The 1,054,889-nt window shown below is 41.6% G+C and overlaps 6 protein-coding genes across 7 annotated transcripts; 3 read left to right on the plus strand and 3 right to left on the minus strand.

The window, feature by feature from the left end:
• Positions 1–54,617: 54,617 nt before the first annotated feature.
• GDF6 (growth differentiation factor 6) lies at positions 54,618–69,365 on the minus strand. The gene is made up of 2 exons (XM_040972722.1): positions 68,963–69,365; positions 54,618–55,597 (listed from the first exon to the last, which is right to left on the minus strand). The coding sequence occupies exons 1-2, from the start codon at positions 69,363–69,365 to the stop codon at positions 54,618–54,620; spliced, it is 1,383 nt and encodes a 460-aa protein (XP_040828656.1).
• Positions 69,366–126,824: 57,459 nt separating this feature from the next.
• Positions 126,825–131,058, minus strand: LOC121151377 (cytochrome b-c1 complex subunit 7). The gene is made up of 4 exons (XM_040972723.1): positions 130,994–131,058; positions 129,257–129,328; positions 127,566–127,732; positions 126,825–127,013 (listed from the first exon to the last, which is right to left on the minus strand). The coding sequence occupies exons 1-4, from the start codon at positions 131,010–131,012 to the stop codon at positions 126,936–126,938; spliced, it is 336 nt and encodes a 111-aa protein (XP_040828657.1). The 5' UTR covers positions 131,013–131,058; the 3' UTR covers positions 126,825–126,935.
• Positions 131,059–135,196: 4,138 nt separating this feature from the next.
• On the minus strand, positions 135,197–157,604 carry MTERF3 (mitochondrial transcription termination factor 3). The gene is made up of 8 exons (XM_040972615.1): positions 157,513–157,604; positions 154,418–154,760; positions 153,249–153,401; positions 143,711–143,900; positions 140,589–140,736; positions 140,159–140,230; positions 138,460–138,621; positions 135,197–135,465 (listed from the first exon to the last, which is right to left on the minus strand). Exons 2-8 carry the CDS (start codon positions 154,755–154,757, stop codon positions 135,271–135,273), a joined length of 1,260 nt encoding a protein of 419 aa, XP_040828549.1. The 5' UTR covers positions 154,758–154,760; positions 157,513–157,604; the 3' UTR covers positions 135,197–135,270.
• Positions 157,605–157,845: 241 nt separating this feature from the next.
• Positions 157,846–232,520, plus strand: PTDSS1 (phosphatidylserine synthase 1). The gene is made up of 13 exons (XM_040972617.1): positions 157,846–158,222; positions 173,205–173,296; positions 186,181–186,225; positions 189,670–189,794; positions 197,689–197,847; positions 203,106–203,257; positions 205,261–205,402; positions 207,901–208,013; positions 210,705–210,770; positions 219,777–219,876; positions 227,916–227,984; positions 229,943–230,012; positions 231,417–232,520. Exons 1-13 carry the CDS (start codon positions 158,044–158,046, stop codon positions 231,524–231,526), a joined length of 1,422 nt encoding a protein of 473 aa, XP_040828551.1. The 5' UTR covers positions 157,846–158,043; the 3' UTR covers positions 231,527–232,520.
• Positions 232,521–380,653: 148,133 nt separating this feature from the next.
• Positions 380,654–493,389, plus strand: SDC2 (syndecan 2). The gene is made up of 5 exons (XM_040972618.1): positions 380,654–381,013; positions 474,878–474,989; positions 483,912–484,045; positions 490,135–490,270; positions 491,006–493,389. Exons 1-5 carry the CDS (start codon positions 380,954–380,956, stop codon positions 491,167–491,169), a joined length of 606 nt encoding a protein of 201 aa, XP_040828552.1. The 5' UTR covers positions 380,654–380,953; the 3' UTR covers positions 491,170–493,389.
• Positions 493,390–520,991: 27,602 nt separating this feature from the next.
• On the plus strand, positions 520,992–974,898 carry CPQ (carboxypeptidase Q). 2 transcript variants are annotated; one of them, XM_040972619.1, is made up of 8 exons: positions 520,992–521,061; positions 614,966–615,431; positions 652,314–652,521; positions 715,423–715,630; positions 796,954–797,065; positions 850,532–850,623; positions 885,912–886,113; positions 974,425–974,898. In XM_040972619.1, exons 2-8 carry the CDS (start codon positions 614,999–615,001, stop codon positions 974,586–974,588), a joined length of 1,419 nt encoding a protein of 472 aa, XP_040828553.1. In that variant the 5' UTR covers positions 520,992–521,061; positions 614,966–614,998; the 3' UTR covers positions 974,589–974,898. The 2 variants fall into 2 exon arrangements, with proteins under 2 accessions (XP_040828553.1, XP_040828554.1); XM_040972620.1 differs by lacking the exon at positions 974,425–974,898 and adding an exon at positions 957,038–958,012.
• The last annotated feature ends 79,991 nt before the right edge of the window (positions 974,899–1,054,889 follow it).

A 1,054,889-nucleotide genomic window follows, 5' to 3' on the forward strand; every position in this document is an offset into this window, starting at 1 on the left:
GCTTGCAAAATTCTTGCTCAGGCTGAGATGGGGAGTTCAAAATGAAAGGAAAGTGCGTAGACAAGAGCATTACTTCATAACCCATTTAAGAGGAGAGCGCTCGAGAGAGAGGCGGTCATGTGTAGAACCCCGCACGTTATCATCCTGCTATTTTAAAACACTCCTGTTTATAGTAGCCCTGGTGGGTGAGAATTCATTGCAAACCAGGTGGCCACCTTCTGCTCAGTCCCCTCCTTCAAACCCGTTTCAAAACCCAGTCTGACTGCTGCTTGGCAGATCCAGAACCCTCATACTCAGGGAGACCTTATGATTCATTCTGCTAGTTCAGTGTCCTCTACCTCATGTTCAGTGGGAAAATAGATATAGACCTCTACTCAAGGCACCAGACTTAACTTTTTAAAACACTTTTATGACACGGTTTAATAAGAATTGGGGTTTGCTTTTCCCCTCCCACCCGCCCCCCATTGTTCTCTCCTCCAGTCTTTCACTAGGTGTCTTCCAAGTACCCTTAGAAGTGCATCATACTGCCATTGAGGTGTCTCCCAACCATGTAGCTTTTTTTTTTTTTTGAAAGACAAAAAGACAGAAAACCCCCTTCCACTGTATCACTCTCCAAATGCGCAAAATGGCCAGAGCCCAACCAAAGCGGAGACCAGGATCTGGGAATTCAGTCCAGCTCTCTCATATACATGGCAACAGTCTATTTACCTGGGCTATCGCCACTGTATCCCTGGTTTGCATTAACAGGGTGATGGAGTCAAAAACCAGAAATAGGGCTCAAGCTAGGCATCCTGTGGGCAGCCTACGGGCACTTTAACAGCGACGCCAGAAGGTTTCCTATCAAAGGTGGCTCTTTTTCTATTTTTTCAGATTACAGTATCTGCTCTTAATTTAGCTATTTGTTCATGTAACAAAAGTCTGGCGGTCTACCATGTACAAATGTAGTCCTAATTTGCAAGGGAGAGGGCAAAAAGAACCTGTGGGGTTTGCCTTCCATGAACCCAGGCTTTTCACTTGTCTATGCAGGATAAGGTGTCAATGACTTCACTTAGTGGTTCAGATAGCTCTGAGTTTTCACTGATGTGGAAAATCAGATTTCCTCCACTGATTTTGAAATTCGACCTCTCCAGTAGTTTCTTCCTGAGCAAAGGCTTAAGGTTTCCGGTGTAGCTGAACTCACTCCCCTCTCTTCTTCTAGCAGAGGTATGGTGCCAATGTGGATGCCCAGAGGTTCCTTCGCATGTCATCTCAGAATTTCACACAAAAGTCACACAGGACTTACTACCATGTGCTGGGTGGAATTCTACTCAACTATGAACTAAGTCAATGAGAAAAATGTATAAACACCTTGGCCACCTGAACAAAACTTACACAAAAAGAGCACTATTACATTCGGGCTGAAGAAGATGCCCTTCCTAAAATCTGGTTCACTGAAAGGTTTTTTTTAAAAAAAAAAAACACAGGACTAATAATTTACTTTGATTCCCATATGTAACTTTCAAAACCACCTGGATCTGATATGAAGAAAGAATGAGGTGGGATTCAGTCACAGGAACACGCTGCAAGACATCTACTGAGCAGCTCCAAGTGCTGACTCATCATATGAAACAACATTGACTTTCATGTGAGCTATTCCTGCTGTCATGACTTCTATAAACCCATACGACATTACTGGATCTCTAACCCACTATTTCAGCAGAAACACTACAGTAGGTGGTCACAGTTGGCTAATGGATAGTGGGCAGTTCGTGGCTACTTTTCTGTATCCACCCTTCCTTTTGATCTTCCCAATATATTTTATTTCATAGCTGGCTTGTCTCATATAAAAGCTGACTTATTTTTAGGCATTCCTTCAAAAGGGGAAAATACTTGTTTTGTTTGTCAGAAAACTGCCTTGCTAAATTCACGCGTTGTTCCTAGTATAAATAATAAATTGGCATGACCCTGTTTCAAAGCATCATAGGGTTATGTAAACCTGACCTGTGGTACCCAAGCATGCTTGCTCTCCACCTGTGCCCTGCTGCCAAAATGCACGTGTCCATGAGTCCGACCATGACATCTCCAGCTGAGTCACAGGAGCAAGGGAAAGCAGGATCCCCTCCTCCCACACCAAAATCTCAGAATCTTATCTCCTTTTGAAGGTGAAATTCTTGCACCAAAAATAGATCTTTTTATTTACTACTCTTGTAAAAAGTCTGTTCCCTGAAATTAGCTGCTGAAAGCAAGCAGCCATCAGTAGAAGCAAACCCTCCCAGTGTCCTTGCAGGTGAATGTTAACAATAAGTCAAAATCTCCAAGAATTCTAGTCAGATGAGAATTTATGCATAAGCATGATCCAGGGAGACTCAAGCATATTGCAAGACATAGAATGGAAAATTATACATCCCCTTAGCTTACATTAATTTTCAAAAATATTAATAGTTGAAAGGCAAAGCGAATCCTCATACACTCTTTCTCTCCCCAAGCTCCCTCCAACAATCCCCAGTTGAAATCAAAGCAGAACACCTGAAACTCAGTCTAGATCTCCCATGTGAATGGCAAAAACCCAATTATTTGAGCCATTACTTGGTGCCTCCCAGGGTCCACATTAACAGGAAGCTGAAACCAGAGCTGGGAATCAAATCCAAGCAATTCAGTGTGGAACAGGGCATCCTAACTGGCCTCTTAACTAGTAGACCAAATACCCAGTCCTAATAAAGGCTTTGAGTGGCAAGTGGAAGTCATAACTACGCAGCAAATTAAAAATCAGTATATAAAAATCACACATAGCAGAGGCCACTCTGTAATAAGAGCAGAGTAAGCAAACTACCAGAAAGTTAAATGGTTCATATTTGGTGTAGGATGGAAGTAGAGGCAGAGATTGGAGTCTAGAATTATTATACTGTTTGCTATCCTCATTATATTTCCTAGACTTCCCAGTGTTGGGATGCATTATCTCCATATTCTGTTATTGCTGACATTGTTGTTTAGTGGATATTAAGGTAATGAGAAAAATAGAATTTCACATCCTGGAACTCAGCTGGTTATCAGACAGCCCAATTTCTAGTTTATTCTAGGATGATTTTGAGATCCTGAAATTTTGTAGCAATGTATGCAGCTAGAAGTTTAGGGAAAATTTGGAGACACAAAATATCATAACTTCTTTTTGGAAATATAGAGAAAGAGCAGATATTTTTTACGTTTAAAAAAAATGAAGGTGAGGAGAGAAAGATATAAATAAGAAGCATCTCAGAGAAAAAAGAATCATGAAAGTTTGAGAACACCAAAGCGAATCTCATGTAAAGACAGGACAAAAGTGGTAGATTTCAAATTCACAACCCTTGTATGTCTAAGAAACAGACAAACACACCCCCAGAAATGTCACTCCTAGTCACTCAGTTTCAAAGACTTCTCTTTTTCCTTTTTGAAGGTACCTGATTACAAGAGTTCCAAAATTGGTTCCCTTAATTCATGATCCAAACAATCAAATAGAGCTCAATAAAGTCTCAATAACTCTTCTTGACTCCCCCTGTCAAGGTAGACCAATAGACAGACATCAAATAACAGAAAATGTGAGCTCTGCCAGGTCTCCTTAGAGCTACAAGGAAGCCAAGTGATAGAGCTGAACAATTGATACCCAGGTCTTTTAAAAAATTCTCTAGGATACCTGAGAGTCTCCTAAGAGCAAACTAAGTGAGACAAACTAAGTAGATAATGACTTAAAGAGAAATCCTCCATTGTTTAAGTTGGTGCACCCATAGGTGGTTAGGTTATTTTAAAAAAAAAATACAGAAAAGAGTCCCTTGTGGTTACAAAAATCACATTGCTGTGTTATGAGGACCAATAAAACTATTAGCTATTGGCCCAAAGCCAAGAATCCATTAATGACAGACTGGTATCTCTCCAGGAATGTAAAATGTTTTACTAAATAAACACGAGAGCAGGAAACATTCAACTTCTGTCATTATGTAAAACTCAAGTCTGATTCTATCCTGAACAGCAAACAGGCCAGTTCAAAAAGAAGGGAAGAAGAGGCAGCAGCAGCTCTCTGGTACCAGGAGGAACCAACAAAACTTCAACTACTCTGCAGTGTAACTTACCAAGCCTGGCACATAAGTGCAAGGCCAGTGTTGAAGAAGGCCAGTAGTGGCCCTGAAAAAAGCAGAATGAAAGAAAATTGTTTAGAAGGAAGTGGAGTTAGCCACCTGGGAAAATGGTTAGTAATTAAACTATAATGAGTGACTTTCACAGCTTTTCAAGGCTATACCAACAAAAGATTAAGGTTAATTGAAATATGAGATTAAAATAACGATCACTATTTGTTACTTGAGGCTAAGTATAGCTTTGTCACACATGTGTACATATTTCTTCAGTATAATAAAATTTTGTGGAAAACTTAGCCATAAATATACAACAAGTTCCCTAAAGCATAAAGTATTTAGTGAGAAAAATGAGGTAGGATTATTCCTTTCTACTCCCAAAACACTTAGTACGTGTTTTATAAATGTTTAGGAATTTTCATGCCAACTTCATCTGTGTTTGTGGAGACTGTAGACTACAGGAAAGTTTTCAATTTGCGTTTAAACCAGCATTAGCTTTTGCCAGTTTCAATCCCTTTATCTCACTGGGGAAGTGAGATCAGGGAGATCTTTAGGAGTTCCACCAAGTTGTAACTCATCAAGGATAGTCCCCAAACAAGTCATTTTGACCAAACCACGTGAAACTAAGGAATCCACAGCATGATTTCCCCACCCACCCACACACCCAATAATCCTTGCCCTTTTTCTGACATGAATCTGTTGGGCAACTTTTATGACCCTCTGGATATCTTTCCTTCTTGCAGAGGCAGGATAACTTCAAAAACAAAAAAAAACCTAAGTGGATATCCTAAAAAGCTACTCTGACTGAAAGTCTAGTGACGAACGAGCTCAGAATTGCCTATGTGTAAGGCCAGACAATTGTGTAAGGCCAGACAATTTCCAGGACGTGGTTGTTCAGCTCCCTCCCTTCCTGTCCTCCCTTTCAGATGAAAGCTCAGTCCTACACCACCAGTTGGCTCAGGAAGCTAAACTTCTGCCTTCAAACTTGAAGATTACAAAAAGAATCAGAAAACAATCAGGACAGCAGCTGCTGCTACATCCCAACGGCCAAGCGTGGCCCATTAGGGAGCTAGGAATTTAAGGGTTAAGTCTTCAGACAGCCAGGTCAAGTTAGTAAAGTAAGACCCTTGATCTTACAAATATTGTTACCACCTGCAGATAACACAGCCACAACACAATCTCTGCAGGATGACACCAACAGAGGTCACCGTAGTAACTGCACTGCACAAACTGTATTTCAGTTAGAAAGCCCAATTGTCTTAACTCCTTTTTCTATATCTCAAAGAAGTGTGGCAGGCAAAGCTGATTTTCAAAATCTATTTTCTAGTCCGGTAATGATTTGGGCAACACTTCCATCAGTAAGAAGAGTGAAATCCAGGGCCCAGCACAGTGGTGCAGTGGTTAAGGTCCTCGCCTTGCACGCCTGGGATCCCATATGGGTGCCGGTTCTAATCCTGGCAGCCCCGCTTCCCTTCCAGCTCCCTGCAGGTGGCCCGGACGGCCTAAAGCTTTGGGACCCTGCACCCGCGTGGGAGACCTGGAAGAGGCTCCTGGCTTCGGATCGGCATAGCATTGGCCGTTGCGCTCACTTCATTACTTCAGTTTCTGTTGATTTTTTTCCCCCCACAATCTACTTTGGAAGAATGACTTGATTCACAAGATTGCAAATCTGTATCAGCAATTTCCTTTAGGGATGGGAATGTATGCAAATGCTTAAGTCGCTGTTTGGAATACTCCCCTACCCATATCAGAGGACCTGGGTTTGAGTACCAGCTCTGCTTCCGATCCAGCTTCCTGCTGATGTGCACCCTTGGAAGCATCAGATAATGTCTCAAGCAGTGATGCCCCTGTCACACTCATTGGAGACTCTACAGGCTTTGGTCTGGTCCAACCACAACTATTGTGGACATTTGGGGAATGAACCAGTAAATGCAAGATCTCTCTCTCTCTCCAATAAATAAATATTTTTAGAGAGAAAAATAATATCTTTCAAACTTCCATAGACTCAAAATTCTGATTATTGACATCTACTGATCTAGACAAAGACATCATTATTATCCAGCATGGCAGCCCCAAGGGAATTAAAACAGTCGTAGACTGAATGAAATCACCACATAAACTGAAACAGAAAGCGGGGAAATATTTCATTGTCTTTCAAAAAACTGCATGGTGCAACAAAGAAATTTTAGGGACTCGATCAAGTTTTCACTGTATCATATTCATGTTCTCAGAAAGTTTGTCCTCCGTAGCCTGACACACACTATTATTTGCTTAGCAAACCCTTCATTCTACAACAAGGGCATATTTAAGCCCTGTTCAGGGTGAACTATCACAAAGCTTCATCTAGGAAACCCTTAATTGATGGGTTTTTACTATATTTGTAAAACTCTACCCACAATCTGCTTTATCAAAAACTCTCCTGCCTACTGCTGGTAACAATTAGATTTGACTCCAAGGCTGAAAAAAGGGCATCTTTGCAAAATCCTGTAACATCAGCATGACAATAACTAGAGGAAAGATATTTCCATATCTACAATAAAGTTTTTTTTAAAAAACCCAGAAAGGGAAGACATAATTCTGACTTGTAATAACAGTCAGAAATGACAGTAATCAGTAGAAGAGGAAAAATTAGGCTCAATCTGGAAAACCTCAGGACAAAAGTATTTGAGATTAGGAGTTGAAGCTGCTTTGTTATTTGAAATGACATAGTGAGTTGTTGCATATTATAGATAGGGCTTGGTAACCTAAACCCACAGAATTTTTTACATTCTCAGAGTCCTGAGATCGAATTATTGAACAAAATGCAAAATGTAAACTAATTGAGTAACTGTAATATATACCAAGAGTCCCCTAAATAGCACATTTGAATGGTTTGTAACATAGAGGTTTGGTTTTTAATGATGTAAATTAATTGTACGTGGGAAACATAAAATAGGGTCACATCACGGCAATGTCTTTCCTAGGTTTGCTGTTGGAATCGATATGGGGAAAGGAGCACACACTACACACACCAACAGTTGGCAACAGCATTCTGCAAATGGATAAATGCTAAAAGTAGGAAATGTGCAAGAGAAAAAGTGATAAAGTTCTCATGGTTCTCTTAAAGGGAATTAAGACCTATTAGGTCAAACCCTGCTGGGTAAATAAACTGCTCCCTGGTGTAAATTAGAAACTTTTGGAGGTGCATTAACTTTCTCAGGCCCCTAAGGTACTCTTTCTTAAATTACTACTCCAGTGAACTAAACGGTACCCTAGGGGCTGAAAGAGTTAATACACTTTCAAAACAGCAGTTTCTTCTCACCAGTAGGGTATCACACACCTGCACACTCTTGCCTTCCTGGCTTAATATTTCTGATAACACCCATTCATTCCTTCACTCATTCATTCACTCAAGAGCTGTTCCGTGGGATCCAGCACAGGCTAGGTCATGAGGGAAGACAACAAAGAGACAGTCGAGAGAGGGACAAGAGAAAGATTATTCACTAACGGAGCTTTCTGGGTGGGGAAGACAAATGCTACCCCAAAAAATGGAAACTAATACATCATGGTGATACCTACAATAAAGAAGAGAACAGGATGTGCTCACTTGAGTTACCTGCAATGGCTGTCAGAAAGACCCCCAGATGCAGGACAAAACCTGAATGCAGAGTAGGGAAAAGTCTGCAACATTTTGGAGGGATATTGTCAGAAGCAGCACAGGCCTCAGATGCCCCCAGCAAGGGAGACTCAGAGGCCCTGAGGGGTCAATGGCAGGAGAAATGGGAGGCTTTGTGTACTCCAAGGATTGCAAACTGATCCTGGCATGTTCACTCCTAGAAAAGCAGTCTGATATGAAAAAGGGAAGAGAGGGGAAAGTCATAATTTTTTTTAACAATAGGAGAGAGGAAAAAAAAAAAAAGGCTTTCCAGATGCAGCGTGAAACTTGAATAGAGCATTTCATGAGAAACAAAGTGAGCTGCAAGGGATTTTAGAGCGAGAGTTAGACAACCATCAAGACATTTACAGATTTCATCCCAAATTAGACAGGATGAGGGTTGTCCAGAGGCACAGAAGCAATAAGATGTAGAGGAAGTGGGGCAGAGAGTAAGAGGATTGTCTTGGACCTCACTTTGGGATGGGGTAAGCAGCTGGACTCCCTGAGAAGAGCACAGTCCAAAACAAAGGGCCAGGACAGAGCCACCTAGCTCAAGTTTGGTCAGTTTGTTATCTTGTGGCCCTCAAGGACCTGGATGAACACACTCCTTTCCCCCACCCCATATACACATACTTTCAAGAGGACAATGAACTTAACTCCAAGTCCACCAATTTAAATAATAATCTGAGGCACAAGTCCCCTCACGGAAAGACCCTGCAGAACATTTGACACAATAGTTCTAAGCTGGGAGCTTCAGCCCAGACAAATAGACACATTCAATTCACCACAACAAGTGCACAGTAGCACATGGAATAAATGATCTTCATCAGGGGTCTAAGCCCACCCTGGCACTTCACAGCCACTAGCACACCCACTTCTAATCCTCACAGAACCCATGCCAGGCTGGACATTGGGGGTCACAAGGCATTTCCAAACCCTTCTGGTTGCATCTCTAGAAAGCCTATAGCCTCTGCTTCAATTCTGGAAAGTACATGAAGAAAATGAAAGTAGAAGACTGTTTAAAAGTTATAGTAAAAAATTTGATTTTCTATGCTGATTTTCACAAAGGTCTCAGAAAAAAATTTTTTTTTAGATTCTTTGGGAGGTAAATAACATTTTCTAAATTTTTCTAAGTAATTTTCAAAAGTAGCTGTGACATAATAACTCAGTCTTGCTGTTAAAAATCTATGCAAACCAAACGTATTTCAAGTAGCTAATAATAAAAACTGATAATACCATACTTATAAAATCAATATCATGCTGCTAACATACCATCAGTACATCGGAGGGGTTAGACTAGTACTGTCACCTGAGATGTATCTGAATAAGGCCAAGGTCCTGGCCCCTCCCCTCGGACCACCCTCTTACCTATCAGTAACCAATGCCTTAAAAGAGAATTTCTTTGAATGAAGAAAGGAAGTGCACCTTGCAAGTAGTGTCAAGTCAGATCAGACAGCACATTTTCCCCAGCTAAAGTATCCACCTCGCAAGACAAATCCTGGCCAAGTTTCACCATAATAGCTTTGCTGAATGTAAGGCGCCTATTTGAAAGTCATTTCACTGAATGGGATGTTTTTTTAAAAAAAAACAGGCCACCCCCCATATAAAAGTGAGAGGAAGAGACAATTACCCCCAAAGAACTAAGAATTTAGCAATTGCCTGCAGGTATTGGTCAATTGGAGAAAGTCAATAGCTCATCACTAAGCAAAGATAACCTGATAAGATGGGGAGGAAGTGTTCCCCTGCAGCTCTTTAAAGATAAGATAAATAAAGATCAGTATCTAGGACCACCCTACGCCAGTGGTCCTGCAATTCAGAGGTTGTACTTTTATTAAAATTTCTAGATACAGAGGCAGATCCTGGGATACTGACCCAGAAAAGACATTTCGGGTTCCAAGCATAGTGGATGCATAGGTCAAAAAAATGTCAAACTTAAAGCAGCTTCGCATGTTTCCTACCCACACTCACAGCAAACTCCTAAAGTACAAATAGGCTAAAGATGGTGGTGAGCGCTTTGTCCTGAGCCTCAGGCCTGCAAAATATCTGAATCAAACTCAAACTTCTTATTTTTTCAACTTCAAAGTCAGTGCTCTTTCCCCTAAATTGTACTGCAAGTAACTATGCTTTCTGAGGGCAAGAATTGTGTTCCCATTGATGTATAACCAAGAGAAAACAGATATAACCATTGACCTCAGACACAAGGAGTGTCCATACTTGTACTTGATCTGAATTTTGAGCACAGATACCTTGTTTCCCTGTCACTTGGGAAATACATTTCCCTTAATTGGCTTGGTCTCTATTCGTACCCCTGCCCATTGCCACCATAATTCTTCTGGGCCACCTACTTGGTTGCATAATAACACACAAAAATAATTTTTATAACAGAACAAAATAAGCCACAACAAAATTGGCTGCTTAATTCAGGCAATTGAAATCTGTACGTGAGACAAATGATGATAAAAGAGAAACAAAGTAATTTGCCCAAACTCAGCATCCAGATACATTCTATGGAATCTAAATGGTCTCACTGTCTGCAATAGCAAGAATTTGTACTATTCCTTGCCAATCACCAAGCTAAGCAGTATTTTAAACTTTTTATTTGTCTGAGAGAGACAAGAAAAATCAAAGGGACAGATCTCTCATCTGCTGTTTCACTCCCCAAATGTCTGCAATGACAGGCCCTAGGCTAGGCCACAGCTAGGAGCAGAGAACTTAGTCTGGAATTCCCACATGGGTGGTAGGGACTCAATAATCCCAGCCATCACCTCTGGGTAAACATTAGCAGAAAGCTGCAATTGGGAACACAACTATTCAAATTCAAACCCAGTCTCTTCGATACAGGAAGCTATCTTCCCAGATAAAAATCTCAATTGTTAGGCTAAATGCCCACTGCCCAAAAACAGTCTTTTGAAATACTTTTATTATCAATCTTTCTTTTTTTAAAAAAAATCATTTGTTTTTATCGGAAAGGCGGATTTCCAGAGAAGGAGATATAAAAAGGAAGATCTCCATCCACTGGTTCACTTCCCAAGTGGCCACATGCAATGACCTGAGCTAAGACAATCAAACCAGGAACTTCCTCATGGTCTCCCACGAGTACAGGGGCCTAAGGCTTTGGCCTATCCTCTACTGCTTTGCCAGGCCACAAGCAGGAAGCTGGGTGGAAAGTGGAGTAGCGGGCCATAATCCAGGGACCATATGGGATCCCAGGCATGCTAAGAGAGGATTTAGACACGAGGCTATTGCATCAGGCCCTACCAATGTATTGTTTCAAATCATTAATTTGACACTATAACTGGTTCCAAGGTAACCCTAATGTAAAATGGACATTATGTTGTAGGTGTTAAGTCATGGCTTGGGACATCCACATTCCTTGTCAGAATGCCAGGGATCTAATTCTGCTTTTGCCTCTATTTCATCTTTCTGCTATTATGTACCCTGGTAAACAGAAGTCAAGAAGTTGTATGCTTAGTGCCAGCACTATGGTATAGCAAGTTAAGCCATCACCTATACTGCCAGCATCCCATGTGGATGCAGTTCCAGTCCCTGTTGCTCCACTTCAATCCAAACCCCTCTGAGGCACTAGGGAAAGCACTGGAGGATGGACCACTTCCCTAGGCTCCTGCACCACATGGGAGACTCAGAAGAAGCTCCTGGTTTCTGGATTTGAGCGGTTCAGCCCCAGCTATTGTGGCCAACTGAGGAGTCAAACAGTGAATGAAAGGCCTCTATGTATCTTGCTCTTTATATAACTTTGGCTTTGAAATAAGTAAAATAAATAAATAGAGAGAGTTGTGTCCCTGTCACTTTTGTTGGTAACCAAGACAGAGATTAAGGCTTCTGGATTTGGCCGAGACTAGGAATGGATCAGTGCCTAGGAGCTATCTCTCTCCCTCCCATCCTCACTCACCTTGCCTAAAGAAACTAAAATAAGCTAAATAAAAAAAAAAAAAAAAAAAAAAGATGCAAAATTCCAAGCAAGTGCAAGCAAAAGATCAAGACATTTCAGTAAGCATCTAGCATCATTATTTTAAATATGCAAATGTATATGCAGAATTTTACTAAGCTTTTTGAAACACTAAAAGTTGAAGAATGGAATAGACTGCACCTTTAGAAAAAGAGATTTAAAATAATGCTTATACAAGGTCATACATAATAATTGGCATATGTGCAAAACGGGTCAATATCACTACTAACCATAATGTTTGAAACTATAGATAGTGCCTTTTTCTGATGAAATAACAGAGACTCTTGAATATTTTAATGTCCAAAGCCTGCCTAAGTGACAGGAAATGGATATGTTATTGCATCCGCTACTAAGAAAAGTTGAAAATTGTACCAACTTCCTAGAGGACAATTTGTTGTTAACATCTTTTTTTAAAAAAGATTTATTTATTTATATTAGAAAGTCAGATATACAGAGAGGAGAGATATAGAGAAAGATCTTCCGTCCAATGATTCACTCCTCAAGTAGCTGCAATGGCTGGCACTGAGCCAATCAAAAACTAGGAGCCAGGAGCTTCATTTGCATCTCCCACATGCGTGCAGGGTCCCAAGGCTTTGGGCTGGCGTCTGCTGCTTTCCCAGGCCACAAGCAGGGAGCTGGGTGGAAAGCGGGACCATTGGAATACAAACCGGAATCCATATGACATCCTTGCACGTGCATGGTGGGGACTTTAACAACTAGGCCTCCTCGCTGGACTCCTGTTATCCTTTTTTTAAAGCCTTACTATATGCGTTATTATTGATTCAGCATTTTGGCATTTAACTGTCCATCTGAAAAAAATGACTGAAGATGAACATGTACTCAAAGATATTTATAGACATGGTCCTCATAGGATTGTTACAATACTAAAAGAAAAATAATCAGGCCCCAAAGCCATGGGGTAGTAAGTTAAACCTCTGCCTGAGGTACTGGCAGCCCATGTGGGTGCCAGTTCATGTCCCAGTTGCTCCACTTCCAATCCAGTTTAGTACTAATGTGTGTGGGAAAGCAATGAAAGATGGCCCAAGTCTTTAGGCCCCTGCACTTACATGAGAAACCAGGAAGAAGATTCAGGCTTCTGGCTTTGGACTAGACCAAGTCTGGCTGTTGCAGCCATTTGGGGAATGAATAACTAGACGGAAGATCTCTCTCTCTCTCTCTCTCTCTCTCCTTGCAAATCTGCCTTTCAAATAAAAATATGCTTTAAAAATTGTTGAAGACAACCTAAATCTCCAGTAACTAAGGAGTTTTTAGAAAAACCAAAAAACCTAAGGATACCACACATCATTATGATTAATTACAGACAGACCATTCAAGTCATGGCTGACTGTCTTAGCCCATCCTCCCTGCCCTTCAGGTAGCCATCCAATCATGTCAGCAGCAAGCATTATTTTGTGTTCTCTTAGAGCTTATTACAATTAATAATTGTATGAGTTACTGTTGTAGAAGAACATTTTAAGAAATCAGAATGTTCCTGCTGTTGTGTGAGAAACAATCTCACTCATCCACTCAAAAGATGGACTCCGACTCACAAGTATAGCCAAAGAGAGACTTCACTTACCATCTTACATGACGGGGTATTTAGTGGACCAGCACAGCCAGGGTAGTTTGCACACAGGCCCCTCCCCCAGTTCCTTATTGGCCAAGTAATTATAAGGTTACAATCTTTCCAGTATTTGTTTCAGCTGTTTTGACCACTGACATCCTGTTTGCCTACAAACTTTCAGGTGCATGTAACATAACTGGTTAGCTACTTGTTGCCGGTACTATGCTAGCTAGTTGTCTACTCACAGCTAATCCATAAATCAAATATTTAGGTCTTACACATTGTTAAACCAAAATTTACATAGTGATATTTATACAATAAGATTCAAATTTTGTAAGAAGTAAAATACAGGTGCATGTAACTTTATGCAAATAAACACGCATACAGAAAAACTAGAGAAATTATGACAGCAAGTGAACAAAAATTATCTCTGGTGATGGAACTATAAATGATTTTTAGTTCTTTGTATTTTCTGTATGTTTCAAATCTCTAAAGTGAGTGGATCTTGCATTTTTGTCAGAGAAGAGTATAAAATATTTATGAAATATTTATAAAATACAAAAATATGTTACATGTAAGCCAATGAAATCTCTTCAATTGTAAAATGGTAGCGCCTGATATGCTTTAATTCTAACAATGAATTCCTTTTTAGTATAAAGAGAACAGAGCTCAAGTATTTCATGGCACAGTTCTAAGAAGATAATATTTCCCTTCTCCTTCCCTTAACCCCTATTGTCCTCCCTTCTTTGCTTTTCATTAGTTTTTGCATACATAATTTTATTAATTTGCTTATGTTTATTGCAAAAATAGATCATACTTACACAGAGAAGGAGAGAACAAGAGAAATAACTTCTATCTGTTGCTTTACTCCCCAAGGTGGCCGCAATGGCCAGAGCTAAGTCCTTCTGTAGTCAGGAGCCAGGAGCTTCTTCTGGATCCTCCCATGCAGGTGCAGGGTGCTAAAGCTTTGGACCATTCTCTACTGTTTTCCCAGGCCACAAGCAGGGAGCTGGGAGGGAAATGTAGCTGTCAGGACACAAATCAGTGACCATATGGGATTCCAGTGATGGCAAGGCAAGGATTTAGCCACTGAGCCATCACACTGGATCTTGCAAAGACGTGATTTTAACTCACTCTATAATCACAGCCTTAATTCACTACTAGCCATAATATTCAACAAGTATAAAGTTGGAAGACCATATTTCACGGGAGTATGAACAGAAGCTCAAAATGGCCATCTTCGCAAAATGTACATACCATTCATATACAATTTTTGTATTCTATATTAACAGAAAACATAAGTTTGTCTATTTGAGACTGGCTTATTTCAGCAAGTGTAATGTTTTGTAGTTGCAAACATTTTGTTTCAAGGAACAGAATTCTATTCTATTCTGTAACTGAGTAGTATTCCACAGAGTATATATACCACATCTTCTTTGCTAAGTCAGTCAGCAGTTGGTGGAATCTGTTGATTGCATATCGTAGTTACAGTGAATAGAGATACAATTAAGATGGGAAAGCTGATACCTCTTTTATATGTTGATTTCATTTTCTTTGGGTAAATTCCCAAGAATAAAATGGCTGGGTAAATGGTAGATCTGTTCTCATATTTCTGAGTAATCTTCACACTGTCTTTTATAATGGTTACACTTCCACCAACAGTGTATGGAGGTATCTTTTTCCCCACATTTCACCAGTGTTTATTACCTTTTTTATTATTGGATGATAGCAATTCCAAATGGGCTGAGGTGAAACCTCATTGTGGTTTTTTTCTTTCATTTCCCTGGTGACCAGTAATCCTGATTGTGCCATTAGCCATTTGAATTTCATCCTTGGAGAATGTTTGCCGATCATCTTTGCCTATTTCTTTTTCTTAAATTTTTTTTTGTTTTTATCTTTATGGGAAAAGGCAGATCAGATTTACAAAGAGAAGGAGAGTCAGAAAAATGTCTGCCATCTAATGGTTCACACCCCAGATGGCCATAATGGCCAGAGCTGAGCCAATCAAAAGCCAGGAGCTTCTTCCAGGTCTCCCACATGGTACAGGGTGCTAAGGCTTTGTCTGTCCTTAGCTGCTTCCCCAGTCCATAAGCAGGGTGCTGGATGTGAGCTGGGAGCAGCTAGGACACAAATCAATGCCCTTGTGGGATTCCAATGCTTGTAAGGTAAGGATTTATCAACGGAGCCATTGCACTGGGCCCATCTTTGTCTGGTTCTTTACTGAATTGTTTGTCTTGGTGTTACTGAGTTTCTTGAGGTCTTTGTAAATGCTGGATAGTAATCCTTAATCAGTTAAATAGTCTGCAAGTGTTGTCTTTCATCTTTCAATTGCTTCTTCACTTTGTTGGTTCTTTCGCAGTACTCAAGCATCTTAGCTTAACGTATTCCCATTTACCTGTTTCTACTCTTACTGTCTGTGCTTCTGGGATCTTTCCCAAGAAGTCTTTGCCTATGCCAATGTCTTGCATTGATTCCCCCATGTTTTCCCCAAGTATTTGATTGTATCAGGTCATAGATTTAGATTTTTGATCTATTTTTAGTTGTTTTTAAAATAGTCATTTCTCAATTCTGCATGCATAAATCCAAATTTCCCAACTGTTGCTGAAGATGCTGTCCTTTCTCTAAGGACTGGTTTTAGCTCATTTGTCAAAGATTAGTTGGTTGTAGGGGCATAAATTAATTCCTGGAGTTCCTGTTTTATTCTGTTTGTCTACATGTCTTTTTTGTGTCAGTCCCAGGATGCTTTGATCATTACTGCCATTAGTGTATCTTGAAATCTGGTATTCCGATATCCCTGGCTTTGTTTTTCCAGTTTAAGATTGCTTTAAGGGACAGCACGGTAGCTCAGTAGCATAATCCTCCTCCTGTAGTGTTGGCATCCCATATGGGTGCCAGGTTATATACCAGCTGTCCCACCTTCAATTCAATTCCCTGCTTATGAAGGATAGTCCAAAACCTTGGGCTCCTGCATCCATTCTGGGAAGCCCAGAAGAAGCTTCAGCATACAAAGTGTTTCCTTCCTCCCAGTATTACGAAGGCACTTGGGTTTCTATGAGAAAGTTCATCCCTCAACCGGTTGATGAAAAGATCATCCTGCTGCCAAATCACAGTGCAGTGCAAGCCACTCTGTGAGTCTGCACACGTAAGCAGTCATTCAGTTCTTCTCTGGTCTTACCACTTTCCTAGATGAAGGCTATGAGCGCCTCTCTTAAAACCAACAAGATGTCTTGAATTGTTGCTTTATTTCTTGAATTGTTGTTAATTTCTTGGTAATTAATCTAGACACTAGAACCAAAGATTCTCTCTCTCTCTCTCTCTCTCTGGAATCCTTTGTGCTTTGCTTGGGTTTACTTTGAAGTCTCCTTAGCCCAGGGACTCCTCATGCATCCAATTGCATGCATGTGTTTGCATGTGTATATGGGAGAGGTGTAAGAGGAAGGCCCTACACTCTTTGAATCTGTTCTCAAAACTCTGGTCTAACTCTTTGCACGCTGAAATGCATGAGCGTTCCAGACCCCAAGGCTGGGGAACAAGTCTCAAAACCTCTTCTCTCTACTCCATGGCATATTTCTTCTCAAGCAAGAAATCCAGAGCAGCCTAGCCACTTAGAAATAACCTAAAGTATTAGGCTTATAAGTTATTAATAAATGAAAAGAAATTGAATATGGGGAAAATGCATTAGAAAGAAACACAAGATGTTAACTGTGGCTTTTAGAGGAAAATGATCTTACGGAGATTTTGTGTTTTTTGTTTCTCCCTTTTTGCAAGTTTTTCTAAGAAGTGAGATACAGAGACATTTGGGGTGGGGGGAGGATGAGGCCCCCAACAAAGGAACATGCTAACTGGGAAAAACATATAATTAGTAAGTTACTAAGCACATTCAAAATGTAAATTTTTAAAAAGACTTATTTATTTTTATTTGGAAGACAATTTTACAGAGAGAAGAGAGACTAAGAGAAACAGAAAAAAATGAAGAGAAAGAAAGAAATCTTTCATCAGGCTATTTCACTCCCTAAATGGCGAGAGCTGGGCTACACCAAAGCCCAGGAGCCTGAAGCTTATTCCTCGTCTCCCAAATGGATACAGGGGCCCAAGGACTTAAGCCACCTTCCTGCTTTCCCAAGCACATTAGCAAGGAGGTAGATTGGAATTAAAGAAGCCAGAGTTCAAATCGATGCCCATATGGGATGCCAGAACTACAGGTGGAAGCTTAGCTTACTGTGCCATGGTGATGGTTCCCAGAATGTCAATTTTTAAAATGTTTTCAAGGAGAATGTGTTGAGACAACCACCTGTGACACCTGCATCCCATATGGGTACCAGTTTGAGTTCTCTGCTCCACCTTCCATCCAGCTCCCTGCATGAGAGTCCTGGATGAAGTTCTGGGCTTTTATCTTAAACTTGATCCAGCCCCAAAAGTTGCCACCATTCAGCATGTGAATCATTATCAAATAGAAGATCGCTCTCTGTAATTCTTCCAAATAAATAAAAACTTCTTTAAAAAAGACATTTATTTTTTGGAAAGTCAGATTTACAGAAAGAAGATGAGACAAAGAGAAATATCTTCTGTCCCCTTTTCACTCCCCAAGTGACCGCAACAACTGAAACTGGGCTGATCCAAAGCTAGTAGCCAGGAGCTTCCTCCAGGTCTCCCATGCAGACGTAGTGTCCCAAAGCTTTGAAACGTCTTCCACTGTTTTTGCAGGACACAGCACAGAGCTAGATAGAAAGTGGAGCAGCTGGGACACAAATTGGTGCCCACATGGGATCCCATCACTTGAAGGGGGAGAATTAGTTGAACCAACGTACTGTGCCCAAAAGAAATAAAATCTTTTAAATAAGTAAAGAAGTAAAATGTTTTTGAGGTACAATGCAGTGCATTAAAAATGCCATGAAAACAATAATATTTTAGAAGAAAAAACTTGATAAACATTGGTGTCCCATCTCTTAGGGCTTTGTTTTACAGAAAACACCTACTTTCAGAACATTTATCCTACCTATAAGGTTTGAAGGATTTCTTCAGCATGAATATTCAAGTCCCTTCTAGTAGTCTGATGGCCCTGGTCATTAAAAAATAAAACAGAGGTCTGATAAAATGAGAAGCCTTTTGCAGGAATGAACACAGGTTGCCTCCGAAGAGGCAGATCTCAAAGTTCAGTTGACAACTATGCTAGTGTATTCACTGCTCAGCCCTCATGAATTCACCAGGATCCACAGTTAGTGTTCCTCTCCTTTGACTTTGCTTGCTGTATTGTCAGTTTTACAGCATTTTGTAAGGCAGTGTGTAATTGTGTGCTGGGTCTAGAGGAACCTCAAAGGACAAACTCGTCTACTTGACTGAAGGTCCTGTCCTCACTTCCATCAAAAGGAATTGAGTTAGTAATGACATAGGGGAACTCAGTGACGGGGGAAGGATCTGGGGAAGGGATGAAGGAAATCCCAGGGCCTATGAAACTATATCATAAAATGATAATAATAAAAAGTAAAATTTAAAAAGGGGGGTATACGACCAAGGGCCCGACGTGATAGCCTAGTGTGCCTTGCATGTGCTGGGATCCCATGTGGGTACCGGTTCTAGTCCTGAAGGCGCTGTTTCCCATCCAGCTCCCTGCTTGTGGCCTGGGAAAGCAGCAGACGCCAGCCCAAAGCCTTGGGACTCTGCATCCATGTGGGAGACCTGGAGGAGGCTCCTGGTTGCTGGCTTCAGATTGGCTCAGTTCCAGCCATTATGGCCACTTGTGGAGTGAATTGGCGGATGCAGGATTTTTTCTCTCTGTCTCTCCTCCTCTCTGTATGTCTGACTTTCCAATAAAAATAAATGAATCTTTTAAAAAAGGAATTGAGTTCTGAGCCTTGAATCAGCGGAGTACTTCCTTCCGGTTGCTCCATCTCAGAGCTTCTCTACTGCAGCCTGGATGGAGGCTCCTCATCCTGCTCCTCCTTTGCTCTGTACCTTAAACATAACATCATCCTCAGTGCATGTTAAGGCCTGTGAAGGTGACCAGAACCCTGGCTTCTAATTCATGTTACTCATCTACTGATGCCTTCTCAGTTGACTTTTCCGTTGAGATCCCTCCACTGAATTCTAAATCCATAAATCCACCAAGGTCCCTGTTGAATACGGGATTATCATCATTGACCTTGATACATCTAAATCAAACACATGCTCTTCTGCTAAAAACCTGCTCCACCTCCTGCTCTGTCCATTTTAGCTAACAACTTTATTCTTCCCATTGGAAAAAAAAAATTCTTGGTGTCACCCTTGAGTCATTGTTTTTCAATTGCCTATTCAGAGTTGCATCTACAACATGCTGAGTTCTCAGCATTCTACTGTTCCAAGCCACTATAATGCTTTTCTCTGGATGGATGTTGATCTCCCTCTCCCTTTTTTGCCTTTTCTTTCTCAGCACAGCAGATGAAGTCCTATTAAATCATCAGTCAATTAAAACACTGCTCTTCTGCAGTCCTCCAGTGGCTTGACCCTTGTTCAGGATAAAAGCCAGATCCCTACAATGTTTTCCAAGGCTGAATAGAATCTGCTACTTCACTGCCCCTGTCCAACCTGGCTCCATCCTTCCTGGCCTGCTGACCATGAAGTAGACCAAATTACTTCAGGGTCTTTGTTCCAGCTGTGCACTCTGTGCTCTTCCCCCACACCTGTGGGGCTCACTCACCCAGCATGTTACAGTTTTGGTTCACTCCCTTAATACATATTACCTTAAAGACTTCCTCTTAAGTTGTAGCAAGTTCATCCTGCATCACAGTGTCCATCATTTAGCTTCATTTTGTCACTAGGGCATGTATTAACTTTTAACAAAACATTGCCCCATTCATCTACTTTCTTTATATTTGTCGTTGGTATAATTATACTTCACAAAATAGTTTATCATCTTAACTATTTTTTTAATTTTGTTTTAGAGGCAGAGAGAGGGGAGTGAGAAGGAGATCGAGATCTCATATGTGACCCAACTTCCAAATGCCAGTAGCTGGCCTCAGGACAGAGCTAGGAGCCAAGAACACAACCCAGACCTGTGATGTAGGTGGCAAGACTCCAACCATTCCAGCCACTACCTCTGCCTCTAAGGTCTATATCAGCAGGAAATTGGAGTCACTCAAGAGCCAAAACCAGGAACCAAATCCAGGCATGCAAACACGGGACAAAGGCAATCCCAGCTGTTAGGACCATCTCTCCATCTGAAGCAATTCAAATGTGCAGTTCATTAGTGCTAAACGCATTAACATTGTTGTACAGCCAATATCCAGAACTCTCCATTTTGCAAACCTCAAACTCAGTACACCTTAAACATTACCATTCCCTCTCCCCTCGGGTGTGGGCAGCCAGCATTCTACCTTCACAAATTTGATTACTCGGCATACTTCTTTGTAAGTATAAATGTCTTTTCTTGACTAACTTATTCTCAACACAAAGTCCTCAAGACTCTGTAGCATGTGTTAGCATTCCTTTGCTTTTTAAGGCTGAATAATATTCCATCTTATCTGTGTATACCGGTCGATTATCCCAAAAAGTTTGGGAGCAGGTGTGTCTGAGAGTTTATATTTTTTCTTAACTTGGGGATATTTATATAATGAGATTTCCTGAAACTGTCACCCAAGACTAAATCTGAGATTCACTTATATTTTAGATACACCTTATACACATACCCTGAAAAAATTTTATATAATATTTTAAATAATTTTATGAATCAAAGTTTCATTGAGTTGTCAACTGATCGCATGTCAGCACTCCAAAAGTTTTTGAGTTTGGACCATTTTGCATTCGGAACTTTCAGTCCGTATGTTTAGCCACTCATCCATCAGGAGCCACAAGTTGGCTTCTGCCTTTTAACTCTTTAAGACCCTTCTTCTTGTGATTCTTTTGGGTGAACTTACTGGTCTTCTGGCCAGGAATGATGGCATTTTCTCTAGTGATTACACCATTTTACATTCTTACCAACACTGCTTGGAGTGTTCCAATTTCTCTACATCCTCAACATTTGCCACCTTCTGAATTTTTTATGTAACAGTAGGTATCTAACAACTATGAGCTGGAATCACATTGTGCTCTTCATTTGCATTTCTCTAATGATTAAGGTTACTGAGCATACTTTCATGTGGAATCTCTGTCGCTTTTGCCCATCTCTGTCACTCTACCTTTCAAATACATAAATAAATGTTTTTGTTTGTTTATTGTTTTTATTTTTTATTATTTTTTATTTTAGATGATGGTTACATAGTTGATCAGTGTTGGAAGGATCTAGGGTTATGGAGAAGTGGGTGTGATCTCTGTTGGTGTTTTTGGCACAGGTTGACTTTGTTCACCTCTTGTCCTGGCAGGAACGGTATCTTTGCCCAATTGGCCCAATGTCCTTTCAGGTTCTTACTGTTGGGTGTTGCAGCCCAACCACACTTGGTCCGTACCCAGACACAATTCTCACATGGATTAGAGGGGGCTAAGACTTAACCCAACCTGTTCTACACCCACCCTGACTTTCATGAGTACCAGTGGGTAGAGTCTAGTCCAGTCTGGCACTCCCCAGGCCCAGTACACACCCATGCCAAGCAAGATTGCAGCCATATCTAGCCCAGCACAATGCCCCAGTTCTGGCTCTTGTGCTCACCAGTAGGAATTCCAGTCCAGCAAGGGCATTCCTGTAGCTCCCCAACCGAGCCTATTCCCAGCCACAAAGATTGCTGTTCCACAGATTCTATCCCTAGAACTGATTCTCTTGTGTATTTGTCAGCTTCATGGTCCAGCCTTACAGTATCTGTTCCCTTTTCTGAAACTCACTCATGGGTTCTCCGTTCTAGCCTTTCATGCAGAGTGGCCTTGTCCATGGAAGTCCCAGAGAAGTCATTCCTACCAGGACATGAACCCTCAGGTCCCTGCTGGTCCTCACCTGTGCCATTCCCCAGACTCCATGTAACCCCATACTCCCAAGTCCACAGAGTGCACTGCCACCTGGCCCAAGTTCCGCCAGCTGCAGCCTTGCAACTAGGAGAGTAAGCACCCACACCTCCAGCCCAGACTTACTTGGGATCCACCCACAGCATAGTGGCTATGGACAGAGCTAGGATCGAAGCTTCAAGCCTGACATGCAGCTGGGATAGTAAGCACCCCATAACCAAATGTTAACTGAACAAATTTCTGAAGTATAATAAATACTTACTAAAAAGCTTATTAAAAGTGATCTGAAAAATAACCTGGAAACAAACTGCCCACATGGATGTAACAGTTTTGGGGTTTTTTTGTTTTTTGTTTTTTCCCTTTTACATTCTCTCACATGAGAAATGGTTCCCCAAGCTAGAAGGAAGATTTCTTTGAGATCTCTTAAGGTGAAGAGTCTGGCTGTGTGTGAGTCCAAGCTCAGCCCCTCCCTCCACGGGTTATTGGCTCTCATCACCCTCACCGCGCCCCCATGCCTGGCATCTCTCCCCATCCTGTCCTCTTCCCTTTCCTGAGCTTCCCCTCTGGCCCGTCTCACACTGCCCTCATATCTGCTTTATGTCGAAGGTCCCAGCCTGCTCTGTCAGGGATCACTTTGCTTCCATTGTTCCGCCAGGACCACACACCAGGGGCCGGCTCAGGTACCCTTCACTCTAAGGAGGCCTGTGGGAATGTGGGAGAGAGGAATGAAAAGGGACCGTGATTGAACTGTACTTAGGACGGGGCAGTTAAATGTCAACCCCGATTAATGATAATGGTAATTTAGAATCTGCTTATGGTTCCCATTGCTAGGCTTTGCCAAGAAGTTTCCAATGTGATATTTCAAAGAGTTCCGGAGCTGACTGAGGCTGCAACTTCCTTTCCACCACCCAGAGAGCAGCAAGCAGGGTGCATGCGGTTTCTGAGGTGGTGACTCAAGTGCCCTGTCATTAGCATGCTCCCCGTTCAGGTGTGCCTCTTCACTCCTGTTCATCAGGATCCACCCCTTGCATTCCAAGAGACCAGAAACTGAGTGTTCTCAATACAAAGACAAATTGTTGTAATTGCTCCTTCTTTACTCCTTTACCTTGGTTTCTATGTTCACCCAAGCAAAAAAAAAAAAAAGTACCTACATTTCCCAATTGAAGACAAAGGATTTGATGCATGCCTTATTGTCCAAAGGCAGACTATAAAGGTTAAGTGTATGCTGTTTAGGTTAAAATCCTAACTCAGCTGCTTTCTAGTCTGGGGGTGTGAGGACCAAGTGCTAATGTTTCTAAGAACTCATTCTCTCAATTTGAAGAATAAGACAGGTTGTTGGACCTGCTGTGTAGTCTATGATGAGAAATAAGTGCAATGATATGTATGCAAAACCCACGGAACAGTGTGTGACACACAGTCAGTGTCTGGCAGTGTTCATTATTATTATCCTACAACTAAGGAAGAGTGAGGGGTCTCTGGGATCATAATATTGCATCTTCAGCACTGTTGACGTTTTAGGTTTTATCTACATGTATTTTTTTATGTAGGAGACTATGCATTGAAGACTATATTTTTCTGATTTTTCTTTTAAATGTATTTGAGATGTAGAGAGAAAGAGAGAGCGACCTTGCATTCTCGTTTCTCCCCCAAGGCTCACAACCAAAGTCAGGAGCTGGGAATACAACTCGCCTCTGACGTGGGAGGCAGGAACCCACCTCCTTGAGCCATCATTTCTACCTCCCCTTGCAATGGCAAGTGTAACTAGGGAACCCAGAACTCCCGTGTGAGACATGGGCTTCCTAACTCGTACCTTCACTACAAGGCTACTAAAAGGATATTCAGAAGCATCCCTGCCACCTACCTGATAGATACCAGGGAAATCACTCTATCTTCACCCCCTGTTCCTGAGAATCAAAAACGCCTCCTGTCAAGTGTACCACTCGAAAAGGGAGGAGGAGGAGCTAGAGCTCTACTTCTTCCCCCCTTGGAAACTACAGCTTTAGAATAAGTGTGTGTGTCTGTGTGTGTCCCTAGCACAGTGCTTGCAGCAAACTAGGTGTTTAATGAAAATATTATACCACTAGAGCAAAAAATTAAATCTGAATGTTTCAGCTCAGTTTCTTTTCTTTTTCCATTTTATTCTTGTCTGGATTTTAATAATAGCAAATCCCACCCAAAATAGAATTTGGGGAGGCAGAACAAGCAAATAAAAGGCAAGAAAAAAGGTCTCAGGGTATTAAAAAGAAAAAGAACAAAAGAAATTCACCAGTGGGTACTGGTGCAGGATCTTCTGTTCCCTCCACCAACTCTGGGGAGAAGTTATATTCTTTCTTTCTGGATGAGAAGATGTTTCTGTCCAGGTTTCAGGGGTGGAATGAACAGAAGAAGAAAAAGAAGGAGATCTTAGAGCCCAAGACAATTCTCTCCTGTCCTCAGAAGCCCAAAGACAAAAAGTTAAATATAAAGTCTATCTGGGCCTGGCGCTGTGGTCTAGCGGTTATGTGCTTGCCTTGAATGTGCCAGGATCCCGTATGGGCGCCGGTTCTATTCCCGGCAGCTCCACTTCCATCCAACTCCCTACTTCAGGCCTGGAAAAGTAGTGGAGGACCGCCCAAAGCCTTGGGACCCTGTACCCACATGGGAGACCTGGAAGAATTCCTGGCTGCTGGCTTTGGATCAGCTCAGCACCAGCCTTTGCAGTTACTTGGGGAGTGAATCATTGGACGGAAGATCTTCCTCTCTGTCTCTCCTCCTCTCTGTATATCTAACTTTGCAATAAAAATTTAAATATATATAAAGCCTACCCTAGCCAGACAAGACAGTCCCCATCAAGGGAAAATTAAAACTCAGCACAGGACTTAGAGAAGAATTGAACAAAGCTGTGGAGTATCTCAATTTGAAGCTGAGGAGTGAGAAAGGAGAGGGGCATGGAGACCCTGAGAGGCGGTGGTAAAGGAAGAAGAAAGCAGGGTTGACCAGGGCCTTTTGCTCACTTTAATTCACTCATCCTGGTCCTCCTCTTCTCTTGACCATCATTTGGGCCCAGGACAGTGGCCACCAGAAGTACAGTCATTGGCCAAAGATTCCTAGGCAGGAAAATAATACCAGAAATCCAGATTCCTGACAGCATAAACAGGTCTTCCTCTTAATTCCCCAGAAAAACAAAGATAGAAACTTTAAAAAAAAAAAAAAGTAATTTTAGTGGGGGTGGCATGAGGAGCTATAGGAAGCTGAAAATTGAAAGCTGAGTTGAATAATCTAAAGACCAGGACATGTGCATATTGAGCTTGAGAGTTCCTGCAAGTTCCTCCTAAATCTCTTGATTAAAATTCCTCCTTTATTTTGTAGCATCCTGAACTACTGATTTTCTCAGAAAAGATGTTTTTATGGCTCTCATTCTCTACTAATTGTATTGCATTTATTTTCCCCTGCGTTCTAGTGAAAGATGTTTTCAGATGTGCCGCCCCTCCGAACTGGAATGATTAGATTTCCTTGAGATGTATTTGGGGACTGGTGTAGCACAATGAGTTAAGCCATCACCTGCAATGCCAACATCTCATTTGGGCACAGGTTAGTATTCTAGCTGTTCCACGTATGGTCCAGTTCCTTAATGCACTTGGGAGCACAACAAAAGACAACCCAATACTTGGGTTCCTGACACCCATGTGGCAGACCCAGATGGAGTTTCCCACTATTGCAGTCACTGGGGAGTGAACAAGCAGATGGACGATCTCTATCCCTTCTTCTTCTCTCTTTTTCTTTAAACAAGTAGATAAATATCTGGTTTTTTTTAAAGGAGGCAAGTGCTTGGATTTTGCGAATAGCCAACTTGAGCCCTGAGTCAGAATGTTAAAAACAGTCTTGATATTGCTCTTCATTCACTCTCTGTAGTAATTACGGCTCCTGTTCTCCAGTTGAGCACCTGCTATTCCACCTCCTTCCTGAATTTCTGTTTTCAGAAAATAACAGGGATGGAGATAGCAGCAAGTCATGAGTTATACATACACTGCCATCTTGACTCAGTATTGATGCTTTTCTGGATGAGCTTTGGTGCAGTTAGAGCTCAATACCACCAGTTTCCTGGGCTGGTAAGTGAGACAAAATCTGAAATAACAAAGTGAGATAAGGCATGGAAACCAGGCAGTCCACCAACATATTGAAGCTGGAGAAATAGAAACAGGCATATTGAGATGAGCTGGTTAAGTCACTATTAGAGTGGTTAGCTTAAAGTATCAGAAACAAATAAGAGCACCTCACTATTGAGGATCTGCACCAATCAACTGGTGGGTAGGGAAGGTGGCCAAGCTGTCTAAGCTTTCTTTTTTTTTTTTTTAATTTTTATTTTATGACACAGTTTAATAGGCATTGTGGTTTTCCCCTCTCTCCCCACCCCCATCGTTCTCCTCTCCAGTCCTTCAATAGGTGTCTTTCAAGTACCCTCAGAAGTTCATCAAACTGCCATTGAGGTGTCTCCCAACAATGCAGGGCTTTATCTGTTGTTTCACTGTGAGTCCATCCTTGTATTGCAAGTACAGGGATACATTTCTCTCTGTTTCTGCCTATGAACATGTTTATTCCTGCTGCACTTCCATTATACCTCCCCTTAGGTGCAGTCCCTCTCAGTTTGAGAGAGGAAAAAAGAGGAAAAAAAGTTAAGTGAAACGAAATAGTGAGCATTCATCTCCATGGTGTTGTCGATCTCATAGCAAGGGTATCCATGTGACAGTAAGGTACTATCTAAGATTTCAGGTAAAGGCACTCAGCTAAAGGTTGGCATGAGGTCGTCAGAGCCCTGGTCCTAAATCTTGCAAAGTACAGCAATGTCTATGTGAGAGTCAGTATCTCTAACCAGCCACTGTGCTGGTACAAAAGCGTGAAGCCTATTTCAGATCCCTTGGAGATCAAAACAATTTTAGATACTCTATCACCATGATATCTCCCAACTCTGCTTCCTCTCTTCTGTGGTCCAGGCTCATCCTAGACAGACTCCAGACCAAGCTGTCTGGCTTGAAGATCTGGCCAAAAAGACTTGCAGAAGCACATCTCATAGTGCTTGGTTTATAATCACTTTAGACAGTAAGGTACAGTTGAGCTACTTGTAGCTTTAGTACAACACTTGGACATCTGGGTTGCCTGCAGAGTCCCAATCCCATGCAAGTACTGATGGACTCAACACTGTGCCCATCACTGACCACCAACCAGACCTTGGTACCCAAATGACAGCCATACTGGACCACTGGAAATACACAAGACATCCCTTGGGGTAGAATCTATGTTTATTTTCTATTCACCTTGAAGTCCATAGAGAAAAAGAGAATGCAACCTTATTCTGCTTGCCAAAACCTGCAAGAATGGCACAGGACCCAGGAAGCCGCAGCCACTGGGCCCAGAGAATCTGGCACTGCCAGAGCTTTGGTTCTTCATTTGTTTTTCTAAGCAACAATGTTTGTCCACTTCAGAAGCTTTTTGGGAATCAAAGAAAATGTCTTCTTTCTTCTAGTAAATGTTACTGTACACAGAAGAGGAGAACAGGCTAATGACTCAATAATCATTAACTGTTTTTAAAAAGAAACTTAAGCTGACTGCTCACAGACATTGTCATGCCCTTCATTTCTCAAACATGATGTATGGACGGATTTGGCTTGAAAGAAGGAGAAAATTCAGTAAGCTCAGAATAGCAATTTTTCAAGACTCCATTATTTTGTGTTGCTCACTTTTCTTGTTGTCAGAACTGAAGAAGCACCAGTTACACATATATCAAGATAAGAGCTGTGCTTCCATTAATGAAAAGGGGAGGGCTTGCTGTGAATCAAAGAATTTTTTACATTGTAAATGGTAAAAGGGAATTTATTTCAGGGTCTTATCTGGCTTTTGATCATCTGGACAGGCTTACAGAAGGAGAAAAGTTGATGTTTACTTTAAAGGCAAAAACTGCTTTTTCATTGCATCAAATAGGGGCTACAACCATTTTCACACACTGCTCTGGGGGACTGATGAAGTGTGCCTGTTCCTCTCGGGTGTACAAGACAGTCTTAGTTGCAAAGAAAACTTTATTTCATGAAACCTGCTTGTAAAGGGCGAGAGAGCTTTCCAAATACATGTCTGACTGCCTCAGTTAACAGCATCCTACAATAACCAGAGGGTAACACAGTTAATAAGCACATGTCCATTCACATTAAGAGAAATAGAACAGGAAAACCGAGAGAAACACACTCATCTGTTGCTCTTTTCCAACACAGGACCAAGACTTCAAGAGGGAACAATGCTCAACTAGACTGCCATTGCCAAAGCCAGCAGTCATTGTAGCATTTCTCGCAGTTTCTGCTTATGTAGCCCCCTCTCTGTGGCTCCTTCTGAGCCCAAACTCCCACATTTCCTCTGGTCTGCAGACCACCCAACACTATAATCACAGCTGATTGCCGCCCTGTCTCAGTGAATCACTTCTAGGGAACTTAAACATGTTGTTTGGTAAATGCTAAGTGAGCAAGTGAATGAAACAATGCTGACTAAATAAGTGAATGAATGGGTCTCTATCAGTATTCAAGAATGTGATTTTCATCACTGCCAGTTGTTCTTTGTGTATACATGGAGGGGAAAAGTGGAATTCTCAGGGTGGTTTTAATTCCTAGGCTGGTGTCCTTCGATGAAATACATCACAGTATAAGGAGACCCCTTCACAAACAAAAAGGGCCTGACTCTCTCTGGCCAGTTAATCCTTTATTTTCAGTTCTCACAGACTTTATCTTTATGGAATCCAACAATCTCTTAACTTTTTTTCTCTGATCTGCTCCTACATGCTCAATCTTCTTGTGCTCCTATCATATTTCCCCTATAGCCTTTTATTAACTGTGACTAACTACTTTTGTAGCAACTACCAACACTCAAACCAAGTGACAGGGGTCGGGCATTTGGTGCAAAAGTTAAGATGCCCCTGGGAACTCCCACATCCCATGTTGTGAGGCCTGGGTTTGAGTCTTGGCCTTCTTGCTTTTGATTCCAGATCTCTGGTGATATGTACCCTGCAAGGCAGCAGGTGACAGCTCAAGTGCTTGAATCTCTGCTCTCATGTGGGAGACCCAGACTGAGTTCCAGGCTCCTGGTTTGGGCACTATAGAGGGTGAACCAACAGATGAAAGATCAACATCCTCTCTTTTCTCACCCTCTCACATCCTGCCTTTCAGTTAACTCTTTGGTTCACGAAAAGGTAGAATTAAGATAAGTTTACAAGTTACTTCACCAAAAGAATCAGTCTAATGCTCATGCACTGACAGTCTTAGGGCTATAAAGGTGTCATCATTAGGCTGAGAAGATTCATCAAGATGCAGTTTCTCTTTGTTCTATTAAATCTGTATTCTACTATGTTGTTTACAGCTTAGAGTTGTGTCTGATAGACTTTCACCTTTACCTTTTACAATATCTGTAGCAGTTCCAGTTAATATCTTTCTAGGTTTCAAGTTTGGCATGAAAAATTAGTCCTCTCCATCAATAGCTTGATTTTAAAATATCTTGAATCGAGTCCCTACCCTGTGCACCTCCCCACTTCCCCAAACCCGTGTTATGAGTTGAGCTGCAGGCACAGGAAAACACCAAGCATTATTCCCAGGAGGTAAAATATAATATATTCCTTTTTTTAAGATTTATTTATTTATTGGAAAGTCAGATATACAGATATACAGAAAGGAGGAGAGACAGAGAGGAAGATCTTCCATCCGATGATTCACTCCCCAAGTAAGCGCAATGGCCGATGCTGTGCCGATCCGAAGCCAGGATCCAGGAACTTCTTCCAGGTCTCCCACACGGGTGCAGGGTCCCAAGGCTTTGGGCCATCCTCGACTGCTTTCCCAGGCCACAAGCATGAAGCTGGATGGGAAGTGGAGCTGCCAGGATTAGAACCGGCGCCCATATGGGATCCTGGGGCGTTCAAGGCGAGGACTTCAGCCTCTAGGCCATGACGCCGGGCCCAAAATACAATATATTCTTAAGATTGATCCAAATTACCTATGCCAGTGATGTGGTTCAGCATAACCAGATAAACTCTAAGGTCTTGGATTAAGCATTAGAAAAGCATGGTTTCCCCAAAACAAAACTGAAGCATCACAAAGTATTATGAACATGGTAACAACAACAGCTGATACTTACTACAATTCCAAACTTGCTTTCTGCCTTTCTAAATTGTCTTATATCATCCATATGATTTTCTTTCTCCCCTTCCATGCTCCTCTTGCATCTCTATTGCTATCTTGACTCTTACTTCAAGCACATAGTAGTCCCATTTTCAGTCTTGGCTGCTTTCTGCCTTCTCGGCAAATTCTCTTTCCCTGCATTGCCCAATTTTCAACTGGATTTTGACTCCTTACCATCATCTTCAAGCTCTAGAGTACCTGCTGGCCACGAGCCTACCCCCAGAACTATAACATCTGCTGGGACTGTTTGCTTTCTCTAGTGACCACAGAATCTCCCTCATTTTTCATCAGCTTTTCCCTTCTGTTTCTATAACCCCATCAAAACCAAATATACCCAGGCTTCCCCATCTATCTTAGGAAGCAAGACACAACCACTTTCTCTTAGCCTTGGCAACATGCCCACCTCTGCCTTTCTCCTTCCTGTTCCCTGTACCCTCCCCACCATCAACCTATCACTCCATCTCAGCCCTCCCCTCCAGGCTTACGCCTGCTGAACTTGTCTCTGCTTTCTTTCACCAAACTCATTTCTTACATCCCTGCGTTTCTGCTTCTGGGTTGTCTCCTTTCACCGCCCGCCCAAAGCTTCCCTCATTGTCAAAATATCTGAATCCTCTATCTCTCTCACCTGCCACATTCAAATGAGCCTCAGGACATTTCAAAAATGACTTTGCAAGTGTTCTGAACTCTATCCCCTGCTCACCATTCTTTTGCTTCTACCGTAGTTCCCACATCTCCTTAGCTCCATTCCGTCTCGAACCTTCAATGTCCTTCCACTCACTGCTCAGAGCCAGATTGGGAAACACTGTCCTTCCTGAGCCACTGTCCATGGTAAGTCACAGAATGACATTCCTATGCTCCAGCAGTTCCTGCAAGGTTGTCCTTGGTATGCTCCCATTCACAATCGCAAAGCTACAGACGCTCTGCCCTCCCGCTGCCTCTGCTTGAGTGGACTCACACAGAGAATTCCACATGAAATAATGTCCTCGCCTCCCTTCCCCTCTTGTGCCTCTGCAAAGTTCTATGCTCCATTCAAGGGCTCCATCAGCCATCTTCAACTCTGTATTAGCTTTAAACCATAAGCTATCTTGAAGCAAAATTAGTGTCTTTCAGACAGTACCTTCTTTAACCTCTATCATTCTGATTTACAATGGTTTATTTGTGACTCTCTTGAAACACCAGACCGTGAGTTCTGTGAGAGCTGTCTCCATGTATGACAGGTTCAACAATGAGATCTCCATCAACCTGCTTGGCATCTGTAGGAATCGCCACCAACCTTCCTAGTTCAAGGTCACTTGTCTCCTAATAATTAAAACTCATCTTGACTTTCACCTCCCCCAAACATCCTACCAGGATTGTGGAGAGCATATTCCTATCCAGAGTGTATTCCTATCCTATTAACTTCCTCCATGTATTTGCATTCAATGTTATTTGCTAGAAATAGAGAGAACAAGGTGAAAGGAAAAATTACCATGTGTACCCATGTGATCTCTTCCACATTATAACCTGCAATTGCCATGTGGATGGAATGCATGCCTTCTGCATGTTCCAACCCCTACCACCGGGATTAGCAGGTGTGCATGTTGACGATTCGGTATCTAGGATGCTGAGGGTTTTCAAGTAACTAATGCTCATTTGGGGACAATTTCTGCATGTTTCAAAATCATGTTACAATAAGACCCAGGGGCACAGAGCTGCCCCACAAAACAGATGTTTCTTGTCCCCTCAGTGGCATGTTTAAATTTCACAAATGTTGATAGTCCTGGAAGTTCCAGCTGTTTGGGCCCCAGGTGCCCATTGTCACCTATGCCTGTCCACTTTCACCTTGCAGTCCAAGCTGCTCCCTCTTGTGGCCGAGCTGAGAGGGCGTTCAATGGAAGCAAGGGCACCCCTTCCTTCCCAGCTCGAGGTGTGGAATGTCAGAAAGCCTTGGTCTTAACTCTAAGAGATAAAGATGCTAGACTCGGGGCGTGAGTCTTCAACTTCAGGATCACATTTGGGCTCATCGGCTTTGAGAGTTTCTCATTCTAATCAGGGAAACAGAAACCGCCCCATCCCACTCCACTCCGCCCCAACCGTGGGTTCCCAGCCTGCAGTTCTGCCAGCGGCCAAGAATCAACCAGCTTTTCCCACCGCCCTGCTCCACGCTGGGGAGTGTGGCCAAACTGAAAAGGAAGGAGACGGCAGGCAGTGGGGGTCACTTGAAAGAAGCTGCCAAAAAGCCGCTCTGAAAAACGAACAATTAATTTCGGCTGTCAAAACAGATTCTGGAAGAACCCAGTTAGATTTCAAGCTTTTAATTTTTTTTTTTTCTTCACCAGCGAACCCAAGGGCTTTTGTCGGCGATAAGAGACGGAGCAGATTCTAAGGATGTTTAAGAGGCGCTGTTGCATCGTGATCACGAGCTCTGGGATCAAATTGCCTGCTCTGGGTCACAGCTGCGCCTTTGGCTGGCTGTAGCCCGGTGTATTCTATTACCCCCTCTCTGAGCCTCGATTTTCTAGTCTGCAAATTGGACCTTGCTCCAGGAGAGAGGAGGAAGAGGTGGGCTGCATGAGCCACGGTATTTTAGGGAGTGAACAGGTCGATGGTGGCTGCTTATTTATGATGTCGTCCTCGGTGGCGCTGTTCTACACAAAGCTTTCTGCTTCTCTTAGAAGCCAAAGATGTGTTTGTTCCCTCTTCCCAGATGGCGTGTGCCTTGCCCAGATTTCCCAAACCTTTCTAAAGATCGGTTCCTTGGGGCAACACTCACTCACTGGTAAGTAGCAGTCTGTGGACTCAGGACAAGAATTCCACGTGAAAGTAAAAGCTGGAAGCGAAAGGAAAGAGTTGGTGTTGTTGTTCTCCCCACATGAGGCTGTACTGCAGATGACACATACATAAGTAAAATGGAATTTGTAGAGCAAGAAGCAGAGTATTTTGAAAAATTAGAAGTTCCTTATAAATCTTTAAGAAAATGCATCTGTGTCAACACAATAAAAAATAACATCACAGTCTACTGGTTTTCATCTTCTAGCCTCAGGGTAAGCACTCTCGTTAACCCTCCCTCACTGGTGAGAAAGCCAGCGGCCACTGCTCAGTAGGGACCTGTGAGAACTCTGTTCCTTCGTCTGGCGTGACATGAGTTTCCTCATTTTATGGGGACACAGTTTTCTAGAAAATCTAGGAAAGCTATATTTATATATAGAGAGAGGGACGAGAAAGAGAAAGAACAAATAAAGAAATCCGTCATTCATTGGTTCAAGCCCAAAATGCCTGCAGCACCCGGGGCTGAGCCAGGCAGTGCCAGGAGATTGAAACTCAATCTAATATCCTGTGGAGATAGCAGGGATCCAAGCCTTTGAGCCATCACTGTTACCTCCTAGGATTCACGTCCCAAAAAGCTAGAGCCAGGACTAACTAAAGCAGGGCCAGGACTCAACCCCAGACATTGAGATATGGGATTCTGGCATCCTAAGCCACATCTTAACAACACTGCACCAAGCACCTGTCCCCACAATATCTCAGGAGTCCTCTGTTCGCGCCCGTGTTGTGGCATAGTGAATAAAGCTGCCAACTGTGATGCTGACATATCATATAGGTTCTGGTTTAGATTTGGGTCCCAGATGCCCCATTTCTAATTCAGTTCCCTGCTAAGGCCCTAGGAAAAGCAAAAGAAGATAGTCCAGGGCCCCTGCCAATCACATGAGAGACTCAAATGAAGCTCTTTCCTTGTGACTTTGGCTTGGTCCAATACAGGCCATCTGGGGAGTAGAACAGCAGATAAAAGCTCTCTCTCTCTCTCTCCCATATCTCTGTAATTCTTTCAAATAAATAAATAAATCTTCTTTAAAAAGAGCCCACTGTTCTTAGTGTTAACAACAAATATAAAACATAAAACAAAGGTAAAATCATAATTGAGCAAAGTAAGTTACTTCTCAGGTTCATTGGGGTTGGAGGGAAATTCTTTCTACATGTCTAGCTTCTTTTGCTCTCTCTATTCCCACTGACATGCCCTCTCTGCTAGGAAGAATTTATCAACACTCTTCTTAAAGTCCTGGAGCCTGGTCATCTATTCTGATGCTTATTGCCTTATAAACCACCAACATCTTCCAAATATCCGTTTTTCTCTCTCTTTCATGGATACAGGATCTTGGTTATATTTTCAGCAATGATGTAGCCACACAAAAGACAACATTTTCTGTACTCCATTGGAAACCAGTGTGGCCCTGTGACTGAATTCTAGCCAATGAGATATAAATGAAAGTGCTGGTGATATTTTTAGAATCTCCTTAAAGGCAGCTGAATCTGGCAGAGGCAGTAATGGACCCCATACCTTGCCCTCTGCCACAGCCAGCATGGCATGGACAGGGTCTTGAAGGGCACAGTGCTTTGTGAAAAGAAAACACAGAGAGAAAAAGTTATTTGAAAACAGGGCAGCATGGTGTATTCAGTCCTGTGATCCACAAGAGGCTTATGTTCATTTGTGGAACCATACTTGACATTGATCTGATTCACTGTGGGTCTTCTGTCAACTGATGAATCACCACCTCAGCCAGGAGGTTCTCAGATGGGTCATCCAATACCCAAAATGGCCAATTATCTCAGGAATGTGTGCTGCCAAGACTCTGGCCTTGCCAACCAGGGACCTTGGCATGCAGTGTCATCTGTACAGCTTTTTACTCTGACACTTGGCGCTAGTTTGCCAATATCCTTCTTGGGCTTGCCGTTGTCTCCCCTTACTGACCACCAATATCTGAACCTACTATCTTAAGAACAACACCTGCTTCTGAGGGCTTCAGCTTCTGGCACATTGTTGTCTGGCATGCAGAACACCCTCACAGACTTGGTTATATCTGCCTGAGGCACTCTCTTTATCTTGCTCTCTGGAATGTAGATGTGATGATCGGAGCCCCAACAGCTATGTTGGACTACATGTCAAACTTGAGGATGAAAATTACGAATTTAAATGTTGAGAAGAAATGACCCGATGACTAAGTTACCGTAGCAACACTGAAATACCAGACTCCAGGGTTTCTTTCATTTGAGGCAGAGACACACAGAGAGAAAGAGACAATAAGAGAGGTATGATCTGCTGATTAGTTCTTCAGATGCTCCAAGAGCCAGAGCATTGGCCAGGCAAGAGACAGAAATCAAACACTCACCAGGTTTCGCATGTGTGTGACAGGAACCCAGCCACTTGAACCATCACCACTATCTCCCAAGTTGTGCGCAAGTTGGAGTCAGGAACTGGGGCTAGGCATCAAACCGGACACTCTGATGTGGCAAGAGGCCACCTTAACTGCCAGGAGAACTGCCGCTCCCACATGTGGAATTCTTTTTTAAAGGTGTTTACATAGTTGCTCGGGGTGAAAAGGACCAAGGGTCAGGGGAAAGTGGGTGAAACCACTGTTTTCCAAATTTCTTTTTCTTCCTCCCGTATCTGAGGGAAGGAGGAGACAAATGGAGAAGCTACCCCCAGCCTCTCAACCGCCCCACTACCCAAAGATGGGGAACGGTCACCCCATGTCAACCCAGGGTCCCAGTGTGGAGCATACTCCAAGGGATCTGCTTAAGTTGTTTCGACAGTTCTGAAATGCTGTCGATCTCACCAATCAAATGAAGGAAATCCTTCCAAGGACTACTAGCTGACATAGTCCACTTTAGAGTCTCCATCCACCCAGATATTTGCTGTCATCACTTGGCTGGTATGGTTGTCCAATTTGTTCTGCCCTCCTTCCTCTGCTATGACACAAGACGTCCTCTGCAGATCCCAGTGGGCTGCCATCTCCTCCATGTGCATATGAACCTGCCATCCCCTGCTCCATCTTAGCCTCAGAGGAGGCCCATTTCTGACACATGCACTCTACAGTCAGCCCACCGAGCCTGCAGTTCTCCTCATGGTTGGAGTTCTGAGTCCAGCAGTGCAGTTGGAATGCCCACCTCACCTGAGGTGATCCCACATCTGACTCTTGTGTGTACTTGCCAGTACGGAGTCTGGCACAGTCTGTCACCCACATGGAATTTTTATTTCTTTTTTTAAAAGGACCAAATTACCACCCATTCATATTAACCCTGAATGTAAATGGCTTAAACTCATTAACTAGTAGATTAGTAGATTGGGTTAAAAAAACAAAACCCATCAATTTGTTGCCTATAGGAGACACATTTCACCAACAAAGATCAGCGAAAACTATATCTCATGGATTTTGATTTTTTTTGTTAGTTTCATCTCCTCAAAACATTTTTTTCTGATTAACCTCTTCAATGACTCATAACTCATACAGAAGCATCATTTTTTTCAAAAAGTTTCTTGATTTTCTTTCTCATTTCTTCAGCGACACATTAGTCATTCAGTAGCATATTATGTAACTCCATGGTGTTGTTAATTTCTCTTTTTTCTTCCTGTTGTCAATTTTGTTTTGTGGATTTTCATTTAAGGGGATTTATAGCAACTGTGTAATGGAGGCTATCATATCCAGATGTGAGGATACCATGCAGGATACATCTCTACTTCCAAAGATGGGCTCCCAATGAAACTGTTTACTATATCTTGACAATAGGATGCTATTATCCATGCTATTGTCCATTGTCCATGCCTGCAATGATGGACTTATGACTGTCTATGAAGAACTATACTGTAGTAATGAAATAAAGGAACTCACTGAAGGGGGAGGAAATTGGGGAGGGGATAAGGAAAATCCCAGGGCCTATAGAACTGTATCATAAAATGAAAATAATAAACAGAAATGTAATTTGTAAAAGATTTATTTTAATTGGAAAGGCAAATATATGGAAAGAAGAGAGACAGAAAGATCTTCCATTCACTGATTCATTCCCCAAGTGGTTGCAATGGCTGGAGCTGAGCTGATCTGAAGCCAGGAGCCGGGAGCTTCTTTCGGATCTCCCATGCAGGTGTAGGGTCCCAGACTTTGAGCCATTCTCTACTGCTTTCCCAGGCCACGAGTAAGGAGCTGGATGGGAATTAAAGCAGCCAGGACACAAACCAATGCCCACACTGGCTCCCAGATACATGCAAAGCAAGGGCTTTTAATCACTAGGCTATCGTGACAGGTCCTATTTTGTTTTATTTTAAGGCAGATGTAAACTCTGCAATGTAAGGCTCTGTAGCTCGGGGACTTCCCATCTTCCTACCAAGCAGATGAGTCTGATGCTGGCTGATATTCATCCACTTCTTCTTCTTCTTTTTTCTTTTCTTTTCACTGCACCACTTCCTCACTCCCAGGATGAACTCTCTTCATTGGTCCATCTGAATATCTGTTCCCAGAGTTGATTCTGTCCAGGAATTCATAGCAAAGATGATCACAATGCACCCTCACCCACCTTTTTTTAAAGATGTTATATATTCTTACTGGAGAGCCAGATATACAGAGAGGAGGAGCGACAGAGAGAGGAAGATCTCCCGTCCGATGATTCACTCCCCAAGCAGCCAACGAGAGGATTTTAGCCACTAGGCTACCACACCAGATCCCCTCCCCAACCTTTAAGATACCGTACTATATTTTAGTGAGTTTATCTGGGTGAGTTTGTTCATCAGGCTTAAAAAGATACATGTGAAAATTGCATGTTTAGTAAATAAAAATATAATTTTGTGTTCTCAAGCCGCACAGTAAGCTTGGCACCGCATCCCACCAAAGAGATTGGGAATGAACAGGTAGCTACAAACACAGGGAAAGATTGCTTTTGTGCGAAGGTCTGCTTCCTCCTATACAGGATGTTATTCTAATGTCTAATATGGCTGATGACATCGTATAATGATTTTTAAAAGTCTACAGTTTTACAGAGACCTTCTGACTGCAGTCTCTATTCCTAGTACTAATTGATAATTAGTATACAATTGTATATGTGCAAAGAATCACAGCTACTTAATAAGTGATTCACATACCATTTGAATAAACATTTCTATTTCTAAGGAAAATTAATGTAGTTTCGAAACTCTATCCAAAAATGATATCATAATAGAAATAATCACAAAGGACTTTGATACAGGAGGGTACTTGTTAAGCTGGAAAATCTCTATGCAAGAAGAGTATGAGTGAGTGTTTCAGTGTATCTCTACCTGTGTTCCATGCTTCAGGACTCACAAACTCTAAAAGCAGCCGTTTGGTTTGGTGCCATGGCTACTTGAAACCCCTCCTCTCTTTTCTACCTGCTGCTGCCCATGTACACAGAGCCTGTTATAGTTTCTGAATGCCTTATTGCGCATACTTAGAATAAATACTTTGATCTTCTAATTCTGCAGAGCAAAATAACGTATATGGTGTTCAACCACACAAACCTTGGTCCACCAAAGGAACTCAACTGCTAACATTCTTAAAGTTTATCACTTCTCCATCAACAGAATAAAGATAAAAACATTACATAGTGAAAAATGTGGAATATTTTAGGTGTAGGACCAAGAAGTATAGAAGCTTGATTTGTCTATAGCTGTACATCACACTGATAACACAGCAAACTCAAAGAATTTGGATACTCTGGAGAAATTCTAAGATATAGGAGCTGTTCAAAGTATGCCGCAGGGGCCCAGCACAATAACCTAGTGCACCAGGATGGTAACCTTGCATGCCCCAGGATCTCACTAGCCTCCAGCTCATTATCCTGGCTCCTCCACTTCCCGTCCAGCTCCCTGCTTGTGGTGTGGAGAGGCAGTCGAGGACGGCCCAAAGCCTTGGGACCCTGCACCCATGGGAGACCCAGAAGAGGCTCCTGGCTTCAGATCAGCCCAGCTCCAGCCATTGAAGCCACTTGGGGAGTAAATCAGCAGATGGAAGATCTTTCTCTTTCTCTCTGTACATCTGATTTTCCAATAGAATAAATGAATAAAAGATTTTAAAATAAAAGTATGCTTCAGAGGAGTCTTGAGCCATTACATGAGCCCTCTTTTTCATTCAAGGAATTTTCAGTGCCAGCAAGAAGCCACAGCTAGCAATGTACAAGCTAACAGGCCCCTTTTCAATTACTATAAGTAAGCTTTTAGAAAACAGAAAATCGCTTTTTAATGCAATTATTATTTATTTGGAAAAATCACTTGTCCTCTGCAATGGCATGGGTTCCTTGTCACTGGCAACTCATTCCTAGCAAGCTTCAGTAGTTAAGTTTTAATAAAAGATAAGACTTAGAGCAAGCACACACAATTATATTTGAGCTTAAACTAAACATTCTTGTAAGAATAATGTTATTCATTTGCGTTGGACAGCAATTGCAAAGTCAACACAATTAAAAGTTCCTTCTGAAGTAAAGAAAACATGAACAAAGCCATGTAACCAAGGGTCGTGCGTAATTCTGCATCTTCTCCCAAGGTTTAAATGCTGGTAGAAGTGTACAAGAAACACTAACTACCACTAAGAGCAAAAATAAGAGTGCAACTCAACACAAGAATCTTTAAATTTATTTATTTATTTATCTGAAAGGAGGAGTTATAGAGAGGGAGAGACAGAGAGAGAGAGAGAGACGAATGGACACAGATCTTCTTCTGCTGATTCACTTCCCACTGACCACAAGATCAGGCGCTGGCTCAGGGCTAAGCCAAACTCTGAGTCTCCCGCTTGGGTGCAGGGGCCCAAGTGCTTAGGCCATCTACTGCTTAACAGGAAGCTGGGTGGGAAATGGTGCAGGCAGAACTCCAACGAGCACTCATGCTGGCATGGTAGCCTCTTGTTCAAAAATTTGCGAAAAGGAAGGTGAGTGCAGGGCTCAGAGAAGAGCCAGCATGACAAAGGACAGAGATTGACTGAAGGAAAGCTTCAGTGAGGAAGTGATGGAAACTCCAGACAGCACAGAGACTGGGGAAGGAAGGCAGCCAGGAATGAAAAATGAAGCACGCTGTACCTCCCACCCTGTCTCCCTAGCCAAGGACTCCATCTTAGTGGGAAAAAGGGGGGAATTAGAAAACACTGTGACCCCACATACACACATCACTGCCTCAAGCCTGCCAGCATCACTGCAAGAGATTTTAAGTCCTCATCGGCATTAATCCCCCGTCATGTGTTTGTAGCAAAATGGATGGAATTGAAGGACATCATGCAAACTGAAATAAATCAGACACAGAAAGACAAATACTTCACTTTCTTCCTCATATATGAAAGCTCTAAAAAACTTCAATCTGAATAATAAAAACAAATAAAAAATACGAAAAATCTTAGTTAAAAAACTTCAATCTGAATATAGAATGCAATTGCTAGACACAGAGAGGAACTGTAGAATTTAGATAAAAGATACAAAATCAGAGTTAGCGCAAAGAAATAAAATCCGAGTGTTATATATAGCACAGTAGCAAAAGACTATAGTTCAGAATAACCTAGTACATGTTATATAAACAAATAGATGAACGGAGCTCCAATCATACAATAATATCAAACAAGGGGAAATGTTTATTACCCATAAACATTGTATACAAGTATTGAAATGTCATAATGCAGCCTGTAAAAATGTACAATCACTGTTTGTTTTTAATTTTTTAAAGAATTTTTTTAAATTGACAATGCAGTGTGGTGGTGTAATCACTTGACAGACTCAAAAATATCATCCTATCTTTTGGCTGGAAACACATGAGATTCACTCTGCTTCAAAGAACGGGAAACAGACATGGAGCTGCAGAAGACTGAGAGTCTTCACCAGAGGCGCATCCCCCATTTGGTCACTGCTGTAGGTTAACAGTAAATAAACCTGTTAGTGGGTTTGTTTTCACATTTCCTGGGCACATGCTGTTGGATTCTTAGCTGTTTGGGAGTGGGTGGGGATGTATAAGAAGAATTAGTTTCAAATTTTTGTGAGGGAATAATCACAACAAAGGAAAATTAATAATCACTTCGAAATATGTTATTTTTTACAAAAGGTTTAGGAGCCAGTATTATGGCACAGTGAGTAAAGCCACTTTCTGCAATGCTTAGCACACCATATGGGCACTGGCTCATGTCCTGACTATCCTAGTTCCTATCCAGCTCACTGCTCATCTCTGGAAAATGCGAAGAAGTATGACCCAATCTGCCACCCATGTGAGATACCTGGATGAAGTTGCTGATACCTGTCTCCCCAACTATTGCAGGCATTTGTGGAGTGAATCAACAAATGAATTCTCTCTCTCTCTCTCTCTCTCTCTCTCTCTTTCTCTCTCTCTCTCCTCTCTCCCCCAACCCTTGCAAATGATTAAGTCTCTACAGCAAAGCTAAATCACCTGAAGTCATCACATTACTGCAGGAAAACATCAGGGAAACACGGCAAGACACTGGCCTATGCAAATCTTCTTGAAAAGACCCCAGAGGAACAGCAATTAGAAACAAAAATTAGGGACCAGAACAATGGCTTCATTGGCTAATCCTCCACCTCCAAATGCCAGCATCCCATATGGGTGCCAGTTCATGTCCAGGCTGCTCTACTTTCAATCCAGCTCCCTGCCTGTAGCCTAGGAAAGCAGCAGAGGATATCGCAAAGCTTTGGGACCCTGCACCCACCTGGGAGACCTATAAGAAGCTCTTGGCTCCTGGTTTCAGATCAGCTTAGCTCCAACCATTGCAACCACTTGAGGAGTGAAGCAATGGATGGAAGATCTATCTGTCTCTCCTTCTCTCTGTAAATCTGGACTTCCAATAAAAATGACTAAACTTTAAAAAAAATAAGTAAGCAAAAGTTAGACAAATAGGATGATCTCAAGCTAAGAAACTTCTACACAGCAAAGGAACATTGTATAATGTGAAGAGCACTACAACTAATACGTCTGATAAAGGATCAATATCCAGAAAATGTAAGAATCTCAAGAAACTCAATAACAATAAAACAAAAAAATCCAGTTAAGAAGCTGACAAAAGGAAGCTGCCATGATAGCCAAGCAGCTAAAGTCCTCTTCTTGCACTCACTGGGATCCCATATGGATACCAGTTCATATCCCTGCTGTTCCACTTCCCATCCAGCTCCCTGTTTGTGGCCTGGGAAAACAGTAAATGATGGACCAAAGCCTTGGAACCCTGCATCTGCAAGGGAGACCTGAAAGAAGCTCCCGGCTCCTGGCTTCAGATCAGCTCAGCTCCAGCCATTGCAACCATTTGAGGAGTGTGCCAGTGGATGGAAGATCTTTCTCTCTGTCTCTCCTCTGTAAATCTGATTTTCCAATAAAAGCAAATAACTGTTTTTTTTTTAAAGGAAAGAAATTGACAAAGGACCTAAACAGGCAATTTTCAAAGAATGAAGTAATTAACCAGGGACCAACATGGTGGCTCTGCAGGTTAATCCTCTGCTTGCTAGTTCCAGCATTCCATATAGACTGTTTCATGTCCAAGTTGCTCCACTTTAAACCATACTCCATGTTTACTGTCTGGGAAAGAAACAGATGATAGCTCAAGGCCTTGGGCACCCACATGAGAGACTCCAGGAATCTCCTAGCTCATGACTTCCAATTAGCTCAGCTCCATCCATTGCACTGATTTGAGGAGTAAATGAGCAGATGAAAGATCCTCTCTCTGTCTCTCCTTCCCTCTGTATATTTGCATTTCCATTTTAAAAAGAAATCTTTTTTAAAAATACCAAAATAGTGCCCAACATGGTGGCTTAGTGGCTAAGTTCTTGCATTGCACACCTGTTGATCCCATATGGACATTGGTTTGTATACTGGCTGCTCCACTTCCCTTCCAGCTTCCTGCTTGCGCTCTGGGAATACAGAAGAGGGTGGCCCAAAGCCTTGGGACCAGGCACCTGCATGGGAGATCCAGAGCAAACTGTTGGCTCCTGACTTCGGACTGACTCAGCCCCAGCCATTGCGGCCACTTTCTCTCTGTCTCTCCTTCTCTCTGTAAATCTGTCTTTCCAATAAAAAATAAATAAATAAATTTGTTTAAAAGACATACAAATAAATAAATCTTTTTTTAAGTTGAATATTCATACATGTTAACTGACTTGTTGGGATTTGATTATTGTTTACAGATTTTGCCTGTGTTGCAGTGGAACAGTGGCCTCTCTTGCTGCTTGTTGAATTCTTTATTTAGTGGAGAGTTAAACCTGTGAGTATAAATTAGATATACTTAAAACATTAAAAGAAGAAAATAAAGAAAAGGAAGGGGGAACAGAGGAAAATAATATGCTCTTAGAATTTTGTGTCTATTTTTCCAGTATGATGGCTCCATTAGCTTAATCCTCTGCCTCCAAGTGCCAGGATCCCATATCGGCACCAGTTCATGTCTTGGGTGCTCCATTTCCCTTTCAGCTCTCTGCTGTGCCCTGGTAAAGCAGCCAAGGTTGGCCCAAAACATTGGCAACCCTGCACTCACATGGGAGAACTGGAAGAAGCCCCTGGCTTTGGATCAGCTCAGCTCCAGCCATTGCATTTGAGAAGTGAACCAGCAAATGGAAGATCTTTCTCTTTGTCTGCCTTTCCATAAATCTTATCTACATTTCCAATAAAAATAAATATAAAAAAAGAATTGTATCTATGAACTACATGAAATCTGTTCTGTTAATATTCACTTAAAAAAATTTAAAAGATTAGTAGTTGGCAGAAAAGATATACTCAATGAAGTTAGTTTAATTGAAAATAAAGCACAACAATAAATCAATGAAGTTAAATTAAGAGATCCTAATTCGTATTCTGGAGCGGTTTCATCATGCTTGGAGTGGCAAGATTGGCAGTAATTCAGAACTGTTGAACTATCAAAACCTTTTCAGTAGGATCCTCAGAGCATGCCCCACATCAGGGATCCTAGGGTGGCAACAGGTGGCTGTTCTTCATCCTGAGGTGCAGAGGTGTTTGGGAAGCTGGATGTGGCTTCTCTCCTTATCTCCCTCCCTACCTCCATTTCCCCTAGATACAGGAAGGAAAAAAAAGAGAATATGGAAATAATGATCTCACCCACGTTCCTGTAGTCCCTGACTCTTATCACCCCAATCAACTATGTAAAAATCATCAAAATAAAAAAATTATAAAAGAAAAAAGAGAGAGCATGGTGGCACAGTGAGTTAAAATGCTATCTATACATAGATTCACTTATACCTCACTAGGTGGGACACAAAGATTAGTTACGCCTCACTGGGGTATTGGGGATTTCTCTGCACACCCCTCCAAAAAGAAAAAATTATGTACCTAAACTGATGACACATGTCTTGCTAGAGTTATAAGCCAGTTCAGACCATCCGAAAAACAATGAAGTTCAGCAAAATTCTAAAATAAAAATAGACGAGACAGCTGAATAGTAAACTATAGCCATTTTTAGGTGTATGGCATCCAGTTGAATATAAACCAAAAATTGAAATCTCTATGAAGTAGTCACAGGATGTAGTTAAAAACCCACACTTTCCTATTAACATATTGTTAACCAATACCATGTCAATTAATGCCATAAGGTTGTAAATGGCTGTTGATGTTATGTCAGGGCTTTTAATTGATTGGGATAATGCTTTGCCGGCTTTACCTTCAGACCAGAGATGGTCTCCCCATGAAATCGTTGAACCCACTAGGATAATAAGATGCTGGACTTCATGCTTGGTAAATACTTCAAATGACAGAACCTCAACTGAATTTGAACTGTGGTAATGCAATAAGGTGGAGAAATCCACCATGGGGAGAGGGTTCGGGAAGGGGTGGGGGGAATCCCAGTGCCCATAACACTGTGTCACATAATGCAATGCAATTAATAAGAAAAAAATGCTATCTATAATGCCAGCATTCCACAGGGCTCTGAGTGGTGTCCTAGCTGCTAATATACCTGGGAAAGAATTAGAAGATGGGCCAAGAACTTGCACTCCCACAAGGGAGACTCAAATGCAGTTCCTAGCTCCTAGCTTCAGCCTGACCCAGCCACTCATAGCAACCTTTTGGGCACTAAACCAGCAGATGTCAGATTCTCTCTCTCTCTCTCTGTCTCTAGTTAACTTTGCCTTTCAAACAAATAAATTTATATATTTAAAAGAGAGAGAGATTCTAATTCCCATTTATGTGATCCATTCCCAGAAATACCTAGTGAATTCTGTGGTTATTCCTAGTTGACACCAATATATGGTCAGTATTACTGTCATTTCTCTTACTTGCATCAAATGTATTACATTCCTAGTATAAATGACAACTTTTTAGGAGGGTTAGAACTACGCCTGGTTTGAACGTCTGCATGTTCCAAGAACTCATGACTATAAATCTTACCCTTTTCTCCACCTGTCAATCCCTGTCCTATACTCCCTGCTTTGTCAACTGTTATAAAGGACAGGGGGTGGATTTAACCTTGAATTTGTGAATTCACAAGGAAAGGGATGCACCCTAAGAAAGCAAAACTTAGGTAGATGGTGTAAGTTGCTTTCAGGAACCTGAAAAATCATAGAAATTTGGCTTCACTTTCAAACCTCCTTCATCTCCAGCTCTGCTGGTAAAGTTTCCCAGAAACTCAGACAGTACCTGCAGCCATTGACAACTCATTGAGCTGTAGGACAGAGAATGAGCTCCGGGTTCTTGCAGCTCCCCTCAGACTAGCTACTGAAGCTCTCCCAATCTCAATTTTCTGATCTGCAAAACAGGGCAGGACAATTAGAGCAGTTCTAAATATTCCCTAATGAAATCATAGAGTAACAATTTTCCTGATAACTCTTCAAACATAGCAACCCTGCTTTTGTTAACACAACTTTTAGTACTATGATCATAGAACTAGATAAGATACAAAGGATGTATCCATCCTTTCCATTAAATGTTATTTTATTTTAGAGTTACTACACTTTAGACAGAAAAAAATATAGAAAAAAGATGCAGAATTCTGATTACAATATTCTGATAACTGAAAAGTGTTAAAGAGGAATTATCTGAGAGAACAATGACTCAAAAAGTAGCTTAAAGTAATACTAAAAGGTCAATACCAAAGTTAAAGTAAGTGGCAAAAAACAAAGTCATGTCCTCAGAGTTAATGTGAAAATGTGACATTCATTTAACCAGTGAGATTTGGCTACAAAACCTGAATGGATGGTGCAGAGCTCAGTTTGTCTAAAGAAAAAGTTAGCTAAATGGCCCTCTTGACCCCAGGAGAGGACAACCCGTGAAAGTTACAAGATTAGGAGTTCCTTTTGCTACAATGACTCCTTAAAAGGGACTTGATATGTTGGTCATAGTACCAAGGAAAACTCTTCCCCTTTCTTGTTTACATTTTTAAAAATTTGTTTCTACTGTACTAGCAAGGCTGGTCCATGCCAAAGTTGCCTAGGAGCCCAAAACTCAATCCAGGGACCCACGTTCTTGAATCATCCCCTGCTGCTTCCCGGGTTGCATAGTAACAGAACACTGGGTAAGTGGAGCAGCTAAGACTTGATCCAGGACTTCTAATATGGGATGAGAGCATCCCAAATAACATCCTTACTACAAAGCCAAATGGTCATCCTTCTCCTCCTTTCTTAAACAGACTTACTGTGGATTTACAGTTAAGCCTACTGACATGCCACACTTTCTCACCTATGGGTTAATATTCTTAACCCACCCACGTGAATTTTAGAACAGAGTACAGACATTAAATAAATTCAAATTGTTAACACACACACTCTCTCTCTCTTTTAAGATTTATTTTATCTTCTTGAGTTACAGGGAGACAAATAGAGATCTTCTATCTGTTGGTCTCTTCCTCAAATGGCTGTGGTAACTGGGGTTGGGCCAAGCTGAAGCCAAGAACCCACAATTCCATCTGAGTCTCCCACATGGGTGGCAGGGGCCAAGCACTTGGGCCATCTTCCACTATAGTTACAGGTGTGTGAGTGGGAGCTGGATGTGGAGTAGCCAGGACACACACAAGGGGCTGCTGACATCGCAGGCAATGGTTTAACCCACTGTACCACAATGCCCAACCTCAACATTTTTCATGTAAGTTCAAAACTGGTTGAAATTGTTGTAACAATCTTTAGAACTTAAGTTTTAAGAAAAAATGTTCCTATGAAGGTAACAAAAAAAAAGTTTCATGTGAGTTTAAATGAGTAACTCACGTGAGTTTAAATGGGGCTCCTGATATTTAGTCAAAAGGTAAAGGGGCAGAGATTTGATACAATGTTTATGATGCCTACCACCCATATCAGAGCACCTGGTTTGTCACGCAGTTCTGCTGCTCTGGCTTCCTGATAAATGCACACCCTGGATGGCAGCACAAGATGGTACAAGTATGTAGGTCTCTGCTCCCCAAGGGGGAGAGTCACATGGCATTTCAGGCTCCTGACTTTGGCAAGACCCAGCTCTGGGTTGCAGACATTTGAGGAGTGACCCAGTAAAGAAGATATCTCTCTCTCTCTCTCTCTCTCTCTCTCTCTCTCTCTCCTTCTCTCTCTGCCTTTTTACTTTGAAACTACAAACAGTATTATAAGGCTTGAAAGAACTTAAGAATCACTGTCTTTAGAAATTGATTCACTTTTCTGAGAGAAGCTTAAGAATATGGGAAGAATTTTTCTGTCAGGGAAAACTGAAGGATTTTAACAATAGTGTGTTAAGGGGCCTTGGTGCAGTAGCCTAGTGGCTAAATCTTTGCCTTGAACACACTAGGACCCCATATAGGTGCTGGTTCTAATCCCTGTGGCCCTGTTTCACACCCAGCTCCCTGCTTGTGGCTTAGGAAAGCAGTCGAGGAAGGCCCAAAGCCTTGGGACCCTGCACCCACATGGGAGACCTGGAAGAAGCTTTGGCTCCTGGTTTCAGATTGGCTCAACTCCAACCATTGCAGCCGCTTGGGGAGTGAATCAATGGACGGAAGGTCTTCCTCTCTGTCTTTCCTCCTCTCTGTATGCCTGATTTTTCAATAAAAATAAATAAATTTTAAAAAATAGAATGGTGTGTTAACACTGGCACAACTTAGAGCCAGGAATGGGTGCAATCCAGGCCAGATTGGGCTGTCATACCCATCAGTTCACATGAAGATTGGGGCTGGGAATGTGCCAGGCTGGGCTAGGCTGCTGCCTTCACTAGTAAGAGCTTGACTTGGGGCAGGCTAGGCTGAGCCAGGCTGCTGCACCTGCTGTGGAACAAACACCAAAACTGGAGATGGGCCATCTATCTCTGGGCCACAGCACCGACTGACAAACACAACACCCAGGGCTTGTTACAAGTCTAGTAGGGTAACCTCCAGGACTCTTCTGCTAGGCCATGGCTTCCACGGGTGGCCATGAAAGCTGGCCCTTGGGGTGGGCCAGGCAGGGCAAGGCTATAGCACTTGTCAGTATATGCAGAGGCCAGGACTGGGGAAAGGTGGGGCTGAGCTAAGCCACAGAACCCATAGGTGTGCACAAGAGCTGGATGGAATACAGGCTGGGCCAGGCTAAGCCAAACCCTGCCACAACCAAAAATAGGCTAGGTGTGGGTCTAGAGGAGTTTATTAGTGGTCACTCCAACTAGGTCACAGCACTTGCTGGTATGTATGAAAACCAGGTGTGTGGTGAACTATCTGGGCTGGACCACAACACCCCATCAGTTCACATGAGATATAGGACTGGGGCGAGACTGACCAGCCAGTTTGTATCCATCTGTATATGTGCTGGCTGGTGCAGGTGACAGACTGCCCCTGACCCTGCACTGACTGGTGCACAAAACAGTTGCCCCAGGCAAGATTTTTGGGGGTACTCAAACTCCTGCCACAGGGAAAAACGGAGTGTGTGATCCGACCTTGGAGTACATATATAACGAATGGGTCTCCTCAGTTGCTGATGCCTTTGCACTGGACAGCATGCCCAGATGCACACAGGAGACACGATGGCCAGCTCATCTAGGCCAGCAGGGGACATCAACTGCACCGTTAGAGGGTGGAAAGCAGGACAAGTGGGACAATTCTGGCCAAGCTTTGCAGCATGTTCCTGGGCCTGCGGATGCATTGAGGTGGACTTTGTCAATCAAAAGACCTTGGAAAGACTTTCTCAACTTTATCAATCGAGGAGCAACGAAACCAACCATATCAAAGCACTCAAGTAACGCTCTCCCTCACACTGGGGTCCCTAGGGTGACCTCAAATAACCATCCCCATCCCTGAATGCTTTTCAAGTTTGACAACAAGTAGCAGCCCCCTCCACCTCCTTCTACAGTATTTTAAAAATCCTGTAAAATGTAAAACATTTAAAGGAAGTTTGTTAAGCTGGATTTATAACTTGGTTACTTGATGAAGGGACATTGGCCTATTAAAGTTGTGATGAAGAGATGCTAATCAAAGGCTCCTTGGAAAATGGCTGTCACAAGTACTAGATACACAACTAGAATAGGATTTCCAAAGTGTACTGCTTTTTAAATTTAGTCTCTTCTGGGTTAGGCATTATTCTGGAATAGTGCTAGGATACAGTCAGGAGCAGAACAAGGGCAAAACCTGAGCTGTCTGGTACACACACGCATGAAACCTAAGAGCCTCGGGGGGAAATTGAGTTATTAAATATTTGGCTTGACTACAGTGGATATTATTGCAAACACAAATTAGTCTTAAACAGTTTCTTCATTAGACAAAATTTCCCCAAAGGACACCCAAAAAACCACATGAATTAGTTTCTCTCTGTTCATGATTGCTTACTTCGCACACAACGGCACTTTAAAATGTTTGTGCGTGTATGTGCTGAAAATTAATTAAAAGATAATGTGGATCTTCCATGAACTTGTGAGGCCCCTTCATACAACTCACAGAGTTATGCAAGCTCAAGTGTTGAATTTATTCATCTATCTCTGGATTTTTTTTATATGACACCTTAAAAAAGTTTTCAAAGATTTTCTTCTCTTTTGTAAGATGTATGTGTTTACTTGAAAGTCAGAGTTAAAAGAAGAAAGGGAAGGAAAGAGATCTTCCATCTGCTGGATCACTCCTCAGACAACCAGGAGAAAGCCAGGAACTTTCTCCAGGTCTCCCATGGAGACAGGGAGACTCTCCATGGATGGCAGGGACCCAAACATTTAGGCCATCCTCTGCTGCTTTTTTCAGGACATTAGCAAGCAGCTGGATTGGAAGTGGAGCAAAAAGCAAAAACCAGTATCTGTATCAGATGGCAGCATCACAGGCAGCAGCTGTACCAGCTATGCCATAGGGCCTGGCCCCAAAGATATTTATCTTAAATACAATGGCTCCAAAGCGAAGGATTAAATAAATAAGACACTATTAAAAAAAAAAACTTTGTGAAAACAGGATTGAAAGATAAGCTTATTGCAGTGCAAAAATTTAGAAATCCACGTCTAGTTTTTTCATAATACACATTTTCCATGAAATTTTAAAGTCCCTAATATTTATCTCTTTATGTAACTAAATCAGATTATGTTTCTCCTAATGACTGAGTTAAGGAATAAATCTGATGGAGAAAATAAAGAAAAACCATTTTGGACATGGAAATATTGTTGCAGAAGAGAGAAATCTCTGGGTTGGGAGCATGTGAAGCTGTGGAGGTACATGTGCTCAGTAAGGACACATGAACTCTGATGGAATTAGCTGCAGGATATGGCAAGAGTAGGGGAAATGCAAAGAATTCATGCTGAAAACAGCTTTCATGCAGCACGGAAGAAAGAGTCTTGCTTTCCTGAATCATCATCTGTTTCTAAAACTCAAAAGTCAAATCTGCTTGGGAAGGGGGCATTTGACCAAGAGGTTAAGATAACGATGGCGTCTTTCAGACTGACTGGAATCATTGCCTATCAGTGTATAGCTCGTGACTACAGCCTGCTACCAAAGCTGACCCTGGCCGGCAGCAGTGACGGTCCCAGGCACCGGGTCCCTGCCATCTATGTGGGAGATGTTGGCCGAGTTCCTGCTTCTCAGCCTCAGCCAAGCCTTGGCCATCGTAGGAACCAGTCAATGGAAGTTCCTTCTCTTTGAGTCTGTCTCTCTCGTTTGCTTTCCCTCAAATTCAAAAACTTTTGAAAAACAAATTGTGATTTGAAGGTACTTTGTTACAATGTTCCATTTTAACAAATAAAGTAAATAAAGCTATTTGTAAAATTATTTGGAAACTCAAATGAATGTAATTTCCATGGGAAACAGAGTCTTGATCTCCAACAGTCCACTAATCCAGTCTCTGGAAATTTAACCCATTTGTAAAAGAATTCAAGAATCACACTCAAGCCACCCCCAGCCAAGTGTAATGAGCCTGCCAAAAACCAACAATGACCTTTACTTCCCCTAGGGCCAGCTGGTAACAGAGCTCACTGAATTTTGCAACCCATGTTCATGTATTAGTCACCCTTCAGCCTAGTGGTCACAATTCCCAGATTCCACAACTACAAAGCCAGGCTGGTGGCCTCAGTGGCAGTTGCACTGTAGATCCCCACCTGACATTTAGGGAATCAGCAGAGCTCAGGTAGCTGATCTAGTTACCTCCTCTGGGTCCAGGTGTAAAAGAACTTACTTCTCTTCCATCCTGCAACTGCCTGGCTAGATGCCCACCGGCAGCTTCTCCAAGTCTGCATCTCTGTTTCTTTTTCTATGAAATGGGAATTGTAATACTGTCTCTGTCTTGGCATTTCTGACACGTTTACATGAGATCACCCATGTACAACATCATCCCTGACATGAGGGGGGCACTCAGCCCCACACTTAAAAAAGACATGAAGTGAACAAACAGAAAAACACTTTGCATCCTCAGATCCCAGGGCACCAGAAAGGTCAACAGAAGTTACAGAAAGTAAGAAATAACCCAATTCCTATGTGAATTCCTGAGATGCTGGGACGAGATACAGGCTCAGAAACACTGTTCTAGCCACCAAAAATGACGTGCCTTTAATCTGATAAAGGAAAATGTCATGGCAAAAGAAGTTACTGCAGAGTTCTAGAGAAGCCCAACACTCTCCAGGATGAATTTTTAAAGCACTCTGTGCCCATCCCAACACTTAGTTCCATTTCGGAAACAAAATGCAACTGACAAGAATTCCTAGAGAAAATGATTTTGCTAAAGAGATCCATATAGGGCCCGACAGCGTGGCCTAATGGCTGTAGTCCTCGCCTTGAACGCCCGGGATCCCATATGGGTGCTGGTTCTAATCCCGGAAGCTCCACTTCCCATCCAGCTCCCTGCTTGTGGCCTGGGAAAGCAGTCGAGGATGGCCCAGAGCTTTGGGACCCTGCACCTGCGTGGGAGACCTGGAAGAAGTTCCTAGATCCTGGCTCCAGATCGGCACAGCACCAGCCATTGCAGCTGCTTGAATCATTGGACAGAAGATCTTCCTCTCTGTCTCTCCTCTTCTCTGTACATCTGGCTTTGTGATAAAAATAAATAAATCTTAAAAAAAAAAAAGAGAGAGAGAGAGATCCATATAAACCAGGCTGTTATTGAGGGAAAAAATCAGTTTAATAATATAGTATTAGGTTGAGTACCATCCACGAAGGGTGTACGGTAAAAAAAAAAAATGCCTTGAATATTCATTGACCTCTGGTAACTTAGTGTTGTAAATACTTGTATTATACTGAGGTAGACAGTTTAAAAAAACTCTCCATTCGACAGGCTTAAAATTTTTCAATAATATTTAAGAAAATGATAACATTATGCAAGAATGAAATATCCGATTAATGCTCGACTTTGTACAACTCGAATATAAACTTTAAAAATATTAGAAATTATAACATTTGAGTGCATATAATGTTTTGTACATTAAGATGAATTGCATGCCATCCACTTCCTCTTTGCGCTTTCATTACCTTAAATAAACAAATATATACAGCCTTAACAGAACAACAGTGCATCCAAAGCAAATGTGCATTTTAAATTATTTCTCCTGGACAAGTCTTTTTTTTTTAACTCAGCATTTTATATTAGCATTTATTCTCATTCCCACCATTTCTTCATAGTTCTCTGAACCAAAAAAGTATCGGGTTTAGATTGGGAGAGAGCAAAAGCACTTAGGAGCAAACAGAACTTTTTTTTTTCCTAATGGTTATTACAAGTTCCCTTGTTGAAACCATTTACCATTTCATGGTCAAAGATGAGGAGGAAACGCGCACTTGGAAGGGCCTACTTTTGGTCCACGTTGGCAAAGTATTTACTGGAGCCAGTTGGGGAAGCCCAGGGACTCCACCACCTGAGAATGGATGCTTCTGCCCAGCCTTCTGCCTCCTGAAACCCACCCTGGTCTCCTTCCCCATCTCCCACCCCAAGTAACACTTGGCTCTTTTCACAGTTTCTCATTACTAAGTTTTAAAAACATTGCCTAACTGGTAATTACAAACTGAAACAATTCTTTTGGGGGAGCCCTGGGCTATTGCTGGCTGGTAATCTTTCAGGAATGTCAGAGAGAGGGGAGGGAACACAGATTTTAAAGAAACTTCAGAGACCTGGGCCTCGTGTCCCCTTTCATGCTTCCCCTCCCCTCGTCCTGCCCTGTCCCTGCACTCCCACCCTCCCGTGAGGCCCACTCTCTGCCCTGCTCTGTGGCCCATCTGCTTCTGGGGTCTTAGTCCCTCCACCTACCTCCTTTCTTCTTACTTTAATTATACAGTTCTTTATTCCTACTTAAAAAAAAAAATGGGGTGTGGGGGAAGGAGGGAATCATCTTCCGCTCAGAAAGGGATGTCTGGGTTTGGGTAAATTCTACTTAAGGAAACCAATTGGAAACAGGCATCACAAAGGGCTCTGGGGTGGCACGCTGCTGGCCGGGGCTGCCGCACCCCAGTGTCAGCCCTCTGTCAGATGCAGCGCTGGTGGTATCTCATTATCCTTCAGGGGGCTCCCTATGGACTAATTCTTGTCATTCCAGCCATACCAGATCCTTTTCTCCCTCCAGAGAATGCCCCGGTAAAGGGGCTGGGAGTGTCCGCGGTACTGGAGAAGCTGCGGGCCACACCTGGTCAACCCGTGGACACAATGCAGGAAGGGTAATCTCCCATTCCAACTCCCCTTTCTTTCTAACACTCGCTCCCTTGGAGGTCACCAAGCACAGGCTGTGACTGGGCCAGAAAGACATTCAGTCTCCTGACATAACTAGAAAGCCACGCTGGTCCAAGATGATTCCTCTTCCCGCGTGGCTTCCCTTTCAAAGCCCATCATTTCTCAATCCGTGGAGAAGCTGAGAAACAGGTACGCGTCTCCTCTCCCCCAACAAAACCTGCAGGACACACCAAGTTATCCAAAACCACAGTAACAACAACAATAACAATAAAATCCTCTTCGACTTGTTTTTCCAGGGTGACCAGGCAAGGTGTGAACATCCGCCTCGCTCTGGGGGGCTGGCAGGTGGAAGGTTTGGGCCCACCGGGCTGCCACCTCTCCCACCTCCTACCCCCGCTCTCCCTGTCCAAGCTGTCCCACCCCACCCCACCCCTACTTTCAGGCCCCTGCAAGGCCAGCTTCCTCTTCCGCCTCTCTGCTGTCACTCGTGCTCTGCGTCCAGGACTAGGCGGCGTGAAAGGCACCGCCGCTACCTGCAGCCGCACGACTCCACCACCATGTCCTCGTACTGCTTGTAAACTACGTTGTTGCCCGCGTCAATGTACAGGATGCTAATGGGAGTCAATTTGGTGGGCACGCAGCAGCTAGGTGGGGTGGAGCCGGGGTCCATGGAGTTCATCAGCGTCTGGATGATGGCGTGGTTGGTGGGCTCCAGGTGCGAGCGCAGCGGGAAGTCGCACACGCCCTCGCAGTGATAGGCTTCGTACTCCAAGGGCGCGATAATCCAGTCGTCCCAGCCCAGCTCCTTGAAGTTCACGTGCAAAGGCTTCTTGCTGCAGCGCAGCCTCGACTTCTTACCGTGCCGCTTGCCGTGGCGGCTGGCGAAGGCCGTGCGCCGCCGCCGCCGGCCGGGCGAGGGCAGCCAAGGTCCGGCGTCCGGGGCGCCCGGCGTCGGCGTCCTGGAGCCCTCCTCTGCGCCGGCGCCGGGTCCCGCGGCCTCCGCGGAGCCCAGCTGCTCGCGCATCTCGGCGAACAGGTTCTTGCGCTGCGATCTGGTGAATACCACAAGCAGGGCGCGCTCCTGGGGGGACCGCGCCCTTCGGCCGAAGCCCAGACTCCGCAGGTCCGGGGGCGGCGGCGGTGGCTGATGCAGCTGCTGGGACTCCGGCTCGCGCGCCTCGACCTCCGAGGCTTCTGCCTCGCCCCACGCGACCCGCAGCTCCAAGCACAACTGCTTCCAGGGCCGGTGGCGCAGACCCTGCCACACGTCGAAGACTTCCCAGCCAGCCGGGGGCGCCCCCTGCGGGTCCAGGGTCCTCGCGTCCAGCAGCAGGGGCGAAAGGCAGGGGAAGAGCTGCACTTGGAGGGGCCCGGACGGAGGCCCCCAGGGCGCTGCAGGCGCCTGGCGAAAGAGCCGCAGCTCCGCGCCCACCAGCTCCTCTTTGTCTGAGAGCGTGGACACATCAAACAAATACTTCTGTCTCCGGAGGGGAGTGTGCGAGAGATCGTCTGCGAGATAAAAAATAATTACAGTCAGTTTCACTTAAGGGGGAGATCAGCCCGGTGCTTTGTGGCCACCCCCAGGAGGAAAAGGGCTGGGAGGGAGTGGCGGGGCGGGGGAGGGGTGGAAGGGACAGAGTGAAGCTGGCCGACCCGGGGAGTCCGGCTAAGGTGGCCTGGGGCCTGACCACCCTCTCAGCTCCTTGCCGGGCCAGTGCAGGGCACGGGGAGGAGGCGCACCAGGTTAGCTGTAGACTCCTAGAGCAGAAATTGGTGGCTGCAGGTGGGGCAGCGGTGGGGGGCGTTCTCCTGGGGCTCACCCAAGGGACAAGGAACCACTAACATGCCCCTTTGTGGTCGTGAGCCTGGGCTGAGATTCCCGCCCCCCGCCCGCCCCCAGACCTCCCGTCGACTAACTCCTTCTTCGTTCCCATCTCAAATGTCACCTCCTCCGAGAGGCCATTCCTGACCACCCTGATATAAAGTAACCTTCCTCTGTCACTATCGCGGGATCCTGGTTTATTATCTTCCCGACACTTGGTATTATCTACAATTGACTCGTTTGTCTCCCTAGTGGCCTGTCTTGGCCAGCAACACTCTATCCCCACCCCCTCCACCAGCCCAGGAACGCTGGGAGGAGGTCATATCCATCTGACTTGCCTTGGCGCCTAAAGCCAGACCAGATCTAGTCCAGTACAAGTGGGTCAGCAAACGAGAACTTATGCAGTAGCCGCTCTCTGGCTACCCATTGGATCCATCTGGAGAACTTAAAAACTACCCGTGTTTTTCTGCCAATTGCATCAACATCGAAGGGCAGGACCTGGGCCGGCGGTTTTTGTTTGTTGGTGGTGGTTGTTGGTTTGCTAAGCCCCAAGATGATTTCAAGGTGCAGTCCTGCTGAAAACTGACTCGATGGATAAACACCCGCTGTCCATCGGGCAGTTCTGCTGAGACTTCCAGGCTCAAAACAAAGCAGATGGAAGGGAAAATTCCTGTACAACTCCTTTCCTGCAATTTAGTAACTATTTAACAACAAACAACAGTGAATGAAGCTTTCCAAAACAAGGGGTTGAGGGAGCAAATGAACCAGACATCTCTCCACTGAGAAGAGCCTGCAGTCAGTAAGAACTGGATGTACCCAGCAAGGGAAGAGTGCAAGCCCGGACTCATGGACACACACATACACACTCAATCCATCACTGCCACCACCTTCCTCCAACCCTGGATCAGGAATTCTCTTACTTGTCAACTAATCCTAAAGGTAATTTCTTTTTATTGCAAGTGAGGGGGGAAAAATGAAATTGGAAATACATGGGAGGTAGCGGTTTTTTGATTTTTTTAATTCAAGGCCAATTGTTCAGGATCAAGATAAAGCTGGATTTTTTTTTTTTGACACATTTGTACATGAATCCAACCCCACTTCGGTGTGCAAGGCACAAAGCTCACCAGATTTTTTTTTTTTCTGGGCTGCCTTCCCATAAAATATTTACAACCCAGCAAATACAAAAATCCCCACAGCCCCCCAGCTTTCCCCCAGAAGCTAGTAAAGCTGAGGTCGATTTCAATAGTAAAAGTGTCACTGGAGTGCCGAGCGACCCTCGCTGGCTATCCAGATGTAGCCCGGGGGCACGGGCTCTGGAGCCCCAGCCACACCCGGGCGGCTCTCCTGGCTGACAGCAGAGCCGGCTGCCTGCCTCTGACACACATGCCCCGACCTGAGATGGAGCCATGGGAAGGGTTAGAGAGGTGAAAAGGGAAAAGCTGCTGGAGGCAGTTGATTTATGGAAGGCAAGGCCTTCGAAACGACCAGGGTCACGTTAACAATCAGGGGAGGGGGCAGAGCAAGAAGAGAGAGAGGAGGTGGCGGGATTCAGGACACTTTCCTTCTTGACAGGAACCTGTGAGTGACAATGATCAGCCAACGCCCAGATCTCCCGGACCTGTCACCTTGGGCTCCACCACTTTGTACCTCTCCCCAAACCGGAGATGTGCCGCATCTACTGAATGGTGTGACAGCTGATGTGTTTCTAAGTCCACACTCATAGAACAGTTTCATAAAGTAGGTACTGTTTTGCAAGGATTGTTGCTAACTTTACAGATGGGAAAGGAAAATCGCCATGAAGTCATTTGTCCAAGTTAGGCAGCTAGTAAGTACCAAGGCTGAGATCTACACTTGAAGCTGTTGAATTCCACGGTTGAGGCAAGTAGACCCTGAGCTCCATTGCTTCCCCCACCTTGGTCCAGGTACTGGGGCTTAAAATAACTGAGAGTGCCCAGAGCAAGGGCTTTAATCCAAACAGTATTTGCAGGGATTATTAGAAATAGTAGCCAGGCATCCTTAGGAAATCATTTCTGCCCCTGCTAACACAGCTCTGGAGACTCTGTCAGGGGCTGGAGGACACCAGGCAATAATGTTTGAAGCATTTGTCTCTAGAGCAATGTAAAGAGATCGGCCTGCATTTGTTTTCATTATTTATGATCATTATGGTTGCGTGTGGGTTCGTAACTGCTTGGTCTGCACAGTGCTGAAGACAGCACTGAAGCCTGCCTCTGCAGAGAGAGCAGCCTTGGGGTTTCTGAGGATCTAACAGCTTTGCCTCACTCTGATCCTTTCCAGGGCTCTGGGCACGAGTGTGCATGGAACTTTGGCTTCCACCATGCACCCTTCTAACCCTGCACAGGCTCCACCCCACTCTTCCCAGGGGCCTTGCCGGCATGCATTTGGACACCAACTTACAGACCCAAACTCCCCAGGCCTACAGGTGCATATGTTAGAAGTGCAGTCCTCTATGGGGAAGACAGACCCAAGAGAAATGGTCCAGAGCCTGGAAGTTAATTCAGAATAATGAAAGCAAGAAATGATGTGGCCCAGGTACCGAGCTTTGCTTAGTAGGTTGAGTTCTCAAAGCCTCTCAACTTGTAAATGGTCCCTCAGTCTGCAGCATCAGCAGGGGAAAGGACTTAATAAAGACGTGCATCCTCTTGGGCCTCCCCACAGGTATGGGCACACCCCAAAATTTGCCTTACTCATAAGAATCCAAGTAAGGCTGAGTCTGCCAATACAAGGTACACATTTTTAGAATCTCTCATTTAGGTAGGCATGGCCCTTGGGCTTTTTGGATGCCCCAGAATGTGGGGCAGGTCTCTACTGAAGGAGTCAAAGCAAGACCTTCCAGAGCTCCTGACCCAGAGTAGGATCTAATACAGTAACCAGCAGACTAAGTCACCAGCCTCCTTAGCTCCACCCCGGCCCCAGAGCCACTTCTAGGTTTTTCTTTCCATCCCACTACATGTTTTCTCTCTCAGCATCCTGGAGTCCCTATCCCCTAAACAGACGGCTGAAGAAGGTGACCACTTTGTGCAACTCCACCTACAGAGCACATTCCCCACCAGTCTGGACCTGTTCTGGAGCCAGGCATCACAGACACAGCCCAGAGGGAGGCCTTGACCTGAGAGCTACACAGGGCACCACGTACTGTGACCCTACAGGTATTTCAAATGCTGACTTGGCTTCCTGAAGCCTGGCCTAACTGCCATGGTCCACCACTTGCGGGGCGGAAGCAGCTCTTCACTCTGCCTCCCAACTTCAGTCCTGTGTTGGTGAGAATTGAAGTCCTACAGTGGCCCTCCCTCCCGTGACTAGAAACACACATTTTTCATTTCAAATTCTGTGGTGCTTTCTTATACCCTAGAAATGAATCCTGTGCTTTGGATACAGGATTTAATTGAAATTGGAAGTGATCAGTGCTACATGAGGGAGCTGTTCATTTTGTTTTCACTTTACATCAGCCTGGCTTGTTACAGCTCACACCCCAGTTCATTTGGTGTTTGCAGAGTGTTAGCAGTATAAATCTTTCAAGTTGCATATGCTGGATTTGCTTAACCTCGTTGCCTGGGAGGAGGGCAGAGATAGGAGGAAAGAAAGAGGATAAAGAAGCTACAAATCACTGACTTGGAAAAGCAAACCCATTTTGGAAAAGTAAACCCTGGCTGTTGGGAGCTAGTAATGCAACCATCAGAATGGAAAGGAAAAGATGTCCTTGACTACTTCCCTAGAACATAAGAAGACTGCCACAAGGGAACTGCACACACTGCAGGATTCTCCTCTCCAGGGCTGACCCAGATGCCTCCTACTGGAGGCTGCTCCTGTGGGCCAGCCAGGAGGTGGTTTCCAAAAAACCTAGAGCTTCTTATGATTGGAAGGGAAAAAAGCCCAGCACCTCATTTGTCCCAAGTTATCCCTGGGACAGGTTTGCACAGTTCAAGGTTCCTCTTGAGGGTGCTAGTTAGATTTTCTATCCTTTAGCACAGGCGGCTCCAGCAATCCCAACCTGCAAGACCGTTCACATTCCAAGCTCCCAGATGTTTCACTCCTCCCTGTTCCTAATGTTTGTATCCTCTGAGTTCCCAGTGATCCTGGGTGACTTACAGGACAGGCATCTAGCAGTGCCAGGCATCTTCCTTCAGCTGCCTAGCCTCACTTTCCACTCACTTCCTTGGAAGGCACAGACAGACTCTCACTAGGCAACCCTACTGTAGGCAACCACTCAAAAAGCCTAAAGAGGCATTGTGCTTTCAGATCCTCATCCCATCCTCATGGCTACGGATAACTACCTGTTTTTACAAAGCAAACTTCAAATGTCTTTATAGCTGAGCCTCCTTGAGTTGTAGATAACAGCAGCACTGAGCATTTAAGGTCATGGGATGCATGATAGCCTCTTTCACTGAATTCTCAGGGCAAGTATCTGAGGTTGGCACTAACTTGCCTGTTGTCTTACAACTAGGAAGGGACAAAGCTGTTGAAAGTCCCAACTTCTAGGGTTCTTTGAGCAAAATCGTGATTAGGCAGTGGTGCAAGAGGGGACCTGTGGTTTCAGAACAGTGCAACACTAAGTGAAATGGATTCCCTGTTTGCTAGAAGAAAGCCTTCCAAGCTTGGAAGTCTCAGCTGGATCTCTCGGCTTCAATATTCAGGTGGGAAATAGAGCCAGGTGTACTTGATGAGTACAAATGAACCACCACCCACTCCACTCTGGATAATCTGTACTTTCACTATTTACTGCTCCCCCTCAAACACAGTGATCTGGGCATCCTGTCAAGGATGCACTCCCTACAAGTCAGACCCCAGTCTTTCGAATCCAATTGCATTCGAATTCAATCACATTTCATCTGAGTGTGCATTTAGGAGCAAGACACACAGTTCACACTTTTCAGGGTGCTACTCCTTGCACCCAAGAGCTCTTGCCTGACCACCCAACACAATCATTGTAATAGCAAATACCGGTGTGGGAGTTACTATGTGCTGCACAGAGTCACTTTAACTGCAATGACATACATAAGCATCCCAAGCCACACCCAAGAAGGGCATCACTGGGAAGGAAAACACAGAGCTTCAGAGTAACTTACCCAAGACGGCAAGTGCTGCAGCTGGCAGCTCCCAGCCCAGGCCCAGACTTCTGTGCCTGGTAGAAACCCTCAGAAGTTCTTTCCTTCTTTATCAGTCTCCAATCTCCAAGAGTGCTTACTTCCACATCAGTAGAACTGAAGGAATGCCAACAACTGGACTTTGGAAAGGGATAAGCTGCAAAACTTTCTCACCTGCTGCAAAATGCATAGACCTCTGCCAGGAGACAGGAGTGCAGGAAAACTGCTGGATGTAAATGCTAGTCACTGTCCCCCACATGGATTGAACAGAGGTGCTTAGCGTCTTAGAGGCATACATATGAATTTTGCTCTGTGACTTAGTGGCTAAGTGACCTGGGGAGGCAGCCTCCTGTGCCCAATTGTCAAATGAGAGCACTGGCTTTATCTGCTGTGAAAATCAGAGCCAGCACTCAGAGTAGTCCCTGAAGCCAGTATTATTGTAACTACCTCCATCCCAAGGTAAGGACACACTTGAGCACCTGCTCCTTTGAGGATACAGGGCCCAGTTTTCCCAAGATGTTCAGAAGTGAGTCAGGGGACATCGTTGGGCAGTGCAGGTCAAGAAAAAAGTAGGCACACGGAGTTCCTGCTCATCCAGGTCCTTAGGGGTTGCAATCACACACCTAAATCAGGGGCACTTCTCAGTCCCGGAATGCTATGTCAGCTACCACTGTACCTCCTGCACTGCCACTGTGACCTCCACTTCAAGAAGGTTCCCTCTGCTACAGAGATTCCAAGCCAGTGCTTGTAGATGTGCTGGCAGGTGCAGCCCGCAGACACCTGAACACAGCCCTGCTTGATGATGCCCTTTTGTGAGGGCACCATCCACACACAGATCTAGTCCCAAGTGTGAGATAAGAGACCAGTGTTGCCGATCTTCACCTTCCAATAGGCCATGTGTGGCTGCAGCACCTGTCAGTGCAGAAGGTGCAGGGGTGGACCTTCCTGCCACACATTCACTGATCCTGCTTCTCTCTTTCTCTGTGCTTTTCCTGTGGCTTGCCCTGCATTTCTCTGCCTCTCTTTCTCTGTTCTCTCTATCCTCTCTCTCTCTCTGTTTCCCAAAAGCCAAAGGAACCTTGTAGTCCCCCGAGCACATCTAGCACTCTTCCTGAATCTTGCCGAAAAATCCGTGTCAGCGCTTAACTTAGCACTCAATGGAAAGCAAACGATTAAGACTGGAAAACCTTGAAATCTCTCCCCATTCTCCCCCAGCCAGGACAACACTGAAGTGCATGGGCCGGAGCCTCCCCTCCACACAGTTGTCAGGAGCAGTCAAGCCAGCGCCCCCCGCCCCCCAATTGAGTACAGCCAGTAGGCTTCACCTTTTGTCTCAACAGAATGAAACAGATTCTTTGGCAAATTGGTTGCCACAGATCTAAATGGGAAACTTTCCTAGCTGCCTCTTGAGCGACAGGAAAGCCAGAGAAAAAACATCGAGTCTGGGGGCAGCTCACGGGCAACACCTCAGTCCCACCCTGGACTCTTGGGCCACAGCAATGTAAATCTTAATCTGACATCACAGCAAGCTCGGGGTGAGGAGCCTCCCTCTTAGTTTTTGCACCGAGCTCGTGCAGCCCGCCCCTGGGTATCCTCCGCTTACTGCGGTCCCTGCCCTGGAGCGAGCCTTGCTAGGCCAGGACCCGACACGGTCCCGCAGGCGACCTTTCTTGCACGGTTAACTTGTAGCATCACCCAAGACCCTCTTGGGAGGGTGTGAAGTGGTGGAAGCCACACCATCCTTGTCGGGGCTGAAACGTGACCCAGCCGCGGGTTTAGAGAACTTGGAAGTGGAGAAAAGATGCAGGCTTAGGAGGGTTCCCTTCTACAACCAGGGATGGGCGTTTTAGGCAGGAACCCGGGAAGGTTTGGGAGACCAGGAGTCAAGCGCGGGAGACACCGCAGCGATGTGTCCCTTCAAAGCGCGGGGTTGGGGAGGGTGGTCTATCTGGGAAGAACCGCTCACCATTAGCGGCTGGCTCCGCGGCGTGCACCCCGGTCTGTCTTGGGAAAAAAAAGTAACCAAGAGAGATTTGTGGGTGTTCACCTAGAGCCACCCTCCGGTATCTCTTCCAGTTTTCCTCCGCCCGGAGAGTCGAAGCCGCGGTCTGCAAGCAAGCTGGGGAGGCGCTGTTCCAACTAGCCCGGATTCGGAGTTTCAGAGTTGGGGCACCGATTTCCGCGTTATTTCAGCATGATCCCCGACCTCCCACTAAAGTCAACCTGCCCCGCGGCCCCTGTTGCTGCCTTTGGCCCAAGCTTGACTTAGGCCAGGGCCCGCCCTTCCCTCTCTAGCACGCCCACTGTCGGGCTCCCTAGCTTTGCCACGCCCCTAGGTGCGCGCCTTGCTGGGAACTGCGTCCTCGCGCCTCCCAACTCAGGTTCAGGGCAGGTTTTCACACCTCCGCTCCCCCAAACAAACCCAACCTTAGGATTCCCAGCAGTGCTTGCCGGTCCTGGAAGACCGAGAGCCGCAACCTCAGAAGCGTTTAGGCCTACCAGGGTTGTTTAGCTCCTGTAAACAGGAGCCACCGTTGAACCGGTATTAAACTTAAAAAAATAAACAGCCAGGGCTTACTTGGTGGTGGCTGGGTGGGTTATACCTAGCAATGGTTAGGCGCCACGCATCCACCTTCAACTTTCCTTACTCCCCTTTCCCTCCCCTCCGGGTTATTCAGTACCCCAGGGGTTATAAAATGAATAAAGCATTTATTGTTACTTAAAAACCCTCAAGGTTTTGTTCAGTGACTCTATTGGGTCCCTCCTTCCAGGCACACAGCAGGTAGGGTGGGAACACGGAGTTCTCTTTGCTCTACATTTCTCTCCGACCCTCTTCCCTATTCCCTGCTCCGCAGGCTCAACACTTGGAGGAGATGCGTGGGAACCCTGGGGCACCCGTGGAAGAGCGCAGGTGGCGCTAGGGCTTCCCTCCCGCCACGCAGCGACCACGAGCCCGGCTGGGTTCCCGATGCTTCTCCTCGTCTGATCCGAAGGGGGAACTAGATTCAGTTTGAAAGCTGGGGAGGGATTCCTAAGGCCTGTCGCAGTTTGCGACTTCGATAAATCTCCCTGCCTACCCCCTCCCCCGCCCCTTTATGATGGAAACCTCCAGGAGGTTTGGGCACGTTTTTTCCGATCCCTTTCCGCTGCACCCAGCAACGGCAAGGTGCAACTCCTGAGACCCTCTGGTGCGGAAGAAGGCGCTCAGCTTCCTCCTCCGGTGAGTCGGTTTGGCCAAGGAAACTATTTTGCCACTCTCGTTGCAGAAAACGTGTGTGTGTGTGTGTGTGTGTGTGTGTGTGTGTGTGTGTGTGTGTGTGTTACTTTTCTCTGTATGGCGTCCCCTAACACCGTAGCGATGGGGATGGCACCACCCGGTATTTAAGAAACCAATGGGAAAGGGGTTGGTTTGTGCCCTTGAAGATGTCTTCTACGTCCCAACTAGAAAAGCAGAGCAAATTTCCAATCAGGACCTTCGCGGGGATCCTCCTCCGCTCGCCGCGGCTGGCGGAGTCTCGAGAACCTGGAGTGCGGTGCAAATCCCGCGCCGGCGGGCACGCCTACGCGCCTCGCAGACGCACACTCGACGGCTGAAGCAGCCTTTTTCCAAAACTGTCCCCCTCTTTCCGGGGAAATAAAGCCTAGATTGGAACCTTCTGCCGGGCTTCCTCACTTGGCCGTCTGGTCTGAATTAGTGTTTTTATAAGGGACTCAAACAAATCGAATACAAGGTCACCAAATAATTAACAGTTGTGAATTCCCTCCGTCCCCATTAAAATACTTCCTTGCTTATATTTCATTTTCCGTTTGCCAACGACAACAGGAGCCGGGCAAGAGCGTTGCTGCGTTTATTACCCCACTCTGCGCCCAGGTCCACCGAGAAACCTGCTGCCTTGCATAAACGCGACGTTCCAGATTTCAACCGCAAGGGAACTCTGCGGCTATTCCAGCGCGCTCCCCTCCGCGGGCTGCCTCCCGCAAGGTCCCTGCCCTACCCCACAGCAATGGCCAGTCTAAGGTAATCAGAGAAGCCAACAAACAAGTAGGGCAAGCTACCCCCAGAGTCGTTTCTAGGGCGCCCGGTCTCTGAAGGACGCTCCCATCTCGTTTTGGTTTTTATCTGCTCCTTACTGCCTCCTTTCCTAGAGCACTATTGAAAAAATAACAAAAGAGGGAGAGAGAACTCAGAGAGAGAACTCAGAATTCAGAGACGTTCTATCTCCCTTTCCTGGATCTCCAGGCTGGGGGTGCAGGGCCCCAGTTCTAGTGCCCTTCTAAACAGAATTTTTTGAGCTAAATCTAATTTCACTATATGCAGCCTGGACCACTCTGGCCCAATGACGGCGACAATACACACCTGCACACACTTCCTCTGATGGATCTAGCACCATCTTAAAATGGCATAGGGGAGGCATCTGCAAGGATGGGAGATAAAATGGTTTGTGCTCCAGTGAAATGAGTCGAGCAGGAAGCAAGCCATAGTACACATGCAGACTCTGAACTGCAGCCTTGCACTTGAACTGTTCACTGCGTCTTGAGAGACTAAGGAAGATATCAGACCTTGTTCTTTGTTCTGACTTTGTTTCTTGCTACCATCCTTTAGAAACGGCCTCGCCCCTTACCTCACCCATCCAATGCCCTAGAGAAGCACGTGGGACCTGGAGTGATGTGTCATCTCTCCCTCATAGCTGTGTGACCTTGTGAGAATTTGCTTAACCTATTTTCTTTAGAAGCAGGTGACTACAGCACTCTTGAGCAACTCTTGCGAGAATGAAGTTAATCGGGTAGCCGACTGCAGCACAGACTGTAGTTTGGGCCTCCTAGGTGCCCACAGAGCAAAGTGAATGAAAAGAGGCACAAAGAAATGCAAGCGTTCTCCTCCAGGACGGCGTGCGGAAGCGTCAAGGAGTGGGGTAGGGCAGAGCTGCGCAGCTTTCCATTCATTTGGAGTGTCCTCACTCTCAGCCCTGGACTTCAGAGCAATCTTTGGAAAGGAAGGCAAAGCGGCTTAGGAACCCTAGACGTCAATCACTTGCTACTGGAGAATCTTTCTTTGCTCCTCCCTCTGAGGGACCCCTTCCCTCCCTCTCCCTACCCCGCCCAGCAACTCAGAGCCAAGCCTGCACTCTCCTGGGCGATTTGAACATCTCCAAAGCAGGACGCCAAGTTAGCCAAATGGGGCCAGCCTAGGCTGTCGGTTCCTTCTCTTTCCTCTTAGCCTCAGCTACAAGGGATTGGAGGGGTGGGGGAAGGGTTACTGAAGGGGGGGCGCTTGGCGCTGCTAACGGCCCCCACGTGAGAGGGGCGGAAATTCTCATCAGGAGCTGGGGATGCGCGGCTAGCGGGTCCCTTCCATCACGGGAGACTAGACACCGTTTGATGTGTTATGACATGAGCCTTCAATTAGATCGCTGAGTTGAAACACTCCAATGAGGGGCCCGATGCTAAGCAAGCCCCGGAAGGTCCAGCCCGAGGTCACCGCCGGTGACACATCAAATCAAAATCAGTGAGAGGGAAAGTGAGGCTTTCCCTTTATCAAGCTGGGGCTGCAGCCAGCAAAGTAACCTCCCTGCACCCCCCTCCGCCCAGGCCGCTCTGCGCGCCCCTCCCGCCCGCCGCCCCGCACTGCTTTGCCCCCTCGGCGGCGTCGTGCCCCGAGCCGCAGCGCCTTCGCAAAGCACAAGTAGCTTTTCTTCAAGACCTCTGGGAATCCGGGCACGGGGGTAGGGGAGAGGGGTGGAGGAGACCTGGCCTTGGAGACCTTGGTGCAGGTGGTGGTAGCACCGCATCTCCTCGGCTGTGACTTGCTAGCAATCCCAGCCCTGGACCGCATTCTGGGGCTGAAGCCGGATCTCGGTCCTCCTGGCCTGGAGATCTTGGCCCGCGAACAGAGATGCCCACAACCACCATCACCTGCAGCAACAGCAGCAAATGGGGCTCACTGCCAATCCCTGCTCTACCTCACGCGCTCCGAGTCTCGACTCGCAGAGTGGTGCGGGGGTAGGGGGTAGGGAGGAGGGGTGGTAGGGCCAGCGAGGTGAGCAGTTTTACGCCAGATCCCCAAAGTTCCCTTGGCCCTGTACCAAAGTCGCAGGGCACCAAGAACCAGTATGGGGGTGCCTGCTGGGCGCTGAGGGCGGGAGGGGTGGAGGAAGTTAGAAAGTCCTACCACTTTCCTCCGGGGCAAGGAAAATGAACGCCCCACTACCAGCCTGCCTAAACCGCTGTTTTTTTTTTTTTTTTTTTTTTTTTCTCTTGGGAAGGAGTCTCTAACCGTTTTCTAGGAGATTTTAGGAGCCTCTGCTCCCGTGAGGGTAGTAAAGGAGGCAGACGATTAACAGAAGGCTTAGAGAGCGCGACCTTAGCCCCGCAGGGGCCGGGGTAAGGAGTTGGCGAGCTGCGCGGCGGGCACGGACACGGACAGGGGTGGGGGTGGACCTAGAAACCACATTTCTTGGCCAAGGTGATTTCGGTGGTCCTAAAATCATCAAGGAATGCTCGGCATGGATTTTGCTTCCCGCCCCTCTCCCCGCATTCAGCAGCTCCCCACCTCGTTCACCTCGGGCGGCGGCGGCAACCGGCGCAACCTGGACGCCAACCTCGCGTTCCAGGAAGGCCACTGGAAAAGTAGAGGCCAGGACCTGGGAGAGCCCATGGCTACTGGGCAGATCGTTAGCCTGCCAACACGGTCAGCAAAGGTGGTAGGTGGGGCAGCTCGTAGACTCCCGGCTGACTCCGCTCCTACCGGCCTAGAAGAGGGAGGCTGCAAACCCGCCAAGGTCGCGCGCGCGCGAGCCGAGCCTAAGAGGATAGAGAGCAAGTAGCTGCCTAAATCTCCAGCTTCGTCGCCGCTCCTCTCCTCCTCCTAACTCCCTTTCCTTTTCTTTCCTGAGGCCTTCCTATTACTGACCCTCTTCTGGAGGAACTGAGTTTCTACCGCCTGCCATACCCTCTCCAGCTTCTGAGATCCGGGAGAGCGAGGTTTCCTGGAGGGCTAAGACCACGCCATGCACCCACGCTCGCGGCGAGAAGGAAGGGGCCAGGGGCCTCCGCAAATACGTCCCACCCAGGCACCGGCTCCCGGACCAGGGGTGAAGCAGGAGCAGATGGTAGAAGCAAACAGAGAAGCGCTGCCTGTTTAAGAAGGTGCATGGGCATATATCCACGCACCTTTGAGACTGAAGCACGCACAAAACCCAGCAGTCCCTTTCTCCGGCCCGTCCCGACACTTGCTACGGCTGCCTCTGCCCAAATGACTCGGGCTGTGGCCTCGGAGCCGCAGGGAGCGCAACACTGGGGGGTGTGGGTGGAGAGAGGGCAGGGGGAACAACAACAACAACAATAATAATAAGTAAATAAAAAGGCCTGAGGGTGCTTAGCTGTGGCCAGGCTGAGGATCCCACACTGGGCTCCCGAGCCAGGCACTGCCGGACGCTGCCGGCGGAGTCGCTCCTCGGAGGCGGGACTCGAGGGGCCGGCTGGAGTTACCAGCTTTCCCAAGGCCCACCCCTGGGCCCGCCCTGTTGGCCCGTGCAGCTCCAACCTTGCACCCGGCATCCTCGCAGAACCCCGGACCCCGAAATGCGGATTCCCGCAATCCCCGCCCCGACCCCACTCCTGTCCAGGTCATCTACCAGCCGCCCCAAGTGCTCTCCTCTGATTGCCGGCGGAGCGGCCACCCCGCAGCCCTCTGCGTAAGACAAGAGCGAGATGGAAAGGAGAGGGGACAGACCGGAGCGAGGAAGAGAGGGTTGCAGGCTGGAATAAAAATCTGCATCTACACTGGAAAATTTAATCCGGGTTTTAGTAAAACAATTTTGAAAGCGAGCAAAGGGGAGGTAGGTGTGCCGGGCGGAAAGGCGACTGACACCCCGCAGCCTCCTCCAGCCGGAGCAGCGCGCGGCCGCCGAGCTGCAGCGGGAGGGGGCCTGCGCCTACTTCACCACTTACCGTGTCCCCTGTCTACAAAGCTGGTGATGGTGTTGGCCGACTTGGAAGACTGGAAAAAGCTAGCGTTGATGCCCAGCTTCTCGGCGATGGAGTAAGTCCTGTAGATTGACAGCATGTACTCGTGGGGCACCACGCGCGGACCCCTGCCGGACGGCTCTTGCTCTCGCCGCCGCTGGGGCTCGTCTTCGGGCCGCGGCTCCTCGCGCTCCGGGCGCGTCCGGGCCGTGGAATTCTCTCGCGGCGCCCGAGGCATCTTCCCTTCCTTGCGGCCCCGGACGCCCTTGGTGGAGCCGAGCTCGGCGGACGACGACGTGGAGGCGATAGAAGCCTGCTGGAAACCCGGCAAATCCCAGAGGAAAGTGATGAGGAAGACGGCCGAGAGCAGGACCCTGGGGGTATCCATGGCGAGCCTGCGGCTGCGTCTCCCCCGCCCCCGACAGAGGCGACGGCGACGGCGGCAGCACCGGGCGCTAAGGACTCGGAGCGGCTGGACAGCGGCCGGGGCCCGGCTCCTCGGGCGGACTCCGAGTGCGAGGAGCCGGGTCCCAGCCACACAAACCCCGGGCCCGCCACGCCCCCTCCCGCCCCTCGCCGGGAGGGGAGGGGAAGGGGAAGGAGGGCAGAGGAGAAGAGGGAGGGCGGGAGGGGAGGCCGGGCGGTGCTGGCCCGAGGTGTGGGGAGAGGGGGGCAGCGCCGAGCCGGTGTCGGCGGGGAGGGCGCAGCGCCCCTTGGGGACGCGCGCGGGGTTGCGGGCGCCGAGAGCCGCGCCGGCCCTGGAGGAGGCGAGTGCGGCCGTCCCGCGCGGGCCGCCGAGTCCGGACCGGCCCCGCAGCGCGCCGGGGTGCCCTAGCCTAACAGCCCCGGGGAGTCCCGGGCTCTCTCTCGGGGACCCCCGCCGCGGGGCTCTCCGCTCTCGCCCTGCAGAGGAAGCCCGCGGCGGTCTCCCCTCCCCACGTCCCCGTCACCGAGAGCCGGCCTGCAGCAGCAGCAGCAGGCGCCGGCTCCCGGGCCCGTGCTGGTACCTCGTCTCGGTGCTCGCCAGCGCCAGGGCCGGCCGTTCGCTCCCTCTCGAGGGCCAGCCCGGAGCCTGGGAAGCGTCAGCCGGGAGGAGCTCCGGAGCGCAAGGGCCCGGCGCGGAACGGCCCCCTGGCGCTCGGTTAGGGGCACCGCTCTCCACAAAGACGGGCGTCTACACCCGATCCTCGAGGTCAGGCAGAGGCCACGAGTTGGGAAGGAGGCTGAGAGCCGCCGCACTCGCCTGCAGGCCCCGGCTGGCTCTCCGGGAGGCCGGCTGCGGCCGCCGCCTGCTCGGCGGGGTCTGCTCGCGGGAGCCTTCTCCCTCCCGCGGCCTGTCCCCAGCCCGCTCCCCCGATCGCTCCATCGCCCCCTCTCTCCACCCGCTGCCGCCTCCCCCAAGTTCGCTCTGCGGTCCGACCGCGGCCGCCCCCACTCCCCCCGCCCCGTTTCTCGTCCTTCGCCGTCTCCCCACCCCTCTGCGCCCGGCCTCCCCTCCCCTTCTCTATCTGTTTCTTCTCAGGCGGGCCTCACCCCGTCGCCAGCCTCCCGGATCTTAGCCCTGGACCCCGCGGGCCTGTGTTCATTGCCCACTGTCCCGCTCAGTCCCGGGGGGCCCGGGCGCAGGGAGACCACCGCCGGCCAGGGGGGCTTCCACACTGCTGGGGGTGGGACGTGTTGCTTGGGCGCGGGCTCCCCTGCGCACCCTCCTCGGGAAATGCCTCTACTCTGTGAGGTTGGCACGTGCCTCTTGTCACCGATAAAGACACAAAGGGGAGAAGTGCCTTTCCCAAGGCCACTCACCGCGAGGACTGGCAGACAGGGATGGCTGAGACCTCTATCCCAGACAGGGAAAACGCTCCCCAACACACACACACACACACACACACACACACACACCACTACCACCACCACCGAGGACCTGGGTGTGGGCCAGTGTGACACATTTTCATTTTATCTTCATGACAAACCTGAGACAAGTGCTGAGTGATCCAGCTGCACCGGGGGCCATCGGAGGTCCAAGGTCGCACTGCTGCAGCCTGGCCTGCTCACCCCTTCACCGCTGGGCTACTGAGCCTGGCTACGCTCTCCATGCCCCGTGGATTCACTCATCTGGCCCATTTCTCAACCCTGCTGACACACCCTGGTTTTGGTTTCAGGGTTGTTCCGGGTTCTGCATCCTCAGACTGGAAGGTTTTTATTATAACTCTTCCTTCCTTTCTTTCTCTGTGCTCCACTGCGTGAAGGGAAATGGAACAGAAAGAAAGACTGTCTGCCCGCAGTGTAGCCTCTACAGGAAATCACGATGCCTGCCCAAGGGGACTCCCTGACATTCCTCCTTTAGGATTTATGCATATGTCCCGTTCAGAGTGTGGCAACCCAGGGGGATACAGGCTACCTTGCCTGCTTGTCACTTTCACGTTTTTACTGCCAACTTTGCTGTCTGTCCTCCGTCTCCTACTGCCCCTTGTCTATTGGCCTTCCCCACTCCTCTGAGAAGCCACACACCCCCAACGCCGCATTTTCTTCCTGGCCAGCGTCTGCCTCTCTGTGCACCTGCCAGCCACGGGACACACACAGTCTGAGCTGACCTGCGGTGCACCTGACTGCGCACGTCCACAGGTCCAGAATCAGTCCTGGGAGGCCTGTCCCACTCCCGGGAGTTCTGTGCCCGTCCCTTCCCTCGGGGGAAATGAGCACTTGTGGCTGGTGTTATCAGTATTTTAATTTTATCAGCGTGGTGTCTGGTTAGTGATGATTCATAGTTTCGGATCCTCTGTCCATCCAGGACGCCCGTTTCCCGCTCTCCCCCCCAGCAGCCCTGCTTGTTTGCCTTCCATCACAGCACTGTCATCTACTGCAGGTAAACAGGAAGCAGCCTTGCTCTGGCTGGGGATGACCTGCAGTGGCCTGCGTCGGGGGACCCAGGGACAGAGACTACCAAGAAGGGGTCGGCTGTCCTTCAGGGCCATCCTGTGTAGACACCACCCTCCCTCCTGGCTGCCAGCCCCAGGTCCTCCTGAGGAAAGTTCTGGATGCTCTTGTCATGAAATTGCATTGGAGGAAATAGAGGTATAAACCCAGTGGAAGGGAGCCCCCGAACCTTCTCAGGCTTGTTAAAAACGCAGCCAGGACTAAGGACCAGGACTTACTTGCGCTCCTAAGCCAATACATTCCCTATATGAGAAAAATAAATAAATAAATAGCCCAATGATGCGTAGGAGGGTATAAAGTGTGTGCTTTAAATTAGACCCCATCTCAATATTAAGAATCCCAAACTAAGACCTTTGCGGTGTGTGTGTTTGGTAAAGCCACAAAGAATAAACAAGTTGAAATCTGCTTTTAGAACACACAAGATCATAAGTCTTTGAAACATTGCTTCAGATTTTAGGTTTTCAGTCTAGTATTAACTTCTTTAGTATCTTTTACTTAGAAGAACGTTTAAGAAGAGTAAAACTTCCTGGAGGGAAGTTGAGAATGACTGGACTGTAGAATGGACTAAGAATTCTTTTCCTGGAGAGAGTTTTCAACCACCCAAGTAGGTGTAACTTCAGACACCAGTGCAGTGTGGTATCTCCTGCCCCCCTGTGGATACATCGTGAATTACATGTAGAGAACCAAAACACTGGAAATGGATTTCAAAATTGAGCAAGACATCACTGTATTTGCATAAATTTAGTAAACTGGTGTATGTAGCATTTGACAACAAAAACCTCAAATGAGGAGTCTTTCTGTCGGGAAATATAAAATTAAAAGCAAATAGAATGCCCTGTGACTTTTTAATATAAATTTTGATTTTTTTTTAAGATTTGTTTATTTTTATTGGAAAGAGAGATATGCAGAGAGGAAGATCTTCCGTCACATGGTTCACTCCCTAAGCAGCCACAACGGCTGGAGCTGAGCCAATCCGAAGCCAGCAGCCAGGAAATTCCTCTGGGTCTCCTAAGCAGGTGCAGGGTCCCAACGCTTCGGGCCGTCCTCCACTGCTTTCCAGGCCACAAGCAGGGAGCTGGAGGGGAAGCGGGCTGCCGGGATTAGTACCTATATGGGATCCGAGCATGTTCAAGGGGAGAACTTTAACCACGCTATTGCGCTGGGCCTGCCCTGTGACGATCTTAAATCACCACTTTTAACTTAAAGTTCCTTTGAAATAATGTACGTTATTGGCTTAGAGTTTTGATCAGTGTCCTTCAAAGAGTGGTCAAGATTGAAAACGTATGACATCAAGCACCAGGAGAAAATGGGAGGGATCTGTTTGTTTCAGGGGAATGGAGGAAGAGGACAGAAAGAAAGAAAAAGCCACGCTGGGGCCGGCACTGTGAGGTAACAGGTGAAACGCCATTAGCATCCCATAGGGGTAGCTGGTTTGAGTCCCAGCATCCCACTTAGATCCAACTCCCTGTTGATGCACCTGGGAAAGCAGTGGAGGAGGGTCCAAGTTCTTGGGCTTCCGTCCCCTTGTGTGAAACCCGAAAGAATCTCCGGGCTTCAGAACCGTCAGTCCAGCAGAATGAGATCCCAACTTCAGAGTGTTCCCACCACTGCCACCAGCATGACAGCTTCGAGATGGCCACAGAACTAGAGATCTATTTCCAGATACTGAAAGCAGCACAGAACATTCCTTGGGAGGATGGAATTCCACGGCAGGGCCTAGAGATGCCCAGCCAGGCTATGGTTTGCTAACACCAGGCCTTCTCAAAGTGTGACCCCAGATCAGCAGCACGCACGCACATCACTGAAAACACGTCTTAAGCCTTTCTCCAAATCTGCGGAGTCACACCGCCTGGGGCTGGGATTCAGCAATCCCTGAGCTAACGAGCACCTGGGGACGCTGTTGTGGAGCCCTGGTTGATACCATGAGCAGGGAGCAACTTACCTGCCAAGAACTAGCAGAAATACTTTGATTTTTAAAAGAAGGCTGTAAAGGCAGTGCACAGTATGCAATTTTGTTCTCAAATTATTGATTCTCCTTCCTAATGAGCAAACAATTTTCATTCTCCAAGAGAACCAGGTGCATTTAATTGCCTACAGACTTTATTAAGCCAGATATGGCTTATTTGGCCTGTTCTCTAAAACAGGTTAGGGATGGAGGCTGCTTCAAACCAGAAAGGGAGACACAAAGTGCACGGGAATAAAGTGGAATATAGGTGTGCTCGATGCTCAAACACACAGAGGACTAACTTGGGGCCCAGAGTACCCGCGCTGGCACTTTCAGGCTAACTACACTCAAAACCTCCTACTTGGAGTGTATCTCGCCGCAGATGGAGATGAATCTGTGTCCTCCCAGCTTTTCTGTGACTCTAGACAGCAATGTGTTAATTCTTTATCACAGATATAGATAAGTGTTGTGGCCATTAATTAATCCATTATTCAGACTTTTTAGATAGCATTTTCTGTTCATCCTAATGGTTTCATCTTCTGGACTTCGTTTTTAAAATTTGACCTTAGCTTTTATAGTCTCTTCATAGTTCTTTTTCCTTTTAAAACAACTTCTTTAAAAAGGCAGTTTGGAGCACACAGCAGACGTTTACTGTATTTCACTGTGAATTTGTGGCAACACTTCTGTAATGATTTGACGTGGTTTTCTTCTGTAATGATTCTGTGTTTTATGTTTGTCCAAATATTCTAGATTGAAAACACATTGCGGTTTTTGCTGATAGGTGTTGGGGTACTTGAACGAGGAAGAGCATCTCGGAGGAGCACACAGGATGCTTGAGAGCAAAGATGACTACATCCTAGGAATGACTTATCCTCACCAAATCTTGCATAGAAAATTACCATCATAAAGGAAATTGTCTTTCCTGTTTAGCATCAGGTTTGGTTTGAAAAATTACTACTAGCTTTGTAAACATTAAAATAGAAGCAATAAAGAGGTGAATTTCACACAGGGGATCTACAGTGTTTGGATAATTATAAGCACATGGCTACTTTGCATGAGTTCGCAGTTAAAGGGGTATTTACTGGGGCTCTGGGAAAATAGGGGGCCTCAAATTTGGGGCTTATTTACATGCACGGAGAAGGTCACATGTACTGTTGAATTATCAATCCAGTTTTGCCTCAAAACTCTAAATAGAACTAGCTACATAAATCTCTGGTCTGTTTGTCAAGACACCAGGTAGTTCGTCTGCACACTGCAATGCCTACTCAACTGACCAAAGTTGTCAAATGCCTTCTCAGCCATTTTAATAGTAGCTTCATGTATTTTGTGTTACTCTTTGGGCACACATAAGCTTTGCCTAGTTTCAGTATAATTCAGATCAAATAGAAATGATCAATGCGACCATTTAACCTCATGAACTTGGAAAAAAAAATACTACTTCAATGTGTTTGTTCCTAGGAATCCCCGAAAGTAAACTCAAATTTCTTGCCTACACACTTAGAATTAATTAAGTGAACATTTTCTGGGCGATGGTTGAAATTTCACTGGAAAATGAAATAAACATGGGATTTAAGAATTTGAAAAAAAAATCTGTGTTAAAAAGCTTTGGTTTCTGGAGTGGTAAGACGATGGAACACCACAGTTACAAGCTATAACACATTGGTCTCAAAAACAGGGACAGAAAACAGAAAGCGAAACAGGCTTCCCAGGACCAGGGCGAGAGTCGGGGGCATCTGCAGAATCTGCCTTGAATTGGTACAAGCTTTCAATCTGGGGGAATGAAGATGTTCTGGAGATGGCTGGAGATAGCCACAGTTGCGCAAGAACAAAGTACTTAATAACACTGAACTGCACACTTTTTGCATTGCTAAAAGTCTCAATTTTAAACAAAAGATTTATTTATTTTAGTGGTCAATTTTAATTTATTTAAATGACCAATTTTTAAAATATTTATTTATTTATAACTGAGCCCATCCTAAGCCAGAAGCCAGGAACCTCTTCCAGGTCTCCCACGCAGATGCAGAGTCCCAAGGCATTGGGCCATCCTCCACTGCTTTCCTAGGCCACAAGCAGGGAGCTGGACGGGAAGCGGGCTACTGGAATACGAATCAGTGCCCAGATGGAATCCTGGCATGTGCAAGGCAAGAACTTTAGCCACTAGGATACCACACCAGGTAAAATGGTCAAATTTTTAAAAAGATTTATTTATTTTTATCAGAAAGTGAGATACACAGAGAGGAGGAGAGAAAGAGAGGAATGATCTTCCATCGCTGATTCATTCACCAAGTGGCAGTAATGGCCGGAACTGAGCTGATCCAAAGCCAGGAGCCCAGAGCCTCTTCCAGGTCTCCCAAACAGGTGCAAGGTCCCAAGACTTTGTCCTCGACTGCTTTCCCAGGCCACAGGCAGGGAGCTGGATGGGAAGCAGGGCTGCTGGAGTTACAACTGGCACCTCTTTGAGATCCTGGCAGGTGCAAGGCAAGGACTTAGCCACTAGGCTACCATGCTGGGCCCAAAATGGCCAATTTTTAAACAACAGATTTAATTTTACTTTTTGAAAGGCAGATTTACAAAGAGAAGGAGAGACTGAAAGATCTTGCATCTACAAGTTCACTCCCCAAATGGCCACAACAGCTAGAATTGAGCTCATGTAAAGCTAGAAGCCAAGAACTTCTTCCCAGTCCTCCACATTAGTGCAGGCTCCCAAGGACTTGGGCCGTCCTCTGCTGCTTTCCCGGGTCATTAGCAGGGAGTTGGATCAGAAATGGAGCAGCCGTGACACAAACTGTTGCCCAGATGGGATACTGGCACCGTAGTTTAAGGATTAGCTTATTTATACCACCTTCCCAGCCCCTAAAATGGTCAGTTCCATGCATTTTATAATAAAAGTACAAAGATCTAGTAAAACAATTTAACAAATGTTCATTTACAAAATAATACAAAACAATAATAGAAAAACATTTCTAGTTAGCTGAACTGACAATTTGGATCTTTTGGCTTCACTGCTAATTAGTCCAACTGAGCACTGTTTTATAGCTTCACAATGTCAAGCAGAGAATCTTATTAGTTCTTCTGGAGATAACACCCACACTTTACTTTGCCAACTATGCCCCGTAGACTCCTTCCAGCTCATCATCTGATTTTTGTTCCTCCTATAAAGCCACTTTAATAAAGATTAGAATGGCTACATCAATTTCATTTATTATGATTCTTTTCCATGATTCAGTTTTTTAGGTAGAGGAGTTTTCCCTCACCACCTTCTCTTTCTTCCTTCCCTTTCTGCCCCCCAACTATTTTCCCCCCACTTTGTTACAATAGTAGAGTTCTTCAGCAACAGTCACAAATCCATCATTCTGCTATTAAAGTGTATCATGGCATTGTAGGAATAGGCAAGGACAGAAAATACAGTATCAGTGTCTAATAGCTTCATCGGGAGTCCTACAGGAATTGAGATGCATAGAGCAATGAATGTGCACTTCCTCGGATACTAGTCATTACACAGTTCATCTATGAGAATATATGTGTATTGCTTCCCAGGCTTTTGGCTAAGATCAAGTGTGAGAATACATGTATTTGCATGTTCATCTATGTCTTGTGTTTTGCATGAATGTTGCCTGACATCAAAGAGGACATGTAAAATTTGCCCTTTGGGGATTTGCTTGTTTCATTGAGCAAAATGATCTCCAGTTGGGACCATTTTGTTGCAAATGGTATAATTTCATTCTTTTTATTGGCTAAGTAATATTCCACGGAGTTGGTATACCACAGTTTCTTTATCCACTCCTCTTTCAATGGGCATTTGAGTTGTTTCCATGTCTTCACTATGTGGATTGTGCTGCTATAAACAGAGTTGCAGGTCACTGTCTCACGTGCAAATTTCACTTCCTTCGGATATATTTGCAGAAGTGGGATGATGAGTCATGATCAAATCTCAGTGGTCTGAGCACTCTCCATCGTGAGTTCCATAGTTGCTGCACTAGCCTACACTCCCAACAACAGTGAGGTTTTCGTTTTTTGTTTTTAGTCTTTTCCTTTTAAGATTTTATTTTTTTTTTAAATTGGAAAGTCAGCTATACAGAGAGGAGGAGAGACAAAGATGAAGAGGTTCCATTCACTGATTCACTCCCCAAGTAGCCGCAACAGCTAGAGCTGAGCCGATCCTAAGCTACGAGCCCTGAGCCTTTTCCGGGTCTCCCACGTGGTTGCAGGGTCCCAAGGCTTTGCGCAATCTTCGACTGTTCTCCCAGGCTGCAAGCAGAGACCTGGATAGGGAGTAGGCCCACTGGAACACGAATCGTCACCCCTATGTGATCCCAGCACATTCAAGGAAAGGACTTTATCCTCTAAGCTACAGCACCTGCACAGCAAACAGTGAGGTTTTTAAAACTGCATGAAATGTTCTTGGCATGGCCATTTCCAAATGTTTGTTATTTAAGAACTATTTATTTCAAAAGCCATGTGACAGAGAGTGGGGAAACAAGCGAAAGAGATCTTCTGGCTATTGCTTCACTCTCCAGGTGGCCACAGTAGAGGAACATGGGCCAGGCCAAAGACCCGAACCTGTAACTCCATCTATGTCTCCCACATGGGAGGCAGGGACCCAAGTACTTGGGTCGTACTTCACTGCTTTTCCAGAGGCACTTAACAGAGAGTTACAGCAGCCAGGACTCAAACAGAGATCAGAAATGATGGAATGCTACTACTGCAGACAGGGGCTCAACCTTCAGTGCCACCAAGCCAGTGCCAGCAAACAGGCATCAACAGAATGGAGAATTCTGAAATACTGAAAATTTCTGGTTTGTCCTGTTTGTCTTCTCTTCTTACGGTCAGTTAATGCATGATAATGTCAATGAATGCCTCTTAGGATCAAGTTGTTTCATTTTGGGTTTCTTAGTTTTTTTTGAAGATTTATTTATTTTTCTTGGAAAGATTCACAAAGAGAAGGAGAGACAGAGAGAAAGATCTTCCATCTACTGGTTCACTCCTCAAGTGGCCATGATAGCCGGAGCTGGACCAATCTGAAGCCTGGAGCCAGTAGTTTCTTCCAGGTCACCCAGGTGAGTGCAGGGATCAAGGTTTTGGGCCATCCTCGACTGCTTTCCCAGGCCACAAGCAGGGAGCTGGATGGGAAGTGGAGCAGCTGGGACACAAACTGGTGCCTATATTCAATTCCAGTAGCACAGGCAGAGGATTAGCTTACTAACACCAGCCCCTGTGTTGGTACGTTTTTATGATTGGTTGGAGCTAATCCTACGATGTCCTCTTGCATTGAGAAGGTTGCTGGCTTCTTTTTGAGCCTCTCCTAGAAGTGACTTGCGTTATGCTTCTATTTGGCATTACTCAACCTGTCAAGAATATCACACGAGGAGTATCACACAGCAGCACCTGCACTTGTCATTATAATGCCAGAAGTTTCTTCAGTAGATATTATGATTCTCCTGGCCCTCAAAGCCTGCTGCAGTCTAGCCCCAACTTTCGCCTCCTGTTAACTGGCAATCGAGTCATATAGTGCTGTGGATCCTTCTACATCTGCAGGTGTTTTCTCACCTCCTACGGGCACGTGTGCTCACCTGCAAGGCTGGACTGTCCACCTGCTTCCTCTGTACCACATGCTTTTAACTGAGACACTTGTGATGCCCTCAGCCTTACTAGGGTTCCTGATGTGTCCTGCAGTGGCAATACTTGTGATTAGAAGAGGCAAGGATGATTTTAACCAGTTTTCCTTGTTTGCATGGCCTTTGATCACACACACACACACACACACACACACACACACACACACACACACACTTCTTCCTAGAGTGAGAAACACTGATTGGAGTTTGTCCTAGAGATGAAATATAAGGGTACTTCCAAAAGCTTGTGAAAAAAAATTAAAGAATAAGTCTACTTTGAAGCAAAAGGATATTGAAGTTTATGCTTAACTTTACCTAAAAGGGGTTTTCCAGGAACTTTTTGAAAACGCTAACATTTCTCTAGGGCCATGCATCACAGCATTCTCCCAGAAGGACCACCAGGTTGGAAAACTAAGTGATGCATAGTGTTACAAAACTACCAAGCAGCAAGGCGCGGAGCAGCCACAGGAATCCAGTTCTGAGAAAGACCTCGGGACCAACCACCTAGCTTAGCTTGCCATGTAAGGCAATGGTACATGCTGCCAGGCACTAAGCCTGGTACTTCCATTGAAGCTCGACAGCCTTGGCATGTTCTAGAACCTGTCCTGGCCTTGGCCTCTTCTACTGAAGCACAAGGGTCAGTACCTACTTACCTACAGGCTTGCAGTGAGGAGTAAATGAACCAGGGCCTATAAAGCACTCAGAGAAACATCTGCCACCTGGAGACAAGGTCATGTTCACAGAATGATGGATATCAATGAAGGGCATGCTGCTCAGAGGCGGGCTGGGTACAATCTTACAGTTGGCAGCAGAGCTGACACAAGAGACCCTGCCTCCTGACTGCCACTGCACCGGAACTAGGGAGGGCCGGTGCCCTGCCAGAAGCTCATGGGGGTGGGGGCTGTTTCCATGACTACCATACACATTGCCAAAGGGGCTGATCAGGAAGCAAAGTTCACAACTGATGCTCTCTTCCAATCATGGTCCAGGCATACAGCAGGTCAATCAAACAGATGACTCGGTGTTCTGACCCAGTACCTAGATGTTGCCCACTACAGGGTCCTATGTGCTGCGAGATTACTGAAGGACAGGAGGATAAACTATCTTCCGAGAGAACAAGCAATGATGAGCAATTTTTCAAATGCAAGAATAAAAAGGAAAAGGAGGAAGAGGAGAGGGTGGAGAGGGGAACAGATGGAAGTGAAAGAAAGACAAGGAAAGAGAGGGCTGTGCATAAAGCAAAGCTTTTCCTAGGAAACTTTTGAAGTGTGTGCGTGTGTGTGTGTGTGTGTGTGTGTGTGTATGTACATGTGTGTGTATGTGCGCGCGTGTGTACGTGTGTACGTGTTGCCCTGTAATATTCTTATTAAGGGATACGGCCAAAGTTTATTAAAAACCCACTCTTTTAGACTAATTCTCAAATGCATGTTAGCTTAGCCTAAATAGCTAGAGAATCAGTACAATGATCTCCCTGACTCCTTTGGGGCAAATGATTCCACGAGCAAAGACTTTTTCTAGTTCTTCCTCTCACCTGCTACAACCACATCCATCATTCCCAGAAACAGAATCCAGAGAAAGGAGGAGTAAGTGACCCATGGAGCAGCCGGAAGTAGCTGCTCGTTGCTGGAATGTTCTGGAAAACCACCCTGCCAGGCCCACACCCTCACCACAGCCTTCTCATGTCCATCAAGACAGGTTGCATTGGCCATGTGATTGATGGTTTAAAAAATTTGAACAACATCAGCTTAAATGAAAGAGGGATTAAAAGCCAGAAAGGACAGCGCTCACCCTAGGAAGCCCGTTAAACAAGCTGCTGTTTCCCTAAAAGTTGTCTGCAAAATGTGCAAACTGACAAAATGTTTACAGAATCGCGAGGACTCTGCCAGCTCGGTTTACCTTTAGCAAATCACTTGGATGAGTCTGTAATTACTACAGTCCTGTGGTTATCTGTCTTCCATGGCTGGAGATGAAAGAAAACCAATAACTGCAGCCAATTAATTCAAGCTGCCCTTCTCCCCCACAAAGAACTGGAAGGGATCTTCATGGCAACTGTTCAACGTGATGTTTTTCATTCAAGATTCTCTTCTACAGAACTCAAATACCTAGACAGCAAAATGAACCGGCTTGTTCCTTGCTCTCTCCTCACCATTCCCCATCAAGTCACGGGCTTTGAAACATGCTGGTTTAGAAACACCCAAAGCACATCATTTAGTCTTAGGTATACCAGCATGCTGTAGAAGGAAGTTTGACATCTACTGGAAAAGTCATGAGCAAACCTTTGGGGAAATCCTAGGAGAGAGGGGGTGGGGAGTAACACGGCAGCCATCTGAATGCTGACAGATTCTGTCACCTTCATCTTCAATATTTGATTTTAAAATATTGGGAGCGTCCATCCTACCTAAGTGGGAAACCAGCATTTTCCTGCTTCCAGTTTTTCTGGGGAATTCTCAAGAGCCCCCTGTCCCCCAGTCCCCACTTGTTCTAACCTCGTGCTCTGGCTGACCAGGCACCCTGTGCTGGCTCTATGAATGTTTTCCCCTTTCAATCCTGCCTTGAATGCAGTCATTATTCTGCCTCAGTCCACCCTGCATTGCTATAACGAGGTGCCCAAGACTGGGTACTGTAGAATAAAAACAGCTTCCTGGAGCCCAACGTGTTGGCAGCTGAAAGCCCAGGGTCAGGTGGGCTCATCAGCTGAGGCTCTGGTGGAGACGTCGGGCGACCTCGCAAAGGCAGCAGTGCCTGTGAGAGCGGCTGGAGACTCAAGGCCCAGGCTTGCTCTTTTTGTAAGAACCTGCTCTCACCAGGAGCTAACAAGGTCCCCACAGGAACCACATCAGTTCCTCCTAAGGGTAGCATTCTCAGAGATGTCCCAGTATCCCCACACTAGAGACCAGGCTTCCAGCACATAAACTTTTGGGGGACACAGAGTTTATCCAAACTAGAGCATCATCCTTTCCAGCTCCCCACAGCACAAAAGGGTGCTCCCTACAGGTGTGGCAGAGGTAGGGAAGTGAGATGACTGCAGCTTTGCCCTTAAACGTTTCCTATGAAGAGCCCCCAGTGTGGCACTGTCACTCCACTCCCCAAGCCCTTGGTCTTTCTCCCTCTGCTTCTATGAGGCTACCCAATAATGCACAGAATCCTGCCCCTTCATTGTAGAAGCCACGTTGGCTCTTTATTTCCAGTGCTGTTGGTACCTAACAACTATAAATTCTATGATGCTACCATGCAGGAGGACACCCTCCCCCAGGATGACCAACTGCCATTCATTCTACAAGTTTGTGGCTATGCTGAAATTTGAAGTCCCACCTTCCCTTAAAAAAAAAAAAAGAGAGAGAGAGAGAGAGATTTCTTATTTTTTTTAATTGGAATGACTGATTCACTTTCATCTTCTGGTGCGTCCTTCCCAAACGGCTGCAGCAGCCAGAGCTAGACCCGTCCAAAGTCAGCAGCTTCTGGCAGGGCTCCTACAAGGGTGCAGAGACCTGAGGACACGAACCATTCTTCGCCGCATTCCCAGGCCTTTACTGGGGAGCTGGACTAGAAGTGGAGCAGCCGAAACATGAGCCAGTGCCTATTGGGATGCTAGTGCCACAGGTGGAGGATTGGTTTGCTACGCCATGGTGCCATTTGCTACCCCCTCACACACACTTTTATAAAAGACTTATTTACTATTTTTATTGAAAGGCAGATTCACAAAAAGAGAGAGGAAATGTGAAGCTTTGAATCAAGTTTAATTCTTAGGGGAAGGCATCCTGACCATGGTCTAAAATATATTGTCCAATCTTTTTTTTTTTAAGACTTATTTATTTTTATTGGAAAGTCAGATTTACAGAGCAAAGGAGAGACAGAGAAAGATCTTCCATCCACTGGCTGATTCCCCAAGTACCCACAATGAGCTGACTCAATGCCAGCAGCCAGGAGCTTCCTCCAGGTCTCCCATGAGGGTACAGGGTCCCAAGGCTTTGGGTTGTCCTCTACTGCCTTCCCAGGCCACAAGCAAGAAGCTGGGAAGGGAAGTTGAGCAGCCAGAATATGAGCTGGCACCCATATGGAATCCCAGGCATGCAAGGCGAGGACCTTATCCACTAGACTACTGCGCCGGGCCCCTGCTCTCCAATCTTTGAAAGCAAAACCAGACACAGCCAGGTATCTAAAGGGTTGTTTCTGGTGGTATGGTTGTTTTTCTTACTGCAATGGATATGTCACAAAATTGCTTAACTCAGAAAGTGATCTTTTAAATATGTGACATTTAGAGTTTGTACCAACTGAGCATGTTGAAAGAATTTCCTAAGCAAGGAAATATGCGCTCGGCCCTTCAGGACCCTGTGGTATGGCCTTCGTTGCGCTGTCATTTATGCTGTCCCAGCCAGGGCTGTGCCTGCCTACTCAGACTTCCAACATGGAATTGAATCCAAAGCCCCCAGGCAACTCGGTGGTGGCTGGAGGAAAGCCCCTTGGACCAGCAGTGCAGGTGGAGTCTGTTAGCCTGCAGCTAGATTCCTCGGGGATGCTTGGTAACATCTGGCTAGCCCGATGCCTTCAGGGTACCAAAATGAGAACCAGACAGGACCACAGACTCCAGCGTGCCTGCAGCCGTGGCCTGAGCAGAGTGCCAGCATGGGCGCTTTCTTTTCCTGGTCTCTGCTCTTAGTTCCCCACTAGATGTTGTAGAGCAAGTATGGAAAGAATCGGCTCGAAGCTCCTTCTCGATTTCAGGACCTGCATCCCTCAAGGACAGAATCCAATAAGCAGCAGCCACTTTTTCAACGTGTTCGTGATAGCCTAACCCATTACCAAAAAAGGCCTCAGAGGCAGTAACACAGATTCCATGTTGGAGACTTTATTCCTAAGAAATCATCGGTTTCGGAGCCCAGATTGTCTCTCCCTCTTTTTCAATTCTGGGTTTTTGTTTTTTTTCACTTCATTATCAGTTGCTAAGAATAAATTATCTCACCAAACCGATATGCCAAGAAGGCCTTGATTCTTTTCATTCGAGTAATCCTTTGCGCGCCCACTGGCCCTGTTAACCTAACACCCTCTTTCCTCTTCCTGGCATGCCACGTCTAACCGAATGGTTCAAGAAGCTCAGCGCCTGGCTGAATCCAAGGAAGCACGCTTTCCCCCTCCTCCGTATTTCGCTCTCCACCAAGGAGGTTTCGCCTTTGGTGCCCTCTGGTGTAAAGTTTTCATTTGTGTTCACGCGCTGTCCCCTGCTCTGTACTTTCCCACACGCCCCCAGGGTCAAGGACAACAGCCAGACTCAGCTGCGTGCTGGATCATGGTAAACCATCCCTCCACTCATTCCTTCATGTGGGTTCTCGTCAAGGGCCTTCAGGGGTCCCGTCCGCCACTGGCCTTCAGTGCGGACCAAGTCCGGATTTTGGAAAAGTGTCAGTAAGGCAGGCTCTGAGACTCGGTTTCCTTTCCTCCACGAACACTTCCCCATCCCTGAAAGAATTCCCTCCCTTCCTCCCAGACAGCCATATCTGAAAGACATTAGGAAAAGCAACTGTCTGGACACCAAAAGTTCTGTTTTACATACCCTGCAGGTCCAGGGGTTCCTACTTGCAGTGACACGTCTGAGAATCCAAGCGGCTCTTCCCAACAACAGAAGATGTGTACTGTGTGGCAACCTCAGGAAGCCATCAGTGATACTTCTACAAAATAAGACAGTAACTCAGCGTCCAGCGGAACCCCCTCTCACCGTGCTACAGTTGAAACCAAACTGCACTTAACCTACTTGTCCCAGGGAGGTCTTACTTGTTCTTCTCTTTCTTCCCGTGAGACCATCAAAGCCTGCTAGAACCTCGGAGGAGAAATTCCTAGTGAAATAAATATTGGGTTTCAATACAAATATTAGCAAGGGTGAGAGAGCAAAACCTGCATGGGCCTTGTGAGGCAGCAGGTGCTGGGATACCCACACCCTTTATATGAGCGTAGATTGCAGTCCTGGCTCTGACACTGCCGCTTCAATTCCTGCTAACGCTCCCGAGAAGCCCAGATGTTGACCCAAGTGCTTGGGCCAGGCCACTCACATGGGAGACCCGGATGGAGTTCCTGGTTCTGACACCTGCCTGGCCAGGTCTGGCTATTGTGAACACTTAGGGAGTGACCCAGTAGATAGGAGACCTCTCTCTCTCCCTTTCAAATAAATACATAAGCAATTTTTAAAAAATGCATGTCTAACACTTAAAGGTTTGGAAAATTAGCCATTTTTCCCCCAGATCTATTCCTCCAGTCATGGCCTCTTTGTTGTCTTGGCCCAGCGAGCTTTTTCCCTTCTAGCAATAACAGATCCAGTCTTTCAAGAAATTCATCGAGCCTCATTCCCACACCTCCTGATTCTAGAGCAGCAATGAGCCAGGACCTGAGCTGGCCCCGCTGTGGCGCTCCACACGCCTGCTGGCCTCTGGGACTGGCCTGGAGCTGAACAAAGAGGAGCCAAGCATATCTACAATCTTTATTAAGATTATTCTTCAAGGACACTTTTCTCTCTATTGGTTTAACTGACAAATGATAGCCAAGAGCTACAGAGCCCCTGACAAAGCCAGGGTGGGACCGATGGAGTCCACCTCCAGGAGGCGCTAAGGAGGCGACAGGAAGTGCAGATGGCATGAGATCCCAGCTCCATTCCCCTGGGACTCATCCCTCCCCTTTACAGCCTGAGCCACTTTGAGCTGGGTCTCCATTGTTGGTGACTGCAAGAGTCTCAGAAGATACTCCCAGGCTCTGAGGTCCACAGACATCCTCCTGAAGCCAAAAGTTCCTTTTTCCTTTTTAATCCCCCAAGCCACACTGTAATTTTGCTAAATCCCCATTCTTCATAGACCCATCAAGCTACATATCTAAAGTATGCTCCTTAGACTTTTCCTTGGAAGGGAGGGAGGGAGGAAGTAAAGAAGGGAGGGAGGGAGGAAAGAAAGAGAGAGAGAGAAGGGGCGGGAGGGAGAGAGGGAGAGAGGGAGAGAAAGAAGGGAGGGAGAGAGAGAGAGAGAGAGAAAGGGAGGGGGAGGGAGGGATGGAGAGGGAAGGATGGAGGGAGGGAGGGAGAAAGGAAGAAAGGAAGGAAAGGAAAGAAAAGAAAGGAAAGGAAAGAAGGTTAATTTCATGCCACACTGTCAGGTGCCCTCTTTAACCAGAGAAGCTTCCAGCCCAGAAGCCAGGGCAACGGCTCCCTCTGGCGTTCAGACGTCGCCATGACCCGCAGTGTGTAGACCGAGCCGCGCTGGGAGAGCCGCCTAAGGGACACCCTGCCCGACAAGTCGGGATGTGAACTGCAAATTCGGCTTGGTACTGCGGCCTTCGGTGGGAATGAGCGGGCGGTGGAGAAGGACCGCTCATGTGTGAATGCAGGGAACTGGGGCCGCACACAGAGCCCCTCACATCCCTGCTGACCCGAGGTCACAGGGACTGTGCGCAGTGCGGCCACCCAGGGCCTCCATGCACCTGCACCCACACGGCCCGCAGCAGGGCGGGACCTCCGCACCTACACACACAGCAGGGCGGGACCTCCGCTTGCTTGGAAGTGGCTCAGGATTGGGGGAGGACCCCTCCCGACTGCAGGAACTGGGGTCTCCAGGCCGCGCTGGCTGCTGGCCTCTGACCTGGAGGGCCCATGCCAGGCAGCCGTCGGGACACTCACTGAGCACGGGAGCCCCCAGACCCCACTGGTTGCAGAATGTCTGACTCCAGGCCCTGAGAGACTGCGCAGTGAACCCGGAAATGAAAGGTAAAAAAGTGAACCTGCTTTCTCCCCAGGGCTTGGAGCAATGCCTGTGTGTTCATTGGCTTGTAAGAGTTGAATTTTAAAAGGAATTTCACAGACAGGGTTCCTCATAGTGGCTCCCGAGATTGCAGTATACCATTACCGTAACCTCTTCAAACAGCAAATCCTTTCTGTTTTTGAAAACTTGTATGCATCTGTTTAAACTTTTTTTTTTTTAAGATTAATGTATATTTGAAAGGCAGAGAAAAGGAGAGACAAAGAGAAAGATTTTCCACTCATTGATTATCTCCCCAAGTGGCCGCAACGGCTGGAGAGAGAGAAAGCAGGGAGCATGGAGCTTCCCCTAGGCCTAAGGGTGCAGGAGCCCAAGGAGTTGGCCGGGATCCAGTAGGGAGCTGGATCAGAAGTAGAGCAGCTGGGAAATGAACAGGTGCCCTATGGTATGCCTGAGCAGAAGTTTACCCTAACATGCCACAGTGTGCTGGCCTCAGTTGTGCGTGAATATATATATGATTTTTTAAAAGATTTATTTTTATTGGAAAGGCAGATATACAGAGAGTAGAGACAAAAAGATATTCTCTTTGCTGGTTCACTCCCCAAGTGGTCCTTTAGGGTTCAGGGTCCCATGGTTTTGGACCATCCTCGACTGCTTACCCAGGTCACAAGCAGGGAGCTGGAAAGGAAATGGAGCAGCCAGGATTAGAACCAGCGACTGTATGGGATCCTGGCACATGCAAAGTGAGGACTTCAGCCATTAGACTACTGCGCCAAGCCCATCAACTGAAGGTAAGAATTGTACATATTCATAGGTTAACAGAGTGATAGTTCAATGCATGTATACAAAGTATAATGAGCGAATCAGCCTGATCAGCGTTTCTCTTTCCCTGAACATTCGTTGTGTCTTTGTACTGGGAGGCTTCAGGCGCTGTTTTGTGATTCTTTATCTAAGAATACAGCAAAGTGTTGTGATGATTGCGGCTACTTTGGTCACACCCTTACGATGTGTTAGAAACCATGTTAGGAGCTTTACATATAATATACAAGGCCCGTGAAGTAGGCATTAGTCCAAAGAGAAGAAACCAAGGCTCAGAATGCTGATCAATTGATCAAGACCCCAAAGTAGGCAGTAGGACCAAGACCCGAACTCAAGCTGTCAGACCCAAAAGCCCATCTCCTTGCATTTTTTTAAAAGGATTTATTATTTTTTTAAACAGAGTTCCAAAGAGAGGTCAGAGGATAGAGAGAGTGAAAAATTTTCCATTCCCTGGCTCACTCACCCAAGTGGCTGCAACAGCTAGGGCTGTGCGAGGAAGAAGCCAGGGCTCTGGAACCCCATCAGGGTCCCCCATGTGGGTGGCAGGAACCCAAACACATGACCAGATGCGTTAGCCAGAAGCTGGATGTGAAGTGAGACAGCTGGGACTCGTATGTACATTCAAGTGGGAAGCTGGCATTGCAAACAGTGGCTTCACCTGCTGTACCACAACACACGGACCATATCTATGTGCTTAAACACTCTTCCGTGTAAGCTCCCTCGATGACTTGTCCCAAATTACCCAACTAGCAGAGAATATGAGATTTCCATCTGCCTTCAAAGCTCACGTTTTTTCTTTTTGAGCCTTTTTTAAAATTTATTTTTATTGATTACATTGCATTATGTGACACAGTTTTATAGGCACTGGGATTCTCCCCTCCCCTGCCCACCCCCGCCCCACCCCCATGGTGGATTCTTCCACCTTGTTGCGTTACCACAGTTCAAATTCAGTTGAGATTCTTTCATTGCAAGCATCTACCAAGCATGAAGTCCAGTATCTTATTGTCTAGATAAGTTCAACGGTTTCTTGGGAAAGCTCACGCTTTAATCAATGTTCCTACGCCAGGAACTCCAAAGTATGTCAGGTTCACATTAGTCCTTTGGATCTACTCAATTTTCCCAAGAAAATGTGAATGACAGAGAAAGAAAAAAAAAAAAACATAACTAAAAGGCTTGAAGCAGTCCGATCCAGTGGAAAGGGCGCATCTGTGCTCAACTACCACCCAGTAACAAGCATGCCCTCTGAGATAGTCATGTGTCAATGAAAAAAATGTTTAAATTGTGTTCCCCACTAAAATGTTCATGGGATTGTCATGTACAAGAAGAAAAAAGTTCCATTTCATAGCTAAGATTTAAGGCCTGAAAGTGTAGGCTCATGGACTGGTAAATTTTCCTCACACTGTATTCCATATGGCAATAGCAAACAGAGCCTCTGATTTCTTTCATTTCTTTAGAGACCATAAAGAAGGATACATTTGCAAAAATCAGTATATATTTCCTTTCCTGCCATTTCACATGATAGATAAACACAGCCTTTTGCCCTACAACAGAAATTACATTGGACTTTCAGATCTCACCAGAAATATGCACATAGCAATGTCAAACCTCATCAAGCCGTTTAATTTCAAAGTGGTCTGGTGTCCCAGGCCAGAATTTCATGGGAATGCATATTCAGATGGTTCCTGGAAAACTGTGAGGCCATCTAAAGTAAAGTCTGCAATAGATCAGATCAAGATAGCCACAGGAAAAGCATTTTGTGTGACCTTCACTGTCATTGCACTTGGACGAGACTCCCCAGCTCACGGGAACTCACACCTGACAACAGCCCCAGGTAGGTAGGCTGGGGGAGAGCTCGGCAGGCATCCTGGTAGAATGTGGTCACAGGATGGTGCCTCTGCTGGTGCAAAGGAGGAAAACCTGTACACACGGGGACGTTCCCCTGGAACCTCATTCTCAGCAGGTCAGATGGAGAGGATGAGTCTTAGGAGAAGTTCCTCTGAGCTTCACGCCTTCGGTGTCATCCAGTTATAAGGTAAAATAGACAGACAGGGAGGGGAAGAAAGAAGAGAAAGGAGAGGGAGGGGGGAGAGAGAAAGAACCAGGGTGAGAGATGCTTGCCTCACTCCCACCATCAGCTGAAGAAGGAATAGAAGGAGAACATTGAGACTGAGCTCGTTAAAGCCAAGAGTCAAACCTGGGCTCCATCATGTATCCACGATTCATCGACACACTCAACAAACTCTGAGTCCCTGATTTGGAAGTACAAGATGTACATAGACAAAAGGCCAATGAAATGTACAGTTAGGAGAGAGAAAAGAAGCCAAAGGAACAAAAAGATGTATAATACAATATCAATAATGGTAGGTATTATACATTAAAACAGACAGACAACCTAGTAACGGGCCGAGGGCTTTGAAAGCAAATGAGGTGTGCACCCGAGGACGTGAACTTTGGCCAGAGACAGGAACCAAATGACCGAATGAAGTATGTGCTCTAGCTGCTACACCAGAGTAGAACACTCATGAGGTGGCAATGCGCCGGGCTCCAAGAGGACCAACCAGAAATAAAATATAAATCACACCAGGACCAGCTCCAGGACTGCACCAACCACACCCTACTCACCATAAAGTTGTGTTTTCCACAGTTTCTGCAATGATGACCCATTGCCATCAAAACATGGATGTGCACAGCCAGAATCAGGTATTTTAACACTGTAACTATACTGTTCATCTAATCACATTTCATTTATACATGTGCTATGAACTAATATACATGAGGTTTGTGTGTACATTTGAAAAGGATAAGTTTGGGCTGGCAGTCAGCCTGGCAGTTAAGATTCCTATCAGAGAGTGCCTGAATTTGATAGCCAGTTCTGCTGTTAACTCCATCTTCCTGCCAATGCAGACCCTCTCAGGGAGGCAGAAGTTATGGCTCAGGTACTTGGCTTCCTGCACCCATGTGGGATTCCGGAATTGAGTTCCCAGCTTCTGTCTTCAGTCCACCAAGCACTGCAGACATTTAAGGAGTCAACCAGTGGTTACAAGTTCTCTGCCATCTATCTGTCTGTCTGTCTGCTTCACTGTGTGCTTAAAAGAAAGAAAGTACAAGGCTGCCTTTTTATTCAGTGGAATACTGAGGTGGCCAGGAAAGGTCTGATCACTGTTAATTAGGTATTACTGTTTGCTTCTCAAGGACAAAACTCAGTAAAAATAAAACAAAAAAACATCGACAGGGCATCCGTGGTACAGGCCACTTCTCACAGCTAGAATGCAAGATCATACAGTCCCTGGAGAGACAGACTCTAGTCACAGCTGTGTTTCCAGCACAGTTGGGTAGCACTGATGCACACAGCATCGTCCTTTGTGTATTGGGTGGATCTTCCACAGGCTTCCATGCTGCTGTGGTCAAACCCAAGACAACCCACTGGGGAAAATTACGTACTAAAGACCGAGTGTTTGAGCTTTAGACCAACACAAGGCATTGCACTAAGGTTCTCTGGCCTCTTGCTAAGGGTGTGTGTCCCAAGATGGGAGCTCCTCCCATTGAGATCTGCAGCCTTTTCAGCATTGTTTTCCATTCTGAGCGCAGTGCACTGCACATGCATGATGCGTTTCACACGTGTGATGATTGTGAGCATGGAAAAAGGGAGATAAGGAGTAAAGGAATGGAACAACGACCTTTAACCTGAGAGGCAAGTGAAAGAATTATGCAGGAAGGGAAGGTGAGGTCCAGGGCTTTCTAAGCCTGGGCTTAGAAGGGGATTGGGGCATGGAGGGAGATTCACGTACAGTGAGAACGGTGTCCTGGCCTTGGACAATAACGTCTGTGTTGCAAAGGCAGCTTGGCAGAGAGGAGTAAAGGAAGGTGTTTGTTTTGTCATTCCCAGCTCTACTACTGACTGGTGCATGAATTTTGGCTTTTCACAGAATCTCTCCCAGTTTTCTCACCTGGAAAACAGGAATGGTGCCAGTTTCCTACAGATATTATCAGAAATAATCTACACGCAATAGGGGCAAGTGATGTTGCCACCTCTGATGCTGGCATCCCATAAGGACACTGGTTTATATTCTAATTGTTCCACTTTCAATCCAGCTCCCTGCTAATACACCTGGAAAAGGCGACAGAGGCTGGACCCAGTCCTTGGGACTCTGCTTTCACGTAGGAGATCTGGTTGAAGCTCCTGGCTTTGGCCTGGCACAGCCCTGGGTTTTGTGGCTGTTTGGGGAGTTAATCAGTGGTGGAATTTCTCTCTATGTGTCATTTCCTCTCTAGAATACTGACTTTCAAATAAATGGGTAAATCTTTAAACAGTTAAAGATGTCAACAAGCTCTTTAAAGTGTGCTTGGTATCAGCGTGATTAATGGACCTTTGATGTGGATTTTGAAAAGCCTTAAATGCTATGTGGAGGTATGGGGTGGATGTCAAGAGAGCAGGACTGTCAGGAACTACTGGAAAGCAATGAGAATGACGTTTATGAAGTCACCATTATGTTCTCAGCAGAGGTCTCTCACATCTGCCTGATTTACAAACACCTCACAGCAGTTCTACACAGTTAATTTTATAACTCATTGGGCCCAGTGCAATAGCCTAGTGGCTAAAGTCTTCACTTTGCACATGCCGAGATCCCATATGGGCGCCGCTTCTAATCCTGGCAGCACTGCTTTCTATCCAGCTCCCTGCTTGTGGCCTGGGAAAGCAATCAAGGATACCCCAAAGCCTTGGGACTCTGCAACTACTCGGGAGACCCAAAAGAAACTCCTTGGCTCCTGGCTCCTGGTTTTGGATCTGCTCAGCTCTGGCCATTGCAGCCACTTGGGGAGTGAATCAGTGGACAGAAGATCTTCCTCTCTGTCCTCCTCTCCATATATCTGACTTTACAATAAAAATAAATAAATCTTTACAAGTTTTTTTTTTACTCTTGAACATCCCTAATCACAAAAATCAGAAGTCAGAAATGTTTCAGCCTGTGAAATATTTTGAGCACAAACATGACCTCACAAATGGAAAATTCCACACCTGACTGCATGTGTGAGGCTGTGATCGAAACAGAGGTACACTAAAAAGTTTATATGGAATTACCAACTGTGTGTATAAGATGCATAGGAAACAAATGAATTTAATGTCTACACGTGGGTTCTACCTTAAGGTATCTCATTATGTGTATGCAAATAGTGCAATATCTGGGGAAAAAATTCCCAGTGAATTCTTATCCCAAGCATTTCAGTTAAGAGATTGTCAATCTGCATTCTCAGTTTGACTTAAGAACTTTTAAACACAAGAGGGTTAGTGCTGATAGAATTTGCTGATGGATTGGATAAAGGTTGCCAGGAAAGGAAGGAATTAAGGACAATTCCTTGGATTTGGCTTAATCAGCAGGTGATTCATGGTGCTGCTTACTGCAATCAGGAACATTTGGCAGGAAACAAGAGTGGTAGGAATCAAACATTTTGAAGTGAACACGTTAGAATACACATGGCTTGAAGACTATCAAGCAGAAAAGCAGAGTAAGGAGTTGAAACTTTTAAAGTGGGCCTCAAAAAATTAGGGTTGGAGCTATAATTTGGAAACCACCCATGTAAGTATGGATTGAAGCGGGAAAGCAGGAAAAAAAAAAAAAACCCACCACCATTAGAGAATGGGAAGGTTAAAGCAAGTGAAAGGAGAAATATGCTTATAGCCAGCCAACGCATCAGGTATTCTAAGAAGGGAAGGTTTCCTAACTGGAGCAGTGCCGCTGAGAGAGAGGAGGTAGCGTGGTCCACTGGGCAGATGGGTGTTAAAATCACCAGGTGGTGCAGAGCTCTCACTTGAGATTTCTGTTCATAGTGCTGAAGGAGGAAACATCAGTATGGCTACATGTTTACCTCAGTGGCAATAGCGGACACAAAGCAATTAGAGTACTGGGTTCCAGGTGAGTGTGGGGGAAGAAAAAAAAAAATGGAGCAAGTTGTTGAGGGTGCATGTAAGACAGAGACTCTGCCACAAGGGACTGCAGGACCCACACTGGGTCTACAGTGCAATGATGATGCTTGGGACAGAAGAGGCACAGGCAAAATATTACCATAAAAAGTGGTGAGGGGCTCATGGGAATAAGGAATTGCAGGGGCAGGAGTGCCAAAGGATTGGGAGATACAGGAAATCAAGATGGAGGAGGTGGTACAGTTACCGGTAATGGCAAGATTTGGGGTAGGACCAGGGAGTTGGTGTCCAGTAGGGGCTACAGGAAAAGGTGGTTGGAAAAGCTGGATCAAAGGACCGATGCCAGGGTGTTGAGTGGGTCATCTGTGCAGATGCTAAAACCATCAAATATGAGGACAGGAGGGAAGACCCCAAGACCCCAGCTTCACAGATGTTCCTGGAGCCTCAGGCTCCCCAAGAACACATATGCCAGAGTATTTTGTGATTCCTGCAATGTTCAGTCTTCTGTACCACAGAATCCCTATTTCCGGAGGTACCTTAAAGAGAATTACCATTCCTTGTTTTTTCTTTTATTTTTGATAATCTTTACATAATTGATTAGGGCACAAAGGGTCAAGGGCTACAGGAAAGTGGGTAAGACCATTGTTTCCACATTTGTGTGTGTGTGTGTGTGTGTGTGTGTGTGTGTGTGTATCTGGGGTAAGGAGGGAGATAAGGGGAGAAGCCACACTTGACCTCCCACCCGACATGGGGCATGCTCCAAGGGCACCGCTCACGTGGTTTCAATAATTCAACAGTTCTGAATTGCTGCCAACCTCACCAGTTCAAGCATGATGAAATCTCTCCAGAATCCATTGGTTGACATAGTCCACCTTAGGATCTCCGTTGGGCCAGATCTTCACTGCCAACACGTGGCTGGGGCAGATGATCCATTTGTTCTGCCCTCCGTCCTCTGTTGTGGTACCAGGTGTCCTCTGCTCCAATGGACCACCATTTCCTCCATGTGCACTTGGATATACTGTCTACTATTCCATCTGAGCCTCTGAGGAGGCTCAGCTTTGATACATGCACTCCATAGTCAGACCATGGAAACTACAAGAGAATTTCCATTCCTTGTAACTAGTAATCTATGGTCAGAATTTATCAGGAGTTCTTCACTTTGCTATTCACAAATCCAATCTCTATTTATTTGCACTGACATAGGCCAATGGGAGGTGGCAGCTAGCATGAGAGATGTAATTATGATGGGCTGTAGGGCTGGACCGAGAAAGAAGTGACTATATGCATTCCCCTTGGCTTATTTTTGACAGCAAACTGGACAGGGAGTGCTCAAATAGCCCTGAAAAAATTTTTGCTCTGGAAAGACCCATGAAATCACTGTATAGTCTACCTATGGTGGGCACAGATCATGGTCTACACATACAAGGTTGGTCACATTGTATTTTGCAAAATCTGCTTTCAAAATTGGGTATGTTCTAGAATCCTAAGCTACGTCTTTTTTTGCAGAGAAAACTCCAGTCAGATTATGCATTTAACAGGACTCGACTATGGGATAAAATTTATGATGAGTTAATACTCAACTGAATCACCCAGAAAGATTCAGTTTCAATTAAAAGGAAGAGGAGAAGGAGGAGGAAGAAAGACAGAAAGGAAGGTATAAATGAAAAAAATATGCACAAGTATATCATTTCATGGATTCTGCTTCATTAAAATTCATTGTCACATCATTGAAAGTGATTTGAAAATTTCCACAGCTCCTAAGTTCTCCTATGTTGGAGCTGCATTCAATGGAATAAGACCTGCATGGAGGTGCAGCTGTCCTTCCAAAATGAAAAGAAATAATTTTCAGAAATGAGCCCCTGACTGGTTATTTAATCTGGGGCAGATGTGCCCCATGGGCTAGAATATGGCTGGAATGCTGGCCATTTCCCTGTTTCCCTGCAGGAAAACAACGTGGCAGAAAGGGATTTATCAGGTGCATTATCACGAATGTTCTCTGGATGCTTGAGTGTCCCTGTGGATCGGCCCAGATCACTTACAAACAGCTGCTGGCTAACAGTTGGGAAACATGGAACAGATGAGCAAGTGTAACACATCCCAAGGAAGAAACAGAATCCTAAAGGCAGGAGACACCCCCACCCCACCAAGGTCTTCAAAGGGCATTTGACCTGCGGAGGTCTTGCTTCCCTGCCCAGTGATAGTTCCAGCTTGGAAGCAGTAGCAGAAGCTGAGTCTCCTGCTGGTCTGCCTTTCCTTCCCTAAAGAAGCCATTGGGATTCTGTGCATGAGCCAGAAAATTCGCCATTAGCCTCCCCGAGTCCTCGGAGTAACCAGACTGTCCCCGTCAGCTCTGTGAAACAAGGCTGCACCAGCCTAGCCCTGTGGAAAGTGACAAGAGGAGGTTTTGTTTGTGAGTTGTCTCAGAATACGTGTTTAGTGTCACATTATATATAAATAGATATTGCTTCATATCCAAGGTTTTTATTCTTCTCATTTTTAAGATTCATTTTGGTTTGTTTGAAGGTCACAGCTACAGAGAGAAGAGACATGCAGACTTTCCATCTGCTGGCTCAGTCCCCAAATGTTTGCAGGAGCTGGAACTGAGCCAATCAAAAGCTAGGAACCAGGAACCTCCTCTGAGTCTCCTACATGGGTGCAAGGTCCCAAGGACCTGGGCCATCCTCCACTGTATTTCCAGGCCATAAGCAGGGATCTGGATTGGAAGTGGAGCAGCTAGGACACAAATTAGTGTCATATGGAATTTCTGTGCCACAGACAGAGGCCCTCCTGCCATACCATGTGCCAACAACCCGCCCCCCCCCCATTTTTATACTTCTGGGACTTGGTAAGCATTTCATTTATTAAGTGCTGAGATTTTCCATGGAGGGTGGGAAAGAGGCAGAAAAACCAGTCTTACTTCATGGATAAAAAAAAATCCCTGAAATCTGCAAATGAAATTTCTAGTTGCAATTATTAGGAAATAGCTAATGCTTAGTGCTGAGTTTCCTGAGAAGTTCATGTCTTATTCTTTAAGGAATCCTTAGTGCTTTGATGGTTAAGAAGTAGCTCATGGATTGAACAGCAATGACATGGGAGAGGAATGCTTGTTGAATGAAATGTGGTTTGCCTATGATGGTCCAGGCACAGGTGTAATCCTCAAAACAACTCCCTCAGTACATATCATCACCCTCGTTTCACAGACGGAAAGACAAACTCCAAGAGGGACAGCCACCTTTTCAAGGTCACGCGGAGCAGGCAGTCATCAAAGAACAGAATGTGGAAGCAGGTATTGATTCCCCGTCCATGATCTTTCAGTGATGTCACACTATCTGCTTCTCTATGACACAACAGCAGTTTCACCAGTCTCTGCCCAAAGCAAGCCTCCAATCAGGGCTTTTGGCCGGTGTTTGCCTGGCTGTCTTTGCAACCAAACATGAATTTCTTGAGCCTGGAGGTTCCTCTGTTATCTTCTTTGTTTTTATATCCTGTGTGTCTAGGAAAGGCTTGGTACATTGTATACTTGATGTAAGTGATTTTAAAACTGAATATATCATTGAACAACTTGGTTGTGAGTCTAAAGTAGTAAACACAGATTCAAAGTCTCTCAAGGAACCGTGTTCAAGAATCCCATGTGTACCAAATAATGCCTTTGTGAGCCTCACCATAAACATTATTTCTCAATTATTTATTCTCCCACTCCTCCAAGATGATGTTGTCAATCACCCCAGACTGCAAAGTTGGCTGGTTCTTCTCGAGGGCTAGAACTCCCCAAAGTTTTATAGAGAAAGACTCTGGAAGCAGCATCTCTAAGCAAGATCTGTCAGATGATGTGGACCTGTCTAACCCTTCAGCCCCATGTTCCAAATCCCTGCATCCCACTTTGCCGTTCCTGATTTCCCGAAGGATCTGTAGTGCCCCACCTCTGGCCTCCTGTCACCATCTTCCTTCTCCCACCTCTCTACCTTTGCTTGCTCTGCATTTCTTCCTCCTGCTTGACCCTCTGCCCCCTCCAGTTCCTAGTTATAGTTTCTGACTCTCCTTAGATGTCACCTCTCTGGGACCTTCTTAATGTTCCTCCCTGGCTGGTACATATACCTCTATTTGGTGCTTCCAGATTTTTCCTAAGCATCATACTTGTACCTTCTACCAGGCTGTGAATTTCCAGAGGGCAAAACATTGTGATCTATTCATATTTACATCATGCTATCCTTGAAAGGGAGAAGGCAGTTTTTCATGAATGGTAAATTTAGGATATTGAAGCCTAAGGAAGGGATAGGAACACCCCCGAAGTGAGGAACAGCTTGGGGAAATACTAAGCTGACTGTGACATTTCCACATATCACAGAAAAGGATGTAATTACAATAAAGACAAGAGAGCAACAAAGCAGGAAGGAGCAGAATGAACTTCCTTGCTATTTGCTGCCCATAGCAAGAGGATAGGCAATGGAAGAGGCAATCGGATTCTTCAGATATGTAGACATAGCTAGGGTTTTATCCTTATTACTTAAATAATTCTTTGCAACATGTGTTTATAAGCTTACCTGATTGAGCCAACTTTGCATAATCCACATAGTCCATAGAAATGAATATGTATGCTGAGATGGCTGGACAAATACACAACTCACTGGAGGTGTCTCTCAAAAGCCATCCAACTGAAAGACAAGTCGAATTCATGAATAATGGGATTTTCTGAATGTTTGTGCCTACCTGGCCCGGGACTATGCCAACATGGAACAAGAAGAATGATAATTCTATGTTAATTAGGTGGCTAAAAAGCAGTTGCATAAAATCACCAAGTATCATTTTCATAGGGCCCCAATTCACTCTCACTGAGTAATTCTAGAGTTAGGAACTTTTCCAAAGAATTCCTGCAGTGCTGTACCAGGATAAAATCTGGCCCTTTGTGAATATAAAATAGCAATTTTATTTAAACAGTTGTAACTCCTTGGGTCTCTCCTGGCTGACTCTAGTATAGCACCTTGTCTGTATATTTTGGACACATTTTCACCTCCCTCAAAAGAGAGTTTTTCCACTTACTCATCTTCTTCTCGCCACCTCCTGATTCTCCTGAGTCCCATGTTGGGACAATGGGATGACTTTTGCTTAGTGATGTGTTGATGAATTTTGCAGGAGAATTATCGCTAATACTATCCAACACATGTTCCTATCTTTGGCGTTTGGACTGATTCACTTAATCTTCTTACACCGTCATTTTTCCAGCTGTAAAAGTCAGTGGATAAGCCTCCGGGCCTCAAGTGCTGCAACTACAGAAGGCTCTGCTGCCTGGTGCTTCTTTTCCCAGAAAATGAATGACAACTTTCTAAAGCCAAGTTTTTAAAAGACTGACTTCAGTTTTTTTGTCCCACCTGTGTCACTTCTCCAGCAAATACAAGCCAATGAAAGTGTACATGACTTGAAAAATATCTAGCATTATTTTGCCAAGATTTTTTAGTTTATGCCTCTGAGTTTTGAATCAGCAATGCGCTGGAAAAATAATCTTATGACCTTCAGGATGAGTTTGCACTTTTTCTAATAACAGATGATAATTTAATTGTTTAGTGGGGGAAAATTGGTAGATTTGTGCAGCCAAGAAATGCTTACTGGATATGTGTCATGTCCTGGACATGGCAAAATATGATAAGGGAGTACTGATTTTTTCCTTAATGGTGGGAATCAACTAACCGTGGGACATAGCTTTGGGGCTATAGGTACAGTACTTTACAGACAACAGGTATTGACAAAGAAGCTTCTAGATAGAGTCCAAGTAAGGGATTTCTGAAACCAGCTCAAGAAAGCCATAACTTCATCATTCTCCTTTAACAACTCCTTGGCCAGTGTAAAAAAAAAAAAAAAAAAGTCAACCTCTCCTTATTGGGAGTGAATGGATCCAGGACAGGGCATATCATATCAACTATACCAGCCTAAATGCACCATGCTCTCAAAATTGTTCTCTTAAAATCTCTTCTCAAGGAAATATCTGCTTTTCCCTCCATTCCTCTAGCCCCAACTATCTTGCAATCTGTGATTGCCACTCATATAAATATATTTTAAAGGCAGATGTACAGAGAACAGGAGAGACAAACAAGAAAAACTTCCATCCAATGATTTACTCCCCAAGTGGCTGAATTGGCCGGTGCTGCGCCAATCCAAAGCCAGGAGCCAGAACTTCTTTCCAGATTTCCCACATGGGTGCAGGGTCCCAAGGTTTGGGCCCATCCTCGACTGCTTTCCCAGGCCACAAGCATGGAGCTGGATGGGAAGTGGAGCTGCCGGGATTAGAACCAGCGCCCATATGGGATCCTGGCGCATTCAAGGTGAGGACCTTAACCACTGCGCTATTGCGCTGGGCCGTGCCGCTTGTATTTTTGCCTCTCTTTCACCACCTCTCCAGTTCATCTTCAACACCAGTCACTGTTGGAAGCAGACACATTACTCAACTGTTCAAAGTGCTTTCCTGTCTCCCATCGGTCCACTATTATCAAGTTCAAATACTCAGGCTGTTCAGGTTGAACTGAGAGCATTCTAGTTTTTAAGGAGATACATTATAGTGAGGGAAATAGCTATCCTGTCCCAGAAGCCCAATACTGAGCCAGGAATTGTGCTAATACCTTCTACACATGAACTCATTTTGTCCTCAAAACAACACTGTGAACTTGATACCAAAAAAATCCCAGTTTATAGATGGGGAATATAAAGCCCAAAGCAGTTTAGTAGTTGACTCAAAGTTAGCTGTCTGGGTAGAACTGGCAACGTGGCCAAAGTCTGCCTAATTCAGTAAAATCTCCACGTGGGCTGCCCCTCAAGACCTCCTTGTTGCTTCCTTCTCTCCTTTTGTCCCTCCCTCTCTTTCTTTTTAAAAGACATTTATCTATTTGAAAGGCAGAGTTATACAGAGAGAAAGGGACACACACATACAAATATACACACACTCAGAGAGAGATAAGGTGATGTGGGGGGAGAGAATGTCTTCTATCCACTGGTTCACATCCCAAGTGGCCACAATATCCAGAGTTGATCCAGGCTGAAGCCAGGAGCCGAGAGCTCCATCTAATTCTCCCAAATGGGTGCAGGGGTACAATTCTTTTAGGCTATCTTTGGTTACTTTTCCAGGCACATCAGCATAGTGCTAAATCAAAGTAAAGCAACCAGGCCTTGAACTGGCACCCAGATGACATGCCAGTGCTGCAATCAGCAGCTTAGCCCACTATGGGACAACACCAGCACCATCTCTTGATTTCTTGCCAAGCCCATCTCACCCTGGCCCTCTGTTGCTTCCCACCTCAGGAGAATGGTCCAGTGCTAGAGGACACAAGCCATGCCCTTAAACTGTCCCTTTACATTTGCTCCTGGTCGTCTGTGTGCACATGGACCTCTAGAGCAAATGGAGGCCATGGTCATGAAGGGACACAACTATTGTGCAGAAGAGCAAGGCCCAGGCGGCAAAAGACAACAGCAGCGGTGTTGGGCCATACCCTTGGCATGAGCAGCTGTGGCAACAATCTCCTGCAGAGGTTAGAGGGAGCATGTGTTCAAACGAACACCAACAAATGCCAAACACCCAGTAGGTGGCCCCACACCCTGCACACAGCACACAGCCCTGGCCCTGTCCTCCGCGGGGCTCTGCTGCCTCATCCCCTTGCCCACTTTTGGAGGGCAAGTGTTTTGTCCGCTGGTTACAAGCACCATATCTTCCTGTCTCACCTGAGTGTTTAGCAGTGCCTGAGCATCCGGGGAATGGCATAGGTCCCTTGTCTCCTCTTGAGAAACCCTCCTGGGCACCAACCTCCTTGTTGTTGCTCTCTTTCAAGCATAATCAACAGAGCACCACGTTTCTGTCAATGCAGGTGCTAGAGAGTTTCCTGCAGCTCTATCTCCTGCTTATTTTCTCCAAATTCATCTCCCTCATGCCACCCCCTCACACTTTGCTTCTATGTTGGCTGCTTGACCTTCTTATTTCTCTACTATGTTCTCATCTCAGAGCTGTGTGCTTTCTGGAACTCTCTTCCCTCCAAGCCACAAGGCTCTTTCTACCTCCTTTTTCCCCCCTGAGAGTTGAACATTTTAAACATTGTTTTCAATCCATGATGGGTAGAATCTGAGGATGTGACTTGGGGAGCCTGTTGCAGTATGTTCTCTTGGGACATGATAAGCTCTTCATGATCACCCGTTGAAGGGATGAGTGAATGGATTCCATAGGGGCCTGTTTCTGCCTCCGTGGACATGAGTCTGTCTTGCTTCAGTCTCCAGCATCTGGTATAGTGAACTCAGAACAGAAGCAGAGTTTGCCGCATGACCGATGCTGCAAATTAGGGGAGTGTGAAGAAAACCCACTAATCGCTGCTGTCTCCTGGGAAAGGTTCTCTGCCATGCGTCTCAGGAATGAAGCTTGCTGTCACCATCAGCACTTGAGAAGTATTTGCTATTGCCTCATCCAAGAAAGGAGGAGATGCAGTGTTAGTGAGGCGATGCAGTTTGCCCAAGAGCACACTGCTACGAAAAGGCAAACTGAAATTTGAACCCGGTTCTGATATCACTGGCCATGCTTTCCCTTCCACCTATTGCCTCTCTCAAGAGCCCAGCTACACTTAAACAAGAGGTGCCTGGCCTGAAAACAGTCCTGCCATTAATTAAATAAATCAAAGTAGAAACTATTTTTCTGCTTGAGTTGGTTTTCTTTCCCTGCTTTTTAAAATTTCTTTTTCCTGGGCCTGGTGCAGTAGCCTAGCAGCTAAAGTCCCCTCCTTGCACATGCTAGGATCCCATATGGGTGCCTGTTCTAATCTTGGCAGCCCCACTTCCCATCCAGCTCTCTCTCTCTGCTTGTGGCCTGGGAAAGCAGTCGAAGGACAGCCCAAAGCCTTGGGACCCTGCACCCATGTGGGAGACCTGGAAGAAGCTCCTGGCTCCTGGCTTTGGATTGGTTCAGCTCAAGCCTTTGAAGCCACTTGGGGAGTGAATCGTTGGATGGAAGATCTTCCTCTCTGTCTCTCTTGTTCTCTGTATATCTGCCTTTAAAATAATAAATAAATAAATATTTTACAAATTTATTTTTTTCCCTTGTTTCATGACATTTTCAACTTCCCTTTCAAGGGGAAATGAGAATAGAAGTGATTTTGATAACAAACATGACAGTCATGAAAACCAATGTTGAATAAGAAATGCTCTACAAAGCACAGCTTTCCAATCAGTCCCATCTTTCCTCTCTTCTTTAATTGTTCATAAATTTATCTGGTCTCTTTCCCAGGTCTCAGTAAAAAGCGCTTTTTCTCAGAGGTGTGCTGCTGGAATACGCCCTGCTTGGGGACGGTACCAGACAGCACTCTTGTTCAAACTGTGTTCATGAAAGGCTGTCTTGGGGCCGGGAGGAATGTTGTAACAGGAGTGAAGTTTGGGCTGATTTTGCAAAATCAGGGGTTTGTTTGAATCTTTCGCATATTTGCAGGTCTGCAGTCAGCACTGTTGCCAGATGACACCATCATCTTGGTGGTTGTGGTCCACGAGCTTGGAGTCTATTAAGGATATTCCAGAAGACGCTGGTTACATGCGTGGACATCTCAAGACAGATGTTTGTGTTACTTTGATTTGATAATCAGGGCCATCATGCTCATTTACATTTTTTCAGCAGGATAGTTCTGCCAATGAAAACAAAATAATGTACAACAAAAATGTGCCACCACTTGTCTAGAAGTTAACTTGCCTCGGCCTTCTCTATGACCTGTGTGCTGTTGGCTCTTCAAGGTATGTGGGGAGCTTGAGGGCTATGTCCTTGTCAGCTGCTACTTGGTATCCCCACAAAGTTTGTCTAGTATCAGTCTCTAACAGGCCTGGACTGGAGCATTTAGCTGGCTCTACCCCACGTCCCACCCCATCAGTTCTTCCTGCCATCCACCCTCTCTCAGCAATGGATGCTCTACTTCTTTCATGGCTCTGGACAATAATCTTGGGGTCATCCATGATCCCCTCCGCTTCTGTCAAATCATACACCAGGTCCCGCAGAAAGTCTCTTGGCCTTACATTCCAAATGCACCCACACCCAGTCCTTTCTCACTAGCTGCACCCCTTCCAACTTTGTCCCAACCACCTTTATTGTTTGCAGAATTTTTGAAATTATCTGCTAACCAGTTGCCTGTTTCTAGTCCCCGACATAGTCCTTAAAGGATTTTTCTAAAATGAGCTCACATTGTTCCTCTGCTCAAAGCCTTCCTCTGCTTTCTGACGCTCCTTAGAAGGAACAGCTAGTCCCTTGCTGTACCTCTAGGGCTTGTACTGCTTACCTGGGCCTTCTGCAAAAAAGGATCACAGCGTTGGTGGTTTAATAATCAGAAACGCATTTGTTCCCAGAATCCTGCACTCCTTTCTCAGATCTCTACAGGCTACTGCTGGCAATCCTTGACCTCATCTCTCTGCTCCCCCTTTCGTTGGCTTCTCTGACTTCTGAGGAAATATGTGACTGCACATAGGGCCTGCCTGGTTAAACTAGTGCTTCATCTCAAGATCTTAACTAAGCCCCATGTTTACCATATAAGGCATGCATACACAAGTAAATAAATACCAGTTCCACAGATTCGGATATAGACACAAACACGTTGGGACCAGCATCATTCCACCCACTCTAGGGGTCTATGTAATCTGTGCATGTCACCTCTACAGCCTGCACTCGTGTCCTTTAACCCTGTTCTCACCCTTCCCCGTGCTGGCCTCCCTGCTGTGTGTGATGCAGATCTGGCTCATCCAGGCTTCACACTTTTTGCATCCTCTCCTACTGTGCTGGCTCCTTCACTCTTCCTGGTCTGCACTCCAAGGTTACCCTCTCCATGAGGTTGCCCCTGGTCACCCCCCATGAAATTTACCTCCAAGCATTGATTCTAACTTACTTCCTGCTTGCTTTTTCTCCTTAATAGTCAGATGTCACTATGTTGTCTAGCTCATTACAGATTTTACCTAATTGTTTATTGTCTGTCTTCCCTGGTACTCCCTGTCCTTCTGGCTCACCAGCACGTAGGATAATACCAGGCACAGGTTTCCTCACTAAATATTCATTGTAAGAATGAGGGTGTTGGACCTTCCATGGTAGCCTAGTGACTAAAGTCCTCTCCTAGCACGGGCCAAGATCCATAGATGCCAGTTTGTGTCCTGGTGGCCCCACTTCCCATCCAGCCCCCTGCTTGTGGCCTGGGAAAGCAGTCAAGGATGGGCCAAAGCCTTGGGACCCTGCACCCACGTGGGAGACCTGGAAGAAGCTCCTGGCTCCTGGCTTCAGATTGACTCAGCTTCAGCCATTGTGCCCACTTGGTGAGTGAATCAGCAGATGGAAGATCTTCTCTGTGTCTCCTCCTCTCTGTAAATCTGACTTTCCAATAAAAATAAATTAAAAAAATTTTTTAAAAAAGAATGAAGGTATTAAGCACTAATAACTTGCTAGTGATCGTGCTGAGGATCTCATATATATTATTTCATTTTCATTTGTCAACAAAACAAACTGGGGAAAATCCATTTCAGAGAGGAGAAACTGTGACGTCTGGGCTTAGTCACCCGAGGTCACATAGCCAGGAAGAAGCCCAGTCAGGATCCCAACCCACCCTATCTGACCCCAAAGCCTGAGATGAATCATGCATGAAGGATTCAAAAGAAGGGGGATCCTTCATGTCTTCCATCAGCTGCTGATGGAGATGTGCGTGGGGCAGAGAGTACATGTCTTCCAAAGTCCTGTGCATGATTCATCTCCCTTGCTCTCTCAAATATTCCTATCTTGATTGACACCTGCTCTTCAGTGCACAAATAAATTGATCCAATTACAAAAAACCCTTCAGTGTCCTTCACTCCAGGTTTGTACCTTGTCTCCTTTGCTTCACTTCTGACCATCAGTAGAATCTCCCAGGTCCTCATCTCAACATCTGGAAAGTTCCTTCTCCTCCCAAACTTGCTGCCCTTCCTTTTTGCAAAAATTACCAAGTCCAAGCTTGTGGCTTCATTGCAATGTCATTTCTCACCAGAATCTACCCTTTGCCATACCTTCTCAGTCTGTAGCATGTGCTTAGCTCCAATGACTCTAACCGCTCTTCAGTTGGAAAAGTGGGGAAAGGAGGTCAGGGGTGGGGTAATTCTTGGTTGTTGGGGTATTACAGAGATCTCTCCTTAGGGCTAGCATTCAGCACTGTTAGGTACAATGTAGGATGCTGTGCAGTATTTTGGACATGTCTGTGCTAGAAACTATTCATTGCCTGCACGGTATTCAAATGTGCTGATCCCATCTGAAGCCAGGAGCCAAGAACCAGGAATTTCTTCCAGGTTTCCCACACGGGTGCAGGGTCCCAAGGCTTTGGGCTGACCTTGACTGCTTTCTCAGGCCACAAGCAGGGAGCTGGATGGGAAATGGAGCAGCCTAGGCATGAATTGGCACCCATATGGGGATCTTGGGCATGCAAGGTGAGGATTTAGCCACCAGGCTACCACACCAGGTCTGTAATTGAGAATCTTACATTTTAACTTGCTTAACCTGGCAATTCTACTGCTATTTAATATTGACAAAAACAGTGTACCTGCAATAAAGTCTATGTTTCATAGTCGGTTGTCATTTGAGTAACAAAAGACCAAGCTAGTGTCTTTCTTTTTTTTTTTTTTTTAAGATTTACTATTCTATTTTTTATTGGAAAGTCAGATCCACAGAGAGAAAGATCCTGCATCCAGTGCGTCACTCTGCCAAGTGGCCACAATGGCTGGAGCTGAGCCAATCTGAAGCCAGGAGCTAGGAGCTTCCTTCAGGCCTCCCATGAGGGTGCAGGGTCCCAAAGCTGATCAGTCCCTTGGGCTGATCAGACTACCTTCCCAGGCCACAGGCAGGGAGCTGGATGAGAAGAGGAGCAGCCTGGACATGAACTAGTGCCCACTTGGGATCCTGGTACATGCAAGGCGAGAACTTTATCCACTAGTCTATTGCGCCGGGTCTCAAGATAGTGTCTTGAAGAGGCCAGGGTCTGAAAGCAGAACAATCCAGGAGAGACTACAGATTCAGAGAAAGCAATTGCTTTGGGAGAGGTGATCCCACACACATACTCTGAGAGATCTACACTCCGTTGGGGGATAGCTAAGAATCGATCTCATGGGGATAGAGCGTAGATGTGGTTACCAGAGGGTTACTTTCAGGGGGTTTCACCAGAGTTAGTTAGAAGAGACGCTGACGCCATCTTAGAATATTGTTGGAGCTGCCCAAGATAACATTTCATCCAAGTGCTGTGGGAGAGGGAGAGGTGGAGCTTCAGCAATCACAAGAAAACATGAAAGGAGGCCTTCTGTGGCACTGCCAATACATGTTTGGCATTATTTCCTGGAAAGCTGTGGGATTTTTTCCATTCAAAGATATGAAAATACTTTAAAAAGCACATGCTTGATGATCAGAAAGCAACAGTATGATCCACGTGCAAAACTCAGTATGTGACTGTATCAAGGATATCTTTTCAAAAAATATTTATTTATTTATTTTTATTGGAAAGGCAGATCAGATTTACAGAGAGAAGGGGAGACAAAGAGAAGGACCTTCTAATGCTGGTTCACTCCCCAAATGACCGCAATGGCCAGAGCTGAGCCAACCAGGATCCTGGTGCTTCTTCCAGGTCTCCCACGTAGCTACAGAGTCCCAAGGCTTTGGGCCAGTCCATAAGCTGCTTTTCCAGACCATAAGCAGGGAGCTGGATGGGAAGTAGAGCAGCCAGGACACAAATCGGTGCCCAAATGGGATCCCAGCACTTGCACAGTGAGGTTTTAGCCTTTGAGTCATCATGCCAGACCCTCAAGAATGTTCTAAAGCACACAATCCTGTGACGGGGGCATGCTGCCCACCTGCAGACCCTCACCCAGTGGCACAGACCTTGCTCTCAGACTTTTTCCCACTTGCAGATCATTGCCTTCACAATTTGCCCTTGGTCTCCAGCAGCAACAGTTTGTGAACTCAATATTCCAGGTATGGGGCCTGGCACAGTAGCCTAGTGGCTAAATCCTCACCTTGCAGGCATCCCATATGGGCACTGGTTTGTATCCCGGTGGCTCCACTTCCCATCCAGCTCCCTACTTGTGGCCTGGGAAAGCAGAAGAAGAAGGCTTGAAGCCTTGGGATCCTGAAACCTCATTGGAGACCCAGAAGAAAGCTCCTGGCTCCAGGCTTCAGATGGGCTCAGCTCCAGCCATGGGCAGTAAATCGGCAGACAGAAGATCTTTCCTTTGTTTCTTCTTCTCTCTGTCAATGTGACTTTCCAATAAAAATAAATCTTTAAAAAAAAAAAGGATCCCAGGTATGGTCTGTCCTGCTCTTTATAAAGTCACACTTTCATTTCTTACCCACTCCCTGTAGCACCTGGCAACAGCGAAGTGAGCCGTCTGCAAGCCTGCCTTCCATACCACCTCTTCCCATTCAACGCTCACACTCAATCTGTCCCAGTGATTTTGATGATCGTTTCTGCATGGATTTCTCCAATTCAGTCATGCAGTCTCCTCCCGCGAGCCAGAACCGTTCCTTTCATCCCACCCTAGCTGCATCATACGTCTCCCACACAGCTATCCTCTCCCAAGTCTCCATTTATCAGACACCATTGCGTATAAATTGCCGTGAATAGGAAAATACAGCTTTTTGAGGTTCTAATGAAGGTTATGAAGTTGGGTTGCGGATGTCACGCCGTGATGTCCAATACAAAATCATGTTCCTTTTTTTTTTTTTTCCAGATAAACACATCACCATCTCACCAGACTTATAATTCCAAGGTTGTGTCTATTACTTCTTTCTCCCTTCATCCTCCCCAGTTCATTTTTACCCTCTTATCCTTGACCTGGTTCAGTTACCAATTGCCAGGCAAGAGCATAGCAATATAATTGCAGGAAAATTTTGCTGGATTGGATTGAATTTGGTTACAATCCCTAAGTCTCCACTTTTTAGCACCATGGCATTTTAGTAAGCAATCTTTTATAAAATGATCTTTAACATAAATTATTGTACTCAAAGAACTGTATTTTGTGTTTTTTGACATTGTCATTTGTCTTATGTCTTTAAAACATTACTCTTAACCAATGCCCTCATTTTGGGGATAAAGTTTCTACGACTTCCAAAAGCCTGAAGACCTCACCGTCGGGGAGACCCACACAAGCCGATGGACGTGGTCTGGATTTTGAAGGCCAGATCTGAGGTAGGCAAAGAAATATCTTTGCTGCTTAGAAAGATGCTGATGGTGCTATTCAGGAGACTCTAAGGATTCCAGTTTTAAACAAACTCTAATAACAAAACACTCCCAGCCAAAGGAGAAAGCTGATCTCCTGACATAAATGGTGCCAGCAATACCACCTTCCTGCCTTCAGCTGCACTGCTGACGTTCAATGACGCATCTTCCACCCCACTTGCGAGAGAGCCAATCAGTTCGCTTTGAATGAAATCTTTATTCAGATGTTTCGACACCCCAGGGGAGGGGAGGGAGAGGACAGGAAGGTATTTCAGAAACAAACGAGGACCCACAGGCCAAGTTTCTGCTCTTGTTACTGCTCAGGTTTTGGCTCAGGGAAGATGGTCTCAATTCCATGTTTTTCGTTCAACTGGTTTGTTTGGCAAACGTGTACGATAAATACAACACTCTGAGGTCAGTCTCACCTTACTCAGAAAGCTACAGCTGGGGAGCTCAGCTTACTGTGCCTGGGAAACTCTGGAAGGCACTGATCTTCCATTGACAACAGGAGGCGAAGATATGGGCCAGATAGCTTTTGTATTACACACGTACAAATCTAGGACTTGCCCCCTGAAAAAATCCAGTGTACAAGCTAAGCTTTGCGGACCCTTCAGTGTCAGTGTGAGGCAGAGAAGGCAGAGTGGCTGTTAGGATGGAGTGACTGCGTGCTGTCACCAGGCACAGCCAGGGTCTGCCCTTCTGTAACACACATTTGTCCCACTTGCCCTAACCCGAGACTCACAGGCAGCCACCCGCCTCAAAGGACAAAACACTGAGAGGCAATGGGAGGCAGGGCTGCACTGTTCCTCAGTCCAGCTGCCATTGGCTTCCAGGGATGCATATCTGCTTTCCCAGCATTGCTCTGTCAGTCACATTTCCCTACACCTGCTTGCCTCCAAGTGGGTAAAATTAGTCCTTTTTCCCTTTCTCCCATTATTATTTCCCCCAAGGCAGAAATGAATGAATGTGAATGTAAAAGAAAATCTGCTAGGCCCCGCGCAGGAGCCTAGTGGGTAAAGTCCTCATCTTGCATGCTCTGGGATCATATATGGATGCTGGTTCTAATCCCAACGGCCCCGTTTCCCATCCAGCTCCCTGCTTCCAGCTCTTCTGGGTCTCCCATGCGGGTGCAGGGTCCCAAGGCTTAGGGCTGTCCTCGACTGCTTTCCCAGGCCACAAGCAGGGAGTTGGATGGGAAGTGGAACTGCTGGGATTAGAACCGGTACCCATATGGGATCCCAGCGCATCCCAAGCGAGGACTTTAATCACTACGCTATCGCGCCGGGCCCACCCTCCCTGAACTTTTAAAGGTATTTTTGTATTCCCAGTGTTCCATTGCTCTGAGGTACTCAGAGTTATGGAATTAAATTACTCAGACGATCTCATTCTTTCATGCAATCACGGGGGTCCATCTTCTCCCTGAAATATTCAGTGCATCCAATGCAGCCTTGGAGTCTGGCTGCACTAAACTACCTGTATCAACTCACAGCAGAAATGAGTATAATTTGTGGTTACTGCCAGTATTTTCATAGTTAAAGAAAATACATTTCTGGGTTAAGATTAACTTAACTATTTTCCAAGCTATCAGAGAGAAACCTAAAAATACAATAATTCAATTTTTGTTTAACTTGGGTATAATACCTCAATTTAAAAACAAAACTGGCAAATAAAAAAATGTGGATAACTACCTTTAATAACTCCTCTACTCTCGAACCCTTATCTTAGATTTCTGAATAAAATTCCATAAACATTCCTCCCAGAATAAAGCAAGTTACAGATTCAAGGATATAAACTCAATCAAGCCTCAGGGCCAAGTTACAAGTTCAACTGTCAAGGTATAAAATGTTGATACTTTGTTTTTTAAATCTACCAAGTCATAATTAGAAACAGTTGTTCTTCAGCAAATCAATTTTCTTTTTCCTGATCTTCAGATAATTGTCCCGCTAATTAAAGAATTAAAATGTGGGTCCATCATCAGGTAAGTGCTGTATTTAGGAATCAATATGCAAGATAGCTGGCAAAAGCATAACTCCATTTCAGTGTGGATTACTAAGAAAAGCAATCTGGAAAGGAAAAAAGAAGAAGAAGAAGAAGAAGAAATATTGCCCCAAATTACTGTTTTCTCTCTACTGTTTTCTCATTGCCATTTAATGTTGATCCAGTGGGTAAGAGAAGGCTTAAGGCCCTGCACAACTCCAGAGGTTAGCAAATTACCCAGCTATCTTTACTTTCTTGATCAATTTTCAGGAGAAAGCACTCCCCATTCTGGTAAAAAGTATCTGATATGTCTGCCCTTATTCCAGTTTTAATTACCAAGTTAAGTAATTCATTTTATAATTTTTCAACTAAAGGCATTAAGACTCGACCCTTGCTCTGAAGGGCAATACTAGCACATACTGGTTATGTTGTCAACAAACTGCTCCCAGATCTCCCAAGGGAGCCAGTGTCTGATAACTGGGTCCTTCATGTCACATTTAAATGCTGGCAGAATAGCAATGAGTCTGTAGTTGACAAACTTTTTTGAGAGTCCAAAATGTCTTATTGATGATGACAATTACACCATGCATGGTAAAGGGTGAACGGTGTCCATGATAAAGGGAGATGGACATTGGGTGCAGTGGCTACGATCCCAGTTTGGATGCTCGCTTCCCATATCAGAGTGCTTGGGTTTGAGTCTTAGCCCCACTAGCAACTCCAACTTCCAGCTAATCCCACCCTGGGAGGCTCAAGCACAGGATTCCTGATACCCAAATGGGATGCCCAGATTTAGTTATGGGCTCTTGCCTGCAGCCTAGCCCAACCCTGGTTGTTGCGGAGGCTGATTACAGCAGGTGGGCAGCCTTGAGCCCATCACAAGCCAGGAAGCAGGAGATGTCGTCAGATTCGAACTTCCAAAACTCAAAGGTCTCCCAAGAACTCCCCAAGCATAGTTTGAATTTTCAAAAAGTTTATGCAAAATGTGTACTGTGAAAACACTACATATAAATTTCATAAAAACTTGCACCAAAATTAACTTTGATTTTAATTCCGTTTCCACAAAATTTTGAAGTTTTGGTTGAATGACCCAATAGTAATTTGTTTGTTTACAGATGTGCAAAAACATAAAGAAAATTTAAGGAAATCACTTGTGAAATGATAGAAAACCATTCTTCCCCAGCTGTTGGCAGCTGCCCAGGTTGCCTTGTACCTAGGCAAATGTTCCACTGTTGGAAGAAAAGCAGCGAATAGCTGGCAGGCCCGTGTAAGCTCTAAAGTGTGCCAGCATAGTTGTCAGTTCCACTCCTTTTTTCTTGGATAGGAGGGGGAATTCTGAGTGCCACTGTGCAGTGTAGCACTGCAGAAGACGGGGTACACCAGGCTGGGACATGCCACCCTGGCCCCGAGGCATACCACTCAGCGTAGCACAGTGGGGAGGCTGCCGATCGTTGGGGAAAGGGGTTTGAGGATGTGCTGGAGTGGGGGCAACTAAGGGCATGTTTGATAGGTGAGGAGTGATGTCTGGGCCACTGTACTCAGAGGCAGGTGAGGGAGCTAACAGGATGGTTTAAAGGGAAGAAACCAGAGGGAGTGTCTGGGTTGGGGGCATGCCTGCTGGACTAGGCCTCAATACCCACTCCTGAGTGTAGGGGGAAAGATGGGCCATATAAGGCTGGGCTGTAGCACCCACTAGAGCACCAGAGAACTGCACCTGGGCGTATTCTATAGGGAACTTGTGGACTTGCCTCTATGGGACTGCAGCACCTGCTGATTTGCACAAGTGCTAGAGATGGTGATAGGGCCAAGCCGGGCTGGATGACAGACTTCTCATGAACACTCAATGGGAACCAGAGCTGGGAGGAGACTGCACTAGCTGAGGCCTGGACTAAGGGCAGACTATGCCGGGTCATGGTACCCAAGGGCAGGAATGAGATCCAGAACTGGGAGTATGTCTGGTAAGGAAACTTAGGGAATTCCTCTGTTAGACTGCAGTTCCTGCTGGGGAGCACGAGAGCCAGGGCTTGGGATGGACCAGTGTGGGCAAGGTTGCAGCATTTGTCAGCATGTGTGTGGGCTGGGTCTAGGGTCAGGCTGTACTGGGCCAGGCCATTGCACCTGTTGGTATGTGTGACAGCCAGGATGGGGTGTGGACTGTGCCAGGATGGGTAAGGCTGCAACATCTGCTGGTGATAGTTGAGACGCTATTGGCCACACCGGGCTGGATTAAAGCACCTGCCAGCACATGCTAGATCTGAGTCAGGAATGGACCTGGAAGGGGAACTTTGGGAACTCCCTTGCTGGACTCCTGCTCCTATTGTTGAGTGCAAGAGCCAGGGCTAGGAACAGAGAAGTACCTATAAGCATGTGTGTGGGCTGGGTCTGGGGGCAGATTGGGCTGAGCTAGGCTGCAGCATATAACAGTGTACATGAGAGCCAGAAGGGATGCAGGTCAGGCTGCCTAGGCCAGTATGTACAAAAATCAGGATTGGGGGCTGGCCTGGTGGGGGTTATTGGAGATCACCCCAACTAGGCTGCAGCACCAGCCAGTGTGCTTGAGCACTAGGCCTCTGATGGCCAGGTCTGGGCCATAGCTCCATTGGTTCAAATGAAAGGTGGGGATGGGGATGGAACTGACTTGGCAGGTGCATCCACCAATGTGCATTTGGCTGGTACAGGTGAAAGACATTAGCTGGTGTACCCAAGAGTCAAATCTGAGGTCACAGCAAATGAGGTTTCTTGAGCAAGTCCTCAACCAGATCACTTAACTCAAACTCCCACCACAGGGAAAATCACAATATATGTATGGGCTTCCTCAGTTGATGATGCCTATGTAGTGGACTGTATGCCCAGATGCATATGGGGGACATGACAACCAACTCGTGTAGGCCATCAGATGATATAGACTGCCTTGTTAGAGGATGGAAAGCAGAACAGGTTGAACAGTTCTCTTGGCCAAGCTTTGCAACAAATGTCTGGCTCTGTGGATACACTAAGGTAATAGACTTTGAAAACATTTCTCAATCCTAGTGCAATGAAGCTTACTATGTGTCAGAACTATTGAAACCATTCAAGTAACACCACTGAAACATTTCTCTATACATAGGGTCTTTAAGGCATCATCAAATGACCATCTCCCACCTCCGGGTACTGATGGAATCATACAGTAAGGCATCAAACCCTGCCCTTCCCCACCCAGTGCGATGGAGAAAAAAAAAGAACAGAACTGAAACAGTTGCCCCATCCACCTTCCTCCATACCTTGACACTCTCCAACCTAATCAGGGTCCCACATGGTTATGCATCCCTTTTAAATATATAAACAATATTAAAAATTAAAATTAAAAAAATTTTTAGGAGGCTCTTTGTTTTCAGATAATGAATTTTATTTTTAAATATGGTAGACTGGCACCATAGCCTAGTGGCTAAAGTCCTTGCCTTGCACGTGCCAGAATCCTCTTTGGATGCGGATTCTAATCCTGGCAGCCTCGCTTCCTATCCAGCTCCCTGCTTGTGGCCTGGGAAAGCAGCAGAAGTCGGGCCAAAGCCTCAGGACTTTGCACCCATGTGGGAGACCCAGAAGAAGCTCCTGATTTCTGGCTTCAGGTCTGCTTAGCTCCAGCCATTGCTGCCACTTGGGGAGTAAATCATCGGGTGAAAGATCTCCCTCTCTGTCTCCTTCTCTCTGTATAGTGATTTTCCAATAAAAATAAATAAGTCTTCAAAAAAAAAAGAAGGTAAATCTTATGATGGGATTTCTAAAAGTTGACTGAACTAAACATAAAATATGTTGGCGAAATCATTTGGATAAAATGGGAAGCAGAGTTAATGTAATCAGTTTAGGACGCTATGAGAAATTAAAGGGAAATGAAATGTGTGTTTCAGAAAGTGGGTATGCCGGGGTCTCTCACAGTTCAGTGTTAGTGTAGGACCCTCCAGTGACTGGTTGCAACTTCTTGATGCTCCACTAATCCTGTCTTCATCCTGCTAATGTACAGCACACATTTGAGACACTTGAGCTTAAGAGCTCTCTTCTCTCTCTCTTGCTTTAATGGGAGACATTACAGGGGGACTTTAAAAATATTTTTTCTGCCATACCAGCATTACACCCTGTCTACATTTTTTAAGGTCTTGGACTCTGTCCTCAAAAAAAAAAAAAAAAAGCCACAAGTGCAAGCGCATGAGGATACTCATATGCTCATAACAGCTCTTTTTGTAATAGCATTTGAATGGAAGTCACCCAAATGCCAATTAACAGGAGAGTGGTTGAATAAATTCCGGAATCTCCATAATCTACAGGGTTAAGCATTCCTTAAAAAGAACGAAGCAGTTTTGCACATGCAACGTGCTTTATCAATATCCCCACTGGCTCAGGACTCTCCAAGACTGCCTGCTCGGTCGCTTTCAGGTTCCTTTGCCTCATCTCAGTGACCCTCAGGGGGTAGCCGTTCCTACCTTTCTGGTCCCAGGGCGTCTGCAGTCTCCCTTCCTCCACTTGGATTCCACACACAGCAACTTTCTGTCAGCCCTCTGTGGCCACCTCAGCTCCTGGCTGTTCCAGGTCCTTTGTACTTGCTGTTCTCTTAGCTACAAATGTTCTTTCCTCAGCATTTCTCCACCTTAATTGTACATTAAAGACATGTGCATGCAGAACCAACTCAGAATTTCACAGGCAGCCAGTGATTTGGGGTTTGGTGATTCTCTACGCAGCATGCTTTAAGAACCGGGGTGGCTCCACATGGTGGCTTCTCTCCAACATGCAATGCAGAGTTCAGATGTCATCTCCCTCGAGAAAGTACTGCTGTAAAGACTGAAGATCTTATTTAATGGCTAGCATCTGAAAGAAAACTGTGAGCAAAAGATGAATGTAAAATGAAATGAATTTGCAAATGTAAATGTAATTGGCATGGGCCAGCCAACTGAAAAGACAATATTAAATAAATAATCTATTGAAAAGACAATATTAAAATAACCCCCAAATAATGCAACTAAGGGAGGGGGCGCTAAGGGTCTGAGTAAATTCTGAAGACATGCAAGTGGCCTGCAGGTAGAGGCTGAACATTCCTAAGCTGAAATCTGAAATGCTCCCAAACCTGAATCTTGTTAAATGTCACATGACACCATTCATGGAAAATTCCACTCTGAAGCTTGGTTCCAAGCACAGAATCATTTAAAAATTATATAAATCAGGGCTGGTGCTGTGGTGCATCAGGTTAAGGCATGTAGTGCTGCCGTCCTATATGGGTACCTGATCAAGTCTCAGCTACTCCACTTCCGATCCAGCTCTCTGCTGATGCACCTGGGAAAGCTGTGAGCTAGTCCAAGTTCTTGGGTATCTGTATCCATGTGGGATACCAGGAGAGAAGCTCCTGGCTCCTGGCTTCAGGTCAGCCCAGCCCAGGAGAAGCGGTCATCTTAGGGAATGAACTAGCAGATGGAAGATCTCTCTGTGTCTCTCCTTATCTTTCTGCAATTCTACCTTTCAGACAATAACCTTTAAAGGTTTATATGAAAAAAAAATATTTTAAAAACATATCAATTGCCTTCAGGTTATGTGCATGAGGGATATATAGGACATGACTGAGTTCTGTACTTGGGCTTGGGCCCCAAACTCAAGAGATCTCATGAATATAGATTTTGATTTTCCAAATCCCAAAACATTTCTGGTCCTAAGCATTTTTTTAAATCATGGGTAATCAATCCATTTATAAGAAGCTACTCATCACTAATGATCATGAGAATGTATATCAAAAATTACTATGTGGATGTCACTCTTTTATTTCTAAAGATTTATTTTTATTGGAAAATCAGATATACAGAGAAGATGTGAGGCAGAGAGGAAGATCCTTTGTCCCTTGATTCACTCCCCAAGCAGCTGCAATGACAGGAGCTGCACCGATTTGAAGCCAGGAGCCTGGAGCCTTTTTTGGGTCTCCCACAGAGGTGCAGGGTCCCAAGGCTTTGGGACCACCAGCAGGGAGCTGGATGAGAAGGATCCACCAGGATTAGAACTGGTGCTCATATGGGATTCCAGTGCATGCAAGGCAAGGACCTTAGCCACTAGGCTAAGGTCCGGGCCCTGGATGTCACTCTTAGGAAACCTTTGCGGAAGAGGCAAGAGAAGGCAACAGTGATGAGGGAGTAGAGAAAAGGGAGCCTAATACACTGCTGGTGGGAACATGAGTTGGTAAAGTCATTACAAAAAATGATATGGAAGTTGCCTCCAAAAGTAGAATTATCATGTGATCCTGTCTACGGCCATACCACTCTGAATGTGCCCAATCTCGTCTGATCTTGGAAGCTAACTAAGCAGGGTCGGACCTGGTTAGTACTTGGATGGGAGACCATGCAATCCAGCAATCTCATTTCTGGTCTTAAGCCAAAAGAAATTAAACTACCACCCCGTAAAGATACACTGTGGCACTGTTCATGACAGCCAGGATACGGAAACAACCAGAGCTCCTTCAAGTGATGAACAGATAAGGAACTGCAGTGTAAAGATGCGATGGCAGCCTTAAAAAGGATTGAGATAGTTCCATTTGTGAGAAAATGGATACATTCAGTAGACATTGTGTGGAATGAGATAAGCCAGTCATAGAAGGAAAAATGCCTTATGATCTCACTTAAGTGAGTTCTAAGCAAACTTTGACATATAGGAACTGAGAGTAGAAAGGTGGTGACCAAACAAGGGGAAGGAAAAGAAAGGAGAAGCAGACCAAAGGAATAAAGTGATAAATACGTATGATGAATACGTGTAGAAGTTTGCTGTACACATGAGGATTATTACACACTGGCAATTTATTAAGTGAGTAGATCTTCAGTGTTCGTACACCTATAAAAAGAAAGTGTGGTGAAACATCTTTTAATTTGCTTGATTACAGTAATCATTTCACAACACCTATGTGTATTAAAACATATTACACAGCTTAAATTACACAAAGGAAACACCAATTTCAAGAGATGGAATTTAAACTTTAATTTGCTCACTTGCTAACTATGACCTGAGGCCAGTGACCTGATAGCTCTGAGTTCACCTTAGAGAATTTTTAAAAAGAAATATATGAAACCGCAAATGACACACAGTGAATATTTGGTCTATTATATTCATGAGTGCTAAGTAACACATGATGGATTGAAGCAGTGTTTCAGAAATTCCAAGAAAATGATAGAAATATCAGCTACTAGGGGGCCAGAAAGAGTTTCGCCAGGAGAATAGCATTACATTTTCATCTTAAAGTAAAGCTAGAACTCGGACAAGCAGGGACAGTGGCGAGGGCTGCAGGCGGCATGGCAGGTGATGGGAACAGACGTCAGAAGAACTTGGCTGAGCGTTTGGGGAAGAGGGAGTTAAACAAGAGGGACACTGTCCAGGAAGACCGTGCCGCCATGTCAACATGGATGAGACTTCTGTTTTCCATCACATGGCATCTTTTTAGCACTGCTATTTACCAGCACAAGTCATGCATTAGGGCAAATCTCCGATTGGAAGCAGATCTGTGGTGGGCAGAGGCAGAGAGGTGGGGGTTGGTAAGAAGCAGGCTCTGGAAAAGCTGTTCTCTTCCACAGTCTATCCTAGAGATGGACTCAGGGCCAGAAGTGAGCTTACAGGGTTTTCTAGGGACAGATGACAAACCAGTGCCAAGAAGTAGTTCTTTGTGGTCCCCCGAAAGATGACAACCACTCCTGGCAGGAGCCCAGATCTGTTAGTGTGAGTCAAGATCCTGGCAGGAGATGGAAGCACACCCATTCAGGCCACCGAGGAATGCCCAATAAAGGGCCTGTTAATAGGGCCAGGTAGGGTCAAGGGGAGCGAGCCAGGAAGCGGGCAGCAAACTAGGGCCAGGTAGGGTCAAGGGGAGCGAGCCAGGAAGCGGGCAGCAAATGGCCGCAGGGGACACGAAGAGGGGCTGTCTGATGGAAGCCATGGCTTTCAGTAGAAATGAAAGCAGTGATAAGCCATGACCAAGCAGGCAGGAATCTGGGGAATAAATACCCCTGGCTTTCTCTTGTCTGTCTGCTCCTGCTGGTGAACTGCCTGTTTTGCCAAGCCGAAGCAAGGTTGTTCACTGATGCAGTCCACATTGGCCAGCCTCCCAGGAGTGCCAGAGTGGGTGGGAAGGGCAGACAGTGGGTCTGAATTACCCAGCACATACAATCTGATGTAATGACCAGGCACTGAAGGGGCCGGCCACCAGCCCGCTCCCCGCTTAGCAATTCCCCTCTTAGTGTACCGCTCCTCACTTCCTTTTTCCCTAGCCCCACCTTCTGCAGCTCTAATGGGTCATCTAGCTTGGCAGCTGGACCTCCTTGTATCTCTCCAACACTACACCCTGATGACACCCTACACCTTAATGATTTATTTTTATTGTTCACAGTTACAAGCACTGGATGAAAACTTCACTGGGTATTTGTGCAACCTTGGAGTGAATGGAAAAATTCTCAAAGACAGATCTGGACAGAAAAAACACACAGCATAAGGCTGTCAATTTGTAGACAACATAAAAATGGGAGACTTCCATTTGACAAAACCCGACTATGAACAAAAAGGAAATGGAATAAAAATAACAGAAATAGTACTCAAGCAGCAAATAAGAAAAATAACATTTTAGAAAATTTAGGTAAAAGAGATACTGTTAAAACATACAAAGGTCTCACACAAAGTGATAAGAACTGGCCCAAATTTGAAGGTGAAGGAGCTAAAAGGAAAACAAAAAGTAGTGGAAATAAAAATAGACACCTAGGCAAAGGACGTAAGATTGATGAAAAAGGCAAAATCACTTGATAAAGGCATATGAAAAATGTCCTGGCTACTCATTCCAAGAAATGCAGTTTTAAAGAACAAACTCTTTTCCAAATTCCCAAGGATAGTTTGTAACAAGAGCACTCTGAACGGATTGCTTAGAAGGGTAGGCAGGCCACGGTGGCCTAGCAGCTAAAGTCCCTGCCTTGTATGTGCAGGGACCCCATACGGGCACCGGTTTGTGTCCCAGCCTCTCTGCTTCCCACCTAGCTCCCTGCCTGTGGCCTGGGAAAGCAAAGACTGCCCAAAGCCTTGGGACCCTGCACCCGCACGTTGGAGACCCGAAGAAGCTCCTGGCTCCGGACAGGATCAGCTCCGGCCATTGCAGCCACTTGGGGCATGCACCAGTTGATGGGAGATCTTTTTCTCTGTATCTCCTCCTCTCTGTATATCTGCCTTTCCAATAAAAACAAACAAATCTTAAAAAAAAGGTGGGGGGGGGCTGTAAGTCATAATGTTGAGAAAGGTGAACAGGCACAGCTAAGCATTGGAAAACCTTCAGTATCCATCACCTCCCCAGACCCAACACTCTCACTTCCCAGGATCTACCCACAGGCTCTGCTGCTCACAGATGAAACACAAACATCCCAACACAGCACAGACCTCTTCCACATTGTCTCGCCAGGGGAGGGTTCCCACTTTTGTAACTAGCAGCATTTGATGCTCGTTTCCTTCACCTGAAACACCCATAGCACCTAGGCTTGGCTGAATTCGCTCTTTTTTTCTGGAATCAGCTATATTGTCAGGTTTTCCTTGGTCAGTGTCCCTTCTCCAAGTGTCCGCAGTGCTCATACATTTTATTACAATATACTCATTTATTTGTGGTCATTTACATAGTCATGCAGCTAACTACATGTCTGTCTCCACCATCTTGGTTTCTGTTTATCACCTACATTGTTGGTGTTCAACTAGGGCCAATTTGGCTTCCCCAGAAAACACTGGACAAGGTCTAGAAATTTTGGGTAGACACAGCTGGGGATAAAGGGTGCTACTGGTACAGTCCCCACACAATGAGTTGTGTAGCCCCAAATGGCAACAGTGCTGAAGTTGGGAAACTAACGTACTGACTAATCTACTGACTAATCTGACTTCTATTTGGCCTACGGAACAAGGGTAAAGTGATTTTTCAAAAAAGACGGATTTGAAAGGCAGAGTTACAGAAAAGGGTGGGGGCGGGGGAGACTGAGGAGAGGGGTCTTCCATCCTCTAGTTCATGCCTCAAAGGGCCACAGTAGCCAGAACTGAACAGTCAGAAGTCACAAGTTAGTTCTTTCAGGTCTCCCACATGGGTCCAAGCACTTGCACCATCTTCTGTTGCTTTCCCAGGCACATTAGCAGAGACCTGGATTGGAAGCGGTACAGCTAGGACTTGAACTCATGGCCATATAGAATGCTGGTGCTGCAGGCTTTATCCACTATGTCATAGAGCTGGCAGCGGTAAACTGCATTTTTACAGCCCAGCTCCTTTCTGTAAACAATGAGCATAATGAAACTGACATCAGTTTACAGGGAACATTCAGAGAGACAACATATGAACAGTATCTGATACTATGTGTATCCCAGTTACACAAGGGACTTTAAAAGTATGTCAAAAAACTGATCTAAAACTTTATTTTGGTGTGAAAACATTTTGAAGCTCATGTACTTTTTCTAATGCAGATTTCCAGTCATGTAAAAATTTTAAAAAGCTTTTGTTCTTCATTTTTTGTTCAAGAGACAGAGAGGGAGGAGGAGGAGAGACAGAAAGAGATCTTCCATCTCCTTACTCACTTCCCCAAAGCCCATAACAGCCAGGGCTGGGCCAGGCGCAAGCAGGAACCTGCAACAGTGTAGAGCTCCCGTGTGGGAGACCAGGAAGTCACATCCTTGAACCATCACCACACACCTCTCCAGGGTGTGTGTGAGAGAGAGCTGGTTAGGAAGTGGCGATCAGCCAGGACTCAAAGACGCATTCAGTTGTGGGCTACGGGCGCTCAGAGAGCAGCTAAGCTACCATGCCAAACTCCTGCCCTTCCATGAATTTTCTGAGGTGACCTTGGACTAGTACATCCCTGCAATAAAACACATGAATTAAACCATGAGCTTGACTCTTTTGAGTGCTGAAATGAGTTGTAAAGGCTTTGTGGTCAAATCCGATCATTTTTTAAAAAAAAGATTTATTTATTTTATTGGAAAGTCAGACATATCTCAAGGAGAGACAGAAAGGAAGGTCCTTTGATTCACTCCTCAAGTGGTTGCAATGGCCAGCACTGAGCTGATCTGAAGCCGGGAACCTAGAGCCTCCCCCTGGTCTCCCACACGGGTGCAGGGTCCCAAGGCTTTGGGCCGTCCTCAACTGCTTTTCCAGGCCACAAACAGGGAGCTGGATGGGAAGCGGGGCTGCCAAGATTAGAACCAGCACCCATACGGGATCTTGGCCTGTACAAGGTGAGGACTTTAGCTTCCAGGCTACCAGGCCAGGCCCAAATCTCTTAATTTTTCAAAAGAGTTACTTTGTTGGAAATGCAGAGAAAAGCAGAGAGACCGATGGGCTGATCTTCTACCTGCTGAATCACTCAAACGTTTGCAACAGCTGGAACTGGGCACCTGGGCTTTCCCAAGGTATATTAGATCAGAAGTGGAGCAGCCAGGACTTGAACCGGCAATCAGGAAAAACTGGCATTGGAGGCAGTGGTTTAACACACTGTCCCCCAAATCCTTCATATGACAACTGAGGAACCCCAATGTACAGAGGTTAATGACTCACCAAACCCTTGACTTTAGACTGAGCATCCAGCTTAGTGGCAAACCACACTTCAAATGCATGCATTGGAATGAAAGGGCAAGTGCTTTTATTAAACATACCATTATCTCTTTTGGTTTGCTTTATAAATACAATTTTCATAGATATGTTCAAAAGTTTTCTTAAAAATACATAGAATACAAACAGAACACTGATCTAATTCAATAATGTCATCAAAAGTTTCACAAGGGTTTATTTTAAAATGACATTTTTGGCATATATGCAAAAATCAGCAAATATATTAAAATACAAAGTTAAACAAGTAATGCACTCTTCCTACGGTAGGAGTCACAGCTGGAATTCAGAATGACAATTTAAATTGTGTGTCACAAGCCTCTAATATTAACGGGCTTTCTGGCACCTATGCTGAAGACTAACTACCCTGTAGGATTCAATTCTTCCTTGCTTAACTGTTAATACATACAATAAAATTTCTCAGCAAAACATAACTTAGGGGAACTACCCGATCTTAGATCTCAGATTCTAAATGTTACAGCTTTAATACGAACACTCATATAAGTAGAATTTAAACAAATTATGGCAAATAAATGAAAGCATTTGGATTTTAACATCTATGGACTTTATTAGGTGTTCCTTATATAGTCATCTGGTCTGCTTAAAAATTGAGCAATCAAATAAAAGGAAATATGGTCATAACTGATTGAAGTAATAAAATCCTGAAACTAAATAACATCTCATAACTCATTGCACAGCCTATATTAGATTTCATTACATCAGTATATAGCTTAGTAGTAAATTCTCCTGATGGCCATAAACCTCTAAGGTGTTGTCATCCTAAAAAATGAAGGGGAGGCAGTTGGGGCTGGTACAGAATGGAAAAAACTTCCACCGCGTGCGCTGCCATAGGGTGGTAATGTTGTGGTGCGGTGCCATCTAGTGGCAGAATTTTGGGCCTTGTTCTAGTTCTTGTAGCTCAAGTATTTCCTCCATCTTCTCACTGCCCTGCAGCTGCAGCTTTTCTAAAACAGGTACTGCCCATGCAGCGCACACACATCTGCTCTCCATCTACCGCGATGCTGAAGACCTGATCATGACAGTTCTTATGTTTCCCTAACTTCTCAAAATTCCAAGTACTTCGGCTACTTTCAAAGCCACACACAGGATGTCTGTATCTTAAAAAAAAAAATGCCATTCTGATTGTGAATTTGGAAGGATTATCACAGGTACAGGGCCGTTAAGCTCTGGTCTTGTTTTTATTCTTATTATTGTAGGTCTTGACAAATCAACATTAGTATGGAATTAATGCTTTAAAAGGGTGTCCTTAAGTGATATGAAGTCCTATAACTGTAAGAAGTAATTTCTAAAACCTACATTTGGAGTTTATTGAAATTCTGGACTTTAAAACAGGTAAATGATTGACTAACATTTCAGTACCACTGACTGAGCATAATAGGTGGGAGGACTCAAAAGTTTCATGGGAAATAGAACTGAAAGTTTATTTTGGTGGAAAACATTTGAAATTAATACATACAAGGCATCTTTAAAAATTCATGAAACTGCATATTATGAAAACACTGCATATACAATTTAAAATTTATTTACACCAAAATAAACATATTTATTCCTATTTTTCCATGAATCTCTTGAAGTATACATAAGTCTTCAGGCCACGGGAGCTCACCTGCTGAATCACTCAGGTATTTCAGCTCTTACTTGCCTCCCACACGGCGACGCCATGAAGGCTGAGTGACACTGTGTAGTGCGCTCCAACCACGAACATAAGCCAGTGTTCCTTCTTCCGGGTGGAATTGAAAAATACAGAAAACAGACAAACAGGGACATGGACCGATTCAGAGTCAATAAATCTGCTTTGTTTTGAGATCTAGGGAGGCCATACATTCCAAACCCAGACCAGTCTCAAACCCCAGATGAGAAAAATAGCTATCAGATATGCCAAGCAGTACAAAGAAAATGGGCAGAATTCACAATGTTTAAAACATGACTCATTTTAAAAGGCAGAAGGGGGCCTGGCAGCGTGGCCTAGTGGCTAAAGTCCTCACCTTGAACACCCCGGGATCCCATATGGGTGCCGGTTCTAATCCCGGCAGCTCCACTTCCCATCCAGTTCCCTGCTTGTGGCCTGGGAAAGCAGTCAAGGACGGCTCAAAGCTTTGGGATCCTGCACCTGTGTGGGATACCCGGAAGAAGTTCCTGGCTCTTGGCTTCAGATTGGCATAGCATTGGCCAGTGCGCTCACCTGGGGAGTGAATCATCGGATAGAAGATCTTCCTCTCTGTCTCTCCTCCTCTCTGTATATCTGACTTTCCAATAGATAAATAAATCTTAAAAAAAAAAAAAAAAGGCAGAAGGAGGAGACGGCAAAATCTTAGTTTGGCTCTACCCTAACCCAAGCTGTCGTAGAGCCAGTTCCTCAACTTGTGTTGGGTCATGGGCAGTTCGCTCAAGGTCAGACATCCAAAGCTAGGAGGTAGGCCAGGTGAGAGAAGGGATTCAACCTTAGCTACCTGTCACCCATGCACAAAAGCAGCTCACTGTCGTTCTGCCATATCTCCTGCTGAACTCACTTCTTTCAAACGGCTCAGTAAATGTCGTAACAGCCTATCTTTGACATTCAACTAAAAAGAGAAACTACCCTGAAATCATGCAGTTTCTTTCATCCCAGACAGCTAAACCCTCATTTGATATGGCTTTATACATGATAAACACATTTTTCTTTAACAGTCTAACCTTTCAATAGTATTACAAATCAAAAAACAGATATAAAGTGTTGATAGATATTAGTATTAAGAAATATTTAGGAGCCTGACACAGTAGCCTGGTGACTAAAGTCCCTGCCTTTCATGCGTTTGGATCCCATATGGGTGCCTGTTTGTATTCTAGCTGCTCCACTTCCAATCCAGCTCCTGCTTGAGGCCTGGGAAAGCAGTAGAGGATGGCCCAAAAGCCTTGGGACTCTGCACCCGTGTGGGAGACCTGGAAGAAGCTCCTGGCTTTAGATCGCTCCGCTCTGGCCATTGTGGCCACTTGTGGCGTGAACTAGTGGACAGAAGATCTTTCTGTCTCTCCTTCCCTCTGTAAACCTGCCTTTCCAATAAAATAAAAAAAATTTTTTGATATTTACTAAAGGTCACTTAGTACTATATTTCTATCAAGCCTAGTTCTTTATAATCAAAGTAGAAAATTTTCAATCAAGAGCCACCCAGAAATTCAGTGCTCTAATTACCTTCCCCTCAAAACCTTTTCAAATCAATCTGAATCCCACACAATGCTAATGGTTGTTGTATTCATGCAGTAGTTGGAAAATATTTTGGCAAAACGGTGAAACTTCAAAAATTCATGGCTAACTAGAATTAAGTTATTCCAGTGTAAAAAGCAATCTTGAGGGCCCGGCGGTGTGGCCTAGTGGCTAAAGTCCTCACCTTGAACACCCCGGGATCCCATATGGGTGCCAGTTCTAATCCCGGCAGCTCCACTTTCCATCCAGTTCCCTGCTTGTGGCCTGGGAAAGCAGTCGAGGACGGCCCAAAGCTTTGGGATCCTGCACCCGTGTGGGATACCCGGAAGAAGTTCCTGGCTCTTGGCTTCAGATTGGCATAGCATTGGCCGTTGCACTCACTTGGGGAGTGAATCATCGGATAGAAGATCTTCCTCTCTGTCTCTCCTCCTCTCTGTATATCTGACTTTCCAATAAATAAATAAGTCTTTAAAAAAAAAAAGCAATTTTGAAAGGTTCCTGGCTCTTGGCTTAGCCCTGACTCAGTACTTCACGGCTGTAGCCATCTGGGAGTGAACCAGCAGATGGACGACCTCTATCTCTCCCTCCCCATAACTCTGCCTTTCAAACACACAAACCTCTTTAAAACGTTGAAATCCAGTTTTTCCCAGTATGCATTTTCAGTGAACTTCCTGAAGACCCCTGTTCTAATGCTCACACAGCAGTGCTCAGGCTACTTCCTTTTAAACAGGATGCAAAGTCAAATCTACCTGGAGAGCAGTGGTGAACAGGCTGCTTCCTGATCCGAGCAGATTACAGGGTGAATTGCCTTTATTCAATAAAACACTAAAAATATCTAAGAAGTTTAGAAAGAATTCAGGTAACTGAATTCAGCAGCTACTCAGAATAAAGTCTAGAATTCAAAACCTTCAGCAATGATTATAGTAGACATTTATTTAAAGTAACACGTCCTTCTTGTGTTTCACATTTAACCAACATGGTAAAAATACTTCAGGACAGCTGTACCTACAGATGTCAACTACACGATTATTTCTTTCCCCATTCTTCTCTCTCTTTTCTTTCCCGAATAACCTCTTTCAGATATGGTTCAAGGTAGAATTTATCCTAAGGAAGAAATAAAAAGAAAAGTATTATATCCTACCATCACATAGTAATATTTTTCAAACAATTAATATGTCTCAAAGAAGCTCATCAAAATGTGCTGCTTTTTATTTATAACTTTAGAATATATATTCCAAACCCAACTAAGAACTGTCTACTTCTTAAAATATAAAACTATACAACAAAAATAAATTTAAAATACAGAGAGAAAGAGAAAAACTATACAAAGATATTATAGTCAGTTGCCTTGAAAAGTACTGGGAGAGAAGTTTCTTGGGACAGAAAAGAACATGAGTGTCACAGGCCTTTAAGTAGTTTCAACACAAGTTCACTGTTTGCTTCACAAACATTTTCCTTTCTGAGGGGGCGGGCATACAGCAGGCTGAGCATATAAACACCAAAATCTTTTCATCTCAGCAGCAAAGCGGAGGATGGCCTTGGCTGGCAGGATACTTATTTGACACTACTTAGAGAAAGCACCACACACGTAAATATAATTCTCTTGTTTCTAATACTCACTGGCTGACACTGTCAGATACATAAGAGCTACTTTACCTCTTCATATTTTGTCCACTGCTCCTTGGGCAAGATCTGTTGCCTCATGGTCAGGTCCAGTGCCCTCTTGATGCGAAACATCCTGTCATTATAAAGGTTCTCAGGGAGCCTCCTGATGGCTTCTTTCACATCTTCGTCCTCGTATATTGTATCATCTCGCATTAACCCTAAGGCAGAAAACAAGAGTTAGACCAAATGTGCACTTCCAAAACCTGGGATGTCGTGCCACAGTGGGTGACGCTGCTACCCCTGACACCAGCAATCCCATAAGGGTGCTGGTTTGTGTTCCAGCTGCTTCACTTCCGATCTAGTTTCCTGCTAATGGCCTAGAAAAATCAGCAGAGGCTGGCCCAAGTGTTTGGGGCCCTACCACCCACATGGAAGGCCTGGACGGCTCCTGGCTTAGGTGTGCCTCAGCACTGGCCATTTTGGCCATCTGGCAAGTCAACTAGTGGATTAAAGGTATCTCTTTACTCTGTCTCTCCTTCTCTGTGACTTTCAAAAACTCCACAAAAACCAAGGATTTTAAAGCATGAGCAAAATACCTTGATTACCTAACTTACAATGTGGGTAAAACATCAGGAGCACAAATCAACAGAAAAGAGGAAAACCCAATATGTTTCACAAATACAACAGATTATGTATTTTCAAATTATTATTCTAATTAATTTGAAAGGCATATAGAACCAAGACTTCTTTTACTTACTAGTTGATTTCCCAAATGCCTGCAACAGTGAGGACTTTGTCAGGTTAAAGCTGGAGCTGGGAACTCAATTCAGGACTCACCTGGGGGTAGGGTCCCACCCATGTGAGCCATAACCTGCTGCTCTGCAGACTACACAGCAGCAGGAAGCTGGGATGGAGGGTGGAACTACCCAGGCACTTCAATAAGACATGCAAGTATCCTGAGAGGCAACTTACAATGTGCCCAATGCCTACCCTGGGTTATTTCTTGAAACAATGTGAGTCTCCTAAAAACTACAAGAAAAATTCACATTTGTTCTAACTTAATGTTTACCTAGTTCTACACACTCACCAATAAACCACTCCTCTACTTTCTTATATTTCAAATCTGAGATCAAAGTAGGAAAGAATCTCAAAATGATACTAAGGAACCGGTAGCATCTGGTATTTCCACCAAGCAAAAGGTGAAGTTCAGCTGGAGGAAAACTGAAACACTTATCTCACCCACCTTCCCCTCTTTGCCCTAACTGGACGCCCACATGGACCTGTAACTCCCTTACCTTTGTGATCAACATCAATAACAAACAAAACAAACCAAACAAACAAAGGTCCATGGCAAATTATAAAGTTCTTAAAGAGCCCAGGAATTATGTAATTGTAAAGCTATGTAGGAATTTTCATATTTGAAAAATCTCTATGTAGTCTGTGTTAAAATAACTTAAATTTTAGAATTTTAAGTGGAAGACTTGGGAGTAAGTATAACAAAGAAAATGTCCTGGCACCATAAACCATTCCCACCCATTTTGAAGATTTCATCCCTCTCTTCTCAAAATAAATTTTTTATAAAACTGAAGTGTATTTAACATGACAATAAGATGCAGTCTGGATTCTAAAATTTTCTGACATAACTGGAACAACTACTGTTCAGAATCCATAAAATCCTTACAGAAGCACTATTCTCAGAAAAAGCAAGAAAAGAGAAAGTGAAAAAAACCCGGAGAGCTCACCCAATTTGTTGAATCCTGCAGCGTTGTAATACCACTTCCGAATGCCCTCCAGCCACCGGCCTGAAGCTGCAACTAAGAATTGTCACCTGTTAGCTTCTGTAAGTCACCTGTTTGAATATAGAGCTAGCAAGTAAGGGACGTTTTTTATTTGCTACCCTGTTGGAAGGTAACACAAGCATAAAACAAAATTTCATTTTAAAATGTTTATATAGTTGATAAAAATTGCTTACTTATCTATACACAAAAGTATATGTAGGTAAAAAAAAAAATAGGTAGCAAACCTAATGAGAGAGAAAGAGAAGTCAAGCACCTAAGGGTAGTGTCCACAGGTACAGTCCTGGTCACTCCGCCTCTCGCGGTCAGTCCCCCATGCCCTCTGCCCCGGCATCATCAGAACTGAAGGGTGGAGAATGGGAAAGGGATCTGGCAACATCTCTAGCACACAGAGCTTCAGAAACAGATTCTAGGAAATAACTTGCACATATTCCCCCCCGCAGGAGCTGGCATTGTGTGAAAAGAGGGTAACAATTCAGGACAGGCTGGCAGGTTGAAAAGTGCCTCATTCCTAAAATGGTTATTCTTCACGGTCATTACTGCACTTGGCCATCCTCCTTAAAAAACAGATCTGGCAGTCCTGAAATCATGAGTTAATCAGTTAAACATTCATAAGGTAATGGAAAGCAAGTTTATCTTCCTCTTCCCCCCAGGCAAGGGAAGAGACAGATGCTCAAAAGTGAATGAGTAAAAACAGGTCATGAAAAACTCTGGGAACTAGGCTGGGCCTGACAGGTAATTCAGCAAGGGCTAAGGAGAGGGCGGTAGTTCTTGGGAGATGGGGTGCTACAGAAGAGAAGGCTACAGCAAGCTCTACTGTTCTTTAAAACTTCGTGTGGGACTAGCCCCTCAAGGACAAAAAGCAAACTACGTTCACTCCAACCCTTCCCGACCCCCATTCCACAGTACGCTATGGCTTACAAGGCTCGGGAAATTAAGAGCGCTGTATAAAATCGCTTCTGGAAAAAAACCCAAAACCCGAGTTTCCAAGAACGATCTAAACACCCTGTAGAACACGGCTTGTGGACACACTCGCGAGAGGTCACGGCCAGGTTCAGCTTGGTGTATTTACAACGCTCCTGCCCTGCACGAAGAAGAAGCAGGATCCCACCCCAGCGTGAGAGCTAGCTAGTGGGATCAGGTGTGCGTGAGGCCGAGTAAAACACACGGCAGCGGGAAGTCTGCAACGCAGTCTGCTTCCTTCGCCACCTGTCAGATTAGCAAGAAATTCTCAAACAGCTTCGCCAAACCCGCAAAGCTCATGTCACACCGGGGAAGACATCTCCTGGGCACCTGTCTCCTACCGGGCTCACGGTGGGATGAGAAGGAAATGCAGCGGGCTAGGAAGGTGACCGGGACAGGCTGGCCTTCGTCCTTCAACACGGCTAAGGCCGCCCGGGGCAGGGCTGCCGAGTGCCGCAGCTGGAATGAGAGCCCCCCGGGCTCCTAACCCCGCAGCCCACCCACGTCCCAAGCCTCCAGGTAAATCCTGTCAGGGGACAGCCATGGGGGCGCTCAGAGCAGAAGCACGCCCTTCAGGCTGGACCGGAGCTGCCACCTCCCCTCACGCCGCACACGCCTGCCATTTAGAGAGAGCAAAGCAAGAGGAGCAAGCTATTTCGAGAACAAAAGGTTGAGCGCAGCGACACTCACCAAGTAAGACCCCCCTTGTCAGTCACTTACCAGCAGGTCGCCCCGCCATGTTGACCCGAGGACAGAGGACGCGCGAGGGGCCCAGTGCGCAGGCGCGTTACGTCACAGCGCGCGGTGCGGGGGACTTGGCGCAGGCGCAGTTGTGGCGCGCCTGTCGCAGGCTCTTCCCACCCGGTGAGGCGGGTGCGGCTTTCCCTGTGGCTTCATGGCCAGGAATGAGGAGCCAGGGGTCTGAGTCCACGTCCTGATATTGCCAGGTGTGAGTCCTTGGGAAGTATTCGTGAGTCCATGGGAGCCAGGCAGCGCGCTGCTTTTTTGTTTTAAAGGGAATTTTTCCCCCCTTTTTCTTTCTTTCGTTTTAATTTCAAAGTCAGATACAGAGGAGAGACACAGAGGAAGATCTGCCTGATGAATCACTCCCCAAGTGATTGCAACGGCTGGTGCTGCACCAATCCGGAGCCAGGATCCAGGAACCTCCTCCAGGTCTCCCACGCGGGTGCAGGGTCCCAAAGTATTGGGCCGTCCTCAACTGCTTTCCCCAGGCCACAGGCAGGGAGCTGGATGGGAAGTGGGGCCACCCGGATTAGAACTGGCGCCCATATGGGATCACGGTGCATTCAAGGCGAGGACTTTAGCCGTTAGGCTACAGCACCGGGCCTGCAATGGTTTCTTTACAGAGTTTTACATAAAATCTGTTAAGAAAATAAATCTAGAGTCATAGACTACAGTGGTAATCCAGAAAAACGAACCAGTAAACCTCTCTGGCCCTCAGTGTCTCTAACCGAAGATCCATCTTGCTATTTTAGTGCAAGAAAGACATTTAAGACATGAAGGTGAGGGCATTTGGCATAGGCATTGGGAACCCTCACACCGCGTCCCTGTGCCTGGGTTGGTTGCAGCTCCAGTTCTGAGCTCCATTTGCAATTCCACCTTCCTCCTAATGCCCACCCCCGTCCCTGCCATCCATATAGGCGACTCTTGTCTGCTGCAGGCTTTTGGAGAGTAAACCAAGAGACTGAAGATTTGTCTGTGTTCCCCTGCCTCTCAGACATTTTTAAAAGGAAGTAGAGCTTTAAAAGACATGAGTTTAAAAAATTATATTAAAGATGTACACGTTTTTTTAAAAGATTTATTTATGTATTGGAAAGGTGGATTATACAGAGACTACGAGAGACAGAGAGGAAGATCTTCCGTCCGATGATTCACTCCCCAAGTGAGCACAACGGCCGGTGCTGTGCCGATCCGAAGCCAGGAGCCAGGAACTTCTGGGTCTCCCACATGGGTACAGGGTCTCAAAGCTTAGGGCCATCCTCGACTGCTTTCCCAGGCCACAAGCAGGGAGCTGGATAGGAAGCGGGGCTGCCAGGATTAGAACTGGTGCCCATATGGGATCCCGGGGTGTTCAAGGCGAGGACTTTAGCTGCTAGGCCACGCTGTCGGGCCCAGGGTGTACATGTTTTAAAGAATTCGCATACAATTTTAAAAGAAGCACATGAGTTTACTGAATTTCAATGTCTCAGCCCCAACGTGTGAAATTCGGGGTGTTAGAATGTAGGGGTAATTGGGAAAGTTAGTATGACAATGAGCTCCCAGCATCCTCCAGCAGTCTCCTCATTCTGAAGCAGAGACCTGATAGTAAACAACACTCGCTGAAATTAGAAATGTTAGATTTCATGGTGTTAGTCAGGTAGCAGTTCTAGAACGTCTGCCTTTTCCCCATTCCCTCCTGTGTGTGCTGCTACAATTCCTTCACGGCACGGCTCTGCAGGCAGGTTCTCCCATTCCCAAAGGGAAGTCTGAAGCCGCGAGGAAAAGCGGTACATTTATACAAAGGACAGGGACTCCATACATCCTGCTCTCCTTACCCTTGCAACAGTCAGCAAGAGAAAGACTGCACTGTCCAGGAATGCTACTGAGGTTTGTCACACAATCCACTTGCAACTAGTGTTTAGCCTGTAGAGCCTGGATGTTTTCTGGAAATCCTCAATGCAGACTCTATAAAGTTATTTTTGGTTTAGTTCCCTCCTGGCACAGGCTAGAATTGGCACTTTTGCCCCTTTAAAATTAAGCATGACTGTGCCAGCACAATGGCCCCAGTAACTAAATCCTCTCCTTGCAAGTTCCAAGGTCCCATATGGGTGCCGGTTTGTGTCTAGGCTGTTCCACTTCCCATCCAGCACCCTGCTTGTGGCCTGGGAGAGCAGTAGAGGATGGTCCAAAACCTTGGGACCCCACACCCGCATGGGAGACCTTGAGGAAGCTCCTGGCTCCTGGTTTCAAACTGGCTCAGTTTCGGCTGTTACGGCCGCTTGACAAGTGAACCCTTGGATAGAGGATCTTCCTACCTCTCCTTTCTGTAAACCTGCCTTTCCAAATAAATAAACAAACAAATAAATAAATCTTTTAATTTTATTTTTGATGATGTTTACATAGCTGAAGAGGTGGGAAAGGATCGAGGATTAGGGAAAAATGGATGTGATCATTGTTACCAAATTTTCTTTCTTCCTGTTTCTGAAGGAAGAGGGGAGGATAAGGGGAGAGGCATACCCAGCCTCGCAACTGTCCCAGTACCTGGAGATGGGAAATGGCTAATGGACATCAACCCAGAGTCCCGGTGTGGTGCATACTCCGAGGGTTCTGCCCAAGTGGTTTCAATAGTCCTGAAATACTGTCGATCTCGCTGATCCAAGTTTGAAAAAAAAATTAAGCATGGCTATGTCAAAAATGTTTTGAAGAACAGTTTCCCATATTCGTTTCTCTTTGGTGACTGGCACATTGCAGTTGGGGTGGAGACCTACTACAGAATGCAGCCACCTGTACCTCTAAAGGTGGCGTGGAACAGACCCCGTTGGGGACATGTAGGAGATAAGCTTTGGAGGCCTTACAACATTGGAGGGCTTAGGAGTGTTAGCAGTACCTGGCCTCCTCTGTCATGAGTGGGTGTTACAAAGGGCAAGCGGAGCTCCAGCACCTTGGGAGGATCAGGCCGGGTGCCTCTAGGCCTCAGCTGCCAGCTGCACCTCTCTCCTTGTTCTCTGTGAAAGCATGTATGTATGCCATACTCACAGTGTTCTAGAACTCAAATGCCAAATGAATAAAATCTCTCACAGGAAGGTGACTGGCCCCCACCGTGACCAATTGCAAAGTTAATTCCTATAAAATGTCTTATAGAAAACCAGTAACCTGTGTGGCACAAGCTACTCTTGATTTTAATGGTTTAAGGCACTTTATTTCTCCCGATTTTGAGTCTGCTGGGTCATTCTTTCCATGTATGTGTTGAATGTTCAGAATCACTCTTTTGCCTCCATGGGTGTTCAGTTAGCCTGGCTGAATAGCTGGAGTTTGGGCAGCCATCTCTTTTGCCACCGCGTGTCTCCAGTAGGGTCACCAGACTTCTTTATGGAGTGGCTTGATGCCAAGAGGACAAGCCCTGAGTGCAAGCGCTTTTAAAGCTCCTGCTTGACAGTGCTCCATGCTCCAAGGGCCGATTCACACTGGCCGAGGGTGTGTGTGTGTGTGTGTGTGTGTGTGTGTGTGTGTGTGTGTGTTGGGGTACTTCTCAAGAGTGCAGGTGGGGCTTTGATGGGAGACATCCATGTTAACAGTCTATCCAATCTGGGGATTGCAAGGACAGGTAACTGAGGTCATGATGTGCCATTTTAAATTCAGAGACTGAATTATTTACCAAGATAGTATATGATCAGGAAAAAGTCATCAATTTCCATTGGGAGCAATGAAGCAATTCTTGGCTGTAAGTCAAAAGGTTACATACTTTTAGTCTAACTTCTACTTATCCTCAAGCTACTTTTCTTGCTTCATTCCTGACCCTTAGCAGCTCACTGTGGACAATTCTGAATACCTGAGCCTCAAGTAAACCAGCTCTTGTTTCCTGAGCTTACTAAATTTCTAGCTCTCTCCTTAACGGTTCAGACAAGAATCAAGTTACTAGGAATTTGTATAGGAAATCCACCAGTGTGCATATTCAAGTATCAAGAAATTGATTTCCAGGGCTGATCTTGTGGCTCAGAAAGTGAAGCCCCACCGCTTGAGAGGCTAGCATTCCATGCTGCAATGCTATCATAATCATTCATGGAGTGAACCAGCAGATGGAAGGGCTCTTTCCTCTGTCTCCCTCCTTCTCTGTTTTGCTTTTTTGAATGAATGAATGAATGAATGAATGAGTATATAACTCTTCAGAACATTTCAAATATCAACTGAAACATCAAACATTTGTTTAAAAACACATTAATTTATTCATATGTATATTTGCTGATGCTACAAAATTTCATTTTAACATTCACCAAAAGCTAAAGGGTTTTTAAGAACTTGTTGAAGTCCTGTATTGAGGCTCTGGCAAGCTCTTTACAAAATATTTCATCAGGAATAGATACTAATTTGTCCAAAGAGATATAGTTAGGTTTTGCTGGATCATACTGTGCTCTTCCTAAATAGGCAAGAAACAAATGTCTTTCTTTGACTTTAAAGAACTTTGTATTAAATACCTAGAAAAGAAAAAAAAAAGTTATTTAAAAATTATTGCACACTGAATGATAAAAAACTAAAACAGTTACCTACCTAAATATTTTAGTAGCTAAACAGAAACAAAGTATTGATTACATGCTCAGTAAACATGATAAATGTCCCAGGGTTTGAAGTCAAGAGCCTAAGAAATTCATGATGAAAAGGGGATTTAAAACAGGGTAGAATGTGTAAAAAAGCAAATCCTCAGGTCTTTTCCCAAAACTAGACCATCAGAAATTGTAAAAGTAGGACCCTAAAGTGATTTTTTTTTAAAAGATTTATTTTTATTATTTTTTCATTGGAAAGGCAGATATACAGAGAGGAGAGAGAGAGGAAGATCTTCCGTCTGATGATTCACTCCGCAAGTGAGCGCAACGGCCGATACTATGCCGATCTGAAGCCAGGAGCCTCTTCCGGGTCTCCCATGCGGGTGCAGGTTCCCAAAGCTTTGGGCCGTCCTCGACTGCTTTCCCAGGCCACAGGCAGGGAGCTGGAAGGGAAGCGGGGCTGCCGGGATTAGAACCGGTGCCCATATGGGATCCCGGGGCGTGCAAGGCGAGGACCTTTAACCACTTGCGCCACCGCGCCGGGCCCCCTAAAGTGATTTTTTAAAAACAAGGTCTCCAGATGATTCTAATGGCTTTTACGTTAGAGAAACAATGTTCTAGATCAAGATCTATGACACTGAAAAAACTGGCTGTAAGATTTCATTCTAGAGTACTCGCTTTGTTGTTAACAGCCTGCTGCTCCCCAAAGAGAATAAAAAATGAAATAAATCTTACCTGTTTTGTCAGCAATTAGAGGAAAGTATGTTTTATTTGTGTGGATTAAAATGCCTAAGGATATTATGACCTCAAAAACAAAAAAACAAACAAACAAACAAAAAACTCCTAAGGAGTCTAGTGACTGGCACCAACTTGAAAAAAGAACTGGTAATAGGCAATGTCCTTATAACCTGCCCCAGGAAAGAAGGGAGACCTGGGAAACGTCACTGCACCCGCCCAAGGGTCCTGAAACAAGAGAGATCTGGCAGACCACTCCCATTCTTCCTTTGGCTATGTGTATTAGACACACTGGAAAATCTGGTCTCAGAGCACAAAATCTTACATGTCTTCTCCTACTTTTACATGTAAAGCAAATAATAGGTGGCTTGGAAAGGACACCGTGAGAAAAAAGTACTTTGAAATAGTGACCCCCCAAAAGTGGGGGGTGCTGAGTCAAAATGCTACTAGTGGGCCCCTGACATGGTAGCCTAATAGCTAAAGTCCTTGCCTTGCTTGTACCGGAATCCATTATGGGCACCAGTTTGGATTCCAGCTGCTCCACTTCCCTTCCAGCTCCCTGCTTGTGGCCTGAGAAAGCAGTAGAGGATGGCTCAAAGCCTTGGGACCCTGCACCCACATGGGAGACCAGGAAGAGACTCCTGGCTTTGGACGGGCTCAGCTCCAGCTGTTGTGGCCACATGGGGAGTGAACCAATAGATTGAAGATCTTTCTTTCTCTTTCCTTCTCTCTGTAAATCTGCCTTTCAATAAAAATAAATAAATCTAAAGAACAAAAAAAAAAAAAAAAGATGTGGCTGGTTTGTCTTTGGACAAACTACCTCTGGATAAAACATTTTTCTGTCTCTGTCAAAGCAAATTAAATACTATTCTATCTCTTTGGTAACTCCCATGACCATGTTACCACTGCCAGTGAAGCTTTTAGGTGTTTTTCTTGAAGTATGATTCCTATGCAGTGACTCTTGGCTTAAAAAAAAAAATACCAAATAACATATAGACAAAATCACAAATGAATCCAAAGCTCCCAAACTTCTTCAATTCCTAAATATTATATTTTGAAACATTTCTATAGCTCTAAGCAGACATTTTTCAGTAGTGTGTTTCTTTATTATAAGCTATATGCTTTTTCAAGTCCAAATATTACAGCTTACAGTTTACAGATTAGTTTTTCCTTTTTTAAGGAGGAAAGGGGCTTGTGGACCCTCAGGAGCCACTCTGCCATCGTCACCAAAATTTCATCCTGTGAACACTCCTTTAAATTCTTAAGGATTAAAAATAAACAGACCTCCATGTCAGTCTCTAGCCTGAGCAAGTAAGATCTTTTAGTCTACAGAAGTAAACTAAATAAAAAATTTTAAAGAGAGAAAAGAACCATTAGACCAAATGCCTGCCCCTAAACTTATCTTTTAATTCCATTTCGCACAAATTTCTGAAGAACACTGAACCTACTCACCGAAGTTATGAGAGGCAAATGAGCATCACTGTATGTGAAGGAACACGAACAAATGCAATGTAGATCTGAGTCGTATTAAGGTTATATAAATATATATATATTTGTTCATGTTAAAATGAAAATATCAGCAGAGTACTTCAGTACTTCAGTGAAACTCTACCTGCCATTCATCCAGTAGTACTTACTTAGTACTTATTCACATGGCAAGCTGGAATGAATGATAATTTTGTGGAATCTGATCATTCAAGTTGTTCAACAAATACTTAAGTGCCAGGGATAGTTGTAAGCACTGCAGATTTGGCAGTGTTCAAAGAGTTAGCATTCTTGTGAACAGCAGGTAATATAATTCAAATAAGGTAAAGACCACCAAGGTGATTAGTTCAGCAAATACATAGCTTTGGGGTAATGTCAAACTGGAACCGTTCTATGCTTTAACAGGCAATCATTACTCTGCTTGTGAATCCATGGATTTAGACAGGCTGTGAATAAAATGTATGGGAACAGTGAAAGAACCTTCATGGGAAGTGAGATATTTTAAATTAAAAAAAGAGAGGCTATGTTAGACCTGGGCTGCTTGACCCTAACAAGCCAGACAAGGAGGGGGTAAGAACCACAGGGTCACTGATTCATCACGTTTTTTTTCATCAGAAGTGGTAGACGTGCGTCCTGGAAGTGCTCTGTCCTGGAGGGCATTTGCAGGTGGGGGATGGGGCTCTCCCAGACAGCTGTGGCCTGAATTACCTGTGGGAACTTGACAATGAGGTGGTGAGGAATGCGCATCACATTGTGCACATAATCGAAAGTCTCGGTAAGTTTCCTCTTATTGGCAGTTAACATCTTTGGGATTCTGGTGATCATATGTTGAATTTCGTTATGTTTAAAACCAAATTCAAGACGATAAACCTAAAAGAAAGGAAATTTCCTAAGTCATGAACACACTTACTTTGGTTTTACGCCAGAGGGTATATTGATCATTTCAAAATTTAAAATAATGACATTTAAGAATCTGGAGACAGCCACCTCAATGCCCCAGCTTCCTGTTTCTGGGGTGAGTTCCAAACCCCTCTGCTGGGAATGAGCTCCCTACAGCAAGAGGATCATGGTGCTGACCATTTGAACACTAGTGGACAAGGGAGGGCGAGTTGCTTAATCGTTTTCAAATGTCTTTTGAGAATCTGTTCCCGAGTACACTCACAACCACATTCCCTGGAAAACTGCATGTCAGATCCCACGTGGAGATGACATAACCAAAAACCCAAGCACGAATGAGGCCCTTTATGCACTTTCCTTGTTGGCTATGCTCCCTAACTAAGCTGCTGATCTGACCACTGGTGAATTTTAACTTTAACCGCCACAGGACTCTAGGTTCCATGAGGGCACGCACGGGCTGTTTCAACAGAGTGCTTGGGTAGTTGCTCAGTAAGGATCCTTGCATGACCCTAATCTACTTCAGCACCTCAGATAATGAGCCTTGCACAATTATTTCCAAGACTCAGGTGCATTTAACAACATGCAGTCAGTGACAGATGGTATATATATATTGATGGCTAAACTATATAGTCCACATGTGTGGTAGGCTATAACCACTTGGCCTGTGATGTTCATGTAACAATCCAAGGACTGATTCATGACTCCACTTCTTTTTTTTTTTTTTTAAGATTTATTTATTTTTATTGGAAAGTCAGATATACAGAGAGGAAGATCCTCCATCCGATGATTCACTCCCCAAGTGACCACAATGGCCAGAGCTGTGCCAACCCAAAGCCAGGAGCCAGGAACTTCCTCAGGGTCTCCCACGCAGGTGCAAGATCCCAAGGCTTTGGGCCTGTCCTCGACTGCTTTCCCAGACCACAAGCAGGGAGCTGGATGGGAAGAGGGGCTGATGGGTTTAGAACCGGCATCCTTACAGGATCCCAGCACAGGCAAGATGAGGACTTCAGTCGCTAGGCCACCACGCTAGGCCCATGACTCTACTTCTATATTATATACTAACCAGTTAGCTGTTCTCAGCTTTATACTAACAAGGAAGGACAATGAAGTGTTGGATGTACTGGGAGTTGGCATCAGTGTTAAGGAGAGCTATCTGCTGGCGGCCACTCCCCACTCCAAAGTCATCTGGAATCCACCATCCTCTAATTGATAAGATATAAATCCTTACGCTGGCAAGAAAGCCGCTGCCACAAGCCACTCATGCCCATATGTAATAAGGCCAGGGTTATGATTAGCAGCATCAACGAGGTAGTTTGCTCACATTACACCACTTTGTCAACACGGGCGAGGCTTCTTAACTAAAACACACTACTTGTTAATGTTTGCTATATCATTTCAATTTCTCTATTTTTTTGAAATAATTTCTTTTAAAATCTAGTTTTCTTTAAGATGATGGTGTCTGCAGAAGAAAGAAAGAAGTTGATCTGGTAAAATGTCAAAATTCCCCTACCTTCATATTTTCTTTCACAGGCTCCAGACTCCCTGTGAGTAGCCTTGGGAGACGAACTACCAGCTCTCTTGTCTGTTGCATAAACAAAACAAATTATTATTACTATATGTGCATACTTAACTACTTTAGAAAATTAAGATAGAGAACGCAGTTAAAATCTGAAAATATGAGAAATGATACTAATCCCAGATATACAGAAATTTAGTGCACACACTGTTTGAGGAAGAAAGATATTGAAAATGAAATCCAAGGAACCAGTTTGCTGGAATGTTATAAGATGAACCCTTTATGTTTAACCCAACAAGGTAACTCATTTATGTATGGAAAATGCCTTAACTTTATTGGGGTTATATAGGCTGGCATCTGATAACAACAAGATAGATCACAGTTACTAATGGAACATACATGAAAATGTTTTTCCACTCTTTACCTTCTTGACACTCAGTTCAAGTTCTTTCTGAAAAAATCCCAATCTGTTATCCAGTCGTTCCACTGAAAAATTCAGTAAAAATGGTGCATTTCTGACCATTTGTGCAATATCTGCCTTAGTGAAATTTTTTGACTGAAGATAGGCCACCCTAGAGAAATAGACACATAAATGATGAACATCTACTACCATCGTGTTACACTTGAAAATGAAAACTGTTTTTAAACAGACCACATGCCAAAAAAGGGGTGTTAATACAAATATACTGTAATAATGGCCTACATATGATTAAAACAAACATTTACTCAACTGTAAGATGGTGTCCATTTATGCCTGAAAACAGAACACAATTCTAAAACATAATAATAGATATATTCCTTACTAGATAATTTTAATTTATTATCTGGTAGGAAAAAAATGAAATTGCTTCTGTTTAAATTTTTAATTTGTTCGCTTAGGTTAACAATGGCCAAAACACAAACTGGGAAAATAAAGGATTCAGAACTGTTTTTATAAGGAAAGAACCTAAACCATGATTCTAGGAAGATTTATTTATATCAGTACATTTGTTAGCGATTTCTCTAAGTAATTTTTAAAATAGATTTGTTTATTGATTTTTTTTATTGGAAAGTTAGATTTACAGAGAAGGAGAGGCAGAGAGAAAGATCTTCCATCCACTGGCTCACTCCCCAAATGGCTGTAACGGCTCAGCAATAGCTGAGTTGATCCGAAGCCAGGAACCAGGAGCTTCTTCTGGGTCTCCCATATGGGTGCAGGGTCCCAAGGCTTTGGGCCACCCTCCGCTGCTTTCCCAGGCCACAAGCAGGGAGCTAAAAGTGAAGTGGAGTAGTCAGGATCTCAGCTTGCTCTCATATGGGATGCCCGAGCATGAAGGGTAAGGATCTTAGTCATCAGGCTACTGTGTCAGGCCTAGCAATTTATTTTTAAGATTTTTATTTTATTTTTATTGGAAAGGCAGACATACAGAGAGGAGGAGAGACAGAGAGGAAGATCCTCCATCTGATGGTTCACACCCCAAGCGGATGCAACAGCTGGAGCTGAGCCTAAACGAATCCAGGAGCCCAGAGCCTCCTCCAGGTCTCCCAAGTGGGTGCAGGTCCCAAGGCTTTGGGCCATTCTCTGCTGCTTTCACGTGCCACAAGCAGGGAGCTGGATGGGAAGTGGGACTGGTGGGATTAGAACCGGTGTCTATATGGGATCTTGGTGCGTTCAAGACAAGGACCTCAGTTGCAAGGCTATCATGCTGGGCCCAGGCCCAGTTAATTTTTATAACAGTCTTTTAAACTGCATTTTATTAACAACTGAGAAATTTTCCTAAGTTTCAGGCAACCAAAATAGGGCAGTAAAACACAAGTTAATAACTTATGTTAGATCACAACCTAATTATCACCTGAGTAATTAATGATAAAACAGATTTGCACCCAAGCATGCCTGCAACTAAAGTTTATGATATGTCTACTTTGCTCCAAAGTTTGCATTACTCCTTTCAAGAAGTTTATTAAGGTCAGAAGAAAACTTACCTATGTAAAAATATGAGAAAAAAGTACTCTGAACAAAGTCAAAGACTAGTGACCATCTGCAAAGTCTGTGTGTAACATGTCTCAGAGGAAGAACTAACAGCATCTTCCAAAAGAATGCTCTTAAAAAAGTGTGCAATTAAAAAGACAGCCAAAAGTACAAGATTTTCAAAAATAAAGATGAAAATGGAAATCTAACATAAAAACTTGTTCTAAATAGCATTTAATATTCATGTCTATATATAATGCCATGTTGTATCAATATTTGTTTTTCTTTTTAAAATTTATTTATTTGAAAGGCAGAGAGAGAGAACAGAGACAGAGGTATTTTTCGTCCACTACTTCACTCTGCAAATGCCCACAATAGTCAGCTACGAGGTGAACCATTAACGCTTTCTCCCAGGCCTGCGTTAGCAGGAAGCTGGCGTCAGGAGCTGCAGCAGAGAGCCAGCTTAGGCACTGTCGCTCGGCAATGTGAGTGTCCCAACAGTGTCAAATGCAAAATCTCATGTCATGAACACCAATTTTTATTAGTTTTCTGCTATTTCAAATGAAAGGTATTTTATTATGACGGTTCAAGAAATTGCAAAGCTCTGTGAACTAACAAGGCTCTGCATCTGTGTCAAGAACAGCTTGAGCATGGTTAGGCATTGGGTGTTGACATTAGGGGCCGGCTAAGTAGGAGACTACTAGAGTAACTTGTTATAAAAGATGGGAACCTAAGGCAGAAAGTTCACAGTGAAGGTCCAAAAAGTGCGCTGACTGATTTGAGAGAGATGTGCGGGTGGTGGTGGTTCAGAATGCTAGGACGGAGACTTGATCTGCTCTTCTCCAGGTCAAAGAGCACTCAGACCCCACAGATCAGCATCATCTCACTGTCCTCAGACTCAGTTATCTCTGACTATTGGAAGAAGGAGTAAGATGTTTGTGAATGTGCTTTTTTTTTTTCTAAGATTTATTTATTTATTATTGCAAAGTCAGATATACAGAGAGGAGGAGAGACAGGAAGATTCTCCGTCCAATGATTCATTCCCCAAGTGACTGCAATGGCCAATGCTGCGCCGATCAAAAGCCAGGAGCCAGGAACCTCCTTCAGGTCTCCCACATGGGGCAGGGTCCCAAGGTTTTGGGCTGTCCTATACTGCTTTCCCAAGCCTCAAGCAGGGAGCTGGATGGGAAGCAGAGCTGCTGGGATTAGAACTGGTGCCCATATGGGATCCTGGCATGTTCAAGGTGAGGACTTCAGCTGCTAGGCCACTGCATCGGGACCGATATGCTTTTTAAAGAAGGAAAAAGTTCCAAAGATCAGGCTTTTCCTAACTTTAAGTCCTCTCCTAGATAATCTATGTTAATGAATTTTTTTTCTTTCAAAAGAAAAAAACTTGCTCAGGTTTGTACTGCAGAGAAACATTTAAATACTGACTGGGCAGTCAGCTGAAACATGAATGAAAGAAGAAAGGCATTAACAAGCTCAGACCACATTCTTGCTCACTATCTCAGGAGGTTCAGGTCAAGACAACTAACGCGTGTGTTTCCCCTGCCACCACTTGGCAGACTATGTGTGACCCTCCCCAAAGCCCTGCATACCTGGTCTTCAGATTTTCAAGGTCTTCAGAGAAAATCGCAGAGTTTTTCGTGATGAATCCTCCCAGCTGGTTGTCTTCTACACCCACATCCTTCAGAAACAGCAGTATTGGTGTAATGTCTTTCTCAAAATCCAGTCTCAGAAGGAGGTTGGCTACATCTGGATGTTTCTCTATTTTGGACAGATCCACTCCTACAACGAATGATAAACGATGTTGGAAGATAATGTCTTAACTCAGCCGTTAAAGTTCTCACACATAAACATAAGAAATTACCGGAGATGAATGACCTATCCAAAGGAGAGCAAAACAACCAACAGGTATTTTTTAGCGTTTTGAAATGGGTTGCAGAAAGAAAAACAAAACGAAATTGCTGTATTTGTTTCAAAGCTAAGTGTAGAAGGAAACAGAGCACTTGGTGCTAAATTTCTCCTCAAAGATGAATGAACACAGGACAGCAGCTCTGTCTGTGCTTTCGGGGATACTGCTAGCAGGTGCTGTGAGGCCCGGAAGACCACTCAGTAAACGTCAAGCAGGCCATGCTACAGGGTAACAAATCTTATGAAAAAAAAATCAAGACGTTCTTTGATATTTCAGTCAAATATGAGCCTGATCCTCTTTTTGGAGGGGATAAAAACGTTCCTGTGCTGCTTTCATCATGGTGATCTCTCCGTTTTTCACAATGACATGAGTTCCTCAAAGGCTGGTGAGAAATGTCTGAGTGGTATGAAGAATGAAGCCCTCATTTACACAGTATGGCAAGTCGCACACTACATCACCCCTCTTGAGGAGAAGGACATTCAGAATCTTCGCTATTGTGGGAGACATGACAGCTGAGTCTCCTCTGAAGGAGCCAGGAGCCACTGTCGAAGAGATGACTGAGCAGGATATATCCTGGTTCACAGGTTTAGATAAAGAACCTGCTAAGGGAATTAGCTGTGTTTTGGGGAATTGTACCTTGCTGTTGAGATGTAAATGGCTCAAGCCCATCCTTCCTAGATGCATACATGACAATCTTTCCTTATTTTTTTTTTAAGATTTATTTATTTTTATTGGAAAGTCAGATATATAGAGAGGAGGAGAGACAGAGGAAGATTTTGCATCCAATGATTCACTCCCCAAGTGACCGCAACGTCTGGAGCTGCACTGATCCGAAGCCAGGAGCCAGGAACTTCCTCCAGGTCTCCCGTGTGGATGCAGGGTCCTAAGGCTTTAGGCCATCCTGAACGGCTTTCCCAGGCCACAAGCAGGGAGCTGGATGGGAAGCAGGAGCTGCTGGGATTAGAATCAGCACCCATATGGGATCCTGGCATGTTCAAGGTGAGGATTTTAGCTGCTAGGCCACCACACTGGGCCTGACAACCTTCCTTTAAAAGTCTGGTGCTGTCAATAAACTTGTGGCTATTGGCCACCAGTCAGTAGTCCATGCGTGTTATTACCGGCTCCATTCACCAAGCTGTTTGCTGCAGGACAGCGACATTCTTGTGTTCCATAATCCTGGTAACCTCAGTGAGACAGCAGAACTGAGAAAATAAAAAGGGGGAGAAGGTTTGGCTAAAGTCCTCACCTTGCATGAGCCGGGATCCCACATGGGTGCTGGTTCATATCCCGGTCTCCAAGTGGTAGACCCAGGAGAAGCTCCTGGCTCCAGGCTTCAGATAGGTTCAGCTCTGGCTGTTGCAGCTACTTGGGGAGTGAACCAGCACATGGAAGATGTTTCTCTCTATCTCTCCTTCTCTCTGTATATCTGACTTTCCAACCTAGTGGCTAAATACTCACCTTGCATGCACCAGGATCACTTATGGGCACTGGTTCATGTCCCAGCTGCTCTACTTCCCATCCAGCTCCCTGCTTGTGGCCTGGGAAAGCAGCAGAGGATGGCCCAAAGCTTTGGGACCCTGGATGAGTGTGGGAGACCTGGAAGAGGCTCCTGGCTTCTGATTGGCTCAACTCTGGCCTTTGATGCCACTTGGGGAGTGAACCAGCAGATCCAAGACCTTTCTCTGTCTCTCCTTCACTCTGTAGATGTGACGTTCCAATAAAAATGAAAGTATATCTTTGAAAAAAAAAAGGGAAAGAAACAGCTATTTCAAACTTTTTTTTTTTTGGTTACAGATAATTAGATTTCAGCATTAATTAGGCAGAAATCAAACTAACCTCTAATTGAAAATTTTCGTTAAAATTAGGGATTTTCTTTAGATTTGTTTTTATTTTTCAACATGAAAAGGTTTATTCCTAATCTCAAGAATAAACATTTGAAAATAATGTCATATGCTCTTTAGATTCAAATTTTATGTTCTTTTTCCCGCACCTATCATTCCTAAATTTCATATTAAAAAAGAAATCCTCAGATTAAAAATGGATTTCAAATTAGGTTCTACAGGTAGCATTGTAGTGTAGTCTCCAATATAAAAAAATACATATTTAAGATTTATTTATTTCAGAATAGAGAGGGAGAGAAGGAAACAGAATTACCTTGCACCTGGGAATTTACTCCCCAGATGGCCACAACAGCCATGCTAGACTGAAACCAGAAACCATGAGCTTCATCCAGGTCTTCCATCTGGATTCTGGGGCACAAGCACTTGAGTCAGCTTGGCTGTTATCCCTAATTCATTAGCTTTAATTAAAAAAAAAACCTGACTTTTAATTAAAAAAAAGATTTTTCCCTAAGTCATTAGCAGGGAGCTAGATCAAAAGTTGAGAAGTCAGGACATGAACTGGTGCACATATGGAATGCCAATGATTTTTTTTTTTTTGAAAGATTTATTCACTTTTATTTGATAGGCAGATTTACACAGAGAAGGAGAGACAGAAAGAGAAATATCTTTCATTCACTGGTTTATTCCCCAAATGGCTGCAACAGCCAGAGCTGATCTGTTCTGAAACCAGGAGTCAGGACCTTCCTCCTGGTCTCCCACACGGGTGCAGGGTCACAAGGACTTGGACCATCCTCTGCTGCTTTCTAAGGCCACAAGCAGGAAGCTGGATGGGAAGCGGAACAGCTGGGACCTGAACCGATGCCCATATGGGATGCTGGTACTTGAAGATGAAGGATTAGCCTGTTGAGTCACTGTGCCAGTCTCTGGATACTACTGTCATAAGCAGAGGCTTTACCCAAAATAATGACCCCAATATCTTTTTTTTTTAACATTTATTTATTTTTATTTGATAGATATACAAAGAGAAAGATCCATCTGCTGGTCCAAGTGGCCACAATGGCCAAAGCTGAGCTGAACCAAAGCCAGGTCTCTGCACAGGTGCAGGGTCCAAGGCCTTGAGCCCTCCTCCACTGCTTTCACAGGCAACAAGCAGGGAGCTGGACAGGAAGTGAAACAGCCGGGATCCAAAACTGTGCCCATATGGGATCCCAGTGCATGCAAGGTGAGGATTTAGCTACTAGGCTATCATGCCAGGCCCCAAAATATTCTTTCTTGAATGGCATCGACAACCAGAAAAATAACCTATCATATTCATTAAAATTAAAATATTACATTGTAACGTTTCTATATCTAAATTTCCTGACATTAAACAGGTGTTGAAGAGTGGGTACTGCAGTACAGTAATTTAAATTGCTACTTGGGATGCCTGCACCCCATACAGAGGTGTCAGTTGACGCCTGGCCACTCCCACGGGAGACGCGGACTGTGTTTCCTGCTCCTGACACCATCCTGGCTCAGCCCTGGCTGCTGCCAGCATTTGGGGAGTAAATGATTAGACGGACAATCTCTCTGCTGCTCTTTCAGATAAATATATTTTAAATCAACTATACAATAATAATAACTTTTCAAGTAAATGGAGAAAGAATTTACATTAGTATAACATGGGTAGTCACTGCCAGTAAAGGCCAGAATTCCAATCTATATCAATCTGAGTGCTGAAATTCCGCTTCTGATCTAACTCCTTGCAAATGTGCCTGTGAAAGCAGCAGAGTAAGTGCTTGGGGCCCCAAAGCCCCATGGGAAACTCAGAAGCAGCTCCTGGTTCCAAATCAGCAGCTCTGTTCAGGCCCTTACAGTCATCTGGGGAGTGTACCAGTGGAAGATCTGTCTGTATCTCCCTGTAACTTTGCCTTCCAAATAAATAAGTAAAGTTTTAAAAAAATATACTGGGATACTTTTGAACCAAACTACAATTTCTCAATGTTATGTAAAAGTTAATTCCAAATAGACTAAGATTTTAAATGTATATTCACTAGGCTAGAAAAAAAAGCCAGAATTTTAAAAATAGTATAGGTTCAGCTCTGGAAAAACATAAAACCAATGTATGGTTTTCCATATAACATAAATATACACAAGTGTTTATGTTCCTGGAAAAAGAGAATTAAAAGATGATGTGAAACTTCTAGAAAACCTTTGAAACTCCCTCCTATCTTGGAGAGAAAGCTTGGAAAACTCTCAACAAACTGGTACCAGTGGCTACCTTTGGGATGTGAAACGGGACCGGAGAGAGGAAAATGGACCTTTCTCTTCAAACAGCTGTACTAACTACATATGGTCCTCTTGCAATTTCAAAATTACACAGATATAACCAACTATTAAATGGATAAATAATTAAGATGGAAACGAGTTCCAAAAAAATCTGAGTGCATGGGAGAGCATGTACTTTGAAAGCACATACAGGGCCCAGACTCCCCGTTAACTACATATGACAGCTCATGAGCAGAAGTGCCTTACTCGGTAGGAGTGCTCACACCCTGCCAGTGCGGCAAAGGAAAGGCCTGAGGAGCTAGTTTTCCCCAGAAATGGGAGGGCAAAATCTCATCAAGAGAGCTCACTGCTCCAAGTACAAAGCACTGGGACTTGCTCACCATTTCATTAACTTGAACAGTCACTGAATGCCTGCTGTGGGCCCAGCACTTCTGCTAGGAAGCAGTGATGTAAAAATGAATAACGCATGGTCTAACCTCTCTGTGACTGGTAGTTGGGCTTTATCTCATCAGTTTAATAACTACAAAGATCACCATTGTCTTTCATTATGGCTATACAGAGTTGATCAAGCGAGATCTGGGCGGCAACCGAACCTGCCCTAGAAAAGTTCAGAATGAGAAGAACTTTATTGAAGGGACTCGATATGGTGGCATGAGCAGAATGATAGAACAAGGGCTCTCCAAGCACTAGGAGACCACAGAGGGTAAGTGCTACCATGACCAGACAGGACCAGAGGGAGCTGGAAGCTATTAAGGCTGACTAGGAAGAGCCGTTGTCATGGAGCGAGCATTTACAGGGCTCAAACATGGCAGGGAACAGGAAAAATACCCCTACCTGGCACCTCTGTCCTCTGTGTTACTGGAGCCTCCCACTGGCTGAAGCTGCTCAGAAGTCAGCTGTTGGGGGAGCTCTAGCGCATAGAGGACTGGTCTCCAGAACACAGAGCAGAGACAGAAAACCAACCTGCACAGCAAACTGAGAAGAAAAGGACCAGGGTACTCAAAAACAGGGACTCTCAAAACAGGCATGCTTTCTCTAAGGTACTGCCTAAAAAATAATGTAAAATGTATTTGAGGGGCAGAGAGACAGAGCTCTTGCATCCACTCCTTTACTCCCCAGACGGGGTAATCTGAAGCCAAGAGCTGGGAACTCAAGCCAGGTCTCTCCCGTGGATTGTTGAGCAGAGGCAGGGCTTGAACCCAGACACTGTGATTGCAGATGCACATGTCTCAAGAGGTGTCCTAACCACTGCTGTGCTAACCCGCCCCAATATTTAAGTTACTCCTAAAACATCTGCTGAAGTATCAGCACGTTGAAGAAGGAAGGGCTGAACATAGGCCACAGCTGTAAGTGCACTGTGAATGGGAACTATGTGTTAGGGTTACCTTGTCTCACCCGCAGTGCCTGCCAGCCTAGGAAAGCTGTTCTTTAAGGAGGACTGGCTCACCTTCTTAAAGCAGACACGTTGAACTCACTGAACATGTTTTTAAAATGCCATGTGTTTATGGGTTATAGCTGATGTTTTGATACATGAGTAGCTATACACATACACAAACTAAATCAAGTTAATTAACACCTCTATCATTTCACATGATCACCAGAGAGCTGACTTTACAAATATTTATCATTTGCCTTTGGCAAATTTTTAAGATTTATCTGTTTTTATTAGAAAGACAGATGTACAGAGAAGAGGAGAGATGGAGATTAAGATTTTCTGACTGACGATTCATTCCCCAAGTGGCCACAATGGCCGGAGTTAAGCTGATCTGAAGCTAGGAGCCAGGAGCTTTTTTCCGGGTCTCCCAAGTGGGTTCAGGGTTTCAAGGCTTTGGGCCATCCTCGACTGCTTCTCCAGGCCACAAGCAAGGAGTTGGATTGGGAGTGGGGCTACTGGAATTAGAACTGACACCCAAATGTGACCCTGGCACAATCAAGGTGAGGACCTTAGCCACTAGGGTACCACACCAGGCCCACTCTTGGCAATTTTCAAGCATATGGTCCATTAAGATGGTCCACCAAGATGCACAGTAATATACAGAATTTGCTCTTTCTGTCTAATCTTCCCCTTCTCCTCAACCCCAGGTGACCACCATTCTACTCTGCTTTTATGTGTTTTTTACTATCATTAGTGCTACCATGAAGAGAGCAGGGAATGAAGTGAGGGCCCAGAATTGGAAGACCACCAAACTGCGAGGCTCCAGCAATCCATGCAAATACAAAGCAGGATTCAAAGGCAGTGACTGTAGAGAAGCAGATGGATTCCAGAGACACAGGAAAGGCCAAATCTACAGGACAAGGTGGAAATTAGATGGAAGGAGTGAGAGAAAGAGCATGAATTGAGACTAACCCTTAATGATTTCCAACAGAACTAAAGTTTTCCTCTAAAAAACAAAAACAAAACCAAATCCATCCTCACCTCTAAATCTGTAGAATTAAAAACAAACTCCTTCAATTAAATAAGATTTATCTATATCCTTAAAATACAACAAATGGAAGAGTGCTAACAAACTAATCAAAGAGGAGCTTTGAAGATAACAAATGAAGATTCTGACAGCAGCATGCTGATGGGGACAGGATCAGCATTCCTCATCTGAAAACCCGAGATCTGAACTTTCAAGTCCTGAACTTCTGAAGCATCAAATCAATGCTCAAAAAGTTCTGAATTTCAGGGGTCTGGCATGATGGTCCAGTGCTAAATCCTCGCCTTGTACATCCAGGAACCCATACGGGCACTGGTTCATGTTCTGGTTGTTCTACTTCCCACCCAGCTTGTGTCCTAGGAAAGCAGTGGGCAGTCCAAAGCTTTGGGACCCTGCATCTGCACGGAAGACCCAGAGGAGGAGCTCCTGGCTCCTGGCTCCTGGCTCCTGGCTTTGGATCAGTTCAACCCCAGATGTTGTAAACACATGAGGAGGACAGCAGACAGAAGATCTTTCTCTCAGTCTCTCTTTCTCTTTGTAAATCTGCCTTTCCAATAAAAATAAATAAATCTTAAAAAAAAGTTTTGAATTTCAGGGAATTTTAATTTCAGACTTTTACATTATAATAGCCAGCTGGTAAAACTGATGTAAATACATTCCAAAGTCCCCCAAACTCTCTAATCCAAAACATTTTTGTTCCTCCTCATTTCATAGGCAGGAAAATCAACTTATGCCCCTCAAAACTCAAACCTGGAGTCTTAGGAATCTGAGAGATTGGAGGTGAGGCACATGATGAATACAGGAAGACTGGATGATAAGACTCTGATCCCTCACATATCCTCCTCCTCTCACAGGGTGTGGAAATCAAGGCAGACAAGTACCAAACCCAAATGTAATGGGAAAGAAAAAGGTTGCAAGAAGGTAGTTGAGTGAAAGCAGGAAGACTAAACGCAAGTTTAGAGTGAGATCCTGGCTGCCTCTGTCAGCATCCAAGCTCAGCATCCTGGCCCACTGCTAAGACAGTTACAAAGCAGTTCCACAGGAAACAATCCAAACCGGAACAGTGTGCTCCAGGAGCAAGGTCAGGCCGGAGGACACAAGAAGTAGCAGTGCACCATGGAAAACTGAAGAGTACCTCAGCTGATGGAGCGCCTGAGAAAAAAATCATCCTGAGAGACTACTGGAAACTGTGGGAAAATTTAATCCCAGAAACAAAGAAACTGCATCAAATGAAAAACATGGCATTTGTGAACGCCAAGAAAATGAAATTGTACAGGAAGGGAAAACAATAGCATACTCTGTATTGAGTAAGCAGCAGCAATACGGGCCCAGCTAAAGTCCTTGCCTTGAATGTGCCAGGATCCCAGGAGTGCCTGTTCTAATCCTGGCAGCCCCATTTTCCAGCCAGCTCCCTGCTTATGGCTTGGGAAAGCAGTTGAGGAAGGCCCAAAGCCTTGGGACCCTGCACCCTTGTGGGAGACCCCAAAGCTCCAAAGCTCCAGGTTCCTGGCTTTGGATCGGTTCAACTGCAGCCATTGTAGTCACTTGGGAAGTGAATCATCAGACAGAAGATCTTCCTCCCTGTTTCTCCTCCTATCTGTATATCTGACTTTGCAATAAAAATAAATAAATCTAAAAAAAAAAAAAAAAAAAGACTGCAATATAACTGGGCCAGTGCGATGGCTTAGTCGCTAAAATGCTCAACTTTTGTGAGCTGGGAACCCATATGAGTGTTGGTTTGTGTCCCTGATGTTCCACTTCCAATCCAGCTCTCTGCTTGTGGCCTGGAAAAGCAGTTGAGCATGGCCCAAAGCCTTGGACCCTGCACCTGCACGTTGGAGACCCAGAAGTTCCTGGCTCCTGGTTTTGGATCAGTTCAGCTCTGGCTATTGCACCCATCTGGGGGAGTGAACCAGGAGATGGAGGATATTTCTGTCTCTCCTTCTCTCTGTGAAATCTGCCTTTCCAATGAATATAAAATAAACCTTAAAAAAGAAAAAAAAAGGTTTTGTGGAGGATTGCAAAAATAAAAAACCCCAACCTAATGAACTACGGTAAGAAAGCCAAACATTGCATGTTCTCTCTCACATGTGGAAAAAAAAAGGTGCTGGTATGGATGTAAAACAGTGATTACTGGATGCTGATGGGGAGACAGGCACAAAACAGAGAGCTAGTGCTCCACAGCACAGCGGGTGACACAGGTTCACAATGTCCTATTATAGGTTTTATAAAGAACTGGAAAAGGAGTTCAAAGCTCCAAACACATGGAAGTGCTATGCAGAGTATTTGATCTGTATATAAGTGTCTTGAAATATTATACTGTATCCCATGAAAACCTATAAATAATTATTGCCTGCTAGCCAAAACAAGTATAAAAACTTTCACAGAATGTAACAAAAAAGTTAAAATTTGAAACTAAACTGATGAAATAAGCAATAGCACTGTAAACAACTGCTTGAAAATGTGGAGTTGAACTCAAATATAGAGTGACAAAAGTAAATATCTATGGGGACTGGGATGGAGCTCAGGAAGCATAAAGGCAGGACACTGCAGTCTTTCACTCGAAGTCTGCATAATATTGGATTTTTGCACATGTGCATGTACTACTTTGACAAAAATTGAAAACTTAAGAAAGATGAAAATTCAAATGAAGAGTACACTTAAGAAATATCTGCCAATTGATCAGACTTACCCAGAAGCACTAACTTCTGCAGGGTCTCGGAATGGTCCACATAGTCTCTAAGCGTGAATGAAGCTGGGGGCAGTGCCGGGTCTGCAACAATCTGAATGGCCTCCTCTTCAGAGATGGGCTGCAGTGGGGACCATGGGGGCATGTCATCCAGTACTTTCACATCCACCATGAGGAAGGAAAGAAGCAAGTTAGTGTTTGAGTACCCACACTTAACATTGTTTCTGCAAAAAAGCACTTCATCTCATTTGTTTCACTTGCTGCATCCTGGGATCCTTTTAGAATTAAATGTTTCAGGAATCCAAACATATTTTAAGAAGTAAAGTTAACAATAGCTTAAAAATCAATCAGTGCTCTTCAAAGACATGAAATTTTTTGGTTATGTGTCAAGGTACACATATTTTTTTCCTCTGCCTGTACAATTATTAGGTAAAATGATGAAGATCAACTTACGCGTAAGAATGGGATTGAGTCTACACACAGCTTATTAAGTTGGCCAAAAAAAACAAGGCATATTCCAGTAGCCTTTATTCCATGAATCAAACTCATCACTTCCACAAAAGTCTCTGTTCTGATCTCAAAGGACTTTTATTTCTCCCACCTGTTGCCCTTTGCTTAACAGCATGACCCTGGCACAGCCTTGACTTTGAGGTTTGGTTTTGTTCTTTAAACTCAAACGTGTATGAAAGATACTTGGAGTGTAGTAACATACCATAAGCTAAGGGATTGGACCCTTGATCTCTTATTATTTTTCTTTTTTCACTCCTACCACTCACTACCTTTTCTCATTTTTTAGGGTCAGCATCTCTTCCCAGCCTCACAGTCTACTTAGCTGTCAGCTCATTTGTGAAACACTCTATTCCTATGACAGGAAGCACAGAAAGCATGGGGGAACTTAATGGAGTGATACAATGGTTCCGTTCATACCCCAGATGAATTTTATGTGACATAAACCATACCCTAATATAACCAATTAATAAAATCTTATACAAATTAACCTTCAATCTTTATCTCTTAGTAAAATAATATGCAGTACAAGCAAATGAAGATAGTTTCTTGCCTGGTACAAGACAGGACCTGCACCAGGCCAGCAGAGAGTAATAAGTGGCTAACCCAAATGAAGGAAGTGAGGCTAGGGCGGAGGGGATGCTGTTCCTAAAGCTCAGAATTACCTTCGGGAGACAGCTCAGAACCAAAGTCTGGTAGCTTTTGTGTCTCCTGGGATGGCTGATTCTCGGCAGGAAGCAGAGCATGGTGGGCAGGATGATTCTCTCGCCCATTCGAGTTGCTAGTCCAGGAGCTAGTCCACAAGGAGAAAGTCCTGTGAGTCTTAAGTCCCGGGTAGAGACAGTCAGGGGACATCAGAGGCCGACAAGAAAAGCCGTGCAGCAACCTTTCTCCTGGTCTGGGGAAACGTTCTGTGATTTGAGCAGCAGCAACGAAACTACTCAGTTTAATCGAATTGAACCATCTGTGTAGCTGATGGGCTAAGAGGGCCATTTTCCTTCCCATGGTCTGCAAAGAAACAACATAACAGTCAAAAGAAATTTACTTAGTAGTCTCAGTGACAAGCCATAGGAAAGAAACTTCTGAACTGGAAAAAATAAAGATATGCCTTACAATAAAAATAAAAAGCAAAATTACTGATGTAAGACAAACATTTAAAGCAACAAAAATTGCAAATATTCAAATTACAGTGGAACTCCATTTGAATTTAAGCATTTGTAGAAAATATGGTGATGCAAAATGAACGTTCTTGAAAATTGGTTTGAAGGACATTTTAGAAGCAGACTGCAGCTCAAAATAACACTGAATTATTCATATTCATCTTATGGATATAAATTAGTCAAAAATAAAAAATGAAACTCATTCTTAAATGAATCATCAAAATGTAATCTCTGCTCATGGAAGATGGAACTTCTTGCTTTATCCCCAGAGCTGAACACAATTATCTCATAAGTAAAGCTGTTCTTCAAAAGGGAATTGAACAAAATCAGCTTTGTCAATTATGGCTCACTGTAGGAAACAGGGAAAAGAAAAGCCTTCAAAAGGAAAAGGTCAAAAGTAACAGCAAAATGAAGAGACAAAATAAAGCGAAAGAAATAAACAGAAACCAGCAATGGATACATGTATATCTTGACTTAAAGGGCAATTGCTTTCCATATTTTTTTATCAGCAAAGGTTGCCATTAAAGTCCAGTAATGAATTTTATAGTTAGCCAGATCACCGTATTAGCATTATTACTGTTATTGAACACACAGCTCAAAATGAGTGAATTCTGTAGAATCCACTGTTCAGTACAACTTTCGGCTTTGCTTTCTACATGGTGAAATTCAGTCTTGTCTTGAGACCTGAATTAAGCCAAATGCTTGCGCTCTAATCTCTGAGTTTTAGGACATTTGCTCCAAGGGACTGACCCAAGTGAAAGCATGACTTTCATTCTGATAATTGTAGAGGCAGTACTTAGGATCACTGGGTGGGGTGGCCGGCTTTTGTTAGACCTCAGTGGGACCATGACCCCAAGGCTGTACATTTCCCCTCAGCAGCCACAGGGTACCATCTGGAAGTCAAGGCTGTCAGCCTTCACACCTGGCCACGCCTGTGGAAACCAGCAAGGGCTCAGTCAGGGTTCTGCGGAGGATGTAGTTCCAGTGGAATTGCAGAGCACAGCTCTTCTACCAGAGGATGCCTACATGGTTTCAGGGGCTAGGACTGCACGAAGGGGAAGCCAGGAACCTGGAACTCCATTCTGGTCTTCCACACAGAGGCCCAGCACTTGGGTCCTCCTGAGTTGCCTTCTGAAAGGAACGTTAGCAAGGGAGCTGGGTCAGGAGTGGAGCATCAATGGGTGCTCACTTGGGATGGCAGTGGTTGCAGGCAGGGGCTTAAATCAAAGCTATTGCCCCCATAACAGCTTTTTTTTTTTCTTTTTTGGTGAAAGTTGGATATACAGAGGAAGATCTTCTGTCCGACAATTCACTCCCCAAGTGGTTGCAATGGCCACAGCTGAGCTGATCTGAAGCCAGGAGCCAGGAGCCTCCCCTGGGTCTCCCACGTGGGTGCAGGGTTCCAAGGCTTTGGGTCATCCTTGACTGCTTTTCCAGGTCACAAGCAGGGAGCTAGGTGGGAAGTAGGGCAGCCTAGATTAGAATTGGTGCTCATATGGGATGCCAGAGTGTGCAAGGTGAGGAGATTAGCCACTAGGCTACCACGTCAGGTCCCCCATACCTATTTTTTAAGAGTCATGGAGGACACTGAAATCACTCTTAAGGTTCCTGCCAGTTCTAGCCTTTTACACTGCTAAGCTTATCTAAGCACATCCCATTCTAAAGCAGATCGCCCCATCCCAAACTGAGTGTGGAGTCTTTGCAGACTCAGTGGCTTCCACACTAGGCAGCGACACTTGCAATGTTCCAGTCACAAGAGGACCCTTGTGCCTACAGCTAACACGCACCCTTCCACTGTTATCTACAATATCCCTTCACCACTTGAGGGCTGTGTTACCGCTTCAATCAGCCTCAACTGTGCCTTCGCCACAGAGAGGGCTGGGTCTCACTTCCGGACCCACGCCCCCAGCCGCCCCTACCAGCCCACAGCGGTGCACCCCTCCCCTGCTAGCTGCAGAGAAACGCATCCATGCCAAGTGCAGGGTTTTAACATGGGTGGCACACTGGCATACGCAGATAAAAGTCCTGCTACACGTTAGCAGGGGGCTCATCTCTCAGGATTCTTTCATCTGGAAGGCTGGGGGTGGGGTGGGGGTGGAGCTCTCCAGGTACACTGACAATTGATCCCAATATCACACGGTATTTCCCAACCACGAGCTTGGTCATCGGCTAGGAATGGAACAGGCATGGCAAGCAACTGGCTCCAGGATTTCTACCTCACAAACCAAATCAGGAAACGAAAGGGGGGGTTAAGGTGTGGCTTCGTGATAAAGAGCCTTTCCAACAATGGTGCCGCCCTCCCTGGGCCTTTTTTTTTGGGGGGGGGGGCTAGTTTTAGTTCCCCAAACTCAACTTCCTGTCGGCACGTGGGACCCACTTCTGGTTCCTTCGTAGAGCACGCTCATCCAGCCTGTGTTTTCTTTGCACGAACGAGGGAAAACAAAACAAAACAAAAACACATAACAGACCCACACACCAGCAACCAAGGGGCCTCTACGCCCCGCAATGAGGCCTGGCCTTTACGGTGGTGGGGGGCGTGGACGTGGGGACCCAAAGCCCACCGGGCGCACCCCTCGCGCTCTCGCAGACTCCTGCTTTACCTGTGGCGCGGGGCGTGTGCGTCGGCGTGCAGTCCTGCCGAGGCTGCCGCGTTTCGGCCCGGCCGAGAACGCACTCCGCTCCCGGGCCCCGCACGCCGCTCGTCCGCCGCCCAGGCCCGGCCCACGTGAGCTGCGGCAGGAGTGGGCGACACCATCTGCCCGCCGGCGCGGAGGGGGAGACGGCAGGCTGCGAACCAGGGGGAGCCGGCCGCCAGGGGCCTCAGCCGCCCCGCTCGCGCAGCCTCTTCCCTCGCGGCTCCGTGCCTTGGAGGTCCGCACGGCCCTCCGGGGTTCCAGAGATGCCTAGCCAGAGGGCCAGCGACGCGCCTGCCCTCGGCGTCCCCCCACCTCTCCGCGGCCGCGTCGCCGGCGCCGCGACCCCGCCCTCCCGCGTCTGTCCTTCCCTGCGCTCCCAGCCTGTGCTGGGCGCCAGACGCGGCCCCGCCGTCCGGCTGCTGGCCCGTGTTCCCGGCGGTCCCAGCCTCCGCGGGCCGGGACCGCGGCCCCCGCGGCAGGACGGGGAGGCGGGCCATGGCGTCCTGCGTGGGGAGCCGGACCCTGAGCAAGGATGATGTGAACTACAAGATGCATTTCCGGATGATCAACGAGCAGCAAGTGGAAGACATCACCATCGACTTCTTCTACCGGCCGCACACCATCACCCTGCTCAGCTTCACCATCGTCAGCCTCATGTACTTCGCCTTCACCAGGTGAGACGCGCGGAGCCTCGCGGGGCGCCGCGCCCGAGGACGAGGGGAAGAGGCCGGGGTGGAGGAGGGGTGGGGGACGGGCGGGCGGTGGCGGGGAAGGGGCCCCTCCGGCACGGCTCTGGGGACAGGCAGCGGGCTGGCTGTGCGGCGCACACCCTCGCGGACTCGCCGCCCACGCGGCTCGTCCACTGCTCGCCCAGCCCACCCTCTCAGCCCGTCATTACCACCTTGCCCATGCTGCAGTGCCCCTGGCCGCGCGAGGAACACGCGGGTCACCCAGCGCCGTAGCCTCCGCACCCCACCCCACCCTACCCCATGAGGCGCTCTGTATTGCTCCGCACTCATCACCACCTAGGCCCCTCTCCTTGGCGCCGCCTCCTAGCCCAGGTCCCTACCTAGCACACCGCATGCATCATCCGGTATGCACCACTTTGAGCACACACCACTCCACATGTAAAACACCCCAGTCCACAGCGCCCTCAGGCACTACCCACAGACCCAGGACACAACCTGCCATGCTCAGAGGGTGCACCCCCATGGGCTTTTCTGTGTGGCGAGACCGCATGCCTTGCAGGCAAGCTGTCCCACACTACCTTGCCCCTAGCCTCAAGCAATACCAGCTATACCCCAACACAGACTGTCCCTCTAGACACCCGTCACAGAAGAAGAGCTTTCTCTTCCTACCCAACCCAGTTCCCATCCCCTGCTGGACACCCTGCTGCATAGCCACCAGCCCACCACGCATCACACAGTGTGATGTCACACACCCTGGCCGCTCATCACCTCACATACATGGGGAGAAGAGATTTTGTCACAAGTGACCACGTTTCCCTGGGGCGTGGTAAATTCATATAGCATGGCACAACTCTCTTAGCCTGAAAGCACACACAGGGGCTCAAAGCAATTTGTAATCCAACTCCTGACAGCCACATGGTACTCTTTGGCAGCCCAAGGGGTCGCCTTGGGTATAACCCAGGGAACCTCTTTAGAGAAAAGGAAGTCGTGCTCACCCCATCATCATGGCTTAAGAGATTAACCTAGTACAAGAAGTACAATTGTTGACATTTGCTTCTCTCCCTGTAGTTTTTCCTATCATTAGTTTTTCAATCAGGGCCTTATTTGGTGGTCACAAGGACTTAGGAAACATCTAGAAGGTCATGGGAAAAGAAATACTGGATGTATCATGACCAATCGGATAGAATTGTGTGTCCATGTGCAGGCAAACACAGGTGCACACACATGAGTGCCCGTGCAGCCATGTAGTTTTCACAGGAGACTTGCTCCTTGTCTCCATAATCCGCTTGACTCTTGGTTCTTCTTATGCAAGTGTTCCTGTTTGCCTGAGTCTGCCTAAAGGCATGAGGCAGAGGTAACCATTGCTTCCTCTTTGAGGAATATTGTAACTAAGAGGTAAGGCTGATAATGTAATGCCCTTCTATAGTATCTAACCAGATTATAGAAACACGGAATTATAAGAGAAGTTTATTTTGGTGCAAAAAATGTTCAAAATAATAGTGTAGATTATTTTCATCATAACATTTTTTTCTTGGACTTTTTGAAGACACCCCTGCATTCCTTACACTGGAAAGAATTCAGTGTCGTCCCTGATTATGACTATATTATCCTTAATTCATAATGTCATTTGATTCTACTACTTGGTAGCTTTGTGGCCATTCCATTTTGTCAAGCCTCAGTTTTTGTATTTGTAGGAAAGATGATAATGCCAGCACTAATACCTCATAGGGTTGTCTGTCATGAGAACAAAGCTTTTAAAATAAGGCATGTTCAACTCAGTGCATGGCAAATGTTAATTGCTTAATAGTTATTGGTTGTTGTTCTGTGGTTTCATTGTATGCCAGTGCTTTCTCAGTTGCATTTGTTATTAAATGATAATGTAGTGTGCTCTGTCATTGAGAAAAGTGATGAAAGCACAAGAAAAATACGCATTGGATTACATACCTGCCTGTTAGCCATTCACTTCAGTTTAACTTCATCATATACTTGGATTTTTACAATGATGTAAAATGAGGGAGTTTTCTTCAGAAATTAGAAAACTAATTTTTTTTTAAATAGAGAAGCGAAAGTGAACAATTTGTTTCAGGTTTATTCTATTCCTTTTCAAAATACATCTTCTCTTCTAACACAAAAAGTCATTTTCAATTGGAATTTCCCTTTTATATCATATTGTGCCAAGGCAGATGTAGAGTTAAAGGATAAGAAATGAATATGGGGCCCGGTGTGGTGGCGCAGTGGTTAAGGTCCTCACCTTGCATACCCGGGATCCCATATGGGCGCCAGTTCTATCCCGGCAGCCCCACTTCCCTTCCAGCTCCCTGCCTGTGGCCTGGGAAAGCAGTCGAGGACGGCCCAAGGCTTTGGGACCCTGCACCCGCGTGGGAGACCCGGAAGAGGCTCCTGGCTTCGGACTGGCATAGTGCTGGCCGTTGTGTTCACGTGGGGAGTGAATCATCGGACGGAAGATCTTCCTCTCTGTCTCTCCTCTCTGTATATCCGCCTTTCCAATAAAAAAATAATAAAAATAAATCTTTTAAAAAAAAAGAAATGAATATGAATTTTAATGACTTGTCAAGAATCATAGAACCACCATTATCTGAGCCTCAGACTGGCCTTTTCCAAAAAGATTGCAATTTTATTTCTTCAGCTAATTTTCTGAAGAGACAGAAATTGCATTATCAAGAACCAGAGAAGAACAAGTTTCACCTTACATAAAATTCTAAGCACCCTTGATGGAATTAGTACTTACTGGATCTTGCTCCTTGTTTTATAATGATCTGTGACCCTTTTAAGTTGGACATCATAATGATAGCTCTATCTCCTGACATAAAAGGCAAAAGTAATGACTTCTTAAATGAAAATTTTTCGTTTTGTGCGCCTTCATAATGATTATCTCTAGGACCATACACTTATTCTATAATTATTTTAGTTGGGTAATTGTTCAGTGCAAATCTTTCAGTAAAACTTTAAAAGTACTTGTTTGGCTTCAGTTTTGTTTAGCAAGGAAGCAGTTGTCTAACGGGATGAGTATTTTTTGGGTGTCATATTAGCAGCAAGTAAGAAGCAGGACTTGGGCTAATGTCGCATGCTTCAGAGTCAGCAAGGATTTCCAACTGTGAGAGTTAGACACCTTGTGCTGAAGTCCGAGACAAGTTTGGATTTATCAAGTAGTTCTTTTGTTGGCAAGTAGGCCAACTCAATGTTAAACTATACTTACTAAACTTTCTTTCCCTATCACTGTTGTTAAAGCCAGATACTACCCAATTGTTTCCCAAGATTTGAGGAAGCTCATTTTGCCACATTTTTAGAAATATTTTTCTAATGGAGATGCTTAGGTCTGTGTCTTGTAATTTGGAACAGGAAAGTGGGACAAGGAAAAACCTTTGTCTCCAGTTCAGAGTCATCGTTACTGCAGTCCCCACATCTTTACTCTGCTGTCAGAGGATGTCAAACATGGGAATATTGGATGGGCTTGATTTCAAATGCTTGAGCTTTAGGTGTAAAATTTATTAAATTACACTTATGGAGGCCCACCTGTCCTGAAGAAACACCTGCATCAAATCCTGGTTTCTGTTTCAACTTTTGCCCAGCATAAAACAAAAACAAAATTAGAGAAGAATGCTTTCCTGCAGATATTGTAGCTATGTGATTACCAGTTTATGTCTACTAGCTTTTTTCTTGATACAGGACAGAGAAGTGAGCCAAGTTTTGACTGAGTGATTTTTACTTAATAAGAATAGTTTTTTTTTTTTTAAAGATTTATTTTTATTATTTTTTTATTGGAAAGGCGGATATACAGAGAGGAGAGACAGAGAGGAAGATCTTCCGTCCGATGATTCACTCCCCAAGTGAGTGCAACGGGCCGATACTATGCCAATCCGAAGCCAGGAGCCTCTTCCGGGTCTCCCACGCGGGTGCAGGTTCCCAAAGCTTTGGGCCGTCCTCAACTGCTTTCCCAGGCCACAGGCAGGGAGCTGGAAGGGAAGTGGGGCTGCCGGGATTAGAACCGGCGCCCATATGGGATCCCGGGCGTGCAAGGTGAGGACCTTTAACCACTTGCGCCACCGCGCTGGGCCCAAGAATAGTTTTTACTTGATTTCTCTGTTGGGTTTGTAACGTCAATTCATATCACTGGTCTTTTGTACGGCTTGGCTCTTGGCTACTTGCCAGCTTTCCGTGTCCTTTTTCTTCTGACCACTTTCCCCATTAGGGAACGTCTCCTGATGGCTGCTGACTCGGTTGCCTTGGTCCTGCTTCCTTCTGTGCATCATGCTCCTGCTCTCCCAATAACAGAAGCCCTGGATATCCTGGTGGCCGGACATCAACAATATCAAGCATCTATAGAGACTATGTGTTGAGATTAAATCAACATTAATCCATACCATTTCTCTTCCCCAATTACTGTTTGAATTTTTATTGGATTCAAATAGGCAATAGGCATCTTTGATCTCTCTCTCTCTTTTTTTGATGATCTTTGTATAGTTGATTAGTGATCAAAGGGTCAAGGCTACAAGAAAGTGGATAAGACCATTGTTTCCGCATTCTCTTTTTTCCTTCCTGTATCTTGAGGAAGTGGAGAGACAAAGGGAGAAGCCATGCCCAGTCTCCCAACCGTCCCAGGGGCCCCTCTGTGGGGCAAGCTCTGAGGGTCCTGCTCAAGTGATTTTGATAGTTCAACGGTTCTGAATTGCTGCCGATCTCTACACTCCAACAACGATGAAATCCCTCCAGGATCCACTAGCTGGCATAGTCTATCTTAGAGTCTTCGTTTGCCTAGATTTTCACTGCCAATGCTTGACTGGAGTAGTTGATCAATTTGTTCTGTCCTCCATTCATTGTTATGGTACCAGGTGTCCTCTGCAGGTTCTGGTGTACTGTCGTATCCTTCATGTGCACCTGGCTATGCTTTCCACTGTTGTGTCTAAGCCACTGAGGAGGCCTAGTTCTGACACAAGCACTTCATGATTCGACATGGACCCTGCAATTCTCTCCATGGTTGGAGTTCTGAGTCCAGCGGTCCAGTTGGGGAATCCCAAAGAAACCTCATCTAAGATGAACCCAGACCTGATTCTTGTGTGTGCTTGCCAATATAGGAACTCTCTTCTTATGCTGACTTCTGGTATTTTGTGTCCCTAATAAGATTTTAAACCTGTTAAAGCCCCTTTATTTCTTTGGGATCCTCTATAGTGAATAGGATTTTGGATGATTCACATGTCTATTTGGGTGCAATGGTGCCTTACAGTCTCAAAGAAATTATATACCTAGAAATGGCCACCTCTCATATGCCTCTGGAGTTTCTAAGTTGCTCTGTTGTAAATAATCTTTTGCATGTAGAGGTAGAATTTTGTCACTACATGTTAAGATCATTTGTCTTGAGATAGAATGATCTGCCTCTGGTTTCTGTAAGGAAATTAGCAGTTTTTCCCGGCCTCAGCTAATTCAGAAGGCAGGAGTAGCCCAGGGAGCTGTAACTTTTTCTTTGTTCCAGCACCTCATTTCTCGTTCAGTTCTACATTGCTCAGGTCTCTGCCATCCCCAGGGTTCACCATCTGGTTTCTCTTCAATAGGTCTCCATGATTGCTTTCAGAGCTGTTCTCCTTTTTCCTTTTGCAAACATCAGCCCAGCCCCTTGGGAGCATAGCATGCTCCCCCAGTCCCTGCAGCCACCCCCTCCCGATTGCTGCTCTCAGGATCCTGTCTCTTTCTTGCTTCCAGACTCTCTCTGGATGCCTGTTAGCTGGAGGAAGGGGCTCAGTGGACCCTAAGGACTTTGGCCATAGAGTAGAACTTCTCCAGCTTTTCTCCTCTCCGATCTGTCCACAGCTCACCTAAGCAGGCCCAGCTTGCTCCTGGCCCACACCCAGAGCTGCTGTCTCTATGACAGGAGACTACCCTATGCCCCACCCAGTGCCTCTTGTGCACCCACAAGATCATGGAGTCCTTCACAGTGCACTTGGCTAGGGCCTCTCCAACACCTTTTTGTTTCTATACTTACAAATACCTTTCACTATCATTTCTCCATTCCTTGTGGCCAAATATCTTAACCATGCCAGGATAGGTACCCACTAAATGCTGAATGAATGAAATACTGAAATCATTTATTCTGTAAGAACTTTTAAAACTATCAATTCTCTACTCTTTTTGTTGATAAATAGCTTGTAGTTCCTAATGAGCATTATACCTTACATTAACATGGAGTTCATATGATATTCAAGATAATCCTGATACCAGTTAACATCTGTCTACTGGCATCCCAGGATTGAGTTTCCATTGGGAGAGAGGATCCTTAACGGTGACCTGTCTTCTAAGTTCCCCAGCTATTTGTCTCTATTTCAAAGACCCCTATTAAAATTAATGAGGAAGATGGAAGGGGGAGGGACATTTAATCCCGTGGCTGAGGTGTGATGAAGGCTAGACATTCCTGTCTGCCTAGCCTCACAGAGAAGGCTTTAGCCAAAGACAGTACAGGTGAATGGCGCCTGCCTTGGCTTCTTTAAGTTCCCATACCTGCAGTGTGTCAGTAAACCAACATGCGATTGCTATGCAGCTTTGTAAAAAATTATTATTTTTTTGTGGATTTATTTATTTTTATTTGAAAGGCAGAGTTATAGAGAGAAGGAGAGATAAGAAAGATCTTCCATGCATTGGTTTATTCCCCAAATGGCTGCAATGGCTGGGGCTGGACTGTTCTGAAGCTGGCATCCTGGAACTTCTCTGGGTCTCCCATGTGGGCACAGGGGCCCAAGCACTTGGGATTCTTCCACTGTTTTCCCAGGTACATTAGCAGTGATCTGGATTGGAAGTGGAGCAGCTAGGACTTGAACCAACACCCATATGTGATGCAAGTACTACAGGCGGTGGCTTAACTTGCTACACCCTGGTACCAGCACCCCATTTTGTTTTAAATTTTTTTTAAACTTGGAATTTTTTGTGTACTTTTGCTGTTTGTAGGACATGCTTCCCTTAAGTGCTTTCCTATGCTTCCTGAAACAATGTTCCATAGAAGGAATTAAGAGTTTGAAACTTGATTTGGCTTATTGGTATCATAGTGTTAGAAGGTCTCCTAGGCTAACTTTGCAGGGGCAGAGGGAGACAGGAACGTTGCTGTGAGTAGACCCTCTGGCTTCTTATCCCTGTAACTTAGCGGCCTGACCACTACGCCGTTTATCTCACTCGTTCTTGTCATCCACCGTGCTGAGGATACTTAGAGTATGTTGAGCATGGTGTTGGGCACCAGAGTTGTCTTAGGGTACCAAGGGTGGGATGTTTGTCCTGGAGAAGCTGCAGCCACAATCTTAATTTAAGCTGTACAATGGGTATTTTTGACCCTGTGTGATCAGAGCTGCTCTGGCACAGGTGTACCTCCTGGGGTTAGCAGTAAGGAAAGTAGACTCTGTCTACTTCTGCCTGTGTGTTTTTGTGTGGTAACCTTGATTCAAACCAGTGTTCAGAGATGCTGGCACCTGCTTCATTCTGTCCATCTGTGTGTAGCTGTAAACTTTATTTGCATCCTCCAGGCATGGGTAATGCTCCCCCCTGTCTGTCCCACAGACCACTAGAACAGTCCACAGACCAGCTGTGGAAGTTCTTTGGCTCATTCAGAGCACTAGGGATGTGGATATCTTTTTGTTAATAGCTGCTATAGGCACAGGAAAGAGAGCCACAGACTGGCACACCATCACAATCAAAAGCCCAAATCTTTTTTTTTTTTAAAGATTTATTTATTTTAATTGCAAAGTCAGATATACAGAGAGGAGGAGAGACAAAGAGGAAGATCTTCTCTCCGCTGATTCACTTCCCAAGTGAGCAGAACGGCCGGTGCTGCGCCGATCCGAAGCTGGGAACCAGGAACCTCTTCTGGGTCTCCCACACGGGTGCAGGTCCCAAAGCATTGGGAAAAGCCCAAATCTTTTCTTGTTATAAACTCAAGTCTTAGTTGAGCAAAAATCCTGAGGTCAGAAAAAGTCCAGGTAAGGACCAGGTAGCCCTGGCCACAGGTGATGATCTTCCTGGGGAAGTGAGATCCACATTGCCTCCTGGTGGAGCCAAAGATCTCCAACCCAGGCAAGGCACCAGTCACTTGCTGCCACCCTCAGTAGAAAGGTGATTTGTTTGTTTGTTTTTTGGCTTGTCAGGTTAATGAGAAACAATTCTTATAAGGTGAAAAATATCTTTTGCGGCAGGTATTTGGCACAGCTGGTAGAATTATGCTTGGGAAGGCCACATCCATTAGTGCCTGGGCGTGGCGCTCTGCTTTTGTTTCCAGCTTCTTTGCTATGCACATTGTGCAGGCAGTGGTCATAACTCCAATATGTGGGTCCAAACCAATGGAGAGCAGCTCTCTCTCTCTCTGTCTGACTCTGTCTCTCTGTCTCTCTCAAATATGCATATACTTACGGGTCATTTAGAATTTGGACAGGGTGAGCTCACTCACAGCAAGCGTTATGAGGACTCACTAGACTTGGTATATGCTCAGAGGATTCTGAGTGCACATTCTGTTCTTTTGTAGCTTTACTACTAGACAGGTGGTTGATCTGTGTGCCAAAGCCACACCCTCTCTGCAAAGAGCCCATCTAGAATGTGAGGCAGAGGCCTAGAGAGTCTGACTGACTCACATTTTTTGATACTCACCCACCCCTCAATCTTTGACTGCTTAGGGTTAACCTTTTTCTGCTGTGTATTATCAGTTTATCCAAAGACCTCATTGTCCATCTGGAATCCATTTTGTTTCCTAATTAAGCATATGCAAAACTGCCAGTGTTTTGGATTCACAGTTACTATTTTTTTATCTTTTCCAACTGATCTTTTTTCTTCTGATAGTATACCATCCATTTGAGCCCCTCCTTCTAATACAATTGCTCAAAATTTTTAAAATTGAAATTTCTTTGGTTTTGCATCCCTATTTATTTATTTCTTTAATTTTTAAAGACTGATTTATTTTTATTGGAATGACAGATTTATAGAGAGAAGGAGAGACAGAAAAACCTTCCATCCACTGGTTCACTTCCCAAGTGGCCACAACAGGTACAGCTGAGCTGATCCGAAGCCAAGAGCCCTTTTCCAGGTCTCCCACTTGGGTGCAGGGTCCAAAGGCTTTGGGGCCATCCTCCACTGTTTTCTCAGACCACAAGCAGGGAGCTGCATGGGAGGTGGAGCAGCCAAGAGATGAACTGGCACCCATATGGGATCTTGGTGGATGTAAGTGAGGATTTTAGACACTAGGCTATCATGCCAGGCCCGTCCTTGTTTACTTTTAAAAAGAGTTTAGTTTTTGTATGAAGGACAGAGAGAGAAAGGAGAAAGTGACTAATCTTCCATATGCTGGTTCACTCCGCAAATATTCTCAGTGACTGGAGCCAAGGCCATCAGTAGCAAGGAGCTTCTTCCTAATCTTCTGTGAGGGTGCAGGGACCCACACCTGGATCATCTTCAGATGCTTTCCCATGTACATTAGCAGGGAGCTGGATTGGAAGTGGAATAGCCAGAACTCGATCCAACACCCATATGGAAGGCTGGCTTTTGCAAGTATCGGCTTTACTTGCTAAACTACAATGCCAGCCCACATATCCTTATTTATTACTGATTTCAAGTTCTTAGAAATTTACTGTTTGGGGGCCTGGTGGCGTGGGCTGGCGGCTAGGGTCCTTGCCTTGGGCGTGCCGAGATCCCATATGGGCCCCAGTTCTAGTCCCGGCAGCTCCACTTCCCATCCAGCTCCCTGCTTGTGGCCTGGGAAAGCAGTTGAGGATGGCCCAAAGCTTTGGGACCCTGCACCCACGTGGGAGACCCGGAAGAGGTTCCTGGTTCCCAGCTTTGGATCGGCGCAGTGCTGGGGAGTGAATCATTGGACGGAAGATCTTCCTCTCTGTCTTTTCTCCTGTCTGTATATCTGACTTTGCAATGAAAATAAATAAATCTTAAAAAAAAAAAAAGAAATTGACTGTTTGGATGGGTATTGTGATGCAGCTGGTTAAACCACAGCTTGGGTCTCCCACCTCCCAAATTGGAGTGGTAATTCAAACCCTGACTATTCCACTTCTAATTCAGCCTCCTGCTCGTGTATCTTAGGAGGCAGCACATGGATGGCTCAAGTGCTTGGGCACCTGTCACTCACTTAGGAGACCCAGATGGAGTTCTGGGCCTCTGGTGTTATGCTGGCTCAGCTTTGGATGTTATGGCCATTTGGGGAATAAGCCAGTAGGTAGAGGTATCTCTATTCTTGCTGTCGCCCTCACTCTGCCTTTCAAATGGATAAAAATAAATTCAGTGTTGTATATTTTCAAGTGTTTTGACTAGCATGTGATTTTAAAAATACTGATTTGCTGATTTACCGTTAGCCATTCATTAAATAACCACAGTGATTAATTACAAAAAAGAACATCATATTTACATTACTTGAAATCCAAGACATAACAAAAAAGTGTGTGATAAAAAAGCTCCTTCTCATATTATCACCAGTCCTTTATTTCTTTGTTTTGATGAAAACCACTGTCATGGTGCAAATTATCACCTACAGGAGGATACTTTCAAAAGCGTGGGGTTGATGCGGTGGCTTAACAAGCTAATTCTACACTTTGCAGTGCTGGTGTCAGTTCTAGTTCTGGCTGCTCTACTTCTCATCCCGCTCCCTGCTAATGCTCCTGAGAAAGCGATGGAGAATGGCTCAAGTCCCTGGACCCCTGCCCCCACGTGGGAGACCTGGAGGAAGCTCCTGGCTTTGGATCAGCTTAGTTCCCGCTATTACAGTTATTTAGGGAGTGAACCAGTGGAGGTTCATGCTCTCTGTAAATCTGCTTGTCAAAGAAATTAAATGAAATAAATCTTTTTTTTTAAAGCTTATTGAAAATTAAATATAAGTTTCTTTGGGAGACCTAACCTACTGCCCCTGTAGCAAAAATTTTTAAATCCATGCACATAAAGAGGTCTTCAGTTCTATATTTCATAAACTTTTGATGTGCCTTCATGTGTCCATACATATCTTCCCCTGTATGTAAAGTAGTTGCTAATTGTACCACTGTTGTACAATGTCTTATTTTTTGATATGTCTTAAGTTTTTCTGAATCAGTTAATTCATAAAAAGTTTCTTTCGTACTTTTTGTGGCTGCCTTATTTTCCCTTGTAAGGTTGGACTATAATTGAGTGTAAAAATGTTTTTAATGTTTATTTACTCATTTTTATCCATTTGAAAGAGCAACAGAAATAGGGACCTACTATCTGTTGGTCTACTCTTTAGATGTGGGACTGGTCCTGGTTGTAGCCAGGAGCCAAGGATTCCATCTGGATGTCCCACATTGGTACAGGGGTCTAAGCACTGGTTCTGTCATCTGCCTTCCCAGGTGCATAAGCAGGAAGTTGGATCGGCAATGGAAGCGGCAGGTTCAGAGCAGCACTCTGATAAGGAATGCAGAAGTTTCTAGAGGCAGCTTAACCGACTGCACCACAGCACTTGCCCCTGGATCCAAAATGTATTTTATCAGTCTCTTTGGTGAACATTTGGCTTGTTTCCAATCTTCTACAAACACGTTATGCTGCACTCAGCAACCTGGCCCACGTGTCATTTTCACGTAAATGAAAGTGGATCTGAAAGACATTCCCAGAAGTGAAAGTGCTGAGTCACAGGACATGATCATCTGTGCATTTAGACTTGCCAAGCTGCCCTTCATAAAGGTGGTTCCAGTGTATGCTACACCAGCCATGTAGTGCATCCTTCCGAAGGAGACTGTTGTGTAATGAATAAACCCAACAGTGTCAAACAGAGTAGTATCATCCATAGCAGCTCAGCCATTACATTTCACCTTTGTCAATAAGTTAGATTTAAACAGTAGTCTCATCCTGGTTGTTTCAGTTTATCTCTGGCCAGGAATGAGGGTGAGCATTGTTTTTTGTTTGTTTGTTTTTACAAGTCTGAGAACTGTTGGATTTTCTGACCTTCACACAGTCTGTTTATTTCCTTTGCCTGCATTTTTGTCTATATTTTCTAACCCAGCCTGTGGTTCTCCTGTTAACTGATGTTGGAGAAGCGCCTTGTGTGTCAGAATTGATAACACAGTGAACACTTTTTTCAAGCTTATCACTTTTCCTCGGTTTCCTTACTGGCTTACCAGGCAGATTTATTCAATTTCTCCCTTGTGACTTTTAGACTCTATATAGCAACTTGAGAAGGTTCCCCCCTACAGCCTCCCACCCCACACCAACATTGAAATCAATAGCTTCTTTTGTTGTTGTTCGCTTTTTAATTCTTCTACCAATTGTAGTAATTTTCCTTCTTTCTTTCTTTTTTAACCTTTAATGCTTTGAGTCATCCAGAATGTATTGTGGCATAAAGTATGGGTTCCTGAACCACCCTTTCTGTTTCCTCACAATAGTTATTAATTCTAGCCTTGCTTTTAATTTGTCACTCCCATTTGGTGTACCTTATTGCAGTCTCCTGTACCCATGCTTTGCCTCTACCGTGAGTCAGACTGCCTGCCTGAGACTGCTGGAGTGGCGTCATCTTCTCATGAGGTAGCTTGGCACAGGGGAGAACTCTCGTCTTCGGGGTCTAGCTGACCTGGCTTTGAGTGCCACTCTTGCAGCCTCTTGAACCTGCAGCTGCTTCACCCACGCAGCCTTTTGACAAATACCTAATCTTCATGGATCTTTGCAACCCAGTGTGATGGAAAATGTCCCTTTGGGTAAATTGGTTGTGACAATCAGAGTTAATGTTAACTGCCTGCTGGATGCCTGGCACATAGTGAATACTTGATAAGCAGGAGCTATTATTATTATTATCCCCTCCATGACCAGCATCAGCAGGGTGTTGTTGGGCTCTCTGAGGACATTGTGTTCCTCTACAGGAAGCCATTATTTCTGGTGGTCCTCAAAACTGAGTGTGGCACTTTCTTGCCTGACCCAGTGCAATTGAAGGTGTCCTCGGTCAGGATCAAGCTGACAGTGTAAAGGGGCATGTTCAGAGCTTCTGGGCAGATATTCATTTGTTAGGTATCCATTGGCATGACATTACCCTTGGTTGGAAGTCTACTTGATTCTGAAGAGTGTTTTTGTTTTGTTTTGTTGTTGTTAAAGACTTATTTACTTGAAAGGCAGAATTACAGAGAAAGGAAAAGAGCAGGAGAGAGACCTTCTGTGTGATGTGTTTGGGGTGGCTACAATGGCAAGCCGTGGGTCAGGGCAAATGCCAAATCCTGGAAGTCCATCCCAGTCTCCCACATGAATGGCAAAGGACAATGTACTTGTGCTGTCTTCCACTGCTTTTCCAGATGCATCAGCAGGGAGCTGGGTCAGAAGGGAGCTGCCAGGACTTGAACCTGTGTGTTCCTATGGGGTGCCAGCATCCCATGCTGCACCTTAACCCACTGTGCCACAGCGGGGGCCCCTTGTATGTTGTTTGGTTTGTTAATCTGGTCTATGAAGTTAACAGCATTAATTTGTTAGTGCCGTTTGACCATTGACTAATGCAAAGAACATTGCAAGATCTCTTTTTTCCAGAGCTTATGTTAAACTGTTACAGTCTGGAAATTGCTTAATTGAGTGCAGCAACTTAGCTGCCTAAGGGGTTTTTAGAACAACACTGTAGGACTTCATTTTTGCCTAGGTATGACTCACTGTTGTCTCCTTTCACATCTTTGTATATGGCTTAACGCTCTAGATTTCTTTTTTCTACATAAGCTTGGTTTGTTACTGAGATTTTAAGAAATCTCTTTTTCCTCAGTAAAACTTAATATTTGTGTTTTAGGGGTCCAGTGTTGTGATGTATCAACTTAAACTGCCATCTGTAATGCCAATATTCCATATGGCCACTGGTTCAGATATTGGCAATATCCAGTCCAGTTCCCTGCTACTCTGCCTGGTAAAGCATCAGAGGAAGGAAGCTTAAGTGTCTGGACCTCTGCACCCATGTGTGAGACCCAGACAGAGTTCTGGGCTCCCTGCTTCAGCCTGACGCAGCTCTGGCTGTCACAACCATGTGAAGAGTAAACCAGCAAATGAAAAGACCTCTGTTTTTCCTTCTCTCTTTGAAACTCTGCTTTTCAAATAATAAAATAAAATAAATCTTTTAAAAAATGTGTGTTTTAGAAGCTCTTTTGCTGCAGTCTTTCCGAGAAAAACAGCCTGTTCTATTAATTTTAAATCTATCACTAAATTATTTGTACCTAAATTATTCATTTCCATAATGTTTTTCTGCCTGAACTTCCATCTCTTAGGCTTCTCAATAATTATCAATAATTCAAAAAGTCCTCCCTGTCTTATATTTGTTTTGCTTTCTTTTGTTTCTGTAGAGTTCCAGTTGTGTTGCTACACTCTTCTGCTTTTTTTTTTTAACATTTATTTATTTTTATTGCAAAGTCAGATATATAGAGAGGAGGAGAAACAGAGAAAAAGATTTTCTGTCCGCTGATTCACTCCCCAAGTGACCTCAACAGCCAGAGCTGAGCCATTCCAAAGCCAGGAGCCAGGAGTCTTCTCTGGGTCTCCCTCGTGGGTGCAGGGTCCCAAGGCTTTGGACCGTCCTCAACTGCTTTCCCAGGCCACAAGCAGGGGGCCGGATGGGAAGTGAGGCCGCCAGGATTAAAACCAGCGCCTATATGGGATCCTGGCACGTTCAAGGCAAGGACTTTAGCTGCTAGGCTATTGCTCCAGGCACTACATTCTTAGTTATTTTCAAAACCAAACATCGCTCTAAAGTAATCCTAAACTTTGGATTATTTAAAGAACAGCAGTTCCGAAGTTCCTGTCAGAAGAGAAGAATACATGTTTGTGTGCAAGGTTTGCAACTGTGATTCCTCCTAAGCACAGGACTTTCTTGGGAGACTTTAGGAAATGTTGGTATGTAGAAAGGCATGAATATAATGACTTTATTCTGCAAAATTAATGTTCCAGTCTCGGTGTGGCTCCTCTGCTCCTTGGGGTTTACTATGTGTATCTAAAAGCAAAAACTCAGTGTTGTTTCTCTTTTCCTCTTTTCAGGGATGATTCTGTTCCAGAGGACAACATCTGGAGGGGCATCCTCTCTGTTGTTTTCTTCTTTCTTATCATCAGCGTGTTAGCTTTCCCCAATGGTAAGTGATGTGATGACGTGTTCTCGGATTTTTTCCAGTACATTGTGCCCTTTCTTGGTTTTGAGATACAAATCATCTGGAAGAACATTCTGGAAGGCAGAATAACCAGGGGGGCAGGTGTTTAGCCTAGCGATTAAAATTGTCAAATCCAGGGCCAGTATTGTGGAGCAAAGGGTTAGGCCTTGGGATGCCTACTTCCCATGCTTCCCATGTTGGAGTGCTAGTTAGAGTGTCAACTCCTCTACTTCCTCTCTGATTTCCTGGCAATATACCTGAAAACAACAGAGGATACTTGTTGTTGCTCAGGTACTTGAGTCCCAACACCCGTATGTGAAATCCAGATATAATATTGGACTTCCTGACTTTGGCCTGGTTCAACCTTGGCTGCTTTGGCATTTGGGAAGTGAACCAGCAGATAAGAGATCTTTCTTCACTGTTTCTCCCTTCCTCTCTATCAGTCTTTCAAATAAAAAAATCTTAAGAAACAAAAAAAGAGGTCTAATTTTTACAGTAGAATACCTAGGTTTGAGTCTCTCGACATGTGAACACTGAGAAGGTAGTGGAAATGGCCCCTGCCACCCACATGGGAAAGCTGGCTGAAGTTCCTGGCTCCTAGTTTTGTTATATCCAAGCACGAACTATTGCAGCCTTTTGGGGAACAAATCCTGGATGGGAATATTTGCTCTCTCCCCGCCCACCTCTCTCTGTCTCTGTCTCTCTGTCATCTTCTCCCTCTTTCTCTTTCTACCTCTCAAACAAATGCATAATTTTTTTTTAAGTGTTGAATGTTGTTCAGTGGTCAATGACACAAAGATGGCCTGCCCATTCTGTTACTTTCTAGCTCTGTGGACCTGGGGAAGCACCTCCCTTGTCGTGCCCCATTCCCCGCACCAGCTCCCTAAGAGCACTTCCCTTCTATCTTGTGGAGAGAGCAGACAGGTTCTGTTGTAAGGGTTAATGACATTGTTCCGTATTAAATGCTGTGTATTAGTCTGTTTCCAGGGCTATAAGGGGATGTCCAAGGGTAAGTACTTTTTTAGAAAACAGTTCTATGCCACTCATCGTTTGGGAGGCTAAATGTCCAAGCACTGTGATGCTGGCTCTCCTAGGTCCCTCTGGGCTACACCCAGTCAGGGCATATGGCACTGTGGCAGGAGACGTGTCAGAGAGAAAGAGAGAGTGAGTGAGTGAACACACCGTCCCATTGAGACATAGGAAGGTGGAGAGACTAAGGAGTGGCTGGTCTTTTACTTTACATTACTTCCTTCTGTGAGAGGGGCAGCAGGCCCTCCTGGGACCTTCCTCTAGGTCCCACTTCTTAAATGTTCTGTCATCACACCATCACCATTCCGGGGGCCATACTAGCAGCACAAGGAAACCATTTCACTCATGAACAGTGACTGATGAAGTGGGAGCTCTCAGCCAGCGTCAGCCATTGTCCTTCCTGTGGCTGTTATCGTTACATCAGCTGAATCACAAAATACCCAATTATTTCTGAGTTACTACTCCCTTTGGCTAAGGGCATAGTTGATGCTATAATGAGTATTACTTAAATTATTTGTCTTCCCCTGTGGCCTTTTAGTATGGCTAACTTTGCTGATGATGCATTGGGGAATATTTTTACCATTAGGGAAAAAAAATCAGCAGTTATTACTGTGAATTGACACCTCCCCCACCTGTGGTGATTGTCCAGGGAGTGAGGCAAAGGTTTAATTTACAAATTTGAAATTCTGCCATGCTCAGGATTCCTTCTTCTCCTTTGGATTATCCCTTATCTAAGGTGCTTTTTTTTTTTTTTTTTCTTTTTTTCAGTTCTTTTTCCCAAGAATATATTCTTTCTTCTCCATGAATAACTATGGCTTACTTTTTTTTTTTTAATTTATTTTTAATGGAAAGGGTGATTTACAGAGAGAAGGAGAGAAAAAGAGAAAGAGCTTTCATTTGTGGATTCACTCCCCCAAATGGCCATAACAGCCAGAGCTGAGCCAGTCTGAACACTGGTCTCCCATGCAGGTGCAGGGTCCCAACCCAGATCACAAATAGGGAGCTGGATTGGAAGTGAAGCATTTGGGACATGAACCATCACTCATATGGGATCCCTACCCATGCAATGCAAGGATTTAGCCACTGGGCTATCACACTTAAAGACTTTCTCTTGTATTCATTTGTCACAAATACTATTTTGAAAAGGTTCAGTCTTTTCTTACAGGTTATGCCCCATGGACCCCACTCAGAAACATCACAAGATGTGTGCCTTCTGTGTTCTCCCTTGCTGTAGTAGAGTCAGATATGTTATGTGGGAAGCTCAGTGTGGATGCCATTGGTTGCTACCCAGACACATTGCGTGGGAAACCCTCCAGTCTTTCCAAGCTGGTGGCAGTGGAATTTCATTTTTTTTATGTCTGTGTGTGATTCTCTTTTTTGTTGTATTCTTTGTTGTTATTTTCCATGAAACAGTTTGGTAGATATAACGATTTCGCAGTTCAGGATTCTCCCCGTATTGTTACAAAAGTAGAGTCCTTCAGCAATTGTCACAGATCCACTATTCTGCTATTTAAGTGTATCATGGCATTGTAGGTATAGGCAATGATAGAAAATCTAGTATCATATTGTCAAGATATATTTAATAGTTTCGTTGGGTGGGAGTCCTACTTTTATTTAGGAGTGGAGATGTGTACTGCAATATATCTTCACTTCCTGGTATGCTAGTCTCCATTATACACTTCATCTATGTGAATATATGTGTATACAAGTTTACTGTTTATTTGTTTTATATTTTGCATGTGTGAATGGAATGTTGCCTTACATCAGAGAACGTATGATTTTGTCCTTTTGGAATTGGCTTATTTCAGTGAGGATAATGATTCCTTTGGGACCATTTTGCTGCAAATAGTAGAATTTCGTGCTTTTTAATGGTGGAGTGGTATTCCATGGAGTACATGCACCATGGTTTCTTTATCCGTTCTTCTTTGGACGGGCATCTGAGTTGTTTCCATGTCTTCAATACTGTAGATTGTGCTGCTGTAAATAGGGTTGCAGGTCACTTTCTCATATGCAGACTTCATTCCCTTTGGCTATATTCCCAGTGGGATAGCTGGGTCATATGGTAGATCAATTTTTGTTTGTTTTAGTGTTCTCCATACTGACTTCCATAGTGGCTGTACTAGCTACACTCCCACCAACATTGGGGTAGGGTAACTTTACCCCCACATTCATGCCAGTAGGTATTGTTAATAGAGTTCTGAATATAAGTCAGTCTCACTGGAGTTAGTTGGAATCTCAATGTGGTTTTCATTTTTATTTCCCTAATAGCTAGGAAGCCTGTGTATTTTTTCTGACGTCCAGTAACCATTTGAATTTGTTCTTTTGTAAAATACTTGCTTATTTCCTTTGCCCATTTCTTAGCAGGTGTATTTGTTTTGCTGCTGTTGAGTTTCTGAAGCTCTTTGTAAATCCTGGATTAGTCCCCTATCTGTAGGGTTGTGAGTGAAGATTTTCTCCCATTCTCATAGTTGCCTCTTCACTTAATTAATTGCCATGCTTCTAAGAACATAATGGTTTGTGCTGATAGCGTACAAAGCCAAGTGAAACCATGTCCTTCTGAATGTCTTACAGAATGGATTATTTTGGAGAGTTACATTACTTTGGAGATGAGTTTGACTCCCTCACCACTCAAGATTTTAAATTAAGCACTGACAGCTTTTCAACATATGCAAACCTTTCAATCTTAGGAAGATATGACGGTTGTTTTTTTTCCGTGAGAACTGATGGTTCTGATAGTGCTCAGTGATTGAGGTGTTCAGACAAGAAGAACCATAGGTATAAAGCCATGGCATGAATGGGCATTAACCCTGTTACATAAGTCCCCAATATCAGGCAGCTTTTTGGGGAGTTGATATTTGGGCTGGCAGCTTGAACCTCTTGGTTAGGACACTGTTCTATATTGAAGTATCTGCATTTGATGCCTAGCTCTAGCTTTTTCATTTTTAGAAAGATTTACTTATTTTATGAAAGACAGAGAGAAATATCTTGCATTGATCACTCCCCGCATGGTCACACTAGTCACAGCCGGACTAGTTTTATACCAGGAGCTGGGAACTTCTTCCAGGTCTCCCACGTGAATACAGAGGCTCAAGGACTTGGACCATCCTCTGATGCTTTCCCAGGTGCAAAAGTAAGGAGCTAGATCTGAAGTAGTACAGGAAAAATTTGAACCTGTGCCTATTTTGGAGATCAGCACCACAGGTTTAATGTACTGCAGCACAGCACCGGCCCCTGGCTCTGGCTCTCGAGTCTAGCTTCCTACTAACATACACCCTGGCAGAGGCAGTGGTAATGACTCAAGTACTTGAATTTCTGTCACCCACTTGGGAAATCTAGGTTAAGTTCCAGCCTTTAGCTTTAGCCAACTGGCTAGTGGGACATTTTGGGAGTGAATCAGCAAATGGAATACGCACACAGTCTTTCTCTCATTCAGATAAATTAAACAAAATTTTTTTTTTTTTTAAAAAAGATTTATTTTTATTATTTTTTCATTGGAAAGGCGGATATACAGAGAGGAGAGACAGAGAGGAAGATCTTCCGTCCGATGATTCACTCCCCAAGTGAGCGCAACGGGCCGATACTATGCCGATCCGAAGCCAGGAGCCTCTTCTGGGTCTCCCATGTGGGTGCAGGGTCCCAAAGCTTTGGGCCGTCCTCGACTGCTTTCCCAGGCCACAGGCAGGGAGCTGGAAGGGAAGCGGGGCTGCCAGGATTAGAACCGGCGCCCATATGGGATCCCGGGCGTGCAAGGTGAGGACCTTTAACCACTTGCGCCACCGCGCCGGGCCCAACAAAAATTTTTAACAGATTTTTTTGGGGGGGATGCTATTTTCCAGCTTTCGTTTCCTTCCCATCACATAGAATCTTAGGATTTTAGGTTTAAAGGGAACTTGAAAATTATGTAGCATACCTTCTCCAAGGATGCCATGTTATCTACCATACGGGCCAAACTTGAATCACCTGCACATTCCCCAAACCTTTCCACACTAAGGGACTCTAAGGATGCAACTCCGAGTAAAGTAGACTGCATTGCTTAATAGGCATCAACACACAGCTAAATGGCACCTGAGCCCAGGGAGAGTCTGCAGCTTGGAAAGTGAGTTGGGACCATGCAGGTGGCAGTTCCTGTTTGCCATCCCTGCCCTCAGCCATCCTCCCCTCTGAGGACCCTTTACTCCTGTGTCATTGCTAGATACCACGACCATCACTGGTCTGTGCCCTCTATTCCTATTTTTCTTTTCTAGTTTCCTCTGACCCTTGTTCTATGTCTCCCTTCCTCTCCCTATTAGACAAGCAGAGGGTGATACTCATATATGTCGTCAGGATAAAGCTCGACCTGAAGACACCCAGTCTAATGAAGGCTTCATTTTCCTTGACTTTGGCACCAATTGATTAATTCCCAGGGTTACTTTTGTGTGGCTTTAAAGATTTTTTTTTTTTAGCTTGATGTTCTAAATCCAGAGCTATTTGGGAAAGAGGATAGGGATTCTCAGATGTCTGAGTAGCCATAGTTTTACAGCTGGCTCATCAGTGAAGCATTAGCAGTGGCTGAGGAGTGGAGCTCCCTCACCTGATGCTGTTCTTAAAATGCCAAAGGCACTATCTGTTCTGTGTGATTCTGGCTGGTTTTCCCTGTATTCCCTAATGAAGTCCACTAATCTTCAAACTTTCCTTACCTTGATTGGGTTTTTGATTTGATCTTGGGAAGACAAAAGGGAAGCTTGGCTTGTACTTGTCTTTTCCTGGTCCTGTGATCCTGGGCATTTCCCTCCCCAGGGTGGGGAGGGCCCACAGAGCTCTTGTGGCTCCCCCTGCTCAGAATATGGGCGAGAAAGCTGAAACCCATATGCCTTGGTTGTCCCTTGAGGTCACACAGCTACTTTGGTCAGCCTCCTGTGAAGATCCCAGCCCCCTGTGGTTTCCTCCCTGGGTGGTGTTCTGATCCTGTCTCGTATTGGGTTCCTCATCCCTTGCCTCAGCCCTATCTTCCTGTGTAAGAAATTTCTGTCTCTTCCTATTTCCCTTCCTTTCTGCCAGCTTCCAGCTTTTTCCCCACTCCCTTGGAGTGGGGTTTCATTGGCTTGCGCCCAGTGAGCTCTGGATCCTGGATCCTGGTGGATGGGAGTCGAATCATCATTCTTTTGTTGTTGGAAAATGATTGGTACCTTCCTATTCTCTGCTTTTCTTCCTCTATTCTTGCCTTATCGAAACTTCCCTTCCGTCTACTCATTCAGGAGTCAGAATATGTCAAAACTGAAATTCCAGATAGCAACAGAAGAGGACCCTGGAAGGTTAGCATGCTAGTGGTAGGAATTTGGACAGCAATTAGCTATGTTGGTTCATTTTCTGTTGCTATAAGAGAAATCCTGAAACTGGATCATTTCTAAAGAGAGGTGAGACTATGAAGTCCAAGGCAGTGCCGTGACTCCAGCATGTGGACCTCATGCTGTCTCACAATGTGGCCAAAGTCTGAAGGGCACATTGTGTATGAGAAGAGACATGGCACAGAAGCTGCCTGGCTTCATCACTAACGATGAAGTTCAGGCCCAGGAGAGCCAGAAGTCTTTGTTTTCCTGGAAAATTAACCCAGTCACTGGGGAAGACATTCACAGCCTCTAGTATTGGGGCAGGAAGGTTCGGAGCAAGTCTTCAGAAGCCCTGTGGCCATGGCAAACACATTATGTTAACCTGGTATTCTCCGTATGAAAGAATGTTTTGGAACATTTCACAGTTAGCACAGGTTTCAGGAAGTGCCGGTTGGAGGTGATGGGAGTCTGACTGCACCGTAGCATGGCAGCGCACAGGCCTGGGTGGGCCTCCTGAGTCACACGGCAGCTTCTCAGACTAGTAGATACAGGCCTCTTGCTCCAATCTTGTGGCCGTTTTTTTTTTTTCCCACATTAATTGTTGTTTTATAGATTACAATGCATTATCTTATTGCATTGGATACAGGCTGTCAGAGATTGCAATAATATTACAATATACAGATTAACAACTTTTCATCTCAAATTAAGGCAAACATGTGTGGCCATGTTTTCAACTCATCTATACCTGACCTAGTAAAGGCCTCCCTGCCAGCTTGCATTAATGTACAAGATTGATCTGTGTTCCGTGTCAGGTGTCTCTGCTCACATGTGTAGGAAGGCCCCTAGGGTTCTTTCTGCAGAATCTAAATAACGAAACAGGCTTTGACTTTGTCCATAGGGTTTTATAACAGTAAGCAAGCTTGAGGCCACAAGCAAACGGATCCCCAAACGATTTAGCAATAAGGCACTTGTATCCTTCCTTATACAACAAGAAGTTCTTGAAGATGGTGGGTGGCTCCCAAGCTGGCTGGTAATAGCAGCCCAGTGACCTGTGCAGGCCAGGTCTCCCTGTTTTGTCCTCTGCCACGCCCAGCGTGGTGAGCTTCACTGGAGCCTCTCTGTGCTACTGACCTTGAGGCAGCACCACCACCACGACACAGGGAGTGGTGACCTGTATGCAGCAGGCAGAGTAGCCATTTCTTGCAGTGTATCTGCTGTCCAGAGTGGAAGAAACCTTAGTTACAAGTCCCCAGTGTTCCTTTCTGCATGTCTTGGGCTAGAACGGGGCCTTGCATCTCTTTTGCAGCCTGTCCCTAGGACCAGAACTCACAATGCCTGGAGGAATACATGTCTAGTACAGATGACTTATTGTCCGGAAGGCTAACAGGGCACTAGGATTACTTCACATGCTCCAAAAATCACATGGAAAGGGAGCTGAGCCTCAGAATCCTGTCTGACGTGTGCAGGGTACGTGGCAGGATTAGGATCCCAGGTCCCTTCCTCCCATCCTGGAAACATTGAGGAGTTGCACAGAGGGCTGAGCAGGGTAAGGTGAGGACCGAGAGGCCTACAGCAGCTTCCTCTCCATGCCATTGGCCTGTCTTCCTTCTCCTTTTCCATTCTTTTCTGGATCTCTTAGTTTGTATTTTCCCTGTCCTGTTACAGCAACTGATCCTCAAATGTGAGTGTAATTTTAACTACCTCCTCCACATCCCTGCAGTAAAATTTAGAAACCTGTTTGAGCCTCCAGCTGGCTGTGAGATTTCTTTCAACAGGCAGCCCTTCTGGCGTACTCTCTAGGGGCTTCCTGGCACCATGCCTGCCCAGCCCAGCTTTATCTGTCCCTCTAGTGCTTGGCCCACGGCAGCCTCTCAGGGAATATGTCATTACCACATTAGTCTTCTTTATGTCATTGTCTGCATGAGAAAACCTGTTCAATAGTTTAAAAAAAATTTTTTTTTTCTGTGCATTTGCTTGAAAGATGGAGTCTGACATAAAGAGAGAAGGGAATGGAGGGAGGGAGAGAGATAGAGAGAAAGAAAATATTCCATGCATTTTTTCCCTCCTGCAAATGTCTGCAACAGCCAGGGCTGGACCACATGAAGCCAGGAGCCAGGATCTCCATGGTGATAGGGACGAAAGTACTTGGGCCATCACCCACTGTCTGCCAGGAGCATTAGCAGGAGCTTGTTTTGGAAGCAAAGGCAGGACCTGATCCTAGGCGCTCTCATGCAGGCTGTGTGAATCCCAGGTGGCAGCATGATCTGCTGCAGCACTGCACCCCATCCTCAGCAGTTCTTTAAGGTTTCAGGAGAAGAGAAATACCAGCCCACTTTTCCTGAACTTTCCTTGATGAACTTCTGTCTCCTGTTGCCTTCTCTGGGCCCAAGTAATGCTCCTCATGTGTCCTTGATTTTAAAACCATTTCCAAACGAAACCATTTACAAATAAAAAAAAAATTGTCTCCTATTTTCTAGCCCTTACTTCATTTCTACCTCCTGTTTCCTTCCTTCCTTCCTTCCTTCCTTCCTTCCTTCCTTCCTTCCTTCCTTCCTTCTTTCTTCTCTATCTCTCTTTTAAAATTTTGTACTTATTTGAAAGGCACAGTTACAGAGAGAGAATCTTCCATCTGTTGATTCACTTCCCAGATGTTCACAATGGCTAGTGCTGGGCAGGACCAAAGCCCAGAGCCAGGAAGCTTTTCCAGGTTTCTCATGTGAGTAACGGACCCAAGCAATCGGGCCATGTTAGCTGCTTTTCCCAGGCCATTCACACGGAGCTAGATCCCAAGTGGAGTAGTTGATACATGAACCAGGGCTCATATGGAGTGCTGGAACCATAGGTGTTGGCTTTACCAGCTATGCCACAATACCAGGGCCCCCATTTCTTTTTTGAGGGGACTTATTTGGAGATCATTTTTTTTCATCGTTCCAAGATGTTCCTATAAGAATTTAAACTTCCGTATTCATCAAGAGATGAAGAAGCTTGACAAAGAAACTTGCCTGGGACCTCCTGCCTGTAAATATGAGTGGGTTGGACCTGTTGCACGCAGTCCCCGTGTTTTTTCTAAGTTCAGCCTCTTAAACAATAATTCACAGAAATGACTGCCATGCGAGCCTGGCAGTGATCTTCTTTTCTAATAGCCGAAGTTGTTGTGTGAATGCTAGCTCTTCTGATGACACAGGTGTTGCTTGTGAAGTCAAGCTTGCTCCTGGTATCTGATTGAAAATCTTGTATTCTAGATGTAGGGACTGATAAAGGAAGTGAAAGACATAATTTTTAAATTTGCCCTACAAGGAAGCAACAATTCAGAAGAAATCAGCGTTTTGTTTCTGACACTTGCCCTGTTTCTCCTGCCTCATCAAGAACAAAAACACCAGGAATCTAATGGTGGTTCCATCATGTTTGATGCAGCTCTAAATGAATAAACAAAAGCAGCTATTTTAATTTTTTTTTAATTTGAGAGGCAGAGAGAAACAAACAGAACAAAAACCTCCCAATCATTGGTTCATTCCCCACATGCCCAGGAGTTGGAAACCCGATGCAGGTCTCCTCAATGCAGAGACCCAGATACCTGCATCGCACCTGTTACCTCCAGGGTGCGCATGCTTTTACAGAAAGCAGGAAGCAGGAACAAGCCCAAGCATGCCGACATGGGAGGTGTGCCTCAGACACTGTCTTAGCCATTGCTCCAGAAGCCTATCCCCCCCACCCCCCGTGCAGCTTTTATCATCTCAGAAACAAAGCGGAAATCTTTGTGGGAAGTCCATCCTAGAAAGAATCTTCCCGAGGATCCTGAGGCCCTAGCCATCTTCAGAGGGATCAAAGGAGACCTAGTGTTCTAACACCAATGGGGCGAATCTGCTGGGAAGCAGCATGGGGCGTGAGAAAGGAAGTAAGAACAGGGAATGTCCACAGGAAAACGTATGGATGGCTCATGTGTCAAGCAGGTGGATGCTGTGGGACATGGAACTGCCCCATGACACTTCCTCATGCATTTTTAGCACCCTCACATATGATACCAAGACTGGTGTCACTGTGTGTGGGTGACCTAGGGGACCTAGGTGTCAAGGCTCACAGTATAGGAGAAAAAAAAAAAGCAGTCGATCTCATCCCAGACTTAAAAAATATTTGCTTTTTTTTTTTTTTAAAGATTTATTTATTTTTATTGGAAAGTCAGAAATACAGAGAGGAGGAGAAACAGAGGAAGATCTTTCATCCAATTGTTCACTCCCCAAGCGGCCACAATGGCTGGAGCTTAGCCAATCCAAAGCTAGGAGCCAGGAGTTTCTTCTGGGTCTCTTATGTGGATGCAGGGTCCCAAGGCTTTGGGCTGTCCTCGACTACTTTCCCAGGCCACAGGCACGGAGCTGGATGGGAAGCGGGACTGCCAGAATTAGAACCAGCGCCCATATGGGATCCCAGCACCCTCAAGGTGATGAGTTTAACCGCTATGCTAAAACCCTAAAAAATATTTTCTTACCAATATTACTGTCTTTGGTAAAGATGGCCCTCTGAGTGAATAACACTCCTTCTTTAAGGTATCATGCTTCTAGAATATACTTCTTAAATATGACATTAAAAAGTCCAGGGCTGTTGAGAAGGCAGTGTAGGTAGGTACTTATGATGCCTCAACCCTTCGAGAAAGGCAGATTTGATGAGTAAAGCAAAGCCTGCATTGGCTTCTTTTCTTTGGAGACGGAGAGGCAGAGAATGGGAGACAAAAGGAGAGATTTGTCATCCACTGATTCACTTCCCAAATAACTGCAACAGCCAGGGCTGGGCCAGGCAGGAGCCAGGAGTGTAGAACTCACGCCGGGTCTCCTACATGGGTGGCAGGGGCCCAGGTACTTGATTCATCACTTGCTACCTCCCTAGGTGCCCATCAGGAGGAAGTCAAAATTGGAAGCAGAACTAGGACTCAAACCCACACTCTGGATATGGGATTACCCGCTGTATTAACCACTGTGCTCACTGCCTGGAGTGGGTTTTGACTAGGGCTCTCTACTCCAGGGCCTCAGCTCATCTGTGGCCAAAACTCACCAACAATCCCCTCCTGTCTGGCTTCCTCTAGGTTTCCCACGGGTGTAGGGGCCCACTCCACTGCTTTCTCAGTCCATAAACAGGTTGCTGGGTCAGAAGTGGAGCAGCTGGTACAGGAACGAGATGCTGGTGCTGCTGGAGGATTAACTTGCTGTGCCGCTGCACCAGCTGCTCCACTTCTCATCCAACTCCTGGGAGAACAGTGGGAGACCAGCGTGAAGCTTCTGGCTTTGGCTTGACCAGCCCTAGCTGTGGTAACTATTTGGGGAGTGAACCAGTGGATGGATGCTATCTCTCTTTTTCTCTTTTTCCAACCCTTCCAACCCCAACTCTGCTTTCAGTTAAATAAATCTGAAAAGCAGATAGATGATTTTAAAATGATTTTCAGAGTAAAATTTACAATGTAATGTTTGCATTAGACCAGATTCAAGGTTATAGGCCGCAGAAGCCAACTGCTCATTAAAGTACTTCTTAAAGTTTGTGGGTGTGGCTCCCAGCCTCTGACCAGGGTTGGGACACCAGGCCTCAGGCTGTGGCTCTGGGGATAAATGTCAGTTCAGAACTAGTCTAACAAGAAACTCCAGCCAGCACTGCTTGTACTCTGCTTAGCTGTCACTTCTGCCAGAACTCTAATGGGACTGCGCTGCCACCATGCCCAGTGCCACCCTAGTTTAAGGATCTCCACCACTGGGCCCTGCTGTTGTCCCTGCTGGTCAGGAAAGAGAGGCAGAGGAGGGAGACAGATGAAGAGAGCAGGGGCAGGGAGATGTAAAGAGGAGTATTGCAGACCTGTGTGTACTGCCCTCCATTCCAGGGGTCAAGTGTGGCACAGGTGCAACTGAAAACCTTGCCCTACCTGTAGAGAAGAGTGGGAAACAGGATATGGCATCTCTCTTAGGAATATGAGACTCCTAATGCTAGAACTTCCCCAAGTGCACAGGAATTGCAGTTCAAAAGGTACAGACAGCCCAAACAGGATATCCTCCAGCTGGGCATTCCATATTTGCATCTGGAACTTCAGTGACTAGTAAACCAGCTTAGTGTATCAAGGCCCAGCTTACTTTCTTCTTCTTTTAAACGGAAGATAAAATGTTGGTATATTCATTGCACTTAGGGTTAAGTTTGGTCTCAGGCTCACTAGCTCCCTGAGCTGTCCATCGCCGCTGGGGCTCTGGTCCCACTGGGAGCTTTTGCTTGTGCAACTACCATCTGTGTTACCTACAGCAGGCTGATGGCTTCACTCACTGTTACCACATTGTTCTCCCTGACAAATTGTGTTCTGAGTTGTAAAGAAAACGCTTGGGGATGGGAGGAGGAAGTATTGTGCAGCGTGGATAACAGTGTGAGTCCAACATTTTGACCTAGACTTTGGCATCCAGTGTTTATTTGGCCGAAATAGTGCCAGCTTCTTCTTGTTACCTCTTGACTTGTATGTAGTCTGCTCTGTCTGCAGCCAGCTCATTCTAACGATGTTATGTTTTCTGCCTGCAGGTCCATTTACTCGGCCCCATCCAGCCTTGTGGCGAATGGTTTTTGGTGAGTTTCCGATAGATGTAAAAGTGTCGTCAGCTTCTTAACATTTCTGTGTATCATTGTTGCAGTTTTGCTGTTGTACGGCTGAAGCTTGACAGCTTTTTTCCTAGTGGTTTCATAATATAAGTTTATTCACATGTTTAGACTGAAAATGGGGTACCAACAGTGACATACATTCTCATACCTGGGAACTGTTTCTGCTCCACCTGCTGCCTTTCAACACTGTTGATCTTCACGTGCTGAGGATCATTGCTCATTTCCATTTGTGCCCCTACATGGTTCTGTTCCAGTGCAAGCTTGTGTGTGTGTCCTCTGAGCATGTTGTCTGGTCTGCATCCAGAAGGGAACGGAAACTCAGCGTGCCATTTTGCCAATGATGTGAATAGGAAAGAAAGTGGAAAAGAGAAGCCTTCTGGGACTGACGCTATAGCCTAGTTGCCAAAGTCCTCACCTTGTATGTGTTAGGATCCCAAATGGGTGCCGGTTTATATCACTGACCTGCAGCGACACTACCAACAAGGTACACTCTTGAGGGTCAGGAACTGCGACTCCTATAGCCCACAGAGGCTCCTTTTATACCCCTCTCTCCGCTGCCTTTCTCCCTGTAGGTCTTAGCTTTTCTCCCCTTTCTTCTCCTTAGCTTTACTCCCCATTCTCCCTGTAGGTCTTACTGCTTTTGTACCCCTCTCTGCCACTTTTCTAGCCCTCTCTCCGCTGCTTTTCTCCTCGTTAGGCCTTAGCTTTTCTCCTCGTAGGCCTTAGCTTTTCTCCTTGTAGGTCTTACTGCTTTTGTACCTATCCCTCTCTGCTTCCCTGTTCTTCTCCCAGTCGCTCTTATTGCTTTTAGTGGCTGCTTTTATACCGCTCTCCACCAATCTCTTTCCCTCCCGTGGGTCCACTTGGCGCTACCTCATAGGCCAGTAGCAATGACATAATCGCAGCGAGGGCATCAGCCTTTCCCTGTGGCTTCCTGTTTACCTGCTGGCGAGACCAATCCCGCCTCCTGGCTCTGGGCCAGCTGCCCTCCTGCAATGGCCTTTCATATTCATGGGGGCCGCTCCGGCACCTGCTCCTCACAGGTTTGAATCCTGGCAGCCCAACTTCCCATCCAGTTCCCTGCTTATAGCCTGGGAAATCAGTCAAGGATGGCCCAAAGCCTTGGCACCCTGCACCCACGTCAGCGACAGGAAAGAAGTCCTGGCTCCTGGCTTTGGATTTTCTCAGCTCCAGCCACTGCAGCCTCTTGGGGAGTGAATTATCGGGCAATTTTTCTTTCAGCCTTCGGAGACCACAGGTAGCTGTTCACCCCTTTGAATTTGTTGGTGAACTTTTTGCTCAGTGGTCATGGAACAGTGACAGTGGCTGCTCTGGACCCTGAGGCCGTGGGTTGAGGCCTGGGTGGGAGAACAAGTATACAGACAAAGAGCCCACTCTGTGGACCCACCCTTCCATCGGGGGAGGCCGATAATGTAGAAAATAAACAAATCACGCATCAGAACACACCAGCTATCACATGATGTTGGCAGTGAGTTAGAATCAGGTGAGGTCCCTGGCCAGGTGTCCGGGTGACTGGGTGACTTGGAGTGGTCAGGAGAGGCCTGAGGGTAAGATGCTGACTGGAAACTCACAGGCAAGGAGAGTTCCGAGCCTGTAGCACCTGAGCTGGGGGCAGTAAGGTCAGGGGGAGCCCTGCTCTTTCTTGATAAGGCCCCATAGCTCTAAAGAGCTCGGACTCCCACAGCAGTGCTGCCCAAGCAAGCACAGTGGGCCCCGGAAGAAGGGAGAAGACAGGTCTAGGGTGAGGCCCACAGAGAGTCACACGAGACTGTGGACAGGGTCAGGAGCTTGAGCTGAGGGGCAGCAGGGAGTCACAGGAGTGACATGATCACTCCTGTGATTAATAAGCAACTCTGCTGTGTTAGACTGGGTCACTATATTCCATGACCTTGACATTACCGACTAATATTGCTAGTTACTTTCGCCTAGTTGGCCCCATCCCAGTTTTTTTTTTTTTTTCAAGATTTTGTTTGTTGATTTGCAAGACAGAGTTACAAAGAGTGAGAGACAGATAGATCTTCCATCTGTGTGTGTTTGTTCCTCGATTGAGCTGAAACCAAGAGTTTCTTCTGGGTCTCCCACATGGGTGCAGCAGTGCGAGCACTTGGGCCATTCCTCATTGCCTTCACAGGCACATTAGCAGGGAGCTGGATCAGAAGTGAAGCATTGGGACTGGAATTGGTGCCTATGTGGGTTCCTGGCAATGCAAACCGGGTCTTCACCCCATGGCCCCATAGTTTGGCTTCTTACCTGAGGATCTTTTGATACGCCTTCCCAGTACACACAGGTGTCCTCTCATACACATGGGCTCTGCAGAGCTTCACAGAGCATAAAGCTTCATTTAAGGACCCGTGTGCCAGAGACACTTGCTCTCGATCTTAAAGTTGTCAGATGACTAAAAATATAAAGGTGAAAATTTCCTTAATGCAAGCCTAAAGCACATTATATACCATCGTGCCTAAAACTGTGTTCTTTGGACCCTCTTAGGCAGTTTGGGCACAGTTTTGGTCAGGCGTTATTCTGCTAGGCATTCACCCAGCTCCCCTGGCACTGAGCGAGGTCCAGCTGAAAGTGTGGTACTACTATGGTGCTCACAGTGGACCTGTTCCAAGGCTGGACACTCCTCTGGAGCGATTCATGGCAGTGAGTGCTGACCTGAGTTTGGATGGGGTGCCATAGTCCAAGGTCCTTTGCCTTCCAGTGTCTGGATGTCTTTGGGAAACATTCTAATTCTAAGAGGTTCAACATCAAGAGATGACAAAGCCCCTGCTTGTTGGGGCTTCACATCTCTCTGTGATGTCACACACAAGCTTTTTACCTCATGGAGTACCTTACTGTCTTTTTTACATGATGTGGGGCTATTAGGATAGCGATTAAAGTAATGCTGTGAAGGCTACCTTGCAGTCTGACTCCTCAAGGCACACTCACACTTTTCACCGGAAGTAAAAAAGTGGCCTCTAGACTGAGTGGTCCAAAGCCGAACTTTACTTTAATTGGCTTCACAAAATATTACCTAGTTGATCTTATTTCCTGGTTTAACTTAAGATAGTGTTGGAAGTCTCTGCTGTGGCCTGCAAGACCAACCTGTCATTTCAGCGCCACCGGCTCTGTCCCTCCTTGCCAGCCCTGCAGGCACATGTCAAGTGCTAGAGGTGTTTTCCCTACCTGCCTGTTTCATGCTCCCCCAGGTATCATACTGATTGCCCCCTCCCTCCCCCATCTGAATTAGGATTGTAATTCAGGCTACATGGTCAGATGCAACAGAGGTCTCAATAGGCTGTATGACCCTAGTTGGTCTGATGTTCACAAAAAGCTATTTGAGTCTGTAGGAGGATGGGTGTCTGACAGTTGGGTCTGTCTCCACCTTGAACCAGTGCTTGTCTCCCTCAGGGCTCAGCGTACTCTACTTCCTGTTCCTGGTGTTCCTCCTCTTCCTGAATTTCGAGCAGGTGAAGTCCCTCATGTACTGGCTGGACCCGAACCTTCGCTACGCCACCAGGGAAGCCGATATCATGGTAGGTACTCTGTGGGAGAGTGGTGGGTGTCAAGTGTGAAGTGTTCTTTCCCCACTTTTGCTGTTGGAGATACCTAAGCACCAGGTCTCCAGGCTAAGGCCCAGGCTGAGCCCTTCTCCATGCCTCGCACGCTCAGGATCCCCCAGGCTGGCAGCTGCTCCCACTCCGTCAGCATCCTTCTCAAACACCTCAGCCCTGATTCTGTGATCTGCATCCCTATTGGCCATGAGGAGGCCAACCCTTAAGATTTAGGCTGTTTTGCTTGCTACTTTTACTAAGCCTCCTGAACCTGATTTATTCTTGGTTAAAACTGCTGTGGTTTAAGTGTTTCCTGATGAGACTATGCACATGGAGAAAGCCAGCCAGCTGTTTGCCCCACACTCTTGGAAGTGACCAGGTGCATAGGATTTCCCTGGCCCAACTGTTGTCCAGCTCTCCTGACAGCAACTGGGGGCCTGGCAGGGCTTTCTGTACTGACATTCACTCCTTGCAGGTATGACTGAATCCCAGAAGCACTCACCTTTCAGATCGTAGTCCCAAGTCCAGGTTATCATCTGTACTTCCTGCCCACGAGCTACGAACAGGCTCCCCACATCATTTTCCTTGGCCTCAGTTATGTGAAATTGCTCATAGAATCCAAGGACATGCTCACTCTTGTCGGTGTATGAGAAGAGATGTGACCAAGGGCACAGGTGAACAGCAGGTGAACAGCTACACAAGATGCACAAGGGGCCTTGTTGCAGGAACTTCTGTCCTTGAGTAGTTGGGACACACATTTCTCCCTGCAGGTAGATATGTTTGCCAACCAAAAGCACTCCAGACTCTGTAGTTTTGGGTTTGTTTTTTTGGCTCATTTGTTAAGATTCATTTATTTATTTGAAAGGTAGAATGACAGAGCGGGAGGAGAGAAAGAAGAGAGAAATAGATTCCATCTGCTAGTTAACTCTCCAAATGACTTCAAAGGCCAGGGCCAATCCAGGCCAAAGCCAGGAGCCAGGAACTCTGTTCATGTCTCCCAGATGGGTGGCAGTGATCCCGATACCTGGGCCATTGTCCCCTTCTTTCCCAGGCACATCAGCAAGGAGCTGGATGGGAAGTAAAGAGTGTTCTGATACAGGATGCTGACATTGCAAGTAGTAGATTGCCAGTGGCACCCCAAGACTGGGCCTTGTAGTGTAGGGGTTTTCATGGAGGCTTTCATCACATAAGCATGATCTGTTATTAAATCATTTCTAGTCTCTCCCCCTTTCCCAGAAGTAAGAGGTGTGGTATTGAAAGCTCAGAGTCTCTAATTGTGGCTTGGTCATTGGGTTATCAGCCCCTAATCTAGGAGCCCATCAAGAGTTGCCTTGTGAAAGCAAAAGACACCCTCTTCCCTGCTCCCCCCACCCCCGAATTCCAAGGGATTTAGAGCTTTGTGTCAGGAGCTGGAGTCAAAGGTGAGATACTGGAACAAAAGAAGCACCTAGTATCCCCTCCCTATATCAGGAAATCACAGGGCTTCTGGTACTGCGGGCCAGGAGCTGGGATGAGGACTCAACTCTGTCTCTTCTGTAGATCACAGTATCATAGGATTTTGCTGTGAAGTTGGTTTTTTTTCCAGTTTATTTTTATGCCGAGCATTTGATCCAGGTGGAAGCACCCAGTGGTGCTGAGGGAGAGCAAGCATGGAAGCTGTGGACAGATCAGCTCGGGGCATCAAGATTAACTATGGATGTTTGTCAGTCCCTTCTTGGAATTGTGTTCTTATTTATCTTTAGCTTTTTAGAGACACACTTAAAGCAGCAGGAGAATGCTGAGAATGAGACATGTCAGGGGGCAAATCTGCCTTGGGATCTCTCACTAAGAGGAAGAGAAGGTAGAGGTGATTCCCTCTTGTGAGCGTGAAGAACGCCTACTGTGGTGAGGGCTGTCTCAGGGACTGACTGTGTCAGGTGCCATGGGGCCCTCCGTGTCTATTCCACATCAGCCTCGCACATGCATGCCAGGTGTCCATGTCTTATGGAGAAGTGGGGCTCAGCACCCTGCTTCCAAGTATGAGCCAGTAGGTCTCTTCTGGTTTCCAAACTTGTTTCTCATGTGGATGGTAATGTGTGTGTTGATGCTCCCAGGAGCCTTCTGCAGTACAAGTCTGGGGAACAATATCCCAGAACCCACACTTTCTGAGACAGCCATCTTGGGCCGTTGAGCAGGAGTAGCTGTGTTCTCAGGCCAAGTGACAGGTCCATGTGCTGTGTCTCTGCAGAGCCACTTCTCACAGCCAGAGGGGGGCAGTTCCATTGAGCAGTCACACTCACCATCTGGCTTTCCTTAGGACATTAGAGGGACATTCAGATATCAAAACTGGGGCCCCAGAATAGCTGAAACAGGCCCTTTACAGTCTAGCCCTAAACTAGGGGCCAATTGTTTCTGACTAAGCTGAGCACACAGCCTGAGGCAGTTCTGCCATCTCTGTCCCTAATCACTTTTTATTTCCTTAAAATAATCTTTCGCAATCTGGAGGAGACTCCAGAGGAACGCCTTTGGTGTCCCTGGGTGTGCTTTCTGCAGTGTGGTGATTCCCAGGGTTGCCTTCCCTCCCTGCTCTCCCCCTTTCTGTCACCACTGACACCCCTTCCTAGACAAATTGACTCATAGACTAGTCTGTGCCTGGCAGCTTATACTGCAGCTTGCACTCCCCTTAAATTTAATATTACAGGTTGGAATGGGTATGGCAGGGGGTGGGTGCTGAAATATTATTAGAGGCAGGTTTTTATATAATTGTCTGGGAAGTTTTAAAATATTTATTCAATTCAAAAATAGGTGCTCCCAGCCCTAGACAGACTGTGCACACACTTCCTTTATAAGTGGGTTGTTTGAAACAGCTGCCATCTCCTCCCTCCCCATTCCCCCTTCTACTTCTACCTCTGCTCCTCTTCTTCTTGCTTTTCCTTCTCTTGCTTCTCCTTCTTCCTCTCCTCTTCCTCTTCTTCAGTGGGTTATGACCTGACTGTCCCTGTGTGACAGCATGCTGGTGACAAGTGGGCTCAGGTGGAAACACCCCATCCTCTTGAAGCCTAGAGGCTATGAAAGGGCAAACTTAAGTGTTTCCCTGTGCACTTTTAAATCCAAAGATCACTCCCCCAATTTTTTTCATTGTTATGGAAAATTTCAGACATACACAGAATAGAGAGAATCTGTAACTCCCATGTACCCAATATCAATAATTACCAACACCTGCTCCATTTATAATTAATCCTCCTCTCCCCTTCCCCATAACTGGGGTTATTTTTGAAGTGGATTTTAAGACTTAAAATTTATGAAGTTCTTTATTATTATTATTTTTTAACAATAACCAGTTTATAATCGGCGGCTTACAGCCAAAATTCATGTTGCCTTAGTTGCTTGATGATAGATAGGATCTAGGCAAGGCACACACCTTGCATTTGATGCCTCTCCTGAATCTCTTTTGATGGTTATCATTCCCTTCCCCACCCCCTTTGTCCTTAATCTGTTGAATGAATTATTTATATTTTTTTTTCTATAGTGTTCTCACATTTGGATTTTGTAGCTCGCATTTGCAGGTGCTAATGAAAGTATCTCTCTTCCGTCTGCATTTCTTATAAAGTGAAAATTGGTGTAGAGCTGGATAGGATTCCAGATCCCAATTCAGTCTTTGTTGAGGAATTGCTTCTCAGGTGGCTCCTGATAGCCCACAGAGCAGCTGCCCTTCTCTCTGTCTTCTTAAAAAGCTTATTTACCTTCCTTTAGAAGAAAGAGAGGACTTGCATTTGCTCTTTCACTCTCTAAGTGGCTAAAAGCCTTCTGAGCTGGGCCAGGCTGAATGCAGGGCTTAGGAACTCCATTGAGATGTTCCTATGTATTTGAGCTATCATCCGCTGCTTCCCAGGCACTCCGGTGGGGGTTGCAGACATCCCAACACATGTCTTTTCTTTTAAGATTTATTTACTTGTTTGAAACATAGAGCTGCCCAGTATTCCTCAGCGCCAGCCCCACAAGGGGCGTCTGAATGAGCTACCCACAGCGTTCACTCCTGGTCTCAGTCTTATAACCTTAAGATTACTTGTGGGAGTGGGTATTTAGCCTCACAGTGGGTATTTCGCCCACATCCCATATTAGCATGTGTGAGTTTGAGACCTGGTTGCCTTCCTGCAGAAGCAGAGCCTGGGAGTTTATGGTAATAATACAGGTGATGAGGCTCCTACCGCAATGTGAGAGAATTAGATTGAGTTCTCAGGTCCCTGGCCCTGGCTCCAGTTCAGCCCTGGCTGTTGTGGGCATTTGAGGGATGAAAAAGAGGGTAAAAGTTCCTTCCTTCCCCTCTGTGCCTGTCAACAGAATTAAAAAAAAAAAGATAGTTCCTTAGTACAAATTATTGTACTGTTTGATGTACTATCAATTATTAGCTGTAGACATATCGTTGGGGAAGGAATAGAAAAAGAAAATCTTTAAAGTGCCAAGCATTACAGTATATTGAAATATTCATCCCAGTTCTCAAAATAATGCAGTGAGAACAACGCATGTTATAGAATCCAGAAAGTGTGATCATTTCATTTGGATGCAGCGCTGTAGCGGAAAGAAGTGGGTGACATTAGAAATTCTCAAAGGAAGCCGCCACCCAGAACTGATGGTTAATTTAACAACTGAGAAATGAGGGGGAGTAAGCCAGGCCAGGTGGAGGTGGTCGGGGGAGCTGCTGTCAGTCATGAGCCAGAGATATGCTGGAAGCTGGGTCATCCCAGAGGCTGGAGGTCCAAGCCAAGTGGCATGACATCTGAAGTTATTCTAAGTGTGATAGGGGGTCATGGTGGTGTAGAATAAGCAGTGGAATCACATCTGTGTTGACGTTTAAGGGATGAGTCAGTAATACCCCATCCTCTAGTCCTACTTCATAGTAGCAGCTGATTTCTTCCCGTCAAAGTTCAGTGGAGCAGGTGGCTTTAGCAAACCAGGTTGGCAAGCTTGTCTTCCCTTGCCCTCCAAATAACCACATGCTTCTTTCACAAGATAGGGCCTAACCCACAAGTATTTTTATAGGGTTGAGGGGGCAGATGGAACCTGGTGCTGTCTGCAGGCAAATCATTTCCAAAGAGGATTCAAGAGAGACTGAACCTCTTCCCTTGCAAAGAGAAGACAGAGCAGTGCCAGAAGCTTGGGCTGTGTGACCATGGAGATGGACCCCCTTTCCCAGCATACACAGGCACATGTATACCTGCAGATGCTATACAGGCACCATGCATGCGCACATGTGTGCATATATACCCTGTGCACATAATGATCTGATATTTGATCACTGAAATCCTTTTATTTGCAGAGAATAGATTCCAGGAAGCAAAAGTGGATAAGATCTTTTTAGTCTTAAATAGGTAGTACCAGTAACCTAGGTATGTTTCAGAGGCTACCGGAGGGTGTGTGTAGATTCTGTACCATTTTATATAAGGGCTGGAGCACCTAGGAGTTTTGGTTTCCATGGAGGTCCTGGAACCAATTTCCAATGGTTATTTCCAGGTCGGTGCCTCTCTGGATTTTGGCCTGCAACCTTAGGGTCTTTCACAGGTGATACTTGGCAGATCTGCTCATTAATGATTATAATGCTGGTGTATACCTTCAGTTCTTTGTGACTTTTAAATCACAAGGGGGCTTCAAAATAATTCGTGGGAAAATAGAATTAAAAGATAAGGTGAATTTTCCATGAACTCTGTAAGTTCATCCCCTTTCCCCATGTGTCAAAACCTAGAAATAATTTCACAGAGTTCAGAGGCCTCCGAATCCCCCACAGCCTTGGTGACATCAAGAACAGCTGTTTGGAAACAGGTCTTGCCCTGAGCAGAGTAAGGGGGCAGGCTGCGTGAGGAATTCAGGGCTGATGGGGGGGCCCATGCTGCCACGGGGACTCTAACAGACAACCTGCCCGGTCTCAGGGCTGCCCCCTGCCACCAGCCTGGGCTTCTGTGCAGCAAGGAGCACAGATTGCATAGTCGAGGGGGAGGATCTTCATCTCATTGTGGGGCAGCTAGCCCTATTGAATATTATCCCCCATTATCCAGATCTCTGACTTCCTTGTCATATCGCATCGCACCAGATGTCCTTCCATCTTGGCAAGTTAAAGTGCATCTGTATCTGAGAGAGCAATCTGTTGTGTTGGGTTTTTGGAGAGGAAACCTGGAGTTGCTCTTTTGCTCTCAGCATCATTTCCAGAATTTGAAGCGATTATAGTTGATGCAGTATTTCCAGTCGGTTGATGACAGAGGGTTATTTCCTAAGAAAGGATATGAAGTGTAGAGGTTCCTGAGCAATGTTACATAGTCAGAGCCGTGATAGCTGTTCTCATAGTACTTAAATAAAAGATTTAGAAATTTCTGTATATCCTATTTTAAAAGACTAGAAATGGAACCATGCTTCTTAAAAACCTTTATTAGATATTAACAATTAAATTATGTAATATCCATAAAATATGTAGGCCTATACATTACTTTAAGAAGTTTGTGGAGGGTACTGGCATCATGGCTCAACTGGCTAATCCTCAGCCTATTGGGATCCTGTATCGGTGTCTGTTTGTGTCCCAACTGTTCCACTTCCCACTCATGTTCCTGATAATGGCCTGGGAAAACAGTAGAGGATGGCCCAAAGCCTTGGGACCCTGAACCTGCATGAGAAACCTGGAAGAAGCTCCTGGCTCCTGGCTTTGGATCAGCTCAGCTCTGGCCATTGCGACCATTTGAGGTGCATACCAATAGACAGAATATCTTTCTCTCTCTTTTTCCTTCTCTGTGTATCTGCCTTTCCAATTAAAAAAAAAATCATTTTTTTAAAGATTTATTTATTGTTATTGGAAAGGCAGATACACAGAGAGGAGGAGAGAGGAAAATCCTCCATCTGCTGATTCACTCTCCAAGTGGCCACAACAGCTGGAGCTGAGCCAATCAGGAGCCAGGAGCCAGGTGCATCTTGCATGTCTCCCACATGGGTGCAGGATCCTAAGGCTTTGGCCTGTCCTTGACTGCTTTCCCAGTCCACAAGCAGGGAGTTGGACAAAAATCGGGTCCGCTGGGATTGGAATGAGCACCCATATGGGATCCTGGCACATTCAAAGCAAACAGTTTAGCCACTATGCTATTGCGCCAGGCCCAATAAATCTTTTTAAAAGGTTTGTGGAAAACAGGGTTAAAAGATAGCTTGGTTTAATGCAAAAATTTTAAAATATGCATTCAAGGAGAGAAGTCTTCAGTAGTGATTAATAAAAGCATACAATGAAAAAATTACACGTGGATTTAAAATTTTTTTTTGCATCAAAATTAATTTTTAATTCAAAAATTTCCACTAAAACTTTTTTGGAATACTGTTGTATTTTTGGAGAGGGAGTTACTCTGCTTTTTTTTTTCCCCGATTTGTGAACTTGTTTTCTTGTGTGGGCTGTGCAATTTTCTCTAAGTTCTGCCTACTTCTGTATGTTTTATATATATTGTACATTCATTGTCATCACTCAGTTCTTCAAACATTTTTCTATTATGACTTCTTTAACCTTTTAACCTGTATGATGGAATTGTGTTTTAGTACCTTTTTTTTTTTTTCCCCATCCCTGGCTTTTACTCACTCTGTGACCAGAGGATATGGGCTCATGTGAGGCCACTTCACAACGTGTGTTGTGCCTTTGTGAAATTGTTTCTCATCTTAACACAGCATTTGCAATTCACAGCAAGGCAGTTCTGATGCATGAACTCTAATACCTGTTCTTTTACTTCAAGAACCTTAAGTTGTTGCAACTTTCTTGTTTTGTTTTGTTTGTTTTTAATCAAGCAAGACGTATAGCAGTTGTCAGGGTCCAACGCTACTTTGCATTCACAGTCAGAGACCTTCACGGATGGCGTCACTGATTTCCCTTTCTGTGAAATAGGAGTACGCCGTGAACTGCCATGTCATCACCTGGGAACGCATCATCAGCCACTTCGACATCTTTGCGTTCGGGCACTTCTGGGGCTGGGCCATGAAGGCCCTGTTGATCCGCAGTTACGGCCTGTGCTGGACAATCAGCATCACCTGGGAGCTGACTGAGGTATGCAGCGCGGTGAGAGGGGCTACCTGGACGATGCATGGCTCACATGCAGCCACAGGGTGGGCTGGCTGGAAGCAGTTCATCCATTCTGCAGCATGGAGACACAAGGAGACACAAAATGTATTTCCCATCTTGTGAGAATATTGTGTACCCTTGTTAAGAAAACAGAAGCACACCCTCTGGGTTAACTTCATAAAATGTGCTTCTTCGCCCCAAGTCTTGATGAGAAACAAATGAAACCAAACTGAAGCATAAAGTCCCAAGGGATACAGAAGATGGTAGAGGGGAAACTCACTCTGAAGGTGATAAGCCAATTTCCTCCCCAGCTTCCAATCTGAGAAAAATAGAATTGGTGGAGGCATCCCAACTGCCAAGGGGACCACGGGGAACTGGAATGCCTTTGGAGGCCAAGAACTCTGAGGTCATCCACCCCCGTTTGGATCTACCACATGGATGGAAGAGGCCCAAACCCTTCCTTGCAGGATCCAAGGTCATTGGAACAATAGCCAGGAGCCCGGAGTGGTCTGCAGAATAAGAAGAACAGTAAACTTCCTTTGGGACTAGGGAGAGGAGCTTTCTCTGGTCCTCACTTAGTTCTAACTTTGGATCCCCACCCTCTCTTGCAGTGACCATCAGGGTCGCTCTGGAGCCCCCCACCCCAAAACACACACACACACACACAAATTGGAATAGATAGACAAAACAACAAGGAAAGCTTGAAACCAGACAGGAAACGGTCAGCGTGGATTCACACATGCCTTACTAGGTAGGACACAAAGATTAGTTACTCCTCACTAAGGTATTAAAGATTTCTCTTCACACCCCTCCTAAAACTGTTCTGCACTTCAACTGTTGACATATGCCTTGTTAGAGTTATAAGCCAGTTTAGACTATCCCAAAATCTGCCAAGTTCAGCAAGATTAAGCTTCAACACTATAAACTGCTGAATGCTAAAATGAAAACAGACACGAGACAGCTGAATAATTCCCTATAGCCATTTTAAGGTGTATAGCAACCGGTTCTGTGTATAAAATGAAATTGAAATGTCAATGAAGTAATCACAGGATGTGGTTAAGAACTTGTATTTTTTAACATATCTGTTACTCAATACCGTGTCAATTAATTCCAAAATGTTGTAAATTGATGTTGATGTTATATTGTGGCTTTTAATTGATCAGGATGATATTCTGCCAACTCTGCTTTCAGACCAGATATGGTCTCCCCCCAAAACTGTTGAATTTATATGGAAAATAAGATGCTGGGCTCTATGCCTGAAATGAAAGAAACAAGATTGAATTTGAGCTGTGATACTGCAGCAAGGTGGAGGAATTCACCATGGGGAGAGGGTACGGGGAAGGGTTGGGGGAATCCCAGAGCCTATGAGACAGTGCCACATGATGCAATGTAATCAATTAAAAAAAAAAAAAAAGAATTGGAGGAATTTCAAGGGCACACAAGTTATTTTGTTCTGAGAACTAATATGGCCCCTCAAGCTCAGAGATCCAAAGTGGAAAGTGTGTAATGAATGTGCTCTTGAAAAATACCAGCAAGATGAACTGCAGAGAACTAATGCATTATTTTTCAATCATCTTATTATTATTGAAAAATTTATGTATTTGCTTGAAAGACAGAGTTCCAGAGAGAGAGAGAGAGAGGTCTTCTATCCCCTAACTCACTCTCGGCTGCAATGGCTCGAGCTGCGCCAGTCTGAAGCCAGGAGCCAGGAGCTTCTTCCAAGTCTCCCACGTGGCTTAGGGACTGAAGAACTTAGGCTATTTTCCACTGCTTTCCCAGACGCAATAGCAAAGAGCAGGATTGGAACAGGAGCCACCAGGACTCGAACAGTTGCCCACACGGGATGCTGGTGCTGTAAGCAGTGGCTTTATCTGATACGCCACAGTGCCAGCCTTTAATTGTGTTATTTGTGGTACTTGGGTCAGCAGTGTGATGTGGGATGTAGGTGTTTCCAGTACTGTGTAACCCAGTGTACACAAACATCTGCCCCAGCAATCTGTTCCTTGATGCCAGTCATCGTCCTGACCATACCCTGGGGTGGTATGCCAGTTGGGAAAAGCGTCTATTGAAGCACCCCTGAAGCCCAGGTGTCAGCAGCTTTGGTGTCTTCTAGGGACTGTTTTGCAGACTGCCCCAGACCTCTGAGCTCTGATCTCCTGGTCTACCAGCAGCCTTTCGTTTTACCTAAGCTCCCTCTTCACTTGGCCCTCCTGGTGTGGGTGTCTGAGTCTTCACAGTATGCTTTTTAGTAGGCCTCCAGTCAGATTGGGTCAGGAGCTTGTTCCACTCTGACATGATCTTAACTAATGACCTCTGCAATGATTCTGTTTCTGAATCAATCCACACTCCGAGGTTCTGGAGGCTAGGACTTCCATGTGTGAATGTTGAAGGTGCTCAGCTTTCATCCATCCACATCTGTGTCATCTCCATCCTCCCCATAAATCAGGAATGGGCATGTAGCACATTCCCATAGTGCTGCTGAGGGAGTCAGAGCTTAGAGCCTTGCTTCCTTGAATGAGCTGGCACAAGGTTCCTGATGTGCAGCCCATCCTGCTTTCATTTCCCTGACCCATCTGCCACCTGACCCTGTGCAAGGTACCTGGCCTTTTTCTTCCTCTCTCTCCCTGCAGGCAGGGCTTTTTGCTGTTGTGCCTTCTCTCCAGCCCCTGGTGTCCTATACTCCCCAGGTGCTGTAGACTTTCCTGTGAGGGTGTACATGCAGTGGTCCATCGCAATGGTTTCATACCTCTGTTCCCATTGTGTCTCTCCCACTGGCACCTCACACCTAAAGCATTGGGTTCTTCCCCTCACACTATCCTTTGCCAGAGACTTCTCATACCTCCCCCAGGTCAAGTCCTTTTCCTACTGAAACCTCTTCAGTACTTGTTGTTTACTCTTCAAACAGAAGCCAGACTTCTGAGCCAGCCATAAGTGGACTGGCCCCACCACTGCAGTCTCTCTCCATGTTGACCCTATCTGCCCTAGCCATCTTCACTTTTTACAGACTTCATGTTCTTCCCACCAGGAGCATTCCACCTAACTCTCTTGTCTTCTCCTGGGCTCGGCCCGTTAAAGCCTGCCCCAACCGTCCTCTGGGATGTTGCATGTTCAGGTGCCTGGAAATGGAGCCCCTGTCTGCTCTCTGCTTTGAGATGTGCATTGCATTAAAGATACTTGATAAATAGCTATTTTCTGTTATGTGCCATCCTTCCAGGAGGCAGGGCCATGTCTTCATTGTCTCTAACCCGTGTATTCTACCTTCCACATGACAGAGGCCCCATAGATCCCTAGAGAACGGAGACTCAGGAGATGGCCCCCTGGTGCACAGTTTGGCTTCTGCAGATATCCTTGCCTCAGGCTGGTGAGATTGTCTTCCTGTTCAAGGGCAAGAGCAGAGTCTGCCTCGCAGCCTTGAGTCCGAGGATGTGGGTGTACTCCAGGGCAGTGCCACACCTGCCTTGGGGGAGAGTGACCAGGAGCCAGCCACCGTAACAGCTGACCTGTGGCTTCTCCACAGCACAGCCCTTCGCACAAATGCCTCATGTTTGTGTATGAGTCTGTAGCTGAGCATTGTAGCTTGGCAGTGTTTGTCAGATTGTCAGGGGTTTGTCACTGCCAGACTCTGTTTCCAGAGGACTCCTTGGCGTTGCCTTTATGTTTTCACTTTCTCAAAATGGCCTTCACACGTCAGGACATGATGCTCTGGACGAACATGGTGGTGCACCCTTTGTTTAAGTAGAATGTTCTCCAAGGGAGACTTTGCTTCCAACCTATGCCTCATTATTTCCCCTTTCCTCATCTGTGTCAGCCTCTTATTCCCACTCAGATGTGTTGTCCTTCCAGAAGCTTTCACCAGTTGTTCTCAGGAAAAACAAAAACAAACAAACAAACAAATAACCCACTTTGTCCCTGCCATACTCCACTTAGGTCATCTCGGAATGTTCCCATCCAGCCTACTCTGTGGCTCTGAGAATCCAGGTATAGATCTGACTCCTTGGGCTTGAAGCCATAACCTAGTGACTAAATCCTTACTTTGCATGCCCTGGGATCCCATGTGGACACCAGTTTGTGTCCTGGCTGCTTCACTTCTGAATCAGTTCCCTGCTTGTGGTCTAGGAAAGTAGTCAGAGATGGCCTGAAACCTGGGGATCCTGTATCTGTGTGGGAAACAGAAAGAGGCTCCTGGCTTAGGATAGGCTCAGCTCTGGCCATTGCGACCACTTCGGAAAGTGAACCAGCAGAGGGAAGACCTTTCTTGTCTTTTTCCTGCTTTCTGTATATCTGCCTTTCTGATAAAAATAAGGAAATCTTAGAAACACAGACATAGACACACACACACACACTGATCTGACTCCTCCCCTTGAAATCAGCACCCTTCATTTCCATGCCCATCAGCAGCCCTGTTGTCTTTACTGTGAGTCAGCTAGTCTGAGAGTTCTGCAGCTATTGGTAGCCTGCATCCTGTCATCCTGAGCTGCCTTTTCAGCAGTTACGACTTCATTATTTGATCAAGATATCTCTGAAACACTTCCCAAATGCACAACTTGAACCCTCAGACAGTTTGTTTTCAGAATTTGGCCAGTGCTTTGTCATCAGTTATGTAAACTTTCCTTAGGTCCCCCTGCCTACATTCTTGTCTTAGAGCCAAGGCAACTCATGGCTGTTTTCTAAAGAAGGACCATCTTTTCTTTAAAGCTGCATGTCAACAGAAGAGGAGCTATTTGGATGAGTGTTGTTTGCCAAGCATCTTAGGACATTAAGGAAAAATAAGAACAAGGGTGGGTGTTTAGCCCAGTGGTTAAGGTTGCTTAGAGGTTTCCTGTCCCACATCAGAGCTCCTGGTTTCAGGAGCTTTGCTCCAGGTCCTAATTCCAGCTTCCTGCTCAAGCAGATCTGTTGAGGCACCACTGGTAGCTCAGGCCACTGCATTTCTGCTACCCAGGTAGGAGACCTCAATTGCCTTCCGGCTCCCAACTTCAGCCCGACTCCATTGTGGCCATTTGGGGAGTAGGTGGTAGCTCTGTATGTCTTTCTGCCTCAAAAATTTTTTTAAAAATTTTACATAGAACCAGATAATCACCCCCATTACTGTTTTTTAAAAGTTTATTTATTTTATTTTACTGCATTTGACAGGGGGGAGGGAAGGCGGGGACTAGCGTCGGTTCTAAATCGGTGTACATGTGCTATGAATGGAAGTGCCTTTCCCCGCGTGGCACCCAGCTTTGGTCTCTTGTATTCCTTAGCTTTTCTTCATGCATCTCCTGCCCAACTTCGCGGAGTGCTGGTGGGATCAGGTCATCCTGGACATCCTGCTGTGTAACGGCGGCGGCATCTGGCTGGGCATGGTGGTCTGCCGGTTCCTGGAGATGCGCACATACCACTGGGCAAGCTTCAAGTGAGTTGTCTTCCTTGTGGACCTTGCCACAGCACGGGGAAGTATACATCTGTGTGCTCTGGGAAGGGTCTACCTCAATCTGCTGATGAGGCACAAATTCTATGTTAGCTATTGGAAGAAACAACTGGTTATCAGCGTAATTTCAAACATTCCTCCAAAAAATACTAAATCTGCTACAGTTTTCTCTTTTTCATTTCCTATATTCAGAGGGCCTCCTACCCTCTTGATCAAAAGTCATGTCTTAGGGCCAGTGGTGTGGCATAGCAAGTTGAGTCCGTATCTGCAGTGCCAGCTTTCCATATGTTTACTGGTTCGAGTCCTGTCTACTCCACTTTCGATCTAGCTCCCTCCAGTGTGCCTGGGAAAGCAGTAAGGATGGCCCAGTTGCTTGGGCCCCTGCACCCAATAGGAGACCAGGAAGAAGAGCTTGGCTCCTGGCTTAGGCTTAGCACAGCCCCAGCTGCCGCAACAACTTGGAAAATAAAATAAAATAGCAGGTGGAAAATTTCTCTCTTTCAGGAACTGAAACAGCAGATGAAAGATCTGTGTATGTGTGTATATGTGTATATGTGTAACTTAAGAGATTTATTTATTTTTGTTGGAAAGGCAAATTTACAAAGAGAAGGGGGAGAGAGAGATCTTCCATCCCCTGGTTTACTGCCCAAATGGCTATAATGGCCAGAGCTGAAGCAATTCAAAACCAGGAACCAGGAGCTTCTTGTGGGTCTCCCATGTGGGTGCAGGGGTTCCAAGATTTTGTGCCATCCTCCACTGATTTCCGAGGCCCCAAGCAGGGAGCTGGGTTGGAAGTAGAGTAGCCAGGACAAGAAACCAGTGCCCATGTGGGATCCTGGTGATTGTGGATGGGGAATATATACAGTCCGTGTGTGTATATATATATATATATTTTTTTAAATAATTTTTAAAATAAAATATGTATTTTATTTAAATATATTTTAATGTTTTTTAAATTTTAAAAAATTATGTATTTTCTAAAGAAAGTATTTCTCAGTCCTTCCCCTGTTTACCTCAGCTGCTTCAGCCTGCATTTAGATTTCCATCACTGGGTTAGTTAATTTGTCTGCTGTCCCCAGTCACGTATATTCCAACCTTTGTCCCACCACTGCTTGAGTGTTCTGTTCACGAGCGTCAGTTCATTCTGTCATGCCACTGTGGTGCTTCTCCTGGTCTTCAGGATCAGTGTCCTCTGTGGTAGGTCCCCCTCCAGCCTCACGCAGGTCCCTGATGCTCACGTCCGTGCACACGTTCCTGTTTCTGTTGATCTGTGCTTGGACTCCTATTCCGTCACCTGGCTGGTCATCCGTTTCTTGCTGACTCAGCTCATCTGTTCACCTCTCCCATCTCCAGCCCACTGGTGTCATTGGCACTCCCTTCCCTTCTTCCTGTTTCCCTAGGGGACCACTCATATTGCCATCACTGCGTCACTGCCTAGTTGAGGCTGTTTCCCCATTTGCAGTCAGAAGCATGCCTTTTATGGGAGCAAATGAACATTGGTAGAAATAGTGAAAACAGCAAATGTTTTCATAACAAAATTTGAGCATTTTCCTACATCATTAGGTATTAGCATTTTTAAAGGGCATTTTTTTTTTAAGATTTTTAAAATTTATTTGAAAAGCAGAGTTGTAGAAACAGAATGAGGCTAGCAGAGGGGTAGGTGGGGATGGCGGTCACATTCTGCTGGGCTGATTTCAAGCTGCAGCCAAAGACATCTCTGAGCTTCCGTCACCAGATCACAGGCTGAGAGCTCTCCCAGCCCTGCAGTGGGACAACGCCGCACCTGTTCAGAAGCCCTGTTAAGTCTGTGTCTCCACACCCTCACCTGTGTGAACAGAGGCACCTCGGCTTGAGATGATTCCAATACAAAGCAATACTCCTGTTCCGAACATTTCATTACACAGACAGCAATGCCCCCGTTTTCCCCTGGTCTTACAGCCCCCTTCTCATCTCTTTGGAATTTTCATGGAGCCATTCTCTCCTTCCAGGGACATTCACACCACCACTGGCAAGATCAAACGAGCCGTGCTCCAGTTCACGCCTGCCAGCTGGACCTACGTGAGATGGTTTGACCCCAAGTCTTCCTTCCAGAGAGTGGCCGGAATCTACCTGTTCATGATCATCTGGCAGGTATTCTTTTCAGAGGCCCAGAGCTGGAGTGAGAAATAAACAAAGCTAAAAAATAAGAGCCTTCCAGGGATTTAGAATTAGTGTTAGTTCCTATTGCTTACCAACTAGACACTTGGCTGGATATGATCTTAAGCCATGGGTCCATGAAACTGTTCAGGCAAGTGATGCTATTTTGCCTAAGGTCTTGCTCTATCAATGAAGACATGTTCAGTTATGGATTTTGGCATTACAAATTAGAAACAGCTTCAATTCCCTGAAAACCGTCATAGTTAGCATCCCCCATGGTGTGATTAAAGCTTTCCATTGCTCTTTAGGGCAACAGTACCTAAGTGTGTGTTGGTGACAGGTGTGCCTCAGATGTTGCCACTCTGGGCAGTTCCTCAAGCAATGAGCCAGCTTTCTGCTGCCGCTGGAACTGGAGCTGTTTTGAGCTGTGTGTCTCAGCAGGCATTGTCCTCACTGGACAGTGGTCACAGTTCACTGGTACATCAGCCCATGGTGGATGTAATGGAGACAGCTAAAGGACTGTCCCCTCACGCCACTCCATCTTCTCGACCCAGCCTTTCTTTTGTTCTCCTGTTCCCTGCTGGTTTCCCAATTCTGGCAGTCTTGCCAAGGAAATCAGTTTTGGTTTCAAGGGCCTTTCAGAATCATCAAAAGTTATATTCTAGACACACGGGGTGTCAAAATACTCCCAACATAAGGAAAAGATCAGCAGATGTTGCCTTGATGACAAGCAGTCTTCCCTGACAGTACATGGAGAGTAATAATACCCACTTTAATTCAGAAGTATAGGTAAATTGTTTCCTAACCCCTATGGTCTGCAGAAGTCACCACAATCAGCCCTCTGTATCTGCTAATTCCACCCCATGGATTGAGCCAACAACATATTGAAAGTATCAATAAATAAATAAGTAAATAAATATTTTAAGATTTATTTTTTATTGGAAATTCAGATTTATAGAGAGAAGAGACAAAGAGAAAGCTCTTCATCAGCTGGTTCATTCCCCAAGTAGCTGCAATGACCAGAATGAGCCAATCCCAAGGCAAGAGCCAGGAGCTTCTGGGTCTTCCAAGTGAATGCAGGGTCCCAAGGCTTTGGGCCATCCTCTACTGTTTTTGCAGGCCACAAGCAGGGAACTGGAAGGGAAGTGGAGCAGCCAGGGTTAGAACTGACACCCATATGGGATCCTGGTGCATGTAAGGAGAGAACTTTAGCCTCTAGGCTATCATGCCGGGCCCAAATATATATTTTTAAAGTTGCACCTATACATGAAATCTATGGGAGTTTTTGCTAGTCAGTGTTCCCTAAACACTACACATTTGTATTCAGTACAATAAATAATGCAGACATGATTTGTAATATATAGCAAGGAAGACACAGGTTGTGTGCAAATACTGCACCATTTTACAGGAGGGACCTAAGCATTTGTGACTTTTGATATTTGTGTGGTACCCTGGAACCAGTTCCCCATATATAGCAAAGGACAATGTGTTTATAAGAATGAGGCTGTAAACGGATTGGGATTAAGCTTTGCTTTATCAGGGCAAATGTCAAGGAAGGTTTAAGCGTTCTTTTATTAGGTGGGTGGATGATTGACTTTATCAGGGAGAGACGTCATTGTGTTTCTATAAAGGAACCTGTTGGCCTTGCGTGGAGCACGCCTTTCCTGTGGCTCTGAGCCCTGGACCAAGATCAGCTATTCCTGTCTGGTGTTAGTACATGGACTGGTCAGTTTTTTTTAAATCCCTGAGGCCAACACTGTGCTTAAATGATATACATTTTGCATCATTGAAGCGGACCTATCAGTGCATTCGATGTGTTTTCAAGCCTCAAGCACAGTGAGTGTTTCATGGTCTGTATCCCTTGTTTGAGACCCGAAGCCGGGCCCTGGGCAGAGGGCAGCCAGAATCTCTTGTGGTTGCCAAGGACTCTGTGACACGCCAGCCTCAGAGAGCACTGCCATCGCCCCTAGGTGAAGTGTGGGCCAAGCCTTCACCCTCACTTTTTGAGCTGCCTTTGTTTGAGCGTCTGCCCTCTCCCGGGTATGTGCTACAAGCATGCACAGCCATTTCCCTGAGATGTATCCTCAGCTTCGTTGAGGGTAGTTGAGTTTCCATGATCCACAGTTAGATTTCTTTAGACCTGGCCTTGTTTTTCTAGGGTTGTGAGGGTGTTCTATGATTTTTGGCTCCTCTAGCTGTCCCACCGATCCCACACAAGTCAAATTAATGTCATGTAGACCAGTCAACATGACAAGAATTGGTACATAGAGTCCTCAGCGACCCCTCTTGTCACCCCCTGTACCACCTATTAATTCATGCTCATGTTGCACTAGCTGTTACTCATTAGATTAGCAAGTTTTGGAGAACACCATATATTTTCTAACGATGTTTGGCACATACCAATTACATTTAGTTGTGGAATGTCTATTTAAGGAGTATGATTATGGCTTAGCATGAGGTCCTAGGTTGACTCATTTCTCCTTGTTTTCCAGCTGACCGAGCTGAATACCTTCTTCCTGAAACACATCTTTGTGTTCCAAGCCAGCCATCCATTAAGCTGGTGTAGGATTCTCTTTATTGGCTGCATCACAGCTCCCACAGTGAGGTAAGTAGACACGCTTGACTGTCATCTGAGCACATTAACCGGCTAGACAGAAGGGAGACCACACTCACTGGCAGATTGTCCATGAAAACACCATCCTAAAGAATTGTGCGTCCTGAACATCTCCAATATGAAGGTGTCTTACTGTCAGACCTCAGTGATGTTATTGGGGCTTTAAGAGAGAAAACGAGTAACCCACACCACAGTAAATGTGCTGTTTTTCCTGACCCCCTTATTAGTTTTTCACCCCTGATCATTTCTCTCACTACTCACATCCTGTTAAAAACAAGTAGCCAAACACTCCGAGGGTTGTTTTGTGTGTGTGTGTGTGAGATCATTGGAACGTATAAAAACTTATGGTAGAGTTCAATTCATAATAATATTATTTTTGTAAGTGGCATTGTAGTATTTTTCCAGACCCAGACAGGCTGATTTCCTCTTGAAAGTGTCCTTCCTGTGGTGTGGTCCTGCAGGGGAACTGAGATGGGCCTGGGAGTTCAGGCCCTGTCTCTCCTGGGATCCTGTGAAGTGTTGTTTATAGAGACAACCCCTCAGGGAGACTGAGCCGACAAAGTTCAAGGCAAACTCTTCTCATTTATTTCATTCTCCTCATTTAGTGATGGCACTTGGGTTTCTCCACGAATGCAGAGTGGCAGCATTGATCAGAGCTGCCAAAGATACACCACGTGTCAACAGAACAGTTAAGAGAGTCAGGTTTACCAAAACTGCAGGAACACTCGGGTCACCACTTGCCATGTGCTCACGAAGCAGACAAGCAGAGGACTTCTGTGGCCAAGGAGGGTAGATCCGCACCGTGGTGAGACAGGCCCAGCCAGCTCCTTCTGTTGTACACATTCAGTGTCACACACATTAAAGTTATACATACATGCATGTACATGTTTTCCTAGACCCTGAGTTGAACAAATCAAGCATGACACCTGTGAATCCCATGGAATTAAAAATTGTATCTTCTTTTTTTTTTTTTTCTAGGAACCCAATAGGTAAGGTGCAGCTGGGGAGGCAGCAACCCTTTGAAACTGCAAAGGCCACTGGCTTGTTAAAACCATTCTCTCCTAAATGCCATTGTTTCCCTTGATGGTTTTGTGGGCCCCACCCTCATTTAAGGGGTACCTTAATTTGAACCTTCACGGTTCTGTTCAAGAAAGATTAACAGCAGCTCTTTTGTAAAACTAGAAATGAACAGCAAAATAAGAGGGGAAAGAAATGTGTTTGTATAAAACTAGCAAATCAGGTGGGAATATCTTGAAATTTTCATTTATTTTGTTCAACAAAAGCTAGAGACCAAAGAAATCCAACATTGTGAAACTTTTGAGGGTGGCTTGGAGTTTTTGCCAGACCCTGCAAATTTCTGCACACCTGGTCTCCCTTTGGAAATGAGCCATCCGTGGGGATCCTGCACCACTTGACATAATCTCTTGTGAGAAGCTGTGCTGGCAGGTTCTGTTGCAAGGTGGACCTGGTCCTGTGGATTTGACGCAGCCAACCCTGTGAGTGAAGACCAGCCCCTCATGAGAAGAGCTTATGGGCTTAGAGAGTGCCTTACGTGCGCCCTGTCTCCATTTGTTTGTTTGTTTGTTTCCTTTTTTTTTTATGAGACTTTCTTCTGAACTTGCTGCTTTCAAAAGATTGTTGGGTAAACATCTCTTACTTCTGATAATTGTAAAGTGTAGGGAAAAGGCGTGGATGTGAAGTAACCATGTGTTGTTTTGAGCTAGAGTTCTTGCCTGGGGTCCTGGGGTGAGGAGGTGCTGGTCATTGAGGAGCCTTAGCACAGCATCATTCATGTGTGTGTGTGTCTGCACCTTCACCGTAGCTTTATCAAGTCCTCTGAGGAGTCTGGGACTCAAGAGCTGGATGGAGCTTTGGGGGTGCTCACGAGGCTCTAAACCACACTGTCCTCACCACATGTGACTGTGGAGCACTGCAGATGTGGCCTCTTCACAGCGACATGTGCTCAATGTGGAAACCACACACGCCCCAGAGAGTCAGTCCAGATTCCACACACCATGCCTCATGACGGTATCTTCCTGCACTGATCTGGATCTTGGTTCGAGTAATTAAGGCATCATTAAAAAGAATTTCATAAACATTCTCTGTACTTTTTGCTGTGACTACTGGAAAGATGGAAGTGGTATCTGTGGCTCAAGTTTGATTGCATGCAACAGTCCTGCCCTCTGTCTGCATTCCATGCCATCGCCTCCCTATTTCCAACTTTGTTGTATCCAAAGTCATTGGCCGTCAGTGACCCTGAGGTGCAGCTGAGATCCCATTCCAGCTTCTGAAAGTCAAAAACAAACAACAACCTCTCTGTCATGGGAGTGCCAGGGCGGACCATTCATGAGCCACCTCTGCCATCCTCTCCTTGGAACCTGCGCCTGGGCTGTCCTGGCTTGGGGTGGGGGCTGCGGGAGTCTGTGGTTCAATCAGGAAGGCCCGTGCCGACTGTCTGGTGCACTGCCCTCCCTCCAACTTAAAGCCTGTGCTGAATCTCTTCCTGGAATGCTTCTACAGGTGCTGTCTTGGAATTCCCTTGAATATGACTGGCCCAGGTAGCTCGTGTCTAGGGACCAAGAGAGTACATTTTTTCTGCTTATTCTGTCAAAGTGATTCAATTCTGCCTTGCCTTGCGGGCCTAGCAGAATCTCTCAGTGAGCTCCCGCTTTGTTCTTTCAGGCAGTACTACGCTTACCTCACGGACACGCAGTGCAAACGTGTGGGAACACAGTGCTGGGTGTTTGGGTGAGTATCTGTTACTGGGGAAAGTTCAGAGCCGATTACACCTCTGAATTTCTTTGAGTATTTCTTGGCTATGTGTTAAGGACCTTTCAATGTAATTCTATAAAGGTAAGTGGATAAATTTACTGTTTATATTTTTAGCCTTTTACTGTTACTATTTTTAAATTATGGGTTTGAAATGCAGAGAGAGAGGGAGAGATCTGCCATCTATCTGCTGATGCACTTTCCAGATGCTCCCCCCAGCAGCTAGGGCAGGGCCAGGCTGATCCCAAGAACCTGGAAGTCATTCCAGGTCTCTCCTGTAGGTGGAGAGAACCAAGGACTTGAGCTGTCGTCTGCCACCTTCCAGTGGGCACATTAGCAGGAGGCTGGAGGGGAAGCCAAGTTGGAACTCAAAGCCATGCCCTTCAACATGAGATGCAGGCATTCCAAGTCGCATAGTAACCATCCTGCCAGATAATGAACCCAACATGTTTTCAACATTCCTTTTTCTAAGAGTCGTTATTTAACAAGTGATCAAAAGAAGGCGTAGAAACTATTTAACAAGAAAAGTTTTGGGATGTCATAGGAAGAGGCACTGTCGAGGCACTGTCGCATAGGTTAGGCCTCCATCTGCAGTTGCAGCACCCGAAATGAGCACTGGTTTGAGTCCTGCATCCTCCACTTCTGATCTAGCTCCCTGCTAATGGCCTAGGAAAGCAGAAGAAGATGGTCCGGGTTCTTGGGCCCCTGCATCCTCATGGATGATCCAATGGAAACTCCAGACTCCTGGCTTTGGACCAGCCCAGCTTCGGCCATTGTTTCTATTTGAGGAGTGAACCAGTGGATTGAAAATCTCTATAATTTTGTCTTTCAATAAGAATAAACAGATCTTAAAAAGGAATAGGAAATCAGAAGCCATTTCCCACATAGAACTCAGAGACCTTTTTGTGTAAAATAAATTAGGCAGAAAATGGATAGACCATATTTCCTGTGTACTTCCCCTTGAGTTTAAGATGAGAGCCTCTTGCACGATTGCCCAGAATTCTTGCTACTTTTATACCAAAATGACCTTTGAAATAACGTCTTGCTCTGTACTGGCTTGATTTTATAATTTCTAAGAAAAGTAACACATGGTCATATAGTCACAGCTTACTGTCTTGTTCCAGATCTAAATGCTCCATCTTCATTTACTATTGTGTAACTTTGATTTGAAAGGGACCATAGATGTTCTAGTTTAAGGCTCCCTCCCCTTAAATGTGAAATGTGAGACCCTCTTCAGTTTCTCAGGTGAGTGGCTTTTCTGCGGAAACATTGATCTGTAGTTTATCATTAAGAAGCTGAAGTCCTAGGCATGCCACCATATATGTACAAGTTCAGTTATGAGACTTGATCCAAATTCTGAATTGATTTTGCCTGTACAAAGAAAATGCACGGAAAAGGCACAGTAGAAAAGAAATAATTACTTTCAGTTTTTAAAAGAGAATAACTTTCTCCATTAAAAAGTACTACACGCCCATGGATTAAAAATTCACCAAAGAATTTCATTGAGATAGGTCCTCCAAAAAAGTCAGCCATTCAGGGAACTTGTTTTTTTTTTTTTTTTCCCACTGATCTTTACGGAAATTGGTTTTATTTGTAGAGTAGTTTTTTTTTAAAGATATATTTATTCTTGTTGGAAAGTCAGATTTACAGAGAGAATGGGAGACATAAAGAAAGATCTTCCATCCACTGGTTCACTCACCAAGTGGCTGCAACAGCCAGAGATGAGCCAATCTGAAGCCAGGAGTCAGGAGCTGCCCCCGGTTCTCCCACGCAGGTGCAGGATCCCAGGGCACTGGGCCGTCCTCGACCACTCCACCAGGCCACAAGCAGGGAGCCGGATGGGAAGCGGAGGAGCCGGGACACAAACCGGTGTTCATATGGGATTCCAGTGCTTGCAAGGCGAGGACTTTAGCTACTAGGTCACAGCCCCAAGACTGAGTGCCTTGCTTTTCAAGACCTGTCATAAGGGAATCTGTGATGATATGAAGCCTTTTTAAAATCTGGGAACTTGTTCTGACGTCATCCCTTCCCAGTGTTTCCTGCGTGTGGGAGTTGAATGCACATGTCCATGTGTTTCAGCTCCCGTTCCAGACTCCAGCAGGTTGCTGATAGTTTCAGAGGATTTAAGTGCAGACCCTCAGATGTGATTTAGCAGGTGTCTTGGCATCCCAGAAGACAAGGACCACTGTCCTTTGTTCCCCCTCAATTCAGAAGCATAAACTGATCTCCCTCCCCATGGGGACTGCAGCCAAAGGGACGATGGGGCAGCTTAGGTTTCGTATGTTCATTGATGCCCAGGAGGGGCAAGTCACACATCCACCAGGTTTTGGATGGGCTCAGCCAGGAAGCCATGCCACCTCTTGTACTGGCTGACCTTCCTCTGCCAGGAAGGAAGTAGCATGTCCTGTCTTTGGATTCTCCTTTCTCTCTTATATCACCCCCTTCCTCATGCAGCTTTTTCATCATTGGTCAAAGGCTACCCACCCCACCCCCCTCCCCCCACCCCACCCCCCTCCCCCCACCCTCCACCAAGTTTCTATGCCCCTGGAGTAGCTCTCACCCATGGCCTAAGGGGGTTAGGAAAGAAGGTGCTGTTGACCTGAGTGAAGAGGCAGCCACAAAGTGGCAGAAATCTCCTTGCCTCAAAATCCTGCTTTGTGGGCAGGGATGGAAAGTGGAAATGGGAAGACAAGGTGACTTCAGTTCCTTAGTGTGCTCTGTTGATAACTGGAAACTCCCAAAACAGCCTCGCTGAGATGAATGACTCATGTGAACCAGCCGGCTGCGCTGCAAAAACAAAAAAGTACTAACTAATCCCTGTTGGTCAGTCACACTGGTGTGCCCAGCCCCAATGTGAGTGAGTGAAAGCCTGTGCCCCCTGCGTAGCGCATGTGTCTATACTGCCTGTCTACACTCTGCTTTTCTCTGAGTGCTTTCTGCCTCCCACCACTCCTGCACCACCCCCAGCCAGGTCAGTTCTCATTCCCCCTCCCCACCCAGTTGCCCTGTGACCCTGGTTGCCTATGTCCTTTGATAACTAGCAGATATTGCCCAGCTGTCTAGCACTGATAGCTCAGCAGCCACTGCGCAGCTTGCATCCCACTTGATCAAGAGTAAGCCCAGCATGGTGTGGATATAGGAGAGGGAACAGAAGTACCTGCTGTGTAGCCAAGGTGGGCTCTTGGGTGGGCTCTCCCAAGGTGGGAGAGGACAAAGCAAAGGTCACACTCGATTTCCCTTGCACCTTTTCTCATCTTTCTGTCCTGGGGAGGGGGTCAGGCATGCACTTTGCTCCTCAGGGTTTGTATGAAGTGCTTACTGATGTAGTTCAATACTGCCTTACTTTCCTGTCTCCTGCCCTTGAACCGCAGAGCTGGGCTGTTAGTTGTTTCATATCCCCAGCCGTATTGCACACAGCAGAGCCCCTTCCCCCTGCCTCGTTTGTGTCCATCTGTCCGTCCTCACTAGCACCTCTACCAGCATCACAAACACCCTGGTAGTACCTCCACAACCTTCATTGTGAGCCGTTTCCCCAGATGACCCTGACAGGCAGAATGAGAGTCCCTTACCTTGGATCCACAAGAGTTTCTGAAGAGGATATGATGTAGCATTTTTTAAAAAAGATTTATTATTTCTATTGGAAAGTCAGATTTGTAGAGAGAAGGAAAGATAGAAAGAAAGATCTTCCATCTGCTGATTCACTCCCCAAGTGGCCGCAATGCTGGAGCTGAGCTGATCCGAAACCAGGATCGAGGAGCTTCTTCTGGGTCTCCCATGCAGGTGCAGGGTCCTAAGGCTTTGGGTTGTCCTTGACTGCTTTTTCATGCCACAAGCAGAAAGCTGGAAAGGAAGTAGAACAGCCAGGAAATGAACCAGCACCCATGTGGGATGCCTGGCGCTTGCAAGGTGAGGACTTTAGCCACCATTGAGCCACTGCGCTGAGCCCATGATATGGGATTTTTTAAGTGGGTGTTGGGATATTTGCCTATAGGTAATGAGTATGGGACCCAAGTCTTAAATATCTATCTATCTATCTATCTATCTAAAGATTTATTTAGTTTTATTGCAAAGTCAGATATACAGAGAAGAGGAGAGACAGAGAGGAAGATCTTCTGTCCAGTGATTTACTCCCCAAGCAACCACAATGGCCGGTGCTGCGCCTATCCAAAGCCAGGAGCCAGGATCTTCTTCCAGGTCTCCCATGTGGGTACAGGGTCCCGTCCTCGACTACTTTCCCAGGCCACAAGCAGGGAGCTGGACGGGAAGTGGAGCTTCTGGGATTAGAACTGGCATCCATATGGGATCCTGGCATGTTCAAGGCTAGGACTTTAGCCGCTAGGCCACCGTGCTGGGTCCTTAAACATCTATATTTTGTCCGCACCTGATATAAACAGTGGATGTTATATACACTATTTACTAAATTTGTACATAGAAGAAGCTTTCATGATATGTAATTTATTGCCTGTGGCGTCACAGGAGAATGTTTCCACTGGAGGCACTGTGGAATTATCAGTGCCCCTCATGCCCATTTCCACTTTCCCAGCCCTTCCTCGGTCTCTCTGATAGGCAGGGAACATCCTGGGGCTTGGTATTGGTTTGTCAAGACCCAATCAGCCTCTCTACTGCTAACAAGGTCCCTTTACTCCCCATAGCTGGAAAGAGAGCCTCACTCTAACTTGGGGAACATCCTGGCCTCCCAGGTGACTGAGTAATTGTTGCAGTTGATGGATCCATGTCTCCTTCCCACTTGAGGAGCCAGCTCTGAGCTGGTGGGAGAATGGCCCCCCTGGCTCCGGGCCACCCTGGGAATGAGTTCTCAGGCCTCCCACCCTGCACCCCCGGTACAGTTGTTAGCACTCAAGAGCAAGGCTCTGTCTCTGCTTCTCAAGCTTGGCTCATGCACCCCGCTTGCACACGCGGACCTGGAGTCCTTGTGTGCTCCACGCACTTTCTGTAAGTGACCTGCTTATAGTCTTGTTCATTCACCGAGGAACCCCGCAGCCCTGGCTGTGCAGGGTATCATACTTTTTTCCTATCCTGTGGAGTTGGCCCCAGAGAGAGGAGAAGCCAAGCCTGTGTGAGTGAGCGGATCTGGAGCTTCCAGTGCCGACGCCAGCACCTCGCCAGCCCCAGTGTGTGTATGCCCCTTAACCTGCAACGTTGAAACAAGGATGGCTGCAGACCTCACAGGGAGTCTTGGTGCTGGCTGAATTCCAGCAAAGAACAGTTTGGGTACCTCACCAGCCTGGGAAAGGTCAGACAGATTTGAACTTGAACTGAATAAAGGGAATGAGGAAGTAGAAGGAGGTTGGTGAGGTGGAGCCTAAACAGGCACAGTTTAATCTCTAAAAAAGTCAGGCCAGCCTTCTAAATGGTGCTGCTTGTTAGTTAGGGTCCCCCTGGGGTGGGCCAGGATAAGAGTGGAAGCAGTGGCCAGAGGCTAAAGGAGTCCATGTGATGGCGGGCTTCTTGCCTCCACTTCCCACTGCTTCTTGTCATCCCCACAGCCGCTCTGCAGGAGGGTGGACACCCAGATTACAGCAGTAGCCGGCAGGCTTCCCTCTGCTCTTGCTGTCTCCCAACAGTGGTGGCAGTGCTGGAAAGATGGACATCAGAATATAAACCCAATTGTGTCCAACACCCTGCTCCAAACTCTGTAAGATTCCCTCAGACTAAAAGCCAAGTTCTAGAGTGGTCCTCAAATTACTCTGTGTTGCTCTGACTTCATCTCATCTCATTCCTTTACTCCCAGCCCTTTCAGAGCCTTCCCAATACCCAGACTTCAGCCTGGGACCCTCTTTGCCAATAATCTCACAGCGGCCCTCTCCTCCCTTCTTTATTTTTTTTTTTTTTGTAAAAATGTACTATATATTTTATTTATTTGAGATCTAGACAAGTAGTGAGGACTCCCATTCAATGGGTTCATTTCCCCAAATGTCTGCAGTGCCTGGGGCTGGGCCAAGCCACAGCCAGGAGAACTCACTTCAGGTCTCATGCAGGCAGCAGAGACCAAAGGATTTGAGCCATCATTTGCTGCCACTTAGGGTCATGTGAGTAGGAAGCTGGAATCAAGAATGGAGCCAGCCCTCACGACCCCTGGCACTCTGCTATGGAATGTGGACATGTCAACTAGCTTCTTAAGCACTGGGCTAAACGGCCATCTTATCCTGTTCCTCTTCTTGCTTGGCTATCACCTTCCCAGGAAGAAATGTCCTTACATGGGAGTCAACTCTGTCCTGAAGTTTCTGAATCAAAAACATTGGTCCTTAGAATAAACCTCAGCGTGCTGTGAGGTCAGTAGAGTGGACCCTGACCAGCACTTGGTGAAAATAAGAGAGAGCAGAAACAGCAGAGTAAGGGTCAAAGGACAGAATTACAATTTAAAGTTTATCAGCTTCAGTTTTGTTTGTTTATTCAAGATTTAATTTATTTGAAAGGCAGAATTAGGGAGCAGGAGAGAGAGAGAACTTCTGTCTACTGATTCATTCCCCAAATGACCACAATGGCCAGAGTTGAGCAAGGCCAAACACAGGATCCAGAAGTTTCTGCCAGGTTTCCCAAATGAATGCAGGAGCCCAGGCACTTGGGGCATCCCCTGCTGTCTTTCCAGACCATCACCAGGGAGCTGGATTAGAAGTGAAATAGCCAGACACAAGATAATACCTATATGAATGCCAGCCCCCATAGACATCACTTTTAACCACAGATCCCAGCAACACTTCATTCCACAAAGTAAGCGTTTCAGTGAGTTGAGCAGAGTAGGTTTTCCAGATACGGAAGGGCTGATGGATGCAGGAACAGACAAAAGGCGGATTGTAAAGTAATGGGGGATGGAGCAGTGGAGGTGTCACTGGCTGGTTGAACACCAGGTTACTTCAGGTTATCTTTTTGAGGGTAAGGATTAAGGAGAGGGAACTTGGTGATCATGCCAATTGAAACTGGCCTGCTTGTATTGCAAACAGGCTGTTAACTCTCTAATCATGATTTTTTTTTTTTTATGTCAAAGAAATGACCTAGTTTCTGATTGGTGATGTTGAATGTTGGCATGAGTGATTCCATTGCTTTTCAGCCCAGGCCCCTTGGGGACATAGTACAGGAGCTTTTGTCCCAGGATGTGACCTCCTGTGATGTTTATTTAACAAACGCTACGCATGCTTCAGGGACATTTGCTTCTCTCTCTCTCTCTCTCTCTTTCTCTTTCTCTTTTTCTCTCTCTCTCTCGTACACATGCTTCTGGGACACTTGCTTCTCTCTCTCTCTCTTATACACATGCTTCTGGGACACTTCCTTCTTTCTCTCTCTCTCTCTCTCTCTCTCTCTCTCTCTCTCTCTTTCTGTGTACTGAGTTGTAATAGAACACGTGACCAGCCCAGCTCTAGTCTGTTGATCACAATGCTTTTCAAAGGGGGCTCAGATCCACTTGAATATCCAGAGTTTTTTCCTAACAAATTCAGGAGGTCTGTGTGGTCTTGGGGTCAGTGGTCACCCCTCTGTCCCGGCCCCAGCACTCCCTGGCAGTATTTCCTTGGCAAATCCCAGCCACAGGTGAAGTCACACTTTGTAGGTGCAAGTGGAACGCAGTGAGAGTTCACCTGCCACCTCATGCTGGGCTGCAGGCCTGACCTCCAGATTAGAGTGCAGAAAGCCTCAAGCCTTGGGGCTCCTCGTCTACCAGAACACTTTTTCTCCCACGTTCCGTGCTTGGTCAGGGGGCAGGGGCAGTGGTCTGTGAAGAGTCTAGCCAAGCCCACCGGGACCTGATTTAGCAGGTGCTTCGAGGGGAGACGGTCCCAAACCCTGTGTAGAGGCCTGCAGGAGGCTATTGATTTTCACGCTCGGCAGAGGTAAATCTAACTGCAGGTATTCGGTTTTTCAGAGGCCTCCCCACGCCCTTAGATGCTGGTGATAACCTTGTGTTTGAGTGGGGGTGTTTGGGGGGCCTGCAGCTTTGGCCAGGAATGCCTGTGAGAATCTGCCATTCCTGGTGTGTTCAGATCCCGCAGCAAGGCCCCTGAGGGCGGCGCTGTCTGAAGTTTGTATTTCCACCGCATCTTTGGGACCTCACAGCCGTTATCTGTCCATGTCTGCCTTCCAGAGCTGAACCTGAATGGAGGCCTCATCTTTTGTAATCATTAGTGAAGCCATGGGACTGAAGAGTAGATGTTTCTTTTAAAGTTTTAATTGAAGGGGCAAAAACAAGAAAAAGAGTGAGTGCTTGAATTTTAATGTTTTGTTATGTGTTTAGCAAAAAGTGCTTGCAGATCAAGAAAGAATAAAGGATTTATGTTGTCAGCAAAAATGGAATATTTAATCTAGAAATTTTTGCAAGACTGAGAGGAAATGTAATTACTACCTTTGAGTATTTTTTTTTTAGAAGCTTTGTTTATTTATGAAAGGCAGTGACAGCAGAAAGGGGAGGGAGAAACAGAGGGATCCATCTTCCACTTACTAGTTCATTTCTTCGATGGCTTCAACAGCAGGGGCAGGGGCCAGGCTCAGGCCAGGAGACTGGAACTCCATCAGGGTGTCTAATGTGGGTGTCAGGGTTCCAGGTACCTGGACTAAGCGTGGTCTGCTACTTACCCAGGTACATTACCAGGGAACAGCCAGGACTTGAACATGCACTCGCATGTCCCAAGCATCAACTGAACCCACTGTGCTGCCATGCCAGCCCAGGATAGCCAGGGTTTGCCCAGGGGAGGAAGCTGCCCTGCCAAGTTGTCTGTGCTGGTGTGCGCAACGCAGGTGGAAGTGAGGGCTCCGTGTTAGGTGAGCTCTGCTCCCACTGGCTGTTGACATTGTCAGTGGAGATCAGCCCTGAGAGGAAGTCAGACGTGAAAACTGTCCTGTTGTTTCAGAAGAAACTCCAGCGAGTTAGGACAGTGCCATGCTGGTGGATACCTCCCACTGGGGTTAGGGACAGAAATCCTGGGACAAGATGCTCAGGTAAGATGAGTATGTGACCTGTTGCTCTTGGTCTAACAGGGTCATTGGTTTCCTGGAAGCCATCGTTTGCATAAAATTTGGACAAGATCTCTTCTCGAAGACCCAAATACTCTACGTTGTACTTTGGCTTCTTTGTGTGGTAAGTGTTTCTTTCCTTCCTTTCTTTTTTTTTTAACCCAGAGATGCTGACCAAATTCCCATAGTGTCTGTTTAAAACACACACACACACGTGCGCTCTGTACACCAAAGTTACTTAGAAATCCACAGAGATGATCTAATTGTAAAAACCTGAGACTGGCTCTCAGGCTCAGGCTCAAGAACAAAGCACAGAGGACCACATGGCATCTGACTTGGGTCATCTTGGCAGGTTCCTGGCAGACGCCTTCAGCAGGTGCACCACATGTCGCTGATGTCACTTATGTGACTTTGTCTACGTGTGCTGAGCATTCAAGGACTGCCATGGGGGGAGGGGCAAGGACAGTTACAGAGCCAACCCCTATATTTCATTATTCTGCTTTATGCATTTACATACACACACACAGCGCTGTGTGTGGGCTTATGCACAAAAGGATAGATTGTGACTTATCGGCAATAGAGGATGTTTTAGAAGAGAATTCTGCCGCAGAGGCCAACTTGCCAGCCCCCACCTGGCTGGGATGTGCTTTCCTCTGCAGGAAGGTAAGAAGAGGGGAAATTGTCCGGGGCCTCCCTCTAAGATATCTCAGGACTTCTCCCTCAGTTGTTAATGAAGTCACATCTGACACAGCTTAAACACCCTGGCTGTCCTTCTTAGCTTAATCATTTGAAGCTGTTGCCTTGGGAAAAAAAAGTCCCAGTTTTACATTTATGTTTAAGATTCTTCATTTGGTCCAGAAAATTAATTTGGGCCTTTTAAAAATTTCTTTGTGTGTGTGTGTGTTTGTGTGCGAGTGTTTTAAGATTTAGTTGCTTATTTGAAAGAAACAGTTACAGGGTGGGGAACCAGGAGTGAGAGAAAAAGAGAGAGGGAGAGAGAGAGAAAGAGAGATCTTAGATTCACTCCCCGGATGGCCACAATAGCTTTAGCTGGACTAATCTGAAGCCTAAAGCCAGTTGCTTCTTCTGGGTCTCCCACATAGCGCAGGGGCCCAAGTACCTGGGTGAACTTCTGCTTTCTCAGGTGCGTCAGCAAGGAGCCGGATCAGAAGTAGAGCAGCTGGAACTGGAGCTCACTACCCAGGGCCTATCTGCAGCACAGGCAGTGGCTTTACTCACTATGCTGCAGCCACAGAAAATGTCCAGCATATGTGCTGCTAGAATAGAAGACCCCTCAAGTGCCCCTCATCCAGTCGTAGCATTGCAGACTCAGGCAGTCTTGTTTGTTTTTGTGCCCCAGCTGCTGCCTCATTCTGCATTATTTCAGGAAGTATTTCTTAAGATAAGAATGTGGGTTTTTTTGGTTGAATGCAATTACTGCATCTGAAAAAAAAGATTCAACAATAATTCCTCAATATTATCTAAATTATCTAATGACTTTTTTCCCCTTAGATTTCATATTTTTTAGCAATGTAGTCAGCATCCACTCCTTGTGGTTGGTTGGTTGGCTTGCCTTTGAGTCCCCAGAGTTTCCTGCTGTCCAGCTCCAGGTCCATCTTTGTGATGTGTTTGTTAAAGCAGTTCATTCTTCTGTCCTGTGCACTCTCCCGCAGTGTAGATTCCCCCATGTCCTTCCTGTCCTGTACTTCAGCATACTTCCTTGTCTTTGACTATTTTCTGTAAATCAGTAGTTAGATCTAGAGGCTTAATCGGATTCCTGTCTTTTGCTTTTTTCTGGCAAGATCAAATTTGATGGCTTCCAAGTCTTGATTGCATTCCCCAGTATATCATGTTTAGGGTGACTTATCAGAAATCCTCGCAGTGCCCCAGGATGCCTTGAGCCTGTTCTGTCCTGTCTCATCTTGAACAACGAGAGGGAAGAGCCATCTCCCTTGTCTGCTAATGCAGAACCAATGCAGCAGGGCATGTACGAGTCTGCCACCGACAGTGCACGTCTGGCATCAGCCAGGGGAGGGCGTCCACTCTCAGGGGAAGTTTGCCTCAGCTCTTCTTGAATTTCCCCTGGCACATGCACCTCAGGTTGGGTTATAGTCTGGCCTGGCTACCTGGGGCACAGGTGGGTGCTGGCTTTCCCTGGCACCAGGAAGCCACATGTTACTAAGAGGGTCAGGTGACCCGAGCACCGTGAATGTGGCAGGTGGCCCTTCTTCCCACCCCATAAGCCTACTGCTACCCCTGTGGCATCAGTGGCCAGAAAGGTGTTCTCAGACTGTAGATCCTCGATGCCCTCTTTGGTGAGCCAGCTTGGGGGCCCCTGCAGTGTCCCTCCCTCTAAGGGTTAGAAACTTTTCTGTTTTCTGATGCCAACTCTTACACAGGTGCCTCTGTGTGTGGCTGAGTTGGGCTTTGCCTTAGTTTCTGGATGATGAACTTGCTGAGGTCATGAACCATCCCCTGGACTGCCCCTGCTGCCTCATGCATTCTGCCATTCATCTGTTCACAAAACACCTGCCCAGCACACCTCACGGCTGCACCTGCTTAATGCAATGACACAGACAAATGACGGAGAGGACTAGATGGATTAGGGCTCACTACATCCCCAACCCTGAGCGAGGTCGTTTCACAAGTTGTGGTTTAGGTCTTCAAGCTCTTGGGGCAGGAATTTTCTTATCCCATGTTTATAGAGAAGGAAAGGAAGGTACAGAGAGGCTGCTTGTCCAACAACATGGAGGTCGATGGACCACAGGCCTCAGCCCAGGCTCATCCAGCTGGAGAGCTCTCCCCTCTTCATTACTATCCTGATGAGGTGGGAAGGAGACTCGGGACAGCACCAGACCTGTGAGCATCAGGCTCAGGGCACTAGAGGAAGCGGCAGGCAAGCCGGGAAGCTGGGATAGGGCCTGTGTGAGCAGGTCGTGGAAGCCACTAAATACAAGGTCCGTCACTCCCTGTCCCCCACCACTCTGGAGGGTCTGCTCACTGCAAGGTGAGCTGGATCTGTCCCTGCCTCTCCATCCCTGCTGCCCAGAGCCTGGCCCAGTCCCAGGGCCTCCTTTGTTTACTGTTGGGGCTCTCTAAATTTGTTTGGTACCCTGCTGCTGAAGTAACCTCCAAAATCCATACCCGAGGCACTTTCCCCCCACTTAGAGTCACCCCCTGTGGTTGGGGGCTTGGGCAAGCAAATAATAAACCTTTCCTCCCCTCCCCTCCCTTACCCCCATCTAATTATAAGAAATAAATAGGGTGGAAGAAGGGTATGGCAATCAGAGTAGCAACTGGATGCCAGAGGATGCACATTGGTTTTTTCAGTATGTGCTGTAAGTGCAGGCAAGGGGCTTCCTGCCAGTGAACTCCAGACTTGAGCCATCCTCCGGCCCCAGGAAAAAGGCCTTCTTAATGTGTGTGTGTGTGTGTGTCTGTGAGCTAACATGCATGTGCACATGTGTGCTGCTCCTGCACAGACAGCTTGGAAGAACACAAGCTTCCTTATCTGTACGTCAACTGCCCAGGGAGGAGGGGACAAGTGGTAGGACCCCCTCCACCCGCAGGGGAAACGTCAAGAAGGAAGGTTCGGTCCCGACCATAAAACCAGCCAGCTGAAATGGGAAGTCTTGCTTAGGTGTTTAGGGCCTTGATCTCCTGGGACACTCAAGACTCTACTCTTAGACCAAGCCACTGACTTATCTAAACAAGTCATCCCTCCAGACATCGCTTGCATATGCCCATGGTGTGTCCTTTGCCCATGGTGTGTCCTTTGCTCATGGTGTGTCCTTTGCCCATGGTATGTCCTTTGCTTGATCCAAAACTGCTTCCCAGAGACATTTACAGCCCAACACCAAACGTACACTCCCGTGCTTCACAAAAGCTCACCTGGCCTCCAAGGCAGGCGGGTAACTCCTTCCTCTTGTCTGCGTGACTCTGTTGTGACTCCAGGGGATCGAGTTGGTTGCTGTGTGTCTCCCCAGCACGGCACTTCTTGCTCACCCTCAGTGGGTTGAAGTCATCCTTTTGCTTCCCACTGTCTTAAGTATAGTGTCTGGTGATGAGGAAACACTTTGCCAACAAACAGAATAAAGGATTGCATTTAGGAGACAACCAGTGTGTACAGATATGAAGCCTTGAGGAGTGCAGCCTTTGGGGGCAGGTAGGAGGGTCGAGAGTGAAGAGAGCTTGGAACAGGAGCAGGGGCAGGGGGTGGGATAGTGGGATAGGGTCCCCAGCCCAGGAAGGGCTTTATGGGTGTATTTGCAGCCCCTTTGTCTCCTCCGGAGGCATCTGGCATGTAGGTAGCGGGAGGGGTGCAGTAGGGGATTTGCAGATTGTGGATCCCCAGTAATGGGGGCTCAGCTGGGACACCAACATGGAGGATGCGGAGAAAGGGCTGGACCTGAGCACTGGCCAGCTCAGCAGGACACCACCACCTGGTGACTCCACGGTCCCCAGTAGCTGAGTGTTTGGGGCATGCAGGGAAGGCTCTGAAGGAAGGGACTTTGGGCTGGTTTCTGGGTGAATGCAGCTTGCTCCATCGGGCGCTCCAGGCCATCTTGCTGCTCGGTAGAGATCTGAGACAACAGCTGCGAGTCCACGTGTGGGCGCGGTGCAACCTGCAGATCAGGTTCCCAGGACGAGGCCAGGCATGCCTCAGGCAGGGTTCCACGGAGCTAGTCATGTTGGGCTGGGCGGTGGGGCCAAGGACAGCACCATTGGGTGGACACAAAGAATCCTCGTGATTCGCAGCAGGGATCATGGAGGTGGAGGGGGGCTGTCCGGAAGAAAGGCCACTGGCTGGGCAGGATTAGGTGCAAACAGGTCCTGGCATCTCCTCCTCTTCCTGTCACACTCAGAAATGAGGTGAGCATTGTTTCAGGGCATGCGTCCCACACACAGAGGAACACAGGCCCCCAAGGGTCCCCCTTGCCAAGTGAGAGATCAGCACAGAACTTGAGATTAACATGGGAGCCAAGAGTCCTGAGTAACACAGCCACGCATGCTCCTCACCATAAGGTGGAAGCCAAGCCAGGTCTCTGCCCTCCTCGCCACCACCCCCATGGTGGCCGTGGACCACCTGGCTCTTGTCCCATATCCATTCTTCTCTATGATTTGTACTATTTCTGTTTTCCATCAGGGCCTTGGCATTAGAAGTGTGCAGGCCCCCGCCCCCCGCGGGTGTGATGGTGAACCTGTAAATGATCAGCTTTTGTCTCCCACTGAATGAGCGTGAAATGGGCTTCCATGCTCAGGTGGAGTGGGACGTTTGGCAGCCACAGCAGGTGCTTTGTGTGAGGATGGTGATGATAAGCCACCTGCCAGCATCTGCCTAGCCCTGCAAAGCCTGCTCCGCCTGCTGTTGTGAGCTGCAGGAAGGAGCTCCCAGTGCTCCACCACCGTCCTCCCAGGCTGAAGCTGGGCATGATAGAGCCCTGTGCCTGCCCTCTGGTGGTCAGAATTCACAATGACAGTCTAGTGGCAGTGACCAGCCTCCCCTGGCCCATCCCGCCCCACAGCCACAGGTTTGGGACATAGACCCTCACCTTCCCAAGCCTGCAGTGTGAAATTCAGGGATGCCTCTTTTCCTCTTTGTAAGGAACCCAGTACAAGTGTCAGGCTCACACACTGCAGATCCCTTCTGCTGTTTCGCACTTTCCATGTCATGAAAGTGGCACTTTTTATGTAAGAAAATCTGCAAATATAAAGAATATGTTAAAGGTCAAAAGCCATTTCCATTTTATAACTTTGTTCTTCACTATCAACAGATCTGGTGGGGAATCTGTGCTTTGCGGAATCCTTGTCTGTGGATGATATCTTTATTTGAAAGCAGGATGGGGGAGGGTGGGAAGAGAGAGAGAGGGAGAGAGAATCTTGCACCTGAAGTTTCACTCCCCAAATGACCACAACAGCCAAGCCTGGAACTCCATCTGAGTCTCGCGTGTGAGTGACCCCTGAGTGGGTGTCCTGGTGTGAAGGAGCTGGGCTGAGCCACAGCAGGCTGACGTGATGAGATTTCACAGCCCTCTTTTCTGTCTTTGCTCCACCTGCAGGGTGGTGGGCTGCGCAGAGCAGGTGCAGCTCATATTGCCTTTTCCCATCATGCCTTTCTCCGACCATGGAGACCTGAGGGGTAGAGACAGATGCAGGGGTATCAGGCAGTTCTGGCAGCTGTCACTAGGCGTCCTGAGGCTGGCATCCAGGCTCCAGCTCGCCACACGCTGGCCAGCTGTGTGACCAGGAGACAGCTGTTTGCCTCAGTCCTCCTCTGTCCAACAAGACAGGTCGCGATGAACCATTTCTGAAGTGACTCTTCTGGGTCTGAAGTTCCGGTTCTTGGAAAGAACTAAAATGATTAGGTCCCACTGTGATTTGGGCTGAGGTGACAGACAATGACAGATGGCCACAGGAAAGAGAGGGACAGCCAGGACAGGGCGGCCTGGTGGAGATGACCCGTGAGCAGGTGGCTTTGGTCACTGCTGCACACGTGGTCTGCATTGTTGCTGCATCATGTCTGGCATTGCCCTGCTTTCTCACGCCCCTTCCCTCGCCTCAGGGTTCTTAGGCTAAGCAGCTCAAGACTTTTTTTTCCCAAGATTTATTTTGCTCCAACCAGCAGAGCCAGTGACATGGACAGGGAGAGTTCTGGGGATGAAACACTGACAGGAGACCAGTGATGGTAGAAGTCTCTCACAAGTCTCTCTTTGATACTGTTTTTATACTCTCCCCCCAGGTCCTTAGACCAAACAGTAGGATGCTGCTAAGTCCGATTAGTCCAGTTTAGCTGCAAACCCATTTCCTGTTACTGCTCAGCTTAACAAGCGCTGATGAACTCCTTAGCCCACATTATTTATTTATTTATTTTATTGGAAAGGCAAATTTACAGGGAGAAGGATATACAGAAACATCTTCCATCTGCTGGTCCAATCCCCAAGTAGCTGCAGCGACTGGAGCTGAGCTAATCTGAAGCCAGGAGCCAGGAGCCTCCTCCAGGTCTCCCACATGGGTGCAGGGTCCCAAGGCTTTGGGCCATCCTCGACTAGTTTACCAGACCACAAGCAGGGAGCTGGACGGGAAGTGGAGTGTGTACGAGCTGGTGCCCATATGGGATCCCAGAGCATGCAAGGTGGGGATTTAACCATTGAGCCATGATTCTGGGCCCAGTCTTTTTTTTTTTTTTACATGTTTTGAAACTTCATATTCTTATGCAGATGGCTCTCAACATAGTAGAGATCCAAACCCTGCTTTTGCCACTTAGCCATAACTGTCTGAAAGGACCGGAGCTTGAATTTAAATCCTTTCCCAGGTCAGTGCTGTGCCAGTGTTGTTCTGTCGCCCCTGCTGGGGAGCAGCCGCCAGCACAGGCCACCAGGGGAGCCTCCCAGCACACTACTGTGCTCGGTAAGCTGGGAGGTTGAGTGAGTGAGGGGTAAAAAGCGCATTACTGATGGGGAGGTAACCCCTTCCTGAGGGTGGTGTTGTCTGGGCATACTGGTAGTGCAGGTCGGCAGTGCAAGCTAGAGGTCAGGGGTGCCCAGAGTACTCATCCACCATGCCTTCCCATTCCCCCAGGAGTGTTTTCTCCTCCTATTTACTTGAACCAGAAGAACAGAGCAGTAAGAACTGGCATCAGGACGGGTCCCCCAGCACACTGGTAGTATCGTCCCGCTGAGCTGTGGCAGGCCACAGCAGCAGGCACACCCCAACCCCAGGGCTCAGACTGAAGCAGCCTGGTTTTCATTTGGAAATGCTGTTGGCAGACCTGGGTCCCAACACAGCGCTCTGCAGGACTGTGGGCAGGGCACGAGGATGAGCCGTTATCACCACAGGAACCACACGGTCGTTATGATAGGGCGGCTTGCCGTGAGCCCCCACCCCAGCGCGATCTGTGTTCTGATGACGGAGACTCAGGCAGGGGCCCTCGGTCCTGCGGCCTGGCCACCCTTCTTGTCTGAAGCTCTGAGCTCCTGCCCCCATTCCGGCTCCATTCATCCCTGGAGGACCCATCTCCTCCACACCCAGCCCTCTTGTCCCCGGCTGGAGCACCATGTGGAGCTGGCTCAGATGCCTCCCCCCCACCCCTCCCTCCAGAATGCCGACGCTGCAGAAGACGGCTTTTCTGGACGTAGTGACCTTGAGCTTGGTTCTTCCTTGCAGGCCTTCACCACCTTCCTGTGTCTTTACGGCATGGTCTGGTATGCAGAGCACTACGGCCACCGGGAGAAGGTAGGCAAGCCGGAAGCAGGCAGAGGGTCTCAGAGGGTCGGCCCGATGCGTGCCCACATGGGAGTGGGCACCGGCCATCCCACAGGGCCCCTCCACTCATGCCAGGGTTCCTGCTCCATCTGCTGTTGGCCCTGCTCATGCCCACTCGCGGCGGCCTATCAGTGTCCGCTTTGTAATTATGGTCATTCATTCCAGCAGCAGAACCAAGTCTCCTGCCGACTGGCTTCCTAAAGGCTGCACCAGCTGGGGCTGGGCCAGGCCCCGACATGCTCTCCCTCGTGGGTAGAAGGGACTGGAGCGCTCGCGTCGCGGGCTGCCGTCTCCCAGGGTGCACCTCGCCAGGGAGCAGACCCAGGCACTCCACCAGGGGCGGCAGGGGTCCCTGCCGACTCTCAGCCACTGCACCAGACGCCTGACACCTTTTATAAGGAATTTTTGTTTAAATGTGAAAGGCCAAAGGGAGGAACAGACAATATAGTTTTACCCTCCTTTTCTATTTTTTTTTTTTTTTGTTAGAAGATGATATTTCTTTCCTTCAGAGTAAGTTACAGAGAGATCTTGCATCTGCTGGCTCACTCCCCATAATGGCAGTATAGCCAAGGCTAGGGCAGGCTGCAGCCAGGGGCCAGGGCCAGACACCGCGTCGTCTCCTGCTTTTCCCAGGACATAAGCAGGGAGCAGGATGGGAAGTGGCGCAGCTAGGACGTGAGCTGGCATATGGGATGCCAGTATTACGCTGGCTTTACCCACTGTGTTATAATGTCAGCTCTTTTTCTTTGTGTCTTTTTTTAAATTTATTTTTGTTAGAAAGGCAGATTTATAGAAAGAAGGATATACAGAGGGAAAGATTTTCTTTCTGTTGGTTCACTCCCCAAGCAGCTACAGTGGCCAGAGCTGAGCTGATCTGAAGCCAGGAGCCAGGAGTGTCTTTTAGGTCTCCCACATGGGTGCAGGGTCCCAAGGCTTTGGGCCATCCTCCACTACTTTCCCTGACCACAAACAGGGAGCTGGATGGAAGTGGAGCAGCTGGGACACGAACCGATGTCCATATGGGATCCTGGCCTTTGCAAGGACTTTAGCCACTGGGCCATCGTGGGCCCGCCTTTGTTTTGTTTTTTTGAGATTTATTTACTTGAAAGAGTTACTGAGACAAAGAAAGAGGTGTTCCATCTCTGACCTCGGGCCACGGTGGGCCAGGCCAAAGCTGCGAGCCTAGAACCTTCTCCCTGTCTCCTGTTAGGATGCAGGCGCCCAGTGGCTTGACCCATCTCGTGCTGCTTTCTCGAGCACATTAGCAAGGAGCTGGATCAGGAGGGCAGCAGCAGGGACATGAACTGGCATGCATGCGGCATGTTGGTGTTGAAGGCATTGGTTTTCCTTGGTGCACCACAGGGCCAGCCCCTGCCCCCTCCCTTGGTCAGGGGTTTTACACTCCATCACGTGCGGTGGATTTTGGTTCGTTAAGTCGGAAGCACGCTCCAGGCTATTTTTCAGAAGGCCCCAGTCTGGTCACTTGGTACTTGGTAGATCCCTCTGCACAGGTGCCAGCCCAGTGTGCCCACCTCTGGACCACCCGAGCTACCCCAGTAGCTCTGCCGAAGAGGAGTCAAAGCAGAGAGCACCTGCCACGGTCGTCTTCCCAAGCCGTATTTTATTGAAGTCAAAATGACACGCGGTGTCCTTTCTTGGTGAGGAACTCAAAGGTTTCTGGAAGTCTGATTCCACCTCACCTGGCGGGAGAGCTTGGAGTTGCTGGCTGAAAAATACAAACTTGAGATTTTGTCTCCTGTTGGTGCTGATCACAGCCCGAACATGGCAGGGCAGCTCCTCCACACCACCCCGCCAGCTGGCCCTGCTTCCGGGCTGTCCCCAGAGCGACATGTTAACCTCTCTCTCTCTCTCTCTCTCTCTCTCTCTCTCCCCCTCCCTCTTTCCCCTCCTCCCTCCCCCAATACCAGACCTATTCAGAGTGTGAGGACAGCACTTACAGCCCTGACATCTCCTGGCATCACGGAAAAGGCGCAAAAGGTATCTGTTGCTTGCTCAGTTTTTGTTTTAGTGCCACTGCCTCCCCCACCTGCCGCCGCCCACTGCTGAGGCCGGAACTGAGTGTTTATCCTCTAGAGCGTGCATTGTGTAGGCCTCGCAGGATCCCCGAGCCCCTTGCCACCTGTCTGCTGCCGCTCCAGAGTGGGGCCCTGACTTGGGCCCCGTGGAGGGACCGCTCTTCCCCTGGGATCTGCATCACCAGCGAAGAGCATTCCGTTGGAGGGAATCGCGCACCTGGTCGAAGCCCGTTGCAAGAGACAAATTGGTTTGATGGCGTCTGTTCGAGAGGCGTCGCAGGGAGTGTGTTGGAAAGCTTGGGGAGTCACGTGTTTTTATTTTAAGGAGTTCAGCCTGCGTGTTGGTGACATCGAGGCGGGCCCTTTGGCCAGTGGCTGCTGGTTGGTTCTTAGGAGCCGAGTGGGAAGCGTGGCCCTTGGCAGGGATGAGTCAGCCTGGAGGCCGAGGAGGGACAGAGGTGCCACCGGCACAGTTGCCTGCTGGGTTCTTTTGGGGTGAAGCTGACTGGACTTCCCCACCAGGGGACACACCAGCCCACAGTCTGCTGAGGGGCCAGCCACTCTATGAGGCTGGCTTCTCGCCGTGCGAGGAGAGGGATGGGTGTCTTGCCATGGACTGCTGATGGAGGGTGAGGCACAAGGTTTTCACCTTAGATAAAATCACCCAGTCCGTGGCTCCTGCATGTGCTCTATGGAAAAGAGTGAAGCAGCTGGGGTTTTAGACTGATTCACTGCAACAGTCAAAAGAGGAAGGTAATGGGGAAAGGAAGGGAAAAAAGCCAAAGAATCTCCTGGATGAAGGAGCAACTCTCAGATGAAGATGGCTCATGGTAGCACCTTGGGGCAGATTGCCCATTGGCTTAGCTGCTAGGCCAGGGCTTGTCTCCAATATGAGGACCAAGCCAGCCCCGTGGTGCCACTGTAGTGTGGCCCCAGGGCTGGCTCTCAGGGCTAGCCAGAGCCTGATTGGTCAAGATGGCTTAGACCAAAAGATAGGAGCCCATGCACCCCCATTAACTGTCCAAAGCTTAGGGCTTAGGAACCCTGGTGTGTCACAGGTTGAGATAAAAAGTCCAGGCAGTGAATGCACACTTTGCAGATAGGAAGGAACCGCTCCACTCCGACAACCCTACACCATCAGCTTAAGTTGTCCCTCATTTGTGCCTTGCTTTCATTTGCTCTCCCACCTCTGGTCCTGATCACCGTCGTTGCTCACAGGCCACATGCTTTGTGGGGCTTCTGCCACTAGAGGGCGTGCGTGTATCAGGGAAGAGTTGGCTGTGGGCTGGCAGGCCTAGGGCAGCTGGAAGGAGAGCCCACACCTGCCCAGCCCCAGGTGACCCTGTACTCTGATTTCCCTGTTCAGGTTCTGAAGACAGCCCACCCAAGCATTCGGGCAACAACGAAAGCCATTCTTCCAGAAGACGGAATCGACATTCCAAGTCCAAAGTCACCAATGGAGTGGGAAAGAAATGAAAGACCCTCCCCCTCTGCCCCCTGGCCAATCAAAGATGTCCCAGAGAGTGCCTCGACCCACGAAGAAAGGGAAGCCGAAAGTCGCTTAGACCTCCCCGTGAGGAGGTCAGAACCCGCAGAGCCCAGGGGAGCGGCAACTTTGGGGGGAGGGGTGGGGTTACTGTGTGAAAGGTGTAAGTCTTGTTGCCCATAGACCTGGCCGCAAGCAGGGGAATCTCGGCCAGTCTGGGGTCTGTCCTAACCTGAGCACTTGGCACACAATCGCTCGTGGCAGTGCAGTGTGCGGGATGGACCAGGGAGCTCTCTGATGGCGGAGTTGCCTGGCGCTCGCCTGTGTTGTAGATGCGGTGGCGTCAACCGCCTTCAGACAAGGCATTCGCCCGGTCGCTGCGCGGGTCCCAGGCGTGATTCTTATGGACCTGTCTTTCCAGCTGATGGGTGTGTTTGTTAAGTTCAGGCCACCTTTGCATCTTTTGTTGTTTTTGTTTAAGTTTAGGATGCATACATGCCTTCAGAAGGCACTGTTGAAATTAAGGGAGGGCTGCTTTTCCTGGAATCTGGAGAGGAAAACGGGCAGCACTGTGTGTTTCTGTATAGCATCCTCAGCCCCCCCAAGACTTTGAAGACTTCCCACCGCGTGGCAGGTGCACTGCCGTCTGAGGAAGGGTCGGCCTCCTGCGTTGGAACCTGGGGCTCCACGTCTGAACCTGTTTTTGTCCCGTTGCAAATGTCACTTGTCCAAACCATCCAGCCACACTCCCAAAGCGAGCCCGTGACGGGGCGGTGGACACTGTGGCTGCTGCGCCCCTCCCCCAGGTGCCTTTGACATTCGCTTTGTTTTACCCGCCCTGGTGTGTTAGAGCTGACACTGTTGTCTTTAGTCCCATGTGAGGTGCTGGTGAGTGTTACCTTCCGTGTGTGCCATGCTGTAAAACACCCTCCCCGGTAGTTCACCGCGATGGGTCTGTTTTCAATAAAACCCGCGTGAAAGCCCATCAGAGGCGATCTCCACCGAATACTCGTTTCTTTTGCGGCTTCTGGGTGCCTTCTGTTGCTCGTGAGCGATTCCTGCCTGCCGCAGGTGAGCTTTAGAGTGGCGTGGATGTGTGGTTGTTTTGTGTAGTGAGGAGAACGAGGGAACAAACAGGTGTTTTCAAGGTTTTTCAGCTGTAAGTGCCCTACTTCCTAACCTGCCCGAATAGTTTGAGAATAGCATGCTCATTGTTTTTTACTCTGATAATGGTTGCCAAGTGGGATTTTTTTTTCCCCCTCCAGTTGATTAGCTTGCAGATACAAACCCATTGAAAGCAATCCTTTTGTTCCCTGTTTCACAGAGCACAAAGGTGTCAATGTCTTCCCTCCCTTTAAGGAAATCTTTAACCCTAGAGGGGGCCTGTGTTTTTATTTTTATTTATTTATTCGACTGCTGAAGGAGTCTAAGGTGAAGAGACCTTTCAACAAATTGTGCTCCTGTGCTCTGGGCCACCACTGGGTGCTCAGTGGTCTTGCACTAAGACTTGCCCCCACGGGTGGTCACATGGTGGCAGAAATGCCACACAGTGACTGTGCCAGAGTAACCTGACAAAGGGAATGGGCTGGGTTGGGCCACGGTTCTGAGCCTTGCTATGTGACCCAGAGCCACACACACACACACACACACACACACACACGCACCTGTGTGGATGGGGAAGGGAGGCAGAGGTTCGTGATGCAGAAGCCTGCCTGCACTTCTTCAGCCAGTCCCAGAGCCCTTTCTGAGACAGGGACATTGTTCGTAACCATTCCCTTGCTTGGCAGCTGGGTATGTTCCATTTCCCTCTGTGTCCTGCTTTTCTAAGCATGCCTGCTCAGGTGCATGGGACGTGGCATCTCCTTCCTCTCCCTGCCTCTGGCACACCATTGTTGCCAAGTTGTTTTCCAGGAGAGCTGGGCCTGGTGCTCTGACAGGTCCTTCCTCCCAGTCCAGCATCGAGAAGGCACCTGTCGGGCATGTCAGGTGACTGCACATATGTGATGGGCACAGTGTGAGGGCTACTGTTTTCCTTCCCAGCTTTGTAGGAAACAGCCAGGAACATCCTCAGATTGCTGTCCGCTCTCTTTCTTGGAGGTCAACGTTTCTTTTCCTTTTTGAGCAAAAGCTCTTGACTGCGATGACTATAAAACCAACCCCCCTTTAAAATTGCACCTCCAGACTTGCTCTGCTTTGCCCGCCTGTGTCCTATGGTTATTTGGGGATGGTCCTCACTGATGGATACAGAACCTATGTTTCCAAGTGCTCATCCAGTAGCTGAATTATTAGATTATAAATTACCCATTTGCAAGCCTCTTGTCTTAACAGACATCATTGTTTTGGGAATGGGACAGGAGGACTGTTCTGTGTGTCTTTCTCAAGAAGCTGAGTCGAATATTAGATGCTTGTCCTGTTCTGTCACTCTGGGCTTGCCAGGCCTGCTTATGCTCTCCTTGTGTCCATATCATTTGTAGAACTCTTGGCCAAACCACTCACATGGTGGCGCTGAGACATTCCTTTGACCACTTCCCAACATCTTGCTGCTCCCAGGTGGCCTACCAATGTCAGTCTTATTTTCACTAGATCGGGGGCTTCCGTAAGAAGCCCATGAATAAAGTGCTCACCCAGGAGAAAGGACACAGTGCCAAACATCTGAGGTTTAGCCCCAAGCATCTTAACTCCAGAGGCACTGGCTGACAGCATCCCCAGGGGCTATGGCTTTTTGTCAGGGTGTGGCCTTTCCTGGGGCTCTGGGCAGGAGAGTGCACTCTGTTCCCATTGAACTCACTGGAGGGACCCACAGGAGCCAGGCAGGCGGGAGCCCCATCAACACAGGGCACGTGGCTTCCACACCCTGGCTCACTGCAGTCCTTACCAGGTATGCTTTCTGTTGTTTTTATGACAACTATGCATCTCATAGGTCAGCTAAGCCAGCTATCACTGTGCTGGATGTAGTTCCTGTTTACATGACCAAAGTCAAGACGTAAGGAGGACCAAGCCCTCTGTTTATCAGCACTCCCTTGCATCATGGGACTTCTGCCTTACGTGTGTTGCACATCTCAAAGATCGTGTTTGAGATTGGTTCTTTTCAAGAGCCAGTACTGGTCATGCTGACACCAACTGCTCTTGTTGCAAACTGCAAAGAGGTTTTAAAGACATTTTCCCTTACCACATCTGGACCTGATGGTGGGACTATCACAGATAAACAGTGTGATACATGTATATATTTTTTAAAGAATTATTTATTGGAAATGCAGAGTTATACAGAGGGAAGGAGAGAGAGAAAGAAAATCTTTTATCCACCGTTTCATTCCCCAAATGGCCATAATGGCAAGAGCTGGACCTGTACAAGCCAGGAGCCAGAAAGCTTTGTGCAGGTGTTGCAACTCCGAAGGAGTTGGGCCCACTACACCTGCTTCCTGAAAGTGGAGCCTTTGCAACTCGAACCTGATGAGTTGCTGACACCAAAGGCAGAGGTTCGCCTCACTCCGTGGTGCCAGCCCCCAAGTTGTGATTTTTGTAAAGTTGACCTCTGGTGTTTGACACAATAAACATGGCTTTTTAATTTTGTTGTCTTTGAATTTGAAGGAATTGTTGGGCAGCTGTTTGGCCTAATTGTTGAGATACTGGTTAAGACCCCCCCCCCCATCCCATACAAGAGGGTCTGGGTTTGAAATTTGCCTCAAGCTCCTGATTCCAGCTTCCTGCTCATGCAGACCCTGGGGGGCGCACAGGTGGTGGCCTAAGTAGGTGGTTTCCTGGATTCCTGCTCCCAGATATTTGGGGAGTTGAAGCAGAGGTTGGGAACACACACTTTCTGTTTCTCTCATTAATTAGGGGATCTTTATAAATTCCTTATAAAACGGAGAAAGGAATTGTTCATTGACGTCTACTGGAGAAAGGGAAAAGCGGTGAAAATTTTTTAGCTTTTGAGAATACCAGATCATAAAACTCGTCATCTCTGCTATTTGTGCATCCGTTTCAGAGGTTTCCTCCATGACTGCCTTACTCTTCCCTTGTGATTGGGTGCAATTGTGAAGCTGCCTGACCTGAGAGAAGACTCCTCATTGTCACGGTCTACACTGTTCTGTACGCCACTGGATCTGGTACCTCCAAGAACTCACTTGACTAAGCTTAGGTTCTACTCGTGCAGACCTGTCCCTGTAGACAGCACTCCTGGCTGGTCAGAAGAAGGTGGCAGGCCAGCTTCCTGCAAGCGGGACACCTAGGCGCCTGGCAGCACTCTCTTAGCTCTCAGAGATAGTTGATGGATCCATCCTGCTCTCAACCCCAAGAGTACAGGAATTTTAAAAAAACTTTGAATTGAAAGACTTTAAGCCTGGCACAATGGCTCAGTGGCTAAATCTTCACCTTGCATCTACCAGGATCCCATATAACCACCACTTTCTGTCCTGGCTGCCCTACTTCCCATCCAGCTCCCTGCTTGTGTCCTGGGAAAAGCAGTAGAGGATGGCTCAAAACGTTGGTACCCTGCACCATGGAAGAGGCTCTTGGCTACAGATCAGCTCAGCTTTAGCTGTTGCATCCACTTGGGGAATGAACCAATGGACAGAAAATCTATCTCTTCCCTCTGTAAATCTGTCTTTCCAATGAAAAAGAGGGGGCTGGGGAGAGAGAAAACAGACTTTGCCCAAGCGTGTTGCTTTTGCAGCCAGTACTGCCTACCACCCACCCCCTTGAACTAAGCCCCCTGCCTGGACATTGGGTCTGTTATGGTTTCGTTCTTTGTGACTGGGGTGCCAGGTGCCAGGCCCTGAAGCTGCCCTGTGGTTGCTGGAGGGTTTGCTAAGTGTGGCCTGACCTGTGTGCGAGGGTGGGGCTGGTCTCCTTTCCCGATGCTGAGTGAAGGGGACTGAGTGTTGCTTTACAAACAGGAAATGAGATTTGTGTGACGTTCAAATAATTCTTACATCTGAGACGAAAGAACCAAAGTATTGCATCCTCACATCTGATGTTTTCACACAATAGGCCTAATTACAAAGGGAAATTTCAGGCAGGGTTTGCGAAACACACTGGACTGGAAATCCAGCTGCCAAGCAACCTAACTGCCTGGGTCCTGCCCTGCCAGGGGCTGCTGAGTGATCCGGCCCATCAGTCCCACTGTGTGCATCAGGCTGACCCTTCTGCAGGACACCCCGCAAAGGATGAAGGAGATCTGCTTCTAGAATGTTGTGGATCCTCCACCTTCTGTGAGGATGGAGTCTCAACTAGGAGTGGAAGATGAGGGTCACTGTGGCCATGGCCCACAGGTCTCCCAGACTTAGGCTTTGGGGGCAGGACGGGGGGTGCCTGGCACCTCTGCAGCTTGCCCCTGAGTCTTCTTAAGTATCTGCAGTAGCATAAGGCTTCTGCTCCTGGGCTGGACACTGGCCAATGCAGAGTGGAGCTGGGTTTCTAGTTCCAGAGGGAGTGAGCCTTCCCATGGACAGTCCCTCACAGATGTGAGCATGGGTCCTGTGAGTCGGTAGTGTCTCCACCTGTTGCGAACAGGAAGCTGAGGAGAGACTGAGGGTTCAAGCTCAGAGCACACAGACCAAGGCTGTGGGCTGATCAACTGAGATCCCAAGCTTTCTCTAAGCCAGGCGCCTTGGCCTTGATTCTTGCACACAGCCAGACCGCAGCCTCCACAAACCTCCCTCTGGACAGCCCCTGCAGCGGACCAGTGGGTGGGTGAGCTAGATCCTGCAGAATGTCACACACTTTTGTCGCCCCACCCCACCGGAGGGAGCCCCTGATCTCAGGTGCTGGTGCTGTTTGAAGTGGCCAAGGTCCAAGCCCCATGCAAATGTTGGCTCTGGGCATCCATGCATGCAGGCGAGCTGGGGGCAAGCAGTGACCTCTGCCAGCCTTGAGCATGTCTCCTGCTTGCGTGTGGGTAGACCCTAGCATCCACAGTTTTGCTTGCTGGTGGCCTCAGAGGAGTTGAGGTGCAGTCCCCTGAAGGGGTGCCCATCCCCGTGTGGGTCCTTGTCCTAACGTTTGGAGGCGTTCTGCAAGCTGTCCAGAAGCAATGCCTCCGCCCCCAGGAATGTGATTTACAATCTGGCAAGGCCATAAACCTTGGCTCCTCACATCTGAAACACAGCGGAGTATGGGAAAGAATGTAAATTATAAATACCGAATTCCTCCGGTCAGCATTAGCGAGTGGCCTGTGCGGGCTATTTATTTATTTATTTATTTAAAACACAGGATGCATATGGCTTTAATTTCTAAGGGGCTCGGGTTCTCCCCACCCCGCATGCCACTACTGTATTTGTAAGGAGAATAGATAACAAAATGCCCTGGTGAGAGACTGTTTTTCCAACACAAAAAAATAGCGTTTGCTCTGATGACTCATTGTCCCAGAGGCTGATGGGACACTAGATGACCGTGAGATTCGTACACGCAACCAGCCCAGACCCATTCCCAGTGTTCTTTCCTAGCGGGAACCCCAACCTGAACATTCCAGGAGGAAACTCCCTGAGACGAAATTGGAAATCCTCTTCCAGCTGCTCCTTATCAGCGGAGGTTTTGCTCACTTGCTAGGAACAGAGCTGCCGTTGCTGGCTGACAAGGGGTTATTCTGAAGACCCAGGACAGCTCGGGCTCCAGGGGGCGGTCAGCTTCTGGCTTATCCTGTACGGCAGTAGCAGCAGCCCCTTGCTGCATCGAGGTAGGAAGGACCTGTGGTCGCTCTATGAATTCCACCCACTGCAACCCTCTGGCCACAGAAGCCGATGGCTGGTATTGCGGTGCTGGGGTTCAGCATTTTTCCTCTTAAGCCCAGCCCCTTCCCAGCTCAAAATGATGGGTGCAAGCTGAAAAAACAGCCAGGGCTCAGAGTTCCCAGGCTACTGTTCAAACAGCCTGAATCTGCCAGCACATCTATTAAAGTCACCAGAGTGGTGTTTTTCTTGGTGTGGTCGGGCAAGTCCGCTGATGGAGGAGCTGTGTGCTTCGTGTGTGTGAGAACAGGATGCTTGAAATCAGAAACCTACCCACGCAGAGGCACGGCCTCTCTCATTCACCTACTCACTCACACACACTGCCCTCTCCAGCTCTTCCCGTCATTTTCTTTGGACCACATGTAATTTACAAAATGCCAGGCTCAGCTGGAGCATGGATTAGCTCGGACCCTCTTGAGCCTTGAAAAGTAAGGCCATTGTGGAAACATCTGGCTGCGTGTGCATATTTTGGTCACTCAGATAACCATATCTTCAGGTCAGTGGGTCAGTATTGGCCCTCAGCACCAAGCTTCCTCTGGTGAATCTCTTAGGAACTTGAACAGAGGAGGGAAGACCAACAGCTACAGTAGCTGAAGACACCTGTATGCATCAGTCTCGTGGTTGCACTAAGGCTTGCAAGTGGAACATAAAGGGTCATGACAGAGTTGGCGCCCTGGGATGGTGGATGCTCCAAAGGTGCTTATGGGCATGGGAATTGAATTGACACTGGTTTTTCAGACAACGTGAACAGCAGACTTGTCTTATGAACTTAGTACAATGATATAGGTATAGCTTCAGAGCCTGTTGGCATTTCATGAACTCACCCCAAATGAGTGACGCAGTCGGCCCCCTATACCAAATATGAGACGCACCTACATCAGCGTTCCCCACTTCCTTTTTGTGCCAGCCCTTGATTTTAAAACATCATTGCAAACTATTCAGTGGATCTTCTTTAGGAAAATGCTTTACTGTCCAGCAAGCTCCGTTTGGGAGAGAGAAAAATTATATTATAAATTTATAACTACTTTTCTTTAATACATTGATGTCCTCCAGTCTTTGAGCGGCTAATGTGGCTGGCCACTGAGGTTTTCTGCTGTACTTAACAAAATACTATGAAAAAGCTGACACTGTGGCAGAGAAGGGCAAACTTGCCACCTCCGATGCTGGCATCCCTCATGGGCACCAGTTTTGTGTCCTAGCTGCTCCACATCTGAGCTGGCTCCATGCTCATGGCCTGGGAAAAGCAGGGGAAGGTAAACTGAGTGCTTGGGTCCCTACTGCCCATGTGGGAGACCTAACGAAAGCTCCTGGCTCCTGTCTCCTGGCCCCTGGCTTTGGCCTCACCCAGCCTCAGCTGTTGGAGTCATCTGGGGAGTGAAGCAGCAGATGGACGATCTCTCTCTTTGTAACTATGACTTTCAAACAAAATGCTACATAAACCATTTTCTTTAAAAAAAAAAAAAGCACAGCTAGCACTTGCTTCCTTTATCTGTGTGTCAAGCACCGTGCTTACTGCTTTCCACAGATTACCTGATTTACTCCTGACAAGATCCACATTACTGTTGTCTCATTTTATAGATGGAATCATAAGAGGTTTGAGGAAGATAAGTGACTCTGGCAGCCTAAATCCAGCATGTGCATCTTGATTCCTCTACCTGAGAGGCAAGAGTGGAACTTATCTAGACTCGTGCACCAGACTTTTCTCCCGGTTCAAATCCTGCTGCTGTCATTTACAAGCTGCTTGCTACTTCATCTCAGTGCCTTGGTTTCCTAAAGCCCTCCCCATGGAGTTGTTAAGAAGACTGAATCAACACATTCCTTGAAATGTACATAGGATGATCTCCACCCTAACTCCAGCACTCATCAAGCCTACACGGCTGTCTGACTGAGCTGACTGCCTCACTTGAGGTAGGGAACCATTTAGGAAGTGATGCTGATGACGGAGACTTTTGTCATCTCTGAAGCCTACGGGCTTGCTGCTGCCCTTAAACACTTTTGTTCACCTTTTTAACATGGCTATGTCATAGATCTCCTTGGCTAGGCAGCAGGGTCCTTAACCAGTCATCTCTTGTACCCAGCCCACCTGAGGCACTCAGCACATGGTCCTGGGTAGGACGCTGCGGAGTGGGGTTGGCTCTGGTTGCCGGGCAGGGCCCTTGGGAGTGGACCTGCGGTTGGGTTCTGCTGCCTCCTCTTCCTCAGTTGGCACGCTTAACTGTGTCGTGGGCCCACACTGGCACTCAGAGAGTGGTTTTGCTTCAGCTTTCCCTGCTTGACCCCTACCGACTGTAGAAATTAACAGCCCTTCTTTTGGAGTGTTATCAGGAAATACCACACTTCCAAGTTTCCTAGAACATTTGTTCTCTGAAGGTGATCACTGGAGACACTTTTTGATCATCCACACTTGGGCTGGGCAGATGCCAAAGCAGCCAGTCCCCTCACCACCCCCCCCACCCCCAGTGCCTGTTTGGCCAGATCCAAAGAAGGCAGTGATTTTGTTCCCTGGGTGCCATTTTACAGGTATAACCCAAAGCTTCAGATTTTGTGTCCTCTCTGGGAAAACATACAGAAATGTCTTACTTCTAAACTTTCACAAAAGTAAATGCCAAGTGATCCCATGACTAGCTTATCTCCCCCAGTCTTGGAAATGGTCCATGCAAGAGAAGGGGACACAACAGCGTGAGCTTCAACTTTGTGGAAAATCCATCTCTGACAGAGCCAGCAGAATGTGGTTCATTTGCTTGGAGTTCAAGAAAGGCATGTCTTTTCTTCAGTAAGTTGCTCAAAACCTAGGACCAGCACTGTGGCATAGTGGGTCAAGCTGTTACCTGTGATCCCATATGGGCACCAGCTCCTTCACTTCCACTCAGCTCCCTGCTAATGTGCCTGGGAAAGTTGCAGAAGACAGTCTAAGTGCATGGACCTGCACCCACATGGAGATCCAGTTGAAGCTTTTGGCTTCTGGGTTCAGCCTGGCCCAGCCCAGTCCTTGCAGCCTTGCAACAATCTAGGGAATGAACTAACAAATCGAATATTCTTCCATTCAAGTACTAACCAGGCCTGATCCTACTTAGCTTCCAAGATCAGATGATCTTGTGTTCAAGGTGGTATGGCTGTAGACAAATGGAAGATTCTCTCTCTGTAACTCTGATTTTGAAATAAACAAGCATTTAATAAAATCACTTCCACCCAGAAGGCTTTCCCCACCCCTCCCCCCGGTGCTTCCCAAATTCTCTTAAGAATTTTCTGGATTTGTTGCACCCATGGGGGTCAGCTTATTTGGGCAGTTCCACTAACCCAAAGTACTATGATTCTGGCTGTCTAGCCCAAAGGCTCAGTGCAGGGTAGTGGTCAGTGGCCTATGCCCTGACACTTGCTGTCAGCCCCATGTCCAGCTTGGATGAGGAGATGGCTTGGGGAGTTTAGGGACAGCCTGCTCCAGACGCAACCTTGAGCCAGCTGGCCAGCGGGGCACCTCCATCCCTCTGGCTGAGCACATCTTCCTTTGAGACCTTGGTATTCATCCTTACTAGGACCACCATAGCAATCCGTGCAGGAAAGTCCTACAATGGTGGCTTCAGAAGAAAAGAGAGATGGTATCTTCAGTTCCCAGCCTCTGCTGTGGCCTCTGTGTATTTATCCTTCCCTCCCCAGAGCCACTTGCTAAGGGTGTAAGGTAAGGGAGTCCCAGAGGCAACACAGCAGGCTCCCTGGCTCTCTGTTTCATGGGTCTTTCCTGTTAGACACAGGCTGGCTCTGCTCTCTGGGCCTTGGCAACTCGCAGAGCCGCTGAAAGCTGCTGCCTTCCTGATGGACCCAAAGTCCCTATGGCTTTCAGATGGGGACAACAGCGTTTGTGCGGCTTTCCTGAGGCCTTGCCCCAGCCCCAAGCTCTGGGGGCCATGCGGGGAGGCATCTGCTCTGTGTCTGGTGAGGCCTGGATACTGCTTTAATGAGAAAAGAGCCCCTAAAGAAAAGGCACTTCCACTGATGGCTCTCCCCAAACTGAACTAATTATCTTTCATCCCTGCTAACTCTCTCCTGCTGTGAGCGGTTTAAGTTGGGGGAACTATTTTCTGCTTTTGAACACAAATGTTCTTGCTCTTGCATCCGCTCCCTGCAAGCTCTTCAGAAAGGCGATGACGATGGACTGTTGAACAAAATGTTTCATCCCTGAATAAAGGCACTTGTGGGTTTCTGGGCTTTCTTTTCTTAACGATGCGCTTGTTTGCGAAAGCCACCCCATGGGCAATATCCTTCTTTCTGAGCAAATGTCTGTCTTCATCTGATTTCTGTCTGGGGACAACTGAGGCAAACATGAATCACTCACTCAGCCCTCCGTTCTGCTAGATGACAATCTCATCACCCGCCTACCAAACCACCAAGGACCGGGCAGTAGAGATGACCGAGGAAATGACACAGGATAGCATGCTTTCACCCCCTTTCTCATTCAGTGTCGCTCCCAGAGGCAGAATCTGCAGTCCAGCTTTTGACTTGCACATGGTTCCAGAGGGAGGTTATGGGCCACATGGCCAAAGTCTGGTGTGAGTAGCTGTCACATAACAGATGCACATGCTGGCAGAAGAGACAGAGGCCAGAAACCAGGGAATCTGGTGGGGGCAGGCAACGTGAATGGGAGTCAGCCTATAATTGTACCCCTGCATTTCACAGATGAAATCCTGAGGCCAGGGTAGGGAAATGACTCAGTCGTGCTGCACCCCTGCCTATACCAGAGACAAAGATGAAGTCATCTCCAGTCTCCTAACCCTTGTTGGATTCCGGCCCTGGACAATATCCACCATGGAAGAAGTATTCTTCCCATTGATTTCCTTTTCCCTACTCTAACAGTGTGCAGTTCTCATCTTCAGACTCCAACCTCATCCTCTAAAGACTTCCATCACTAAAAAATTTCCAAATTTTTTATGGGACATGTGAAAGTCACGGAAAATGTTTATTGTGAAAGAAAAACAAAAAACTCCAAGGATTTCAAAAAGTTTGACAACAAAAACAAATTCATCTTTTAGTTCCATTTTCTAGGAACTTTCCAAAGTGCCCTCATACAAAAATAGTGTACACAGCCAAAGATGCTTCTATGGGAAAGTAGCAGAAACTCAGAAAAGTAGGATACAGGAGTGCCCAAACCTGGAGGTTTCGAAATATTTCCAAAGTGCCAGGGACTTTTTATGTACATATGAAGATAAGTATGTATGTATTTGAAAGTCAGAAGGAGACAGAGAAAGCTGCTGTCCGCTGATTCCCACCATACCCAGGGCTGGACCCAGACTGGAGCCAGGATCAGGGAACTCAAAACCGTCTCCCACAGGACTAACAAGAACTCAGTCTCTTGAGCCGTTACTGCTGCCCCCAGGGTTTGCATAGGAGGAAACTAGAGTTAACTCTTAAGAGTGGAGTTCCAGGCACTGCTATGTGGGACATGGGTGTCCTAACTGGCATTTTAACTTCTAAATTAAGTGCCTGCCCAATGACAAATGTTTAAACAAACAAACAAAAAAAAAGAGTTGGGGGATGGGGAAAGGAGAGTTTGAAAGCACATGTAGGACAAGAAGGAAAACCCTAAGAATGGGAGCCTGTTGCCTAGAGAGAGAGTTCATTTTGGTGATGCACATGGCCCAGTCAAGTCCTTCTGTGCTTCTTTCTGGCTCTTTGTCAAGTCCTGCCCTCTTTCATTGATTTTGTCCCCTCACCTTTGCCTTCCAGCCATGCTGGCCTGCTTTTGTGCCTTCAATATTTATCAAGTTCTTTCTCAACACAGCCTATCCAGTCTCCGCTTGACCCCATGTAATCTTGTCATCATCCCTCATTCTCCATTGGAACAGCAATTCTACAGGAGATCTTCAGCTACACTCACTCAAGTTAGTGGGCCACACGCAAAGCATCTATGTCTTTTTGTGAGCAGCAAAAAGACTAAGGTAGGGTGTGTTAGGAAGCAGCTTTGACCGTGAGCCTGAGTGCTTTAGGTTTTAATCTCCATATTCTCCAAACAGAAAAATCTATTCAACTTTAAGGAGGCAGAACACATATAGGAAGAAGAGATCTGAAGCCCAAGAAACTCAGTCACTGTGCTTAGAATACTAAGCCTCTGCCTGCTGCTTGTACAGTAAATCTCATGGTCCTGAATTCCAGAGTCATTGTGAATTAAGCCCTGAGAACCAGGGAAATATCCCATCATGGGCAAGGAGGGAAGAGATAGATTTTGGAAACTACTTATCAACAAACTTAATATTAATCCATAGAAGATTCTACATTGGATTCTGGAAGAGTGGTCTGTGTTCTTACAGAAGAAAGGATCAACCGCAGTCCATTAGCCGGGTCACTAAGAGAAAACCATGCTAACTTAATGTATCATTTTCACCCCCCTTGAAGGCCCTCAAATTGAGAAATCAAAGAAATACCATAAGCAGGCAATTCTCAGAGCAGAAACTCCATTTAAACTAAAAACCAAAAGCACCTACCTCAACTTTGAGAAACCCAGAATGCAATGATAACTCTTCTTGGAGCATCACAGGACACACTGAAGCATTGAAGGGCTCTGAAAAGCCCTACCCCAAAGAAACCTGTCTACCATTATCCCACAGAACACATTTGTTGAAAGGATGTTTTAGACAAATTTCAACAAGGAGTTTTTGCAAAACTTGTTTTTGTATAAACTGTGAAGGAGGCAGAAAAACATGGGATTAAAAATAGCTCATTAGAAACACACGCAGGTAGGCAACTGTACCTTGGAATGTATGAATTAATTAATAGGCAGTGTATACATTGTTGCTATTGGAGGGCCTAAAAGATTTTGCCCTTAGTTGTAGAAAATTCTTATCAGTGACATATATCATAACATTGAAAACCTACTTTTAAAATTTCCTGGTAACCTGAAGTCAGAAAGGCAGCTAATAGACCAAATAACAAATTGAAATCCTCTGTTTTGGATATATTCCCAGGAGTGGGATTGCTACATCATATGGTAGATGATTTTTCAGTTATCTGAGCTCTCTCCATACTGACTGTTATAGTGCCACACAAGTCTTCAATTCCCCCAGCAGAGGAGTACGGTACCTTCCCCACTACATCCTCACCAGCAGGTGCTATTTCTGTATGTAGGCGAGGTAATCTGGCTGTGTCAGATAGAGTATTCTGTTTGGAGACATGAGCAAATTGGAGTATTTTCAGAGAAAGAGTAACATCAGAAGAGCTCTGGAGAACATGTTCATTGAGGAGGAAAGTCCGAAGAATCAATTGTATTTAGATGGTCTGTTAAGGTAGATGGTGTGTTGGTGGTTTGGAAGGTAGTAGGGTACAAGTATAGCAGAAAATAGGTGAGTTCGTACTTAGATCTTTGCTCCAGGGGTCTAAGCTGTGTGACCTTGGACAAGGTTTTCTCCCTTATTTCTTTTCTTTTTTCTCTTCTCTCCTCTTTTCTCCTCTTCTCTCCTTTCCTATTCTCTCTTCTGTCTTCTTATTTTTCCTCTCTCCTTTTATCTTGTTCTCTCACTTTCTTCCTCTTTCCTTCTTTATTTCTTTTAAAAAGAATTTATTTGTACAAAGTCAGTTACAGAAAAGGAAGGAGAGCCAGAGAAAAAGAAATATTTTACCACTGCATCACTTCCAATGTCCCCAGTGGCCCAGGGCTGGGTCGGGCCAAAGTCACATGCTGGGAACCAGAAACTTTATTCACATCTCCTGCATGGGCAGCAGGGGCCCATACACTTAAGGCTATCTTCTGCTGCTTTTCCAGCCACATTACCTTGGAGCTACACCAAAAGTGGAGCACCTAAGACCTGATATGATGTTCATTTGGGATACAAGTATTTCAGGCAGTGGCTTAATCTGCAGTGCCACGGCACTGACCCCTTGGACAACTTTCTTATTGTCTTGAAGTCTGATGCTTCAGACCCTTAAGATAAGAAATCCTACCCCTACTTGGCAGGGTTGTTAGGATCAGCCTAGAGCAGAGCTGATGTTCAGTACATACTTCCGTTTCTCCTCATGGATAAGGGCAACCATGCAGGTGAGGAAGGCAATCTCTTTGGGGTAGATCCAGAGAGGACTGGGAGCAATGGAAGAATTCCCTTAAGACCAATCAGTTTGGCTGATGAAAACTAGAAGCTTCATTACAATCAAAAGTTGAAAAGCAAAGGATCTGGCTCAGCTCCCAAATTCAGTCTTGGGTTAATGATGTTGGAAGGGTGGACACCTAATCCAATTGCGGTGTTGAAGAAATGGCCTGCTGGGAGGGCCTTAGATCACACAGGTCAGCTTAAATATATTTATGCAAGTAGTAAGGGAGAAGGAAACAGAGATGCTTTTAAAATTTTTCATTGTGGTAAAACAGAAACATACAGCATAAAATTTCCCATGATAACCAGCGTAAGTACACAGTTCAGTGGGGCTAAGTATATTCATATTGTGGTGCAGTATGAACTTCCAGAATTCCTTCCATCTTGCAAAAACTAAAACTCTGTAACCACTAAACAGAAGCTTCCTCTTTCCCCCCACTTCCTAACCCTTGGCAACCTCTGCTCTGTGTTTCTAAGGATTTTGACCATTTAGATACTCATAGAATTACATTCATACAGTGCCTGCCTTCCTACAAATGACTGATCTCACCCAGTATGGTGTCTTCATGGTGCATTATAATGAAGTTCAAGCAACATTATTCAGAATAGCCAAAAGGTGCCCACTGATAGATGAATAGGCCGACAAATTGTGGGACACCCCTACAATGGAATATTATATCCAGCCTTAGAAAGGAATGAAATGCTGATACACATTACAACATGAATAGACCTTTCAAACACTGTGTGAACATGTGAAAGAAGTCAGTATTAAGTAAAAGCAGTCGGTCACAAAAGGCCATATGTTATGATTTCATTCATATAAAATGTTCACAATGGGAAAAATCTGGACACACAGAAGTCAGACAAGTGTTACCTAGGACTAGAGGGAGGAGTACTTGACAGTGGCATGATAGCTAAAAAGTACTGGGATTTATTTTGTAAAATGATATTTATTAATTTTAATTGGAAAGCAGATTTATAGGGAGAAGGGAAGTCAGGAAGAAAGAGCTTCTGTCTGCTGGTTCACTCACCAAATGGCTGCAATGGTTGGAGCAGAGCCAATCCGAAGCCAGGAACCAGGAGCTTCTTTAGGGTTTTCCATGTGGGTGCAGGGCCCAAAGCTTTGGGCTCTGCTGCACTGCTTTCCAAGGTCACAAACAGGAAGCTGGATGGGAAGTAGAGCAGCTGGGACATGAATTTACACCCATATGGGATGCTGGTGCTTGGAGGTGGAGGATTAGCCAGTTGAGCCAATGCGTAGGTCTCCTAGGATTTCTTTTTAGGGTGATGGAAATATTCTAAAAGTGGCTGTGGCATGGCTGTACGCATCTATGAATACACTAAAACCCACAGAATTGTACACTTTATTTTTTTAACCGTTTGGTTGGGGTATGACTGACACAACTAAAGTGTACAAATATACATGTGTAACTCGATGAGACTGTAAGTACCCCTGCGAGATCACCACTAAAAGTGAAGCCATAAACAAACTTGGGCCTGTCACCTCCGGAGGCATCCCTTTGCCACTCCCATACATGAATGTACGTATTTTTATTAAGCATTTTTTCTTTTGTAGTGAGACCACTTGCACGCTGTTCTATTTGCAAATTTTGAAGTGTGCGATACAGTTTTATTAACGATGGGCATATGTTGTATGGTGGATCTATAGGCCTTTCTCACCTTGTGGCTCTACCTTCCCAACACGAATGTTGCTGTAAAGGACAGAATTTACTTCCCTGTTAAGATTCAGAAACATTCTAGTGTATGTATATCCTATCATTTCTTTACCCATTCATCTGTACCTGAACATCTGGAGTGTTTCAAGATCCCAGCTGTGGTAAATGATGCTGCAATGAACACACCTCTGAGATTTGGACTTGAACTCCCTCCGTGTGTGTCCAGCAATGCATGTTTGTACTGGGTCAGGTGGTAGTTCCATTCTTAGCTTTTTAAAAATTCACCACATGAATTCCAGAGTAGCCATACTGATTTACCAATGTATATTCCTAGCAAGTATTAGCATTTGCCTTTTCTCCACATCCCCTTTTTAAAAAAAAGTAATTAAAAAAAAAAACACCTAACTCTAACAGGCATGGGGCTATACCTCGCTATGGTTTTAATGTTTATTTCCCTAATGTTTGGTGATACTGAAGAACTTTTCGTGTATGTATTGACCATGTGTCTCATTTTTACATTGGGTGACTTGGTTGTCTGATGCTTAGCTATAAAAAGCTCACAGTATATTTCCAAGAGTAATCTCTTCAGTTATAATACATACATATGTAGGTTGCAAATATTCTCCCCCTTTCCTTAGGTTGCTTTTTAATCTTGCTTATTATTTCCTCTGATGGGTGGGTAGAAGTTTTTGAGTTCCACAGCATCCCACTTGTCTAGGTTTGCTTTTGTTCCCTGTGATTCGGTGTCTCATGCAAGAAATCATTGCCAAGTTCTTTGGGTAGAAGCTTTTCTCCTATTCTAAGAGTTACATTGTTTCAGATTTTACATGTAAGTCTTTAATCCTTTGTAAGTTGACATTTGTGTATGATGTTGACTTGTGGTGCTCTTCAGATGGCTGAATTGTATGGTAAATGAATCATATCTCAACAAAAGGCTGGTCCTTGGGAGGGGAACTGGCAGCCCTCCTGCTGGCTTGGAGGAGGATACACACCCTCATCTCCGTTTTCTGTGCTGCTCCTGGGAACCAGGCTCTCTCTCCTGGCTGTTTCCAGACCTGAGGAGAGAGAAGCAGCTCTTCTGTTTTCTGGCTTACGTGCATCTCACCCAGCTCTCATGCCTGTGCAACAGGAATCTCAGTAACCCAGTTTCACATTCCCAGGGCAGTAATGTGTCTGCCCGGTACGGGGAGAGCCAGGAAGCGGGGCTGCACTTTCCCATAGCCAGCAAGGTGAAGGGAGGGCAATTTCATGTTCAGAAGAATTGGGAGTCTATTTTCAGATATTTTAGACAGAACCAACATATCATGAACATCTTTCCTGTGCCATGTACTGTGTTGACTCCTTTTGCATCCCTAATCTGGTTTAAGCTCCCAGTTATACTGTGTGAAAGCATGTGCTGACTCAAAGAAAACATTCTCAATTGGGATGAGCTTGTGGTGTATGCATAATGTCACATCAAGGGCACAAGTGGTAAAACCATCTACCCGAGGCTAGGAAGGGCCTCCTACAATGGGATTACCAGCCGCAGGATCTGGTAAGCAGACACTAGTGTTTGTAGTTCACCAAACCCCAGGGCTCAGAGTCACTCAGGGTTAGTGAGCTCTGTCAGCCAACAGCCATGTTTCCAAAACAGCTTTGAAACTAGTCTGCACAGCAAGCAGTCAGCTAGGAAGCCTACTTGCCTCTTCAGTGTTCATGACCTGCGTGTTCTCTGTTTAAAAACTCTCTCCGCTCCTGAATTATCTGACATTCCTGTTTAGAATGAGTGACTGCTAGGTCCTGAGGCTTAAGGTAGAGAAGGAACATACAAGGAAGATCCATACTCTAACTTAGTGTTTGTGGAGTGGGAAGAGTCCAGACATAAACCACATTTTCCAAAAAAGAATTTTCCTCTTTATTCTTAAATCCGTGAGTATTACATGGGAAAACTAATCTGGATATTTCCTGCTCATTTACACTTAAATCATCAGAGGATTTCCTTGGAAGGACTATTTGACGGCCAAAGAGACTTTAGAGCCATTTTTTTTCCTTTGCTTTTTAACAAGCCTTTGTTCTCAGAAATAAAGAAGCTGCCACGGTTGTATAAGCAAAGAATAAACGCACTTGAACCCCAACAAGGTTAAACTTTGTTTCAAGTAGGTTCTGTACTTGGAAGAAACAACTTTGGGAATGAGCTCTTACTCTTCTGATGTTTTTTAGGGAGGAGCTTCCAAGCAGGTACTTGGACTTCTACATCAAAATACTATCCTCTTCAGCTGATGCTAGGCACCATTACGTGGCTTAGTCCATCTCTTTAAGATGCTCTGAGGTGGTCTTCAAGGCTTAGGTGGCAGAAACCACAGTTGACTGTGATTTTTATTAGATGATTTGTGGCAAAATCTGCCCTGTGAAGTCCCTACCTGTGTTTTGGGAAGATCAGAGCTCCCTGATAATAGAAGTGCCATGGAACCCTGGGACTGTCCCTTCACCTACCCCTCCATGTAGGGCCATATTTAAGATGGCTGGGAGAAAGTTACTTTGTAACTTCTCTTACTACCAGCAAGTGTCTCCCTTGTGGCTCTGGCATTTGTCCTTATCCCTCCAGTTGAGCTGCTAGCATAGCAGTGTTCTGAGGCTGCCAAGGGAGGAAAGATGTATAAGCTGATGTTTTTGTCTCTGAGAGGCTCGTGGATTCACTGGGAGACATGACCTGTCAAATCAGGATTTTGTTACATGTGCTCTTGGTGAATGCTCTGGATTTCTGAGAAGAGAAGGGTGGGCAAGGTCTTTCGGCACACAAACTTCTTCCCAGAGCAGGTAGGCCACGGGACATGGGAACCACAGCCTGACCACTGACGTGGTCTTGCCCAAAGGTTGGCATCAGATGGACATTTGGTCAGATTGGGGAATTGGGAATTGTCCTGATGTTTGCCTGCAGCAGAGGCTGAGGGCTGAGTGGGGAGAGCGTGCAGGATTCACAGTCTCCATTGCCTTTGCAATTCTGCTCTGCCCTAGTACTGCCACGCCACCCAGCAAAGCACAGGCTGTGTAGTCGGTCCCCAGCCGATGCCCTTGCCATCCTTCACATTGTCTCTTACTTCATCCACTTCTGTTTCTGACAACATCATAGTTCCCCTTACAGCTTGCTCTGGGATTACTGCTTGTCTGAGATGCCATGAAATACATGTAACTATGTGGTTCAATGCACAGCGGGAAGAAAAAGGCTGCAGAAGAGAAACGTGGCCTTGGAAGCCAGTATTTGCTTAGTTTCTGCCAATGTACCAGACTAGCCCTCAGTGTGTAACAAACACATTTTAATTTAGTCTCTGTAAGAGCTCTTCGAAGAGATGCTATGGGCTCATACTACAGATGAAGAAGGAGAAACAGAGACTGACTCACTTGCTCATAGGCAATAATCAGGAGTGATCCTTGGAGAGAAATCTAACATAGGGTCAAGTCTAGCGAGGGCAAGGCTTGTTGTTCCTACTCCAGCACTTAACACTACACTGCATTGCCTTCTGCAGTATAAGAGGTGAGCATTCTTGCTGAAGACTTTGGGAGAGCAGCAATGGAAGCTCTGATTGCAAAGAACTGGATGCTGACATCCCAGAGGTGGCTTCCCCTGTTTTCCTGGACTGTGATGGACAAGATGGATCAAAGGTGACAAGTCAGGGAGAGTGATGAGGATTCCGAAGGAAACCTACAGGTTTAAGGAAGAGGCAGTGAAGGCAGTAGCTAGGCAGTAGGGAGAGCATGGTGAAGAGAGAGCAGGATTTGGTGACTGCTTGTGAAAGTCAAGGATTGGGGTGCAGGGAGAGGAAAGAGTCTCTGGGCCTGAGAATACACTGGCAGTGCTGAAACATGAGTGTCAAGGAGGGGTGTGGGTTTACATGGAAAGATGCTGATTCCATTGGATTTAAGGTCCTGGAGGGACTTCAGGGACCAGGCCACCAGTCTGTGCTGGAGAGAGGTCAGTTCTGGGCCAGAGATCCAGTCTTAGTTTGACTTAGGGAAGACCATGATGGGACCACAAGGCAAGAAGGCAGAGCAAACCACTGAATGTGGAATCTCTCTCCAAATCCAGTATGGCTGCCCATCAGCGAGGCCACAGGTTACAGATCTGGACTGTCTCAGTGACAGTGCCACAGGCATCTGAAGGGTCCCCTAGGAACTCCAGGAACACAAGGTCTCTACAATGTTCCAGGCAGTTCTGCACAGTGAAACATGGCTCTGGAGTCCACTTGGCTTCTAAATATTCTACTGGGCATTTATTCAAAGGAAAACATTAATTTGTTTAGAAATCCTTGAACCTAGGACCGATAATAGGCATTTGTGGAGTGAACCAACAGATAGAAGCTCTCTCTCTGTCTTTCAAATAAAATGAACATGATTTAAAAAATCAGATCTCTTATGACAACACCATTCCTGAAATATGAGCTATTATTCTGAATAGTTATATGATCAATGGTAATTCTGTTTATATATTTCACCATCTGACTACTTTGTTTTCTTTTTTTAAAAAAAGATTTATTTATTTTTATTGGAAAGTCAGATTTACACACAGATGGCAAGACAGAAAGAGGTTCCACCTGCTGATTCCCTCCCCAAGTGGCCATAACAGCCGGAGCTGAGCCAATCAGAAGCCAGGAGCCTGGAGCTACCCCTCCCATGTGGGTGCAGGGTCCCAAGGCTTTGAACTGTCCTTGATTGCTTTCCTAGGCCACAAGCAGGGAGCTGGATAGGAGGTAGGGCAGCCAAGACATGAACCAACACCTATATGATATCTCGGAGCGTGCAAGGTGAGGACTTGAGCCACTAGGTTACTGCACTGAGCCCTGACTATTTTGTTTTCAAGTACTCATGTTTAACCATGAATAAAAATTTGTGTTTTTTTCTTAGATTTCTTTTTTCCTCTACCTTTTTTTTTTATTATTGTTAAGTCATTATATTGATTTTAAATAAGCATATGTGCAATTACATTGTCTATAAAATTCAGAGTGAAGAGTGTGTTACAACATAATTGTCATAAGGAGTGTTTGGGGATGGTAAAGTTGAGAATCATTAGTTCTAGACTAACATCATCCAATATAAAGGTGAGATATAAACACAACTTTTCTCAAAATTATTTTTTCATGATACAGCGCCACAGGCTTAGCGATTTCCCCTTCCGTCCTCTCCATTCCCAACAACCCCTCACCCCCGTTTTTAAAATTTCCAGTAGCCACCTTAAAAAAAAAAGATGGTGAAATATTGAAAGAAAGTAAATTCTATCACAAGTTACACTGATGAAACTTCAGGCCATTATGCTCATTGAAAAGTGCCAGTTATAAACAGGCAAATGTCACATGCTTCCATTTACTTACATAAGACATGTGAACTGGTTCAATGAATAGAAACGGGGGGCACAAGTGAGCTTCCAGGGCTGCAAAGATGGAAGGATGGAGAGTTGTTTAGTGGGTCCAGTGTCGCGCGGTGCACACATTCTGAAGGTGGTTTCACTGTAGTGGAACACCCTTACAGTGACTGTACACTTTTAAGTGTCCAGTTCTAGCCAGTCACGGTAGTCAACTCTATGTGCTTTTGCAACCATAAAAATTTAAAGGTAGAATCAATTCTGATAGTATTTCTTTAACTCAATAGTAGATCCAAAATGCTAGCATGTCCAAGAATGATTAATATAAAAATTACCAATGAGCCCTTCAGATGTCTTTGTTAGGCGACTTCTGAAATCCATGTGTATTTTATACCTATGGGGCAATATGTATTGCCCCTGGGAATGGTCACGCGTCTAATGCTCAGGCACCACGTGGGCTGGTAGCTACAACCAGTGCTCACTCTTACTGAGCAGACCTCAAGGGCCAAGCTCTGCTGGGAGTCCTTCACAGAGAATGACTTTGTTAGTTCTTACTGGGGCCCTACGCCATTGACACTGGAAAATGTGAGCAGCTTGCATGAGATGAGCAATACTGTGTGTGCAGAGTGGTGAGCTGAAGCCAGCAGCCTGCTTCTAGCACCCCTGTCTTAACCACTGTGCTGGGGTTGCTCTGTAGGACTTTCCATAAGGATTTATTTCCCAGCCACTTAGGAATCCTGAGTCGCTCTTCAGGGAGCAGTTGGAAGCTTGTGTCTACAGCCCTGGAACAGCCTGGCTGTGCAGCTTTGGGGTTGCAAGAACCTGGGTGACCCTTAGGGGAGTCAGTCTTGTATTTGTCCTGAGGAGCAGGGTGGCGGTCCCTACCAGCTTTTCAAAGCAGCAGGAAAGAACCTGTGTTTGCTCTCTCCCCTCTGAATTCCCATTAGGGGAAGACAGTGGGCGTGGAGAATCAATACACAACACAGATGTGGAAGATTCTATCCCAACTCATGCATCTAATCAGGTCTTGCTACCAGAACCTTGCTAGTGAATTGTCTGCCTGCCAATACTTTGGTTTTTTTCCTCCTGATTTTTTTTTTCTTTTAATAAAGACAGGTTTCTTCATTTCCTGGGGCCCCCTCAAGATTGTACTGACAACTTCCCCATTAATTATCAAATTATGCCTCGTCACAAAATGATTACATTTGCTTCCTATCTAAATGCCTCTCTTCATTTATGAAAAGTCTCATTTAAACTAATATGCTTTTAACTTGCTTAATTTCAACATCTCCAGAGAGGTTACTAATGAGCTGATTCCTGGCCCAGCTGGTCCCTAGGTCCTTGCTTGAGCTGACTGTTCCAAGACCAATTTAGAACTTGTAGGATGGGAAAAGTGAGGCCTTTTCCTTTGAGTGGATGCTTAGCGGGAGATTTCTTGAGCATTGTGTGCTTAAAGAACCTGGAATCCGAGCTCCCTGCAAATGGGAGGGAGACTCCACTCGTTGCTTCCAGAAACGTGGAAATTGCTGAAGAGTAGAGCCACGGGAGTAAAGCAGCCTCCCAGTTTCGACCTGGTAGCTTAATGAGTCGGGTAATTACACCCAGATTCCCTGTACAGAGGCCTCTTAATTATTATTTAATAGAGAGATGATTCCAGGCTGTGACCCACAAACTTGGCAGCTTTAGAAGCATAGAGTTGAAGAGGGGCTTCCTCTTGGATGCTGTTCTCCTCCAGGAGGGAGGCAAAGGTTTACAGAGCACCTCTCAGCCCAGCCTTAGGGAAAATCTCATGAGCCCAACAACTCTTCCTGGCGCTGTCTTCTCCAAGGTGTCAGATGGGTCACTTCACTGGAGCACTGGGAATCAGGTCAGTCTGTTCCTCTGATTAACCCTGATCTCATTCAGTTGGCAGCAGGCTCTTGCCTGGGGCCCTGCTGCCTTTCAAAGGCTGCCTGCTCATGCCAGGGCTACCGGGAGCAGGAAGAGCTGACGAGCACACATGGTGAGCCAAGCTATATCCTAACTGTGCTCATTGCCTGCATCCTTAGATTTCAACACACATGTCATTACACTTCCCTCTCCATTTTACAAATCAGGAAACTGAAGCTCACTAGAATATACATGTGGTTCCAGTTCATGCAACTGGTAGTTGAGAGATCTGGGATTTGAACCCACTTATCCAATTCCAGAGCTTAAGGGTGTTATTGCGACCTCACATTAACCAGGGATAAATGGACCAGGGAGGAACTTTTGGGCTGTGATTTCATGGTCAGAACTTTGGTGGGTTATCTAAGGACTTCCAGTGTCATCAACATTGACGTCAGTGCCCACCCAGGGACATAAATAATGATGGTGACTCCCATCCAAACTGTACTCCTTTGCCTAGAGATAGGACCAATCTTCAAACTGAACTGGAAAAGATAAACAAACAAAAACCGTGAATAAAACTGAGTGTGCTGAATTCCAAGCTACTACAGGCCATGCTGCAGGCTCATGGGAGAAGACATAGTTGGCAGCACATGTAGAAGAGAGAATTTCAAAGTCATTTCAGCTTCTACTGATGCATAACCCTGTATGTCCAACAATTTCATTATACAAGCCTCAAAAGCTAGTCCTAGTAATATTTCTAATCCCATTGTGTTCAAAACTGTTTTCACAAACAACATCTGGAATTTCATCTACAAGGAACAATGGCTGGGGGATGAGAGTGTCTGTGGGTTTTAATCCGTGTTTGGGAAAGTGGCTGTGTCCTGGAACTGAGACAGGAATGGAGGGGATGATTCTGGACACAGAAAGACCAGTCAGGGCCTGTTGGGTGTGGCTTTTGCAGTGGCCCAACAACAGATGGCAAGGGCCAGAACCAATGAGATGAGGTTTGTTGGTTGTTGGCCAGTGGGCTTAGAGTTGACAGATGTTTAATTAGTGAAAGTCTTAGATTTTGTGAGTGATTCAAAAGGGGAGATGACATCGGAGGTACCCAAGTGAGCAGGGAGACCATCACTGAATGGGAAGCAAAAGTGACAGAGGACAGGTAGGCAGAGGAGCAAGAAGTAATGGGCTTGGCCATGGTTAGTCAATGGGAGTCCATCTGTGCTTGTGAGCTGTGGCAAATGCGTGTGGTCACTCGCTGCTCCGTCTCAACCTTGACCCCATTCCTCCAAGCCCATACTTCACACCCTTGTACCTGCTCCCAGGAGTCTTCCAGTTTTGTCTTTGCCTCACCTTGTGGATTTGTGAGCATTGGCATTGTCTGTCAGGCAGAGCTGGAGCTGTTTGTCACAGGATTCAGCTTCTTCCAAATGCTCAGCTGAGTTAGCCCCCTTGGATAACTCTCTCCCTGGAGCAGCAGGAAAGGCTGGCTGGCACTGTTAAAGACAAACACAGGAGCCACGCTGCGGGAAAGGGAGCCCAGCCAATCTGGCTGTTTATAGTTATTACATTCTTCCTGCAAGTTATCTGTAATCAACCACAATTCAAGGCAGATAAAACCTGTAGACCTCCTTTACCACAACTGCCCAGCAAACAGGTAAGGGTGGTTTGCATTGAAAGCAGGACCTTACAGAATTATGTTTTAGATACAAACACTTCCTAATAACCATCTCTTTAATAATGCACAAGCATTTTTTATAAGCATGATGAAATCTGTGCTCTCAGTCTGACAAACACCTTGCATGATGAGAAAATATTCTAATGGAAGAACTCAGGTAAGCTACCAGTCAGAATTAGGCAACACAATCATTTGTTACTTGCAGCACATAGGACCAGATGGGAAATTGAGCTACATGGCCCATTATGCAGGGTGCAAGCTGTTGAGCGTGTGAAGTTCTTACACTGGGGATGCCAGCTTGGAAGGCCTGTTTCACACTCTTAGCTACTTATACGCAGTTACCGCTCAGCAGCCACATCCCTGAGGATTGGATCCAGGAGCCTCGTGGGTCTCCAAATCTGTGGATGCCCAAGTCTCTTCCATAAAATGGTGTAGCATTTGCATATGACCTATGCAAAATCTACAACACACTTTAAATCATGTCTAGATTTTAATTATGCCTAAGAGTATAAATATTCTGTAAATGGTTGTTATATTTTATTGGTTAGGGAAATGATGATAAAAAAATCTACATGTTTAGAATAGATGCACATTTTTTCTGAATATTTTTGATCCTCAGTTGATTGAATCTACAGGTATCTTTATGCATCACTTGTTTCACCATCAACAACAAAACGATCCTTCCAAAAATCCGTTATTCAAGTGAACAAGTATTCTGCAAGTGCTAAGGAAGGTAGAGTGTGAAGCTCTTGTGGAAGCTACCTGTGGAGTGTGGACTTCTAATTAGAGACTTGCTTAACTCATGAGACAGTCTACAGCACGTACTTCTGATCAGGGTGCTTCTCACATCCACAGATCTGTCCTAGAGTGTTGATTACACTGACCCACATCTCTTGTTCCTTGCTGAAGCATTTAAACATAAATTACATGAAAAGAAAGAGAATTGCATGCAGTGTCACGCACATGCTCCTGCCTCAGAACCTATGCAGAAGCTGATTTTTGCCTATGTTGTCTTCATCCCCCTCTCATCCACATGCATGGTAGCCCCTATTCCATCTTGAGAACTTGGCAGATTACAGTCACTGCCGGCATACATGTGGATCAGGTCTGGGGACAGACCAGTCTGAGCCAGCACATAATACCCACTGGCAGATCTGACAACCAGGGCAGGGGGCAGGAGGAGCCAGATCGGGCCTCAACACCAGCCAGTTCACATTAGGACTGAGACAACAGTCAGGCTTGGCTGGGATAAGCTGCAGCACCCACCAACAGGAGCTAGAACAAGGGGCAGACTAGACAAGGCCAGGGTACGCAATAAGATTGTGGATGCTGAAATGAGGCGAGTCACGCCAGCTTGGGCCCAGTGGAGGCCAGGTACGTGAGTTCCAAGGAAAAGGGATTTGACAGGGCTCGGGTAGCTTGGCTCAGGTTCTGGAGTCCACCTGTGTGATGGGGGCTGGGTTCCTGAGCGCTGGGGACAGGGGAACTGGTGGAGTTTGAATCGCTTGGCCTAGGTCCTGGGGCCTGCCTTCTAGGTGGGTGTTAGTTTTGTGAACCATGGGTATGGGGTTATGGCAGGGCTTGGGTCTCCTGGCTCTGGTCCTGAGGCCCACCTTCTAGGTGGGTGTTGGTTCATGAACCCTATAGGGGTGGGGGATTTTTGGGGGCTCAGGTTGCCTGGCCTGGGTCCTCAGGCCTACCTGTGAGGTGGGTGCCAGTTTTATGTGTCCCAGAGGTAGAGGATTTGGCAGTGCTTGGGTCTCCTGTTCTGGGTCCTGGTCCTACTAGATAGATTTCGTGTTCAAGAGCCCCAGGGGTGGGGGATCTGACGGAGCTCGGGTCTCCTGGCCTGGGTCTCGGGACCTGCCTACTAGGTGGGTACTGGGTTTCTGAGCCCCAGGGGAGGGGGATCCAGTGATGCTCGGGAGGCCTGGCCTGGGTACTTAGACTTGCCTGCAAAAACATGTCCTACTTACTAAAAAAGGTGGAGCAATGGACACAGGCCCTGTTGTAAAAGGAGAATATGGCAGCACATTTGGTGCTATAGCAGAAGAAGGAGAACAGAACAAACTGGACAACTACACCAATCAAATGATGACAGCGAAAAATCTTGCTGAATAGAACCAATGGACATTGGGTAGGTGACATCATCCTTGGATTGGTGAAAACAGCAGCATTTCAGAACTATCCAAACCACTTGAACAGAACCCTAGGAATACGTACACATTGATATTTGGTGGTAGTTCCTCATCCCTGAGTACTGGGACACGTGGAAAGTCATCAGTGCTTTCCTCTTTGTCTCTCCCCTTCCCCCAGGAACAACAAGAAGAAATAGCAAATTTGGAAACAATGAGTTCACCCAATTTTCCCTAAACCTTGATTCTTCCCACCCTGATTAACCATGTAATCATTATTTTAAAATAAAATTTTAAAAAGATGTATTTGTTTTCATTGAAAAGTCAAATATACAGAGTGGAGGAGAGACAGAGAAGAAGATTTTTTGTCTGCTGTTTCAATCCCCAAATGGCCACAAAGCCTGGAGCTGAGCCTGTCTGAAGCCAGCGGCTTCTTCTGGGTCTCCCACATGGGTGCAGGGTCCCAAGGCCTTTGGCCATCCTCAACTGCTTTTTCAGACCACAAGCAGGGGCCTGGATGGGAAGCGGGGCTGTTGGACACAAAGCAGCACCCCTATGGGATCCCAGAGCATGCAAAGTAAGAACTTCAGCCACTAGGCTACCACACTGTGCCCTCGCCATGTGATTTTTTCTTTTCTTTTAAAAAAAGATTTATTTTTATTGGACAGTCAGATATACAGAGAAGAGAGACAGAGAGCAAGATCCTCCATCTGCAGACTCACTCCCCAAGGGGCCATAATGGCCGGACCTGAGCCAATCAGAATCCAGGAGTCTGGAATCCCTCCCGGTCTCCCACTTGGGTGCACAGTCCCAAAGCTTCGGGCCATCCTCGACTGCCTTCCCAGGCCACAAGCAGGGAGCTGGATGGAAAGCAGGGCAGCTGGGGCCAGAACTAGAGCCCACATGGGATCCCAGTGTGTGCAAGGTAAGGACTTTAGCAGCTGGGCTACCACGCCCCATGTGACTTTAACCATCTTCTACTCATTCACATTGGGAACCAGTGCTCTGTCCAGCTGTACTTTCGCTTCTGTAACCCTCACACAAAGCAAAAGAGCTTCTCAATGTCTCTGTAAAACTGAATTAAAGTCATATGAGATTGGTTCTGTTTTTCCTCCTCCCTTCTCACTTATATATGGGGAAAGGGATCACCAATTTGAGGATTATCCAAAGTTAAATAATCAGTGAGAGGAAGGATGAGACATAGCCCGGGATAGACATTAAATTCAAAAATAATTTGGAAGTAATCAAACATTGAGGTATTTTAAGATTGTTTTCATTTTAAATGTTCTAGATGTTCGGTGAGTTTGCTCTTAGGGTAAACACTAGAGCTGGAGTTGTGCAAGTATTTTCTGTGCCGGCTGATCTCTGATATTTATCCTGAAGAGAAGAAAGCAACCAGAAACCTTCTTCATCTGTTGCCTTCCTGTGAGTCCTGCCGTTCCTAGTGGAGGGAAGGTTAGTGAGGTGCTGTCAGCCAGATAGGAAGCTCTGCAGGAGGCTGCTGACCTCATTTTGTCCACCACAGTCCAAATATACAGACTTGAACTTGACATTTGCCAAAGTGCAGCTAAATAAATGGCGGCAAAATCATGCTCCTCCTATTGAGCTCCACATCAAAGTGGCCGAATGGGGTTTTCAATGTCAGGAAATAGACTCAGTTAAAATATTGAGACACAGGCTATTTACTCAGAGGTACTCTTCCTCAGCAACTCTGAACTTGTCCTTTTAGATAAGGCCAGGCTGATATCTCATTGAACATTTTGTTTCATTCAAACAAATAGAGAAGGAGAGATGGAAGATGATGGGGGAATTTATACATTCAAAACATGCCAAGTTTATGCATTTGGATTATATGGAAAACACTGTGGGCCAATGACAGCTGTCCACAGGGGTTCTAGGAAAGGAACATTACGCTGGGGAAGGGCATGCTTCTTGTTTCATTTTTGCTTTTTGGTTCATAGCCCCAACATCCTCCCCTACTCTCACCTCTCTAAGTTCTGTATGCTCCATCACCGCGGAGTTACAGCAGGACTATCGTTCCTGGGTGTGGGCACAGTACAGGACCATTCTACAATGCAGAACCAAAAGCCGTGATTCTAGGAAATAGACTGGGCAGCAGTCACTAAGAACCTGTGGGCTCTAAATGGGCATTCATGGCCTGGGGCTAGTTACTCTTCCTGATTCAACAACAAAGGCTTCTCTGAAGGCTCCTGGATAAAGATTCTTTCAGGAAGGTCACACTGTGTGAATAAAATCTCATGGATCTGTGTTCCTTGCTGTGGCAATTATCACACATGGTCAGAAACAGGATGGAAGACCCCCAGGCCCTCAACTGCAGTACTTGGAAGACTAGATAGATCCAAAATCTCAGGATTTTTTTTTCAGATTTTAGAAAACTATTATAGTAGCTGATACCTTGGTGGAGTCTGAGTCGGCCAGCAAATCTCAATGCAGACAGCCATGCAGCCAAGAGGACTACTCTGACAGGAGGGATTGCGTCAGCTCAGGTCAAATCAGGTTCTTCCATCAAAGGAGTTACAAAATAACTTTCAGTTTTCAGAGCTGTCTGAATTTCAGTTTTGTTTGTTTGTTTGTTTGTTTTTAGGTAAGGAATCATGGATGGGCTGATATTTTCATTTTCCTGAGGATATATTGCTCAGCTTGCTGGTCCCAGTTGAGCTCTTTTGAGAAGACCTCAACCTCCACCAGCCCACTTAGGAAACACACAGATGCAGTGCAGAAATCTGGTCTCTTACTTCCTTTCCAGAGACATTTCAACTCCGTGTGCACACATTTTGATTTTTTCTTTTTTCTGTGTGTTCTACTTAAGACCATGTTGGCTTTGTCAGCCAGTTGCTTTCCCCACGGGTGGAATGAGACAGAGTAACAGTTAATGCTAACATGCCCTGCTCAGAAGGAACTTGGTTGAAACCCTGTTTCTGGCACTTGTTGGTTAGATTATCTGAAACTCATTAATGCCTTTGAGCCTGCACTTATCCAAACCCTTTTTGCAGAATTGTCACGAGAAATAAGGAGAGTATAAAATGGCTAACATTTCTAGAATGCTTCCTCTATCCAAGGCACTGTGTTTAAGGTTTTTACAATGAAGGGTGATTTTATCAAACAAATACCATTCCTGTTTTACAGATGAGGAAACTGGAACTTGGGAAGATTCCATGCCCGGAGCTACATTGGTGTCTAATGGAGAAACTGGTATTCTAAATGGAGTAGTTCAGCTCTTGGCAATCTTCACTGCTCTGCTGACTCATGAGGTGGAAGATAAAATGTCTTGCGCAGTTACTGGGATAGAGTGAGGTCTCCACGTGCACACACTAGGATCCTATTGGGGCTCTGGTTTTGTCCTGGCAGCTCCACTTTCCATCTAGCTCCCCACCTGCAGCCTGGGAAAGCAATCAAAGACAGCCCAAAGCCTTGGGACCCTGCACCTGCATGGAAGACCTGGAAGAGGTTCCTGGCTCCTGATTTCAGATTGGCTCAGCTCTAGTCTTTGCAGCTGCTTGGGGAGCGAATTAGCAGATGGAAGCTCTTCCTCTCTGTCTCTCCTGCTCTCTGTAAATCTGACTTTCCAATAAAAATAAATAAATCTTTAAAAAAAAGATGTGGTATTTAAGGTGATATTAATTGAAAAGGTTATCTCCACTGAACTGCATTTTCACCTTTGTTGAAAATCAGCTGGACATCTTTATGTCATCCATTTTTTTGTGTGTGTGTCAGTTGACAAGACCAAATGATTTTTTTCCTCTTTAGCCACTGATATAGTAGATTAGATATCAATTTTTAGATACTGAACCAACCTTGCATTCCTGGAATAAACCTTCCTTGGAAGGTGGGGAGAACCAGCACGGAATGTTTTGCTGAGTTTTCAGTCTCCTGAAAATGCATTGTGAGAAGTTCACCAATAACTCAAGGAAGAAAAGAATATTTAAGGTGATGCAGAATAATAAAAACAACAAAATATAAAATCCACTCTTTTGGGAAAAATGTCAATTTTTCAGGATGGCTGGATGAAAACATGACATCAGCAAGGAAGAGGTGCAAGTCTTTGTATGCTGCACTCTGGACATAGATCTTTCACCTGAAGGCATAGACACCGCTCTGAGGTTGGATGTAGGGACGGACCCAGTAAAAGCTGACTGTTAGAAACCCAATGGGAAGGGTAGACTTGAGGACTGAATGCAGAGAAGAGAAGCCAAGAAAGACATTCCAGGAAGAATGCAGGAAGGGAAGGACAGCGTCCTGGATAACAGTGAGCTCGTTATCTGTCTTCTTCAAATGCTTCCCTATGCCTCCTGACTGTCCTTATTCACCACTGTGCCGTTATCCAACATCATGTCACACTCTCCTTTGTATCTACGACCTCCCAACTCCTGCTTAGAGGAGCATATTTGATTTCTTCCGTCTCTTTACTCATGACCAACAACCCAGAAAGCCTGGAGTGTTAATAGTCTCCTTACTAGCCTCCACTTGTGCCACCACTAATCCGTTCTCCATTCTTGCCTCTACTTTCTTCTTTGACATGCCTAGCTTTAGTCAAATCATTTCCATTTCTCTCCAAAAGTTTCAGAAAGGTCTGCTTAATCTAAGACAAATGGACACGTCCACTGGCTCATTACCCTTGGGCAGCTGTCTTAGAAGAATTGCTTTGAGAAATTCCCAGGAGGAATTTCATGTGAATTGCCATGGGGATCCCAACGTAAGGGCAGCCATCTGAAGAGATGAGTTCAGTGGCTGAAGAAATACCTTCCCTTAAGTATGCCCACCCTCCATCTAAACATTGCACATTCCTTCTTGCCATTCTCTTAAGTCATTTAGGTCAGGATTGGCACTTGCCAAACTGAACTGAGTTGAACTCTCTTCAAGTAGCTTATGATATTATTATTTTTTTTTTTTGCAATCAATCCTGTATTTCTAAAGCTCTACTTTGTTCTACTGAGACTTCCAAAAGCTTGAGGAAAATGGAATCAAGATTGTTTCTGTGCAAAATAATTTTTTAAAAAATTTTTTGAAATCTGTAAAAGTATTCATTTTCCCCACAAATTTTCTGGAGGTTGCTTCAGAAAACCCTTCCCTTTCTGTACTGTACCATACTAGGACTCTGGAGTTCTGGGTGTTTGTTGACCATGCAGGATCTCCGGGCACGCAGACTGCACTGAGAAAATGTTGGCAGGCCCTGACTGTGACAGTTTTAATGCCATGAGTTAATCTGCCTTAATTTTGCGGAGGGAGGGATGTGGCATGACACTCTAGTCCCAGCCTATCCAAAGAAAGAGTAATACATATTTAGTAGATGAGTGCTCCATTTGGTTAAATGTGAGACACTCAGGAAGTCATTCCAAGAACACAAAATGACAGCATAGCCCTCAGGTTCCCTGATCCAGTCTGTCACCACTCCTGGCCCCATTGTACACCTGAATGCCAAAGACTTTTTTTTTTTACCTTCCTGAATTATTAGAGCTTTAGATAAGCTCTGTAAGCCCTTACTAAACACTTTTTATGTCACTACAAAGTCTGGGCATTCACTCTCAGTATTATCTCTTCCTGATGCCTCCCATTTCCCTCCTTCTAGTCCCAGGTTGTTTGTTCAAACCTGTTATGTTTATAATAGTGATTAGGGAATTCCTCTCCAATCCCAAGCCCGCCTGTCATTGAGCACTATCTTCTTACTTCCTTACACATCAGAAACAATGGTGGCGGTGTCAGCAGCCAGAGCAGTGGCTTTAAGGGGAGTTTTGAATGACTTTAAGATGGCTCTGGGGAATTTTGAGGGTGTTCTGGCTGCTTGGTGTGATTCGCAGATTACTCTGTGACAAGAGTGTGGCTTATGAACCTGTGTACCAAATTTAACTGATATTATTAAACCATTCTGCAAAGTTAGCAGCAGGGGAAAAGCTCCCTATGGACATAAGGCATCTTCATCTTATGACCCTCGTTCCTGGAGAGGTAGCTGATTCTTTATTCTTCCTGTTTGAGCCCTGCCAATTAATCTTTTATCGGTATCCACTCTTTTCAATGAAATCACGTTAGGGAATAGCCACCTGCTGCTTACCTTACTGGGCCAAGCCTCTGTACACCGCCCAGCATCTCTGTCTGTGTTTTCCTACACAAAGCTTTTGTCGTTGAGAACACAAATGGCTGCTATTGATCTGTCTTCTCTTAGCAATACCTGGATCATTCATCCTCATATTCTGGATCACATCCCTGTGACTACCCTTTCAGTAGTAGCTTACTGAACGAATGCATGCATGAACTTAAGGCTCAGGGATAGCAAAAGAGAAAGTACACCAAGAGAATGAACTGAGTGAAGCATCTGGCTTATGTGCTGTAACGTATTCTGCTTGAGTGCCTCTCTGGAACACACTGGCATAGCTCCGGCATTGCTCTACCTTTTTCCTTTCTGACCAGATGATCTGCCAGCATAGCTGGACTTCCTAAGACAAACTGATGGGGCGAGAGACTTGCCAAGGCTCCGAATTCCTATGTGTGAAGTGCTGCAACACCCTTGGGTTAAGGCTTCTGGAACTGTCCATCTCATTAAAGCTGCAAGCTTGTGCTGAAAGGCAAACTGCTTTCACTTTTATTGCTTTCATTGGTGTCTCCTTCAAGTACTCTGTGGAGAACTGGGAAAAAAAGAGTAAGACATCAATTAACAGTGTCTGTCATGAGTGTGGAAGAGAAGAGACAGCATTTGTGGGTTGTATCACTATGGTCCCAGCAAAACAACCTTCCGTCACACAACAAAGGAGATCTAATATCCACACTTTCAGGGATTATTTCGTATTTACATTTTAAGGATTTAAGGTGTCCTTTGGCACTCTTCATGCCTTCTACTCCACTACACAGACTCGATGAGTGGGAAATTTTAATAACTTGCAGGAGTTTCTAATGTGATTTCTTTCCTTCTGAGATATAACAGGAGCTGAAGGAAGTAACTGTAACAGAATGATATTTCTGAAGCCCAATTCAGTCATTATCTTTCAAAATTTAGAATTTTGATACTGTGCTGTTATAGAGATACATGGATAAACAGAAAGAACCAGAAGTTTCCGCCCCACCCTGCGCCACTTGGATCCAAGACACTTCTTTCAATAACCCACCCAGGGGTCTAGGCTCAGTGTGTACATCCGTGTGCCCTATTGGAACTCTTGGAGGAAAAGCCAACAAGGCGATGGCAATTTGTGGGTTCCTTTCTTTTTAAGAAACATCTTCAAAGTACCCACAAGAGTAGTGAGTGGGTTCTGGGAGAGGAGCCTGAGGGGTTGAGGCTTTTGTATTTGAACTTACAGGACTTGGAGAAGGATCCCACCCACTTTGCCTCACTAGTCTTTGACACAGGGGCTGCAGGTTGCAGAAACGGTTAAGTGCATGGAAAGTGCAACTGATGGTAGAAGGGTGGCAGGGCATAGCAAAGAATCCCGGACAGGAAAGAAGAGGGGGAGGCAGCAGAGACCGATCATCTATTCCCATTCAAGCAGAACATTTTCTTTGGGAGTTCCCATTACCTTGTGATTTTTTTTCTGGTTCTTTCCTGTAACTCTGAGGTCCAGTATGTGCATGAGACATATCTAAAGCTGTGATTTGTTGAAAGGAATTTTTTGAAGACTGTCAGAAACAGCAGAAGCTGTAGATAAGCTTTTGAATTTAAATATCAAAGAGAAGGGTTTCTTGCTGATTTCAGAATTTGACCAGTGTAAGGAAACATAGCCAACCTCAATCGCTTAGTCCATCTTCTACACTGTCACCATTTCCCTGACTTAAGAGTGTTTAATCTCTCACTTTGCCAATGGACAGCATATCTGATTTGAAGCTAAGAAACTACCTCCTAGTCGATGGGAAAAGATTGACTGTTTAGTGTTTATTTTTCTACTTGTTTTAAAAAATTGTCTTACCAGGAGAAAGACACAAATCTCCATGGATGATTTATCCACCGTATACATGATAAATGCGGAAGAGCAAACCCGTGCTGTATCCCGTGCCCGTTCCGTGGATGTCTGAGATAGATGATCATTTTTTTTTCTATGTCTTGACCTTCCTCATGCCATAAATAATGATGACAATAGCAGCATATAGTATTAAGGGAGGCCATGCAGCATACGACTCAAGCTGTGGTGCTTCTGAAGGCAAAAGGGAGTTCTAATAATCGCTATAGCAGAACAACAGGTGTAATTGCAGTCGAATGGTCACCCTCGTAACACTGCAAAGGCTATGGATACAGAAACCTGGCCCAGATCTCAACCCAAGGCTCTCACATTCTCTCGTCACCTCCAAAGCCCCACTTTGCTCACCGAATAGATGATGCATAATAATATCTACCTAGCAAGATTGTTGTGAGCATTTAATGAGATCACATAGTAAAGTACAAGGTAGGCCTAAACCAGTCCTACATTAATTGCTAATGGGTTAATGTTAATGGTTGGTGAGTTATCTGATTATGTCTGGCAGGTGGGCCTAGTGGGAAGTTTTTAGGTCATTAGGGGCTTGCCTTCAGAAACAATTCTTGCAAAAGGGCTGGTTGTATATGCAGTGTGCCTCCCAACCCTCCTTGTCTTCTCTCTCTCCATAACATGCCCTGCCACCTTCATAAGTTGCCAGGCTAATGGGGCTGTCCATTTTGGGCTGTGACCTCCTAATCGGTAAACTGAAATAAACATTTCCACTTCCAAAGTGGCTGTTCTCTCAGGTATTTTAGTGACACTGATGAAAACCAAATAGAGTTCTCTTTAGGCACCAACTGTAAAATACATCCTTATGTGAGAGATGTTAAATACGTAATAATATATAACAGAACTGATGAAAATGCCCACAGTCTTCTAAATAACTGTTATATGCCCATTTAAAATATGCACAAAAATGCTTTTTAAAAGATTTTTATCTTTATTTGAAAGACAGAGAGAAGGACACACACACACACACACACACAATGAGAGCAAGAGCGAGAGATTTCTCATCCACTGGTTTACTCCCCAAATGGCCGCAATGGCTAGAGCTGGGCCATTCTGAAGCTCGCAACAATGAGCTTCCTTTGCATCTCCCACATAGTAGGGCCCAAGGCTCTAGGCCATACTCTGCTGTTTCCCAGGTCATAAGCAAAGTACTGGATGGAAAGTGGAACAGCTCGTTCACGAACCGACGTCTATATGGGATGTCAGCACTTGAAGGCATAGAGTTAGACAATTGAGCTTTTGTATCAGCCCCAGAGGACAGATTTTACCAGAGGACAAAAAAAAAAAAAAAAAAAAGAGGGGGAAATCTGAAGGGTGCTAGGGGACAGTGAATAATGCATCAGCGGGCTATCAGCAAACAGTCTCCTTCGCCTCAACACCCAGGTGCACAGTTGAAGTGTAGGAGCCAGGGAAGGATGTTCCCATCTGGGGAATAGATGAACACTTTGAGAGAAATAGAAGCCGCCCAAGCAGAGCTGACCTCATGGGGCAAGCAAATGGTATCCAGGTTCTGTGTTTAATATCACCAAGAATGAAGAGAAATACCAGCTGTGACATGGCCTTAAGTGAACAAGGCAGCAGTTCCTGGCTCAAGGCATCTCCTTTGCTCATGGTCACAGCACCTGAAGTGTCTCCTTTGAAAAATCTCTTGAACTTGTGCGATTGGAGACCTGCCAATTGGAAGGCAGTTTTAATCCTAAGAGAAGTAGCTAAGATCTTATGTTGAGAGAATGGGTTTCTGGGAGGAAAGCACTCAAGAATAACAGTGGGGCAGCTGGGGGCTGAGGAGCAGGACCTCCCAGAGGGCAAACAGGTGGAACAGCAGGAGAGGGGAGCAGGAGGGCACTGGGACAGAGTGGAGAGACGCCTGACATTTAACCCTGCAGAGAGAACCCTAAGTCCTTCACTGTACCTCCGTTGCTCGCATGGGGAAAATTACAGGAGCATTTTGAAATAAACTATTTTTTCTTTAGAATTCTCTAAGCATAAAAAGTAAGAGAAGAAATCATAACTGGAAAAGATTTGAATGGATAGTTTTTAAGATGCAGAAAAAAAGGGGGGGGGGTGTGTGGAAATACCACCAAAAACAAAAGCCAGCTGGAAAAAAGAATATAGATACAACAGAGAACTGCCATCTCTTCTGTAGAAAGAACTGCAGTAAGGCAATAAGAAAAATGCAAAAACAAAAACCAAAATCCTAAATACAGACAGGCAAGGATGTGTGCAGTTTACAGAGGGTCCGTCAGTAATCAATGATGTAAAGTCCACAGAGAAACAGACCCTATCTCTGTGTTCGCCATTGCAGCCTTGAAGCTTGGTCAGGGCCTCCACCTGTTAAATAAAAGAGCTGTTTCTTGCATGATTCAATAAATGCATTAATTAACTAATACAAGGAATCAATTTTGAGGTAGTCAGATGAAGAAAGATTATTCTTGCCCAACATCATAGTAATATATATTTTTTTAATTTATTATTTGAAAGAGCTATATATAGAGAGAGGGAGAGACAAAAAGATCATCTATTTGCTGGTTCACCCTTTGGAAGGGGATACCCTTTAGGCCTGGACCAGACCAAAGCCAGGAGTCAAGAATTTCTTCCAGGTATCTCACATGAGCAGCACGGGCTCAACACTTTGGCCATCTTTCATTCTTTCTCCAGGCCATTATCAGAGTTGGATCAAGAGTGGAGCTGCTGGGACAGAAATCAGTGCTCATATGGGATGCTGGCCTACAGGCAGGAGTTTCACTCGCTAAGCCACAACATTGGTTCCAGAGCAATTTTTTTTTAAAGGCTCATATCCATGAATATAGCACATGAGGGTGGGGAAGAGAACTTTCTCCTGTGAATTGAAGGTCATGTGAATTGGTGTGACTCCACAGGAAAGCAACTGGCCAACAACACTGACCTTGATGTGGTGGAGACTTCTAATGTTCCTTTGCTTTGAGAGTGTGGAAAGATCACATTTTCCCATCCCATCTCACCCTGCTTAGGAAACCTCCTCTAAAGATGTGATCTTTGGAGAGGCGCCGGCTGAGGCAGTGGAGCCAAAATTCAGGGCAGCCTGGGTTGGAGCACAGCCACATCGGAAGGTAACCTGAACCCTCTGACAAGTGATTTTTCATGGGCAAGAAGCACATTTCTGTTTTGTTAGGTCATTGAGATACTACAGCTGCCTATTTCCACAGCAAACCTAGCCCATTCTGCTTACTATATTAATTCTTTTTAATGGATCCTGGCTGAGCTCAGCATCTACTACTACTACTAAACAAATCCAGAAATTCCATGTATGAGCAATAAGAAAATAATTCTAAACATGGAAGATGTCTATAATGAAGATGTGCAATGTATGGTTATTTTAAAACCAGAGTTCCCATAACAGAGCAGTTCCTTGCTGGAGAAAAACATACCACAGCATTTTGTAGATATTTATAAAGGAGAAGCAATAACATGAGAAAATGTCTGTGGCTTTCAACTTCAGAAACTTCCTATGCACATAAAGTAATATTGAGGACAAAACATCAAAAATATTAGGAAGATGCTGGTTCACTCCCCAAACAGCCACAACAAGCCAGGAATCCAGAATTCCATCTCCTTTACCATGGGAGTTACAGACACTCCAGTACTTGGGCCATCACGTGCTGCATTCCAGGCCCATTCTCAGGAAGCATTGCAGCCAGGACTCAAACCTGTGCTCCGGTATGGGAGGCTGGCATCACAAGTGGTGACTTAACCCACAGTACCACGCACTGGCCCCTGGTATTTTGTAGAGGAAATCTGTCCTTGAGCCAGTCTCTTCTCCCTCATAAAGACCATTGACGTTACATGGTCAAAGACAGACTCAGTTGGACCATGTGCTAGGACAGTTTTGTGTTTGTCTCATCTGTGATGCTATGTCCACGTGGAATAAGAAGATGGTAACTTCATATTAGAAATTCAACCAGGCTTGCAGAAATGTTTCTGTGTTAGTGTCCATGAGCTGGTCTTCAGGGAAGCAGCGTGCATCTGTACCTGAGGCCTATAACCATTTCTGAGTTTATTTCCATGCAAGCTTCACAAAGGCAAGTTGTGTCGAGGCATAGCTGCCTGCAGCATGGTAAAAAGAAATAGTTGTGTACCATTTTTTAGTTGAATCAAGTAAAACCCTGACAAACTGAGGCACTATCAGAGTTTCAGACACTGGATAATCTAGCTTAAAATTCTATCATAAGAAGGAGCTGGTTGCACAGTAGGCTAATCCTCCACCTGCAAGTGCCAGCATCCTGTGTGGGCGCCAGTTCATGTTCATTGGATAGAAGATCTTTCTCTCTGCTTCTCCTTCTCTCTGTAAATCTACATTTCAAATAAAAATAAATAAAGCTTTTTTATATATAAAAAATTTCTCTCAGGGAGAGGAGGTGGTGTTGTGGTGCCGCAAGCTAAGCTGCAGCCTGTGATATCGGTATCCCATATGGGCATTAGTTGGAGTTCTGGCTGCTCCAGTTTTGGGTCAGCTTCCTGGGAAGGCAGTGGAAGATGGCGCAAGTGTTTGGGTCAGCCATCCACAGGGCAGACCAGGATGGATCTCCAGGACTCTGGCTTCCCAGCCTGGCCCAACCCAGGCTGTAGCTGCTGTTTAGGGAATGAACCAGCAAATAGAAAATCTCTCTTTCTGCATCTCTGCCTTTAAAATAAATAAATACATCTTTTTTTAAGAAAGAAAATATATCAAGGGGATCATGAGGGGAATAGCACTTAGCAGGCACAATCTCAGAGAAGGTGGCAGAAATGCAATGACGTGGAGCAAGGATCTAAGTAGTCATGGAAAGCAGAGGGAAAAACTTGATAATTTTTCACTCTACATGGGTCCAGTTTGCTCAGTGTTCCAGAATGACCTGCTTGTTATTTAACTTGCTCTTGCTTTTGCTTTTTTTGGGGGGCTTTTTCTGCACATAGACAATCAGAGACTTTGACCAGCTGGCATCTTAAGTTCTTTGAAGCTCTAATAATAAATGAGAGTCCTTCAAAAAGCTCGTGAAAAATGGACTTAAAAGATGAGTTTATTTTGTTACAAAATATTTTGAAATCTGAACATAGGAGGGATCTTCAAAATGTTCATGAAGAGGAAGTATTCTAAAAAATTATGCACATATTTCAACTTTTTCTCCCCACCAAAATAAACCTTTAATTTCGTTTTCTATGCACTTTTGGGAGTGTCTGTATATATCTGAACTAGTGTTTAATGTGCTAATTTAAACATTAAAATAATATTAAAATTAGCCTAGTGATTAAGGTGCTTGTACCCTACTTCAGAGTACATGGCTCTGGCTCCTGACTTCAAGTTCCCACCAATCCAGGCCCCAGAAGGCAGTAGGAATGGCTCAAGCCGTCAGTTTTCTCTCACTCACGTGGGACCTGGATTGGATACTTGGATCCTGGCTCAGGCCCAGCTCAGTACAGGGTCACTGCAGTGCTGTGGGGAGTGAACTAGTGAATGGCACCAATCTCTGTCTCTTTCCTTCTCAAATAAATAGAAATACCCAAAAGGAAAATCTAAGCGATATGCAAGAATACACTTGCATACCTTGCCATCATCTCGTCCGCTAGCCAGCAGTACTCCTTTCTAGCTTAATCAGACTTCTGTGGTTGCCAAAGTCAGAAGCCCAGCACGACCTAGTCTAAGTCAAAAGGGAAAGTGTGGGCTCACAGGACTAAATTGTTTAAAGGATATGAGTTCAGGTGGCCTAAGCACAGGTGTAAGGATCTCAAAACCTTTCAGGTCTCCCCATGCCCTGTGGGTACCAGGGCTCAGATGTGTCAGTCTTAACATCCGAGTGAGGATCACGACTCTGGGCAGATCTATGCTCTCATTCCTGCAGCTTGCAATCAGAGGGAGCATAGCATTGTCTTCACATTCAAGCTTGGCATTTCACAAGGAAAGGACACTGGTGCATGCACTGCTTAAGTCGCATGTCCAACACGTGAAGCATGCGACTGGTAATTGTTCTGCCTGGTCACATTAGAGGGCAGGAGGCCTCGAGGGGAGAGCGTTAAGCAGCAGAACAGGTTCTGTTTTCTATGGCTATGTAGCAAATTGCCACAAACTTAGTGACAGAAAACAATACTCATCTCTTGCTTCTTGCTGCTGTAGGTCAGAAGGCCACGTGTGGCATGGCTATGTTCTCTGCTCATGAAATCAAAAGGTAACCGGCAGGATTTTGTTCCTGCTGGGAAGTCAGGGTCATCTTTCAGGTTCACGTGGTTGTGGTGGTATCCAATTTCTCGTGGTTGTAGGACTGCTATGCCATTTTCCTCCTGTCAGAACAGGAACCACCCCTATCCCCTAAAGGTCCTCTCGCACTCCATGCTACAAACCTCTCCTTCAACATCAAAGCCACAGCTATGGAAAAAGATCCCAACCGCATTGCATTTTTTTCCACTAAGAAAAACCCAGCCCCTCTTACTGGTTCCTCTGATTTGGTCAGTACTAACTCACCCCCTAACCCAGGGTGGTCTCCTTAGCCTAAGGTCCTTAATTACACCCACAGGAGTGCTGAGCTTAGTGCCTGACTGAGCAACATGAAGGAGGAGTACCCTGAGGAAGAGGAGGGCAGGCAGCCTGAAGGCCCTCTTACCACAGTTGTCATAATTGAAATCAGTCTCAAGGTTAATAATCCACCAACTACATCTACCTAAATCTTGACAAATTAATTCCCTTACCGACCTGGTTGCTTGACTCACATAATCAATTATAACTTGACTAAACAGATGTTTTATTTGTAATCTAATTGTCTTGATTTGAAGGAATTAGTGTGTACACTAGCAACAGAGCTTATTTAGTTAGAAATGCTTTAAATAATTCCATCAAGCTTCTCCACACACAGGAACTGTTTGATTTTACGAAGTTAATTCCATTCCCATGTAACATTCATGGAATGCCATTCTTTTCATTTGTGACCTTTGCGACACTCCTAATTACTTCTTCAGGGTCACCCCTACTAGATTTTACAATAACTGTATAAAACCCTGTCTCATGCAGGGTCCTCAATACACAGCATAGGGCCTGACCCAGACAATAAATATTCATAGGAAGAATAAGGACAGGTGCCATGCCACGCCTTGGAAGTGTGTAGATTTCCTGCACTTGAGGGCAGTGCCAGCACACAGAAGCTGATTAGTCAGCGAGGGAAGAAGGCAGGGAAGAGGGAAGGTCTAGGAAGATAGGACACAGCATTAGGCATTTAACAGGAAGCAGCTGATTTAGTGCTGTGGCTTGCTCAAGCTCTTCTCAGCATTCCACTTCTAAGAACATGTGTATACGGTGACTTTTTTGTTTCCAAAGTGTTGTTGAAACTCTTAAAGCCTGCAGAGAACCACAGGTAAAGCATACCCATACTAAGCTGGCACGAGATGCATCCACAGGGTGCTGAAGCGGCTGAGCTCCCTGCTGAAGGTCTAGCCGCTCGGGGGCTGTCCTCTCAGGGCAGTCGCACTTGAGCACAGGTGATTGCCCGCATTAGCCCTCTGCACAGGCGCAGTGTGCTTGGAGTCAACTACTCCCAGGGCAAGACTGGGAAAGACTCCCTCTGCCCCGGCCTCCGTGAACCTTACACAGCATACAGGCCCAAAGGCAACCTTAACTCCCCAAAACTGGGGCTGACTCTCCAAAAGGCAATTGCCCAGCAGGTGGAGGAGGTCAATCGGTATCATTTACACATTCACCACTTCACAGGGCCTTGACAGAAGGGCTCAGGAATCTGGCCATCTTGAGAAAAAAAAAATACAGGTAGTCTTGATCCAAAATGTCAATATAAATGTACATACAAACCATCTTTTCAGTGAGAAATTCAAGAACTGCTTCCCAGGGCCACATAATAAGGGGAAGACAGATTTCTCCCTAACTCGCTTGTTCTTCCTCCCTTGCGCACTCCTACCTCCCAGGCAAAGTCAGGGGAGGACCCAGTGTGACAGCAAATGTCTAAAGCCAGGAAGAGGACCCCCACGAGGACCCGAAGGCACTGGCACTCCATCTTAGACCCATTGCCTCTGGAACGGTGAGCAGTACATGTGTGTTGCTTAAGCTGCCCAGTCTGTGGTATTTTGTTATAGCAGCCACAGTGACTAAGACAGTTAGTGCCCTTAACGAACTGTACGATGGTACATTTCCCCCATTGGATTACAGCTCTCCAGGGGCATGTCTTACTCAGCTTTGTCCTACAGTGCCCAACCACAGGCACCTGCTTATTAAATGTCTGTTAGACCTTAAACTCTAAGGAGGTTGGGCTGGATGACTTATGCAATAGGAGCTGCTGGGAGTTTTTGAGAGAGCAGCGGTGTTCCCTGGGTTTATCTAATTTCTTAACCTTTGGAATCTTGGGTTGCTGGTAAAGGAATTAGGAGGAACCAGTGTGGAAAGAGGTGCGATTTCTCTGAACCATGGGCACAACTCATCCACAGCCAAGCGCTGTGCTGTCGCTAGGATTTTGTGTTTGCTGTGCTGACTCCTTCCAAGGGCAGAGCATCTGTGAGACGACTAGTCTGCAAAGTGCTGACTTTATTTCCGTTGATTTCCGTTGGACTAACCTTGTGACTGAGTCATTCTTTCTAACTGCTGTAGCTGCCTAAAGGGGGGAAAGGTGCCCAAACATGGAAGGAATTGGAAATTCTTGATGGGGGGGGAGAAGAATCTCCTGTCCTCCCTTTCAATTCTACTTTTATGTAACAAAGAGCAGTTCTTTTCTAAATAACTCAAACCCACTTTAAGTTTAAACTACTAAGAGGAATATACATCGATGTTAAACTTGTTAAATGTGTTCTGACCAACTCTAAAGTGATGTAAATATGCTCACACATGCATACGCGCATGTGTGCACACACATCTGCCACTGTTATCAGCGTTTCATCCTCAGGATGACTTTGCTTGTGAAGACCACAGACCGCTAAACCCTTTCCATAGCACCTCCTAGCCAGGGAGTTAGCTCTGCGATAAGGATTGCCATATATAGGAGTGTGACTAAGGATTGAGCGAAAATGTGGCAGGGACGGCTGGCTACAAATCTCGGGCAATTCTCTGAGAAAGAAAAATAGAGCAGAGGAAAGCGAGCTTGAGGCACACAGGAAATGCCTGGCTAACGTAAGGGCAGAGAGAGATGGTGTGGGAAAGGCAAGGCTTGCAAGTGCTCTCTGCCCCTGGAGATGTCTTAACCATGTGTCCTTCCCATGTCAATCCTTTCAGATCCTCAGATCTTCTATGGGGACTTAAAAGATCTCAGCTATTGAGGCTGGGACATTTTGCACAGCCTTTCTTGCAGGCTTAGCTCTGTGTTCTCTGCAAACTGCTAAATCCCTCAACCTCCACATTTAGTTTTGAATTTCTCACCAGATTTCTTCATCTTCATAAACCAAGCACAGTATGTTTTATTTATGGATAATTGGAAGAAAGCAACTTTACTGTCAAACTTAAAAAAAAATAGTAGCAATCATGGGCGTTTCATTTTCCATAAAGGTGAATGCTGGCTGCCAGATGTGGGTTCATGCAATAGAATTAAAATCACTTAATCCCCAGCATTGCACTGGTTTTTTGGTCTAAAAATATTTTGACAAATCTATGAGTTGGGCTGAATGAGCCAAATATAATTATAAGAGATGAATGGAACAATCCTTGTTGAGTTCCAGAAATTTGATTGTGCTCATGTTTTTGAAGATTCCTTGCATGGATGTTCACTCTGCCAGCTCATTCTCTCACCTCCCTCGGCACTCTCTCTCCACCCAGGGAAGGACAGTGATGTGAAAGGGTCAGACAAACCACTTGGATGTGTGACTGTGGAAGAGTCATTTTCTTCTCTGAGCCTCTACTGCTCACCTGTAAGGTATAAGAGTAGGAGACCTCTTCCAGAGGCTGGAGGGTCAAGTGAAATGGTAAAATGCAGCATTCCTCCTTGTACCCAGCACTTCTCAAATTGTTGCTAACTAGAAACTAGCTGTGATGAGGGTCGTGTCTCTGCGCCTGGACATTGCTTTAGAGTACAAGAATGATCCCCGGGCTCCTCCCAGGCTCCAGTATTTTTGAAATAAGCAATTCTGTAAGGGTCATTACACTGAAAATGTTGAACCCAACAAGGATTTTCTCAAAATTGTTAAGTATTTCTCTGAGGAGCTTTGGGATTATTCGCAAAGTTTCAACCATCAGCTCTAGTATTTCAAGTGTATCAGTCCCTGGTCTTCTGTCACTCCCCTTTGACAAGTCCCAGGCTGAGTGTCATGCTCTCTGTCGCCTCGTGGTCGCTGTGATAGGATGATACTGAGAGCAATCCAATGACTTTCTTTTTTAATATTAAAGACTAAGTTTTCAGACCCATTCAGCACCTATAGCGTTTCTTGTTTATAGTGATTGCTTGACTTTAAGCCCCCTTTTTCTTCAGTATTCATTTAATTCTGTAATTGTTTCTGATGTTGAGAAAATAAAAAAGTATTAATGTCATGAAGACCTATTGATACTAGACTACACCCGGAGGCCGTGTAGTGCAGTCATAAGAACGAAAGCTTTGGACTGGAGGTTCTGGCTTCAAATCCCAGCCTGTCTATTTTCTAGGTGTGTAGCCATGGACACTGATTTTGGGTTTCTTGACCTGTATACTGCTTGTAACACCAAATGGCAGATTGCTGTTGCCTAACCCATAGTTATTTTCCTTTTCTTTCTTTTTAACCAGTAAGACTCTGATTTTATTTCGAGCTAAAGTGTACACAAAAACATTTGTCTTTCCGGTCTGCCATTTGATACAATTCTGGCCAATTATACATTGGTAACAATGATTGGGGAGAGTGAACAGGAAGACAGTATGTCTTAGAAGAATGACCTGGGAGCTGGTGTGGTGGCTCAGTGGGTTAAGCTGCCTCTAGTGACTGTGATGTCTTATGTTGGAATATGAGTCAGAGTTCTGGGTGCTATGTTTCCAATCCAGTTACCCACTCAATCTATATCATGGGAGGTAGCAGCAATGGTTCAAGTGCTAGAGCTTTTGTCAACCACAGGGGACACCTGGCTGCAGTTCTGGGCTCCTGGTTTTAACATGGCCCACTCCAGATAGCTGGCAGCAGTAGGGATCTGAACTAATGTCTCTGATGTTCTGCCTTCCAAAAATCAACCAATTCACCAACAAGTCAGTCTTTTTTCTTAAATTAATTTATTTTTGTAAATGATTTTACTTAGTTGATTAGGGTGCAAAGGGTCGAGGACTACAGGAAAGTGGGTAATACCATTGTTTCCACACTAGCATCATTTTTTACCCTGTATCTGGGGTCGGGGAGAAACAAAGGGAGAAGCCCCACCTAGCCTCCCACCCATCCTAGGTCCCCCATGTGAGACACACTCTGAGGGTCCTGCTCAAGCAGTTTTGATAGTTCAGCAAGTCTGAATTGCTGCCAATCTTGCTGTTCCAGTCGTGATGAAACTTATTCAGAATCCACTGGCTGAAAGTCTCTTCATGGTTGGGGTTCTGAGATCAGCAGTTCAGTTGGAGGGATCTCCAAAGAAAATTCATCTGAGATGACCCCAAACCTGATTCTTGTGAGAATTTGCCAGTACAGGTTCTGGCAATCACTGGGTCGTTCTGTTTCCAGCCCTGTCATCCACTTGAACCAATGGGTGTTGTAGTCCAACTTGATCCTACCCACTTCATACTCGGTCCTCATGCAAACCAGTGGGAATTGCAGTCTAGCTGGGGCGACTGCCCATAATCCCCACCAGGCCTGCTTCCTACCCTGGTTCCCATGCATGCCAGTATGTACTGCAGGCTTGTTCAGTCTGTCCCACATCCCATTTAGCTCTGGTACTTGTCAATGGGTATTGAAGTCTGGTTCAACCCAACCAACCCTACTATCCAGCCCACACATACACTGGCAGGTGCCTTTCTGTCTAGCCACCCCTGCCCCTGTCCTGGTTTTCGTGCTCTCGAGTGGGAGTAGCTACCCATGAGGGAGGTGCCCACTATTTCCCTACTAGGCCATTCCAACTTCTGGATTGTGCACTCTCCAGGTGGTTCTGGTATTTAACATAACAGAATTGGTCCCCAGTGCCAGCCTCTGCCATCTGATGATATGGCAAAGCCCGACCAACCCTCACCCACTCTAATTTTTGCTTGCACCAGTTGGAACAGTCAGCCCAATCTGGCCCTTCCCAACAGGTGTTGTAGCCCTTCCTGGTCTGGTCTGCCCCCATCCCTATTCATGCTCTCCAGTGGGAGTGCCAACCAGTCAGTCTTAAGGAAAGAACCCGTGGGCCTCTATAAAGTTTTCTTTCCTTTTTATCTTCCTTCTCCCTTAGAATGTGGATAGAATGCCTGGAGGGGCAGCAGTCATCCTGAATCATGAGGTGGCAAATATGAAGATGAAGATCTGACACCAGGGCTGGCAGAGAACAAACGTGGGAACAGTCTAGTCTCTGATGGGCCGCAGAGCTCCTGGGAAGCCCCAGGCTGCCTACCTCTGCACTGCTTATTTTTTCATAAAAATCAATATTTTTTGTTCTTTCTCTTTCTATCCCTTTCTTTCTCTTTCCATTTTCTCATCTTATTCAGAACAAATATGCATGGGAACTAGAATACTTCCCAGGGCTATGGTGTCAGTTAAAAGTAGCCAGGTGTATAAAGCTTTCAGTGTGATTGCCAGGACATAACCAAGTCCAATAGCTGTGTATTCCCTTCCTTCCCTTTTCATCTTCAGATTGTGAGTTCTCCTTGCTATAGGTAAATATCACGGGTGTCGGGGGCCGTGTCAGATGTTTTCCTTTTAATATTTTTAGTCCCTGAGTGTGGGCTGTCCAACTAGATGTGACCTCATAGTGCAATGTGACTTTGAAAGTAAACAGGTTTTCAAGCTACCTCCTTAAGGCAAAGTCACAGGGGAAAGGAAGCTAATGGCCACGTGTTCTTTGAACCAGCACAGAACATCACAAGTTTTATGATAAATTCTGACCTTCACATTTTGGGAAGGACATCTCTTCTTAGAGCAATGGTCTAAAAACCACTGCCATACTGACTTCGATGTGTGTGAGCTTAAAAAAGGGAACATTTATTTTTATTTTGTTTAATAATGAGAGATTGTGGGAGATTCCTAATGAGATGATATTCAAGATTCAAGATTTCTTTTTGTCTGTTTTTTTAAAATGGATTATTTATTTGAAAAGCAGAGCTACAGAGATGAGGGAGAAAGCGAGAAAGAGAGAGAGAGAGAGAGAGAGAAAATAGGAGATACTTTTTTTCTCTAGTTCACTTCCCACATACCCGGACCAGGTATGGTGGGAACTGGACCAGGGGCTGGACCAGGAGAGGTGGGACCAGGAGAGGTGGGAACTCAATCCAGGTTTTCTACATGGCTAACAGGATGTCAGTTATTTCAGGCATCAAGCCTACCTCCCAGGGTCTGCACTGACAGGAAGCTAGTCAGGAGCCAGAGTCAGGATACATGCTAAGCATTGAATCCAAGTACTCTAATTGGGATGTGGGGTGCTTAAACCATTAAGTTAAATGTACTCACCAACAAGCCGAGAGCAAGAGAAACATGGTAGGTTTCTTCAAATATCATTTGAGCTCTTGGGAAGACATGGCAAATATTAGCCATAGGATTTGAAAACAGCATCTTCTGAGGTCCTTTCCAGCTCCAGTCAAGATGAACTGTGGTTCATGGGTTTTGAGCAAATGAGTGTAATACATTCTCAGCCGAAATTTAGTGAATTCACTAATTAATTAAAGTCATACTTTTAGGGAAGACATTTAGTCTAGTGGTTTAGACACTGGCTAAGATGCCTGTGTCACACATCAGACTGCCTGAACCCAGTACCTAACTCCACCGCTGACTTTAAACTCCTGCCATGGACTCCTGGGAGGCAGTGGCAATTATCCAAGTGACTGGATACCTACCACTGAATTCCTGGCTCTATCCAGGAGGGCATTTTAGGCATTTGAAGAATGAACCAGCAGATGGGAGGGTTCTCTCTCTTTCTCTCTCCTTCTCAAATAAAAATTTTTACATGACAATAAAAACAACTATCCCTAATATTTATTTTTGGGATAGTTTTATAATTTTAGCTGACAGTTGGGGATAGTTCTTATCCACAATGGCTGTAAGTTTTTGAGAGTGTGATGAATGAGTGAGTAATCAATATGTAGAGCTTGTCTTCATCCTCATTATGCTTTCTGGACAATCCCACAAGGATGCAGTATAGGATATGTGTTATTCCTTTGTTCCGTGCAGCTTCGATGAGCCTGGTATCAATGTGAACATCTAGAATCCCTATTTCCTTCAAGGCAAATCTCTGGAGCTCTGAATGCGCAAGGACCATGCTATTTGAAGCTGAATTCATGGGTGCTCTGGTGAATGTTGATATCGTGCTCTTTAAAAATATGATTTATTAATTTTTATTTGAAAGGGCAGATTAAGACAAAGAGAGATTGAAAGGGAGAGAGAGAATAAGAGAGAGAGAGAATCTTCCATCTATTGGTTCACTCCCCAAATTACCAGAATGGTTGGAGCTGAGCCTATTCTAAGGCAGGATCGTGGAATTCTTTCCAGGTTTCTCATGTTGGCTGCAGAGTCCAAGGACATGAGCCATCCTCAGGCCGTAAGTATGCTCTCCCAGGTCGTAAGTATGGAGTTGATTTGGAAGTGGAGCAGACATGACTAGAACCAGTGCGCATACAGGATGCAGATGCCAGAACATTAGCCTGTTATGCCACTGCACAGATCCTGATACTTATTTTTGTCATACCACTTTAATGATAGCAGGGTGTCTCTTCCTCTTCTCGGTACCATTTTTTTGTAGAAGCCATCTGGCAAGACCTACATTCAAAAAAATGTTCTTGATGTATCTATGGAAAAATGCACAACAACTAAGTTATTGGTGAAATTCCTATGCTTGTGTCACTGCGAGAAGTCACCTGTTTTGTTTTTTTTTTAAGATTTATTTTTTTATTTTTATTGGAAAGGCAGATATACAGAGAGGAGAGACAGAGAGGAAGATCTTCCGTCCGATGATTCACTCCCCAAGTGAGCGCAACGGGCCGATACTATGCCGATCCGAAGCCAGGAGCCTCCTCCGGGTCTCCCACGCAGGTGCAGGGTCGTCCTCAACAGCTTTTTCCCGGGCCACAGGCAGGGAGCTGGAAGGGAAGCGGGGCCACTGGGATTAGAACCGCTGCCCATATGGAATCCCAGGCATGCAAGGCGAGGACCTTAACCACTGCGCCATCGCGCCGGGCTGGAGAAGTCACCTGTTTTTGAGGTCATCTGAATCCAGCAATGAATCCACTTGTGAAAAATTCCACGGAAGACAGCAATCTTTCCCAACTGAAATCCCCAAACAGGGACTACAACCAGAATCACTAAGACAGAGGGAGAAATATATGCCAAGTCATGTCTGTAAGCATCGTGTTCTAGCCCACCACTCATCTAGAACACTACACATCTCCTCCAAGTAGTCTCATGGAATGGATACTAGTCTCTCAGCAATTGCACGTTGGTTGTACTTGAAGTTATTAAATCTTGACTATGTGGAAAAGAAAACGTCATAATGCTACCAGTGGAGAAAAGGAAGTTTGCACAAAATCTGCTAATGCAAAGACAGCATGTTGAGAAATGAAGCAAGAGGGAATTTTTCATTACTTGCATCTGGGTTTTATGTTGTAATAAAAAGTATCTGGCTACTACAGTTGGTTTTATGGACACCTCAGCCGTAACTACCTAAGCACTCCATTGGGCTAGAATTTAATCAACATCCTGGTTTCTAGTTAGTAGATTTGTGGCAAGCATCAGTAATGAAAAGAAAAAAAAAGAACCTGAAATGTTTCTTCTTTAGACTTAATAAATACTTCTTTCTCAAATTCAGGTTGAAAAGAAGAAATTCGCTGATGGAGACAAGGAAATGTGTTCTCTCACTTTTTATTTTCCAACTTACACAACACATTTATTTTATTGAGGACTTGATTTGGCATTCAATTTGAAATTGCAAAACCTTGGAATGAATTTTTGCAGCATTTTGGCAAAAAATATCACATCTTTTTAGTGATTTTTTTTCTGCTATCAACAAAAGTCAGCCTTAACTTTTCCCATCATTCTTCACTCCTACATCCTGCCCAACTTCACCTTTTTTTTTGCAAACTTGTTGAATTATAAGTGAAGTCCACATTCCCAAAACACAAGAAACTTGGAAAAACCAAATTAAATCACACAGGTTTGACAATAATGTAAGGAATAAGATTTATTTATATGCATTTTTTTTTAAAGATTTATTTTTATTATTTTTTTATTGGGAAGGCGGATATACAGAGTGGAAAGACAGAGAGGAAGATCTTCCGTCCGATGATTCACTCCCCAAGTGGGCACAATGGTCGATACTATGCCGATCCGAAGCCAGGAGCCTCTTCCGGGTCTCCCACGCGGGTGCAGGGTCCCAAAGCTTTGGGCCATCCTCGACTGCTTTCCCGGGCCACAGGCAGGGAGCTGGAAGGGAAGTGGAGCTGCCGGGATAGAACCGGCGCCCATATGGGATCCCGGGCGTGCAAGGTGAGGACCTTAACCACTGCGCCATCACGCCGGGCCCTATTTATATGCATTTTTATGATTTCTTTGTATCATCTAGAATGGCCTGTACCAGTGCACATATATGTATATATATGCATATATGTGCATATACATACATAAAATTAGAAAGATATATTACAAAAATAAGTAGCACACAAAGGCCTTTTGCAAAGGCAGAAGGAGGTCACATGAAAATGAGTTAACTTCTTAAATCCACTGCTGAGCTCTCGCCGTTCCTATCAGGGTCAGTAACCTAAACGTTTGTAGGTTTTAACAAAAAGGATGCAAGTTTGCTCCAGGGAGGAACTGTATCTACCTCATGTAGCATGGGTCTTGTGTTTGGTTCCTGTTCCCATGGTTTCACCCCACCGCTGTCATTACAAAGGGCTCCAGAAAGACTAGCCAGGACTTGCCTATGTGGCCAGAGTCTAGCACCTGGAGTACCTGCTCTGATGCTTAAAGCTCTGTTACGCAAGAAAGTATCCTTATCGAGTTTAGTGCTCAACAGCAGTTCAGATCAAATGTGAAGGAAGTTTATCTCTGGTCAAGGGATGAAACATCTGATGGAAAGAATTGCCCCAAAGTGAATTGAACTGACGCATGAAGAGATAATCCAAGTAGCCAACAATGACCTCTGTAGTGTTCTATGACATTTGCAGAATGATTCCATGCGTCTGCTTAGTGGAGAGATACTAGCCTTGTGTTTTTAATGTACAGAGATTCTAAGATATCCATCACTTTTTCATAATCATCATCAGGTCTTCAGGTTAGAAAAGACAAAGGAAATCATGCAAACAATGAAGGAAAGCAAAAAATTTGAGATCAGAAGAACTTACAGCCTTTTTACCCCATTCTTGTTCCTTATAACTCGTATTCTTTCAACTTTCTCCTCTTGCTAGGAGATTATCAGGTACCACTCTGAGTCACTATTTTTTCTTCTTTTAATTAATTAATTTATTTTGAATTTTGAATTTTATGGTACAATTTTGTAGAGACTGGGATTCCTCTCCCCACCCAAATTTCCACCCCCCAACTAATTTTCTCCATATTGCTACAATAGTGTAGTGCTTCAGCAAGGAGTTATAATTTCATCAATCTGTTATTCCAGTGTTCCCCAACATTGCTGGTACAGATAATGTCAGACAGTCCAGCATCCCATTGTCTAGATATGTCCAGCAGTTTCACTGGGAGTCCATCTTTGGTTTGGAAGTAGGGATGCATGTTGTATTATATCTATTTGGTCTATTTCCTCCCTTATTTTGATTATTTCCTTTTTCCCACTAGTCTTGGGATTGCTTCCTTCAACTGTATGGTTAGCTCATTTACTTTCCTAGTTTCTTAATATAAGCACTGATTGAGATGAACTTTCCTGTTAACACTGCCTTCGTTGTGTTCCTTAAGTTTTGATATGTTGTGTGACGCCTTCATTTGTTTCAAGCAATATTTAGATTTCTTCTTTGATTTCCTCTTTAACCCGTTGCTCATTTAGTAGCATATTATTCAGTCTCCATGTATTTGCAAGTCTTCCTGGGTGCTTTGACTTCTTGGTCTCTAGCTTTACTCCATGATGGTCAGAGAAGATGCATGGTAGAATTTCGATTTTTTAAAATTTGCTGAGGCTTATTTTGTGACCTATAATATGGTCAATTCTGGAGTTTTCATGTACTGATGAAAAAAAGTGTATTATCTGTAGCATGAAAGTTTGGTAGATATCAACTAAGTCCATTTGCTCTAGAGTTTGGGTGAGTTCTGTTGGGTTTTTTTTTGCTGCGTTTCACTCTCATTGATTTGTCCATTGATGTTAATGGGGTATTACGGTCACCTACTATGATTATATTGGAGTCTATTTCTTCCTTTAAATCCATTAATATTTGTTTTACATAGATAGCTGCCTTGGCATTTGACGCATATACATTTATTGTGGTGATCTCTTCTTGCTGAATGGATCCTTTGATCATTATGTGATGTTCTTCTTCATCTCTTTTGATGTTCTTCACATCAAAGTCTATATCATCTGATATAAGAATGACTACACCCTCACATTTTCCCTTACCATTTGCTCGGAATATTTTTTCCATCCGTTTACTTTCAGTTTCCTCTGATCTTCGTTAGTGAGATATGTCTCCTGTAAGCATTAGATAGATGGATTTTGTTGTTCGATCCAGTCCTCTAATCTCTGGCATTTGATTGATGAATTTAAGCCATTTACATTCAATGTTAATATGGCTAGGTGGCAAATGGGTCCTGTCATTTTAGCCATGGGTTGTTTGATTTAATTTTCTTTTAGCCTTTTATTTCTCCAGGTTTGTCTTTTGCTTTAGTAGTTGTTATTCATTTTATCTTTCACAAGAACATCTTTGAGTATCATTTATAGGGCAGGTTTAAAAGAGGTGAATTTTTGGAGGTTTTTTTTTTTTTTTTTTTTTTTTTTTACTGTCAAGAGTTTTATTTCAGTTTCAAACACAAAGAAGAGCTTTGCAGGATACGTTATTCTGGGCTGAAATTTTTCCCTTTCAGAATCTGGAATATGTCACTCCACTCTCTCATGGCCTGTAGAGTTAGCTCTGAAAAGTCAGCTGTGAGTTTAATTGGGGTTCCTCTATAGGTCACTTGGTTTTTTTCACATGCACATTTAAGGATCTTATCCCTTATGTTCAACTGAAGAGAGTTTGATTATCATGTGTCATGGTGAAGTTCACTTTTGAGCAATTCTGTTGGGAGTTCTGTGACCCTCCTGTACATTGTTTTCCAATTCTCTCTCAAGATTATGGAAGTTTTTGTTTATTATTTCATTGAATACACTTTTAATCCCAGTTTCTCTTTCTGCACCTTCTGAAATTCTTGTAACTCTTACGTTGGGACTTTTGATTGTATCTTTTAATTCTTCCATACCTTTTTCTTTTTTAGCTTAGCCCAGCTCTGCTTCTAGCTTTTTGCTTGTTTGTTTCCCACTGGTGACAGGAACTATCTTCCAGTTCTGAGAGTATTTCTTCTGCTTTGTTCATTCTATTTTGGAGACTCTCCACTGTACTTTTAATTTGTTCCACTGTATTCTTAACTTCTGAAATATCAGCTTTCATTTGATTCATTTATTTTGTGACATATTCCTTAAATTCCTTGAACTCCTGTATTATGTGCTTCTCATGGTTGATCAGAAGCTTTAAAATGAGTTTTCTGAATTCTGTGTCCCCCATTTTCTCGATGTCTTCCTCGGTTAACTCTGAGGATGGTAGAGGCTTTTGCTCCTTTGCTGGAGTCTTCAGTAACATTCATAGTGCCTCTGTCTCTTCTTTTACCTTTTGTCATTGCAATTCTGGTTGGTGGTTTCTTCTCCTTAACGCAAGTTCCTAAGATGTATTACCTACAAGTCTACAAGTTGATTTTTGAGTTTAGTCAGTTTTCCAGATCAGAAAGATGCCAGCTGTCCTACATAACTGGTTTGTCTGTGGTGCTGATCTTGCTAACACATGCTAGTCATTAAGTCTGAGTGCTACCTAGAGTTATTTTGGGTGGAGTCTGTAGAGTGTCATGAAGGAACTGTTTTATTCTGAGGAGCCTGTGCCATACTCTAAGCTGGAAATGATTTAGTTCCCAGCTTAGGTTTTGTGCAGCTCAGCCATCTCCCTTCAGTCTAACAGTGCCTGGTCCCGTGAAAATGGCATCTGAGTGCCACTGAATTAGCGCATGCTCAGTTTACCACTGTTCCTCCTGATCTCTAAGTTCTTGCCCCTCTGTGCAAGATGGCGCTCCAATACAGATCCAGGGTTGTTGGCCCTCAGATCTGGGGCCCACACAGACTCTGCAGGGTATGAGGTTAGTGCTGCCTTCCCTCTGGGCACAGCTCAATGCGATTAGCTAGAAATAAGCCCACTCAAGGCCGTCCTTTGAAATCCACACTCTCTGCTCCACTACACAATATAGCACCTGGTGGGGCACTGCTGGAGAATCGAGGCTGCTGGCCTTCAGATCCAGGGATACACAGACTCTGAAGAATGCAAGGTTGGTGCTGCCCTCCTCATGGGATCAGCTCAGTGAGATCAGCCAAAAAAGAGCCCCCTCAGGGCTGTTACCTCAACTCTACACTCTTTGCCCACCACACAAGATGGCGCCTGATCTCCATGCTGTCAGTTCCATCCTGCCACTGGTCTGCCCCCTGGAGTCTGCCTCGCTTTTCCTGCTCATTCTGGGCCAAACTATTCAGCAGTGTTGACAGGTCTAAGGCTGCATTTGTCTCCCAAGCTCATTGCAAAAACCCAAGCTCCCACCTGGCTGCCTCAAGAGCCAAGCTGTGGCTGCTGCTGGGTCCCTGACTGTAGCTGTAGTCCAGATCGCCATTCACTGGCCACTGGTGTTTTTTTTGTTCACTGCAATACTGCTCTATCACAGCCACTGCTTCCCTGTGTAAAAGGGGTCTCCATGTCCCCCCTGCCAACTGCCTGGCCCCTATCTTTTGCTGTAATCTGCTCCCCATGCTTTATCCTGTCTAATGATTCTCTATCATTTCAAATGTGTCTGCATCCTCTTGCCACCATTTTGCCTCCTCCAGAGTCACTCTTCACTCATCTTTTACTTTCCACCATAGCTAAACAATGAAGAGTTACACTAGCTGAGTTTAAGTTGTAGGTCTACCCTAACACTGTCAACAGGAGTGAGTCTTCTAACCTCTCCAAGCCTCACTTTCAACTATCACCCATTGGGAGTGCAGCAGTATTCATGACAGGGCTCATGTTCTGAGTGTTCCATGAGATAGTACGTGCAAACCTTCCTATGACACGGAATTAACATCAATTGCATTTTCAGCTTGACTTTACCTCTGTGTTACCTAGTGTAGCCCTGCATTATCACTCACTGGACTCCAGGTGGTCTTCTAAGTCATCATCCCACATTCAGCTGGACTCTGTCCAATTCATTCTTGATACTAGAGATGCATGATCTTTCTAAAAATATAAACCTGGTCATGAAACTCGTTCCTAGCTTAAAACCCATTAGTGGCCTCCAGTGACTTTAAAATCATGGCCAAAACTCTAAGCAAGACCCAAAGCATCATATATGGTCTGACCCAGCACACAAGCTTCTAGCCTTGGCCAATAGCAACCTCCTGTCATTCAGCTCTGGCCACACTGAACTGCTTCCTGTTGCCTACTGCTTCCAGGATTTTCCATCTCATAAGAGGCTATCCCACTGTATCCCGTACACCCTCAGATGCCCACTGGCATCTCTACGTAGCCTTAGCTACATTCACAGTTGTGTATGTAAGTGATTACAGCACATAAGATCTGTCACTAATCCTTAAGTGCTTTGAGAATTTGTCCACTGCTGCTCCCTATGCCCAGCAAGGGCCCTGTCATTATGCTGCTGTTCACATAATATACGTTGAATGAGTAATTGGCTTCAAGGAGACTTTTGCAGATTTCTGAGTGTCTGGGTAGATGTACTCTAAGATCCCCATTTTGTCTGAGATCAGATAATTCTAGGTTTCTTTGTTCACCCTCCACTCCTTCCCTGGAGGTCTCAGTAGAGCACTTAGATGAGCACACAGGAGATTTCCAGTGGGATTTTCTGATTGATGAACACATGAACCAGAGACATAGAACACATGTCAATCACCACCCTAACATTTTCTTTCTCCCCATCCCCAACACGCATGTTATTAAGGGCATGTTATTACACCACCTTCCTCATTATAAAAGTTGTTAGAGTGAGTAGACCTCAGTTACATTTCTAGATAAGTTCATCTAACTAAAATTGCAGGTCTGTAGGCCAGCCACAAAGAATTTGAAATTTGGCTATAGAAAGATACAAGCAATGTGACGATATAAGGAATCTATGAATCTTCTTAACACATCTATGTATGATCTTTGTGGAGAAAATGATGAAGTTTTATCAAAAAATATTGAAAAGAGTCTAAAGTAATGAGAGAAATACATTACTCATGGATAGGGATACTAGATTTTTCTACAAGTTCATCACAATCCCAACCAAATTCCACAGTGAAATTTTCACAAATTTATCAAGATGATCCTGGTACATTCTATGTTGTAGATATTTTGCTGCAACTTAGAAAACTGTCAGACTGTATTTCAAAAATAAAAAGACTAGTTACAAGCTGGAAGAACATACTTTCATATATTCACAATATGTTAGAAGCTGTACCAACAAGTAAAAAGAGACAAAAGGGGGAATTAAGAATGGTGAAAGCCAATAAAGAGGTAAGCCACTGGAAGGAAAGTCACCATGATCAGCATGTATACATACAAGCCTGCACATGTGGACTGTGTCATTGGAGAGCTGTGAATAGACACTTGCACAAGGCATGGCCTACCTTCCATGTGGCAAAAATGACAATGTCTGACAATGCTAAATGTTGGCTGGGATATGAAAAATGCAAGTCTCATCCCTGCAGGAACCCAGAATAAAACTCTTTCAGGTTCATTCTGGCACTGTCTTATTGCAATGAACTGAATGTTTATGCATCCCAAAGGTCTTACATTGACATTCCATGTGTGTGGTACTGGGAAGTTGGGACTCCTGAGAGGTAATCGGGTCACAGAGAAGAGTGCCATTATGCATGCAGCCATCCTACTGCCCCCTTTCACTGTAGGAAGGCACTGTGAGAAGGTACGCTCTGTGAGCCAGAAAGAAGGCTCTCAACAGACAACAGATCTGCTGGCATCTTGAGGTTGGCCTTCCCAACCCACAGGACTGTGAGAAATGAATTCTGTTGTATAGAAGCTGTCTACTTCATGGAGTTTAGTGTGATAGCTGTGCAAACAGACCAAGACACCTAACAAAATCAGCAGAACCAAAATCCAAGACTCAGCAATTCCACTTCTCCATAAACATCCTCAGGAAACTCTTGCCACTCTGTCCAGCAAGAAGCAGTGACTGATGCAGTCAGCATCCCAAACCCCAACTGTTCATCAACAGACTCATAAATAACTTCTATTAGAGTCATATTACAGGATGCATTCTAGTACTAAAATAAATCAATGAACTGGGACTTCATGTGTTAGCCAGATGCAGATTTCTTTTCAAAAAGCTTAGTAATGAAAAAAAAATCTCCAAAAAACATGGTAAAGTTAAATAACTTTAAATAAGTGAAACAACGAAGCATGTTGCTTAGTGATTCCTAGAAATGTCATGGGTGTGTGAAGTCCCTTAAGGGGATAGCAAGCACTGAAACCAGTTCAGTGGCTCATTTAGAAGAAGGGATGTGAATGTGGCCTAAGAACAGCATATACTGAGTTCCCATTGTCAAAGTAACATCTTCTTTCTCAATGGGCAACTTGTGAAGTGTTATTCTTTCTAATCATTTCTCTGAATTTTTGCATGTCTGAGCTATTTCATGGCAAATATTTTAAAAATATATTTATTTATTTAAAAGACAGAGTACAGCAAGAAAGAGAGAATATTCCATCCATTGGTCCACTCTCCAAATGGCCATAGCAGCAGGGGCTGGGCCAGGCTGAAACCTGGATCCCAGAATTCCATCCTAGTCTCCCACATGAGATAGGACTCAAGAACTTGGGCTATATTCTCAAGTGCATTATGAGGGAGCTGGATTGGAAGCAAAGCATCCAGGACTCAAACAGGCGCTCTGGTATGTGCTGCTGGCAACACAAGGGGCAATTTAACTTGCTGCACCACAATGCCAGGCCCTCATAATAAACATTTATATATATCTAATATATATAAATATATGGAGTTGATGATAGATAGATAGATAGATAGATAGAGTTATTGATCCAATTCAAAAACAAACAGCTGCCCCATGAGGCTTTGTGGGACTCTTGCCTGTGCTCTGCTTAGGATAAAATTCAGTTTCCTGTCCCTTTTCTGAGCTAAGAGTTTCCCCGAGCCTCCTGGCTGAGCCTCCATTTCCTTTTGTTCCATGAGCATGTTCTCAGTGGGCCTTAGAAAGCATTTGGGCAAACACTTTGAGGGCAGAGGTTGTGCCTTTAGTTCTGGCTACTGTGGACAAGAACATTTATCCTCCCGTAGGGAGCCAGAAGGAGAATGGGTAGGTGACTAGCTTAGAATGAGTAACATGGACCCTGGCTTCAGCTCTCAGGTAAGCATCATTACACATAGCTTTGTGCTACTCCAACCAGAAGGAAACTGGGCTTTCGGTCCTCACAGCAGGTATGCAAATAGAGCTCCTTTGCCCTACTTCATCCCAGATTCAGACAATCATGCCGCAGGTCACTGCCTTCTTCTCCCTCTACACCACTTACCTGTGTTCTTGCCACTGACAAGGTGGGTCTCTTGACACAAATGTAGGATGTGATATCCACACAGGATCTACTTATAAAGTTCTCTCTACCATCTCATTGACCCTGCTTTTTCTGTAAGCATGAGAAATTAATTGTCATTGTGGCCTAATGGCTTAAGTCATTGTCTACAATTCCAACATTTCCTATGGGCACGGAGTCCTGGCTACTGCATTTCCCACCCGACTCACTGTTAATGTACCCGGGATAGCAGTAGAAGATGTTCCAAGTGCTTAGACACGTGCACTCAGGTGGGAGACCCAAAAGAAGCTCCTGGTTTATGGAGGGAGCTCAAGGCTTCTGTACTTCACTCAGTCTCAGGGAGTGAGACGTTTGCCAATCTATTCCCTTTGCATTTGGTGTTCACCTACTGGTTTGAGGTGAGAGAGATAGCACATGTGCCTGGCACTTTTTACCTCCACCTCAAATCCCTAACTTTCCTGTGTTTTTAAATGATTACTTTTTGCCTGGCTCTGCACTCAACACTTTATATATATGTGACTTCTTAATAGTCCCAAGCACTCCACATTGGTAAGCACCTATACCAACACCCAGTTTACAAAGAGATTCAATACAGCTTAGGAAGCTGAAGGGACATTCCATTCAGCTCCCTGTGTCCCCTTCATGTGTAGATTGGGCCCTGCCTGGCTGTGTTACTTGTTCCGCTGTCCCCATGGGGTGGAGGGAGAGGGCACCCCTTTTCTTTCTTTTCATCCTGGCTTTCTGATAGCACATTGCATGTCTTTTAAGCTGTTAGTGATGTCAGCTGTTATCATTACACTGTTATTGACCACACTGTCTTAAGCCCTGAGAGGGATAGGACACAATTCCTCCCCATGACCTGTTCACATCCCAGCATGGGAGAGGGTGGGAGAAGGCAAAGACCGTGATCCACAAAGTCAAGTGCTAATACAGGATCGTTTGGACAGTGGCGGGAGAGCTGCTCCTGGGCTGAGGCCACTCGCTGGACTGCCCTGGAGGAGGTGAAATGGAAGGAGTGGATGGCAGAAAGAATGGACTGTGGGAGAGAAGACTTTTTCCATCAGAGACCCCCATTCTGAAAACCTCAGCAAGACAAGCATCAGAGTTCTGCACTGTATGCCCTGACTGGCGAGGACCAGGGAGCTGGTGCACAGTATTCACCTTGGGAGTCAAGCTGCCTGGCCGGTAGACGTGGCCAGGCATCCTGGTTCATTTAACCATTCCTTGTTATTGGGCTGATCCTCCATTTCCCATTATTATCAGGAACACACACAGCAAGCAGAAGAGTACGGACATTGGAGACCCAGGTCCTTTCTTTGTTGCTTCCTTGTGGTGTGGCCACAGGCAAGCTGATGTGCCTTGCCAAGCCTCAGTTTCTGAATTTATACAATTACTGTCCTACTTAGAAGAGTCAAGAGAAATCACAGGTGTTTTTTAAAGAGTTATTTTTATTTGTAAGGCAGAACTCAGAGGGAAGGAGACAGGGCACACACACACACACACACACACACACACACACACACACACACAGAGTGAGAGAGAAATCCCTCATCTACCAGTTCATTCCCCATACAGCCACAATGGCCAGAGCTAAGCTGATCTGAAGCCAGGAACGAGGAGCTTCCTCCGAGTCTCCCACATGAGTGCAGGGTCCCAAGTGCTTGAACCTCCTTCTATTGCTTTCTCAGGTGATAAGCAGGGCTCTGAGTTGTAAATGGAGCAGTCAGAAGTGGAGTGGTCGGAACATAAGCCAGTACCCATATGGGATGCCAATACCACAGGCAGAAACTTTACCTACTAAGCCATGGCACCAGCCTCCAGAGAGAAGTTTTTTGAAAACCTCTTATGTATTTGATGGCTAATTATGAGCTAATGCATAGGATTTTATTTTTTAAATATTTATTTATTTTTATTGGAATATCAGGTATCCAGAGAGGAGGAGAGACAGAGAAAAAGATTTTCCATTTGCTGATCCACTCCCCAAGTGGCCAGAATGGCTGCAGCTGAGCCAATCCGAAACCAGGAGCCAGGAGCTTCTTCCAAGTCTCCCACATGGGTGCAGGGTTCCAAGGCTTTGGGCTGTGCTCGACTGATTTCCCAGGCCACAATCAAGGAGCTGGATGGGAAGCAGGGCCTCTGGGATACAAACTGGTGCTCATATAGTATCCCAGAGAGTGGGAGGTGAGGACTTTAGCTGCTAGACTACCACGCTGGGCCCTAGCATTTTATTAAGATTTTTATTTATTAATTCAAAAGAGTGATGGAGAAAAAGAGATTGAGATTTTCTCACTGCTGGTCCACTTTCAAAATGACTGTCTTGACTAGGGGTAGGCCTGGTGAAAGCCAGGATTCTGAAATGCTAGCTGGGTCACCTAATGGGTGGCAGGAGCTCAAGTTCTCGGGCTGTCTTCTGTGTCCTTCCCATGTGCTCTGGTAGTTTGGGGGTATCAGAACTGCAGCAGCAGAATCTCTAACAAGCATCACCAGCAAAGGTTTAACTTCTCTTCCTCGTTTTAATGCCTTTGATCCTCTACACTGTTTTGTGAGAAAAGAGTGTTCTAACATCCTCAGGTTCAATGTTAAGTGAGAGCTGCAGGAACTGGCTGACTTCAGCAGCCAGAACAAGACCTGTTGGGGTGATGAGGTGCCAGAGCCACCTGCTTCCCCAGGCATTCAGGGAGTGGGCGTTGTGACTGCCCTTGCTATCATGATGCTATCAACTTGTGACTGCATCCTTAGAAACCTTCGTTTTTTTTAAAGCTTCTTATAAAGACAAGAAAATGCTAAAAGGAGGGCTTTTATGGTGTTGTGTGTTTCAAATGGTTATACTTTATACATTCACACTAGCAAATATTTATAAAAAATTGAAAATGCAACTCATTTGGGAGCAATAGACATGAGAGAGACGCCCAGGCTGCTTTGCTCAGATGCTGTTCTGAGACACCAGTCTTCCATCCGGGGATCTCCCTAGTGCTGTGGGCCAGGGGCTAGGGTGGTAGAGCTCGACTGGGAGCTCTGGGATACAAACGCTGGGCTTGTCTGTCTCCTTCAGGCTTGTTTCAGGGATCGAGCCTAGACAGGACTAGTGGGAACTTGGCATGCCAAGTAAATGTGGAACATCACAATATGAGTGTTCATGTTTTCAGGTCCTGGAAATAATGCTTTCCAACTAGTTCACATGCTCATGCAGGTGCTGCTTGTTATTTAAGAGCCCAAGCAGGTGTCCTCTTATTTGTCTTCTTAAATACTAAGGCTAAAGTTACTACCACCTCTCCAATCCTCTTTACAAATGAAGATGTAGATTAGCATTCAGGAGTGTTCCCAAGACAAATCCTTCCACAAAGCCCTGGGTTTGACAGTGAAGGTGGTGTTAACAATGGCTGTGTGCTGAGGACCTGCTCTGCACCAAGGCTTATCCAGTGCTTCGGAATTGCTGTTCCTGTTGAATCCTCGTAACAGTCCTGGGAGGTAGGGCTGTTCGGACCATCACCCTTTTACAAATCAGAAAACGGATGCTCAAAATGCAGGTCTGTGGGTTCTAGATCTGTTGGCTTCTCCTTGGCAATCTACTCCTCTTGGAAGGTCCTCATTGCAGTGACAAATCAAATCATTCACAGCTGTGTTGCCTGTAAGGTAACAGAACTAAGCTAGACTACTTCCAAGTTCCCTTCAAAGTTCCCATGTCTCTATCATGGAGATAGACATTTCCTGTAAACTGGTCAACTCTTTAACTGATGTTTATAAACTACATGGGTAAAAAAAAAATGATACATCTTGATGAGTGACTCAAGCATGCACATGTAGCCAGTACCTAGAATAGAACCACAGGTGTCTATTTTCATTTCAGAGATACATTGCTGTTAATTAATTTCTCTGAGTAATATTTGATGAGCATCTATACTATGCTGGAAAAGCTGTAGCATCAAGAGAGTAAGATAATAAGACACAGCCTGGAAAAAGTATTTGTAGAAGACACATTTAACAAAGACTGGTGTTCAGAATATACTAAGAGCTTTTAAGATCTTAACAACAATAAAATGAGTAACATAATATATAACTGGACACATGAGCTGAACAGCTCTCTCATGAAAACAAGATGTACAGACGGCAAACAGCAAGTTAAAAGATGTACAACGCCAAGTGTTACTGGGAAGCTGCAAATTGAAATAACACTGAGATATCCTACATACCTATTAGTATGGGAAAAGCCAAAAAACCATTAACACCAAGTTCCGGAGAGCCACAGGAACTGTTATCCATTGCTTGTGAGAAGGTAAAATAGGTCAGCCAGTGTGAGAGACAGTATGGCAGCTTTTTTGCAAAATCAAACACATTCTTCACTATATGATGCTGCAATCATGTCCCTTAGTATTTATCCAAAGCAGTTGAAAATTTGCATTTGCACAGAAACCTGCATGCTGACGTTTACGGAAATTAATTCATAATTAATCCTCCAAACTTGGAAGCAAGGAAGTTATTCTTCTACAATGGGAGAGGTATTACATCCAGATGACAGACCGCTGTTCCACTGTTACAAGAAATGAATGAACGACCATGCAAAGATGTGGAAGAAACTTAGTCACCTCCTGCTAAGAGAAAGATGCCAACCTGAAAAAGCCACATACTGCATAATTCATACAATATTCTGGAAGACAGAGAACTTTGGAGACGTCAAAATGATTAGGGGTCTGGAGGGAAGAAGTGGAGAATTACAGAGCACAGAAGGATTTGGACAGCAGACCTTCTCTGTGGGGCGCTATGATGATTACAGAATATTATGTATTTGTTCAAACTCACCTTGTACAATACCAAGAGTGAACCCTGATATCAACTAGGGCCTCTGTTCATTGATTACCCCAATGATGAAGGTTGCTGATGGTTGGGAGGCTAGATAAGTGGGATCTCTCTGTCCATTCTACCCAATTTTTCTGTAAACTTAAAATTGCACTAAAAAGTGTAATTCATTTTAAGGAAAGGCGTTGAGGGCAAACTGACATAGAAATATGTTCTAGCCTTGTTCCTCTAAAACCTGGAATAAAAACCTTAATTCTTGGTAAAAAACAAAGAGGTAAGACTGGTAAAGTCTCATGTTTCCTTTAGCTCTACATTTATTTATGGAGCTAACGTTTTATTTGGGAGCTTAAATCAGGCCATGAGGCATTTTGTCTTTGCCAAACAGAATCCTTTGGCTGCTTCAATGTCCCTGGTGACTATGTCAAGAAGAGTTCAGCAGATTACGCTCATGTCATGAGATTTTGCTACAATTGTGAATGGTAGGACTCTCATGTTCTTCCCTACTTTGGCTGTCAGGAACAGGCCTCTGAAGCACTCTGCAACTCAAGGAATCCATATGATCCCTTGGGTGTGCCTGAGCTGTTGGGACTCAACTCTGTGAATGCCCTGGTGAGGCAGACATCAGTGTCTTAATTGGATTTCAAGCAATCTAGGCATGAGAACCACACTTCACTTTGAGCACAGGCTTGACTCACCATTTCAAATAAAGTCACTTCACATCAGTGCCCAGTAACCAACTTGCTTGTCAGCTTTATCCAGTTTGGTCTTTATTATTTGTGGATTCTGTATTTTCAAATTTACGCACTCACTGAAATGTATTTATAATCCCTTCCCCCCCCCCAAATAGAGGGGGTCACCCATTCACACAGAGTGGAGGAGCAACTGATGCATGCATTTTCTGCTGAGGGCAAGCGAGACAAGGCTGTCGTCTTACTTCAGCTGTCAGAGTGAAATCAGAAGTCCTCTTTGTGGTTGACCTGGGCCACCGTTTTATCTGCACATCTGTGATTTAGTTACTGTTTTTCTGTTCCACTGTGCCCTCAAGCACGGTGCTGAAGAGTTGTGTAGTGATCTTTGCAGAAAGAAGGTTGTGCCATGCCTGGTGGAGAAATCACAGACTTATGTAAACTTGATGCTGCTGCTGTTGAACTTGAGCTCATTATAAAGGGACCAGCTGCTATTACGCTCCACGTAAGGTGATGAAACAGAAATTTTCCTAGAAAAAGGTTATACAATGATTGATCAAAACGTTGAAACAAGAGATTGACAGGGGTGTGGAAATGTATGTCCTGGAGGATTGATGGCTCACTCAGAACTGGTGGAGACTTCTAGAACATCATGGCTCAGGATCATAAGAATCATTGCATTTGCATTTTGTAAGAACTAATGACCTGGACTTTTTAAAAGAGGGCTTCTCTGACCACTAGGAACAAATGGGTTTACTCAGTCAACAAACAAGGTGGAGTGGTGGCCAGCCGCACTGTCCTTGAACCCATGTGCCACCCCTGAGTCCACAGTTCAAAACATTCCACGTGTTTTCCCAGAAAAGGACAAACAAGAGCCAGCTGTCTTCTCCTTTCCCATTGTTTTCATCATTTAAACCCTACTGGAAACACAATTAATGAATAATTGGTTTTATAATTTTGTAACAATCTAATATGAGAAAGACAATTTAACTAATGCTCAGGCCTTCAAATGTTCTGGATTTAGATTCTGTAATCAAGATGAAAAGGCAGATTATGTCTCAAAATATAAATTGTGCTGAAGCTCCCTAGGACCCACTAGAAGATTAATAGTGGGCAAAATATCTCTTAACAACTCAGGAAATGCAAATTAAAAAGGAATCCAAAATTGCTACTTATCACTTAAATCTGGGGTCCGATAATTTTCAATGCTTTTTTCCTCCAAAAACACAAGAAAAATGAAGAAAAGAATCTTCAACACAAAGAGCCCAAATAAAAATTATTAGCACAACTATTACAATAATTGCACTAAATCATTAGGATGCGTGGGATGGGCTACCTGTGGCTACTGCAACCAATTATTACAATCAAATTACTGTGGATTTGGAGGTTACAGGTCCAAACTCGGTTTTACTGGGCCAGAATTAAGGTGTTGGCAGGGTCATGCTGTATCTAGAGGAGCAACAGTCCCTGCTTCTTGCAGCTTTCTGGTGACCAGTGACACCCCTTTGCTTGAAATCACAGCAGTTTGTCTTCTTCCACGTATCAAAATTCCCTTCCCTTTTTAAGATTTATTTATTCTTATTGGAAAGTCAGATTTACAGAGAGAAGGAGATACAGAGGGAAAGATCCTCCACCTGCTGCTTCATCCCCCAAGTAGCCACAATGGCCAGAGCTGAGCTGATTCGAAGTCAGGAGTTTCTTCTGAGTCTCCCACGTGAGTGCAGGGTTCCAAGGTTTTGGGTCATCCTCTGCTGCTTTCCCAGGCCACCAGGAGGGAGGCTTGATGGGATATGGAACAGCCAGGACACGAATTGCCACTCATATGGGATTCTGGCATGTCAAGGCAAGGACCTTAGCCACCAGGCTAGCTTGCCAGGCCCTCTCCTCTCTTACAGGGAATCACGTGTTAGTATTTGGAGCCCACATGGCTAATTTCACCATCTCAAGACTCTCAACCTAATTGTGTTTACAATAGCTTTTGTGTGTGTGTGTGTGTGTGCTATATAAATAACATCACAAGTTTCTTCAATTAGGACATGGTTCTTTTGTTGGAGGGCATTATTCAGCCTACTGGCAGAGTTAAAACGAATACCAATCATATCTATGTACTATTGACCCAGCAGAAAGTAAAAAACAGCGAGATGCCTATGAGGCCATCACCCTGTGTTCCTGATTGTCCCTCTTCTTCGTGCTCCATTATGATTCTTTTGCAATAATGATAATGATCAATGTCAGCCTCATTCCAGCACTGGTGGTGCACCTGCTCCTGTTCCAATTCCCTATGCACTGTTCCACAGGCTCCTCACAATTACCCCGCAGGCAGGGCCATTGCCTCTGTGGACTTACACGTGTGGATAGTAAAGAGGCTAAATCGAGGCTGAGCGAGGGGTAGCACCTGGTTTCAGAGCTGTGAAGGTCTAGCTCTGGCGATACCATCCCTGGCTCACTGGGGATGCTCACTGGTCCTGTGGAAACTGTGTCACAGGCAGGAAAATGACCATGGTTGCAGGATTGCAGTTGAAACCACAAGCTCCAAAACTGGTAAGTGAACTGCATAGTGTTCTAATATAAAATTCTATGCTAGGAGACAAAGACTCACCTTTTAAGTTATCAACAATGGTACAGCTATTCAGACCATATTGTGTTTACATGAGAATTCTAAAAATGAACGGAACAGATTGGATTCTCTGAGTACCCTGGATTTCTGATCCTGCAGTCTGTGAATAGCTATCACCGAGAACAGGCGCTAACTAGCCTTGGGGGGGCGGGGGAGCGTAACCCTGCGCAGAGAGCACAGTGTGTTAGCAGAGCGGTCACAGGATGGACCCAGCACATGCCTGCTGTTGAGGTGCCAGACTCACTGCTGAAATGGATTAAATGGGCTGTAAAATGATTTTTTCTGAGCCAAGTGGTCCATTCATCATCCTGGAACACACCATCTCCATGCCTGTGCTCACTCTGCTCTTCTGGTCTCAATTCCAACCTGCTTTCTAGCCATCTATCATCACACATTAAGCATTTCTCTTGAGGCATTGGGCTAGGTGCTGCCCACAGAAAGGAAATGGAACAGGATTCTTTACAACTGTGGAATCAAGAATTAAATACTTGATAACGAGAAGTGGGTGATCTATTCCAGTGCTCAAACCAGTAAGTTATTCATTCATTCATTCTATAACTATTTGGGGGGGAGCATCTACTGAATGCCAGGCATGAAAGAGACAGAAAACTGAAAATACAAATGCACATCTACCAAGTTGAGAGGGAGTGTAGCTAATACCTCGGGGAGAATTACAGACTTCATGTCATCTCGGAGATGAACAGGAGCTGCCAGACTCAGTAGAGAAGGATTCTTCAGTCAGCACAGGTATTCTGTACAACTAGGTCTGGGAAAACCAGCCAAGAGGCGTGACAGGTAAGCCTGGGGAGTTAGGGCTAGAACTTGGAGGGATTTGAAAGCCATGTAAGGAATCCAAACCCACACTCAGGGAATAAAGGAACTCCTGAAAAGTTTTCGTGTTTTGCTAAAGAATGAGTTTATTTTCATCCCAGGAAGCATGCAGACAATATATGCCATGTATCTATACAAGTTTAAAAGTATGTTAGGTAGCCTCTATAAATTCAAAGTATGACCGTTATCGTCTTTACAATGTAAATGTATATAAAAAGAAAAACAATAAAATAGTTATATATTTATATAAAATGCATTTTATATAAAGTGTTTATAAAAGGAAAACAATAAAAATTGTAAAAGTTGATGGGAATTGTCTAAGTGTCAATTTCCTAGTTGTCATATCGTGCCGTAGTTATGCAAGATGTTGCCACCGAGGGAAATTGAGTGAGGTTTACAATACCCTTCCATTTGTATGTGAATCTACAATGATCCTAAAACAATAGTGTAGATTTTAATGTATGCACAAGCACAGTCATGGATGTTGGCTTCAGCAGAGCAGAACCTGCTGGCAGCTTCTGCAAGCCAGAGAGAGCAACTCGTGTATGGCATTTGGGGATGATGGGCACGTGGCAGGGGGTGTGTGTCGCTGTGAGCTGTGCTTCATTGCAAAGGAACTGGGTGTGCCCATGGTACTGATTGAGAAGAAAAACTTCAATGGCAATGAGCTCCTATTTAAGAAGTGCAAGTATGTGATCAAAGGAAAAGTGGCTGCTGGACTGATTCAGAGGTGGAACTAGGCTTGCCCAACTCCTAGCTATCAACAAATAGAATTACATTTTTTTCATTGGTTATTGTGAAATGCTATGCCAGCCAGCGGCTTCCCAGCCTGTGAAAGTGTCAGCACAGTTTGTAGGCTCCTTGGATCCCTGTGACCAAGAGCATGAATGCGGACATGGAGGGATCCACGCTCAAGCCCTAATACTCATCCATGAAACAAAGTGCCCAATCACCAACAATTTAGAGTCGCAGTTTTCTGAAACGTTTTTAACATTGGGAGGGACATGTTCTCACTTCTCATGCCAAGAATCTCCCTTCAGCACTGTAGGAAATATGTTGCATGGAGTGAAAGCAGAGGGAGAAACAGTAAGGCCGTCTACGAAGGCAGCAGTGACAACAGGCAGGAGAAATGGGTTCCATGATTATTAAGAAGTGACAATCACTGACTTCATCTTCTTTAAAAGATTTACTTTATTTTTATTGCAAACTCAGATATACAGAGAGAAGGCAAGACAGAGAGGGAGATCTTCAGTCTGATGATTTCACTCCCCAAGAGACCGCAACAGCCAGAGTTGTGCTGCACTGATCTGATGCCAGGAGCCAGGAACTTGTCCAGGTCTCCCATGCAGGTACAGGGTCCCAAGGCTTTGGGCCGTCCTCGACTGCTTTCCCAGGCCACAAGCAGGGAGCTGGATGGGAAGTAGAGCTGTCGGGATTAGAACTGGCACCCATACGGGATCCCGGGGCGTTCAAGGCTGCTAGGCCACTGTACTGGGCCCTAATTTTTTTTCCGTAAGATTAATTTTTTTTTTTATTGGAAAGTCAGATATACAGAGAGGAAAGACAGAGAGGAAGAGCTTCCATCTGTTGATTCTCTTCCCAAGCGACCATATGGCCAGTTGCTGAGCTGATCTGAAACCAGGAGCCAGGAGCTTCTTCCAGGTATCCCCAGTGGGTGCAGGGTTCCAAGTCTTTGGCCCATCCTTGACTGCTTTTCCAGGCCACAAGCAGGGAGCTGGACGGGAAGTAGAGCTACCAGGACACAAACCGGTGCCTATATGGGATCCTGGCATGCACTAAGTGAGGACTATTAGCCGCTAGGCTATCGCAATGGGCCCCACTAACTTAATCTTGAATTTGCAGTGGAACAGGGCCTCTGAATCTATTAGGATCAAATCCCAGTGCAAAACAGCTATCTCAGCATTAGTAGCAGTTTATACAGGATAGATGTTTTGTCCAGAGATGGCAGCTCAAGCCTGATGTGGCAGCTTCAGCACCATCAGGGACTCCTCTGCAGATCTATCATGCAGCTACATGGCTTACATCCTCAAACTTATTCATGGTCCCAGATGGCTGCCAGAATTCTGCTGCCATGCCCAGGTTCAGGTATCAGGGGCAAAAAGTGAAAAAATAAAAGGAGAAAATTAAATTAGTAGCTTTATGAAAGCTTTTCCAGAACTTCCATAATTGTTGCTTATAGATCATTGTCCCAAACAAGTAACCACACTAACAAAATTTCTCGCTGGGGACCTGGTTACAATTTGAAATGCAGAGTTGATGGAAATTAGTAGTCCGTTTCAGGGCTGTCAAGGAAGATGAAGTTTGTTGGTGACCCAGCGTGTAAGTCAAGATGTACTTGGGTACCTTGTGTCCCGTGCTGGGCTCTCTTCACAAAAGCCTTGTGGACAGCCACAGCACATGCTGTTGGCAGACGGCCTGTATTTGTCACGCCTTGGGGACTGCTTACTAAAGAATGCAGTGTGTAAAGACCCGCCCATCATGGCCTAAGGTGGACAACTCAGAAGGGCTTCCCATGGGGTCAGATAAGGCCGTGGTCAGAACAGGTTGTGGCTGTGCTGTTTTCTCCACTCCTGCTGCTTCTTAACCCAGAGATCAGCCCATATACCTTTATGCTCATCTCATCCTGAGTCTGCTTCCCCATCAACTCCTCCTGTACCAAGAGGAGGGCCTATCAACCTGGGCCAGGTATAGGCATCTGCAGAAGGAGTTGAAGCATTAATACTTATAAGCCAGGGCAGATAAAACAGAGACACATTGCCTTTTGTCTGTCTCCTGCTTGCTCCTTGTGATTGTTAGTGAGATGGCTACTGCCTCAGCCTCTGCCTTCCCATGTGTTACTATGCATCTACTGACATTTGTGGACCAGGCATTGCTCAAACTTGTTGCAACAGTGTACAAAGAGAAGAAATTGGATATTGGGCAAGAGCTGGATCTTTGTAGCTGCAAAGTAACTGAGTGCCAGTGCAATTGAATTCTGCCATTTCCAGTTCCAGCTGTGCTGCAAGGCCTTTGCTTTCCTTCCTGGGTCTTGGCTCAGCCCTAGATAGGCAAGGTATGTCTCTAAATATACTAGGAGGGCAGAAAATTGCTATAATTAAGTGGCTTTTGTTTTTCTCAGAAGTCACTGCCCCTTGCTCTCTCTGATGTTTGTGGAAAGCTCAAAGAGCAAATGGGTACAACAGTTTAGACACCAATTGTGACGCTTCCATTTCATATGGAGGAGCCTGGGTGCAAGCTGTGCCTCCCCTGATTCCAGCTTCCTGTTGATGTGTACCTCCAGAGGCAGCAGGTTAAATGGCTACAGACTGAATTACTGGTCCCTTGGCCCGGCTCAGCATTAACTGTTGCAGGCATTTGGGGAGTATATTAGGGTGTGGGAGATCTATATTTGTTCTGATTCTCTGCCTTTTGAGTAAATTTTAAGGCCTTTTAAACACTAACGTGACCTCAGGACAAGCTCTCTGCCTAAATACCCCTTCTTTGTGGCATTTCAGGTGTACTTTTTTTTAAAAAAAGATTCTTTATTCACATATTTATTTAAAAGGTAGAGCACACACACACACACATCTAGCTGCTGGTTCACTTCCCAAGTGTGCCTGCAACAGGCAGGGCTGTCTCTAAATATGCCAAGTCAGGAACTTGGAATCTCATCCAGAACGCCCACATGGGTAGCAGGGGCACAAGCTCTTTGCCCATCTTCCTCTACTTTCCCAAGCACATCATCATGGAGCTGGATTGAAAGTGGAGCAGCTGGACCCAAACCAGCACTCCAGTTTGGGAACCTGGCGTAGTAAGCAGTGGCTTAACACACTGCACCATAGCAGTATCTCCAAGTCATACAATATTGAAAAGGCCTGTGCACATAAATTTCCTCTCAGAATAAGGAGAAGCTACCTGGGATCTCAGTCATGCCTGTGGGGTAGAGGGGAATCGTGCTGGAGGTCACAGGGGTAGCTGAGTGGAGGGTGAGTACCTGGAGGGTGAGTAACTTGCTCTCCATCCCCCATGTTCCCCTCAACCAGTGAGGCCAATGCTTGCAAACACTGACAACAAAAAGGTCATGCCTGGACATGACCTTCATGTTTTTGAGCAAGCATAACTTACTTTGGACCCATGAAAACATGTCATTCTGGAGAAAAAGGAAACGGGAGTTTGTATCCCAGGGAAGTGAGCGGCCGGTGTGAGAGATGCCAGTGCACCTGTGTGGGACTCTCCTTGCCTTCCTGTTCCCGGATCTCTCTGGCTTTTCCCACTTATCTCTGCCAACAATTGCTACTACAGTTTTTCTTCATTTGTATTTCAGACAATTGAATTGGCTTAACCACTTTCCTTCATACACTTTTCAGGGCAGGCAGGGTAAGCAGGCAATAGCAGGGTTCTCCCAGTTTATTTTGGGGAAACGATATGAGGGGGAAAATCCATTTGAAGAATATTTATTAAATTCACGTAAGTTCGTAAATATGCTTCTGCAGAGACCATCATTTATTTCTTTAATCTTCCGGGTCCTGTTGTATGGAATGTGGCAGATAGGAAGTGTTCATTGGATGGATGATTGAGGTGAGGAGGTGAGTGGCTGAATTATGGAACGAATAAGTGAAAACGGAGTCAAAAAGGAGGACAAAGAAGTGGCACAAAGGGTGTGATGCAAGAAGACTGAATGCTGTGTGGAGAGGGAGAGAGACACATCAGTTTAGCTTAGGACACCACTTGCTTCATGCTGAGTTAACCACATGGTAAGGAGTTTAAAATCCACAAACCCTGATTGGTTTACCTAAGTCAGAGCAAACTTAACCATTGGTAGGTATGTTTTGTTTGTTTAATTGATTTATTTGAAAGGTAGAGTAATGATAGCTATGGCCAGTGGAAAGCCAGGTCTCCCATGTGGGTGGCGGGAACCCAAGTCCTTGGGTCATCCTTTGCTGTCTTCTCATGCACACGAATAGTGAGCTGGGTTGAAAGTTGAGCAGCTGTGACTAAACTCATCATTCTGGTATGACATACCAGTGTCACAGGTGCCTCCACAACGTCCAATGGCAGATCTTGGCAGTTGTCAAGGCTCCTCAGGAGATCTCAACGTGCACCCTAGTTAGAGAACCATTGGAACTGGGGTATCGGGAAGGAAGACCCCAGGAAGCAGCTGTTGTGGACAGGTAATTTTGCCTTGTGGAAATGAGCAGGTGTGTGGGAGCCTGGAGGCTTAGCATGTGTTGACTCCTTTGTCTCCCCAATGGTGATTCTCTCCCAACCACAATCCAGTCAGGGGACATTTGTGCCACACAGATGTGTCAACAGCAAGGCGAATTAGAAAAAGTGCAACCAGGACTTTAAATGTTGCTCTGAAATGCTTGGGATCGCAAGCAGTAGCTTAACCTACTACCCCACAGTGTTGGCTCCTTGTTTGTAATTTCAAATTTTCTGAGCATTGTCTATTTTATCCAACAATACTAGGAAAGGAGGAAAAAATATTTGAACAGCATAGAAAATTGAAATTGAAAACATGACAAAATCTTACGTGCCAAGAGTAACTCTTTCATAATAGAAAGTGATTGAAATGTAGTGGAATTGAGCTGGTGTTCACCAATGGATATGATAACCAGTGAGAAATGGGGATATTTGACATCAGCACACTTTGGGAGCAGTTACAGGGAAAATAAAACCAGTTTATGGATATGCCTCAGGTGCATTTAGACAGCCAATAAACCCGTTATATCATGCTGACCAATGATCTTGCCTGAGCAATGAGCACGTTTATGCAATTTGAACAAGTTCAACACAGCTGGAAAATGACAGAGCCAGTATCTAAACTCAAGTCAATTTGACTTTAAAAAAGCAAATAGAAATGTCTCTTCTGTACTATAATAACTCTTCAAACTTTTCTCCAATATGACTACAAACTTGAGTCATCTGAACACATACTGGGAACCAGACATGTTGTGTATTTCAGAATTTTTGAATTTTTTTAATATTTGTATGTACATATGTTATATCTTGATGGTTGTACTAAAATCTAAACACAAAAGTCATGTATATTTCTTGCACACAGTATATACCTAGTTTCAAGATAATTTTAGACAGCATTTTTGGCTCACCTTTATTTTGATCATGATCTGAAACATGACGTGCAGAGTGCAATTTTCCACTTGTGATGTTATGTCAGCGCTCTGAACATTCTAGAATTTGGAAAGTTTGGGATCGCAGGCTTTCAAATGAAAGAGTTTCAATTTGTAACACCAGCACATTGCTATCCTAAGACAAAGCTAGACTTCCTGAAGTCATTTTTTTAAAACCAAAATAGTAGCTTAGCTTAAAGGTTGATGTATGATCAGGAATTTATCAAATAAAAATTTTGCATATGACTCATTTAAAAGAAAAAGTTATGTGTTCATCTAAAATCCTAATTTTTGTTGGACAGTCTTAGTTGATCTGACAATCCCCGGAGGGAAGGAATCATATTTAAGATTGTCCCTGGTCTTATCACCATCCCTGGGTGACAGGGTGGCGCTGTCTCCTTGTCCTCTCAGTTGCTCAGCAGCCAAATGTGTTAGTTGCTTCAATGTTTATTTGGTGGCAGTTTCTGCTGCTCCATCATGCTGCCCATGCCTATATTTTAATTAAATGTCAACTCATGTGTCTGTACTTGCTGCGCTTAAGCTCTGAAGGCTGTTCCAGTAAAGGGTGCAATTTTGTAAATCAAATGGGGAAAAATAAACAAAACCACCTGTTCCATGAGACCATGTTCTGCCAAGCTTGGAGCTCCTGGTCCCCCGTCCCTCTTCTTCCCCCAATCCACAAAGAGAAGACTGTCCAGGTAATTGCATCCATGAAAACTACCCTGTGCCCACAATGAAATAACTCTCCAACTGGGGGCTCCAGCTGCAGGTTCTTGGCTCTCAGGAACTGAGAACAGATGCCACGACAGGTGGGAATAGCAAGTCAGAGTGTGTGGGGAGACAGGCTGCAGAAGGCGGCCAGTCCAAAAATTACCTTAGGCTTATACATGTGAAAGGGACCAAACTCACAGTGAGTAATGCCAGCCTTCATCTCGCCCATCCTCACCACCTGTTAAAGAGAACCATCTCCCTCCCCTACTGCCTGCTTCCCTCTTTACTAACCCATATGCCAGCCTATTTCCTAGGATTTGGAGATGCAGCGTAAGAATGGAGCAGAAACATGGGAGGGAAGGGAGAAGAGAAATGAAACCAATTTAGATCCCGTGCTGGGTCTTAAAGGACATGCTTGGTAAAATTGAGAATGAAAATCTAGAAGCAATCTTAGTCTGGGAGAAACTGGCGTTCCCTAATATTTTAAAATCATTATTCCAGGGGAATTTGGTATATTCACAATGCTGTACAACCAGTCACTTTATCTCATCCAACATATTTCCATTGCTCCAACATAAAAGCCTAAGAACACTATCTTCAGAAGGGTCCATGCAAATTTTGAATTAGGTGCCTTGATGTTCTTCAAGAGATATAAGTGAGGATGGGAGAATATTCTCAATAACATTTGCCTGGTAGACTTTGGTAGGATGTGGATGTAAAATGGTGAATCATGGGGTTCTGGGAGTAATTTGGGTGCTGTACATGGAGACTCTATGATAGTTACCCAAAATCTCCAAGACAGAGACTCAAAGAGTTCAACTTGCTGCATCAGTAGGCCCCATGCTCCCTAGTTCTCCATGATAACTTTGTCACTCATAGTAACCTGCTATCCCCAGATGGCATGTCAAAAGGGAGAGGAGGCATGGTCCTGGACGAGCAATACACTCATTTCCTTTAATAAGTGCATGGATTGAGGGTCCCACAAGAGAGCCTTAGACTGTGAGCTTTGAGCTAGTCAGCATCCTGAAATTATCCCCTGGGCAAGCAGAACTATTATTCACTTTCCTTGAGACTTTTCCGAATACTTCCCATCTTCCTCCTCTCCTCCCAGTCCCTTACCTCCAGATAATCAGAGGCTATAGTAGTTTGACTTTCTCTTCATATAGTAATGAATAATTATATTATGTACAATATCCAAACAGTCTTATCACAATCCACCGACACCTTTTCAACAACTTCAATTGTTTTTACTACCATAACAATATATATTTTTTTAATTTCATATTTTATTAAAAAAAAAACAATTTTTCAAAACCTTCCTATATCTACAACCTCATAAACCAAACAAAGACACATCAACCCCACTTCCAATCTTCCTATTTCTTATAATATCATTCAATTTTATTTCAACAAAAATCACTATTAATAATCTATTTCCATTACACCCCCTCTCACAATATATTCCAATACCGTTTTTTTAATCTACTTAATCACCAAACGATTCAAACACAATAACCCAATTAACACACATAACCAAAAACCCACATCATTATTCCAACACCCCCAACCATTAAACCCTTATAATATATATATATACAAAATCCAAACATATACATTTACACCCTCACCCCCCACCCAATTCACCACCATACTCCATTATAACCTATAAAACAACATTTAATACCCCACAACACCCCAAACCACCAATCCCCATAATCTCACCCACTTTTATACCAAAAAACCAAACATACTACCCCACTCCATAACCTCTATAAATTTAACAAAATCATCATATACACCATAATATCAACATCAACTAATACCACATTTACAGATTACAAATTCAAATCATTTCCAACCTCACACCAACCAATTTCATAAAATTAAACTTCAAAATCTCATCCTTACATTATTTCCAATTTTAAACTATTCCCAAACATTCACCCACACAACAAAACCCAATACAAAAAACTTTTTACATTTTAAAAATTTAAATAAAACACCACCAACATAACAATCATATTATTCAAGGCTTCCTATCACGGTCAGAGAATCTGTCCAACCCACATAGCTACTTAGATTTTCTTCTCAGCTCTTTGTGGCTTAATGTTATATACATGTTACGAATCCTTAATATGTGTACAATTTCTTCCCATATATGGCACAAAATGGGATTCAACTTTTTCTCCTAGAGAATACTAAGATGAGTTAGTATCATTTATCATCTGCATCATTTGTAATCCAGTCTTTCCCCCACTGACTGCAGCTATCAGTTTGATCATGTTTGAAATGCTCGCCTTCCTGTCCTGGAACTGATCTGTTTAGCTCCTGTTCTGCTCACGTTGCTGTCCTGTTCCCGTTCTCATCACAGTGACTTGACTACAGTGATTGTCCAGAGTGCTCTGATAGAACTCCCTCACTGTTCTTTTTTTTCCCCTATTTTTTCTCTCTCTGGACACATTGATATCTCCATCTCAAGTAGACTCAATTGAAAAATAAAAACTGGGGAAAATAAACCTGTGGTACTAGAAAAGGGTAGACCCCTCTGGTGAGGACAGGGACTGGGAAGCCCCTCAGGGACGTAAGGACTACTGGTTATGTTCCTTTTTAAAATGAGGATGCTGGTTACATGGGTACATCATCATCTGCACATTTTTCCACATGTATGTGACAATCCAATACAGAATTTTCATGCAGTCGAAAAGCCTGCCCTTGTGGGACTCACGGGTTGAGTGTCTGACTCCTGCCTTTGCTCCCTCCCCACCCAATTTGTTTGCTGGCATTTAGACAGCAAACCAGCAAATGGAAGCTGTGTCTGCCTACTTGTGTCTCTTAAGTAAGTACAACTTTTTTTTTTAAGGCTACTGGAATTTTAATTAGGATTGCATTGCATCTGTATTTGGGGGGGAAGGATGAATTTGATATTAATTTCTCTCAAATTACATAACATTAAATCTTATTCAGATGTTGTTTGATGTTTTTATAAGCTTATTTCCACATAGATATGTTTATATGTATCCTCCCTTATTTTACATTTTATCACTGTAATTAATATTTTCCCATTCTTATTTCTAGATGAACATGCTATCCCAGAGAGAAATGACTAACTTTTTGTGTGCATTTTCTGGGTTAAATCTTACCAAGTTATTTTTTAATTTAAGTATTTTTATGAATACAAGTTTCTTGGTTCTCTAAGAATATGTCATTAGTGAAAGGCAATATTGTCAAACATTTATACCAGCTATTTAATCTCATATCTTACTGCATTTCATAAAAAACTTCCAGAACAATGTTAAATGGTAACAGCATTGGCAGGCATAAACCTGGAAGAGAATCTGAGCACAGGGAAATATTCCAATAAATTGCCTCTTTAATGCTTGCATTAAGCATTTCATTTTCTTACTTATTTACATTTGTTTGATTTTCTAAGTGCCTAAGAAAACATAAAATTAAAATTGCAGTAGTGGGGGCATCAGTTATAAATTTTATTTGAAATGTTTTTTGGTACTTTGATGATGAAAATAATATTGATTATAGGTTATTTATTAAAAGGCTTGATTATAGTAAAAACCTCTTGTTCTATTTTTTCCCTTAAACTTTCAATAGTAATGTTTCCCAAATTTAACCTAGCACATTTTCAGCAACTATCAATATGATGATATTGCCTTTCATTGTCTGATTAAAACACTTATATTGATAGATTTCTTGGATGTTGAGCTTTATAATTTTGGGATGAATTGCTCTTAATTACTTAATTGTACTATTTTCTCATGATATTGCAAGAGTCTACTTAAAATTTTGTTTTATATTATTGCCTCTGTAGCTATAAGAAAGCTCGACCTAAAGTTGCATTACATTTTTATGTATCACTTCTATCAAAATTTATATGACGCGCCGGCACAATAGCTCAGTGGCTGAATCCTTGCCTTGTGTGCACCGCAATCCTATGTGAGCCCCAGTTCATGTTCCAGCTGCTCCACTTTGCATCATGTGACCTGGGAGGTCAGTGGAAGATGGCCCAAAGTCTAGGGACCCTTCACCAATGTGGGGATACCTGGAGGAGGCTCCTTTTTTCAGATCAGCTCAGCTCGGGACATTGAGGCCACTTGGGAAATGAACTAGTAGATAGAGGATCGTTCTGTGTGTCCTTCTGTCTGTGAATCTGCCTTTCCAATGGAAATAAATGAATCTTAAAAAAAAAAATTAGTATGAAAATTATGTTAACTCCATAAGATAAATCATGAGGCTTTCATTTCCCCCCAAGGCCTAGAGTAAATTAACATATATGTGTGTGTGTGTTTATCTATATTCTTTGGAAAATTCACTATTTTTCTCCCCATTGTGGACTGTGTACACTGACTCTGTATTTAAGGGGGTGCATCGTGGAAATGTAGCTGATAATGATATGTTCAGAGGCAGAGAACAGTATGTCTATGCATACAATACAAGGATAGACTTCCAGTGAAATGGCTGATAATGTCCTGACAGTTGGATGTTGGATTCCCCAACATTGTCCACACCTAAATTATTGGGAGACACTTCAGTGGCAGCATTGGGGGAGATCACCCTGGATCTCTGCCTGCCTAGCCCATATAGGAGGCTGTAGGAACATGGTGCACTGTGTCCTTGGCTAACTGATGCCCCAACATGGCCTGTTCACTGTGCATGAGACAAGAGTAATGGGCTGCACCCCAGTCTCTCCTCTGTGCTCCTTTAACGAGCTGTGCTAGGACTTCCTCTGTAAGTAACTCTGGAAAGTCAAATGTTACATTCATCCTGCTTTTCAGTAGGTAATGAATTTGCCCTCAGATACAGCTTCCTGTGCTTCCTGACCTTTAACTTCATTGGAGGGTCAAGAGGGATAGACATATCTGTTAGCCAGTCACAAGACTGCTGTTGGCTGGAAGTACTGTCGGGAACACCCTTCTGCCTACCCCCTTCTATATAAGCTTGTGATTTCTCTCAAATAAATGGACATTCTTCACCATCAGTTTGTCTCCAGTGCTTCTGTTGCAGAAAAGCACTGTCGCCTCACCCTTGGGTGGTTTCAGGGCCTGCTGGACAGAAGACCCCCAAGACAGCATGATGAACTTACGAAAGTTCATGAAAGACACAAATTGTAAAACTGGAGGGTAAATCAGTGGGGAGCGGAAGGAACTTGGGGAGAGGGAGGGAAAACCCCAGTGCCTGTGTCATAAAACAAAATAATAATAGAAAAGCCAAAAAAATTTAGAAGGATATATATTCCTTGAAGATTAGAAAACTTACAACGAAATCTCCAACCTGATACCCTTTCGAGTGGTAGGTGTTTAATAATCTGGTTTTTTTCTCATTGAAATTAGTTATTCAAATTTCCACTCCTTTGATTAACTTTGTTAATTTCCTCTAGATCTTCAAATGTTGTCATGTAGTTAGCATATATAATACATTCTTATAATTATTCAAATGTGACTGTAATGCTTCTTTTTCTTTTTTAAAGATTTATTTATTTATTTATTATCATTACTATTAGTACAATTTTATGATACAATTCCATAGGCTCCTGATATTTTCCTTATCCCTGCCCTAATTTCCCCCTCCCACCTAGTTCCTCTGTATCATTACTAAAGTATAGATCTTCATACACAGTCATATGTCCATTATTGCAGGCATGGACAATGACAGAGAGTCAGCATCCTATTGTCAAGATATAGTAAACAGTTTCATTTTAAGTCCATCTTTGTCTGGAAGAAGAGATGCATACTACATTGTATCCTCACATCTGTATATGTTAGTTTCCATTTCATAGCTACTGTACATCCCCTTAAAAGAAAAGTCACAATACAAAATCAACAATAGAAAGAAAAATAGAAGTTTACAATGCCATGAAGTTAAATGACATGTTACTAGATATGACAGTCTCCATTACACAGCTATTATACATCCCCTTAAATGAAAAGCCACAAAACAAAATCAGCAACTAGAAGAAAAAAGAAATTAACAACACCATAAAGTTAAATAACATGCTACTAAAAGACTAATGGGTAGCTGAAGAAATGAAAAAGAAAATCAAGAACCTTCTTGAAGAAAATGATGCTACTGTATAATCTATGAGTCACTGAATAATTTAATCATAAGAAACTGTTTTGAAGAGATGAAACCAACAAAACCCAAACCATCAAAATCCATGAGATAAAGCTTCTGCTGATTTTTGTTGGTGAAATGTGCCTCTTCTAGCCAACAAATGTGTTTTGTTTTTTAATCCAGTCTACTACATTATGACACTTGATTTAGCTTAAGCCAATTACTTTCAGGGTTAATATATATGGGTGGTAACTTGGTCCTGTCATTTTAGGAATGGGTTGTTCATTGATTTAGTCTTCTGTTGTCATTCTACTGGGATGTTCTTCCCATTTGCCTTTGGTTTTGGTGGGTGCTATTCCTCTTTGTCAAGAGAAATTCTTGAAGTATTATTTGTAGGGCAGGTTTGGAAGAGGCAAATGCTTTTAACTTTTCTTTACTGTGGAAAATTTTTATTTCATTTTCAAAGACAAAAAAAAATAGCTTTGCTGAATATGTTATCCTAGGCTGACATTTTTTTTTTCTTTTAGAATCTGGAATATGCCACTCCATTCTCTTCTTGCCTGTAGAATTTCCTGTGAGAGGTCTCCTGTGAGTTTAATTGGCATTCCTTTATATGTCAATTGATTTTTTTCACATGTACAATTAAGGATCTTTTCCTTATGTTCAATTGAAGAGAGCTTGATGATCATGTGTCTTGGTGAAGATCGCTTTCAATCAAGCCTGTTGGGAGGTCTGAGCCCCTCCTGGATCTTGTTTCCCAGTTCTTTCTCTAGATTAGGAAATTTTCCCTTATTATTTCATTAAATATATCTGTAAAACCACTTTCTCCTGCACCTTCTGGGACTCCCATAAACTCTTACAAGTGTCTTTCAATTCTTGAATACTTTTTTTGGCCTGATCCATCTCTGCTTCCAGCTTTTTGTTTGCTTCCCCCTGGTGACAGGAAATATCTTCCAATTTTGAGATTCTTTCTTCTGCTTGCTTCATTCTATTTTGGAGACTCTCCACTGTACTTTTAATTTGCTCTGCTGTGTTCTTAATTTCTGATATATCAGTCTTGATTTGCTTTATTGCTGCTATTTCTTGTGTCAAATATTCCTTAAATTCTTTGAACTCTTGTATGTGCTTCTTATTGTTGATCAGAAGCTTTATAATCAGTTTTCTGAATTCTGTGTCCCCCATTTTCTCGATGTCTTGGCAATTCGGTTTTGCTCCTTTGCAGGGAAGTTTTCGGTAATATTCATTGTGCCTTTGTCTCTTCTTTTGCTCTTGATCAATGTACTTCTGGTTATCAGAGTCTTCTCCTTGGTGTGGATTTCTAAGCTGTGTCACCCACAGGTCTACAGTTCAGTTTTACTTATTGTAGTTGGTACACAGCTCTTTGCTTGCAGCCAATTGTGCCACTTCCTCTAGCAAGTTCCAGGTCTGGATTTTTATGTTAGATTTCCACCATGTGCTCCGTAGCCCCAATTCCTGACTCACCACTCTCCACCTCCTGTGATATGCTGAGGTTTCACTGTTGTCTGTACAACCTTTCTCCCACTTCTGGTTAGAGCAGGTCCCAGAATTAGGGAGAGACAAGGTATCCTATATAGCTAGGTTATTGGTGGTGTTGATCTTGTTTGAACCTGTTGGTTGTAAAATCTGGGTGCCACACGGACCTATTTTGACCCATACGATGCCACAGTCCATATTATTTTCCTGCAGGACCAATGCAATCCACGGAACTCAGTGAGTTCTTGGGATCTCAGCACATGCGCAGTTCACTGTTGTCCCCTGTCCTAAAACTTTTGCCACAGTGTACAAAATGGCACCTGACATACCCCTACTAGAGTTCTTGATCTGCTGGCTGTCAGATCTGAGGGCTTCCCAGACCTGTCTTGGGTGGAACCTGTAGCATGCCACGTTGATGCAGTTCACTGAGTCAGAAATTAGTTCACTCTCAGCTGGGCCTATGCTCAGTTCTTTCCCTTGCTTTGGCTTCCTTACACAAAATGGCACCCAATTTGGCTCCAGGGGGCTGACTGGAGTGTAAAATCCACCCTGTTCTTGCACTACCTATCTGGGATCTGTCGCTCTGTCTCTGCTCCTGGTCAAATCAAACAGACCAGCAGGATGGACAGTTCTTTGTCTGGGTTTACCTCCCAAGCTCCCAGGGAAAGTCCCTTCCCACCTGGTTGCTGGTGGAGTTCCAGCTGCTGGTGGAGTTCAGATAGCCGTTAGCTGAATGCTGCTGGATTATCAGTCACTGCAACACCACACCATTGTTTTCACTGCTTTTCATGTGTTTGTCAGTCTCCAGGTACCCCTCTGCTGTTGTTCTGGCCTCTCCTTTTTCCTGGAATGTGTCCTCTCTGCTTCATCCTGATTAAGTGTTTCTCTGTCTGTTTAAATGTGTCCTTACCTTATTCCATCACCTTGATTCTTCAACTCTTCTTTTTTAATCCTGCCCCTACCCCTACCCCTCCTGTTACCTGTCCCTCCCCTCCCCCCCCACACAATGTCATTAAATTAGGCTGGAGAGAAATTTCTCAATTTAGTTGTACTTTTGGGGAACTAGGCTTTGGGTTTCATTACAGCATGTCCTGTGTGTTTATTTTCTGTTTGAGTCACTCAGCTTTCCAATTGCTTTATTGCTCCATCCATTTCCCACTTTTTAGCATTGCCAACTAGCAGAACTTTTCATTGTAGACTATTACTAGGATTTCCTTGCCTGTTTCAAAATCTTTATTTAGAACTTAGATGACATATTCCCAGGCAGTCTATCATTATGGGTTTAGATGTCATTCGTATTTATAAAAATGGCAAGCATCATAGCTCACTACAGTCATCTATTCATTCTTTGCTGATCTTAAGTTCTCTATTCTGAGTCACATGTGGTTTGATTAGTCTTTGAGTTAGTGTTCGCTTCAGCTGGGGCATGGAATTAGTATATTCTCTGATGTTATCTAGTGATGAAGCCCCCAATACTGCCTTTCTTACAGATAAAAGCCCCAATTCCACAAATACATTACATGATGTTAAAAATAAGTGATCAGTCAGAATTCTAGCTGGTAAGCATATGGAACACCCTTAAATGAAACTGATTTTTTCTTTGAATGTCTTCATCAGTTTCTTAAATGATTCTCTGAATGAAGGTAAAATATGCTGCTATAATAAAATTAAGATATCTGATGTACCCATAGAGTGTTTAAAAAGCATCTTTGCATTGTGGGACAGAAACTAATGTTGGATGTGAACAGGTGTTTTCACAGATTTGACTTGTGTCTTGATAGTTGTATCTTTGCTATAAATGAATGGAATTATAAGCAAGTAAGGGAGACCTAGGAATTGCCTTTGGATTTTAAATATTCTTGTAAACTTTGTCAATAAAAATTACAAATCTAAATTTAAAAATAGGTATCTCAGTTCAGATGCAAGTTTTATCAAAGATCCACAAGTATTATTTGATTAGCTTCCAATGCGGCCGAGAGTTAGTCTGATTCTCCTTCTTTTGTGATTCTGAGCTATCAAACAGGAGGCAGGTCTCATCTGACTGGACTGCCTTTTGTAAGCTTCTATTCCTCTCTGTTGATCATTCCTCTCTCACCAGCAGGCCGTTTGTTCCCCATGTTCAGCAGACATGCAAGGTGGGCTCTTTTGGCAAGCCCATTTGTTGGCTCTTTGGAGGGTGCCGCAAAAGATGTCCCTCCTGCCTGGTCTTAATGTGAGAGATCAAACTTCAGTTTGCCTGGCCAGATTTTCTCTCTGCTAGAAGTAGCCCCCTGCCAGCTCTCTCAGCATCAGTTGAGAATCCCATCCCTTATTAAGGGAAACCTTATGAAATTGGGAAGATAGCAGCAAGACACCTTCCCCCAGATCTCTCCTCTTTTGCACATCCTAGAAGCTCAGAACTCTTCCAATACAACTTACTTGGTACAATCACAGTTTCCAAGTTAGTGTAGGCAGAGACTTACTTCAGCCCTACCCCTGGTTCTCATTCACCCTGTTCTAGGTGGGAACTTAACTGGTTCCAAATGCCCCCAGTTATCTGAGTTATCAGTAGTGGGGTACATAGTATCTCTTTCTCAGGTGGGTTCCCTAGTTCTCATTTCCAGCACTCCCTTTACATCCACCACCCTGGTTCACTCATGATATTTTTGTGCATCAGGTTCTGTCATCAGCTATTTCATATCCTCTCTTTTAACCTTCTAAACAGGGCAGAGAAATCAGAGTCATTACTCCACTTTCCAAATAAATAAATTTTGACAAAGAGCTTAAATAACATTTCTAAGAATCAGAGGTCAAATTTGACTCCAAAGACCTTGCTTTTGCTACTGTAATTTACAATAATACTTTCTCCCACTGCGATGTAATTTATGAATGAAATTGATCTTGGTGCCTGGTACACAGCAGGCCATCAGATATTAATTCTCATTTTAGATAACATTCAAATTGGAAATTTTATTATCAGGTACAATGTTATGATATTCAATTCAAAATATTTGCAAAAATTACACCTTATTTCATCAATCCTGTGTATTAATCAAATAATCAATGCACTCTTTCAAAACATCTGATATGTACCAGGCACGAATGACAAGGAAAAAAATGTATTACTCTTGGTGGGTACCTGACCAAATCTCACAAACTGGATGGCTTAAAACAATGGAAATGTCTGCTCTCACAGATCTGGAGACCAGAAGCCTGAAACCAGGGTGCCTGGGCAGGATCAGCCTCCCTCTGAAGGCTTCAGGAGGAGGGCGGGGATCCTTTTCTTTTCCAGCTTCACGGGACTCCAGGCTTGGCTTGTGGCTGTCCCTTTGAGAAGCCTGGGAAGCCAGGGAATAAGCAAAGTGGAGTAGGTGTGAAGGGTGCATTTTCACAGCCGCCACATTAGCATGTTTTTAGTACTCTGAAATAGTAACAGCGATACCAATCTGAAAGCAATGCTGCGAAGACTAGATAAACATAAAATATATAATATACAGTTGGTCTGTGGTAACCAGGCTCGGGGCTGTTCCCTCCCACCCCATGACCCCTGCTTCCTGGTATTTACTCTTATGGGATCCTTTCCTGTGCAGTGTGCGCTGGGTTAGGTAACTCATGCCTAACTAATAGAACAAGACAGAACTGACAGTGTGTGATTCATGAAATAGAGTCCTGATTTTCCCATATCCTCACCAATGTATGTTTTTCTAAATTGCTATCCAAACGAATGTGAAGTGGTATTAAGTTGTGATTTTGATTTGCACAGTCCAGTGATGAGTTATGTTGAACATCTTTTCATGCACCTATTAGCCATTTGTATATCTTCAGAGAAATGAATGTTAAACATCCAATATAAGTTATATCTGAAATTTTATTATTAAGTCATAGGGGTCTAGATTTATGGTTTGCAAATATTTCCTTCTGACCTGTAGATTGTCTTTGTGTTCTTGAAAGTGTCCTTTAATACACACTTCAGTTCCTTCAGTGCACAATTCAGTTCCGATGACGTTCAATCTGTCTAGTTTTTCTTGGCTGCTTGTGATTTGGATGTCACATCTAAGAGATCATGACCACATCCAAAGTCAACGAATCTTTCCCTCAAAATTTTCTACAAGTTTTACAGTTCTATCTCTTACATGTAGGTTCTTGATCCATTTTGTTTTGCATTTGGATATCTAGTTTTGAACTATTTTTTACTTGTGGAGAAACTCCTTACATTGTGTTTATTAGTCTCTGTCCCTGAAGGTGGGCACAAACTTCATGAGAGTCTTTGGAAGGGACTGGGACAGACAATGGTGGCCTGAACTAGGGCTGCAGAATGGAGGCTAGAGGGAAGGCAAAGAGGGGCTCCGATGGAGAGCTTCCTCTTTGGAGAGTCAACGGGATGTCATGGCTGACAGCATGCAGATGTAAAGTCGGGGCAGAGGTCTTCAGGGGAATGAGGCAGATCACATTTTCTTTAGTAGTGTAAGTTGGGCAAAACATTCTGAAGGCTGCGGGCCACAACAGAATTTCATTTAAGGAGCAAAAAGATTTTTATTTTAGAAAACATCTTGATGTATTTATTGCAGTGGGGAAATAAAACCTGGAACTTATTATGCAGAAGACAGGACAAAGAAAGGCTGAAGGAGTCTGTGAGTGACTTGAGGGTGTTTTGGTTTGATAGAACAGTTAGAGAGGCTGAGGGTCTGGTGCTCAGGAAGATGGGGGAAATTAGGAGACCCATGGAAACTGGCAATGTTCTCTTTTAAGATTTATTTATTTTAACTTGAAATATAAATTTTATTTTTTCCTTCAAAATTATTTTTTTAAATTGTTTTTCGTGGTATGGTTCCATAGGCACAGGGATTCTCCTCTCCACCCCCACAGTTCCCCACAACCTTCACTATCTCTCTCAGTATTGTTACAATAGTATAGCCCTTCTGCAATGGTTATAAGTTCAAAATTTGGCTATTTAGTGTATCATGGCAGTGTAAGTATGGACAATGGTAAAAAGTCTAATATCCTACTGTCAAGATATATTTAACAATTTCATTGTGCATCCTCATTTTATTCAGGAGTAGAGATGCTTACTGAAATTTATCTTCATTTCTGGGTATGCTAGTCTCTGATACAATTAATCTGTGAGAATATATGTGCATATATGTTTTCCTGTATATTTATTTATCTGTCATTTTGCATGATTGTTGCAAAATCAATATCATGGAGAACATGTGATATTTGTCCTGCTGGCATTGGCTTATTTCACTGAGTGCCGGAGTCCAGCTCCAGCCGAGTTCGGAGCTCGGGAAGGGTGCGTGGAGTCGGCGATAAAGAAAGACACAGACACAGACATTTGGTGCATTCTCCCAACAGCTCAGGAAAAAACTGTCCTTTTTATTTACTCAAAACCCTTCTCAAGCTTCTACACAAGCAACTATTCTATTTTTTTTTCTTTTCAAAATTAAGGGGGCATGTACAGACATTTGGTCACTCTGTCTGTACTTCAAGGCTAAGCAGGTGCTCCTAAAGATAATTTTGCAAAATACTGTATTCATATTCTTCAAAGCAAGCTATTGTTTATCCTTCAACAGTAGCCATGGAGCAACAGCCAGGACTCCAAGGCCAAGGCACATGCGATTATCTGCTAATCAGTAGTACTTTCCCACCACATTTTTACTTCTACAATTTACCCATCATTTAATGGGAAAATAGGTTATAAGGGAAAAAACCTAAAATCTAAAATAGAAACTTCAAATGTTAAATCTCCCTACAACTATAGACCCCTACAACCCCATAAACAATAAGACAATAATCAAAAGCATTTTTCTTTAATAAAAGCATCCTTAATCCTCTAGCTAAAAATTATAAAAGCGGCTAAAACAGTTACATTTTCTATATTCCAAAAAAATTGCAAAGACAGGCTAGCCTTTGAGATAACAATAACTATATTTATTGCCATAGCAGTTTCAGCTCTCACTCCCATCACTTGTATTAATATTTAGGATATTTTCAAGCCCCTTCCCAGAAGGTGTGCTATATGTCTGGGCCCGATTTCAGGGCAATGGGTAGGTACACAATAAGGTGTCCAGAAATGGCATGGGTTTAATTGTGCTCCTGTGTGTAAATTGTCAAAGGCCCACTCACCAAGATATTATCAGTGACACTAACTCTCAAGCTCACGTTGGTGATAAAAGCCATCCCACAGGGGCAAACACTGCCTCAATAGATTGCAAAATTCTTAGTGGGGTGCTTGAGTGTCCATGCAGCCAGGGGGTAAAACAGTATCAAGGTGGTCGGAGAGACTTCCGCCGGGCCTTGCCACACAGCTGGAAACTCCCCCGGGCCTTGCCGCACAGGGGAGCTGTTCTCATCACACCCTCGTGTCATCCACACCCACTGCGCGGACCCCAGCATCTCCCCCTTTTTTATTATTAAGTTGGAGGATGTGCAGTGCTCTGTGAGTGGCTTAAATCATGGAGCTCAAATGTTAGAAGATGACTGGGCCAAGAAACAACACAGAAAGGAGAACAATTAGCGTGATTCCCAAATTAGTAAAGAAAGAAGAAAAGTTCTTCTTAGAAATAAAAGATGAAAGAGATTATAAAAATTGATTAGCAACACCTCCCGTGGAAATGGCCTGAAGGTGAGAGTGAGAGGTAGTAGAATTTTGGGCATATAATTCTTGGATGCTAAAAATATTAGATGTACTATTCCATACACTATGGAGATGAGCTTTAACATCAATCCAGGAGACATTTGAGTAAGTGTAAGGTAGCGAAGTAACACAGATCCATTTATAATTACTATGACAAGTGGCACCTAATCTAATTTTTAAATATAGAATATCATTGCTAATATAAATTATTGCCTCTTCTAATAATTAGTCTAGTCTCTAAATTTTTATCAATACCTTCCTAGGTAAACAAAGCAAGACTAATATTACGAGAAAGGGTATTAACATGATGGGCTGTATGAACTTGCTCTGTCAGGGCAGTCACTGAAGCTGGAAAAGATTCAATAAGGGTAATAAAGGAAGTGAGACTTAAAAATAAGGAAATCACAAAACATTTAGGATCTGATAAAGCTGTAGAAACTGATTCCAAAGTATAAAGAGCAGCATCATCATACCACAACTCAGCCAAATTTACAGGTAACCATATATATGAGGGTCTTTTTAAGATGACAAAAATATCAAGCATCAGGAAAAAATTAAGACAATTAGTAACAATACACAATACAAATTGCAATATTCACAGAGTCATTCTGGGAAAAGGAGAGGGAATCTCAGGATCCCTGTGTAAGGGAAAGATAAGTTATTTATCAGAAGTCCTTTTGGAAGGTAGCTTGAGTCCTGTGCAGGAATGTCTTCAGTGGTAGAGGGTAGATCAGTAGATGTATTTGTGATGTGTCCTCATGGCAGGTGTTGATCCTCTGCACAGACTTGGCTCTTAAAACATTTCCAGGTGGAAGTGTCTGTTTGGCCTCAGCAAGGGTAGCACTGAGGCTAGCAAAACTCTCTTCTGTTGTTTGTAGTAACATAAGTTTACCATGGTCTTTCAGATGGTTCACATATATAGATGGAGAATACAAGGTGGATTATGATAAAGATTTTGCCAAGATGACTAGGGAATATTTCAGTCACAGACATCTGTTCTTTCAAATAATATTTCTGTAACAACAAACTCCAAAAATCAATTAAAAGTATAGCAATTCCTAATCAGTAAAAACAGACAGTATGATAACAATTAAAATAAAAATTTCTATAATAATTCTAATTGGAAAAAAATGGCATAAAACTAAGATCTATTATGTGTCTATTTCTCATTTGAACTCAAGGAACATTGAAACCAAGCAGTAAAACACACACACACCTCTTTTTTTTTCTTAAAATACACTTTAGATGACTGTAAAAGTAAAATTTCAAATAATCGTAACAAAAGACATACATCAACACAGACATAGGTGGCCACCACACTCACTCAATTTTAAAAGCTAATGGTCCATAATGATGTCTTGTATGGACCCTGACTCAAGAGATTGTGTTGCACCCAGCCTCTTGAGTCCCAGATGAGTACTCAAAACAAGTAAATTTGAATGATGAGATACCTGTATATAGGCAGAGGTCAGTGCAAATCCTGCGAGCCAGGAAGCCAGGACTGGCAGCTGGGGCCGTGTAAATCATCACGGTGGCCTCCCCAGACTACTGAGTCAGGCTCTAGAACCCAGGATGGCTACTACCCTCTGACTGAGGCCTCCAAAATGTTACAACGTGCACGAAAGATCATATTAGATGAATTTAAGATTTATCAAGGAATCGTTATAAACCAAGCTTGGTGATAGCAGTACCTATTAAAATTTAGTAAATGAAAAGTAAACAATGATAATTCAATCGAAATAGAGACCCTGTAAGAAAAAAATTGGTCATACTGAAGACCCCGATTCAATTATAATAGTAATATAAATTAGTTAAAGAGATACACAGTTAACAGCCTGGACATATTTATAGAACTATAAACATTTATATTTTTCTGGCTTTTTGGCCTGCACTACATTAGTGTCAAGCATTATTGTCTTAGACTTTTGGAAATACAGAAATTTGAATTAAAATTCTGTAAAAATTTTTTTTTTCTGTAGTAGTATTTTGATATAGCTAGCTTTGCTCTACTTGGCATCTGACAGTATGTTTAATCCAAAAGCCCATTCAGTTATTGTATCTACGAAATGAAATTTCTGAATTATTTAGATACCTATCAAGGATGCCAGGACTTATAATATTTAATTGAAATAGAATATCTTTATATAACACAATATAGATTAGATTTAATTATTGGCATTAAGTGATTACTTAAATACCTGTAAAATAAATACATAACTTTTATCAAACTTAAGCAATGTGAACATACTGTAAGGCAGAAAACCCAAATATCACCTTGATACCTCGATATAGAATCTTATCATATTCTGAGACACTTCAGTAAATTCAAGTCTGGAGTTCGTTGGCGCTAACTAGAAAAATATAATCATTAGGTAGATAAAGACATTTAAGAGAAGATGTTATAATAACATGTGATTTTTAAAACTTTGTTGCTATGATAGACAGATTTTAATTCCATGTATCAAGGATGAATATTTTAGAAAATACTGCAAACAGTGTATAAAGGATATGATTAATTATATTCCATATAAATAATAAAGGATTATTATTTCACAGCTTCCATAACTTTCACATTATATCTTTCACAGCTTCCATAACTTTCCCATCCCTTCTTCAGCAAACTTTATCCTGTAAATATTTTGTCCTCTTCAGCACTACAGTCTAACATAGCCATTCTCCTATAGGAAGGAATATTTTACAAGCATGCCTTTTTTCTTTTATTCAAGAACTTTCCTCTATACCCTTTTTCATCAAGAACACATTGGTATACTTGCATTTATTCTTTATCTAAATATAAGACTAGCAGATAAAAGTACATGGGTGTGTTTCATACCTGGAAAAAATTTAACAGTGATGTTATCTTTATACCAGTTCATATTTGGGGTAAATGTTACTCTTTTAAAGCAGTGCCTCAAATAATACCTTAAGAGTTATGTTCATAAAGTTCAAATATTCAACATAAAAATTTAATAGAGTTAAAAAAAGATGTTAATTTTGTACAAATATTGTTTATGAAGTACAAGAGGTTAAGTATTTTTCTGTGGGCCCAGTTTAGTTTCATCTCCTATACCCACAAGGATAAATAGTGCTATTTGTCTTATCTCATCCTTAGATATTAAATAAGTAAGCTGTTTAGAGCTATAAGAAATAATTATTTTATTTACATCTTTATCAAAAGGCTTCTTATGTCTATGATATCTCTTGATAATTAAGGTGGAGACCAAAGCACAATAAGGAGTAATAGCTTTTTTATTCATGGAAGGAGGATGTAGCCACTCTGTAGGCCCTTGGTGCCATAAGCATCCAATTGAGGTATGAACAGTAGGTAGTATAATTAATTGCCAAGGAAGATACCAACCTTTAATTAGCATTTCCTCTATCAGTATCAGGTTTTAAGTCTGTTACTCTTCTATAGGCACAGCTTGGATTGGATATTGGTGCTTTGTAAACCTCTGATTGTTCAGAGCCCAGAACCTGCCCCGCCTGGAGTTTCCTGACCACGGGTGCTGGCCATCACAATCAATTTTAGATTTATATTTACATTTACATGCTTTTGCCCAGTGTAAACTTCTATGACATTTAGGACACATATTAAGGCAGTGATCCTTAGCGGTATTACTGCCATATTTTTTAGCTAAAAGAGGTGCTTGGCATTGCTTCTGAAGGTATTTGAGTTTATCACAATTAAAACATTTAGCATTCATTTGCTTTTGGACAGCAGGGGTTTTAAGTCCTGCTAGGTGGGCAGGATGTTTCAAAGTCTTGATGTTGCGGCAGGCCTTTAGATAACCCATAGCTTGTTTACCAAAATTTTGGGTATTTTCTTTCTTACAGTCTTTCCACATATGTCCCAATTTGCCACAATTATAACATTTACGTCTATTTTGCTTTAACTCTGTGCTTAAAGTAGCAGCCATCAATTTAGTTTTGTACACTTTAGCACCGATATTCATACATGTCTTCATAGTTTTGTGGACCTGGGACTGTGGCTGCCTCCCATTTCCCTGAATCTGACCCTGTACAGGCTGATTACTCAATTTAGGACGACTTAGAGGCAATAGAAGTGTTCCATTCTTGTGGAATTTAGACTTACAAGCTTTTTGCCAATGAAATCCCTTCTCACACCGTGGACAGACAGTGTGAGGAATATTTAAATTGGGTTTAGGAGTGTCCACATAAGTTTTTTCCTGTTTGAAATTTTGGGATGAGTTTCTGGCAGGACAGTTGTGGCTGAAATGCCCTACTCCACCACAAGAATAGCAATTCTTTCCTTTTTTATTTTTTTGATTGCCTCTAATGTTCTTTAAAATCTGAGTAGCAGTTTGACCTTGAAGAACTGCAGCAATAGTTAACCCTTGCATATAAGATGGAGTGACTTCAGTACAAGCTCTAACATAGTCTGACAAATCTCCTGTCCTTCTCACTGGCTGAATTAAGGTCTGGCAAGTTGGAGTAGCATTCTCAAAAGCTAGCTGTTTAACTATGAGATCTGTAGCTGTATTGTTAATTACTGTCCGACTCACTGCTTCTGTGAGTCGAGCTACAAAATCTTCAAAAGGCTCCTCAGGCTTCTGCTTAACATTTACAAAACCCGAGGACTTCTGATCTGCAGATGGCAGGCGTTTCCATGCTCCTAGTGCCAGGGAGGAGATAAGCTGTAATGTCTCCTTAGGCAGAGTAAGTTGTTCTGAAACGCCAAGATGAGTGCCCTGTCCTAAAAGCATGTCTAAGGTAAGAGACTTGCCACATCTCACAGATCCATGAGACTTTACCTCTGCTTTAGCTAGTTCCTCATATTCCATCTTCCACAGAAGGAAGTTTCCTCCTGTGAGGCAAGCCTTAGCAACCTGAAACCAATCATATGGAGTCATCCACTTAGCTGCTAGTCCCTCCACCAATGTCATAGTGTACGGGGAGTTTGGCCCGTAGTCAGAGACGGCATGCTTTAGTTCTTTAATAAGCTTATAAGACAACGGTTCCCATTCAGGTTCATTCCATTCATAAACAACAGGAAAACAGAAAAAATCACCTTCCTTATGTGCCTGCTGCATTGCTCCTCTAAAGCCAATCTTTGCTGGATCTGGTCTAGCTGGAAAGGGCTCACAAAGCTTAGCCGAATATCTTGGAGGCTTATCATCAACAGCAAGCGACCATCTATCACATAACTCAACTGTCCGCTCTTCTTCACAATCCTTAACTTCTGATCTAAGTCTTTCTGGTTTTGAAAGATCTTCTTCACCTGTTAAGCCTTCCTGCTCATTTTTAGAATAGTTTACCTTATCTTCAGGACAGAAACTATTTATAGAGCCATAAGTAGAGCCTGAGCCTCCCTTTTTACAATTAATCAAGGGAGTGTGTTCCTGAGGTGGAGCAGTCAGGGAAGATGGAGCATAAGCATCTGTCCCCGTATCCAGTGTTTGTCTCAATACTGTCCAAATAGCATAGGCTGAGGAAGGCATGTCAGCCCCCCCGTGGCTGTGATACCACCTCTTTATATCATTCCCTACCTGATCCCATGTCTGTAAATCTAAAGTTCCTTCCTCTGGGAACCAAGGACTAATTGTCCGTATAAACTGCAAAAATTCTGAAAGCTCTTTTTTACTAACTTTAATGCCTTTCTCTTGTAAAATATGCTTAATAATATCAGCGTACAAGCTTCTGTCGCTGGATGCACTCTGTCCCATTTTTACTCTATAGCAACAGAGGGTACAAAGCTTCTCAAGAAATGTTCTGACTATTCACCCCTCCTAACCTGACCTTCTGTCAGGGGGCCTGCAGCACCCTGGGTGAAGTCCTATCCACGCCGCAAAAAAAAGATAAAAGACTTACCTTCGTCGAGCCCTCACGTTGGGCGCCACTTGCCGGAGTCCAGCTCCAGCCGAGTTCGGAGCTCGGGAAGGGTGCGTGGAGTCGGCGATAAAGAAAGACACAGACACAGACATTTGGTGCATTCTCCCAACCGTTCAGGAAAAAACTGTCCTTTTTATTTACTCAAAACCCTTCTCAAGCTTCTACACAAGCAACTATTCTATTTTTTTTTCTTTTCAAAATTAAGGGGGCATGTACAGACATTTGGTCACTCTGTCTGTACTTCAAGGCTAAGCAGGTGCTCCTAAAGATAATTTTGCAAAATACTGTATTCATATTCTTCAAAGCAAGCTATTGTTTATCCTTCAACAGTAGCCATGGAGCAACAGCCAGGACTCCAAGGCCAAGGCACATGCGATTATCTGCTAATCAGTAGTACTTTCCCACCACATTTTTACTTCTACAATTTACCCATCATTTAATGGGAAAATAGGTTATAAGGGAAAAAACCTAAAATCTAAAATAGAAACTTCAAATGTTAAATCTCCCTACAACTATAGACCCCTACAACCCCATAAACAATAAGACAATAATCAAAAGCATTTTTCTTTAATAAAAGCATCCTTAATCCTCTAGCTAAAAATTATAAAAGCGGCTAAAACAGTTACATTTTCTATATTCCAAAAAAATTGCAAAGACAGGCTAGCCTTTGAGATAACAATAACTATATTTATTGCCATAGCAGTTTCAGCTCTCACTCCCATCACTTGTATTAATATTTAGGATATTTTCAAGCCCCTTCCCAGAAGGTGTGCTATATGTCTGGGCCCGATTTCAGGGCAATGGGTAGGTACACAATAAGGTGTCCAGAAATGGCATGGGTTTAATTGTGCTCCTGTGTGTAAATTGTCAAAGGCCCACTCACCAAGATATTATCAGTGACACTAACTCTCAAGCTCATGTTGGTGATAAAAGCCATCCCACAGGGGCAAACACTGCCTCAATAGATTGCAAAATTCTTAGTGGGGTGCTTGAGTGTCCATGCAGCCAGGGGGTAAAACAGTATCAAGGTGGTCGGAGAGACTTCCGCCGGGCCTTGCCACACAGCTGGAAACTCCCCCGGGCCTTGCCGCACAGGGGAGCTGTTCTCATCACACCCTCGTGTCATCCACACCCACTGCGCGGACCCCAGCAACTGAGCATAATAGTCTCTACTTAGGACAATTTTGTTGCAAATGATAGAGTTCAGTTGTTTTTTTTTTTTTTTTAATGACTGGAGTGGTATTCCATGGAGTAGATGTAGCATAGTTTCTTTATGCATTCCTCTTTTGACAGGCCTATGGGTTGTTTGTAATTGATCAACAAAGTTAAGAAACAACAAACATAATGAGATAAAATTTTTGTTCCCTAAACAACAGATAGGGGACTAACACCTAGGATTCACAAAGAGTTTCAGAAACTCAATAACAGCAAAACAAACAACCTAGTGAAGAAATGGGCAAAGGAAATGAACAGGCATTTTTCAAAAGAACAAATTCAAATAGCTACTAGACATCTGAAAAATTGCTCAGGCTCCCTAGCTTTTGAGGAAATACAAACTAAAAACCAAATTGAGGTTCAACCTAACTTCAGTGAGATTAGCCTACCATCGGAGATCTACTGACAACACCTGCTGGCACAGATGAAAAAGCTTTTGTCCTAGTCCACCGTCAGTGGGAATGTAGGTTAATGCAACCACTATGGCAGTCAGTATGGAGAATGCTAAGAAAACTGAAAAGTGGTCTACCACATGACCCAGCTATTCCACCCTGAGGAATATATGCAAAGGAGGAGAAATCTGCATATGAGAAAGTAACCTCCCACACTATATTTATGGAAGGCAAATTTTACAGAGTGAGGAGAGGGAGAGAAGTTTTCCAGCTGCTGACTTACTCCACAAATGGCTACAAGGGCTAGAGCTGAGTTGAAGCAAGAAGTCAGGAGCTTCTTCCTGATCTCCCATCTGGGTTCAGGGGCCAAGGACTTGGGTCATCCTATTCTGCTTTCCCAGACCATCAACAGAGAGCCAGATCAGAAGTGGAGCAGCCAGAAAATGGACCAGCACCCGTGTGCGAAGCCAGTGCTAGAAGGTGGAGTGATAAGTTGCTATGTTACTATGCTATGTCACTGTGCTGGCTTCATGCTCTTTGCCAAGTATAGGGCTTGGCCATTTTTCCAGCATTCTCATTTCCAAACATGAACTTTAATTTATTCATGGAAGCAAGGGGAAACGGTGAGAGCCAGTCTTCCTTAGTTCAGATCTCAGCTCCCTCCCTACTCTAGCGTCTGTGATTCAGTCTCATCTTGCATAAAATGAGGACAATACTAATACATACCTCCAGCATGGTCAGAAAGATGATATTTCTGAATACTTGTTAAACTGACAGATCAGTTCTTGGCACATGATAAGTGACATATTAAAAAATGGAAAACTAGAGGCTTGGGATCACTGGTGGTCTCCTAGGTTTATCCTCTTTCCCAGATTGTCTCTGCTCCTATCGTGTCCTGACCTGGAGTGGGAAAAGCCTAAAAGAATCGGAGCGTATTTGGTTGAGTACCCATTACTTCCACCATATATCTCAAGGGATCAAAAATAAATAATTGGCCTGATATTGATCAGGGCTTTGGGGTCACTCTTTCTTCCCAGTGAGAATGACGTTCTATTTACAACATTGAGAAGTTAGTGATTTACAGAGCAATGTCTTGTATGTAGTGTGAGAAAGAGCAAACACCCTCTATAGAATAGTAGTTAATGGAACAGCACTCAATTCGGCACAATCTCTCAGCTGATCGCAGGCCCTTAAAGTCTTATATCCTTGATCAAAGTCTTTATCCTAATCAGAAATTCAGATAACAATTCAGGCAGTTGACTGTGATGCTTATTACAGTACAGTTTATAATGATGAAACATTGAAAATAGTGCAAATGACAAATCAGGAGGGCTGGGAAATAAATTACAGTGCAGCCATGTGATAAGATCATCGAACCCCTGCAAGTCCTAGGTTCAAAAACTGACAGTTTTTGACACAAAGTTAGGTAAAAATGTACAGTGTATCAGATGGTTTTACTGTTCTACTTTCTGTTTTCCAAGTTTTCTGTAACTCAGATGGAGTAACAGCTCCTCCTCTTCTAGTCTCCATTTACTTGGTAGGAACTTCCTGAATGATAGGTCCACGCAATGATGCTGCAAAGACCTCCAGGCTGCCCCGCGTTCTTTAACTCACTCATCTGCGATGTCAGACTCCACTGCTGTGTCCGCTGTCTCCATTCAGGAAGCTCCCCTTTTTGCTTACAAGGGAAGATCTGGTGTTTGTTGCTCTTGAATCGAAGAACATCCATGTCTGCTATACCCTGATTACTTCAGATACATTCAGTTTATATCCTCAACTAAATGGTCAACTCTTTTGACACTAAACATGGTGTCTTGTTTTTCTTCCCTTCTGTCCGAGTGCAGCTAAGCCAAGCTCTTGATACCTAGGAACTCAAATCCTGTGGGTTTCCCTTGAACAGGCTGGGAGCCAAAGCAGGTAGACAACACAGCCTGAAAGCAGTGCAAGCCACTGTGAGGCCCAGTAAAGGCAGTGCAGAACCAGCAGCATCCCCTACATAACCACCTGCAAAGCACCGGCCCTGGGCTCTTCAAGAGCAGAGCTGGCTCTCAGGAAGGAGGAGGCAAAACGGCTGAGTGCCGATCCTGTTAGAAAAGCATTCTTTCCACTGCTAGTCACTAACCGGCAGGCCCAATGCACTGACAGAGAGGGCACCAACCCCAAAGGCCCTGGAGCTGAATCTCTCCCACTCTAATGAGGAACTCTTAAGGGAGCCTGCACTCACAAACAAGAATGCTGGGGATATTCTCTGGGGGCCTCTCTGAAAGTACATGAAAGCTCTCGAGCACTTATATGCTGAGAACATTCCACCAAGCTCTAACCACCTTGTTGGCAAGGAAATAATGCAGTGATCTTTTTCAAGCATTATGCCACACATAATCACCCTCTTCCCAAAAAAGTCATCAAGGTGGAACGTCACTGCCTCTCCATTATACTTGGCAGTCCATCTCTAGGATCCCTGTGTCACTGGCTCCTGCAGGCTTCTGCCCCTCTTGCTTCAGCTCCCCTTGGGGGGTCTGGGTGTTTCTCCCTTGACCAGGAACTACGCTGTCCAGGTCTTAGTGCTCTGATCTCCTCCTGAGAGCCTGTTCTGATTGCCCCATCCCACTCCATCTTCCCCAAGCCCTCCACTGAGCCACATGTGCCTCCTGTGTTTTCCTTAGCACCCCGCTCTGTCTCTGGCTTCACAATTCACCCTGGATAGTTCCAATCCACTTGCCATTTTCCCACTAAACTGCACAAAATTCATCACTGCAGTCACTGTGTTGCCACCTGCCAGAGCTGCTGCAGGTGAATTCAGGTGCAGTTCAGCTGAGTTCAGGACCCCACTTCTTGTGCCTTGTAGGTTAGCAAATCACTCAGCAAGTATTTATGGAATGTATCCGATTTGTTAGACCTTTAGTAGGTGCTGGTAACAAGCCTGAATAGAAACATCCTATCTATACCTTGATAGGAACTTACCTATCTATATCTATAATAGAAACATCCTATCTATAGCTAGGGAACTTACCTTCTGGCTTGGAAAGATAGATGTGAATTGACATACTAGCACTAGTAAACATCTGTCCTTGTGCCAAATTCTGTTTCTAGATGCCATGAACAAAAGCAGTGGACCCCTATCCTTGTTGGGTTCATATTTTTAATTATACCGTGATGGGCACTTGGTGGAGAGATCAGTGGGTGCCATGAGGCTTAACAGGGGACATGATCTGGTCTGGAATAAGATCAGAGAAGGCTTTAGTGTGCATGCATGTGTGTGTTTAGTCTGTATATCCATCTGGATATAAAGCTAAATATATACATAGACTTTCATACAGGTGTGGTGCCCTTGAGTTCTGAAGGATGTATAGGAATTCCCTAGATGAAGGAAAATGGCAGGTGCATGGCTGACCATGTCAGGAGCACTTCCAAGGCAGCCTGCATAATGAGGCATTTTATCTCAAGACTAGCTTCAAGGTGGCCAGCAGCAGGCATGTGGAGAGAGACAGGACCACAGAATTGGGAAGTCAGTGACTGTTGGGTGATGAGTGAGTCAGATCCTGTGTCCCCTATGGCAGGGATAACCTGTGTCTGCACCTGCTTACACACTAAGGGCTGACCTACGTGTCTCGGGTGGCACCCATCTCCTGGCTTGCAGCCATTCCTTCCTCTGTTCACTCACTTACTATTTGTTCCTTTATTCTGGTTGAAGCATCCCTTGTAGAGGCAACAGTCCCTCCCCTCTGGTCTTTCTGGTCCCTTTTCTGCGTGCAGCTCTTGCCTCTTGCCCACGGCTGCTGTCTTGTAGATGTCTTTGCTACACACTTGGCAATGCAGAGTGACATTAGGGAGACAGGATCTGTTATAAAAATATTGTAAAAACACATGCAGAAAGCTTATGCCACAATCTTCATGCAGCAAAAAAAAATTGAACTGAATCACTTTTTAATTTTGTTATTAAGATGCTCTTCCTTATGCAGAGCTGAAAAACTCTTTAGAAGGATGACATCAATTTTCCTTGAAGGATTTTATGTAATCCTTCTAAAAACCCGTCTTTGTGCTTGTTGGAACAACCAGGGAGCCACTCTGCAGCATGTTTTTCTCTTTCTAAAGGTCTGTTTTACAGAGAAGTGATGTCTCGATGCTGAAATGGGCTTTAATTACTTCCTCGTGTTCCGCAGGGGATGATTCCCATAGAAGCAAACCTGTGAGCCGCTGTCCTCACCATCTGTATGGCTCAGGAAGGTACAGCAGAGAAGACAGTGCCATTTCTCAAATAAAAGGAAAGAGATGAGAGTGATGACGAATATCAAGAAGGCACAATGAACAAAAGAATCCAAGTGGTAAGGAACAAGAAGATCCTTCGAAAGAGTTCTTGATAAAAGAGAATCAGAAGATAATGAGCTTCCTGTTCCTGCCTCCTAATTCCAGAATCCAGCTCACACGGACACTGTAAGGCAGCACCCGTGAGTTAAGTGATTGGGTTTCTGCCACCCAGCTGGAAAACCAAGAGTGAGTTCCCAGTTCGCAGCTTTGAGCTGACCCAGCTTTGCCCATCCTAGGCATTTTGGGGGTGAACCAGTTAACATGAGTGGGTACTCCCCCTCTCTCCCTCCCTGCCTTTCAAAGAAAAAAAGAAAAACCTTCAAAGAATTATGCTTTGTATTTTCCATGATATTTTTATTTTTATTTTTTATTTAAAGATGTATTTATTTTTATTGGAAAGTCAGATATACAGAGAAGAGGAGAGACAGAGAGGAAGAGCTTCTGTCTGATTATTCACTCCCCAAGTGGCTGATATGGCCCAAGCTAAGTTGATCTGAAGTCAAGAGCAAAGCTCTTCTTCCAGGTCTCCCACATGGGTGCAGGGTCCTAAGGCTTTGTGCCATCCTTCACTGTTTTCCCAGGCCACAAGCAGGGAGCTGGATGGGAAGCAAGGTCGCCAGGACACAAACCAGTGCCCATATAGGATCCTGGTACATGCAAGGCAAGAACTTTAGTTGCTAGGCTATTGTGCCAGACCCTTTCTATGATATTTTAAAGAGACTCCTTTGAAATCCGGGCCACTATCCCTTGAGACCCACAAACTTCACTTCTCCTACAGATGGCTCATCTGTGAGGGACGTTAACCAAGCGAAGGCTGGGCAGAGTTGAGATGGCTCCAACCTAGGCAAGGTTGGAAAACAAAGTCAGGAAAGTAATTCGTATTGGAAATCAAGGAACGAGAGCATCGACTGACAGTGGGAGAGAGTGTGACTTCCTCGAGTTGGAGAGATTTCAAAACAATTGGCCAACTATGGATTTCCTAGGAGGGATTTTAATCTTGAAGAAGATGTTGCTAATTAACTACCAGGCTAACATGGAACCACTGAACATACTGATTTCCTCATGTTAAAATCTGTCTATTTATAAGAAGTAGAATAGGGGTGGTTAAGACTCTGCCTGGGATATCTGCATGCCATAACGGATCACCTGGATCCTAGTCTTGGCTTTGCTTCCGATTCCAGCTTCTGCTAGTGCACACCTGAGGGGCAGCAGGTCATGGCACAAGTCCTAAGACCTCTGCCACTTTTGTAAAAGACCTGGCTAGAGTTCTGGCTTCGACATGGCTGAGCCTTGGCTATAGTAGACATGTGGGGACTGAGCCAAAGGATAGAGTAATTTTTTCTATTTCCCTGCTACTCAAATTTTTAAAAGTGAAAAATACAGGGAAAGAGCCTAAGGGCAAAAATAATCTAATTCCCATGCCCAAGAGAACATAGAAAACTTTTTTGGATATTTTCTTATATCTTTGTTTCATCCATGCATGCATATATTGAATACTCCTAAACTTTCCCCCTAAATTGAAGGATAAAATGGAATATCCTGTGCTATGATCTGCTTTTCTCAGTTAAAAATATATAATGATGTTCCAGAGTAACATATAATTACGTACTTCCTTATTGATTAAATAATAATCAATCACGTGTATTTGAATAATTTATTTGATCTCCGTGGGTTAGAAATCTGTCATCTTGCATTTTTAAGCATTATAGATCATGTTACAATGATGTATTTATCAATAACATTTAATTCATAGTCGTGATTATTATCATAGGATTAATTCCTGCAGGTAAAGTTGCTGAAACAAAGGCTATGTGAATTTTTAATCAATTTGATATTCTGAATTCCCTCAAAGTGCCAAGTAAATTCATACTCCTGGGTCCTGCTGGCAGCATAGAAGCATTCCCACTTTTTCCCCTGCCTCAATGAGGTGTACTTTTCAAGATGTTAATTCATAGCAACCTCAGCTTTGTCGATTAAGCAGATTTGAAAAGAGACATGCATTGTATCCTTATCATCCATGGTTCTGCTTTCTGTATCCCCGTCCCTCTCCCCATGTCTTTTCTTTGGCCACAGTTAGGGACCCACAAGTCCTTGTACGAAAGTCTTAGCATAAGAAACATGTGTTATTCAATTGATATCGGTCTCTACCCCTTACATACTAGCACAAGTTTTTGGTACATTTGTTCAATATTTGTTGAATTAAAAGTAAGTTAGCTGAAATCAAGTGTCTAATGCAGATCCAAAGTAGCTCAGGCAATCTATAGAAAATACAGATATACGGAAAAAACAGCTTTCCTTAAGTTATGAAGCGAATGAGAATGACTGTTTTTTGAAACTCAAAAGCAGTGTAGCAAGAATCCCTGTCCTTGAATTTCTAAGAAAAATTTTGCCTATGTTTCTCACACTCTACTACACATTTAATTATTCATGTGTTTCTTCAGATTTGTATTAGGGACCTGGTGCACACCAAGCACAACAGTGAAATAAAATGTAGTCACTGCACTCAAGTATTTTACAGTGGAGTTGGAGAGAAGAAGTATACACATTTCCACAACATTTATCGAGCACTCATGATATTCCAGGCCCAAGGAGTACAGACTAAATAATAGCTACTCTATTACCTTAGGAACTTATGACCCTAGAGGGAAGATTCACATTGGGTCACAGACCCGTACTTTCACCATCACATGGTTGGGTGCTATACACAGCATGCTCCTGTGTAAGCAGAAGGCACCATGGTGAGGTGGGAAAAGAACAAGCTTCAGAGAGTGGACATTTAGTACAGCAGGTAAGATGCTGCTTGGATTGCCCATATCCCGTATCTCAGAGTGCTTGGCTCCACTTTCAGTGCCAGTCTCCTGCCAAGGTACACCCTGGGAGGCAGCAACAGTGGCTCAAGTACTTGGATTCCTGCCCCTGAAACAGATACCTCAATTGAATTTCAGCCTTGGATGCTGCAGGCATTTGGGAAGTGAACAAGCAATGGAAGATCTCGCTCTGTTCCCCCAACCACCATTTCTCCACCTTAAAATAAGTTTTTTAAGAACTAGACTGGAGAATCAGGCAGACTCAATTTGCATGTGATTTTTCTACTTCCAGGGTTTTTACCCTAGACAAGCCAACCAAAGCTTGCATTTCCGTATATCAAGCTAAGGTGCAGATTGAATGAAATTAAGTATGCAAAAGGTCTTCCATACATAAAGGTATTTCTACAAGTTTATGGAAATGAAAGATGACATGCTCCTTTTGGTGCCAAAATTTTGAAATCTATGCATAATTTTCTCATAATACAAATGTTCCATGAACTTAAAAAAAAATATTTATTTATTTTACTTAGAAAGACAGAGATTACATGAGGAGGGGAGAAACACAGAGATTTTCTACTTGTTGGTTCACTCCCACAATTGCTAGGGCTGGGCTTGCCTGAAGCTGGGAGCCAGAAACTTCTTTCAGGTCTTCCACGTGGGTTAGGGGCCCAAAGACTTGGGCCATCCTCTGCTGCTTTCCCAGACCATAAGCAGGAAGCTGGATTGAGTGTGGAGCAGCCAGGACATGAGGCCATGGGATATCAGCACTAGCAGGCCTGTGATGCCACAGCACCAGCTCCATCCATGAGCTTTATGAAGATCCCTCACATGCATGAATTTCTTTTAAATGCACCAAAATAAACTTAGCTTTTTAACTCCATTTTCCATAAACTATTTTGAAGTGCCCTAGTATTACACCAGGTAACAGTGAAAAAAAAAGTGGTTGCTGTTTGTAAGACCATGGTTAAGAAATGATTCACTGAGAAAACCCTGGACCTGGACCACAGTAGAAATTGTCACATCATTAGACACAAAACATGGAGAAAGGAATTCTCAACAGGGCATGCAACGTGCACTTGCAAAGTAAGGAACATAAAAAGCAGTTAGCCTGTTTAGAAAATTACAGTAGTGTTGTTATGTTAGAGCAGTGGAGGAACAGTAAAAGGAGTAAGTGAAAGGAATGAGAAACAAGTAGTAGTAAATGACTATCAGAGGACATCATAAGCCATAGTCAGGAGCACAGATGTTACTGTCTATAGCTGTACTGTCCAGCAGGTAGCCACTAGCCCCGTACTACTGTTTAAATTTACATGAACTAACACCAAATCATTTCAAATGTGCATTGGCCACATGCCACCATACTGGCCAGTGCAGACATTACCATCATCACAGAGTCTTCCACTGGACAGCGCTGCTTGAGACCGTTACCAGTCACAGAGATCATGAGGCCAGCAGCATTAGCTCCACTGGGTGCTAGTTAAACTCACTTTCTCAGATTCCTCCCCTGACCTGCCAAGCTAGCATCAGCATTTTAACAAGCTCCACCTCCACTTCCCACCCTGGTGACTTGAGTGAGCCTGGAAGTTTGGAAAGGGATAATTTTATTTGTGTGTTTGTTTGGAGAGCTATCAGAAGGTTAAAGTAGGAGTAGCATGGTCAAATCCACATTTGAGAAGTTTGTTTAGTAGGAGGATGAATAAGAAGAGAGCAAGACATCTAGAAACACCCTGGCATAAACCTAACCATCACAATCCCTGACTGTCAATCTTACAAGTATTATAGATTTTGAGATACTAAACTTTGGAAAACATCAGAGCTCTAGTCATCAGGACTGTAAGAGAAAATAAAATTTATTATTTGGAAACGTAAAATATTCCCTTCTGTGAAAGCACTTAGAACAGTGACCAGGACATGGTAGGAGTCAGCGATAACATCACCTAGCAATCTAAATAAACTCCAGCTGTTAATCTTTAGGAGCACTTTGCCATCACATGTTAAGTCACTATTGACAATAGGAGCTTCATAAGTGTTTGGATTAAAAAAAAAGTAGAGCAAGAGCAGAAGAGAGGCTAGTTAAGAGATGGTGGCCATGAGGCTGCTGTTGTAGAATTTGAATAATTTCAGAAAGGCCCCTCCTTCTGGGTGCAAACAGCCCAAACAGGCATGATGAGTGCAGCCTGGATTCAGCGTCCCTCAGGCCCAAGGCCCTTCTTGCAGTGAGCACCACACATGAGCTTCCAAAGCAGCCAAGTTGCAGCTGCCAGGGTAAGTGATTGGGAAGGCCTGATGGCACTGCTTGTGGCGATGGATCAAGGGCAGCAAGCCACCACGGTGTCTGGCGTGGCTTTGTAAAACACCACATGCTGCCAGAGGACAGAGCAGTGGCAGGTGAGAGAATAAGGCCTGGTCCTGCAGACACCAGGAGGAGGGCTGGCCTTCTCACTTCATGCACTCGTCGGCAGCCCAGCTTTGCCTTTCCCATCGGGAAAGTGATTAAATTAATTGCCTTAAACCCATGCTGTATTTCATCTGTATAATAGCCATAATTTGGGGTTTGAATACAATTGCAGTAAATTATACTAATCACAGAAAAACTTCATTAAACTAACATAGGTTTATTCAAAAAGAGTGCAGTTTTTAGCAACCACTTTTCCATAGTTGAAATGGAATATAATAAAATATTGAATATTTCAAATTCTGTTCATTGGGGTGCCACTTTTCTGTAGAATAATGGGTGTTTTTAAATGTTAACCTGTTTAGAAAGATTATCAATTTTTAAGTCATAATATTTAAAAAAACTCGAGAAACAACCTATGTAGACAATCTATACTCTTTATTCTGTTTTTCTGGGACAAGACGAAGTTTTGTAATTTTTCATGTAATTTAGGTAAGTTGAGTTGGGGCAGAGAAAATATCTGCTATTTGCTACTGTCAACATAAATAACATGCAGAGAGAAATTCTCCAAAGAGTCATAGCTTTTCGGGAGAAAGAGTGGTTGGTAGAAGTTAAGCTCCTGCTTCGGAGATATACATCCTATACAGGGATGTTTGAGTTCAAGTCCTGGTTCTACTTTTGACTTCACGTTCCTGATAATGGGAATACTGGGAGCCAGCAGGTGATGGAGCCAGCAGGTAATGGAGCCACCAGGTGATGGCTCAAACCCTTGGGTTCCTCTTGGCTGTGGCAAGGGATCTAGGGAATAAGTAACAGGAAGGAAGCTTTTTCCCTGTGTCTTATTCTCTCTGCCTTTCAGATAAATAAATAATAATTTTATTTGGGAATGAACATTGCAATGGGAATCCATGTGACATAGTAAGCAGTATATTCAAGGAAGCTAAGGCAAGAAGTTTGTAAGGCAATATGGACAATGTTACATAATTGTAATAAGGGTGGTAATACAGTCCAGTGCTGTACAGGCAGCTGCTGGGCAGACATCCTGGCAGAAGTCTTTACTGTGGAAGGCTGTCGTGGCCTTTGTGCAATGCTCTGCCTCTGGAGGTGTCTTTTGCGACAAAGCTTGTTACCAGACACACATGTGTGAACTCCTCTCCTTCATAACCTCCTAGATTCATTTATTTATTACAAGGTTTGACACAAATAACTCCATTTCTATTCTGACAGCTTTCACACTACACAATGTTGTGCATACCACATTGAACATATACACACATATAGACACATATACGCTGTACTGGTCAGAGTTCTGTAGAAATCAGGTGGCAAACTCATGGTTTAAAAAAAAAGGTTCACCTGTGACTGTGTAGGTAGAGCTAAAGGGAATAAAGGAGGACTGTGGTAGCCCTTGGTGTTAGCACAGCTGGCAGCTGCTGTCACCTGAAGACAGAAAGGGAGCAGAGAGAGTACTTCCTGGGTCTCAGTGAGTAGTTGCAAGGGGGCGCTGACCACAGGGAAGAGCTAATCAAATGCTAACAACCCATCAGGAAGACAGCTGAGGGAGAAAGTTCTCTAGCCTCATGCTTTACCCTCCCTCTTTTCTTCTAGCATCTTCCTTTGCCCAAATCAGGGGGCTAGGGAACCTGCTGCTATAGTTCGTTCAGGGAATACTCTGAAAACACAAAGCAAGATGGACAAGTGTAGTGCCCAGGACAATGGCTCAACGGGCAAATCCTCACCTTGCAAGTGCAGAATCTCATACGGGCTCTGGCTTGTGTCCGCCTAGCTGCTCCACTTCTCTCCCAGCTCCCAGCCATCCTGGAAAGAATAACCTGAGCCCCTGTGTTTTCAGCAGCTCAGTTCACAGCAGCTACAATAGGGAATCAACTCAGATGTTCATTAATTGATAACTGGTTGAAGAAAATGGTTATATACAAGGTGGGATGCTACTCAGCCATAAAAATAATAGAATCTTATCTTTTGCAGCAATGTAGAAGCAACTAGAGATCATTGTGCTTAGTTTAATAAGCAAGACCCCCAAAGACAATATCATTTGGTAGCTAAATATAGAATACAAAAAGCTTAAAGTATGTGAGTAAAAATGACATCTTAGAATTTTATAATTTTTATAGTGTTTGTCTATATTCCTGTTGAATGGCAATCTGTCCAGTTTTTATTAGTTGACCTCTAGCAGAGCATTAAGCTTGTAATTATAAAGTAAATTGAAAATACCTTAGTACAAACATTTTAAAAAGGAGGAAGAAAAAGGAAAGTATCATTATGTTTTTTAGAACTGCATCTATGAACTAGGTGAAATCTGCTTTATAACAATACAGAATTAATCTTTTTAAAATTCCCAAGCCTTGCCAAAAAAGCAAAAAAACATTTCAGAAGAGTTTTGATCAAACATAATTTCACAGTCTCCATCAGCCTGTTGGTGGCAGATGGGAGGCTTGGCTCCAGTTCTGCCACCACTGGCTGTGTGGATCCAGGCTGGCAATCTGGATCCTTATCTGTGAAAATGAAGGGGCCGGACTTTGATCCCTAAAGCCCTTGGCAGTGCCCATGTTCCTGTGACTCCATGCGCTGCTCACAAACCTCCGAAGTGCTTTGCAGTGCAAAATGCTCTCTGATCGAAGCCCATCAAATATCTAAACATGCAGTATTTACCCTGCTGATGAAATTGACAGAGCAGAATTTGACCCTTTCACAAATCGTGGGTGTGGGAGCCAACATTCTGTGTGTTTAAAGCCAGTCAGGAACAGGTTGAACATTTGGAGATGCAAGGAAGCCCAATTTGTTTCAGCAGGGATTTTAATGACAGGGAGAAGTGAGTGCTGACCTATGGCCGACAGCACAGTGTTCCCTGTGGAGCTGGCTGACTGGTACTGATCCATTCCCACTCTCCCACCTGGTCTCCTTGGTAACCAAGGGCCTAGCTCTGTGAGATGCTTGCAGGACATCTGGTAAGGATTAAGGTGCAGACTATTGCTATCAGAGATCAAGCCCATAGCCTTGGCCTGTGAAGACCCCGAGCTAATTAAAGAATCAGCAGCCACAGGCATAGAGTAGCCGACCCAGTGTTGCTGGTTGAGCCAGATGAGCACAGTGGCTGACAATGTAGGCTCAGGAACCAGGCTGCCTGGGACTAAAGACAAGCTTTGTCCCTTGCTAAAAGTGGAATCTTAAGCATGTTTTCATGCCTTTTGGAGCCTCAGTTTCTTTACTTGTAAAATGAGGTTAGCGAAAGCACCTTCCTGGAGCAGATAGTGTAGTACAGTGGATTAAACTGCCTCTTGACAACACCAGCATCCCACGTTCAAGGTAGGTTCAAGCCCTGGCTAACTCTCTTTCAATCTAGCTCCATGCTAAGCCATCCAGGAAAGCAGCAGATGGTGGCTCCAGTGTCTGAGTTTCTGTCACCCATGCGGGAGATCAGATGGAGCTCAGGGGTCCTGGTTTCAACCTGACTGGTCCTGGTTGTTGTGGGCATTTGAGTAGTGAACCAATGGATGGAAACTCTGTGTGTGTGTGTGTGTATGTGTGTGTGTGTGTGAAAGAGAGAGAGAGAGAAACTTTTAAATGAATAAATCTTGGAGAGTTTAAAAATAAAACACTACGTCTTCACTAAAAAAGAACAGGGAAAGTAACACGGGCATGGACACCTGACATTGAACCACATGAGATGTAGTATGGCACTTCCTACTTCTCAGGCTTTATTGCAAGGTCATCTAACAGCAAGTTTAAGCCTCTGAGGTCTCATTTAAGAGTTAAGGATTTACCATAGGATTCCCATTGCATGAGAACAGCTGGGCAGAAGCACCATTCCCCACATCCCTTCATTGTTCTGACCCCGTAGCACTGAAAGTCTTATGCTTCGACCACCAATGCCCCTATGAGCCGCCTGGCTCAGTGTGTTACTCTTGGTTACACTTGGCTTCAGCTACGTGGTGAACTGCTCTTCTGTAGTTTGATGGTCTGGGAAAGGACTTCAATTCCATTCACATTCTGCGTTGCTGGCTCATTTCTGTTTGAGAAGAGTGGATACTGTGGAGCTTGTTGGAGGAAGTCTTGTGATAAAATTTCTTTGGTTATTCAAACTGGAATAACTTAACTCATTAAAGGAGAGTTAAAGCAGGGATGGGACCTGTAGTTTAGAAGCGTTTAATAGCAAACAGATACAGAGATAATTAAGACAGATAGCTCAGTCTGGTGCGGGAGAGTAATGAGGAGAATGCCCACCACAATAAAAGTTGAAAAAGAACCTGGAAAAGGAGAGTATGTGGGAGACCATGGGAGCTGAGAGACAGAAACAGCTTGTAAAGGGGCTGGCGTTATGATATTCCAGGCTAAACTGCCCTCAGTGATGCTAGCAACCCATTTGACTGCTGATTTGAATTCCATCAATTCTGCTGCCAATCCCTGATAATGCACCTGAAAAAGCGGCAGAAGATGGCCCAGGTACGTGGGCCCCAGCCCCCCATGTGGAAAATGCAGATGGAGTTCCAGGCTCCTGGCTTTGGCCTGGCCAAGCCCAGCCCTTGTGACTATCTGGGGACTAAATAAGTGTGTAGATGATTTCTTTCTCTCTCTTTCTCCCTTCCTACTTTTCTTCCTTCTTTCCAAGTAAATAAATATTTTTAAAAGATTTATTTTTTTTTAAAGAAAGAAACAGCTTCCAAAACACAAGCTCAAGGTGCATTGAAAAAAAAAAAAAAGAGTACGCTTGATTTCCATAGCAAAACCAGGTTCTTTATTGGGCATTGAACTTAAATGATCCCAACTCATTCTTTCTTCAAAGTCACAGTTAAAAAGCAGAGTTAGAGTTAAAGTTAAGGTCAACTTAGATCCGAATAAATTCTACTCCATCCCTATGAAGGCCTGGGTAGATGGGTGGAAGATAGAAACTTGAGTGAAAGGAACAGCCTGACTCTCTGTTGGGAACAACAACGAATTTGGAGACACATAGTAACAAGAAATGTAGAAATCCTCTTCTAGGCCTGGGACAGTACATGGCTGCTGGTTGCAAGCCTGGGAAGGGCCTAGAATCATTTCCCACCAGCCCTGAGGGAATAGCATCGAGCCAGGTAGAGTCGTCTGCCAGGTGGAGTCACTAGAAGAGATCTGGGTCTATATGAGATTGCCAGAGCCAGGGTCCAACAGGGATGCTTCTCCTTAAGTTCTCCATTGCTTTAGAGGGCAAAAGCTATTCCGCTAGAAAAACTACCACGCAAATGTGACGGAGAGCTAAAGAACAGGACTGGTGTTCAAGGGCAGGATGGCTTTTCCTTTGTGCTAGAATCTTATGTTAGCTACCAAGAAACATCTGTTGACTACCCAGATGCAGACTCTAGAACAGCATTGAAAACATGGTATGAAGTGTTCAAAATGGGGCTTGGCATAGAGAACGTAAAAGTTGAACAGATTCAGATTCACAGCAGCTGCTGGCTTTGGTGTCTTTAATTAAAATGTGCTGAGTATCACTAATGAGGAATGTGAGTGGAGACCCAGCTTGGGTTGAAACATTGATGCTAGCCAGGGCTGACCTGGAACAATGCTCTGACCCAGTCAAAACTTTGATTAAAAACCTGAACATTTTCTGTCTCATTGGTTTTTGAGCATTTGGCTGATGTTTGATGCTCAATTGGGATTAATCTCCATATCCCATTAAGGGAAACAACTCTTGCTCAGGTACTTTTTGGCTGACTGCAATATCTTTGTAATGTCCTTCCAGGGGCTCCTGTGGATTTAAATATATGACATTCAAAAAAATAATATGCAGATGAACTGGTATCCATTTTATCAAGGGAATTGTTTTCTCCATTTGCAATCTTAACAGGATTTTATTCTTCTTGCAGGAAACAGAAGAGGTGTGTTCAAGCCATGTTTGTATCTTTGGGATCAGTTCTCTACTAATGGAAGTAATTCACCCGATGAGAGCTCCAATTGTTCCCAAAGAACATTGCAAAACTGAGTGTTCCTGATCAAGTTGTCACAGAGCAGACCCTTCAAGGAGAGCCATAAAACATCTGTTACCAGGGTAACCGCCAATCCCCCACCCCCAAGCCAGCCTTGAGTGGAAGAGCATGTGGGATGGATGGCAGCAGACGCACACTTCATCCTTCCGCACCTCCAGATGTGGCCCAGAGCTGTCCAACAAGGTCAGTGGAAGCCAACAGTCAAGTTCCTACAGATACAAATGACCTCTCTTTCCTTAGCTCCCCTTCAGGGATTGTTGAACCTCTATTAATCTTGTTAAAAAAACCTCAGATTTTTATCAGTTCTTAACACATTATCAGCACTGAGCAGCACTTCTCAAAATGCCAGCCCATTGATTGGTTATAGTTTGTTCACAGGACACTTCCTGGACTGTTCTCTGAGCATCACTAGTCTGGTGCACCTGTTCCTTAAGGCAACAGCTGCAGCCCACAAGGGCTTACTCCCTAACTATGACTTTTACTTGGGGCTACAGTGAAGGGAAAATCCATCATCTGCTTATCCATTCCCGTATTCCATCATGTCCAAGATGCTACACACAAATTCATGCAAAAATAATTACATCAGCGTGGGATAACTAGTTCTATTCTCTAAAAAACTCTCCCAGGTATCTCAAAAAATTGAAAATAGGCTTTGAGCAAAGACCAGCACATGAATGTTTATGGCAGTACTTGATCACAGCCAAGAGTTGGAAACAATGTAAATTAACTGGGTGAGCACATGTTTACGGTGCCACTTGGGAAGCACACATTCCACATCAGAGTGCCTGAGTTCAAGTGTCACCTCTGTTTTTGATCCAGATTCCTGCTTGTTTACAATCTGGGAAGAAGCATGTAGTGACTCAAGTGGTTGGGTCCTTGTCACTCTCACAAGGGAAACCCAGATCAAATCCCACACCCCCAGCTTCAACCTGGTCCAGCCTTGGCTGTTGTGAACATTTGGAGACAAAAGCAGTGATTGGGAGCTCTCTCCACCTTTCAACTAAACCATCATAACAGAATTACACATCCACAGAATGGAATAGTATTCATTCATCAGAGAGAATGAAGCACTAATACCTAATTCAGTCATCAGAGAGAAGGAAATACTACAGTGGATGAGCCTTGTTAGAGATGGCAGACACAAAAGGACATACAAAACAGGATTTTACCTGAGATTTCCTGAACAGATAAATACAGAGATAGAAGAAAGATCAGCTATAAGGGAATAGAGAGGAGATAGGAAGAGAAGAGGTTACTTACCAGGTACAGGAATTTTTAGGGATAATAATATTTTGGTACTACACAAGATGATGATTGCACAATATGTGAATGTATTTAGTGACAATGAACTGCATAATTTTTTAAAATGCTTAATTCTGTGTTATGAAACTCTACATCAATAAAATAGAGCACAAGAAGAGTTGTAAAAGAGAGACACATTATCATATATTTGCAGTACTTCAAAGCAGACATGGTCCATGTATCTTCCAGTTTATGTTCCATAGTAATGATTCATATTAAATTTGTAGGGTTTTTTCTCTTTTCATACTTCATGTTATTCATGTAGTAAAAGTACTGCAATCTTAAGCTACTGGGTAAAGTTTCTTGATAACTATAATTTAAATTGCTTGTAAATATCATTGTACTAATATGTATCTACACCCGCTATATATGAAAATATCTTTTAAAAATATTTTATTTATTTTTACTGGAAAGGCAGATATACAGAAGGGAGGAGAGACACCAGTTGATTCACTCCCCAAGTGACCACAATGGCCGGTGCTCTGCTGATCCGGAGCCAGGAGCCAGGAACCTCCTCCAGGTCTCCCATGCGGGTGCAGGGTCCCAAGGCTTTGGACCATTCTCAACTGCTTTCCCAGGCCACAAGCAGGGAGCTGGATAGGAAGTGGAGCTGCCGGGATTAGAACCAGCGCCCATATGGGATCCCAGAATGGGAAAAGCGAGGACTTTAGCTACTAGGCTACTTGTACTGGCCCAAAAATATCTGTTTTTATACACATACTTGTTAGCATCAATGAGTCTTCTAGAAAGCAAAGTGTCACATGACTGTTTTAATTCTATTTCATTTGATTATTATAAGGTTGTTGTCCTACAACTTTTCTGCTTTGAAAAAACAAATGTTTAGTAGAGATGCCCCTGCTTTGCTCTTGTTAGGGTAGATAGTATCTAGTCATTATTATTTTGGGAGAAATCCAACAGTAAAAGTGCTTTAAGACTAGATTAGATTAGATCGAGTTGGATTTGAAGGAGGAATTAAAATTGGAAGACTGATATGATCAAATTACCTAGGATGTAGTATTAAGCAGAAGTCAAAAACAGGAACGATAAGCATGTGAAACATAAACTTTTAAATTCAACAAAAATCAAGCAGGTTGTATCAGTGAGGGATTTGGCCTGGTGTAGTTGTGGGAGAACTATAAAGCTATTGCTATTCTATAAAGCTTTTGCTTTCCTGTCTGATGTTGGAATTGTCACTTTCTGGTCTTGTGGTTGCTGATAGAGTCACAGAGTGGCATTGACTATTCCTAAGATCGGGCTGTTCCATTTATACTCAGTTCTATGTTACACACCAAGATGTGAGAGAGACAGTAGGTACTCTGAGGTCCCCTTAGTGTCTTTCATTTCCAGAAATTGGCAGAGACTAAGTTCTAACTGTGAAATCAAGAAGTCATATTCAATTAATGATTTTCTAAACATTGGATCTTTAATGTTACTGTGTTGAGATGCCACTCACGTGGCAATGGCAGTCAGCTAGGAGGAACTCTTGAACTTTCCTGTAACTTGACTTGTTAATGAGTTACTAGGGACAAGGCATCACGGAACCATCCACATTATAGAAGGTTATCTGATTTAGTCAAAATCTACTGTCCTCAGTTTAATCTTGTCTGAAAACACATATATCTGTAGTGACATCTAGGCCAGCATTTAAGTAAATATTCAAGTCCAATTTTGACTGCCCCGAGTTAACATATCAAATTAGTCATCACACATTGTAATAGACTAAGACAGATCAGAGTGGTTCTTACTACAATTTCAGGTTTTTATTTCTTTATTTTTCTGATAATCTTTTTCATGTCAATGTAATATTAATACAAAGAACCACTTCAATATAAATCATACATAAGAGTCTAAGAGTATAATGACATTCTTTTTATTCTCTCCTTCCTTTCTTCTTTTTGGTTTTGAGATAACATATTTTTATTAATGTTACAGTCAGGGGCTTCACGCCCACCAAATAAGAAGACCAACAAGTCAAAAGACTGATTTCAGCTGTAACAAAGACTATAAACGATCAAATGGAAAGATGGCCATTTCACCCACAGACAACAAATTGTAAAATAATTACATATCGTTAAAACTATGGTGGTGTAATATTCATAATCATTGGCTTAACAACGATATAAAGCAAAGTTTGACAAAGACGTATTTGCAGCAATGCTAGTATACACTGCAGTTTCTTTGTTTTTGTTCTCAATCTTGATTCACGTTAGAATCCTCTGAGGACCTTTTCACAAAAGTAAGGACTCCTGAGCCTCATCCAAAATCAATGATATCGGAATCACCAGGAAGGAGTCCAAAGTCAGAATATTTTTACAAAGCAGCCTCAGTGGTTTGGGTGACAGGTAACTATGCGGGAAGTTTGTTCAGACGAGCTGGGACTCTTGTATCTCTGCATAACATTGCTGTCTTCTGTCAGTTTGATGTACTCACCTTCCTGTATGTGCCTGTGGTACCAGGACCAGACTGCAAGTAAAGACCCCTCCCTGTTTCTGTATCCAATTGTGATACCAACCCCTTCATTAGAAAACAGTGAAAGGGGGGGAGTTTCCCTTCTGCCCTGGACTCTGTTTAGAAGTATCACATCCGTTCCGTCTTTCCACTGCAGACCACTCTTAGACATACTACTCCATGTATTCTCTTACGCTGCGGAGCTCTTCGGTACCATTTTTGATTTTTCTTTTTCCTTATTTATGGACAATTGGATATTCCTCAGTGTGGGACAGCCCACACCCACACGTGAACATGCATTCGCTCTGTCATTGCCAAATAAACTCTGTTCCTATCTACATATGATACTAGTGTTTGCTTCACATTTTTATTTTTTCAGGAGGAAAGAATCTGGATTAAAAATTGGTGTGTTCCACTGCCCACATTACTTTCAAAGCATCACCATAATTAAGAATGACTCTCAGGCACTCAAATAGCAATAGAAAATGCCCTGGGAGGACAGAAGGGACCATTAAAATTACCTGTGCCATTGTGAACTGCTTCAAGGAGCAAGTGCTGGAGGTTCACATTGTGGCACAGTGCGTTAATCCTCTGTTGGCCATGCTGGCATTCATATGGGTACCAGATTAAGCCCTGTCTGCTCCATTTCTGATCTAGCTCCCTGCTGATACACCTGGCAAGGCAGTAGAAGATGGCCCATCCACTTGGATCTCTGCTAAGAAGATATGTTATGCAGTTCTAGACTTCCAGGTTTGGCCTGGTCCAGCCTCCAGCCATTATAGCCTTTTGGGGAGTGAATGAACAGATGGAAGATTCTCTCTGTCTGTGAAACTTTGCCTCTTAAATAAATTAATTAATCCTTAAAATGTTAGGTGCTAGGTTTGAAAGATAAGTAAAAATTTCTAAGATGGGGAAGACCTAAGAGGAAAGACTCTGTGGCCCTGGGGAATAGTGTGGGCTATGAAAAGGGATTTAAAGAATGAAGTTCAATAAATGTAGCATGCCTACAATGCCACATTGCACACATACCTATACAGATACATAAATATGTATATATTAAATCAAATGTAAGCAGCTTATCTTTTGTTAGAGGGAGACTGCTTCTAATATCTGAATACCTGAATACCTGAAGCCTCTTGGTTGGTGGGTACTGTGTTATGGTTACAGAGGAGGCATAAGTTTTAGTTTCCCTGTATCATAGGGGTTGTATTATGTTTCTAAACAGCTAGAAGAGGAAATGTTAAATGTTCATATCACAAAGAAATAATCAATGTTTGGTGTGGTGGAGATAATAATTACTCTGATTTAACCACCACAGAATGTATGCATGTACTGATGAGACACTAGTTCTCAGAAATACATAGTTTATTTTAAAATTGATTTATTTTATTGTTTTTATATATAATTTTTAATGTGTCCATTAAAAATTACAAATTAAAGCAAACAAGATAGGCTGGCACAATGGTTCAATTAGCTAGTCCTCCACCTGCAAGTAACAACATCCTGTATGGGTGCCGGTTCCTGTCCCGGCTGCGCCACTTCCCATCCAAAACTCTACTTATGACTTGGGAGAGCAGTGAAGGATGTCCTAAAGTCTTGGACCCCTGCACTTGTTTGGAAGACCCAGAAAAAGCATCCAGGCATCAGACTGGCTCCATTACGGCCCTTCTGGTCATTTGGGGAGGGAATCAGAGGATGAAAGATCTTTTTCTCTATCTCTCCTTCCCTCTGTAAAATCTGTCTTTCCAATAAAATAAAATAAATCTTTTTTTTTAAGATTTATTTTATTGGAAAGGCGGATATACAGAGAGGAGAGACAGAGAGGAAGATCCTCTGTCCAATGTTTCACTCCCCAAGTGAGCACAACAGCTGATTCTATGCCGATCCGAAGCCAGGAGCCTCTTCCGGGTCTCCCACGCAGGTGTAGGGTCCCATAGCTTTGGGCCGTCCTCGACTGCTTTCCTGGGCCACAAGCAGGGAGCTGGATGGGAAGCGGGGCTGCCGGGATTAGAACTGGCGCCCATATGGGATCCTGGGGCGTGCAAGGCGAGGACCTTAACCACTGTGCCACCGCGCCAGGCCCAAAATAAAATAATTTTTTTTTTTTGAAAAAAGACATGTTCTGACTGAGGAGGACAAATGAAATGGGAATTTCAGGAATAAAGATTGCTAAAAAAAATAATCCTTTGTCCCTAATTCAGCTTATATATTAGGATTTTGACATTACACCAACTTTTCAAGAAGATCTATCTATTTGAAAGCCTAACTTCATGAAGAGAGGGCAATAGAGACAGAAAACAACCTTCCATCTGCCAGTTCAATTGCCCAAATGTCGGCTACAGCGAAGCTACAAAGTTGGACCTGCATCCATGTTTCTCAGCTGGATGACAGCGGCCCAAGCACTTGGGATGTCTTCCACATTAGCAGGGAGTGGGATTTGAAGCAGAGCTGCTAGGACATGAATCAGTGCTTTGATATGTGGTGTTGGTGTTGCACGCAGGATCGTATCAGGATGCCACATCTTACATTCCCTCTGAACCAGTTTCTGCCTTTTCTCAGAGTTTTGTTTTCTCTTTAGCTTTCCAGCTGCATTTGTTGCAGTACTCACTCTGTCCCCGTCCCCACCACCTTGAACTTGAAGCCTCAACATTGAACATACATCTCCTAGCTTCTTGCCACGCTGCCTGTGCTGCTCTGATCCTCTGCCCTAGGCTTCTGCGGCACCTTGAGTGGCACCTGCTCATCCTGCAAACCACATCTCAGCAATGGGCTCTTCCAGGAAACCTTTCCCAAAGGAAAATACTTAGGGTGAGCCTTAACTGCCCTCTGTAAATTTGGGACGCTTAGTAGCATTTTTCTAAACTATCTTTACGTTTCATAGTTTTGTTCTTTGCTTAATTCTGGAGCACTGCTCTGAATGAGATTCACAAAGGTTGGGTTCTTTCTGAAACTCAATAGAGCAGCTGGGATCTGCTGCTTGTTGTGGTTTTTTGGTGGGGAAGCAGATTCGAAAGATTGTGGTAATTGTGTGGTTTTTTGTTTGCTTTTTTTGTTTGTTTTTTGGAGGACTCCATGAAATATCGAGGAGGAGTTTATAAAACAAACCTCTAGGGCCCGGCGCGGTGGCGCAAGTGGTTAAAGGTCCTCGCTTTGCACGCCCGGGATCCCATATGGGCGCCGGTTCTAATCCCGGCAGCCCCGCTTCCCTTCCAGCTCCCTGCCTGTGGCCTGGGAAAGCAGTCGAGGACGGCCCAAAGCTTTGGGAACCTGCACCCGCGTGGGAGACCCGGAAGAGGCTCCTGGCTTCGGATCGGCATAGTATCGACCCGTTGCGCTCACTTGGGGAGTGAATCATCGGACGGAAGATCTTCCTCTCTGTCTCTCCTCTCTGTACATCCGCCTTTCCAATGAAAAAATAATAAAAAAAAAATAAATCTTTAAAAAAAAAAAAAAAAAAAGAAAAAACAAACCTCTAAGCTGTGGCAGGTGATGTTATTCCAGTAAAGAAATTAAGGATTAATAAAGTAGGTAACACTAGCAGAAGATGGGTATCTCCTGAGTTGGGAAGTCGCTGGAAGAAAGCCAGAGTGTTGCATGGACACGTCCTAGGCTTTCTAAGAACCAGAATTAGATCTTAAGAGGCCGTTTAAGAGAGAAAGTGTTTTGTTAGGCACAAAGCTCTTAACCAGAAATGAAAAAACCTACATTAATATTGATCATCTTCCCTGGAGTTTTCTATGGCAGAAGACAAAGAGACATCCAGAGCAAGAGAAACAGCACACACACACACTTTTTGTTTGTTTGTTTTTTGTTTTTTTATTAATTACATTGTATTATGTGACACAGTTTTATAGGTACTGGGATTCCCCCACCCCTCCCAGAACCCTGCCCTCATGGTGGATTCCTCCACCTTGTTGCATTACCACAGTTCAAGTTCAGTTGAGATTCTTTCATTGCAAGCATATACCAAGCGTAGAGTCCAGCATCGTATTGTCCAGATAAGTTCAACGGCTTGTTGGGGAGACCTTCTCTGGTCTGAAGGTAGAGCCGGCAGAGTATCATCCCGATCAATTAAAAGCCCCAACGTAACATCAGCAATAATTTATAACATTATTAAATTAATTGACATAGTATTGAGTAACCAATATGTTTTTAAAAGATGCAAGTTCTTAACCACATCCTGTGACTACTTCATCTAACAGAGTAACAAGTGAAACCTGGGACCAGATTGCCATAAGTACTGGCATTTTCTTCTTCTTTTATGATGGGGCAATAAAGGTCTCATTTACAATGAGAATCATTGAACTAAGGGCTGCCCTGCTCAAACAAAGTTAATGAACAGGTACAGATTGGAAGCTGTGGTTGGTAACAATGTTAGGGGAAATACACGTAAGCTGTAGAGACTGTATGTAATAACCACCCAGCTCTATTTCAAAATGGAAGTAAACTGCCTTCCAAAAACTTGGCAAGTGTCATTTGCATTTCAACAGAGATTGTCAATGCATGTTAAAAATCACAAGTTTATGGTTTTGTTCACTTTTGACTTTTTTTTGGAGTCACAATTTTCTGGACAGCACATATTTCTTTGGTAATAGAAAGGCAAAAAACTTCATTAGATAAAAGTAAACAATATCATATTTAAATAAGAGGGCCTGGTGTTGCGATGTAATAAGTGAAGCTACCATCTGCAATGCTGCTGTCCCATACCAGAGCACTTATATGGCTGCTCTGCCTCTGATTCAGCTCCTTGCTAATGTGCCTGGGAAAGCAACAGAAGATGACACAAGTATTTAAGCACTGGTTGTGCAAATGAGTTCCAGGATTCTGGCTTCAGCCTGCTCCAGTCCCAGCCTTTGTGTTCATTTGGGGAGTGAATCTGCCTTTCCTCTGTCTCTCACACACTCTCTCTCCCTCTCCCCTTCCCTAACCCTCAGTTGCTCTGCATTGCAAATAAAGAAAAAAAATAAAGCTCAAAAATATATGAGGATGTGTGAATATGGAGCATGTGCAGTCAAGCCAACCATGAACTTGTAGAGCTAGGGCATGGACAAAGGCAGTTCTTCTTTGCCAATGTGACAAAAGAAAAAAAAGACAGTACCTGGGTGTTATTTAATGTGTCCCCTGAGTACCTAGTGTTGATAGTATTGTCAGGCATCTCATGGAGAGATTCACCAAAGGGAGCCCCCGCAGTGTTCTGTGTACACATCAAAGTCACACTTTCCAGTCCTGGTGATCTTTCCATCCAGACTGTGGCTGTGCACTGGCTGTTTCTCCAGGAGTCATGGGATTCTACAGACCTGCTGAGAACCTACAGCCCTAATGCAGACACTCAGAAGTTACAACATTCCTGTAGGTGACCTAGAAGACAAACTGTTACTATTCAGAGGAAACTAAGTGGCCCACTGGTCACATTTGCCACACGCAACTGGTGTGCTAGGGATCTCCATGCCAGCCTTTTGTTCCACAACTCACCAAGGGTCCTCAGCCATCTGGCCCACACACCTGGCAGGCAGATGTTTCAGATGCAAAGGAGAGGCATTCAGCATTTCTGTTCTCCGCTTCTCTATGCCCAGCAGTCAGAACCCATCACTGCTTTAAAGAGTCACAAACTTTATAGAGTCACAAGGATGTGTCACTCTGGGCATCCCATACGAAGTCCTCACCACATTTTGAGCCATGACTTGCTGGCTTCTATGGCAAGGAGAAGAGTTACTGTTCATGCCTGCTAAACTCAGCCCACACAGATGAAGCACGGAGGAATAACTTCAGTGTTTCAGAATGCTTTTATCATAATTGGCATCATCACCATCACCATTGTCATCATTATTGACTTCAAGCAAATTGACTGCAATCTTCATAGCATTTTATAGTTATCCTTGCTGAAACAATTTTCTGAACAAAATCTTCCTGGACTTGCTATGGGATTGAAGGAGGAGGTTTCAGCATACCAACAGCAAGGAAGAGCTGGTGTGACCTTGGTGGGGATTTAGTAGAGTGGGCAGAATGAAAGCTAGGGGTATGTACAGGAACGAGGCATCAAAAACAACTGCTGTTTACATAACACTCATTGCTGCCGAGAGATACATGGGTGGCCATATGTTACTAATTTTATTTTTAAATGGTCATTTATTGAAATTGTGCTTTCTCAGAGTGTACAGCATTATGAGTTTTAATGTATGTATGGAGTCATGCAGCTGTCATCGCAAGCAGGACACGACGTAGATGCAGGGTCCCAAAGGTTTGGGCCGTCCTAGACTGCTTTTCCAGGCCACAGCAGGGAGCTGGATGGGAAGTGCAGCCGCCAGGATTAGAACCGGCACCAATATGGGATCCTGGTGCATTCAAGGTGAAGACTTTAGCTGCTACACTATTGCACCGGGCCCGCCCCCTCCCTCACTTGGTATTGAACGTAGCAGTCTGGGCAAAGTGTGGTCTTGACATGTAGACTACAAAAAAATTAAAATTCAGATCCATATAATTCTCTTTTTAAAAGATTTGTTTTATTTCTATTTGAAAGGCAGAGCTACAGAAAAAAGGAGACACACACACACACACACACACACACACAAAGTAAGGGAGCGAGGGAGATCTTTCATCCACTGGTTTACTCTACCAAATGACCACAGCAGCTAGAGCTGAGCCAATCTGGAATCAGGAGCCAGGAGCTTCCACCAGGTCTCCCATCTAGATGCAGAGGGCACAAGTTCTTGGTCCATTCTCTGCCGCTTCTCCAGGCCCACACTGGATGCCAGCAACAAAGGTAGAGGCTTAGCCTACTGTACCATGGCGCCAGCCTTAGATCCATACAATTCTATTTTTTCTTCAAACTCAAATTTCTTCTCATGATTAGATGACATACAATATAATCATGTAAAGTAATTTGAACTTTTCTGTCATTAAAAATTAGTAAGTCAAAGTTGATAGAATTACTATGTTTATAGTAGCTCTCTCTTTAAAAAAAAAGATATTTATTTTTATTGGAGAGCCAGATATACAGAGAGGAGGTGAGACAGAGAGGAAGATCTTCCATCCATTGGTTCATTCCCCAAGCAGCCACATTGGCCAGAGCTGCACTGATCCAAAGCCAGGATCCAGAAGCCTCCTCCAGGTCCCCATGCTGACACAGGGTCCCAAGGCTTCTTATTTTTCTGACTGCTTTCCCAGGCCACAAGCAGGGAGCTGGATGGAAAGTGGGGCTTCTGGAATTAGAACCAGCACTCATATGGGATCCCAGTGTGTGCAAGGTGAGGATTTTAGCCACTAGGCTACTGTACCAGGCTCTATAGTAGTTTTCATCCCTGGTAATGCTGAAACATTAATACAGCTCCACATTTAAATACATTTTTTTTTCTGGACAGGGACAGGAAACTAGACTTTGAAATCCTTTTTCTTGTCTTCATTCCTTGTTATTTGATGTTTCTTTTCCTAATATTGTTGCTGCTTACCCTTCTTCCTTTTTTATTCCTCTCTATAAATTTTTTCAAAGATCAAAGTCGCCACCCACTCATGTCCCCCTGACTGGTTAACAGAGGCCAGCTGTCTTCTTTATTAAAATACTACACGGAGAATGTCTTTAATCAGTGTTTTCATTCAGCATTAATAAAGTGCTATATCATTGCACACATGAGGTCTGAATGCAAAGCCAGCACCCAGCGGCAAATGGTTCGCTGCTCTCTGGGGCTCTCGGTGCAACCTGGGTGAACATTTTGGAGCATTCTAGTTTGCATGTTTGCTGTGCACGCCGAACTTGCATCTTGACAAGTAGCTGGAACATCAAAACTTTTTCCTCCTGATTGATTTTTCCGCTGTCCTTTTTGTTCTTTTTGAAAAAATAAACAGATACAAATGTAAAAGACGTTCCTTTTTTTGTGATTATGATAACATCAATTTAGATGTGTAAACTTGTAGTTCTTGTCATTTTGGATGTGCTACCTTCTTTAATTATCAAATGAGTCTAGGAACATGGTAGGGTCAGTCTTATCACTGACACCTCACAAATGAGGGAAGTGTCACTCAGAAAGTTAAAAGGGACCATGCAACACAGAACTAGGATGGAAATCTAAGCTTTTTCGCTTGAATCATGTGCTCCCTCCTCTGCACATGAAAGCCTGTATTCCGCATCATAATATGTAAACACAGAAGATACACAGTTGTTTAAACAGGAAGTAGTTGACAGAAGGTCTTGAGTGCTTGTGAACATGGAACATGTTGGGGATACATATGTTTATGTGGGATAATGACATAGTGGCTCAGAGGTGATCCTCTCCCTGAATGAATCAATCCATGAGTCAGCCCTGACCCCAGAGAAGCATGGCCAGCATAAGGCTCAGAGTGTCACCACGGGGCTCTGATTTTTCCAGAGCATCTCTTTCTATGTCAAGACTTTACTTTTCCCTCCCACCTTCCCTGAATGTCCTGCCAAAAAGACACTGCAAAGAGTGAGACACTGAAGGTAGACTGATTTCGCAAGCCCTGGGAAGGACACATGTTCTTTATCTGGATGGAGATGCCAATGGAGCACCAGTCTTTCCTGTAAGCACATGTATGCCTCTTCAATTCATCTGGAAGATGGGTTGATTCCTTCTCTACTTCTACCTGCTTTGTCACCTCTACCATTTAACTTAGCCCCATCTCTAGGTGTCTGTCCCCTTCATTATGGGGTGAAAAATAGGATTATAGGAACACATCTTTATATTCTAAAGTGACTGTCCCAGTTGCTGGTGTAACCGACAAAGTGAAGGAATGAGAGCTATGTACAATGTATTAGGAATAGATTTTCTCACAGTCAGTTGAAGAAATGATGAGTGTGGTATCAGCAGGTAGCATTTATCAGCACTTATTATGTGCTGGGAGCCCTACTATCTTTTTGTGAAATACTTATATTTAATTTTTATATCAACCTGCTTTTAGGTAGGAATGTTTAATGATCATGCATGTGAGGGAACTTGCACTTACATGTGTTATTCAATCTTCCTAAGACTGCCTGGTAATTAGGTGACAGAATTATATCATTTGGACTGCATGCAGTGAGGTCTTAAGTTCTGTATTGTTTTGCTGGTCATGTTCAATCCAGAAAGCTGATGCATGGTCCAGACTATATGATCTTTCAAAGAAAACAAGAAAGGTTCCATGGAAATTCTTGAAAACAAATCACCTTGTTTAAAGGAGAATGAAGAGAACTTTAACTGAAGGACAGAGTGGCACAAAGAGCTTACAGCTATAGCAAGTAGATAAAACTAGCACGCACATTAATGGGATTATGATTCATCTTCACAACCATATCTTTTGCTTTCTTTTCTAAAAAAAAAGAGACATATTTAATTTTTTCCGGGGGGGGAGAGTAATTTACAGAGAGAAAGATCTTCCATCTTCTGGTTCACTCCCCAAGTGGCTACAATGGCCATAGCTGAGCTGATCCAAAGCCAGGAGCTTTTTCTGGGTCTCCCATGTGGGTGCAGGGTCCCAAGGCTTTGGGCTGTCCTTTACTGCTTTCCCAGTCCATAAGCAGGAAACTGGTTGAAAAGCAGAGTAGCTGGGACATGAACTGGTGCCCATATGGGATCCTGGCATGTGCAAGGTGAGCTATCATACTGGGTCTTTCTTTTGCAGTTTATATGTACACTCTATGGGTTCCACACTAGGCTCTTTTACATCTGCTAGCTCAACAACTTTTACAGTTATCTTTAAAGGAATGGATTATTGTTAACATACAAATGAAAAAACTGAAATTGGAAAAGTGAGTTGTTTGCTTCAGATTGCAGAGCTAAGAGTAAATGGTGGATTTGAGTTTCTTATTTGAAAGGCATAGGGACAGAGAAGAAAATACAGAGACAGGGGAGCAAGATCTTCCATCCCCTGGCTCATTCCATAAAAGGCTTGCAATAGCCAACTGTCGGCCAGGCTAAAGACAGGACCCCCAACAGTGTCTAGGTTCCCATTTGCACGGCAGACATCCAAATACTTGAGCCATCATCTGCTATTTCCCACGGTGTGCAATGGCGGCAAGTTGGATCAGATGTGGAGTAGCTTGGACTTTGTAATCAGGCACTCCCATGTGGAATGCAAGTGTCCCAAGTGGTGACTAACTGCTGCACCAAACAGACACCCCTATATGTGTCCTAAAAAAATGTTCACTTAAAACTTAAAATGACAGCGAGAGATGGAAGACAGAGTGAATAAGAGAGAGATGAATCTAACTATCTAGTGTTTCTCCAAATTGCCACAACAACCAGGGCTGGGTTGTAGCCAGGATGCAAAAATTCTGCCTGAGTTTGCAATGTGAGTGTCAGGAACTTCAGTACTTGAGTCATCGTTCACATTTCCCCAAGCACATTACCAGGGGGCTGGGTGAGAAGCAGAGCAGCCAGGATGCTGGCAGTGTGAGAAGCTGCTTAATCTTTCTGCTTTCATACAGTCCTGGCCACTTCTCTTTCAATCACGTTTTCCACAATCATGTCGAAGTATTCTCATGTAGTTGGACATTTATGACTTTCTGTTGTTTTTATCTAAACAACAACCCATCGATCATCTTTGCTTTTGTAACATCATGTGCATTTGCCTGTGTTTTTGTAAAACGCCAAGATGAAGTATCATGGTCCTGATTTAGAAAATCAAAATCCAAGCTTTATTAATTGTTGGGATGATGAAGCATTAACTTCTGACCTACATCAGTTTTGAAATGTTACCTTATCTCTTACAATATAAGGCTGAAAAATCTTTTTAAACATAGAAGGTATAAGTTATATCCCTTTTCTTTGAGATATTAGACCAATAAGCTATGTGTAATCATAACACAACTGTAAAATTCTATTATGTTCTTCAACTTGAGACACAGAAAAAATTCAGACTAATGAATGTAATTTTCAGTGTTTTGATGTCAACATACGGCTTTTTATCTTGTAGTAGCAGCCTCACTACTTGTATTTTCAATTGATTTCTTTTCTAGCTGTTTTTTCTACATGGCACACAAAAACCTGGGGAAAGTATACTAGTGAATTCTCGTGTGTGTGTGTGTGTATCTTGCTTTTGTCCCCTATCCTCCAAAACCTGAATGTGCCATTTCATAATTAGGGTGCAGGGACAGGAACGAAGGTCAGTTGGAGATGCAGAGATGAAAAACTGAACTGAGATGTTACTGATGAGACCCCATCTTATAAAGAAGGATCCTAGATTCTCAAATAATTAGGCATGAGAAGAGCAAATTCCCTTCCACAGATGAATGAATAAGCAAAATGTAGTACATACATACTGTGGAATGGTGTCGAGCTTTTAAAAGGAAGGAAATTCCAACACCTGCTACAGCCTAAATGGGCCTTGAGTACATTACATTAAGTAAGCCCAGTGACAAGAAAGGTAAATACTGTACGATTCCATTAATAAAAAGGTCCCTAGAGCAGTCAATTTCACAAAGACAGATGATAAAACTGCGCTTTCCAGTGGCTATGGAGAAGAGGCAGTAAGAAGTTGATTTTATTAGGTGTAGAATTTCAGTTTTGCAAAGTGCAAGTTCTGGAGATTTGCTGCACAACAACATAAATTAGCACCACTACACTACTTAAAAATGGCTAGTGTAGTAAATTTTATACTTAAATTAAATTTAAATTTTTAAAGAACCAGGCCCAGTGTGGTTGCCTAGCGGCTAAAGTCCTCGCCTTAAATGCGCCAAGATCCCATATGGGTGCAGGTTCTAATCCTGGCAGTTCCACTTCCCATCCAACTCCCTATTTGTGGCCTGGAAAAGCAGTCAAGGACATCCAAAAACCTTGGGCCTGCACCCACGTGGGAGACCCGGAAGAGCTCCTGGCTCCAGACTTCGGATCGGCGCAATACCAGCCGCCGCACTCACCTGGGTAGTGAATCATCGGATGGAAGATCTTTCTCTCTGTCTCTCCTTCTCTTTGTGTATCTGACTTTGCAATAAAAATAAATAAATAAATAAATCTTTTAAAAAATTTTTTTAAAGAACCATACATTCTTATACAACATATGAATCATGCAGAAGCCTTAACTTTGAGTAATCTCCATTTGTTCCCATTTAACAGCACATTCTCAAATTCATTTGTATTCATTAAGTTTGCCTGGATCCTAGTAGAAGTCGACCTTAAAATTACAACTGACTGGGACTTTACTCTGTTAGCTCTACCTTCAGACCAGAGAAGGTCTCCCCAAGAAGCTGCTGAACTTATCTGGACAATAAGATGCTGGACTCTATGCTAGGTATATGCTTGCAATGAAGGAATCTCAACTGAACTTGAACAGTGGTTATGCAGCAAGGTGGAGGAATCTACCATGGGGGGAGGGTTGTGGGAGTGGTGGGGGAATCCCAGTACCTATTAAACTGTGTCACATAATACAACGTTATTAACAAAAAAAAAGGAGAGCTTGTTAAGTTAAATAAAGTGAATATTAACAAAAAAAAATATTTCAAATGACTTGGGCCAGTGTTTGGGGGTAACAGGTTCAGCTCCCTACAAAGGCAGCATGTTAAATGAGAACTGATTCAAGTCCTGGCTCTGTTTCTTTTTTTATTTTCAAATTTATTTTATTTTTATTTGAGTGGCAGAGTCACGGAGAGGTCTTTCATCTGCTGGTTTCACTCACCAGATATCCACAGCAGCCAGAGCTGAGCCAAAGCCAGGAGCCTGGAGCTTCCTCAAAGGTCTTTCAACTGTGCGCAGGGACCCAAGGGCTTGAACCATCCTCCACTGATTTCCCAGGCAATAAGCAGGGAGCTGGATCAGAAGTGGAACAGCCAGGACACAAATTGATGCCCACATGGGATGCTGATACTACAGGCAGAGGACTGCTATTCAGCTAGACTTGCAGAGGTTGTAAGGGGCCATAAATCAAAGAATGCAAGGAGTGACTAGAGAATGGAAAATGTAGGAAACAGAGCTTCAGGAAGGAATGTTGGCCTATTGACACCTTTAGGTTAGCCCCCAGAATCCATTTCAGACTTCTGACCTACAATTTTTTTTTAAAAAAAAGGATGTATTGGGCCCGGGCGCGGTGGCACAAGTGGTTAAAGGTCCTCACCTTGCACGCCCGGGATCCCATATGGGCTGCCGGTTCTAATCCCGGCAGCCCCGCTTCCCTTCCAGCTCCCTGCCTGTGGCCTGGGAAGGCAGTCGAGGACGGCCCAAAGCTTTGGGACCCTGCACCCGCGTGGGAGACCTGGAAGAGGCTCCTGGCTTCAGATCGGCATAGTATCGGCCCGTTGTGCTCAGTTGGGGAGTGAATCATCGGATGGAAGATCTTCCTCTCTGTCTCTCCTCTCTGTATATCCGCCTTTCCAATGAAAAAATAATAAAAATAAATCTTTAAAAAAAAGATGTATTTATTCATATTAGGAAGGCAGATATACAGAGAGAAAGATGTTCCATCTGCTGGTTCACTCCCCATGTGGCCACAATGATGCTGAGCCTATCTGAATCTAGGAGCCAGGAGTTGCTTCAGGTCTCCCACATGGGTTCAGGGTCCCAAAGATCTTGTTTTCAGAGAACTGAACTAACATATCATTTGAGGCTTCCATTCACTGAATGGGTGTTGTTCACAAATCTAGCATGTAGCTGGGGAGACAGGAAGGTGCTATGGGATTGCTGAGTATGGAGACTATTGGGCTGGAGCTGCAGGGGAGACCTCATTCAACTGTCTAAGCCAAAATTTAGCCTAAATGCACCCAAAAGGGAAAAAAAAGCATACATTTAGATTTGCCTTTGTTCTATTGGACATCTTCATGTGTCATTGTGTCCCATGCACACACAATGTGTAATGCTGTTTTTCAACCCAAGCTTCATTGTCACAAAGTCAACGTTTTTTTTTTTTCCCAAAAAATAAATTAAAAAAAAAATAAAACAAGCAAGCAAACAAAAGCCCCAATACCTCTTAAGACCTCCTTATGTCTTGGATCTTAAAAGTAAAACTTAAAAGCTCAAATTTCCGGTGCACTAGAAACAGAATGAAAAGTTTCCAAGTAAGTAAAAGTATGCTTGTAGTTTTTATTGAAAAGTTTGTAAAAGACCAAACAAGCCATTAAATTTGAAACAGTTCAGCAATCCATACTATTATCTTTTTGTTTTCTTCTCCCTTTAGGTGATATATTGCTTAATATGTAAGCATTTATTGCCACTATGTCTAGTTACTTTATGATTTCACTTCATTGTGTTTCTGTAGTTGGCATGTTTATGTTTCTTCCTGACTTCACCGACAACTCCTACTTCTTGTAAACTCTTTTCTGTCACACCATTCATACAAATCCACCCCTCTCTGCCCCCATATACCTCCTTTTCAAGGAACAAAAGAGCTATAGCCATTGGCACACTACCCTGGGAGCTGTAGAAACATGGCTTCTTGGATACACTGAGAAATTGGAGAGATTCATTGAAAAAGACACTGACTGTATGTTCTGCTGGAGGCCCAGACAATAAATCTCATAGACAGCATCCTCCAGGAACATAAAAGTGTGCTCTGAAAGGAACACGCCACCAGGAACAATCATTCGCCACTGAAGAGGACAAGAAAAATGGCCATTCACGACTCTCTACCACCCATGTGCTTCTTTATCCCCTGCCTTTTCACCCATGCCCTTCCCACATTTTCTAAACAGTTGCCAGGAACCAAACACAAACCAAACTGAACTGTGGGAACTTTTCTGGGATGACCCAGTGAGAGAACTGGGCTTCTTGGGCCCTGCCTGGAGAGGCAGCCATGGCCATGGCCTGTGGCAAAGCTAATTGTTCCTCCAGAGCCATCGGGTTCCCACTTAACAGCTCGCCAGCGTATATATGGACATGTCCACATTGGCAGGCTCCAATTGGATTATTAAATTTTTGCCTTCTTGGGGCACAAAATTGAAAGTTGGAAGGAAAAAAAAACAGAAAAAAATACCTTTACTATTTCTTCTTCTTATCTCTCTTTAAAAAGACCTAAACATATGTACTTTGGGACTTTGAGTTATAGAATATTTTCTGTAAACCCTGGCCTTAACTCTTCTTAGTTGAACACTGAACATGATGATGGAACAGAACCCAGATGTCTTATGCATTACTTCAAGAGGAAATGAAGGACTCCGCTAGTAAACATAGTATAGGGAATATTTAATTACATCAAGCTATTTTTGCTTTTAATAAAGTCTTATAAAATGTGTTGTTGAGCTCCATTTGATACATTAACAAAAACAGACCCCCAAATTCAAATTATTTGTTTAGAACTCATAACATTTGTGGCATAGGAAAACCAAGAAACTGACAATTCTTTGATCCGAGCCCCCAAAGAGCTTACGTGGCTTCCAGTTTTAACGAGTTGTGAATACACATCTTAGAACATAAACAAAAAACCAGAAACATCACTTCCAGTCCATTGACTAATTCTTAGAGAATGCAGTACCCAGTTTAAAAGCCGTTTCAACATTTAAGTGATGTAAACCTCAGCTTCAATTAAGACTTCATCAAGATTTCAATTAACAACCTTGCCATGCCAGAAGTTTTCCTAACAAGACTTTGAATCAATGTACGTTTTTCCTATCTCCATCCCTAAATATGTATTACTGTTTCCCGTTGTAGATAAAAGCAGTGGAGCCATCATCATCAATTTCCACCACACCCTGGTGTGTGTCTGTGACTCACCTTGGATGGCCACCTTGAGGCCATAAAAGAGGAAAAGATGGACTGCTAACTTGGAAAAAAAAGCATCTTTCAGCTTAAGACAAAGCATCTGCAAATTGGCAAGGAAATTGGTAGGTACCAAGAAGATACTTTTACTAGAAAGAGCAGCATCAAAAGAAGTAATGGCCTTTCTTAGAGTTTAGGTAGATTTCCTATTGTTATCTTAATACTTAGTTACTTGTCACATTTATTACTAGACAAAATACATATCAAAGAGCATGATTGTGAATTTGAATGGTAAGCAGAACATCCTTTGATTCCTTAGATATCTGAGAACAGATTCACCACAGAACCCAGACATCCCAGAAAACAGCTTATGGGAGAACGATCCGTACCCCCATGTTTACAGGAGCTCAACTGACAGCAGCTAACAAACGGACTTATCACAGACGTCCATTAACTGATGACTGAATAAACTATACTCTATATATACTACTCAGACATAAAAAATAATGAAATCTTATCTTTTGCAATTAAATGGATGCAAGTGGAAACTATTATGCTCAGTGAGACAAGCCAGTTCCCAAAACACAAATACATTTTTTCCCTGATCTGTGATAACTAATATACTGAGAACAAAAAAAAATGTACATCTATGAGTGAAAGTGATTGAAATACCGGGATTTGGTTATTGTTTACAGTCTTTGTCTATATTCCGGAGGAATGGTAGGGTTAATATCTTTACCTATTAAAGAGTTTAGTCTATACTTGTGAAGTGAAAGAAAATATGACATTGTAAAAACTATGAAAAGGAAGGAAGGAAGGAGGAGAGAGGGTGGGGAATACGGGCAAAAAAGAGAACATAGGATGGGACGCATCATAATACTCCCAAATCCATATTGTCAAACATGTGAAATGTGTTTGCTTTACATACATAAAGAAGAGCCTCCTTTCATTATTATTTTAATGTAGATATATTTATGATATTTCAATAAAGGTAGACAATGTGTATGGATGAAATCATACTGATGACGTGTTCTCTTCTTTGTCCCTATATTGCCTTCTGGAGATTTTGGCAGTAGTAGGGATTTCCTATTCTATTTTCAGCATGTATTTGCTGAAATTGAATTACAGATTATTTAAGTGCTTATGTTCATTGCATTCCTATTACTTAAAGAATTTCAAATTCCTGAGAATTGGGTTTTTATTCACAGTTGCTTATTTTTTGGTTGCCCTTGCTTTTATTATTTTAAAGCAATACCTGCACATAACTCCATCAGTATACATATTTCTTTCCCTATGTTCATTAGAGCTGAATATTAAATTAGGGGTAAGAGTTAGAAGAAGAAACTGTAGGACCAACATGGTTTTGCTCAGTCTCATCTTTATGCCCATCAATTCAGCATTATATATGTCACCATAAGAACAACAGGTAGCTGTGTCGATATTTGGGGTTATTTTAGCTTGTTTCTCTAGTCTCTAATATTTATATTACCATAAAAAACCATTCAAAGTGGTCCTTGAATGCTGTTGGATACCAAGGGAGCTACTGGAACTTCAAGAAGTTATTACTGAGACTTAAAGAGACCAGACAAAACAAATTGTTATCTTTTGAGTCATAGTGGTGGATTCATCTTCTCTTTTTCTCTCTCTTCTCTCATTTATCTAGCAACGGATGGGGAACACAGTCTGGCATCAGATGCAGACTTGAAAGGTAGGTAAGTGTTTTACCTGAAACATTCTGAAATGTGTGGAGCAAAAGTCAAATAGAAACTAAGCTTTTGGAGTAGACAGTGAAAACTTGCTAATTTAGGTTCAGCTGCCAAATCCAAAGGCTAATTGAGTGAGAAGAATCGTAAGACAAAGCCAATAGGTGAGAAATCAAGTAAAATTAAGATACAGAAGAACTCACGTGAGAAATAAGGTAAGAGATAAGTGTCAAAGTACTCTAAAATGTGAGAATGAGTCAGTGTAGTTAAAAGTACAGAATTGGGGCTAGTAATAAAATTCCCACTGCTTCAAGTCTGGGAAAATTCTTTTAGCTCTTTTCCTTGAATGCCTACCCAAGTAGTTTAGACCTTGATTAGCCTCAAGTTTACCATCTTAAGCCCTTTTTTGCAGAGGCGATTGTATATGAAAAGCAAAGAGAAGAGTGTATGGCAGCAACGGATTAGTTAGGACACAACAGAAAGAAAATGCTGTCTGGGTTCATGCAGCTGATGCATTTGCATGTTGTATTCTCAAGGGACACTTTGTGACACATACTTCAATTTTTTTTTCTAGAAAAAATAACGTTTAGTATCCAAAGGGCAGTAAGAACTAATTTATTGTAAGCATTTATCCAACATCTGCTGTGTGCTCAACAGCAGTGTGTGAGGCTTTCAACTTCATCACATTCAAGCACTTGTTATTGTTGACCTTTCCAAACACTGCCATTCTTGTGGATACAAAGAAGCTATCTCATTGTGGCTTTGACGATGCAGGAAGTTGGACCTTGTAGCTATATTTTAGGCTATCTTAGTCTGTTTTGGCTACTGTTACAGAATACCATAGACTTGGTAGCTTGTGAAGACAGAAGTATATTTCTCACAGTTCTACAGCTTGGAAGTTTCAGTATATTGGTAAGGGCCCACTTCCTGGTCCATGGGCGGCTAATATCTTTTTATGTCCTCACCTTACAGAAGAGGTGGGGCCTCTTTCATAAGGGAACTGCTCTCATTTTCTGTCCTCATACTCTTAATTATCTCTCAATGACCCTGTCTCGAAATACCATACTGTGAATCAGATTTCAATATATGAAATTCTGGAGAGATATAACCGCACTAGCATTCAATACTGCATCGTTAATCCTGGTGTTAACCAAAGGTCTTTCAAAACTATTATGGTAAATATTATGGAAAGTTGGCTTCAATAGTATATGTCTGTATTTTTCTGTTCTATGTGTTTTTCTAGAAACATGCATTCCTTTCTCTTTTACTATATTGCTGGATTTGGCTTCATAATTTTTAATGGATTTTTATGTTGATGTTTATGAGACATATTGGTCTATAGTCTTGGGGATTTCTTTAGATTATTTTAATTCATTTTATTCTCTTGTTGTAATGTCTTTACCAGTTTTGTTATCAGAAATAGGCTGCCCTAATATTTGGTCCCTTCCCTTATGTGTTCTGAGTCTGTGTGATGTTTATATGACTTCTTTAAATATTTGATTAAATCCACTAGTAAAACCAACTCCGTCTGGATTTTTATGAGGAAGTCAGTTTTTCAAAGTGTAATAGATACACTTTCCTGTTTCTAAGTCATAGTAAATTTTAAAATAAATGTGTTTATTTTTAAAAATTAATTTATTTACTAACAAAATCATTCATATTTTCTTGTTCTCATAGAATCTATGGACTGCCTCTGATTTGGTTGTTTGTGTTTTATCTTTTTTCTTCTTTTCAGTTTTAATAGGAAGTTAATAGTTTTGTCAAGTTTTTCTAAGAACTGACTTTTTCATTGTTAGTTTTCTTTACTGTTTACTTTTTGTATTATGAACTTTGACTTTGTTGTGTCCTTTTTTTTCTACTTGAGATTTATTTATCTTATAAATTATTTTAAGGTAGAAATTTATGGAATAAAATTGAAATTTATAGTATTAACATCTAAAAGTATATATTTTTCTCTGAACATTGCTGTGGTTACATTTTACAGACTTTAGCATACATTAAATATTAATTTTGATTCAATTGAAAAGGTTTCTAATGCACCTTCTGATTTCTTCTTCATTGTTATCTAAAGCTATGTTGTTTAATTTCCAAGTAACTGGTTCTTTTGTGACTGTCATATTGTGACTTATTTCCCACACTTGATCTTAGCCAAAACGCTGAGAAGCGATATGATTTTTTTTCAATTAGATTCTTCTGTGATTACAGAACATATTACCTAAGAGCTAAATCTTTTGAAATTTACAGACACTTATTTTATGACCCAGGTTAGGTATTACTTTGTGAATAGTCAATGCACAGCTTAAGAAAAAAGCTTTATAATTGCTAGGTATAAGATTCTGCGAACGTCAGTAAGGTGAGGTTGATTGCTAGTTTTCATCATATATTTTATGCTTTTACTGATTTCTAAATTTATTCTATGAACTCTTATTGAGAAAAAGGTATCAAAATGCCCAGCAATGATTGTCTTTTCAATATGACTGATAATTTTTGCTTCTTGCCTTTTGAAGCTCTCTTGCCTTTAAATTCATATATACTTTATGTATCCCCAATGAATTATTTCCTCACCATCAGGAAATGCTTCCTTTGTTGCAGTATTTCTCATCTTGAAGTCGGCTTTGTCTGATATGAGTAGAGCCACTCTAGCTTCCTTTGACTGACTGCTTTCTAGTCGTATTCTTTTATATTCCTTTGCTTTCAACCTATTCAAGCCTTTATATATAGAATTTTTTAAAAAATAAAGAGTGTAATTTTGTTTCAGTTTTCATGTATTCCTATAATTTCTGCTCTTAATTGGTACATGTAGTCCACACGTATGTAATGAGTGAATGGCCATAGTGAGGGTTCTTTTGTTTAAATTACTGTTTTATGACACTGTTAAATAGGCACTGGGGTCTCCCTTCCCCCTCCTCAAGTCCCCTTCCTCCCCTCTGTTCTGTCCTCCAGTCTTACAATGGGTGTCTTTCATGAATTGCCACAGGTCCATCCTGCTGCCACTGAGGCGTTCCCAACACTGTAGGTTTAAGTCTATCATTGCATGTCCCTCGGGTGTCAGCTAGGATGACAGTCCAACCTGGGGAAGATGTCAGTCCTGGTCAAAGCAAAGTTTTTTGTCCTGTTCTGATTATAATTCAGGTTAAAATTGAATCACTTCACCTGAGATGTAAGAGCCTTACTATGATTTTATTTATCCTTCCTTTCAAAAATGCTATCAGTTTTTACTAATACATATATTATAAACCCCAAACTAAAACTATAATTCCTTTTGCAAGTGATGTTTAAAGGCATTAAGACTTTGTTTTCATTTTGTTTTACAAAATTGACATTGTGAAGTAATTTTATGCTAACCTGGAAAGGTGAGAACAGGCAATGAAAGATTTCCCATCCACAGATTCACCTCTTGGATGTCTTTGACAGCCATAGTTGGCCCAGAGTGAAGTCAAGAGCCACAAATTCTGTCCAGGTCTCCCCCACGGATGGCTGGGACTCAGGTCCGTGGGCAGCACGGTGCATTGACAGGAAGCTGGAATGGAAGCAGTGCAGCTGGAACTATGCTTGTACTCTGACACAGGGGTCCAAACTGTGACTCAACCTGCTGTGTCAGAATAACTGCCCTCAATCAAGAGTTCCTTTAGCAATATGGGGCTGATTTGCTGTCAGCAAATACCTCGCAGGAAACGTCAATACCATCTATTACATTAACAAAACAAAGGGTAAAGGGTTATACAAATAGATTCTGAAACCATTCCGATAAATTTCAACACTCATTTCTAATAAAAAATCAAAATAAACAATGAAATGCTTTATACTAAAAACTATCTGCAAAGAAAGCACAAGTGCCGTTCTGAATTATGAAACATAAAACACTAAAATATTTCCATTGCACCAGGAACTAGTTATTAAATAACTGGTATGGACATTAAAGTGCATGTGAATCCATTTGTTGCGGAGGATATAATTGCACACCTGGAAGTCCCTGAGACTCTAGTAAAAGCTGCACTCACAAGACTCATGAAATAATTTGGCAAAATGATGGCATACACAGTCAGTATTAAAGGAAAATTTTCTCTACTCTAACATTGAGTTCCTAAATAAAAATGGAAGAGAATTCTATTTACAATAGGAACACAATATATATAAATAATAATAATATATTTAATAAGATATTCACAGGATCTGTGGGAAAGCCATAGAATCTTTTCTAAAGAAAAATTTCATTTTTATTTTAAAGGCAGATTTTACAGAGAGAAGAGATTGAGAGAGACATCTTCTACCTGCTGGTTCACTCCCCCAAGTGTCTGCAACAGCCAGAGCCGAGATGATCTGAAACTGGGAGCCAAGAACTGCTTCCTGGTTGTCCATGTGGGCACAGGGGTCCAAGACTTTGCATTATCCCCTGGTGTTCCTCCAAGGCAATAAGCAGGGAGCTGGACTGGAAGTAGAGCAGCCAGGACACAAACCAATGCCCACTCGAGATGCTGGCACTAGCAGGTGAAAGATTAACTGAACAAATTTGAATATAACATTTCTGATTTGAGATGATTTAATATCATAAGAAAGTTCATTATTCTCAAATCAATACACAATTCCAAATAACATTCTAAAATGGTTTATTTTTAAAGATTTATTTATTTTTATTGGAAAGTCAGATATACAGAGAGGAGGAGAGACAGAGAGGAAGATCTTCTGTCCGATGATTCACTCCCCAAGTGAGCGCAATGGCTGATGCTGTGCCGATCCAGAGCTAGGATCCAGGAACCTCCTCCAGGTCTCCCACATGGGTGCAGTGTCCCAAGGCTTTGGGCCATCCTCGGCTGCTTTCCCAAGCCACAAGCAGGGAGCTGGATGGGAAGTGGAGCTGCCGGGATTAGAACCGGCGCCCATATGGGATCCTGGTGCATTCAAGGTGAGAACTTTAGCCGCTAGGCCATGCCACCAGGCCCATAAAATGGTTTTCTAAAATATTTTTACTTTTATATGTATGGGAAAAATGCCACCCCTCCCCCCAAATCCAAGAAAAGTATGGGGAAAAAAAAACTGACATCAACCAGTGTGTGGTTAGAGAGAGAAGGAAGATTGATTTTTTAATATACCGGGCATTCTGGAGTCATGACAGTCAGTTGAATTATGCCATGAAATGGAACAAATAGATCAGTGAACAGGACGGAAAGCTGGAAATGGAAATGGTGCAGTATGTGCAAGAATGTGTTCAGGAAGTTCATGGAAAGAGCTGTTGCAAGAAAAATGCTATTGTAACGTAGAAAGCTGTGGAAAGAAGAACCGAGTTCACAGAAGAACCATGGCAAACAAAGCACACCAACTGGTACTTTAAGCTACTTGGAATCAGGACACCATACAGAACATGAGCAATGAACTGCCGCTTCAAGCTCATACACTGTCTAGGAAGAAAGCTAACACCTGTTGCTGGCTGGGATGTAAGAAGAGGAAAAGGATGTTCCATTATCACCAGTGTACTGTGAGACTGTCCACTAACATCTCAGAAAATGAAAAATATTGGTCTTGGTCAACCTAACAGTCCTCTTCTTGGGAATCTTGCCACAGGAGAAAAATCATTAGTAATTAGTACAAAAGGATATTTCCTACTATCATAGGAGAAGAAATCCCACTGGAAGGAGAAGGGTGCTCATTATATGGAAATGGCTGGATCAAAAAGGAAGTGCTGATGGCAGGGATGAGAGGTGGACAACAAGAACATGAATGTAAGTCCTGTCGGCCACTGTGGTAGGGTTTCTACAGGATGAAAATGTGTTTTTTTAAAAAGACAATTTAGGGTTCGGCGCGGTGGTGCAGTGGTTAAGGTCCTCCCCTTGCACGCCCGGGATCCCATATGGGCGCCAGTTCTAATCCCAGCAGCCCCGCTTCCCTTCCAGCTCCCTGCCTGTGGCCCGGGAAAGCAGTCGAGGACGGCCCAAAGCTTTGGGACCCTGCACCCATGTGGGAGACCCGGAAGAGGCTCCTGGCTTCGGATCGGCATAGCATCGGCCGTTGCAGTCACTTGGGGAGTGAATCATCGGATGGAAGACCTTCCTCTCTGTCTCTCCTCTCTATATATCCACCTTTCCAATAAAAATAAAATAAATCTTTAAAAAAAACCAAATAAATAAAAAGACAATTTATTTTCTTTTTTAAACTTTCTATTTTTTATGATATACTTCCATAGGTACAGCGATTTCCCTCCCATCCCCATTCCCTTCTACCCACTAATAAATTTTCATTTTATGAGAGAGGCAAAGAGAGAGACATAGAAATTTTTCATCTGCTGGTTAATTGTCCAAACATCCTTATCAGCGGGGACTTGGCCATATCAGGAGCTGGAAGCCCCCTCGTGGTCTCCCACACAGGACTTCAGCCATCATCTGCCGCCTCCCAGGGTACACATGAGCAGGAAACTGTATGGAGTGGAGGAAAAGGGACTTTAACTGGTATGCTGCTATGAGATACAGGCATTCCAGTTGACATTAACCACTGCACCAAATGCCCATCCCAAGAAAGTATTTAATGGAAAAAAAAGAGAAAATATTTAATGCAATTCAATTTTGTGAAACAAAAACCAACAGGTCAACTTAATGTGTGTCTCATGCATGTTTGTGTCCACACCGAGTTAGAGGAGTCGGAGGGAAAGGGGGCGATTCATTCTGGATTGTTTACATGTCAGAGCTGTAGGGCGGTCTGTGGAGCATGGCGGGGTGTGGAATGAAGAAGGGCTTGTATAATGCAGCCCTGGAACACAGTCTACAGATGCTCTGGTTCTTGGTCCATTGCATTCCTAACAGCTATAAGAAAAAGAGCAGAAAGCAGACATTTTGAGTTCTGACTGTCTCCACAGAAGATTCCATTGCTCGTTCTCAGGAGCATCTTCCTTATTTCTTTTCAGACTCAAAAAGGATGATTTAAAAAAAAAACACAATTCAAATTTCTTAACTTCTGCTTCAGAACTTGCAATTCTATACTCTTTCTCTGGGGTTCTCTTATTTAGGTTTCAATTTGTTATGGTGTTAAAAAAAAAATGGTGCAGGCTCCTGTTTCCTGAGACTTTCCTTATGCTGCGCAGTGATTGTTCACATTTGGTCACAACAGAATGTGTCTTTAAGAGCAATTTTTACAATGATGCAGCTGTTCTAAGTTCTAGTTAATACGTGAGCATTATCATAAAGATTTATCTAATCCAGGCTTTCTAAAGGCGGTGTGTGACACACAGTAGACATTCAGATACTTGCTAATGAAGGCACTTCGAAGGTGACAGTCACAGGGCATGCAGGAAACATTAGGCACACACAGAATACAGAAAGCAGATAGGTCAATCCAGCAACAGAAAATACACAAGTGCATTGGCATTTGTAGCAGCTGGCATTTACTGAGGGAAAGACACCAATAACCACAACTGGTATTTACAAGAGCCGGTGTTTGTGGAAGGCTCACCACGTGCAAAATGCCTTGGTAAACCCTGAGGCTGCATTACTTTTACTGACTGTTAGACCCTACACATTAACCCCAAACTATCCAACATGCAGGTGAGGACACTGGGGCATTGGTTTGCAAGTGCACTTAGGCGTCAAGACCTCTAAGACTACAGGATTCAGACCTCAGCCTGTCTGTAGACAAAGCCTCAGGTGTTAACCACTGCAAGGCTAGTGGTTGTATATAAATGTAGGCAGGTGCAGGAGCCTACCTTATGGGTTACTTCACCATTCACTCAGGCATGGGCATCCTACCTGTTTCTTATTTTTGGAGCTGAGGGAATTAAGCAGCATTTTCACAGCTGGACATTGAACTTTGCCTTCTAGGATTTTTAGAAATATGATCAAGAAGCAATCTCTGGCGTTCAACTGTAGATGTTCTCAATGCTACTGTATTTTTCTCGCGGTTTAATTGCCCTATAGACATATTAGTAGGTAATATTGATGCTATAAGAAGGAACAAAGGGCTAACTCTGTACAGTTTCACTGGACCTACTGCAGAGAAAAATGTGACAGAGATGAAACAAGAGTGTCCTAGGGCCTTGTGGATGCATTCCATGAGGAGGGGGTTTCATTCCAGGAAGAGATGTTCCTATTGTGGTACAATTGGCAGGCAGAGGAGCCGTCGTATCTGGAGTGGTACTGTTCTTACAGATGTGGATGGAGTCCCCTGTCCTTGTGGAACTATATTGAGGTTCCAAAAATGCCAGCAATAGCAGCAACATGAGCAGCTGCTACAGTACCTCTTCCTTGTGGAGTCACTACCTGTTGCTATATACCAACCTCCTCGGACAGGAATCACCCATGTAGTAGGAACCTGGAGAACTGATACAGCAGAAGGTCTTCCTCTGTGAGCTGCCCAACAATCCTAGGACCTTCTGTAACTCCAGCAAGTAGTACCTGAACAATGCCAGTATGCTCAGGATGTGTTCCCTCCAATTTCATGAGTACCAAGTTTTTCCCATGTAGCCACACCAAACTCCAAATTTGTGTTTCTTCATCTTCTGTCTGTTTTATATTCTTTGCCATGATCTTTCTGAACTCATCACAGTCACACAGGATCACACTCCTGTGTTTGTCAGCAGCTTTGAAGGACCATGTTGGTGGATGTACCGCGATCTGTGGTCCATGTGTTACAGCACCTGGCTATGCTTGCTCATAGTCATGACTGCTCTCACAGCAAATCCAGTGTTTGTGGTACAATTGCAGGACCCTGAGGATCCAGGGGGATGCCATAGAGCAAGGTGTGATGCACATCTCCTGCAAACAATGCAAACTGAGTAGAAGCTTCTCAAGGAGGAGATGCAGCATTGTCTGTTTTTTTGTTTGGTATCAGACACCTTAATGTCCCATTATTGCTTAATTCACCTCTTGGTGTCTCAGCTAAGAATACCTGTCTCAGTTCCACCAGGAAACCCACTACAGGCATATGCAACTGCTGAGACTGCACCCTAAGCTGCTCTGCAAGGGCATTCTTTGCCTCTGATCCATGGTGTTTCATAGTCTGTTTCAGCTGTGAGTCCTGGCTTGCTCCTTCACCTTACACTGGACACCACAAGCAGCTGTTCTACCTTACTCCAATTGTATTTGGGGGAGTATCTGTGTATCCTAGTCCACTCTTTTACTCTTTAAAATACTCAACTCAATGGAAAACATTTCTCACAAGGTGGTTCAATAATTAAAGCATCTTCCTTAAATCGTGTGTTTTTTTTCCTTGAAAATAAAAACAATTGTAATAGAAGTTCATCTTCATTAAGACTTACAAAGCACCTTCAGGAATTCCATTCTATTTGGAGGAAAGATAAGGTAGGCCAACTCTGCCTTGGGTTCCTCTCTGCCCTAGTCTGGAACCACCTGCTTAGCATGAACAGCAGTCCTCAAAGTAGCTAAGGAAAAATGAGAACTTGACCCCTTAAGACACCAGGGTATTTTATAGATTCTAAGGAAATAAGTTCACCTAGATCTCATAAGATGCTAGGAAAGGAACTGGAAATTAAAAACAGGACAAAACAACAACAACAACAAAACCCAGAGACACTTATTCTGGAGCCACCTGTTATGTTTCTGCTTTGCTCTTGTTATCTGCTTTTCTCTCTCCACTGCAGACCAACCGTTTCTGTCCCACACACAAGGTCACATACCAGTTTTCAGTGACTCCAGGTCAGTGTGCCTTCAAGTTAGACTCCGATTTCACAGTTCAAAAAAAATCATCTGAAGGACAAATTTGATTGGTTACTGGCCTGCTAAGAAGTTACCTCTCTCCCTGTTTAGCCCTGAGCTACACCATTGTGAACAGGGAGCAGGATGATCAGTTAGTATGTAGGACATGCAGGAATTCCTTCCAGGGTCTTGCACAGATCTCTAAGAACAGGAATGGAATTAAGACTGGATGCTGTTATAGTGTGCAGATAGTGGTAACTAAAAAAAATAGTACCGATCATTAATGGGCTATGAAGAAAATGTGCACATACTCAGTGGGATGTAATTCTGTTAAAGATGGAATTGCAACAGGGGAAATCCTGTGATTTGTGAGATCATGGCTGAACCTTGGGGACCTTATATTAAATGAAATAAGCCAAATACAGAAAAGTACCCCATGATTTCACTTCTGTGTATAATCTAAAAAGATGAACTCTCTGAAACAGGGTAGCATAGAACAAGATAACGGTTAAAGCAGAAGAGGGTGTGAAGGGAGTTGATGCATGATATTGTTAGACAAGAATAAGTTTCAAGGATGTACTGTCAGCTATGATAATTGTGGGTAATAACAGTATGCAGATATTCTTGCTAAGAAAATATATTTTCAGTGCTCTTATCACCAAAAAGAAAAACAAGTTTATGATGTAACACGCGTGTTAGATTGATTTAGCCATTTTCCAAATGCTACATAGTTCAAGACCGTATTCTGTGCTCCATAAATGTATATACTCATTTGTCAAATTCAAAAAGGTACCAAATTGCATGAAACCATCCCAAATTAGCTTTTTTTTTTTTGTCTAACTGGATATTTACAGATGTGATCCAAATAACCTGAAGATATATCCACAGCATTTCCCTCAATTGACATATCCACATATGACTCCCAGGAAAGTGTTGTCCAAGAGTGATATATTCTAGAAATAAGGTTTTTCTTTGGAATATTATATCTAATATTTATATATCATCTATTTTGGGATGAAATTCTTAGTTTAGGAATGTATTAATTAGGGACATCATCATTTTGGATCAGTGGGTTAAGCTGCCACCTGTGATGCTGCCATCTGATAACGGAGCAGTGTTCAGTTTTCAACCAAACATCTGCTAACACACCTGGAATAGCACACATGAGGTCATTGCAGCCATTGGGGAGTGGGCCAGTGGATGGACAATACGTTCTGCACTTTGTCATTCTACCTTTCACATAATTAAGTTTAAAAAAGCATGTATTGATTTTAATGCATTTTAAGAAAAATAGCATATCTACTCAGTGACTTTCAAGCATGCAGCAGGTGAGCTATCCCTGTTTGCTGACCGGAAGCGTGTCAAGCTTCAGAAGCTTTTTATAAATCATACTGTGCTATTAGGGAAAGTGACATAAATGCTTTTTCTTGTCTTATTCAAAGGATAATTTATGTGTTGTACAGCTCTTTGACTTCCCTGGACCTTGCTGTCCAAAATGTGGCAATTTTGTTCAACATTAGCAGAACATTAATTTACAAGACTCAGATCAAGCAATTTTCCTAGCAAAGGGTTGCTGAAGGTAAATGGAGAGGACAGTGAATCATTTGAGGCTTAAATGAGATCCTTTTTGGATTGCCTGTAGATTTTCGTCATGGCCTTCACTCTCTTCCCATAATTAGTAGTGGGCCATTAATGGCTGGCTGGCTGGCTGGCTGCCCTATCTCCTTCAGGACCTACTACCTTTCAAGTGAATGCAGTCAAGACACATTCTACCTGATTCTAGCCTGGACCTCTGGTAACATTGCAGGCATTGGCCAGGGCAAGAAGAGCCAAGAACCACAATTTGGTATTTTGTTCTTTTCCCTGGTTTCCTTTCCCTGGCTCACCTTGGGAAACTGCACCTGGGAGTTCATGGTTGTCATAGAGATCATCAGATGCCATCATGACTGAGTCCATTGTATCAGCTTAAAAGCTGTCTTCAGTGGCTTTCATGTCTGTTTTTTCACTTGTCTGGTTTGATTCCTATTTCCTTCCTTCCTTCCTTCCTTCCTTCCTTCCTTCCTTCCTTCCTTCCTTCCTTTCTTCACTATGTCACCACAGTTTAGCCTCTATATTCTGTTTGCTTTCTATATTTTCTTCTGATACTCTTGGGGCAGGGTTTTCATTCTTTTGCAAATCTTTGACACTATGGGAGAAACGACTGGTTAAGTTGGTTTACTAGCTATACCTCTTAAAGCAGAGCCATCAAGCTGGAGGGTCTGAAAATGTATTTGAAAAACAGCTTTGGTTGTGTCACAGGTCAGACTTAGGTAGACACAGTGCACAAAGTTCAACCAAACTTGGCTCCCCATTGGTTTTCTTCATTGCCTACAAATGTCACCACACCATCAACACTAGTGGCATACCCTGCTTACTATTTTCATCCCCATCAGCCCTGGCAACCTCTTTGAAACAAACAATTTTTCATGCTCTCAGAGCATCTTTCTTGCCTCTCCTGCCAATGCATTTGAACACAAGGCCTTGAATATTTATTTGTTTTGTATACTTGGCATTATAGGACTCTCAAAATGGCACTGATTCTTTTCTAACAAACTTTCTCCATGCTGCCTCATCGTCTTAAAAAAAAAAAAAAGACAAAAAAACAAGTCACCGAGAATTTGAAAAATACCCAGAGTCTTGGGTACATCTTCAGGGTGGGGCAGGCACATTCCTCCAACAGACAGAGTTGCTGCTTTACTTTTCTCTCTGCCTGCTTAAACTGAATCAGAGAGCAAGCATCATGCCTCTTTCAGGTGGATGCCGTCATAAGCAGCAGTAACTGTGAGAGCTGGTGCAGGGCTGTGTTACACTGTTTTCTTAGAATTTTGATTAACTTAATGGATTTTTAGCTGATGGGGACAACACTGATGCGGAAACTGCTGGAAAGTGAACCAGATCCACTTGGGAACTGAGGTCCCTTTTGGGCTAGGATAACGCGTTCATGGCTTTTAGTGTTTCTCCACACTGCTCATTCTCATTTGGAATCTCCTTTCAAAATTCGCCCAATAATCTCCGGTTTTGCAACCCACAGAATCCATCTTAAGAGTATGGCCATGGTTTGTTCTTCACCAATGGGACTGATATCAGCATAGGTCACGGCTCTGATATCCAAGGAATGTGAAGCAAGCAATATTACAATGTTCATCTTCTTATTCTTCTTGTGTCCAGTCCTCTATTTTTCCAGGCTGCTTTTAATTTATTATTATTGTTATTATTATTATTATATGATAGAGTTCCATAAGTCCTGAGATTTCCCTTGCCATCTCTCCAAATCCCCTCCCCCCTCTGATTTTCCTCTATATTATTACAATAGTATATATTATATATAGTTTACTAGTATATAGTATATATTCCTAAACAGTCAAAAGTCCATCATTCTGCTATTAAAGTTTATATTCACATTGCAGGTATGGACAATGGCAGAAAGTCCAGCATCCTATTGTCATGATATATTTACCAGTTTCATTGACAGTCCATCTTTGATTTGGAAGTAGAGATGCATACCACATTGTATCCCCACATCTGGAACTTGTGTGGTTGCTAAGGACTTAGATTGGCCCATGGGTGCTTGAAGGTTGATAGTTGGCAAACAAAATGGAAAAGCTGGATATCTCTGACTTGCTATTCTTATTCTTCAGTTAAATTTCTTTCTTTGACATGCTTGCAGTGATGTCACTCAGACGTTTTAGTTTTCACTTAGGGTATGCCTGTGCTTTGTTCTAATACTGAGTTCAGAAATTGCCAGGACCTTATATTCACGTGTAGATCTCTATATACTAAAGGTTCATACTTCTTTCACAGTATATAGATTCAACTTTAGAGCAGCATATCTATCCGAAAACATATTATTGTGTGAGAACAAAATGGCTCCCAAAGAGAGGACTTTGCCTCAAAGAGTGGGCATTGCATGGGGTGGCATGCTCAGAAGTACTTCCTCCATGGGTAAGAAGAGAAAATGGTGGCAGAAATGGAAAGGAAATATGCACTTGCCATGTCTGTAGCATGTCAAGACATCAACTTCCAAGAACAAAACAACTCCATAAAAAATGCTTCTGTTGCTTGCACTCAGGAAATACCTGTTCATCATCCCCTGCTAAATAGAAATGGCTTTAAGCCTCTTCTCTTTGAAATTCTCTCAAATCTGTTATTATTCAGGGCCTATCCAATTCTCATCAAATTGTCCTATTTGTAGCTTCCAAGCGGTAATGCCTCTATACAGAAACGGAGCCTATAAAATGCTTTAGGAACGCACACTGTATGAGGCAGACTGGATTTAAGCCTTTAATGAAATGATGAGCTTTGAAACTGTTGCATTCCGGCTTTTCATATTCTTTCTTCCCTTCCTGTGTGTGTGTGTGTGTGTGTGTGTGTGTGTGTGTGTGTGTGTGCACACGCGTGGGAGGGCGAGTTAGAGAATCGAAGGGTGGAAATTGCTCTTCATATATATTCGCTTCATTTAATGTCTTCTCTTTTAAAATGTAATTTTCCTGTTATAAAAATAATTATTAACATATCGCCATCTATAAACTTTGTCCCCCCCCCGCCCCCGACTCTCAAAGCTCTTTTTACCTACAGTTCTAATTTAGCATGAAAGTGAAATATTCTTCTGTGTGTCTTTTCTGATCTGTCCTCAGAAAAGCGAAAGTGAAGAATCAGAGAAAGGGGAAAAAAACCCCCCAAAAAAAACAGGGTAGAAAAGAGCTTGGACGAGGAAAGGCAAGATCCAAGTCCCCGGGAAAATGAAGACGCACTGGTTTATCCGCGCGCAGCACAGCGCGGGGGGGCCCCTAGCGCCCACTGGTGCTCAGAGCTGCCAATCGGGGTGTAATCCTGTAGGAATTTGTCCCGGGTTTATCTGGGAGTCACACTGCCGCCTCCTCTCCCCAGAGTCACCGGAGGAGCCAAGAGAAGCAAGCTCCAGAGGGAGGGAGGAGGGAGGGGGAGCGGGAGGAAAAGATCAGGAGGAGAAGGAGGAGGAGGAGGAGGAGGGCCCGGGGAGGGAGGCGGCGGCGCGGGAGGAGGAGGAGCGCTGCTGCTGAGCCACTAGCCCGGCTCGGACGCGCTCCTCTCCAGATACTCCGGGAGCTGCTGCCGCGCGAGTCGCGCGCCCCCTCCGTTCTGCCCCCAAACTTCGGTTGCTTCAGCCTTTCGAGCCGTCACATTTCATCCCGAAACCCAGGAACTGAACCGCCTACGGGGGGAAGGAGTCGGCGGCAGCCTAGAGGGGGAGAAAAACCACCGAGGAGCCAGAAAGAGCTCCAGGGAACAGCCGCCTCGGAGTACCAACTCCGTGTCCAGGACCAACAAGTGAGAGGGCGCCGCGGCGTTCCCGGGGCGCAGCGCGGACGACGGGAGCAGGCGCAGGAGGAAGCAGAGCACGCCGGAGCCCTCGAGCCCCCCGGAATTGCCGAGCCCCCCAGCTCCCAGGAGCCGCTGTAGCTGCGGCTGCTTCGCTCGGGATCCCGCCGCGCCGGCTGTGCGGAGCGCTGGGCAGCAGGCTGGTTTCGTGCTGGTGGAAAGCAGAGGCTAGGAGCAGCCGTTCCCGGGGGAATATGCGGCGTGCGTGGATCCTGCTCACCTTGGGCTTGGTGGCCTACGTGTCAGCGGAGTCGGTGAGTGGGCTAGGTGGCAGACGCTCGCTCTCACCATTTCGGGTACTTGGGGGCCGGGTTGGAAGTCGGGGGCGCCCTTGGGGAGTGCCACCTGGGGCACCCCTCGCTCCTCCCACAGTCCCCACTTTCCCTCGACTCGCGACCCTCTGCCGCACTTGGTCCCTAGGGAGCTTCTGGGGGTGAAAGCGCAGGTTCCGCAACCTCCTTTCCGCCGGCACTCACAGAAAAGCATGGCTTTGGGGAGAGTTGCCCCTCCGTCCCTGGTGATAGGGTCTTTGGAATCGCAGTTTTTACCTCACCGAGCGGGCTCCCCCGAGGTCGCCTCTAACTTCTTGGGCTCCGGGAGTCTTCCTGCGTGTTCCACAAGGGACAGAAGGGAAAAGGTGACCCGGGTCGGAAGCCCTGGCAGGGCACGCCAAGAATCAGATCTGCTCCGTGCGCCACCCCTCACCCCCATCTTCTGGCCAACCCCAAGACCCAGGAATGACTTGAAAACTTTAGGGGAGACGGGACTCAGATTTAAGAAATCCCGGCATGTCCAGAGAGGAAACTTTGCGAAAGTTCTTTTGTTTAATGCTCCCTGAGGCTGGGGTGAGGTAACAGACACCAAATGGAAATGCATTCGGCGTCCATGCAGAGGGTGCTGGGGTGCGTCCTTGAAAATGCCTGAGTGCCACAGCCTCGAATCCCAGTTCCCGGCGCCCGTGTCCTCGTGAAGGGGTGAGAGGGCAGTCCCGCGGGGCCTTGGGGGCAGGAGGACATTTTAACCGGGTTGTAGTGGCGTGCGGCCGCCAGGGCGAGAAGGGGTGCCTGCGACACTGTGCTTTGCTCGGCGTGGTCTGGCTTCACACACCGGGGCTTCCCTCTCCACACTTGGCCTGGCCGCCCAGCGGTGCGCTTCCCCCAGCCGGGACGTGTCTCCCCAATCGGGCGGGGCCGCCTGCGGGCACCCAGCCTCCCTCTCCGGAGCTGGCTGGGGGAACTTGATTTCCCCTTTAGGATGCGTTTCTGGGGCTGGAGCTGGTTTCCTTGCGAAGCCCAAGGAGCGCCCTCTAATGGGAACTGCCTCCTGGGCCTCTCCTCGGCCACTGCCTGGCCACTCACTTGGGCTCTGGCAGACCAGGTGGCAGCCAGTGCACCCCTTATTCAGTTAGGGAAAGAGGGCATTTTAGTATTCCATGCCCCCTCTGTTTGCCACTTAATAATGTATGCGTTCCTACTGAACTGTTTCTTCCAAGGCGAATTACTGTATGTCATCTTTAAGTGGTTTGTGAGTGGTTTTCCTTCGTATGTATGTGCGTATTTATGTAAGTATGTGTCCATTATGTGCTTTTGAGCCCAGACAGTTTAGGCTTGGGAATCCTTTGACATCAAGCAACTGAAGGGCGTTGGTACTCAGTGTAGGAGCTGCTGTGGGTGCTCACAGGTCCCTTAGGCTCGGTGGCAATGATGAATGTGAGAGAGAACTCTTGGTCTTAGTACTTCTGCCCGGTAATGGGTGGCAGAAATCGTTGGGGTTGGTATTCTCCCAACTAGGGATGAACTTTGCCTCCTTGCTCACAAAAGCTAGCGGATTCTCTTGTTTATTTTAAGGGGGAAAATGTTGCTCATCTTGTTGCAATACAGGTCAAAGGGAGAGTTTTCTCTTTTTTCCCCCCCTCAGGCAGCCTCACTACAAAGCTGAAAGGAGGTTAGGAGAACTTTGTATGTTCCCCCTTACCTGTTGAGGGTTTAGTGGGAAAGATGGCTGTCTGGAGATGTTAGAGAGAAAGCCTGTCTCCCTCTTCCGCCCCGTCGGCATTTTGCATGAATTTGAAGGTGTTTCTTCGGGATGGGTCCTGGCTGGACTGTACGTGCCCTCCCCACGGTAACTCTCCCTTCAGATCAATATCTTTGTGGTTCTGGTGTTTCCACATTTGAACCGAAACTAGACAGTTTCTGAGTCAGCTGCTTCCTTGTGCAAGACACAGGTTTTTGGAATTGGAGTATCATCCAAAAACGCAACGTGGAAACTGTCGGTGAGACAGTAAGTCGGGCTGTTTCAGCGTCACTCATTTCATACGTAATTGTGTACATGTCCATGCGGTTGCAAGACAGTTTTTAAAAATTCGGCTGTTATGGAATATTCTGTTTAGGCTTTGGTTGCATCTTCATTCAGAAACAGCAACCGTTTTTTTAGGATTTGGAAGTGGTGATTGATTTTAAAGAAGAAAGCAAAATGTCTGCAGTTGGTAAATTCTTGAGTATCACCTCGCTGGGGGAATGAACATGAAAATGAGCGGGCGCCTTTCCTGACGGATGCTGGAGATGGCAGGCAAGCGCGTGGTCCATTCATACACTCTGCTGGCCGGTCCGGCTTGCAGGAACACTGGGCAGAGACCGACCGAATGTGGCAGTAGCGATATGCTGCAGGCTTTCCATCTTTTTTTTTTTTTTTTTAACATGACTGTTTATCTTTAGAAATAATATATTGCAGACCGCTGCAAACACTTAATTTGATCTGGAAATATGTTTAAGAAAAGGAAGTGTTTTGAACCAGTGGAATTTTATAAACAAGCTTAGATCTCTGTAAATTAAAAAGAAACTGTCAAGTCATTTGGACTCATTCATTACCTCTCAGTGTGTTATGAAAGTCAGGCTCTGGGAAGTTTACATTGGAAGGGAAAATAAAATGGAAGTCATGTAACCTTTTGCAGTGATTTGAAAAAATATATATATAGTTTGACTGCTGTGGTCAGGAAGCAGATTATTTTTGTTAGGGAATTTTTATAGAGAAGGGCTGTGTCTCTGTCAGCTGGATAGGAGAAGGAGGAGACATGCCATTGAAAAAGGTAAGGTCTGAAAAGATCAAATAGGTAGAAAAGATGAGTGTTGAAGCAGGGATTGAGCATACCTCGCATCTCCTGCCGCTGGGATTCTGTTTACCCAGTCTCAATGGTCTCAGTGGTGCCCACGATTCAAAGGGTGGCCTGGAAGGTACAGGGACATGATGAGTCAGATGGTGCCTTGGATGCACATTACTTTGAAAAGGCTCTCAGAAAGTCAGCTTATTTTTCCCTGGGTGGAACTCTGTAAATGGGTCTCCGGAAGCCCCCAGAGATGTTTGTCCAACTGCAGGTGGCTTGGGGCCTCTTTGGGTCGGCAAGGCTCCTGAGCCAGCCACAAGAGTTCCTCCAGCTCTGTCATTAAGATTTGTAGGGAGTCCAGTCAAGCACACTTCTCTGCTTTGACTTTTTGAGTGGACTATACCAGCAATGGCATTTTATTCTAATCTTTTGGACTTGACTTGGAAGGAAAACCTCTACTTTCATCTTGGTTGACTTTCATGTCCATTGGCCTTTCCCTCCACCTGCTCAGGGTGACAGTGGTTGGCAAACTAGTCTGATCTCTCCTGCCTTCTTGGAACTTGCATTCTAGTGAACAAGTGATTACCTCCGAGTCACCCCATCCTACTTCCATTTTCTCTTTTTTTGGGGTGAGATTTGGGACTTACAGTAGCCTTGTGGTAATCATTCTTGTTTGGTATGTTCTCTCCCACTTTTTTAGTGGCCCAGACACCTTGATGTGTCCTTGTTATCAATGTGTGGAGTCTGCCAATGTTGGAATTTGCATGCTGTTCTCTGAGAGCACTCCTTGTTAGTCATCCCCTTTGCTCCTCGTCTCCCCATCATGTCTCCTGGCCCTTTCTGTCTGGTGTAACTGGTCCCTGTCTTGCACATGCCCTGCATATAGCCAGCTCTTTAGTGTTTCTCATTTTAAACTGTGTCATTACTCTAAGGTCCCTGTGATGCTTCATGACTGATCCAACCTGTTTCTGTGTAATTCTTCTGTAAATAGTTAAGACAGACTGATGATCAGAATCCCTGGAAATCTATGCCAATACAGAATTCAGAGTTTGCTCCTGGAGCATCTGATCAGAAGCCTGAATGGGGGTGGAGGGTGGGGATGATCTGTAGTTTTATGAAATATCTCAGATGATTGTAATAAGTTGTCTTTGTTTGGGAATCACTGGTCTGGAATAGTGGTGTCACCCCTTAATTACACGCTCTCTGTGTTATTACTGAAGATTCCAGGAGTATCTGGGATTACAGTCCAAAGGGCTTGGGCTTTGGGGAAATGGACAAGTTTGGATTCAAATGCTTTTATTTTCCCACTCAATGTGTTAGAATTTGGACAAGATAATTAAACACTTAGTCATTTGAATAAGTGTGTGTGTGTAAATAAATTGGACTTGAGGATCCCTACTTTTGTAAGGATAAAATGAAGGAGCTTGTGAATGGGGTTTGAGGCATACCAGGTGCTTTGCGTGATTTTTCTTTCTATTTAAGATGTTGGTTAAGGCCTCTTAAACTCCTTGACTTTCTGGAGAAGCAGGTTTTCTCAGCCACCAGAGTTGGCACTGTCTGAGAAGAACCCTGTTTCCATACCTCTGACCCCTGAGCAGTCCTGAGTTCAGACAGGGAGCTGGGTTAACACCTGTTGATTTCTATGTTCCTAAGTGCTGGTACTGTTGGGCTAGGAAAATTGTGGAGTCACTTGGTGCTCCTGTTGAAGTTCTGCTGGAAGCATCCGCAGATGGCAGTGTGGTCTAAGATCAGCTAAGGAGGCCAAGCCAGTGTTAGACTTGGGTACTTTTTCCAGGTTTGATTCCTGTAGAACTCGGCTTCATCAGCACTGCAGGGTGGGAGTGAAGAATAAACAAGACATTGATGTACAGTTCCAACACATCCATAGCGCATGTCAGACTACCTTGGGCTGGGAGATGCCAGGATGGTGCAAAGAGGGTTAGCTCATGTCACACCCTGCTGGTCGTCTAGAATGAGGTGGCAGGGCAGCACAGGGAATATTGGCACCCTGCTGACAGAAAAGGAGAGTATTTCTACTTTTTAAGGGTACAAATGCCTGAAAATAATTCAGTTCGGTTTCTAGTTCTACTATTGAGAAGCCCGAGTACATTTTCGCATGTCTGTTCCTAGGGCAGCCTTAGCTTTCACAGCAAGGCTAGAGGAGCGTGATGGCTGCTGACTAGGAAAGGATATTGTTTGTTTGTCTCAAGTCTCTCAAAGAATTGGCAGGACAGGAGAAGGAGAGAAGCCTTGAAATTTTTTGGAGATATCTTTTCACTTGAATTTCATATTAGCACAGTGAAGCCAACCTGTATCCTTTGGTGACATCATGGCTGGTTCATAATCTTCTGCTCTAAGCTGTAGAAAAGTATAGATGTGATATGTAAATTTTCACATTTCTTTTGCTACCATGAAAAATGTTATAAAGATACTATGTGTGTGTGTCTGTGTGTATATATGTGTGTGTATATATATACACACATACATACACATACATGTGTATATATACACAGAGACACACATATATAGTATATATTTTTAAAAGATTTATTTATTTTTATTGGAAAGGCAGATTTATGGAGAAAAGGAGAGACAGAAAGAGAAAGGTCTTCTGTAAGTGGCCACAGTGTCTAAAGTGGAGCTGACCTGAAGCCAGGGGTCAGGAGCTTCTTCCAGGTCTCCCACGCAGGTTCAGGGTCCCAAGGCTTTGGGCCATCCACAACTGCTTTTCCAGACCACAAGCAGGGAGCTGGATGGGAAGTGGGGCAGCTGGGACATGAACTGGCGCCCGTATGGCATCCCAGAATGGGCAAGGTGAGGATTTATCCACTAGGCTGGGCCCATACTCTGTGTGTGTGTATGTGTGTGTATTATAACATGCTGGTTATCCTTGCAACAGTCTCTCATTGCAAGGGTGATAAAATAAATACACACATACATATGCATACATACACATAATGTGTATGTAAATATACACGTGCACATATATAGGACATTTTCATTCATATTTTTCTTTGTGATTATACAGATACATGAAACACAACTAGGATTGCTATCGCAGGAGAATATATAATTAGTTGTATCTAAGTCTCATGGTAGGAGTGACAAATGAAGTAAGATCCAATCATGAAACATTTTTACGTTCTTAAAGAAAAGGGAAAAAGTTGAAGATGTGTTCTGTGTAACTTATTAAATATACAGAAAAATAAGTACGTGCCATTTTAAGTGAAGCCAAGGTGAGGCTTGCACACATGTAATTAACTCTTCCATGGGGCCTCAATTTCTCCATCTGGAAAGTGATGAACTGGAATTCCTGCCTGCAGTGTTTGGATTTTCTGTGCTTCCATGGTAAACCAAATCAGTCATTGCTAAATCCCTGACAAACATTTATTTCTTTTCGGTTTTATTTGTATCTATTTTAAAGTGACAAAGTGTATGTATTCATCAGGCATAATGTGTTGCCCTAACATCAAACATTTCTGGTTTTATTATTGAAGCAAGAGATTCATTCACACTACAGAAAGGTAGGTTACTGACTCAGGTAACTGTTTCTAGCTTGAACTGCATGTCGTGCACAGGAATCAGATGCACAATTCTGATACTTGTGATGCAGGCTGCTATTTGCCCATATGTTTTCTGATACCAGCCAGACTAGCATCCAGGCCAGTCCATGCATCAGAGCTCATTTTCATTCTGAATAGAAACCAGCACAGCTTGCTCTTGTAATGAGGGGCTCCTTAAGGCTTATGTCTTATACATAATTTCTGGCTCCTCACTTTGTTTCTGGCCTGTATACCCACCCCACCCTACCTTGCTTCCAGAATAGGAACTTTAACCAAGTGCCTTGCATTGGTTCCTCTCCAGAGCATCTGAGTTAGTCTGGAGACCACGAGTAAGACTTTGAATGAGCAGACCCTGGTAGGGTGGCGCAGGACCTACACATTGGAGTTGAGAGCTCTGTGGGTTTGCATACACTTCCTATGTAACCCTGAACACATTTTTAAACCTACCTCCACTCCGTTTTCTGCTCTGTAAAATGGAGCATCCTGAAATGGGCTTTGGGGATTGAATGAGACAAAATAGGAGGAGCTTAGAATGTTATGGCATATCTATGCTTCATGTTACGTATTAGCTGTAGTTCCTGGTTTTCTGCTCCCTTAAGAAGTAAGGACACAGACTCACTCTGGGAGCTCATGTGTTGCAGTCCAACCCAGGATGTTGCTCAGGAAGTGCTTGATAGAGCTCAGCTTGTCATAGCTGCAACTGTCTTTACTGTCTCCGTGTGGGTTAGAGCCATGGTGGGAAACTGGGCATATATGTATACTCAATTTTTCTTTAAAAAGGAGTGAGGTTGGAAAACGTAAGGGGAGGTTCCTCACTGGAGCTGGATGAAGCTGTTTTGGAATATGAAAAGCCCATCTTCCTGGTACTGTAAGCTGCACACCTCTCTAAAGGAAGCTATCATTGCTTGGTAAAAAGTATTTACCATGTGTTTATTGAAGCCCTGGAACGCTTTAGAAGATGGAAATGACCTGAATGTAAAACGATACAGCAGTGCTTAGAGGAGAGATTCTAGTTCATACAGTGGTAAATTCATACAAACATTAAAATAGATTTGGAGGACATGTAAGTTAGAACATTAAATCTCATGTACCCAAATTTGAAGGGTGATTATAGCTGGGAAATTAATGGGTAAAAATGTGGTATAAAACCAGGCATAGTAAAACTTTGGTTACATCTACATAGTTTATCTATCTATCTATCTATCTATCTATCTATCTATCTATCTACCTACAAAGATTATATGTAAACAAACCTGTACATGTGATAGAATTTTGTGGAACTAAACATACACATATACAAATTTACACTTGGGAGAAACTAGGTAAAGGGTCAGGGATCTCTATTATTTCTTAGAACTACATGGAATCTACAGTCACTTCCACAACAGTTTCAATTAAGTAAATGGCAACGGTCCAAGATGGTCATATAAGTAAGTTCCACTGATTCTTCAAGGAACTGATGATTGTTGTTCTGGAGCTTAGAGAATGATTGATAGAAAGCTCTTTTTTTAAGAAAAAAATCTATTTTAAAGGCAAAGCAGGAGAGAGAGAGAGAGACATATTGAGAGATATCTTCTGTCTGTTGGTTCACTCCTCAGATGACTGCCTTAGCCAGAACCAGGTCAAGTCAAAGCCAGGAGCCAGGTAAGCAAGTCATGTCTCCTATGTGGGCGATATGGGCCCAAATACTGGGACCATCCTTTGCTGCTTTCTCAGGCCCATTAACAAGAAAATGGATTGGAAGTGGAGGGGCTGGAACTCCAGCTGCCTGATCTGCTAATGGAATGAGTGCAGGCACTTCAAGGGGCAGCTTAGTCTGCTGCGCCACATACCTGTCCCCAGGCTGTTCTTTTTTTGAGGTTAGTATTACTTGATGTCAAAATCAGACAAGAAGAGCACACTCACATACACAAAACCCCAATTATAGGTGTCATTTTCATTTATCACAGATATCAACACTATAAAGGAGTGTTTTGAAATTGAATAGAACAGCTTATTAAAAGAATAATGATGAACCTGAGTAAGATTGGCTTCAACCTGGAGAAGCAGTGCAGTTTACTAACAGTTTAAAGAGATAATATGATCAGCTCAACAAATGCAGAAAAGTATCTGATAAAAGAATCTCAATTTAAAGGTCCTTAAATCTGGTGAACTAAAGGTTTACTATATTAAGGCTGGTGCATCTGTGCAGAAGGCTAAATTCCCTAGACGTGTTTAGGAACTCAAAGGCGCCTGTTGACTGAGTTGTTAGGCAACAATCTCTCGTTGCAAGGGTGACAGGTGTGTGACAGCCTGGTAAAGGCCGGGTTACAGTATATACAGATTTTAGTTGATATGGTGGTGTAATTCTCATGTTGCCAAGGTTCAGTTGTGTGCACCCCTGATTTAAGATCCTGCAGGAGGTGGTTTGAAGCTTTGGAGATTTGCTAAATTGGGGTTTAGTTTTTGGCATCATCATTTAAAACCTGTGTGACTTTATAAAACTTTCTTAGCATCTACAAACAAGTTTTATTGTGGAAGTGGTGATTGTAATACACTGGTTATCCTGAAGATTAACCTCAAAAATGACTGAAAACTTCTGACATAAAACCTAACCTATAATGTTAGTCAACTTTCTCTTTTCATATAGCTTTAGGTTTTGTAACCTGGAATATATTAAAAATGTATATGCATGTGGACAAGTATTTCATGGTTCTTAATTGCATTCTGATATTAACACCAAAGGATGTAGTATTTTACAAAGTTAGGACTGGTTGATTTTTTTTTTATTAACCCGGCATGTGTGATGCGGGAGTAAGCTTTTTTCTTTATCTCCTGTTCCCTGAATTCCATTTTGTTGAAGTGCACAGAGGGCTTGTGTACAACTTGCACATTTAGTGCAGACTGGAATGTGCTTCGGATAATCATTGCAGAATGTTTAAAGAAAGTTAATATTGGAGCCTTAAATTGTAAACACTGATTAATATTAAATTTACTAACGAATTAAAATCTGAACTTTATGCCCTACTGCTAAGCTCATTTAGATAAGAGTAATGGTTTGATTGAATCAGATTAGGTTGTTTATGCTTTATACTTTTCTTGATTGGTGACTGAACCAATCTTTTTGGTAAATTAGTTAACAGTTGACTCACCACCTTTGCATACCTACCAAGGTTAAAACACTTGGCTGGTTTTGCGAGCTAAACAGGCTTAATGACATGGTGCCTACTTTCAAGTAACTATTACTTGCGTTTTCATCACGTAGGGTGCTTGAAGAGAAGTTGTGCTCATACGTCACAGATGATTTATCTGTAAAATAGGACTCAGTTTTGGTCTGAAATCTAATTGGATATGTCTGGCAATCTAGACAGCCCCAAACTACAGTCAGGAAGCATCGGGCCCCTGTTGGAGAGAAATCACTGAATTTTTAGGAAAACAAAAGCTTTCCTGAAGTGACATAGTGTGTTGAAAATCATTAGAATTCTATGGATGACTTGAAGACACTGGATTTCATGTTTTTCTCTTTTCTTCCATCTGTTCTCCAAGGAGAGACTGCCAAATACTAAAATGTACAAAAGCACAGAGAGCGAGAAATTGTTTAGAACCTGAATGATCTGCTGGATGTTTGTATCAGGGGAGAAAGAAACCTTCTATTTCATCCAGGCTAATTCCCCATACACTGTGAGCCTTGGGCTCCAAAGGGGAGAACTGGAGCTTGTGTTCACGTAAGATTAGCCTTACCTGAATAACCAAGCAGGTGTAAAGCTGTAGGGGGAGTTCTCCGAGTTCTTACGGATTCTTTTTCAGTGCTTGCAACAGTGAATTTTAAAGCAGCACTTGGTTTTTAAAGGAAACATCCAGAGAGGTTAGGCAACTTGTCCAAGGACACATAGCTAGTTAGAGGCAGTTATAAGCATCAGCTAAACCATCTGATTGATTACTTTTGACCATAAAATATTTCTTTTTGGTTTCTCCTTCTCCAGCATCCCTTGAGTTCATGGTTAGCACATAGCGCACTTACTTCCGGCATGTGTGTGCTGAATAGATGAGTACTAAATGGGACACACATTTAGGTGAAATACTCTGCATCCATGTCGCTCATGTGTTTTGTGCAAAATGAGTAATTTGAGGTGATATTTATTTAGATGGTGTCACAATGTGCAACAAAAACTGTATGCCTGCCACTTTCTTTGTTTCTTGGTGCATCTTCTGGCTAGTTAGGGGAAGAGAGCCCAACACACCAGGATTTGGAAGACCAGAGAGATGATAGGCTGCAATCAAGCTGATTTGTAAATCTCAGAAAGGTGGTGGAGACTTACAGGCAAAACAGAAGATAAAAGCTTCCTGGAGATAAGAATCAGGACCAGAAGCAAAATCCTCTGTGAACTAACACTGTGTTCTTTGCAGGCCAAAGGCTGTTATTGTAAGTTGAGGGATAAAGAGCGTTGCTTGAATTTTTTTTTCTTTTGTTTTTAAAGAAAACATTTTTTGTTTCTTTGGAAAGTCAGAATTTGGGGTTGGCTGTGTGGGGATCTCCCATCTGCTGGTTCCCTCTCCAGGCATCTGCAAAAGGCTGGAAGAGTCAGGAGTTTTGTCTGTGTCTCTCCCACTTGGGTGTCAGAGGCCCCAGCATGTGGGCCATTTTCTGCTGATATTCTCAGGTCATTTTCAGGGAGCTGGATCAGAAGTGGATCAGCAAGGAATTGAACCAGTGTTCACAGGGGAGGTCGAAGTCGAAGAAGACCGCTTTCCTCTCGGTGCCACAACGACCTTTTGGGTTTTTAATCTAAAAATACATCTGGTACCTTTCAGCAGACGAGTCTGGCACATTTATACTCCAAGCTAGAAATGCTTTTTGTGCTTAGCTTCTTTTGCCACAATTGGGTGTAGGTTCAACTTCTTCTTCCAATGATTTCCTTTTGAACAACGCTTTTATACATTTTGGAAAAGCATAAATGCCTTTGAGTCAAGTTTTTGCATAAAATGATACTGTTACGAAAAGGGTTTTTATTAAAAGGCAGTTACTTTGTGCTGTTACCTGTGAAGCCAGCATCCCACATGAGCACTAATTCGAATCCCAGATGCTCTAATTTGGATCTAGTTCCCTGCTAATGCACCTGGAAAGGCCCTGGAATATGGTCCAAGTACTTGAGCTGCTGCCATCCATGTGGGAGACCTGAATGGGATTCCAGGCTCCTGGCTTAGCCCTGGCCCAGCCCTAGCCCTTGCAGCCATTAGCATAGTGAGCCAGTAGTTCTCTCTCTAAGTCCTCTGAGACACACACACACACACCACAAGCATGTGTAATATTGCTACACTCTGATCCATGATGTGATTGGAACTATGATGAGTACTTTTCATTTTTTTTATAATTGACCCACACCTGCTAGCCATCATTATTTGTCAAAGCTGCATTTGATATGGCCTTTTTTCTTATTGTTGTTGGTTTTTTTAATCTATAATTATTTTGGTGGATTGTGATACATATGAGTGCTCTTCACCTAAAAGACCAGGTTTCTAGAAATTAATTTAGTGAGATGCTTTAAAAAAGAAAAAAAAAAAAAAGAAGTCATTTCCCTTCTGAAGGAAAACTTGCCTTAGTGGAACAAAGGGCACTTGTGTGATTGTAGAAATGCATGTTTGGTCAGTTTATTAGATTTGCCAGAGTTCATGCTTTGAACCAACAAACTGTGTGTTTGACAGATTGGAAATGTATTGTAGGACTTGGCTGAATTTCCTGCTCATGTGGATGCCCTGCCTGTGTGTCCTAATGGTGGTCCTCTTGGATCTGGTTCTGGTCACATTAATTCCACGGGGCTGTGTTGTTTCTGCTTCAGAACGGAAGAGAGAGTGCTTTAGGCTATCCCGAGGAGGACAAGACATTTGAGTCATTTCTTGCGCACAAAAAAGCAGCAGCCCTTTATCTAGTCTGCTTGTGGTTTACTTTGTTCAAATATCTAATTTGGGAGCATGCTTGCCCTCACTCAACCCTAAAAAACACAGTTTTCCATCTGATGAATTGAGGGGGATTACATCTTTAATTGACTCGGGTGGTGGGGTGGGCACTGGGAAGCCTTGTTTAAGAATTCGCAAAGCTTTTTAAATTTTCTCTTCTGGATGACATGAAAATGCTGACCCTTTAGACACTGCCACTCAACATGTATCTGTCCTGCAATAGAGTTGGAAGAGGGATTATTCCGAGAAAGCTGTTAAAATGAGCCATTTACTGTGATTCATAGGTTTTTAAACCCAATAAACCTGTGGTACTAGAAGAAAAATGCAGCATTACTGCTTATTGTTTTGGGCACAAAAGGGTTAAATCCGTCAAAGGATAATGCATGCACACAGAGCCTAATCTTACAAATTAAGGGAGTGGAAATGTGAATTTTCTCCCTGTTGCTCCCAGTCAGGGGCACATACCTAATAGATAAAGGTTCTACAGCACTGATAAATGATAGGTAATTTTTTTTCACCTCGGAGGAAATTGAGATCTGTTAAAAGGAGACACTAACTCCAGCATCAGGCTTGTGGTTTGCAGAGTGTGATGGACGAGCAGGTGTCACTTAGGTGCTTGTTAGAAAATCAGATTCTGGGCCCCAGCCCTGAATCAGAAACTTGGGAAGGGTGGACAGGGCCAAGGAATCTGAATTTTCACAAGCTCTCCAGGAGATGGTGTGGCTTGCTAAAAGCTGTTGAATTGTGGTTCCTATCCTCACGAGGGCCTGGCCAAGGGGGCTAGCAGTTGTATTGAGTTTTTGAAGCCAAAATTAATGATTCCATTGTGCAGTTGCACTTGGAGACCACTGTTGGAAGAACTTGCTGCTTAAAATGCAGCCCACATCAGCAAGCGTGGGCATCACCTGGGAGCTTGTTAGAAGCCTGGAATCTCAAACCGCACCTGAGATTTACTGAATCATAGTTTGCATTATGACAAAATTCACAGTGACTCATATGCACGTTATGAGTTGGTGAAACACTGCTTTATAGAAATATGCTGTTTCCTTTATAGAAGACACTCTCTAGAATGCCCTTGTTTGAAAGTTTTGTGAAATGGCAGAATAGCTGCTTTGGCTTCTACTTGGTGGTGACTAGAGAAGCAACCCTTGTGGGGCAACAGAATGGCACCAGTAGCCACTACTTGGAAGGCCCCAGGAGCATTAGGCTCTACTTCTAGTTCCAGTGTCCTGCTAAGGCCCACCCTGGGAGACAGCCACGTGATGGCTCAAGCACTGGGTTCCTGTCTCTCATAGGGGAGATCATAATTGAGTTCAGGCATGCTGGCTGTTTCAGGCATTTGAGAAGTGAGCAAGAACATCTCTCGTTCTCTCTCAGATCTCTGTCTCTCCCCGCTCTCTGTGCCTTTCAAATAAATAACTAGAAATTATATTTTTAAATCAGTGATGACAGTAAACACTTTCAGGCACAAATAATAAAATCCCAAGTCAGATTGGGCTAAGCAATAAAAAGGAACTTTGTGGCTGGGATAGCACAGAAGTTCCTGGGGGAAAAGCTGTTTTTTCGTCTGGCTACGTCTAGAATCATAGGTGATCTTATAAGGCCTCAAGTTTTCTTTCTTAGCTCAACTTCCTTTTGTTAGATTCAACCCCAAACCTTATAGAATTAAAATAACAGCTAAACTGTTAAAAATGAGATTCTGAAATATAGGGGCTTAAAATAAATTTAATGCTCTTTGACGTAACAGTTGAAGGACAAGGCTAATGGGACGTCTCTGCCATTCTTGCTTTTACTTTTGGATCCAGTTGACTGCTTCACTCTTCCTACCTCCTGTTCAGCAGAGTGATGGATATACCCATTCCCTTACAGGTCACAGCCTGGAGGTGTAATATATCATCCCTCTTATGCCTCATTGGCCAGAGTGTAGTCATATGACTGCGCAAGGTGCAATGAAACTGATGAATGTAGTCTATACATGGATATTTACCTGACTGAAATCTCGGGAGGTTGTGTTACTGGAGAAAGGATAGTAGATACAGATGACAGCCAGGGGAGACCTCTCCACAGTGGTAAAGATGGAGTCTCGCAGTTCCTGTTAGTATTCGTTCCTTTCCGCAGTTGCAGAAGAACAACTCTTTCTGCCATCCCAGAGCAGCATCTCATTGACTCATGATTGGCCTGGCCTGGGTCAGACACATCCTCTCTGACCTCTGCGTAGAGAAAATATCACCTGATTCCATGGACTGGGTTAAGAAGGGATTGGTACCTCAAGGAGAAATGGACTGTCACCTTAAGGAGGAGACTGGCGTCTATGGGGGCTGGACACCATGTGCTGTGTCGTCCTCGTCATCAGTTGGGTTCTGGCTGTGTCACCATAACTTTTCTTCTCCCTGTCAACCGATTTTAACGTTACATAACTTTGCCAGGACAAAAGACTTTTGCTGCGGGCCCATTTGGGTTTGGGTTCAGGCGTTGCCCTTTTGGTGTAGTTGATATAGTAGTGAGTGAGCTGCACCTGAGATGAGGGAGGGACGTGGAGAACACGGAGTGCTGAAAGTGGGGGCGTCAGCTGGGTCTAGTATGGAATCATTGAAAATCATTAGCATATGAGGCAGATGGCACTTAGAGACAAATGTATTTGTTGAGGTTATTCAACAAGAGACTAATGATGTACTTTTGATCTTCTGATCTCTTATTTTAATAGGCCGTAAACATCAATAAAGGGAAAATTGTTGGTTGGTAAGTTCTTAGTAGAATGTTCTGAATGAGATGCTTTGAATATTTAAGGTCCAACCTCTAGATTGAGGCCTGCAGCATACGCAGGATACAAGGATGACTGCTATAGAAATCATAACTTGAACTGTATTTACCGTGTTGTTTGCAAGGTTTGGTTTCTTTCCATATAATCTTCCTACCTTACTCATTCTGTGAAGTATTGGGGGTTGTATCCCAACCTGAAGGCCTTTTCCACAAACTCTAAAGAGATGACGTTAATGCTCAAATTATACTTTATACAACCAGAACATTCTAAAGGCTCTTAACAAAAAGTCCAACAGTTTTAAATGATAGAAATTTAATGATAATATCCAAAATATCATGCTGTTTCCAAGCTACTCAACTAAACACTTATTGTCCTTTTAATGAAAAACATGGACTGTAGGCACATCTGATGTAAGTGAATTAAAATTTCATTTGCCGAAAATGTTGTATAATCCGTTAATAAGATTCACTCACAACACTATTGTTGACTTAATAAATATTAAGAGAGCATTTGTGATCTGCCTTCTGGCATTTGCTATTTCTCTCCTCTGAGCATTAACTACTCCTGTGAGTCTTTACCAGGCTGCTTTTGTTGTTTTGTGCCTTGAGGTGTAAACAGAGAAAGAAAACCAGAAAGATTCAAGTAGATCCCATAACATAAACTATTTACAGATGTGTTTAATAGACATTCAATAGAATATTTAGTTTACTTAATCTAAAACTGTTTTAATATTCTTCATGAGCAAGGGGTTCCATTTTACATCACATTTTAAAAACAGTAATAAAAACATTGTCTGGAAGTATCGTCTTCCAATAAGCACCAGGAAGACAGAATTTAATGACTTCCATCTGACCCTTTGTCACCCGGAGCCTTGCATTCTTTTGGACAATGTGGAGTGAAAGGGATGCAAATTTCCATCCAGATCGATTTTGCTTGAATGAAAGAAAGAAGAAACTTGAGAAAAGGCTGTCAGAGATGGAAGTGGCCCCTGCACCCAGATTAGTGGTGCTGACCCCTGTCTGGAGCTAACAAGTTTGTGTGTGGATGGCCATTGATGTCGGGTCTTTGGAGGAGGTTCAGACCATCAGCAGGCTGGGGAAACGGGCTGACCTTTACAGCTTCCTTCTAAGCCTCCAAAAAGTCTATTGATTTTAAAATATTTTGAAGTTGAGTGTGGTGCAACATAAAATAGATTTTATTTCTTTTCCTTGTAACTTTATCTGATTCGCAGCTGAAATCTTTTGTTGACCTCAAGTTCAAAGAGTATGGTAGTTTCAGATAGACTTTCTGTTTGCCTAATTTAAGGAACTATATCATCTCTGGAGTTTGGCATTTGTTCACAGTTTGAATGACCAACTCAACTGTGCGAGCTGGGTGAGCCAGAGGCCATGTCCAGATACCATGTGAGGCCAGCTGGGAGAGGAAAGGAGGGGAGGCTGGGAGCAGCGCAAAGGTCTACCAGCCAGGAAGAAGAGGGTGTAGGGAAAGGGACATGGGTAGTTCTCAGATTCCCAAGCATTTACTCCTCATTTCACACATGGGCCAGCTAACTCTCCTTAGACTGAGTGAGAATGGTTCTGTGCTATGTGCTGTAATCACCCATGACCCATGAGTCCTAGGGCAGAGCCTTCTCATGAGGCTTCCTTGCATGAAGCATTGTTGGAGCATCGTTGAAACCAATGATGGGCAGCACTCTTGGTTATGAAGAATTTCTCTGCCCCCTTTCCCTCCAGCAGATTTCCTTGGCTGTTTCCTTCTTTCTTCTCTGTGAGGCAAGAGGATGTTGAGCAGATAGCCAGAAGACTGGAGTTGACCTAGGCTGCCCCCTCTCTGCCAGTAGCTGCAGGTGACCTCTGTTGGATCACTCAACCACTTTTGCCTCCATTTTTCTATTTCTAAAACCATCTGTTTTCTGCAGGCAAACCTTGACTAGTTCTATAATATTCTATCACCATCCTTTTCTAAAGGACGTCAGGTTTTCTTTTCTCCTATTTTATACCTACTTCTTCAAAATAAAGTTCTTTTACAATTTCATGTTAGATTAACATGCTGTTTTCTCCTTTCTTCTTTGTTAGCTAAGTAAGTTAGTAAAGTTTTTTTGTAATGGATCATTTTGTTTCTCAGAGATGTCGCCTCATCTAGCTGCTTTGTGTTAGATTTCTTCCTCCCAGTTAGAAGGACAGAGGTTGTTTTTGATGTGGGAAATAGAAGTTGGAGTAGGAGGCAAAGTTCTCAGCGTAAGGGAAAATATTGTCCATTTGGTAGAGATAGGACACTGGGACATGAAGGCCAGGTGTCTTATGTTTTGCGATAAAAATTCCCAACAGACCTTCTGGTGTTTCAGGCTGAGAATATTAACCACTGGATATATGGCCTTGTTGTCCTCGACTGTGAGAGTTCTTTTAAAACCAGGGCAAGTGAGTGTACTCTAGAAAGGTCATGAGGCTTCTAGAGTGGCTTTCCCAGGAGGAGGCACTCTGAAGGAGCTGATGAATCTCAGCGTTCCAGAGGCTAAATATTTCCCCCAGCATGGTTTATCCAGAAATCTTTAAATTTGAAAGCAATTTCTAAAGCCTATGAAATTGATGGTAAGAATTGTTAGGGGCAGGTGAAAAATGCTGGCCGAGAGTAATCCTGACACACTCACTAACTTCTGGCTCGTTAGTTCCAGGACCATCTGAAGAATACAAAGAGGGTCCTCTTCAGGCAGATGGGCCCACTTGCCCCAAATGATTTTTTCATAAGCTAGAATTTTAGGGGTAGGAGCATTTTGTTTTAATGTACATTGTTGGTTCCCACTCTAGACTGTACATTTTAATGCGATCTAAACATGCTGAAATTATACAATCCCTATCTTAGACTGAGAAACTAGAAAGTGTGGGTTGATCTTTTGTGGACTCCATCTCTGTGCTAATATTTTTGATGTTCTTTTGATGATCTAATGTCATCTACAAAATGGAAAATTTTGTAAAATGTATTAGCATTACTCAGAAATCATTTATTTATTTAAAAATAAATTAATTAGACATGTAATAGGAGAACTGTCGAACAGTATGTTATGTTTACAGTTGATGCGTATGTATATAATATTTAACTGCAGAAATTCGCCCATTTGAATACACAATTCAGGGGTTTTTAGTGTATTCCCCAAGTTGTCCAACTGTTACCACAATGGAATTTTCAAATTTTTTATCCTGTCCCAAAATAAAAGAACTCATTTTGTCCCAAGATTTAGGCGACCATTAATCTGCCTCTCTTTCTACAGATTTGTTCATTCTGTACCTTTTGTGTAAGTGGAATCATAAACTTTATGGTCTTTGACTTAGGATGTTGTCAAGCCATGTCAGTATTGTGGAATGTGTTAATACTTCCTCACATGTTTTTGTGGAATAGAATTTCTTTGTACAGTTATACCACCTTGTGTTCCACTGTTTCCATGTTTTGGGGGGGAGTATCTGTTGGGGAGTAAAATATCTAGATCATACAAGATTTTGAAGATCTGTCACATGATTTTCTGCTGTACAGTGTCATCCACAGTGCCCAGAAAGTTCCCATCTGTCACATTCTTACAGTACATGCTATTGTCTGTCCTTTTGATTTAGTCATTCTAATGGATGTGAAGGGGAATTTCATTTTGGCTTTGGAGCTTATTTACCTACTGATTGATGATGTTGATCAAGATGTCTTCTGTGTTCTTGCCTAGCTGTTTGTATTTCATCTGAAAACAAATGTCTATTCTAATCCTTTGCCCACTTTAAAATTAGATCATTTATCTTAATATTGATCTTTAAGAGTTCTTTATTCTAAATATAGTTTCTTTATTGGATACCGAATTTGTAGCTATTTTTCCTCATCCTATGGGCTTTTTGTTCTGTTGATAGTGTCTTTTGAAGCACAAATGCTTTTAATTTCTGAGTCAAATATATATTTTTCTTTTTTTGCTTGTGGTTTTGGTATCATGTAACTTCACCTAAATGAAGATTACGAACATTTTTTTTTTCTGTTTTGTTTTTCTCCTAAGAATTTTGTAGTTTATTTCTTACAATTAGGTCTGTAACTTTAGTATTTTGCCAATGTTGTGGGATAAGGGTGCAGTTTCTTTCTTTCTTTTTTTTTTGTTCTTTCTAACATGGGGTGTAGAGTTTTTCAACAAGTTATGCTAAAAAAAATAGTCTTTCCATATTGAGTTGCCTTGACACTCCCATTGAAAATCGGATGACCATGGATATGAGAGTTTATTCCTGAGCTCTCAATTCTGTTACATTTCTCTGTGTTATAATATGCATTACTGTATTTGTATATCTGTGTGTATGTATGAATCTTTTTTTAAAAAAGATTCATTTATTTTTATTGGAAAGTCAGATATACAGAGAAGAGGAGAGACAGAGAGGAAGATCTTCCATCCGATGATTCACTCCCCAAGTGGCCGCAATCGCAGGAGTAGCGCGGATCTGAAGCTAGGAGGTTCTTCCAAGTCTCCCACGTGGGTGCAGGGTCCCAAGGCTTTGGGCCGTCCTCCATTGCTTTCCCAGGCCATAAACAGGGAGCTGGATGGGAAGTGGGACAGCTGGAATTAGAATTGGCGCCCATGTGGGATCCTGGTGCATGCACGAGGAGGACTTTAGCCACTAGGTTATAGTGCTGGGCCCATGTATGAATCTTAAAACTGAACTTGGTTGTATTGGTTGCTTTTTTTTAACCTTAATTTAGGTGGCTAGGGAGATGGAACGAGGTAAAAGGTAGGATTGAAAGGAATAGGATTTTTCTCCAGCAGTGAAGCCTCTGCTTGGGTTGCATCCCCAATCAGAGTAGTTGGGTTCCAGTCCTAACTCTGCTTCTGGTGCCTGCTTCGTGCTAATACCATCGGAGGCAGTCAGTGATAGATAGCTCAAGTATTTGGGTCCCTGCCACTCCTGTAGGAGCCCTTGGTTGATTTTAACAGGACTTTAGGATGTTAAATATTTTAGGAAACTTGTCCATGAGGGTCCTCCTGCCTCCAACAGAGTGGTTGGTTTTATGGGTCATTGTGAGATTGGGCTCCATGATGCAGAAATCCCTGTCGTGTGATCTTCTTTCATGTTCTTTGGTGATTTTAATTCGTGGTGATAAGATGCCTGACACAGAAAAAAAGAAAGACTCCAGATTCTGCTGTGTGTCTCTGGCTTGTAGATAGAGTTGGAGAGACTGTGACCCACCGCCCTTGCCTTGAGAGCCACCAACCATGGATCTGGAGGTGCAACATCTAGTGAACATGTTATTCTTGGTCTGTGGGGTCAAGAAATACAGAGTAGGCTGCTAATTGCTCACAGCTGGTGCAGGGATAGAGCAGTAATGACAATTCGAAGGAGTATGGTTCACCTCTTCAGCTGTTTGTTTTTATCCACTTCATGTTTCTGATCCGAAGCCTGGCAGTCTTCAAGTGGGACCCTTTGGAAGAGAACCATCCCATTTGTCTCTCAGGAGATGTGTCTTGTTAACTTGTGACTGATGTTGATCATTTCATTTTCATGCCTTGCATCTAAACACACACACACACACACACACACACACACACACACACACACACAGAGCTCACACTCAACCCAGTCCATCCAGACACACTGGTCACAGGGCCTTTGGACAGAATGCAGCAAGAACAGGAAGCATGAGTTAGTGGTGAGTGTGGGAGAACTGTGTGCTAGTGGTGTGTAGAGGGCATGCAGTCTGCAGGCCGAGTCTCTGCAGGGTGAGGAGCCTGGGCCTGTGCGGTGCTCAGTACTTCCTGTGGACCAAAAGAACATGTCCTGTTTCCTGCAAAGAGCTTCTGAAAAGCATGAAGCAGACCTTTAAACATTATTTATTCCATCTTTCATTTTTGCATGAAGTCCTCATGCGGTTTGTTGGCAGAGTTGTTTATTGTTGGTTTCCACATGCTCCCTAACAGAGAAACTATCCAAGTGATAACTATTTGTTACAGAAGAAACACAAGGAACAATTATGTGTTTTTGAGGAGTGATTTCAGTGGAGATTTATTTTCTAGCAAACAACGCGATGATTGATATGAGATCATGTGATTATATCACATTATTTAGTGATATTTCATTTTGGGTAACTTGAAAAGAAAAACATATATACTTAAGATAAAAAAATTAATTCAAGTGAACTTTGTATTATTTTTTTTTACAAGTATTATCATGAACTTATGTAACCAGGTCGGTAGGTGGCAGGCATAGGGGTTAAGACGCTCTTTAGGATAACTGTATCCCGTAATGGAATGCATGGGTTCCAGTACTGGCTCCACTCCCAATTCTAGCTTCCTGTGGGTACGCACCTGGGGGATGCTGTGAGTCCTCAAGTACTTGGATCCTTAGGAGATCCAGATTGAGTTTCTGACTCGTGGGTTTCACCTGGCCCAACCCCAGGTGAATTGTTGCACAGCCAAAGTTGATAGCTGTGGTCCATCTCTGCCTTTCAAGTAAAATAAATAAAAACTCAGAGCAAGCTGGTAGCTTCTCATAATGTATACCAACCACTAATTTGACCAATGTAATCTAAGAAATTCTGGTTATATGTCTGATTTGCTTTCCTCATTGTACGTTCTGGAACATGCTACAGTTGAGAGAAAATTGCAGCCAAGAGAACTTTGCAGTGGCAGCCTTTTTACTTTTAAAAGTGTACACATTGTAAAACATTCTCTTGAATCCATAAATGGAACCCATTTTGCGAAAGCTAAGCTGTTAGTCACATTATATTTCCCAGAAAATAAGGTGTAATTGTTTGACGGATGTGGGCCATGGAATTGAAGTAGAGAGGTTACGATTTCATGGAAACCCCATTTTCAGTATTTGAAGCTGCTCTGAGATCTCTCTATGCAGTGCTTTCTAAATTGGTGATGCTGGCTGTTTCACCCTCTTCGACTATTTCCTGAAACATGGGCCATCCCAGTGCCTGGAGGAGCCCTTCTGCCTGGCTGAAGCTGCTCCTCTGTGCTGGGCTGTGTGAACACAAAACTTACTTCTGTTTGAAGGGTTGTTTCTGGACAATTAGCTTGGGAAAGCAAAAACCCACTAGCTTTTTCTTTTTTTTTTTTTTTTTTTTTGGTGTGTGTGTGAGTTGAATTTATATAAGGTGTTGTTCGCAATGTGCTGAAAAACATAAGGTCCAAACAGCTGGAGCAGGCCTGGTGCCAGGCAGTTTCACTTGTAGAGGGAAAGGCAGTCTGAGACTGTCCTCTAAGGATTAGCTCCAACTCAGCAGCTGCTGTCTGAGTTTGATTATGCACATCCTGCGGCAGGAGACCTGCATGAACCCACTGGCCCCTGGGGAGCCCCGGGCCTGTCGTCTAAACAAAAGACTCTTCTCCTGGACACCCAAGGGCAAAAGCCAAAACAATATGGAGGTTAAAAGAAGGAGTCCTTGAAGTGGGGATTGGAGAGAGCAAGCTGGGAGGAAAACTGGTGTGGGATTTCCGAACTGCAAGTGCTGTTAGAGACCCTTTCATTTCACTGGTGAGGAAGGGGGGCAGGGCTCAGAGAAGTAAAGTGATTTACCCATAGAGAACCTCTCTTGTTTGCGGAGTGTGAGCAAGATCACGCCAGACATGTCTAAGGTTTATTAAGGAGTCTTTATGAACCAAGCTTGGTGGTAACAGGGCCCACTACAAATAGCAAATCACAAGTCCATATGGCAACCCAATCAATTGTAAACCCCAAGAGGAACAAATGATCATTACCCTGATGTCCATTTGTTAAACTGAAGACCTATGTCCCAGCCTCCCCAACAATATAAGTTATCCTAGGAGACATGCAATGAATAACCAGGACACACTTAGAAAGTTGCAGACATTCACCTTTCCTTGGCTTTTCTGCCCACATTCCATTACTGCTAGGCCTCACCTCTCCTGGAACTCCAAATTAGAAATACAAAATACACAAATTAGAAATACAAAGCATCTTAGCATTGCTATCTTCACTGTCCCGCCCAAGCAGTGAACAGAGGGTGAAGAATAGAGACACACAGGGGCCATGCTCAGGGAATACCTGTCCTCGGAGGTACTGGGCATGCCAAGAGTCAGAGTGGCAGAGCAACAGAAACACAGGACCCAGAGAGTGAGTCCCTCCTTATCAAGAACCTTTATAGGGGCTTGTGAAGGGAGTGGTTACACGACAGTGCAATGCTGCCCCCTCACAGGTGATGGGCGAGAGTCACAGGTGGGCAGGAGGGAACACCTAGGCGGTGGGGCAGTGGCTTCCATGCTCAAGACCCTGAACTAGCTGCCTACCTCACCAAACTCCACACTAAAATCAAGGTCTCTTGGACTCCCAGCTTACAGATCTTTTGTTTATGGGGCTACAACCTTGCCATCCTGATTCTCCAGTAGGATTAGTAATGTGCTATATGTTTATGAGGACTAGGAGGACAGAGAAGAAGCTTACCAAAAGCATCTTGGAATTAAATGTTCATCACTTTTTATGGACTGTCTGAGCCTGTTCGGATTTTCCTTTCTGGTTGCGTTTGTCGGGGTATAGATCCTACTAACTGACCAGTGCATGAAGATTGCCAGAAGGCAATATTTTCCTAAAGGCAAAATTGACATGGGGGTCGGGATGGGGGGGGGGGGCGAGGCTGCCCTGAAAACTAGGAAGGATGTTTAAAAGCAATGAACACTTTTGTTCAGACATGGTGATATCTGGAGTAGGGACAACCCCTGCAGGATTTATGGCCTCCAGCCTGGAGAAAGTAGGTGGGCTTCCATTATCTGTGTGGAGAATGTGTGTGGGGTCTCTAAGCCTAAGACTGTCCAGGTAACAAAAGCCTTTGTCCAAGAAGATGACCGAGCTCTTTGAGAGTAATGTGTTGCTGGTTATTTCACATCTGTGCTGGGGATTGAAATTTTTCCCTGCTTTGTGGTTTGTAACAAGAGCCTCAGCTTTTTTCCTTTGAAAGGTTGGAAGGCCAATTTCTTGAAGGAAATAACACATTAAATCCAAGGCTATCACCAAAACACATGTGCTCTCTCTTTTTTTTTGCCCCAATTAAAGGATTGAGCTGGTCAGGTTTCATTTGATATAACGGAATATATTGACTTGGAGGGTCTTGATGAAACCGGAGATAAGCATCAGGATAGTCTTGGGTACTCAGATTCCAAGCGTTTGGGAACTTATTTTTACATTTTTTAGTAGTGGGGTTTTTAATGGCTTTCTTCGGTTTTAAAGCTTGAGTGTGACCTGAGTGTATGTCTCTTTCTGTGGTTTCACCATCCTTCCCATCAGTAATGTCTGTCATTATATTCATTCTTTCTCTGAGATTCCCCTGGAGTCTTCAGCTGTCCATACAGGGAAAGGAAGGCTTGGAGAGCATGGTAGGATGAGAGATCCCAATAGGAGAACAGAGTGTCTTGCAGCTGTGCCATGGGAGCTGTATTTTATTGGGTAGCCTCATCAGGATCTGCCAGTGTCTATTACTTGATGAACTTTTGAGATACCTTTTGCCTGCGGTGAGGTTTTCAAGTGGTTACTTGCACAGTTAGGACAGAAAGAAAAGATGTGTGCTATTTTCTTGTTGGTCACTGAAGACACAGTTTTGGGTGTCTTCTCTTTGGAAAGAGAAAATTTTAGAAAGTCATTAACCCCCTTCCACCTTTGCTTTGTTACTGGATCACATTGTCCTCACACCACTGAGATGGGCTTTGTTATTGTTCTTAGGCTGTGATGGCATCAAAGGCAAGTAAAGTGAATGTTTTCAGTAGGCAGCTATTCTGGGTTCTATCAGACTGTGAGAAGATTTTGGGGGGGAAGATGGTTGTATGGACAGCTAAGGTAGGGGCAGTAGCTTAAGGAAGAGGGAACTGTATTTGGAACAGTCCTTAAGTGATCTGATTGACTTTTTAGAGAGCAAAAGGGGTGATTTCCAGATGTGAGGTATAAGGCCAAGCCCTGGTCATGAACTACCTCCACACTGTCCCCTGTTGGAGAGGATGTGCCTCACGTGGGCATTTCCTCCAGGAAGGGGCTGTCGGTTGCTGAGTGTGAGCTGCCTTTACCCACATGAAAACTTTCTTGCTGCTTGTACCTGAGGTTGGAGTTCTTTTCACTGTATGTCACTTGGTGTTTGGATAGAAGTGTGTCTTTTTCTTCATTTAGAAAGTTCTGTATGATTCAGTAAAGCATTCTCTCTGAGGAACTGCTAATTCAGTTGTCCCCTTGTATGTGTGGCTTATACCATTGTGATAAACCTCTGAATTTGAAATCTTTTCAAAAATATGTCTTCTCTTAAAAGAATTAGAGGATAGATTGCTGAGCATCTAAAAATCCCACAAGACATATTCCTGTCTTTCTTTGTCTTGGCTTTTGAGAAGATTCGGCACTCTGCTGCTTTGCTACACTGTATTGATGTGATGGTGAGGCTGGAAGCAGAGAAGTAGCTCAGGAATTATTATGTGAGGTGGGGGAGGATTTAGATTTTGTTGAAGAAGAAAGATGGCTGTATTGTTACAACAGGAGGATAATAGAGGAAGTTAAGGGACCAATAAAATGAAAAGATGCTGGTTTGGATGTAGAAATGTTTTCGGAATCATGCTTAGTTTTTTTTTTTTTCAGAAAGCATATTTTGAAGGCCCTTTGTATGCACACATTTCAAAATGTTTGCACCCAAACAATCTTTTAACTCTATTTTCCAGCACATTCGCAGAGCTCATATCTGATGGTGGTGTTACTTTTGCCGGGGAATGAAGTTTGTCCTGTGGATGGGCTTTTCTAGAACACCTGTTGGAGTCCATCCTAGGTGCTGTTGGAGAGGAACCCTTCATTCCCCACATTGTGGATGGAGATTTATATTTGCAATCTGGTTAAAAATAAATGGAAAGGGGCCCAGCGCGGTGGCGCAAGTGGTTAAGGTCCTCGCCTAGCACGCCCGGGATCCCATATGGGCGCCGGTTCTAATCCCGGCAGCCCCACTTCCCTTCCAGCTCCCTGCCTGTGGCCCGGGAAAGCAGTCGAGGACGGCCCAAGGCTTTGGGACCCTGCACCTGCGTGGGAGACCCGGAAGAGGCTCCTGGCTTCGGATCGGCATAGTATCGGCCCGTTGCGCTCACTTGGGGAGTGAATCATCGGATGGAAGATCTTCCTCTCTGTCTCTCCTCTCTGTATATCCGCCTTTCCAATGAGAAAATAATAAAAATAAATCTTAAAAAAAAAAAATGGAAAGGCTATTGGCCCACTCTTACAATTATTCTGTAGGAGGTATCTGTGGGATTGCTATTACAGCTTCCAGTGCCTGGTAGGGAGGGGAGGAGATTCAGCAGCAGTAGCTATGATCAAACGTGGGTATAAACTGAAGTTAGTAATGAATATTCTGGTGCTTTAAGAACAGAGAGGTTGAACTGTTTGGTGCTAAGAATCCATCCCCACAAAGAGGTAAGTACACCCCCTTCCCGGCCACCAGGAGATAATCGTGGGAAAATCTGCTCCTGGCTTCTTTTAAAATATTACAGGGGGAGTAGAATTTGGTAGACATAAACTCCATCACTGTGTGTGTTAGCTGTGAGGCAGCCCTCTTCCAAAGCTGCTACCCTGAACGCGCGGGTGGCCACAATGGAGGTGTTGTTTTAGCTTCTCTCAGGCCAGGCCAGGGTAATGTTGTAGAGTGGAGTATTTTTCTTTCACATCAAAGGGCAGGGGCAATGGTGTACAGACAGTGAGCTGAGAAGCTGCGGCCAGGCATTTCAAGGCTTGCTTTGGGAAAGTATGTGTGGAATGTCAGAGTTCATGGACCAGAGACCCCCAAAGTGAAGCCAGGTGCCTGCATGGTGCAAAGTTTTCCTGGAGTGAAATGACTGCAGGCAGAAATTGCAGCCAGATGAAGCCCCCAAATGAAATGGATGGCTTTATTGGACATTCTTTTCATGAAATTTAACTTTGTAATGTGCACATATATCACTCTGGGGATGTCATTATAAATGGCTGACCTTTTGTGTGGGGGAGTGGCCACTTGCTGTCTGTGCAGCACTGCTCGGCGCTGCTTTGATTCCCACCCACATCTGTGGTGCATGTGATTGTGATTGTGTGTGTGTGTTTTCCCATCTGAAGCATACTGACAACTGGCTCAAAGATTTAATGAAAACCAGTCCAAAGTTATTCCAGTTAAATATGCCGGTTTACAACTCTTCTGCTTTCAGATGTAGAAGTTATGGCTTCCTATAGGTCTTGTCTTCCTATAGGTCCTATAGGCAGCATCACTGGATTTGTCTAAGTGGTCCCTCACCTCTGTCCAGGGTTAGTGATTGCAGGATGGCAGGAATTAATGAACTAGGGCAGCAAAGCCTGTTATGTGTCTCCATCTCCCCAGGAGAAGTCAGGGTATGGCTGAGGTTACCAGCTATGCCCACTGGGTACTGCTGGCTTCACTGGGCTGTTGCATGAGACCTGATGTAGTGCTATTTGTACATGCCAGTAGGTGGTTCTGTTACGTGTGGGGGAAGATGTGAGATTCGAGGATAGTCTCGTTAGTCTCAGGTGGAGCTCGGAGTGGGACAAGGCTTGGTTCACAGATAGATGCTCATTCTCTTCCACAGAAGGGCCTGATGTTCTCTTTTAACCTAGTACATCTGCCCACATACTTCAGATTATCTTTAAATTACTTATAATAACTAATGCAGTATAAATGCCATGTTAGTCGTTATACCATGGAGTTTAAAAAACAATGTCCAGAAAAACAATTCTGTATTATGTTCAGTACAGATACAGTTTTCCTTTTTGTGGGAAATGTGTTTGATACATGGTGAATTGAATGGCTGGTGGTTTACCCACAGATGCAGAGGGCTGGCTGTGTACCTGGACAAAAGGGAAAAATAGAGTGGTGTAGATGCTTGTTTTACAGCGCTGATCTTAAAAGCATTGCAAACTCTGTTCAGTTAGTATATAACATTGTTTCTTATGATGCAGCATGGTATGTCAATGGCATAACTATAGTTACTGAAATGCCTTCCCTCCCATCTTTGAAGTTTAAAAGGTCAATAAGATATCTCTAGACTGTTTCCAGTGAGATATGGGAAACAGAGGAAGGTTTTTCTGGGTTGCCGGAATATCAGTGAGCTGTGAACCCCTACCAGGGGCCAGGGATTAAAAACAAAGCATGGAGGGGTCAAGTCAGGGTATTGGGAATCAGGTTCTGTTCCTGCCCACGTGTATAGCTGCTGCCAGGGCTCCTGCTTTTGTTGTGTCTGTGAAACAAGCAGGAATTCTGCTATGTGGTGGAGGGGAGGCTTGCATTTGCAGGGCACCTGGGAGTCCTGTCTGTTGGTCTGAACCTGAGAGGTAGGAGCCCTGGGAGGAGGTGGTTCCTTACAGCATCTTCTCACCATGTCTGGGTGACTTTGTTCCTATAGCTGGGCTTCACTTTTGGATGTGTTCTTCATTCTCTGTGCTCACTGCTGGATTTTGGCACTGCCTTGTCCAGGATTGATTTCAGCAGGTAGCATGCTGCCTACCCCCATAATGGATGTTCAGTGAATACTGACTGGAGAGGAGGGGGGGGTGTGCATTCTGCATTCACTGGAAAGGCAGCACAGTCTGCCTGGTGGAGAGAGCCATCCTGCCCAGGGACAGATTCCCAAGTTCTGCCCACTCCACTCATCGCTTTGAATGCATCCTCTGGAGTCATAGGGGCAAGGCTGCAATACTGTCAGTGCCACTCAGATCATTCCTTGTTCTTCATTGCCACCATCCTTGTCACTGCTCTTCTAGACCAAAGCCCCCGACCCTTGTCCCTGTGCCTGGTGGTGCCTGCATCCTGACCTAAGGTTTCCCATGGAGGAAATGCCTTGCAACAGGTGTGCCCAGATTCTGAGGCTGTCCCTCTGGGGCACAGATGGACAGAGATGGATTGAAGACCCCAAATGAGTCACTTCCAGCAAGAGCTATGTCCCCATGGAGCTGTGAAAATTCTACCATAGATTACAATGTCCCAAGCATATAAGCCTCAGCAAGTTGTTTTCAGTTTAAGAGCTAACAGCTAGGGCAGAGAGGAGGTAATTTCAAATACAAGGAGCCAGCATTCTTCCCACCCCATGGGTAGGCATGTGAAAAACAAAAACGAATAGGAGAAACTGCTTTGAGATGCTTCTCTGGTGATTGGCTTATGGAGAATTTTAATTTTCTTGTTTTGTAATAGTTGGTATCTTTAAAATCCATGGGTGAAGGACATGCTAACTTAATAAGAAAAGAAATTGCTAAAAGAAAAACAAACCATCAGTTGTCAACATTGTATTCCAAAACTGCATAAGTTAATACAAAACAGAACAAAACCGTCCAAGAGTGCAATAATTACTGGTTTGTCAGGGCTAAGAACATCCAGAACTCAACCACCACATACAGGCTCATTTCTCATGATGGAGCTATGCTGGGCATTCCATCCTGAGTTTCTTACTCCCTGCCTCTTTTAAGGCTGGTGTAAGGTCTGTGAAATTATCCATGTACTGAGGCCAGCTTCCAGAGTGAGTTAGAAGCCATTTCCTCTTTGTCCGCCCCTCCGAGCCCTGGAATTGCCCAGTGACTTCTCTCTCTCTTCTCAGTCCTGTGTACATACAGCTAGATGTCCCTTGTGCCCACTTAGCTAAGTGATGGAGATTCTGTTTTTAACTCCATCTATTCCATACTCACTACAGTCTTCCCTCTCTCAGCTCCCTCCCTCCTATTCATATCTTTCTGGTAATGAGATGAACTTTTCAACTCATTACTTTAAACCAAATTGGAGTGTGTATGACTTTTTCAGCCCTTCGTGGGTCTTGATTTACTTTGAGATAAACACTAACCATGTTCGTGGTGTTTAAACCCTGTTTTCATGGACATCTCGAGGAGTTGTTTTTCACTGACTCCAAATATTTTAATTGTCTGAATTGTGATGCCACAGATGGATAGCGTGGGAGACTCAGAAGTGGGATTAGAACTATTCAGTTTTAGAATGATTAACAATTTGAGTAGGACATTGTATCGAAATTACTAGTGAAACTCAAAGTAGCCTATAATGTTTTTTTAGCATTAAAACTGTGCTAAATATACATTACTTTCTTTTATTTATCTAACACTTCGGGACCTTACACCGTGCCCTACCCTGAGCACAGATAAATGTTGATAAGAATAGAAATTTCCACTTGATAGAGCGCTGTTAAGCAACACTGTTGTGCTTTGAAGAGATGAAAGTATGATGAACAAGAAAATAAAATTTCAAATATCATAATGAGGCACCAGCAAGACCATCCTTAGATTTATTAGACATCAGCTAAGTATTTTAAGAATAGTAGGAGACCATAGTTACCTGGTGTGGCTTCACTTCTCCTTCAGCTACATACCATGACTCATTGATTTTAATGTAATTTTGACATGGATCAGCTTGTGTTTGTTCATATGTGAATTCATTGTCTGAACCACACACTCCATGTGCCAGTTCAGAACGGTGTAGGGCATCTGGGGTGGTGACATCAGGCTGGCTTGTTCTGGGGTTTCCACAAACAGATTGCTCTGGGCTAGCATGACCTGCGGTAACAGATGTATGTCCTTGGAAAAGTTCCCTTCATCACTGCCTCTATTTTTCTTCTGTTAAGTGGGGTAAGATACTCATCGTACCTACTTGTTTTGGAGTTGTTGCACAGGTTAGGTAAATTAATGCAATCTTAAGGGTAACATCTGGTGTATAGTTACAAATGAATACAATAAACATACAAAAAAGGTGGGATGTTTTTATCATCTTAATTATTAATAGTCAACATGAATTTCATTGAGGAGTGAACAGTTTGGGGACAACAAATAACTCCAGGGACAACAATTACCTTACTTTGCCAGTCTTAGACACACTCTGATGAAAAACAGTTGTCACCGGACCCGGTTCTTGGGGTACCAGGGACTATCAACTTATTTTCTGGAGTCTCTGCCTTTTGATAAGATTTTGATGAGATTTCTCCTGGAAGGGAAAGGGAAAAGCCTACCTCCTGGGACTGGGCAAAGTATTATTATTTTTTTTTCCTCTGGGCTCGCATCAAATTCTAGCAATTCTGCAGACACGTTTTGGAACAGAAACGAGAGATAAAGATTTCTGCTTTTCGCTTTCCTGAGACTGCATGTAATAAATACCTCCAAACAAAGCAATGCTTTTATAGTCATGTGCTTCCCTTCTGCAAAAACCCAAACGTGTGAAGGGAAAAGCCAGAGCTGTGAATTCCCACAGGTTAGGTTTGGAACCCAATGGCCTCCTCATGGCCCAGAACACTCCTGGCTCACTCAGCCTTTACCTTCCCTGACGATCTTCTCTGCCAGCGGTCCTGCAAGCTGCCAGGGGTACTGGGTATGAAGCTGGCCGGGGGCCCAGAGCATAGGCTGGTTTTATGTGTGTAAAGGTGCCACACCTTTTCTGAGGTCTTTGCTATCGTGACTTTTTGTCTTTAAGTTCATTCTTTGGACAGGTTCTCACGGAGACACAGGCAAGGCTCTTTCACGCCAGAAGCCTTTTCGTTTCTGATTCATGTTTCCTAAGCTCATGCATTGCTTATGAACGTTTTGCTCCATTTTACAATATCTCAGATTCCTTCGTTTTGCCACCCAGACTTTTCTGTCACTTCTGCCTCGGTCACGGTGCTAAAACTTGTCCTCTCATAGATGGGCTAGCCTTCTCTCCTGCCTCAGCTAATCAAGTTCTCAGTTAACTCAGATGAGTACCAAGTAATTATTTAAGTCTGTCGCATGTACTGTTTGTGACATGCTAAAAAATATTTGTCAAGGGTTAGGAGGAAATGATGGGCAGGATAAAAAAAAGAAATCTTGAAAGGTGTGTATTATTTGAAATTCACAATTAATTGAGCAGCCAGTGTTTTTATTTTGTCATCTGGCATTCCTACAGTGATAGATTCCAGCTACACTGTTACAACTTTCAACTCTGACAGCAGCCTTTAAAATGCCACAATGAAAAAAGGAAATTTCCCAGTATTCCCCGAGGTCCTGTTTGGCTGAACCGCCAAAAAGAAGACTCCTGAGGGTTAGTTGGAGGTGCCAACAACCTGGATGGATTTCAGTAATTTCAAGGCATGAGAAATGCATGGACTTGCACACAGGAAATCGCTTGATAAATGTAGGGAGGATGTATCTGAGGCTGAATGTCAACCCTGGGTAGAGATCAAGGTTAAATGTGATAGCCACTTGGCACTCAATCTTAGTGCAAAACTTAGAAAAATCTTATTCTCCCAAACATAATTAACAATCCTAATGATGGGGCTCGAGCTGAACAGAGGGGAACTTTGCTTTGGAGGGTGATTGTTGCCGAGTTTTTGGGATGCAGACTTGAGAGGCAATGTAAGCTGGTCATAGCAGTGAAATCTGACATGAGGCAGCTTTATGAAATGTAGAAATGGCTATTTCATGCGGCTCAGAGGCATGATGTTAAAGGGGAAAAAGCAAAGAGGGAATGATTTGTGTTTGTCAACCCAGGAACATTTATGAAAGTGTTCATGGGGAATGCTGCAGTAATCAGGTGACATGGCCTTGCCCCAGAGGACTTTAATTTATGGGTGAGAAATCTGAAAATAGAATGGCTTATCCCAGCTTTTCCTTTTCTTCCTTTTGTTTCTTCTTTTAACGCCTACCTTTTCTCCATCCCACCCCAAGAGACAGAAATCGGTCTGCTGCAGCTGTGGATAACGGTAATCAAGTGATGGTTGGGAATGACCTGGATACTTCCAGATGGAGGATGTATGAACCATTCTGTAGTATTTCTTAAATGCCTCCTAGCTGTGGCTCATCCTCATTTCTCAGTGCTCATGATGTCCCCAGCATGCATAATACTGACTGTGGAACTTGTGCTATATCGCAGCTGTTTTGAGAAACAGAGAAATAGCAAGTGGGAGGGAACCCTGGCCTCTAGGAACTCCTTCTGCTTCTGGCTTCTGAAGTGATTGGAGGCACAGTTCATTGTGAGCCAAGAATTGGGTACCTGGAAGTAATTGGCAGCTGTCTGAAAAACTCATTAGACTTCAGTTCCCCGACTGAGGAGTTTGTAATTCAGAATCATGAGTAGCCAATCCAAGCTGCCAATGGCAAGAATTAGTGAAATAGCTAATCCATGTGTCTACTTTCCTCTCTTGTCAAGAGGCTTCATTTCATGTTCCAGTTCTTGTCCAATAGAAGCCTCCTAATGTTGGTGCATTGCGAGTACCTTGATGGGGTGTGATGTTATGAAAAATAGGAGAACTTGATTAATCCTGCTGTGATTTGTATAAATTTTGGTGAACTGAAAAGATCATTTGTGGTAAAGATTTTCACCCTTATTGAAAGAAAATAATTTATGAATGGCTCAGAAAGAGCAAGAAGGCTCATGATTTTAGTAATTTTGCTTTTTTAAAAAATAGTATACATGGATTTCAAACTTTAAAAAAAATTTATTTATTTATTCATTTTTGTAAAAGTAGGCTTACAGAGGGAAGATACAGAAAGAAGATCTTCAATCTGCTGGTTCATTCCATAAGTGTCCACAATGGCCAGAACTGAGCCGATCCGAAGCCAGGAGCCAGGAGCTTCCTCTGGGTCTCCCATGTGGATGCAGGAACCCAAGGCTTGGGGCCATCATCTACTGCTTTTCCAGGTCATAAGCAGGAAGCTGGAATGGAAAGAAAGCAGCCAGGATACAAACCAGTGCTCATGTGGGATCTCGGTGCATGAAAGGTGAGGATTTAGCCACTGAGCCTTCATGCCAGGCCCTACTCTGTTTACAGATAAGAACTAACATCCTGATTTTAAAGTCTTTTGGAATCAAAGTCCTGCTTGTTTATGAAAGTTCCATAAATTTCTTAGGATCCGTAGCCTGTAGTTTATACTGTCTTACAGGGTCCAGGTGTCTGAGTGTTCTCATAAAATTCTTGAAATGATATGGTTATGGAGAAATTTATGCAGCATACTGTTCTTTGAGGATTGCAGGGTTTTCTCTTTGGGAACTAGCAAGCCAGGTGGTAATGAGGTATTATCATATCGAAAAGACAGTCTAGAAATCAATGTGTAGTGTTCAGAGAAGTCTAAAGACATTAGTAACTGCTCTGCTGGGAGATTCTGGCTTTGGGATATTTTGATTATTTGTTAATTGGTTTCAAATGCTAGTTTAATGAGCCCAGTACGTTGTGGAGGGGTCATGAATTTTAAGGATAATTTAGAGAAAGAAAAATTCATTCTTCATTCTATAAAGGCTAATGCACTTTAAGGTGTCTGTCAGCTTTGTCTTCAACATCCTTTATTTACAAGTGACCCCGACCTAGGGCCTAATTGATTCCTGAAGATTTAGTCATAGCACAAGCTCATATGTCCTATAGGCTGTGTTTTATGTAAAGCAGATGGCATATGTGGAGCTTCCATTTCTGGCAGACCTTTTGTAGTACAAACATGAAATAGGTGATGAAAATACAACAACAAAAAAGAAACGACCTTTTTAAAAGTAAATATTTATGAAATATTTCAAACCAAATATACCCAAGATACAAAAGTTTTGCTATAAATACTATTCTTGAGTGATACTTTTTGCTTAGACTGAACTGACTGAAACTTCTAAGGGTCCTGTGTTCAATCTCCCTAAAACAAATAAAGGTATTTTCCCATTATTTCAAGAACCTTCAAATTGTGTGTGTGTGTGTGTTTCTTAAATTTTTTTTTTTTATCTGTGTCAAGTTCTGTGGCTTCAGAAAGTGTAGAAAAGCTGCTAGGTTTCTTAATTGCTAAGAGTTGAAGGGGGGGGGTAGTTTCCATGGCAACGGCTTCAGTCATCCAAGCTCTGCTACTTTAGAAGGTTCTCTATGGTGAGCTATGAATGCAATATTAAGAATTCAATCAAATCTTCAGCATGTGAAGAGCAATTGCTGAAGAAATTCATTTGCCCTGAGTGCAGTTAGAGCAGTCAGCAAGCTGGATCTAACGTGTCCCCAGCAAGATCAGCCTTGCAGTATATTTCTTCATGGAGGTTCTGGGTTTGGGATGCAGTTCTTGGGACTGGCAGTTGCCCAGTTTTGTTATCTCTGGGTAGGTTTCAGGACATGCAGTCACAGGTTGAGTGTCTCTGCATGTCTTTGATGCCTGAATATCATTAGAATTTGTTCCTTAAAGTTGTACGTGCTTGCAGATGATTTTTGCGTGTGCATATGTGTATCTCAGGCAAGTAAGCCAACAATATAAATATTGGCTAAAAGGTCCAATTTATATTGTAAACATTTTCTGGTTTTCCTTTTAGATAATGAGGCAGAACAGGGCCTGTCATGATCATACAATAACCAGGACTGAGCAAAGCATTTGTATCTTTGCCCACGTGAACTGTCAGAGATCCCAAAGGGATGACATTAAAGGGAGATCTTTGATTTCAGGACAAAGCAGACCAGAATTATCACACAATAACCAGAACTCTGCACAGAGTTTATGTCTATGGCTACAGGAACCCTGGAGTGACTAAAGAAAGGGCATTAAAGAAAGATCATTCATCTTCCAAGTTTCCAAAGATGAACTGTATCTAAGTTTAGATGAGATGATCCTAAAGCATTTTCTTCATTTTCTCTGTTTACTTTTTTTTTTTTACTGATCTTGACTAGATTTGGTGCTTTGTCGGGTTGCATACGTGGTGAAGTACTGAAGTATGTGGGGATTCATGAAATGTCGACTTAGTTGTTTTCTGGTAGAATTAAAATTTGTTCAAATGATTGAATTAGGGTGAGAAAGGAAGAGCAAGAAGAAGCTGTGTTCCTGCTGATAGTCAGGTGAACACGTCTCTAAGTCAGTAGGTGTTAAGTGCTGTAGTACCTAGCACCGGGCCACAGAGATCAAAGGGAATGGAAGTTGCCTCTTCTGATGTCCTGATTATTAATTAGACATGAAAAGCAGAACAGTGCCACAAACTCATTGAGTTTTCACTGCAATGCAGTCTACTCAGGCTTTTTCTCCATCTGGGCTATTGTATCCTCTGTTGGTCATTTCGCTACTCAGACTTCTGTTTTCTAAGCAGTCATTTCTGGAGTAAGTTAGAAAGTAGCTCTGTCCCATCCCTAGAAGATCATATGATAAAAGTTAACTGAAGCAATTCTAGCCAATTGACTCAGTTGAGAAAATGGAGCTATCCTTACAAAAGGAGTGCCTTTAAAATCAGGGGCTCTGCTTAGTTTTCTAGGAGTAATTGGATCATGCCTCCAAGAGGGTCTAGGGAACTGATGGGAAAAGGCTACTGTTCCTTTGAATAACATTTGTGATTGTGCCTTTCCCCCCTTGTTTCAACACCGTTTTTATTAAGTATATTGTGATACATTTATACAGTGGAATTCCATAAATGTGTTAAATTACAGAGTTGACATTCGCATAGCTATATGAAAGAATTTGTATAATGGAGCCTTACTAAGAAGTGCAGGGTGCAGAATTGTGTACATGCTGTGATTACAATCATGCAAAGAGATATACATGTGCTGAAGAACTGGAGGGTGTTTGGACAAATGTGTCACTTTATTTGAGGTTTTGTTCTTGTTAGTGTGGTGTGGTTTGTACGATGATTCCACCATTCTGACTTAGCAACGCAGAGTACTCAGCTCTTACTAGCTTCACTTAGCTTCACCTGGCAAGCAGGATACTCCCATTTTTCACACAGTCAGTGCTCAGTGAAATCACTGGGAAACCTGAGGACTTTCTGGCACCCACACAGTTCTCATGTTGTAGTCCATCCTGCTTGTTCTGTTCCCGCGTTCTGACTATCTGTTTCTCTTCTGAGCTTTTGTGGTTGATAAAGAGGCCTCTTAGTGTCCCGCATGAGGAAGTACAACTTTATCATTTTTGTTTCAACATGGCAAACATTTAATAAACTTTAACGATAAATGTTTTAGAGACGTGGGGAGTAGTAAACAAGTCTTGTTTTTAAAAACTAATTCAAGTGAATACATTTCACATATTTCATGATAAGCACAGTGACACTCCCAACCCCACCCCGCTTCTCCTTAGCTCTCTCTCCCATTGTGTTTCTTTGATGCCTAGATTCAAGAAGGAAAGGGCAGAGAAAGAAGGTAACCCTGCAGGAACAGGGCTGAGGACTCCCAGTGTTGCCTGGAGTGTGTGGTGGGCTTTCGAGTGCTCACCTGCCCGTCTGTGGGAGGTGACTCTGGTGGAGAGAGCAGCTCTCCAGACCCCGCCCCTTGTCTGCCCTGCCATACATACTTCGTGCTCAGCCATCAGTGGCTTATGGAAGTCAGGATTTGAAAAGCTTTAGCAGTCCTTACTCATTCTGTAGAGGCTTTCTCTTTCCAAATGAAGAAGGCTAGTCCCTTGGCCTTTATGAAATAGATTTTCCTATGCCATTGGAGCAAAAGCGTTACCATATAAGCTGATAAAAGCAAAGGTGTTTAACAGGAAAAATCTCAGTTCCCACTTAACAAGTCCGTTATTAAATCATGCTGTCTCGTTGAGGGCTAGGAACTAGAGGACAATCTTGGCCACGCATTTTCTTACATAATTGTCAAGCATTTTCTTACATAATTGTTAAAGAATTGCCAGTTCATCTCTCTTTCTCCAAGAAATTCCAAAAATTCTAATCCAAAAATTTTCTCCTAGTTAAGGAGACTATATTAGGCTATGAAGTATAGTTATTTCTGCAAGGATATTCTGTCTGCTTGCTCATGCCTCCAAAGTCTCAATAGCCAGGGCTGGACCAGACCAAAGGCAGGAGCCTGAGATTCTATGATTCCCCCAGGTGATTGCAGGGACTCAAGTACTTGATCCATCACCTGCTGCCTCCTGAGGTGTGCCTTCTCAGTAAGCTGGATTGGAACTTAAGGATCTGGGATTCAAACCAGGCACTCCAAATGGGATGCCAGCACCCCACATGATGATCCCACCACTGTGTCAAACACCTTTTCATTTTTGAAAATAAAAATGCTTACTGGGCATCTGTTCTTTTGATTCTGGTTGTACTCCAGTGACTGAGATCAAAACCCCTCCGATGTGGCAGGGATCGTAGGTTAGAGGGCAGAGTGTCTGGCATGGGAACACCAACTAGTGTTATGGTTATGGATGGATGCTTTGGTCCTCAGACCCGAAATGATCCTCTTTGTTATTCTACCTTCTGCCCAGCTTCCCCCCACAAAACGTAGTACTAAATCAGTAGTGAACCCTAAACCAATGCATTGAGGTCAATTGAGCCAGTTTCTCCTTTAACTGGTTTGCTCTCTGCTATCTTGGCTGGCCTGCAGTTTTCACTCCCTCATGTGATGTGTGTTTGTGTGTGTGTGTGTGTGTGTATGTTTCGCCTATGACAGTTCATATCATTTTGCATCCTGAACTATTTATTCAGGGAGGATGTGGGCTGTGCATTTTGACCTTTGCAGCACCCAGCGCAGTAAACCATACTTAATGAGTGTTTTGGATGAAGACGAGCCTCTGATGTTGGAAGCTGTCATAGCTAATGCCTATTTAATTGAAGGTTATTAATGCCTCTTTAGCAGTGAAGGATCGTCTTTTGTTTACAGCAAAGGACGAACAAGCCCTGAAGGTTTTACCAGTAGTCCCAGACACTTCTCAGTTAGATACTGCTCAATTGCTAAACAGACTGACCTGGACTTAGCATCTCAGCGAAAACTAGAGAAACCATGAGGGCAGCTGCCCTGGAGAAGGCAAAGGTCTTTAATGTATCATGTTTCCAGGATGGGAATGCAGGACTAGGATAAGTTCCGATATTTATATACGCATTAAATATGACATTTCCCCTTCTCAATGAGCAAATTTTTCCCTCTGCCCAAAATAATGTGTTAAGTAAGGTGACCATCTGTTTCAATTTTGAATGTGTATTTGCCTGGCTTAATTCTGTAGCAGCCCTTTCACTCTCATAAGTGCCCTGGTTTAGTTGATAAATTTTATTGCTACCCTAGGAGTAACATGTAGAAGCAGGAAGGTAGTGACCAACAGGCAGGCAGGAATCTTAGGCTGCCAGAGATTCAGGCGGTGAGGAATTTGGGAAGTAGCTGTGTAGTCTGGCATAGTAGGTATACTTTGGGTGGGAAAATTATTTTAACTTGTAAACATTCTAGTCTACTGTGGTATATGTTTGAAAGTCTTAAGGGATCAAAGGAAGATTTATTTCACTTAGTCACTGTATGGGATCTTTTAGTAAGGGTAAACAGGTTCATGCTAGGCAAAGGTAGACAGGTGTTAGAGCTTCAAGCATTTCTATGAACAATGAAAGACTAAAGAAGAGTTCTCTGCAATGTGTATGCTTCCTATTGGTTTCTATAATGAAAATTGAATTCTGGTTTGATAAAATTTTGTTTGATATGTATTCAATTTAGGAGAATGTATGGTGGATATTCATTGAGGAAAAAATAGGCTAGTCATGAGGAAATTGGGTGGCCCATATTCATTTCTTCATTATTGTCAAGAGAACATTTTTCTGGTAACAAAACAAGTGCTTATTAAAATCAAAAAATCATTTAGGAATTTCTAATGTTGCGAATTTCACTTGTTACCAGTTTGAGCTTATTTTGTGGGAAGGAGAAGTGGTGGTTCTAATAAATGGAAATTCTGAATACAGGAGATCTTAGGGTTGAATGGTCAGCCTGGTCCTGTTTCTCTCTCTCTCTCTCTCTCTCTCTCTCTCTCTCTCTGCTCTGGTATCCCTGGTGTTTGCTTCAGGCGGGGTCTGGTACCCTAACAGTGTTGTTGTGTAGATTATGGTGTGTTCATTAGTTGATATTTAAAGTAAAATTAACATATCTTCACAAGTCACCTGATGACATTGCTCTAGATTTTGAAAGAACCTTACACATTTACAGAAGACTTTCATATCCATCTTGCTGGATGGGTGTCTTACAGAATAAAGACTTTATTGATCAGTTGCATATGAGAAAATGAAAGTGTGAGCAACTGATCCAAGATGTTGCAGATGGCAGGATGGACTCTGACTCCAACCCAGATCTATGACTGTATGTCAATTGGTCTAGCTATTGTATCTTTTACTTCTTTCCCAGTATGTTCCAAAAAAATTTTCCAATTGTTTTTCCACCGCAGCTTGAGGTTATACCACAGTATTCTTTGTTAGGCAAGAAACTGGGTGCCTTTGGCCCAATTGGATGTGGAATGTCCATCTGCAAAGTATACTGCTCCTTCAAAATTATTGCTATCCCATAGGTGTACCTAAGAGAAGCCAGTGAGTTCAGCACACACCTACTTCAGCCAACTCTGCCTTATTTACTAGCCTGTTACATACTAGCATTGGGATTTTTGCATCTGTGTCTTTAAATTTTGTTCAAGTAACTAAAAAAAGAGAGAGAGGGAGAGAGAGAGTTCTCATCTACTGATTGGCTTCTTAAATTCCTGCACTAGCCTGGATTGAGCTAGGCCAAAGCCAGGAGCTTGCGACTCAAATCTGGATATTCCATGTGGGTGCAGAGACTCAGTTGCTTGAGCAGTCATCTGATGCCTCCCAAGGTATGCATTAGCAGGAAGCCAAGACCAGAAGCAGAGCCAGGACTCAAACCCAGGCACTCTGATCTGGGTGTAGCATTCCTAAGTGTCATCCTAATGGCTGACCCAAATGCCCACAACCCTTCCCTTCTGCCGGTTTACTGTCTCTTTGACCCCATGCTTGGACTCACCCCTCAAGAAGGAGGTGCCTTGGTGGTGGTTTCTCTGTTCCCATAATCATACTTTCTCTCCTGAATCCCTGCAGTAATTTGAATTTCTCTTACAGCCCTTTACCCACACTGTTTCACTCCACAGTCACTTGTCTTCATTTTCTTCTGTGAGGCTAGTGGGCATTTCTCATTCATCCTCAAGTCCCCAGAGCACATAGCACAGTGCCATATCCTGAGAAAAATTCACAGTTCATTTGTGAAATAAATGAATGGGTTTAGAGATGGTGACGCCCACTCATTAGATAGGAGGTGATTACAGATTTTTAAAGCACATGGATATTACAGGGAACTTTATATCGGTATAATTGTCACCTGGTTTGTACATAATTAAAAACCGTCATTGTATATTTTTATGCAATAGATCATCGTGTCCTGTTTTAAGTCTACAATATTTTTTTTAATGGGCCTGCCAGCTAATGAAACTGCACAGGTGCTTTGGGGAATGCTATGCTGAAGAAGCCAAATGAGGTATTTTGCAGAAACTCGGGGAGCTGGCTCCTTGTGCTGTCAGTATATCCAGTTAGACTAAGCCAGAGCACAGCTGTCCCCACCTGACTAGCTTTGCTCCTGAGCTTCTTGCATTGTATTAGCAGGGAGAACAGGTTTTAAGATTTTAGCTCTTCTCTGCCTGCCTGAGTTTCAGAAATATGTTAGGGGATTTCTGGGACAGAGGCAAGACTTGGGGTGGTTTTCAGAAAGCTTTTTGATGTGCATCCTGTGGATTTTATTTTGTTTTAAAGCGTTCACATTTCACTGTTGTTTCAATCCTGCACATCTTGAACTGGCCTAGGAACTGGCATTTTGATTAACCTGTCACTTGCCCTTCCTCCAACAAAGCACTTTTTATGTCAGAGTTGAAGAAAAAAATTCTCCACAAGAGACACCAAAATGAATCTGTGTTATGGAGAATGAAGGACCTTCCACTAGGCTTTTTTAAGTGCGTAAGGTTGAGGGTAGGGGAAGACTTGTTTTCTTGCAGAGGTAAAAAACAAAGTGTAAGATGAGAAGGAGCCTGTTGGATTAGAGGGAGGCCCAGCAGTAAGGCTTCCAACCAGATTCAGTGAAAGATGACCTTAGAACAGTAATCTCTAGCTGTGGCTGCATTGGAGTGTCCAGCGAGCATGTGGAACAGCCATATTCCTGTTTCTCCCCCAATCTCAGGCTGGGAGTTTGGAGTGCTCTGTAAGCTTAGGTTGTGACCTGGGCATCTACATTTCTAAGGGATTTCTGGATGGACTTGAATAGCGTGGAATGTGGGGTTCCCTGTTCGATGGGGGAAAAGATCTGACCAGGTAGCAGGTGTACCTTACAAGGTGTGCTTATATAGTTTTTGATGAGGTGTTTGGTTTAAGCTGTGAGCATTCCTTACTTTTAAAATACTTGAAAGGAGCTTCTTGGGAAGGACGGGGCTTATTTCAGCTCCCAGTTTGGAGGCTCACAGCTTAGGATCAGGTGAACCACATTACTGGAGGCTGTCAACAAGGGCTGACCACATAGTGAGGCAGGGAGCAGAGAGAATCTGGGCTGAACTCTGCTTCAATAACCCACTTTCTGTGAGAACTGCCTTCTGAGGGCAGGCCCCCAGTGACCTAAAGACCTCCCACCAGGTCGGCCTCCTAGTTGCAATAATTAGATCAAGTCTCTACCCTAATCCATCAACAATTAACGTAAGACTTTAGAGTTTAAATGTCTGTGTGCATTTGGGGAGCCAAGTCCTGTTCCGTCTTGAGCAGCAAGAGAGACTAGAGTCCCAGCAGGAAGATTAGTCACAGAGCTGCTGAGTAATCCCTCGGAGGCAATCTGTGCAGCGAGGGGACAGGATCCAAAAGGGATGAAAGGGCAGGACTTTCCTTCAAAGGGGAGGGGACCAGTGATTGGCACAGTGGTGAAGCCACAGTGGTTAATGCCTGCGTGCCATACGGGAGTACTTGGTTTGTATCCTGATTCTGCTTCCAATCCAGTTTTCTGCTCCTGTGCTTGGCAGGCAGCAGGTGATAATCCACATACTTAAGTCCCTGCCAATCATGTGGGAATCTCTGAATTCCAGGCTTCTGCCTGGCTAAGCCATGGCTTCTTGGGAACATTTAAGAGAGGGAACCAGCAGATGGAAAATCTGTTTCTCTCCTCCCACTCTCCTTTGCTCTGCCTTGCAAAGGAAGTCATTTGGGTCTGATTTGTTATTAAGTTGTATTTGCTTGAAAGGTAGAGGGACAGAGAGAAAAAGAGATTTCTCATTCTTTAAATGCCCACAACAGCCCAATGTTAAGTCAGGTTGAAACTAAGCCTGGTTGAAGCCAAGTCAGAAACCCCAAATTGGTCTCAGATGTGGATGAAAAAGACCCAAGTTTCTGGGCCATCTTTCTAGGCACATTAACAGGAAGCTGGATTACAAGTTGAACAACTAGGACTGACTCTAAGGTATGGGATGCTGGCATCTCAAGTGGAAGTTAATACATTAGGCTACAACACTAGTCCCATTTTTTTTCCTCTGAAAGGGAAGGTATAGACAGTTTTTAAAAGTTCACCCTATTGTAAACTGCTGGGAAGTTCTGCAGAGAAATATTCCATTTGCAATCCTCTGAAATTATAGAAAAATAACCTTTCTAAAAGTTACCCCTCATTAGACACTTGGGCTATGCAAAGATTGGAGACTGATCCAGTTGAGAATTGGGGCTTAGGGGTGGGGTAGATCCATGGCTTGGGATTCATGAATGGACGTGAGGGTTCATGAACCATCTTTCTGGAACTGTGCAAGTTTAGGTGGACCTGAGTTTTCAGGGAAGTGGTTCTGTAGTGTTGATCACATTCCCAGGGGAACCTTTAATGGGATTTAGGGTTTGAGAGCTTAGTACTTGACTTATTGACTGGCTGGCCTTGTCTGAAACAAATTGCTATGGGTGAAACACACACACACACACACACACACACACACACACACACACACACACACACACACACACACACACACACACGGCCTTAGTCCACAGAATGGAGCCCTAGAGGATCTTGGACTCTTCTAGAGAGGTTCGTATTCGTATACCTTTGTGAACAGGCATGCCCTTGTTAGTAATAAAGTGGAGAAAGGAGATGCAAAAGCTGCTTGCAGAGTGTGATAGATTCTTCTGTTCTTCACGGAGCAGTTTTAGTGGTGTCAGCTGACATCAAAGAGCGGTTCTCTCCGAATGGCAAGGTGGTGGATTAGCATTGTGTTGGGAGCTGAAGGCAAAGCGGCGCAACGAAACCTTGTGTGAATCCTTTCTCAAGATTTCTCAAAGTGGTGCTCCCTCTAACCATGCTGGAGTCTCTGACTTCTGATTCCTTTATGGAATTAAAAATGCTTTGGGAAAGAAAGGCTAAATAAGTCTTTTGTTTGCATTTCCGTATATTGATTAATGGACACAGCAGCGCATCCTGCTGTGAATTCTTGTCTGCTGATGGTAACCAGACCATCAGCAAAGAACAGAGCTTTCCTGAACTGGCACTTTGCATGCAGCCTGTAGGCTGCTAGATTGGGTGTGACAATTTTTAAAAAGCCACAGTGCTAGGATGAAAACGGGCGATTTCCAAATGGCCTATTGATTTGCAGAAACCTTTTTGTGTCAACTTGAATGGTCTCATATCTGAGTGGAGGGAAAAGATGCAGGCTGTTTTTCCATTCATTATTGTGTCTTGAAAGTTCGTGTTGGCAGTGTTTCAGTAGGGATGTTTGCCTCCTGCTGAAGGGTCTAGTTGCATCTCAGGCCTTGGTGATACATGCAAAAATCTTGTTCCTTAGTTTAGGCTGTACATGGCTTGCACAGCTCTACTTACCATGTGAGTCACAGTCAGTATATATGGATCTAGAAGGCCTAATGATGACTCATGCTCCCCCATAAACTTGGGACAACCTCCCCACCAACGCTCACCATGGAGCTATTTATAGTGGTCATCAGGAATTGTCAGGTGGTTCCTTGTGCCTGGCCCTCAGGGCCTGTACTCATTTGCCTCATCACATACCCAACTGTAAAACTAATCTAGGCTCTTCACTGGAGTAACAGATGATGATAAATCGGGTCTATTGGTACCTGGGCACCATAGGTTTTTGCCTGCTGATAGAGGATAAAGGGATGGATCTTGTATAAAAATGTAATTTGCTTTGCCTGTCTTAGTGTCTCAGCTGATTTGATATGGTTCCTGGTTTGATATTTTTAGCCTCTTAAGCTTTTACAGATGTTTATTACTTCTAAAAATAGCAGTAATGGTAAACAGTAAGAGAAGTTGAGGTATCTCACATTTGCCAGGTGTGTCCCCAGGTATGAGGTATAAAGGGGAAAGAAAGTCTTAAGACTCACAAATGCTTTTTTGCCACAGAACCCTGCTGTGTTTCATCTTAGTAGGGATTCTTCCAGTCTTCAGCTAGGAGTAGGCAAGGTGACATCCTTTGGGTTTATTTTTTTTAACCTGTATTTTATTCCGTTACTACTGCTTCTTCCTTAAGGGGGTGAGAGTTGAGGAGCTATTAGAAAAAGGTATGACCACCAATGAAGCAATGAAATATCTCTGTTGAACCCTGTGTTTGAACTCCCAGCTTTAAATTGAGATTTTGCTTTGCAGTGAATATGAAACAAAGAATGGGCAGCCTTAAAGGCTATGAACTTGACTGATATCATGTCATTGTTGGTGGCAAGTAAGAGCATGGCATTAAAAAATAATAATTGGCCCTAATCCTGTGTGTGAGAATGGGCTAGCACATCGTGTATGAATATAGTAGACGAAATATTTAATGGGTTTTTGCAGCATAATGTTCTGTAAAATTCCTTCTAATCACTGTGTTCTGGCATATTGAACTCAAATGTGCCCATGTTCCTTTGTCTCTTCTACAATAAATGATGTCTCGAACAGTAGCAGTCTTATTGGGTGATTTGAGCATAGCAATCTCAAAAAAAAAAAAAAAGGCATTTAACAAAACATTTTTGTTCTACAACTGAGATAACTAGTCCTTTGGGAAAAGTTACATAATTATGTTATTTAGAAATGTGTGGGGGTCTGGTGAGGGGCCACAGTAGTTTAGCTAGCTAGCATCCAGAGGAGTGCCGCTTCAGTTCCCAGCTGCTCTGCTTCCAGTCCAGCACCCTGCTAATGCATATAGGAGGCAGCTGAGGATGACTCAATTATGTGGGCCTCTGCCACACCCATGTGGAAGACCTGGCTGTAGATCCAGGTTCCTAGCTGCAGTCCACCTGGGGATTAATTCACAGGGTGGAAGATCTCTTGCTCTTGCACTCCCCTTTAATTAGAGAAAACAGGTAAAAAAAAAAAAAAACCACTGTGGGTATTTCCAAACTTTCTCCCTTTTTCTTTTTCTTCTCATTCACTCCTCTGTTTTTAACTCTTGAATTACAGCCTCCAGAGTAGCTCTCCTATAATAAGCCTGGAAGGACGAGTATCAACCCTTATCATGAAGTCAGTAACCTTTAAAGTGGGGCTGATGGCTTTGCCTTTGAGAACTGTCCAGGCTCCTGTGAACTGAACAAGTGTAAATGATGTGGATGTGAGTGGCTTCCAAGCCGCAGGGAAGGGGGAAGGTTACAAAAGTAACACCGTGAAGTAGATGCACCCTAGTAGGCTGATTCTTCACCTACTAGACTAGAACTGGGAATCTGGAGGATGTTGATTGAGTGGCCCTCTGTTCAGAGAAATTTCTGCAGGCTATATTCTCATTTCCTCCCATCAAGAAACATAGTTTTTAAAGTCTTTGTTTCACTTGTGTTCTACATTTGTATACTTCCAAACACCTTTATTTAGGGACTCAGAATTTGTTGCTGAACTTGGTTTTTAAAAAATTTAATGGAAAAATTTAAAACAAGAAGTATTTCTTACTTGGAAGCAGTACCTAGATACTAACCTAGTAAAACGGATGTATGTACTCTTTCTCTTCCTGGGAGATTGGAGTACTCAAGTACTCTGTCAAATTCGGTTGCCTTGAGAATTGGACCTAAAATCCAGTTCAGCTGTGGGAGTGCTCTCTCTCCTAGGTTTTATATTTTAAAGTTGGCTTTGGGTTTCCCTGGTAATATTATAACCCTTCCAAATATAGAGCAGAGAGAGGTTAAGCACCTTACTGATCATTTGTAATCAGACATTTCTTTTCTGTTAAGATTTATTGATTTTTATTGGAAAGTCAGATATGCAGAGAGGAAGAGAAACAAAGAGGAAGATCTTTGTCTGCCCATTCACTCCCCCTTTCTTCCCTTCAAAAAAAGAGTTGTCAAAGACCTCACATGTATAAATGTAAAATGTAGGAAACAAAATCAGGTATCGTTCCAAATTAGTAGGATTTTACATAAAAATTTGCGATCCATCCAAGCACTTGGTGGGCTGATGATCACTCTCTGAGCTAGACAGATTCCTCTCAGCAGTGGCTAACTGTGCTGTTGTCATTCGGAGGCAACATGTTTGTCAAAGGTGCCTGTCAAAAAAGGCCTCCAGGTCAGCTTAGAAAGAATGTATGTATCCCATGGCTTGCATCTTGAGTTGATTCTTCCTCAACACACACACCCTTGGGACCCTTGGAGATATAACTGAGTAAGGTAGCTCTAGTGTTTAAGTGGCTTTAAAAAAAATGGACATAATTTATTGCAAGTCCAGTGCCCTTCTGTAATTGTTCCTCATTAATGGAAGATCCCAGCAGCCTCTTTTGTAAATCAATCAACAAAAGTCAGATTGCTTCCAGCTGATGAATACTCTTGTGATTTTTTTTCTGGTCTTTGTATCATTAACTCTTCATTCATTTCCGTAGTCTCTGTGATCATCTGAGAAGGTCTACAAGTGCCCACAGTCACTGTTGAGGGTATCTTGAGATTTGCTTCCTGTTCAATCAGTGGCTAATGTTGCTCATACAGTTCCTTGCTGCCAGGCTAGCAGGTGGCTGTTTGCCTGGGTCAGGGCTGCATTGCTGCAGGGTGGGTCTCTCACTCACATGTGGTCTAGGTAGATGATCCAGGTGATACCTGTTACAACCTTGCCATGGGTTGAATTCCACCCCTCTTGGAAGCCTCAAGGTCACTTCTCATTCTCTGCATGGGATTCAGGCAGACTGCCTACAGTTGTAAATTTCCTAAATCAAAACTCACTGTTCTTCAGCAACACAGTATAAAACTGTTTATTGCCACAATAAATAGTGACTAATAAGTAGCAGGTATGTAGTGTTGATTTGCTGTTAGCATTCTGTATGTTTTGCCAGGGAGTCCTTTTGGATAGTTTCATAAGACATTTATTTGTAGTATTGTTAACTCCAGTTTGCAGGCTGGGAAGCCAGAGACACGGAGTAATTCAGGAACCCTCCAAATCCTACAGCTCTCCCCTTAACTCATCAGCAAAGCGCCATCTCATTTCAGGGTGATGGAGATTGGATTCCAACAGACTTTCCAGGTGATTGTGTTCAGTCATTTATGAGAGCAGGCAAGTAGCTTGCACATCTGTGCAGAAACTATAAGGGAACTTCAAAAAGTCTGTGGGAGATGGAATTAAAACATAGCTTGTTTGGGTGTAAAACACTTTGAAATCTAGGTCTATCAAGGGATCCACAAAAAGCTCAAGAGCATGCCTATTATAAACACAAACTGCATGTATTTTAAATATTTCTGAGCCAAAACAAACTTCTGATTCCATCTTCCATGAAATGTTTGAAGAACTCTCTTGTACCAAGAGAGTTGGTCCTGGCTCAGCATGTTGGGCAGGCCTTGGCATTATGGGATTTTCCCCTTCTGCTCTGAGCGCAGCCCCTGGGAACCTAGGTGCCAGGTCCTGTTGTGACCATTGCCTTTCTCGTTGGGTAGATTTTCCTCAGATATTTGCATCCTCTTCAAGCATTCCTTGTGTTTCTTGTGCCATTCTCTTAAACTCTATTTGTTTACTGTTGGGCCCAGGGTTTGGTTTTGGCAGGGGGAGGTGCTGGTACAAGCTCTCTAGATGGCTTGCACATCTGGCACTTGGGGCACAGTGACAAGTTGCATTGTCCTGCAGCAGAAGCAGGGTTACACTGGCTGGTGTCTGGCTGGTGTCTGGCTTCATGTTGTTCTTCTCTCACTAGGCTTGGCCTAAATCCCTGCTTTGCTGAAGTGCTAGAGTTAACAGCCTACAGGTGAAATTAGGAATGAAATATGGATTGTAGTACCTAATATGAAACTATAACCTCTTTTTTATCTGAGCTCCATTCTGGGACTATGTTCTGTCCAGAGGCACTGAAAAAAAACTTCTTTCCCTCTGCTGTTTGATATATTAAAGTTCTTGAATTATATCCCATGTTATTGATCTTGGCAAATGTGGGTTTCAAAATTGTGTTGTTACCGTGAAGTTGGCTGAATTCTTTTTAGCCTCTAAAGGGAATGGATTCTATTCCCAGCCACGGTGTTTTCACGTAAAGTCAGTGTATATTTTGCTTTTTTCTTTTCTAAAAATTTGTTCTCTTTATTTGAAGACAGAGTTGTAGAGCAGGGAAAGGAGAGAGAAGGGGAAGGAGGAAAAGAGAAGGAAATCTGTTCTCTGTGGCCCCAGATGGCCAGGAGACAGGAACTCCATCAGAGCTTCCAGATGAGTGACAGGGGCCCAAGTTTTGGATACATCTTCCAGTGCTTTCCTAGGCACCTTAACAAGGAGCTGGTTTTGGAAGCAGAGCAGCCCCACATTCAAACTGGTGCTCATATGGGATGCTAATTTCACAGGCAGTGGCTTAACCCACAACACTACAATACCTGCCCCAATACTTTGTTCTTTTGAAACATTGACCAGTTCTGTCCATGTGGTATGTGTCCTGTGTAAGAGTTTATTTTGATTTAGTGGCATTAGAGAGTCCATCGTAGTTTTTAATGGTGCATTTTATAGGCCACCTCCCTTGCATTTAAGACTGAAGAGAACAAAGGAGCCTTGGGTTTTTGTTGCTGACCTGTAGCATATTTTTTGTGTAGTTTTAAATTCTATGTTGTTTGGAATGCTCAGTTTTGTTTCCGGGTTAGACTGTTCTTTAGAGAGAATGCTTTACAATCTTTTAGTACATTTGTTTACTGTTTCATAGAATGCTATCCCTTGTACCCTGTAAGGAGAGTCTGCTACTGAAACTCCTAGGGTGTCTTGAAGCATCTTGTTAGAGGGTAATGTTTCTCCAATTCATTAAGTTTCTGAGAGTTTTCTGTTATTGAGTGACAAAGAATTGTAGGTATTTCAGGAATCCCTGAATAGCTGTTTTATAATTAGACCCATGAAAAGAAAGTGGTTTTAGGCATAGGGTTATGTGTAATGCAAGTTTCAGACTTTAAATATCATGCAAGAATGTAGCGTGCAGGAAGAAATTACTGAAAAGCAAAGAAAGTAAGGTTCATCTAGTAAGTATGTGGGTGATGTGCTTATGAGGCATCGTTTTTGAAATAGAGTCAACCTCTATGAGCCACTCTGTGTTGGCAACTGATTTCAGAAGAAACTCATGTAAGACAATTATTTTTGATAGTTAATCTGTATGTGTTAACCTTGTACAGTTTGTTTTTGAGAAGGCGTTTGATAGAATTTCAGTATTTGATTTTAAAGTAACTTTAAAAAATAGCTGCGGCATGTTGTAACTGTAGATGATAAGTTATGCTTTGTTTCACTAAAATAAATACTCTTACAAGTTTTTAGAACCTGAGTCATCACCCTTGCTTATTTTAATGCTTTATTTTTGTTTTTAGGTAGCAATGAGTGTATTGGGAAATTGTAGAAATAGGCTAATCTTATACCAACATTAGTTTTAGTGTGCTGAGCTCTTGTTTTGTTTTTAGCAGCAAGAGGTATACATACCAGTAGCTATTTTTCTATCTTCAGCAGCAATAAGGTTTATTCTTTTCTTGTGCTTTATTATTAACTCCAACAATTAGAACTGCTTATACTTTAATTTTATAGAAATAATTTTAATTTGTCTGTATGGGTTAGCTCTAGGCTGTCAATGAAGTAAGGTAATTGATTGATGGCATATAATTCTGGATCAATGCCAAGGATATTTTTCTCTGAGGAAATTGGTATGGTGATTACTTAACATGAAAGATTCTAGAATGTTGAAATATGTATCTGATCAGCCTGCTGACTGTAAATTTATACTGTAAATCAACTTCTGAATTTTGTGAATGTCATTTCTTTCAGTGACACCTGTGTAATAGGGGACTTTTAAGAATTTGGGTATGTGTATGTTAATTTGTCTTTTATTTGTTTAAAGATTTATTATATTTTTATTGGAAAGTCAGATATACTGAGAGGAGGAGAAACAGAGAAGAAGATCTTCTGTCCACTGATTCACTTCCCAAGTGGTGGCAACCACTGGAGCTAAGCCAATCCAAAGGCAGGAGCCCAGAGCTTCTTCCAGGTCTCCCACACGGGTCCAGAATCCCAAGGCTTTGGGCCATTCTCTACTGCTTTCGCAGGCCACAAGCAGGGAGCTGGATGGGAAGTGGAGCAGCTGGGACAGGAACTGGTGGTCATATGGGATCCCAGAGCATGCAAGGCGAGGACTTCAGCTGCTAGGCTACTGTGCAGGACCTACGTTAATTTGTCTTTGATTTTGAAAGGAAACAAAAGTTGGTTTTAAGAAGATTACAATGTATGTATCAAATTCAGGTTTTTTTTAAAAGTAGATAATCTTAGAATGCTCTTAATTTGCTGAACTTTTATCTCAACAAAGCAATTTCACATTGGTTTATCTCACCCAGCCCTCCTAGCTGGTGCTTAGAAGTAGGTGTTGCTATTTTTAGTGGACACACTGGGTGGTAGAGATGGGGCCCAAGATTGCCTGGCACCATTCAGTGGCTAAACTGGCACTTGGGATTCAAGTTCAGCTTGGCTGAGCTGGGATCCAGTCCTCTTTGCTACTCTGCCGCAGGAAGCTTTTTGGTTTGGTTTTTCTTCATGTTTATGTTAAGATCAAGACACATCTTTAGCCGGAGCTGCCAGTCAGGCTGCTGCCCGACCTTCTGCCATCTGCAGCTACTTTGGCTCTTGAGTTTCACTTCTTCCCCCTCGGCTCTTGGGCCTGAGTCCCTGTTTCAAAGCAGACCCTTCTCCTCTCTCTCTGCTCCCCCTCATTCCTTCCTTTCCCTCTACCCTTCGTTAAAGCACAGTTACCCTTCATGCCAAAGTGAGAAATCTTTTTGGCTCTTGTTCCCTTCCCCTCCATTGAATTCTGTCATACCACTGCTCTCTGTGGAAGTACCTTTTTACTGCATTTATTTGTAGTTGTCTCCATTATACTAGGCCTTTGGGCAGTTTTCCACCCGTTGTGTTGTCAGCTCTTAACATGGTACATGATACCTAAGAAGGGATGGATAAATAAAGAATGATGCAGCCATATCAGTTATACATTTTTTTTTTGTCTTATACTTTGAGCATCATGGGAAGCCTGTGGAATTTAGTTGTATTCAATCAGGGTAGCTGATGCAGCACTTGGCTAGATTCGGGCAAATTAAGGATCCTTTTTTTTTGTTCACTTCCAACTCCGATCAGTGATCCAATATTTATTGAGTGCAAAGCAGGGCATGGAGTGCGATGGCTCTAGAGCCTTCTTTATTTCGGTGTCTTGGCATTTGTTCCTGTTTATAAAGCAGCCAGAATAATTCAGAGAAGTTGTTGGAACCACCAGGCAGGCCTAGGAGTGCAGATAATACATGTCCGTGTGTGGGGGAGCTACATTGGCAATTAACACACATACCATATGTCATTGGTAGAATTGAGTAAATTAGCTTGTTTCCTTTGGTGTGGGCTATTTTGTGGTTTTAAAAGTTTTAAGAAAATGGGGCCATTTCTTTGTAACTTGTGATAAAAAGTAACTCTTCAAATGTCATAGCATTTCCTGCATCATTATTTTTCCTTTGTTCATTGTCCAGCTCCCTTTATTGAACATATGAGTTGAGGCACACATATAAATCTACATATGTAACTTCTTTGCCTACTGCAGGGAAAGTTCTGTATTGGAGTGCCAGCGTTGATGGCACATGCCACATGTTAGGTTAATTGACGGCGGACTGGGCACTGAAACTTTTCCGCACCCCGCCCTTCCTACCTCCCCTTGCACCATTCAAGTTAATTGAAGGAGCGAAAAGTGCACCCTGCTCCTCCTGCCTGTCCTGCCTTCCGTGCCATTCCGAACAACTGGAAGATCAGAAATTACTCCGGAGGCTCAGCACACCTGGCCCTGCCTGCCTCTTAGTCTAGATTAGGATTAACCACAAGAAAACTTTGGGCTCTAATAATTCCCTTCCTGCCTGAAACTTTGTTGGTACTGCATGGCTGTCAAGCTGATTGGAGGGTGAGAATTTAGAAGCCCTGACTTGGTCGGTTCGGTGCAGAGGCTCTGGGGGTGTGGCGGGAGCTGCTGTCACCAAGCTTGGAAAATAAAAACTCCTCACATCCTGTATACTTAGGTCCAGTGTGATCTCTTTTGCACTCCACAACAGTTCAGGATAGTGAAAACGCTTTAAGAATAGTGTTTTCTGATCTGAGCTACAATGAATTGTTAAACTTACCAAAGGCTGTACTTCTCTACTTCCTCTTAAGCTTGGTTACTAAGATGTAGTGTATTTGGAGTGAATTCTCACAAGATTGTACATATGCATGCAATCTGGTGCCACTAAATGACATCCTTGTGAGTTAAACTTGACTAGAAAGTTTATGATCTGTGTTATTTTGGGCAGTGTTATTTCACTTTTCCCACTTAATATTCTCTCCTTTGGGCTTATACTTTAAGAAGTCAACTATATATGAGGATACTTCAAAGAGATGGTGGCAATTGCTATTTTGAAAAAAAACTATACATGAATTTCAGGAGCTCTTGGTTCCAAAATAATCTTTTAATCCGATTTTTCCACAATTTTTTTTGAAGTAATTGGAGGTTAGGGTCTGTAAGAGATTTAATTTTGGCCCAGCGCAATAGCCTTGTGGTTAAACCCTTGCCTTGCATGCGCCTGGATCCCATATAGGTGCTGTTTGTGTCCTGGCTGCTCCATTTCCCATCTGTGTCTTCCTGCTTGTGGCCTGGGAAAGCAGGGTGAGGAAGGCCCAAAGCCTTGGGACTCTGCACCTGCGTGGGAGACCTAGAAGAAGCTCCTGGCTTTGGATCGGCTCAGCTTCGGCTATTGTGGCCATTTAGGGATTAGCAAATCAGTGGACATGGAATATCTCTCTGTCCTGCTTTGCAAAGTTGCCTTTACAATAAAAAATAAATAACTATTTTTTTTATAAAAAAGATGTTATTATGTTGAAAAGAGAAGGAAAGAAACTTGAGAATTACTCTCTTCCTGTTTGGCCTCTTCACCCTCACCTCCTAACTCTTACATTTGTATTAAGTGTTCTGTGACATTTCTGGTCAGTTGGTGTATTCATGAGAATGGTGTCATTTCTTTTTTAAGATTTATTTTAGGGCCCGGTGGTGTGGCCTAGTGGCTAAAGTCCTCACCTTGAATGCCCCGGGATCCCATATGGGCGCCGGTTCTAATCCCAGCAGCGCTACTTCCCATCCGGCTCCCTTGTGGCCTGGGAAAGCAGTCGAGGACGGCCCAAAGCCTTGGGACCCTGCACCCATGTGGGAGGCCTGGAAGAAACTCCTGGCTCCTGGCTTTGGATCGGTGCAGCACCTGCTGTTGAGCTCACTTGGAGAGTGAATCATCGGATGGAAGATCTTCCTCTCTGTCTCTCCTCCTCTTTGTATATGTGACTTTCCAATAAATAAAATAAGTCTTTTTAAAAGTCTTTAAAGACTTATTTTATTCTTTTGAAAGATGTATGTATTTGAAAGACAGAGTGATGGGAAGAGAAGCAGGGTTTGGGTTGGGAAGATGAACCTCACATAAGTGAGAGCCATTCTCCAAGTGGCTGCAGTGACCAAAACTGGGCCAGGCTGAAGCCGGGACCCCTGGAACTCCATCCGACTCTGCTGTGTGGGTGTCAAGGGCCCAAGCACTTGGGTTGTTTTCCACTGCCTTCCCACGTGCATTATCTGGGAATTGGGTCGGAAGTGGAGACCCTGGGACTCCAGCTGGTGCTTTTTGACAGGCCTTCATTGTGGGTGTGGCTTAACTTGCTGCCCCTCAATACTGACCCTAAATGCTGCTATTACTGACTGAACAATATTTTAATTATTTATTTATGTATCTATTTATTTTCTCTGAGGTGACTTGTCCTGAACCCAAGAAAGAGCACAGTAGCTCTGCTGTGTAGTAGGAGGGGTCAAGGACATTAACAAGAGGATTTTTTTTAAGAAGATACAAGCTCAGGAGGAGCACATGTCCATTCAGTTGGTCCTGAAGATAGTTGTAAGGATGTGCCAAACCTATGTCTACATTCAGTGTTCTTTGTAAGCAAAGCCCATAATCGGTACACATGAGTAGTTAGAGCAGTTCTAATTGCATGAAACCCGAATGAGAGAAGGATCCATTCTGTCCCCAGTGGTTGAGAAAATTATAAGTGTTGGATAGGGCTGTGTGTCATTTAGAAATGGTTCACTAGCTTTCCGGCATGCAGCTTCCCGGGTGGGAGGGAACAGGGTGAAAGGGAGGGAGCTGTATCTACCCTGGTTTTGAGCAGAGGAGAAGGGAATTCGTGATTTTTGGCTCAACTTTGGGTAACCAGAAGCAGCACCTAAGAAGGACATAGGGCCTGGTGATTTGCGGCATGCACCTGACAGGCCTTCGCTGTTAAGAGCCTTCCTGTGTAGGGAGTGTGGTTGCTGTCCCCAGTTACACCTTTGACATGCGTGGAGGAAAAGTTTTTCAATGTAACCACAAAAAATTGATGCGCTTTCCTGAGCTTAGCCTAGGGTTCCTGATACCTTTTCAGTGCTTAGAAATACTGAATGAGTGTAAACTGTATAGGGGATAAGCCTGTGAGTCCATATTCATTTTTGAAGCATCGTAATGAGCTCCACTTTTGGTGGGCCAGTTCTTTTCATTTTGGGTGTATCATCGTAAATTAGGTGATACACTCAAGCAAAGCACCTAAATAAAAATCTCTTAAATCAGATGTTATCTTAAAAGTGGTTTATAAAGATAATTTCCTGATTGTTTTCGGAATTGCTGGTACAGGAGCTGGCTTGTTTTTGCAGAACTGACTTGCAATGGGAGAAAATTTACTCAGTTGTCTCTTTCCTGCTCAATTCTCTGTTGAGTGCTTACTGCTGAGCTCTCCCCAGGGGGTCATGACAGGGACACCATTGCCATATTTAGCACAAAGGCCCCAGTGGGGTATGCAGAGGAGAAAGACACCAAAGAGTCAGGGCTGTACAACCAAGGAGAAGGTGAAACATGAGGTGGGGTTCGAAAGAGTTAGGTTTTTGACTGTTATGCGGAGATGGGAAGAGTGTGTGCAGGTTCTTTGCTGACTCTGAAATGGAGCTGAGTATGGCCCAGTGAAGAGGTCACCCTGTCCTACATTGCTGACCCAAGGTGGGAAATGAACTGGGGTTGGGGGATCAGATCAGAGCATTTGGATTTAATGAAACTAGTCACAGGTACCTAGTGAAGGTTTCTAAAGTCAAAAGAAAGCCGTGGTGCAGTGAAGGCTTGGTTTGCTGTATCTCAGGGTACAGCTCACCACATTAATGTCACCTGTGGTTTATGCAGCCACATCACAGGTGTTGTCCCCAACAGGCTTTGTTTGCCACAAGTGGATGACAGTCATTTAGCTTATTTGAATATTAGGTTTTGTCGTGAGTTTCCTGCCTTGCTGAATCGTAGAGGGCACGTGTGTCTTGTAACCCCTGTGGCACAGAAAGGAAGGCAGGTGCAACTCAGGGTTGAGTTCTGCAGACTTCCAGCTAACTGGAAATCCACAAGGCACTGTTGGCCTGTGTTTTGGGGTTTTTTTTTTTTTCCCAACAACTGCTAGGCATCCTCATGGGAAATAAATGACTAATACTCAGGGGAAGAGAGAGTTGGACCAAGCTACTTTTTGAGTTGACCTTAAAAATGAGAAGCATTGAAAATTCATTCCCTCCCTCAATTTCCAACTGATGTTTTGGAGACCCATATGTGATATAACTCATAAACAACACTAGCCGAAGTGCTTTGTAGTATATCTAGAGTCATGGAACCATCGCTATAAATTGATTGTGGAGCTTCTCTCCTCTTCTTGTAGTTCACACTTCACCCTCCCACCACCCTCCCCCAGCCCTAGGCAACCACTCTCTGATTTCTGTCTCTAGAGTACAGTTGGTATCTTCTGTAAACTAGCAGTTTATATAGAATGTAACCATGGATTTGGGCCTCAGAGGACCAGCTTACCGGTATTAGGACCTTGAGATGATTTCTTAGCACTGAAAAGTCTGTGTATTTGTCAAACATGCATGATGATTTAGACAGTTCACGGAAGAATAGGATTAAAATGTGTGCTCATGTGCTGTAAAAGAAAAATCTATATGTAGTTTTTCTAGTATTTTCACAAACTTTGAAGATCAGTTGCATACATGAACTTCAAAAGTTGGTTTGCACCAAAACAAACTTATCTTTCAATTCTGTTTTTCCACAAATTGTTTGAAGTGCTCTTGTTATAGTTCCTTCACAGCCTGTTGTGAAGATTAAAGGATAGTTATGTCCAAATGTTTTGTTAAGTGCTATGTGAGTTAATTATTCCACAGGAAGCATGTAACTGAATTGTTTAATTAAATGGTCTCATATTAATTCTTCCAAACAGTTTGTGAAACATAAAGTGCTTCATAAATGATTGGTTAGAAAAGGAAAATTTATGTTGTTAAGGCCATAGCTTTGTTTTTTATGTGATTTTTACAGCCTAAGGTAAAGGAGTTTTTCTGGATTTCTCTGGAAGAATTAGTGTGGAAGTACATATGCTGCTCTGGGGTCATGAACCCCTTCAAAATCTGAGCAAAACGGTGCACAGATCTTGATTTTAAGAAAAAGAAAAAAAATAGGAGGTTATGGACCCTGTAAATCTACCCATACAACCCTCCCAGCCTGGTTCCATGATCTAGACACAGAGAAAAAATAGCTCCTCAAAGCTCAACCAAGCAGCCCCACATGTTGCCAGCAAAGCACAGCCAAAGAGCCCCAGGCAGGTTTGTTTACCCTCCTGTTTTCCAAAGTTCTGCTAGCCATATGAGAATGTGTTCCATAAGTCTTTGCCCACATCAGGGGGATTTTATTCTGGATATGAAACAGTATGTGTGTGCTACATTGAGAAGGCTGGAGCACTAACGCTTTTGAAAGGCAGAGCTGCAACTGGAGCAATACCCTCTGGGCCTACACTTGTTAAAATCCTGCTATCGACAAGTGGGGATTCCCAACAGACCTAGTGTAGCTGTTACTCATGGGCCGCACAATACACTGTTGTTTATTTCATAGTTGCCAAATGGTGCAATAGTACGGCATGCCTCCATTGCATTAGCCGACATGTCCTTAGCCACGTCTGAAGAGCGATGTTCTTTAATGTGAGTCCACTTTCTGTTACTGTCACAGAGCACCTGAAATTAACGTAGAAAGAGAAGAAGTTTATTTAGATGACAGTTCAGCAGACTACCAAGTCCAGAGACCAGGTGTCTGCATTTGCTCAGCTTCTGATGAGAGCGCTTCACAGTGCTCTATGCTTGATAAGAAAGTGGAAGGATGAGGCAGGTGCAAGAGACAGGAGAGGGGGCTGCGCTCCCAAACAGCTAGTCCTGGCCCTGGGGAAGAGCATCAGTCCCTTCCTGAGGACTCCAGCATGACGGGACCTAAATGTTTCTTAAAGGCCCCACCACCCTACACTGCCGCCTTTAGGGATTGAGCCACAACACTAGTGTTGGTGGGAACAAGCCATATTCAATCCATAAGCATCCTTCTTTAGCAACTCTGTTATTCCAGTTACTTACTTTAACTAATGTGGGATATATATGGGTCCCACTGGTCAAAGGAACAAAGCTCAGAAGGTGGAAAAGGGAGAGCTCAACAGTAAATGCTATGCCACAGACTGACTGGGCAGCCCAAATCAGATATATGCCACACAAGCTCTGGGTAACCGTCTTTATCAGATATGCATCTGTGCAACTATTTCCTCCCTGTCGGTGACTTGTCTTTTCATTTTCTTGACAGTGTATTTTTCAGAATATAAGTTTTTCATTTTAATGAGGTCTAGTTTATCAGTTATTTCTTTTATGCATTTAGTGTTGTACTCATAGGTGAAAAACCACTGATTGCAAGACTCAAGGTCATTGAGATTTTCCTGCATGTTAGTTTTCTCTAAGACCTTTTGGCTTTACATTTTATGTGTATGTCTATGATCCATTGTAGGTTCATTTTTATGAATGACGTAAGGCCTGATCTCGATTTTTCTTTTTGTGTGTGTATGTCTAGGTGTTACAGTACCATTTGTTAACAAGACTGTTTTTTCTCCATTATATGAACTTGGCTCCTTTGTCAAACACCAATCGACTATATTTATGTAGGTCTATTTCTGGTGCACAACCTTTTAAAGACTTTAAGATGAAAAAGGATGACATCTTTCACTGGAGCAGCCTTTTTTGCTTGCCTTTGGCAGGATTTCTGAAGCCTGTGGTCAGTGAGGGGAGTCAAGATTGCAGCGAGCTGGTACGCTGGGCACCCACTGGGCATCACATAGTTTTGGGTATTTCTGAGAAAGACAGTCATTATTAGCAGAGTGCAAGTGAGAGCCTCTGAATTAGAGAAGTAGAAATGAGTCCTTTTCTCAGGCTCCTCATTGCTAATACACTCCTTCTAACTGATAAGATAATTAGAGCAAAATTGTGTATAAGTAGCAGAGCCAGGAATTCCATTTTAATAATTATAATTGCTAATCCTTACGCTCAATTGTTCATTCCAGTGAAACCTAAAATAAAGTTATGATTGTTTTTAAGCAGACCTTTTGTGCTTTCTCACTCCCATCTAGAGCTCATCTCAATTTCAGCTTTCCCATTTGAGAACTCGGATTGCTCTGCTTTATGGGAGAGAAGATGTGCTCCCTGTAGAATTTTGTGATTTTTTTCCTCTCTCTTTGCGCGTCTTCCCCAGTAGTGTCACTTAATTTATTTGATGGCTTCAGGCTATCATTTTCACACGCACATATCACCTCTAATTTGTTTCTCTAGCTCAATGTTCTCTTTCTTGTCATTTACTTTTCCATTGCTTCAACCACCTGATGGACATAATGCTGTCATTACCCAAATGCCAACAGAAAATTCTTGGTTTTCTCCAACACTTTTCTTCTCTGATATTTCTATAAATGGTACCACCCAATGTCTCTGTCACCAAGGTTGATGTCTCTTCTTGAAGTTTCCTTTGTCATACTCATCACCTTGCACTGAGTCAGCTTTCCTGACAGTCTTCCACCCAGTCTTCTTGGCTTTGCCAAGCCCATCATTCTAATGATCTCCTGCAGAGTTTCCAAGAGCTCCCAATTTCCAGTTAGCATCAAAGCTTCCTGAGCCAGCACTGGGTGTTTTGAATTTTCTGGTCTTTACCTAATATCCAGCCTTATTTTTAGTATATTCTCTCAGATTCTTTGTTACCTAATCGGAGTTTTCTTCTCATCTCACCATTTTCTATAAATATTTTGTACTTTTTCTCTTTCATGTCTTTGTTCTCAGACTTCTAAGCCACCAGTTCTCAAAGTCAAGCATGCATCCCACTCACCTAGAGGACTTGTTACAGTATAACTCGCCAGATCCAGCCCCCAGAGCTTTTGATTCAGGAGGTCTGGCTGGGGCCTGAGAATTTACAGTCCTAACAGGTGTCTAGGTGGTGCTGATACCCCGCTGGTCCACGGACCCTACCTTGAGGATTTCTCTTCTAAACAGTTCTCAAAGTTGGTGTGGCAGTGCAAATCCACATTTCATCCATTTTTAGTTAAATGATACATGTAATTCACAGGGAAACCTTAAGTTGCTCAGATCTGTGCCTGGGGTTTTATGTACAGCAGGGCGAAAACTGTGGTTTGAATTGAAAGACATTTTGAGCTCCTCTTCTGTTCCAGCTGACAGGCCCTTGACCATAAAAGCGTCATCGAATTGAGGGTTCTACTTCTACTTCCTGTTGAAGTTAGATGAGGACACTTGCTATATATAGTTGTGAGCTACTGGTGGCTACACTCTGTCATTACAGACCAATAGGCCCTGTGGCCACTCAACTGCCAATTACCAAACTGCAGGCCTGGGTTGTCAAGGCTGTTTGGCCAAGCTTTGCCAGTATCTCAGTTGCTCTGCCTGTTACCAAGGCTCCTAAGTAGTCGTGTGGCTTGGTGGCTTGGTAATTATACCTTTCTAATGATGCAGGTGTCTCCAGTTGTGTTGGTGAGCAGGTTTTACATTTTAGTTTTATTGTTAAATATACTGATTATTTTCTTACCTCTTTCAAAATGTGTCAGCTGTTGCGGGTGCAAGAGAGAGCATGTCAGACAAGTCTAGGATGTATTAAACAATCTTTGTTAAATCAGATTGGTATGGCAGTGCCCATTAGAAATTAGCAGATGAAGTCACTGTGTCAATCCAGTCTGAATCGAAACCATGAAGCCCATCTGTAAAACTGAACACCTACATCCCAACTTCCCTGGTAATATAAATTATGCTAAAAGATGTGCAGCGAACAACCTGGGCACACTTAAAAGGCTACAGGGGTTCACCTTTTCTTGGCTTCTCTTTCTGTGTTCCATTTCTGCAAGGCCTCACCTTCTCCAGAATCTTGAGAAGTACACAACTTAGAAATACAAAGTATCTTAGCATTTACATATTCATTGACTTGCCCAAAGCAGTGAATAGAAGGTGAAGAATACAGCCATACAGTGGCCATGTTCAAGGATTCTCTGCCATTGGATCTGTGGGAATTCAGAGAACAAGCAGGTATAAGGGAGACCAAGAGAGTGCAAGAGCAATGGAAGCACATGACCAAGAAAGCAAGCCCCTCCCTGTCACGGGCCTTTATGGGAGCTTGCCAGGGCAGTGGTGATACAACAATGCCAGTCTGTCCCTTCTCAGATTCCAGGTAATGAAAGGTCAATATCCCAGGTGGGCAGAAAGGATCCCATAGGCAGGGGAGGTGTGCTTTCAAGCTCTGGATTCTGAACTAGCTGCCAAAGACCACAACATCAGCCACGTGCACGACCATGGTTTAGTCTCACAGAAAGAGGGACTCGAGTGTAATGGAGCTTCTTTTGTGAAGGAATCTAAAGTGAAAGAAAAAAGTGCATTCTGACTGGTTAAATGGGTCTGAGGTGATTGATTCCCTCAGGCCCCACTAGATTTTTGCTGTCTGACCTAGAATGAAAAATGCCAGGGAAATGCCTAGAGATGCCAATGTGTTGCACCTTGAAAGTTTTAATACCTTCTACAGATAAATGATGAAGGCTGCCCTGCCAGGGATTTGGGAAATGATCTCACCCACTCTTGCTACTCATTTAGAAAACAAACTTGATTGCTGTTGCATTTCTTGTTCATTTTTTTAGTCACTTCATAATCTTGTGGTTAGCAGGACTGCACTGGTGTACTGCTTTCCCATCTTGGTATATATTTATTCTCTTAAACTTTTACAGCAAGAGCTGGTGCTAAGGCCTTTGCTTGAAATTCCTGCATTCTGTATTGGAACGCCCAGGTTCAAGTTCCAGCTTTGCTTCCGAGGGCAGCTCAAGTACCTGGATCTCTGCCGCCTTTGTGGGAGGCCTGGATGAAGTTCTGGACTCCTACTTTCAGCCCCGCCATCGCTGGCTATTGCAGGCTCATAGAGAGTGAACCATTGGATGGAAATCTCTTTCTTTCTGCCTTTCAAATAAATATACATGAAGAAAATGCTTAAAACATTTACATTGAGGGCCTGGTGTGTTAGCCTAGTAGCTAAAGTCCTTATCTTGCACACGCCGGGATCCCAAATGGGCTCCCTGTTAGTGGCCTGGGAAAACAGTTGAGGATGGCTCAAAGCTTTCACCCGCTTGGGAGACCTAGAAAAAGTTCCTGGCTCCTGGCTTCAGACTGGCTCACCTCCAGCTGTTGCAGCTGCTTGGTAAATGAATCAGTGGACAGAAGATGTTCCTCTTTGTCTCTCCTCCTCTCTGTATATCTGACTTTTCAATAAAAACAAAATAAATCTTAAAAAAATTTATATTAAGGAAAGAAAAGTAAGTTTTAGGGAAGATTGCAATGTTGAAAGTGTACACAGAACTCCCAATTTTATGAAGTTATAAAACCAGCAATGATATTACAGCTCTGAGGGTAACTGCCGCAGCTAACTCATTAGAGAGAAGTAGAGCCATGTTGAGTAGTTTAGTTACCACTTATCCTCAAACCAAAGTAAGTATAAGTACTCCAGACTCTTGTTCTGAAGTTGAAAGTTTAGTATTAATTTGATTAAGAGGGGCTATATTTTCTATCTCTGAATTGATTCATTTATAAATATGAAAACATCTCTGATATTTTTTAGTTGGAAATTTTGTTGCACATATTCAGGTCCAAGCTCTCAGTTCATAGCATGGTGAGATTGTACTAGATCACTGGGTTCAGGCCTTTGGGTCTGAGAGGAGCCTTATGCTAAAGAAAGGCTTCACTGTTTCTTAGCACTAGGGAAATTAATTTAGGTTTTAGTTCAATAGAATTCTGGATAAATAGCATTTACTATAGAAAACCTAGTACTTTGTGGTTATGGGTTCTTGTCCTTGGATAGAGACAAGATGAGAAGTGTGATATGAAAGGACCCCAGCAACCATTGGTTCAATAACCACATTGTGGAGAATGTAGCCTTATAGCTGTATCTCTGTTGAGAAAGATGGAATTCTCTGCTCATGCCCAGAAAGTCTGATTGGAGAAGCCATACATGGATTACTGCGAGGATGAATTTGGATATACTTGGAATGGAATGATGTTTCCCCCTGTATTAGAAGCAGGACAATGTGGAGATGGTCGCAGGGAGCCACGGCCAGGGAGCCATGGAGTTAAGAGTTTTGCAGTCAGTTGACATCACCTCACCCATTAGCCCATTGAAGATGCATGCTGTTAGTGACAGATACGGTGGGCATGCCACCCGTTAGACCTGTGCTCTCCTCTGCCTTCTTGCCTGTCCCTGTGTCACTTATTAACTGCCTGACCTTGGGTAGCACTGAGATGCACTCTGTTTTTTCCCATTTGTACGGTGGCTACCGAAGCCAGCTGCCAGGGCACAAGGAGGCATTAACTAGAATGACATGGAACCGTGCCAGACATGGGGAGCAGGAAACTGCCGTGTCTGGTGGTTTATCGTGATTATTACAGATGCTGACTCACTTTATCATGGGATTCTTAAATACTAGTCTTAAAGAAATGTGGAATTTTAATTTTAAAATTTCATGTAAAAGTATTGGAATTGACTTTGGCAAATTATTGAGTTTAAACACTTGAACTCCCTTATGGCTTTTAAATAGTTCTTGATTGTTTAAGAGCATTTAATTCATCCCAATGCTGTGGAGTTATAAAACCATTAATGGTATTACAGTTCTGGAGGCAAACACTGCAGCTAATTCATCAGAGATCAGGAATATTATGTGAGGGTTTACAAACATTCTACTCCCAACATATTTGGGAAAAAATAAATATAAACTAGGACGTTTTCATTGGGCATATTGCTTATTGGCAGAGAAATAATGAGATGGGTGGAAGGGAGAGAAAGAGAGAAAATCTTTCTTCCAATGGTTCACTCCTGAAATAACAGCAATGGCTGGGGTTGGTTTAGGCCAAAGCCAGAAGTCCAGAATTCTATCCAGGTCACACATATAAGTGTCAAAACCCTCACCAGATGCCATGCAGATGCTGGTGTCATGCTCCTGGTGTTCATGGTCTCCAAAATTCAAAGCTGAAATAAACTTTTTAAAAAATATATTACTTGTTCTTAGATGCTTTTTGTATGACAACAAAAAACGGACTAAGACAACCTGTTAAGTGCCAGACATGTTTCAACACTTCATATCCAGTTGGTTTTTAGAACTGCCATAGAAGGTGGTAGTGTTCACTGTGTAAAAGAAAACTCTTATAAAATATTGCTGTCATTTGAACTCAGGTCTGCCACGCACTACTAGGTCTGTATTTTTCCTGTTTCCTTATAGGGGCATAATTACTAGCTGTTTACCTGATGTCTGGCAGTTAACACTTATTCTTGTGTTTTAGCATCAATCAACTTGAAGAATTGCCTCAATTTTCTTTGCTTTGTGTTACAGAATTATGTGAGTTCTGAGCCAGGTAAACCTTGTGTCTCCAGCAAAGCCTACAGGGCTTTCTCTTCTCTTCCTCAGAAGTTGTTAATTACCTTTGGCTCACCTAGTGGTGAAAGAATATGTCTTGTGGGGGTGGCAAATGAAATGTGAACCGCAATGAGTCAAACAACTTGGCCAACCTAGTGATTTGGTTTATAGAAAAGGAGGGAACAGCTTGAGTGGATTTGTTTTTCATGATGTACCTTCGAAGCAGAATCCATCAGAGATCCTAAACAACTCTCCAGTTGCCCCAGTGGTCCTAATAGTGCCTGGTGATACAACTCCATGGCTCTGACTCTATTGGTCAGACAGGTGAGGTAATTGCACAGGTAACGCATGTGGGTGAAAGAGGTGCAGGAACTTGCCAAAGGGAAACCTGGAGGTGGAAATCTTGCTTGGAGTTCTTGGTTTGTAGTCAGAAATAAATACCACCAAGACAGACATTGTGCCATGTTTTCTTGTATCAGCATGTTTGCAGAATGTGTACTGATCAGATATTGTAAATTGAGTGTGAGTCTGCTAAAGCCAAGAGCTGGTTAGTGCAGCCCTGGTGGATCCAGGACCAGATCCCAGGTCACCATTAGGGAATTTGGAGCTTTACTGCTAAAAGGAAACTATGGAAGCATGCGTTTATTTGGTAAATGTTTATTGTTTCAAGGTGAAGAATTCAGGGGACAGCCACAGTCAGAGTATAAATCAAGAATTGTGAGGAGTAATGAAAAGTCAGTGGGAGTCAGGAAAGTGGTAATTTACATGGCTGGATCCCAGACACCAAAGTAGAACGTTGGTTCTTGCTCTCTTATCCTCTCTGCTTCTTTTACTGTATGCCTGAAGATCTTTTGCTGCATGCATTGCCTTACCTGACCTTCCTCCCAGAACTAGATTGGGTGGGAACTCCCTTACTGTGGGGTCCTTGAGTACAGTGTGCCTCCCTTAATTGAGTATCTACCCAGGAATTCTAACTTGCTCTTACCTGTCCTTCCCACCTGCCTTGTAAACATACAAGTTTGCCTAGCACATAGATGAGGCTTAAATATTTGCTAAGTGAATTAATATGAAGCTGTAAAATTGGAGTCCAGTTGAAGAGGGCCCTATAATAATACAAGATGAAACCTATTGAGTGCTTACTCTGTGTTTGGCACTGTAAAAAGTGTTTTGCTCATATTCACTTATTTAGTTTTTCAACAGCCCATAAAGGAAGTACTGTTGTTATTCCAAGTTATAGGTGAAGAACTGAAAACACCAGAAGTTGAGTGTGTTTCTGAGTTCCCTGACAGTGCTCCCTGCCACTAGCACATCCTGTTGGGTAGTTTAGATGAGACTCCCAGGGGGAACAGGAGCTGTCAGAGACTCTGTGTGTATGTCCTGGGAAGGAAACCGTGACACTGTTATGTAGACAAATTTTAGGAAAGGAAGAGTTACCTGGAGCAGTACAAAGTCACCCCTGAAAAGGCAACAGCAAAACATGTAGGTGTGATTAATTGAACTAGCCAACATATGGGCCCTTACTAAATGCCAGGCCCTGCTCGGAAGGCTTTCCGATATGAACTGCTTTAATTCTCTTGACAGCTCTGTGAGGTGGGCACTGTTAGTTCTTATCCCTTTGTTACAGATGAGAATCCTGGGGCTCAGCAGCTCGGAGAGGTTCCATAGTTGGGAAGATGATTACTAGCAGTGTCTAGCAGCGTTTCTCATTTCAGATAGAGCAGAATCATAATGAGCCTTTGGAAAAGAGCCTTTGGAGAAGACTCTTTCCACTTCTAAGAACATCTGTTTTAAAATCATATCTCCAGGCCAGCTATGGCCTATAATGCTGGCATCCCATATGATGCCATTTTGAGTACTGGCTGCTCTACCTCCAAACTATCTCCTTTTATGTGGCCTTGGAAAAGCAGCCAAAGATGGCCTAAGTGTCTGGGCCCTTGCTGCTTTTGTAGACAACTTGGATGAAGCTACTCACTGCTGACATCAGCCTGGTCCAGTCCTGGCTATCGCAACCATCTGGGAAATGAAGCAGTGGATGGAAAAATTTCTCTCTCCCTTTCCCTCTCTCTCTCTGTAACTCTGAGTGCAAATAAATAAATGAATCTCTTTAAAAAAAGTCTAGAAATATTTGTGCGACTGTAGTATGTTTAGTATATGCTTGGCAAAGAACAGGAAGGAAGACAACAGGCATAAGCCTTTCTCTTAGGGAAATTTTGTTATCCTAAGAGGACATAGAAAAGCATGTAAATGTAGACTTATAAACAGGGGCAGGCAGGTGATATGTCTGTTAAGTTGCTGCTTGGGGTATGTGTTTGTGGGTGTTTGGGTACTGTGCTGCATCCTGTTTTTTGTAGTGAGTTCAAGTCCCAACTACTCTGCTTCCAATTCCAGCTTCCTGATAATGTAACCTGGGACAGAGTAGGTGATTGGCTCAGTCCAATCACCTGCCATCCTTAGGGAAAACCCAGATGGAGTTCGTGGCTTCTGGCTCTGGTCTGGTTTAATTCTGGTTATTCGGGCATTTGAAAAGTGACATCAGTGGATGGAAAGTCCTTTCTGTCCCTTCCAAATAAAATGAGAATAAAAATTCTTTGAAAAATAACTTCAGATAAGAGACAAAAAGCAAATGCAAAAACTAAGAGTACTGTAAAAGACTCATGCTGTTCTCTGTGATAGCTGCTGCTACTTTTGTCCAATATCACATGAATGAAATATGGACAGTCCAAATTGAAGAAGGCTGGAGCAGCGAAAGATACACCGGAATTTGGTGACAAAGTATACCAAAAATACCCCCTCATGAACCGTGTCTTTTGCATTCATTACATTTTAAACTAGATTTTTTTTTTTTACATATTGGTTAAATATACTACAATGAATGCTAACTGAAAGAAGTTAAACAAAAGATAGATACTACATGAATTCCTTGGAGCAGTCAGGGTGGGAGAACGCTGCTTACCAGGGTCCGAGGGGAAAAGGGATATGGGCAATGTTTGTTTAATGGATACAGACTTTAGCATGATGAAAATGTTTTTGGGATAGTGATGGTTGCACAATGTGAGTGTATTTAATGTCACTATAACTTGTACACTTAAAACTTGCTAAAATGATAGGTTTTGTTATATATATGTTACCACAGTCTTAACACCACCCCCCAAAGTCTTCACATTATTTTTTAATGTGAATACTAAAATGTTCAAAATCATATATGTGATTGAAATTTAATTTCTTTTGGATTTCACCTAGCCGGGAGAGGGTTATTTTGAGGGGCTCACATTTAGGCAAAAGCAATGAAAAGAAACTGACAAGACAGGAGCTTGCTCAAGGGAGGAGTTTCAGGCGGGGGTAGGGGGGCTGGTGCATCAATCATAGAGGGGAGTACGCCTGCATGTTTAAGGAGATAGGATGATATAAGGATGGGAAGAGGCAGGGCCTGATCATACAGGGTTTTGTGGACCTGAGTGAAGGATTTAGATACAACTGTACTGCATTAAACTGGAGACTAGAAAAAAAAAAGCAATTAAAAAGTTCAAATTCCTCTGCAGACTAAACCATATGAAGTTGCTGATATTTCTGACTTATAAAGTGGCAACTTCCTATGCGCCAACCAAATAGTGTGTTTACAGTTTGGGGCTTCGCTGGATCCTTTCCCCAGGCTATGCCCCTTGTCTGCTTGTCACGAGCGTATTTTGTTGCTTTCTAATTACTGCTCTCAGGTGGGCATCCTGTTGGTTTGCTTGGCACAGTGCCGAACCACAAATCTGACTTGAAACAGATAGAAACTCAGCTCTTCACAAACTACAACCATCAGCCATAACACAACCTGAAGGCAGTACTTGGAACATACTTATTTCACAGAGCTCCATCTTGTTCTAGTTGCAACCCAGAAGGAGGAGACAACGGACAACAGTGTCATTAGCATACTGGCTGTTGGCCCTGTCAAGTCACTGGGGCCATTTCCAAAGATTGCACAGATAGGCTTTTCATTCTGGAAAGACCTTGGGTCACACTAAGTCCATTTAAAGGCTTGACTTTCTCAATGGGGAAGTCTTGTGGGGACCGTTGCCACCCCTTTCTGTTTCTGTGTCGACCTATGGGGCCTCCTTATTACTGCTGGACCTAGGACAGAGAGGCAAGCCCAGATCTTGGTAATGGTGTTTGACTCCAGAGCTCCTGTCCAAAAATGTTGGATCGTATTAAAGGGGAAGGCAGTGACTGCTTCCCATCTTTCATTTCAGAAGAACCTTTTCTGAGCTTTGAAATTTTGCTGGCTGCCTGCTGGGGACCAGTGAGGGCAGCCAGCGAGGATGCTTAATCCTGTGCTCTGGTCTTTTTGTGGAGATTCTGTGCGTCATGGTTCACATCCTCGAGCAAATGAGTCTAGCAGTGCCTCCGCTGATGGGGAGCGGGACTGTGGCTGCAGACTCCCAGGCTGGGTCAAGTTTAAATGTCACCTGGATTCTTTGTGCTCTCTCAGGATGATGAAGGGTTTCTTCAAAACCTGGGTGGCTGTGTTGGGTAATTTTTTAAGACTGACAAAGATTTGTTCTGTTCCCAGTTAGGGAATTATTGATATCTGAGGCACAAGCCAGAAATCAGTGCCCTAGAACCATTCTGCAAATTCTAGAAGCTTTCTCAGCTCTGTGCATACTGTGGTCTGCTTCGGGATGGAAGGCATGTTGTTCAGGATTCCTGCCCACTCCTGTCAGTCGCTAGCTACATGAGTGGGTCTCCTACTGTCAAGGAGCTGCTTATTTCCATAGTTGTATTTGGAGATGGGATTAGGATTGGGGGTTAGCTATAAATGTTGTCATTACTTTTCTGTCATAATTTTTCTCATTTGCTTTTTTAAAAAATAAGTCAAAATTACACAGTGAGAGGGAGAAAGAAGAAGATCCTGCATCGGTTAGTTCACCCTCTAGATGGCCACAAAGGCTTAAACTGGACCACGACTGAACCAGGGGCCAGGAACTTCACCTGGGTCTCCCACATCTATGGCAGGGGCTCAACCATGTGGGCCATTCTCTGTTGCTTTCCCAGGACATGAGCAGGGAGTTGGACTGGAAGTTCAGCAACCAGGATACAAACTGGCTTCCACATGGTATGCCGGTGGCACAGGCAGTGACATCTGCCCACTCTGTCACACTACTGGTCTCCCTCGATTGCTGTCTTCACATTTGGGTTAACCAGATCCATTTTTACCAGTTGATTTAGTCATGATGTTGACCTCCATAAAGATGGCTTGAGTTCCAAGAACTGGCACTTTTTCTATTTGTTATGATACCTTACCTAGGAACAAATGCAGCTATTCAAAGCTAACTAAATAGTTGTACTGGGTTTTTTGGAGAACTTACATTTGCAGTTTATTTGAACTGCTTTACACATTTCCTCTTAAGTCTTGACATGATACCCAAGATATCGGCATACTTTTCTCATTTAGCATTACAGAGAGCTCAATCCCAAAGCTCCAGTTCAGGTTTATTGACTTTAGGTTGGCTTCTCTTCTCCACACCTTCCAACTGCCATGTTTCACGTGTCTAGAAAGACTACAAGAATCCAACCGGAGTGGAGAAAGCTAGCATTTCTGATTCTTAGGATAATATCCCCTACTGGCATTCTCTGCGTTTGCACATGGCAGCTGCTCAATGAGGACACAGTAACTCTTAGCTTTGGTGGATATGATGCGGCCAGCATTTTTAGCTTCCTTGGGGTTTGTGTCTAGGCTAGACACTGACTGGATCTTTAAGGGTTAGCAGAGCCACCAAGAGATCTGAATTCTGCTCCGATGAAAATGGGGTGAAGAGAAATGAGGTCCCCATACCCACCACCCATCTGATTTATTAACAGTGAGAAAACCAACCTGTGGTTTTGTTCAGAATTAAAGCGTATGTATACAGCAGCAGCTGTCCCTCCAGCAGTGTATCAAGAGCTGCCATTTGGCTATTCATAATTTAAACCATTATTGTCTCTTGAATATTCCCTGAAAAAACAACTGTCATTCCCCTGCAGCAATATTGAGGCAAGAGTGCTTATCTGTGATTTTCAAGTGCAGAATCTCCATTCGCCAAGAAGTGACAAAGCTGGGCTGCCATCTGTACAGTCGGCGGGAGCTTGCTGTGTCTCAATGGGACTTGCACCTGTCTGCAGTCATCTGACAGCTATTGAAGGGTTTGAGTCTGTCGTCTTGTCTTGCTCTTGTTCTGTGAGGAAGACATTTAATACATCCCATCTTTATTTTGAGCTTCGCTCCCTTGGAAAACCCAAGAACTAGGTACATTTTACTGTAGTTCCTGTGTGTTCTAAACAACCAGCAATCCAAATCTTGCTGCTTTATGGACACTGTGAAAATTTACTTGGTTCCTATAAAATGCAGCATCTTCTACACATGTTTTTTGAGAGTTGGTATTTCTCGACTTTGTTGATTGGGTGTCCTGGGTGCCTTTAGGAAAAGGACCACAAACTCCATGTGCTTTGTGTCTTACAAACGTGTGCAGTTATTCATTTATTTTTTTATTGGTTTGAGAGGGGACACACACACACACAGATGATTTTCCATTTGTTGGTTCATTTCCCAAAGGTTTGTAATAGCCAAGGCTTGGCCAGATTGCAATCAAGAACCCAGAACTCCGAGTCTCTCACATGGGTAACGGATCCAAATACTTGAGCTATCATTTGCTGCTTCCCAGCATGCACTTCAGCAGGAAGCTGAATCAGAATCAGAGGGGCCGAGACATGAAGTAGCCCCTCCAACATGGGATGAGGGCCTCTCAAGCAGTAGCAACTTAACTGCAGTGCCAAGCACTCATCCCAGTGAACTGGTATTAATGGCAGTCCTATGACCAGGGAAATCTCTCCCCTGAGGCAACTATTCTCTTTGTGTTTCTTTGTTTTAGCCAACTTTTCCCTGAGCTATAACAATTAGAAAAGTATGCAGTCCTAGGTGTATGGCTTGCATTTCAAGTTATCATCTTAATATAGTAACATATACCACATGAATAATTCAATCGTCGATGCTAGCACCAATTTCTTGTGTAATTAAATTAAGGAGTTGGCAAGGGTAGAGAGAGGAGAGAAGCTCTAAATTCTATTCTCTTGACAGAACAATTTGGTAATTTCTAATGAGGCTGACACTGTAGCATAGCACACGTCGCAAGCACATAGCAGGTAGCTACAGCACCAGGAAGCCATGTGGGCGCTGTTTCTAGTCCTGGTTGCTCCACTTCAGCTCTATCTCCCTACTAAAGTGCCTAGGAAAAGCAGCCAAGGTTGGTTCTAGTCCTTGCCTTTTACCCCACTTGGGAGGCTGTAAGAAACTCCTAGCTCCTGATTTCAGCTTGGACCAGCCCCAGCTGTTGCATCCATTTGGGGAGTGCACCAGCTGATGGAAAATATCTCTAATCTCCTTGTGTAACTCTGCCTTTCAAATAAATCAAATAAATCTTTGATAAAAAAAAAAAGAATTCCTGTTATTAGTTGTTTTAAGGAGGCCACGATTTAAAACCTATAATTATTTTCTCCAACTGTGTTGCTTCATTTTTTGAAGATGTAGTTGAATTCCGTGGAAGCCACCCAAGTGTACCTGTTCTGTGTGACAGGTTTGTTGGCAATGAAAGGCCATCCAGGAGTTGGCTCTACCTGTTATTCTCATGAGACCCTTCCCTACCTTGATCCCCTTAAGATTCCTCTCTTGCTGCCATTCTCCCCCTGTCTCCTGCAAAGGTAGGAACCATTTCCTTAACTCTCCATTAGATTCCTAACCACCTTGGGTTCTGAAGAGTATCCAGTCCCTGCTTTGACCCTTCAGGCCTTTGTGGGTGGGCCTCCAGGCTGGTCGAAGGCTTAATGAAGTTGACCTCAGTGTCCCATTTGGTAGGGAAGCATTTCTTATCTTGTACCATTACTGATGGAATGTTCGTTGTATGGTCCACATTACTGTCCCACCAAACTTTTTAAACTTATAGTTTCCTCCTCGCCTATCTGCTTTTTAGTGATGATTCTCAAGAATCGTAGAAAAGCTGAAAGAGCAGAACACTACCTTACACCTTCATCCTGTAATTGGCAGGATTTTATTAAAATCGCTTTGTTTATAATACACGTTTGTAATTTTTATTTAGTCAGTTTTGATCATCAGAATACTGTAATCCTGAAAAATTCAGAATTTATCTGCTGTGAGAAAGGGAAATATCACCAAAGAGAGTGAGTAGTGATTGATGTTCTTATCTGACATTGCATCCCTGTATATGGATTTCCCATATGTCCAAGAATGTCTTCTGTATAGCTCTCTTTTTTCCTCACACATGATCTACTTGGGTTTTCTCATCTGCAACGTATTCATGCATCAGATTGTCCTAGTTCCAGTGTTGGCTAAGCGGATGGAACAGTGATACAATTGTTAGTTAATGCGTGCTGACAGTTGGGCTCTTTTCCTGGAGAAGACCGCATTTCCCTGCCTTTGTTGGCGCTTTCCTTTCTTGTTTGATGTAGCAGTGAGGCAATAGCGAATGAACGAAACTGCATGCAGAGCATCCATCACAAATGTAAATGGGCCGCGGAGAACTTAGAAGTGTGGGAATATATCACTTCTTTTGCTGAACTCACTAGTGGAGACTGATGCCAAAATACTTTTGGCTGCAGAAGGGGCTGTTGTGCAAGGAAGAGATTATAGGCAGGCCTTCAAGAGTGCACCAGTATTTTGAACTGTATGATTATTCATACACTGTGTTTTGGGATATGGCTTTAGATGTATAGAATAATTATGCAGTGAATACGTAAAGCTCTGTATAATTGCTCTAGTACTACAGTCTTTCCACTGATTTTATGCACTGATACATCTTGTATTACGGTGGGTGCGTGTGTTGCAGTTGGGGGAACCAATATCAGCAGCATTATTGTTAGCTATAGTTCAGGATTTACTTAGAAGGTTCACTCTTTGGGCCTGGCATGGTAGCCTGGTAGCTGAAAGTCTTTGCCTTGCCTGCACCAGGATCCCAAATGGGTGCTGGTTGTAATCTTGGTAGTTCCACTTTCCATCCAGCTCCCTGCTTGTGGCCTGGGAAAGCAGTCGAGGACGGTCAAAGCCTTGGGACCCTGCACCCGGGAGACCCGAAAGAGGTTCTGGGATCCTGGCTTTGAATCGGTGCAGCTCCTGCCGTTGCAGTCACTTGGGAAATTAATCAGTGGACAAAGATCTTCTGCTCTGTCTCTCCTCTCTGTATATCTGACTTTCCAATAAAAATAAAGTAAATCTTAAAAAAAGGTTCACACTTTTGTATGATTGTATGAATTTTGACAGTGCACTCTCTCATATAGAATACTTTCCAGGCCCTGAAATTTCCTGGGTTCTATTTGTCTTTCCTTGTTTTCCCGTGACCCTCTGGCAACCCCTAACCTTTCTTTTTTTATAGTATTTGTATTACATTCATAGAACAGATCAATTCATGGAGACAGGAGGTAGGCAGAGTGGGTATGAGAAGACATCATAAAATGGGGCTGACATCTGTTTAGAATGGCAAAAGTGTTTTTGGAACATTGTAAATGCAGTTAATGACACTGCATAGCATATTTAAAATGGCACAAAGTATAAAACTTTGGTATATTTACAGAATAAAATAAAAATTAAAGGAGTACGTGCTAATTCAAGACATTTGGATTAACTTGGCTTATTTCTGTATTCAAGACAGGAAACTTGAATTAACCAAGCTAACAAAAGTAACTGGTTGTCCATTTAGCAAAGTTCTATTTGATGTCCTAGTTGCTGGATAAACCCAGTGATATGTTTATGGAAAAAAAATGTCAAGTTACCTAGAATTCTCTATGATAATGAGAATAGTTGCAAAGGATTATGTCTGGAGAAACAACTGTTTAATGCATTTATCCAAATGTGTTACTTCCCCCGAGAAATCAGGATTGTTCCTCCTAGCGATTGATGAGGACCTTGCAGATGACCATGGCCCCATTGATTCCTTAAGCTACCCAGAAAGCTTAGCAGCCAGGCTCATTTTCTGACTGACATATTGCTATTCTCCTAGTCCCTACTACTGTATTTGGAGTCTATTATTCCAGCATAGGACTAACAAAGCGCATATGCCAATATTGCCTCCAATCCTTTTTGAATGGAGGTAATTCCTAACCTTTTTAATTTTCCCATACCTTTTCCAAAATGTTATGTCTTTAGAATCATATAATATGTAGCCTCTTTGTAGTGGTCTTTATTGTGTTTACTTGTAGTGGTGTTTACTTAAATTTTCTCCATATCTTTTGGTAACTTGATTGTTTTTCATGGCTGAATAATATTCCTTTGTATAGTGAATGTAGGTAGCATTTGTTCATATGTGAAGTTTGCTGTTCCATTTTAAAACAAATGCTAAGACATTTCAGAATATAGCAACTGCTCGATAATTAGGCAGTATGTGACCTAGTTAGATAGATTATTTTCCTGCTAGGTGTCTAGTGGCAGGGGACTCAACTTGTGATGGAAAAAGCAATTCTGTCGTTAGGCACTAACTTGTGAAACCGTATTGTTATGGTTTAAGGACAGAGTACTTGACCGAGAAGAGGCTGAGTCCAGTAGCAATGAGTCGTGTCCAGGCTTCTGCCAGGAGCTTCAGATTTTTGCTGAGAATGGCACTGTTGAGGGCTGTGGTGCTGGCATCCTGTATCTGATTCCAGTCTGTACTGCCCTGCTTCTGATCCAGCTGCCTGCTCACATGCTCACATGCCTTGGAGAGCAGCAGCAGATGGTCAAGGGATACACAGAGGGAGTTTCTGGTTCTTGGCTTTAGGCTGGCCCCACTTGAGGCCATTTGGAGCATGAATCAGCAGATGGAGACTCTGTGCGTGCGTGCGTGTGTGTGTGTATGTGTGTCTGTCTGTCTGTCTCCCTTTCTCTTTCCCTCTCTGTGTCTCCCTTCCTGCCTGTCACTCTGCCTTTCTAACGAAAGAAGTAAAATCTTAAAAAAAAAAAAAAAAAAAGCGACACTGTCTAATGACAATGTAAAAGTAAGGAATGAATCAGTACCTCAGTTGTGACTAGAGGCCACCATTTTTGACAACACATATGGAAAAATATTTCTGTCTTCGCAGAAAATGTTGTTGGATGGCCCTGATTTAGATAAAAGCATCCCAGTGGAAGGATGGGATTGAAATTAGTCAACCGGGCTGATTCTGGTTTCTGTTTAGTGTTTAGTTCTTTTGTGCCCACAACCCATTTGACAATGGGCAAGACCCAGCCCAGGGATTTGTTTGCTAGGGGAAAAAGAAAATAGCTTAAAATGACCTACTGGGGATCAAAAGGCTGTCCAGGCCAGTGGAGCAGTGAAATGCGTCCTGTATGACAGCCCCAGGAGGTAGGGCTTGACAAGGGTTTAGACCCTTGATCAGCTAGTGTTCGGGAGCTTTACAGAACTCTCAGCTCTCGCTTTTTTCAGTTTGGTCAAAATGCACAGGCCTTCTCTAATTTGAGGGGATGGAGTAGGTGTAGAGAGGGAGTGAAATTTCTCCCCAGTGACTCTGCAAGCTGTCCTGTGGCCCATGCCTCCCAGAAATGTGAAACCTGAATGCGTATCTGATATTTATCACAGACATGTAGCTCACACCCCTGAAATTACTCTTATGTGGGAGCAAAGCACACGGCAGCAGTGTAGGTTCTTGGCTTTTGGCTAACTCCTTGGGTTGGGGCAATCTGATGATGCTCATGGTGTGGGTACCATGCCACCCCAGAATACTATGGGTTACTAGCTACTTGGATTTCACTTCTGTGTCTTTTTTTTTATGTGTGTGTGGCATTTTAATAAAGTCCTTTTTGTTTTGTCCTTCTAAACAGAGGTACTGATAATAACCATTACATTAATTCATGCTTTTCCTTTACTGCCTAATTTTGAAATTAGCCTTGGGTGGCGGCAAGGGTTTTTAATATAATTTTTTAAGTGAAAATGCCAAATTGCCTTGTGCATTTTTTTGTGGCCGTAAGTATTGACTTTCTGCTTTTTTTTTTTTTTAAAGGCTTCAGTTTCTAAGAGGCCTAGTGTGAAAAAACAAACTTGACAGAATAATATATCTACCATAATTCCTGAGAAAAAAACCTAAGAACATTCTGGAATTTGGAAGCTCAGTTGGGATGTGGTCACTTGGAATCATGGCTGTGTATAAACACAGGCTTAGAATTGATCATTTTCTCTAAGAATAGGTACAGAGAAAATAGTATATTATCTTGCAAATTAAGAACTGGGAATGCCAAGAGCTTAAATGAAGACAGATTTCCTCCCCAGCTTTAAGCTGCTGTCACTTCCTGAACAACTCTGACAAGAATTACTGAAGTTTAATCAGTATTTAATTATTGAATTTGTTCAACTGACTTTAATAAAAAAAAAAACAAGAGGCAAACATGCAGTCCTTAGAAAAGGCAGGGTACTCGATGGATTTCTTCTTTTATCTGCGTATGATTTTGTGTCATTTTAAAGTAGACCTTTTAATTTAGATACTGTTTCATCTTGGCAACATTTGGAAAAATTGATGATGCTTTCTTAGCATGCAATTGTTTTCTTAAAAGCTGCGGAGAGGAAAAGAATCAATATTGGGGCTTTCCAAATGGCAGCTTTTTTTTTTTTTTTCCAAGCCCCCAGCACGATTGATTACAGCTGCTTTTGTCGTGGATTTAAAAAGAACAATCTGTATTAAAAACATCATTCTTCGGTATGAGCTTGAGCAGTTCCAAATGGGTTTCCATGGGGTCTGCCCTGCAATGTGACCACTTGAGGAGATTGTGATCATCACCGGTGGGCCAGGGCAGCCAGGCAGGGGAAGGCTCTTAGGTGAGGGCTTGCTGGCATGCATGCCAAAGGGGTTACCCTGACAGCTGCACTCATTCAGCTACATTCTTTAGCCTTCAGAGCAGAAGGGTCCAGAAACAAGTCATTTTTCTACAAGGGGCGGGCAAGGTTAAGCAGCAGAAAGGGAGAGGCGGAAGGATGTCTTTGTTCCAGGGCAGGGGCCAAAGCCAGGTATGACCAGAGTTAGGGGTAAGAGCCCCAGGTGGCACCCCTGGTTGCCCTTGAGGATGTTCATGTCTTCATTTGACATTGGACACATGCATGCTGCACTCCTGTTCCTCCAAGGCTGTGTCTTGATGGCTGCGCATTAAATCATAAACTTCCCTCTGCAGAAGCACTAGGGGGCTGCAAGGGGTGGGAGAGGAGATGAATGGATGTGCCTGGAGCTGTTAGACCTGTTAGAAATTGGTCCCAATTTCCCAAAGCCTGTGATGGAACTGACATTAGAGACTATTTGTATGGACCGGATTCCCACAACAGAATTCTCAGGAAATTTGAGTGCTCATTAGGAAAGGAAGACATAGCAGGCAGACCAGGTGGCCTTCATCCCTCTGCCATTGCAGTGGTGAAGGTGGAGGGTTTTTCTCTCACAGACTGTGTTATTGGTTGCTTTATAGAAGGAACAGGAATGGGCCTTGGGAGTAAGTAGACTCATTGTTGGACTTACATGAAGAAAAGAAAAAATTCCTTGAGATGATGTGATGTAGTTTGAGTCATAAAGACTTGCTTTTTTATTACCATTTGTCAAAAGCACATCTTGAATATTAATTTTGAATCAAGTATGTCATTTCTGTCTTAAAATTCCCCTTTCCATAGCCCTAAATTTTGAGTATGCTGCAGGTTAAACCTCCCTAATTGGAAAATCTGAGATATAAAATATTTAGAAATGCTCCAAAGGCCAAAACATTCCGAGTCCTGACGTGTTTCTGACTGTGAAACATTTCAGATTCCAGATCTTCTGGGTTAGGAAATCTCAACTGGCAAGGTATGCAAATATTGCAAAATCTGAAAGATGTCTGGCCCCATGCTTTGTGGATTAGGAATACTCCACCTGTATGCAATTGTGTCATCCCAATGTCAAAACATCTTCCCGAGTACACCCTGATGCTGGTGGAGCAAAACAACTGAAAGCAGAGCTGGCGCAAGTGTGAGGCGACATGACCGTTTGCACAGCTGATCAGGTGTTTATTTTTGGTGGGGGGAAAATGCTGTTGTCCACAGCTTTGCTTTCCTTCTCGTCGGGCAAGACCGTAACTGTAGTCTCCAGTACTCCTACACAACACCTTCACACACCAGCAGCAGCCTTTGTCTTTGTGATGCCTTTGGCCCAGGTGTTATGTGAACTCCCAGTGCCTCTGTGTGCCTGGGGACTCATGCCCCGCTCCAGGCAGCTTGAAGGAGGCTCCCTTTCCTTGGGAATTTCATGCGTCTCCGATGGATTTTATAGTAGGCTCTTTCTAACTCCTTTTCATCTTTTCCTGTTTCCTTCATCAAGGAAACTACTTCTTTAAAAGCTGTTTGACCTTCTTCATTTAGCATCTCTTTTGTACCATAAAAGGAAACATAGGGCCTGGGGCTGTGAGTCCAAGCCAGAGCAAGCCTGGCTTTTCAGTAGCAATCAGGAATGTGAATAATTCCTTGGGCACACAGTGCAGCCTGCAGCTGCCATGGTGACTTGGCACTAGTATTGACAGCCCACCATTCATTCACAGTGGTTTTTCTAAAATCCACCTTTGAAATGAGGGTCTCATCCCCTCTGGGTTGATCCCTTCTGTTCTAGCTTCCCAGCTTTTATTTAGGGTTTTAAAGAGGTTTTTTCTTTAAGATTTGTTGGAGGTGCTGACATATGTTCAGTCTTTAAGGATTAGGAAACAGCTAGCAAATGTTATCTTATTTGTTTTAAAAGTCCTCTTGGATCAGGTAGTTAGTGTGTCAACTTAAGGACTCTCCTGTGGTCAGCAGCAGAGGCCCCCATTACAGGCAGACAAGGTCAGCTGGATAGAAGGTCAGAAACAAGGTGCAATACCTGTAGGAGTGTGGTGCACAGGGGTCAAGGGCAGGCATTGGCCTCTACTTCCTGGGGATCAACTTGGAGGACACTTGTCCACTGGGAAACTGAGCAGCTCCACCTTGAATGGGTGTGGCTACCAACACTTGAAATAACATCCCAAGAGTTAGGGAGCCAGTGAGATGAGTAATCAGACTCATAAAATTTTAGAACCTGGGATCTTGCAATAAAATACTGTTTTATTAGGCCCTTCACCTTCTCAGGAAATATGGATCAGGAGTGCCCAGGGGTTGTTCTGTGATTCAGTGGCACTTTCCTGAAATCCCAAGTTCTTTCAAATATTTCCCATAATCCATATACTTCTATGATGGTTTCTTGCAGGGGTGGGGAACATCCAGCCTGTGGCCTATTATAAGGCCTGCAAATCCATATAGTCTGACCCTGCCAAAACAACTACAGGCACGACTCAAAATTCAATAAATCCTTGGCAGGCTAATTTTTTAGTTGATAATTTTGTATGCCCCATGAATGATGTTATAAATATCCAGACGACGTTTGGCTGAGAAAAGGCTCCCCACCCCTACTTTACAGTCTTCAAAGGTGTGTGTATAAACCCACTCATAAGAGGTCTTCCAAAAGTTCATAAAAATGTGCATTATGAAAAAACTATATAAGCATTGCAGAAACTTTTACACCAAAATAAATCTTCCAATTCAGTTTCCAACAGCTTTTGGAAGAATTCTTGTATATTTAAAAAATGTAGCAGTTGCACCAATTATGAAAAAACTCATCCAGAAATCTGTCATAACCAACTTCCTCTCTTTTTTTTCATTTTCCACTACCCTTTTAATGCTCGACCAAATATTTATGAAATCTTCACTAGGTTATAAAATTAGAAAATATTTTTGTAATAAATACTATTTTTATAATAAATTCTTATAAAATTTAATGTATTATTATAAATGTTTTCCTTAGTGATCTGTGGAATATGATTTTGAATATCCATATGGAGAATATTAATATATTATACATAAGCATCATATAGCTACCCCCCATACTTGGTATTAAGGATGTCTCAGTGATTTTGCTTTGCTGTGGTAGTAAGCACCCCAGCTTTGCTGGTTCTTTTTAAATGACTGATTTATTTAATTGGCATTCACTGCTTTTTTTTTTCCATCGGTTTGCTGGCAAAGGGACAGCGGTAGAAAGCAAAGATCTCCCACCTGCTGTTTAGTTGCCCAGATGTCAGTGATAGCTAGGCTTGGACCAGGTCAAAGTTAGGAGCCTGGAGCTCAGTCTGGGTTTCCATGTGGGTGATAGGAAGCACTACCTGAGCCATGACCTGCCGTTACCCAGTGTGCACATTAGCAGGATGTGGGATCTGAAGTGAGGCCAGAATGTGAATCCCAAGCAATGTCTTAATTCTTGTTCCAAATGTATACTCTCTTCTTTGTAGACTATTTTCCTAGGATAATACCTGACAAGAATATTTGCTTAATATATGAAAGATTGTATGAAAGATTTTGTAACTGTTGAGTTTTTTGTTGTTGTTGTCGTTGTTGTTGTTTTTTAAGATTTATTTATTTGAAAGGCAGAGTTATAGAAAATTCTTCGCCATTATGCCCAGAGTTTTGGGGAGGTTGGGAATTGGACCAAACCAAACCCATGGTCCTGGAACTGCATTGGGATCTCCCATGGGGGTGGTAGTGATCCAAGTATTTGAGTCATCTTCTGTTTTCACAGGCACATTAGCAGGGAGATGCTCAGAAGTGTAGCAGTCAGATCTCTCCTGGGTTCCTATTTAGGTTGCTAACATTGTGGGCTTAATGTGCTGCACTCCTCTGCAGTCCCTCATAGCTTCCTCAGATACGTTACCAGTGTGATTTCAAATAAGTCTGTGCCAATTTCTGTTCATTGACATCTTTTAAATTGTTTAAGACTTCCTTTTTATAGGACAGTCATAGAGTGTCCCTGTTCCTATAATTTCAGCCTGTGCCATTCAGGCCCAGTTGGAAATTCTATCCATCTGACTCAGCCCAGCCTCAATCCCAGGCCTCTTTCCAGAATGAATTGGAGCCTGGGAAGGCCTGGTCTGCCCTTTGGACTCTAGATTTCTCCAGTTCCCTGTCCCATAAGCTTCTTGTGGCATTCTGTCAACCCTGCCCTCCCACCCAACCTTCTAATTGTGAATATTTGTGGGGCCTAGAATTGTAGAAGTTGAAAAACACTTAGAGCGAATTATTCAATCCAAACCAGAGCCTGTTGGCTTCCTGTGCTTTTGCCTTGGAGTCTGTTCCATTATGGTAGTTTTTTACAAAGCACTGCTGAGTAAGAAATAAATTCCAAATATCTCTTTCCCCTTCCCAACTCCTGCCAAACTCTACCAGGAAACAGAATCTCATTAGTTGACTTAGAATTGATTAATACTGACCCTCTCCAGTACTGGGAACTTTTCAGGTTAGGCTCACACAGCTTCTATTTTTACTCTAGTCTAAACTGTGGTCGTATGATAACAAAATAAATACTGGAATATTCTAGTTTGGGAGGTGGGGGGGAGAGGCAGCAATGCTTATAATAACATGACTGAAAACCTCTTGCTTCCCTGTTTGATATTCCAAAAAAGGAAGAAGGCCCATGTGGAGCACATCTGTAAGTGATGAACATTTTCTGTCTGTGTGTCACGCGTCTTCCACAGCATCCACTCATAGTTTCGGCCTTGCTTTAATATACGTGGCTTCAAACAGTCCTGATTTTGTTGCCAGTCTTGTTGTAATTCAAGACAAGCTTGTTGTTCTCCCTCTCTCTTCCAATCAGGAGTCTGAATCCATTACTAGACACAGAAGTAAGGATTATCAGTGGTTTCTGCTCTTGTTTGGGGAGTGGGGGAGGTTCCTTGTTGCTGGAGTGGAACATTTTCTGGTAGGGAATTTGTTTAAAAATATGGATGAATTTTGTAATGCACATATTTCAACATTGAAAAGTTACAGAAGGGCAAAAGGTGAAAATTCTCCTCCACTAGCATGTTTCGCTTTTAATTAGTTGTCTCTGTAATTATTCGAGGGTACAAAATATGATATGTGTCAGGCATTTGGGTGCAAAGGTTTAGATTTCTTTCTGCTTGGCTTAATCAGTTAAGAGCTCTTCATCGTGAGATGGTGGTTTGTGAAAACTGAGGAATTTGAATCATAAGAGTTTGTGGAATGAGAGGCCAATAATATGATTCTGGGTAAGCATAGGAAAATACTTCAAACATTTTTTTGGGTAATGGAATTAAAGACTTATTTTGGTGCAGAATACATTGAAATTCTTATGAAGAGTTTTTTAATTTGCTGTTTCCCACAGTACAATTTTGTACTCCTTTCCATCCTTCCCGCTTTGAAGGGTCTTTAAATGCTCATGGAAAATGATATTATGAGAAAGAGATATCATGCATAAATTTCAGCTTTTTTTTTTTTTTTTTTTTTTTGCCCGGAAGGAAACTTTTTTTCCAAGTTTCATTTATTTAAGAGACTGAGATGGTGATTCGTGCAGGCTGATTCACCCTCCGAATTGCCACAAAAGCTGGAGCTGAATGGGATGACATCCCAGAGCCAGGAACCCAGTGTGAGTCTCCCACATGGGTTGCAAGGACCATTTGCCTGAGGCTATTGCCTCTGAGGGCCTGCACTGGCAGGAATTGGGTCAGGAATAGTTCTGGGAAAAGGATCCAAACATTCTGATGTGAGATGAAGCTGTCTTAACTACTAAACTTGTGTGTTAATTCTATTTTTTGGATGTTTTTCAAGCACTTTGTATGCGATCAGGGTGCTCATTGTTACCAAGCATAAAGTTTCAGTGAGGCTGGGGAACCTGGCCTCTTCCTTTGCGGTTTAGAATACTTGGGAATGGCAGATGGATGCTTCCTTCTGTTAAGTGTCTGTGTAAGATCTTCCTGGATCGTTTTATCTGACATACAATTCCAGAATGACCGCCCCAAACCACTTACTGGGCAAGATATTATTCTGCAGAATCAATAAAATCTTATGAAAAAATAGTTTTATAGCACCAGATATAGCAATCGAAATACAAGGCAACCCTTTTTCTGAAACTGCTTATATCAAGTCATCCATACAGGTTCACGTAAGCTACATCCTCTGGCAAGACTTTCTTTGAATGAGGGGCATGATCGTGCTGTCAACTGTATGAGATGTTTTATCTGAATACTTTTGGCTTAGGAAATGTAACCACTTTGGCCTGATTCTGATATTTTTCATACAAAGGGGAAGTGTTCTACAGTGAAGTATTCTAACTCCACATTAACTTTTTAAAAGTAAAAAAAAAATGATTCTTAAAAAATGTATTTTTATTGGAAAGGCAGAGTTACAGAGAGAAGAAAGGTCTTCTATCTTCTAGTTCACTCCCCAGATGGCCAAAATGGCTGGAGGTAGACCTTTCTGATGCCAAGAGGCAGAAGCTTCTTCCAGATCTCCCATGGGAGTGCAGTAGCCCAAAACTGTGGGCCAGCCTCCCTGCCTTCCTGGACCATCAACAAGGAGCTGGATCAGAAGTAGAGCAGACAACACTTGAACCAGTATCCCATATGGATCCTAATACCACAGGTAGAGGCTTAATGCACAACACTACCCATCTCAGTATTAAGTTTTTAAAAACACTAGCCATTTAGATTGCTCCAAGATCAGTGTTATGCCTAGGACATTGAAAACATTCTTTTTTTTTAGTTTCTTCTTTTTTATTTAAAAGTTAGAGAGACCATGAGACCAATTCCATGTTCTTGCCCATTCCCCAAATATCTGGCCTAGTCAAAGCTAGACAAAGCTTGGATCTAGGAACTCAGTCCAGGTCTCCCATGTGGGTGACAGAGGCTTACCTGCTTGAGCTATCACCTGCTCTCTCGACTCAGGAGCTGGTGCCAGCTATCAAATTCAGGCATTTCAATATGGGAGGCAGGTATCCTAACACCCAGGCCACATGCCACCTCTGAGGACATATTTAAGGAGTCAGAAGTTTCTTTCAAGGTCACACTTAACATTTTCTGGCAGTCTTCCTTACACAATAAGGCTGAGTCCCAGCTGCTGATTTTTTTTTTAAGAGTAAGTAGGAGAATGTTGATCTCTGCAGATACAGGATGAGCAAGTAACTGCATTAAAAAGGCATGGCCATTTCCTCTCATTAAGTGGCTGCAAACAGAGTTTACCCTGTAGAATGCTACAATTTGTGCTCTTGGTAGACTCTGCTGTATTCTGTTTCCTAGAGGACAGGGTCACAGGGCATGCAGAGAACATCTGTCATGGAGAGAGGAGAAAGATCCCTATTCTGCATGAGGCATCCAGCAGAAGAATCCAGCATTAGTGCTAAGTTCCAAGTGACCAGGGCAGACTCCCAGGCCTGTACATAAGGTTGTGAGTCTCTTAGTGACAGGGGCACACTCTGAGAAAGGCATCCTCAGGTGGTCTTCTCATTGTATGGATATCGGAGTTTACCTGGGGCAATCTAGTTGGTATAGAAGCAATTACTCTGTGTCATTCTTTATTGTATCCAAGAATTGCATAAATGAGAGAGGTACAGGGCTGCTACTTGTGAAACTGCATTTTCTGTTTTACAGAAAATCTTTTTCTAATTAAAAGGACTTTTCTTTTTTCTAAAATAAAATCACAAAGTACGCTTTTGTGTGGTAAATGGCTAAGACTCTATTCAACAAAGCACAGTCCTTTATTGTCATTATTAAGTATTATAGGCTGTATGGAATTGTGTATGCTTTTGTCCTGCTGACCATGCATACAATGTGTACACCAGCATCACCGCAAACACATGTGTGATGCATGGCACCGTGGTGCTAGGGTGTTAGTACAGCCCCACCAGGAGGATTTCAGTTCTGTTATAATCTAATAGAACTACTGTCGTATGTGTGGTCTGCAATTGACTGAAATATTAATGTACACTTCTGTAAGTGCGGTAGGAATTACGCCATCTCCCATGCCTTGGTTTCTTTTGAAAGCCTCATGGAACTGATGCTGTTTCTCAAAATTGCCTATGAATTGATGTTTTTATGACTAGTGCGGGCAGCCTGTGCCTTACACTTCACACCCTGGTGTGATTCTGCCTTCCTATAACCTGTTGCCCTTTGTTTCCCTCTCCAAGCCCCAGGACTGGATTTATTTTTCTAACATGCATGAGCAAATATGAATGTCATTCCCCACATGGTAGATGGCATATGAAATATTTCTTGAGGAGGCTTTATTCAGTGTTAGGTGGTTAATGGAAGACTATTACAGACATTTGAAGGAATTGCAAACTTGAGGACTCTCTTAAGAATTTCTTGAGTAGGGGATTTAAGAATTTTCTTTCATGTGTGACCTCATCTTTGACCCTGGCTTTTTTCCACGGACAACTTGAATATAGTATGAGCCTGTACAAGATAGTTGGGTAAGCCTAGGAAATTTTCAGGTACCAGATAATTCTCTGTAAACAAACCCTTGGAATAAATGTGTATAAATACAACATTCTGTGCTGGTAACTCAGCCTTATCTCCCATATTCAAGAACAATAAACACAGGACTCTTTCCTGTGGTTACATGTGGAGTTTAGATGCGGCACCTGCTTTGTTAGACATGAAGGTGTTACTAAAATCATTGAATGGCAGTTGGTGGAGCTGGCTGCAGGCATCCTCTGTGTAGGGAATTTGCAAGATATGAGGTAGAGAAGAAGCTGTTAAAACCAAGAATCTACACATAACCCCATTTTTTCCCATCTGTGATGCCAAGAATGCTAGTTCTAAAAAATGTTAAATAGATATTCCAGGGAGAAAATTATGTGGTCAGAGTTCAAAACTCCTGGACTAAGCAGAGTTCAACAGGGATCTTTGCTGCAACTCTTTGCAGGGCATTTATTAAGATTATGTATGAAATCACACACAAACACATACACACTCACACCCCCAGAACAAAACAAAATCCCACAGGGAGGAGGAGGTGGACACCAGGGTTTTGAAAGCTCTCAGCAATACACACTCTGAGGTTTTTCCTCTTGAGTTTTGTGACTTAAACAAGACTCTTTGTTGGTCTGCAGTAGACATTGTTGAGATGATTAGATGAGCCAATGCTGGCAGAACTCTTAGCATAAAGTTCCTGGCACATAATAAACACTTAACAGCCTGAGCTAAGGTTGAAGGGTCTCATGTTACCCACGTTGGGGGCCATTCCAGGGCAGTAGGGGACCAAGTTTGACCTTGAACACCAGCTGGACCAAATTATTTTGAACCGCTTTGCCTCTATATTGCTGTTTCTTCATCTTTGAAATGAGAAATGATATTGGCACTCAAGTTCAAGATTATGTTTCTTTGGTCCCCCACTTGAGCCAGCCAGTAATGGCAAGTTCAGCTTAAGGGTGGGTATATGTTCTCTGAATGGGCAAGAGAAATTTTATCTGATTATTCTTTCCTTTCCAATGTGTGTTAGCTATTAAGAAAAGAGTTTGCTAAGTTACTTATATAAAGATAAGCAAAGTTACAGCTTGTCTGGGACTATATAATCACTATGAAAATTTTATAGCTGAGTCTAAACCAGGGTTGGACTTCCCTCTGTTTTAAAACTGTATCATGAAATAATAAATAAATGAATTTTAAAAAGTAAACAGGACTAAGTATAGTAAAGGAAACAATCCACAAAGTGAAGAAGCAACCTACAGGATGAGAGAAAATCTTCGCTCCTTATATAACAGATAGGGGATTAAGATCCAGAATTTACAAAGAGCTTCAGAAACTCAGCAAGAGGAAAACAAACTGTTAAGAAATGAGCAAAGGAAATGAGCAGGCACTTTTCAAAAGAACAGATTCAAATGACTAACGGACATTTGAAAAAAAAATTTTCAGGCTCCCTACCTATCAAATATATACAAATAAAAACTACATTGAAATTCTACATAACTCCAGTGAAATTGCCCTACATTCAGAATTCTAGTAAAATACATTCTGGTATGGATATGGAGAGAAAGGTACCCTACTGCTGGTGTGAGTGTAGGATGTTACAGCCACTGTGGAAGTCAAGATAGAGAATGCTAAGACAGTGGAAAATTGATCTACCTTATGAACCACTTATCCCACTGCTGAAAATACATCCCATGGAAGTAAAACCTGCTTGTGAGAAAGTGAGCTGTAATGCTATACTTACAAGCAGCACAATCTACATTAGCGAAGATGTGAAAACAACTCAGATGCCCATTGAAAGAGGAATAAATGAAGAAACTGGTACATCTCCATGGAATACTACTCAGCCATTAAAATGAATGAAATTTTACCATTTGCAACAAAATAGTCCCAACTGGAGACTATTATGCCAAATGAAATAAGCCAATCCCAAAAGGACACAACAACAATTATGTTCTCTCTGATATAAGGCAACATTCATACAAACTATAAAACAGATAGCTATATACATAAACGTGTGTGTATGTGTGTATTGTCACAGATGAACTATGTAATGGAGACTAGAGTACTGGGAAGTGAAGATGCATCTTTACTCCTGAATAAAAGGAGGACTCGCAATGAAACTGTTAAATTTACTTTGACATTATACTAGGATTCCACCATTGTCTATACCTACAATGTCAGGATACACTTAAATAGCAGAAGGTTGAACTGTTGTTGAAAGACTATGCTATTGTAATAATATGGGGAAAAACAGTGGGGAAGGAGTGGTGAGGAAGAGAGGTGAAGAGGGGAATGCTTTTATCTACAAAATTGGAAAATAATAAACAATAAAAATACACAAAAAACCTAAGGCATCATACAGGCGGCTCATCTTCTCTGCCGTGAAATGTGTGCTGAGACCACATGCTTATTTAATTTTTAGGTCCAAGATTGGTTTTGTTTTCTTTTTTCTTTCTTTCTTTTTTTTTTAATGCTCTTTACATAGTTGATTAGGGCTCAAAGGGTCAAGGGCTACAGGAAAATGAATAAGACCATTGTTTCCACATTCTCCTTTTTCCTTTCTGTATCTGCGGGAATGGGAGAGACAAAGGGAGAAGCCACACTCACCCTCCCAGCTACCCCAGGGTCCCCAGTGTGGGGCATGCTCTGAGATCCTGCTCAGGTGCTTTTGATAGTTCAGCAGTTCTGTATTACTGCCAATCTTGCCATTCCAAGCGCGATGAAGTCTCTTCAGAATCCACTGGCTGACATAGTCCAGCTTAGCGGCTCTACTTTCCCAGATTTTCACTGCCAACACTTGACTGGGCTAGTTGGTCAATTTGTTCTGTCCTCTGTTCTGGTACCAGGTGTCCTATTCAGGCTCCACCGTACTACAGTACCCTCCATGTGCACCTGGATATGCTGTCCACTGCTCCATCTGAGCCACTGAGGAGGTTCAGCTTTGACGCATGCGCTCCACGGTCAGACCCTGGAACCTGCACTTCTTTCATGGTTGGGGTTCTGAGTCAAGGCTGATTTTCTGAGAGTTGGGAAAGGTTTAGAGTCTTGTTGTTAGATTTTCTGCTTTCTGGTTTTGTTGCGAATCCAAGTTTAAGTCATTGTGTGAATTTAGCACTTACTGCTTTGAACTTATCTGTCTTGAAAGCAATCGGAGGGCCTCTACTGAGGAGCAGAGGCCTGTGTGTATCCCAGGAAAGACTTTAGAGGTTTAAATAACAGATTTCTGTGCTCATGGAAAACACAGGCATTTGTTCTAAATAGGCTTTACCTACTTAGAACAATCAAACTAGGTTTGTTAAGCTGCTTTGCTACAGACTGTCTCCGCTGAGGCAATGGACAGGAGTGTGATGCTTCTCATCACTGAAACTGAAATGGGTGATCTTTTGTGCAGTGAATCCACATTTTTCTTTTATTTTTTTGTTACAAATGCCATGTAAGTTTGGGTCAAATCATTTTATCAAAACTTAGTTTTATCATGTAGCAAAGAAGATCTAGGTCGCCTAGCTTTCCTTAGTTTCCCATCCTTAGAGGAATTTACTTCTTTATAGTGGGTTTTGTGACAAACACGTCTCTGTGTTCTTTGACTTGGAGAGTGGAAGTGACAGCACTGCTCCTGGAAATTCAGGTGATGCCATGTAGTAAGCGAACTTGCTTCCCAGCTGATGAGTTTCTGTCGGCCTGTAGGTGAAACAGGGCCAATAAAGGGCTTGTCCCCAGGGGCTGATGTGAAGTGTTGGAATTTAAGAATGGCTTCAAGGTCAAAGACATGGGTAGACGTCAAGTCAGAAGGCCTAAGCAGTGGTCCTACCCAATAGGATATGTTTGCTAAAGTTTTGGAAGCCAGGGAAGAAAGGACAGGATTAGAAGATAAGTGTGCATCTTACCATCCTTCTGGATGTTGTGGAGGAACAAGATTGGGGAGTTGTGGGGGCAGTGAATCTCAGGACATGGCATATAGCCAAGCACCTTCTTTCCATCTGCAGTGGTTCGTCCTCTCCTCCATGCCACACTCCTGTCCACAACTTCCCTTTGCTCTCTCCTGTATTTCTGTCTTGCATCAGCCGAGGTTGGGGGAGATCTGAAAGATCAGCTTTGTTTTTTCTCCAAGTTGTACTCTGAACCCTGTTAGCCAACAGTGTTGGCAGTGCCTCACAGCCACCGTCAGTCCCAAATTAAACAACCTCGTAATGAAACCCTGCAGGCAGGCTGTGGCTCTGTGCCTCTGAATGTTTCCTTCCAGTTGTTTGGGTCCCATGGCCCTACCCTGTTGAGCAAGTGAGAATGTGCAGACAGTGTCCCAGAGTGTTCTGCTCTGTGAGGCCAGCCACATGTGGCCAGGTGTAAATCAGCTGCCTCTTTTCATGGCCTTCTGCAAATGCACACATCCTCTTATGCCAAGGGAATGTGGATGCATGATTAGGTTTCTTCACCAAGTATGGTAACGACAGAAATCCCTTAGGGCACAGAGTGTGCAGTCTTCATCAGAGGAATTTGTCATGTTTGGAGAAGTGTTGTTGTTGTTGTTGTTAGGGGAAAGACAATGGAGCTATTCTTTGAGTACTATCTGCTTCAAGTACAAAGGGCTCTGCTTATTATTAAATTGAATTTCCTGGGAAGGATTTTGGTGATGCTTCCTACGTTCTTAGGGGTCCTACAATTACAGTGGGAGAGAATGTTTTGATTTTGATAGCACAGTTTTTCACACTGTGCTAGATGACAGGAGAGACAAATGTGGAGCTTTCCACTTCCCTCAACTATATGACACATGGAGTCAGCCCCGGGACCACCCTGGTAACCCACCGACCCTAAGTGGCCTCCAGCAAGCTGACTTGGCTTGTTGGTTACCGCCCAACAAACTGCTTGTGCTGGGGAAGTCGGTTGGTTTGTCAGGCTGTCCAATGTGGTGGGAATGTGAAGTGGCTAGAATTCTCAGTTTGGGCCCATTTACCTGTTTGTATGACAGTTGTGTGAGTTCAGACAACTGTGTCATCTGATGAGTAGAGATTCAGTTTACACATAGGGATGAAATATCTGTGTTACTCTTGCCACAGCCAACTTCTTTGACAGAGACAAGTAGAAAATTAAAGTCACTCAGTGTTAACAAAGAGGAAAATTATTCCTGATGTGTAAAGGAAATCTTTTACTGATTTGGATTATGTTACTTATTAGATAAGGTGCAGTGTGGAGCAGATGATTTCTGACATAAAAAGAGAGATTTTACCCGTAGAAATCCTGAAGGTCTTATGACATGTGCTGATGTTGAAGCCAAAATCAAAGGCCAATTGGTTTAAGTAATCTCAGCAAGCAAATATTTATTGAATGCCATGCACTTTGAGAGGGACAGGAAACACACTGGTTATTCAAGACTTGCTTTCAGAGAGTTGTCTCTGCGAAGAGGCAGGACAAAGACACACAGAACAATTACAAAAAAACAGTGGAAGTTTGTGTCCTAAATTGTTCACATTACACAGCGTAATAAACAGTATAGTTTGCAACTATGGCACAGGTAAGAGTTACAGAAATCTGAACCTATTTTGAGAGCCAGAATTTCAGAGAGAAAACAAAAAGTCCTCTGGGTGAAGGTAACAGGACATAGTCTATTTCTTAAAAAACACGCATGTATGTTTTACGTATGTTTCTGTATAATTTATAATTATAGACATTTTATAGATTCTTTATAGGTATCATATATATAATTTATTGGGAAGGCAGATTGGCAGAGATAGAAGAAACAAAAAGAACTTTCATTCTGGTTCACTCTCCAAATCACCGCAAAGACCAGGCTGAGCCAGACCAAAGCCAGGAGCCTGGAGCTCCATCTGGGTCTTCCATGTGGATGGCAGGGGACCAGGTTTTTGGACCATCTTCTGCTGCCTGCCCAGGCGTATGTACAGGGAGCTTCTTTGGAATCAGATCAGCCAGGACTTGAACTGACACTCTAATGTGGGATGCCAGCATTACATGCAGTGATTGCATCCACAGTAGCACAAAGCTGGGCTCGAGAGGACACAGTTCAGTGCAAGAAGGATTCAGATTGACTTTCAAATGGGAGCATGAACAGTGACCCAGTGTGTTGACTGAACACTTGCTATATGGCAGGCATTAATGGTGCACTCATGGTGACTTAAAGATGAATTGGGGTACTGCCCTCACCCTCTAAGTCTCTTATACTATAATAGACACCAGTTAAGTTGGTCACCAATTTTGGAACATGGGTCTCCCAATTTATAAGATTTGGGAATTACAGTCTGGAATGGTGATATTCTTGGAAATGGGTATCCTTCAGGACAGGCTGCAGTTGCAGGGCCAAGCTCTGCCTCTTTTAGCAGAAAAGTTCCAAAATGTTCTTGGCTCATGGAGTGTCACTCAGTGGCTGCAAATCCAACTGCTGGAAGAACAGCCCCCTAAAGTTCCAGCGCTAAGAATCTGTGGGTGTGACAACAACAAAATGGTTTCCTTACTTTTCTGCCATGAGTACTGAGGCCTCGTGAAGAAAGTAGGCTCAGGTTTCCAAAATGTTAAACTCTTTGGCCAGGCGCCCAAACTTGAGAGCATAAAAGGGTACTGTGATAGAAGGTTGGATTTCTGTCACCCTAGGAAAGGGGTCCAATCATAGCCACCGCTGGAACAGAAGGTCTTATTTTAAGGGAAATCTACTAGAAGCCAATGTAGTCAGGCAAACATTTTTAAAAATAACTCCTGTGAGGAACACATATTCAATTTACTCTTTAAAAATAGATAATAATGAATGTTGCCTGTTTCCAAATACAAATGTCATTTAAATACTGCCAGTTTGCTCTGTTTGTTTCTGGGCTTTGGTGAGATACTGATGATAAAATATGTACTTACTAAAACTACTTAAAAATTATTCCTCTGTGTCCAATTCATTCGAGTTACTCCTTTGGCAGGGTTGGGTTGAATTTAATACTGAACTCTTAGTGACGGGTGAAGAAATTATGGAGCTGGTCTACTTAGTAGCTGATCCCTCTTCATATGCGTCGTGTGGTTTGCTGTGAGCAAGTGCCAGTAATGCAAAAAGAATGTGCTCACTGGGTTTATCTGTTTCTGTCATTAAGGCACTGCTAAGCTCTTGAGCCCTCGATTCAGGCTTACCAGGGCTCCTGCCCTTGTCTAATGAGCCTGGCAGGTGCTGCTCTGCAGCATGTCATGCCTGACGTTAGCATGGATCTAAGCTGGGGCAAAAAGCTCTGGACTGCCCAGTCGCAGGAGAGCTTTCATCCGTAGTGATAAAGCCCTTGTGCCTGGCCAGACCTGGGAGTGTCTGGTTTCCCTTGAGCTCTCTGGGTAACTATTTTGTCTTTATATTTGTCCCCCCACGATAGTCTTAAGTGATTTGAGTGTTCTTATAGCTTTTCCAGGTAAGGAACCTCATCTGCAACAGAAAGAATGCCTGAACTGGGCTCATGGTGGGTGCCTAGGATTTCATGCTCCATTCCACTGGATTAGGCTACATAGGCTTCTCTTGTGGGTAATTCCTCGGTCAGCCCTTGACTTATTGCAAGTTGTCATGGTGTTCTGGAGAACTTGATGATCGTAGATGTGGATTCCAAAGAAGGAGAGGAAGGAAGAGCAGTCCCTGGGACGTACATCACAACAGTGAGGTCAACTCATTTGTTCGTTGTTTACCATCCCTGAATGCCTTGTCTTTCTTTTCCCAGAGAGCAGAACTAACATCTGATAAAGACATGTACCTTGACAACAGCTCCGTTGAAGAAGCTTCTGGAACGTATCCTATTGATGACGATGACTATGCCTCTGCATCTGGCTCAGGTAAGGCTGGCTCCTTCTCACCAATGGGCACCATTCTCTCTATGTGCATTCATTGCATGCACATGTGCACACACATATGTTTCCTTGCCCTTCCTTCAAGGAGACAAGCAAAATGCACTGCCGAAATGCTCGGGTGTGGATTCTTGCTCTCTGCCTCTTAGGAATTGTTTTAACTGAGCCTCAGCTTCCCCATTTATCAAATGCAGAGTACTAGTCATCCTTTTGTTTGAGAACCAGAGAAACACAGAGAGAGAAACTTAGAGTTATCTCCTAACTCAATTTCGCAACCCCAAAATGTCCAGAACAACTTGACTTAGACCAGGCTGAAATCTGGTGCTATGAACTCAATGTAACCCAGCTACTTGAACTATCACTTCTCACCTCAGGAGAAACCAGGATCAGGAGCCCAGCAGGAACTTGAACCCAAGCACTCCAACATGAGATGCAGGCATCTTAACCCTAGGCTACACAGGCCATTTTCCAGCCTTGAATTATATTATTGAGATCTTCATAGTGGTGTCATCATGCAAACATCTTCAAGAAATATCTCGAACATTTGTTTTAAAAAGCCACTTAAACACCAGATCATAAAGACCAGTAAGTTATACACTGCACATTGCATATGCATATGCATAGTGTGTTGTTCAAAAGCAGGAGGAAAAACATAACAGTCGAGTAAAATAATGGTACAATGATATCTTCAACTTGCTTAGTTTACTAGAGTACTTCAAAAGTTCATGAAAAATGGTATTGAACAGCAAGTTTATTTTTAGTGCAGTTATTTTTGAAAGCCATAGTCATTTTTTTTCTAAAAAATATTTGTTTATTTATTTGAAAATCATAGATACACAGAGAGGTAAAAACAGACAGAAGAAAGATTCTCCATCCTCTGGTACACTCCCTGCATGGCTGCAACAATTTGGAGTAGGTCAGGCTAAAGCCAGGAGCCAGGAGCTTCATTCAGGTCTCTCCCATGGGTGACAAGTGCCTAAACATCTGAGTCATCCTGTACTTAATCCAGGCGAATAGTAGGCAGCTGAATTAGAAGTGGAGCAGCGTGGACCAAGCTGGTTTCTAAATAGGATGCAGTTGTCACCATACTCATTATGTCACCACACTCACTGGTGCTAGAATCCATGATCTTTTAAAAAATGCTTGGAAAATGCATGTTACAGAAAAGCTATAGATGGATTTCAAATGACATTTACATTAAAACCAACTTATCTTTTTATTTTTTCAATGAATCTTTTAAAACGTCACCTCAGGTTTGTTATTTGTTGACTCTGCAATGCTGCTCATCAAGCCACCTGAAACATAGTGCTTAGAGCAATAGTCATTCATCCAATGCATTAATCTTCATGCTGGTAATGTAGAGTGGGTTCACAGGGCTTCTTCACAGGCCAGAGGTCAGCAGCAGGTGGATCTGCAGTTCTGCTTTGCATGGCTGACTTTCCCATATCTCTGGGACAGCTGAGCAGATTTGGCCTTGATCCACACAGTGGATCTCATGCTCCAGGTAGCCAGTCATGTGCTCATAGGGAGTGAGGCAGGCACATGTGCAAGCACAGTACCATTTCTACTGAGTTTCATTGACCAGAACAAGTGGGATGCCCACCTTTTAAGGGAAGGCACTATAAAGTCAGACTTTAAAGCAAGTCGGCACAGGATGGATAAATATTCCTGGCCATTTTGCAATCTCCCATACTCAGTAAACATTTTACTTGTGCCAGGAACAGCCCCCAAGAAGTTGAGATAAAGAAGGAGATTAGACACTTGTTTAATCAGTAGTCAGTTTGGGAATTCATGACCAATAGCAAGCTAGAAAGCTTATCCAATGCAGAATTACAGAGAGGAAGAGACGGAGCCCAAGAAAGCGAGTGTGAGGGCTGTTTTCCATCTGCTGCATCACCCGATGGCCACAATGTCCAGGGCCAGACCAAGCATAAGCCAGGTGTCTGGAGCCCCATCCAGGTCACCAGCATGGCTGGAAGGATCCAAATCTTTGGCCATATTGCACTGCTTTCTGAGGCACATTAACAGGGTGCTGAATCAAAAGTGGAGCAGGTAAAACCAGCACTCATACAGGATGCTGGTGTTGCAGGTGGTAGCTTAACCCACTGACATACAAGCTGATCCCTAACCAGACCATTTTTACTTGGCATATTTATGGTACATTCAATAGATACTAAAAGCTACTCTGAATATAATATCTGGCAGATTGGCCTAGACTTCAGAATGATCCTCAAATTAGAATCCACTGTCTTTGTTAGTAATCCAGCTAGGCAACAAATGAATGATTTAAGTCAGAAAATGGCAAGTCTGAAAAAGGTAAGAGTGCTGGTGGCTGACCTAGTAACAACGAGCTTATAACACAGTTCTATGTAAAAATAGCCCTAGTTATTCTTGGGAGAGTGATAAATATCACACACATAGAATGAGTGTGAAAAGAGTTGTTCTCCATTGCCCACAAGCCTATTAATACCTTTCACTCATGGCACCTCTTTAATTTTAGCACCTTAAAAGTGCTTTGCAACTATCATCTTCTAGATGTCTTAGGAAATGATAATTACAGATACATTTTGATCCCCTTTCACAAATTTTAGAATCTAAGAGTTACTAGGGATCTGTAAGGCTGCCCAAGTCATTTGCACCAATTTTTGTTGGTTGTCTGAAATCAAACTGGGACTGAAAAGTGGGGCTGCACTGCTTCTGCTACAGCTGTAACCTAGGGAAGATCATGGTTGTAAAAAAAAAAAGTGGAGAACATATTTGACTTTGGAAATCACTTTTTGCTATGGGCCGGACCCTAGTTCTTCACCCTTCCACTTGAAGTAACTTATAACTCCAGTGTGTGAAGCATCGTATGCATGTGCCAGGCAGTACCACTGATCCTTGTCAAGATCTCGGTAAGGATAGGTTCTAGAGGTTGAGTATCCCTTATCCAAAATGTCTGCAACCAGAAGTATTTCAAATTTGATTGTTTTTTCTTTTAGGGGCTTGGGTGGTACACATACACAGTGAGATATCTTAGGGCTGAGACCCAAGTCTAATGAAGAATTCATTTCTGTTTTGTATATACCTTATATACAAAGCCTCAAGGTACTTTAAACAATGATTTGAGTTAACTTGTGTTTTGACTATGACTAGTCCTGTGAAGATAGTGTGAAGTTTCCTGTGGTGGCATTGTGTTATGCTCAAAAAGGATTGTATTTTGGATCAGTTATTATTATTTGCATTTTCCAAGGGGAGAAAATTTGAAGCACTGAGTTACCTAACTTACCCCAGGTCACTGTAGGTCAGGGAGTTGAACTTGGGAAGTACTCTTTTAGTCCTTTGCTGTTCGGCCTCCTGTGTCCTACCATTCCATTGTAAACTTAAGGGGCTAGCTGGTGGCCAATCCCAGCTGGAAACACTGTCCAGGGCACTGGCCAGTCTACCATCTGTCCTTTTATCAGGCCATCCACAGGAAAAGCAACTGGACTGTGGAAGAGATACTGCAAACCCAAGGCATGCTTCCCGATTGATGAGATGGGGTTGAAACTATATATTTGGCCTCAGTATGGGAAGTAGTAGATGCCAAACATGGTGCCATGTCCTTAGATTACAGAGATAGGAAATACTTGGTTCCTATCCTTAAGGGAACACAGGTCTATACTGAGAGAAAAGCAGAAAGGAGAAATGATAACACCATTATGGTGGGAAACAATATAAATACTTTCTAATAAAAATTTCTGTTAAATGTTGACTTTGGCTTGAAGATAGTGGATTGAGGGCAAATACCTTCCAATATCCAACTAAACAAATAATAAAGAATTGAGTATACACAGGGTCAATAAAAATGGTAAAGCTGTTTAAAAAAAAAAAAAAGCCATGACGTTTTGAAAGCTGGTAAACAGATGGGCTGGTAAGAATAGACTTGGTCAACATGGAAAACCTGCAATACTCAGCAGTGGGCAGAACCATGAAAACTTTATTAGCACAACCAGTTCTTGGGGCTCAGAAATTGGTGGCACTAAATGAAGAGTGAAAATTGTACTTGAGGTGGAGGGGTCTGGATAAATGGCTCAATTGGCTAATCCTCTGCCTGCTAGCACCAGCGTCCCATATGGACACCAGTTTATGGCTCAGATGCTCCACTGCTTATGGCCTGGGAAAGCATTGGAGGATGGCACAAAGCCTTGGCACCCTGCACACACTTAGGAAACCCTAAACAAGCTCTTGGCTCCTGACTTCAGATTGGTTCGACCCCAACCATTGTGGCCATTTGGGGAGTAAACCAGTGTACGGAAGATCTTTCTGTCTCCTCTCTGTAAATCTGTCATTTCTGTAACAGTAAATAAATCTTTTTTTTTAAAAGGTGCTAAAGTTAGGATGCTTGGTTCAAAATCTGCTCAACAAGCAAGTAGAGCCACTCATTCCTCCCTCATACAACAAAGAGGCTCACACTTCTCAATTTCACATGGAAACTAGAAATGATAAAACACAGTCTTCAGAATGGGGTATTACTGGTGCAGATGGGAATAGAATACTTTATGTAAAGCCAGGAGAGTAACTCCAAAGATTAGGAGCTATTTATTACTGAGATATATCCCTAGTTTTCTTCTTTCAGTCAGTTCTTGGCATACTAGCAGTGGGGTCTTTATTTTGTTCTCTGGGTGCAGGATTGGTGAAGCTCCCTCTGGGCAAGTCAACCAACTCAAAAGAGATGCCATGAGACACAGTGACTTGGGTGCTCTCCAACAAAATGCAGAGCCTTGTCTTGGGTGATGGTGGCCACAGTGAACAAACCTTGCCCAAGTGCTCAGGACTTCTCTCAGTTCTGCAGTGTGCCTTCTGATAACCACCATTCCTTGCCCAAAGACACATGACATGAGACATGGAGCTCTCTTGCCACTTGAACATTCGGAGAAGACAGAAGCTTGCAGGAAAATGAGAAGTTACCAAAAAAAAATGTGGTGAATTCAGAGAGATAAGGAAATGCTTTAATAGTGGAACAAGAACCGGATGCTGTAAAAACAGAAACACTCTAAGAACACAGAGTTGTTAGAGAGTGGAGCTGCCATGAGAAAAGTGAGAAATTCATTAGAATGGGAGGAGATACCAAGGATGTTTATTCATTCAGGAAGTGTTTGTTGACCACTCTCAGTATGCCATAGCAGGCACCATTCCAGGAACACTTCAGTCAGAAACATTCAACGCTTGATAGTGTCATGATAATTTCAGACATTCCCTCATTGCTTTCTGTGTTTCTAAATCGTACCCATGAAGATGCATTTTAATAACTTGATTATTTATCTTGTTTCAAGATTCCCAAATTCTTAAAAAAGAAACAAACAAGCAGAGAGACTCCAATTTGCTGATTCAATCCCCAAATGCCCACAACATTTGAGACAATAGCTGGGACTCCTTCCGAGGTCTTCCAGATTACTTGCACCGTTGCCCTGGTATCCTGTTATCCACATTAGCAGGAAGCTGGAGTCAGGAGCCAGATCTAGGCATTCCAATGTGGAATACATATATCTTATCTCCTGGTTCTTAACACAATCACAATGGGGATTAGGTCTCAGCATGTGAATTTTGGGCAGATATCAACATTCAGCTCATAGTATAAATGAAAAAGTATTATTTAACAATAACAGGAGAGCAAACCTTATGGTATAGCTAGTTAAGCCACCACTCAGAATACCTACATGCCATGTTGGAGTTCCCAGTTTAAGTCTTTAGTTACTCTGTTTCTGATCAAGCTTCCTGCTGATGCACGTGGGACACAGTTAATGATGGCCGAGGTACCTGGGTCTCTGCAACCCACAAGGTAAAATTGGTGGAGTTAGGTTCCTGGTTTCAGTCTGGCCGAGCCTCAACTGTTGTGGGCATTTCAATTGGAGCATTGCTGTCTGCCTCTGTGTCTCTTTTTCAAAATAATGAGACGAAATAGGGTGAGTGGTGGGAACATACGGAAAGATGTTGGAAAGATGACAGGAGGCTGTAGAGAAGATGCTGTTGATGCTGTCTTGATGGAATCACAGGGCTTCCCCGGAGGAAGACCAGCTTTAGGGTGAGATCTTTTAGACAAAAAAGCAGGAGCTTCACAATGGGGAGAGAGGTGAGAGAAGAGGTGAACTAGGGGATCCTAGGTTTCTAGTTTATGCAAGAGGGATTCTCCTCTTATTAGCATTAGTAAAAATAATAACCTACCTCTTGAGGCACAGGACTTAACTGGCTCAAACCGCAGATAAGCTAACTCAAAGAATTGTTTGCCCCATAAGACTCTTCTCACGTATAAATTCTCCCCAGCCCATTTTCTGACTCATCTTTGGAACTCTTGGTAAGCAAGTGTGTTAGCCATTACACTGCCGGTTAAGATACCCGTATGGCCATATCAGAGTGCTTGGGTTCAGTGTCCCACCCTAGGTCCTTCTTCCAGCTTCATGTTGATGTAGACCCTGGGAGGCAATAGTGAGGGCTCACATGCCTGGGTCGTTGCCACCTACAAGGGAGACTTAGACCAAGTTCCCAGTTTTGGCTTCTTTTTCTTTCTCTCTCCCGCTTTCTTTTTCTCTCTCTGTTTTTACTCTTAAGTAAGCACAGTGGGATTTTAAAGCTCCTTCACTGAAAGATTTCATTTCTCATTGAGATTTCACTCTTCAAAAGAAGAAAACAGATTTATATATTTCTACGGGAAAGGCAGATTTATAGAAAGAGGGATGGAGAGAAACACTTCCATCCACTGGTTCACTCCCCAAATGGCCACAACAGCAGCAGCTTGCCTATCAGGAACCAGAAGATTCTTTCAGGTCTCCAGGTAGGTGTAGGATTTCAAGACTTCTTGGGCCATCCTCCACTGCTTCCCCAGGCCACAGGCAGGGAGCTAGATGAGAAGCAGAGCAGCTGGGCTATGAACCGGCACCCATATGGGATCGTGATGCTTGCAATGCAGAAGATTAGTCAATTGAGCCATTGTGCCAGGCCTGAGATTTCACTGAAAAATTTTTCACTGAAAGAAAAAAAGTTAACTATATTTTGTATTTCTGGCATCATCATTAATGATTTATTTTTACTGTGAGTTCGGCATATTTCCAAATGTGTATCATGTCTGTCTGTGGTTGATAATATGCACCTCTGAGTTGTTATTATTATTCCTATTTTACAAGTAAAGACACTAAGACACAGTAATTAATAATAGAGCTAATAAATGCCAGGGTCACTGCTACATTGATTTGTTTTTCTAATGCCCAAACCCTTTTTTCATTCCCATATAGCCTGCCATTTCTTCTCTATTATAATAGCAAGTACGAATGTTCTGAAGTTAAGACAGTTGACAAATTAAGAAATGAACCATAGCCAATTACTCTGTTTCCAGCTTGTTGTCTCTTGCCTTCCAAATTGCTTATTATGTTGATATGATTCTATGAGAAATACTCATCCTTTTCAGGAATTTAGAAGTATTTGTTATTCATTTTTGTCTGAGGAAACAGGCTAGTTTGTATTTATTTTGAGTTGTTTTTACGAGTCTGCCACATAATTAATATTAGAACTATGTTGTACTTTAAATGTTAAAATCCGTAAACATTGTTCCAGTTAAAAAAAAAAAAGTGCCCAGCAGAGAACTCAGTAACTAATGACTTGTTGAAACAAATATCATGTTGGAGGCTGTAAGTGTAAAAAAAATTGTGCTAGATACTCTGGGAGCTAAACAGGTGCAATTCTTGGACCTTGGGAAAATTTCAGTCTAGTAGAGTAGTTATTTATTATAAGTGCTTAATCAATCAATAAGTAAGTACATGACTGCAAACTTGTGTTAAATGCAATTAGAGTAAGGACAATGATTCTAAAGACAGTTTGTTAAAGAACTCAGAATTCTGCACAAGGTAGGTCTTCCCCAACACCTGTGGGTGCATTAGGAATGAATTAGTAAGAACTCTAGCTGATCAGCAGGCTCAGAAGACAGCAAAGACACTGATGCTTAAAGAAGCTGGGGCCAGACCACACAAGATTAGGCTGAGGCATTTTAGTGCAACCTGGGAACATTTGGGTGCCAATGTAAGAGTTTTCAGTGAGGATGGTGGAGCCATTTAGCTGATTTGTGGACAGTGGACTAGAAGGGTCTGATAGGAAGAGGGCAGATGCAGTGATTCATGCCCCAGAACTGTAGGAAGGTGTTACAATAGAGAAAAATGAAGAAGGTAAAATCGGGAGGATTGGGTGATGGGTTCCACAGGGAGCTAAAAATAACAGAAGTTATAGTTCAGGTATAGTAAGAACAGAGGATTCAGGCATACAAAGTGAGAGAACACTGGTTTGTAAAGGGTGAAAAGATGTCCTGAATTCTATTTTAGACAAGTTAGAGATAATACTTTTGAGCCATTCAAGTGAAAAGTGACAAGTAAGCTTTTGGATATATGAGTCTGAATCTGAAAGTATAAAATAAGAGGTGGCCTAAGGCTGAACCTTGAGGAACTTTGAAAACTAGCATTCAGCTAGGGGGAGATAAGCCTGTCAGGGAGACTGATTCTAGCCAGAGAGGTAGGGGAAAGCCTGGGAATCCCAGAAGCCCAAAGAAATATGATATGTCAAGGAAATGGCAGCTCATCATGAGATAAGGAGTCAGCTGTAGACAGGTTTTCTTTTTCTGTATTTTGTTGTGTTGTCTTTTTAAAATGGAGAGTGGAACATGCTTCCACCTAAACAAGAAATCTCACTGAGCAGGAGAGATTGAGAAAGGGGCCAGTGAAAAGAGAGCTACTTGAGATGTTCAGGATAACAGCATTATGGAAAAAAAAAGAAAAACACCTTCCAAGGCACCTATAGCTGCCCTTTGGAACACCTTCAGTGCAGTGCAGAGCTGGGATTTTGAAAGAACACGGCTTTGTATAACTACCTCCAGTAAAACAGAACTCAACTTGACTTGTGATATTTTTCTAGGAGCTGGTGAGGACGTAGAAAGTCCAGAGGTGACAGCATCTCGACCATCGCTAAAGGTACCCATCACGAGTGCTGCTCCCAAAGTGGAAACCACAACACTGAAGATACAAAACAAGATGCCTGCTCAGACAAAGGTGTGTTCTTGCTTGTATTGTGTTATCAAGGAATCGTAAATACTTTTTCTCTCTCTCTCCTTTTCTCTTTTATTATATGACAGCGTTTTTTCTTTAAAAGGTCTCATTTAAAATTATGAAGGGGCCAAAGATTTTTTTAAAAGATTTATTTATTTTTATTACAAAGTGAGATATACAAAGAGGGAGGGAGAGACAGAGAGGAAGATCTTCCATCAGATGATTCACTCCCTAAGTGAGCGCAACAGCCGGTGCTACGCCGATCCGAAGCCAGGATCCAGGAACTTCTTCCAGTTCTCCCACGTGGGTGCAGGGTCTCAAAGCTTTGGGCCATCCTCGACTGCCTTCCCAGGCCACAAGCAGGGAGCTGGATGGGAAGTGGAGCTGCCGGGATTAGAACCGGCACCCATATGGGATCCTGGAGTGTTCAAGGCGAGGACTTTAGCCACTAGGTCACCGCCGGGCTCCAAAGATTTATTTTTGATTAATTTTATTTATTTGGCATTCATAGTAACAGAGTGAGGTGAAAAGACAGAGATCTTCTGTCTGCTGGTTCACTACCGCAGATGACCGAATTGGCCAGCTGGGGCTGAGCCAGGCAAAAATCAGGAACCTGGAACTCCGTCTGGGTTTCCCACATGGGTGGCAGAAGCCCAGGTACTTGGGTCATCTTCTACTGCCTTCCCAGACTCAGAAATGATAAAGCCAGGATTCAAAATGGTGCTCCATTGTTAAATCTAGCAATGCAGGTGGTAGCTTAATTTGCTGTACCACAATACTGCCCCAAATAGTATGAAAATCTTTCTAAAAAATGGAATGAAAAATAATTTTGGTGCAAAATATTTTGACTTATATATAGTATTTATAATACACATTTTTCATATTTTTCATAAACTCTTTTGAAAGGCAGAGGGGTGGGGTTGGGATGAAGAGAGAGGGTGAGAGAAAGATCCTCCATCTGCTGTCACTCCTCAGATGACCGCCATGGCTAGAGCTGGGCCAGGCAAACACAGGATCAGTACAACAGTCAGGACTGAAAGTGGCACTCCTTCGCAATGCTGACATTGCAGATGGTGGGTTCACTTGCTGTACAAAAACATGGGCCCTTTGCATGAACTTTCTGAATGTTCCCTGTATACGTGGATTTCAAACATTTTTTGCCCAAAATAAATTTGTCTTTTAATTCCATTTTTTGTGAATTTTGTGAACTACCATCATATCATTGTGACTTTTTCTTTATTCCTTATGATCATTTTGGCATTTGTCTACTTAACTGTTTTTACCACCCATGTCTAATTTATATACAAATAATTTTCACACGGCATTCTTTTTTTTTTTTTAAGATTTATTTTTTATTGGAAAGGCAGATATAGAGAAAGGAAAAGAGACAGAGAAGAAGATCTTCTATCCTATGATTCATTCCCCAAGTGGCCACAACAGCCAGAGCTGAACCAATCTGAAGCCAGAAGCTAGGAGCTGCTTCTGGTTCTCCCACACAGTTGCAGGGTCCCAAGAAGGCCTTGGGCCGTCCTCAACTGCTTTCCCAGGTTCCAAGCTGGGAGCTGGATGGGAAGCAGGGCTGCCAGGATTAGAACCAGAGCCCATATGTGATACGGTGCATGCAAGTTGAGGACTTTAACCACTAGACTACCGTGCCAGGCCCCAGCATTCCTTCTTAAGTTGACTTGGCTTAAGTTTTCTTTATGTTCCAGAGAATGCTCTTAATTAAACCATTGTAAACTTAACATAAGCTGAGATGGGCAAGAGAATGAATGATACATTCATTCATTCATTCATTCACTGCATACCTTGACTATACATCTTGTCACGTTTTCAATAAACCATTTCTCAAAGTCTCCCTGGGCACTCATCAGTAGTTTGGAAAGTTGGACCTCTTACGATAATGATGAACCCAGGCACACCTGTATGTATTCACTTTGAGACCTAACTCATTTAGAATGAGGTCTTTGGTCTTAAGGCAGATCAAACGTGCCTAGCAAATTCTAGCTGAATTCATGATTTTGGTTCACTAGTGCTATATTGCCATTTGCTGACCATTTGTTAATAGATTGGCTATTGGAACATATGTAATAAAATCTGGAGAAGGCCTAAGTTCTTCATCATGGATCCAGTCAACTTTCTTAGTTTCTGAGCCATTCCTATGGGTCATTAAGAAGATTAAATACAAGTGCTTATAGCATGGCACTGGAGACCTGGTAAGCATTGTGTAAACACTGAGTTTGGTGGAGCAGAAAAGGCCAATCCAATACACCAAATGAACATGTGTGGTAACTGCAGTGGTGGAGTTTGCATGCTGCTTCTGAAAACTTACAAACCCAAATGTGTTGGAGCTTTTCTGTTTAGAAAGGAGATGCTGCCAAGCTTTAGCAGCAGGCAGGATATGGAAGGCTGTTTTGTTAGTGAGAGGCTCCCTGGAGCAAGCAGCACCCCTCTGCAGGCAGGTTCACATGTGGGTCTTTCCTACCCTTCGCAGAAACCTCCTCGTCCTCAGTGCCCCTGTGCATGTGACCATTATGGTGAATGACACAGCCTGATGGGCTTGTGCTGATGTGAAGCAGCCAGGGGGCAGCCCTGTCCAGACTGGTGTACTTTGTCGGAAGAGTCGATCCATGTTAGTAGCAAACTGCCTGCAGGGAAAGGAAGACCCGTGGAGAACCCAGGTAGACATTCCTAGCTGGAGTGATGGCTGCAGGCCTGGATGCTGCTCCCTCAGTGTCTAAATTGAAAGAAGGGAGAAGCAGAGAAATGAGAAGTAGCAAGTGCAATTAGTAGTCAGGAATGCTCGTTGAAAGATGCATTTCTATTTGTTTGTTTATTTTTACCACATTTTTTTTTTTTGGCTGCTGTTCATGATGACATCTCTTGATGTTAGCAACCATTAGAACTCATCACTGGCGGAAAAACACTCTGCTGTGTGGATTGTGGCTTTTAGTGACAGGCTTGTGTTCTAAGCAAATCGAGTTTGATATAGAGTACTGAGGGTTTGTTGACAACAGTGAATTGAAAATGTATTTAAGCTTTTAAAAATCAACCTTAAGATAGTAATTGCATCAGATCAAGATGGAGAATAATAGGCATTTGGCAGATGAATTTAGAAATGGGCAATTCCAAAGCATCTTAATATATTTCTATGCTTACTACTGTTGTGTTCATGTAGTAATGAAAATTTATCTATTAATGATAGATTATATATCTGTACTTTTATTATGTTTCAAATATTGTTCTAGTCCCTAATTATGATGGCATTAATAATAAATAACAGTAGTGATTCCATTTTCCATTTTATAGCTGTATGATATGGCTGAATTCAACATTACTTCTAGGATAGCATTAGTATAGATTTTGCTGTTGAATGAGTCTCTCAGTGACATTAATGCCAGTATTATAGCTCTTCTTTCTAGTTTGTAGTACATTTCTGTGACTAAAATATAAATAGTTATTGGTTGAAGTAGATCATCATCTGTCATCTTTTACTTCCAGCCCATGACCATGACATCCAAAGAGTCAGACATGGACATGGCGATCTTTTCATCAGCTTCATGTAGTTGTTTGTGCTACCTTGGTATAATTTTATTGGGCACATGTATACAAAAGTAAGGTTTGTTCCAACTAGTTCTGTGCTGTAGAATAATTTCCTCTTAGTCAAACTTCTGTTCCCATACTATAAAACTTCTCAAATTAAAAAGATGGCTATTTCACCCAGGGCTCCTTGAAGCTCGTGGACTCTGGACCATTCCTTCACAGGCAGCGTGACTCTAGTGAGCCTTGTATCCTCATGACCTCGGATCCCTGGGGTGCAGGCTTAGTTTTACTTCCTAGTGAGTCAAATGGATCATTTCTCTTAAATGACTTTAGGAACTCAAAAGCTCTGAGGTAATGTGATTTGTCATAATAATGGGTCAAAGCTGACATGGATAAATTAGACTCAGTCTCTAAAATAAGCATGCTTTAGAAAGTTCATGGGAGATGGGACTTGAAGTTTGTTTCTGGAGAAGAAATACTTTTTTGAGATTCATACACGTATTTTCAAAAAAAAATTTAATTGTAAGATAAAGAGAGAGATACATAGATCTCCCATCTTTTGTTTTACTCTCCACAAATGTTGCAGCAGCCAAGCTGGTTAGGCTAGGTTAGGCTAAGGTCATTCTGGGTGGCCTAAGTCGGTGTAAAGACCCAACTGCATGAAGTGTTATCAGTTATCTGGTGTACAATAGTAGGAAGCTAGAATCGGGAGTGGAGCCCAGTCCCTAAACCAAGACACTCCAATAACGTGTGAGAATCCCAAGTGTGTCTTCACCTTTCCCAGGTTTTTTGGTGATATGCATTTTCCATGAAATTTTTGTTATATTGCAGCGGCTATTTATGTCCATCTCATTTCCCACTAGAATTTGTGTACTCCTCTTCGTTTCCAATCCTGAATGTCCATCTATTTTTCTCTTCCTTTTCATAACCTCTACCAGCAAAAAATAACTAGCAAGCAGAAAAATGGGTCTCTAGGTAAGAATGCATGTAACCTATTCTCTAGTTCAGTGGAAGATGGTCCAAGTGCTTGGGCCCCAGCTACCCGTGCAGAAGACCTGGAAGAAATTTATGGGTAATGGATTCAGCTTAGCTCAGTTCTGGCCATTGAGGCCATCTAGAAAGTGAATCAATGGATGGAAGAACCACCTCTCTTGGTCTCTCACCTTTTCTGTCTCTCATTCTCTCTATAACTGTGACTCTCAGATAAATGAATAAATCTTTTAAAAAGATAAAAGATGCTTGTGGCCTGGGAAAGCAGTCGAGGACGGCCCAATACCTTGGGACCCTGTACCCATGTGGGAGACCTGGAAGAGGTTCCTGGTTCCCAGCTTCGGATCGGCGCAGCACTGGCCGTTGTGCTCACTTGGGAGTGAATCATCGGATGGAAGATCTTCCTCTCTGTCTCTCCTCCTCTCTGTATATCTGACTTTGTAATAAAAATGAATAAATCTTTTTTAAAAAAAAGAGAGAAAAGAATCAGCTTTTGCAAATAAGAAGTAATAGAGGTGCCCTCGCTGAATTTTCTACTGGGGAGCAAATGGTGGGCCTAGGTGAAGATTGGATGCTATCCAGCATGTAAAATTCTTGGGCCATTATAGAAACAGAAATGATGTGATAAAGAAATGAGCAAAGCTGTAGAAATGATACTCCAAGGCAGGAACTTAACTTTAAAGAGAGTGGAGATTCTTTTAAACTGACATGGGAAATACACAATATGAAATATGTTGGAACAGTTAGTTCCCTACCCCCTATATGATCCCAATAATGGAAATATAAGAGAGCTGATCTGATTTGGTGGGAAATTACTCTATAAACTGACAAACAGTGTGAAAAGAGGTACAACTGAGGGTAAATGTCTTGTAGGCTGCTGGCCAGATGGAAATAAATGCTGACTAAAGTTGAGGCTGCAAGATAGTAAGGTAGACCTTGCATTGTGGAACTTCCAGTAACTTGAAAGTGCCCTTCATTGGGCAGATGAGGTAACTGAAGGATGGAAAAGCAGAATGAATTGGTTAGGGTCTCAAAGGAGCTACTTGAAGAATCCAGGTCACCTGAAGTTCTCATCCAGATTTCACTGAAGGTTCAAGACTAAGTAGGTAAAACCTTTTCAGAGTAAGACTGTGGGGACCTCTGCAGGAGTTCTCAATGCATTGCTGTAGGTAGCAAAAACATGAAGGCGCCAGGAAAACTAGCACCCTGTTGTTGGGCTAGAGCAGCCTGAGGGAACTGGTGGAGAAATCAAGAGAGCAGTGAGAGTGTAGAGATCACAGGAAGCATCAACCAAAACACCTGAACATATCCTTGGCATTATGATAAAAAATCATTGAGTGTCCATCTTGACAGTTGGTGTGATGGGTGTCATGCAGATCCATGACTCCTGAGTTCACCGTGGGACTCACACATTGGTGTAGACATTGTATGAATTGTCTATAGATATGACTTCCTAAACCCGAGGTCAGGAGAAAGAGGGCTTTGGAGTCCTTCTGTTATCATTTCTTTCCAGCATATGCTTAGAAGATGATGTCACGTTTCCCTTTCCCTCATCCCAGACACCTGAGGAAATCGATAAGGAGAAGGTTCATCTCTCGGACTCAGAAAGGAAAATGGACCCTGCTGAAGAAGACACAAACGTATATACCGAGAAGCACTCGGACAACCTGTTCAAACGAACAGAAGTCCTTGCAGGTGAGCAGTTGGCGGTGCTCTGGTAGGAAGGATTTCTAAATGGTATTAGGAAAGCGATGGTGGGGTCCTTTGATCTGTTGTGAGAAACTAGGCAAGCATCCTTTTTGTTTTCTACCAGCAAGCTCAGTCATGAGTAGGAAAACAGAGCATCGTGATTTCAAAATGAACTTAAGAAAAAGATGAAGATGTTCGGAGTGGAGGACAGAGTCAGGAGCAGTTCACTACCCACATTATTAAGACTGTGTCTTTAAATGAAACTTACATTGTGGAAGAGCAAAGAGTTGACTTGCAAGATTTAGCAATACCTAATCCTTGGAAAATCAAAACCCAGACTAGAAAGATAGTTGCATGCTTGTTTTACCTTTACTATTAAAATTTTTTAAGTCAATGATATCATACATTGTGTTTTCACAAGAAAAGCATTGGACAATGAGAATGTGAAATGTGAGGACTGAAAAGATGAAAGCATTTTAAGTATGGGATTAGTTGAGGTCACAACTGGATTTTTCTCATTGGGTGATATTAATACTAATCAAAGAAAGCATTGTACCTTCTTGAGAAATGTCAGATTTGCATAATTACCTGGTTGCTTTATTGAATCCATCCATTTTTTCTTAAGTTTAGGTTTTCAAATTAGGCCTTTTATAAAAATGTAAATAGATTGGGTTTGACAAAGCCACATTCTGCAGCCCTTGAATCTCTGCTGAAAACAATCTTTCTTTTGGTTTGTTCCAGCTGTCATTGCCGGGGGAGTTATCGGCTTTCTGTTTGCAATTTTCCTTATCCTGCTGCTGGTGTATCGCATGAGAAAGAAGGATGAAGGCAGCTATGACCTTGGAGAACGCAAACCATCCAGTGCTGCTTATCAGAAGGCACCTACTAAGGAGTTTTATGCATAAAACTCCCACTTAGTGTCTCTATTTGTGAGATCACTGAACTTTTCAAAATAAAGCTTTTGCATAGAGTAATGAAGATCTTTGGTTTTTGTTTTGTTTTGTTTGTTTTTGTTATTTTTGTTTCTCCATTAAAGGGCCAGTCTGGCACTTTAATGATAAAATCCCATTGTATTTAAAACTTTTCATGTATTTCTTTAGAACAACATAAAATTAAAATTTAACATCTGCAGTGTTCTGTGAATAGCAGTGGCAAAATATTATGTTATAAAAACCCTTAATGTTCATGGAATTGGTTTAAACTTTTATGTGCAAATATGAAAGGATTGTTTTTATACTACAGTTTGAAGATGAGAACTGTTTTGTTTGTGTCAGCATGTCTCGGCTTGACCTAACCAAGTTGGTCTTATTTTGTTAATTTATCTGTTGTCCTCCTCTTTTTCCTCTGCCCTGCCCTCTCTCCCCTTAAAACCAAAATCAAATCCTATGCCTTTTGTAGCTGTCATGGTGCAATTTGTCCCTGGAAATTGCAGATAATGGTAATTTAGTGTATATGTGATTTTTCAAATATGTAAACTTTAACTTCAACTTTATGTAAATTTTTCAGTGTCAGAATGTCCATTTTACACTTGCTTTATGTTTCATTACCTATAGCTTCAGGCAGATTTGCAAGAGCGAGCTAATGTGTAAAATTGGACTATTACTACCAAAACTGTTTAGTCTTATCTCTCCAAACAGATCTTCTTTGGGGAGGATCGGATGCGAGTTACTGAGCAAATCCAAAGATGCTAACAGTATTTTGAGAAGTTGCTGCAGATTTCCTTGGCCACTGTATTTGTTAATTTCTTGTAATTCGATGGTACGAGTAGGGTTTAATGAAAAATCAGCCTTTATTCTTAAAAATGCTTTTAAGTTGTAAACATCTTTTTAAGCCTTTGAAGTGCCTATGATTCTATGTAACTTGTCACAGACTGGTGTTAAATGAGTATATATAACAGTTTAAAAACGAAGTTGGTATTTTATAAGCACAGACAATTCTAAATGGTAACTTTTGTAGTCTTATGAATAGACAAAAATTGTAATTTGGGAACATAAAAACTACTGAATAAATCATGTGGCCTAATATTGAAAATGTCACTGTTATAAATTTTGTACATTTTCGATCAAATGTACATTTTCCCCATTGCTAATGAATGTCTGTTCTGCTCTCAAGAACAATGTGGGTTTGATTTCTTAAGTGTTCCATGGTGGCTATAAAATCAAAACCAAAGAGCCCATCCACGAGGCTGTCTGTTCCCAGATTTCGCTTCTGGACTGGTCAGAGGAAATCTGAGTGTTAGCAGCCTGTGTGTGCTTGGGTGCAGATAGTGCAAGGCTGCCAGGGAATCCTGACGTTTGCAACCTTTGTAGGATAGCTGATGGCAATGTTGAGATAGATGCCTGCTTTTGCAAACAGCATTTAAGAACATAAATTCCAAAGATTTGAAGAAGTCATTCTGGAAGCCTATCTATGGCTTAAGTCTTGCAGATTGATTACCTTTGAGCCCGTGTTCCAAATCTCTCCTGAAGCTTAACTGAAGGACTAAGAGATGGCACACCACAGCTCACATGGTGGAGAATAAGGAGTTTCTGTGTCTTCCATGAGAGCCTTGCTCCATAGGATGGACGTTAATGGGCAGTGGTGCCTGAGCAGGAGAGGTGGTAAAGGTGTAAGGGTACCTTGGCTAGGCACTTACCTGTATTGAACAGTTTCATTTGCTGTTTTACCATTAATTTTATTTTCAATTATGAACCGCTGAAATAGGGAGGTGACAGCAAAAGCAGCAACTTTTCCAACGTGTTTACTTTGTATAAAATTTGACCACTTCATTAAGAGAACATTCCCTGGAATTGCCCCAGAACTCACTTTATTTTTTTTCTTAAAGCAACACTTGGAACGGTGTTTCCTTAAATCCTGAATGGCCTTAAATCTTAGACTTTCATCCCTCTCCTACAGAATCGATTCACTTTATTTGGAGTGACTTAAAAAGCTGCAGAATCCTCAATTGCAGAGGTTGAGAAGAATGTGGTGGGTACACCTCTTTCTGTGCAAGGCAAAGTGAAATTCAATTCATAGAATAACAACTGCTTGGAGTATCCATGCCAGGAAAAGAAAAGTTCTGGCAAATATTTTGTCACTGCTGTAAAGCAAAATATTTGTTAAAGTGCCAAAATAAAGTCTGTCATGCCGAAAGTAAATCATTATATAGACTGACATCCAGTTTTCTTCAACTGTATGTTCTCTGCTTAGTTTATTTTGATTTTAAAGATGCAGTAAATAATTCTATAAAAAGTGTTAGTTATGATGACTGAGTTCAGGAAAATTTTGGTAAAATATAAATATTAAAGTCAATGTGAAAAAATGTTCCGTTTCCTTATCCACATGTAAATGGTTTTCCCTTGTGTGCATATGGTTTTGTGCTTGAGGGCTTTTCAAAACTCCCATTGTGGCAGGGAAATAAGATGGCCTTGTATATTTTAAAAATTGTTTTGTGCAGGTGCCTAGTAGTTGAATTTTGAATTACAACTTGCTTAATGAATTTAGGAAGAACACAATTGTAGAACTTGGCACCAATTAATGTTCAGAGTTATTCATTTTACATCAAATGTTTAGAGAATTAAGACTTTGGCAGTACATTTTTGGCAAATGAGCTAAAGTTCCCTAGTTGAGTATATACATGGGCACATCAAAAAGCTAATGGAATTCATAGATAAGGTGTTTTTGTTGTTGCTGTTGTTTGGTGAAAAAAGCTCTTTGAAACCTATGTACATGATGTTGTCTTGAAAAAACTAGTATGTCGTGGAGGGTTTGGTTCCTTCAAGAACAGACATAATAATGACTTTATAGTTTTGGGGAACTAATTTCTTCAACATCTTAAGCATTTTGAAATGTTGAGAAAACTTTTCAAGTGGGGAGCAAAAATCTAAAAAGCTAAAAATACCATAAGCCTAATTTTATAAATGGTAGCTTCTTTAAAAGACTTCTTACAAAATGGAGTGGTGGAACAATACACTTTTAAATGTTTGCTGCAAGAAAGCAATGGTTGATGATTTATGCCACAGAGCCACCGATGTGAGCTTCCAGGATCTGAGCTTCTGGCACACAACAGTGAGATCTAATTAAGCCAAGAGACGAAGAGTAGTCTACATTGAGTGACCACTGAGGTTCTTTTCAGTGTTGATATTTTATGTCAGTAATGAAATTGGGGATTTGGTGTTTCTGGATAATTAGGATCAGCCTGTGTGGAAACTTTAAAATGGATAGGACAGTGTCTACGTCTTAGCATCAACATAAATTCTGTCTCCTCTCTGGATGATGTCGCACTTGGGATTTATGTTTCTAAGATTTCCTTTCTTTTTGTGGGTCAGCTGTTTTCTGGTCTCACAGTGTAGCTTTGTCTAACCGAGGAATTGCAGTGGCTGTGATGGGAGCCACTTGGTTTCCTATGAGTAACTGGGAGGGGTAACCCAAGTGGTCCATCTGACCCACAAATAGCAGAGTAAAACTTTAGACTTTGGGGATTCAGATTTGCTGAGCACAAGATTCATCATCTGATTCTGCTAGCAAACAAGCATTCAAGCCACAAATGTTTGCATATGCACATCAGAAGTTCAACAAATATTTGTCTAGTGATTATGGCTGGTCACTCTTCAAGAAGCTGGGATTTAGTGGTGAATCTATAAACAAAGACCCTGGTGGCATTCAGTTTTCATAGACTTAGGGAGAGGGGTGCGTGATGGAAACAAAATAAATGACACTAGCAAGTAGAAATTTTCAGATGGTGGTGATTGCTATGGGTAGATGTAATCCTGGCTCGTGTAAGGAGCGGAAGGCCTGTCACAGCCCAGATGGGCCAGGTGTGCCGTGCTGACAAGCTTAACATTTCAGTAAGTTAAAGCTGCAAAGACTGTTTTCTTGCTCTCACTCTCTCCATGGGGCCGGAGGCCAATGAAATAACCATTTCCTGGAACATGTGAGTTGTGGAAGCAGAGGGTCTGAAGCACACAGCGGTTTTTAAAGTTTTCTTCCATCAGCGGTGAATGTCACATCCTCCTACAGTTGGTTAGGAGAAATAGAGCCATGCTGAAGACCCAGATTGCCACATAGTACAACCCTACTTGCGTGCCGAAGGAGAGAACCAGGATATTTGTGAACAAGCCTGATGCAAAACTTGGTGCAGAGCCAGTTGTGCTAAAATCAGGACACATACACACATTGTAGGCTGCTGGAAGGCCCTAAGGGGACAGGATAAGCTGTGCATGTTTGAGGAGCAGGGAAAAGACTGTGGCTAGTGATTGGGGGAAATGGGTTAAAATGCAGAATCATGATCTAACTGGTCTTCATTCTTCAATTTTGGTCCTTTGCCCTTTGACTTTACAAAGATACTAGATTAAGGACAGGTACTGTGTCATGGCAAGTTAAGATTCTGCTTGAGAAGCCTGCATTCCATATTGGAGTAATGATTTGAGTTTCAGCTACTCCACTTCTGATCCAACTTTTTGCTAATGTACCTGTGAAGTACTGGGTAATAGCTCAACACTTGAGTTCCTGCCATACCATGGGAGACCTGGATGGAGTTCCTGGTTTTTCAGCCTAGCCAGTGTCTGTATTTAGGAAGCAAACCAGTTTGTGTCTTTCTCTCTTCCTCCCTCCGTGTGTGTGTGTGTGTGTGTGTGTGTGTGTGTGTGTGTGTGTGTGTGTGTGTGTTTGGTCACTTGGCCTTTCAGACTAATACCTTTTTTCAAAAAAAGAAGCTATAGTGATCAATCTTATTAAGATATTAATTAGTATATGTTGCTCCCATCAGTGGCTTCCCTAGCACTTAGGACTTTTTTTTTTTTTTTTCGAAAGTCAGATATACCAAGAGGAGAGATTGAGAGGAAGATCTTTCATCTGATGATTCACTCCCCAAGTAGCAATAATGGCCGGAACTGAGCCAATCTGAAACTGGGAGCCAGGGGCTTCTTCTGGGTCTCCCATGTGGGTGCAGGGTCCCAAGACTTTGGACCATCCTCAACTGCTTTCCCAGGCCAAAAGCAGGGAGCTGGATGTTAAGCGGAGCTGGCAGGATATGAACTGGCGCCCATATGGAATCCCTGGCACATGCAAGGTGAGGCCTTGGTTACCATGCCAGTCCCAAAAGTGCTGCTTCTTATCCTTGCCCTCAAGTTCTACAAGAATTATCCTCTGACACAGTTATGATATCAAGGCCAGTTAGGTCCTTTTAGGAATCTATGGCAGAAATTATGGTGTTTTGTCCTAAAGTTGTCACAGTAAAGATGGATGGGAACTATTGAGGGAGGTAGGATCAACAGGTTTTGTGAAGGGATTGGAATGAGAAAAGAGTCAAGATGGCATCCACATGTTTGGCTGTTTGGGACATAACTCAACCAAAATGGGTTGGCTTTTGAATCAAAAGTTTATTTTGGCTCATGTTATATTAGAAAGGACTATTTGATATGCAAGTGGAAATGACAGGTCAACAATTAAATGTAAGAAATTGGAACTCAAATATGAGACCTGAAAGTAGTTTAGAAGCAGTATCCACTATTGGCCTCTTAGCTGTGATTCATTTCCTGCTCTGCTATGTGTGGGTTGAGGGAACGAGGGTTGGAAGAAGGAAGCATGGAGGGCACAAGGTCAACCCATATAAACTATATTTCTCAAGCTTCCTTGTCAAGAGACTTCTGGAAGGCTATGGGCAAGAAAGCGGGGGAAGCCAGAGATATTTTCCCCCTCTCTGCTATAGACGCCGTTAATGCATCTCCTATGCGATGAATTCCTCCTACTTAGCCCTTTTTGCATGGTCCCAGATCCCACTGTTCCTAAACCTTCATCACCCCACGTTTGCTCTCCATCCAGCCTCTTGCTGCTCCTGCTACTGCTGCTTTTCTGTAGGACAGCAAAGTCTCTCCATTTTGCCCTTACAGCTTTTTTTTTTTTAGCACATTTGCAACTGACTCAAGTGTTAACTTCTCTGCATTGTATTATATGATTTAGGTCCTGTTTTTCTTCCTGACCCCTGACTGATGGATGGCACAAGCATACATGACATGTAGATACTAATGACACTAGATGAGAGTATTGGTGACCAACTAGACAGGAAAAGAGGGTGGCCCTGGACCACCTTTAGCAAAGTCTAACTACCTTTGTAGATGAACCATTACCAGAATTGATGCTCTAGCACTGCTTTGCCACTTGGGCAGATTCTTAACAAACTGATAATATCTTAAGTTGAAAGAGGAGTAAAATCCCCGCTGTATCATATAGAACACACATTGGGAAGAAAATTAGTATGTTCAGCAGACCTTTCTTCCTGGTCATTAATAACATAAGATATGAACTATTTAAAAAATAGAACAGAACAAGGGGTCAATGAATAAGAACTATATGGATAGCCAGGAAATATCTGTGTGTATAATGGGAATACGTGAGTAAGGAAATAAGCAGTAGCTCTTTTGCTGGTATCCTTGTCCTAAGGCCATGTAAAGCAGGAGTTCTGCCTCTTTAATTACATTCTGCTTAGGTAAATTCCAGAGTAAGCTTGAATTTCCTGTCAAGAGCAATTGGAAAGGCTGTAAAGATGGTAAAAATGAACATGACTTGGCTCTTTGCCAGATGTAGAATTTAGGGATCATGAGACATTTCCTTTGCTGATACCCCCACATCATAAGCTTTTTTTTAAAGTGTATGTACTTTATTTTTCACTTAGCTCTTTACAACCCATGTAAAGGAAGTTCCCGTGTAACATCTACTACACTGACTTGTAGGAATTCAAGAAAGCAATGAGGGCGATGCACTTGGTGGTAGAAGTCTTCAACATAGAAGAATTCATTCATTCATCTGCCATAAAGCTTCCTGGACACCTGGTGTTTACCATGCACCTGGGAAGTGACAAAATAAGAAAATGTGTAAAGGAAAAGTGAAAAAGGTGATATTTAAGCAGACTTGGTGAGGGATTGAACTGTCATGGTATGGTAGGGAGCTTGGGAGTTGGAGACATTCCAGGCAGAAGGACAACAAGATCCAAGATCTTGGGTGTGGAAGAGGGGGAGCTGAGTGTAGTGGTGGGGAGTCCTGAGGCATCCACAGGCCAGATAGTGGATGCCTTGTACCCACTGCCACTGCAGGATTTTGAGTCAAGGAGTGACACAATCTAACCAACGCTTACAATTTGTTCTGATCTCAACAGGCACTGAGTTACCAAAAGGGCTTGCTGAAACACAGGTTTGTGAGCTTACCTGTAGAGTGTATGATTTAGTAGATCCTCAGAATTCATGGGTCCAACAGGTTTCTCAGATGTGGCAGCAGCTGCTAGGTCAGAGAGAACCCCAACTCCAACCCCCTGCCACTCCAAGAACCACTGTTCAGTGGTGATTTCTGCAATGAGAAGAGAATGATAAGGAAGGCAGATGTGGACACAAATAAAGCGAGGAGACTGATGAAGCTACTGCAGTATTCAAGGAAGACAGACACAGTGGACAAAAGTGATCTGATTCTATAGAGCCTTGCAGCCTCCAAGTCTGAGAAACAAGGTGGAAACATGGTAAATGGTTTGTAATTTGTTAATTTACAACAGCTGATAATGGGGACCTGTCTCATAACACAGCACACCAAGCTGCCTCTTGCAATTTTGAAATCTCATATCAGACCGCCTGTTTAACACTTGGCTAGTCATTTTCTGTTGTAGCTCCTGCTACTGCACCTGGGAGGCAGGTCCAAATGCTCAGCTGCCTGATACCCACATGGGAGACCTAGGTGTGGTTCATGGTTCATAGCTTCAGCCTGGTCCAGCTCTGGCTATTGTAGCAATTTGGGTGGGAAACCAGCAGAAGGAATGTCCCCTCTCTGTCTCTTCTCCTTCCATCCCTCTACCCTCTCCTCATCCATTTCTCCCTGACACTTGCTTCTCTAAAAAGACTGTGTTAGAGCAGCTAACGTATTGATCTATTTTTCTCAACTTCGAGTCAAGCTTTTGAAGGTACCCCAACAGTCTTGTGATCCTGAGTGATACTTTCTTCTCTCAGATTGCCAAAAGCTCGAGAATTTCCCCTCTTCCTAGGAACTACTGTCATTATCTAGTCTTCCCAATCAATTTCGCTCCTTTCTCTTAACCCGCTGTAACTTTCGACATATTCAGTAATAGTAGTAGTCCATCCTCCCTTGGTTGTGTGGGCATGAGGGATAAATTTCAAGATCATGAGTGGATGTTCGAAATCATGGATAGTACCAACTCCTACATGTAAGCTGCTTCCCTTTGGAACATATATACCTAGGGTAAAGTTTAATGTTCAAATTATACACAGTAAGCAACTGATAATAATGATAACATAGAACAATAGTAACAGTAAACATTATGTGAATGATGACTCTTTCAAAATATACTGTAGATCTTATCAACCTGAGAATATGAATTTTCTTTCCTTATTAAGTCATGATTTCTCATCTTTTCACTTGAAACAAACATGTTATGGCTTCTCTTGGGCATATCCAAATTTCCAACATCAATACTCTGGCAATTTGTGGCCATGATTAAGTAAAACAAGGAGTTACTTCAACACGAGTACAGTAGTTCTGTGACTGTCAGTCTGATAACTGGGACTCCCATTAAATGACTCCTGGGCACGTATCATATACAATGTGGGTACACTGGACAAAGGAATGGATAAAGACATTAGTCACAAGGCACAAGATTTGATCAATGTAAGTCAAAATGACACAATTTAAAGCTTATTGTATACTTCTGGAAGTTTCCATTTAATCACTTTGGACTGCCATGGACCAAGAGTAATTGAAGCCAGAGTGATGGATAAGTGGAACTTCTGTTGCTTGTCTGTTATAGATGCCTTCAGTTCTAAGTGCAGTAAGGACTCAGGTTTCATCAATTCTGCCACTACACACCTTGGCTAGCCCCCTTCCTCCACAATTAGACCCTAGCTTAGGTTTTGATATTGCACATATCACCAAATCTTTCTTACTAGTCTCTTATTTAACTCATCTGTGAAACTTGGTAGAACCCCATATGGAGACTTCTATCCAAATGAAACAATGCAAGCAATCTATATCATGTCAGAAGTCTCAACAGGATTCAAGTTGGTAGATGGCCACAGTTACTCTTTATACATTTAGGTCTTTATTTCATGTCGTTAAAACACAAACGGTGCTTAGATGGGTGGATGGTTCTCTTGGACATACCTTTTTAGCATTTTGCAGATAAATATTTAGCATTTGTGCAGGGAGCTGATTAGTGTTTTCTTCCTTTGTTCTTTCAATATTTCTGTTATTGTGCCATATAATCACCCTGCTGGATCCAGGCTCCCCAAGATCAAAAACTACCCTTTTTATGACCCCCGTCTCTCATTTACGTGAAGGAGGCAGGGCTGTAACTGTGGTATGAAAAAACATCTTCCATGCCATCTTGATTGCTAACATCTGGTTAAATTTCCATTCATAAATTTAAGATTTGGGCTTCTGCAGCCATCTGTTTTTTTCGCAACAATCTTCAAAAAAAAAGGAGAGAGAGAGAAGAAAGATCCAAGGCAGATATGCAGGTGGGAAAAGAATGGCTGCCCCCCGTGGCCAAGGTTTCTGAGGTTTTACTGTGCTTTTCTCTTTCTCTCGCTGGCAGGGCAGGCAAGACTTTTCTTCATTTCAACCCCTGTATCTCAGTTTCCTGTGGTAAAATAGAAGAGATGAAGAAGTGAACTTGCCTCCAGTTTCTTTTTTCTCTTTATCACACACACACACACACACACACACACACATATTTTATGAAGAGACAGGAGCTGAAATCTCTCTCCTGATGTGTTTGCCGTTGCCTGGCAATCTCAGCAGACACAGACGAACTAGAACCCACCACTTGCCTAAGTCACAGGCTGCTTCCTCGCTTGCTGGACTGCGGGGCCTCCCAACGAGGATTTCTCCATGGATTACTTTGGCATGGTTAGTGGATATGATTTGGCAGCTGCAGGACCCAGATGCCAAGCTAGTCAATAGCTTTTTTTTTTTTCTCTCTTGGCAGTGTCATCTATGTCTAAGGGCTGGAGTTTCTTTCAAAGCTGTTTGGCTTTGTTCCATGGGTACTGTTGCAGCAACTGTGAAAGGCCTTCAAAAGCTGACATGACATTTGGGGGGTCTGCTGGGTCCAGTACTCTCTCAATTGCAACCTTGCTTGGGCCTCTCTTTTAGTTTCAATTTTTTTTTTCACTTTTGTTGAGAAACATGTCTCCAGCAAACCACATGTGAAGTCCATTTGGCATCCTCACATCCCCCCTCTGTAAACCTCAGCAGTATGAGCAAGGATCCAACCAAACCAAATCTTCCTTTTAACAGGCCTGCACGTAAGCTGGCGGTTTATGGGACTGCCTCATTGGGTTGTATGTGCTGATTTTCATTCTACTATGGCATTGGTTTTATATATAACTCATGACGGATGTTCTGGGCCTCACTGTTTGACCTAGAAAATCATGATCTGTTCTTTTTTCTTTTTGAAGATTTATTTTTATTTTGATTGGAAAGGCAGATATACAGAGAGGAGAGACAGAGAGGAAGATCCTCTGTCCAATGATTCACTCCCCAAGTGAGCGCAATAGCCGATGCTATGCCGATCCAAAGCCAGGAGCCTCTTCTAGGTCTCCTACACGGGTGCAGGGTCCCAAAGCCTTGGGCTGTCCTCGACTGCTTTCCTGGGCCACAGGCAGGGAGCTGGATGGGAAGTGGGGCTGCCAGGATTAGAACCGGCGCCCATATGGGATGCTGGGCGTGCAAGGTGAGGATCTTAACCACTGTGCCACCATACCAGGCCCCATGATCTGTTCTTGAGATGCGGTGTAATCTCACTCAATAAAGCTGATGCCTTCCTTAGGCTTACTTTTGATGGTTTGGCTTTTCCCCAGCTTTCATATTTGAACCCCAAATTAATAAGTTCATGGTATTTGGAGGTTAGGCTCATGGGAGAGAGGAGGGTGAGACCACGTGGGTGGTGTCTCCACAATGGCATGAGTGACTTTGTAAGAAGAGAGATCTTTGGTAGCACACTCACTCTGTCTCGCCATGTGCCGGCATTCTATCAAGTGACGGGCAACAAGAAGACCCTCACTACACAATAGCATCTGCCTTTGGATGTGTCAGCCTACAGCACTGTGAGCTAAATAAACCCCTGTTCCTTAAACATGACCTAGTCACTGGTATTGAGGGAAACAGGAACAGAAAGCACATCACATCACTGTTGAGTGCTTCATTGGAGTGGTGTGTGTGGTGTGGCAGGTAATCCTGGTACAGGAGCCCCAGACCTCTTTTGAAAAATTTTATTTTATTTTATTTTTAATATTGTTGTCATAGTTGAGAGGGGTGCATGCCTGTGTGGGCCTCCAATTATGGTGGGATGAGTCAGGTATGGAGGAATGTGGATGGGGCAAATGTTCCAAAATTTTTCCCCCCTGTGTACTTCAAGAGAGATAGGAAGGGAGGCGGCTGCTGTTTGTTGTCAAGCTACATTAGCACCTGGAAATGGGAGAAAATCATTTGATGACACCTTAGGGAACACCAGGCTTCTAAAGCCTCTGTAGTGTTGAGCAGTTGTTGTCCCTTCAGAGCTGCTCTTGCCAGCAATTTCATCCAGCCATTCCATACTGTCACCAGAGCCTGCTCTCTATTCTCAGAATTCTTGCCCTGTCCCCTTCCCTCATTCACTGGACTCCTTGGGGCAAAAACATTGAGAGGTGTTTAGAGACAAGGTGGCAAGGCTTGTATTACAGTTTGGTGTCAAGGTTTAGATGGGTGTGAGCAGGACAGGAAACACTTTGTCCCTGGTCCTCGCCACTTCTCCATCCATGGTGGACACCATTTGTTGGTCTTACTGTGCTCTCCTTCGAAGAGCAGCCTGAGCATTGGGCTCTAAATCACACACAGTGCAGCCACAGCCATCTGTTAGAACCAAGTTAAGGTGAGACCTCTGCACCACTCTCTGCCAAGAGACACACTAACCTTAAAGGCAATACAGTTTCTCTGGATCAGCTGTGTTGTGATCTGACTTGGTGGGTTGATTCAATTTGTTATAAAGAACCAAATTTAATTTACAACTCTTTGCGGGGGGAGGGCATGAAGTATTAGGAATTTAAAACTTTCATTGATAAGGAGGGCAATTGGCACATACATTGGATTTTTCCCGTCCTTGGCTGTGTGACTGTAGAAGCAACAGTATGTGTTGGGGCTGTGAGCACAGGATGCCTGGCTCTAATCCTGGCCTGCCCTCTAACAGACCGTGACTTACGATGAGTTAATTCACTTTTCTCTACTTCACTTTCTTCATCTAGAAAATGAGAAAGTAATAGGATTATACTCTTCATAGGATTATTGGGATGATTAAAAAATTTATTATTTGTAAAGCATTTAGAACAGTATCTGGCATAAGCAGATAGAACCCAAGATTTATGGATAGGGAAATACCAAGTTTTAATCTGAACTGGGAGGCTGTATCTATTTCCTCCATCCCTGTTGTGAAACAAAAAGCAGAGATGATTGCAAATCTGGCATTTTGTAAATGGTGAGCTTTCTGGTTTGCAGAGAGTTCATCACTTGTTCATTCGTTACAGATGTGTGAATTCATTTACTCCTCCCAGTCATCTGGTGAGGCAGGGTACTTGCTACGATAACAGGCGTTTCTACATGGTGCTAAAGGGTAGGGGTGCAGCCACACACACCCCTCAGGCACTTCTTGGGAACCTGTGGGTCAGAGGCAGAGGGCTGTGCTTCAGGGGCTGTGTCAGCTCTGAGGGAACATGGACCCATCCCAGTGTGAGCTACTGAAGATTGTCAGTGCTGAACTCCTTGACTTCTTTTTCCTCTAATTCTGGCTTTTCAAAAATGGGGAATACACATTGTTGTTTATTAGAAGATAGAGATAAGCAAAAACCAGAGAATAAAAACGTGTTCCCGCCACTTGGTGAGTACCAGTGCTAAAATTAGTATTTATTCTTCCAGAATGTTATTTATAGTGCTCGTTTTCCACAAAAATGAGATTACATGATGCCTACTACTGTTCCGTTACCTTTTTATCTTGAGCGATGATCATCTTTCCATTTCAACACATTTAATCTTATCTCATGATAAAAGTGTATGTATTTCCCAATTATCTCCAAAATGTGCTTTATCAGTAGTTTATGCAAGCCTGGATCCTATGCAGCACCACATTTGCTTTTTTTTTTTTATCCCCTTTGAATCTATCCCTTTTTTTATAGTATACTTATTTTTTTAAATGTTTTATCTGTTTATTTTTCATTTTATTTGAAAGGCAGAGAAAGAGAGAAACACAGACAGACAAGAGAGAGCCCTCATCTATTGCTACATCACCCAAATGACTATAACAGTCAAGGTTAGGCCAGGCCAAAGTCAGAATCCTACAACTCAGCTAGGTGAGGGTCAGGCACACAAGCATTTGAGCCATCAACTGGTCTCTCCAGGAAGGCATAGTAGCAAGAAGTTGTAATGAGAGCGTCACTGGGACTTGAACTCCAGTCAAGCAGGTGAGTGTTGTCAGCAGCAGCCTGATAGACAAGCCTGGCACCTGTCCTGACACAGACTTACTAAAAGACCACTTGTCCTGGATATATATATATATATTTTTTTTTCTTTTATAACTTGGAAATAGTCCTAAAGTTACAGAAAATCTTTTTTTTTTTCTGGAACATATGAGAGAGAAAACAGTTGCATGTAAGTGCATATTTTTTGCATTGAGGGCATTTGTCTACACAACCACAACACCAACATGAAATCAGGAAACTAACAATGATTCATCACTGCCTTCTGCTCCTCAGACTCCCTTCTGCTTTCTCTCGTTGTCCCGGTCATGTTCTTCTGGAGGAGGACCTGGTCTAGAATGATGTGCTGAGTTTTGTTGTCCTGGCTCTTTAATTTCCTTCAATTCAGAACAACTTTCAGACCCTCTTTGAGTTTCTTTCTTTTTTTTAAAAAAAAAAAGAAATTATTTATTTTTGTTGGAAAATCAGATTTACAGATGGAGAAGCAGAAAGATTTTCCATTCACTGGTTCACTCCCCAAGTAGCTGCAACAGCCAGAGCTGGGCTGATCAGAAGCCAGGAACCAGGAGCGTCTTCTGGGCCTCCCATGTGGGTGCGGGATCCCAAGGGCTTGACCCATCCTCTGATGCTTTCCCAGGCCACAAGCAGGGAGCTAGATGAGAAGTAGAGTGGCCAGGACACAAACCAGTGTCCCTATGGGATCCCAACACATGCAAGGCGAGGACTTTAGCCACTAGGCTACTGTGCCAGGCCCTCTCCTTGAGTTTCATAATCTTGACACTTGATTAAAGGCTTGTTGTTTCATATAACAGCCCTCAACTTGAATTTTCCTGACAAATTGAGGCCATGCATCTTTAGAGAAGATATCAAAGAAATGATACTGTAATACATCCTTGTATCCCGTTAGTTGGCATAGGTTTTAAATTTGTCTCATTACTGATGATGTTGACATTGCTATTTGATTAAGGTGGCATTTGCTAGGCATTTTGCCCTTTATAGCTAGTAAGTATCTGGTGGGGAAGTACTCTGAGACTATGTCAATAACCTTTTTTTAAACATATTTTCAATTTGTGGTTTATTTATATCACTAGAGACTCATAAATTCCTATTTTATTTAAAGGATCATAATTCATTTCTATTAACATTGATTTTCATGCTTATGGTGTCTTCTGGTTGGCCCTAGACGTCCCTCAATATTGGCCTTTGATTTGACATGTCTGTAAATTCACTGAGCACTTTGTGTAATTATTTCCTATCAAAAGATAAGGTTAAACACTTATCTTGTACTTTTCCATAGTTCAACTCTGGGACCAGTCATTTATCCAAGGAGTTCTGGTGTCTTTCAGTGGAGAATAGCATTTAGAAACCAAAATCCGGACATTTGATTTAATCATCACTGATTGTTGCTTCCAGGTTTTCTTGGCACACTGAGCTAAGGAATGTTTATAAATCTCTGTGTGGATTTCTTTATATTTATTTGATCTACCTGCCTATGATATATCTGTCCATACCATTGTCATATGTTTCTGTCTATAATTTAGTTATCATCTACATTTTGAAAATAATGCATTTATATAATTATCTCCAAGTCCACAAGGTTCATTCTGTTTACTCCTTCTTATGTATTTATAAGTTGCTTTTCAGTAATGAGATCCCTAGCTCTCGTGGTATTTAATACTTTTAGAATTTATGTATTCACTTTTATTTTGTTTGAAAGGCAGAGATAAAGACAAACACAGACATATTTTTTATGCTGGTCAACTCCTCAAATGTCTGTGACAGCCAGGTCTGGGTCAGGCTGAATCTAGAATTCTGAAACTCTGTCCAGGTCTCTCAAATGGTTGACAGGGTCTTGACTGCTTGAGGCATCACATTCTGTCTCCATTGTGTGCTTAAATGGAAAACTGGAATTGGAAAAGAGGGCAGGACTCATATCCAGCTGTTCTGACATGAGATGTGGATATTACAAGCAGTGCCCTAACTGCTGCATGAAAGGTCCACCCTCCATTCTTCTTGAAATAATTTCCTTAATGAACCTTCCTATATGTGGCAAATCTCTCACCTGCTCTCCTTTTATGTGCCCCCATACTGTACACTAAGTCAGTCTAGCATGTGGATGTGCTATTCACCCTACCCTATGTTGCCATGTCATTCATACCAGGCAACTTGTCTGCACAGAATCTCCATCACTTACTTTGGGCTCCACTATATCATGCTAGTTCCCCTACTCCAAAACTGATGCCCCCCTCACCTACCCTGACTTCTGATATCTTGTGGAGCCACCCTGCCATATAGATGCATTCCTTCTGCTCAGGTAATAATCCCCCATTCTGGGTTGTACTCTTGTGTGGAAAGGGGCACCATTTTCATTCTAATCCACTTTTGACACCTGCATGGGACCACCTCCCATGTGGGGACTTGCCTCAATCTATTCAGCTTTCAATATCTCACACAAGACAGCCCATGAGCATGGATATCCTTTTCACTCTTTTAGGACCATATTGCCTCAGGTCAGGCCAGATCTTGTTATGGATACCATCTGCATTCTACTGTGTCCAGTATCCCGCTCTGGGTCACCATATCTAACCCTCTCCCCTCACTGCCTCACACAGTATTTGTACTGTTCAGCTCCATCTAAGGATTTTTGTACAAACTGCTCGAGAAAGAGAGAGGCAAGGAAGAACATAGATCATTTCAAACTCTTGAGGAAGAACATTTCAACAGTTTATCATTAATCACCGCAGGCTCACTCCTTAGTTACTGGCTGTACAAGAAAGTGTGTAGTGATAATTCCACAAATACCATGATTGCTTTGTATAGGATTTTATTTTTTTATTCTGGGGGTGGGAGACAAAGAATCCAGGAAGAGATTGCTATAGTTTATTCCCAATGGAGAGGCATCAGGTTGGCAGGAATTAGTGTGTGTGGTGGTTGGGGGTTACTGTGAGTTTGTTGTGGCTGAAGATTGTGCGGCTTAGAAACACAAGTTCAGGAAGCTGACATTGTAGCAGACTGAGTTGACACTGCTTCCAACAATGGCATCTCATACGAGAGCACCAGTTTGAGTCTTGGTGCTCTGCTTCTGGTATAGAATCTTGCAAATGCACCTGGGAAGGCAGCAGAAGGTGGCCCAGTGGGAACTATGTAGGAAACCCTAGTGGAGTTCTGGGTTCCTGGCTTCCATCTGGCCCAACCACAGCAGGCAGTGCAACCATATGGGACAGTGAACCAGCAAACAGAAGATCTCTCTCTCTGTGTATTCCTTTCTTACTCTGTCACTCTGCTTTTTCAAGTAAACAAAACAGGAGTTCTGGAGGCTGAAGTTGGAGAGTGATGGCTTGACGAGGCTGGTTTCCCCTGAGGCTTCTCTACTTGACTTGCACAGAATTGTCTTCTCCCTAGGTGTCCCAGGCTCCTCCTCCCAGACTCCTATAAACACCACCCATATTGGAGTGGGGCCCACCAGTATGACCTCATTTTAACTTAATTGCCTTTTTAAGAACTATCTCCAAATACAGCCACATTCTGAGGTGCTGAGGTTAGGACTTCAACATACCAATGTTTTTTAGAGAGATACAATTGAGCCCATAGCAAGAATGTATTCCCAGAAGGCAGAAAGCTTCACATTCTTCCTTGTGTGATGAGAGCGCCTTGTGCAAGTTTTTAGCACTTCCTTATTTAAAAGTGACTAACCTTAGAAATCTTTTTTCTTTTGTCTTTCCCAAGCAAAAATTTCCTCTTAACCAAGTTTTGGCAAAAATACTGAATAGTTTGGTGAACTAGAAAGGAAATCTTGATCCCTGATTTTTCTGAGCCATACAAATGAAAATCAAGGGACTTGACATAAAAAAAAAAAAACAAAAAAACGAACATCTATTAAAGGGACCTGTAAGATTCATCATAGGATCCACCAGACAAGACAAAATGACCTAGCATACTTGCTTATGGAGAAGCGTCTGACTCAGGGCACTGGGCTGGGGAAAGGGGTCAGACATTGTGTAACGGGATCAAAAGTGGGAATCGCAAAGTTTTTGCAGGGACCACATGCAAGCAAAAACTGAAAAAGAAGGCCAGGCTTAGTGTACCGTGAAGTGTCAATCCAGAGACATCAACTTAGTGGTCCATTGGGTAGAGGTAAAGATAAGGAACCAGTTTAGTATAGAAAGTACCAAGTGGAACCTAGAGCAATTTTCTGAACCACTGGGATATAACTGTACACCTTCAGCCATGGTTGATGTTAAAACTGTTAAGCGAGCCAAAGGAACTCGTGTACTCCAGAAATCAAGACTCTTTTCAGAGCAGAAGATAGCAAGGCTAATTTGGACATACTTAATTCGAGAAGGAAATGCTTTGGGGCCTGTAGCTGAAAAGGATTAAGCCCAGCTTCAAGCACAGCTGGATCTTGGGGATGAGATGGTATTGGCACTTCCCATTTACAGTCTTCCCAACTCTACCCATTTCCTTAGATTGGCCAAATTCTTCACTACATGTGACTTTCTGGGGTTTGGAAAGATGTCTACAAGCAAAATAGTCATCACTTTCCTTCACCTATGCCGAGACACACTCTGCCTCTCTCTGCCAGTGTCTGTGTTCATTCTTAGGGAAAATTTTGACTCAGATTGGGTAATATAACCATTCTCAAAGATGACATCCTCTGGTTAGGCATTATGAGTCAGTGGATAGGGAGCAGCTGTAGCAGAATAATGCAGAAAGGGAGAATAGAAGATCTTTAGGAGAGAAGGAAAGTGTTGCTACAATAAAGAGAAAAGGAACTAATGTTCAGGAAAAAAAATCCATCTATTCCAGACACTTAAACCCAAACCAGGGAATGAACACATTTTCTGTGCCCAAAATGATTCCTGGTGGTAATTATTCCATGTGCCAGCTTGTCCTTAATATGCAGGAGAATTACCCTAACAGGCTGGAGAACTGAGGACTCCATTCAATATCCTGCAGTGCTTGTTATGACAAGGACCTTCTTCTAAGTCAGGCCCTGCATCTACCTGCCAACGTCAATTCCCACTCAATTTTGTGTCTTGTAGTGTCTCCCAAGATATCAGTGAGCAGTCAGTTTAACTGTAAAATATGTAGTAGGAAAATTACATCTAGGCTTAGTCAACCAATAAAAATGAAATCTTAAAGTCTCTGATGAGATGGCCCCTGTTCTAGAGGCCAACCACCTATTCCTGCCTTGGGTAGAAAAATATGATCCATCAAAATGAGGGATGAATCTCAGCTCTTCTCGTTGTATTATTCCTCTTTGTTCTCTTATTCCTTCCTTTTCAGTGTTTTTACTTTATCATGTGCAAGTGCTCACAAACTATATAAGCACCGGTTTGTTTCCTGGATGCTCCACTTTCAATCCATTGCCTTGCTTACAGCCTGGTGAAGCAATGGAGGACGGCCCAAAGGCTTGGGATCCTGCACCCACATGGAAGATCTGAAAGAAGCTCCTGGCTGCTGGTTTTGGATTGGCTCATTTGCAGCCATTGTGGCCCTTTGGGGAGTAAACCAGTGGATGGAAGATCTCTCTTTTTTTCTCTCCGTAAATGTGCCTTTCCAATACAAATAAATGTATCTTAAAGATAATAATTATTATTATTTAAAAACACACAACATAATCAATAGTTAAAACTAATGAAGAAAAGTTTAGCTCAGAATTACTTGAGATTATCTAAGGAAGAGGTGGAGGACAAATGTTACTTAAGTATTTTCTGAAGAATTTAGTCCTTGGGTCTTTTGAAAACTCATTCAAGACATGTTTAGATTGCCAAAAAATTATATATACAAGTGTCTTTTGGAGCCCCTGATATCAATTCTTTCGAATATACAATAGGAAATGGAATTGATGGATCAAATGGTAATTATATTTTTAACGTTTTGAGGAAGCACAGTATATTTTTACCATAGTGGCTACATTCCCACCAATAGTATACAACAGTTCCAACTTCCCACATTCTGACAAAGACTTCTCCCATAAAGTAGCCTTATTTATGAGTGTGAGGTAATTTCCAATATTTAAACACACTTTTTATTTGGACTTAAGGTATGTCATCCCTAGAGGAATCTGAAAGGAGGAGGCATATTGAAAATGCATTTGTTTGCTTAGCCACATCCTAATAGTAATCATTTGACAAAGTTATAATGACATCACTCAGTATGTTGAAAACCAACCTACAAAACACACACACACACACACACCTTTCACAGCTTCCTGGGAAGCAAATACTAAGACATTACTACTCAAAAATACAAAAGTGTCATACCATGTTGAAGGCAGAAACACATACTAAAAAAGAAAAAACAGGGAAGTAAGTAGGATCAGGAAGAAGGTAACTATAAGGGGTTCTGACTGAGGTTGTTGCTATGGTTTAAATATGTCCCCCTAAGGTTACATATGAAGCTTGAGCCTCACTGACAGTGTCAACAGTTGATGCCACCTTTAGGAGGGGAGGCCTAGCAAGACATGGCAAACCTGTCCCCTTCCTGTGCTCTGACTTCCTGTCTCACCATGGAATCGTTTCCTGTCACATGCACTCCTGCCTTTATGAGACTAGCTACCATGAACTCCTCACCAGATCCAGAGCAATGCCCTTGCACCCCAAAACCTCTAAGCTGAATAAATTCCTTTTATTGTAACATATTCATCTTCAGACATATCATTATGAAATCATGGGTTAACATAATATCCTTCTTTATGACCCAAGCCAAACCCAGAAGCCAGCAGCTCCATGTGGATTTCCCACGTAGGTGGCAGGGCCAAAACACTGACATCATTCTATGCCTTTCCAGGAACATTGGCAGGAAAACATATTAGAAACAGAGCAGCTGTGGTTCAAACCAGGACTCTGATATGGGATGCTAGTGTCACAAGTGGTAACTTAGCCCTCCTGTGCTACAACACCAGCACCTGAAATGTGTATTATGTTTAGTTGAAGTTGACACCAATTTGCTTAGGAATTCTAGAGTCTATATGGTAATGCTTTCAGTGAAACTTGCCACAGGTTCTCCTTGGTGTATCTTCCTTCATGGACACTTGTTCTTCCCTTCGCCTCCCTTCCCTTCGCCTCCCTTTCCTTGGCTGGAAGTGGAACACTCAGAATTCAAGCCAGTGTTGATATGGGATGCTGGCACCAAAGGCATCAGCTTAACCCACAGCACCAATTCCCACTGATACTTTTAATCAGTGATATATTTCCAATTGTTCTGCTAGATTTGTGGTACAACTACATGTCTTAATTTGCTGAAGGCCAAATCTACTTAGTATTCTTGGTGCTCTGCAGGACCCATCTCTCTACACTCACTTGGCAGCATGTTTTGTCTCCTAATACATGATTTATAGAATTCCCCACATATATATTTGGTCTAAGGAAATCAAGGAGTCCTGCCAAGCATCATGCTTTCATCATGGTGGGAAGTACAAGATGCAGTATTATATCTTTTACCTGGGAGGGATGTTCCAACAGATCCCCAAAGAAATAATCCCTAAACATTTCAATGTGGTAGATCCCTTTATCTAAATTGGGAGTATTTCTCATTCTCTGGAGCTCCTGTGTCTTACAGTGTTGCTACCTCCAAGAGCTGTTTTTCACTTGGTTACTCTAATTATAGTCAACATAATGGACCAATGTTATATTAGTTAAGATGTCCAGCTGGCTCAAGTCCAATTATGACAGAGAACAGTAGAGGTTAAAAAGCCTTGGGGCAATGCTATTTTAAGTGAATGTGATTTGCTTCTGATTCTGTTTTATAATGGGAATTAAAAAGAATATATTTACCGCACAAATAGCAAAGTACCGTGTATGGGGCCATATTAACCTCTAGTAAGCTACATCTGTGAGGAACCATGTCTTCAATTGAGGCTACTACTTCGTTGAGTTTATAGGAGTGCAGTGTCTTTCTCCAACAGCATTTGAGGTTATTTTTTTAATGTAACTATTTGAAAAGCAGAGTATCTCTCTCTCTCTCTCTCTCTCTGTCACACACACACACACACACACACACATCTCTGTAATCCATCCACTGATTCATTCTTCAAGGCTGGGCCAGGCTTTGCCTGTAGCCTGGAATATCATCCAATTCTGCTACAGGGGTGCAGGGACACAAGCATGTGGGCCATCCTCTTCTGCTTTTCCAGGTGCATTAACATGGTGATAGATTAGAAGTGGAGAGCTGGAAATCAAACTGGTGCTCATATGGGATACTGGTGTTGCTGCAGGCAGTATTCTCACCCAGTACCAGCCCCTGCATTTGAGTTATGAGGGGATGTGGAAGGACATTGTGAGCCTGGAAGGTCAGCGAGCACAGGTTTGCAGTTCATTGGACAGTATTTGCATGACAACAACCTAATGGCTACCTTTGGTATAAACAGCATGTAAATGAGAACACCTGGTGTAATATACAAAACAAAAGGAATTCCAATCAAGAGAGGGAAACAGTACGGACTCTCAGTGTATAAAGTCTGATGCCTCTAATAAACTTCGGCTTTGACCATCAGTCAGGCAGGGTCCACGCGTGTTATTATCGGCTCCGTGCACCAACTCCATCGCTGCGGGACAGCGACAAGGGGACAAGTTTAGTAAATGAAATGGAGATATGATAAGGCCATTATCCTTGCATCTTATACATTATAAAATATCATTCTAATCTGGCAATTTGTACTTTGTAATAATTGTGTGCACCTTCTTCAGATGTTTAATCCTTGTTGTCTGGTCTCTGTTATCAGTGTAGGATCCTGTTCTTTTTAGGGAGCTCAGTTATGTAACTGACTATCTCTAGGGACATGTTAGTAAAATCATCAGAGATCCTTGCTGATTGATATCATGCAAACTCTTTCTTATTTAACTCTCTGTTCCACCATCCTTGATCCTTCACCTTTGGGGCCTGTTCCATAATGTTTTCTGGGCTCCTGCTAGTACACATAAGCTAGATCCTACAGGAACATTGGGTAATAATCTCTGTAACAGGAATAGCATAGCCCTAACCAGATTCTTGGCCTTTCAGACCAGCTTAGACTTAGCATGATGGCTTCTTTGAAACTCTGATTTCATGATTAAGAAGGGTTGCCAGCTTTTTCTGCTTTTCTGTGCAGGAGATGAAAACTTCTTTATGTGCCACCATAGAAATTGTATAGCATTCATGCTTAGCTTTCAGCTATACATAAATCTCTCTCATCTACTGTTGACTGCCTCAGTACTGCCACTGAATTCCAATCTTTGTAAGTTTGCCTTTCTCTGTATTTTCTAATAGATCACATTCTATTTTTGTGTTAACAAGTAAGGAAGTTCTCAATGAGTGAAGAAATCGTGTAACAAAGGAAATTCTGGAAAAGGGTTACCAGCCGAGGGCTGATTGTCTGCTGGCAGTAGTCCCAAAAGCTAGGGGAAAAGACACAGGGGCTTGAAGCAAGAGGCAATGGTGGAGAAGTAAGAGCAATCTGAAATTCTATCTATAGCTGGATCCATAAAGTTTGTGATTAGCACTAAAGTCAACACCTATTTCTTCTGATTGCTAATCAGCTTGTTATATATGAGAAGGTACCTGGAGTATAAGACACCTGGTCTTCTTGCCAACTATGGAGAAGAGCCTTGTACTCTCTTCTGCTTCTAAGACTGCCACACCTTGTCACAACAAAGAAAGGTATAAAAGAGGAGCCTGTTGGGGTGCCTAGAGTTCAGGCCTTATTCCAAGTTTGGGTTTTTTTTCAATGCCAGCCAATGGTGCTTCCTTGGTGCCCTCTGCTCCATGACTCTGTGTGTTCATGGGTTCTTATACCAGCCAGTCCCTCAGGGAGACAACAATGCTGTTCATAACTGTTAACTTCTTCCTTTATCCCGTGAGAGGCAGAGTGCATGTGGAAGTGTGACCTTCCACTTCCAGGCTTCATCGCTGCTCTTCCAATAGAGTCAACCTTTGTTAAGGATTAATCCAATTTCTTGATCTATCTGAGGGAAATTATTATTTTTTGGCACAAAAAATAAATTCTATTTCTGAAAAAATGTATAGTTTTGTACAAGGATTAAAAAAAAGAAACAAGCAGAATGGGATACTACCAAGTATCACATACCTATATGTGATAAAATGAGTGAATCTACATTTAAAAGCATGTAACATAAAATTTACCATCCTCATTATTTTTAAGAGTAAAAATTAGTAATGTGAAGTCTTTCCAACGTGTGCAATGGGACAACTTCTCAAGTTGCAAAACGGAAACTCTGTGCATGTTACCTCTATTTCCCTTTTACATCCACTTCAGTTTCTGCAAAATTTCATCACTTAAGATACCTCGTGTAAGTGGATGCACACAACAGTGGCCTCTTTATTCCTGGTATCTTTTATTTACACAATATTGAGATTCATTCATGTTGTAGCATGTGATGAAGCTTTCTTTCTCTGCAGGGCTGAGGAATATTTCATTGTATATGAACAGCATATTTTTTTTTCCACTCATTCTTTTGCCGATGGATATCTGGGTTATGCCCTTGTCTTAGTTACTACAAATGGTGCTGCTGTGAGCATGAATGTGTGAATATCTCTTTAAGATCTTGGTTTTGATTCTTTGGAGCATGTAACTTCTGGATCATATGTTAAGCCTATTTTTAGTGTTTGGAGGAACAGGTACTGTTTTCCATGGTAGTTGAACCATTTAACAATCACACTACAGTGAATTAAAAAATCTTAATTTCTCCACATCTTACTAACATTTGTAATTTTCTTTTTAAAAATTAATTTCAAGATTTATTGATTTGAAATGCACAATGACAAAGAGAGAAGAAGAGAGAGATCTCCTGCATCTGGGTTCCAGATGCTTGCAACAGCTTGATCTAGGCCAGATCAAAGCCAGGAGCCAGGAACTCCAAAACATGTGGTAGGAATTCAAGTCCTTGGACCATTATCTCTTGCCTCACAGACACATTAGGATGAATCTGTATCAGAAGCATTGAGTATGGTCTGATGCTGTGGTAACATGGGTAAAGGCACTGCCTTTGGTGCCAGCATCCTATGTAGGTGCTGGCTTGAATCCTGAATGTTGCACTTCTTTCCCAGATCTCTGCTTATGTGACAAAGGAAAGCAGCTGAGGCCCCTGCCTCATGTGTAGAGTCAGAACAAACTCCTGACTTTAGACTGGCCAACTTCCAACCATTGTGGCCATTTGGAGAGTGAGCCACTGAATAGAAGATCTCTCTTTCTTTCCTGCACCCTAGTAACTCTGCTTTCTAAACAGATAAATAAATCTTGAAAACAAAAAAAAGAAGAAGCAGCATGGAGTAGCCAGGACTTGAACAGGCTCTCCAGTATGGTATGCAAGCATCCTAAGCAGAAGCTCAATCAGCTGTGACACTATTTTTTTCTTTCCTTTTTTTTTCTTTTTGATAGCAGTTATCCTAATGAATGCAAGGTGCCACCTGATTGTAGCTTTGATTTTTATTTCTCTACTTCTACATTTGTTGCCTGTGTTTTAGTGCTATAACCATGAATGTGTTAAACCCAATGTCATGAAGGGATTTTCCATTTGTTTTTCTTCTAGGAGTTGAACAGTTTTAGGTCTTCTGTTTAATTACTTTAAAAAAAGTTTGAGCTAATTTTGTATGTAGTAGGAACTTCTTTTGCACATGAATACATGGTTTTTCTGATACCATTTGTTGAAGAGATTGTACTTCCTTTGAATATTCTTGGTGCTTTTTAAAGTAGAGTTTATTTCTGGGCTCCTAATTCTGTTTGACTCTTCACTCTATTGTGTTGGTATATTATTGTGTCACTAAACATATTTTTTAGCTCAGGAATTCAGACACAAAGTAATACCATGTGATTCTATTTATAGTAAGTTAAATTATTAAATCAGATCTGTGATGTTACAAGTTGGGCTGGGCTATAGGAATAGACAATATAAAGAGAACTTTGAGGGATAATGGTATTTCTTGATATATGTGCTAGTTATATGTGTGTGTTCACTTTGTGAAAATCCACCGAGTTATTTACAGATATAATGATTATCAGAATCATTGTGCCACTTAGCATAATCTTAGTTAAAACCTGTTGCATGGAAGTAGATTTATGACCAAAGCCTATTTCATATAATGATGTGTGCGTGTGTGTGTATGTGTGTGTGTGTTTTCCAAGTGGAAAAGACAAATACTTCAATGCAAGTTTTGCCATTTCTAACTTTAGACCCTCACATTTTGGTATGCTTTTTCTTTGCTTATATACCTGGGAGAGAAGTTAGGAATGAAGAATGAAAGAATAAACACAATGTTCCCTTTCATATTTTTGATGGATTAATGTATTATTGATTTATGTTAGGTTTAGAGATAGCCATTGACTATAATACTTTTCCCCAATTATATTATTCTGGTCATGACAACTTTGATAAGGAAGAACTGTTCTGTCTTCCCAAAGTAGTCAGTATAACTAACTGAGCAAATAAGAACCTTTCAGATATTCCTGTTGGTCCATACCCAAGGAAAAAGAAGGCATAGCCCTCCTGAGTCTGTGTGCCGTGGTTGGGCGGGCCTTGGCAATGACTTAACATGATTGTGGAAGCACAGATTTTACTTGATCATCGACACAGTCAGCATAGGTTTAGGGAAATGAAATCATTGGACTGATTACCTCATGTAATCAATGAGCTACCATGACCTTCATCCCATCGTGCCTAGTGCACTCTCCCTTATTTATTTATTAATTTATTGGATAAGATAAGAAAATGGGGAGTGAACCGTGAATGAAAGACCTCTCTTCCTACCCCTCTGTTGCTTTGCCTTTTAAATAAATGAATAAATGTTTGAAAACAAAACTAGGCTGTGTTTACACTTTTTTGCATTTTCTCTTCATCCCTCTTTTGTTTCTGTTCCCCAGTATGCCTTCCCTGGGTTACTACACAGTGCCAATCCACTTTCATCGAAGACAGCCTGAACATACTCTCTAAACTGTCAGCCTCACTGCACCATTCACCTGCTGACATCAGTTCACTTCGCCCTATGAGGATAAAGTTCTAGTGTCTCCCTCTCTCTTTTTAAAGATTTATTTATGTATGTATTTGAAAGGCATCGTTACAGAGAGAAGGAGACAAAGAGACAGCCTCCATCTGCTAGCTCAGTCCCCAAATGGCCATAATGACCAGAACTGAGCACATCTAAAGCCAGGAGCTTCCTCTGGGTATTCCATGTAGGTGCAGAGGCCCTAGGACCTGAGCCCTCCTCTGTTGCCTTCCCAGACTATAAGCAGGGAGCTGGATGGGAAATAGCTCAGTCAGGAAACAAACCAGTGCCCAAATGGGATGCTGGCTCTGTAGACAGAGGATTAGTGTGTTGAGTCACATCACCAGCCCAAGTTCTAACCTCTTAATAAAGTCTACAGAACACTTTTGGGGATAGCATTGTGGCATGGTAGGTTAACCTCCCACTGTCGATCTTGAATCCCATAAAAGACCCACTCAAGTGCCAGCTGTTCTGCTTTTAATCTAGCTCTCTGTGAATGGTCTGAGAAGAGCAGCAGAAAACAGCCCGCATGCTGGGCCCCTGCCACTCATGTGAGAGATTTGAATGAAACCCCTGACTCCTGGTATCCAACTGGCCCAGCCCAGGCAAATATAGCCAGCTGTGGAGTGAGCCAGTAGATGCAAGATATCCTTTTGTTTTGTTTCTCCCCTTCTTGTAATTCTGACTTTCAAATAACTAAATAGATCTTCAAAAACAAGCAACACAGCAAAATTCTTTGTATCAATGCATTGCTAAACGTTCTCCCTCTTTGTTGTCCAACCTCCTCCTTTTCTAGCCTTACTCATTGTTCCCCTATACACATTGCCACCTCCCAAACTCATCTTGTATTCACACTTGAAGACTCAGCTGAGATCTCTGGGAAGCGCCTGCCTTTGTGGGCAACTCTCTGTCCCACTAAGCTTGGAGCCCTTCCCATGATGTTCCAGAGTTAACAAGTATAGGCTTTCTGTGCTAACTGTGCTTAACATTTCCCACTTCCAGCATTATGTCGCTTGATACCCTGAAATTGGCCATGCTCTAAATGTTAATGTCTCAGAAATCAGCAAATGAAAAAGTGAATTTTCTTGGTAAACATTTACACCAGAATACCAATATACCCTGGTTGTTTTATAATACACTGGATATAATTTATTTCTTCATTTGTTCAATGACCATAATTACGGATTGACTACTATGTATGCATTCGGTGTTCACAATATAAACAGGGGCAAATAAGAGGGCTGTTGCCTTTATGCTCCTTACAGTTGAGGGGACATGTTAGAGACACATGTTAGTTAATTAGGAAAAAACCAGTAAAATATAAAATATTAGTTGTCATTGAGGACTAAAACACTGGGGAGTGGGGGGGGGGAGAAAGAAAAAGTATGATAGGGTATTTGACTTAGTTTAGGAGTTTTCCTGAGCTACAATCTGAAGAATCATCTTAAGTTCATGAAGGAACAAGGTGAAGGAACAGCATACCAGGCCAAAGGAGTGCCATGTGCTAAGCTCAAAGAGAATGTGATTCCCACCAGCAAGGAACTAAAACAAATGGGGTTAGAAGAGACTCAGGGAGCTTGGTCTTTTGCACATAATGTTTTTGCAGGCCCTACTAAGGAGTGATTTCTTTATCCTCAAATAGCCAGAAATTGTTGACATGTAAAAGCAGAAAAAACACAGTGTAGAGAAAAATCAGCACAAGATGACATCTTAGAAAGACACCAGTGCTAGAGTGCCCGGCTTGCAACTCTGGCCCTGCTGGTACTAGTAAGTCACTACCAATTTGCTAGGAAGCTTTCTGAGTCCTCTTTCCCTGATAGGTCCAGCGGAAGTAACGTACTACTTATTCTATGGGGGTATTTATGAAGTTCTAATGCTTTAAGCACAGGGCAATCTGTGTGGGCTGAATAGATTCAAGTTACACCTCTGCTTCTGATCCAGCTACCTGTCGATATGCACCCTGGGAAGTAATAGATGAAACAGATGAAGTAACTGCATCCCTGCCACCCATGTGGGAGTGCTGGTGGGGATCCAGTTCCAGGTTCCTGGATTCAGTGTGGTTCTGTCCAGGATTCTGTAGGCATTTAGGGAAAATGAAAATCAGCATAAAAATACTTTTCAGCTATTATTCTTACTACACTAAGAGTTGAACCACAAGAGAGAACTTTGATCAGTGCTGAAGGAATAATACAAAAACAAGCTGCAGAAGTCAAAAGGCTTTGATTCTTTAAAAACTAGCAAGTCACTTCCATCCTTAAGTCTGTTCCCCAGTGCTAATCCATGAATCTTCCACTGGTCCATGATAAACTAAATGCACAAATAACTTTTTAGAAACAAATTGGAAGCGTGATTTTACATTTGTTGCATTTCTGTATGCTTGCTTTAATGATCTCTTCAGCAATGGGGCTAGTAAAAGTTTAAAGCAGCTGTTAATAGGTCCCATGGAGATAGGTGAATGGACTGTCTTTTGTGTTTGTGATCATGTGATTTTTTTTTTAAAATGAAAAGTTTTCTCTGAGTGTATAGTGATAAGAAGTGCTCAGTGTTTCACAAACACAACTGTTGTCCACAATTAATGAGTTCACAATTAATACAGAGCAATGAAATGTACCAAAATGTCAGGCATGCAAAAATTGTGAGCACATACCTAGTGCCACAGGAGGCCAGTGAGTTGACAAACCCTATATCTATAACCACAGGAGTTACCTTTCGGTTTGTGTTTTGTTTCACAACCCAGTCCTTTCCCACTTGTGCAGCCAGTCTGAATCAGAAACCTCCACCGCAAAGCTCTGCACCTTCCCCTGTTGCCTCTGCAGGCTTGACCTGAGGCCACAGCTCCAGAGCAGTATCATGGCCCTCGGCCCTGAGCAGCAGGGTGAAGGCAGAGTGGGCGCAACGTCCACCACTCCACCTTCTCTCGCACCCCCACCACCTGTGGACTCAAATGAAGAAGCTTCCTGCTTCTCCTCCACCCCCGGGGTTGGGGGCAGGTACCCAGAGTATGACCCTCAATTTCTGTCACAACCCAGAAGGTGAGGAACTATCCTGTCAGCTTGTCTCCCTGAGGTAGCCTGAGTCCGGGCGAGACCCCCAGGTGTTCTGGAGATTGGACGCAGGCCTCAGTGCCGGCCTGTCCCACCCCGCGCCCCGTGCCCCGCGCCCCTTGTCCCCGGCCTTTCCCGTCCCGCCAGCTCCGGGGTGGGGGGCAGGGCCGCGGTCACGAGACGGCGGCCTCGCCCGGGGTGTGGCCGCCGCCGCCGCCGCCGCCACCTTAAGGCCCGGCCGCAAGCCTTGCCCCCGGCACCGACTCCTGCGTCGCGGCAGCGGGAGCCTCCAGACCAGGTGCGTACGCCGCGGGCCGGGCCGGGCCGGGCTCTGACTCCTCCTGCGGCCGCGACGGGCAGGCCGAGGCCGAGTCCGGCCCGGTGGAGGGGGCCGGGCTTCCAGACTCACTGATTCGTAGAAGCGACTGCAGGGCGGGGCTGGCAGCGGCGGGCTGCGGCCTAACTTGTGTGGTGACGCGAGCGGCGCGGGGCCTAGGCACGGGGAGAGAGTGGTTGTGGAGGAGGCTGTGGCAGACCACTTTTCTAGGCCCTCCGCTCAGCCCCAAGGCCCAGCGCCCGGAGCCGCCAGGGGCCAGGGAGCTTCCCAGCGCGCATCCCCCTCGCCCACTTCTGTCTGGAATATCCGTGGTTCCCTTGAAGCTCCCGGGTGTTTGGGGGAGCTTTCTGGAGGTTCCTTTTTAATTTTGCTGTATACTTTCTCTTCGGTGTGTGGGTGGAGGCTCCAGCGTTAGGTTTTTAAGTTGCCTGAATATCAGATTGGGACAGACTTGTGTATTAAGTAATTTAATGAATGAGAGAGAACCTGTTGGAGTAAAACTGAATGTATTAACCAATCAGTAAGTGAAACTTGGAGAGAACCGTAAGTGAATTGACAGCAGTGCCCAGGCAGTGCAAGCAATGCAGACACAGGCTTATACTCTTACTTTCTGATCGTTTGCTAAAAAGTTGAGTTAAGAAAACAAACAAACAGAAACCCACTTTGGTTAAGAGTCATTCTGATTGTGATTTCTGAAAAGGAGTTCTAGTCCGTGAGTGAAGAAGAAAATCACTGGACACAACCCTTACTGTTTCCACTTTAGGCAGATTTTGGCATCTTTGCTTGAAAGACGCTTGTTTTTTTTTCTTGCTTGTGTTTTGTACTTTCTACTTTGGACTTGTAAGGAATCACTGTCACTGTAACATTATGTAATGCCTCTGACTTGTTTGGAGAATCAGGAATTTCTCATGAATTACCGATTTTACCAAGACAGGGCCTGGCTGCTGATGTGGTGACAAAAGGTGGCTAAATATGACCCAGAGAGGAAAAGAGACACGTCTACCTGTGTGTGAATGTACAGAATAAGACCGATTTAACGCATTTGGTCATTACAGAAGTTCCAGGTTGCTTGGGCCCAGGGAATCTTTTTAGGTTTTAATTTTTTAATCTTTAAGATGAGGGAGTGTCCTGAATTTCTACTGTCACAGGCTTAGGTCTAACTTGTCAACACTGTAGCTCTTTCAGGCAATATTGCATTATTTCTACTCTGTTCGGAGAAGTGTGCCATTATTGATTGACATACCTTTGTAGTTATCACAGATCATGATATTTTGGAACTGAAAGTACCTTGAAATTTTGTGGGGTTTTTTGTTTGTTTGTTTTGATATTTATTAACTGCGAAGGCGGAGTTACACACAGAGGTAGAAGCACATAAGAACAGTAGTCTCCCAACTGCTGGTTCATCCCTGAGTGGCTGCAATGGTCAAGGCTGGGAGCTTCTTATGGGTCTCCCATATTTGTGCAGGGACCCAGGGACTTGGACCATGCTTTGCTGCTTTCCCAGCTGTGTTAGTAGAGAGCTGAATTGGAAGTGGAGCAGCCAGAACACAAACTCGCAGGCACCCTTATGTGTACCAGGTAAAGCTGTTACTGGTGGCAGCTTTACTTGGTACACTGTGGAGGTGGCCCTCAAGTTTTTATAGTACTTTAAAAAAGTATTTTTACAGATATATCACAATATTTCTTGCATGCTGTATGTAATAGAAAATCTCTAACATGTTGAATAAAATTCAATTTTACCCACTTTCAGTTATTTCAGGTCTGTTGGGAAGGGTGGGCCAAACATATTTCCTATTTCTTGATGAAAAAGGCAGACTTTTTTAGGTTCTTCTCAGAAAGCAGGTTATGGGGTCATGTGTCATTAAGGCATGAGCTATAGCAAACGATATTTCTAGGGTACTAAGCACCACGATGCACTGTTATATTTTGATCTTTTAACTTATATTGCCCTCATTTAATTATCACTAAAAGCTTAAGAGCTAGATACAATTGGAATCTCTATTTGAACTTCCCAAATAGAAACAGTGCTTGTATAATAGGAAAATCAAGATTGAAAACAGAGAGAGGCAGAATTTCTGCCAGAGACAAAGGCAATCCCTATTGGGAAAGGCTGTGTGATGCTGAAGGCTATGGTGTGTGTGTGTGTGTGTGTGTGTGTGTGTGTGTGTGTCCAGGTATATATCAATTCTGAGACATTGTGGGTGAGTTTGGAAGAGAAGGTGGGATTCTAGTAGACTCTGATATGTTGCCCTAGATGCTCTTGCTTTCTCATCTTGAACACATTCGGACATAGAAATTCAGGGAGTCCAGCATGGGTGGCAGTGAGGGTTGCCATCACTGAGTGGTACTTAACACACTCTGAACTCTGAGCACCCAACAGTGCGCTTTCTTGAAGTGGCTCTGGGTCCTGGGTAAGGCGCTCTCTCCCAGCCTCTTCTTTGAAAGGAGAACAGCTCTTGTGCTAAGTACAGTGCGCATCCCTGTAATCCAGGGAAAGAATTCAAGGTAGATTCCAGCACCCTTGCAGGACTGTCAGAGGGGCCTATAAAATAAATGGAAAATTATTTTGTTTCACTTTTTTTGTCAGGCAGATTTAGCCCTCACAGAAGGCAGAAACCAATTGTGGTTGCCTGAAAAACTGGGAGCTGATGCCAGTTTGATTTAGCTAGGGAGGTTATATCTCTGCCCTGAAGGCTGGATGGATGGAACATACCTTCCCATGGCTCACAACATTATGAAAAAAACATTAAAGCAACAATTTTTATTACTTGCCCTGATGTGAGAGCTTTAAAATATGCTTTTTTCCTCCTTACTTCCACCCTCCTCAGCCTTCCTAAACCACTTAATTTTTAAAAACGAACAACCCATTTATGAGTTTGCTCTAGTCAGATTATGAGTCCTTTCTGGTGTTGCTGGGTTTTTAATGCAGAATTTCTAGGTCTCTGGAACTTTTTCTTTAATGCTTATTTTATTCAGAAAACACTATTTGCAGTGACCATTTGTTGAGTGGAGGGTACAACCACGTGCCAGATAAAGATTGATGAGATTGGATTTTAAGTAGGTGAGTGCCCACTACAAAGAACTGTGCCACAGGAGATATAGAAATTGTAGCCTCTCGGAGAATCAAGATGGCGGAATAGGGTAAGGACACGTTTAAACGGACAGAGAAACATTTAACCAGAATGAAGCAGAGAGGACATATTTCAGGAAATATGAAAGGACAAAACAACAGCAGAGGGGTACCTGGAGACTGACAGACACAGGAAAGCAGCGGGCACAGCAGTGTGGTGTTGCAGTGAATGATATTCCAGCATGGTGATCTAAACTCCACCAGCAGCCGGAACTCCACCAGCAACCAGGTGGGAAGGGACTTTCACTGGGAGCTTGGGAGGTGAACCCAGACGAGGAACTGTCTGTCCTGCTGGTCTGTTTGATTTGAAATAGGATTTGACCAGGAGCAGAGACAGAGCAGCAGGTCCCAGGCGGGCAGTGCGAGAACAGCGAGGATTTCATAGCCCAGTCAGCCCCCTAGAGCTGAATTGGGCGCCATTTTGCCTAAGGAGGAAAGGGCAAGGGAAAGGACTGAGCATGCTCTGAGAGGGAGTGAGCTCATTTCTGACTCGGTGAACTGCAATGACATGGCATTCTACGGGTTCCATCCAGGGCAGGTCTGGGTAACCCTCGGATCTGTCAGCCAGCAGATCAAGAACTGTTGTGGTAGCAAGTTGGGCACCATTTTGCGCACTGTGGCAAAAGCTTTGGGACTGCAGGGGGCAACAGTGAATTGCGCATATGCTGAGCTCCCGAGAACTCGCTGAGGTCCCGCAGGAAAATAATACCGACTGTGGCATCGTACCAGTCAAAACAGGTCCATGTGGCACCCAGACCTAGCGTCCAACAAGTTCCGACCAGATTGGCGCCACCAACAACCTAACTAGATAGGACACCTGGTGTCTCTTTAATCCTGGAACCCTCTCCAACCAGAAGAGGGAGAAAGGTTGCAGAGACAACAGTGCAGCCTCAGCACAGTATCACAGGAAGTGGAGAGTGGTGAGCCAAGAGCTGGGCTGTGGAGACCACAGTGGATATCTGACATAAGAAGCCAGACCTGGAACTCGCTGGAGGTTGTGGCACAAGTGGCTGCAAGCGAAAAGTTGTGTACCAACTACAATAAGTAAAATCGCATTGTAGACCTGTGGGTGACACAGCTTAGAAACCTGCCCCAAGAAGAAGACTCTGCTAACCAGAAGTACAATGATCAAGAGCAAAAGAAGAGACAAAGGCACAAAGAATATTACTGAAAACTCCCCTACAAAGGAGCAAAACCCTATGCCAACCTCAGAGTTAACTGAGGAAGACATTGAGAAAATGGGGGACACAGAATCCATAAGACTCATTTTAAAGATTCTGGTCAAAAATGAGAAGTTAATGCAAGAGTTCAAAGAATTTAAGGAAGCAGTAAAGGAAATCAAGGCTGGTATATCCGACATTAGAACACAGTAGAGCAAATTAAAGTACAGTGGAGAGTCTCCAAAATAGGATGAAGCAAGCAGAAGAAAAAAATCTCAGAATTGGCAGATATCTCCTGTCACCAGGGGGAAGCAAACAAAAAGCTGGAAGCAGAGCTGGATCAGGCCAAAAAAAGTATTCAAGAATTGAAAGACACTATTAAGAGGCCAAATATAAGAGTTATGGGAGTCCCGGAAGGTGCAGAAAGAGAAGCTGAGTTTGCAAATGTATTTAAGGAAATAATCAAGGAAAACTTCCCCAGTCTGGAGAAAGAATTGGGAAACAAGATCCAGGAGGGACACAGAACTCCCAACAGGTTTGATCAAAAGCGATCTTCACCAAGACATATGATTATCAAGCTCTCTTCAATTGAACATAAGGAAAAGATCCTTAAATGTGCACGTGAAAAACATCAATTGACATATAAAGGAAGGCCAATTAAGCTCACAGGAGATCTCTCACAGGTATCTCTACAGGCAAGAAGAGAATGGAGTGACATATTCCAGATTCTAAAAGAAAAAAATTGTCGGCCTAGGATAACATACCCTGCAAAGCTTTCTTTCATCTTTGAAAATGAAATAAAATTCTTCCATAGTAAAGAAAAGCTGAAAGAATTTGCCTTTTCCAAACCTGCTCTACAAATGATACTTCAAGATGTTCTCTTGACAGAGAAGAGGAATAGCGCCTACCAAAACCAAAGGCAAACGGGAAGAACATCCAAGTAAAATGACAACAGAAGACTAAATCAATGAACAACCCATTCCTAAAATGACAGGACCAAAGTACCACCTATGTATATTTAACTCTGAATGTAAATTGCATAAGCTCAATCAAACATCATAGATTAGTAGACTGGATTAAAAAACAAAACCCATCTGTTTATTGTCGGGAGGAGACACACTCCAACAAAGATCAGCGGAAACATGGGCTTTGTTGTTTTCTGTTGGTTTCATCTCTTCAAAACACTTTCTTCTGATTAAATCACTCAATGACTCGTAGATCATGCAGTGGCATTATTTTCTTCAAGGAGGTTCTTGATTTTCACTTCTTCAGCTACATGTTGGACATTTAATAGCATGTTGTTTAACTTCTTGGTATTGTTAATTTCTTTTTTCTTCCGGAAGTTGATTTTGTTTTGTGGCTCTTCATTTAAGGTAAGGTAAAGTAGTTGTGTAATGGAGACTGTCATATCTAGTAACATGTCATTTAACTTCATGGCATTGTAAATTTCTATTTTTCTTTCTATTGTTGATTCTGTATCATGACTTTTCATTTAAGGGAATGTACAGTAGCTATGTAATGTGAGGATGTAACCTCATGTAACCAGATGTGAGGATGCAGTGTGGTCAGCATCTCTGTTTCCACACAAAGATGGACTTACAGTGAAACTGTTTATATTATATTTTGACAATAGGATTCTGGACTCTCTGCCATTGTCCATGCCCGCAATGATGAACATATGACTGAGTATGAAGAACTATATGTTAATAATGATATAAAGGAACTGGGGGAGGGAGTTAGTTGCGGAGGAGATAGGGGAATATGGAACTGTATCGTAAAATGATAGCAATAATAATAAAATGTGAAAAAAAAAAGAAATAATAAGGGAAAATTTCCCTAATCTGGAGGAAGAATTTGGAAGCAACATCCAGGAGGGACATAGAACTCCCAACAAGTTTTACCAAAAGCTATCTTCACCAAGACACATGATCATCAAGCTCTCTTCAGTCGAACACAAGGAAAAGATCCTTAAATGTGCTCTTGAAAAAAACCAACTGACATATAAAGGAATGCTAATTAAACTCACAGGAAACTCTACAGGTCAGGAGAGAGATGAGAAACATATTCCAGATTCTAAAAGAAAAAATTGTCGGCCCAGGATAACGTACCCAGAAAAACTTTCTTTTGTCTTTGAAAATGTAATAAAATTCTTCCACAGTAAAGAAAAGTTGAAAGAATTTGCCTCTTCCAAACCTGCCCTACAAAGGATGCTTGAAGGTGTTCTCTAGACAAAGAAAAGGAATAGCACCCACCAAAACCAAAGCCAAATGTGAAGAACTTCCTGGCAAAATAACAACAGATGACTTCATCAGTGAACAACCCAGTACCAAAATGGTAGGACCAAATTATCACCCATGCATATTAACCCTGAATGTGAATGGTTTAAACTCATCAATAAAACATCATAGATTAGTAGACTGGATTAAAAAAAAAAAAAGAAATTGTAGCCTCTCTATCTCCTAGTGATATCGAAGGAAAACTGCACAAAACCGGTGAATTCTGAGCTGTGATTTGAAACAAAGGCCCAGAGGAAGAAGAACATCCCCAAAGAAACAATTACAAGGGCAAGGGAAAGATGGTGAGTGAAACCTTGGCATTCCAAGCGAGGGATGAGTTTCCTAAGGCCATGGTGGTACAGGGTGTGTGTGTGTGTGTGTGTGTGTGCACGAGCCCACCTGGCAGAAATCAGGCTGTGAAGGTTCTTCAATGCCACATGATTTCAACTCTATCACAGCTGAGATAATCTTGTTTTGTTTTTCGAAGCTGAATTTTAAGCAAACAGCTCAAGTAATAATGTTTTGAAAGAACTGGAGAGGGAAGAGCCAGGAGGCCAGAAAGGAAAAAAAAAAAAAACCTAGGAAAAAAAGAGGATGCTGTTGCTATGTTGCTATAGCCTAAATGAGATAAGCCAGTGTAGTTTTGAGATGTTTTAGGAAACAGGACAGTATTTAATGACTATGTGATTATGCAAAATAGGTTGAAAATACTTCTGAGGTGCTGGAATTAATTAACTGGCTGAATGAAGATGCCATTAATGAGGATTATAAATATAAAATGCAGAAAAAGCTTGGGGAGAAGACAAAAGGTAGAGGCTCGCCATGATCTAGACTGGGCTGTAACTGCTGAGATGTTACATTAAGACCCTGCCAAACATGACCACTGATCCTCAGTTTAAAAAGATGTGTCAGTTTAGTAAGTCACTTGGAAAAAGTTGAAAACCCCCACATAGCTTGGTTAGTGAATGTTACATCGTGTTTCAGATGAGTTCTTAGAACTCTAATGCTTATGTAAGTTCTACTGAATATAAAAAAGTTGAGAATTCAGACAATGAGGGCTTGTTCTAAAGCACCAAGAGAAACTGAAATTGAGGAAGACAGACAGGAGGGGCTCAATGGAGCGAAGATAAGCAAGTGGAGTGCAGTAGGGAGAGCCAATGGCTAAGGACAAAGGTAGAGACAGACTTGGAATACAGAGAAGACATTTGAGCTGACTTCTAAATAACTGCTTCTTCAATGGGATGAGTATCACAAGCTGTGATTTCTCATCTTACTCATTTCTCCAGAAAAAAACAAACAGGAGATTGTTTAGAGGTGTGGGTGCTGAGCACAGAGCTTGATTTTATCTTGCAAAGTGTTGGGAAACTTTAAACTGAGTGAAAAATAAAATGGGGAGAGGAAGATAAAAATCCAAAGGATAATAATTAGGAGACTTTTTTTCAGAACATTGAACAAATTCTGTGATAAAGAGTTGATTTTCTTTCTTTTTTATTATTATGATTTAATGATATGTTTCCATAGGCTCTGGGATTTTCTTTATCCCCTTGCAAGTCCCCCCCCCATTTTCCTTATTAATATAAGGGGAAAGTACAATAGTGTAGTTTTCAGAAGCAGTCGTAAGTTCAGCATTCTGTTATGTAAGAGTATCCTGACATTGTGGGCATGGACAATAGCAAAGAGTCCAACATCCTCACATCAGGATACACTTAACAGTTTCATTGGGAGTCCATCTTTGATCTTTAAGTAGAGATGCATACTGAATTGTATCCTCACATCTGGATATGGTAGTCTCCATTACATAGTTACTATACATTCCCTTAAATGAAAAGCTACAAAACAAAATTAAATAACAGGAAGAAAAATAGAAATTTATAATGCCATGAAGTTGTATAACAGTATAACACACTACTGAATGACTAATGTGTCACTGAAGAAATGAAAAAGAAAATCAAGAAACTTCTTGAAAAAAATGGTGCTGCTGTATGACCTATGAGTCAGTGAAGAATCTAATATGAGGAATAAAAACCTGGATAAATGAAAATAAAAATAAAAACATTGAAATCCATGAGATATAGTTTCCACTGATCTCTTTGGTGGGATGTGTCTACTGTAGACAACAAATGGATTTTGTTTTTTTGATCCAGTCCACTAATCTATGATGTTTGATTGAGGAATTTAAGCCATTTACCTTCAGGGTTTATATGGATAGATGGTAATTTGGTCCTGTCATTTTAGCTATGGGTTGTTCGTTGTTTGATTTAGTCTTCTGTTATTATTTTATCGGGATGTTCTCCACATTTGCCTTTGATTTGATAGGTGCTATTCTTTGTCAAGAGAACATCTTTAAGTCACATGTAGGACAGGTCTGGAAAGGTGTATTCTTTGAGCTTTTGTTTTTACTGTGGAAGAATTTTATTTCATTTTCAGAGACAAAGTTTTGCTGTGTATGTTATTGTGGGTGATGATTTTTTCCTTTTAGAATCTGGAATATGTTGCTCCATTCTTTTCTGGCCTGTAGAGTTTCCTGTGAGAGATCAGTTGTGAGTTTGATTGGGGTTTCTCTATATGTCAATTTTTTTACATGCATATTTAGGGATCTTTTCCTTATGTTCGATTGAAGAGACCGAAGAGAGCTTGTTTATCATGTATCAGGGTGAAGATCGCTTTGGTCAATCCTAAAGGGAGTTCTGTGTCCCTTCTTTATTCTGTTTACCAGTTCTTTCTCAGTGTTATGGAAAGTTATGGAAGTTATAAAATTATGGAAGTTTTTATTTATTATTTTATAATGTACATCTTTAAACCCAGCTTCTCTTTCTACATGTTCTGGATGTCCATAATTCTTATATTTGGCCTTTTAGTATCTCTTAATTCTTAAATACCTTTTTTTAGCTTCACCTTGCTTTGTTTCTAGATTTTTGATTGTGACAAGAAATACATTCCAGTTCTGAGATTCTTCTGCCTCATACATTCTGTTGCTAAAGCTTGCCACTGAATTTTTAATTTGCTGCATTGTGTCCTTCATTTCTAGTAATTCTGCTTGATTTTGTTTCAGTGTACTGTTTTCCTGTGGGACCAGTGCAATGCACTGGGCTGGAAATGAGTTTGCTCCTGCCTTAATGCATATACAGCTTGCTGTTGTCCTTCCAGTCCCACAGTCTTTACTTCACTGTGCAAAATGTCACCGGACGTGGCACTGGAATGGGTCTGGGCTGTGAAATCCATCCTGTTCCTGCCCTGTCTGCTTAGGGTCTGCCATTCTGTCTCTGTTTCTGGTCAGATCAAATAAATCAGCAGGACGAAGAGTTCTTTGCCTGGGCTCACCTCCTGAGCTCCGGTAAACTTCCCTGGCTGCTGGTGGAGCTCTGGATGCTGATGGTTCTCTGGCTGCCACTAGTGGACTACCGCTAGGGTGTCTGGTCATTGCAACACTGCTCCATTGTCTCCGCTGCTTCCCTGTGTCCATCAGTCTCCAGGTACCCCTCTGTTGTTAGCCTGTCCTCTCCTATTTCCTGAAATCTGCCCTTTTTCGCTTCTCTCTAATGATTCTCCATCTGTTTAAACATGTCCTTATTCTATTCCACCATCTTGAGTCTCCCAAAAAATAGTTGTTGCTATTAGAAAAATGAGGATTGACACAATGTGTTTGATATGGTAATATTAGCATAGAACTTAAAATTGTAAAAACAATTTTATATGCAATTATTTAAAGAAACCGATATAGCCAGGCATTATTTTTTTTTATAAGCTATAGGTTTGAAAGTAAGATGGCTGTAGTTTAGATCACATCTGAGGCTGGCAAGAACCCCTAGTTTTCTTACTTTTAGTCCACTACTGTGCTGCTGTAACGACTTTGCTTGGCCTTGGATCCTTGGCCCTTTGCACGGTGTCTTCTCCATTCCCACTGTATCATGATACAGGAAAGTAAAAATAAAAATAAGAGAGATGATATTTGAAGACCAACAGAGCCCAGGTCTTTGGGGAGAGAGACCATGATAGGGTTATTTGAAGTAGCTCTGCTATGTACAGGAGGAATGTTCATGAATGATTGTATTTAGAGACTGTATGTAAATTCAACAATATATTCAATGAAACTAAGGAGTGTGCCATCTAAAACAATCTTATGAAAAAATATGTGAGGCAGATAATTGCTTTATGAAATGAACAATCAGTCACTCCTTGACATATTTGCCTCAATAAATCTAAATTTTTAAATAGGAGGTTTTTTTTAAAGTAAGATACACCCACAGTAAGCTATATGTGTATTTATTCTATGTGAAGTTTTTTTTCTAACATTGGTACTCAATATTAAGAGGAAAATCTGGAACTGGACCCCGGGTTATTGGAGATTCCTTAAAGCATATTAAATGTGATGATTTTTAGTTAAATCTGTGTAGTTACCTTTATTGTTAACCACACATCTAAGGAGAGGACATTGGAAAATGGGGTAGGAAACAGAGATCCAAGGCTGCACTAGCGTTGCCCCTATTCTGCCAGTTAAATGTAGATATAACACGGTAAGGAAACCAGAAACTTGCATGATCCTTGAATTTCATATAAACATTACCATGAAAATAAGTATATTCCAAACCAAAAGGATCTGGAGTTATTTGTGTGAAGAAATTTAAAAAACCCTGAAGGCATAGTTGTGACATTTTATGGGTCAGATTTTAAAAATACCCATTTTCAAAATATGTAAGCAAATGGTGAAGTATTGTAATACTATAGGTGAAATCAGTGAGGGAGGAGAGTTGTGACGGGGGGAGTCTTAGAGCCTATGGAGCTGTATCATAAATTAATGATAATAATAATAGAAATGTGAGGATATAAGAAAAATCCATTTGTAAATGAACTTATGTCTTCTTTTTTATAAAGCAAATCAAGTAGATAAAACCAAATGGCCATATAGATTAGACTAATATAAATAATTTGAGGTTGAAAAATATAATGTGTAAGAGTGAATAGGGACATGAAAGGTTTTAATCCTATGTTCTTTTACTATTAATCTAAAATGATACCTAATAGATTATATATGAATATGTATGTGCATGATATATAATGAGGGATCTTCAAAAAGTTTGTGGAATTGTGTATTATGAAAAATTTCATGGATCAGAGTTTTTATGCACCAAAATAAACTTATACTAACTTATTGTAACATGTCTGAACAGGATCTAGTTTGAGTCAGTAAGAAGGATGATCAAAGTGCCCCTATAAGAACAACATTTATTTTGCTAAAATTCAAGCAGAAGCAAACATCCAGTTTCTGATGAAGCTTGGATGGAAGAATGGTGAAATAGGGCATTTTCTAAGGAGTTTCTAAGGCAAATTCTCTAATCATAAATTTATAAAGGGTAGCTTGTTTGAAGATGGGAAGACATGATTGCTCTGGCCAGCGGAGCCAATAACGTGGACAGGGAGAGGGTCTGGGGATGAAGCACCTACAGGAGACCAGTGTTGGTAGAAGTCTCTCACAAGTCTCTCTTATTACTTCTCCACCTCTCCTTATACTCTTACCCCCAAGTTCTTTAGCCAAACAACTGAATAGGCTGAGTCTAATTAGTCTAGGCGCTTTTAGCCAAAGCCCATTTCCTGTTATTGCTTGTCTTAACGAGCGCTAACTCTAGCCCACAACACGTGATGTTTAGGCCCAGGCTCACACAGCAGATCATCTACATCTGTGTGAGTAGAAAGACTGAATGTGCTTGTACTGGAGTTGAGGAAGGATGCTGGGGAGCAGCAGAAATGGTAGGTAATGCCACAGACGTCTCAGTTGGTGTAGTTTACACAATTTTGACTGCAAAACTAGAGAGGGGAATATTTTCTGATAGATGGGTGCCAAGACTGTTGCATCCAGATCAACTACGAACAAGACTGATGTTTTCAATGGGAATTTTAAGCAAGCGCGATCAAGATCGGGAAGCGTTTCATTGAAGGTTTGTTAACAGGGGATGACACATGGCATTGCCAGTAAATTGCAGAATACAAAGCCACAATGAAAGCAGTGGCTAGTAAGAGACTGAAGTGAAAATCAATGCAGAAGTGGTCTGGACCAGAGCAAATGGTGTGGCCAAAAGTTTTTTGGTATTTTTAAACAGTTTGCTCTGTGACTTTCTGAGGGCCAAAGATTAGCATCAGCTTGTTAGGAGAGTGCAGTGATGAAGTCGGTTGCAGTTTTAGCAAGAAAACCCCTAGGAGAGCTTCTGCACTCAATTTCTACTGTGACAATTTTCCTGTTCATTCTTCACCAAGTAGAGATAATTTTGGTAGAGTTTTTAAAAGTAAATAACTAAGCTTCTATTTGGTGTTCTCAATTTGGTTCCCGCTGACTTCTTTTTGTTTCCTAATCCTAGAAAGTCTTTTAAGGCACCCATTATCATTCAGCTATTAATGTAAGAAGAATTGCATAGATTAGTTAAAATCTTGGGCAATTCATTCTTCAGAGAATGACTAAATCGGTTGTATCATCACTTATAAAGTTGTCCTGAACTCGATGGAGCTTATGTTGAGAAGTGAAGTTTGTATTTTTATGTTTATTTTTAAATTCAATGTCCACAAACATTTGAATGTCTGCTGGTATATGGTGTGTGTTTCCTTTTTTACTGTAAATTAAATTCTAATTATGGTGTGCAGTTGCATGTATAAACTATAGATTTATTAAAGTAAGCTAATGAACATAAACATTACCTGAATTACTTATTTTTATGGTGAGAATATTTGAAATTTATTCTCTTTGAAATGTATATGCATTGTTATCTATATTCATCATGCTGTGAACAGATGTCAAAAGCCTTGTACTCCCTGGCTGCTGTTCCTCATTCTCCCTGCTTGCTAGCCTCTGAGAACCATTGTCTCAATTCTTTCTATATCTCTGATGCATTTATGTGTCTTATTTTTGAGAAATGTCTGTTCGTGTCTTCTATTTTTAAATTGAGTTATTTATTGTCTTGCTATTGAGTTGTTTGTGGTCCTTACATATTGTGGATATGAACCCTTTTTCAGGTGCATAGCTTGCAGATTTTTTCTCCCAATTCACAGATTAGCTCTTCATTCTGTTGTTTCTTTTGTTGTGCAAACACTTTTGAATTTGTTGTAAATCCTGTTTGTCTATTTCTGCTTTTTCTTTTCTGAGCTTTTGGGGTTAAATAAATAAAAAAAAAGCTTGTTTATACCAATCTCCTGTAACTTTCCCTCTGTGTTTTCTCCAACTATCATATGTTTAAGAATTTAGTGCCTTTTGAGTTGATATTTAATTTATGAACTAAAAGAAGGGTCCAGTTTCATTCTGCGTATACATTCTCAGTTTCTCGTTTCTTTCTCAAGACTCTGTCTGTTGTGTGTTCTTTTATCATGTTCAAAAGTCATTTGACCAAGCCAGCACAGTGGCATACAAGGCTAGTCTTCAGCCTGCAGTGCTGGCATTTCATAGGAGTTTATGTCTGATTTGTGTCCAGGCTGTTCCACTTCTGATCCAGCTTCCTGCTTATGGTTTGGGAAAGCAGTGGAAGATGAATCATGGTCTTGGACCCCAGAACCCACATGGGAGATCAGAAGAAGCACCTGGCTCCTGGGTTTGCTTCAGCTCAGCCCTGGCCGTAGCAGCCATTTGGGGAGTGAACCAGTGGATGGAAGACCTCTCTCTGTCTCTCCTTTTCTCTTTGCATTAGTAGTAGTAATTAAAGTAAAATAATAATAAATCAATTGATCCAAGGCTGATGATGCCATAGCACCGCAAGTTAAGTCACTACTTGCAAAGCTGTCATCCTATAGTGCCGTTTTGATTTCTGGCTGTTCTACTTTATATCCAGCGTGCTGCTAATGTGCGTTGGAGGGAGTGGAAGATGCCCCAAGTAATTGTGCCTCTGCCCACCACGTGGGAGACCAGAGTGGGCTTCAGCATGGCCCACATCTGGCTGTTGTGGCTGTTTAGAAAGATCTCTCTCTCACTCTCTATCACTCTGCCTTTCAAATCCATAGTGCATACATAACTAACACATAAATATACAAGAAAAATTTGCTTAAAAAATTCAACTGACCCAAAATGCTAGCATTCACAAAGCCAGAGCTAAATTAGACAGAAGCTAGGGGCAGGGAACTCAGGAGACCCTACTGACAGGGACCCAAGTACTTGAGCTATCATTTTCTTGTTTCCAGGGTATCCATTGATACTGCAGTAGAAACAGAACTGGTACTTGAACCAAGACTCCCAATATGGAATGCAAGCATCCTAAGTGGCATCATAACTGTTCCGCTCCAAGCTTTCCGCCTGCATTATAATTTTGATAGGGATTGCATTAGTTGTATTGGTTGCTGTGGGTGGCCTAGACATTTTAAACAGTATTATTAAATCATTCAGTAGTGCAGGATGTCTTTCTATTTATTCATGTCTTCAGTTTCTTTCATATAAAACTTAAGCTGTTTTCACTATTCAGATCTTTTACCTCCCTCAATTAATTTATTCATTTTTGGCTATTGAAAATGGAATTGCTTTCTTGATTTTTCTTTCAGATAATTTTTTTCTAGGTTTATAAAAATACTGCTGATTTTTAAGTGATGGTTTTGTGTCCTGCATTTTATTGTACTAATTTTTAGTTCTAGTAGGTTTTTTGGTGGACTTTTTTTTTTAAAAAAAAACAACTTTATTTTTATTTAAGAGGCAGATTTACAGAGAGAAGGAGAGATAGAGAGATACAGATGTTTGATCTATTGGTTCATTGCAACAGCCAGAGCAGAGCCAGTCCGAAGCCAGGAGTTTCCTCCAGGTCTCCCAAATGCAGGGTCCCAAGGACTTGGGTAATCCCCTGTTATTTTCCAAGGCTGAAAGCAGGGAGCTGAATGGGAAGTGGAGCAGTTGGACCAGGGACATGAACTGGCACCCACATGGCATTCTGGCACTGCAGGCGGAGGATTAGCATGCTATACTACTGCAGTAGCTTCTTTTGGTCTCTATGTTAGAATTTTTCAATTTTGTCTATTCTTTAAAAAAAAAACACTGTTGGTTGTGGTGATTTTTTTCTTACTGTTTTTCTAGTCTCTATTGTTTTATTTATTTCTACTCATTGTTTCCTTCCTTCCACTAACTTTGGGCTAAATATATTCCTTATCTATTTGCATGAGGGGTAATGTTAGGTTGTTGGTTTGAGATGTTTTGTACTACTAAATGTTGTCTTCGTTCTACTCAGGCTGACTGGTAGCAATTTAGACAGGCAGGGCTTGCTGTTGGGTTCTTGGGTTAGCTGAGCTGTTTTAGTCTTTGCTTGGGCAGGTCACTCTGTAGGCTCTTCTGGCAGACAAGGCTCCTGGCTGGGTTCTGAAATCAGACGGAACATTTGTCTGAGTCCTGCACTAAGTTCTGGTTGGGCAGGGTTTCCTGGCATATTGCCTGGCTGGTTCCACTGTTGAAGTTTTGTAGTTGGAGTATAGTTTAAGTGGATTCACTGCTTTGGAACACATAGGTCCAAAAGCTATGTTCCATGGACATGCACATTGGAGGCTTGCCTCTCATCATGGACTGCTGGCTTGCACAACTTTATCCCTGTGCTTCATCAGAATGCTCTGCTTCCTGGATGCGATGGTGGGGTACTCTCTGAGGGAGAGGACAGCTGGACCACCATCTATATTTGAAGGTCAGGCACATGTAGTCCGTCTTTGCTACTGAGATAGTGGTCTCCCAGGCGACACAGAACATTGGGGTGTCCTCTGAGGCTGATCTTGGAGGCTGTCTCTCTAGGGACTCAAGCCAGGCTAACTTCCTGCCGTTGACTCCTTGGAGTGACCAGGTCAACTTTGTATGTGAGCTATGGAAGAGGCAGGTACCTCTCATTAGGTGCTACTCTTAGCAGGAACACAGAGTTCCTGCCAGGATCTGCATATTGGTTCCTGCCAGCTTTCCCTCTTTTCTTTGTATTTGCTTGAACCAGGAGATCTAGCATTGCTGCATTTAAAACAGGAGTGGATTTTTGGGAAGTAGCTTGGAATGCTATGGAAGCTGAGTGTCTACCTCTGATATCCTGCCCCCCCCCGCCCAGTTGTACAAACCATGAGCTCTGTGTGTGTTGCTGTGCTGAGCCAGGGGTGGAGGGACTGTAGTCAAAATAAGGAGGTTCTCTTGACTTTACTAATGCAGTGTTTTGCTTTGTTTCATTCAGTCTGTGGTCATGAGAGTGTCTCAGTCTGATTCCAAACGTTGAGAGGTTTCCACCAAAGTGTTGTAGTCTGTGGGTAGTTGCCAGTTGGATTTCCTGTGGTGGGGAGTTAATCCTGGGACCTTCTTGTTCTGCCATGTTACTTTGCTTCTGTATATTTGCCAAAAATTTGTTATCTTGTTGGGATATTTGTAAGACATTATAAAGGCTAAATGAAGACTTTTGTAAATTCTTTGTTGTAGTTGTTCTTCCTAGTGTGCCTTAGTTTCCTTTTTATCTTTCAACTAGTTTTAATAATAGATTGGATAGAGCGTAAAGCAGTCGTATCTCTCTTTTTTCACAATGCTCTCAAGTTTCTTATATCATTTATCTTCTACTTTTATACACACACACACACACACACACACACACACACGGTATGTAATTTTTTGCCCAGTGTATCATTTTAAGATTATTTATTAGTTATGAAAATATATTGGCTCTCTGTTATCTATAGATAACCTGAAACTGTATTTATCATATTTGAGTACTTTAAATCAGTGTTGTATGTATTATATTACAAAATTTACTGTATAAAACATATGGCCGCTTTCTCATAAGGTCTTTCTTGTCATCCAATTTCCTGAGCTAAATATTAAAGAAAACTAGGGGCCCAGAGGAAGGCTGGAAAGGGAATGAAATCATCCCAAAGATCAGTTAGGTTCTGTGAGAAGCAGATGCCATGTCATGGAGCTCAGTACTGTTCCCATTCCATTTAACTGCCTACTCGGTCCCAATTTTAGGATTTCTCACTTAAATCTATCACCCACTAGCACCCCATGTTCTCTGTAATTTAATGGTTAAGAACATGAACTTGGAAGCCAATGTTCTGGGTTGAAATCTGCGCTTGCTACCACCACCCATGTGACCTTGGCAATTACATACTTTCTCTATGGCTCCTTTATAAAATTTGGATAATAATTTTAATTGTCTAGGGTAGGCAGAATAATACCTGTCTTCCCCTCCCATTCCCTTACCCAGTGTGGTGTCCATGTCTTGATTCCTGTAATCTGAACGTCTAAGTTAAGATACTTAATTAAGTATGGAGACAGAATCAACATTGTTAATCTTCTGACCTTAGTATATAAGAAAAGAGGTTCTTTTGGGTTATCTGGAAGGACTCAGAACAAAACTTCTTGAGAACCTAGGAGGAGTTATATAGTACTGATTCCTAGGTCCCACACAACTTCCTATAGGTTCTGAAACAGTCGGTCTGAAATGGGACTGGGAATACAGGTATGTGTATGCATGTACATACGTACATGTCTTCTTCATGTTTTATAATACCCCAGAACTAGACTCTTTACCTTTTCTGAGGAATATGTTGTAAATATTCATGCCTGTACTCGTGATTGTCCTGTAACTGAAAATAGCCCTCTTGCTATTCAGCTTGGGACCATTCATTTGCCTTACAAGCTTATAAGCTGAAATATGTTTTAATTTTCCTTATTCTTTTCAGAGATATGCCTGTAACACTTTATCATGACTTTATTATAAGAACTTAAGAATTTATTTCCTTTTGTATGAGAGTCATTTGTCTTCCTCATTTACTAGCTTTGTAAAGCCAATTATGACATCTTAATTTCTGCGTATCTGAAACCATAACAATTACTCTGCACATAATAATCAGTGCTGTAATATGAATGACTGAATGAACTCATTAATAAATGACAGTGTATTCTTAAGATTTTAATACCATCGCGACAATGGATTAAATACTAAGCTATTGACTATATTTAAGAACAGTTAAGGTTCACAGCAAAACTGAGAAGGTAAAGAGATTTTTCCTGCTCCCCACTTGCATATTTTCTCTACATTCACCATCTTCCAGCAAGTAGTATGTTTTATTATAATTGGCGAACCTACCTAGACCCCTCATAATCAGTTGTAGTCCATAGTGTATATTAGGGTTCACTTGATGTTGTATTTCCTATGAGTTTGAAATGTCTTAAAAATTCTCTATGCTATGCCTATTGAACCCTCTCTACCAACCTCTGATTTTTTAAACAAAATTTTTTTTCTCCATAGTTTTTCCATATCCAGAATGTCTTATAGCTGAAATAAAGTTTAGTATGTTGAGTTTGAAGATTAACTCCTTTCACTTCATTGTGTCCTTTTAAGTTTCCTCTATGTCTTTTCTTGGCTTAGAAGCTCATTTATTTCTAGTTCTAGATAATATTCCATTGTCTGAGTATACCACTGTTTATTTATCCATTCACTTTTTGAAGGCTGTCTTGATTGCTTTCAGATTTTGACAGTTATTCTACGAGGCATCATCCATGTGTCAGTTTTTGTGTGGGTATATGGTTTCATCTGCTGTGAGTAAATACCAAGGGGTCTGGTTGCTAAATTGTATGTTTTTTTAAGACATGTCAAATCATATTCCAAATAGGCTGAGCCATTTGTACTTTCTTTAGCTATGAACAAGAGCTTCTATTATTCTGTATCCTTGCCAGTATTCAATGTTGGCAGTGCTCTGGATTTTGGTCATCCTATTAGGTAGATAGCAGTACTCATGATATGAAACATCTTTTTCACTGGTCACCTATATTCTTTGGTGACATAGCTGTTGACATTTAATACATTTTAAAAATTCGTTTTATTTTTTAACGGAAAGACAAATATACAGAGAAGAGAGAGAAGAAGATCTTCCTAGGTAGGCATGGAGCTGAGATCTTGTATTTCTCTTTTGTTGGTTTTCCAACAAAGTTGATGTCAATTCTAACTTTTTAGATGTGGGAGTAATTACCTTTTCGAGTAATTTCTCCAAAGCCTGTTCTGAATCAGGAGAAGCAGTACTAATTTTTGGCAGGGAAGGACTGATGTCTTCTCAAGAGGGAAGAAGAACTCAGCTTTGAAAACACAGATGAGCCTTTGGATGTGGAAATTTGCAAGGCTCAAAGAAGGCTGAAATGTCTTTAGAAGCTGAATCTGACAGAATAATAGGAGGCTGTGTGCTGTCTTGGCATTGGAGCTTGTCTGGCACAAACTACTCTGTAAACAGCTCTTCAAGCATTTGCATCTGCATCCATGACATTAAAGTATCAAAATGTCCAATTAACCACTTTTCAATGGAAGATATGTTTGCTTGCTCAGCTGACCTGTTGTCAGCCTTGGCCTTTCTAACGGGGAAGTAGTTTTTTAGCGGATACTGTTGTAGGCGCTTGCTTTCTGGGTTTGATCTTATCCTTGTTGACAAAATTCCCCTTGAAAGCCATGGAGACTGTGCCAAGCTGCGGGCTATGGGAATATGTTACTGAAGAAAATATCTAAGGCTGTTAGTACTTTTCAAACCTGATGAAATCTTACACAGTGCTTTAATTTCTGTTGTACAGTTTTATTTGTTTGAAAAATTATAGACATATTTGCAGCTGAGAAAAATGAAAAAGGAGCAGTGCTGTGATAGAACAAGTGTTAATAGTGTGTTGTTTGAGTGTGTGTGTTTGAGTGGTGTGTGTATGTTCCCATCTTTTTGGGCAGAATGTTCAATTATAAGTGACTGTGATTGGAACAGTAATGGAGGGTTTGAACACAAGCTATAGAAACAGCAAAAGGGGAAGAAATATGGGAGAAGAATGAAGTGTTTTGATTATTCTTTGGGAATTTTATAAGGTATAGAGAAGAAAGCAATTGTGCCCTTGGGCAAATTTTCTGATTCCACAGGCATCAGTTTCTTAATCTACAAATCAGGGAATGTAACCTCAAGAGCAAAAATTATTATTAGGATTAAATAAAATGATCTATGTAAACTGCTAACCACAGCAACTTCCCTATTGAAGAGATTCAACAAGTATTAGATAGTAATGAAGTATGAGTAGTATACTGGACCCAGGAAGTTCAAACATTCTAATGGTACAAAGAAATGAGAGGAAAAAAATAGATAATTGATGTAGTATTGATAGAGAGTTTGGTCTTGGAAAGGAGTATTGGCAGTTCTTTCACTGGAAGAGGAGTTTAGAAAGACTATTGAAAAGGGATAGACGAGTTTTAAAATGAGGATGAAGAGTTCTTTGTAGTTATAAAGCATCCCATGGCCATACAATTGTCTCCTTGATTATGTAGGAGAGAAGGGCTTTTGTGGACTATGAGGAGGAATAGGGGTGAAATTTGGGGATGAAGGAGGGTGGATAAATTGTGTGATAGCTGCTGTTGATAGGAGGCAACTGAAGAGGATTATAAAAGTTGCCCAGTGATGCAGAGGATATAAGTGAGGTCAGGCAACCTTATTTTCAGTGCAGTATCTGTCACTATTATGTGAATGTTGGTGGTGGGTTATATGCCCTTGAGCAAGTGCAGAGAAATTAGATATGAGGAATAGGAAACAAGATGAGGAGGAAAGGCAAAAGCATTTTACAGTGCTTATGAAAACATTACTGAAAGCATTAACCATGGAGCTAAGTTATGAGCCAAGATTAATCCAACATGGTGATTTGGGTGTACAGAAATGCAGGCAGATTGGAGAGCTCTTCACCTAGCCGAAGTCAGTCCTGTTCCTTCTCCATGCCACACCTATGGTTAATGATGGGATTACAAGAATGAAGGCATTACAAGCTCAGAAACATTTGTTCAGTACCTATTGCATCCTGGGCAGATCATCCATGTAACAGTGATCTTTCTCTTTCTTTTAAGTCTAGTGATGTACTCTAAATAATTTAAACTCAGATTATGAGGTATTATGAAGGAGGTATGTGGAAGGTGTAGGAAATGTTGGCGGAGTTCATTTAACACAACATGAGGAAAGAGAGGGTTGGTTGGGAAATGCATCCTAAAAAATGATCCTAACCTGAGCTGAACAAGGGTGAGTGTAGGACAATTGGATAAGGAAAGTTAGAAAAGAGGAGGAAAAGGCAAGGGAGCAGAGGAAATAAAAATCAGAGCAAGGGATTGATTTGGCCACAGCAGATAAAAGACTTTCTAGAGAAGACAATGTAGGTGGATTGCATATGATACTATGACTAAGAGAGATACTTCAATTGAACTAGGAGAATTTTTTGTTCAGAGGGACAGAAGGAAAGGGATGTCAGATGAGAGTAATGAGATTCAGTAACTTATTGTATATGTAGAAAAACGAACAGGTTTTGTTTATATCGTTGAACTTGAATGGTAGGGATATTATGGCTTGAGTAAAAGAAGAGGAAATTTTAGGGAAAATCATGGATTTGGAGATGTTAAATCAGAAAGTTTGGATACAAGTGAAAAGTTAATCAAAACGATGTTAAACTGAAAGAGAGGTGTGAGCATTTGGCACTCTGGTTATGATGCTCCCTGAGAAGCCTCATCCTATGGGAGAATACAGGTTTGAGACTGGGCTGTACTTCTGAATGTAACTTACTGCTAATACACACCCGTCCAGGCAGTGTTGATGGCCTATATTCTTGTGTTCTTGCCACCCACCTTGGAAACACAGAGTTTCAGGTCCTGGCTCCTGCTTGCCTCAGTCGTGACTTGATGGAAATCTCCATCTTGGTATTTCTCTGTGCCTTTCAAGTAAAGTTAAAATAAACAAAACTTAAAAAGAAAATCAGAGACAAAGAGCATCTGTGACACTTATAACTGGAAATGTTATAGGCATGGCTGGATCTTGATGTGGGCCGGTCTCTTTTCTCTGATATTTCTGTGTCTTTTGGTTCGGCTTGTCTTGCTTGATCTCATTAGAAATTTCTGATAGCTTATCAGTAAATACCTAAAGCTCCACATCACATCTGAGCAATTCCAGTAGAGGTAACTTTGCTTTGCAACATCAATATGTTTTAAAATATAGTTTTATTATTATTCACCAATGGTGAATCCAATAGATCAGGTGACAATTACCATTGTAAAGATAGTTTGTTATCATTTCCAAGAAGAGGGGTACCATGACATTCTGGGCCACACGGGGAAGCACAAGAATCGTCTGAGATAGAAGTGGAAAGGCAAGCTCAGGGAAATGCCTATTTATTTATTTTGCAGAAAGAATGGCTGAAGCAAGGCAATCCTTAGTCTAAGGATTAACCAGTTTGAATAATTTTAGTGGACTCTTGTGTATGGAGGCTGTTTCAAAGAGAGGAGAGAGAGAGATTTTTCAGTTCATTGAATCAATTCCCCCTTGAAATGTTCTCATGGCCAGGGAAGAGGCTGGGAGTCAGGAGTTTTGTTATGGTTTCCAACATGGGTGTAGGGACCCAGGTACTTGGACCATTTTCCACTGCTTTCCCAGGTGTGTCAGCAGGGAGCTGGAATGGAGTAGAGCAATTGGACCTTGGAAACAGCCCCCTTTTGCAATGCTAGTATTGCAGACCAGGACTTAAACCTATGCTGCAGTGTCCACAAACTTTAATTTTATATTTATTTCTTCTTTTAGGTGAGTTCCTCTCTGTCCCCACAGTTAGGCCAAATTAGTTTCTGTCTTAGCATATTTTTATTCTATTTCGAAGCTTGAAGCGCTCTTTTAGTTGTCATTACCAGCTAAGTCTTAGCTACTCTTGAAAGTTTGAATAAAGTTTCTTCTTTGATGAACTCTTTTGTAATTATTCAGATCACTTTTCTCCTTATACTTCAATTTTAGCATCAATTACTTTTTCTGTAAGTATTATATTTTACTTCATCTCTATACCGTTTTGTATTTCTGAGAACAGGGATTATGATTTTTACCTATTTTATATCTTGGACAGTTCTGGGCATATGATCTTAAATAAGCAGTTGCTAGTTAACTAATCAGTTGGAACAAAAGTACTAATTTGCAAGAATTTCATTGTGGGTATCGTTTGTGAGTTTCTCTTTTTCCTACGGGAAGAAATAATTTTAGATTGATTGGACTGACAGATGCTGAAATGATTTTGTTCAGCTAAACGAATTCTTATCAAGATTTGGAACATATGGTAAGTGCTGAGTAAATAATCATTTGCTCACTTACTTGGTTAACAAATACTTTTTTTGAATGCCCATTATTTTCCCCACATTTTGTAAATTTCTGCTAGTAGACATTTAAATATTAAAACTGTAAATGTGGCCCTTATGTTTAATTGTCCTTACTTACAGGATCAATGATGAGATAATTGGATGTTTATAGAACATTGCGAAAAGGCAAGCGATGTGTTTGTGGTTGTAAGAAGAAAGGCAAACTCATTCTGAATCAAGAAGTTCAGAAAATGACTCACACAGGAAATAATAGTTAGGGAAAAAAAAAGAGAAGTAGTCAGGAAGGAAGTAGTGATGCTCAGCTTTGCCTTGTGAAAATTTCTATAGGGTGTTGTTAAAAATTAGCATGCCAGATTATTTCCACGTTTAGACAGGAAGAGTATCTGTAATTTCCCCTATTCATCCTAGTAAGTACAATTAAAATCCCTTGACAGTTACCAGTGCAAAAACTATAAGCAGACTCTTGGGCTCAGTGTGGTAGCTTAGTGGCTGAAGTCCTCGCCTTGCATGTGCTGGGATCCCATATGGGCGTCGGTTCTAATCCTGGCAGCCCCGCTTCCCATCCAGCTCCCTGTTTGTGGTCTGGGAAAGCAGCCAAGGACGGCCCAAAGCCTTGGGACCCTGCACCTGTGTGGGAGACCCGGAAGAGGCTCTGGGCTCCTGGCTTTGGATTAGCTCAGCTCCAGCCATTCACTCGGGGAGTGAATATTATATAGACTCTAGAACATGCAGTGAATGAGGCAAATCTTGGGATCTGGATATTATATGTTCTCTGGGTTTTCTTAGTATGTGTCATGGCAGGAACTGAAGAATCTGGCAAATTTGAAAGACTAATGGATATAGACAAAAATATGTACAAGAAATGAAAAGTCCCATGAAAAACCTTATTATTCCAGCCAAAGGAACAGGAAAGGGATATTATGGGAAGACAATTTTTGGAATAAGCATTTTATTGTGCATCAGACAGAAAACCATGGCTTTTCTAGCACCTGTGGCCAAAGAAGACTGGGTAAGTACCCTAGACTTGTATACTAATGAGCCTATACTGAGATAGCTCAGTGTTTCCACTTGGACTCTTTCATGTCCAGCATCCAGTGTTGATACTCCTTCTAGCCCCACCACATCCATTTTGGGGGTATCCATGGAGAGCATTTGAAGAGTTTGAATTTGTCATTTATTTGGCTTCTCCGACTCTTTGCTTATATGATGTCAGAGAAGATCTAATGGGTGGTCAGAGCTATCATTCTTCCCCAGGAATAATGAGACTGTCCATTCAGATGGCATTAAAAAATTGTATTGGAGCATTGGACACTATCAGCAAAATTTCAATCCTTGGCATTCTCTCATATTTTATATGAGAATTAGCTCAAAATGAATCTTAAATGTAAAATGGAAAACTTTAGAAAAAAACAACAGGATTATCTTTAACATCTAAAGCTAGGCAAAGAATTCTTACACATGACAAGAAAACATAATACATAAAGAAAAGAAGTGATAAATGATACTAAATTGAAATTCAAAATTGTTACTCTTTGGAGGACTCTTTTTTAATATTTATTTTTATTGGAAAGGCAGATATACAGAGAGGAGGAGAGACAGAGAGGAAGGTCTTTTGTCTGCTGCCATGTGGCCACAATGGCTGGAGCTGAGCTGATTTGAAGTCAGGAGCCAGGATTTTTTTCTGGGTCTCCCATGCAGGTGCAGGGTCCTAAGGCTTTGGGCCATCCTCTACTGCTTTCCCAGGCCACAAACCAGGAGCTGGATGGGAGGTGGAGCAACTGGGACATGAACTGGCACCTGGTTCATGCAAGGGCAAGGTTTTAGCCACTAGGCTATCGTGCTGGGCCCTGGAAAACTCTTAAAGGGATGAAAAGAACAAGAAACAGATCGAGTGACAATATTTAGCAAACCAAATGGTATCTAGTGTATACACATTCTAAGCATAAACAATTAAGAAGCAAATAATCCACTTACATCTTAGGCAAAAGTTGAGAAGAAACATCTTACTGAAGAAGATAATACAGAAGGAAAAATCAGCACACCTGTGACAATGAGGATGATAAAAAGTATTTTTGGAGTCGGTGCTGTGGCGTAGTGGATAAAGCCAGCACTGTGGTGTTGGCATCATGTATGGGCTCTGGTTCAATTCCTGCCTTCTCACCTTCAATCCAGCTCCCTGTTAATGTGCCAAGGAAAGCAGTGGAAGATGGTCCGACTCTTAGACTCCTGCACCCACTTGGGAGGCCCAGATGAAGCTCTTGGCACTTGGCTTTGCCCTACCAGCCCTGGCCATTGTGACTATTTGGTCAATTTTTTGCCTCTCCCTCTCTGTAACTATAAATAAGTAAACAAGTAAATAAGTAAATAAATCTTTTAAAAAATACTGACAGCACTAAATGCTGGCAGAGATGTCCAGAATCTGGTGCACTCAGTTGTTACTGGCGGGACTATTTGGAGTCAACCTATAAAAAGAATCTTAAAAAAAAGTTTCTTAAAACAAGCAAACAAAAAACTAGGTGTATAACTACCACTAAACCCAGCAATTACATCGTTGTGGAATCATCTTCAAGAAATGAAGACTTAGGCAGAATCCATACACTAGTGCTTCTAGCAGCTTTATTTTTAATAGTCAAATGCTATCACAGCACAAATGTTCTTCCAAGAAAGCTGTGGCATTTCCATCCTATGGAATACTACTCAGCAATATAAAGGTGCATTTTATCGATTGAGTAGATGATCCAGATACATCCCAGAGGATTTTGTTAAGTTTTATTACTTCATTTAATTAATTTATTTATATAAAGTGAACAAATTTCATGTATTCACAATACAGATGTAGAAGCACAGTGATACTCCCCACGCCATCCTTCTCCTTCCCAACCCACATTCTCACCCATCCTTCTCCTTCAGTATTTCGTTATTTACCTTGAATTTTTTTTTTTACAATGACATGCTTTTAGTTCACTTCAAAATCAAAAGCTTATTACTCCATTAGGTAAAGAATTCACAAGCAGAAAAGAACCAATGTTCCTCAAAACTCAGATCTCAAAATGTCAGTTCTACTAAAATACATTTTTTGTATTCTGTGTATTAATTACTATAAATCAGGGAGAATACATGATATTTGTATTTTATGACTGGCTTACTTCACAAAGTATATTAGTTTCTAGTTGCATACTTTTTGTTTTCTCAAAAGAAGGATTTCATTCCTACAACTGGGCAGTATTCCGCTGTGTTTACAAGCTTCACTTTCTTTATCCACACTCCTCAGTTGTTGCATGTCTGGGTTGTTCCTGCATCTCAGATATTGTGAACTTAGCTGCTAGCTGCTATAAATATGGGTGTATAAATAACTCTTTGATGTGTTTTCATTTCACTTGGGTAAATTTCCAGGAGTTGGATGACTTTGTAATATGATAGGCATATTTTTAGATTTTCATGGAATTCCTATGCTGTCTTTTATATTGGTTACATTAGCCTAAATTCCCACCAACAGTGAATTAGGGTACCTTTCCCCCACAAACTCAGGAGATGTATTGTTTTCTTTTCTTTCTTTTTTTTTTTTTTTGATGTGCTAGCCATTCTAACTGGAGTGAAGTGAAATCTCATTTTAATTTTAATTTCCATCTCTGATGGGAAAGGATCATGGACATATTTTCATATGTCTGCTGACAATTTGAAAAATGCCTGCTAATGTCAATTGCTCATTGCTCGACTGGATTGTTAGTTTTGCTACTGGTAAGTTTCTGCGGGTCTTTATAAACTCTGAATGTCAATCCTTCATCAATTGCATAGTTTGCAAATAGTTTCTCCCATTCTGTTGGTTGCCTCTTCACTTTGTTGAGGATTTCCTTTGGTAGTGCAGAAGCTTCTTAGCTTATTTTAATCCCTTTAGCCTCCAGGGACTGATTTTAGTTCATTTGTCAATGATGAATTGGTTCTAGCTGTATGGATTGATTGCTGAAGTTTCCTAGTCTGTTCCATTGATCTACAAGTCTATTTTTTACTGATACCAAGCAGTTTTGATTATTACTGCTTTTTATATCTCCTGAAATCTGATATTGTGATGCCTCTGGCTTTGCATTAGTTTTTAAACCTTGCTTTAGCAATTCTGGGTCTTTGTATTTCCATATTAATTTTGCATATGGAATATACTAAGAACATTAAGATGGGACCCTGCCTGATAGCGTAGTGGTTAAGGTCCTCGCCTTGCACACGCCAGGATCCCATATGGGTGCCGGTTCTGATCCCTGCAATCCCGATTCTCATCCAGCTCTCTTGCTTGTGGTCTGGGAAAGCAGCTGAGGATGGCCCAAGGCCTTGGGACCATGCACCCATGTGGGAGACCTGGAAGAGCTTCTGGTTTCTGGCTTTGGATTGGTGCAGCACCGGCCCTTGCGGTCACCTGGGGAGTGAATCATCGGATGGAAGATCTTCCTCTCTGTCTCTCATCCTCTCTGTATATCTGACTTTGTAATAAAAATAAACAAAATCTTAAAAAAAAGAATAAAATAAGTGTAGTGGTTAAGAACAATAAGATGAATGAGAAGAATGTTGTTTTGATTGACATCACACTGAATTTTTAAATTGCTTTGGGTAATATAGACATTTTAATTATATTAGTTTTTCTGATCGACTAATGAAGCAAATTTTTCTATTTATTTATGTCAGTTTTATTGTTTAATGTTTTTCTTTATAAAAGTCTTTTACACCTGTGGTTAGACTATTTAAAATGTTTGGTATTGCTGTTTGCAAGATTCATGTTACAAGTTCTTTCTCAGACATGTCATTGTGTATATGAAGGCTGATTTTATACCCTGAAACTTTACCAAGCTCTCTTATGAGTTTCAATAGTTTCTTGGTAGTCGAATGACTCTGGTAAATACAAAATAATGTCATCTGCAAATAGGGATGGCTTAACATCCTATTTTCTAATTTATATTGCTTTGATTATTTTTCCCTTATGTCTCTGGCTAAAATTTCCAGGACTATGTTAAGTAGCTGTGGTGAGAGTGGACATCTTTGACTGGGTCCAGAAGTTAGTGGAAATGTTTCTAGTTTTTCTCCATTCATTATATGTTGGCTGTGGGTTTGGCATATATTGTCCTGATGGTATTAAGGAATGTTCCTTTTTACCTAGTTTTCCTAAGATTTTTCTTAATTTTTAAAGGTTTTTTTCTTTTTTATCATGAAAGCAAGTTGTATTTTGTTAAAGGATTTGTTTGCATTTATTGACTTAATTGTATGGTTCTTAGTCTTCAGTTTGCTTTGTATATGAGTCATCTCTGTATGCCAGGGACAAATCCTACTTGGTCTGTGTGAATGATTTTTCTGATTTGTTGTTGGATTAAGATAAGTTAGTTTTTGTTGAGGGTGTTTGCATCTATGTTCATCAAGAATATTATTTCATAGTTATCTTCCTGTGTCTTCTGGTTTTGGAATTAATGTGATACTGGTCTCATACTAGGAGTTTGGGAGGATTCTCTTGCTTTCAGTTGTTTCGAATAGGTTCAGGGGAATTGGAATTAGCTCCTGAAAAGTTAGGTAGAGGGGCTGGTATGTTGATGTACCAAGCTAATCCTCTATCTGTAGCCCAGAATCCCATTTGAGTATCAGTTCTAGTCCCAACTGCTCTCCTTTTGACTTAGCTTCCTGTTTTTTTGCCTGCTTAAAGCAGTGGAGGATGGCCCAAGTCTTTGGGTCCTGTACCCGAGTATGAGATCTAAGGACACTCCTGGCTTCTTGTTCCTGGCTATCAAAATTGGCCCAGCTATGGCTGTCATAGTCATTTTGGAAGTGATACAGTAGATGGAAGATCTTTCTATCTCTGTGTCTTTCTACCTCCAACCCCATAACCCTTTAAGTAATAATAAATACACCTTAAAAATAACAGCAGCAACAACAGAGTTAGATAACATTCAGAAGTTAAACCATATAATTCTGGGCTTTTCTTTGGTGGGAAGGTCTTTATTACTTATTCAATCTCCATCTTCATAATTGGTCTATTTAGGGTTTCTATGTCATCATGACTCAATTTAGGTAGATTATATATACCCAGAAATCGATCTTTTTTTTTTTTCTAGATTTTTCAATTTATAGACATATCGGTCTTTGTAGTAATTCCTGATTATCTCTTTTATTTTTGTGGTCTCCATTGTAACATCCCCCTATTCATCTCTGATTTTACTAATTTGGATCTTCTTCCTCTTTCTTGATTAGTTGGGTCAATTTTATATCAATTTTGTTATTTTTTCAAAAACAGCAGCTTGCTCTTTATTTTAGATATTTTGTGTTTTTTGTTTGTTTTGGTTTCACTTTTGTCCATTTTTTTCTCTAATCTTGGTTAGTTCTTTCCTTCTACTGATTCTGGGTTGAGATTGTTGTTGTTTGTTGGAATCCTTGAGTTGAATTGTTAGATCATTTATTCAATGCCTTTCCCATGTCTTGATGTGGGCAGCAATTAGTATAAACTTTTTTCCCTAACTCTGCTTTTACTTTATGTCACAATTTTTGATATGTTCTGCAGTTATCTTTTATTTCCAGGAAAGAGTTCCCTCTTGATTTTTTTTTTCTATGACCTGCTGTTCATTCTAGAGCATATTATTCAGCTCCCATATATTATATATTCTCTAGAATTTCTTGGGTTATTAGTTTCTAGCAGCATTCCATTTTGGCAGATAAGATGCATGTTACAAATTGATTTTTTAAAAAGTTTTGCTTTGGCTGTATTATGGCCTAGCATATGATCTATCCCTAAGTGAACTCCATGAACTGATGAAAAGAATACATAATTTACAACTGTGGTGTTCTGTAGATATCAATTAGCTTCATTAGATCCATAGTACAGATTAGTTCTGTTGTTTCTTTGTTGATTTTTTTTTTTGTCTACTTGATCTGATGACCAATGAAAGTGGGAGGTTGATGTTTACCTTTATTATTGTTTGGGATCTATATCTTCCCTTAAATCAATTTACATTTGTTTTAAGTAGGATGGTGCCCTGGCATTGGGTGTATACACATTTACTATCATCATATTTCCTTGTTGAATTGATATTTTAATCATTATGTAATGCCTTTGTCTCTTTCCATAGTTTTTGTGTTAAAGTCTAATTTGTCTGTTATTAAGATGGATACTCTTGCTCTTTTTGCTTTTAGTTAGCATAGAATATCTCTTTCCCTCCTTTAACTTTCTATGTGCATTTTTGTTGGTGAGGTGTGTTTCTTGCAAGGAGAAAATAAATGGTTCCTGTTTTTAAATCCATTCTGCCAATCTACATCTTAAAACCAGAAAATTTAGGCCATTTATATTCAAGGTTATCAATGATACCTATCAACTGGGCACTGCCATTTTTCCACCTGTACTCCTATTGTTGACTTTGGATTACTTTTGTACTTTTAACTAAGAGATTCTCTGCCTTCATATTGTTTCATAATTATGGCTGTCATTCTCTGTTCTGTGTAAAATAGGCATGTCCTTAAGCATCACTTGTAGGGCTGGAGAAAGGCGATAAATTGTTTCAATTTGTTTGTTTTGGAATGTCTTTACCTCATCATTATTTCTAAACTGGAGCGTTACAGGGTATGTTTTAGGACCTGGACTATGTCTCTCCATTCTCTCCTGTCTTGTAAGATTTCTGATGAGAAATCAGCTGTCAGTCATACTGGGGATCCCTAAAGATCTGATGTTCCTCTCATGCACATTTTGGAATCTTTGTTTTACTGAGGAAAGCTTGACATAATGTGGTACAGTGAAAATCGTTTCCAGTCATATCTATTAGGATTTTTGTGTGCTTTCTTTTCTTGGATTTCCCTTTCTTCCCCAATATTAGGGAAGTTTGCAGTTATTATTTTACTCTGCATAGGCCTTCTAATCCATTCTCTCCACACCTCCAGGAACTCCCATGACACATATATTAGGTCATTTGATAGTATCCTGTAAATTTAAGACACTACTTTTTCCTCATTTAAATTTTTTTTCTATCTCAATATTTCCAAAGATGTTTCTTCTAGTGAAGATTCTTTCTTCTGTTTCACCAATCTATTATTAAAGTTTTTACTGTATTTTTTACTTTGGCATATGATATTTTAATTTGATTTTTTATCCAAGATCTCGATCTCATGGGAAAATGTCTCATCCATGTCATGCATTTACTTCTCTTTGTTTTTCAGTAATATTCATTTTCAAGCATTTCATCAATGTCTTTATCAGTGCATTCTAATATTGAAATGTTCTTGTGTTCCTTCGGAGCAGTCATATTGTCTGCCTTGTTCTTGTTTCTCATGTTTCTACATCTATTTGTGGAACCATTTGTTAGTTTTCACTTCTGGTGGCTTTTGTGTTTGAAGTATGTTTATGCATCTTAGTGGAGTGCCTGCTAGGTTAGGCTAGGGAGCTCTTTGCAGTGTGTGGGTGTGGTGCAGGAGTCCAGGGTAAAACCCACGTTGGGTGTGGTAGCTCTCATTTATTGTCAGCAGGTGGGATGTTGTGAGCTCATCCATTGGTGTGATCATTACTTCACCTCTTCTGTGCCAAGGTGATTCATGCTCAGGGGAGCCCACACTTTCACAAGAACCATACAAAGGATCAGTGTGGTTCTATGTGTAAGTATAGAATCCTTTGCAATGACCCACCTGGGGCCCTCAAGGAGCTCTGAGCTTCTGAAGACAGAGACACAGTGATTTCCCATTGTGATTGGCTTTATTGAGTAGTCACAGAATTCCCACTGTATAGTGCATACGGCTCCCACAGTTAAACAGGAGAATTACTCTTAGCCCTGGGAGCTGCTCTGTTTGTGGAGAGAGCCCAAGCAATCGCAGAGATTAAGTATTTTGAGTATAGGTGCCTGTGTCATAGTACTTCACAGGCTTAAATGAGCACCTCACTTACTGCCAACTCTTTAGACAGTGGTGGCCATAGATTTGCCCTTCACAAAATCCCCTGCTCAAAGTTGTGAAGGCTGTGGCAGCCTGTACTTGCCTTAAGATGTCACTGCCTCTTGGTACTCACTTGGGGTGCTCCTGGGAAGATGGGAAGCTAACAATGTGTTCTTGTTTTAAGGGTTTAGATAGATACCCTGGCTCCTGTTAGCATCCAGGCCAGACTCAAATCCATGTGGACTACAAGGTTCTCACTCAGGCAATATCACCAATTTCAGGGACTACTATAGCCTCCTTCTAATACTTACTTTGATACTAGCAAGAGTGGATCACACAAGCACTGCCTGACTTTTCACTACCCAGTAAGGCGCTCTGGTAGAGTAGAAGATGGGAAGCAATTAAGGCAGCTTCCCTGCACTAAACCTGGCAGTTAGCTCCTGTGACCCCTGTTAGCTCCCAAGCTGAAGTAGAAGTCAATGGACAGCTTTGTAATTTTTTTCTGAGCTGGAACAGTGAAGGGTGGGACCACAGAGAGTTAATCCCTACCTTATCATGGCATGATGGCATCTGCCAGTTTCAATGGTGTCTGTCTATTCCTCTTAAAGAATCTTCCTAGTTTTTTCTCATCTCTTTAGTGAAACCTTCCATCAGTCAGACCCCTGTAAAAGTGATCCCTCCTTCATTCTTGTCCTATCTTAGAGCTGCTGAAGTTAGTATGACTGCACTCTATGCTCAGTCATCCTGCCTTCTCCAGATTGTGAGTTAAAAAAAAAGTCCTAAAAGATCATATACTGTATGATTCTATTTATATAACAGTTTAGAAATGACAGTAATAGAAACAGAATAGATTAGTGGTTGCTGGGATTGAAGGAGTGGGTAAGTAAAAGATGGCAGGAGTGGTCATGTGGTTGTAAAGGAACAGCCTGAGGGATACTTGTGGAGGAATTGTTCTGTGTCCTTACTGGTTCAGTGGTGCCATCCTAGTTCTGATCCTGTGGCTGTGTAATATGTTACATTGAAATAAAATAGAGACAGAATGTATGAGTTCTCCTTGATTTTTTTTCTATTATTTTTATTTGAAAGGCAGAATTTTACAGACACACAAAGAGCAGTCTTCCCTCTGTTGAGTTCACTCTCAAGATGGCCATAACAACTGGAGCTGAACTGGTTTAAAGGTAGGAGCCAGGAACTCTACCAGGTCTTCCATGCAGGTGCAGGGTTCCTTCTAAGACTTTGGCCCATCCTGCTTTTCAAAGCTATAAGCAGGGAGCCGGGAAGCAGAGAGCCGGCATACAAGTAGCACTCATATGGGGTACTGGCCCCTCTCTGCATTCTTACAACTGATTGTAACGATGCAATGTTCTCAAAATAGAAACTGAATTAAAAACTGCAGTGTGCTTTAATATTGCTTCTGTCAGAGTGGTTGACATTCTTAAATCTTTTTTAAACTATCATATCCTGGTCTACAATAAGTATTTGTTCTGAATTCCCACTTTTACTTAGCAGTATGCTGACTGAAACCACTAGGAACCTATAGAAACACAAGATTGCATTACAGAAAGGTGTGTATGTGAGAAAAACATATGCCAACATGTCTTAGGAGGTGTGTGTATCCTCATTTAATTTTTCAATTGTTCCATTGTAAATGGTAAGAAATACAGTGTAAAGTGGCATTTGTACTTCTACTCAACTCTTGCAGAGAGTATCTTCTCTTAGAATATGTAGCTTTACCAAAGTACCAACCATTATATTGTCAAATCTGTGTGAATTATGTAAAACAAAAGAAAACAAATGGTCTAGCTAAGGTTTGGCAACTGCAATAAGGAACTTACCAATTTGAGCATTGTTGCATTGCATTTAAAAGGATATTCTTCCAAGGAGTCTTAAAGCTTGGAATGAATGAATCTTAGGAAGAACTAGCAACTCATTTCTAAGAGACTGAACTAAAAGAAAAAAAAATTCTTACTGATTTTCCTTGGTTCGCATTCATGCATCATATTGAAAGCTTGGTATTTTGGATTTATTCCAACCAACTATTAATTATCTTTTAATTTGCCTACAGAATCTTTTTGAAGAACCCCTTTTACATTTATTTGAGTTTGAGGAAAATACTGAAAAGTTGGAGCATCAAAGAAAAGTGTTTAAGTGATAATTCATTAATATAGTTTTGAGTGCTGCAGGAAAAAAGATCCTATTAGATCTTATAGTTTAGAGGATTCTTATAAAGTTTAGTGAAATAGATGAGGATTTCTACTTTTATGGAAGCAGATAATTAATCTCTCCTTGCACCATCCAACACCAGCTTACCATGTAATAAAAATGAAACCATGAAAGTGAAAATAAGGTAAAATACAGACTTTTCAGGCTTGTAAGGCCATTTGTGAACCCTGTTATGGTGCGAGTCACAAAGTAGGGCTTATGCAAATACTTTGTGCCTTGATGGGGCTGCATCATGGTGCTTCTCCCAGAGCAGTTAAGCAGTGTCCTCTGGGGATGAGTAGCACACATTCAGCTGGACTCTGTTCAGCAGCCCTGGTATCTGTGCTTGACATCATGCTAGGTACTGAGAAGAATAGCAGTCAACAACATACATGGGAAAAGTCCATGCCTGCCTGCCTTCATGGAGTTTCCACTCTGGATTAGAAATGGGGAAGGTGAGCTATACAGATAAGATAATTTCATGTCTTGTTGACTAGGCATTATGTGAAATGCTTTGGACCAAAATCTTTGGAGATTTTTTTCTTCCAGATTTTGCAACATTGGCATAAATACAATGAGTCATTTTGGAGGTGAGATTCAAGTACATACATGAAATCATTTGTGTTTCATACATACCTGGTACAGTTAGTTTGAAGGTGATTGCATGAAAGTGTTTAATGATTTTACATCTGAAACAGTTTCGTTGTGTAGAAATTTTCCCACATTGGAGCTTAAAAGGTTTTGGATTTGAAGCATTTTGAATTTTAGATTGGGACTCTAGTGAAGCTCAGCTTGTATTATGTTTGGACATCTTTCTAAACGTGTCCAGTTCAGAATATGAAAAGGAGAAAGGAAAGGATTGCTAGGGTTAGGGGAGTCATGGCAATTTTAAATAGCTGGCAGAGGAAAAAGTGGATTTTGAACAAAGACGGGAAGGGGCTAGGTTCTCTCCAGGTAATGAAGTGACAATGCCAACTTCGCGGTGGGGACCAGAGTGGCTGGAGCAGAAGGAAAGAGTGCTCTAGATGAGCTTGCATCTACCAGAGGCCTATGAGTCATCCTGAGAACTTCAGCTTTTATTCAGAGCAAGATGGATCACCTTTGAGGACTCCAGGCAGGGGATGAGATGATCTGATCAAATCACTCTATCCCGAGTACTACATTGCCCAGCTAGTTAGGAAATGGCCTAAAAACCAAATTGATGCAGTCCTCATAACGTGCTGATGTTAGGGATGCAGCTAGGGAGCAGGGAGAGGAGGTGATTTGGAAGAAACACTCAACAAGCATTCCACATCTTGATAAGATGTTCAATTATTTGGAGAGGGTGGTGGATGAGTAGAGCATAATTGTGTTGTAATAAAAACAGTTTTATTTCTAAAAATGTACTCACTCTGCCTAGAAACAGTAAAATGTATAAGAGGATTTTTTTTGTAGTAATGGTATCTTGTCAACCATTGTCATCGTTGTAGTGGTATCTTAAGTATTTCAACATTGACAAAATACTCAAATCTTGTGTTAGAGCTATATTCACTCCACCAGTTGGGAACAGAAAAGGCTCTGAAAAGGAGGGACAGTGAGGAATAAAGGGCTGAACTGTACGTATTTCTTGAACATTTTGCCCTTTCCTTGATGATGTTGTGCTTAACACATTTTTTGTGGGTTTATTGAGACTATTTGAGAAGTAAAATCCTATCTCATTGATGTCAGATCTATTAGGCTGAATAGAATAGTTTCATGATCTCTGATATGGCAGACTTAATGCCTAAGTTAACTTAGCTTGAATCAGTGATACTATGGGTCTACATTTCCTTAAAAAATGCTATGGAGGCTTTGAAATCATGAAAAGCGTCTAGCACACCTGGCTAAGCATGAGTACATGACACTCCCACTCTCCAGAAAAAGGCCTGTCAGCACATCATGATAGGCACGTATTTGCAGGTTGAAACATGGCATACTGACTCTTCAGTGAAAAAAAAAACTGAAACAAAATGTGATTTTTTTCTCCTTTTGCTTGAAGGAGACATTCTGTTCCGATTCAGATTCAGCTTCATTTAATAAAACTTCAGGGATTTTTTTTTTTGGTTTTGTTTTTGGTATAATATAAAGTACCTTTGAAAAATATATCTTTGGATATGAAAGAAGGGTAAAACCTTTTGTGTTTGGCCTCAGATTTGCTTAAGAGCAAATATGATTTAAAGAACTTTAAAAGGGAGTCAGTGTTTTTTTTCCAGTAATCATAATCCCACTGAAAATGGAAATGCTGATTTTTTTTGAAATGCTGATATTCTTGAAGACGCAACTCAACTGCTTGTCCTTAAACTAGTCAGGATTCCCACAAACTCACACCCTCTTAATAATATGATGTTCCTTTTAAAAGTTCATTGAAAATACATATTCTAAATAATTGCATAGATTTCATGTTTTTGCACCCAAATAAACTTTATGATTTCATGAACTTTTTGAAATATCCTCACACACACTAACTATACATTTGTTCAGAATTTGAGAAGATATGCGAGACAGATAAAATAAACAATAGGCCTTACAATTTTTAAAACAGTTTTTGGTATGATTGATGCCAAGTAGAATACAACTCAAAAAGGTGAGGGGTCTTAGAGTGAAAAGTAAGTTTTTTTCTTCCTTCTCGTTGTGAGCCTCTGGCTATTCTCCTTAAAAAGAAACCAGTGTATAATATTCTGTGTATTCTTTAAGAGATAGCATATTGTTATTTTTTAGTAAGCACTAGCTTACTACTGTACATTTGGTTCTGCTTTTAACTTTGTTTCACTGACTTTTTATCTTGGTGGCTCTTTTATCTCTGTACATAGATAGCCACTTCATTCTTGTTTTGTGTAGTTTCATGATCTAACTTAAGGATGTACCATGATTTACTGAAACGGTCCAATATACGTGGAATTTGAGCTTTTTAATGTAAAATCGTTGTACGTAGATCATTTTGTGTGATTATAGCTTCAGGATGATTTTTAGAATAAAATATTTTGTTAAAAGATACATGCCTGCTTCTATAGAAATGGCACGCTCCTAACAGTGACTTAGTAATGTGCTTGTTTCCCTGTATCCCTGGCCACCACAGTACATATCAAACTTTGTGTACTTGCATCATGAATGAAGGTGTGTAACTTTTCCTAAATTTAAAAACCATTTGTGTTTCCTTTAAACTGTTCATATTTTTTGCCTTTTTAAATTCATTATGTGTCTTTTATTCATTTGTGAGTTTTTAATTCATGTAAGCCCAATGCATTGTAATATGTCAATGTTTCCTTATTTATATTCTCATTTTCTGATTTTGTTATGAGTTTTTCACATTTCTACTTTTGTTAGTTTAATTTGTCAATATTTTATAGGCTCAAACTTTTGTGACATAATTAGAACTCTTTGCTGTGAGATTGCTTTAAATATCCTCTTAATACTTTATTAACTTTTTCATTTACATGTTTGCTTTTTATAGGATTTATTTTGGTGTAAGGTGTGACATAGGGATCCAAATTGCTTCTGCATTGTGCTGTGACACTTTGTTTTTATCTACTTGTCCGTGAGGTTTACGTTTGTCATATTTTGCATTTTAAACTATTCTGTTTCATTGGGCTGTTTGTCTATAAACTAGCAGTTTATCATTTAAAACATTACAGCTTTATATGGTGTGATACTATGATAGTTTCATGCTGCCTGGCTCACAACCTTCTTCAAGGCTGGCCATAGAAACTCTTCCTCCTCTTTTTTGAGCTCACCATGATGAAATTGTCTGACCTGCTTTGTTTGATAACAGATCATAAAACTCTCATAAAAGAAGCAATTCTGCCCCCAGACCCTTGAGGAAGGAATGCCGAAGAATCTGAACAAACAGGCCTCACTGGGTTCCCCAAGCAGCCTGTTAACATTAGATAATATGCTTTTGTTCAGTCGCATTTCTTCATGGTTGCCCATGCTTCAAAACTCATGCACTGACATCTTCATAAGAGCCTGAAGGACAGCGTTCAGAGAGCTTCTGAGCAGGTGAACAGCAGGAGGTGCCTGGCGCGTGGTGCTCCCAGAGAGGACCGAAGGCTCTGTGCCCCTGTCCCGCAGAGATCATCCGTGCATCCGTTTCTTTGTAATATCCTTTAACAGAAATCAGTAAGTGTAAGTAATACTTGTTTCCTTGATTCTTGTTGAGCTGCTCAAGTAATTTAGTTGAACCCAAGGAGGGTCTTTTGGGAACACTGATTTTTTTATTGAGTTTGGTCAGAACACAAGTTAAACAAAATAAAACAAAAACAACAACTCTGGGCTTGTGATTGACATCTCAAGTGGAAGGGGGCAGTTTTGGGGACTGATCCCTCAATCTGTGGGATCTGACACTATTTTCAACTACTTGGTGCCAGAACTAAATTAGATTCAAAGATGCCAAGGTGGTGTCCACATTGCAGAACTCACTGCTTGATTAGTGCCTGTGTTAAGACCCCATATGCATTTGGTGTCGGAAGTGAGTTAGGTTGTAAGTGGATGAAAGTTAGGGGAAACTGAGTTTGAGTTAGCCTTTCCTTCTGTATATTCAGAAGTAGATTATGATATCTTGCATTGCGAAATTGGGCTTTTGTCTTTGTTTCCGGAATGTTCCTGGCTATTTTTTTTTCCTCCGTGTGAATTTCAGAAATAAGTTTGTCTTGTTGACAGCCATGTCAATTGTGTGTGACTGTGTTAAATTTGAGGAATAACTTAGAGAGGATGGCATTTTAAACATGATGGATTTTCTTATCCATAACATGATTCATCTTCCCATTTTACAAATACTTGCATGTCTGCAAGTAGTGCTTAAAAGTTTTGTTCATATAGTTTGTACGTATTTTTTGGTATGCATTTTTCTAACTGCCTTAATATTTTAGTTGCTGTGATAAGCACAAACTATTTTTTCTTTGTATCTTGTTTGAGTGTAATTTGTATGTATGAAGAGTTGAAAAGTCACTGTATTATTTTTATATTCATTGTTTTACTGAATGATTTTATTTATTTTATCTCAGTTGATTAATGTGTTATAGGTAAATAATCTTGCTGTCTGTAAATGATTATTTTATCATATTCTTTTAAGCTTTATACCTATTTGCCTAATTATGTTACCTAAAACCTTAAAATGGTGATGATCTTAGTAGATATGCTTTTCTTTGAGTTGGCTTTCATACCTCTGGGAGTTGTTCTATGGCTGCCTGAATGCTTCTATGCATCAGGGACAGACAGTCCTTGTTGACCAGGCCTTGCTGGCATAAGGCACCTTTTCAGGTGGGAGAAACCAGGCCTGGATTTAGTTTGGAATTTGGAAATGACCCTGGTGTCGGTAGCATTCTGTGCCCTTAATGGTGTGGGATGATAGCTCTTGTGCTAACTTGGTTCAATTGTGACTGCACGCTGGGCTTGAAGGGTCTTCCCTTTTGTGTAGTAGGAAAGAGACCCCAGCCGTAAGAGGCTGCTGTGTAACTTGACAAACTTGTTTTGTAACTTGGTGAAATTTCTCTATCAAAATGAGTAACTTCAAAAAGAAATTTTGTCTGTCTTCTTGCCTTCCTCTGTTTATAATCTATGGAGATGTTAATTTTCTTTTTTTATCATGAATATGAAAAATCCTATTACTAAATGATTACAGAATTATTCTTTTTTTGGGGGGATAGACACCACTTTGTAAAGGCATATTATTTGTTAGCATGGTCTTGGATTCTGTTTGCAAATTTTTTTCATTCAGGATTTTTCATCAATATTCATAAGTGAATTTGGAATGCAGCTTCCTGCTATTTTTCTTTAGCGATTTATGTCTTTATAAACATGAATTTGAAAGTTTTCTTCTTTTCCTTTGCTATGCAAAATCTGCATGTAATTAGGGTTAACTATTTCTTAAGGGCTTGTTTGCTTCTCCTTGTAAAACCAAACGTGTGTATTGTGAGGAGTAAATGTTTGACAGTTTGTCCTGTTTCTTCTGTGGACATTGGTATCCAGTTACATTTTTTATTTCATCTGGGGTGAGATATCATAGAAAATAATCATTTAATCATAGTTAAATTTACCTGAATTGTTTTGAGAAAAATGATATTTTAGAATTTTAAAAATTTTCTTCTGCTTCTATGATTTTCTTCATCATTGTGTTTGTGATTTTTTTCCCCTCTTAAATAAAAAGCACATGTAAAAACTTCCCCCCTTTATTTTCAGCCATGAGACATCCTTTGGGTTAACTTAATAGTGCTTCCACACTCTGTTTTTCAGATTAATTTCAATTTTTAATTTTATTATTCTTTTTCTTTTGGTCTTTCCTGTCTTTTGTTATAGTTTTTTAGGCTGGGTACTTAAATCATCTCTTCATTCTTTCTTGCTTATTAATATTTTAGCTGTATACTTGAGATAATGATGCACATGTATCATTTTTTCTTGATCATTATTTTCTAGGTATCCTGCAGTTTCAGTTTCAATTTTCTCTTTGATACAGCCACTCACAGAATTTAAACATATTCTGACGGTAGGGCTTTTTGTTTTCTGGCATTGTTATTTTTGAGTTTTATTGCATTATGAGCATAGATATTTATATTGCTTCTTCTTTTTGGAAACTGCTATAGTTTTCATCATTTCTAAATAGTGTTTCTAAATAATCTTCCATCAATGTTTGGAAAGTGCACCATTTACTTAGGAATATCTTATATGCAGAGATGTGTTAGTTTGCTTGTTCTTTCTGTTCCGGAGAAGAAACAAAAGTCTCCTCATGTCTGTCTGGATAGATTTTAGTCACTTGTAAAAGCAGTTAGTACCAAGGGAGATCAATGTATGAATTCTCCTAGACCACTCATAAATCATTTTCCAGGGCTGGGCAGAGCCTATACCAAGCATACTAAAGAGGAAACAAGGCAGGAAGATTGTTTTTGTTAAATTAGGGATTGTTGTGTGCTGCCCCTGACCCTAGAAGGTAATGACATCCCTTGCTCACCTTCCTATCTGCTAAGGCTTCTGTCTTGTAGCCTTAGTGAATATATATTTTACTTTAGCTATAGTGAATATAGTACAACTATTAGTCATGTTGCCAGAGTTTATCTTTAAGCCTTTCTTTATTACCTGAAATTAATGCACCTTCTTCCAGGGCGGAAAAGGGGGAAGCAGGGAATTCACATTCATTGAGTTCTTGTCTGCTCGATAAGTACTCATCAACTGCCCCGAAACTTCCACAGTAATTTGATTATGTATAAGATTCATGGTCTTCATTGATTTTCTTGAGGAATTTTTTTTAGGTAAGGGTAGAAAAACGAGGTACAGATTTAAACTTGTTCCATTATTTTGATTGTACATGCTTGATTTCCACTTCTGGCTTTCATATGTATTGTTTTGTTGTAGTCTTTTCAAAATTTTATTTTTAGTGCTATCATTTTTAACTTGATTATTTACATTTCTTCCTGATCATGTTTTCATTTGTGTCCTTCATGATTTTGCTTTGTTGTTTTTAGCAGTATTTAGTCTGTTCGGGCTAATCTCAAATGTGATCTTGACTTCTGTGATTGTTTATTTTCTATTTATGAACCCTGCCATATATCATTGCTTCCTAATGCCTTGCCTCATTTTGAACTCTTGTATATTTACTTTCCCATTGTGTTTTCTAGAGACGTTTTAGTATTTTGGGTTCCATGGCTTCAAGTTTGGTATCTGTTCTATTGCAACCTATTTTTTTTTCCCCTTTGGATGCCATGTCTTTTCTTCCTGTTCTTTTTTTGCCCCTCCTTTTTAAAATCTGATATAATTTTTTCCCTCTGTGATAGTTATCCTTAAAGGAAGAATATTTTTTTCCAGATCAGTTGTTTATGCAAGGTTTGTATAGGACAAGGATCAGGTTAACAGGAACTGTCCTCATGATTTAGAGTTTTATCTGTGTGCATGGTTTTAAGTTTGCACTTTCCTTCCCAGTACTTTCCCTTAAGACAAATTTGTAAATGTATGGTTTGCATATGTGACTTGCTGTTCAGTCTGGATTATCTGCTTTCTTTTGTAGCATTTTGTTGTCAGAAATCTGTTACTGCCTGATTATTGCTAATTAGGGATTGTTAGGTTTACCTGTCAAAGTGTGACATTTACCTTGTGGAACTATCCTCATCTTTTTTTTTTTTTTGTCTCATATGTGTAGCCTTAGCTACTCTCTTGTGAGATCGTCTTACACCTCTGCATTGTGGCACTGGGTTTCATGTTCAATACAGGGGACATGAGGGGTATCTTGCCCTTTCGGTTGCTACAGTTGTTGACTTGTTGAGAATCTCATGATCTCTCCTGAGATCTCTCCTGAATGGTTGGAATGTTGCTCTGAAGACTACTGTTCCAGGGGTTTCAGAATTTCAGGTTTTTTCTTTTTAGTATTCATAATTTAATTGAGGGTTCAAGATTTCATTTGGATAATAATATAAGGATATTTGACTTGGAGGCTAAGATTCTGGTTAAGATACCTGTGTGCAGTTGTCTGGAGTTAATACCCAGCTGTGGCTCCTGACTGATAATCTCTGCCGTTACAGAGAGGCGGGGGTGCTGTCTCGAGTAAGTGCCTTCTCCTCACCCATGTGGGAGACCTGAATTATGTTTCTGGATTCTGGTTTCTCTATGCCCGTGACTCTCAAATAAGAACATTACGAAAGACAAACTGGAGTCATTTTGGTAACTGGTGTGAGAATTCTGTTTTGGGGAGATATGTCCTTCTTGAGCTAATGCTTAATAAGCTTGTGTGGAAGTTAGCCTTCTGCACAGGCTGTTCCTCGGGTTTTGTTGATGTAGGGATGGCAAGTAGATTTAAGGAGAAACAAGCCCATTGAGATTTTTTCATGTAAAGCAACTTGCTTGACAATAAGCCATTACTCAAAAAAATCAGGGAGACCATATAAATAAAAATAGAAGTTTAGTAAAATGGGCTATAAAAAAAAGATTTATTTATTCTTTTATTGGAAAGTCAGATATACAGGGAGAAGGAGAGACAGAGCAAAAGATCTTCAGTATGCTAGTTCATCCCCTACTGGCTATAATGGCTGGAGCTGAGCCCATCTGAAGTCAGGAGCCAGGAGCCAGGAGCCAGGAGCTTCTTCTGGGTCTCCCATGTGGGTACAGGGTACCTTGGAGCTGGATGGGAAGCAGGGCCACAGGGATTAGAACTGGCTCCCACATTGGTTCCCAGTGCATTCAAGGTGAGGACTTTTGCCACTAGGCTGCTGCATCAGGCCCAATAGAGAGAATTTGGAACAGCAACCTGTTTCTCTTTTCCAGAGAAAAGAAAAAGAGGGAGGAAAAGGGGGAGAAAGAAAGATAAATATGAGAGCAAGATTACATTTTTTAATCTACTGGTTTACTCCCCAGAAGACTGTAGTGGCCAGGACTGAACCATGCTGAAAGTAGAAGCCAGAAGTTTAAGCCAGGTCTCTGAAGTGGGCATGTGGCCCCGGATCCTATCAGGCTCTGAATTCAGAGTGGAAGCTGCAGTGTTACCTTACCACTGTGTTGCCCAGACAGAGTCCAGTCCACCTTGTACCCTCTCCAAACCAGACTTGTGCTGTGTGAACCAACCAACTTGCCCAGCTGGGGTCATGTGAAATTCAAAAGCATCTTCCCCAGCAGCTCCACAAACTAGCCAAGAAGCCTTAACAACCCTCCCAAAGCCCCAAGAAATACTGTAGGGCCTACTGTGTACAATTTTAGCTTATAAAGCCTTTCAGAAAACCCTCAGGTGATCTTTCTTATCCCCCTCAAGCTCCCCTTGAAGAAGTCACTTGTATCTCTTCTCCCACCCTTGGCTAAGGATGATCAGGTCACTGTTCTGAGCTTCCAACTGGAGCGCCCACGAGTCTGTCAATGGCCCTGCTCGATGCCCTGTCACCACAGGTAGCAGCCATGCTATTATGCTGTCCTACCCACACCCTGAAACATAGCCAGGTAGCCTGTGCTGAGAAGCTTGGCTAGCATTGGCCAAGGGAAATACATGTACAACTAAACTAACTTGGTACCCTGGGAACCACCCAATCATTCTTTTCTGAGTTTAACATGAAGCAAATAGGTTGTTCTGCCTGTCCTCCTGTTGACCTAGGAACCAGTTGAGTATCCCATTTTCAAAATGTTAAACTGCACCAAGGCCTTGCAAAACCAATGTTTTGGTGGAGCTTTTGCATTCAAAGTACCTGTGAAACCTACAGTTGGAGATGTCAAATAGTTGAGGTCTGAAGTTATTATATGTATCTGAGTGACAATGTTGCAAATTATGTTTGAAGTCAAGGATGTCAACATAATTATCTAAGCAGAGAATATAGAGTAAGAAAAGCAGAGGGCTTCTTTCAAACTGAGCCTTGAAAAATTTCACATTTTAAAAACTTGATAAAGAAGAGTGAATAGCAACAGCAGAGAGCTAAACTGTTCATGCTTATTTCTATGTCCTCTCTTTCTCTCTTTGTCAATTGTTCAAGCATATCCTTCCTAAAGAGGGCTCTTTGTTATCCTTCAATCATTTATTTTCTTATATTGTTCTTCTGTTGTCTTTGCAAGCAGTCTTTTTTTTTTTAAATCATGCTTGAAGTCCTAACTCTTAGCAACTGCTTATTTAGAACACACAGGCTATGTCTGTGACTGATAAGAATAAAGATCCTTCTTAAAGAAAATGATCAAGTCTCTGGCTGTGAAATGGTTGCTTTCAGGTATCAGCAGCAAATGTGTAAATCTAAATTCTGCATCTGTGGTTTTGTTGCTATAGACTTGTTCCTACCACTAGGGCAATGGCTGCTTAAGTTGTTTTCAGAAGGAGAATTTGGTTTTTGACTAACTAGGTCTTCTGGTAGCCCCCTTTCCTGTATTCCTTTACCACATTTCTTCCCCATTTTTCGCTCTGAAACACATCTTCCCATATCATGACTTTTATCTTTGGTAATGAGGTTTTTGTATTCTTCATAAAATATCTATGGATAATGTGATGAATGTGCAGAGGTCATTGGGCCTTCCTCACATGTCATTTCTCATTCCACTGGGGGCTTCTGCTAGGTTATCTTGCAGTCTGTGAGTCTGGGAAAACTCTTCTTGTTTTTTTTTTTCTGAGTTGAGGCAAAAAGTTGTGCTATTAAAATCTTGCTGACAGTGATTCAGACCTTGTTGCCTAGATTCTGCTGTTGATTCATGATCTTTGCTACCTGACTCTTCTTTTTTCTGGGCGTACTGTTTTTTTCTTGGTCTGTGCAGTTTTTATACTTACTTGACCTGTGGAATTTCTCTTAAGTCCCTGGTTTTGAACCAATGAGTCTGTTATTTTAAGCCAGGTATGTTTTCCAGCTGGCTTCTGTTATCTTTGGTGCTTTCTGTTATTTTTCTCATCTCCAAGTGACGTGGTTGACTGAGAATTTTGTTAGCTTTGGGAAGGAAAAGCATCAGCATGACTTGCTTGTGACTGGAGCAAAGCAGGCTTGGCTGTTGAAGTTCAGGGGTGAATGCATAGAAGGCATCAAGGTGGAGAGTCAAGGGTGAGCTGGGGCCAAGTTGGAGGGAGAATTTCAATAGAATTTCACTGGTTTCAAAACAGGTTACTGTGAAGCTTTGTCTACATGAGTGAAGACCAATTTTTTAACACATCAGAAGGTATGCATTTAAGATGACAGCTTAATGTTAAAGTCAGAAGTTATGATTCACAGGCAAAGTATAATTTTGGGAAACATGACCTTATTCATTGTGAATAACTGCTTTATCTCTTTAGGTTTCATTGTATTAGCACTGTGAATGGAACCCAAAGCAGTTATAGAGGAGGAAATTATTCTGAAATTTTTTTATTCAATAGTGATTGCTTCACAGATTTTAAATTGCAGTAATGATCTTGCTGTTCACTTTTCTTGTTTTATAAAACTATGACATTGTGGAATAGACACAGAGGTAGGAGTAAGCCAGAGTAAAAAGCTTTCACGTTCAATATAAATACCTTCCACAAAGAGCACAACTTGACTTGGTAAAATCAGAATGGCGACTCCTTATTATAGGCCTAGAACCCATTTGATTTAGTTATCTCTATGGCATTGTATTTATTTTTTTCATGACAGCCTACAGTTTTTATTTTTGATCTCAGAAAGAAAAGGAAGCTTATAGCTATAAAAATAGCCTTGCGCGAAGTAATAGGCCCTGAAGTATAACTGAGAAGAGAGACTGAAGTGATTACTGCTGTGGAATAGAAATTTCTGCAGTGGTAGAAGTATTTGTCTGCTTTATTTGGTATTTGGCCACTAGCCACAGGTAGCTATTGAGTCCTGGAAATGTGGCTATTGCAAGTAGGAAATTGAATTTATCTCAGTTTAATCAACTTAAATAGTCACATACAGATAGGGGCTACAGTACTAAATGTCACGGTATTAGATCATGGTATTTGAGTTTTTAAAAGATTTTTTATTAACTGGAAAAATCAGAGTTACAGAGAGAGAGAGAGAGAGAGAGAGAGAGAGAGAGAGATCTATCACTCCCCAAACGGTCACAATGGCCAGAGCTGAGCTGGCCTGAAGCCAGGAACTTCTTCCATGTTTGTCCACGTGGAAACAGGGTCCCAAGGCCTTGGGCCATCGTACACCGCATTCCTGGTCTGTTAGCAGAGAACCAGATTGAAAGTGGAATATCCAGGACTTGAACTGGTGCCATGTATGGGATGCTGACATTGTAGGCAAAGAGTTAGCATGCTATGCCACTATTGCAGTCCCCATATTAGATTTCTATTGCAGTTATTAAGAATTATATCATAAAATTAATTTTAAGTGTAGTTCATCTTACAGTTCTGTGGGTTGGTTATAAGACTTGCACAGGTCCTGCTGGGCTAACCATAAAGTACTAAATAGATCTTCTCTGGAGGCTTTAGAAAGAGTCCCTTTCAATGCTCTTTTAAAGGTTTCAACGAGTGAAAAAAAAAAAACCAGATTTTAACAGGTGTTCATACTCATTAATTCACAGACCTCTTTCCATTTTCAAAACTGTCAATGTTGTAGCTCCTCGTCCCATTCTCCTGTAACCACATCTTCACATCTTCCTATGAGTGTTCTTCTGGCTTTCTTGCACATAAAATTTTTACGTTTATTTTTATTTATTGGAAAGGGAAAGAGAAACAAAGATAGAGACAGATCCTCTATCACCTCTACAAATTCTCACAACAACTAGGCTGGCCATGGTTGAAGTCAGGAGCCTGGAACTCCTTCTGGATCTCCCAATTGTGTGACAGTAATTCAAGTATGTTTGAATGCATTTGCAGGAAGGTAGTTTGGTAAGCTCAGGCATACCTGGATAGGGTCTGAGCTTCTCAAATAGTAGCTTCACAGTTGTGACACAATGTCCACCTTACAGTTTGAATTTTGACCTTTCCCTGGACAAGTAATGATATAACATTATGTCCTGCTGTGGCGTGGGGTGAGGTAGCAAGCTGAAGCACCCAGCCACCTAATTTCAAGGTAAATAATCGGTGCATAGAGTGTGCTGTGTTGCTAAGGCTAAAGAAAAAAATAGATATACTGTTTAATAGGTTGTATGTGCTAAGTGCAGTTTTAACTTACTTTATTATCAGGTAATTGGGATGTACTGCACCCCTAAATTGTGGAGCATCTGTGCATCTGTTTATGTACTGTGGCTTTCTGGAGAGCTACAAAGCATTGTAATATGTAAGATTCGTTTTTTTCCACCACTTCCCCAACAAACATCCCCTTACCCTTTTAGGGATGATAGCATTTCTGTGTGGTCTAAGGCGTGGTATGTATTTCTAAGGTGGAGACTTTCCAGTCTTTCCTGGATGTCCATGGGGGAACTGAAGCACTAATAGAATTACCTTTTCTTCCCTGGCTATGCCAGAATTGCAGTATCTTCCATCAATGATCAAAGCCTAGCTTTTTTGTTCTTTTCAGTCGTATAGAAGTCACCCTCTACAAGCATTGGGTAGTTTTGCCCTGCACGTGTGCAGCTGAGCCCTCAGTAATGGGATTTCAGGGGATCCCAGGTTGCACAGCACTGCTTCAGTGCCTTGCCTTGCGTATCCCAAATGTCCAGACCTGGAGCCCTGCCTTCTCAATCCAGTGAAGCAGCTGCTTGGACCCAATCAACTGCACTGTGGCCGGGCAATTGTCCTGAGTAAGGAGCTGGATAACTGTATCAGCTTGTGAGTTCTCATTCTTTCGGAGGCTGTAGTCCTTGTCAGTGAGAATTGTTGCTTGTTTTTATCTAGTTTTATGGCTCTATGGTCATTTATAGTTAAATGGTTAGTCCTGTAGCAATAACTATAGTTTTCTCTAACTTCTCTTGGAGTGCTTAAATCCTCCTTTTTTTTTTTAAAGATTGATTTATTTTTATTGGAAAGGCAGATACACAGAGAGGAGGAGGGGTAGGAAAGAGAGAGAGAGAGAGAGAGAGAATCTCTTCCATCTGCTGGTTCATTTTGCAAGTGGCTACAATGGCCAGAGCTGAGTCTGTTTGAAGGCAGGAGCCAGGAGCGTCTTCTGGGTCTCCTACTTTGAGCCATCCTCCTCTTTCTTTCCTAGGCCAGGAGCAGGGAGCTAGATGGGAAGTTGAGCAGCTAGGACATAAACCGATGTCCAGATGGGATCCTGATGGATGCAAAGCAAGGATTTAGGCACCAGGCCACTGTGCCAGAATTTCAGCAATCTTTTTTCGAGTTTCTCTATTTCAGCCTCTATACATTCGAAGTGAACTTTCTGAAACATACATTACTTCATACTATCCCCCTGTTTGACATTCTTTTGGTTTTGGGATAAAGTTCAAATTGCTTTATTCTTGAAGTTCATTATTTGTAAATCAGAGTTATATAGAGAGGGTGAAATAGAGAGATCTATTTCCCCTTGGCCACACTGACCCGGGCTGGCCAGGCCAAAGCCAGGAGCCAGGAGCAAGGAGCTTCATCTGGGTCTCCTACATGGGTGGCAGGGTACTATGCACTTGGGTCATCTTTAGTTGCTTTGCCCAGGCCATCAACAGAGAGCTGGATTGCAAGTTACCCAAATGGGATGCTGGCTTCGTAGGTGGTGACTCTGGGCCACAATGCTGGCCTCCTGTGTATTAATTTTCCTGTGCCTGTAACCCACATTTTCATTCTCCCTATATTACTTGGCTAATTCTTGTCATCCTTTAGAGCATAGCACAGACTCATTCTTTTCTGAGAGAACTCTGCTGGGATAGATCCCTTGCTCTTTGCTGTATACACTAACTTAGTATAATTATTTAAATCTCTTTTGTTTTTTTCTCCCTAAACTCAGAAAATAAGCTCTAAAAAGGCAAAGATTTTAATTATTTTGTGCAGTACTGTAGCTGTAGTACAATACTTAGTGTTTAACTGGATATTCTATTAGTATTTGTAAATTAACTGAATAAGTAGAAATCATATTGCCCTCTCTTACATAAGACTGCTCTTCAAATATGTACCTATCTTCATTTCTTTAAGAGATCAGAATAGAAAGAATTAAATGTCTATAGCAGGGCTTGGAAAATATGCACCCTTTGGGCCAGATCTGTTTTGCTGTCCATTTTGGTAAAAAAAAAAAATGAAAAGTAAAATAAAATTAGTGGAACACAGTCTTGTCCCTTTGTTATGATCTATGTATGTCTGCTTTTGTGGTATTATGGCAGAGTTGAGCAATTACGTCAGAGACATTTGACCTCTGAAGCCTGAAATACTTACTTTCTGGTCCTTTGCACAATTTTTTGTTTTTGATTACTGATATACAGCATCCTCAGTTTATTTACACAGGAAGCAAAGGAACCCATGGTAGGGGATATTGTAGATGATGCACTAGGCTAATTTGAGGTCAAAAATTAACCTTGAAATCTCAGCAGTTTAGCAAAACAAAGGTTTATTTTTTCTTTTATGCCAATTTCTGTGCTGCATGGGCAATTTCCCAGAACAGCACTCCTGGTGCAGGCAGCCTCCTGCTTGTTTGCGGCAGTGCATCGATCCTCCCGCCCTGGCAGGGACTGCGGAAGCTAGAGGGCTTAGGATTCAGTATCAGTTCATTGGAAAGCCCATGAGGCAGCAGTGGTCACAGAACCCCACCTCCCCCTCAGTGCAAAAAGAAACACCTTTCTTTGGGTGCAGTTTTTTTTTTGTTTCGGCTTAATGTTTTTACCTTCAACTATTTCAACAATGTCCTCTTCCTGAACCCCACATTAAGACTTTTTATTTTATAGGTGCCTATTCCAAAATATTAAAATTCACTAAAAGTAAAAAGGATTATTTTATTAAAAAGAGTTCCATTTTTAAAAGAGTTTATTTTACTTTAAGGTATTCACTTGACATACCTTTTAAGAGAATATAAAATCATCCAAAGGAAATGAAATATAACCATGTTTTGAAGGGCTTGAAGGCTCTCTTGACATGAGAGATTCCTTTTATGAACTCTTCCATGTAGACAGAAAACTTGTGCTAATAATGGAGTATTATTATGTAGAGTAGTGGTTGTTAAGTCCTCCTCCCTTGCTGTTTAAGTGTTGAAGCCATCTAAACCAATGAAATCTTAAGCGAATGCTATTTATAAAACACCAAAGTTGAGGGGACAGTGTGGTGGCATAACACATTAATCCTGTGGTGCTGGAATCCCATATGGGCACCTATTTGTGTCCTGGCTGCTGCATTTCCCATCCAGTTCATTTCTTATGGTCTGGAGGGCAGCAGAGGATGGCCCAGAGCCTTGGGACCATGCACTTATGTGGGAGATCCAGAAGAGGCTCCTTGCTGGCTTCTGCCTTCGCACAGGCTCGGCTCTTGCCGTTTTGACCATTTAGGGAGTGATCCAACAGGTGGAAGATCGCTCTCTCTCTGTTTCTCTCTCTGTTTCTCTGTAATTCTGACTTTAAATTAAAATAAATAAATCTTTAAAAAAGGCAGTTTTGTGGTTGAAGAGGACTGGCTTTGGCTTTTATTACCCCCATTTCTCCCTTCCTTTGTAGTGTTCTTAAGGATTGCAAATAATTTCTGTATGACATCTGTAGAATGGAATTTTTAATTATACAACTATAGGACACCAAGGGAATTTAGGGAGGACCTACTGTAATATTGATACTACTTAGTAGGTGTTGCGTAATAGTACAGAATACTGTAGAAGTATGGTATAACAATCAACTTGTGTGCCAGATATGCTGAAAAAGAGAATCTCAAAAACATTCAACATGCTCTTTATTCCCAAATGATCGCTTATGTTACAGTAAGATTTCCAATTGATAGCTAAGTATATTCTAAAGAGCATTTTTAGTCTGTGTACTTTTTAATTTAAATTTCTAATAACATAATAAGCATCTACAATTGTAACACTCAGAGACTAAAGCTGGGATTTTGAGAATAATATACCTTTACACTTCATTAACCCTTCTGTCAGACTAGCCCCATCTGAGCTAATCATCCTGAGTTTTATGTTCTCATTAAAAAAAGATTTCTATATTTTATTTTATCTGAGTGATTGTTACCTGTAACTTTGTTTATGAAATGTTTTTATTTGAAAATAGGACAGTTCACTCCTTATAATCTTTTTTTAAAAACTCAGTTGTAGTGCCCCAAACCATCCTGCTACATATCAGTCATTCATTTCTACTTTTCTGTAATAATTCATTTTGTCAATGTAACAGTTTATTCATCACCATTTTGCTGATGGGAAATCATGTTAGTTCTGTGTTCTTATTGAGTGCAGTGATGGCTACTTTTATTCTTGCTTGTGTCTCTTTTTGTATACTAGCAAGAATTTCAATTGGGGCATTGAATAGGTGAGTTTCCCAATTTTGAAAATAATGCTTCATTATTTCCTGTTTATTTCTGTTGCTAGAATCCATTCCACTTCCTCTTGTATTATCTGTGTTAAAATGATCTGAGACCACAGGTGTGATCCATCACTTACATTCTTCACCCTAAGTTGTCATTTGTGTGTTTAGCAATTCCTGCTCCTGACACAAAGTATAGCCATTGTCAGGGCTACTTCATGTTTAGTTGCAGTGAAGCATTCAATGGTGCTGCCATCTTGATTTTCTGGTTGTGTGGGTTCTTAGGGTTCCTGTACCTCTCACCTAACTTTTTGGTTTAAGCTATGTGGGCTGCAGCTACATGTTAAGGAGAGGTACCTCTTTGGGCTCACTGGCTTTAGCCCTTAGGTCTTTTCTCTTCTGTGGCAGAGAGAGACCCTTTAATTCTTTTTAGGTGATTATGAGAATATTAATGTGTGACCCAGGTTCTGAAGATCAGTATAACATTATTGGGAAGAGAGAAACTGTGGTAGTCTGATGGTGGGGTAGTTGCTTCCCTTGGGACTGTCACTAGCTCTGATTTTTTCCAGAAAAATATAGGAATCTATATTTTTTTCATAAAATTTCTTGACCTTGTAGTGTCAGCAGTTTATTTTGTTTGAGAAAACACTGTGCAGGCCAAGCAAAATACACCTGACCTGAAGCAGCACACAGATCATTTGTGAACTTTGCTCCAAACGTGTCTTGTTTGCTTTCTGTTTTGGACATTGCCTCATTTGGCTGCTCCTGCCAGGTGTCACTGACTCTTTAGGGGGAACTGTCAGGTTATCCTTGACTTTCAAGTGGTCTCATTGCATGCAGGCATGAGCGTGCCTGATTACTTCAGCTTGCCCTCATGACTCCAATGTTTCCATCAAACATTGGCCTTTGAGAGGCCTGACATGTTTGGATCATTTTAGTGGAAGAAAAATTGTATGTGGAAGGATTTTTTAACTTTTGTAAAAGTAAGTATAACAAGACTCTAGCATATTATTAATCAGTGCTTTTCAAAATCTGTTTCCACGAAATTTCACTCAAATGGACCTGACTCGGTCAGATGCTGGACTATGTCTCGCCTGCACCGTCCACATCCTAATAGACTGTTAGGCTAAAATAGTATTCAGTTTTTTTTTTTTTGCTTAGTTTTGTTTTGTTGTGTTTTAATTTTGGTCTTCTACTATCTTAGAAATGTCCACTGTTTCTTGTTTATGAGCTTTGGTCTTTTTAGCATTTGAACATGACATTCCTAGAATTTATAACATTTTCTTCCCTTAGGATTATTGGCATCTCTTAAGTGTGAATGTGGTCAGTATCAAATTGGGAAACCCACAATGCCTTACAATTCTCAGTTTTCTTTGTCCTTAAGTCAGTATTAGACATAGGTATTTTCTGAGCCAGGCCTACTAGTTAGCCAGGTGTTAGTTTGGGTAAGATCTCTTGTGCTTGGACTGGTGGAGTGCTTAACGGGAACACAGTTATGGACTTAGTTCCCACACATGTTTACTATCCCGAGAAAGAACTCCTGACTCATCTTGTTTGCAAATATGTTGTTTCAGGCCCAAAGGTGATTAGATGAGATTGAGTAACCCTTAATAATCAGAGAAAAACGGAGCATAGAGCACATGGTGTAGGATATGGTAAATAACATCAATTGTATTTGGTGTTCACATCTCTGTTCCTTAACTGTAGGGAGAATATTTGTGTCCAAGGAACTGTCCTAACATATGCAATGTGGAGTTAAATAAAAAGCGTAAACTGGTGGCTTCCAAGAGTTACAGAAAGAATTCTGGCATCTAATAGATCTGAGATGGAGTCCCCATGACCAAATTGAGCTTTGTGTGATTCCCGTGTGGTGTGAAGCAACACCCTTATGCACTAATTCACTTTCCTCCCACAGGAGAAGTGGAAGGTTTCAGAGGATTGTGTCTGGGTCTATGATTGTAGAAACTTGCCCTTTGGCTGTCTTATATTTCCACAGACATCTTCCTTATGGGAACAAGAATACTTCGTAGGTATATCTGTTTTTTTAAACCTATTTTGATATTGCAATTATTATTATCATTTTTTTTTTTTTGCTATGAACAGTTCCAAAAAAAATCGTGAGAATGGAATAATGAACATCCATTTACTTATCATCTGGGTTTAACAACTGTCAAAATTTTGTACTATCTATTTCATTTAAAGACAACTATTTTACTTAGTTAAAAACAAAGAGAGAGAGATAGAGGAACACACACACAGAGAGAGAGAGAGAGAGAGAGAGAGAGAGAGAGAGAGAGAGAGAGCAACGGAGAAAGAGAGGAACAGAGAAGGAGAGAAGAACAGAGTAAGAGACAGACTGACTCCCATTTGCTGGTTCACACCCCAAATAATTTTCAACAGCTGGAACTGTACCAGGCCAAAGCCATTAGATACAAACTCAGTCTAAATCTCCTTAATGTTAGATCCATCATTTATGCACCCCCCTACTCTGCCCCTGCCCCCATGCTGCCAGGATATATATTAGTTGGAAGCTGCAGTTGAGACAAGAGCCTGGAGTCAAATCTAGTGAGTTCCCCAAGCCGCTTTGATCACTACACCAAATGCTCAACTTCTGCTTCTTTATTATTATTGTTAATACTTGCCAGTGTTATCCCATGCATTTCTCTTAAAAGCAATTTCCTGCATAGATATAATACTATTATCACCCCTATTAAAATGAATTATAATTCTTTAGTCTAAATTCAAATTTCCCAGTTTTTCCCAGTTGTTCCCAAAGTGTCTTTTGCAGCTGGCTTGTTTAGGGTCCAATCAAGGACAATGCATTTCACTTGATTGTTATGTCTCTTAAGTCAATTTTAAAAGTCAGTTTTAACTTATACTGATCTTTCCTTCCCCGTGGTATATGCATGTGTGTGTGTGTTTTGTATGGGAACAGCATGGGGCTTGTTGAAGAGAGTCTAATAGTTCTGTTTCACCTGACTTGATAGAATGAGGCTTGATATATTCAACTGGTGTTGAAAATGAGCTTAGATCTGGAAGGTGGGAGTAGCTAGGAAGTCCCTTTCATAGAAGGCTTCTAAGTGAACACAAATGCAGCAGTGTTCTATCCTCCCATGTCCTGCTGCCTACCAGGGCTGACAGAAACAGTCTTGTGAACACACAGGCCATTTTCCCTTCCTAAAGAATTAGGTTACCTTTATTCTTTCCTAAGCTATAATACAGCTTGAGGATATGATGATTCTTTGTATATCCACTTTGAATACTGAATTCTAAATGAAGCCAACATAAAATTAGGAAAATTAAAGGAAACTAAAAGTACAGAAAGGTCCCTGAATATTCCAGAGATCTGACATCTTGCATTTGATCTTGTTGTCTAAAAGCTCCTTGTCTCTTTGAGAAGAAACACCAGATTTAAAATCGGTACCTGCAGAGGCATGAATGTCTTGAGAGAAGCTGATGACAGGCACAAGAAGATAAAACTAAGGAGAAAGACACCATAGAAGGAAATTTCCTACAAGGATGAAATAGTGAAGGGGCCAGCTCATTTCTTTTCTCTTTCTCTCAAATACTGGTGGTTGTCAGAGGGCCTGTAAAATCTTTTCTGAACTAAAGGCATTTTGGAAGACTTAGTACTCTTAATCTGGAGCACAGGTTTTAAAACTGGAACACACATGGGCATCACCTGGGAACTTTAAGAATCGCTGTTATCTGTGTTTCATCGGCAGCAGTTCTCATGCATTAGTCTCAGATATGGTCAGGCAGCAGAGTGTTTAAAAGATTTCCCAGGGATAGGCATTTGGCCTAGTGGGAATGACTTAGGAGAACAGATAGATTTGCTATCCAGCTCTGCCTCCTAGATCTTTTTGTTTAATGTCCATCCTGGGAAGCAGTGGTGGTGACCCAAAGTAATTGTGATGTAGCCATCCATGTAGGAGACCTGGATCAAAATCTTGGATCCTGGCTTCTCTTTGAACCACTGTTGGTTACTGCTGAACCAAGAATATTGGAATTCTTTTTCTCTGTCTCGGTGCCTCTCAAATAAATTTATGAGTATTTTTAAGAAGACTCCTAGGGTGTGGGTGTTGTGGCACAGTGGGCTAAACTGCAGCTCAGGACATCTGTGTGTGAAGTATGGAATTTCCATTTTGAGTCCTGAATGCTACATTTCTAATCTACCCATCTGCTCATGCACTTGAGAGGCAGCAGATTGTGGCCTAAGTACTTGGGTACCTGTCACCCACATGGGAGACCCTGATATAATTTCTGAGCCCTGGCTTTGGCCTGATCCAGCCCTAGCTGTTGTGACCAGAGTGAACCAATGGATGAAAGAACTGTTTGTCTGTCTTTGATTGATTTGGAAGGCAGAGAGATATTCCATCTGCTGGGTCACTCCCCGAATGGCCACAATAATCAGGGCTGAGTCAGGCTTGAGCAAGGAGTCATAAACTAGACACTTAATCTGGGCCTATCACATGGGTGACAGAGGCCAAGAAATTGAGCCATCTTCTGTTGTTTTCTGGGGCAGATATCAGAGAGCCAGAAAGCAAGTGGAGCAATGGGGAGTTGAACCTGTGCCTGTATGGGGTGCAAGTATGACAGCGGGCAGGCTTCCCATTAAGTCAAAACTCTGAATCTCCATCTTCTTCATCTTCTTCCTGCTCTCTTCTCCCTTCTTTATCTCCTCCCTTTCCCCTTCTCCATTCAATTGTATCTTACAGTTTGTTATAATGACTAAAGTTGGATAGATTAGTGCAACCAACAAAACAGGTGTTTCTTTGGAAATTTGGGCTTTCCTTAGGCTTATATAAGGTTTTACTTTTGTTCTAGTATAGGACTGATGTCTGGTTTAGTTGAGGAAACTTTAGTTACACTTGCACTTGTCCTATGGGATGAAGACAGCTTCACTTCACCCATTTTGGTCCTGAAGCGTCTATTGACTCCAGACATCAAAGGAGCAGGTCAGGTGGGGGAGTTTGTTCACTAGTGATTGATAAGGGAAAAGCCAGGGATCTCCATGAAATGACTCAAGAAATGATCTGTAACCTGGATAAACTGAGGCAATCAATGAGGAGGGCACCAAAGTCCACTGTCAGGATAATGACCATTTGAAAGTGGTACAAAGATCTGGAGGGTAGTTTTGGAGGAGCTGAGAGTTCAAGGTGGAAAGGATTTGAGGGTAAGATTCATGACCGAGGGAGGAATTTGATGCTTAAGAACATAGCAGAATTTTAAGCATGCAATGTGAAGCAATGAAACCTGAACATTTTCCCATTTTGATGTTCCAATATGGTTAAACAGAATTCTAAGGTGATGTAGAAATCTCACCTTTTCCTTTATTTATATTTTACCGGTGTTGCTAAGAAGTGAAGTTGATGAATATAGATCTTTTCTTTTCTCCTCTTCCAAAGCAGAAATCAGTAAACAATGAAGTGATTAGAGTTTCAAGGAGATGACAACAGAGATGTCAGGAGATTGAGAGACTGACAAAGTAGATGATCTGTAATCGAAAAATACTGAGTAAAGTACATGTATCATACATGCTATAAGATCTGTTAGAGAGAAACTTCTTTTGGGTTTCGCCCTGTCTCAGTAACACTGAGCTAGTGATGCAAAACTTTAAAAATGGCCGTGGTTGGCATCTCCTGTTTATCTTTCACAAAACTGGCAGTAATTTCCACATCATGTTCTTTACACACTTCCAACCTCTACAGAAAGAAAAATACACATTTTTCAGTTTCTTCTACATTCATAGTGAAAAACCTTCCAGAGAAATGCCGCCCGCCCCCCCTTAATCTTCATAGAGATAGGACCCAAGATTAGGTGTTTGGATGAGTTAGAGTCTGATGGGCTCAGTGTTTTAAAAAAAATGGAGGGGCATTATCTTATTCACATATTATTATCTAAAATATCAAGTTTGAAATGTGGTTCTATTTTTTGATTTTCATTCTTATTACATGTGAGTAACAAAAAAGCTCCCTCATAAGTAGAAAGTTAATAATGTTTTTGGCAATAAAATCTGTTTTTTCCACTTTCAATTGAGACCAACAGCACTGATGGTGACACTGAGTTGTTTTGTATACTGCTGCCCCTTTTTGGCACATATCTGTGCATAATCAGGAGTTGAGCAGAGACCCCCACGTTCTCTGTGGTCATCTGAGTCTGCCTGTCCACAGGCTCCCTTGGAGAACACTTCTTACAATGTCATGTCCTTTTTTTTTTTTTTTTATAATTTTTCACTCTGTTGAAAATTTATATATATTTTGAAGTGCCAGTATTAGTGTGCTGGGGAAAGGATTTGATAAAAAAATAAGGCAGATGAAGATAAGTGTGAGTGTTTTATTAATGGTAGGATTTGAATTTTTTTTCTGATATGGGTTTGTATACCTCAATAAGGTTTTCATGTAGATCCCAGCTTATATAAACAAAAAGACATTTTCAGGATTTCAGTATAGATTTGGTGTCTGGGTAAGATTGTGCATAGTCTTTTATATAAACCTCTCTCAAATTTCAACTCATGACTTCTTTTTCTTTTTAAAAAAAAGATTTTAAAAAAGATTATTTTCATTTGAAAGGCAGATTTAGAGAGAGAACAAGAGACAGAATGAGAGAGAGAGAATCTCCTGCTGGTTCATCCCCCGCCACACAATGGCCGCAACGGCCAGAACTAAACCAACCACAGGTACCAGGTCATTTTTCTGGGTCTACCTCATGGGTGCAAGGACCCATGGACTTGAGCAATCCTGCCCTACTTTCCCACTTTCCCAGGCCATAAGCAAGGAGCTGGATCTGAAACAGGGCAGATGGGACACAGGCTGGTGCCCCTATGGGATACCTGTGCCACAGGAGGAGAATTAGCCTGTTAACACCACTGTGCCAACCCTATGGCTTCTATTTCTAATCGATTTGAAAGACAGTAGTTTCTCCTTAGTAACACTAAATTCCCATTTCATACCTTCTCATTGCCAGGACACTCAAAGTCCCATCTGTTCCTATCAAAGATAAAACATTGATGACTTCTCAGCTCCTGCCTAACTAGTGACTCTTCATGGTATCTAAAAGAGGTGAAATTAGTCGACTAGAGATTTCAGTCCTTCATAATTGCATTCAATTAATACATGAGTTTTATGTTTCTGACACTTCAGCTTGAGGAACATCTTTATCTCCTCTACATTTTTTTAAAAGATTTATTTTTATTATTTTTTTTATTGGAAAAGCAGATATACAGAGAAGAGAGACAGATCTTCCATCCGATGATTCACTCCCCAAGTGAGCGCAACGGGCCGATGCTATGCCGATCTGAAGCCAGGAGCCTCTTCTGGGTCTCCCACACAGGTGCAGGGTCCCAAGGCTTTGGGCCGTCCTCGACTGCTTTCCCGGGCCACAGGCAGGGATCTGGAAGGGAAGTGGGGCCGCCGGGATAGAACTGGCGCCCATATGGGATCCTGGGCGTGCAAGGCGAGGACCTTAACCACTTGCGCCACCGCGTCGGGCCCTATCTCCTCTACATTTTTAACAATGAGTGCTCATTACTTAATGAATATAAGGCTAGCATTGAATACATGATTTAGCTATTTCCTAGAATAGCCCATTCCAATAGAAATGCTTTATGAGCCCCATATATAGTTTAAAAATTTTCTAGTAGCCACATTAAGAGAAATAGATGAAATAATTTTTAATAATGTATTCCTATTCAGCATGTTAAATGTATTATCTCAACCTGCAAATTGGAAATTTCAGGTTGGAGTAGTCGCATATAAAGTGTTCAATAGCTGGCTGTAGCTGGTAACTGCCATACTCACAGGCTTGGAAAATTTCTGAGTAAAATGAATAAAGAATTGTGAGCTTATACTTAATTTGAATTAGATGTGTTTTTTTTTTTGAGAATATTTAAATTTAAACTATTTTTGTTTCCTCAAGTCTGATTATCCTTTAGTGATCTCCAGTTCAAAAACTGTCCTTGACAGACTGTTATGTATGATTTTCCATGGGGGACGCTGTCTACCTTAAAGAGACGTTATCCACAGCACACACAGCTGTATGCAGCAGTACTGTATCGGTAATACTCTCACGTTGGTACCAGAAAGGGAGTTATTTGGAACACTTCATCTCTTTATTCTTATAACCCATGCTCTAAATTTGTCTTTCACTAAATTTTGTTGATATTACCTCCAAGATACATGTAGAATCAGATCATATCTCTCAATTTCTGTTCCCATCTAATTAAAAATATGTATTTGGGGGCAGGGGATAAGGCAAAGAGGGAAGGAAGAAGAGAAGGAGGAAGGAGAAAGAGGGATCAGAAAGGAATGAGCACCCCTCATCCCATCTACTGATTGACTCATTAAATGTTTCTAGGGTGGAGCTGAGCTAGCTTAAGACGGAAACCTGGAACCCAGTGTATGTCTCCTACGTGTATTCGATCTGCACACTGGGCTGCCACTCCCTGCATTGCTATTATCACCTCTGGCTCCCCACATCTGCTCTGAACACTCCCCAGTCCATTCTCCCTGCTGCTACCTGTGTTGCTAAAGGCAAAGCTGAACATGGTACTCTGCAATTGAAAACTCCATAACAGCTTTCCAGGATTTTAGGGTGGAGTGCTAGGACTCTACAAGAATTTTTTGACCTGACTCCTGAATATCTATTCCTTTCCTTCTTTATTTTGCCACGTGTGTGTCTCTCTTCTTGAGGGAATGTTCCTTGACTGTCTTGCTTTTACCTGAAGTGTTCACTGTCCTTTCTCTTTGCCTGACTTATTTATTTTTTGTAAGCAACTTACACTAATACGTGAACATCTCAGGAATATTTTCTGTAATTTCCTTGACTCTTGGAGCCCATCCTATGTATTGTTATAGTACCACTGTGTTCCCTTCACCATACTTACCACAATTTTTATCTATATGATTATTATGTACCCTTACTGTAATACCTGTTTTGTTTATTTCCTTTGTATCTGTTGTACCAGTGTAGCACCTGTCATAGAATAAGCTTTCAATAATTTTGAGCTAGACCCACAGGCGGTGCGGTGGATTTAAAAGGTTTCTCAAGGTTATAAAACTTTCTATTTCATATGAAGATTTTAGCGTGTACCCTATAAGAAGCATATCAAAGGTAAAAAAGTACAATAAATTTGAGAGAGGACACTTCATAAAAATTCTTGCACAATTAAACAATATGTAATTAAAAGATGAACCTGCATATATCTATGACCTGTAGACACATAAGCTGATATCACAGGGTTACAGATAATTCAGTGATCATCATCTCAGGGCCAGACAAAAGGTTTTCAGGATAACTCAGAGTTGATGTCTCTTGTTGACAACATTGAACATTAAGCAGTAATCACATCAGGATCAGATTTGGTGGATGATATCTCATGTTGTGGGGTCCTTTCATTGCTGGTATCTTGGTCATGAACTTATCTGTCTGGCACTATATCAAAACAAAAAAAAATAGTTCATAAATGACCAACATCTCCAGAATGGACTGCTGTTGCATGACATTCCCACTCAGGAATGACTCAGAAGGTAGTGAATGGGAGAAATCCTCCCAGTGGACAAAGTTCCAGGCAGCGTGTGCAGTCATATACAAAAGAATTGGAAGATAGAAGGGCTAATACTGTAAAGAAAGATTAAAATATCACACATAAGAATGTCTAGAATAAGACCCTACCAATATATGTATCCATGGAAGCGGCCCCAAAGTACGAACATTTTTACATCACATTCATCAAAAAGAACATTCACAGAGGAAACACTCAAGAACTGAGCAGACAGAGGAGCACAGTTGACATGACCTAGGCCCTTTCTGACGATGATATGGCTTCATGATATGTCTTACAAACACATGACACTAAATTATCTTTATCCTAAGTTTTATTATTCAATTGTTTCCATAAAATCCAAATGATACCTTTTCATATCACAAAAACATCAGCAAACAGAGGCTACCAGATGAGGCTTATCCCCAAGCCTGGATATATTACTGTTTAGGATTCCGTGCATAGATGGTGAATATACATTTTTACCTAATCCCTGTAAATGGGTCTTTTTTTCTGATACTCCTTAATCGTAGAGGTAGAAAATGCCAACCAGTTGCCAACTAGATACTACATGCCAGATGTTATGTTAATATGCTCTAGCAAAGTACTATATCTGAACAAATAGCTGCAATTCTGCCTATTACATCGTTATTATGAAATGTTATATAGGTAGCTTCTTTAATAGTTAATACACATTAGATATTTTTCTAAATCCTTTGTGTCAATTTTTGGTGGTTTGTACTTTTCTAGGGATCTGTCCTTTTCACCAAAAAGATTTCATAACTTTTTCTTATTAACTTTTTAATAACTGCTACATCTGTAGTTGTGTCCCTTTTTTTATTCCTAATATTACCTGTGCCCTGCTTCTATTTTTTCTCATTCGCTTTTGCCAGAGGTATACCAATTTTATTAGTTTTTGCAAAGAACCAATGTTTGACTTAGTTGTTTCTTTTTATTGTAACTTTGCTTTCTGTTTTATTATTTTTTAATCTTTATTTTCCTTCTCAATTTTTATGGTTATCTTGATTCTTTGTACAATTTACTAAGTGGGTTGTTTATCTCAGTAGTTTCTCTACTTTTCTGATTTCCCATTGAAAGTATTTAAAGCTATAAATATTTTCCCAGTTTTTAAAATTGTGCATATTCAATTTGTTAAGGCTATAAATCTGTCTCCAGGTGCTTGATTAGTTAGTGTTTTTGTAAGCTTTCATTTCTGTGTTTGCTCTGATTTTTATTTTATAGCTTTAGGGTAAGTTGGAACTGTGTTTTTTGATTTTTCAAGTACATAATTTTTAAGTTATTTTTGCTACTGATTATTGATTAACCAATGTATTTAACATGCTTGAGATGTAGGTTCTCTGAAATTTGCTGAAATCTATTTTGTGACCTGATGTGGTTTGTTTTCATAAAATATGTTTGAAAGTGGTTAGATTCCAAAGAGGTTAGATTCAGTGTTTTCTAGATACATTTTTAGATTAAGTTTGTGGGTTTAGAAATTTAAAAAATTATTTATTTGAAAGGTAATGAGCAGAAGAGAGAGAAGTGAGGGAGTGAGGGAAGGAGAAAAGAAGGAAGGGAGAGATAGAGATAGAGACAGAGAGCGAGAGCGAGAGAGAGAGCGAGAGAGAGAGAGAGAATGGCGAGAGAGACAGAATGGGAAAGAATGAATGAATTTAGTATTGGTTCATTCCCCCAGTGGTCGCAGTAGCCATGCCTGGGCCAGGCTGAAGCCAGGATCCAGAAACTTTCCTCTGGATTTCCCATGTGAATGTCAGGAACTCAAGTATTTGAACTTGTCTACTGCTTCCGTGGCATATTAGGAAGGAGCTGGATCAGAAGTGCTATAGCCAGGGCTTGAACTGGCACTCCATTATGGGATGTGGGCATCTCAAGGGGGGTTTAACCTGCTATACCAAAATCTCCACCCCCAAATTTTTGATAATTGTTTGTTATTGTTACTTGATGATCTTACAGAAGAGGTGTGTTAGAATTTCCCATTTTATAGATATGTCGATCTCTCTGTGAATCTGTGTTAAGTGTATGCATAGTTGTTATGTCTTCTTGGTGAATTACATACTTCTCATCTGCTACTCCTTTTGTCTTAAATCTAATTTGTCTGATACTGATCAAACTTTTCTGATTTTTAGTATTTTCTTACTAAAAATTTTTACTGCATCTTACATTAAATTTTTATGTATTAAGTTTTAGATGTGTTCCTTGCAAATAAGTTAGGATTGTATTTTTTAAAAGATTTATTTATTTATATCTATGATACAGATTTATAAGCACAGGAGATCAGTAAGGTACCTTAATCCATTGTTGGTGGGAATGTATTTTATTTTAAAAGCCAATCTGATATTTGTTCTCTTATCAGATAATCAAATCCATTTACATTGTGATTAACACTGTATTTGGATTCATTTATATCATCTTGATTTACATTGAAATATTCACCTGCATTGTCCCACTCCCTTGGTTGAAATATATTCCAACTACTGAGTCACCCCATCACCCAGCTATAGCCCATTTTGTGGAGCTGTCCTTTTGACCGCCCCCCCCAAAAGCATAGTGACTTGAAGTTGAATGGAACCATAAAAGGATAAAAAAATAGAAATGTTAACATATTAAGATTGGATTTCAGGAAGAAAGAAGTCATCATCTCATATTTGAGAAACTATCATGTACGTAGTAAAGAGGAATTAAAATGCAAGCAGGAAACGACAGAGCTGGAACAAATGACTAACCACGTGTGTGCACAAAATCACTGTGTGATTTTCACAAGTAGCTTAATAGTGCAAACTTTTGAGGGAAGGGTTTACTCTCCCTGTTTTATAGGTGGGGAAACTGAGTGTCAGAAAGATTGAAAAAGGTCTTCAATATTGAACAACTAGTAAATGGCAGAACTGACATTCATACTCCATTATATATGACTCTAAAACCTTGCTCTTTCCATTGGAAAACAGGTGCCTCACAGGGAAGTGAGCTGGTAAATACCAAGGAACAAATGAGACCTCTTATAATTAAAACTGATTTTAAAAATTATAATGAACTAGCATTTGGTGTAATGAGTACTTACAGGATTTCTCCAAGAAGAGACAATGTGGTCATGTTAAAGTTGTAACAGTGCAGGTTTTCCTTTGAGTGGGAAGGTATATTATGAAACAGAGGGTTTATGTCAGGTGACCGTTACGGTCTGGTTCAATTTCCATCAGCTTATTGAGACTGTGCTAGAGCTTGACAAGCATATGCTTTGCAAACCTCCCTTCTTCTTGAAACTAGGAGCCGTCTGAACTTGTTCTTTCTTCATTTCACTCCTTTATCTCACTGCAGTGTTAGGCCATGTTTATGGGTGAAATTTAGCATTAATTTGATGGTGGTCTGACGGAAGTCTGGTCTATTTTGATAAGAGAAAATGAAGTTATTTGTGTGAAAAATAGAGTCATTTGCTTCAAGTGATTTAGGCAAGAGGTACAAAGGCAAATTACTGCATTAAGTAACACTATTATCATTAAAAGCTTTAAAAAAGATGTATTTATTTGAATGGCAGAGATAGAGAGAGAAACAGACTGAGAGAGATATCTTCTATTTTTTGGTTCACTCTCCAATAGCTGCAACGGCCAGGGCTGGGTCACATTGCAACTAGAAGCTTGAAGCTCCATCCAGTTCTCGTATGTGGTTGGAGATGAAGCTCTTGTGCTAAGCTCTTCTGTTACTTTCCCAGGTGTAGTAGAATGGAATCCTTTCTAAAGGATTTAATTGTAACAGTTTGAAATTGTAAAATATATGCAGTAAAGCACCTTGAATCTGTTGGTGGAGCACTGGTGTTCTCCATGACACTGCTGGATGACAAACCTATGTTCTCTGGTTCTCTGGAATGCCTTTATGAAGTTCTTCCCTTTTACGGGAAAAGTAATTGTCTCCTCGGTGAAACCTTTTTCTGGCCCCTACAGAAATGACAAAACTGCTCTCTATCTTCTGTATTTTTTGTTATTTGGGATATTTATCTTTTTTCTCATTTGCACTTAATATAATAGTAACATTTATTATTTATTATGATTCAATTTTATTTTATTGTACATTTACTGTGCCTGGTCCAACATTGATGTTACTATTTTATGATTTTAAGAAAGTCTCAGTTTGGCCAAAATATATATTCTTCGTGAACTTCATTCCCATTTGCTTGGGTCTGTATCATCTGGAATGTAAGATCTTTTATGGGTCTGTTTACTGATGATTTGTCCTGAAGGCTTGTTTCTCTGCCCTGGCAAGCAATTTGACTCTGGTAAAAAATAGTCAAGAAATGTTCATTTTTCGGGCCTGGCGGCATGGTGGCCTAGTGGCTTAAGTCCTCGCCTTGAACGCACCAGGATCCCATATGGGTGCTGGTTCTAATCCCGGCAGCTCCACTTCCCATCCAGCTCCCTGCTTGTGGCCTGGGAAAGCAGTCGGGGATGGCCCAAAGCTTTGGGACCCTGCACCCGCATGGGAGACCTGGAATAAATTCCTGGATCCTGGCTTCGGATCGGCATAGCATCGGCTGTTGTGCTCACTTGGGGAGTGAATCATCGGACGGAAGATCTTCCTCTTTGTCTCTCCTCCTCTCAGTATGTCTGACTTTCCAATAAATAAATAAATCTTTAAAAAAAAAAAAAGAAATGTTCATTTTTCTAAGGGTGATAGGATGGCTATTTAGAAAACTTGGCACTGCACTTCAGAATTATTGTGTCAAACATAGGTTCGGACTGGTGCTTTCATATCCAGGTCATCAAGGATGAGAAATCAAGAGTTCATAATTTTTTATTCTGTACTGAAAGTTGCTGCAATGATTGGATAAAGACTTTCTGGGGCTGGATGCAAGGAGGGGAGTTCTAGAGCTCCCAAGGAGTACACTTGTATCAGGAACTGTCAGCAGTTAAAGAGTCTTAGCTCATGTGTGACAAAGGAGTTGAGAATAAGGAAGACATAAGAGCATAATCAAGAGAATATTATAGTTCTAAAAGTTTGCTTTGGTATGAGAAACAGGCACTTTATACTATTGGTGAGTGTGAATTGGTGGTCTTTATGGAGCGCAGTTTTAAATATGTATTAAAAATTTTAAAAATGGAAGGATGTTTATAGTTGTTTCTAATTCTACTTGCAAGAATTTTTCTTAGTGATATAATATGACAATTCTATCAAGATGTTTGTAAAAGGATATTTGTTTGAAACTAATTTAAGTGTTGAAAAATAGGGAACAGATCAAACTGATTCATCTGACCAAAGGAGTATCACACAAATATTCAGATAATGATACAGAAATATATATATATATGTACAGAAAATGAAAGAGATATATAACACGCTATCAAAGTTTACAAAAGCACTTTATGGAATCATATTATGAATTAAATAAAACATATTTATATATACATGCAATAATTACTGAAAGTTACTGCTGAGAGGTGGTGTTTGGTTCATCTTGATGTCAAAATTTTTTTAGAGAATGTATTTGAATTATGAAGCATGCTTATCTTAAAAATTATTATCAAAATCACAATACCTTCAGATTGGTATTTTCCAGGTTAAATGAAAAAGAGTTTCAGCATTGTGTATGAATAGTACTGAAATCATTTCAAACTCGGTATATTAGATTTATCTGGAGAGAATTTTGTGCATGTTTTTTTTCCATTTAACTACTGTTGGAGATTCTTTTGTGGGATGGCTGGTTTTGAATTGTTGAGATTCTCTTTCTGCAGCATTCATTTTCTTTAAAGGTGTGTGTGTGTGTGTGTGTGTGTGTGTGTGTGTGTGAGAGAGAGAGAGAGAGAGATATGTTCCATACACTGTTTCGCTTCCCAGATGGCCACAACTGGAACTGGAAATGTCTGAAACCAGGAGCCGGGAGCTTCTTTAGGGTCTCCCACGTGGCCCCAACACTTGAGCCATCTTCCATTGCTTTCCCAGGCACATTAGCACAGAGCTGGATTAGAAGTTGATCATGTAATCTCACTGATGGAAAGTATATTGGAGACTAGCACACTGGGAAATGAAGATGTGTTTCACTATGCATCTCTACTCCCAAGTAAAATGACTTTAGATGAAACTGTTAAATATAACTTGACAATTTTTTTAAAATCATTGCCTATACCTACAATGCCATGATACACTTACATAGCAGAATGTTAAGCTTATAACTTACCAAAAGTCTATATTACTATTATAACTTGGGGACAAATCGTGGACAGGGAAAAATGAGGAAAGAGGAAGAAGAGGTGGATAGTGCATATGCCTACAAAATTGTGTTTTGGAAGATAACAACAATTTAAAAGAATAACTGAATTTAAACAAAAAGAAGTGGGGTAAATGAGTCTCTAACCAGCAGCCATATTGGATGCTGATATGACAGGCAGCAGCTTTACCCGATATGCCACAGTGCTGGCTCTTGTCCCAGGCACATTTACAGGAAAGGAGATTGCCTACTGAGACATGAAGTGATATTTTATTTACCTATCTGAAAGACATTTCAGCTGTACATTTTAAAACTCATTCATTTAAATCAAGAAACAGTGACAAGAAAGGAAAGACAGGAAGACACACTTACACATATATGTTAGGAGTTGCTGGGTGGGGTAGATCTCCCTCGGTTGCCGTAACAGTTGGGGCTGGGCCGGATCAAATCTCGATTTGGGGACTTCATCTAGGTTTCCTGCCTTGGTGACCAAGTTTTAACTGGTTGAGCTTCCATTTTCTGCTTTTCAGGGGTGAAATGACAGGCAATTAGATTTGAAGTGGAGGAGCTTAGGCTTGAATTCAGGCACTGAAATATGGACAGGATCCCACATGCTGGCTGAGCCATCTGTGCCATAATGCTTTCCATTAGCTCTCGTCTTCCAGGCATTGAGCTTGGCCATTGTGACCTTTGGCCTTTTCCTGGTGTGATGTGGTACCCCTGCTTCCAGTTCAGTGCCATGGGAGGATGTCTGGTTGGTTATGTATTTCTGTCTTTATTGTTCTGGTTGGTTATGTATTTCTGTTCTATTATGTTTAGAGACCATGTGCTCTCTAAATGTTGGCAAATATTTGCCTAAACTGCTTTTTTTTTTTTTAAAGATTTACTTTTATTATGTTTTTGGAAAGGCGGATATACAGAGAGGAGAGACAGGGAGGAAGATCTTCCGTCCGATGATTCACTCCCCAAATGAGAGCAACGGCCTATCCTATGCCGATCCGAAGCCAGGAGCCTCTTCCGGGTCTCCCACGCGGGTGCAGGGCTGTCCTCGACTGCCTTCCCAGGCCACAGGCAGGGAGCTGGAAGGGAAGCGGGGCTGCCGGGATAGAATCGGCGTCCATATGGGATCCTGGGCGTGCAAGGCGAGGACCTTAACCACTTGCGCCACCGCGCTGGGCCCCCTAAATTGCTTTTAAAACCTATTTTCATTTAATGCTAAATTGTGTTTGAAAGTATTTTTTTTCTGTGGTGTGAAGTGAAACTGAATTTTTTTTCTCCTCAGAAATACTTAAATTAGTTTCACACAAATCATTCATGGAGTAATCTGTTTTGATGTTACTTTACCAAATATTAAGTTATAAGTATGTAAATATAACTTAATATTTGATATATATATATATATATATATATGGGTCTGTTTGTTTTGCTGCTATGAGCTGTCTATTGATTCCTATGCCAACATTATGCTGTTCTCATTATTCAAGGATTAAAATAATTTTTAATATTCAGTTTGAGTATATTTTGACTGATTTTACCAGTATATATTTTTAACTTAGCTGCTTCTACACACAATATTTGCTAATTAAAGTGCTTGACATTGTCTCAAGAAATTAATTAATGTGGGAATAAATGCTAGTTTTCCATTATTTAGTCTGTCCCTCCAGGAGTATGTTTGATCTTTCCATTTGCTTAAATTTTCTTTTAGCTCTCATCTCTCAAGAGTTTGCTTAATTGGCAGTTCATAAATATTGTGAATTGAACTTTCATATTTTCTGACTGCTGCTGGGATATGAAAAACTGGATCAATACGTATCTCATAATGAGCTATTCTGTTGAATACTATTGGTTCTAACAGATTTATAATTCCCTTAAATTTTCTAAAAAAAAATCACTGTCTTGTACAAATATTTTAAGTTTTCATGCAGCTTTCAATTAATTTCCTCCTGTTTCTTTTCTTGTTGCAAGTGCTGCTGGGCGTCCCAGCCTTCTGCCTGATTTGCTAGGAGGAGTGTTAGACTTCTGCAGCGAGGAGGTACTGGCAATTGCACTGGGAAAGACTGTGACATATTTTGTTCCCCCCTCAATGGGAGGCTCAAAAATAAGAAAATATGTGTGAATTTTATCAAGTAATTTTTATCCTTTTTCCCATAATTATGTACTCTTTCTTTTTTGACCTAATGGTGCAATATATTACATTAATCTACTGTCCAATATTTAGTGATCCTTGCATTTCTGAGAAAAATCCCAATTTTATTGTGCTGTTTTATTATTTGAATATACTTTAATTTACTCTTATTGGTTCCTTGCACAGGAGTCTCGCAATTGCATTCATAAAGAAAGCTTGTCTGAAGCAGCACTTCTTGAAGCGCAGCCTAGAAAGGGTTTTTATGGGTAAAATGACCTTGTCGTTGAATATATTTGAGAAAGGCAGATTTAAACCTTTTAAACAGGTCTCTTGGTTTCAGGTCTCTGGGATTATAAGAGTGATAGATGCTGTGATTTCAGATGGTGCTGTCTGGATGAATCTGTAATAGCACCCAGCATAATCACTGTAGTGACCATTCCACAGAGCCTATTTGGAAAATGCCAACCATTGTCATTCTTTGGTTTCAGGGTTGTGTTAACCTCATAATGTGAATTAGGATAGATTTTTATAATTTTATATTCTGTGGTATAGATTAAACAGCAAGGATGTTATCAGTTTCTTGATAATGGAAAGGCCTTGCATGTGACACTTTCTGGGAGTAGAACCAATTTTGTACACTATTCTTTCAAACATTTACCATGACCTGAATGGAGTCAATTCTATTTCACATATTTGGAAAAGTATCTATTATTTTGTGATTTCTAAATTAAAAGAAAATAAAATTGTGGCAGATTGTTTTTAATTCTTAAAATGTGCCTTACTTATCGGTCAGTAACTAAAGTGAGATGAGCTTTCGGATGTCAAAGGCATGCAATGCGTACATGCATGACATCTAGTAAATGAGGAAAGCCTTTATTCCCTATCATTTTTCTTCCTTTATTTTTATTTCTATTTAGAAATGTCAGAGCTGTGTCAACCAAAACTCCCTACTCTGGCCCACATAATCATCTCTTCTCCTTTTTTTTTAAATTTATTTTTTAATTGGAAAGTCATATATACACAGAGGAGAAGAGACAGAGATCTTCTGTGTGTTGATTCACTCCCCAAGCTGCCGCAATGGCTGGAGCTGAGCCGATCTGAAGCCAGGAACCAGGAGCTTCTTCCAGGTCTCCCATGCGTCCTTTTTTTCCTGATCAGCCCTCTGGTTCTTACCAGGAGGCCCCTCGAGTTACCAGGTTCCTGAGTTTTCTCTGAGAAGTACTCTGGAATTGGCTTTTCAGTGTAGTGTTACCAATAGGGTATACTTTTTTTCCTGGCTCTTATTGTCATTGTTTTAAAATATGCTTGACTTTTTTTTTTGGCCTTTTTTTTTTTTATTTTGACAATCCTTACATATTTAATTGGGGTAAAAAAGGTTCAAGACCTAAAGGGGGACATAGAGGAAGAAGCCCCACCCAGTTTCCCACCCACCCTAAGTCCCGGATGTGGGGCATGCTCTGAGATACTCGATCAAGTGGTTCCAATAGTTCAACATTCATGGGTCACTGCCAGTCTCGCCACTCCAAGCACGATGTGGCCGTTGAAGAGTCCATTGATTGACACAGTCCCTTCTAGAGTCTCCATTTGCCCAGTTTTTTGCTGCCAACAGATAGCTGAGGTTGTTGCTTGACTTGTTCTGTCTTTCCTTGGTTAGGACTCTGAGTCCGGTGTCTCGACTGGGGAGATCCTCAAAGAAATTTTGAGGTATTTCCAGTCCAGATTCCTGCGTGTTCTAGTAAGCATAGGGCCCGGCACAGTCCATTGCCCCGTTCAGCTGGTGGTTGCAGTTGCTGGGTCGGTTCTATCTCCACCCATGTCCTCTTGTAGTCCGGCCTGGTTCCACCCTGGACACACTTGGCCCTCGCACGTACCAGTAGGAGCTGCAGCCCAGTCAGGGTGGCCCACAGTAAACCCAACCAGGCCCACCCCCTACCCTGGCTTGCCAATATGTATGGCATACTAGTCCAGTCTGTCCCAAATACCCTTCTGTTCATATACTTGCCAACGGGTGTTGCAACCTACTTCCATCCAACCATCTCATCCAACCGGCCCTAACGGATGTTTTTGGGTGTCTGTCTAGCCACCCCAGCCCCTGTCCTAGTTCCCATGCCCTCCCGTGGAAGGTGATGACCCAAGAGGGAGGAGCCCACTATTTCCCTCCCAGGTCGTATAATGTAAGCAACAATAAAAAAAAAAAAACATTAGATTCTCTCTTGTAATATTTATTCATTATTCTCTCTTGTAATATTCGTTAGCCAAATGCATGCCATGATTTAACTTGTTTCATATTTAGTTTTGTTTGTTTTAAATTTTCTTTTCTTGAAATTTCTTGAGTTATTGCCATCATTTCTCTGAGCAGTTTTATGATGATTCTTTTGTAATCTCTGTCTGGGAGCGCCTCAATGTCTTCATCATGCAGTCTAAGATTGATGTGATCTTTTGTTTGTTTTTGAGGGAAGCATTAGCTCCCTCATTTATGTTACTTCCTGTTTTTCTGCCTTTTCCTATGGCCTTTTGGAGCTGTGGAATTTCTGATTCCTTTTGGTAATGTGCACACCCCTGTGGGCCTTCAGTCTTGGTGTTTTCTTGGAGTTTTCTGGGGAGCTTGTCTGTGGTCAGGGAGGCTGCTGAGGCACAGGGACACCTAATGTGCCCCTGCCTGGGGAGGATTCCTCTCTGACCTGCCTTCTTCAATTAAGTTCCATTGAAATCTGCTTGGTTTTTGGATGGACTTAAGGGCCTTAGGATTATCACCCATTATCATTTTTGTATTGTAATAATATCTTTTAAATGCCCTTTAGCCATATTTTTCATAGTGCATTCACGATAACTATTTGCTCCCAGTAATGCTACAAAGAATGTTGAGAGTCTATTATAGCTCTTGTTTTGTTGATAAGAAGACTGTGGTACAAATCATTTCAGTGCCTTGTCTGTAATCATGCCATGAGTGAGGTATCAGAATGCTGAGGAGGAGCTGTGTCTTTGGCCGTTACACAAATGGGACTCTTACTGTAACTGTTAACGACAGATGATCACTATGATTCAGCATTTACTATGTACCAACTGTTGCATCCCGGACTTCATGTACATTTTCTTGCTTAATGCTCTTCATAGTCCTGAAAAGTAGGCACTAAATTTCTCCTATATCCCTGTTACACACGAGGAAACTGCGATTTAGGGGAGTTAAATAACTTGAATATGGTAGTGCTGGTATTCCTGGTATAGTTGCAATAGGAGCCTATTTTCCTCTTTTAGAAACCCAGTTCTCAGCCACATGGTTCCCTTTTGGCTTTGTTGTATTTCACATATAAAGATGCTCACTCAACCACTCAACACAGTGTAACTTCAGAAGACGTCCATTTCTTACAATTTTCTGAACTGTGCTTACAAACCACCTCCTCCTCCTTGTGGCTGCTCCTGATTGGGTGTCTGTTGTCAGGGATAGAATTAGGAACTATGTACATAAGATGGGAAGAGAGAGTGAAGGGTATTAACATTTTACTGATCACTTGCTAAGTATCCACGAGCTGTTGGAAAAGCACAAGAAGCCTTTAGGTTTTGTAGGAAAGAACTGAGATTCAGAGAAGTGAAGACATGTGTGCATTAGTGCCAGGAGTGGGGGTTTCCACCCAGTTTCTCACATCTTGCAGCCTGTGTTTTCCCCTCTATGCTGTGTTAGGACTGGGCTCACTGGCAATGTTCTGAGGGCTAATGAGAAGGAACAACATTTCTCAGGGGCCTAAGAAAGACTTCAGTCAATAGCAGTGAGTGGCATTTGCTTGTTATAAGATGTAATAATGGATATTCTGGGGTCCCATTAAGTATGTTATGAAGGAACTCAGAAGAGAACCCAAAGAGAATTAAAATTTGCATGTTTTAGGCTGCATTGGTTAGCTCATATTGCAATGCCAGCAGGCATTTGACTGAAATACCTAAGAAGAGGGATTTAACCAGCAAAAACACAATGGTAAACATCATAATGACACATGCATTTAGGAAAATGATGTTTTTAATTTTAAATGCTATGCAGCCTTGCCTTTTATAGTCAGTGCTGGGAAGTTCTGGTATACCAGGAAATGATTTACATTTTAGCCTAAGGGCAAAAATATGGAACTTGTAATTATGTCAGAAAGAGGCAAAATCTTATAACTAGAAAAACTGAAGCTGTAAAAGTCTGTTAGTATGTGTGTTGATTAAACCATTGTGTGACTGAACGTTTTGCCTGGCACTTCATAGGGAATGAGTGACTTTTAATGACTTTTAGGTAAACATCTCCCTTCTAAATCTTTAATGTTCTAATGCCAAATTACAGAAGTGGTACATGATGAGCGTCTATTGCTCCTTTTGAGTCTCCCTGGACTGAGCTGATTATGAATGTGGAAGGCTTTGCTGGTTGCATTTTGGCTCTTGGGAAGAAAGCTTTAACATCAGCTTCTGAAATGCACAAGTCCAGTTGAAATGTGGTGCTGATTGGATATAGAAATAGAAAAACCTTCTTGCAGATATGACTTTGCTGCATCTGGAAGCCAGGGCTTTCTGCACCTGTGAACTGAGCACCCCGCATTCTCCTCTCCCAGCAGTACTAGATTCATTTCTCTGTGTAGGATCTCCTTTTTAAGGACCATGAGGTGACCTGTGCATTGACTGCCTTGTTGTAGGGAGCTGAAGTTCTTGGGATAGGAGTGGTGTTGGTTAGGGGTTGGGGAGAGAATGAAGGGTTTGAAGAGGAAGGAACATCAAGAATTTTCCTGTTTTCCTTGCTCTTCTGTTAGTAGAAGTAGTCTACAAGGTAGATCAAATAACTGGCTATGCAGTTACATGTCTAGATACATACTGTGGCTCTATCTCTTATCTACTGTGTGATTTTGACTATTGTCATTTTCCCTATCTCTTTCTCATCGTTTACACTGTGAATGATAGATCACAGGACCATTGTGGGAATTAAATGAAGTCATTGAATTATAAATTCTTAAGACTTGTTAACATTTGGATAGTATAAGTGCCACTCTGCTAGTAGCATCATACCTTAAACTTAATCCAAGATTAGTCTCTTCACTATCTATTGAACTTTATTATAATCCTAACCTGATCATTTTTTTCTGTGTTGCCATATAGTATCTTCCCTCTATGTGGTGTACATTCTAATTTCTTCTTCTTGTAATAATTCCAATTACATCGGATACAAATCTGCCATAAATCTAAATTCATCACCAAATGATAAATTAATTACAAGTTTAGATTTTAAATTAATTACCAGTTCGAAGAATATTTCTAAATGCAGTCATATTTACAAGTACTAGGAGTTAAGACTTCAATGTATGTGCATTTTTGGATATATAACTGAGCCTATGATGTATGGATTGAAGGATTTTTTCCCTTTTTGTGGATATTCATTTATTTTAGTAACATTTTCAGGAAAGAACCTGCTCCCTCACTGCATTACCTTTGTACATTTTTTAAAATACAAAAGCAGCTCTCCATACAAGTCGACAGAGTCGGTACTGTTCCAATGATTGATCTTTCTTCCAATAATATGCTGTTTTGGTTACTTTAGCTTTGCAGTGTGTATTTGCATTGACAAATTGAACTTCCTTAAAATTGAACATTTGTTGTCCTCAAAAGTCATTATGACAATGGAAAGACAAATTGTAGATAGGGAGGGTGTGTGTGTGTGTGAGAGAGAGAGATTATAGATCTGATACAGGACTTCCATCCATAATGCATAAATTCCTACTGAACTATAAGATCTGAATAGTAAGAAAATGACACATACTTACAAAAATACATGAATGGTGGGTAAGTGGATGAAAATATACTTAACCCTGACATTCACTGCAGAAAGGTTAATAGCGAGACCTCATTACACACTTATTAGGCAAATAAACAGACTGACCATATCAAGTGTTTATGAATGTAAAAGAGCTAGGCCTTTTATTCACTGTTATTGTGCATGTAAAAATGGCACACAATTTTAGATAAAGCTTAACACTTTTTTTATAAAGGAAGTGTTTATCATATGGACCAACTGTGTGATGTCATTTGATGCAATCCAATCATGTGTATATTTCTCCACAAAGAGTTGCACACAAATATCTGTTAGAGTTTTATTTTTATAGCGCCAAACTAGGAATAATTCAAATAAACAATTTTAGGTGAATGGATATATATAAACTCTATATCATGGGATGTCATTCAGCAATTTAAAAAATTATACTATTGATGTATGCTATAAAGTGGGTAAATCTCAAAACAGTTATATTATGTGATAGAAGCCAGATAGAAGAAAAGTACATATTATAAACATCCCTGTGTGTAACATTGTAAGAAATGCTAACTAATAGATAGTAACAGAACAGACCACTGCTATCTTTGTGCCATGGAAGAGTTATCTGGAAGTAAAGAAATTACCAAGCAGTAGGAAGAAAATTGGGGGGTGTTCATTATCATGCTCATTATCTTAATTAACATATACTAATTAAGTTAATGAACATATGCCATATTAACAGTGATGATGGTTTCATGGATGTAAATATGCCAAACTTAACAATTGTGCATTTTAAATAAGTGAAATCTACCATATGGTAATTAGATTTCAATAATGGTGCAATAACAAATGGTTGAAAAACTTTGGAACAGTGATATGAAGAATCAAGGAAAAAAGTGGAAAAAATGCAAAAATATTGACAATGAACTTTCAGGCCTATTAGAATTTGCACTATCCTATAGTGTTTAAGCACCTAGTATTCTTGCCTACTTTATAAAGTGTCTGATGAAGGCAGTCAGGAGACTCAGAAGAAACTCCTTACAATCTCGGTAGCCCTAAAAATGCATCATAGAACCACACAAGGCCAAGAAAAACTGATTCCCATAGAACTCAGCATCTTTGAATTGAATGTATGCTCTGCTTTGGTTCTAGTTGATACTGGATACCTTCTTGGTTTCCCCCCATTGACTGTGGGATTCAGTAAAACCACCCTTTGCACCTGCATTTGTTAAAATTTGTACCTACATGTGTTTTGAACAAGAGAGGAGAAGTAGCTAGGAGCAGATTTATTGGAGTCTGGATGTAGTTGTTGAACTGACTTTCACCTCCTCCCTTTCTGGTTATGTGGGTTGATTAGATGTTGCTAATTGGTGGGATGGTGATAGCCCAGGAAAAATTGCTCTACTCTGGACCTGCACTTAGCGTGAACATTCCTGCCAAGTCATGTATGGATTTCATAGTTTGGAAATAGACGAACAGAAACGCTGGTATAGGAATTGCAGGTTCTATGATGTGGAATCCAGGATGACTTTCAAAAACATGAGCTAAGACAGTTTAGGCTGTGTTTCATTCACATTTCTAAAAGAAACCTCTGAATTTCAGAGTCTATTAACTATTTTAAAGTCATGACTGAACGTGAATAATTGGTACTGGTGCAATTGCAAGTGTGAAAGCTGGGTTTACCAATGCTTCCTTTTACTAAACAGAAGAGAATCTGGGAAAAATCTCTACGATCAGACAGACATTTCAGCCTGAAATTCGTGTCCAATGAGGGAATAGAAAGTACTAGTGTTGTAGTATTTAAATGTACTTGCATTTAAATGTACTGTTTTACGAGTCCATAACATGTTCCACATGGTAGTATTAAAACCATGGAGACCATACAATGGGAGCGTGAAAGTTGGATATCTATGTTCTTATCTATTCGGTTTCATTTTGCTAAGCTCTAGGTTAAATTAGATAATATGTCCTATGGGGAAAGTAGATAGAATAGTACTGGGACCCATAGGAGGACCACCCAAACTCAACTATTTGACAACACTCCCAAAGGACCAATCTGAGTTACTGCTTCTCGGAAATAGGGCAATGGCTTCCAAGTCTAACTGCCTATGACTGGGAAGAAAATGTTCTCTAAGTCTGTTTTGAAAGTCATAATATCCCTCATTGGTTGCTTATACAGCTTAAATCAAATGAGATACAACATGAAAACATTTGTTCTCTCACTTGCTAGGGGAAACGGTCAATATATATATATATATATATATTTTTTTTTCCCTTCCATTTTCCTGTCCTGTTGCATCAAGTGACTTCTGTAGCTGTCTCCCCAGAGGTAAATTTCACAAGGTTTTCACTCAGCATCTCTATCACTGATGTTTATTTTGTTGCTTCCGATTCATTAGGGTCTTTTCCCTCTGCTGCTGGTCTGGGCCGGGCTCATGTCTTTCATGTGCTGCCTGGGACACTTCATTAGGGGAAGTGGCTGCCCCCTGAGCAAGATGTGGAGGCAGAGGGAAGATGGGAAACACATGCGGCTCTGTAGGACTGTGCTGAACAGAGCACCCGTGTGGCCCGAGGTGTGTGTGAGGGGCGGGCAGCAGCCATCCTCTGTGGCCATGCTGTGTGTGTGGGCAGCCTGGAGAGAGAAAACTGTACTGTGCTGAGAAATGAGATCTGAACGTGTGCTCTCTGGGGAGGACAAAGAGAGAATAGAATCATGTTCAACTGTAACTTTATTCCATGTGTGTGTGTAGTACAGTGCTCCTGCTCCTGACCAGACCTCACCTGCTGTGGAGGCAGGCGGTGCAGCTGCTCTTAGTGGGGTATTCTGCCCAGCCACTCAGCACTGACTACACAGAAAAGCAGTACCCAAAGCTCCTCTAGCTGGTTCACTCTGCTTTCAGAAGTTCTGAATTGTTCGCTCTCCCTGTACTCTCCCTTCCTAACAAGACTTTACTTTTTCTTCAAACCTAAGTCACCTTCTCATGTTGCAAATCGAGCCAATATTGAAGACTTTTTTTTCTGTGCAGCTGTCACAGCAAACTTCCCCTCATCTGCTACTAAATGCATCAGACACTGTTGTGCAGGCTGCAAGTTGCCGATTCATTCCCCAGGGGCTTTCCAGTAGACTCTGATGTTATCCAAAACTTCTCATCTGTTTCAAAGGGTACAATTTCCTGCATTCTCTGGAGGGAAATCAAACACAGTGCATTTAGGAAATAGGACGATCTTTCACAGATTTAGTAGACCTTTAGGCAATTATGGGGTGATTATTCCGAACCGAGTGTTTCCTCACCTCATTTCCCGTAACAGTGATTGGAGTGACCTGACTATGGGCTTTTCATCTTTCAAGTGAGACACAGGAAATAAGCCAAAAAAACTGAGATGAGCTGGGGTACCTTTGGTTTTTCTGTGCCCAGCCTGCCTGCCTTGCCACTTTCGGTCTCTCCCCAGAAGTAGCAAGCTCTCTTTCATCTTTCCTTCTACAGTCTGTTCTTGGGCCTCCAAGAAGATTTTTCTCTAAGCTCATTTTTGTAATCCTCAGATTCACATGTAATCTGATTAATATGTTTTTCTTTTCCAAAAATTTACATTTTGAAGTAAGAAATATCCCAATGAAGGAAAACCGTACTCTGCTGACTTCTTAAACCTCTTGCTGATCCTCTTCTTACACCTCCAGACCTTGGAGCCAGGATTGGGCTTTCCACCATGTTCTTTGTTCCACATTCCAAGCTTGTGTCTTTTCAAATGGCTCCCTACTTCCTTTTTATTTTTTTTAAAGTTACCTTTTTAATTTCCCACTATCAAACATCTGCTGTCTCACCTTGCCTCTTCTACTTCCTAGAGGACTTGTTTTAGGGATTTTTTTTTTTCATCTGTGCTGGTTGTGCACAGATGTAGTGCAACAGTGGCTTTACTTTACAATGACTGATTAAGCATTTTGAATAATTGTTTTAGCCCCATTACTGTGAATCTATTTGCCTTAACACTTTCCTTTTGTAATTTTTGATTAATGTCTGACCACTGGAAAAGAGAAGGAGCAGCACATCAATTTCCCCTTGACACTGCTGAGACGTGCTCTCTTGCCTGAGCAACAGTCTGAAACGACAGATGCTCTGTGCTCCCATTGCAGGGTGTGTGTGTGCGGTGTATGCGCGCACATGCTGCTGCAAGTCAGTGGCAGCGTGCTTGCAGCCACTGTTTGCTGATGATGCTGGGGGGAAAGCCATTTCCTGGCAGAGAGCAAATGTTAGGATTTAGGGAGAAGTGCAACGGGCATATCAGATTTTAAAACTGAACGGTGATTTTCTGTTGAGTTAATAGTGTATAGCTAGATGGTATTTTCTTTTTAAGCCCATGAAACTTAACAGCTGTTTAGTGAAGTGGTATTTTCATACATGCCTGCTTGACAGATTTAAAAGCAAATTTTGCAGTGACTTGCTACACAGGCCTTCCTGGCTTAGGGCCTAACATGAGCCATGTTTACAGTATACTTTATTGAGGGTCTTTCTGCTTTTGTGTTTATGCTAGAGCCTGGCTAAAATGAGGGAAACTGAAAGGTGTGTTCCAAAGGAAACCACTAATATCTCTTCCAGTGTGTTCCTCGGAACTTGTTAACTGATTCAGGAGAACATAACATGGAGAAACATGCTGTTTAGCAATAAAAACACACAAATACCATCAGCTTACTGTAACCCCATATTGCTGAGTAGTAATTAAATCTATATATCTCCAGTTTCACAGTTTTCTGCCGTAGAATCTCTGGAAGACGTGTGCACTTTGTCAGATTCAAGGGAGCCCACATTCTCTCCCCTGCCTCTGGAAGAGGCCGCTGTTCCTTATAATAGCTTTTTAATGTTTTCATATTGAAGACAATGATTCACTGATTGTATTGGCAGGAACCTATTACTCTTAGCTTGGTAGGTGAATGTCAGATTCCTAGGAAAGCAGCATGTGTTGCAGCTAGAATTCCATTTTTTTTCTTCCTTCCTTTATTATTTCGCTCAGATCCTGGAACCTCAGCAGTGCTCATGCCTAGGGTAGCCCTTTGGCCCCCAAGGGAATCAAATGCGTTTTCCATGACTTATTTGTGAAATGATTGGCTGTGTGCTTGATTATGGGTGTATATACACATTTGACACAATCACATATCAAAATCTCTCCTCTAGGTTAGCCTCCCTGCCCTTCCATGGTTAGCTCAACATTCTCATTTGGCAAAACAAGTGTGACCTATCTCATATCTGCATTTCAGTACAAGTTTTGTTATCTAAGGATATAAGTTTGTACTGGAGTTCATAGCTGATTTTTTAAAAAAAATTATATCATTTTAGTTGAGTGACAAATAAAGGGCTTCATATTTATTTATCAGAGTAGATCGAAACCTCTTATGTTGATGCCATCGTGTAAACAGTAAGAATTTAAGCCTTGTTGTTTCAGGAAACTTGAAAGGCCTAAAAGATATATGGAAAAAAAAGATCAAAATGATCCCAGTTAGTTTTCTAAGAAGATAAACTCAGAAAAGCTCACTGATAGAGAGTAAAATGTAAGGAATACAAAATGAGTCACCCTATTGGTTCATGCTAATGGGATGAGGAGGGGAGTGCAGAGAGAAAGTCACTCAAAGTCCACAGGGGTGAGGCCATGAATCACTTGGTATGGCCAGTAAGTAGAGAGAGCCCTGGTTGTAGGATCTCTTCCCAGCAGGTTGGCCCCCCAACCTCTTCATCAGAATTCATGTGATTCTCTCTGAAAAGGAATTGGTATTAGTATGCCATTTACCCTGATCTTCTCATGTCATTAGCCTGTTGTCACTGTATTAACATCCAGAACGTTCAAAAACAAAACAAAACCACCTCAGGTAATTTGGGATTGTTCTTTTAAAGTAATTATGGAATCATGGGAAGTTGTAAAATTATTACAGTGAGAATCCATTGTTGCCCCTGCCCCAGCCTTCTCCAGGAGAACATTTCTAAAACAATGACATAACGTCAAAACCAGGAAGCGTTCATTGGTTCAATCTATACACATTATTCAGGTTTCACCAGCTGTTGCTGGCTAGGGTTTTCTATGAATTCCAAATTCAGTGACCTTTTTCTTTTCAACATGTAGATCCAAATGTGCAGTAGGAGCAGAAGTTTGCATCTAGTCTTTCCCTTTTCCTTTTCTTCCTCAATTATCCTCCTGTCTCACATCATATCAAAAATAGATATAAGAAAAGTGACATCAATCTAATGGAAATGCTTCCTCTGTAAGTTATATCAACAGGTAAGTATAGTATGACATGGGCAAGGAGGACATGAATATCTAAATGGAGAAATTGGAGAAATTGTTCTGCATCTGGGAATCACCTGCTTACACAGAAAGGTTCAATGCCAGAGAGTACGTATATACAAAGTACAGTGGTATTCCACACAGGTCTTTAAATTATAAAAAGAACTGCTCTTCAGCCTAGAGTATATCTATATCTTGTCCTCATCTCCAATTCATGTGCCTGATAACTCTGAGAAAGCCTTCTGTAAATGATCTGGGCATCAAAGGAGTAAAGTATGGTATGTTTGAGGAGCTTTGGATCATTATCTTGCATGGTCCATCGATTATAGGACAAAAAGCATGAATGACAAGCCTAGAGAAGGAGGCAGAGAAACTTTGTATAGGAGGTTTGGCACTTACAGGTTGTAGGGGAGCTACTGACAGATTTTAATAGAGTTGAAAAGTGATTGAATTTCTTTTGCAGAAAGTAAGCAGCTGAAGTAAAGATAACATGTAGGAGAAGAATGGAGACAAGGGGAACAGTTAGGAGATTATGGTATGTTAGTTTTATTGGGCTAATACATGCAGAAGCCAAGGTATTAAGGGAAGGGTTAGATGGGAAAGAAGAGCTTGAGGGCTCTCTGAGAGTTAAATTTGACAGTGTGTAGTGATTGCTGTTTGCCTGGTTTCAAAGAGGTTGAAGTATCCAGGATGATCCCAGATGATGTTGTGGAAATGTCACATACACAGAACTGAAGCTCAGGGACAAGAGTTGAGTCCATGAGAATGATATGAATAGTTGAATCTGAGATGTCCACAGGACAACAAATCAGAGAGGAGCTCAAATGGTAGATGCTAAAGGAAACTTTAGAATTTAAAGTGTGTAGACAGACAGGAGGGTCTAGCAGCAAGCCCTAGGAACTGATGGAATTTGAAGGCCAGCTGGAAGAAAAGAACCTGAAGACAAAAACACTGGGAAAGGGAATAGAAGAAAAAGAGTGTGTGGAAAAGGCGAGGCTGTCAACAATATCTGGTGTTTCAGATCTAAGAGAAACTGATTTAGGAACGAGGGCATCCTTGCTGACCTTTGTGAGTTAAGTTTGTTTTCTTTAATATTCATTTATCTATTTAAAAGTCAGAGTGACAGAGAGACAGAGAGAGAGCATGAGAGAGGGGAAGCGAGAGGGGCTGGGCCAGGCCGAAGCCTGGAGCCTTGAGCTTCTTCTAGGTCTCCTACTTGCGTGCAGAGGCCCAAGCATTTGGGCTATCTTCTGTCTTCCTCTGTCCTCCCAAGTGCATTAGCAGGGAGCTGGATTGGAAGTGGAGCAGCTGGGACTTGAACCAGTGCCCATATGGGAATTTGGCATCATAGGTCATGACTTTACCCACTACTTGACAACATTGGTCTTGTGAGTTAAATTTCAATTTCCTGGAAGAGAAAGTAGACTGAATAGTGGGTTTTAAATATAACCAATTAAGAATTTGGTATCTACTAATTTAGTTAAGTGCTAATATGAGGTGTAGAGAGGAGTTCAATTTATGTTTCATATTTAAGAAAAGCCATGCCAGAATGTTAGAGATGAAAGGCAGCCTTTTTTTTTACATGTAAAGTAGGACTTCAAATAAATTATTTAAAGTAATGCATCTAGAGAGGGACAGCCAGGACCAAATCCCAGGCATCTTGACTCCTTTCATAAAAGAAACCCGTGAATGTCCAATGGTTTAAAGGAGCAAACTGCTGTGTGATGCAGGAAAAGTAATTGTCGGGGTGCTGAATCTGAGCTACAAGATCCTTTTAAATATGACTGCTTGTCTGATGAATTTATTCATGGATTCCATAAGTGTTTATTGACAGTACTATGTGATTTACTTAGTATACAAAGATAAAGCACATTCTGTGTAAATAATATGCATGGTGAATTTTATGAAAATAAAATATTATCACCATTAGGTGATGTGCAATCTACTAGGGTGACAGGCATAAAAACAGTGGTATGCAGTGTATGACTGGACAGGCAGCAGTTGGTTCTGCCAAGGGGTTGGAGATTGGTAAGCTGGGTCTTGTTTAGTGATTGTGATTTCTTCAAGAGGAGAAAGGATAAAAGGGCATGAACCAAATCAGGGAAGTTTCAAAAAGTAAAGATTAACTGGTGGAACCAAGAAAATATGGAACAATTTTAAATGTTGCATTGGTCTGTTTGTGCTATGTTTCTTTTTTTTTTTTATTCTTTTTTAACAAAATACCTGCCACTAGAGAATTTATAAAAATCATACATTTATTTCCTCACAGTTATGGGGACTGGCAGATTCAAGGTCAAGATGTTCCCAGTTGGAGTCTGATGAGGCCTACTGTCTGATTCCAAATTGGCAGGTCTTCCACAGTGAATGAATGCTGCGTCCTCACAGGAGAGCAAGAGAATGCTGCCTCCAAATCTCAGTCCTAGGCATGCTGATCCCATGAGTAGGGCTCCTGTGACTTAACTTTGTCCCAAAGGCTCTCATGACCTTTTTTTTTTTTTTTTTTTAAAGATTTATTCATTTACTTGAAAGAATTAGGGAGAGGCGAAGAGGGAAGAAAGATTCGATAGGTATTGCCTTAATACTAGGCAATAAATAGTGGAGAAACAGCTTTAAGCCAAGGAATCATTATTTCAGGTTTCAGATGTATCTGAGACAATGTGGAAGATGGCTTGGAAAGGGACCTGGGTTGAATACAGTGAGCTGTGCAAGGATGTTTTTCCAGTGAGGGTTAATGAGGCTTGGAGATAGGAAAGAGATGAGAAGTATGGAGAGGAGGGGATTTGGACATTAAGAACTTGAAAGTGAAGTTACAGGCAAGATTTGGCCTGCATTGGAAAGTTGAGAATTTCCAGGCCTTGCTAATGGTGCAATTAATTTATAATAGTAATAGTAGATTATATATTATTCAATATTAATATATAATATTATTTATACATTAAGGTATATATATTATCCAAATGTCATATGGATCTCCAGGAAGCTCCTAAATGTAGTATATAAGTTGGGAAAGTATTCACAGATGCAGGGAACAGGGAACTGACTAGCAATTGTTTAAAACAAAACAAAATGAGCAATAAAAAAAATTTTCTCACCTAACTATAAAGTTGGTGAGTGGCCTTGGCTCAGCTGCTCAATGGTGGCAGGGTCAGTTCTTTATGGCTGGATTGGGAGCGGCAGTTTTGGGTTGTGACTACTTTCCTGTTAGGTTCTTCTGCTTGACTTTCTTTGGGAGAACTGGATCACAGGGCCTCCTTTAGCTGAAGGATGGTTGTAAGAGTAACAGAGGGAATTGCTGAATTCTCTTAAATAAGTAGCTCATTGTTTCCTCAAAACAAGCAGTTTGTAATGCCTGTTCTGTTGTTCTGAAATAAACATCACCAGTCTGCTTATGTATATTCATATGTATTTTTTAATCCATCAAAATTTTTTTTTCCTAACTCTAATATACGGAAGAAAGTAAAGGGAAGCAACTCATAATTGAAAGTATTGAAAATTTAAATTCTGTGACATGACTGCAGTAAAAGATGCAGTGAAGTGATCAGATGATTGCTTGGTGAATGTGACAGCAGTAACTGCAGATGGCACATGGCTGTGGTAGTGGTGCTTCATACACTAAAAGCAGCATGATCAGTGGTATTTTATCAGCTGTTGACAGAGTTCTTCTTGAAAAGATCAACCAGCATTAAAACTATCTAGTGACTATTTTGTGTTTTTGTAGTAGGAGTTAGAGTCGCTCTTAGGTAGTACTTTTTCATGTTACAAAGTTATATGGAATACAATAGAAGTTTTAGGATGCAGGTTGTCATCTCAGTAGCAGTGTATCTACTCTCCTTGGCCCCTGTCAATGAATTACCAGTAGAATTCCCGTACCTTGTGATAACCTGATACTCTCCACTCTACATATTCAAATTGACTCTGCTTATACTGAGAACAGCTAGTTGGATTAATGGGACTGGACACGTTGTACTTCAAACAGAACTCCAAAAACAGTTTTGATTGCCAAGGTGGCAGGACAGTGGCTGTTGAGTAGAAAATTAACAGTGAGAACTGGATTTTTTTTTTTTTAGTTTTCCCAACATATCAGTTTCTGGCATATAGTGAATTATGTTAGCATTCTTGAATGGCTAAAAAAAAAAAGGAGCATTGGCAAAATGAAATGGAAGCCTAATATTATTTGAAGTTTGAATTTAATAAAAGCAAAAATCTTCCTGAAGATAATTAAAAGGCTAACTATAAATCCGGGAATGTTATCAGGAGTTGAAAATACACTTTGGAGAACCAATCTGCATTAGGATTTAAACTTTCCTGTGTTTAGATTTGCTACACACTCTAAACTGAAAATCAAGAGTTGAATTTTATCAGTGAATTCTGTTCGGTAATGGAAGACGTAAAGAGAAATATTTAAGTTTTCATGTAAGTATTATATTCAACCTTTAGAAGAAAAAGTAACTGGCACCATAAAAATGTTAATAAAAATATCTGGGCCTAAATCTTACTACGGTTTTTCAGCATTTTCTTTTCATTGTGTTTATTTCCACTGTGTTAGTCTATTCATTCTGGTATTTTTATCATAACCTGAGACATTTTCAACTATAATTTTTTCAAGAATAATATTTAAGAATAGAAGCAAAGGGTTTGTTTTGTTTTCCCAAAATATAAGCGTATTATCATAATATAATTCAACATAAGAAATACATTGGCTTTGTCACTTTGCTCTAAGATTTAAGTAGAAAAGGAATAGAATGACATTATAAATAATTGCATTTTTTAAAAGAAGATAATCTGTATTATATACTGATGATAACACATGAAAAGCCAATAATTTTTTTTTAAAGATTTATTTTTATTATTTTTTCATTGGAAAGGCGGATATACAGAGAGGAGAGACAGAGAGGAAGATCTTCCGTCCGATGATTCACTCCCCAAGTGAGCACAACGGGCCGATTATATGCCGATCCGAAGCCAGGAGCCTCTTCTGGGTCTCCCACGTGGGTGCAGGTTCCCAAAGCTTTGGGCCGTCCTCGACTGCTTTCCCAGGCCACAGGCAGGGAGCTGGAAGGGAAGCGGGGCTGCCGGGATTAGAACCGGCGCCCATATGGGATCCCGGGCGTGCAAGGCGAGGACCTTTAACCACTTGCGCCACCGCGCCGGGCCCAAAAGCCAATAATTTTTAAACAGTGCTCTAAAGTTGCCTTTGAATATATAACTTTGCATATATTTACACACACAAAAAAAGGATCTATCTGCTGATTCACTCTCCAAGGAGCCACAATGGCTGTAGCCGAGCCAATTGGAAGCCAGGAGCCAAGAGCCTCTTCTGGGTCTGCCACGTGGGTGCAGTATCCCAAGGCTTTAAGTCATCCTCCACTGCTTTCCCAAGCTGTAAGCAGGGAGCTGGATGGGAAGTGGAGCAGCCAGGACATGAATCAGCACCCATATAGGATCTCAACACTTGAAGGAAGAGGATTAACCAATTGAACCATTGCACCAGGCCCTCCTGCTTTTGTTGAAGCTCAGCTTAAGCGTATGTCCTAATCATACACTATTTTAGCCACTTCAGATATAGAGCTTTGTACCTGTGACTGGTCTTTGAGAGTATGGATATTATACTATACATTTTTGTTTTCAAATGCTTAATGGATACTCACTACATTTTGGTTAAATGAATAGAGATGAAGTTATGACCCAAAATAGGATAAGGTACCTTTCACAATTGAATTAAGAGAAAATGTTGAAGATAATACCATTTGTTTTTGTAGTTTACCATAGAAAAACGTTCTCCTCCATGTGTAGACTATAGAGAAAGGTCGTTGTAGCTTATTAATTTTATTAATCTGAAATGATTTTGTAGGAAAATGTATTTCTGAGGTAGGGCAGACTATGAGTCTCAATATATTTTTGGGTGGACCCTGCTGAAAAGAGAGTTTTTAAGAGGTTAATGTGGTGCCAGATATTTGTGTTGGATAAAAGAGCATTCAGCTTCTAGCCATTGTATCACTCATTTTACCCAGACTTCTTTTTCTTGAGTAAGTAAATTGTACCTGTTTACCATTCCTTGTGTAAAGTTATAAATTTTAATCTTCTAAAGATACCTCTGAACTTTCAGGGGTATCACTTGTTACTATTTATGAAAGATTTTGGTCAGTAAATCTGTATTAATGTGATCCAATGTCTTTTTCATCTTATACACTAAAGTATTTGTACCTATGGATATGTGTTTTCATACTGAGGTGGGCTGATGTTTTGTCATCATTTCCTGCAAACCACATGATGCTCTCATTCACCGCCCACCTCCCTGTACCTGACTCCAGGCTTAGAATGTCTGTTCTAATGCTTGAAGACCTTAACTTTGTGTTCTAGGAGACAGTTGCTCCTGATGTTTGGTGCTTACTAAATCTTATTTTGCATATATACTTCATTAGTTTATACGCTTCTATCCCTCACTTAGAACATACCGATTAGGCAGTCGATTGTAGTTTCTATGTTCTAAAATTACAAAGTCTATTTTTTAGTGTTTTTCTTAAGTAGAATATGCTGTATCAACATGTGGTTTGATTTTGTTATCTCTTCTGATATAGACTGTTTGTAATGATTAGAGATATAGAATTGTGCGTTCTAGTAATAAATTATAGCAGTAGTTTTTAAATTTTCTTCCAGGGAAAATCAACTTTTGAGTCAACTAATAGGTACTTAGCATTTGCTAATGTCAGGGTTCCAGGTGATTTCTCAAGCACCTCATTGTTCTGATAATTCAAAATCACTAAGACTTCTAAAGCACAGGTTACTCAGGGAACAACTGATGCTTTAAAAAGTAACAAGCCATCATCTTTTAAATTCATCTACTTTTAAAAGTAAGCATTCAAAAAAAATAAAAGTAAGCAATCCATTTCTGGAAGTTAAAGATAAATATAGTAAACATTGCATTTCTGAAAATTTGAGATTAAATGTAGGTAAGATATCCAGAACAGCATCCAAAGGTATATGCTTCTGATATAAAGTAAATATAATTACATCATTTTAGCACCAAAAAATGGCTCAACTGACCATGTGAAAACACATTAAATATGATCAAAATGTAAATGTTTATTAATGCAGATGATATACATATTAAAAGTTGTAAAAATGATAACTTGTTAACTTTATTATTATTTTTTGAGAAGCTAAGAGCAAGAGACAGAACTAGAGATTTCCTAGGTGCTGGTTCACTCCACAAATGTTTGCAATAGCTGTGACTGAGCCAGGACTGATACCAGAAGCTGGAAGCTGGATTTCCAAAATGCTGGTTCACTTGTCACATGCCACAACAGCCAGAGTTGTGTCAGGTGAATGTCAGGAGCCCAGCACTCATCTTGAATCCCTCTCATGAGTTGACAGGACTTGACTAGATGTGTCAGCTCCTGCTTCTTCCCAGGGTGCACACTTGCAGGAAGCTAGAGTCAAATGTGCAGCCAGGTCAAACCCAGTCACTCCAACACGTCACAAGCAGTGGCTTAGCTGTTGCTTCAAACACCCTCTCCTGAATGTATCTTCTAACTAGACAGCAACCTTAGTTCATGACGTTCTAGTGGTTCTGCCATGGAGGATAATTTTCATTCCATGCTGAGCTGTTTCTCAAGCTTGTCTTCAGATGAAGTGTCTTCTTTGTAGCTTTATATGATTCCTTAAAATCCCCTTTGTTCTTCAGTATTACCATGGCAGTCTTTGCATGAAGAAATTATTATAGTATTTGCTTCTCAAACCTCATTTGTTATCTTTCATTGCATTTCTATTACATATATATGCTTACAGCTTCCTATATATATATTTACTACTACAAGAAATCTGTGTCAGTCCAGTTTCTTGGTTGATTATTCTTGCTGGTTTATCTGCTGCCTGGGAATCACAACCAAGGCCTTGATTAATTTTCTGCAAAACAAGAGTATAGACAAAGAATCCTTAAGCTATCCTGTGTTGCCACAGTGTTGTTTCTATTATACTTATAATCTCTGACTAGCAATGGATTGTGAAATAATTATTTAATATTTGTAGATTGCTTACAGAATATTTAATAAGCAGATGCGTCTTGTTAGTGTTAAGGAGTACATGGTTTATAAACCTTTATTTTTTTTTATACAACAGTACATTGAAAAAAGTATTTTGAAGAATAAATTGCAACCTTGTGAAATATTTTGATTGTTTAACAAAACATAGCCTTCAAACAGAACATCGAACTGCAACTGTAGAAACCAAGAACTTATGCACTTAAAGGACTGAAATAAAAAAGGAAAGCAGCAGAAAGGTGTAGTTTGCATAATCTTCCAAACTGTTCCTAACATTATAGCAAGTTTTTATTCTTATAGCTTGTTTGTCAAGGAAGCATGCCTGGTGTTTTTATACCCTAGGGAAGCTAAGACCCACAGAGATTAAAGACTCATTCATTCCTTAAATAGAAAAGTATTGAATTCCTATATTTCAGTTCAATATTCAAAATTGCATAGGTGAATAAATTAGCCTCCTTGACTACACAAGAAGGGAGGAGATATTTATAGACAGATATGTAAGTGATAACATGGTTAGTTATGATTGGAACATAGAGATGGGGCAATATACTCTGGGGTGTTGTTTGCTGAGGCTGCGCAGAAAAGGTGCATTTTTAAAATAAATTATTTTTCATGTTACAGTTCCTTAGGCTCAGGGATTTACCCTTCTACTCTCTCCCACCATTTCCCCCCAAATGTTTCCTTTATATTGTAATGACAGTTTAGTCCCTCAACAAAAGTCACAAGTCCATCATTCTACTATTTAAGTCAATTTTGACATTGTAGGTATAGAGAATGTTATCAAATCCAGTGTTCTATTGTCAAGATATGTTTAACAGTTTCATTGAGGTTTTAAGGCATTTTGAGAATGAATGAAGATATTAGCTGGAAGAATGAGAACGGTTGAAAAGAGCCTTACAGTGACAGAAATTCTGTGTAGGTAGAAGCATGTCTATGAAGGGCCTGCAATTTGAAGATAAGTGTGAGGTTCACTGCAACTAAAATTTATTGTCCAATGCAAATATGAACATAAGTATGGAATTTTAAAATGCTCAATACTAAAAAAATAAAAAGAAATAGGGAAATTTATTGGTATATTTTATTTAATTCAATGAATATGAAAATTTATTTTTTATAATTAAGTAGTTAGAATATATGTCTATGTCTGCTCTCTCCCTCTATGTGTGTGTGTGTATCTATCTATCTGTCTATATATATTTATGTTTACCACAGAAAATCTCTACTTAGATAACAATCATTTTAGATGTTCACTGTATAGAAGCTTAGAAATAGTCATGTGTGTATATGTGTGTGTGTGGAAGAGAATGAGACCCAAAATGCAACTGTGTGCTCTACAGATGAAAAAGAGTGATAAGGTAGAAATATTTGTTGGAATGATGTTTTGAATCGCCTGTTTGTCCGTTGATGTAATTTACCCTTATAGTGTAGTTTACAACCATACTTTCCATTTTTTTTTTCTGTGGGTGGTGAAAGACCAGCTTTTAAAAATTCATTACTTAGAGACTAATATTGACACACAATGCACTTTTTATTAGAAAACTTCATGAACAGGCATAAAAAGAGGATGCCATTTTTAAGTCATTGCCTTTGATAGATGTTGTTTTCGTTCACTGTATGCCGTATATAGCAGAACACCACAGGCTGGGTCACTTACAATAAAAAGAAATTTATGGACTGATAGTTTCAGATGCTGGGAAGTCTACTATCCAAGGGCCTCATCTGGTGATGACCTTGTTGCTGTATCACATCACGGCAGCATGTATTGGTAGCAGGAGGGCAAGAGGGAAAGAGAGAGTGCCAGGACGGGAAAACTCATTCCTATAATAACAGTTCTGCCCTCATGACCAAAACACCCTTTGAAAGTCCCTCCTCCTGCTACCATCACAACAGCAATTAAATTGCAATATGAGTTTTCAAGTAGGCAAACATTTAAAACCAGAGCAAATATATAGTTTTTTTTTTAAAGATTTATTTTTATTATTTTTTTATTGGAAAGGCGGATATACAGAGAGGAGAGACAGAGAGGAAGATCTTCCGTCCGATGATTCACTCCCCAAGTGAGCGCAACGGGCCGATACTATGCCAGTCCGAAGCCAGGAGCCTCTTCCGGGTCTCCCACACGCGGGTGCAGGGTCCCAAAGCTTTGGGCTGTCCTCGACTACTTTCCCAGGCCACAGGCAGGGAGCTGGAAGGGAAGCGGGGCTGCCGGGATTAGAACCGGCGCCCATATGGGATCCCGGGCGTGCAAGGCGAGGACCTTTAACCACTTGCGCCACCGCGCCGGGCCCCAAATATATAGTTTTTAAGAACATGTAAACTCGAGCTATTGAATTTTTGTAATGGTAGAGACTTTCTGTGTTACTCAATGGGACAGTCACTGCCACCTGTGGCTATGGAGGACTTACAGTGTATAATTGATAAACTAAATCCTTCATTTGGTTTAATTAGGCAAGCACACAAGACTATTGTGTACTTTATTGTGCAACACTGGGTACATTAACTCTTAATATCTATACTTACCTCCTGTGCACTCGTAAAAGCAGTTTGTGGTTCATGAATTGGGACTGTAGAAGTAGAAAGGTTTTGTGTGTCTTTGGCAAGTTATTTAATCTTCAGGTGCTTCAGGTTTTGCATTTGTAAGATAAAGGTAAGAAAAACCACATTGTAGGGTTGTTATGAAGATTAAGTTCATTAACAAATGCAGTGTATTGAAAATACTCTTTGACACATACCAAGCCATATAAATATTTCTGATTGTTATGTTGGTAATGGATAGCACATAGTTAAATGGAAACAAAATTCTTTTTGTAGTAACTTAGATTTTCTCCTTCTAAAACCGTACCACAGGCCCTGACACATAGTTGGAATTGAGTATCTTTCGAATGTCAGTGTAAATTGCTCTCCCTTCCTCTTTTCTCCCTCTCTCCATTTCTCTCTCGGGTTACATTAAAAACAAACTGCCCTTGGAACACAGATGAAACACTAAGGGTTTTTAGGGAAAAGAGTGATAAGGAAAAAATGGACCAAAGATGACAGCTGAGTAGGCTTGTGCGTTTGACAGGCAGAGGGAAGAGCATGTGGAGCCACTGCAGCCATTTGGATTGTCTTCTGAACAGAGGCAGGTGCGGCAGAGAACACTGACTCCTGTTAGAGATACCACTGCTCTCCCCGGCCTCCCCGTCTCAGTTATCATCAGACTCTTTTGGAATATATTATATAGGATTGCTGCTAGGTAACGTGATTCTATAGTGTTGTTGTGGTTCTTTACTAATAAGGCCACTCAGTGCCTCTTTGCATATGAGTCATGGGATTTGTAGTGTCTGAATTTGATTGTGGGTGTTAGACAGCAGTTGAGAAAAAAAAGAGGAGTGCTTCTTGAGATCTCTAAGTTATAGGAAGAGGCTGTGAGGTCCCCACCCCACCCCCCCCTTCTTTTTGTCCCTAAAGCATGCTTTTTCACTTTCATAGGCTATCTTATGAGGAAAACCAACTGTTAAAAAAATGAAGTTTCCTGTCTTCACATTTGTTGGTATTGTTCACCTAGTATCCCTGGGCTCTGGAAGAGCTATTAACAAGAATAACATCTCTCAGAGGACTTTTCAAGAAATAAAAGAAGAAATAGCCAGCTACAGAGACGTTGCTAAAGCCATCATCAATCGTGCTGTGTATGGTGAATCCCAGAATAGATCTTATGAGCGATTGGCACTTCTGGTGGATACTGTGGGACCTAGACTGAGTGGCTCCAAGAGCCTAGAAAAAGCCATACAAATCATGTACCAAAACCTGCAGGAAAACGGACTGGATAATGTTCACCTGGAACCAGTCAAAATACCTCACTGGGAGAGGGGAGAAGAGTCTGCTGTGATATTGGCACCACGAAGACATCAGATGGCCATTCTGGGACTCGGCAGCAGCGTTGGGACGCCCCCAGAAGGTATTGTCTTTTCACATCCCTGTGTCCTCAGCTTGGAATAACTGATTGTGGTATTTTGGATTCATACTGAATTCATACAGTCATAGTGATTTTATATAATTAGGAAGAAAAACACGATTTCCCATTTTGTCAGCTTAGTTGATTCTCTGTGCTCATATTCTTCTTTGTCCTCCTTTCTTCCACTTCATACTACTTCCTTTCTGAAAGAAAACCGTTGTGTAAAGAAACCCCTAGTCCATGGCATGTGCGTACCAGTTGCGTTTAGCACTTATTGTCCACAGGTTGAATCCACTCAGATGACTGTGTACTGAGATGACTGCATCAGTCCAGGCTCAGCTCAGTTTCATTCTGATCTCCCACATGGCTGCTAGGCACCGAAGCACTTGGGATATGATCCACTGCTTTTCCATATGCATCACTAGTAGGAAGCTGAATCAGAAGCACAACAGCTGAGATGTGAACTGGAGCTCCTGTATGAGATGCCAATGTCACAGTGGCAGTTTAACTCTGCACCCCTAGGCTATATGTTTTTGTTTTAGAGCATGGCTCAGTAATATTTTTCCTGGGGGTCAGAATAGCTTATATTTCAACTAGTGTTTCGTCTAAGCTTATACCCAGCCCCTTGAGCCAGTGTGGCTTCTCTCTTTTGAGGTGGAATCTGCATGCAGTTTGGGTAATGTTTTTAAGTCTCACCCATGCTGTGCTTTGACTGTTCCTGAGCAGTATGCCTAGGACATGTGTACAGATTTTGAACCTCCAGGACTTACTAGGAAACTAGAGTCCTCCTTTATTGTTTCTTTCTCTGCTTATTTGTATTAAAGTTCTGATTTTCTAGCTTTTTTTTTTTCGGTTTCTAGCAGGATTGTGAAGCTATTGAAACCGTCTTAATTATTTCCCACCAATCTCTCCACTGTTTTCAACAACACCCTTAGGCATGAGATTCTTCATATTCTACTCATGGAAAAAAAAATCAATAAGCTGCGTATAAGCACTGTGAAGCTCTTTATCCTTGTGTTTTCTCCTGGGAGAATGCATATATTACTACTGCTTAGTAGGTAGGTGCAGTGTCAGCAGCATCATCTAGAGTGACATGCCTGTAGTACGAGGAGGAGATGCTGACAGCTCCTGGTCTTCTAGGATTGAAGCTCCCATTGTAAGATCCTTGCCTGTGAGCAAGCTGGTGCAGGGGTAATCAGGACCCACATGTCCTCAGTGATTATACTTGTGGAGTTTTCAATGTAGGAACAGGTGCTGGGTAGAAAAATGAGGTACTAGTGCTCTTAGTCAAGCCTGCCTGGAAGAGAACTTTTGCACGTGGATATTGGATCAGAGGGAATGAGAACCACATATCCTTCCAAGGATGATACCTTAGCTTTGAGCTGAAGACTGGAGGAAGAGGCAATCCCATTTTCTTGACTGTACTTGCCTAGAATAGAGGGTCCATAAAACAGTTCCTGTTACATGGAGCTAGAAGTAGAAGAATAAAGCACAGTATGGCCCAAATATCATAGACTGATTGCTGTAATTGAGACTTAATAGATTTTTTTTTGATGAATGTGTTTCAATTTGCTATATGCCCTTCAGACAATTTTGAGTGAAAAGAAAACTGATTAAAAACAATTTCTTCACTAAATCTTTGGAATAAGCTGAGTTTGTCTCTCTACTATTCTGAAAGCAGCTCTGAAATGTACAGTTTTGATTTAAGATCAATGATTTGGTGGCAGAAAACCCTCTGGTATTCATAGCATGCTGATATTCAGCATTGGTGTTTATAATGTCAGTCAGGAGTTTGGTCCACTTGATTTCTGTCAAGCTATGACCTTATATTAAGAAACAATTTAGGAAGCCTTGTTAGTGCAGTAGGTAGCATGTCAGTCTCATAAGAAACAATTTAAGATCCCCTTTTCTAAGCCATTCTATGTCTGAGAGATAGACCTAATTCTTGTTCTTTATTTTTTTAACTAAAGAGAAAGACCTGACTCTAAGAAGTTTATGAAGAATACTTGTGGTTGTCCCATCAGGAAGAAGCCATATTTAAGCACGGACAAGAATCCAATCCCAGAGTTTGTGCTTGTAGTCTTTATAATGTTTTACACACAAGCATTGTTATTTTCATTTGGAAATTTTTTTTGTTGTTTGCCATCTAACTAAGCCAGAGCTATTTCAAAGGCTGCTGATAGTAGATATATCAGTTTCTGTATCTTGTCTTTGGATGTGTTTCATTGTTCTTGCTGATGTCTCATACTCATTTCTCATTATGTAGTTGGGCCTGCTTCTCTCTATCACCTTGGTATTGAAAACTAAGCCAAGTTACTGATTGCTCTTGGGACCTTTAAAGCCCAGTGGAGAGTATTTGACTAACTGGAATCTATTCTTGTGTTCCAAGACTCATCCCCCTTCTCATTCAGCAGGTAAACAGTTGTCTGGCAACTAGACTATTTTAGGTTCTGAGGAGACTGGAGAGTAAGGCTGGATCAGGTGTGGAGAAATCCCAAAGGAGGCAATATAGAGTCTGTATAAAAAGATCTCTGGTTGAATGGTAGGCTGATACAGAGCCATCTCTTAGGTATGCTCCCATGAGCCCATATTCTAACTTTACTTTAACCACTAATTAGTTGTATCACTTTGGTTGAGTTGTTTTTGTCACCACAGGCCTAATTTTTTTTTTTTTTTTTTTTTTTTTTACCTATAGGATGAGCAGTTGTTGAGATTGGTTGAGATGTGATTCTGTAAAGTTTCTTCCAGATGAAAATGTGATTATATGAGATTCTACATGAGACTGGTGAAGTTAGAAATCATGAGATCTTGGCTTTTCTAAGCATATGGCTATGGAATAGATCCCCTATGTAATTAAAGGTGACTTTCTGACTTTACAATTCTAGGATTGAGTATTGAAATATATGTTGAGTGTATACATGTGATAGGTTGGATATCTGTGAGCTGTCTGTGGGAAGAATAGGTAGAGATAACACTACATTGTCACTTGCATAGGTAGTAGACTGAGTAGTTAATTCTAATCTTTGAAGAGCAGAAACAGTTTGAACTAGATATCTTATAGGATTTTAATTATCTTACAGAATAATTGGCAAGGCTAAATAAGAATGATACATATTTTCAATTGATTTTTTTTTTTTGGAAATAAATGTCAAGGTTACTCTGTAAAGTAAGGTGCCCAAGATTGTCACGAAGCAATGAGCTTCATAAGAAGACTGCTGTATGTGATGACTTAAGTGCTTTGTTCCCTGTCACATACATGGGAATTATGGTCAAGTTCTGGACTCTTGACTATAGCATGACTCAGTCTGTCTGTTGCAGGTATTTGGGGAGTAAACCATCAGATCTCTGGCTTTTGTTTCTTTCTGACTTTCACATAAAATGAAAGTAAATTAACAACCATTGAAAAAAATAAGTAAGAATTTCTATTTTGTGAAGGATAATATAAACAAAGTTGAAAATCAACAGGAAAAAGAAAAATACCCTTTGGCATACTAGGCAAAACATGTGATATCTCTGTGGAATTGGCTTACCTAACTAAGCATGATGGTTTTCAGTTTGGCTTTTAACCATTTTGTTGCAAAAGACAGGGTTCTGTTCTTTAGGGGTTAGTAGTATTCCATGGTTTATATATATGCCTCATTTTCATTCTCTAGCCATCAGTTGATGGACATCAGTTGTGATTCTGTATCTTAGCTGTTGTGAATTGAGCTGCAGTAAAAATGGAGGTACAAATAACATTGTCATATGCTTAATTCATTTCACTTATGTAAATTCTCAGGATTAGGATGGCTGATAATATTTTCAAATTTCTAAGGAATCTCCATATTATTTTCCATAGTAGATATAGGCAAAATAGTCTATAAAATATAACATCCTTTCATGATTGAAAAAATAACCCTTAAGCAAATTGGGTCTAGAAGACACATTCCTTGCCAAAATCAAGAAAGTTTATGACAACCCTAACAGCCAGCATCATATTGAATGGGGAAAAGTTGGAACATTTTGGTAAAATCCAGAACTAGACCAGTTGGCTCACTTTCACCATTGCTATTTAATGTTGCTCTGCAAGTTTTGCTTAGAGACCTTTGGTGAGAAAAATCAAAAGGATGCGGTTTTGAAGGGAGGAAGTAAAATTGTCCCTGTCTGCAGATGATATGATCCAATATACAGGGGACCCGAAAGAGTCCACTAAGAAACTACCGGAACTCATAAGGGAGTGTAATCAACTTTCAGGTCATAAAATCAACACATAATAACTAATAGTCTTTTTATACACAAATAATGCCATGTAAGACCATTATTATTCACAATAGTAACAAAATTAAAAAAAATTTGGAATAAACTTAAGAAAGGCTGTGAGATATCTCTATAATGAAAATTGCAAATATTAAGGGAATAATTTTAGAACACGCCAAATAAGGAAGACTTCCATGTTCATGGATTGAAAAAATCAAAATGACCATAATACTCAAAGAAATTTATAGATTTAGTCTGGTCCCATAAGAGGGCATTCTTTTAAGTTCTAGGAAAAATGTTTTATAATTCATACGGAGGCACAAGAGAACCCAAATAGTTAAAATAGTCTTAAGCAATAGAAGCAAAGTTGGAAGCATCGAATATGTGGCTTCAAAGATATGCTACCAAGCAGTTTTAATCAAAGCAGCCTGATACTGGTAGTCATGGCTTCTTGTACAAGAATCCTATATGTCATAAAATGTTAACAGTGGGTGAGGGTAGTGACTATTCTCATGTGACACTTATTATTTTATGCAGTTTAATTATACAACCTTGATAATGCTCTCTGCTGATAACTGTTCAGCAGTATTTCCTGTTTACTTATCTGACACATAAATATTCTGTGAGCTGTATCATGGCAATTTTTGCCTTTGTTTTTTGTTTCCCTGGTCTCTAAGACAGTACCTGTTTCTTAATAAATGTTCAATATTTGGGTGTTACACTGGCACCTCATAGCAGAGTGAGGTGGCAGGAAAACAGACAGGGAGAAACCGCCAGTGTGAGAAAATGGAAACATGGAAAAGGAGCAGTTACTTTTATCTGGGAATTGAAGACTTTATGTGATTGTGTTAGAGAATGAAGAATTCATTGGGGCTGAGGAAGAAGGGCTAAACATTTGAGAATGTGAAAGAATGAGACACATGTGCCCAATGACTAGGGAAACCAGGTCACAGATATGAGAAATCAGTGAATGGTGATACAGTGAGAGGTATAAGGATGGACTCTTAACAGTATTCTCAAGGCCACCTTATGTATTGTGTAGGATACAAGTAATTTTTAGGGTGAGGAAAGAAGAGGAGAGTGATTAGGCATTAAATCTGGTATAATTTAGTAGTTTAGAAAACTAAAGGATATAGAGTTCTGGATTTTTTTTTATCCTTGCCACTAATAATATGAGTAGGACTAAGAAAAATGCTCTGAAGTTTAGTCAATTTTATGATATTTGTAAGCATCATCGTTAGTATCATATTTTATATTTGAAAGATTTGCTTTTTTAACAAGATATTTTGTGTTTTTCTTTTTAAGTTTTAGGATAAAACTTTAAATAAACTAAATAACACTCAAACTGTTGGTCATATTGGCATTAATGAAATCATGTCTAGTCACATCTTCACAGGGAATGTGAAATTCACACCCTATAAATTCTTACCTAATTCTCTCCATTGCCATTTTCTGAACTATTGCTCTATTGATGTAAGCCCTACTGTAACACGATAAAGAAATGAGCTTTTAATGAAAGATATTATTATTATTATTATTATTATTGGAAAGACAGATGTAGAGAGAAGGAGATACAGAGAGAAAGATCTCCTGTCCGCTGGTTTACTCCCCTAATGGTCACCATAGCCAGAGCTGAGCCAATCTTAAACCAAGGATCAAGGAATGTCTTCCAAGTACCCATGTGGTCTGGGGTCCCAAGGCTTTGGGCTATCCTCCACTGCTTTCCTTGGTCACAAGCAGGGAGCTAAATGGAAAGTGTAGCAGCTGGGATATGAACTGGAGCTCATGTGTGATCCCAGCGAATGCAAGGCTAGGATTTAGCCAGTAGCCTATTGTTGGGCCCTAATTATTTGCAAAAAAAAAAAAAAAAAAATCAGGCTGACATTTTGTGCTGTTCTGAACCTTCCCTTTTGAGCGTGCTTTCTGTACTTAATTTGAGGGGAATTGTCACAAAACATCTTGTGTTTTGTTTTCTGAGAAAGCTCTTCACTCTCTTCGGTATAAGGAAAGTAACATTTGTCCTCAGATTGCTGTTATGCAATTTCCATCTGTAAGAACGTTTATTAAGTACTTATTCATGGATATACCTTATCTGAACAAAAAGTAATTAATATTGTGAAGGAAAAAAATATAAGTTCCATATGGTCTTTTAAAACATTCTGATTATAAAGGCAGTACATTATTATCAAATGTTGTATTCATTTATCAAATACTCTGAACACTTCCTTTACTCTCAATGACAGGAAAGTATAACTCTTCAGAACTAGGCTTTGAGGTCAAATCCTGACGCAGTCACTAATGCCAATGTAATTTTCTTCAACCTATTCATCCTCCCAATTGCTCTGTTTTGTTTTTTATAAAATGGAAATACTAGTTTCTACCTGATTTGTTTGGAGACAGTACAAGATAAGACATTGCAGTCAGTGTACCCAGTTTCTGGCACATAACAGTTTATTGAATGAGTCCATTATTAGATATTGCAATTATACCTGAATGAACTGTTGCTAAGTTATGCAGAATTGTTATATCAGAGTCATTACCGTTTCTTTATTAATCTGTGAGTTTGTTCTAGTGCAATAAGATTGTTGAGTAAATCTCTAACTCCCCTGGTTAGTTATCATCAATGGAAGTTTTCCGTTCATTTTTGGAATTTGAGATTTTCATTGGCTATTCCACATTGGTGTGCTAATGGTCATCCCAAATGATCTCACCTGATTGCCACAAGGTTTGCTTCTATAGACGATATTATCCAACATTTCCTCTTCAAGTGGAGATGATAAGCATAAAAATTGGCTGAATGGGACTGATAATGCATGCATATGATCCACTGGGTAGATGTGGTATGTTTTTCTTGGTCTCTTTTGGTTGTGTGGTTAGCTACAGGATTTCCTAATTGTGATCTTGGGAGCTTTTAAGCATGATACTGAGTCTGGGAATGGAATCAAGTCGGAATTTCAAATGGAGAGCTAAGTATCATCAGCATAAATCGGAACTGAGGAGAGGATAGGGCTAGTTCATATAACTTTAATGAATTGGCTGCTGTTCAGCTGGTGCTATTTTGTCAGCAGTGTTGTCTTCATGTGTCTCAGTGATGTCTTGAGCCTCACACTACTCTGCTTTATTCATTGGAAATATTATGAAATTGAGGCAATAGTTGAGATGAAAAACAATTGAAGTTTGACTCTTTTTTTTTTTAAAGATTTGTTTTTATTATGTTTTTATTGGAAAGGTGGATATACAGAGAGGAGAGACAGAGAGAAAGATCTTCTGTCCGATGATTCACTCCCTAAGTGAGCGCAACGGCCTATGCTATGCCGATCCAAAGCCAGGAGCCTCTTCCGGGTCTCCCACGCAGGTGCAGGGTCCCAAAGCCTTGGGCCATCCCCGACTGCTTTCCCAGGCCACAGGCAGGGAGCTGGAAGGGAAGCGGGGCTGCCGGGATAGAACCGGCACCCATGTGGGATCCCAGGCGTGCAAGGCGAGGACCTTAACCACTGCGCCACCGTGCCGGGCCCTGAAGTTTGACTCTTACAGAATGTTTTGGAGCAGCAGAAATTATGAGTGCTCCTGGGAGTTTGAGTAGTTAATGCAACAACTCACAGAGCTACTAAATGCAAATGAGTATTTCCCAATTCTAGACACATGATGTAAAAAGCTCTCTCACAGTACTTAATGAGACATGCGTGAGAATACTTATTGCATTGTTGCTTGTAATAATTAAAAAATATTACTATAGGATAGTGGTAAGCAAATTATTACAGATTTACACAATGAAATATCAGAAAGTAGTTAAAAATTGATGAACTAGAGTTGCATATATCAGCACAAATTAAACAATGTTGAGTTTAAAAATGTGAGTTGAAGAGTCATTAGTATTTTATTGTAATAACAAATATGAAGTCAGTGAACATACAAATAATGTTGTATTTACGAATTTATATGTATTGAAAGTATGAACACACATGTATTTTGAATATTGCATTTAGGTTACAACCATGATAGAGAAGAAAGCAAATAAAAATGGGATGATAAAATGTTAACATTTGCATTCTATTCATTTTCATTTAAGAAAAAACTGGAGCAGCATTGACTATTTTATGTGGTTAACATAATTCGTGACTTGTTAAATGGAAGCAGATGAAATTTATACACATACGCATACATATATAGCACCAAAATCGAGAGGAATTCTAGCAGTGAAACAGGTCCTAAGTTTTTGTTGCACCACAGTCTCAGTGCCTTGTTCCCATTGTCCAGGAAAATCACTCTTAACAGTAACCCATGAATCTTCCTGTGACATATATTTAATGACATAATAGTACACAGCTCATTCTTTTTCTACTGTGCAGATAAGGAAAAGCTGTTTTCCTCAAACTATGTCTGGCGGGTTCTTCAAAATGACCATGAGAAAATGAAGTAGCAAATCAATTCATCCAAACTTGGGTGTGTTATGAAAGAAGTACTTATGGATTTCAAATATGTTTTGTACTCAAATAAACTTGCCCTTACAATGCTAAAGTATTTCTATTATTTGAGATAGAAGGACATCACTTCCCCATCCACTGCTTCACTCTCTAAGCACCCTCAAAGGCTGGGCTGTGTTGATAGCACCCGGGAACTCATCCATGGGACCAGTAGGGCCCCATCACCTCCTGCCTTCCAGAAGGTGCCTTATAAGCTAGGATCAGGAGCAGAGCTGGGACTTGAGCAGGAATTCTGGTATGTGTTATGGGCATCTGAGGCAGCACCTTATGTGAAAATGTGCCCCATTATGCTTACCTTTTAATTAAATGTTCCTTGAATGTTTTGAAGTACCCTCATATTTCTCAAATATTATTAATCCTGGAATATCTGACACCATCTTCTTGAGAAAGTTTTGCTTCATGAAAGAAGTATAACTAGAATTTCTCTTTAGTTTTGGAATCTCAGATAAAACATTTTTACAGCAGATTATACTCATATTTAGACCCATGTTGAAAAGGTATATCTAGATTCATATTTGAAAGCTTTTTTTCTCATTTCAGCTTCTCAGTAGCTGAATGCTTTAGCTGTGGAACCAGAAGCAATGTCAGTGTAAACATATGTAAGGCAGTCAAACCCTCAAATAAAAACATACTTTTTGTGCCCTTCAGCAAACCTGGGATTTCATGCTGCTGTTCCCTTTACAAGTTCACTCAGTCAAGATTATAGTTGCATTGTAGGGTTGTTGAATCCAGATAGTGTTAATTTTGTCTTCAATTGTATTCTACACAGCTTTGCCATATTGGATGCTTATTAATTGGTGATTTTTAAGAAGATTAGTGAAATTGTTGATGGTATAGCTACGGTTTATGAAAAATGGAGCAAAAGAATCTTTCCTTTAACACATATTCCTAGGGAGTAAGTTTTAGCCTACTGATTTAAATGCCTTTACCACATGTCTAAATCCTGGCTTCGATTCCTAGTTCTAGCTCCTAACTCCAGTTTCCTGCCAATGTTAACACTGGGAGATAGTGGTGATGGCTCATATTTGTGTTGCTGTCATCCTTATGGGAGACCTTGATACTGTTCTCAGAGCCCAGCTTTGGCCCACCCCAGCCCCAGCTGTTGCTTACATTTGCAGAGTGAATGAGAGGATGGGCCCTCCCTCTTGGTCACTCTCTTAAATATTTAAAAATATGAAAAAATAAATTACCTAAACTTTTCTTGATTTAAGGAAAGATCAGCTTCGTGAGGTGGAGCTTGGTGGATGATCAGTAGCTGCGAGGTGTCTGGCCTGGATCGAAGTGAGACTGCATGTACAGAGCTTTCAAAGTCCCCAGTCACAGTCATCACAATGTGGAGATTACAGGACTCTCCTCTCAGAAAACATCTCGAGTTGAATTTGGGGGCACTAGAAGATAAAGCTCCTCCTGTAAAATCTATGAGAAAAGTTTCCCTTTTATTAATCAACCTTATTCAGATATGCCTTTTCCCCATCTGTTTGCAGCGTCTTGGTATCCATAGTGTGGAAAGGGCAGGGGATTGATTGACAGTGTTGTCCTTGCTTTTTGTTTGTTTTCTGAGTCCCCATGGTAGTCACAATTTTAACTTGTTCAAGCCTCAGTTTTCCTTATCTTCAAATGAAGACAATAATAGCATTTTCTTCTGGAATTGTGACTCCAAATACTTGACAGTGGTATGACTTGGCTGACATAAAAGAGATTGCATTTGCCTCCATGAAGTTGTGCCAAATTCTGACAGCTTATTAGCAGGACTATTTTATGCAGTTGTTTTAGGGGTAAAACCAGATCATAGGAGAGTGTGATTTGAAAACATAGAGATGGGATGACATAAATTTATATTTTTAATGCAGAATACATGCAGTTTTAAGGAATTTTGAGAAGTGCTTTGAACTGTTTGACCCAAAAATTCTTTAATGAGGAAAAAAGAATTATTGCACTGTGATGTCAGTTTGTTTAAATATATGCTTTATTGCACAACCTATCAACTCACTTCTAGGTATTTATCTGAGAGCAATCAAAACATAGCACAAAACTTGTACAGAGATATTTATTATAGTTTCAATTTATAATTGCTAAAATCTGGCTAAGAGTTCCTAAGTTCATTGACTGGTGAATAAACAAACATGCTGTTTATTATCCATATAATGGAACGCTAGACAGCTAGGAGAAAACAACGTAATAGAGTCAGCACCAGGACACATCTCGTTAGCAACCTGCTGGCTGAGTGTTTAGCTCAGTGGATGAGATGTTTGCATCCCGTATCATAGAGTCTGAGTCCAATTTCTAGTTCTGCCTCCTGATTCCAGTCAAATGCCAATGCAGACCCTGGGAGGCACCAGATGATGGCACCGATGGAAGGTTTCCTTCCATCGACAAGGGAGCCATAACTTCAGTTCCCAGCTCCTGTTTCATTCTGGCCTCTCCTGGCCATTGCAGGCAGGTAGGAGATGAACTAGCAGATAGAATCTGTCTTTTATCTGTCTCTCTGCCTCTGAAATAATAATATGGTGAAATAAATTTATGACATTGTATGACATATCGTTCCATACTTTATTTGTATGATAAAACATTAATGGATTGATTTTATTTTTATGTAATTTATACCAAAAAGATATGATTAAAAATGAAAGCAGGAGCTGGTGTTGTGACTTAATGGGTAATGCTACCTGAAGTTTGAGTCCTGGCTGCTCTAATTCACATCCAAGTCCCTGCTTATGAGCTTGGGAAAACAACATAAGTTGACTCTGGTGCTTGAGCCACTGCACCCATGTGGAAGGCTTGGAAGAAGTTCCTGACTTTGGCCTGGTCTAACTTCGGCAACTGAGGCCATTTAGAGAGTTAACAAATGGATGGAAGCTTGCCATTTTTCTTTCTTCCTCTCTGTAACTCTGGTTTTTAAATAAATGAAATGAATCTTTGGCAAATCAAAGTAGATAAAAAATAGTTTGTTCATGAACAAAATAGAAAAAGTAGTGTTGAACAAGGCAAAACAATTCTCAAGGACTTTAAGTCATGAGTTTCTCCAGCGTCATCTCTTACACTGAGCATCCATCTCTAACAGTCCAACTTGCTAAGCTATCCTGCATACCTGCCTCCCTGTTGTCTGTGTTGTCATTTGTCTATGCTGAATGCTTGCCTGGGACTTCCTCCTCTATTCACCAACCTGGGACTCCCACATTCTCTCCCCTGTCTTCCACCTGGTTACTTGCACTTGAAGGTTCAGTTTGGAACTCATCTTCTCCATGAGGCTTTCCTTGATTTCTCCCTTACTCCTGGCACACTGGGGGTATTCTAGGTCATTAACATTATTCTAGGTTGTACTATTGTTAGGTTTCTTTTTTTTATTTTTTTGGAAAGGCGGATATACAGAGAGGAGAGACAGAGAGGAAGATCTTCCATCTGATGATTCACTCCCTAAGTGAGCGCAATGGCCGATGCCATGCTGGTCTGAAGCCAGGAGCCTCTTCCGGTTTCCCACGCGGGTGCAGGGTCCCAAAGCCTTGGGCCATCCTCGACTGCTTTGCCGGGCCACAGGCAGGGAGCTGGAAGGGAAGCGGGGCTGCCGGGATAGAACTGGCGCCCATATGGGATCCTGGGCGTGCAAGGCGAGCACCTTAACCACTGTGCCACCGCGCCGGGCCCCAGTTAGGTTTCTATAGGTTTATCTTCCTGAAGAGACTATAATCATCTAGAGGTTAGAAACCATATCTTAGACGTTTAATCCCCAGTGGTGGTCAGTGAAAAGCTCGTGAATGAATTGGGAGTGCCAAAGGGAATGAATGATGAGATTGTCTGAGATATTGGCAAGAAAGAAAATGGGGGCAAGGAAGGAGATACAGTTGAATCCCAACCTTTCAATTAGGTGTCAGAACAACTTTAGGTAAGCTGGGTAATGTGTCACTGTCAGCTTTCTCAGAGGGAAATAGTTCCATCCACAGGATGAGATTGCTGTTCACTTGTGAGAGCCATCTGTAGTGTTGTTAAATCCAATCTGACTCTATTTTTCACTGAAGCAGTTGGCATCTAGTTCATTGAGTATATGAAAACATGATTCTTGCCTTATGCATCTTTGAGTTATTCTATAGTAGTTCATACATTTCATAACATTGCCCCTGAAAATGCTAAAATGACCAAATAGGGATTAGCATGCAAGTCTAAAGGGATATTATCCAGTTTTCTTTTGGAAGGCCAAATGTTGAAAATTATGTTGTAATTGCATTCCATTTTTCCAGTCTGTGAAGGTAACATTTGTTTAACACAAAAATCTACCAGAAATAAGCTAATTAAGATGTTCTGGATCTTTGGCAGCTGCTGATGTCTTCATTTGGAACTTGGTAAGAGTGCAGAGTTTCACTTATCTGAATTGCATTTCCCATAAGTCTTAATATCTGAAGCACAGCACATCATCTTTGTGGTATTCTTTCTAGCATTTCATAAAGATTTTATCAAGAATATTACTTATTATGGAAAGAATGGGGACTGTGCTTTGCTTTTAGGTAATAGAGCAAGTATTGTGCTGTTAACATTCTCCCCTGTTCATTGGTATTTTTAGGTTCTGATACATATACAGTATCATTTGCAACAAAATGGAAGAAAAATCAGTTAACTGTATAAAATTTAAAGTACATAAAATACTCATCAAATTGATATTGTAGACAACATGAATATTTTCAGACTGTATAAAAATGAAATTGAGAAACTGTAAGACATACTGAAAGGTTTTGCTGATAAAATATACAAATATTTATATTTCTGGCATAGAATTGTAATAGCAAAATAATGTGTCATGTAATTACTTTAACAGGTGAGTTTTAAATTTCAAGGTGATTTAAATATGTTCTAATCTTGCCAAGAATTTTAAACATATACTGACTTGTTGACTTGACCTTTCAAATGATATGCTAGGGGGGGTCACTAAATTTGCATAGCATGTTTATATATTTATTCAAATATTTTTTTTGTTAGGATGTGAAAATATTTAAGGAATACAGCCAGTAGTTATGGCTATTTAGTTTATAAAAAACGGAGCTTCCCATGAGTAGTGTAAAAATTGGAGGAAATGGAAAGAAAGAGAAATTTGAATGTAAACCAAATGTTTGCTTATGAGCTATATTTAGAAAACCACATTAGTAACTCTGATAGCTGGGATATTAATGCAGTAATTGCATTTCTACACGGATTATTATTTTCATATGCTTTTATGAGGCAATTCACTTTGGAGTACCCAAAGAGAAATATTGCATTTTTATCAAATAAATTCTTTTCAGTATCCTTATCTATCAAATTTGTATTGAAGGAAGCCATTTTATTTGGAAATAACTTTTTTTGGCATAGGTTTTTTTTTGTTGTTGTTGTTTAACTTGTCGTCATCTTCTGGTTTGAACTATTTGAAAATAGTTTCGGCATTTGTCCATCAAATGAATCATCCTCATATAAGTTATTTAGTTGTATTCAAATTATACATATAATAGAATAAATCAATTACTTTCTTTTTTCAAAAAATTTAATATTCCTTATTTTTCATGAGATAATTCTTTAGGCTCAGGGATTTCAACTTACACTCTTTCTCGTCTTCTAATGTGAATAAACACAACTTGGTAACTTCTCAAAGATTTGTCTGCTTCCATGATTGTTTGGAATGATTGAAGTAGATTATTTGCCAGAGCAAAGACCTTTACCAGCTATTCCTCTTTAATTATATTTAAATTCACATTCAGTTTTTAAAGGATTAAAAATATACATATATTCACCCACTACCCAACATGTGTTAATTTATGAGACTACTTATTGAAAAAGATATCATTGTTCTATGCTTACTGCATGAAGCACTTATCTTTATGGAAGTAATTGCTATAAAATATTACTTAATGGATGGAAATGTTTTTCTCATCAGAAGGTAGCCTTTTTGCTCTTTGTGTGACTAAGTGAGAACAAAACGTAAAGGTGAGAAAGGGAAATAATGGAGGGGAGAGTCCTTGACAGCAGGGTCAGTTCCTGCTGACCCTTTGTTCATGTTCGTAATGCCTGGTACAGGAACCTCTCATAGAGGCAAGGGACCCGATTGGCACTAGAACAGTTGAGAGACAAGCCACAGGCTGATGCTAGGAAAGATGAAAGTTGTTTTTTCTTTTTCTTTTTTTCTCTCAAATGACCTGGTCTGATTTTTTCTCACAATGTATTTTATCTTTATTAAAAAGCAAATAATAAGAAAGGAACTGACTGATATTTCTGTTTCTAAGAAAGCTCGAATGTTTGTAACACTGATTTGGGTCCTCACTCAAATACAGTAAGAACCTTCTTCCTGTGATTTGGTCCTAGGAGGCTAGGTCAGAAGGATGTGGTTATAACACTGTGATTGCATGTCATTCATCGCTTACTCAGAAACCCTTCAGTGGTTGTCCCACAGTGATAGTGCCTAAGGGTCTAAACACTTCACCTGGTAGAAACCTTTTAGAATTTCACTCCAATTTCGCATAATTTTGGCATTTTGCAGTTCTCGTGTAAGCATTCTTCTACATAGTCCAGAGATACGCTAGGCATTTCTGAGGGCAAGCAGAGGGAAAACAGACTAAAACTCTGAGGGCCAGAGAGTACTAGCAGACAAATCCATGGGGGTATAGGAGTCCTGCTGTGCTTCACACCTCACAAGTGCAAGGTGCCTTTGTTCATAGTTAAGACATTCCTTGCTGTCAGGCTGTCATTTTGTTTGCAGATCAGTTCATATTTTGTAAACTTATATATGAGATTATGAAAAGAAGAGCCAATCCTCCCAAACAGGTAGGAATTAAGTGAGGTATCCAAAATACCAGACTGTCAATCTCGTGTTCAGTGCTGGACTTGAATCCCTGAGGAAATGACTGTGAAAACCAGGGCCAAAGGGATATGCGGTTAGACCAGTGTCATGATGGGAAAGGTCAGCAGAGGAGTAGAGGTGAAGAAAATGGCTTATTCTAGTACCTCCTAGGATCCTTCTTGGCATATCAGAAATTAGAAAATGTGCACTTTGCCATTCTAGAGATTGCTCTTAAATACTGTAAGGATTCTGGACAGGGCATAATTATATGCAACTAGTTTTGAATTTTTTTTAAAGATTTATTTCAGCTGTTAAAAAGAAATTCTACCATTTGCAAGCAAATAGTCCCAACTACAGATGATTATGCTCAGTAAACCAAGTTAATACCAAAAGGTCAAATATCACATGTTATCTCTGATATAAGGCAACCTTCATGCAATATACAAGATCAGTAGCCCTTTCAATACTGTTTTTGTTATATCTCAGGGTGTATAGTATTTTTGCTTTTCATTTTCATTCATTAAAAATTTTTTTTCTTATTAATTTCCTCATTGACTCACAGGTCACACAATAGCATTGTTTACTTCAGCAAGGCCTTATATTTCTTTTTCATTTCTCAGTGACACATTGGTCATTTAATAGCATGTATTTAACTTCATGTTGTAAATTTTCTATTTTTTCTCTCTGTTGTTGATTTTCTTTTATTATTTATCATTTAGGAGTGTATAGTAACTGTGTAGTATAGGGTATCATATACAGATGTGAAGATACAATGCAGTGTGTATCTCTATTTTCAAGTCAAAGATGGACTCCAAATGAAACTGTTAGCTGTATCTTGACAGTAGGATGCTGGACTCTCTGCCATTGTCCATGCTTACAATGTCAGGATACACTTAATAGCAGAATGATGGACTTAATGAGTGATTGTGAATGATTATGCTATTGTAATGATACAGGGAAAATCAGTGTTGGGGGACACTGATTTAGGGAGGGGGAAGCGAATTCCCAGAGTGTGTGGAACTATATCATGGAATGAAACAAACAAGAAGTTTATTGGGAGGGAGAGAGATATGTTGTGCTGATTTACTCCCCAAATGGCATCCACAGCCAGGGCTGGTCAGACTAAAGGCAGCAATAGGCAGGAGCTCTACTCAGGTGTCCTGTGTGTGTAGCATGCCATCGTCATCTGCCTTCCCGGGTACAATTATCAGGGAACTAAATTTTAGAAGTGGAGCAGCCAGGTCTTGAACTGGTGAGCCGAGAAGGAATGCCTGTATTGCAAATTGCCACTTAACCTACTGTACTACAATGCCATTCCTGGCTTAAATTTGACAGTTGTTCAGAACAAGTTATTTAGGAAATGACACTTTTTTTTCTGAATTCTGTCAATATTATTATAGTCTACTGTGTGGTGCATATGATTTATTATTTTTTTAATCTCTTTATTATATTTCTCCAGACCAAGGAATGTCCTATATTTATTTGTTATTTATTCACATTAGGTCTTACCAAAGAACAAAGCACAGTTTTTGAACAAATAATACATGATATCAAAGAACAAACTCAATTTTAGATAGTTTATGTTGCAGAGATTTTTCAATGGATAGGACATTAATTGATTAGTTTTCTTGTGCTGTCCTTACCAATGGAATACAAATCCACAGAGGTTATTTATCATTTAGATTGAGGGTTGTGGAGTTTGTGAAGGCTGCTAAGTGCCTTCATCTTCTCTGATGAATTTGGAAGTGATGCATGATGCAGCAGAAGCCAGAAAATCAGTTATTTTCCAAAAGCTCCAAGAAAATTCAGGATGCAGGAGAATTTGTCCTCCAAGCTAAGAAATTCAGAATCATGCTCTGGTTGTTATGATGAAAGCCGGAAATGACTGTATCTGGTATCATAGTACCTGTATTTGAATCCCGGTTTTTTTTTTTTTTTTTTTTTTTTTTTTTTTTTTTTTTTTTTTTTTTTTATTGTTGCTTACATTGTATTATGTAGTACAGTTTTATAGGCGCTGGGGATTCCCCCCACCCCTCCCATAACCCTCCCCCCATGGTGGATTCCTCCACCTTGTTGCATAACCATAGTTCAAGTTCAGTTGAGATTCATTGCTTGCAAACACATGCCTAGCATAAAGTTCAGCGTCTTATTGTCCAGATAAGTTCAGTGGCCTCTTGGGGAGACCTTCTATGGTCTGAAGATAGGTCTAACAGAGTAAAGATCCGGTCAGTTAAAAGCCCCAACAAGGCCTCAGTATCAATATACAACATTATGGAATTAATTGACATAGTAATGGGTAGACAATATGTTAAAAATAATGCAAGTTCCATTCTTCGAAACATCTGGGTTGAGACAGTATCAATGACCGGTTCAAAAAATAACCAACAACCAAACAAAAAATTACAGGTTAAATCAAGGCAAACATGTGGTATCTAATCTTTTGGGATTCACTCATTTCCCTTAGCATTATAGTTTCCAGTTGGGCCCATTTAGCCACAAAGAACTGCATTTTGTTTTTTTTAATAGCTGAGTAGTATTCCATGGAGTAGATGAACCAAAGCTTTCTTATCCAATCTTCTGCTGATGGGCATTTCGGTTGCTTCCATGTTTTTGCAATTACTGATTGTGCTGCAATGAACATAGGGATGCATGTTGGTTTGTCGTAAAACAGGTGTTTTGGATATATTCCTAGGAGTGCTATTGCTGGGTCATATGGTATGCAGATTTTGAGTTGTTTGAGTGTTCTCCAGACTGATTTCCATAAAGGCTGTACCAATTTGCAGCTCCACCAGCAGTGGAGTAGGGTTCCCTTTTCCCCGCATCCTCGCCAGCAAGCGTCGTTGGTGTTCTTGTTTATGTGGGCCAATCTTACTGGTGTTAGGTGGTACCTCATCGATGTTTTAATTTGGATTTCCCTTATTGCTAGGGAGCTGGAACATTTTTTCATATGTTTGTTTGCCATTTGGACTTGTTCCTTTGTGAAATGTTTGCCCATTTCCCGTGCCCATTTCTTGAGTGGTTTGTTTGTTTTGGTTTTTTGGTTGTTTTGAAGTTCTTTGTATATCCTGGAAATTAGCCCCCTATCGCCTATATCGTGTGCAAAGATCTTCTCCCAATCTGTGGGTTGCTTTTTTACTTTGTTGATTGTTTCCCTTGCTGTACAGAAGCTTCTTAGTTTGATGAGGTCCCATTTGTTTATTCTGTTCTCAACTGCTATTGCTTTTGGTGTCCTTCTTAGAAAGTCGGAACCTACTCCTAGGTCTTGCAGGGTATTTCCTACATTTTCCTGCAAGAGTTTGAAGGTTTCTGGATGTAGGTTTAGGTCTTTTATCCATGTAGATTGGATCTTAGTGTATGGTGATAGATGTGGGTCTATCTTTTTGTTTCTACAGGCTATCAGCCAGTTGTCCCAACAACATTTACTAAAGAGGCCTTCCCACTTGCTTGAGTTGTCATTGGTCTTTTTGTCAAAGATTAATTGGCTGTATTTGTGTGGGTTCCCTTTTGGTGCTTCTATTCTATTCCATTGATCTTCCTTTCTGTCTTTGTGCCAGTACCAGGCTGTTTTGATAACCACTGCTCTATAGTATGTCCAGAGGTCCGGGATTGTGATTCCCCCTGCTAACTTCTTATTTTTCAGGATGGTTCTAGCTATTCGTGGTTTTTTGTGTTTCCAGATGAACTCTTGAATCATTGTATCCAGTTCCGTGAAGAATGTTTTGGGCAATTTGATTGGAATTGCGTTGAAAATGTATATTGCTTGTGGTAGTATAGACATTTTAATGATATTGATTTTGCCTATCCAGGAGCACGGGATGTTATTCCATCTTTTGAGGTTTTGTTCAATTTCCTTTTTAAATAGTTTGTAGTTTTCTTCGAATAGGTCTCCTACGCTTTTGGTTAAATTTATTCCCAAATACTTCATACTTCTCTCTGCTATTTTGAATGGTATCCTGTTGGTTAGATCTTCTTCCATCTTGGTGTTATTTGCGTACACTATGGCTGTTGATTTTCGTTCGTTAATTTTGTACCCCGCCACTCTGCCAAACTCTCGTATAAGTTCTAGCAGTTTCTGTATTGAGTCTCCTGGTTTTTCTATGTACAGGATTATGTCATCTGCATATAGTGAAAGCTTGACTTCTTCGTTTCCTATACGTATGCCTTTGATTTCTTTTTCTTGTCTTACGGCCTCTGCAAGTACCTCTAGGACTATGTTGAATAGCAGTGGTGATAGCGGGCACCCTTGTCTTGTTCCAGATCGCAGTGGGAAGGGTTCTAGCTTTTCTCCATTCAGTATGATACTGGCATTGGGTTTTTCATAAATTGCTTTGATTATGTTGTGGATTTTCCCATCTATGCCTACTTTGGCTAGAGTTTTTAGCATGAAGAGGTGTTGGATTTTGTCGAAAGCTTTTTCTGCATCTATTGAAACTATTATGTGGTTCTTGTTTTGCAGTTTTTGGATGTGGTTTATAACATTTATGGATTTCCGAATGTTGAACCATCCCTGCATTCCAGGGATGAATCCTACTTGATCCGGATGAATGATCTGTCTGATGATTTTTTGAATTCTATTGGCTAGGATTTTGTTGAGAATTTTAGCATCAATGTTCATCAGAGAAATAGGTCTGTAGTTTTCCTTCTCTGATGGTTCTCTGTCCGGTTTTGGGATTAAGGTGATGTTAGCTTCATAGAATGAGTTTGGGAGGGTTGCTTCCTCCTCTATTGTTTTGAAGAGCTTGTAGAGGATTGGGGTTAGTTCTGTTCGGAATGTTTTGTAGAATTCTGTAGTGAAGCCGTCTGGGCCTGGGCTTTTTTTCGTTGGGAGATCTTTGATGACTGTTTCAATCTCTGCCTCGGTTATGGGTTTATTTAATTCTGCAGTTGCCTCCGGACTGAGTTTTGGTAAGTGGTGGGAGTCCAAGAACTTTTCTATTTCTTGGTGGTCCTCAAATTTGTGGGAGTACAGTTCTTTGTAGTAATTTCTAATTATTTTCTTAATGATTGCAGTGTCTGTTGTTATGTTGCCTTTTTCATCTTTAATGCTATTGATTCTCACTTTCTCTTGTTTTTTTTTGGTCAATCGGGCCAGTGGAGTGTCTATTTTGTTTATTTTCTCAAAAAACCAACTTTTTGATTTGTTGATTTTATGTATAGTTTTTTTGATTTCTATTTGGTTTATCTCCTCCCTTGTTTTGATGATTTCTTGTTTCCTATTGTGTGTGGGACTCTTCTGCTGCTGTTTTTCCAGATCCTGGAGGTGTGAGGTTAGTTCCTGTATTTGGCGTCTTTCTTGGGCCTTGACATGGGCTCCGATTGCGATGAATCTACCTCGTAGCACTGCTTTGGCGGTGTCCCACAAGTTTTGGAATGTTGTATCAGAGTTTTCATTGGTTTCCATAAATTTTTTGATCTCATCTTTAATTTCTTCTCTGACCCATTGTTCGTTTAATAGCATATTGTTCAATTTCCAAGAGTGCCTATACTTCCTGGGGAGTTTTGAGTTGTTGATTTCCAGTTTCATCCCATGGTGGTCTGAGAGGGTACATGGTATGATACTAATGTTTTGGAAGTTGTTTAGATTCGCTTTATGTCCTATCATGTGGTCGATTCTGGAGAAGGTGCCATGCACCGCTGAGAAGAAGGTATAGTCTGTGGCCTTAGGATAAAAAGTTCTATATATGTCTACTAAGTCCAGTTGTTCTATTGTTTGTGTGAGCTCTGTTGTTTCTTTGTTGAGTTTTTGTTTCGTAGACCGGTCCATTGTTGTTAGAGGTGTGTTGAGATCGCCTACAAGAATTGTGCGGGTGTCTATGTCTTCCCTTAAGTCTGTAAGTAATTGCTTTACATAAGTAGGTGCATTAAGATTCGGTGCATAAACATTAATGATGGTGATTGCTTCTTGATGGATCATTCCTTTCACCAGTATAAAATGGCCTTCCCTGTCTCTTTTGATGTTGGTTAGAATGAAATCTATCTCGTCTGAAATTAGGATAGCTACCCCAGCTTTTTTTTCTCGTCTATTGGCGTGAAATATCTTTTTCCATCCCTTCACTTTCAGTTTCTTTGCATCCTTTCTGGTTAGATGCGTTTCTTGTAGGCAACAGATGGTTGGGTCTTGTTTGATGATCCATTCTATTAATCTCTGTCTTTTGATTGGTGAATTTAGACCATTTGTGTTGAGAGTTAAAATTGAGAGGTTGCAATTTTGCCCTGCCATGTGATTGTGTTGTGTGTGTGTTGTTGCCTATGTAATTGTCTTGTTGGTGCGGCCTTTAGTTTGGAGACCTTCTTATTTGCCAACTTTGTTTGTGATTTGCCTCCTTTTTGTCCGGGACTAGCGCATTTCTAAGGAGACTTTGCAGAGCTGGTTTTGTGTAGACATATTCTTCTAGTTTTTCTTTGCTATTGAAGTATCTGATTTCGTTCTCATATACAAATGAGATCTTTGCTGGGTAGATTATTTTTGGTTGACAGTTGTTTTGTTTCAGGACTTGGAAGATCTTTGTCCATTCTCTCCTTGCTTGTAGGGTCTCTTCGGAGAAGTCAGCAGTGATTCTGATGGGTTTTCCCCTGTATGTGATCTTTTCTCTACTTCGTACTTGTCTCAGGATTCCTTCTTTGTCTTCATTGGAGTAGAACTTGAGCACCGTGTGTCTGGGTGAAGATCTCTTTGGATCATGTCTGTTGGGAGTTCTCTGTCCATCCTGTATGCGGGGTGGATTCGTGTTCCAAGTGTTTTGGAAGTTTTCCTGTATAATTTCATCGAGCACTGCTTGCATCCCAGATTCTCTTTCTACTCCCTCGGGGAGGCCGATGATCCGAATATTCAATTTTCTAAGGTAATCCTTCATCTCTTGCATCATTTTATTAGTTTTGCTGAGGTTTGTCTCCAGCTGTTTAATTCGCTGGGCACTTTCATTTTGTGTGTCTTCTGTTTCAGAGATCCTTTCCTCTGCCGCATTTATTCTGTTGATGAGGCTTTCAATCTTATTATCTTGGGCATCCAGTTTGGTTTTGATTTGTTGTATTTCGGTGATTATACGGTTCTGGAAGTCTTCCAGCTTTGTGTCCACGTCTCTGAGAGATTTTAGCATTATTTTCATCAATTCCTTTGTTGGTAACACTTCCATGTCTTCATCTCGTATCGTCGATATTGATAATGGCTTTTGGCCCTTGTTTGGTGGGGTGCTGGCTCTTTCATCTGGAGCACAACTCTTTCTGGTGGTTTTTCCCATTGCGTTGGTGTATTCTGGTGAGGCAAATGGACCCGTGTGTTGAGGGGCTGTCAGGTGCTTTCCTGTAGAGATTGGAGCCTGTAGGCGTGGTGTTGCCGGGCGTGGTAATTTTCAAGGCACCGTTGGTGCGTTCTCAGGGCCCGGGGCTGTAGAGCACCACCTTGGGGGCCCAGTGGATTCCAGGCACACTCTGGGCACCTCTTCTACAGGTGTGACACCCCAGGGCGTGGCGGGATGGAGGCGCTCTCTGGGTGTGCTCCCTTCACGGGAATCCGCAGTGCGTAGAAGGTTTTATGTGCTTTCTCCCTGCGTTCTCCGTGTCAGGGACTGCAGGGTTTTTCAGAGCCCACCTGGTGCGTCTCCCACACACGGGACTGTGGGTGAGGCACTTTGCAGGCGTGGCTCTTGTGCAGTGAATCCACCACTCGTGGTGTGTGGGTGTTCAGAGCCCCTGCTCCCGTGTGGCTCCCCCACACAGGCCCTTAGCGGAGGAGTGGCCCGGGCGCCCTGTTATAATGACTTCACGGCGGCAGGTTCGCACCGTGTCAGTTTGTTGCAGGAGTTCTCCTGACACCTGAACCTGCGCTACGGAGGTGCTGCTGCTGCAGGCGGGGCGCCCAGCCCGCTCGGTGCGGCGATCAGAGTCCTGGTGGTTTCAAGCACTCACCAGGCAGGATGTGGGGGACTCCAGACCCTCGCCAGCTACCTCTGCGCACCGAGCCGCACTGGTCCCCTCAGCGCAGGGACATCCGATGCGCCTTCCCGGGGCCCCCTCAGCCACCAACACAACACCACTGTGCGTAGTTCCACACAAACCCAACAGTTTCGGCCCTCTGCTCCGCGTTCTGAGGCTGGAGCCTCAGCGGGGGGCAAGAAATGCGGAGGCTGCCACGTCAACCCCCAGCTCACCAAAGGTCCGGCCGCTGCAGTCTGCCTCCACCGCTGCCGAAGGCCTCCCGCCGGTGACGATCCCCCTGATCTCCCCGCCTCCGAGCTGGCCGCGTCTCCCGTCAGGCCGTTTTCAAAAGTGACTCAGCAGGTCTGGAGTGGGATGTCGGTTTCTCTGCCTTTGCCCTGCTCCGTTCTCGTTGTTCTTCCGAGTTGTGTGGATCTTTTTGGCTCCACACTGTCCCAGGGAGCTTCACGGACCTCTCCCTGCGGTTCCCTGCTGTTCCTCTTTGCTGCTTCTGTAGCTTTCTATCCCTCTCTCACTTATTTCCAATTCCAGATTCCTGCCAGTGCACAACCTGGGAGACAACACACAGTGGTCACAGTGACTGGGTTCCTGCCATTTGTGTGAGAGATCTGAGTTCCATTTCCTCATTTTTCAAATCCCTATTATAGCTGAACCTCAAAAATATTAGGATAATTGAAAAGGTAATTACAAAAGGCCAGAGTTTTATCATTTTATTAGCATAAAACGTCCAGAATAGGCAAATGAATAGAGACAAATTAGAGCAGGGTGTTAGGGGCTGGAAGGAAGAGCACAGATGGGAATGATTGCTAATGGAGCCGTGTTTGTCCTGGCAATGATGAGAATGTTCCAAAATCAATTATGGTAATGGCTGCATAACTGTACTAAAAACCTTTGAATTGTAAACTCTAAATGGCTGAATTGTGTCTTACATAAATTTAATTTAAGTAAAACTTATTTGAAAAATATAATAGAGATTAGAGGGAGAGGAAGGGAGGGACAGAAAAAAAGAGAAGGTGGCAGGAAGTTGGGAAAGAGTGAATAGACCCTTCATAAATTTTCGAGGTATAAGAAGGTTGATTCCATATCTAGGCTGTTGCGCATATTGCTACAATAAATATGGGAGTGTGTATATCCCTGTGAGATGTTTGTTTTATTTCCTTTGAATGTGTACCCAGCAGTAAGGCTGCTGGATTGTGTAGTATTTCAATTTTTGACTCTTTGAGGAATATGCATGTTTTGTCCAGTGCTTATATTGAAGTTATCATCTGCATTTGGGTGACCAGAAACAAGTAAAGCTATGCCTTTTTTGTTTAGTAATGTAGCTACATAAAGTTTCATAACAGTTGGGAAGGGAGTGTTGTTTTCCCCCTCATAGTCAAGATCACAGCAAGATTAAAAGTTATGATTACCGACAGATAAAATGTATGTGCAGTGCAGGGATTGGGGTAATTTCTGTCCCCATATGTTGTATTTACTTGTATCTACTTGTATCATAGACTTTAATTAATTATTATATTACATAACACTTATGATGAGTTACAACATAAGTGTCTTGTAGGAAATATGCACTTCTATGAGCAGCTGACTTGCTTTTTGTTAGATACAGTGTATATTTTGTGCCTGATTAAGTTTTCTCATTTACTTTGTTTGCCAGGGAATTTGTGGCTAAGCTTATGGCCCCCTTCAGCAATTGCACAAGACTTCTAAAATATATTTAATACATTGAATTAACAGTTGCATCCTTTTATTTTAATGTTCCTATTTTTTACCCTCTTTCTGTATTTTGTCAATGTAGCTTACCAAATTTATTTTGCTAATATGTCAGGAAATAAATAAGTAAAACCCAAATGTAAATTAATAAAATAGCTTGTGCTTAGTGATGACAGTCAAAGTTCCTGCCTCATATTACTTTTGAGAAATCCAAGTTTGTAAATATAAACGCAGCATTTAGTATATTGGTGGGTACATTGTAGGACCTGCATGAATTTTAGTTCTTATGACAGAACCAAATCTGTACTGAAATGCCATCAGATAAACCTGTTAGCAGTGGCAGTCTTAATTTTTTTTAGAACTTTTAGTCTTACTTTTTTTTAGAGGGAAAAGATAAAAATATATTTGAGGGTTGCTCATCAATAATTGTTTTGTGTCTGCATATTATAGTCCCTGTAGCATCTAGTAAATGCACTGTGCTACATAATATGCTAGAAATATTATTAGAGATGATCTATAAGACATCTGCTACATGTGTATCTTGTATATAAAACATGTGGGTAAGTAGGCAGATGTTGATTAGTCACCAGAACAACTCTTGCTTACTCTCACCTTTTTCTGTGTGAGCAACATAAGGTGCCCAGCGATGAATATGGTTTTGAAAAATTCTAATGTACAACTAACCAAATTCTGTGACCTGGGTCATTTCTCAGCTTTTCACTTGAGTGTATTGACTGTAGGTGCAGCAATGATATCTACCATAGAGGGATATAAGGATTCTATGAACTAATAAAAAAATGAATTCCTCAGGACGCCTGTTCAGAGCATACATACCATAGTGACTTCTATCGTCATTAGTCTCACACATGTCTGAAGAAGTATTATTTTCTAACTCTTGGGTTTATATTGTAAATACGTAAATATGTTTTTTTCTTTATATATGAGAAAGTTCTACCCTACAATCTGATGGAAATTCTACAGATGGTTAAAATTTTTGCTCATTTATCATAAAATTGTATATAATAGTAGCATTTGATTATGATTCAAGAATTAGAAATGGTTTATATGAATTTTTTGGGAGCTACCCTCCTCAAGAAAGATCATGAATAGTATGATCAGTTTTGTGCAATTCAGCCAGAATTTGTTTCATTCAGAATACAGGAAAAACATTGTGGTACATTGTGTGGCAGTGTCAAGGGATGGTCCTCTGGTGATCATCTGTTGTTTGTACTAGTGATCCATCCCATCCTCTCTGGGAATTACAGCGTTTGCCTACTCCCAGCCATATGTTTTGATAGGATTGGCTCCTACTCCAAATCTGGAGATGGGTGCAACTAGCCTGTTATCAGATTGTTAGCACAGTCCATCTTCATGGCTTAAGTATTGGATCCGAGCGTAGGCGTGTGTAACACATGAGTCTTTTTTTTTTTAAGATTTGTTTTATTTTTATTGGAAAGGCAGATCTACAGAGAGGAGAGACAGAGAGGAAGATCTTCCGTCCGATGATTCACTCCCCAGGCGGCTGCAACGGCTGGAGCTGAGCCAATTTGAAGCCAGGAGCTCTTCCGGGTATCCCACAGGGGTGCAGTGTCCCAAAGCTTTGGGGTGTCCCTGACTGCCCTCCTGGGCCACAAGCAGGGAGCTGGATGGGAAGCGGGCTGCCGGGATTACAACTGGCGCCCATATGGGATCCCGGGTGTGCAAGGTGAGGTCCTTAACCACTGTGCCATCGCGCCGGGCCCAACACATGAATCTTGAATGAATTTGTTTGCTGGGTCTCTGAAATAATGAAGTTTCCACTGTGTTAGCTGTGACAGCTGTTGGATGAGATCATTTATTTCTTTTTGAATGAGCTGCATAGTAAGGATGTGAGATCTGAAACAACTTGGTCTTATGTTGGTGCAAAACACCACACAGATACTAAAGATGAAACTAACATTGTGATGGGTAGCACCAGGAAATAGCTAGAGCTGTTTCTGCCAATGGTCACATGACCCCAATATGTTCTCATGCCATTGGGAGTGGCATTGTCTGTCATTTGCAAGTGTGAGAGTTCACTAGTTCTTTGATTTCAGTAATTTTGAAAAAAAAAAAAGACTTACAATAGTTGTAACTTGAGTGCTACATTATTCCAGAATACTGATTCATATTTACAATAAAATGACCTAGAGTTTAAAACAGAATTGACCAGTGACAAACATGTATTGAAATGAGTTTAGACTCATTCAAGCCAACCACTACTCTTGTCTGGTTACTGAGACGCTGCAACTTTCTTGTGCCTTAGTTTTGTCGATTATGAAACATAGGTAAATCCTTATGGTCCATAAGGTGCTGGCTTTTCATTGCAATGAGGCTAACAGCAATCACTGGGATTTGTGTTCTTACAGCCAATGGCCTATTATAAATTGTCATCCAAGAAACCTTTCAAAGTTGTATGTGAGTCATGTGCTTTTGACATTTATGCCATGTCTCTAAAATCTTCTAGAGCCAAATTATACCACATTTAATCAGGGAACCAACCCAGGTCTATTACTATTTGGGACAGGAATTTTGTTAAAAATTTTCCAGTTAAGTTTTACTTCTCTCAGGAGCATTTAGGATACTTTTCAAAACACAGCTATATAAAAACCCCATTTTGGAATATCAAGTTTTTACAAAACTATCTTACAGCTCTGATACAACATTGTAGTAACATCATTGAAACAAATATAAAGGCAGTAGTTTTTCTGTCATTGGTTTGTGAAGATGGGATTTATAGAGAAAATGCATTTAGAGATGATACAGTGAAATCTATTCAAAGTGCAGATTTATGTAACAGTATGACATGGCTGCTTGTCTTTTTAAGAAATGATATCTGATGGGTTAGCTAACTAATGCTGGCAAACGTGTGTTTAAATAATCTCTAGAGCTTTTCTCTTATTTAAGATTCTTTGATATTTAGTTTTTATGTGTTCAGTCACTGACACTTGGTGCCTTCTTCAGATTTGTTTATTTTATGCTGTTTGGTGTTGATCGTTTGATCACTTTGTTGCATGACAGGAAGAGGAATGTAGTTATCTAATTTTCCCTGAACAATCTGCTAAGGTATCATATATGTCTATTCTATATCTCACAAATCAACTATAGATTATTAAGACTACTGTTAGAAATTTAAATTCCTGGCCCCAGGGCTCATCAGCTCTCTCAATAATGTTGTAATAACCAACATTCAAAATTAGTGACTTGCAAGGCTTATTTCTTGTTCACTTTGTAAATACCAGCTGTTTGTTGGTGGTACCTTAGCTCTCACCTCAAGTGTCTTTTTTACACTAGAACCTGCATTGAGAGACCAGTTGTAATCCAGATTATTCATTCTCATGGTTGAGGGCAACAGGATCTATGAAAGACAAAGCCAAATCTTTTAATAGATCTTTTTTGATAGATTTTTAAATTTGAAACTCTGTTAAAGAGATAAAGGGTAGATTTAAAAACTCCTGCTCAGCTGTGACAACATACCATACCTAATTATCATATGTCCTTGAGTTAGAGTCAGTAGAGATGGTGTAGCCTACAGGTTGATGCACTGCAAGTGTTATATTCTTGAAAAGAATGGGAGGAGGGTCTCTTGCTTTTGTGCCCTGTTCTGCTATTGCTTCTGAAAAGCCCCTTTCCTAACCCACTCATTCATTACTCCTACCCTTGGCTGTTTGTGGCCCAGAGGACTTAGGGAGCATCGTTGGATGTTACATGTACCCTATTGTGGGACTTTCCGAAATGATGCTTCTATTATTGCTTTAGTAAAAGCTAAACTGATGCACTCAAGACTAGCTCTTCTCTGAACTAGGGAAACTCAATATTTACTGAAGTCACACCCATTCTTACTTTTATACCTAGAAATTTGGTTTGAAGTGAAATTTTGAATGAATTACAATTTCTGCCTCTTTCTATTAAATTTGTTTTCAGAGCTCTTAAATACTGACTCTTTTTTTTTGTCTTTTAGTGCTTAATAACATGCAGAGTGATTTCACTGCTCTTAACCTATAAGATGCTCTCTAGAAGCCCAGTGATGTTAACATTACTGTGATCATATTTTAGATAGGCAAAGTTAGGCAATGTATTCAGGATAAAAAAAAAATCTAGTGATTTTTATAGCCACCGTTTGTAGTGACAGATAGTTATTAATGGTGAAGAAATACCTTGCTTTAAGCACATCTTGAAGAATTCATTATGAAATATGATAGATATCTTATTTTTAATGTTAAGGAATATAATAAGATGGTTGTTTCACTGAAAAGGTTCACCTTAGATTTTTAAAATATCTTCTTTCTCTTGTGATTAGTAAATTTTAGTGTGCATAAAACTTTCCCCAGCAAAATCATGGGGACATAGACTTGACAGTGTGGGTTCTGGGCACAAACATCCACACAGCCAGTTTTCTTAGCATGGGAAAGGGTATGCCAAATACACGCTGCTGCTCCAACTGATCCACAAGACTTTTATCTCCTTCATCACAGCCCTTTCAGCTGCCCTCCATTCCTTTCACTACCTCCTGCAAGCCTTGCATCATGCTTTGTACACTGGTATTTTTAAAAATGTGAATCTGCATTTGCCTGACCTCGCTATCCCTACCCAGGTTCCCTACTGCAGCTGTAAGGTTCCCACCCTGCTAACTGCCATTCTTTCCATCTCAGTCCTCACTTCTCTTTTCTACCTTTTCTACTAGTGGCTCCTAGTAAACTGCCTCGCATGTCGTAGTCTTCCTTTCCAGAGAAGCTGCCCATGTCCCCTAAGTGTTCTGTTTGTCTACAGTTATCAGAAACTCTCGTGTGTATTATGCTGCCCATCACCATGGGCCATGGGTTGTTCCCCTTAACCACCACCTGAAGATGACTGAGGTGCCTTTCTGTCACTGTCTTCACAAGTCACACAACAGTTCCCAGGGACACTCTGCAGTTGTCTTTTGGTTCCCTTCCATCTTCTGGATTCTGAGGTCTCAAGGTCCTCTACATCTAGCTGGAACATCAGAATTAGAAAGTCATGGACCAAGAGGAAGGTTTTCCGTGATATTCTATATCCAGGTCTGGGAAGGGAATACCTCGCTCCAGGATGCTATTTTATGGAGGTTGGGAAATTTGGTATGGTGAATTTACGTTTGGTGAAAAACAATGTACTCTGGCTCAACTGCTCTGTTTCAAACTGTTGAGTGTCATACAAATGTACAGAAGTTCTTAGGGAAGTTCATGGATAAATATGTGTTGTGAACAAACTATGCATTGATTTGAAAATTGTTCTGCAATCAAACTTATTTTTTAAATTCAATTTTTATGAACTCTGAAGTTTCTTCATATTAGGTGACTGTCATTTATGTGAAAGTTTTCACTCACACACATCAGTCATCATTATAGAGAAAAAACAGTGGTCTGAGAAAAAGCAAGCATGTTCAAAAGAAACATATATCAAAGCAGACAAGTTGTTTTTGGAAAGAGCCCCCATTGTGCCTTAAAGGCTATGTATTCCCTGTGATCACTGCAAAAGCTAATCAAGATGCTCAGAGCCCGACTGCCTCACCACGTTGCTGCATGGACAGTGGAAACAGCCTAGATGCTGAGATAACCTAATTCCCAAGAATGAGTGTATATTCTGTGCCCATTGCTACTATAGTTCACTGAGTTGGATCTCTATAAAACTTGAGTGTCCGAGTTTTTCATGAGTTAAGCATTATGATTCTGTGGTAGGTACCTCTCCACTAACCAACATCTTCATATAAATTCTACTTAATAGAGGTCAAGATCAACCAGCTGCGTTGCCTGTGTCTGATTCTCAGACATTAAGGATGGTAGGATGGCTCTTGTTGCACTTGCACTAGCAGGCAGGCCTCTCCATGGATGATGCCAACTCATGCTGATATAGTCAGTTCAAGATCTTGCAGGGACCATTCAGTTATGAATGGAGCCAGATCTCAAAAGAAACAGTTTGGAGATGATGGGTGTCATGCCTCTGTTTTATCATTTGCAATTGTGCCTTGCCCTTGACCTAACTTATGTTCAGTCAATTAGTTTTAATTTTTTTTCTGAAAATTTATTCAATGAGACTATTTTCTCCTTCACTTACTGGAATTCTCAGAATGGGAAAAGGAGTGCCATTCATACCTTGATTAAAAACTGAAAGATTGCATGCTGCCCCATTGTGTCTCTGGAGCCTGGCAGGAAATTTTTTATTTAGTGTAAATGAATAGATGCTTCATCCATTTGTCTCTCTACTTTCTTAGTCTTTACCTGAGATTGTTCTTTCTGTCATTTCTAGGTCACTGAGTATGTTCAGTTTCTACTTTGTGTTTTTCTTAGAGGAAATTTCCCAAATTAATACTGATTTGTTATTATCATGTAACATTTTACTCTGTGCTTCATTTAGCACTTGTGACAGTCTGTATTCTTTTGTAAGTTATTAGTTACTTGTAAACAGTGCAAATCTTAAGGATAAGATTGACAATTATTCAGTTTCACATTGTCCCAATGTACATCATGGAGCCTGGCTCAGTTGGATGGCTGTAAATTCGTTGAATTAACTTGAATGTTTAAGACTTGTCCTTCCATGAAAAGGACATTGCACAATCATGATATTCTCCATAAACAAGTGGACTCTCAGAAAGCACTGCTCTGATGTTCTTTTGTTTGGCTTACTATGATTTTGCAATTTCCTTACTACTTCAGGCCAAAACATTGAGTTTCTAAGAACAACTGTTTTCTCTTCCCTGAAACTCTGCATTCAGGAAAATCAACCATTCCAAAGACCTAGCTATCTTGTACGCTCTGGAAGATTATGTAATAGGAGTAAGAAGCTAGTTTCCTTTTGTATATGGCTGGACTTCTTTTTTGGGGTTATACATTCTTCTGAAATCAGGATCGATTTTCTGCAACATGTCACTTTGAGTTGAGCACCAGATACACCTTGTTTTAACTATAGTTTTTTCCTTTTAGTAGTAGAAACAGTTTATCACTCTCCTTTCACTATGTTCTTTTTTAACCGTTCTGAAGAATTGGTCAGAGAATAGCAGGTGTGGAATCTATGTATAGATTAGATGATCTGAAGCAATTCCAGAGTTGTCAGCATCTGCTGTTTCTGCAAGGGCACTGTTGCAGTAATGACACTTGGGGCAAGTGGCTTAAGACATCAAGGAAACTGGGGATTTTGGTGCTCTTTATGTAATATATTAGTCTGTAGCCAAGAGAGTCCCCTTTGGGACATTTTTAGCTTCAGTCTCATGCTCTCATCAGTAATTACTGCAATCCTTTGCATTACTCTAACAGTCTGATGAGCTTTTTCCTACATGAGACCTCTAATTCCCCCATAATAGACAGGTCAGCCTGGCTTATGAACAAGACTCAGAACAGATAATCGACAACTTAGGCAGACTTTTGTAGACCTATGTGATTTTCTTATTTTCCCCTCAAAATGAAAACACTGAGCTTTTCTTTTGGTATATTATAATGTGTGAGAGAAAGTGTCAATGTTAGTAATAGAAAGAGCATGAGCCTTGGATTCTCACCCTCCATGGTTCCTTTCTCAACAGTAACACCTCGTAACTGTGTTAGTCTTATTCCCTTCATTTCAGTGCCCCCAAAAGTATTTTGCAGAGATTGGGGTAAACAATAGACACTCAAATATATCTATTGGTGTTGTCATCAGTTATTCTGACACGTAAAAATATGCAGGTTCCTTAGAGGAACACTGGGAGAATCATCTGGGATGAAATTTTATCTTTTAGTTGTTTCTGTTCGATTATACAGCATGTATATGTGTCACATATGCCAATCATTATCTCGGACACTCATGTAACATTAATTTATAAAACAAAACTTTTTTTAAAGATTTTTTTTTATTGCAAAGTTAGATATACAGAGAGGAAGATCATCCATCTGATGATTCATTCCCCAAGTGACCACAATGGCCAGTGCTGCACTGATCCGAAGCTAGGAGCTGGGAACTTCTTCCAGGTCTCCCACACGGGCGCAGGGTCCCAAGGCTTTGGGCCGTCCTTGACTGCTTTCCCAGGCCACAAGCATGGAGCTGGATGGGAAGTGCAGTTGCTGGGATTAGAACCAGCGCGTTCAAGGCGAGGACTTTAGCTGCTAGGCCACTGTGCTGGGCCCAAAGCAAAACTTTTCTTAGCCTCTTCCTTATATATCTAATGTTACTGTGATGGATAAAACAAGATGTTGATATATGCTGTGGGAAGTTCAGCAACCTACATGCAAAAGGCTGTTAGTATTGGGATATTATTAAATGTGGTAGGCCTTATTGCAAATACAACACACATTTTATGTTCTTTGGGGGTTTTGTGCACTACTTTTCAGAATGGAGACATAAGAAAAAGGGGGAGAGTTGAGCAAATTTCTTTGTTGACTTATGGAAGAGCATAAAGATTTTGTTTGGTATAATATACAAAACACAAACTAATACAAAAGGGTTAAGTTTTCCAGATGGCCTAGTTTTATTTACTCAGTTTGAGTAAAAATCTTACTAAAATGTCTTCACGATACCCTGGCTTCCCAAATGATGACCATCGAATGTTGTCCACTGGGCTGGTGACTGCTGAGGTTATCATCACCATAGCTGTGACTCTTGTTGGGACTGTAATCAGGCCAGCCTACTAGGCCAGCATTTCCTTCCCATGACCTGAGCTGTAATAATTGTGAGTTCTTCCCACATGGGGCTGGGGAAACTCAAGTGTTAAATAATGAAAACTTTAACCATACAGTTTCTTTCAATAACAACAAAAGACATAATCCAGTTAAGAAATGGGCAAAGGACATGAACAGGCATTTTGCAAAAGATGAAATTCAGATGGCCAGGACACACATGAAAAATGCTCAGATTCACTAGTCATCAAGGCAAATGCAAATAAAAAATGCAGTAAATACTGAGAGATTCATTTGTTCCATGCCTAGACATTGCCTAGGTGCCCTGAAAGCCCCCAAAACAGTGGCTCATGATTCAACCCTCCAGAGTGGTGGAATGGAAAAGGACAGGAGTCCAGAGGCCAGGGAATGGGCATCAAAGAAGTGATTCTTCTTTTTCTTGTAAATATTTATTTATTTTTATTTTTAAAGGCTGATTTACATAAATGGAAGAAAAAAGAAAGAGAGATCTTCTATCCACAGTCACTTCCCAAATGGCTACAATGTTCAGAGTTGAGTCAATTTGGAGCCAGGAGCTTCTTCCAAGTCTTCCTTGTGGGTAGAGGGTCCTAAGACTTGAGCCATCCTCTTGTGCTTTCCTAAGCCAGAGTAGGGAGCAGCCAGAACTAGAACCAATAAGTTTTCATAATTAGATGCCTGCACCACAGGTAGAGTATCATCTTGCTGAGCCACCAGGCCAACCCCAAGAAGTGATTCTTGAATGACTCCTGAAATATGATGAAGTGTTAGTTACATAATGAAATTAGGGGAATGGAGCGAGCAAGGCAAAGTGTACCACAGCATGAACAAGCACAGAGGAGTGAGATAGCATAATATGAAGATGAGAACTTTAAATTCAGTATAGCTGAAATTTAAAAACAGAAAGAGTGAGTATATGTAGATGTCGAGTAGGTTTCAAACATAAGCTGAAGTGATGGATTTTTTTTTTTTTTAGTAGAGGCAGGAGAAGAAACGAAGGAAAGGGAGGGTTACTGCTGTGGGTAGACATGACTTTTTAGCAGTTCAAACAATTTACTCTGGTGCCTCTAGGAGCTGAGCTGGAGGCTGGGATCCTAGTATTGGTGGAATTACTGAGGAAGGAGGGACGGTCACAGAGAGAGTGTTTGGTGCGAGTCCATGTAACTAGGTGGAAAGGAAAACAAAGATTCAATAGAGTTTGATTCTTAAAGAATTAAATTACCAACATTTGGCAACTCATTTGATGTGGAGGCTGAAGGAGACAGAAAAATGAAAGATAACTGTAAGCTTTCAGGAAAATAGGTGAGGTTAAATGCAAGTTAGTGGCAATACATTTTGGTCTTTATCTGCTAACACTGTTGCACATTGGTAACTGCGGTGTCTAAATTAGGTTTGTTCTCTTCAGAACAATGCTCTCATTTGTTAAAAGAACTGGTTTTTAAATATAGAGCATAGTACCACTTTCGTGTAACTTTAATTTTGCACCAGCCTATAGAAATGTATCAAAGTTTGGTTTTATTCCAGTGGCTCCAATTCAATCATCAAAATTACCCCATTGCTGGGCCATCCCTTGAGTGTGCCATTGAACCTGGTATTTATTAGAAACAGATGAAAGTCATCAACAAATTCCCATAGTATGCTAACAATAATGCTAGTCAAATTTCAAGGTAACTCTAGGTTTCAAAATGTTATGAATCTCAAAATCTGTCTAGCCAAATCCTCATTTATATTTTTATGGACATTTATGTGAAAAGCTAGAAGTTTCCATGCTCTCCAATTACACATTGCTGTTTGTTTTAGATTATAAACTGTGTTCTGTTCCGGGTATTGGTAGAGGTGTGCTTATGGAACTGTACCCAATCATTTTAAAGTACAGATTTAATTTGGATGATGGAACCAGAAGTCAGAGAGGAGCCAACTCAAAGGGACCATTACAATGATGCCAGATAGTGACAAAAAAAAGTCTTTAAAATCCACAGTACATTTTGAAAGGATTTTCCAAGTGACACATAACAGTTAACATTCTAATGACATCTGTTAATCTTCCTCCCACCCCCCAAAAACTAGTCCTCTAGTTGGCAATATTAAGGAAGCATGTCAAAGTGTATGCTGATACTGTTTTTACTGACAAATTTCATGACTGCACACATAAAAATCACAAAACAGTCGGCGCCAGTCACTTTCTCATAGATAGCTATATTTAGCCCTGCATCTGGCCTTTGTTGCTAAATATTTGTTCCTTGTCACTCTAACTACTCTATCAATTTGAGTCTTCAGTGATCTGGCAGTTTTTAAATGACTTCTTGGGAGATGTGAAACCATGTTCCCTAATCAGGAAGAATTGGGCAAGTCTCATGTGAGGAATGAAAGCACATGTGAGCAAGGACAATAGGACAGTTTTACAATGTCTGTAGAATTTTTATGTGAAGAATAGTATAGTGTTTGGCAGTGAGTAAGTACTGTAAATTGAGAAGCATGGGAAGTTTGCACATTCTTTAAGAGTATTTTTATACAAGGGGGAAAGAGAATAAACTGACTTTTTGTCCTCTTGGGGTGCGTTAACATTAAACATTTATTACAAGTTAAGTTTACAAAGAATAATGTGTACTCTGCACAAATTGGCTTCCTTGGTGTGATGTCATTATAATTTGTTTAGCAAAATATCAGCATAGTTCAATGAAAATATGCATTTGTCTCATTAATCCCAAAGGGAGTTGATTGTGTTTTTCTTTTTAATAGAATGATCAATATGTGTTTCCATGACTCCTTAGGGTGGGAAAGAAGGAAATAAAAGAAGCTGTTTTATGAAAAGATTTGTGACTTGCTACTAACTGGTTAAGTGAGTTGAAAAATGTTAAGTTGTGTGTTATATTGGTTTGAATGCCTTTTCTCTCTCATGGGAAGAGAGAGAATTGAAGGATTCACTCCTACAATTAGCTAATCCTACAATTTTTCTCCTATGCTAAATAGCTGTAAAAGTTTGACCTTCAAAAACCTGGTGTGGCAAATACAGCATGTGTGCCAACTCGTGTGGCAATTCTTCCTTAGTGTGGAAAACCATAAGTTGATCCTGTGTGACTTTGACTTCTAGGCATCACAGCAGAAGTTCTGGTGGTAACTTCTTTTGAAGAGCTGCGGAGAAGAGCCCCGGAAGCAAAAGGGAAGATTGTAGTTTATAACCAACCCTACGTCAACTACTCAGTGACAGTACAGTACCGTGTCAGTGGGGCTGTGGAAGCTGCCAAAGTTGGGGCTTTGGCATCCCTCATTCGGTCGGTGACTTCCTTCTCCATCTACAGGTTGGTCATGCTGTTTGTTTGAAACCCTTCAAATCTGGTTTGCCTGGATTTTCTGCCAATGGGAAATGCTTCTGAAAGAAAAATGAACGTTTCTGATGGGATTTCTCTATGTGTGATCATTCATTTGTAAGATCTTCTGGTTTTTCAAAATTCCAAGCACCAAGTGTTCATTTCTTAAAACAAACAAGCAAGCAAAGACCACACACACACACACACACACAAACTTTGTATCATCAAAGATCCCATAACATTCCTTATATAAATAGTGCGTATTTACATTGGAGGTAGAGATGATTACAGTATGCATTTAGTTAAAAATTCCTGATGACTTCAGAGGAAGTCAAGCTGTTTTCCCTGTTAATAGAAATATGAAATCAATAGAGTGATTACTGTGTTTGAGGCTAGCTATGATGTAGTGGGAAGAGTTGTGGAATTCAGCGTCTGCAGAGGTAGACCTAGTCCTGCTTTTGAACAACTGTTTGGCTGTTGAAATGCTTCCTTCAAATTCATTAATTGATTATTTGAGATAGGCAGAGAGACAGATGGAGGGACAGAATGCACTCATCCTCTGCTTCACTCCCTGAATGCCTGGAGTGAGCTGGATCTGAGCTAGGAGTGAGGATTGCTTTCTAGGTCTGTTATGCGGTTGCAAGATCCAAATTACTGGAACTGTCAACTCAGCCTCCTAGGGTGTGCATTAGGAAGAAGCTAGAATCAGGAGCTGTAGCTGGGAATCAAACCCAGGCACTCTGTTATGGGAATGTTTTATAAAACAGCTCCACATCTCATAATTCTCTTTTTGAAAACACTGATGATAAACTATAAAAATGTAAAAAATAATTTCAGCATAAATTGGGATGAACTTATTGAAATATATTTGGTTGTTTAAGTCTATATGATGTTTGGTGATACTGCATTACATTATGAGACCTTTCATGCTCCTTTTAGTTTTTTAGAGGCAAATTTCAAAATGTTTTATTGATCCTCAGTTATAGAATGGAATTCAATGTTGCAGTGGATGAAAAGGCCAACCACATTAACTTGTAAATCTTGGCCCTACTTTATAACTACTCATGGTAATGTCATCCATTAAGATTAAAGGATTTCAAAGATACAGATGAAAAAGCACAATCTTTGTGCTGTTGTCTAGTCTAAAATATTTTTAAAAATCTTAAATAATTTTAGATAGGATTTTTGTGGAGGTCATTCTTAGAATTGGATTTTTGGTATCCTTTATAAAGGGGAACTCATTTTGCACAGTTTTTTCAAGCTGAAGATGCAGCTATTTGACCTTAATTGACATGCCACATTCTTGAAAAGAAAATAACCTGGGGAGATGGCAGCAACCAGGAATCCCAATGAGAGGGCACTGCACAGAAGTGTAAAGGGAAGGAAAGAGAGAATTTTCTTTATGAGGGATAAGTTATCTTCCCAATGAAGGAAGATAGAGCCTATTGAAACCACTTGTTATAACTTTATGGTGGAAAAGCTAGTTATGCTTATGTCATAGTGCTAAAAATAACACTCTTTGTAAAGTCTTTAAAGGTTTCCTAACTGGTGAACTAATGATTGGATCGTATTCTTTTGCATAGTTAAGCTTCCCAGGAGGGATGCCCTAAAATGGCAAGCCTACTTCCCAGCTTAATACCTCAGCCATCATCTGGCATGACATACTCAGCAAGCTGTGGCCATTTACCATGGTTTCACTGGTCATGAGACTTCAATTACAGAGCTAATCTGGTGCATTGTGAATCTGGGGGATTGCCAGGGTCTTTATTTCAATATTACTACTTATAAGACTATGCACAGTAATACCAAATGCACAGTAATCTGCCTGGTTCATTGGCATTTTTTTTTTGTTTTGCCATAGGAAGACATATAGAAACCTAGACTATAATCTTAGAGTCCCAGAAGAATGGTCCAGCATAAAACTTGAAGTTGGCTGTAAGCATATAAACTTTGGGGTCAGCAACATGTAGTGTTAAAAGGACTTATTAATAATTTTAGATCTAGACTGTATTTTTGTTACTGATTTTATATTTAAATGCATTTCACTGCTAACTTTCATAACTATTCTTTCAGCATTTATAAATATATAAATTGATTTTTACATAATGTATTTGAATTTTGCATATATGTGTGTGTATATATAATCTTGGTGTTCCCATATCAAGCTAAAAAGCTTTACATGAGGGGCATTATTATGCATATTTCTAGACAGAAAAATGAACTTTAAAATTGGAAATAGCTACATGCTTAATTCTAACATCTTGAAAAATAAAAACCAAAATGAAAAATTTTCCCACTTCTTCCATACTTTTTAGAAAACCAGATGTTTCCTTCCATAGTATTTTACATTTCTGTCACTAATTGCTAATCCCTTAATCACTATGCAGATTGGACTTTCCTAAAATGAAACTTATTAAGGTTTCAAATACTATGAGTCTTCAAAAAGTTCATGGACTGGTGTGAGTGGGTTGCAAAACTTAATATATGAAAATAAATTTGTCTTCAATTCCATCTTTCTTAAGATTTGATTTTTATTGGAAAAATAGATTTACACATGGAAGGAGAGATAGAAAGATCTTTCATCCTTGGCTCACTTCGTGGCCATAAGCAGAGAGATATATAGGAAATGGAGCAGCAGGGACATGAAATGGTACCAATGGGATGCCAGTGCTTGGAGGAGGAGGAGCAGGCAGTTGAGTTATCATGCCATTCCCTTTGATTTCATCTTTCTACAAACTTTGTGAAGTGTCATCATGATGGTTTAGTTGTCAATTGAAATGGATAATTTTCAGGCCATCGTCTTACTCTCATAACCCCACTTTAAATCACTCTGATCATTATCGAATGTCTCCGATATTTCTTCTCTGTAGCTTCCTGTTTTTCTTGTTCTGGGAAAGTAAGAAATGGTTTCTTTTTATTCCTTTCTTGCTTTTCCTCTTTAGGTCTTTCTGTCTTCTTTATTTCTCTGATTTCTCATTCTGAATATTCTACATGAGCAATCCCATCATGCTTTTGGCTTCAATCATCATTTACTGTGGCAGTTTACAACTAACCTCCTATACACCCCAATGTTCCATTCTACCACTCTGAGCTCTAAACCAATATGTGCAACTCTGTTGATTCTTTTTGAGGTTGCTCCAAGGTATTTCAGTTTTAGGTGTGTGTTCAAAATTCATCCTTAAAGTACATTATTCAGTATTTTCTATTTCAGTGAAGATAATAATCTATTCTGACTTGTGAATCATATGTGCCTTGATTATTTTTCTGTTCCTTTGTTTATCATTGTTGTTGAATATCTTGTAGAATCTATTCTTTATCAATCATTTCAACAAATATATGTTTTGTTACTCTATTTCCTATCATCAGTTTATGTTTTAGTAGGAATAAAAAACACTTTCCCAGTGTCTGTCACTGTCCTGCAGTGCCACTAAAATGACAAGGAATCTCGAGGGCCTGGAACCACCACCACAACCAGCACACACACACTGAACGAACACACGAACACACACACAAACGAACAGGCGAACAAGAAAGGAGAGAAGAACGAAAAGGGGCAGGCGAACAAAAAGAGGTTTATTGCTGAAAGCGGGCTGCTTATATACAGTTCTCCATCAATCACTTCTCCCCGTGGATCCACTGGGCACTACCTAATACGCTGGTAGCAATGACATAATCGCTAGCCTATCCCTGTGACTTCCTGTTTACCTGCTGGTGGGACAAATCCCGCCTCCTGGCCCTGGGCCAGCCGCCATCTTGTGTCAGCCCCTCATACATGTCGGGTTGGCTCCCAGTGCACCACTCCGCGCAAGTGTCCATCATACTTCCTCCAAGATCTGTGACTTTGCATGTGTATTCTCTTGAAGAGCCATGTAAAGAGTTTCTTCTAGGCAGTCATTGCAGCCCAAGTAGGCTATATGTGAGAGGAGGTTCCAGTCTCCCTTTGCTGTGTTACAGTGTCTTAGAGGTAATTTTGATTTGTGCTTTGACAGAGTAGATCAACTTTTGTGGTAAACAACCACAATGGTAGTCACAAAGCAAAAGAAGAACCTCTCTTTTGCTCTCATTTGAGGGGGTCTTCAAATAATTAATGGAAAATGGGTACTATGAAAAAAAAATGCATGTATTTAAAAAAAGATTTACACTAAAACATTGTAATTCTTTCTTTCATTTGCTTTTTGAATCTCCTTATAGTTCCCAAGGGTTGTTCTGCAAGTGCCCCTCTGGTCTTTCTAATTGTAGACTCTGAGATCTCAGATTCTCCATATTCATTTAGCAAGTAAGATGATAGAACACTGAGAGCCAAAAGAAAGGTGTTTTCCCACGGTTATCCTTTCCAGACTTTCCAAGGGATACCTACCTTCTGCTGTGATCCAGCTGATCAGGATACTGTTAGGTGGAGGCTGGGAAAAGTCTTGTGTTTTTATGCCTATGTGAAAGTTAAATAAGATTGATTAAAATGAAACACAGCACAACAAACCAGCAAAAGCCTGTTCTTCCCAAATTCATAACAATACACTTGACTATAAATTCCAAGAAAACATTCGTAATTCTATACAAGCATACAGTGATTTAACCTCTGTACTCCTAATATAATGTTAGATACAATGCAATCACTCAGGAAATGTCTTTTGAGGAGATAAAGTTTGAGACAACTCAAACTTTTTGGACACTTTTACTTGTAAATGGGGGAAAATATTCATTTTCCCAATGGGCCACATTCTACATATCTTTACTACAGCAATTATAAACAATGATGCTTTGAGTTGCTCATCAAAGAAAGAAGGCTTGCTTTTTTCTGGCAAGTATTTTGCATTAGCTATATGGAGCTAATATGTGTGTATGTATTTGCAGGCTGGCGATATTGGGTCTGTTTAGGAAGCTTGTAGAAATCAGTAACACTCATGATCAAAATATATGCTTTAGTTGTTTTTGTTTGCGTTCAAAACTGGAGAACTCGTGAAGGATGATGATTTTGTCATTAGTGAGTTGACATTTACCAGTGCCAGTGCCAAAATTATCCATACAGATTGCAGCAGCCAAATGATTATAGCACATGAACTCAAAAGAAAGTCTACTATATTACCTATTTCCAGTATCATCTCCAGGTTATTTACTCTGATTTCCTTATATTGACATTATTAATGTTCTTATACTCCAATTTACCTTCCAAGGAAGACATTTTCTTTATTGATGCATTTATAATGTGCATACTTTCTTTTACTTTTAAGTAACAACTGGGCCCTTGTAATAGGGCTTCTTCAGTTTTTCTAAATGTCCCTTTCTGTCATGGGTAATATTTTAAAGATAAATTTAATCAGATATTTCATTTCTACAGAGGGAGGCTTCTCTTTCAAACCATTTGTCTTACATTATTTCTAATATGCATTACTTTTAAAAGTAAATATTCAGCGAGAGCTCACTAGTTGTACAGGAGTTTCCAGGGATTAATGATGCTAAGGTGAATTAAGGTGTTTTTATTCTTCAGAAATATTCTATTGGGGTGAAATAGACAGAAGTAAGTTTAAAATGTAAATGACAGGCCCGGCGGTGTGGCCTAGCGGCTAGGGTCCTCACCTTGAATGCACCGGGATCCCATATGGGCGCCGTTTCTGATCCCGGCGGCTCCACTTCCCATCCAGCTCCCTGCCTGTGGCCTGGGAAAGCAGTCGAGGATGGCCCACAGCCTTGGGACCCTGCACCTGTGTGGGAGACCGAGATGAAGTTCCTGGCTCCCAGCTTCGGGTTGGTGCAGTACCGGCCCTTGCACTCACTTGGGGATTGAATCATTGGACGGAGGTCTTACTCTCTGTCTCCTCCTCTCTGCATATCTGACTTTGTAATAAAAATAAATAAATCTTAAAAAAAATGTAAATGATGAGTATAATCTACCTTACTACGAAATATCTGCTTGGGGAAGAATAATGAAAAAAGAAAGGGACAAGTTATTAACAACACATTTTGGCCTATGCTTCTCTAAAGGCTTAACTAGTTTGATTCAGTTAATTCTTTGTATAAGCCAATAGAGGCGGATATTGGTATTTCTCTTTTACTGAAGAGGAAGTATGGTTCTAAATGGCCTATTAACTCACACAGCTGGGAAGGAACTGGAATTCAAATTCAATCTCTGGTTCTAAATTGCACATTCTTTCAATTGCACCTAGCAGCCTGGAGAGACTGTGCTGCAGGAGTCTAGAGGAATCAGTGGAAGTGTGGTTGGGCAGATTTCTTTGAGTATGTGGGTTTTAGGGATAACTCAGTGAAGTCATAGAATTTGAACATGAGAAAGGAGATGGAAAGCATTACTTCCAAGATCAAGAAAAGAAGGTAGGAGTGTATGATGTATTTCATTAACACAAGTTGGCAAGCTTGACTGAATCCAAGGTGTCAGACTGGGAATAATACCTTCTCAATATCGTGAAGAATCCAAGGTGTAGATTGGGAATTTTTAACTTCAATATGAAAGAAATGTAGAACTGTAGAATATTTTAGAGTTGGGAGGTGATAGTGGAAAGCAGTAGGACTTTACCTGAGTGATTGTAGACATGAAAATTTTAGGCCTGATTGGAGACTTACAAAATCAGAGAGGCTTGGGTGGGATCTCACAGTCTGTGGTGTAGTAATTCCTCTATGTGGATTTGCATATTCAAGTTAAAAACTGTTTCAGAAACATCAGTGTCCAACTTGTGTTAACCTCCAATGTCAAAGGATAGATAGGATCTCTTCTAATCTTGAAGATATGAAAGAAAGGGTGAAGACACAGAAGTTGAAAGTGGGATGGAAAAAAAGAAACATGAGAAGGAACATTATGAAAAATAGTATCAGAATTTGGGAACTGGTTAGATTTGAAGTGGGGGAAAGGAAGGTATCAGATGTTGAACACAGATCAAAATGTGTGGAATGTCTGTGTTCAGTTCAGCCAAATATATAACAGTAGATATTTACAGGATCAGGAAAAAAAGAAAAGCACAGACCTTGTGGCATATCTAACATGTGTAGAGCAAACTTGAGCTGAACAGATTAATGTTCAGTTGTTTGTTGGTAGAACGTTTTCTTGCTGGTGTGCCACAGTTTATCAGACTCTTCCACCCAATTTTTCTTCTGCTTTCTTCACTTATGTCACCTGTTTAGGTTCCATAAGAATTTGAGCTCATGATACCTGATGTAAGGATCTTGGCATACAAAAAGAAAATGAGTTGGGAGGAAACACAAGCAGTTTCCTGCAGATGAACCCCATACATCTTGTCTCTATATTTGTGATAAAAGCATTTCAAAACTTTTACTTTTTTATCCACTTTTTAGTCACCCCAGGCCAATTTTAAAATCCGGGCTGATTTCCTTGCAGTGCAGCACACTTTTGGACTGCTGCCTGCTCTTTCTCTGCATGCCAGTTCAAGAATATAAAGCATTTTTAAAGATTTATTTATTTTTATTGGAAAGTGAGATTTACAGAGAGAAGGAGAGACAAAGAGAAAGATCTATCCATTGGTTCACTCCCCAAGTGGCTGCAATGGCCAGAGCTCAGTCAATCCAAAGCCAGGAACTTCCTCCAGGTCTCCCACATGGTGCAGGGTCCCAAAGCTTTGGACCGTCATGTACTGCTTTCTCAGGCCAGAAGCAAGGAACTGGATGGAAACTGGAGCAGCTGGGATATGAGCTGGTGCCCATGTGAGATCCTGACACATGCAAGGTGAAGACTTCAGTCCTAGACTACCACGCCGGGACCTAAGCAATTTTTATTGTCTTCTGTAAATTCACTGCCAAGCATGCATTTTTTTCCTAGTTACTTTCTGTATTTCCCCAGATAATTGAGTAGAGTTTAAGCTTTGTATCAATGAACAAAGCAGAAAGGCTCTCCCTTCATTTTTACTGTAAAAGTTGCATCAGTATCTGTTCGGCGGGGGGTAGGGGGACCAGTCTGCTGATAAAACTTGGCTTTGTAAATACTACTGGCTTATGTTTTGCTTCACTTGTCCCTTGTGTACTATATTGATGCAGTGAAGAGGCAGAGGAAGAGCAGCAATCAGCCTGCAGATGACTGAGAGCTAATTAAACATTCAGTTGGGGGAGAGCAATGAGTGAATCCAGGTGATGTTTATGGAGTGTCAGGGAGGGAGAATGCCTTCCCATCTGGTGAGAGAGATGGGAAAAAGTACATAAATCAATCTCTATAATGATACTTAATTAATACAGAGTCGATAAATGACATAATTGAAGCCCTGCCTGGGCTACATCGTGGCGTTAAATAGCTTCAAAGAGGGCTCTGATTAAAGCCATTACAATTTATAAAACATTCTTCATGTTAAGAAAGCATTTGATGAGATTTCGCATGAACATTTTATAATCAGAAGGCCAGATTAAACATCCAGAGCAGAGGTGAAACATCTTATGAGGTCTATTTTGGATGATTTTTGAAAGCCAGTTATTCTAAGGGAGTAAAAAAAGGAAGCCACCCTGACCCACTCTCTGAAATTTCTCAACAAGAAAGCACTGTTACATATTTCACATTTAGGTCACTTTAGATTTTTTTTGATGTCCTGGTGGTTTGGTTCTTGAGTATGACCCTAGGATAATTAGCTATCAAGCTCGATTTAAGTTGTTTTGAAATATTGTTGCAACGGGAGGGAGAAAATGGGGATGTGTGCCTGCTAGTGAAAAACAAGACCACTGTGACTAAACATTACAACCCGGCCAGCCTGGATTGAGGCTTGCCCTCCTCCCTCCCTGCCTCCCTGCCTCCCTGCCTCCCTGCCTCCCTGCCTCTCTCCCTTGCTTCTTTCTTTCTTCCTTCCTTCCTTCCTTCCTTCCTTCCTTCCTTCTTTCCTTCCTTCCTTCCTCCCTCCCTCCCTCCCTTCCTCCCTTCCTTCTTTCTTTCCTTTCCTCTTTTTTCATCTCCTTCATTTTGTTTCAGCTTAATTCACTTTGAAGCTCCTAACAGATGCCCAGTAATCAGGCAGAATGCCAGTTCTCATCATCTATGCAGGTGGGGGGCCACTGTACTCTCCTGGGGGAAGCGAAAGCAGACCCACACTGCGCAGTCCTGTGTTCACTTTTCATCCTCTTTTTCTCACCAGCCCCTGTACTCCAACCCCACATCCTCCTCAATGTTTGAGAGAGAGAGTGTTTGTTTGAAAAGCCTGTGTTGGAAATTCCAAAATGTTCTTCCACTGCTGATGTTGCTTCATGTAGTGTGACAGGCATGCTGCCTCCTAATGCAGTGAGCCAGGCCAGGGAGCACTGCAGCTACAGTGTGAGTTTTCTGTGTAGCCTCTTGCCAGATGTATGACTGGCATACTGGGTAAACTCTCAGTGCCTCAGTTTCATCCTTGAGATGAAATGTTCACACTCTCAGAGTTTGGTGGTGGTGAAGAGATGTTAGAGCTGGACACATAATAAATTTTCAATATATAAAAACTACTATTACTGTAATCTTGGTGACTATTGACTGGATATAGTTATTGAATGAAAAGTGGGAAAAATGAGGGGAGGGGAGGAATGAAGGAGAAAGAAGTTAATTTGCTAATATCACTCTTATAATTAGTGGGTTATAATTGCAATGATCTGCTTGTAAGACAAAGGCATTTGAGTCTCTGTGTTTAGTTTGTCGAAACTCTGCTAGGGTTGTGTGTCTACTATTCTCTCTCTCTCCCTCTCTGGTTTGGCAGTTTTCCTGGAGACAGCATATCTTATTCATCTAGGCATTCCAGGTCTGATGATTCTGTAGAGTCCCAAGCAGGCTAATCAGTTCACTAATGTGTAAATTCAAGCTGTCACAATATCATATTCACAGACGTTGAATAATAATATAGCTAGGTGACTAACCTTCTGAATTGCTATTTATCAAAAATAGAATCTCTGGAACCTGAGAGCAGATTGTATAGTTATGTAAATTCTGGTAAAGTATTGCAAACTGCATATTTCAGTGGTGCTTTATGGAGCTGCTATAATTAATGGTTTGTTTGCATTTCTAGTACAAACTGTCATTTTTCATCTGCCTATAACCTTGATATAAGAATTTATTCTAATTTACAGTTATAATTTTTGGAATATATATATATAAATGTTCATTTTCAATTTTCCAGTTTTTTGATTATTGAACACCGAAACTTAAGAATCACATTCCCACGGCATGTTTTTCTGAATCTCTAGTTGTAAAAAGAAGTTAATTCATTTTGAGTGCAGATTCAAGATTACGACAGTGTTGTTTGCTTATAAAGTGCCCTTTGAAAAATGTCTAGAGTCGCATATGGAGCAAAAAGAATCCTGAGTAACTGCAAACCAATCTTTTTCACATACACTTTTGTTTCTCTCTCTCCCTCTCATTCCTTCTCTGCCTTTCTCTCTTGTTTATTTCAACAGATTAGAGATAACCCTTACAATCCTCTTGCTTCTATGTGGCCTTTTGGCTCCTTTAATCCCCTAAAGAAAGCATCTGCTCAAAGTGCTACCAGGGGAATTTTCAAACCGTAAGAATAACAATCCTTATTTGTGAGACTTGGAACAGGCAGACTGAGTTACAGTTCTGGCTCTGCTGGTTACATACGTTCTGCTCTTTATATCTTGTCTAATCACTCAGAGTCTGTGATCTCATTTTTTACATCGGGAGGGTTCTTTTCTAATGCAGTTACTGAGAGAATTAAATATCAAAACTTGACACAAAGCCGTGTAACGGATACATTTTATTATACATTTATATAAAGTGAGTAAAAATCTGTACTTCACAATATTTTCCACACTTCTGCTCTCCACCCTCCCATCTGCTTTATTATGACTTTTTAAAAAAATATTTCCAGTGGCACACATTAATATCCATGAAATTATTACCACATCATTAGGTAAAGAATTCAACAAATAGCAAGTTGAAATAAAATCCACTGCTCAAATAAATATTGTAAACTAATCAAATCTCAAAATGTAAATTTTGCTCATAAATTACAATGTTTTGTGCTCTGTGTATTAGGTACCATGTGTCATGGAAAACATGATATTTGTCTTTTCTGGACTGGCTCATTTTCTTAAGCACAGTGGTTTTCAGTTGCAACCATTTTGTTGGAAATACAGGTTTCAATTCTTTTTTAAATGACTAAGTAGGATCATATAATATATATCTACCACATTTTTCTCTAATTATTCATTTATAGCTATCTTGGTTGATTCCATATCTTGGCTATTATGAACTGAACTATAGTGAATGTGGGGATATAGTAAATTTCTCATGTGCTGAATTCATTTACTTGGATAAATTCTGGGGAATGGGATGGCTGGGTCACATTTTAGAACTGTTGTATTTATTGAATATTCACCACACTAACTTTCATAATGGCTGTACTAGTTCATATTCCCACTAACAATGGAATAGGGTACCTATTTCCACACATCCTCACCAGCGCCTGTTGATATTCAATGGTCGTCTACCTGGACTAAGTTGAAATCTTATTGTGGTTTTTATTATCACGTCCCTAGTTGACTAGAGTTCCTGAGCAGTTTTTTTTTCTATATATAAATGTCTGTTGGCCATTTGTATTTCATCATTTTGAAATTTCCTGCTCTTGCCCTTTGCCTATTTCTTAACTGGACTGCTTGTTTTGTTATTGAGTTTCTTAATATATCCTGGATATTAATTCTCTATTAGTTGTTTAATTTTTAGATATTTTCTCCCATTTTGTTGGTTGCCTCTTCACTTTGCTTATGGTTTCCTCTATAGTACAGAAGCTTCTTACTTTAACATAATCCTGTTTATTTATTTTTAAAATTTCTTTTGCTTCCGGGGTCTTTTTGAAGAAGTCTTTACCAAACTCTATATTTTTCAGAGCTCTGTATTTTGCAGAGTTTTTACAAAGCTTTTCCCTAATAATTTGGTGATAGTAATCATAAACCTAGTCCCTTGATCCCCTTTTAGATCATTTTTGGATAGGGTGTAAGGTAGGGGTATTACTTCTTACTGCTGCACACACAGTTTCAATTTTTACAGGAGTTTTTTGAGGAGACTATCCTTTCTCCCTGGATTTATTTCAGTTTGTTTGTCAAAACTTAGTTGTGTGTGTGTGTGTGTGTTCATTTCAGAGATCTATTCTGTTCCATTGATCTTCAGGTCTGTATTTGTGGTAGTACCAGCCTTTTTTGATTAGAACCAGTGTTTAGTACATCTTGAAGCTTGGTATTGTAATGCGTCCAGCTTTATCTTTGTTGCTTATGATTGCTTTAGCTCTTCAGGGTCTCTTGTATTTCCATATTTATTTTAACATGAGTATTTCTAGATCTGAGAAGGATGTCATAGGTATTTTGATTGGGATCACATCGAATCTGCAAATTATTTTCAGGAGTATGAACATTTTGAAGAAATTAATTTTGCCAATCAGCAAACATGAATATTTTTTTAGTTTTAGTGTCTTCTATTTCATTAATGTCTTAAAATTTTCCTTGTAGATATTTATGACATCCTTGGCAGCTTCTCCACACTGATGGTGGCTTTGTGGAGATTTGGGGAAAGAAACAAGCTTATCCCCACAGTCATCTGCTGGAGAGCTTCCCCTGGCTTGGCTCCAGTCCAAACTCAGTGTCACTGTGGTCTGCAAGATGCTACATCAGGCCATGTCACCAGTGACTCTAGCTGCAATGGTCTGCTTCTGCATTTCTTTCCCGATCTGCCACCTTGCTCAGTCTCTGCACAGTATCTGTGCTTGCTGCTGTGTGATGATGCTGTCTGCATTCCGTGATATCTCTCTGCTCTTTGTGGAATTTCCACTGCAAACTTGTCTCCAGCTCACCCCTGGGAATGTACTTTGTCTGTTTTATTTATTTATTTATTTATTTATTTATTTATTTATTTATTTATTTATTCATTTATTTATTTATTTTAGCTAGATTTCCCTTATCAAAATCTGTATGTCTTCCCCTATTTTGACATCTTAATCCTGGTTGTTATCATTATCGTCATTAGATAAGATGGGACAGAGCAAGTAGGTTGAGGAGAACTGATTTATGTGCAAAAAGGAGCAGCTCTACATATCTTCTCTGTATGGGTTCCAGGGATTATTGATTTAATTCCCAACTTCAGGAACACTGTCCTTAGTCTCCCCAAGTCTTTGACTTAATATGATGCCCACTTCTCTTTACTACTCTCTCTCTCTGGCTTCATATTATTTCAGTTCTTAAAGTTGTTTTTACGTGTGGTACCATATCAAAGTTGTGGTGATTCAAACCAATGATTGGTGGCCAACTGACCAAAATGCATTCAGTGAATGCTTTATTTTAAAAACTACCAAGCTGTTTTCCAGCCAAAACCTTTTTACACCTTCTTTCCTACATAGCTGGCACCCTTTTATCTTTATAGCTCATGTTTCTGTTTATATATATATGTATTGTATATATATGGGGAGAACCGATTTTGTATATTTCATGTACACATTTTTAGCACATAATACTTTTTAGTCACCCTCCTCCTTCCTTTTTTTTTTCCTTGTATTTTTGTGATTACAGACTTTAAATTTACTTTGCAATCACAAGTTTGATTCTCCATTAAGTAAAGAATTCAATAAATGGGAAACTGAAAAATTACTTTCATAGGAATGGAAACAAGTGTCATAAACAATAATTAGATCTTAAGATGTCAGTTTTGCTCATATATAGTTTTCATGCTCTATATTATCTACCACAAATCAGAAAAAACATATTTGTCTTTTTGGGTTTGGCTTATTTCACTAATCATGACGGTTTCCAGTTACATCCATTTTGCTACAAATTATATGATTTCTTTCTTGTTTATGGCTTACTGGTATTTCCTCATGTATATATCCCACATTTTCTTCATCAAACTATCAGTTCATGGACATCTGGATTGATTCTATATCTTATCTATTGTGCTTTGAACTGCTTTAATAATTGTAGGGGAGCAGCTAAGTCTTCCATTTGTTGCTTTCACTTCATTTGGGTAAATTCCCAGAAGCAAAATGGCTGGGTCACAATGTAGATCAATGTCTGGGTCTTCCATAATGGTTGTGTTAGTTTACGTTCCCACCAACAGTACGTTAGGGTACACCTTTCTGCACATTGTGCCCAGTATTTGTGTTGATTCTGACTGGATGAGGTGAAACCTCATTGTGGCTTTTATTTGTACTTCCCTAATTGCTAGTGATCTTGAGCATCCTGAGCATGTATCTGTTCATTTGTATTTCATCTTTTGAAAAATGCCTTTTCATGTCTTTTGCCCATTAATGGGATCCCTTTGCAAAGGTTATTTTCCCAAGTGATGATCTGAGTCCCCTGGGTAACCCTCTCTTTCAAGTTCCTTACATAGCTCAGAGTCCTAATGATGTTTGGTTACTTCTGCTGGCCTTTCTACTTGCTTGTGTGAACTTTCTCAGAAGACAAATAAGTAGCAGGGAGACTGGAACTACAACTTTGTTTTTGCCATTATATTCACCGTATCCAGGACATGACTTGGCGCATGGTAGGTACCAAAGAGATACTGTCAAGTGAATATTTCCAAAATAATGAAAACTATGCATGTTATGCCATGGTTATTTTCTTTATCATATTCTGTTGCATTGATGCATTATTTCTCAAAAAAATTTTTGGTGGAAAAATATCAATCCGATGATGCAGAACAAATGCTGAACAACTTATATGCACTTTTTAGCACATTGCTTAACTTTTCCCCCAGATGTGTACCATTTTATACTCCTAGCAACTTGTAATCCACATTTTTACCAAATAAGATACTATCATTCTGATTAATTTTAATGTTCCAGATAGATGTTTATCAGCCTCTTATCAAGCTTTTTGTTTGTTTTTTCCTAATTTCTGAATTTTCCTTCATGAGGGGTCAACTCAAATATTTTATTCATTAATAATAGCTGTTAATTATTATTATTAGGTTGTAGGCATTCTTTGTATATCCTAGGTTCAACTTCATAGTCAGACACATGTTGGGATACTACTCAGCTATAAAAATAATAAAATGTTGTCTTTTTCAATAAAATGGATGTAATTGGAGGCCATAATTAGTGGCAATATACCAGTACCCACAAGATACTTATTGTGTGTTTTCCTTAGTTGCACTTTTATCATTTGACTCTTCAGAAGACTATAGGCAAACTGTTTGGATCATTCTACCTATTTGGATCTTTTGTTTTTTTGATGTATCTTTTAAAGACTGTGGTTAGGTTATGGTTTCTGTATATCTCCAAATGGTTCATGTGCTAGAACCTCGGTTCCAGACATAGTGATGTAAAGGGTGGTGGAACTTTTCAGAGGTGGGACTCATTGAAGATGTCGTGAACTTGGGGACCATCTTCCCCAGAGGGACTCCATTCTCATCTTGAGTTTTCGTGGAAGCAAGTTATCATTCACAGAGTGGGGCTAGGGCCTACTGTTCTCTAGCTTGATGTTCGTCACACGACTACTTGTCTTGCACATAAACCAATTCCACACCATCCCCTGTATTGTGACAGCTAAGCAGTCCCTCAGCAGAGGCTGGATTGAGAAACCACTAGACCTTAGATTTTCATTCTCTAAAATTGTGCATGAAGTAAACTCTTAAAAAAAAATACTCAGCCTCAGAAATTCTGTCACAGCTACAGAACTAATATCTTGTCACTTCCTTATTTGATTCAGATTGAATAGTGTTGGCAAATATTGCACATGTACCCTTCTATTGAATTGTTTAAGAAAGCAAATAATGTCACTTTCCATTTTAATGAAGTTTAATTTGATCACTTATATAAGACATTATCTCTAGATTTCTTCATTGAGTAATTACTTTACCTCGTTGTAGGGAAAAACATTTTAATTGTGCTTTGAGACCTTGTGAATCTTACATTTTCTGGCAAAACTTCAGTCAAGGGGATTTTAGTATTTAGCAATCATCCTTGCAGAATCAATCATTAAATTGGGAAAGGTAAATGTTTTTCTAATTCCATCATTTGTGCTGCATTTATTATCTGACATGCTTTTGTAATAAGCAACTTGTCTATCCTGCTTTCCCTCCTTTTGTTCCTGAGAGTTACTTCATGATATTTTTATACCATATATGATAAAAATCATTAATGTTATTATTCTTTTTGATAAAGCATCATTTTAACATGCCTAATAAATGTCAATGTTAACATAAAATTAACCTGAATACTTTAAATATCAAAAGGAATTCATTTTTTTTTCATCTAGTTACCTAAACTACCCATATTATTCACTTAATTAGGGTATAATCAATATTGTTTTTGCTCAACTTTTTAAACTTCTCCACAAGCTGTAGGCAAGTTTGCCTTGTACCTAGGTAAGTGTTGCACTGCTGGGAGAAAAGCAGCCAATAGCTGGCGAGCATTCTGAACCTGGTTAATCTGAACTTGTGTTAACTATGCCACTGTGCCAACATAGTTGCTCATTCAGTTTTAAATTTTATTTTTCTTTAAAGATAAATGGAGAAGGTGGGGAACACCGGCCCAGGACATGCCTTATGGCAGGGAACGACGGATTGCCCAGGGAAGGGGTCTGATGACGTTTTGGAGCGGGGGTGACCGAGGACATGTTTGATAGGGGAGGAATAATTTCTGGGGCCTTCTGCAAACCAGACTATTGTACTCAAATGTGGGCAAGGGTGTTGAGACTAATGCTTTAGAAGGGGAGAGACTCGAAGGCATTCTGAGTCAGGCCAAGGCATCCATCTACATAGGAGACTAGGGCTGGCCTAAATAACATTGTCCACTAACCACTGGTGCACAAAACAAACAAACAAACAAACAAACAAACTGGGACTTGGGGACATGCCTGCCTGGGCTAGGCTGCAGTACCTGTCTGTGAATGTTGGAACATGGGGTGGGCCTCATGAGGCTGCACCACAGAACCCACCAGAACATGAAAGAACCAGATCTGGGGATAGATTTTATAGCAGAATTGTGTGCTTGCCTCTGTAGTAGTAGTAGTAGTAGTAACCTGTTTTATGTAGAGAGCTGGGTGACAGCGATGCCTGAGCCTGGCTGAACCCAGAACTCACCTGGCAGGAACCCACCTATTACTCAGGAGAACAGGGACTTAGAGGAAGCTGGGCTGGGGCACTGGCACCTGCAATAGCTAAGACTGAGAGACAGACCATACCAAGCAGGCCCTGCCCCACTGGCACACATGAGATCTGGGACTGCGAGCAGACCTGGTAGGGGAACCTGGGAAACTTTCCTATTAAGTCACAACTCCCACTAGGGATCACAAGATCCAGGGCTGGCAGCAGGCCAGGCTAGGCAAGTCTGTAGCACTTGTCAGTGTTTGTGTGGCCTGGGTCTGGGGACAGGCTGGACTGGGTCAGGTCTTAGTACCTGCCGGCAATTAAACCAATAACTTCTCAGTACTATCAAAACCACTCATATGACACTCTTAAAACACTCTTTCCCACACTGGGGTCTCTGAGGTTTCATCAAATGATCATCCCGTTCCCACATGCTGATGCAGTTTGAGTGCAAGGAATGGTCTCTTTCATCTCTTCTGCAGAAACAGGAGAAGGAACAATTGAAGTGTTTGTCCCACCCACCTTCCACTTACCCTAATCAGAGACCCACTCAACCATGGGTTAGGGTTAGCATTAGGGTTGGGTTCCCTCTCAACTATGTGGTCAATTATTTAAAAAGAAAATAAAGAATTTAAAAAATAACTTTTGACATTGAGGGATCAGCATAGCTAATAATGTGGAAGAGAACTGCCCAGGATTACTTTATTTCTGTTGTCTTATTCCTGCTGCTAGAAATGGGCATTGATAAATAAGAATTATACTTCAGAGTGAATAAATGAATTCCTAACCAAAAAAAAAGAGACATTAAGATCCTTTACTGCATATCTAATTGCTATTGATTTTTAAAATAAGTAAGCAAAATTATTAAATCCAGTCATTGCCTCTGAGTACTTCCAGACTTTCTTTTTAATTATGCAGTGCTAATACATAGGAGAAAGTTTTCAAAGCATTCTTTCTTTCCAAGAAAAAAAAGGGGGCCTCAAAATGGATCTTCAGAGGCCTGTATTGATCCTTCTCTGTGATGACCTTGTTTTGTATCTGTGGGGTAGTATGTTATACTCTGAAATTTCATTCACTCTCGTCTCCCCATGTTGTTGCAGTAGTGACACCTGCCAGGGTATAAACAGGAATATTTTTACAGCTTAGTGAATAGCTGTTGCTACAGTGATTGCTGATCAGCAAAATAAATATTTGACACCTACGAGAGTAATTCCATTTTCAAAATTTTCTTCTTTTACTCATTCAATGGTTAAGTAAACATTTATTGTCTTCTATAATTCAGGCAACGACGGGATCTAAGTTTGGTTGTAGTAGGTGCTGAGTTAATTTGGGACCTTTTTACTAGAAAGAATTTAGAGTTGTAAATACATGTTTAGAAATAAACTCAGTGTTGAAATCAGCAAAATAAGAAATTGTTATAAGGGCTGGCATGTTGACTTAGCTGGCTAATATTCCCCCTATGAGTGTAGCTGGTTTGTGTCCTGGCTGCTTTTCCCATCCAGCAACCTGCTTGTGTCCTGAGAAAGCAGCAGAGCATGACCCAAAGTCTTGGGATCCTGCACCTGTGTGTGAGACCTGCAAGAAGTTCCTGACTTCAGATCAGGTCAGTTCTGGCCATTGTGTTGATGTGGAGAGTGAGCCAGCAGATGAAAGCTCTTTCTTTCTGTCTCTCCTACCCTCTATAATTCTTCCTTCCCAATGCAAATAAATAAACCTTGGAAAAAAATTGTAATAAATTAAAAATTTTAAAGTCCTGCCAAATACTGCAAATATTATAACATTTAAAAAATCTTGTTTTTAATTGAATGACCCTTTGTCAAGTCATTTTGTTTTTTTCTGTATTTACCTGCGCATTGTGTGAGTCCTTTTACATGATGACGCTTTTTTGTTCTGTTCTCTTAAGAAAAAAAATAGTAAGACGTGAGCTTAATCTTTCCTCTAGGATAGCTAATAGAGTTTAATTTTTGTTATTGATAATTTTTTTAAAGATTTATTTATTGCAAAGTCAGATATACAGAGAGGAGGAGAGACAGAGAGGAAGATCCTCTGTCCAATGATTCACTCCCCAAGTGAGCAGTGAGCGTAACGGCCGATGCTATGTCAATCCGAAGCCAGGATCCAGGAACCTCCTCCGGGTCTCCCACACGGGTACAGGGTCTCAAGGCTTTGGGCCGTCCTTGACTGTTTTCCCAGGCCACAAGCAGGGAGCTGAATGGGAAGTGGAGCTGCCGGGATTAGAAGTGGCGCCCATATGGGATCCAGGCGCGTTCAAGGCCAGGCCCTGTTATTGATAATTTTAAAAGCATATTTTAGCTTTGCATCTTTCTATTGTCAATATATAGGTAAGTACACATTTTGGAGATTAATGTGGTATTTTAGGACGCTCCTATCAAGTTTCATTTATGTATGAGCTCTGATTTCAGGACATTGCTCTCCTGCACCTACAAAGAATGGACAGTATTCTAATGAGATTAGTGTCTGTATTATCTTGTTAGTGGAATACCATGTCTATGACTTATCATTCATCAGATTTTTTTTATCAAATCAGCTAGAAATCTGTTGTCTGTTTCTAACCTGATTTGCTTTTTATTTATTCTGTCATTGATTTTAAGTAGGTATTAATGAAAATCCAGTGCTTCAACTGAAGTTCTACATGCTTGATAACTGAGAGAATGTTTCTAGTGATTGACTTCTTCATTTCACCTCCATCTGTATACTTTCCCTGATAGGTGTTTCATGATGCATCCTTATTCCACTTTGCTGCTGGTTAAGCCTTTTATGTTTTACTACCACCATGAGTACTGCATGTTTTCCTGTATTAGCATGGAAATAACTGAATACTACATAATTACATCCCATAAATACAAATTAATGTCATCTCAAATCAGCTTGCAATGACATGACAAGTATAACAAAAAGGAAGTCAGGCTGGACTAAGAATGTTCACACCTGTAACGTGCACAGCCCTTCTAGTGAGGGAGGTATCCACAGGTGGGAGGTGGTAGCATCCTCAGGCTCATCCTCCTGTCCGAAATGTGTATGTTTTAGGGGTCTTTAATTTTTGATGAATTAGTAGCTTCTTACTACTTTTTATTTCCTTTTTTTAAAAGGTAGATTACTTTTTATTTTTTTTAAAGATTTATTTTTATTATTTTTTTTTTTATTGGAAAGGCGGATATACAGAGAGGAGATACAGAGAGGAAGATCTTCCGTCCGATGATTCACTCCCCAAGTGAGCCGCAACGGGCCGATACTATGCCGATCCGAAGCCAGGAGCCTCTTCCGGGTCTCCCACGCGGGTGCAGGGTCCCAAAGCTTTGGGCCGTCCTCAGCTGCTTTCCCAGGCCACAGGCAGGGAGCTGGAAGGGAAGTGGGGCTGCCGGGATTAGAACCGGCGCCCATATGGGATCCCGGGCGTGCAAGGCGAGGACCTAACCACTTGCGCCACCGCGCCGGGCCCCGGTAGATTACTTTTTAAAAAAATTTTATATATTGTCTTACTTGAAAGACAGGGTGATTCAGGCATAAAGAAGTGCTTCATCTACCAAGTTACTCCCCATTTGGCTGTGGAAGCCAGGTCTGCAACATGCCAAAGCCAAGAGCCAGGGACTCCTTCTGGGTCTCCCATAAGGAGGAGTTAAGACTTGAGCTGTCATCAGCTGCTCCTCAGATGCATTAGCATGGAACTATATTGAAAGTACAGAGTAGCCAGGAGTTGAACCAGGCACTCTGTTACAGAAAATGAAAGCATTTCAAGCAGCAGCTTAACTTGCTAGGCCCTCCTTTCAATTTTAGAACCCAGATTTTCCAAATTTTTGTGCTGGATCAGCCCTTAGAATGTCTCTTCCTCCCCTTAATTTTGCAAATGATTAAGTTGGGGCTGAAAGTGCATCAGCTTCTGACACCATTTTGTTTTCTCTCAAATGTGGTGGCTAGATTCTCATTGGATTCCACTCGGCCTCCCAGATTAAACAGGAGTTATTTTAAGCATCTACTCAATCAGTGAGCACTCTAGCTAATATTTTTATGCGTTAGAGTATTGGACACAGTACGATGGCTCAGTGGCTAAATCTTTACCTTCTACATACCGGTATTTCATATGGGCATCGGCTCATGTCTAGGCTGCTCCACTTCCCATCCAGTTCCTTGCTTGTGGCCTGGAAAAGCAGTAGAAGATGGCCCAGAGCCTCTGAACCCTGTAACCACATGGGAGACCCAAAAGAAACTGCTGGGTTCTGGCTTTGCATTGGCTCAGCTCCTGCCATTGTAGCTGCCTGAGGAGTGGACATGTGGATGGAGGATCTTTCTCTTTGCCTCTCCTCTCTGTAGATCTTCCTTTCCAAACAAATAAACAAACAAACAAATATTTTTAAAAACAGTTAAAATATTTAACGTTTCTAACCTGTTGTGCATTACTGTTATTTTGCTCATTTTGATAAGACTTCTAGCAAAGTATACCATCATCTGAATACTTTCCTAGAAGATGGAAACTTACCTCATGAGAAGTAAGCTTTCCACAGGCTTTTTGTTTTCTTTTCCCCAGCAGGGGAAGATCCTATATGTCAGCTGTCTGGCCCTCCTCTATGACTTGGTTTTTAACCTCCAGGGAGGCAAGGCCGACAAAATGTCATCTCTTCTCCCGCTAAGGAGCGAAGCTGTGAAATAGCTCATCATTGCTTACGTGCCTCAAGCTGCCTGGTGCTGGCTGTATCCATAATACTATGGTGTGTTGGAAAAGCTGCTGCGTGAAACACTTTGCAAAAGGAGTGCTGATGCTCACTAATCACTCCAAAGAGGCATAGTAATGTTAGTTATTTTTATCTGTAGTTAGGTGTATCCTCTTTAGAAAACTTAAGTGTGTAGATGTGTGACTCAATATGGAACATTTTTAATATGAATTTTTATGTTTTGAATTCTAAGAATCTCTTAATTCAGGGAGAAAATAACTAAAATATACTCAATATTATACATTTTTAAGTTAGTGTTATTTTGGAGGCAGAGATTTAGGGATAGTGAATGCTATCTTAACTTCCAAAGTGATCGTAATTGCCAGGGCTGGATGAGATCAAAACCCGGAACCATCAACTCAATCCAGGTATCCCATGTCAGAGATAGAAATCCAAGTAGATGTTACCCACTTTCTCCCAGGGTATATATGAACAGGATGCTAGAATGAGAAACAGAGCCAATATTGGGAATCAAGCACTCCTAGACCCCAAGTGATATCCTGGCTGCTATACCAAGTGTCTCCAGAACAGCTTTTAGATATTAGGCTTTTTAAAAAAATAAATTTCATCTCTACTGAAATGTTGCTTTTGACTAATTTTATTAAGATTTTATTGTAGTAATTTTTGAAAATATTTTAATGATTTGTTTTATAGTTTTGACATTATTAGAAATTAGTACAACAAACACAGGTACCGGTTTTGTGCCTAGGCCACACAGTGTGCTTCAGCAGATCATGTACAGTGTCTTAGTTTGTTCTTCTGTATTACTACAGCCTGGGCAGTTTATTGGGAACAGAAATCTCTTTCTCAAATTTTGGAGGTTGGAAATGCTAAGATCAAAGTGCTAGACACTTGATTGCCTGGTAAGAATTGTTATTTCCCAAATGGGTCTTTCTTGTAACATCTATGGGAGATGAGGAACATTGAATCCACACATGGTGCAAAGTAGATGCAGAGGCATCCCTGTGTTGCCTGCAGCCTGCTATGTAATGACATGGACCCCATTCATAAGAAAAGGAGTCCTCACAACCGAATCTCTCTTAATACCATCATGTCAGTCATCATGTCGGTTCAGTACCTGCGTTCTGGAGGTGGCACAATCAAGCCACACCACAGAGAAAAGAACAGGAGGAAAACTGTCGACAAATACACCAGCACTGGAGCTGGTGACTTTGGGTGAGTTTGAAGTGGCATCTGCAAGCTTAAGCCCTGTTGTTAGGAAACTGGGGGTAGAAAGACATCTTTTCCATTAGCTTTTTGTTTCCTTCCTGTCCTTCCTTCACATCACCTTTCTCTTTCTCTCCAGTACCATCCCATGGTACCTAAATTAGGCTCTGTTCATTTCCAGCTTGAGATGCAAAGCACAGGCAGTAATTTGTGATATTTCCCCTTCCAGAGATTTGCCCTATGGCAGCTTCAATACATTATCGTCACTTCTTTTGCCCATACTGGCAGCTCCCAAAGACCCAGGAAGAAAAATGATCTGCAGATATGCAGACCTCAAAATCGAGATGTGGCAGGTGGAATCACTGCTCCACCAGCCCTTACTTGTCACTAAATCCGAGATGGAAAAAGTGCATTGGTCATGCTGTCAAAAACATATCAGATTTCTCCACTGTTATTTCCGTCCTTCCTTAACAAAACCAAAACAAAGCACCACACATACACACAAATACCCAAAAATATGTGACACTAGATGAGGGTGAATGTAGCTTGTACCCTTTTCATGTTTCACATGTTCAGTCATATTCCTCTTAGCAAATATGATTGGAAGTAGTGCTTTTATTTCTCTCTACACCTTATGGCATTAGATTTATAGATGAATATTAAAATACCTCTATTCCCTAAGAAAGGGTCCTTTCTGCTCTGTGCAATCCCATCTTTCTGCCCTCTTCCTTACTGCTTCTTACCTTTCTCTCTCTGCCTTCACCTCTCATTTAATTTGGAACATAAAGAAATCTTTCACTCTTCCATTGACAGGCATCAGATAGTCAGTATGAACTCATTTAAGCTGAACTGTCTGGGGGAAAGTAAATTTGCTCAGGAGAAGAGCAATTTGGATGACAAGTGCCATGAAGTACCAGATGGTACTCCTGGAGAAATTCTTATCAGTCTCCCAGCTCACGTTCCAAGTGGCCTCTCTGTCCTCCTCTGTCCCTTATTCTTATTTGCTTCTGGTTGAACCAAATGGAAATCTTGAAACACAAATGAAGTTCTTGGAAGTTGCCAAAAAAAAGTGACTCAGCATATGATACCTAAATTATCTTAAAAAGAATATCCAGCACTTAAATTTATCTGTGCTTATTTATTCCTCATGCTTCTCAGATCTATTTAAGCACATAATTAAAAAGCCCAAATTATGACCCTTACTAACTTTTTTTTTTTTATAAAAAGAGGTCTGTTACATAAGCTGCAAAAAGAAAAAAAATGTCTCCAGCCTCAGATAAGGCATAGAGGTGGTTGCCAATATATGAACAGAAGTGTTCTTAAACAGTCTTCTCTCTCTCTCTCTCTCTCTTTTTTTCTCTCAATATAACCAATTATGTTGACTGCCACTTGCTAGAAAGGGAACTTGTGACTTGTGTCCATAAACGTCATGGAAAGTATTTGGCCTGAAGGTGAACTTTTTTTACATTGTTGTTTTTCATGTTACACATTCTAAATATCTAGGCCAGAGCACTGTGGCAGGTTCTATTCTATGAACCATGGTCTTTGCATATGTTGAGAAAAGGAAGAGAGAGATCAAACTTCACAGACCCAGAATTTCTCCTCTGAGCACTGGTAATTCATATAACAATCAGTGTTTGCTTATGTTTGCAGTGAAATATTCCCATCCAACTTACGTTGTGCTGTTATTGGTCACTTAACAGATCTTCCAGAAGAGCAGTACAAGTTGATGTTTTAGGAACACAAACAGGGCAGATGTTTATGATGCCAGGCACTGATACTCTTTGTTTTTTTTTATCAACATTTGGTCCATATGAGGAGCTTTATTTCTTGCAGCCTGTCTGCTTTGGCTCTACATTTATGTGTTTTTTCGAAGGTTTGATGTTAATTCCATAATGAAGCTTATTCATGGAAATGGTATTTTGTAAGTGAAGAAGGGAAGTATCAAATCATATAAGCAAACACATTTTTCTTTATTTAATTTTCTACTAAATTATCCAATGTTCTTCTTATTAGGAATCCTATAATTAGAGAAAAATCAATTATGGCAATGCCATACTTATCTGGAGTTTGAAGCTTGATTAAAATCATAAGGTGCAAAACAGAGCAAAGGGCCTCTATAAGCTGGCTCAGTTTATGTATAAATCTCTAGGTGATAACATGGACATTGGACTTTGTTTTCTAACCAAGAACTTTTGGTGCCTCAGCACATTTTTACCATTTTTTTGAGGACATACCAAATTAACAGTTATAGGAGTGATACAGGACAGTTATCATTTGATGGGGAGTCAGAAAAACTAAAACGTAGCTACCAGGCTGCTTGTCATAGACTCTGTGGTGGTATAAAGTCATTAGGGTAGTGTTGCATCAACCAGAAAAGTTGTATTATCTTCTTTTGAAGAGCATAGCAAGTCCAAAAATCTTTTGGATGAGTCAGCAAGTGGCTTCGTCGCTTGGTGATGCTGAAGGCCAGTGTGCCAGGAAAGCTGATCATGTAGTTCCAGTCCAAAAACTGACAGACAGGAGACCTGAGAAAAGCCAGTGTTTTAGTTGGAGTTCAACTAAAAAAAATGGGAAAAAGTTGGTGTTTGAATGAAGTCAGTAGTAGTAATCTATTTCTTACTTGGAAGAGGGTGAGCTTTTTCGTTCCATTCTGTTCCTGTAACTTTTGATGAGGCCCATTCATGGGAGGGGTGATGTGGTTTGCTACCATGACAGATTTGAATGCTAATTGCATGCAAAAATACAACTGCTGGAAATCCCTAGAGTTATTATAAACCAAAATCTGAGCACCCTGTGGTCAGGGTAACAAATAAAATTAATCATGAGAGCCATCCTTCAAGTCAGTTGCAGGAGAATATTTTCCTATCTGTGGACAGTAGGTAACTGGTGAGAAGGCCAGGAACAGAAGGTAGATTGCACTGTGTCATATGCTCACAGGTCAGGGAAGAGACAGTAAATCTTGCCCTGATTGGAGAATGCCTGGTTCTCAGATAGGTGGATCAGCTCCCAAGGTATGGATATAACTCTTTTTTAAAAACTCCTTTAAAAATTTATTTATTTTATTATGTTATGATACAGTTCCATAAGCTCTGGGATTTCCCTGTCCCCTTCCCCAAAGCTCCTTCTGTAATAATATAGGGGAAATCAATGCAGAGAGGAGACTTTTAGAGGTGGATGCAGGGAAAATGAATCCTACACTGTATCCTGACAGTGTAGGTATGGACAGTAGCAGAGTCCAGCATCTTATTGTCAAGACATAGTTAGCAGTTTCGCTGGCAGCCCATCCTTGATTTGGAAGTAGAGATGCACACTATACTGTTTCTCCACATCTAGATATTATAGTCTCAATTAAGCAGTTACTGCACATCCTCCTAATGAAAAGCCATGAAATAAAATGAACAGAGGAAAAAATAGAAAATTTACAGCAACATGAGGTAAAATAACATGATACTGAATGACCAATGTGTTACTAAAGAAATGAAAAAAAATAATAAACCTTCTTGAAATATGTAATAAACCTTCATAATACTATATGACCTGTGAGTCAGTGAGGAAATTAAAAAGAAGAGAGAAAAACTTTTTTGAAGAAATGAAAATAAAAACAAACAAAAATCCCATGAGATATAAGTAAAAACAGTATTGAAAGAGCTATTGAACTTGTATTTTGCATGAAGGTTGCCTTATATCAGAGAAAACATATGCTATTTGACCTTTTGGGATTGACTTGTTTCACTAAGCATAATCATCTCTAGTTGGGACTACTTGGTTGCAAGTGGTAGAATTTCTTTTTAACGGCTGAGTAGTATTCCACAGAGTAGATATAACACAGTTTCTTTATTCACTTCTCTTTTCTGTCCATATTTCTCTGAGTTGTGTCCATGGCTTTGCTATTGTAGATTGTGCTGCTATATCTATAGGATTACCAATCCCTTTCTCATATGCAGTTTTCCTTTCTTTTGGATACATTCCCAGAAGTGAGAAAGCTGGGACACATGGCAGGTCAATTTTCAGTTCTCTTAACACTGTCCATATTGACTTCCATTGTGACTGTACTAGCCCACACTCCCACCAAAGGTGAATGAGGGTGCCGTTCTTCTCACATACACACCAGCAGGTATTGTTAGCAGAGTTATGAATGTAGGGCAGTCTCACTGGAATTAGGTGGAACCTCAATGTGGTTTTCATTTGTGTTTCCGTAATGGTTAGGGAACATGAGCATTTTTCCTATGTCTATTATCTATTTGAATGCATTCTGTTGAAAAATGTCTGTTTATTTCCTTCAGTCATTTCTTCAAAAGGTTGTTTGCTTTGCTGTTGTTAAGTTTCTGAAGCTCTTTGTAAATCCTGAATATTAGTCCCCTATCAGTTGGGTAATGTGCATATATCATGGTCAACTCTGAAGAAGGTTCCATGTGCTGATTTAAAAAGTCAAAATAAATAAATGGGACTATATTAAACTAAAAAAAAAGAGAGAGAGAGAGAAAACGTATTTTCTGTAGAATAAAAGGCTCAGCAGATACCAGTTAAGTCCATCTGGTCTTGTGTCTGGGTGGTCTCTATTATTTCCTTGCTGAGTTTCTGTCTCGTTGATCTGTCCTTTGATGTTAATTGGGTATTAATGTCCCCCTCTGACTATTATTATCTTAGAATCTTTTTCTCCCTTTAAATTCATTAATATTGTTTCATATAGCTAGGTGCCCTGGCATTTGATGAATATACATTTATTATGGTGATCTTTTCTTGCTGAATGGATCCTATGAGTCTTATGTGGTATTCTTCATTTTAATGTTTTTCATGTCAAAGACTATATTATCTGATATAAGAATGGCTGTGCCAGCTCATTTTTTTCTTTCATTACCCTGAAAATATGTTTTTCCATCCTTTTATTTTCATTTTATGCATATCTTTATTGGTGAGATGTGTCTCCCCTAGACAACAGATAGATGGGTTTTGTTTGTTGATGCAATTCACTAATTTGTGATGTTTGATTAGTTTAAGACATTTACATTCAGGGTTGGTCCTGTCATTTTAACAATGAGTTGTTCATTGTTTTAGTCTTCTATCATCATTTTCCTAGATGTTCTCTGCATTTGCCTTTGGTTTGGGCAGATGCTATTCCTTTTCTTTGTTAAGAGAACATCTTTAAGTATCGTTTATAGAGAAGGTCTGGAAGAGGCACATTCTTTGAGCTTTTCTTTACTGTGAAAGAAATCTATTTCATTTTCAAAGTCAAAGGAAAGCTTTGCTGGGTACATTATTCTGGGCTGACTTTTTTTTTTTCTTTTAAAATCAGAAATATATCGCTCTGTTCGCTTCTGGCCTGTAGAGTTTCCTCGAGGGGTCAGCTGTTAGTCTAATTGGGGCTCCTCCATGTGTTAATTGATTTTTTCATATGCACATTAAGGTGACCATTGGATTTGAGGGCCACTCAAACCTATTTTGAGTGAAACTGGTGGGATACCAAGTTGGTACTGTTTGCCCTGTGAGAACAGTACAATGTATCCAGCTGAATGGTGAGTTCACTTCTTGGGAGGGTTCTGGGTAATGAAATCCACCCTGTTCCTGCATTGCCCACTTGGGGTCTGCTGCTCTGTCTCTGCTTGTGGTCGGATCAAACAAACCAGAAGGATGGGCAGTTCTATGCCTGGGTTCAGCTCCTGAGCCCCCGGTGAACTCCCCTTCCCACCTTGCTGCCAGTGGAGCTCTGGCCATTGATGGAGCTCCTGTCACCCATCGCTGGTTGCTGACCACTGCTAGGTCACTGTAACACTGTCTGTTGTCTTCACGGCTTTCTTTGTCCGTGTGTTTGTAGGTACCACTTTGCCATCAGCCTGTCCTTTTTTTATTTCCTGGAATCTGTCCTAATTACTTCACCCTGACTAATGATTCTTCATCAGTTTAAACCTGTCTTCATCCTATATCACCAACTTGCTCTCTGGCCTGAACATAACTCTTTTATTGATTTTTTTATTCACTCAGATTTTAATCCAAATATCAAATATGCTACCTTTCCGAGGAAAAGAGAATGTTCCTAGAAATTGTCTAGTCCATTCTTTTATATTCTTAGTTTCTAAAAGATTTATTTATTTGTATTTGAAAGGCTGATTTATAAAGAGAGAAGGAGAGACACAGATGTCTTTCATCTGTTGGTTCACTCCCCGAATAGTTGCAACAGCTGTAGCTGAGCAGATCCTGAGCTGGAATGCAAAGACTTCTTTCCAGTCTCCCACATGTGTGCAGGGAGTCCAAGACTAGGGTAATTCTTTGCTGCTTTCCCAGGCAATAAACAGAGCTGGTTGGGAAGTGGAGCAGCCAGGACATAAACCAGCAGCTCTATGGGCTGCCAGCAGTAACAGGTGAAGGATTAGCTTGCTGTACCACTGCATTGTATTGCTTTATGTAAAATGAGTAAATTTCACATTTTTCTCAGTGCAATAGAAGCATAGGGGTTCCACTTGCATCCAGGCCTATTTCTTCCTACCTCTCCCTTTCTTATTTTATCCCAAATTATTAAATAGTGCATTATTCACCTAACAGGCACACACTAAACTTTCCAATATTTAAATGTATCATGACATAGCAAGCAGAGGAAGGAGAAAAAATAGGATTACATATAATAAAAGTAAACCAAAATAAAAATGAACATCTCACTCTTATCATGATTATAGATACTTGCTGTATACAACAGTTAATTCCCAGTGTGCTAATCTCACTTACAGTCTTTTCAGCAGCTCTCCTTTATTCACAAAAGTTTATTAAGAGGTCACCATCTAAAAGGCATGCAAGACAAAATGCCAGGCATAACAGGCTCTCTTTCCATAATAGTAGAAACAGAAAGAAACTAAATTAGCAAATTGGTCATTTCAGATGGTAATGAATATTATAAAATATAAGATTGAGCAATGCAAGAAAGTATTGAGCTTGAGACAGGGAATATTTATACCATTTGTGATGGTGTCAGGAAAGTCACTTCCAGATAATCATACTCAGGTTTGAATTTGAATGTTGTGGAGGAACTATCCCTCACCTCTTGGTCAAAGGACAGCTGATGTGAAAGCTCTAGGTGGAGAACCATTTGACCTGCTTTTGAACTGGAAAAAAAAAAAAAGCAAGTGTGATTGAATAGAGGGAACATCAGGAAACTAAGAGAAGTGGGTAGAGGAATTGGCATAGCCAGAGTTTCATGGGGGTTTATACAGAGCCTTGATTCAGAAATTGCATTTTCTCCTAGTGGTAACAGATTGACATAACCCAATTTATGCTTTACGAAGATCACTGACCAATAAGTGGGATATGCGTTTGGGGAACAGAAATAGAAATAAGAATCAAAATTCAGGAGGTAGTTGGAAGAGTCCAGATGAGAAATTATGATTGTTGGGAAAGAAGAATAGCAATGGAAAAAGTGAAGAGTGGCAGATAGTCTGTTTGATATCAGAGCCTTCGAGTCTCATTGGTAGATTGGAGATGGGGGTGAGAAAAATAAAGGACTCAAGGGTGATGACTTATTTTTCTCTCAATCGTATTTATTTTTTATTTGTAGTTATTTATTTGGGTACTTACTATTCTATATCTCCTTTCTTTGGGCTATACGTTAGTGAGAGAAGGAACCTCATTAATTTGTTTACATTCCTTAGCTTCAATATCTAGAACAGTGATTGTTGTCTTGAATGCATAAGTATATAAACATTGATTGAGTAGTTAGTATAGACAAGACCTTTGTTAAAGAAGAGGAGAGCAAAATAGAAAGAACCTCCACAGTCATGAAGCTTGCAAAAATAGGCATCCAAACCAAGGTGTTTGATATGTCAATAAAGAAAAGGGATAAGAGAGTGGCTAGGGAAAATATCTCCTCTGTTCCATTGCTGTCTATGCATTCACTAGATTGTAGCTTCTGCAAAAGCAAGGACTAGATTTTATTTTCTTTGGATAATATGAACATACTGTGTACCCAGAAGATTCTAGTAGGCCGGCCATACTTAAAAGTCATGCTTCATTCCTGATGTTATCTGGGTGATATGTCCTGCACTGGGAATTACTTAATTCCCTCCTTTGTTCATGCAGGCTGGTAATGCCTAGCTCGTGGGCTTCTACCTAGACGGCCCTGTAATTTAACTACTCCCCTAGCTCTGCCTATTAATATACCTAGCCAGCCCGCCTGTAGATTTGCATAACCACACACAGCCTTGCTGCAAACTTATCAGCAAACAGTGCCTCAAGATCACTAGGGAATAATTTAATGTGTAAGAGGAATGAACTAAGGCCAGTAAACATGGAGAACCAGAAAGCAGTGCCCAAAGGGAACTTAGGAGCATCTATGTGTTTATTAGAAAACAACGCACAGCCATCAGCTCCTGCTCTGAGGAGGATACATTTAGATCTCCTCTTATGAAGTCATTTCTTCCACCGCATCTGCTTTGAACAGAAGATTTTCAAAATCTTTTCAAAAGAGCTTTGTTTGCCCTTAAGCGGTTTTATCCTCAGATAAGAATGAACAATCAGAGGAAAATTTCACTGCCGGACAGCTATCAAAATGAAAAATGAAAAATCTTCCCGAACTGGAGGAACTGTAGAACGCTTTGGTAGTGCAGCAGTTTTCAGCTATCGTTTGACAAACACTGCACTCATTTTAGCTAAGAAATGACTTTTTGATGATCAGAGTTAATAAATAAGCACACACACACACACACACACACAGACATGAGTTCCTCCACTGGGAATTGTTCCTGAAGGTTTATTTTCTTATTTTCTTGTGACTATGTTTTTTGTCACCCAGAACTGCTAGGCCATTGAGAAGATATGGGGAAGCAAGACTGATCAGGGAGCTAACTGGGAAGTGTGCAATCACAGCGCTGGGTGTGAAGCAAGATATTGACACACACCAAATTCTGTATATCGGCCTTCTAGGGACTTCGAGTTAAGGAAATGGCATAGAAGTGTGCTAGAAAATGGTGTCTCAAGTAGTAATAGGCTAATATTAGTCATAGAGATGGAAGGCTTGTGGAGCTCCAGAGGAGGGAAGTAGTAATACTCCATGGAGGAGTCCTAGATTGCCTAAGGATCCTTTTGTATACTTTCGATAGGATTCTGCATTTGAGTATTCCTTTTGGAGTGTTGATTTTCTCTGTCTCAAGGAAGGCCTCATCAAGAATATACTCTTTGAATACACTTTGAATATACTCTTCTAATTCTTTGTTTCTTAAAGATTTAAACAATAGTTGGGTATCCTGAAGGTTACTGCCATTTCTTTTCTACTCAACTGGAAAATCAATCATGAAACATATTAGTCAAATGGACATGACTAAAATCATAACTTCTGCAGTGGTTAATAAACAGAGGTCTCCCTCTTTGTTCCTGTCAGCCTTACATCCTTTGTCCCTTCAAGGAAAATTTTAATTTCTCAGCTGTTGCAGCCAGTGTCGCCTTTCTGTGATGCAAAAAGCTGCGTGTGAATCCCTCTCCAAGGTGAATGAACCATTCAACTAGTTTTAAGAGGTTATTGCTTTAAAAAATAAAAATAAAGGAATTTGAAGAACACAGATAAATGTTTTCCTTGACTAACTCCTATCATCCTATTCTAGTCAATGTCCTTAGATGTAATCAGTGGTGTGAGTTTGACCTTTCACTCCATACATTGATATATATGTGCATTTCAGTGTGAACGTTTGTGTGTGTGCTGTTGCATTTTTATCTAACAGTTCAAGCTAGAAATTATTTATGTTAATGGCATAAAACTACTGTGCTTTGTTTTATTATGTGTGTGTGTTTTAGCAGTCATTCATGTATTTCTCTTTCTGTGGATAAAAATTATTGTTTGAAAAAAAATTATTATTTGAATGTTACATGTGGTTTTAAGAAGCTACAGAAGTTGCCCCAAAAAGCTCTAGCATCTCCTTCATCCTGTCAGGCAGATCAAGTTGAGGAGGTGATCGCCTTGACTCACTGCAGACTTAAGTGGATCCAGGCTACGTTATAATTTTTTCAGAAGACTGCAGCTGTTTCTCTGTATTTCCAGAACATGTTTCTCCAGGAATTTTTACTGAAAGCCTTGTTGGTTTCTGACTCCTCGGCAATGGGAGAATGCAGAATTGATGGCCTGCTTTGGAGAGGGCTTTTGTTTTGTTTTGTTTTGTTTAGGTTTTCGTCATCCTCCAGGAGTAGCTTCAACATTTGACAAATAACTCGGCCGTGAGATCAGCTCTGTATCCTTGCTCCCTCACACCTCCAGTTGTGTTTCTGAAGTTCTACATGGTTTCAAAGGATCCACTGATTTCTCAGCCTGAGCAGCTTGCCTTTGCCTGGGGTTGTCCTGGATTCTATCCTCTGGGTTGAACCAGCTCACTAGTGGCCTATGACTTTTGAGTAACTACATGTCCTTAGCTCACCACTGAAAGCTTTTCTTTCTGGAATTTTTCTTTCTTTCTTTTCTTAACCTTTTTTCCCAGTTGTTTAATTTCTTTAAATACATGATTTATCTAAATTTACCTTTTCTAAGTTGTTTTTATTGCGAATATTGACCTTCCATGATAACCACCAACATTTTCCTCAGAAAGAGAACATATCTTTTGTTGATTGTAAATCTTTTTCTTTGGTGGATAGTGGATTATTTATGGTGATTCATTTTGCAGTTCCCTGTTTAAGAACATGCTGTCATCAGTTTTTACTTTTACAATTTTACAATTAAAATGTAAGCAAATGCATAGTTACATTCTTATTTATGGAAATTACTAATAACTGAAATTTCCAGTTTGGAAAAAAAATTTTAAATTTTAATTTAAAATTTTAATCAATAAATTATTCTCTAAAATAGGCTGAAATTTTAATCTTAGTGGTTGAGGCTTCCCTTCAAGTACACAATTTTTTTTTGTAAAGATTTATTTATTTTTATTTGAAAAGCAGATATACAGATAGAAGAAGATACAGAGAGAAACATCTTCCGTCCACTGGCTCACTCTCCAAGTGGGCACAATGGCCAGAGATGAGCCAATCCAAAGCCAGGAAGCAGGAACTTCTCCCAGGTCTCCTGTGTGGTGTAGGGTCCCAAGACATTGGGCCCTCATTAACTGCTTTCCCAGGCTACAAGCAGAGAGTTGGATGGGAAGTGGATCATCCAGGACACAAACTAGTGCCCATACAGGATCCTGGTACATGCCTTGCAAGGACTGTAGCCACTAGGCTACTGTGCTGGGCCCGTAAATAATTACTGTTAGGATTGGTACTTGAGGAAGTATTTTGAACATAGCACCAAAAAGCTCTTCCAGGAGCATGGGATTCCTTTTCACTGCTTCAGAGTCTGTGAGAGCACTAAAGGCCTGCTGGCTACATTGCCCCTTCCAGTGTCACCCGGAGGGCCTGCCTAAGGCTACATTTAGCACTTTTTATGTGTTAAGTGATTATGCTTTGGATTAGAAGAATTCAACACATTCTTTCAGACATTAGGAGAGTGATGTAGACATCAAGGGACATTCACTAGGAAAAAAAAATAAAGAACACACAAAATATAGCACATTTTCCATAAGGCAATTTTCTATTTGAAAAGCTTAGCTCTTATTAGAGTATGAGAATACTGGCCACGGCTGTAAAACTGTACCTCTGCTTTTAATTCAGCGACTCTTTACCTTGTGCGTATTTGAAAATCAATCCCTTGAATGTTCACTTGGTGTTTTTAAATACGTTTTCCAATTTCCTGAATACCCTGAGCTCAGAAGAAATTCGTTTCCTTGCCAGGAACAGAGTGGAAAATAGGTTTTTCTGGGCCGCTATTTACCAGTAAGGAGCAATAGGAAGGACTGGATCTGGTGTAGGTAGGATATGCACTGGGATGGTTGTCTTGAGTCACCTTTCATCCAGACAGAGTTAAGCTCTTGGCTGAGTGGGTGAGGATAGGTTAAGGTTTAGGCCTCTAGGCATTTAGACTGAAAATGAAAAGTAGAATTTACTACCTTTTTTCACTAGTTTCCGTTTAAGCAGCATTAATATACTGTATATTGTACAGTATCAAGAAGCTGTATCGCTTATTTTCCAAACTGGTAAATGGATTTCCAAAGTGAACATTTTAATAATAAATGCTTGTTTAATTTGATTTAAACATTTAAAATTTTGATTCTGTGCTGCCAGCTTAGCTCTTTGGAATATAATGAGAGAGGGGTCAGAAACAATGGTAGTTTTTCTCCTGGATTAATTCATTTATTCACTCTTCATTAAGCAGTTGCATTTGTTCTTGGACTTTACATTGGTAATATAAAAATGAACAAAGTTGTTATATTTTTGTTGGTGCTGCCTGACATACATCTAGATTATAATTCTAAACCTGCTGAACATTTTAGAATATGGGAAATGGAGATCAAATAAAAATATTCTATCCAGGAGCTAAATTATTGGCTTAAGAAGCTACTTTGCCTTTTTACCATTAATTTGAATCTTTTGACAAAGACTAAGTAGAGAATTGGGAAGAGTAGTGCAAAGGACAAGAAGTTAATGGCATAGGGTTAGAACTAAGAGGACAAAATTTGAATGCTAGGAGGAAAAAGCAATAAACATTGAGGAAGTATGTTTAGGTCACTAAACTTCCAAGATCTTCTGTTTTTTTGATTAGTACATTGTGACCTTGAAGACATAAATTAGTCACAGGAATATCACTGGGATGTGACCAATTTTTCACATTCTCATTGCCTTTTGCTAATTCTGTTATCGGAAATTTTTACAGAGAATATATGCTCAACCGAGTATGGAGATATATCTAAAACAGATGTGCTCATTCTAAAGCAATATCATATGCTTAAATTCAGATTTATTCATTCCAAAAATTAAAATGTTATCCAAATACCCAGCATCATGTGCTACCCACAGAGAGCTCACAGGCAAGAAACACACTGGAATGTGAAGCTTAGAGACTGAGCTGGGAGGAGCCGGCCACGAGAGAAGACAGGATGTAATGAAGACCCGAAGGAAGACAGGAGCAGAATGTTGTGGGTGTTTAGGGAAAAGTGATTTTGCTTGTGGGGAGTGGTGACAGAGGGAAACAATTTGGGTAAGCTTTCATGCAGGAGAGAAGCGTCCCTCACTTTGGAAGTTTGAGTGTCAACAGTGATGAGATCTCAACAAGGTGGAAAATGCAGACACTATGGGATAAATAGCAAATGGAAAAAGTCACGAAGAAGAAAAGCATGATTATTGACAGGCGCTGGGTTTCAGGGCAGGCTAGGTGTTCTGAGAAATCATGTACTTTGAGATCATGTCAAATGTCTGCAAATCCCAACACTTACACTTAGAAAATAGAACGATGCTCAGATTACTTAATCTTTGTGAGTATCAGGTCATTCTGCTATTTTTTTTTAAATTTTTATTCTGAATGTTGGAGTTAAAGAGATGGAAAGAAAGAGCTCTTCTTTCTGGTAGTTTACTCCCCAGATGTCATGACCCAGGTCATTAGCAAAGGAACTGGATAGAAAATGGAGCTTCTGAGACATTAACAGATGCAAAATGGGATGATATTACTGAAGGCAGCAGATTTACCTGCTAAGCGACAATGCCAGCACAAGGTCATTTATCTTTAGAGAAAAGGCAATAGTGATCATTTTATTTTATCTTTCTCCCTTTGTTTCTGTGTGAAGTTTGATCATAATTATGTAAACTTCTGACTTCTGGTACTCCACAAATGATAGCAATTATTATGTTATATATTATGCTTGGAATAGTGGATTAGATAAGAAATACAGTCAGTAATCAAATATTGTACAATCTTAAGGAGTTAAGAAAAATGAACTTACTTTTAAAGGCATTGGAAAGCCATTGGGAAATTTTACTTGAGAGTGATGTAATTATTGTTTTAGAACTGGAAATTATAATCATATTATGATAGCAACAGTGGTATTAGATTTATTGTAGATACAAAGCAAAGGGACTGGGTTAATTAGGTAAGAAACTTGATGTGAAGTACCTGAATATCTGTTATTTACCCTTTTGCAGTAACAAAAGCCCTGATGTTTTAACTGGAAAAATGGGTATATAAAATACAGATCGGGCTTCCCTCCTTTCATTGTAAGACTTGAAGCCAACTGTTCCCTGAATAACCAGTTTCAACACTTGAAAAGGCTAGCTGTTTCCCTCAGGGAGACCCTCTGAGTCTACCTGGAGTAGAGATGTAAGTGTTGAGATTAAAATACTACAGGCATCTCTGTAACAGAGAATCAGAAGGAGCTGCTTTCTTACTCACTATGGAGCCGCACATAGAAGATGTGTATTTAGGTGTCTGACTGTTGTGTAAGTAAATCCAACAAAAGCACAGCAGGACACCTCCTGGTGTTGTGGTAGATATAATATCCTGCTAGGAGTGGCTGTCTATTGAATTCCTGTTCCACTCAACTTCATTTTATTTGACTTGGAGGGTGCACAACGTGACCTTGCTTCTTAAGGTGAATTTTCTCTCAAGTTCATGTATGACTACTTCTTTGTCAGATGTAGTTAGAAATTTGGATGCTATTGATTTCATATAGCCCAATAGGCATGAGAACAGAACACAGTTGAGAAAGAAATCACATTTTTCTGAATTCAAGTTCTGAGGATAAAAGCCATGCCCACTCTCCCAGTAACAGACATTGGAAAAATAATGCATATTTTCATCTCACTTAATGACTTTTCAAATGCAGAAGAGCCTCCTGTGTATGCATGAGCGTTTATAAATAGAAGAGATAAATATACATATCACACAGGTACTAGGGAGTAGAAAGGAGAGTCTTCAGTCTGGCCAATAGGCAAATTTGTGATACAAATCTTCAACAACTTTTGCAAAAATTTGATTTGTTTTCTCTTAGATGGCAGATATTTGATTTGTTTTGTTCACAGCTATAACCTACCTCTATTGCCTTGCAAAGAATCTGGCCCCACTTTTTTTGTTGAAAAAATTGTCTTAGTATTTCAGTTACCTGAAGAGGGGGCCAAGATGAGTCATTTTAACTCATGGGTCCTTTCTCCTGTTTTCACTGAGCCTGGGAATTTTGATTTCCCAAAGCAACCTGTTTGCTAGATGCTGAAGTTATGATAATTATTGAATGTTCTTAGTCTCATATTTGAAAAGATTGTTTTTTTATGAAAGCAGGACCTTCATGACAAACTTAGCACTTCCATAAGCAGCTTTTAAGACATTTACACCGGGTAGCTTCAGAAAATTTCTCATCTGATAACTGTGAAGTTATATAATGTTCTTGCAAAGCAAGTAGGCAAATAATTTTAAAGATTACACTCATTTTGCCACTTATGTATAAATTACCTGAAAAGTGAAAAGGTTGTGTAAAATTGTTTAGATATGTGAGGACATTTTTATATAATCCAAAAAGAATTATGGTATTAATTTCTCACAAAAGTCAAATCATGGTTCTGAGTATATAAATAGTAAATTCTGTTTGATTGCTAACATTTTTTACAGTTAACTTTCATTTATTTTTGTTGATGATTTTACTTACACTTCCCTCTTAAAATTCAAACTAAATTTATGTTTGTCCCTCCCTGTCATGTTTATAAAATGGAGTAAATCTTACAGAATGTTCCAGTGCAATCGGAAACTACAAGAAGCAGCAGAAGTTTCAGGTCTGAAAAGTATTTTAATCACTGGTGGGTTTGGAATCATTACCAATTAATTCTTGAATCTTCAGGCGTAGGCCCACAGAGCACATAATCCAGATGTTTATAAAATGCCATTTCCTAATGTCCTATTTATACTTCAACTTTGTGGTGAAAAGAATTAATTTGCTAACTTCAAAGCATCAGATGAAAGTATTTCACCTCAACTAAATGTGACACTCTAGCTATGCGATAAACCTTCACTTCTACCTCTTCTGCCTGAAAGTGACTGATACTCTATCGTCACCAATTTTCTCTGTGATACGTGACAAGAATTTGATCTGTATTATGAAGTTTGGTATGAATATTTAGTGCTTAACAATGCTGCTTGGACTTCACCTAACCCTTTCATTTTACCCAACAGTATGTTCTTTTTGAAAGGAAAGTTTAACTTACTTCCTGGGCCAGATTATTAAAACTAAGCAAAATGGAAGAATGTTGGATAATTCCTCATCACTCAGCAGCAAAGCAAATCTTTGAAAATCTGTTTAATTCATCATTTTATAACTACTTTAGAAAAGGATGTTGAGAAAAAGAAATACAGGGTACTGGGAAACCTGAAAACAATGTTTGAAACAGTATTTCTAAGTTGAGAAAGCCATGGGGTTATCAAAATAGTCATGGAAAATGCTTATAATAAAAAGATATGAATTTCTATTTTTTTGCACCAACATACACTTTATGCTGAGCTACTTTTATGTCTGAAATATTTGACATGCAAAATTGTACATATTTATGGTATACTCTGTGTTCCTTGATGAACATATCCCTTGCTTAATGTCAAATAAGAGCAAAATAGACCTTTAAATCTATTTTCCATATACTTGCTGAATTACCTTCATAGATAAAATGGGGATAACAAATCAATATTAAAACTAACGTTTTAGGAACGGCATTATGGTATAGTATATATAGTATAGCACATACAGTATAGAATGTATATGGTATAGTATTTATAGTATAGCTTATATAGTAGTTTATATAGCATAGTATAACATGGTATACTGTAATATAGTACAGTATAGTACAGTACAGTATGGTATGAAATCATTGAATCACTACCTGTGATACTTGCCTCACGTACGGTGCCAGTTCAAATCCTGGATGCCCCATCCGGATTCAGCTGTCTTAATACTCCTGGGAAAGCAGCAGAAGATGTTCCAAATACTTGGGCCCCTGTATCCACATATGTATGGAAGTCTCTCTCTTTTTTTCCCTCTTTCTCTTTCCCCTGTTTCTGTAATTAATTGTCTTTCAAGATGTGTAAAGCTGACATTTTGCATTTCAGGATGGGAGGATTAAAAAAGCAGCTGAACTTACAGCTTTTTAAAATAAATTAATAATATTATGTAGACCACTGAAAATTTTAATTTAAAATGGTTCATGTTTTATTATAATTGTAATATTTGTTCTTTTTACAAATTTACAAAATTTAGAAGCATTAAAGAGCATACAATTCACCTATGTTTCTACTAATCAGATAAAACCACTTTTACCATTTTCTATTTTTCAGTAATTTTTAAGTGTATAAATTTAACTATATACAAAATTATATGTAGGATACAAAAATGTATATGCAACTTATGTATATGGCATGAATGTGTTTTATGACATATTTGTAGCATTTTAAACATCGTTTCAGCAATTGTAGGATAAATGTCCATCATGGCTATACCATCCTTTATTGTTTTCTTCCCTGTCTTTTCCTTTATGTGGTCTCAGTCTTAGGGAAATCTCCATGCTCTTAGCATTCACCCTCCTTTGGCTTAGTCTGGTGGTCATTGATGTTGGTCAGAAGAAATTTGCACGTGAACAGGACTGTTCTTCCTGGTCTAGTTGGCTTTGAGGAAGGTCATGTGGCTTCTTCTGGCCACTGAAGTGTAAGAGGAGCATTTGATTACTGGTGAGCGAGAACTTCCCAGATACCCTTATCTTTGCACAGTAAGAGACAGTATTTCAGAAATTCATTGGTCTGGATCTCAGAGTAAGGGTGAAACCTAGGTGAGTGCCCAACTGACTTGACAGACATAGGCAAAAGCATGAAACTCCAGTGGCTGTTGGCTACTGTCTAGTAGCCTATTTTGAGTGATTCACTGATCATGTGTACCTCAGTTAGAACTTGTGGTCACCAGGCAAACTCTTGTTCACCTTCATATACATGAATTCATGAGTATGAATCAGCATTAGCAGGGAGCTGAATCCAGGACTACAAGAAGTCTGATAGTCAGATAAAACAAGCTGTAGCTTGATCCACACACCACAGTGTCACAACATTTGCTCCCACCATGTTCATTACAAAAAGTGTAGAGATAAATACTTTTTAAAGTATTTGAAAACAAATATTCTGGAATATATAAACAATAATTACATTTCAAAGCATTGTAACAGAAATGCTGTTGAGTGTAAGCATACACCTTATGTCTGTGTCATACTTCTGTTTTGAAATTGTCTTTAGGACCAATTCATGAGCCAGGAATTAAAAACTAATTTCATTATTTTATAACATAATTTGGATCCCAAGTTGTTTATTACTTTTATTCATCTTACTTTGACTCTTGAAAAATCAATTCTAATCTTAAAGCACCAAATTTTACCTCCACTGAGACCATTTGTAAGCCTGCCAAGGTTTTTCTGAAGGCAATTTCAGAGGAAGAATTCCAAAAATATTTAGAGTACTAGGTGATTACTACAGTCATTGTGAAGCACAGTACAGGGATGGCTCTGGAGGAATAACACTCAATGGTAAGGTGAGCTTAAGCAGGTTTGTTATTTTACCCAATAAATCTCTAACTCCAAGTCCTCAATGGCATGGCTCTCATATGGTTCCAGGTGAATGTCAGTCTCTTAAGAACAAGGACTGGTTATTTTATAACACCTCCATTTGTGCCTTGTGCTTGCACTTACATATATTTGTGATTTGGTCTGTAAGAAATGAACATGTATTGAGAACACTCTGTGTTTCAATCTTATCCTTGTGAAATGAATACCATTAAAGTGTCCTTATTTAATAGGATTGTGGAATTTGGAAAAGGAATGAATGCAGCTAAACATTCAGAAGACTGGCGAGTATATAGTAAACACTCAGCTAAGTGTGAGCTATTATTGTCATCAATTTGTCTGGACTGTACAATGGGCTCTGAAATATTAACATTTCTTTGAATTATTTTGTGGCATTGTGCAATGGGTTGTGATTGCAAGGCTGTCTATAGAATGAGAATATGAATATAATGCTTCCTTGTATCTACTGGGTTCAAGGTAACTACATAATTTGAATAGGAGGAAACAAACAAACAAACAAAAGCCCATTGACTTCTTAAAAAACAGTAAAAAGGGTAGCACAGTATCATAGCAGCTTAACCTTGGGCCTGCAGTATTGGCATGCCTGTTAGTGTCCCAGCTGTTGCACTTCTATCCAATTTTGTGTATTTGACTTGGAAAATCGTAGAAGATGGATCAAGTCCATGGGCCCTGCCTGCACATGGGAGATCTAGGGGAAGCTCATGGCTCCTGGCTTCAGATCAGCTCAGCTTGGGCTATTACAGCAATTTGGGGAGCAAACCAGGAAATGGAGGATATCTCTGTCTCTCCTTCTCTGTGTAAATCTTCCTTTGAAATAAAAAAAATGTAAATTTTTAAGAAGAATTAGCAAGTAGAAATCTTTTGTTATTGTTTTAAATTTATATGTTTATATTGCAAAGGCAGATCAGATTTACAGAGAAGGAGACAAAGATCTTCCATCTGCTAGATCACTCACCAAATGGCTGGAATAGCCAGAGCTGAGCTGATTCAATGCCAGGAATCAGGAGCCTCTTTTGGGTCTCCCACGTGTGTGAAGGCTCCCAAGGACCTGGGCTATCCTCCTCTGTCTTCCCTGGCCGTAAGAACAGAGCAGGGAGATAAAACGGGAACTAGAGCAGCCGAACATGGACTGGCACCCATATGGGAGTGTGGTGCTTGTTAGCCAATGAGCCATCACGCCAGCCCCAAGGAGAGGAGATCTTAAAATCAAAGGTCATCTGTTTTTATTTCAAGGAAATGTATAATATAAGCAGATACACTGATAATGATGCAATATGTTGTTTGTATACCCTGTTCTCCTCCTTTGAAAACTCAGTACTGATTTCTTATCTGTGCCAGAATTCTTTTAGGAATGGATTCTGTACTCTTCTGTATTATTGTGTGAGAAATATACAATATATATGGCTCCATACATGATTAGAAGGTTCAAATGTGTACCTCCTGCCTCAGAGGTTTAGAAGACATATATAGATGTAAATAAACATCTTAAACACTACCAAATGGTATAGGAAGAATCCTTGGGAACATGTGATTAACATCAAGAAAACATTAGCTCTGTAATTTTGCCTACATGACAACCCTAAAGGACTGGCTGTGCAGAGGAAGTAAGCTTCAAATATTTTGTAGAACTAATGGTGGAAGAAAAATGCATTTAATTTTAATTTGTCATAGGTGCATAAATGCTTGTAAGCTAAAATTTCATGGATTCAAATTGCTACTGTGAAAGCTTCAGACTTTCCTACCTGTTTTTTTTTTTACAGGTTGTAGCACACACTTTTAAGAATATAATTATTTGCCTTGCTACAGTTTTCTTGATTTCTATTTAGCAGGATGATGGCTGTCTATTTAAATTTCTATTTAAAATCACAGTTCCTTAGGCTCAGTGCTTTCCCCTCCCACCCTCCACATCCTCCATCCCCCACACTGTTTTCCCCTGTATTACAGTTCATGAGCAATAATCCCAAGTGTATCTTTCTTCTATTGAAGTTTATCATAACATTGTAGGGACAGATAACTAAATAAGTATTATCTCAGTTTACATCATGGAAAATTTGTGGTTCAGTCTTTATCATGTACGTATTGTGTTGAATTCTTTAAACTAAGCCTTATTTCATGAGTATGTCTCCATGCTTTGGCTTATTTGCATGTCATAGAAGTCTTCAATTTTCCTGCTACATCTTCTGAAGTCCCACTGCTGGATTTCAGGAGATGTTCACATTTATAGCCAGAAATGAGGGGTACATCTTCATACATTTTTTCATTGTTTATGATATTGCTGTTCTCCAAAGTACAATAACCAGAATATAACCAGAAAGAATTTTCATAGGTTTTGTTATATATGGGGAAATCACATCCCAGAAAGATCAAACTAATTCACAGTGTAATTTCCATGAACTTTAGGTACAGCTAACACAATACTGGATTTAAAAAAATATATATATTTATTGGAAAGTCAAATACACAGAGAAGAGGAGAAATAGAGAGGAAACTCCACTCCCCAAGCAGCTGCAATGGCCAGAACTGAGCCTATCCAAAGCCTAGGAGTCTGGAGCCTTTTCCAGGTCTCCCACGTGGGCACAGGGTCCCAAAGCCGCAGGCTGTCCCTGACCGCCTTCCCAAGCAACAAGCAGGGAGCTGGATGGGGAGTGGGGCTGCTGGAACTGGAACCGGCGCCCATATGGCATGCTGTCTCACGCAAGGCAGAGACCCCAGCCACTAGGCTACCACACAGAGTCCTGAATTTTGTTTTAATGTAGGTCTGTAAATGTTTTCATATAGTAATTTCACTTTGGATTCATGTACTTTACATGAAACCATATACTTGTGAAAAGAAAAGTCTAGTTTTTATAATTTTAGAATATGTAATACACTGCTTTATCTATTTTGGTTTAGGAAATATTGGGAATATAATTAGCTTGAAATAAAAGAAAATTTGACTACCAATGACTGATCTTCATGTGCTCTAGTCAATTAGAATCAACGTGTGTTTGTATATACAAGTGTAGTTAGGAATGCTTGGGAAAATTCATATTATTAAAGGCCTATGCTTGGATCAAAATAGAGTTTAACCTCAGTTTTCCATGGCATTTTGAAGTCTTCTTATGTGTATAAAGAGAGAGATAGGAGGAGAAAGAGGGGGAGAGTGTGAAAGGCGTTTCCTATAGGAGTTGGCTCATGCGGTTTTTGAGGCTAAAATGTCCCAAGATCTTCTGTCAGCAAACTGGAGAGCTAATAGAGATGGAAACCATCATGTGCTAAGACTAAGTAGATATTTAGCATTTACTTAGAAAAAAGTAAAGAAGGAAGTTTGAGTATGGTATTGGATTAATCACTGTAGAATTACTTTATTGTTACAACTTCAACCAAGTGGAATCCAAACATAGCTTTTTTGTTGTTGGTGGTGGTTTGCCTTTTCAGGATTTCCGGTATTGTTTAATTAGCTACAAATCTCGCATTTTTGTTTTACTGTGATAAATATTATTTTTTGAGTCTTTGACATAACATATTTTAAGATTCATTCATCAAAAGAGTGACAAATGGTAGGGGAATAGAAAAAGAGAGACAGAACTGTTCTGTCTGCTGGCTCTCTCCTCAAATGGCTGCAGCAGTTTGAAAAATAGTTATTCAAATTCATCTTGTATATTATGTCCTTGCTTTTATTTTACATTATTAGATAATTATTCTTTTCCTCCTGTACATTTGTAGCTTGCCTTATAATAATTTAAATTTATTCTTGAATCCTAGAACCTATATTTACTACCATATTTTAATGCTTTATCTTTGTAATATGTCTTAAAATCCAACAAGGCAAAGCTATTGTACTAAACATTGTTTATTGTATATCTTTGGATGCATTTAATATCAAATGCTATATTTATTGAGCTTAAAGATGCAGTAAAACTTATAAATACCTAAAGCATCTACAACTTGTAAGTTTTTGCTGCACAAATAAAAATTAGACATGGTCTTAACTTTTGAGGAGCTCATACCTGGTACAGGCTTTTCAACACATGAATATAGCTTAGCATGCTAGGGGCTGAAGCCGGAGCTTTGTAGATGGAAGTGGAGGTATACTGGGGAATGAGTCTCTGGTTCTACCCAAGTGGTTTGCTGTAGGTTTTGCAGGCGAAAGGTTTTTGAACGGAAATGAACCTTGAAGTAAAATGTTTAAGTGTTGCAGTTTGTGATAGGTGGAAATTCAGTGACACAAACAACAGGTTTCCCATTCTGGGAGAGAGAAAGATATTCTCTCAAAGTGCCAAGAAGCCAGTGTGTGTCTAAGGAATATAGCAGGGCTCATGCAAGGAGTGCCAGACTATGATGAAATAAATGAACTATAGGGGACGTTGTGACAAAGTGGGCTGGGTCAGTGTTTGGGATGCTTCTACCCCGTTATCCCTATGTTGGCACTCAGAAATCAAGTGTCAGCTCTAATTCCCATCCAACTTTCTGTTATCACACATTCTGGGACACAGACGATTTCTCAGGTACTACAGTCCTTGCCGCTTCTTGGAAAAACCTCAGTGAAGTCCCAGCTCTTGGCTTCATTCTGGTCTAACTTTTTTATGGACATTTGGGTAATGGAGAAACATCAGACAGAATATATCTATTTGTTGTTCTTCTGTTTTATTTTACTTTCAAGTTGCTCCCTCTGTAGCTCTTTTATTTCACTTTCAAGTAAAATAAACATGAATGAAAACATTTTTTAAAAGAAACCAGAGCAACCACAAGACTTTACATATCATACTTAGGTTTGGAAATTACACTAAGTAGGTAGGAAATACTGCTGTAAGCATTATTTTGGTGAGCTTTGTTGGAACACTCAATGATCTCTGTTCTTATTTTTGTACTTCTTAAAAGAATAAAGCAATAATTGAGAAAATTGATTCCTCAAATTATTCTATGAGATAGAGTGTTCTGTGTAAAAGGGTTGTGTGATCAGTGAAGTTTAGGAAATGCTTAGTCAAATGCTCTTAGTTGTATTATTCCCAGAGTCATTAAGGCTAATGATGCAGTATCCCTCCCAACATGGGGGTTATAGGATCCAGTGTTTTTATTTATTTAGCCATGAGTCTTCTCCTTCTTGCAAGGTTTCTTAGGCCTGGTTATTCTATGGAAAAGACACTAAAAAGAGAAGGCAGAGTTTCTCTATTGAGCATGTAACTGATGCTTTGTTTTAAATGTGTTATACCTCATTTCAAGAAAGAAATAATTCCTATTTTTTTCCGGAGTTTTGGTCAAGGTTGATGTTAAGTTTTCCCAGTGTCTTTATCCTGCTTCATTTACAAAGAAATGTTCTACGAACTATAGTTGAGGTCTGATCTAACAGGACATTGGACCTTGAGGGCAGTGAGAAAGCCAGGTTGCTAAGAGACATGTACATTGTTTCTGCATGAAAAGATGGTTGTCAGGGTTAGCTGATCATTGAGTATCTTCCAGGTTAATTAATTGGTCATAGTCGTTCCCCTTTGGAGTTTAAATAGAAAACATCATTTAGTTGATAATACCAACCATTGTACTAGCTAAGATTATTATCTGTGTTTACCAAATACTTCCGTAATGAATGTGCATTTTAGTTAATTTTTTCATATGTGTTCACTGATGGTTGCCTCCTTATATTTTTAAATCTTCATTGTATTTTTATATTTCCAAGAAAACAGAAGTCAAAAGTGTTTCCTGTGCGTAGTGGGTATTCCCCCTGAGCATTTGACTGTCCTCCTGCCCATCCAGGTTCACGCGGCTCTGACTGTGTTCTTCTCTGTGGGAGGAAGTGGCGTCTCTGGCACTGTGCATCGGCCTCCTCGCTCAGCTTTGTGGTAGAAGATGAGATTAACACATCGCTTGCATTCTGGTCCTATGGGGGCTCATCTAAGTGGAACAGAATGTTCAGGAATATGACTTTTTTCCCCCCAGCATTTCTCGTGCCATTTAACCTGAATCACAGAAAATGGGAATGAAATTTAATGCCAACACTTCTTTCTTGATCAGATACTTTTATTCTTGACCTCTGAGAGCTGTACCATGTTAGCATTACTTCTTTTTGGAATTATAAATTAAATGTTTTTCTTCAGTGTGGCTAGTGTCAGTACACACAAAAGATAAATCTATTCTTGTTGTTAATAACGAAGTCTGAGCTGAATTTATTCCTAAGGATAACAGTCTAAAAGAAATCTACACAGTTGATTGTAATTTTTCCAAGAGAATTATTTTCAAGCTAATCCTTTAAAATCAAAAAGGCTTTCTAACAAGCAGAATCATTACTAATGAATAATCCTAAAAATTACAGAGACGAAAGAGCTTTGAAGACTCGAGGTCCTCACTGCCTTTCTCAGCTCTAGACCTTGATTTAGCAAACATTCTGTGGCTTCCTAGTGTTATGGTTTTTATTTTAATCAATTCCCCTACAAAACTCCGCATATTCCTCACAGAAACATAACTGTTCTCTTGTTGGATACTTAACATATGAACTAAACCTTGTTTCCGATTTTGAATTAAGCTTTTCAAATTCTGAAATGCTCAGAAATGTGAAGTGCCTGGCATCTTTTATAAACAACTAGTCAGAAGTGACTAGAAACAGAGTTTGAATGAGGTGTGGTAATCAGGTGGGAAATTTCAAACTCATTGGCTTAAACATACACTTCCTTTATGCAGATCAAAGAAATTATTCAGCCAGCCTCAGATTGTGTTACTTTACATAATACAAACAAGAAATTTAATGAAATTTGAAAGCACCAATTCAACGCTTTCGGATTTCATGTGTTTTTTCCCTGTGTGTTCAAACTGCATTTTGAACATACTGTCTTGCAGGCAGAATGCTCCTTTGAATATTTGTGTACAAGTTTGTATGAGTATTGGTTTTCATTAAGTTTGATCATATAAAGGGTCTTTAAATATATCATGAAAAAAATGGAAGTAACAAGAAATCTATGCGTAGACTTTAAAAGTATTTTTCCCCAAAGCAAATATATATTTAATCCAAATTCCCCATAACTTTTTGGAAATCAATGCCATATCCTAAAGAGTAGAATTGTTAGGTCAGTATGGAAACTGTATATTTAACATTTCAGAAACTGTCACATTGTTTGCCAAAGCAGTTAACATACTATTTTATGTTCCCAGCATCTTACAAATTTGTCTTCCTCTTCTGCCATGTGCAAATTTTCACGTTGTTTGGGTAAATTCCTAGCAGTGGGATGGCTTGATCGGGAGGTAGATCTAGTTTCAGATATCTGAGCAATCTTTATACTGTGTTTATAAGGGTTGTACTTTCTAGTTTCTTCCCGTTTATATGTAGTGCATCCATCAGCATCATTTGTAAGGATGGGGGTGGCACATTCTTTCCATTTCTGTTTGTGTTGGAAAGTCCTTATTTGTTTTTTAATTATAAATGTGAGCTTTCTTGAATAGTATTCTGAGTTGGTAATTTTTGTTTTGTTGTTGTTTTTTAGTACCTGGTGTGTCTCTTCTTTCTCTTCTAGCCTGCAAAATTTCTGATGAGAAATGAGATGTTAATCTAACTGAGGATATTCTGAAAGTTATCTGACACCTTGCTCCTGCAGATCTCAGAATCTTTATATTTTATTGTGGAAAGATTGACATATGTTGTGCTGAAAACCATTTCTGATCATGCTTCCTGACTTCAGATGTCCCTGTCTTTTTCCACACTGAGGACGCTTTCTATTATTTCACCGAATAGGCCTTCGAATGCATTATCTTCTTCTATATCTTCATGGATGTAGAAGATATGTATGTTAGGTTGCTAGATGTTATTCCATTAATCTTAAGCACTATTTTCAGTCTTTTTTGTTTTTGTTTTTGTTTTTCTTTGTTGTTGTTGTTGTTTGTTTTAAATCAGCCTGAGATATTTCCAAGGATTTATCTTCCCTATTTGAATATTCTTTTTCTGCCTCACCAAGCCTGTGTTTGAAGATTTCCATCTCATTTGCTGTTTGCCATGTTGAATTCCTCATTTTTAATAATTCAGTTTGATTTTGCATCAAACTCTTAATCACTTGGCAAAAGTTTTCATAACATGTATGGATTTCTTTATCTCAGTAATTTGTTTCTGTGTTCTTTTGAGTAATCCAGTGACCATTTTATTCCATTCATTTTTAGGCATCAATATGCAGTGAGAATCCAGGGTGAACCCATGTTGGGTATGATGGAACTCCTGTTTGTCAATGGGTGGTAGCAATGATCTCCACTGTTAGAATAATCATAGCTTCACCCCTCCTCTTTCAAGTTATCAGTTCCTGGGTTTAACCCACAGTGGCAACAACTCACTCACTCCTCCGCATGGACTATGCACAAGATCGAACTTGTAACAATTCACCTCAGACAATGGGATTGCTTAGCCTGTGATGCCAAACTTGTTGAGTGTCCAGAGACTCCACCACACTTCACACACTAGCAGACAGTCACAGAATTCCCCAAGTCTTTGTGCAAAAGACTCTTGAGTCACATGGTGCTGTGAATCCACTCAGGCACTCCCCCTACCCCCTCCCAGCCCCATGAGCCTTCCCTTCAGAGAGAATGGAAACATTCCAGCTACCTATGATATCTCTAACCTGGCAGCTTGCACCCTGGAGTCCGTAGCAGTGGAATGTAATATGCTTGCTTCTCAGGGCTAAGTGCTATGCTAGGCTAGGCTAGCCCAGACTTAAAGTCAGTATTAACACAGATTTCTCTTTGATAAAGTTCTCCAGATGTGACCACCCATATAGATGTAGGCACATGCTACAGCGACTGCAACTTCTGGTAATCTCAACATGGCTCTCTGTTTTGGCTGGTGGGGACACCCCTCAAATGGTATCACCTCCCTGCTTGTTGAATGAATTCTGTGGAGATTGGGGGAAAAGAAGTATGCTCATCTTCTGGGAAGACTTGTGAGTTCCTCACCACCAGTCTGGCTGCAGTCCTAAGGAGATTCTTCGTTAGGCTTTGTTGCCATTGACTCTGGCTCTGCTGATTTGCTCACTCCTTGCTTCCCTCTCCTTCAATCCCCACGCATTGCTGTATGGTCATGCTGCCCATCCTTCTCCATGTGTGTGTCTGCTTTCTATAGGATTTCCATAGCCTGTCCATGCTTTTCCTGGATTGCTTTGCCTTGGTCAAAATGAAGACATCAACATCAACACATCTTTTATGTTCAGCTGTCATGGTCCTTTTCCCCTTCATTGCAAACTCTTTTTAATGTAATCATCATCCAGGTTGAGAAGTAGTACCTCAGTTTGGTTTTGATGTGCTTTTTTTTCTTGTACATAAGTGTGTGCTTAATTTGTATGTCTTCCATGGAGAAATGTCTATTTAGATTCATAATATATTTTTAGTTGAGTGATCTTATTGAGTTATTAGGAACACTGTTTTAGTTATAAGTGTATTATCAGATATATTTTTTAAAGATTTACTTATTTTTATTGGAAAGTCAGATTTACAGGAGGAGACAGAGAGAAAGATCTTCTGTCTGCTGATTCACTCTCCAAGTGACCACAACGGCCGGAGTTGAGCTCCAATTAAAAGCCAGGAGTTTCTTCCAGGTCTCCCATGCAGGTGCGGGGTCCCAAGGCTTTGGGTTGTCCTCTACTGTCTTCCCAGGCCACAGTCAGGGACCTGGAAGGGAATTGGAGCAGCCAGGATATGAACCAGTGCCCAAAAAGGGTTTCTGGAGCATGTACTTTAGCCACTAGGCTACTGTGTCTGACCTCATTAGATAATTATTTTTATAAACTTTCTCCCATTGTGTGGGTTCTTTCCACTTTGATGGTATCATTTCAAGTAGTAAAGTCCGACCTTTTTTTGGTTATTTCTCTTCTCTTCAGTAGCTTGCGAATTTATTGTATTTAAGAAGCAGTTCCTTACCTAATTTTATGATGTTCTATATCTTTAGCTTTTCCATTTAAGTGCAAGATTGATTTTGAATTTCTTTTTGTGTGCAGTGTGATATAGGGAGGGTTGTATCTTTATTTTTTCTGCATGTGCATATCAAGTTGGACAGGCATCATTTATTGAAGATAATCTCTATATTCTTTATATACCTGAGTTGAATGTTTCTATACAGATTTATTCCTTGGCTCTCAATTCTATTGTTTTGTACAGTCTATTGTTTTATCACTAACACACTGTATGGGTTACTAAAAATTGGTACTAGGATTTAGAAATATGAGTTCTCCAGCTATTTTCCTATGTGTCTTAAACTTGTCTTGTTAGAGTCCTTTGCTTTTCTATATGAATTTTAGAAAAGTCCGGTGATTTGTTTAAAACAATATAGCTGTAATCTTGATATGAGTCCTGTTAAAACAATTGATAATTTTGGGGAGTTGTACCATTTTAAGAATATTAAGTTTTTGTCCATAAGCATCAAATATATACCATTCATTTAGGTATTTGTTTCTATAACATTTTATATTTTTCATGTACAGTTATCATACTCCTTTTGTTAAATGTATTTGTAGTATTTTTGTTACTAACGTGCATGAATTTGCTTAATTTAGAAAGTACCTTTTGCTTCTGATTTACTGTTCTGTTTGTATTGATTTGCTATTGTACAACAGATTTTTGTATGTTGCTTTTTTCCCCCTACAACCTTGTAGAATTAGTTAATTACTTCAAGTAGTTTTTTGTTTGTTGTCACCTTTGTAGGTTTTTACATACAAGGTCATGATTCCTATAACTCGAAATATTTTTGCGTATTGCTTACAACTTATATTCCTTACCTTATTGGTTAATTTTTAGTGTAGAATTTGTAGCACAATCTTGAATACCAATTAGGAGAACAAGCATCCTTGTTTCATTCCATAACTTGTGGAAAAAATTTTTCACTAGTAGTCTGATTTTAGCTGTGAATGTTTTTGTGCATATGTTTTATCAGATTTTCTATATACCTTTTATCCTATCCATTAAGATAATAATTTTTTTAAACATGAAAGTATGTTGGATTTGTTAAATGCCATTTGGCATCTACTGAAATGATCATTTGTGTTTGTCTTTTTAAAAGTATGATAATGTGGTATATTACAGCCACTGATTTTTGGCCGTTGAACCAACCTTACATTCCTGAACTAATACCCATTCGATTATAATTTATACTTCTTTTTCATATGTTACTGAATGTAGTACATGAGTTTTTTGTTGAGAATGTTTTTGCATTTTTCTTTTTTTAGAAAAAGATTTATTTATTTTTTTTATTGGAAAGTCAGATATACAGAGAGGAGGAGAGACTGAGAGGAAGATCTGTAGTCTGATGGTTCACTCCTCCAGTGGCAGCAATGGCTGGAGCTGAGCCAGTCTGAATCCAGGGGCTTCCCCCGGGGATCTCCCAGGTGGGTCAGGGTTCCAAGGCTTTGGGCCGGCCTCGACTGCTACAGGGAGCTGTATGGGAAGCGGGGCTGTGGGCATTAGAGCTGGTGCTCATACAAGATCCCGGCGTATTGAAGATGAGAACTTTAAGCACTACACTATCGTGCTGGGCTCTACGTTAATTTTCTTAAGTGACAATGGTTAAAGCTTGTTTTCCTCTTTCATATCTTTGTCTTGTTTTGTGTCACTAACATTAACCTTGTAAAACGAGGTGGGAAGTGCTCCCTTCAGTTTACTAAGGATTTATATTAATCTTTAAAACTTAAACTTTTATTGTTTCTTTTTGGTTCATAATTTTTTACTTAGTTACATACCAGACTTGCTAAATGGGCAGTAAAATAAAATTTATGATGATTGTTTCCTTTAGGACAATTTTATTTCAGGATTCTAAATAAAACGATTTAGTGTTCATTTTGTTACCTTTCGTCCAGAACATAATGGATGGTCCATCATGGATGACATTTTCATTGTAGAAACAAATTCAAAGCCTTTTATATCTTGAGTTTAGAATTACACAAAGAAGATTCCCTTCAGTGCCATTTGCCCAAATGCAGACTTGGGTTTATACCTGCCTCATGGTCTCCAGTTTAGGAACTCTTACCTGTAACTTACTAGTGCAACCTTGTCAAGAAATAACATCGAAAAGATGCCGTTGAGAGATTATTGCACAGTCCTCCACGTAAGTGATAGTCTGAGAACAAGGAGAGCTTGTTGGTTCTCAGACATCACGTAAGGTAATAAGAGTAATAAATCTTCAGATTGTATTCCTACATGTTGCAAAATATCTTTGTCATTAATTACTCTGCCAACTCACCAGGAAAAATTAGCACTGAAGAAAATAACAGTGACTAATGTTTAATAGATAATCAGTACGTTCCAAACACTGTCTTCAATCCTTTATGTATAGTATCTGTTGTATCCATAATGGCAATATTTAAAACTCAATACTAAGCTGTCATATGTAGGACAGAACTCTACTGTGGCAGAAAGGAGGAGAAATATTCTGTAAATGTGACACAACAAATTTGGAAATAGGAAAAGAAAGGTTCAAAGGATTATTTATGATTGAAAAGAATGTGGGAACAAATTGACAAGTTAATTTGGAGGATTATGACTGTGATTTGGAGGATGTCATGGCTAGGAGGATTTGGAGCTGTAACACAGGGAAGCTGGACACTTTGACAGAGAAATACAATGTGGATAGAGATTTTATTCAGTTTTTTTTAAATATGAAAAGCAACTATATTAATGAGGGAAAAAACTGGATATCCCATAAGTAAAACTTGTAGGATGTGAGGAAATGGGGGTTTTATAATTGAAGGGCAGAAAATATTCCCTTTTAACATAAAAGCTAATAGATTAGCTAATGAAAAGATAGATGGAGAAGCATTGAGATGTTACTGACAATGAATACTTATTATTACTATAATTGGTATTATGCATCTTAAATGTAAAGACAAAGCACTATAATTTGTAAATAAATAAATAATGAAAAAAATAAAAGCTACCAAACTACTGGATGGACACAGCACCATAGCCAGTGTTTCTCTCTTGTTGCTGTTCTTATAACAAGCGGGGTTTTAAATTTGTTTTCTTTATTTTTTTGAAATAAACAAATTTTATGTAGATTTAGGAGTGTAACAATACTTCTCAGCCTAACCTCCCTCCTGCTCATATTCCACACCCACGTAACTTCTTCATGATTTCTTTTTGTGAAGTATATTTTACAATCACTAATTTCATTTCACTTTGTATTCACAAGCTTAACACTCCATTAGCTAAAGATGTTGAACACATAGAAAGTAGGAAAAAAACCCAGTATTTGTCGGGAATATAGACAAAGACTGTAATCAATAATAAAATCTCAGCATGTCAATCTCATTCATATAGGCAACATATTTGTACCCTGTATGAATTACCATAGATTAGAGAAAACATGATATTTTTCTTTTTGGGATTAGTTTATTTTGCTAAGCATAATGGTTTCTAATTGAATTCATTTAGTTGCAGAAGACAAGATTTCCTTCTTTTTATGGCTGAATAGTATTCCATAGTATATATAGTATACTATAAGTTATAAGTCTGCAGTTCTGCTATTTAAGTGTATCCTGACATCATAGCTATAGACAATGACAAAGAGTTCAGCATCTCATTGTCAAGATATATTTAACAGTTTCATTGGGTGTCCATCTTTGATTTGGAAATATTTTCTTTATCTGGTCATCATTTATAAACTTCTAGGTTGATTTCACATCTTATCTGTCATTGATTGAAGTATAATAATCATGGAAGTGCATCATTCTCTTACATTCTGATTTCATGTGGAATAAATTCTCAGGAGTGGTATTGCTGAGTCGTGGGATAAATCTATTTTCAGATATATGAGGACTTTCCATATTGTCTCCCATGATTGCTACACTAGCATCAGCTGTGAATTACTTTTCCTTTTTCGTCCACATCCTTGCCAGCAAAAATCGTTTTCTGATTTCTGCATGATAATCCTTCTAACTTGTGTGAGGTGAAATCTCATTCTGGTTTTTGTTTTGAGTTTCTGTAATGGTGACTAAGTCTGAACATTTTTTTCATGTGTCTGCAGATCATTTGAATTTCATCCTTTGAGAAAAGTCAATTCAGATTCTTTGCCATTTTCTTAGCCAGATTGTTTTATCATTGTTGATCTTATTGAGCTCTTTACATATCTTGGATATATATATCATCTTTCAGTTGCATTGTTTTCAAATATTTTCTACCATTGTGCTGGCTGCCTCTTTGTTGATGATTTCCTTTGCTATGCAGAATCTTCTTAGCTTTATATAATCCCACTTAATTATTTTTGCTTTAGTTGCATGTCTTTTGAAAGAAGTCTTTGCCTACACCTAGGTCTTTAATATTTTTCTCTAGTAATTTTCAGGTTTTAGGTTACCAGCTTAAATGCTTGACCCATTTAAGATTGACTTTGATATAAGATGTAAGTAGGTGTTTGTTTCATACTTCTGCACACATATATCCAATGGTCAATGCATCATTTCTTAAAGAAACTGTCTTTTCTCCCTGGATAGATTTCCAATCACTTGTCAAATACTAGTTATTTAGAGATGTTTGGGTTCATTTCTGGGGTTTCTGTTTTGTTGTATTAAATTTCATGTCTGTTTTTGTGCCAGTGCAAGGCTGTTTGTTGTTCTGAAGTACATCTTGAAGTCTGGTACTGTGAGGTTTGCAGCATTTTTGTTGTTTTGTTTTTGTTTGTGTTTAAAACTGCTTTTACTATTCTGGGTCTCTTTGTTTCCATATGAATTTTAGTGTTGTTTATTTTTTAGATATGAGAAGAATGTTGCAAGTATTTTGAATAAGACTGCATTGATCTTGGTAGTATGTACACATTGATGATATTAATTCTACCAATCTATGAATATGGCAGATATTTCCATGTTTTGGTGTCTTCATCTCTTTCTTTAATATTTTGAAATTTTTTATCATAGAGATACCTCACATCCTTGGTTAAATTATTTCAAAATAACCTAATTTTTTGGAAGCTGTTATGAATAGGACTGATGTTGTAAGTTGTCACTCGTGAGTTCCAATATTTGCTCAGTAGAGTATAATGCTCCTCCTGTTTACAGAATCATCTCATACTCAAGCAGAGGCAGCTTTTCAATTTATATCCCTTTCTTTTTCGTGCCTAATAGTTCTAGTTAAAACTTCCAGGACTATTCGGAAATGGGGTGGGAGAGCAGAGAAATCTTAAATCTCCCTAGAATGTGTGAGGAAGACGTGAGGTATAATTTATCAGGAACTTAACAAGTAACTTATAGACAACAAATTCAAATCAGCATTAGACAATAGTGAAACTACAAAGACATACAGGGGGAATTAAGAGTGATCCTGACAACCTTTCAACAGGAGGTCATATGCACAGAGCGGAGGGGTGGGGGGGACACCCCAGAGTGGAGCAGGCGGACAGGAGGAGGCTTGTATCCCAACCCTGGAGACTCCCGGATCCTCACCAAGGACTATCAGTACGGGCACCAAGGACTATGTCTCAACTGCCAAAGAGATCATGGGGAACTGGAGTGCCCTCACAGGCCGAGAACTCCGAGGTCATCCACCCCCTTTTGGATCTACCACATGGGGTGGAAGAAGCCAAATCCTTCCTCGCAGGATCCAAGGTCATCGAAACAACAGCCACGAACTCTGAGCAGTCCGCAGAAACAGAACAGTAAACTTCCTTTGGGACTAGGGAGAGGAGCTTTCTCTGGTCCTTACTTAGTTCCAACTTGGAATCCCCACCCTCTCTTGCAGTGACCATCAGGGATGCTCCAGAGTTGCCCCCTCCCAAACACACACACACAAACACACACACACACACACACACACACACACACACACACACATTAGAATAGACAGGCAGAGAACAACAAGAAAGCCTTAGAACCAGACAGGAAATAGTCAGCATGCACTCACACATACCTTACTAGGTAGGACACAAAGATTAATTACTCCTCACTAAGGTATTGAAGATTTCTCTGCACACCCCTCCTAAAACTGTTCTGCACCTCAATTGTTGACATATGCCTTGTTAGAGTTATAACCCAGTTTAGACTATCCTAAAATCTGCCAAGTTCAGCAAAATTATGCTTCAATACAATAAACTGCTAAATACTAAAATGAAAATAGACATGAGACAGCTGAATAGTACCCTATAGCCATTTTAAGGTGTATAGCAGCCGGTTCTGTGTATAAACTAAAATTGAAATGTCAATGAAGTAGTCACAGGATGTGGTTAAGAACTTGCATTTTTTTTAATATCTTGGTTACTCAATACCATGTCAATTAATTCCATAATGTCGTAAATTGTCATTGATGTTATGTTGTGGCTTTAAATTGATTGGGATGATATTCTGCCAGTTCTGCTTTCAGACCAGAGATGGTCTCCCCAAGAAACTGTTGAATTTACCTGGACAGTAAGATGCTGGACTCTATGCTTTGTATATTCTTGCAATGAAAGAATCTTGACTGAATTTGAAATGTAATACAGCAACAAGGTGGAGGAATCCTCCATGGGGGAGGGGAGGAGGGTAGGGAAAAGGGTTAGGGGAGCCCCAGAGCCTATGAAACTGTTACATAATGCAATGTAATTAATAAAAAATATATACATAAAAAAACTTCCAGGACTATACTGAATAGCAGTAGTAAAGGTGGATAGTTTTAATGGTTCTGGATCTTAGTGGAAATGCTTCTAACTTTTCTTCGTTCTGTAAGATGCTGGCTATGTGATTTTTATATAATGACTCCATTGTGCTGAGGGAAATTCCTTCCAGTCCTATTTGCTTTAGGTTCTCTCGTAAAAGTATGTCATGTTTAATGAAAATATTTTTCTGCATCTTTCAAGATAATAATATGGTTTTCAGTCTTTGGCTTATTAATGTAGTATATCATGTGCATTGATTTGCATATGGTTGTACCATCAGTGCATGCTAGGGATAAATTCCATTTGATCCTGGTGAATGATCTTTCTGATGTGTTGTTGGATTCAATTAGCTAGTAATTTGGTGAGGATTTTTGTTTTTTTGCCTTAATGTTTATCATGGACATTGGTCTGTAGTTCGATTTCTTTGTTGTATCTCTTCTGGTTTTGGAATTAAGGGCATGCTGATCTCATCAGAGGAGTTTTGAAGGATTCCCTCCCTTTCAAATATTTTAAATAGCTTGAGAAGAATTGGAATTAGTTTTTGTGAAAAAGTTTGGTGGATTTCAGAATTGAAACCATCTGGTCCTTGGTTTTTCTTTGGGAAGCCTTTATTATTGATTTAGTCTCTATCTTAGTTATTGGTCGATTTATATTTCTATGCCATCTTGAATCAATTTTTATAGATGTTATGTGTCCAAAAATCTATCCACTTCTTTTGTGTTTTCCAATTTGTTGGTTTATAGCTGTGTATAATAATTCCCGATGATTCCTTGTATGTATGAGGTGTCTGTTATATTTCCCTTCTTGTCTCTGGTTTTGTTGATTTGTGTCCTCTTCCTCTTTTTTTGTTAGTTGGGCTAGTAACGTATTTATTTTGTTGATTTAAAAGGACAGTTCTTCATATCACTGATCTGGTTTATTTTTTTAATCAGTTTTGTTTATTTGTTCTCTAATTTCATCCTTTATTTCTTTCTAATAGTATTGGGTTTGATTTGTAATTGTTTTTCTAGGTTCATGACATGCATTGACAGATAATTTATATGATGCCTTTATGATTAACTGACACAGGCACAGGCTAAGGAACTTCCCACTTAACACTTCTTTTGATCATATTCTGTAAACTCTCATATGTTGTACTCTTGGCCCAGCATAATGGCTCAATGGCTAAATCCTCCCCTTGTATGCGCCAGGATCCTCATAGGCATGCTGGCTCATATCCCAGCTGCTCCACTTCCTGTCTGGCTCACTGCTTGTGGCTTGGGAAATTAGTAGAGGATCGCCCAAAGCCTTGGCACTGTATACCATATGGGAGAACCATAAAAACCTCCTACCTTCAGATTGGCTCAGATCTGGCTATTGCAATCACCTGAGAAGTGAACCAGCAAATGGAAGATCTTCCTGTCTGTCTCTCCTCTCTGTAAATCTGCCTTTCCAATAAAAATAAACAAGTCTTCCTTAAAGAAAGATTGGATATGTTGTGCTCTAAACTTTAATTTCCAAAAGTTTTTATTTCCTTTTCATTTCTTCTATGACCCATTATTCAATCAGTATTGTGTCTTTTAACTGCATGTGTTTGCTTATTTTATAGTTTCTTTGGTTGTTGATTTCCAGTGTCATTCCTTTGCAGTCAGAAAAGATATACGGTATGATTTCATACTTTTTTTATTTGCAGAGGCTTACATTATGGTCTATCATGTGGTCTATCCTAGACTATATTCCATGAATAGAAGAAGTAAATAAGCATTTTCAAACCATGGGATGAAATGGTCTTTGATCGTCAGTTATGTCCAATATATCCATAATTTCTATTAGCCTCTAGTTTCTTTTGTTTATTTTCTACGTAGTTGATCTATCTGCTGATGAAAGTGGGGTCTTGAAATTCTCCATTGTTATTCTGTTGGTCTATGTCTCCCTTTGATCCATAAATAGTTGTTTTAAGTAGCCAACTGCCTTGTTACTGGGTGCATATACATTCCTTATAGTCAATTTCTATTGAATTTATCCCTTTTTCATTATGTAATGCCCTTCCTTATCTTCTTTAATAGTGTTTGTTTTAATGATCTTATTTGTCTGTTATTAGAATGGATACAGCTGCTCGTTTTCCTTTTTTGTTGATGTGGGATATCTTTTTCCATCCTTTTGCTTTCAGTCTGTGTATCTTTAGTGGTGAGCTATGTTTATTGTAAGTAGCAAATAGACAGGTCTTTCTTTTAACCCATTCAGCCAGTCTGTATATTTAGATTATAGAGTTTGGGCCATTTGTGTTCAGAGTTATATGTATGTTTCTCATAGACATTTTAAAAATGTTATGTTTTACCCTACAATGCTTGACTATAATATGCATTGGTGAGCATCTTCTCTGAGGATGCCTATTTTCAGTCTTATGTCCTTCCCCTTCTGGGATGTATCCCTTTCACCCTATTAAGGATGTTTTCAGTTATTGTTTCACTGAATAGGCTTTCAAATCCATTGTTTCTTTTCATGGCTTCAACTGGTACCATATATGCGAGTATCACACACATCTTGGTCACTATTTTTAATTTTCTCATTTCTTCTTCTTATTGTCAGTTTGCGATATTTCCAAAGATTGTTTTCCATCTGTGAGATTCTTTATTTCCCCTCACCAAATCTGCTGTTAATGCTTTCCATTGTATTTTTCTTGCTTGCCATATTTAACTATTCATTTCTGATATTTCAGTTAAATTGCTCTTCAAGATCTCAATCTTGTCATCATGTCGTCATTTGCTCCTCTTTTTCAGTAATATTATGATAATATTTTTGAAATTGTTTTCAGACATTTCCTCAATCCTTTCATCTTAACATCTTAATAACAAAGTGCTGTTTTGTTCCCTTGAGGGTTTCATATTGTGTCTTGTTTCTTGTGTTTCTCCTTTTATTGCTAGTCATTTCTGGAAACACTTGTGATATATCTCCTCCGATGCTTTTTTCTTTGAACTATGCTTCTGTGCCTTAGTGGAGTGACTGCTCTCTGTGTTAGGGTAGAGAGCATACTCTGGTTTGTGCTCCAGTGTGTGGTGGTAGTCCAGGGTGGCATCCAAGCTGGGCATGTTTGATATCTTCTTTTGTCAACTTTGGGAAAACACTGACCACAACTGTTAATGGACTCACTGCTTTACCTCCTCTGTTTCAAGGTGTTCAATACCTGAGGTTATTCCACAGTGACTACAACCCCCACCTACCAGCATATGAGTCACACAAAAGATCTGTAAGTTCTCTGTGTGCTCAGACAGAGCCATATACCACAGACTATCAGGAAGTCACATATTTCCTAGTCTTCATGTGTAAGACTCCCATAGTCACAGGGTGTCGAAGCATCCCTCTGCCCTAAGAGTTTGCCTGAACTTTGGTCAGCAGTGGTGTTTCTAGCACCAGTTGTCTCTGGATTCTCCATCTCAGATTGTGCTGCCTCTCCTCCCCTTGTGGCTCATAGAAGGATGGGGCGTGTAGGTTCCTTAAAGTTCCAGATGCATGGCACCCTGCTGGGACACCAGCCCCAAGTCATAGTTGCTGGATAACGGATTTATCCTTTCAGCAGTACTTAATCTTGTGTACCTGCACATGGCTGGGGATGCACCATCACCACCAAAATAGCCACATAGCCTTCACTTGTCTAACACCAGCTACAATTCGCAGGAAGTCTTGGCTGCATTGAAAATGGCAGCGTCTACGCTTTGGTCCAGGCATTTCATGGGAGAATCAGAGAAAGAAATGTGGTGCTCCCCCATGACTATCTGCCAGAACTCTTTCCTCCCTGTGGCTCCCATCCAGACTTGTAGTCATTGTGACCAACAGGATTCTATGCAGTCATTGCCACGTATAATCCATTCCCACCTCTTTCTCTGGTTCAGTAGTCTTTCCAAGTGCCCAACACAGGAACTTGAAGTGGCTGTGAGCCGTGTCTCACTGCCTGCTGATAGCTCCCCCTCAAAGCGACTGATATTGGCATTTCTGAACTCTGTCCTCTTGTCCCTCTGAGCTTTCACTGTTTTCTTTCTCTTCTTCAGCAAAACTTCCTGTCAGTTAGGTTTTTGGAAAAAGTCCCTCCTTCACTGTTTTCATATCCCAGAGCAGCCTAAGTTGGCATGGCTGTGCCTTGTTTAGCATTCTTGGATTCGCCATGGCCAGTGGTTTACCCTTGAGTTCAGTTCAACAGGGACTGCAAGCCCTCTTATTATTTTTTTTGTAATTGTTTTATGGCTAGTTACTTTATGTGTTACTGTAATGTTAATGCCTAGAGAACAGATTTCATGTAGTTCATAGATACAATTCAAAACATATGAAAATGAAATTTAGAAAATTATTTTCATGAGATTTGTTAGCAGGTACAGATGTTGAAACAGCACAGAATTAATCTAAACCTCATTGTGTCTATTTAAGAAGTTTCTGGAAATTAGTTGGAATAGTAGTTCTCTTTTAATGCCAAAATTATATTCATTTTTGTGGCAGTAAAATGATAGACTTGGATGCATTCAGAACTTTTCCTCCTGGGAGCGTAGATGTTTAGCCAGATGCTGTGCATCAGTTTTCCCTCTGCATTCTCCCACTGATGCTGGATCCTTTATTTGAACCTCCATGTTTGGGTAGCACAGGCCCGTCAATGACACCACAGCCTATCTGGACCGGTTTTCTTGTGTATGTGAGGATTTTCTCATCTGCAGCCTAGCTGAACTTGCAAAATGCCCTCTTGGCTTGTCCAGATGTGTTTACCTCTTCCTCATAGAGACACTAAGATTGCCCTTCAGAGCTTCTGGCAATTTGCTGATTTAAAATAACATCAGAATTATTATTATTATTTTTAATTTGTCTGATGTTCTTAGTGAGATGGTTTTGAAGTTGATGTTTCCAAATTATTTTTCCAATAGTAAAAAATTGAGTTCAAGAGTAAATAAATAAATAAATACCTCCTGTTCCCAATCCTCCATAATCAAAGATCAGTGAAGATTAACTATCACTCTTCAGGGGCTTCAAAAAATATATTTCAGTCATTTTTCGCTTGGAAAGTAATCAGTGGCCTCTTTTTCAAGTCCTCACACAGGTATACAGGAATATCAGGATGGGGTGCCCAAGATCCCAACAGCCTGCATCACAGTAGAAGATGCAGAATTGATGTCAAGACTGGCTTCTCGAGGTATCAGAATTGTTGTTCAGCTGAAGATGGGAGCAAAGACCTACTCTGATGCTTATTCCTTCAACACTGTAGCTGAGATCACTGGGAGCAAGTTTCCAGAACAGGTGAGTGAAGGAAGGGGACGAGCCTTTCAATCTTGGAGTGTTTGGTGAAGTGTGCGTTTTTCAGAGATAGCTTGAAGAGAGAGAGAACATGAGAATGCACACGTGATCTTGCATTAAAGGACATGCTTCTTGTGGTTGTCCCTCAACTTCTGCAGGGGACTGAGTCCAGGATCCCCCTCTGATACAAAAATCTGCAGATGCTTAAGCCCCTTATATAAAAATGGTATAGCGTTTTTCCTCCATATGCTTGAAATCATTTCTAACTTAATTATACTCATCAATACAATATAAATAGTCACTTTACTATATTTCTTTGAGAATCATTACAAGAAAAAGATCAATACATGTTCAGTACAGATACAATGTTCTAAATATTTTTTGATACATGAATAATTGAATCTGTGGATTCAGTTCAATTCGATTTAATTCACATGCAGAGTACATTCTTCCTATCAAATATTTCTCTGAATTGACTGAAGAAATAAGCCTAAATTAAGGGCACAATGAGATTCATGGTGTTGAAATTCAACTTCTGAACATTTGAGAGAGGTATTTATACATATATGTTGCATTTGTTGTATTTGCAGCAAGCTTAGTGTTCAAGCTCATACCAAAACTTAATACTTAATGCACTTATTATTTGAATTATATTATTCATTTCCTTTAAAATTTAGTAAACTGGGATGTAAACTACATGGAAATTAACTTGTGAATATTCACCTTGTGACTATAAAACCCAACTTTATTTTAATACATAAGTTATGTGCATTTTTAGGGAGTTTTTTTAATAGTCTCAGAGGCAGATCCAATCTCTATAATAGTTAAATATTGAATAACATGGACAAGTTACTTATTTTCAGAGAATTTATCTTCAAAGAAAGCCATAGGATATGAAGCAAAATAATTGTTTTCTGAACTGGATTAGATAGCATACATCCAATCTAATATCTTAATACAGCCTTTGGGACATCCCCGGTGATCACTGAATGTAACTTTAGTTGATGTAATTGCTTATGTGCAAAAAGCATTTCTGGTGAAAATCTGCTTTGTTGTCAAAATCATGACAGTATGACTTAAACAGCAGTTTTCAGCCATTTCAGACTTACACCTCATTTGAGGGCATCAGTGGGATCAAGTAATAAGTGAAGCATGATGGAGTTTGAAGGAGAACAGTATATTTAAATCATGCTTGGACTAGATTGAAATTAGGAATAGGAGCATTGTTTTTTTGTTGTTCTATTTTCCCACATACATGATTTCCCACCCTCTGATTTTCCATCCCATGTATGCATATGTGACAGGGCCCCAAGTACTTGGACTGTCTTCCGCTGCCTTCTCAGGTGCAGTAGCAGGGAAATGGATCCAAAATGGGATATCAGAACTTGAAGTGGCCCTCTGAAATGGCATGCCAGAAGTCAGTCAGCAGCTTAGCGCACTGTACCACAACATTATCCTTAATTTACTTTTAATTCCAATTTCCATAAACTTTTAGAAGTACCCTTGTGTTTGGCCTGTCTGGGAGAGAAAGCTAATTCTACCCCCAGGGCTTGGTGGCAAGGAGAGCATAAGCTACTGGGATCCTTAGTCTGATGCAGTTAAGGGATTAAGAATCTGGATCTGAGGCTGAAGTATTTAGGTAAAAAAAGGTCTATAGAGCCGACTTACGTCTATTTCTTATCTCAGCTCAATCTGAATTTCAATTTTTAAAATTTGTTTTATTGAAGTGTTACTTATGAAAAATAAACCTATAAAGTGGACATGTGAACTTTAATGAATTTTGAACATGCATGTAGTGATATAATCTGTATTACACTCATAATTTGGAAGAATTTTTTAACCCATAATTTTTTCTTGTGCCTCTTTGTAGTTCATCTTCTCCTGTTGTCTCCCCGTGATCACTGATCTCCTTTTTAGAACCGCAGTTTTATCTCTTCTAGAATTTCATATATAAATGGAATTATGTAATCTGAATTCTTCCTGCCTAACTTCTTTCACTTTGGATAATACTTCTGAGATATTAGTATATAATATCAATTATTTGTTCTTTTTGTTGCTCTGTTAGATTTCATTATATAAATATACTACAGCTTGTTTATCTTGCTTTCTACTTTTTGACTTATTTAAAAGGATATTAGTCTTTTGATGGATTTATGTTTTGTTTCTTTGGTATAAATACCTTGGATTGGAATTGCTGACTCAACCTGCATTTTTTGATTGGATCAATACACTAATTCTCTTCAGCTGGCTCAATGAATAATTCCAGAGATCTTGGGTCTCAATTAGTTTCACTTTTATCATGTTTTGTTTAGTATTTCAAGAGTTAATCATGAATACTTTGTTACCCATAAAGTGAAATTGTATCTACCTACCAACAGAGTTATAAAACTTAAAGATATTTTCCAATACTTTCTTTTTGCCATCCATTTACAGTCAGGCATCATGTATTAATGAGTCTATTTTCAGCAGTTTTGGAAAAACCTGTTCTCACCTTGCCTCATACTATTGTTACTGTGTAATTCAAGTCCTTATTGTTCCCTTTCTCATTTTTCTTCTGTTCTCTACAATGAAGTTCAAAATCTTTACTTATTTATTTATTTATTTATTTAACAGAAAGAGACACACAAGCAGACACGCCCCACCTAATTGTTTACTCCCTACATTCCCTTAGTATTCAAGGCTCGGACAGGTTGATACTGAGCACCAGACTGAGGCGGGGAGCCAGGAACTCAACGCAGGTCTCACCTGGAGTGTGTGCAGACCCAAGTATTCAAACTATCACTTGCTGCTTTTCAGGATGCGTATTTAGCAGGAAGCGGGATCAAAAGTTGAACCCTGACTCCAATTGGGCATCATGGATGTTGTAAAACAGAAACCAAATACCTGTGCCTCAAATTCAGCTTTCAGAATAATAACCACAAGGTGTTTCTTTGTTCTCTACCCCTCTCTCCTGTTCCTTATAAGATAAAAATTACGATAAATATAACTTCTAGGGTGAGTGGTAAGCAGTTAGAATAAAGGGAAAGCATACAGTACTATTTATAAGTGGATAGAAAAAACAAAGAGGAAAGGGGGAAGGAAATTTATGTCAGAGATTCAAGACCAAATAGCAATTGTTCTTTCGTAGGCCAACAGTTTCCTAAACTCTAGCAAACATTCCAGAAATCATTCAGCCTTATTTTAAAATTAACACTAACACTACTGGTGACATGAATATTGATTCTGAAAGTTGGAGTAGATTAACTTATGCCTGTCACATCTTTACTACTTTGCTCTGTAGCATACTGACAGTGCTTCTTAATTATAGCCCTGAGCAAATTAGCTATGGTGGATACTATCTCTTAGAAAGAAGAAGGTATGTTAAAGTTACTGTTTCGCTGCGGTGGAGCATCCTGTGTGACTTGAGGACCAGTAGAGGGGAGGAAGGTGGGCTTATACTAAATAGTGACCAACTGGGAATTCCCAGTGATAATGCCAGCACAGCAATGTGTGTAAAACTAAAACAGTTACCGTACCAAGAATGCTTCTGTTTTGACCCCCAGAGCATAGACAAGGTATAAAGAATTCAGCTCTGAAAAAGTATGTATGTGCTTGAAGTATTGGAACAATGTTAAATTTTTATTGTAGAAATCCAGCCATAAACCTGGAGTGAATTAACAGTAGGCTTTTAGAAACTGCCAATAATGCAAATACTTTATTCAGTTTCAGTGTGTATAGATAGCAGGCATGTTAAGCACATAAACCCTACTCTGTTTCCAAAAAGCCCACAGTAGCACCTTTGCTTTTGATTCTTTCCAGCCTCAAATTCCCCTCTAAGACATGGGCATGTGGTGCAAAAGTTGCACACCTGGAGTCTGGGGGGAGTGCCTTTCATGGGAGGAAAGGCGTTTTCTGGCTGAACTGAAGTTGGCCTCGCAACTCTTTTCTCTATTTTATCCCTGGAAATCCTTGTAATCCCTAGGTTTCTCCAGGGCCCATTTGTGGTTGAGGTATTAGAGAGTCTTTTGGTTTCCAAACTGATTTTCTGCAACACTAAAAGAGCAATCTTATTTCCCTTGCAATTTAGGAAATAATTATTTTGCATTAAAATTGAAGGCATCCTCTGTGTGGCATTGTGCGCAGGATGGACACTACTGACAACAGCTCAGTTAATGCTTTTAGTTGATGACGCTTCCATGGTTCTCCACTCCAACAGACATACACACAAGGATTGCTGGGTTCCATGTGACCCAAACAGAGGGCAGACTAACCTTAAACAAAGGTTTAGTTGCATGTGTAGAGAAAAGACTGTCTCATCAGTAGTTTATTAGTCTTATTATGAGGTTTTCTTAGCACAGAAGGGGATTATATGCAAAAGAGAAGTATTTTGAATCTTCTTTGGGTGTTGAAAGTATACCAATTTATTTTGATAATGCCTTGATGAGTAATTTTTTAAATATATACAGACCTTCCCACAGAAGTTTTCATGGATCTAAATTTAAATTTCAGTTTTATATGACAGTGTTATTTAAATATGTGGCAGTATTATTTCAGATGAAATGTAGCATGATGATGGCTAGGGGCAAACATGAAAATAAAGCTCTAGTTTGCTAGCTAGATTTTTTTTTTTTTTTTTAGTGTGGGGTATAGACTCTCAGCATCATTGCTGCTGACTCTCCATAGCCGATGAATCTTTGTTGTGTGGGCTGTCCTATGCATCATGGAACATTTAATGACAACCCTGGCCTCTAACCATTAGGATTGCTCACCACTTTTAACCTCAGGTATTGTTGAATGCTCCTAGAGGGACAAAAGTCATCCCACATTGAAAATCAGTGATGTGGACTGATAAAAGGAATTCTGGGTTGGTATTATTGTTCTGATAATATTTCTTCCACAAATTAGTCAAAAATTCATCTGCAGAAGGAAAGATTTTGTTGTTGAGAAGAGCTGAAAAATCATTGTTAGGCCTGAGATTCTATTATTTTATAAAAGTAATCAGGGACTAGGGAGTACTTGTTGCACTGGTTAAGTTGTCTTGTGGGATACTGGCCTGTTAGTTGCCTGATTTGAGTTGGGCTGCTCCAGCGTCCTGCTAATGCCCATCCTGAGAGACAGTAGACAATGGCTCAAGGGCTTGGATCCCTCCCAGCCATGTGAGAGACCTGGATAGAGTTCCAGGCTCCTGACCTGTGCTTGGACCAGGTTTTACTATTGCATACACTTGGAAATGAACCACTAGATAGAATATCTCTAAGATTATCAGCTTTTTAAATTAATAAGGCAAATAATTTAAAGAAGTTGAAGAGTCCATGGAGATGAAATTTATCATCAGCCTGGTGGTGCATATTGTGATGTGAGATAGTAACAAGACAGCGTGGGGATCTTGCCCAATATTACTGTTTGAACAGAGCGTTATTTCACAGGGGAGTGTTGCTGTTTATATAAAATCTCAAAAAGCTAATCAGACTGGATGTGTGTTCACGTGGGCATGCATCTACCATTTCCTTGGCCTTGCATGTGCTGTTGTAAGCTGAGGATCTTCAAGTGGTGTCTTGGTAGTATTCCCTATACTTTTGATCTCAAGATATTTTTTTTCAGAGTGCTTTAGCGATTTGAAAGACAGTAGGGCAGAGACCAGAGATTCACTGGGTTGGTTATATTTTAACATTTTATATATATATATATATTTTTTCATTGGAAAGGCAGATTTATAAAAAGGAGAGGCAGAAAAATCTTCTGCCTGTTGGTTCACTCCCCAAATGACCACAACAGCCAGAGCTGAGCTGATCCAAAGCCAGGAGCCAGGAGATTCTTCTAGATCTCCCACAGGGATGCAAAGTCCCAAAGTGTTGGGCCATCCTCGTCTGATTTTCCAGGTCATAAGAAGGAAGCTAGTTGGGAAGTGGACCAGCTGGGACACAAACTGGCACCTATAGGGAATCTCGGTGCTTGCAGGTAGAGGATTAGCCCAATGAGCCCCTGCACTGTCCCTCTCATATTTTCATCTACTCATATTTGATACTGCCCACAGTTATTAAGTACTGTATATATGCCAGACACCAGGATTAAAACAATAGCCTTGCATGGGCTGTATAACGCTGCCATTAGATACAAAGAATTCAATCCTCTCTCATATTTTTATTGATAAATTATTTTGTCTTTCTAGCTATAAATATTAGCTTTTCTGGAGAGGAGAGAACTTAGGAAGAATTTGAGAAGTAGGAGGGCCTATTTTGTTGGAATAGACCACAGTGGACCTGGTATGTCCTTTAAGGAGTTCAGACATTGTACCAAAATGACAAAGGAAGTAACTCAAGGAGATTAGCAGCAGATTTGCACTTAGTTCACTCTTATCCACTCTATGCATTCAAATAGACAAAGACTGAAATTTAGGATATAATAGAGCTTCAAATGATTCCATTGAAATGATGTTGGAAAAGAGGAAAAGGAATCAGAAAATGTTTAGGAAACAAAATTGGCAGCAATTTTTGCAGTTTGGGTGCAAGAGCGAAAAGGAGAGATAAATCCAGTTTTGATGACTAGGACAAGTTTTTTCATTAATTCAGTAAGAATTTATTGAGCTCTTACTATCTTTCTGGGTAGATCAGATTGCCTCACAACATGTGGAGTTGCACTGTAGAGTTGGACAATTAAGCAAGTGAACATTATGGACAGTGATAAACACTGTCACATGGTGATTGCTTCAGGGGTGAATGTCTTAGGGATTTCACAGCTTTCTGGAGATTCACTTCTTTCTTCTAGCAAGAGTAGGAATTAATGCTGCTAAACGTTACGAGGATGAAGGATGGGTTGGAATTGGGTGTATAGGCTAAGATGAGTAAGTAGTTTGTATGAACAGCTCATGGTGTTAGACTTTAATAAAAAAAAACATGATGAGATGGCCTGTAATTTTCTTATTCATTTGACGTATGAATCCTAACTTCACAGTTATGACATGAAACAATTTAAGAAAAAAAACCATGCTCTTTTTTGTATATATGTGTTTTTGAAAATAAATTATTGAAAGACTCAGCACTCCCATTGGAAACTGCATTAATATTGATGTTGTCAAGATAATTATCAAAGGAACAAACAAAACCTGACTGATCTGGTGGAGAAAGCTTGTTCCATATATAATTGAGTTGTTACAGGCACTGTGGCAAATATTGTTTTGCCTTCTCTCTGAATTTGTTGTTTGTGGCTTTGATTACAACCTTCTTAGTGGGAGCAGCAGGTTATTCTGCCTGGGTGGGAACCTTTTCACTAACTAGAGCAGCTGTTTAAACTCTCATAAACAGTTATAATTAAGTCTTTCTTAAACTCATTGTTTGGACTATTTGTTCACATCCTAATCCTCAGTTAGAAACTTTGTTTTGGGGAGGGGGCATAGAGTTAAAAGATTTTAAGCTAGCAAAATCATTTTTTCTTTCTTGTTAGGAGTTTTTAATGGCTTAGAACCAGCTCATCTAAATCTTGAAAGAAAAAAATGTATGTGTGGCAAGCATGAGACATTTATTGTTTATTTTTCAGATTTCTGCAATGTGCTCATAGCTGTGCATGCCTCTGAGCTCATAAAGACAGCAAATGGAAACAGTCCAAGCCAGACAGGCTGTTTTAGATAGATAGCCACCCAGGGAGACAAGGAAGTTACTCTCTCCTGGATTCATGTCATGCTAGTTTGCCATCCTGGCGCTCTTTCATAGATTTGAACACCTTTCCCTTATTAATAATGATGGAACCAATTTAATAGTACTCAGAATCACAAGATGAAGGATAATGTACATTTACAGAGTACTTATTCTGTGACAGGTGATATTCTCAATGTTCTAATACATGATCTCCTTTAATCCTTGCAACAACCTTGTCAAGAAAGCAATGGATATTATTATCCCCTGTGACATATAATGAAATGGAGGACTAAAGAGATCACAAAGTTCACAAACCTCTAGTAGCAGAGCCGGAATTTAAATGCAAGACTGCCCTTTTTAAAAAGCTGCACTCCTAACAATCCATCATCCTATATTTTATCATCTCTTTTTATTCTAGTGTATGAAATACTGCTACCCAAAGTGTTTCTCCCATTGTTTTACCTCAATAGAAAACACTGGCAGCATCAGTAGCAGCAAATAACTGTTCACTACAACTAGGTTTAGGATGGCATTCTACAAGCCTGAGAAGTGTTCTGGGACAGAAGAGAGAGAAGATATAAAGATCTGTGAGTGGTGAGTAAGTTAGGCAGTAAATTTACAGTGATATTGGAGAGCTGGCAATACTGCATCCTGGCTAGCTCTTTAACAATCTGCAGTGTATTCTTACCTATGTTGTACTATTTAATCCAAACAATAGGACTGACAAAATGCACCGTAAAGAGGAGGAAGCTGAGATTCAGGGTGCTTAAGTGACCAGACCAAACTTACATGCATGGGAGGGAGGATGGGAGGAAATAGGACTCAAAGTATGATGTATCAATTATTTGCTATATACTGCGCAGAGTCCTACAGTTTTACATCATCAAGTAAATGCATCAAGGGATGACCTGAGACACAACCTAGAAAATGACAACATTGAAATAAAGAGCAGTTTTGGTGGTTTTCTCTTTTCAGGTTTTTGATCTCCCTTTACGATGGAACAGAGTTTTGTTCTGCATGGGGCAGGGTGTCAGGGAGCTGTACTTAGTACTTTATTTCTGCTAAGTAGAATGTGGCAGAAATGATGGCATGTGATGGCAGAGTTTAGAATATAAAAACAGTGTGGCTTGATTCCTGTCCTTATTGTGAATAAATTGCTTTTAGAGGAGTCAGCCACCATATTATGAGGATATCTAAACAACCCTTGGCAGATGTTCACATGGGAAGGAACTCAGCCCTTTTGCTATCATCCAGCACAAAAGCATCCAAACTAGCAAGCAATCAATGTGTCAGTGCATCTTGAAGATAACTCAGTCATGACCAGTATCTTGAACACAACCTTATCAGAGATGATGAGCCAAAACCACCCACTCTAGGAATCTTAATCCCCCAAAGCTATTGCCTAACAAATGTTAACTGTTTTAAACAACTAAGTTTGGGAGTAAAAATGATATAACAACCAAGAAGTCTAAGTACCCACAAGGAATAACAGTTGCTGAGCTGTCACAAAAATTGAATGCCTAAAAACTGAGAAACATGAGTAGAAAAGTAATAGACTAGGAATGCATCAAATGTTCTAGACAAAAAGAGAGGTATCAAGAATGCATGGACCAGTGGGTCACAAGCCCCCTTTCAGAAAGAAACCATCCAATACAAGGAAAACAAAAATTACAAATCTCAAAGAACTTAGTATTTTGATAGTATAATGTAACAGCTGATATTTTTAATAATGACTTTGAGATTGCAAGAAGCCAAGTTCCATATGGACTATTTATGAAGACAGAAAAGTAATTTAAATTGTTTGAAAAAATTACTTCAAAAATTCAAGCGAAAATGTATAGTATCTTGTCATTATTTATAGTCACTATGCTGTGTAGTTGAACACCAGAATTTCTTGCTTGAGTTTAATGATAGCTTGATATTCATTAATCAACCTTTCTCCACTTCTCTAGCCTCTTCTCTCTAGCCTCAGGTAATCATCATTCTACACTCAGCATCTATGAGATCATTTTTTTTTAGATTCTACATATAAGTGAATCATGTGATTCTTTTATTTTGTGTGTATGCATGGCTTATTTCACATAACATAATGACCTTCAGTTCCATCCATGTTGTCACAAATGAATAGGATAAAAATGTCCAAAAATGTTTCAATTGCATAGTAGCGTAATTACTAATAGTGATAATATAGTAAGTACTTCTCCAAAACAAAACTGGAAGAAAAGATTTTATATGTTTTCATCATAATGCAATAAGTGTTTCAGCGGGATTCAGCTTTACATATTGTATAGTTGCATTGGACTGTGACATGGCGCCACATAAACAAGTGTAATTTTATCAGTTATAGATTTAAACGAATGAAATGTTTTATAAGGTTTCGAAGTGGAGTCCAGGATCTCCGAAAGGGCCACCTCCCTGAGTCGTGACTGCACTGTGCTTTTAGGGCAGGTTTTGAATAATGTAAAGCCAACAAGCAAGTAATGAAGGGCACCCGTATTTTCCCAGCATTTCACAGCACCATTTCTGCCACACCAACCAGGTGGAAGTTAACATTGTATAACCTATGTTATGCTTTGCTTGGAATAATGTTAGGTAGCATTTTTCAGAAAGTGACTGCCTGAACTGACTTGTTATTCTGTGCCTCACCTAACTCTTTAACTGGATGTTAATTTAATGCTGTCTATGTGTAACTACTGTGATAGACCTACAGACCAAATCTTTATGATTGGAAAAAAAAGTGTTCAGATTCTACTTCCAGCTCTACTGTTTTTGAGTGTTAATAACATTTTCTACTAAAATTACTTTATTTATTGTTGAAGTTCATTTTTTATATATACTTAATACCTGCTCATTTAAAGGAGATGAAAATAATTTTTACTTGGGAATACATTAACTCAAAGAAAGTTCCTGTTACCATTTTGATACACTTCCTTTTACTTTCTGTAATAAATAAGTTTAGACAGTTTTCATATTTGTGGATACTGTCAAAAACTGTTCTTATTAATATCAAAAATTCTCATTTTGAACATAATTTTTAGTATATGCTACTCTGAGAAATGGATATTCTTCAGTTTGCTTCACTTGTCATTAGACATTTTGGTTATACATGAATCCTCTGATTAGAAACAAAATGATATACATTAGGAAATTGGATAAGCATCAAACAAATGTTCCACCAATGTGTCTCAAGAACCTAGAAAAACAAAAACAAATCAAGCTCCAAACCAATTGGAGGAAATAAATAACTAAAATTAGAGAACAAATAAACACAATTTAAAAATTATAAAAAAAGATCAGAAAAATGAAGAGCTATTTTTGGTTGGAATGAACTGGATGACAGATTAACAAAAATGATACTCCTTTAAACTAACCAACAAAAATGTGTAAATGAAAAAGGTTTTTGCAACAAATTACAATGGGGAGAGGGAGGATCCTAATGAATTACTACGAAGAGCCACATGCCAACAAATGGAAGAATCTGAAAGCAGATAGGTTTCTGAATACAAACAATCTACCAAAACTGAATCATGAAGACATAGAAGACGTCACTAAGCCAGTAACCAAGGAAGAGAATGAATCAGTGATAAAGAAGTTCCCAGCTAAGTCATAGGTATTTTGATTTGGTAAACTTTCAGGATATAATATCATACAAAATTCAGTAGCATATGTGTACACTAACAATATTGTGTCTCAGAAACAACTTGTAAGATCAGTGTCATTAACAATAATTACAAAATTTTAAATACCATGGAATATATTTAACCAAGCATGTGTAGATTCTCTACAATTAAAATCACAAAACAAGCAAAAGAAATAGTACACACAAAAAAGCAACTTCTATGTTTGTGGGTTAGAAGAGTGAATATCATCAAAATAGTCATACTACCCCAAAGAGTTTACAGATTCAATGTGATGTGAATGCAAACAGCAATGATGTTCTCAGATCTGGAAAACAATGATTCTGAAATTCATATGGAAACAAGAGACCCCAATTTGCTTAAGCAGTCTTTTAAACAGTAGAAACAAAGCCTGAGGCATCACAATAATATGCTTCAAGATAATTTACAAGTCAATAATAAACAAAAGAGCAGGGTACCATCACAAAAAAAAAATAGGTTAAATAAATAAATAGAAGAAGACACAAAACTGAGTGGAACAATTAATATCATAAAAATGCCCATACTACCCAAAGCATCTACATATTTAGTGTGATCCTAATTAAAATGCCACAGGCATTCTTCTCACATTTAGAGAAAATAATGTTAAAATGTATATGGAAACAAGGTTCCCCATTAGCCAAATTAATTTTAACCAATAAAATCAAAGGTGAATACATGACATGAAGATACTTCAAGATATAATACAGGGCACTTATAACCAAAACAGCCTGGTAGGAGTAGAAATGTAGACATGTAGAGCAGTGAAAAAGAATAGAAACTTTAGAAATTAATCCACAGAATACAATCAACTAGTGTTGGAAGATGAGCTAAAATCAACTAGAAAAAGGACAGTACTTCAACAAGTGGTACCATGAAAAGTAGATCTCTGCATGCGGAGTGTGAAACAAGACCTCTACCATGCAACCTCTACAGAATCAATTCGCAATGGGCCAAGGATATAAAACTATGGTATGAATACTATCAAATTATAGAGGAAAACATCAGGGAAACTGAAAGATATTGGCATAGGGAAAGACTTGGAAAAGTTGCTGGAAGCAAAGACTAAAAGCCAAATTATGCAGATGGAATTGCATGAAACTAAAAATCTTCTGCATTACAAAGGAAGCACTGAGCAATGGGAAAAGGCAACCAACAGAAGCAGAGGAAATATTTGCAATGATACAACAATGAAGGATTAATATCTAGGATCTATAAAGAGCCCAAGACATTCAGCAACAACAAACAGTTCAGTTAAGAAATGGGAAAAGGACATAGATAGGAGTTTTTCAAAGGACTAAACCCCAATGGCCAATAGATATGAAAAAAAAAAATGTGTAGGATCACTGGCCATCATGGGAAAGTAAATAACACAGTGAGATTTGACCTCTCCAAAGTTGGAATGGCCATTATCAAAACATCAAAAAAAATAACTAATTGCGATTAAAAAAAAAGTTACCAGAATACACTGTGGGAATGAAAGCTAGTACAATTAGTACAATCATTATGGATGACAATATAGAGATCCCTGAAAAATCTGTAAATTGATTTACCAAATGATCCGACCAAATTAAATGAAATCAAAGTATAAAAGAATTATCTGTACCCCCCTGTTTATTGCAGCTTAGTTCACATATGGAACCAACCCATATGTCTGTCAGCAGATGACTATACAGAAAAATGGTGGCATTAAAAAGATTGAAATTCTATGATTTGCCACAAAATGGTCCCAGCTAGAGACCATTATGCTCAGTGAAATAAGCCAAGCCCAAAAGAACAAATATCATATGTCCTCTGATATAAGACAACCTTTATGCAAAATACAAGATCAAGACATATATATGTATAAGTAAGCATGCATGTACATCTAGTCATCTAGAAAAACTGTGTAATGGAGACTGTCATACCAAGAAATGAAGATACATTGTAATATGCATCTCTACTTCCAAATCAAAGATGGACTCCCAATTAAACTCTTAAATATGTCTTGACAATAGGATGGAGGATCCTCTGCCATTGTCTATACCTACACTGTCAGAGACACTTACATAGCAGAGCGTTGGACTTATGACTGTTGTTGGAGGATTACACTATTGTAATAATATAGGGGAAATCAATGCGGAGAGGAGACTTTTAGAGGTGGATGCAGGGAAAATGAATTTTAAAAAAAATAAAAATATATATACCTCTTGAGTAAGGGAAAAGAAAACATGTAGTGGAGTTCTAAAGATGGACCTGGGGCTTAAGAAAACGGTTTTATGCTGTCACAGATCACTTCCTTCAGAAATTGCCCCTTTACCAATATGTGTTATTCTGGTGGGCTACTGTACCCACTGCTAAGGACTGGAATCTTGAGCCAAAAGATTCAGAGATGGAAGTTGGGGCTAAATTATCTGTAAAAGTATCCTGGGTAGCTCATGATCTCTGAGCCCCGATTTGTTTTCTGCAAAATGGAGTTCATAGGCCTCAGTTGTTTGAGGATTCAGGGAGATGATATCTGTGATAAGCTTTGGAGTAAAATTATTACACAGGTGTACTAGCACTCATTAGGATCAATAGACCTGGGAATGGCTTTTCTCTTTTACCTAAAGAAGAAAGTGTGACTCTTCACTGAGATGGTAGCAAATGCAGAATTGCAGAGGGTACTTGAGAAGAAAATCCAGCCTTTCAAATGATGAACTAGAAGAAGATAATCAGTGAACTGCAGGGCATTGCTGGTTTGTTCAAATGCACCTGCTGAAATCAATAGTACTCATTCTGAAAAAAAAAAGAAGAAGAAAATCAATGGTGCTAAAGAAACAGTTCTCTTTGTGGGGGAGTTGATAATGTGGAAGGAGTGAGGGCAATATGGGGTTATGGGGTTTGTGTATAAAGGAACTGGCTTTCCAGCTATCCATGACTAAGTCTCTTTCAGTAAATATAGTTATAGGGTCTAGTGTCTTACTGCATGTTCCTCAATGGACCGTGAGAACTTCAAAAGTGAAGCAGTGCATATTAGATTTGATAACAAGAATATAAAGAATTATAAATGAGATGTCCAGGAGGCATCTATGTTAAGGGAACCTAGCATCAGGAGTTGTGTATTCTTGCCCATGAAAGGGTTGTGGATAACACTGTGGTGCTGCAGTGGAAAAGAAAGGATCCTACTAGCTAGAGGAGTGGTGGGAGATATGAGTGGTGAGCGAGTGTGATAAAGCACACAGCTTTACTCTTTAAGACAAGAGATGGGATTGAAAGCCATTGGTGCATCCCCACACCTATTTTAAAATACTGCATTTTAAAATACCAGCTGTCCTTCCAAATTTTTGGAATTTGGAATACATTTTCACGTAGACTTGAAGGTGCAAATGTCAATTTAATGCATTCTAGTATTAGGTGTACCTGAGCAGAGAACCAGGCTAAGGAAAGTTAGCATGAGGGGCACGTGGTCATGGAGGAAGAGACGTTCATCTAACAAATGGAAACTTTGGGAAAACTCTTGTCAAAAAAGATTAAGTGATATTACTTTGAATGACCCTTTAACTTGTCCTCTTCTCCCAGTTCCTGGAACTTTTCTCCCTAATGAAAAGCTCTTGTTTCCAAACAACTTGAAGAGATGATTATTAATATGATATTATAATTGAGAAAAATAAAGCTTAGAGGGCCTTATATATCTTGCTCATGTCCATATAAATATGTCAAAAGGAAACCAAGTTCATATTCAAGTATATCTGGCTCTAATACTCATGAGCTTCAACATTGTTTTGCTTGAAATATCTTGAATTAATAGTTCCATGTAAACAAAAGAAAGGAACCCAGAAGGATATGAGGTGGGTGGATATGGCTAAAAGGAAGATGAACTTCACTTTAGATATATTGATTTTGAATTACCTTGGGATAGCCATGTTTTGCTGTCCAGTTGAAGACACAGCTTGGCTTGTTGCCCGGTACTCAAGAAGGGTAAACTTGGAGTATTGTTTCCTGCATATTTACTGAAGGATAAATACACACATAAACAGACACAGATGGATGGATACTTGTTAGTAAGTTGGGTGTTTGGAAGTTGGGAAACAACTGCGGTATCTAGTCAGTATTCCTATTGCCTAGCAACTTTATTTCCTCTTGCAGCCATGACAAATGGAACTTTCATAGTTATTTTTGTGCCTAAGGGATGAGAGGGCTGTCTATGAATGATGCATAAGTGACAATTTTGTATTATGAGTATTATTCTGACTCTTGGAAACATAGAATCTCAAGGTTGGGTGGGAACTTAATATTCTCTCTTGGGTTTGTTCTATATTCAGATTTTGCTTTTCACTTTCATGAGGTCCTGACTGACACATCTCAATCCTTTAGCCACTTCCTCCTCCACTCCTGGGTCTCTAACACCTCACTTTTGAGGTTAAACTCTTCTCCGTGTACCAGATACTCACCAGACATTTTTTTTAAATTTTTACCCACCATAAACAAATCCCAGTTTCTCTCCCATGTGAGAGCTCATTGTACTTTTAAAAATAGTAGCCATGTCTCCTGATTTTCTCTTTACTTGGCTAAACTTCTCTACCTCTTCACTGACTCCTTGAGGGACAGCTTCCCTTAAGGAATGATTTGTTGGCCCAGGTCCTGGTGGCAGACTTAACAAAGGCTTGGTGTCATTTTCTGCAGTCATTACCTCCCTGGCAAATCTAGTCATCCAAAGCCACACCCAATGACTGATTCAAATTCAGATAGTGATACAAAAGCCCAGTTATTTCAGTCCACTGTGAGACAACTCTGATAACTCAAGGTCAGTTTTTGAGATTGAACAGGTTGTTGTTAGTCTGCACTGCAGATTCCTTCTCTTATTCTGTCCTTGCCCTCTTGTTCTCAGAATGTTTATCCAAAGGACATAAACATTCTGTATGCCAAACTCTGGTTCAGAATCTGCTTCCTTGGGAAATAAGCTTGTAACATGTGACTTCAAATTTGCTCATGAAGCCATTTCAGTTTGTTTATGGACTCTGAGTCCTGGAGTGGGTGGATTCCTGTATAATTATAAAACATTTCATTTTTCAACAATATCTTAAGTGAAATTTTATTGCAGTCAACATTGTGTGTAAAACTGCAATGGGGGAAATTTTTCTGTAGAATCAACTTGTGTTCTTCCTTCTCAGTAGAGCTAGAGACAAAGACTTAAACATGAATGGTTATTTTCGGAATCATCTTAAAGGGTGGGAGTGAATGACTGGAAAGAGCAAAGGAGGGAAGTCTAATTTAAGAGGCTGTTATTGAGCGTGTAGGATACAGTTCCACTTAGGACCTTATGGAAAGCCATGCAGAAAGCTCTGCCAGAGGATGGAAGAGGTGAATATCCAGCCTTTGATCTTAAGCACCTAAGTATTTCCTCCACAATGTGTTTCTCTCCTTGTGTTTTCAAGTGTGTGGTTGGCCTAGAACAGCTGAGTACCTGTCAGCAAACCCTAGGACAGAATATAAGAGACCAGAGTGGCCAAGGCAAAGTACTGTTCTGTTATGTCTTTTCAAAAGTGTTTGCTGCACAATGGTAGAAATGAAAAAAAAAAAAATGAACTGGGAGGATGTGGAGAGGGTACAAGAAACAACTAATATGAACAGTAATGCTCTGTTTCTAGGATTTTGTTCATCAAAGACAAAATGAAAAATGTATTGAAATTTGTGCCCTCCTCTAATATGTCTGTAGAACTATTGCCAGCTTCCTCTCCTCTGATCATGAGAGAGAAAGTTTCTGATGAATCTGATGCAGTGAAGCAGTGTGCTCCTTACTGATTGAATTACTGACCTGGGCTAGACAAACTCATGGACACTAAAGTATCACAAGAAGTCACAGAGACCACTACAGAAAAAGCCACATGCCATAAGGCCTCTCTAGCAGGAGTGATAATCATCATCTGGTGATTGACAATGATTTGTGGATGAGTTCTTGAAAGCTTTTCATTTAGCTGGCCCATTGAGTCCATTACACTTTGCATGTCATATATATTTGGCACTGATAGTGGTAAGCCATGAGTGGTTTACTAGGAAATTGAGGTGAGGCATGAGGGACTAAGAACTTGACTTGAAATCCAAATGAAGGGCTACCTTTCATCATATGGACTGAGGCAGTATTCTAACATCCTGTTCTGAGTCAGAAGCACTGTCTTTTTTTTTTCCTCTTTTGAAGCACTGTCCTTTATGTGTGACTTAGCAACTGAAAAATTGTTCATAGTTTTATATTGAGAGCTTTCTAATGAATTTGACTATGGAGGGTCAAGTGGCAGAATTATAATATTTCTGCAAGAAATTTGAGCAATATAGTTAGAAAGCAAATTTTCATTTACTTTGGAAGATCTATGAGTCCTGACTCTTAAATGATATTTGCCTAGTATTACTTATCCTGTCCAAGAAAACATGTTGAAAATTTCGTTTTTGTCACCTCCAGAACTTAGATTCACAGGACTATAAATCAGGGATTGATAATAAAAGGAGAAGGCTGTTGAGAACTATACTTAAAGATGTCGAAAATGTTGATAGAGGAGGGCCATTTAGTACAAAGAGGGATGGAGTAATGTATTGAGTTTAGCTCAGGAAGCTCATCTCAAGAGCAGAATCCAGATAGAAGACTGAGCAGAAATAAACCCGGGGACCCCAAGCCAGAGAGCCTGGGAAATCGGAGATTAGATAGTAGTAAATATTTCTTATGTGTCACATACCATGTCGGGTGTTATTCTGATACTTTCATATGTATGAATATAATTTCTCACAGAAAACTTATGAAGTGTTATCATTATCTGCTGCCTTTAGCAGATGAGGTAACCAAAGTACAAAGGGGTCAGATAACTTGTCCAGTGTCCAATAGCTAGCAAGAGGCTGAAGTTAGCTCAAATTCAAGTAGTCTTTTCCAAAACTTCACACTCTTCTGAAAACTGTTTATTCCTTACATAGCACCTTCTAAGCAGCCAGTTCTTATCTACTATGAATTTTCTCATTTAAACACCAAAATTGTGTCAGTATGGATGTGTTGATGGGAGAGGGCTTGAGAAGATATCCATTTTATGTGCCCTCTCAGACTGTGTGGGTCAACTGTGTCTGGTACTACCCAACTCAGGGAAATACTCAGTCACCCTGGGAACAAGGGACTCGTGCCCTTCCTTGCCCCACCCTGTCTAGCTTGTCCAGTCTGACTGCTGCTTGCAATTTCTGGCTTTTTGATGACTTAGGATTTGCATGAGACACAAGGCTAGGGAGCCTGGCATATGACGCCACATACATGAGAAGCTGCCAAGTAGTACAACTTGTAAATGCAAAAGGTAAGTAGCGGGCCATATCCCATTGACTACTCAGTGGGATGGACTTTCCTTTTAGCTCATCCCTTTATTGTGTCAAGTAGATGCACCTATGAGAGATCTGTTACTAGCTGTGGCTTATTGGGAAACAATAGGTGGCACAGTGATGTTTGGTTGGCATTGCTTGTTAGGATTTCTTGCTTCTAAAACTTGATTCCCTGAGGTTATTTCTTAAACAAAGGCCAAACTGGAAAATAGGCTAAAATTTATAGACACAAATAAAGTAGTGGAAATAGACCTCAACATTTTATTCTTCAGATAAAAGAAAGTATATCAATTGAAACAATGGATGCAGCATAAGGTGAAAGATGATGTTATGACTAATCTGTAAGATTCAGTAGTTAATGAAAAGTTACCATAATGTAAGCATTAATAAAGAAAGAAGAGGGAATTTTAGGATGGAAGAAAATCCTGATCATACTGTACATCAGATTTGCTTCCTGCCTAATATATCTGTCTGATCCACTTCCTCATGTTACCAGTAGCAAAAATTGCCACCATTTTCTCAACACTCAAGTACATATCTGAATTATAACATTGCGACTCTGAGAAGCAACTGCCAAACGGCTATTGTTTTACAACTAAATTATTATAATGGCAAAGTCATTCATTTCACCATTATAAGCTTAACTTTTCTATATATAAATGTCTCACAACATGACAAGTAGAGGAAAAGAGAGAAAATAAAATAATAATGTAAAAGTACAATAAAACTTTGAAAATGGAAATTCTAGTATTCAGAGTAAAGATGCATGCTGTATATAGCAGTTACTTCCCAGTATCCTGGCATAAATTTGAAGGTACATCAAAAAGTATGTGGTAAATTGAATGAAGAGATGTTTATTTCTCTACAACAAATTTTGAAAACAGTGAGCAGCTTTTTTATAGTACCCATTATCCAGGAACTTCTTGAAGAACACTCATAGGCTACATGCATTTACCGTGAAAGGAAGCCATGGTAGTTGTTGTGGAGAACTTGAATGGCATCCCTCATGAAGCAGGAATATGTGTTGATAACACTCAATATGCTTTCTTATCCTCATTAGCATCATCCTGGCTTTTGTTTTTGTTCTTTGTTCTTGAAATCATGCAGTCAGGGATCTGTTTGCAGTGATGACTTACCAGCTAGGTGTGACTGATCCATCACCTGGTCTTTGGAATCTTGGTTCATTCACCTTCTAAATGGGAGAAGTGAGTGGTATTATTTGTTGCAGCCATGCTGATCATCAGAATCACCATATCTGCTTTTGGAAAAAAATCCCATCTTAGACCACTGTGTCATGCTGTTGGTGGAGGAAGAAGAAGAAAGGGAGAAGTTAAATCTCCGAATCTATAATTGTACCAAGTCCTCTGAGTTAGTCTACCACACACTTTAGGGAAAACTTTATGCAGTACTGCCCTTGCACAACTCTAAGGGCATCGTTACTGTCTGTGAACTTTGGGGGGGTCACATGGGATAGAATGTGAACAGTGCACTTGGAGTTGCAGCAGCCCTGAGTGATCTGATTAACGCAGAGGTCCATTTCCAAATGTCCAGCTTCTTTGATTTTATAACAGTACATTAGATGAAATACTGAGTGGACAATAGTCTAGAGACATGGATTGAGGATGAAGGCATAGTAGCTAGCTATGACCACAGCATGGGAAATGGAAAGGCAGCTTGAGAACAGTTCAGTAGCATTACCCCATTATCAGCTAGCTATAAGACTGGCTCCCACACTACATCTCATCTAGCACCCATTTTAGAAGAGAGAAGCATCTGTGAAGACAGCAAGGTGTTGAAGCAGCTTGACTCCAAGGTGAGACTGAGGGCAATGTTTCCTAGATAATATGGAATTGACAGAAGAAGTAAAGCTTTCTCCCAGCTAAGCCAACATTTTTAGTTGCCTACTGACTTTTGTACTCTGGAGGCTGCTTTCTTTGTTATCCCTTTGTTCATTTTGAACATCCTATTGGAAAAATAATATAAGAATAGCTTTATCTTAACCAAATCAAACAGAAAAGAAAATTTTGATCACATGTAAGCCTAGCAATATTGCAGAAGCCAGATTATATTGGTAAAATACTAAAAAAGAGTATAGCAGACAAAATGTTAAAATTCTGGGGGAAAGGAGTTGCCCTGGAGTTGTGATTGTACCAATTGAACTTTTTCTCATAAGCTAGCGGGGTGTTACTGATGTGACTTGAGATGTTTGTTGTCTAGAAAAATTTTTTGCTTCATTAACATGAGAATATACAAATTTCTGCCATGCCTCCAGCCGACTTGGCTTCATTGGGCACAGAGGGATTGCCTGTTCTCTCTGCATTTTGTTAGAATATTCATGCTCCTCACTTTGAGAAGGCCATGCTGGGCAGCAGGAATGCTGTCTGAAAATGGAGAGTCTTGTTACTCATGAATTATATGAAACCATCTGAGCTTTAGTTCTCCCTCCTGTAGTATTGAAAACTGATGTTTTTCTCAGGATAATAATTCAAATGAGTTTGCATAGATAAAAGAGGGAGTGCTAATAAACTGGAATAGAGAGCTTCATGGTAGAAATCTATGGTCAAGGACTTCTGTAAACCCACTTAACATGGGAGTGTGCCTGTGGGAGGCACCATGTATGTGTCTGCTAGAGAGTCCTTAGCAATCTTGCTCTGTTGGACTGTTAAACAAAATACCATCAGCTGAGTCACTTGTAAACCTAGCACTTTATTTCTCACAGTTGTGGAGATTGGGAAGTCCAAGATCAGGCACTGAGTAGGCCGTGTTCTCGCCTAGCTGGCATCCTGGTGTGTTCTCACATAGTGCATGGGGAGGTTTGGAACTCCTTCTTAAGAACATTACTCTTATTCATGAGGACTCTGCCTCATGATCTCATACTTTCCAAAGGCACCACACCCTAATCTCATCACATCAGTGATTAAGTTTTGCCGTAAATTTGGGAGGAGGTGAAGGGGCATAAGCTTTTGGATCATAACAAAGCCTTTGAAAGATTTCTAGAAAATCAAAAATGAAGGAACTGCTATTAGTGCTGCTGGAGAAGAAATTCTGCCAAACTACAGTAGAAGGAAAATTTATTAAGGGAGATCATTAGAGGGAACTTAGCAGTTAAGCAGAAATATTAGCCAATGATTTCTGTCCATGATGTATTCTGTATTTGCAGTATCTGTTGCTCTTATTTGGAACATATATTAAGGTTAATTCTAGCTGCTATAACAAAGAGCAACAATATAATGACTCACACACAATGACACTTATGTATTGCCCCTCTACAGTCCTGGTATAAATTGTCTGTGCCTGATGAAATGACTCTGCTTCTCAAGCTCATCCAATGTGAATTCCTTCCTTATTTTTTTTCTTCCTCCTTGTTGCTCTACTGTCACCTAGGATACATCAGCATCTGCATAGTAAAAGCTGACTTGTCACCTGGAAAAGAGAAAGGGAACATGGAGCACCTTAATTAAAGCTCAGACGTGGAAGTGAGATAGATGACTTCCATTCACAAACCATTCACTCCCATGCCTAAGTGTCAGGGGAACTGTGAAACATAGTCTCATTGGCAAACCATGAGCCAACAATAGCCATTAGAGTTACAGCTGTCAAGGAAGAGGAGAGGAAAAACTGGTATCTGGAAGTCTCTGTCATGGGAAGGACAGATAAGACTTTGAAATGGAACAGAAAACTACAAAAAACTACATGGCTACACTAATTGGCCAGAACTACCAACCAATATGCTTTGGGGCCTCAATGATTCTTCAGATATGCTATTCTCAGAGTGTCTATAGAGCCTTATTCCCCTGAGTTTACAAGGCGATGTAATTGTTTTTTCCTCTTTTATATTTTAAGGTTATCCTCCTGTGGTGTGTAGAAGTCCTGTTCTATACTAAATAAATGTGCTATTGGTTGGAAAACATTGGAAAATGTGCCAGTACAAATTGTCTTTCATTTTCTTTTACTACCATTGTGGCATAATGAATCTCAGGTATGACTATTGTCATGTAATTAGAGGCTAGGAACATTAAGAACATTTTCTTAAGGATCATCCAGGCAGAAAATGAGACCATGTATCTACAACATATTTATTGATGGTTCCCAAGGATCCAGTTGTCCCTGTATATTCCTTATTCTATGCCACCTTTTAAAATTCATTTTTATTACTCTGTCTGTCTCTTCCCCGGTTCCCTCCTATGAGTGTGTGTGTGTGTGTGTGTGTGTGTGTGTGTGTGTGTGAGAGAGAGAGAGAGAGAGAGAGAGAGAGAGAGAGAGGAGAGAGAAAGAAAGATCCATTGGATAACATTTCAGAAGAATTATTCAGAATTCTTGTTCCACACTATGCTGTGATGCATGCAGCACACGACATGAGAGAATTCTCTGATAATTAACTTGCCTGGGGATCATTTAAAGGGAAAGTTACTATGATGCCATGCATCTTGTCCGATCAGTGGTATCAACAGCAACATGGCAGATGGCAGAGACTGAATGATTGGAATTCGACTGAGACGAGTGAGCCCTGCTGATGAGTAGGTACATTGGAGAGTGATCTTCTCACGATGAGGACTAAATCCCTGTGAATTACTCCAGTGAGAGTAAATTGCCTCAGAAAATTAAGTCAAAATCAAGGGCCAAGAAATTGCTTCAAAACCTTGGCTTGTGAAAAGTCAAGGCAGTCTTATGTGTGAGTAAATGAAAGATAGGTAACTTTCTTGACATTGTCACGAAAGTTGGCCTTACTGTAAATATGGATCCAGTTCTGTTTTGCAGTTACACACAGCTATGCATGTGCACACTTGTATAATTTCGGAAGTTTTTTTCCACTTGGGTATTACTACATAGCAACCCCTTATGTTTCCAGATCTGGGCTGCCAACTGTGTTTTCCATAGGACTCTGCAGTTTCCCCCTCTGTACTCAGCCTGCTCCAGCACCCAAATGTGACTTTAGTGATTCTCTGCTTCCTCAGCAGCTGCAATGCTACGGCGTGGTGAGGTAGCAGAGAATCAGATTGTTCCATCTGATTTTCATGTTCTGCCACTTTTGATTGGATTTATAATAAACCCAAGATAGGATGCATTTTGTGTCTAGCAATGGTAGAAGTCGCAGTTTCCCTGTGATGTTTAATATGCCTTCAATACGAGGACAGCTGTAGTCTGAATGAGTTTTTTGGAGAAAAAAAAGAACTTTGATTTCTCTTTCATTTTCCCATGGATATAAAACTTTGTTATGGTAAACCAAACTTCTGATATGATATAAACTGTTGGCATCCTAGATTGTTTTAATGGCCACTCCTTGTTGCTTAATACTAAGCATTAACATCTGTTTCTTTCTTAATTATAAATGCAGCAGGAATTCACCATTACATCAGTAACAGTGGAAATAGAGTCAGAGGCCTTGTGCTTCTAACATTTTTCTTTTCTGTTGCAGACATCAATAGGAGAAGCACCTCTTAGTATCATTCTCTGTCTTCTCAATATACTTAACATAAAAGTATCATCCTATAAATTGAACAGTTGTCTTTTAATGAGAAGGAGAGCTGTGTTTGTTTTCTGTTCACAGAGCTGGGATGTGTGGGCAGTGCTTTCTCACAGTACTGGAAATCAGTGATGTGACTGTCTTGCTGTTACTGGCCTGGAGTTTTGTAAAAAGAGAGATGAGTTGTAATACCCAGTGACATGAGTCATGTCCACCCCCAGGGAAGAGCTGGGAGTGAACATCTAAGGAACTTTAATAGCCAGCCGGCCTGTATCAGAAAAATGTGGCAACATTTGTAATAGGAAGTCATGTAGAAAGCGAAGATTTAATTCCTATTACTTAGGCTTTTGTTTATCATTAACCAAATAATCTAATCAAATGGTAGAAATGTAGTGTGGAAAGAGTCCTGTAGATAGTATCTTAATGAAAGCCGCGGTCATTATTTTGTTCTATGTACCATGCCTAGTCAGACTGACCAAGGGATTTGGAGTTGGCAGACCACCGTTTGAATTTTGACCTATCACTATATGCTGTGAGTTCTCTTCATTCAAATTTTACCAGCTCAGTTCTTTCATCAATTAAAGTAGTTGACGTGTCTGTTGCGGGGCTTACTGTTTGGATTCAACGATTGAGAACAAGTCTACCTCAGTGATTGTAGGGATCATGCTTTTTTTCCTTTCTCTCCATTCATGTTTACCATAGTGAAGGAATGTTGGCCACAGGGGTTAAGTGCTTTGCCCATTGTCATCCATCCATTTAATAATGGAGCTGAAACTAAAAGTAAGGTTTTCTAAGATTCTACTCTGGGACTGTCTCTTACTGTTCTGTTATTAGATCCTGTCCATACCTTTTTCCATCCTTTACCCACTGGGATCTTAAATAATTGGTTACTATAATAATTTGCATTTTATGATACCTCTAAAATTTCTTAAGTATTTTTAAAGAACCTGTATGTCCACTTAACATGCAGTAGCTGAAGCAGTGTTATAATTTTATCCTTACTCCATTTAAAAAAAGATTTATTTATTTTTATTGGAAAGCTAGATTTACAGAAAAAAGGAAAGATCTTCCATCTGTGTGCTCACTCCTCAGCCAATTCAATGCCAGAAGCCAGGAGCCAGGAGTTTCTATGTCTCCCATGTGGGTACAGGAACCCAATGACTTGAGCCATCCTCTACTGCTTTTCCTGATCATAAGCAGGGAGCTGGATGGGAAGTAGAGCAGCCAAGACAAACCAGTAACCCAGGCATTTGCAGATGGAGAATTAATCAATTGAGCCACTGTGCTGGCCCCAATACATATTCCATTTTTACAGCCGCATATCTGAAATGGAAAGGCCACATATGTGGCTGACAAGGTCACACAAAAGGTTGAGTCAGGACTTGCATCCAGGCTTGTGAATCTTCAACTCTGTGGCCTTATTGTAGTTTGAGTGGACAGACACACTTAAAACACTATGTGTTAGAGTAGACAGAGAGGAAACAAAAGGAAATCAAGATCAGAAATCATAATTTAGTAGCTGTAGGTAGGATTTCTTTTCTTAGGATGGAACTCCAGTAAGACCAAAAGACTTTCTATAGTTACATCAATATTTTATTTAGACATGTGCTTTTTAGCCACCAGAAGAGTCCCCTGTGTTGTGTAAGTTCACAGACAGAACAAGTTTCACACAGCAGGTTCACTGGGAAGTGGAAACAAAGCAAAACATAAAAGGTAACCATTGAAATAAGGACCCTTGTTTCAATATATAGATGAATAATCCGCTGCTGGAAAAATGCAGCTTGTAAATGAAGAGACGATTTGAATTACTTGTTTTATCCACGTTCAGGCTCAGCCCAGTTAGGGTCATGGTGGTGCCTATTCCCTAACAAGGGCCTGAGAACTAAGGGATAAGCATCTGTGGGCCTTGTGTCAGCCTTTTCATACTAAAGCCTGTCCACATGAACAGCCCACTTTGCACTTTCCCAGCCCTTAGACCGTGTGTGATCCTTCCAGTATGCTGTCAGGATTCCTGGTGATAACACCATGACAAGGAGTCTGACTTTCACCCTGCCTCCTTTGCACAGGCAGCAAGCTCCTCCCATAGTGCTATTGCTGTGCCAGCCAGGCCCACTATGTAATAAACACGTTTCCTGAAAACCGATCCTTGTGGCAATAAAACCAAATCTTTTAATCTCAAATGCCCTACCATTGACCATGTGTAGAAAACCATGCAGATTTTTTAAAAATGTAAATATTGACATTCCAAAGTTTTTCCCATGTAACCCGATTTCATTTGATTCACCCATTATTCTTACTCTTTCTGTAGTCCTGTTATTGCTGAGATCAGATCAACTGAGCAGCCGCTGAGCAGCCTGGTTCAGAAGGGAAGAACTGGGCTGCAGAGACAGGCAGTTGTATTGTGTTGGGTTGTGTCCTGTTTCTGTCGCTTCACCCTGTGACCACATTCCAGTTCTCTGAGCCTCCCTCTCCCCATATGTGAAGGGACAGTCATGGTGCCTACCCATGGGCTGGTGTTGTAAAGATCAAATGAGCTACCACCTGCTAAGTGCTTATAAACAGTGTTTCTTCTCTCTTGTTAGACAAAACCAGATGAATAATTGGAAATGTTTTTCCCTTGTTAGGAAGCTTTACCAAAACAGAGATCATTCAGAATTCTTTTAACTCGTGAAATGCATTCACATCTTTGAAAGAGATAAGAAACATTGTGTCTAAAGTCCCAAACCTTACTTGAGACACAAATTTTCACTTCAGGTTACTTAAAATTCTTATCCTCTCACTGTGATTAGACAGAAATCCATTGGTTCTGTTATCTTACATATGCATGTGAAAATGCTTCTGTGTGCCAAGTACAATCTATTTGTGTTACTCCAGCCTTTTAACATCAAAAGAATCTCAAAGTTCCAGTAAAATAATAATGATGAAAGTGCTAATTTAAAAAGTACATAAAATGATAAAGCTATTTTGAGTACTCAGGGGCATATAAACAGGTTATTATTTTTTTATAATGATCAGGGATACACAAACCAAAAGCATGGCTTTGTGCAGTTCTTTTTTGGAGTTTTATAGAAGTAGTGTTGAAATAAGAGTGTAAATTCTTTTTCTTTAAAGGAAAAGGTAGAATCGGAGCTACCTTTCAGTATTAGAGTATTAACCAAAGCAACTCAGGGGACAGCGTTGTGGAGTTGCAAGTTAGATTGCCTTGTGCAATGCTAACCTCCCATACCAGAGCATTGATTTAAGAATAGTCTCCAGTTCATGTGCCTGGGAAAGGAGTGAAAGCTGACCCAAGCACTTGACCCCTGCCATTCATGTGCAAGTCCTAAATGGAGTTCCAGGATCCTGGTTTCAGCTGGCTCAGTTGTGGCAGGGACAGCCATTTGGGGAATGAACCAGTAGACAGTGTATTTCCTCTATATGTCTCTCCTCTCTGACACTTTGCCTTTCAAAAGGGCGACAGGCAGGAGAAATGTCTCAGTTGTATTGCTCTGTTCCTAGACTCTTTAACCAGTCTCAAAGACCAAACCTCACACAGCCACACCGTGTGAGCCCCTGTGCTCCTCTCTCTGTCAGTGGGGCTTGTTGAGAGCAGGACACAAGTCATCTGTGTCCCACAGACATGCATGGAACACTGGCACCCTCATTTCTGGAGTGGCTATGGCCACTTTCTCCTTAATCATCTCCTCTTTACATCTTTGCTTTCCCGTGCCCCACTTCAACACTTCTACTGAAACCTTGAACCCCTATGCATCAGTGCACTCAGTAAGTATAATTTTGCAGGGTAAGTACCCTTGCTGTCTAATAAAAAGGGGGATTTATATTACCTTCCTTGATTCTGCTAGATGTGAAGAAGCACTGAGCAAATCAATCAGGCCACCACACATAGCTACAGATATACTACACACATATGGACCATTGCCCACACTGCTGGTGAAACTAGCAGGATACATAAAAATGTTCATGACTCACATGGTTGCTTGCTTCTTTGTCTCAGCTTTGCTGATCCGATCATATTATCACTGTGATCCTTCTGGGATAGCACATCGCTATCTGCTCTCTACTTGTGAATTCCATGTGTGGAAGACGATGGATAACTGAATTTAATGAGAACAAGGTGGACAGGCAGATGCCATGTATAGAAACAGGATGTTAAAGGGAGTGGACTCTCCTTTTTTTTTTCAGTGTTTGGACAGTGATCCATTATAAACTTTCCAGCTTCATGGAGCTTTTGGTCAAGGCTCCAACTTGTGATTCCCAGAATAAGGTACCAACTATGTTTTGTAAGCACTATGTTTCCCTTCTCTCAGAATTCATCTGCTCAAGTTTTCAGAGTCAATCTAAGGGAAGTGGTTTTGACTGTCCAGCTATTTATAAATGATGGTTATTCAGTCAAGAGTCTCAATTTCTGAATAAGTTGTTGAGAAAATAAAAAGTCACTCAGGTTATCGCGGTCATTTTCATCTCAGCCATTACTTTGTTGCTTATGTACCCCACGATTACCTTGAACGCAAATGAAAACAGATTACAAAATACTATTTCCTTTTTGAGAAAATAATTCCTATTACTTTCATTATATTCAGGTCCTCTAAATAACTGCTGCACGTGTGCCAGGCGATTCTGGCAGTAAGTTGAAGTTCAAGGCCAGAACAAATTCAGTTGTTTTCCAGTAAACAGAATGATTTAAATGGTTCATATACTTTATTTTTTATAATTTTTATGAACAGATTTCTTGCATTCCATAGGCACAGTTCCAAGAAGACAACCATACTTCCCCTACTCTCCTGCTTCCTTCCAGTCCTGCTCTGCCCCTTTTCCCTCTCATTATCCTCTTTTACAAAGACATGTCACCCATTCTATATTCACAAGCTTAATTCACCACTAATCATAATATTCAGCAAGTAAAATGTAGGAAGACCACAGCTGCACAGCAGTAAAGCAGGGGCTAAAAATGATAATCATCTCCAAATGACTATTTCAATAATATGCATTTTTAGCCTATATTTATTGCTACATATCACTGGAAACATGATATTTTCCTTTTTGGGACTGACTTATTTCATTAAGCATATTGGTTTCCAGTTGTACCTATTTTGTTGCATAAGACAGGATTTCATTCTATTTTTATGGCTGAAAAGTATCCATGACTTTTTAAAAATGTAGTCAACAGTATGTCATTAAATGTGTTTACAGTAATACATTAATTCATATAAATCAAATATATCAACAGTATGTCATTAGGAAGTCTCTTCCCTTTAGGTGTCAAGGTTTTGTGCCTTGTTAGCTTTCTGTTTTTGTTTTGTTTTGTTTTTTGAAAGGAGACAGCAACCCAAGAATTTTGAATTATAAAAAAGCAAATGTGATTACTCACTACAACCTGAATACGGGACAAAAAGTAGCATTGCTTCATTCCTCGAATGCCTACATCCCAGAATAGTTGATAGCAATGATGGTAGCATTGTGGAAGAAAAAGAATATGGCACTTTGCAGAGCTACATGAGTTTTGCTGTGGCACTTTCATAAAATATTGGTGGTAGAAAATTAGTAGATATAAATACTGTAACATTTTGCTGACATCCTGAACAAAATTCAGGTCTTATATTTTAATAGTAATGTTTCCCCTACAACTTTGACTTTTCTCTTTTCATTAAACATGGTGGTTTTCAGTGAGGAGAACATGACAGTCATCCTGCTTTGTCATCTGGGAATGACTTATTTTAAAATGTAGTGGTGGATTTGGGGTCAGAATTCCACCATGCTAATTTCAAATTGAGTTTGCTGACTCTAAGCCATAAATGGTCCCACCTCCAGTTTGTAAAACAGGAAGTGGTATATTAAACAGCCAGAATCAGGAGATTGCTCAAATGAAATAACACTTGGCAGTTTGGAAGGATTTGTTGATGTGAGCCAAAATTGTAGGTTAGAGACTGACTGATGGGATGCATTTCTACAAATAATGGCGCATGACACAGTCGAAAATGGGAAAAAAATTACTGCAGCTGGCTCTTTGGCAATAAAATCACTGATGCAATAATCAGTGGGAAGTGGTTCAAGTTAGCCTAACACAAAGACTGTGACACAAGAAGCTGTTTTTGTGTTGTCTACTTTATCTGCTTTATCTGCCTCACAGGTTTTTTGTGTAGAGGATGAATGAAAGGTCCAGGAGAGAGGACAGTATTCCTTGACACTTACCTGCCTGATGATCTCAGAGCATTACACATCAAAGTCCTTTCTGGCATGCCACTCCTGGAGCCGCTGCCTTTAGGAGTAGGGATCTTGCAAAGTTCGTCAATATCTCGATTATGTCCTAGGTTGCTGAGACATCCATGACTTTCAGTTTGAGGTCTGTGTACATGATGTATAAATGCAGAACATCAGAATAATTATAGATGATCACTGGAAACATGCTGGAGACTCAACATGCTTTTCCTTTTTTAATCATCGATTTGTGCATATTCTTTTTTTAAAAAAATCACTCTGCAAATAAGATTTGCCTAACAGAATATAAGAATCCCAGACACTCATTCATTAGTCCACATGGCCTCTCTGCTACCAAATGATTTTTAAGTTTTTGTTTTTTTGAGATTCTTACATTTTAATTTGCTGTTTTGAAGTCACATTTTGAAAGCTAAGAAACAGAATCAACCCAAGGAAATCCAGCTGCTGTTCCAGTTGGCCGAGCCTGGCCAGTGTTCATAGAATGGCATTGTAAAGGTTAGCAAGAGGTAGCAGCCATAAACCGAAACCACTGGTGCCCATTGAATTTTAAGTTTTTATTTCTTGTTCCCCAGAAGATTATTCAGGCGTGTAACTGTGTCCTCACTACAAAACAACCAGTGTTGAGGGCAGTAATTCAAGGTTCTTTGAGATCATACTCCCTGGCTTTGTAATTTGTCTCCTCCATCATTTATTTCAGGATATTTGGGTCTAAATAATTTGTGTATCCCTTTCTTCCCCTTGGGTTGTGAATTCCTTGAGATTTTGACCTACCTGGCACCTGATTTGTCTTTTTTTGGGGAATGGATTCTTCCACTCTGCATGCCACCTAATGAATATCCTTCCAATTAAAATATTCTGCTCTCTCCTGCGTGCAGGTGGCCACGTCGTTCAGTGAGGTTATCCAGAGTCCTAGTTTATAATCTGAGAAAAAGAGCTTTGAGCACAAACTCCCTCTACAATGGGAAAGAGCTAGAGTTGATTCTCTGAAGAGAAGGCAGAATACCCTACCCCTGCTTCCAGGGTGCCGACTTGCATCCTTTCTCAGGTGCAGCCGGCTAACTTCCTTTTAGTTCTGTGAGCTATCATTTGTATTTCCAATAAACTGCTTTATTTCATCTTGTTTGTCCAAAGTTGATTGTAGACAAATATTCTGATACAGCCTCTGTCTCTTCATCTCTGTCTATGTGCCATTGTATTTTTTCAGTATAGTGAAAGTTGTCACCCAAGGTTCAAGATAATCTATTGTTGCATCTTTGATAGGAATCACACCAAGTGATACTGTGAATTGTTCATTTCTTCCAAGAATTTTAGAAAACAGTGAGTTTACAACCAAGAGGTAGAGCAGAAATACTCGAAACTTATGACTACAACCTTTTGTAAAGCAATTTTTAAAATTCTAAAGCTAGTTTAAGTTTGGACAAGTATTTAGTACAAATAGTGACAATGGTGCAAGGGCACAAAGAGCCCATACTCAAGTTTTCCTCTTATTAGCATCATAAATCAATATGGTACAGTTGTAACATTTCATATATCAGTGTTTTGTACATTATTTTGTTTTTTTTAAAATTTTTCCATTTTTAAAATTATATTTTTGACAATCTACATAGTTATTTAGGGTAAAAAGGTTCAAGAGCTACAGGAAAATGGGTAAGACTATTATTTCCATATTGTTTCCTTCATATATCTTAGGTAAAGGGGGATTTTAAGGCAGAAGCCCTATCCCATATCCCACCCACCCCAGGTTCCTGATGTGGGGCATGCTCCGATGGCACTGCTCAAGTGGTTTTGATAGTTCAACAGTTATGAATTGCTGCCAATCTCACCATTCCAAGCACAATGAGGTCATTGAAGAATCCACTGATTGACATAGTCCATCATAGAGTCTCCGTTTGCCCAGTTTTTCACTGCCAACATATAGCTGAGGTGGTTGATTGTACACTATTTTAAAGTTCATACTTCATTCAGACTTCTGGTTTCCCCCAAGTCAATTTTCTCTCCCAGGATAGCACTAATACAGCACAGACCATTTACAAGTCGCATCGTGGCCTACTGATGGCTGCTCAGGTTTGCCTTGTTTTGACTGCCTTTACCATTGTGAGGAGTGCCCAGGTTTTGTAGAACACCTCCACTTGGGATTTGTCTGATTTTTTTTTTTTGTTGGTGGATGGGGGAACAATTGGACTGGAGAAATGCGTCTGTGGAAAAAGACCAGAGAAGTCAATTGTCATTTTCATCACATCATATTGATGGTTCTTTAGATCATTCTTGTTGTTAACCTTGATCACCGGCTAAGGGAGTATTGTCAGTTTTTTGTTTTTGTGTTTGTTTTTATTTTTTGTGCAGGTATTTTATTTCTCTCCTATCTTTACACACTGTACTTTTTGGAAGGAAGCCTTTGCATGCAGTCCATCATTAAAGAGTTAGAGAATTAACCTCCACCTCCTAAAGCATGTAACATATAGATTATTTATAGTTTGCCCACACCAAAATTGTAAGTTTTCCCTTATTTAACCCCTTGTTTCTATTAGTATGGTTACATAAAATTTAAGGAAAATCATATAGTATGGGCCCAGCATGGTGGCCTAGCAGCTAAAGTGCACACCTTGAACGCGCCTAGGATCCCATATGGGCGCCGGTTCTAATCCCAGCAGCTCCACTTCCCATCTATCTCTCTGCTTGTGGCCTGGGAAAGCAGACGAGGATGGCCCAAAGCCTTGGGAGCCTGCACCTGTGTAGGAGACCTAGAAGAAGTTCCTGGTTCCTGGGTTCGGATCAGCACAGCACTGGCCATTGTAGTCACTTGGGAAGTGAATCATCAGATGGATGATCTTCCTCTCTGTTTCTTCTCCTCTCTTGTATCTGACTTTCCAATAATAAAAAAAAAAACATATAATAGTTCATTATACTGGTCAAATTGTGCCAACTTTGACTGTTGGAAGCTCTTTCAGTTGTGTGTGTGTGTATGTATGCTTATTTGATACATTCCCATTATTGTGTTTGTTGTTTGTGAAACATTCTTGGTTTCTGTAATTTCAAAGTGCTTCTAGTGCATCTTGAATATTTCCAGCCAGGCCTAGAATCAGCTGTTTCTCTCAGCAGTCCACATTCTTCCAATTGGAAACAAAGATCTGGTGTTAGGGAAGCACGTTCTTACTATGAGAGAGCCATTGTCTGCCTTCTCAGCAAACTGAGCAAGATGGATGTGCATACGCTAATCCACTTGTATACACATGTGTATAAATATTTCTGTATGTAACATCTGTATCTATGTTGAGCTAAAAACAGAATCATACTGATGTCTCCAACTCTAATCCTCTGCCACTTCTAGCCTTGTCCTTTTGCTTTTCTATAACTTCCTATCTCAGCAGTGAAAAACTTAGTGTTCCCGACTTACCATCCATTTACTTTGTTATTCAATTCTGAAACCAGGCAGCATCAAGGATCAGTTTAGAAGCATTAACTCAAGGGGAACCAGTTGTATCAACTATGCTACATTGTGTCTAGTGCTATTCCTTCTACCCTTAGCCTAGATTAGAGCTTCATGTCCCTCTTCTCTGCAATGATGTTATTTTATATCATTATGTTCTTAAAATGTTAACTTATCCAAGGGAGAAACATTAAGAAGAGGTCTCAAATACTGCTGACAATAATTAAGTAAAAACCAACAACCCTCTTCTCATTCCCACTCTACCAGGACCTGTTTCCAAGAGCAACACTTTCACATTTTAGCTGTTTTCATAAATCCAATTAAAATCTAAATAAAATACTTCTACCTATCTCATGAAATATTAATTTTCCACATTATCCATTGATTTCCTATTATTACAGGTGAGAATTTAGCTTTTGCTGCACCTGCTTCCCTAATGCTTTTCTTCATAACATAGTCATTTCATCATTTTAATGAAATCAATACTTAATGTTTATATTGCTTATCTTCTTGATCATTGTTTTTAAATCCTGGAATCCATAATTACTTCACTTTGTGTATCTATTACTGTCTCTCACCTACAACATTTTTTCCCTTTCTGTTACTTAGCATTTGTTTTCTCTCAAGATTCGCTGTTTTCTTGGGCTGCTTCATTGAGAGTCACTATGTATTGCTAGGGAAAAGGCTACTGGCTGAATTGGATAGGAATTTGGGGGGTTTGTTGTCTCATATGCAGGCCATTTTGTTCTTCCTTTCATGACTTGGTCTGACAGGCAAATGTTAGTTTCAGCTACCAATTTGGAGTTCATGGTTCAGGACTAGACAGTTCCTTAGAGTGGGGTTCCTGAAAGCAGGCCATGGGGTTATAGAGGAACAATCACATGATAAGACAGGAAGCAGAGGGAAGCTATGCCAAACCAGAATCATCATATGAACTGCTCACCAAGGGCACTCCTCCAAACACATAGAAACTCCTACCAGACCCACCTCTCAGATGCTGTAATCAGGTCACTTCCAACCTTGACCCAGCAACTGTTGACATATGACATCAGAGTTTAAACATCTGCATGACTCTGGAGGAGACACTCTACTGAACCTGTAGTATAGGCTTTCACTTAATCTCTCTTCTCCACCTTCTATTGTGCTCAAGTTGCTGAGTCCCAAGCCTCCTGTCAATCCCTTATGAGACTTATACCCACATCACCCGGCATAGGGAGAATGTGAGCTGCAGTTATTTGGGTGTTCATGAATGGAATAGAGACATGAGAATATATATGCTTTTCATCATAGTTTCACCAACTTTCTGTTTCAGTACTGTACCTTATCCATGCTTTAGTAGTGCCTGATACCTCTAATTTCTGTACTTCCCTTAGGTTCTCTACAATGATGTATTTTGTTTCTGATAAGTGTATTCTCCATGGCCATATGGGTTATTATTTTCTTTATTCTGCTGAGTCAGTAAGAACTCCAGTATCTGCTCTATAATCTCTTAATGTGATTCAGTGTTAGATTTAATCACAAATGGAGTTTCTGTTTCTTTCTCCTCCTTTTTCTTTCTTTCTTTCTTTCTTTCTTTCTTTCTTTCTTTCTTTCTTTCTTTCTTTCTTTCTTTCTTTCTTTCTTTCTTTCTTTCTTTCTTTCTTTCCTTCCTTCCTTCCCTCCCTCCCTTCCTCCTTCACTCCTTCTCTCCCTCCTTCCCTCCTTCCTTCCTTCCTTCCTTCCTCCTCTCCTCTCCTCTCCTCTCCTCTCCTCTCCTCTCCTCTCCTCTCCTCTCCTCTCTCCTTTCCATTTTCGTTCCCTTCCCTTCCCTTTTTCCTTCCCTTCCCTTTCTTTCTCTCTCCTCCTTCCCTTCCTTTCTGTCTCAGATTTATCCACTTTTTTTTTTTACTAGAAAGCAGATCTTCTGGCTGCTGGTTCACCTTTCAAATGTCCACAATGGTCAGAGCACAGTCAGTCAGACACCAGCAGTCAGGAGCTTCCTCTGGGTCTCCCACATGGGTGCAGGTCCCAAGGCATTGGGCGTCCTCTGCTGCCTTCAGGCCACAAGCAGGGAGTTGAATCCAAAGTGGAACAGCCAGGACACAAACAAGGACCCACATGGAATTCTGCTGTGTGCAAGGTATGGATTTAGCCACTGAGCCATTACACCAGGCCCTGTGTTCCTTTTGTTATTGGTATTGCAAGGGTAATTTTGGAGAGAAAGGGGTTTTTTTGGTCTAAAGTTTTCATGCCCAGTCTGTACTCCCTGTAGTCCTTAATAATCTCAGCTCTTTGGAGAAGATACTCTTGAATCATCCCAGCAAAACAAGCTGCTCTGTCTTTTGCTACTGCCACAACCTGTCAGTTCTACCTTTAGGACACATGTCACACTCTACTCCAAGACACTTGTTCATTTGCTTCACTAGGTTATGAGGCCTCCTCTGGCAGGGACCACATCTAACTGAAGTATAAATATAGTAAGCCTGTAATGCAGGGATCTGACTCTGCCATGCGTACTAAGTACCTCCCCTGCTTACTATATCTAAGGGGCATCAAAGGTACAGCTTGCTGCATTTATTCTGAGGAAGTGCTGAAACTTCTGATATATTATAGTTGTCACTTCTTGCTCCAACAATATTAAACTGACTAAATACTTTGCATTTCCTAATCTTACTCCAGTTTTATGCTTCATAGCTATATAACACCTAACAGATGCTTTTCCTTGACCTGGAAGAACTGGAGAAAAGCAAGACTGTAACTTAGGAGCCTTCCCACCCAAAGAAAAAGAATTTTTCAGGTTAGTTAGAAGTGCCTTTCATGTTTTAATTCTCTGAAGATTTGCTGTGACCTTTGTGTGGCAAAATTTATAAATAATGATTTTTTAACAATGGAACTAAGAACACTGGTTGTTAATTTATGTTGTAATAATACACAGTCTACGCTTGGAGCTGTGACATTTGATGTTGCAGTTAAGACACTGCTGAGGATGCCTTCTATCCCACATGGGAGTACCTGATTCAGTTCCTGGATACTTGAATTTCTTTTTTTTTTTTTTTTTTTTTTAAAGATTTATTTTTATTATTTTTTCATTGGAAAGGTGGATATACAGAGAGGAGAGACAGAGAGGAAGATCTTCCATCCGATGATTCACTCCCCAAGTGAGCGCAACGGGCCGATACTATGCCGATCCGAAGCCAGGAGCCTCTTCGGGGTCTCCCACACGGGTGCAGGGTCCCAAAGCTTTGGGCCGTCCTCGACTGCTTTCCCAGGCCACAAGCAGGGAGCTGGAAGGGAAGCTGGGCTGCCGGGATTAGAACCGGCGCCCATATGGGATCCCGGGCGTGCAAGGCGAGGACTTAACCACTTGCGCCACCGCGCCGGGCCCGATACTTGAATTTCCATACAGCTTCCTGCTAATACACATCCTAGGAGACAGTAAGTGGTAGCTCAAGCCACCTACCTGGGAAACCCAGATGAAGTTTCAAGTTTGCTAGACCTCAACTTGAGTCCACCGTTACTATTATGCACACTCAGAGAGTGAACCAGTGGATATAAGATTTCACTTTATCTCTCAGTTCCTGCCTTTCAAATAAAATGAAAAGAAATGAATTAAGCATATAATTAAAAAGAAGTAATGAACAACAACATGCATTCTTAAATCTGAGTTTTAGTTTTAGCTTTTTCATTTATGAAATAGTTAATCCATGAACTTCCTGACTTCTCTGAGCTTTTGTTCCTCTGTATTAAAGTTATGGGTTTGTGTGAGCACAAAACAGCACAGGTTCAGTTCCATTCCTAAGTAAGCCTTCGATAAGATATGATTTTGTTTTATGCTTATTTAATATTTGATCTTATCTGTTGAGGCGGTAATGAAATGCAAAACAAGCATTCAGTGGTTGTCCAAATTCACTTGAAAAAGTTCAAAGAAAAAAATTTGGAATGAGGGGTAGACCTGGCTGTAGAAAAGTAGGCAGTCTGAAGAACCAGTGGTGTTTTCTTCATCGAGCCCTATTAAATTGAAAGGATGTACTCTAAATGCAAGGAAAAGAGAAGCTGTACAAATCATTTCCTATGATCTGAAGTCTATTAGTTATTTCATTTAGCAGTTAATGTTGTGAGGGCATGGAGTAAATAAATGTGTTATTTGCTAATGGACTTTTTTTCTTAACAATTGCAGTATTTTATCTATGTGCTATCATTTGACTCTAATATTCTGCTAATTAGTCAACAGATCAGCCTTCATCATTGCTTCAGTATCCCATATAAAACATTTACATAGTTTATGTTAAAGGTTGAATTCTGCTCTCAAATTCATACAGAATGTAACCTCCAGTGCCTCAGAATGAGAGTGCTTTGAGCAATCAGGTCTTGAAAGATGTGATAAAATTAAGATGAGGCCATTTGAATGGGCCCTAATCCAGTATGATTGTGGCTTTATAAGAAAAAGGAAAGTAGAGCACACAAACTAAGGCTGAGCACAGAGGGGCAAGAGTGTGAAAATGGGGTATGGTGTAGCATTTAGCTACCTGCAGTGCCAGCATCCTAAATGGATACGTGTTCTAGTTCCAGCTGCTACACTTGCAATATAGCTCCCTGATGATATGTCTGAGAAAGCAGAGGAAATGGCTCAAGCTTGGCTACCTACCACCCATGTTGGAAATCCAGAAGAAAGTCTTGGCTGTTGGCTTTTACCTGGTCCAGCCTCGACTGTTTTGGCCATTTGGGGAGCAGATGGAAGATCTCTGTGTCTCTGTCTCAGTTTCCCTCTCTTATATCATGTTTTTCTCATCTCTCCCACCTTGCCATGGGTAGAGTCTTGCACTTGTTTCATCTTATGATAGCTTTGTGGACTTACGACCCACAGGCTAACACTGGTGATTAGGTTGCTAGTTAATATTGGAATGCAGAAAACAGCAGCTTTCCTAAATCTGAAAGAAGAGCATTCTGACTTTTCAGCTTCCAGAATCTACTGCAGTTCAGTTTTATGGTGGTGGTTCACTAAAAGTGAAAAGTAGAATGTTGATATGCTTTTTTCCTTCCTTACTTCTAAGTGATTCCATGTTGTTTGGTAAACTTTTAGGTGTTCATTAATTCTGCAAATCTATATCGAGCACCTATTATGATCCTAGAGTTTAGACATCACTCTTTGGGGCAAGAGTTAACATGTTCAGCTTGGAAATACACAGCTGAACAAAAACCTGTTGATTCCTAGGCTAGGGAGGCCTTTGAGTGAGTATTGCAGCATGCATCTTTTGCTAACTCAAAACTATACCTTCTCCCACAGCCAGGTTAAAATTGTAGTGCACTTCTTCATTGTTGGAATACTTTCATTGAAATTTGAGAAAATTTTCCCTAAAAAATGTAGTAAGCTATCTCTCACACTTGAAATTATGTAATCTTAATTCATTGTCATGAGTACTTACAGCTAAAGTTATGAATGTTTGCTAATATTTAACGAATCCTGAGTGCAAAATGAATAGACAAGGAAGAGATGTTTAAGTAATAGCTTTAAATTGGGACTTATATTTAGACTGCAATTTAAGTAAGTTTGTATTTTCCACAAGATGGACCTGGCCTCCTATATCTGGTCATGCAAGAATGCAAAGTGAAGATTAAACTTGTTGATTAATACCTTGTTCCCATCATAAATAAATAAGTAAATAAATAAACCGCTGGAAACCAAACAAAAAAAATTATTTCAAGTGATGGAGATTGTTCTCACTTTTTCTCTGTATCAATAGAAATGATTTTTAAAATAATCTTTTAACGTTAATTTAAATTTGCAATCTCAGAGACCCTAATAGTTCTTTTGTGACAACAAGAATATGCAGCATTAAGATTTTGGCCATCTAATTAGAAAGATGTTTCCCAAGTATGATCAGCATTGGAATTGGTCCGGAGCCTGTATTTATAAACAGTAACTATGACAACCCATTCATCCTATCCATGTTCAACTCAACACTTTCCCAAGTGTTTTTACAAGATGACATAAGAAGAGGCTTACAAGATGACATAAGAAAAGATCAGAAAGAAAGAAGGAAGGAAGGAAGAAAAGAAAGAAAGAAAGAAAGAAAGAAAGAAAGAAAGAAAGAAAGAAAGAAAGAAAGAAAGAAAGAAAGAAAGAAAGAAAGAAAGAAAGAAAGAAAGAAAGAAAGAAAGAAAGAAAAAGGAAAGAAAAACGAAAGAAAAGAACCTTTGGGTAATATTCAAAATGCTTTTTGAAAACAGAGCCTATACTGTTGTTTATTCAACAGTATGTGATTCAGACAACAGAAATTCACATCAGATAGCAAAGGTTAACCCACTGTTTCTCATTTTACTTTTGCAAGGGGATAAAGAGCTAAGAATTCCATGTACTCACCCTCTGATTCTCCAAACAGTGATTGGAAATATTTGATTGGCGGCTGAAACATGAGACATACACAAGTAGTTGTTTTCCTGTTCCTCATGATCCTATGTGATAAATTTTATTCTGTTATGTTTAAAAGAAGACAAAATACAATTTTAAACTTAAAGTCTTTTTAATGTTATGCTTTTCTGATAGAAAAGAGTGATGTTACTTCTCTGTGGCAATGTTAACTGAATTTCTTGTAATTCGCCAAAAGAAACCCCAATGTGGAAACGTCTTCCAAGTAAACATAAACAATGGATTTGGTTAGAAGCACTGTGGTGTGCCAAAGGTTAGCATGTCCAAAGTGGCATCAGAGTAGTTCTGTGATGCTTAACGAGTGGCACATATTAACTGTCCTTCAAAATTGAGACTATGGCAGGAGTGTACAATTGACACAGTTCCTTAGCACTGGTCACTCCCACTCAGTTTAATTCCATGTCTCATGGGTAATTTCCTCACCGTAGATAAAGAAAAGTTGCAAGATCTGAGTCCCGTATTAGTCCCAGTTTCTCTTAGGCGAGAAAAAATAGAAAATAGTGAGCTGAAAACTGGCCAGGTTTAATGGGCTCCTGCTGTTAGATTGAAATCATTTCAACTTGGTATTCAGCTGCAGAGATAAAGATTTTATGATCGAGGTCATGCCAGATCTCTTAGTGTCATGGGGTCACACTTAATGTGATAGTCTCTCTTCCTTTGCCTTCTATACTGTCTTTACTGATTTAAAAATATATATATCTATACAAATTGCAATTCTAAGCTGGAGACTAGAAGCAGTGCCTTAACATAAAGTATTTACAATACTAATACAAAGAAATATAACAAAGCAAAATATGAGATTGCATCACCACAACTGTATAGGTAAGTAAATGACCTGGCGATAAAATATGTCTTTTTAAAGCATATATTGTACTATCTCATCTAGCAGACTTATTAAGTTATATCCCACAAAACCACCATTGGTAATTCAGTTACTCCTTTACTTTTTTCTCTTCTCTACCCCATTTAAAAAGTGATGGTTTTTCATGGCTCTAGCCTTAATCTTCTTCCAATTTTACCCATTTTTTTTCTAGGAACATACCCTTATTTGTCCAATGACCATTCATCCTCCCCATCCATACACACAAACAATCCATAATTAAAGAGCTTTTATTGTATATATGCAGAGCATGTACTCAAAGCATCATTTTCCTGGTTGAGGTTGGAGAATAATGAAAGATTAGATGCCCTTAGTCTGTTTTAGTTTTTGTTTTTATTGTTTTTTTTTTTTTTAAGAAGGCTCTATTGGAAGAAATTTGGGACAGTTTATTTTATAGGTGATTTTAGGAAGCAAAAGCGAGTTAAGAGATGGAGAAGGTTAGATAATAATGATGAAGAATGTACTAAGAAATGGGGAACTGCTCTGGGCAACTGGGCTGAGTGCTACTGGGGATATTTTCAGCAACTTTGTAGAACATGGCTGCGAATTATCTCATGAAACAAACAGAAAGCTCTTATGTTTATCTGTTAACTTCTGTCCTCATTGAGAATTATCTTCAGGATATTAAATCCTTGACATTTTCATGATACCCTCCCAACAAACTTTGCAAGCTCTGAGAAAGGCCTCTGGCACAATATAGAGGCAAGTTCAGTCTCTGTTCACCCAGTTTGCAAGTGTACATAGCCTGGGTCTCAAAGGCTGAGCAGTGGGTCATGTACTATCCTATTTTATCCTTCATGGCCATCTCATCTGCCTTCAGAGGAAGTGCTTTATAGTTTTCCACTATTAAATGAAGAGTATGGGAGTAGGCATTTACTCCATTTTGTGTACAGCAACACAGCACTACGTTTAGAATTAGACCTACTCATTTCTTGAAAATATATAGCTTCCTTTTCCCTACAGCCTCTTTTCAGCAAATTTATGTTGACAAGAAAAATGTTGTAACCCAAAGCACCACTGAAAATTTCACTCTACTGACATTAATCATGTCTATTTGATTTATTGTCTATCATTTGAAAAGAATATTTTACGTCTTGTGCAATTACTTTTTTCAAAAAACCAAGAATGGTAATATCCATGTAGCATAATTCTTCTAATGACTAATATAGTTTACTTGATACTCATTCATGCCCAAATTATGATGTGTTAGTGAGCAAACACTGTACATGTAAAATGAGGACAGAAACATTTGATTAGACTATATTTAAGACAAAATGAGATGGGTATAAAGCCAGGCTAGATACTATAACTTATTACTGTATATTTGGTTTGGCAGGCTTTGGTTTACCAGGTACTATTGAATTGAATGAAAAATTAACAGGCTTCTGTGGATATAAATACTTTTAAGAATCATTTCCAAATGCCATCTACTTCAGTTCATTGAAAGATCTTCATTAGCCCTTTATGAATGAATTCACATTATTCTGTTTATAAGACAGAAATTCACCCTTTTGTGTAACTCTTTCTATTATATACCTCCCTGAGCTTGGGACAAAATGATGTCCTATGTCTGGAAAATGAATGAATGAAAGAATTCAATTGAGATTTATGTCTAATTACAAATGCGTATGAGTCATAATAAACATTAGCAAATTAAACTGCTTTGGGGGCTCATTTTTAGGTGCTCTGTGTTCATTTATGAAATGTATACCAGTTTATGTCAAGAATTCCTCTCTTGTCTAAATCTATTCAAATCACTTTGATGCTTTAGGTCCCAAAAATAATTACTTCTTCCGTGAAGCTTCCCTAACTTCTGCTAGTTCAAGGCTTCTTATACTTGACTGCGGTTGGGGAGTTGTTAAAAATATTTTTACCCAGACTATGAAACTATCAAAGCAGAATTCATGGCTCTAATTAAAAAAAAAAAAAAAAAAAAAACTAAGGTAGTTACAATGTGTAGCCTAGGTTGATGGCTGGATGTGTGTGGTCCTTTCTCCGAAGATCCAGAAAACTTGATTGCATCTGTTCGAGACAGTTGGCTTTATATTCTAGTTCGAGGTGCTCTGAAGGATGTCTGGTGTGATTCACCAACTTATACTAGCTTGTAATGGCCCAGACTGATAATACACAGTTACACAGAACTTAGCCCCTCACGTAGACTAGTCCATCTTTTTGATGATTTTGACCAGTTCAGCTTCAACCTTTTTGTTTGTTTTTCTTCCTTCCTTTCTTTTTTCTTTTCTTTTCTTTTTCCTTTTTTCTTTTCTTTTCTTTTCTTTTCTTTTCTTTTCTTTTCTTTTCTTTTCTTTTCTTCTTTTCTTCTTTCTTTCTTTCTTTCTTTCTTTCTTTCTTTCTTTCTTTCTTTCTTTCTTTCTTTCTTTCTTTCTTTCCTTCCTTCCTTCCTTCCTTCCTTCCTTCCTTCCTTCCTTCCTTCCTTCTAACCTGGGCTTCCTGTTTCCACCACTTTGGGAGTTGGAATGAAGGGATATTCCCAAGAAGTTTTAAAACATATCTAAGCTATTCAGTACACTTAGTGTGGTGCTCACAGCATACTAGGCACTGGACTACCTCAGAAGAAATTAAAATTAAGATTCTTTGGGGAATTTGAAAGACAATTCTGATTTCTATGAATAAATTGTATTTATTGATGCTCATTTAATCTGAAGACTTCCATATATATGAATATATATATATATATATATATTCATAAGCTGGAACAGTTAAAAAGCAAATGGTGCAATGGCTCAGTTGCTAAATCCTTGCCTTGCACATGCCAGGATCCCATATGGGTGCCAGTTCACGTGTCAGCCGATCCACTTCCCAGTCAGATCCTTGCTTGTGGCCTGGAAAAACACTCAAGGATTCCCGCATAGCCTTAGAACTCTGCACTAAATGGGAGACCTGGGGGAAACTCCTGGCTTCTGGTTTCAGATCAGTTCAGTTCCAACCATTGTGGCCACTTGGGGAGTGAGCCAGCGGATGGAGGATCTTTCTCTCCGTGAATCTGATCTGCCTGTCCAAGAAAAAAGATAAATCTTCAAAACAACTACAACAACAAAATAAGTTCAGGTAGTTCAGTAATGATTATTAGACCTATGAAATCATTCTCCCAGGAATGTTGTGGAATCTTTCCTTGAGGCTTCAAATGTGATGTGCTTTCATATGACTACATTTGTGTGCTCCTTGTGGATAGTCAGCACTATTGTACAGTATTTCTCAGAGTTCCTCCTGCATTAAGGGATCTTTTTGCTTCCCTAGTGAGGCAGCTTGGCAACCTTCAGGAAGCCAGAGTGAATGATTAAGATGCTTATTTGACTGTGTGATGATTTTTTCTTTGAGGGACCGTGAGTGGAAGGAAAGCATAAAGTTGTTTTCTTCCTGTTGTCTCCATAATTCCAGGAGCCACTTGTGGTCTGTGGGGAAAATCTTGACGTAGCAGTATTTGATTGTTCCAGTTCCCTGAAATTGAAAGGATTCTAGGGGGAGGGGGTTGGGGGTGGTTAAAAGCAGTTTTCAAGTGTGGATCTGAAGGATTATGTAGTTTTTGAAAATGAAGTAATGCCAGGATCTCCATTTACATCATTGTGTTTCTAAGAGGTTGCTTTTATCAACTTCATAGACTTCACTGGTAAGGATACCTCTGGCAGCAGTATGATGAGGTGGCTCTGGCTTAGGGATCATTTGGAGTTTAGCATACTCTAAAAGAACTGATGCTAAAGTGTTGGAACCTCTATGTTGTCCTATCAGAGGGAAAGAACTGGGTCTTGAAGATTCTTTACTGGAAACTATATACCTATCCCAACCTAGACTTCAGAGAGGCCTTTTAAAATATTTGTATTTATTATTTGAAAAGCAGATTTATAGAGAGATGGACAGAGAGAGTGAAGACCTTCCATCCAAGTTTTCACTCCCTAGTGGCTGTAGCGGCTGGATTTGAGGCAATCCGAAGCACGGAACCAGGAGCTTCTTCTGGGCCCCACATGTGGGTACAGAAACCCAAGGTCTTGAGACATCCTCTGTTCCATCCCAGGCCATTAGCAGGAAGCTAGATCAGGAGTGGAGCAGCCTGGACATGGAGCAGTGACCATATGCAATTCCAGCCCTGCAGGCAGAGGATTAGCTTTTATCACCACCATGCCAGCCAGAGAGGCCTTTTTTTTTTTTTATTCCAAGTGCCAAACTAAGATGTTTCCATATCCATTTTTTGTCTGTTTAGTGTCAGATCCTCTGCTCCTTCAAAAACACCCATCTCTGAGATGACCCGAGCTCCCTCAAATTTCAGAGTCAAAAATGTGAACTGTAGTTATTTGTTCTGGCTGACTTTATTGCTCCATTCTGTCCTGCTTTGTTTTGTAGCATACATTATGCTGTGATGTAGTTGTGCCATCCCCACAAGTGCATCAGTGTTAACGTAGGCACAATCGCTGCAAATATGCAGGGTCAGGCCAGCATGTCCCGTAAAGCTCAAGTTCATCATGATGTTTTGCAAGCAAGCAATTACTCACTTCCATTTTATGGGCTGACTATGCCCATATTTTACTCTCAGGAAGCATTTTCTAATATCCAAAGACAGGAATGAAGGGGATGGCTGTACGCTTTCAGTTTCAAACCCGAGGGCATTCATGCACTAATAACCTTCCTCCTCTCTGCTTTTCAAAATAATGTCAAGCAAAGTAATTAAGTTAAATGGAGTTAGCATTGGCGTGGTAGCATAAATCGAATGTCAGCGCTCAATATTAAGGGGTTAACATCTCTCCCTTATGAGCTGTCCAGAATCTGTCTAAGCTGAAACAAGAGTAAGACAAAAATTTGTTACTTGTATGAATGAAGTTGGGCTGTGAATGGAGGAAGCTGACTTTTGGGTGTAGCTGCAGATAGGCAGGCTTGCAAATTGAGGGTGAAACATGTTTATCAGATGCCTGTCTCTTTGTGCTTCATCAGGTCCTCCTGCTCATGATATTGTGAGCAGGCAAACACAGTAAGCCGTTTACCTTTATACTCAGAAGCTCTAGAAGAGTGAGTAAATGGCCAGGCATGTTTAGACTGCACCCACCAAGTTGTGCTCCTTAGAGCTGTCAAATTCTCTGTATCACTGTCAAGCAGAGACCCCTTCACTTTGCTCATGGACTGAAAGCTGCATGTAGAACGAGCTTCTGATATTCACACCTGATGAAATTGTCACTCTCACCATTTCTAAGAGTGACAAATTAGAAGAAACAATTCATCTAAATTTGGGTGTCACTTAATTTCAGGAGTTAGGAGCCTGAAGAGTTCCTACTGTGTCTGAAAACCAATAGGACCCAAACTCCTCCCCCAGTTCTGTTGTGCCATATATCTGTATTTTTATTAGAACATATTCCAAATAAGGAAATGCTACCCCTCCAAATTCTTTTTGTACATAGCTTTCTAATGAGCTTTTGACAAGTATCTATCTAAAGAACTTGCTCAAACTTTGGAGTGAAAGTTAGTTCATCCTGGTTTATATGAGTGATGGCTTGAAATCCCAGGATGCTTTATTTGTGTCTATTTAAATGGATTAGAAGAAGGACCACAGCTGTGTGGAGAGAACCTTTCTAAGACAGAGGAAGAAATATGATTTGTAAGGCTGTATTTTTATTAGCAAGAGGAAGGCATTCTTTAAATTTTGGAGAGCAAATGTGCCCCATCATATTGGTAGTGGGAGTGCCGGAACATAGGATGTTTTGCTCTGCTTATATGTGCAGTTTTAGCAATATCAGTTTGTAAAACATTTGCCTCTGATGCTCTGACCTGCTTTATGAGATTGAACAAAAATTCCAGTTTTTCCAGGCTTTGTTATACGAATCCATGAATGTGGACTTCACAAGTCTAAAGTTAGAGTGTTGGACCTGGGATCCCACTCATACTATACCTATGTGACTTAATTTCAGAGTTCCAGTTAAATATTCCTACCATATATATTCAGTACAGTTCAAATCATGACCGATTCTTTGAAACACAGTTAAGTTTCCCTATACTTATCCTTAGATCATAGAGTTTGGGTTGAAAACATACACTACCTACCATCTCTTATTTTAGTAAATACACATGTATGAATATGTGTACAAGCATCCCAAGGTGTCACACCTTGAGAGATAGTTGCCCAGGCTTGCTACCAATTAAAAGCATCCACTCAATATGAATGGAGAATTTGGTAGCTCCATGTGTCAGAAAATGTTTCGGGTAATGGTTTATTTCTATTAATGGCTATGCTTTGAAAACAACTTTCTGTATGTGCTGAGAACTCAAGGTGGGAATGTGTCCAGGTCAAAATTTGAGGTGAGATGTATCAAGAAATGTCTCCATCTGGTACAGCAAAAACCAGGAGTAGAGAATCTTACCCTTTCCAAACTTTACCATTGGGAACTCAAGAGGGAGGATGTATATCACTGCTTTGAAATGTATTTAGAAACTATAGAGGTTTCTATGGCAACCGAAATGAGTATAGAGTGCCATTTTCTTAAAATCTCTCAGCTTCACCTGAGCCCAAGATCAAGGAATCAAGTAGATACAAGTCACTGAGCAAAGGACGTGTTTCTTTTAGCACTAGAGATGGCCAGCAACTGGAATTGCTTAGAATATTTTCAGTGGATGAGGAATTGAGAGAACTGTTTCAGTTAGTTTTTCTAGAGTGTTTTGCAGAAAGAAATGTTAATAATCCTGTTCATTTGTGCAGGGTTGTTTAGAGTTTATCTTATTTGCCATCTCTGTTATGGAATTGAAGTCCATAGAATTGTTATTTCAGACTTGTGATTCCTTGACGAGCCATTTCGCAAAGTGTAAGTCAGCCCACACAGACACTATTTTTTTATTGTTAATAACATTGTATTATGTGATACAGTTTTATAGGTACTAAGTTTTGCCCCTGGCATTAAGGATGGTCTTCTGTAGAATTACTTCATTTGGAGATTTTGAAGTTTGTTTTTGAAAGGTGCATTTATTTTCATTTGAAAGGCAAATTTTATAGAGAAAGAGAGAGAGAGCAAGAAGGTTTTCTATGCACTAATTCACTCTCCAAAAGGTGCAGTGGCCAGAGATGAGCTGATCCAAAGCTGGGAGCAAGAGGCTTGTTCTGGGTCTCCCATGTAGGTTCAAGGTCCCAAGGACTTAGCCCATCCTTCAATTGCTTTCTTAGGCCACAAGCAGAAAGCTGGATTGGAAGTGGGCAGTCAGGACGTAAACCAGTGCCTATATGAAATGCTGATGCCACAGGGTGGAGGATTAGCCTGTTATACCACCATGCAACCATAGGGATTTGTTTGTTTTAGTTTTAAAACACATATTTTACTGAAGCATATATTTTTATATATTTTTAAAGATTTTAGATTTTATTCATTTTTATTGGAAAGTCATTTATACAGAGGAGGAGAGACAGAGAGGAAGATCTTCTGTCCGCTGATTTACTCCAAAAGCAGCTGCAACTGCTGGAGATGAACTGATCCGAAGTCAGGAGCCAAGAACTTCTCTGGGTCTCCCACATGGGTGCAGGGTTTCAAGATGTTGGACTGTCCTTGACTGCTTTCCCAGGCCACAAGCAGGGAGCTGGATGGGAAGCAGGGCTTCTGGAACACGAATCGCTGCCTATATGGGATCTTGGTGCATGCAAGAGGAGGACTTTAGCCATTAGGCTACTGTGCTAGGCCCATCCATTTCCCAGAGATTGGGTAGAAAGCCTTGTTACCCTCCTTGTTCTACTGGCAATGACTTCTCAGGTCTGCAGTTGCAGAGAATAATGCCCACTTGCATCACAGGAACACAAACGTGTGTGTCCTTCAAATACCTGAGGAAAAGCAGCAATGAGTATAATTATAGCTGGCTGGACTCCAAGAAAGGGAAGGAATTTTGATGGGTAATTGGGTGTCACATAGTTGTGCATATCCTTGGACTTGAGTTTTAAGCACTGCCAGGAGAAATGAGATTTGCCTCACACGGAGGGATCAGAGAGCAAAGATGGACATCAGTGTGCAAACCCTTGTCTTTTGCATCACTGTGCTGACAGGCCCTCAAAGATGTGCTGGCCACTCAAGGCACAGAGTGGAGAGGAAATGCAAGAGTGTTCTTCCTCGGTTTCCCACCTCCTATGGTTATTTACACACCAAAGGCCACACTGACCTTTAATCAAATACACTTGCGGGCCTCAAGCCACTCTCCCTGTCTTCCCCACAGATGACTTGTTGAATCAAAGTTTGTATCACTGGAAATGAAGTAATGGGCTTCCTCTTATGGAGTATCTCAGGGATTAAGGTTGACCTTTTTTGCCTTATAGCTATGCTGGGTTCAAAACAGTTGAAAAGGTTTGATATTTAACATCATCCTGTTTTTTTCTTCTCTTTTACTTTTCTGTTGTGCTACTAAGCCCAAGCATGTCTCTTGCTTATCTAAAGAAGCTGGGGAAAGTGAAGTTTTTGGTTCTGTAGCTTTATGTTGACCCTAGAGAACTGCTTTATTGTTTCCACAACATCACTGATTACTTGTTTGTTTTTACTTTGGTCTCATTCCTTTGCTTTGTGTTTATTTACTGACTAGGAATCTTAATCATGTTGGGTCTTTACAGTTCCTGTGATCACTGCGGCTGAATGAGGCTTGATGTGCAGTTAGGGTACATACAGCAGGAAGGATACAGCTCCTTTTAACATGACCTGCCTTTTGCTCACCCAGAGACCCTTCCTCCAAGACACGTCTCAGTCCCATGTCTTGTCAGAGTTGAGCCTTTTAACAAACAAGGTAGTGGACTCAGTCACTTAAGCTTTAAAACTATGGCTTTTCCCTCTATTCCAACCCTACATACCTCCTAACTCTTTCCATAAAGTCTTCTGGAAACAAAATTGCTTTATTTGGTAGGACTGTGTAAAGAGAAGCAGATGGCATCTGGTTGTGGTGAGAGGCATATCGTTACAAAGGTTTTGCTGGTGCTAATTTAGTCCTATGGTCTCGATGTATTTATAAGTCTTCCTGAACACTTCCTTTCAGTCAATCAGAGCCTTCCCTTGGGGAAAGTTTGGAATCTTTTATTCTAGATTTCTGGATTTATGCTTTGCTCCAGTGATTCTTAATTTTACTATTTTTAATTTAGACCATATTTCAAATACACACACACAAAGAAAAGGAAATGTATGTATATAGTCACTACTCAGCTCAAATAGCTACTAGTCCTTGCTGTATTAGCTTCAGACTCCTACTTAAGGAATAAAGTAATCAAGAAAAGCAAAAAGGACGGCAAAAACAAAACAAAGCAAAGGAAAGAAACAAAAAAAGAATAAGTAGAGTTAAAGCTGTATTCAAATTTCCCTGGTCTTTTGCATATTTTTCTTCTGATGGAATTCACGTGTGTTTATTATTTGCACGCATATTTTTGATTATCGGTTATTATGTACACATGTTCCCATAAAGCACATAGGCAATTGCTTTTAGTCTTATAATTTAAATAAGCAGTATCATAACACATATATCCTTTTGAAAGTTGGGTTTTATTCACCATTATTATTAATTAAAAATAATCATCCACATTGCTATATCTGTAACTCATGTCAAGTATATGAACCAATCAGAGCTTATTAAATATTTTGTTGCTAAGATATATACTCTGATACATAAATTGTTGCTCTAATGCCACTATGACACATAAATCAAAGTGTGTTGTTCTTCTTGTCTTCACAGCTTGACCCATAGCTTTCTTCCCAGTCATCATTATTTGTGTGTTTTGGGACACATTCTCCCTGCAACTTGCTTCAAAAAACCCACTCATTTAATCTGGCAAATTGTTCTTTGACACCAGGGAACAAAAAAGACCTCATGAATAATGTCTTCCAGGTAGAAGTTCATATTCCCAATTTTTCTTCTTCACTGTTGCCTTCCAGCCTATAGAAGAGTGTGTGATTTGTAATAGGTAAACACTTGTCAGCTGAATGCCTGTGTTAGTAACACCAGATGACTATAGAAGAAGCCTCTAAGGCTGTTGATCCAAAGGCATATCCAAAGAACATATTAAGACCTGTCTTAAAATACAACAAAATAACATCCAATAACCATTGATTTCTTCCTGGCAGGATGATTCTTCACAGCTTGCCTTGGTGGATTAAAGGGATAGTTTCATCAACTCTTTCAGGTGTATATGCCACTGAATGGCACAGTGAGAACAAACATAAGCTGTCATCATGGGAAACTGGTGACTTGAAGGCAGATGTTTTACTCTTGCCATCTGTCTCTTGGAAATAGATTTTCTTTGGCTTTGACTAGGCCTAGACAAGGTCACAGATGCCAGATTTGCTGAGAGAATGCCAAATGTGCAGATTCTTTCAATGGGAGACAATCTCCTTAAAATGTTCTTTTTCAGCAGCAGCTCATGACCAGTTTATTTGTGGTCTTTTTGGAAGTGGATGTGGTTGGAAGAGCCAGAGTAAAACAAGAAGTGATTTTGTACCATCAGCAAAGCCTTCTTGTGGGCTTTTGTCAAACTCATTCATTCAACAATTATTTACTGAACAAGCAATTAACAGGACATTGGCACCACCCTCAAGCTGCTGCTTATTCAATGGAGGAGACAAAAAAGCTGGTGTTTTTTGAAACATTAGATACATACTCAAAATAGAAGCACAGGACAGTATAGAAGCACTTAGCAGGAACAGCAGCCCACTGTCAGCAAAGGTATGAAGGTCAGTAAAGATCTCCTGAAGCAGGTGACCTAATGCACATGCTGCAAGGTACAAAGAACTTAAGACAATGTCTTTAAATTTCTTATTGCTTCCTTGGTAAGATCAGACATGACAATGTGATCTTGGTGGTATGATAGAGAAAAAAAAAAAAAAGCTTTGCAACTAGATAGCCCTAATTTCAAATCCCAGATTTTCCTATTATTTCTATGATCTTCAGCAAGTCATTCAGGGTTGGAACAGTGTTATGTATGTCCAGAATGATCATGATGGTTACAGAACGTGCTTGTAAGGAACTTAATATAGTGCCTCACACATGAGGGACATTCAGTAAGATGTTGAGGGGCAGAGTAGAAAATGTCATTTGGTATAAAGGCAATAGGAACATGTCAGCAATCACCTTTCTTTGCCTGTGCAATCCTGCCAAAGTGGTCAACCGAACCTACCATTCACAGTTCGCTTTGCAAACCAATGTGTCCTTCATAATAGAGCAACTTGTTTATGATTGTTCTTGTTACCCTCCAACACATACTTTGGACCATGGGATTTTATCAAATTGAAAATCTGCAGCAGAGAAAAAGATCATAAAAAGAAGAGATTGAGAGAAAAAGGATTGGACAGGAGAAAAGGGACAGGTGTTTAACCTAGCAAGTACAGTGGCAGTTAAGATACAAAGTAAAAAGAAAGTATGCCTTTATGAAATAAAAAAGGAAATAAGAAAGGAGGAGGGTGATGGGTTATGTGGGCAAGAGGGAGCATAGAGTGGGAAGTATTGCTGGACTTCAAAGTCCTGTTGTGAAATACAGGACATTCTTTCACTTTATGTAAATTATTTCTTTTTTAAAAGGCACTATGAATATGGAATATCTGCATCTGCACCTCAGTTCCAGTTTCTGACTTCAGCTTCCTGCTAATGCAGGCACTAGAAGGCAGCAGTAATTACTCAAGTAATTGGTTTCCTAACTCTTACATAGGAGTTCTGGATTGAGTTCCTGGCTTCAGCCCTAGCCCATTTCCACCTTGTTTTGGGCAATGGGGAGTGAATCTATCTGTTGGAGCTCTCGCTGTCTCTGTGGCTATCAAAGGAACAAATAAACTAATAAAAAGAGGATGTTGTGTCAAAATGAATTAATCTGCCATCGGCACTTTTTACATCCCTGATTTGAGTGGCTGGGATTGAGTTCTACCGTCAGCACTGCTTCCAATCCAGCTGCAGACTAACATGCTTAGAGGGGCAGCAGATGATAGCTCAAGTCCTGAGCTGGGGATATTTATGTGAGAAATCTGGTTGGAGCTCCTGGCTTTGGCATGATTTTGACTTGGCCCAGCTCTGTGTTGTGGGCATTTGGGGAGTAAATCAGTGAATAGAAAGAGATATCTCTCTTTCTCTATTTCTCTCTCATTCCATTGCTCTTTTTCCAATAAATAAAATAAACAAACACTAAATAAGTTAGAGGAGTGGAGGAGATATTTGTAAATTGAACATGACAAAAATATTAATAAGAACAATGCATAAGAAATATAAACAACAAATGGGGAAAAAAAACCAAAATGATCTAATCTTAAAATGGGAAATATGTTGACATAGATATTCTCCAAAGAAAGTCATACAGCTAGATATCAGGTGCAATACAAAGCACCTGATCACTAATTTCAAATTCACAGTCAGGTGTCATTTCATTCCAGTTAGATTGAATATTATTGTATTTAAAGGCAGAACATAGTAACTTCTGATGAGGAGTGGAAAAAAAGGAACCCTTAGGGAATTATTCTTTTGACTTGAGCCACAAGTGCTGTTTCATTGCGTTAAGCATTAGAGATCCGTGATTGTCCAGAACTGGGATAGGTATCTACAGCTGGAATTAAGAGTCATGGTAAGACCAGAAACTGAAGAAGTGATTTTCAAGAAGTTTCTGGGTTTCTCTTTTGAAAATAAAGTGGTGTTATGATAACTGTGCACATGTCTATATGCACATCACCCACACATTACCCACTACAATCTGATAACAATTTAACATGGACATTTCTGTACCATGATAATGTGGACATTTTTCATCCTATGGAAGGAAAAAAAAGGTTGGACAAGGTGGAAAATTTTGACTTCAGGATTGTTTTTTGTGTGTGTTTTTTGTTTGTTTCTTAGTCTCTCTCAAATCATAGTACAAGATATCTGCTTTCTGTGTAATTACAAACCAAACCCTGATGGTTACCAGGCAGTCAGTCTAAGATGAAATGGTTTCTACTCATTAACCACATGTGCACAGTTGAAAACTGATGCTAATTAATTACTCTACCAACTGTGCATCCCAATTTGGTCTACTTACTTTCTTTCTGTCTGTTATCTTCTCATGAACGTAACAAAAGTCTGATAAGCACAACTCAAGCAGCGAACATCTCAGGAGATATTATTTATGTGTGTGCTTTGTTCTTTTTCAGGTTTTTTTTTTTTTGGTATAGTTCTGATGTACCTAGAGAAAAGTTGTTGGGAATCAAAGCTTGCTTACTCTCCCCCAGATATAATATGGGGATACGCTACAGTCATTTGAGTTGAATGGAATTTTTACCTTAAGTTATTTATTTGCCTATTTATTTACTTAACAAAGGCAGATAGAGAAATTGACAAACACATCTTTCATTCTCTGGTTTACTCTGCAGACGCCTGTAATCGTCAGGGCTGGGCCTGGCCAAAGCAGGAGCTGCTCTCCTTGTACCAAGCACTCCATTAGGGGATGCTGCTGTTGCTGGAGGTGTAGTCACTGCTGTGCCAAATATCTGCCTAAAGTCTTTTAGAATTTCTGGTACAGTCTATTTTAATTCTGAAAGTTCTTTTACATGATTTCTGACTCCTTTGCTTTATGATTTCATTTATATTTAAAAAGGGAATAAGGGACCTTTGTTATTTACTCTCCCTGATGTTTTTCAAATGCCACAGAATTCTGTAAAGCCATCAGAGAGACAAAGGGGGGTCAACATTAAACATTCATTTTCACTATTTTGGCAAAGAAATTTTGAGATAATTCGACGCAGAGGAACTAGGGCAGGTCTTTGATAGCTGTGCCTAGTGCTAATTAACTCACATCCACAAAATCTCTTGCCTGACAATCAGTAGAAATATATGAAAGTGTGTGAATACTCCAAAGACATGGAGAGATGTTTAGAAACATCAGATGATTGAAAGATCCTCGTAGCAGGTAAAATATCATGGTCCATTTGCATTGTGTATTATGATTTACTTCCCTCCTTCTCTCCTTCCTTTCTTCCTTCTTCCTTTCAGTGTTTCCTGGTGCGTGTCAATTCACCTCAAGATATGAAGTGAATAAGGCTCAGTCCTTGCCTTTAAAGAACTTGGATTTCGTTAAGAGGAGTTCATTCAAATTAACTCAAACTCAGGAAACCAAGAGAAGCTTCTTAGAGGACCACCTAGTGTGAGATCTCTAAAGCCAGTTGAGTTAACCATATCTAGCTTTCCATAGCCGAATGCAGCAGAAAGACAGAACCTTGGATTGGTGATAATGCTCTCTGGGTTGAAGACAGGCTTTTGTGACCACCTTCGGTTTTCGGTGCCCAGAGTCCAGCCCAGAAGTTACAGCATGGTAGCTAAGGGTCTGGCCATAGTGTTTGTAGCAGAGAGAAGCCTTCAGACTCTGCCTAGCATGAGTGATCAGAGCAGAACTGCCAAGCTGTCAGATCTTAGGAGAGACACTTCTATGAGTGTGGTCAGGTCCAGAGGCCACGGCACTTCTCATCCTGCAGAGGGTCTGGATCCTCAGCCACATGTACTTAGTACAGTTCAGGAACCAGGCTAACAGATCCTGATTCTGGCAGTCATCAGCAGTCAGCATTGCCACACAGTATCGGAGGCCTTTGATGAGTAACTCCTGAAGTATTTCTCCTTTCTATCTTATTACTAACACTCACATAAGACAACCTTGCTTCTGAGAAGTCCTTTCAAAGTCCTTGGATTATAGTGTCAACCTATGTTATCAGAACTTGTAATGCTTTGATCCTCAGACACTGTGCTACCCATCAGGTTAAAGGACTAGATTTGTTCTTTGTACTAAACAACTTGTGTGTGTGTGTTCACTACTCTTGATTTTTTCCCCCTAAATAGCATGTAATTACTGTTAGATATGTTATACAGCACAAATATGCAAAAACCAAATAACAGTGTTTTCTTTCTTCTCACAAATGTGGCTCTTATTACTGACATTAATCACTGCAATCAATTTTGTGTGTGTATGCACATTTTTTATCTATTTTCTATACTTGCAAATCCATAGACAGTTCTATTAGTTGGAGTCCTAGTAGGAAACACATGGTCCATTCAAACTAGATAATATAAGGTGAGAACTACTTAAAAGGTATCATAGTGTAAAGAAAGTCAAAGTAATCATGTTTATTAGGTCAAGATGTGAGAGGAAACAGAATGGGATTGGCCACAGAGATGACCCAGGATGCTATAGGAAGGACCCTCTGATAGGCATTGGGCACTGTGGTTGATGCAACCAGTACTGTAGGCCACAATGAGGGAGATTGAAGGAAGCACACTGCTTCCATCCCCCTGCTAAAACTGTCTATTGACTGAACCCTACAGGAAGCCATGGAGCAAGGAAATCAGTTGAGGTGGTTCATGCATCTCTGCCATCTGAGCCTGGAAGCAGAGTGGGGAGGGATGGAGAGTAGGTTAAAGGAGCAAACAGGTGGTTTCCAGGACACATATGGACATGTCATATTGAGGTTTTTACTCTACAGAAATTATATCACACTATGCTATTTGTACTATGACTTGTAATTTTGTTAGTCGATCTCGTTTTCTTGAAATATTTTCCTGTCAGTACACGTGGATTTAATTCGTTTGAGCCATTGGCTATGATTTTTAAAAATTTATGTATGTTATAGTTGATATAATAACAGACTATGCACCATCTATGGTTGTTATTAAGCCTAAAAATTCATCCTTCCTGAATAGTCTTCCTTGTGTCATCTTATCTTGGAAGCACTACTCTGGATCTTTGATGTTATCTATGTTTTTAAAATAGTTTATACACACGTGTACGTATATGTATCTAGTATATATAAAATAAAAATGTATTATACAACTTTACTTTTTAATAAAGCATCATTAAATTTCTATTTTAATGATGTAGTGTCTTCTATAATTTTCTTTTTTTTTTTTTTTTTCAAACACAGCATCCATTTTTGTTGGGTGAAACTGTGCTCCATTTATTTTAAAGTTTGTAAGACTCCATTGTGTGACTATGCTGCTATTTACTCTCTTTTCAAGTACTGATGGACTCTTGGTTGCTTTCCAGTCCCTGACATTTCAAGCAGTGCTACTTGTGGACATTTTTTTTGTTCATGTCTCCAAGCACATATATGCATAGTTGCTCCAAGGTATTTACCTGGGAGTGGAATTTCAGGGTTATAGGGTTTCTACATTTTTGGCTTTGCTAGGTAATGCCAAATCATTATCAATGGGATGTGCCGATTACATTCCAACAGAAGTACAGAAGAGTTTGGGTTGTTCTTTGATCTCCTCAAAGCTTTGTATTTCCAGATGTTTTGATTAATTTATATCATATGTTTAATATTCTTTTTGGGGATGCTAATAAAAGCTTAATGAGAGGCTGACTCTATTATCATAATATTTTTAATCTGTCTATCCTCCAAAGTGAGTGCTACTTTTTCTGAAAAAGTCGTTTTTCATTTCCTGCCCTATTTTATGTGCTCATTGTCCACTGTAGTTTTTATCATCCACTGTGACATATTCACACATATTTAAAGGTATTTAATGCAGTGAAAGCAGATATGCCAGTTTGGTCTTTCATTTCTTTCCAACTTTAAAAATATATGAGATTCCAAAAAGACTACATAGCTGTATTATACTCATAAAACTGAAGGTTAGGGATGATCCTTGATGAAGAAGTTAACTCATCAAGAGGAAAGAGTAAACAATTGTCTCTAGCTCCTTTTCACCAAATTGATTTGTCAGAGAATGGTTTGTGTGCTCCATGAAAGGAACTGTGTCTTCTTTCCTCCCTCCCTTAAATCAGACAATCTATCTTCCTCTTCCCCCAACTTTTTCCCTCTGTTCTCTTGTTCCTCCTTTTCTTGTATGTCCTTATCCCTTTCTCTCTCCCTCCCATCTCTTTCCTTCCCTTCCCTCCACTTCCCCTCCCTCTCCTGCCTTCTTCCCTCCCTCCTGCCTCACTTTTCGTCCTTCTTTCTCTTTATTTCCTTACTTCCTATCTACTTTCCCTTTCCTCCTCCTCTCTTTCTTAGATTCATCACTGACAGTAAAAAACACCCAGATTATACCTATGTGGTCTTCAAATAGAGTGGTGGTGGCTGCAGAGAGGATTTTAAATACAGAGGAGAAGGTTTGAGTCTGTGTTCCAAGAGTCCACTTTAGCCCCAAGTCTGGGTAGGCTGTACCACGTTCTGTTAAATGAATGAGTGGATCCATGCTATGGATTCATGTGTTTATTAATTAAAATTTAACAAGAATTATTTGAAGCTGAATTTCTATCAACTAATTTATCACTGGAGTTAGACTTTTTTTTTTTTTTTTGTAATTTGACACAGTGCCTTGTGTTGTCTATTGGTTGATTTCTTTCAGGAGACAGAAAATATTCTACTGTTTTTACTTTTTTAAAAAATTTTGATCTATTTTAATTACAAAGTCAGGTAGTCAGAGAGGAGGAGAGATAGAGAGAAAGATCTTCCGTCCGATGATTCACTCCCCAAGTGACCACTACGGCCAGTACTGTGCCAATCCCAAGGCAGGAGACAGGAACCTCCTCCAGGTCTCCCACGCGGGTGCAGGGTCCCAAGGCTTTGGACCATCCTCGGCTGCTTTCCCAGGCCACAAGCAGGGAGCTGAATGGGAAGTGGAGCTGCTGGGATTAGAACTCATGTCCATATGGGATCCCGGTGCGTCCAAGGAGAAGACTTTAGCTCCTAGGCCATGGCACTGGGCCCTGATTTTACTTTTTTTAAAAAAATATTCTTTGCAGTGTTCTCTTATTTTTTCAAATCTTTGGAGTTGATATCAGCCCCTTAAAATTAGCCATAATTTTCTTCTCCCTTCCATACAAGTAAGAGCTTACAATCACCTACTGCTTCTCTGACCTAGAAAACTTAGGAAATTCACATTAATGGAAACACAGGGACTCACAGCATTGCTCTCAGCTTTCTCCCATGGAAGCTTGGCTGGTGTTGGTAATTAGCTGGATGGGATGTGGGTAATGGATGGAGTGCCTGGTGCTGTTGCTGCTGCTGATGGGGTTATGTAATTTTGAAATCAGGCAGCAGATTCAGTGAGGCAAGGAAGAACTGCTTTTAACAAGCTGCTGAGATTGGCTGAACTTATGCTGGCCTTGCATTCTTACTATTATAACCTTGATGTTTTCTCATTTGTAAACTTTATTTGCATGCCAGAGTTCAGCTGAATTTGCTTGGGACCCTAGTTTCTTTCATCTTGTTGTCCTGGCTTGACTACATGTAAATCAACTTCAGACTTTCAATTGTGCATATATTGCCCCAGTTCACACCCTGTAAAGATTTTTTTTCTTTGTAGGCACCTATCCAAAATGCAGCAGTGTGTCTTTAACAGTGCATGGTTCTAGTTGCTATTCTCAGTCATGAGTACTTATTGAATTTCATTATGATATTGAGTTGATGGAGTGACTGGTAGTCCAGTACTGAAGTTTTCCCAGCCCATACCCCTTAGTACCATAGAGAATTTTCCATACCACTCTAAATCTCTTATTCCATACCTTCCGTATGTGTTGTTTTTTGCTTTTCCTTCTAGAGAGATCCTGAGCATAGCTGAAAATCATGATTATGAAACTGTTGAAAGTTTGTAATGTTATTCCATGCTCTTCAGAATCTTAGGATATGTACTCTTTTTACATATTGACATGTATTACTCATTCTCACATCCTCATGTCTGAAGTATAGAAATGAAAGTCAACCAAAGTGGCTAACACAGAATAGAGAGAAATTAGAGAGGAATGTTTAGCCATTTAAACTATTACTAAAGTATTGAATTTATTTAATAAAGCAATGTGTATACTAGAATCCTATCTTACCTCCTCTTTGTTTTGCCTAAGAAATAACTAAATAACTGAGAAGGGTGAATATTGATTGACAATTTAAGAGAAACAATTTGGCTACTCTTTTTACCAGAATCCAAGTAGTGTTGTCCTTGCAAGTACTATTTAACTTGATTTCACAAATCACAAAAAGCAATTTATTTGATATTTTTCTCATGCTTGATTTCCATATTTTATACTTATAAAGAACTGAGTAGTTGTTGTTTGATAACCTTGTTGTCTTAACCTAAACCACCCCAGTTTTTTTTTCTTTCTATTGGAATGTCAAATATACAAAGCGAAGAAGAGACAGAAAGGAAGGAATATCTTCTATCCAATGAATCACTCCCCAAGTAGGCGCAATGACCAGAGCTGCACTGATCGAAGCCAGGAGCCAGGAGTTTCTTCTGAGTCTCCCACACGTGGTTGCAGGGTCCCAAGGCTTTGGTCCATCTTCCACTGCTTTCCCAGGCCACAAGCAGGGAGTTGGATGGGAAGCGGGGCTTCTGGGACGTGAACTGGTGGCCATATGGGATCCTGGGCGCGTCCAAGGCAAGGAATTTAGCTGCTACGTACCACACTAGGTCCTCTAGTTGTTTTTAACTGGGAGTTTGATGATCTTATGAGGTGTCACATGAAGGAAGGAATCCTACAAAAGATATTGAGATAGTCAGCTCTGCCCAGATACTTCCATTGGCTGTAAGGTGATGCATAGAACTGTGTTCTCTGTTTGAGTTTGGGTTTTAGGGAGAAAGCAAATGTAAGACAGAGATCAGAATACCTTCAGTTCCTGTGTCTATCCTGGAAAGTCTATCATCCACAGGGCAGGACTGTATTTCAGTCCCATGACCTGAGTTGGATTTCCTGGAGTAATTCTTGAAATGAAAGATGCATGGGAATCACTTGGATGTTCGATTAAAATGTGCATTTCTTGGGCCCATATTCAGATTCTAATTTAGCAGGTCTGTGGTGAGATTCAGAAATCTGCATCATGCTGAAAGCAACAGGGGAGTCTGTGCTGTTATTCTGAGGACTGCACTTAGGGGGAAAACCAAGGTACTGTCTCTTGTCATCTCTTTGGCTCCTTGTCTCTGCTTCATAAAGTGGCCTCTTTAAGGTCACCACTTGGACCTGGATCCAGGAATTCCTATATTGAACTTTTACCTGATGTGGCTGAACTCTGAGATGAATTTAGGATCATTTTCTTCTGAAGACTCCGAATTCAGGAAGATTGCTCGTCACCCAGATTCTAACTGGTGGATAGAATGATAAAAAGCTACAGTGAGGAGCTGTCTTTTCAGACCTCCACAGATCTGCCTCCTCTGTAAAAGAAAACTGAATGCCTGTAAGTGCATTGTCAAAAATTTGAAAGGTCTATGTATCATGAAAGAGTCTGTTGTCATACATTCAATAGATGCCCCTTAAACAACACAAATAATGTGAAAGTAGCTATGGGCCAGGCCTTGTTCTACATGGTTGAAATATATTAAGTTGACCCTCATAATTATCAATATATAATTTTGCTTCTTTATACATAAGAAATCAAAGCAAAGTGAAAGTAGGTAACTTGCATGACGTTTACAGAAGGTTGGCCTTCTCGGTTTTATAAGTTAAAATATAATCATTGAGGAAACTAGGAGTCTGAAACACTGCCATTTTCAAAAGAGAAGGGAAGTAAATGCATGAAGGTATTTTAGAGAAACACAACCATTTGTAAGATGTGTTACAATTCTCAACGTTTTCAGAAATGTCAAGGCCCAGCAGCTTTAGCCCGTAAAACATACTGAGGTTAATTCTAATACTTTCCCTGTTCCTCAGGATCTGACAATGTAATAGTTATTTGTGCCACTAAACCTTTTAGGTTGAAAGGTTTTGTACATTAGTGGCTGTTAGGAAGCTTATTTGTAGAAATCACTGTCATGATTACAGAAGCCCTATTTCACCCACATCAGTTATTCATATGTTTTTGGCATGGTCAGGAAATTTTTTTTTCTTGATTCAAGGAGCTTTACAAAGCATATTTAAAGGCTGACTTCAATCTGTCTGAAGTTACAGAGCCCTTCTATTCTGGAAGAATCCCTTTTGAGAATTTGTGTGTGTGTGTGTGTGTGTGTGTGTGTGTGTGTGTGTGTGTGTGTTCTGAAAAGAAAGAGAAAGACAATAGACATGGCTAAGGATTGAATTCCACAGTGATATGACTGAAATATCCCATGAGCCACCAGCTAAGGGTACAGAGGTGCTCTCATTACTGTCCTTGCCTGGTTTAGAATTCAATGATCAAGACACACAGAGCTGTAGGCCTCCATGCCTTCCTACAGCATCCCCCTAGGCAACTGTAAGTTCCAAAGGTTGTTTCTTATGTCTTTGGCCCAAATTTGCTTGCAAACACCTGTTCTGTCACCTTGTTATCCTGACATTGTGAATTTTGTATATATAATCATTTGCAGTCAAGAGCAGATTCCTGTGCCTTCCTGTTTCTTTCTAAGCAGCAATTTCACAGAAAAGGACCAGTACAAAATCCCCTTTTCTGGAAGTGTGGAGTTTTTCATAAGTCAACCAGCTGTAACCTTTTGAAGGTTTAATGAAATCAGCAAATATAATCCACTATGTAAGAGTGGATATGAATCAAGTCTATTATTCTTGAACAAATGGCATTAATTTTCAGTGCACATGTGGACCTGGTGTTTTAAAATATTTATTTGAAAAAATGTCAAACTGCTCATTGTTTTAGAATATTTGAGCAGCCTGCCAATGTAGTCTTTTTTTAAACAGTTGTACCTCTAAAAGGTTACAGTGCTCACATATTGACTCTTTCCAGCTTTAAGAAACCTTCCCATGTCATGGGTAGTATAGAATACCTTGAATTTCTTTTTTCATGGGTTATATTCCAAAAGAATATATATATATGAAATATATATAATATAAATATATACATATTTATATAAATATATGTATTCTTCTTTGCTTTCTGCAGTAGCTGTAAGGTGAAGATACTTTATACAACAGGATTCATTCTTTTTTCACTGTGTCAAGCAGAGCCTCTAGGATTAGATTCCTTAAAACAAAGAGAGAAGTTTGTATCCCCTAAGATCAATGTCAGCCTCCTAGGAAGAAAAGGGCATGGAAGCACCAACACTATTGGTAGTTACTGAGGACTGAATGGTGAGTAAGACAGCCAGGGTCCAGCTCTCTCCAAGGGAATTGATACTGTGTAGTCACACTTGGTGGGAGCAGACACTACAATGGTCTGCTGATATGGGGAGATCTTTGAGAATCTGTGGACAAAATGTAAAATTTATCTCACCTTAAATTTTGATGCTAGATGTTTTATAACATAAAAGCATATTAATATAATTATATATTTATAGTGATAAATTATTTATATTATGATATAAAATTACATTAATATCATCTATCTTTTAGGCAATAAGCTTAATTATTTTGTACACATAGACGCAGATGAGCTTCAGGGCTATCTGTTCTCTTCCCTTTATCTTAGCTGATTTCTTTAAGAAAGATTGACAACTACATTAAAAAAAATCTGATCTATCTAATCACGAAATCAATTTAATCAGAACATTTCATTCCATAAATGATTTGATTGAGACTATTTATTTCTCTTGTGCATATTTTCCCCCCGAAGATGAAAGAGTGCCCAACAGCGCTTATACCCAATTTAGCAACTCTTTCAAGTCAGATTTAAAATTAGAATGGCTTACCTTTCTGCAAGATAATCTATTGTGATTGTACAACAGTCCACTGAGGACTAAAATATGACCCTCCTTTCCCACTTGTTCACTTGTGCCCATTTGACCATGTTTGCCTCTTGTGAATTGTCCCCTCACTGCTTTCCACCAGCTCCTCTGCCCAACACTGGCGACATTAGGACTTGTAGTCAGTGCAGTGACTTCCAGACTGACTTGCCTGCAGCTATGGCAGCTTACTTCACGTGGGCCAGGATCCCTGGGCTGCAGGGCTGCTCGTGTTGCAGACTGCTAGCAGGCTCACTTTCCATGATGCTGGCCTTCCAATTCCTTTGTGAAAAGACACATCTCTTCCTTTTTGGTTTGATTCCTTCCTCTGTACTCAATACTTCTCCAACTTTCTCTCATTGATTATTTTTAGAAAAAGAAATGATCCTTGATGCCATTCCATTGGACTTGTAATTAGGTACTTCTGCTACTTTTCATTTGTAAGGCAAAATTATTTAGTAACTTTTTGTGAGATTGGAAAAATAATTAAAAATCACGTTTTAGATCGCTTAATTAACTATTCCTTGGGCAATTTTTTCTGCAGCTAATTTGTTTCCTTTTGCTACTAGAAATGGTAATATTATCATAATTTACACATGGATCTCTTTATATTTAGTTATTTGATTTCCAAAATTAACATGCTTGTTCGTAGTTCCCAAATTTATATCAGTATATCTGATACTTCAACTATCTACTTTGTGGACTTTCCAGTTCAATACTCTACTTAATGGTAAGAAGTCAGTTCTGAAGAAAATATTTTTTATTATTTTTTAATTTTGAATTTTATGGTACAATTCCATAGGGTCTGGGTTTCTTCCCCCCTCCAAATTCCCACTTCCTGACTGATTTTTCCCGTATTATTACAGTAGTATAGCCCTTCATATGGAGTCGTGATTCCATCAGTCTGTTATTTAAGTGTGCCCCAACATTGCTGGCATAGACAAAATCAGACAGTTCAACATCCCATTGTCTAGATATGTTCAACAGTTTCATTGGAAATCTGTCTTTGATTTGGAAGTAGGGATGCATGTTGCATTGTACTTTCACATCTGGATATGGTAGTCAAGAAAATCTTCTCATAAACTCATTCCTGCCACTGGGCCTCTGCATCGGCTGATCCCTTTGACAGCACTTCTCTTTCCAGATCACTATGGGGCTGGTTTTGTTTTCATTCAGGTTTCAACTCAAATCTACTTTCTCGGCCCTTGAGTCTTCTACCTGTGTTTGTTTTATCAATTTATTTTCTTTTGTTTTTCCTAACATTTGTCACTGTATAGAGTTCCTTATACAGTGATCTTCCTCTCTGTCTCTTCTCCTCTGTATATCTGCCTTTCCGATAAAAATAAATAAATCTTTAAAATACATATTTAAATGAAACAACAGTAAACATAAAAGAAATGCATGTAAGTGTACAGATAGGAGATTTTTGTCCACTGATCACACTCTTGCCCTCAAAAAGAACAAAATGTTACCGCTAACCTAGAATCCTCATTCAACAATTCATCACGTTTTCCTTTAACATTAGAAAAAAGAAAAGTCATTTGCTTGGTATGTTTCAGTGAAGCAATGCGTGCAACTAAGTGGTAAATCATATCACACCCACACAAATTTGTACTCTTTATATATTAACAACCAGAAATAAGTGTTTGCTTTTACATATTAAGTTGACATGAGGCTGAGTGCGTACATACTTGCAATTGTTGATCTTCCTGGTATGTTGTTCCATCCTACGGACATGCTTCTGTGTCTCTGCCTACAGGTTCTCTCCGTCTTGTTTATCGTTTGGATCACGTATCATTTTCTGCCTCCTTTTTTTCATTCTGTCTACATTCTTAAAACTAAAATTCATATAGACAGTGTATAATTCAGTCTTTTTTTCTTAATCCATTCTCTCCCTTTATCTTTGATTGGGGAGTTTTAATCTATTTGCATTCAATGTAATTATTCACAAGGGAAAGACTGTTAGCATTTTATTTGTTTTCTTTTGTTAGTGTGTAGTCCATTTGTGTTTATCTTGCAATCTTCTTATGTTTTTAAATTATTGATATGTTTTGGTTTTGGTTGACTTTTTTTAAAGATTTATTTATTTTTATTACAGAGTGGTTTTGGTTGACATTTTAAGTATTTTACTTCTTTACAAGTTTTAAAATTTTGGCTTACTGGTTTACTTAAATAGGAGGTTTTTATAAAGTTCCTTCAGTACTATCTTTTCCTCTTCATTTTTGCTTACTATTTTTTCTCTGGAGGTTTTGACATCACTTTCATGAAATAACTTCTAGTCTAGAACTAAATTTTACTATGTTGTATCAGACACCCTTGCCAATAGTGTTATTGAGGGTATTGCACAATCTTTTATCAAACCAGATAGTGGCTACATTAATTATCTACATCTGATATCTTTCTCCCATTTCTCTTCCACAGGCTCAAACTTTTTCTAAAGTGTCTTGCCATGTTATTGTTTGCTTGTGGCCTTCTCTCATGAACCCGGCCTTTTGCTTAGTATCATAGTTGACCTTTATTAAGGTCCTTCTGCACTGAGTATGTTTAAGATTCTCCTTCTTTATGGGACCAAGAGCAGCACTGAGGGGAGCCTTGTGGTTCCCCTGGCCTCAAACCTACCCAGTATTGGAGGTTGTGATCCATTTCTAGTCCACAGAAATGTTGATCCATTTCTTGGAGCCAAACTATAAAATTTTGATCTTTACTTTTTAATTTTGTGTTCAATTGTTACATGCCTGGAACAGAAGAATCTGCTAACAGTAAAAACTTCCTGCTCTAAGTTGATTGGAAATCTCATCACTAATATAAACATTATTTTATTCCTGGTCTTCCTTTCTTATACATAGCTCTGTAAGGTCCTGATTAAAGTGCACAATAAAAGTTCATCTTTTTTTTTTTTAAGGTTGTTTACCAGTGAGGGGAAGTGAGTTACATTATACAGTACTTGAATATAAACTTTTCTAATGAATTTATGTGACTAAACTCATAATGGTCGTAGTAATTAAGAGAAAATTAGCATTAATTGTATATTGATCCCATAAAGTTATATCCTTTTCTGTAGAGGACAGACAAGCCTGACTCTGGATCATGTTTTATTATCAAACAGGAACAAAAGCTGGTTTATTGACTCTGCTGTGTTCCAGATCTCATGAAAAAATGGTGCGCAGAGAAAGTAGAAAGCTCTTTGGCATAAGGAAGTCTAGTTTAGTTAAAGGCTGACAGTGGAAGACCTGCTGCTCTCCTTCCCCAGTGTAAGTCTATCAGAGCCCAAGATGAAAGGGTTTTTACATCAAGCCCTCCAACATTCTGTCCTTAAAAGAGCCCTCTAACTGCTTGAGAGTTGTCAGCAGAAAGAGCCACAGTTTATATAGAACATGCCCCATAGCAATTGGGTATGATGATAATATTGGAACACATCATTGAATTTTAATATGGATCAAGAAATTAGATGGATTGAGCATACCAGGTTGCCAGGCAATCTGTTAGACACTTCTTTGCAATCACCTTTGGTACAGCATCATAGACAGATTTTAGAGTTTATTCTTAAATAGGTAAATTCACACAGCTTGCTGCAGGAAGAGGTAGACTTCAACCCCCATCTCTCTGCCTCTAAAGCCAGTGTTGGTATAAGAGGGACAGACACAGGGTTTTTAACCTTCCTCTGTGTTTGGCAGTTTCCTGAAGCAATAGATGAGGTTTAAAATTCATAAATTGGGGATAGGGTTAAAACAAAATGCAGGCCTGGCAGTGTGGCCTAGCAGATAAAATCCTCGCTTGAACACACCGGGATACCATAGGTGCGCCGGTTCTAATCCCGGCAGCTCCACTTCCCATCCAGCTCCCTGCTTGTGGCCTGGGAAAGCAGTTGAGGACAGCCCGAAGCCTTGGGACCCTACACCCATGTGGGAGACCTGGAGGAAGTTCCTGGCTTCTGGCTCTGGATTGGCACAGCACCAGCCATTGCACTCACTGCTCACTTGGGGAGTGAATCATTGGACGGAAGATCGTCCTCTACTAAAAAACAAACAAACAAACAATACAAAACCCATAAAATGCCTCTTTGATGGACCACTTAGACTTTTTCTTTGATTATTGAGCAATGTGACAAACTTATCTAAAGTAGTATGAATGATTGCTATTTTACCATTTCTCTTCCACTCTACATTCATGGCAATCTTAACACCTTCCCCAGAGATTATGCTCAGATGTGATGTCAAGAAGTGTTTTTTGTTCTTGTTACAAGCTTTTCATTTCTGCATGAAATATGCCACAATTCTCATGCCTTCTCCAAGCCCTATTTTGGACCACTCTTCCTGTATTCAACTCCCTTATGGAACCAATCTATTGCAAGCATTATCTTATCTATAAATGTAATTGATTATAGAATAATTCATAAAAGTAGCCATTATCAGGATAAAACTAATCCCAGGGGTATGCAAGCTTCAGTTCAAACACCTGAATTTGGTTTTTCCCAGTGCTAGCTAGTTACCTAGTAACTCCAGAGTTATCTGGGAAGCTGTTTGTATGTGATTGCTTGAGCTAGAACATTTTTCCCCTTTTGCAGCCTATTATTGGAAGGAAAATGTAACTTAGCAATTTCATGGTGTATAGATGTTTCAAATGGAACAAGTTCATGCTGTTTTAAATTAGGCTCACCAAACAACATTTCTACAATATTTGTCACATTTCTAAATAACATGCACTCGTGATTGATACTGCCTCTAATTCAAACTGGCAGCACATAGGCCTCTAAGCCACTGCCTGCTGAATCGGTGTGTGTGAAATCTATTTATGCTCTTGAGCCTCCAAAGTCAATCTTTCCTAGAGAGAATTACTCACGTGGTTTGGGGTCATCTTCAGATAAATATGGAGCAATCCATGATGGCAAGCACTTAAACAGTCTATGCCATGTGCCACAGAGTACGACAGCAATGAACAAATTGTCTTATTGGATTCTTACAGCACTTCGATGGTAGTTTTATGTTATTATCCCCAAATTCAATGCAGGGGAACAAGATGTGGAACCAGCTGATGGGGATACATCATTGGAATGACTGTTATACTGTCTGTAGACAGGAAGTGGCAGGTCAGTATTTGGCATAGTCAAATAAAAAAAAATAGGGGGCGTGTATTCAAGAAGAACAATCAAAAGTAGATTTTGTACCATTTTTTGCAGTGCGGGCAGAGGGAGATAATAGAACTTATCTTTGGCTTTGGATCGGGGCACTGGGTTCTGTTCACATGTTCTGTCATTGGACAAACAACTCCGTTGCTCTGTGGGAAAACACTGTTGGTCATAAACTCCTAAGATAATTCTGTTTTTAATGGGTTATGACTTTTTATTTCAGTGCCAATGTCCAATCGCTTGTGATAGGTCTATTTTGTCCTGATAACCATCTCTTGAGTCTCTTAGACTTTTGTAGCATTGCCTAAACCTATAATGCCAAGATACACTTAAAGGGCAGAATGTTAAACTTGTAACTGTTACTAAATGAGTATATTACAGTAATAATATGGAGGAGAATGGTTGGAGAGGAAAATCAGAGGAAAAGCATCGAAGTGGGGAATCCCTATACCAACAAAACTAAATAATGGAAAATAATAATAAAAATAAAAATTTTAAAATAATGAAAACTTGTCTTTTGCAACTGAAATGAGTAAAACTAGAAGCCACTAAACTCAGTGAAATAATTTAGTCTCAAAAAGACAAATATTATTTATTTGTTTTCTCTGACATGTAGCAATTAGTATAGAGAACAAAAATATGCAGGAAATAAATGATCTTTTGAAGATAGGATTGTCATTTTTAGCCATTGCTGAACATCATTATTAGTGATGAGGTAAGCCCATGAATATAGAATGAATTAAAATTATGTTTTTGCAAAAGCAGGAGATTAATGGCAGAGGGAGGCAGAAGATTGTGGGGGAGTAGGGCAGTGAGTGAAGTGAGATTGTCTTGGAAATGTGCCTATAGAATGCATAAAATCTGTTATGCTTATATTAATAAACTTCTTAAAATGATTACAATGTTGTAAAAAAGAATTATGTGCACATGTATCATGTATATCCACATACATTTGTAAAGCAAGCATTTATAGTATTCCTAAGTCACATTTATCAAATATTTCTAAATCAATAATATGCCTAGAAAAGCTTTTATGAACTTGAAATTATAAGAGTTTCCACTTATGTGTTTACATATGTATTCATATTCTAGTGTATGTTTTTGTATTTTTAATTTATAAAATTAAATATGTAAGTTATTTTGATGTGAAGAGTGATTCATAGATTTTACTACCCTTTTAATAGCTAGCCAGTTATTCCAACACATAAATAATTCTTATAAGCCACTGGAAAAATTTTTTCAAGTAAAAGTTAACTTTTGGTTTCATGTTCCATTGCATTTTTGTCTCTTTTTGATTTTCCTTAGCTATCGTAATATTTGTTAGATACAACACTAGTGAATATGTCTATTCTGTCTTTCTCCCATGTAATTCCCCAGAAAAACAGATCAGGCCTAATGAGAAAAATAATATTTTTAAGAACAGGATGTAAGAAAATGTGCAATATCTGTGTTCTAAGACACAATGTACTGATGGAAAGTAGGCTTGTTCTGTACAGTCTAAACACAGAGATTATTAATTGAAATGACCCAGATGACAACAAGGTCAAATTAAAGACTTGAAGGTACTGTACTTGGACAGCAATCCTGTTGTTCATGTTGGCATGGGAATTTCAAAGTAAGGTTAGGCATGTCTGTTGCAATGGTTGACTGTCTGATAAGTGGGTTAGAACTATGTACCAACTGCTACGCTACACCAAAATTCACTGTCAAGTCTTGGACGTGAGAGATTGAGTTCCTATTTTCCATTATTGCTCTGGTCCACAAATATAGCAGGTAAGAAGCAATAGCTTAGCTTGAATGTTTGAGGGAGGAATACTGTAACTTTGAACTATGCAGGCTGTCCTGGCTGGTTGTCTCTCAAAGCTACATAGGCTTCCGGCAATTTACAAGCCATGAAGAACAAAAAGAATCTTTTGGCTATGTGATAAACATTTAGGATAAAGGAAAGTTTTCTTTTGGTAGGAAGTACCTTGACCCTTGATCCCAATTTCCTAAAATGAAAGATTGATGATATCACTGTTAGCTTACTTAAGCTGAATTATAAATGTGCTTGTAGGGTAAAAATGTTTCAGTTCTTAAAAAATCCTGCTGCCAGTGTCAGACAAAAGCCTGAGAAGCAGTACTAAGTGAATGTCTGTAAGCAAAAGTAAACTGCAGCTCTGTACTATTCCCTGCTTCTACCTAACTGAGAAAAGTGATTACTATTGAGATAGAGTTTACCTAAACTCTGTGTCCCTTGCCTCACCTCAGGAAGTTCAAATACAATGTTGTAATATAACTCTCATATCTTCCACCTTCTCAAACCAGGCAAGTTATTTTGTGGTTCTAAACAAGGAACTCAGAAGCATGGTTGTGTCATTTTAAAAAATGATCATCTCAGGTTTTAAGCACTCATGACTGCTGAATGAAACTCAGTTGCCTCTTTAGAATGACTTTCTGTTATAGACTTCCTCTGCTGTGTTGTTATCCTCAAATCAATGTTTAATCAGTTTCAGCCATTTCTTCTAAAGTTACTGCAATCAAGATTTGTGATTCTATACAAAGCTTGGGTTTCATGAACTTCAAACAATTAGGCCCTTTCTTGTTTTATCCTCAAGTGTAAACCAAATAATGTGCTCAGAAAAATTCAACCATAAACTGTTTTTTTTCTCTTGTGAATCTGAGAATTCTGTGTAAGTAAGAAAGGAATAGTCTGGGAGTAGAAACACCTACTTTTAGGAACAGCTTTTGTGATTCACGTATATTTGACAGATGGCCTCTTTCCTTGTGAAACAAGTCCGCATTCTACAAACTACCTCCAAACACTAAAATACAAAAAAAAAAAAACAACAACAACAAAAACAAAGAACAAAAAAAAAAATCAAGAGGAGCTCACATATTGTGATATCTCTGAGTGCATCTTGTATGCCAAAAGCTTGACTTTCTTTTAGAGACTACCTGGGCTGAATCATTAAAAGGAAGATGTTTGTTCAAACATAGTCCCTTTTTGGGGGGTTTCATATTAACACAGTGTATCTAGCAACTGTTGTCTGGAAGCCAACAAGCCAACTTTGATTCCAGTGAGATATAACTTCTCACCTATGTTGAAAATCTGTATTGTAGGAAGAAGAATGGCAAATAAGGAGATGCTGAAGAAAAAGTTTGTTGAGATTATGGGGATTTAAAAAAAGGAAGGGTTACCCTCCCCCCCTTTAAAGTGGTTAGAAAATGAATTCTCTCTCTTTTTTTTTTAAAGATTTACTTATTTATTGGAAAGTCAGATATACAGAGAGGAGGAGAGACAGAGAGGAAGATCTTCCATCCAATGATTCACTCCCCAAGTGAGCGCAACGGCTGATGCTATGCCAATCCGAAGCTAGGATCCAGGAACTTCTTCAGGGTCTCCCACACAGGTGCAGGGTCCCAAGGCTTTGGGCCGTCCTCGACTGCTTTCCCAGGCCACAAGCAGGGAGCTGGATGGGAAGTGGAGCTGCTGGGATTAGAACTGGCGCCCATATGGTATTCCGGTGTGTTCAAGGCGAGGACTTTATCTGCTAGGCCACACCGCCGGGCCCATAGAAAATGAATTCTTGAGCACTGTGATTGAATATTAATGTTAGATAGAACCTTGAAAGGTTTAATTAATCCTTTGTTTTTGAGCTTTCTACCTTAAGTCCTAAGAGTGTATCCTATTTTATAAACTCTTCAAACAAGGAAACTTTCCATGACCTTCCCCCTATTATTTACTTTTTCTCTTAACTTATACAAGGGTCTTAATCAGAAAATTCTCATTGTTTCTATAACCCTGATTTTCCCCTGTAAGAATCTAAGCCTAGTTTCCTTTGATTTTTTCTTTGTTATTCATGTTCTGATTCTTTGCAGTGGAACCTGTTACAGCTGAAGTATGTAATTAGCTCACTCCTTCTCTAAGACTAAACAAGGAGACATATTTGCCCCCTTATGTATGTCATATTTTTTCAATAGTTTAATGATTCTTTTTTGTTGAAATTGGAATGGAGCTCTCCAGCGTGTGAATATGCATTAGGTCTTCAATGTTGTAGCTCTGAGATTTTTCCTGACACATTCTAAAATGCTTCCAATAAAATTTAGAATAGATTTTAGCAACTACGAATAAAATATCATAAAAATGAAGAAAAAAGCATGCTTAGTTTTCTTTCTGGTTTTTGACTGAGAATATGAGATATGTGAGAAATGAAAAAGGCTTTATTGTTATGCTGTTACATTGACTTAGTAGAATGTAAGATTTAGGTAAACACCTATACACCTCACATACTTTTAACAGAAGGATGTGAAAAGCTAGGTGCCCCAAGAAAGTCAGTACGACTCAACGGTGGCCCTTTCTTAGTGCTTCTCAATCAGAAACCTAGATGCCAAGAGTATTTGTAGATTACTCAAGTCGCTATTGTAATATCTGTGAGATAACAACATTCCGGCTTTTACAGTTGTATCTTACCCCGTAGTGGAGTTTCATGGGTAATACTAAGTTATACTTTGGTATCCAGATTATAAGTAAGTTTAAACATTTTTCATATTTTCTCCTTTATTTTGAATGTTTGAACTAGGATGAGATAAATCTGACCTGTAACGTTGAGTTGAATTCACTTGTGAAGCTAAGCCCTGAGGCTTGGCACCATAGAGCTTTGATCACTCTTGCTGTTGTTTAATGTAGCACACATACAAAACTGTTCATGTATTTATCCAAGGGGAGTCTGTAGGGAGTGGTGGCAGGAGTCCGCAGTTCTCAGTGTCTCAAGCAGGACACAACCAGTGACTTAGAAGCTCAGTGGGCATCCTTTCTCCTCTAGGTCTATGTGCCTTAACCTCCTTTAGAACACCACCCTAGTTCCGATTTAGCATTATGCACTCCTTATTTCTTCATAGTTTTATCATCTTCACATGTATTTGAAAAAATAATTAATATGAAGAGAACAGTTTTTTTATGGAATGTGTAGATATAGTTCCGAGAAAATGGTCACACTTCCCGCACTCCCTGTTTGCCTCTCAAGAACTCCCCTCCCCCCACTCCCTCTCTGGATTTGTATGTGTAGTTAGATATTTCCTATTCAACTCAACCAAAAATTTTTGCTAGGGAAACATTTCCATTTATTGCTTTTGAAATTCTGGGTTTTTTTTTGTCTTTTTTGAGATTCATTTTTCTGATATGCAGCCACTGGTCATTTTCATAAGTTTATAGGGTTCTGCTGTAGACCATGCCATATTTTACCATGTATATAATCTGTTGTTGGTGAATATTTGCATTTTCCATTTGAGAGCTTTTTATGGCTTTCATGTGACCGTTTGGTACATGTTTGTTGGAACTGAGCTCCAGAAGTCCTCTAATATTTACACCTAAAATGTAATTGTTGGATTTGGGGATACATATTTTTTAGCTGTACAAAGACATGCCTATTTTACTAAATCATGTTTAATAATTTATCACCCCTACCAAGAAATCCTTCCCTGCCAAAACTTTATTAGATTCGAAAAAAAATTTTAAACACTTATATAGGTGAAAAGGGTACTTATTGATGATTGAATATATGTTTCCTTGAAAATAAAGATATGTTTCCAAAGTTTATGTGCATTTATTTGTTTTCTGTGAAATTCCTGCTTACAAATTTTGTTCATTTGACCTTTTTGGTTGCTTGTATTTTTATCTTTAGTTGGAATGAATTATTCATTTATTTTGAATATAAGTCACCTTTGGGTTATATTTTATAAACACATAACATGTCCTCCTGGTTTATAGCCTTTATTCTTATAGTATAACTTTCAAATGAAGAAAAAAATTTTCTTCTATTGAAGCTAAATTTATGTATTATCCCCTCATTGTATGCTTTTTATAACATTTTGAGAACAATCTTCTAATCGCCACTGAAGATATAAAGTTTGCTTTATTTTATTACAACAGTTTGAACAGTTGCCTTCCACATTTAATGATTTAGCTTATACATAATTATATTTTACTTTACAGTTTTATCATTTATATTTGACTTTTTCATCACTTATTTATATAAAGTGAAGAAATTTCACATATTCCACAATACAGATTTAGAAACATATTGGTACTTCGGTTCTAATATTTTTGTTTAAATTCTCCATGTTACTTTTAGTTACTTTAACGTACTAATCACAGTTTTTAAAAGTTTCTGGTAGTTTAATCATTTGCATGATATCAAGGTCAGGTTCTATTTAACTCTGTATTTTGCAACAATTGATCTTTTAAACTTTTTGTTCATTTTGTATCTTGTAGTTTTTATTAGATGCCAGACGTTGTATTTAAGACAGCAATACAGCCCAAGATAAACATTATTTACCAGTATCTCCTCAAAATTGGCTCCTCTTCTGTCAAGCTATTCAGATGAGAGTAATTCAGTGAAACCATCTGTGGCTTCCTCCTTCAGTTAGACTGGATTTTGTTATTTCCTTATCTGGGCAGGGCGAAGGAGTGGGCACAGATTCACAGGTTAGGACTCCCCTCTCTTTAGCATAGGATTTGAGTTACTGGAGCAGTTGTCCCAGCATCCTTACTTTCCACTCACGTTTCGGCAGGCTGTCTCTGCACCAGAGAAGGTCACTGTGTCTGTACTCATGCCTTTCCCTTGCTTGTAAACTGTCCCACCCTGCTTGTTAGTAAGCCTCACAGTGGGGATAGAGTGGTGCCTTGGCTCTCTTGTTCTTGAACCTTAGCCAGACCCTGTGTGCTTGCGTTCAACAGTTAGGGCCTTCTGAGCATTTCTTCTCCTTCTCCTGTGGAAACAAAGCTCTCATCTTGTATCACTCAGTAGCAGTGGAACTCTATTGTGTTCGTGCGGGAGTGGGATGTGAGTGGGTCCTGCTCTGCCCTTGATGCACAGGTGTTCTTTCTGGGGACAGTGTGGGTAGAAGTGCAGTCTTCTATGCTTTTTCCTGCAGTCACTGCTCTGTGCTTCCTACAAAAGGGTTGCTAGAAGTGGGCCTGTTTGTAGCCTAGCTCCCAGAGCATCTAATCATGATCTGCACTCCTGTACCACTGAGGTGGGCTGTCTCAGCTTCTGCCCTGCCCCCCAGACCTTCTGGGAAGCACTCACTTAAGACCTGTGAGAAAAATCTGAGAGGTAAGCACTTAGTGTTTTTCACACTAAGGAGTCTGGGAATCCTAAACTTTCATACCCCGCCAACATTTGCCCTCAAAAATTTGTGACATTTCAGTTTCCTTATTATGGCTTTTGTGATTGCCTCTGCTTGTTTCACTGACAAAAAAAAAAAGCAAAAAAACAAAAAACATCTCATGTAGCTCCTCTGTCCTTGGAGGTGCATATCATCCTTTGGAATTCAGATGCTCTGGCAGAGTTATGGTTTCTTTGATGGACTTACAAAAGAGCTGTAGTTTCATAGATTATCCATCTTCCTCTCTATGCTGAGGGCAAAGGGCAGCATTCTCCTGTGGCTATCTCCAACTTCAAGAGGTAGCAGACCAATTTCTTCCTTGCAAAATGATTTTTAATGAAATCGTGTCAGAGACTCAGCCTGCTTTCCTTTCATCTTTCCCTCTTCTCCCTACTTTTTAAAGATGTGAGTTTGATCCTATCGTTTCCCCAGCTTCTCGTGAGAGTAAAATCCAAATTCCTCACTGGGGCCACACATGTTGGCTTGCTCCTCCAGCCTCTGCAGCCACCCTCTGCCTTACAGCTATCTTGGCTGTAGGCACATCATCTCTCACCTGTTTTGAAAAACGTCACATTTGTGGTCACCCAGAGCTCATGCATTTGTATTCACATTACTTGGAATGTTCTTTGCCAGTTTTGCATGGCTCGCTTGCTTTTCAGGTCTTTACTCAGACATCAACTGCTCAGTGACAGTTCTACCTAAAACCACTTTATTCTCCATCCCTTCACTGTCACCATCACTCTCTATAGTCTTTCTCTGCTTCACTTTATAGAGCTTAAAACCGTGATTATATTGTGTTTGTTTTCCAATTTCTGCATTGGAGCATAAGTTTCATTAGAACAGAATGTTTGCTTGTTTTGTTCATTTCTACATCTCTAGCACGTAATGGGAACTTAGGAAAAAAAAAAAAACATGTTGAATGAATCACAAATGGATGCCAAAAATGATAAAATGTTCTCTAGTTACCTTGCATCAGCTTATTGTCCTAAGAAGTCATTCTCTCAGATGGTTCTCTCTCTTCTGTTCTGACATGCTGTTTTTGTTGATCCCATTTTGACCCTTTTGGACTCGGTTTTAAGGACCAATGGTGCAGAAGTGTCGTTGCCTGGGGACTGCTGTCTTCCTTCTGCATTTTGCTCATCTCTTCACAGACCCACATCTGGTCGGCAGGCTGTTGTGGGCCACTCCTCGATGAGTCCTGTACTGAGCTCCCTCACACTCAGTACATCTCTGCATTGCTGTGTGGGGTTTCTTCACATTCTCAAGGCTGGGGCCTTTATGGTTCAGTGCTAGTACACTTCTCACAAATAAGAACCCGTACATTTCAGAGTGCATTTTTGCCTCCTTGCTCATTCTACGTGGTTGCTATTGATGTTTCTGTTGTTTTTACTAGCTTTTACTCCATCTGTATTTAGAAGAGGTACTGCTGGAAAGGAGGTTGGGAGAAAAGGAGTTGGTCAGTGTTTGGCTCCTGTCAGGGAGCACTGCAGGAGGCAATGGATGAGCTCGTTGCCATGTTCCTCCGTTGGTCTGTGTCATGGTGTTACTTAAGAACCTTATGATGCTCAACAGAGGCAGTAAAGGGACTTAGATTTTCTTCTGTTTTTATCAAATGAATATTTTTCATGAAGCTGGAGTTTACTACACCTGTGGGTCATCTGTTTTTGTTTAGTTTCTTAAATAAGAACAAATTTTATAAAATGAATGTTCATTTATAATTAACCCTAATGTAAGGCAGATTTTTAAGTATCCATATGAGTTTGTTATTTTGCATTATATTTAGTGAGGATGCATTAAGGAATACTGGAGTAAAACTTCCTACTCTACTTTTTTAAGTGTATCAATAATCTGTTTCTGCTAGAAAATTTTAATTTAATTTAACTGTTATTAAATTAGAGCCATATTTTCATCATTAGTCAGTAGATATTAAAATTACAACTAGAGAATGGGCCCGGTAGCCTAGTGGCTGAAGTTCTTGCCTTGCATGTGCCAGGATCCCATATTGGTGCCAGTTCTAATCCCGCCAACCCCACTTCCCATCCAGCTCCCTGTTTGTGGCCTGGGAAGGCAGTCGAGGACTGCCGTAAGCCTTGGGACCCTGCACCTGCAGGGGAGACCGGGATGAGGCCCCTGCCTCCTGGCTTGGGATTGGCTCATTTCCAGCCATTGTGATCACTTCAGAAGTGAATCAACAGACAGAAGATCTTCCTCTCTGTCTCTCCTCCTCTCTGTGTATATCTGACTTTCTAATAAAAATAAATAAATCTTTAAAAATTATAACATGGGTGTCATTGTGGACCGCAATGCTTTTATGAATTGGAAAGGCATTACAATGCTATCATAATCCAATCATTAGATAATTATTAGTCCAGAGCATCATGCCAAATACCTTACCCTATATCATTTAGTTTCATATCATCCAAAACATCTTTGCCATTGGTAAACTACTTAATTATTCTTAAGTAATAATTCTGGATTTTTTTTAAAAAAATAGTGGCATTTAAGAAAACATTTTAAAAGTGTGGTTATAGAATCAGATCTCAGATCAATTATTCTGAAGAGAGTTGGAAGGTTAAAATAATAGCTGTGGTATTTAATTACTCATATGTGTTATATAAGAAAAACATGTTCATTAAAGCAATTTTGACACTTGTAATCCACAGGAACTTTATTGGGAAAATGGTTCTGAAAGTAGTGAGAATGTTGACTAGTTGAGCTCTTTGTCCCACATGGGATTACACCACTTTGTAAATCATAAGTTCCTGCTATTACAACATGCTTTTTCTTTATTCTTTGTTGTTGTTTTGGTTCTTAGAAACAATCCACTTGGGTTGCTTACATGGCCATTTGTTAGTCTGGGGCATCAGGCTTGTTTGCGACTCTGATGAAGTCATACTAGGTTGGGTCTGGGTATAAGTCAAGAGATCCTGCAGCTGCTCATTGAATCAGACAGTGAAAATGGTCATCCTGATATTTTAGACCAAAAATTATGCTTTCCCAAAGCATAATTGGGCAATTTTAGCCATCAAGAAAAGTTTGCTTTGCTTTACTGACTATAAGCCTATAAGCTTTGATTTACTAACTATATGCTGAGCTGGAAGGGAATTATCAATCAATCAGATTATCAGTTGGTAAACAGATTATCAATCTGTTGCATGTTAATTACACCTCAAAATTTTCATTGATGTGTAACGTTCTCAGAGAGAGGACACAGTGCTAACTACATGGGAAGATGAACTTTAATTGACTGAGCACACCTACCTGCCTGGTACCCAGATTAGAGCGTAACAACCACCCAGAAGTTTTTCTTGGTGCCCTTCCAGTCACTAGCTGTCCCATTTTGCTGGTTTAATAGTTTGTACAAGGAACTTGAAAAAGATCATGGGAAATGGAATCGAGAGATAAATTTGTGTTGGTATAAAAGACTTTTAAATGCATGCTGCATTTTATTCATAGTATGCATTTGTCATGAAATTTCTGAAGACCCACTCATTTAAGTAGAATTATACATGATGGGCTTTTCTATTGGGCTTTTGTTTCTATCATCATTATGCTTATGAGTTTCCTCCAAGCTTATCATTTATTGTGTTTGCTGATTCTTCACCCCTGTACAATGTTCCATTGACAAATGCAACAAAAATTTCTTCATTTTATGGTTTAAAAAGTCTAATTTCTTTATATTATTTCCTTTGGTAGAGTTTATAGCTATTATGAATATTGTGTACTGGGTATACTGGTAAATGAGTTTTGGTAAATGGACAGTATATATGTCCATTTTTCATTACTTTAAAATATCAGATGAAGACCCTTGGAAAGGAAAGGGTTCATTTCGGCTAATAGTTTGGAGGTTCACAGTTGAAGACTAAGTGGCTCCATTAATACGACACGTGGTGAAGGCATATAATCATGAAGTGGGTGCACTCAGATGACAACATGATGAGCCAGGAAAGAGAGACAACGGCTGGAAAGAACTTAAATTATCAACTCCCTTGTGAGAACCACCCTCCAAGGGTACATTCTTTCCTCCTGACCTTAAGACCATTCAGTTGACCCATCTTTCAGACACCATAATTATCAAGTCTCTACACTTAATCCATTAACATTAAGACATCAGAGTTAAACATCTACATGAGTTTTGATGTGACAGCTTCTACTTAGCCCTTAAAACACATGCACCCACACAGATCCACTTATGTTTCTTTAGATACATAGCTAGACTGAGTCCTCGTGTGCATGGTTCTGCGCATGTGTGTTCAGATTTCATGGGCGAGAAGGTTTAATGAAAGTATTTTATCTGTTTACTGCACACTGGCAATGTATGAAAGTCCCGGGTTGCTTCACCTCCTTACCAGTGTTTGAAATTTGCTGTCATCTTCATTTACTCATTGTGTTGAATGGGTATGGAATGTGGTTAAGGTATTTTTCCTTGGTGATAATGAACCTGAGTACCTCTTCACATGATGGTTAGTAATGTTACTTCTGGATAACATTTCTGTTAAAGACTTTTCCTCATATTTTAATTGGTTGAGTTGTTTTGTTACTATCCAATAGGAATTCTTTATGTAATACAGACCATCAATGTATATCCATTATATATATATACTAAATAATACCCCACTTCTATAGATTGCTTTTCAGAATCTTAGCAGGGTCCTTCGATTCATAGTTTTTAGGGAGTCCAACTGAAAAATTTTTTTCTCTTCTGCCTTGCACTTTGTGTCAGTTTGAAAAAGCTTTGCCAACTCCAAATTGGCAAAGTTTTTCTTCTTCTAAAATACTACTATTTAGGTTTGTTATTCATCTAATTTAATCTTTTTTATTGATTATATAATGTTTGAATCAAACCCTTTCTTTCATGTTGTTGTCACATTAGCCCAACCCATCATTTTAACCTAGTTTTTGACTTGCTTAAAATATTTTCATATAGTATGTACATGTTTATGCTTTCTTGGAATTCTTCAAAAAAACCAAACCTGTGGTGATTTACAATTTATAATCTCTAGGTTTATTTAGCACTAATATAAATTGAGATATCTTTTTAAAGTTTATTTTGTTCAATTACATCTAGTTTTTAAGTCAAGATATTTATTTACTGAGCAACAGAATAATTTACAATTTACAAAACAAAATCATGTATAAATAATTATTCTCAGTTTTCAATTAAACTTAATCCAATGCATGTTTCTTATGTGTGTTCTAGAATTTGAATCAGTTGAGAATATGTTTTGGACCATATTTTTACATAATTTAAGTTTTAAGACAAATAATAGTTTTTTTTAATTATAAACTGTCTTTATAGTAGTAGTCTTTTAGTAGTAAAATAAAAGAGAGAAATGCCAAGACTCCAATCATAGGACAATAACAAAGGGAAAACATTTATTATCCTTATTTGATCAGTACAGATTATACACATGTATGGCCTGGGACCCTTTATGTGCACCAAATTCCTCATTAGAAATGACACATATATTGAAAGATGAAAAACGGAAAATATAAAATTTTGATTTTTGTATGTGTAATGCACTTGATCCTTCTTTGATGTTTTTGCTTAGTTTTATTTTTTATTGTTCTAGGTTGTACTGGTCAGCGGACATCTGGACAGCTGGGATGTTGGGCAGGGTGCCATAGATGATGGTGGCGGAGCCTTCATATCGTGGGAAGCACTCTCACTTATAAAAGATCTTGGTAAATATTTAGAAAATAATTAATCAAGGTGTAAGAATCCCAGCAGCGATGAGTTGAAGTTAATACACAAAATACTTACCAGATTACTTACTGTGGTATGTCCAAAGGTTTTTTCAGGGGTTTGTATATAATTGGTCGCCAGTACATTTGCAGGAAAGAACTAAATTTCCCTTAAAGAAAGAAACTTTTACTCAAATCTACTCCAGATATCCTAAGTTTTAAATATTATCAGCTACTGGGAAGAATGAAAAAGCAAATAAGTTTGAAACACATGTAGTCACATTAGCCAGTGACTACGTAAGGACTCAAGATCAAGACAAAAACAAACAAACAAACAAAACCCAGCATCCCCCTGCTTCCTTCTCCTTTGTCTTAAGACACTATCAGGCCACTAGAGCAGTTGCTAAAGGTCAGTGGTTTTTCCATGATAGAAAAGTAACGTGATCCATGACAAGTAAAACTAGGCTTACAGAAAATGGGCAAGCATTCAAATGACTGGCTAATAATAAAACAGCTTATTTTCATGACTATATTTACAAAGAAAAAAACATACATTTTCTTCCCATAATGTTAAAAAAAAATTGAATTTTAAGTTTGACTAAAAGTAACAAAATAGTCATTGAATTGAGATGATCATAGCTGAATTTGGCCAGTCATGGTATGAAACATATCAACAGACCATCTTGTACCATGTTGTGAAATAGCCTCAGTTTCATGGAATCAGATCTGAACGTTCCATTGCCTAAGTACTTAAGTGTTTAAAATCATGCTTGTCCTCCCATTCTTCTAATCCTGTAAACAACTCATTAAATAATTGTCCAACTTATTAGCAACAGATTGTGAAAATTATCTTGTTTGAGGCAAATTTTTCTGTTGTAAATCTGGTTTGTGCTTTAAAGTGGATAAATGAAAAGATGTTCATTCTTATTTTTACTCTTAAGTAGTGCCCCTGTTCCCTAACATTGGCACACTGATGTTTGGATCAGATAATTCTTTGTGAGATCTGCTGCATGGATGAAAGGAGGCATCCCTGCCTTCCACTGACACTGTCTCCCCAGAACCCCCCAAGTTGTAACAAATATGTCCCAGACATCAGCACTGCACTCTTAGGGTGAGAGAGAAGGCATTATACCAGTCTGAGAACCACTAAAATACATGAAGGAAGTTTTCTAGGTAACCTTAGTATATGATCTCTCTCTCTCTCTCTCTCTCTTTTTATTTTAAGAAAATAAAATCACTGGAAACCTTAGGTTGTATATAACTACACTTTAATCATCATTTTAATAAATGACAATGCACTGAGCACCTTCTTAGTTTTTCTCTTTTTTTAAGATTTGTTTATTTATTTGAAAGGCAGAGTTAAAATGAAAAGAGAGAGAGAGAGAGATCTGGGCCCTGTGCAGTAGCCTAGTGGCTAAAGTCCTCGCCTTGAACGCACCAGGATCCCATACGCGCACAAGTTCTAATCCCAGGAGCTCCACTTCCCATCCAGCTCTCTGCTTGTGACCCGGGAAAGCAGTCAAGGATGACCCAAAGCCTTGAGACCCTGCACCCACCTGGGAGATCCAGAAGAAGCTCCTGGCTTCAGATTGGCTCAGCTCCAGCCATTGCATTGCTTGGGGAGTGAACCATGTGACAGAAGATCTTCCTCTCCATGTCTCCTCCTCTCTGCATATCTGGCTTTGCAATAAAAATAAATAAATCTTTAAAAAGAAAATCTTCCATCTGCTGGTTCACTCCCCAAATGTCTGCAATGGCCAGAGCTGGGACCAATCTGATGCAAAGAGCCAGAAGCTAGAAGCTTCTTCCAGGTCTCCCTCATGGGATAACAGGGACCTAAGTACTTAGGCTGTTTGCCATTCTTTCCCAGTCGTATTAGAAGGAGTTCAATATGAAATGTAGCAGCCAAAACTCAATTGGCACCATATGGGAAACCACCACCACAGATGGCAGCTTCACCTAACCCAAAACGAAGACTCTTTGGTTTGTATAGAGTACTTTGTAAGAACTTAACACAGATGTTAAAGCACGTCTTCATGGCAGAGCCGTAACCTTCTCATATACCTGTGCACACAGTCCTCAACGCAGATGCAGTTTCAATGTCTACTTTTAATGTTGGGTAAGGTTTGAGAGAAAAATTATTCAACTAGGCAGTCAAAAAATAACTATTTCACAAAAAATCTGGGCGACTATATTTCAATTCTTTCTCTTCAACTTGCCTTAAAAGTGGCCGTGGGCCATCTCTTCCTTCCATTTGTCACATCATTCCTAAATGTATTGGATTCTGGAATAAGGTAGGCAAAAGACAAGCATGTTTCTTCTGTGTACAGAAACAGATTACTTTGGAAATCAGTTTTGCTTCAGTGCGTTCAAGCAGCTTGCTGAGAAGCAGAATGATGAAGTAAAAGCAGAGATCAGGCCCATGGGAATGCTGTTTGGGGTCACGGTGCTGCAAGCTCCATTTTTGGCTGCAGGCCGATCATTTGGACTCTGTATGTCAGCTTTGTCATCTCTAGGCAAGTGTAAGCACATAGAGTACCTCATTCGCTTTACCCTGAAATAAAGTGTGTCTCTAGGCTTTGAGGCACTCTTCTTTGTCACTCAGTGTGGGACCTTAAATCACTGTTCATTGAGTTGAATTCAATTGTCTGGGTAAATGTCAAACACCAGCCAAGGGTGAGTTGAGCGTCTTTCCAGGTCTGAAATTACATGAGCTTCAGTTGCTTTTGATAGCAGTCAGTCTTTTTAATTCAGGACTTAAATCTCCCAAAGATTTCTGTTCACAAATGAATATATGAGTATAACTCTGAACAGCAAAACAACTTTGAATTAGTGTTAAGAGGCAGCATAATTATGACAAGACACAACCTTCCAGAGTCAAATGCCTGAGTTCCAATCTCAACCCTGTAATTTTGTAGCTTGGTGGTATCAGGTAAGTTACTCTGCTCTTCTTTGCCTCAGTTTTCTTATCTGTCCAATAAGGGTATTAGATTCTATCCCAAGAAGTTGCTTGGAAAATCAGAGGAACTATTCACATAACATACATGACTTTGATATTTGTGACACAATATTTTTTCTGTGAGAGGTTGATGATTTTGCTGGTTTTTTGTTGTTGTGTTGTGTGTACCTGTGTGTCTTAATGCCACCCCTATTAGTGATTATTTTCCCTCTTGGTTTAATATTCTGGTCAACTGCTATAGTAAGAGACAGTTTCATGTTTTCATTTTCATACTGTTTTTCCAAACTCTTAAATTTCTTGAAGTCACTTCCAGTGCCCATGTTCTGCTAATATTGAATGGCTAATGTTTACTCTGTACCACATTTTCTGTGAACACACCCATTGAGCCTTACTCTTAATTTCATAGTTGATTGTGGATAGATCTGTTTTGTAGATAGCCTGTGTGTTTTAAGATGGAAAACTAGTACCAACAGTTGACATGTTAAATAACTGGGCGAACACTTCTGAGATGCTAGAATAAGAAATAGAATCTTGGGATTAAGTGCAAGAAATGGACTCAGAATTACATTACTAAATCACCTTAAGTCCAGACTGTTAAATAGAATAGGAAAGCATTGTGACAACCTATTTTTCCAAGGAAAATGAGACTCCTTTTGGATGCTATTCCTTGAATGATGCAACATGCAGTGTGCATATCAAAGTCCCTCAGGGGAGCCTGTGAGTTTTAAGTGTTGGTCTAGTGGGGTTTTCTGTTAGTCAGTTGTCTTTTTTGTGGGATTCATCTTTCTAGTATCTTCCCCTTTGTCCTCTTTCACCACTCTTATTGATTCACTCTCATGCTCAAATCATCACCTTAAATTAGATTCAATTACTGTAATAGAAGAGATATTTGTGCTTTGTAAATATAATCAGTCATTCCTGAGTAACTGTCAACAGAAGGCTATTTGCTGTGAAGTGTTATTGAATACTTTTTTGTATATGTGGTTTACTGGACTTGAAACTGTTTATTTGAAATGTCATTTCCTGGAATGTTCTAGTGCTAGTAGACAGAACCTATAACCAGACTTTTGTGCTTCAAAGTGTTTACTTGGCACCTGAAGATTAAACTACCATCCATTTCAGAATTCTCCCAGCTTTATTCTTTCAGTAAAATTAGAGTTTTGAATTTTCAGGCCTAGAGAAATGATGAAACATAGAGTTAACAGGATCACACAGATGACAAAACTCAGAGAAGACAGGATCATTTGGTTGTTGAAATATGGGTGGTATGAGAAGTAGCTTTCCAGGCAGGCCCTGTGCAGTGGTGGCAAGCTGTCCCATGGGTGCCAGCATCCCTGATGACCAGATGAGTGCTCATTTGAATCCTAGCTCTTCTGCTTCTGACCCAGCTTCCTACTAATGACCTGGAAAAAGTGTGAAGGTTGACCCGAGTGTTTAAACCCCTGCCAAACTTCTGGGAGACTCAGAAGATACTCTAGCTCCTTCCCACCCCTCCCCTACTCTTTTTTCCTTTTTTCTGTCCTTAACTCCAACTTTCAAACAGAAAAAATCAATCTATTACAAAATAAACATCTTTCTGAAGAATTTTAAATACAAATATGCTGTGATGATGATACAGCTTGGAAGTCTAGCTAGTAGAAAAATATTTCTGTATGCTCCCTCGTTCAGCAAACTTGTTGTGCATGGATTTTATCTTTACATACCAAATGCCTTCTACCAAGGAAGAAGACACAATAGCCCTGGAATTCCATGAAGTGGGAGAGACATTCATTCAAACATTGAAATGAAATTGCTCTAAGTTGTCTCAATGTGGTATATACAAATCATTTTTGGCCTCTGGGGAAAGTAGACATCTTAGGGGCTTGGCTATCTTGTGGCAATTTTACTAAGGTAACATTTGAACTTATATATATAATATATAATAATAATATATATATAACGATAAGCAGAAATTCTGGAAGCAAAAGAGGAGCACAGAATAATTCCCAGTGAAGTAAAATATTTTTAGTTTTGTGCGTATTAAAAGTATGGAGAAGATTGCTGACGCTCGCAGTCTTGAGGTGAGGAAGTGGTTACAGAATTATAGGGGATGTCCACTGACATAATCTTAGATTTTTGTGCAGTGGGTGAGTTACTTGAGTAATCAAGAAAAAGTTCTCAAAATGTTCACACTTCCTACAACTTTATTTACTCACTTCCTCTTAGTGGGTAAGATGGTCTGCATCTCAAAATTGTTGATCATTTCTCCCTTGAGAAAGCCCCACAACATTCAGTCCTATTTAACTGAGGAAAGGAAATGGACCAGGTGCTTAGGAAATCCAAAGCTACATATAGCAGGAGCCACAGGGTGTAGTAAGATTGTCAGTAGCTAACATTCCTCAGGTGCTGCTCTACCATATGCATCCAACTCTATTATTCCTAACAGTATCCCCTATTGGTAGCTAACTTTTGTTCTGTCCATATTACAAAAAGAGGAAACTGAAGCAGAGAAAAGCTAACATCTCTGCCCAACACGTCACACAAATTTTTGAAAATTGAAATCCCAGCAGTCTGCCTCCACCTGGTTCTCTTAAGTGCTTCCAAATATATGTCATATTTCTTTAGATGCTGGACACTTTGGCTGCTTCTAAACGTTAGATATTGTGAATAATGCTGTTGTAAATGCGGTGGCGCAGATTCCTGTTTTATTCATTGTGTTCATGTGTTTTGGGTACATACCAGTAGTGGGAATATTCTAGTATCTGGTCATGTGAAAAACTATTTCTAGGTTTTTTTTTTAAAGAAATCTCCATATTGTTTTCCACAGTAGCTGCACGCGTGTACTATCCCACTGAGAGTGTATGAGTGTTTCTATTTATCCACAACCTCTTCAGCATTGAATATTTTCTGTGTTTCAGATTTTAGCAGTTCAGATTGTTGTGAGGTAATATCTTATTGTCATTTTGATTTTCATTTCCCTGATGGCTACTGCTGTTGAGCTTTTATTCATATAATTGCTGGACATTCATATTTAGGGGGAAGGGGAACTGTCTTTTCAAGTGCTTTGTCCATTTCTCAACTGAATTAGTTGGTTTACTTTTGTTGAGTTTTTCTATTATGTTGCAGATAAATTTGGGATATTATTTCTTTGTTGGTGTTATGATTTGCAAATATTTTTCCTGTTCTTTTGGATGCCTCTTTGTTGATCATTTTCTTTGTTATTGAAAAGCTTCTGAATTCTGTATAATTCCAGTTGCTTGCTTTGTGTTTTTGCATGTGTTTTGGGGGGTCTTACCCAAGAAATCATCCCGCACACCTGTGTGTTGGAGTGTTTCCATTACTTCAAAGTTTCAGATCATAAATTTCTTCCACCAACTTCGAAGTTTCAGGTCATAAATTTAAGTCTTTGGTCCATCTTGAGTTTAGTTTTTGTATACTGTGAGAGGAGTTGATCTAATTTCATTCTTCCACATATTTACATCCAGTTTTCCAGCACCATATTTTGAAGCATACATTACTCTAATGTATGATCTGGGCACTTTTGTCAAAAATCATTTGTCTGTATTTATATGCACTAATTTCTGGCCTTTCAATTATGTTCCATTGATCCAAGTATCAGCCTTTATATCAATACAATTCGGTTTTAAGTATGGAGTCTTGGTCATATGCTTCGAAGCCAATATGATAATGACTCCAGATCAATTTTTCTTGTACAGGATTATTTTGGCTATTTGGTGTCTATCGTGATACCACAGAATTTTAGGATTTTTTTTTTTTTTTTGCTAATTCTGTAGAGAATGTCATTGAAATTTTGTAAGGATTGCATTGATTTTTACCAAAATAAGGATTGCTCTAGGTAGTATGCACATGTTAACTGATTTTCTGGTCCATAGACAAGGAATGTTTCCCAGTTGGGTTTGGGTGTCTTTGGTGATTTATTTCATGGATGTTCGATAATTTTTGTTACAGAAATCTTTCACTTTAATAAATTTATTCCTAATTATTAGATGTTTTAGCTATTATAAATAGTATTTCTTTCTTGTTTTCTCATTCTCTGAGCTTATCATTAGTATGTAAAAAGTGATTTTTATATGTTTATTTTGTAACCTGCAAATTTATTGAGTTGATATATAAATTCTAACAGCTTTTTATGTGGAATGTCTGTTTTTTTCATGTACAACAGCATGTCATTTGTATGCATAGATAATTGGACTTCCTCCTTGCTAATTTTGATAGCTTTTATTTCTTTTTCCTCCTTAATTGCTTTTGTTGCAACTTCTAGTACTACAATGAATAAGAGTGGTAAAAGTTGACATCCTTGTCTTATTCCAAATCTGAGGGAAAAATTGTCCAGCTTTTCAGCATTCAGTATTAAGTACTGGCTGTTGGTTTATGACCTATAGCCTTTTGAATTTTGAGTAATGTTTCCTTCTATACATAATTTGTGGTAGGTTTTATCAGGAAGAGTTTCCAGTTTTAATTTTATTTTTCTCTGCAGCTGTTGAGATGATCATGTGTTTTATTTTTCATTCTTTTGATGTGATTTACTGCATTTATTGATCGGTGAACGTCGATCCATTCTTGCATTTCTGTGATAAATCCCTCTTAATCATTATATATGCTTTTTTGTATGATTTTAAATTTGATTGCTAGTATTTTGTTGAGAATCTCTACCTAAATTCACTAGGGGTATAGATTTGTAGTTTCCTTAACATGCCTTATCTTTGCTTTTAAAATCAACATAATGCTGGCTTCATAGAAGATTTTGGCAAAGTTCCATCCTATTTGATATTTTGGAATAGTTTGAAAGTTCTTAATCACTTCCACTTTGACTGTTTTGAAGAATTCAATAGCAAGCCACGAAGTGCCAAATGTTTTGATTACTGCTTCCATCTCATTGCTTGTTATGAGCCTGTTTAGATTGTCTGTGCCTTCTTGATTGATTCTGGGTGGGTTATATGAATCCAGGATTTTATCCATTTCTTTTATCCAGTTTATTAGCAAATAGCTCTTCATAATAGTTTCTTACAATCCTTTTTATTTCAGTGGTGATGGTTGTAAAGTCTGCTGTTTCATCTGTAATTTCATTTATTTGAATTTTTCTCATTTTGTCTTTGTTACACTGGTTAGATTTATCCATGTATTTATCTTCTCAAAAAGCTAACTGTTTTATTGATCTTTTGTATTTTTAGTTTCATTTTCTTTTCTGCTCTGATCCTTGCTATTTCCCATCTGCTGCTGGTTTGGGATTTGGTTTGTTCCTGTTTTTCTAAGTCTTTAAGATGCATCATTCGATCTTTAATTTAGGCATTTCTCTTTTTTAATGTAAGCACTTAATGCTATAAACTTCCCTCTTAATACTACTTTTGTTGTATCCCACAGATTTTAATATGTTGTGATTTTGTTTTCATTTTTTTCAAGAATTTCTTATTTTCTTTTTAATTTATTCTTTAACTTTTTTTTATTAAAAGGTAACATGTTTAATTTCCAAGTATTTATGAATCTTGTATAGTTGTTGTTGATTTCTAGTTTTATTCCTTTATGGTCTGAGAAGATACATGATATGATTTCAAGTTTTTAAAAATTTGCCAAGACTTGATTTGCAGCCTAAAATGCCTGCCCTAAAAAATGTTCCTGGTGTTGAAGACATGTGTATTCTTTGCTTTTTAATAAAATACAAAATAAGTGTCTGTTAAGTCCATTTTCTCTGTAGTATGTTTCATCCACAATATAGTTATTGATTTCCTGGATGATATGTCCATTGGTGAAAGTGGAATGTTGAAATCCTCTTTGGTATTGTGTTATAACAGACTCTACATGTGTAATAGTATCTGTTCTGTCTGAGTAGTCTTGTGTTGGGTACATAAATATTTATGATTGTTATGCCTTTTGCTGAATTGAAACTTTTATCAAAATATAATATCATTCTTTATCTGTTTTTTCAGTTTTTGGTTTAGAGTCCCTCTTATCTGATATCAAGATAGCTGAGCCTGCTTTCTTTTGCTTTGTTTTCAAATAGGCTTGCATATATTTTTCTAAGTTTTCACTTTCAATCTGTGTATACCTGTGCGGTGAAGTGAGTTTCTTATAAGCAGCATATTGTGGGTCATTCTTTTTCACATTCAACCTACCTGAATCTTTTGGTTGGTAAATTTAATCCATTTGCCTTTAAGGTTAGTATTCGTTGATAAGAATTTGGATCTGTCAATTTGTTGATTGAATAATGATTGTACCTGCTGCGTTAGTGAATTTGGTGGAGACATCTTTCCATGCTTATTTCTAATATAGGACATCTTTCAAAAGAATGAGAAATATTTTATTTATTTTTCACTTTTAAAAGATAGTTTCTCTGGTTATAATCTTCTTGTTGGTTGGAAGGTTCCTTGCCCCCTTTAAGACCTTGAATAAATTATCCCACTGCCTTCTGGACTTGTAGGATTTGCAATGAGAAGTCTAATGTTAATCTAATTCATTTTCCTTTATAAGTAAATTGTCAGCTTTCTAACACTCTTCAGTATCCTCTCCTTGTCTTTAACCTTTGACAATTTCATAACAGTATGCCTTGGAGAAGACCTTTACTGGTTGTGTCTATGTTGGATTCTCTAAGCTCCTTGTATCTGGATGTCCATGTCTCTTTAAGACCTGAGGAATTTTCCACTAGCATTTCATTTAACAGGCTCTTAACACCTTTTTCCTTTTCTTCTTCTTGAAGAGTACCTGTGATAAGATAGTTGATCATTAAATGGTGCCCTACATTTCATGTAGACTGTCTTCATTTTTTTCTCTTCTCTTTATTTTTGTCCAATTAGGTTATTAAAAATTCTTGTCCTTGAGATTAGAAATTCTTTCTACCATTTGATTGACTCTGCCTTTAAAGCTCTCAATTATATTTTTTTTCCACTGACTGAAGATTGCATCTCCAAAATTTCTATTTGGTTCTTCTAAGGTCTCTCTCTTCAGTAATACTTGTGTACATGTCACTCATTGAATTGCTCATTTCTTTGAAATGCCTTTCTATATTGTCTTGCATTTCAATGAGTTTCCTAACAGTTGTTATTTTGAGTTCTGGATCTGTCATTTCATGCAGACCCTTCTGTTTATGATCTAGAACTGTGATTGGAGGAATATTGTGTTCTTTTGGAGGCTTTATGCTGCCTTGTTTCTTCCTGTCTCCTGTGTCCCTACATTGACGTCTGCCCAGCTGGCACACTTACCCCTTCTTTATGGAGTATTTTACATTGGAAAATAGTTCATGGCTTATTATCTGGAATGAAGGGCATTGCTTGGATTGTTGCTTTGGTTGTAGATCTAGGTATTCCCCGGAGTGTGGTCTCTGAGGTATTCCTTTTGTCTTAATTAATGTCAACTGTGTCTGTGACATAGTTGTCTAATAGGCTATAGTTCATATGAATAAAAATGTGTCTTTGAGATGAATAATGGTTTCTTTATATGTATACCTTTGGCCCCTGGTGAATGTGATAGCCAAGACTATCACATGCTTGGGGGCTGAAGATCACAAAGGTGGCTGTCCCTGTCCTATTGGCAAGCTGGAATGATGCTGAGCTTGTGGCATGAATTGTTGTGACCCTAGAACCGTGTGATATGGGTGGTCCTTTCCTCAGGCCCTGTTTGGGAGTCTAACTGGTTTTGTGGCTGCTAGTATCTGCAGCCCTAGTCCTAGGACTGAATGAGTTGAAGTGAACTAAGTTTGAGTCTTACAGGGCAAGTGTAATGCATACAGACTGTACTCCAGAGTACATAATCTAGTAGAGTAGAGAACCTAGAAATGGAACAATAAAGGACATTGAGGCTTAAGAACTTATTATAATTTATCCTGGAGAAATGGAGGCATGACAAGAACCAATAATCATGTCTTTAATGCCCTAGTAGATTTCATCTCTCTCACTCAAGAATGGTATATATTCTAATCTAAGGTGTTGTTATCTGGTAAACCTGGGCCACCTCATTAAAACAATATTGTCACAATTTTACATGACTCAGCTCATCTGAACTCTCTTATTTGTTTATGTGTTTGACAGTCCTTTTTGTAAGGCAAATAATTGGTCAGGATATCGAGGCTCTTATGATCCAGCAACAATGCATTTGCACAGAGACATTTGAGCTAAGCCTTGGAAAGTAAGATAAGAAAAAAAGTAGGATTAAAAAGAAAAAAAATTGCAGCTCAAGAAAGTTTATAGTTTGAGAATATTTACTTAAGTCTCAAGCAATATGTGATTGAAGAGTCTGAGTCATTTGAGAGATGAGGGTCGATTTGTGATTGTTATTGGATGAACACTAGGATATGGAGCTACGATCATTGACAATTTTAAGCATGTGTTTGTTATAATAGGTCTTTGTTCCCTAACTTGTAAAGTAACATTGTGAATAGAAGGCACGCGTACACACACACACACACACACACACACACACACACACACAGTAGAGTAGAGTTTGCAACCATACAGAGCTTGGAGAATATTAGTCTTAGGGTTACTAAGAGAATTTTGTTTGCCCTGTGGTAAAGGAAGCAATTTCTGCCTCTGTATGCTGGACATATTCAAGAGGAAGTGATGGGATTTCCAGAGATGCCGTGTCCTTCGCCTACACATTTCTCTGCATCATGCTAATCTTGCATTTTGCAAAACTTGTGGTTCACCCAGCTTCCAATGAATTATGTTTCAGTAATCTTGCCTCAGAGATCTGCAAAGAAATAACAAAAATATGCTGTGAACAGCTGAATTGACCTTTATGGTTAACTGGGTTTTAAAAATTGTCCTGGAAAAAAAAAGGAAAAAAATCATCCTGGAATATAATGAGTTGCTTTAGTCTATTCTTAGAGCTCTCCCTCCTGTGAACATTCTCAAAAGCAAACCCTAGGCACAGAGAAATCCTGTTGTGTGTGAGAAACAACAGACTAAAAATTATAGAAAAAAGTGGACTGTGATTAGAATGCACACTTGTAATCTTCTAACATCCTGCTCATATGAAACAGTCTTCATTGAACAGATGTGACTCCAATTTCATTGTAAATCCACCTCTCTTAAATCCTAATTCAGGTCTGAAAGTAAATGAGAGGCATCATGGATGGTAGAGTAAGTGCACATTTTGTGTTAGAATATCTCAGCTTCAAAATTTACTAGGTACCAAGTAGCTGTATTACCTTGAACAAATTATTCAGCTTTTAAAATCTGAGAATCCTCTTCGTGACAGGGGGTAGGGAGTACAGTTTACTCTGAATGGTTGTCAAGATGATTTGAATTAATTTAGACAGCACCTGACCCCCATTAAGCTGACAGTAACACAATAATTATTATTAGTTGTTAATTGTGCCAAAATAATGGGTTTGCTTGTTCCAGTGGATATAATCTCAGATGTTCAGATTTAATACTTTTTAAATTAACATTTATTTTACCTGAAAAAGTGGCAGAGAGAGTAGAGGCAGAGATAGCTGTTCCTTGTGTTGGTTCATTCTCCAGTTGGTCACAGTGGCCAGTGCTGTGTCAGGCTGAAGCCAGGAGCTTCATCCAAGTCTCCCACAAGTGTGACAGAGGCCCAGACTGTTGGGTCAGCTTTTTCTGGGCCAATAGTAGGGAGCTGGAATGGAAGTGATGCAGCCAGGACATGAGCAAACCATATGGGATGCCCATAGTGCAGGTGGTGATTTTATGAACTACTCCACAACTCCAGTCCCTCGGTTATGATTCTTAGCTCTCATGTCTGTATACACAGCACAGCTCAGCTTGTTCAGAGCTGTTCCCATGCAGAGAAGCCTATATAATAAAAGAATATTAGCTCTTTCTAATGAGCCAAACTCACAGGATTCCAGCACAGTGTAGATAGAATCATGACCTTATGTAGGGGTCATGTAAAGCCAGTTCTTTCTTCATGCTACTTAATAGACATTTACAGATTACACAGACTTAGAAAGAACACTCCTTGGACAGGGAAATGGAGCGATCTTCATCTTGTCCCATCTTCTTTGCTCTGTGTCTTCAACCTAAGTAATGCTAGATACAGCAAGATTTATACTATTTCTGAACAAATGGCTGGTAAAAACATGAAATGGTTATTGAAAGCAACATAATTCACTGAAATGTAAACTACTTAAAATGTAGAACTCAGTCCAGAGGAAACAAAGAGATCCAGTTGTCTACTGTTTACAATTTAGCCCGATGACAGAAGTTTTAAGAAATTCCTCTGCTTTTAGTATAGTTCAAACATCACATTTCCAGGCTTTCCCAGAAGAGCCTCATGAATTGAAAACCAAGGACAATGACATCTCCAGAGCAAGTAGAATGTGTCTCTTTTCTCCTGCAATAATGGCATTTTTAAAAAGGAATGTATTTGAAATAGTCTGTATTACTCCTTTGATGAATGTGAGTGAAAAATATAGAGACCTGTGTTTCTCTGATCACCATAGATACATTGAGCAAATTCACATTCACTTGTTTCAGGCAGCATATTAGAACAAAGAAATATTTTACACAGTGCTATATAATGAAATGATCTCCCCCCCCCCTTTTTTTTTTTTAGTAAAAGGCGAAAGATTTATATGGTCTGAAGAGAAACCAGAGAAAACAGGAAGTATACGTGTGAATTCATTTTTTGTAGTTGAATAATCTTAGGTGAAGTCATTTGAATGTCACTTTTGGTCACAAACAAGTTTGAAAGAGAAATTTTTAAACTGGTTATCTTCCTGGTATCTCACAATATATTGTAAAAACTTTTTTAAAAGACAGTCGCTAGCCATTATGTTTAGTAAAATAAGCCAATATCCCAAAAGGCAAATGACATATGCTTTCTCTGTTTCTCTGATCCTTGGTGACTAATATACAAAGCACAAAAGATGTGAACTGATCTATAGGAGTGAGACTGATACGTTGAGATTTGAATATTGTTTACAGCCTTCGTCTGTACTCTTGATGAACAGTAGGGAAGTTTTTTTTTTATACTTGCTATTAGTTGAATTTTTCACCTAATGGAGTGTTAATCCTGTGTTTGAGAAGTGTCACTGTAAAAAAAAAATTAAGCGGTGAAGTAAGAGAAGGGTGGATAGAGAATGTGAAGAGCAGGGAGGGCAGGGCAGTAAGTACCATTATGCACCTAAGTCTGTGTCATGAATTGTGTGAAATTTGTCCAGATTATATAAATTTAAAAATTAACACATATAAAGCAAACTCAAAAAGTTGTGAAACTTACGAAACATAGGGTTTTGACAAATGCAAAGTATATTCCCAAATAACCACAGGTCCTATATTTTTATTTTCACAAGCAGCAAAAATTAACTGAACAGTTGGGAGAAAAGAGAGAGTTAATACTTATTGAACATCACCTATGTGCCCATCAGTTGCCATAATCTTTACAATGGCCCTCTCAAGCTTGCTTTATCACATTACCTTTGCAAAGTCACTGTCCAAATGTGCCTTAGTCCTTTACCCGTAAAGTAGATGACAAAATGCCTGCAGGGATGTTTCGTAGATCAAGCATAATATAAGCAAAACATGCATCCATCTGAGTTGCAAAGATGAAAGATACGGAAGAAAACAGACGGCCGTGCTGCTGGTTACCACAGTGACCTTCACTAGCCTGGAAATCAGGAGCCGTTTGCTGGCATAGTGATATGGTACCTAGGGAAACAAAATGTAGAGTGGTTATAACAAGGAAAAGTTCCCCAGTGCCTTACATCGTTGTACCCCAGTACAATTATTGTGCTAATTGCAAATGTATGAAGTTTCATGACCTTTTTTTTTTTTTAAAAGAGATTGATCACAGCATTAAATACTTAATACTTGCTTAAACATAAATGAAGTATGGTCATAGATTGCTCATCCAGGATTTGCTATGCAAATGGGAGAATGGGAGAGAGTATTTCTGAATTCAAGATGAAGTAATAATGGCTTGAACACACTGTGCCAAGCTCTGAACTAAGTGGTAGATACAGATTCTCAGTGGGTCTAGAACATGAGGATTATTATTCCATTTATACATGCAGGACCTAAAGCCTTGTTTCTTATGGTTAATTTAATTTTTTTCTCTGCTCTCTCTTTTTTTTTTTTTTGTTTTTTGCTAAGAGATAATTCAACCACTAAAATGATACTAAAATAAATAAATATAAATAAATATAAAAATGATGCTGAGTTGTAAGCATAAACATGCCCATTCCAACTTTTTAATAAATCTTAATAATTTTGGATCCTTCATTTAAATGAAATTAAAAGTTGAAGCCTGTATTGTACCTGCCCCCAATCCAGTATCTTGTTCTGGTGCAGATGTAATCAGTGCTCTGATCATCCTTCAGCACTGTGTTGAAAGTGTGCATATACTAAATTGGTATCATATGGCTTTTGTGATTTTTGATTTTACATAAATGGGATTGTTTTCTTCTACATTCAGGTTTGTCTGGTATTTCTTCCATCTTCTCAAATGATTAATTAATTAATTTTTAGTCTTTCTTCCTGGCATTCATTTTAAGGCTTTGTTTCTCGAAACATTGATTTAACTATATTTCACTATTTTGGAAAGTATTCGTTAAGGCCATGTAGTCCAGATATCATGATTTTTTATTATGTTCTATTCCTTGATTCTGGTCAAAACAAGTTTGTTTAGGTTTTCAAACCCAGAGTTATACTTAGTTATTATCTAGTAAGTTACTAAGTTACAGTTCTTTGGTAGTAACATGTTCAGAATTAATTTGGGCTTAATACTTGGACATTTAAAAAAAAAGTTTTGTATTGATTTGAAAAAAAATATAGAGCCTTATTTTCCTGGATTTTACATATATATCAGAGCAAACCTATTAATTGTGCTGCTCAAAACTGTCATATCCTTACTAATTTCTTATCTGCTTGATCTATTGTTTTTTGAAAGAAGCTTATTAAAGGCTCCCACAAGGAATGTGGTTTTATAAATTTCTCTTTGAATTTCTATCAGCTTAAGTTTATATAGTTTCAGGCTTTATTGATTTATATAGCTTGGCCCCAAGACCTTCTTTATCCTCAATAATGATTTTCCCAGCAAGTATATTTTAGTATCACAAAATGAACTCTGTGATTGCTCTTTCCTTCCCAATTCTTTTCCTTTGGAATGATCTAGGTCATTACATTTTAGTTGATTCTCTTGTAAACAGTTGAAAGTTAAATTTTTGTAATACCCAATATAAATATACTGGAAATTGGTTTACCTTTATTTTATGGCAATTTCTTATATTTCAGCAACCTTATAACATTTTTCTATTAAAGTTATTTCAATTTTCCTTTTATGTTTCCCTTTCTGACTTATTTTTACTGACACTATTTTTACTTTCTGGTAGATCAATTGGCTCTTTTTTTCTTCCTCTTATTCTCCTTCCACTATTTAGAAAATTGTATGTTTTATTTATTAAGAGAGGTACTATTAAAATATTATGTGTTAATATCACATTTGTGATATTGTGAAATAACAAAGAAAGCATAAATTACTCCAAAATATTCCCTTTCTAGCACACGTATTATCATATCTGCTGTTGTTAACCTAGTGCTTTCTTCATGCCTTGTTTATAAACTCTCCCTAAACTTGTTATTACCTGTTGGCTTGCTTGTTTACTGTGCGTTTGCCTCTTTACTAGCTGTTCTATCCTACATATTGATTCAGTATGTCAGTGCCTCGGTGTTCTCATAAGTATTGTGGGAGTTACAGTAATATCTTCCTGTAGATTTAAAATCATAATTAAATGAGCTAATTTAATTCCTGGAATTAGTAACTACTCAGAGAATTCTAGATGTTATTATTATTTTCTTAGTCCTTGCTGGATTTTCAACATGTTTACTAACAACCTATTGACTGTTATTCCTTTATTATACAGTAACTTTCTACTTAAAGAACTCATGGCAGAGAGAAAAAGACCTTCCATCTTCTAGTCCATTCCCTAAATGGCTGCACTAGCCAGGGCTGGGCACGTGGAAACCAGGAACCTGGAATTCTATCTAGGTCTCCCACATAGGTGGCAGGGGTCCAACTAATTGAACCATCCTCCTGTGCTTTCTCAGGCACATTCTCAGAGAGTTGCATGGGAAGTTAAGTTGTCAAGACTTGAACTGATGCTCATTTGGTATGATTGTGTCAGGGGTGAAAGCCTACTCCACAGTTCCACAAACACAACACCATCATGTGTACTTTTTGTTTTTCCTTTTGGTAGAGTAATGTCACAGATGATGATCTCCTCATATGTTGTCCTTTGATTCCTTTCTAAAAAATAATTAAAATTAAATAAATCTGTCTACCTAGAATATTGTTCCCAACAAAGTTCTCATTTATAAATAAAGATAAAATAAAGACCTTCCAAATCAGCCATAAATTGAAAGAATTTTTTACCTCCAAGTCTGTCTTACAAATGTTACTCTGTGTGCTGCACACATAGAAACATGATCAGCATCACGGAATAATGTGACAATAGAATTTAGCCTAGTAATGGTACACAGAACATTCTAAACAAGCAATAGAAATATTTTGGGAAAATGATAAATCCAAGTCATTACTTAATAAAACCCTTGAATGTAGATGGCTCCTGCCATTGGCCTGACCCAGACCTGGGCTGTTGTGACCATTTGTGGACTGAACCAGTCTGTTCCTCCTGTCTGTAACTCTGCCATTTAGGAAAATATTTTTTTTTAATCCAGAATCCAACTATTTACTGCCTATAATAAACATAGCTTACCAACAAGAATACAAATAGCCTGAAAGTAAAAGTATCAATCAACATAATCCATGCAAAAAGAAATAAGTGAGCAGGTGTAAGCACCCTAATATCAGATAAAAGAGACTTTAAGGAAAAAAACACTGTTAAAAAAAGACAAAGAGGGCATTTGTAATGATTAAGGAATCAATTCTACAAGAAGATGTGACTGTTGTAAATTTGTGTGCACCCAATGCTAGGGCAACCTGCTATTGAATACAATAGTTAGTGAATCTAAATATAGACAGGTTCCCGCACAATGATAATGGGGAACTTCAACACCCCTACTTTCATCAGTGGACAGATCAAGTAAGCAGAAAAATCAACAAGGAAACAACAGAATATTTGTGATTGGCTAATGGAGTCCTTTCCCTGATTGTGTGTTTGAAAACACTGATATAAAGCTACTGTATAGATCCCCGGAAAGAAGGGATTTTGCTTGCTTATCTGTTTAACAGGGAATGTTAGCTGTTGCTGGGTGGTCCAGAAACTGCTTCTGCAGCCATTTCTCTTTCCCTTCCTGACTCAATCAAGCACCTACAGAGATTAGATATGCAGTTCCTAAGTGATCTAGCTGGGGAGGTTGATTTGCTTGTATAGGATAGTATTTGGATTAGCACAGAGAGTATCACAGAAATCATTACATTCCCCTCCCTTCATAATGACCCTAATCTCACATCAGATTACAAAGCTATGCATCATCGAAGCAAATTTTTTCATTTCTGGCTTTGTCAATGAGTTTGCTTAAGTTGGGCATCTTGTGTAATCAGCCCTCACTTCAAGATTTTCACTGTGGTCTTTTCTTTAGCCATATAGAATTATGCCTTAGAAATACTTAGACTGATTGCTCAAAACAATCTTCTTTGCACACATCCCAATCCCCACTGTGAATATTGAAGAAGCCATCTGTACTTCCTAATCTAAACCAGTCATGACTCTCACACCTGGTCTTCCTATGAAGTCAGTCTGTCATCAGAGGACAGAAGGCAGAACTCCAGTCGCCGGAGAGCTTGGGAGACAGTGGAAGGCTAACTTGGGATGACAACAGGAGGTACATCCATCTCTTGGTTGCTATAGGTCTTTAGAGGAAGCGTGTTTTTAGAATAGTTTTGTGGAAGAGTCACCAATACAGTTCTGTTATCCAGATCTTTGAATCACACTCTCAGTCTTTGATTTTCCTTATCTACTCTTTTGTTCTATTTTCTGTAATGAAAAAGATGCTTGAGGAATGAGCATCTTGATCATGTCTATACTTGGGATTACTCCATTGAAATCTGAAGAGTATGAGTAAAGAGAATGGAATAGAGGATAATGTTGTCCACGTTTATGGCCCTGGAAGTCATGGGGAGGTGGTATGATGGTTGCAGGTCACAGGCTGTTGCCTGCTATTTGTTTCCAGGAGCCTTTTATTGTACAGCAACTTGCAAATACCCTACCTATGTCACATGGATTAATCACTTCTCATTCACATCTGCCTTCCTTGCAGATGCTTGTGTCGTTCAGATTTGAGTCTATTATGCTGAACTTTCAGTCCTTGTATGCATAGAACCACTCTAGGATAAAATCCAATAGTGTTTGTCAAATCTAGTGGATTTCACTGCACCTGTGTCCTTTAAATACAGGAAAGTGAGAGAGCCAGAGAGAAGTTTTGCTTTGGGAAGGGTATAAAGCAGTAATCAAGGTTTTGTCCACTATAGGAAGAAAGGTATAGAAAGGAAGTGTGACTATGACCAAAGAGAAAGAAAAAAAAATAGTCTGGCTCCTTGCAGCTCAGTCAAAAAGAAAATAGATATTGAGGCACACATCACAGACTCAGGGGGGAAGTCCACATCCCTGTCTGTTTGAGCTGGTCACTACATATCTTTATAAGTGTCCAGCCTTTATTTTTGAATATTTATCTATTTTTATTAGAAAGACAGAATTACATAGAGGTGGAGAGACACAGGATGTTCCCCCACTGGTTCACTCCCAAAGTGGCCACAACAGCTGGAGCTGAGCCATTCTAAGCCAGGAGCTCCTTCTAGGTCTCCCATGTGGGTACAGGGTTCCAAGTCTTTGGACAATCCTCCTGCTGCTTTCCCAGGCCACAAGCAGGGAGCTGGAAGGGAAGTGGAACAGCCGGGACACAAATGAGCACCCATATGGAATGTCAACACTACAGGGTGGGTAGTTAGCTTGCTGTGCCACTGTGCTGGCCCCTGTTTTGGTTTGAATTTTTTATTATTTTTTACATGTACTTGAAAAAACACAGAAATAGCGATCACTCATCTTCTGACTTACTCCCCAAATGTCCACAACAAATGGGGCTAGGTCAGTCAGAAACCAAGAGACAGTCTTTAAATGAGCTACTGTTGGTCCCTTTGGATATATTTATGAAGTGAAAGATAGATTTAATGATTTTTTTTTAAATCTTCTGTCCATTGACTCACTCCCCCAATGAGCCAGAGTCCGGAGCTGCCCAGATCTGGAGACAGGAGTTCGGAGCCTTTTCTGGATCTCCCATGTGGGTATAGGGTCTCAAGGTTTTGGGCCGTCCTTAACTGCTTTCCCAGGCCACAATCAGGGAGCGAGGTGGAAAGTGGGACTGCCGGGATTAGAACCAGTACCTATAGGGAATCCTGGTGCGTGCAAGGCGAGGACTTTAGCCGCTAGGGCCCAATTTAATCTTTTTTTTTTAATGAGGGGAGGTTGGTTGTGGTCTTAGCACCAGACTTTCGTAATTCTTTAAGTTTTATAAAAAGTAGTGTAATATTGTCAAGTGAACTCTCATGATGGGAAGTTCCAGTCACTGTAAGTTGTTCATGGTCATCTTTAAAGCATTCTTTCTTTCCACACTGTCAGCTACTATGTAGGGTTTGTTTAGCTTCAGAAATGTTGTTTGAGATTACTTTATAACCAAGGAATTAAATTCTTTGGGGTTTTGATGGTTTGTGAATTTGGGTGTTTTTTTTTTATTTGTTTGTTTGCAGTTCACTAGTCCACTTGTGGAATATTTTTATGAGGATTTGCACTGAAATTCTATATTCATGTGCAATTTATACACACCTTATTTTTCCTGTCCCATATTTACTGAAAGAAAGATACAAAAGAAAAATAATCTCTGTTTCTTAGTGATATTAACTGCCCTGCATTACTCTGTTATATACAGTGTAATGACTCCTCTGCATGAGTCTTAACATCTGACGTTGGCATGTATATGCCTTCAGAGTGATCAACATTTCCCTGATCTACTATATACATATCCGAGGAATTTGTTTTCATTCTCACAGAGTTGAGGAAAGCAGGCCTTTTTTATTTATCTCTTCCTGTGATTTGCTACTTGAAACCATAAGAGACGTTCAAATGCGGATGGTCTGCTCCAGATTTGACAAAAACTTGGGGCGCTGACCTCACAAACCAAGATTTATCTCCTGTGATTCAGCGATGAAAACAGTCATACTAGCAGTTAAAATCTTCTCCTGAGATACCATCCGCCAAAAGGGAACTTTGGTTGTTCTGCTTCTTGTTAAAAACAGCTGGCGATTTTAAAATCAGACACTTGTTAAGGGGAAGGAGATAAAAATGATCAAATGAAAGTGCCCCCTCCTCCACTGAAATATGAGACGAGGATAGACACTGCTGTAATAAAATCAAAGTCTCAGAAGTCTTCTCTTGATGCTGTGTATATAATTCCATATTTTTATTTGCTCTTCAAAGATTAATCATTTTACGTATTTATTCTCTTGGAGAGGAACACATTTAGACAATAATAGATTTTATGAAATACCATGTTCATATAAAAAAACCTGTTTAAAATGCCGTGTTTGTCCTGGCTTTGCTGGGACTCAGACAAGGTTATCTGCTGTGTAAATTACATCTGTGGTAGATAGACTTATGCCATTCCTTCTACCCCCATTTCCAGGAGGCAGAGGGTATTTCTGTCACAGTGAGGGATACTGCGCTTAGGAGCAAAGGCTTCTGCAGGCCCTGGTCCTGAGACACTGCATGAAGGCTGCCTCAGAAACCGTCAAGTGCCATGATTGTGGGGAAGCATCTTCTTTAGGAAATGATTCTGAAGAATGAAATGTGCATGACCAGTTTTACAGGGTGTGAAACACTGATTCGTAGGACTTGCCTCCCTATAAAAAACATGGGGAGACAAAGCAAAAAGGAGTGGGCATATTGAATTTCCTCAACCACACCAAATTTGGACCATGAACCCTGGGAACGAAGTAACAGTAAGCCTCGGAATTTAGCATCAATCTACCCATAGAATTTAGCATTCCTTCTGGTTTAAGAAGTTCCAGGGTATCTCAGTGGTACTGAAATTAGTAGAACATATTTCTATTTGCTCTTTGTCTATTGGTTTTGTCTCCCCATGAGTCTTTAGCTAAAAGCAGACGAACCTTCTCTTTCCTAATCACTATCGGGATCAAAATCTAAAAGACTGTTTGGTGGGATAGTCTGATGGTTCACATGAAGAAACTGAAACTCAGGAAGAATAGAGAAGTTTCAAGGACACAGAGATAGAGTATATGTCGGGCCCAGATTTCTGGCATGTACACCAGAACATATACCAAGCCAGCTGAACCCCACCACTCTACAGACATCACTTGTAAGTGGGTCTCCTCATGTGTCAACCACAAGCTACACTCGATTTCAGCTCTGCACATTTGCCAGTGCTGTGTGCCCTGGTCAGTGTGCTCTTCTTGTCCAGTTCCCCTGTTTTAACCCATCACATATCTCAACATTGCCCAGTCTAATGTCATGTCAAAGGAGAAGGCTCTGCTGTTCTCACAACTCATTTGATCCCTCCTGCCCCTGGAGTCCTTCAAGTCCCTTTCATACCCTGCTTCATGTTTGACCTCAATTTCCCAACCAGACTATACCCTTCAAAGTCTGAACTTTTTGTCAGTGTATTCCAGTCCTCTGAGCGCTAAATGCCAGGTTAAGTATGTAAGCGTACTCCCAGTTCATTGATGGGCATGTTGAACAGTCTTCTGTTCCTGAACTGAGCTCTTGTTCAAGTAGAAGGACAAAGCAGCACACAGAACTCAAATGCATAGATATTTGGGTATCCTTCAGAGACAACTTTCAGTGAGCCAATATTTACAGCACCTGCAGCAACAGTCCTGTTTATCCTTTCTCTCCAGAGCAACTCAAGCAACAGTTACTTGGAAAGATGTCTCCTAAACCTACTCCAATATTCGAGCCTTGTTATTCATAACTATTCATCTATAGCTCCCCTTTGAGGATAGATCTAAACCATAAGATGGGTTTCCTGTTAGATGTCACCATAGACATCTTACAATGGCAGGTGGCCCCTGGAAAAAGGCATGGTTTTCATAATAACTACAGATAACCTAACCAATGGTGCTCCTATGACTCATGGTGCAATTTGTAGACATGATTTCTAATGCCCTTTTCAAGCTTCCTCTAAAGCAATAGTACCATGGTCTCAGGGCTGTAGAATCCTTTTTTGCCAAAGGCCATTTGGATATTTTGAAGGCCACACAAATTTATCAATTTAAAAGTTAGGTAACTGTAAACTTATTGAACGTTGTGGCCAGTTGGCACGTGCCTTGGCAATGCCGTACCAAATGATTCCACAATCTTCAAAGAGCCTCTTGGGTCAGATGTTCTCCACCCCATAAAGCCAATGAAAGGGAGAATTCAAGGTTACCTATAGAATCAATTGTAATCTCTTTAATCTTTTCCCATTCTAGTTTGTGTTTCCCACATTCCTCTTGAGCAATGTAACAATATGGGAAAAAGCCTAGACAAAAAATATCACGACCCACGTTGGAGGCCTAATTGTGCCACTTAACTGTCTCAAAATCTTTGTAAAAAGTCTAATACCAATTCCTGTTGCCATATTCTTGGCTGGTAGTGTGAATAATAACTGCTGTGCATTGTAAACACCTTTCAGCTATAGAATGAAAGGCCCTGTATTTGTCTCGTTTGCTATGCTATCTCCAGATCTTGGCCCATCATAGGACACATACTCCATGCCTTGATTGGTTGATCACATGCGAAGATGTGTAGTGCAGCGTATTTATCATCTTTTCTCCTGTTATTCTGGTGTCCTGAAACATGATCATTTCAGTGGGGTTTCATTTCTTAACTCTAATCACCAAGAAGGAACTGAACCGGAGGGGGAAAAAAAAAAAGCAGAACCACCCATGGTGAATCAGCTGAACCTAACCACTGAACTTGGTCAAAGGTGAGCTAGTAGAAAATTTTGTGGTATTTTTTGTAGATACTTCCCTAGTCCAACTATTTACTACACGAACTGGATGGATTTGACCTTTGCACAGGACTGTTCTACGTCCCTCTCTGGATGCATGTTAGCAATCTTCAGCAGCAAGGTGACCTTCTCTACATGTCCTCTCCAGCCACTTTTCTTCTGTACATTTTTATGTGGTCTTTGATGAGCACTTTTAGTGGGGAATCTAACCTTCTGATGATTCTTCTGTAAATGTGACTGCTGCCTGTGGAGGCAGTGCATCGGAGGTGTGTCTAGATAGTCTGGGGAAGCTTGTGTTTTATAGCCCCTTTTGTAGGTAGGTCTGAGAAGCAGAGGAAAGACCAAGACTACTTGTCTCAGATCTCTCTGCTTCTGAAAACACATGTAACTACAATCTAACAGGGAAAGTGTGTGTGTGTGTGTGTGTGTGTGTGTGTGTGTGTGTGTGTGTGTGTGTGTTTGTGTGTGGGGGGTGGGGAGGGAGAAAACTCAAATTCAGAGAAAGCATTATTCTGATTTAACAAGTGGGAAAATTGAGTCAGAGAGACAAGGCGTATGCTCAGAGTTTTTGACAAAGTGACAGAAGTAGACCTTATTCTAGAAAAGGGATAATAACTTCATTCTTCAAGCAACGTTTTAATCACTCAGTAAGAAAATACGTGTGAAATTATTGAGCACACACCCTGACCACATAACGTCTTCAGTAAAGGTGATTTTCCATCTAATTTATTCCCTTCACTTTCTTTTCCATAAACTGACCAGAGAGGAAAAGTGGCAGAATTAGACTTCAGTCCTATAACTGCTCACCCAAAATATATACTCTCAACTCATATCCATCTTAAGATTTTTTGTTGTATTCCCATCTCCTGTCAACACAAATTGGAGGGAGTAACATGACCTTCATTTGTTGACAGAGACATGAATAGGCAGAACACATTGATGAATGTCTCAGTTCAGGCAGGAAATGAATGTTGTTTGCAGGGCAGGCTGACTCTTTCACCTGTACTGATGATACACCATCCCTAGAAAGTAATTCATCTTCACCATAGTCACTGGAACGGAAACAAGTACATATTCACTGAAAATTACCTTCAAGGGGAAAGGCTGAAAGAAGTCTAGCACAGTGTCCATAGTGCAGACACATAATAACCATATAAATTTTGCACAATTTTAACTCAACTGATGAGTAAACGTTTTCAAATATTTTGAAATGTATTTCAAGTGTAATGTTAAGTGAGTTTGCTTATGTGCCATTTATTCCTTGAATAAGAGCTAAGTGAAAGCTAATAATGTTCAAAAGATTTATTCATTACTATTTGAGAAATGGACTTACAGAGGAGAGATAGAGATCTTCCCTCTACTGATTCACTCCCCAAATTACCACAATGTGCAAAGCTAAGCTTAGCTGGGGCCAGGAACTAGGAGGAGCCTCCTGCAGATCTCCCATGTAACAATAGAGTCCCAAAGACTTGTGCCAGCTTCTGCTACTTCCCCAGGCCATAGACAGGTTGCTGTACTGGGAGGGGAGCAGCTGGAACTTGCATTAGCGCCCATATGGGATGCTGGTACTACAAGTGTAGAACTAGCCTGTTAACTATGTGGACCCTGAAGCTAACTCATATACATGAAAATGTATGATTACCAAATTCACGACTCAATGCCTGTTTCACATTCATTTTTTTTCCCCTAATACAAACTTACACCTTGTCAGGCATGGTGTACATGAAAATAATGACTTGAGCTCTGGTATTTATAGGTTTAATAGATGAGAGTCCTATAACCTGTAAAATTCAAATGCATATCACTAACTAAAAATATGTCATTTAATGTAAAATAATTATTGGATACTGTTAGATTCATATATGAATAGATTCTGTTTAAATATTTATTTTCTTTATTAAAGACATTAATTCTTTATTAAAGACATTAATCTTTACCACTCAATCTGTTGATTCAACGACTATCAACAAGTAGATGATCTAAACTAATCATTTTTGTAAAATTTTCTATAAAATAGTATGCATATATTCTTGTAATACCAATTTTTAAGCATTTAGGTGTATAAAAATAGTGTTTTTTTCATAAGACTGATGTATGTATATATGTACACACATACACATGTGTATATATGTATGTGTGTCTGTGTTATCTTGTAGCAAGTCAGTAAAAAAGAAACTACCATGATTATTCTAAGCAGGAAGAGATTAGATTTAAGGAATTAGACTTGTGGCAACAAGGGTTCAGGTTTACCAAGCATTGTAAGTTCTTGCTGTTGATTTGGGACCTTGTGATGGGCCTCACTGAAGGACTGTTCAGGGGGCAAACTATTGATTCCCCAACCAAGCTGGCTAATATCTGTTTGCTTCTCCCAACCCTCACTTTTCATGGAAGCAACCTTAGAAACGGTGTGTTGAAAGGAAAAAAAAAATGGAGGGGAGACTAAATCCTGTCTTCTGAGCCAACAGATGAAGGAGAGCTCTCACTCACCTGCATGGATTTCACATGAGCAGGAAGTCAGCTTTTACTGGGAGAATCCTTGGAAATTTGAGACTGTTATTCATTGAGGCAATGAGGATTCATTACCATACAAATACTGATGGAAGTATTGGGACTTATAAAAATATCAGAACGCTTTAAAGAAGGAAAATCAGGGCATAGTTATTAGTTTTGAGAAAATAATTGAGCCCAGGAACTAGAGGATGTGATCACCAAGGACCTCAGCTGCTGGCAGCAGCAAAGTGAATGACTGGCAGAAAGGGCCTTGAAAACTGTTGGCGTGAAGCTCCCCTCCCTTCCAGAACTCATTTGGCTAGCTCAATGAGTAATGATATTTTATATTTATCTTTTTCTAAAAGGTTTATTAGTTTTTATTTGAAAGGCAGAGTTACAGATAAAGAGAGACAAAAATCTTCCACCCATTGGTTCTTTCCCCAAATGGCCACAACAGCTGAAGCTGGACTAGTCCAAAGCCAGGAGCCGGGAACTTCCTCTGGGTTTCCCACATGTGTGCAGGGGCTCAAGGACTTGGACTATCCTCTTCTACTTTCTCAGGCACACTAGTCGGGAGCTCAGTCAGATGTGGGGCAACCAGGGCTTGAAATAATGTCCATGTGGGATGCTAACACTGCAGGTGGAGTCTTAACCTCTTGTGGCAGGCTGCCTGTTCTCTTGTTTCTTTAAAAATTTTCATGAATATTTTGCATTGTCCTAATGTAAAACATAACCCTATTGGCAAAAGTTTTAGGAAATGTGATTTTCCTGCTTCCAACCCCAATTATATTAGGGACAGTATAGATGGGAAACTGGTGTGAAATTGCCCCTAGGTATGCTGACATCATGACATACATAGGTCGTTTAATTATTAGAGCAGTGATGTCCAGAACAGCTCCAATTTATTCCTGTAGATTCAGAGTAATTATTGGAAATCCATACATTTTACTATTTGAACACTAAATTTTCTGTACACACACCTGTTATTAACATGATAAAAATGTTTTATTCCTTTCATTACAAAGCAATTATTGAGGATACAGTAAGTGCTAATCATTGTGCTATGTAATCACTGAAACCTTGGCTGGACCCAGGCACCTGTGATCCTAGCTTCCCTGAAAATTGCACTCTGGTTTCTGAGGAGTACCTGACTCAAACAGTAATTATGAAAATGGAGCAGAGAAGAAAAGTTAGGAAAAAATAAGGAATTGTACAGATCTTGATATGTGTCTAGCATACATTCCAAAGGTCAGACTTTCCAAATTTGAATACTAGATCCACCACACAGTAGTCTTCTGAAATTGAAAACTTACTAACATTTTTCCCAATTTACTACTCTGCTTAATGGATATCATAATGATACAAGATTATTATGAAAATTAAATAAGATAAAAATGAAAAGTGTAAGAGTGTTTAGCATATGGCAAGCACTCAATAAATGTGTGTAGTCATTACAGTAATCAATGAGGAAAAGGAGGAAGGGAAGGTGAAGGGATTGGGAGAGTAAGACATTGTTAGACTTTTTGTGATGGTTGAGTATCAGAGGAGTATCTGAAAGAAACTCCTAGGTCTGATAAAATGCTTCGACATATGGCTGTGGAAATAACGAAAACACAGAAAGATGATTTATGTGGCAGAAGCAATGTAGATAGTTTGGATTATGAACATGGCAAATATTTATTTTTTCTTCTGATTTTTACACTGACATACCTCAGTTTATTTTGTAATCACAAACTTAACCTTCAACCAAATTAAAAGAAAATGTAGTAAGTAAGGGGAGTTGGAAACATGGGCAGGAGGAGTGATAGGATAAAAAGTACTATTGTGATCTTAAATTTATTTGAAATACATGGAATTTGTTCACTTTATATAAATAAAAAAATCACACTAAAAAAAGGAGTGTTCTCAAGGGTGTAGAGAAATTGAAACCCTTATGTACTCTTCGTGGGAATCTAAAATACTGCAGCCACTATGTAAAACACTGTGGAGGTTCCTCCCAAAGTTAATGAACAGAATTACCACCTGATCCAGCAAATACACAAAGGAAATGAAAGCAGGGTCTCAAAGTAATATGTGAATTTCCATGTTCTTTGCAACATGGCCTATGGTAGCCAAGATGTACAAACAGTCTACGTTTCTACCAGCAAACCTACAGATATGGACAATATGGTATAGAATAATGGCACGTTATTTAGGCTTCAAAAAGAAGGAAGTTCTGGCATATGCAACAACATGGGTGAACTCTTAGGACATACTTCTAAGTAAAACACACCAGTCAGGGAAGGGCAATTACAGCATGACTCTACGTAAGCATAACATCTAGAGGAAATAAAATCAATGGGTCCATAAGACAGGATGGTGGATGCCAGGGCCTGGAAGAAGGGAGAAATGGGAAGTTGTTCAAGATGTTGCTTGTATACTGTATTTGTGCACTTAACATTTTATTAAGAGGGTAAACTTTTGTGTGTATTCTTACAAAATGAAGGCAAAAGCATAAAGAAAAAAGTTTTTCTGTCGGTGACAAATATGTTTACTACCTTAAATGCAGCAGCACTTTGTCGATCTGTGCATAAGTCCAAGTTAATCAAATTATATACATTGAGTATATGTGAGGTTTTATATATCAATTATGTATCAGTAAAGCTGTTTGAAAGGAAATAAACAGTAAATACTAAAAACAACTTAGCTACAGAAAATAATGTATTTGTGCTTGATTTTATTACTCTAAGTTTGGGGAGCCCTCTGAACTATCTGATTAGCAAAATTTAACAGAAGGCTAAGTATCTTTCTTTGGGGCACAGATAGAATTCTGATCTTAGTTTGGTAAATTTTGAAGATCTAAGTGGTAGGGCTCAGCATGGTAGCCTAGCTGGCTAAAGTTCTCACCTCACACATGCTGAGATCCCATATGGGCGCCGGTTCTAATCCCAGTCGTCCTGCTTCCCATCCAGCTCCCTGCTTGTAGCCTGGGAAAGCAGTCAAGGACAGCCCAAAGCCTTGGTACCCTGCCCCTGTGTGGCAGACCGAGAGGAGGCTCTGTTCTCCTGGCTTGGGATTGGCTCAGTTCCAGCCATTGTGGCCTCTTGGGGAATGCATCATCAGAGGAAAGATCTTCCTCTCTGTCTCTCCTCCTCTCTGTGTATCTGAATTTACAATACAAATGAAGTAAATCTTAAAAAAGAAAAAAAATCTAAGTGGTAGTTGAAGCCAAGGAGAGAAGATGAGTGCTCACAGTGAGAAATGACAGTCCAGAAGTGTGTACCTGGACTAGGCCACTATTTACAAGGCAGAGTAAAGGAACTGCTGCAAAAAACAAAAAGGAGTAACCAGAGAAATAGAAGCAAACCAGGCAGGTGATGGGAAGGAAGGCAAGGTAGAAAAAAGTCATGTCAGAAATAGTGGAAAACACCATTAATGATCAACAAAAGCACAGAATATAGGAACAGACCACACGGTTGGAGACTATTAGTGATTTGAGTAAAGACAGAGTCCAATGCTTAGGGTAGGCTGCAGTCTGATCAGATCAGCAAAGGTAGAGGTAAGAAGACAGGACAATAAGATTCTGAAATGTCCATCTTTTTTTCAGAGCTCTCAGTTGTGAGGGAAAAAGAGAGTCAGTTAGTGGCTGGGAACTTTTAAAAATTACAAGTCTTTTGCTCATTTAGACCAAGCATGGCACATAGATTTTTTTTTAATTAGTCATAACTAACAACTCTTGTTTTACAAATGCATTTATATAAAGTGGACACATTTCACTTATATTACAATACAGTTTTTTAGACCAAGAAACATTTTGCATTACATACTCTTCATAGTCCTCCTACCAGTTTCAGAGTGTTCATCATTCATGATTCTCTACTAAATAAGTAATCACATTTGGCTTTCTTTTCAGATGTAGGCAAATTTAAGTTACAATTTAATTTCATCTTACAAGTTTCTAAGAATCCATATTTTAGGAGTAAACATGTATGTCCATACACAGAATATCTATGAATCATGAATTCCTTTATAAATTACTATATAGCTGATTTCCCCTTTCAACTAGTTGCTTGACCTGATATACAATTTATCTTTTTGATTACTTTTATGCCCATTTCCAGCTTCTCCTAAAAAATAATTATGAAGTCAATAGGTCATAACTTTAGAGGAGATTTGCTGAATGATCATTCTTTTCAAAGACTTTGACCTTTCCCCTGGAGCTTTGGTGGGATTATTGACTACTGACGAGTTAGTTGCTAGACGTGAAGGAAGGTAGGCTAAGCATCTGGAAATGTTCTACCGGGAGAAGCCAATAGCCTTATTTTTGAAAAGTCCCAGGTCTCCCATCAGTCACCTGCAGTCACACTAGTGAATAAGAGAACCAGAATTTATAACTGCATCATAATTCTGTACTAAGCCCTTTCATCTGGGATCTTGTGTTTGGAAAGCCTCTTCAAATGTTTTCTTAGCCTCAAGGGAAAAGTTTTTCCCAGAGATACCTTAAGTTTGATCAAAAGCATTCACAAGTCCCCCTTTTACTTTTTTTCTCTGCCAATTAAGGTCCTCTTAGCTGGGTAGATTAAAGCTCATAAACTTGGTTTTCTAGGGTTATTAGAAAAGTCACTTTAGCTACAAGAGGGAAAGTCTTCACATAGACAAAACTTAAGTGACTAAGAAAAGGTTACATTTCTCCAAAGAGTTCAACTCCTGTAATTTGATTTTCTTCTGGCTTTGACCAAGCTGATTTGTGCTATCCATTTCAGTTAGACTTTGGCCTCTGTTGTTCCAATTTAATTAAGAATTTCAAAATTGTTGCTGTCAGTATGTTTCTGTATATATATTCAAAACCTTCTCATTATGATTATTTTAAATAATCCACTTAATTCCAAATGATATTAATTAAAACATGTACTTTTGATTTTAAGAGAAGATTTTCAAAAGGAAAACCCCTTCTGAATGAAAGTGCATATTGATCGTGAGGCTAATTATAGTTTCAGAAATAGTCAGTGTGGCAAAAATATGTCCAAGGAGTTGAGAAGTGGCGTCATTGGTTAGTTCACTGTACCTGGTCTTCCCATTAAGTTGCAGCATTACTTAATATCTAATAACTACTCTACAACTTACAGATATTGAAAATAATGTGGATTTTCCTTCCAGCTGACAGCTGAGAATAGTAATAAGCCACAAGCTTTTATGCTAAGATATGGACAATGAAGTCTGGTCCTGGAAATAATTTTAAATATGAACAATAGAGACTGTTATCATGTGTCTTAATCAGACATATTAAAAAGGATTCAAGATTTTTATGCATCCTGAAATGCAACTTGGTAAAGTAGAAACAGGATTTCTCAGATCATGTCCATCACCTCCATTCTTTTTCTTACACCAACCCATCAAACTTGCCTTCTCTTATACTGTTCACAAAATGTTTATGCCCGTCATGGTGTTCCATGCCAATCCATTCAGCATGGAGTGACATTATTAAGATAAAACATGAAAAAGAAGTATGCTTAAAATATTCAGAAATTTAAATAGTAGGCATTAAATCATAGTTTTTATGACCGGAAATTACTTAAAGATGTACAGTATATGAGTGAAATGCTCACTCTCCTATTTAATTATTGTTTATAGCCATGCCTATATTCCCACTAAAATTGGGTCATTTTTACTTGTTAAAATTTCTATTTGGTTATGCAGTAAAACGTTTTACTGTAATACAAACCTGAAATGTTATCTCAAAAGCTAAAGAAAGGAAAGGAAAGAGATGGTAGGATGGAGGAGGGGAAGGAAGGGAGAAAAGGAACATCATTATTATCCTGTTAAAACTGTGTCTGTGGCGCCCGGCACAGTAGCCTGTGTTAAAGTCCTCACCTTGCTTGTGCAAGGATCCCATATGAGAGCCGGTTCATATCCTGGCTACTTCACTTCCCATCCAGCTCCCTGCCTGTGACCTGGGAAAGCCGTCAAGGACAGCCCAAAGCCTTCGGACCCTGCCTCAATGTGGGAGACCCAGGAGAAGCTCCTGGCTCCTGGCTTCAGTTAGGCTAAGCTCTGGCTGTTGTGGTTATTTGGGCAGTGAACGAGCAGATGGAAGATCTTTCTCTCTGTGTCTCCATCTCTCTGTAAATCTGATTTTTCAATAAAAATAAATAAGTCTTAAAAAAAATTGTATCTGTGAGCTATATTGAATCTATTTAAATTAATTAAAATTTTAAAATATGTTTTTTAAAAGTAGTTTATGAGATAACTACATAGTAATATAATATGGCATACAAATACAAAAAGAACTGGCTTAAATCATTAGAAATTAAAATAGATGGACATTTACATTTTTAAAAATTCATTAGAATCTATCAGAGGGACTTATGAAATGAGTTTTGAAAATGAGAAAATTATCAAGTTGTGCAAAAGAGAGAAAAGCTCATTGAAACATAGAAGATTCTGAAACATTAGTTCTATTATACACCAGCAAACAGTTTTAGTGGGAAAAAAGTACTGAACATGCTCTTGAGTGAGGGCAAAATGAGAATATTGGTATTGACCAAAGAACCACCAAGATAACATTTTACAAATCTCTTCCTATGTCTGTATTATAGTGGAACAGTAAAGTACCAAGGACAGAATGTTTGCTGTTTTTGAATGAGGAGTTATAAAACCCAGGACAGTCTTTCTGCGTTACAGTGGGTCCATCATCACATTTTATGAGTTATGACTGTTTTTTGCCACTGACTTAGTTATCTTTTTTCACTTTTGCAATCACTGAATTGGTATCCAACTGATTTTAGTCACTGCTGCTTTTCAATATGTACTGGACAAACCTTCACATAGACAGACCCTAAGCTATCCTTACTGGATGGCTTTTCATAAAGTACAAAAGACTGGATCTGAATCAGGCACACAACATTACTAATATAACAAAAGCTTATACTTACAGAATATTTGTACAAGTCCATTTTACAAGGTTCTTCTTCTTTAACCCTCACAACATCACCGTGAGATTATTACTATTGTCTCATTTTTCAGATGAAGAAGCTGAAGGGAAAGAAACAGAATCTCTTATACAAAGTTACATAGCTTTAACTAGTTATATACATTGGTACAGCGTAGATTTTAGCATTGTAGGGTCCCTAGGCTCAAATTCATATTACTATTCCATGACACTATCTTCTATGGAAAAGATATCCCTTTTTGAGGGTAAACTCCTGGATCTTTGATTATCAATCTTTTTCCTATGTGTTTGCATTGCGGAGTGGAATTTTTTTCTTTAGTGGGAGGTATATGGAAGGCAAGAAGGATGAGAGAGAAAAGAAACGGAAAGACAGAAGGGAGCGAGAGAGAGATCCTGCCGTCTACTAATTCACCCTCCAACTGCCCTCAATGGCCTGAGACAGGGCACAGCTGGCACCAGGAGCTGGAACTCAGTACAGGTCTCCAAAATGGATGGAGATTCAAGGTCATTCTTTGAAGGTTGAGTAGGAACTTGGGAGTCAGAGTCTGAATACAAATATTCTCATTCAGAATATAAGCAATTTAGGTGTCTTTGCTGTTAAAGCAAAGCCTGTCCTTGTGGTTAATATATATATATTAATATTATAGTTGATAGAATTCAGATCGACTGATAGTTTTACAGATGTTGCCCATTTGCAGATCCGGGGTGACCCAGACTATCTGAGTTGCATACCTAAGTCATTTGTTGGCCAATCTGATTGTGTTGTGATAGTTCCCTGAGAAGTCAGAAACCCTTCAGGCTCCTGAAGTATAGAAATTATTTGCCTTTTATAGAGCCCTAGGAATGTTCTGTTCTAAAAATATATAGGTCTTCTCCAACTCTCCGGTGGATCCTAACAGAGGGACACATCCAGCTTATCCTCTTGAGATCCACAAAAGAAACACAGAATGGCCAATGTACTTTTTACTGACTCTGTAGGAACAGAAGTTTTAGAGATAAAGGGACTTCTGCCAAAACCAAGTACTAATGATTCAGCAAGAGTGGTTGAATCTGATGGCAAACATGTCCATAAGGACCTGAGGTGCAGGGTGATGTTCTGTTGTCGGAATGGATACTTTAACTTGCACTGTCTCTCAGTATGTGACAAGTGTCAGGAGGTAAGGGGCTGGGGGTACCACTCATTGCTGGAAAGACATTTATGGAGCATCTACCCGGTGCTTCATCACACATCCTACCTATATATGTGCACCATCTTTACTACTGAATCTTAGGATGAAACATTTTGTGTGCATTCAGAAATGATAACATTGAATTTATTGTCTTGGAAATGAAATTATGTTTTGGATCCAGCCATCTTGGCAACTTTCCTTTGATTATCTTAATACATGAGATGAGATTCAAGGTCTCTCTTTGAAATGTCATCATGAAGATGGAGGATTAGGAAGTTCAGAGAGGCGGACAGCATGATAGCATTTCAGGTTAATCCACCTTCTGCAGCACTAGCTTCCCATGTGGGTGTCAGTTTAGTCCCAGCTGCTCCACTTCTGATCCAGCTCCTTGCTAATGGCCTGGGAAAGCAGCAGAGATTGGCCAATGCCCTTGACTCCCACCTTCCAACCGGCCTTGCTATGGAAGACCTCATTCTTTCTCATTTCTCTCTCTCTCTCTATCTCTCTCTATCTCTTCCAAATAGAATAAATAAATCTTAGAAAAAGAAGTGCAACAAGGGAAATCATAAAGTTTAATTTAAAATACATGTAGGAATTCTAATGATGGTATAATGAAAATTTCCTTAAAATATAAAATATTCAAGCAAATCAATAAGAAATAGGCCTTAGGATGGCAGTAAATAAAGCATTGAAAGTCCAGAATACTTAATTTAAAAAGTTTAATCTGTGACCCCTGTAGTGATCAAGTACAGTCGATCTGAAACAATGAAAGACTAAAATGTCCTTTAGATCAGTTACTTAAAAGAAATAATAGAGCCCTTAGCATTTTCATACATTGAGAAAATGTATTTCCAACCATTTGGTAAGAAATCTTGCAATATAAAGAGCTATAAAATTACCCCTGACTAATTTTACTTTTCATAATCTATCCTTTAAAAATTCAAATACCTGGAAAAGGTGTATACTTAAAGCTAGTCATTTCAATGTGACTTGCAATATTTAAAATTATAGAAAGTCTAACAAGCAACAATTAAAATTTTCTTTATCCTTACAGTTGAAAATATAACAGATAATACAAATAGAAATTTAGAGAAACTGCAATAACAATTATAAGTACATTGTAATGTGACATAAGAAATATGCATGTATAATCAAACTTCTTTATCTGGGAGATGTGGTTGAAGAAAGAGAGAGAAAAAGAGAGAAAGAGAGAGAGAGAGAGAGAGAGAGAGAGAGATCTGCATCCACTGTTTCACTCCCCCAAATGAATGCAGTGTACATGGCTGGGCTGGCCTGCAGCATGAAGCCTTGTGCACACCCAGGCTTTTCAGATCTTCTGTGTTAGAAGCAAGAACTCGTTTTCTGAACCCATCACTGTAGCCTTGCAAGGTTTGTTTTAACAGGTCATTGGACCCTGGTGCTGCAGGAATTAAAGTCAGGTATTTCAACATGGGTATCTTCATGGCTAAGGCTGTTTGCTCACCCCTGAATCAACTTTAAAATAATTTGAAAATATGACTTAAAAGAAAAAGAAAATACCAAATATTAGGAAAGATCATCTCTTATTAATAGTTCAGCTATTTTTTCCTGATTCTTCATATTTTCCATGAAGAATGAATATGGTTTATTCTATTTTAATAGTAAAAATATGTATTTTTAAAGAAAACATAATCAGTGCTATTTCTTATGGGACTGGAGACAGGAGAAAGGGCTTCTATAAACATGGCTTGACTAAAAGGGGTTGTGAAGTTTTCTTTTGCAACTGTTTATCATCATTGCATGGACTGATTTGGATGGCCAGTGGAGGCAACTTCTAGGCTAGCATTTAACAGTGTGATGATCACAGGTCAGTTTTAGTCACAGCTTAGATCCTAAACTATGCAATGTCAGTTGGTGATGGGCTATAACCTGTCTTTAAATGCTACAGATTTAGCATCTAATGAACATTGTATCTTCATTCAAGAATTTATCAGTTTAATTGGATGAAGTTCAGATATGTGCATATGAGTTTATATAACTATGCTTTGTTCTGAATACTAAATCTCAATTTATAGTTCTTCCAGACTAATCATCTAACTCAAGATATACTATTCATCATATATGTACATAAAACTTCACTGAATATTGAAGACCCAAGTTTTTTTTTAATCACTGCATGCTTTTATGCTTACTAACATGTTTTATCAGTAAGCCACCAGCATCACTGTATGTTCACAGTTTAGAATCTTCAACATTTCCCCCAAAACATGCACTGAGGGAAGCAAGTCAGGGGTCTTCAGGTTTGCCTGCCCAGTCTTCCAACTGGGCTGAACAAATGGACAAGTGATATCCTTGTGAGAGAGAGCCTCAATTTTTTAGGGAAACTGAGGCAGTGGTTCTGAAACTGTTTTGAAACTGTTCTACTTTGCATAAGGGAGTTTGAAATAGGATGCTAAGATCCTAAAAGAGTTTTGTTTTGTTTTCTGGATTTTTTGTTTGTTCTGTTTTATTTTAAGATGTATTTATTGGAAAGATGGAGTTACAAAGAGAAAGGGAAAGACCTTTCATACCTTGATTTATTCCCCCAATTGACCAACCCAACCAAGGCTGGACCAGACTGAAGCCAGGAGCTTGGGTCTCCATCTAGGTCCTTCAGCAGAGTGGCAGGAGCCCAGATAGATGGGCAGTCTCCTGCAGTTTTTCCAGGCAAGTTAACAGGAAACTGGACTGGAAGCAGAGCAGCCAGGATCCATGTGGAATACCGATTCTGCAGGCGGCAGCTTAAGCACAGCACCTGCATCAGAGGTGCCTTTTTTTTTTAATTTTTGAATTTTATGGTACAATTTCACATAGACTGGGATTCCCCCAAAAAAACTCCCACCCCTTTGTAAGGAGTTTCTTCTCTTGTGTATGTCCTGCTCTCCCTTGGAATTATCCAGACCGCAGAAAAGTGCTCCAAGGCTTTGTTTCCAGTGGATACATTCAGTGGAGTCTCTTATTCCACTCTGCATCTCAGATTCAGCAACAGGCCAGCAGGACATTGCTCACTGCACAAAGTGCAAGAGGAATCGAACCTCCTATGACAAGCACATGTGTAGTCTTCTGAAAATTGATCCTATTTCAAAATTTCTCCCTCTGATTTCTTAATCTAAATTGCAGATCAACCTGTGCTGATTCCAGGTTGTAGGAGTTGGTTATTACTTGTCTCCTGTCCCCTCCCTTTGTTAGAATGCCTGTGAAGGACTATAACAGAGGTATTAAAGACAAAATACTTATTAAAATGTAAATACAATGGCTGGAACCCTGATGTGTTTTTGCTGACAGTCCTCACTGACAGCCCAGGAGAACCCAGGTGCACAAAGGAGGATTTCTCTGGTCCTGGAGTCCAGGAGCCTGGAAATTGACTGGCTCTGAAGGGAGCTTTTAGTTACCTGACTCCTGTGGCAGCTTGCTGGCTCCTTCACCTGCGTGCAAGAGTTGAAACTTGTCTTTCAACTAAATAGAGTGCACCAGGGCAGAGAACCTTTTTTAGTTTGGCAACAACCTGAGTATATATTTTTTAAATGCCTCTGCAAAATAGTAAGAAAGCATGAAAAATGTTTTATGAAAAAACATAAAAGAAAACCAGAGGAAATCATATTCAGCCTCGGTCATTAAAAAGCACACTACTGTTCCCAATCTTGCTTGTTCCCATCCCTCCAAAAGTTTGTTTGTTTGAAGAGTTTCTTCAGTGAAACTCCAGATGTGCGCCTGCAGACTCCAATGTCTTTAACAGCTAGCTCTGAACAAAGAAGAGCTTCTACTAAGAGAGATGCACCTTCCATTTCATTTACAGTTTTGCACAATGGTTTCCTTTATGGCTTTTTTGTTTGTTTGTTTGCATCCAGCTGTTTTAACAGAAGCTGTGTAGTGTTTCCTCAGTTAGATCTTTGAGTGCTAGCTTCTTCCCACAATACCCTTGGCAGCTGATAAAAGTGAGGTCCACCATGCAGAGATGCAGAGATGCCACAGGTACTGCCTGCAGTAAAACACCACATGCAAATGCCATTGTAAACCTGCTTGCCTTCTAACTCATATGGTGTTCATTCTTAAACCTAACACTGCCTGTAGCCAGGTAATGGCAGATAATAATGATTAGCACTTCAGAGTGGGAGTAATCATGTGCTGACACTGTCCTTAAAAAAACCCTTTACTTAGTCAAAAGGCAAAGCAGAGAATTCTTTCTCAAATGACAAATGTGTGTAGTTTCAAAGCAGACTGTTATTTCACCAGAAAAAAAATAATATAAACAAAAACATACCAGTTACGACTTGCATTTCTAGCAGGGAAAAGAAATTGTTATTACTTATAACAAAGAATGGGCCACGTTTCTTGTATGGGACATTTAGGGTGGTGTGGAACAGTTTCAATGCAAAAACAAAGTAAGCTGCATAACACCATTAGTTCTTACATATTTAACATTTTATTCCCGTGTCTGTTAAGCACTACGAAACTTATTCTGGCACAATTATTTTGTGCTGGAACAGTAAAATAGTCTTTCTCAGATTAGGTTAGGCAGTTGACTGAAAGTATTCCAGGTTTAAGGCTTGTGTTGCAAATGAGTAAATTAGTATCATAATTGTACAGAGTACTTGAATGTAGGTGCCTTGAAACAAGAGGACTGTTAGTTTTCTGTGAAGTTCAAGGCTTAAGGAAACAATCTGATGGCTTTTCTTAACTGTAAAACTTTGTTTAATGTCAGTTGTCATTCAAGGAGTTTAAAAATAAGATTGTTCAGAACCATTAGATGTCTTGTGCTATTGATCCCTCAGTATACTCTGAAATAGCTTTAAGCGATATGCTACATCAAGCCAAGGAGAAGTAAGAATTGATAACTCAGTCCTCTCTAATAATGTGTATCTGCTCATGCTTGGACATTTTAGAATGTCTGTTTATACAAATGTGCCAAAAGAACAACTCTTCCCTTGGACTGGATCCCTCATTTTCCAGTTTTGTGACTGGTCAAGAATGTACTTGTTCTTACTGGAGTCTTGTGGCTGTGACTCCGGTAAAGTTGTTAATCACCTGCTTCAGTGCCAGGTTCCCACAGGACTTGTCCCGCCAAGAGGAAGACCATGAAGACTAAAGGCTTACACCAGGGGATGTGGGAGCAGAGGAGCCAGGTGCAAAACCTTTCTCTGCCTGTTATTTCATATGTGTCCATGACCGAGATATCTTGCTTCCCTGTGCCTCAGCCTACTGATCAGTACAGCCATAAAAATAGGAAACACTCCATCCTCACATTATTGTGAAACCCAGCTGAACAAAGTCAAAGACACTAATTTACATACAGTGCTCAGCATGGTGCCTGGCACAAAATAGATACCCAGTAAATGATTTCTTTGTTCCGTTATCCAACATCAAGGTCAACATGATACCATGAAGTCTGATTTGTTTTGGTGTCTGCTCTTCACACAACTATTTCTCAACTTGTCATCTTACTTGGTAGCTGAAGATTCTGCCATGAACTGACCATCCTGTGCATCCCAGTTTCAGGTCCCATTTGATCCCACTCACTGTCAGAGCAAGATGTCTTTACCATCCGTGACAGACTCTGCCCAGCCTGCAGCAGCAGTCTCTGCACAGCCAGCCACTGGTGTCCTAGCTCATTCTCTATATGACATCTTCCCATCTTGGTATCAGCTCTGTGCTAGCTCCCAGTCACCACAATGCACCTGCTGTTGCCTCAGACAGCCCTCCTCTCTGGATTCTTTAATGTTCATTCCCAGTTTGATCATTCATTAAGCTTGATCTCAGATAATTTCAACCAAGTTTTCTCTAATTCATATCTGATTTTTTCCTTATGTAGAAGGTAGGTAGGGCCCAAGAAGTAAGCATAGCTGGCCGACAGTTACTCCAAGCAGAGTATTGGTGGCAAGAGGTGCGAGAAATGACAAAGTGTCTACATGTTTTCTTGAGTTTATGACAGCACTGTTTATGGCCACCAGTTTTTATTTCAAGAGTTATTCATCTATGGAAAAAAAGATCCTCTTGGTTATATATAATATGCATATAGATTAAATGCTTTAAGAAATATTATGTTTATTATTTATATTATTTTAAAAGACACAGATTACTCCCTAGCTTTTGTCATTTGAAATAGGTCTTAAGCATGGCTGTGTAATATCTGTATCACGTATATCTCACCATTTTGCTCTCAATTTTCTTCCCAGTTTTCGTTTATTCAGTCAACCTGTCAGGGCCAGGGAGCCAAGCCTGCTCAGTCTGGAAAGTGGCAGCTTTTCTCAGGGTGCTGTGATGGGGCCTCATGAGGGAAGCCTAGCAGCCTTGTAGCCTCAGATTGTGATTGTCCAGGCTTGATCCTTTTTCCACATCACAGGAGGGTAGTTTATTGCACTGGGCTACATCTTGTGTCTGTCTTTTTGCTGCTGCTTTCCTGCCTCATACCTACTCTTCCCTTAGACCTCACTTTCTCCCAGGAAGCCTGAGGAGGGGGCAGAAGGCAGGATCCTAACAGGTCTAGAGAGGGAGGCTTGAAAGCAGGAACTGTGCTGCTGCTGCCTTGCAACCTGAGTGATGACTCAGGACAATATGCTGTTCCTTTCTTCCCTCACTGTGCTACAGCCCAGCTGCTATGTCACTACAGTCTACTCATTTCCTAGGGTTTTTCCTAAATCATTTTTATCATCTGTCAGAAAATATCCTTAGTGTAAGGGGACCCATGTCAGGGTGGTCTAGTTGAAAGGGTACAATCCTAGGATACAGAGGAAATCTCGACTCGGATCCAGCCTCCAACACTGGCTATCTCTGTGACACCTTACAAGTCACTTAAGATTCTTTTGGCCTTCTCTGTAACATTGGATCAATGCCCCCAGGTATCATAATAGTATCAAGTGATACAGAATTGTTATGAAAATTAAATGAGATAATGTCTGGAGAGAACAGAGCAGAGAGTCTGGCAGAGTATTAAGTACCCAGTAAACTCTGGTTCTGTCTCGCTCCAGCCTCACCTCCTCAGCAGTCAGCCAGCTGTGTCCCGCACAGCATCAGGGAAGCCATAAATACCTCAACAGTTAGGTCTTTCCCTGTCGCCAGTCCACTGCTGCACACCTTACTGTCTTCTTTCCAGGTCTGTCCCTTAAACTCAACCATGGCTTTCCCTAAAGTGTAATCTCCTTCTCCATGGAGAACAGTAAAACTGATATGCAGAAAAGTCGTCTTCCCTTAGAAGAACTGGAAGCCACTAAAATGCTACTGTGAGGAGGTTTTATCTTCCAAGACATGTTTTTGACAATAAAAATTAGTACACACATACATTTGGAGATTACCTTGAGGTTGATAAAATCGTGGTGGTAATATTTCCCTGATTTTTGAAAAGGTGGGTTTTTCTCTGTGTTGAGGACGCATTTTTCTGATCTAAATGGATGCCAGGTGTATCCATTTTTAGATTCATTATTTCTTTCTAGAGCTCAATCTACTGAAGTACAGCTGAGTCTTGAGAAATCATTCTGAAAGATAGGTTGTTTCCTGTCTCCTGTTTGCTCTAAATTATTAATGATTTTTTGGTCTGGTGGTCCAAGGTGTTGTCCTTCCTGTTGTAAGTTTGGACGTTCCAGTGTCCAGCTTCTGAGTGTCTCCATCACGAGCATGTAAAGTGTCCTTTCTGTTGGACTCAGTTTCACCACCACTGCTCATGGACATCCAACTCATCCAACCTAATATCTACAGGTCCTATCCTTACTACTTTATTTCTGTCAAATTGGAAAGTTGGGGTAGAGTTTGAAGATGCTAACATAGCCCTCTGGGTAACAGGGACAGATTCAGTGGCTTTGTGAGATCACAAGTTCTAATGTGTGAGTTTCACCTATCAAGAGACAGAAGGAGTTAGAGCTTGCGTGGCCTGGTCATCCCTTCCCTAAAGCTTGGCTTTTGCACGTGCAGTAGCATGAAGCAGATGGAGGAATGCATTGGACATTGCAGGGTCCAGTTTGATTCTCAGCTCTGCCGCTTATTACAAGTTGTGTAGGATGGGGAAAGTGACTCAATTTCTTTACCTTTCAGTTAGATTATTTGTAAAAGAGAAATTGATATTACTGGCTTTGCAAAATCCAGTGAGGTTATGTTTCTTAAAATTACATGCGATACTATCTGGAAGCATCTCAGTGCTGTCTCTGGCCCAATACCAAGGACCTGGCGGTTTCTTTCCTTCTCCCCTCATCTCGGCCTGAACGTTAGCCGTCTCTAAACTTGCACTGATGGGGCAACATATGCTTTCCCCGCAATGCCCTCCCCCTCGTGTGTGTGTGTGTGTGTGTGTGTGTGTGTGTGTGTGTGTGTTTCTTTTTCCTATCCAGAACATGGCTACTTCATTTATAAGCAATTAATTTTCCTTTGGATGAATTCAAAGCTTCTATAAAAACAGCAGTTGTGACAGTAATGATAATGAGAGCATGTGGGGACTTCTTAAGTCTATTCTCTCCAGAACCCTAAATTCCTGTGTTCTTATATCAGGAGTAGAGGTTGACTGAATGAATCTGGTATTTTGGATAATTTTATGTTATTTAAACTTTTATGAAAATTTATTTTTTGATAAGTGTTTTGGTTTTCAGTTAGTCCAACTGGCTATTGTTGATTTATGGGATAGTGTTAGAGAATTACATGCTGCTGCTTTTATGGGGAGAATTTTTTTAAGTGCAGACTTACACATGCAAGATGGATAGTGATATGTTTTAATAAGGGTAAATGTGGGAACTGATGTCCCTGAAATGTTATGGTTTGCATGGGGGAAAATCTAGCATGCTGATTTTAAGGTTTGAGGAACAGGGGGTCCTGGGAAAAGAGCTGAGGATAGAGGCATCACATTCCTTCCCACACTAAACACATAACTGTGTATGGAGTTGGTTTCATTTTGAAAGCCAAGTGTTCACAGACTGAAGACACCCTTGTAAATTTGACCCTGGGTGACCAGCAGATAAACTTGGGGAATCATTCTCAAGCAATAATCCCCTGAGGTTTAAAGTAGATTTTTTACAAGCTACCATAAATACTTTCAACAGACTATATAACATTTCTGCCTTACCCTAATCACTTTTATAAATAAGATGGGTCAGAATGACCTGGAAAAGCAAATGCCCAATACCTTGCTGATATTAGAGTCACAAACTTTCAAGCACTGAAATTTCATGTAAACACTGTGAGTGTACTCTGTTTTCTTCTATCTCAAGAATGTACTTTCTATGGCAGAGAATGAAAATGTTTGAGACAAACTCATGGAAGGTCATTCACTTCTCTTGAAGTCATGCTTGCCCATGTCTCTATGGGCACGGCTGGATATTTGTAGGCAGACCATTTAAGTACCCTTCACAGATGCCAGTGCATTCCCAGAACACCACCTACCCAATGCTAGCCTTATTGTCTGAGGGAGACGAAGCTGACCGCTGGTTTAATGTTTAGGAACATCCTCTGTCCACAAGTTCTTTTGATTCATCTGATCTCTCTCTCTCTCTCTCTCTCTCTCTCTCTCTCTATATATATATATATATATATATATATAGTTGTGTGTTTAACACAATTTGTGTTAGGTGTTATAATCTGTAAACTGACTTTAATATGCATAGGGCTCTTGGATTTGCTAAAGGTTATGTTTGAAAACCAAAAGCAGAAAGTACATTAGTCATGGTTAATTGCCAAATGAACACCACAGAAAATGATAGCTTTTGAAGTTCAGAGAAAGAAAGAGAGAAACAAGAGGAATTAAAACTAGGTCTTGAATGGTAGTTGATATTTGAATAAATTGAGAAAAAAGGGAAGGGCAAACTGGAGAGCATAAATAATGAGGAAAAGCAGAAAGAGGTCAGGCAAGTGAAGAGGCCAGTTTACACAGTTAGAGTTCTGGAAAGGGAGGGATTGGTGCCAAGTCTGGAGAGGCAGATAGCAGCCAGTCAACCAGGCGGTCTCGGGAGGATATCTATCCCACAGAGCACTGGCCTCCCAGATCAGAAGGTATATGGGAAAACCCATCTGAGTGCAGGCAAATATTTCTTCTTTGCATAAAAGAAAAAATACATTTTACCAGTAAGTACTTGTATAACAGTATTATGTATGTGTCACTTATGTATTAGTGTATAGCTATGTGTTTGTGTATATGTGTGTGTGTCTGTGTGTGTGTGTATGTGTGAGAGAGAGAGAGAGAGAGATTCATGCTAAAAATTGTTTCACTGGTAGAAATACATGGTTCAAAAAGTTGGAGGATAGCTACCACCGTGGGAGATAAAGGGTAAGGTAAGATGTCCACACATCTAGTGGCACATCCATTACACCATTTGAAGATGAATCTGAACATGTTTTATGTACACGATTGAAAGAAGCAGTTAGTTGATGACTTCCACAGTTCACACGGATGAGGACGAGGAGAAAAGTCCCAGACGCATTCTGATGATCTTACTGCTTTTCACAGTGATATTTACTCCTAGCAAGAGTATTCAGTCATCACTTTGTGGAGTAAGAATGGATTAGAATACAAGAAAACATGTTTGTTGTTCAAGACTAATTGACAAGTGAATTAGTACTGCCAAATGTGCTGTGTTCTAAAACCAGAAAAAAATAAATGGAAACAAAAATAAAATATTATAATTAATAATTACTTGAAAATAATACAGACTCAAGATCCAATACTTTATTATTATTATGTATAGTTAACTTCCTTCACAATTAACTTCGTGTAAAAGTTGTCAATAATGTTAAACACAAGAAAAGTTTTTGAAAATATAGGTATTTACTATAATCACAAAAAGGAGTGTTTGTAATTATCAAGAGAGCAGCTTAATGATGGATCCTGTTTGAAAAAAGGTATCTGCTTTTTCTGTGCTGGTTGACATTGAAAACGGGATCTCAGAAAGTTTCTCATCTCAGTTGCTTGTTGGAGATGTATTATTTTTTTATAAACCCTGACTCAAGTTCAAACATCCTTCCCCACACAGCTCCAACTTTGTAAGAAATACAATTTAAAGAACCACATCGGTGGATGTAAATTTTTAAGAGGAGTTTAGCTACTACTTGTACTTAATTTGCCATCATTTTCTTTAAAATTGCACTGTTTATTTGAACCTCCCAGCAGTGGATGTTTTCCTAGGTAGAACTCTTGATAAAAGTGTGACTCAGGGTTCAAATCTATCATTAACCAGCCTTTTCAATTTCTCCTTGCACCTAGCAGCATAAGAAATAAATCACCAGGAAAAATAAATATATTTTTAAGTGCTGAAACACCTGCCTCCCTTATTGGACTACCTGGGTTTGAGTTCTGGCTCTACTCCGCTTCCAATGGAGACCCTGGGAGGTAGCAGCTTGGCTAAAATAACCAAGTCTTGGCTACTTATCTGGGGAACCTGAATTACCTTCCAAGTTTGCAACTATGGCTTGACCCAACACTATCCCATCCTCAACATTTGTGAACATTTGGGGAGTAAACAAGCAGATGGAAACTCTCTCTCTCTCCCTCTCTCCATCTCTCTCTGCCTCTCATGTAAATAAACACTAAAAATAAATAAGTACATACTATGCCAGACTTATAATAACTACATGAAACTTAGAAATATGTTGATAAAAGAGTCCTATTGTCAAGCAGTTTAAGAAAAATAAACGTATATGTCTTGTTTCCAATCAGACATGATATAGACTTAACATTTGTCACAATCAAATTAAAGTAGGCTGTAAGTTGTACAAAATATTCATATCATTTGACTCAGTAATCCTGTTTTTAAGAACTCTACAATGCATATCTTAAATATCCAATAATTAGACTAGCAAAACATTTAAGAATAATTTTCTTGATTGTTAATATATATTATAATTTTCACATGTAGTATTATATTATTAATATTATAATTTGTGATGAATTGTACTGTAGAAGTAAAAAATATGCCATGATTTTAAGCAAAAAATAATATAGATGTATTTCGAAAAAGTAATAAAAGTGGAATTTTAAAATAAACAGTACAAAAAACTTTCATGGTCAGGAGTATTTCCATAATATGAACTTTTTAAAGTTCTTTTGTATGAAACTACTTCTAAAGTATCACTGATGGTAATTTCTATAAGCATTTTGTACACATAATGTTTGCATACATAAATTCCAAGGATATGCACTATACTTATAGCTTGTTTCCCCCATTATTTCTTATTTTTATATTTTGAATAGCATGCACTATTTTTATATTCAGAAGATTATCAATGTAAGAAAAGATTTGTCAGAAAAATGCAGATGCCTGTAATTTAATTCAGTTAGCTGTTGGAAAGATTTTTGTGTCCATTATGTTTATTTAATGACTCAATCAACAAGAGCTGTTGATGTACTAAATTTTGACAAGACCCAGCTGTGCTACAAAAGTAGGAAACATAGAAGCAACTGAAGCAAATGTCGAGTTGAGGCATGTTTAATTATCTTGACTATTGGAGTGTTTTCACTTGACTACTGCAGTGTTATTTACTGCTGTGTCGTCTCACAAAAATAACACATATCTTACCGACTGTCTGAACTAAGTAGTTATCAATATGCTGTAGATTAAATGAGGAGTAGTGCCTTTTACTTGTATAAACATCTTAATCCTGTCAGTCCTTAAGTAAGCATTTATTCAGCATATGTTAAATGTCAGGTACTGGTCCAGATTATGAAAAGGGGAAATGAGTAAATCTCAAAAAAATTAATGGTCTAGCACGAAGATCAGCAATTCAGCCCAGATGAAAATGAAAATGAAAGAGAAATATATGGAAATTTCAAAAGGAACTCTGAAAAAGGAACAGTCTTCCTTGCCTTTGAGTTAGGAAAGTCTCTCCAGAGAAAGGAATACCAACAAAGGATTTTTGCAGAATGAATGAGAACTTGTCAGATGGAAACAGCAGAGGAATATTGTAGATACAAGGAGAACAAATGCAAAGCACCAAAATCCTAGGCATGTTCAGGAGCCAGTCGGAAGCGAGGTATAGGTAGGGTCTGGGTCAAAAGCAGGAAGCAGAAGAGCCTGGAAAACTGGGCTAGGCCAGAGATGGCCTTCCCACACTTACAATCACGGTGCTTTTGCTTCATCAGTGATTACTAATGACACTCCTGGCTAACAGAATCCTAATCATCATAATGAGGTAGGACTGTTCCCTTTGAATTATGGAAATTACAACGGCTATGACCTGTTCCACAAACATAGATTACAATATTATCACATCTCTTTAATCTGCTTTACAGTTAATCACCCAAGTCTCCATGGGGCTTATTAGCAGGGAGTCTGTTATCTCCTTTTAAGGCCCTTCCCCCTGCTTCTGAATTGTACGTGAATCCTGAGATTTATGAAGGCAAATAGGTCAGTTATCTTCCAGAATTCTGTAGCTGGATCTGCCATGTTATGGGAATATGTTTCCTGTTTTTATTCCATGTTCCTGGCCTCACCTGAGGCATAATAGATTTCAGAAACAGAAGCATCAGTAAGATACACAAGTGAGACCAGGATTTATTTAAAGAGAAAAAGAGTGACACATGTGAATGTGGGAATGAGATGGCCAGAGTGTCCCCTCTGTCCAGCCCCAGGCAAGATGCAGGCACCTCAAGGAATAGTAAGCATACTGGATTGATACGTGAAAAGGTGGATTTACAGTGCCAAGACAGAAGTTGCAGGGGAATCTCCTAGCTCACTTATTCCTGACATCCTGCCCAGTTCCCCCATACTACCTGAGACTACTATTCTCTCTGATTGTGGCATAGCATCATTTGCCACCTGTGTCACACTGGTGCCCTTTGGGACAACAGTATTGCCACTCCCTTGGTTTACATTTCCATCCTCTGCGGTTGTTTCATGAAACACAACCTATGTGTCAGGTGGCAGCTTCTGGCATTTGCGATAGGTTTGGCTGAAGTTAGTTCTCCCCATAGAAACATAAGCAATCTTGTTGAAGCCAAGTCAGCAGTTGAGACTCTTCCCTTGGCAGAGTCTGCTCACTCCCATGGCTTCCAGGTCTTTCCTTCCCCTTACTTCAGTCAGTGTTACCACAAGCCTCTCATCCCTACACCCCAACCCAAGGAAACAGGTGTCCTTCCCGAGAGATGCTGGACACCTTCAACAGGCCGGCTTTCTTGCCCCGTAGGTTGTTTCTACAGGGGCCCCAAGAGTAGCAGTTTGCTAGAAGGACTTTATTTTTAAGGTATATTTATTTGTTTATTTGTAAAGTAGAGTGACATAGAAGGAGATCTTCTGCTGGCTCACTCCCCAGATGGCCTCAATAGCCAGGACTGGACCAGGTTGGCATCTCCTATAGTACTGGATTCCTACGTTGTAGGAATGCAAATACTTAGACGGTCATCTGCTGCATTCTAGGTTCATTAGCAGGAAGTGGAGCAGCCAAGACTTGAACCAACATTTAAAAAAATTAATTCTCTATTTTAAGTGGACAAATTTCATCTGTATCACAATATGGATTAAGGAGCTTGGAACTATGTCCCACGCTACCCCTTCCTGTCTGGATTCCCCTACCCAATCCCTCCTTCATTATTTCTTTGGTTGTTTAATAGTTTATACAATAGCATACTTTCATTTCATTCTGTAACCATGGTTTTAACATTCCATTTGGTAAAGATATCAACACTTTGCAAGTAGAAAATAATTATAATAAAAAATAACAAAAAAAATCGAAACAAAACAAAAATGATAAAACAGCCTTCTGACATAGCATGCAAGTGTCCCAAGCACCAACTCTACCACAACACCCACATCTGAAAAAAAAAAAAAACATTTTGAAAGACTTTGATACACTGTTCCCAGTTCCCTAATAAAAGTACCTGTTGTGTTCATATTTGTGTAGCTAAGAAAGATATCAACTGATTTTTCCATGAACGAAGATCTTTGATGTAATTTTATGCTCTTGAAGGTAAACAGAAATAGTTGCAATTTGCTTTACCAAAATAACCTTTGTTTACCCATGCCTCCATATTTTAAAAAATTGATAATATGCACATATATTATATGACAAATGATATACTTTGCCCAAAATGAAAATTGGTCAACTACTACATATTTAACCAATATGCCTTGTCATATCTTCTGATTCAATTCATATACTACCATGTCAATATTTATTTCTCTTGTATTAATCATGTTTGCAGCAGGAAGAAAACTCTCTTTAAATGTAGGCATGTTCTTCCAAACTGTTGTTAAGGGAGGATTGGACAACAAACCTATTTATGAATTAGTGTATTTATGAGTAAAATGAATATGTTTCAAAGAAAGTCATTTTTTTCTGTAGATCTAACTCAAAAGAGAACAGAATTGTACATAGTTCTGCAGTGTTTGAAATGGAATAGTAAATGGGAATTTGAGTCAACACACATTGTTAAACAATAATATATTTTAAAATCCATGGTTTGGAAAAGCATGGCAAGATTAATTTGAGTTTTTCTGCTGTTGTAAATCAATCATGTATTTTTGCCTTATCTCAAATGCTTTTGAGATTATGTATTTGTGTATTTAGTTGAGAGGCTGATTGACAGGGAATGAGAAAAAAATCTTTTATCTGATTGTTCATTCCTCAAATGGCCACACACCGGGTTTGAGTTGAGTCAGGACGAAATCAGGAGCCCAGAACTCTGTCCTGGTCTCCCAGGCGAGAAGCAGGAACTCAGATTTTTGAGCAGTCAGCCACTGTTTCCCAGATACATTAGCAGAGAGCTGAATAGGAAACAAAAAAGTAAAAAGTCAAACTGATGCTCCAGGATGGAAGGGAGAGTCTTCAATGGCGGCTTAACCAGCCACACCCAGTGCCTGTCCCATAGCTTGTCGTGTTTGCTTAACAATCAGTGAGGACATTTCTGTTTTCCTCAGTGTATAGATGCAGAAACTGAGGCTGTGTGAAATGAGGTAGCTAATCCAGTCTCACTGAGACGGACATGGCAGAGCCTGGAATAGCTGCAGGTGGTCTCCATGGCCTATGTTCCTCTGACATTCACTCATGTTGTCACTGGATTCCTCACTTCTTCGGTAGAACCCTCTGAGAAGTGGGTGTGGCTCGGTGCTGAAATTCTCAATGGTTTGAGGGGACTCTGTTAGTCTTTCTAGTACCCAAAAGTTATACAATTGTTTTGAGGCTTTAGATTTCACTTCAAGTCAATTGTTTCTTTGTTGTCTTACAATGACACAGTTAACCATCTGGCGATTTGAAATGCAAAGGAGAGTAGCCCGGTATGGAAATGACTGCCAGGTGGCACACAAAATCTAAAGAGATATTCAGAACATTTTCTTTTATTATTTTTTATTTACAATAAGCTGCTCAATTGCTTTTTATTAGCTCCAATGTGCATGCCATTCCCTTTATTTATTATTATCTTTTTCATGATACAGTTCCTTAGGTTCAGGGATTTCCTTCCCATCTTTCTCATGTTACTCCCCCAGCCACAAACACACTCTCCTACACTTGGATCACTCTGCCTTTCAAGTAAAATGAAAGCAAAATCTTAAAAACAACTTGAAATTATCTGCTTCAAGCTTCACGAATGTGCTACTAACTGTATGGAACTCCACTGCTGCATGGGGGAGAAGAAGCTAGTAGGGAAACCAATGAAGTGACAGCTGTATCATTCCAGGTGTCAGAGGGTGGGGACAAAGGGAAAAAGATGGTAGCAATGTTGTAGATTCCACTTGGACCTAGACAATGGGATTTGTTGATGTATTGGAGGTAGAAACCACTTGTCTAAGATAGGACTGAAATGCAAGTTGGACAGTATTCCACAGCTGTGCTCTCTTGATGTTAAGTGCTCAAGGGTAATGGGCCTTCACAAGTTCTGCATAATCTGGTGAATAATGTAGCTCTTCTGCTTTAGCTTCTGGATGCTAGGGTTATGAAATGAGAATGCCTTCCGGTGCCTGGAGCAAGTAGAACAGAGCTCCATGTCTTGAGGGAATTTTTCATGTAAGTTGCAACTGCCCATGTATGGGGTACAGAGTGTAGCGCACACATGGTTATCCTTGAGATCTGTGAAATGTCCATCTCAAAGCCACTCTAAGTGCTTTTCAGCCTTTTTCCAAAAGCTCCACAGTAAGAAGGAGAAATGCAGGTCTTCCTGGGAAGATTTTAGTTCAGCTTCGTCTTTTCCTGCCTTTGGGGTCTCTCAGAAAGCACATCATCTGATGTGAACCAGAGCAGACTGAATCACCCCACAAAACGGCACTTTTATTGTTCTGTCTTATCATAGAGTTCATGTTCCGAGATCAGAGTCTGCTTATGGGTCTGTTGTACTCAACAGAGTCACTTAAAACTAGTTCTAGATCTTCCAGGTCTGCCATTAACTTCAATCACTCAAGACACACATTATCCTCCACTGAGAATGGCACTAGGCCCCAGTAAACTCAACTTTAATTATCGTGAGTCAAAAATGCATGCAATGCGCTCAACTTGTGGAACATCCTACTCAGCCACATGGTACGGTGTAGGGCACAGTTGTGTCCTCCTGAGGCTGTGAACTGAGTAGGGGAGCTGCACCAATACATAATCTGGGAAGATATTCAAATTCAAATATCAAGTATGTTTTCCCCTTGAATATGTTTGACTTTTACACCACGCTAAAGTTTAAAAAATTATAAATTGAGCCATCATAATTCAGAGATTATCTATACAAATTTGCTTATCACGAGTCAATGAAATTGCCACCAAGCTGTTTGTGCAATACAAGGTGAGTAAATGTCATCCTGTTCAATTCATTTTGCTTAAACTGAAAGTGAGTGACCTTATATTTCAAGTAGGAAAGCTGACCTAAGCACACTTAGCACATCTGCTACTCATTTCTTACTTTCCTGAGGATAACATGGACAGACAGCTATATTTGTGGACTTAGACTGTTAAAGTACTTTCAAATGAGCTGATTTCATTTAAGATCATGAAAGGTCCCACGATCTTACTTAGGGTTCCCTTAACTACATCTTACAGAAAGAATCGAATAGCTCACTGAACTTGGCCATCCATTGGTTCTTGTTAAGCAGGAATCTGAGACAAGAATATGATCTGAGGCTGTCTTTTCCTGGTCTGCACATAACACTTGTTACAAAATCTTTTGTCATTAACTTGCCCTAGATATCAGCCCTCAAATTGCTTCCCTGACATGTCGTCTTTTCCATGGGGAAGGCAGCCACACCAGCTACTTTAAAAAAACACAATCACTTTGGGTCAGTCCTGTTGAGAGTTCTGAGCCCATCCTGTATTCTGTTTCCCAATTTTTTTCTCCAGATTAAGGAAATTTTCCTTTATTATTTCATTGAATACATTTTTTTAAATGTGACTTATCTTTCTGCGTGTTCTAGAACTCTCATAACTCTTATATTTTGCTTTTAACAGTGTCCCTTAATTTTCGAATACTTTTCTTAGTTTGACTCAGTTTCTCTTCCAGCTTTTGGATTGTTTCACCATTGTGGCAAGAAATGTCTTGCAATTATTAAATTCTTTCTTCTGCCTTACCCATTCTATGATTGAGACTATTCACTGAATTTTTAATTTGCTCTATTGTGTCCTGCATTTCTAATAATTAGGTTTAATTTTGTTCTGGTGTTGCTATTTCCTGTACAACATATCTTCTCCATTTCTTCAGCAACACATTAGTCATTTGGTGGTATGTTATTTAACTTCATGGCATTGTACATTTCTAGTTTTTTTCCTGTTGTTGATTTTGTTTTGTGGCTTTTCATTTAAGAGGATATATATAGTAACTGTGTAATGGAAACTATCATATCCAGAGGTTAGGATACAATGTTGTATATGCAACTGTACTTCCAAATCAAAGATGGACACCCAATGCAATGATGGACTTATGACTGTTTATGAATAACTATACTATTGTAATAATATAGGGGAAATCAGTGTGTGGGGGGGCGGGGTTGGGGAGAGGAATAAGGGAAATTTCAGAGCCTATGGAACTGTATCATATAATAATAATAGTAATAAAGAAATGGAGAGAGAGAAAAATCAACTCCAATGTGCCTTCTTTTCTTTGACTGCTTTTTCCAGGGCTCCGTCCTAAGAGGACTCTGCGCCTGGTGCTCTGGACTGCAGAGGAACAAGGTGGAGTTGGTGCCTCTCAATATTATCAGTTACACAAGGTAAAAAAAAAAAACTCTACTATGGCTTGCTAAGCATTTGCATAGGTCACTTCAACATTAAGAACTGTCTCATTAAAATACTTTGAACCTGTGCAAAACTTTTCATCTAGCCCTGTCAATGTGAATTCACTGTTGAAATGAGAATGCTGGAGCATAGAGTTCAGGCCTTTATCATTTCTAAATCACAGCCTGTGGCCTTAGAAAATTCAACTGATATGCTATCACTTTCATAGTCTCTGTAGTTTTGCTGTATTCATGTATACCACAGAAATAGTGAGAGATATACATCCTATCTCCACACTGAGTTCACTTATACCCTTTATCTCATCGTCGTAAATCTACTCCGAAGTCCTGAAATATACGAGCCAAGTGCTGAGGTCTTGAGTCTACCAATATCATTACTATAACAGTGGTGGGGATGGTGGCTTCTAAGGCTCTCATGCCTTGGCATGTGAAAGAGGAGGTTGGCTTGGTACAAACTGGCAATAAACAAACATGTAGCCTGAAACAGGTAGGTGGTCATAGGAGATCATGATAAGAAATGTAATCCCTATGTAAGATAGGGAACAGGGAAAATAATGTCACAAAAACTTGTTTAAGATGTGTTTCAAAGTTACAGAGAAAAGTAGAGACAGAGATCTTCTATCTGCTGGTTAATTCCCCCAAATAGCAGCAGAAGCAAGCTTTAGACTTTGCTGAAGCCAAGAGCCAAGAGTTTCATTTAGAGCTCTCACACGGGTGCAGGGGCCCAAGGATTTGTGCCACTCATCATTGTTTTTCAAGATGCATTAGCAGGGAGCCAGATCAGAAGTAGAGCAGCCAGGATTCAAACCATAGCATGTATAGCTGGCCTTGCTTTGCAGTGGCTCAACCTGATGTGCCATAGCTATTAAGTGAGCAAGATGTGTGAGATCACAAACATTTTTGTGGATCAACTCACCATAATATTAAGGCATGAGATTTTCAATGATAGAAAAGTGTTCCTGGAAGACACAAGAAGTTTGCCTAAACTGGCATTGAAGAAGAGCCAGAATAAGCTTCTTCAGAAAATAATTGAAATATGAACTGAGACCTAAGGATTTAGTAGAAATAGGCTGAGGATGAAAAGTGGGAAGAAGGGGAAGAGTATTACACATGGGTGGAAGAAGCCACCATGTGTAATGTCTGGGGGTTAAGAGAGTACAGCAGCCTGGAGAATCACGGAAGAACTGAGGCCAGATGCACAACGGTGGGCTTGTAGAATTGGGAGGGATAAGAAGGATTCTAAACAGAAAGGACATAAAACTCATGCTTAAGTATTTGGTCTTTGTCCTCAAGGTAGGAAGATTAGCAGAATCATTTTTTTAAAGATTTATTTATTTTTATTGGAAAGGTGGATATACAGAGAGGAGAGACAGAGAGGAAGATCTTCCATCTGATGACTCACTCCCCAAGCTGCCACAATGGCTGGAGCTGAGCCAATTTGAAGCCAGGAGCCAGGAGCCTCTTCCGGGTCTCCCATGCAGGTGCAGGGTCCCAGGGCTTTGAGCCATCCTCGACTGCTTTCCCAGACCACAAGCAGGGAGCTGGTTGGGAAGCAGGCCAACCAGGATTAGAACTGGTGTCCATATTGGATCCTGGGTGTGCAAGGCGAGGACCTTAACCTCTACACTATCACGCTGGGCCCCAGAATCTTTTTTTTTATTATTATTATTAATTGCATTTCATTTTGTGACACAATTTCATAGGCTCTGCGATTACCCCCCAGAATCATTTTTAAAGGAGAATTTAAAATTCTGTATAACTTGGACTTAAAAAAATCAACATATCCAAAAGAAATGTTCTAAAGCTATTTTATTCTTTATAATATACTCTACTCAAAAGATTGGTTGGATTTAAACTTCAATATGGCTTAAAATTTTCTTACCACTGAAATTCCTAGATCTAAAAGAAGGCTGATTCCTCCATAAGGTTTTGAAATTGACCATGACATATTCAAACCCATGGATGAAATCAGAAATAACTCTATTTTAAACTTCTGAAAGATTGGCAAGGAAACACACACTCAAGATAGACACACACGTTAATAGAACTGCTTCATCTTGATCATATCCATGAGTCCTTGTACGAATGTGTCTCCATGTAGATCATGAGTCTGTGCTCACACACAGGGAGGGCAAGAACTAATCCATCGGAAACAAACACAGGCTTTTTATTTTACAGTGGCTCTATAAGAGACCCCAAGCATAAGAATTGATGCTGTTATCATTGAGCAATCTACTGTCGGGCGCTGCTCTGTGTAGTTACTAGGGGATTCAAGTTCATAGACTCTTCACCAACATGGCTTTCATTAGGCCCTGAACATTGACATCCAGCTGATGGGCAAGGGAGGGTTTTTGGTTTTAGTTTTTGTTTTTGCTTTTTAATGGGACAGTTCTGGTAGTGGCTTACCTGCTTTCTACTCAAATTTTAATAGCAAAGTCACTCACAAAATCAAACTGCATATGAGGCTAGAAACACAAACCCTTGCTGAAAAGCCACTTCACAGCGTGAGCTGTACACTGTGCAAGGGAAACGCACATCTCTGGCAGAAGGTGTCCACTCTGAGGTCTTCCTTTCACTTTGTTTGTCCTTCCCAAATGCATCCACCTACACAAGAAAGGGGTTGACTCGCGGTCTTTACCTCCCGTGGTGCTCGAAGTGAGATCAACTCCAGCAGCTCACTGCAAGTACACATTGCAAACATGACCAGGATACATTTGTCCATCAATACACTCAGAGAAAAGAGTAGTCAGTCCTTGACAATAAGGTACTGGCATTGTACTCAAATCACTTTAAACTCACAGCAAAGAAATGTAGTCTATCCAGCAGTATCCAGCAGTATGCTGAATTATTCATCGTGCTTTATTCTTGTGAAGGATTTAATTATTGTCATAGTGCTAAGTGGTATTGTTCATGAGGAATGACTGAGGCCTAATGCTCTACAGAGTAACCGGACCTGAAGGAGTGGTCAGGAGGGGGCAGAAGGGGAAGCCACTCCTCTTCATACTAATGGTGAGGTTTGCCTCTGGCATCTATACAGTATACCAGACAGGAAAAGAACTTTTAGAGGAAAAATCCATTTTGATGAATATTAAAAAACCAAATGTTTAAACTTATTAAATGACTCTTCTAGATATATCATGGAACCATGATTATTGTTAGTGATATATCAGGAATTAGCACATTATGGCCTGTAGACCAAACCCAGCCTGTAGCTATTATTGTACAGATCTCATCAATCTCAGACTGGTTTTTTTCTTCCTGTTGTTGGCTGGTTATGCAATAGAGAATTCATGTAGCCTACAAAGCTTAAAATATTAACTATCTTCTCTTTATACAAAGTGCTTGCTGACATCTGATCTATATTATAAAAATTTAAAAATATTTTCACTTTCTATATAAGACTGTCTTATGATCTTGTATGATCTAGAAGACAAAAAGTGTTTGGCACTCAGCTCTGCTTTCAGACCAGAGATGGTCTCCCCAAGAAACCGTTGAATTGATCTGGACAATAAGATGCTGGATTCTATGCATGGTACATGCTTGCAATGAAAGAATCATGACTGGATTTGAACTGTAATATTGAAACAAGATGGAGGAATCCTCCATGGGGAGAGGGTACAGGGAGGGGTTGGGGAAACCCCAGAGCCTATGAAACAGTGTCACAAAATGAAATGTAATTTAAAAAAAAGCAACAGTACTTATCAGGGAAATGAATTTTATCTTACCATATATATGCATGCAGATTAATAAAGGGGTGTATACCTGTAAAAAAATATGCATTAGTAGACTGCCACTGTGATTGCAGCAAGGTGAGAGCTTTGTGTAACTGTTATTGCCCTCCACAAAGTTATATTTAATATGTGAAACCCTTTTCTTAGATTCAAGGTGGTGTTTTCAACTTAACTAGGTCTCTAAGGAACTGAAGTTGGTTTAGTTCATCTTATTCTTTTAGCTTATTTGAATATTATTTTTTTTGATAAGAGCTGATTGGAAATAATTTTTATAGAAAATAAAATCATGAGTTCATTTCCCCTCAAAAAAAAAGTGAGCAAATAGGCGCCCTTGCATGTGCTGGGTTCCCATATGATCACCGTTTCTAATCCAGGCCAACCAGTTTCCCATCCAGCTCCCTGCTTGTGGCCTGGGAAAGGAGTAAAAGACGGTCCAAAGCCTTGGAACCCTGCACCTGCGTGGGAGACCTGGAGGAAGTTTGTGCCTCTTGGCTTTGGATTGGTGCAGCACCAGCCGTTCTCGCCACTTGGGGAGTGAATAATCAGACCAAAGATCTTACTCTCTACCTCTCCTTTTAGTGTATCTGACTTTCCAAAAATAAAAATAAAACTTTAAACAAACAAAATTGTTTGGCACTAAATATTTTCTCAATGTAAGTATTTTTCAGCAAGTATTTTCATGGTAATATGAAAAACATACAAGCATAATTTTTTTGCATTCCAGTGTGATAGAATTGATATTAAATCTGGATAAACTTAGGTGCTAGCTATAGAGCAAATGCTATTTAGAAAAATATTACTTGTCTTCCTCCAGCTCTGAAGGTATGCCTTTTTCCCTTCACAATCTTTTCAAGAACAATGTTTTCATGAAAGCTATTTTAATGGACATAGTTTCTTAAACTTCAATTGGAAAAAAATTAATATTAATATTCAAGTCTTTTTCTTAGTAAGTACATCTTTATTTATAATATACATGTAGTAATATATGTACATAAAATATAATTCAATGTTTCTTAAAATTACATGGCAAAATTTATTTTCAAACTTATTTTCAAAATTATATTCAGACTAATAGCTACCTTTATTTCATAATTGTGCTTCCCTGTGAAATACTAGCTCAATTATTATAACAACTGCTAGAATTTCCTAAATGAAGTAAACAATTACTATACAGTTTTCCAAATTATACTGAAATATGTGAGGTTATTTGTGGTTTGTGTACACATTCTGAAGCTCATATGCAACTGTATTACAATGTCTAAAGCATTTTCTTTAAGGAAACAAAACTTTTTCTCAAAGAGATCTGCAAGCATTTCAGTAGGAATTACTAGGTAAAAAAAAAAACCTAACCAAGAAGGAAGGAATTATTGTCTGTACTTTAGACTCAACTAGAAGAGGGGTCATTCCTGGAGTCCATCTACCAAGCCCAAAGCAGCTCATAGCAGAGACCCATAAATGGTGTGATTATAATTTTTTTAAAGATTTATTTTATTTTTATTGGAAAGGTGGATATACAGAGAGGAGAGACAGAGAGGAAGATCTTCAATCCGATGATTCATTCCCCAAGTGAGTGCAACAGCCGATGCTATGCCGTTCCGAAGCCAGGAGCCTCTTCCGGGTCTCCCACGCAGGTGCAGGGTCCCAAAGCTTTGGGCCGTCCTCGACTGCTTTCCCAGGCCACAGGCAGGGAGCTGGAAGGGGAGCAGGCCTGCCAGGATTAGAACCAGTACCCATATGGGATCCCGGGCGTGCAAGGCGAGGAACTTAACCACTGCACCATCGCGCCAGGCCCAGTGATTATAATTTTTTCAAATTTAGAAATCTTTCACAAGCTGTGAACTTTTCCGAGTGAGGAGCACAGGTGCACAGAGGTTCACCTTGGCACAAAGAGAGGTGGAGACAATGATCATAACCCCTCACCATCACATGGTTGTCCCCTCTGCCCTAGTGTTTCCCCAGCAGGCCCGCCACACTTACTCGCCTTGTTGCGCTCCTCACTGATGGACAGAGCTCCATGGTCCCACTGAAGTCCACTACAAGGAGGGGCACATTTCCACAAAGCTTCCAGAGAGGATACTGACATGTGTTTCTCTACATACATAGAAATGAGAAATACAGGGCCTGGCACAGTAGCCTAGTGGCTACAAGTCCTTGGCTTGCACGAGTGGGAACCCATATGGGAGCCGGTTCTAATCCCAGTCGTCTTGCTTCCCATCCAGCTCCCTACTTGTGGGCTGGGAAAGCAATCGAGGACGGCCCAAAGCCTTAGGACTCTGTCTGGGAGACTCGGAAGAGGCTCTAGGCTCCTGGCTTTGGATCAGCACAGCTCCAGCCATTGCAGCTGCTTGGGGAGTGAATTAGCAGATGGAATATCTGTCTTTCCTGTCTGTCTCTCCTCTCTGTATATCTGACTTTCCAATAAAAAATAAAATAAACTGACAGTCCAAGCAAATGGGAAGGCCTGTTCAGTAAATGTTGTTGGGACAACTGGCTGATAGCCTGCAGAAACAAAAAGATAGACCCACATCTATCACCATACACTAAGATCCAATCTACATGGAAAAAAAGACCTAAACCTACATCCAGAAACCTTCAAACTCTTGCAAGAAAATGTAGGAAATACCCTGCAAGACCTAAGAGTAGGTCCCGACTTTCTAAGAAGGACACCAAAAGCAATAGCAGTTGAGAACAGAATAAACAAATGGGACCTCATCAAACTAAGAAGCTTCTGTACAGCAAGGGAAACAATCAGCAAAGTAAAAAAGCAACCCACAGAGTGGGAGAAGATCTTTGCACACTACATAGGTGATAGGAGGCTAATTTCCAGGATATACAAAGAACTTCAAAACATCCAAAACACCAAAAGAAACAAGCCACTCAAGAAATGGGCTCAGGAAATGGGCAAACATTTCACAAAAGAACAAGTCCAAATGGCAAACAAACATATGAAAAAATGCTCCAGTTCCCTGGCAATAAGGGAAATCCAAATTAAGACATTGATGAGGTACCACCTAACACCAGTAAGATTGGCCCACATAAAAAAGAACACCAACGACACTTGTTGGCGAGGATGTGGGGAAAAGGGAACCCTACTCCACTGCTGGTGCGGCTGCAGGTTAGTACAGCCTTTATGGAAATCAGTATGGAGAACACTTAAAAAACTCAAAATCTGCATACCGTATGATCCAGCAATAGCACTCCTAGGAATATATCCAAAACACCTGTTTTACGACAAACCAACATGCATCCCTATGTTCATTGCAGCACAATCAGTAATTGCAAAAACATGGAAGCAACCGAAATGCCTATCAGCAGAAGATTGGATAAGAAAGCTTTGGTTCATCTACTCCATGGAATACTACACAGCTATTAAAAAAAAAATGCAGTTCTTTGTGGCTAAATGGGCACAATTGGAAACTATAATGCTAAGGGAAATGAGCGAATCCCAAAAGGTTAGATACCACATGTTTGCCTTAATTTAACCTGTATTTTTTTTATCCTGTCATTGATACTGTCTCAACACATGCGTTTCGAAGAATTGAACTTGCATTATTTTTAACATATTGTTTACTCAATACTATGTCAATCAATTCCATAAAAAAATAAATAAAATAAAATAAACTTAATTTTTTTAAAAAAAATAAAAGGGCCTGGTGCAATAGTATAGTGGTTAAAGTCCTTGCCTTGCACGTGCCGGGATCCCATATGGGTGCCAGTTCTAATTCCAGCAGCCCCGTTTTCCATCCAGCTCCCTGCTTGTGACCTGGGAAAGCAGTCGAGGACGGCCCAAAGCTTTGGGAACCTGCCCCCGGGTGGGAGACCTGGAAGAAGCTCCTGGCTCCTGGCTTCGGATTGGCTCAGCTCCAGCCATTGTGGCAGCTTGGGGAATAAATCATAGGATGGAAGATCTTCCTCTCTGTCTCTCCTCCTTTCTGTATATCTGCCTTTCCAATAAAAACAAATAAATCTTTAAAAAAAAATAAGAAATGAGAAATACAAGAAACATGAAATAATTTCCCTCGTTTTTACAAAGATATGGACGGGGACATGCACCAGTGCCCATGTGGGATCCCAGCTCATGCACAGCAAGGACTTGCAGCAACTAGGCTACTGCGCCAGGCCCCATAAATAATAACTTTGTAAATGAACTAAACTCTCTACTTAAAAAGAGAGAAGAAAAAAGGGATTGAAAAGTGGATTGATAATATGCTTTTGCAAGTCTTAAAAAAAAAGGCAAAAAATAAGGGAACCAAGAAAGTAGGTTGAAGGAAGGTGAGAGGGAAGGAGCGAAATGTGGTTTCTTCCTGGAATTGTACCTATAGAATATGTGAAATCTCTTCTCTCTTAAATAAAAATCCCAAAGGAGTGCCAAAAAAAGACAATACCAATAAATAAATAAATATTATAATGAGTATCTAAGTAGAAACTCTGGAGCTGAAAAGTACAATAGCTGATGTGAAAGAGTCTAGAGATATTTGAGTAGCAAGAACAATCACTGAATTTGAAGATGCATCTGTTAAAGTGATTTCATTAGGAGCAGACACACACACACACACACACACACACACACACACACAAAGGAAAAGATTACCAGATCCAAAAATAATAGTGGATGGAGCACCATCAAACACATCACATACCCAATATTACAGAAGTAAAACAGTGAACTAACCAGAGGAAGAATATTGAATAAGTAAAGATTGAAAATAGCATTAGTTTGATAGAAAATATGAATCCACATATCTGGAAAGTTCAGCCAATTCTAACCAAGAAAAACTCAAGGAAGGAATCCATGTACAGACACACATAATATTTAAGCTATTTAAAGTCAAAGATCACTGAGACTAGAACAGCATGCACAATGGGCCAGGTACAAAGGATCTTCAATGCCATTAACAGCTAATTTCTCATCAGAAACAATGAAGGCCAGGAGAAAGAGTGGTGACCTAGTTAAAAGTTCTAAAGAATCTATTAACCAAAAATGTTATGCCTATTAAAGTGATTTGTCAAAAAGAGTAAGAGGCCAAACACAATGGCTCAGTGACTAAATCCTCACCTTGCACTATCCAGGATCCCGTATGGGCTCCAGTTCCTGTCCCAGCGGCTCCACTTGCCTTCCAGCTCCCTGCTTGTGGCCTGGGAAGATAGCTGAGGACAGCCCAAAGCCTTGGGACCTTGCACCCACATGGGAGACCCAGAAGAAGCTCTTGGCTCCTGGCTTTGGATTGGCTTAGCTCCAGCCACTGTAGCCACTTGGGCAGTAAACCATTGGATGGAAGATTCTCGCTTTCTCTCTCTCTCTCTCTCTCTCTCTCTCTCTCTCTCTCTCTCTCTCTCTTTCTCTCTCTCTCCCTCTCTCTCTCTCTCCCCTTCTCCCCAGAAATCTGCCTTTCTAATAGCAATAGATAAATCTTAAAAAAAAAAAAGTTACAAAAGGACACGATGTGGTAGCCTAGAGGCTTAAGTCCTTGGCTTGCACACGCTGGGATCCCATATCAGCACCAGTTCTAATCCTGGCAGCCCCACTTCCTATCCAGCTCCCTGCTTGTGGACTTGGAAAATAGTCAAGGATGGCCCAGACCCTTGGGACCAGGACCCATATAGAAGACCCAGGAGTGGTTCCTGGCTCTTGGCTTCGGATGGGTTCAGCATTGGCCGTTGCAGCCACTTGGAGAGTGAATCGGCCGATGGAAGCTCTTCCTCTCTCTCTCTTCCTCCTCTCTTCCTCATCTCTGTAAATCTGACTTTCCAACTTGAAAAGTTTAAAAACAGAATAATAAATCAAATAAATTTCCAGATAAACAGAAAGGAAAAGAACCCATACTAGTTATTGTTTGCTGTAGGCATCCATTTTGAATAAAATTAAGGGACATTAGACAGGAACTCCAACCATATAAAGCAGTGATGTTTCAACTAAATGTAAATTCGGGAAGTAATTGTAACCTCAAGGATGACCACTAAAACATTAACAAAAACTCAGAAAGAAAATGAGGAGGAAATAAAAATAACGTACTAGGAAACAATCAAATAATCAGAAAAAAAATCAACAATGGATGAATTGGGTAACAAGAAATATATGACATAGAAAATAAATAAACTAGTGAGTGCTGTGGCATGGTGGGCAAAGTGCTGGCCCCTTTCGTTGCTGCCGCTTGGGGAAAGAGCCAGTAGTTGGAAGGTTTCTCTCTCTGCCTCTCGCCCCCTGGAACTTAGCCTTTAGAAATAGATAAATCTTTTCAAAAAGAAAATAGCAGAGTTCTTTTTTTATATTTTATCACTGTAAATGTAAGTGGATTAAATGCATCAGAAAAGGGTAGAGATTGGTAAAATGAATTTTTATGTAAACATGATCCAACTGTTTGTTTTTATAAAACATCCTGAATTCAAAGCTACAAATATGTTGAAGCTGGTAGGATGAGAAACAATTAAAAAAAAAAAGCAGTGAGATTAGTGGAGTGGGTAGAGTGGCTATACTAGTACAAAATAAACTTTTCTGTCAAATATTGTTACAAAAGCAAAAACATAAAAAGGTCAGTATATCAGAAAAATGGAAAAATCATGAACATTGCAAGAAAGACTAGGATTCAAGAAGCCATATTTTTCTGTTTAAACTACATTAACTGCCACTTTCCTAGGAATAAAACCTAATGTGTCATTCTAAACAACTTTGGAATGATATCTACTTGTGTAAGTTCTGCAAAAGGAATAACACTTATAGAAGCAGAATCTGTGTTTGGGTATTCTGTGTATTGTGTTGCTTGAGTCTGAAGTACCAATTTATTCCACCAGCAGAAGCATCAACTGAGCCGCGTTATTCTCTAGCTTAATGGAGTTCCTATCGCGTTGGTCAGTATTCACAAAAGAGCATATTCCTCTAGCAGTCTGTTTCCTCTAATTCATGATGTTCATGATTGTTTGAAAGTTGTTTTCCAAGTGGGTAATTCACCATGATACTTATTACACTTACTATTTTCTAATCTATATGTATCTGTACTGCATTGATAACCATACAACTAACCTATATATAAATTTTGAGTACTATTTGTCAAATAAGTTATTTTAACCATGTTTATGGGGTTGCAACAAGGGTTTTTAATCAGGATTGAACATACATGAACTTGAGGGTATAATTAAATAGTTGATGAAAAATTCCAGTTCAAGTAAATTGCCAAATGAAAGAATAAGTAAAAATTAATTTCAAGGGCTTGGCATCCAGCATGGTAATTATGATGGTGCTCCCTTGAGAGGACCACAGTGCTTGTTGAAGTGTCTGGATTGAAGTTCCAGTTCCACTCCCTAGTCCAGATTTCCACTAGTGCAGCAAGATAGTGGTTTCCCACCCATGTAGTAGGACTGGTTAGATTTGCCCCATTCCTGTCTTCAGCCTGGCCCAGTCTCGGCTGTTGTGGGTATTTGGAGCATGGAGCCGTTAAGTAGAAAACCAGTCCGTCTGCATATATTTCAGATTAAGAAAATACTTAATAAAAATTTGAAATCATTATCTGTGAAGGTCACCTTTAGTCAAATTTTAAGTTTTCTTCGTTAGTCCTTGTCATTTATAATAGTTTTATGGACGCTACAGTATTTAATTTTCTTTAAACTTTCTTCTTGAGTAGACAATTAAAACCAACCAATAAACCAAATCCTACAAAAAATCTACTTTTAAAAAAGTGCTAAGTTCCATTTTCCAGTAAGTTATAAAATTTTTTCTCCTGGCTTTGAAGTTCCTCTCTCTCTCGTTGTACACATTAGTACGTGAACTTGAGAATTAATTGATAAGCGTATTGTTCTTACTTTATGTTTATTAGTTTTTGCAGATGTAACTAATTCTTTTTCATGCTGTTTTTTGAAATTTAATTGGCATTCTGTACATGCAGAGATATTAAGTATACTTCTAAATATATGTGTAGAAAATGAATGTGGGAAATTATTGCCTAGATGAAGACACAAAGCATTCCTATTAGTGAAGCAAGCTTTCACGTACTTCCTCCAAGCAACCTGACTCCACCAAAGTCAGCTAATATGCGTGGCCATCCTCCTCATCACCACCTGTCTCTTCTATTTGAACATCATAGAAATGGAGTCATAGAGTATATAATCTTTTTTACTTAAAGAAAGCAGAGAAGTGTCAGTATATAGACTTGAACCAGGCTTCCTTAATTAAACATTTGGCCTAACAGTTCGTCCGTGTTTTTGCATTAACAGTAGTTTGTCCTTTCCTGTTGCCTAGTAGTTTCTTGGTGTATGAATACACCATAGGATCTTCATTGAGTCTCTGCACAAAGAGTACTTGGGATTTCTGTGGATAGGTCCTTAAGCTATTTCCGGTTTAGCTAGTATAATTGAGCAGGTATGAATTTTTTAATACCAAACCTTGAATGGTTATATGCTTTTATTCTCTTTTCTAGAAGGAGTATTGATGGGTGATGTTTAACTATATTGGAAATTACCACAGAGATGGAAAGTGGTACCATTTTCATGAGAGTGCTAATAACTCAGCATCCTTCTCAATTCATGCTGTTTGGTCTTTTTGTTTTTGAACATTCCTGTCTATAACATATTTTTATTTTTATCAAAATATGCTTCTGAATAGTTAAAAAATGTTTCTGTCTTTAGTGGTCACCATCCTTTACCTTCCGCCACATCCTTTCCTGGGACACTTTTATTCCAGTGTTTTGCCTTACTGTGTAAGGGGGACCACAGGCATTTTTATTCTGTGTTAGTTTGGAGTAACTCTGTTTCTGCTTGACAAGAGCAGGACATAGACCTTCAATACTGCAGGTAATCACAATTCACACACACACACACACAGAGTAGGTGCTATGAGAACTCAACTCAAAGAGGTGATGATCCCATAGGGCACAGGGACGAAAAAAAAGATAATTTTTAGAAAAAGATTAGAAATGGGGAAAATACTTCAGGAAATGCCTATTATTCTCTCTTGATAAAATTATTCAAGAAATAAACTGATTGATTGATTTAATTCAAATTGCATTCACACGGAATAAAATGAAACCACACAGAAAAGCACCGTATTGTGCACTAGTGAAAAGGGTTGTTACAGGATTAGAATTTTGAGTTAAAAAATATCAAACATGATTTTATTGTATTCTTTTTTTAAAAAAAGATTTGTTTTCATTTTTATTGGAAAGGCGGATATACAGAGAGGAGAGACAGAGAGGAAGATCTTCCATCCGATGATTCACTCCCCAAGTGAGCGCACTGGCAGATGCTATGCGGATCCAAAGCCAGGAGCCTCTTCCGGGTCTCCCACGCAGGTGCAGGTTCCCAAAGCTTTGGGCCGTCCTCTGCTGCTTTCCTGGGCCACAGGCAGGGAGCTGGAAGGGAAGCGGGGCTTCCGGGATTAGAACTGGCGCCCATATGGGATCCCAGGCGTGCACGGCGAGGACCTTAACCACTGCGCCACAGCTCTGGGCCCAGATTTTATTGTATTCTTAAATCAGTGAATGAAATGAGGTTTGTCCAGATGTTATATCCCTAATCTGCTTTTCATGAGAACAATGTAACTTTTCTCCCTTTTCTGAGAAAGAAAACAAAATGTCATTTTCCTGAAATGTACAGAGAAGGATAAAAAATCATAGATTAATTTCAACTGTATTTCCACCGTTTTTAAATCATTTTCCATTTTAAGCAAAAAATATGATTAGGCATAATTATAATGAGTAAGGTAATCTGGCCTTGAGAAAGCCTCATTACACAAGGTAATCAAATAAAATAGATTGATAGGTTCTATTGTGGCATGAAAAATACTTTAACCTTTTTCTGATTTATTGCACAAACTTCTAGAAATTGAATTACTGGAATAATGAACACTGGTGTGTTCTGTTAGTCATTAATAAGGGCAATATTTTCAAAGTACACTTTATTAAATGAGAGATGTGATGTGTGATCATTCTAAGTGCATCTGTTTATCAGAAGTCAAGCTAACTCTAAAATGCAAGTTAAAATGAATGCAGCCTACTGAGAAATGAGATATATGCAGCATGTGTCTTTACCCCCAAATAATAGAACTTTGATGACTGTTTTTAATTATGCTTTTACATTATGTTACATGTTTTTCTTCCTTTTCTACATTAGTAATGTCATGATACACTTATATATCAGATAGTTAAATCTGTAACAGTAAAATGAATGGCTAAGCCCTTGTAATAACTTGAGACAAATAGTAAGAGGGGAATTTAGGGAGGGTGGAGGGGAGAGTGGTGATCCCCTATGCATGTAAAGCTGCATCAAGGGGAAAAAGCTAAAATGAATGTGCGTATTTCCCCAAATGTCCTGTCTTACCATGATGAGAGAAATTCCCAATTTGCTAGTATAAATATACAAAAACAGTACCTTCTTTTGGTAATAAAGTTCCAGCCAACTTTCTAACCCACATTAGCTTTTATTTCTAAAACAAAGGAATATGGTGGTATTAACACTATAAAGCCTTCTTCCAATACTTCCAAAAGTTCCTGAGAGAATGGGCATTTGCCTAATGGTTAGGACACTTGCATCCTACATTTGACTCTGGACCCTGGCTCTTTATCCCCATGTTCCCCATGATGCAAACCCTGGGAGACAGCAAAAATAGCTCTGCCACCCACATGGAAAAACTGAATTATGTTCTCATCACCTGACTTTGGCCCAGCCTAGTCCCATCATTGAGGCACTGGAGATAGACCCAGTAACGGGAATTCCTTTCCTTTCCTTTTCCTTCCTTCCTCCCTCCCTTCCTTCCTTCCTTCCTTCCTTCCTTCCCTCCTCCTTTCTCTCAAATTAAAACAAAACAAAACAATAAAAACCAGTTTAAATTCATGGCAAAAATGAAATTAATTGTAAATTTATTTTGATGCCAACAGGTTTTGAAACTCATCCTGGTTTTCTTCTTTTTTTTTCCCCCACAGTACAGCTTTTCTATGAACTTGCTGAGGACTCCTTGTGTGTTAGAAATGTTTGGGAGACTTCTTTATGTTGTCTAGACAATTGAGTGCCTTAAGCGTTTTTTTTCCAACTCTATTGTTTGTAACATTAACGCAGCTAAGGTGACACTGCCAGAATAAGACAACATTACACTCATATTTATTTCTGGTTATAAAAATAATAGAGCTGATGTGCTCATTCAGCATAATTGTGTCTGGTCTGTGTCTCCAGCACAGCCTTTCCGTACCTTTAATGTTCCATGCAGAATAGACATACTAATCAGAGGTTATGATCACACTCATTACTACTTGGCTTTTATGCGCCCTGTGTTTTTCTCTCAGTGCCTACATATTTGCATTAAATCTGTCAAGCACATCGCAAAATGGGTTTAAATTTAAATTTATCTCAGTATGTTCTTGGTCTGGAGTCTTTGTATTTCCAACATTCACATGATTTGTATAGCACACCTCAGAACTTTATAGGGCTCTTATTGGATTTAAAAAAAAAAAAAAGAAATGTTTTTGCTTTTTTTTTTTTTAACTTTGTCCTGTTAGAAGTTCGTTACGTGACTATGAGACCTCTACACCTTATCTTTGTGTAGTAATTATATACAGATGTACATTAGTTAGGCAAAGCCATTAAATATTTCATTTGAAAGTAGGACAATTCTTCTACCTGTGACTAAATATAAGTAGGCTTCATTTCATCTCCTGTTTTTGCAGGGATCCCATTGGCTTTTATGATGTTTTTCTACATATAAGGAAAGAATATTTCTTATAAAAAGATAAGCCATGACAATTTACAATCAATTTTTCCCATGTGCCTAGGATGACAAAACCTTGCCTCCCCTTTTGTAGTATTAATCACCACAGATGAATTTCAGATCATGGGCAAAGTTTGGCTTTAGCGTTGGTTTCAGCCGAGCACACAGAAACATCTCCTGACTTCCCCCCTAGCGTTTCTAACTACAGAGGGCAGTTACTTTATAAAATTGGTTCTGAAAACACAGGACCACAACTGAAATTTATTATGAATTATTATGACTAGCATCTTATCCCATTTATTCTCATTTTGTATCCAGTACATTTCATCAGCTTACTAAAGGCTGACTACCACACACAAATGATTTCTGCCTCAGTGCCACCTTGCTATTAGCCAGTTCAGGATCTTACCCTGAAGGACCCATAGCATACTTAGGGCATGAACAGTCTAAGGAAATCATGGCACTCCAGGATATACAATTGGAACTGAAATGGCATTCCCTGGGCTCAACAAATGACCTGTGGATCAGAGCATTTGGAGACTATATTATCCTGTTTCATATTCTTGAGCCTTAGAAAGCTACCATGGTAGCAATCACTTCTGAGTTACCAGCACTGTTTCATTTGCCTGAAGCCGTCTTCTGTCTTGGCGTTCTGAGCCAGCAGTTGACAAACATACACACAGAGACACAAAAATTGCAAGATTCAGCCAGAAAACATTTTGGTCTGTAAGCCAATATATTTTCTCTCTTCCATTCTACCAATGTAGTGCAGTCGTGGAAAATATTGGACAAATGAGTAGGTCCGTGTTCCAATAAAATTTCATTAAAAAAAGTTTCAATAGCTTGCTGACCCTTATTCTAAACTTTAGTTGGATAGAAGTTTAGAAAAACTCTTCTGAAGCTCTTTCTATTATCACAGATCCCAGTTGTTACAGGTATTTTGTGGTGCCTGGTAAAATCACAGCATTTAAAGATTGTGTCTTGGTGGCCTGCCCACATGACTGTTGTGAACTCAGCACTTACAAGGTCGCAGAGCTTCAGCCAGGATATCAGGCCAACAGCACATTCCATTCCCAGGTCAGCCTAATGAGCTCAGTACTTAAGAATAGCCCAGAGAGTCACACTACAGGCACTACAGGCAGTTACCTGATCAGAGGAAAGGGGTTCACCTGTTAACTCCCACATTTCCTAGCACAAGAACACAGTCTTTTATTAAGATGGCTAAATGTAATAATATTAGCAGATATATTCCAGGGGGCCTATTTTTAAATGTTTATACATAAACATAAAGGGAACATATTTTAAGCATTCCATACGTACAGTTAAAAGAAGGCAACCCCCTTCCCTCATTCCCCTACTCCTTCCAATTCCCTCGTTTTCTCCCTCCTTGGTATCAGTTTTTGCTAAGACATAATTTTAATCCACTCTATATTTACAGGCTTAATTTCCACAGATCGTAACTTTGAACAAGAAAAGGTAGCAAGGTCCAGTTCTATAAGAGTTTAAGGATCTTTTAAGCAAATGAATGAACGAGTGTGGTAGCCTAGCAGCTTAAGTCCTCATCTTGTATGTGCCAGGACCCCATATGGGCACCAGTTTTGATCCCAGCAGCCCTGCTTCCCATCCAGTTCCCTGCTTGTGGCCTGGGAAAGCAGTCAAGCATGGCCCAAAGCCTTGGGATCCTGCACCCAGGCAGGAGACCCGAAAGAGGCTCCGAGATCCTGGCTTCGCATTGGCACAGCTCTGGCCATTGCAGCCTCTTGGGGAATGAATTAACAAATGTAGGATCTTCCTTTCTGCTTCTCCTCTCTGTATATCTGACTTCATGATAAAAATAAAGTAGGTTCCTATAAAAAAGGAAAAGAAAGAAATGAGTGTTCCAGTATCTCTTGTCAACTCTCTTACTGGTCCCTACCAATTGTCTTTAGCTGTATATTCACATTTTAGTTTTATCCATGCATTTTCCTTTTTTAAAACCTGAATTATTGTCTGGAAGAGATTCTAACTAAGAGCTCCAAATAAAGAGTATATATTGTGATAATAAACAGCTATTATGGAGTGTATCCAATATGGTATATCTGGCCAGTGTGATGTTTTTGTAACTCTACCACTGTAACACAGAAACCCCAAAGAATTGTCCCTGTGTCATGCATTGAGGAGTGAGTGGGCAGAGTAAGACTGGCAGGTCTTCCTGCAGATCAGTTCTGGGCAGTGAATCCACCTTTCCTCTGAGAAGCAAGGACCAGAAGCCAATGTGCACTGCTGAAACTGTGTTACAATGTCTAAAAATCAGGTTGAGAACTGAGCAACAAGATTGTGGGACATAGTTGTGAGTTTAGTAACACCTTCAACTCATTTCCAGCATTCATGTTGATTCACGTTTTTGTGTAAAGAAACACACACACAAAGCATGATTTTCTAACCAGAAGATTAGGACTTTTTGCCCCTTACTGACTTTCAGAAGACTTCTCCCTTGCTTGAGCTTACAGAATCATATCCTGCATTTACAGTTGCTCATTTTAGAAGCTAAGGTTGCCCTAGCAACCAGCAGTCTGGCTAAAGTGCTTGGGTTTCAGGGTTCTCTTAAAGGAAAGCTCCTCAAAATCAATTTCTAAGCTTTCATATCCCACACAGCCAAACATACATAAACAAAATTCAAATTTAGAGTTTAACAAGACCTTTCAACAAGGCTTAAAGTGGTTTCATAACATGAGTTATTTTGAGATTAAGTAGCATTGCTGTTCTGAGATAAAATGGGAGTATAATTTGCTTTTATGGATTCCTATAGTTTCATTTAATAAAACTCACCCAATGGGATGCACCACCCCTGAAACCAGAAGCAGTGCTGTGGTAAATGCTTGTAAATGTGTTTCAGGCAGCTCTCCAGGTATTTACTGGCTGGGAGGATGTACAGTCTGCATCTGTCTCCCCCTCATCACCATGTCTGCTTGATTTTTTTTTCTTCTCCAAAACTTTGAAAAATATCACACCCTACAGAGCCAAATGGAAGGCAATCAAGCTGTTTGTCTTAGAATTAGGAAAGGTCAAAGGAGGGAAGCATAATAGTAGAGGGGAAAGTACTTTGTGAAAATTGTCCGTTTTTTCCTTGTAAGGCAAGGTAATTTGTTCCTTAAATCTGAAAATCTAGTAACTAAAAATATTTCAGATGGACTTAGAAAGAAAAAAGAAACCATCAAAATGTTAACAGTCCCTCTTCCCCAAATACATAGCAAGTTCTTGCTATTATCTCTTCTATCTGTGTGATCGTAGAGTGTATTTTCATAGACATCATCTCATTGATCAAAGATTTTGGCAGTTGCCAGACTATGCACCATTTTTTTAGTCTAGCCATGAACAAATAAATACTCTTAAGAACTATAGAATATACCCAGGACTCTGGCACAGCACATGGGCTACAGAACCTGAACTGGAACCTGGCTTTTCTGTCTCCAGATTTCAGCCATAATGACCAAGTGCTTCTTTGCTGCATATCTTGAATAGAAATATCTACCAACTTGTTACACACTGAAGGACATATACATCAATATATTGAGAATATTAGGTCATCTGTAAGACATGAATGGAAAAATCTATTATGTTAAAGCACGCATACAACAGGGTAAACTCCGTTTGACTTTTTGAATAAAATGGCCAACAAATATTGTGTAATCCTGCAGACTGTAATTTTTACTAGCAATAATTATTGGTTCTATTTGTACCTCTGTTGGAGAGTACAAAAATTATTATAAGGATTTGTTCATAATATTAACTCTTCAAATCCTGTTATATCAATACGTGCTGGTAGTAGTAGTAGTAGTAATTACATTTTAACTGAATTTTCTTAGGATATTTTCTAAGTAAATCTAGTAAACAATTGCTAAATTTTAAAAATCCTAATTTTTTATTGATGTGAAACTCCTCACCATAATAGCTGTCAAAATTGTCGTATTAGTTTAAAGAATGTTTTTTGATCAGAGGATCTGCAGAATTCTACCTTAGGACATTTGTCGCTGCCTCAGTCATGAAAGAAGGAAGCCAATAACACCCCAGACTCTGAGAGGTAGAAGCAGTACGTGCATACGTCTCTTTGTATCCTTTTGTGTTTGTAGAGCTTGGAAACCACACCTTGGAAGAAGACATTCAAGACCCTCCATCTCTACCAGCATTTCTTCCTTGAGATAACTGTGCTTAATAGCCTCTCTGGGGAACTGGTCTATTTCTAAGCATTTCCTAGTACAGGAATTTCAATTTCACTTGTGCCAGTATTTTTTTTAACATTTTCCAACAGCAGGCCCTTACTGAAGTCTTAATTTAAGGAAGCAATTTAGAAAACTAGAGGAACAATTGAAAAACAAGTAGCTGTAGGTCCCCATAGAGTTAATCCCACCCACCTGACTGGTTCCTGTGTGCAGATATTGAGGGAGGATAAGTGAACTAAGGACAGGGACATGAACTACAAATCCCAAATGAGATGTTTAAGTATCATTTGCAAACTAAAAGCATACAAGATTTAACTCTCAGTCCGGCTTTTTTTATTTATGTCTTTAAGACGGTAGACTCTGTTCTTTCCTTGACTGAAGAAAATAATCTGTAACCTTTAACATGTTCCTTTCTTCCTATTTGAGATCTCAATTTGTTGGTACCTCCTCTGGTAAGCTGGTTTTTGAATGTGTTGGAAAATTTCGACTGCCAAAATGGATTAGCATGTGCTGTTTTTCAGTGAAAGGTAGAATTATCCAGAGCTGCCCGCCCCCAAAACCCCATTAGCCTGCCAAAGAAGTCAAGAAGGAGATGAAAATGAAAGACATACCCAAGAGCATAACAAAGTGTTGACGCCTCTACATGGCCCTAAGCCTATTGGCTTCCAAAGAATTTGGCAAACAGGCCTTGACCACCCATGTGATGTTTATCTTCCCATCTTTTAAGTAATTACCTTAATATGGCGCACCATAGTGATAGTTTCCAAGAAAAGGCTCTATTTAAATGTGTTTTTCTGAATCACTGAGATGACATTGGAACAAATGAAGATGGGGGAAAAAAAAAAGATTCACTTTACACAAAGCTTCTCTTTCCATTCCCTAAAATTGTAGTTAATGCCTAATTACCCTCGCATTTCAGTTATACAAAAACTTTGAGAATGCAAATGTAATTTCCCAGCTAATTATTTCATTATATAAAACTGGCATATGTGAATTAATAGCATTGTCTTCAGAATAGTCAATAATTGCGGACTTCAAGATAGAAACTCTCAAGCCGAATGAAGTGCCTTTTTCTTCTCATGACTATGATTAGGTGAAAAGTGCCTTTTCTACTTGTGTGAATAATTCACCTCCCATTTTTGCAGGGTTTTTTTGTGAAAATAAGATAGTGATTTTCTTGTAAAATATTATGGACTGGACAAACCAAAAGGGGTATAAGGAAAGAAGGGCCATCCAAAAGTTGCAAGTGTCCAACCTACACTATTAAGCATATTCCCGACAGTTGACTCACTTTTACTTTCAGAAAAAATCAGGTGTGGACACATGGACAGATAGAACAACAGAATGTCAAATATTAATACAATTAAGGCAATGGAAATTTTTTCAGGAAAAATAAAACTAAAATTCTGTGTAAGTGACAATTGCATTAAATACTGAACACTTGAGGAGAATCAAGATGGGGGAATATAGTAAAGACACATTTAAACAGATGGAGAAATATTAGCCAGTGTGAAGCAGAGAGAGCACATTCCAGGAAATAAGAGAGGACAGAATGACAGGAAAGGAGTGGACACAACGGTATGGTGTTGCAGTGACTGATATCTCAGTGGCATTCAGAGAGTTGTGATCCAAAGTACACGGGCAGCTGGAACTCCACCAGCAGCAAGGTGGGAAGGGTGTTCACCAGGAGCTCAGGAGGTAAACCCAAAGAACTGCCCATTCTGCTGGTCTGTTTGATTTGACAGGAGCAGAGACAGAGTGGCAGCTCCCCAGACAGGCAGTGCGGGAACAGGATGGATGTCGCAGCCCAGTCTGTACCATAGAGCTGAATTGAACAACATTTTGCATAGGGAGCAAAGACTATGGGACAGGACTGCATGCACTAAGCTGGGAGTTAACTAATTTCTGGCTTAGTGAACTGCAACAACATGGCATCATATAGGTTCCACCCAAGATAGGTCCAGGTAGCCCTCACACCTGACCGCCAGCAGATCAAGAACTCTAGTAGAGGTATGTCAGGCACCATTTTGTACTGCAGGGATGGGGCCGGCACAGTGGCTTGGCAGCTAAAGTCCTTGGGAACCCATATGTTGCTGGTTCTAATCCTAGCAGCTCCACTTCTCATTCAGCTCCCTGTTTGCAGCCTGGGAAAGCAGTTGAGGATAGCCCAAAGCCTTGGGACCCTGCACCCACATGGGAGACCCAGAAGAGCTCCTCATTCATGTCCTCAGATCGGTGCAGCACCTACTGTTGCGGTTACTTGGGGAGTGAATCATCAGATGGAAGATTTTCCTCTATGTCTTTCCTCCTTTTTGTATATCTGCCTTTCCAATAAAAATAAATAAATATTAAAAAGAAAAAGACTGCAGGGACGACAGCACTGAACTGGGAGTGAAATAAATGAGCTCAGTGCATTGCATTAGTCTCACATGGAAAATAATACCGACTTTGGCATTGTATGGGTCAAAATAGTTCCATGTGGCCCCCAGACCTAACAGACAACAGGCTCTGGCAAGATCAGTACCACCAACAACCTAGCTATGTAGGACACATGGTGTTTCCCTAATCCTGGACTGCTACAACCAGAATTGGGGAAAGGTTGTCCAGACCATGGTGTGTCCTCAGCATGGTATTACAGGATGTGGAAAGTGGTGAGCCAGGAGCTGGGGCTATAGAGACCGTGGTGGAAGTCTAAAATAAGAACTAAGATATGGAATTCTGGAATTCACTGGAGGGAATGGCAAAAGTGACTGCAAACAAACAGTTGGGTACCAACCACAATAATTCAAATGAAACTGCAGATCTATGGGTGATACAGCTTAGAAATCTGCTCCAACGAGAAGACTCTGCTAACCAGAACTACAATGACCAAGAGCAAAAGAAGAGAAAAAAGAACAATGAATATTACTAAAGACTCCCTGGTCCTCTGCAAAGGAACTTGCCAACCTCAGAGTTAACTGAGGAAGACATCGAGAAAATGGGGAAAGCAGAACTCAGAAAACTTATTATAATGCTTCTTGTCAACAATGAGAAGTACCTAAAGCAGGAGTTCAAGGAATGTAAGGAGTATGTCACACAGGAAATGAATCAAATGAAAGCTGATGTATCAGAGATGAAAAATACAGTGGAGCAAATTAAAAGCAGTGAAGAGTCTCCAAAATAGAATGAACGAAGCAGAAGAAAGAATCTCGGAATTGGAAGATATTTCCTGTTACCAGGGGGAAACAAACAAAAAGCTGGAAGCAGATCTGGATCAGGCCCCAAAAAAGTATTCAAGTATTGAAAGACACTATTAAAAGGTTAAGTATAAGAATTATGGGAGTCCCATAAGGTGCAGAAAGAGAAGCTGGGTTTACAAATGCATTTAATGAAATAATAAAGGAAAATTTCCCTAATCTAGAGAAAGAATTGAGATACAACATCCAGGAGGGACACAGAACTCCCAACAGTCTTGACCAACAGCGATCTTCACCACAACACACAACAATCAAGCTCTCTTCAATCAAACATAAGGAAAAGATCCTTAGATGTGCACCTGAAAAAAAATCAATTGATGTATAAAGGAAGGCCAATTAAATTCACAGGAGATTTCTCACAGGAAACTCTACAGGCTAGAAGAGAATGGAGCAACATATTCCAGAGTCTAAAAGCAAAAAATTGTCAGCCTGGGATAGTGTATCCAGCGTGAAACTTTCTTTTGTCTTTGGAAAGGAAGTAAAAATCTTCCACAGTAAAGAAAAGTTGAAAGAATATGCCTCTTTCAAATCTGCCCTACAAAGGATACTTAAAGATGTTCTCTTAACAGAAAAGAGGAATAGCACCCACCAAAAGCAAAGGCAAACGCGAAGAACATCCCAGTAAAATAAGAACAGAAGATTAAATCAGTTAACAACCCATTGCTAAAACAACAAGACCAAATTACCACCCATACATATTAACCTTGAATGTGAATGGCTTAAACTCTTCAATCAAATGTTATTGATTATAGACTGAATTAAAAAATGAAACCATCTATTTGTTGCCTATAGGAGACACATTTAACCAACAAAGATAAATGGAAATTATACCTTGTGAATTTTTTTTTCATTTCTTCAGATCACTTCCTCATTAAATTCTTCAGTGACTCATAGATCATACAGTACATTATTTTCTTCAAAAAGGTTCTTGATTTTCTTTTTCATTTCTTCAGCAACACTTTAGTCATTCAGTAGGTTGTTAATTAAATTTATGGTGTTTTAGGTTTTTTTTCTTCCTGTTATTGATTTTGTTTGTGGCATTTGATTTAAGGGGATGTATAGTGACTGTATATTGGAGACTGTCATATCCAGATGTGAGAATACAATGCAGTATGCATCTCTACTCCCAGACCAAAGACAGATACCAAATGAAACTGTTTGCTATATCTTGACAATAGGATGCTGGACCCTCTGCCATTGTCCATGCCCGCAATGATGGACATATGACTGTTTATGAAGAACTCTACTATAGTAATAACATAAGAGAACTCAGTGGGTGGGGCTTGGACTTGGGAATGGGTAAGGGAAATCCCAGGGCCTGTGGAAAAGTATCTAAAATGATAATAATTATAACAAAGTGACATGAAAAACACTGAACACGTTTGTTTTCAGAATCCATGTCCAAAATATCTTCAATTCAGAGTCACATGATGACCATCGCCACAGAAGCATTCAGAATCAGACGGTGAGGCTGCCAGGTGTAAGTGCTCCTTGTCTTGAAAGATGCTGAATATTCACACTTTAAATGGACAGTGTGATTATGAGACTTTGAATATAGCATGCCTCTGTATCTTCAATTTTACTTTGTATTTTATTTTTCTAAAAATCATATGCCTTCCACAAAAAGTCCACAGTAGATTTTGACAGGTTGCTCAGTGGTGGGCTGCACAGTCTCACACCTCGAACAGTCTCGAATCTGTTCGATGATTTGCTGAGTTTTACTACCCTGAGCTATTCTGTCTCACATAAGAAAATCAGTCTTCTATGTACATCAAAACTTTATGAAGAATTTTAATAAATGATTAGGAACTATAATTCTAAATCTAATGATCCAGGGGATACCTGTGTGAATAACTTAAGATGTAAAATGAGTTGCCTGAGTTCTTTTCTGTATAACCGTTTGCATCTGAACAAGCATGACAATTAATTTATGGCACAATTTATTTCTTTACCTTGTGGTTGGCAAGTCTCTTATGGAATGCATTAAAAATAAGAAGATAGAGACCAATTTCTAAAACATTTAAATAGAAGGAATTATGATTTTTATAATCAGGATTTCCTGTTGTATTTAATATTGACAAAAATAGGAGATACAAAATATTAAAATGTAATAATTCAATTGCCTTTTGGTTTCCAATTTGCCTGGCTAGTCCACTTTCTATCTATTGTCCTATTGTAATTTCTGACAGTAACCCCTTTCACTGTGAAAGAGCCCTTGCTTGCACTCTTAAGTGGTTGATCTATTAATTATAACCTGTTACTGATATAATAATTTTCAAGAGAAAGGGAAAACTTGGTAGAAGATATACCTTTGAATATGTATAATAAAGTCATGTGATCCTCAGAAAAATTCAGTTAAGTAGGTATTTTCTTTGTTGAAGAAAACAAATTTCAGTGGGATTACATGATTGTCAAGGTCATTTAGCTGTAATGTGATAGACCCGGGACTCTAACCCAGAGCAAACCAACTGTGGTGGGTTTATTAATAATGAGAATGAGTATAATCATCATCATCATGACTTTACTAACAAAGTGACTATTTGCCCAACACAAGTCCTTAAGCACTTGATAAAACCTGTGCGCCTTATCTCAAATAATATTTTTTTGTGAAAAATAAAACATGTTCATTAAGGACATGAATTTTAGCAAAATCCAATTCACAAAATATCTTACACTCACACACACATATATGAGGTATTATTTATTACCTGAAATTCCAAATGATGATGAACATAAAGATTATTTTGACTTTTGGAACAAGTCTAACATGATAGGAAATATTGTTGATTTCTGTTGGTGATGAAGTGACAGGTTCTACTAATACCACTCTGGGTTTTTACTTACATTCATAATTGAAAATTCTAGATTTCAGCTGGGTATTATTGAAAATTAAAATGAGATTTTTCTCATTGATACCTAAGTCCGAAAGTGCGAGTTGTAATATTGGCCATATTCTGATGAACCGCTCAGGTTTCAGCTAGCCAAAGAGAAACTGAGGGATAGGTCTGTGTGCACAACTGTTTTATTTAACTTGCTTGGGCGTGTCTGATGTTCAGTCTCAGCTAAGTGGTCCTCAGGTGGCTTCCTAGAATGATCATTATTTCCAACATATTTGATGCTATTTTCTGCCATCGCTATTTTGCCCTTCTACTTTTAGATGATTACTGCTGCTACTTATTACTATCCTCAGATGAGGGAAATTGTTTTCTTCACCTCCCTTAGCTCAATCCAGGTAGCTATTTGATTTTACTTTCTGTAATCGCTATAATTCCTCAGCCTCATTTTATCTCAACTATGCCTATTAAATTAACTCTTCTCAAAGCTAAATTGCCTCATCTGTTTATTATTTTTCCTTCATTCTACCTGAATACTTTAGAACTTAAAAATGTACATGAAGCAATTGTGAGAAACCTAAGTAGTCCCAGGATGCATTCATTAGTTTCTGTAATTGAGTTTTACTTTTACTAACTGCACCATGTATTATTAGCCTCGTGTTGCACTAACGTTAGCATAAAAAATTTTAAGGTCTTAAAAACATGGACATATGTACATATGGAATATCTGAAAGATGATATTTGAAAGTCTACTTGGCAGTCAGTTACTGCTGTTCACTCCTCTTCTTGTCAGTGGTAGCCATGGCATTTTGGCAAGTCACAACACATTGCAGGTGCTCAACTTTGGTGGTGAAATGATGATGACACAGGGTCTACTGAGGAAGTATTTGGCTCTGCCTTCACCTTGAGCATATGGCTGTTGTTACTCAGCCTTCAAAATAAGAGTAATTTCTTATTACATTATTGAAGGGACCTTAGAAATTTCACTTGCATTTTGATAACTTAGGGCTATTTTTTTAGGTCTCGATCACTCTAAACAGCTTTTTGGGGAATACTTATTTCAGCATTTATAATGGATGTTGTAAAAGCCTGAATATGCTTAAGAGGTTTGCAAAATACATGTTAGAGAACCAACTTGCCAGACTCTGCTTTCCCAAGAAAATTTTCAAAAAGCACAAAATAGATTCTGAAACCTGATGTCACATGGCCAAGGAGTAGCAGGTGGTCAGGAAGACCGAAAAAAAAAAAAAAAAGACATTTCAGCAGAACCCTGAAGAAAATGTCAGATATCCAGAGACAGAATACAAAACTCAGAGTCTGAAGTGCAAACACTGCAGAACACAAGCATTACTAAAGCGGTTAGAACAGTGAAGCTGAAGTGAGTAGAAGGAGAGATCAGCGATTTACAAAAGACCGTGCCCACACAGATGAGTGTAAAGCCTTTGCTTTTGGCACCCAGGAAAATGGAAACCATACAGAGAATTTAAAAAGAGAAAAGGCATCACCTGGTATAGTTTTTAATAGGATTATACTGGATCATGTATAGATATGTGGCTAAACCTTGGAAAGGGGTGAAATAGAAGGGAGTAGGGAAGCTAGAGATCATGGTGGCTTGGACTGGGTGAAGATAGTGGACCTGGTAAGAAACCGTTGAAGAGTAGGTCTTTTTGAAAATAGAGTTAATAAGATTTGCTGATAGATTGATTGCATTTTAGATGTAAGAGCAAGAGAGGACTCATTCTTGACAGCCAACATTTTTAGACTAAATGAATCAAAAAAAAATGTGCCTGCTGTTTACTGAGGTGGACCCTCTTTTGTAAGAGGAAAGCAAGAAGATTAAAGGAGGAAGGAGGGGTGAGTGGGTGGGTAGGTGCCACGTGGCGGCCTAGCAGCTGAAGTCCTTGTCTTGAACGCATCAGGGATCCCCTCCAGCTCCCCGCTTGTGGCCTGGGAAAGCAGTCAAGGACAGTCCAAAGCCTTGGGATCCTGTACCCACGTGGGAGACCTGGAGGAAATTTCTGGCTCCTGGCTTCAAATTGACTCAGCTCCAGCCGTTGCAGTTGCTTGGGGAGTGAATCATCAGACGGAAGATCTTCCTCTGCATATCTGACTTGCAATAAAAAATAAATCTTTTTTTAAAAGGAGGAAGAAGGGAATATAATGTCAGAAAAAAAAAAAGGAGATATGGTGGTGTTATGGGGAGTCATGACCCAAGAAATGAAGGAAGCCTCTAGAAGCTGGAAAAAGCAAGGAAACAGATTCTCCTCCAGAGCTTCCAGAAGAAATCACCCAACCAACACCTCTATTTTCCCCATAAACTTATGTGCAACTTACAGCCCCAGCACTATTAAAAACAAATGCGTGTTAATCGAAGCCACTGAATTTATGGCGGCCTGTTATATCAGCAGTAATATACTAATATGGAATGAGACATTGAGTGAAAATGTTGAGTAGTTATTGGATATTGCTGTGGAATTTGGGAAACAAGAAATAGAAATATGAGTTGGAACTCAGTATTACATGGATTTATTGGAAAGGATAAGCCTGAATGAGTGTTCCAACAGAGTGTAGATAGAGAAAAGCAGCAAGCACCCCAATTAGGTCAGGAGATGAGGAAAAACAAGAAGATGGACATTTGGTGGAGCGTGGAGAAAGCCAAGAGTTTAAAATCTAGGATTCAAGAGAAGAAACTGTTTTCATGAGTAAGTGTCAAATACAGCTCCATGACATATTTGCAATTAATGCCCAATAATGATCTTAATCTTCAAATTTTTTTGCTAACTCCTGCAAAAACTGTAACATGGACAATGATATCTGAGCAATGACTACTGTATGAAATATGCATTCTCTTATCGATTCCCTGAGTGCAGGTATTCTCTAGGAAATCTGCATATCTGAACATTATTTACATGTTTAGAATATTGTAATTTATGCATGTATTCATTTGACAGATTATTTCATCTTCTACCTACATTGTCTTCCATTTTTTTTTCATCAGAGTTTTGTAGTTTTCATCGCATAGGCTTCTGTCAGCATTAGCAAATATTTATTGGCAAAATTCTAAGGATACACTGATGAATTAACAAAATCGCTGCTCTGATGAGAATTTCCAAATCTGTGGGCTTTGCTTAAGTCTGGCATCACGTTTTCTACCAAGCCTTCATCAACTCTTCCCAGTTGTTGCTTTCCCTGCCGTGTGTATATTCATAGAACTCATCACATTTAATGCAACAGTTTTTGCCTCTGCTGGTAAATTCTGCCCTCCAATGGAAAAGCAATCCTATCATAGTCAGCTTATATGTAAATTTCTCATAGTAATGGTGCTGATATGATTTATTTTTAAAATAAGGGAATTTTTCCAATAGAAAGGGGGCTTTATAAACAGCCCAAGACAAGATATATGAACTGGAACTACCCGTGTATGGTCACCATATTCCTCGCTCTTTGCCTCACTAGCTATTGAGTAAATATGTTTTTCTCTCTTAAGAGACATCATTTTTTTCCCTTAAGAGACATCTTTATTAAAATATGACTTTGTATTTTTGATCTTTTTGTTGTAGCTGAGGATCAATTTATAGGAAATGAGGTTAGGAAGTACTTTTGCATCTTTTGTAAAACTGTTGTTAGAGATCCAAAACGTGGTCTAGCATTCTCTTATAAACAATTTGATAATAATGCCTCTCAAAAGTGAATGCTAAAAGAATTCATTTCATTTTTTTCAAGAAGCTAGCTGTATGCCTTTTTCCCTGGATAATAATACCTCAGTAATGTGTAAGTCTTACATTGCCAACCAAGAACTAGAGGTAAATTGTATGCTATTGCTGCTGCAATCATGTCAAAATTTTCTTAGTTGTGACTTTGTTTTCCTCAAAAATTTATTGGACACCTATCATGTGCTGAGCTTAGTTTTCAGAACTGAGACTATGACACGATCTACTCAGATTTGACCCCTGCCTTCATGGCATTTTCTTGGTTTTTGAATACTTAGCTAGTCATTAAAGATGCCATTAAGAACTATTCTTGTAGGAACAGGAAGATATAAAAAGGATTGAATAAAATGCACAAGGCCAGCATTTTAGATAGAGATGTGGCATGTTAGTCATGAAAGGAATGGGCTCCAGTACATAGTGAAAGCAAATCAGTAGTTTCAGAGCCCTTAAACTTCATGTTTGGGTTTTTTTTTCCACAAGATTTTAAAGTCACTGGTATGATTTTGGGATAGAAGAAAAGTCATGTTTAAGAAAATTGACTATTTATTAAAATGTGTTCGGTATCTTCACTAGTAAAACAAGAGTGCTTGATCAAATAAAATATATGAAAGGGTGGTGTCATAATCCAAAATTTCTGTTAAGTGCTTATCTTACAGTGAGATTTCACCAATTAGTTTTTAATAGGTTATGCTCTAAGGCTGGGCACACATTTGGGTTCCAAAGACTGTGGTAACGTGATATTGCAGGACACAAAAAATTATGCATACTATATTCGAAAAAGAAATATTCTCTGGCCAGTGTTGTGGCATAATGCATTTCACTGGTGCTTGCAACCTCAGCACTCAGCTTGAGTCCTGGCTGCTTCACTTGCGTTCTGGTTCCCTGCTATTACACCTGGGAAAGCAGCAGAAAATGGACTATATATTAAAACAAGCATGAAACCATACCATGAAATATTTGAACAACAGAAGATGTAAAATAAATCAAAACAAAATTATGAGGACCCCTCTGTCCCACTACATCTATGAATGATGTTGGTTCAACAACAAGAATAAAATTAGAAACTGACATGTTAATTTGTCATATAAGCCTTTTAACACATTTCACAAATACCCTGGATATATTGTCCCCTCTCCCTATCAAAAAATACAATGATATTTTCTATATAATATTATACTACTTTGACAAATGCCTTTGCCGTATTTTTAGCTTTCTAACTCTCTATCATTACTGTGGTTGCATTTATAGCAGGATCATGTGTTTTCAGTATGTTTAAGAGCTATCGCTGAACCTTAACTACTCAAAGAAAGAATTCTCTGAGTTCTAGAGAGTTTCAAATGACATTGTTAAAAAACGGATTGCCTGAAAGCAGGGGTCTATCTCTCCTGCATGCCTGTGGGCACACACACTGAACAATAGGGCTACAGGGGACCTTCAGAACACATTCATCCTGTTCTCCTCTTGAGGCACAATTGTGGCTAACCACAATAGGTGTCTGTAATCTTAGTACTAATGTAACTTACCTAAGACTGCCCATTTCCCCAAGTAACAGCCAGCTTAGCTGTCATATAAAAATAACTTAAGGCACCACACCTTGTCATCCTGCTTTTCCTCACCAACCTTTGAGAATATCCAGTGCTGTTCAGAACTGAATGCTGGACAGTATCAGAAATAAAATCCTGAACTTCAGGGTAGAATGTTCTGGATGGGAAATGCGATGGTTTTTCAACCTTGTGCATCAGGAGAAGCTGCTGCTTCTACAGTCCAATCATGACAGGATATTTGTTTGTTTATTTGTTTGTTTGTTGAGCTGGAGCTCTGTGAAGAACCACAACCTTTGACCCTGGAAACTGGAATTCCATGGTCACCAGCGCAGCTGGCAAAGATGATTGCAGCAGCCCAGCACACCCATCAGAAGATGAGTTGCTTCCAAGAGCTTATTTTGAGACTACCATTTTACCAAGCAACTACCACTGTCACCTGTTACATACTGACACTTTTCTGGGATTAGAAAGTGAATACCGAAGCTGGTTGCCCTATGTCAAGTTACACATTCAAAAACTAAACTGAGGCGGCTATGTGATTGATTAAAGCAATAAGGAGTGGCTTTTTTTCATATAGTTTTGAAATTTCTATGTCACTCTAGGCCATAACCAAAGACATTTTCATGAGTTTGTTTTTTCATGGCATACTCACTTGTTATTTTTTGTAGTTTTTGAGAAAATAAAAGCTTTCAAACAAAGAAATTAAATTTGGGAAAAGAAAAGATGTTATTGAACTTGGATCTGGGTTTCTGGCATTTTAAAAAAGTAAAGAACACAAATATTATCTTTGTATTTACATGAAGAAGTAACCATTTTAAAACATGCAATATGTATTTTAAACACTTTTCTACTTTTAAGTCTTACGTTGTACTCAAAGAATGCTAATAGTTACCAAATTGGTTTTTGGCAGAGTAGTCTCATCCTTTTAAAAAGAATAAGAGAAGTGTTGTAAGATGTGACTACAGCAAAAGACAGAGTTATGAATCTTCAATCTTGTGCAGATATTAACTGATCTACCAGTGCCAACTTAGCAGCTTACCTGAGAGCATTCCTCTACACTGCATGAAGTATTTCACCTGGTAATGGACAGCAGACAGGGCCAAGGCACCTGGTCAAGGCACCATTCTTCACTAAGAGCACGAAGCAGGAGTGACATGATAGATGGTCCTGGTCAGTCTCCTCACCTGCTCATCCATGCCTCAGCTTGTCTCGATCTGTGATGTTATCTCAGCAGCAAAACATCCAGTCTCCAGAAGCAGGTTTCTTCCTACACACAGTAAACAAAAGGAGTATCTTGTTCCACTTGCTCAAACGGGTTGAGCAAAGCAAGCACAGCTTCATGCCTTGTCACAAGTTACAGTCGGCATTTCCACACTAAGCTTGTCCCCAGCAACTCGTGACATACTAAAGGACAGGATGCTCATAAGGACACATTCCCAAGGAGCCCAGGGCCCCCGGCTGTTCTTTTCAGCTTCTTTGAACAGAGACATTTTGTTTTTCAAACTCCCTTGCCATGTGCTAGCAATTAGATAATGACTCTATAAATGTGGAGTAAGGCAATGTCATGGACAGTGGGTGGCTTGTTTCCTTAGCTCTTTATTGAAAACATATGGAGATGTTTATATATAAACAGAAAACAATAGAATGCCGCCATCATGTTCACAGCAGCTAATACAATTCTACATGAATGAAAATCCAGCATTACCTATGCCAGCAGTCTGATTTACTGACAATCTACACGTCCTGTTTCATTTGACTTGAGAAGATGTTTTATTGTTTTTAGGCATTTTATTTCTAATTGGCAGGAAATTTGATATTTTTTTTCTATTCCTCTCTTTGCTTAATTAAATTGCTTTACCAATGAGGACCATTATTAATTCTGTACAACAAGACTTTGCATTATGATCATGAAAAAAAAAATCCATCCACACATTTGTTTAGTGATGGTCTCCTTATTTCCAAGAGGCTGCCCAAAGTCACATAGCTAAAGACTGGTTTGAATGTGGTCCAAATCCAGTGTGGGCAATTCCAAAGCCCATCTTCTTTATCTTACTGAACTAAAATGACTGCCACACTTAAGTACCCTTGAAAGCACCTTTTTCAAATTATATGCATCCTTACCAATATTCTATGACATTGCAGAGTGACAAACTGTAGAGTCCTCTCTCCGCTAGAACATCTGTTCACTTGGGTCCACAAATATTTTTTTAAAGATGCTCAGTGTTCCATAAACAGAGGCTCATCTAGTGAGCTTTGGAAAAAGGCTTGTCCCAAACTATCACTGGAGAAGACAAGAGCCAAGTTGATATGTTTCAGGGACAACCGCTCTCGTCTGTCACCTAGTTCATCAGGCACTGAGTCAGGAATAGAACAAGAAAGGAGTGGGACAGGACTGCTTCAACCTCACCCAGAAGAGCACTGGTGTTGGGCCTCACAGCCAAACTGCTGACAAGCTCTACCTTGAACCTCACCAGTGTTTCCTGAGGAGTGCCTCATCTACTGTTCTTGTGAGAATTCTACAGTATGGGAATCCTCATGGCCAACATTGCCCAGTTCTGCAATTATCTGCAAGATGATTTTTCATTTCTCCTTTTTGGAGGAGTGGGAACAAGTTCAGGGTTGGAGTAACAGCAGGGCATACAGGGAAGAGAATCAAGATTGCCAAAACATGTGTCTACCTGCTAACCTGTTATCAATGAACTAGTTAGATGACGACTGGATAGAAGACATGAATGCTGACATTTTCCATATCATGAACTCTAATCCTGCTACAATAATACAATAGCCACAGCTGGGAATTGGGCTGGTCCCTTTATTATAAATGCCTTGATTCTTTCACTGAAAATGATCACAAGGACAGAAATTAGAAGCGAGAGCGGCAATGGAAGCAGACTTGTGCTGTTTTAACCTTCTCATTGTTAATAACAACAAGAAAAAATGTCCCAGGGCCTCATGTTCAGACCTGTAAATGCTGGCAGTGTCCTTCCTTGGGATCTGCCACTGCCCTTGTCTTTGGAATCAAAGTATGCTTGTCCCTTACTACAAGTAATTAGGAAATCCTTGTCAAAGGAAATCTGCTTTAGGAAAAAAAAAAAAAAAAAGAAGAAAGAAGAGAAAAAAAAAACACTTATGCAACCCTCAAGTTGCTTTGTAAGTGTAAAACCATTTTAATGCAAAACAAGTGTTTGTTACCACTCTGTCCCTTGCCAGCAATGACAATGTGGAGATCTGAAAAACACAGAATTTTGGCCAACTGTGTGATACTGAGCGAATTGATTAAGCACTCTGCTCCTCCAATCTTTCCCTATAAAACATCTACAGTAAACCTGCTTTGTCTGTTTTATGGGTTGTCAAGACCAAAGGATACCGCAACTGGAAAGGCTCTTTGGAAGCACTGTACACATGTTATTATTGATTTTTTTTTGCTAGGTGAATAATGAGGAATGAGTAACAGAGCTGACCAAGGACAGCTTAGGAATAACTCAACCTTGAAGAAGGGGATGGCTCCTGAGAAACAGATGATCTGGCTAGCTTGAAGGGTCTTAAACCTGCAAGTCTTAGAACTGGGTAGCAATTTATCTGTGCAAGCTGTCAGGAGCCTTTTATTTTCTAAACTCTTGCATTAACAATACTGGGTACATGGAATCACTGTGTGTTATCTTACCAGACTTTATTTGGAAAGGTTTTACAAACCACTGGCCTGGCAGAGTTGCCTGGGATTTAGAGGGTGGTGGTTTGACACCAAGGAGAGCAGCGTTTCAAGCCTTGTTCTGTTACATCCCTCCCTGGGGAATTCAACAGATAGAGCAGCAACAAAATCAGAAACCCAAGACAAACCTGTCCGTTTGATGTCTTTAAGTTTTGGCAGAATTCACAATAAAAATAAGATGAACTATCTGTTTAGAAGGACCAGATGCAAAGAAGTTATACCCACCTCTCCCCTCCATCTGAGCACCATGTAGACGACCCCTGCCATACAGAAGGAGGTGTTTACAAGTACACAGTTAACACTCAGTGAAATTGGTTGATAGAGCATTAATGTTAGTGGAAGTACTTAAGCAAGTTCCACAAGAGATTTTGTTTTTCCCTTCATTATATATTTTGAATGCTTACAAGAAAACTGAGTTTGGCAAATCCTAATGTGACTGACTATGCAACCCCGAATGGTTAGGTGGCTTGCAGACCAGATCCCAATGCAGAAAAATCTGTGTCCTGAGCACAGGGCGGGAGAAGGCAAAGTATTTGGTTGTATGTGTTTGTTAGTTCTCAAGGGAAAAACACAGAATCAACAGATATGAACCAAACATGTCTCCCTTTTGTCTAGGTAAATATCTCCAACTACAGTTTGGTGATGGAGTCTGACCTTGGAACGTTTTTACCCACTGGGCTGCAGTTCACTGGCAGTGAAAAAGCCAAGGCCATTATGAAGGAAGTCATGAGCTTACTGGAGCCCCTCAACATCACCCAAGTCTTGAGCGATGGAGAAGGGACGGACATTAGCTTTTGGATACGAGATGGAGTGCCTGGTAAGATGTAAAAGATGAAGTTAGTGCTGCTTCTATGCTGTGACTATTCCTTACATGGCACAACAGATACCATTAAGCCAATGAATGCAACAAAATCCTTAGAATATAACGTATAATCTGGTAATTTCCAAATTTAGGATAAAAATCACATAGCATACTACGTGCTTATCCATCTTCGTTCTCATTCTAAATTAAAAGCTGCTCACTTCTAGAGATTCTGATTTAATGATTCTGGAATATAGGTCTAGAAAGCTGTCATTTTATTTTGTTGTAAGAAGTATCTGTTAATTTTAACATAAGTGACTTCACAACCAAAATCTGAGAAATAGTCAATTGTTACAATATCTTTCTAGTACTAACTCTGTGCTATGCACAAATAAGTCCCTAACCATATACTATACCATCTGAAGTGTAACTTCTAGAGCCACATTCTTTGCAGATGAAGTACTTCTTGCTAATTGTGTTTCTTAATATAAAGACACCTATTAAGAGATTGGCATAAACTTTTGTTCCAATCAGTGATTTATCTTGTAAATATTTAGAAAAGAAATGCTAAGGTTCTGAGGGCAAAGATGACCTCACAAAGTGGGAATAAATCTGGGGAGGTTATTGAAATTAATACTGCAACAGTTTTAAAGAAAAAAATTACATTAATTTATAAATTCTCCAGCTGGCTATAAAACAGACGGCTACTGATATTAAGTGTTTCCCTGAGGGCAATATAAGAACCCAAATTCTTGCTATTTGCTCTGTGTCTACTGCAACCATGATTTGAACTTCTCTTAAGTTTATTTCTTTATTTCTTCATTCATTTATTCCTTCATATTGAAAAAAGTAGATTTACAGAGAGAAGGAGAAACAGAGAAAAAGATCTTCCATCTGCTGATTCACTCTCCAAGTAGCAGCAATGGCCAGAGCTGAGCCACCCTGAAGCCAGGAGTCAGGAGGAGCTTCTGAGGTCTCCCATGTGGGTGTAGAAGCCTAAAGCTTTAGTCCATTCTCTGCTGCTTTCCCAGGCTATAAGCAAAGAACTGGATGGGAAGTGGAGTAGCCAGGACATAAACCAGTACCCATTTGGGATCCTGGCACTTGGAAGTGGGAGGATTAGCCAGTTGAGCCATCACACCAGGCCCTTGAACTTCTCTTAAAGAAAGTTAACATTTCTGTTTATAGCAGTGTACATCCCAGGACACAACCAAGACTCCCCAAAGCTCCATATATGGCATTCATATTCATAACAAAATATTGGTGAGAAAAATCTCTCATTTTGATTGCACAGAATTATTTTTTTTAATTTTAGATTTTTTTCTGAACCATAAATGTTTCAGTAGGTATGTCTTCAAGTTGGTGACACCATAAGTGAGCAGGCAGGTAATGAATGAATTAGAAAGATACTGGGGAACATCAAAAGGGAGGTGGAAAGGAGTTGAAAATTAGAACAAAAATGGAGCAAAGAAGGAAAAAGAAAAGAAAAATGTGTACCTCCCATTCCTGTATATTTCTGACTTGGTTGTATTTAGTCAAGGAAATTGTCTCTAGCTTTATTTCTGCAAGTGTACCTTTCCCTAAGAATGCTTGTTTGGAATGTACAAGATTTGTCTTCACCAGAAACCTTCTCCATGTTGGCCTGGATGAGGTCAAGGTTGAGTTCTCCCTGCTGGAGTGGGGACCACTAAGTGCATACAGAGCAATCCCAGTTACAGTTTACCCAACTTCTGCTATTTATGAGGTGCTCCTTAGGCTTTCTGCAGACAATTTCTCTCTTTTTTTTTTTTCTTCTTTTTTTATACATACTACCATCCTATGAAGAAGGTCCGATTATCCTTATGTTTCAGGCAAGGAAGTGGAGTGGGGAGGGGTATGATAAATGACTATGTGATATCAGGGCAGAGGTCACCCCAAGAAGAGGCCATTTGGGCCTCAAGCCTAGTGGCCCTTTTCCCAGAATATGCAACAACACAGGGGAGTGTGGAATGCAGAGATGGTCTTCCAGGCTTCAGGCAGTGTCTGGGATGTTTATGTTATTCAGCTCTTGCTTATGCAAAGGATTTCAGTCCATTCCTGCTTCAGAATAATTTACCTCTGGGAGAAAGGAGTTTGTTATTGTAAATAACTACTTGTTACTTCCCACATTCCTTGTTTCACTCCCCTCTCCACCTCTGCAGACCAGAAAGGGTTACATAAAGTCAGTAATTCATTTAGACTCCCAGGAATGTTTCCTGGAATTCTTTCTTTCCTCTTGAGGATTATAAAATAGAACCCAATTATTTCTGTCTTCCCTTAATACTTTGAAGCTTCTTTGAATATTTCAAGTTTCTAGATATTCTAGAAAGAAATCATGAAGCCCTGCATGTGCTGATTTGTTACTTCTTGTGAAATGCATAAACTTTGTTCACTTTATATATATAAAATAATTTAAACATAATGAAAAAGAAAACCTCAGGAAATGTAAAAAGCCATGATTTATTTGAAGAAGAAAAGAATAAATCAGTTTTGTTCTCTGCATCCTTGAAGACCAGGTAAGTCAAAATAACATATACCTGAGGATAGGATTCAAAATATTCTCTGTGTTACAATTTAAATAATTGCTCATCTAACTGTTAAAAAATTAGTGATAAATGATATTTCCAAATCTCATGCATTCCTTTCTTCCATTGTTTCAATAATAACATGTAGGCATGTTACATTTCTACAATCTGAGGTGACCATATGGACCATGTCATAACCAAGTCCTAATATTTTAATGGTCCTTGAATGTTGAATACCAACCCACTAATTAAGAGCACAGGCAGCATTAAAATTTAGAGCTATTGTCATCCATTTTAAAAGATAAACACATTAATTTATAAAAGTATTATATTTGGAAAAAGAAGAATACCCTTCACTCATTCAGATGAAATCCATAATGGACAACATAGCTATCAAACCAAACAGAAAGCCTTGTCAGTACAGAGATTTTTCTGAAACTAAGTATCTTGGGTATACTTGCTACATACAAATTCCTGTTTTATAAACTCTGAGTGTTTGTGCTCCTGTTTCCATCCATTTTCACCTTCTGTACCCTGCTCTTACCCTCTAACTTCTACATGCTCTTAACGATGCAGCCTGCATTCACTGGTGTTCGTGGATTCTCCTTCATCCTCCTGGAAGCCTCTGCTTTTCTTAGTTTCTAGGACATGCACAGTCTTAATCTGGAAATACTGCCCTTGAGTTACATAGTGTGGCATTGTTCTTGATTCATCAGAATTGTCATTTCGTGTGTGTCCTTCCTTCTCTAGCAGTGATAAGTTTGTTGAGCCTAAGATAAATGATTTTTGCTTTTTGGCCTCTCCTATCAGTATTAGTTTAATTTTCAGAAACATTTACATCCTTGTCAATCTGACTTGTGAGAAGAAAAACAAACATTAAAAATAATATTGCAATCTTTGTGACCCTCTACTTAAGAAGGAGAAAACTGAAGCATATTGAGAAAATAGTCACAACAATACAAAAATATAGAAAGGAAGATATAATTTAGGAAGGCTGGAGTAATGTGATCAATTCTCTTAAAGGACCAAAGACTAAGAAAAGGTGTTGAATAGTATTTTCTTCTACACTGATGATCCCGACACAAAAAATGGCAAATAGAAATTCCCTGACATCTTCAAACACAATACAAGAAATGGTTTGAAGTGATGCATAGACACTGTTTAATTCAGAATAGTGGAAAGGCTTCCCATCATAAATATTTGCCTGCTCCTTTAAATACAGGCTGTCAGTAAGGAGGAGAAGAGTCTGTATCATCCTGAATATATCACTTGTGGGATATAATCATTGCTCTCAGATGTCTCTCAACACATCCTTCTTGAACATCTCTCTTTATAAACCCTTCCATAAAATATACACCAGTGGGGAGAGAAATTGGATACACTTTTAAAGTGCCCTTGGAGGGTGAACCCAGTCTTATCTATACCTGCCAATAATAATTTCCTTTCCTGGGTTGTAATTTGAGATTGAACTTTTTTTTCTGATGTTGTTGGCTTGTGGTAGATAGTGTGCTGGGAAGTCAGAAGCCTTGAATGTGGGTTCTGGCTTCCTAACTGCTGTCCATCTATGTGCAAATGATTGTAATCTTTCGAAGCCTCACCCATTTATGAGTAATCATCCTTATTAATCTACTGTGTTACCCTGAGGAGTAATTAGCAAAACAGATGATCTGGATACATATCCCCACAGACAAAACAGTCCAACTGGTGAGACTTGGTAATTTCATTTGCAAAATGAATATGGCAGCCCACAGATTATGTTCCTCCAAGCTTTCATTGTGTTCCTTCTCTTCCCTTGCTCCCTATGTCACTAGCATCAACCTCAAACTCATCCATGGCATACAAACAAATGATTGTTTACTCTGAATCCTTCCCATTTCTGGAACTCACTCCCTACAATAACTTGCATCCCTCATCTTTTTCTACCTAACTGGTTCACTGATGCCAGAGTGAAATGTCTAAATTCAAAATCAGTGTATCAGGCCAGGTAAAGTCCTCACCTTGAATGCGCTGGCATCCCATATGGGGACCGGTTCTAATCCCAGCGGTCTCACTTCCCATCCTTGTGGCTGCTTACTTGTGGCCTAGTAAAGTAGTCAAAGATGGCCCAAAGCCGTGGGACCCTGCACCCTTATGGGAGACCCGGAAGAGGCTCTGAGCTCCTGGCTTCAGATTCGCTCAGCTCCAGCCATTGTGGTTGCTTGGGGAGTGAATCATCAGACAGATCTTCCTCTCTGTCTCTCCTACTCTCTGTATCTGACTTTGCAATAAAAAAAAAAAAAATCCTTAAAAATATTTAAAAAAAAAAAGAAGAAAATCAGTGTATCAATTTGGATGCTTTTTTGTCTGCAAAAGAAAATGGAATCCACAACCAAGAAACACATTAAGGAGATTTTTTTTTAATTCTGTTTAAAAGAACTCTGGTGTGGGTAGTTGCAGAGTGCTTTTAGTCATACAATCGCATCAGGACCTTGCTGCTTTATATCCTGACACCTTACCATCCTTGACATGTTTGTGTATGTCTTCAGGCTTTTCCCCCTATGTCCCAAGATGTCTGCAATCGTTCCAAGTCACACATGCTCACAAAATGTCCTTACTTACACACCTTTTTAAAAACAAGGAATCTTTCCCAGAGCTCTTCAGGCTAGTTTTTGCTCAATTACACTGATTAAAAGTGTGACATCTATCTATGATTAAAACCATGAAGTGGCGGTGGAGAAGTGCTACCAAGATCAACTCCCGAATGTCAGACTGGCCACATCTGCACTAAAAAACATAGATCTTGAAATATGAGGGAAAATATGAAGTTCTTTAGAAAGGAGATGATCCTGTTAGGGAAACTGTTGGGATTGCCTGCACTATCTATTTTTCTCTCCTCCTGGCCTGAAACCCTTCAGTATCTCTCCATTGTCTGCAGGTTGTTCGTCAACTACTAAAGTGCTAGTGCAGCCTAGACTTCAAGGCTGTATTTTTCCACCCTCTGCCTGCCTCCTCCCTCATAAGTTCTCTACACCTTCCTTCCCATCTTCCCAGTCATATAAGTCTAATAAAATCAGTTCCCAGCACAGCCTTGTGTTGTCCTTACTCTTCCTTGCCAGTGAGTTCCATGTTTTCTTTTTCACCAATGATTTTCATGATTCAGCTGTTTGCTCTCCCTTATAAGCCTTTTCTAATCTCTTACATCTTGAGCAAATGTCCCTTAGGTACCTTCCCATAATTCCTTTTGCTTATTTCTCTATAACATATACCCTGCTCTTATAGTTATGATCAAATGTAGATTTTTTTAAAAATTTATTTATATTAATTGAAAAGGCAGATTTATATACGTAGAGAGATACAGAAAGAAAGATATTCCACCCACTAGTTCACTCCCCAAATGGCTGCCATGGCTGGAGCTGAGCCAATCTGAATCTAGGAGCCAGGAGCTTCTTCTAGCTCTACAACATAGGTTCAGGCTCCCAAGGCTTTGGGCCATCTTCCACTGCTTTCTCAGGCCACAAACAGGGAGCTGAATGGGAAGTGGAGTGACCAGGACACAAACCAATACCTATATGAGATCCTAGCATGTGCAAAGTGGAGAAATAGCCACTGAGCCATCAGGTTAGGCCCCAAATCTGGATTCTTCAGAATTATCAGTACCTGAGCAGTATCAGACCCCTGACAGAATTTCCATGAATCAAATCCCAAAGAAGTAAGTTCTAGGCATGCTAGGGGAAATGAGAAAGTATTGTAAGAGCAATTCATTATAATGTACCTTATAATCATAAATTATCCCGTTTTAGAAATAATACTACTAGGGCTGGCACAATGGCTCATCCTCCCCTTGCAAGTGCCCAGAGCCCATTTGGGTGCCTGTTTGTGTCCCCACTGCTCCCTGCTTATGTTGTGGCCTGGGAAAGGAGTGAAGGATGGCCCAAGTCCTTGGGCATGTGCACCCAAATGGGAGACCTAGAAGAGGCTCCTGGCTTCTGGCTTTAGATCAGCTCTGCTTGTTGGGAATCAGCAAGTGAAGGATCTTTGTCTGTGAATCTGCCTTTTCAATAAAAATAAATAAATTTAAAAAAAAGAAATAATGCTACTTCATTGAACCACCTTTTTATTTACATATTAAATTATTTTTTAAAATCATATTTTAGTTTCTTCCCTCCTTTCCCTGATAATTCAGATCCATGGTGAAGTGCCATATATGCAGATTTCTCAGAATGCCATCTGTTTTCCCAGTAGTTTATTTGGAATTAGGCAGGCTTACATGAAGACTCTCCTTTTCTACATTCCCGAAGGCCTTTCTTCCAAAATGCTCTGAGAAAAAGAGACGATCAGACACATGAACGGTGGCATGAGTTAAATCAAACTTTCAGCATCTGGATGCAGCACTCACTTGTTTCCTGATGACCAGATGGGATAGTGCAACCCGGCAGACGTAGGTCCCCTGCTGTCCCTAGTTTAAAGATGCCTCCCTTACACTCTGTGCATTGGTGTTTGAAGAGATCGATACTCTGCGGTGAGCAGGAAACACGAAAAGGGCACTCTGACTTTGTGACTATAGCCCTCAAGCCCTCATTTCCGTAGCACTAGCAGTTTCACTCAATTAATAAGCATGTCTTGAGTGCGTTCCATAAGAAACACACTGTTTAGACATGAGGTTATATCATGAAGAACACTTAGCAGGTGTCTGCTCTTCTGGAGTTTATGTTTTAGTAGAAGACAGGGGAAACAGACTGTGAAAAAGAAATAAATGTAAATACAAAAAAACAAACATTATTATAGAGAGCCAGCATTGTGGTACAATCGATTAATTTGCCACTTGGGATGCCGTATCTCATATCAGATCCAGGTTCCTCTGCACTTCCGGTTCAGCTGTCTGTTAACATACCTGGGAGGCTGAAGATGATGAGTCATGTGCTTAATTCTGCAGAACCAGAACACCTGGGTGGGATTCTGGGTTTCCTGGCTTTGTCCAGGTTCAACCTTGGCTGTTGTATTTGTGGAGTAATTCAACAGAGGAACTCTCTTCTTCTTCCCCTTCTCCTATTTTTTCTCGCTCTTTTTGCTTTTCAAGTAAAAAAAAAAAATCTTTAAAATATAAAAAAATGATCTTGATTATGCTTGGAGTTACAATGAGTGGTTGCCACTTCCCTCTTAAAATCGTGTGGATCGAAACTCTTGCTTCAACATCCCCTGACTTTTATTTTTTTTTAAAGATTTATTTTTATTATATTTTTATTGGAAAGGCGGATATACAGAGAGGAGAGACAGAGAGGAAGTTCTTCCATCCGATGATTCACTCCCCAAGTGAGCGCAACGGCTGATACCATGCCGGTCCGAAGCCAGGAGCCTCTTCCGGGTCTCCCACGCGGGTGCAGGTTCCCAAAGCCTTGGACCGTCCTTGACTGCTTTGCCGGGCCACAGGCAGGGAGCTGGAAGGGAAGCGGGGCTTCCGGGATTAGAACCGGCGCCCATATGGGATCCCGGGCGTGCAAGGCGAGGACCTTAACCACTGCGCCACCGCGCCGGGCCCCATCCCCTGACTTTTAAATGCTCGATAGGTAGGTATGTGTAACTTCACCATCAATAATGATTATTGAAATTTGCTTAGAAAAGCTCCTAACCTTCTCTTGAACTTCACCTTTCAGTAGACCTGCCTAATCTTGAACAGAAGCCATCGAGTACCTTTCCCAAGGTAGACCTGGTTATTCCTTGTAGGATGATTGTACCTTTTGTGCTTGACCATGCCTTACTGCTTAGTGAGCTTTCACTCTGCTTCGAAATAGTAATTAAACTGTTCACTTTCATTATATGTGTAATATACTTAGAATTTTTCTCTTTAACTGGAATGAGGATCAAGAGGGTATTTCACTTTAGTTTATATATTTACAATGTATAACATTATATAGCACACTAAAGGCATACAGTAAATATTCACTGATGAAATATATTGATTTTAAGGTAAAGTAACAGTAAAAGGTAGTTTTCAGTACAGTACCAAAATAAATAACATTCAGTTTAAAAGTCTAGGAACTTACAGCACTGAAGACAGGGAAGACTTGTAGGAGAATTCAGGGGAGATATTGAAAGGTAAGTCATATTAGAATGGACAGGACAGATGGAGAAGGGCATTCCTGGTGTGAGAAATAATATTAACAAGGCAGGTGTCCCTATGGAGGGCACTTAGAAGAGTGAATTCACTGGGCAATTCATCTTGGCGAGCAGCAGGCGGTAAGAACAGTTGAGTGTCTCTGAGTCAAAGGAAGGAGAACCATGAACTTCAGCCAGAAAACTCTGCTATCTGATGTAAAGCTACCAGTTTGGTGGAGGGCCTTGGTGAAGATAATGTTCTAGCTTGGAGTTCGTGAAGCTCATGCCAGGGGACGTCAGGTGACGCTCAGGTGGGAGCCTCAAGTGAGAATGCCTGGAGCAAAACTGAGCTTAACATCATGGCAGAGGTTAGAAACAATTCCTTGAAAAATTCAAGGATGGCCTCTCAGTTTTCTCTATTTTAGGCACTGCGATGGCTGACAAAGCATGATGACATCACATTTCTCAAGCCTTCATTTCTCATGGCTTGTAATAATGTAGCCAGAAAAGTTTCACTCCTGTAGCTGCCCCTTTCCGAGTTTCAAGGTTAGCCTTTCTGATTTCTCCTTAGGTATTTCACTCTCCATTCCATTCACTTAGTACTATACACAGACATTCCAATTGCCGTGGGTACAGTTCATTCAGCAGATGTTATATAAAATGATGGAGGATGTAAAAAATAAGAAATGGCTCCTTTCCAAGAGCTCACACTCAAGCACATACTGTGATTTGCTTCCCTTAATAATCATTAAAGTAAGAATAAAGACTTCATCATTGAAAACTAAATAAAGCTACACTGAAATTTCTAAGAAAAAAAATCTAAAATTACTTGGAAGCCAGTGGATTATAAGGAAGCAAGATTTCAAAATGTGTTCTTTTTCAATTGGCCATGTGAAATGGTTCTTTCCCAGCTTTAAATAACTCTAGAATGTGAAGTCCAGTTTCACCTGCTTTATTTTGTCAGATGCTTATAAAATATTATCTTAAGAAATGTTATAGAAAACTTCAAATGTGTACAAAAGGAGAGACTAGTATGAAGAATCCCCTTGGATCAATTTAAGGAATTTTACACCAGAGCAGTCTCATTTTATTTATACCTCAACTATTTCTCCACACCCAGGTTATTTTGAAGCAAATCACCACGATTGTGTCATCTCATTGTAAACATTTTAATTTCTAACTCTAAAAGGTAATATCTCATTTTGTATGCATGGCTATCATACTAATAATCTGCATAAAGTATTTTTCAATGTTTCTTATTATAGTCAACTTTTAAATGCTTGGCAATTGTCCTCAAAATTTTTTTTCTGGTTTAGTTTCAGATTCCAATTAAGGTCCAGATAATTCAATTTTTTGAATTTCCCTTCAGCGTCTTCCAATTCATAGTTTCTACTTCAAGTTTTTCTTGTCCAATCATTTTGTCCTTATTCCAGTGCTGTGGCTTTACTCACCATGTACCTCTGTCTCTTAAATTTCCTGTGAATGAGCTGATTTAAGTTTGATTTGGGGACAAGGGGTGGTGCACAAGAATACTTGTTAGGTGTCGCTCTTTATTTCCTTTAGAATTAATGTCTGCTTGCCTGTCTTTTGATGGTTTAGCAGCTTGAAGGAGTTTGCCTACAGCCATCATTTCATTTGACTGTAGTCCTAATGGTATATTTTAATGCTATAATTCTTTTCTGTTAATTAGATGACATAATTCTTTTTAAAATAAAGATGGAAAGTTGGGAACACATGTATTTCCAAGCCCTTTTGGTAAAGATTCCTTGATTTATTTGAAACGAGGGAGGGATGGAGATCTTCCACCCACTGATTCACTCTCCAATGTCTGCAACAGCCAGATAGGCGGAAATGGTATGCCTGCAACTCCATCCCCATCTGCCCCCTAGTGGCAGGGCCCAAGTACTTAGACCGTCTTATTCTACTTTCCAGGCACATTCGTAGGGAGCTGTATTTGAAGTATGTTAACCTGAATTTAATCTGGCCAGTAGAAGCTTCTTTATGCTGGTCCCTTATTCCTTTTGACACGATACTCATTAACGGAAGAACCCTCACTTTGTGCTATGAGATTGTTCCAGGCCAAGTTATCTATTTTCTGGAATTCCTGGTTTTTCCAGAGCCCGGTTTCTTTTCCTTGCTTATGGTGGTTTGGGGTCATAATTTGAGCATCAGATGTGTTCATTACTACTTGATTGGTGATTCCCAGGGCTTTTCAACAGACAGAATTAGAAAATATGTACATTTTTATCAAAAGATAGATTAGGATATTAATTATATGATGTTCTCAACTAAAGTTGAGGACCACAAATTTTTGCTTAACTTTGGTGATGCCATATGCGTATCTCCTTTTTCTCTTACCCAAGTCTCTGGTTCTCCAGGAAAACAACCTCATCACTCATTTACTGTGTCATAATGCACACACAGTATTATCAGCATAATCACCAACAGAATGATTGCTGTAAGCAACTTGGGGTTGTTTTTGTCTTCGGTAAGTTTATTATGTAGAGTTGGAGTGTATGTTTGAAGCAGTGGTTAACGTGCCACTTGGGATACCTACATCCCGTATCAGAGTATCTGGGTTCACGTCTAGACTTTGCTTCTAATTCCAGCTTGCCGCTCATGCACTCCCTCGAGGCAACAGGTGATAGCCCAAGTAACGGGCTCTGACATTCATTGGATTTAAAAAGAGAAATTTTGTTGGCTGGAAAAAAACAGTGCATTCCATGACAAAAGATGAGGATGAGTAAAATTCAGTGGATAAAAAAGGGAAATGGTTTCTTTAAATGATAAGTACTCTGGCTTGGCCAAAGTTTACAATGCTTTAGGGAAATAGTGATAAAGCTAAGAAGATTGTCTGGGATCTTAGTTGGGGCCTAAATTCCATTGTGAGGACTCAGGACAGCCAAAAACTTTTAGAGGTTTTAAACAAAAATGAGACATTGTGGGGCCCAATCCCAACCACTGGAGACAGTTCCATTTCACCCAAATCCTATTCCTTTCAAACTCAAGACACACAGCAGCTTCATAGATCCACAGATCTCAGTGTTTGACTGCCCATTTTCTTGGTACATTTTGTTTTCTTTGATGTCTTGCCACTAGAAGTTTTGCCAAGTTAAGCCTTCCAATTGGAGAGAGATGGAATAGTCCCATGAAACATTGCACTGATTGGCAGCAGTTGTACTCAAGTCTTAGGTATCAACAGAGCATATGACTAACTGGATATACTCAATGTGCTTGTTAAACCTTTGAGTCAAAAAAAAAAACCCAGAGTATTTTGACATTTCATTGACTTTTTGTAAGAATCCTGCTAAAGATGTTTGTCAGTTTAATTAATTTAGTAATTATAAGATTGTGAAAACAATAGACTGACATCACAATGGAAGAAATTCTAGAAAAATTGAGTTTTTATTGAGTAAATATTTCTGCTGTTGAATTGTGTCTCAGTAGTATATAACATGCTCTCTGGTTTGGATAATCTTAATAGCTGGAGATCTTAGCATCAGAATTTTTAAAAATGTCAATCTGAAATTACATTTTTTTAGGATTTGTTTATTTATTTGAAAGAATTACAAAGAAAGAGGAACTGAGAAAGATAGCCACCTGCCATTTCACTCCCAAAAGACTGCGGAAGGTGAGACCAGGCCAGGCCAAGGCCAGGCACCTGGAACTCAATCTGGCTATCCCACGTAGGTAGCAGGATTCCACTCACTTGGACCATCTTCTACTGCTTTAATCAACTGATTAGCAGGGAACTGGATCAAAAGTGGTGTCTCAATTTGATGTCTCAATTGTCCTCCCAGTTTAAAACACACAAATCAAGGTTGGGCTCTGTCAAATCTGTTTCTGTTGACTCTCTTGAGTTCTGTAAGTTCCCTAAACAGGACTCGATATAAAGTGCATCTTCAGTACTTCTTTATTTCCCTTTTCCTTTATCTCTTTTATTATCATTTAATAGCTTAAATAATTCCCTGGAACATGAAAGAACAGAATCTTACGTAGTCATGGACTGCCACAATACCCAGTATTATGCAGTTTTCGTAGTTATAAGCCTAAGTGAGAAATGTTTGCTGAATACCTCTTTATAGAATTTACGTTTTTCACAGTAACAGTTAATTAAGTATTGCTAAAACCCTATCCCCAGAATGCAGCTACTCACAGTTACTGTATTATACCTTTAGCGCTACACTGCAAAGTACAGCACAGGAACAAATTTGTTGTCCAGATAGATCAGTGATCCCAGACTCCTATCCCTCAGGGAAGATTTTGCCTAACAATATAGTCACTTAACATGTTCATTTCAGCAATATCTCATAAACTCATGTGTGTGTGTGTGTGTGTGTGTGTTTGAGTATAGCCCCTGTCAAGACCCCCATAAACCCCACTATATGTGTTGAAGCTTTGATTCATAAACTTGGCTGCATTTTAGAATCATCTGTGAAGCTTGAGAAAGCGTCTCAGTGCTGGGACACCTCCCCACCCAATTCATTTTGATTTCACTGATCTTGCTGCAGGGACACACAGTTGCTCAAATCCAGGAGCAGCATTTTCCAAAATGCCTGTTCATCCCCCTGGCACCACAGCCTTCTGGACACAATTCCACAGGGCTCTGTATGAGCCTCACTCGCTGTGTTTGTGCAAATCTGAAGGTGCTGTGTCAGGAATATTGAATATCTAGCTGACAAAATCCTTTGGCCTGGCCCAACAGGCAAGATGCAGAATTCAATTGCTAATCTTGTGTGGCCTGTAAGTGATGTTATAAGAAATGTTCTCCACTCCTGCTCTAGAGGTAGATTCCTGCTTTCAAGAGCTCCCTCGGTGATTTTAATGTGCAGCTAGAACTGAGAACCACTGAGGTATAATACAGTTTAAGAGTATGAGTTAAAGAACCAACGTAGGAATGAAATAAAAATCTAGTTCTACTACTATCTAGCTATGTGACCTTAGAAAAGTCACTGTACCTCTTCAACCTCACTTTCTTTACAAAAGCAATATAATTGCCACTTCATTAAATTTCACTGTGGTTATTAGAAAACAAACATGGGTTAAATGCTCAGCACAAAGTTAATATGAATAAGCCACTATTGTTATTTCAGTTATTGAAACAAAATTCCCGTGTTAATCTAGACTGCTTTGGTCCTAAGTAATAGAAGTTCTATTAAGGCCCTCTGAAAAACAAAATAGAGAAGGCAAGCAAGCCATAAGGACAGTGGGACCAGGCCTCACAGTTTCCAGTGTTTCAGTGATGTTAGGACACGTGCGATCTCTCTGGTACTTACTCCAACATCTCTTCCATGATGCCTTCATCCTCTCAGCCCAGCTGTTTCCATAGGCTCAACCATGGCCATGTTCTGCTCAAGACTCTGTGGCCTCCGGAGCACGGAAGAGCCAAGTAATTGAGCACGTCCAACATGGCTGGGGAAGTCAGAGTGGCCAAGGCTATTATATGTCCATCACTGTGGTCAGGTTGGGTAGTCTAAAAAGCAGAGAATGAGTTCTGTGCAAATAAATACAATAACCACCTTAAAATACATAAGACGTCTGCCATGCCAGGGTTGTACTGGCGGATAAAGAGTAGCAAGGTACCAGAAATCCCTGATAATAATGATAAAACTCCCATAAATTGAATTCTCTCTGTTCACCACAACCTGTACTTAACAAACAATGCCCCATGATGAGCTTATGTCAAGAACATTCCATATTCCCTGTAAAGCAGTTTACCTGAGTTTCTCATACGGACATACAAATGAGGAATTGGACTAGTTCCTGCCCTACTCTCACCAGCCCGCACTGCCTAAAGGTGCTTTCTCTTTCCACCCGCACCCTAAAGTCTCTCGTCATCTGTACAAATGGGAAAACACAGCCAAGTTATTTATAGGAACACCCTCTAAAGCTCTTGTACTGTGTACATTATCCAACAGTCTTCCCAAAAAGAGCAACAATCACGAAAGGTCCATAGGTACCTTACAATACTCAAGTCACTCTAACCACTCACCTAACACTTGTGATGGAGAGGCAGAAAATGTTGTGAAAAGAAACAGAATTCATCACTTTACAGAAGTGGGCTTTTGATCGATCATTTAAGTTCTTGGAGCTTCACTTTCCTGACCTCGGGACAATACTGCTTCACAGAACTGTTTTCAGAAATGAAAATACTTGCTACATGATAATGTATTGGAAAGTCAGTTACATGCTATATGGTTGATATTCAAGATGCAATTTTTTGAATAATTTTATACTTTAGAAATAATCAAAGGAAACATTTCGCTAATTCTCTCACCTTATACTCGGTAGAAAGATGACGTGGCTTATGCTTAGTTGGTCTAAGAAACACTGCGAAGAATACATGAGAATTATTGGCATTCCCTGACCTTCAAGACTTCAGCACACTTCTTTGTGGTTGTAAACCGAAGTGATGAAGCTGCTGGTGTGCATATAAACCACCCTGCTGCCCTCCTGGTGCAGTAGTCTCCCTTGGGAATGCAGCCTGACTTCACCATAATGAGCAACACTTCAGAGAGGAAGCAAAGAAGACAAGTCAAGGGTTTATCAAGATCTCTTTTAACAGATGCTTCTGGGTATCTTGAATTTTCTACATGTTTCTTATTCACGCAACATAAGTTGACTGTGTACTGACAATCGTTGGTCAGAGGATTGTGTGAGTGAATGCGTAAGCGCACATGGCCTAGGACAGCTGGCACTTGGATTCTCAGAGGTAACATCGGATTCTAGATTGTGTACACTGGGCTGACAGCGTGTTCTCTGAAGGAGGCAAGGCGTCTCATTCCAGTCAATGGTAGTTACACGCTGCCTATTGAAGGCAGCACATGGTGTGCGTCTCCTCTGACCTGGAAATGGGGAAATGACCTCGCTAAGCCTCTTCAGAGTAAAAACTTTATAATTGAATACTTTTATATGTTTTCCACTAATGACAATTGATTTCCACATAAAGCATGGTGGGATTTTCTTTTTTTTTTTTTTTTATTGTTGCTTACATTATATTATGTAGTACAGTTTTATAGGCGCTGGGGATCCCCCCCACCCCTCCCATACCCCTCCCCCCATGGTGGATTCCTCCACCTTGTTGCATAACCATAGTTCAAGTTCAGTTGAGATTCATTGCTTGCAAACACCTGCCTAGCATAAAGTTCAGCGTCTTATTGTCCAGATAAGTTCAGTGGCCTCTTGGGGAGACCTTCTATGGTCTGAAGATAGGTCTAACAGAGTAAAGATCCAGTCAGTTAAAAGCCCCAACAAGGCCTCAGTATCATTATACAACATTATGGAATTAATTGACATAGTATTGGGTAAACAATATGTTAAAAATAATGCAAGTTCCATTCTTCGAAACATCTGGGTTGAGACAGTATCAATGACACGTTCAAAAAATAATAAACCACCAAACAAAAAATTACAGGTTAAATCAAGGCAAACATGTGGTATCTAATCTTTTGGGATTCGCTCATTTCCCTTAGCATTATAGTTTCCAGTTGTGCCCATTTAGCCACAAAGAACTGCATTTTGTTTTTTTTTAATAGCTGAGTAGTATTCCATGGAGTAGATGAACCAAAGCTTTCTTATCCAATCTTCTGCTGATGGGCATTTCGGTTGCTTCCATGTTTTCGCAATTACTGATTGTGCTGCAATGAACATAGGGATGCATGTTGGTTTGTCGTAAAACAGGTGTTTTGGATATATTCCTAGGAGTGCTATTGCTGGGTCATATGGTATGCTGATTTTGAGTTGTTTGAGTGTTCTCCAGACTGATTTCCATAAAGGCTGTACCAATTTGCAGCTCCACCAGCAGTGGAGTAGGGTTCCCTTTTCCCCGCATCCTCGCCAGCAAGCGTCGTTGGTGTTCTTGTTTATGTGGGCCAATCTTACTGGTGTTAGGTGGTACCTCATCGATGTTTTAATTTGGATTTCCCTTATTGCTAGGGAGCTGGAACATTTTTTCATATGTTTGTTTGCCATTTGGACTTGTTCCTTTGTGAAATGTTTGCCCATTTCCCGTGCCCATTTCTTGAGTGGCTTGTTTGTTTTGGTTTTTTGGTTGTTTTGAAGTTCTTTGTATATCCTGGAAATTAGCCCCCTATCGCCTATATCGTGTGCAAAGATCTTCTCCCACTCTGTGGGTTGCTTTTTTACTTTGTTGATTGTTTCCCTTGCTGTACAGAAGCTTCTTAGTTTGATGAGGTCCCATTTGTTTATTCTGTTCTCAACTGCTATTGCTTTTGGTGTCCTTCTTAGAAAGTCGGTACCTACTCCTAGGTCTTGCAGGGTATTTCCTACATTTTCTTGCAAGAGTTTGAAGGTTTCTGGATGTAGGTTTAGGTCTTTTATCCATGTAGATTGGATCTTAGTGTATGGTGATAGATGTGGGTCTATCTTTTTGTTTCTACAGGCTATCAGCCAGTTGTCCCAACAACATTTACTAAAGAGTCCTTCCCACTTGCTTAAGCTGTCATTAGTCTTTTTGTCAAAGATTAATTGGCTGTATCTGTGTGGATTCCCTTTTGGTGCTTCTATTCTATTCCATTGATCTTCCTTTCTGTCTTTGTGCCAGTACCAGGCTGTTTTGATTACCACTGCTCTATAGTATGTCCAGAGGTCCGGGATTGTGATTCCCCCTGCTAATTTCTTATTTTTCAGGATGGTTCTAGCTATTCGTGGTTTTTTGTGTTTCCAGATGAACTGTTGAATCATTGTATCCAGTTCCGTGAAGAATGTTTTGGGCAATTTGATTGGAATTGCGTTGAAAATGTATATTGCTTGTGGTAGTATAGACATTTTAATGATATTGATTTTGCCTATCCAGGAGCACGGGATGTTATTCCATCTTTTGAGGTTTTGTTCAATTTCCTTTTTAAATAGTTTGTAGTTTTCTTCGAATAGGTCTCCTACACTTTTGGTTAGATTTATTCCCAAATACTTCATACTTCTCTCTGCTATTTTGAATGGTATCCTGTTGGTTAGATCTTCTTCCATCTTGGTGTTATTTGCATACACTATGGCTGTTGATTTTCGTTCGTTAATTTTGTACCCCGCCACTCTGCCAAACTCTCGTATAAGTTCTAGCAGTTTCTGTATTGAGTCTCCTGGTTTTTCTATGTATAGGATTATGTCATCTGCATATAGTGAAAGCTTGACTTCTTCGTTTCCTATACGTATGCCTTTGATTTCTTTTTCTTGTCTTATGGCCTCTGCAAGTACCTCTAGGACTATGTTGAATAGCAGTGGTGATAGTGGGCACCCTTGTCTTGTTCCAGATCTCAGTGGGAAGGGTTCTAGCTTTTCTCCATTCAGTATGATACTGGCGTTGGGTTTTTCATAAATTGCTTTAATTATGTTGTGGATTTTCCCATCTATGCCTACTTTGGCTAGAGTTTTTAGCATGAAGAGGTGTTGGATTTTGTCGAAAGCTTTTTCTGCATCTATTGAAACTATTATGTGGTTCTTGTTTTGCAGTTTTTGGATATGGTTTATAACATTTATGGATTTCCGAATGTTGAACCATCCCTGCATTCCAGGGATGAATCCTACTTGATCCGGATGAATGATCTGTCTGATGATTTTTTGAATTCTATTGGCTAGGATTTTGTTGAGAATTTTAGCATCAATGTTCATCAGAGAAATAGGTCTGTAGTTTTCCTTCTCTGATGGTTCTCTATCCGGTTTTGGGATTAAGGTGATGTTGGCTTCATAGAATGAGTTTGGGAGGGTTGCTTCCTCCTCTATTGTTTTGAAGAGCTTGTAGAGGATTGGGGTTAGTTCTGTTCGGAATGTTTTGTAGAATTCTGTAGTGAAGCCGTCTGGGCCTGGGCTTTTTTTCGTTGGGAGATCCTTGATGACTGTTTCAATCTCTACCTCGGTTATGGGTTTATTTAATTCTGCAGTTGCCTCCGGACTGAGTTTTGGTAAATGGTGGGAGTCCAAGAACTTTTCTATTTCTTGGTGGTCCTCAAATTTGTGGGAGTACAGTTCTTTGTAGTAATTTCTAATTATTTTCTTAATGATTGCAGTGTCTGTTGTTATGTTGCCTTTTTCATCTTTAATGCTGTTGATTCTCACTTTCTCTTGTTTTTTTTTTGGTCAATCGGGCCAGTGGAGTGTCTATTTTGTTTATTTTCTCAAAAAACCAACTTTTTGATTTGTTGATTTTATGTATAGTTTTTTTGATTTCTATTTGGTTTATCTCCTCCCTTGTTTTGATGATTTCTTGTTTCCTATTGTGCGTGGGACTCTTCTGCTGCTGTTTTTCCAGATCCTGGAGGTGTGAGGTTAGTTCCTGTATTTGGCGTCTTTCTTGGGCCTTGACATGCGCTCCGATTGCGATGAATCTACCTCGTAGCACTGCTTTGGCGGTGTCCCACAAGTTTTGGAATGTTGTATCAGAGTTTTCATTGGTTTCCATGAATTTTTTGATCTCATCTTTAATTTCTTCTCTGACCCATTGTTCGTTTAATAGCATATTGTTCAATTTCCAAGAGTGCCTATACTTCCTGGGGAGTTTTGAGTTGTTGATTACCAGTTTCATCCCATGGTGGTCTGAGAGGGTACATGGTATGATACTAATGTTTTGGAAGTTGTTTAGATTCGCTTTATGTCCTATCATGTGGTCGATTCTGGAGAAGGTGCCATGCACCGCTGAGAAGAATGTATAGTCTGTGGCCTTAGGATAAAAAGTTCTATATATGTCTACTAAGTCCAGTTGTTCTATTGTTTGTGTGAGCTCTGTTGTTTCTTTGTTGAGTTTTTGTTTCGTAGACCGGTCCATTGTTGTTAGAGGTGTGTTGAGATCGCCTACAAGAATTGTGCGGGTGTCTATGTCTTCCCTTAAGTCTGTAAGTAATTGCTTTACGTAAGTAGGTGCATTAAGATTCGGTGCATAAACATTAATGATGGTGATTGCTTCTTGATGGATCATTCCTTTCACCAGTATAAAATGGCCTTCCCTGTCTCTTTTGATGTTAGTTAGAATGAAATCTATCTCGTCTGAAATTAGGATAGCTACCCCAGCTTTTTTTTCTCGTCTATTGGCGTGGAATATCTTTTTCCATCCCTTCACTTTCAGTTTCTTTGCATCCTTTCTGGTTAGATGCGTTTCTTGTAGGCAACAGATGGTTGGGTCTTGTTTGATGATCCATTCTATTAATCTCTGTCGTTTGATTGGTGAATTTAGACCATTTGTGTTGAGAGTTAAAATTGAGAGGTTGCAATTTTGCCCTGCCATGTGATTGTGTTGTGTGTGTGTTGTTGCCTATGTAATTGTCTTGTTTGTGCGGCCTTTAGTTTGGAGACCTTCTTATTTGCCAACTTTGTTTGTGATTTGCCTCCTTTTTGTCCGGGACTAGCGCATTTCTAAGGAGACTTTGCAGAGCTGGTTTTGTGTAGACATATTCTTCTAGTTTTTCTTTGCTATTGAAGTATCTGATTTCGTTCTCATATACAAATGAGATCTTTGCTGGGTAGATTATTTTTGGTTGACAGTTGTTTTGTTTCAGGACTTGGAAGATCTTTGTCCATTCTCTCCTTGCTTGTAGGGTCTCTTCGGAGAAGTCAGCAGTGATTCTGATGGGTTTTCCCCTGTATGTGATCTTTTCTCTACTTCGTACTTGTCTCAGGATTCCTTCTTTGTCTTCATTGGAGTAGAACTTGAGCACCGTGTGTCTGGGTGAAGATCTCTTTGGATCATGTCTGTTGGGAGTTCTCTGTCCATCCTGTATGCAGGGTGGATTCGTGTTCCAAGTGTTTTGGAAGTTTTCCTGTATAATTTCATCGAGCACTGCTTGCATCCCAGATTCTCTTTCTACTCCCTCGGGGAGGCCGATGATCCGAATATTCAATTTTCTAAGGTAATCCTTCATCTCTTGCATCATTTTATTAGTTTTGCTGAGGTTTGTCTCCAGCTGTTTGATTCGCTGGGCACTTTCATTTTGTGTGTCTTCTGTTTCAGAGATCCTTTCCTCTGCCGCATTTATTCTGTTGATGAGGCTTTCAATCTTATTATCTTGGGCGTCCAGTTTGGTTTTGATTTGTTGTATTTCGGTGATTATGCGGTTCTGGTAGTCTTCCAGCTTTGTGTCCACGTCTCTGAGAAATTTTAGCATTATTTTCATCAATTCCTTTGCTGGTAACACTTCCATGTCTTCATCTCGTATCGTCGATATTGATAATGGCTTTTGGCCCTTGTTTGGTGGGGTGCTGGCTCTTTCATCTGGAGCACAACTCTTTCTGGTGGTTTTTCCCATTGCGTTGGTGTATTCTGGTGAGGCAAATGGACCCGTGTGTTGAGGGGCTGTCAGGTGCTTTCCTGTAGAGATTGGAGCCTGCAGGCGTGGTGTTGCCGGGCGTGGTTATTTTCAAGGCACCGTTGGTGCGTTCTCAGGGCCCGGGGCTGTAGAGCACCACCTTGGGGGCCCAGTGGATTCCAGGCACACTCTGGGCACCTCTTCTACAGGTGTGACACCCCAGGGCGTGGAGGGATGGAGGCGCTCTCTGGGTGTGCCCCCTTCACGGGAATCCGCAGGGCGTAGAAGGTTTTATGTGCTTTCTCCCTGCGTTCTCCGTGTCAGGGACTGCAGGGTTTTTCAGAGCCCACCTGGTGCGTCTCCCACACACGGGACTGTGGGTGAGGCACTTTCCAGGCGTGGCTCTTGTGCAGTGAATCCACCACTCGTGGTGTGTGGGTGTTCAGAGCCCCTGCTCCCGTGTGGCTCCCCCACACAGGCCCTTAGCGGAGGAGTGACCCAGGCGCCCTGTTATAATGACTTCACGGCAGGTTCGCACCGTGTCAGTTTGGTGCAGGAGTTTTCAGGGCTCTCCTGGTGGGTCGCCCACGCTCAGAACTGCAGGGTGGGAGGCGAGAAGTGAGCAGTTCACTCTATGGGAGTGGTACCTGCGTGTCAGGGACACACAGTGCTACACTTCCCAAATCTGAGATCTCCTGACACCTGACACCTGTGCTGCGGAGGTGCTGCTGCTGCAGGCGGGGCGCCCAGCCCGCTCGGTGCAGCGCGCACTCACCAGTGCGCTCGGTGGTTTCGTGCACTCACCAGGCAGGATGTGGGGGACTCCAGACCCTCGCCAGCTGCCTCTGCGCACCGAGCCGCACTGGTCCCCTCAGCGCAGGAACTTCCGAGGCGCCTTCCCGCGGCCCCCCTCAGCCACCAACACAACACCACTGTGCGTAGTTCCACACAGACCCAACAGTTTCGGCCGCCTGCTCCGCCTTCTCAGAGGCTGGAATCTCAGCAGGGGGCGAGAAATGCGGAGGCTGCCACGTCAACCCCGAGCTCACCAAACGTCCGGCTGCTGCAGTCTGCCTCCACCGCTGCCGAAGGCCTCCCGCCAGCGACTATCCCCCTGATCTCCCTGCCTCCGAGCTGGCCGCGTCTCCCGTCAGGCCGTTTTCAAAAGTGACTCAGCAGGTCTAGAGTGGGATGTCGGTTTCTCTGACTTTGCCCTGCTCCGTTCTCGTTGTTCTTCCGAGTTGTGTGGATCTTTTTGGCTCCACACTGTCCCAGGGAGCTTCACGGACCTCTCCCTGCGGTTCCCTGCTGTTCCTCTTTGCTGCTTCTGTAGCGTTCTATCCCTCTCTCACTAGACGCTCCCTCACAGCCTTCCTCCTACGTCGGCCATCTTCGCTCTCAAGCATGGTGGGATTTTCAACATAGGAGTAGATTCCTGACATAAATCTACATTTCACGATCAAGAGAAAAATAACACACAACTGCCTACCTAAGGCAAACAGCTTTTGTGACCCATAGCTACATTGCCTTTTGCTTTTCTTTTTATTTTTTCACAGTGTCCCCCAATGTGTTTCTTGAGAGAATCAGGAAGAGGTTTCCTGTTTCTCTCAGCTGATGAATTTGTTTATGAGAATCTGAACTAAATAGTTTAACACAATTAAGCAAGGTGCCAAATTTATCCAACTTTATTTTTCTCAGACTCCAATCTTATCATTCACCAGAAAGCATGTGTTAAATGGCAACTGTGTTTCCCATCTTCGGCATGCCACATCTGGTGGCAATTACAGAGGTACATGCAGTGCCATTCAGGGCATAGCATGCATCTCCTTGCACCCTGGTTCACAGGCCCTCAGGGTCATTTACAAAGTGTGCACTTTTTAACTGTCCTGGAACTAAGGAGCTTAATTTTGCCTGATAATGTATGTGCCTTGCAAAGGAGGTAGTAATTCCCTTTAGCTTTCCTGTGTGTGAGTTTGCGTGTGAGTGTGAGTGAGGGTGTGTGAGTGTGTGAGTGTATGAGTGTGTGTGAATGAGTGTGAGAGTGTGTGTGTGATTGTATGTATGTGTTTGTATGTGAGTGTGAGAGTGGGTGTGAGCGTGTGTGTGAATGTGAGAGTGTGTATGTGAGTATAGGAACGTGTGATTGTGTGAGTGTGTGTGTGTCAGTGTGAGCATGTGTTTGTGAGTGTGTGAACATATGTGAGCATGTATGAGTGTGTGTTTTCATGTATGTGTGTGTGTTTGTGAGAGTCTATGTGTGTGTATGTGTGTTAGAGGAAAAAACAGAATATGAACATAAGCGCTTCTTTCTATTCACCTGCAAACCCTCTTTGAAGTTGCTATTTTACTTTTATCTTTGTATTTGCTTTTTGTTAACAATGTATTTCTTGGCTTGTCTTGGATTTTTTCTTTGACTATTGCTAAATTCTGAACTCATATCCTCATGTTTTTCAGTCAAGATTTGAGTCCACATTCATAATATCATATAAAATGTACTAAGAAGCTCTTCAGACTCTATCCGGTGCTATGCCCTCTTTCCTCTGAATGTTTTCCTGACTAACAAGCATGTAGCATTTTCAGTCTAATCTGGACTGTTCATGAAGTATTTTATTTAATGGTTGGAAAAACAGAGCTGGATCTAAAAGTCATTTATTCATATGTTTAACCTTAATACCTGAGATGTATCAAGGTACCCAGAATATTGAAAATATTCCTTATACGCACCCAAATGCTTAATATTTAATATACATGACCCTAGTACTTTTTTTCGTTCTAAAGAAACATGCTGCTTTGGGACATGGTGAGCATCTCTTGCTAATATCAAGAATTCTTAATTGCTGGCTAGCAGAAGAGCCACCTGAATTGCTTATGTAATGACTGAAAGAAGTTGAGCATGAGGTTAAAGACAATGGTGGTTTCATCCATGAAAGCTAATGGGGTTTCTTAATGTTTAAATACCACGTGTGTTGTAATGTTTAATTATCCTGAATATTTAAAGTCATTACCAATACATAGGAGAAAAGAGGAAATGACCTGCTAATTCTTTGGTGTTTATTGAACAAAGGAGGCACCTTTAGGAGTTTTGAGAATTCTACGGAGGAGAGGAAGCTGTCCTTCAAGTGGGAAAACATGATGAACTGCCTCTTCTCTAGCATTACATTTTGCACTTAAACTCAAGGATATGGGAAGGAAGCAATTTTAATTGCTTGGCACTTAAAAAGCCTACTCTACTGTTCAATGAGTTAGAAATGTTTTTGAAAATTTGATTGCATTTAGAGCTACGTAAATTCACCTGCAATAAAAATTTTGCCGTGTGCCTAAATCATGCCTTCTAGAAATGAAAATTAAATGAACTATGGAGAGCTTGGAGGGGAAAGCTAGACTTCTCCATCAGCTGCAAAATACAGTGCATTCTTTATCTTTGTTCTGACTGTCCATAAAGAACAGGCATTGATCTTTTAAACTTCTAGGTGAGGAAACTGAGGCTAAGCAGGTCTAGGAGCAATTGTGCAAGAGGGATGAAGTGCAAGGCAAAGCTGAAATTGCTCTATTTGAAGATAAGTTTTGTTGACCTTCTCTGCTGATTTGACCTCTCTGGGATCATTTCCAAAAGAGCAGAGTGGCAGCCTCTTAGACAGAAAGAAGCCCTTGGTACCAGTGCAGCTGATTCGTCTAAGACACATGCTCTGCCTCACATTCCAAACTGGGGACTGAGTTATCTGAATTTGTATCTGAATTAGTCCATGCATTAAATAATGCTAGATCATCTCTCCATTTCCTGCTTTGTAGCCAGTATTAAATAACTAAAAGCCCATATTAATATTAAGAATGTTGTCTTAGGTCAAGCAAATGAGCGCTATTCATTAAATGTATGAAAACTGAGTCAGTAATCTTCCAGATTGGATCTTAACTCTGGCGTGGGAAAACTCCATTTTGAGATTTTCCCACAACAAAGAAGAGAAGGCTAACTCATTCAGAATCCTGTTAAGCTGATTCTCTGAAAGCTTTTAGTAAACTTCATTATTTGGCAATTGGTCAGTTGTCTAGAATATGGCATTCCTTCGTCCACCATCTTGTAGTAAATTATCAGGATGGCTAATGGATTGATTTGTAAAAAGTCATATTAAAAAATGCCACCTAAATATTCAATAGAATCATTCCATGCAGCATTAGGGAATTGAGTGATATGCCAAGTCTTTGCATGTCTAAAATCCATGATAATGCGTGCAAAATTACGTAGACAAAAGGAATGGCCTTGCACTGTGAAAACCTGAAGGGGAATCAAGACAACCTTGGCACCTTGCCCTGGCAGGCACCTGCCCCACCAAGCACACCTCCCCCAGATAGCAGCTGCTGAGATCAGAGGTGTCCCCCTTCCCCAAGGAGCAGACTTTTCTCAGCAAGTCATCACCTCTCCAGTGAGGGATGGACTCTTGTTTTATTTTAATATTTTGTTATAAAAGACATTAGTGTTATATATTGAGAAGTAAATTTAAAAATCCAAGACAGAATTTTAAATGTAAAATGATTTCCCAGTAGGAATCAAGTTGCATTAATTTTGTAGACCGAAGGTGAGCTAAATTATCCAACTTTGTGCATTCATTACTTCATTCTAATCCTCAACATCACAAATGCAAAAAGCTGTCATTAAATTTGAGAACTGACAAGATCTGGGAATTCTCAGTATGAATGCTGAAAGATTAATTTGAAAAGATCTCACTAGGAAACACAAAAGGTTATTGTTAACAGGGGATATTTTATATTAACTTAGTACATGGTTTTTTAATAAAGTCCTATTTACAGTATGTAGCTTAAAAAGTCACACATTTAGAGCATTTGATCAAATTGAAATTATTACTAGTTGTTTATACAATCTACAAGTGCAGTTTATAAGATGATATGGAAAGTTTTAAAAGTTTTATTGTAGGGCCCGGCACGGTGGCGCAAGTGGTTAAGGTCCTCGCCTAGCACGCCCAGGATCCCATATGGGCGCCGGTTCTAATCCCAGCAGCCCCACTTCCCTTCCAGCTCCCTGCCTGTGGCCCAGGAAAGCAGTCGAGGACGGCCCAAAGCTTTGGGACCCTGCACCCGCGTGGGAGACCCGGAAGAGGCTCCTGGCTTCGGACCGGCATAGCATCGGGCCGTTGCGCTCACTTGGGGAGTGAATCATTGGACGGAAGATCTTCCTCTCTGTCTCTCCTCTCTGTATATCCGCCTTTCCAATAAAAAATAATAAAAATAAATCTTTAAAAAAAAAGTTTTATTGTAAAGTCAAATATACAGAGAGGATGAGAGATAAAGAGGAAGATCTTCCATCAGATGATTCACTCCCCAAGTCGCCACAACAGCTGGTGCTGAGCCAATCTGAAACCAGGAGCCAAAAACTTCTTCCAGATCTCACGCATGGGTGCAGGATCCCAAGGTGGGAGCTGGATGGGAAGTGGGGCTGCTGGGATTAGAACTGACACCCATATGGGTTCCCAGTGCATTCAAGGTGAGGACTTTAGCTGCTAGGCTACCACACTGGCCCTGGAAAATTTTTGTTACCAAAGTACATCTGACTTCCAGTTAATTAACACCCAAACAGTTCCAGAGAAACTGGATTAGAAGATAATTTTTGCATCTTATCTCTTTATTAGATAAGTTCAAAAGAGGACAAAAATAGTCCTTTAATAATATTTCACACTTTGTGTTTACACTAGAAATGTTAATGGTAAAGAAGAAATGGTAGTGCTGAAACCAGTGCTATTACGTTTCATCTAAGTATAGTTTATTTTCATCAAGTTGATTATGAAGCTGGAAGTAGAGCAAAGAATGGAAGTGTTTAATCTTTGATCAATGGAATTTTAATTATATAAATTGCTATGTGCCTTGATTTACACATCTGTAGCACATTTTAAACATCTGTGTGCAAGATGACCATTTGGACAAAGGTTTATTGGCCTCACTTAAAACATGCCGTTTGGATCTGTATAGACGTTCAAATCCCAAAAGGGGCCATTTTAAAAAGAAATTTCACACATATTGCTTACTTTAACTTAATATAGACTACACAACCAAGAACTACTTTTGAAAACCAGCATTTGTGATTCCATTATGAGTTTTCCAATGCTATGCATTTGCTGAAGAACTGAAACATCAGGTTCAACAATGAAAATTAGAACAATTGTGAAAGTGCTTGAGTGGCTGGTAGCCCCATGGGTGCTGTGTCACATAAGAGGCTCACTCCCTATGTGGCCTGTATTAATTTATGGGGAATTTTTGCATTTAAAACCTATTATGACCTAGCTTTCAAAAGCTTCTAATTTATGATAATAAACTGGTGTATAGCATTATTTTTTATTTATCAAACTTGATTGATTTTATCCATAGGTAGTTTGAAAGAACAGCTTGATTAAAACTACTACATATAACAGAAAAAATAGTCTGCCTGTAGCTTAGCTATAAAAGAGGAAATTCAAGTTAAGCTTGAAGTAGCTTTTATAGGTGATCCTTCTACTTAAAAAAGAAAGAAAAATACATATATATGACTGCTTCTAAAATGCCTAAACAGCCATTGTTATTAAGAAAAATCACATTCCTTCTATCTACCCTTTGATGTATTCACAACTTTCTCCAAAGCCCAGTCTAGATGTACCTCTAACGACTAGGTACTGGCTCCTGTTTAAAACATACCAGACCAGGCCCAGAGCAGTAGTCTAGTGGCTAAATCCTTGCCTTGCACACACTGGGATCCCATATGGGCACTGGCTGGTGTCCCAGCTGCTCCACTTCCCTTCGTGTTGTCTGGAAAATCAGTAGAGGATGGTCCAAAACTTTGGGACCCTGCACCCACACAAGAGACACAGAAGAAGCTCCTGGCTCCTGGCTTTGGATTGGTTCAGCTCTAGCCATTGCAGCCATTTGGGGAGTGAACCAATGGATGGAACATCTTTTTGTCTCTCCTTTATGTGAATCTTACTTTCCAATAAAAATAAATAAATAAATAAATAAATAAATAAATAAATAAATAATAAAGAAAAGGACCAGACCTAAGGCCACATGCTGTTACTATCAGCATGGTGTGTTGGTGCCTTTTCACCCACTTGGAGTACATGGATCCCCTCTTTCAGTCTCATGGGCATAAGGGCAGTAGCTGTGGTTGTAAGAGGAACTAAAAAAGGACCCTAGATCCTTTTCTACTCAAGATCTCTTAATTTTCGAGGTCAATAAAACTAGCAGAGACCCCTCTGAAAATCCTGCATGCTGAGTCCAAAGTGTTTGCCAGCAACATTACCTCTTGTGGGTGTGTAAACTTAATTTAGGATGAGATGGGGCAAACTAATCCTTTCTTTATTGTCAAGTAGCCTTTAAGAAGTATGTACTTACTTCTGGGCCAGTAGTATTCACACAGTTAAGCTTGTTGCAAGTACAGACTCCTAAGTCCCACCTGGGGGAGGACATGGAGCCTTCATTTTCCTATGTTCCCCTGATAATTAAAATGCAGGGTGTCTGGGAAATGGGATGAGCTTTGGGACTAGGTTTTTCCATTCACATAAAACCTCTCATAACCACCCAAGAACTATATGATCAAAGTGGTATTTAACAAAACTTGTCAATGACAGCAGTTTTAGAACAAGATGCTAGACAATGTGCTGGGCACTAAGAAAACTGTGGAGTACAGAGACCAGGCTGAAATTCAGAGCCAATGTTCTGGCAAATACTGAAGTAAAACTAATTTCTATAGGGTAGTGTAGTTGTATAAGTTAACAGATTTCCAGAAAACATACATCAATGGAAAACTCAGCATTTTCTTCATGATTTCTATTGATTTTTTTCCAATTCAGGTGATGGTTTTGTAAAATTGCCTCCTCAGAGACTTTCCCATAACTTTCCACATTGCCTTCACCCTGTTTCAATTCATTTCTGTAAAGATATTGAGAAGCCAGAACAAATGTCACATTTATAAACTACCCTCTAACACCTGTCCTTGAAAACCTTACATTTCCCACACTCAGAACCAAGGAGGTCAACTATGTCTGACGTGCTGAAAATAACAACCAGCTGCTGAGCTAGCCTGGAATAATGTATGGGATAAAATAGTCAGGTTACACCATAGACCTTTCCCAATGAGTCAGTGTATGGGTGCCTCAGACAAAAGAAGGTACTGAAATCTCTCAAATATTTTTTTTTCAAATTTAAATTATTTTATTTATTTATTTTTATTGAAAAAGCAGATTTACCAAGAGAGGAGAAAGATCTCCCTTCCACTGGTTCACTCCCCAGTAAGTGGCTGCAACAGCCAGAGCTGAGCTGAGCTGAGGCCAGGAACTTCTTCTTGGGTCTCTCACATGGGCAAATAAACGATGCTGTGCTTGGAGGAAAAGGTTTAGCAAGTTGAGATATCGTGGCCAGCGCCCGCCCCCATCTTTTTTAAACATAATTTTATTTTATTTTATTTTATTTTATTTTATTTTATTTTATTTTATTTTATTTTATTTTATTTTATTTTATTTTATTTTATTCTATCCTATTTTATTTTATGATATAGTTCCGTAAGTTCTGGGGTTGCCTGTGCCCTTCCCCAAAGTACCCCACTATTGATTCCCCCTCTGGTTTTACATTGGATGTCATTCATGAACAGTCAAGCTCATTGTGTTGTTGTTGAAGTGTTTCCCAACAATGTAGGCATGGACATTGTCAGGGAGTCAGTCATCTTACTGTTAGGTTAGTTTTAATTCTTTCCCTGAGAGGCCATCTCTGGTCTGAATGCAGAGAGATGCAGCACTTCGTCTCCATGCCTGAACGTATCAGTCTCCACTACACTGCCATTATATATTCCCTACCTTGCAGAATCAGTGAGCACAGTCCACATTGGGGTGAAGACAAGTTTTCATCACCGTGAAGTTAACTACCTTGCTACTAAAATAAAAATGAATCACGAGAGTGGTGAAAACAGAAATCAAAACCTTTTTGTGGGAATAGATGCCACTGTGTGACTCTTGTGGCACTGGAGGAATTACAATTAATAGCTAGGACTTCATTGTTCATGATATGTAGCAAAATAGTGTTGAAATGGACATTTACAATCTCAAGTGTTTACAAGCAATCTATCTCTTATGGAAGATCAATTAATGAATTACAAAAACTGGGAGAGATACAGATAATTAAGAATTGCAAAAAGGAAAGATTCACAGCAAAAATAATTAGATTTGACTCTACAAAACTTGCATATTGAAACAAGCAAGAGCCATGCCAAAAGATGATCAAAACAACCCCTAGCCAAGTCAGCCTCGAAATTTTTCATGGAAGCTACCTTGTATTAGAGCAAATGTGGTATCTGACCTTTTGGGATTAGCTCATTTCCCTTGATATAACGGTGTGCAATTCAGCCCATTTGGCTGCAAACAATTGCATTTCATTCTTTTTAATAGCTGAGTAGAACTCCATAGCATAGATGAATCACAGTTTCTTTATCTAGCCTCTGCCGACGGGCATCTAGGTTGCTTCCAAGTTTTGCAATTGTTGAATGTGCTGCAATGAATACAGGGGTTCATCTTGTTATCGCGTGTATCAAATCCTTTGGATATAACCCCACGAGTGCAGTTGTTGGGTCACATGGTAGATGAATTTTCAGTTATCTGAGTATTAACTTCCACAGTGGCTGCATCAGCCTGCATTCCCACCAGTAGTGGAGTAGGATTCCTTTTCCCCCCACATTCTTGCCAGCAGGTATTGTTGCTAGTTTTCTCTATGTGGGCTAACCTTACAGGGGTTAAGTGGAACCTCAGTGCTGTTTTTATTTGAATTTCCCATATTGCTAGGGCGTTTGGACATTTTTCATATGTCTGTTAGTCATTTGGATTTGTTCCTTTGAAAAGTGCCCATTTCCTTTGCCATTTCTTGACTGGGTTTGTTTCTTTTGTTGTTATGGTTATGCTGGAGTCCAATTTGTTGATTTTGGTCTTGACTTCCTTTTCTTTTGGTGATTTTTCTAGGAAGACTTTGCCTGTGCTTATTCTTGTGGAGTACTTTCTACATTTTCTTCTAGACATTTAACGGTTTTGGGATATAGGTTTGGTCCCTTACCCATTTAAATTTGATCTTTGTGTATGGTGAAAGGTGGGATCTTGCTTCTTAGTTCTGCAGGCTGCTATCCAGTTGTCCCAACAGCATTTATTAAAAAGACCTTCTATCTTCCCTGGGTTATTTTCTGTTCTTTTGTCAAAGACTAGATGACTACACATGTATGTGTTCCCTTCAGATGTTTCTATTCGGCTCCATTGGTCTTCCTCTCTGTTTCTGTACCCCTACCAGGCTGTCTTGATTACTGCCGCCCTATAATATGTCCTAAGGCCTGAGATTGTGATCCTTCCCACTAGGTTCTTATTCTTCAGGAGAGTTCTTGCTATTTGCGGTCTTTTGTGTTCCCAGATGAACTTTTAATGTCATTTTTTCCAGCTCTGGAATCGTGTTGAATTTGTATATTGCTTTCAGTAATATGGCCATTTTAATTGTATTGATTCTGCCCATTCAGGAACATGGTACTTTTCTCCACTTTTTGAGGTCTTCTTCTATTTCTTTTTAAAATATTTTTAAATTTTCTTTGTATAGATCTTCCATGTCTTTAGTTAGATTTATTCCTTGGTATTTCAGTATCATCTCTGTTATTTAAAGGGTACCAAGCTGGTTAGTTCTTTTTCAGCCTTGGCGTTGTTTGTATACACTAGGGCCATTGATTTCTGTTCATTTATTTTGTGCCCTGCCACTTGACCAAACTCTCGTATAAGGTCTAGCAGTCTTTTTATTGAGTCTTTTGGTTCTCCTACATGAAGAATCATATCATATGCAAACAGATAGCCTGACTTCCTCTTTTCCTATTTGAATTTCCTAAATTTCTTCTTCTTACATAATATCAGTTGCAAGTACTTCCAGTACTATGTTAAATAGCAGGGGACATCCTTGCCTAGTTCCAGATATTAGTGGGGATGCTTTTAATTTTTTCCCATTCAGTATGATGCTGGCATTGGATTTTTCATAAATTGCTTTGATTATGTTGTAGAGTGTTCTAATCCCACCTCGCTTAGGATTTTTAGCATGAAGGAATGTTGAGCTTTATCAAATGCTTTCTCTGCATTGATTGAGACTATCCGATGATTTGATTCTTCAATATTTTGATGTGTTGTATCACATTGATACATTTGCATATTAACCCACTCCTGCATTCCTGGAATAAATCCCACCCGGTCCAGATGAATGATCCATCTGATGTACTTCAGCATTCTGTTGGCTAGTATGTTGTTGAGCATTTTAGCATTGATGTTCATCAAGGATATTGGTCTATAGCTTTCTTGCTCTGTTGTATCTCTGTCTGGCTTTGGTATTAAGGTGATGTTTGCTTCATAGAAAGAGTTTGAAAGGATTTCCTCTGCTTCAATTGTTTTGAATAGTTTATGAGGAATTGGAGTCAGTTCTGCTAGGAATGCTTTGTAGAATTTAGAAGTGAAGCCATCTGGGCCTGGGCTATTCTTTGTTGGGAATGCTTTAATTACTGTTTCTATCTCTGTCTCAGTTTTAGGTTTATTTATACTTTCTGTTGCTTCATGACTTAGTTTTGGTAGTTGGTATGAGTCCAGGAATCTATCCATTTCTTGGCAGTTTTCTGATTTGTTTTCATATAGTTGCTTGTAGTAATTTCTGATTATTCTCTGTATGGCTGAGGTGTCTGCTGTTTTCATCTTTGATACTATCAATTCTTGTCTTTTCTCATTATTATTTTGTCAGTTGAGCCAATGGAGTGTCTATTTTGTTTATTTTTTTAAGAACCAACTTTTTAATTCATTGATTTTGTATATTGTTCTTTTGGTCTCTATTTGGTTTACTTCTCTTCTAATTTTGATTATTTTTTTTTCTGTTGTTCTTGGGATTGTTTTGCTGTTGTTTTTCTAGTCCCTTCAAGTGAATACTTAGCTCATTTACTTGGTGTCTTTCTTGTTTCCTAATATAGGTGCCAATTGCAATGAATTTACCTCTTAATATGGCCTTGGCTGTATCCCGCAGGTTTTGGTATGTTGTGCTTGTGTTTTCATTGGTTTCAAGGGTTTGTCCTTGCCCATGTCCCTGTTTGCAATCAACATTCGGCCTCCTGGGTTGTTGGCTGCTGACTGTGATTCTGTGTGTCCACCATAACTCTTCCTCACCTTTGTGACATCTATTTCCTTCCATGAACTCTAGGGAGTTTCAGACACCTCATCCAGCACTTCTCTTCTTCCAGCTCCCCATTCATCTGGATCCTGTCCCTAAGCTTTCTTCATAGTCATCTACCCAAGTGTTTTATTTTTTATAATCAAGGTTTTTACAAGCAAACATCCTTGCCCTCCATCATTAGAACCACCTTCCTCCTTGATCCACCTCATCCTCTCCTTCACAACAATGGACAAAGAAGCTATCTGAATTGCTCTGTATTACCACAAGCATGCCCATGTGGAACAAGCTGGGTGTATTGTGAAATTAGGGAGAGTACACACCATGGCAAACACCGAGGCATCTCAATAAAATGGTGTCTGAAAGATGCTAAAGAGAGTTGAGGCCAATGCCAGAATGTGGTGGACTAAGCTTTCAGCTGGGGTGCTGGCCTCCATATGGGCATCGGTTTTGTGTCCTGTCTGCTCCACTTCCAATCCAGCTCCCTTTGTTATGGCCTGGGAAAACAACAGATGGCTCAAGACCTTTGGCCCATGCATCCATGTAGGAGACCCATAGGAACCTTCTGGTTCCTGGCTTCAGATCAGAGTGGCTCACTTCGTTGTGGCTATTTGGGGAGTGAACTCGGAGTTAGAAGACTTTTTTTTACCTCTCTCTCTCTCTGTCTGTCTCTCTCTCTTCCTTGCTCTCCTTCTGTGTAACTCTTGCCTTTCAAATAAAATAAACTAAAATAATTTTAAAAAGGAAAACAAGATGTCAGAGACAACTTGGAGTATTTGGATTTTCATTAGAGGAATGTTTAAGGACAGGGGCCTAGGTAACAGCGGTTTGTTTTACATTCGGTGCTATCATGTAGTGATATATTAAGATAACTGGATCTGTTAACAAATTTCGAGAAAGGGCAGAGCAGCTGCAATTGATATAGAAGCAATATTCCTATCATTCAGAAAATAGGATTCTGAGGTGTTATGGCTTGCAAAATGGCTTTAGTTTTTCTTGACTTAGACAAGATTATGATTAACATATCTCACCATTCATCACAATAACAAAGTGACCTACTCTAATGCTGTAATTCTTAAGATTAGTTATATGTCTAGCAGAATGATATGCCCTGGTATCTGCTACAACACTGCAGGTTTCCTGTTAATGTTATACCAGCTCCCATATGCCAGGAGCTACATTAATTTTTTTTAGTTCACATGATTGTGTAATATAAAATTAGTTTAGGAATATATGATTCTTCTTGGCAAACATTTCAGCTTCTCTGGTAGATGCTATGTTTTAAATTAATCTTCAGCTTTGCCAATGTTTCCTATTGATTGATCCAATTTCAAGTTTTAGATTTATAGCATTTCAGAATGTATTCATTACAACATGTAGGGTCAGAAAACTAAAAAACAGTAAACAAAATCCTTTCCCATGACACAGTAGGTCATTAAGGAAGTTAGAATGTAGGGTAAAGGGAATGAAATGGTTGCCAAAGTTTATTCCTATGATAGAGAGATGAATAGATGATAGCTAGCTAACTAGATAAACAGAAGAATGGTGGGAAAGAGGGAGTAAAGTAGGAAAGGAGGAAAGGAAGGGAAGGAAAGGAAAGGAAGGGAAGAAAACGATAACCACAGTTCTTGTCCAAAGCCTTGTCCTGCTAAGGATTTGGGAAAATTCCTTGATCTTTCCTTTTGTCATAATGAGCACTGTTAAGAACAAAACTCATCCCTGATACCCTTATTCCACATTTTCTGTGCTTGACTCTGTGCATAATTCTCCATTTCTTAAGTGTCAAGAAAGAATTGAGTTTAAAGGCTCTTAATTCCCTTGCAGGTTACACTGCCCATCTGAATGAATTAGTATTCAACACAGCTTTAGGAAAATCCCAGATGATTTGCAGGTTTGCAGATTGTTCAGACTCATAATGAAATCTCAGGCTGAGGAAATCACTAAACAGTTCATGGTGTCCCAGAGGCCTGGACATCTTGGATCAATTCTTTGATCTACCTTCTCTGCCTCATCCATTGCAGACAGACAAGGGCTGGTTGAGAAAGTCACCTGCATACTGACATGGGACCACTGCATATTTCTGACCTAAAACCTCAGTGAAGCCTCACAGTCCTGCCCTGTGTCTTTGCTCAGTGCCTCTCACAAGCTGCAACCACTTACATTACTCTTCCTCCTTCATTACTTGTTATGTAGTCCGTTTCCTATCTGAATACACAAATGTGCGTCCATCTCCAGGGCTCAATTCCTGATCCTGCTCCCTTCTGTGTCATCATGCACCTTGAACTGGCAGTTATTTCTATCTTAATATTTCAGTTCTCTCCTCACTAAAGTTTTCCCTTGAGAATATAAAACGATTCAAGCTAATTCTTTTATTTTTAGTTTTTGTTTTTAGTTTTAGTTTTAGTTGTAATGAACCCCTTCACTTAACTTTGTGATCTGTCAACTCTTTAGTTTCCTTGCAACCACAAATTTTCTCTCTCAGTCATATGTCCTGTGTACACTTACGTGAATTTCATCTGGCTTACTGTTCTGTGACCTCAGAGGTCCTCGTTTTGGCCAAATTCAATGGACCCATTCTAGCGTTTCCTTCCTTGCGTTTTTCTGAAACACAAATACAGCTTACCACAATGCACATGCTGAAGCTAAATCCCTTGGTTCTGAACATTCCTTTTCCTGGCCCTTGTCTCCCTCTGTCCTTGTCATTGTAGCTTCCACTCCTTCTGCCAGTCCCTTAAGTGTTGCTGTATTCTACAGTATCATGCTTGCACTATTTTTTAAGTCACTGTTTCCATAAAGCAACCTACACATTTCCAATCTTCACCTACAGGTATTAGAAAATCCATGGATTCAATATTAACGTTTGGATGCCCTCTTTCAGTTACAACTAACACATTTACAGCTGGAATTTCATTTCGTCTTTACCCAAACTCATCTCTGAGAATGGCAGATTATTGTCTCAGTCACTCAAACCTGAGAGTTTGGCGTTGATGCAGCACTTCTTCATTCACACTTCCTCATTTACACTTCTCCATTCAATCAGTTCCTAATATACGCCAGTCTTTCCTCCATTCCCAAATGGCTGCAATAGGTAGAGCTGAGATGATCTAAAACCAGGTGCCAGGAGCGTCTTCCGGGTCTCCCATGTGAGCACAAGGTCCCAAAGCTTTGGATATCTACTATTTTCTCAGGTCACAATCAAGAGCTGGTTGAAAAGTAGGAGAACAGGGACATAAACCAGCACCCTTAAGGCATCCTGACATGCAAAGCAAGGATTTAGCCATGGAGCCATCATGCTGGGCCCAACCTTTCCAATTTTCTTTGAAATTATAACATTTATTTTCTAAAATATTTAGCTATTTTTATTGTAAGTGTAGATTAACAGAAGGAGAGACAGAGAAAAGGAACTTCCATCCCCTGGTACATTCCCCCAAGTGGCTGCAATGGCCAGAACTGAACCAATTCAAAGCCAGGAGCTTCTTCCAGGTCTAGGTCTCCCATCCTCCTTTGCTTTCCCGGGCCACAGGCAGGGAGTTGGATGGGAAGTGGAGCAACTGGGGCATGAACTCGTGCCCATATGAGATCTCGGTGCTTGCAGGGTTGAGGATTGCCCAATCAGGCCACTGCGCTGGCCTGTAATTTTAATTTCTTTTAACATGTCCTGCCTAATTACTGAAGTATGAACATATCTTACTTCCTATTCTAGGAGGTGAAACTTGAGGAAATAACTTTTTTAAATTCAAATATCTAATTCAATCCAATGCAAAGTATATAGAGAACAAATGTTTGGAACTGATTTTCCAGGCTTCTTCTTCACAAAGTAATATCAATAAGACCCATATCAGGAGGTGGGTAATAATTTCCTTAATTTTGTGGTCTCTAGAGTTCTATTTTATGCATTTAAATCCTGGCTGCAATACTCATAAGCTGTGTGAATTGGCTGAGGTTCATTCTTTTCTCAGCTTTAGTTTTCCCATTCATGAAATGATACATGTAATCAGATTATAATGGAAAACATTGAAAAGGTACCTAGCAATAGAATTTAACAAGCGTAGTTGTCTTCACTGCTGTCAATGCCATCATCATCCCCACCATTGCTATAATTGTTGATGATTCTTGTTATTTTAAGACAGAAATAGCAAACCCAACTATGTTAATGGTTTTAGTAAGAAAAACAGAGGCAGGGTACCAAAACAACCTGAGATGTTGAAGAGGGAAATAACAATCAAACAGCAATAATAATAACTGCTAACATTTCCTGAGTGAGCCACATGTATTAGGAAATCATTGGCTGTGCCTCCGAGGTAAATAGAAATTAGCCAGGGGGATTGGAACGGAAAACATTAGAAACAGAGGTATCAGCACATCGGATAAGAATCTGCATAATAATCTGGTGTTATTAGCAATGTCTAGTAAGGTGCTGTGGAGTTAAGCCTACACAGAGAACTGACAAGACTTCAGACTGGAGAGTATTGCAGGTGTCAGAGTACAAAGAGCTTTACTCTTCTCAAGAGCTTGCCTTGAGAGCAGTGAGAAGATAACTAGATGCAGTAATGAGAGGTTTTGAGTGCACACACATGGGAGACCCAGAAGAAGCTCCTGCGTGGCTCCTGGTTTCAGATTAGCTCAGCTGCAGCCATTGCGGCCCCTTGGAGTGAACCAGCAGACAGAAGATTTTCCTCTCTATCTCTCCTTCTCACCATATATTTGTATTTCCAATAGCAAATAAATAAATAAATAAATGTGGGTTTTTTTAAGGAAAATTGAAAAAGTAGAGAGTTTTGCCTAGTTAGGGACGCCAAAGGACATAACTTTGGAAGAGGCATCATTTGTGAGATACCTACACTGAGTCCTAAGGTGAAGATAGCAGGCTAATTTAGAGTGTATCAGATTTCAAGGATACTTGTAGGGAATAGAAAAACTATGTGTTACTGCCATGGTTTATAATAAATGAGAAAAACCAAAACCAAGAAACCTCAATAAAGCCATTCTTCCCACAGGAAGGGGGAAAGAGGGTACAGCCACGTGTGATCCTGGGTCTCTTGCTTGCTGCCTTGCAGGAATCTGGAGTCATGCTCAAGAAGCTTCACATTGACATGTTTCCCTCCCCTGAGGTCAGCCCATCCCCACATTCATTAGTGCCGTCTATCATCCAGTCTTTTGAATGGTCACTTAATGGCACAGGATAAGGTCAACTATCCCGATGCTCTTTACAATTGAACACAATGTGGTCCTAGTTTTGAAATGCTTATTGTTACTCTTTTCCAAAACTGTGGAGATGTACAGTTCCTGTCCAGACAGTGGACCAGTAACCCTGACCCTCCACCCTGTGAATTTCTCAGAATGCTCAAATACTTGTTCTCAGTTTTTATGTTTCATTGTTTCAATAGAAAACTATTTTTCTGTATCTTTCTTAGGTAAAATAACTAATAATCCTAGGACAATATGGAGTTGGCAGTGGCCAGCTCCAACGTGACTACTTCATGAATGTGTCACCCTCGCATGTCTTTTAATGAATACACAAAGAATTATATTGAAATACCTGACCTACCAATTTGTTGATTCCTGGCATCTGAAAGATGCTTCATAAACTGCATTTGTGATTCAGTGTAGTCATATGCAAATAAATATGTGATTTTAAACCTGTATGTTCTAGTCTAGTCTTACGCCATCAGGAATAGGAGTGCTCCTATAAATGCAAAGCTTTATTGGCCTCTGCATGATTAAGTGTAGGTAATGCTGACAGTTGCAACAGGTCTATCTTCGTGGGTTAACAAAGTAAGCACTTGGTTCTTGCTGGTACCCCAAGGATCAGTGTGGGAGAGCTTTGAGGAATGTGTTGTGTACCACACAGTTACCCAGGAGCCCAGATTTTGTCCATCTACTTGCCTTGCTTGCCTAAAGCTTCATAGCCTTGAAGTTCTCCACTTGAAACTATACATGTGGTTGAGAAGACAAGTAGAGGAAAGGAGAGAGAGGGGGATAGAGAGAGAATATATGAATTTGCAAGAGAGGTTTTCAGACCCAGTCATGGAGGTAACACATATGCCCTCCAAATTATGTAGGTCATTGCAAGTTAGATACCCCATCTAAGTGCAGCAGAACCAGGAAATACTATCTCCTTGAGTGTCCAGTAGAAAAATTAAATGATTTAGTAAACATATGCCATTGTCTCCACCATAGCCTTTTCCTCTTCTTTATGTCCATCACTGTAATTATTCTGAAAGTTTTAAAGTCTCCCTCATTCCTCTTAGATGTCAAGGAGCTGCATACTAAGTTGGGCAAAAGAGCTGGGGATAGGGTCTTCCATCTTTACACTGCCCGCCTTCTCCTTGACCATGACTTTCTCTATCCATTTCCTATACAGGTTAATTTGAAAACATTAGTTTGCGGCCTTACCAAAGCCTAAGTCCTGTTCCAGGGCCTGGGGAGTCCATAATGAATAAAAGTCTTTGTTCTCAAGATGCCCAGTCTAGTGTGTTCTCCTCTATCCATGTGCAAACACTGACTCCAAAGACCTCCTTCTGTCCTTTTCTCCCTCTCAGTTTTGTCCAAGCTCCTTCAGGGAGAAGTTACCTTCTCATTTCCCTGCCAGCATCGTGCAGCAGCTCTCTGCAGGAGTCCTGCTACTTCCTGCAGAAACACTTGGTGTTTCCAAATTACTTCTTCAACTATCACCAGAACTTATGCTGAGCAAGAAGTCTAGAGAGCACTACTCAGCATGGCGAGCCTGGTACTGCCAAGTTTCTGTCTAGATGGTGTCCTATGGCATGACACCATCCCACTGGTATCCCCTACACAACGGCAATTCTCATCACTGCCTGTGTGGAGGTGTCCGGAGGCACGCGGTGAAAAGTCGAGGGAATCCATTCCTGAGAAACAAGAGGAACTCACAAGGGGACCTACACATGTTCTCCCTCAAGGAGAAAAGGAGTCCTCGTGCAAATCAGGTCCCAGACAGCCCTCAGACCTCTCTACCCAGAAGAGAAAGGCAGTCTGAAGTCTGTAACAACCTGAACTTGTGTGCATGTGTGTGACCATAGCTATAATTTTCAATTAAATACAAACTATGTATATGTATCTGGATGGAGATTTACATGTAAATTTAAACTTATACATAGATTTATTTATTTCTATTTTATATATGCTCACTATATATGAAATTAAGGAAAGCATTTTAGATTACAAAACTAATGGTGTTTTAGTTTAGTAAATTTTTCTTGTATAGCAGTTACTAAATTAAAATTTGAGTAAGACAAGAAGTTTACACTGACTTAATCCAGTTTAGATAAATTTAGCAGAGCAATACACATTTTTTAAGAAAAAATGTTTTTAAAACATTAAAGATGTCAAATTTCCCTAAATGTATTTTCTGGGTACAGTCCCATAAGTCTGTATTTAATCATTCCCAATTAGACTTGAAAGGAGGAAATGTTTTATTTTGGTAATTTCACCTCCATCTTGGTCATTTGAATTATAGGAAAAAATCTCGAAGTATGTTTTTCTTTGTAGTCTCCTCTAGTGCTAAATTTTCACTACATCTAAAGTGGTTATAAGAGCAACTCTAGTTGTCCTCAAGGAAAGAATGAAAAAAAGAAAAAGCTATTAATGAAAACAATAATTTCATACCTCTTAAAATGTCCCCAAATGTGTAGGGGCTTTCCAGGCAATCTCTAAGAAATGGGCATTTTGCATCTTGCCTGCACATATGCAAGAAACCAATTTCCAGGTATTTCTTCCCTTATAGTTCCTTTATAAATTTCCTCCTAGGGAATTCCCAGAATAGTTTATATTCCTCCCAAGAAGAATATAGATTTTTTTCCCAGGGTTAAAAAATTATGAGAAAATCATATGTGCAGAATAGCTACTTGTCTAATCCCAACATTAGCTAACTACATACTTGCACCACCAGCGTGGCCTCTTTATTTTGGTGTAAACTGCACAACAGTGAAATGACATTGCACCTTAGAGGATGTGAAGAGAACACCATCAGGGTTACTGCTCAAGAAGTTCACAGTCTAGATGAGAGCACCAAGAGGGTAAGTCCTGACTGGAATGTAAGCTCCAGGAAAGACAGCCCTGTTCACCCCTGAGACCCTAAGGCCCAGAGCAGTACTTGACCAGTGCCAAAGACATCAGCGAGAATGCGTTGAGGGAATGGACAGCAAACAGCAGAGAACAAATGTCAAAACTGTAAGAATGGAAATTCAGCAGGACAAAGAGCAAAGCCTTGGGCAAGATGGTGAAGGTAAGCAGAACCATGACCAGTGGTGGAGAGCATAGAAATGGGTGCACCGAGCAGGAGACCAAAGGTGAGAGAAGCATCTGTGGAAGGACTGAGCAGGGTACAGTAAAAACATGGCTTTGACGTCTGTATTATAGGAGTAGAAACCAGCAGGCCTGGTTTTGGGGTGTGGGTTTAGACGGATCGCCTGGACTGGCATCTCAGCTATGTCACTTCCTTAGGAATGGGATAAACAATGTCTTTAGCATGATTTGATGTTTATAATTTGGGGTAAATATATTGGACAGACAAAATAAAAGTTTTGAGGATATTATAGGGGAAAACTTGAAGAAGTATTATTTAAAATGGTGTTGTGATTGTTACTATTTGTGACAACAATGTTTTTATCGGCCTTTTGACTGTGATTTACTGACAGCAGGGAAAAACGTACCTGAAATGGCCCGAGGAAGTAACAGGTACAAACATGAAGTCTGGTGACTTACTGCTTGTTGAATAATTTCAAGACAAGATAGCTAAGAAAACTTGTGTTAGATCCCTAAGTACTTGAAATGATTTCAGGTTCAATTTGTGTGATTAATTTGAATTATTGTGAATTGAATGCTTCTATTTCACAAAGCTATTATGTGGGATGTAGAGATCCACTTACCCACCGAATCAGCAAAAAAACCTGATTGAAATAATACTCAACTACGCTTGTGTTAAGGAAATTTAGACAAAGCTTTATTGTTAGTGCTTCTTGGCATGTATAATGTTCTTTGTCTTCAGAGAATCTGACACAAACTTTGATTTTAAACTCCCTTTCAAACATTCAAACATATTCTCAAATTAAAATCATGATTTCTGAGTATGCCCCAAAGTGGAAAGGTTTGCTGCCTATAACATAAAAAATAAATAAAAGAAAATTTTAAAAAAATAAATAGAAACAGGACATGGTATAATAGCCTAGTGGCTAAAGTCCTCGCCTTGCACATGCTGGGGATCCCATATGGGCTCCTGCTTGTGTTCCGTCTGCTCCACTTCCCATCCAGCCCCATTACTATGGTCTGGGAAAACAGTAGAAGATGGCCAAGAGTCTTGAGACCCTGCACCCGCATGGGAGACCTGGGAAAAATCTCCTGACTCCTGGCTTCAAGTCGACTCAGCACTGGCCGTTGCAGTCACTTGGGGAGTGAACCAGTGGATGGAAGATCTTTCTCTCTGTCACTCCTCTCTCTATATATCTGCCTTTACAATAAAAATAAATGAATCTTTTTTAAAAACTCACAGAAGCAGAGGTAGAAACTATGTATTCATAAAGTAGAGGCATTGCAGATGGTGGCACTAAATTAAAATGTTTGGTCAATACAGTTTGCTCACACTTGATCAAATTGAGTCCCAAGTAGGCATCACTAATCAATAGCACATTCTCCCCAGCACGATCCTCATTATGTTGTAGGAACATAGGTAACTAGGGGAGGATGTAAGTGTTTTTAGGGCTGCCAGGACATCATGGGTCGATGATTAACACCTCCAGCCAAGCTGAGGTCTGACAGCTCCAGCAAAGATGCAGCTGGACAGCTCCTTGCCAACTTCCTGTCAGTGATTGACAGCTCCAGCCAGACTGGCTGTTGACAGCTCCTCACTAACCTGTGGGGGTCAGGGACTGCCAGCTCCAGGCAATTCACATTTGGACAGCCTCAGCTGACACACCACAGGACAGCTGCAGCCAACCCATGACAGTCTGGTCCAGCCTACATAATAAATCCCCTTCTGTGAACCATCCAAACTCCGCTTTGATTGCATAGCCTAAGCCTCCCCTTCTTTATGCACTATGCAAGCCCACCTCCCACGCACGAGCAAGCCCCCAGCCTTTCTGAGCAGTAGAAGCTCAAGTTGCACAATGTTGCACACTTTGAACCAGTGCTAACTGGAATTACACATCATGACTACAGAATGTGTTCCCTTGGTGACCTTTAGATCATCGTCATGTTATTATAATAATCTGACCATGGTGGGGCCCACTGACAGCCATCATGCACCTGACACAATGACACCTGCAATGTTTGCTAAGAATGGAGTGGAAATGAGTATTACTCTGGCACCCTCCCCCAACTGAGTATTCAGTGGGGCCCCACACCCACCCTGTTATTACCCCCTCAACTGCATGCCTCTGAAAGGCTTAAAAGAAAGGCCCAACCTTCTTGTCAAGGCATTTAACTGTCACAAGGGCTTTTATTGATCTGCTTTTCTTTCTTTTCTTTTTCTTTCTCTTTCTTTCTTTCCTTTTTTCTTTCTCTTTCTCTCCTTTTCTCTCTCTTTTTCTTTCTTTCCTTTTTTCTCTCTCCTTCTTTCCTTTTTTCTCTCTCTCTCTTTCTTTCTTTCTTTCTTTTTGTGGTAAGGACTGGCTTTTTTCTTTGTGTAGCTTTTTTGTTGTGTTTTTTTTTTCCCCACTATTGTTTTGCCTTGGGGAAGAGCTTTTTCATCTAGGGAGTCTTTTGCTTTTCTGGATAATAGTGTACAGCTTGCTTCTTAACCTTATACTTCTCAGAAAAATCCCTCCTGTACATCTTTATACCTCTGCCTTTGAATTCTTTCACTTGAGGAGGGGGCAAGAGATGGGCACAATCAGCCAAGCCAGGAACCCTCAAGCTCACAACATTTTGGCTACAGTGTAGAGCTCTAGGCAGCCAGTACCAGAAGGCCAAGAGCCACCACAGGGCAAAAGGAACCCACATATTATGTGGGAATGAAGGATGACCTGGTAAGGTTTCCGAGAGTCTCTTATGGCCGTTTAGCTTGCAAATATGTAAGCACTTGTGACTAACATTATGTAATTGCAGGGCCTTTGGAAAAATTATGCCTTCACTTCCCTTCCCACATGTTACTTCCCTTGTTAATTTGACCCATTATTTATTCAGTTGACTTGCCAATGCCTCTCTTCCAGCTCTTGCTCTCACTTGCTCTCACTCTTACTCTCTGCTTTTTGCTAGTTTATCTTATGTTGGGTGCTAAAAAGAGAGAAGAAGTAGTTACATAGTGTTCAAGCACTATCTGTGTCATATGAGCTGTTTCTTCGCCTCTCTTAATCTCACTTTCCTCATCTGTACAGTGAGAAAATTCTTCTAATTCCTTCATTTTTTATTTAAAAATTTTAATGAATTAAAATTGTGTGTTTTTATGCCATGGTATCTGATGTTTTATTATGTACATTATGTAATATCCAATCAGAGTAAATACATATATCCTTTGAAGCATTTATCATTTCTTCATAGTAAAAATATGTGAAGTCTTTGAACTTTTTAGTGGGGAAACAATAAAGTACACCAACAAAATCTACTATGAAAGAGCGTCCCATGACCTCTTGCTCTTCTCTAATCCTAAACTATTATTCATCCATCCATCTTTCTCCCTCCTCCCTATCACCTTCCCTCCCCAGACTCTGGTAACCATTATTATGTTTTACAAATCTATAAGGTCATTTATCTATTAGACTCCCTATATATATGGGGTTATGTGACGTCTGTGTTTGGCTTACTTCATTTGATATAACGATCTCCAGTTTCAGCTGTGTTGTTACAAATGACATGATTGCATCCTTTTTACAGATGACTACATTCCATTGTATTTGTGTGCCAGATTTTCTTTATACACTCATCAGTGGATGGACACTTAGGTCGGCTCTATTTCTTGGCTTTTGTGAATAATGCTACAATAAATACCTGAGTGTGCTTATTTTTGACAGATTTATATATCTAAGATAATTTATACGTTACTAATTTTATATTTACAATATGAATATTATAATTACATATAAATATGCTTATATTTTTAATTTTACATATTTTATATGTAATAGATATACAACTTTTGAGGTTTTTGAGGACTCCCAGTATTGTATTCTACAATGATTGTACTAATATTTGTTCCTACCAAAAGTATGCAAGGGTTGTTGTTACTCCACATTCTTGACAATGTTTACCAATTCTTCCAATACATAAACATGGACTGTCTCCATTTCCTTGTGTCCTCTTAAATTTATCCTATTATTATAGAGATATTTTATCTCTTTTGTTAAATTTATCCCAAGTACTGAGGGTAGGGTTTTTTTTTGTATAAATGAAGTTTCTTACTTTTGATTTCATTTTCAGATGATTCACTATCAGTGTGTAACAACCCTACTGATTTTTGTACACTAATTAAACTAATTAGACTGTGAAACCTTGTTAAATTGGTTTATCGGCTGTTCACTAACAAGTTTTTGGTAGTCCTTAGGATTTTATCTATATCAGATCAGGTGATTTGATCCGAAACTAGTAACAATTGAATTTTCACCTTTAAAATTTGTGTCCCCCCTTCTTTTTTTCTTTCTCTTCCCTAGTTGCTCTAATCAAGATCTCTATGCTGAATAAGGTACTAAAAGAGGGCATCCTGTCTCATTTCAAATATTACTGAGAAAACATTCAGCTTTTCACCATTCCATGTGATGTTAGCTATTTTCTTATTATAGATGACATATAGCCTTTATTATATTGAGATATGTTCCTTTTATGCCTAATTTGATCCAAATTTTTATCAAAAAGAAATATCAAGTGTTGTCAAATGCCTTTTCTGTTTCTATTGAGATGATCATATTATTTTTTGTTCCTCGTTGTGCATCTCTAGTGTGCCGCACTTACTGAGTTGCATATGTTAAACTATCCTTGCATCTATGGTTGACCACGTGGTCATAGTGAGTGATTACATTTTATTGGATCCTATTTGCTGGCCTCCTACAATGAATGTGGAAGCATTTCCTCCTCCTCTGTTGTCCGAAACAATTTAAGATGTGTTGGTATTTATTCGCTTTAGTGATTCCCTCTGGTCTTGTCCCCCCGCCCCTCCCCCCTTTTTTTGAGATATACTTTAGGACTAATTTAATTTTACTATCCATTATTGAACCTTTTAGGTAGTCTATTTCTTATTATCCAACCTAATAAGGAACTTGTGTTCAAGAATTTGTCCATCTCTTCTAGATTATTAAATTAGATGCCATATAATTGCTGACAGTAATCTCTACACTCCTGTGTATTTGTATGGTGTCAGTAAGAGTCTCTCCACCCCACCTGCAACTCTATGAATTTTAGTTCTGTTTCTTAGTTTGTGCAGCCAAGGGTCTGTCAATTTTGTTTACCTTCTCAAAAACCAACTCTTCATTGCATTGATTTAGGGCTTTTGTGAGTTTCAATCTATATGTCATTTAATTGTGCTCTGAGTTTTATTGTTCTTCTTGCATTTTGGATTTGATTTGTTCTTGTTTTGCTAATTCCTTGAGGTGCAGTGATAGGTCATCCATTTGAGATCTTCCTGGATTTGTTTTTTAATTTTGTTTTACTTTGAAGCAGCCATTAATTGCTATAACTTCCTTGTTGGCACTGCTTTTGTTGTGTCCAATGGGTTTGGTATGTTATGTTTCTATTTTCATTCATTTCAAAAATTTGAAAAATTTCCTTATTGACATTTTCCTTGCTTTGTTGATTCTTCTAGAATACCTTGTTGAATTTTCATGTGTTCGTATAGTTTCCCAAGTTTTTCTTGTTATTGATTTCCAGTCTTGCTGTACTGTGGCCATAAAAGAAGTGTGATATGGTGTCTACTCTTTTAAAATGGTTGAAACTTGTTTTGTGAACTACCTGGCAATCTAGCCCCAAAAATGTTCTATTTTCTGTTGAGGAGAATGTGGATTTGACAGCTTTTGTGTTAGACATTCGATGGATGACTTATAGGTCCAGTTGATCTTGGGGAAATTTAATTCTATTTCCTTGTAGGTTTTCTGTGTATATGATCCGTCCATTTCTGAAAGGTGGTATTACTCTCCCCTACTATTATTGTATTGGAGAATATCTCTCTCTTTAGTTATGTTAACATTTAATTTATATGTTTAGATGTTCTAATATTGGTAGTATCATTTTATCTTGATAGATTGAACCCTTAATCATTATATAATAACATTCCTGGTCTGGTCTTGTCTCTTTTTGTTATTTTTGATTTAAAATCTAATTCATCTGTTAGAAGTGTGTCTACCTTTTCTTTATGTGGGCTCTATCTGCCTAGATTATTTTATTTAATCTTTTCTCTCTCAGCCTAGGTGTGTTCTTAGAGGTGAAGTAAATTTTTTGTAAGCAGTTGAATAATTTTTTTCTGACTGTTTAGTCATGCTATGTCTTTTGAGAATTTGGACCATTGAGACTTAGGGTAGATATGATATATAAGATTTTTCTACTACCATTCTACTACTTGTTTCATGTCTTGTTGCACTTCCATTCATTATTTCTAGTTGACTTGTAATCTTTGTTAAATGATATCCTCTAGTGATTTGCTTTTATTCTGTACTTATTTCTAGTAACAGTCTGTTATAGGTCCTTACTTTGAGACTTACAAAAAAGTTATTTTCACGTGATACTTTTGTTTGCACAACAAAGATGTAAATGATTTATATACTACATCTACAAGTTTAGAAACTTCTGAATTTGTTGTGTGATTATGTTTCCCCAGTAAGATTTCTGCACTTTGGCCAATTGTAGAAAAGAATACAAAAGAGCCTTTATTGAGGAAAAGTCCAATCTCGGACCCTTCCTCCCCCACAACAGAGAAGCAGAGGGAAAGAGGGGAGCTTTGGGAACAGAGGCGAGCAGGGGAACATGCAGGAGGTTTTTATACCCCTCCTGGCAAAGAAGCTGGAGTAAGTCCTGCTCTGGTCCTTGTCGGTAAGGAATACTGGCCTGAGTTCATCATTGGTCTGTCAGGGCTTTGCTGCCCTGGTGACGTGTCGGATCTCTGTTGCCCCTTCCGGATCCAGCCTGAGGTCCAAGTGACATGAGGGGTTCGAAGCAAGCTCCACCCCTCTCCTGTGCCCTCAACAGCCATCACTGATATTCCCATTTGTTAGCATGTCTCTGTCAGTTGGATGAACTCCACAGCGTTTCTCACATCACAGGTTTAGAAGTAATAAATTCTCCCAGCTTTGCTTGTCTTTGTCTCTCCTTCACATCTGAAGGATAGCATGATGTGGTGCAGCTGGTTGATAGCTAGCATCTGCTTGCTAGGTTAATTGACAGAGCTGTCAGCCAGAAAACAGAAGTTTCACGCCCTGCCTTTCCTAGCCCCTTCCATGTCATTCAAGTTAGTTGACAGCAGAGAAATGGCTCCCAAAGCTCACCTGCCTGCTTAAGTTAGTTAACTACATGGAAACTTTGGGTTCTGGCAGCTCCCTTCCTGCCTACCGCCATTTAGTTCATTGTTTTGTAGTTCTCCAGAAACGTCGTTTGAACAGGCACACTCAAGTTGATTGGAGGTTGAGAGCTTGAAAACCCCAGACTCCAGCCATGCTGTGCAGTGGCTCCTGGAGTGTAGTTGGAGCTACTATCACCAAGGTTGGCGAGTAAAGACTCCCCCTAACATCCTACATTAGTGTCTGCAACAGCAGCTTTGCAGTATATAGTATTCTTGGCTGGTACCTTATTTCTTTATGTGAAAAGTTTTTTTTTTTCTTTTTCCATTATGTCACATTTTATCCTATTCTCTCCTGAATTGTATAATTTCTTCTGAGCAATAGGCAGTTAAACAGATTGGGAGACCGGTACTATTTGCTCATTACTTTTGTAACCTTGTGACTTCTCTTTGAACTTGGAAGGCTTAACTATAATTTGTCTTAGGGTAGACTTAATTGAGTTGGGTCTGACTGGTGATCTCTGACCTCCCTCCACCATTTCTTGGTTTAGGAGGCTTTCTGTAATTGTCTCTTTGAGTATGTTTTCTACCCTTTTTGGCATTCTCAAGTCCAAAAACTTGAATATTTGCTTTTCACGCTGTCTTATATTCTTGTTTATTTCATGTTTCTTGATTCTTTTTTATTTGTTTGTTTTTGTTTTTCAACTCTGTATTTTCAAATATCTTTTTCTTTGAGTCTGGGGGTTCTTTCTTCTTCTCAGCCTGTTCTACTGTTAATAGATTGTACAATTTTTACTTTTGACATGGTAGCCTCTGAAGAAATTTTGAGGTAAGACTTTTCTACTCAACTGTCAGCTTCCTTGCGTAGGATATAATAAACAGAAATCTCAAAGAATATCACATGTAAAATATCCATTAAGTAAACGTTTAGGAACAAGTGAGCATGTTTATAGAAGGGATTTGTTTTTGTGAACTTGAGCCTATTGCTGCTCTAAAGGTTTAGAGGCCATGCTCCCTATATTATTCAAAATAGTCACTGAAGACAATCATGAAGATTCTATAGGTGGGATTCTTTCCTTCGTGGCTGGTGTCAGAGCCCAGGATCCAGTGTTCTTGGCTGAGCATGGGAGGTTTTAGGGAGTTAGATCTGGCCATGATCCCTGGAACTAAAGGTGACAGGACTAATTGGATTCTTATGTCCATATGAAGCAGCTTTGGAAGGTGTCTCTGAACTATTTCTGCCAATCCACAAATAATGAATACGTTTAATTTCATTAATGACAGCCCTGTTCAAACATTCACCAGGCCACAAAACAGGCTACTAATTTCTTCAGCAAAAGTTCTGATATTCAGTATGTTAATTGGCAACGTAACACTTGTGGGTTGAGACACAGATAACAAAAATGTGTGGCAGGCAATTAGCAAAGCCATCTTTTTTGTGCTCTCTTGATTAGCATGTAGGCAGCAGATCCAGACTGCAGCATCTGCTAAGTAATGATTTCTTAGCATCACACTGCACCTATTGACATGTTGGATTTTTAACCACAGTAAAATGTATATGACATGAAATTAACAATTTTAACTATTGGCTTATTTCATTCATCCTAGTCTTTTGGGTCTATCCGTGTTATAGTGTGTGTTAGAATTTTATGACATTGTATATTTATACCACATTTTGTTTCTTCATCTAGCAGTGAGCATTTTATTTCTATGAATATCAGTTAACAAACATGCTAAAATATTTTGAAGCAAACTGCAGACATAAAAAGCTGATGATTTTACTAGGATTTTAAGTAACTAGGCAGCTAATATAAGCAGAACATAGCCTAACCATTATATTCTTGTTATTTAGAAAGGCATTTGTGACCTCAACAATTAGTACAGCTAAAGAAATTGGTCTAATAAAATTTAGAAAGAGGGCCTGGCACGATGGCTTAATGGCTAAGTCTTCATTTTGCAAGCTTCAGGATCCGTTATGAACCCTGGTACATGTGGCAGCTGCTCCACTTTCCATCCAGCTCCCTGCTTGTGTCCTGCAAAAACAGTGGAGGACGGTCTAAATCCTCGAGACCCTGTACCTGCATAGGAGATCCAGGAAATGCTCCTGGCTCCTGGCTTCAGATCAGCTCAGCTTCAGCCATTTGGCTATTTGAGAAGTGAACCAGTGAATGGAAACTCTTTCTCTCTGTCTTTCCTTCTCTCTGTAAATTGATCTGACTTTCCAATAAAAATCTTGAAAAAAAATTTTCAGAAAGAAACTGTTTGAAACTCAGTTTAATAGCACAGTTTAATGTTGTAATAATTATTTTATACTTTAGCTACAAATTTTTATATCATTCTATAGATTTTGGTTTCCTGTATGGTAGTTTCATGCTGCAAATATTGAATGTTCACACATATTTAAAATTGTGCATGATTTCCAGGATGCAGTTGAATCAAATATATTGTACAACCCTACACCTTCACTGCTATATGTTAAAATGTACCCTCATCTTCCTCACTACTGAGAAGGCACAGTACACTCTAGACTTAGAATAACCTTGCTCTGGGAGACCATGAAGCATCTACTCTGGGAAGCATCTAACCTGAACCCTGATGCTGGCCAGAAATGACATAGAATCTGAATTTGATGGCTTGTTTCTTTAATTTACATGTGTGATCATGATATACCTGTGTGTTCTGTTTTGTAACATTGGAAAAATGAAGACCAGGCTGAGACTTCTGTGTACTTAGCTTGTTCGTGGTGAGTTCCTGCATTTTGACAATGTCTCTTCCAGTCGTGATGGAAAGATCTTTGACTTTCACCATGCATTGATGTATAGTCTTATTGTGCATCAGGTACTCTGCAGGGGACACAGGATACCTACATGCATAAAACAAAGTTCCCTGCTCTCGTGGCTGCCACAGTCTGTGACTGTCTCTGAACAGGATAGACACTAGCAATATGTCACTGTGTGAAATAAAATATAAATTCATTAAAATTAAATAACTTTTCAAAAATTCCATTTTGTTCACTTGCACTAATCACATTTCAAGTGCGCAGTGCCCACATGTGACTGCTGGCTGCTGCAGAACAGTGCAGATATAGAATATTTGTACTATCACAGGAAGTTCTATTGTCTGATGATAAGGGGAAAACAGATCATATGTATGGAATGTTGGGATGTGGTAATGACATGAAGAAAAGGAAAGTAGAAGAAGGAGGAATTAGTGGTAGAGGTGGTTGGAGGTAGGTTGCGGTAGTAAGCAGGGTGAATCGTTCCCTGAAAAGATGAGACTTCAACATAATTGGAGAAGGTGAGCATGTCAGATGTGTGGCTACTGAGTGAAGAGTGTCATAGGCAGACTGGTCAACCAGAGCCACGTGCTATGGCAGATGTGTACTTGACACATTTCTGGAACTGACCAAGGTGGTTGGAGCTGAGTGAACAAGGGAAGAAAAATAATGAAATGATCAGGATTGCAGGATCAAGTAAATACAGGTCATTGAACACAGTTAATGGCTTTTACAATTTTGGGTGAAATAGCAGCTAACTGCAGGGTTTGAGTCCAGAGCAAGGACATGAGCTGTCATGTTGAGCTGGCACCACACTGATTTCTGTACTGAAACGAAGAAAGAGAAAACTGTGAGACGGCTTTTGCAGTGCTCTACTGGAAAGCTGGTAGAAGCAATGGACAAGTTGCAGTGGCAGAGGGATTGGTGAGAGATGATCATGTTTGAATATATTTGATCATATAGCCAATATTTTATGATAGATTGGAAGAGGAAAAATTGACTCCAAAAGTACCCACGTATTCTGTTCAAAAACTGCTTTTACTGACCAATATGACCTATGTTAGTAAATTTTCTTGTGCCTGAAGAACCTATTTCTCTTGTACCTATCTCCCACACCCTTGGCCACTCCCTAATGTCCATGCCTTACCTCATGCCCATCTCTCCCTACGATCCATTCCAAGCGCTCTCATACCCACCACATTCTTTCAGTCTCCATACCTTCTTGGTCCTCAGCCTTGCAGCTTTATCTACTATTGCTCTGTGCTTTATCATGTCCACAAATTCTCCATCTGAGGCAGAACCCCTGCTCCAATCCTGCTGTGCTGCCTCATGCTGCTCATTCCCCAACCCCACCCCATTGTCACTTCCCTCCTGATGTACTGAGACGTTAGAAGACATCCTTCATAAGCATGCATGTTTTTCTCTCCTCTGGCCTTCACGGAAACACTCAGTCTTCCATGCATGTTGTTTCCCAAGTACGCAGGCTCAGCATTCCTCTTAAAGATGGACAGACAGCCCAGGATACCAACACTTTGTTCAGTGAATGACCTCCTCTTCACAACTCCTCCACAGTGATTCTGCCCTTTGGCCTACGACATGCTACACAAGAATTATATTTTTAAAACATGTATCTCTGATTGTCAGGCTCCTTAAATTATTGTATTCTCTTGGTAGATCCTTTGGAATCTGTAGTCAGATCTCGGGGCTCCTGTTACTGCAACTGCTATCGTGACCTCAGCTTAATTTTCTGTTCTTATCTCCCTCTCCCTACAGAACCCTTCCCACGACTACCATAATTTTCCAGTTCCCTGTCTTTTCCTCTGTTCGTTGCCCTCAGATTGCCTTTCCCTCAGCTTAGCCATTATCTAAGAATTGTTCTCTGTATAGCCTACTCAACACAGTATTTCTACAAAGTCATGCTTTCCTTTTACCCAATTCCTGGTTTTATTTCAACTTTGTTACCAAAACATGATTGGCACCCAACTTGATAATCATGTGACCCATACAGCCACCTTTCTAGTACAAACAGAACACTTCTAATGTGGCTTTTTTTTTTTCATTTTGCTTTCCAGTCAACCCCTTAAACTCACCAAGGGACAACATCTGTTGTGACTTGTAACTTCAGATAACATTGTTGCCTCTGCTTGAACTACAGATGGAACCTCACATGAATTACTATGTAGTAGTTTTTATCCCTGTACTCCAGCTTTGAAATTCACTCCAGGTTTTGTTTTTGTTTGTTTGTTTGTTTTTTGTTTTTGTTTTTTTAAACATTTTACTTTTATGCAAAAGCAGATTTACAGAGAGAAGGAGTGAAAACAGAAAGATCTTCCTTCCACTGGTTTACTCCCCAGGTGGCCACAATGGCCAGATGTGAGCCAATCTGAAGCTAGGAGCCTGGAGCTTCTTCCTGGTCTCCCATGTGGGTGCAGGGTCCCAAGGCTTTAGGCTGTCCTCTGCTGCTTTCCCAGGCAACAAGTAGGGAGCTGGATGCGAAGTAGAACAGCTAGGACAGAAACTGACACCCTTATGAGATCCCAGTGCTTGCAAGGTGAGGATTTAACTTTAGGCCATTGTTCCAGGCCCTTTAAAATATAAATTCTTTTTTGTGATACAGGTCCTTAGGCTCAGGTATTTCTCTTTTTCCCCACTGTTTTTTCTCTATATCATAACATAGCATAGCCCTTAAGCAACTGTCAGTTGCTTTCAGTGTATCCTGACATTGTAGACATAGGCAATGATAGAAAGTACAGAATTCTATTGAAAAGATATATTTAACAGTTTCATTGGAAGTTTATCTTTTATTTGGAAGTAGAGATGCATATTGCACTGTATCTCCACTTCATGGTATACTTGCCTCCATTATAAACATTATGGTATACTTGCCTCCATTATAAACATTATGTATCTGTTGATCTTATATTTTGCATGAAGGCTGCCGTATAATCAGAGGGAACATGTGATATTTGTCCTTTTTGGATTGGCTGATTTCATTGAGCATGATAGCGTCTAGTTGGGACCATTTTGTTGTAACTGGTTGATCATAATTCTTTTTTAATGGCTGAGTAGTATTCCATAAAGTAGATGTACCACAGTTTTAACAATACTGACGACATGAAAACAACCTAGATGCCCATTGAAAGAGAAATGGTTAAAGAAACTGTGGTACTTCCATACATTCTTTTATATTTAACAGTGGTTCATTCTTTTTGGTTGCTAAGAATTACCCCAATATATAAATATACCAAAAACATCACAGTTTGTTCTTCCAGTTTACTGTGAAATAGATGTGTTGCCTTTTTCCCAGTTTCAGCATTTATGCATAAAACTACTACACTCATTCTTACTCAGTGTTAGCATGGACATGTGTTTTAACTTTTTTTTTCTGGGGACAGTGTCTAGGACAGAGTTGGCTAAATTTTTCTAGCTATAGTATTCTACCAATCCATTTTCCAAAGTGATATTTACCCCCTTTTCAACCTTGCATTCCCACCATCAGGGCATGTGAATTCTAGTTGCTCCACACGCATCTTAATGTTGTGACCTCACTACTGCTTTTTCTTCAACACCATTACCCTGCATTCCTGCAGCTTCTTAGTTCATCTGCTCCTCCACTTGGGTTTTAAGAGGTTGAAGGTGAGTCCCTATGATCTCTACATCCACAGGCTGGTTGTCTTTCAGATGGCTCCCTCTGAATAAGCACAGAATACACTAAAAGGGGGCCCTAAAAGGAGCCCGGGGCTCAGGAATTCTGTACAGGCGGCTGAGTAGCCCAAGAAAGTCAATGCAGCCTGACACAGCAGGCAGTGTATTACAATATTGCAGCTTGAATGCCTGGCTCCTGTGGTCATCTGTTAACAGTGCTCAGGAATGGCTTTTTTACCAGACTCATAGCAGCAAGTGATACAAATTATTGGATTTCTTTTCCGACATAAAAAAATAGCTATTTGCGGCCTTTTTGAAGCTGGGTAAATGAGCCATTGATCTTACCTGTGCGACACTGCAGGGTATTTTTGTCCTGTCCTGACTTCCAATATCCTGTGACAGGAGCCCGCCTCTCCAGCCACGCTGACCTAATCATAATGTCCTGGGTATGCTTTGTCCATGTCCTCCCCTCTGCCTTCCCCACTGGATGGGGAAGATTCAAGCTCTGAATGCCCTTGTTTTTCTCTCCTGGAAGCTGAATCATCAAGGCCTGGCACAAATGCAGTACCTCTCTGAAGCTTTCCCAGCTGCTTCATCTCTCAGTAACTCTCTTGCCCATAAATCATTAGAACCTTCCTAGGCTGGAATGATGGTCTTCATTGTAGTGTGGATGGCCTCCAGAACAGCAGGGTACCCCAAGAGAGAAGGATACTCCTTTATTGTCAAGCATATACCCAGATGTCTGTGGCTGTGTCCCCAGAAGTCCACTACAATTCAAGGCCTCTCCTTTGACATCTGCTTGTTCAAAATGAGCCACTTTGCTTCTTGCCAGCACTACTGGCCTCCTGCCATCATCCTGAAGCTCAAGTGGGTCAAGAGCACATGTTAAAGCCCTAGGACCTCTGGACTTGTGGAGAGGGACTGGACCACAGGACTCTGTCTCATGCCATCATCACAGGCTACTCATTTTCTGAAGGAGACAGAAACATCTGACTTAAAATTTTGCAAATAGCTTGAATAAGACTAGAGGGGAAGCCTAGAAACACTGCATGTTTTGTTTTCTCTAACTTTCTGAAAACCAACCAACCAGGATAGGTCTCCTTATATCCTCTGGGCATTTATCCCAGGTGGCCTCATGAAAGTGGAATCTTCTCTTCCAACTCCTGTTGTGTCCTTTTGGACCCCAGAAAATCCTGCATCTTTAGCTCTGGGAACCGCCACCTTTCCCTCTCTTCTTATCCCATCCTTCTGTTGATGATACTCCCCTGCTTCTCTGTCCCCTGTTCACTACGAAAATACACGTGTTCATTAAAAACATCTAAAAGGATGTTCTTCTCAACACTCTGGTAGGAGTTAGAATTTCTAAGGCGGATATAGTATATGCTTCTAAAGCTTGTATTTAACACATAGAGGCAACTACCAAATGATGTTTTGAATGTCCCCTGGTAGAAGTATAGGGTCTGTGAGGACCAAAAGTTTAGAGCTCTGGGATGGTCTCAGAAAAGAGGGGATTTGTCAGCTCAGCAGAGTTATCAGAAATCCATGGAGAAAGGTGAAGGTAAAGTGGGATGATTCATGCAAAGCACATTCTATGGCACTTCAGAAAGTTCATGTAAAATTGGAATTAAACAATACATTTATTTTGGAGCAAAGTGTGATACCCATACATAGATCTTCTTTTCTATAACATGTAATTTCCATGAACTTTCTCAAGTACTTTTCAGATGGAGATATGCAGAAGCTATGTTGATAAGGTACAGGAAGGAGATGAAAGTAGTCTGTTGTGTTTAGAAAGCAGAACACAAAGGAGAATCCGGAATGTGAAGCTGGAAAGATAAACAAGACTGTTGCCTTAATAGGTATTCCAGAAAGGTCTGAAAATCAATGAGAACTCATCAAAACAAAGGGAGCCATTCCAAAGCTTACATTGAAAACAAGAAGACCTCTTTTGTGCTTGGAGAGTAGCCTTTAAAGCATAGAACAGTGAGGAAGATGAGAAAGGAGAAGATGATGTGCTCATTGAGTCACAGGGCAGAAGGGCCATACAGAGGGATGTGTGATATCACAGAAGAGCAGAAGGTGAAGGGTGATGTCAGCTCTGAGGCTTTCCAGAACGTTCATGGAAGTTGGGAAAACAAGGAATTTCAGTTCTTGAGCCAAGAGATGGGTAAGACATCCTGCAAGTAGTTTGATATTGATCTGAACCCTACCAGGGCTCTGGGTTAGTGGGATTGTAAGACTTTGATAGCAATGATGCCTTGGCCATGTATTCAACAGCTTGGGAGAAGAAGAGGGCCTGATACCACCAACAAATTGGCAGATAGAGAGAAGCCCATAGAAGATTGAAGAGGGACAACCAGGAAGCGGTGCAACCCCAAGAGGAAATTATCTTGGTAGAGCTCAAGAGAGAATATCTTGAGAAAGACAGATGGCCAATGTGTCCAGCTTCCCAGAGGACATTTTACACCATCAGATTTAGCAACTGGGAAAAATGAGGTTGACAAGTGCAATTTTAGGAGCTAGGGAGGATGAGATAGAGTCAAAGAGAATGGTAAATCAGGAGAAGTAGAAAGAAAGCAAGAAAGCTCAAAAACAGTTTGTAAAGGAAGGAGACATAGCAATAACTACAGAAGGTCATGGCATAGAAGAATGCTTTCTTTTTTATTTTTTTTTAAAGATTTATTTTTATTATTTTTTTATTGGAAAGGCGGATATACAGAGAGGAGAGACAGAGAGGAAGATCTTCCATCCGATGATTCACTCCCCAAGTGAGCGCAACGGGCCGATACTATGCCGATCAGAAGCCAGGAGCCTCTTCGGGGTCTCCCACGCGGGTGCAGGGTCCCAAAGCTTTGGGCCGTCCTCGACTGCTTTCCCAGGCCACAGGTAGGGAGCTGGAAGGGAAGCGGGGCTGCCGGGATTAGAACCGGCGCCCATATTGGATCCCAGGCGTGCAAGGCGAGGACCTTTAACCACTTGCGCCACCGCGCCGGGCCCAAGAATGCTTTCTTTTTAAACATGGAAAAAACAAACATGACCTTGATGAGTTTTAGAATAAGGCAAAGAATGAATGAATGATATCTATGGAGGGAGGCAGTTGTAGGATACAAAGCGAATATTGAGAATATAGACATGTTACATAATAGACTATAAATGCTTAATGACAAATATCAATGGCAGTGTGCTAAATGCTCAATTGGCAAAGAGGCTAGAAAATTCAGTTCCACATCATAGGGGCAGCACAGTGGGCAGATCCTAGAACATACCCCTGTGGTTGATTCCTGGCTCAGAGCAGCCTTGGAAGGTCACAAAATCCACCAGAAATGAAGAGAATCCCACCCACCTCCCAATGAGGCTGGTGGTCAGGAACTGTTATCCCTTATCACCTGCTGGAGTCCAAAGTAAAGGGAAAGAACATAGCTGGTGATTTTTCAACCAAGCCTAGAAAGATACTAAAACCATGACTAGGTGCAGTTGCTCTGTAAGTTGTTGAAATATAGACCTGCCCTTATGAGCTAGATGTGCCAACTCCATCTGCAGGAGCATTTTTGGTTGTATCGCTTGGCCCAGCACCAGCCACAGAGCATCATCATGAAGGTCGTCCAGTGTGTGCACAACCAAGAAATCTCTTTTAAGGTGCTTACCCTGTTTCATTCCAGACCGTTCCATCTGGTTTTCAAATGAGATTTTCTTGTTCAGAGAGGATTCCAAAACATTGGGAATTCCACAATACTTCCAACCTCAGACACCGATACTTTGTAATTGCAGTGGTGTTGATTTGAATTGTCTTCTGAAAGAGGCCTTGTAACTTTTTGTCAAACACTGACAATGTCAATGGAGCTGAAATTAGAAGAGAAATGCAAGGGTGTGTTCTGCAGTGATTGGCAGCTGTTTGGTGAGTCCTGAAGTGCTGATATCCTTTCTGAAGGGTACCAAGACTGTTCTAAAGCTGCATGGCATGGTGGAAGGCAGACAAATGTGGAATTGACCCTAAATATTTTGGCTCTACTGTTGAGCAGCCTTGTGAATCGGGGCTCTGACCTATCTCCTTGAGTCTTTCATACTCCTGTGAATGAAGCCTGATGCTTACCACCACCCTTCACCCAGTGTACTTATAGGATTATATCACATAGCATAGGTATGTAGTGTTGTGATTGCCAGCTACTAATATTTATTATCATAGATCACATGTTTCTTACCAAGTCGAGTCTTCAGTCATCCTGCACTGCCTTAACATGCCACTATCACCCAAACCCCTTTCTTGTCAAAACTGCAATAAAGACGTTACTGCTTGTTGTCAGCATTGAAATGATGCACCGCTCCACTCGAGTGGAATGTATTCAGGCATTTTCTTGCCATTGGTTGAACTTTTGCAGTCTCCTCTAAAAACAATACCCTCATTTTGTTTCTTCTCTCTGACCTGCCCCTTCTCCTCCCTGCCTGTTTCCTAAACCCCTTCTTGTTTCCCAGTATTGTTTGCTTAATGGGCAGTTTAATGAGCATGTAGCATTTCCATTTGGAAATGCAGAGCACAAGACAGAAATTGGATTTCTTCCTGGACAGTTTCCATCTACTGGCCTCATTTACAGCTTTCTCCTTTCTTTTCCGTTTGCAACACAACTGAAATTTGCTGAACCAGAATGGGGAGGAAGGAGACATGAAAAGGGGAAGCAATCTGCCTCCTTATTGTTTCAGGGCAAGCTTATTAACATCCTGCTCACAGGAAGAGACCAAATGCTGGAAATGATGCTCAGGGTACCTCTCAGTTTGCATAAAGCCCAAAGCCCTTGAGCACACCGCGCATGACAGAATCTAATTACCAAGATAATTATTGTTACCTGCACTGCCCGGCTGTTGTGTTTTGTAATCAAACCTATATTGGCAGGCATGACTCTGAACCTGCTTGAATTCAGGGAAGCTACTGCAGGATTATCAACGTGAAGCAGTTTTACTCCAGCTGCTGGCCCCACGTTGTACTCTGCTAGCAGACTCTTTGGAGTTCTGGAGAAAACAGCACGGCAGCTCGGCCAGTGCACAGGCATTAGTCACCTGGGGTATGAACATCCCAGGCTGACTCCTTCTGATGCAGAAACTAGATTCCATGGCAATTTCAGAAGGCTCCGTGCCAGTCTTGGATTTTTTTTTTCTGCAAATGGCTGATCACTAGCTAACATCGCTTTCATTTGGCATTCAGTGGAAGAGAAATTGATTTTCCTTGGACACAGAGAGACTATGCACATTTGGTGGGGACAGTGTGTGCTAAACCAGAGGCAGGTATGTGTTCACACCCACTGCCACCTGCTTCATGTTGCTTCTGGCACAGCACTCCAAATGGCTCTCTGTTCCCATCTCAGCCTACTCTGGTTAATGTATGCCTTCACCTCTCCAGCATAGCACAAGAAGACCAAATTACTAGTCTAAGAATCAAGTTTATGAAAAAACAAAACAATATGGTAACAATTGGCTTTTAAAATGCTTAAGGAAGTTCCAAACAACAACAACAACAACAAAACAAAATATAGGTTGCAAAGGAAGAAACAAGTACAAAATAGAGACAACGACATTTAAAAGTGGAGAGTGAACTAGCAACGAAAAATGGGTGAGGTTAACAGTATAAAATTGGAAATTGAAAATGAGTCCAGGAAAAAGGAGGGAATAAAGGAGAACAAAAAAAGACATGATCTAGACTTGGATAATAGCCTGAAGTGTAAGAATTATGAAGGAAAATGTCAGAGACATCCAGATCTTAACCGTCACAGGTTGTCAGCGACTTGGAGTGGAAGTGGAAAGAAGCAAGATGTATACGTAATGAAGCTAGACAGCTGAATTCTCAGGACAGTGTCTCCTGCTCTGCTAGTTCAGACTCTGCCAGACTCATTACTGAATTTGGCCAGCCCCTAATGGCAACAGAGTTTGCTAGTGCATATCTAAACTGAATGTTTCTAACCAAAGTCTTAAATACAGTCACAGACTATAAGTAAAAAATAGAACTCAGCGGTCACTGTTAGTATAGAAAAAGTTTGTTAACTCTCCCTATTGCCATTTGCCCAAATTTTCAGCCATTTGTGGTTCTTGATGTTGGCTAATATGTGAACAAGTGTTCCATCGCATCTCCTGGGCAGGGAGAAATGGCTGACCTGTGGTGCGTAAGTGAAGTTGTATGGCAAGAACATTAACAATTTCCTCAGTGTATCAGAAAGGAAGGAGCATTTAAAGGACCTCTTAAACACGAAATGTGAAACAGCAACTCATCTGCCCAAAGATGGGACACCCAAAACTGTTCTCCACCAATCCAAATTTGAAAGACTAGCATCTTGCGAGACAGGCAGTTAAGGTAGGAGGCCTAAGAGGAGTCTTAGGAAGCTGTCATTAGCCTGTGGCTCAGGCCCAGAGTCGGGAAACAACTGCATCTCTGAAGCCTACTGTGGATCCTGTGCTCCGCGTGCTCTGTGGAGTCCAGGGATGCTCACCAGTCGCTTTGAGGACAGTTCTCCAACACAAGTGCTAACTTCAGCTGAACCCCTTCAGCTGCCTGCTAAATGCCTCCATATAAGTGCCTTAGGGTAAGTCAGTTTCAACAGTGAGTGGGAGAGGGAGCAGTTATTACCCAGACTGATGTATATTCGTGTTTGGATGGGTCTTGTATATATACACGTCTATATTTTAATAGAATTGGGACTGGTTTGGTTTGGTTTGGTTTGCTACAAAATCACGAAGCCCTCTTCACCTCAAATGGGGCTGTAAGCAGGACATCCCCTCTGCTTTCCTCCTCATTATCACCTGCAGGGTGCAGAGTTAGGGACGCAGATCAGCTCGTCCAACAGGAAGGATGCCCAGCTTATTCCAGTGTACCTAACACTTTTCTGATTTCAGCAGTGAAATTCTGTATACCAGGTGTGTTAATCAGCTTTTTAATATTTTTAAATACATAAGAGGAGCTTTCGGGGAAGGAAAAGGTTTATTTTGGATTAAAGTTTGGAGCATCAGGCATCTAATATCTAATAAAAACTGCCCATGGCAGAGGTCATGTGGAAGAACAATCATATGGCAAGGTGGGAAGCAGAGAGAGAGGCTGAGTTAAAATCAGCTATAAAAAAGTCAACCTTTAGAGATAGCGATGTGGAATGGCATGGAAAACCACCGGCTACAATGTGACAGCCTATACGGGTGTCAGTTTGAGTCCTTGCTGCTCCACTTTCAATCCACCTCCCTTTTAATGTGCCTGGGAATTCAGCAGATGACTTCCCAAGTGCTTGGACCTCTGCTACCCACATGGAAAACCTGGAGGAAGCTGCGGGTTCCTGGCTTCAGACTAGTGCATCTCCAGCCGTTGCAGACATTTGGGGAGTAAACCTGTTGATAGATCTCTTGCTTTTCCTTTCTCTCTCTGGAACTCTGACTTTCAAGTAAATATTTGTACTTTTTTTTTAAGATAAAGGAAGTCAAGCATTTCCTGAGAACTGCCTTCTAAGGACAGCTCCCAGTGAACTCAGAACTTCCTAGCAGGCCCACCTTGCACAAGGCCGTCATTAGATGAAGGGTCCACCCTCCCACTGTCAACTGATGACATGAAACTTCAACAGTGTCAATATCTGCATGAGCCTGGGAAGCCAAGTCTCATCCAATCCTCCGTCAGCCCCAGATGATCCATAGCAGTTGGTCACCCTGTCACCCAATGTGTTCCACTGGGATTAGATGATGCCCTAGACATCATGTGAATGCCCTAGCCACCAGGGAGTGAAACAGTAGGTGGAAGATCTTTCTGTCTCTCCTTCTCTCTGTAAATCTGGTTTTCAAATAAAACATAAATATTTTAAAAAGAAAGAAAATTAGATAGCCAAAAAGATTAAGCGAATTTAAAAATTATGTATTTTGCATTTGGAAAGTTTTAAATACATCCAAGAGATAATTTGTAAATGGCATCATTAGTGGTGCCACTTGCAATGCCTGCAGCCCACTTAAGTGCAGATTTGAGTCCTGACTACCCACTTCTGATCCAGCCCCTTGATCATGCGTCTCAGAAAGCCACAGGAAAATTGCTCAAGTCCTTAGGTGTCTACCACCCACTTGGAAGAACCAGATGGAATTCCAGGCTCCTGGCTTCAGGCTAGCCTGGCCTGACCATTACAGATGTTTGGGGAGTGAAGCAATAGGGGAAGCACTCTCCCCACCCATAACTGTCTTTCAAATAAATAAATAAACCTTTTTTTTTTTTTTATAAAATGGTATCATTACAGGAAGTTGAAAAAAAATGGTCTACACTGGGCTTACTATTCAATGTGTAAGTATTAGTTGCCCATGGAATAGCTGGCAGAGACTAGAGAAGTCAGGAGACTTCATGCTGTAGGTCTCATACTTCATTTACAACCAGATAGCCTTTGACAAGTGGATCTTACAGGCCTCATGTTTAGAATGAAAAGCTATTAGATGCCTATATGAGCAGAGTGATTACAAGATCAAGTGATAATGCAAGAAGCGCATACAGATATCTACAGATATTTAATGATCATTCTAGCTTGAGGTAGCATTTAGCCTCTATTTTGATTTAATATGAGAACTATTAAACTCTGGCCCATGGATCAAATCTGGCCTATTGCCAGTTTTTGGTAAAAGAAAAAATTGTGTTTATTTTATATTTATTTCCAAGTATATGTTACATAGAACATACATACATATTTATTTCCAAGTATATGTTATATAGAACATACATACCAATACATACACATTTAGTGGAGCTACCGGGATTAGAACCAGCGCCCATATGGGATCCCGAGGCGTTCAAGGCGAGGACTTTAGTCACTAGGCCATGCCGCAGGGCCACTTAGATATAGTTTCTACACAGCCATACTTGCACTATCTGTGACTACTCCATAATCATGGCATCTGCTCCCGGCAGCTGTGCTGTGATCCAACTGTCTGTGGCTTTGCTGTCAGCTGTTTACAACTGCGCTGTCTCTACTTGTGCTATCTATAGTTAAACTTCCTACAATTGCCCTGTTGTTGTGTCCATGGTTCTACATGCTTTGATTGATTCCATACTACAGTGGCAAGGTTGAGTAGTTGCCTTATGGCAGAGACTGTATAGGTCACAGAACCTGAAATAGTCTCTGGCCCTTCACCATAATACTTGACTAACCTTGATCCAGCAGAAGGCTCCCTATGCTGGAATCCAAGATCCAAAATTGCTTCAAGTTTCATGCCACCAACTCTCTCTTTACTCATTCTGTATAACAAGGGGAATACAAATCTATCCCCATTTTTCTTCTCACTGAAATGTTGCTGAGATAGATAAGAAAAAAAAAAGCATTGATTTTTTTTCCTACAAGAATTTGTTTAAGTTCAAAGTAGTATTCATCACCAGGTGGATGTGGGCAGGTGATTCTGAGACAGAGACTGATGCATCATTGTTCTCTACTATGAGTTCTCTCACGTGTGTCAGTGGAGACTCGCTTAGATCAGCAATAGCACACAGATTCCTACACTGAGGCACTATATCAAAAGCTAAATGCTGCACAGGAATCTAATTTATTCACAGTACCCACTCAGGAGCATGAGTCTAAATCGCTTCTTTATCCCAGTACCATCTGAATTAAACATTTGTAAGACATGAACTCCAGATTGTGTCAATAGCTCTGCTGAGGTCTCCTGGAAGCTGGCCATTTTTAGTTCAGGACCTGGACACATGGGCCTTCTGGCACATGAGGATGGATTACTCCCAAGATTGCAGGACAGTGGTTGTGGCAGCAATGGTTTGCAGAGTAAATAGCAAAGACATTTATTTATGTTAAAACTTTAGTTTATCTTTGATTTTTGGGTACCAGACTGATTCCAGGCTAGTTAAGCACATACAGTGGTGATTAGCAAAACCTTTGCCTAACACAGGTAAATACTGGGACTTGCTGTATCCCAGGAGCCTCCTCAAGGATCCTCTCTGAAGGATCTGCAAAGGAGCAGCTATTCATGTGACTAAAGGCAGCCACGTGGGGAGACCACACTGGGTCTTTGAAAGTAACATTGGAGCAGGTGCAACAACCCATGGACAGACCCTCACATATTGAACTCAACATTTATGATACAGGCAAATTAGTAGGTAACAATTTTCTTTATAAGCTCATTCTTCGCTCTACCTGGTGATTCACTGCAGAGTTCCTTTATTGAGGTGTCATCACTATAAAAGCTCATTGTTAGGAACTCAGTGTGCACATGCTTCTTCATTGCTAACCTACACAGAAATATAAAAAGCAGGGCACACCTATAATCTCCTTAGGTTTTAAGATGTGGCTTTCATCACAGTCTCTTGTTCAAATGCTGGGAGCCTAATGTAACTTGGTACTTTTCAACTGTCTGGAAGAGATGAGGTACAGGACTCTTTAACAGTTAAATGGTGTTACATGATTCATTGGCTAACTTGCTCTGATCATGCTCATCAATTTTCAAATAAAAAAGTTAAGGGTCAAACAATAAGCTTTGAACTTTTGATGACTAGTAGTAACGATATTAACTATCACTATCATTTTGAGAACAGTCATGTGCTAAGCAGAATTGTAGCTCCTTTGCTTACTGAAATGCAAACCTAAAAGGAAGGTCCATTTATTACCCATCCTATGCTATATATGGAGACATGAAAGCGCAAAGAAGTAAAATATCCTGTCCCATGCCACAGCTAAAGCAGAGTCAGGATCCAAACTCAGCAAGGCCTGTTTTATAATGTGTGCTGTTAGCCACACTGCCATATAACAAGTAAACAGCTTTCAGGGGCTAACACATAGGAGCAAGGGCAGCATATGGCCTTTAGAAGCTAATAAGCATTTCTGCCTCAGGCCCTAAGGGAGAAAGTGATATTGGATTTGTCACCAAAAACAAGGGGAGGGAAGACTGGGTAAGATACGTCAGACAACTAATTTTATGCATTGGACAGCAGGAATAGGAAGGACTTTGATCCCCGAAATTAAAGAAACAAAAGATGACCACCGTGGTTGCCCTGGTGTTCTGCCAGGAGCCACTTTTCAGGCCATGCACAGAGAAGGGAAACCCAAGCTTACACTCAGTGGGCTCACAAAGATGTAGAGGCAGAGATCAGAGTCTATTTCATGGGAAACAACTGTTTTCTACAACAACGTGCCAGTAAGGAGGAAACTGTTGAGAAAAAGATGACCAGAAAACACATTACCTTTAAAAATAAAGCACTTTAATTAAAACAAAGTAAACATAATAAGAAGAGAAATTTAAGAGCCTAATACAATTCTTTTGTGTTTTTTTAAGACTTATTAATTTTTATTGCAAGTCAGATATACAGAGAAGAGGAGAAACAGGAAGATCTTCCATCCAATGATTTACTCCCCCAGGTGGCTGCAATGACTGCAGCTGTGCCGATCTGAAACCAGGCCCTGGAGCTGGGAGCCCAGAGCCTCTTCCAGGTCTCCCACATGGGTGCAGGGTCCCTAGGCTTTGGGCCGTCCTCAACTGCTTTCCCAGGTCACAAGCAGGGAGCTGGATGGGAAAGTGGAGCTGCCGGGATTAGAACCAGCACCCATATGGGATGCCGGCACATGCAAGGCGTGGATTTCAAGCACTAAGCTACCACACCAGGCCTCAGTATATTACAGTTCTACAACCGAAAATGTACAAATGTGAAATTAAGAAGAGTGAACTTAGTGAACTTGAAAATTTGTAATAGAAATAATTCAAACTGTAGACAGAATTAAAGCGAAAAAAAAAACTAATAAAATGAAGAGTTTAAATAACCTATAGGACATCACACAATCTAACACAGGTGTAAATGGGGTCCCAGAAGTTAGCAGGATTGTAACAGAAAAAAAAATGTATGTATTAAGAAATTTAATGACCAGAAGTTTTTCAACTATAATAAAAACTATGAACTCAATATCCAGAAAGCTCAATAAATCCAAATAATATAAAGAACATAAAAATCATTATCAACTTGCTGAAAGAAACAACAAATACCTTAAAAGCTTTTGAGAGAAGTTAACACAGTGCATTAAAAGGAACAAGTAAAAATAATCACTATCTTTGTGTGAGGAAATATAATGTCATGTAGAAGACAGTGACTGACATTGTCACGGTGCTCACATGAAAACCTGTCAGACTAGAACTCTGTAGTCAGCCAAGAAAGAGTCTTCAAAAAAGACGGCAAACTTAAAAATGTTTTAGGCAAAAATACGGGCATGTTGCAGCAGGAGACTTCCTCTACCTGAGGCACCTGCATCCCATGGGCATAATCCCTCTCCCAGCTATTCCACTTCTCATCCAGCTCCCTGCTAGAGGTCTGGGAAAGAGATCAAGGATGGCCCAGGTCCTTCGTCCCTGCAGCCACATAGGAGACCTGGAAGAAACTCCTGACTCCCAGGTTTGGACCTGCTCAATTCTTTCAAGGAAAATAAGCAAATTGTGTTTTTTTGAAGTTAGCAAATGAATTATTTATGAGAAGGTCTGTACTACAAGAAACTTAAAGGATGCTTATCAAGTGAAAATACAACGACATCAGCTGGAAACTAAGATATGAAAAAAATGGGTTGTACATTGATAAATTGGGCAAGTCTAATAAGATTTTTTTCTGCTTAAAAGAAAAAATTATATGTGCATGGTTTATAAATATGAGGAGATAAATGTATAACATCAACCATTTAAAGGGCAAAGAGAAGAAATAAAAATATACCCTTATAGAATGTTTTAAATATTAAGTTCATAGTAGCTAATAAAAATACTGAATGAAAATGTAGTGATTGCTAGATCCGTCGCTTAAAATATCACTAGTAAACCATAAGGAGAATAATATAGAATTTTAATAATATATAAAATGAAGGGAAGAAAGGGTCAGAGCCAAAAAACACAAAACAAGCATCAAGGTGGGGATGTTACCTCAAACACAACATTAGTAACATTAAACATAAATGAATAAAGTAATCCCTCAGGAAAGAGATAAAGAAGCAAAATCTAAAACAAGAAAGATGCAATTATATGATTTTTATAAATGCACTTTAAGTGCCAAACCAAAGACAGAATTTAAGAAAAAGAAGTAAATGGTTAGAAAAAGAGATACAACAAGTTTTACACGTTTAAAGTACATGGAGAAAAAAATTTAAAGAATGAGAGAGTCAAAAAGTCCTATCAACCAACCTGACTGACAGGGAGGACTGCGTTCAACGGCAGCTTTATAAATATCCGTTTGGAGGGTACAGACCCAGTCATAATGATGAACCACGTGTTGGGTCAAAAAAGTGATCTCAGTAAATCTGAAAGAGTCAAAATCATGACTGAGTATTTGTTAACCAACGTAGAATTATGTAAAGATTTTCAAGGCATTGAGATACCAAAACTCACAAATATTTAGAAATTAGCACATTTCAAAATAAACTGGTGTCAAAAAAAATGAAAAGGAAATCAGAAATTATTTGAACCATCTTGCTAATAAAAACACATCACAATGTATAAGCTGAAACTAAAGCAGTACTTAGATGGAAATGTATAGTTTAAATTTTTGTATTAAAAGGATGAAAGTTTTAAAATAGTTATCTAGTTTCCACATTAAATGCTAACAAGAAGAAATAAAGAAGGAAAAAAAATCAGAAAGACTGGAAATCAAGTAATAGAAAATAATAAACAACGGGGGAATAAATTAATTTTAAATCTGAGTGAATGGGAAAGAATCTATAAAACTGATAAACTACTAGCTGATCACAAAAAAGAAGGTATAAATTTCCAATTTCAGTTGTAAAACATGACATCATGACATATCATTAAAAAACATTAAGGGATCATGAATAAGCAAACATATAGCAATAAATTTGACAACTTAGGTGCTAGAAACTCTTTAAAAGATGTAAGTTAGTGATACTGGCTCCAGAAAATAATAGGAAAAAAGTCTCAAATAGTCCTCTGTCTTAAATAGTTGAACTCATAAGTAGGCACTCCTGCTCACAGAAAACTCAACCTCTGTGGTTCCCTAGCCAATGCTATCAGACATCTAAAGGATAAATAACCCTATTATACAAATTTTGGGAAAAAACAGAGGAAGACGTAAATCCTTTCCAACTCATTTTGTATGATCAAAACGACACCAATTCTAAAACCAGACTAAGAAAAATACAGATCAGCATCTTTCACGATACAAACACAAAAATCTTGAACAAAATATTAGCAAATCAATTCTTAGTAAAGGATAATATATTATGTCCAGATGGGATTTATCTTAGAAACTGATGATTGCTTTAATCTGTTAAAAGTCAACATATGTTAAACAATATGCTAGCCAAACAGGTGTGTGCATTTGTCAAAACGTGCTTCAAAGTTACACTTAAAATGGATATATTTTATCATGTGCAAATTATACACAAAAAGAAAAAAACAGAGCTTGCATTTGATCCAAGTGTCAGGAAGCTGCCTAAGATGTCCACATCCAATGTTGGAGTTCCTGGGTCCAATCCTGCACCCTGGAGGTGGCAAGTGGCTCTATACTTGGGTCCATGCCATGACATGGGAAACCCAAATTGAATTTCAAGCTTCTGGCTTTAGTCTGTTCCACACCTGAATATTTTGGGCATTTGGGTTGCAAGCCAGTGAATAGAATCTCTGTCTCACTCGCTCATTTGCTTGCTCTCCCAGAGCCTATGAAACTGTGTCACATAATGCATTGTAATTAATAAAAAAATTAACAATATTTTTGCTAATAATAAAAAGTGATGTTAGCACTTGTTGCTACTTTCTCTTTCCATTAGTTAATCAGAGAATGAGACATTAGCATTGGTTGACTTAATCTACTTGGGAATCACAGTTGGAACTGACCTCTCTGTCTCCTGAGCTCTTACAGAACTTTAGGTCTCATCTTCTAGATCTTGGTGGGTGCGTCCTAGCACCCCAGTCTGGGCTTCCTTGCAAGCGAAGGCTTGATTGCAATTATCATAGTATTTTGCTTAGAACTTTTCTGTCCACACTTCCTACAAATACAGTTAATATTGAATGAATGCATTTCCTGGACAGAAATTAGCATGTGGAAAGTACTGAGTTTCCTGTCCATAGAGGTGTTCAAGAGACAACTGGACAACCATATATTAGGGATGTTCACTGATTAGTCTACTAGGAAGAGCTCATAATGGAATACATGGAATATGAAGCATTGATTTTTTTTATTTAATTTTAATTAAATGATTCAAATGTTAGATATTGGCTAGGCTAAAGAAGTTCTCCCCCAGGCCTGATTTTTATGGGAAAAAAAAAAATTCAGAGAGGATTGGGGTTTTCTTTGTAGAGAACAATGATTCTAAATGCCAGTAGAGAGAGTAGCCATTGTGGAAATTCATAGACCACGGGTAGAATAAGATCTGCATTAAGATCAGCAGAGTGGGTTAGATGTCTGTTACCCAGTATGTGGAATTGAATTAGAAGCAAATGAAGTGTATAATTTGGTAAATGTGTAAGTCCGACATGAAATCAATAACAGGGATTTTCAAAAAGCACAGGTTCATGTTAGAAGCTCCTGGGATAGGAAAGGTGGGTGGTAGTGTGGTCATGGTCTTCTGCAAATGGTACCCTCTTGGAACTGCCTTCTCTGCCTACTCAGCAGCCAGGACCTCCCACCCCTGTAGCCTTCATCCACATGAGAAAGGTGCTTGAATTCAGCACAAGGCAAAATGTCTACATTCTGCCATGCATCCATCTGTGACATGAGGGTAACAATAATTATGAAGCCACTACGAGGATTGAATACTCATGTAAGTGTTTAGTACGGGCCATGGCTCGTAGTGTTTAGCAAATTTCTGTTATAGTAGAGGTTCTGATTTTCTAACTTGTTTTCATCATTAAATCATGTGTCATTTTTTCCAAAGATGATCCAGGAGTGCCCTTTCCCAATATGCACACCGTGTCCACGGAGAAAAAGCTCAGGCTATCCACTACTACACCCCTGTACACTTCTGCTCCATTAAAATCAGCCCTCCTAGGGAAAATGACTGTTTTTGCTGCTTCTTCTCTAATTTCCATCTGTATAGTCTTGAACTTTTTTATATTTTCCCTTTTATTTCCTGGTCAGGCTCACTTCTTCAGAGGTGTTTGCCATTAGACTGGAAGCTGTGTGAGAGCAGGTACTTGGCAATAAATGAAGTCCATCGTCCTGTCTCCAGGGTTCAGGAAGGCGCTTGGCTCTACGTGGTACTTCAACAGATGTCACTTTGAACGGATTGATCCCCTCATGCTTATGTGCAAGTCATGTGTGAAGAGATCTGCAGATGGCTGCCTTGCCTTATATGAATACACACTGAACCAGTCTCCCATAACTTGAAGATCATTTCTCAGCCACATGAAATTGAACAGAAAATAAGTCATGCTTCATATTCCATGTCCTCGCTAATGAGGCCATCTTTGCAGTTTAATTAGGGAAGGACAGCACACTTTCCCATCTACCTCTTGTCAAAGACTTAAGGGGAAAATGACTTACAAGAAAAACCAGCAGAACTACTAGAATCACTTATTTATAAGTTATACACTAGAAACTTTTTCAGGGTCTGCAGCAGCAAATCTCAAGCCCCATTTACCTTACCCTATCATTCTGCAGTTTGAAGATGAGTGACAGAGCAGCTAATGGCATGTTACCCCACAAAGCAGCCATTATCATCTTTTATCATCAGCCTTCCTCTTTTTTAAAAAAAGAACACACAAAAATGTGTAAATTGCAGTTTATCTCGCCACAGAAGCATTTAATCAAATGTACTATAATTATAATTTGGGTGGCTACTGAGAATAATCACTGTTTCTTCATTACCAGGATTGTCCTAAAAAATTACATTAATGAGGGTCAACCGTAAATAGCTTTGAGAATTGAGCTACATTTAAACACTGAATTTGCATCTCTTCTTTGTGGCGCCTATAAATGGACTACTGTAGGCTGGGAGCTTTTCATGGGCATTGGCATTTAATGGTTGCTCCTTGAACCCAACCTTCTACTTGAAGTGAAATGCATTTGCGTTAAACACACATTCATTTCCAAAGCTCCTTCTTATACAGTTGTTTTTCTTTGTTCTGGAATTCACAAAGCTTTTCATGTTGAGGTCATCTATTCCCTCATGGCTTAATGATTTTTAAAAGGTTTGATATTACAAAAAAATCCTACATCCCATTGTAAGTTAGTTAATTATAGGAGTTGTATAGGAGTGTATAGGAGTTGGATTTTTCTACCAGTTTGGAAGGTACCAAAAGACCAAAAAAGAAAGGGTTTATTTACATGATTAAAATGAAAGCCAAAAGCATATTAAAATAACTCAGGTAACATTCACCCATGTGCTCCCACTGCCAACCTCTAACTTTTCCATTTCCATTTTTCAAGAATTAGGGTTTGAAGCAAGGATTTTTTCACCATTGTTTTTGTCCTCCTTGTTGATTTGGGAGTTATCTAGTATTTTGTAGGGAATAACCAAAAAACTTGAGTTAGGTATTTGGAATCAACTACCTTACAGAAGAAGCATAGATATACTTGTTTTAGGTAAACCCACCCTATCTGACAATAAGCAAATACAGAAAACAGGAAGTAATCAGGAGACACTGTTATACAGATCAGTTTTCTTCGGGTAAACTGAGCTTCCCCCCCACACACACCCATCAATTCACATGACACTTCTGATTTTTCTCAACAGGAAGTGTATTATCCACTAGGATTTAAACATCCACTGTTTTAATTGAACTTTTCTGATTGTTTAAAAAAAAAACAAACATCTTTTCATATAGTATTGCTAAACAGTGAAACATTCTACTATATGTTTGTCCATATTGTGTGGTATAGCTTCTTGTGACTCCTGCCACAGTGTAATGAAGTGTATGCAGAAATGAAAATGTGGTTCAGACTGATGGACCATCCTACCCATGGTTCTGTAACAAATCACAGCCCCAAAAGATACTTTGTGCAGAACTTAGCAGCCCTCTGATATCATCCTGAAAATTACTAATCCATCTTACCAAAATAATTTCATTTCTCCCAGTGCAATTTAGCCACTGTGCATTTATGCTAAAGTCCTTTAAAAGGACAATGTTAGCCTGCCCTGTTTCATGGGAGATTAGCTTAGAGGGTTAGTTACAGGTTCTCAAGACCTTTCTTGGTTCCAAATCCAAGAAAATATCAATAGTCCAGTGGACCTTCAGGTAAAGAAATACAGGCTGCTTCTGATCTTTGTCATAGATGTATTCAGATACGATTAATAGCAAAACACTCTCTTCATTCCCATAGCAGTTCATTATTTTTACACACAGTCTGTGTAGTTTTTATCAAAAGTTTCCTTAAGCAGATAAAATAATCCCTCTCCTTGTCCACAATCATTATCTTTTCAAGGACTGTGAATTATTGATAAGTCAAGGCTTCCTCCAACAAAAACCAGGACCTCTTTTTTTTTTCAATAAATTATGCAACTAAATGCATATATATGAGTTTTGGATTTTTATAAATCATAAATGAAGAGAAAATCACTGGTCAGATATTTATATGTGTGCCCTTGTGACTTCTCTGGCCTCCAACATTTAAAAATGGCTGATAAATTACAGGCTTCAGCTCCCTGTCACCCAAGCAAGTCTGCAGTGTGCTTGCCAGTCAACCTTTCCAAATTGTCTAAGTTCACGAAAGTGGGTTCAAAACGCACAGGTAACTTGTCCAACCTGTCTAATTCCATTGTTTTTGCTTGCCACTTAGTGGGAAGTGGGAATGAGGGGCTGAGGGAGATAAAATCATAGGTGATGACTGCAATTCACTTAAGTTTTGCAAAGGAACATAAAAAATGTCATTATACTTTTAAAGCTTGTGGATGGGGCAGTAGTAGAGTAAAATTTTCCAAAAGGTAAAATTGTGACTTTCACATGCAAATAGAAATTGAACATGTATTGCAGATTTTATCCAATTCTCTAAGTAATGACGAAATCAATAAGATGTTAAAGCCAATTGAAATGACATTTGATAAACTATGTTTAAACAGTGCAATCAAAACATTAGATTAAAATACTTTGGGGGCTAGAGAAGCAACTGGAAAATGTCTTAACTGTAACCTTTGGGATTATCTGTCCTATAAGACAAAAATCATTTTTCTCCCTTCTGGAAATCCGTAAATTAACATGAATATGACTTCACTACATCTAGGATTGTTCTTCAATAGTAAGCAGTGAGACCACAGAAAAAACTCCTAAATAATCTTTAAAGGACTTGGTACCTGATGGTAAAGATGTTGCTGCCTGCCCTTCTGCCTCGTGGAGAAATAGTGGCAAAAATCTAAGCACATCGTGGCACTACACAAAGGGCTGAACCTCGGTTTATATTAAATACAGGATTTTGTTAAGGAGCATCCACTTATTTCCAAGACAGAAGCTGAGCACAGAACTCCAGAAAATAGGACTTAACTTTCCAAAAGTGTCTATAGCAAAAGAAAAAGAGACAAATAATGATAATCTGCTTTTGTCCTATTAAATGTTTAATTATTCATTCTCCCACACACTAAGTGATTTACTATGTATCTGCTGAGCATCTGCTTTGCACCAGGCCTAGAGAAACGGAGTGCCAATGATAAAGCTCCCGCTGTTACAGAGCTTAGATTCTGGGGGACAAATAGCCAAGCAGCCTACGAACAGCATTGTTTAGAGCAGTAGAAAGTACCGAGGGAAAGAAGAGAACAGCAGCAGGGTAAGGGAGGTAATCAGTAATGAGGCGGGCTTTCAGGGACAATGGTTGAGGGCCAGGAGGGATGGCCGGTCAGAGCAGCAGCCTTGGGGCCTGCCCTTCATCTGCTGAAATGATCCCAGGATACCTCCAACCCAAACTCCCACCTCCTCATTTTGAGGGAGAAAAGAGAGTGGGGACCCACAAGTAGAGTGAGTCATGCAGTGTCCCATGGGGCGGGGGGGAATTTCCTGGGATACAGCAGAGAAGATTACAAAGGATAGGTTTCAGGTCAGAGACACCTAATTGGAATCCTGCCTCTGCCACCCCCACTCTGACTTTAGCCTGCGTGCTTCATCTTTTCCATTTGTGAATGATGTGTAATAATCACTCCCCATGGGGTTACCAGAGCAATTAAATGAAATGCTCTCCCCAAAGCCCTCCATCCACAAGAAACACCCAGCAAGTACTGGTTTTCCTGCTATTCCTCCCTATGGGGAAACCTACAGGGCTGTCTTCATGAAGCACTGATTGACTAGCCTTGATCCAGCCAGACCATGCTTCAACACTGTGCAAATAACACCCGTTATCAAAGTTCTAGTGCTCTGTGTGTTTACATTGACATGTGTGGTGAACATTATCCTGGCAGCTGGTCGAAGCTTTACAAAGATCAAAAGTCCATGGGCTTAGTATCACACGTTAAAATGAAAAGGTTGAAGATTCTTGTTAGAGTTAGGAGTTTTAAACTAAGAATACTTTACATGGAGATTTAAATGGAAATCTTTCCTTTGCCATCCTGTGTCTTCTCCCCTTTTCCTCCCCTCTTGTGAGTTGCATTCTCCGTCGGGGCACTATGGGTTAGAAAGCTATTAATTAGCTGCTCCTGATTCTAATTTTCAACAAGATTTAGTAAGGATTAAACTTCCCCCTTGAAAAGGAGATTAGATGTCTGGAATTAATTTCATGAATTGAGTTTCTAATCGTTTTGGTAATAAGGCAGGTTTATTTTTTTCTTTTGATAATGTTGCTGAAAGAAATAATAATTTTAATTAAATTTAAAATGTATTTTTAGCATTTTATGGATTCTAGGGAGACTACATTTTCTTACAAGGAGTAGTTTGAGACTATAACATTCTTCTCTAACCCCATAATTATTATGATCAGGGGAATGTCTGTAATACATTCCATTGCAATTAAATTGCCTACCCCAGACTGTTGACGATCTGTTTATAAAGGAGAAATGGATTTTCCACAGCTGCTTGCCTGTGACTGCACCCTTCATTCAACACCACAGCAGCAGCTAATGTACACACTAAAATTACAGAGTTGAATTTAAACTTTCAAAGCTTTCACATGTCTTTCACAAACTTCTTGGAACACAAATTGCTTACTTGTACACATGAAAACCCACTGATTACATGTGGATGAAGATCAGTATGCAGTAAGGGAAGGGCTCGGAGAATCTCTGTGTCTTTCCCTGACGGTCTCTTCAAGAATTAGCGGGTATTCAGTCTTATTCCAATATCTTGTGCAGTGACATCTCCCTATGAAAACTGAAATACACTGTGAACAGTACAGGGCAGCTTGGGTACTTGTTACTGTATTCACTGCAGAGGCTTCTCTCAGCACCCAGCTGGAAAACATTTTCTGTAAGATGAGTGTTTGCTCCCACTCCCCGACCAAAATAAATAAATAAATAAATAAATAAAAGCCTCATGAAAATAAGGAAGAAGAGGCTGAAAGAGGAGGAGGGGTGGTGAAAAAATGCAAAGTACAGTCAAGGTGGAGTTATATTTAATATATGCCATGATCCAACTCTTTCATCTTGAAGAATCAAAATAAGGACTTAGAGTTTATTAAAGTTACAGTTTTAAGTCCTCCAATTTGTGTTGAATTGATCATTAGGCCATCCTGATAGATATATGACCGCTATAATAATTGATTGAATTTCTACTCCTCCTCACAAGATCTTGCAAGGCAATGTCATTGGCCACATTTCACTGTTGAGAAAACTAAAGTTGAACTGTCCTGACATGATTCTTTCACAGTCATCCAGTTATTCAATAGAGGAGTTTCATTTTTTAACTCGGGCCAGTCTGTCTCCAAACTCCGTATTCTCTTAGCTATTTCTCCTTGCATAGCTCCTGCTTCTCCTTGGCCAACATTCTAAAAAAGAAGCATCTCCATCCATAAATACAAACCACCCTTGGAAATAATTTCCCAGCAGAAAACTGCCCCAGGACCACTGTCGTCTGTTTCTCAGGCTGAGCAGGCTCTGAGCAGGCTCCTTTCACCAGCTCTCAGAGCGTGTGGGTTCTCCATTCAGTTGCCTGTTCAGAGCTCATGAAGCTGTCCAAAGGTCCCATCAATGTATTTCTAGGAATAGTTAACATTTCCCCACCATTGCCCTACCATGTCAGGCATGCTGAGAAATCAAGAGGCAGGCCCTCCCCGAGTGCAGTCTTTGAATCACTAACTGATCAGTAACCCTCACTGACAAAAATGTCTCCTTGGGGTTGCAGAGCCGATGCTAAAAGGAAGTCACCGGACCCACCCTCACACTCCTGTGGTTGTCATCGTTCTCACTGGTGACATCAGATTTTCTGGAGAAGTTTTGTTGAGTGTTCATGGGAGCTTAGATAAACTGAATAAATATCTTCTTTAAGTTGCTGGTTGCAAGGGAGGACAGCCAAACATCCACCCGTCTGGCTGGCGAATTCCTTCAGTCTGAGACATAAAGGGAATTTAGGAAGCCTGTCTGAGGAGTACACAAGTACTTCTTGTTTCAATTTGGTCAATATGGATCTTAGGCTCTTTTCTATTGACCACAGAACATTGTCCTCCAGAAGCTTCGAAAGGGAGGAAAGCAGCCTCAAGTAGATCCCATTTTGTCTACTGAAATTAAATGTCCTTTACAGTTTCCTTACCCCCACAATTCCAGTGCACCCATCATCTGCCTTCTGTGATTTCCGTTCTTGAAACTTCTTGACTCTGTCCTTAATTTCTGCATTAATTTAACAGTCACCTGAAGCTCTCTGGAGTTTAAAGAGCTTGTGTTCCCCACCAAATTAAACTAATCTTGAATTATCATATTTTCTGTTAGAATGCAGCCAGCTGCCACAGAAGTAAGCACTCAGATTTGTCTCTCCTGAGTGAATCATGGACTTATGGCCTAAAAAAAAAGGCCCTTGAATTTAAAGTGGACTTCTGGCTTTTCTACTGGTACTTGTGGTTGTCTTCACCTGCACAGCTTCCTGAGAATTTCAGAAACTTGAGATGTCATCTCATCTTGATGCTTGTCACCTCTCTCTAGGATAACACCTCTTCCCCAGCTATCTCCTCACTGGTGTGGCTGTTCACCCAATTCCTCTGCCCCAGTTTTCGAGAGCATCCCCATAAGGTATAGTTCTAGTCACCCCACCTTCTTGCCCAGTGGCCCTCCATGATGAACTACCTTCAGCTAATGTTCAGCTTCACATTCAGAGCTTTGAATAGTCAGTTGTTGTCAATTTTAAGTGTCAATCATTAGGCTAACTTGACCCACATATCCAGCCAAGTGGAATTTTCATATATACTACTCACCTGAATATCTGTGCCCTGTATGGGTTAGTTGACATTGTGAGTGCTTGTGCTGAATATTCTCTCTTTTTTTTTTTAACTACTCTGCATCATTCCTAACCTTTCTTTACTCTGCACTGTCCCACTGGAGGCAAACTCAGTAAGGTAATTACTGAGTCATCCATGTTCCCTTGTTCATGACAGAATTTGACCAAGAGGAGACCAAGTAAATTATGGAGATGAGCCAAAATGATCTGAGTACTTGCCCTTTTATGCAGACAACAACCTCTCTCCTACTGCTCAAAGTACACCAATAGTTGTTCTCCCTGGGTTCAGTAATTGTGTGAACTCTCACTTTCTCCAGCCTTAAATCCTCTCTCTCAGTTTTACTAGGACTAGTGCAGGGGGCCAGCACACTGGTGTAAGTAGCCTAAGCCTCCACTTGGTGTATCAGCATTCCATATGGGCACTGGTTCAAGTCTCAACTCCTCCACTTGCATTCCATCTCTTGCTTATGTTCTGGGAGAGCAGCAGAAGATGGCCAAAATCCTTGTGACCCTGCGCCCACATGGGAGACCAAGAAGAAGCTCCTGGCTCCTGGCTCCTGGCTCCTAGCTCCTGGCTCCTGGCTCCTGACTCCTGGCTCCTGGCTCCAGACCTTCCAGCCCCAGCTGTTGGAGTCATTTGGGGAATGCACCAGCAAATGAAATCTGTCTCTCTCTCCATCACTCTGTGTGTTTCCTTCTCTCTCTGTAACTCTGCCTTTAGGAATATATATATGCGATCCAATTTTGCTCATAAGATTTGCTGTTTCACTCTTACAGTCAGAAAATGGAGTTTCATATTTGTTGCTACTTTACAGACACGGGTGACAGAGTGAGGAGCAAAACAGAGGCTCTACTTTCAGGGAACTTCTATGGGATTGCAAAAAATATGAAAAATAAGCATTTATAACAAAGGATTGTGAAGTTTATAATAAGAAACATTTAGTTATCAGACAGCAAGGAATCTGGCTTGGGATCAGTATGATTGTTCAATAACATGCACTCCAGCATTTTTCCCCCTTTCCTTGTAGCTCTCATAGTGTATTTTGACTATGTTATTTTTACTTACATTCACATTTGGTCTGCTGCTGATGCACATCAACTGAGAACAAGGAAGAATTATTTGTTTTTGACTTATTGGGATTGCAATCCTTGAGACACAAAATGTAAGCCGCTTTGAAAATACATTCTGGGGTTTCATATGATGATGGCTGCTTTTACAGCTTAAGTTACAAAGAATTTGTTAATTACACTTGATATTTATCAAGAATTGTCATTAGTGTACCAAAAGTTTGCAAGAGAGGGATTGGGTGTAGTTTCAAGGAGCAAGGGGGCAGGGGTGGGGTGGAGAGGGCTGACCTTACAAACAGCTACAAAGTCTAGTGAATTTCATTCCAGAAATTGCAGTTCAGCCAGTTCACAAGGTCAGCATGCACCCAGGTGGGTATGTACTGACAGCTCAGTTCAAAAGTTCAACTTAAAAGTTCAGTTGTTTAGCTCAGCTCAAATGTCAGTTTGGGGATGTGGCTGAGAGCTGTTTAACTGGGGCCTCTCAAATCCAGTGCAATTCCATTTTATCTTCCATGGCATGCAGGGAGCAGAGACTGTCTTTTTCACCTTTGTGTCTGCTTTAGCCATTGCCTGATGTTGTAGGGCCACAATACTTGTCTGCTTGAATTGGACTGAACATTCAGAACAGTTGTAGATCTCAGCTCCAGCTGACCCATTGAAATGTTCTATGTGAAAACTCAACATTTTGAGCAATTAGACTAACAAAAAGCAGGTTTTATTACTTTAGAAAAAATATTACTGCTGGGATAAGGGCCCCCAAACACAGTTAAAGGTTTTAATAGACATTGCCAGCTTAATGTATACACTGTTTAGGATATTTGCCAATAGGCATAGAAGATATCAATTGTCAATGTTGATAGTTGAGCTTTGTCTATGTTTTGTTGACTTGAATAGCTTGCACTGATTGAGTAGCACCATGGCTATATAGAATATGAATCAATAAGAAGAAACCCAGACTTCACTGAAGAGCAAGAAAAAAAATTCCATTTTTTTTCCTCTTATGTGAAATCTTAAAAAAATCACAACTGTGCACCAAATGGTGCTAATTACAGGCTTCCGGTATGTTGCAGGGCTAGGAAACGCAGGGAGCTTGGATAATGGGTATTTCTTTATGATGTTTACATAATTGATCAGGGTGGAAATGGTCCAGGATAAGGGAAAGTGGGTGAGACCATGTTTTCCAAATTTTCCCTTTCTTCCTGCTGTATGTGGGGGAAGGAGTTTAACAAGGGAAGATGCCACTGCCTCCCAACTGCCTCAGTACCCAGGGATGAGGAACAACCATCCAGCATCATCCCAGGGTCCTTGATGTGGAGCATGCTCTGAGAGGTCTACCTGAGTAGTTTTGATGGTTCTAAAATGATGTCAAGCTCACTGATCAAAGGATGAGGAAATCCTTCCAAGGTCACTGGCTGACAGTCCACCTTGGAGCTTGCATTCACCCAGTTGTTTGCTGTCAACATCTGGCTGGGGTAGTTGACCAATTTGCTCTGCCCTCCTTCCTCTGCTATGGCACCAGGTGTCCTCTGCAATCCCTAGTGGACTGCCATATCCTCTTGTGCATCTGGGCCTGCTACCCACTGCTCTATCTTAGCCACTGAGGAAGCCCAGTTCTGATACATGCACTGTACAATCAGTCCACAGATCCTGCAATTCTCTCCATGGTTGGAGTTCTGAGACCAGCGGTCCAGTTGGGGTGAATCCCCAAAGAAATCTCATCTGAAGTAATTCCAGATTTGACTCTTCAGTGTGCTTGCTAGAATGGCGTCTGGCTCAGTTCATCACCCCCATCTGCTTATGCACACACTGGTAGTTGCAATTGCTAGGTCAGCTCTGTCTTCAGCCCCGTGACTTACGTAAACATGAATGCTGTGGCCCAGCCATCCCAGCCCACCACACACTTGGCCTCACATACACCAGCAGGAGCTGCAGCCTAAGTTTTTTAATCCAAATGGTTTTCGTTCCGCCAACTTACTTCTTTCCCTAGTATCAACATTTTATGTTCAGAATAAGTTTGCTTTATCTCCTGCATGTAAGGGAGAACATCCAGTATTTGTCTTTAATGATGACACTCTGTATACACATATTTTAATGTCACTTGTAGCTCATAGATCTGTGCAATGGTTGCTGATAATTATTTTAAGCTTGTGGGATGCAGCTATAGCAATATGAGGGGAAAGATTCAGATCTTACTGCCTATGCTAGAGACAAAAAGTCTACAAATTAATAAACTGAGCATTCAACTGAAGAAGTTAGAAAAGGAAATGTAAATAAAGACAAGGAAGAACGAAAATCAAAATCTAAGAACAAACCAGTGACTTAAAAAATATCACTAATAGAAAGCATTCAAAATTATTTCTCCTCCAAGTGATTGTAAAAGTGACGAAGTTCTGGCCTGACTGAAAAGGGAAAGAAGAAAACAACATCAGGAAGCAGCAGGAAGACATCACTACAGATGCGGAGACATCAGCAGAAACAAAAGCAGGCTATCACTGACAACTTTATTATTTTCAGTAATTAGGCAAAAATCACAAATACTTGACAAAATGTAATCCCAACATTAATTCAAAAACTAAAAACTGAATAATCATCTAATCCTAGAAAAAATAAATAATTACTCAAAATTGCTATCATAAAGAAAGCATCAGACTTGGGCAATTTTGAAAAAGAAAAATCTACAAAAAAAACAATAAAAAAAGGTACAAAATCAACACATATTAGTCAAGAATGCAGAAAGGAAGAGTATTTTATACATCAGATAGATGGTTTGATAATAAAGTTACAAACAGAAAAGGCAAATTTAAAAAACTTCTGTCATTTATGGAAGGATCACAAAGTATAATCTACCAAGGAAAGAAAATTAAAAGGTGTTCAAGAACCAGACTGGGAAAATATAAGAACATTACAGAAGACAAATAGAAACATGTAAATGCACAATTGTCCTTTTTAAAAAAAAAAGTTAGTATAAAACAATAGACTTTTGTAGATTCCATAAGCCCAGTTCCAATAAAGTGGCCACAGTTTCCTGCTTTCCCTCAAAATCTGTCCCTCCCTCTCTTCTCTCTTCTATCAGTTTTTGAAAAGTCTTAATTTCAATGTATTCTATATTCTCATGCTAAATCTGCACTAATCATAATATTGAATAAGAAAATTCTAGTTTTACTGGAGTATGAACATAGACTAAAAATTACAACCCATATTCCAAAGCAGCTACTTCATTCCTGTACATAGTTTTGTATTAAATATTAGTATTGCATATCAGAGAAAACATATGGTATTTGTCTTTGTGAGTGGCTTATTACACTCAACATAATGGATTCCAGTCATGTCCACATTGCTGTAGAAGGGTCTTCATCCGTCTTTAGAGATGAGTAGTATTCCATAGGATGTATGTATGTGTGTATATGTGTGTGTATGTATAACAGTTCTTTATTCATTTTTTTATTCCTCCATCAGTTAATGGACATCTGTGCTGATTCTATATTTTAGATACCGTAACTTGACCTGTAATAAACACAGAGATACAAATAACTCTCTCATATACTGGTCTTATTTGTTTGGGTGAGTTCTCAAGAATGTTATGGCTGCTCATGTGGTAGATCTCTTTTTATATCTCTGAAGACTCTCTCTAAAATCTTTCATAATGATTGTACTGGCTTATAGTCCAACCACTGAATTAGGGTACTTTTACCCCATATTCTAATAAGTGGGTTTTTTTTTATTTTTGTAGATAGCAATCATAATTGGGAGTAGGTGAAAAAAAAAAAAAACAGAGTTTGGTCTTTCTTTGCATTTCCCCAGTGGCCAGCAATCTTGAGCGTTTTGGGTGTCTCTGTTGGCCAGTTGTATTTCATCCTTTAAAAATTATCTGATCTTGTCCTTGACCCATGTCTTAACTTTGAAACATTTCTTTGGTTGTTGTTGAGTTTCCTCAGCTCTTTATACATCCTGGATATTAATTTTATGTTAGTTCCATAATTTGCAAATATATTCTTCCATTCTTTGGTTGTCTATTCACTTTTTTGATGTTCCATTTGCAGTGCACAAACTTCTTAGCTTGATATAATCCAATTTTCTGTTCATCCTTATTGCTTGTGTTTCTGAGGTCTTTTCTGACAAGTCTTGCAATGCTTGCAATGCTTCCCTAAAGGTTTAATCAAATAATTTGATGATATCAGGTCATAGATTTAAAGTTGAAAATTGTAAGGTAGAAATTTTGTTTCATACTTCTGCGAATGTATATACAATTTTCTCAGCACCATTTCCTAAAGAGATTGCCATTTTTCCATGGATTGATTTAGGGTCATTTGTCAAATATTAGTTATATAGATGTGTGGATTAATGTGGGGAGTTTCTATATTATTCTATGATCTGCATGTATATTTTTGTGCAGGTACAAATATGTCTTGATTGTAACTGTCTTGTAGTGGGTCTTGAACATTAATATTATAATGCCTTTGCTTTATTTTTGTTTTTTTAATATTGTTTTAAGCTATTTGGAGTCACTTTTGCTTCTATATGATTTTTTTAAAGATTTATATATTTTTATTACAAAGTCAGATGTACAGAGAGGAGGAGAGATAGAGAAGAAGATCTTCCATCCGATGATTCACTCCCCAAGTGAGCACAACGGCCGGTGCTGTGCCGATCCGGAGCCAGGAGCCAGGAACCTCCTCCAGGTCTCCCACACAGGTGCAGGGTCCCAAAGCATTGGGCCATCTTCGACTGCCTTCCCAGGCCACAAGCAGGGAGCTGGATGGGAAGTGGAGCTGCCGGGATTAGAACCGGTGCCCATTTGGGATCCCGGCATGTTCAAGGCAAGGACTTTAGCCGCTAGGCCACACCACCGGGCCCTTCCATATGAATTTTAACATCATCTTTTGTAGGTCTGAGAAGAATGTTGTTGGTATGTTGATTAGAAATGCATTGAATCCATAAATTTCCTTGGAGAGTGTGGAGATTTTGGTGATATTAATTCTTCCAAACTGTGAACAGGGAAGATTTTTCCATTTTTTTCTGTCTTCTATTTATTTAATGATAAAAATTTATATTGTAAATATCTTTCACATCCTTGGTTAAATTTATTCCAAGATACTTAGAATATTGTGAATGGGATTTGCAAGCTTTCTGATCAGGGCATTGTGTGAATATACAAAGTATTTTGATTTTTGTGTGTTGATTTTATATCCTGCCACTTAGCCAAATTCTCTTATGAGATCTCCCAAAGATAGAAGTATGTCACCTCCAACAGTAATAATTTGACTTTCTCATTTCTGATTCATGTGCCTTTGATTTCTTTTTCTTCCCCAATGACTCTGGCTAAAACACCCAGAACTATACTGAATAGTAATACTGAAAGTTACCATCCTTGTCTGGTTGAGGATCTCCAACTTTTCCATACTCAATACACTGCAGGTTGTACAATTTTCATAAATTGCCTTGATGATGCTGAGAAATTATCCTTCCATACCCAATTCACCAAAGATTTTTATCATGAAAGATATTATGTTTTATCAAATGCTTTCTTGATGTCTACTGAGGAAATCATATGGTTTGTATTCTTCAATTTGTTAATGTAATGTGTCATATTTATTGAACTTCATATGTTGAACCATCCCTGCATAGCAGGAAAAAATATCACTTGGCCCAGGTGAATGATCTTTCTGATCTGTGATTGGATATTTTTAAAGATTTATTTGTTTTTATTGGAATGTCAGATTTACAGAGAGAAGCAGAGACAGATAGGAAGATCTTCCATTCACTGGTTCACTCCTCAAGTGGCTGCAACTGCCAGGGCTGGGCCGATCCAAAGCCAGGAGCCAGGAGCTTCTTCTGGGTCTCCCACGTGGGTGCAGACTCTCAGGGCACTGGGCTGTCCTTGACTGCTTTCCCAGGCCACAAGCAGAGAGCTAGAAGGGAGCAGCCAGGATTAGAACTGATGCCCATATGGGATCCCAGTGCATGCAAGAAAAGGACTTTAGCCACTAAGCTACTGCACCTGTCCCATGTGTTTGGATTTGATTAGCTGATATTTTGTTGAGGATTTTTACATCTATGTTCATCAGGGACAGTGATGTATGATTCTCTTTGTTTTATCTGCTACTGCCTTTGGAATAAAAGTTGTGCTACCTTTTTAGAAGGAGTTTGGGAAGATTACCGCCTTTCAACTGCTTTGAATACTTTAAGAAGCGTTGAAATTAGTTCTTCTTGAAAAATGTGGTAAAATTCAGCAGTGAAGCTACCTGGTCCTAAGACTTTCTTTTCTGGGAGGAACTTTTTTTCTGATTCAATCTCCATCTTGCTTATTTGTCTAAAAAAAAAAAACAACAACAAATGGTTAAGATAATCAAAAACATTCCTGAAGGAGAAGGATGAGATTTCCTATGCCAAGAATTAGAAAGCAGTAGACACTATGTTAGTTTGGTGTTGCCATAGGGCCAGATAGGAGCAGAATCAGCCCACCGAAACAGTCACATACACAGAGACTGAACATATGGCAGAACTGATTATGCAAATGAGTGGGGAGAGAGCATGTAGTAGTTGACAAATATTTTAAGACAGCTGAAAAATAAAATGGAAACACATCTCACTTCCTATTCAAAAAATCAATTCCCATTTTAGATGGGTTGAAACGGAAAGCAAGATGTTAACGTTTTTAAAATAGAACATCACACAATTCTTATGGTAATAGAATGATAAAGTGAGAAGACTCTTCATACACAAGACATAAAAAATAAAATTGTCTGGCACTGTGGTATAGCTAGCTGGTAAAGCTGTGACACCAGCATCCCATATGAGCACAGGTTCAGTTCCAGCTGCTCTACTTCTGATCCAGCTCTCCACCATTGTGACTGGAAAAGCAATGGAGGGATGGCCCAAGGGTTTGGGCCCCGGCACCCTTCCTCTGGAAGACCCGAGGAATCCCTTGGTTTCCAACTGGCCCAGTTCCAGCTATTACAGCCACTTCTGAAGTGAGCTAATGGATAAAAGATCTCTCTCTTTCTCTCTCTCCCCTTCTCTCTGTAATTCTACATTTCAAATTAAAAAAATTTTTAATGTTCTTTAAAAAGAAAAAATATAAAGGAAAAACACAAGTTGAGTACATTGGAAGTAAAAACATGTATTCAACAAAACACATACCACATACAGTAAAAAGGCAAGCCACAAAGTGGTGAATTATATGTATATATATACACATATACATATATAAGTACCAACATATTAATTTTGAAAATATATAAAGAACGCCTACAAAGCAATAAGAAACAAACTAATTAATTGAAGAAAAAAAAACAGAAAAAGGCATGAAACAGCATTTTACAAAAGAAAATTACAAATGACAAAATTTCATATGTGAGCACATATTCAATCCCATTAATCTTAAAAATCAAAATGAGGTAACATTTCACATGCACCAATTTAGCAAAGGTTATTTCGAGAGGGAGAAGAGCACCAGAGGGCGGAATAGGGTGAGGACACACTAAAGCAGGCACAGAAGGATTAACCGAGGAGAAGCCTGGGAAAGATGAGGACAGGCCCTGCAGAGGGACACGGGGACACCGTAGGACAGGGGGAAGCAGCAGCACCGTACGTGAGCCAACAGATACCCCGATGACAACTGGGGCTCCCCAACGCCCAGGGAGAAGGGTGGAGCCCTTTCAGACAGAATAGGAAGGAGAAAGGGGAGGGAGGTGAAGGGGAGAATCCCTATACCTACAAAACTGTATCATGGCAAATGATTTTTTAATTAGAAATTTTAAAAAGACAAAAAAAAAAAAGAAGAAGGGAAATGTTCATACACTGAAACTGGAAAACAAACGTTTAAATTCTGCCCTAAAGATAAGCACCCCCCTAGCCTAAAATCTGAAGGTTCTACCTCTGCGTTTGGACTCCAGACAGGATTGATAGCATCATGTCATCACAGAAACCCAGAAATAACCTGAAGGCCTCCTGTCAGGAAAGGGTAGAAATGATGACAATGAGATAAAATGCAGCAATAAAAATGGCAATACTAGAGCCACACATGATAATATAACATAAATCCTGCGTATGTTTGAGTGGAAAAAACAAGTTGCAAATACTTATCTGCAGTACTTGGTTCACATGCTGTCAATGAATAGCTGTACATAGATATATTTTATAAAACTAAAAGAAAAGGATGTACAGCTCCTTTGGAAGGATGAAAGGGTAGACAACAGGGAGAAGAAAATCAGAAATTGCCCTTCCTGGTTGCTGGAAATATCTTTCTTACACCAAAATCTGGACATATGTGCACTTTTTCTATCATCACTCTTATTAACAAAAATTTATATCCTGTGTAATCTTATGCATATGTAGTGCATTTAATAATGAAGCAGTCAATCAGACTGACTAGCTGGAGGCTAGGGTAATGCAACTAGAGTCTACAACATGTGCCTAGTAGAAGTTCAAGAAAGATTAAGAGACAGTAAAGTTTCCCTGAGGCTGTGATTGGCAGCTCAAACAAGTGAGAAGTGAGAAAAAGCTTTTAAACGGGGTAGAGAATCCTGCTGATGCCCTTGGAGGTGGTTGGGGATTCCATGACTGTGAGAAGTCAGTGGTATGAAAAGCAAAACTTGAGTAAAGGAGTACTGAACTTTCTTTTGTATCCAGGGACATTCAACTTTTGCACTCTTGCAGATAACACAGAAGATTCTGAATACGTGGACGCATTTCAGTCACACAAGGGTTTACTCTTTCTGATTCAGCATAAATCCAGAAGTAGGCAGTGCAGTTTTATCAGTGGTTTGCAATAGTTTCTAAATGTAGGCCCCTTTTACCTCCCCACTATGCCATTTTTAGCATGTGTGCTTTCTACCCCCACGAAGCTTTGAACTTCTCATCCACTTCCAACATGGCATTAGGCACATTTTCTCAGCTCTTTGTCAGCAAATTGAAAGCTTTCTGAGAATTTCTGCAACCTCCCACTCCTATTCTAGTCATCATAATGATGTCATGTCCAAGAGTTCATGGAACAGTAATCATTTTGGCATTGTAAGGAATATCGCAGGGGCAGGCAAAAGTGAGCAGGTAAGAGTTCTGTCTGTGCAATTACTCATCAGTGTGTCTCAAACACCACACTAAGTGATCTTTTCCCCGCAGGAGCCAGTCTGCAAGATGACTTATACAAGTATTTCTCCTTCCATCATTCTCACGGAGACACCATGACTGTCATGGATCCAAAGCAAATGAATGTTGCTGCTGCTGTCTGGGCGGTCGTCTCCTATGTCGTGGCTGACTTGGAAGACATGCTACCCAGAAACTAGCAAGAAAGAGCAAGGAAGAAGGCTCTCTCACACCTGCCAGCCAGCAGTCCTGACTCAGCAGCTCCTGGAGACCTCTCTTCACAGAACAGCTTCGTCTGATTCATCTGCAAAGCACAACCCTTCATCATTCTTCCTATTATCGTCTTTCTTGATACTTTCAAATTCCCTTTTTCTGGGATGAGGAATGCTCTTTGATACCAGAAAGAATCAATATATGCTAGGGATCACAGTGGAGACATTTGTTTAAACCACCTCTTGAAATTTGTGTTTCTAATTTGAAAGTAAACAACCAATAAATATTTGAAAGATCTCTGGTTTCTTACATGTTCACTTATAAGCATAAAATTAAATACAGTGACTCCAGCTTTGTGGTTTATGTTTTGAATGAAGAAGTAGAAGAAACACACAATTATAGTAAAATCTTAATTAATTGTGTGGAAATATGTGGCTTTCTGATTTACACATCTTTGTAATTGCAAAAGTTTTTAATGAGATGACAGTTTTAGATTTAATAGGGATGGCATATTCTCATTTGGGAAAAAGCATCAAGTACATATTGTTGTCTGTTTAATCCAATTATCTTGTTAAAGATGAGTAATAGGATCTATCAGAAAGTAAATAATATCATTATTTTTCATTTACATTTTATAGGTATTACACATTTCCATTAAGTTGAGGCTTATTCACAATTTGCTGAAACTGAAGCCTAAAAGGATAAATAATATTTACAGTGACTTACATTGCAAAAACATTGACCCATTGACTGTGGAAACAATTTCTACTATTTTTCTTACACAATGTTCAGTATTCCCAGAAAAGAATCCATTTTATAAGTGATAATATTTTAAAAAGTTAGATTTCAATACTGTTCCTCCATTTTCGAAATAAATAGATAATACCAGTTATGTAAATGGTTCAGTACTGTCTAAACTCAGTACCATCCATGGTACTTGCCACAGTTAACTGTGGCTCTTGGGATACAATCCCCTGAAGATAATGGGCAGGTGAGCCACCACTGCACCATAGTATTGTAGTTGCCATGAAAAGGGTGGGGTGGCAGGGAAAGTAGAAAGGAAGACAAATCTTTTTTGTAGATGATTGCTTAAGTGAAAAATTCAAATAATAATCCATTAAATAGCATAATTAAAAGCAGAGGTTAGGAAACTACAGAAAAGAAGTTAATAAAATTTGGAGACATTTCTATACAAATTAGGAAATGTAACTAAATATGCCATTGCATTAGTATCAAATAATATAAACAGTCAGCATAAGTATTGCAAAAGAAATATGAAGTTAATTCACAAAGAAATTGTCTAAGTTTTATTAAAATACATTAAGTTAGAACTAAACAATTAGATAAATATGTCATGTTTGTGTTTTGGATAACTCAATAGTAAAGATATTCATTCTCTCCAAATTTATCTACAAAGATGATACAATCTCAACCAAAATTTCACAATGGAAATATCTGGTTATAAGTCCATCCCTATGGTTTGTTTAATGTACAAATGTTTTCACAAACTGATTAGAAGACAAAAAATCAGCAATAGTCAACCATTTTCAATGTGATTGCCCCTTGGTTTTATTCTTCCAAGGCAAGACTACACTCCCTCGTCCCTTATAATTTGTTAATACTGTATATCTTTGACAGAAAAAAAAAAACAGTATTAGAGCAGATTTTTTAGACCTAAATTCTGTTTAATGAGAACAACTTCTTCAGAGGATCTCAAGAATTTTACAGAAAAGCAGAAAAGTCCTACTTGTGAAGCAAAAAAAAAAAATTCATGTTTCAAACAGATTATACACATGTGGGTGGAAATTCTAAGGTTCAATATAGGACTTAATACATTCTCTTTCCTTTACCATTGTGAATGGCAATTTTCTACATAATGCCTGCTCAGTGAGCTTAGATTCAGGGTAATAACCAAGAATGATGACCTAATATCCATAAGGAACATACAATATGAATTTGAAATAAATCTTTTAGTGCTAAACCACTAATAATTTTGTGGGGGTGTTGCTACCACCACATAATTTAGCCTATTCTGATTTTGTCCTGTCTTAACACATCAAGGTGTATTAACAATCTTTAGTTTTGAAAGTGGCAAGGCATTAGCACAAGGATAAATTAATGGACCCACAGATCAGAACAGATTTCAGGGACCAGTATTGTGATAGAGCAGTTTAAGCCACCACCTGCAACAGCAGCATCCATATGGGTGCTGGTTGGAGTCTCTGCTTCTGATTCAGCTTCCTGGTAATGTGCCTGGAAAAGTAATGGAGGATAATGCAAGTCCTTGGTGCCCACACAGGAGAACTGCATGAAGCTCCTGGTTCCTGGTTTCAGCATAGCCCAGCCCTTACCATTGCAGCCATTTGGGAAGTGAACCAATGGATGCAAGATTTCTCTTTTTCTCTCTCTCCCTCTGTTTTGGTGTGTGTCTCTCTTCCAATCTCTTTCTTTTCAGCAATTCTGCCTTTCAAGTAATAAAATAATTTTTTTTTTAAAAAAAGCAGAGTTCAGATCCAGGACTACATACAGCAATAATTGATTCATGATCAGACTGATAAGGAAAATCAATTAAAAAATTGACTTTGGTGAATGCTAAAGCAGCTCTTTATAAATAGTTAAATTGGATTGCCATCCCCTCTTCAGAGCCTTTTTCTGCAGAGTTTGCAACAAAGGGTTGTTCCCCTAATTTGTGGGCAGCAAGCACTGTGCCCCAGTACACAGTAAACAGTAAGTTTACAGCAAACACCCCATGTTCAGCAAAAGTCAGCAACGTTTTACATTATGGCAAATACATTAATCAATTTCTACTCCTCCTATCTTCCTTTCTTGAAGTAATAATGAAAGCAAAAAAATTTCCAACATGTAGTCTTCTCAAAAGAGAGCTGGCCTAAGTGCCCACTGGCAAGTCTTGGAATTCTCTCATGAAAGTGGAAAGGCTTAGGCAGAAAAAAATGAAAGGTGTTGAGGAAAGAAGTTCCAATCACCAGTGTATTTTTGTGCGGGTGGGGGAATGGGAACCCATCCACATCCTGCCTTCACAAAATCAGGTGAGTGGCTACAAGTGGACAGTTGGATTGCAATGTGTCGGTCAATAATCCATGCTAGCAGTAATCTCTGCCACAGTAGGCCTTGAGAGACACCAGCCGGTGTTTGCCTCATTTTAGAATCCACCATGAGTTTGCAAGTTGAATAACTGTAAACCCCAAATTTCAAACTCATCCAAGACAATCAGTTCATGTTGGATTAAGAAGCACAAGTACCTTGATTCCTTCACTAAGAGCTCTATGAAGCGAAACTACAGCATATTTTAGTCCCCGACTAAGTCTGCCCCACTGCTAAGACTCCTCAGAAAACTTCAAAAAGTTTCAGAAAACGCCACCTGATGCTCCGAGGGCTTCCTCTCTAAGAGAAAAAATAGAAACCATTTCTTCCATGTGTGAGTTCTCATGATTGCTTCAGTTGGCTCAGGCGTCAACCTGGGAGTGTTTCTCTTCAGCGTGTCCAGTAAGGGGTTCAGTTGCAGCAGATGTGAATGCAGAGTAAGGAGCACATTTGCAGATTCCCTGGTCTGTCAGTCAAGCTGTCACTGGGACTGTGTGCCGTCGATGGCACCTGCCACAGCCTCCTACACACACATCCCTCTCAACTCTCCTGGACTGCAGCTGGAAACTCACTCAGGCAAGTAAGCTGGAACCATCACAAGGCCCACCGTGTGTCTTTTCTGGATCTTGGATATCACTGTCTTTCATTTCTGGTGTCTTCAATACTGTGACTTTTTTTTTTTAATTTGGATTTTCACTTGCTTCTATGTGAGCTGAAATTTTAGACTGAACTAAAATTCATATCATCCCTGATTGTCCAAAGATAATCTATGCTTTATCTGGGCAGTCATTCTTGAGCATCAGGGGTTACTTTTGAGAAAGTACAAACACGTACTTCTTAACTTATACTGGAGTTGCATCCCAATGAAACCATTGGTACACTGAAAATATCATGTTAAAAGTTCAAGAGGTCAGAATTGTGATTAAACTGCGGCTCTCAATGCCAGTGTCCTGTAGTAGAGCAGGTGGAGTCCCAGTGGCTGTTCTTCCTATGCAGCCCCCCACTAATAATGTACTTCGTATAGCAGTAGAAGATGGCCCAACGTGACTGGAGCCCTGCACCAACATGGGAGATCAGGATCCTGGCTTTCACAAAGCCCAGCCCCAACCATCCCAGCCATTTGGGAAACAAACGAGTTAATGGGAGATCTCTCTCTTTCTCTAGGACTGTCCCTCTCTCTCTCCTCTCTGTAACTCTTCCTCTCAAGTAAAATAAATATTTTCAATATTTTTATTATTCCTAATCTTCTGAAGATCACAGTTTAGCAACATAATACACTAGAGTGCATCTAACAATTGCTTCTCTGTGTTCACAGGGCTGAATGGGAGCTGCAGCTGCTGCTGCCCAGAATCACAGGCAATATCCTACCATGTATCACCAGCCCAGGGAAAGGACCAAGTGCAAATTTGACTGAATGTCATCAGAAAGTTACAAAACTGTAAGTCAAGCCAACATTTATTCAGAGACTATATACGGTTTCATACGTAGCTCTGAAAACAATTAAATTGACTGCCTGTTGTTTGCTGCCCAGATCAGGCATCTGTGTCCTGTGGAGAGCAGTTTTTCTCATTTTCTTGACAAACAGCAAAGGGGAATGCCTTGTAGAAAACACCATTACACTAAGGAGCATCATCTCCCTTCGACGAAGAGCTGACTTAACATTAGCCCTGCAAATGGTGGAAGCAAACGAAATTCCTTTTATATTCTTCACCCTCTGCCACCTCTACCCTTGCCATTCATACCAGAGTTTTCAACTTTAGGACAACTTTCAAAAGGAAAAAATTCAAATCCTCAGCAACTGTTAAGATTGTTTTTCTCCTGCACAAACTGCCTCCTGAATCATTGCACCTACCCAGACACTCCCAGAAACTGAATTCTTTTTCCACCCCAATTCTCACTTTAAACTTAGGCAACTATATAGTCACCTGTATCTTAGAGTTAATTTGAAATAAGGGCTATTACTTTGTCTTTTTGCTTCTGCCCAAAAGTCGTATGTCGAATTGACAAAAAAAAAAAAAAAAAAAAAACCTTTTTCACTTGCTTTTTCACTTGGTTATTGTTATTATTATTACTGTGACATTAGCCAGATGATAGCAATAAAATAACTTCTTCCTTTTCTCAACCCCTTGCTGTTGCCTCACAGAAAGAGTTTGGATGTCTGGGTTAGGGGGACAGGATAAATGTGTATAGGTGAAGGGCTGGCACTGTATGAGCAAGTGGTTATTCACAGCAGTTTAGTAAGCAAAGTATGAAGAAGTATGCATGAGTTTGAAAAACCAGAAAATGGAAGAAGATGGAGAAAGAGAGGAGTAGGCAGGTTTGTTTCCCATGACAGCTCTACCTACACATTATAATTGCTATGATCTCTCAGGCAGCCTTGGAGCCTGGCATGTACTATTTGAGTAACTATAGCAATAGGTGTTTTTCAATTGCAATCCTCTTACTTTCCGCGAATGTTGTCAAAGCAATAGTTGTGTTGCTAAGAAAAGGTGTACAGTTTGAGTGGTGGCCTACTTCTTGGGCAGGCAGCAGATTTCCAATTTGACTTTAGGGTCAAGTTGCTTTCCTATTCATTTGTCTGAGTAGACTTAAGTGCAAATTGAGAAAAGAAACCCGTTGAAATGTTTGTAGAATGTGAAAAGGGTAAGTTTTGTAACCAAGTAGGGAATTAGAAAGAACGGGAGGTTGACAGCTGATTTTGCCCTTCGCAATGTTAAGATGTGGTTTTGAGGGTTCTGATGTTTCTGTGAATGAGTAGGAGTTTAACCTCCCTGGAGTGTTCCACCCTTCTCACAATAATTACAGTAACAACACCAGGAATCCTCAAAATTCTCAGATGTCTACCCTGCCTATATTACATTGCCGTATTTGCTCAGTGTGCTCCTTTCATAATAATTTCAGATGCTTCTCATTTACCTTGAGTAAATATCAAACTGATCTTGATATCTATATCTGTTTTATGAAATATACATCTTCTAACTGTGCCCAAATGATTCATTTACAGATATGTGAGGATTAGCATAAAAATCTCATCACAACACAAGATAGAAATGTTATCACTAATTGCCATTTGAAATGAAGAATGTATACTGCATAGAAATTAATGGCGCATGCTCACTTCCTAATTCTCTGTTATATCAGAAAACCCAAGATTGTTTTTGGAGCAGAAAAAAAAATTACCATTGAAGTTCATTTTTATTTTTTCCCTTTCCTTAGGTGATAAACAGTTAATCAAAACAAGATGGAATGCAGTGGTTAATGAAGTTTCCTGCAAAATATAATACATATGAATTTAGCTCTCATAGAATCAGATCTTCTAACCAATTGGTTACTGAACGTTAGGCAAAAATCTTCTCCCTGTGGCCTTAACACTTTAGGCAAAAACCTTCTCCTTTCTGTAACCTTAACACCTGACAGATAAAATTCATATGTTTGAGGTTGGTGTAGTGAAATATCAGACTAATGCTCTGCCTGCAGTGCTGGTATTCCCTGAGGGTACTGCTTCTGGTACTGGGTCTCCACTTGCAGTCCAGATCCTTGTTCAAGACCTTGTTTAAGACCTCTGCACTCACATAGGAGATCTGAGAGGAGCTCTCAGCTCTGGACCAACCCATCTCTGGCCATTGAGGTCATTTGGCAAGTGAACCAGCAGATGGAAGATCTCCCTCTCCTCTCTGTGACTGCCTGTCAAGTAAGATAAAATAAATCTGCTTTAAAAATGAAAGTTCATAGGTTTGCAATACATCATAAAAGTGCTCTTGTTGAATTCTTGGGACCTGGTGCGATGGCCTAGCGGTTAAAATCCTCGCCAGGTGGGCGCCAATTCTAATCCTGGAGCCCGCTTCCCATCCAGCTCCCTGCTTGTGGCCTGGGAAAGCAGTTGAGGACAGCCCAAAGCCTTGGAACCGTGAGCCCACGTGGGAGACCTGGAGGAAATTCCTGGCTCCTGGCTTTGGATTGGCACAGCATCAACCATTGTGGTCACTTGGGGAGTGAATCATCAGACGGAAGATCTTCTTTTCTGTCTCTCCTCTCTGTATATCTGACTTTACAACAACAACAGCAAAAAAAGTGCTTTTGTTAAATTCTTAATGTCAGTAGTGGTCACTCTAGACTGGCTCACCCAACCATACAATTTTCTGTGAGTGTGATGATACTTCAGAATGTTTCACTTTACTTTCCATATGTAAACAATGTTTAGGTGTGCCTTAGATCTTGATGATAATGTTTAATTAGGTCACTTACTTGTACGTAGCAGTCAGTATAACCCAGAGGTTGTGTTAGGACCCCAATTTTTTCTAAGCTAAGTTTATCCCTGAGGTTCTGCCTTGCCATCCAAATCATCACTACCATTATGATTAATACTTTTCCTGGGCCAATTATGATGTTAAGAACTTCATATGCATTTTCTCCTTGTTTTTCATCCAGTGTAATAAGATGGGTCCTATTTTGATCCCCATTCTATAGATGAGAAAATGAGTGTACAGTGTCCGGGTTATTATCACACAGTTTCAGAACTAATAAAGTATAGTGAAAATTTAGAAAATTCTGGCCTAAATAATCGTGTCATCAACCAAGCATGAATTGTATGGACAGTGACCCTTCTTACCTTCACCGTATGAATACAGGTATGCCAATTGGTGCATTTTTCCTTTTGCAGCAATTGCAAATGAGATTTGACTACAACCACATTTCGATCAAATGAAAAGGTGCCCTACAGATAGTGGGCAGTTTCCAAAGCACTGACATTGATGTGATGGAGACGTGAGAGTGTTTCTGTTACTGTGGATGTGGCATTCAGGACCAACACAGAGTTAATGTGATACTTCAAGGTCTACTTTCACGCTGATGTCATGTAGGCGCCAAAGAAAGGCTGCAGAGATTTTTCCAGTGTCCTGAGGACAGGCGCTCCTTCAGAGCAGGAAGACATGAGTGGTAAAAGGGATGCTTGAGAAGAAAAGACAAGTCCGTTAGCTTGTCACATCTGTCCTCTGAGAGTGCACGCATAATGAGGCATTGTTTCTCAGGTGTGCGGAGCCATCTATTTTCATGATGCTCCTGGAGTTGGAATTTATGGTTCTGAAGGCGCTTACGGGTTAGACTGGTGTACTCCAAGGTATTTGCATTATTGAATGCTTTCCACAGTAAGTTATGTGTATTCCTCAACATTTTGTGCATGTGGTAGCATAGGCATAATGCAATATTCCATAATTTACACTGGCAACTGGAGAAGCACTGCATGCCAGAACTGCCAATTCCACAAACATATTTCAACTTGAGTAGAAAAGTGTATGCTTTATTTAGATATCTTTATTTATTGCGTATAATTCCTTTTCAATCAGTAGGCTGGGTCGAATTCCTTTCTAAATGAAATTAAAGTGCAAATAGTAGCATTTACCACGGCAATTGTTTTAGTATACAGTTCAGTGGGTTAAGACATCCGTATTGTGTAGCTGTCACCATGATCTATCTCCAGAACTCTTATCAGCATACAAGGCTGAAACTCTGTACCCATTCAACAAGAACTTCCCATTCATCTCCTCCTCCTACCTCTAGCAAGTGTCTTTCTACTGTTCATTTCCATGGGGTTGACTGCTCTAGACACCCCACATAATTAGAATCATGCAGCATTTATCTTTTTGTGACTAGCTTCTTTGACTTAGCATATGTCCTCAAGTTTCAGCCACATGCTAATGTATCAAAATATCCTTCCTTTCTAAAAAGATTTATTTATTTGTTTGTTTATTTATTGAAAGGCAGTTATAGAAGGAGTGAGGCAGAGACAGAAATCCTCTGGTTTATGTCTCAAATGTCTGCAACAGGCAGGGTTGAGCCAAGCCAACGCCAGGAGCCAAGATCTTCCAGATCTCCCATGTGGGTAGCAGGGACCACATTCATCTGCTTTTCAGGCACTAATATCCTAATGCAAGGAGCTGAATAAAAGACAGAACGGTGGGGACTCAAACTGGTTCCATATGGCAGAACAAACAGCAGCTTTACGTGCTACACCATAATGCTAGCCCACAGAATTACCTTCTAAAAAAAAACTAATATTCCCCTTCTCATCTTTTCCTCTGCTGATTGACTCTTGGGTTGCTTCCACCTTTTGGCTATTGAGAATAATTCATCTCTGAATTTAAGTTTTAAGCATCTTGTTGAGGCCTTGCTTTCAAATCCTTTGTGTATATGCCCAGAAAGTTAATTGCTGGGTCACGTGGTAGCTCTGTTAATTATCTGGGGAAATCCTACACTGTGCTGCATAGCAGCTGCACTTGCTCATATTCTCACCGACAGTATACATGGGTTCCACCTTCTATAACACTTGCTGTTTTCTATTATTTACGGGGACAGGCGATATCTCATGTGCGTTTCCCTAATGATTAGCAGTGCTGGGCGTCTTTCATGTGTCAACTGTCTGATTTACATCTTTGGAGTAATTCCTGTTCAAGTTATTTGCCCATTTTTAATTCTTTACTTGGTTCCACTAGTTCTTTATACAGTCTGAATATTATTCCCTTATCAAAAATGAGATCTGAGGGCTGGTGCAGTAGTGTATCAGGATAATTTCCACCTGCAGTGCTGGCATCTGGTATGAGCTCTGGCTTCTGTCCCAGCTGCTGCATTTCCAATCTAGCTCTCTGCCAAAAGCCAAAATAGCAGCAGAAGCTGTCTCTTGCATCCCCATGGGACACCTAGGGGAAGCTGCTGGCTCTTGGCTTCAGATTGGTTCAGCTCTGGCCATTGCTGCCATTTGCAGAATGAACCAGTGGATGGGAGATATTCTCTGGTCTTCAATTTCATAATCTAGAAATTATTGCAAAAAGGCAATGTTATGAAGCTTTTTTCCTATATTGGATTCTTAGAACTTCATAATTTTAGTTCTTATGCTTAAATATTTGACCTATTTTTGTATTTTTATACAGAGAATAACATTTTTTATATATGGATGCCCAGTTTTCCCAGTATGTATCGAATGTCTCTGTCATCCTGAATCCCTAGGGCACGCTTGTCAAAAATCATTTGACCATGTGTGTATGAGTTTATTTCTGGTCTCTCTATTTCATTGATCTATTTATCTGTCTTTTCACTGATACTATGCAGTTTTGACTACTGTAGCTTCTTAAAAAGATGCATCTCTTGAAAGACAGATAGCCAGAGAAAGGATAGATGAGGGTACAGAGAGAGAAAAAGTGGGAGAGAACACCACCAGAGTCTCCCACATTGGTGGCAGGAAGCTGGGGAGTTGGACCATCACCCCTGCCTTCCCAGGCACATTGGTAGGAAGCTGGATTAGAAGCAGAATAGGCTAGACTTGAACAAGCATTCTGCTATGGACTGTATATATCGCAGGCAGCAGCTGAACTCACTGTGCCACATGCCCACTCTAGATAGCATACTTTGCAGTAAGTTTCAAAATCAAGAACGTGAGAGCTTTGTTCTCTTTCCAGATTGTTTTGGCTATTTGGAGTCCCTTCAGATTTCATCTAAAGTTGAAGATGGATTGCTGCAGGAGACAACACTGGGAATTTTGCTGGAGGTTGACTACTCTGTGTAGCACTGGCAACATCACAGTCTTATGAACAAGGTATGTCTTTCCACAGATGTGTGTCTTCTTTATTTCAGAAATGTTTTATAAATTTCAGTGTGCAAGTCTTCTGCCTCCTCGGTTAAATTTGCTCCTAAATACATTTTTTTTCTTCTACTGTAAATGGAATTGTTTTCTTATTTTCTTTTTGGATGTTATTAGCATGCAAAAATTCAAGTGATTTTGTCTGTTGATTTGTATCCTACAACAGTTTTGTTGAATTCTTCCCTTAGTTCTTAACAGTTTTTTTGGTAGAAACTTTAAGTTCATATTATCTGTGAATACAGATAATTTTACTGCTAGCTTTTCAATTTAAACACTTGTTGCTTCTTTTTCTTTATAATCATCTGCCATTTGAGTGTTAGTTTTGAATAATTTGAAAGAAAAATAAAATTTTAAATGTATTCCAGAATTTTATATTTATTTTAATTTAAACATTAAATATCCATATTACCTATGTTTTAATAAAGGATTTTTATTTTTAAGGATTTCTTTCTTTATTTGAAAAACTGAATTACAGCACAAGGGGAGGAGACAGAAAGAGAACTTTCATTTACTGTTTCACTTCCCAAATGGCCACAACCGCCGGGGTAGGACAGGCCAAAGGCAGGAACCAGCAACTTCTTCTAGGTCTCACACGTGGGTGCAAGGGCCCAAGTGTTTTCCTGTGCTTTCCCAGACACATTAGCACAGATCAAAAGTCAGGCAGCTAAAACTCAAACAGTACCCAGATGGAATGCCAGAATTGCAATTAGCAGCTTAACCCACTACAGCATAGCACCAACCCCCAAACATTCTGTTTTTCCATCTTTTCCATTATTTTCAACAGAACACAAATTATGTGAAAATTTTCTGTAACGTCCCCTTGCACTTGCAATAAAATCCATCCTGTAGAAGGCCTTGAATGTTCTGGTCCTTCCTTTCCACCAACTCTCAGGGTACACTGCTCCTTTCCCACTCTGGACACATCAACCTTTTTCTAGTTCTTCCAACATATTTATTCCTGCCGCAAAACTTGGGTTGCTGTACTTGTCTCTCCCTGTGCTATTCACCTCCCTCATACCTTTCTTGGTTCAGTTAACATTCATCTATCTGTTGGATTCATCTCTAGGGTCCCTTTCTCCAGGAACCGCCTTTGAATTTTTAAACAGAATAGATCTCAACAGCAGCAAAACTAGTTATGATGATGGTCATGGGTTAAAAACTAAAATATATCTAGTGTTTGCTATCCAAAAGGCATAGATGTAAGCTTTTCTTCTCTATATATTATTCTCCCTCTCTCTCTCTCTCTCTCTCTCTCTCTCTCTCTCTCTCTCTCTCTCACACACACACACACACACACACACACACACACAGATGGGGGCAGGAAGGATTATTGCATCTTCTGATCCACTCTTCAAATACTGGCAATCGCCACCTTGTTTTCTCTTATAATAATTTCTAGTTCATTGTTGATTCATCCCAGATGTCCTTTAAGTTTCTTCCATGTACCAGGCACTGTCAGATACTGGGGATATGGTGCTTTACAGCAGGTTAGCCAAAGCCATTATAATTTTGGAACTTGGTCCTAATGGGAAAGCAAGACAAGATAATTTCTGTAGTGGAACAGAATTAGTTCTGCCATAGAGAGTTTGTGGAGAAATCCTACTATTGACAGGATTGTTGCAAGTGGTCTCTCTAAAGAGATGCCATTTGAGCTGAATCCTAAAAAATGATGAGACAGAAGAGCTACGGGCCCTTCAAAACCCAGCCCCTTTCATAATAATGCAGGCCCTAATTTCCAGCTGGAGTTAAGACTACAGTCTCCCACTCTACCTTATAATTAGATGTAGCCATGTGACTAAGTCTCAGTGAATGTATCGTAACTAGAAGCAACAAAAACAACTTTCAGAAAATTCCCTTAAAAGGATTTAGGGGCCTGGGACTACACTTTTTCTCCACATTCTCTGTGTTGGAAAGATCCGTGTCAGCAGTCATCTTGGACAATGAAATGGATTTGGGAGTGGAAGCCACATGGTGGAGCAGTTCACAAAAAAGGCCGTGAGTCCATGATACCCATGTAGTATCAGCTCTATCTCTGGACTGACTGCCAGGGAAAAGCGTTATTGGAGTCTACCGTGCTGCTGAGGCGTTCCCTGGCCTACTACACCGCTCTGAAGACTCCGTGCTGTTAATGGTGATCTGTAGATGAAAAGCTTTATGCACCAGCTTTTGACCATGATTGTGATTAATCAAATAATCCCAGGAAGTCACCCCAGACCCCTTTGGTAGCTCCTAAGCCCTAATCACAGGAAATGGCTAGTTTTCTGATCTCGCTGGCATGCCTCTAGAAGGTGCCTGTCATGCCAGACAGGCCACTTGCTTGATCAGATGGCACCTGTCCAACTTACAGAGATAAAAGCCTCTGCAAGGCGGGTCTCCAGGAAGCGCTTCTGTGACATGTTAGTGATTTCACGAACACATTCAAATGTACCGATAAAGCTTTTGATGTCACTGATCTTTGCACTTCCAAATCCTGGCTCAACAGATAGAAACTGGCCTTCTTTGAAACCCTTCAAAGAGGTGGAATTGCCTACATGCGTTTGTTGACTCTTCTCTGGCTCCCAAAGTTCAGGAAAGGGTCTCTGTTTGCTCATCCTTCCAGATATGTTCACGTTCTCTCTTAGATATGTTTGTTCCAGGAGATTTAAATCCATATCTTAACTGTTGGATCTAATTCTAAATTTCCCACAATGATGTGGTTGATATTTCTAAAGGCCTGAAATCATGACTTCAAAAATAGAAGTGTCAACATTTTAGTAGGAAATGGTTAGTAGAACTTACTGGCATCGCAAAAATAATTAAGGGTAAAAACTGATGCTTTACCAACATGTTCACGAGTGTGCTATGGTTTTTACACTAGAACACTCTGTGTGAAATCCAGTGTGCTGAGGGTTGTTACCTTGTCATTTGCATGATCTGGAATTTGGTCACTATGACAGTCAAAATAACATGTGACTTGCACATATTTGTCAACAATTTTTAGCGATGGAACCAGAATTTGTGGATAGCTCTTGCTGCACGGGGGGTACCACGGAGACTGCCAGGTGTGGAGATGGACCCAAAGGCTGATGCTCTGTTTCCATGAGCCTGTTCATCAGGACTCTGTCAGCAAACAACAGAAGTACCTTGGGACAAGCTGAGGCGTCACGGGGACTCAAGGTCTCCAATGTAGTGAGGATTCAGCAACTGAATCAGAGACGCTGTCAAGCAGCAGTGCTTCCCAACCTTTCACACCTCGCCACTAATGTGTGAAGCAGTATTTCTATGGCCCACCATGACGGAATCATGAGGATGCTGCAGGCAATCAGAGAGGACTTACTCACTGGCATACTGATTATCACCCAGATAAAGCTTTTTTTAAAAAAATTATTTTCCCAATTACTATATTTAGAAAAGCGCCATGGCCAATGTCTATTGAGCTCTTAATTACATGGTAAACACCATTACAAGCATTGTGTCTGCATTTCACATTTTCATCAAATCCTCCCACAACCTTGAAAGTCAGATATTGTGTTTTCTCATTTTGTGAACCAGAAAGCTAAGCACTGTGCTTAAGTTCCTGAAATGTGTAGTGACACAAGAGTTGGATCCAACTTTGTTCCAGTCTGCACTAAGAAGTTTCAGAGGATAGGGAAGCTTTCTGCAACAGAAAAACTGATGGAGCGTGAGTTAGGTAGCCATCTACGGGTCAATCACCTGTAAGAAACATAGATTCCCCAGGTGGAAATCCACTAGGTGCTTCTGCCGTGCCCTGTGAAAGGCTGAGGGGATGGGGACAAATGCCAAATAAGGAGTAAATGATAATCACTTCTAAGTGTCCTTTTCCTTCTGTCCCTCCTCCTCCTCCAGGGACCTGAGCTAACTTAATTATTCAGTTCATGTTATTATAATATCCCTTGCTTCATTTACTCATTTCATTCCTGTTCTCCACTCCCACTCGCAAAAGCAACCATTTCATTTTGTTAGGGATCATTTTCATTGAATGTACTCTTGTATACTGTCAGCTGTTTTTTTTTTAAAGATTTATTTTTATTATTTTTTCATTGGAAAGGCGGATATACAGAGAGGAGAGACAGAGAGGAAGATCTTCCGTCCGATGATTCACTCCCCAAGTGAGTGCAACGGGCCGATACTATGCCGATCCGAAGCCAGGAGCCTCTTCCGGGTCTCCCACGCAGGTGCAGGGTCCCAAAGCTTTGGGCCGTCCTCGACTGCTTTCCCAGGCCACAGGCAGGGAGCTGGAAGGGAAGTGGGGCTGCCAGGATTAGAACCGGCGCCCATATGGGATCCCGGGCGTGCAAGGCGAGGACCTTTAACCACTTGCGCCACCGCGCCGGGCCCCAGCTGTTTTATTCAAAGCGTTCTTCATTTGCATGTGTAACATAGGGGTGTGGGTCCCTTCCACGTCTTCCTTCTGTCAGTCAGGGTTATGCTCCTAATGGGGCCGTGCCTCTAGCCAGTTTAGGGTGTCTGCTTTCCTCCTGCCTGTGCATGTTCAGTCATAAACATGAGTGTTCCATGGGTTGGCAGAGGTGAAAGAACCTCTTTTCTCATGCATGTCACCCACCTACTCAGTGTTACACACAAGGATCAGATCATTTCCACCCACCTCCCCCAGCTCAGGGAAGATTCTTCCTTGCCTGTTACCTGCAGACTTGGGCGGAGTATCCATTCTCAGTGCTCCAAGAATCCTCTCTGCTTGTTCCATCAGCGTAGAGACCACTGAGCACCATAGTTAAATATACTTGGACCCACAATCCAGCTCTTCCACATCATCTCTCACTCCTCTGCTCCCTTTGTAAGATGTCGTTAGTCACAAACATCCATGGGATTACTGTGAGAGTTCAAGGAGAGATTTCTATGAGACCTGCTAACAGTACCTGGTGCAAATCAAATGTTATTTGTACCCATTAAAATAAAATTTGTTGTATTATCTGTCCACGTGTCTCTCTCCAGCTCTACACTGGGAATTCTTGAGCCTAAGGACCTTGACTTGTCCATCTTTGAGTGCTAGTCTCTCCTTACAAGAGCTCGGTGCTTGGCCCTTCAGTGATGCTCACTGCCATTCTCTCCCTGGTGGCAGGTGGCTGCAGCATTTGTATGTGGGAACCAGCAGAACTGAGGAGTGGCCAAGAGGAACAAGAAGCAGGTGTAGAAGAGAGGAGTGTCCTAGAACTGTGATGTTCTTCAATTGTCTTTTATCAAACCAACTGCCTTATATAGCGTAGGCAGGTCAGAAGTGAGTGTAAGACTGGCCCAGAGAAGACATCCTTACACAGATGACAGCTGTGGAAATAGCCCATGGCTGCATGCCACTGTTTGGAAATAGCTCGTGGTGACACATCACTGCTTTCTGACCCTGTGTGTGACTGAGTTCCCATCATCCTTTTCCCTTATCCCCAGAAAGTGTGTCAGGCAGGTCTTGGAAGGCTTCCTGAAAACGTGTTGGACGGTCTCTGACATCCCAGCTTCTAGCAGCTGACAAAGATGCCCAGGGCACTGTGTACAATCACAGACCACGTTTAAATGGGCACAGAATTGAGTTACATTATTCAAATAAATAAATAAATAAATAAATGCTGGAAAGGAAGATTAAGTAAATCAGATGCTGGTCCAATGAGACCAGCTCAGGGTAATAACAGCGTTTCCTATTAGCTCTCTAAGCAACTTTTAGGCCACTGCTGTGCTGTGGAAAAACTTCCAAAAAAAAACGGTTTGGTTTCATACGTGGAAAGAAGCCCTCAGGGTAAATTAGGAGGTGCCCTACATCAGAGGCCTGGCTGTAAGAAGCATTAGCTATAAACAGAGAGGTTAATTACCAGAAGAACTCCACGGCCTGAGCCAGAGGCGTTGCAGGGATTCACGGGGAGAGGGCTAATCGGGAAACTGTGTTTCGTGGCCTCTCTGGGGATGGGGCTTAATGGGAGACTCTGACATCGTTTGCAGTGTTTAAGTTTATGTGAGGACCCGGAGGCCTGTCGTGTTTGGGTTCATTAGCTTCGGGATTACTGCCTATGGGCATTCATTAACCCATAGGACAGGAGAGGGAAGGGGGCAAGATGAGTGGGTAAGATTCAGCCAAAACTCTCACTCTATGAAATGGGGATCTTGGTGAAACTCCAAATAGACTGTGCTCATGGCTGTCTCCCTGAGCCACCTGCTTGGTCCGTGGTATAAACAGCAGTTTGTAAGACCTTGCTCCTCACCAGCAGCCACTCCATGCCATTCCCCAATCAGCTGTGAACACACTTGATTTTAAGGACACAGCAAGAGTTTTTGGTTTTGCTTCTTCTTTTCCCAAAAACATTAGAAAATAATATTTGATATTTTTGGTCAACAAAAGTTTAGAGCCAGAGACTAATTCTCAAGGCAATTCCCTGCAAATATTTTGAGGACAAATAGGGATTCAAAAAGAGCAAAATTTAGATGCTCATCTCCAAAAGAGATATTTTGACAAAACGTATGAACACTGCAGATCCCGCCATGGCTAAGTGAGCAGGTGCCACATGCCTGACACTCTGTTCAGCATTTTCCTAGTCTGGTTCTACAACTCCCCAGTGCTCACCCCTGCCTGAGGTGGGGAATGTCACTGCATTGCAAATGAGATTGAGGCTCTCAAACTCCCAAGAGCAGAGCCAGCACCTGCATTCAAGTCTATGGATTGGGGGCCAGTGTGAGTACAGGCTAATCCCCCGCCTACAGTGCCGTCATCTCATATGCTTGCCAATTCCTGTCCCAGGTATTCCACTTCCAATCCAGCTTCCTGCCAGGGAAGTCAATGCAGAATGGCCCAGGTTTTTGGGCCCATGTCTGTGTGTGGGAGACCCTAAGGAGGCTCCAGGCTCCTGGTTTTAGATTGGTACAGCTTTGGTCATTGTGGCCACCTGGAGTGTGAAACAGCAGATGAAGATTCTCTCTCTGTAAATCTGTCTTTTGAATAAAAGTTTTAAGTCTTTTTTTTTTTTAAATAAAATCCATTGATGGACTTTCTTTGTGTGCTCTCCTTCTGACAGAATAACCCGTATGGTTCGCCGTAGTGAAAATGAGAACCACTGTATAAGCTTTCCAAAGTAGCTGCTTCTGAGCCTCACACCCTCCGATCAGACCCTCTGCATGCATCTGAACTCTGCCTTTTCAATCTTCCAGACTTGATAGTGAAGATAAACATGGTGGCAAATACCAGGTAAACCTGCCTTTGGCTGTGTGTGTTGATGCTCCATTTTCATCATTTTTTTTTCAGTTATCTCTGCAGATAAATATCTTTTTTCTCTCTCATTATACCTCAAATCAAGTGATCCTTGCCGTACTAAGCCTGGGTGAAATTCTGCCTTCTTCAACCTCAGTGCCTCATGCCTATCTGGCAAGGAAGGTAATTAAATGACGTCTTACTGAATGACAATATCATCATAAGTTAATAAAAATTAATGCATTTCCACCTTTACTCTTTAGTTTCAGCCTCATGAATATGAACTTTCAAATATGTTACATTTAGCAATATTCATAAGGCATTTCCACTTGAATTTGTCCAAGGTAGTACACAGATGAGAGCTGACATTATTTTAAGAGTCAGCAGAGTACAGTGGCTAAGGCATTTTGCAGAGCAATTGCGCCATCGGTTAGGATGGAATGATCACTTCCCATAGTAGAGTATGTGAGTTAGATACATACCTCCAGCTCCTGATTCATTCTCCCCCTAATTCAGTCCATGGGAAGGCAGCAGTGATGGTTTGAGAAACCAGATTAGATTCCCAGCTCCAGTCTTTGGACTGGCTTGTCTTCAGCCATTGTCAGCATTTGGGGAATAAATTGACAGAATCTTTTTCTCCTCCGTTCCTCCTCCTCAATCACTCCATTTCTCCCTTCCTCCCTCTCCAACAAATACATATGTAAGTAATTTTTAAAAGAATATGCTAAGAGCATGGATTGTGGAGCCAGTGTTCTTGAGTCCAGTTTAGGGTACATGAGTCATACATCTATATCTTATACATTCCATGAGACTGAAACTACCTCTACCTCACAGGGTTCCCATGAAGCATTAATTTATGTAACATTTATATGACAATGCTTGGAACATGCTAGCTCTGTATGAGTGTTTGCTATTATTATTATTCAGAAAGAACGTGAGTAAGGCCTACTTAGAGCACGTGATTTCCCCATGATTCTCCTCAGCTTCACCTCTCGGGCTTTACTCTATAATGAGCATACTTCTGAGAATACTCACTTTTCTTTTTGAAAAAAAAAAATTACTTTCATTGGAAAGACAGATTTTTATAGAGAGGAGAAGAGAGAGATCTTCCATCTGCTGGTCCACTCCCTAGATGATCGCAACAGCCAGAACTGAGCCAATCTGAAGCCAGGAACTAGAAGATTCTTTTGGATCTTCCACATGGGTGCAGGAGCCCAAGGACTTGAGCCATCCTGCACTGCTTTCCCAGGTGCTAAGCAGGGAGCTGGATCAGAATGAAGCAGCTGGGACTCAAACCAGTGCTCATATGGGATGCAGGCACCACAAGCAAAAACTTTGCCTATTATGCCACCACACCATCCCCAATATATTCAGTTATCTTAAAAGCAAGTCATTAACAAAAGATTTCTTTTGAGTTAGGAATGGAGGTAGGATCCACAACAGTGGTGAGGAAGAAAATATAGAAACATATGAAATAAGACTTTATATTACTTTGGTTGCAATCTTTTTCATTGCTTACAGTTCATGTTTAGTAAATATTCGCCAGATTAGGTGCCATGATAAAAACTCCAGATAGCTTGCCTTCACAACAGCCTCAGAAGGAAATACTGTTTATGTCTTCATCATTAGACGGAAAAGTAAATGGAAGCACAAAAGAACTAGTATGAGGTTGCATGTTTTATCAATATTGGAGCCAAAGTTCAAAGGTAGATGATGACGTTTCTACTTTTAACCACTCTTAGGCTGCTTGGAATTGATGTGCCTTGGTTCTAGGGCCTGCACAAAGTAAGTACAGGCCTTCCTTCTGTAACTGACAGAAACTCAACTCAAAATGACCTTAGTGAAAATGAATATTTACTCACTGGAAATCTCTAGAACTAGAACTAAAGCAGCTGGATCCAGGGGCTAACCCAGCCCTAAGTTGCCTGCTTCCATTCCATTTCTGTTTCTGCCCTGCTGGCCTCTCTTCCCAGTCCAGGCATTGAGGCAGGTCAGTTGTTGGGCATAGTGATATTCACATTCCTCAAGCTGGTACTGTGGTCAATCCTTCTGGAAACACACAGAATTAAAATAATGGGTTACATTTCCACAAAGGAAAATGTGGTTGCTTTCAAAAGGAGAAGAAATATATATATAGTCGTGAAATTCTCATAACTTTCAGGAAATCCATGAACATTGGATGGATTATGGAGGATAAATGCACACAGAAATAAAGTGCCAAGACAAGGGATTCTAGAATCACAAAAGATACGCCTTTTATTTACACTACAAATAGTAGGAGGAGTCTTCTCTTCTCTTCCACTAAAAGAGACAGCAGGCCATTTGGGAATATGGTAGTAGAGGACACCTGAAAAATAGGTACATGAAACAAAGAATGAGAACATTTCTCTAATGGAGACAATTGCAGATTTAATAGGACATCTACTTCTAGCACTACGGGTCTCTGATGTTGTTGGTACAGCATTTTATTCTTGGTGCAGTAAGTAAACTGCAGTTGTCAGGAGCAGTTACAGTCCAGTGCACAGAGTCACACATCCCATCTGGAGGGACCGGTCACCTCAACTGACACAAGCCAGCAGGATCCTTGGGAAATATGAGCTTGCTCCACGGGGCTCCTCGGATTCTCTTTAACTTCCTAAGTCAAGCCAAGTTTTCAGCCTTGTCTGTGTCCCCTTAAAGCTGCCGCTTGGAAAGCTCGTTTTCAGAATGGGATTTGGCAGGGCAAATAGAGCCCCAGTTGAGAGAGTACAACTAACCTGCTGAGAAGGTTATGAAGAAAAGACAGGACGATGGATTCTAGCAAGCAGGTTCATGGAGAAGGTGAAGAGAAAGAACCCTGCACACACACACACGGAAGTTCCTGAGACTGCTTTTGTGCACAGCAGGGTTTCAGCAAGCCCTCCGCGTATTTCATCCCAAAAGACTTTGACCCTTTTTATTTTTCACCCTGTGCTATATTTCAGTGGAAATGGCATCTGCATCTTTCTAATTCACGCACCTTCAGTTTTGCCCTCAAGGTTTATTAACCCATCTTTTATTTATTAACTCACACAGCTCCTCCTATATAACATCACCGGTCATCCAAAGCTAAGTTGATTTTATGTCTTTTGTGTTAACACCAGCTATTTGTACCTACAAAAAGCTGAAGGTTCTAAGAGTCATGAGCATCTGGGACACCAAGTCTACAGGATGCAAACCTAGCGTGCCTTTGGAGGTATGACGTTCCAGTCGTTAGCTCTGATGTGGGACTGCATTTCCATGGGACTGGGATCTCATAACCTGATCGTTTCTCCCTGCATCAGCGTAGATGGGTGCTGCCCGTTGCTGGTCAACTTTGCTTTCATGGAAGCAAGCGCTCGACGATAGAACATGATGTATGAAGAAAAGAATTATGCCCAAACAGGAAGCTGAATGGAAAAGAAGCAAAATGGGGTCACTTTAAAAAAAAAAAAATCTTTTGCCACCTGAGAGAGCCAAATGTAGCATAAAACTGGGTTGCTAATTGTACCTGCGGTTCAGAATCAGAAGTGTGGTGGAAGTCACAACCTCATGTCACCTTCCGGGAGACCAGGAGGAAGGGGAGAGCGGCCCACCCAGCCTTACCCACGAAGTGCCTGTGCTAAGGCTCTGGGCGTTTTGATCTCTAATCCAGGTCCATGATCCTCACAGAGACAAGAATTCAAAGCAGAGGTGTACACAAAGTTCACAAGCAAAAACAGGATTTGTTTTCAAGTGAGAGAGTGAATATACATGAGTAATGGCAACCCTGCACAGAGAAATTCCTGTCGTGAATGGGCCAGAGCATGGCCTGAAAGGAGAGGGCAAGTGTACCTCAAAAAGTGCTCAGAAGCACAGAGAACCCTCCCCTACACTCGGCTTCTTTTCTAAGATGGTGCCTTAAACAGAGTAAACAAACAGAATAGGGTCTAGCATGCTTGGAGCCAGCTGGGATGCTGAGGATACCTTCACAAGGAACTTAAATTCCACATGATCATCATGGCATCTCCTCCTTCCTGGTCATGGACAAAATACGGATACATCCTGGGAACGGGCTAGGTGTTTCAGGTTGACAGGTAAAAGAGGAATGTTATATTACAGCACTGGCAAGAACTGCAGCTCTCCCGGACCTAACTTCCCCCGCCTGGGTTACCACCTGTCACCTGGGCCCACTGAGGTTGAGACTTGGCAAGCAGAAACGATGAACCCAAGAATCAGGTTTTCCTCATCCAATATGCTTCCCAGAGGGACAGGTATAAAGCCTTCCCAGCCAAACCTAACACAATGATGGAAAAGCATGCCACTTCCCTGGGATCTGCAGGTTCCACTCTGCCCATACGTTACACTGCTGGCAAAGTTAAAAAAAAAAAAAAAAAAAAAAGAGCCAGGAGCCCCGCGTGGTAGCCTAGAGGCTGAAGTCCTTGCCTTGCATGCACGAGGATCCCATATGGGCATCAGTTCTAATCCCAGCAGCCCTGTTTCCCACCCAACTCTCTGCTTGTGGTCTGAGAAAGCAGTTGAGGACAGCCCAAAGCTTTGGGACCCTGCACCCACGTGAAAAACCCCAAAGGAGCTCCAGACTCCTGGCTTAGGTTTGGCACAACTCTGGCCGTTGTGGCCACTTGGGGAGTGAATCAACAGATGGAAGATTTAAAACAAAGAAACAAAAGAACAACAACAAAAAAAAACCAGAGCCAGACCAATGAAATCGGGTACTTGGTCAGTGAGCTCTGGCATTCAGGGTGTTTCAAAATCTCTCTTGGAAACTTTACTGAGCAGATAACTAATTGAAGTTACTTAACTTCAGTTAAGATGGGTCTTTCCAAATGTAGTCAACCATGGGATCTAAGAAAACACGCTAATTGGGGTGGAAGGGTGCAGGCAGGCCTGGATCTAGACATTTAAGGCATATGTGGGAAGAAATGGCACTAGATGTAACAGTCCCTGTGGGAACAGAAAGATCCGAAGTCTGCCATTTCCTAGCACTTTTTATTTTAAAAGAATCAACTCTTTTTTAAAGATTTATTTTTGTTTTTTTTTTTTTACTTGAAAGTCAGAGTTGGGGAGAGAGTGTGAGGAAGAGAGAGATTTCCCCCACTGGTTCACTCCCCAGTTGGCTGCAACAGCCAGAGCTGAGCTGGTCCAAAGCTGGGAGCCAGGAGCTTTTTCCAAGCGTCTCCATGTGGGTGCAAGGGCCCAAGGCTTTGTGCCATCTTATGATGCTTTCCCAGGCCATAATCAAGGAGCTAGATTAGAAGTGGAGCCGTGGAGCCCGGCGGCATGGCCTAGTGGCTAAAGTCCCTGCCTTGAACGCGCCGGGATCCCATATGGGCTCCGGTTCTATCCCGGCAGCCCCACTTCCCATCCAGCTCCCTGCTTGTGGCCTGGGAAAGCAGTCGAGGACGGCCCAGAGCTTTAGGACCCTGCACCAGTGTGGGAGACCCAGAAGAGTTTCCAGGTTCCCGGCCTTGGACCGGCACAGCACCGGTCGTTGTGGTCACTTGGGGAGTAAATCATCGGAAGGATGATCTTCCCCTCTCTGTCTCTCCTCCTCTCTGTCTCTCCTCCTCTCTGTATATCTGACTTTATAATAAAAATAAATAAATAAATCTTTAAAAAAAAGAAAAAAGAAGTGGAGCCGCTGGGACTAGAACCAGCACCCATATGGAATGCTAGCACTGCAGATAAACAATTAGCCTAAACCAAGCTGGCATCAGCCTGGAACTTTCTGTAGCTAAGATAGTCTGCAAGATTTTCTATCTCCCTCTATTTTTTGACCACCCTATCTCTACTTCTCCCAATTTGGTTCAGCTGTCATTAATGACAACAAGGGCTCTTCACTCTTCAGCCCTGGAGACAGCTGGAATAGTGGCTTGATAGAAAGAAGAAGCATTTCCTTATGATTTGCCATGCAAAGTATCCAGCATGTCCGCACTGTGCCTTTTCACATGCAAATCGGGGCACTGACTTGATATATGATCTTAATTGGGCCTCCTCAGGAAAGCATGTCACACCCCATCTTGGTTTCAGGAATCTCTGCCTCCATTCACCTACACACACAAGGTCGAACTAACATTCTTGACGTAAACGCCTCAATGGCTGCATTTCTCCTCCTCCTCCTCCAGGCCATTTAATTTGAATTCCAATCTCATGGCATAAGCATTAATTCTAACAACTCATCTTGGTCATTAGAAAGAAAGGAAGAAGATGGTTTCTCACATACCGAAACAGATAACCCTACTTGCCCAGACTTGATGATGCATATGCATCATTTAATGTTACATAGAATGAAGCCAGTAGCTTAGACTGGTAGGGAAAAGCCAGAAACTGGGAGGGCCTCTACAGACTTTGCTAAGGACCTTTAGATTGGAGGCTTGAAATTAACATTTCATCTTTTTACTTTTTTACAGTTTTTAACGGTAGTCTGAGGCGAGCAGTCAGTCTAGCAATTGACATGTCAGTGCCCTGTATTGAAGTATACAGATACAGTCCTGGCTCTGGCTTCTGGATCCTTTATTCCTGATAATGCAGAGACCCCAAGAGGCAATAGGGAAGGCACACATAGTTAGAACTCTGCCATGCACATGGGAGAGCTCATTGAGTTCCTGGCTTTCAGAGTGCGGGGCTGCTGCGAGCATCTGAGAAGTGAACCAGCAAAGCGGGTAATGAGGCTCCATGCCTAGTAGCCTTGGTTGGAGATGTTATTGGGTCCCAGGATCTCTTCCTTATCTGAAAGGTCCTCCCATATGAGTACTTGAGAGATTACCTGCTGTGTCCCGTGGTGTTTATTTATTAGCCAAAACTGATGTGGTTCCTCAACAGGCTAATCCTCCAGCTGAAAGTGCCAGCATCCCATATGGTCCCTGATTCGTATGCCAGCTGCTCCACTTCCAATTCAAGTCCCTGCTTATGGCCTGGGAAAGTAGTGGAGGATGGTACAAGTCCTTTGGACCCTGTACCCACTTGGGAGACCCAAAAAAAGCTCCTGATTCCTGGCTTTAGATCAGCTCAGCTCTAGTCATTTGTGGCCATTTGGGGAGTGAACTAGTGGATGGAAGATTTTTCTCTTGCCCTTCTCTCTGTAAATCTGCCTTCAAATAATAATGAATAAAGTTATTTCTAAAAAGTGAACCCAGGATGTCTTATACACTTTGATATGGATGTGGAAGCACCAAGAAACAGCTTCACATGTTGTGCCACCACACTTGTCTAAGGCTTTCTTGTGGATTACAAGTTTCCACTTTCCATCCCTGCATGCAGTGAATAATCCAGGAGAAAGGTCTAAAAGAATGTAGGGGACTGGGAGAGGAACTGATCTCTCACAGCTCCAGCCACCCTGATGATGCACAACTCCTCATCAACGTGCCCTGCAGCATAGCTCTGTGACTGATAACTACAGACAAACTCAGTTTCACAACCAACTCCTGGCCTACGTGCACAGTTTGACAGCTACATCTGACCTGTGCCATATGACAGCCTGGCTTAGCCCACAAGATGTACCTGCTTCTGGGCATTATCAAAACCCATCATCCATTCACACTCAGCTCCCTTCTCCTCTGAGCAGTGGAAACCACAAATTCCACAATGTTGTGAACTTGGAACCAGCACCATCTAGAAATACGTATGCAAAATGGGCCCCCACCATGACCCTTAGATCATTATAATGTCATTTTACCATGAAATGCACTCCTACTCCCATCCTGTGCCCAATACCATGACACTCCCTGTAGTTCCTAAAAAGTGATTGCAAATGAGCAGATGTTCAAAGATTTATTTTTGTCGTTGTTTATTTTGTTCAAAGATTTAGTTATTTTTACTGGAAATGCAGAAACGCAGACAAAGAAGGACAGATAGAGATTCTTCATCTGCTAGTTCACTACCCAAATGGCCACAACGGCCAGAGCTGAGCCAATTGAAGACAGGGGCCAAAAGCTTCTTCTGTGCCTTACACATAGATTCAGGAGTCATGGACTTGGACCAATCTCCTCTACTTTTCTAGACCATAAGCAGGGATCTGGATTGTAAGTGGAGTAGCCAGGACATCCACTGGCACTCACATGTGGACACTGGGGCTACAGGTAGAGGCCCCAGCCAGTCATGGCACCAATCCCAGGGGATATTTTTTTTATTGCTTGGGGGCTTTTTCCTTTATGGAGAGCTTTTGAATTGTTGGATATTTCTCTTTGATGTAGATTTTCTGTTTGGATATTTTGTGTTTTTGATTCCTCATATACTATTTAGTTTTACAAATCTTATACTTCTGCGTTTGGATTCTTCCATATGTGAAAGGCAGAACCTGCAGTAAGTCCAGCCAGGAGCCCCAGCCTACAGCAATTCTAATCCTTTTCCCTCTATTCAAAAGTGGTATCACACTAGTTGCCTTCTAAACATCTCTAATACATAATGGAATCGATTTGCATTTGCCTATTTACCTGTGTCCTCAGTTGAGAACTACACACTGCCTTGTCTTCACACTTTTCGTAGCAATCACCTTTCCCCTCCCTATACCCAACTGTAGCTACCATTCATTTGCTGGCATCTACTGAGTGATTCTATGTTCAATATATGAGAATGCCTAGCTGCTAACTTTTAGACAAGGGGAAGGTCGTGGCGAAGGGCTAAATACAAGATAGAGTCCCACTAGGGGACAGTTTGGTGGCTAATCCTCCACCTGTAACTGCCAGTATCTCGTATGAGCACCAGTTCATATCCTAGCTGATCAGCTTCCTCTCCAATCCCTTGCTTATGGCCTGGGAGAGCAATGGAGAATGGCTCAATTCCTTGGGCCAAGCACCACGTTGGAGACCTGAAAGAAGTTCCTGACTTTAGATCATGTCAGCTCCACCAATTGCAGCCAGAATCTCACTCTCTCTCTCTCTCTCTCTCTCTCTCTCTCTCTCTCTCTCTCTCTCTCTCTCTCTCTCTTTCTCTCTCTCTCATTTCTCCTTCTGTGTGTAAATTTGCCTTTCAGAGTTAAAAACAAATCTTTAAACAATATCTAAATGGAAGAGGATCACTTGGAATAGTTTTTTCCTTGTAAAGCAAACAGATGCAGCTAGTGAAGGAGTAGATAAGAGCCACAGAAACAGCCCCTGCGTTCTCACATGAACGGCTGCAGGAGAGCTGTCTGAACAGTGTTCAGTCTCAGCTTTAGTTTCTCACCTCAAGTAATGCTGGGAGGCTTGCTGGAGGCTTGTAATGTCAGATTTCAAAGCATTTCTCTCTTTGACTCCAAGAAACAAAACTCTAGCCTTCATACCCAGAAATGTTTTGACAAGGCATTGCATCCTGGAAATGAGAAGGAAAGGAGATATAATAGGCCATGGTGAAGGCGAGAGAGGCAGAAAGGAGGGGGCATAGCTAATGGAATAATAATTAACCATCATAAATGAACATTGGATCCTAAACATGTAGATCTGCACTTAGAGCACAAGAAGATTAGTTCCCACACAGATGAATATTAAAAGAAGGAAGGAAATGAGTTCTGACTTCAATATTTGCAGAAAAGAGTTGGCTGGCAAAGCAACGGAACCTATCATAGTGAGAAATAATATACCCTGAACAATTATACTTAACACACTCTTTAGGCAAGCAGCCTACTTTCCTGTCCACCCTGGCTCTGTCACTCAGAACCTCTGACCTTCAACTTGCACCAGAAATTACCTTTTGATAGATGTGCTTATTCATTTATCTGTTTTGATTACTGCTGTATCCTCATGTCCCAGAAATGTGCTAGGAATGTATTAGATGCTCAACAAATATGTATGAAATGAATGAGTGGATCACATACTGTGTTCTCTTGGTCCCAGTGGTTGGCTTTAGGAAATAGAAGCAATGTGACAGCTTTGTAAGAGTACCAATTATTACTTTTATTCTTTTGGTTCTATCTCCTGCTCTATCCCTACTCTTTGAGTCTTTAACACAGGGCAGAAATTTTCTTGTATCTTACAAGTGTAAGCAATTTGGTTTTGAAAATAGTTTAAGAGTGTACACTTTAGTATCCGTTATCTCATGTGGTTTTTCTAAGAACCCATAAATCATCAGCAAAAGGATAATCTAGCACCAGCTGACAGATGGGGAAACTGACACCTGGGAAAAAAAGGACCAAGACCAAGGGAGGATGACTAATTCTCTGTAGGGCCTGGCCAGCATCCTGATTTGGTTCCCACCTATCACATGGACTTCACCTTTCTACTTCTTGATGCCTCTTTTCCTAGAAAACATAATAAGCCTAAGGTTCAGTGAGCTTTCCCTAATGGGCTCAGGAACTCAAGTGGTATTGGATCCCTAGGTCTGGTCAGAACGTTTCCCAGCCCATTTGCCAGATTTTTTCATGTGATGCTCAGCTCCAACAAGCTCACAATGATTGAGGTTTGAGACACTCACTTAGATACCTGATCATGGGAAACTGGGTTCATATCAGTGCTATCTTTACAGTCCATTTTCTGGTACAGATGGTGTGGACTGGGACCAGAGACCATAGAGACACACTGTGGAGGTTAGCAGAAAAATGATATAAACTGGGACTTGTGCCCAGACAATATCACAAGGCATAAGAGACTATTTTATTTTAGGACATCCTCACCTTCACAAATGCCTAAAGCATCATTGTTCAGAAGCAAGCTCCGACTTCAATGTAGACACACACACACACACACACACACACACACACACACACGTTACATTCTGATTATTAGAGGTTTTTTTTTCCCCCCGATTCCTTTAAAAAACAACTAGAAATGCAAGCCCAGAATCATGATAGCAGGGAAAAGCAAATATAAACATGATGCTAATTAATGATAAAAAAAAAAACTTTTATCCTAAAACACCAGCTTGTTGAGAAGAATCCATTTAAAGATGCAGCTCAGATCATAAAGATTGGGAATAGGAGGAACATTTAGTGCAGCAGTAGGCATGCCACCACCACTGGGGTCATCTGCATCCAATACTAGAGTGTCTGGGTTTATGTCAAGGCTCTACTTATAAGTCAGCTTCCTGCAGGCGTGCACCATGAGCTAGGATGAGGGGAGACCAGGTAATGGCTCAAGTACTGGAGTCTTTGACGCCACCTGGGAAACCTGGATTGAGCTCCAGGCTGCTGGCATCACCCTGACCCAACCCTGGCTGCTGAGAATGAACTGGCTAATGGTATCTTTCTCACTCACTTTCGAAAAAAAAAATATTAAAATAATGTTTACTTAGAGGGGCTAAGACTTCAAGAGAATCCTTTGTGGATATAAACCTTAGCTTTGCAATCAGAGTCACAGTCACAGGTATCCTTTGGCAGTTATTAATAGCAGCGGTGATAACAATGACAGTAAATGCTATCTGAAATCAGCAATGAATGATGCTTTCTGGCTAACCCAGAGTTCACTTGCCACGTACCATGTCACCTGATAGAGAATGACTCTAAAATCCCTAGAGGGATACAGGGACAACCCTGTGTTGTCAGCTGATACCTGTAATTACAGGCTCTCAGAATGACAAGGCATCATCAAGGTCAACCAGATCATCTCCTGGTGACAGCAAGTAGCATTTGCTTGGCCACGCACAGTGTTATACCCACTTCACATCCTCATATGTTTGATTCCTTCACATCCCTCATCCCCAGTTCCCTGATGAGAAAACCGAGACTTGGCAAGGGTGAGTCGGCCACTCCTGGCCACGCAACAAGCAAATGGCCGAAGACAAGCTCTGTGGCTTAAACATAGAATCCTTAGCACTTAGAACACACCACTGGAGCCAGTCCTACACAACCACATATATGCTACTAGCAGAGTGCCAAGGTTCTGACAGATTTGCCACCTTGAAAGCAAGGAGTACCAAAGAAGACATTTGGGGAAGAACTGCACTAACGAGCTGTTTGCCCTTTGAAAAATCAACCTCCTACGGCCTCATTGTAACTTTCTGTAAAACAGAAGCCTAGACTAAATGCTCTCTGGAGAATTGTGCTGCTCTAATATTTGATGCTGCTATGAAATACATCAGGTCTGGTGTCAGGCGAGTATGAGGGAAGGGAAATTCTGCTGTTCACAGAAAGGGGAAAAAAGGGCGGGGGATGGAACCAGAGCAACTGGTGCCTTTTAGAGAAGCCTCAGAAGTCTTCCCTGGGAACTCTTCAAAATGCATGTTGTCAGGCCTTTTGTTGCCAACATGCTCCTTGGGAAAACTTCCTATGCATATTCTGGTACCCCAAACAGTTCAAAACTACAAATTCAAGACAGGCATTACAGTACAACAGGTTAAGCCTTAGCATGGGATCCTGGCATTCCATGTTGGAGCACTAGTTCAAATCCTGGCTGCTCTGTTTCTAATTCAGCTCCTAGCTAATGCTCTTCATGTACCTAAGAAAACAGTGGAAGATGAGACAGCTTTTTGGGTCCCTACCACACACCTGGAAGATCTAGAAGCACTTTCTGTATCCTGGCTTCTGCTTGAACCAATCCTGGCTGTTGCAGTCATCTGGGGGAGTGAAGCAGTGGGTGAAAAGATCTCTATCTCTGTGTTTTTGTGTCTCTCCCTCTCCTTGTTACCTTCCTTTCAAATAAATACAACAAATATTAAAAAAAAAAATTTCAGAGTCCCTCTCAATGTAAGGTAAGCCACCAGGAAGCCACAAATAAATTATCCAAGTGGACAGCCAAGATAAAAGGCATTTTATATCCTTCACATAAAAGAATATCATTGTTAAAAATAAAAGTAGGTGCCTTTTAAGGGAGGGATCTCAAAGTTATATTGTAGTGGTCAAGTAACTTGTGGACAAATGGCAGCCATGTGGACAACTAGAAAGTATGTAAAATGTAATTGTCGAGGGCAAGGTTAAACTGCGTGTGATAACAGGGTACCCAAAGCTGTGTTCACCAGCAGCATCAGAGTCATATCATAAACGCTCAGTGTTAGAGCTGGACTCCTTTGGGACAGGAATTGATCTATCCCTTTCAGCCAAGAGGGAGAAAAATGAGATCATAGGAAAGCACCCACACGCCAGATCCCGGGCACTCCTCTCTGGGAAGGCCTTGTTGCTGTCTGAACATTGGCTCCCATGGGGCTCATGAATCGTACAGAGAGATTCCCCAGTAGATGAGAGCACCCTATCCGTCGCTTTCACTTCTCCTTCCCTTGAGAGGAAAAGATGAGCTGGCAGGCTTGTGGCAGCCAGCTGTCAACAACGACTAGAGGAGAATGGATGATGAAGGGACACCCAGGCTGGCTTATGATGGCCCTTGCTTTCCAGTAACCAGCAGCATGCTACTCAAAGCAACCTCCAAAAGAGACTGTGCTTCCTCCCAGATTTTATTTCTACTGTGTATGGGTGTCCCATTCTTGCCATGTTTCTCACCTGGAAAGTTGAAAATTGTAGCCATGGCTGTGTGAAAGCACATCCTACAAGTCTAACTCTCTTCTTAAGAGTTAGACCCTCCCAGGACAAAATAAAATGCTATCTCTTGGGATCCCAGCTGGGTGGTGCCTAGTAAAATAAACATAGTGTCCTGAGTGACAGTTGGCTACTGGCATGGGGGGCTCCAGAGGAAACTAGCAGGTGGGGGCTTTACTTCACAGACCTAATAGTCTAGCCGGGAAGATGACTAAAGTTAATCATTACGAAAGGTTTTTGGACCACTTGTTATGTAGCAAGTGCATGAGGGAACAACAGTCTGGAATGGGGACTCACTGAGTAGTGAATGGCCACATATAGTTACCAATATCCACACATGCACTGAGCTCTGTAACCATAGCCACACCTTCAGCATCACTTCTGCTCTGTCACTTTCAGGCAAGCTCCCAAAGTGTGTCCCCATACCCATGGAATAAGCAGCACTTTCTAAGAGTTCCTGGTGGCAGCACCATTGGTGTGGTCTTGGCCATCATGAAGACATGACTCCCAGTGGTCAAGATGATGATGAAATCACAACACAAACATGGTTCCAACAGCAGCTTCCTTCCTGCAGTGCAAGGAACTTTCTGGATGCACCATTTATTTCCCCCTCTGTTCCCCACTCTGAGCAACATTGGCAGCCTCCCTGCAGTTACTAATCTTTGATTTCCCTTTACTCTTTCTTTATGGCTTTCAAATTGTTCGGTCAGTTCCTCAGATGGAACTCTCTGTCTGGAATCTCCAACATGTTTGGGTTTTTTCTGATGGGACACCAACAGAAGCAGAGTACAATGCTAAGAGGTGTTCTTGCTTCCTGGTCTGCTGAGGTCTAACCCTTGTCTTTCCAAGGAGGAACATGGGCATTCTTGCCTCCCTTTTTTGGAAATGATTGGATAAGGAAGGGAAAATGCCCCAACTGAACATGTTCCAGCTTGCCTCATTGCTGAAGATCTTTCAGCAAATGCAGGTGACCTGTAAACTTTGAGAAGTGCCAGAAGCAAATGAGGAAAGAAAGAGCAACAGTGGGGAGCATGTGCTGCAGGAATCATATCTGGAGGACAGAGGAGCAGGGAGGGTGGGAGATAGCTGAAGGAAAGATCTTGGAAGGTTTAGGTGAGCAGTCAGCAGGATGAGAAAGAATTCAATGATTATAGTCTCAGCTTGTCAGCTAAACCCAATGTGACAAAAGAGAAGGCATGAGCTATCCACCGGCTCAAAGAATTGAGACGTTTCTGTACAATCAAACTTGTATTCTGTCTTTAACACATCCACACATGATGCTAAGACACAACTTCTGGGATGGATCATACATCAGCTATGTGATGTTAAGCAAATGGTTTTATTTCTCTTAAAACATTGAATGTTAATATGAAGGGTTTTTGTTTGTTTTTGGAGATTAACATTTCTATCAGTAGACTTACAGTAAACTAGATTACTCTTCACAATGTGGTGGGTCTTATCCAAGTAGTTGAAGGCTTTGAAAAAATAAAACAAAACCAAAATGCTCTGGAGAAGGAAACATTTTGCCAGCAGTTGGGCTTGTGGCTTGAGTTACAGCTTCAACACTTTCCTGGGGTCCAAGCAGTCAAACTACCATGCAGATCTTGGACTTAAGAAGCCTCCACACTGTGTAAGCCAGGTCATATGCAAAAGCATTACAGCAGTCTATGGCACTGCCATCCTCTGTGGGCACTGGTTTGAGTCTCACCTACTCCACTTCTGATTCAGCTCCCTGTTTCTGGCCTGAGAAAGCAGTGGAAGATGGTCCAAGGCCTTGGGCTCCTTCACCCATGTTGGAGACCCAGAGGAAGCTCCTGGTTCCTGGTTTCAGATCGACTCAACTCTGGCCGTTGCAACCATTTAGGGAGTAAACCGGTGTATGGAAGCATGAGCTTGCTCTTTCTCACTCTCTTTCCATCTTCTGTCTCTAACTCCAACTTTCAAATAAAAATAAATAAGCATTTTTTTTAAATCCTTCTCTGTGGCTTTTCACAGAGAGTAACTGTATAGCAACTGTGTAATGGAGACAATCACATCCAGATGTGAGGATGCAATGCAGTATGCATCTCTACTTCCAGACAAAGATGGACTCCCAATGAAACTGTTTACTATAACTTGACAATAAGATGCTGGACTATCTCCCATTGCCCATGCCCACAATGATGGACATATGACTGTGTATGAAGAACTATACTGTAATAATGATATAGGAGAACTCAGTGAGAGGGGAGGAAACTGGGGAGGGGATAAGGGAAATCCCAGGGCCTATGGAACTGTATTATAAAATGACAATAATTAAAAAAAAAAAAAAACAGGGAAAAGTTCCTCTCTGCCTGTTTCTCCAGGTTTCTGTCTCTGTGTCTTGGTCAGATCGTAACTCTGTTCTCTCTCAAAGCACTCAGACATATTTTGTTTCCCTGGAGAACTCTAGCTACCATATGTGAGGTTCTCAGGGTAATAAGTAATATTGCCCCCAAAAGGACAATGTTTCCAAAAGTAGAATCCTCAGCCAACGGTCTCCTCATGGCCCATTGACATATTGAAATGCTCATTTCTCTATACTTCCCCTGGCAGATCCAGGAGACCCGGGCTCTGCCAGGTCCAGGTCCTGAGTTGCTCAGTTTGACATACAGGGTGGACCTGGTGAGGCTGGAGTAGGACCCCAGCTCCAGATCCACATCCCATTTTCTTTCACTGAGTCACCCCCACCCTTGGGTAGCAGCATGGTCATTGGGAGATCAAAGCAAGGACCTGCATAGTTGGCATGAGGCTCTGGGAGCAAGTCTGTACCCAGGGATGCTGTAACAGCCACGTGCTTCTCCTTTCCCTGCCATCATCTCCTGTTAAGGGTCCTGTAAATGCATGACTTGGTTCAACGAACAGGTGGCTGTAACCCTTTCAGCTCAAAGATGAGAAATGTTACACACTGGGGCATTAGCTTGTTCTGGCTGCTGTAACATCACAGCTCAAACACAGAAACATACCCCATAGACCTGCATTCCTGACATTCAGAATCAAGGTGTCATCAGAGCTGTGCTCACTTTGTGAGGCACTAAGTTAAGAAAACAACCCTTGCACCTTCCAATTCAAGCATCCCTTGGCTTGTGATCGCATCATTTTAGTCCCTGCCACTATCACATGCCACCCTCCTCTATGTGTGTGTCGAATCTCCTTCTGCCTCTCTCGAGTAAGGACCTGTATGGCAGCACTCAAAATCCACCTGGAAACTATAGTATGATCTCATCTCAAGATCCTAAATCAATCATATCTAAAAACTCCCTGTTCAAAAAGAACCATTGACAGGTTCCAGGAATCCAGTCCTGAATTCTTCCACGGACATTATTAAGCTACCCACAACACAGTTTCCAGGGCTAGGCTGAAGCCTGGAATTCAGAGGGCTATTTTCATCATGCCCGGGTAACAGCAAATAGCACAGCCCCCACTGACAGGAGGAGAGTGTGTACTGTGAAGACCTGAGGGTCCCCACTTCAAGGTCTCATAGATTAAAGGTCTGTGTGAACTGAAAGGATATACCCACCCACCCACCCCCCCACACACACACAAGGCTGGCTGCTCGGATGCCTTCCAGAAGCTGAGCTTGTATCAGAAGAGGCTTCAGTTGGCTCATTCTTCTGGGAGGAAGGGGTGGAGGCAGCAATGACAGACTAGGCTCAGCACAAGTTTATACTGGCTTGAGAATTCACTGGGGAGAAACAGTCTGACTACCAGACTACTTAAGTGGAGGCCTCTGAGATTCTTTTTCCCCTAATCTATGTGACTTGCTGTGCCAACAAAAGCAACTTAACATATTTAGGACATGGCAAACTTTTTCTCCCATGTCCAGCTCCACTCTCCAGCAGGAATGCACCATCTATCTTCACATTGGCTGGCATAAGGCTCAGCATGAGAACAGTGAGTCCTAGGGTTCCTGAGCCAGATGGACAACTGCACTTTCCTGTTTTCAGAGATAACCAATGGGCCACAGGCAGGAAAATTCTAGATGCTGGCATCCATGCTCTGCTCTAACATGGTAGGCCCACACTGGCCTGATTTCCTTTCCTGTTGCTTCCCGCTCCAGAACTTCAGCCTCTCTCACTCTCTCCTCCCAGGGCCCCCTTTCTTCCTAGCCAGGCATGTGTGCTCATATGAAGCACTGTCTTTGAATCCAGATGATTCCTCCCGGAGGTGTCCTGCAGCAGATGCTGTGAATGCCCAAGCCCCCATAATCATGACTATCAGCCCAGCTCCCAGCTGCCAGCCAGCACCTGTGAGGCTCTACCCAAGGACTCTGTGGCTGCAGGCACACTGTCTGCCCACTGTACCCAGCAGAACCCACCAGAAAGCAAGGGTCACATACTATACAAGAGAAAGAACTGAACCTGTAGCTGCCAGATGGCGACCAAACACTCATTCCCTCTCCCTTTAGGCACATGCATTCCCAGGACCGTGTTGGACTTGACTCCAGGCATTGAGCTTGAAGATGTTCCTTTAATTGGCTGGCTTCCTATATCTGTCTTACTCCCTAAGGCAGTGTTTCCTGAAATCACCTCCCCAAATCCGTGTGCCCTCCAATTCTTGCCTGGGGTCTGCTTCCAGCAAATACACTAGCTAGGACATCCTCATTTTTTTGTCTCCAGGATAACCTGTGTTCCTAACATCCATGGGCACATAGCCTTGGAGGAGCAATTTTTGCAACCTGCTCTTACAGGTTCACATTGAACCTGGTCACTTTTGCAAAAATGAGAGGAAAACAGATGTTGTTCAGCATTTCCCCACAGTGCTTGACAGGCAGGGTTGAATAATTCAAGCTTTACAACTGTTCTTCTTCCTACGTGCCCAAGCCAGAGGTGGGAGAATGACTCAGGGACTGTCCCACAGCTCCTCCATCGAATCAGAAACCCAGCTCCCTGCACTGACCCTTTCAAAGACTTTTAATGATTATCCTGGCCTCCCATCTACTCAATTTTAGCCAACATCATTTTATTGCAGGTAGCCTTGAGCTGTACTATGGGGTGGTTCCGCCTCAGTTGACTGACATCTCTGGACTTCCACCAGTGAGCAGAGCTCTATACCAGCTTGGACCCTGTGGGAGATCTGTGATCTCAGCCATTGATGCTGCAACCTGGGAGTCTCTCACTGTGTGTGGCCATCAGTTCTTGGCCAAGGATAACACTTGTTCAATATGACTAAGAAAACAAAACCAAATATAAATAGCTATTCTTGTTGCTGATGATTCCATCAAACTTCCCCAGGGTTGCCTCTCAAATCTCTGGAGAAATCCTTTACTGAGTTTAGAAGACAGTGAGGTCAGTGGTAATGCTTCTGCTTTTCCATATCTGATTGTCTCTCCACTCTGTGTCTAGATGATTCTGAGGCTGGTAATGTGAGGGGAAGCCATTGAGATCACCACAAAGCACTGGAATTTGGGCTACATCTCAGTCTGACCCCTTAGTGAGTGACCTTAGTGAAGCTTTTTAAATTTTTAATGATGTAGTTGTTTACTTGAAAAGCAATTACACAGAGAGAGAGAATCAATCTTCCATCTACTGGTTCACTCTCCAAATGGCACCACCACTGGGGCTTGGCCAAGTCAAAGCCAGGAGCCAGGAATCCCATTCAGGTGTCCCCTGTGGGTGCAGCAGACAAGCACTTAGGCCATCCTCTGATGCTTTCCTAGATGCATTAGCAGGCACCTAGGTCAAAAGTGGAGCAGCCAGGATTTGAGCCTGCAATCAAGGAATTCTGGCATTACTGACAGCAGCTAAACCTGCAATATCTGCCTCCCTAGAGAAGGCTCTTTGGTGCTTTAGCTTACTCACCCATAAAATAGGAACAACAAAATAGGCCTGTAGTGCTCAGGTTAAGATTAAAAGAGATACTGTGCATCAAAATATGGATCAGTCATGAGAAACATTTGCTGCGATGGTGGTCTTGCTGAGTTCAGAGCATTTGTATCAGGAGCTGAGCATAATGCAAGCACAGTCAGCACATGATAAACACACACATTTGGTGATAAAGAAGCTAACAAAGGCCAGTGAATTCCTAAGTCTCATTTTTAATATAGCATTATTCTACCCCAGAGTCTCCAAACTACTACCCATGGGCCGAAATTGCCGTCATTTTTTTTTTTATTCTCTGCTTTTCCTCACTTAAACATGATCCTTTAAAATGTGAAGAGAATATTTTGTGACAATTATAAATTGAACATTTGTAAAAATGAACATTTGTCCCCTTCAAAACTCGTGCTGAAACTGACTTGTCATTGTGAAAAGATTATAAGGTGGGACCTTAAAGAGGAAGTTAGAGCATGAGGGTCCCATCTTCATGGCTGAGATTATATCTACGTGTTAGTGCGGTGGGTTAAGACACCACTAAAATACCAGCATCCCATATCTAAGTGCTAATTTGTGTTCTCATTGCCTGTGCCCCCTGTCACCCATGTGGGAAACTAGGGTAGACTTCCTGTATCCTGGCTTTGGGTTAGTTGAACACTGGCTGTATAGCCATTTGGGGAGTGAACCAATAGATGGAATATCTCTCTCTTTCTCTCTCTCTCTCTCTCTCTCTCTCTCTCTCTCTGTCTTTTAAAGAAGTAAATAAATAAATATTTTTTAAAGACCCTTGACAGTTGCTGGCACCTTAATTGAGCTTTCTAGCCTCCCAAATCATGAGCCAGTAAATTTGTGTTCGTTATAAATCACTCCATTTCAAATATTATATAATGGAAGCATAAAATGGACTGAGGCAAAAATAAAAAAAAAGTGCAGTTTCACAGTAGTTTTACCGTATCTATCTTCCTAAATCTATAATTTTGTTTATTAATTTACCCACTGGAGAGTGGAGAAGTGAGCTCCCGTCTTCTGGATCACTCCCTTAACGGTCCACAGAAGTGGTAGGAACCCAAACACTTGAGTCTTCACTGCAACCCTGCATGTCTGCAGTGGTAAGAAGTTGGAATCAGGAGCCAGAGCTGGAATCCGGATACCACAACAGGTGCTTGGGTATGGGACTTGGTTAGCTTAACCTCTAGCCTAAACACCTGCTCCTGCAAAGAATGTTTTTGCTGAAACTGAGCCATGCTGCTCACTCGTGCATTTTCTTTAACTACTTTCACATGATCAGGATGGAATTGATTACCCCAGGATTCAAATGTGCCCCCAAAACCTAAAATGTTTTTTTTTCTGGCTATTTATAGAAAAAGATTTCTGGCCCCTAATCTAGATTAATGGTTTATTTCAGCTGTGCTAACTAGTAAAAAACATTTGAGTTACATCTGGTACAGGTAACCTCACCTTGGCATTCCATAATGTGCACTGGTTTTTGTCGCAACCAATCTTGGCTCGACCCACACTCTGTTCCGGTGCTCAGATTCGCCAGTGAATGACATGAACTGATTCAGCCTGGTGTGCCCCTGACCCATGCTAATAATATATGCCAGTGGTAAACTTTCCATGGCCTGTTCTGAGCTGTTTCCTATCATGCTTCTTGCGCTTACCTGCCAGGTGTGTGTCCTGCCAGAGGAGTTGCCCAGGCTTCTCCCTCAGAACCCCTCCCATTGCCAAATTTCATGCATACCAGTGGGTCCATGAGCCAGCACTACTCAGTTCACCTCCTGTCCTAGCAGGAACAGTGGCTTTTCCTGACTAGTCTTCAACCCAATCTGGTTCTTACCGTTGGATATTTCAGCCCAGCCATGGCTCATCCATACCCACATACAGCTCACACATGGCTCAGTAGGGGTTGAGACCTAGTCGAGACCGTCCCACATTTACCCTGGTCCTCCAGAACACCAGAAGGTGTTGGAGTTTGGCCCGGCTTGGTGCATCCAGTCCCAGTCCACACTTGTGCCAAGGGAGACTACAATTGTATCCTGATCAGAACACAGCCCCCATTTCAGCCCATGCGCCCCTTGGTGGGAACCTCAACCCAATTTGGGTGTCCCCTTAGCTCCCCAACCGGGTCTGTTCCCAGCCATAGATCACGTGCATGTCAGTGTTTGCTGTGACTCAGCTTGGCTCAGTCCCTCACCTGTCCCGACCTCTGCCTTAGACACTGTGGCTTAGCATCCCTGGCTCACGCAGACGAGTAGACGCAAGAGCCTAGCTTGGCATTCGCTGTGCTCCATCCTGGTTTCTAATTTTACTTATGGGCTAAGGTTTGCTCAGTCCTCCTGGTCCACCCCGTTCCATTACCATTTCACACACTGGCCAGCCGTTGGAGCTACTTTGCCCAGCTTGTCTGACCCTCAGGTCTGGACCACATATTCACTAGTGGCAGCTATGATTTTGTCAGGGCCCAACAGCACACGTGAGAACCAGGAATGGAGGGGGCAAGGCCGGCAGGGGGAATAAAGGTGGGTTCCCCTTGCTTGACAGCTACTCCCACTGGAGAGAGTGAGCTGGGATGGGGACAGACCAGACTAGGCAGGGCTACAACACCTGTAGGCCTCGTGTGGACTAGATCAGGGAAAAGCCAGACTGGGCTGATTATTCCTACTGGTGCAAACTACAGTTAGAGTGGGTGAGGGTTGGTTGGGCTTAGTCGCAGCATCAGCTGGCAGAAGTTGGCACTGGGGGCTAATTCTGTCAAATTAAACCACACAACTACTGGAGAGTGCATAATCCGGGAGTGGGAATGGCCTGGCAGGGAAATAGTGGGCTGCTCCCTCTTGGGTTACCACTCCCACAGGAGGGCACGAAAACTAGGACAGGAGCTGGGGTCACTAGACAGAGAGACACCCAATAACATCCGTGAGGGCTGGATAGTTGAGCTGGTTAGATGGAACTAGGCTTTAATATCCATCGACATGTATGAGAGCCGAATGGGATGTGGGACAGACTGGACTGATCTGCTACACATACTGGCAAACCAGGGCAGGGGGCGGGCCTGGTGGGGGTTATTGTGGGTCGCTCTGACCAGGCTGCAGCTCACACTGGTTTATGCGAGGGCCGAGTGTGTGCTGGGCAGAACCAGGCTGGATTGCAACACCCATTGGTTCCAGTGGAAGACAGGGCTGGAAGCAGAGCCGGCCCAGCAATTGCAATCACCAGCTGATCGGGGCGATGGACTGTGCCAGGCCCTGTACTTGCTAGTACATACAAGAATCTGGTCTGGGAACATCTCAGACAAAGTTTCTTTGGGGATCCCCCCAGTCGAACTGCCGGACTCAGAACCCTAACCACAAAGAGACAGAGGACAGGCCAAGTCAACCAACCACCTCAGTTATATGTTGGCAGTGAACAACTGGGCAAATGGAGACTCTATGGTGGACTATGTGAATCAGTGGATTCTTCAACGACCTCATCGTGCTTGGAGCGGCAAAACTGGTGGCAGTTCATAACAGTTGAACTATCAAAACCACTTGAGCAAGACTCTTGGAGAATTCCCCCCATTAGGGACCTGGGGCATGTGGGAGATTGGGTGCGGCTTCTCCCTTAAAATCTCCCTTTACCTCAGATATATGAAGGAAACAATATGGAACTAATAGCCTTACCCATTTTCCTGTAGCTCTTGAACCTTTTTACCCTAATTAACTATGTAAAGATTGTAAAAAATATAATTTTAAAATGGAAAAAATAAATAAAAATAAAATAAACCTTTAAAAAAATTAATTTGATTTACCTTAAGAAAGGGTGTTCCTATACACTACAACTTTGCACAGAAAGAACCGAGCAATCAGCAAACAAACTGCCCTCATTCAGCAGTCTGTACCCATGAGTGGACAATGTTACTCTCAATGGACCTCGTTCCAGCCAGGCTGCAGTGACCCTAGCAACTGAACTATGGAAATGTAAGAGGCACCAGGAATGTGGAAAAATATTGAGGCTAAAATTAGACTAGAAAACTTTCCAGTATTCCAAATCTTCTGAACCTGGTCCATTTCCAGCTCCACACAGCCTTATTGTATTTGGGTCCTATCTGGCTATTGCCTCACTGAAGATTGAAATTCGTTATCTCCTTGACTCTTTGCCACAGCTCCATGAAGTCCAAATTTTATTAATTGACAACCTGATACTGGGAGAGACCACATAGTGTGCTCAAGGCAGCCACCTCAGAAGTGCAGATTTCAGTTGTTCTGACATCATGGAGCCTCAAAGTCCTACCCATTACATTCCACTGTCTCACCTATGAATTTCAATCTACGAAATGGGAAATAAAATCACATGTCTGTTTGTTTTGTTTGCTTGTTTGTTTTCTGCTTTGTTGGGGTTACAGAGAGAAGCACAGGTCCACCCCGCCCCCCCCCCCAGGGATCTCATGTGCAGTTGGGTTATCACACCTAAAAGAGGGCTTCATCTCATCCTACTGTGTGTGCCACATCTCCTAAGATGTCCAGAGATTAACCTCCTACAAGCTGAGGATTTAGTAACTTACACCTGAGCTTGGCCCCATGACCTTCCAAATTGGATCATGATGCACTTTTGCCCCTGCTGATGCATCATTTAGACCTGATCTCCACATAGACATTTCTGACTGGATGAGTGAAAATATTGACAGCTGACTCACAGGGTGGGCTGGGGAAGCACACAGATTAGAGAGTAGCAGTAGCCTGTGTGTCTGCCAGGAGCTTCTTCTGGGCCTCTCACATGGTGTCAAGGTCCAAGGATTTAGGCCACAAGCAGGAAGCTGGTTGGAAAGTGGAGCAGCCGGGACACAAACTAGTGCCCATATGGAATGCCAATGCCACAGGCAGAGTGGCTTGCTGCGCTAGCCCCCGAACAATATATTTTTGGCTATTTTAACTCTGAAAAATTAGTAGCATATTTTAATGTTATCCAACTTATCCACATGAAAGAAAGTAACTATCAGGGGGCAGGTGTTGGGCAAGAGGGGAGTACAGCTGGATATGCCTGCATCCCGTACTAGAGACCCAGCTCTGCTCCTGATCCCAGCTTCCCAATGACGCACACCCTGGGAAGTAGCAGATGTTAGCTCCAGTGGATGGGTCAGATTGAGTTCTCAGCTCACAGCTACTGTTACCTCTGCTTCTCCTCCTTCTTTCTTCTCTCTCCCAAATTTAATAAGTAAGCAAATAAATTTTAAACATTTAATATGCAACCAGTTATTAAAACAATGTATTTTTTAAGAAGTAACATGAAACATACGTGAAACACACAAACCAAAAAAAAACACCTTTTAAAAGACCCCACCCTCCCGTAAATTCCTATAAACAAAATAAGGAACGTGATAATGAATGACTATGTCACAGTTTTGTGCCTCTTGCAATCACAAAGCAGAAAGATGGTTTACTTTAGTGAGGATTTTTTTTGAAGCTGTGAGGGGAGCAGATCAACCCCACAGAGAAGACAGGGACCCAACATGGGGGTCTGTAGCCAGGGAAAAGTTAAGTGAAGATGTGAATGGTAGGCACCTGCAAAGATGAGGTATGGTTCACACTGCCGTCAGCAGCATGTGGACAGAGTGGCTCACTTCTCTGTTTCACACAGGGGGACTTGGCTGAAGAATTTGTTTACGCATGTTATCTTTACAATTCTTGCTCTTGGTTAAAATACAAAGACCCTTGCCAACACCCACTTCTTGTGACCTATTTGTGGGTGCACACTGTCCTGGCAGTTTCCAGAATCCCAGCCATGGCAATGTTATGAAGTGGGCATGTATTACACCTCCTGGGTCTGACACAGCAGGGACTGGGAAAGCTGATGAGCTGTAGAGAAAAAAGTCAGGAGATTTTCCTGAGGGTTTCTGGCAGCTCTGGACCTGAAGCCACGTCTGTCCCATGCAGTGTGTCCCACGAGAAGAAACCCCATTTTGTGATGACAAATGACCATCCAGGATGATGCAATGCTGCCCTGGAGGCAGATGCACCCACACCAGAGATGGGTCACCTTGCCATTCTAGGAACCTCATCCTGCTCATCCCCAGCAGAGAGGAAATGAAAAATAAGTTGGGGGCCCAGTGCAGTAGTCTGGTGGCTAAAGTCCTTGCCTTGCATCTGCTGGGATCCTATACGGCCACCAGTTTGTGTCCCACCTGCTCCAATTCCTTTCCAGCTCATTGCTTGTGGCCTGGGAAGGCAGTGGGGGATAGCTCAAAGCCTTGGAACCCTGCATTTCCTGCATGTGGGAGACCTGCAGGAAACTCCTGGCTCTTGGCTTTGGATTGGCTCAGCTCTGGCCATTGCGGCCACTTGGGGAATGAACCAGCAGATGGAAAATCTTTCTGTTTCTCATTCTCTCTGTAAATTTGACTTTCAAGAAAAATAAATAAATCTTAAAAAAGAAAGAAAAAAAGAAAAAGAAGTCAAAGTGCCACACACACAGCACACAGGAAGCCACACCAAATAGTTGCTGAATGGATGAATGAAGAGTCTCTGTCCCAAGGATTTTCAGGCTCCACCAGAGGAGACGCGAGAGTGGAAAATCCAGCAACAATGCAAGAAAGATATAAACTGGAAACTGCATGAAGCCAAGGAATGATTAATTGCTTCTTCTTGGATGGCTGGGTTGTGAAAGAAAGGTAGAAGCATTCTCTTTGAAATCCAGGCCAAGAAGAGAATCCATGCCCAAGTGGAGAGGGACAAAGGGGCTCAACAGGCCTGGGTTGTTCACTGTGGCTGCAGAGCAGAGTACAGTCCTCAGCTGCAGGGCAGCCCAAGCCTGGATCAGCTTCCGGACATTAGATCACAGAAGCCTTCATGTGGTAGTCCAAGGAGTGACAACTCTTGGTGTGAGAAACTGAATCCAGGCAGAACCTGCCAACAAGATTTGGATGGGTACTCGCTCAGCCACCCCTGTCATCTCACACCAAAATCACTTAGCTGTATGCTTGTCATGACCAAGTTGCCTAAACCTTCTGGGGATCCAAAGTGAGGGGGCGCCTCCCCTCAGGCTGCCCTGGGCTGTGTGCGGGAGGCGGGGTGCCTGGCGCTCTTGGGAACCTGTAGTTTCCCATGCTGGCTCCACATTGCCTCTCACATTCAGTCTTGCTTGAAAACACAGGACAAACGGAAATCAACCGTCACAGTTGGCCGCTTTCCCGGAGAAATTATATTTAGCCTCAATGCAGAGCAGCGGGTTTCAAAATGGCGTGGTCATCTTGGCTGCAAACCCCGAAGGAGCTGGCTGTGCAAAGCAGCCCCGGGATTGTGGACTGGGCCACTTTGAGTAAATGATTATTATGTGTTTCAAGGGGTCCAATTCTGCACTCCTCCCGGATTTGACCAAATTAGAACAGATGGGCACAGGATGCTGAACCATCACGGGCAACCGTGCAAGGGCTTTTCAGGAAGGCCCCAATCCCAGAGCCAGAGCCAAGACTGGCCAGGGCAAGTGTCACCCAGCTCCGAAACTGAGCTCCACGCGGCAGCCATTCTGGCTTGGTGGTTAATGGACTCTCATTGTGTATCAGAGTCCTAGGGTTAGATCTTCTTTCCAGTCCCAATTCCAGGTTCCTGCTAAGGCACAGCTAGGGAGGCAGCAGGTGCTGGCTCAAGCAGACCGGTCCTTTCCACCTGTACCCACATTGGTTTCCTTTCTCCTGGCTTCCAGATCCCAACTATTACAGGCATTCGGAAAGCAACTCAGTAGTTGTGAACTCTTTCTCTGGCTACCTCTCAAAGATATAATCATTTTTAATTCATTTTTTAATTGAATTCTAAAACTAGCATTTATTATTTAATAATATTAAAGACCTTTTTAAAGCAAATGAACAGACACTATTCATGGAAGGAATGAGGAAAGAAATGGTACACTATTTTGCAAAAATATGAAATCAATGTTATCATTACTCAAGATGTTTTAAAATAGTTACAATTTCAGTGAAGTTTGGGAAGTGAGAATTCTCATACAATGCTACTGCCTACTCACAGTTTTGTCTGAGCAAAAACTTTGGGAATGCATCGAAAAGAGGCAAAACCCAAGGGTCAGACATTTGTCACAGGGCAGGACAATGGCTGGAAGAAAGGTGGCTTGAATGGGTAGGGCAGAGCAGTAAAGGAGGGCAGTGTAATTGAAAGTGGGGCAGGCTTTGTGCCACAGTAGGTTAAACTCCCTCTTAGATGGTAAAAGTATGGCTTTAGGGCATCCCTTTCACCTCATGATTGCTTCTAGCCCCTCATAAGTGGAAATGCTGGCCCTTTTCTTGGCAGAAGTGCTTCGCATTACATAGTCATTGTTAAGCCACAAGCATGAAACTGGCATTGCGGTGCAAGAGCTAAGCCACTGCTTTGGTCATCAGCATCCACTGTCAAGAGTGCTGATTCAGATCCTGGCTGCTCTGTACCTAGGAAGGCAACAAATGATGGTCCAAGTGCTTGGATCCTTGTGATCATGCAAGGAAACCCAAATGGAGCTCCTAACTTCAGCCCAGCCCAGCCCTTTCAGAGTGAATCAGTAGGTGGAAAATCTCTCTCAGTTATTCTGTCTCTTTGTCTCTGTCTCTCTGATGCTCTTCCCTTCAAATATTTACATGAATTTTTTTTTTGGAAAGTCTAGCAATTGATGGGCCAGCATATGGTGTAACAGGTAAAACCATTGCCTTCAATGCAAGTATTGCATTTGGGGGCTGATTTGAGTCTCGGCTGCTCCACTTCCAATCCAGCTCCTTGATAATGGCCTGGAAAAAGCAGTGGAAGATGAACCAAGTATGGGCTCCTACCACATATACAGGAGATCCAGAAGAAGCTCTTGGCTCTTGGCTTCAGTCTGACCCATTCCTGACCAACTGAGGTCATCTAGGTAGTGGAACAAAAATCTATCTTTCTGTCTTTTCCTCCCTTTATATAACTCTTCTCAATAAATAAGTATATCTTTAAACAGTAACAAAAGCAACATGCTTGAAATGCAGTAGATGCTCTGTAAATACCTGAAGGTATATTTGGCATAAAATAATTATGGTTTCAAACTAAAGAGAAAAAAGATGTGTGGCTTAGAGTCCTATTTTACCAGCATCTCAATGCATTTCATTTAAGAGCATAAGACCTGAGACCCAGCACTTGGTTCCGGTCCTGGTGTCACCATTTAAAAGCCCTGCCATTCAAGGGTTCTGGACCTCATGTCTTCCTCTGCAACGTGAGTATAAAAATAATAGGCACCACTGAACAGGTGAGGATCCCAGAGTTCATGAAAATCCCTCAGAGCAGCTCCTGACTTGGAGTGAACACTCAAACAGTATTGGCCAACGTGACCCTCCTTTTTCCCATATGAAGATCAGAAATAACATGTTTTATTGACAGCAGTTCCAATAAGAGATGTTGGAAGAAAGCCAAGAGTTGACCACCAATGGACAACATCCTTGGAAGCTCAGCTTTCCTCTATCATGTTTAAGTATGGAGAAATGGAGAATCCCTCCCCACTGCCCAGCCTAGCCTGACTCTACATAGAGAAGATGAACAAGATCAGAGGCCACATTCACAGGGCCAGGAACGCTGTTGGTGAGTGGGCTTCTAGAGTAGACTTCTGTCTTTTGATTCTTGTAAAGCATGATAGAGAGGGAGAAGGAGATTCCACTCACTGGGTCACTCCCTAAATGGCCACAGCAGCCAGGAGCACCATCTGGGCCTCCAATGTGAGTAGCAGGGACCTGAGGATTGGAACTATTAACTTTGACCCTTTCAGGCCTGTTAGCTGGATCATAACTGGAGTAGCTAGGACTTGAAGCCGCTTTCTGCTATGGGATACTGGCATTGCAGGCTTCCACTCCATGTGCTATGCCCTAACACATAGGGTTAGGGGGCCCTCACTGAACATTCATTCTCTCCTGAGACTAAAAGCAGCTGGCCAGATTGGGCTGTGACCTAGTTCCCTGAGGGTCCTGCCTGCAGCTCATACAATAAAAGTATCCAGAGCTTCTCTGGGAGTCCAGAACAACCTAGGTGAATTCAAACGGAGCTTCCTCTGCCAGGGCTTTGATCATGGCTATGAAAAGGTATACAACCAGTAGCTGATGGAACCGCAGCCTTGTTCTAGGGCAGAAGGAAACTGATGACTGTGCCCACACCAGGTAGTGGTCCTTGTTTGTGTGGCCCCACTGCTTCCCACCCCCTGCCTCACCTCTGCATTTCCCTGATCCAGGCTTAGCGGGCCAGCCCTGTTCCCCCATGGAAAGCAGAGGTCAGGCACAGGTCGGGAGGTCAGCTCTAACATTCCAATGATAAGCCACCCTCACATGTCCTTCAGATGTAGCAGCCAAGCACCCTTGGAAAGACTGTTGCCAGTATGGCCTCTCCTCTCTGCATGTAGAGTAAGAGCTGTTGCCCCCTGAAGACCTGCCCAGGCTCAAGCCACTTCCTAAAGCCAGGCAGGGATCCTGGGAGGTCTGCACAGCCCCACTTCACAGATGAGAGCTGAGGCTCAGACAGAAGGCAGCCCAGACAGTAAGGAGCAGGGTTGACTCAGTTTGTGGGTACGCTTCCCATGTACCTGTTGTCTCTCCAAGGTAGGAGGAGTGCCTATCCATGGAGTCACTTGGGGGATCCTTGCAGGACAGCTTGTCCTTAACAAGCTTTGCTCACGCATTAGCCATCTGGCTCTGGTCCTTAGTGCCTGGAAGCACTTCCTGTGTCACTGTAGCAACCCAACAATTCCAAGTCCCTGCCTACATATGCCCAGAGACACAGCCAGTCAAAATGCTTGGGCTATGTATGCCTGTCCCCACCCACCTGCACTTCTGATCCAGGGGCGGGACCTCTGGGTGGCTGTGGGACATGAGGGCTGTGAAGGGCTTAGTGATCCTAAAAGCTGGGTGAGGAACATTCTCATGTGTAACACTAACGTGTGTGTGTGTGTGTGTGTGTGTGTGTGTTCAAAACCTCCCCAGGGAATTGAAAGCATTCCCCTGTCCCCTCAAGAACTTCCCAGTCATCATCAGTGTTTGGCAAAAGTGAGAAGGCAACATAGTTTCTTATTGTCCCTGCTTTCCACTTGGTGTACTGTGAACCTCCTACACACACACACACACACACACACACACACACACACACACACACACACCACCCCTATATGGGGGCATTTGTACTTTAAAACTAAAGCCCCAGTTACAAATTGTGGTGATTCTCACCTGTAGCCAGTGTGGTCTTGACAGGGAAGGTGCCAGGCCATATCCGAAATAATGCAGATCCATGGGGTATCTGCGTCCTTTAATTCTCTCCTGGGTGAGTAACTCCATCTGAGTAAGGGCCTTGGGGCGGCAGCCAGAGCCCCCCACCTCAGGCTTTTGTCATAACCACTTGAGGGTCTCTGCCCTGCAAAGGTGAGCTGACAGGTGGGCTAGGCTCACTGTGAACGGTGACCAGGTACAGTGATGAAGCCCAGGAGTCGAGAGCCTGAAACGCACTGTCCGAGTTCCTAGCATGCTAGTGGAACCTCTCTCTAGCGTAACAGAGGAACCTCTCGGAGCTGCATCCAGCTTTCTCATCCATGACAGGGATGCTCTGTAAAGCAGTGAAGGAAGGGCAGTAAGAACATAGCCTCCTGTATAAGATGGCTTGGTGGGATACACATACACTCTTGTGAGAGTATTTCAAAAATTTTATGGAGAGGCTGACACTTTGGCATAGCAGGCAAAGCCACATGGGCATGCTGGTCCAAGCCCCAGCTGCTCCAGTCCCAATCCAGAAAAGCAACAGAGGATGGACTAAGCACTTGGGCCCCTGTATCCTCCTATCAGAAGCTCCTGGCTTCAGCCAGGGCCAGCCCAGACATTCGGGGAATGAACCAAACAATAGAATCTCTCTCTCTCTCTCTCTCTCTCTCTCTTTCTCTGCCTCTAAAATAAATGAATCTTTTTTTAAATGTGGGAGAATGGAATCCATTTTGCTACAAATTATTTTGCAATTCATGCAAAGGCTTCTCAATGTATGCATTCCCATGAATTTTTGAAGATGCTCCCTAGATGGTTTATGTCTCATCTACCCTACATCACATATGTGAATGAGGAGCATCTGACACAGGCTAAGCACTCAGGAGACAGCTACCACACCCTTCAGGTGTGTAACTCGCACCCAGGCCTGGCAATCTGCATCATCTCAAGGGACAAAGGGCATGAATTTAGACAGGAGATGAGACTCCGAGGTGACCTGCTGTAGTTTTGGTCATCATTCCATTCCTGCTTCTGTGACCAGGAAAAGATTGAGTCACTGCCCATGCTACTCCCCCACACAGAGAGGGGATGGATGTTAGTGAGTCACACAACCCATGCTTTGAGATCCAAAGTGGCAACAATTTCCTGAGAACAGGCTCTTCAAACTTGGGTCCCCCATGCCTTGAACTTGGAAGCACCCATATCCTTAGAGACTTTTCAGCAGTGGCCACAGGCCACACAAAAGGAGCAAACCCAGAAGTACCCTTCTTTGCCAGTATGGCTCTGACCCAGAGAAATGGAGCAGGTTCACACAGTGGCTGCCAAGCCCACACCTACTGGATAACAAGAAGAATCACTGGAACCACCCTTAGGGATGCCGAGTGTAATACTACCACCATGTTGTCAGGCTTCCTCTACCATTGAGATGCCCCAAGTCCTCTCCAGGGATAGAAGCACTCAGTTCTAGTCCCTGCCTGAGCTGGGCCTAGTACACCTGTGGCTGCATGAATGCCATGGACCAAGCAAAGGCCCTAGCTGTCAGAGCAGCTGTGCCTTTTGCCAGCATCCACTAAGCACAACGACCCTCCTGCTTGTGGCCATCCAACACCACCATCTTCATCCTGGTACTTTCCCCTGGCAGAGCAGGCAGAGATACATGTTTAATGGCCACCAGCTTGAATGCAACACTCATCCCTTTTCCAATATGCTCTCCATAGGCGACTTCCAACTGAAATGTGCGGGGAAGCATTTGGCAAGCCTCATACTGACATGTTTATCTTGTTAGCTGTCAAGAAGAGTAAGTGGGCACGTGGAGTACCATCATTCAGCCAGAATTGGAAAAGGCTACTACTCCAAAAACCAGACAATATAAGGACATTTTCTAACCTGATTTGTCAGATTTCTATTAGTCCTTTGTTTGGAGCTTGTCCTAATTGACATTAAAAAGATCCTCAATGACCCAGGCGACAACTGTAGGATATCACAACCACCACCATACTTGCATGATGAGCTGTCAGTCCAGCACTCAGATGTGTGGTAAGGCAGCTGCCCAGCCTGTGTCCAGAACGTTCACTGAAGGAGCCATCAGAAATCTTCTGTTCAGGCTTTGTCACACGTGCACATAAAGAGCCATGGGGGATGTCCTGGTCCCATTCTCAGCATTTCTGTCCACCTTCCCAGTGGACATTTGAATATAGAGGAGCTCAGAGAACCTGTAAGGTAGGAATGGAACTGTACCTATGCTTCCCTGTGGGATCCACTGCAGGCCGGCCTAAGGCTTCAGATGCCTGGCTAGCTCATCAGTCCTCCATAGGGACAGCCCTCTGAGTGTCTACCAGATCTTATATCCGCAGATCATGGATCCAGGTGGTGGCATCTTAAAGGTCTGTGGGGAGAGAGGGCCTGTTGTGGAGACTTGAAGTACCCCTACCTGGACTGGCGCTGTGCTATAGCCGGCTAAGCCACTGCCTGCAATGCCAACATCCCATATGGGCTCCGATTCAATTCCCGGCTACTCTGCTTCTGATCCAGCTTACTGCTAATGCGCCTGGGAAGGCAACAGATGAAGGTCCAGGTAATCGGGCTCCTATGCCCAGTGGAAAGAAGCTCTTGATTCCTGGGTTTGGCCTGGCCCCACCCTGGTTGTTGCAGCCCTTTGGGGGAGTGAACCAGTTCATGGAGATGTGTTTTTCTCTCTCCCTCCTTTCTTTTAGGTAAATAAATCTTTAAACAAAACAGTATCCCCACCCTTGAGGGCAGTGTGCTTCTTGTGTCAGGCCATGGAGTCAAGTTCAGAAGGCACAAAGCAGAAAGCACATTGTTATTTTCTCTAAAAACTCTCCTTTTTACTTTAAATGAGTAACAAATTTGCATGATGTGATTGCCCCATTTAGATCATCAAAATGTAAGTCTCCTTAACAACTCTTCCAAGCAAAATTATTTTCCAGAAAAACAGAAGTGCCTTATTGAGCCTGTGGTGAATAATGGCAAGAATTTCTGGAGCACTTGGAGTATCCCAGCTCGCCCAGGATGGTGCTGGAAGGAAAATGTCAACATCATTCACCTGTGGGCCACTGAGGACATAGAGGTCGGTGTGTTCCGGGGAGGACGCGCACACAGCCAGGAGGAAGCAGAGCTGAGGTTTGTGTCCAGCCTTGTTTGGCCCTTGCCTATGATGCCATCTCCTCAGGTGGGAGATGACAAACCCAGCCTGGGTCCTCAACCCTAGTAGAGGATAGAGTTTACCCAACATTCAGCTCCCAGGGGACAATCACCACAAGGTTGGCATGCACAAGGCCACCAAGGCAGTATGTGGACGGTGTAGAAGCCTGCTTCTGTTCCCCAGGCTACGCCTCACCCCAGTGATTCTCAAGGAGGGAGTCTTAGAAGCTACAGCTTGGAAAGAGGCTGGAAAGGGAGGCCACAGCCACTAGTGCCATTAAAATAGTGATCTAAGAGCCTTGAAGACAGATTTTCACTTCCATATAGTTGTTTGCACAGTGTCATATACCCGCATGGCTACAGGGATAGATGTTGCTTGGGTGAAGCTATCTGTATTCTGGGTGGCCAGAGAGCATTGCCCTGGATGAAGATCAAAAGCAGCAACAGATCCTTGTCCATTCATTTCACCCTTCTTTTGCTTAGCATCTGTAGTCCAGGTCAGAAAGCAAGCCCAACAAACATGGGAATACACTCTGTCCGATATCTACCACATAGAACTTGATACTGAAGGGGATTTCAGAGATCCCAGGAAAAGAAAGAAAAATGTAGAAAAGAAAAAGGCTGTGTGGGCACCGTGGCTCAATAGGTTAATCTTCCACCTTAAAGTTTCTTCCTATATGGGCACCGGTTCATGTCCTGGCTGCTCTATTTCCCATTTAGCTCCCTGCTTGTGGCCTGGAAAAGCAGTAGAGGACGGCCCAAAGCCTTGGGACCCTGCACTCACATGGGAGACCCAGAAGAAACTCCTGGCTTCAGATGGGCTCAGCTCCAGCTATTGCAGCCATTTAGGGGAGTGAATCAGCCAATAGATCTTTGCCTCTCCTTCCCTCTGTTAAGCCTGCCTTTCAAGTAAAAGTGAATAAATCTTTTTAAAAAGGGAGGCAAAGGGCAAGGCGTGATGGCCCAGTGGCTAAATCCTCATCTTGATTATACAGGGATACCATATGCGCACTGGTCGTGTCCCCGCTGCTCCACTTCCCATTCAGCTATGTGCCTATGGCCTGGGAAAGCAGAGGAGAACGGCCCAGAGCCTTGGAACCCTGCAAGGGTCTTCTGGCTCCTGGCTTCGGATTGGTTCAGCTCTAGCCATTGCAGCCACCTGGGGAATGACCCAGCAGACATAAGATTTTTCTCTCTGTGTCTCCTTCTCTCTGTAAATCTTTGTTTCCAATAAAAATAAATCAATCCTTTTTTAAAAACGTAAAGAGAAAGTGCATGATATACCCCTCTAGGAGCCTTCCGGGATGGGAAGACTAGAGTTAAGCTGCCAATGTTGTTGAGTCACCCCAGGGGACCTGACTGAACATCCTGAACACTTTTGAACCAGGTTACTGCAAATCAATTCATGGATCGGTTTGTGCAGCATGCCTCATTTCCATACATGTTCAGTTGGTTTCTATCCCTGTCTACTGATTGGTTGTTCTTCTAACCTACTGATGGGTTGTTCTTCTGTTCTTCCCCCACATTAGTTAAAACTGTACTCACTTTTCAAAAAGCGGCCAACCATGAGCAAGTCACTTTATGTACCAAAGGGCCAGCACTTGCAAGCACCTCTGGCAATTCCCCTGATGGAATCCTCCTTCTGGTTGTTAGGACAAGAAGTTTCTCATTTTCTTCTCAGAGGCTCTGTCCACATGGAAATTTTTTCTTGAATGTAAGAACTGAAATCACTTTCATTGTCCTACACCAGTGCCATAGAAATTTATGTTTCGTGATCAAAGCAACATTTCAGCAGCTGAGGGGACAGAGGCGGAGGTGAGTGATGGACTATGTGGAACAGCCGCTTACATTTTCCCTCCTTCATACTGTGCAGCCTGGGAGATTCAGATTCCAGCAAGAAGAACAAAACTTGAATGATGCCTTGGCAGTCAATAGTTTGGGAATTTTGGAGATGGTCTCTAGAACTCCGAGTAAGCATTCCGCTTTGTGGAATTTCAGCACATGGGGCCAGCACCGCCTCTTTAGTCAAGACTTGATCTTGCTAAGCTGGGCTCCTGTGGTTTCCTTTCTTTATTATTGTAGCAGAACTGGCCCAGGTGGAACACCATCCCTCCTGGAACACTGATCTCTTCAGAACCAGATTTAACTCATAACGAAACAGGAAAGTGCCAAAAGCAACGGACGCGTTTGCATTCTGGTTGTCACTACCACCATCTAATCCGTGCCAGCTAGGGAGGTTCCTTAAGGTTCTCTAGGAACCAGAAAGACACTTGTTCCTCCGCACCTGTCCAGGTGCCAGACCATTGTCACTCCTCCTTCTCTCACAAACCCAGGTTTACTGTGAGGCATGCCTCAGCAAGAATATTCCAAATGCAGACTTTTCCACTATCTTCATTCAGGATCCTAACAATTTTAGTTAAGCCCATCCCCAGTGTCTTTTTAACCCCTTGTAATTGAGGGGAGGAGAACACACCATGTGATTGATTGAGTCCAAGTCTATTCATTTGCTTATTCATTCATCGTTCATTTTTGTGTCAGGTGCCACTCAGAAGGGCAAACCAGCAAGCAGAGAGGCTGAGTCACCCTTGCAGAGCCGTGTGCTAATTCCCAACTTACAGGCAAGGCCAGGCTCACAGCATCTGTTGTTTGATGGCAGTGTTTCTGGATGTGTTTTTTTTTTTTTTAATTCCCTGTTTGAAATAACAGCAGCTGAGATGTACAGAGCAGTTGGTAATGAGCCCAGAATCATGTACGATTTAATTTTTCTGAAAACTGAATGGGATAGCTATTTAATATCATTTTGCCCCAGTTTCCTCTTCCAAAAAAAACTATTGAAGAGTCTCTGCCTGCTAGACGTGAACACAACACAATCTCATTTTGCCCGGCATCTACACGGTGTCCCTTTCATCCGTTAGATTATTTTGTTTTCTCCATTAGGATTTGGAGGCATCTGTTTTAAAAGTACAACTGTGTGCTTTTTTCGAAGTTCTTTTCCCGCCCACTGGCTACTGAGTACCAGACTGGATTTGCAGCAACTAGTTCAGAGCCATGGCAAGAGTGACTCATGTCTGGATTCCCTCCACCCACCCTCTGATGCCTCTTGTGTCCTCACCTTCTGGTGCAGAGGAGGCATCTCCCGAGTAAGTGCCCACATTCATGTTTTTGTCACCCCTCCAGCGCAGCAGCCACCAGTCCTATTCACTCGCTGTCTATATATCTGATGATGGTGGTGGAGCCACACACTCATGACTGATGAGACCCACACCCCAGGCAACACCTGAAGCATCAGTGGCTCACTTTTTCAGATTCTTTGGCAGAACCCCATGGCCGTCCTCCACTGCTCGGATCTCCTTGCCCCCTTTTGCTGTAGCCTGCACTGACCCGCACTACCTGTCCTTTGTAGAGACTGCTGTTCTTGCTCCATTTGTCTTCTATAAGAGACCCAGTCTCCACCCATCTGTGCTCTGCAGGCAACTGTTTTTCCCACCCCACTCCCTTGTTGTCCACAGCTGTCTCCCTACCCCTCCTGCCTCTGTCTTGTGACATCTCTTCCCAGTGCTCTGGTCAGTTGCAGAGGAAAAATATTGAGTCCAGGCTGGACTGGGCAGCTGGACGAGGGGCCAGCATGTTCTACAAGGCAGTGAAGTGTTTATGCTTTCAGCAAGGTAGCATCATCCCCACCATTTAGATCCACTAAATGACAAATTCAGATGTATATTTTATAACAGTCCTGTTTTTTGATGGCTGCTGGAAGTCATTGGAATGCTGTATCTTGCAGCTACATTGCCATTTAAAGAAAAAGGCAGATGTTGGAATGATGTAGGAAAGACCTGTGGAGTGATGTACGCAGCTATCAAGCCAAGTGCCCTCATAGCAATCGCCCTTCCTTCCACAGCACATCCGAGTGTCCCCAGTCTCCTCTTCTGCTCCTAAATGATAGTTTGGAATTCTGATGGATGTCTGCTTTGGGTTTGAGGCAGAATCTGAGCCAACAGCATCAGATTGTGATCTACACCAGTGCTGGCTGACACCACCCTCAGTGACATGCAAGAATATACAAACCCCCAGCTTGTCCTCCCTCTACAGTGCCTCCAGGTTCTGCTACCCGACAGAGCCTTTTACAGGGAAAAACAGGCAGAGGAAACAGATGACCATGGCATTGGGCAATGGTCACCTAGGAGACCAGCTGTGTGTCTCTATTCTGAGTGCAGCCCTAAATAAACAGAGCTTCTGTACACACTATCTGTGCAGTGGGAGTGCGCACTACAGCCCTGGGCTTGTGTTAACAAGGGGGACACTCAAGCCTTTCCCACCACTTTAGAAAGCCAGATCTCCCTGTCACCATCACAGAACCAATGTTGTCTCCTTAGGATATAGCTCTCAGCTGGGGTTAACTCAGTACAAGCTACTATATACTTTTAAATGCCTTCAGAAACAGATTGGCCAAATCCTTCTAGTTTAACTAACGGGTAGGGTTACAAGGGGCATTGGACAAGGGTATCTCCCCATTTGCCACTGGGATACCAAGGGGTCCCTGGGGAGCAGTCAAGGTGAGGTGTGGGCTCCTCAGCCACCAGCTTCCTTTACTTTTTCCCCCTCTCTCTTTCTTGGACATTGGCTGAACAGCTGGAATGGGCAGAATCAAGAGATCTGGGAGAGACGGGGTTCTTCAGAGATCTCTGTCTTATCTCATGAGTGTCTACCACCCAGACCTGGCTTTTGCAATCATTCAGGGAGTGAATCGGTGGTTGGAAAATTTTTATTTCTCTATCACTCCATCTCTCTGAATTTCAAAACAAATAAAATTTTCAAAGCTCTTTTCCCAGAGCCTCCCTCAGTGCCCCAGTTTTGCAAGGGACAGGCATGGGGCAATACTTTGTAAACAGCTGCTTTCTCCTCTCTGGGGCTCCATGCATGCTCCCAAGGACCAGAGACACAGTCACAGAGCCTTCACTTCCATTATGGCACCTGAGCACACCGGCTTCCTGGAATCCACCTCCATAGCTTCTCTCTCCCAGCCCTTGTGTGCTCTGTTGCTCTCTGCCTGCTCCTAGTCTAATCTTCCAATAGCTCCATAAATCCCAAGTGCCTGAGCTCTGTCTTAAAACCTCTTTCCCACAAACCAATTACTTCCCATTGCTTGCAAACAAGGAACTCAAATGACTGTAAATTTGTACAGAGATAATCCCCAGTGGATATGATCAATGCCAAAAGCATCATGGAGTGCCACCAAGAGAAGGGGCATAGTGCCTGGGGAGGAGAAGGCAGAGAAGGCTAGAGGGGCAGATTCCAAGAAGCCTGCGCAAAGGGGACATTCAAGACTGGACAAATGACTCACAGGATCAGGAAGTGACCGAACACTTGGGCAAGTTGCAATGACAGGGTGATTCGGGCACTAGCAAAGGAGGTACAAAAAGACAAGAGGGCAGAGTATAACCCAGCTGTCTCTTTTACAGCTACTGCTATTTCAAGAGAGCCAACCCAACTTCCCATTGAGCTTCCCTTCCAGAAACAAGATCTTATGATATTATCACCCCTGAATACACCCCTCTGATTCCATCACCCCTAAATACACCATTGCAGAAGCTGGCACACACCATGATCTTCCCAACTCCGGACAGGGGTCACCAAAAACCAATGTTTGTCTCAATGCTGACAACATTGCCAACCCACAGAAAACCTCTGGCTGCTTTGTACCCTCACAGTCTCTTCTAAGGGCCCACGCACAGACCTTCCACTGTGCATGCCTTGGGGCCATGGCAGCTTTGGCTTCCAGTCCCTTCTTCTCCCCACCCCAGCTTACTGGGAAAAAAATTGCACCAACACCACCCCCCTTTGATGTTTACTGTTCCCCATTTCCCACTGAGCCGCATTGGCTTCATCTGATTTCATGGGACTGTGCCTGTCATGCTCTGGATTTGTAATTTCCATAGAGATTCAAACAAACCAATAAATCCAAGTAAAATATTTCTGACCTAATTCTAGCAAAACAAAAACCACAAACAAACAAAAAAAACAGGGAAGAGAGTCAACTGCATAGTATAATCCTCACAGTCTGAAGCAAACGTGATAGCAACTTATCTGGTGGTCCTTGGTGTCACAGATGAAGGCAAGGCAAGCCTGGGCTCCTTGGTGCCCTGCCTCCTCGTTCACCAGAAGTTGTTAAATAAGACCTGGGAAGGATTGATTCCAGGTTCCAGCTACTGGCTCCCAGACAAGGAGGCATCTTGGGGAGTGGTTTGGGGGGAAACCTTTGCAATGTCATTGTGACAAAAACCTCTCTTCAATCATAGATTTGCAGAACATGAATCACCTCATCCACAGCCAGTTCCGGCTGGGGTCCCTGCTGGAGAGAAGCAAGTCCCCAGAAACATCACCTTCCATGGGGAAGGCTGAGTCTGAGGTTTGGCAAGGAGGAGGCATTTCCTTAGAAAGGAAAGAAAACACATACTTTTGGTGGTTGTGGTTCAGGTAACACTGCTTCCCTAGGAAACGAAAGTCTTTGAAAGGAATGTTTGTCTCATTCAGTACAAATAATGTTGATTTGTTTACATCTTTACCTCTGGTTGGTGCCTAACAAGCACAAACATATCTTCTAAAACTAGGAACACACTGAATTCTTTTTTATTAGACCACACTGGAATAAAGATGAAAAGAAGAGAGGTCCATTGTGGCTCAGAAGAAATGCAGTGTTTCTCAGCTAATCAGAAATTTTGAGGATCTGGGCTGGCCCTAGGAAATCTCAACTCTTCTTTCTTGAGAATTTTTTTTCTTTTTCTTCTTTTTTCTGCTGTCAAATCATGATATCTGAGAATTTTAAAAAACATAATTTTGTTAAATGCTCATCTACTTGAAAGGCAGAGCAAGAGAGAAGGGGATTTTTTTTGATTCACTGGTTTACTCCCTGCGTGTCCAGAGCAGACACAACAGGCTAACTGAGTCTCCCACGTGGGTGGCACAGACCTGAGTTCTTAAACCATCCTTTGCTGCTCCCTCCACCAGCATACTTAATAGCTGGATTGCAGGTGGAAGAGTAAGGACTCAAACCAGGCATCCAGATATTGGGATGCAGCCCGGGAATTTTCAATTACTTCTTAGCATCTAAAAAGCAAGCGATTATGAGTTACCCTGGGTATGGTGTGATATGTTGCCATCAAGCATTGGTCAAGTTCCTTGATTTGATTTGAGAACCAAGTCCAGGAGTTCATGGCTCTTGCCTTCGGGAAGAGCTGTTTTTCCCCTCCAATCTCTGCTACTGCAGGTATGGAAGGGTAGGGGTGATAAGACTCAGCTCACCCACGGCTACTATGGAAATAAATTGCAATAATGAGTAGAAAGGGCCTTGGGGGAACTAGAAGGTATGCAACAATTATAAGAGAACTAAGGGGCAAAAAAATCAAGGTTTATTGTGTGTTCAAATGCCTGGCAACTGCTTCTTAATCCCTCCTTCTCTGCACTGTCAATCTTATCACCTCTCCCCTACCCCTTCCTTTCCACACCTTACCCCCTCACCATGACAACTACAGTGACATACATCATATCATGCCATTTCCATCTCTGAAACCCTGCACTGGTTTTCCACTGTGATTGTAGGTAGTGGTATCCTTGCCATGTCGTTGGGGCCCAATCTGACCCCACCCCTATTTCTGTGCACATACAGTGCCCACCACTTAGACCTTCTGTTTAACCGCATTAGTCTTGCTCCCATTCTTTGGCCATGCTCACCCCATCTGCCTTGGGACTGATGCACGTGCATCGTCTTTAGTTGGGTGTCTTTGCTTCCTTTCTGTGCTCAGCCAAACACTTCCTCCCTTTTTTATTTGTATGTCACCTACCATGACTGCTGAACTGACCAGACAGGTGGTACACTGTACCTCACAACAGGGGAGCCATTACATGGACTGTGGCCTCCAACCCCTCCATGCTCCTCACTCCCTTGATGTTCCACACATTTCTGATTCAAGTCAGATAGTCATGCACACTTCTGAAGTCATTGGTTCATTAAATTTCCATCTTCCCCAGCAGGTCATCAGAGAAGGGACCATGACTCTCCTGTTTACCTAGAGTCTTCAGCACCTAGAACAGCGCCTGCTTACAGAAGGCACTTGATAAACATGTAGGGACATCAGACATTCTATAAAGTATAAATGAGCTCATGGCACACCATCTCGATTCAGTGTCACTAAATAGACATGAACTTTGAGGTTTTTGCAAGTTATGAGGGCACTTCACAAATATATAAAACAAAATGAGAATGCAAAGATGAGTTTATTGTGGTGCAAAAATAGATCCTGGAAAGTGAAGATATGTTGCAGTATGCATCTCTACTCCTGAATAAAAGTAGGATTTCCAATGAAACTGTTAAATGTGTTTTGGCAATAAGATATTAGACTTTCAACCATTGTCTGTATCTGCAATGCCACAATACATTTCAATGAGAGAATGTTGGACTTGTGACTGTTGCTGAAGGGTTATACTATTGTTATGTGGGAAAAAGCAGTGAGAGATGGGGGAGCTGCTGTGGAGAGGGGAATCTTTGTGCCTGTGGAACCATAACATGAACAAATAATTCCAAAAGAGAAATAAAAAGGTTTAAAATCTTTGTTTATTTTTTCATACAGTACATTCTTATGAGCTTTTTGACGTTCCTTCATATGCATAGATTCCAAAAAATATGTTTGCATCAAAATAACTTTGTCTTTTAAGTCCACTTTTCCACAACTTTTTTCAGGCACCATCCTATCTCAGCAGCTTCTATTGTCCATCTCCATCCTCATGGTCAGCATTGACCTGGAAGCTGGTGAGTGCTGATAAACCAAATGCGGAGGAACTCCAGAGAAGAAGGTCAGTGGGGCTGCTGGATATGAACCCTGCTTTCTGTGGCTGGGAGCCATGTCCCTGGCCCACAAGCAGTCATGAACTCCTCTCTGCAGAAATGAATTATTCTGAAGAAACATAGAAGATCCGAAGCTATGGCCAGGAAGATCTGAATTTTAATCCTGCCCTATCACAGGCTGGTTGGTGATTACTTGTGAGTAATTAGAAATTGGGCGTCCCTTTATCCTTGCTGGGATACTTTTAATTAAGCAAAACACTTATAAAAATTAACCCTGAGATCTGGGAGCAGGAGCCTCCAGTAATATGATGAGCATCGCTATTATGCAGTTGGTTTATAAACATCTCAAAGCAGGTGGTTAGTATTGTGTCTGTCTCACCTGGTTCTTGCGCTGTAGCAATCTTCAGACAGCACTTGTTGATGAACTAAACACAAAGGATTTAGGAGCAGGGGCCATGGAACCTGCTCTGAGGTTTGCATAATATCAGAACAAATAACCCCAGCAAGCACAGAGCTGCTGTTGAGTGAGACCTCATTCACTTGCTGATTCTAAGAGCAAGCACTTGTCTAACAGCCTTCTCTGCTTCAGGACCCGTAGCGTACATTGACCACAATGTGGATCTGGCCTTTAGGGCCTTCAGCAGCTACTGTACAGAGTCAAGGTAAAGGGGGAGGTTACAAGCAAGTTGAGGGTGAGGTCAACTCTGAGGGGGAGGGATGAATGTCTTCCCTCAGCAGCAGCAGCACTAGGCAGCGGAGTGGCTGTGACATCGGTTTCTCAGGGAACCCATCTCTGTGACAAGGTGATGCCAAGTTTTCTGCAAATCCTCCATGGAGATGGCCTGGAGGAGACTGGAGCTATCCGTGGGCAGTGGGAGCCAATAATATCCTTCTGTCTGCAAGTTGTTTGCTTTAAGACTTGGAGTTTCCTATCATCAGAAACCACACAGGCTCACCCTGATCCCATCTCTGGAAGAACAGACAGGACTGAGTGTGGAATACCAGCCCCCCTCTTATCTCTGGGACTTCTCAGTAGGAGGCTGTGGGCAGGAACACTGACTACAGACTGTACTTGAATGTGTGGGCTTGGCCAAGGTATTTTTCCTACCCTGGTGCGTTTTCCTTCACTTTTCACAAACTTGTCTATTTCAAACAAAATACAAGTCTTGGTTTTCTGATTTGTTTACAGTCTTCTAAATCCCATTCACAGTTCTATGTAGAAGAAGCCACCTGATGCCCTTTCGTTCAAAGGATGGGAGAGTTGAGAAGCCCCCAGAGTCCAGAATGTGATCCAGATCTGGACCTGGAAAATTAGAGAAAGTCTGAGTTACATAGGTGTTTCCAGAAGTTCACAGGAAAAAAGGAATTCAAAACTAAGTTTATTTTCATGAAAAAAATAAGGACTTCATGTATGGTGTTTTTATAATTAATATACATTTCCAACTGACATTTCAAAGACTCCCCCATACCTTGATTTCAACTTTTTTTGCACCAAAAAAAATGTATATTTTAATTGTATTTCCATTAACTTTGTATGGTGCTCTCATACATGTTCCCACCACTAAGTTTTGGGGCCTTTTCCCAGGACTGGCAATGAGACAGGCTGAGGGTGTCGAGGATTCAGTGCAGAGTGAGTTGGAGCTTCCTGGGACCATCACACCTGCACTATAGTCACAGCCTAGCTTTTCTTGAACTGATTGAAGGTGGATGGAGCTCTTGAAGATAGTGGAGATATCAGGAAGTTTTGATGGGCCTCGGGGAGAAAGGATGAGATCCAGGGAAACAAAGGAGGTCTAAAGAGAGCCACATTCAAAATGCACAGGGGCCACTGCCAAGACTCAACAAGCTAATCCTCCACCCTTGGGCACCAGCACCACATATAGGTGCTAGTTCAGGTCTCAGCTGCTCCACACCCAAACCAGCTCTCTGCCTGTGGTCTAGGAAAGCATCAGAGGATGGCCCAAGTCCATGAGACCCAGGCTTTGGATGGGCTTGAATCCAGCCATTGCAGCCATTTGAAAGTGAGCCAGAGGATGGAAGATTTTTCTGTGTCTCTTCTCTCTGTAAAGTTGCCTTTCCAACAAAAATAAAATATCTTTAAAAAAAAAAAAAGGAAGAAATGGATGGAAACTTGAGGATAAAAGAGAAACACAAGAGAGAAACTGGGTGTACAAAAGGTGAGGGCCAAATGACCTGGCAGTGGCCCAGGAACTTCAGAACCAGGACAGTGTGTACGCTGGGTTTTGAATCCTTGTCGGATGCTATGGCATAATTCATTTATTTTTTTCAAACCTTCTGTAAAGTCAGCCACACACACAAAAAGGCCTGTTTGAGTGGTTTGCTTGGGGGAAAGTATGACCAAATTGCATACTTGGGTGAGGCAATGCCTAAATGGACAAATATAGTGGAAGCAGGAGCTTACAAGCCAAGGTCATGGCAAGCATGTTAATTACTCAGAAATCCTCATGACTCTGAAGGAAGGAATGATTTGTTCCATCACCACTAATGTAAGAGAGATGTGGGTCAGGGGAACTTCACCCCTTTCACAAGCTATGTTGAAAGTATACCTCCAAGGTGAGTTTGACCTCATGGCTTGGGTAGAACGGACTTCCCGGTAGCATGGCAGCTGCTGTGGGGACCTGAGCCAAGCTGGACTCAATGCTTGGGGCCCCAGCTGGGGCAGGCCAGGCTACAGCATCCAAAGGCAAAGGTCAAGACAAGTAAGGGGCTCTGTCAAGCTGGGTCAGAGCAACCATGCAAGAGCTATGGTTGAGAACAGGCCTGGTTGGGTAGCAAAGGGGACTCCCCGACTTGGTTGTGGTTCCCACTGTTGAGTGCAAAGGCAAGAGTGGGAGCTGCTGTCTAGTCTGGGCATGGCTGCAGTGTCCCTCAGCGTAAGTGTGGGATAGGTCTGGGTGTGCCAGACTGGGCTAGACTTCAGCACCCACTGGTGCTCGTGAGAACCAGGGTAGGAGTAGGATGGGCTAGGTAGGTCCCTGCCCCCTGCTAAGCCATGTGTGAGCTGATTCTGGGTGTGGATCAGGCTTGGATGGGCTGTACACCCAATAGTAAAAACCAGAATGAGTTGAAGAACAGTCAGGAAAGGCCACTATTCCTGCTAGAACAGGAAGTGAACTAAGTAGGGCCGGCCCATGGGCCCTCCACTATTCACAAGATCTGGAAACAGGAGAAATTCTGATGGAAGTGTTTGGGCAATTCCTCTGTCAGGACACAGTCCCTGCAGGTGAGTGCAAGAACACTATAGGGAATAGTTGGACCAGGCCAGGTAATGGTACCCACAGGCATGCATTTGGCTCAGGCCTGGGGTGAGCTACGCTGGTCAGTTCATACCACTCGCTGGCAAATCTGAGCAGCAAAATGGAGTGTAGATCAGGCCAGGTTGGGTCTCAACACATGAGGGCCAAGACTAGGGACTGAATGGGCTGGACTAAGCTGTAGCCCTCACCAGCTTGAGCTGGAATTGGGGGTGAGCTGGGCCTGGCCAGGCTATAGCACGCACTGGTAAATGTCTAAGTGGGGCAGGCCATGCCGGCCAGACTGGGCTGCAGCATCCAACCAGCATACATGAGAGCTGGGTGGGGGAGAAGGGGCAGAGCAGGTAGGGGGCTGTGGAGGGCTCTCCTGCTGGACCACCACTCCTACTGGAAAACGTGAGTTAGAATGGAGGCATACCAGGTTGAGCAGGGATACAAAACCTCTTGGCCTCATGTGGGCTAGATCAGGGGAAAGCCAGGCTGGATTGATTCTTTCTACTGCATATACAAGTCAGAGTGGGTGTGGGGTGATTGGGCTTTGCCACAGCATTAGCTAGCAAATACTAGCACAGGGGACAAACTCCGTCGACTTAATTGAAGAACCACCTGGAGAGTGCAAGATCCATGAGTAGGAGTGAGCCCAGTAGGGAAACATTGGGTAACTCCCTCTTGGGTTGCCACTCTCACTGGTGAGCGTAAGAACCACGACTGGTGCAGGCATGAGTATGGACTGGATTGTGGGGCTGGTTGGGTTGACCTAGGCTTCAATACCCATTGACATGTATGAGAGCTGAATGAGATGTGGGACAAACTGGACCAGTCTGCTGAACATACTGGTAAGCACAGGAACCAGGACAGGGGGCGAACCTGGTGGCAGTTATTGTGGGTCATTAGACTAGGCTGCAGTCCCAATGGTATATGTGAGGGCCAAGTGTGTGGTGGGCAGGATCAGGCTGGGCTCCAACACCCATTAGTTTGCATAGAAGACAGGGCTGGAGACAGAACTGACCCAGCAATTGCAGCCACCAGTGTATGCATAAGCTGATTGGGGCAATGGACTGTGCTGGACCTTGTATTGTCAAGCACACAAAAGAATCAGGTCTGGGATCACCTCTGATGATGTTTCTTTGGGGAAATCCTCCCAACTGAATTGCTGGACTCAGAACTCCAACCATGGAGACAATTGTAGGTTCCTTGGACTGACCATGGAGTCAGAGCTAGGCCTCTTCAGTGGCTTAGACAGAGCACTGGACAACATATCCAGGTGCACACTGGAGGCTATGGCAGTACATTGGAGTCTTCAGAGGACACTTGGTAGCACAACAAAGGACAGAGAACAGAACAAATTGATCAACTGCCCCAGCCAAGTGTTGGCAATGACTATCTGGGCAGAGACTATACAAGCTGGATTATGTCAACCAGTGGATTTTGGAGCGATTTCATCATGCTTGGAGTGGTGAGATCAGCAGTGATTCAGAACTGTTAAACTATCACAGGCTCTTGAGCAGGTTCTTAGAGTATGTCCCACATCAGGGACCCTGGGGTGGTGTCAGGTGGCTGTCCTCCTTCCCAGGGTGCAGACATGTTTGGGTGTCTGGGTGTGGCTTCTGTTCTTGTCTCTCTCCTTCCCTCAGGTACAAGAAGGAAACAAGAGAATGTGGAAATGATTATCTCATTCACCTTCCTTTAGTCCTTGATCCTCATCACACTAATCAACTATGTAAAAATCATCAAGATAAAAATAATAATTTTAATTACCTCTAGTAATTAAAATTACCTCTAGTGCAACAGTGTTGGGAGGTGGGCATTAATTCCACCACTTTATTTTTAAAAAATGAATGGCAGGCCATGGCTTTGTGGCATTTCAGCAGCTTAAGCTGTTGTCCACAACACTGGCATCCTATATGGGCACTGTGCAAGTCCCAGCTACACCATGTCCTGTTCAACTCCATGTTGATAAGCCTGGGAAAGCAACAGAAGAAGGCCCAAAGTGTTGGGATCCTTGGACCCCCCTGTGACACCCAGATGGTGTTCTAGCTTCCATCTCAACCCTGGCTGATGCAACCATTTGGAAAGTAAACCAACAGACAGATCTCTCTCTCTCTCTCTCTCTCTCTCTCTCTCTCTCTCTCTGTCCCTCTCTCTCTCCCTCTCCCTCTCCCTCTTATTCTCTCTGCTAATCTGGCTTGCAAGTAAATGGAAGCATTTATTAAAAATGAATGAATGAATGGCCTGGTGTGATAGCCTAGTGACTAAATCCTTGCCTTGCACCTGCCAGGATCCCATATGGGCAGCAGTTCGTGTCCTGGATGCTCCACTTCCCATGCAGCTCCCTGCTGGTGGTCTAGTAAAGCAGTCGAGGATGGCCCAAGGCCTTGGAATGCTGCACCCACATGGGAGACCTGAAAGAGGCTCTTAGCTCCTGGCTTCAGATCAGCTCAGCTCCAGCCATTGTGGCCACTTCGGGAGTGAACCAACAGATGGAAGATCTTTTTCTCTGTCTCTCCTCTCTGTATATCTTCCTTTCCAACAAAAAAAAAAATTTTAATGAATCTTTAAAGAAAAATTAATGAATGAATGCCACTGTTTAAAAAGGGTATTTGAAGTGTAGTTTGCTTTCATCTTCTCTCTGACATGTGAGCAACAACGCTCCTTTCCTCCAGAGAAGGCAGTCTGTGAAACCTCTTGGATGCAGACTCCCAGGCCCTTTGCCAACACCCTACTTATGGGTGCCCTGGCCTTGTACTTGCCAGCCTTCAGAACAGAGAGGACTCTCCTTCTTGTTTTTATGAATTCCCAGTCTCAGATATTCATTCTAGCAGCACTGAAGATGCTCCATTTAACATCTAGGGTTTACATTTCTGTTATCTCATTGGATCATTGCAATTAAAAGAAACAATTATCCTTCTCTTCCAAATGTTCTGGATTTATCATGTCCAAAAGCCCCATCCTTAAGGAGTTAATATATCCAGAATTTGAATTCAAATCTTTAGCTGAGGTTTTTAGAAACTTTTTGGGGGGAAGGAAGAGGGTGCATGGAGAGTATTACAGGCTTTGGGGAAGTTGTTAGAACACCCCAGAGTAACTGAGTGAACACTTCAGCCAGCTTGCCCAACTTCAGTGGGTTCTGCAATTTAGCGTTCTTCCTACCACCTGTTGAACCTGGGATGAAGAGCTAAGCCATAGAACCAAGAATGTGTGCTACAGCAGCCCTTTTTAGGTTCATAGATGTCCAGGAACTGGGTCTTTCGCTGGAAACCAAAAGGGAAGCAGATCTGTTTTACAAGTTCAGCTCAGAACAGCTCAGGTCCTGAGTGATGGCTCAGCCAGGGAGAGTTTCCTAATGATCTTGTAGAGATGTTGACAAATACCCAAGGCTGCCTGAGCTTCAGGCTCCTCATCAGATCCAGGGCTTCCACAACAGCGTGTTCTGATGCTCCCTTGGAATCTCCAACAGGCACCCCAGGTTGAGACTGCAACTTTAATACTCTAGCGCTGCTTCTGCCAGTCTTCCAAGTAAGCCCTCCCTCTTGTGAAACCTAGGGTCAAGCTACCCTCCTGCCTAGGATCCCATTCATGAGGCCTGTGACACCTGTAAAGGTAGCCTGAAGAAGGAACCGCAGAGTTCTGTGGTCCTGCCACGCAGAGCTTCACTTGCCTTCTTGAAGCAACCTGTGAACTCCATGCACATCAGAGGAGATTATCATTCTTGGACACCTGCTCTGCTGTTCCCTGGCTCACTTATCTCCAGAATGCTTTCCACAAAGCTGGCTCCTGCTGGCTGAGACCACCATGGGTTCTGAGTCCACAGTCTGCACCCATCACTGACCCCATGGGAAGTGGGAGGAAGTGGCTGGCTTTGTTTTCCAGCACTGGAGAAACAGATTTCTTCTTAAGCTTTGTACAAGGTCAAGTACAGATGGAAATAAACAGACCTACCCAACCCCGCCACTCCCCTGCTCTATTGGCACAGGCCCTGGGGCTGATTGGCTTATTTTAAGTGAGAATAAAGATGACTTGTATTTATCTCTGCTCTTTTGGCACAACAACTGGCTTTCCCTCTGCAGAAGCCAAGCACCTGCTCTCCCACCCAGCCTCTTTGCCTCACCGGGCAGGAGAAAGGAAAGTGGATGCCTGCCTTAGACAAAGAGAATCTCAGGTAAAAATGTGTCGCCTGGCAACCGGAGGTTCTGCGGGGTGGACTTCAGCATCCACGATCCTGGCGTCAGGTCCAGGCCCTACCAGTTGGACTTCCTCTCATTGCTCTCTGAGATTCCACCAGCAAAGTAATAATGGTGATACCTATATGCTGAATCATTCTGAGTCTCACACAAGATGTATGTAAACTACTTATCCTAGAACCTGACCGAGCATTATGAGTTAATACATGCTGACAGTTTGTATGGAATAATTTCATCATTGTGATTCTTTGGGAGCCAGGTTAGACTCAACAAATACTACTGAGCCCCTTCCAGATGTTATGATGCTGGTTAGCATGCTGGAAAAAAAAAAGGGGGAAGGAGATTAGGTTCTTGCCCTCAAAAGGGCTCTCAGTTCAGAACTGGGACCCTCAACCTACAGATGTTGAACATTGTCCTCAGGGTGGACTTGACCATGCACCTGGCCTACTTTGACTGGAGCTGGACAATCTGTTAAGGAGACAGAGAACTCCAGACTGTCACTGATTGGCAAGTCGTTGTGGGTCCCTATCTTCTATAGGCAGTTCAAATTCCAAATGGAGATGTGAGTCAAGTTTCTTGGCCAAACCTTGAAGATAGTTCCTAGCCAGTTTCACCCTGTCTACTGCTTTGAGCACAGCTGAATGCAGATAAGAACTCTCTGATTTTGAACTGGTCGGGGTGGGGGGTGGGGGGAGGTTGGAGCAAAGAGGGGAAAAGAAGAAGATGGGAGCAAAAAAGGCAAACTCTCTCCAAGTGTGGATGAGATCATTGGTCAGATAAGCCAGTGCTGGAGAAAAAGAATGACACTGGCTCCAGTCACTGTCTGCCATTTTGAACCCAACTATTTTTGTCTTTTTTTTTTTCTTTTTTAAGATTTTTAGAGCCTAGATAACAAAAATAATAGGGAACGGGCAGAAAAAAGCTTCACGCCAATATGGGAGTCATTGTCAGAGCCAAGGGCAAGAGATTTCTTAGATGCTTCTCAAATCTGGGCCTGTGAGAGCGACCATCTCTCCATGGGCCCCAGGGAGACCAGAGCAGCAGTGTCAGAATCACGGAGCCGAGTCTCACAGTGGCAGAGTCTCTGGCCCCCAAGGACCGATGTGGACTTGCCCTTGGGTGCCTCTGATCTGAGACCTCTGCCCGCAGCTCCCTCCTGCCCAGTCTCAAACTGGCCTTTTTTCCAGATGTAGTTCACACCACTCCTCACTCCCTTTCAGACCTCTGGCAGGAAGTGGAGCCGACCACATGCCAGGATGGGATGGAGCCCCTCCTCTGCACTCCCACACTGCCCTCTGCTGTGTGGGTTTGCCCTCTGGTCCTTCTTCCTGTTTACTTGTCTGTCTGCCCGGCTGGAACATGAGCCCCTTGGTGGGGAACTGACTCATGCACATCATGAGTCCCCAGAGCACAGCCCAGTCACTGGCTCCTAGAAGCAGGAACTAAATAGCTGTTAAACAAGCAGATGCCTATATGAATAACTAACCAAGTAATAAAACTCCCACAGAATATCAGAAAGATGATGTGTTGAAAATGAAAATGACATTCCTTAACTTCTCCTCTCTACTGGAGTCCAGCCTCTTAGATTTTCCCTCATTTACCCTGAATTCCAGTGTGTGTGCAAACACATACACAGGACAGTGGCAAAGCCTACGCTTCTAGAGGAGTCTGAAGCCCTCCTCCTCTCCTCTAAATCGGAAGCCACACCAGTCTCACTGTGATAAGGACCAGCTGTGCCTAACCTCTCTTGTCATTTAGGAATTAGGTCTGCTCAGCTCCTGTGGTGGTGGTAAATCCATCTACAGAATCATAATGGCCCCATTTTAAAAAGCAGACTGATCAAGTTTCTTCTGACCCCTAATTTCTATGGAACACTTTCCCAGTGACTTAAAAATCTCCTCTTGGCTTTTAGCTAAACAGACAGCAAATGCAGAGATGCCAATGGCCTGACCCGACTCTTCAGCCATTTCTAAATGACCAGGATCTTAAAAGAATGCTGCCCACCTGGCACCGGGATCCTCACCTGCCCTCTGCACACAAGCAGAGGACTCACATTGATTCATTAATTCACTGATATAGTGCATTTTATTGGTGTGAAATCTCTGTTCCTGTGTGTGTGTCTATCCATACAATCTCTTTTAATTCCTATGACAAAACTGGTAGGGGTGAGGATTTGATGCAGCAATGAAGGTGCTGCCTGGGACACCTGCCTCCATCATCAGAGTCCTTCAGTTAAAGTACCAGCCCTGCTTCAGAATCAGCTTCCTGCTACTGCCTGAGAGGTGGCAGAAGATAGTTCAAGTACTTGGGTTTCTGCTACCCACATGAGAGAACAGCATTATAGTTCCTGGCTCCTGACTGCAGCTGGTACAGTGTGGTTGTAAACGTCTGAGTGAGCGAATGGAAGACCTCTCTCTCTCTCTCTTGCTCTCTCTCTCTCTCAAAAAAAAAAAAAAAGAGAAAAAGGATATTGATTAGGTAGGTCCAGTTTTCATTCCACTTGATAGATGAGGTAAAGGAAGCTTCAGTGATTTTGGAAGTATCGTAATGCTCCTAAAACTTCATTGTGTATATGAGTGATTTTTTAGAGACAAAATGTACCACAAGGCTTTTTTTTCAAAAATAAAACTTAACTGACTTGCCCACAAGCATATACCTGACAAATGATGAACTTGAGATTTGAAATTATGCCTGTTGATATCTAAGGGCCAACCTTCTCTGGTCGTCTATTACTAGATGATACATACCCACAAGATTTCATGACCTTTCGTGGTTTTTATGGGTTGTATGGGATCAGGTGAGGATTTTCACTTGCAATCTTACACTGAGGCTGTAATCAGATGGCAGCTGGGAGGCAGTGACCTGAAGAGTCAGCTAAGCTGGAGGTCCAAGATAACACCTATAATATGGCAGCCAGTAATGTTGGCTCTTCTGTACAACTGATTTTTTTTCAAGATTTGTTTCTTTGTGTCTTTGTTCATTTGAAAGTCAGATTTACAGAGAGGATACAGAAGAAAGATCTTCCATCCATTGGTTCACTCCCCAAGTGGCTGCCATAGCCGAAGATGAGCCAGTCCAAAGCCAGAAGCCAGAAGCTTCTTCTGGGTTTCCTGCACAGGTGCAGGGTCCCAAAACCTTGGGCTATCCTCAGCTGCTTTGCCAGGCCACAAGAAAAGAATTGGATGGGAAGTGGAACAGCCAGGACACAAATCGGCACCCATATGGGATCCTGGTGGATGAAGGATGAGGATTTAGCCATTGCACCAGGCTCCTGGGCAGTTGATTAAGCACCTCTATGTGATCTTTGGGTTGGCCTTCAAACAGGATGCCATGAATTATAAAGAAAAGTTTTCCAAGAGCAAATGCTACAAAGAAAATGTAGGGGAGACTGTAAGCCCTCTAATTCCCTAACCAAAAGTCCTTGGCTTCCTGCAGATTCTATAGGTTGAACAATTCATCAATGCCAGCCTGAATTTCAGGGCAAGAATTAGACAACCCTTGATCCTTGGACAGCCAAAAAAGTTTTAGACATCCTTAATTTCTCTAGTCTTCCCTTGACTCAATATTATTTACATTCCTATAACTCATGGAAAGTACACACATCTCTTCTTCTGATCTGAGTGTTATATCCCATCATGGCATCATGCAGGTTTGATTCTAGTTTAACATCTAAATCACATCGTAATGCAAAGGAGACTCCTTCTTTAAAAAGATTTATTTATTTTTATAGTAAAGGCAGAAATCCAGAGAGAAGGAGATACAAAGAGAAAGACTTTCCATCTGCTAGTTCACTCCCCAAGTGGCCACAGTGGCCAGAGCTGAACTGATCTGAAGCCAGAAGCCAGGAAGCAGGGTCCCAAAACTTTGAGCCATCCTCCACTGCCCTCTCAGGCCACAAGCAGGGAGCTGGAAGGGAAGTGGAGCAACTGGGATACAAATTGACACCCATATTGGATCCCGATGATTGTAGCCAATAGGCTATCATGCCAGGCCAAAAGGAGACTCCTTACAAGTACAGTTCCTCTTAGGCTGATGAGAAGTTGTCCAGTGCCCCACCCCACACTCCACACCCTACATGTACCCGACATACAGTGGTGATCTAGAGATACAATAACCTCACTGAAACTCTCACTCGAAAAAAAGGGAAATGGAGCAACATGGCTGCCACTGGCCCATAGCAGTTCTGAATCACAATTGATTAGTGAGCACCCAGCCATGCTGTTAGGAGTGATGCTCTTTGGTTTTTGCCTCCCACGCTGAAGTTTTGATTTTGGCCTATGAATTATTCTTCCTTCTCAATTGGAAACATCCATGTTTTCAGTTCAGTAGGTAGTCTTCTTGTCCTGTTTTCTACTCATAGAAGGTTCTCTGCATTTTATATTGTCCATATCCCTATTTAGTCCAAGTTGATGGTGCTTCCAGATGTACATTTTGTGGGGAGCAGGGCATGTGGGTGTGTGGGTGAGAGAGAGACATTGATTTGTAAGGACTCTTTGGGGTCCACTCTACAACACTGCACCATCCACAGGCTCAGTTCTGCCTTGGGCTAAGGGTCAGGTGTTGTAGAACAATGTCCTTCCACTCCAATCAAAGCCTTTCTGTCCAGCTGGAGGGTCCAAGGAGGCATTCCCTTAAAACTTCCTAAAATCTTCACGAATGACTTAAAGATGTACTTTTGAAGCAGTCATTGTGCTCATGTTGTGTTTCCCTCTGAGAACCTTCTTCTACCTAAAGAGGCTGGGAATAAAACACAGCATTTCTAAGCTCAGCAAGCCTGGCTTCCTTGTATTCCATGTAAGTTTTGCTCGAAACTCAGTAGTTCACTTGCTTGGCTCATGTCTATATTCACACCTTTGCACATTTACCTAAAACAAACCAGTAGGCACCTTGACCACACTGTCTAGAAATTTCCTTAGCCAAATCTCTGGTTTCACTGGTAGAGCTTCTGTTTTTCACATCACCACCAGCATCAGAGGCACCTAATTATCCATCATTACAACTCTGGGGATACTTTTTTCAAGTTTCCAATCACAATTTCCTCTTTTTCCTTCTAGTTCTTACAAGCAGTTTCCTTAAGAGCCATCTGGCTTCTTCCTGCTGCTGTGGCTCAAAGCCAGTGACCTACATGTCATTGGGACAGTGATCATCTCCCACTTACTACATTCTGGTTCTATGTATTTGTGGCTATAAAACAAGCCATCCCAAACTTAGTGGCTTCAAACTGCAATCATTGCTTTTTTTCATGGTTTTATGGATTGCTTGAACTCAACTAGGTGAGTCTTGTGAGGCTTTTCCATATATAGTTTTTTTCATATGATTGCACTTGATTCCAGTGGGATTACACCTGTCTGAAAGCTTGATTTTCATGTACAGGATGGTTCACTCAAATAACCAGCAGCTGACACTGATTGTGGGCTGGGAGTCAACTGTGGCACCCATGGAGCCTTTCCAAGGAGCTTGAGCTTGGCTTCCTGCAGATGCGCAGCATGGATTATGGTTCCAACAGAGGGCTTTCTGAGAGAGCATTCTAGAAAACCCAGGCAGCAGCTATCAACACTTTGTATGACAAAGTTGAAACCCTAGAATATTATTTTTGACTCTAATTCTCTGAACAAGTACGGTCAGCTAAGATTTTGAGAGCAAAATAGGAGCCCCTCTCTCTTTTTGCTCTCATTAAATGTACTGTTTTCTAAAAATTAGGGGTCAACTCCACATAACTGGAAACTCATTCCTCTAAGTATTAATTTCAATACCACTCCCAGAGTAATCTTACTGTCTTTTAAGCCGTACCAAAATATATACACAGTCTAGAGCTATGGAAACCCAATCTGCCATTCTTCTGATTTTTAAGTCTGTAAAATATGTGTTGATTCTGTCATAGTTATAGGACACGTGCTTGCCAGAATTGACAACAGCTCATCAAACAGCCATCACAAGAACCCAAATCAGAAATCTTGCTGTTTTTTTAGACAGTGTGTTCAGGAAAAATTAACTGCATGAAGTAAAGAAAAATACCCAGCAAATGTTTATAACCTTCGTGTACTCACCACCACTGAGTCAGTACATGAAGAGCAAAGCAAAAGCTGTGTCCATTGATGTACCCTACAGGCCACTGTTTTTGTTGATTTCATAACCATAGGCCCCAGTTTGCTCCATTCATCCTTCAGAATGGCTGTTTTACGTTGGTGAGACCAAGTGGACTTTCTCCACAGATTCCATCTTTCTCTACAAGCATGACAGGAAAGGAGACTGATGGGTAAGAAGGATAAAATGTAGCAATGGTGTCTAAGATTTTGTAAGTGAATTACAGAACTGAAAAATATCTGTTGTCCTATTTCAACGGTCATTGTCAGAATCTCCGTCACATTTGATTCCAGAGAAAAGGCACAAGCTCTGGAATCAAATGTGGGCTTTGATTTAGTTCCCAGCCCCTCCATATACTATGCCACAATGGATATGGTATTCAATCTTTTGCTACCACATTTCATGACTTACTTCTTGATTAGTAGTAAGTCACTACGTGGCCATCCCCTCCTTCTGGGATCCCCCTCCCTAAAAGTCCTTTCTGGAAGGATCAGAGAAGCTGACAAAGATTGGGTAGGCAGCTAAGCCACATCTGAGGATGTGACACATCCAAGGAAGGGATATTGGAGCGGAGCCCAGAATACAAGAGTAACTCACAGACTGGCCATGGTCATGGCTGTTGTATTTGTTTTCTGTGACTGTTTTTACAGATCACCACAAATTGGGCAACTTGAAACAGCTACACCTGATCCTCCTCCAGCTCTTCAAGCCCCGAGTCTAAAATCAGTGGCTGGGCCGAATTCTCCATAGAGGTTCTCAGGGCATTTCCTGGCTGGTCTGTGTCACTGCAATCTACATGTCCATGAACACTCTGTCTCCTCTTCTCTGTGACCGCCTTCATTGCCCATCTATTTGATCCAGAAAAAGCTCCTCTGGTCAAGACTCATAATTAAATGATAAGTTTCTGTCCAGGAAGATGACAGTTCAGGTTCTGGGAACTGGCAGGTGGACATAACAGTTAGGTACACATTCAACCCTCTACATTTGGTTGAACAATAAAAAACAAAGTCAGACCGAGCTGGGTCTCTTCAGTCTGGAAAGGGGTTTAAGATGGCAAGGAGCAGCCCTTAGGAGCCTCAGGTACTGTTTACACAGAGCCATATTTCACAAGGCTCATTCTTGTTACCCTATTAAGAATGCTTTGTAGGGAACAGGACAGCCAGTTCAGAGGCCTTTGCCAACCTGTCATTTTACACCTAAACTCCAGGGAGCTGTTTCTTGTTGAAGCCTATGCCACAGTCTTGCTAGTAAAAATGATCTTTCTTCCCCAGCTATGGGCAATCGCCTAGTTATACTGTACCTGGTAGAGTAGTTATACTCCTGGTAGAAAAGCAGCTAAAAGCTGGCAGGCATCCTGGGCCTGGTTATGCCAAATCTGTTAACCACACCAATGTGCCAGCAGAGTTGCCTACGCTTTTCTTTTTCTTTCTTTCTTTCTTTCTTTCTTTCTTTCTTTCTTTCTTTCTTTCTTTCTTTCTTTCTTTCTTTCTTTCTTTCTTTCTTTCTTTCTTTCCTTCTTTCTTTTTTTTATATGTGGAGAGGCACTGGGTCTGTGAGCCCCGAGGGTTAGGAGGTTTAGTAGGGCCCAGGTTGGGCAGCCCAGGACACCAATGGCACAAGGCAAAGCCCACTGGCTGCCCAGTGGCCCATGGCTTATATGTGGGCTTGGGGGAGATCTGGGAGATGGCACGGGTGGGATCATGTGGGAACATGAGGGTTCATGTCCAGGATTGATGGCCTGATCAAAGAAGGCATGTGTCAAAACTGGGTCTCCCCAGTGGAAAACACAGAGAGGAGGATGGCAGGCCCAGATGCACACGGAGGATATGGCAGCCCATTGGGGCCTTCAGAGGACACCTGGTACCATAGCAGAGGACGGAGGTTGGAGGTCGGAACAAATTGATTAACTACCCGAGCCAAGGATTTACAGCAAATATCTGGGCAAATGGAGACTAAGATTGACTATGTCAGTGAACGGACATTGGAAGGATTTCCTCATCCTTGAACAGGCAGGAATGACGGCATTTCAGAACTATCAACACCACTTAAGCAGAACCCTCAGAACATGCTCCACATCAGGGACCCTGGGTTGATATCGGGTAGCCAGTCCCCATCAGGGGCACTGGGACAGTTGGGAGGCTGGATGTAGCTTCTTCCCTTATCTCCCCTGTTTCCCCAGATCAGGAAGAAAAGAAAATGTGGAAACAATGGTCCCACCCACTTTCCCCTAACTCTCAATCCTTTCCACCCTGATCAACTATGTAAATATCATCAGAAGTTAAAATTCATATTAAAAAAGTCTTTCCACACAGCAAATCCAAATGTTACATTCTTTAAAACAGGATTCTATCCTGGCACACTTCCCCTAAACCCATAGACTTGACTCCTAGTCTTATCTGAAAGAAGCTCATGCTCTTTCTGCAACAGTGTTTGGGGACTTCCTCTGTACTACTGATGACACAACTCGGGGGGCGGGCTGAAAAGAATCTGAAACATTTGTTAGCTATGGTCAGGTTGTGATGAGGGCTCTCTTCTGGCTTGCAGATGGCCAACTTTGTAATTCTCCCATGACAGAGACACAGCGAGCTCGCCCTCTGGCCTCTTCACTCTACCTCCTGATCTACTCACTTCCCAAAGGCCTCACCTCCCAAAACCAACACTTTAGGTATTTCAACATACAGAAATGAAGACAGAAAATGCCTTCAGTCCACTGCCTCTCCTCTCCCTCTACCACATCCCACTGACCTTTTTTTTTTTTTAACCATAGGAAGGTTTCCTTGCCTCTGACTCAGCTGGTACTTCCACTAGCTTATAGGTGTGTTTGGAATGGGCTTTCTGCAGAGGCGAGACACAGTGTTTCTACAGAGTTTAAAAAGACAGGGCTTTTGCCAATTTTCATGCCAGACTTATCTCTGAGGTTTTTACCAAGCACAAGCATTTTCATGAAATTCAACTAACCTCAAAGTTATAATTCAGAACTAAGATTGGATCTGCCGGGAGCTATCCCTGCAGCCGTGCTCTGGATGGGTCTCCTGCACTTCGTGCAGTTCTCTCTCATATCCCGTGCAGCCGAGACTGCTGGCTGTGGCCAGGGCCTGCTCTTCTTCCCTACACCATCCTTTCCCCTAGTCACTAAGAGGACTCTTCATTTTTCCCTGGTTCAACTGCTAAGATCACTAGATAACATAAAAGACCCTCAGAGAACAACTCTACCAAATAACCCAGCCATCTCACTCTAACCAAACAAAATGAAATCAGCCTAGGAGGGAGCTCTTAGTATATCCAGGCTTTTGTTTGGTTGGTTGGGTTTTTTTGTAATAAAATTCATAAGAACTAGGATATGGAATCAACTCAGCTGTTTATCAGCTAATGATTGCATAAAGTAAATGTGACTATGGAACACTACTTACCCATAAAGAAAAAAACAATGATTTCCCACCTTTTGCAACAAAATGGATGCAACTGGAATCCATTATTCCTAGTGAAATAAGTTGGTTCCAAAAAAAAAAAAATGGGATTTCTCTGATATGGGCAGTTAATGTAGAATTTAAACATGTACAGCAATGAAATGGTCACATTTTTTAGGCCTTGTTTATACTCCTATGAAACAATAGTCTCCCCACTTTTTACCTGTTGAGTATTATTAGTGGCAAATTAAGTCTGTGAAAATAGAATGGATTAGAATTATATCTGCAAAAACTGATAAAGAGAGGAGAGGTAGAGAAAGGCATTGAGGAAGAGGAGCATGGGGTCGAGGCAACTGTGGTTGTCTTCCTGGAACTCTACCTATGGAATGCATAGCAACTGCTCTCTTTATATTCATAAAAATTTTACAGAAATCGAAATATCACTTAAATTTGAATCCCAGATGAATAATGAAACACATTTTTGTAAAATGTTGTCTCAAATGTTGTATCAGACGTATTTATGTGACAAAATTATTCATTATTTATCTGAAATTCTGATTTAGCAAGCATACTGTGCTTTTGTAGTTGCTAAATTTCACATTGAGTTACCCTGAATAATGATATCTTTGAGTTTCCCCTGAAGCTAGGTGAGATCGTGGGGCTGGCATGGTGGCACAGCAAGCTAATCCTCTACCCGATGGCGCCAGCATCCTTTGTGATTGTTGCTTCATATCTCAGATGCTCCACTTCCAATCCAGTTCTGTTTGTGGCCTGGGAAGTCAGGAGGGGATGGCCCAAAGCCTTGGGATCCTGCACTCACATGGGAGACCTGGAAGAAGCTCCTGGCTCCTGGTTTCAGATCGGCACAGCTCTGGCCATTGCAGTGATTTGATGGGTGAACTAGCAAATGGGAGATCTTTCTGTCCCTCCTTCTCTCTGTAAATCTGCCTTCACAATAAAAATGAATAGACCTTTAAAATAAATAAATCTATTTTTAAAATGCTAGGTGTGATCTTGTGACAAAATTCTGGCCCAAGGGATATAAATTAAAATACCTTTTCTTCTTACCATTCTGTTGAAATCTGATGTTATTCTCACACTCCAGCAGCTGTTTGGAGCTGTGAAGTGATCCTGAGAATGTTAGTTACTCCTGGTAGGGCACAAATTTGAATGTCATTGGTCCCTGGTCGGTGAATAAAATAGACAACTGTTTTACTTAAATCATTGTTACTTTGAGTTTTTCTGTTTCTCACAGGTGAAGCGGATGGTAGTCAACGTGCTCTGTGAATGTCACTCAGCTTGAACATAAGGCTTTTACCTACCACTTGGCAAACAGAATCCCCAGGCTAGGCAAAATGAAGTAGCTTAGCTGTCGTGGCATGTCATGGTCAAGGTCTGGAAGTCCTGTCCATCTGAACCAGAATCCTGACTCTTGCTTTTCTATAGCACATTGTCACTTCAGGTGAGAGATATTTATTTGTTTGTTTAATCAAATTCCTGAGGCTTTATAAGAAAATATCAGATTTTCTTCCGTGGTCCAGTATCTAAAGATTTAGCTTTTTCATCATCAAGAACACAGACTGTGGGAATTCCTGGTGCCTGTCAGTGGTTTGCAATCTGCAGCTGCACTTCACACCTGATAATACTTGAGAGACTTATGCCAAAGTCTTTATTTCCTTTAGGAATGCTAAAGAGATTTATCTAGTCTGTATTAAAAGACTTTCCTGGAAATTGTCTTAACTTAGTTATGATTCTATACAAAGTCTTCAGAATCAGTATTATATTTGTCCACATCTTGTGAAACATGTTGCTGCCCGCTCTCCCTTAAAAAACAAGATTTTTATGCAATAAATATTACATAGAGAAAAACTTTAAAACATCTAGTCAATGCACTTTTATTTATGTCCATCCCCCCACTCCTTTTTTCTTTATTAAATATTGAAAGAACAGGAGACTGTAACAATCACTCTGTTGCTTTTGTTTCTTTAATCACAGAGCTAAATTTCATGTTTATTTGCAATCATCCCCTACATACTAAAGCATTCATTTCTTATTTTGCTTCTTGGTCTTCAGCACTGTCTTTCTCTTACCTTTAAATTTCAATTTTAGAGTACATCTTTATTATCACTGACCACCCCAAATCTGCATATATTTATTTAACAGATATTTCTTTGAACTGGTCAGTGAACAAAATAGACTGCTGTTTTACTTAAATCATTGCTTAAATCCACTTAAATCAAGTGGATACCTTTGAACAATACTTCTGGAAGAAGGAAAGCTGGTGGCTCCACAATGTAGATGAGGACCGACAGGAAACCCAACATGTTCCAAGGTTCACATTCTCTCCTGTCAAAACACAACCACTATTATTCCTCCAATGGAAGATGGGCAGCTGCCACAAGCAGCAGACACCGCTGGTACGGCCCACCTGGGAGACACGGAGAAAGGAGCAGTACCGTGACTGCAGTCCTTTGGGATGGGCGTCCTGCCCTGTGTTTCCCGATACTGAGTACCGTGGAATGCTCCAACTACCACCACTCTTCTCAAACGACGCCAAGGGTATGGAGTGTGCCTTTGTGTGATGCTAGTCTCTTACCCCGTGAAGGTAATGACATTCCTGTAACCTCGTTACAGGAAACATACACATTGTTGAATAGGGTCAGGGAGGAAAAGGGGAAAGCCAGACCCTAGAGCCTTAGAGAATGCAAGAAATCAGAGCTTTTCTGGGGCTCTGAAAAGGCCATCCAAAGTCAGGCATCCACAATGCCTGTGATCCCGCCCAACAAAGTGCTTGGAAGGTTCATGTCTCCATGGTGACGCAGCCTGGTTTGTCACATATTACAGAGCTCTCAGAAAGGCGGAAAAATAGTCAAGCAGAGAAACAGAGCCTCCGTTACTAGACCAGGGAAGCAGATTCAGGGCCTTGCAAATGGCAGACCCCATCCTCTTGTGCTCTTTGGGAGGAACAGGTGAGGTTGGCAGTATAACCCAGGGCCCTTCACAAATTCATCTCTCTACC

This window comes from Ochotona curzoniae, unplaced genomic scaffold (assembly GCF_017591425.1).
Source record: "Ochotona curzoniae isolate NIBS_2020 unplaced genomic scaffold, NIBS_Ocur_1.0 contig_2318, whole genome shotgun sequence".
In the NCBI taxonomy this organism is placed as follows: Eukaryota; Metazoa; Chordata; class Mammalia; order Lagomorpha; family Ochotonidae; genus Ochotona; species Ochotona curzoniae.

Coding starts and splice junctions, on each gene's coding strand:
- GDF6 (XM_040972722.1), bottom strand. CDS start 69,365: ATGGATACCCCCAGGGTCCTGCTCTCGGCCGTCTTCCTCATCACTTTC. Junction 55,598..68,962: donor CTTTGTAGACAGGGGACACG/GTAAGTGGTGAA, acceptor TTTATCTCGCAG/ACGATCTCTCGCACACTCCC.
- MTERF3 (XM_040972615.1), bottom strand. CDS start 154,757: ATGGGAAGGAAAATGGCCCTCTTAGCCCATCAGCTACACAGATGGTTC. Junction 143,901..153,248: donor GCAGAAGTTAGTGCTTCTGG/GTAAGTCTGATC, acceptor CATTCGTTGTAG/GAGTGGATCTGTCCAAAATA. Junction 140,737..143,710: donor CTTGAAAATCTGAAGACCAG/GTATGCAGGGCT, acceptor CTATTTCTCTAG/GGTGGCCTATCTTCAGTCAA.
- SDC2 (XM_040972618.1), top strand. CDS start 380,954: ATGCGGCGTGCGTGGATCCTGCTCACCTTGGGCTTGGTGGCCTACGTG. Junction 381,014..474,877: donor CCTACGTGTCAGCGGAGTCG/GTGAGTGGGCTA, acceptor TTCTTTTCCCAG/AGAGCAGAACTAACATCTGA. Junction 474,990..483,911: donor TGCCTCTGCATCTGGCTCAG/GTAAGGCTGGCT, acceptor ATATTTTTCTAG/GAGCTGGTGAGGACGTAGAA.
- CPQ (XM_040972619.1), top strand. CDS start 614,999: ATGAAGTTTCCTGTCTTCACATTTGTTGGTATTGTTCACCTAGTATCC. Junction 615,432..652,313: donor CGTTGGGACGCCCCCAGAAG/GTATTGTCTTTT, acceptor TTTGACTTCTAG/GCATCACAGCAGAAGTTCTG. Junction 715,631..796,953: donor GGAGCAAGTTTCCAGAACAG/GTGAGTGAAGGA, acceptor TTATTGTTCTAG/GTTGTACTGGTCAGCGGACA.
- LOC121151377 (XM_040972723.1), bottom strand. Junction 127,733..129,256: donor TGCAGGATTCAACAAATTGG/GTGAGCTCTCCG, acceptor TTTCTGCCTTAG/GGTTAATGCGAGATGATACA. Junction 127,014..127,565: donor AGTGGACAAAATATGAAGAG/GTAAAGTAGCTC, acceptor TTTCTTCCTTAG/GATAAATTCTACCTTGAACC.
- PTDSS1 (XM_040972617.1), top strand. CDS start 158,044: ATGGCGTCCTGCGTGGGGAGCCGGACCCTGAGCAAGGATGATGTGAAC. Junction 208,014..210,704: donor ATCACAGCTCCCACAGTGAG/GTAAGTAGACAC, acceptor TTGTTCTTTCAG/GCAGTACTACGCTTACCTCA. Junction 219,877..227,915: donor TACTTTGGCTTCTTTGTGTG/GTAAGTGTTTCT, acceptor TCTTCCTTGCAG/GCCTTCACCACCTTCCTGTG.